The 1153433-nt window shown below is 43.7% G+C and overlaps 2 protein-coding genes and 1 non-coding gene across 3 annotated transcripts; 2 read left to right on the forward strand and 1 right to left on the reverse strand.

Moving 5' to 3' along the window:
• The first annotated feature begins 8195 nt into the window (after positions 1-8195).
• On the forward strand, positions 8196-160161 carry LOC126416997 (two pore potassium channel protein sup-9). Its single transcript, XM_050084883.1, has 4 exons — positions 8196-8322; positions 34701-34856; positions 150863-151368; positions 159868-160161. The coding sequence occupies exons 1-4, from the start codon at positions 8196-8198 to the stop codon at positions 160159-160161; spliced, it is 1083 nt and encodes a 360-aa protein (XP_049940840.1).
• A 137381-nt stretch (positions 160162-297542) lies between these two features.
• Positions 297543-894254, forward strand: LOC126416188 (histone acetyltransferase KAT7). Its single transcript, XM_050083770.1, has 11 exons — positions 297543-297671; positions 315320-316109; positions 331437-331697; positions 334865-335136; positions 337467-337748; positions 338414-338640; positions 339294-339480; positions 695111-695204; positions 873015-873161; positions 884574-884680; positions 891386-894254. The coding sequence occupies exons 1-11, from the start codon at positions 297654-297656 to the stop codon at positions 891509-891511; spliced, it is 2511 nt and encodes an 836-aa protein (XP_049939727.1). The 5' UTR covers positions 297543-297653; the 3' UTR covers positions 891512-894254.
• A 49404-nt stretch (positions 894255-943658) lies between these two features.
• Positions 943659-943733, reverse strand: Trnat-ugu (transfer RNA threonine (anticodon UGU)). Its single transcript has one exon. It is a non-coding gene; the product is annotated as a tRNA-Thr (tRNA).
• Positions 943734-1153433: the final 209700 nt, after the last annotated feature.

Below are 1153433 nucleotides of genomic sequence, written 5' to 3' on the forward strand. Positions count from 1 at the left end.
CTATACCTGGTAGATTGAAGTCTCCCCCTATTACAATAGTATGATCACGAAACTTCTTCACGACGTTGTCCTCGAAGTAACCGATTTGTAACAGTTCTTTGTGTCACTGTGGTGCCAACTGCTGTTCAAATTGCTGCTGCAGTTGCAGTATGATGCGCCAGAGCCATACGCCGAACACGATGGTCTTCCTTCTCGGTAGTGCCACGTGGCCGGTGCACTTGCGCCCGTACAATCTCGTGACCACCGTTGCCAGCAGTCATGTATAGTGGATACATTCCTGCCACATCTTTCTGAATATTGTAGAAGTAATATCCAGCTTGTCGTAGCTTTATTATACGACCTCACTGAAACTCAGTGAGGTGTTGATAACGGCGTCTTGGTCGTCTTAAAGACATTCGTGACTAACATCAACGTCCAATCTCCAAGATAATTAACGCTAACCACCATTACAGCATATATATATATAGAGCAAACCTGATTTGCATTCTCATAGTGGCGCTACTAGCGTAACTCCTATGCCACTGGCGCAAGTTGTAATACACGTCGTCATCCAGATGTAGAAATACCCCCAAAATGGTTCAATGGTTCAAATGACTCTAAGCACTATGGGGCTTAACATCGGATGTCATCAGTCCCCTAGGCTTAGAACTACTTAAACCTAACTAACCTAAGGACATTACACACATCCATGCCCGAGGCAGGATTCGAACCTGCGACCGTAGCAGCAGCGCGGTTCCAGACTGAAGCGCCTAGAACTGCTCGACCACAGCGGCCGGCTAGGAATACGCCTACCAACTCTCATGTATGTCTCAAAACTACTTCTTGTCGTTGCAATTTTTTTACCGTCATCGTGTATGTGTTCTGCCATCATTTGTCTAAGAAGCTGGAACTGCTCCCTTTGTCAAACTTAATGGTGGCACTAAAATTCTACTCAATTTTATTTACAGTTGTTAACTGTTTCTCTGCAAACAGACTGTTACAGAAATTCGATAAAATGCAATATATGTAAGTCGGTACTACAACTGCGCAAGACCTGACCACGCTGTCAGAAAGAATGCTTGTCGGAAATTCGATAAATCAAACAGAATATTCTAAATTCATGGATGTTACAGGTCTTCTGAAACGTCAAAGTTGTACAATTTTTTATTTATGTATAATAGCAGACTTAGAAGACAAAAATGTCATTATGCCGAATTATTTTTGCTATTTTCTCACAGTATTATTTAGTTGCAAACAGATTCTAGGTCAAGTCATAATTGAGGCAGAAACTGTTCATCACACAGAGGCTAGTGATAAGGAAAGTATGGGCTATCCACTTTACAACCCTTTGTAGAGGCTCTTTTAATAGCTGTGCATGCCGGGAACAGCCTCACATGCGTTTATTCTCTTATGGCATTTTTTTGCAACGACGAATCAAATTTAAAAAACAACAGTTCTATAACACAATATTACACAACAAGGATAAATGACTTTCACCGCACATTACTCAGACTTATAGTAGCACAGGAAGGAATTATGTGTTCAGCCATAAACATTTACCCAATGATGTCAAGAAACAAATCAATAAAATAATTACTTTGAAAGACACAATGAACACATACTTGTTCGACACCTCCTTTTACTCATTTTATGAATGTCAACGCTGTTTTTCATCTATTGGGGCGTGGGGGAACATCTACATTTACATCTACGTGATTACTCTGCTATTCACAATAAAGTGCCTGGCAGAGGGTTCAGTGAACCACCTTCAAGCTGTCTCTCTACCGTTCCACTCTCGAACGGGACGCAGAAAAAACGAGCAATTAAATTTTTCTGTGCGAGTCCTGATTTCTCTTATTTTATCGTGATGATCATTTCCCCTTATGTAGGTAGGTGGCAACAGAATGTTTACGCAATCATAGGATAAAACCGGTGATTGAAATTTCATGTGAAGATCCCGTCGCAACGAAAAGCGCATTTCTTTTAATGATTGCCACTCCATTTCACGTACCATGTCTGTGACACTATCTCCCCTATTTTGCGATAATACAAAACGAGCTGCCCTTATCTGTACTTTTTCGATGTCATCCGTCAGTCCCATCTAATGCGGATACCACACCGCACAGCAGTACTCCAGAATAGGGCGGACAAGCGTGGTGTAAGCTGTCTCTTCAGTAGACCTGTTGCACCTTCTAAATGTTCTGCCAATGAATGGCAGTCTTTGGTTTGCTCTACCCGCAATATTATCTGTGTGATGGTTCCAATTTAGGTTATTTGCAATTGTATTCCTTAAGTATTTAGCTGAATTTACAGCCTTCAGATTTGTGTGACTTATCGCGTAATCGAAATTTAGCTGATTTCTTTTAGTACTCATGTGAATAGCTTCACACTTTACTTTATTCAGGGTCAATTGCCACTTTTCGCACCATACAGATATCTTATATAAATCATTTTGCAATTCTTTTTGGTCATCTTATGACTTTACAAGACTGTAAATGACAGCATCATCTGCAAACAATCTAAGACGGCTACTCAGACTTCCTCCTATGTCGTTAATATAGATCAGGAACAACAGAGAGCCCGTAACACTTTCTTGGGGAACACCGGATATTACTTCTGTTTTACTCGATGACTTTCCGTGTATTACTACGAACTGTGACCTTTTTGACAGGAAATCACGAATCCAGTTGCATAAATGAGGTGATACTCCGTAGGCACGCAGTTTGGATAGAAGACGCTTGTGAGGAACGGTGTCGAAAGCCTACTGGAAATCTAAAAATATGGAATCAATTTGACATCTCATGACGATAGCACTTATTACTTCATGAGTCAAAGAAGAAAGAGAGAGAGAGAGAGCACATACTCCTACGTATATCTCCGTTTACGAAAGATTAGAGTTCTCGCAAACAACGTAGGAACCGTGTAGAAACACTCTAGCTCTGAGTGCTGGGTGAGTCGTAGCATTGTAGTCCTTCCACATCAAAGGTGCAGCGAAAGTTCTTCAATATCAGGCACATGATATACAATGCCACACTACTGGCCATTAAAATTGCTACACCGCGAAGATACGGTGCTACAGACGCGAAATTTAACCGACAGGAAGAACATGCTATGATATACAAATGATTAGCTTTTCAGAGCATTCACACAAGGTTGGTGCCGGTGGCAACACCTACAACGTGCTGACATGAGGAAAGTTTCCAACCGATTTCTCATACACAAACAGCAGTTGACCGGCGTTGCCTGGTGAAACGTTGTTGTGATGCCTCGTGCAAAGAGGAGAAATGCGTACCATCATGTTTCTGACTTCGATAAAGGTCGGATTGTAGCCTATCGCGATTGCGGTTTATCATATCGCGACATTGCTGCTCGCGTTGGTCGAGATCCAATGACTGTTAGCATATGATCGTGCAGCCACGTCTCGATCCCTGAGTCAACAAATTGGGACGTTTGCAAGACAACAACCATCTGCACGAACAGTTCGAGGACGTTTGCAGGAGCATGGACTATCAGCACGGAGATCATGGCTGCGGTTACCCTTGACGCTGCATCACAGACAGGAGCGCCTGCGATGGTGTACTCAACGACGAACCTGGGTACACGAATGGCAAAACGTCATTTTTTCGGATGAATCCAGGTTCTGTTTACAGCATCATGATGGTCGCATCCGTGTTTGGCGACATCGCGGTAAACGCACATTGGAAGCGTATATTCGTCATCGCCATACTGGCGTATCACCCGGCGTGATGGTATGGGGTGCCATTGGTTACACGTCTCGGCCACCTCTTGTTTGCACTGACGGCACTTTGAAAAGTGGACGTTACATTTCAGATGTGTTACGACCGGTGCCTCTACCCTTCATTCGATCCCTGCGAAACCCTACATTTCAGCGGGATAATGCACGACCGCATGTTGCAGGTCCTGTACTGGCCTTTCTGGATACAGAAAATGTTCGACTGCTGCCCTGTCCAGTACATTCTCCAGACCCCTCACCAATTTCAAACGTCTGGTCAATGGTGGCCGAGCAACTGGCTCGTCACAATACGCCAGTCACTACTCTTGATGAACTGTGGTATTGTGTTGAAGCTGCATGGGCAGCTGTACCTGTACACACAATCCAAGCTCTGACTCAATGCTCAGGTGTATCAAGGTCGTTATTAGAGCCAGAGGTGGTTGTTCTGGGTACTGATTTCTCAGGATCTATGCACCCAAATTGCGTGAAAATGTAATCACGTGTCAGTTCTAGTATAATATACTTGTTCAATGAATACCCGTTTATCATCTGCATTTCGTATTAGTGTAACAGTTTTAATGGCCAGTAGTGTACTAAATTCTTGTCTTTATTACAGAAATATGTGCTCGATCGGCTGAAGGAACCGTCAGCTATTCCAACAGCACAATATGTAAAATAAATGGGGGGGAGAGGGGGGGGGGACATAGCTACAAGTACTTCCCAAAGCTTTAGTGCTGCAGAAAAGACACGGAAAAAGAAGATAGTTCCATATTTAGGTAATATTGAGGAACCCGTTTTCAGGGAACTGACGTAAAACGTATGACCTCTCCACAAAAAGCGGGATTGACAACCAGATGTTATGAGAGACGGACCCGACAGTATAAAGGATGGCGAGAAGTGTGATGTCATCAATACAAAAGCAGCATCAGCATCATAGTTCTGTTGGGAGATCTGAGTGACTTAGAACATGCACTAGCCATTGGCTGTCAGTTGAATAACAAATTCATTAGGAACAGTTCAGCAGCTCTAAAGCTGCCTAAGCCGACTGATGTTGATGCGAAGTGATGCGATGTGGAAACGTTAAGGAATAACCACACCTAAACCAAGACCGATGTACTGACGAACAGAGAGTGTCGAGTATTGCAGCGTACGGTTCTAACAGTCGCATGAAATCAGCGGAAGGTAAAACTCATGAGAACTGTAGGGCTGCCATAACTCCAGCTAACACAATGACTTAGCGTAACGAGTTAAAAAGAATGAGGTACAGTGGCCAAATAGCTCCTCATAAGCCACACATTTCCATTGTCAATGCTAAGCGACGCTTGAGAAGTAAAGAGCGACGCCACTACACAGTGGATGACTAGAAACGAGTGATTTCGAGTAATGACTCACGCTCTGTCAATCCGTTCGAAGGGTTTTAGTTTGGCGATTTATTTGTTTATTTATTTTTTTTTATTTGAGCCTTCTGACTGGTTTGATGCGGCCCGCTACGAATTCCTCTCCTGTGCCAACCTCTTCATCTCAGAGTCGCACTTGCAACCTACGTCCTCAATTATTTGCTAGATGTATTCCAATCTCTGTCTTTCTCTACAGTTTTTTTCCCCCTACACCTCCCTCTAGTACTATGGAAATCATTTGCTGATGTCTTAACAGATGTCCTCCCAGTCCCTTCTCCTTGTCAGTGTTTCAGTGTTTTCCACATATTCCTTTCCGCTCCGATCCTGTGCAGAACCTCCTCATTCCGTACGTCATCAATCAAAGTAATTTTTGACATTCCCACAGTCCTTGTTTCACTACCACACAATGCTGTACTCCAAATCTACATTCTCAAAAATGTATTTTTCACATTAAGGCCTATGTTTGATAGTAGTAGACTTTCTTGGCTGGGAATGCCTTTTTTTGCCAGTGCTAATCTACTTTTGATGTCCTCCTTGCTCCGTCCGTTATTTCGCTGCCTAGGTAGTAAAATTACTTGACCTCATCTACTTCGTGACCATCAATCCTGATGTTAAGTTTCTATCTGTTCTCATTTCTGCTACGTCTCATTACTTTCTTTTTTCTTTGATTTACTCTCAATACATTTTCAGTACTCATAGACTGTTCATTTCATTCAGCACATCATGTAATTCTTCTTCACTTTCACTCAGGATAGCAATTCCAATAGCGAATCGTATCATTGATATCTTTTCACCTTGAATTTTAATTCCACTCCTAAATCTTTCTTTTATTTCCAGCATTGTTTCTTCTCTGTACAGATTGAACAGTAGGGGCGAAAGACTACAAGATAAAACTTATGACTTCGGTTTTATATATCTGATGGAACAGAATGACCATGAGGGCAGTTGTTTTTTAATTTTTATTTCTGCGACAATGATTTTATATCTGCTGGTCTGCCTCATGTATCGTTATATCCAAATGATTTACGCATGTTAAGTTACACTCAGGTATGTGGTGCTGTACAAATAGTAATGTATATAGTGTAACTCATGTAAGCCCTCCCTCAAACCTGTCGTGTTATATCTTCACAGATCCGATGATGACACCTTTAGTGTGTTGAAACCGGTCATCTGGTAAACAGTGTTTAAGAGTTCTTGGCTTTTGAATTATTTATACAAATGTGTAAGAGTTTATAAAGGAGGGTGGGGGGAACAGACATGTGAGTAATATAAGCTCAATGTCTCCATGCCCTGTCCCATGGTATATATATTATTTAATATTTTTACCATATGTGCTGATTTATTATAGTATTAGGTCTAATGACAATGCAAGATATATATTAAAAATAGTTAAAAACATTCCTAGATGCCGGCTGGAGTGGCCGAGCGGTTCTAGACGCTACAGTCTGGAACCGCGCGACCGCTACGGTCGCAGGTTCGAATCCTGCCGCGGGCATGGATGTGTGTGATGTCCTTAGGTTCGTTAGGTTTAAGTAGTTCTAAGTTCTAGGGGACTGATGACCTCAGATGTTACGTCCCATAGTGCTCAGAGCCATTTGAACCATTCCTACATCATGGAAATGTATAAGTTTAAAAAGAGGGGGGAGGGGGTAGAGATGTGCGTAAAATAAACTCATGATATTCAAGGCATAACTAATGTTCTATGTACTATTAAACATTTAGAACAGGACTGCAGAACCATTCTAGTATCAGATTCCTAATAACAGCACAGGTACACATTTAATGTAATGTAGTATCTCAACCTGAATAAGATACAGTAAACAAACTCTTTCATAACACATTATCTAGATACCAATGGAAGCAGTAATCTGGCTAAATGTTGATGCCAGCTTCCACCTAGATATTTTTGGACATTTAGACACGTTTTAATAATACTGAAATGGTCACATAGAATTCTATATTACTGATAAAATGAAACCCATACTTTGTTGAATAAATATCACATCATCTGAGATTCCCAAATTCTTGGTAAAGTCAGGTGCAGAAGTCGTCTTTGGAAAGCAGTACAATGTAACAGATGATTTGCATAATACTAGCAGTGATAATGAGACCGTGTAAAAAGAAAATTTGACTGCAGACTCGTATGGTGAATATGTGATGGAGTACAAACACCACATCACCAAACCGACCACTGCCAATTGTTTAATTAGCTGTAAACGTATAAATGGCTCACGGATAGTAGGACAGGATTACAGTAATTATGATAACGATTACCAGTTACTGCCGCGCGGTTAAAGGTGACATGTCACCAACTCCACGGCCCCTCCCGCCGGAGGTTCGAGTCCTCCTTCGTGCATGGGTGTGTGTGTGTTGTACTTAGCATTAGTTAGTGTGTAGTGTGTAGTGTGTAAATCTAGGTACCGATGACCTCAGCAGTTTGGTCCCTTAAGAATTCACACACATTTGAACATTTATTTACCAGTCATTACGTATATCACAAATTAAATACAGAACCTCTTTCTCTGCACATCTATTTGAGAGAGTGAACAAGGAGCGAAATACAGTAGTTGAAGCAACATTAAATCATGCCTCACTGTTTTTAAACAGATGATTCATGTATCTTACTCTGTTTTTATCATGAACACTAGTGATGTACTCTCTGGACCTCATTTATGTCCTTGACTTTAAACAATGATTCATTATATAGCATGAGTGGATAGGTTTTGACTACTGGAGCAGCCAGCCTGATAGCTGTGGCAGCAGCAGCAGCCACTCAACTGCCTTCTTATATACACACCACTCTGGCAGAGCAGTGTGTGTTGTCATGTTGGCAGGATGGTGGTAGTGTGAGCAGACAAATAGTGGCAGTGAAGTGGCCAGCATGACAGCCATGATAGCCATAGTAGTGGCAGCAGGAGCGCCGACCTAGCCGCCTTCCTACTAGCAGAGTCGTGTGCTGTCGTGTTGGCAGGATGGTGGTAGCGCGAGCGGACGGGTGGCGGGCGCCGGAGCGGCCGGCCTGATAGCCATGGCAGCAGCAGCAGCAGCAGCCGCCGCTCAGCCGCCAGCATGGTGCGCCCCGGACGATGAAGAAGCAAAACGTCCGGACACTCTCGCTGATCGTCTGCACGTTCACCTACCTCCTCGTCGGAGCTGCTGTCTTTGACGCCCTTGAGTCGGAGACTGAGAAGAAGCGTTGGGAAACTCTTGAAGGTTAGTGTCCAACCACTTCTTGGCACTTCCCACCTCATACAGTTAAAGTTCGCTCAACTACTTCATATACCTAAATACATCTTTTCACTTCGCTGGTTTTTCAAGATGAAGACGTAAAAAAAATTATCCACTTCCATAGCTGTGTGGTCAGCATGTCTGACTGCCATTCGGAAGACCCAACTTCAATTCCCAATACCGCTAAGGTATCCCAAGGCGATGTAATTCATTTGATCTACACTCATGCTCATAAATCAAGGATAATTGCAGAATATGGTGCAACACAACGTGGCACTACACAAAACTTGCACTAATAGCATAGGCACATAGGGAACACACACGACACAGATCTGTAAGTCCACGGTATTGGTGATAAGTTGAAAAAACCGTCCCGAAGCACATGTGCTACAAAATGCCACTGTTTCCTGCGCATGTACCCCTACATCAATGTGGTATATGATCACCAAGCACACGTACACAGGCCGCACAACGGGTTGGCATACTCTGGATCAGGTCGTCGAGCAGCTGCTGGGGTATAGCCTCCCATTCATGCACCAGTGCCTGTCGGAGCTCCTGAAGTGTCCTAGGCGTTTGAAGACGTGCAGCGATACGTCGACCGACAGCAACCCAGACGTGCTCGATGGGGTTTAGGTGTGGAGGACAGGCAGGCCACTCCATTCGCCTGATATTTTCTTTTTCAAGGTACTCCACCACGATGTCAGCTCGGTGGGGCCGTGCGTTATCATCCATCACGAGGAAGCTGGGACCCACTGCACCCCTGAAAAGGCGGACATACTGGTGCAAAATGACATCCCGATACAACTGACCTGTTACAGTTCCTCTGTCAAAGACATGCAGGGGTGTACGTGCACTAATCATAATCCCACCCAACACCATCAAACCACGACCTCCATACAGGTCCCTTTCAAGGACAATTAGTGGTCGGTATCTGGTACCTGGTTCACGCCAGATGAAAACCCGGCGAGAATCACTGTTCGGATTATACCAGAACTTGTATGTGAACATAACCTGGGGCCACTGTTCCAATGACCATGTACTGTGTTCTTTACACCAGGCTTTACGGGCTCTCCTGTGACCAGGGGTCAGTGGAATGCACCTTGAACGTCTCTGGGCGAATAAGCCATGTCTGTTCAGTCGTCTGTCGACTGTGTGTCTTCAGACAACTGTTCCAGTGTCTGTGGTCAGGTCCCGAGCAATGCTACTGGCAGTAAAGCGTGGCCGTCTGCGGGTACTGCTGATGAGATATCGGTCATCTTGTGGTGTTGTACATTGTGGATGTCCCGTACTGTAGCGCCTAGACACATTTCCTGTCTGCTGGAATCGTTGCCATAATCTTGAGATCACAGTTTGTTGCACACGGAGGACATATGCAGCGACCTGCTGTGTTTGACCAGCCTCCAGTCGCCCTAGTATTCTACCCCTCGTAACGTCATCAATATGTGCTCTTTGAGCCATTTTCAACACGCAGTCACCATTGGCTCGTCTGAAAACGTCTGCACACTTACTCGCTGCATCGTCCTCTTACGTGATCCAACACACCTCTGCGTATGTGGACTGCTGCCAGGGCCACCGTGCGACCGCATGATCATACCCCGATATGATTTAAACCAGCAAACCGCCCACCAGAGCATTGTTTCACCATGTATCGGCATTATCCTTCATTTATGAGCATGAGTGTAGTCATGTGCTCAATTAGTACCTGATACTTTGCACATTTATTTCCCCTAATATCGATTACACCAATCACTGGATATTATGCAATACAGGTTCGTGTCAGAAACGTGAAACTCAATTACAGCCGTCAAATATTTCACATATGTAACAGCATTTATGATGTTTTTGTTGAAAGGATGTACACTGGAGTACTGCAAGCAACAAGCACAAACTCCAACTTACGGATTGATTTATAAGGTATAAGTTTTGATAACTTGCAGCAGTTTGTACAATATAAGTAACAGTGAAAAATCAATCCTTAACCGTTGAACGGGCGCGCCTATGTATAAAGTGGGCCAACCACAAATAACATTGTCTTGTACCATTCCATTGTTGTTTCACAGTTGCAAGCCGGTATCTATTACTCCATCACTGTTTCAGCTAATACAGAGATAAGCTACACTGTCATACGTCCATGAGCAGAAGTAATATAAAATAACACAGAGCTAGGCGAGAAAAAATTTACGATGTGTGAAAGAAAATGACCCAGATTCCGAGCGAGCAGCACGGTTCAACAATGAGGCAGTTAGCTGAGACAATTAGTAATTGAATAAGCCTTTAGAAGGGATCTGATGCAATTACGATGTTTTCAATGCTCCGAGGGACTCATTATTGTGAGGTAACAGAGTGATGCAATGAAAATTTATTTTATTATTGTTTAATTAATCAGTAATTTAGCTTTGTAAATAATAGATTTCAGCTATCAATCGTCCTTTGGAATTTTTGTTGGCAGATCTAGATTTAAGCTAGCAACTAGCCATTCTCAATTCACTACCCTTTTTTGGTCAATGCATGTAATGCCTGTTGGTCTGGCTTTGTACACAGTCCATGAACTGTGTACAAAGCCAGACCAACAGGCATTACATGCATTGACCAAAAAAGGATAGTGAATTGAGAATGGCTAGTTGCTAGCTTAAATCTAGATCTGCCAACAAAAATTCCAAAGGCCGACTGATAGCTGAAATCTATTATTTACAAATCAAAATAACGGTCGCTGCGTGCAACAGCCTCTGAATGGAGGGTAACCTGAGTAATTTAGCTCATAAAATATAAGTTTATTTTATTGTTTATTTTAATTGAACTAAGATTAAACAGTGATTTTGGTCATAAATGTTTACCTTCGTAATATAAAGACAGCTATTCTTTATATGGTTACGAAGTACATCGCACACCCGCTCGTGTTACGAAAGCAGGCACGCGCGCACGAGTGTTAAATAAGTGTGTGTGTGTGAGTGTGAGTGAGTGAGTGACCGTCAGTACCACATGCTCCATGCCGGGGTACGGGCAGTATTGTCAGATGGGTTTACCATTTCAACGGCAGACTGTCTCTGATAAGATCAGCCTGTATCTTTGTGTCTGAAAAGTAGTACGCTCTTCGGCTCATCTCCCTTCATTTTATGTTACAATAAATAATTTGACTGGAGGGGAATTAAATAGGCTCTGAAAATATAAGAGTTTTGATGGATTAGTGAGATAACAGTAATTGTACACTTATGTTCATAAAAAACACATCACCTTCAATGATGAGAGATAGGACGTCCATATTCACCGGACATGTACATTAGCATTTGAACCACGTCAGCCCACAGGTTAAAGGTCAACATCGATATCGCTGCGCAACACCACTTAACGCTAAAACGTGCCTGCGGCTCTCTTTGTCGCTATAAACCGACGGTACTGTATCAGTGTGATTTGAGCAGATGTGCAGCATCCCAGGCAGACGTATGCGCGAATCGTACCGTCAGGTCAGTGAGTTTGAAAGGGGGCGTTTTTTTGGCATGAGAGAATGCGATGCATCCATTCGAGAAATTGCTGATCGTGTGGGGCGAAGTGTTTCGGCAGTGCAACGGGTGTGTGGGGAATGGCACACGGAAGGCTGTAGAACACAATCAGATGGGCCAGGTCGCTCCACCCAGGCCACCCCCCTCCCCCGACATGATCGACACCTCATCGGAATGGCATTACAGGACTGATCCGAGTCCTTCTCGGCTCTGGCACAACAGTGGAATAAGTGTAACACGTCTTACACTGTTAGGGGTGTCAATCCGTCGCCGTTTACTACGGTATAGGTTGTGTGTACTCCGTTCACTTCTCCGCCTACCTTTGACAAATGTACAGAAACATGCTTCAGGACAATGGTGTATGAAACGAAGTCAGTGGGGACAGGAATGGAATCAGATAGTGTTTCCGGACGAATCCAGGTGCCGTTAATTTGAAAATGATGACCACATTTTGGTTCGGTGCAACAAGCCCGCGCAGAGTGGCCGCGAGGTTTGAGGCGCCATGTCACTGATTGCGCGGCCCCTCCCGCCGGAGGTTCGAGTTCTCCCTCGGGCATGGATGTGTGGGTTGTTTCTAGCATACGTTAGTTTAAGTAGTGTGTTAAGTCTAGGGACCGATGACCTCAGCAGTTTGGTCCCTTAGTAATTCACACACATTTTTTGCAGCAGGGTGTGGGGGGGGGGGGGGGGGGAGGGGAGGGGGGAGCGGCATCATAGTGACTGCATTGGCACAAGACATACAGTGCCAGCCAAAAATCACTGTTGATGTGTGTCCAGGGCATTGTGACCAATGTGACGTGTGAATGACATCCTGCGACTCGTAGCCATACCGTTTCCGAACAATACCTCAGACGCCATTTTTCAGCAAGACAATGCACGACCATATGTTGCTGCACGAACACGTGCCTTCTTGGAGTCACAGGACGTCACCCTTTTTCTCTGGTCCGGCAGATCACCAGATTTGTCGGCAATCGAAAATGTGTGGAATATGGTGAAACGACTTGTGCAGCACTCTGACCCAGTGCCAACCACTACAGGCGAACTTTGGAACCAGATGAATGCAGCTATTCCTGCCTTATACTCATCGATGGCATCACGCATGGAACAAGTATTCAGGGCCCATGGCGGACCATGTGCACACTAGGCAACAGGGCACTTGCTGAACCGAGGTGACCGAAATGCTAATCATTTCTGCGGAACATACTAGTGTAAATGTCCTGCGAATATGAATATCCTATTTCTAGTCGTTCAAGGTGCTCTGCTTTTCTGAACATGAGTAAATGTGCTGTCCTTATGTCTCTTTTAACATTCCTTAATATATTCTGGTGATGGTTATATTCATTGCTTTTCTCGGTGAGCTTTACAATCATGAAGTGCTGAGGATATGGGACAGATGTCACAGGCATGACAAAAAACGCTTCCCAATGAGCCGAGGGAACACAGCCTTTTGCAGAAATGCGGACTGGGTAAGCGTCAGGTATAGAGGGCTTCCAAGCGAGCATCACGCCAACTTCCCGCTTGTTGTTTTGTTTATGGCTTATTTCCACACTAGACGACCAACCTGAAAGCATTCGTTCCAGAACTCTGTCTGCAGGAAGTTGGCGCAAGGAGCATGTTAACAAAAGTGCATTCAGCAGATAAACATCTCCCAGCTATCCAAAAAAACATGGCAAAACTGTTCTGACGTATTATAGGTTCAGAGGTTGCCGCCAAATTGTTGGTTAGCCTCGAGAACTGGTTCAAATGGCTCTGAGCACTATGGGACTTAACATCTTAGGTCATCAGTCCCCTAGAACTTAGAACTACTTAAACCTAACTAACCTAAGGACACCACACACATCCATGCCCGAGGCAGGATTCGAACCCGCGACCGTAGCAGTCCCGCGGTTCCGGACTGCAGCGCTAGAACCGCACGACCACCGCGGCCGCCACGAGAACTGTTTTTAGCTTTTCCTAGGGAATGTGATACGAGGCTAGCTGCTGTGTGGGGACAAAAATTGGTGAAATTGATATGGGGGTCATAAGGTCGGAACACATAGAGGGAAGCTTGTTAGAAAAGAGGGGAAGAAACTGAGATCGTTTGGTTTTAACGTTTTGCCTCTTCTTGACAGGATATTTTGTTAAGGAAACAATTACGCCACGCCACCAGCGGACAGATTTAAGTTTTAAGAGGATTGTTGGTCGAGCTTTCTTTGGTAGGGAGAAAGGGGCAGGCGGTTCCTTACTGACTTAGGAGTAAGTTCATCGCAGGGCTTAGTGCTGAACACATCGACTCTCCGCAGGCTGCGTTCTTGACGACAACAGCCGAATAGTGGCCAATGTCAGAGTCCTAAGAACGAGTCGAGCATCGTACTTCATGGCAGCCAGATACGGTGACAACTCTCTGCTCGTTTTACACCGGGATTATGGTGAGCAGAGCTAACAGCTCCGGCATGTTACGACACTCCCAAGTTCATAGCGCAGATTCAGGGTACGATTTACTGTCCCGCTTTCATCAGTGCATCATCAGATGCCTGGGCTTCTTCCGCTTTCTTTTCAGTCACTGTAATCAGTGTGTATGCAGAATGAAATTTTCGCTATACAGCGCTGTGTACGCTGATACGAAAATTCTTGGCAGATTAAAACTGTGTGCGCGACCGAGACTCGAACTCATGGTCTTTGCCTTCTATCCAAGCAAAACTCGCGCCTCTTGAGTCGTGCTTGGATACCTCAGATGGTAGAGCACTTGCCCGCGCAAGGCAAAGGTCCCGAGTTCGAGTCTCGGTCCGGCACACAGTTTTAATCTGCCAGGAAAGTTTCAATGTTAATGATGTTTCTCAGTGACACAGCCGCAGATATGTTGATAATAATTCATGTTAGCGCATATATTAACATTACTAGCTAAAACACTTCCCACATCTTAGCGGATGCAGTACACACCTACAAGGAAGCCAGTAAAGCAGAGACTTTTTAAAGGCATACAACATATGTGGCGGAGCCACAACGGATGTCCAGTCCAGTCATCGCCACAAATGTCCGCGGCGGAATGCCACGCCATGGGACCCGGGTTCGAGTCCCGGCTGGGGCAGGAGATTTTCTCCGCTCAGGGACTGAGTGTTGTGTTATCATCATTTCATCCTCATCTCCGACGCACATGTTGCCCTATGTGGCGTCAAATGCAATAAGTACTTGCACTTGGCTGCCCAACTTCCCCTAATGGGGGACACCCGGCCCACAATACCGTACGCTCATTTCACTTCCATTACCGTCACAAATAAAGAGAATCGAATAGAGTGGATTTTTGTAATTTAAATCACAGATTTTTGTTGCTCTATAATTCCGAGTTCATTGAAAGTAGTCGTAGATTTGTTAGATTTGTCTGCTAATTAATTAAAGCCGTTCAACTAAATCAGCGATTATGGTTCCGTTCGTCAATCGAAAAAACGGAACCCTCGTAGGATTAATATAAAACGGGACACACGCTGTGATATGGGACCCCAGTTTACAAAGGCACAGAGAGACACTCGCCGAGCCAATTTTGTTACAGATCCTGGATCTCTTCTCATAGCTGTTTAGTCCCTCTTAAACATTCCCACAACTATCACCACCATAGCGGATAGTAGTAGTGTGGAAGTTACTGCCATTTTCATACACAAACTATGTCTTCCATTACCCTGGAAGCAGCCGCGTGCAAAGTCAGTCCGGTTTCATTAACATGTTTCGTAATAAGACTCTTACAACAACTACGTTGGTTGTTACCTGGCAATCATCGAGCATCACGATTCCACCATTAAAAATACGGTAAACTTCATCGTACTGCCCCAAGTCGAATTCATGGCTGAAAGCTTCCCTTTTCTTAATTCATCTCGGTTAAGCAATTTTCACTCTTTTTAGGCACTGAGTGCATTCTTGTTTAGTTTCTATTGTGTCTTGATGTATCTTCTACTTCATTACTTATCGTACAGCAAGTTGGCAAATTGCCAGGTCACTAAGGATTGTGAGTCGACATGGTAAAACACTGTAGCAGGAACACCTCACATTTCTGTCTTGTTTATCAATATATTCAGAGTTACACAACTGGCTAGTGTAGTGGTTAATATAGTGCAAATGTCTGATCTTTCTTATTTCTGTTCAGCGTAAAGATTGGTCGATCGAAGTGAATCACATTCTTGGACGCCAAACTTCCTGAATTCGACTCTTTTACATATTTCTTTTTTTTTCTAGAGCCAACGAGAGGAGTCCTCTTTAAGGATACACTGCACACTGTTTGTAAGACAACGCGTGGATGAAGCACGACAGCATTGGTACTGCAGCAATTTACAGATGAAACAGGTGCTTAGGTGTGACTACTTAGTGATTGTTGCCGTTTAATAAACAATTCAAAAACAAGTTTCCCTCTCGGATTCTTCTTATTTACTACTACTGTTTGCAATTGTGTCATATGCGGAGCAGTCAAATGAAGTAAGTAAACTGTTTATGGCCGCCCGGTTAGCCGTGCGGTCTAATACACTGCTTCCCGGGCGGGAAGGCGTGCCGGTCCCCGGCACGAATCCCCCGGCGGATTAGTGTCGAGGTCCGGTGTGCCAGCTAGTCTGTGAATGGTTTTTTAAGCGATCTGCCTCGGCGAATGCCTGCTGGTTCCCCTTATTCAGCCTTAGTTACACTCGGTCGGCCATTGATGCGCAAACACTGCCTCCACGTACGCGTACACCGTAATCACTCTACCACGCAAACATTGAGGTTACACTCGTCTGGTGTGAGACGTTTCCTGGGCGTCCACTGAGGGACGGGACCGCACGGTAACCCTGGGTTCGGTGTGGGGCGGCGGTGGGGTGAGTGGACTGCTGTAGCCTGTTGTGGGGTTGTGAGGCACTGAGGGCTACGGCGTGCTCGAAGCCTCTGCATCGTTAATAGGTCCCCAGTTCAATATGATACAATACAATACAAACTGTTTATTATTCGAAAAGTAATCGGCATAAATGTTAATATATACTCCAGACAACCTCAGGGACACGTGGCCCGCTTTCTTCTGCTTCAGAGTAATGCCTGCCCCAATTTACTATCGTGGTCGATGTTCCCGAATGTGGGTTCCTGTCTTCGATTTATCACCAAATGGCTAATACAATTACCCAGTCACCCAAATTCAACTGCAGGTTGCCTACCTACTGACTTCCAAGGGGAAAAGAGTCTGATTTTAATAATTTCGTATAATTATTGACGTAATTTAAAAATTTAGAATATCATAATCTAGCCATTAAGAGGAATAATGTTACGCTCACCGTTGACATAACAAGTCAAGTATTATAGTTACACTGTGTATATGTCTTGAGGCAGTAGCTCACAGTGTGCAAATTGCCCAGACCATTAAAGGCACAAGAGAGGCAACTCGACGTTGCAGTTGATGATGAGAGCAGGACTAAGGAAAAATCAAGACTCGTTCTAGGATTTGTCGACCTGAAACAAACGTTCGAGAATGTAAAATGGTACAAGATGTTCGAAATTCTTAGATAAACAGGGTTAAGTTGTAGGGAGACACGCATAATATACAATATGTAGAAGAACCAAGAGGGAATAATAAGAGTGGACAACCAAGAACGAAGTGCTCGGGTTAATAAGGGTGTAAGACAGGGATGTAGTCTTTCAAACCTACTGTTCAATCTATACAGTGAAGAAGCAATGCCGGAAATGAAAGAAAGTTAAGGAGCGGAATTAAAATTCAAGGTGAAAGGATCTCAGTGATACGATTCGCTGACGACATTGCTATGTGAGTGAAAGTGAAGAAGAATTACATGTTCTGTTGAATGGAATGGTCCAATGAGAGCTGAATATGGGTTGAGAGTAAATCGAAGAAAGACGAAAATAATGTGAAGTAGCAGAAATGAGAATAGCGAGAAACTTAATATCAGGATAGATGGTCACGAAGTAGATGAAGTTAAGGAATTCTGCTACCTAGGCAGCAAACTAACCAATGCTGGACGGAGCAAGGAGGACATCAAAAGCGGATTAGCACTGGCAAAAAGGGCTTTCCTGGCCAAGAGAAGTCTGCTTTTATTAAGCGTAGGTCTTAATTTGAGGAAAAAAATTTCTGATAATGTACGTTTGGACCACATAATTGTATTGTAGTGAAACATGGACTGTGAGAAAAGAGGAACCGAAGAGAATCGAAGCATCTGAGATGTCGTGCTACAGATGAATGTTGAAAATTAGGTGGACTGATAAGGTAAGGAATGAGGAGTTTCTGCGCAGTAACGGAGAGGAAAGGAATATGTGGAAAACACTGACAAGGAGAAGGGACAGGATGGTAGGAAATCTGTTAAAACATCAGGGAATATCTTCCATGATACTAGAGGGAGCTGTAGAGGTCAAAAACTGTAGAGCAACACAGAGACTGCAGCACATCCAGCAAACAGTTGAGGGTGTAAAACTTCCGAGACTAGAACTCGGGACCTTTGCCTTTCGCGGGCAAGTGCTCTACCACCTGAGCTACCCAAGCACGTCTCACGACCCGTCCTCACAGCTTCAGTTCTGCCAGTATCTCGTCTCCTACCTTCCAAACTTCACACAAACTCTTCTGCGAACCTTGCAGAACTATCACTGCTGGAAGAAAGGATATTGCGGTGACATGGCTTAGCCACAGCCTGGGGGATGTTTGCAGAATGAGAGGATGTAGGCTACAAGTGGTACTCTAAGATGAAGAGCTTGACCCAGGATAGGAATTCGTTGCGGGCCGTATCAAACCAGTCAGAAGACCGACAACATAGAAAAAAAAAGGAAAGCTACTATCTCTATTCGCTACCCAGTTTTCAGACAGCATCCAATGTTAATTTTTTCATATGACCATACCACACAGGCCTACGATTACCGAATTAAAAAAAAAATAGACGAGAGCCTCTTGTAATTGACATTGGACTTCGTAAAGAAATATGAAATACTATTTATGCATTTAGCAAAGAATTTACACAACTTATCGTTTGTAGCGGAACTGTTGTTAGTATTTCTGAATAATTCAGCGTCCAACGAATATTATTTTTTGTAAGGTATTTTCTGTTACTACTTCCGATTACTTCATCCTCCCGAATATCGATAGCGACTAATCGTAATAACTAACACCCACATCGGTTCAAAAAAATGTTCAAATGTGTGTGAAATCTTATGGGACTTAACTGCTAAGGACATCAGTCACTAAGCTTACACACCACTTAACCTAAATTATCCTACGGACAAACACACACACCCATGCCCGAGGGAGGACTCGAACCTCCGCCGGGACCAGCCGCACAGTCCGTGACTGAAGCGCCTGAGACCTCTCGGCTAATCCAGCGCGGCTCACATCGGTTCCTCACAATCATGAAAATCATATTAAAACCCATGTAATTAGAGTTTTGCGTCTTCAGCCATACTTTACACAAAAAGTCGTCTGTAAAGTAATCAGACGTCTGGGGTTTGGAGCTGTTTTATGAGAGTTAGATTCGTTAAAGAATCAGGCTGGTGGGGGGAGGGGGGCTGGGGGAGGGGTAGGATGTTGCCGGTGGTCAATTATTCTTTCAAACTTGATTCACTATTTCTCTACCTGGGGTTTCCTAGATGCAAATGTTTTGAGACCCTCTACGAGATTTCTTACCTCCATACTTCCCTGCATGTAAAAAAGAGAATTATGAATCCCCCAATACATTGCTGAAATGTGTTGGAGTGTCAGTATATCGTGAGTATAACATCGATTTACGAATATTAACAGCGTTTCTACAAAATATGAACATTTCCGATAGAATGGTCCCTAATAGGCATTTCTACTGCCACCTCCAGTAGGAAGTGTCCAGTCTTTCCACGGGCAGCATGTGACAGTAACTGGCTAGAGTAGCGGTACTGTGCCACTAGTTGGTTGGTAATCGCATCGGATTACGGAAGCATGGGGAAGGAAGTCGGCCATGTGCCTTCAAAGGAACCATCCCGGCATTTGCTTGAAGCTATTTCAGTAAATCACGGAAAACCTAAATTGGTATGGCCGGACACGGGTTTGAACCGTCGTCCTGCCGAATGCGAGTTCAATGTGCTAACCACTGCGCCACCGCGCTCGGTCGCCACTAGTGGGAGCAGCACAGTGCTTTTGGACCAAAGTGGAAGCACTCCAGTAACGCCGTGAGTGTTGCGCGGGTCGCCGGCATGCAGGGCTCTGGCACGAGCAGCTTTTCCATTCGTGTAGCGTTAGCAGCCCTGCTGGCGGACAGCCGCTATCGCCCTTTACACGACAGCAAAGAGTGCGGACGTCGTCCCTTCAGAGGCCCGGCCGGCGCCTTTTCCTGATAGTGGGGGCCGGGCTACATACGCCGCTTGCCGGATACAGGCCGCCTTTCTCGGCAGCAGCGATCCGTCCAGCAACAGGTGGAGGTGCGGGTGCGGGGGAGGAACAGAGCAGCGACCGGCTGCCGGGTACATTCCCAACGCAGGCCACGTAATCGAGCAGGCCCGCTGTCGGCTGGAGTCTGCGCTACTGTACGTCTTCCTCCGGCGGTCGGCAGCTCACTCCGGGCGACGAGCCAGGCTGCTTTACTCGTATCCAACAAAACACGCAGCATAGGAATCTAAACAGTTTCAAGATGCTGCCTTCACAATAAATATCACGCAACTGTACAGTGGTTATAATGTTCTTTTATTTGTTTCACCTGGTAAGGTTCAGGCTTTCAGATCCTTATTTCTAACCAGACGTCCTTAGGGAATCAACTTTACAGTATCCTTAGCACATAGGTAGTACATACTACTACTACTACGGCCGCCACCACTACCACCAGCACCAGCAATAATAATAATAATAATGATAATAATAATAATAATAATAATAATAATAATGACAGCCCCAGGAGAAGATGGAATTATTGCAGAACTATGGAAACTAAATGATGAAAGATTAACAGGAAAAATCCACAAAATCATATTAAACATTTGGGAAACAGAACAAATATGCACTCATCCATCCACTCCACAAGAAACGGGACAAAACTGAACCAAACAATTACAGGGGTATCTCACTCGTGCCGGTCACATATAAAATCCTATCAAATGTTCTCATCAATAGATTAGAAGAACAAGCTGACCCACAAATAGGAGAATACCAGGGTGGTTTTCGCAAGGGACGATCATGCATAGAACAGATCTGGAATCTGAAAATGATTCTCCAGATGAGAAACACCCGAAACACTTTTGTAGATTTTAAAAATGTCTAAGACTCAATAGACAGAGTAGCGCTCTGCAACACGCTGGAAGAATGCAGCATTGACAGAAAGACAAGAGCAATCATTCGGCAAACATTAACTGACACAGTCTCCAAGGTTAAATTTATGGGGGACGTCTCTGAACCATTTGAAATCCAAACTGGAGTGCGACAGGGTGACGGACTTTCACCATTACTCTTTAATATTATTCTTGAAAAAATTATCAGGACACGGGAAAAAGAAGTCAAAGGAATCCAAATTGGCATTAGAAAAGATAATAGATTCAATGTGAAGTGTTTAGCTTTTGCAGATGACAGAGAAGTTACACGAAATTGCACAAAGAACTAGCCTGCAAATCTCGTATGAGAAAACCCAGTACACAGAAAGAGTGCAAGACAAATTGCCTATTGTGACAACCAATGGGAAAATCGTACAAGAACCACATTTTAAGCACCTGGAAGAAATCATCCAGCCATCAGGGATCAACCTAAGGCCAATGAGGAAAGAATAAAAAAACTACAGAAAGCATATAAACTCACGTGGAACTATTATAATGAAAAGTCCATATCCATTAACGCAAAATTGAGGCGCTACAACACTGTCGTACTTCCGGAGGCACTGTATGCACCTGAAACAACACAAACAGGTGGGCAAACTAAAATCACAGAAATAGAGAAACAAGAAAGGAAAATTCTCAGGAAAAGTTTTAGCCCGATACAAGAGCAAGGAATCTGGAAAAAGAGACCAACATCAGAATTATATAAATACACAGACAAGATTACGGATACAATAAGGAAAAGAAGAATGCAGTTCTGCGGAAATATCCACAGGATGAATGAAAACAGAATTTCAAAGCGAATTCTTAAAGTCATCAACTCAGGCAGGGGAAAAACAAAATGGATAAAAGAAGTTGAAGAGGACCTCAGACAACCACACATAACAGTAAACGATGCAGAAAATAGAACTGAATTCAGGAACATCATCAAAAAACATAAATTTGACACCACAACACAGAAGAGACCAGGGTGCAAATGGACAGCGGAGCGAAAGAAATAACACAGTGAACACATGAAGAAAATTTGAGCTCATAAAAAACATAAACAATCATCATAAAGGAATTCAAGTTCAAACGCTCTCTTTAAATGGAATAATCGAAAATAATAATAATAATAATAATAATAATAAAATAATATGACAGCCTTTTTACCCCACCTACGATAGGACATAAATAACGAACAACTCGATTATTGTTGTCCACTGTGGATGAGGCTGACCTCCTAGATCGACCGGCGTCTTGTATCCAATCGCAACCAGCACGGAGCTAGCAGCACCATTCTGCAATGGTCCTTTTTCGACAGATGTGCCGCCCTACACACGTTCTTCATTCTCAGATGGATATCTACCGATGTTTTTCCTTCGGCAACCAATAAAAGAGTAACACCACGATAGTTGTGGTTAGGATGCATTTAGTAATAACTTCGCCGTAGCTCACGTTTTCGCATACTCTTGTAGGCACTTGACATCGTTCCTCACGCGAGACTTCTAATCAAATTGCGTGCTTATGGAGTATTGCTTCAGTCGTGTGACTGGATCCGTGATTTCCTCTCAGAAAGGTTACAATACCTACTAACTGACGGAAAATCATCGAATAAAATCAAAATGGTATCCGCCGTTTCCCGAAGAAATGTTATACCCCCTCTGCTGTTCCTAATCTACCTAAACGGTTTATGAGATGATATAAGCAGACCTCTTAGATTGTTTGCAAATAATGTTGCCACTTGCCGTTTAATAAAGTCATCAGAAGATCAAAACCAATTACAAAATGTCTTAGACACGATATCTGAATGGTGTGAAAAGTGGCTATTGTATCTCAGTAAAGTAAAGTGTGAGGTCATTCAGACGAGTACTAACAGGAATCCGTTAAATTTCGGTTACACAATAGATCACAAAAATCTAAAGCCTGTCAGTTCAACTAAATGCCTAGGGACTAAAATTACGAGCAACTTGAATTGGAAAGATCACGTAGAAAATGTTGCAGAGAAGGCGAACCAAAGACTGTGTTTTAACGGCAGAACTCTTTTAGAAAATGAAACAGATGTACCAAAGAAGCTGCTTGTCCGTCCTCCGCTAGAGTATTTCCGTACGGTATGAGATCCTTACTATATAGGTTTTGACGGAAGACATCAGAGAAGTACAAAAAAGGGCAGCTTGGTATATAGTATCGAGTAATAGGGGAGAGAGTGTCACGGACGTGATACGCGAGATGGGATGCCAATCATTAAAACAAATGTTTTTTCTTCGCGGCGAGATCGTTTCTCTAAATTTCATTCACCAACTTTTTCTTCCAAATGCGACAACACTCCCACTTTGTCGACGCTCACCTACATAGCGAGAAGTGATCATCGCAATAAAATGGAAGAAAGCAAAGCTCATAAAGAAAGATTTCAGCGTTCGTTTCTCCACATGCTGATCGCCAAGGGAATGTAAGATAAATAGTCTGAAGGTGGTTCTATGAACTTAAATGTGGGGAAACTTGATAATTTTATTTTTTTACTTTGTCGGTCTCAGTTGCATCAATATAAAGATTTTGTATATTCACACAAATGAGACGGACAAAATAAAAAAATCTGAAATTTCTTCATTACTATACAGTTGCGACCCCGAAGAAGCATGCCTCAAATCAGCCACTTAAGTGTGAATTGTATTGTAGTCATGTGGTTGTAGATATGCAGATAACATGAAGAGCGTTCAGTCTACGTTACCAGAACATATAGGGTGGCACAAAAGCCACTGGACACTGGGCAATGATTTAAACAAAAGAAAAAATTTATCTTTCATTACTATTATTTTTTATGTTCAAACTGTTTTCCTGCTTCAATAACACATCTCTGAAGCGTTTTGGAACACTGTTACATACTCACGGCATAGTGTGGTACCGAGCGAGGTGGCGCAGTGGTTAGCACACTGGACTCACATTGGGGAGGACGACGGTTCAAACCCGCCTCCAGCCATCCTAATTTAGGTTTGCCTAAATTTCCCTAAATCGCTTCAGGCAAATGCCGGGATGGTTCTTTGAAAAGGCGCGGCTGATTTCCTTTCCCATCCTTCCCTAATCCGATGGGTCCTATGACCTCGCTGTTTGGTCTCCTCCCTCAAATCAACCAAGAACCATTCTGTGGAATCACTGTCAAAATCATGAAATACATCGTTCATGTAGTCTCTCAATTTAGCAATGGCCTGAGAATTTTGGGAATAAACAGTCCTTGACGACACACCACAGGAAAAAATTACATAGGCGCGGTACCTGATGAACGTAGAGGCATGTTAGTATCTGCCGTTCTTCGAAAAGTTTCGTCCAAATAATAGCGGAAGGCAGTGGCATAAAATGGTGGAGCACCATCATCTTGAAAGTAAATTTGCCGCGCGGGATCAGCCGAGCGGTCTTAGGAGCTGCAGTCATGGACTGTGCGGCTGGTCCCGGCGGAGGTTCGAGTCCTCCCTCGGGCATGGGTGTGTGTGTTTATCCTTAGGATAATTTAGGTTAAGTAGTGTGTAAGCTTAGGGACTGATGACCTTAGCAGTTAAGTCCCATAAGATTTCACATACATTTAAACAGTTTTGAAAGTAAATTTCTTGAAAGTTTTCAGCACACGTCATAAGTCCTGGTACCACGTAATTTTGAAGCACGTGTAAATAATTATCTCCTGTTGCTGTTTCTTCTAAAAACATGGTCCTCGCGCACCAAATGATAGTATAGCCGCCCCCCCCCCCCCCCACCCCGCCCAAATACTCACAACAGGTTGACTTAGTGTTATTCTAACAAAAGATTTTGATTGTCAATATACCATAAAGTGCAGTTATGTCGGTTAACTTTCTCCGCTTGACTTAAAATTGGCCTCGTCGGACCATACAGTTTTGTTCAGTAGTTTAGGATCATGTTTCTGTTGGTCAAAAATCAATTTACAGAACTGTTTTGGGTCACGAGTATTCTTAATGGTTCGATGCGGCCCGTCACGAGTTCCTCTACTGTGCCAATCTCTTCAACTCAGAGTAGGACTTGCAATCTACGTCCTCATTTATTTGCTGAATGTATTCCAATGTCTGTCTTCTTCTACAGTTTTCACCCGCCAAAGCTCCCTCTCGTATCATGGAAGTTAGGCCTTGACGTATTAACAGATGGCCTATCATCCTATGCCTTCTTCTTAACAGTATTTTACATACATTCATTTCCTCGCCAATTCTGCTCTGTAGCACTACACCTGAACTGGTTCGAGTCTCTTCTGTTCCGGTTTTCCCACAGACCACGATTCACTGCTACCATGATGAGCTCCAAATGTACACTCTCAGAAATTTCAGTCTCAGATTAAGGCCTGTGTTTGCCTGAGCCAATCTTCTTTTTTGTGATCCCCTTGCTTTATCTTCATGTGTTATTTCACTACCAAAATAGCAGAATTCTTTAACTTCTTCTACTTTGTAGACACCACTTTTTATTTTACGTTCATCGCTAATTTCATTTCTGCTGCTCCTCTTTGCTTTCGTTTTTCTTCGGTTTATAATCGCTCCATACTCCATGCAAGTAAGACTGTTCATTCCATTCAGCATGTGCTGCAATTCACTTTCACTGAGGATAGCAGTGTCATTATCGAATCGTATCGTTGGTATCCTTTCACCCTAAATTTTAAACTTACTCTTGAATCTTTCCTTTATTCCCGTCTTTGTTTCATCGATGTATAGACTGAACAGTAGTGGCGAAAGACTACATCCCTTCCTAATCTGAACATTTCATATCCTTGGTATTTCATTATCATCGTTCTCTCTTGTTCCTTGTACGTATTGTATATTATGCGACCTTTCATATAACACTCCCATTTGTCTCAGATTTCGAACATTATGCATCATTTTACATCATCGAAGGCTTTTTACAGGTCGATAAATCGTTTGAATGTGTCTTGTTTCTATTATAATCGCAATGTCAAAATAGCTTACCTTTTCCGAAATTCGAACTGATCGTCATCTGCCAGTTCCTCAGTTTTCTTTTTCATTATGTTTCTATATTATTCGACGTACCAGCTTTCATGTCTCCTCTTCAAATAAACTTCCGCCAGTCTGTCCCAGCCCCTAATGGCAGAGCGCAGAGGTTTCTTTCTTGCGGTGAAACGTCGTTCGCCCAATCACTTCCTCATCTCCGGGAAAGGGTGGAAGTCGCTCGGGCCCAAATTTGGCCTGTGGGAAGGTAGCAAAGTGATCGATTGCCTCCCATCTGCATTGACGCTGTTGAGTTGTTGAGCTGGTGCGGCATCGTGTTGTCTGGCACTGTCGTTCAGAAAGCAGCAACTGGCAGCAGCACGCATTTTCGTTTGCTTGCAGTTGGACCAGCTGCTGTGATGGGAGAGCTTCCTCATCAGTCACGCGTACCACATGTTCAACCAGTAAACCACGATGTTTTGAACTTTCGTATTATAGCACAAGTTGTCTATTTCTCTTCGTGTTACTTTAGACCTCTTTCCCTAATCGTTGTATGTTCCCTTTAAAGTTTATAAATGTGATAAGATGGACTGAAATTGGAGTTAAACAAGTCCCATTTGTTCACTGCGTTATTTGCGAGAAAGACTATGTGTTTCTTTTGAAATGTTTTGGTGCGTTATTATGCAGAGTAAGCTGCCTATCGTTGCAGCTCAGACAAATTTTAGCCTGACAGGGCCAGTATCAGAATAATAAATGCAGTTAAATATACAAACATAGTAGGACTCTTTTTTACAAAAATTACGTTCACCGTTGAGTTTAAAAAATTAAGTATTTCACTTCACTATTGCAATTTCAGTCTTTGGGCCATTACAAGTGATACTGCAAATGCTAAAGAGTATACAGAAAATGAAGAACTGGGTGTATATACAGAGCCGCACAAACAAATCGTTAGACAGTAGCATCTCACAAAAAATTATGAAAATAACATCACTTACGTCTTACCTCAACACATATCAGACTTTTAAAATTTTCCTACATGTATACATGTCATCGTCAAAGCAGTAATATCAAACAAGTCCGAAGCTCTGTGCATCGTGAAATGACGTAAACTACGTAAGCTGTTACCTATGTTAACTAACATCCTTAACACAAGTCGCCACAAATCAATGTTCTAACACACTGCTTACATGATTTGTGTGAAGGATGTTGACATTGATAACAGTTTACGTAATTTACATCGTTCCACGATGCACAGAAATTCGTGCTCGTTTGATATTACTGTATTCCTGCAATGAAAAGGCTTAGCTTTGGCGATGGCGGTGCACACGAGTCGGAAAATTTAAAAGTGTGATGTATGTTGAATCAAAACATAAGTGGTGTTATTTTCATAATTTTTTTTTACAGCGCTGCTGTCTAAGGGCATGGGCCAAGCGGTTCTAGGCGCTACAGTCTGGAACTGTGCGACCTCTACGGCAGCAGGTTCGAATCCTACCTCGGGCATGGATGTGTGTGCTCTCCTTAGGTTAGTTAGGTTTAAGTAGTTCTAAGTTCTAGGGGACTGATGACCTCAGAAGTTAAGTCCCATAGTGCTCAGAACCATTTTCTAAGGGCATGTTTATGCAGCTCTGTACCTACACCCTGTGCTTCAATTTTTGTAATTTTTTAGCTTTTTGAGCACCACTTCACAATGGCCCAAAGGTCGAAATTGCAATACTGGAGTGAAATAAATAATTTTCTACAGTCAACTCCGAACATGATGTCTTTCAAAAAATTTTACATGACCGTATGTCCCGGTCATGAAAAGTTAATCATGGTAGAGCCCGTTTCCGTGCAATCCCCTTCAGTTCTGCACAACTGCTGCAACGTACATCCACTGGCACATGGTTGCAGTAGTCAACACTTGGTGATTACCTTCCCCTCCCCCCTTTTCCACAGTCACACAATTCCCTTCATCATCACAGTGACAGTTCCGTGATGTCTCAGGATGTGTCACATAAAGTTACTCCTTATTTTAGTCAAACTGAGCCACAATTTTCTTTTCGCCCCTGATAGTTTCAGAATTTCTTTCCAATTCGGTTCAGAACCTCTCCGTTACGACTGTAGCCGATCGGTTGCCGGCACGGTAGCTCAGAGCGCACGGTCAGAGTCCTGTGCCATAAAAACTGTGTGAAGGAAAAAAAAGGTTGCGTCGCTGCCTGTAGTGCAGAAGGACCCGGGTTTGAGTCCTAGTATATCCTCAGGATTGATGGTCACGAAGTCAATGACGTTAAGGAATTCTGCTACCTAGGCAGTAAAATAACCAATGACGGACGGAGCAAGAAGGACATCAAAAGCAGACTCGCTATGGCAAAAAAGGCATTTCTGGCCAAGAGAAGTCTACTAATATCAAATACCGGCCTTAATTCGAGGAAGAAATTTCTGAGGATGTACGTCTGGAGTACAGCATTGTATGGTAGTGAAACATGGACTGTGGGAAAACCGGAACAGAAGAGAATCGAAGCATTTGAGATGTGGTGCTATAGACGAATGTTGAAAATTAGGTGGACTGATAAGGTAAAGAATGAGGAGGTTCTACGCAGAATCGGGGAGGAACGGAATATGTGGAAAACACTGATAAGGAGAAGGGACAGGATGATAGGACATCTGCTAAGACATGAGGGAATGACTTCCATGGTACTAGAGGGAGCTGTAGAGGGCAAAAACTGTAGAGGAAGACAGAGATTGGAATACATTAAGCAAATAATTGAGGACGTAGGTTGCAAGTGCTACTCTGAGATGAAGAGAGATGAAGAGGTTAGCACAGGAAAGGAATTCGTGGCGGGCCGCATCAAACCAGTCAGGATTTTCTCTGCCTCGTGATGACTGGGTGTTGTGTGATGTCCTTAGGTTAGTTAGGTTTAAGTAGTTCTAAGTTCTAGGGGACTGATGACCATAGATGTTAAGTCCCATAGTGCTCAGAGCCATTTGAACCAAACCAATCAGTAGACTGATGACAAAAAAATAATAATAATAATATCCTCAGATTTTTCTTGTACAGGGCCCACTGAGCCATTGTGGGGCCAAATGGTACTTAGAACTGGAGGCATTGACGACATGCTGACCACCTGTCCCACGATCGTAGATCGCTCCTCGTATTTCCTTGTAGGTAACAGTCGGCCAGTCCGAACAGGCCTAACCAGTGAATGGTGAGTGGTGTTTACGCTTCACTTCTATTTTACTAACTCGATCAAGCCCTCTAATCTTTAGCACTCTTCCATAGCAGCACATTTCAAAAGTTTTTATTCTAGTTGTTCAAAAGTTTGATTGGCGTTGTCCACATATGGCCATTGAAATGTATCAACGGTAACAGCGTAAGATTATCATGTCATTTTGATTTTTGCATGTTATCGATGTTTTCTTTATTCTTTTCTTTATACGTTTTTATTTCTTTGATTATCAATGCAGTGACCCTTTCATGATATTAGCCACCAGGGATTGACTGCACAAACAGTACCGCTTCAGAATGACATACCCAAAACAGTCATCGAAGTTCAGTATGACTAGATACCCAGTTGGGTATCTGAGGTGATTGCATTAGCATATGGCACTAAGGATAGTTTTACTAATTGGGCAGAAAAATAACTGATAGAAAGGATATAAGAAACAGACTACCGATAGTAACAAAAGCGTTTTTGAAAAAGAGGAATTTCTCAATATTAATATAAATACATTAGTAAATCTTTGCTGAAGATATTAGCCTTGAGTATAGTCTTGTACGGAAGTAAAACGTGGACGGTAAGCAGTTGAGAAAAGATGAGAGTAGAAGTTTTAAAATGTGGTGCTACAGAAAAATTAGATTGGGAGATAAAATAATTAATGAGGAGGCACTGAGTCGAACTGAGGAGGAAGGAAATTTGTGGCACGACTAAAAGAAGGAACAGTTGATAGGACACATACCGAGGCACAAGGAATAGTCAGTTTAGTAATGCGCGGAAGTTGAGTGGTAAATACTGTAGAACTAGGCATGAATACAGCCCGCAGGTTCAGATGGATGCAGCGTGCAGTAGTTATTCAGAAACGAAGAGGCTTGCACAGGATAGGCAAGCGTAGAGATGTATCAAACCAGTCTTCAGACTGAAGACCATAACAGCTGGGTCGCTATCGGTGCCATCACCCTGTACGCAAATCAACGTCCCGTTATTTACGCCAATTGCGTGACCCGTTCGTAGACATCGAAAGCCTACCAGCAAACTGTCGGACCACTGATACGCAGAATCAGCGTTGTATTTCGTTCCAAAGACTGACAAACAAACTGTTAAGCACGTGATCATCAGGTTTTGGCTTATCGGTCTAGATATGCACCATTTCTGGACTCAGTTCACCGTGCAAGGGGACTTCCCTTACCTTGATTAGCTGGTTTCATTAGACGCGGCCCAAAGTAGGTACGACATATACAGAAAAAAGGCTATTACTGATAAGTCACAATGATACGAACCATCCCCATTCTTGTAAGCCGGCTACCTTCAGGTCGATACTGCGTCGCGTTCCTTCTAGCCATGAAGCCTTCGATAGGGAATCACAAGTCATTCAGTACACTGGCCATAACAATAGTTACAAAGCCATTCTTGCAACATACTGGAAAAAAAACTTTGTGTTCTGCCTTATGGCAAGTCTTGACATGGGGGAAGTCTCGTCAGAGAGGTCCACAGCATGAGCGTCTAGGGAAGTGATTCCAGTGGTGGTTTTCCGTTGACTTCCACTGGTGACGATGAAATAATAATGAGGACAACACAACACCCAGTCCCTGAGCGGAGAAAATCTCCGACCCAGCCGGGAATCGAACCCGGGCCCCTTGGCGTAACAGACCGCTGCGCTGACCACTCAGCTATCGGGGTGGACCAACATACTGGAGAGCACTCAGATTTTTTTCAACAATGTTACATAAGTCCTTTTATCACCACAATCAGAAGCGAGGCTTGTCACTGAACACCACAGAATGTCACTGATCTGGTTCTACATCATGCTGTTTTCTGTGGTATGGCGCCAGAGATAAATGATGTCCGGCAACAAAAAAGCTCAACAAAAGTTCCGGCAATCTGTTCCCGTCCTCGTGGTGACACTCCACCTGTTACTTCCGCCGGTTTTTCAGACTTTGTCGTCAGTCTATCCGTCAGAGATAGTCGAGCAATCCTACGATATTCTCACAGCGTTTCCTTCTAGAAAGCCAATGTCTACTCCTGTTGTTAGCCTGATTCCATCACACCACCACTCATTCTGCAGTCGTTGCATTACTGTCTGTATGATCTGTTGGTATGATTATCTGAAGATCCTCATCTCAATGACTCGATCCTGAGTCCGAAAGACGGCAAAAAACTATTGACTGTCTGAGGGCGGTATTTATGGCTTGCACTCATTCTGCAGTCGTTGCATTACCGTCTGTATGATCTGTTAGTATGGTTATCTGAAGAGCCTCATCTCAATGACTCGATCCTGAGTCCGAAAGACGGCAAAAAACTATTGACTGTCTGAGGGCGGTATTTATGGCTTGCACAAGGTATTGAAAAATCTGCAGAGCTTAAAAATTATAGTCGCTCGATCAATATATTGTAAACGCCGCTTGTGTTTGAAACTGTGAACCTGGCTCAGAAATTTAATTAGGAGACGGACACGCCTTTAAGATTAAATATGAAATGCTGTGCACAAACGGATTAACTAACGCAATAATGGTTAACACCCTAGCTGTGGATCATATGTGGAGAACTGCGTGATATTGATAATGAGATTAATGGAAAGCGTCAACAGATACAACTTTTGAATGAACACATTAACTTATTCAAATAAAACATCAACATGAAACGCGTCTGACCATTTGACAATACCAAGTTAATATTACGAAACTACTCTATATGGTCTGTACCACTCGGAGCCGCTGGCTTCCATAGTTACTTTAATGATGTGAGAACATGCCATAAAGACGCAACTGATGTTCTGAAATAGAAAAGGAGTGCCTATCTGAAGGAATACAGTGACTGTGTCCCTGACTGTTAGATTGAAAAATGCATGCATCTATGAATGAACTGGTAGACACAGGACAGATAACAGCAGTGATCTGACTAAATTCTGACCAAGGACAGTCCTAACGTGGCGGTGCTGCTAATGATCTTCATTGTAAATTATTACCAAGAGACGTGCAGTGTGTCGCCATCTCGACTCGCCCTTTGAAGTACAGGGCGAGGGTCCGCTGACACCATTTCTGGATCCCCAACCACCTGCTAGAGTGGAGAGCGCAGTCCACAGACATGCCTTCAGCAGCAAGACCTGCATCAGAGTCCCAGTTATCAAATCTGAATCGTAATTCCTGCTATTTCCTTCCAAACAAGCAATAAATGACTGCCAATCGTTGTTTAAGAACTCTCTGACTGCCAATGACATAACTGCAGCTTCTGCAAAAATCTCACCAAGGAAGACTTATCACGTTATAACTTCAATGACTCTTCGATTTACCCCTCTTTCCCAAAAAACTTCTCCGTATGATTCATCCTCCTGACGTCAAAGGCATTTTTACCAATAATGCCTTTAGCACCCAACAGCTAGCCTCTCATCACAGGTCCCAAGAAAGTAAAAAACTGCACTCAGAGCTTGGTTTTTATTTTGCAGCATCCCATGCTTCTTTTGGAAAGCACGAGGTTCTCTCCTGAAAGCACTATTCTGAAAACGGGTGATGGCAGGTGTCGTATTGCTAAAATTCTTTCCCTCGACACTGCACGGCTGCTAGGCTGAAGACGTGTCGTAAATGAAAAATTGAAAAATAGCCCCGCCCGCGAAGACTCGCCCGGCAACGCAGCTTTCACACTGACAACACCCAACGCTACCTGCCCTGCTTTCTGAGTCCAGAGTCCGCGCTGGCTACTCAGGCCATTTATTTACATCAGACATTGCTTTGCCTGTCCCAAATGCAGTGTATGCTCTGTTACCAGGCACTCTCATAAAGCAAAGGAAAAGAAGACCTACACCATGTTAAATGTAGTTAAGACACGAAGTTAGTTAGGCGTCAGTACATAGAGTCACTGCAGCCCAATTTGCATTTTTAAACCATTATTCTACCTCCTTATTTTCCTCCTAAGTGGATGTAATTGTCATATTAAATGAAAAGCGACAGAGTAGTATTGCGAAATAAACAGCAGTTCCCGTAAAGACAGAAATTCAATTCGCTCTGAAAGCATTTCCGCAAAGAACCAAAAAAAGTTAATGAAAGAACATCATGTGACATTTTGAGAAATGAAATTTCTTTAAGGAAACGCCAGATACCTCGTTCTGTACAACAGCAGAGCATACAGAAATATCATGGTGTGATGACAGTAAACAGGAATGTTCATTTTATTTGTAGCAGTTTTAAAAATTGGCAAATAAGGTCAGCTGTCCAGTGGCATATATTTCTTTTTTGTTACTTTCAACAGTTGCCAGTAATCAGTAAATATTTTTTTATTCCGTTTGGAACAATTGCTACAGTAAAGATGTACACAGAAAAGAGCAAATTTAGACGATAAATTACACAGTTCACTTGTTTAATTTGTAATTAGTTGTTGAGGTCTACGAATCTGTGCTACAGTGAATGAGGCCTCAGTCCACTGAAATCCTACCTGGAAGCTTTTCAGACTTGTTCTGCACATTCTACATAGTTTCTGTTTTGTAAGGCAAGTATATCACTCACAGTACATACAGTACATTTGCTTCAGAGGCAGAGTTCTAACTGATGTGTTCGAGGCTTAATATTGCACAATAATATTGTGCTGTTCTTCACCTCACACTTTTGTGCAATATATTGATAAAATTAGCCCTTTCGTATTGGCTTCAGCGGCATATACGTTCAACACATATATTGAACACATTTCCTCCTCTGTGTTCACCTCTTCCTCCCTCTGTCTGTCCACCTCATCCTCTCACCTCTCTCTGTCTCCTCCTTGACACACTCTCTGTCTCTTCATTTCTTCTACCCCTCTCTTTATTCATTTCCTCCTCCCCTTGATCTGTCCATCCCCTCCTCACTCTGCCTCAACCTTTCCCCAGCAATATTCATTGGCACTCAATAGCCCCTGCAATACAGTTGTAGGTTGATACTACCACCACAACACACCTGTCATCCAAGGCAGGTTACGCAAATCAGGGACTTGAAAATCATTTATTTGCCCCTGATATATAGGCCGCCATCTACAGCAGGTTGATAAATCAGACTGATACTCTGCAGTGTAACACACCTGTCATGCAGTGCAGTCTACATGTCAGGGTATGAAAAACCGTTTCCTGCCCACAGCATCTCAGCTGCCTTGCAAAGTAGGATGATTCAATACTGTTTCTACACAAAGTGCCTCTCATGCAGGGGCTGGAAAAACACATTTTTGCCCATATTTCTGATCCTATTGGAGCTGTTATAAGCCCCAATGTGCTGATATTCATAAAGCTTGCTGTTTCTCTGCCATATATATATATATATATATATATATATATATATATATATATTATTGTGCAGCAAATATTGAGTTGTGAAAGCCTCTTAAGAAAAGAAATATGGAGGTACAGCGAGGAAAGGCGATAGGAATTATGAAAAGATTCAATCAGACTTGCAGCTCTTGGCTGCTCAGGGCCTGGCTTGATGAACTAACCTGAGAACTACCAGAAAATGCAGCGTTCAGACACTTGTGATTGCCAGCTGTGTGACGTCAGTGCCTAATTGTTTCAGATATGGAGCAGAAGGTGATCCGCAAGTACAACATCAGTGCGGACGACTTCCGCATCATGGAGGCGGTGGTGCTCAAGACAGAGCCCCACAAGGCCGGGAAGCAGTGGAAATTCGCCGGGGCCTTCTACTACGCCACCACCGTCCTCACCACTATTGGTCAGTGTTCTGATATTTAATCTTCTCACTTTTACCAGCGTAGTAGACTAGAGGTTATGAAATCATGGTCGTTTGTCATTAATGAGAAATAAAAACTTGTGACACATGTAGTCACATTAATGTCATTAACCATGATGTGAATCCATCTAACCCGATCTGAATCTTCGGTGAGGGTTCTGCAGGTTTATTAAGATCAGGGACCGGGTAAACCAGTTGCCACAGAGGCGAGCTCAACTGGAAAAAAATCCCATACTGCGACCTTAAATCCCTGTTCACTCATTACTTGCTTGCGAGCATGAGGGCGAGGAACTGATTGCACGATGATTTTCGTTAGTCTGTGCCCCATTTATCTATCGCACATCAGTGCAAAGCAGTTCCAATGCAATACATAGTTGATAAAGTTCACTACAGAATACAGACAGCATAAAAGTATGAAATTATAAATGAAGGATTTTGGACTGATAACTACGCAATAACCACAAGCAACAAAATAACTGGGTTCTACAACCAGTAAGTGAGAGCTCAGTTACTGTCTTATTATAACTCAAAATTGATGCCTATTCCTAAGCCACTATACAGTCCTATTAGCAAGGTAGCTAACTAAGACCATAACTGTGCTTCATTCCCAGAATTTCTGCGCATCGCAGATGTGTACACTTGCGACTTTATGCCGCCCAGAAAAAGTAACAATAAGTCAAACATATCTTCAACGTACCGTGACCATCACGATGCTTCTCCGACAAGGCATCAGAAACGCAACTCCCTACACTACACCTAGCCAAACATTGTCTCAGTGCACTCGCTTCTCATCGGTTGTAACTTCCACCGCTCCCCTCCTTAGCACTACAATCATCAGTGACGCCAGTCAATATAAATTATATGCAATTCACAACTTTAAACATTATATCACTTTAAAATAATAAAGTGACTTTAGGTGTACGAACATTTGATGTAAAACATGACATAGTTATCTTAATTCTTATTCTTGATGATAAATTTAATATTTACAGTTTTGTGAATATTGAGTCGTCGAAGATAACGTCCACAAAAACGATCCCACAAATACACACAACTTTTATTTTACATTTATTCTTCACTCTGTATCGTTTGATGCTAGAAAAGTTGCATCATTTTGGACCGTTCGCTTCTTACTCATTAAATTAAGTTATTTGTATTACACAACCAACCAGTTGCAATAAGATTTAACTTGACCTGATTTCGACATCGACAGTGGGTGTCTTCATCATAAAATTTTCTGGTGAAGACACCCCTACTCCGTGTCTAGATCAGTTAAATTTTGTTGCAAGCGGTTGGTTGTGTTATAAAAATTATATTCTTGTGCAGTTTCTGGCTCACAGCCATGTTTAAAATTGTTAATTAAGATAATCAGATTAACTTCTAACGTGGAATAGTCATTGGATGTCGCCCGAGTAGCGAATACACCCGGAATATTTCAACCCTTCTAATGCTACCCAAGCCAACTGTTGATTATGTGACTGTACAATAAAAACAAGAGAAGACAGACCTCACGTACAGACGGACAGCGACAGCCGAGCATTGCAGCGGGTGGTTGCAAAAAATTGCGTGAAATCAGCGAAAGAAATCACTAGTGAGTTCAAAAGTGCCATCAGGAGACCAGCCAGCACAATGACTACGCGTATGGATTAAAAAAAAAAAAAGGCAGGTTACAAGGGTCGAACATATCCTCATCAGTCATACATTTCTGTAGCCAGTGATAAGCGACGCTTGATGTGGTGCAGTGAGTGACCCCACTGGACGTGGGGTGAATGTAAAGAGAGATCTCTTGTGATGACTCACGCTATACTGTGTAGCAAAGGCATGGAATCGTTTGGGTCTGCTGAAAACTCGGAAAGCATTATCTTGTATGACGTGCAGTGCCAACAATGAAGCATGGAGGAGGCGGTGTTATGGTATAGGACCGTTTTCGTGGTTACGGAATGAGATCCCCTACTATACCCGCACGACAGGACAGTTGGTTTAATTTGTGGAAAGGGGCACTCGAACATACTACTATATTCATTTGACAAACATTACAAGAGTAAAGCAAGCCAAACATTAATTTTGGAACTTAATTCCCGGCTAAATGCGCCATCAAATCTCACGCCTCAAGGGCAAAACAGCTTTAATTTAAAATCGGCTGAAGGTCAATAACTTAAGACTCAAAAACAGGAATTTGAATTTAAAAGGCAGAAGGCCTTATCTTAAAACATTTCTCTAAATTAGGCTAAAGGCCCAAACAATCTCACGCCTTAAGGGCAAAACAACTTTAATTTAAAATCGGATAGAAGCCATACATAAACAAACAACAAGGACAAATAAGAAAAGGCAGGACATCAAACGGCGCTCAGGAGTTTCCAGGGGTCGGCCTGGAATTCAAACACTAACGCCGCTTAGTTGAGAGAGGCAGTCGGCCCAACAACTCTCAAACCGACAGCAACCCAACCGAAAGACAGTCAACGGACCAAGCGACAGGATAACTTTCGCTCCACCCGGCCAGCACACAACAGGGAGTTCAATGGAGAAACACAGAAGATATCGGCGCCCACAACGAATTACACATTCAGCCGTCAAAGTACATGCTGTGCTGGACAGCCACAACACGATGTGGAAAACACACTGCCTGAATTTACGTCAACGGCCAGGGCAGGTAACTGGAACGTTAACGGCCACAAGCCAGAAGATTCCACTGGCGCACTTCAATTCAAAAATAATCGAGTTAAGTTACACTCCACAGGAGGGCCTCTAGAATTTCGCCAACTTGAAAACACACCTTGCTGCTCGCGGGAATCTGCCAACAGCCCACAACGAGTTTCAAACTACACAGTGTGAACAGTTGGAGCTGGCTGGTAGTTTAAGTAAAGACTGGCCCCGGCCAGAAACGCGCCTTGGAGACTTGCTCGCTGCTCCACACCAACCGACCAACTGCCCACGCGTGGCACAGCCGGAAACTATAAGCGCGAGGCCAAAGATAATACAAGGGTGCGAATATCGATACACGCTGCTGCTGTGACTCGCGGAGAGAGAGGATAACAGCATAATCGTGATAACCGCTAGAGAATAATCACAGAATAGCAACCGAGGTTTAAAGCAAAGCATAACACGAGTCAGCCACGGCTCACGAGGTGGTCCCTTCATTGCACTTACGAAAATGCAAAATGCGGAAGGATATAACACATTTTAAAGCACTGTGTTCTGCGTATAGTAGAGTAACAGTTCGAATGGTGACTGTATCAGCATTACAGTACACCCTAACACAGAGCAGCATCTGTAAGGCAACAGTTTCAGTACAGAAATGAACTGGCCTCCCACAGTCTCAATCCCGCAAATTGGGTGTGAGGTAGAACGTAGACGCTGTCGCACCTGTGGCATAGGCGCAGTGTCTCTGATTAGCTATGTAAATAGCAAGGGTCCACGTTCGAACACAGCCACTCCTTATGTGGCGGCCGAACACGTTCAGCATAAGACATATCAAACTGCAGTGCCTGTGTTAATCTGATCATGATGCAAAGTTCCTTTGGACATGTATGCATGCCCAACAGAACAGGCACTGCAGTGACTGCAGCCGTTATGAAATACATTAAATGAGTTAGCAATTGCTAATAAGGACAATCAGCAGATGTAGAATGGAATGGCGACAATGAAAATTTGTGCTGGACTTGGACTCGAACCCAGATTTCCCACTTTCCCGAGCGGTCGCCTTACCATTTGGCTATCTGTGTAAAACCCACTGCCAGAACCAAACTCCAGTCCAGTTCGTAGACATTTGGACATGCATGCCTTGCACCGTAACCAGATTAACACAGGCACTGCAGTATCGGATTTCTCTTTCGACTTTCAAGTTCACCGTCTGACTTGTAAGGGAATATACGAGGTGCATTCAAGTTCTAAGGCCTCCAATTTTTTTTCTCCAAACTGGAAAGAGATAGAAACATGCGCATTGTTTTAAAATGAGGCCGCGTTCATTGTCAATACGTCCCAGAGATGGCAGCACCGTACGGCAGATGGAATTTTACCGCCAGCGGCGAGAATGAGAACTGTTTTAAATACTTAAAATGGCGACGTTTTCCTTACTTGAACAGCGTGCAATCATTCGTTTTCTGAATTTGTGTGGTGTGAAACCAATTGAAATTCATCGACAGTTGAAGGAGACATGTGGTGATGGAGTTATGAATGTGTCGAAAGTGCGTTCGTGGGTGCGACAGTTTAATGAAGGCAGAACATCGTGTGACAACAAACCGAAACAACCTCGGGCTCCCACAAGCCGGTCTGACGACACGATCGAGAAAGTGGAGAGAATTGTTTTGGGGGATCGCCGAATGACTGTTGAACAGATCGCCTCCAGAGTTGGGATTTCTGTGGGTTCTGTGCACACAATCCTGCATGATGACCTGAAAATGCGAAAAGTGTCATTCATCCAGGTGGGTGCCACGAATGCTGACGGACGACCACATTGCTGCCCGTGTGGCATGATGCCAAGCAATGTTGACGCACAACGACAGCATGAATGGGACTTTCTTTTCGTCAGTTGTGACAATGGATGAGACGCGGATGCCATTTTTCAATCCAGAAACAAAGCGCCAGTCAGCCCAATGGAAGCACACAGATTCACCGCCACCAAAAAAATTTCGGGTAACCGCCAGTGCTGAAAAAATGATGGTGACCATGTTCTGGGACAGCGAGGGCGTAATCCTTACCCATTGCGTTCCAAAGGGCACTACGATAACAGGTGCATCCTATGAAAATGTTTTGAAGAACAAATTCCTTCCTGCACTGCAACAAAAACGTCCAGGAATGGCTGCGTGTGTGCTGTTTCACCAAGACAACGCACCCGCACATCGAGCTAACGTTACGCAACAGTTTCTTCGTGATAACAACTTTAAAGTGATTCCTCATGCTCCCTACTCACCTGATCTGGCTCCTGGTGACTTTTGGCTTTTTCCAACAATGAAAGACACTCTCCGTGGCCGCACATTCACCAGCCGTGCTGCTATTGCCTCAGCGATTTTCCAGTGGTCAAAACATACTCCTAAAGAAGCCTTCGCCGCTGCCATGGAATCATGGCGTCAGCGTTGTGAAAAATGTGTACGTCTGCAGGGCGATTACGTCGAGAAGTAACGCCAGTTTCATCGATTTCGGGTGAGTAGTTAATTAGGAAAAAAATCGGAGGCCTTAGAACTTGAATGCACCTCGTACATAATGGATATAGAATTCTACGTCGTAGACGCATGGTTGACGACATATGAAAGTTTGGGTCCGGCAATGGGTCGTGCACGGATAGCCAAATGGTAAGGCGAAAGCTCGAGATGAGAGGGAAATCCGGGTTCGAGTCCAGGTCCGGCACAAATTCTCATTATCGTCATTCCATTCTACAGCTGATGGTTGTCATTATTCGCAACTGCGAATACATTTGATGTATTCCACCATAAGAAGTTACCCTCGCTCGGCCTACGGCCTTGACAAAGAGAGTGGAGGAGCAGACAGAGGTTCATAGCACTCTCTTGCTCTTGGGGTGTAAAACTGTTTCTCAAAGGCGGAACAATCAGCAATTATCAACGGCATAAGTATGCAGAAGGCAATGGAAACCACTACAGTAAACACCCATAATATGTATCCATAGGACATCTGACTTGTAATTGAAAATGATCTTTCTATTAGCAAAAAATTCCTAGCTAGTTTCCCATTCGGATCTCCTGGAGGGAACTGCCAAAGGGGAGATGACCATGAGAAAAAGATTGAATGACTAACGAAGGGATAGCAGTCTACGCGTCGGAGCGTGGAATGTCAGAAGTTTAGAAGTTTGAACGTAGTAGGAGAGCTAGAAAACCTACAATGAAAAATTTAAAGGCACAATCTAGACACAGAGGAGGTCGATAAAGGGAAATAGAAAAAAGATAAGATATTTAGGGTAATATCAACAATAGCAGAAAATGATATAACAGAAATAGGATTTGTTATGAGTAGGAAGGTATGACATAGCCTGAATTACTGTGAGCAGTTGCGTGATAGAGTTGTTCTCATTAGAGGTCATTGCTATTAGGGTTATTGCAAATTTTGGTGATAATCGTATCAGTAAATTAGCCTACTATGCCTATTTTCATTCACTGCTTTCATATGGCACCATATTTTGGGACAATTCGTCATTAAGACAGGAAGTATTCATTTCACAAAAGCGTGTAATCAGAATAATAGCTGGAGCCCACCCAACGTCACCTTGCACACATTTATTTAAAGAACTCGGGATATTCACAGTACCTTCGCAATACATATACTCACTTATGAAATTTGTCATTAATAACCCATTCCAATTCAAAAATAACAGCGAAGTGCATAGATACAACACTAGAAGAAATGATGATGCCCACTATTCTGGATTAAATCTCACTTTGGTACAGAAAGGGGTGAATTATGCTGCCACAAAAATCTTTGGTCATTTGCCAAATAGTATTAAAAGTCTGACAGATAGCCAACCAACATTTAAAAGCAAATTAAAAGAATTTCTGAATGACAACTCCTTCTACTTAATAGATGAATTCTTAGATATGAAGTAGTAACTGTAAAAAAATTAATTAATTATTTTGTGTAAAGAAAACTTACGTTAAAGTGACACGTTCCACATCATTACGGAATGTCGTATTCATGATCTATGGGACAAGGGTTAATGTATGTATGTATGTATGTATGTATGTCAATAGTAAACCAGTGCCGATAACAATATCTCAATTATAAATGCCGACGCCGCAAGACGTCTAGAAGACGAAGAGGTAAAGTATATGGGGATACCTAATGAATAACTCAATATGTAAAAGGAGATGAAAAACTAATAATCATAAGGAATTGAAAAGCGACGGTAGGGGAATAAACATAAGGAATAATTACGGGAGTATACGGGCTTGGCAGTGGGTATGAGATAGGAGAAGGACTGAGTTCTGCAATAAATTTAGGATGATAATAGTGAATATTCTGTTCAAGAAACATAAAAGGTGGAGGTATATTTGGAAAGGCCCGGAAACATGGGAAGATTGCAGCTGGATGCATCGTAGCCACACAGAGATCCCGAAAAGAGATATTGGATTGTATGGCATACGCAGGAGCAGACAGCCTCGGGTCAATTTTTTTTGAGTCATCAGTCTTGTGACTGATGCCAACCTTTTCATCTCAGAGTAGCACTTGCAACCTACCTCCTCATTTATTTGTTGAGTGTATCCATAATATATATCTCAGTCGTCTTCTACAGTTCTTGCCCTCTACAGCTCCAACTAGTAACATGGAAGTCATTCCCTGGTGTCTTAACAGATGTCCCATTATCCTGTCCCATCTCCTTGTCAGTGTTTTCCACATATTTCTTTCCTCTCCGATTCTACGGAGAACCTCCTCATTCCTTACTCTATCGGTCCACATAATTTTCAAGATTCGTCTGTAGCACTACATCGCAAATGCTCCCATTCTCTTCTAGGTGCAAAATCATGTTTTCTCGAGCATCAAACATGCTTTCAGAGTAATATACAGATAAGAAAAGAAAACTGAAGATCTGTTACACGACAGTTTGGCTTTAAGAAACATAAAGGTAATAGAGGAAGCTATGACTTTGCGCTTGATAATGAAAGCAAGGTTGAAGGAAAATTAGCATACGCTCATAGGATCTGTAGACCTAGAAAGCTCGTTCGACAGTGTGAGATGGTGGAAGAGGTTGGAAATTCTGAGAAAAATATAGGTAAACCGTAAGGAAAGACGGGTGATATAGAATTTGTACAAGAACCAAGAGGGAACAATAAGATTGGAAGACCAAGAACAAAGTGCTCGGTTTAAAAATGAAGTAAGACAGGGATGCAGTTTTTCATCCCTACTGTTCAATCTGTACATCGAAGACGCAATGACGTAAATAAAACAATGGTTGAAGAGTGAGATTAAAATTCGAGGTGAAAGAATATCAGCGATAAGATTCGCTGATGGCATTGCTATCCTCAGTGGAGGTGAAGAAGAATTACAGGGACTGTTAAACGGAATGAATAGTCTACTGAGTCCAGAATATGGATTGAGAGGGGACGAAGCAAGGAGGACATAAAAAACAGACTAGCATAGCAAAGAGGGCATTCCTGACCAGAAGTAGTCTTCTGTTATCAATTTGAGAGAGAAATTTCTGAGAACGTACGTTTGGAGCACAGCACTGTATGGTAGTGAATCATGGACAGTGGAAAAACCGGAACAGAAGACAATCGAGGCGTTTAAGATGTGGTGCTACAGAAAAATTTTGATAGTTAGGTAGACTGATAACTTAACGAATGCGGAGGCGAAGAAAGGGATATATGAAAAACAATGTCAAGAATAAGGGACAGGATGGTAGGACTTGTGCTAAGGCATCAGGGAATAAACGCCGTAGTGTTTGTGGGAGTTGCAGAGGGTAAAAGCTGTAGAGAGAGACTGGAATACATCCAGCAAATAATTGAAGACATAGTTCCAAGTGCTACTCTGAGATGTTGACGTAGGAAAGGAAATCGAGACGGGCCGCATCAAATCGGGCAGTAGACTGATGACTGAAAGAGCCTCGATTTCGCCCCACACCACAGCTTTCCATATCACTGATTTCTCTGGTTTTTGCTATTGAGAAAGAGTGGGTTTCGATTGCTCCTGAGACAGTCAGACACCTCATTAAAAATGTCCACAACAGAGATCAAGCCGGCATAAAGGTGAAGGGTAGACATATCCCATATTAATGTCAACTAAGAGATGCCTGTAAACTTTTAATCATATAGTGTAGCTGTAAATGTAGTCTGTTGTATACTGTTTAAAGTAGCTACTATGAATGACATAAGATTTCTACAGAATTAAGAGGCATATCTGCAGGTGTATATAAGGAGAATCTGAAGACGTGTTCATTGTGAAATTTCATAATTTGGAGTATAAACCAGATGTTTTATTCTCTTCCTGGCATGAGATCTGCATATTTTACGTTCTGATGAGATATTTTATTTCTTCGTAAACATGAGTTTCCTCTACTTCCGCCAACAGAATCGATATAACACGCTGATAAAACAACGTACAGCGATCGGAAGCACCGCTAGGTCATCATTGCTGGCGCGTAGCCAGTTAGAGATAGGAATCTACTCAGCCCGGAAATAATTTCAGGTACCGCGGCTGCAAGTCAAAACAGCGTAATTATTTGCCGGATTATATATAGAACGCGGTAGTAGATGTTCCAAAGCTGAACTGACGGTAAACAAGCAATTGCCATTACGATAATTGGATGTAAATTCGATGCTTGCATTTCTGTATTTTTAATTACTAATGGAACACAAAAAACGTGAATTTTCTGTTGCAAAACATGCAAGTTATTTCTTCTACCAGCATAAATACTCTTTTAAACACGATTTTTTTTTATTTCTGTAAATAAATTACAGTGCAACGCCAGTTACGTGGAATTTCTAGCAGATACTGGCGTCCATCTTCATGAAAGTAGACGAATCTGTTTGTGTGTTGTCATTATTTTGTAAATAAACTGACATGAAGCATTAACTATTAAATGGTTGACGGTAGTTTAAATCCGTCTTAGCAACTACAAGAAAATGCTTGTTTTTGTCGCCAAATGCGTTTTGTTTTATTTCAGTCAAATTATTTTGCAAAGACGGATCCAAAGTACCTTCAATAATTACACAGTCGGGAAAAAAACAACACCCTCAAGGACTGGGTTCAGTGACACCGGAGTATAATATGTGCGCACTGAGGAGTTGCAGTGTTAGTGACTCAGTTGACACGGTAACAGTCAGATAGCGCTCAGGAGGCCTGTCTCTGCACCCTCTGCTCTGACCCTGCGGGCAGTCACTGTGCCGCGTTTAGAGGTCAAGAGTGTCTGCAACATCACTGTGTGGCACAATCACACCCTTCCGACGAGTTTGTATTCCTGTTGAAAAGCCTCAGCCATTTGGATGAGCTCGCATTGTGGGTCTGCAGGAAACTGGATAGACGTATCGACGGATTGCTGAACTGGATGGGCACAATGCATGGGGTGATGCATCGCTGCTTTTAGCTGTGGTCTGTCGAACGTTTCCATACCTGTAGACCAGATACCGGACGTCTGTGTAGTAGTACACCAATACATCAAATTTTGGAAATTTGTGGTAAGGTCTTATGGGACCAAACTGCTGAGGTATCAGTCCCAGAGCTTACACACTATTTATCTAACTTAAAATAACTTACGCTAAGGACGACGAGGGGGGACTCGAACCTCCGACGGAGGGAGCCGTGCGGACCGTGACAAGACGCCTGAGACTGCGCGGTTACCCCGCGTGGCAACCATGTCAAGATCGACGTATTGTGCCAGCAGTGGTGCTCGGCCGAACTTCATCCGGGGACGAAATCCGGTGATATCTTGCACTTGCTATGTTCTCAGGGAATATTGGGAACCTACTGTTTGCAGCAGAATTAAGATCACATGTGCCTCTGGTTAGGGGACCACTGGCATCACGACACCGCCGAGCACGGGAACTGTGCTGCCGTGCAAGAGATGAGAGTAGGTTGTCTCTGTGTGCGAGTGATGGACGTGTACTCACGTGGAAAAAACCTGTGAAGTAACAAGTGCTCGCCAAATTTGGGCAGATTGTTATCTCCGTGTTACTGCCATTTCTTGGACAGGAGGGCCATGTGTTTTTCAGCAGGACAATGCAACTACGCATACGACTGCTGTGACGCAACGCGATCTGAGCCGCGTACAACAACTGACCTGGCGAGCAGCGTTACCAGATATCTCGCCAATTCCATACGTATGGGACATGATAAAACGGGAACTTACTCGTTCTCCTCGAACTATAAAAACCATTGGCGAATTGCCACAGAATGCGCAAGATTCTTGGGGCAATCTTCAGCTTGATGCCGTTCGACACTTTTATGATCATTTGCATTTGGGGATACAAGCCTACATTGCCACTAGAGGTGAATGCACTATGTGCTGATATGATTGTTTGGGAACTCTTTCTCGTGACATGTATCTTTCTTTTGGTGTGTATTTGTCATAGACTCTTACAATGATGAACTATCTGTCACATCACTTGTCAATAAAATTACCTTGCCATTGAAGATGTAAAAAGTGTAAAAAGCAATTGCGGACAATATGGCCACACGAGTGAAGAACTATTAAATTAGTTTACTTCTGCAATTTGTCGTATGGTACCTATGTCGAAGCAAAAACTTATTTTAAGCTATCTAGATAACATTTTGACTGACTGTTTATGAAAAAGGTGACCAAAACACAAATTATTTTTTGTTCTTTCTTTCCATTCTACATCAGTTTCCAATTCTTGTTTTTGCGTAGACGTAATATCGTGTACGGCGATCTTACTCTTTCGTATATTGCCGATAGTCATGTGCAAAGTATGTACGCCAGTAATACACACACATCAAAAAAAGTTTTGCAACTCCCCGGTTCCCAGGAGTCCTGAGGAGAGGACGTTGACTGTGGATATTCTATCACAGGCACAGTCCCTTTGACTCTTGAAAGATGTCACTAAACCAGCCCAGATGTGTAAACAGCCATCCTTGAGCAGCGCCTATTAGACGGAGAGGGTCAGACAGCCGATTAGTTCCAGTCATTCCGAGGGTCAGACAGCCGATTAGTTCCAGTCATTCCACCAGGAAGGAAGTACACGGCTCGTGCTGTCTGTAGCTCAACCATGCCTAGACGGTCAGGACCGCGGCTCTATCGCGTCCACATTGCTACTTTGTGCCAAGAACGACTCTCTACAACGTAAGTGTCCAGGCGTCTCGGAGCGAACCAAAGCGATGACCTTCGGACATGTAGGAGATACAGAGAGACAGGAACTGTCGATCACATGCCTTGCTCAGACCGCCCAAGGGCTACTACTGCAGTGGATGACCGCTACTTACAGATCATGGGTCGGAGCAATCCTGACAGCACCGCCACCATGTTGAATAATGGTTTTCGTGCAGCCACAGGACGTCGTGTTACGAATCAAACTGTGCGCAATAGGCTGCATGATGCGCAACTTCACACCCGACGTCCATGGCGAGGTCCATTTGTGAAACCACGACACCATGCAGCGCGGTACAGATGGGCGCAACAACATTTCGAATGGACCACTCAGTATTGGCATCACGTTCTCTTCACCGATGAGTGTCGCATATGGCTTCGACCAGACAGTCATCGGAGACTTGTTTGGAGGCAACCCGGTCAGGCTGAACGCCTTAGACACACTGTCCAGCGAGTGCTGCTGTTTTGGAGTGGCGTTATGTGGGGCCGACGTATGACGCTGGCGTTCAAGGAAGGCGCCGTAGCGGCTGTACGATACTTGAATACCATCCTCCGACCGATGGTGCAACAATATCAGCAGCATATTGGCGAGGCATTCGTCTTCATGGACGACAGTTCGCGCCCCCATCGTGCACATCTTGTGAATGACTTCTTTCAGGATAACGAGATCGCTCGACTAGAGTGGCCAGCTTGTTCTCCAGACATGAACCCTATCGAAAATGCCTGGGATAGATTGAAAACGGCTGTTTATGGACGACGTGACCCACCAACCACTCTGAGAGATCTATACCGAATGGTCGTTGAAGAGTGGAACAATCTGGACCAACAGTGCCCTGGTGAACTTGTACATAGCATGCCACGACGAATACAGGCATGCGCCATTGCAAGAAGATGTGCTACTGGGTATTAGAGGTACCGATGTGTATAGCAATCTGGACCACCACCTCTGAAGGTCTCGCCGTATGGTGGTGCAACATGCAATGTGTGGTTTTCATGAGCAATAAAAAGGGCGGAAATAATGTTTATGTTCATCTCTATTCCAATTTTCTGTACAGGTTCCGGAACTCTCAGAAACGAGGTGATGAAAAACTTTTTTTATGTTCGTAAATTGTTAGATGTTCATTACCATCAAAGAGAGCCGGGAGATAAATTTCCTCCAAAACTAAGACCACAGATGACTACTAAGAAAAATGATACTACACAGTTAGAATTATGATAAAGTATTCAGTTACTAAAAATTTTAACTACGAGCTCATAGATGTTGTGAAACACACGAACGTGGTTAATAGATCATAATTCCAGTGACATTAATGTGACCACCACCTGTGTTCGACGTCAAAGTGGAAAGCCCACTCACAGACGGCAGGTGGTAGCACTAGCTGTGGAGAGTACGTAAGGCAGGCCGGAGTGGCCGAGCGGTTCTAGGCGTTACAGTCTGGAACCGCGCGACCGCTACGGTCGCAGGTTCGAATCATGCCTCGGGCATGGATGTGTGTGTTGTCCTTAGGTTAAATAGGTTTAAGCAGTTCTGAGTTCTAGGGGACTGATGCTCTCAGAAGTTAAGTCCCATAGTGTTCAGAACCATTTGAAACATTTTTTGAGTACGTAAATCTTGTCGGGGGGGGGGGGGGGGGACGCGGAAAACAGTCCAGTTGCCGTCATAAAGCGGAAATGAGCGATTTATCTGACGTCCAAAAGGGCAAGATCATTGACTTTCGGGGCAAGGGTGGAAGCATTTGCGAAATGGCTACGTTTCTAAACGGTTCATGTGCCGCCGTGGTTAAAGCATACCGTGTGTGGCAAAATGTTGTTGTTGTTGTGGTCTTCAGTCCTGAGACTGGTTTGATGCAGCTCTCCATGCTACTCTATCCTGTGCAAGCCTCTTCATCTCCCAGTACCTACTGCAGCCTACATCCTTCTGAATCTGCCTAGTGTATTCATCTCTCGGTCTCCCTCTACGATTTTTACCCTCCATGCTGCCCTCCAGTACTAAATTGGTGATCCCTTAATGCCTCAGAACATGTCCTACCAACCGATCCCTTCTTCTTGTCAAGTTGTGCCACAAACTTCTCTTCTCCCCAATTCTATTCAATACCTCCTCATTAGTTATGTGACCTACGCATCTAATCTTCAGCATTCTTCTGTAGCACCACATTTCGAAAGCTTCTATTCTCTTCTTCTCTAAACTATTTATTGTCCATGGCTATACTCCACACAAATACTTTCAAAAACAACTTCCTGACACTTAAATCTATACTCGATGTTAACAAATTTCTCTTCTTCGGAAACGCTTTCCTTTGTCATTGCCAGTCTACATTTTATATCCTCTATACTTCGACCATCATCAGTTATTTTGCTCCGCAAATAGCAAATCTCCTTTACCACTTTAAGTGTCTCATTTCCTAATCTAAATCCCGCAGCATCACCCGACTTAGTTCGACTACATTCCATTATTCTCGTTTTGCTTTTGTTGATGTTCATCTTATACCCTCTTTTCAAGACTCTGTCCATTCCGTTCAACTGCTCTTCCAAGTCCTTTGCTGTCTCTGACAGAATTACAATGTCATCGGCGAACCTCAAAATTTTTATTTCTTCTCCATGGATTTTAATACCTACTCCGAACTTTTCTTTCGTTTCCTTCACTGCTTGCTCAGTATACAGATTGAATAACGTCGGGGAGAGGCTACAACCCTGTCTCACTCCCTTCCTAACCACTGCTTCCCTTTCATGCCCCTCGACTCTTGTAACTGCCGTCTGGTTTCTGCACACATTGTAAATAGCCTTTCGCTCCCTGTATTTTACCCCTGCCACCTTTAGAATTTGAAATAGAGTATTCCAGTCAACATTGTCAAAAGCTTTCTCTAAGTCTACAAATTCTAGAAACGTAGGTTTGCCTTTCCTTAATCTTTCTTCTAAGATAATTCGTAGGGTCAGTATTGCCTCACGTGTTCCAACATTTCTGCGGAATCCAAACTGATCTTCCTCGAGGTCGGCTTCTACCAGTTTTTCCATTCGTCTGTAAGGGATATGCGTTAGAATTTTGAAGCCATGATATTATTAAATTGGTAGTTCGGTAATTTTCACACCTTCTACACCTGCGTTTTTTGGGATTGGAATTATTATATTCTTCCTTAAGGCTGGGCGAATTTCGCCTGTCTCATAAATCTTGATCACCAGTTGGTAGAGTTTTGTCAGGACTGGCTCTCCCAAGGCTGTCAGTAGTTCTAATGGAATGTTGTCTACTCCCCAGGCCTTGTTTCGACTCATGTCTTTCAGTGCTCTGTCAAACTCTTCACGCAGTATCATATCTCCCATTTCATCTTCATCTACCTCCTCTTCCATTTCCATAATATTGTCCTCAAGAACAACGCCCCTGTATAGACCCTCTAAATACTCCTTCCACCTTTCTACTTTCCCTTCTTTGCTTAGAACTGGGTTTCCATCTGAGCTCTTGATATTCGTGAAAGTGGTTCTCTTTTCTCCAAAGGTCTCTCTAATTTTCCTGAGGCAGTTATCTCTCCTACCCCTCATGAGATAAGCCTCTACATCCTTACATTTGTCCTCTAGCCATCCCTGCTTAGCCATTTTTCACTTCCTGTCGATCTCAGTTTTGAGACGTTTGTATTCCTTTTTGCCTGCTTCACTTGCTGCATTTTTGTATTTTCTCCTTCTATCAATTAAATTCAGTATCTCTTCTGTTACCCAAGGATTTCTACTACCCCTCGTCTTTTTACCTACTTGATCCTCTGCTGCCTTCACTATTTCTTTCCTCAAAGCTACCCATTCTTCTTCTACTGTATTTCTTTCCCCATTCCTGTCTATTGTTCCCTTATGCTCTCCCTGAAACTCTGTACAACCTCTGGTTCTTTCAGTTTATCCAGGTCCCATCTCCTTAAATTCCCACCTTTTTGCAGTTTCTTCAGTTTTAATCTACAGTTCATAACCAATAGATTGTGGTCAGAGTCCAATTCTGCCCCTGGAAATGTCTTACAATTTAAACCCTAGTTCCTAAATCTCTGTCTTACCATTATATGGTTCAAATGGCTCTGAGCACTATGGGACTTAACATCTCAGGTCATCAGTCCCCTAGAACTTAGAACTACTTAAACCTAACTAACCTAAGGACATCACACACATCCATGCCTGAGGCAGGATTCGAACCTGCGACCGTAGAGGTCCCGCGGTTCCAGACTGAAGCGCCTAGAACCGCTCGGCCACAGCGACCGGCTTACCATTATATAATCTATCTGAAACCTTCTAGTATCTCCAGGGTTCTTCCATGTATACAACCTTCTTTCATGACTCTTGAACCAAGTGTTAGCTATAATTAAGTTGTGCTCTGTGCAAAATTCTACCAGGCGGCTTCCTCTTTCATTTCTTAGCCCCAATCCATATTCACCTACTACGTTTCCTTCTCTTCCTTTTCATACTGTCGAATTCCAGTCACCCATGACTATTAAATTTTCGTCTCCCTTCACTACCTGAATAATTTCTTTTATTTCATCATACATTACATCAATTTCTTCATCATCTGCAAAGCTAGTTGGCATATAAACTTGTACTACTGTAGTAGGCGTGGGCTTCGTGTCTATCTTGGCCACAGTAATGCGTTCACTATGCTGTTTGTAGTAGCTTACCCGCACTCCTATTTTTATTCATTATTAAACCTACTCCTGCATTACCCCTATTTGTATTTATAACCCTGTATTCACCTGACCAAAAGTCTTGTTCCTCCTGCCACCGAACTTCACTAATTCCCACTATATCTAACTTTAACCTATCCATTTCCCTTTTTAAATTTTCTAACTTACCTGCCCGATTAAGGGATCTGACATTCCACTCTTCGATCCGTAGAACGCCAGTTTTCTTTCTCCTGATAGCGACGTCCTCTTGAGTAGTCCCCGCCCGGAGATCCGAAAGGGGGACTATTTTACCTCCGGAATATTTTACCCAAGAGGACGCCATCTTCATTTAATCATACAGTAAAGCTGCATGTCCTCGGGAAAAATTACGGCTGTAGTTTCCCCTTGCTTTCAGCCGTTCGGAGTATCACAACAGCAAGACCGTTTTGGTTAATGTTACAGTGCCAGATCAGTCAATCATCCAGACCGTTGCCCCTGCAACTACTGAAAAGGCTGCTGCCCCTCTTCAGGAACTACACGTTTGTCTGGCCTCTCAACAGATACCCCTCCGTTGTGGTTGCACCTACGGTACGGCTATCTGTATCGTTGAGGCATGCAAGCCTCCCCACCAACGGCAAGGTCCATGGTTCATGAGGGGGGGGGGGGGGGGGGGGGGGGGGAATTGTGAGTTTTAGATCTGACAAAAATCGTAACCTTCGCAAGGTGTAGCTCTTTAGGTTGCATTTTAGAGCCCATGTTTGCCGGACATTTTTTTTCTTCTTTAAGTCGGTACTAATGCCTCTGAAAGTTGCCGATCCAACAATCTTAGCAACAACAGCTCCGGTACATGTCACTGTCAGAGGTCGCAGAACGATTTTTCAGTTATAATTTCCGTCGCGATCGTTTCCGTACCAGTTTCTCTTACATCAATTTGATACATTTTTCCATCTCCATCATCTCTGAAAGTTGGGGATGAAGACGACACAACAACACCCAGTCATCTCAAGGCAGGTTAATATCCCTGACCCTGCCGGGAATCGAACGCGGGACACCGTGCTCGGGAAGTGAGAACATTACCGCGATACCACGACCTACTGACTGTGTCAGATTAATAAGGGTTAATTAGTTAATCGAAAAAATTAGAACCCAAATATTTAAATGATGATACGCCGTCCACAGTGTGAGTCAGTGGCCAGGTTGACAAGTGTCTGACTGCAAATCCAGCGTTTCGAGACCAAAACCCGAGTCCCTCCTTTGCTATCTTCTGTCTCTAATCGTATCTTTAACCTAAGGAAATAATTTGTCTTTGTGAAAAATGCCGAGTCTTCGTTGCTCGAAATTCACGATAAGCTACTGGTCCCCCCTTAACTGCGTACTAAGTCGAATCAGAGTGTAAGTCTTCCCACTCCTTTTGTAACTATATCTGTGTGTTAGTGTAAGGTGATGAACCCGATTTATACCCTGAAATAAACCCCCAGACACTGAATCTGACGCAGAGACTGAATCTGACCAGTTAATAACGGAACCTAACTACGAAAACCTAGTTCGGAGATGACAAAGCTTACGCACAGCGCAACGAATGAGGGATATTACTCGGAAGTAACACAACTAAGAACTGAACTCGAACATCAATTGTAAACCTCATTCGCTATTGCCTCAAGGTGTAGTAAATTGTGCTCTGCCGCTACGACGAACGTTTTCGCCATCTGTTGGCTACGCTATCTAATAACCTGAAAATAGTGAAATGGTGTGGCGAAAGAAGCTGTTTACGATGACACAGTCTCCACCGCTGCTATCACGTCGACTTACCTGGAATGCTGAAATTTCTTACGAAAAATAAATGCAAACGTGACAAGTATATATGTAACGTAGACCCTGACCAAAATGCAACGTAAAACTGCGTTTGCATCTCAAACTTTTCTTCTGAAATATATGCCGAGTGTCCGACAGAAAATCGTTTCGACTGTTAACATACTGACATAAATCACCAGGAATTCAGGAAAAATTGACAATTAACGAAATGCTATAATCTGTGATTAATGTACGGCCCGCTTGGGTACGTTTTCAGCTGACAGCTATTCCGTCACACCAGGGTTGGCTGAAAAGTAATGCCTCTACCTTCGTTAATCTTGAACAGTTGACAGCATTGGTACGCGGCAGGTACTCGCTTGTTCCGTAGCCTGTTCCCTACAGCTCCAGTTGTGTTGTAACAGTGTAAAGTATGGAACCCTGCGCAGACCGTCGGTCAGTGCGATTTAAGCAACGTGTAATCATTGAATTCTTGACAGCAGAAGGTGTCACCCCAAAGGAGATTCATCAAAGAATGAATACAGTTTATGGTGATTGTGTTGATGTGAATATTGTGCGTCATTGGGCGAGTAAGTTTAAAGATGTTGAGGCAGGACCATCTGACCTACGTGACAAACAGAGTTAGACGTCCTGTGACAGCAGCCACCGAGTTTCACAAGCAAAATGTTGACAGATTGATTCAGGACTATCGTATTATCACTCAGAGAGAAATTGCAACCCCAATCGGCATTTTACAAGAACGTGTGGGTCACATTATTGCTTTGCTTGGTTATCGGTAGATAACACGATGGGTACCCCAGATGCTGACTCCAGAAATGAAATAAAAGCGCAGAGACTTGAATCTCACCACCGTGCGGCATTGTCCATACAGTCCAGATTTAGCACAGTTTGACTTCCATCTGGTCCCGATAATGAAATACGATCTGCGGAGACATCAGTATGCTTCTGATGAAGACGTTGAAGAAACTGTGAGACTGTGGTTGCGGAAATTGTGTGTCGACTTCTTGCGCGACGGCTTCAGAAAACTTGTTCATCATTGGCAGAAATGTATCCAGTTGGCTGGTGATTATGTGTAAAAGTGAATATTGGCAATTAAAGATCACAGATTTATTAAAATATTCCCATCCAAACCCATTTAACGAAGGTGGAGGGATTACTTTTCATTCAACCCTCGTACATACAAATTCTGCTTGCCATGACGAAACCATAGAAACGCGAAGTGGCAGTCTGTGTAATTACGTCAAGATGTTAGAGAAGAAGAAAAAACGTTCTGTGCGCGTTCGAGACTGGATTTTGAGACTTGAAAATTTCAGTGCCTACGGTCAGTTTATGTCTGAGCTCCGTATTGAGGAACCAGCGCAGATTTCGAATTTTTTAAGAACAAAACCAGCTAAATTCGAAAAGTTTGCTTGTAAAATTTTTCCTCTTATATCAAAGCAAGAGACCATGGGAAAATTTTCTTCTGCCGGTTTGCACGCTAAGCCTCCTTACGTAAATAACAGCAAATTATACCGCAGTCATTTTGATTCACGGAAGTGCTCTGTGCCCTGGCCGGATTTGATCTTTGCGCTTTTGTTAAATTTCTTTAGTCAGTACTGCCATTAGACTGTTTTTTATTTATTTATTTATTTATTTATTTAAAAACAGTCTAATGGAAGTACTGACTTTAAAGAAATATATTATGACTGTGGCCCCACATTATGAAAAAAATTATTTGTTAAATTTACTGTAAAATTGATTTCTTTAGTTACGAATTTTTCTTTGAACTATTTTTAAAGTTTTCCGTGGTACTTTTTCATCAATTCTTCAACTTCAACTTTTAACCAATGTTTGTTTTCAGCCATATTCACTTCACACTTACTGCTCAGTGCCAGAAAAATAGACGAACAGCCATCTTGGGCTATATCTGTCGGACGTGTTTTATCTTGCAAGTAAATAGTGTTTACATCTGTTGGTATAGATGTGAAACAAATATCGCTGGCGGCAGAAATATATATCTCTGACACAAATTCTTCACTGTTTACATTACACGCAATTGACATAAATATCCATGGAGGTATAGTAAGAGGAGGTGGCGCTACAGACTTACGCTGTACAGTGCATTGAAGTCGGCGCCTCCATATCAGCAGCCCCTAAGCATTAGCAGACCGCTACAATAGCTTCTTGTAGTCAATTTCTGTTGTTTCCACGTAACAGCGGGCTAGTTTTAAACAGTAAACATTACAGCACTTTCGTGAATAACAAAGTGTCAAGACGGCATTTTCAGACGTTTTTGTGGTCTTAAAGGCATATTTGATCCAGTAATGCAACGCATTTGGCTTTGTTAATGAAGCTTCCTTTTTGTGACACTTTTCGAAAAACCAAGAAGCGAAGATTGTGATGTGAAAAGACTGCTTCCGTAATCCAGCATTTTCTTTAACACTGAATGGCGAAACTAATGTTCCTTCCATGTCCCTCTCCCTACAACGCTGAGAATATATTGAGCTATGTTTGGAGGGTATGTTCTATTTCCTTCTCACATCGTTCAACTAGAGCGCTCTTCGAGTTGTGTCGATAGGAAATCTTAAGTCGAACTACAGAAGTAAAACCACCACAGTGGAAGTAACCAGCTCAGTAAAATTCATATAGGAAAGAATATGTTGCTTCAACGAGTCCAATTACGAATGAAATGTGATTCCTTTACACTATAGGTTATAATCAGAACGACCAGTACAACTGTACATAAAGCAAGCTGGCGTTATTTTATCGAACACTTCCACCAGAAACTAATGTTTGTGGTTACTAACATGGCGGACGTCGACTTCAAGTTTGTCACGTCGTGACAACTTCCCGTATTATACCTCCATCTAAATACACTCCTGGAAATGGAAAAAAGAACACATTGACACCGGTGTGTCAGACCCACCATACTTGCTCCGGACACTGCGAGAGGGCTGTACAAGCAATGATCACACGCACGGCACAGCGGACACACCAGGAACCGCGGTGTTGGCCGTCGAATGGCGCTAGCTGCGCAGCATTTGTGCACCGCCGCCGTCAGTGTCAGCCAGTTTGCCGTGGCATACGGAGCTCCATCGCAGTCTTTAACACTGGTAGCATGCCACGACAGCGTGGACGTGAACCGTATGTGCAGTTGACGGACTTTGAGCGAGGGCGTATAGTGGGCATGCGGGAGGCCGGGTGGACGTACCGCCGAATTGCTCAACACGTGGGGCGTGAGGTCTCCACAGTACATCGATGCTGTCGCCAGTGGTCGGCGGAAGGTGCACGTGCCCGTCGACCTGGGACCGGACCGCAGCGACGCACGGATGCACGCCAAGACCGTAGGATCCTACGCAGTGCCGTAGGGGACCGCACCGCCACTTCCCAGCAAATTAGGGACACTGTTGCTCCTGGGGTATCGGCGAGGACCATTCGCAACCGTCTCCATGAAGCTGGGCTACGGTCCCGCACACCATTAGGCCGTCTTCCGCTCACGCCCCAACATCGTGCAGCCCGCCTCCAGTGGTGTCGCGACAGGCGTGAGTGGAGGGACGAATGGAGACGTGTCGTCTTCAGCGATGAGAGTCGCTTCTGCCTTGGTGCCAATGATGGTCGTATGCGTGTTTGGCGCCGTGCAGGTGAGCGCCACAATCAGGACTGCATACGACCGAGGCACACAGGGCCAACACCCGGCATCATGGTGTGGGGAGCGATCTCCTACACTGGCCGTACACCACTGGTGATCGTCGAGGGGACACTGAATAGTGCACGGTACATCCAAACCGTCATCGAACCCATCGTTCTACCATTCCTAGACCGGCAAGGGAACTTGCTGCTCCAACAGGACAATGCACGTCCGCATGTATCCCGTGCCACCCAACGTGCTCTAGAAGGTGTAAGTCAACTACCCTGGCCAGCAAGATCCCCGGATCTGTCCCCCATTGAGCATGTTTGGGACTGGATCGAGCGTCGTCTCACGCGGTCTGCACGTCCAGCACGAACGCTGGTCCAACTGAGGCGCCAGGGGGAAATGGCATGGCAAGCCGTTCCACAGGACTACATCCAGCACTCTACGATGGTCTCCATGAGAGAATAGCAGCCTGCATTGCTGCGAAAGGTGGATATACACTGTACTAGTGCCGACATTGTGCATGCTCTGTTGCCTGTGTCTATGTGCCTGTGGTTCTGTCAGTGTGATCATGTGATGTATCTGACCCCAGGAATGTGTCAATAAAGTTTCCCCTTCCTGGGACAATGAATTCACGGTGTTCTTATTTCAATTTCCAGGAGTGTATGATGCAACAACTATCAGACGTAAACGTAACTTACGAGCCATGCGCACTGGCTCCGCGGCCAGAGTAGTGCCTCTCTGGTTATCAAATGGTTCAAATGGCTCTGAGCACTATGGGACTCAACTGCTGAGGTCATTAGTCCCCTAGAACTTAGAACTAGTTAAACCTAACTAACCTAAGCACATCACAAACATCCATGCCCGAGGCAGGATTCGAACCTGCGACCGTAGCGGTCTTGCGGTTCCAGACTGCAGCGCCTTTAACCGCACGGCCACTTCGGCCGGCTCTCTGGTTATCGATGGTCGTCCGGGGTTTAGTCGTCCGAGCAGAAACGCTGGTCTGTGGGTCTTTGGCTGGAAGACTATTTAAGCGCGCGCAGCCTGTCGGTTGCTGACGATGATTTTTGGTTTGTGGGGCTCTCAACAGCGTGGCTATCAGCGCCCGTACAAATTCCCAATCTTTGCACTTTCCAGTTCCGCCAATTTCAGAGCGATGATGAAGTGATCAGATCAACACAAACACCTAGTCCCAGGCCGGAAATCGATTCCGGGACCCCGTGATCCAGAGGCAGCAACACTAACCACTACACGACGAGCTGCGGACTGTCGGTTGCTCTCGAGTCCTTCAGGTTTGGTACTACGGTGATCCGAAGATACTCCTCTATGATTGTGAGGGAGCCGGCGTGGTCGCTGAGTACGAGTGCGACGAGAGTACTGTACTCGAGTCTGAGGGTCCAATTTGCAAATGGTTCAAATGGCTCTGAGCACTATGGGAGTTAACATCTGAGGTCATCAGTCCCCTAGAACTTAGAACTACTTAAACCTAACTAACCTATGGACATCACACACATCCATGCCTGAGACAGGATTCGAACCTGCAACCGTAGCGGTAGCGCGGTTCCGGAATGAAGCGCCTAGAACCACTCGGCGCCAATTTGCACTGGTGTTCACAAACAGTGGTAACTGTTTATTGGTTTGATGGCTAAAGGCTGTTTAAAGCAATAGTGTGTCTCACAGCCCGATTACAATGGAAGTACGAGTACAGTTACGCTATTATATACCATTCCGTGACCGGGTTGCACTACCGAGCGTATATGTTATGAAAGAGCTGGTTGATCTAAGTGATTTGATAGTATTTATTTGCCACATTGCACTGTTTAACTATCTTTCTCCCGTTAAGAAATGTCTGAACTTCTGTTGGCTGTAACTTAGTACGATGTTCGTATCTAAAGAGCTATCATGTGCTGCTGTTGTCTTACAGTACTTCAGATGCTTTGTGCCAGGAAGTTCCTTCTACTCAATCATTATGTTAAAATTAGCTGGGTGGATGATCACTGAATTGTTTATAATTCTAGTGCAATTACGTGGGATGAAACTGTTTCTCGTAAACCGAGGAGGTGTTTCCGAAATAGCTGTTGATTTACTGAGTACGTGTGGAATACTAGCGGCTGGCTTAAACCGTTTACACTGCTGTTGATCCGGAATTGTTTCATAAAGTCGAGTGATCTTGTTTGCATTGGTATGAGAGGGAGCAATAATCTTTTGGGTTGATCCACAGACGGCTAAATTAAAAGGCTAAAATTAAATAGGTTTGTGGTGTTTAATTCCAAGCGATAATTCTAATATTTGTAATTGCTTTTCATTGTAAATTTTGTATGCGTGTGTGTGTCGGGGGGGGGGGGGGGAGGGGGGAGGGGTTACGTACGTTGTTTGCCGTTATTAAACATCTTAACTGAGTGCTGTGACTTCTTGCCTATGCCTGGCGCTAACAGGTTTATTTTACAGGTCTCATTAACTTATTCCAAGCAGAAGGACCAAGAAGCGGATTATTGTAAAGAGAAAGTCCAGCGAATTCTCGGCCATAGCCCCCCCCCCTCCCCTTTTCCCAAGAGTTCAGTACTGTTGTTTACCTCTTGCTTGTCACTGGTTTCGCAAGTATTGTATCTGTTGTTTAATTGACTGTCCAGAATGGCTTTTCGAGCCAGCCATTTGTTAAATTGTGAGTTGTAATTATTTTTTTAAGAAGAAGAATTCATACTTGAAAATTCTTGGAATTCTTTGAACATATTATTTATTGTCAATATTCTTTCACTGTCATCAATCAGAGTTGTAAAGTGAATACTTTTCTTTAATGCTGTTTATCAGGCTTTGTTTAAAGTTTTCTGAACTAACCACCTGTGTTCAAGCGTTTAAAAGATCTGAAGAGACTACCAATAAATTTGTTTTTAAGACGTGTTTGTAAAGTGGCATGGCACCTTGCCACTCCCCTCGCGCTCCTGCCATTTCACTTGAAGCGAATGGAGTACGTTCTGCATGAAACAAAGATTAAGTACTCAGACATGTAGGCAAAGTATAGGTGGTAGAATTCATGAACAAAGGAAGAGGGCTGAGTGGAGACACCTTTGTGTGAAGTCAGGATAGCTATTGGGAACCTGTGAAATGTCAACGACACTAATGATACATTATTAGAGGTACGTCAGTCATTTATTCACAAGCCGTCGTTCTTTCGCACCAGCCTCGGCTGTTGCTCCTACAGCTGCGACCGTCGACTCAGCCCAGCGGTTGGACGCCCTGGAGATGGTGTCAGCGACGCTGGTGCCACGGCGGGCTGACGGAACAGAGCGGCCGTTACCTAGCGCCAAGTGACTCTCGTGCTGACTGCTAGACCGTGTTTGCTCCCACTCCGAATTCTATGACGACTTTTGATGACCCATCTCTGTGTTCCTGCTGTCGATGGTCTTGTGGTCGGTTGATCTCCCTACCCCTAATAGGTGTCCGCATCCGAAGGCGCCTGTGTGTTGGAATGTGGACTCCCAAGACGCCCTATTGCTGGCTTTCGCGTTGAAATCCACAAATAGCAACACACTGGGGTAATGTTGTCGGAAGACACTCAGTTTCTCCATCAGCAGATAGCAGGCAGCGAGCAGCACGACGTTCATTAGGTGAACGCCATCGTCTAGAGTACATCTTCAGCTAGTTCATAAAATGTACTGGAGCATCTAGAACAAAGACTCACTACAATATGGTAATCATGGAATCTATCGCTATTACTGTGAATCCATCAATCCCAATGATCAACTCACGACGAGAACTGAAATACGCTACTGGCCATTAAAATTGCTACACCACGAAGATGACGTGCTACAGGCGCGAAATTTAACCCACAGGGAGAAGATGCTGTGATATGCAAATGATTAGCTTTTCAGAGCATTCACACAAGGTTGATGCCGGTGGCGACACCCACAACGCGCTGACATGAGGAAAGTTTCCAACCGATTTCTCATACACAAGCAGCAGTTGACCGGCGTTGCCTGGTGAAACGTTGTTGTGATGCCTCGTGTAAGGAGGAGAAATGCGTACCATTACATTTCCGGCTTTGATAAAGGTCGTGTTGTAGCTTATCGCGATTGCGGTTTATCGTATCGCGACATTGCTGCTCGCGTTGGTCGAGACTCAATGACTGTTAGCAGAATATGGAATCGGTGGGTTCAGGAGGGTAATACGGAACGCCATGCTGGATCCCTACGGCCTCGTATCACCAGCAATCGAGATGACAGGCATCTTATCCGCATGGCTGCAGCGGATCGTGCAACCAGGTGTCGATCCTTGAGTCAACAGATGCGGACGTTTGCAAGACAACAACCATCTGCACGAACAGTTCGACGACTTTTGCAGCAGCATGGACTACTAGCTCGGAGACCACGGCTGCGATTACCCTTGATGCTGCACCACAGACAGGAGCGCCTGCGATGGTGTACTCAACGACGAACCTGAGTGCACGAATGGCAAAACGTCATTTTTACGGATGAATGCAAGTTTTGTTTCCAGCATCATGATTGTCGCGTCCGTGTATGGCGACATCGCGGTGAACGCACATTGGAAGCGTGTATTCGTCATAGCCGTACTGGCGTATCAGCCGGCGTGATGGTATGGGGTGCCACTGGTTACACGTCTCGATCACGCCTCTGAGCACTATGGGACTTAACAGCTGTGGTCATCAGTCCCCTAGAACTTAGAACTACTTAAACCGAACTAACCTAAGGACATCACACACATCCACGCCCGAGGCAGGATTCGAACCTGCGACCGTAGCAGTCGCGCGGTTCCGGACTGCGCGCCTAGAACCGCGAGACCACCGCGGCCGGCACTTCTCGATCACCTCTTGTTCGCATTGACGGCACTTTGAACAGTGGACGTTACATTTCAGATGTGTTGCGACCCGTGGCTCTACCCTTCATTCGATCCCTGCGAAATCCTACATTTCAGCAGGATAATGCACGACCGCATATTGCAGGTCCTGTACGGGCCTTTCTGGATACAGAAAATGTTCGACTGCTACCCTGGCCAGCACATTCTCCAGATCTCCCACCAATTGAAAACGTGTGTTGAATGGTGGCCGAGCAACTGGCTCGTCACAATACGCCATCACTACTTTTGATGAACTGTGGTATCGTGTTGATGCTGCATGGGCAGCTGTACCTGTACACGCCATCGAAGCTCTGTTTGACTCAGTGCCCAGGCGTATCACGGCCGTTATTACGGCCAGAGGTGGTTGTTCTGGGTTTTGATTTCTTAGGATCTATGCACCCAAATTGCGTGAAAATGTAATCTCATGTCAGTTCTAGTATAATACATTTGACAATGAATACCCGTTTATCATCTGCATTTCTTCTTGTGTAGCAATTTTAATGGCCAGTAGTGTATTTAAAGGGAGCTAGCCGTGAGGCTATGACGCAAGCCTCGGTTCATAATGTCAGAATGTTTCCTCCTTATTCTGCTATATTCATTTAACAGGCTGTTAACTTCTCTGTCGGTCTCTCGCTATGTGCTCGTATGAAAGAGACAGTCTCTTGCAAGATCTCACGAGCTAACGAATGTACTTGTCTCGCTTCCTTCGGTCCTCTGCCACAGTCTACTTTCTGCTGAATGCGTATCGTTACATGGTAGGCGGTGTCGTAATGAGTTGTTGACCTGACCCACTTGCAGCTTGCTGGCTCGCGTCCTGCTTCCGCCTCGCTCCCTGATATGATAATTTTTTTCTAATTTCTACCCGTTACTATTCTCTGCCGTAACAGGTGTGTGTGTGTGTGTGAGAGAGAGAGAGAGAGAGAGAGAGAGAGAGAGAGAGAGAGAGAGAGCGTTCTTAAGGGACAAAACTGCTGAGGTCATCGGTCCCTAGACTGACGCACAACTTAAACTAACTTAAACGAACATGTGGTAAGAACAACGCATACAACCATGCCCGAGGGAGGACTCGAACTTCCGGCGGGAGGGGCCAAGCAGTCAGTGAGATGGAGCCTTTAACCGCGCGGCCACTCCGCTCGGCTAGCAGCTGTAAGGTAATGAATTTTCTATGCCCAAATGTGAGCCGTTCGGGAAAGGACTGGTTCCCGACTCCTAGGAAGTGTCGCTACAGGTGCTGTTGATGCAGAGGGTTCTCTTTGGACAACGAGGAAATGGACGGCACCTTGCCCGGTACTTAGTGTCGGCTGTGGGACAGGTGGTTGACGAGAACGCCAGAGGTGCAACCGCGAAGCGAGGCGAGAAAACAGCGGGGGCAGTCAGCAAGTGGCCATCCAGCGCTGCCTCCCCCCCCCCCCTCCCCCTCTTCTCACTCTCTCTCTCTCTCTCTCTCTCTCTCTCTCTCTCTCTTTCGCTGCTGTGTACGGCGGACGGTGCGCTGCTGGTGCAAGCAAATAGCTAACGTGAGTTTCAGTTGGGCTTGCCAACGGAATTAGCCTGCAAGGAGCTGCGCAGTGGAATTTATTTGCTAGTTGGCGGTGTTCAACAATATTTGTATTATTGGTAAAGGCCATTCGCTATGTTTGTTACTCCAGTGAGAGCACAGCAGTGCGACTGGAACGCTACGTTGTGCCTGATCGGGATTTGGGCGGTGTTTATGTTCAAGGACTTGATTGCTGCGCGGCGTTGTTTTTCTTAGCTATGTCTGGGTGGTGTCGTTTTTCCGTCTGGTATGAGACTGCCTCTTGCAGGAAAATAGTGTATCCTCAAGCTGTACAGTTTAGTGTATTTGTGTTTATTATAAGTTTTCTGGCTTAAGTAAAACTGAAGAATCTTCCTCATCCCCCTGTGTATATCAATTAGTATTAAGCTTAGTGTTTTTGTAATAGCTACTTGTGTTGCTACAGTGTAATATTGAAATAGTGTAATGTTTTCCAAAAACATCGTTTATTTGAAGTGTTTTTGAATATTCAGTGCTCTGTTGGCGCCAACATACTATTTTATAAGGCACTTCAAGTGAAAATAAGTCAGACTGGAAAAAATAAGTAAATCGTCTATTATTTCAAAACTAAATGTTGACACATTTATCCCATTGTCAGACAGGAGGCTCAATGCCTTCATGGTAAAATGCTTGCTGTTGCCTATGGAATCGTGATAATATCCAGTCATCGTCTTTTAAATGCTTCTGTTTCGAATTTTCTGGAGCAGCTGTTGGAGACCAGCCCATTATCCCCTTAAATGAGTGTGGAAAAACGCCTAAAAACCAAAGACTTGTCTATGTACTAGGCCAGTGGTAGTTAATCCGCCATGTGGATTCTTTGTGGCTGACTTCCTTACATCTATATTCATTCCCTGGAAAACACCGTGAAGTTCATGGTAGAGGGTTCTTCCTATTGTACCAGTTATCCCGGCTTCAGCTATAGAACGCGGGAATAATGATTGCTTAAACGCGTCTGTGCGCACTGTAATTATTCTAACCTTCTCTTTACAGTAGCCACATAAGTTATACATACGGAATTGTAGCGTATTCCTCGATTTATTTCTTAAGGTTGGTTCTTGAAACTTACTAATAGGCTTTCACAGGATAGGTTATGCCTCTCTTCAAGTCTTCAAGTTCAGTTCTTTCAGCAAGTCTGCGACGCTCTCCCAGACGTCAGGCAGACCTGTGAACTGAAATACTCTATCAACTGACGAACGGTAAAATTATAAAAATGCAACAAATAAAGCAGGCAGTAGGGAATACACATGCCTAAAAATGACATACACACAAGATGTAAATGGCCTAAGCAGCTTTGGCTAGAGGACAAACGAAAGGATGTAAAATCACCCGTAACTACGGGAAAGATACAGGGTGTTTCAAAAATGACCGGTATATTTGAAACGGCAACAAAAACTAAACGAGCAGCGATAGAAATACACCGTTTGTTGCAATATGCTTGGGACAACAGTACATTTTCAGGCGGACAAACTTTCGAAATTACAGTAGTTACAATTTTCAACAACAGATGGTCCTGCGGTCTGGGAAACTCTATAGTACGATATTTTCCACATATCCACCATGCGTAGCAATAATATGGCGTAGTCTCTGAATGAAATTACCCGAAACCTTTGACAACGTGTCTGGCGGAATGGCTTCACATGCAGATGAGATGTACTGCTTCAGCTGTTCAATTGTTTCTGGATTCTGGCGGTACACCTGGTCTTTCAAGTGTCCCCACAGAAAGAAGTCACAGGGGTTCATGTCTGGCGAATAGGGAGGCCAATCCACGCCGCCTCCTGCATGTTTCGGATAGCCCAAAGCAATTACAGATTCACGAAGAATGTCCAGATAGCGTGATGCAGTAATCGTTTCGGATCTGAAAAATGGGCCAATGATTCCTTTGGAAGAAATGGCGGCCCAGACCAGTACTTTTTGAGGATGCAGGGACGATGGGACTGCAACATGGGGCTTTCCGGTTCCCCATATGCGCCAGTTCTGTTTATTGACGAAGCCGTCCAGGTAAAAATAAGCTTCGTCAGTAAACCAAATGCTGCACACATGCATATCGCCGTCATCAATCCTGTGCACTATATCGTTAGCGAATGTCTCTCGTGCAGCAATGGTAGCAGCGCTGAGGGGTTGCCGCGTTTGAATTTTGTATGGATAGAGGTGTAAACTCTGGCGCATGAGACGATACGTGGACGTTGGCGTCATTTGGACCGCAGCTGCAACACGGCGAACGGAAACCCGAGGCCGCTGTTGGATCACCTGCTGCACTAGCTGCGCGTTGCCCTCTGTGGTTGCCGTACGCGGTCGCCCTACCTTTCCAGCACGTTCATCCGTCACGTTCCCAGTCCGTTGAAATTTTTCAAACAAATCCTTTATTGTATCGCCTTTCGGTCCTTTGGTTACATTAAACCTCCGTTGAAAACTTCGTCTTGTTGCAACAACACTGTGTTCTAGGCGGTGGAATTCCAACACCAGAAAAATCCTCTGTTCTAAGGAATAAACCATGTTGTCTACAGCACACTTGCACGTTGTGAACAGCACACGCTTACAGCAGAAAGACGACGTACAGAATGGCGCACCCAAAGACTGCGTTGTCTTCTATATCTTTCACATCACATGCAGCGCCATCTGTTGTTGAAAATTGTAACTACTGTAATTTCGAAAGTTTGTCCGCCTGAAAATGTACTGTTGTCCCAAGCATATTGCAACAAACGGTGTATTTCTATCGCTGCTCGTTTAGTTTTTATTGCCGTTTCAAATATACCGGTCATTTTTGAAACACCCTGTATGTACTGCCTATAATTAAAGAGACCTTTGGAGGAAAACCGTATATACGAACATCAATAGTTCAGATGGGAGGTCAGTACAGTAGAACTCGAATTATCCGAACTTCTCAGGACCGGACCTGATTAATAAACAAATATCTAAACTCCGCCCGAAGAGGCCATGAAGACCCAATGGATACCGACCGACCGCCGTGTCATCCTCACCCACAGGAATTACTGTATGCGGATGGGAGAGGCATGTGGTCACCACACCGCTCTCCCGGCCGTGTGTTAGTTTACGAGACCAGAGCCGCTACTTCTCAATCAAATAGCTCCTCAGTATGCCTCACAAGGGCTGAGTGCATCCCGCTTGCCAGCAGTGCTCTGCAGACCAGATGGTCACCCATCCAAGTGCCAGCCCAGCCCGACCGCGCTTAACTTCGGTGATCTGACGGGAACCGGTGTTACCACTGCGGCAAGGCCATTGACTACAACAATCGGAATAACTGAATAAAACACGTCATTTACTTTTTTTAAAAAAGCTAAATTTGTGGATACATACTACTGTAATATTATTTTAATGACTACTGAATTTAGAATTCGTACAGTACTGTACTTCCACACAGCGTCAGTTCTTGAACATATCGGTCACAGCCAGTTGTTTTGCTTTCTTCAATCGTTTTCGTGCTGCCAAGTCTTGCCTCCGCTTGAGGGTGAGTATCTGTATATAGTCACAGGCTGCTGCTCCATACACGTTAGCGTAGTGTCAAGGCAAGCAAACGTCTCACTGTCTGACGGTCCCACATCTGGTTCAGCGACAATCTCATCCACCTGGCCATTAGTTTCTTCTCTCATGCTGTGAATGATTTCATCGTCACTGAGAATTTGGCCTCGAGGTCTGAGGAATCAGAAGCAAGCCACTCACCTGTATCCTTAGTCTGAACTTCCATGATATTTCAGAAGGATTTTTCTTATCTCTTCAAGTGCTATTTCGTCCTCTGCTACTTCTCTTTCTTCCTCTTCCTTTTCACGCTGTTTATTTTCTTCTTCATCTTTCTGTACCTCATCTTTAGTTGGAATGTCTTTCAGTTTATATCAAGCTCTTTTTAATATGACTGTCTTCACGAAAGTGAGCCATAGTGCCTTCTTCCTTTCCATCTTCTATCAAAAGTTCCTCAACAGTTTTTTTGGAAAGTCGCTACATAATTTTGGTAACCGATTGGTCCTCCGGCTGCAGCAAACTCGTTGCGTTTAGTGCCAGGAAGAGTGTTTAGAAACGTCCATCTTCTCTATCAAGAAGACTTTCTGTGGGGTGGGTGGGTGCACAGTCCAAAATTAACATCCCCTTACTATCTTTTTACCGACGGCCTTTTGGCACTTTCTTATTTCAAGTAGGAAAATTGAAACGAACCATTCACAAACCAAAGTAGCAGTCATCCAGGCCATTAGCTGATTCTTGATGGGAAGTTCTTTCACATTTTTGATAGCCTGGGTGTTTTTCGATTTTCCTATCAATAGAAGGGGTATTTTGTGGCCTCTGGTAGAATTAGCCCAGTTCAGAATGGTAACACGGTCTTTGCAAACCTTATGGCCAGGAGCACTAATTTTCATTTTTGAAGCCAAAGTTGTTTCAGACAGAGCCTTCCAAATGACGGCTGTCCCGTCTTTGTCGTATAAAAATTCAGTGTCATAAGATTCTGCTCAATTTTGAATGTTTTAATAAAATTTTCTGCTGCTTTTGGGTCTGCTAATAGTTTTTGACCACTTACGTCCTCCTCACGAATACCATTCCTTGTCTTGAAATTCCGTAGACAGCCAATGCTCGCTTTAAATAAAGACAAACTGTCTATTTTTCTCGGCTAACAGCTCTACTTTTCGCGAACAATCGGCCCTGAAAAAGGGTATCCTAATGCTGGCTGCTGCAAAAACCACTTGAATACAGCCTCTTCGAGGTCTTTGTTTTCTGCTGTTTTCAGCGCTTTTCTCAATGAACTCCCATCTTCATCCTCGAGGACAGACTCAAAGTTTAAAACTGATGACTCCTTTTTCTTTATTTCTGAGATTGTTGACGTCCCCATGCTAAACATCTCAGCTCAGTGCTTACCACTCACGCCTTTGTCTGATTGTTAAAGGACTTTTATTTTGTCTCCCGACATAAGGCAACGCAGTTCCTATTAGAAGACAAAAAGCAAACACCTTCCGAAAAGGCCGCCGTGTCATCCTTAGCCCTTAAGGCATCACTGGATGCGGATGAGCATGTAGTCAGCACATCGCACTCCCGGCCGTAGTCAGTTTTCGTGACCGGTGTCGTTGCTTCTCACTCTAGTAGCTCCTCTTTTGGCCTCACGAGGGCTGAGTTCACCCCGCTTGCCAACAGCACTCTGCAAACCCAGACGGTTACCCACCCAAGTGCTAGCCAAGCCCGACTTCGATGATACGACGGGAAGCGGTGTTACCGCTGCGGAGGGCCGCTGGCTTCTTACAAGACATATGCCGCATAGCAAATTAAAACAATCGCGCAAAACGAAACAAAAGACATGGAAGGCGGAACGTAGCGCGACAAATCAGTGTATTTGCAAAGGTCACGGCACAGACTGATGTAGGTTGCTCTGAATTACGGGCACCACACACAACAATGAGAGTATTGCGCATACGACAATGCGCGTACTGTATTCATTGTTCACGGGAGGATTTTGTCTTTTAATACATTCACTGTTGATTTATTTTAGAAGGCTAGAGAAACGTGTACTATAGTAACTCTCGAACAAAACCAACAATTTTAGTCATATAGTGCAAATTTCCTTTTCCTTGAAGCAATCCGGATAGTTGGTGATACGTGATCAGTATTACGGAAAGGGAAAAGGAAGTAGATAAAGTTGAGATAGGGGAACGACACTACGAGAAGAATTCAATAGAGAACGGAGAGACTTAGTGGAAACAAGACCCACAGAATTAGATCATTGAGATAGTCAACTACGGACAGAGCCAATCCACCTGGTAAACAGGATGGCTCTCCTAAGAGTCTCAGGCGCATTTCCTCTAGTGTTTCAGAGATATTTGCAATTCTGATCTTGCGTTATGTGGGTGCAGTCACTCCAAACAAATAGTGCTCATCAAGCATTTCATGTGGCACCTATTGTCGATGGAAGGCATCAGTTTCTTTCCAGTTACAAACAAAATTATTTCAAGCGTAATTTTACGTGCCAATTCGCTAGAGCGGTCTCAGATTAGTCAAGTGGGATATTGGTTTCATTTGTACCTCATTAACAGAAACAGTAAAACAGAAGAATAGCCAGCACTCCAGCAGCAATACCTGACTGCTACAGCCAAGCATGCAGAGTAGAACTGCTGATACTTTTTTTTTTTTTTAATATCGGGAATCCGATGTGTCGATATTTAGAGAAGTATTATTGTCAGCAATCAACATATCGAAAAACTATCGATATACCGACGGAAAAAATATCGACGTACTGATCAAAAATGATCGGTTGCAGAATCTAAATATACTGCCAGTTTTAAAGCTGTATATTTAAGTATTGATTTATTATTGTATATATTTTGTGCATCAACGAGCTAGCAGCTAGTTTAACCCCCTTAGACCAAGAACTGATAGGAATACAATGCGCGTTCATGCTTGGTGATAACCACTTTGCTAACAATGGTAACTGCATGTAAGTAACACAATAAAAGATGTCTGACGGGTCTGTCGTTGATTTTCGTCACGTATCGATTTGTCTGGAACGCTTCGTGTCGTTTTTCCTGTTTTCATTTCTGCAAACGCCAGAGAATTAGCAGTCGTAATGTCAAAACTGTAGTGAAGTTAAGCCGTTGCAGTTTCTTATGGTAGTGCCGAGCGCCGATTACGTTAGCAATTCCCGTCAAACGTCTCCGCCAACTGCAAAAACCAATCTTGTTATTCAGATTTTTGTTTATCAGTTTCAGCAACTGTTATTGAAGAATACCGATGTGAAGAAATAGCACACTCGTGTGCCATCTATATTTGTTTCACACAGTCAAAGAGAAACACTGGACGCAATGTAACCTCAAGAAGTAGTAAGACTACTTAATACAATGAAAGTAAAATTATGTTCTTCTACAATTTCAAATATTTACCAAAAATTGGGAAAAAATATAATGTAAAATAAAAATATCGGCACTTGATATCCCCATTTTGATATCCCCATTTTGATATCCCCATTTTGATATCGATATCACGGTGGAATAAGTACAACCGATATACAACGATATCTTTTGGTGTATACCGATTTATCGATATTGTATAACAGCCCTAATGGAGAGCTACTGTGTTCTACTGGATTGCTGTTTATTCTTAGCGATTTTCTCTCCCTGCCATACATGTCGACAAAACAAATATCGAACTAGACTAATTTTGGAGCGCTCTATCGATTGGGCACGAAAAATTTCGATTTAAAAATAATCTTGTTTGTAATGGGAAACCAACTGACGCTTTCTTTCGTCGCTGGGCGTCGTAAGAAATACGTGAGCAGCAGTAATTGTTTGGAATGACTACAGGTAGGCAATGCAAAAACGAAATTGCAAATAGCTGCCTAAACACCAGAGAAAATGTGCCTGACAACTGTTAGGAGAGACCCCTGGTATCATAAATAGGCGAAATAAACTCAGACTTAAAGAAGATTTCAGTTGTTCCCTTTCCAAAGGAGACCACTGCCATCAGGTGTGAAAATTAGCGAACAATCAGTTTAATAAGTCACAGCTGCAAAATATTGACTTGAATTATGAATACTGGAAAAACTGGTAGTTGAGCTCAGAGAAGATCAGTTTGGATTCGGGAGGACTGTCAGAACACGCACGGAAATACTGACCCTACGAATTAGAAGATATGTTGAAGAGGGGAAACCTACATTGATAGCCTCTTTAGGTTTAGAGAAAGCTTTTCACAATATTCACTAAAATACATACTTTGAAATGGTGACGCAAGCAGGGACGATATACAAGTTACTCACAATCAGTACGGAAAACAGACTGCGGTTATAAAAGTCTAAGGACATGAAAAGATAGCAGTGATTGAGAAGGGAATGAAACTGGGTTGTAGGCTATCCGTGATGGTTTTCAGTTTATCCATTGAGCGAACAGTAAACAGAAACCATGAAGAAATTTGGAAAGGGAATTAAAATTCAAAGAGAAGAAATAAAAATCTTTCGGTTTGCCAATGACACTGTAATTCTCTGAAACAGTAAGTGACTAGGAAGAGCAGTTGAATACAATGCAGTGTGTCTTGAAAGACGAACATAAAAAAAATAAAATAACGACAATGGAGTGCAGCTGAGTCCAACCAAGTTATGCTGAAGGACCTACGTTAGGAGAGGCTCAAAGAAGGAATTATGTTTTGTTATTTGGGCAGAAAAATAAGTAATGAGGACCATAGTAAGGAGAATACAAAGTACAACCTGATTGCAGCAAGAGAAGCATTTTTCAGAAAAAGGAATTTGTTAACATCTGATATGAATTTAAGTGTTAGGTGGCGGTTTCTGAAGTTATATGTCTGAACTGTAGCTTTGTACTGATATGAAACGTGAATGACAAGCAGTTCAGACAAGAAGAGAAAAGATATCTGCGGATATTATTCCAATAGAAATAGGAAAATAAAGGTAGGATAACACTCGTGAGAGAAGCATCACCAAAGCTAAAAGTTACATGAATTCATGATTCCATTAATAGATGTATAAAATTGAGAGAAAGTTATGTATCTGAAATATGGTCATGTAGGAGATTATAGTGTGTAATTAAAGCTTTAATACTAAAACCCTTACATGTAAAACGAGGCTGACCACAACATAGTACCAGAAATCCTCAAATTCCTTGAAAACATAGTTCCAAGGCAAGAACTCAACTTAGAAAAGACTATCAATCATGGCCCAACACCACGAGTTAGACGTCCTGAGAGATGGATAGACCAAATTGAAAAGAAAACCAAACCAGCTATAGGATAACTGATTCAAGAGGAGCAATCTGTGATCTTTGGAGAGAAAAATAAAACTCATTAATGTGGTGCGCGACTTTTAATATCGAAAGGACGGATTGAAATAAATTTCGTTAAAGTGTTCAAGTATTAGATTAATGGGCAAATCCAATTCAGTCTGTTCTTGTGTTCGTTATTGCTTCAAGTTATCACAGTTTTAGTCTCGGCTTTCAAGATTACCTATTATGTTGTATGGCAACTGCAATTTCGAGGATCATTCAACTGTTGTATCTTTTGTTAATTAAGCGCTACCGAGTTAATCTGTTTGAAGAGGCGTCGAACTTTTAATCCGCGCGGGGAATAACAGGATTTATGCAACGCGCTGTGGCGGGCTTAATTAGTTTCGGATGCAAGCACGGCCTAGGTAACGGGTAATTACGGAACAGAGCCCCAGAAACGTTACTGAGGTAAGAGTTTCAAATGGTATCGTGCACTTAAATTAAATTTGTAGTTCTTATTTGTACTAACGATTCAAAACTGTGCACACTTTGTTGTACATAAAATCTCAGTACAATAAAGAAATCAGAAAGACTGAATTTTCAGACTGATACGACCATCAGACCGTTAAATCTGTTTTTCAGAAGCGTCAACTAACTGTACTTATTTGTGCACAGTTATGAATCAGTCTTATTTGACATGTTCCTGCTGCATCGTTCCACATCCTTTTAATCGTTGCTTTTTATGTTTAGATAACGGTTCCGCTAGCGAGGTAGTATTAACCCACAAACTGAATTATAGTTCAGTATCTGAGGCATCTCCGTGTATTTTGAGATGTCAAAAGTTATGGGATAGCGATATGCGCATATACAGATGGCGGTAGTATCGCACACACAAGGTGTAAAAGAACAGTGCATTGGCAGAGCGGTAATTTGCAAGAATGATTGCCTATCGAAGTCACGGAGTACAAACGATACGTATCGAACGTGTGATTGTAAGTCGATCATGCGACTCTGGTGGCGGGCGTTATGAGTGTGTTACGGTAGGCACTATAGCAACAATAAAAGAAGAGCGTTACAAAAATACTTGTGATTACAAAGGAGACGACTTACCTTACTCGTCGTCGGTGTTGTCGTCATGTGAGAGTCCATGTGATGTGTACGCTTCAGGGAAATTCCCTTTTTGCCGTAGTCTGGGTAAACTCTGGCAATATCACGCAAGAATATTGGCAGTCACATGCGTTAACTTTTCCCTGAAAACGCAAGTTGTGGAAATAGAGGTACTGAAATGAGTACAGTTCGTCTCTTTGTCATGGACGTCCTTCTCTTTTAATGGAAGATTTCACAGATTTCCATAGCCGCTCGATGTTCTGCGTGTGCACACTGGGGTCATCCGAAGACACGAACTCTACACAGTGGTTGACGAACTCGTGGTCGAATCCTTCAGCTTTCAGGGTCTTGTAGGACTGAAATCTGTCTGTAATGACGTTAGTACCAGGCAGTATGAAGTGCTTTATCAGACCCACCAAAATGGCCTTGTCTCTGGACAATACTCTCACAATGAAACACTTCCGGGACTCTCTTTATATTCCAACGAATACCCAAATATGATCGATTTCACTCTTTGAAGGTCGTCCTCTCTGGTTCTTCCTTCTAGCTATTGAGATTCGTCCACTTCCACAATTTTACTCGGTCCATCAATTGGTACACTGTCATTTGTCACTACCACATAACAAACTTCTGCGCTAAACCCGAAATAGTCACACACGGTATTAGCAGAGAAGTCAGTTTCCGATGCTGTTGCTTGCAAGGTCTCGAATCCAGCAAGATAGAAGAATTACGCTGGTGTAGATGGATAATTTGGAAGAGTCGAACCTCGTATTCTTCCTGATACTCGTTCCTTCACCCCACTGTCCGCCATGAAACTGTAACGGTAATTCAGCATCGAAACTCCTCTTACTAAGTTTTACACACTTCACACCACCACAATCTACATAGTCCCTCCTTTCCTTGTCCGGTAGTACTCCATATTTGTGACAAAAAGTTAAACAAAAAATGGTTCAGTTGGCTCTGAGCCTTCACAGCGGAGGTCATCAGTCCCCTAGAACTTTGAACTACTTAAACCTAACTAACCTAAGGACATCACACACATCCATGCCCGAGGCAGGATTCGAACCTGCGACCGTAACAGTCGCGCGGTTCCAGACTGAAGCGCCACTCCGGCCGGCAAAAGTAAACCATTTTCTATGTTGTATAAGCACGGAATCATATTTTTCCACGTGTGAGAATGCGCCGAAGAAATGTAAGGAACACCAGATATCCCACTCACTATTTGGTTTCCCAAGCAACCCACAAATAATTCGCGGAGGTATGTAATTTAAAGCAACTAAAAGAACGACGGAAAACAGATAAAAATGACGATCACAAATAATTGATCATAACACCCGCCACCAGTGACATATGATCGATTTACAATCGCATGATCGATATGTACCGTTTGGACCACGCGACTTCGATAGCCAATCATTTTTGCTGTGTTTACAATGGAATTGACTAGGTTCTCTTGTCGAACTATTCCTATTATTGACTAGAACAGGTTATGTTTGGTTACACGGAGGCCACTTCCAGACTTCATCGACTTCGTGTTCCCATAACAATGCGACATGTTACTGGGCCACAAATGTTCGCGATCTGTTTCAAGAACATTCTGGACAATTCGAGCTAAAGATTTGGTCACCCAGATTGCCCGACATTAATCCCATCGAACATTTATTGGACATAACGGAGAGGTCAGCTTGTACACAAAATCCTGCACCGGCAACACTTTCGCTATTATGGACGGCTCTATAGGCAGTACGGCTCAATATTTCTACAGGGCACTTCCACCGTCTAGTTGAGTCCTTGCCAAGTCGCGTTGCTGCACTACGGCGGGAAAAAGGAGGTCCGACACGATGATTTTCGTCGCTTCAGTGTATATAGAAGTTTTGGTTTTATGTTAAATCAGTCCAAAGATCAACCCTATCTGTGAAGACGCTCTGGCCGTAATAGGATAACAACATAACACTGTCTAGTGTTTCGGCCCCCTCTCTGCCATATTCCTTTTTCCAAAAGAGATTCAGTAAAGAAGATCGTATTACACTCATCCTCATAAAATAAGGATACATAGTGAAACAGCGCTCTGGTGGGCGGTTTGGGGATTTAAATCACCTCGGGGTATGACCATGCGGTGCACTTGACCTGCGATCGTCGAACGGTGGCGCTGGCAGCAGTCCACATATGCAGAGCCGTGTTGGTGCATGTCAGAGTACGGTGCAGCGAGTAAGTGTGCAGGCGTTTTCAGACGTGCTAATGGTGACTGTGTGTTGAAAATGGCACACAGAACACATATTGATGATGTTATGAAGGGTAGAATACTAGGGCGACTGGAGGGTGGTCAAACACAGCAGGTCGTAGCACAGGCCCTCCGTGTGCCACAAAGTGAAATCTCAAGGTTATGGCAACGATTCCAGCAGACAGGAAACGTGTCCAGGCGCTACAGTACTGGACGTCCACAGCGTTCAACACCACAAGAAGGCCGATATCTCACGATCAGTGCCCGCAGATGGCAACGGAGTACTGCCAGTAGCCTTGCTTGAGACCTTACCACAGCCACTGGAACACTTGTCTCCAGATACAAAGTCCACAGACGACTGGAGACATGGTTTATTCGCCCGGAGACCTGCAAGGTGCTTCCAACTGACTCCCGGTCACAGGAGAGCTCGTAAAGCATGGTGTCAAGAACACAGTACATGGTTATTGGAAGAATGGTCCCAGGTTATGTTCACGGACGAGTCCAGGTACAGTCTCAACAGTGATTCTCGCCGGGTTTTCATCTAGCGTGAACCAGGTACCTGATACCAACCCCTTAATGTCCTTGAAAGAGACTTGTATGAAGGTCGTCGTTTGATGATGTGGGGTGGGATTATGATTGGCGCACGTACACCCCTGCACGTCTTTGACAGAGCTACTATAACAGGTCAGGTGCATCGGAACGTCATTTCTCACCAGTATGTCCACCTTTTCAGAGGTTCAGTGGCTCCCACCCTTCACGTGATGGATGATAACGCACAGCCCAACCGACCTGCCATCGTGGAGGAGTACCTTGAAACAGAAGATATCAGGCGAATGGAGTGGCCTGCCTGTGGTCTAGACTTAAACCCCATCCAGAACGTCTGGGATGCTCTCGGTCGACGTACCGCTGCACGTCTTCAAACGCCTAGGACACTTCAGGAGCTCCTACAGGCACTGGTGCAAGAATGGGAGGCTATACCCCAGCAGCTGCTCGACCACCTGATCCAGAGTATGCTACTCTGTTGTGCGGCTTGTGGCCCAGAGCCAGAATGAGATCTCAAAGTGCTCCTCCAGGGCATCTCGCCTGCTTCCATGGTATCGAGCTCCGTCTTATATGAACCACATGTAAGGATGAGCCAGACAGTAGGGGATTTTACCTTATTTTATTAACTTTCAAAAGGTAACGTTAGTTTTCTTGTCACGGACAAGCCTCTTCCGGCAGTGTCAGCTGCCTGTAAATTTTCTCGTCCCACAGTCTGGCAACAGAAAAGCCAGCACCAAGGAAGGCTACTTCGATCACGTGCCTCTCTCATGTGCTGACGAACTAACACCGTGTGTGTGACGCTGACCAGGTCACGCTCTGGAAATTTCCATGAAGCCCCCACGGGTTCGTCTCCTTCTGACCAATCAGGGCGGAGGAAGCCACGTGGCCGTATTGGATGTACCCTGCCGCCCGTCACCGGGCCTCTCTCTCTTGGACGCACGCTCTGTAGCAGTGATGATCTCCCGCTTCTCCAACTGCTGCGGCACTGTGGACTTTGTTTCGCAGCCGGCATGCCACTCGAACTTGCCCGATTGGCAGACGCAACTTTCGTTAGCTTTGCGAACTATGTTTCGCCAAACTCTACACTCTGACTAACCCTCGCCTCCCTAGGTCTAACTACAGTATGCTTTCGGCTGCGGTGGGGCGAGGACGGCCGCTGCGCCCCGCCGTGCGTGACCGTGAGCGCTTGCTTGTGTTTACCTTCTCGCGACGCGAGTTATATTTGTTCCAAGTTCAGTGCGACTATGGCACAAACATGGCGCCACGATACGATCAAAATTACTTTCCAACCAGATCACGCGCGTCCTCGAGCCTATGAAATAGAACAGTTCATACGCGATGATCTACGTTTAGATCCGGCGACTGTCGTCGGAATACATTTTTCTATAACGGCGAGCGTGGTTTATGTTAAAATGACCAGTGCAGAGGTCTGCGCGACTGTGGTGTCTAACTACTCGAACTCACTCATATTCAAACATTCTGACGGGCATATCGGTGCAGTGACGGTGGATCATGCAGACATGGGCCTAAGGACTGTGAGGGTTTTTGAGCTCCCCTTCGAGGTCCCAGAGGAAGTTGTCAAGGGCGCCTTCCGACCATATGGCAATGTCATCAGTCACGTTGTAGAAAAGTGGCAAACTTTCTCGACCTATAAGGTCTACAATGGTGTGCGCCAAATTAAACTTGAGCTCAAGAAACATGTGCTGTCCTATTTGAACATCGGTGGCTGTCGTGCAATCATAATGTACGACGGTCAACCGCGTACCTGTTCCGGATGTGGACAGGAAGGCCATGTTCGATCGAGCTGCTTACAACGTAGAATTACGCAGACACCAGTGAGAGACTCCATTTCCCCGACGGCGACGACAATCCTGCCCCTCACGTACGCTCAGACGACGATGCGCACCATAGTTGAGGACGACACGGGCGATCGGGCACATCCATCGACGTCAGAAGAACCAAGGGAGGAAGTGGAAGGACCCCAGATGCCAACCCATGTGTCGCCTCCTTCGCAGCAACAACAGCAGCAACAGTCCCACGGACTCCAGACGCAACATATCAATCAGAACGAGATGGACGTGGACGCGAACATTGTCCCGACCGCGGCTTTCCTAGCGGAAGGTGATACGACGCTGGATTGCCTCCCACATTCGGATACGGATGTCCACGTTCGAAAGCAACGTTCGCCTCAACGACGCAAGCGACGTCGGCCGACCCCTTCTGACGATTGCCTCCTACACACGGCCGGTCAAGAAGGTGACATCTCGTCAGACGGCATGGATGCTGCGCCTACTGAGGATCTAAGTGGTGTAGACGGTTCACTTGCCCATACTACGAGTGCCCAGTTACTTCTTGCACCACATATGCAACAGGTCGCGTCGATGGATGGCGCTCCGTCTACCTCTAGCAAAGACGACGTGCGTGAGAGAGATTTAGGTGCCGATCAGCTACACAGCATCGGTTGCACCCACTGTGGTCGGACGATGTTGAGGAACTTCCTGGAGAGGGCACGGGTCACAGGGGAAGGGGTGGCATTGAGGACGCCACTTCTAGCGTGAAAGACTCATAATTTGTAACGGGTTCGGTGGGTCCGACATCTCTTGCGGTTATCTTCGATTGCCATGGCGTCTACCCTAGGAGAAGAGGCTAGGCAGCGCACCTTTCGCCTTGCCACAATCAATATCAACGCGATAAGGGCACCACACAAACTGACAATGCTACAACGCATGCTCGATGCGGCGGACATCGACGTGGCCCTCTTGCAGGAAGTATGTGTCGCTAGTTTCCCTGACTTCTACGGATATACCGCCCACATCTCCCACGCCTCTTCTACCGACTGTGGTGTGGCTGGCCTGCTACGGGACGGCTTGGCGGCTACGGACGTACTGTACTTACCGAGTGCAAGAGTCATGGCGGTAACTGTCAATGGTGTACGACTCATCAATGTACACACCTGGAAATGGAAAAAAGAACACATTGACACCGGTGTGTCAGACCCACCATACTTGCTCCGGACACTGCGAGAGGGCTGTACAAGCAATGATCACACGCACGGCACAGCGGACACACCAGGAACCGCGGTGTTGGCCGTCGAATGGCGCTAGCTGCGCAGCATTTGTGCACCGCCGCCGTCAGTGTCAGCCAGTTTGCCGTGGCATACGGAGCTCCATCGCAGTCTTTAACACTGGTAGCATGCCGCGACAGCGTGGACGTGAACCCTATGTGCAGTTGACGGACTTTGAGCGAGGGCGTATAGTGGGCATGCGGGAGGCCGGGTGGACGTACCGCCGAATTGCTCAACACGTGGGGCGTGAGGTCTCCACAGTACATCGATGTTGTCGCCAGTGGTCGGCGGAAGGTGCACGTGCCCGTCGACCTGGGACCGGACCGCAGCGACGCACGGATGCACGCCAAGACCGTAGGATCCTACGCAGTGCCGTAGGGGACCGCACCGCCACTTCCCAGCAAATTAGGGACACTGTTGCTCCTGGGGTATCGGCGAGGACCATTCGCAACCGTCTCCATGAAGCTGGGCTACGGTCCCGCACACCGTTAGGCCGTCTTCCGCTCACGCCCCAACATCGTGCAGCCCGCCTCCAGTGGTGTCGCGACAGGCGTGAATGGAGGGACGAATGGAGACGTGTCGTCTTCAGCGATGAAAGTCGCTTCTGCCTTGGTGCCAATGATGGTCGTATGCGTGTTTGGCGCCGTGCAGGTGAGCGCCACAATCAGGACTGCATACGACCGAGGCACACAGGGCCAACACCCGGCATCATGGTGTGGGGAGCGATCTCCTACACTGGCCGTACACCACTGGTGATCGTCGTGGGGACACTGAATAGTGCACGGTGCATCCAAACCGTCATCGAACCCATCGTTCTACCATTCCTAGACCGGCAAGGGAACTTGCTGTTCCAACAGGACAATGCACGTCCGCATGTATCCCGTGCCACCCAACGTGCTCTAGAAGGTGTAAGTCAACTACCCTGGCCAGCAAGATCCCCGGATCTGTCCCCCATTGAGCATGTTTGGGACTGGATGAAGCGTCGTCTCACGCGGTCTGCACGTCCAGCACGAACGCTGGTCCAACTGAGGCGCCAGGTGGAAATGGCATGGCAAGCCGTTCCACAGGACTACATCCAGCATCTCTACGATCGTCTCCATGGGAGAATAGCAGCCTGCATTGCTGCGAAAGGTGGATATACACTGTACTAGTGCCGACATTGTGCATGCTCTGTTGCCTGTGTCTATGTGCCTGTGGTTCTGTCAGTGTGTTCATGTGATGTATCTGACCCCAGGAATGTGTCAATAAAGTTTCTCCTTCCTGGGACAATGAATTCACGGTGTTCTTATTTCAATTTCCAGGAGTGTATATGCCCCTTCAGGGTCAGGGAGACGGAGAGATCGGGTCCGCTTTTTTTCGGAAGATATTACGCCTCTATTTATGGGCCGCATAGACGATATGGTGATCGGAGGAGATTTTAACTGTACATTATCTCCGTCTGATCAGCAGCCACATCACGTCCAGTGTGTGGAATTGGAAATGCTAGTGCGTGATCTCCACCTATCGACACGTAGCGCCACATCCACGGCCCATCTCCTGGTTACACCCATTATACAAGTCATTCATCAAGTCGGTTAGACAGGATTTACGTCACAAGCACCCTTTCTACGGCGACGAGAGGAGCAGAGCTCTGGCCCACTGCATTCACCGACCACACAGCATATATTTGCACCATTGCCCTCCAAGCTGCACGTGTGTGGCGCAGTAGGCCCCCCTGGAAACTGAACGTCGCCCATCTCGACGAGCCGGCATGTAAAGGTACTACCGAAGAGTCGTGTAACGCGTCCTTACAGCGTCGTGGTCGTTACCGATCGACCCTCAGTTGATGGATTGAATGTGCGAAGCCTGCTCTTAGGCGCACCTTGATAGCTTACGGCCGGGAAGCAGCGGCATGGAGGAGGAGCACGGAAAACTTTTATCACACCGTCCTACGGGAATGTCTTGCTATGGAGCCCTCACCTGACAGGCAGATCATAGTCAATCGCGCGAAAGCGCAGCTCGTCTCCTTAGCACGCCGTCATTTACAAGGCGCTGTTATACGGTCGCGTGCTCCAGACACGATACAATCAGAAAGGCCATCTATGCACCACGTGCTCCTAGAACGCAGGAGGCGCCGTAGGGCACTGGTAACCGACATGATAACGGACGACGGTCGACACGTGGTAGAACAAGCAGATATGGCAGAAGCCGTCTATGGGCGTTACACTCAACTTTATTCAGCAGTGCTCCCTGATACGGCGACGGTAGACACCGTTTCAGCACATGTCCACGGTACAGTTCCACCAGACATGGTACCGACTTTACTGGGAGAAGTCACAGAAGAGGAAGTGCTCGACGCCATTGGTAAAGGCGCTCCCCATAAATCACCAGGAATCGATGGATTACCATTACAGTTCTATCGAGCCTTTAAACAACTGTTGGTACCGTGTTTGAGTGAAATTTGTCAGGAATTGATATCCCCGGGTATAACATTGCCTGCACCGTTCTTGGAAGGTCTGATTGTCCCCATCCATAAGCCGAAGGGACGGAATCATGTCCGCGGTTATCGCCCCTTAACGTTATTGAACAGGGACTTCAAGATATTTTCGAGGCTGCTGTCAGAACGTATTCGCGGCACACTATTGCACGTCCTGTCCGGTGATCAGACGTCCTTGGGGGGACCCAACAACATCAGAACTGCGTTATGTCGTTACAGAGATCTCATCTCCCTTGCACGGGTGAGACGTTTGCCGGCAGCCCTGGCGTCTATCGACTTTAGCCAGGCTTTTGACCGTGTGGGCCACACTTTCCTCACGGCCGTTCTACGGCGCATGGAATACCCCGACCCCTTTATCACAGTGTTGACACGCCTTCTACATGGTGCTACTTCTCGAGTTATTGTTAATGGAAGACTGACGGCACCCATGCCGATCCGCCGATCAGTACGACAGGGATGCCCATTATCAACATTGTTATTTGCATTGGCCTTAGAACCTTTGTTGTGTGGTCTCCGAGACAGGCTCGCTGGGATACAGTTCTGCGGCTCCATCTATCGTTGCACCGCATATGCGGATGATTTGATGATCGTCATACGTGGAGCTGACAACATGGCCGCGGCTTTGGACTGGATTGCAACCTACGGTACAGCTTCTGGTAGCCAAATCGACGTTGACAAGTCCGTCGCCTTGAGCATCGGGATTGGGCTACCGCAGGAACACATTGCCCCCTTACGCTTCAGTGATACTGTACGCTGCTTGGGCTTAGATTTCATGAACGACATGCGACGCACGACGACGCCCAATTATCGACGCCTTCTTAACCAAATTAGGTCCGGAATTGCAAATCAGCGCTTGTGATCCCTCAACATCGTACAGCGGGCGTATTATGCCAATGTATACCTTGCGTCCCGCATACCGCATGTCGCCCAAACGCTACCCATTCCGAAACCCTTGACTCGTAGCATTATGGCAGCGCTGGGATACTTCGTCACCGCTGGTATGTTACTGAAGATCAGATACGTATCTCTTACCCTCCCCAAGGAAAAAGGTGGTCTCGGCCTAGTCAACGTCCATGATAGGGCCATTGCCCTTTATGTTAGCTCAAATTTACGTCTGCTGCGCCGTTGTCCTACGAGCCTCACGAGTCTGCTTCTAACGGCTCTACGACCTGCTTCACTAAGAGCGCCAGTGCCATTACAGGACATCGCAGCGCCCCTCTTTTATATAGGACATTTCTATTTAGAACAAAGCTATTGCAGTGTAGCGCTTACGACACCGCAAATGGCCACAACTCGACGCCTGTATCACGACATGCTGCAACGCCGCCCCCAAAATGTGGTCGAACTAAAATATCCTGACGTACAGTGGCGCGTGGTGTGGAAGACTGTACACGATGCCATGCTTGATTCCGATGTTGTTTCCCAATGGTACGTAGTCGTTAATGGGAACCTGGTGACGCAAGAACGTCTCTACAACATCCACATGGCAGAATCTCCCAATTGTGTGGGTTGCAATACAGTAGATTCTGACGAGCACCGCCTCAGCTGTGGAGAGGCGGAACCGGTTTGGCACCTTGTGCGGCAGATGCTCGCTTATCTCTTGCGAGTTAGGCCGAAGCATATATCTGCACGCACGTTATTGTTTCCGGATGAGACATTTTACCCTACGACTCGAACCAACTCTGTCACCTGGATACGTGGACATGCGGTCCATTACCTCTGTCGTGACTGACACAAGAACTTACTTGACTTCTGGCTCTATTTTTTTTAAAACACTTTATTGATACAACAACATTATTATAAACAATCGAAAAGAAGGTATTGTGATACAAATTGTTCTATTTGCAAGAAAGACATCATGCTATTTCCGGGCTTGCCAGATATCGACAATGCTTCGCAAACTACCTCTGGAGTGCCTTTCACAGCCCGCCGTGTAGCTGGAATGTTCCAGGCAGTGGTAGATGAGGTCAGAACGAACTGCAAACGATCGTATATTGAACAATCCTTATCAGTGGGCGCAGTCGCTGGGAAGCCTGACTACGAAGTGGTGGCTTTATTTTCATGTTATTTATGTTTACTATCTTCGATGGTGTCTTCATTCTGTTTTAGTTTTCCAGGCTTGATTAACTATGACTGTTCGCACATTGATATCTATATAAATTAATGAAAAAAAACCATCCACACCCTACTAGAAATACCCTTCCCCCATTCCTTTCATCGTGTTTTTGTGGGTTGATGCACATTTTCGATGAGGGGGGGGGGGGGGGGGTGGTTACATATAGTTAGGAAGGCAACGCCTGAAGAGGTAAGAGTTCATTTTTGTTTGGCAGGGACACAAGTGGCGGTGCCCCGTAGGGATGGCTATGATTTTGTTTTATTTCTTTTGTTAGGAAAAACAATAATAAAAAAAAGTTGCTGACCGAGAGGGCCTGGGTGCAAATCTTCCCTCGAGTGAAAAGTTTAGTTTCTTTATTTTCGCAAAGTTACAAAAAAATAAATAAATAAAAATAAAAAAACGAAAAAAAGGCGCCGGTTTAAGGCATTTTATAAAAAAAACTATGTGGCCCTTTATAAGGTAAAAGTGGTCAATGAAAGACCTATTACTTGAACTCTTTTAATGAATGCTTCACGCCCACCGCCTTCCCATCCGACCATTTGCACACTCATCTTGTCGAAATTAGGCTCACTTTGGATAATGGGGCTGCAACATCTTCCAAAACCTTCACGTACCGTTCGTTTATCACTGTGCCATCAAGGAATATCGCACCTATTAATCCGTGACTGGACATTGCATAACAGACAGTCACCCCTTGAAGGTGAAGAGACTCTCCATCGTGAAATGCGGATTCTCAGTACCCCTAAATGAGCCAGTTTTGCTTATTGACGAACCTATCCAAATGTAAGTGGGCTTTGTCGCTAAACCAAACCATACAGCGCACACTAATTCCCAGCATGCCCCGCGGCCAACCGTGCAGTTTGAACGTCGTAACGCAAACCGTTCGGAAGTTATGACGATTTTATTTCACATAGTCCAGCCTGTATCATACTACGTACCCTCCGCTGCTAGCGCAGTCCACTGCCGTCTGTGAATGATTATTGCACAGGCACTTTTCTTGACGAGTAACAGTTTTGTGTGGAATCTAATGATTCGGTCTTTCTTACTCTCCACTCGTCTTTCTAATAAGCGAATATTTTTTTGCAAATGTAATTCCTTTAGCTCCAAAAGCGAATGTACTGAAGAATCTTGCCGTTTGTGGCTCAGACGTAACAACAGATGTGGATCTGGTTTCTCCTGCGTTAACAAACAGTTTTCTTACTTCTGAGTTTTACTATTACGTCTGTGTGGCTTTCCCTTCTGCTATAGTTGTTGTGGCTTACTTGGGATATTATATAACGTAGGTACTGCGTCCACACAAGTTTCCTACGTTCCACATTCACTAATTTGACTGAAGGTGTACAGTAGTTAAGAAAACTTCATTTTTTTAGCAGATACGCAGAGTCTTTCAGCAAAAGTCAGTTCTTCTGCTGTTCACTAGCCGTCTTTTTTTTTATCTTAAAAGAAAATGACATTCTTCAGCAATTATCTGTATATTACGAGAGAATCGTAAATAATTTTCCGTGTAATGTACCGCTTCGTACCTTCCAGGGTGCTTAGGAAACTACAGAAAGACACATATAGTGTCAGTTTTTTAGTCTGTGCCAATTTTTATGGCACTACATACGCTTCCTATTGTAAAAAGAATGTCACGGATCAAAATAAGCGCTACTACTCGCGCTCATCCGATATCGTATTCAGAATAACAGCATTCTGTCCGCTTAGAATGCTGCTGTTACAGTGTAGAACAATCATGAGCAATACTGTCGTGACTGTATGAGTTAGACTGTGTTTTTTATTTACATGTTGAGTTCAGCTGTTTTGCCCGTAGAGATGGGACATTTTTTTAATGCAGGCAGATGATAAATCTAGAGCCTCAGGTATATTTTACACTGGAAACTTAAATTTTCCAGGGATTTTATTATTTTACCCACCGCATTGAGGTGGTTCACCTGAGATAAACAATAAGAACTAAATTATTACTGAACTTCAGTTTTTGGGATCTGAGCCACAACTACAAAGTTTTATACGCAATTATGTTTTGCGAAGCCATAAAACGCTCATTACGGAATTTTTTTTAAAGAATTTGAACATGGCTGCGTTTCAGCAAGTGTGCACGCAAGAGCTTCAATAGATTTGAAATAACAGCCAACCAGTTGCAAAATACAGGTTTTTTAAACCTTGACTATAGTCTCGACCGTTTTAAAACCGTCTTCTTCAGAAGATGTTGTTTATTTAATCATATTATCTATAGCCAATGTGGGAGTCGTTTACTCTGTCTAGTCATATCGTCCTCTTAATCACCACTTAAAATACATTAATAAAAGTAGTAGCCGTCAACTGTAGGGCTTCTTGTCTTAAAACTTTTTAAAATATCGCATATTTGTCACGCTGGGTGAAACAACATATAGTACGCCACTTGAAAGATTTGAATAGAAAGTGACATTTAAATATGAAACGTGTAATCGGATCCTATAGAGCATAAATAAGAGGGTTGCCTAGAAAGTAATACACCGCATTTTTTTCTCAGCCCAAAACAATGCGAAACGTTACGTACGTATTACTTGAAGTCTCCTGAGTGAGCGCGCCAAGTTTCCGTCACTTCCGACAGATGGCGTAGCTGCAGAACAGTTTCAGAATAGCGTCTGTAGGTGATGTAAGTTACAAGCAACGTGCCCTAATTGAATTTTTCACTGCAGAAAAAGAAAGTGTGGGGAATATTCACAAACGCTCGTGCGAAGTCTGTGGAGCATCTGCTGTCGTCAGAAGTACAGTTATGAAATGACAATTAAATCAAGACCCTAAGTTGTCGACAGGCGTTGATATACATCAACGGGGACAGTTGAAAATGTGTGCCCCAACCGGGACTCGAACCCGGGATCTCCAGCTTACATGGCAGACGCCCTACACATCTGAGCCACCGAGGGCACAAATGATAGTGCGACTGCAGGGATTTATCCCTTGCACGCTCCCCGTGACATCCACACTCCCAACTTAATGTCCACACACTACATTAGTAGTGTCCCTGCCCATTACACACATTACTCGCGGCAGACAATCTTACCGAGTTCCGTAAGAGTTCGAGCTATGTATGTGCATCCAGCACAGAAGAAGGAGGTCGATGCCCGGTTAGCCTTAACTACATGAGGATGGTATCTGTTCTTTCGGACATGTCCGAAGAACAGATACCGTCTTCATATATGAAGTACAGTTAGTCGCTGGGCAAAGAGCGTGAGGCCATAAGAAGGCAGTTTGGCGGAGCTCCACGATTTGCAGCGGTCGGGGAGACCAGCCACGGCTGTGACGCCTGGCACACCTCACCTAGCCCCCTCGGAGTTCCACTTGTTTGGGCCATTAAAGGATGCCATTCGTGGAAGACATTTTGACGATGATGAGGAGGTGGTTCACACAGTGAAGCACTGGCTCCGCCACCAGGACAAGGATTGGTACCGACAAGGCACACACGCCCTCGTTTCACGCTGGAGGAAGGCCGTAGAACTGGATGTATATTGCGTGGAAAAATAGGGTGTGTATATAAAACACCATTCTTTCGTGTGTATGATTCTCATTATGTTCAGTAAAGAACCGTTGATGAAAAAATGCGATGCTCTACTTTCTGGGCAACCCTCGTATGTCTACATCTACATCTACATCCTGACGGTGTATGGCGGAGGGTACCCTGAGTACCTCTATCGGTTCTCCCTTCTATTCCAGTCTCGTGTTGTTCGTGGAAAGTAGGATAGTCTGTATGCTTCTGTGTGGGCTCTAATCTCTCTCTTCGCGAGATATACGTAGGAGGGAGCAATATACTGCTTGACTCCTCGGTAAAGGTATGTTCTCGAAACTTCAACAAAAGCCCGTACCGAGCTACTGAGCGTCTCTCCTGCAGAGTCTTCCACTGGAGTTTATCATCTCCGTAACGCTTTCGCGATTACTAAATGATCCTGTAACGAAGGGCGCTGCTCTCCGTTGGATCTTCTCTATCTCTTCTATCAACCCTATATGGGACGGATCCCACACTGTTGGGCAGTATTCAAGCAGTAGGCGAACAAGCGTACTGTAACCTACTTCCTTTGTTTTCGGATTGCATTTCCTTAGGATTCTTCCAATGAATCTCAGTCTGGCATCTGCTTTACCGACGATCAACTTTATATGATCATTCCATTTTAAATCACTCCTAATGCCTACTCCCAGATAATTTATGGAATTAACTGCTTCCAGTTCGTGACCTGCTATTTTGTAGCTAAATGATAAGGGATCTATCTTTCTATGTATTCGCAGCACATTACACTTGTCTACATTGAGATTCAATTGCCATTCTCTGCACCATGCGTCAATTCGCTTCAGATCCTCCTGCATTTCAGAACAATTTTCCATTGTTACAACCTATTGATACACCACAGCATCATCTGCAAAAAGCCTCAGTGAACTTCCGATGTCATCCACAAGGTCATTTATGTATATCGTGAATAGCAACGGTCCTATGACACTCCCCTGCGGCACACCTGTAATCACTCTTACTTCGGAAGATTTCTCTCCATTGAGAATGACATGCTGCGTTCTGTTATCTAGGAACTCTGCAATCCAATCACACAAGTGGTCTGGTAGTCCATATGCTCTTACTTTGTTTATTAAACGACTGTGGGGAACTGTATCGAACGCCTTGCGGAAGTCAAGAAACACGGCATCTACCTGTGAACCCGTGTCTATGGCCCTCTGAGTCTCGTGGACGAATAGCGCGAGCTGGGTTTCACTCGACCATCTTTTTCGAAACCCATGCTGATTCCTACAGAGTAGTTTTCTAGTCTCCAGAAAAGTCATTATACTCGAACGTAATACGTGTTCCAAAATTCTATATAGGTCTATAGTTCTACACATCTGTTCGACGTCCCTTCTTGAAAACGGGGATGACCTGTGCCCTTTTCCAATCCTTTGGAACGCTACGCTCTTCTAGAGACCTACGGTACACAGCTGCAAGAAGGGGGGCAAGTTCCTTCGCGTACTCTGTGAAAAATCGAACTGGTATCCCATCAGGTCCAGCGACCTTTCCTGTTTTGAGCGATTTTAATTGTTTCTCTATCCCTCTGTCGTCTATTTCGATATCCACCATTTTGTCATCTGTGCGACACTCTAGAGAAGGAACTACAGTGCAGTCTTCCTCTGTGAAACAGCTTTGGAAAAAGACATTTAGTATTTCGGCCTTTAGTCTGTCATCCTCTGTTTCAGTACCATTTTGGTCACAGAGTGTCTGGACATTTTGTTTTTATCCACCTACCGCTTTGACATAAGACCAAAATTTCTTAGGATTTTCTGCCAAGTCAGTACATAGAACTTTACTTTCGAATTCATTGAACGCCTCTCGCATAGCCCTCCTCACACTACATTTCGCTTCGGCTAATTTTTGTTTGTCTGCAAGGCTTTGGATATGCTTATGTTTGCTGTGAAGTTCCCTTTGCTTCCGCAGCAATTTTCTAACTCGGTTGTTGTACCACGGTGGCTCTTTTCCATCTCTTACGATCTTGCTTGGCACATACTCATCTAACGCATATTGTACGATGGTTTTGAACTTTGTCCACTGATCCTCAACACTATCTGTACTTGAGACAAAACTTTTGTGTTGAGCCGTCAGGTACTCTGGAATCTGCGTTTTGTCACTTTTGCTAAACAGAAAAATCTTCTTACCTTTTTTAATATTTCTATTTACGGCTGAAATCATCGATGCAGTAACCGCTTTATGTTCGCTGATTCCCTGTTCTGCGTTAACTTTTTCAAATAGTTCGGGTGTGTTTGTCACCAGAAGGTCTAATATGTTATCGCCACGAATCGTTTCTCTGTTTAACTGCTCAAGGTAGCTTTCAGATAAAGCACTTAAAAAAATTTCACTGGATTCTTTGTCCCTGCCACCCGTTATGAACGTTTGAGTCTCCCAGTCTATATCCGGCAAATTAAAATCTCCACCCTATAACATGGTGGGGAAATCTACTCGAAATATTTTCCAAATCATCACCAGCTCTGAACGTGGCATATTTACGAGCTGCAGGATCCAATGCCATGTTTTATATTTAAGTGTCAGTTTTTAAAAAATCTTTCAAGTGGAATACTATATATTGTTTCATCCAGCATTGCATATGTGATATTTTAAAAAGTATTTGGACAAAGACAACAGTAGACATCTAGTACTTTTGTAATAATGATAAAGTGGATGTCATGTACTAGACTATGTCTACGACTTTCTTCTCAAGAAGACAGTTTTAAAAGGGTCGAAACCATTGTCTAGGTTAGTAAACCTGTATCTTGGAACTGGTTGGCTGTTATTGCCGGTCCACTGGAAAATGTTTTTCTCTCGCTGTTTTTGTGATAACTCAAACGCGGCCCTGGGAGCAAGTGGTCTGTAAGTTTCCGCGTACATCAGCTGTGCGCCACGTGGAGGCGGCTCAGGCGCCGGAGGTGAAGCAGTAGCAGTGCTAAGACATCGCCGGCGGCGAACCACTGCCAAAATCTGGGTCGCCTCGCCTGCACTCACACAGATGACGCCGCTCTGAAGATTACTCCCCCTTGCTTCTTCCTATCTACAGCCGTGGATGAAGATATTTTTGTTCTTCCAAAGAGCCCACAAAAGCAACTATGAGTTGACGTAACGCAGTTATACGTTCCTTGCACGTATGACATTTACATCTACGAGAATCGTAATAAAAATCACGACAGCTGTATTTCAATACAGTCGGCGAGTCACATTGCGGTACGTGCCAGAGAGTACGTCAGGTACAGCTGTCTTTCCACCACTCCTAACCCGCCCTCCCCACCAGTCGCAAATGGTATGAGGTAAGAACGACTCTCATTTCTGTGACTTTTCTCGTCGTGCTCATTTCTCGAGACATATCGAAGAAGCAGTGAATGAAATGAGACGAAAGTAATGAGGAGTACCACGAATCAGACACAGTTAAATAATTATGCTGCCATAGAAGTAAATTAAAACATGACTGATGAAGCAGGAAGAACACAAAAAGCAGATTAGTACAGGCAAAAAGAGTATTTCTACCCAAGAGAAGACTGTTAGCACGGCGTTGTATGGTACTAAATCATGGATTGTTGAACAATCGGAACTCAAGAGAATTGAAGCGTTTGAGATCTGATGCTATTGAGGGAGGCTGAAAATTGCGTGGACTCATTAGGTAAGGAATGCGGTTCTCCGGAGTATCTTTTTGCGAGGAAGGAGCATTTTGAAAACAGTGACAAGAAGAAGGGAGAGGATGATAGGACTTAAGACATCAGGCAATTAAATGCATGGTACTAGAGGGAACTATAGAGGGTTAAAACTGTAAGGGGACAGAGATTAGAGTATCATCATCATCATCATCATCATCAGTTATCTGCTATATTAGCAGGTCCTTTCCCTCTCCATTTTCTGCGATCCATTGCTTCCTTTTTAAGGCTGCTGTATACCGTCCATCATGTCATCCAGTATCTGGAATCTCTTCCTTCCTCGCTTCCTTTTCCCTTCTGCATAACCTTCTAAAACTGTTTTTATCAGTCCGTCATTCTTTCTTAATATATGCCCAATCAAATTTCTTTTTCTTCTCTTTATTACATCTAGTAACTGTCTTTTCTCTCCCACTCTTCTCATTACCTCTTAATTTTTTACTCTGTCCATCCAGCTTATTCTTTCCATCTTCCGCCATGTCCAGATCTCAAAAGCCTCCAGCCTTTGTCTTTTTCCCTCATAGTCCACGTTTCGGCGCCATATAGAAGAACACTCCATACAAGACATTTTATGAGTCTCTTTCTGAGTTCTCTGTCCAGACCGCTGCAGAAGATTCTCCTTTTCTTATAAAACGCCTCTTTTTGCCATTGCTATCCTTGTTTTAATTTCTGTGGTGCACTTCCAGTCGGTGTCTATCCTGCTTCCAAGATACTTAAAATTTTGCACCTGTTCTAGTATTTCTCCATTCAGCATAATTTTTATTTCCTTATTAGAGTATATATTTCCTTATTAGAGTATATCCAACAAATAACTGAGGACGAATTGTCCAAGTGCTCCTCTGAGATGAAGAGAGGAATTCGTGACGATCCGCATTAAGCCACTCAGAGTTAGATGACTCGCCCTTCCCCTCCCCATCGCAAATAAATAAATAAAATGCGACTCTTCTTGGAACATATGCTCTCATAATTTCGATTTTAACCCTCTCCGTGATGCAGAACGCCTGTCTTGTAGGTGTGCCACTGGAGTACATTGAGCATCTACGTAACGATCTTGCGATTATTAAAACGTCTCGTAACAAAACGAGCTGCTCTTCGGTGGGTCTTCTCCAACCTAGTAATGATCCCAGACTGGTGACCAATACTTCAGAATCGGTGTTACACGAGTTTTGCAAAACACTTCTTTCGAGGATGAACCACATTTCCTTAAGATTCTTCCAGTGAATTTCTGTCTGGCATCTGCTTTTCGTAGACTTAGTTTATGTGGTCATCTGACTTAAGATCGCTCAGAACGGTTACTCCGAGGCATTTTACGATTGTTACTGTTACAGTGATTTATGGCCAGTGGTGCAATCGAACAGTAATGGATCTAATAGAACAATACATTGTCCATTGTAGGCTGTATTGTGCTTTATTAAAATAGTGCTATTAGCTGATTTCGACTGTGAGCCATTATCAGGCACATTTGTTGTGTCATATATTACATATCGTGCTTGATAATATCTCAAGGCCGAAATTAGCATATAGCACGATTTTAATGAGCGCAATACGGCCTGCGACGGACACTGTATTCTGTTCTTTTATTGCACACTTGGATGCTGTCGATCCCCACAAAAGCAAAAAGTAATGGATCTCTTCCCTTATCTATGCTCAATGGGGTAAGTTTATTACCAACGTCCTGCCCGCCAGATCACAGAAGCGCAGTCGGGCTTGGTTAGTACTTGGATGGGTGACCGTCCAGGTCTGCCGAGTGATGTGGGGAAGATGCTGTACACAGCCCTTGGAAGGCCAATTGAGAAGCTACTTGATTGAGTAGCGGCACCGATCACGAAAGCTGACAAAGTCCGCGAGAGCAGTGTGTGGACCACGTGCCCGTCTGTACCCGCATCCAGTGACACCTATCGGCTGACGATCACACGGCGACTGGTCGGTACCGTTTTTTTCTTGTTTTTTTTTTAGGTTAAGTTTATTTACATTCAAAGTTAACAGACGGTTACTGCACCAGTCTTCGATGCCACACGCATATTCCCTACCTTTGCTGCTGTTTTTTGTCGTTATGCCATTGCTGTGGGCAACAGCGAACATCCTCATGACTTCCGGGTAACCAAAAACTCGACACCGACCTGACAGGAGAAGGGGAAGGAGAAGGAGATTAGTGTTCAACATTCCGTCGACAACGAGGCCATTACAGACGAAACACAAGCTCGGATTGGGGAAGGATGGGGAAGGAAATCGGGAGTGCCCTTCGAAGGAACGATCCCGACATTTTCCTTAAGCGATTTAGGGATACCAAGGAAAACCTAAAGCAGGGTGGCCGGACGCGGCTTTGACTCGTCGTCCTCCCGAATGCGAGTCCAGAGTGCTAACCCCTGTGGTACTCCGCTCGGTCAACCTGGAAGTCTTTGCCTCAGGTGCTCGAGATTTCATAGACGAACAGAGCGAGCTGGGCTCCGTACTATCTCTGTTGACGGAACCTATGCTGATTTTTCTTAGAGAAGATTTTCGTTCCCCAAAAACGGCGTAATACGTGAACGTAAAACAAGCAGCGTAATCCTGCAGCAGATTGACGTCAACGACGAACGACATAGGTCTATAGTTATGTACATCTGTCTGTCGACTCTTCTGGAGGATGGGAACGACCGGGTTTTTCTTCCAGCCGCTTGGCACTGTGTGTTGCTCCAGCGACCTCCGATACTCTGCCGCTGCAAGTTCTCTCCCATAATTTCTGTAGAATGTCACCGGTAATTCACCTGGCTCACATGCCTTTCCACTGTTGACTGACTATTTGATTGATTTTCTATTCGCGATGGCTTACCCCAGTATCTGTGCTTTCTCCGTTTGTGGAATGATGGAAAGGAGAAACCGTATTACGACCCTCTGAAAGGGAACGAAATCGGAAGATCAATTGCAAAATTTCGAATTTCACTCTGCCATCTTCAGTTTCGGTGCCAGTACGGCAAGTGAGCGAACGAATAGATGATTTCTATCCGCTGTCTTTTCTATGGACGAAACTTCTTAGGATTTTTAGTCAGAGCGATTGGCAAAATTTTACTTCCAATTTAATTGACAGCTTCTCTCATTGACCTTATTACCGATATTCTGGTTTCTTTCCGCTTTTGTTTGTCAACAACTTCGAAGAACTTGTGAGGCTGAATACTAATTCACCCATTTTACTGATTATTGAGCTCCGTGGTTGTAGATTGTATTACTTTAAGAAATACGGCAAACATTCTTTTTTTATATAAGGTCATCCGGACGAAAAAATTTTCACCCCAGTGCTCATGCATAAATGAATACTTAAGCCTCTACAAATGGTGCAGTTATCGAGCCATGTGCTCAGCCGCGCGCTCACTCCCTCTACATGACCACAAGCAAGTAGCGATCAGTGGGACATCAACGACTCAAGCGGACATTGTTCGTAAACGTGGGTAAATGCAAGGACGTGACAGAGTGGCAAAAAGGGGCATCGTGTATGGCCGTGCCGATGCCCGTACAGTGTGTAAAGTTTCTAGATTTGCCGGTGGTTCGCGGCGGACTGCTCAACGTCACTACATCCATTGGTGTAACACACGTGGGCACGAAACACGTCAGAACTGTAGTCGAAGAAAGGTCGAGGAAAGCGTTTCACGGCTTGTGAATCGAAATCGCTCCCAAACACGATAGGAATTGTTGCAGGCACTGAACGGAGTGCCTTCTCAACCTATTAGCGAGAGAACACTGTGACGGGAACTGCATGTAATGAACATTTGGAGTCGGTCACCTCGCAAGAGGTCATTGATACCCCTATTTTTCAAGACGCCAACAGCAACGTTTGAAAATTGAAATTTGTGGTAAGGTCTTACGGGACCAAACTGCTGAGGTCATCGGCCCCTAAGCCTACACACTACTTAACCTAACTTAAACTAACTTACGCTATGGACAAGACACACACCCATGCCCGAGGGAGGATTCGAACCTCCGACGGGGGAGCCGCACGGACCGTGACAAGGCGCCCTTGACAGCGCGGCACAGTAACGTTCATCGGCCTGGGAGAATATGTAGTTCTGAACACTTCCCCACCCCATTACATCTCGACTGGCTTCGGAAATCACCTGACTTGAACCCCATACAAAATCTATGACACATGTTGGAACAGCGGGTAAAACTCCGACATTAGTATCACCGCAGTCTGATGGAACTGCTCGATCTAACCCTCAGCGAGTGTCTAAAACTGGATGCAACGTAACCGTGCAGCCATATGGACTCACTTCCTAACCGAATCTAAAAAAAATGGTTCAAATGGCTCTGAGCACTATGCGACTTAACTGCTGTGGTCATCAGTCCCCTTGAACTTAGAACTACTTAAACCTAACTAACCTAAGGACATCACACACATCCATGCCCGAGGCAGGATTCGAACCTGCGACCGTAGCGGTAGCGCGGTTCCAGACTGTAGCGCCCAGAACCTCTCGGCCACTCCGGCCGGCTTCCTAACCGAATCCAGTCCGTTATCAAGTCCAGGAGCGGAATTACACGACATTAAACTATGGTCGTAATGATTTTCTATGGGTGACTAATTGGAGTTTCGAGCTTTCGCCAATCTTCAAGTGACGCATTACATATGCAAATTTCAATAGTTAGCACATCGTTAAAAATTTCGACTCCAGTTGGGATGCCGCCGCTGCCTTACGGGAAATGACAATTTTGTTCAACTACTGCACTTTACGAGTTGTATATTTACAATACATTACTCGTTATTTGCGCTTACTTTCTATTCTGCTTGTTATCGCTTCAATTTCTTGCATTTATAATCTTTACACAGACACGTTCTCTTTTATCCGCCATGTTGCCGAATGACATGTTTGTCTACATCGGGCTGGCCGCTGTGACAGAGCGGTTATAAGAGCTTCAGTCCAGAACCGCGCTGCTGCTACGGTCGCAGGTTCGAATCCTGCCTCGGGCATGGATGTGTGTGATGTCGTTAGGTTAGTTAGGCTTAAGTAGTTTCTAAGTCTAGGGCAGTGATGACCGCAGACACGAAGTCCCATAGTGCTTAGAGCCATTTGAACCATTTGTTTATAATCGGACAATTATATTTGCTATCAAAGTTACATCTTCCCATTTAAACAAACATGTCATTTGGCAACATTGCATATACGTCCCTGTTTTTGTGCAACGTACAAAGGAAAACTATTTGTGTCACGCTTATAAATGCGAAAAATTGGAGCAATAACAAGCAGAACAAAAAGTGCATCTAACAGGTAATGTATTGAAATATGCAACTCGAGAAGTGTAGTAGTTAAACGAAATGGTTATGTCGCACAGCGTAGCTGCAGCATCCAAACTGTATCCTACGTTTCTAATTGAAGTTTTAAATATGTACACTGGCGTGCTAAACTTAAAAACGAAAGTAACTTTCACACTAGTTGTCACTGCGAATTAACGGAACTCGATGAAACTTGGACCAAACTTAGAAAGAACTCCTACAGTATAGTACAGAAGGTAATGGAAAGAAACGCAATGAGACGAACAGAAATGACACTTTCATCCAAAGACAATAATTACATTGAAATTACCACAATTTTTGATAGTCCTCTGGACTTTGCAAAGGATTGTGTGATCACCACGGACGGCAATATATGGTCCTACAGTGGCCACAAGGTTGGTAAGGAGTTCTTGTGGTAGAATGTTCCGTCACAGCAGCTTGACAACTGCTAGATGGTCATTGGCGCTTGCGGACGCGATGCAGAACGCCTCCTCAACACATGCCACATGTGCTCCATGGTACAAATCGGTGGGAATGGGTACTACACATGCCAAATATTCTCTTATTGCAAGAGCTGCTACGAAGAACGGCCACATTCCTTATCTCCTCACCACATCTCGAACGCTTCGATTCTCTTCTGTTCCGGTTTTCTCAATGTTCAGATTCACTGCCAGACTACTCTGTACTCCAAACGTACATTATCAGAAATTTGTTCTACAAATTAAGGCCTATCTATGACACGAGTAGACTTCTCTTGCTCAGGAAAGAACCCTTTGCTTGTGCTAGTCTGCTTCTTATGCCCTCCTTGCTTCGTCCATTCTTGCAAGTGAGTAGAATTCCTTAGCTTCAACTACGTCGTACAACCAATTTTGATGTTAAGATTCTCGTTACCCCATTTCTCCTACTTCTCATTACCTTCATATTTCCTTGATTTACTCTCAGTCCATGCATTGTACTCATTAGACTCCATTCAACAGAACTACTTCTTCACCCTCGGTAAGAATAGCATTGTCATCAGCGAATCTTGCCATTGATACCCTTTCATTCTAAAATTTAATCCCATTCTTCCAACTTTCTTCTATTTCCGTCGTCACCTCTTCTACGTATAGACTGAAAGTTAAGGGCAGAGGAATGCATAACTGCCTTATACCTTTTTACTCTGATCACTTCGTTCTTTGTCTTCCAGTCTTATTGTTTCCTATTTGTACTCGTACATATTGTATGTTATTTGCCTTTCCCTATAGCTTACTCCTATTTTTCTCAGGATTTCGAACATCTCGCTCCATTATACACTACTGGCCATTAAAATTGCTACACCAAGAAGAAATGCAGAAGACAAACGGGTATTCATTGGACAAATATATAATACTATAACTGACATGTGATTACATTTTCACGCAATTTGGGTGCATAGATCCTGAGAATTCAGTACCCAGAACAACCACCTCTGGCCGTAATAACGACCTTGATACGCCTGGGCATTTAGTCAAATAGAGCTTGGATGGCGTGTACAGGTACAGCTACCTATGCAGCTTCAACACGTCGAACATTTTCTGTATCCTGAAAGGCCCGTACAGGACCTGCAACATGAGTTCGTGCATTATCCTGCTGAAATGTAGGGTTTCGCAGGGATCGAATGAAGGGTAGAGCCACGGGGTATAACACATCTGAAATGTAACGTCCACTGTTCAAAGTACTGCCAATGCGAACAAGAGGTGATCGAGACGTGTAACCAATGGCACCCCATACCATCACGCCAGGTGATACACCAGTATTGCGATGACGAATACACGCTTCCAATGTACGTTCACAGCGATGTCGCCAAACACGCATGCGACCAACATGATGCTGTAAATAGAACCTGGATCCATCCGAAAAACTGACGGTTTCCCATTCGTGCACCCAGGTTCGTCGTTGAGTACACCATCGCAGGCGCTCCTCGCTGTGATGCAGAATCAAGTATAACCGCAGCCATGGTCTCCGAGCTGATCGTCCATGCTGCTGCAAACATCGAACTGTTCGTGCAGATGGTTGTTGTCTTGCAAACGTCCCCATCTGTTGACTCAGGGATCTAGACGTGGCTGCACGATCCGTTACAGCCATGCGGATAAGATGCCTGTCATCTCGACTGCTAGTGATACGCGGCCGTTGGGATCCAGCACGGCGTTCCGTATTACTCTCCTGAACCCACCGATTCCATATTCTGCTAACAGTCATAGGATCTCGACCAACGCGAGCTGCAATGACGCGATACGATAAACCGCAATCGCGGTAGGTTACAATCCGACCTTTATCAAAGTCGGAAACGTGATGGAAAGCATTTCTCCTCCTTACACGAGGCATCACAACAACGTTTCACCAGGCAACGCCGGCCAACTGCTGTTTGTGTATGAGAAATCGGTTGGAAACTTTCCTCATGTCAGCACGTTGTAGGTGTCGCCACCGGCGCCAACCTTGTGTGAATGCTCGAAAAAGCTAATCATTTGCATGTGATAGCATCTTCTTCTTGTCGGTTACATTGCCAGTCTGTAGCACGTTATCTTCGTGGTGTAGCAATTTTAATGGCCAGTAGTGTACATTATTGAAAACTTTTTCTAGATCTACAGATCTCATGAGCCTATGCTGAGTTTTCTTCAGGGTTGCTACCATTATTGTAGCAGTTTGGATCCACGAGATATTAAACTGATTATGGGATAGTTTTCGCACCTATCTGCCATTTCTGTGGACTATGTGAACGTTATTGTGAAAGCCCTGCATGGCTTAATGTTTGATGTCATCCACAACGGCCTTTGGATCTTCCAGGATAACTGCAACACAAGGCTAGAGCCAGATGAATTTCTTCGCAGGACATGATAGTCCACTCGCGTTAATATTTTGGAAATTTTTTGGTGAGTTCCTAAGGGACCAAACCGCTGAGGTCATCGGTCCCTAGGCTTACACACTGCTTAATCTAACCCAAAGTTACTTACGCTAAGGACAACACACACACACACACACACACACACACACACACACACACACACACATGCCTGAGGGAGGACTAGAACATCTGATGGGGGGGAGGGGGGGGGAGTAGCCGTGTCAACTATGGCAAGACGCCCTAGACCCCACGTCTACCCCGTGTGGCTCACGTTAATATCTCTGCTTCCAGATGCACATGGTCTGAAGCTGAAGCAGCTACCTTTGCAAATCAGTCAAGGTTCTATCGAATCTGTGGCATCCAGAATAGCTAATTGCTAATCCCTAGTGGTTTTCTTTGCACTTGCAACCTACATCCTCAATTATTTGCTATGTATATTCTAATCTCTGTCTTCCCTTGCAGTTTTTACCCTCTACAGCTCCCTCTAGGACCATATGCGATATTCTGCGATGTCTTAACTGAAGTCCTACCATCCTGTCCCTTCTTCTTAACGTTTTTTTTGTTTTTTGTTTTGTTATTCTGCAGAGAACCTCCTCATTTCTTACATTAGCAGTCCACCTAATTTTTAAAATTTTTCTGTAGCACCACATCTCAAATGCTTCAGTTCTCCTCTTTACCAGTTTTTCACAGTCCACTACCATAGAATGCTGTGCTCCAAATGTACCATATCATGAAACAAAAGTGGCGCAGTATGCTATTACGCACACATGTCGGGGCCTGGGAAATCGCTTCTAGCCCCTGACATGTAGGCTGCTTTGCAAGACAGATTGTTCCATCACAACATGCCTGTCGCGCAGGGAAGCCTATATCCCAACGTTATAATATTTTGGAGCAGTGTATATGCCAAGTTTGTGTCTTTAGCAGCTGGGCGTTCGCCAGAGTGCGGCAGGCAGGAGTTGGCAGCCCACAGTGGGCAGCGCGGTGCTGCGCAGCGCAGGTTTCATTACAGCCTTTCACAGGGTGCGGCGCTGCCAGAATGAGGCCCCGCCGGCATTAGCTGCGGGACTACAATTAGCGGCGCTTCATCGCAGCCGACCCTCCTAGGAGTGGAGCGGCCAGAAAAAGACGGCTCGTTACCGATTCTCGGCGCGACCAGACTGCGCTTCTAGCACCTGTCCTCCTGCAGAACCGCCTCCGGACCAGCCACATAGCTCTGCACTCGAAAAAACTCGCTCACTGCAGCGCTACACCACCGTAATACCGCCCCCACACCGTGAGTGGAAAGTCAACACTCTGTCATCCCCCATGAGACCAAATGTGGTCCCCACCCTATACTGTCATGCCACATTATTAGAAGGGGACAGAGTGTGCACAAAACCGGCGCAGGCAGGAGAAGGGATAATCGTAGTTTCGGCGAATATGCCGTGAACGGCCACCACACCGCAGAGGATGTGCAGTTCGACAGCTGAGACCTATGATACAAACGTAGGACAGGCGTTCACCTTTTTTTCTCTGCCAGCTTTGGTTTAAAAAAAACGCCGAATTTGCTGAGAGACATCGTGGAACATTCCTGCTTCAGCCGTTATAGTTCTATGATTTTCTTATAGGTGTGGCGCTATTGTTTAACGGAGTTTCATTGCAGACAGCTGTCATTGAGTTTCCTTTGGCGGAAAACCAGAGCATCGCAGATATTCATAGGCGCTAGCCGAAGGTCTGTGGAGACATGGCAATGAACAAAAGCACGGTGAGTCGTTGTGCTAGATGTCTGTCATTAGCACAGCCATGGTGTACAAACCTGTCTGATCACCCGTGTGCCAGTCAGCCACACACAGCTGTGACTCCTGCAATGTTGTAACGTGCGGACACTCTCATTTCAGGTGAACAATGGGTCACAATCTAACACATCGCTGCTCAAATGGACGTCTCTCTTGGTATTGCTGACATACTCCTCCACCAGTTGTGGTACTCAAAGCAGTGTGCCCACTGCATTCCTCGCCTCCTAACAGAATGCCATAAAGAGCAACTAAGGACCATCTATGCTGGACTGTTTGTGGGTTACGAGGCTGATTGTGACAATTTTTTGTCGAACATCATCACAGGCAATGAAACATGGGTTCGTCACTTCGAACCAGAAACAAAACAGCAAGTCCACAGAGTGTCGCCATACCACTACTCTTAGGAAGAAAAAGTTCAAAGCTGCACTCTCAGCCAGTTAAGTCAGGGCAGCGGTCTTTTGGGACCCTGAACGGGTTATTATTTTGATGGTCTCCCTCATGCGGCAACGATCAACTCTGAAGAGTATTGTGATACCCACAGGAAACTGAAGAAACGACTTCAGCAAGTTCGTCGCCACGAAAATGCAAACGAAATTCTTCTTCGTGACAACGCAAGGCCTCTCAAGTCTACGCACCCAAGAGGAGCTCAGAAAACATCAATGGACAGTTCTTCTCCCTCCTTCCCCCTACAGCTTGTCGGATCTCGCATCTGTCGACTCCCATCTGTTTGACCCAGCAAAGGATGCACTCCGCAGTAAGCAGTACTTGGATGATGTGGAGGTTATTGATGCAGCAAGACATTGGCTCTGACGTCGACCAGTACAGTGGTACAGAGTGAGTAAACAAGCCCTCCCGGAAAGGTGGACTAAGGCTGTCGCATTGAACGGGTATTATGTTGAAAAATAGGATTTTGCATCCAAAATAATGGTCAATAATACGGTGCACTGGAATGCTGAATAGAACCAACTTGCTTTCAGAAAAAGAATGTGTTGCTCGCATAACTTCCAAGTCACAGCCAGCTAGTCTTCAGACTGCCGGATTAACAGGTTATGCCAGTAGGACGAATATGGTGGCATTGCTGTCAGGGTTCCTTCGAGCCATACTCCGCAGGTAGCGGTCATACACTGCAGTAGTAGCCCTTGGGTGGCCTGAGCGAGGCGTGTCATCGACAGTTCCTGTCACTCTGTCTCTCCTCCATGTCCGAACAACATTGCTTATGTGCACTCCGAGACGCCTGTACACTTCCCTTGTTGAGAGCCCTTCCTGGCACAAAGTAACAATGCGGACGCGATCGAACCGCGGTATTGACGGTCTAGGCATGGTTTAACTACAGACAACACGAGCCATGTAGCTCCTTCCTAGTGGAATGACTGGAACTGATCCGCTGTCGGACCCCCTCCGTCTAATAAGCGCTGCTCATGCATGGTTGTTTACATCTTTGGGTGGATATAGTGACATATCTGAACAGTTAAAGGGACGGTGTTCATGATACAATATCCACAGTCAACATCTATCTTCAGGAGTTCTGGGAACCGGGGAGATGCAAAACTTTTTTTGATGTGTATATATGTGGCGGCTTCGAACAAACTTCACATATAATTTGAAATCATTTCGGAGCTACTTCTCTCTGACGCCCCCTCAAAACAAAAGACAAGTTTATCGCTTACTACATTTTCGCTGTTTATGCAGTAAAACTTCAGATATAGATATGACGGTTTAGTTTATCATTTCTTTAGTACTATCTCTACTCAAATAATTAACACATTTAGTCATTTGTAATCAGGCATTTGAAGCTGTTTTATATAAGGGAGTTCGATTGTTTAAAGAGTTGGTGAAGGGGGATGGGAGGGGAGATTTTAGCATAACAAGAGAGCCAGTTAAAGAAATTCCTTCTTTCACTGTTTCCTGTCAAATTTTACAGTCTTAGACAGACAGCTTTCGGTCTTTGATATCAGTACCACACGTACTCTTCACGTACGTTATCTCCCAAAGATGTCCGAGGGTTTACTGAGAAAAATCTCTAGTAAAATATTTCCAAGCATTAATTACATTGGAGACGTGCACGTAAAACTTAAAAGAATACTTTTTCTTGTAGTTTAGAAAGGATATGATGTAAAGGTGAGAGTATGGAGTCTACAGAAAAAAAAGTTAAGGAGGTTTTTGTTTCCGTCTTTGGAGGTGTATTGTAACTCTGCCGACAGTAAGCTCTTGCAGCCTGTTTCCCCTGCAGGCGAGATTGGGTTATACTGTATTCACTGAAGCCTGGCAGAAGAAAGCTGGCCCGGCGGCACAAAGGCCAGGACGACTGCAGTACAGGAGTGCGGGCCACATACGGGAACGAAATAAATTGCCGACTTCAAGGGACGGAAAATAAGCTGTATCAGGCTGCTAACACAGAACAAAGAGAAAAAGCGAGTGAATAAAACTCCAGAGCCCTATTGCCGGCTTACAGTGCAGATCCGCTGAGGCTACGGCTGTATGGCAGTCGCGTTTTTCCCACATATCGAACCGTACTACACTCACAGTATTGCCCCAAACCAATAGGGAACTACAGTGATGTGTTCAAGCGACGTACCGCCCAGCGTTCTAAAGAAAATCACATTTTAAAGAAACATTCGAATGTGTCTCTCTGTTTAAGATTTACCTGTGTTGATTTGAATACGTGCCCCCCATTAATAATTTAGAATTCCAAATCCACAACTCCCTTGGATATGAAGTTTTTGACATTGTCAACGAGGAGAGCCGCTGTCTGTTGCAAATTTATTATTTTTGTTAGGGATTGAAAACCTATAAACTCAAGATCACATATGACATATTCTTTATTTGGGATGATTACTAGTTTCGGCTAACAGACATTCTTGATTAGTGTTGGCAGCCTTACGGCTTCACACATCGTTAAAATCTTTTTTAAAATGACACCGTCCATACATGACAGTATTAAAAACAGCTTTTTGATGGTCTCCCTCATGCGGCAACGATCAACTCTGAAGAGTATTGTGATACCCACAGGAAACTGAAGAAACGACTTCAGCAAGTTCGTCGCCACGAAAATGCAAACGAAATTCTTCTTCGTGACAACGCACTGTAATCAGTGGCGGATTTACGTATAGGCCCACTAGGCACAGTCCTAGGAGAGATACCTTAAGGGGGACGGCATTTTTTGCTCTGTACTCATTTTAACTTTTTATGTTTTAAAATAACTGCGCTTACAAACGACAAAAATTTTTAATATTGTTAAACAACTTGCTAGTTTAAATAAGCCTTAAGAACGAAATTCGACAATACAAGCTTGGAAATATACATAGTTAACTTGGTGACTGATTAGAAATTTAACATTGGGTTTCTGTCTGGTATCATCTTCATGATTGATCAAAATACTTTGATGTAAGCTGTCAGGGCGGCAATCTACAAAACAATGTTTGAAACGTTATTATTCCGAGAATGTTGTCGGCTTCTACTTAACCCTACCATCTTTTCCCCGTGAAAATACCGGGACCCCTGAAAAGCTTTGATAAACTAATCAGCAGTTTTTTAAATACTGTAACATGTGTGGGCCTCAGTATGTAAAACCGGACTATACTTAAGTTTCCTGTAGAAATTACGGGTAAGTATCAGTCAACCCTCCATTATCGTGATTAACGTGGAAGCTCTGTGGTCTTCAATATCTGAGCTTTGATTTAATGAACCCGTTTAACAAAACATGTTGATACCGGGAATTTACATTTTTAAACATATGTTTATACGAAAATAACATAAGTAGGGTATCTAATAATGTGTGAAATACACTTCACAACAGTTTAAAAATTTCATTTAGTTATGAACTTATCTACGTTTTTGGCGAAAAAAGAAAAAGATAGCAAGTCTGCACGGTATCAAAGTTCCCACTCTGTGCAATCGAATAGTACTCGGCATTGCAAATTTTATGATTAAACTTCTTAACTAAGCTTTTTTTCTTCGAGGAAAGGTTATTTCTATTTTATATTGGAACAAAAGAGGATTTTGCGTATAGACACAACAGCAGCAATCGCACAAATGACAACACACCACATCAACTGCTAACAAGACTAGTTAAAGTTTGTAGTCTGTCTTCTCTACCCACAGAAATCGCTAAAATGTTATAAGAATAAGTGGGATAAGAGTCGATCCAGCACACCTCACTGCAAGAAATTGCAAAAATTATTCGCTTTTAAAATTAGAAAGACAGTGTCAAGAATATTCAGAACATATTTGCATCCCAACTAAAATTCTGGTGACGTGGAAAACAGAAGCCAAAAAAGGGAGTGTCCCGTTTTCTTTACGAGACGAATTCCAGCCGGCAGGTGTGCTTCTACTGTTCACTGACAACAGAGAAACAGGCGACAATGAAATTAAATTATTCTGCATTGCCGTTCTTTCAAAACTGTTACGTCGAGTAATCCGAACTGGTCAGTTCATCGATCCGTATGTAAAGGAAAAATCTTTGTGCTCGTTTGCCGTGTTTAAAGTAAAAAGCTTTGTGCCCATGTGCGGTGTAGTGCGATTGGAATTGGATACAGTCTTTCTTTATTTCCTTTTTCAATTTTTTTCTTTTGTTTTGAATGTTGGTTGACAATTTTGTAAGTGTCTTAACATGCATAACAGCGAAAAAAGCAAACGTGCAAAATTAAGTGGGGCGGCATTTCGGAAATTATCGAAGGAAAGGCGAGAACAAGAAGCCAATGTTCTAAAAACGCTTAGCAGAGTAGATAAATTTTTCGCAAAAAAATGTTGCTGGTTCGACTTCAAGTTCAAGTAGTACAGATGCTGCTTCTGGCACTGCAGCTGTTGTAAAAGAAGTAAATACAAGCGAAACAAAAGTAAAAATGAAGAAAAGCAAATTGTTCCTGATTTCGGGTTTCACGAAAAACTAAGTGTAGAGTCAGACATTACAAATGGTTCAAATGGCTCTGAGCACTATGGGACTTAACAGCTGTGGTCATCAGTCCCCTAGAACTTAGAACTACTTAAACCTAACTAACCTAAGGACATCACACACATCCATGCCCGAGGCAGGATTCGAACCTGCGACCGTAGCATCAGACATTACAAAAAGAAATAACCTCGTTAGTGATGATCTTGCAGAATGGTGTATCAATGAATCAACAATCGACATTCTCTTACAACATGGCATTAACCAAAACTGTAACGGTGATTTTTCTAATTCAAGTATCAATAGGCGATAAAACCAGATATTTGAACAAAATGTATTTTGCCGCAAACTTTTAAATGGTGAATCAACGTTGCGAGATTTTCTAGTATACTCTTGTAGCACCGGTGCTTTTTTTTTTTTTTTTTTTTTTTCACCTTGTTAATTGTTCGGAGATAAGGCTGCGATCGCTACTAATGGTATTGCAGATTGGAAAAATATTTCTAACATTTTATCTCATCGTGAGAATTCACTTGAACACAAAAATTCTGAGTTATCACTCTTAAAAGAAAAAAATCACTTGGAACAATAGATAACCATTTCGAGTCACATGCTGAGACAGAAAAAATGTACTGTCGCAGTGTGTTGAAAAGGGTGTTTGCAGTAGTGAAGAAGCTAATAAGTCGTGGATTTCCCCTGCGTGGCCAGGTTGAAAGCTTCCATTCATTACATAATGGTCAATTTATAGCCGAATCTGATCCTTTTCTCGCCGAGCTCATTGAACGATATGGAAATCCAGGGCAGGGACACAGAAATTATTTTCGACAATCTGTGATGAAATAATAGAGCTTCTTTCTGAACGAATAAAAAGAATTATCATAAGTGAAATAAGACAGGCCAAATATTTCTCTATAATAGTAGACTCTACTGCCGATATTTCACATATTGATCAATTATCTTTCACATTAAGATATATGAACGAGAGTGTTGAACTGCTGAACGTTTCCTTCTGTTTTTACCAAACTCAGGACACAAGTCCGAAAACTTAGCTGAGGTCTTACTAAATGTCCTGTCTATACATTCCATCGATATAACTGACTGTAGAGGCCAGTCATATGACAACACAAGCAATATGTCAGGCCGGCCGGAGTGGCCGTGCGGTTCTAGGCGCTACAGTCTGGAGCCGAGCGACCGCTACGGTCTCAGGTTCGAAGGAAGTTTGCGTAAGTCTGTATGGAAACTGGCAGGGCGTTATAAATGCCCCCACACGTATTGCCAATAATCCATTTGAAAACCACTTGTGCGAAATGAGGCTTCAGCTTTATTGAATCAACTCAGCAGAGCATAAACAGTATTCATGATGACAGATTGGAAGGACATACTCCAGAGATTTAACAGTGTAAATCTGAAATTGCAAAGTGTAAATATTATTAATAAAATAGTGCATGAATTAAATGAATCATTTGTTGGATTTATTTCATCTATTCGTGGCATGTTCGATTGTTATGAAAATAAATCCATGGACATTGTAGCTTAGACTATGAATCCACCTATAAAAGATAGGAGGAAGGAAAGCTATAGAACACTGTTGGACTCCTTCTCAGTTTTCAGTAACCTTAAGAGCAGTTCACCTGACGATATTGCTGAACGTGCAGCAAAACTCCAAGCGTCATATGATACAGATTTAGAGCATTCCTTCCCTATTGAATGTGTACATTTCGCGGAACTTTTGAAATCTTCTGAGATTAGAGATATACCAGTCGGAATGAGTAAGTTTTTACGAAAAGAGAGGTTATAGTCCGTGTCCTGAATGTTGACATTGCTCTTAGAATATTTCTATCTGTGAGACTTACAAATTGTTCAGCAGAACGCTTGTTTTCGGCTCTTAAAAGACTAAAATCGTACCTACGTTCTACGTTGTCTGGGGAGAGATTGAACGGCTTGTCCATTCTTAACATCGAAGCCGATCTCCTAACTGATAACCGTCTGAACTATGAAGATATGGTCATCGAGTTTTCTGCCATCAAAGCCAGACGCAAACTTGGCTGACTGGTGAGTTTGTTTATTTATTCATGCTAGTTTTGAAAATTTAAGATTATAATGTGATTTTTATTATAACTTGGAGCACATTCACTGGATTTACAAACTACGTATTACCTGTTTATTTTACGTTTGCCGATGGCAGAACGCGGAACTAAACCTCGTTTACGTGCAGACGTGACCGAAGGCGCTTGACAACACTAAACAATACCCGTATGACCCAGGTCGCCCGGCGCTGTACAGTCAGGTCATACTGATACTGTAGTATATGACGACTCATGCGTATTCTTGGCTTCTGTTGAAATGTATAGCTATCGAGGAATTATACGTCATCGAAAAGTACGCTCAGATAAAAAAGTGTTAATAAATAACGTAGTTCAGTTCTGTCGATAAATACGTAAAAGCTTTGCTAATACCGTTAGAAAGAGCTAGAGTGAGAGCAGTACCTGCAGTACAGAACCGTTCAGCCCTAATATGGATTAATGGTATTGTGTACACTTATTATGCAGCATCTAGCTACACACACCCTAATGCTTTACACGTTAACTATTAGATTATAAAACAAATTTGATTTTTCCACACTAGTCTGTGAAATTATGCAATAGCAAATCCAGTTCTGCGTTTGTTCGTCTGTATTTAGTTATTAGTTCGTGCACCGAAATCTCTACTTCATTTTCATTTCTTACGCTTTCCTATAGATTCACGTATTAATACCGAACGTGTTTCTTTATCTGCTACACATTCAAGTTATTAGATCGTAAAACGACAGTTTAATTTTAATTTTGAACGCATCTCTGTAAAAGTAAGTTTTAATTTCTAATGTATGACACGTTCGCTTTAATTTTTTGATAGTAACACAATTTTTTTACTTTCATTTTCAATAGTTTCGTGTAAAAGAACAAATTAAAAGTGAATGTATAACAAAAATACGTTGTCTCCTACACGCTCTGCTGAATTTTTAAGCCATAAAAGAAAAGTTACTTTCCTTGTGATCGTTTCTGTTGTCCTTCGACAGAAGAATGTGTTAACGCAGTGCAGTTTTAAGTTTGTTTTATCCGCTGCCATACACCAAGTACAGTTCAGGAACCATATTCCACTTTGATTGAGCGCAACTAGACCGCTGACGCGTCCTTCAGTATAACGAACAGCAGAGTACGGAAACATCTCACAGCGCTCCCACCCAAAACGGCAATTGTGAAGTGATCGGGTATTATTTAAAATAAGTTTTTTTTTGGGGGGGGGGGGGGGCGCATATAATATGGTGCGCCTAGGAGCGCAAAATTTTTAAATCCGCCACTGAGGGTAATTGAACAATAGCCATAACACAAATGCGTTATGTCGGTACACCTTAGTAACTGATGCAATCAGTATTTATACCATTCAGTAATGTATATACATCCTGTTACAGTTGTAGGTCCACAGATCTAGAGGGTGTCCAGCGAAGGAGCCCGTGATTTCGAAATTAATATATTTTTTTACCTGTGTTAAATCTTTTATTTAATAAGGGCCGGAGAGAAGGGACGGAGGCAAAGACGACAGGGGTCGTCTTCCTAGGCCTGGCCTCAATGACCTGTTCTCGCTCTCCCAGCGCCAAGGAAAAGAAAGGGGTTCGATAGGGTCTAGAGAACTTTATTGGATCAAATTCACTTTCTTATAAGTATACATCTATATATATTTCCCATGTATTTATTTAGTTTTATATAACGGTATCTGAGGATCAAACGTGTGCCGTGAATCGTTTTTAAGTGTGCTTTGTAATACTCGGAACGCCCCAATGGGCAGGAGAATCCTCGAATAATGCGCCTAAATAGTTTGATAGTCGCGTGCGGTATAATGCGTGGTGGCAGAACGCCTCATGAGTTGTTGTCAGGTGGACCCACAAGTCCTGAGCGTTTCCGGCAGCGGCTTGCAAAATGTAATACAGCACCATGCCCTTCAGCCAGTTGACGGCGTTCGTTCTTGTAGTGGGAAAGTAAGTGGTATCTGGGTGTAGGAGTTCGTCTGGCGTGACAGACTCTGGCTGTCGTCGCAACAGGAGCGCCAGCTTACATTGTACAACGTCCCAGCATCTGCTTGTCACAGCACATGACAGGCCATGCGCATCCGAATAGAAGACGGCACAGAGCGGACAGAAAGAGTCGTCGGTGAGATGGATGGAATGGAGGCGCTAGCGTGTGGCTAATGTGCCGTTCACCGAAACTAAGATCGATAGACGAGTGTAACAAAAGGTATGTTTACTGTGAAAGCTGTAAGTATTTTATATAGAACTTTACAGCTAACTCAAAAAGCTGCTAACAGGTGGCCCTGTACGCTGGTCAGGTGGTACAGTATCAGCGTGCATAATCAAACTCGACCTCTGCAAGCAGACATTGCAATCACGTAACAGTCTTCTCGAAATGTCCACCACTCGCAATATGGAGGTGGCGTAAACCAAGAATGAACTTTTCCATCACAGCCTGTAGTGTCGCAACGGAAATGAATTCAGATGCCACACATATCGCCGATTCAAGCTCGTCCATGGTGGTGAGATAGTTCTGAGAGACAGTCTTTCAATGTGCCTCACAGAAAGTAGTCACAAGGAGTCCTATCGGGCGAATATAGATGCCAACCCATCCCTGCGCTTGTAAATCTGAAAATAATCGAACGGAAATTTGGAAATTTGTGGTAAGGTCTTATGAGAGCAAACTGCTGTGGTCATCGGTCCCTAAGCCTGCACACTACTGAATCTAACTTAAACGAACTTACGCTATGGACAGTACACACACCCATGACTGAGGGAGGACGCGAACCTACGCCGGTTGGGGGGGGGGGGGGGGGGGGGCGCACGTACCGTGACAATGCGCCTTATTCCTCAAGAAAGCGAAACACCTGTTCAGTCTGGCTCCATCTTACATGATCCACTCGGTACCTCGTCGATCATCCAAAGCTGTGTGGCGACAATTTGTTTCAAAATTGCAACCTCACGTTCAATAATGACCGTTTCTCGCATAAAAAAGGTCCAATAATACCTCTGTCGTATACTGCAGCCCAAACAGTTAAGTTTGCAGAATACAGCGGGTTCGCTTCACACAAATGCAGATTTTCGCAACCCCAAAATCGCCAATTCTGTTTATAAACGCGGCCAGCATCAAATCCTTTATCATCAATCATTGTGAGAATCTTATTCGCAAAGTCAGCTCTCTCTTGCACAACTCGAATGAAAACAAGCATAAGATCTGTCTCACAATGGAAACGCCCCATCGCATTCCCCTCTGGTTTAGTAGCAATATGGCCGTCAAAAACTGAACAGAGATCAAGTATGAAAACAGGAAGAAGGTGTACTGAACTGTGAAAAAAGAAACAAAATAGAAACAGTAAACAGTCCAAACTAAAGGGTGCAACATCGAACGAATTTGAATAGCCATGGTGCCTTGGTCATGTGGTTACGATGTTGGTCTGCGAAGGGGGAGATCCGGATTCAAATGTCACTGAAATTATGAACTGTCTGTCGGGTTATCGACGTGTCTGTTTGCTGTATTCAAAGTTGTGTCTGTGTCGTGGTGTAACGTCCGTTTTCAACGGAAGGAACCTCCAGACGTACGTACCTCCTATTTGTTCTGCACGAGTACCACATGTTATGACTCTTGGGTTTTGTTTTGTAAGTTATGACTCTCGAATTCCTTTGTCGTAATATAGTCCACACCAATTTGTCTGTTGTTTTCATTTCCGTGAGAGCTGTATGTGGCATCTCACCTGCTCTCACTATTCATCACATTTATTTGCTTCGATAATATCCTCTTACCGTATATCTCATATTCTATAACCAGTGTATGGTATGACAATTGCCAAGACTACAGAAGACGAAGATACGTCAATGACCTGACGGGCAGTTTATAAATTTGTGAAAAAATGGAGCACAAGGAAAATTTGAACACGCTTTGCAGTCTATCACCGTGACCACACAACCACGACGTCGTGGTTCTGGCAAATCGCTCGATGTTCCACATCTTGAGCTTAGATAGTTCACTGTTTCTATTTTGCTTCTTTTTTTACAGTTCAGTATACCTTCCTCTTGTTTTCATGCTTGACGTACGTTCAGTTTTTGACAGGATATCTACTGCGCCATTTTCCTACTAAACACGGGCACGGGGGAGGGGGGGGGGAGGCTGCAATGGAAAGTTTCCCTTGTCGACATTTTCTGCGTGCTCGAACACGTCAAATCAGTGTCTGCTGCAATTCTTCGGACGGAATTCGTTGAATTTTGGTGAGTAAGTCCAGAACCGTTGAGACATTTTCAGGATTAACTATGGTTTGCCTGTGACCAACATTCCCAGCTACGTTATCAGAAAAGTTGCCTGTCCGTTGGAAGTTGGTGACGAGCTTGCGAACAGTCTTCGCATCGCGTCCTTTTAGAACATCAAGTCGTGTTTGAAAACTGCGCCTTGTTGCCGTAAGACAGTGTTCTAACTTCTGGTGTTCCAGCACCATAAAAACATGTTGTTCAACCAAATACATGATTTCAACCTCTTCCTTTGGTACGCTAACCTCCTTTTACGTTTCAGCAGTGGAGATAATCGCCCTGGGCTTCGGAGTACTATCTACAGGCACTAAGTATTACGATGACCGCACCATCTGTTCACAGCTATTGCTTCGAAATTTCTGTATAAAATTCTTACTACCTTCACAATTAACGTCGCTTCCCACGCCCGGGTTTCCGGGTTCGATTCTCGGCGGGGTCAGGGATTTTCTCTGCCTCGTGATGACTGGGTGTTGTGTGATGTCCTTAGGTTAGTTAGGTTTAAATAGTTCTAAGTTCTAGGGGACTGATGACCATAGCTGTTAAGTCCCATAGTGCTCAGAGCCATTTGAACCATTTTTCACAATTAACGTAGCCATTCGGTACAATCGTCTATTGCTCTTAGTTTGCGAAATATTTTATTTTTAAATCAGGAACCACTTTCGTGGATACCCTGTATTTGCTCTCTGACCTGATTTTATCTACACAAATAACGAACTTTCAGTAATATTTGTGTATTATTGTTCAGTACAATAAAAATACCACAAGTCAGATCCACCTTCACAAAAGGCAAAAACAGTGCGGTGCCATCTTCAAAAATGTGTATACCTGCAACCGTCAAAGCGTCTGTTTGATAATCCTGTCGATATCATGCCACCAACTACGTCACAGCGCCCACCATTAGCTGAGACCGCTTCTTTTATTCTGCTGGCCAGTGATACATTCCCACTGCGTCAAACAAGCCCTACGTCAGAATTACGAAGTATCTCATGAATGCGCTGATAGTTAATTACACGGATAATTCAGAGCATCTAAACGACATTGTCAGTCCGTCACAGATTTCGGTAATTTCTGTCAAGTTCGCATTCAAATCATACTTATATTGGGTGAAACTGGTTGAAAGGGTGTTGGAAATGCTGGGAACATACAACAACAAAAATCTCTAGATAAATTCCAAAATAAAATTCAAACAGAATATTACCACAGAGAAAATGCTGCTGTCTGAGCAACAAAAGGCCAATGTGTTCCTCTGACAGAAAAGTCGGGAACCAGCTGCCACAATCCTCATTTCGCTTTTCTCGCTAAGCATTTTGTTGTGTGAACAAATTCGCACACTTTAACACAGAACATTCTAAATCTTCTTACCCAGTCTCTCTTTGCAGCTAAGCCATCATACTCAACATCTCCCACTCACTGACACTGTCTATATTTGTCTCTCACAGTCTCCTTTCTCATACTGATTTACAGTATGTCCCCTTGCCACTATCTCCTCCCTCACTTACACAGCCTCCTTTTGTCTTTCTTCCCCACTATCACTGTCTCCACCATACCTCGCCTGATCAAAAATTCTGGGTGTCCGCACTTCTTAGTCAAGTAGCTTCACAACTGCCCTCACAAGGGCTGAGTGCAGTCCGCTTGCCAACAGCGCTCGGCAGATCCGGACGTCACCCGTCCAAGTGCTCGTCAAGCCAAACAGTGCTCAACTTCGGTCATCTGACGGGAACCGGTGTTGCCACTGCGGCATGTCGTCTGCACGCGTAATATAGTGTTAACACAAAATCGTTTAGTTTACATTTTTTTCTGGATACTTTGCTCATCGATCGCAATTCACCGAAATCACACGGCTTATGATTGTCTAAAAGGGCAAAAATATTTCACTGAATATGCAGTCTTTCAGTTTTACATGGTTTTTGGAAATCACTTTAAGTCCTTTCACGCATGTTAAGACTCTTTCCAGCCGATTTCTGGTCACTACAGTACCACTTTGGACATATTTGTTTGGGCATGATGTGTCCATTATACACAGATAGCGTTTTATAGATGAACACCTCAAAACACTTTCAATTACCCTAGACCCTTGCCATGTGTTCAATAAGTCGATTAAAAATTGGGCATATTTTACGTGCACAAATATGGTAACGTCGAACCTTTGAATCTCGGTAACGGATAATGATACTGAAGAAAGTTTCAAAGTTCCTCAAGATCATCATCTTAAATGTTTACGATTTGCCTTGATTGGAAACTATAGAAGTGATAAGTCCCACAAAAAGCACTTTTCGAACCCAAGAATCATGGTTTTTCAGGGTTTTCTCAGGAATAACCCGTGAGCAAATGGTGCTTTTATAAGACGCCTAAGGCCCACCCTAAAGGACATCTAGTGCAGAAGAACTAACCGATTTGCTTAATTTGCCAGTGCTAGAGAAAGTGTGTAAAGTTTAAATTTTGATCCGGTATTGTAGGATACCTACAGTAACCACTTTTTTCCGATAGGTATACAAATGATCGCTAGGCCAAGGGCTATGCAGAACACTTGACCAGTTACCTCTGTGAGCGACAAAACCCGAAATATGACCCCATAAAAAAAACCATTTTAGCGAGCAGATTTTTGGAACGTATTGGTCGCCCACGGACTGTTTGTGATGTAACTTATATCAAACGATTCCACTTCAGCAGAGGATTACGAGCGTGTAACTGAATTCTGTCTATGCACGATATTGCGAGACTTATCGAAGTTCCTTTATGAATACTTTTATTAACTGATAGCTGTTAAAACATCGACTTTTAAGTAAAACTAGTTCAAATGGCTCTGAGCACTATGGGACTTAACATCTGTGGTCATTAGTCTCCTAGAACGTAGAAATACTTAAACCTAACTAACCTAAGGACATCACACGCATCCATGCCCGAGGCAGGATTCGAACCTGCGACCGTAGCGGTCACGCGGTTCCAGACTGAAGCGCCTAGAACCGCACGGCCACACCGAAAGCTAAAATTAGTTATCAGAATCTAGATAGCGCTGGCCTTGTGCTTCGGCTGAAATACGTCAACTTCTTTACAAGACTTTTCTTTTTAAAAAAAGTGTTAAAATTAAGATGAAAAGTCCCCTACAAGCTTAGTTCGTGGAAGCTATCACCTACAATACCGATAATGTTTATACGAAGAAGAGGTGCTTCTGACATCCAACACATGTTAGTATATCAGGGGATAATTTCTAAAAGAAAAAAATCAAATACGAAACCTTGAACTACGCTATGGAAGGTGGTAAAGTGAAACGATCCATAAGGAAAGTGATGGATAATTTCAAACAACTTTACATTCGAGTAGTGGCCGAAAATGTCTGATTAAATCGGACTGGACTTTTTTTACGTAAAGTTGTAGGCTATACTTTGCAAAGGAGATTTCAGCTGAAATATTCGACATGGATAGATCGATTGGTTGCAAACGATCCCAGATATATGAAAACAGAGGAGATTCAATACGGCTATTCGGTGCCGCGTATATTTAGTCTCCTAATGTGTACGTGGTGAGTCAGCTGCCCCTACCACTGGGTTTATGCAACCTGCAATGCCGTCAAATACCACAGCAAGAGTTTCAACCCCCTCGCTCACTGTGTAGAAACTATTAGTCCTATAGAAAAAATGAATAGGACGTTTTTGTGGGAAATTTAATGTAGCTAAATATTTTACTGGCATAAATTTTGGCTGGAGACAAACGTTTTCGAGTTACTCGAGGAAAACGCGTTAGGAGATCACTTTTGTATGTTTTTCTGGAATAATTCGAAAACTATGTCCTCTAGCGAAAACTACATTAAATTTCCTGCAGAAAGGTCCTGTTCATTTTTCTGTGTGACTGATACACTACTGACCATTAAAATTGCTACACCAAGAAGAAATGATAAACGTGTATTCATTGGACAAATGTATTATACTAGAACTGACATGTGATTACATTTTCACAATTTGGGTGCATAGATCTTGAGAAATCAGTACCCAGAAACACCACCTCTGGCCGTAACAACGGCCTTGATGCGCCTGGGCATTGAGTCAAACAGAGCTTGGATGGCGTGTACAGGTACAGCTGCCCATGCAGCTTCAATGCGATACCACAGTTCGTCAAGAGTAGTGACTGACGTATTGTGACGAGCCAGTTGCTCGACCACCATTGACCAGACATTTTCAATTGGTGAGAGATCTGGAGAATGTGCTGGCCAGCGCAGCAGTCGAACATTTTCTGTATCTAGAAAGGTCCGTACAGGACCTGCAACATGCGGTCGTGCATTATACTGCTGAAATGTAGGGTTTCGCAGGGATCGAATGAAGGGTAAAGCCACGAGTCGTAACACATCTGAAATGTAACGTCCACTGTTCAAAGTGCCGTCAATGCGAACAAGAGGTGAGCGAGACGTGTAACCAATGGCACCCCATACCATCACGCCGGCTGATACGCCAGTATGGCGATGACGAATACACGCTTCCAATGTGCGTTCGCCGCGATGTCGCCAAACACGGATGCGACCATCATGATGCTGTAAACAGAATCTGGATTCATCTCAAAAAATGACGTTTTCCATTCGTGCACCCAGGTTCATCGTTCAGTACACTATCGCAGGCGGTCCTGTCTCTGATGCAGCGTCAAGGGTAACCGCAGCCATGGTCTCCGAGCTGATAGTCCATGCTGCTGCAAATGTCGTCGAACTGTTCGTGCAGATGGTTGTTGTCTTGCAAACGAACCCATCTGTTGATCGATCTGGGATCGAGACGTGGTTGCAGGATCCGTTACAGCCATGCAGATAAGATGCCTGTCACCTCGACTGCTAGTGATACGAGGCCGTTGGAATCCAGCACGGCGTTCCGTATTACCCTCCTGGACCCACCGATTCCATATTCTGCTAACAGTCATTGGATCTCGACCAACGCGAGCAGCAATGTCGCGATACGATAAATCGCAATCGCGACAGGCTACAATCCGACCTTTATCAAAGTCGGAAACGTGATGGTACGCATTCCTCCTCCTCATACGAGGCATCACAACATCGTTTCACCAGGCAACGCCGGTCAACTGCTGTTTGTGTATGAGAAATCTGTTGGAAACTTTCCTCATGTCAGCACGTTGTAGGTGTCGCCACCGGCGCCAACCTTGTGTGAAAGCTCTGAAAAGCTAATCATTTGCAAATCACAGCATCTTCTTCCTGTCGGTTAAATTTCGCGTCTGTAGCACGTCATCTTCGTGGGGTAGCAATTTTAATGGCCCGTAGTGTAGTTTGCACATAGCGAGTGTTGCTGGTTGCATAAAATCCACATGTAGGGGCAGGTGAATCTTCCTGTGTATCTAGCGCTATTCAATAAGTCGCAGTATGGTGGGTGAAGGAGTGTGTACGCAAAATGTGGAGAGGGAGGAAGATGGGGAAGGGGATGAGGAGGGCAACAGCGAGCACCTGTTCTCTCATGGACTATACAAACACAGACATTTCATTTATTGCAAAATTCTTATTTCTATAAACGATAGCCTGTGGGCTATGATATTGTTAACAACCACTTACACAGTTTGTTCAATATGAGCACTGGAGACATGAACGAGATGTTGTACAGCGCCAGATTTGCAAATGGGGTCAAAATTGGAACTGATTTTGTTCCCAATTTAAATCAGTTCTGCATTAACGCTTTATAATATCTACCAAGTTTCATTGCCATACCATGATTACAGCTCAACTGAACCTCTACACTAGCCGCACTTTAATTAGAACTACCTGCTATAAACGAAGGATTGTTTTTTTTCAACCTGTCTCGTAGAATAAGTCAAAGGTTCAGAACTGCCTCGTGTGTTCCTACATTTCTTCGGGCACTATTATAAAATTATCAGGTGTGATAACACTAAACGTTTTTGTTGGCTGTTCTAAGCGTCACAAATCACTGCAGGCCTAATCTTTCACATATCCACTTATACTACAAAGAATGAACTCCCAAACTGCAATTATGGTTGATCATTAGCTGTAGAATATTTCAGATCAAATGAAAATTTGTGCCAGACCGAATTTCCCGCGAGTGGATGCCTTAACCACTTCGGCTGTCCGAGCACACTTCCAGTAGCGGCCCGTACCTCAACTTGTGATGGGTACACTCTCTTGTGCTCGCACTATTGTAAATGTACATGACATGACCGTTTGGCGTCAATGGCTGGGAGGCCCCTTGCGGGGCAGGTCCGACCGCCTTGGTGCAGATCTCATTACTTTCGATGCCACATTGGGTGACCTGCGCGCCGAATGGGGATGAATTAATGATGAAGACAGCACAACACACACAGTCCCTGAGCGGAGAAAATCCCCGACCCAGCCGGTAACTGAAACCGGGCCCGTAGGACGGCAATCCGTCACGCTGACCACTCAGCTATCGGGTATATGACACCACTTCTGGTACCAATAGTAGAAGTATACGGGGTTTGGGAAAGGGGGGAGGCTGTTGTTACATATGCCTTGTGACGACAGGGTGCAGGAGATCAGGATTAGAGAGTGAGCATCCAGGGCTGCCGTTAAATGACGAAACAGCAAATTAGGTACAATAAAGAGGATGTATTTCAATGTAAGGTGTACAAGGGGCGCTCCTAGGGTCGGAAGTTACCAGGTTTAGGCCAATCAAGGAGGTCGAACAATTAATTGAAATGGACAACAGAAGGGGAAGCGGTTCGTGTTAACTTATGTTGGTGGCCGGTCGTGAAAAGCAGAGCCAGAGGCTCTGCCTCCCAAAAAGACGTCTGTTCTGCTCAAGGTCTGGATTACAAGAGAGAGAAGCACCTGTGTTCCGCTCCGCAGAAAACTCCAGCGTCCACACACGTGATCGGTATCCCACGCATTCTATTGGCTAAACCCAATGGCGTGAATTCGCTAGCAGTTTCAGGAGAGGGCTCAGGCATCTCTTGTCAGCAGCTTTAACTGGACTGAACTGCCTCGGTTTTGAAAGACAAGCGGCTTGTGTCACGTACACACGGCGTAAGTTACTCGGGGATAACACTTGTAAAAACTAGACTGGGCCTTGGAAATAAATTTTTTAAACCAATTCCCTAAAATATTCCTTGACTGGCTGCCACCATGTACACTATATTCACGATACCCGCACAGGTTGAGACATTGTTATCTCTCGTCATATTCCTTGCCATGGCATGAAATACTTAAGAGCAGTGTCTGTATTCTACTGCACAGTGCGAAGCAATGTTTCTTCTGGCATGCATGCATGTTCAAAAGACCAGATACCGCACTGACGATGAACAACAGGATTCCATCCAGGACGAACTCGCAAATTCTAATTATGGTTCAGTATCAGTTGTATAATAATTAAGGCAGGAAACCAGGATTCGAGTACCGGCCCTCCTGTTCTGAAATATTCTAAAGTAAATTTTGATTATGTTTCAGCATCAGCTGTAGAATAATTAAAGTGGGAAACCAGAGTTCGAATACGGGTTCGGTTGTTCTGAATATTCTACAGCTGATGCTGAACCATATTCGCATTTTGCGAGTTAATCCTTGACTGAATGCAGCACTTGATGGTCGACGCGGTGTCTGGTCCTTTGGACGTACATGTATGTCCAAAGCAACAGTGCTTCGGACTACAGTGTGGTGAACAAAGTCATGGGACAGCGATACCCACATATACGAGGGTGAGTCAAATGAAAACCTTAAATATTTCGTTAAATATTATTTATTGTGTCGAAGTGGTACAAAGCTGTATCACTTTTCAACATAATCTTCCCCACGCTAAATGCAAGTCCTCTAGCGCTTACAAAGTGCATAAATTAGTTTAGAAAAAAATTCTTTTGGTAGCCTGCGCAACCACTCATGCACCGCGTGGCATACCTCTTCATCATAACAGAACTTCTTTCCTCCCATTGAGTCTCTGAACGGCCCAAACATATGGAAATCACTTGGGGCAAGGTCTGGTGAGTATGGTGGATGAGGAAGACACTCAAAATGCAGGTCTGTGATTGTTGCAACTGTTGTACGGGCAGTGTGGGACCTCGCATTGTCTTGTTGCAAGAGGACACCTGCTGACATCAGTCCACGTCGCTTTGATTTGATTGCTGGCCGCAGATGATATTTTAGGAGATCTGTGTACGATGCACTGGTGACAATGGTCCCTTTAGCCATGTATGCTGCAAAACGACGCCTTTTTCGTCCCAAAAGAGAGTCAGCATAACCTTCCCTGCTGATGGTTCTGTTCGAAACTTCTTTGGTTTCGGTGATGAGGAATGGTGCCATTCCTTGCTCTGTCTCTTCGTTTCCGGTTGGTGGAAGTGAACCCAGGTTTCGTCACCAGTAACAATTTTTGCAAGGAAGCCATCACCTTCTCGTTCAAAGCGCCGAAGAAGTTCTTCAAAAGCATCAGCATGTCGTTCTTTCATTTCAGGAGTCAGCTGCCGTGGCACCCATCTTGCAGACACTTTGTCAAACTGGAGCACATCATGCACAGTGTGGTGTGCTGACCCGTGACTAATCTGTAAACATGCTGCAATGTCATTCAGTGTCACTCGGCGGTTTTCCTTCACTGTGGCTTCAACTGCTGCAATGTTCTGTGAAGTCACAACTCGTTGTGCCTGACCTGGACGAACAGCATCTTCCACTGAAGTCACACCATTTGCGACCTTCCTACTCCATTCGTAGACTTTTTGCTGTGACAAACATGCACCACAGTACTGAACCTACATTCGTCGATGAATTTCAATAGGTTTCACACCTTCACTACGCAAAAACCGAATAACAGAACGCTGTTCTTCCCTGGTGCAAGTCGGAAGTGGGGCGGCCATCTTTATACTGATACTGCGACGGTGTGTGTGCATCTGCACTGTGCTGCCACCTACAGGCCACTCTGTACGCTGTTTGTAGCACGCTTACCAACTTACAGGATAATGGCGTGAAATTTCGATTTTTTATCACAAATTTAAGGTTTTCATTTGACTCATCCTCGTACATAATAATAATGTGTGTGAAATCTTGTGGGACTTAAATGCTAAGGTCATCAGTCCCTAAGGTCAAACACTACCGAACCTAAATTATCCTAAGGACAAACACACACACACCCATGCCCGAGGGAGGACTCGAACCTCCGCCGGGACCAGCCGCACAGACCATGACTGCAGCGCGTTAGACCGCTCGGCTAATCCCGCGCGGCTCACCCTCGTACAGCCCGCATCTCGTGGTCGTGCGGTAGCGTTCTCGCTTCCCACGCCCGGGTTCCCGGGTTCGATTCCCGGCGGGGTCAGGGCTTTTCTCTGCCTCGTGATGGCTGGGTGTTGTGTGCTGTCCTTAGGTTAGTTAGGTTTAAGTAGTTCTAAGTTCTAGGGGACTTATGACCACAGCAGTTGAGTCCCATAGTGCTCAGAGCCATTTGAACCAGCCATTCACCCTCGTACAGATTGAAGCAGTATCGCGTACACAAGGTATAAAAGAGCAGTGCATTGGCGAAGCTGTCATTTCTACTTAGGTGATTCATGTGAAGAGGTTCCCGCCGTGATTATGGCCGCACGACGGGAAGTAACAGACTCCAAACGCAGAATGGTTGTTAGAACTAGACGCATGGGAGATTCCTTTCCGGAAATAGTTAGGGAATTTAATATTCTGAGACCAACAGTGTTAATAGTGTGCCGAGAATGCAACATTTCACTCATTATCTCTCACCACGGACAACACAGTAGCCGATAGCCATAACTTAATGACCGAGAGCAGTGGCATTTGCGTAGACTTGTCAATGCTAACAGCCAAGCAACCCTGTGTGAAATAACAGCAGAAAACAACGTGGGACGTACTACGAACACATCCATTAGTACAATGAGGCGAAATTAAGAGTTAATCAGCTATGGCAGCAGACGATCGACGAGAGTGCCTTTGCTAATAGCACGATATCGCCTGCAGCGCCTCTCTTAGGCTCGTGGCCATGTCGGTTGAGCCCTAGATGATTGGAAAACCGTGGTGTGGTCAGATGAGTGCCGATTTCAGTTGGTAAGAGATGATGGTAGGGTTCGAGTGTCGCGCAGACCCCACGAAGCTATGGACCCAAGTTGTCAACCAGGCACTGTGCAAGATGGTGATGGCCCCGTAATGGTGTGGGTTGTGTTTACATGGATCATTGACTGGAAATGTCCGCCCCAGTAGCTGAGTGGTCAGAGTGATGGATTGCCGTCCTACGGGTCCGGGTTCGATTCCCGGCTGGGTTGGGGATTTTCTCCGCTCAGGGAATGGGTTTTGTGTTGTCTTCCCCATCATTTCATCCCCATCCGGCGCGCAGGTCGCCCAATGTGGCGTCGAATGTAACAAGACCTGCACCAAGGCTGCCGGACCTGCCCCGTAAGGGGCCTCCCGGCAAATTACGCCAAACGCTCATTTCCATTTTCCATTGACTGGAAATGATTATATTCGGCTTTTTGGAGACCATTTGCAGCAATTCATGAACTTCGAGTTCCCAAACAACGGTGGAATTTTTATGGATCGCAATGTGCCATTACACCGCGCCACAATTGTTTGCGACTGATTAGAAGAACATTCTCGACAATTCGAGCAAATGATTTGGCCACCCATCTAGGATTTATAGGACATAATTGAGAGGTCAATTCGTGCACAGAATGCTGCACCTGCAACACTTTCGCATCTATGGCAGGCTAAAGAGGCAGCGTGGCTCAATATTTCTGCAGGGGACTACCAACGACTTCTTGAGTCCATGCCACGACGAGGTGCTGCATTGCGTCGGGAAAAAGGAGGCCCGACACAATTTTAGGAGGTATTCCATGACTTTTGTCACGTCAGTGTGTGTAGTGCAGCATAGACACTGCACTACGGCACTGATAGTATGTACAGCCACGAAGCAGTATCTACACTCACGCTCATAAATTAAGGATAATGCTAATACATGGTGAAACAACGCTCTGGTGGGCGGTTTGCGGGTTTAATTCACCTGGGTGTACGACCATGCGGGGCATTTGACCTGCGGTTGACACGGTGGCGCTGGCAGCAGTCCACATACGCATAGGTGTGTTGGTGCATGGCAGAGTACAGTGCAGCGAGTAAGTGTGCAGACGTTTTCAGACGTACTAATGGTGACTGTGTGTTGAAAATGGCTCAGAGAACATTTATTGATGACTCTATGAGGGGTAGAATACTAGGGCGACTGGAGCTGGTCAAACACAGCAGGTCATAGCACGGGCCCTCCGTTTGTCACAATCTCAGGATTAAGGCAACGATTCCAGCAGACAGGAAACGTGTCCAGGCGCTACAGTACGGGGCGTCCACAGTCTACAACACCACAAGAAGAGCGATATTTCACCATCAGTACCCGCAGACGGCCACGGAGTACTGCTGGCAGCCTTGCTCGCCACCTTACTGCAGCCACTGGAACAGTTGTCTCCAGACACATAGTCTACAGACGACTGAACAGACATCGTTTATTCGCCCAGAGACCAGCAAGGTGCGTCCAACTGACCCCTGGTCACAGAAGTGCCCTTAAAGCCTGGTGCCAAGAACACAGTACATGGTCATTGGAACAGTGGTCCCAGGTAATGTTCACGGACGAGTCCAGGTATAGCCTGAACAGTGATTCTCGACGGGTTTTCATCTGGCGTGAACTAGGAATGAGATACCAACCTCTTAATGGTTCAAATGGTTCTGAGCACTATGGGACTCAACTGCTGTGGTCATAAGTCCCCTAGAACTTAGAACTACTTAAACCTAACTAACCTAAGGACATCACACACATCCATGCCCGAGGCAGGATTCGAACCTGCGACCGTAGCGGCCGTGCGGTTCCAGACTGTAGCGCCTTTAACCGCTCGGCCACTCCGGCCAGCACCAACCTCTTAATGTCCTTGAAAGGGACCTCTATGGAGGTTGTGGTTTGATGGTGTGGGGTGGGATTATGATTGGTGCACGTAAACCCCAGCATGTCTTTGACAGAGGAACTGTAACAGGTCAGGTGTATCGGGACGTCATTTTGCACCAGTATGTCCGCCTTTTCAGGGGTGCAGTGTGTCCCACCTTCCTCCTGAAGGGTGATAACGCACGGCCCCACAGAGCTGCCATCGTGGAGGAGTACCTTGAAACAGAAGATATCAGGCGAATGTAGTGGCCGGCCTGTTCTTCAGACCTAAACCCCATCGAGCATGTCTGGGATGCTCTCGGTCGACGTGTCGCTGCACGTCTTCAAACCCCTACGACACTTCCGGAGCTCCGACAGGCACTGGTGCTAGAATGGGAGGCTATACCCCAGCAGCTGCTCGATCACCTGCTACAGAGTGTGCCAACCCGTTGTGCGGCCAGTGTACGTGTGCATGGTGATCATATCACATATTGATGTTGGGGTACATGCGCAGGAAACAGTGGCGTTTTGTAGCACATGTGTTTCGGGACGGTTTTCTCAACTTATCACCAATACCGTGGACTTACGGATCTGTGTCGTGCGTGTTCCCTATGTGCCTATGCTATTAGCGCCAATTTTGTGTAGTGCCACGTTCTGTAGCACCACATTCTGCAATTATCCTTAATTTATGAGCATGAGTGTACATCCGACGAATCAGTCCAGATACTTAGCGTTTTTTGTCAGTGAGTGCATATCAAACCACTTTCTTTCGCCTGATCTCACACACAGCCGAAATCGCGAGTAAGCCGATACGGGTAAGGCGAGAATACCTGCAGCCGCTGGATCCGCGGGGAATTCTCATCGTCGAATGGTGGAAGGTTAGCCGCTGATGGCTGGCCGCCAACCTCCGGCTTCATTTGAATAGGCCCACAGTTTAAATTGCGGCGCTCATGAATTGTAAATGTCCCCGAAGCGCAGTCGTCTTCCATTAGTGCCTCGTTAGTGAGGAACTTCTATAATGACGTCTGTACTGCTGTAGAAGACTGTCTATGACGAGCATCGAAGGTTTTGAATAATGCGGCAAGACACTAAGGAGGCCAAACTGATGGTGCGGTGGAAAATTCGGAAAAAAATCAAACCTTATCCATGTTTTCGATGTTGTAACACCACATCATTAGCTGTTCGTTCTCTGTGGCAGTAGCATACGATAAAGGCTTTCTAAGTTTTAACGAAAATATTAAAGAAAATCATATATTTCGTACAAATCGTTGAGTCTCCACTCATCTGCACTTTTCATTTCCACTGTCTTCTCTCCTGCTCCCACTGCTTCTGTCTCCAGACACCTCTCTTTCACCTTCACTTTTTCCCTTCCACTGTCATTGTTGCCTCTCTGTTTCTCTTCCACTTGCACTTTCTTCTCTCTCTTTCACCGTCACTGTCTCTCTCTCAGCTCAAAAAATCGTGAATGTGTTCGAATCCCAAAATTTAAAGAGGAACATATGCACCTTTTTTGTTCTTGGGTGGGAGCATTTTTCAGCAGGTCCCCTTGTTTCTCTGCTGCAGCAGGGCGTAATGCTTATACAAAACGAATTCTGTAGGTTAGTACAGTTTTGACTGTTTGTTTATATACTTTGACACATATAAACTACAAGTAAGTACACATAATATAAGGTTAACACAAAATCGTCATTCCGTCCAACTCAAGTTCACTTTATACTATTTTACATAGCTTATATAACATACACATCACAACAACGTATGCCTTACATTTTTTGGATCCTCATCGATCGCATACCATCGACGCCCGGCTTGTAATTTGTATCTTAGAATAGTTAAAATGTTATTACAAATTTTTTACTGAACTATTAGTCTTTCCAGTATTACATAAATTTTGGTAGTCATTTTCAGTTCTTTTCAAGCATGTTAAGATCCTTTTCAGCCCATATTTTTCCACTACGGTACCACTTTGGGCATATTTGAATAGGCCTGCCCATTATAAAAAGACATGGCGTCATAAAGTTTCATTGGTGAAAAATGCTGTGTAAAGACATAGTTTGGTTGTCAGACTGAGAACTTTTGCCATATCTGTACATGCCTTGTCATGTGTTCACGACGTCGGTTGAAACTACTTTTACGCCTCAGATAGCATATTACATGCAACTACTACGTGCACAGGTACGGAAACTTTAAACTTCTGAATCTCTGTAACGGATAATGATTTTTCGAAAAAAGTTTCGAAGTTCCTCGAGAGTATCATATTAAGAACACATGGTAAAAATCTCAGTGATCTGCCATGAACAGAAATTGTAGAAGTGGCGAATCCCACAACTGGTATTTGTCACAAAGAAAAACCGTGGTTTTTCGAGGTTTTATCACGAACCGCCCATGTACAAATGGTGCTTTTATAAGCCGCCTAAGGTTCACCGTAGTTCATACCTAGTGGAAAACAACCAACTGATTTGCTCAGTTGACATGTACTGGAGAATAGCTACAGTACGCCCGTTTTCCGATAGGTATACAATTTTTCGCTAGGTCAAGGGCTATCCAAAACCCTTGATCCCTTATCTCTGCGATCAACAAACCCGAGCTATGACCCCTAATGAAAATCGTATTTTCACGCACGCTCTCTAGAACATGGACATATTTGGCTTTAAACAAGTAAAACCTTTACGGTTGGAGACGGAAAACCCTAATTATTTTGGTTTGATTAATTTCGGATTATTTATCCATAACTAAAAAAAAGTGAAAACAAAAGATTTCATTATTTTGCCGGACTTTAAGCGAGAAAACGTTCTGAAAAGATTGAAATTCAGTTTGAAGTTTGTTAAACCACGTTAAGTCCTCTCATTATCAAACACTGTACGTGTATAATCTGGGCAGTTTTCGCTCCGTTTAAAATAAAAGCTAGTAAACTTCGTGTCGTACAATGATATAATTTTGCAGCTACCCCCAGCTGCTTATGTCGATACAGACTGCAAAATTTGTTGTGAATAGAATTGATAGTAAATAAGTAAGAAATTGAAACGTCATGCCTGGTGTAGAAGTTCTACTGCATGAACAGCGAAAATTGTGGGATGAACGAGAAGTTCCAGTACCCCTAGTATCGAATACTAATTGATTTGATTTGTTTTAGCGCAATTACTTACTTACGTATTAAGTTCCCAATATATTGGTATGTTCTCCATCATGCTGTACACAAATTTCCTCACGCTTCCACGTTATTCTTAACATATTTTTGGGTATGTCCAGTGTCATAATGCAAAATCCATCCTCAACTGCATCGTGCAGTTCTTCGTTTGAAGCGTATCGACGTGCAGATACATGCGCCCTAATGACTTCCCGTAAGGAGTTGTCAGGTATGGCGATGTCAGGACGTCTTGGTTACCATTTCGATGGAGCTGGTGCTGCTGATGAGCCACGACTGAGACACCGTCCTGAAAAATGTTCATTTAGGAACTCGCGCGCTACAAGATGCTACAGGAGGCGCTCGATCTTGCTGCAACCATATGCGTTCTGTGAGGCTCCTTATCTCGAGCTGAGGTATTATCCATGTTTGTAGCATGTTCAAATAATCTGCGCCATTCACAGTCCCTTCAAAGGAAGTATGGCTCAAGCAGGTGTGATGTTATCACTGCCCATATTATTACGTGAGACGGGTTCCTTTCAGACTCGACTGTCCGTATTTTACTGAGTATAATGGGCTGCAGACTAGAAAACGCACCTTAATTATTATACAATTTTTAAAAACTATTTTTACCATTTTTATTACTAAACTGCAAAGTGAGTTTACCTCATAAAACTTAACTGACTAAATTCCCGAAAATCGTCACCTAAACTTCCTTCCTCTTCTTCTTCTTCTTCTTCTTCCTCTTCCTCTTCATTGTTGCCCTCTTCATATACAAGTTGGCCTTCACTGCCATCGAGAGCTTTTCTTACGCCGCACTTCTCGAAAGATGTAACAAAAATGTCCTCTCCTACTCTAGATCACTACTGTTTTATTCACTGACACACTTACGTGATTGTACGTCATTTTAAAGTTCCCTTCAGCGTGAATTCATGTTGGATTTCACCCGACACCCACTTATTTCCATTCCTCTCTCATACACTCTTTAAATGGTCTATTTATCGAGACATCAAGAGGCTGCAATTTTGAAGTAAGTCCTCTCGGATTAACAGAAAGCTGTGCATTCCCCTGTGTCAGTTTCTCTTTCACAGAATTTTTCAGATGACTACTAAACTGATCTAGCACTAGAAGAGAACTCTTCTTCAATAAAGCACCTTTCCTTCTCCCCCACATTCTGTTAATCCATAATTTCATGCCAGTCTCATCCATCCAAGCCTTGTCATGCACGTGAACAACAAAACCTGGCGGTATTTCAGGACGTTTCGACATTGTTTTGCGTTTGAAAATGATCATTGGATTACGTTTACCACCGTTAGCATGACATGAAGGGACAACAGTGTAGTGCATTTTTTCAGGTCCACTTGTTTTTGAGTTTAGAGTCTTTCATGGCAACTGTTCTGTTACTCGGCGCATCAAATGTCAAAGGAGATCCGTCCATATTCGCTATTTGGCTCAGTTCCACACTGTTTTCTTTTGACTTTGAATGTTAATGCAATGGAAACATAATATATTCTCTTCGTACTCTTGTGGCTTTTTTTGAGACATTTTCCGTGACGCTTCATGGCGCTTCATAAACCTGCAGCACCAATCAATTCTATCCTTAAAGTCTGTAAAGTTCCTCTGTAGCGTTAGCTTACGTGCGTGTATTTGAACCATTCTTATATTAATTCCAATGCCATTTTGCCGGTCCCCTTGAATCCATTTCAACACGTCATCCTCTACTTTTGGTCAGTGCTTTATTTGCACATTTAGTCTTCCTCATTTTTTTTCAGTTTTTCTTTACTAGCCCGCCAATCGCGAATGGTTTTTTTTCTGTTGGTGGAGGGCCGAAATGGCGCTCAACTCTTCTTTTTCTATGTTCTTCTGTGTATGCCATCACTTTCAATTTATAGCCCGGATCATATAAACACCTCTTATTTTTCTATTACGAAAATACTGTACTATTACCGATAACACAAATCACTTTCAATTCAAATTGATTGTCACCGTGCATTGTAATGACGTGTCAATACCTTGGTATCACGTTAGACAGGACACTTTCTTTTAAGGAGCACTTGCAAATATTTGTTAAGCTCAAAAGCAGAAACGACGTTCTCCATCAGTTCTGTGGCAATACCTTGGATCCGTCAGCACACACTCCTTGAGCATCATCACTCGGTTTGGTATACTCAGCAGCGGATTACTGTTCATCTGTCGGCTTAATAGTGCACAAGTGAAAAAGGCGTAAGTACAAACAAATCCATGCGCATCATTGATAGGTCAATACGATCTACTTCAACATTGTGGTTACCTGTCTTGGGTCACATTTCACCTCTTGATATCATACGGACGAGTGCGCAGTTCCGTGAATACCACAACATTGTTGATAACCGCGACCTTCAGTACTGAAAGACGTATTACCAGTGGGGCGAGAAAAATTAAGATAGTTACGTTCTGTTGGGCCTGCAGCATAGTATACGCTGGTATAAGACATAACGAAAATGAATACTCCAAAACTAGCTGCAATAAGATAATATATACAGGTTGGGTCAGGAGGAAAGGCACATGCTTTGACAGGTGATACTACTGGTGAGTCTGAACAAAAAGCTTCTAATAAACATATCCCCTTTTCTTAACCGTCTCCGGGTAAGCCAATGAAAACAGCTAGGAACGGCAAAGGTGAAGGTGACGGTAAATTAAGATACTATTATGTTATGGATTTTTAAATTGTGTACGTTTTCTCACAGATGATGTTCAAACTGTCCACCATCAACTTCAATGCATGTTGCTGCTCTTATAGACAGGTGTTGTGTCACCGATCGGAGCTCAGTTTTGCATTCCTTTACCTGGGCACAAGCATGTAAAATATGAGCAAGAATTCCTCTCTTGTGTCCACTATGTAGACTCTTCAGCCACCCCCACAAACAGTAATCCAATGGGGTAAGATCGGGTGACTTCAGTGACAAAGCAATGACTCCAAGGCGACCTATCCAACGACCAGGATACGTTGTGTTGAGATAATGGGTCACTGGCCGCACGGAATGTGTAGGAACTCCGTCATGCTGAAAGTATATACGAGCTCATGTTCCCAAAGGGATATCCTCCACGTTGCAGGCTTTCATATAATAAAATGATGTGATGGTGTAGTGTGGCCCCCAACTATGTACCCACTGACTCTGAGATTAAGTGCCGGCCGGGGTGGCCGAGCAGTTCTAGGCGCTACAGTCTGGAACAGCGTGATCGCTACGGTCGCAGGTTCGAATCCTACCTCGGGCATGGATGTGTGTGATGTCCTTAGGTTAGTTAGATTTAAGTAGTTCTACGTTCTAGGGGACTGGTGACCTCAGCAGTTGAGTCCCATAGTGCTCAGTCATTTGAACCATTTGAGATGAAGTATTAAAAGTTTTGGCTGGTTTCGTTGTCTAGGGGCTGGGATACGTAGTTGCCGTATTACAGGCCAAATACTGCTGAGTCTACAGTATACAATATGAATGAATATACACATGAATCGAATGCTCGAAGGTTCCTATCACTCGGCAATTGCGAATGTAACGTAGAAATTTATAAATGAAAGATTGCAATTACATGAAATCTGCAGGTACAGGGTGTTTCAAAAATGACCGGTATATTTGAAACGGCAATAAAAACTAAACGAGCAGCGATAGAAATAAACCGTTTGTTGCAATATGCTTGGGACAACAGTACATTTTCAGGCAGACAAACTTTCGAAATTACAGTAGTTACAATTTTCAACAACAGATGGCGCTGCGGTCTGGGAAACTCTATAGTACGATATTTTCCACATATCCACCATGCGTAGCAATAATATGGCGTAGTCTCTGAATGAAATTACCCGAAACCTTTGACAACGTGTCTGGCGGAATGGCTTCACATGCAGATGAGATGTACTGCTTCAGCTGTTCAATTGTTTCTGGATTCTCGCGGTACACCTGGTCTTTCAAGTGTCCCCACAGAAAGAAGTCACAGGGGTTCATGTCTGGCGAATAGGGAGGCCAATCCACGCCGCTTCCTGTATGTTTCGGATAGCCCAAAGCAATCACACGATCATCGAAATATTCATTCAGGAAATTAAAGACGTCGGCCGTGCGATGTGGCCGGGCACCATTTTGCATAAACCACGAGGTGTTCGCAGTGTCGTCTAAGGCAGTTTGTACCGCCACAAATTCACGAAGAATGTCCAGATAGCGTGATGCAGTAATCGTTTCGGATCTGAAAAATGGGCTAATGATTCCTTTGGAAGAAATGGCAGCCCAGACCAGTACTTTTTGAGGATGCAGGGACAATGGGACTGCAACATGGGGCTTTTCGGTTCCCCATATGCGCCAGTTCTGTTTATTGACGAAGCCGTCCAGGTAAAAATAAGCTTCGTCAGTAAACCAAATGCTGCCCACATGCATGTCGCCGTCATCAATCCTGTGCACTATATCGTTAGCGAATGTCTCCCGTGCAGCAATGGTAGCGGCGCTGAGGGGTTGCCGCATTTGAATTTTGTATGGATAGAGGTGTAAACTCTGGCGCATGAGACAATACGTGGACGTTGGCGTCATTTGGACCGCAGCTGCAACACGGCGAACGGAAACCCGAGGCCGCTGTTGGATCACCTGCTGCACTAGCTGCGCGTTGCCCTCTGTGGTTGCCGTACGCGGTCGCCCTACCTTTCCAGCACATTCATCCGTCACGTTCCCAGTCCGTTGAAATTTTTCAAACAGATCCTTTATTGTATCGCTTTTCGGTCCTTTGGTTACATTAAACCTCCGTTGAAAACTTCGTCTTGTTGCAACAACACTGTGTTCTAGGCGGTGGAATTCCAACACCAGAAAAATCCTCTGTTCTAAGGAATAAACCATGTTGTCTACAGCACACTTGCACGTTGTGAACAGCACACGCTTACAGCAGAAAGACGACGTACAGAATGGCGCACCCACAGACTGCGTTGTCTTCTATATCTTTCACATCACTTGCAGCGCCATCTGTTGTTGAAAATTGTAACTACTTTAATTTCGAAAGTTTGTCCACCTGAAAATGTACTGTTGTCCCAAGCATATTGCAACAAACGGTGTATTTCTATCGCTGCTCGTTTAGTTTTTATTGCCGTTTCAAATATACCGGTCATTTTTGAAACACCCTGTACTATCTTAACGACTTTAAATTATGAGTACGATAGTAGAAGTACTTTTGAGAATGCGGTATATTTCTGCAAAACACTTATTGGTATCTATGGTCCAGCAATGAAATAAAATATAAGTTGAATAACAGGGAAACAATAGATTCCTACTTCACGTAATTAGTTATGAACGACAACATAGCTCGCGAGATAGTCACTTCTAAACGCATACTACGTCTTCACTGTAGAAACGACGGAAATCTCACACATTCACAAGTCAGCACTCCGAAGTATTTCTATATCCCGCGGTCACGCAGAAACCTCTCCACAGTCTCCAAGTCTTTCCTGCGACCGTACCTCCGTCGCGCCGTCGCATCCAGCACCTCCCTGTCCTGCCCTCTCCCATACTGTTCTCAACTGCCTCTCGTGTCCCATACTCCACGCTCCTCCCCCGCTTCCATACAGTCTCTCCATTAACGAACACTGTGATTGGCTAGGGCACTCCCGCCATGTCTTCAAGCCAACGCACACTCACAAACATATTAAAACACATTCGAAATACTGGATTTACATTTAAATAACTTGAAATCAAATAAATATTCCTACGGCTGGACCATAAACGCACTCTAACACACACTATTAAATACATAAACAAATTAAATAAACATATATCAAAGGAATAGCAACCAAAAGTAGACCAATAGCCTAATGGCTCTGTGCTTTATAAAAAAAACAGTAAATATTTGACCAATTTCTTCATGAGCAGTATATATCGGATATAAACAAAGACATAGATGAATAAATATATTTATAAGCATGCTGCTACCATTTTTTCGTGTAACTGTGGAGTACTTCAGCCTGATGCGATCGATAGTAATCGGTCTCTTTGACCTCCAATCAATCATGTACTATTCAAGTTACATGCCTGTAATTTATACCAATTTAGGTTTACACTAATAGCTTTCTAAAGACACGTTGATCGACGAAATCGGATGAACAGTTTAGATTTTGGAAATTCGTTGCTGGGAGTTACTTGCATAATTTACTCTCAGACACTAAACTTCAAACTAATTAAGATATTGAAAATCTGATTACATCATCAGAATCGTCGTGCAAATAATGCTAAAGTACATGTTTCTTTTTAAGGTGTAATAATTCCTCTGGCTACTATTAATTTCTATACGAATTGTGAAATGTCTGCACATGATGATTTCACAAAGTCCGCCATCTTTGGCACTCTCGGCATACAAGTCTCTTTCATCGACACAGCGTCACCATGGAATCCCCAGCCACATGCTGAGCCTGGACCACGTGCTGGGGCTGCCCCTCTTGTCCAGCTAACGTTCGGCACCACGTGTTTGCTGCCAGGCCCCGACTTGCTGAGCGACCCGTGCGGCCATGCCAACTCCAAACTTAGAATATTTCCAGGGCGCCACAACTCGCCCGTCACCTCTTAACGTATTCTGGTAACACATTTGGAAGAAACTCAGGATACCGTATCCCAGTAAGACGATTAACTAAAACAACTGGACCGATGAGTTGGTCATCAATAATACCGCACCAGACATTGACTGAGAAACGTCGATGAAAATTCGTTTCCCCAGTAGCGTGCACATTTTTATTTGCTCATGGATGAGAGTTGTTCGTATTGTTGATTCCATTGTCGGTAAATGTTGACTCATCAGCGGACAAAATACACTCCTGGAAATGGAAAAAAGAACACATTGACACCGGTGTGTCAGACCCACCATACTTGCTCCGGACACTGCGAGAGGGCTGTACAAGCAATGATCACACGCACGGCACAGCGGACACACCAGGAACCGCGGTGTTGGCCGTCGAATGGCGCTAGCTGCGCAGCATTAGTGCACCGCCGCCGTCAGTGTCAGCCAGTTTGCAGTGGCATACGGAGCTCCATCGCAGTCTTTAACACTGGTAGCATGCCGCGACAGCGTGGACGTGAACCGTATGTGCAGTTGACGGACTTTGAGCGAGGGCGTATAGTGGGCATGCGGGAGGCCGGGTGGACGTACCGCCGAATTGCTCAACACGTGGGACGTGAGGTCTCCACTGTACATCGATGTTGTCGCCAGTGGTCGGCGGAAGGTGCACGTGCCCGTCGACCTGGGACCGGACCGCAGCGACGCACGGATGCACGCCAAGACCGTAGGATCCTACGCAGTGCCGTAGGGGACCGCACTGCCACTTCCCAGCAAATTAGGGACACTGTTGCTCCTGGGGTATCGGCGAGGACCATTCGCAACCGTCTCCATGAAGCTGGGCTACGGTCCCGCACACCGTATCGGCGAGGACCATTCGCAACCGTCTCCATGAAGCTGGGCTACGGTCCCGCACACCGTTAGGCCGTCTTCCGCTCACGCCCCAACATCGTGCAGCCCACCTCCAGTGGTGTCGCGACAGGCGTGAATGGAGGGACGAATGGAGACGTGTCGTCTTCAGCGATGAGAGTCGCTTCTGCCTTGGTGCCAATGATGGTCGTATGCGTGTTTGGCGCCGTGCAGGTGAGCGCCACAATCAGGACTGCATACGACCGAGGCACACAGGCATCATGGTGTGGGGAGCGATCTCCTACACTGGCCGTACACCACTGGTGATCGTCGAGGGGACACTGAATAGTGCACGGTACATCCAAACCGTCATCGAACCCATCGTCCTACCATTCCTAGACCGGCAAGGGAACTTGCTGTTCCAACAGGACAATGCACGTCCGCATGTATCCCGTGCCACCCAACGTGCTCTAGAAGGTTTAAGTCAGCTACCCTGGCCAGCAAGAGCTCCGGATCTGTCCCCCATTGAGCATGTTTGGGACTGGATGAAGCTTCGTCTCACGCGGTCTGCACGTCCAGCACGAACGCTGGTCCAACTGAGGCACCAGGTGGAAATGGCATGGCAAGCCGTTCCACAGGACTACATCCAGCATCTCTACGATTGTCTCCATGGGAGAATAGCAGCCTGCATTGCTGCGAAAGGTGGATATACACTGTACTAGTGCCGACATTATGCATGCTCTGTTGCCTGTGTCTATGTGCCTGTGGTTCTGTCAGTGTGATCATGTGATGTATCTGACCCCAGGAATGTGTCAATAAAGTTTCCCCTTCCTGGGACAATGAAATTACGGTGTTCTTATTTCAATTTCCAGGAGTGTATGTGGAATTAATCGGTCATTGGCAATGATCCATTGAGAGAATTCTTGCCGGACGACAGCATCTCCTTCATGCAGATGTTGTACACTCTGACAATGAAAGCGATACAGACCGTGCTCATGAACTGTGTGTATCACTCGTGTTTGTGGAATACCACGGTCGGCAGCAAATCCACTAGAGCTAGTAGTAGGGTTGCGTTCCACTACTTGAAGAATGTTCTCAATTTCATTAAGAGTTTGTTGTACGGGACGTTCAGAGACAACATTTACCCTGGGAAGCGTACCACGTTCACGCAATCCGCGAAACACCCTGCTAAACGCCCTGCTACCTGGCACTCTGCTATTCGGAAATCGTTGTTGGTATACTCTCACAGCAGCTCTGGAATTCCCATTGACAAACCATAGATAAACACCATGTCAGCATACTCTGCATGTGTGAAGATCCTTGGCATTTCCACTACAGAAAACTGTATTCGTTGAGCGCGTAACAACACTATAGTACAGTGCAGTACGACAAGCACTGTCGGACTGAGACTTGAGGTAAACAACTGCACCATGCGCAAGTGAACCACGTACTGACATGGTTAGTAAGGACGACGCTATACGTTTCCCGTTCCTGGTTGGTTTCATTGGTTTACCCGGAAACGATTACGTTTATTAGGAGTTTTTTGTTTACAATCATTACTAGTATCACCCCTCAAAGCATGTACCTTTCCTCCTGACTCATCCTGTATACATATTTTTAATATTTTACACGACAGACCTGTTTCGGCTTGTTGCCTTTATCAAGTGACATCTAATTGGAAGTGACGACCATACTGCATCTATACTACTTTTTTTCTGTCGTGTCTTGGTAAGTACATTACTTTCTGCAGTTCAGAAACATAAAACTACGTTTTTGTCAGATATTTTGACAGTTCAATTCTGATAAAACATTCCACTCTTGTCACAGCCTGGATTCGTACTGAGAAACGTCCTCCACAATGCCCGAAAATATCCAGGAGAAGCCTCTTGGATATGAGCAGCTTCGGGCAATTTGGACTACCGTGGATTGCATACGAAGTGTCATGGAAGACGTGCAGACACTCTCCACAAGTTGGTCAAATTTTTATCACTATCTTCTCACTGCGGTGCGGAACGACAGATAGTTGCTCATGTTGTATCATGTCTCCCCCCGCCCCTCAGCCCCACCCTTCCGTGTCGGCACAAGTCGTCGACCCGAAGATTCTTCTGATTCAAAAACATTTAATGAATGCCATACGATAAATAAATAAAAAGGTGTTTCAGAGCGCTGGTTAACACTTGTCCCTCAGTGATGAACGGAATGTCAGATAACTAGTAGTGGCAAGTTAGTAATTCCGAGAGAATTTGTGGAGTCTGTGAAATTCTGTTTAAAAAAGTGTGGAAATAAACTAGTCATTTTAAAAAATAAAAAAGACATATTATTCAGCAAATCTTCAACTTCAGGAGGAGAAAATTGTATTATAACAAAGGAAAAAGACTTTCCGGAATAAAAAAAAAGCAATACTCCAGTCTCCTCCTCGCACTTTCTCTCCTGTTTCACCATCTCGCTAAAACCTGGAAACACTACGAAATGTGGTTCTCTTTGGTTTGGACTATTTAAACTCGTGGTTTCGAGGGAAGGGGAAGGACCTAGAAATTTGGGAAGGAGCGTGGTTTGGATGCGACGCTTCTGCGATGTGATTAGAGGAGCCTAATATAATTTGTTTCATTTTTAATTTCCTTTCGTTTTCATACACTACTGGCCATTAAAATTGCTGCACCAAGAAGATGACGTGCTAAAGACGCGAAATTTAACCGACAGGAAGAAGATGCTGTGATATGCAAATGATTAACTTTTCAGAGCATTCACAAAAGGTTGGCGCCGGTGGCGACACCTACAACGTGCTGACATGAGGAAAGTTTCTAACCGATTTCTCATACACAAACAGCAGTTGACCGGCGTTGCCTGGTGAAACGTTGTTGTGATGCCTCGTGTAAGGAGGAGAAATGTGTGCCTTCACGTTTCCAACTTTGATAAAGGTCGGATTGTAGACTATCGCGATTGCGGTTTAGCGTATCGTGACATTGCTTCTCGCGTTGGTCGAGATCCAATGACTGTTAGCAGAATATGGAATCGGTGGGTTCAGAAGGGTAATACGGAACGCCGTGCTGGATTCCAACGGCCTCCTATCACTAGCAGTCGAGATGCCAGGCATCTTACCCACATGGCTGTAAAGGATCGTTCAGCCACGTCTCGATCCCTGAGTCAACAGATGGGGGCGTTTTCAAGACAGCAACCACCTGCACGAACAGTTCGACGACGTTTGCAGCAGCATGGATTACCAGCTCGGAGACCATGGCTGCGGTTACCCTTGACGCTGCATCACAGACAGGAGCGCGATGGTGTACTGAATGATGAACCTGGGTGCACGAATGGCAAAACGTCATTTTTTCGGATGAATCCAGGTTCTGTTTACAGCACCATGATGGTCGCATCCGTGTTTGGCGACTTCGCAGTGAACGCACATTGGAAGCGTGTGTTCGTCATCGCCGTACTGGCGTATCACCCGGTGTGATGGAATGGGGTGCCATTGGTTACACGTCTCGGTCACCTCTTGTTCGCATTGACGGCACTTTGAACAGTGGACGTTACATTTCAGATGTGTTACGACCCGTGGCTCTACCCTTCATTCGATTCCTGCGAAACCCTACATTTCAGCAGGATAATGCACGACCGCATGTTGTAGGTCCTGTACGGGCCTTTCTGGATACAGAAAATGTTCAACTGCTTCCCTGGCCAGCACATTCTCCAGATCTCTCACCAACTGAAAACGTCTGGTCAATGGTGGTCGAGCAACTGGCTCGTCACAATACGCCAGTCACTACTCTTGATGAACTGTGGTATCGTGTTGAAGCTGCATGGGCAGCTGTACGTGTACATGCCATCCACGCTCTGTTTGACTCAATGCCCAGGCGTATCAAGGCCGTTATTACGGCCAGAGGTGGTTGTTCTGGGTACAGATTTCTCAGGATCTATGCACCCAAATTGCGTGAAAATGTGATCACATGTCGGTTCTAGTATAATATGTTTGTCCAATGAATACCCGTTTATCATCCGCATTTCTTCTTGGTGTAGCAATTTTAATGGCCAGTAGATTATAACGTAACTGTCTTTACTTTTTTTCCATTATTTTTAAGCGTAAGCGACAAGAATATTGCTAACATATTATTACGTCATGTGACGTGATTGGAAGTAAAGTCGTTTGACAAAGGACGAAATATTTTGGAAACTTTCTCCCGTTGGTTACAAAACCTGGACTCTTCAACAGAAAGCTGAAATCGAGGAGTTTGCCAAATTCACGATTGCTTTCGTGTTGCCTACATTAAAGAATACAGTACTTTCTAACTTATTCCAATTTCTAGTCTATTGATGTTCCCCCCCTGTTCCTTGATACGCCCGTTTTGGCTGAAATTTCTTAATTATACAAGTACTCATTTCATAATTCTTCCTCTTTAGGTGTTTATTCCTACAATGCGTTTTATTTCACATAAAAATTTTTAAACGATTGTGTTCCAGGGCCGATTGAGCAGCACTTGCGCTAAATTGCTGTAGAACTGAGAACGAACATTAAAAAAAACTGAGTGAAGCGCGGAACAAACTCAAAAGAGATCCAGCAGAAGCAGTTAAGGAAGTCTTAATGGCAGCCTGCTAACGGTTTTACGACTTTGAGAATGACTCTGAGACCCTCTTTTGAAGTAAGAACCGTTAGCACTTACATTGATAGTGGTAACTAATTTCCCGTCTCAGTGGCAGAAAAGAACAGGCAGTCGAGCCGAAATCTTCCATACTAAATACCATTTTAATTCCCAAAAACTAACTATACAACAGAATAAATAAACAAAAATGGTATACCTGTGTATCATATTTCTCGACCGTAATATATATCTTATGGTAATGTGAACAAAGAAAGTGAATTACCTTATTCCAGATGCCATGTTCTGTACTCCGCAAATACCTTTCGGGTTTCTAGCGATAATATTAAGCTTAACTCCCTTGCGTTGTTCCACTCCTGAATGGCACCATTCAAGCACTCGAGAAGAATTACTGTCGATATGCCTCGTACGAACTAGAATTTCTTTGATTTTTTCGACCAGATAATTTAGCGAGATATATGTATGAGAGGAAGTAATAATGTGGGCCGTGATTCTTCTTGGAACGTCCGCTCTCAGAATTTTAGCAGCAAACCTCTTCATGACAGCTAACGCCTTCCTGAAGCGTCTGTCACTGGAATTTCATATCCATCTCCATAATGCTCTCTCACTTACTAAATGTAATATGGTTACAGCTCACGAACAATACTCAATAATCAATCGAACGAAGGATGAATTACATCTCCTTATGGTTCTTCCAAAGCATCTGTGTGACAGTGACGTTTCATTCTTTTAGTTTTATGTGCTCGTTCCGTTCCAGGTTGCTCTGGGCAACTACTCCCAGATGTTTTACGGTTGTTGCTCTTTGCAGAGACTTTTTGCTAATCGTGTACCCGAACAATTATAGGCCTTTCCGCCAGTTATGCTCAATATGTTATACAGGCTGGTCAGAAACAGTCTCAAAAGCTTGTAAAGTTGTTGCAGTGTATGGTGTGCTGGGTGAGAACTGTTAAGAAAATTTGATATGTTGCGCAGATCTGCAAAAAGAGGACCGCCAGAGACGGTGTCGCCAAATGTATACCTCGATTCATTTCCTAAAACTAAGCGATACAAAAACTGTACATTAGACGGTAACAAGAGTCGAACCCGAGCGAAAGACGTAGCAGTCTAGTGCGCTGTCATCTACGCTATGAGAACAGCTAACACTAATTGTATCACAGGCTGCTTGAATTTGCGTAAGCAACAGCCTGATTGGTTAACTTCTATGCCAATTAACTCGGAAACGGGGTGACGTATCGAATTTTTTTCTTAACAATTATTTCTCGGCACAACCTACCCTGCAACTCCCTTACAAGTTTTTCACGCTGTTCCTGACCACCTTATGTTCGTTTACACAGACGTGGCAAAAGTTATGGAATAGCGATATCTACATATACAGATGGCGGTAATATCGCGTACACAAGGTATAAGAGGGCAGCGTATCGGCGGAGCTGTCATTTGTACTCAGGTGATTCATGTGAAAAGGCTTGCGACAAGATTATGGCCGCATGACGTGAATTAAGACTTAGACCGGGGAGTGGTAGTTGGAACTAGACGCATGGAACATTCCATTCGGAAATCATTAGGGAATTCAATATTCCGAGATCAACAGCGTTAAGAATGTTCCGAGAATATCACATTTCAGGCATTAGCTCTTACCACGGGCTGCGCAGTGGCCGCCGGCTTTCATTCAACGAAGGAGAGCAGCGGCGGCCGGCCGCGGTGGTCTAGCGGTTCTAGGCGCGCAGTCCGAAACCGCGCGGCTGCTACGGTCGCAGGTTCGAATCCTGCCTCGGGCATGGATGTGTGTGATGTCCTTAGGTTAGTTAGGTTTAAGTAGTTCTAAGTTCTAGGGGACTGATGACCACAGTAGTTAAGTCCCATAGTGCTCAGAGCCATTTGAACCATTTTAGAGCAGCGGCGTTTGCGTAGAGTTGTCGGTGTTAATGGCTCTGAGCACTATGGGACTCAACATCTTAGGTCATAAGGCCCCTAGAACTTAGAACTACTTAAACCTAACTAAACTAAGGACATCACACACACACACCCATGCCCGAGGCAGGATTCGAACCTGCGACCGTAGGAGTCCCGCGGTTCCGGACTGCAGCGCCAGAACCGCACGGCCACCGCGGCCGCCAGTGTTAACAGATAAGCAAGCACAACTGAGTGAAATCGCCGCAGAAATCAACGTGGGGCGTGCGACGAACGCATCCGCTAGGACGGTGGGGCGAAATTTGGCGTTAATGAGCTATGGCAGCAGACGACCGACGCGAACACCTTTGCTGACAACATGACATCGCCTCCAGCTCCTCTCCTGAGCTCGTCATCATATTGATTGGACCCTAGACTACTGGAAAACTGTGTCCAGGTCAGATGAGTCCCGATTTCAGTTGGTAAGAGCTGATGGTAGGGTTCGAGTGTGGCGCAGACCCCGCGAACCCATGGCCGCAAGTTGTCAACAAGGCGCTGTACAAGCTGGTGGTGGCTCCATAATAGTGTGGATTCTGTATATATGCAATGAACTGAGTCCTTTGCTCCAATTGGATCGACAATTTACTGGAAATTACTTGGAGACCATTTGCAGCCATTCATACCACATCATCACACCGCAACTGTTCGCGATTGGTTTGAAGATCAATCTCGACACTTCCAGAGAATGATTTGGCCGACTAGACCGCCCGAAAAGAATTCCATTCAACAACAGGTCACTTTGTGCACAGCATCTTGCACCGGCAACACTTTCGCAATTCTGGACGGCTACAATGGCAGCTTGGCTCAGTATTTCTGCAGGGAAATTCCTATATCTACAGCTATATCTACGTAATTACTCTGCAATTCACAATAAAGTGCCTGGCAGAGGGTTCAATGAACCACCTTCAAGCTGTCTCTCTACCGTTCCACTCTCGAACGGCGCGCGTGAAAAACGAACACCTAAATTCTTTTGTGCGAGCCTAGATTTCTCTTATTTTATCATGATGATCATTTCTCCTTATGTAGGTGGGTGCCAGGAGAATGTTTTCGCAACCGGAGGAGAAAACTGGTGATTTAAATTTCATGAGAAGATCCCGACGCAACGAAAAACGCCTTTGTTTTAATGATTGCAACTCCAGTTCACGTATCATGTCTGTGGCACTCTCTCACCTACTTCACGATAATACAAAACGAGCTGCCCTTCTTTGTACTTTTTCGATGTCATCCGTCAGTCCCATCTGATTTGGATCCCACACCGTACAGCAGTACTTCAGAATAGGGCGGACAAGCGTGGTGTAAGCAGTCTCTTTAGTAGACCTGTTGCACCTACTAAGTGTCCTGCCAATGAATTGCAGTCTTTAGTTGGCTCTACGATCTATGTGATCGTTCCAATATAGGGTAATTGTAATCCCTATTTAGTTGATTTTGTGTGACTTATCGCATAATCGAAATTTAGCGGATTTCTTTTAGTGCTCATATGAATAACTTCACACTTTTCTTTGTGCAGGGTCAATTGCCACTTTTCGCATGATACAGATATCTTATCTAAATCATTTTGGAATTCGTTTTGGTCATCTGATGACTTTGCAAGACGGTGAATGACAGCATCATCTGCAAACAATCGGCTACTGAGATTTTCTCCTATGTCGTGAATAATGGTCAGGAACAAAAGAGGGCCTGTATCACTTCCCTGGGGAACGCCGGATATTATTTCTGTTTTACTCAATGACTGTCCGTCTATTACTACGAACTGTGACCTTTCTGACAGGAAATCACGAATCCAGTCGCGCAACTGAGGCGATACTCCGTAGGCACGCAGTTTGGTTAGAAGACGCTTCTGAGGAACGGTGTCGAAAGCCTTCTGGAAATCTAAAAATATGGAACCAGTTTGGCATCCCTTGTCGATAGCACTCATTACCTCATGAGTATAAAGAGCTAGTTGTGTTTTGCAAGAACGGTATTTTCTGAATCCATGCTGACTACCTGTCAATAAATCGTTTTCTTCGAGGCACTTCCTACGTGTTGTGGAGTCTATGCCACGTCGAGTTGATGCCCCACACCGGATAAAAGAAGATCCGACGCGATATCAGGAGGTATCGCAGGTAACATCAGTGCATGTGAGGGCCAACCAGCAGTCCTTGCCTCTGAAGGTCTTCCTTCATTACGCTGTACTACTATGACCTTATATTTTTCTACATCTACATCTACATTTATACTCCGCAAGCCACCCAACGGTGTGTGGCGAAGGGCACTTTACGTGCCACTGTCATTGCCTCCCTTTCCTGTTCCAGTCGCGTATGGTTCGCGGGAAGAATGACTGCCGGAAAACCTCCGTGCGCGCTCGAATCTCTCTAATTTTACATTCGTGATCTCAACGGGAGGTATAAGTAGGGGGAAACAATATATTCGACACCTCATCCAGAAACGCACCCTCTCGAAACCTGAACAGCAAGCTACACCGCGATGCTGAGCGTCTCTCTTGCAGAGTGTGGCACTTCAGTTTGCTAAACATCTCCGTTACGCTATCACGGTTACCAAATAACCCTGTGACGAAACGCGCCGCTCTTCTTTGGATCTTCTCTATCTCCTCTGTCAACCAGACCTGGTACGGATCCCACACTGATGAGCAATGCTCAAGTATAAGTGGAACGAGTGTTTTGTAAGCCACATCCTTGTTCATGGACTACATTTTCTAGGGACTCTCCCCGCCTTACCAACAATTAATTTTATATGATCATTCCACTTCAAATCATTCCGTACGCATACTCACAGATATTTTACAGAGGTAACTGCTACCAGTGTTTGTTCCGCTATCATATAATCATACAATAAAGGATCCTTCTTTCTACGTATTCGCAATACATTACATTTGTCTATGTTAAGGGACAGTTGCCACTCCCTACACCAAGTGCCTATCCGCTGCAGATCTTTCTGCATTTCGCTGCAATTTTGTAATGCTGCAACTTCTCTGTATACTACAGCATCATCCGCGAAAAGCCGCATGGAACTTCCGACACTATCAACTACGTTTTTATAACAGCATCATGCACCTACGACACTCCAAAGTGTCGAAGGTTATCCGACACATAATTTAGTTAGTAATATGTTCGATCGATCAAAATTTGCAGCTTCTCGGTATGATTTGGAACGGGACACTTAGTTCACAACCAGTAACCCCTCCACACCGATCCTTTTAAGAGCCGATCTCCTATGTATAAAACAGATTGGATAGCCCTTAAGAAAGGCTAGTTTTTCGCGCATCTTAATATTTATCACGCTATATCCTCTGAACTATATTCCGCAAAGTGATGATTTTGTAAGTGTAAATGGTACACGCGTATACTTTGTTTCAAATATGTTGTGAACTGAGGTAGTTGCAAAGAAGTGATACATGGTCCAGTCACATTAATGTGACCACCGCCTATGTTCGACGCCAATGAGCAATAACCACTCACAGACGATAAGCGGCAGCACTACCAATGGAGGGTACATGAAGCGTGATGGGGGGACACGGGAAACAGTGCAGTCGTTGTTGCAATGAGGAAACGTAACCTTTTATCTGATACCCAAAATGACATGCTCGCCGGCCAGGGTGGCCGAGCGGTTCTAGGCGCTACAGTCTGGAACCGCGCAACCGCTACGGCCGCAGGTTCGAATCCTGCATCGGGCATGGATGTGTGTGATGTCCTTAGGTTAGTTAGGTTTAAGTAGTTCTAAGTTCTGGGGGACTGGTGACCTCTGATGTTAACTTCCATAGCGCTCAGAGCCATTTGAACCATCATCAGTCCCTTAGACTTAGAACTGCTTAAACCTAACTAACCTAAAGACATCACACACATCCATGCCCGAGGCAGCATTCGAACGTGGGATCGTAGCAGCAGCGCGGTTCCGGACTGAAGCGCCTAGAACCGCTCGGCCACAGCGGCCGGCGTACCAAAGGGTTACCGACAGTGTCTCCTCAACGACAGTTCAGCGACTGTTGCTGCTTAGAGGTCTCCACTTCAGGCGCCTGGTTCATGCACCCAAGCTATCTGCTGTTCATCGGATACAAAGGCTGGAATTTACACTCCAAAACCGCAACCGGACGTCCACTGAGTGGCGACAGCTGATATTCTCAGATGAATCATTTTTTATGTTCCAACGACAGATGGCCATTGGCGTTTACAGCCCTGCAACGATCTTCGAAAGGGTCCAGGCCGCAGGAGGGAGGTTTATGGTCTGGGGAATGTTGTCGTTGCATTCCCTGGATGGCCTCGTCATTCTAGAAGGCACAACGGATCAAGACAATAGACGTCTATCCCCGGTGACCGTATCCACCCCTCCATGCAATTTGTCTACCTCTGCATAATGGCATTTACCAGTACTATAATGCAATTTGTCACACAGCCTTAGTGAACGTCCGTCGTTGGAAGGACAGCAGAATGAGTCTACCGCACTCCATTCGCAACCAGCCTCCTCAGACTATCTTAGAGCCTGCTGTTTCGCTCGCGTGGACTGTATGCCCTGCACAGAATTTTTTTTTCCTTAATTGAATTTTTATGTTATTCACAAATTTCAACACCTTCTAAACTTTTCACGTTAATAAAGGCCGTGGAAGCATGGTCTTTTCCCAATGTACTTCTGACCAAAAAGCGATTCTTTGTTCATCATGTCTCTTGTGTTCTTGTGGAGATATTTCCACAGAAACTGTCATCCCATAATACATATTTCTTTACATCAAACCGGAAAGTGAAATACCAATTTTGACATATTATATTCAAAATTTGTAGTATAAAATAATATTTTCATAAAAATATTCATCCCCTATTTCACCCCTTCAGGCGTTGAATTTCCAAAAGTGGTCAAACAAATATTTATTTAATGCTAACAGAGAATCCAAAGACAAATTTTCATAGATTTGGCTTTGAAAGTGCTTTCGTAATGAAATAATTTCGTAAGACTTTTCATCCGCTACTTCACACCCTTATGTCGTTGAACTTCCAAAAACACTGAAATACATGTTTTTTTTTATTTCTAACTGAGAAATCAGATACTAATTTTTACAGATGTAACTTTAAAATTATTTATTTTAAATTTATTTTCAAAAAAACTTTCACCCACTATTTTATCCCCTTACATCTACATCTATATCTACATCCATACTCCGCAACCCACCCGACCGTGCGTGGCGGAGGGTACTTTGAGTACCACTATCGCTTCTCCCTTCTATTCCAGTCTAGTATTGTTCGTGGAAAGAAAGATTGTCGGTATGTCTCCGTGTGGGCTCTAATCTCTCTGATTTTATCCTCATGGTCTCTTCGCGAGATATACGTAGGAGGGAGCAATATACTGCCTGACTCCTCGGTGAAGGTAAGTTCTCGGAACTTCAACGAAAGCTACTGAGCGCCTCTCCTGCAAAGTCTTCCACTGGAGTTTATCTATCATCTCCGTAACGCTTTCGCGATTACTAAATGATCCTGTAACGAAGCGCGCTGCTCTCCGTTGGATCTTCTCTATCTCTTCTATCAACCCTATATGGTACGGATCCCACACTGCTGAGCAATATTCAAGCAGTGGGCGAACAAGTGTACTGTAACGTACTTCCATTGTTTTCGGATTGCATTTGCTTAGGATTCGTCCAATGAATCTCAGTCTGGCATCTGATTTACCGACGATCAACTTTATATAATCATTCCATTTTAAATCACTCCTAATGCCTACTCCCAGATAATTTATGCAATTAACTGCTTCCAGTTGCTCGCCTGCTATATTGTAACTAACGTTAGTGGTTGAATCTCCAAAAATTCTGAAACACGTGTTTTATTATTTCTGATTGAGAAACCAAATACCAGTTTTCACAGTTCTGGTTTCAAAATTGCCTTAACAACGACATATTTTCAAAAAGCTGTTCATCCACTATTCCATTCTCATAGCAATGGAAATTCGAAGAATCCCTTCATAAACTGTGCCTACAGATCCGCACCCTCTCCACATTTCAAATTTTTATCTTTAGCGGTTTGGACTGGGCTATGGTGAGTCAGTGAATCAGTATGGCCCCATTTAACCCCATTAAGGGTTTACTTTTCCAAAAACAGTGAAACTCTTTTTTTCCAGCTGAGAAACCAAACAATAACTGTCGAATATTTAGCTTTAAAAATGCTTTCACAATGAAATATTTTCATAAAACGTTTCACCCGCGTTTTTCCCCCCTTAGGGACTGAATTTCCAAAAGAAGCGAAATGTGTAGTTTTTTTATTTCTAACAGAGAAGTCATATACAAACTTTCATAATTTAGCTTCAAAACTGATTGCATAATGAAACATTTCCATAAAAACTTCCATCCCCTATTTCACCAACTTATAAGTTGAATTTCCAAAAACAGTAAAACTTTTTTTATTTCTGGCTGAGAAGACAACTCATATTTTTTAGTTTTAAAAATAGTTTCATAATGAAATTCTTTCATTAACTATTTCATCCCTATTTCACCTCTTAGGGGTCGAATTTCCAAAACCATTGCAGCATATTATTTTTATTTGTAACCGAGAAGTCAAATACTAATTTTCATATATGTAGCTTTAAAATACTTTAGTAGTTCTGTAACAATGATTTATTTTCTCAAAAAATCTTCCATTCACTATTTCACCTTCGTAAGGGCTAAATTTCTAAAAACTGCTGAAACGCGCAATTCCTTATCTCTGACCAAGAAACCAGATACCAACTTTCGTAGGTGTAGCTTCAAAATTGACATAATATTGACATATTTTCAAAAAAACCTACCATGCTTTATTTCACTCCCTTAGCGGTGGAATTTTGAAAAGTCCTTTCTTAAACGACGCCTAAGTATATGATTCACACTATCTTCAAATTGCAAGTTTCTGTCCTTAGCGGTTTGGGCTGGGCCATGATGAGTCAGTGAATCAGTCAGTTGTGACGTCGCCTTTTAAATACAAAGGTTGCACCTGAAGACGCAGCTGTAAGTACTGTAAAATCGGCAGCGCCTGAGAATAAAAGAATGTTACCCCTGAAGCGCTTTTATTTCTCAACATGACTAACGTACCTCCACTTCTTCTACTGGCTATTGATGGCGGAGACTTGCCATGAGTACGTACAAGTGATAATTTGCGCAATGGATATTTTAACGCTACTGAAGTCGCCCTGACACTTACACGTCGCCCAGTAGGAGTACGTTATTCTCATTAATTATGTAAATTGTCATGTGATAACCTACCCGCTTCTTAATCTTATCCTGGGGATACGATACAATGTCAGGATAAGCCGACAAAATCCAGTACCCCTTTTAACGTATAAGTTATAAAATGTACACAAGTGACATGATTAATTGGTAAAATGATGATTACAAATCTCAGTTTCTCCATGTATTAATACTGGCCCTTAAACTGTCTGGCTCTGCCCTATAATGTACTCGCGATCTGTGATTAGGCGCGGAGTAACTGACATCGCCCGTTGTACTAAATGGCAAGAAGGAACTACTACCTCAATGAGTAGTGTGAAACCTCAGTGCAGAACGGAGTGGAACACGTGATTCACCAACGTAAATTCTCTTTCTTACACGCCGGTGTATAAGCAAATTCAGCGTAATGACCAGAAGCTATAACCGCTGAATGTCTCGCCTCACCGACATAATAGCAAAATTGTATTTCACCAAAACTACAGCCGAAGACGTCCGTCGACTGCCGTGGACCTCCAAGACGACTCTCCTGCTCCACGACCCCGCAACGACTCCACTTTTTACTTCTCTCCTCTTTTCACTGCTCAAAGTCTTTTCTCCCCTTAAATTTCGGTGGCGAATCATCTATCCGGAAGGCGCCCGTTTCTCTATGCCGACCAATCGCAGCTTACAACCCAGATCGGAGTTTCTGGAAGTTGTTTCTATGTCCGTAGGAAAGTACGCGAATATCTGCTGCCATGTGTTTTTGGCTGACCAGGCCGTTTTCTCACGCCTGCATGCCGGTCACGTGATCCCGTTTTGCAGGTGGTCCAGCTCACGGGCGGGCCCGGGATCAGTGCCGGAAGCGGCTGTGCCGTCCTATTGTCCGAAGGAATGTGTGAGTTTCCTGTGTCCTTCCGCTCTACCACGAGTTTCACAGCTCTGCTTGTTCCCTACTCACCCAACATACAGACATTATACAATAAATTAAGTGTACTAGACGATGTCAGTAACATATATAATGAACGAGCACCACAAATCTGTATTTTCCATCATTGAAGGGGCTTACTTATGTCGTATTGGACGTAAACGCGGTTTGTAAGTTGTAAAATGACGGCACCTTACATGATGTATCGTGACTGTGATTGACCAGACTATAAATCTTTTGGATTCTCTTCTTTGAGTTGAAAGCTACTTAGGTGGATTAAAAATGTTATTATATAAAAATAAAAGGAAAAAGAAAAAGAAGGCGTATCCAAAATGGTTACATACTAGAACTCAGGTAGGCAGAGAAAGTTATGTTGAAGAAAGAAACAAAGCCAAACAGATAATTGAAGCATCCAAGAAGAAATCTTGGGAAGACTTTGGAAACAGGTTGGAGACTTTGGGTCAAGCTGCTGGAAAACCATTCTGGAGTGTAATTAGCAGTCTTCGAAAGAGAGGTAAGAAGGAAATGACAAGTATTTTGGACAGGTCAGGGAAACTGCTGGTGAATCCTGTTGATGCCTTGGGCAGATGGAGGGAATATTTTGAAGAGTTGCTCAATGTAGGTGAAAATATGATCAGTTATGTTTCAGATTTCGATGTACAATGGGATAGGAATGATGATGGAAATAGGATCACATTTGAGGAAGTGGAGAAAATGATCAATAGATTGCAGTGCAATAAAGCGGCTGGGGTGGATGAAATTAAGTCGGTACCCACCAAATACAGTGGAATGTCAGATCTTAAATGGCTACACAGGATTATTGAAATGGCGTGGGAGTCGGGACAGGTTCCATCAGACTGGACGAAAGCAGTAATCGCACCAATCTTTAAACATGGAAACAGAAAAGATTGTAACAACAACAGAGGTATCTCTTTAATCAGCGTTGTGGGTAAAATCTTCTCAGGTATTGTTGAAAGGAAAGGGCGAGTATCAGTTGAGGACAAATTGGATGAAAATCAGTGTGAGTTTAGGCCTCTTAGAGGTTTTCAGGACCAGATCTGTAGCTTACGGCAAATAATGGAGAAGTGTTAAGAGTGGAACAGGGAACTGTACCTATGATTTATAGATCTAGAAAAGGCATATGACCGGGTTCCTAGGAGGAAGTTATTGTCTGTTCTACGAGATTATGGAATAAGAGACAAACTTTTGCATGTAATTAAAGGTCTTTACATAGATAGTCGGCAGCAGTTAGAGTTGATGATAAATTGAGTTCATGGTTCAGAGTAGCTTCAGAGATAAGACAAGGCTGCAACCTGTCTCCACTGTTGTTCATATTATTTATGGATCATATGTTGAAAACAATAGAGTGGCTGGGTGAGATTAAGATATGTGAACACAAAATAAGCAGTCTCGCATATGCGGATGACTTAGTTATGATGGCAGATTCGATCGAAAGTTTGCAAAGTAATATTTCAGAGCTAGATCAGAAATGTAAGGACTATGTTATGAAGATTAGCATCTCCAAAACGAAAGTAATGTCAGTGGGAAAGAGATATAAACGGATTGAGTGCCAAATAGGAGGAACAAAGTTAGAACAGGTGGACGGTTTAAAGTACTTAGGATGCATATTCTCACACGATGGCAACATAGTGAAAGAACTGGAAGCGAGGTGTAGCAAAGCTAATGCAGTGAGCGCTCAGCTGCGATCTACTCTCTTCTGCAAGAAGGAAGTCAGTACCAAGACTAAGTCATCTGTGCACCGTTCAATCTTTCGACCAACTTTGTTGTACGGGAGCGAAAGCTGGGTGGATTCAGGTTAACTTATCAATAAGGTTGAGGTTACGGATATGAAAGTAGCTAGGATGATTGCAAGTACTAGTGGATGGGAACAATGGCAGGAGGGTGTCCACAATGAGGAAATCAAAGAAAAACTGGGAATGAACTCTATAGATGTAGCAGTCAGGGCGAACAGGCTTAGATGGTGGGATCATGTTACACGCATGGGAGATGCAAGGTTACCCAAGAGACTCATGGGTTCAGCAGTAGAGGGTAGGAGGGGTCGGGGTAGACCAAGGAGAAGGTACCTGGATTCGGTTAAGAATGATTTTGAAGTAATAGGCTTAACATCAGAAGAGGCAACAATGTTAGCACTGAATAGGGGATCATGGAGGAATTTAATAAGGGGTACTATGCTCCAGACTGAACGCTGAAAGGCATAATCAGGCTTAAATGATGATGATGATGATGATGATAAAAATAATCACTTTAGAGTATTCTTTGTCTGTAGAGTTTCAGAGCCACCCTGCAGATGTCTCACAACTTGTGTGGTCGCGTTCTGTTGACAGGTTACGGCCACTCGACGCCCAACACGGTGGGCGGCAAGCTGTTCACCATGTGCTACGCCATCGTCGGCATCCCGCTGGGACTCGTCATGTTCCAGAGCATCGGCGAGCGCCTCAACAAGTTCTCCTCGGTGGTGATCCGCAACGTGAAGCGGATGCTGCACTGCAAGAACGAGGAGGCGTCCGAGATCAACCTCATCTTCGTGGTGACGACGCTGAGCAGCCTCACGATCGCGGGCGGCGCGGCCGCCTTCAGCCGCTACGAGGGCTGGACGTACTTCGACTCGGTGTACTACTGCTTCATCACGCTCACCACCATCGGCTTCGGCGACATGGTGGCGCTGCAGAAGGACAAGGCGCTCGAGCGCAAACCCGAGTACGTCGCGTTCGCGCTCATCTTCATCCTGTTCGGGCTCGCCATTGTGGCCGCCTCGCTCAACCTGCTCGTGCTGCGGTTCGTCACGATGAACACCGAGGACGAGCGGCGCGACGAGGCGGAAGCTCTCCAGGTAAGGTCCTGTGGCGTTGGTAACGCTGCCGTCTCCACTTACTACGAGGGACAGTCAAATGAAAACCAGGTACCCATCACAACGGGACCGTGAAACTGTTCCATTTAGAAGTAGTCACCACATTTTAAGGCATTTATTCCACTGGGAGACGGGACGATCAGCTCCTATTTCATAGAACGTGGTCGTCCACTGACGGATCCACGACCGCACCCTTTCTTGCGCTTCCTCATCCGACTGAAAGTGACGTCCAAACATGTCTTTCATGAAGTCGCCAAATGTGTGAAAGTCACATGGTGCAAGATCCGGTCTGAAAGGAGGATGTTGAAATGTTTCCCAACCAAAATCGTTGAAGTGTATCCTTCGTCCGATTGGCAGTATAGGGGCAGGCGTTGTTGGCAACAGGATGATTCCGCCCGACAGCATTCCTGGGCGTTTTGACTTTATGTCATATCTTCACAGCATTTCACACTTATTGCGATTTCACTCTCAAGGAACTGACTCAAAACACTTGCGGCTCCTTCGAGTGGAATGAGCGTGCAGCTGCCTGTACTGCGGAAGTGCCTATCGATAAGCACTGCCAAACTGGGCGCGGCAGGAAGTCGTGAGCAGAGAAAGCGCAATGGCGCCCGGAAGAGACCCTTTTGCCAGCGGATCGCGCTTAGTTAAAACAATAGCGCGATCCTCCGAGCTCTAGCGGCGGCCGAGCGAAACTCGTTCAAGGTCACCCGCCAATATGGCGGCGCACACAGCCATATAGCCGACGGGAGGCCCTAGCCACACGTCATTTTCATTGTTGCCAATATTGTTAGCATACCTTAAGAGCTAAGGGCACTTATTCAGCGACGGAGATGTGTTTTACAATATCGAAGGTGAACAAGTGCTCATAGCTCTTAAGGTATGCACTTTACATCTCATATTCACTACACTTTTTTCTTGTTTTAATCCATAATTCAACACCTGAAAGTTTGATAGCTGAAGCTGTAGTCACTAGTATTCTGCTTTGTTTCATATGGCCGCCAAAATGCCTTCGGCTGCACCAGTCTCTTCATCTTAGCAATATTGCGAATATTCAGCCCAGTTGTCAATCGTGTAATTATTGCCAGAACATGTTTCGGGGCAACAGCATCCCATTTTCAAGTGTTAAAAACAAGGATACCAGATAAAACAGTCCTTCTCATTCCGACAGACATATAAGGATTACAGACCTGAGTTAAAACCTAAAAGAAATAGTTCAAATGGCTCTGAGCACTATGCGACTAAACGTCCAAGGTCATCAGTCCCCTAGAACTTAGAACTACTTAAGCCTAACTAACCTAAGAACATCACAAGCATCCATGCCCGAGGCAGGATTCGAACCTGTGACCGTAGCGGTCGCGTGGTTCCAGACTGTAGCGCCTAGAACCGCTCGGTCACCGAGGCCGGCGTTAAAACCTACCTTTAAAAAAATTTTATGCTATTAGGCTTCGTCCGAACTTAAAAACAAACTGCAAATGTGCATTGTCAACTCAAACCATAAAACATTACCGTTCCCGAGGTACAGTTGCAAATTGAAAGCCGCTGCCATCACCTACAAACGATAATGTTTACTTAAAGCCTAACGCTCAGCCCCAACGATACTACTGTCTCTGTCATAAAATCTTTGAGAAATGTCTGTCTGGTCCTAGCCAATTCTAACATAAAACTACCTCTACACTGTAATCTAAACGGAAATAAAATGGGTAAATCCTCCTATAACGACGACTGTTTCAGCTGGTTTCCTTGTTTTTAGCGCTTGAAAATGGGATTATGTTGTCTCGAAAAATGTTGTGGCAATAGTTACACGATTGACAATTGGACTGAACGCCTTCAGTATTGGTTGAATAACAGTTGTGTGATGGCTTCACATCAGTTATCTTTATCTTAGAGTAAAACCTGCGCCCACTGTCCTCAATTAGGCGTAGTTGGTGTATATTTTACAATCCTGTCTTCCTCTACAATTCTTTCACTCCAGGACACCCTGTAGTACCAAGTAAGTTACAACGTGATGTCCTAACACATCATTCCTTTCTTCTATACTTGTCTTTTACTACATTTCCTTTCCCTACTGATTCTAATGAGAACCTTCCTATCAGCCTCAGTCTTAATATTCATTATCTTTCTCTAAGACCACATCATAAACCATTCGAGTCTCCTCTCTTTCCTCAAAATCCACCAGCCACTTTCAAAGAATACTATGGTCCAGATATACATCATCAGAATTTTATCTCTCAGATTAAGGCCTATGTTTGATACTAGTAGAGTTATTCTGGCGAGAAGTACTCTCTTTGCCTGTGTTAGACAGCATCTTCTGCCCTCCTCGCTTTGCTCATCGTGCATTATTTTGCTTCCAAGGTAGCCGAGCGGTCAAGGCGCTGCAGTCATAGACTGTGCGGCTGGTCCCGGCGGAGGTTCGAGTCCTCCCTCGGGCATGGGTGTGTGTGTTTGTCCTTAGGATAAGTAGTGTGTAAGCTTAGGGGCTGATGACCTTAGCAGTTAAGTCCCATAAGACTTCACACACAGCCGGCCGCGGTGGCCGTGCGGTTCTAGGCGCTCCAGTCCGGAGCCGCGTTGCTGCTACGGTCGCAGGTTCGAATCCTGCCTCGGGCATGGGTGTGTGTGATGTCCTTAGGTTAGTTAGGTTTAAGTAGTTCTAAGTTCTAGGGGACTAATGACCACAGCAGTTGAGTCCCATAGTGCTCAGAGCCATTTTTGAACTTCACACACATTTGAATGTCCTGTACCTGTAGAAGCGAGTCTGAAGAAGTTTAATAGATATAAAAGGCGTGTTTTTAGGGTTCCATACCACAGCCGCTGAAAACAGAAACCTTAAAGGATCACTTTGTTGTCTACCTTTCTGTCAGATCTCTCTTTCTCAGGAATGAGTAGAGATTGAAAGTTATGTCGCATACTAATGCCTACGATCCCTTGGCGGTGTGAAATTTAAGCTTCTAAGTCAGTGGAATCAAAAGATACGGCCAGAAGAAGCAGAGTTTCACAATACAAGTAAGTGAAAAATTCCTGGAACTGTTAATTTGTAACTATCTCAAAACATATATTTTTTGCTCTTTGTTGTCCGTCTCTCTCTCTGTCAAAACTCCCTTTTCTCAGGAATGGGTATAGGTATCAAGATGAAATTTATATCTGGTACTACGGTCTACAGTTCTTTGTCAGTGGAAAAATTTAAGATTATAAGCAACTGCATTCAAAAGATACGGCCATTTATGTCACATATTTTGATACTCGTAAACTCAGTCAGCAAAGCAAATGGTGGTCCAACAATGCCGGCACGGTAGCTCAGCGTATATGGTCAGAGAGCTGTCTGCCACGGGTAAAACAAAGAAAAACTGACTGTGAGTGATCAACTTTAACAGGTGTCGTGTAACGTAAGCCCCGATCAATGCAGAGAGAAATAATGATCAAAATGAAGAAATGAAAATAGTACAGCGCGAACCTGGAAACCGAGAGGTCGCGAGATCGAATCTCGATCGGACTATGGGTTTTTCAGTCTTCTTTTAACCTAGCCTTCACTTCTAAACAATGTGAGGAGTCGCCGGAAACACTACCTTGCTCGGATTCCACGCGAAACTGTAGGTCTGCTTCGCCGGTTGGATAACTGGGGGTAGGTGAAGGTCACGGAAGTCGCGTGGTGTCTAAATCGAGTATTACACGACAGCCATCTAATGGTGGAATGGGTGAAACTACGAAAATTAGCAGACACATTATCCGCGAGCCTGAATAGAGAGCGGTCCTAAACTGCCGTCAATCCGCGCATGTGCAGTAGGCAGCGATAACTCGTGCATGCGCAGAAGGGTGTAACATGGTCCTTTCTGCTTGTTGTTTGGTTGTTGTTAGACGGCTAGTGGCTAATTGCAGATTTTCGTGTTGAGGATTTTTCGCATTGGGAATCTTCCGAATTTTTTTCAGTAAGCAGGTTTCATAAATGCAGAAAAGAAACTTTTTTGTGGTAGATTCTTTTAAAATAACTTTGTGAAAGGATTTTTTCTGTTGATAGCTTGGTATTCTAGAAATGAAATGGAGCAAAGAGGCGTTAAGCGTCTTAATTCAGGCATACAGCGAGGAAAGGTGTACATGTGACTCGCTTTATCAAGATATGATGCATCGGCGATCGTTTCTTTCTGAGTGATAAGCATATAACGCCACACGATGATTTTCGATTTGAATCGTAATGCCTTAGCTTACGAAAGTTCATGTTTGTTTTGACTGCACTTCTTGCTTATTTCAGCACGCCAGAAAAGAGAAACTGGCAGTGACTGGCGACAATGTTGTGGGTTTTATTTGCTCTTTTTTTTCTTTTCGGCGTATTTCGGGGTTATTTTTATTTCGATACGAACAGTTTTCTCTGCAACTTCTCTCACTTTCGAATAGTATTGGCTGTTCTCAATTCAAAGCATGATCAGGTCACCTGCAATACATGTTTTCTGTAGTAATGAGAACCATTTCTGAAGCTCGAGAATCTTGTACCTAAGAACCTGAACGTGCCTATTATACTGCAACAACAATTAAAGTAATGTATTGGGAGTTTAATTTCTATAATTTTAGGGAGTTCCAGTCAAATATGACCCCAGTTACACCAGTTTTAATTACTTTTTCCAGAATGTGTATTGCGGGTTTGTTGAATTCATTCTAGCAAAAATGAACGTCGTTTTTCATATTATGATAATCTAAAAAGAACATGTAACTCTTCAGGCTTTCCCGGCGATCTAATGACATCTTGGGTTGTCGGGTGTTCTGCCGGATATCAGCGTCGTACTTGCACGATATTTCGGTCACGTAGCTCGTAACCTCACCACCAGAACCAGAACGGAACTTCTTTCCTTCCATTGCGTCTTTGAGTGGTCCAAACATATGGAAATCACTTGGGGCAAGGTCTGGTGAGTATGGTGGATGAGGAAGACACTCAAAATGCAGCTCTGTGATTGTTGCAACTGTTGTACGGGCAGTGTGGGGCTTTGCATTGTCTTGTTACAAAAGTACGCCTACTGACATCAATCCACGTCGCTTTGATTTGATTGCTGGCCGCACATGATTTTTTAGGAGGTCTGTGTATGATGCACTGGTGACAGTGGTCCCTCTAGGCATGTAATGCTCCAAAATGACGCCTTTTTCGTCCCAAAAGAGAGTCAGCATAACCTTCCCTGCTGATGGTTCTGTTCGAAACTTCTTTGGTTTCGGTGGTGTAAGTGAACCCCGGTTTCGTCACCAGTAACGATTCTTGCAAGGAAGCCATCACCTTCTCGTTCAAAGCACCGAAGCAGTTCTTCACAAGTATCAACACGTCGTTCTCTGATTTCAGGAGTCAGCTGTCGTGGCACCCATCTTGCAGACACTTTGCGAAACTGGAGCACATCATGCACAATGTGGAGTGCTGACCCATGACTAATCTGTAAACATGCTGCAATGTCATTCAGTGTCACTTGGCGGTTTTCCTTCACTATGGCTTCAACTGTTGCAATGTTGTGTGGAGTCACAACTCGTTGTACCTGACCTGGACGAGGAGCATCTTCCACTGAAGTCACGCAATTTGGGTGCATAGATCCTGAGAAATCAGTGCTCACAACAGCACCTCTGGCCGTAATAATGGCCTTGATACGCCTGGGCATTGAGTCAAACAGAGCTTGTAAGGTATGTATAGGTACATCTGCCCATGCAGCTTTAACATGATACCACAGTTCATCAAGAGTAGTGACTGGCGTATTGTGACGAGCCAGTTACTCGGCCACCATCGACCAGACGTTTTCAATTCGTGAGAGATCTGGAAAATGTGCTGACTAGGGAAGCAGTCGAACATTGTCTGTATCCAGAAAGGCCCGTACAGGACCTGCAACATGCGGTCGTGCATTATCCTGCTGAAATGTAGGGTTTCGCAGGGATCGAATTAAGGGTAGAGCCACGGGTCGTAACACATCTGAAAGGTAACGTCCACTGTTCAAAATGCGTCAATGCGAACAAGAGGTCACCGAGACGTGTAACCAATGGCAACCCATACCATCACGCAAGGTGATACGCCAGTATGGCGATGACGAATACACGCTTCCAACGTGCGTTCACCGCGATGTCGCCAAACACGGATGCGACCATCATGATGCTGTAAACAGAACCCGGATTCATCCGAAAAAATGACGTTTGCCATTCGTGCACCCCGGTTCATCGTTGAGTACACCATCGCAGGTGCTCCTCGCTGTGATGTAGCGTCAAGGGTAACCGCAGCCATGGTCTCCGAGCTGATAGTCCATGCTGCTGCAAACGTCGTCGAACCGTTCGTGCAGATGGTTGCCTTGCAAACGTCCCCATCTGTTGACTCAGGGATCGAGATGTGGCTGTACGATCCGTTACAGCCATGCGGATAAGATGCCTGTCATCTCGACTGCTAGGGATCGAGGCCATTGGGATCCAGCACGGCGTTCCGTATTACCCTCCTGAACCCACCGATTGCATATTCTGCTAACAGTCATTGGATCTCGGCCAACGCGAGCAGTAATGCCGCGATACGATAAACCGCAATCGCGATAGGCTACAATCCGACCTTTATCTAAGTTACGCATTTCTCCTCCATACACGAGGCATCACAACATTTCACAGACAATGCCGGTCAACTGCTGCTTGTGTATGAGAAATCTGTTGGAAACTTTCCTCATGTCAGCACGTTGTAGGTGTCGCCACCGGCGCCAACCTTGCGTGAATGCTCTGAAAAGCTAATCATTTGCATATCACAGCATCTTCTTCCTGTCGGCTAAATTTCGCGTCTGTAGCATGTCATCTTCGTGGTGTAGCAATTTTAATGGCCAGTAGTGTAAAATATTTCGTACAAAATCCGAGGATTTTGTTATATATTTTGTTCATGTGCTCCATGTACATCTACATCTACATGATTGCTCTGCAATTCACATTTAAGTGCTTGGCAGAGGGTTCGTCGAACCACAGTCATGCCATCTCTCTACCATTCCACTCCCGAACAGCGCGCGGGAAAAACGAACACCTAAACCTTTCTGTTCGAGCTCTGATTTCTCTTGTTTTGATGATCATTCCTACCTATGTAGGTTGGGCTCAACAAAATATTTTCGCATTCGGAAGAGAAAGTTGGTGACTGAAATTTCGTAAATAGATCTCGCCGCGACGAAAAAATGGTTCAAATGGCTCTGAGCACTATGGGACTTAACATCTATGGTCATCAGTCCCCTAGAACTTAGAACTACTTAAACCGAACTAACCTAAGGACAGCACACAACACCCAGTCATCACGAGGCAGAGAACGCCGCGACGAAAAACGTCTTTGCTTTAATGACTTCCATCCCAACTCGCGTATCACATCTGCCACACTCTCTCCCCTATTACGTGATAATACAAAACGAGCTGCCCTTTTTTGCATCCTTTCGATGTCTTCCGTCAATCCCAACTGGTAAGGATCCCACACCGCGCAGCAATATTCTAACAGAGGACGAACGAGTGTAGTGTAAGCTGTCTCCTCAGTGGACTTGTTGCGTCTTCTAAGTGTCCTGCCAATGAAACGCAACCTTTGGCTCGCCTTCCCCACAATATTATCTGTGTGGTCTTTCCAACTGAAGTTGTTCGTAATTTTAACACCCAGGTACTTAGTTGAATTCACAGCCTTGAGAATTGTACTCTTTATCGAGTAATCGAATTCCAACGGATTTCTTTTGGAACTCATGTGGATCACCTCACACTTTTCGTTATTTAGCGTCAACTGCCACCTGCCACACTATACAGCAATCTTTTCTGAATCGCTTTGCAACTGATACTGGTCTTCGGAGGACCTTACTAGACGGTAAATTACAGCATCATCTGCGAACAACCTAAGAGAACTGCTCAGATTGTCACCCAGGTCATTTATATAGATCAGGAACAGCAGAGGTCCCAGGACGCTTCCCTGGGGAACACCTGATATCACTTCAGTTTTACTCGATGATTTGCCGTCTATTACTACGAACTGCGACCTTCCTAACAGGAAATCACGAATCCAGTCGCACAACTGAGACGATACCGCATAGGCCCGCAGCTTGATTAGAAGTCGCTTGTGAGGAACGGTGTCAAAAACTTTTCGGAAATCTAGAAACATGGAATCAACTTGAGATCCCCTGTCGGTAGCGGCCATTACTTCGTGCGAATGAAGAGGTAGCTGCGTTGCACAAGAACGATGTTTTCTGAAACAATGCTGATTACGTATCAATAGATCGTTCCCTTCGAGGTGATTCATAATGTTTGAATACAGTATATACTCCAAAACCCTACTGCAAACCACGTCAATGATATAGGTCTGCAGCGCGTCATCTTCGTGGTGTAGCAATTTTAATGGCCAGTAGTGTAAAATATTTCGTACAAAATCCGAGGATTTTGTCACACATTTCGTTCAGGTGCCCGATCGATAGGCACCTTCCCCTAACTTTGGTCACTTACGTCGTGAGATCAGCATTTTGACGGCAACCTCGCTCGGTGACTGTGCAGGCGGCGCAAGGCGCGGTGCGGCTGGAGGGCGACGTCATCACGGCGAACGGGTCCATCCTGAGCGGGCAGCTGGGCGGCGGCGGCGACGACTCGAGCTCGGGCGGCGGCGACGCGGCGTCCGTGTGCAGCTGCTCGTGCTACCCGCGCGCCTCGGCGGCGCAGCCCCGCTACACGGTGCGGCGCGCGCCCGGCCGCATCCAGCACCTGCTGCCGCTGCAGCCGCTCGCGCTGGCAACGGGCGCCGTGACGCGCGGCGACCTGCCGCCGCTGCACCCTCACCGCGCCTCTATCTGACGGCCGCCCGCCGACGCCGGCTCCTGGTGCTACCAGCGCGTCAAGAGCCTGTCGCGCCGACGCTGGAACTCGGTGCGCTAGCGCAGCTGGCGGCTTCCGTCGGACTCTGGACTGCGCCACTGTCGCTGCGGTTCCGAAGCGAGCGAATACAGCGAAATAGGTTACATCTGCTCTCTGTTCGATACTGACAAACCTCAGCAGTTCCGTTGACGCGGGACCGTACCCGTACGTCTCGACTGCGGAGTGGGATGACACCACTTCCGTAAATGGCAACCTCAGTTCGGCCAGAATGAAAGAACAGTGTTGCCAGGCTTATACAGAATAGCTTTACACGAGAGCTTACCCACAAGATCTGAGATATTCGGGAGGATCTCTCATTAATTTCACAGGGAACGGCAAAACGGTTTCGATATTTTGTGACAATTAGTTCTGCGAACACTCGCTACTAGTCGGTAAGCGTTCCACGTTCCACTTTTCTTCCAACTGATACCGAATAGTGATTCTTGAAATTTTCCCAGCATAAAGAGTATTCCATGAAGTTTCGGGACTGTAGCTGTACGACGTCAACTTCTCGTCGCAGTATTTTCTCTGACAACCGTCCGGCCATCTTCCGGTGCATATTTTGCACTGGAGATTGCTAGTTCACATCAGTAACCTTATAACAAAATTTCGCGCGGAGACATATGTGCAGATGCAGCTGCCGCACGAGTGACCTGTCTAGTTTCGTACCCTCTTTGAATATTGCTCCATCTACGGCACGCGGGCACGTGCGTAACAGTGCTACTTTGTGCGCCCTCTCCGTCAGAATGCAGATTTGTGGAACTGTAATTCAGATACAAAATTGCTAAGGCTTTCGTGGCCACTTGTTGACAAACTGCCTATTGGCTTCTGTCTCGGGTTCTTCGGCCGACGTTCGTCTAATGATTTTTCTGACGTTTCGCCAGCACGAGTGGCTGGTATTGTCAAAGCTTCATCTTCCATTGCCGGTGGTTCAATGGAGGGTGAAGCTTTGACAATGCCAGCCACTCGTGCTGGCGAAACGTCAGAAAAATCATTAGACGAATGTCGGCCGAAGAACCCGAGACAGAAGCCAATAGGCAGTTTGTAATTCAGATGTCGGATTAATAAATTTAAATATCACTGCATTGGTCACTAGTCATAAAATGTTTTCTTTCTGTAGATATTAAAGAAGTCACTCAGTCCTATGCCTTATCCAGCTGAAAACTGCCACCACAATTAATAACATCTTCCGCTAAACGTATTTCCACCAATTTCTTAATAGCTGAGCATTGCATTTTTGCAGGACATTCACATTGTTCTGCCATGGAAATCTTGGACTCGACAAGGTCCTTTTTGGATTCGGTGGAAAAATGTTTGAAGGAAGATTTTATTAATAATGATGGCAGCTTTCAAGTGGTTAAGATATATGACCCAGTCATTTCTTTAATATCTACAGAAAGAACACATTTTGTGACCACTGATCTATCTAATGACAATTAATTTCGTGAATTTGACATCTAAATTTTAACTCAGCAAGCCTGCATTTCAGCAGAGAGTGTTCATGCAGTACCAGCACCATTCACGTGCCTGGCGCCATAGATGGAGCAATATCTGAAGAAGGCACAAAGCTCAACAGAGGTTGCCCGTGTAGCAGCTGCCTTCACACATGTGTCTCCGCACCAAGTTTTCATACAAAGTAAACTAGCAATCTCCAGTGCAAAACACTCTCCTTAAGATGGCTGAATGGTTGTCAACCAAAAAATAATCACAAGAAGTCAACAACATCCAACTGCAATCCTGAAACTTCATGTTATGTCCAGCTGTATGGTAGTGGAGGATTTGAGCGTTATTTGTGAATATCATTTTTCCACAGGGGCAGGTAGGGGGAGGGGGGGGGGGAGAAGATTCTCCATGGCTTTATGTCATCATCTGTAATCTGATCTAAATTGCTTGTTACTTCATTAGTTTACACTGTCCACAGCAGCAGCTGAGCAGTCAGCACATCTGGCTGCCGTGTGGAGGCTAATTTTGGATCAGTTCCTGGTACTTCCACAGATTTTTTGCTTGTTCATTGGTGGGAGGACTGGACTCAAATGAACACAGCCTTATCAGGCCATTTAGTATACAGTAAGCTCCTGATGCCCATACATCTCTCAAACATTTTCTGAAAAAAATAAAAAAATGAAGTCTGAAATGTAATCAGAATGAATATTTTCATTTAGACTACACTAATCTCCCATGTGACTCACATTTCACTTCCAGAATATGTTGCAAGATCGAGAAACATTTTTCCATTGTTTCTCATTTCTTTTTCTTTTAAATCAGGTTACTCTGCCCTTATAATGTATTTCCAGCTAATTTTCTGTCTGAATGATTGCCTAACACTTCCCATAGAAACTGAAGGTTGATAATTTCCAACCTGTTGTTTCTGGCGAGTAACACATAACTACTACAGTGTACTTTCAACTGTGACATATGGCTTGTTTTGTAAAAACATTAAACAGCAGTTTCTGATAAAAACATGTGTAAATTGGATTATCCAGGTTTCTAGGCTATCCTACAGTCTTGGGTCCATATTAACATGTATTAACATGGATAATTGGTAACCTGACGTACTTGAATGATAAGTAGTGGCTCCAAGGTCTGGGGAGCTTACAGTGGATGGGGAGTAGTGTGCTGACACGATACCTCTCCACACCACAGCTAAATAATGCTTTGTAGCAAGGGATGACACAACAGCCAATCAGCATCGCATGGTCTGTTGTGCCTGACCATAGAGTCACTTTTTTTGATTGTTACTGGTTCCTCCAATCAGAGCTCTCAGCATAACACAACCTGTTCACCATTGCCAGTTCACCTTACCAGAGCATCAGTTCACTTGCAATGTTTAAGTAATACTATCTAAACACATAATTCACTATCTGGTATTACTGGCACACACTTTTGCTTTTTCACGCTCTGTACAATTATGTATAAGAACCTACAGCTCAATCATTACTGGTTTCCTCATATTTTATGTGTGTTGGCACTTTGGTCCACATTACGTCATAGCTGACAGACTCGGCAAAAATTGCAGAACCAGTTATACCACCTTCTAAACCATATTCACCATGACTCAACACCTGACAAACTGTTGTCTTTCAGGTAGGATGGGACCATTTCCAGATGAGTCAACTACTACAGTTTGAGAATACATTGAATGTGATGCTAGTCTCTAAATGAACACTCAATACTACCTCTGTCCTCTATACCATGTTCAACATTAGTTTATAATCAACATGTCATTACCATTCAGATGCAATGATACCATTTCCATACATGTCAATGAAGTTGCTAGAACAGAAAAGATCTTACGTTTAACTTGTCTGTCTATCTCAAAGTAACCCCAGCAAGTTGCAAATAAGATGTGGAACACCTCAGAAGTGTGATAATGTCAGCACCGTACAGTGTATTAGCTGTTATCTATCTACACCGCCAAAAAAGTCTGAAATAATGCCTATGAGCTTCTGACTGCAGAACACAATTTTTGCACCTTTCTTTACTGAAAAAATATGTTTGTGAAAGATGATACCCAAATTAATTTTAAATTGTTTCAAACTGTAAGAATTGGTATTTTCTTCTGAACTTTCACATTTTTATTTTTATTCTCTTCTTTATAATAAATTACTTACTGACAGATAAACTAAAATATTATGGCATAGGCAATAAAAGCATGCATCAGTCATATAATGGACACAGTTACTACAACACAAATATCTTGCATTCACATACACTTATTGTTTGGAAGCAGTAGTAGAATCTTAAAAGTATTTTTTCATAAGTTTTCACTTCTTCCTGTTGTGCTTCTAGCTGTTTCATATGCTATTAGCTGGTCTTTATCATTTAAGGAAGTACTTATTGAGCATTTTGCAGGTAGAGTGAGAAGTTGATTTTGTAAGTGAACAGGCAGGACTGATATAAAACAAAGCTCACCATTTGTCCAAAATAAAAGTTATTAGTTTAACTTTCACACAGTCTTCTATTAATAAATCTCCAAAACTAATCTTTAATAAAGCTTTTGGCTGTTATTTCTACCTTTTTTTAAAAATATTGTCTTCAAGTACTATGGTCATGTGACAGTTTGAAATCAAACCATTTTAAGAATGCCATCCATTAGGAAAAGTCCAACAACTGAAACTGTGAAGACAACATTTTACTTCCTATTCACTCACTACTAGTAATGTATTTTTTTCCAAACATAGTTTTCTTCAGTCATGAAAGACCATTAATATGCTCTGTTCATAACCATTGTAGCCACCATAAAAAGCGAAACACAAGACTATTCGTAACTAAAAACCCTTTTATGCCATTGCAGAATTTTCATTTATTCTTCTCTAAATTGAATCTATGCTCCACTGCTGATTCATTTAAAGTGTAGCTGGAACATCTCTCCAGCAGAATACAACATCACAGTAAGTTACCATATTAAACACACTGAACCCAGAAAGTAAGCCATAAGGGGATAGCATGTAAAAGTAATTCCTTCTTCTAGATGACTCCAATGTAATGAGTACCTTGTGCTCTTGACAGTATTTATAACTACTCTTATGGTTTGAAAACCAGTACTTACAAGTGACAGATAAAAATCAAGGCTTTTTACTGTCCTTAAAATTATAACACTGATTTACCTCAGACATTATAAATAACAGGAAGATAGTCAATTTAATGAAAATTTCCACTTTTGAGCACCTAATACGCAAAAGTGATAAGCATCAATATCACTTTTAGGAAATGTTGAGAGTATTACAAATCTGCATTTATCTGAACCAGCAGCTTCACATCTCTTGAAATGAATATTTAAGCTTTTGATTTTGGAGAACAAATCATCTTGTCACCATAAAACATAGTTCAGGACACATAAATTAAACTCAGTCATCCCACAAGAAAAAAGTATCTTCTGACTTTCTCTTAATGAACACCATAACAGGAGTTCTGGATTGCCGTAGCTGCGCCTAGGATAAGATTTGCATGTATCACATTTCACAATATTTTCAGTCTTTTGTGATGCAATATCAGTTCTTCAGTTCTGAGAGAGTTTTGTCTGATGTTTCTCAGTTGCTGCATAAGTACTTTCTCACCAAGAGTAAAGAAGTGTAAAAATAAATCATTCTTACCATAATGTAAACAAAACTGGTCCTTAGATACTATGAATAACACATTGTTGAAAACCAATTTATGCTGGTGCAAAAGTATGTGGACATTCTTCTGCTAATATCTATTTAGTAACTCAAAAACTCCCTGCTATTATCATTACATAGATACTGCTGTGACATGCACATCCACAGCGAACATGTTTTATCTGTTTTAAGCCCAGTATAAAACACTGAAATGATACATACGGTCAACTAATTTCATTGTACTGTCTACATATTTTTCTTTCTTTTCTTGTATTATTTTTCCTGATATACAGAGAAGAGTGCAAAGCTTCCTGAACAAATGTAAATTTCTTTAGCTTATTGTTTTCCCTAATACCTGGGTAGCTCACAGTAACATTTCAAACACAATCAGATTATTGGAAATTCATTTGCCCTGTGTAAAAGATAAACTAGGCTTAACAGTTTATTCATTTCTTATCAGTGACAATAAACATAAAGAACATGAATGGATTTGTGGAATCAATAATACTAAATATGTAACATAATAAGTGTTTTACTTCTGTTGTGATACAAGTTTAAAGTGGAGTGATAACTTTGACCAGTGTTTAATGACTCAGAGCCAGTCTCTGTTTCTGACAGATAATGAACTCTATCATTATGAGTAACATTGAGAGTGAAGTTGATTGTGATTCTTTTTATTGTGAAACTAGGGACTAATTTCTTTATATACGCATCAAACACAACATGCAGGAAGTGTCAGTAGATGTATTTTTTGAGGCTGTGTTGTAAATGAGGTACAACTACTGGTGGCCTTTAATTTGGTGGCATCTGTGACTTTAAATAAAGTGGTGTGTGTGTGTGTGTGTGTGTGTGTGTGTGTGTGGTGTGTGTGTGTGTGTGTGTGTGTGTGTCCTTCTTTGTAATGAAGACTTGTCTGTCTGTGGGAATTTTCAGCTATGATTACTCTTCTTTTTTTCTTTTTGAGGGGTGATGCTGCTTGCATTTGTAAATAAGAATTGTTCCACTGACTCTCTACTCTTGTAATTTTAATATAGACAATTACTTGTTTAATATTTCACATAAATCACTACCTTACTTATTTCTAAGTAAATACTCCATTTAATTTAAATTAATTTATAATGTTTTACATGGCCCTGACCAGTAACAGAATCTGTACCTGCCTAGGAATGCAAAATCTCAATACATAAATAAATCACAACTGTTGTGATAACAGAGTACAGTGATGATTAACATTCATCATCTAATACCTGAATAGATAACAGTAGCTGACAAGATTTGCAATTTTAAACATTGTGTACACAGGTACACTTTTTTAAGACCATATTTTTCAAAAACAGATACAGTTGATGCTACATGTTAGTGAATTTGTGGCAAGTTTGACAAATCTTTTCATACAGCTCATGTTTTTGACAATATTTACAATTTCTCAATCAGGAAACACCTGCCAATATAGAGTATAAATGTAGGTGCTCTGGCTTCACATCAATCCCAAAATATCACTAGTATTTTTCAGCAATTAAAAGATGTAAAGCCATGTTTATTAATAAACACTTTTACTGGTGTTCCACCTGAAATTATGGCACAATCTGTTAATCCTTTCTTCAGTTCTTAAAACTATCACTTTATTCTATGATTAATACAGTTACTGAAATTTATTTTAATTGTAACCAATTGTTTTTAATATAGCACTTGTAAAAAGAAAATACAACCAGCACCACTTCTGTGTGATTACTGCCTCAGATTTTTCTTTCCTAATGAACCATCAATGACAAAGTAAGTTATTTTATTGGAGATAATTGTCGTAAATTGATTTTTAAAATCATTAAAAAAATTAATTTAATAAACATTGTACTATAACATAAATGAATGTATAAAGACTCAGTGGTCAACAGGTTTCTTTCACTTTATTTTTTGACAAAAAATATAAAGTCTTGTCACTTTGGATAAGCTAAATGTGTGATTATTAATAACAGTATTTCCCCTGCTCTTTAATTTAGTTCTTTCACTTTAAAAAATTCACATTGTGTTTGTCCTCTTTGATTGTGTGCTATGTATTTACATTGATAAATGAAATGAGACTAGAAATTTTGTGATGATACATACTCCCATCCAAAATCACAAAAGTTAAAGGTAAAGATAAGATTTTTAACAATCCACTTAAGACATCAACAGCCTTCCCTTTCTGTTGGAAACATCTTGCTCCTATTCAAGCATCTATCGATGGACAACCAGTGAGAAGATGAAGCAGTGAGCTAAAAATGCAAAGAAAGTACCAGTGTTGAGCATCTGACTCCACAGCATCAGATAAAAATGTCACAGATCCACTGACTAATAAATTTGCTATTATAGGAAGAAATAGCAGAATATTTTATAACTAACTCTAATGTTCTGTTCAAATAGTCACTGCACACTGCTTCACTATCTTCTCCCTGAAGTGTTTTGAATTTTGCATTGTAGGTCAGCTATGTAATTTAAAACTGTTCTCCGTGAAGTTGTGCAGACCCATCTTCACAAAAAATTGAGTATTTCTTTCTCCTCTCAGCATTTTTGTTCCATCTGTGGCTGGAAATTTGACTTGAGAAAAGAAAAACATTTCATTGTAACAATAAAATACACATGTTATTCTCACAAAATATTCATTCATACAGTCACAAAAATTCAACACATTTGAGTCCTGCTTGCTCATTTAATAGTAATTTGTTACTATTTTTATTGAGGCTTTTGTAAAGTGCAAGAGGTGTTAATATACTTTATCAATGGAATGGAAATCAAATTAAAATGGAAAATAGTTCCAGTTTTTCATGGTTATAGAACTTTGTTACATTTTCATTACATGCAATGAATAACAGATATTTCCACAATTCTTTATTTTTCAGACATTAATTTTGTATCACTGCACATACAGTACTTAAGAATATTTTCTCAGAAATTCATTCTAAGATCTAAGGAATTTTCACAAGGCATTCTACATAATGCTTAAGTGATGCTCTACATCAAAGTGTTACTTGAAGCTAAGGAAATAAAAATCTTACAAAGTTTCATATCCTACATTTAATTTTTCTGTTATATTGTGAATTGTGTTTCCCCTTTTTCCATCAAATTCAACTTTGTTTAAACCTAACTGTTGACTGTCTTTTTGGTGTGCTTCTATGAGTCTGTCAATATATGAGCTTTAAATGATTGAATGACAACTACTTGAACATTCCAATAGCAGCAAACAAGAAATATAAAAAATGCTGGCAGAACATATGCATATTGTTTCTTCATGATAATTTCCATTGTTGCTGAGGTATAACATGAAGAAAACAATTCTACAATTGTCACAAGGGAGAATCTCAGGGACAGAGAAAATAACAATTTAACTTAAAAACAATATGCTCAACAAAGAACTGAAAATGTAAAGCTCATATAGTTGTTAGAATGTTTCTGGCAGTGGAGTTACTTTTTATGAATTGAGAAGAGTCTCACCTTTAGCATGTTTCAACAGTTGTGCATCATTATGCTTTCATATTGCTGCTGCTCCAACAAAAAATAGTAGAAGCACTACCTTATGCTTCAAATTGCTGATTGTCCCTTCATTGAGCTCATTATTCTAGAGGGCAACATTTTATCATTTGCCTATGAAGGATTTTGTGGCATGTTAATGCAATAATATCTTCACAGGTTTCTTATTTGATATGACTGTAGTGAGTGGATGGTTGTATGGTGATGGCCAAATGCCAATTTTAAAAAAAAAATTACTACAGTGAGGCTACTCTCTCTCTCTCTCTCTCTCTCTCTCTCTCTCTGTGTGTGTGTGTGTGTGTGTGTGTGTGTGTGTGTGTGTGTGTGTGTTTTGTGTGTGTCTCTTTCCATCATCTGATGAAGTGCATTTGTCACAATTTGTCAGTTTGTTTTCCTTATATATGTTACATGTCAGCAGCTGGCATTTAAATCTCACAATGGCCAGTCCACAACAATGTAAGCTCTTCAAATTCTTCCATGTAAAAGTTCAATACAATTGGTGATAGAGGTGAGCCAATCAAAGCCCCACCAGGCATTAATTATGATCCTTAACAGTACACCATCCTAATGCTCTTTAGAGATGCTATGCAAATGACATGGTGAAGGTGCTTCTGTTTTCAATCACTTCATGATGATTTGTGGCAACCTCATGGCACCCAGATTTGTAGCTGTCTTCCTTGTGATGGCATATGTTTGATCCTTTCCAATTGTCCTGTAAGTTGGATCATTTGGAGGTTGAGTGATAGCAAAAATGTGGAATGTTGCCCAACAGATTTCCTCAGCTGCTTCATGTGAAAGTCATCTGATGGCCTGTTCTACTGCACTGATGTTATCTCATTTTGGCAGTGTCCTAGGTGTTCAAACAATGTTTATACCTTCAGTAAGAATCAAAGTTGTTGCTGCATTAATTTCTCTTGCATTCAAGTTGACAAGAGCTCCTGATAATTATGATCCTATGGTGCATTGCTTCATAGGGTGCAACATCTGAAACATTCCAAAATGTCAAGCCATTGCTCTCCTCCATTACAGATGGCTTTGTGACATGGTCATTGCATCTACACTGTCCCATAAACACAGCACCAGAATGCTGTAGAGGAATGGATGGTTAGATAGGAAGTGCCTAGTAGTTTTAGCCACTTCTCTGCAAGTATCTCAGATACATCTCCTAAAGTGAGCCTCACTGATATGGTAGAAGATGCACTGAGAAGCAGTGGTGTTTTCTGCATGGTGGATCTCAGAAAATCATCAAATGATATCCCGTCCATGGAAACATTGAAGCAAAGCCACTGTGGAAAGCAATATGGCTTCCTTTATCTGCAGTTTCTCCAGATGACGTAACAAGTGGATGATGTCCTCCCTATGGAGGTGATTGATGTGTCTCTGAAGATTTTTGACAGGTGTCAATGCAATAAAATCTTCTAAAGTTTCTTGCCTCACAAGATCACAGTGTGAGTGCAATGTTTAGGGAACACTAATATCTCTTTCCATCTTCTGGCAAAGTGCCAGTGTGTCAGAGTCCATCAGCTTCCACTGAGGAGCCAAAACATTATGACCATCTGCTTAATAGCTCGTTTCTCCATCTTTGGAATGAAATACATCACTAATTCTGTGATCAGGGCTCTGACAGTTTGTTGGTAGATTTTTGGGGTATATGGCATTAGAAGTCTATGCACAGGCCATATAATTCACATAAACCATGGGCCACTGATTTACATACATGACGATGCCACCCAATAGTGACCCAGATGGGTTCCATAGGATTTACATCAGGCAAATTTGGTTGTCAAGACATGAACGTGAGTTTACTATAAGCTCCTCAAACCACTGTAGCATGGTTAACATTGTTCTGGCTCTAAGACATGGACAATTATACTGCTGGAAGATGACATTGACGTAGGGAAAGACATAAAGCATGAAGGGGTGCAAGTCGTTTGCAGCTGTAAGTGTGAGTTTGAGTTCTACCACAGGTCCTATGCAAGTGCAGGAAAATGTCTCCCACAGTATAATACTGCTCCCACCAGCCTGCATCCCTGGCAAACTGCAAGTTTTGAGCCGCTGTTCACCTTGATGACAGCATTTGTGGAGACAACCATCAACCTTGTGTAGCAAAAATGAGATACACCTGAAGAGCCAACATATTTCCATAGATCAATGGTCAAATCCCAATGGTCTCATGTCCACTTTCATAACCCAGGTTTTGGATGAATATGTCAGGATTGGGACATAGTGTAACCAGCATATAAGCTTTTTACTGATTTGGGGTACATTCTTGCTCCATATCAGGCTTCTGACACTCTTCTGAAATGCTTCTGCTTTTCTCCCCTGCTCATTTATTTCTCTGTCGTTTTTCCCATCTTCCTGTATCAGGCTTCCTAGGCACTTGAAACTCCCCACCCTCCTCAATCATTCCCCACAGTTGTTCCTCTCTCCTTAGCTCTTGTTGTGATAATCATCTCACTCTTACTTATACTAAATTTCATCCCATATTCTTGTATCGTTGTTCCCATACGTCCAACTGCTCTTGTACTTCCTCCTCCTTATTCCCCCAAATCATCAGATCACCTGCAAGCACCATAGCTTTCATCTTTCCTTCACCAATTACTTGTGCTACTGCATTCATTATATCATCCATCACTACAATGAAGAGTCATGGTGAAACTGCGCTTCCCTGCCTCAAGCCATTCTTCTGTTCAATCTAAGCTGAGCTCTCTGCTCCCACTTTCACACAGCTCACTCTTCCATGGCACATTTCCCTTATCTTCCAAATAATCTGTTTTGCTACTACTCTGTTCTCCAGGGCTTTCCACACTTTGCTTCTACATACACTATCACACACTTTTTCAGTGTGCAGAAAGGTCATTAGTAGATCTATTCTATATCCATAGTGCTGTTCTTGCAGTTGTCTTACAGCAAAAATTACATCCTTCATGGACCTTTCTGTTCTGAAGCCATGTTGCTCTTCTCTCATCCTCCTTCTAATTTTGCCCATATTCTTGCTTCCAAAATTTTCTCAAAAATCTTTGCACAGTGGTTCATCAATGTTATTCACTCTTTTCTATTGCCCTTCTTAGAGATAGGGACAATTATTCCCTTCTTCTGGTCTTCTGAAATCATCTTCTGTCTCCACACAATTTTCATTACTCGATATAGCCATTGTAACCTCACCTCTACTGCTGCTCTTGCCATCTGTACACTTAGCTCATCCAGATCTGGAGACTTCCATCCCTTCATCTTGCCCAATGCCTCTTCCACTTCTCCCTGTGTAAGGTCTTTTTCTATTTTCTGTTCCTCCTCTTTTTTTCTCCGTGGCTTGTCCCTCCTCATTCAGGTCTCCATTTGGGTTCAGGGGTTCTTTAAAATGCTCCTTCCACATATTCTTGAGTTCCTCCTTATTCTCAACATCTTGGCCACTTTTGTTCACCATTCAGGCATAACCAGTCACACCATTCTTCTTCTTACTTTTAATCATCCCACATAACACCTTTTTTGAACCTTCACTATCCTCCTCCATCGTTCTGGTCCGCAGTTCCATCCACTTTCTTCTCTCCTTCACCACCACTCTTTTTGCTTCTTTCTTTCTTGCTTTCTACTCTTCTCTTGTCTTTACTGTTCTCTCCTGGAACCATACCCTAAAGGCTCTATTCTTCTGTACCACATCCTTTGTTTTATCATATAACCAGGGTATTTCTTTCTATCTTTTTTTGTTGCTTGTCCTCCCACGTACTGCTTACACTGCACTTACTAAAGACCTCTTGAATCTAGCCCATTCCCCTTCTACCATTTTTGGTTTGTCCTTTGGGATGCTTTCCTTTACTACTTGTGGGTACTGTAGTCTGCTTTCGTCCTGATTCAACTTCCATACCCTTATAAGTCTTTCCTGGTTTTCTGTCCCTTTATTATCCTTAGTCCCTCTCAAGTTCATTACGAGCAAATGGTGGTCACTATCCAAAGCATCTGATGGTAATACCTTAATGTCAATGATGTTCCTGTTCATCTCACTATCGAATGGGAAGTGGTCAGCTACCAACTTTTTCTTTAAGTCTTGACTGTACCAGGTAATCTTGTGGCTTTCTCTTTTCCTGAACCAAGAGTTCCCAACCAGCATCCATTCCTTTGACAGAACTCCAATAGTCTTTCACCTTCCTCATTTTGGCAGCCCCAACCCTCTGGTCGAAGCACACTTTCACAGCCTTGTCTTTCTCTTCCAACGTGCACGTTTAAATCCTCCATTATTATCATATTTGATGAAAAATATTATTTTAAAGGCAAGAACACATTTTATTAACTTTATAATTACACCCTGGATACGAAAAAAACACATTTACTGAAAAAAACACAGAAGTTACACAAAAGCAAAGAATAAAGATATGGACAGCAGAGTCATGGAGCAGCACATAAACATAGACCTCAAGGAATTTTTCTTCTTTTCTTTTAACACTTCCTCCAAAAAAAAAAAAAATCATGAAATTATTGCTTTCTGAATACAGCCTTTTGCAACCAATCTGGCTTTAAAGCGAGTACCTCCATTGACTGCAACCTTCGCCGTAGAACACAGTGGTTTTGCAATACTTTGGCATTCTTCAGATGATCAAACAGCACCCATGTATTGTTTTTCTTTAGTGATTGAAGTTCTTCACTGACAGCTTGCATCCATTCTTCCTTCTTGTTTGACTGCAATATTTCTGAAAAACAGTTTGGATCTTTGTATTCAGGTGCATCAACTTTTGTTGCCATACAAAATTCACCACTTTCTGTCCAGGTTGGTTTTCTTCATTGTCTTTTATTCTTCTGTTTCTCTTCATTAGAAGATTCAGCAGCTTCTGCTTTTAGAAATTCTGTTAATTCTTTATTGTCATCAGACACACTTGACTCTTGACTTTCTCTAGAATCAAGAGTGCCAATTTTTTCTTGAGTTTGACTTCCTCCAGAAGTGTACAGCCTAGGAGATTTACATTGGTCATCTTTAGATGAATTCGGATCATTAAATTCTTCCTGAGGGACTTTGAATTCAAAATGATCAATATGTAAATAACAAACAATTTCCGGTTTAAATTTCACATCGTGACTCAACACCACTTTTCTTTTAGATGGAATCCAAACTCTAAACCCATCCTTGTCATTAACATATCCAACAAGTCGTCCAAAAACTGCCTTATCATCAAACTTGGAACGGAATTGTTTGTTAATGTGAACATAGCAGCCTGTGATAAAAATTCTGAGATGATCAAGTCATCCTACTGGTCAATTAAACCATAGTTCATAAGAGGTTTTATTTTCAACTGAAGATTTTCCAGTACGATTTATTAGGTAGACAGCTGTGTTACATGCCTCTGCCCACAACCCTTTAGGTAATTTACTCGGATTTACCATTGACCGGGCAGGTTCAACAATGGTCCTATTTTCCCATTCAGCCACACCATTTTGTTCAGGAGTGTAAGGAGGAGGAATCAGAAGCTCTATTCTCCTGTCTGCAAGCAGTTCACTGACATTCTTATTGTTAAATTCTTTGCCACCATCACATATAAATTGTTTGACAACATGTCCATTAGTTCGTGCTTCATTTAAAAACTGCTTAAGCACAGTACACACTTCATTTTTGTGTCTTAAAAAGAAAATTCGACGAAATTTACTAAAATTGTCTTTGAAAAATACATAATAATGCTTACCTCTAAAAGATTTTGTGCTCATTGGTCCACTGACATCTGCATGGATTAATTCACCAGTACCGGTAGAGCATATTGTTCATGTTTTGAATGGAAGCCTATGCATCTTTCCAACCGCACAGCCATCACAAAATTCACTCTTGGCATCTTCCACATTAATGTTAATTCCTTTTAAAATATTCTTCATGTGTTGTTTATTTTGATGACCAAATGTTTCGGATGAAGTCATCAAGTTCACATGATTCATTTTTGCATTTCTAACAACACGCATGTTCAGTACATAAAGTCCATTTTTCACATAAACTGTCATAACAATATTGCCATTGACTTGTTTTCAAACACAGACATTATTATAACTAAAATTAGTACTGTAGCCTCTGCAGGCAATGGCTCTCACAGAGGACAGATTAGCACTTGCATAAGGGACGTACAAAACATTGTCCATTCTAGCATTCTACCATTTATTGTTTCATTGAATTTGGATGTTAACTGTTCCTTGACCATACGCACACATTTTGACATCTTGTTTTCCCAATGAAATTACTTGAGGAGCATCTAATTCACTATATGAAACAAAATACTGTTCGTTCGGAGTGATATGATTTGTAGCAACACTATCACAATACCATTTATTTGGGCCACTGTGATTACTGGTACACATACCCATAGTATATGAAGTAACTGCAGGGGTTCACTTTCTTGCTCCTTCTCTTTTCTTTTATTGCTGTCACGAGTGTTCTGTGGACACCGCTGCCCAGTGACCTAATTGTTTGCATATATTACTCGGAAACTTCTGTTTTAATTGTGACTTCGTCATCTTTACTTGCTGATTACTTGTTTGCCATTTTCTTGTTTTAGAAACGACGAAAGCTGCACTTCCATTAATGTCTTGTTCACGCAGTTCAATAGTACAGAGTTTTTCAATCAATAAATTCAAGCTTTACTTTTCTATCGGTATCGTATCCCAGATATCCTTAAAATTGTCGTAGTCTTTTCCCAGTGTAGACAAAATTCGACCATTTAAGATTCTTTCAAATAGTGTATTTTCTTCATGTTTTGCTACTTCATCGTTCAGGTCCACAAATAACTTTTTTAGTTTGGCCACATGTGCACTAATATCTTCCGTTTCATCACATTTAACACGGAAAATGTTTCAATCGACATATTCAAATGCAGAGTACTGCTACGTTCAAATCGCGCGCGTAATTTGTTGCAGATTTCTTTAGCATTCTTGCATGTTAAGACGAGTTCTGCAACAGGTTTACTTAGTGCACTTGCTATAAGACTTGCTGCCTTTGCATTGTCCTTGTGCCATTCCACACACACTTCTTTTTGTGCACTTGTCGCATCTTGCGGCAACTCTACACGTTCATGCGTACCGTTAATAATATCTCCTAGTCCATATGAACGCAGCACCATAGAAATATGCCATTTCCAATTGGCCCAGTCCTCAGGTCCTTCACGCTTATCAATGCTGACCATATAATAGCTGCTAGCAATCATGTTTCTTTACAGACATAGGCTCATTTCAAATATTGCTTTAATTAAACTATGTTGTTTGCCTTTACACGTGTACTGGGCCCATAACCTGATGAAAAATATTATTTTAAAGGCAAGAAAACATTTTATTAACTTTATAATTACACCCCGGATATTAAAAAAAGACACATTTACTGAAAAAAATACGGAAGTTGCACAAAAGCAAAGAATAAAGATATTGACAGCAGAGTCATGGAGCACCACATAAACATAGACCTCAAGGAATTTTTTTCTTTTCTTTTAACAATATTCTTCCTTCCCAACTGCTTTTGCATTTCCTCCTCAAACTCTTGCTTCTCCTCAGAAGTGCCACCCACTCATGGTGCATACACTTGTATTACCTGTATGGTCATCCCCTTGAGCGATATTTTTATCTTCATCATCCTACAACTTATTCTCCTCACTTCCTCTTTTAACCCATCCCTTACTACTATTTCCACTCCATTCCTCCTTCCCTCCTCATTTCCACTCCAGTACAGTTGGTAGCCTTTCCTCAGTTCTCTCCTTCCTTCTCCTTTCCATCTCGTTTCAGCTAACCCCAATAGGTCTAACTTCCTTCTTTCCATCACATCTACCATCTCCTCCACCTTTCCAGTCAATGTTTGTATATTTAATGCTCCAAATCTTAGTCCTTGTTTATAGCCAGTTTGTCATCAATTAAATCCATCCTTTCTGAGGCCTGTTCTATTTTTGAAAGCAGAAATCATAATCCACTACTGGCTTGCTGGGCCTATCATAGTTTCACCAGAACCCCACTAGCCATCACTTTTCAGGGTTCCTGTAGGAACTTCACAGCTACCGTAGTGGTCCCAGGGCACACAGTCACCACTGTACCTTATCTCAATAGAGATAAGGTGCTGCATTATTTGAGTGCATCCCTTTCAGTCACTGTACTGAATTATTTGCTGTCGCCCAACACAGGTTATATCCACATACAAAGAATATTTTCAGAGAACGTGTTTTTGCAACACAGATATGGTAAAGATCATAGAAATTTTGAAGGACTTCTAAACTTTGATACTTCAGGGACAATATAGCAGCTGTAGAAGTAATACCTAATTCTAATTTTAATTTTAGAGAATTTACAGCTGCAGAAGTGTCATAATGCACATTTTACCAGTAATTAAGTGTCAAATAGTTACACTGAATATTGTTACCAAAGACAAACATTTTAAGTTCTATAGAGGTATGATGAAACAGCCAGCATTTTTAAAGAACAGTTACCAATTTTTCATCAATTTATAGGATACAAAATAGTCAAATATGTTCTTTTATTTAACTTCAAAATTTCTGTTCTCGTTATGTAACAAAGTGAAATATGTATGATAAACAGTTCGGCCTAGAAGACAATAAAAGTTACAGAACAGGACAGCTATACTAGGAGAATGCTGAAAATTAGAGGGGTAGATAAGATAAGTAATAAAAAGCTACTGGTGTGAATGGGGGAGAAAAGAAATTCATAGTACAATGTGGTTAAAAGAAGGGATCAAATAACAGAACATATCCATGCTGCATTAAGGAACCAACAGTTTGGTAATGGATTGACCTGTGTTCAGTAAAAACTTGTGAGAGGAGACCAAGACATGAATACAGTAAACAGTTTCAAGTGGATGTAGATTACAATAGTTGTGCAGAGATGATGAGGCTCACACAGGACAAACTAATGTGGAGAGCTGCAGCAAATCAGTCTTTGGACTGAAGGGCACAACAACAAGACATGACACTTAACCTAATTTCAGTATCTATTGTAGTACCAGTTACATAGAGCACAGAGAAAAAACCTTTTATAGAAAAAATTATAGTTCTCAAGTATTTAGTTAACTAAGTAATTTTTATAACTCATAGGAAGAACATACTGAAAGCTGTGACAACCCATAGTTACAAATATTAATTTTTATTTTTGACAAACTCAATCAATATACCTCTACTGTGTTGTCACTTTACATTGTAGTCTCCATTTCTTTCCATATATTTTTCTCTCTAAATGTCGTGTAATGTCTCACATTGTTGACCTCACATCTTTTCCTTTACAGAAACAAAAAGACTGTAGATTAAGGGAGCCAAAATAACCTATTTTATCCCAAAGTGACACAAGAACTGGTAAGCCAAATGTTATTTTGCTATAGGATGAATTTCTTCCCAGGGTGGTGCAATACACTACATAGCTTCAAAAGTGTCTTCAGAATTTGGAGAGGATATGTGGTTTTTCAAGGCTAAAGAAACTCAACCATAATACAAGCCTCTGCATCCCACCAAATATGATCTTTGGTCAAAAAACATGGGCCAAATAAGCACAAACATTTTAATAACCCAAGCTTTAAATCTTTTTTATGCAGTGATGTATTTTTATTGCAAGTTTTGTCATGATTTAATTTACAGGGACATGCCTGTATCCTCTAATGAAATCATAAGATTTTTCCTTGTTATGTACCATATTTGAGTGCAGTTACTACAAGGCATATCTTGAATGTGCACACTCCCATCTTTAATCTGTTTCGCCAACCACCTAGCACATATGGTGCCCATGCTCACATCTCTATATAACAATGAAGTATGACATGAATTTCAGCAGATTTTTCTTTTTTAACAAAGAATTAAAGAGGCTACATACAGTCAAAACAAAACATCAGTGACAGCCAGTTTGTAAGGGAAGCCTGCGATCAAATAATGGAATTTAATGAAGACACAATGAGTCAGCACAAATTTCAAGCTATGTAGATTATGATAATGCAATCATATGATCACACTGCCTGAATTTCAGTTGTTACAAAGGACTGCTCATAACTTTCAGTGCCTCATACACATGTTTCTCCCAATTAGTATCACAAGTCAGCCATTTTTGGTTAAATAAAATGGCAAGATGTCACTTAATTACAATTTTCCATTGAACAGCTATCATTAAATAACCTATCTAGGTTTAATAGCCAGCTGCTGTGGCTGAGCAGTTCTAGGTGCTTCAGTCCGGAACCGCATGCCTGCTATGATTGCAGGTTCGAATCCTGCCTCGGGCATGGATGTGTGTGATGTCCTTAGGTTAGTTAGGTTTAAGTAGTTCTAAGACTAGGGGGCTGATGACCTCAGATGTTAAGTCCCATAGTGCATGAGCCATTTAGGCTTAATAAACATGGACATGTGTGGGAACTGCTGCAGAGCACTGATAAATAGTCGAGAGCATATAGACAGCCAACACTTGTTCATGCAGTTTGCTGTGAAGCAACTTTCTTGCAAGGAGATGTGATCTGTCTTTGGTACTACAGTAGTTGTGCTTACAGAAGATTCTCTTACTGGATGTAAGTTCCAGTAATGAAGACAAGACAGTTGTGAATAAAAATTACTTTATGATCTAATGATACAAAGGCATGACTTCACAGTCTTTGTTTATTGCACAACATATTCATGTTCAGCATCTCTGCTCTCTTTGCCCAGTGACACCTGTGCCTCAAAGCAGTGCCACTGATGTTGATATCCCCACATGCATGTCTTATTATTAAGAAGGAACAGCGAATCTTTCAAAGTTTCTGTGTCAGTAGCACAAGCACAATTAAAATAGTTAAAAGCTGCAGTTTGAAGCAGTAACGTAAGGAATAAAGTAATGATTGGACTGCCGACAAACTTGTCGAAGTGCCGGCCAGTGTGGCCGAGTGGTTCTAGGTGCTTCAGTCTGGAACAGCACAACCACTATGGTCGCAGGTTTGAATCCTGCCTCGGGCATGGATGTGTGTGATGTCCTTAGGTTAGTTAGGTTTAAGTAGTTCTAAGTTCTAGGGGACTGATGACCTCAGATGTTAAGTCCCATAGTGCTCAGAGTGATTTGATTTTTTCGAAACTTGTCAAATGAGGCAAGTGGTTTAAAAACTGCTGCAAATCTGCTAGCCTCATTCTATACATCTCCAACAGATTCACTGAACTAGAGACTGTGAACAGAAGTGTGCAGGCAACCCAGGTATACAGGGACATTACTACAGGTCAAGTGTAAACAGTGTACATTCAAGCAACTAGTAGTCAGAGGATTAAAGTGACCAAGAAGGTCCTTCTCCTAGGCAGCTACGGAGTAGTCATGGGAGGGAAATGTCAAATTAGTTATAACTCCCTGGGAAGCAGGTACTTGTAACTAGTACTTTTCAGTGAAGAGTGGGGCTCAGTGAAGTCACTGACGATTTAGATTATTCAGTTAAAGGTCTGCTTGTACATCTATACCATGATAATGAAGTGCATTACAGAGAGTACATTTTATTCTATAATGTATTACAGTTTCTCCTCATTCCATTCATAGATGAAGCATGGGGAAAATGATAGCCTGTATGCCTCTGCAAAAGTCATTATTCATGCAATTTCATCTGCATGATCTCTATAGCGTAGACAGTATACGGCTGAAAAATACTGACAGATGGTTCTTGATGTTTTCCCAGAAGGTTATTGTATAGTATATGGCATTTTCCTTCGTGTGTTTATCAATGAAGATTTTTCAACATTCCTGTTACATTCTCTTGCCAAGCATGCCTGTGACTATTAACACCACTCTTCCTTATACATACTCAATATCTCCCTTTAATCTGACCTGACAGGGATCCAATACAATTGAACATGATTTAAGTATTAGCTACACAAGTGTTTTTGATACAATTTCTTTTATAGACAAATTGCAGTTCCCAATGAATCATAGGCTACCAATTGCTTTATCTATAACTGAGCTTTTGTAGCCATTCTCCTTCATATCTCTACATTGCTACTCTCAAATATTTGTCTGGACTTGGCAGCCAGAGACTGTAGTCATGTGCCTGTGAGTTTCGTGTGTGTGTGTGTGTGTGTGTGTGTGTGTGTGTGTGTGTGTTTGGTCGAAAGCTTATTTGTTTGACAGCCTTTTTGTTGTGCATATCTGTGACTCAGCATCTCCACTCAATAGAGAATGCTAATCTATCAATGTCATAACATTGTCAAATGTTTGTATGACATGTCTCCCTGCAGTGAAAGGATATCATGGTTTTACGTTTCATGAAGTGAACAACACTGCATTTCTCTGCATTAAGGCACAGGTTCCAGAGTTTTCAGTGGACTGATATTTTGTTGGCATCTAACTAGATATTAGTGAAATTTTTACCAGATAGAATTTCATCACAGATAACTATATCATCTTTGAAAAGCCTGGAATTACAACTAATGCTATCCATTAGGTCATTAATTTGTAATATGAACAGATGCAGTCCCATACATTTCCTTGGGGTTACCAGATACTACTTCAATGTCTGTAGATGACTCAGAATCCAGGACAATGTGATGCTTCCTGGCTGTTTGATTTAGTCCTAGTAAGACTACTTAAATATTCTATAGGAAAGTATTTTCCTTTGAGTATCTCACTATGGTACTGAATAAAATGTGTTTCAAAAATCTAGTAACACCAAAGCAGCTAGGGCACTCAGAATATACTGTGTGACAAGCCTGAGTTCACTTTCTCATAATCAATGTTTTTGAAACCCACGCTGATTTTCATGGAGATGGTTAGTATCTCCTAGATACATCAAAATGTTTGAACTCAGAATGTGTCCTAACACAATGCTACAAATAGATGCAAGTGATATAGGATGGTAGTTATGTGAATAAGTTCAATTTCCCTTTTTATAAAGTATATCACCTGCACTCTTTTCCTATCATAGTGAACATATCTCTGCTCAAATGATCTGCAGTAAATTACAGTCAAGATTGGAATTAACTCACTTGGAAAATTTTTACAAAACCTAACATAGTCTCCATTGGGTCCTAATGTTTCATTGGAGTTTAGTAAACTTAACATGCATTTTAACACCACCAGTACTAATCATTATGTCACACTTTTTAACAGAGATACGACTATGAAATGTAGGCAAAATTCCTTTTTTTTCTTTGTGGAGAAGCATTTGAAGACTGAATTCAACATTTTTGGTTTTGTTTTGCTAGCCTATTATAGTTGCTGCCTTATCATACATGTCTGAATATTGATTTTCGTGCCACTGGCAACCTAGAATTTCTTGGAGTTTTTACACAGGCCTTGTGATAATATTTTTCTGTAGTAGTTACTGAAGGCACACTTATAGCCTCCCAGGAGCCTTCACCAGACTGATGACCAGCTACATAATAGGATGCACTTTTATGGTTCAACAGGTAGACAATAAAGCAGGATTAGGATTACCACAGGTATCAGTTATGGGAACCATCCCCTACAGTACATACACTGTGGACCTGTCTGCAACATCATGGATATGTCTTGCTATATATATAGATGACACTGCACTCATCTCAAGAAGTAGATGGTGTGAAATATTACAAAGAAGACAACAAGAATTCTGCACTGAGCTGGAGAAGTAGAGAATGCCACCAAATATCAGATATACTCTTGTCCAAGAGGTAAGCTTAATGTCACCGCAGTCAACTCTTCAATATAAACATAGCTAAATATTAGGAGTCGACAAAAGAAAACAAGACAAATGAAAAAGAAGAAAGTAAACTTTATTATTTAAAAAGTAATCACCAAAACTGTTAATTCACTTATCCCAGTGTGAGACAAGATAGTCCATACCTTCATGGAATAACGTGTGCAGTTGCCTATAGAACCACGATTGTATCAAGATGTACACCTCTTCATCCGAAGCAAATCAACAGCCACAAATGCCTTTCTTCAGGGATCCAAAAATATGGAAATCATGTGGGAAGAGATCAGGACTGATGTGTAGAGGCTTCCATGCGAAACTTCTGCAGCATAGTTGAAACAACCTTGGTAGCATGTGGGCCCACCCAATTATCAATCTGTCTTTTGAACAGGTATGCTGTCCTTGTGTGGAAGTCAGACCAAATGAAGCTCATGATTCAGAATAAAATCTGAGCTCTATTTGGGACACATTTACGCCCTAGAGAACTGGTTCCAGTCAAACATGTTGAAACTGAACATTGGCAAAGCCCATGTGGTACATTTCAAAACTAAACATTCAAAATATGTGGAGCTTAAAGTACAACACAACAATCAATTTATGGAAGAAGTTAACATGACTAAATTACTTGAAATAAACAGGGACAATAACTTAAGGTGGAATACAAATATTGGCATCATATCAATTAAATTAAGCACTTTTGCATTTTGAGTTCAAATACTCATTCATCCTACTGACATGACACACAAAAATAGCGTATCATAATTAATTTGAATATGTTATTAGGTATAGTATAATTATCTGAGGGAGTTCAAATAGCATATCTTGGCTACTGGAACAGTATAAGAAAATAATCAGTTACACGAGCACTGCACAGCTAAAAGAATCTTGTTGTCCATTATTTAAGAAACTACAAGCCCTAAGTGTTCCTTCCCTATACATTCACAAAATAATAATCTTCTTACACAGGAGACAAATATTATTTGAGAAGAATTATTTTACACACACACACACACACACACACACACACACACACACACACACACAGGCATACACATACAGTGTGTCTCACCATTTGACATTATACACAAAGACTCCACTGTATATGGGGAAGAAAATAGATAATGACTTAATAGGCAAATATGTACCTAACATGAAGCTAGATACTTAAAAATACAGATGCAGCAAATTCTGTGGGAGAAATGCTACTATTCATTAGCAGAATTGGGAGAATAAAATGATAATTTAAGCAAGAGGTAATGGAGTATTATATTTATTTATTGTTTTTAATGATGCTTTACTTCAAAATTTTTGGTGTCTTCTGTAATCTGAAAAAAATCATTTATATTATGCATGTTATGAAACTAATAAATCGAAACATAAAAAACATCTTACTCTATGAAAGATTCCATATCATCAGATGCAGATCATGCATCCTCCACTGCAAGTTTCATTTACACCTCCTGAAGTCAGTGTGTCAGCTGACCAGGCACAGTTACTAACACAGACTATGCTGCCCACCAACCTGAGCTCGATGAGTAGTAGCACTCAGCAATCTGAGGTGGCATGGTACACATTTTGATGTAGGTAAAATTGATTGTTGCAAATCTAGGCTGGTTGCTTATAGTTGTTCCTAATGTAAAAGGTTTGAATACAAAGTAAATGGAAAAAACCTCATGAGTCAAGATTAGAAACTCTGACTGTCATTAATGTAGTTCAGTTATTTGCATGTTCCATGGTTCATAACTGCATCACTCACTATGTTGTGGAATGACTCAGTTTACACTCATAACACATTTTCTCAGTAAAATACATGGCCACATGCTGCCAATTTAATTGGTTGTCTTTTACTTTAATGTTCAGTAATTTTTTTTCATGTGTTATGTTGATTTATACTTAACTCTACAACCAATCTCTTCCCTTTCCCCCCTCCCCCCACCCCCTCTCTCTCTCTCCCCCTCTCCTCCCCCATCTCTCTCCCCCCTCTCTTTCCCCCCTCTCTTCCCCCTCTCTTCCCCCCTCTCTTCCCCCCTCTCCCCCTCTCACCCCCATCTCTGCCCCCCTCTCTCCCCCCTCTCTGCCCCCCTCTCTCCCCCCCATCCCTCTCCCTCTCGTACTCTTCCCCCAAAGTCGAACACACACAAACAAAACATATTCAAGAATTCTGCTGTGGAGCAAGAGTTCTGAACCAGATATTATTTCAGTTTGAGTTTGAAGTCAATGGATTCCGCGAAAAACTGACTGAAAACCAACTAAATGTAATAGATGCTTTCCTTCACAAAAATTTAGATGATGGAAGATGAAGACATTTTCTTTTTGCAAATATTCTATTGGGATCATACAGAAGAGGTAAGATAAAAAAAATATTCCAGGATGAGATTTTCACTCCGCAGCGGAGTGTACGCTGATATGAAACTTCCTGGCAGATTAAAACTGTATGCCCGACCGAGACTCGAACTCGGGACCTTTGCCTTTCGCGGGCAAGTGCTCTACCAACTGAGCTACTGAAGCACGACTCATGCCCAGTACTAACAGCTTTACTTCTGCCAGTATCTCGTCTCCTACCTTCCAAACTTTACAGAAGCTCTCCTGCGAACCTTGCAGAACTAACACTCCTGAAAGAAAGGATATAGCGGAGACATGGCTTTGCCATAGCCTGGGGGATGTTTCCAGAATGAGATTTTCACTCTGCAGTGGAGTGTGCGCTGATATGAAACTTCCTGGCAGATTAAAACTGTGTGCCCAACCGAGACTCGAACTCGGGACCTTTGCCTTTTGCGGGCAAGTGCTCTACCAACTGAGCTACCGAAGCACGACTCACGCCCAGTACTAACAGCTTTACTTCTGCCAGTATCTCGTCTCCTACCTTCCAAACTTTACAGAAGCTCTCCTGCGAAACTTGCAGAACTAACACTCCTGAAAGAAAGGATATAGCGGAGACATGGCTTAGCCACAGCCTGGGGGATGTTTCCAGAATGAGATTTTCACTCTGCAGCGGAGTGTGCACTGATATGAAACTTCCTGGCAGATTAAAACTGTGTGCCCGACCGAGACTCGAACTCGGGACCTTTGCATTTCGCGGGCAAGTGCTCTACCAACTGAGCTACCAAAGCACGACTCACGCCCAGTACTAACAGCTTTACTTCTGCCAGTATCTCGTCTCCTACCTTCCAAACTTTACAGAAGCTCTCCTGCAAACTCCTCCTTCATGTCAGCGCACACTCGGCTGCAGAGTGAAAATCTCAGTCTGGAAACATCCCCCAGGCTGTGACTAAGCCATGTCTCCGCTATATCCTTTCTTTCAGGAGTGCTAGTTCTGCAAGGTTCGCAGGAGAGCTTCTGTAAAGTTTGGAAGGTAGGAGACGAGATACTGGCAGAAGTAAAGCTGTTAGTACTGGGCGTGAGTCGTGCTTCGGTAGCTCAGTTGGTAGAGCACTTGCCCGCGAAAGGCAAAGGTCCCGAGTTCGAGTCTCGGTCGGGCACACAGTTTTAATCTGCCAGGAAGTTTCAAAAAAAATATTGTTCACAGAACCATCAGAAGCTAGGGATTTAATTTATGATGAGGTTGTTTACAATTTTAGCATTAAAGGGGATACAGGGGATGGTTGAATAATTTCTAAGTCAATATTTTTTACAAAACTTGTGAAAAGATTTGGTCTGAATGAATGTGAGCCAATAAGCACCCCTATGAAATTCAATTTTAAAAAAGCTGACAATGATAACAGACTGCATGGTAAAATGCCTTGCAGAGAATTAATAGTATGCCTGTTTTATGTGACACAAACTACACGCCCCAAGCCAGCAATAGATGATAATCAATAGTTGTTTATAGCTTAAATTTTGCAAGTGTGGGCCCACTGAATGAAACTATATCAAAAGCTATGCAGACTCAACTAATACTATGCACAATACTATACTACGCACAATACCTTATAGATTTGATAACCCTGGAGAAAACCACAAGATATTTGGGAGGAACAAATATTTAATGAAAGGAGTTATAGTGACAAACTACATCAAAGTAATCAATGTAAACAGGTTTCTCCAATAAAGAGATTTTTCAAGACATGGATTTCACATGGAAAAGATAGAAAAAACTAAGCTCTGTGCAAATTTACTGACGGTGCTAGCAAACAACAGACCTAATATCAAATGTCTGACCCCTTCCCATCAACATATTCTGTCTCCATGTGCCAATAAATAGAACCATAATCAAAAAAAGATGGGAGCCTCAACAGTTGCTGCAAAACCAAGAGAAGCTGCAGAAGCAGAAATACAGCTGCACTCTCCAAGAAGACATGACTACCACATGCAGAAAAGAAGGAAGTAGTCACAGTAAGTATAGAATCTACATCATCTCTTGCTTAAGTGATACCAAGTGCTTCAAAATCGTGTAGTCACATAAATCCTGCAGAATGTCATGTAAAGCACACTGCTATCTGAGTCTCCGACAGACCCAAAAAATGCCACAGGGAAGTGACGGTTTTTTTTTTTTTTTTTTTATAGGGTGCTTCAAGGAAGCCCAATCGCAAACTAACTTAGGATCCAGTGCCACACAAACAATTCTGTGTTCTTACAAATTGCCCCATAGCATACTAAATCTTCCTTCTTTTAATAAGTACTTCATTTCATTTTTACACTTAAATATCAGGTTCCTAAAATATAAGACTGATGGACTTCATATTCTTTTGAAAGGTAATAGAAGAATGATATTATGCTGAAATGAACATAGGCTAAAAGAAGATGACATAAAACTGTATGTTCCACCAGGTTTTCATCTAATGATAAGTTACTGTAGACACAATGAAGGTTATGGGAGTTATGTATAGAAATATACCAAATACAACATACTAATTTTTGGAAATTTAAACACTGATGTTAGAAAAAATACAATTAAAAATAATAACTCAGCAAAGAAGTTAATGCTTTGATAACTTCATAACAAATGTACATAAAAGTGATTTGGAACTAGGACATTTAATATTGGTCACTTATCAGACCATAAATGTGTACTAGGGAAATTAATTACTGAGAAATTAAATGTAGACCAAGAACAAATTCAGTACTGGGATGTTAGATTATTAACTGATAAGAATGTTAACACTTACAGAGAGGAAGACTTCAACAGAGTCATGAACATTATCTCTAAATGTTTTAATATACACTCCTGGAAATGGAAAAAAGAACACATTGACACCGGTGTGTCAGACCCACCATACTTGCTCCGGACACTGCGAGAGGGCTGTACAAGCAATGATCACACGCACGGCACAGCGGACACACCAGGAACCGCGATGTTGGCCGTCGAATGGCGCTAGCTGCGCAGCATTTGTGCACCGCCGCCGTCAGTGTCAGCCAGTTTGCCGTGGCATACGGAGCTCCATCGCAGTCTTTAACACTGGTAGCATGCCGCGACAGCGTGGACGTAAACCGTATGTGGAGTTGACGGACTTTGAGCGAGGGCGTATAGTGGGCATGCGGGAGGCCGGGTGGACGTACCGCCGAATTGCTCAACACGTGGGGCGTGAGGTCTCCACAGTACATCGATGTTGTCGCCAGTGGTCGGCGGAAGGTGCACGTGCCCGTCGACCTGGGACCGGACCGCAGCGACGCACGGATGCACGCCAAGACCGTAGGATCCTACGCAGTGCCGTAGGGGACCGCACCGCCACTTCCCAGCAAATTAGGGACACTGTTGCTCCTGGGGTATCGGCGAGGACCATTCGCAACCGTCTCCATGAAGCTGGGCTACGGTCCCGCACACCGTTAGGCCGTCTTCCGCTCACGCCCCAACACCGTGCAGCCCGCCTCCAGTGGTGTCGCGACAGGCGTGAATGGAGGGACGAATGGAGACGTGTCGTCTTCAGCGATGAGAGTCGCTTCTGCCTTGGTGCCAATGATGGTCGTATGCGTGTTTGGCGCCGTGCAGGTGAACGCCACAGTCAGGACTGCATACGACCGAGGCACACAGGGCCAACACCCGGCATCATGGTGTGGGGAGCGATCTCCTACACTGGCCGTACACCACTGGTGATCGTCGAGGGGACACTGAATAGTGCACGGTACATCCAAACCGTCATCGAACCCATCGTTCTACCATTCCTAGACCGGCAAGGGAACTTGCTGTTCCAACAGGACAATGCACGTCCGCATGTATCCCGTGCTACCCAACGTGCTCTAGAAGGTGTAAGTCAACTACCCTGGCCAGCAAGATCTCCGGATCTGTCCCCCATTGAGCATGTTTGGGACTGGATGAAGCGTCGTCTCACGCGGTCTGCACGTCCAGCACGAACGCTGGTCCAACTGAGGCGCCAGGTGGAAATGGCATGGCAAGCCGTTCCACAGGACTACATCCAGCATCTCTACGATCGTCTCCATGGGAGAATAGCAGCCTGCATTGCTGCGAAAGGTGGATATACACTGTACTAGTGCCGACATTGTGCATGCTCTGTTGCCTGTGTCTATGTGCCTGTGGTTCTGTCAGTGTGATCATGTGATGTATCTGACCCCAGGAATGTGTCAATAAAGTTTCCCCTTCCTGGGACAATGAATTCACGGTGTTCTTATTTCAATTTCCAGGAGTGTATGTTGCCCAAAGATCTAAAAACGATATAGTACTGATGTGATAAATGAAACTGTGCATTTTACAAATGTAACATTCACAGAAAAAGCAAGAAGAAACCGCTCCTAGAGGTAAGGATGCTAAGTTGATAGAATGTAATGACATATGTACAGTATTAGGCACCTGACACAAAACAAATCATATATGTCTGACTTAACAGAAACTAAAGCTGCTTCTTCTAGTCTCTCTGAAATTGAATGTGATGAAAGATTACCTTCCTTTGATACTGAAGTTTATATATTTACTGGCAGGGATAAATAAACAAAATGAATGAATACTGATACACATAAAAAGGCATCACAAGTACCAGCAAAAAATATTTTCAAGATTTCTCCAGGCCCTAATATGGTACCAGAAGTTACCGTAGAGGATATTGAATTGTTCCATAAAATCATCAGTACTGATGTGATAAATGAAACTGTGCATTTTACAAATGTAACATTCACAGAAAAAGCAAGAAGAAACCGCTCCTAGAGGTAAGGATGCTAAGTTGATAGAATGTAATGACATATGTACAGTATTAGGCATTCTTTATTTGGTTGGCCTCACAGATGGATACAGTATAAATGTATATGAACTTTGGTCAAATTATGGAACAGGAGTGACTGTTTCAAGATACTACCTGAGTTATAAGATATTTTTATTCCTTTTCAGGTGTATTAGATCTGATGGTAAAGAAACTAGAATATGAGAGGTGAAACAGATAAGTTTGCTACTATTAGGAGCTTAAGGAGTGAATTTATGAAAAACTGCATGAATTGTTACAATCTTGGAAAATTTGTTACTATTAATGAGAAACTAGAAGCATTCAGAAGTCTTTGCAGCTTCACACAATACATTCCCAACAAACCAGCTAAATATGGCATCAAAATACTTGTTCTGTGTGATGCTAAGTTATTCTATACTAGCTTGTTGGAAATGTATTGTGACAAACAGGCAGAAGGATTGTTTTGTGTTTCTAATAATCCATTTCATGTTGTGTGTAGAATAAATGAGCCAAGGAACAAACAGAAATTTGACAACAGATAACTAATATAATACTCATAGTTATCCAATGGCTCTCTCTCTCTGCTGCAAAACAAAATCACTTGTATAGGAACCCTAAGTAACGATAACAAAATTTCTACCAAAAAGGAACAGAGAAATTGGTTTGGCAGATTTTGCATACTCGAAAGACATTACCATGTTATTATATGTAAGTAAACATAACAAATCTGTCATACTCATTTTGCCAATGCACAACAAAGGAACCATACATGAGGCCACTAAGAAACCTCACATTATACTACATTATAATAAGACAAATGACAGGGTTGATACTGTTGAGCAAATGCACAATAAATATTCAGCAACCCGAATGACAAGAAGATGGACAGTGGCTATATGGCACACATTATTCAGTGTGGCTATTATCAATATGCAGGTGTTATTTCAAGCAAATGAAAAGAGTGAGAAACATAAACATCATGTTTTTCTATATAACCTTTCATTTCAACTTATGAAATCATATCAAATGAAGTGTGAAACTAAGTTTACCAGCTGATGTTAGCATGTAGCTGTGTCATTACAAGGTTCAAGAGATGTATGTACAAGCAGGACTAATTAAGAAGAGAGGTGAGTTGGAGAAGGGCAAAAAATAGCTCCACAACAATAAGATGTAGTTCTTATAATAATTTTGTCTGCAACAGTCATTCTCAATCAACAGTTCTCTACAAAAAATGCAGAGTTTGTTCACCAGAGGTTGAAGGCAATTAATTTGCAAGCAATTTTTTCCACTGTAACAAAGTAGCATCTGTAACATGTATGGAATTATTGTTAAGCATAAGTTTAAATATCACCTACAATTGCTGATGATGTAATGTAAATTACTGCATTAAATGATAAAGCAAAGGCCACTTATTGTCATTGTGTACATAATACACCACAAGCCTGTTCCTGTAATGTTATAGAATGAACCTGCTCTAGAGTTGAAAATCTCAAAATCTATAAAAAATAAGCCAGGCTGGCACTGTATGGTACTGATATTGAGTTAGAAGGAGATTTTTTTTCAGCCTGATACTATGTTTGTGAATATCACAGTTTCTTTGTAGTCTTCTCCTTCATCAGTGTAACACACTTTAAAGAATAGGGATGTTTCTCTGATACATTAACATGGTGAAGGAAGTACATTAAATGATTTGGAAACAGCTTTGATGATTCCCTTATTTCAAGTGCTTTCATTTATTTACACGACACTGTTACATTCTAAAAATGCTGTATGAATTTGTTCAGAATTTGTTTGGTAAGCAATATAGATTCTAAATAATTTGCTATATAGAAAACAGATAACTGATACCTTTACAAAAAAGGTCCCCAAACAAAAGTTTTAATTATCCTCTAAAAAGATTAGGAATGTGTAAAACTACAACAAGGTTATGATTTATGGACATGGGGCTGAGTGTTTGAAGTAATAATTCTGTATTATGCATGTTAATGATGTGAGTCAGTAACCATTATTGAGCCATGTTGCAGCTCATGTTGGTGCCGTTAGTAGGGTGGCATCGTGTAATAGGGATAGTGGCGTCTCGTTTTCTTCTTGTGTTTGCTGGCACCACTATGTTTACTAGCATTGTCTGTCCACAAGTGGCAGCAGCAACGGTTAATGATATCTAGTATGGTGGTACTATCTTTGGAAGGTCGTCAAGTGGGTTTTCCGGGTTGGAGTGTGGCGGGGAATTCAGTTGGGACGGAGCAGCAGTGAGGCTTGGCAGCGTGTGGGCATGCCAGGACCGCTGGCAACACACAAGCACTGCCGGATCTAGGGGCTGTATTTGCGAGGGCCACATCCTCATTGTCCACCGGACCCAGGACATTTGAGTTGAGTGAACATTAACCCAGTAGTGAAACCTCCACTATTTTGAGATCACGCCATTTGTTCACAAGTTGCTGCTTGCAGGATCGCTGAGATGAAGAGCAGTGAGTGGAGTGGTTGGAGTTGTGAAATTAATTAGCCATTCTCCACTTCTTATTATTAATCATTGAATTTCTTGTGTTATTTTGGTGAAGTTCAACCAGCGGTATTTTTGTGCCTGGTGGCCACTAACGCCCCAGTTACCTGCCCTGGAGGTTAGCTTATTTTCGCGGCAGTGTACCTCTCCTCACCTTGCCACTGCTGTCCGGTAAGGCATGTAGTTAGACAGCATCCTTGATTGTGGTTTGGATATTTATTTCTTTTGGACTACTTTTGTCATAGTGGTCCCTTCTGCTTCTGGATGTTCTAAACACCGGATTCTGAAGATGCAGTGCTGCCCGCCTGTTCTGCCTTGCCTGGGTTATTTCATCATTGCATTGGTTATCAGATGTTAGGAAGATTCTGCAAGAGTTTTGGTCTGCATATAAATTGTCACTAGTTTGAGTTGTCATCCGGTTAAGTGAATACAACTCTTGGCTGCTTGTCTCATCGTTTACAAAGTTGAGAAACTTTCCCAGGTCGATCCTTGGAGCACTGTCTGAGGGCCACTTCTCTCTTGATTTGGTCAGATTGTGATGTGTGTTTTCTTTTTTAATTAACTTTGAATTATTACTGTTTGGGCTTTCAGCTGACAAAAAGTTTGAATTTCTTGTTAATAATGCCTTCATCCTGTGTGTAACTTGTCTTAACAAATTTTTATAAGACAAAATATCTTAACATTGAAATGTTGATGATCGTTCTTTAAGTATCTCTCTAAGAAGTTTAATTGCTTTTCAAAAATTTGCTATCCAGGCCTTTAGCCATCAAACTGTTTTTTGTGTTATTGTTATTGGGGCCTTCAGCTGACAAATAATTTGAATTTCTTGTCAATGAGGCCTTTGCCTATGAATGCAATTGGTCTTAAGAATTCTTAATTGGATATTGTCTCTTAATAGGCAAATTTCAATGATTGTCTTTTTTAAGAAATATTTTAGTATCTCTTGAAGAATGTGCTATCCAGGCCTTCAGCCATCAAATTGTTTTTTGAGTTATTACTATTGGGGCCTTCAGCTGACGAATAATTTGAATTTCTGGTCAATAAGGCCTTCAGCTGTGAGTGCAATTTCATTAAGATTTTTTCATTTCATTTCATTTCATTTTATTATCTTCCTGTATATCATATACATGATGTAGGAATTGTCACAACAAAGTTATCATACTAGTACAAGTACTACAGACATAATAATGGAATATCACTTTCAAGGCATTTTTTAAAAGTACAAATTTAGACATATAAATTAAAATTTTTGGCAATAAATTTACACACAATCAAAGTACTCATCTACGTCATAGAAAGTTTTGCTTAAAAGGTAATTTTTAAGCTCAGTCTTAAATTTTACTTCATCTATTATTGCCTTCATGTACACTGGAAGAGCATTGTAGACTTTTATTCCAAAATAACTTACATGCTTTTGGGTTTGTGTTGTCCTTACCCTTTCTACATACAAATTCTTACAAGTTCTAGTATTATAATTATGGCAGTCCTCATTTGTACGTAGATTTTTCATATGTGCTCTTGTACACAGAATGCTTTTAAAAATATACAGTGATGGTATTGTGAGTATTTGCAGTTCTTTGAGAAGGGGCCTACAATGAGTTCTTGGAGAGTTATGTGTTATGATTCGTATAGCTCTTTTCTGAAATTTGAAGATATCTGTTAAGCTTGATTTAGTTTTACCCCAGAACACTATGCCGTAAGATACGATGGACTGAAAGTAAGCAAAATACACTAGTCTAGTACAGTCTGTGCTGTATACTCTAGATAATATCATCAATGCAAAACATGCCGAATTGAGCCTTTGGGATAAGTACTTGAGATGGTCTTTCCAGCTTAAGTTTTGATCAATGTGCATTCCCAAACACTTTGTGGATCGTACACTCTCGATCTTCTTATCCATTAGTTTTAACTGGAGGTCCATATCTTGAGTTGCTTTGCCATACTGTATATAATTTGTTTTACTTAGATTAAGTGTTAACTCATTAGCATTAAACCAATATTGAATATATTTCAGGACTATATCAGTTGTGGTAGTTAATGATTTTTTATCATCACTTATAATTATGCTAGTGTCATCTGCGAACAACATTATTTTGGTAGAAATATTAGGATTTTTTATGTCATTTATATAAAGCAAGAATAATAAGGGACCAAGAACACTGCCCTATGGGACACCTATTTCCAATTTCTTTGCATCTGAGACCCACTTGATTTTCTGATTTTTATGTTCTGCGATGATTTCTACTACCTGAGTTCTAGGAAAAACACCTTCACTGAAAGACAAATTGGCAATATGTACCAGGGGCTTTATAATTTGTTTGGCAACTTTTTTTATTATTGACACAGGCACTTCATCCACACCTGCAGACATTTTTGATTTTAGACTCTTTATCACCTTTAATATTTCATTATCATTTGAGGGAGTTAACAACATACTACTGTCTACTTTTGGGGCTGTTAATTTCTCATGTTTGGTAAAGTTTATACTTAATGACACTGGTACACTTAAAAAGTAATTATTAATGTAATTTGCCAGAGTTTCACCTTTTAATTCAATATTTTCACTATTTTTTAGTACTATTTCCTGATCCTTGAGGCCCTTACCTGTTTCTCTTTTCACAATTTCTCATGTTTGGTAAAGTTTATACTTAATGACACTGGTACACTTAAAAAGTAATTATTAATGTAATTTGCCAGAGTTTCACCTTTTAATTCAATATTTTCACTATTTTTTAGTACTATTTCCTGATCCTTGAGGCCCTTACCTGTTTCTCTTTTCACAATTTCCCAAATAGTTTTTGATTTATTGCCTGATTTTCTTATTAATTTATCATTGCTTAGTAATTTTGCTTTTGTAATTACTTTTCTATATATTTTTTTGTAATTTGTTACATATTCTTTAAACTTGGGGTCAAACTAACTTTTCAGTCTATAGTTAAGCATTTTCATGGTCCTGGAGGAATTTCTAATACCTGTTGTGATCCAGGAGTTAGCATGTGTATGCCCAAATGTGTTTGTTTTGACAAGTTTCTTAGGAAAACACATTTCAAAATTCAACATAAACAGGGAAGAAAAAACATTATATGCAGTGTTTGTGCTAGTTTGTAACAATACTTCTGCCCATGATTGGTTAGTCAGTGTATTTATGAAGTGACTGCAACTATTTGTGGAGAAGGTTCTTTTGTACATTTGGTATGAACTATTTTTGGTCACAGGGGCTATGGAAAATTTAAGGATAAGTGCATTGTGATCAGATATTCCTAGGTCAACATTTATTACATCTATATCTGTGGCATCTATATTTGTGAAGATAATGTCTATGAGACTTTTTGAAGAGTTTGTTATTCTTGTAGGGTTAGTTATATGTGGATACAAATTGAAGCTATGTAAAACATTCAGGAACTGATCTTTGGATGCACCTTCAGTCAATAAGTTGACATTAAAATCTCCACATATGATTATTGTTGATTTTTTATGATGTAATATTTTGAGCAATGCCTCTAACTTATTTCTAAAAATTTCAGGATCACCACATGGTGATCTGTACACTGACATTATTATTAATTTACTCTTTTGCATATTCAACTGTATTGCTGCAGCCTCAAAATGTTTTTCTTCATTCAAGGATTCAGTTACAGTCATATTTTTAACCTTTACTCCAGGTTTTACATAAATGCAAACACCACCATGTCTTGTTTCCTTCCTGCAAAAATGGCTTACTAATTTGTATGGAGAAATGCAAATATTTTCTAGTTCATAACTCATGCACCAATGTTCTTGAATGCAAATACAATCTATACTAGCTCCACTGGCTGCAATCTCAAGTTCTAATATTTTATTTTTAATGCATTGTATGTTAAGGCTCATTATTTTTAAATTATTGACATTAGATTGAGGGGAGTTTGTACTCATATTTCCCAATGTTACCGGCTGTTCCTTGCTGAGGCTGGGTACCAAAAATCCTTAAGAATTACACGTTTCCTGCTCCTTGTATTTCTTACCCCTGGACGTGTCACCACACTTGTTGTATCTGTAGTTGTAGCTGCTGTTTCAGTGGATGCTGGAGATGTTTCTGAAGCTGATGATTCAGTGGATGTTGGAGATGCTGCCAGTTTTGATGCTGAGTCTGGTTTTGTAAGTGATGTTCCAATTGATACTGGAACTTTTGCTGAAACTGTATTTTCGTTTAAATCTTGAACTACAGTTGGCACTGACGTTACTGTGGACATTGAAGCTGCGTATGAAGCTGATAAATGATGTTCCGATGGTGTTGATTTTTCTTCTGTTGATGATATCTGAGTGGCATTTTGTACCACTGTTCTTGCCTCTGTTCTTCTGATTGATGGACTAGTCACAGATTCTGGACTTGATTTTGAACCTGCTGGGGAGGGTGGTACATCTGCCATTTTCAGACAGTGTAATAGTGTTTCGTTCTACTTTAGAGTCTTTAATAGCATTCGATAATTCAGCACTCATGGCTTCTTTCCCTTTCATGTTTCTGTGAAGTCCATGCTCTGTAAAATGCTCTCTGCAATCACTATTTATCCCAACGTATGTAGCATTAGGATAACCTCGACATATCTTAGCGAAAATTCTGTTTGCGGTAATAATCTCAGTATTCACGCAAGAGTTTACCATGAGATCATACCTATGAGGGATACTGACAACAAAAAATTTCACTTCAGGCATTTTACAAATTACTTGCTTTAAAACTGTTGTAGCACGTCTAGTTTCATTGTGGTATACATCGTTGGCGCCTCCAATTATCACACATGTCCTGCCATTCGTCATAGATTGATTACAGCTCTTTAAAACTTCACATAGTGGTGCTCCTGGTTTGATTACGACAGTTACCTTGAATCCTGTTTTCTTAGAACTCATAATTTCGGCTACACCTCTTCCATAGTTGTCTGCTAGAATAAGGATTTCATGTCTATTTTCCAACGTGTGTTCTTTGTTTTGTTTACAAATAGCAGGCCGATTTGTTTTGCTTTATGAGCGCAATTTAGCGTTGATCACAGAACTGTCCGTGTGGATGATGGTACAATTTGATTGTTCTTTCTCCTCTGTGCTATTTTCAAGCACACTAAACCTATTACTTAGTTTTAAAGTAAGTCGCGCTGTTTTTGTTTTTGGTCGTGTGCTGCTTATTTGACTGGTATTTGAGAACTCTTGTAGGCTAGATTTTGAGGAATTTCTCACACTTATTACCAAGTTTTCAAGCGTTTTTGCGTATTTTATAATATAATCGAGTTCTTTCCTAAGTTCGCTCTCTACATTCACTTGCAAACCTGCCCTGTGCATTTCACTGGCATTGTCCCACCCGTTGCACTCTCTACCGCAGTCGCACTTATTTAGAACTTCCGATCGTGAGAAACAATGGGTATGGCACCACTTATGATTGAATGCACAGATTCTTAATCCATTTAACACAATTTTATGGCATATGGTACACTTCACTGACGAAATACGATCACAAATTACCGAGCGATTTGAAACTACGTGTAAACTCGCCGCCATCTTTACTTCAGATCTACCTGGCAATACCTAAAGACATTGTGTCTTATAGTCAAATTGAATAATTGTTCCTTATTGTCAACTTTATTTGCAATTGTTTCCAAACAAAGTGTACATGACTAAAAAAAGATAAAAAAGAAAAACTGAGCAACCAATGGTAACTGATTACAGCCCTGTCCACACTGAATCCTGCCTTTCTCTAAGTACCAGGTCTTATTGGTAGCAGAGCATGGTTATGATTGTAATATTGCCATTACAGTTACCGTTGGTTTGAATTGTAGCTCTGTCAGTGTTACACGATATTCGTCTTTGCTATTTTGTTGTTTCAGGTGACCAACTCTAATGGCGGTCAGGTAGTGCCCCCAGATTGGCCTGTTGAGGAAGGACCACCTCATTTATGAGCTGGCAATAAGGCGCCTGCCTATTGAGGGTAGTGTCCCGTACTTAGCTGCCCATTTGCATGCTACCATTCTTCAGCCGGTTGACGTCATGCCGGATGTTGTGGGTGAGACAGGAGCAGCCACTGAGTTTTTGTTTGAGGCTGTTAGGGGTCTTGAGGACTCCATGTGCTTTTTAGAGGGCACTCAACCTAGTGGCATTCAGTTAGACAGGGTGTGGGCACAGTTAAAACATTTAACCAACCGCATAGCAGATTTATGGACATTGGTCTGCAGCTCATGGTCTTGTGGTAGCGTTCTCGCTTCCCGCACAGAGGGTCCCAGATTTGATTCCCAGCGGGGTTAGTGATTTTTCCTGCCTCGAGATGAGTGGGTGTTGTTGTGTCATCTTCACCATCATCATTCATTCTCATTATGGTTGGAGGAAAGCAATGACAAACCACCTCCGCTAGGACCTTGCCTAGTACGGTGGTGTGGGTCTCCTGCATCGTCCCCTACGCTCCTCGGATTATGGGACCTCATCATCAACAAAGTTAGAGGATCGTTATAGTTGCAAGGAATCAACCGCTGAATTGGGGTCCTTGATTAATGAGTTGCAGTTTAAGATTACATGTTTAGAGCTTGATGGGAAGAGGACTGGGGAGCAAGACTTGCTGTCTTCAGGGTGGTGCGCAAGCCAGCCCGGGAATAATGCACTTATATCTCCTCAGAGGTTAGATGCAGCATTTGCTAAATTGCCTAATCCTCTGGTGCATTTCTTTCAGGACATCACAGAATTAGTTATAGACCAACTCAAGCAAATTGAAAGGTTATTATGGTTGTTGGTTCACCTTGAGCAATACGCTGATTCCTTTGGCATTTCACATCAAGTAGTTTTGTCACTATTGTATTCATTAGCTAGAGGCCAATTGAGGACCCTTGTATCCAGAGCCATGGCAGAGGGGTTTTCCTTGCAGTTGTTGAGGGAGCTTCTAATTAACAAAAGATTGACCATGAGAGTTCGCAAACAGCTTGAGTGACACTACATTTGGCAGTTGCAGCAAGGTAAAGAGGAGTTACATTAATATGTGGATAGAGTCAAGAAGGTCTGCTTGGCCTTGTTAGTTGATTTGTGACAATGGGAGTTAGTTTCTATTGTCCTGCAGGGAATGCGAGTGATGGATAAGTCGCACTTTGTTTTTCGTGGTCATCCCTCCATCTGAGAAGAACTTTGTGCCACCACTGTAGCGATATCTGCGTTGCCACTCGCAGACGATCCATGCGATGAAGTTACGGTTTAGCCCACAGACATTATCAAGGAGAACTCTGGATTATCTACATCGTCTGGGTCTGCTAAAAGGGAACTGCAGTGTTGCTTCAGGTGCGGTCGGACAGGTCATTTAGTTTGTTCTTGCATTCAATCATGCCAATAAGTGACGCAGGACTGGGCAGCGACCTTGGGATCAAGCCTTTAAACCTCGTGTGCCTGTGTCACTGCTCAATCATCACCCCCCCTGCCTTATATTTGTTCTTGAGTAGGTGGTGAACCTATCTGTGCCCTTTTGGATTCTAGTAGCTCCTTTTCATCATTGAGCTTGGAATGGTTTCTTGAATTTGGTCATCTTATGAGACTTAGGTTGATCCCTTCTTCAGTGCAGAGATGTCGGGATGCCAATGGGCAGGTGTTGCCTATGCATGGTTGGATCCGAGAGAGTATCTTGGTTGGGGATTTCTTCTGGCCCTTGTGTTTGGCCTTGGTTAAGAAGCTGCCAGTCAATTTGATTTTGGGACGTGATTTTATCAGTAAAACTGGTCTTGTCTTGGATTATTCTGGGTACACCTTCTTCTTTAAGTTCGCTTCTGCTCAGAAGCTTGGGTTCTGTGACTGTGCTAAGCATAAGGAGCATCGAATTTCTGGCATGCTGGCTGTTGATACTAAGGTTAATGAGTTTGATCTCACCCATCTGTCTTCACAGCAGGCCTCTGAACTTGGGGATTTGTTGCAGAGGTTCCCCGAGCTTCTCTGTGATAGACTGGGGGGTTACTAATGTTCTTGACTACCATATTCGCCTATCTGACCATATTCCCATCAGGCAGTCTCCTTATCATCTCTCATTACCTAAGATGAAGATACTAAGAGGAAAGATCTCTAAAATGCTCACGCAAGGAGTTATTAGGCCTTCTACATCTGCTTATATTTCCCCCATATTCCTTCTTCCTAAGGATCAGGGGCGGGATTTTCGGCCTGTTGTTGACTACTGGTGCCTGATAATCAAAGCTGTCCTCAAATCAGTTCCGTTACCTGATCTTCATAACTCTTTTATTTTGTTTGCTGGCGCTAATTGGTTCACTGTGCTTGATCTGAATCAAGCCTATTATCAGATTCCCTTAGCCAAAGAAAGTAAACACGTTACAGCATTTTGTACTGATTGGAATCTGGTTGAGTTTAACAGGATTCCCTTTGGTTTGGCTACTGGAGCAGCCATTCTTACTCATTTGGTGGATAATATTCTTGGAGACTTGAAATTAGTCTGTGTTTATAATTGCTTGAACAACTTGATGATTTATAGCCGTTTGTTTCAGGAGCATTTGGAACATATCCATAAAGTTTTTGCTAGGTTGCAGGGGACCAGTTTGACTGTTAAACCCAGTAAGATGACATTAGCCAGGCAGCAGGTATCCTTCTTAGGTCACCTAGTATCAGGCGAGAGCATTTGCATTGACCAGGAGTGGACTAAGGCATTGAGAGCTCTCCCACCACCTGCTGATAAACACAGGATTGCCAGGTTCATAGGCACGGCGAATTATTTTAGGCGTTTTGTCCCTAATTTTGCTAAGTTGGCGGCTCCTTTAAATGAATTGCATCAAAAAGGGGTGCGTTCTGAATGGATACCTGCCCAGGGAGCCACGTTTGAGCACATTGAGGCAGCTATAGCCAACCCTCCGGTTCTTGGAGTGCCTGATTTTAATAAAAAAATTAGGAATGGAGCGACCAATAGTATGGCCCCATCCACACCAAATCCTACCTTTCCCTAATACCAGGCCTCAGTTATATTCCAAGGGGCCATATGTTACATCCTTGCTGCTAGCAATAAATGGGTGGAATGTGGCCAAAGGATCTGTCACTGAGTAATCTGGACAGGCAAGCAAAAGATTAGTTGCCGTCAGTGTGCTTTAAATAAATATAAATTATTCAACTTGTGCAAAATAATTGCTACACTGTTGACAACTTGTGCTAGCAGAAGCCCAACATGGGCATGCATCTACACTATGTGATCAAAAGTATCTGGACACTTGGCTGAAAATGACTTACAACTTCATGGTGCCCTCCATCGGTAATGCTGGAAATCAATATGGAGTTGGCCCATCCATAGCCTTTATGACAGCTTCCTCTCTCACAGGCATATGTTCAATCAGGTGCTGGAAGATTTCTTGGGGAATGGCAGCCCATTGTTGACAGAGTGCTGCACTGATGAGAGGTATCAATGTCAGTCAGTGAGGCCTCGTATGAAGTCGGCATCCCCCGAAACATCCCATTGGTGTTCTGTAGGGTTCAGGTCAGGACTATCTGCAGGCCAGTCCATTATAGGGATGTTATTGTCATGGAACCACCCTACCACAGGCTGTGCATTATGAACAGGTGCTCGATCGTGTTGAAAGATGTAAACGCCATCCCTGCATTACTCTTCAACAGTGGGAAGCAACAAGGTGCTTAAAACATCAATGTATGCCTATGCTGTGATAGTGCCATGCAAATCAACAAGGGGTGCAAGCTTCCTCGATGAAAAACACAATCACACCATAACACCACCACCTCCAAATTTTACTGTTGGCACTACACACACTGGCAGATGATTTTCACTGGGCATTCACGCATACCCACACCTTGCCATCGGATTGCCACATTGTGTACCATGATTTGTCACTCCACACATTGTTTTTCCACTGTTCAATCATCTAATGTTTATGCTCCTTACACCAAGCAAGGCATTGTTTGGCATTTACTGGCATGATGTTTGAATTATGAGCAGCTGCTCGACCATCCAAGTTTTCTCACCTCCTGTCTAACTGTCACAGTACTTGGAGTGGATCCTGATAAAGTTTTGAATTCCTCTGTGATGGTCTGGATAGATGTCTGTCTATTATACATTACATCCTCTTCAACAGTCAGCGGTCTCTGTCAGTCAACAGACAAGGTCGGCCTGAACGCTTTTGTGCTGTATGTGTCCCTTCACATTTCCACTTCACCATCACATCAGAAACAGTGGACCTAGGGATGTAAAGGAGCGTGGAAATCTCACATACAGATGTATGACTCTAGTGACATCCAATCACCAGACCATGTTTGAAGTCCATGAGTTCCATAGAGCACACCATTCTGCTCTTTAACGATGTCTAATGACTACTGAGGTCACTGATATGGAGAACCTGACAGTAGGTGGCAGCACAATGCACCTGATACGAGAAACATATGATTTTGGGGTGTCCGAATACTTTTGATCAGATAGTGTATGTACAATGGATGTTTGCTGGTAGAGCTACCTATCAACAACTTGGTTTAAATTCACCAACTAGTGACACAAAAGTAATCCTGATTAGAAGACTGGTGTCCAGGTGTCTGCCACACTGGCACGCTTCATTGGCCAGTGGTCTGGGGGCTCTTCATTGGTGACAGTGTTCACTGCCCCACTCAGAGCACCCACAGGAATCTTCGAGGCACCAGCTACAGCAGTTTAATGAACTACCACATTACTTTCCTCCCGCTGCCCCCCCCCCCCCAAAACTCCCCACGATGATTGTATAGTGCTGATCGCTGCAATGATGGTGGGAAGGATATGTGGATGCAGGAAGTGATGAAGGACAGGAGTCAAAGCTGTAGCTGGTGACAAGCCTCAGCCAAAGCTGTAGCTGGTGTCCACACCTCGGAATTTGCATTGATACCATTCCAGGACACCAGCTCCTGTATCCAGCAATGGTGTGAAGGATTCTCGTGATTGAACCACCACAGCATCTTAAAGCGTTGTGGTGGCCCCTGGCTGGCTGCAGAGTGCAAGGGACCAACACCTGTGGAAATCTGCTGTCTACTTGGCGATAGATGAGGTGTGTAGCGTCCAGGTCCATTGATTGAGGGCCAGGTGCTGGCAACACAGGACTCCAGTAGGCTGTATCATATGGGCAGGCAACTAATCTGGGAACAATGAATCAGTGGGAGTGTCATGCAATTTATAGATGTGAATTTGATTCAGGTGCCATCACTACAACCCACCTGGGCCTTGTATCAAAAACATGCATTTACAAAGCAACTTAATGACAATGCCACATTCCAAGCACTTCAAACCACTATACATTCTGAAAAAAAAACAGCCTCATTAATCTGATACATTGGCTGAGTGGGTAGAATAGGCACCAGCCACCGTGGTGGGTGCAGCTGCTGGAGCAATGTGTAGCGGTGCCGTCCGTGAAGCAACTCTACCAGACAATGTGCTGTTGCAAGACTAGGAGTGGTATGATGACAAAAGAGCAGTAAAGTTTGGGCCCGCCTGTGGTGAGTGCATAGTTTATCCATCTGCAGCTAAAAAGTGCAAGTGAAGCATTCCACTTCTCTGTTAGACAGTGGATGAAAAGGCGTACTGTTGGTGTGATGAATCCTGTTGGATCCACAAAAGTACTTGAATTCTGCTGACACAAATTGAGGTTGTCACTCACAAGTAACTCTGGTAAATCCTCAAGGCAAAATATGGATTGCAAAGCTTGAAGGATGCAATGTGTCATCACTGAGGGTGTGGGAACAACAAAAGGAATCTTGTTATATGTGACAATGACAATCAGTCAACGAATGTTGCAGTAGACTCCAGCAAAATTCGAATTCAAATGCTGCCAAGGCACTTCAGGCTTTGGGCAATCAAAGAACCATTGAGTAGGGACTGCCTGGTGTTCCACACAAGCATGCCACTGAGCCATCATCTACTGTATTTGCAAGTCCATGCCAAACCATGTGCAATGTCAGCAAGATGGTTGTTTAGTGAAGGCCACACCCCAATGACCCTGATGAAGCAAACTAAGAACATGTCCCTAGAGAACCTTTGAAATCACTGCACACAATTCTTCAGATTCAGTGCATAGCAACAGGACACCCAACATGCAAAGTATTGGCAAACCACTGGGCTAACAATCTGTTTCACAGTGCATGGCCAACCAGAACAGGCATAGCACACCAGAATCTGCTAGTCTGGATCCACTGCTGTGGCCTGGGTGATCTTCTGGTGATCTAATGGAAGCTTGTCCAATGTGTCTGAGTCCTGTGCATCAATGTGGCAACAAGATGCTTCTGATGCATCAAAGTCTGCATCCACTCCCAAGGGAAGACATGAAAGCATTTCTGCAATGGAAAGCTTGGATGTGGACCTGTACATTACCTCATATTGGTAGTGCGATACGATAAGAGCCCAATGTTGCAATTCCTGTGCAGTGCAATTTGGAATGGATTTGGCTAGATTCAAAAGTGACTCCAAGGAGTTGTTGTTTGGTGAACAATTAGAACTTTCTACCACACAAATACTGATGAAATTTAGTCAATCCATAGATGATGGTAAGAGTTTCCATCTCTACCTGTAAATAGCTAGGCTCTTTGGTGGTGAAGGTCATTGGTTTATCAACAGAACCAGCCCTGTTCAAGAGTACAGCATCAATGCTGTACAGAGATGACAGGTTTGGAAGGAACAAAATGAAATATACAATGATCACTGAGCAAAGTGTCTTTGAGTCATTGAAAAGCAATGTCACATTCCTGGTGCTACAAAAAAGGTACATTCTTGTAGCAAAGGCAGTGCAACGGTGCTGCAATCTGAGCTGCATTTGGAATGAAGTAGATATAATACAGCAGCTTCTCTAGCACTGACTGTAATTCAGTATTTTTACTCACAAGAGCATTCTCTAATTAGAAGTGGAACATAGTCTCAGGTTACATGTGAAATGGTAAAGACATAAATTATGTTGTGGTGGAAAAAATTGAGCGTAATTATTATATTAGCCTCAGATGAATGAGATAAAGTTGGTACTATTAATTATGCAGTGTTTTAAGCAGCTTTTTCCCAAGAAAGAGCAGGTGGCTATATATTTTTGTGGGCCAGTTTGAAGTTGTGGTACACTGGCTGATGGCATGCATTACATTGCAGCAAGATCCATTGTGCTGGCTGAGTACAATGATGGAAAGTACTGCAACATCTAAGCCACAATTAAAAGTTACAAATTCATCATACCGTAGCAATTCTCTTAATAGGCTGTAAGCAGTTGAAGGTTTGAGATCACAAATGGACTGCAAGTCTGACTGCATCACATGAACACCCTGAGAATTAACCACATCTAGTACTTGGTCTTGGGACCACATACTTGTCTCTGTTGCATTTAAGGCCTGCCTCTGATAACACTTGGAACAGGGTGCACAAGTACTAAGGTCCGCTTTGTGACATGATACCATTGTATCATCTACATAATTTGTACATGAAGGCACAGATGCAGCTAATAGTTCCAAATATCACTGGAAAATTGCTGGTGTGGATGCACTACCAAATGGCAAACAAAAAATTTGAAGAGACTCCTATATGTAGTAATGAAAAACATTTTCTGTGGCTGTTCATCTAAAGGGGTCTGAAGATAGGCATCGCATCAGTCAGTCTTAGAGGAGTAATGACCAGTTCCCAAACTGTCGATATGTTTATCAAGTCAAGGCAAAGGAAATTAATCAATCACTGGTTGGGAGTTCACTGTTGCCTTAAAGTCTGCACAAATACACAATTTGCCTGGAGGCTTCTTGATGAGTACTAATGGAGATGCCTACTGACTGGCCATGGTGGGTACAATAATGCCAATGTTCTGCCACTGTGAAAGGTCCTGAGCAACCTGTTCACAGAGCACATGCGGTACAAAATGAGCCTGAAGAAGTGAGGCTGTGCATTGTCTTTCATGAACACATGAACAAAAAAATTAGAAGCTTTGCCTAAGCCATCAGCAAATGTCTTGGAATTCAGCACACTGTCCTTCAAATCAAAAGGAGTAAATTGTAACAATACAAGTATCATTACCCACTTGTATAACTGTTTCATTTCCACAATAAAACAATTTTTTGTATCTTGTTATTATTGTTATTAGCCATGCATAGATGAATAACAATATACAGAAGGTAGTGAGGTACACTTATGCCATCTAGCAGAAACAGTGACAAAATGAGCTCACCTATTACCATACAGCGCTGATACTAGACAGATAAAGTGTAGATATGTTGTTTTGAACTTTACTGTTTAAATGATGACTTTTATACTGTTACATGGAAGTGTTTTAGCAGCAGCATTGCTGCATTTTTACTCACTAGAGCATTCTCTAATTAGAAGTGGAACATAGTCTCAGGTTACATGTGAAATGGTAAAGACATAAATTATGTTGTGGTGGAAAAAATTGAGCTTAATTATTATATAAGCCTCAGATGAATGAGATAAAGTTGGTACTATTAATTATGCAGTGTTTTAAGCAGCTTTTTCCCAAGAAAGAGCAGGTGGCTATATATTTTTGTGGACCAGTTTGAAGTTGTGGTACACTGGCTGATGGCATGCATTACGTTGCAGCAAGATCCATTGTGCTGGCTGAGTACAATGATGGAAAGTACTGCAACATCTAAGCCACAATTAAAAGTTACAAATTCATCATACTGTAGCAGTTCTCTTAATAGGCTGTAAGCAGTGCTCACCGCCTATGAAAAGCCTAAAGTATATTTTTTATTGGTGCAGTTCTCTATAATGCAAAAGTCATGACCTCATCTCTTTGTTTGTAAGAATATATGAGCTGGTGATAAATATACCATGTTCTAAATTTCTATTACTGACATCATTGAGTAAAACATTGTAGCATCATCAAAGAATTTTACAAGTTATGTTCTTATAAAGAATGCTACAAACTGGAAACAGTGTTGCAGAAGAAGACACCAAAATGCACTTACATTAAACAGAAAATTATTGTGGTGGTATTTCAGTCTACATGATTTTTTAAATTTGTTTGTATGTGACTAAAGTAACTTCCAGCTTGTTAAAGTGCAGGATACAGTGTTTCTTTGTTTAATGAAAGTATAATCATATCATTATAGGCTTGTTTCAACATAAAGTGTAATTAAATGTAAATTGAAGGTGGAGAGGGGAAGAATAGAAAGGTAAGGAAAGGAAAGGAGAGATATCATTGTTGTCAGCTGCACTAGGACATTATGTGGAATTGGTGGCGATGAGCGAAAATGTGTACCAGACCAGGATTTGAACCCGGGACCTTCTGCTTACTAGCCAGGTGCAGTAACCCCTGTGCCATCTGGGATACAGTGTTATCGCAACTGCATGGATTATCTCAGCTCACCTCACAGCTGATCCACACTCCCATCGAGCGCCACCTATCCACAGCATCTGTCCATTTCCTCCATATTCACTCTTCTGAGATCCCCAAAAGATGTTGGACATATTTGTGCATCAGCATTCAAGAAGATGGTTTCATCGTCCAGCTAGGCCTGTCTACAAGTTTGTCTTGACTGCTTTTTAGCCTGAAAATGTTAAACCTGGCAGCTGGAACATGTACTTTTCCATTGTAGTATTTGTTCAAAGCACGAATTAATTGTTCATAATTCACAAATTCTGACTGCAAAGTGGGGAACAATTTGCAGCACATCCTGTATACTGACACACCAGCTGCTGAAAAAAAAAGTTTGTTAACAGTATTTGGTACTTTGTGTGCAGATAGATGAGCTTCAAGATCAGCCAAGTACTTAACCCGGCCCTCTTTGTCCTCTTCCTATAGGCAAAACACAGGCACTAATGATGGCTGTATAAGTTGTGGCAGTGCCGTACTTAGTGATGTCTAATAGCGATTCTCACTGCCTGCCATCTACAGTTGAATGGTGCCCATCATCATCTCAGTAAGCTGCATCATTTGTTGCATCTGTAACTGAAGAATTGGTATTATATCAACTGTTGGTGCCGAGGGCAATTGCAATTGTGTTGCTGATAAGTATGAGGCACACATGTTTGGGGCTTGGGGCTGTGGGATAGACATATAAAAGCAAATAATTCTAAAGATAAATGAATATGTAGCAGCATAATCAAGTAAACTGAACAAAAAAGGCAAACACAGATCTGAAACAGAAATATCTGCAAGCACAACTGGTAAAAGCACACACAAAAATGTTCAGAAAACAATAAAAAATAGGCAAGAAAGGAAGTAAAATGATGTGGTGGTGTAGATGCAACAAGGTTCATCACCCGATGCTATGATGTGAGTCGGCTGCCTCTGTGTTCTAAGGAGCCAAATCTTATTTCCTTGTTGCTAAGGATAAATGGGTGGAAGGTGGCCAAAGGGATCTGTTGCTGTAGGAATCTGGACAGGCAAGCAAAAGACTAGTTGACATAAGTGCACTTAAATAAATATGCTGTACTCAACTTGTGCAAAAGAACTGCTACACTGTTGACAACTTGTGGCAGGTATGGCTAGCTATAAGCAGAGGCCTGACAAGGGTGTACATCTACGTACAATGAATGCTTGGCAGCAGAGCTAACTATCAACAATTTCGTGTAACGTCCAGCACTAACAAGGAACTAGAAGTAATCTCAACCAGAAACAATCTTGAACTGGAAGTCTAGTGCCTAGGTGCCCAATGCTTATAGCACCATCCTGGTGGTCTTCATTGGTCAGTGGCCTGGAGAGTCTTCATTTGTAGCAATGTTCAACATGTTGCTTGCGGGCCTGCAGAAATCCTCTATGCAACAGCTCCAGCAGTATCAACAGGATACGGTACTACAAATAGCACTGATTATCTGACAGGCCTTAGTTTCTTTTTCACATTGACTCCAATTTTCAAAATTTTAAACAGATTTTGGTGTTAAAAATGCAAATTTGTGACTTCAGATCATTTCACTTTCTCTAGTTTGATAGTAATATAATAGCATATTTACAAAGTTATCACATAGGATTTAGATTGCATTCCTAGTCTTTGTGTTTCCATAGAACATACTCATATGAAGTTTTAACTTGACTCTTCCTAACTTGCACAGAGAGAAAATATTCATTTTTAACAAACTTGTATTACATTTTAAGAAAAAATGCAATTAGTATTCATTTTAACTTGCCCAAGATAATATAAATAAAACTTATAAGTTTACAAAATGTGCCATAAGTATTTTCCTCCAATACCTTACATCACACTTTGATCCTAAGTCCAGATGGATTCCAGAAACAAATGCTTAATAAATAATACTGTTTGTACCAAATCTTAAAATTTTTGTTATTCAATCATCCTCTTTTTTTGTCCACTTGATATATATAACACTAGTGACCTTCACTTGACTTGCATTGGTTTCCTTCATTTCTGTTCCATACTCTTAGGTGCGCTGTCCTCAACTCATCTCTGTCTGCAGTTTTATCATTTCAGTAGACTCAGACATCAGTTTCTGAAATTAGATTCATCCTAAGATTAGTTTAGTAGAAATGTATGACATAAGAAAAGGAAAAAAGTTCATAAAAAGAGTGATTTTAAAGAAGATGTAAATTCCAGCAATTATAAAATTAATTACAAATAATTGAGGAAAAGTCTCTGCATGTAAAAAGTATTTTCTTTACACAGAGCATATTATTTGTTAACATCTCAAAGTGAAGACAATAGAATTTTCTGTTAACTATAAAACTCGTATTATGTTCAAAGGATCCAGACCATTTCATTTTTGCATTAGTGGTTCACAGGCATTGCACTGGATAAAGTTGTGAAAGTTCCACAACATTTCAACGAGACATGATGTGTTACTGTTACTGCAGTGGCTCACCGATGTACATCCTGGCTCACTATAAAAATGCAGGTTCCTGGGTGTCAAGCTATAACATCATCATAGACAAATCATAGAGAATGATGAAAGACAGTGCCCCCTGCGGAACAGTCAGGCCATGTCTTCACACGCACAATGTGGGAAGAGTGTTGCCACAAATCACAGCCCAGTGTGCACTGGGGCAGCATGTTGGCACCCAGTTTAAGTGTGCATACCCTATCTGAGTTTACTCTGATTTGTTCATCTGTGGCCAACAATGCCTTAGTACCACAAACACAGGTTCCCTGTTTGCTACATTGAAATCCTAGTTCTTGATTAATCAGGTAATTACTTATATGTATTTCAACTGCTTATTTGGAGTTCCAGTACATGGCAACAGATGACAGAGTCATTGTCTCTTCATAGTTCATGCTATGTTCCATGTAAAGACAGCATTCAGCAACAGCAGACTAGTGTGACATCTTATGTTCAGAGCATCTATCTCCGAGAGTGCAACACATCTGGCCAATATATGATTTCCCATGCTGGCACAGGATTTTATATATCCCCTGTCTCCTCAGTCCTTGGTTTTAACTAACTGAACAAAAAATCATTGTTTTAATGTAATTTTTACAAATTCTAACCTTCCCCCCTCCCACAGTCTGATGTACACTAGTGTACAGTGTTGCCATGGTACATAAAAACAATAAAAAAAATGGATACCAAGAAATCCTAAACATGAAACATCTGTTTGTGAAAATATGCTTTGGCACTGCAAAGCAGCGATTTCAATCCTTACATCAAAAATATTTATTACAAAACATACAAGTATATTTATATAGAATGCTCTCTCTCTCTCTCCCTCTCTCTCTCTTTCTCTCTCTCTCTCTCTCTCTCTCTCTCTCTCTCTCTCTCTCTCTCTCTCTCTCTCTCTCCTTCCAATATGCATTTATGCTTAAGATTCACTTAATTATCCAAGTATACTGACAAATCATACATGGAGTTTTGTTAAGACAATAAGAAAATTTCTTCAACCTTCCCAGGATAGAAATGATTTTCAGTAATGTAATTATGCACACAAATCTCAAATTCAAAGGAATTAGCTTAATCCTCTAGCCTATATCAAATGGATATACTGTACAGACTACAAAATATTCTTAAACTAAAACGAAAAAAAAGTAACCTCACTGTGTTGTACCGATATTTTACCATGCATATAGTGCCATATTAATTATCTTGTAGTCATGAATAATTATTATTGGTTTTTCTTCAGTTACAATTCCTTGTTTTTGATAGAGCTCAATGTTGTAATTAATGAGTCAGTCAGTTCCCAAGATTTATGCTCTGATGTTAATTACTCATAATCTGCTACACTGTTATAATCATCATTTCATCTGTATCATTCTAGTTGTTTTAATAATTACATCCTTATATCATTCCTGCAATATATTTAACTGCTACACAGGATAGCTGCACAGTCTGAGATACCTTGCCATGGTGCGTGACTGATGACCTGAGCAGTTTGGTCCCATAGGATTACCACAAATTTTCAGATCTATTCAACCACAATCTACACATCACAAATATGTTAGACTATCAGCAGAGAGTAAATGCTGAAAGAAAATCCTCACCTGTGTTAGGCCTAGTAAATCAGCACCTGAGCAAATATAAACTGCTTTCAAATCTAAACCAAGCCTCAGATGGAAGAATGCATTAAACAGAAGACATGACAGATCGTCTAGTACCACTTGAAGTAATGATGGACAAATGCCTGATGCTTATCAAAAATACTAGAAGACACAAAACCCTCCCAAAAAGGAACAGCTGAAAATTGGAACACTCAATATCCTCACTTTCACCAACAAATGTGAAGAACTAGTAGAGCTTATGGACAGGCGTCAGCTCAGGATATTGTGGTTGAATGAGACAAAGTGGGAAAGCTGTGGGAAGAAACCACTGAGAAATGGATATGTGCTATACAAGACTGGTAACAGCACAGAATCCATAAATGGAGTTGGCCTTATCCTCCATAAAGATAAGGACATACAGATAGACGTCAAATACGTGAGTGATGGGCTCTTCCAGATGAGACTAAGGGCTGGTAATATACAGCATACTGTTTTGCAAGTATATACACCACAGACAGACTGGAGGAGAAGGAGCATTTCCTTAATGAACTTGAAAAACAAATAACAGAGGAGAACACAATCTTTATGGATGATCTGAATGCTCAAGTTTGTAAAGAAAGACTATGGTGTGAAAACATCATTGGTCCTCATGCTTAAAGGCATAGAAACCTGGAAGGAGAAATCTAATTGATTTCTGTGTGCAAAACAACTTAGCCATAAAGAACATGTGGTATCAGAAGAGGGAAAGTCATAAAATAACAAGATACAGCTGGGATGGTAAGCTCAAATGGATGATCTGAATGCTCAAGTTCGCAAAGAAAGACTATGGTGTGAAAACATCATTGGTCCTCATGGTTAAAGGAATAGAAACCCAGAAGGAGAGAATCTAATTGATTTCTGTGTGCAAAACAACTTAGCCATAAAGAACATGTGGTATCAGAAGAGGGAAAGTCATAAAATAACAAGATACAGCTGGGATGGTAAGCTCAAAACTATGATAGGCTTCATCATCACTGATAAAAAAGCTGGTCAGTATGTTACAGATGTTAAAGTCATACACAGTGAGTGACTAGATAGCGACCACTGCCTATTAATTGCTGACCTAAAAGATGTTCGAGTGCCAAAATTTAAACAAAAGAGAATGCCAAAGATTAAGACTTGGTTGTTGAAGGACATCGAAAAGAAAAGAAAGTATAAAGCACAAACAGCAGGAAGATTATCCAAAGCTGAGGAAGGGGGAGTAGAAGAAGAATCGTCCTTATTCAAAGAAACCCTTGTTAGAGAAACCAGAACAAGTGCCACACCAAAAGAGAATTAAAAACCTTGGTCGAATGACTGGATAAAGACAGCAGTAAAACATAGAAGTGTACTAAAAATAAAATTAGATCATGAAAAACAGAAAAGATATGATAGACAAAATTGATTAGCTATTGAACATCTATCTCAGGAATACTGGAGAAAGAAACTAGCTATGAAAAGACTGGTCCAGAAAGAAAAGGAAAGGTGCTGGAGACACTTTACTACAAGGCCGAAGAAAGACTGACAGGGAAGTAGGAAATTATTATACAAAGCACTAAAAAGTAAATGAAATGAATATGTAAATATCCTTACCTTGGACCCAGATGACAGTGACTTAATGCAAACAGATGAAATGATCAGGGATGAAATGAAAAAGTACTTCAAGATGCTGCTAGATGGAGATGGGCAACACAAGTGTCAACAGCTGTAGAGTAATTAATGAAGTCCAAACCAACGGACATCCATTAACATGGCATAAGGTAGAAACAGCATTAAAGAGCATGTGGAATGGAAAGTCAATAGGCTTTGATTATCTCAGCTCAGACATGATAAAGACAGCTGGAATATTAGGCTTACGTTGGCTATATAGAGTGTTATCAGTGGTTTGGAAAGAAAACAATATCCCAGAAGATTAGAGTAAAGGAGTCATCATCCCTCTGTTCAAAAAAGGAAATGGATGAAAATGTGGAAATGCATCACACTGCTGTCACACACTCTAAAGCTGTTACAAAAGACCATAGAAATAACAATTAAAAAGATAGTAGAACCTTTGCTTGAGGAAGAGCAATATGGATTCAGGAAAGACCAAGGTACTATGGATCTTATTTATGCAGTGTACTGGGAATATGGAAGAAATCATGTGATTGTATTTGTGGACATTGAAAAAGCATATGACAGATTTCCTAAAAACAAGATATGGAAATGTTTGGAAGACCTAAAAGTGCCAAAGTACCTAATCAATAAAGTCAACATGCTATACCAAAAGTATTACAGCTGCATCCAGATAGGCAATGGATCATCAGAATAGTTTGAAACAAAGGGAGGTGTCCAACAAGGAAGTGCCCTTTCATCACTCCTGTTTGTAATAGTAATGGACAAGATCATAAAATCTATCAAGAAAATAGACAGTGAACCAAATGCCCTGGTTTTTGCTGATGATTTGATAGTATGGGAAGAGACAGAAACTGAAGCACAGAAGAAACTCAATGACTGGAACAACACATTCAAAAATTTCAGACTAAAAATAAGTGAAACAAAGACAGTAGAAACGACCATCAACAGTCAAGGAACAACCTCAAACATATTTCAAGAACAAGTCAAAGTAGAATCTGTTTAACATTTCAAGTACCTAGAAAGCATGATCTCAAAAGACAACACCATTCAGCAGGCAATACTCAGCAGGACACAGAAAACATCCAATTTCTACAGTCAAATCAGAAATCTTCTATGGAATCATAAAATGCCACAAAAAGCAAAAGTGCCCATATACCGCATCTATTTTAGAATGAAATTTTCACTGTACAGCGGAGTGTGCACCGATATGAAACTTCCTGGCAGATTAAAACCGTGTGCCGGACCGAGACTCGAACTCGGGACCTTTGCCTTTTGCGGACAAGTGCTCTACCGACTGAGCTACCCACGCACGACTCACACCCCGTACCACCAGCTTTACTTCTGCCAGTATCTCGTCTCCTACCTTCCAAACTTTATAGAAGCTCTCCTGCGAACCTTGCAGAACTAGCACTCCTGAAAGAATGGATATAGCGGAGGCATGGCTTAGCCACAGCCTCAGGGATGTTTCCAGAATGAGATTTTCACTCTAAAATGGAGTGTGCACTGATATGAAACTTCCTGGGAGATTAAAACCGTGTGCCGGACCGAGAAAGGCAAAGGTCCCGAGTTCGAGTCTCGGTTCGGCACACGGTTTTAATCTGCCAGGAAGTTTCATATCAACGCACACTCCACTGTAGAGTAAAAATTTCATTCTAGAAACATCCCCCAGGCTGTGGCTAAGCCATGCCTCCGCAATATCCTTTCTTTCAGGAGTGTTGTTCTGCAGGGTTCGCAGGAGAGCTTCTGTAAAGTTTGGAAGGTAGGAGATGAGATACTGGCAGAAGTAAAGCTGTGGGTACGGGGCGTGAATCATGCTTGGGTAGCTCATTTGCTCGCGAAAGGCAAAGGTCCCAAGTTCGAGTCTCGGTCCGGCACACGGTTTTAATCTGCCAGGAAGTTTCATGTCAGCGCACACTCCACTGTAGAGTGAGAATTTCATTCTAGAAACTTCCCCCAGACTGTGGCTAAGCCATGTTTCCGCAATATCCTTTCTTTCAGGAGTGTTAGTTCTGCAGGGTTCGCAGGAGAGCTTCTTTAAAGTTTGGAAGATAGGAGATGAGATACTGGCAGAAGTAAGGCTGTGAGTACCGGGCATGAGTCGTGCTTCGGTAGCTCAGTCGGTAGAGCACTTGCCTGTGAAAGGCAAAGGTCCCGAGTTCGAGTCTGGGTCCGGCACACGGATTTAATCTGCCAGGAAGTTTCACATCTATTTTGTACCAATCCTAACATATGGTTTAGAAACATGAACCCTACTAAACAAAGACCTCAGAAGAATTCAGGCAACAGAAATGAGATCCATTAGAACTATGAATCAGACAACTAGAAAGGAAAAAATCAGGAATGAGATGAGCAGAAAAGTATCTGGTATTGAGATTCCTGTTACTGGTGTCATAAAGAAATGCAGGCTTTCGTGGTACAGGCAAATAATGAGAATGAACAGCCAAAGACCTGACAAAACATATTTCATGGGAAGAAGACCACTGAGAAGACTAAGAAAACACTGGATAGAGGATGTAAGCTCAGATGTGGAGGAGGAAGGACACAAATGGGGAACTGTCCTGGAACAGAATATTTATGAAGACAGGAGATGGTGAGCACTTGTACACCACACCTGGGAAACTGGAGTTGGAGAATGATGATGATGATGATGATGATCAGCAAATATTTCAATAGCTCATGAACAGAATCTCAGATCAAAACTGTACTACAGCAAACAAGACTAACTCAGCATAGACATTTCTCTCAGTTTACAGTCATGAACAAGACTAATATAAATTATACAACAGAGCAACAGTAAGGCCTAATCAACCTAGCTTGACCATAATCATCATGATATTTATCACAAACATATTCAAAGTGTTTCCTGTAGCCCTCATCATATTGTACTAGTGCATCAGCTCGTAGCATTTTTCCATATGTTTAATAAACACAACAGATCCACATAAAAGAGACTTTAGTCGTCAATAATACACTATGTGATCAAAAGTATCCAGACACCTGGATGAATATGACTTACAACTTCGTGGCACCCTCCATCAATGCTGGAATTCAATACAGTGTTGGCCCACCCTTAGCCTTGATGACAGCTTCCACTCTTGCAAGCATATGTTCAGTCATGTTCTGGAAGGTTTCTTTGGGAATAGCAGCCATTCTTCATGGAGTTCTGCACTGGGGATAGGTATCAATGTTGGTTGGTGAGGCCTGGCACAAATTTGGCCATCCAAAACATCCCAAAAGTGTTCTATAACATTCAGGCTAGTTCATTACAGGGATGTTATTGTCATGTAACCATTCTGCCACAGACTGTACATTATGAACAGGTACCCAATCATGTTGAAAGATGCGATCACCATCCCCGAATTACTCTTCAACAGTGGGAAGCGAGAAGGTGCCTAAAACATCAATGTAGGCCAGTGCTGTGATAGTTAGAAAACTGCTGCAGAAGCAAAGGGAACATCACAGCAATCATAAACATAGCCAAAGCCTTGCAGACAAACAAAAATTACGTGAAGCGAAATGTAGTGTGAAGAGGGCTATGCGAGAGGCATTCAGTGAATTCGAAAGTAAAGTTCTATGTGCTGACTTGGCAGAAAATCCTAAGAAATTTTGGTCTTATGTAAAGCAGTAGGTGGATCAAAACAAAATGTCCAGACACTCTGTGACCAAAATGGTACTGAAACAGAGGATGACAGACTAAAGGCCGAAATACTAAATGTCTTTTTCCAAAGCTGTTTCGCAATAGAAGACTGCACTGTAGTTCCTTCTCTAGATTGTCGCACAAATGACAAAATGGTAGATATCAAAATAGACCACAGAGGGATAGAGAAACAATTTAAATTGCTCAAAAGAGGAAAGGCCACTGGACCTGATGGGATACCAGTTCGATTTTACACAGAGTATGCGAAGGAACTTGCCCCCGTTCTTGCAGCTGTGTACTGGAGATCTCTAGAAGAGCATAGCATTCCAAAGGATTGGAAAAGGGCACAGGTCATCCCCTTTTCAAGAAGGCACGTCGAACAGATGTGCAGAACTATAAACCTATATCTCTAACGTCTATCACTTGTATAATTTTGGAACACATATTATGTTCAAGTATAATGACTTTTCTGGTGACTAGAAATCTACTCTGTAGGAATCAGCATGTGTTTCGAAAAAGACAATCGAGTGAAACCCAGCTCGCGCTATTCGTCCATGAGACTCAGAGGGCCATAGACACGGGTTCCCAGGTAGATGCCGTGTTTATGGCTTCCGCAAGGCATTCGATACAGTTCCCCACAGTCGTTTAATGAACAAAGTAAGAGCATATGGACTATCAGATCAATTGTGTGATTGGATTGAAGAGTTCCTAGATAACAGCATGCAGCATGTCGTTCTCAATGGAGAGAAGTCTTCCGAAGTAAGAGTGATTTCAGGGGTGCCGTAGGGGAGTGTCGTAGGACCATTGCTATTCACGATATACATAAATGATCTTGTGGATGACATCAGAAGTTCACTGAGGCTTTTTGTGGATAATGCTGTGGCATATCGAGAGGTTGTAACAATGGAAAATTGTACTGAAATGCAGGAGGATCTGCAGCGAATTGATGCATGGTGTAGGGAATGGCAATTGAATCTCAATGTAGACAAGTGTAATGTGCTGTGAATACATAGAAAGAAAGATCCCTTATCATTTAGCTACAATATAGCAGGTCAGCAACTGGAAGCAGTTAATTCCATAAATTATCTGGGAGTACGCATTAGGAGTGATTTAAAATGGAATGATCATATAAAGTTGATCATCGGTAAAGCAGATGCCAGACTGAGATTCATTGGAAGAACCCTAAGGAAATGCAACCCGAAAACAAAGGAAGTATGTTACAGTATGCTTGTTCGCCCACTGCTTGAATACTGCTCAGCAGTGGGATCTGTACCAGATAGGGTTGATAGAAGAGATAGAGAGCAACCAATGGAGAGCAGCGCGCTTCATTACAGGATCATTTAGTAATAGTGAAAGACTCTGCTGGAGAGATGCTCAGTAGCTCGGTACGGGCTTTTGTTGACGTTTCGAGAACATACCTTCACCGAGGAGTCAAGCAGTATGTTGCTCCCTCCTATGTATATCTCGCGAAGAGACCATGAGGATAAAATCAGAGAGATTACAGCCCACACAGAGGTGTGCCAACAATCCTTCTTTCCACAAACAATACGAGACTGGAATAGAAGGGAGAACTGATAGAGGTACTCAAGGTACCCTCCGCCACACACCGTCAGGTGGCTTGCGGAGTATGGATGTAGATGTAGATGTAGTGCCATGCAAAACAACATGGGGTACAACCCTCCTCCACGAAAAACATGACCACACCATAACATCAGCGCCTCCAGATTTTACTGTTGGCACTACACACACTGGCAGATGACGTTCACCAGGCATTCGCCATACCCACAACCTGCCATTGGATTGCCTCATCGGGTACAGTGATTTGTCACTCCACTGTTCAATCATCCAATGTTTACACTCCTTACACCAAGCATGGTGTCATTTGGCATGTATGGCTTATGAGCAGCCACTTGACCATGAAATCCAAGTTTTCTCAAGTCCCACCTAACTGTCATAGTACTTGCAGTGGATCCTGATGCAGTTTGGAATTCCTGTGTGATGGCCTGGATAGATGTCTGCCTATTACTCATTATAACCCTCTTCACCTATCGGTGGTCTCTGTCAGTCAACAGACGAGGCTGGCCTATACGCTTTTTAATGACCTCCTTTGTTACACACATTGGATGACCATTAATTGTAATAATTGTTCATGGATTTACAATATTGTTGGCTGGGTCTAGTGGTAGTTTAAAAAAAAAATACTCAACTTATTTGTGAGGATCTCCTTAAATCCATTGCTTGAATTTCTTCTGTCTGGAAACCAAGTTCTCTTGTTGGTCTGGAAGCCCTGTAGGTTGACATTTTTGTAGAACAATGTAGATGACAAAACTGATTCCTATGTAATTTTCATATTTAATGGTCCTAGATGCCTTGCTGCCATAAATTTACAATGTTCACTCAGTGAAATTAAATTTATATGCAATTTATATGCAACTCCAGAAAACTTTACATTTCTCCTTCCTTCCTTCTCACACACACAATGTACCAGCAAACCACATCCAGTTAACATCATTCCAAAGTACATCAGTAAAGATATAGTCATACTAAGATTGAAAATAATTTATAAAAAATGACATTTACTCAACAGCACAACACAACAAATTACAACAACATATATTCACAAAAAATAATTATATATCTTTTTGTAGTACAGTAATTTTATGAAATTTGTTTTTTTAATCACAGGGGTTAATTGTGTTAGCACAGCATATACCACTATACAGTCAGTGTTTATAGCATTTCAAATAAGATCAAAAAAGAATAAGATCATAAATTTGAGAATATACATGGTTCGAACAGCTTACTGCAAGTTACACAACCCCCAAGAGTTTCGCTCACATTCCACTGCCAGTGAAAGTCTCGCAGATGTGCATGATATTTACAAATTTGAAAAGTAGAACATGCAGTAAAACAGATGATCTTGAAATATTATCTTAGGTTTCCATGGTACGAATAGTTGAAAGCTGGTAAAAGGAGGCATCTGACGTACACTGAATTGGAGGGTGGTGTCCAATGTTTCTTCACACTGCTGATGATCTTGATCCTTTTATTTTAGGAGTGGACACAGCTCCCAGGGTATTTCCTACAACATTTTTCAGTGTATCAGCTTCAGAATCCAACATTCCCTAATCATATACATGGAATATTTCATGTGAAAAATGCAAGATAAACAAGGCTCTCAGAATCTGAATTTAAAAAAACAAAAAATGTCAAATGGCTTCTTTAGTGACTTGAAGTTAAGTGGAGGAATACTTGGCATTCCCTTAGGCAAAAGCAAACACAAAGTCACCTTTAAAAACATTTGAAAAAGATTACTTCTTGCAAATAATGTTTTAGATTTTGTCAGATGTAATTATGCTGTTGAATTTTGTATAAATACTATTTAACAATATTAAATAAAAAATACTTAAACTAAGACAAAATTATAAAGCAAATATTAATGCATTATTGGTAACTATACTAAAACTAACATTCAACAAACAGTCAATTTTAACTTGGATGCAGAAAATGATAAGACAAATGACTGTTCTCGTATACACTTGACTTCCTAAGGTTACTCAATTTTTGAGAAGTCAATACAACTTTGAAAATAGTCTTTTCTGTTCCTTTCATCATAACTGTAAAATACAATACCACTTGCAATAATGTAGATTACGATACCAATTTCACTACCGAAAAATGTGATACCATATCTCAGAAGCAAGTTCTCAGTGCCTTTTTGGCACTATCATGGCTTACAATACCATTTTACATTTTCAATAGTTCATGAAATACTGTGTGCAGCATAGACACTACTAAAACATCAAAGCATTTTATAGAGTTATGTGTGCTACATAAGCACTACTCAGTTCCAGGATACTAGATTATGTGTATTGTTGTTGTTGTGGTCTTCAGTCCTGAGACTGGTTTGATGCAGCTCTCCATGCTACTCTATCCTGTGCAAGCTTTTTCATCTCCCAGTACCTACTGCAACCTACATCCTTCTGAATCTGCTTAGTGTATTCATCTCTTGGTCTCCCTCTACGATTTTTACCCTCCACGCTGCCCTCCAATACTAAATTGGTGATCCCTTGATGCCTCAGAACATGTCCTACCAACCGATCCCTTCTTCTGGTCAAGTTGTGCCACAAACTTCTCTTCTCCCCAATCCTATTCAATACTTCCTCATTAGTTATGTGATCTACCCATCTAATCTTCAGCATTCTTCTGTAGCACCACATTTCGAAAGCTTCTATTCTCTTCTTGTCCAAACTATTTATCGTCCATGTTTCACTTCCATACATGGCTACACTCCATACGAATATTTTCAGAAATGACTTCCTGACACTTAAATCAATACTGGATGTTAACAAATTTCTCTTCTTCAGAAACGCTTTCCTTGCCATTGCCAGCCTACATTTTATATCCTCTCTACTTCGACCATCATCAGTTATTTTGCTCCCCAAATAGCAAAACTTCTTTACTACTTTAAGTGCCTCATTTCCTAATCTAATTCCCTCAGCATCACCCGACTTAATTAGACTACATTCCATTATCCTTGTTTTGCTTTTGTTGATGTTCATCTTATATCCTCCTTTCAAGACACTGTCCATTCCATTCAACTGCTCTTCCAAGTCCTTTGCCGTCTCTGACAGAATTACAATGTCATCGGCGAACCTCAAAGTTTTTATTTCTTCTCCATGAATTATAATACCTACCCCGAATTTTTCTTTTGTTTCCTTTACTGCTTGCTCAATATACAGATTGAACAACATCGGGGAGAGGCTACAACCCTGTCTTACTCCCTTCCCAACCACTGCTTCCCTTTCATGTCCCTTGACTCTTATAACTGCCATCTGGTTTCTGTACAAATTGTAAATAGCCTTTCGCTCCCTGTATTTTACCCCTGCCACCTTCAGAATTTGAAAGAGAGTATTCCAGTCAACATTGTCAAAAACCTTCTCCAAGTCCACAAATGCTAGAAACATAGGTTTGCCTTTCCTTAATCTTTCTTCTAAGATAAGTCGTAAGGTCAGTATTGCCTCACGTGTTCCAGTGTTTCTACGGAATCCAAACTGATCTTCCCCGAGGTTGGCTTCTACCAGTTTTTCCATTCGTCTGTAAAGAATTTGTGTTAGTATTTTGCAGCTGTGACTTATCAAGCTGATAGTTCGGTAATTCTCACATCTGTCAACGCCTGCTTTCTTTGGGATTGGAATTATTATATTCTTCTTGAAGTCTGAGGGTATTTCGCCTGTTTCATACATATTATGTGTATAGTAGTTTCAAATATAAGTCTGATGTGCTAACATGGCATGTAATGTGTTTAAACACACAGCTAAGTTCATTATCAATTTGGTTCAACTCGTGGCTGAGGATACTATACAACATCAATGAAACAACTTATATTTATAAGCACTATGTTGAAAGTCCGTAGAACATGTCATGCAACTAACAATTAAAGCTCAAAAATGAAACTGTCCTTCCCAGATCATGGGGTTGTCTGAAATTTACTTACCATTTCTGGTTGAAAATTCACTTAAAACTAGATAGAACTGAAAAATGTCTCCTTAGGTAATACACAAAATTATGTGCTGTACACAGATGATATTATGTATCAAAGTTTGGGAAACAAGTGTCCACAGATTTCAATAACTCTCTTGATATTTTTTACACATTTTGGTGAAGATAGGATTTGTTTGTTTCAGAGCTCTGCATCATAGACATCCACACCAAATTGTTTGGTACCTTCTGCACTGTTTACAAGTAGTTCAAGGACAAAGAATAGTATACACATATTACTAGTTATCAGACAGAATCTTCAAGGGATTTACAGAAATGATAAAATATTATGCAGTTTCTCTCTCTCTCTCTCTCTCTCTCTCTCTCTCTCTCTCTCCCTCGCTCTCTCTTTTGCAGAGTGTGGGTATAGTATTCAATGGCAAAGTAGTCAAGAATCACTTCAATACTCATAGTTGGTTAAGTAAATAACAAAATATCAAAGAAAAAGTGCAATAGCACTAAGATATTTACAAGTCATTGTGTGGAATATGGTTGTGTTAAAACAATAACTAGAATTTCTGTACAGATAATTGTTGATCATTACAAGTTTCACTAATTCACTGTTGTTGTTGTTGTGGTCTTCAGTCCTGAGACTGGTTTGATGCCGCTCTCCATGCTACTCTATCCTGTGCAAGCTTCTTCATCTCCCAGTACCTACTGCAACCTACATCCTTCTGAATCTGCTTAGTGTATTCATCTCTTGGTCTCCCTCTACGATTTTTACCCTCCACGCTGCCCTCCAATACTAAATTGGTGATCCCTTGATGCATCAGAACATGTCCTACCAACCGATCCCGTCTTCTGGTCAAGTTGTGCCACAAACTTCTCTTCTCCCCAATCCTATTCAATACTTCCTCATTAGTTATGTGATCTACCAATCTAATCTTCAGCATTCTTCTGTAGCACCACATTTCGAATGCTTCTATTCTCTTCTTGTCCAAACTATTTATCGTCCATGTTTCACTTCCATACATGGCTACACTCCATACAAATACTTTCAGAAATGACTTCCTGACACTTAAATCTATACTCGATGTTAACAAATTTCTCTTCTTCAGAAACGCTTTCCTTGCCATTGCCAGTCTACATTTTATATCCTCTCTACTTCGACCATCATCAGTTATTTTGCTCCCCAAATAGCAAAACTCCTGTCACTATATGGTTGTAAAACTTCATGCACATCAAGCACAAGACAAATTCAGTATAGAGCCTCCCATCTGGAGTAAAATGTTTCAAAAACTTAATATATTGCTCATCATGTATTCAGAAAAGTAACAAAATAACTCTCATCTCTCATTAGACTTTCAGAAACAGTAACAAAACAGTTATATGTTTCAAGTATATAGTCTGATAAAATAAGTAGTTCAATTCATATAGCCTTTTGAGTACTAAATACATCAACCATCAATTGTTCAGATGCGTCATCTTGACTTACCTTATATGAATCAAATGCAAGTATAAAAAATTTTGTATGTTAGGAAATAAACAGTTTTCACTTCTCATTACCTTTCAACAGTGTACAAGTACTCGTATGTAGTGGTGTATAGGTATAGTTGATAATTCACTAAAAATATTCTCCAGTTTACTTCTTATTTTCAAGTGTCATGCTCTTTACATTAATTGACAACACTTTTCAGTGTACAGATTACTGATCTGTTTCCTAATTACAAAAGATGTCACACTACACATAGAATCAACCTTTCTGCATGAATATAACTGAGTATTTACTTGCATCTGTTACTTCAAATCAAAAACAACTTGCATTACAAACTTTGCTGACTATGTGTGTCTTTCATAAACTTCCTCCACAGTAAGAATAAACAGGTTCCCTAACCAGTCCCTAACTAACATCATTCTCCTCATTGCATCAAGAATACATCAGTACTTCATTAAATACATCGAGTATCTCCTCAGTGCATCAACATAACAACTCCATCTCACATCCTCATAAAATGACCTCATTATTCCCCTAAATACTGCACAACAATAATCGCCTACAAAAATCACCTGCTTCATCTCGCACAATATATCAACCTCACAAAATAGCATCACATAGCAGCAGACCTCACAACTGGTATACCTTTTCTTCTAATAATAGAAACAGACAATGCACTATTTACATGTTTTATTATTTTACTGTATGTAATAATCACTGCATTGCTTGCACAACTCATTATTATATATACTCATATTACTTTAACTTAAGGGTCAGAAAGGTAACAATCTCTACAATCACTTCATTACTTTCAAATATGCATCACTAGGCAACTGTTCTTTCACTTGTTACAATTTACAAACACTCTGAAAACTAGTGCATGACCCTAAATATCTCAGGTGTACTCTTCTACTAATAGCTATATATACCACGTACTTCCTCAAAACTTAACAAAAATTGTGTATACACTGTGTTCTAATCTCATTACTCCTGCAATTATACAACCTTTTACACTTCCATATTTACTTGTTACCCAGGGTGCTCAACATAATTTGATACACTTGTACATTTTGTAAAATTCCATTACCTTACCTTTTTTGTATAATCGATATACTTTTTTTTTCACTGCCTAACTTTTTACAAACTAATGACAGGATAGGAAGAAGAATAAGTGACATCACCACTGAAGTGTCCCAGACAGATCTTGGGACCCCCTACTTGCCTTCTGCAAAATTTGAAAATTTTGCAAACATAACAGTTTTCTAGTATTAGGGTATACCAGTCTGTATGAATTGGAGTGAGGATTCCAGGTACTTCAAAGGGCCCAGTGTAAGTATGGAAGAATTTCTTAAGTTTGCAAGTGAGTAATTTTGATTGTTCGTGAGTCTTAACAAGGATCAAATCACCAAGATTTGTCTGACTGGATTTTACTTTGTTTACATATCTCTTTTTTCTAGCATCGCCTTGTTTCTTCATTATGTCTCTAACAATTTCATCTCTTTCCTGGGCCGAAATGGGTGTACAACTTGGGAAATCTATGGATTCATTTATGGAATTTGGTGGCTTCCCATTAAACATAACTCCAAAAGGACAAAAACCTGTACTTGAGTGTTGCAAACTATTTATAACATCTTCAAATTCTGCAATGTGCTCAAAACAGGATGTATGTTTATGGCTACAGTACATTCTACACAATCTCCCAATCTCTCGCATGCTTCCCTCTGCTGGGTTACTGGACGGATTATAGGCAGCTATTAAAATGTGTTTAATTTACTGTAGGGATATATTTGTTTTCATCTATTGGTGTAATTGCATGGCTAGTGGCTTTCCTAATAGGGTAGAGTTTAATAAATTTTGAGAAAATGTCTACCATCACCATAATGTAGCTATGTCCTCCTTTTGATGTGGGAAGGGGTCCATAAAGATTGACAGCCACAACACTTAATCGTTTTTCAGGTAAAATATTTTGAATCAAACCTCGACTAGTTTGATTACTCACCTTTACACTTTGGGATTTATCATAACTAGCAGTAATTTTCTTAACATGTTTTGGCATACTATAAAAATGAACATTTTCCTGTAATTTTTGTAAACATTTTTGTGCACCAAAATGTCCATAGCTTTCATGAGTATAACTAACTAATTTTTCAATAAATGGTTCTGACCAGCATAATTTCCAAACATCTGAGTCTTCTTGGGTTCTACAAAATAGTATACCTTTGTGTACTTCATAAAATTTTGCTACTTTATCTTCACCTGGCTTTCCTAATAGGCTCCTAACTAGTCTCAAATTGTTATCATGATTTTGGTTCCTTCTGATGTCATCACAAATGGTCTCACCTTTTACTCCTTTCATATACATAAGTGTAAACTCTTTCTCTTTCTCTTGGTAATGAATTATTTGGTCATTACTTACAGGTAATCGAGATAGTGCATCTGCAATTTTGTTATCTGAACCTTTGATGTACCTAATTTCTTAATCAAATTCCCCATCTGGCTAACCACCTGTGATACAGTCTACATTCCTGCAAGTAACTCAGTGACTTATGGTGAGAAAATACTATTTCTTTGTGGTGTAGAAGGTAAGTCTTAAATTTTGTAAAAGCCCAATGTCTGGCACGAAGTTCCTTTTCAGTCATTGTGTATTTACGCTTATGTTTTAATAGGATTCTACTCACACATGCTATTGCACAACACTTCCTTACTCCATTTTCTTCATGTATTTGAAATAAATGATCTCCTAAGCCATAGTCACTTGAGTCACAATATAAAGAAAATGGTAGAGAAAAGCCCGGTCTAAATAGAATCCTACCATTGCATAGGGTTTGTTCACTTTTTTCAAAAGCTTCCTGGCAATTTTGATCCCATTTCCAAATTATGTTTTTCTTAAGAAGGTTACTGGACATTGTGCATTTAATACTTGGCTGTCTAAAAATTTTTGGTAAAATCCTACCAAACCAAAAAACGATTTCAACTGCTTCCTATTCCATGGGGCTGGTAACTTAGCAATGGCTTCTATCTTTTCAGCATCAGGCAGAATACCTTCTTCCGAAATGCAATGACCTAAAAATTTTATTCCTTTGATTCCAAAATTACACTTTTCTAGTTTTAAAGTCATACTCCCTTCCCTTAATTTTGAAAAAAATTTCCTTCAACAACCAGTAATGATCATCCTAATTTGAGTTACATGCCAAAATGTCATCTACATAGATAGCTAATTTAGATCTGAGTTCTTCATCCAGTTCACTGTCCAATGCCCTAATGAATTCAGCCAATGATACAGTTAAACCATATGGTACAATCCTGTGCTGATAACACTTACCATTGTACAAGAAGGCAGTATATTTTCTAGATTCAGGTGACACAGGTATTTGATGAAAACCTGATGTTAAATCTAGGGTACTCGTTAGCTCACCGAGCGAGGTGGCACAGTGGTTAGACACTGGACTCGCATTTGGGGGGAAGTTGGTTCAATCCCACATCCAGACCTCCTGATTTAGGTTTTCCGTGATTTCCCTAAATCGCTCCAGGCAAATGCCGGGATGGTTCCTTTGAAAGGGCATGGCTGACTTCCTTCTCCATCCTTCCCTAATCTGATGAGACCGATGACCTCGCTGTTTGGTCTCCTTCCCCAAACAACCCAACCCAACTCATTAGCTTTACACTCTTGAATTAATGTAAGAGTTCATCCATATTTTCAGGGTTGTCATTTTCTCTTTGTATGTATCTGTTCAACAGCTGAGAGTCCAGAATAATTCTAATACCCCAACATCATTTAGAAATACGGACTATTGGGTTGTTATATTCACTTTTACTCCTTTCTATAATCCCAAATCTTTCAAGTTTTTGTAACTCTTTTTCTACTGCTTCTCTCTTAGAAATTGGAATATCATATGGATTTTGAAAAAAATGGGGTATGAGGTTTCACCCTAAGTTCACATTCAAATTCTAATTTATGCCTGGTACATCACTAAAAATATCACAATACTTGTAAAGTAAGGACTTAAGTTCACTTTCCTGCCCATCATCTAGACTGTTTGCATTTGTGACTTTTTCATTAACAGTCTGTCTGAAGTCATCATATATACCTCCTTCCTCCACACAGTCTGTTGTAAAAACTTTGTCTTCAATGTAAATTAATTTATTTGCCTTACCTTTTAATGGTGTGTCCTCTTCCTGCAAGAATGGTGCTTGTATAATTTTATCATTATGGCCTAAAATAAACATATATTTTAACTACTGCATTTGTTTAATGTAGCCAATCAACCCCCAAAATTACAAGCTCATTCAAATCCTGAATGACAAGAAACCTGTGGGTAAATGTAGTGTCACTAATTTGGAAAGATATGTAAGCCTGGATTTTAATTTGTTTACTGTGTCTGCCACTTGCCCCTCTAACCTTGACTCCCACAACAGGTACTTCTAAATACTTAGGATTTTGTCTGAGTTCTTCACTCAAAGTTTCTGAAATGCCTGAGAGCTGACTACCACTAACCAAAAGGCATCTTCCTTCACAGTTCCAAATTTTTAAATTAATGTAAGGAATTTTGGTCTGATCATGGGTATTATGGTAAGCAGGTTCAGTAAGTAAGTCTTGTTCTATTTCATCAAAGTTATTTAGGTAACCTCCTTATTTATTAACTGTATAGCTGTCAGATTGCTAAGTTTACTTACTTTTTTACTGTTACTATCTAGTTCACATAAATCTAGGATCCCCTCTCTAGCTTCCTTGTCATAACATTCTGAGTTTTGTTCTGTACTTTTGTTGTATTTTCCCTCAACATTACTTATGCCTTGAGCACAGCATAACTTAAATGTTCTGCAAAAACCCCCTTTGTACCATTAAGTTCAATTAATTCTGAAAATTCTCCATCATTATTATCCCAACACAACTTCACTTGTTCCTTTAAACCAACAAAATATTTCACATCTCCAGCACTATCATCATTAACTTTTGACTCATTACAATCACTAATAGTACAATCAGCATCATCAACATCTGCATCATTCACATCATTGTCAATAATACTATCATTTACAGTACTATAAGTTACAATATTACCCTTGGTATTATTATTCTCTTTCAATTCAAATAGATTTTCAAGAATATTATTTTCAGTACAGCTAGAAGGATCATTCACAAGCTCCTGATTAAACAGATTTTCTAAATCTCCACTCTCTAGACAAAACTCATTGTTTACCTCCTTTGAATTACTCTGATTTATTTTGTGTCCATGCCAAAACTTGTACCAATACCTCTCATCTACTGATATTTTATTCACCTGAAAATTATTCCTATTCTGAATCAGTCTTATTTTTTGTCTATTTTCACATTGATATATGAAAGAATGAAATTAGAATTATATATTAATACCTTCAGCAGCTGACGGGCATTGATATATATCAACGGGGACAGGTGAAAATGTGTGCCCCAACTGGGACTCAAACCCAGGATCTCCTGCTTACATGGCAGATGCTCTATCCATCTGAGCCACTGACAGCAAAGAGGATAGTGCAGCTGCAGGGACTATCTCACACAGGCCTCATGTGAGACCCACATTCTCACCTTACATGTCCACACACTATATTCGCAGTGTCCCTACCCAAAACACTCATTACTCGTGGAAGACATTCTTACCAAGTCCCGTAAGAGTTCAGGTAATATGTGTACATCTGCACAGAAGAAGAAGGTCATAGCCGGTATTGCCAGAACTATACACTTATATGGATATGGTGCCTGTTCTTTTGGACATGTCCGAAAAACCAGACAGCATTGAAGATCTGCAGCCATCTAGAATGAAATTAGAATTATATATTAATACCTTCAGCTGCTGACAGGCATTGATATATATCAACGGGGACAGGTGACAATGTGTGCCCCGACTGGAACACAAACCCGGGATCTCCTGCTTACATGGCAGATGCTCTAGCCATCTGAGCCACCGAGGGCACAGAGGATAGGGCAACTGCAGGGACTATCTTGCACATGCCTCATGCAAGACCCACATTCTCACCTTATATGTCCACACACTACATTCGTAGTGTCCCTGCCCAACACACTCATTATTCGTGGAAGACATTCTTACCAAGTCCCATAAGAGTTCGGGTAATATGTGTGCATCCGCACAGAAGAAGGAGGTCATGGACGGTATTGCCAGAACTATATACTTATATGGATATGGTGTCTGTTCTTGTGTTTGGTGGGACCAGAGGAGCACGGTTTATTATGAACTGTTAAAACCTGGGGAAACAGTTAATACTAAACACTACCAACAACAATTGACTGATTTGAACTATTTGCTGCTAGAGTCAACGTAAAGTCATTTTGCTTCATGACAATGCTCCTCCACATGTGGCAAAACCACATTGGACGCACTTGGCTGGGAAGTTCTACCCCATGTAGCTCACTCAGCAGATTTTGTTCCTTCCAATTACCACTTCTTTACATCGATGGGTCACACACTTGCTGAGCAGCACATTGGTTTGTATGAAGATGTGAAAAAATTGCTCAATGAATGGTCTGTAGCAAAACGGGAAAACTTTTTCTGGTATGGTACTCACAAATTACCTTAAAGGTGGGACAAATATATAACAGACAATGGAGCATACTTTGAATAAAGACTATTTATCATCCTTCTGAATTACACTTTTTTTTATAAAAAAAATTTGCATTTCATATTTGTATACCTGGTACATTTGTTAGTCAAAATAACATTCTTGATTTTGGATGAATTATTCTCCATTATTTCAAATGGTTCAATATAAATGTCCAAAAATTTGTTAATTTCTCCATTAATTGCCCAAGATTTTTCATAGTTTTCACAATAACCAGATCTGCCACATTAAATTCTGTTATTTTAACCCTCTCATCATGTCTCTGCTTCCTAAAATTACACTGTTCCTCCACGTTTTAGCTAACTATCTCTCCTCCTCATTGTACAGTGAGACTTTTGCCTGCACATAATTCTATCATTTGACTTATTAAATTAGCATGTGTCCTCAAAACTATGTACAGGGTTATTACAGATGATTGAAGGGATTTCACAGCTCTACAATATCTTTATTATTTCAGATATTTTCACAATGCTTTGCACACACATACAAAAACTCAAAAAGTTTTTTTAGGGATTCACAAATGTTTGATATGTGCCCCTTTAGTGATTCGGCAGATCAAGCCGATAATCATGTTCCTCCCACACTCGGCGCAGCATGTCCCTATCAATGAGTTCGAAAGCATCGTTGATGCGAGCTCGCACTTCTGGCACGTTTCTTGGTAGAGGAGGTTTAAACACTGAATCTTTCATATAACCCCACAGAAAGAAATCGCATGGGGTTAAGTCGGGAGAGCATGGAGGCCATGACATGAATTGCTGATCATGATCTCCACCACGACCAATCCATCGGTTTTCCAATCTCCTGTTTAAGAAATGCCAAACATCATGATGGAAGTGTGGTGGAGCACCATCCTGTTGAAAGATGAAGTCGGCGCTGTCGGTCTCCAGTTGTGGCATGAGTCAATTTTCCAGCGTGTCCAGATACACGTGTCCTGAAACGTTCTTTTCGCAGAAGAAAAAGGGGCGGTAAACTTTAAACCGTGAGATTGCACAAAACACGTTAACTTTTGGTAAATTGCGAATTTTCTGCACGAATGCGTGAGGATTCTCTACTGCCCAGATTTGCACATTGTGTCTGTTCACTTCATCATTAATAAAAAATGTTGCTTCATCACTGAAAACAAGTTTTGCACTGAACGCATCCTCTTCCATGAGCTGTTGCAACCGCGCCGAAAATTCAAAGCATTTGACTTTGTCATCAGGTGTCAGGGCTTGTAGCAATTGTAAACGGTAAGGCTTCTGCTTTAGCCTCTTCCATAAGATTTTCCAAACCATCAGTTGTGGTACGTTTAGCTCCCTGCTTGCTTTATTCGTCGACTTCCGCGGGCTACGCGTGAAACTTGCCCGCACGCGTTCAACTGTTTCTTCGCTCACTGCACGCCGACCCATTGATTTCCCCTTACAGAGACATCCAGAAGCTTTAAACTGCGCATACCATCGCCGAATGGAGTTAGTAGTTGGTGGATCTTTGTTGAACTTCGTCCTGAAGTGTCGTTGCACTGTTATGACTGACTGATGTGAGTGCATTTCAAGCACGACATACGCTTTCTTGGCTCCTGTCGCCATTTTGTCTCACTGCGCTCTCGAGCGCTCTGGTGGCAGAAACCTGAAGTGTGGCTTCAGCCGAACAAAACTTTATGAGTTTTTCTGCGTATCTGTAGTGTGTCGTGACCATATGTCAATGAATGGAGCTACAGTGAATTTATGAAATCGCTTCAATCATTTGTAATAGCCCTGTATATGTTCAATCCAATATTTGAATGCTCTTTACTGCAATCAGTTCAACATAGTCTACCAGATTCCCTCAAACATCTTTCAGTTGGGTTGCTTGATGGATTATATGCTGATATTAATATATGCTTTATATATTCCTCCTTTATAAAAGTGTTTATGATTTAGAAGGAATCTGAGCTCCAAGTTTTATGTCCCAATAAAGAGTTTCTAAAGTTACTAAAAGTCAACAGTACTGCCAACAACTCCTTTTCACTCACAGTGTACTACTACTCCTGCTTTTGTAATGTTCTGCTTGCAAATTCTGTATAATGATGCTCTGTCTACCATTTACTGTTTTCTGTTGAAAACAGTAAATTCCCACTCCACTGTCACTGCTGTCTGTCATAAGGAGAAATGATAATGTCAAATCTGGTCTATGTAAAATTGTGGTATCATTTAACTGTCTCTTTATTTCATCAGAAGCTTTTTGGCATTCCTTACTCCATTCCCGTATTACATTTTTCTTTAAAAGAATATACAAACAAGATGCATTCAAAGCCTAATTCCTTACATAATTCTATAAACACCAGCTAACCCAAAGAATTATTTTGTTGTGACAGTGCCACGACATTCAAAAGTGCCGCTACGTTAGTACGCGAACACGGCGATAGAGGCGCTCCGCAGCTCGGCCGAGCGCGGGAGCGCCACTTGGCTATGAACGGCGCCGGCCGCATGTCACGGCACGGCAGTCGAATGACAGATACGGAGTTAGTAACATGTAACCCGCTAGTGTTTCTACTTTTGTATATCCATGCAATTTATTAGTGATTAAAGGTTATAACAGATTTCCTCTGTTTTATTTCTTTTTTTGACTATGGGGTGAAGAAATTTTGATATGACTAGAATCTTTTGGCTGTTAGGCAAACTGCCTTCCTCAGTAATGCTGTGAAAAAGAAATTTCAACTGTTTCATGGCAAATTTACGTTTTTCAGCTTTAATGGCATACTACATCTTTTAATTTTCTCTTCGCTTCTATCAGTAGTTCTAAATGAAGAAATATTTTTATAAGCCCCCAACTTTCCATCCTCTGTAATTCTTTTTCTACAGCCTCTCTTCTACAGATGGGTATTCCATAAGATTTAATAAAAATGGATCATGTGGTCTTAATTTGAGTTTACACTGGTAACTCATTACTCTTCCCCGTTTCTCAATGGAAACATCCCAAGACTCCCATTAAATTTCATTAACACCTATTTGTGACTCTTGTTAAGTTTCTCTGCACCTTCTATGTTGGTTTCAACTAAATTATGAAAATATTCTACATTCTTCTTCAATGTATCCTCTATCATCTATACTCTTTATCCCCTTACTTGATTACTGCTATTTATGCCTTTCATAATGAACAGTTTTCTTTGAGAAAAAATTCCACTTCTTGGTTCCATAAAGTAGAGTTTCTTATTTGTCCAATGAAATCCTACTTCAGTTTTTACAGTCCAATTCATGCTCAAAATGATTTCCTCACTCAAATCAGGAATAAATGATATGTTATTAATTCTAAATGAAAACATTTGTTTATTCACTATTTTACTGTGTCTTCCTGTGGCTCCTCTTATCTTAACTCCTATCATACTTAATTCAACAAAATTTGGACTGTGTTTTATTCTATCCTTTTTCAGACACACTATAAACTTTATTCCCTGTATCAATTAGGCAGTTACCATCCCAATTACAGTTTCAGCCTGAATGTACAGACTTCCCTGTAGATTACTATCACCTTTCTTCTCTGGTTCATCCAAAACACCACTCTCAATTCCTCTGAACCCCAGATCTTTTATTTCATCTTTGTTTACTTCTGTTTTTACTATCAGTTGCATGGCACTCATAGGTGTATCAGTTTCTTTCCAAGTTCTCTACAATATTTCTTGTCTCTTCCCACAACTCTGGATACAGGCTTTCATATACCTTTTCTAGTGTACCTTTTATTCTACTATCACTGCTAAAATGATGCCAGGCTCCCTTTAAAAATTCAATATTTATACACTTTCCTTTCTCCCACAAGTCCAACCTCTCATCCAAGTCATGGGAGATGGACAATGGCATGAAGTAGGGAATTACCTGTAGGAGCAAGGTACAGTGGGGACTGTGTGTGCCCAGGACCGCTACAGTGGCTGTTAAAGTACTAGAGGAACCCTGAAAAGTGACGGCTAACAGGACTCTGGTGAAGCTACGATAGGCCCAGCAAGCCAGTAGTGGATTCTGATTTCTGCTTTCAAAAATAGAATGGGCCTCAGAAAAGACAGATTTAATCGACGAAGAACTGGATGTAAACAAGGATTAAGGTTTAGAGCATTAAATATACAAACATTGACTGGAAAGGTGGAGGAGATGGTAGACATGATGGAAAGAAGGAAGTTAGACTTATTGGGGTTAGCTCAAATGAGATGGAAAGGAGAAGGAAGGAGAGAACTGTGGAAAGGCTACCAACTGTACTGGAGTGGAAATGAGGAGGGAAGGAGCAATGGAGTGGGAATAATAGTAAGAGACAGATAGAAAGAGGAGGTGAAGAGAATAAGTGATAGGATGATGAAGACCAAAATATCAGTCAAGGCGATGACCATAGAGGTAATACAAGTGTATGTGATGCAGGTGGCTTGCACTTCTGAGGAGAAGTAAGAGTTTGAGGAGGAAATGCAGAAGCAGATGGGAAGGAAAATATGATAGTAATGGGGGATTTAAATGTGCACATTGGAAGAGAAAGACGAGACTGTGAAAGTGTGCTTGGACCAGAGGGTTGGGGCTGCCAAAATGAGGAAGGTGAAAGACTATTGGAGTTCTGTCAAAGGAATGGCTTGCTGGTTGGGAGCTCTTGGTTCAGGAAAAGAGAAAGCCATATTACCTGGTATAGTCAAGAGTTAAAGAGAAAGTCAATAGTTGACTACTTCCTGTAGATAGTGAGATGAATAGGAACATCATTGACATTAAGGTATTACCATCTGAGGCCTTGGATAGCGACCACCATTTACTGCTAATGAACCTGAGAAGGACTAAGGACAATAAAGGGACAGAAAACCAGGAAAGACGTTTAAGGGCTTGGAAGCTGAAGGAGGAAGAAAGCAGGCTACAGTACCTACAAGTAGTAAAGGAAAGCATCCCAAAGAATGAACTAAAAATAGTAGAAGAGGAATGAGTTAGATTCGAGGGAACATTAGTGAGTGCAGCGGCAGCAATATGTGGGAGGACAAGCAACAAAAAGAGATGGAAAGAAACATCCTGGTGGAATGATAAAACAAAGGATATACACTCCTGGAAATGGAAAAAAGAACACATTGACACCGGTGTGTCAGACCCACCATACTTGCTCCGGACACTGCGAGAGGGCTGTACAAGCAATGATCACACGCACGGCACAGCGGACACGCCAGGAACCGCGGTGTTGGCCGTCGAATGGCGCTAGCTGTGCAGCATTTGTGCACCGCCGTCGTCAGTGTCAGCCAGTTTGCCGTGGCATACGGAGCTCCATCGCAGTCTTTAACACTGGTAGCATGCCGTGACAGCGTGGACGTGAACCGTATGTGCAGTTGACGGACTTTGAGCGAGGGCGTATAGTGGGCATGCGGGAGGCCGGGTGGACGTACCGCCGAATTGCTCAACACGTGGGACGTGAGGTCTCCACAGTACATCGATGTTGTCACCAGTGGTCGGTGGAAGGTGCACGTGCCCGTCGACCTGGGACCGGACCGCAGTGACGCACGGATGCACGCCAAGACCGTAGGATCCTACGCAGTGCCGTAGGGGACCGCACCGCCACTTCCCAGCAAATTAGGGGCACTGTTGCTCTTGGGGTATCGGCGAGGACCATTCGCAACCGTCTGCATGAAGCTGGGCTACGGTCCCGCACACCGTTAGGCCGTCTTCCGCTCACGCCCCAACATCGTGCAGCCCGCCTCCAGTGGTGTCGCGACAGGCGTGAATGGAGGGACGAATGGAGACGTGTCGTCTTCAACGATGAGAGTCGCTTCTGCCTTGGTGCCAATGATGGTCGTATGCGTGTTTGGCGCCGTGCAGGTGAGCGCCACAATCAGGACTGCATACGACCGAGGCACACAGGGCCAACACCCGGCATCATGGTGTGGGGAGCGATCTCCTACACTGGCCGTACACCACTGGTGATCGTCGAGGGGACACTGAATAGTGCACGGTACATCCAATCCGTCATCAAACCCATCGTTCTACCATTCCTAGACCAGCAAGGGAACTTGCTGTTCCAACAGGACAATGCACGTCCGCATGTATGCCGTGCCACCCAACGTGCTCTAGAAGTTGTAAGTCACCTACCCTGGCCAGCAAGATCTCCGGATCTGTCCCCCATTGAGCACGTTTGGGACTGGATGAAGCGTCGTCTCACGCGGTCTGCACGTCCAGCACGAACGCTGGTCCAACTGAGGCGCCAGGTGGAAATGGCATGGCAAGCCGTTCCACAGGACTACATCCAGCATCTCTACGATCGTCTCCATGGGAGAATAGCAGCCTGCATTGCTGCGAAAGGTGGATATACACTGTACTAGTGCCGACATTGTGCATGCTCTGTTTCCTGTGTCTATGTGCCTGCGGTTCTGTCAGTGTGATCATGTGATGTATCTGACCCCAGGAATGTGTCAATAAAGTTTCCCCTTCCTGGGACAATGAATTCACGGTGTTCTTATTTCAATTTCCAGGAGTGTAGTACAAAAGAAGAATAGAGTCTTTAGGGTATGGTTCCAGAAGAGAACAGTAGAGACAAGGGAAGATTATCAGGCAACAAAGAAAGAAGCAAAAAGAGTGGTGGTGGAGGAAAGAAGAAAGTGGATGGAACAGTGGACCAGAATGATGGAGGAGCATAGTGAAGGTTCAAAAAAGGTGTTATATGAGATGATTAAAAGTAAGAGGAAGAACAGTATGACATATTATGCTTGAATAGTGAACAAAAGTGGACAAGATGTAGAGAATAAGGAGAAAATCAAGAATATGTGGAAGGAGTATTCTGAAGAACTCCTGAACCCGAATGATGACCTGGATGAGGAGGAACAAGCTGAGGAGAAATCGTAGTGGAAAATCTTCAGTTGAAAATAAAACCTCTTATGAACTATGGTTTAATTGACCAGTAGGATGACTTGATCATCTCAGAATTTTTATCACAGGCTGCTATGTTCACATTAACAAACAATTCTGTTCCAAGTTTGATAATAAGGCAGTTTTTGGACGACTTGTTGGATATGTTAATGACAAGGATCGGATTAGAGTTTGGATTCCATCTAAAAGAAAAGTGGTGTTGAGTCACGATGTGAAATTTAAACCAAAAATTGTTTGTTATTTACGTAGTGATCATGTTGAATTCAAAGTCCCTCAGGAAGAATTTAATGATCCGAATTCATCTAAAGATGGCCAATGTAAATCTCCTAGGCTGTACACTTCTGGAGGAAGTCAAACTCAAGAAAAAATTGGCACTCTTGATTTTAGAGAAAGTCAAGAGTCAAGTGCATCTGATGAAAATAAAGAATTAACAGAATTTCTAAAAGCAGAAGCTGCTGAATCTTCTAATGAAGAGAAACAGAAGAATAAAAGACAATGAAGAAAACCAACCCGGATAGAAAGTGGTGAATTTTGTCTGGCAACAAAAGTTGATGCACTTGAATACAAAGATCCAAACTGTTTTTCAGAAATATTGCAGTCAAACGAGAAGGAAGAATGGATGCAAGCCGTCAGTGAAGAACTTCAATCACTAAAGAAAAACAATACATGGGTGCTGTTTGACCATCTGAAGAATGCCAAAGTATTGCAAAACCACTGTGTTCTACGGCGAAGGTTGCAGTCAATGGAGGTACTCGCTTTAAAGCCAGATTGGTTGCAAAAGGCTGTATTCAGAAAGCAATAATTTCAAGATTTTTTTTCTTTTGGAGGAAGTGTTAAAAGAAAAGAAGAAAAATTCCTTGAGGTCTATGTTTATGTGCTGCTCCATGACTCTGCTGTCAACATCTTTATTCTTTGCTTTTGTGTAACTTCTGTGTTTTTTTCCAGTAAATGTGTTTTTTTCATATCCAGGGTGTAATTATAAAGTTAATAAAATGTTTTCTTGCCTTTAAAATAATATTTTTCATCAAATATGATAATAATGGAGGATTTAAACGTGCACGTTGGAAGAGAAAGACAAGGCTGTGAAAGTGTGCCTCGACCAGAGGGTTGGGGCTGCCAAAATGAGGAAGGTGAAAGACTATTGGATTTCTGTCAAAGGAATGGTTGCTGGTTGGGAACTCTTGGTTCAGGAAAAGAGGAAGCCACAAGATTACCTGGTACAGTCAAGACTTAAAGAGAAAGTTGGTAGCTGACCACTTCCCGTTCGATAGTGAGATGACCAGGAACATCATTGACATTAAGGTATTACCATCAGATGCTTTGGATAGTGACCACCATTTGCTCGTAATGAACCTGAGAGGGACTAAGGATAATAAAGGGACAGAAAACCAGGAAAGCCTTATAAGGGTATGGAAATTGAATCAGGACGAAAGCAGACTACAGTACCCACAAGTAGTAAAGGAAAGCATCCCAAAGGACAAACCAAAAATGGTAGAAGAAGAATGGGCTAGATTCAATGGGTCTTTAGTAACTGCAGTGTAAGCAGTATGTGGGAGGACAAGCAACAAAAAAAGATAGAAAGAAATACCCTGGTTATATGATAAAACAAAGGATGTGGTACAGAAGAATAGAGCCTTTAGGGTATGGTTCCAGGAGAGAACAGTAGAGACAAGAGAAGAGTATAAAGCAAGAAAGAAAGAAGCAAAAAGAGTGGTGGTGAAGGAGAGAAGAAAGTGGATGGAACTGCGGACCAGAATGATGGAGGAGGATAGTGAAGGTTCAAAAAAGGTGTTATGTGGGATGATTAAAAGTAAGAAGAAGAATGGTGTGACTGGTTATGCCTGATTGGCGAACAAAAAAGTGGCCAAGATGTTGAGAATAAGGAGGAACTCAAGAACATGTGGAAGGAGCATTTTAAAGAACCCCTGAACCCAAATGGAGACCTGGATGAGGAGGGACAAGCTACGGAGAAAAAAAGAGGAGGAACAGAAAATAGAAAAAGACCTTACACAGGGAGAAGTGGAAGACGCATTGGCAAGATGAAGGGAGGGAAGTCACCAGGTCTGGATGAGCTAAGTGTAAAGATGGTGAGAGCAGCAGGAGATGTGGTGATACAATGGCTATATCGAGTAATGAAATTGTGGGGAGACAGAAAATGATCCCAGAAGACTGGAAGAAGGGAATAATTGTCCCGATCTTTAAGAAGGGAAACAGAAAAGACTGCAAGAGCTGTTGGGGGATAACATTGATGAGTCATTGTGCAAAGATTTTTGAGAAAATTTTGGAAGCACAAATTCTGGCAAAATTAAATGAAGAATGAGAGAAGAGCAACGCAGCTTCAGAACAGGAAGGTCCATGGTGGATCTAGCATTTGCTGTAAGGCAACAGCAGGAACAGCACTATGAAAATGGAATAGATCTACTAATGACCTTCCTGGATATTGAAAAAGCATATGATAGTGTATGTAGAAGCAACGTGTGGAAAGCCTTGGAGAACAGAGGAGTAGCAAAGTAGATTATTTGGAGGATAAGGGAAATGTACCATGAAAGTGTGAGCTGTGTGAAAGTGGGAGGAGAGAGATCAGCTAGGATTGAACAGAAGAGTGGCTTGAGGCAGGGAGGTGCACTTTCACCATTACTCTTCATTGTAGTGATGGTATAATGAGAACAGCAGCACAAGTAATTGGTGAAAGGGAGATGAAAGCCATGTTGTTTGCAGAGGATCTGATGATTTTGGGGAATGATGAGGAGGAAGTACAAGAGTATGTGGACATATGGGAATGAACAGTAAAAGAATATGGGATGAAATTTAATATAAGTAAGAGTGAGAGGATTATCATAACAAGAAAAAAGGAGAGAGGAACAACTGGAATAACAATTGGTTAGGAATAATTGAGAAGAGTGGAGAGTTTCAAGTACCTAGTAAGCCTGATACAGGAAGATGGAGAAAACGAGAGAGAAATAAATGAGTGTGGGAGAGAAGCAGAAGCATTTTGGAAAAGTGTCAGAGGCCTGATATGGAGCAAGGATGTACCCCAAATCAGTAAAAATGTTATATACTAGTCATACTATGTCCCAATCCTGACATATGCATCAGAAATCTGGATTATGAAAGGAAGAGAGAAAAGCAAAGTACAAGCTAATGAGATGAAATTCTTGAGAAACAGTATTGGAGTGACAAAGATAGACAGGTTAATAAATGAGAAGATCAGAGAGTTAATGAAGGTGGAACCATTACAGGAGGAGACAGAGAAATCATGGCTGAGATGGTATGGACACGATAAGAGAATGGAGGAGAAGAGGATACCCAGGAGGATACACAAGATGAAACTGGAAGGAAAGAGACCAAGAGGAAGACCGAGAGACAGATAGCTGAAATGAGTAGAGGAATGCATCCAGAAGAAAGGAGAAGACTGGGCCAAGATGATGATGGAGAGAGGGTGGCGAGACAGAAGATGATGGAGAGGCCTATGTTCCATACAGACCCAGCCAGAGACTGGAGACTGTCCAAGATGATGATGATATACTTTCCATATTCCCTTTCATTCTTTTCTGATTTACTGATATCAGCTGGTAAAACTTTACCCACACACCTCCCTATCACAGTTCTGGATTTATTAAATATATTCATTACTGTCATCAGAAATACCTTCCTCTAACACTTGGTCTTTAACTTCTACACATATCATCCCATCTAAGTCCATCTCACTTCCTATTTCTCTTCAAAATCTTGTACAACATCTTCAATATTCTCACTACAGTTAACAATTACAGCTTCCTTACTAACCTCATTATAATCATTCACTGTCTTACTACTACTATGTAATATACTTTGTTCCCCCCTAGGTACTTGATTGACAGGCTCACCAGCTTCAGTATTAAAAACAATAACATTCAACTTTTGTGTCTGCTACATCTTCATTCATTAAGCCAAATTCATCAAAATCATCATTCATTTGATACACTGTAAAGATTTGTTAGATATTGTGCATCTGATTCTATGTACTTCCACATTATGAGTAACCTTTCTTTTTCTTCACACATATCTAGGTTCACTGCCTTCCAGAAACTCCTATCAAAATTTAATATAGTCAATCTATTCTGTCCATATTTTTGTTTTGTTGCCAATATGGTTCAAAGTTTCTCCATCTCTCATTTTTTTTTAATAGTTAGTCTAAACTGTCCTGTTTCTCCCCACTCTAAAATGACAGGCTCACAATATGGTGATCTTTAAATTACTAGATCATTGCCTTTATTTTCATACAGACTGTACTTTAATCATCTGTGGTTTCCTTCCGATGGACTCTTTCTATTTTCATGTCTCCTAATCTCTGAACATTATCCTGTAATTTCTTCCCTCTATTCTTCCATAACTACCTGTGTTATTTTGATTTTCATTCCTTCCCCCCATGCTGCTTCCCACCATTCTCATTCTGATTAAAATTATATCTTTCACTTCTCTCTAATGTCCATCTAGTTTATCAACGTATTTAATAAATTGCTCAGCAGAATCATCTCACCCATAAATGAAACCCCATTGCACTTTCCCTGATAATCTTTAATTCATCTATTTGGATAAGTTCATCAAATGGTTTATCTGAATGGGTTAACCATCTCAGTTGCTTCTCATACAAATCTTCACTACTACTATTCCCTCCTCTACAATGTGGTCCATTTAAGAATTCAGTTTTGATTCTAGCTTGTTTAGCGTCTGGCCAAAATTTATTTAGAAAGGTTTGACTCTGTATTGATTAACCTAAGAGAGTGCTTCCCCAACCAGAAACCTTTACAAACTTTATTTCATGCAAATCAGTCATACCACCAAATTATCATGACGGTGTTGTAGAAAATCAACTGAGTGAAGTTTATCATCTCCCGGAAAACTTTTAATTGTTACATTGTCCCACATAACACTATTGTTAGTATTGAAATTTTTAGTGGCAAATCTTTCTTCCAAGTCAGCTACTTCTTTTTCCCAAACATTACCTAAACGGCTATTACATGCAGCCACGTTGCTATTTACAACTTTTTTCTACCTCAATAATAACAAAGAGTTGGTTTTCTGTTTTGTTTCCAAATTATTAATTTTACATTCAAGATTTTGATTGTTTTGTCCCATCTCTGACCTAAATAAATGGCTTTCTTGTTTTGTTACATTGTGCATTATTTCAAAACGTTTACCCAATTTTCTCAATTGTTTCAGTGAAATTTGTTTCATATTCAGTTGCTTCATCTTCCACAGTATCAATCAGTGCATTGTCAGCTGGAACAGACGGAATGCGTGCTTTGTTGGTGGTGCACATTTTAGCAATGTTGTTCTTCAGCACACCAGTGTAGAAGCATGCGCAGAATCAGCGAAGTGAAAAATCCATGTAATACACACTTTTATTTATATATAAAAGCCGGCTTAGGAATCTCCATTTGTGCAAGACCACTCATACAAGATAATGTACCAATTTACAGTTCCAGATTCCCAATTTTACTGTTCACATTGTTTCTGCATAATCTTTCATTGCTTGTATCAATATCTGTTTGTATTGTGATATATTGTGAAATTTCAAACATTCACGAATGCTGCAATAAACTCTTAGTGTTATCATCAATTATGGCTTAAACTAAATTGAGCTCTTTTAAAATTTTTGAGAACAGGCCTCTCCTTATTCAAAACAATCGTTCTCTAATTTCATTGCACAATTACATGAGAAATAGGTTAGTTTCAGATTTTCAGATGCTTAAAAAACTGTTTTCATAACTTACTGGTATGAGTGCTTTGGATTCATAATTTACTTTGTAATGAATCAGCATTTGTGGTTCACAGTTCTCCCAAAGAATACATCACCCCTGAACTTCATTATATATCAACACGAAAAATGTGCATTTTTTGAGAATTTTTGGAATTGTTGTTTGCATAATCTATGAGTTATTTGCAGCAAATTGATATTTATGATTTGGTTACTGTAGCAGATTTTCGAACTAAAATACTGTGTTACATCTAGTTGTCTCCTGAAGAGGAGTACCCTTATGTATCGCCTGCAATAACTCTGTTTTTGAGTTTGCAAAGAACTATAGTTAATAATAAGGTGTTTCAGGAAACTAGTAATTTTTACCACAGCTTTTTATGTTGTGTTTACATAAATCTCATTTAGTGTATTTGCTTCCCATCTTATAGGGAGGCAGAAACTTCTTAACTCAACAAATTAAAAGATAATCTGTGGGCTTAATTTAAAGTTATTTGTTCACTGCCTTGTAATACATTAAACTAGCCAAAATGCAGCCTCACTGTGAACACTGTTCTCAAACACAGGATAAGGTGGTTGACATTCATAAGCAGCTGTAAATCGCCCCTGACTACTGTCAAATGATTGGCAGCTACTGTGAATAGTTGTGTTGGAAGAGCTCCCGAGAGCCACTTACCTGTGATACCTGCACGAAGGGTACCCCAAGTACTATCCTCTCCTGTGGATCCGGTTCCCTCTGCAGAAAGTACAGGATCTGACCTTACCCATCCTCCTGACTGCAAGTGGCGTGTCAGTGGTAGATCTAGGCATCATGTGCAGAGTAGCCAGGGACCAGGAAGGACTCAGGGTGCTGCACCAATCCACCCAACCAACAAGTTTGAGGTGCTATCTTTCACTGAACTGAAACTGAACCAGTGGGACTCAATTCACCTGTTTTGGTAAATTTGCTTTGTTCAGTGTCAGGAGGAGACAAATACAGAAAAAAAGTGGTCTATTTATCATTGGCTAATGATTGTACCCCTTAGGAAAATGACAGCAAGGAATGGGAAAGGATACCAAGTGCAATCAGTGTGTGTGCCTGGGGACCTCATTCACCATGTTGAAGAGGCTATTCCAGCGACCACTGAGGGAACAGGATGCAACCAAATGCAGATTGTGGCACATGTTGGAACAAATGATGCCTGTTGTCTGGACTCTGAGGTCATTCCAGTGACTGGCACAGAAGGTTGAGAGGACCAGCCTTGCACGTGTATTCAATGAGGTTCATAATTTGCAACATTGTGCCCAGATCAGAGCAGAGTGGAATGACTGAACTAGAGACTTTGAAGGTTTTGTGAAGTCAGTCTGTGACTTCCTGGACTTGCGCCATAGGATTGAGAAATGTAGGGCCCCCTATATAGATCAGGTGTGTACTACACATCAGAAGCTGCTATTCAGGAAGCTGACTGTGTGCAGGGCACACCCAAGGGTTTTTTAGATTAGGTTACTCTCCACCGAATCCAGATAACGACAGCTGTAGGAAACCCAGAAGTATCAGTGTAAGATCAAAAGAAGTGCCTCCCACAGATGAGAATATTAAAATCCTAATGGTAAACTGCCAAAGTATTTGCAACAAAGTGCTAGGGTTTGAAGTGCTCATGAAAAGCAGTGAAGTTCATATAATACTACGCACAGAAAGCTGGTTGAAACCTGACATTGATAGCAGTGGGATTTTTTGGGGAAAATTTAAGTGTGTATCAAAAGGTTAGGCAAACGGGAAATGGAGGTGATTTATTTGTCACAGTAAACAAGAAACTTAAATCCACTCAGATGGAAATTGAAGCTGCACGTAAGAGTGTTTGGACAAGACCAGTGTCACGGATTGGCATAAAATGGCAATTCAATACTTGCATCATCCACCAGGCTCATCTCCTGATGTAACCAAAAACGCTATAGAACACCTCACTTCACTGGGACATAAGTTCATTAATCATACTTCAAGCACTGGTGGAGACTGAGTAACAGACAGGCACTTTGAAAAACAGTGTGTTAAATATTGCTAGCTATTGGATTAACTCCTTCATCAGACACAGACAAAACAAAAAACAGACACATTCACATACGCAAACTTACACAAACTTGGTCACTGTTGGCTTCAGGTGCTAAGGGCCACAGCAACTGGGTGATCTAGCTGTCTCCTTGGCCACAACTTGGCAGTGCTCATTTATGCGGACAGAAAGCTTGTTAGTGATCATACCCACATAGAAAGTGGCATAGTGGCTGCAGCTCAGCTGGAAAATCACTTGGCAGCTTTCTTTGATGGGGAATGATATGCTATTGACGGGACTGGAGTGGATGTTAGTCAAAGAATATACAAGACATGTCGTGCATCTAAGTCTACCACAGAGAAATCAGCTAAGGGTTAAAGGATTGAATGCAGAGATTGAATAGGGACAGATATGGATATTGTGTGGGTTGGGGAGATGGCAGAATACTTCTTTAGGAGGGATGTGAAGGATATCTATCATTCCAGGGCACAGCAAGGGGTGGTCAAAACCCTAGCCCAGAATGGGATTCAGTTGCCCCATTCCTCTGTGGTACTGAGTCATGAGTGGATTGTTCCTTCAAGCCAAACAATGGGAATTTGGGGAATGGTATGTGACTAGGGAGGTATGGGATGGGAGATCTGTTTCTGGCATCATATTCAAAGAGAATTTTGAGAGTTTGTTTTTCAGGTATCAATTGCTACATATTATTATTATTATTATTATTATTATATCAATTTTCTTAAAATGTTTTGTGAACTTTATTATTTACCTGTATTATTTACTAAAGATGTAGTGTTGAATATGATGGTTAGATTATTGCTAGGAATTTTTATGCAACATAACTGGCTTTGTTCATAAAATCATATGTGAAGGTAATTTAAAGTTTTACTAATGACAAAAAGAAACTATATTGAATGATTATGTTTACTCAGTTCTCTGAATTGGGAAGTATAAAAATGTTTGAATCATTCTGTAAACTTACATTTAAGCTGAATTATTATGGATAAAAATGTAACACACATTAACAGAACTGTTAACAGAAGGGCAATGTCATTAATGACTGCTGAAATAAGAGCTATACTCAACCCTGTAGAAATTAATCCTGACAGTAACAATTGGTAAAGAGCCACAGACAATTTGATTAAGAAAACTGAATAGTCACCATGTGGAGAACCCTCATAAAAGAAATGAAATTATGTAAATAACATTATTGTTACTGCCATTTTTACAGCTTCTCATAACTTGCAAACAGTAACAATAATTTGTCATTTGTAGAATAGGTCACCTTGTTTTACTAAATTTGCCAAAGGTTGGGGTAATCACTGAAGGAGAGATGTTGAATGGGTCATATGTCTGGAATGGACAAGTGTGTGGAGGGAGCAGAAAAGGAGTTACTTCTCAGAAATCAGAGTATATGGTTGATGCTCTTGACTGTGGGTGCTGGGCAGCTGTTTACATGAGTTGCATGTGTTTCAGAAGTCACTGCATGGCACAAAGTGTGAGTTCTTCTGAAAGGAAGCAGTATGACAGACACAGTGCTAAGAGTGTTTACCCTTGTGCAGAGCCTTAAGAGCCTCCGTTGAGCATTAACTGATGTGTCCAGCATCATTTGATGGATGTGGATATAGGGGCATTGCTTCACTCCTTACCAACATGTTATAGTGAAGTGCACTCCACGTGACTCCACATTTTCATGGTTTAGTCTGCATATTAAACATTGGTAGTAGTTTATGGGTGTATGTAGGGTACTGAGAGTTGTGGATTCTTTCTATATTGATGCCATCTTGTTACACTAGAATAATTGACTGTTTCACAAATGTCTGCCTTTGCTCTCGCAATGGCGAGCCATTAGTGAGATATGATATCTTGTCTGAGAGTAGGGGTTGTGAATTTCTGTTGTGAATTGGTGTTGTGAATGTGTGTAAACCAATCATATGAATTGTTCCTAAAGTACTTATGTTCTACACATGAGTAAGAAAACAATCTTATTCATGTGTCAAAGGGAGATGGCCACGGCTCTGACTTCCTGTCTGTGTGCTTAACTGGAAGTAGTAGATCCTGAGCTGTAAACCTTCCAAAGGGAATACAGAGTAATTTCAGTAAAAGAGAGCTACTATAGATTTGATGCTGATTTGGTTGATCCTTTCAGGGACTGGAGGGTTTGATTTATAATTAAAAGATAATTCAGAGGCATTGGTCACCATTAATAGTATCTTGATTGTATTGCTTGTATGTGGCTAGCTTACCTTGTTCACTTACAAAAAAAAAAACAAAAAAAAAAAAAACATTCTGGTAAATTGGTGATTATAAAGATCTCATCTGTTAATATAACAGGGTAAAATTTCTGCACATTTCTTTATCTTTTTAAAAGTAATTCTGGTAAATTTGTGGTAATAAGGAGTGTCAATATTAAAAGAAAAATTAAATATATTGTAATATCTGTGCAGTCTGGGCTTTTCATATCTTAGTCATATGTGTGCAATTGAATCTTTGGACAGTAGAACAGAGGGTGCTCATTTTTGTCATCTGTTTTTGTGTGTGTGTGTGTGTGTGTGTGTGTGTGTGTGTGTGTGTGTGTGTGTGTGTGTTAGAGAGAGAGAGAGAGAGAGACAAAGTGCCTGTGAGGAACTTAAAACAATCTTAACAGGTTGGGCCCAGACTGCATGTGAACAGCTGCGAAGTAATTGCTTTGCTCATGATTAAAGCAACACAAATTTGCTGGTAGTTTGTGTGTTCGACGAAAATGGCAGCAGGTGTTTGTGATTACAAAATACAAGTGGAAAAACTCGAAGCACCTGAAGACTGGGTGAAGTGGAAATGGCAAGTGTTGATGCTGCTGTGAGCATATGCATTTGAAGACGTGGTAAATGGTATGTATGAGTGTCCTGAATGGCCGCACAATTTGACCGCACAGAAAAAAGCGGCACATCAGCAGTGATTGAAGGATGATGCAAAAGCAGCAAGTTTATTAACAAGTGTGTGAGGAAAATCTGTTGCCGAGCTTGGGTTAATGTGTACACATGCAGGTGAAGTTTAGGATAATTTACATGTGTGATTTGAACGAAGCAGTACACAACGTCTCAATATGTTGATAGAAGCTTTTTTTTTTTGTGTACAACATGATACCAAAGAGGACATTAACACACACTTCATTAAATTGCAGAAGCTTTTCATGGATTTGAAAGACGAATTGCAGAAGCATAATCAAAATGTTTTGTTGAAAGAATTTTAAATGGCCGAATTCTCTCCACACAAGGCAAAGAATATGACTATTTCAAGGACTTGTGCGACATGATTCCATCTGAAAATCAAAAATTGAATCAAAAATTGTGTACAATTGAATTGCATGATCAAAGTATGGTTGAACCAGCTGCGTTTGTTACATGCAGTTGACCTAAAAAGAAAATTCAGCGAAACGAAAGTGACAACATCAGCACTGAAAAATCAAAAAAGAATAATGAATGGGTCAAACGAAGATTTCTTTGTTACAAATGTAGGCAGGAAGGCTGGATTTAAAAACAGTGATGCTGATCCGTGTCTCTTCTACTGTTGGAGCATATTATATCTCTTAGAAAAAATAATGTAACTATTTAGAGGAAACACTCTCCTAGTAAATTTGTTTGTCCTTTGATTTATCGTGATCTGTTTCTGATTTTTAGTGAAGTTAGTTTTTACGTTTAGCTTTCAAAAAAATACAAAAGAGATATAATAAGCAAAATAATGAATTTCGTAGGTTGCCAATTACGTATTGTATCTGGTTTTACCGAGCGCCAGGCTCCCTACAAATTACTGTAAATGCAATAGCGTAGTATTACTCAGCTCTGAAATTATTACTATCACAGAAAATAGACAAGTTTTAATAAAATTATTTCAATGGATTCCTTCAATTAATCTCACTGAATATTTTAACATAATTTCTTCCGCTCCGGCTATCAGACATTGTGCTATGAAAAAATATTTTTAAATGTACCGCGTAATGGCGGCTAATTGTTAACAGTCAGAGATCACTGTTACTCGCTCCACAGCAGCTGGAAACATGCTAAATAATTTTCATCATATATTCTTTTCATAAGATAAATGTGGCATAGGTTCTTGAAATAACACACGGAGGTCACTTTATACTAATATATTCTTACTAGGACACAGTTTACACCATTAAATATTTGCAATTACGTTACGACAGAAACAAGTGCTAGCGCAGCACAATAGCTTGTGTACCTTATTCCAGCTAACACCAGAACGAACAGAGCAAAACAGACTAGACAGATGAATGAGCATTGCATTGTATTTTATATTCTTACGAAGATAATCACATTATAATGTCATACAATAAAAATAATGTCTTTTCTGCATTTATCGATCTATGTTGTATATTTTTACAGTTAGTGTTATTACCTTTCGCAGATAAATCAATGTTTGTAATTCATTTTGAGTCACATACAGTCATTTTTATTTATCTTTCACCTCGATAATGGTGAATATTGCAAAGGGACACTACACGGCCCCCTGGGCTACAGGGAACACACTACTTCATGTTTGGTCCTTGTAGACCACGAGTGTCACTTTTCTTTCGTTCGTTGGTCACTTTCAGTTTACTTTACCGTGTATTAGGTCTTCTTTCAATTACAGGCCACATGTCCTGTGGATACACGTTACGTGTCTTTAATGCAGTGGTTTCCATTGTCTTCTGCATCCTCATGTCGTTGATCATTGCTGATTCTTCCGCCTTTAGGGGCAATTTCCCACCCCTAGGACAAGAGAGTGCCCTGAACCTCTATCCGCTCCTCCGCCCTCTTTGACAAGGCCGTTGGCAGAATGAGGCTGACTTCTTATGCCGGAACATGACTGGGGACAGTTACAATATAACAAGCTCTTCCATTTGGACGAGGGCCGCAGGGAAACCCCAGAAAAACCTCGGCAGAGCTGATAGATTTAACCCTTTGTGTTACTTACATAAGTTGGTTCTACATGTTTTGGTATTACAAGTATTTACATCAAATATAAAATTTTCTGAAAAAGAAACAAACATATAGTTTTTATATGAAGGTGTTCATCAAATTTTTTTATATTGTGTTGGTAATATTTTGAGTTTCTTTTTTTTTATTTTTGTCGGCGCATTTCTCGTCGTGTGGTGTGGATGACGCTGTATGTCGCTACCGCGATGCCTCGTGCCCGTTGCCATGGAGCGTCGGCTGGAAACTGTTGTCTTCTTTCTTGTCCGTAGGCGGCGGTCAGGATGTGGAGTACGGAACGACGTTATTTTGTCTGCGTGGTGCGTCTGCATTGTTGCGCACCGCTCGTTAAAGTTTTCAGCACGGGAGAGGATGTTGTCTCGTGCAAATCATGAAACAAATGCACATATGTTATAGAACGGATTTTCTAAGATGTTATGGCTGTGGGTAAGAATTGATTAGTCAACATTATTGCATCATCGAGGCACAGGCTCAGTTACTTGGTATTTTCGTGTTCGTTAGCACGTACTGGTGCTGAATGATGCAGGAGATATGATGCTGAAGTAAGCACTGCACATCCCTGTTGTCATCACTTCGTATGGAATATTTATGTTTCACTATTTTTGTTTGATGGCGTTCCACCGTAATTGCCATTGCAGTAACGTCCTACTATGTGGTCCGTGACGTCATATTAATTGTTGGCGCACGGGAGGTAGCGTCCAAACTAATAATGTTGTCTGTACAGTTTCGAACACACACTGATCACAGTTTTGTGTTTTCGGTCACTGCACACAGATATGTTTTGTTAACGTTTGTACCTCGCGTTTTTTCAGTTGTACAGCATGTAAGTGTTCACTGTCCAAGTTGATCACTAATACAGTTCTCAAAGTTCACACTTCCTCCGCGAATACCAACACACTATTGTAGTTCCTGTTAGTATTGCTTACAGCATGACTTTGATACAATTGTATTACATGATTACTGTTTTTTTTTTATATCACATAGTGACACAGATGTCTGTTCGTTTACACAATATGTTACAATGAAATTTCACAGATCAAAAGCACTTTTGTTCTGTTATTGCATACAATTAAGTGTTACATCATACATGCAACGGATTCTGGCCTGACTTGCAATACTTTTATATTTGAGCATTAATAAATTTGTCATAGGGTATATTCATTTGGGGATTAGGACCGCTGCGCATGTGCTTGCTCCATAAGCTGTTAGCGTAATCGCGTATCCTATGAAAGGTTTGCAACTGTCAAAAACAGGCTCTAAAGTAGAGCTCTTATTTAATCTCAAATATGGTGGCTAGATGCTTATACTTTCTCTTTTATGGTCAAAGCACAACATCATAGATGTCACATGGTATGTGCATAGTCTTTTGCATACACCATTTCTATTCATTTTTCATGTGGCAGATTAGAATATTTAGTGCATTCTTTAAATAAACATTTATCACACAGCATAATAAAATTTATAGTTACTAACTCTAATAACCGCTGAAAAACATATTACACTTACTGATTGTGTTTCTAAACAAATTCTATCATTGGACTGATGGTCCTTTAGCTTCTTTTTACTCATTTTTGAAGGCTGATGTGTAAATCATTCCTTGACATAAAGACAAAACATCTTACATACTAAGCACAAACAAAACATCAAATTCTTACAACTACAAAAAAATATATATTGAAGTCTGTGCAAGACCTACATATTACACAAAAATACGGTAAACCATTCATGTCCTGTTGTCAGGTACCACAAATTTCTTTAAGTCCTTATAGGGATACAATCCTTTGATCTTCCCGCTCATCACATCAGCTATAAGGTAGCTACATCCGTGCGGTATTTGTATAATTTAAAAGGTCCATCATACAGCGTTTGTCATTTCTTGTTCTTCTTTGTTATGAGTGACGACTTAGGGTGGTTTCTTATCAAAACTAAGTCGTTTATCTGATATGGGACTGTCCGTTTTATTGACTTGTCATATCGACTTTTTCGTCGGGATTCAGTTAGATAACATGATTCTTGTGCTTTGTTGTTAAGGGTTTCGGTCCAGCGAAGCGTTTCGTTGTGAGCTGCGTCCGAATGATATTCTCCCTGGCCCCTTAAATTGCTGCTTAATTGAAATATGGGCATCTCTTCGCTTTTTACTCGTACGCTCGGGCAATCTTTACCGGGTGTACTTACTGTTCGTGTTAAATCCAGTGCAATCTGCTTATTTTCATCCAGTAGGGAGATCTTCCCGCTGGAGAAATCAATTTTTGCTTTCTTCTCGCTCAGGAAACCTCCCCCCAGGATGCAGGTTACTCTCAATCCTTTGACTACGAGAAAGATACATTTTACGTTATCTTCCCCTAGGCATAAATCTACCAGCACCTGATACCGAACGTTTTGCGCTTGTGCTCCCATGGTTCCAATGGCACAGCAGTTTTGTACAGGAAATGTCGGTAAGCTGCGGTTTTTGCTCAAGGTTTTGAATAGATCATAGCTCATAACATTAGTAGTGGCACCTGTATCTATGTATATTTCTACTGGCAATTCATTAATTCTAGCTTATATGATGGTTTGAACTTCAGTTATTTCTTTTTTGTTACATTGGTTTGATTCCATAAGTAAATCATGTTGTGTACTGCTTCCATCTTGGTACCTCAGTAATAATATATTATCTTGTATATTGTTTATAGGTGTGCCCCTGTTTTTTCGCCGACCATCAATTGGGAGCTTATTGTGGCCGTTGTTCGTTTGACGGTCTTGCACTATGGTGGTTTCCGTCAGTGGGCATTTCTACTATCCTTACGCTGCTATTCGAGTCTGTCCACGTTTGTGGTATTGCGTTAGTATTCTGCATAGAATTCCTATTGTCACACTGGTACTGGTTACCGTTAGGAGGCGGTGGCATAGAAGTTTGCATCCACTGCACCGGGTAAGTGCGGTTGTTGGCACTACTGCTTTGTTGCGGTTGTTGGTACCTCAGTAATAATATATTATCTTGTATATTGTTTATAGGTGTGCCCCCTGTTTTTTCGCCGACCATCAATTGGGAGCTTATTGTGGCCGTTGTTCGTTTGACGGTCTTGCACTATGGTGGTTTCCGTCAGTGGGCATTTCTACTATCCTTACGCTGCTATTCGAGTCTGTCCATGTTTGTGGTATTGCGTTAGTATTCTGCATAGAATTCCTATTGTCACACTGGTACTGGTTACCGTTAGAAGGCGGTGGCATAGAAGTTTGCATCCACTGCACCGGGTAAGTGCGGTTGTTGGCACTTCTGCTTTGTTGCGGCCATTGACCTTCATTTCGACGTTTGTTATTGTAATTATTATTACTGTTACTGTAGCCGGGATGTCCTCTATCTTCCCACTTACGTTTTTGATTGTAAGATGGTTGACCGTTTCCGTTCTTCCTGTTTTGTTCTGCGGATTGATTTTCCTTTCCATTTCCGTGGCTTCCAAAATTGGAATTGTTGTTGCCATTTTTAAACTTGCGTGGTAAACCATTACTGTTCTCCCGGTCTTTATTTATCCTATTTTCTTCCTGGGAGAGATCGATTTCGTCCAGCACAGACAAGTACCGTTCCAGGTCATTTTCGGGTACATTTATTAATTTGTCTCGTATATAACCGGGCAATCGTAATTTTAAGATCTGATCACATCACGGGCTGATATAGGGTCATCCCAATATCTAGTTTTGTTGATATATTTTTCAAAATATTTACGGAGTGTACCCTGTTTGTGACAGTACATTTGCGGGCTGTATACTTCAGTCCTCAGGCGCTCTTGAATAGCCTTAGACCAGTATCTGTCTAGAAATGATTTTTCAAATTGTGCCAGGCTATGGCAATTTTCTATGACTTCATTTGCCCATAAAGCAGCGTCGCCTTGTATGTGTGGGATTATGAACTGCATTTTTTGGCGTTCATTCCAGGCACTCGGTAATACATTTCGGAATCCTTTTATAAAGATTACCGGATGCACTATCTTCTTTTCCGCGTTAAATACTTGGAATTGTCTATGTTTTATTAAGCTTTCATCAATGTTATTGCTTGTGGAAGTGGAAGCTGCCCCCACGAGGGTTATGAATAGGAATGCTTCCCGTAAATTGTATGTTTTCTCTTTCCGAGTCGCTTTTTTGTTGGTATGGACTGTACGCAATGTTCTCATTACTGTACACGTTCCTGACAGGCGTGCCACAGTTGTTGTTAAGCATTTGCAAATGAGCACGCTCGAGTTCAGCAATTCTGTGTGTCATAATATGCTGCCACAGCGGTACTGACAATTTGTATCTCGCTCCGCTTTTTTCACCTGCAAGTGGTAGCGTGTCTGCTGTGGGTTGTTTACATACAGCTGCTCCGTTAGTTACTTTGAGCAGACTGTATTTTGCTTTCTACACGTTCTGTGATCTGGCTTTCTTTTTCAGTGAGCCAGTCATGGAACTCTTTTTCTACTTTCTGGGCTCGATCATTTAAATGCGTTTCTATGGTTTCTTTTTGTGTCATTTCTAAATTGTCCATTCGGTTCGCAAGCTGTTCTACTTCGTCCCGGATGACTGTGTGTGCCGTCTGAAGCGTTTGCACATCTTGTGCTATGTTGCTTACAATGTTCGGTAGTTCGGCTTGGGCTTTCTTTATTTCTGTCATTGTGTGTGTGTGTGTGTATGAGGAAACATATTCTTTTTTTAAAAATCTTTTACACTTTGTAGCGTGTTTTAAATAACTAATCTTAACAAGAATATGTCTTATTAATTTACAGGGTGTATATACGCCCCAGGAAATCTGGGAAAAAACTGGGGATTTTTTCATCCAAGAGAAAACTGAGAAAAATCAGAGAATTTTTTAGAATTCCGGGAATTTTTCATTGTTTTACTATCCAGTTAAATTTTTGTAATTTTGACTGATAAGAACTGATACTCTAACAAAGAATTCTACAGTATCTCACCACTGCAGAATAATACTGCAGCAATAAAATATAAACTAGAACAAAAAACCAAAGTAAAACTTAAGTTCCAAAGGAAACGTGCACTTAACAACAACAAAACATAGTGCACACCCCAGCATCTGCCAACAGTAAAATGTGTCAAAGGCTTTACAACGAAGACTGCAATACTTCATAACAACACATAGCTTCCGATGAGTGTGATGTCACAACTGTTCACGTTAGGTTCATTTCAACAGCTGCCACCGGGCTCATGCGTACATGCAGTTGAGTTGTGTGGAAGCAGTACCTTCACCCTTTCAGGCTACATGTGTGACTTGTGACTGTTAACTGTATCAACAGTAGCAACAAGCAACCCAGTGCTATCTAGAAATCTTTCATGGTGCATCCAAGCTGTCAAATTCGCATATGTGCAGAGCAATTTGAGGTGTAGTGTGGACGGGAGTTATCTCCATGTGACCTGTGATTATAAAACAATTTTATTGACCCAAGAAATTTCAATACAAAGTTAAATTCATGACTAAATTCTATGGTCTAACATTTTGTGGCATTTTTGACCAACAAAAAATCAATAAAAAGTCTTGCTCCCCACCACATTTCACCTAATTCCTACTCTAGGCATCAGCCTTCTCGCCTTCATCCATTCGAAAATCCTGTATGATGAACAGTGTGACTGCCGGACTCTGGCACTCAATACCATGAACTCTTGGGGACTGATGCCCAGGTCAATGAGGTCGTGTGCCAACGCAGGAGACCGGCCCCCACCAGTTCACTAGTTCAATGTTGCTGTGGAAACCGTTAGCTCATGGATGCCTGGACACAGGTTGGCGACAGTACGCCGGATGGATGGTGTGACATAGTAGGCTGCCTTCTCATTGTGACATCAATCGAATCAAAGATCGCCGCTGACTACCTGGGCGTCAATCACGCAGGTCTTTGACTGCCACAATGTCTGGCTTGCGCAATCCCCCAGGTGTGTGGAGGTGGGGCTCCATGGTGACATCAAAGCCCCTTTTCACGAGTCCACTGGCGACATACTTCACGATGGCATCGTGGCTCTTCATGTGGGATCCATGCGCCTGGTAGCAAATACGGTTGGCGGTTTCGACAGCTCTTCAACCCGCACAGCATGTGGTGTCTGCCTCCTGCCCGCGACTGTGCCACACCTTCGTTGGGAAGGCATTGATGTGGCCATGGATGGCACTGAAGAAATCTCACCCAGATAGTAACCAACCGGTCTCACGATCCACTGGTGCTGTCCCCGGACAGCGCCAGACAAAGAGAGAGAGAGAGAGAGAGAGAGAGAGAGAGAGATGACTTCCTGTCTGTGTGGATAACTGGAAGAAGTAGATCCTGAGCTGTAAACCTTCCAAAGGGAATTCAGAGTAACTTCAGTAAAAGAGAGCTACTACAGATTTGATGCTGATTTGGCTAATCCTTTCAGGGGGTGAAGGGTTTGATTTATAATTAAAAGATAATTCAGAGGCATTGGTCACCACAAATAGTATCTTGATTGTATTGCCTGTATGTGGCTAGCTTACCTTGTTCAAGTACAAAAAAAAAAAAAAAAAAAAAAAAAAATCAGTTAAATTGGTGATTATAAAGATCTCATCTGTTAACATAACAGGGTAAAATTTCAGCACATTTCTTTATCTTTTTAAAAGTAATTCTGGTAAATTTGTGATAGTAAGAAGTGTCAATATTAAAAGAAAAATTAAATATATTGTAATATCTGTGCAGTCTGGGCTTTTCATATCTTAGTCATGTGTGTGCAATTGAATCTTTGGACAGTAGAACAGTGTGTGCTCATTTTTGTCACCTATTTTTGTGTGAGTGTGTGTGTGTGTGTGTGTGTGCGCGTGTGTGTGTGTGTTAGAGAGAGAGAGAGAGAGAGAGAGAGAGAGAGAGTGAGTGAGTGAGTGTGTGTTTGTTGGAGCTTATGGGCACTCAATGCCAAGGTTATCAGTGCCCTTGACACACAGTAAAAGAACGAATGTGAACAACATTTGTAAAATGGGAGCATACACGCAAACAAAGCAGGAAAAGACGAAAAATGTTGTACAAGAGAATAAAACTTAAATGAAACGAGAAAGGAGCTTCAAGGACACCACAGGAAATTGTCACTGGCTGGCCACTTACGTAAAATATGGGTGAGCCAGTCACCCTGTGAACAAATTAACACCCTCTCCCTGAAATCTTGGTAAAAACATTCGACAAGTCACAGAACTTGAAAATTCTAACCACATTGGTCTGATTTTTACCTAAAAGAGATGGCAGATCTGCTGGCAAGTCAGCCACGGCCTGCTAGTCAGAAAATATAACACAATCCAATAAAACTTGGTGCACAGTGACCTGGATGCCACAAGCACCACACACTGGAGGGTCCTCTCGCCGGAGCATGAAGCCATGTGTCATAGGACTGTGGCCTACCTGAAGACAAATGAAGAGAACCTCATCCTGTCTACATGGCTCGAAGGAAGTAGACCACAAATGCATTGTGGGCTTGACTAAACGGAGCTTATTGTCAGTCCCTTCCAGCCACTCATCCTGCCAACGACGCAAGAATCTTGAGCTCAACAGCGAAGTGAGAGCATGAAGGGGGATGGCACACTGAAATACTTGCGGATCGAGACACGCCTCCTTGGCTGCGAATCTGCCCTTTCATTCGCAGCAATACATGCCCTGGAACCCAGCTGAAAGCCACCTCCTTTGCCTGTTGTCGTAGATTGAGGAGGGCATCCTGGATGATCTGGACCATTTTCACTGCTGGATACAAACGTTGCAACGAGTGAAGGGCACTGAGTGAGTCAGAACAGACAAGAAATTTAGGATAGGAAGAGCATCTCATCTGCTCCAGTGCCCGCAAGATCGCAGAGAATTCTGCATCAAAGACAGTAAACGCTGGAGGCAGCCAGACCTTGAGGACACGATCTGGAAAAACAACAGAGCAACCAACAGAATCGTCCTGTTTCAACCCATCCGTAAAAACTGCTACATAGTCATGGAGCTCAGATAAAATGGCAGAAAATGTTGCATTAAAAATGGGAGCAGGAGTGCGATCTATCTTGTACCACACCAAATCTAAAATCACTCTGGGCCTCTCCAGTGACCAGGGTGGCAGGTGGTGAAAATCCTGGATTTGGGGCTGTACAGTCTCCACACTGAGGCACTCCAGCACACGTTGCATGTGGATCCCTACCAGCATCATGGCTCAGGGACGGTGAGAAAAAAGACGGTCCAGAGGTGGATGAGCAAAAATATGGTGAGCAGGCGAACTTGGAGCTGTGAGAAACTTACACGCTTGGGGCACCAGGAGGAGCTGCTGGCAGATATTAAGTGGTGGTTCCCCTGCCTCAGTATAGAGGCTGGGTAAGGGACTGTTCCGATAAGCACCCGTGGACAAGAGAAGACCCTCATGGTGAACAGCATCAATGATCTTCAAATAGGAAGACCCAGCTGATCCATACACTGTGCACCTGTAGTCCAGCCATGAACACACAAAAGCCCTACAAAACAGGAGGAGACGTGCCCTGTCCCCTCCCCAAGACCTGTTATTAAGGCACTCTAAGATATTCAGTGCCTGCAGGGTTCTGGGTTTCGGGTCTCGCAGGTCCAGCAACCACACAATCGGGAGTCAAAAATGAGGACCAGAAACCGCACTGAATCTCTAAAACTTAGGATGGTGTCCCTCATACGCAAGGCAGGTAAATGAAAAATACTACGAGAATGATTAAAATGAACACACATACACTTATCCACAGAAAATTGGAAACTCGTATTTCCAGCCCACTCCTCTAACCGCCGCACAGTAAGTTGCAACTGACGGCTTGCTGACGCAACACTGGAGGAGGAACAGAAAACAGCAAAATCATCTACAAATAAGCAGCACTCTACTGGACTCCATACTGTAGACGTGATACTATTGATGGCTATGGTAAAGAGGGTAACACTTAAAATACTGCCCTGAGGGACATCATTCTCCTGCGCAAAACGAACTGACAACGAGTAGCCAACTCAGGTCCTAAAATAGCACTGAGACAGGAAGGACCAAATGAAGATGGGGAGATGGCCACGAAAGCCCCATTGATGCAGCAGAGTGAGAATACAGTGTCGCCAAGTACACTACTGGCCATTAAAATAGTTACACCAATAAGAAATGCAGGTGATAAACGGGTATTCATTGAACAAGTATATTATACTAGAACTGACATGTGATTACATTTTCACGCAAGAAATGAGTACCCAGAACAACCACCTCTGGCCGTAATAACGGCCTTGACACGCCTGGGCATTGAGTCAAACAGAGCTTGGATGGCATGTACAGGTACAGCTGCCTATGTAGCTTCAACACGATACCACAGTTCATCAAGAGTAGTGACTGGCGTATTGTGACGAGCCAGTTGCTCGGCCACCGTCCAGACGTTTTCAATTGGTGAGAGATCTGAAGAATGTGCTGGCCAGGGCAGCAGTCGAACATTTTCTGTATCCAGAAAGGCCCATACAAGACCTGCAACATGCAGTCGTGCATTATCCTGCTGAAATGTAGGGTTCTGCAGTGATCGAATGAAGGGTAGAGCCACGGGTCGCAACACATCTGAAATGTAACGTCCATTGTTCAAAGTGCCGTCAATGTGAAAAATAGGTGACCGAGACGTGTAACCAATGGCACCCAATACCATCATGCTGGGTGATATGCCAGTATGGTGATGATGAATACATGCTTCCAATGTGCGTTCACCACGATGTCGCCGAACACGGATGCGACCATCATGATGCTGTAAACAGAACCCGGATTCATCCGAAAAAATGACGTTTTGCCATTCATGCACCCAGGTTCGTCGTTGAGTACACCATCGCAGGCGCTCCGGTCTGTGATGTAGCGTCAAGGGTACCAGCAGTCATGGTCTCCGAGCTGATAGTCCATGCTGCTGTAAACGTCGTCGAACTGTTCGTGCAGATGGTTGTTGTCATGCAAACGTCCCCATCTGCTGACTCAGGGATCGAGACGTGGCTGCACGATCCGTTTCAGCCATGCGGATAAGATGCTCTGAAGTCCTTGTCTCTATGCCCTCTGTGGAATAAGATGCTTGCCATCTCGACTGTTAGTGATACGAGGCCCTTGGGATCCAGCACAGTGTTCCGTATTATCCTCCTGAACCCATCGATTCCATATTCTGCTAACAGTCATTGAAACTCGACCAACTCGAGCAGCAATGTCGCGACACGATTAACCGCAATCGCGATAGGCTACAATCCGACCTTTACAAAAGTCGGAAACGTGATGGTACGCATTTCTCCTCCTTACACGAGGCATCACAACAGCATTTCACCAGGCAACGCCGGTCAACCGCTGTTTGTGTATGAGAAATCGGTTGGAAACTTTCCTCATGTCAGCATGTTGTAGGTGTCGCCACCGACGCCAGCCTTGTGTGAATGCTCTGAAAAGCTAATCATTTGCATATCACAGCATCTTCGTCCTGTCGGTTAAATTTCGCGTCTGTAGCACGTCATCTTCGTGGTGTAGCAATTTTAATGGCCAGTAGTGTAGTATTATGTGTCTTACTGATACCAAAGAATATTCCAATGCAGTGATGTCTATGTAGGTAAGACTGCTGAACAGCTGCCTTGAGCAGGGTCAGTTCGTCAACAGTGGACCGAAATCTTCGGATTCCACACTGAGAGTGGCTAAGGAGTTGCCTGGTCTCTAATAGCCAGACCAGACGCCGGGTAACCATTCACTCCAGGGTCTTACTTAAACAGCTCATTAAGGCAATAGTCTGATAACTACTGGGAGACGTGTGGTCTTTTCCTGGTTTGAGAAAAGGTATCAAAACTGCCTCTCTCCACGAGTTGAGGAAGTGATCTGTCTGCCATATAAGATTAAAACATTCGAGGAGGATTGTTTTCGATGCTGCTGGCATATGTCTAAGCATGCAGTACCGGATCTGGTGACCAGGTACCATATCATGAGTCTCAGATAGGGCTGATTCCAGCTCCTACATGGAGAAGGGAGAATTGTAACTTTCGGAATCGTTGGAACCAAAGTCCTGTTTACTCCGCTCTGCAGTCACACGGTAGCAACAAAACGCCAGATCCTGGCTGGCATTTGCAGTCGTTTGTGCGAAGGTCTCCGCCAGCATCTGAGCAATGTCTCCAGGTGCTGTTTGGAGACATTCTCGTGTCAGCACTGCAGCTATTGGTGAACAACTACACTAACCAGAAATCCTCCTGATGGCTTCCCATACTTTCGTATGAACAAGTGGAATGGTTGATGGACTCCAGGAACACTTGCCACGAATGTTTCTTGCTCTCCTTAATCATGCATCAGGCATTCGTTCTTGCTACTCGAAAGGCTATAAGATGGTCTGTCACAGGGCAGCGTTTAAATCATTGAAGAGCTGCATGTCTGTTCCGAATGGCAGAACGGCACTCATCCATCCACCAAGGCACAGGTCGCCTCCAGGGATGACCTGAGGACTTTGGGGAGAGTAAGTCAGCTGCATGATAGACCACTTGTGTGATGTGGTCCACCCATTCCTGGATGCTATCGCAATGGTTCAAACACAGACAACTGGCAGAACATCTGCATCTACATCTACATACATACTCCGCAATCCACCATACGGTGCGTGGCGGAGGGTAATTCGTACCACAAGTAGTATCTTCTCTCCCTGTTCCACTCCCAAACAGAACGAGGGAAAAATGACTGCCTATATGCCTCTGTACGAGCCCTAATCTCTCTTATCTTATCTTTGTGGTCTTTCCGCCAAATGTAAGTTGGCGGCAGTAAAATTGTACTGCAGTCAGCCTCAAATGCTGGTTCTCTAAATTTCCTCCGTAGCGATTCATGAAAGGAATGCCTCCTTTCCTCTAGAGACTCCGACCCAAGTTGCTGAAGCATTCCCGTAACAAGCGTGTGATGATCAAACCTACCAGTAACAAATCTAGCAGCCTGCCTCTGAATTGCTTCTATGTCCGCCCTCAATCAGACCTGATAGGGATCCCAAACGCTCGAGCAGTACTCAAGAATAGGTCGCACCAGCGTTCTATAAGCGGTCTCCTTTACAGATGAACCACATCTTCCCAAAATTCTACCAATGAACCGAAGACGACTATCTGCCTTCCCCACAACTGCCATTACATGCTTGCCCCACTTCATATCACTCTGCAATGTTACGCCCAAATGTTTAATCGACGTGACTGTGTCAGGCACTACACTACTAATGGAGTATTCAAACATTACGGGATTCTTTTTCCTATTCATCTGTATTAATTTACATTTATCTATATTTAGAGTTAGCTGCCATTCTTTACACCAATCACAAATCCTGTCCAAGTCATCCTGTATTCTCCTACAGCCACTTAACGACGACACCTTCCCATACACCACAGCATCATCAGCAAACAGCTGCACATTGCTATCCACCCTATCCAAAAGATCACTTATGTAGACAGAAAACAACAGCGGACCTACCACACTTCCCTGGGGCACTCCAGATTATACACTCACCTCCGATGAACACTCATCATCGAGGATAACGTACTGGATTCTATTACTTAAGAAGTCTTCGAGCCACTCACATATTTGGGAACCAATCCCATATGCTCGTACCTTAGTTAGGAGTCTGCAGTGGGGCACCAAGTCAAACGCTTTCCGGAAGTCGAGGAATATGGCATCTGTCTGATACCCTTCATCCATGGTTCGCAAGATATCATGTGAACAAAGGGCGAGTTGGGTTTTGCAGGAGCGATGCTTTCTAAAGCCGTGCTGATGTATGGACAGCAACTTCTCTGTCTCATTGAAATTCATTACATTCGAACTGAGAATATGTTCGAGAGTCCTGCAACAAACCGATGTTAAGGATATTGGTATGTAATTTTGAGGATCCGTCCTTCTACCCTTCTTATATACAGGCGTCACCTGCGCTTTTTTCCAGTCGCTCGGGACTTTACGTTGGGCAAGAGATTCGTGATAAATGCAAGCTAAGTAAGGAGCCAATGCAGTAGAGTACTCTCTGTGAAACCGAATTGGAATCCCATCAGGACCTGGCGATTTATTTATTTTCAACCCATTCAGCTGCTTTACAACCCCAGGGATGTCTATCACTATGTCCTCAATACAGGAATATGTGCAAGACTCCTGCATGAAAGATTTCTCAAATGCTAAATTTAAAATTTCAGCTTTCGTTTTGCTGTCTTCCATTGCCAGGCCAGACTGATCAGTGAGTGACTGGATGGAAGCCTTCGACCCGCTTACCGATTTTACGTAAGACCAGAATTTCCTTGGGTTTTCAGCAAGATCTTTTGCTAAGGTATGACGGTGGTAGTGGTTGAATGCTTCGTGCATCGCTCTTTTTACAGCAGCTCGAATCTCTACCAACTTTTGCCTGTCCTCATTCTCCCGATCTTTCTTGTAGCGCGACTGCAACTGTCTTTGCTTCCTGAGCATTCTCCGAATTGCGCTGTTAAACCACGGTGGGTCTTTTCCATCCGTAACCCACTTTTTCGGCACATACTTGTCCAATGCGTGATTTACAATGTGTTTAAAATTTGCCCATAATTCTTCCACGTCCATCGTACCAGAAGTAAATGAAGTCGATCCATTTACTAAGTGGGATGCTAACAATTGCTTATCTGCTCTTTCTAGTAAGAATACTCTCCTAGCCTTCTTGACCGACTTTTTAACTTTCGTAACCATAGTCGTATTGACAACATCATGATCACTAATCCCCCTCTCAACACTGACACCGTCGATGAGGTCTGGTCTGTTCGTGGCTACCAGATCTAAAATATTTCAATTACGCATTGGCTGTCGATTAAGCTGCCCAAGACAGTTTTCGGATAATGTGTTCAAAAGTAATTCACATGACGGCTTGTATGTACCACCTGTAATGAATCCATAGACATCCCAGTCTATACTAGTTATGTTGAAGTTGCCTCCGACTAATATAGAATGATCCGGGTACTTCTGCGATACAAAATGTAGACTCCCTTTGAATGTTTCTAGAACTGCCACAGTGGAACCTGGTGTTCGGTAATAGCACCCAACAATTAACTTCATTTCCCCTAGTCCTGTTAAACGTGTCCAGATAACTTCACGATCACACTCTACTTCGACCAGCGTCCAGTTAGCCCTGGTGACCAACCATTTTGGTGGCTGCTCTTTACGTATGGCTCAGTAAAATAGGTGAATGCAGAGCAGGAAGTGGTCACTGGATTGGAGGTCGGCAATGACCGGCCACTGAACAGAGTCTGTGAGGGCTGGCGAACAGAAAGAGAGGTCAATGGTGGAGAAGGACTCAGTAGCAGTACAAAAATGAGTGTGAGTACCTGTGTTTAGAATGCACAACTCGTGAGATGTCATGAGGCTCTAGCAAAACTCGACCAAGAGGGCAAGTAGAGGTCAAGCCCCACAAAACATGGTGAGCATTGAAATCTCCCAGAAGAAGAAAAGGTCGAGGGAGTTGTTCCACGAGAGCTGTAAGAGCCCCAGAGTCAATCACATCTTGTGGAGGGAGATACAGTGGGCAAACAGTGATCGTCCGACACCTATACATTTCGACAGCAACTGCTCACAGGTTGGTAGCCAGGAGGACAGCAGAGGAGTGATGCACATCATTGACAAACACAGCAACTGCCCTGTCGTCGGTCAGGTCATCCTTCCACTAAAGGGTATAGCCGTGTAGCACAGAGGAGTCAGTGGCTTTAAAATGTGTTTCTTGGAAACACAGGCACAGAGGGCGCTCCTCTTCTAGGATTTTCAGTTCCTCCACATGTGTCCTGAGCCCACTAAAGTTCCATTGTAATATGGAAGCCACCTATCATGGGGGTTCTCCTTTCACCCTGTCTTTACAGAGGGGCGGGGAGCACATAATGGGTGGGGGCTCAGTCTTTGGGCAAGATGATTGCCCCTGTTCGACTCTAGCTCCATTATTTCTACCGATGAGTCAAGAGAGAAGTCAGAGAGGAAGACATCCACATCAGTGGACTGTTTACATGCAGGCTCCAGCAGTGGTGGACGCTTGTCTTTCGATTTTTTGCCCTGGGTAGGCTTTGGGCCCAAAATAGTGGCGAGGGTAGTGGCAGCACTGGACGGTAGCCCAGACTGAGCCTATGAGGGAGTAGGGAACTCTGCAGTGTCAGCAACAACAGACTTGTCCAATGTTTCGGGAGTGGACTTTGAGGGAATTGCAGCAGCACAAGTACACTGGCAAATGCAGGTGCTAGTGTTGACACTAGCAACCTCCGTTTGTTGATTGGCGACTCCATGGAGTGTTCTGTGCACCACGACCAGATAATGGATATAATTGGAAGGAGAAACAGCATTGGTCGTATTTTTTTCTTGTTTTATTATCCGTAAAATCGATTTTTGGTCACTTACTGACCATCCTCAGTGCTGTAATATACAATTAAAATTTGCAGGCACACATATCGCTCTAAGCTTGTTGATACCAGTGCCTACAAATTTTAATTGTATATTACAGCACTGAGGATGGTCTCTAAGTGACCAAAAATCGATTTTATGGATAATAAAACAACAACAAAAATACGACCAATGCTGTTTCTCCTTCCAACCTCCATTTGGGTAACAGCTTCAGTCTTCAGATCTGGTTGTTTCAGAGCAGACGCAAAGGAAGTAACAAATGCTGGGGGCTGCATGGCCTTCTAGATCTTCAAGGCCTCTCCATATGAAATACGCGAAGTCGTTTTGATTTCCTGTGTCTTCCTTTCTTCAAGGAAGACACAGCAGTCCCTACTCCAGACACGGTGATCACCAGAGCAGTTGACACACTTTGGAGAAGATGCACAACCAACACCATCATAGGTGGCCTTACCACATTTGCCACATGTGGCAGCCCCCTTATTACATGAGGTGGTGTACCCAAAGCATTGGCAGGTAAAGCAGCGCATCGGGCTAGGGAAATAGGGCCGCACACCGAGACGGGAGAAACCAGCCGTAATGCACTCACGAAGTTTTGTGCTGCTGAAAGTTAGTATAAATGAGTCCGACTTCACAAGGTCACCACCCACCCATTTCATAATGTCCTGGACATCAACAATTCCTTCCTGAGACCAGTCAGCTTTCAGTTCTTCTCGGGGAATGTCAACCAGATCCCTGCAAGTCACAAGACCTTTGCTGTAGTTTAAGTGTTGTGCAGTTCACTTTCGATTGCATACTCCCCGAGGCACTGAGCATTCTGGATGTTCTTGACCCATTGAGAATTGGACATTTCGATCAACAGGGTCCCATTCCACAAGTGCTTGACAGTTTTCAGAGTGCCAGCGATTCCCTCTAACCCTTTCTGAATGTAAAAATGTGAAATTTTCTGAAAGCTCCCCTCTTTCCGTTTAATTATAAGAAACACATTCTGGCCACCAGCAATAGTTCTGTTACTCATGCCTGAAAGAGTCTGTGTAACTCTAAGTCTGGAGGACTGGCTAAACAAGCCCTCTTGTTCGTTTGGGTATTGGTACCTACCAGCAGCCCCTCTCTTGCCGATGGGAAGAGGAAGAGAAGATTTCGAAGGTTCCATCTCGGTCCCACGGGCAGCTAGGGAACTACAAGTCCACCTAGACAGAGCCCTGTGTGCCTAGGTAATCCTTATACAACTGAGGTGTGGCAGGTTCCCCAGAGGTTGCCCGCTAATGACTGTTCCACCTCAACAGCCATGCATCCCATCAGTGTGCAGCACACTTTGAGACTGAGGGATTTTTATAGTTTATTCCATCCTCACGATCCGGGTGGTCAAGCCAAGATCCCCGTTTGCTGAGACACACAACATTCCACCACCGCGCCGCATGGTGGTCGCTGAAGCATGCCCACAGCTTACGATGACAGAGGACTGGCAGCGCTTACCAGCCCCTAGCTCAGGAACCTCGAGATCACCAAGCCTGTACCCAGCAAATCAATGCTGAGCCCCTGAGGTGTGGCAGACAAACAGAGAGCCGCACCATCGATGGCGATGTGTAGGCATACCGCCCACGTCTCCCCAACCTGCGTCGATGTCCTTAGGAGGTAACCACTCCAACACCACGGTCTTGCAGTGCACCTTGACCAGGCCTCCATCGTCAATGGCTGGCCCTATCTTCCTCAGCGCCAGGAGATGAGAGTGTCGAGAGGATTGGCCCCATCCAGTGGCACAATGGAATGCCAAGTCCTCCCTGGCTCAAAGGAGCTGAAAGTAGCCCAGAGAAGTGACCGCCAGGAGGCGGAACCATCTGCTGATGGCAGTTTGGATGACGATGTCTGCCCACCTCAGAGCACCAACCCAGTTGCAGCTGAGGGCCAGCTCATGGTACAGGCTAAGCAGAAGCACATTGACAAGCACAGAGAGGCACTGTTGCGGCTTCAGTGGATCTCAGGAGATGATGTCCAGCTACTCCTCCAGATGTCATCGAGGGTTTAACAGGCACTGATCCAACATTGATAACTGCAGCCCCAGATAGTGGAAGGTCTCACCCACACGTAAGGGTGGATGGTGGTGTTGCCAGCCTTGAAGATGACGTCACCAACCACATTCACTTTCTTGTTGTGGCCCAAAGCAACCGAAACATTTGTGCAGATTGATATGCAAACCCCAGATGTGTGAGGGCTGTCACAGCTGCTGCAATGAGGGACAGCTGGCCCCTCTTGGTCGATGAAAACAGCAGAATGTCATCTGCAAAGGCTGCTGCATTGACTCTCTGGCTCAGGATCTGTGATCCGATGTGGCAGAGAAGTTGTTCTAGAACTGGAGGGAGAAAGGGTCCCCATGACATACAACCCATGATGGCTGTACAACTACACTCATGCCAGCACTGCCCGTTAGTCGTGCTGCCCCTGTAGCATCTCTCCAAGTAATCTGTAAATTTGTCTGGCAGACCATGCGCCCTCAGCACAGGACAGAGGGCAGCACGATCTACTGAATCAAACGCCTTAGAAACGTCGATCAAGGCAACAAAGACAGAGAGTACAGTGTCAAAGAGAGATTGATCAAGGATGGAAGTGTTTTCCAACATCACATCCCGAGGATGAACACCCGCTGATGTTTGTTCACCACACACCACACATCAAGCGTGAGGCGAGAACCTTGTGAAAGGTTCATGCCAGCACAAAGCAACAGTGAAGGGGGGAAAATCTGTGGGGGATGTTAGTGCAACCATCTTGGGAAGAAGAGAGGTGCATGCACGAAGGAGGTGCTCAGGAAGGGTCCTTGCCAGGAGGAGAAGATTAAGCAGTTTCACCAGAACCTCATGTGGCAGGCACCACAGCTCAATGGGAGTTAGGCCATCAGGGTCCGCTGCCAAAACCCAGGGCAGCAAAACAGCTGTGATCTCCTCGGCAGTGACCAGCCCCCACAAGCACTCCAGAGCGACAGGCTGCAAGTGCGGCAGGAGGCAGTCACGGAAAGCCCGTGGTGGAGATGGACTTCCTCATAGAGATATCAGCATAGAAGTTCAGCAGGCGTTGGCTGATGGCTGCAGGAAGGTGCCGTCCAGGAGGCAACACACGCAATGCACGCACAACCACTGGAAGGCTTTCTATGTCTGTGTGTACATCCATTGGTGTGTTTGTGCTGCTGCTACGGTGGCTCTGCAGGCAGCCACTTTGGTGGCAGGCGCAGTTTCTGCTTCCTCAGTTCCTTCTCCTCTCTGGAACCAGCCAATACATACCAAAGGTGACATCGGGCTGTGTCCCTGGCCCCAGACTGATGATGTGGTCCAGGGCCGAGAACTGCTGGGCGGAAATGAGTAGCCCCACCAGGTGTTCCCAGATGGCGCCATTGAACAGCTCTCATGGCAGCAACTCGGTGTTGGTAGTCGTGCTGTCCCTTCCACTTACTCGACCTGGGTGGCAGTATCGCCCACATTGAGCAGGGGTCTTTTCGCCCCCCAAGTCAGACACCGGCTCTTCTCCCCGACTGTTGTTAAGTGCCTCCATGAATTCACAGGCCCTCTGTTGGCGGACAGGTTTCCGTCTCTGGCACTTAATTGCTTCGAGTGTGATCAGGGATCATCCTAAGTAGTTCTTGATTAACAAAAAAGAACTTGGTGTCCCTCTTGAGGAACAGTTCGGCCTCCACATGGGCAAGCAACAGGACTTCCTCTTCTGTCCACCCCATGCAATGTGTATCTGTGACAATCTCTTCATTTGCGGCCACAAGGTGTTGGCGACGGCTGTGGACCCCGAGACAGTTCTTCACTGTGAAAGTGCGGTCGCACTCACTGCAGGTGGATGCTGCCCCCCCCCCCCTCCAAACAGGATCCTCGACTAGGCTGCTTGGCCGAGTGGGTGTTGGGATGGTGCCTTCAGTGGAAGGGTTGTGCTGCTGCCAACTATCTATGTCTATAATGCAGGTACTGTGACGTCATACACTCAAAGATTCTGAACGATGCGCAACATGAAGACATCACTCTGGACAAGATAATTGCGAGGTGCTACACCTTGAAGCCCAGATTCAGGAGGTCATTCGCAGACTGTGAGGACCACATTCCACTCCAGTTCAACGTGGTCAATGAATAGCAGACACTGGATGCCGGGATGCAGGTCGAGGACGGCATGCCTGATGGATGGCGTGTTTTATTTCATCACCTTCTGCTGGTGGCACCAGTCGAGCCAAAAGTGGTTACCGACTATCTGGGAATTGACTATGTGGGCTGAGCCAACTTTGACCGTAACGATGTCAGGCTTGTGGAGTCTTTCCGGTGTTCAAAGGTGGGACTCTACAGAGACAAAAATCCCTAAGCGCGAGTCCACACGCAAGACACTTCACATGGGACTTGTGCATTTTTCTGCAAGGCTGGTTGACGTGGTTGGCTGTTTCGACAGCACTGCAGCCTGCGCAGCATCACTTTGTCGCCCATTCCTGACTGCACCGCACCTTGGAGGGCACAGCATTTACCCGGGTGCAGAGGGCATTGATGTAGTTGCGCCCAGACAGGAGTTGAATGGTGTCGGTGACCCATTGTTGCTGTCCCCAGATGGCGGTAGACTCCGAGAGGGCTGCACCATCAAAGGTGACATGTAGGCGAGCCACCCACATTTCCCCAAGCTGCTCCAACATCGTAAGGAGGTGGCCTTCCCACGTCAAGCGCCACTTAAGCACCACAACCTCATGCTGCACCTGTCCGCATCATTCACAGCTGGCCCCATCCTATGCAGTGTCAGAAGTTGGGCCCACCATAGGGTAGAGCCCATTAAGAGGGCAGATGACTGCCGAATCATCCATGAGTGGAGGAGAGTGGATGTTGCCCAAGGGGGTGTCCACCAGGAGGCGGAACCACCTCCTGACACCTGCTTGCACCACCATATCCGCGGCATTCAGGACACCCATCTGGGTGCGACTGAGGGCCAGCCCATGCAACAGACCTGGCAGCAGCACATGCACGAGGGCACAGAGGTGCCACTGTGGCTTCAGGGGAGCCCAGTTGATGATGTCCAGCTGCTTCTGCGGATGACGGTGAGGATGGAACAGGCGCCGACCAGAAGAGTAGAACTGCAGCCCCAGGTAGCGGAGGTCTCACCCATATGTCAGCATGGTGGCGTTTCCGGCTGTGAAGGTGATCGAGCCGTCCACCTTCACCTCCTCCTGGCAACCAGATGTCACTAAGGCAAAAGTGAAACACTTCCGAGCATTGATTGCAACCCCAGATGGGCGAGGGATACCATGGCTGCATCGATGAGGAACTGTAGGCCCATCTTCATCGATGCAACAGCAGGACATCATCAGCGAAGGTTGCTCCATTGACTCTGCGACCTAGAATCCAGGCTCCTATGTGGGAAGGCAAGCTGTTCAGCACAGTGTCCATGACCATGTTGAAAAGGAGGGGAGAGAGATGACCCTCTTCATGGACACCCCTCGATGGTTGCACGGCCACACTCACGCCGCCGCCGCCTCCCGCTATCACCATCGTGCTGCCTCTGTAGGAGCTATCAACGTAATCGGAAAATTCGCTTGGGAAGCCATGTGCTTTCAGCACGGAGCAGAGAGCAGCATGGTGTAGTGAGTCGAATGCCTTAGACTTGTTGAGAGACACAACAAAGATAGAAAGGCACGAGTGGACTGCGTCAATGAGGGCCTGGGATAAGATGAATGCGTTTTCCAGCATCCCATCCCGAGGGATGACTGCCTACTAATATTCGTCCACAGCACACAGACGCATCGGGCACAAGGCCAGAACCTTGTGGAAGGTCCTCACAAGTACCGAGCATACAGTGATGGGATGAGTCAGTGGGGGATGATGATGCAGCCATTTTGGGGAGCAAAGTGGTCTGGGCACAGAGGAGGCGACCAGGGACTGATCATGCAAGGAGGAGGAGATTCATAACCATGACCATGACATTGCATGGCAGGCACTGCACCACAGCAGGACAAGCCGTTTGGCCTGTAGCAGAGCTCCTGTGCCGCAGGGAAACAGTGACCTCTTTAACTGTGACCGGCCTCCAAAAGCACTCAAACTAGATAGGCTGCGAGTGTTGCCAACGGTGGACAGCGACTGCTGCTGCCGGAAGTGGTCAACCAAGAAGTTTTGCAAGCCAGAGATGTCAGGTGGCAGCTGTAGCAAGGTGCCATCCAGGAGACCCCACATGCAACGCACATGGGACCATGGGTTGAATCTTCCCCTCCCTGGAGCCGACAGCTATGAGGGCATCCAGGAGCATGCCTAAGATGGTGGCCGGTGGTGTCCCAGGCTCCAAACCAATGATGTGGTCCAGGGCCAAGAATCGCTGTGCAGATGCAGGAAGCTCCGCAAGATGCTTTCAGATGGCTGCGCCAACATCGCCATCTAGCGGCAATGGCCCCAGCGGTGTCGTGCTGTCTTCTTACCCATCCAGTGGCGGCAACTTCGCCAGCCGTGGGCTAGGCACCAGGCCCTCCTCATCCCTCTCCCACAGGATGGCCAGAAACTCCTGCACATGCTGACGGTGTGCAGGCTTACACCTCTGGCCCTCAATGTCGATGAGTGTCCTGTCGGAGGAGCTCCTGGTTGGCGAAGAACTGCACATCTGGTTATGAGCTCCCTAATAAGGAACTGGAGGAGATGGAAATGGCTCCATATAATCTTATTACAGGGTGCCCAAGTACCCCGTGTGTGAACAACAGGTGGCATAATATTTGGCGGGCAGCTTAGATTCTTCTTCCGCTGCAGAATGTTGAGAAAACTTGGCTGTTCATATTTCTGCATTTTAAAAACTTCAGTACGATTGAGGCTCCCAGTTTATTCATATGTTATAGTTGTCTCTAGCACTGTCCCTTCCCCAGTTCCCGACTTGCCCTGTGTCATGTATAACAAGGTCTGGGTGACAGATGGATTGTAATAACCTTGTAATAGCCATTATCCCCTATTTCCTTTCTGACAGCACTACCTGCTTGATCGTGCCTATCTATTCTCGCGAAGTGAGTAAGTGAGCAACACTGAAGGACATGCTGTAGACTCTCCTGCAAGAACCTCCTGCTCTGCAATTGGCAGCAACACTGAAGGACATGCTGTAGACTCTCCTGCAAGAACCTCCTGCTCTGCAATTGGCAGCAGAACCTGCAAGATCCTCTCTCTTCTAAACTGATACTGTTATTACTCAACTTAGCCGCGAGTCCATAGAGGGTGGTGTATGTGATGTACAGTATAACTGGACAGCATTTCCACCCGGAATTTGCGAGTATAAGACGGACATTCCTTGATCTGCCTTGGTGGGTCGTGTCGTCGGATTTCCTCTTACCTGTGTGCGGTGCAGCTCTCGTAAATGCTGTCCCGTGCAAAGTCTTCTTTGGCGCATTGGATGTCTTTGTCGGTGGAAGTTAATTATCTGAAGTTGCTGTCGATCAACTTTGGGGTATCTATTTAATCGAAATTAACATTCAGAAAGCCGTAATATCACATTTATTCCTATTAGATCAATAATGAAATACTCATGTCACAAAGTACTCGTGAATGAGGGCATGGCTACCATCGAACAAGATAGCAAGAGCTCTTAACGCCAACTGCCGACTTTACTCTTACTAGTTTCGTCACAGTTCGTCGATTTCCGATCAAGTTCGTACTTACTAAGATATGCATTTGTTAACGAAAGGGTGTGAATGTTAATGAGGCAAAATTTGGATAAATAGTTTTAAACATCCAGAGGCTCCTCCTAATATTCATGTTGTCATAAATGACTTTAATTAATAAATATAAATAAACAAAATCGGTGACTTTGGCGCCAAGATGGCGGTACTCCCCATCATGTATATTTCCCAGGCTGACTCTCGTAGCTACGGTCCAGCGCCGAGCCCCACCCCACTACATGCAACATATGGTCGCTTCATCTCCTAGCCAGCCAGTGTGGGAAATGCTCTCTGACTCACGGCCGGCTATGGACTACAGCACTTCCTGACTATCGTGAATACATCAATAAGAGACAATAATTTATTAAAACTGGTAAAAATGTCTTCCTCGCGTAAGAGGTACCTTACAAACCTCATATATTTATTACACTTGCAGGCATGCTGACAATACTCCAAGCCGTGGCCTAGTGCAGTATTGTGAAACCATATCCACCAACAGCTTGTAACCCAGTCAATTGCTGGGATGACCTCTCCACCTTCCACCCTTAAGATTTTCTTAAGGCTGGCTACAAGCTTGGCCACGGTTCCTGTTTTAGTTATGGCTTGCTGATGTGTATCATTAATAGAAGGCAGCAGCTGAATTCTTCTGTAGAACACTGAACCAATCAGCAGCCTTAACACAAGTACTCCCAAGCCACCACCACACTGTTTAGCATGGAGGAATGGCATTGGAGTTGTCCTAGGCAGATGGAGAGTTGCCTTGACAAACTGAATGATCAGGCGATCCAAGTAACCCAGCTTCTTGGCTGTACTATTGCTATTCTGAAGAACATGAATAATCCTATGTATTAAGTACGTGTGGAGAACAGTTATTTTATGCCATGGAGAAGGAGTCTGAATTACTTGTTGCTCAAACATGTAGCCAAGGTAGTGCAGCTGCTCCTGCACATTCAAGGCAGGTATTTTACACTTGGTAACTTAAACAAACTCCTTGTTTCGACTGCACATCACCTGGAGTGTGCCACACTAATAAATTAGAAAGCCTTACTTTTTGAAGGGTTTAATTCGTGCACCATACTCTTTGTAAATCTCTCAACACAGCACACATTTTGCTGCATACCCTCTTTAGCTGACAAGAGAAGAACAATATCATTGGCGAAGCCAAGAAATGCAAATTTTTCGCAGTTAACCTACACCCCAGAGGACTAGTTGACAAGATCCCATAAGCCCATCCATCACCATATTAAAGATAACAGGGCTTAGTGGATCCCCTTGCTTGACTCCCCTATGAAATTCAACTTCACCAAAGCTGTCTTTACCCAGCTGGTAGTTTGTCCTTTATAAGACGATAATATGTAATCCAGGGTCAACTCATCCAATCCATGCAACCACAGTGCATGAAGGACGGCACTCCAAGATACATGGTCAAAAGCTTTTGTCAAGTCAAGGGCTACAACAAAAATCGGCTTTCCATAGGCCCTATGCTCTTTGATTATAACACTGAGAGACAGTGAGCCACGCCATCAGGACCAGCTGCTGTTCACTTTAACTAATGCATCCATCTCCTCGATTCACTCAAGGAGAAAGGCATGCTCATCTCCCTGATGGAGTTGGGATTCCTGGGCATCAGTGCTGTCTTCAGGCCATGTTCCTCCTTTGCATAGCAGCTCCTGAAATAATCTACAAGCAGGCCTATATCAGGTCTCATGGTTGTTTCATTGCCTTCAACACCGTTGAGAATTTCTTTAATTAAATTAGTCCTGCAATTTAACCACTGATACTGGGCATCACGAGACCTATCCTGCTGCCTCACCTTCCACTGTTCATTCTTGCCCCCCTTCTGTGGCATATTGGCAGCTGGCCGTCTCCACACTCTCTTAGGTCTTGAATGTGGTGATGTACTCAATCCTTGAATAATTTCCATGACCTGCACATCGATGGAGGACCAAGATGATGCACTGTCAGGAACTAAAACAACCATCCTTCGATAGGGAGGTGAGCACTTATCTTTAATTTCCTGTAAGTGGGAAAAAAATGTACTCATTGTTTATCCAGCATCGTTGTTCTACTGGAGTGGCAGAAGTAGCAGATTCTATATCCACATCAGGTACCTCAGCAAGGACATCCTCCAACTTGCTTCTCAGATTTCCCAGGATCTGCTTATATTCTGGCAATGCCCTCCGTTTCTTAATACCTTCAGCTGTTCTTCCTAACTGTCTACCAAGATATGAATTTAATTGTACTTGAGTAGATCACTTGCCCTCATATTCCACTTCTAACACCACCATTTCCTCCACCTCAGGGCTACTCCAATTCCCTTTCTGTTTCCCAGGGGCTTGCACTAGGTCAGCAGCATAAAACTGAACAGGATGTGCTTGTTTCTCATGCAACCGATGGTCAGTCAAGGTCGTAAATTCTTGTTCACAGAAGGCACATTGTGCAAGCCATCCTTGTTGGGTGCATGTGTCATGCTGTTACACCTACAGATGTTCTGTTTCTGGAGGGCCCATGTTCGCCTACTAATATCCAGTCCACATTTAGCACATGTTACGCTACCTGAACTTGGCGAATTAACATTCCTGCCAAGTCTTGTGCCTGTGATAGCCACATTTGAAAGATGAGCATCCTGTACGTTAGGACCCTCCATACAAGACACCATTGAATTTGATGTCACAATTAAGGCTCTCCCTAGGGAAGAGGGGAGGTAGGCTACGAACCCGACTCTCCTGCAGCCAATAGGCTTATGAAACCAAGGACTCGTGTCGGATACTAGGACAGAGAAATCTACCCTGACACCTCAAATGACAGCCCTGGTACAGGGACTCATCTCGGATACTAGAACAGAAAGACGTGCCCCGACACCTCAAATGATGGCCCTGTGGCCCTGCCCCATTAGCTGCAAACAAGTGTCCCCTTGACTTGCCTCGGCTCCGCAGGAAGCAGCCCATTTGCACCAGACTCACGCCCCGATTAGGCTAGTGCTTGGACTTCACTGCAGAAAGGCTTAAGGCACCACACACCGATCGCAGCCACACGGACATGGGGCACAGTGGGGCTACCTTATATTTTGTGTCATGCGGGCAAGAGAGTCATAGTTGTTCTCACCATTAAGAGTGTCACAGTTACTCTCGCCATCCAAGCTGTCAAATTTACACATGTGCAGAGTAGTCTGAGGTGTAGTGGGAAGAGGGTTGTCTCCACATGACCCGTGTTTATGTTTAGTGATTTTTGCCATTTCCTCTTCGTTTACAGCTCTCACGTCAAATAAAACCAAAACTGATTTCTGTGGTCAGGAGCTATCAAGTGAATTAAAACTACATAATTATGAAAGGCTAAAATATGTTATTAATTTCAGTTTTCTAATTTTATGTTATTTTCGTGTTTTTGGCAGTTCCAGTCTTTTTGTTGGTTTGCTAAAGAAATTTGGTTTTCATTAATCATTTCCACAGAGGCAATCAATATACTTGAAACGAAGTGTTTCATTCCACACTATTGGTTGGTTTCAACTGTTTGCTGAATTTCAAGTAGACGTTTTCATCTTCTGGCACATATGGCATTATGTCATAATAAAGAACCAAACATGAAATAATGCAGTACCGATACTCCAAGAAAATTTACATCCCAAAAACCATACTGAAAAGCTTAATATCACGTACGGGTGTACTTCATTGTGAATCTGGACATATGAATGTGCACTTTAAGCTGAATTATACGTTTTAGTATTGTTTGCGAAATTCCAATGCTCTTGGAGTATCCTCTGATGTCCTGTTTCTTTAATGAGGTAATGTAAGATCTCTTAACACCATATACATACAAACATGAATGCTTCCTACATCACAGATGCGGACGTGCAGTAACCTCTATTCTCTGGCACTCTCGTAATTGCTGAAATGAACCTGCTTCTAATAGGTTGTGGGAAAATATTACAAATGGTGGTTTGACAAAGGTTACTTTGAAAGTAAATTTCCTTTTATGCAAGATGAACTATATTATATCTGAGAATGTGCAATGAATCACAGAGTGTTTTACTGTCATTTCTTTAAAACTTAAACTTTGAGGACCAGTCACTTAGACGAATACACAACACATTTACATCGTTATTTAAAATTTTACTGGCATATTTGTTATGTAACACAACAAAGAAGGACCAATATTATATGTGAAAGCTTAGCTTTTTCTGTAGCTGAGTATGTATATTAATTTAAACCATTAACTTTTTCTATTTGTGTGTTCACGCTACTGAACAGTGATGTTGCTATTGGCTGACTACATCACATGTCCTATGCTCTGAATATCTGCTGTCATCAGCTGCCGAGATCACACGACATGAACTCTAATCAGCTTATAAAAGCACATCGTAATCTCAATTACAATGCTTCAGAAAGTAATGTGCTGTGTTTGGTGGAATTCAAATTTATACTTTTGTAATATGAAAATGTGCAGCATATATGCTGTGCATCAAAGATTTTTCCAAAATACTGTCACTTAGCAACGGAAAAGTATATTTTCATAGTTTTTTTTTCTTTTTTTTTTTTACTGCCGAGTTCAACGGTCCCTAGGATTACATACTAATTAAAGTAACTTATGCTAAGGACAACACACACACCCATGCTTGAGGGAGGACTCGAACCTCCGGAGGTGGGAGCCGCACAAACCATGACAAGGCGCCCCACACTGCACAGCTACCCCACGCGGCAGAGTATTTTTAATCGGGAAATTCTGGAATTCTTTTCCCTTGTCTGCATATTCACCCTGTTAATGCAAAAAATACTTGGAATTGGTCAAATTGCCGCAATAAATTACAGCAGAAGTTAATGTATTTCAAAAGAATAAATGAATTTTTTTTTAACTAAGTTCAATGAGACATGTTTGTTATTCATAATTGATGCTATGTCATAGGAACCATGACCCTTTTGTTATAATGAGTAAACAAACACTGTCTGGATCAAAACTGTGTATTTACCAACTATTGTTTTCAACCTGTGTTGCAGATTATGTTCAAGCCTCAGTCAGGAAAAAAGGCAATAATTATAATGATTTTACAGAAGTATCATATTACAAACACTTGCCGTATGATCTGTAAAAGTAGAACAAAATATTCAAATATACCCTTGCAGTGCAGTGCAGTGCAGTTGTATGAAAGTAACAAAAAATGAGGATATGGTGGTGGGAAATAAATTTTGCACAACCACATAACCAGACCGCAAGTCATAGATAAGTACATTAAAACAATGTAAAGAAATTTTGCCATACATAATTAAAGAAAAAATTGTTATTAATTCATACTATTTAGGTCAAGGTAATTGAGAGTATTACCTTCCTTTGTTTCTAAAGTAAACTGTATTTTAGGATATATGGTACACATTTCAGTAGGTACTTGCTTCATGTCTTTCTCATTCCCATAAAAAAAATTATTGCCTCATTGACATACCTCTTATAGTAAGGAATTTGATGTTTAACCATTCATGTTTTTGGAAAAAGTTAATTTCAACGTCACTGAAAAAAAAAGTGTCTGCAAATTGCCTGCCAGACTGTTGCCCACAGCCAGACCCTCAATCTCCTGGTATATTTTATTATTAAACATGAAAAAATGGAAGAAAACTCTACCATTTCGGTAATTTCACTTCAGTTGGCTTTTTTATATTTTAATTAGTGAACTAATTTCATTAATTGATACATTTTTTACGCAAATTTTTATCATCAAGTTAAGGTAGTATTGTATCTTGAGGTACATCAAGGTGTTTTAAGTTGATTGAAGAGTTCAAAGCCGTTCTTAATGCAAAATGTTTCAGGGAAAGTGTACAAAGCTCTTAAGTTTTTTGTTCAGATTTTTATTGAGGAAGTAACAGAGGAATATTACTGAATGTAGGGCAGATACTCTTTTCCATTTTGTGTAATGTAACTTAGAGCTTATAATTTCAGAATGGCAGGATTCATAACTTTGAAGTGCTTCTTTTCTCTGTCTCAGAAGGGAAACAAAGTCATCTATTTTCTTTCTTCTTTCAGTTTGAAATTCTTTTTGCAGATCCTTACTTACCTCTGCAACAATATTTTCTGCAAAGAACTTCTCTCTTTTTTCTATGTAATCCCCATCACGGATCAGGACAGCTGTAGTGTCCTTATCAGCTTTGTCCACAATAGCTTGTTGATCTATAAGTATGTTATTTAAGGGTGTTTCTTCTTTTTTTTTAAAAAAAAAAAAAACCTGATCCATTGGGTCTACATTTGTGGATGCTCTTTCAAGTTCTAAGAATTTTTAATTTCTACAGCACCAATGAATCATTCAAGCCTGCTACATTTAGCACTGCTACATGCAACTTTTACTTGAGCAATTGTTTCTTCTTCCTGCTTATTGTGCAACATAGGTTTTAATAATAAATGAGAAGCATCAGTTTGCTTTTGTTCTACAATATTACTTCTATTGTGTTAACCGATTTTCGGCATACAAGGCCATAGTCAGACGTTTACTGAGTATTGTCACCAAAGAAGTTCAAATGTTTGCAAACAACACTGGAAGAGAAGTAACACTTCTAGACTGAAGGAGAAACATACAGTAACAAATATCTTTGACAGTGTGGTGGTAATGCAATGAAAAAGTAAAAAATTGAACAGTAAATAAATAAAAATGGAGTAGACAGGAAAAACATTAACACAAAATAGGAACAGCATGCCTACATGACAGTTTCTAATAATAAACAAATCTAATAAAATAAAGTAAAATCAGTTGAAACTACAGTCTATTTGGAATACACTGACAACTTCAATAAAACAAAAGAACTAAATGAATACAGGAAAATGGGCATATGTAGAAACAGACAGTGTGGGAAGTAATGAACAACAGAGATGATTATATGAAGTTTAGGAGAGGGGAAGTGTTGATCTGTGTCTGGTCATTTAGGATTAGATCTGGACAAAAGCAAACTGGTGCTTTTCATTTATTATAATGTCGTTTTACCAAGAAACAACGGAAGAGTCTGTTAATAGGTTTTAAATTATATTATGAGCAGGAAAGTTGCTACTCACCATATAGCAGAGATGCTGAGTTGCAGATTGGCACCACAAAAAGACTCTTGCAGTTAAAGCTTTTGGCCATTAAAGCCTCCATCAACAACACACACACACACACACACACACACACACACACACACACACACACACACAATACAACTCACACACACATTACTGCAGTCTCAGGCAACTGAACTGAAACTACACTGCAAGCAGCTGGACCAGTGCACGATGGGAGTGGTGATTGGGTGGGGTAAGGATGAGGCTGGGGCGGGGAGGGGGAGGGATAGTGAGGTGGGAGTGGCGGAAACTGAAGTGCTGCAGGTTAGATGGAGGGCAAACGAGAGGTGGTAAGGGGTGCAGGAAGTAGTGGAAAAAAGAGAGAAATAAAAAGACTGGGTGTGGTCATGGAATGATGGCTGTGTAGTGCTGTATATTAATACACAATGTAAAGAACATTTTAAAACAGAGTTAAGCATTTCACCTTTTGCTTTGCTACAGTCAATTTTAGTTCCTGTCTCATTCGCTAGGGACTGAACACTAACTTGGGTGCCACTGACAGCCTTTATATGTGACCAGAATTTCTTTGGGTTTTGTGAAAGTTCATTTGACAATGTCCTGCCTATTCTGCTAGGGTAGTCACTGAAGGTTTTATACATTGCTCTATTGATAGCCAAATGCATTTCATTCAGCAACATTCTATGTATATTTTTATCTTTGTTTTACACCTATTGTGCAATAATCTTTGTTTCCTTAGAAATTTCTTTAAAGTGACTGTATAGCATGGAGGGTCCCTCCCATTATGAACTGTTCTACTGCCCAGTGCATTGTCAGCTATTCTTTTCAACTTGAGCCATAGTTCCTCTACACACTCCTGCCATGTGCTGAAAGTTTCAAGTTCCTTACTGAGATATGACACTAGTGATTTTTTTTTATATTTTTAATGAACATATGTATCTTTGAGCTTGTTCTAGTTGCCCTTTGTAGTTTGGCAATCACTGTTGCCACAATCGCGTCATGATCACTAATAGCAATTTTGATGTGGACATTCTCAAATAGGTCAGGTCTATTTGCTGCCATTAGATGTAAAATATTTCCATCATGAGTGGGAGTCGAAACTATTTGTTCTAGGTAGTTTTCAGAGAAGACATTTAGTTATGTTTCACAGGATGTCTTGCCGTGCCCACCACTAACAAAACTGTAATTTCCCTAATTGATCATTGTATAATTACGGTCTCCACCAATGATTACAGTATGACTGGGGAACTTATGTACAAGCAAAACGAGGTTTTCTCTAAAGTTTTCAGTTACATCAGGAGATGAGTCTGGTGGACAATAGAATGATCCAATTACAGTTTTATGGCCATCTGTGGTACTGGAGTCTTGCCCAAGCAATTTCCCATGCAACTTCACTTTCTATATCAGCAGATTTGAGTTTCTTGTCTACTGCGACATACATACTGCCTCCAGTTCCCATTCTTTTGATATGCACTTACATGGTCTCCAAAAAAACTCACTGCTATCAATTCCAGGTTTCAACCAGCTCCTGCACCTAGTATTATGTGAGCTTCACTGCTTTTCTGGAGCGCTTCAAACTCTGGAACTTTGTTTAAAATGCTTTGTTAGTTAATAACTAGGATTTTAATACTCTCATCTGTGGAAGGCATTTCTTTTGATCTTACACTAATACTTCTTGGTTTGCTACAGATGTTGGTATCTGGATTGGATGGAGAGTTGTCTAATATACACAGTACACTACCTGGACAGCAGCCTCTGATGTGTAGTGTACACCTGACCCAAGGAGGGGCAAACTACAGTTCTCAACCCTGTGGTGCAAGTCCAGGAAGTCACAGCCTCTCTTGTCACAGAACTTGCGAAATCTCTGGCTCAGTCCTTCCACTTGGTTTAAAACCATGAGGCCATGGCCAATTCTGGCGACAATGTTACAACTTGCGAGCTTCACTGAAACTCTGGCACAGAAGGTGGAGAAGACCAGTCTTGTGCCCAGCCCCTGGAATAATTCCAAGTATGACCTTGAAGCCCAGATAACATGCATCATTTGTTCCAATGTGCACCACAATCAGCAGTTGCTTGCACCCTGTTCCCTCAATGGCTGCCAAAATAGACTGTTCAACATGCTGAATGAGGCCCCCCAGGCACACACACTGAGTGCACCTGGTGACTTTTCCTGTCTCTTGGTGCCATTTTTCTGATGGATTTCATCATTTGCTCTATGTTTGAGCTGCCAGTGATTAGTAGACTCCTACTTTTTTGCATTTGTCTCTTCCTGACACTGGAAAAAACAGGTTTCCCCAAAACAAGTGAAGTGAGTCTCACTGGCTCAGTTTTAGTTTAAGTGAAAGACCGCACTTCAAACTTAGGGCATCGGTATAATACCCTGAGGCCTTCCTGGCCCTGAACACAATGTACAGGATGCCTAGATCTACCACTGAAACGCCACTCGCCCTCAGGTGGACGAGTAATGATAGATCCTGTACTTTCTGCAGAGGAGACAGGATCCACTGGAGAGGATAGTACTTGAGGTACCTTTGGTACAGGTACTACAGGTACATGACTCTTGGAAGCTTTTCCAACTCACCAATTTCCAGCAGCTGTCAATCATTTGATAGTAATCAGGGCAAGAACAGCATTCCCAGGTTACACATTGCCGTGATGATAATAATAAACAGTGAGGTAAAAGTTCTGTATCATTCTGCTACAATAACATCTGTATTTGTAAAATACTTCATTTCAAAATATTCAATTTTAAGTGATACACAAATTACTGATTTTTACATGTACTAATGCACAATTGATAGTAGTACAAATGCAATAACTTGATAAGATCAAATTTTCTTATCTCATAAAGGATGTCAATTTATTTTTTACATTACATTAAAAGATGGGCTCCACATCATAACTGATTCTCCTTGCTTCTTAATTCCCGTAACAATCTAATGGTTTAAAGTCATGAAAACTTCTGGTTCTAGGAAGTGCTTTAAGTTCTGTAAAGTGTTCTGCAAGGTCAGAATGCATGTGATTTACAGACACTTCAGAAATAAAACTTAACTTCATTGATGTTAACATTATAAAACTGAAAAAAAAAAAAAAAAAACTGATGCCGGTTCATTTGATTTCATTACTTTGTAAACTCTCCTTTCATGCTTATCCTTACTTGTTCCACCTATCTGTCATACCGAGTTTTCCCATGGTTAGTCCCAAAAAAGGAACTGTTCTGATGTGGACAAGGGATTATACAATAAAAATTATTTTGTTTTGGCCTCCACGGCTATCACTAAAATAATGAACCTCTTTTAATACTGTATGTAAATATGTTTCTTTGCTGGATTCCATTACAGTTTCTTGAATTATGTGGACCATACAAACATTATGTCTCATGTGATCAGATATAACACAATATTTCACTTAAGTAAATTCATACTGAGAAAACTTTACATCAGATGTTTCTTTATGTAACTTACAACATTTTGATTGTGAGTGTGAAAGTATTTCTTTCCAATTATGATGAAAGGTCCTCATTTAAGTAAGCAACATTTGCAATACAAGTGATCATTTTTATTTTGGCAGTTGAAATATTTATGAAACAGAAGGTTTTATATTCATTACAGTTTTCAATTTTTTTTATTCTAAGAAACATTATACAGGTAGTTTCATTTTGGAGGGCATTCCTTGTAGTGTCACAGCACACATGCAGAGCAACAGGTTTTCACATATTAGCATTTTTGTGAGATCTTTATAGTTTTCTTCACATGGTACTGTGTCATTGGTAAAATTATGTTCTAATGAATTGTGCAATACCAAATGGATTCTATTAGCACTTACTGAAACAGTACTGAAAAGACTTTAGAAAAACCTACTTTTGCTTCCTGATATTTGCTTTTAAAAATTAAATAAATTTCATGTAAATAGACCTAATTTTTTTAGTTGAGTGACTATGAATTTACATCTAAAAATTCATCTATTGAATAGAAGGCTTTGTCATTCAGAAATACTTTTATTTTGTTTTTAACTGCTGTTTGGCTACATGTCAGACTTTCGATGCTATTCGGGACGTGACCAAAGACTTTTGTGGCAGCATAATTCACACTCTTCTGTGCCAAAGTTAGATTTAAGCCAGAACAGTGAAGATCAACTTTACTCCTAGTGTTGTGGTGAAGCACATTGCTATTACTTTTGAAGTGGGATGGGTTATTAATAACAAATTTCACAATGGAATATATGTATTGTGAAGCTACCGGGAATACTCCTGGTTCCTTAAACAGACTGTTCATCACTTTTTTTTTTTAACTTTATTACTAATGCAATTACCTCAAGTTTTAGTTCCTTCCCTCAGGTTTGGCACTGCCAAGAAACCTTGCTATGCTGAGTATGTGCGAACTTTGAAAATATTTCTACTTTTTTACTGAGACCAGCTCAATGATGCACGATTAGTCAGCAACTGAATTTGTTGCTTCTTTATAGCTTGCTGTGTAAACTGCTCCTAATATTATCAATTAGCAAATCCATATCAGCAGATTTTCATTCTACTGTCTTTTCCAATGTACTTCCTACTTTCTGACACTTCAACATCTAAATTAATTTTCTTTCACAGACTTACCCTAATATTTGAAGATAAACTTCTGTATGCTCCCTTTTGAAGTTCTCACTACAACTAAGTCTGTGAAACTAGTATTTACACACTTCTTTGCTGCTTCTTTTTATAATTCTGTTATTTCTGTGTTCACCCAGTTAGAAGTATTTATCAATAACATCACTGTCATCACTGTTATTAAACCATGTTTTATGATGGAATGCACATAACTTTTCTCTTGGTTTAATTTTAATCTTTCTGAAAGACACACACACACAAAAAAAAAGTTTTGAATCACCCCCATTCCCAGAACTCCCGAAGATTGACATTGAGTGTGGATACTGTACCACAGACACAGTCCCTCTGACTATTCAGAGATGTAAACAATCATGCATGAGCAGCGCCTATCAGGTGGAAGGGGTCGACAGCTGTTCAGTTCCACTCATTCCACCAGGTGTTGTCCGTAGTTCAGCCATGCCTAGACGGTCAATACTGTGGTTCGATCGTGTCCGCATTGTCACTTTGTGCCTGGAAGGGCTCTCAACAAGGGAAGTGTCCAGGCATCTCGGAGTGAAACAAAGTGATGTTGTTCGGACATGGAGGAAATAGAGAGAGACAGGAACTATTGATGACATGCCTTGCTCTTGCTGCCCAAGGGCTACTACAGCAGTGGATGACCTACCTAAGTATTATGGCTCGGAGGAAACCTGGCAGCAATGCCACCATGTCGAATAATGTTTTCGTGCAGCCACAGGACATCATGTTACAACTAAAACTGTGTGCAATATGCGGCATGATGCGCAGCTTCACTTCCGACGTCCACGGTGAGGTCCATCTTTGCAACCAGGACATCATGCAGCGTGGTACAGATGGACCCAAAATATGTCGAAGGGACTGCTTAGCACTGGCATCATGTTCTCTTCACCGACAAGTGTCGCATATGCCTTCAACCAGACAATCGTTGGAGACGTGTTTTGAAGTGACCCGGTCAGGCTGAATGCCTCATACACACTGTTCAGTGAATGCAGCAAAGTGGAGGTTTTGGGGTGGCATTATGTGGGGCTGACATACGCCGCTGGTGGTCATGGAAGGCACCATAACGGCTGTACGATATATGAATGCAACCCTCCGACTGATAGTGCAGCCATATCAGCAGCATATTGGCAAGGCATTTGTCTTCATGGACGACAATTCATGCCCCCATTGTGTACATCTTGTGAAAGACTTCCTTCAGGATAATGACATCACTCAACTAGAGTGGCCAGCATGTTCTCCAGACATGAACCCTATCGAACATGCCTGGGATAGATTGGAAGCGCTGTTTATGGATGATGTGACCCACCAAACACTCTGAGGGATCTACGCCGAATCGCCGTTGAGAAGTGGAACAATCTGAATCAACAGTGCCTTGATGAACTTGTGGATAGTATGCCACGACGAATATAGGCATGCATCAATGCAAGGGGACATACTACTGGGTATTAGAGGTACCAGTGTGTACAGCAATCTGGACCACGACCTCTGAAGGTCTCACTGTATGGTGGTACAATATGCAATGTGTGGTCTTCATAAGCAATTAAAAAGGCAGAAATGATGTTTATGTTGATCCCTTCTCGGGTAATGTGTCACACTCTAAGGTCAAGATGAAGACACTGGTGGCAACCTGATCATCCGTCGGACCCTGGCGAACGCACTGGATGAAATGGACATCTCGCTGCTCTAAACTGGTGCATGGCTCATTGTCAGACCACAAAAGAAGGTCCCTGTGAAATATGATACCCTGGACCATATTTAAGCTCTTAAGGGGTGTGATGGAAACAGAAACATCCCCCAGCATCTCACAGGCGAGTAACGCTCGTGATTGGGCAGAGGATGCTGTTTTGATCAAGACCGACCCTGGCCGCATTTCGGACAAGCCCTCCACCTTCCCAAAATTGTCCTCTAAATGCTCCACAAAAAACTGAGGTTTCATTGACATACGAGGTACCGGGGTGAATAAGCTTCACTGCCATCCTGAGCCTGGCGTTCCTCCCATTGTGTGGCCGAGAGGGGCGGGGGGTGTTCTCGGGTCGTATTTCCTAGCATTGAGCATTGAAGTTAGATCTTGACCGCTTAGAGATGATGTACTATGTACTATGCTTCATGGTGTGTCATCTGCCCTGATACCACTCACTCCAACCAGGGGCCCTCCCCACAGGCGGCACCTTGCTGCGACAAAGGCTACCTGGCAGGATGGCCATTGCCGGGAGTCCCGTTGCCCCAGGCTGACGGGCATTAACTCCTTGGCATACATGGGGAGTTAACAGTTCAGGCATCAGCAGAGAGATCCCTGTGTGGTTAGGGGGCTACGACCAACAGGATACATGGTGGCCCCACCATAACGGCCTGGCTACCGTGCTGGATATCAGGCACAAATGAGCTAAGAAGTCCATTATCGTCGACAGTGCAGAAAGTGATATTGCACAGATGATGGATGAAAATGCACCCAGGAGTGTGACCTCGCCCAACAGCTGGAGTATGAGCGAAAGTGTCTACATCCACATCTACATTTATACTCCGCAAGCCACCCAACGGTGTGTGGCGGAGGGCACTTTACGTGCCACTGTCATTACCTCCCTTTCCTGTTCCAGTGGCGTATGGTTCGCGGGAAGAACGACTGTCTGAAAGCCTCCGTGCGGGCTCTAATCTCTCTAATTTTACATTCGTGATTTCCTCGGGAGGTATAAGTAGGGGGAAGCAATATATTCGATACCTCATCCAGAAACGCACCCTCTCGAAACCTGGCGAGCAAGCTACACTGCGATGCAGAGTGCCTCTCTTGCAGAGTCTGCCACTTGAGTTTGTTAAACATCTCCGTAACGCTATCACGGTTACCAAATAACCCTGTGAGGAAACGCGCCGCTCTTCTTTGGATCTTCTCTATCTCCTCCGTCAACCCGATCTGGTACGGATCCCACACTGATGAGCAATACTCAAGTATAGGTCAAACGAGTGTTTTGTAAGCCACCTCCTTTGTTGATGGACTACATTTTCTAAGGACTCTCCCAATGAATCTCAACCTGGTACCCGCCTTACCAACAATTAATTTTATATGATCATTCCACTTCAAATCGTTCCGCACGCGTACTCCCAGATATTTTACAGAAGTAACTGCTACCAGTGTTTGTTCCGCTATCATATAATCATACAATAAAGGATCCCTCTTTCTATGTATTCACAATACATTACATTTGTCTATGTTAAGGGTCAGTTGCCATTCCCTGCACCAAGTGCCTATCCGCTGCAGATCTTCCTGCATTTCGCTACAATTTTCTAATGCTGCAACTTCTCTGTATACTACAGCATCATCCGCGAAAAGCCGCATGGAACTTCCGACACTATCTACTAGGTCATTTATATATATTGTGAAAAGCAACGGTCCCATAACACTCCCCTGTGGCACGCCAGAGGTTACTTTAACGTCTGTAGACGTCTCTCCATTGATAACAACATGCTGTGTTCTGTTTGCTAAAAACTCTTCAATCCAGCCACACAGCTGGTCTGATATTCCGTAGGCTCTTACTTTGTTTATCCGGCGACAGTGCGGAACTGTATAGAACGCCTTCCGGAAGTCAAGAAAAATAGCATCTACCTGGGAGCCTGTATCTAATATTTTCTGGGTCTCATGAACAAATAAAGCGAGTTGGGTCTCACACGATCGCTGTTTCCGGAATCCATGTTGATTCCTACATAGTAGATTCTGGGTTTCCAAAAACGACATGATACTCGAGCAAAAAACATGTTCTAAAATTCTACAACAGATCGACGTCAGAGATATAGGTCTATAGTTTTGCGCATCTGCTCGACGACCCTTCTTGAAGATTGGGACTACCTGTGCTCTTTTCCAATCATTTGGAACCTTCCGTTCCTCTAGAGACTTACGGTACACAGCTGTTAGAAGGGGGGCAAGTTCTTTCGCGTACTCTGTGTAGAATCGAATTGGTATCCTGTCAGGTCCAGTGGACTTTCCTCTGTTGAGTGATTCCAGTTGCTTTTCTATTCCTTGGACACTTATTTCGATGTCAGCCATTTTTTCGTTTGTGCGAGGATTTAGAGAAGGAACTGCAGTGCGGTCTTCCTCTGTGAAATAGCTTTGGAAAAAGGTGTTTAGTATTTCAGCTTTACGCGTGTCATTCTCTGTTTCAATGCCATCATCATCCCGGAGTGTCTGGATATGCTGTTTCGAGCCACTTACTGATTTAACGTAAGACCAGCACTCCCTAGGATTTTCTGTCAAGTCGGTACATAGAATTTTACTTTCGAATTCACTGAACGCTTCACGCATAGCCCTCCTTACGCTAACTTTGACATCGTTTAGCTTCTGTTTGTCTGAGAGGTTTTGGCTGAGTTTAAACTTGGAGTGAAGCTCTCTTTGCTTTCATAGTAGTTTCCTAACTTTGTTGTTGTACCACGGTGGGTTTTTCCCGTCCCTCACAGTTTTACTCGGCACGTACCTGTCTAAAACGCATTTTACGATTGCCTTGAACTTTTTCCATAAACACTCAACATTTTCAGTGTCGGAACAGAAATTTTCGTTTTGATCTGTTAGGTAGTCTGAAATCTGCCTTCTATTACTCTTGCTAAACAGATAAACCTTCCTCCCTTTTTTTATATTCCTATTAACTTCCATATTCAGGGATGCTGCAACGGCCTTATGATCACTGATTCCCTGTTCTGCACATACAGAGTCGAAAAGTTCGGGTCTGTTTGTTATCAGTAGGTCCAAGATGTTATCTCCACGAGTCGGTTCTCTGTTTAATTGCTCGAGGTAATTTTCGGATAGTGCACTCAGTATAATGTCACTCGATGCTCTGTCCCTACCACCCCGTCCTAAACTTCTGAGTGTCCCAGTCTATATCTGGTAAATTGAAATCTCCATCTAAGACTATAACATGCTGAGAAAATTTATGTGAAATGTATTCCAAGTTTTCTCTCAGTTGTTCTGCCACTAATGCTGCTGAGTCGGGAGGTCGGTAAAAGGAGCCAATAATTAACCTAGCTCGGTTGTTGAGTGTAACCTCCACCCATAATAATTCACAGGAACTATCCACTTCTACTTCACTACAGGATAAACTACTACTAACAGCGACGAACACTCCACCACCGGTTGCATGCAATCTATCCTTTCTTAAACACTGTCTGTACCTTTGTAAAAATTTCGGCAGAATTTATCTCTGGCTTCAGCCAGCTTTCTGTACCTATAACGATTTCAGCTTCGGTGCTTTCTATCAGCGCTTGAAGTTCCGATACTTTACCAACGCAGCTTCGACAGTTTACAATTACAATACCGATTGCTGCTTGGTCCCCGCATGTCCTGACTTTGCCCCGCACCCGTTGAGGCTGTTGCCCTTTCTGTACTTGCCCAAGGCCATCTAACCTAAAAAATCGCCCAGCCCACGCCACACAACCCCTGCTACCCATGTAGCCGCTTGTTGCGTGTAGTGAACTCCTGACCTATCCAGCGGAACCCGAAACCCCACCACCCTATGGCGCAAGTCGAGGAATCTGCAGCCCACACGGTCGCAGAACCGTCTCAGCCTCTGATTCAGACCCTCCACTCGGCTCTGTACCAAAGGTCCACAGTCAGTCCTGTCAACGATGGTGCAGATGGTGAGCTCTGCTTTCATCCCGCTAGCGAGACTGGCAGTCTTCACCAAATCAGATAGCCGCCGGAAGCCAGAGAGGATTTCCTCCAATCCATAGCGACACACATCATTGGTGCCGACATGAGCGACCACCTGCAGATGGGTGCACCCTGTACCCTTCATGGCATCCGGAAGGACCCTTTCCACATCTGGAATGACTCCCCCCGGTATGCACACGGAGTGCACATTGGTTTTATTCCCCTCTCTTGCTGCCATATCCCTAAGGGGCCCCATTAAACAACACTTCAGCAGTTTTCAATAAATGCCATTAAATTAAACTAATAATACTTCAAATTAATCATGCCCTGTCTACCAGTACCTACGGTTGGAGGTTCGCAATTCGAATAAACAGTGCTGTCAGGCTGACACGACATGAAGTCTGGGAACATTGCTGAATTGGTGACTATCAGGTCACCTTCCATTAGTCTATTGCACACTGATTCCCAATTGTTTTAATAGTTTCTGGAGCTTTGGAATAAAAGCATTTTGCTGAAATACAGACTTGGGTTATTTAGTGCAGCAAGTACATAATGAGCTTTCTAAAAGCTCATAACATTGTGTGATGTGGACAAGTACTGTAAGTATGTGCATTCAACAGGTTACACCATCTAATTTCTCTTTTTATCCTTTCGACTAAACAAGGAACGGCTGTGTCACAGCTTTATTTTAACTATGTACTAATGATATGTACTGCATGCACTTGAGAATACCTACATGGCTCAAACTATGTAGCTGTGAATGATATGAAATAAAAGGATGGTTTAATCCTAAAAATAACAACAAACGCAGCAAACTAATATAATTCAAGAAACACACCGATAAGTTCGTGAATGCTCAAGTGTGGGGAATGGTTTTAAGTTGACCAGTACATATATCAGCTATGTAGGCATATACACAGTGAACGTAAAATGACTGGCAAGAAAGCCAAGCTTCAGGCTGACCTCACTCATGTTGTATTATAAGATGATGATATGCTGATACCATTGCAGTTATTATTTTTGGTTCTGGTCATGCTGCAACTTACTTTCCAAATAAGCTAACCAAAACGGCACTAAACAGAAATGTAGAAAGCCAAGGAACACTTGAGGGATCGAAGCATATTGTGAAAGGGCAAGAACTGTGACTGATGCCCGAAGAACAGGGAACTAATGTGCATCACGATTAAAAAATAATCCATTTATAGCGGTTAGGCACTAGCCGAAATCTGGGTTTGTGTAATAAAACCTGCAAAAAAGAAAGGACGACTGATTCCTGTGCTCTATAATTTATAAATCACATAACAGTTGCTGAGTGCACTCACTTTCCTAATGGAAGGTAACCTGAGAAAATGGGATATGTATCTTTTGGCAAGAACAAGTACAGATCCTGCAGTAACTGCACATTATAAAAACTACTCAAAATTATTGAGGAAGGTTATTAAAATATCAAATAACATGCACATAATGTCAGAAATTAGTACTTCCAATGACAGATTGAGGCTATATGCAATGTAATGAAACAAGAGAGTGGACAACCAGCCACAAAACAAGATAAAATCACTAAAGAACAAACAGGAAGGACAATAAATGATGAGTCACATGGAGCAAATGCATTTAATAATCATTTCTAAAATATGATAAAAAGCATAGGGACACAAAATTGCAGTAGTATGTTGAAAAAGTAACTTTCATAAAATTCAGTCATATGAATGTATCACCCCCTCCCAGGGGACACCGCCTAATCGGAGGCACCTTCAGTGCCAGGCGGGAGGGTTTGCATGCTTTGATGAAGTCGAGAGCTGCATCGGCAGTAACGTAGCCACTGGCAGGGTCACCAAGCCGCAGTGGTCTTGACAAAGGAGCCACACAAAGTGTGTCCCACAACAAAGAGCAGGGAGGGCTCTATAGGCGTAGTGAAGCCAGCTTCCCTACAGGAGTAAACTTCATACAAATCCTGCTCCCCCAAGTTGGGAGTCGGGCAAGTGGCTAACAACCCCTCCCTGTAAAAAAAAAATCTTGTTCAGAAGCCTCAAAGTAAAGAAGCCAGACGGATTTATAGATGACGACATGGCACTGTCAAAGGCAAATGAAAATGAAAAAAATGTGTTTATTGGAACCTGGAACGTACAGTCGCTAGAGGTCACTGCTAGACCAACTCGATAAAACCAACTGCCCTACAGGAAATGCAATGGATTGGACATGGAGTGCTTGATATGGGAAGCTGTATAATTTTCTACCATGGTTCAGAGAGCCACCATGAATTTGGTACAGGGTTCATGGTAAGACAAAATTTAAGCACCTAGTGAGTGGATTCACGGGAATAACATCTAGAATCTCACATATGAGATGGAAAACCCGATTCTCAAACTACTCATTGATCAATGTACGTGCATCCACAGAGGTATCAGATGACCAGGATAAAGACACTTTCTGTGAGAATCTCGAGAGAACTTGACAGATGCCCTGTGTATGACATTAAAATAATTACTGGAGACCTCAATGCACAGATTGGTAAAGAAGACCATTACCTCCCAGCAATAGCAAAGCACAGCCTCCTTGAATACACAAATGACAATGGCCACAGAGTCATAACATGGCTGTAGGTAGAGTCATATTCCCACACAAAAGGATTCATAAAGTAATATGGTGCAGCCTTGATAAGTGTACCTTCAACCAAATTGATCAGGTAATTATTGATGGCAGGCATTCCTCAAACTTAGTAGATGTACGTACTTAGATAGGAATTAATGTAGATTCAGACCACTACCGTGTAATTGTGAAACTAAGAGCTCGAATATCCAATGCAAGAAAGTCAATAGAATACCTCAACATAAGTGTATGGTATCGAAGCTAAGAAATGAAGACATCTCCAAAATGCACTCTGAGAAGGTTGCTGAGAATCTTGCATTATACACCCCTAGTGTAAGTGATAATCTGGATCAGAAATGGATTGCTTGCAGGGATGCAGTCATTAAGGCAGCAGAACAAGTGCTAGGTAAAGAAGGAAGACAACTGAGGAATTCCTTGTTTGATGTGAATGTAAGAGAATAAGTCAGGAGAAAAATCTGGCATACAGGAAAATGCTTGAGAAATCATATACTCATCTAGCAGTAATAAATTATCAAGATAAAAGGAAAGAAGAGAAGAAACTACATCAGAGAAAGAGAAGGGAATGGGAAAGAAAGCAGATTGAAGAACTGGAGACAATGGGAAAAACAAATGATGTTAGAAAATTAATAGTGAAAGAAGAGCATTTAAGCCGCGTATCAACCTATGTGAAAGTAAAAATGGCACACTACTAGCCAATGATCAAGAGGTAATGGAGTGCTGGGTAGAGCATTTCAGTGAACTGTTGGATGCTTCAGAGTCCTCTATTGAAGATATCCCAGTCTCGTCAGAAGATGATGTCATAGTACCTCCCCCTTCCCAAGGGGAACGAACAAAACAATTGCCCGACTGAAGAACAATAAAGCACCAGGGACTGACAATATAACATCTGAACAACTGAAAGCTGGAGGAGTTAAGCTAAAGCTTAGTATCTACAAGACTGTGTGCCTCATCAGGGAAAAGGTAGAGTACTTTCACCTATAGCAGAAGGCATTATTGGAAGCTATCAATGCGGGTTCAGACCAACTGTAAACCAGATATCCGACAAATAGTGGAAAAGTCCAATGGATTCAATGTTGGTGTGCACCATCTTTTCTCGACTTTAAATCTGCATATGACACAATACACTGGGCCAAACTTTACGAGGCAATGCAGGAATTTCGAGTGCCTGGAAAACATGCATTTAATAGGTCACCTCGAAGTACCCCCCAGTGTGCCATTTGAGCGCAGTCCAGGCTATCACCTCAATTTCCCACTTGAACTGGGCTAAGGCAAGGAGATGGGCTTTCCTGCCTACTTTTCAACCTGGCACTTGAAAAAGTGGTACGCAAATAGGATATTCAGACAAGAGGTACTATCTAATATAGGTCTGTACAATTGCTGGGACATGCAGATAACTTGGATTTAATGAGCAGAACATATAGAGATCTACAAGGCACAAGTTCAGCTCTACAGCGTGCAGAGAAGATTGGCCTGAAAATTAATGAAGGAAAGATGAAGTATATGTATAATGGCACTATCCAACCTTTACAGGCCACAATAACCCTTGATGGAATGACATTTGAGAGAGTGAAATGTTTCACCTGTCTGGGCTCAAAGATAAAAGCAAATGGCACCACCTGTACTGAAATTATGGCTCGCAGAAGCGCTTCTAACAAATGCTACTTTGGAATGTTGCGACATTTTAAATCAAAGCTTCTATCACGAGGGATTAAGTGCCAACTTTACAAAACACTGATATACCCAGTACTTACTTATGGCTCAGAAACATGAACAATTACAATGCAGGGCAAAAAGAAACTGAGATCACATGAAATTAGTATATTGAGGAGGATTTTTGAACCTGTATATGAAAATGGGACCAGGAGATGGCGAAGGAATCAAGAACTTTATGACTACTATAAGGAGGATGATGTGGTCAAGTTCATAAAGCTGTGTAGACTGAGATGGGCTGGATATATAATGCAACTTGGTTAGACAGATCCCGCAAGGAAAGCCTGCTGCAGTGAACCTAGAGGAAGAAGAGCAAGAGGATGACCTCGGTTGAGAAGGAGCGATGAGGTTGGACAGGACGCTGCCCAAGTCAGTTACCGTAACTGGAAGTCCACAGCGAAGCCCAGAAAGTAAGGGCAAAAAATTATTGAGAAGGCCAAGTCCCACCCCAGGATGTAGTGCCAATGGAATAAAAGAAGAATGTATCACCAGCTTCTCCTTCTGAAATTAAGAAAATTATACATTCTCTTGAAAATAAAAGCTCACCTGGTTTTGATGGTTCTTCCAATAGAGTATTGAAAAATTGGTCTCATGTAATAAGCCCAGTCTTATCTGAATCACTCAAAGCATTCTTCCAGAGACTGAAATATGCCACTGCGAAACCCCTCTTTAAGAAAGGTGATGAAGAGGAATGTCAATAACTACTGACCTGTTTAAGTCCAACATCATTCTCCAAAATTCGAGAATGCTATCTCATCTTAGCAACAATAGTATCCTTAGCGAATCACAGTTTGGGTTTCAGAAGGGCTGTTCTGCTGAGAATGCCATTTACACATTCGCTCACCAGTTTTAATAATAAAATAGTGTCGGCTGGTATTTTCTGTGCCTTTTCTGTGGCATTTAACTGTATGAATCACAGTATTTCCTAGATAATTTTAACATTTTGTGGGATTGATGATACAGGCAACCAATGGCTAATGGCCACATCTAACCAAAAGAATGCAGGGAGTTGTAGATAGCCATTTAAGCCATATAGTCCAGGGACAGAATTTTGACTGGAGAGACATCATGTAGGCCTATGGGGTTCCCCAATGTTCACTCTTAGGTCCACTACTGTTACTCGTATATGCCAACAATCTTCTGCATGTTACACAAAAACCAGAATTTTTTGCAGATGATACTAGTATTGTAATCAATCCAAACATACGTACAGAAACAAAAGACATGATAAAGTTCTTAAAAGTATCATTAACTAGTTTTCTGCAAATGGTCTTGCCCTCAATTTTAAAAAGACACAACATGGTCAGTTCTGCACTTCTAGAGGTACCATAACAATGAATGTGTAATACATGGTGAGGAAATGATAAATAGGTTGGAAACTCCAAAATTCCTAGGAGTCCATACTGATGACAAATAAAAAAAAAAACAATTAAAAAAAAATTGAAACTTAGTTCAGCAACTCTTGGGGAGAGGCACATTAGTAAGCTAACATATTGTGCGTATTTTCATTCAGTAATATTCTATGGAATAATGTTCAGGGGTAACTCACCTGTAAAACAGAAAGACTTCATTGTGCAAATGTGCTTTAAGAATAATATGTGGTGCTCACCCACAGTAACCTTGTAGATATATGTTTAAGAGATTCGGCAATCTGGCTGCTGCTTCGCAGTGTATTTATTCCTCAGGCAGCCTGTTGTAAATAAATCACTGCAGTTCAAAAGGAACAATGAAGTTCATAATTACAATACCAGACGAAAAAGTGATATTCATTACTCCATATTAAGGTTGTCTTTGGCACAAGAAAGGCTGCACAATGCCGCTAAAAAATTTTTGATCCCTTGCATAGTGACATAAAATGTCCGACAGATGGAAAGGTAAAATTTGATAACAAACTGAGAAACTTTCACTTTGAGAACTAGCTTATGAGTAAAAAAATTTAAAAAGGTTCAGAATGTAACTGTATGTACAAATTAATTTGCAATGTGAATGTACAATGTATCCGCTATCAGTATTTGTAATTGTTAAAATATATTTCTGCTTTATCAATAAAAGTGAAATGTGTGTGCTGAACCTTCCAGACAGGCAAAAATCAAAACACCACACCAACCTGAGTATGGGGTGTAGTTTTTATGCACCGCCTGTTGTCGGCACAGTTTCCCTTAACACAGTTCTTGACTGTTTCCTACTACTGACGTCCCTGAGCTATCAGAATAGTTGGCAGGAAACAGTGGTACGTTAAATTCACTTCTACCATTGACTGAAAATAGCTCAGTCGACGACATTAATTCTTATTTCATTTCATCTGCTGACGATACACAGAATCAAACGCCTTGACTTCTGTTGCTGTCTTGTGCAAACCACAAAGTTAATGTGGGCTAACAGAGGAAATGCATCTTCTTGGCAGTGCGTTGCTCACAATAATAATTAGACAAATAACACAATCATGGAGAGCACGACTCGTTATAAAAATCTGCTGTAAAGTGCTGCAATTATCCAGATTTTGCTCATCCTTTTGTTGTTGGCAGCAAGATTACAACCAAGACATTATTTGTGCTATTTAAAGACATGCTCAGCAGTGTGTAAGTAATATTATCACCTCAGTCGTGGCATCTCGCATGCGTGTTTCTGAGTATCACGTTGAGGAAGAACTACAGCTCAGACTAATACAAAGTTAGTTTTCCTGAATTGAAAATAATATTCGAACAACACTTCCACCGGTAACGGTTTCATTGGTGTGTTTGATGCCCCAAATGTTTCCATGATAAATGCCTTCTTGTAAGTAATACTTCTGGGATCGTTTTCTTTCCGTTGACATTTCTGTACACTCTTCAGCTAATTGCATTGCTACAATTAACGACATATAACTTAACGTCAGTTGTCGCCATGTTGAATAAACAAACAAAACACCGGAAATTCCGGCATGCATGCGCATTTGTTTACGTTTACTGGACTCCAAAGGCGATGGTTGGTGGATGTATGTATTAACTTCTCACTGCGTGTGAAAACCCAGTTAAAAAGTTTTTTGACGTTTCTGGCTTTCACCTCAATATGCTAACAGAAGGTTTCCACAGGCAAATTGGTTCACATGAGAATTTCTACACGTATGCATGTGCAGGCTTCCGGCGTACATGGGAACGCACATATTAATCGTTTTGTCAGAAAGAAATTATTTTGGAACATCGACTGTCAATATATCGATAGTCAAAATGGATTCCGTAGAATGGAGTATCTTTGACGAGTAGGTGTTTGCGCGGTTTAATGTGTTGATTGTAGATGTTTTAATGTTTTGACAGATACGCGGTGTTATTGATCATTTGCTGTCGGGTAGGCTGCGGTGAGACATGATTTCAAAAGAAAAGGTAATGTTATGCTGAGCTTGAATACTAATAGAAAATACGCTGACTTAATCATAACTATGCGTTTATTGACTGTTGTAACGAGCACAGCATCTGTATAAGCTTTAATTTTCAGTCAAAAGTGTAACTTTCAGTAAATCCTTAAGCGAAATATAACAGTTCATGAGCTGCACAGTACAACTAGACATCGAATTTTATACAAAACAGTGACTGCCAATCCGGATTTGCTTACAGCTGACTATCTACGCTTCCTGTTTTGTGAAAGTTTGAGTGTTTCTAAATGACGTTGCTACATTTAGTGGATTAGTTTACGTTTATCGTCGATGCAATATAAAGTGTTTCTTATTAATGTTACTGTGCGTGTAAAATGTAGCTAATACTAAGTATGCTTGCCTTTGTTTACGTATTACGAGGGACTATGGAAGTAAACATTTGTAGCTTACTGAAACACTGTAGTTCGCTCATTAAAGCGTGCTGTTATTGCTTTTGGCACATTCATAGTGTTATTGTTTTTGTTTACCCCTCATATTTAGGGTTCGATTTGCTACTATCAATAGTAAAACATCGAAGGTAAAGTGCCTTGTGTTTTATCTTACTTGTTTACATCCGAAATCGTGGTTAACTGATAGCTGGCTTCTAGGTCCTCAAACTACATTGAAGTCAGTTGGCACTAACCGTACGAAACTCGAAATGTGCCAATCATTTTACAAGTTCGTGGTAAACGCGCGTTCAATAATTTTGAATCATTGGATTATCTTTTTCCTAGAATTAGCAAACACTTTCATCAGTTTCATTTCGATAACTGCTGAAGTATCCTGTATTATGTTATATAGCTTCAATGGCATTTTTATCGGCAAAGGCATGTGTCACACTGTTGCACAGTTACATACGATATAATCTGAGATACTTGCCCTATGCATTAAGAAGTATTCATCGGTAATACTTCGTTCTTTTGCCCTGTTAGTGGAGGTGTTAATGCATTTGTGCTTGGAAAACTTTAGGGGTAGTGTATTATGTAAAATCCAGAGCAAAGGATGATTCTCGATCTCTAAGCAGAGTCAAAATGAACCCATACTCAGGAAGTGAGTGCTGTGGAGCAGATGCAGGAAGTCTGCATTGCCTTCCCGCAAGGTCCTAATGGATGTGGTTTCGCTATTGTCCTCCTCTGATCTGTTACAAAGTGTCATATGGATGACTGTGATGATTGCATGTGCAGCATAATGTTGGATTTTTTATGGATGAAACCTAGTCCCAACAGGTAGCCAATGTCTCTTGAATAGCACCAAGGCCGTCACTGAGCTTATCATCCCCCATCCTACAGGCCTATCATCATCAGCAGTGTCACATACCCTCAGTTCATGATATACTCTGGAGAGGTTTGGAATTTAATCTAGAATGTGCCACTACTTTTCCCCCTTTTGCTGGACAAATACTGGCAGTGAAAATTTTCCTCCATGAGGATTTGGGCCAGCTTACCTCAAAGTTGAGTGCTACTGTGTATGCTTGTGTTAGTGACTTTCTCTACAGAGGCAGTTGAGCCTAGGTATAGAGGTTCATTTTATACAATGTCATCAGTTTGTTTGTTTATTGTGGTAGGAGATGTTTCATATGAAATGTGAAAACTCTATGATAATCTAAAAGGCTTGTGCCAATACCATGGCAAGCGACATTTAAAAAGGATTCGAAAGTTTCACTTCTTTGTCAGATTTAGTATCTATGGAGCTCAAATGACTTCACAGTATTAATTGAACATGAAACAGTTATAATAAAAAAATAACAAGCGGTTACAACTCAAGATCTCTGTTGTTATGTGTGCCTAACATACAGATAAGCCCCACAGCACCCACCATCCCCCAAAATATAATATTCACAAATAAACCAAATGACACATCAGTGATATGAATGTAAAAGAAATCCCTAATATCAACTAAACACCCATTAGTACATTCACAGTAAAACCCAAAAACAGGATAAATGTATATTAACAACATGCTTGCTACTCAAAAAACAAAATTGTACAAAAATAACTGCTATAGTCTGTTGGAAAACAAACCACTGTAATACACTCTTCTTTATCATACGAACCAAGAAATGAATATAACTAAATAATTTCTACTACACCCCCTGTCCTGTGTCAATCCCGTCTGCATACCCCTATGAAATACTCCATGAGAAAAAGGCCCTTGCAATCAGAAAGAAGCATATGAAAGTTAAGTAAATAAGCAAGCTTTCAGAGCCAGTGGCCCCTTCTTCTGGCAGAAGGGTTGAAGGGGAAGGAAGAGGGATGAAGGAAAAGAACGGACATGGTTTATGAAATGGGGAGAGTTTGGAAAAGTCATGTGGAACACTGGGTCACGGGAGGACAGACTGATTCTTGGGGACTGCACTTGTCCTGTAAGTCTCCCCTGACATGGGACTTTCCTGAACTCTCCCCATTTCCTAAACTTTGCCAGTCCTTTTCCTTCATTCCTTTTCCTTCTCCAACAACCCTTCTACCAGAGGACAGAGCCACTGGCTCAAACCGAGCAAGGTGACGCAGTGGTTAGCACACTGGACTCGCATTCGGGAGGACGACGGTTCAATCCCGTCTCCGGCCATCCTGATTTAGGTTTTCCGTGATTTCCCTAAATCGCTTCAGGCAAATGCCGGGATGGTTCCTTTGAAAGGGCACGGCCGATTTCCTTCCCTATCGTTCCCTCACCCGAGCTTGCGCTCCGTCTCTAATTACCTCGTTGTTGACGGGACGTTAAACACTAATCTCCTCCTCCTCCACTGGCTCAAAAAGCTTGCACATTTACTTAATGTTTCTGTGCATTTTCTTCTGCTGCTGCTTGGTGAGTAGATTTTTTGTCTAACCAATTACATTATATTTTAAAGACTTGATTATTTTTGTTGAAGAAACTTTAAAATATACAGCTCCCCACTCTTGTTTCTGCAAACAATCAGTAAATAAATAATTACTCTTGGGCATAAATACATACAGCTGATTGACACCAGACATAATAAATAAAATGTATGATATTGTAGATCACCTTGCTAGATTTTATGAACCAAGTTTCCTGTTGAATCAGATTTCACTCAACAGCTCCCCATAAAAATGGGTTGAAATCATTTTGATAGGCTTTCCATGGTTATGGGATTTTATATGACCCACCAACGGGCCTGTACCAGACTCCGAAGGAAGTCTATAATGCTTGAAATATCGTACAGTTCGTCTGTCAATGTATGCATGTTGAACTTCACAGTTAAATCCATCACACATAACAAACTCATCATCCACTTCGCTGCTAGAGACTGCCATATCAAGCAGCCTACCTATTTCATAAAGCTCTCTTCTCACAGGCCGACTTTCAAATATAATGTCCATGTTTGACATTGCTACGTCTAAGTTCAAAAGCCAACAACCAGTCCCAAATGCTTCTGTTGACCCCTGCTCAATGTGCTTGGTGCATTTACTTTGCTTTTCATCTCCAGAAAATCTGTTTTAAAGTTTTGCAGCTCAATATTGAGCTACGTCCAGTGTTTCTTGTTGAGCCGTATGCCATTAGGGGAACACCTCATGGGGCAGTTGGAACATTGTAATTTTTCCATATCCTGGACTTCACCTCAGTCATGTTTGTTGTCTGCTTCAACTTTGAAGCCTCGTTTAATGACATGTGTTTGTACTGGTGCTACACCGTTCTGTTGTGATTCAATGTTCTCCAAATCTTCCAACATGATGTTTTGCCACGGGGCATCTCTTGTGAGGCAGGATTGGCTTTTGGGGGCTTATTTAGCTCATTGCTAAAGAATCTCTTGTGTGAAAAAAGTCTTTCATGTCCATATGAAGCAACATGTAGAGCATTTATGTTAAAATGAATGGTCGAGATTGCAATAATATTTGTTTATTTACTGGTTTTGGCTTATGTTAAACTCATCTTCAGAATTTTTGGCTCTCTAGTGCTGGCGGCTCTGTGGTTTTCTTGTGATACCACGATTGTACACCATGCATGATCATGTTATCAGGAGAAAACCAAGGAGCTGCCAGTACCTGCCATAGGGGATCAAAAATTCTGAAGATAGCTTTAATGGGAGCTCAAACTGGTAAATAAACAAATATTATTGCAATCTCTACTGATAATTTTAATATAAATATGGCATCAGGTTGCTGCTCTCCATAGACAGTGTTGTCTAAGTTTATGATGTAGAGCATGGCACTCATCGAAAGTCTGTTGAAATATTTGTGTGTGCTCATATACAATTGTTTGGAATGCGGGTCTAAGAATCTGGCCAGTTTGTATAGCTTCCCAAGTGGTGTAGGTTTCATGCATCCTGTTCTAACCTGCTTGTGTCATGTAGGCTTGTATTGCTACAGTTGTGAAAAGATACTTGATATTAGGTGATTTAAATTAAAACGATATGATATATTCAGTATTATATGTCTACTTACTACCACACCTTTCATGTTGTAACAGTAAGTTTTGTTAAATATTAGCATATCTTATGGTTGCAGGGGCCAGTACTATTGGTAGGTATGTGTAAACTGCAAAACATAAAAATATTCATAATCCAATCTAAACACCATAACAGCAGCTTATCTCTAAATTTCTGGATTAAATTGCAGTTGTCTAGCCTCTATAGTGATTTAAGGTGGATAATACTAGCTCAGAGAAAGGGAGAGACCAGATTAGATCATTGGAAGAATGCTAATGAAGTGTAATTCAGCCACCAATGCATTTAGAAACATTTTTATGATTTTTCCGAATGTAGACACTGAAATGAATAAAGATACCAAATCGTCATACAAGGTATCCTAAAAACATTGCAACAATGCTTGAGGGGCTGTATAGGATGTCTTGAGGAGCAAATTAAGTATAGGAACCCATGTCTATAAACATCGTCCAATGATGCTATCGAGCATCAAAGTTATAGATGCCAAGTCATACCACTAGGCCACCCCTTTCGCAGCAAATATTATTTCGTACCCTGACTGACTGTAGGTAGAATGTTTCACAATGTTGTTTGTTATTCAGTGATTGCAGCTGATTGTCATGATCGCCAGTAGAGAAGATTGAGCTAGCAGCTACATAGAAAAAAAGCCTTGTCTCCTGTGAATGAGATGATCTGTTACCTCGGATGATGGTTTTGGACATGGGTTTCCATCTACAGTTTATTTTTCTTCTGAAACCCTCTAAAATCTGCAGTATTTTTTGGAGTAAAGGAGGAAACTGCAGATGGAAACCTGTGTCAGAAACCATCATCCACCAAGGCAACAGAGCATCGCATTCGTAGGAGATGAGGCTTGTCTACACAGCAGCTAGCTCCATCTTCCGCACTGGCGATCATGGCAATCAATAATGATCACTGAATAACAAACAACATTGTGGGATGTTCTGCCTCCAATCTGTCAGCATACAAAGTCACATTTCTTGCCAAAGGCTGGACTAGTAGCAGGTACCGGCATCTATAATGTCAACACTCAGTAGCATTATTGGATGATGTTTCCAGAAACAGGTTCCTAGCCTCGATTTGTTCCTCGAGACAACCTCTACAAACACTCAAAAGTTTGTCGCAACATTTCTGGGCCACCCTGTACAGTGTCAGTCACATAACTGAGAGCTGAAATCACATAGCCGAGCGTACAAACTTGCTTTCTTGTTAAGAGCCCACACAGAGCTACTCTGTCTTGGCTCTGTAGCCAGTGTGATAGTCACATGTCATCCGTCTTACGTGCTTGAAGCAAAAACAATGTCAATTTGAAGAGAGCTAGTGTTCAGAGATGGGAAAATAAAACTCTAATACAAACAGTAATTAAACATATGCAGTATGTGGTGTACTTCAGACTTCTGTAGGTAGTTATTAACAATAATTAAAAAGTTTCATACATATTATTTGCCATGGACATTCGTCTCCCTATATTTGCCAAGAACAGTTAGGCACCATTGTACTTCAGAAACAGATTAAGTGATACTATCTTGTCTCATGTGGCTGTTTGTTGATTTGATGAGTGTGAATACTCATTCTGACATTCTTCGTTTAAATATTTAACAGTAAACATTTTACTTCCCTTTGAAAATGATTGTTCTCTCCACTTCGTGCATTGGACACAGAAGTACCATTTCTTGCATTGTCTGTACTGAATGCCTCAATGACAATTATTTCTCATGTGCAGAAATCTAATAACCATTGGCAGCTTTTTACATTCAGCAGAGTAATTGTTGCTCACCATTTGAGCACTAGGAGCATTGTACAAGCTGCAATAGGTGAGTCTCTGCATCATCTCAGTGAATCTACATCTATACTCTGCAAACCACCATGAACTGCATGGCAGAGGGTACATTCCATTGTACCTCTTATTAGATTTTCTTCCTGTTCCATTCATGTATGGAGTGTGGGAAGAATGATTGTTTGAATGCCTCTGTGTGTGCAGTAATTATCCTAATCTTATCCTCACAATCCCTATGTTAGCGTTTGTAGGTGGTTGTAGTATTTCCCTAGAGTAATCATTTAAAGCCAGTTCTTGAATCTTTGTTAATAGACGTTCTTGGGATAGTTTACGTATGTCTTCAAGAGTCTGCCATTTCAGTTCCTTTAGTATCTCAGTGACACGCCCCCATAGATTAAGCAAACCTGTGACCATTCATGCTGCTGCCCTTCTCTCCATACTTTCAATATCCCCTGTTAGTCCTGTGTGATACGGGTCCCAAATACCTGAGCAATATTCTAGAACTGGTTGCACAAGTGATTTGCAAGCAATCTCTTTTGTAGACTGATTGCGCTTACCCAGTATTCTACCAGTAAACTGAAGTCTACCACCTGCTTTACCCATGACTTGAACCTATGTGGTCATTCCATTTCATGTACCTACAAAGTGTTACACCCAGGTATTTGTACTAGTTGGCAGATTCCAACAGTCACTCATTGATATTATAGTAATAAGATACTATGTTTTTTCGTTTTGTGACGTACACAATTTCACATTTCTGAGCATATGGAGCAAGTTGGCAATCTCTGCAACATGTTGAAATCGTATCAAGATCTGACTGAATATTTATGCAGCTTCCCTCAGATAGTACTTCATTATAGATAACTGTATCATCTGCAAAAAGCCTAATTTTACTATTAATACTATCTGCAAGGTCATTAATATACAACATGAACAACAAGGGTCCCAACACATTTCTCTGGGGCACACCCAAAGTTACGTCTTCATCTGATGCTCATTCTCCATCCAAGATAACATGCTGTGTCCTCCCTGCCAAAAAGTCCTCAGTCCAGTCACAAATTTCACTTGATATCCCATACAACTGTACTTTTGAGAATAAGTGTAGGTGCAGTACTGAGTCAGATGTTTTTTAGGAAATCAAGGAGCACTGTATCTACTTGGTAGCCTTGATCCAATGCTTTCTGTATGTCATATGAGAAAAGTGCAAGTTGGGTTTCACATGATCGATGTTTTTGGACTCCGTGTTGGTTGGCATTGAGGAGGTCATTCTGTTCAAGATACCTCATTATGTTTGAGCTCAGAATATGTTCTAAGATTCTACAACAAATCAATGTCATGGATATTGGACAGTAGTTTTATGGATCACTTTTACTACTCCTCTTGTAGATGGCTGTGACCTGTGCTTTTTCCAAGGACTGGGCACACTTTATTGTTCCAGGATCTACAATAGAATATAGCAAGAAGCAGGGCTAACTGAGCCACAAATTGAGTGTAGAATCTGACAGGGATTCTATCAGGGCCTGCAGCTTTGTTAAATTTTTTAACGATTTCAGCTGTTTCTCAATGCCACTGGTGCTAATAATTATTTCATTCCTCTTTTCAGTCATACAAGGATTAAATTGGGGCAATTCTCCTATGTTTTCCTTTGTTAAAGGAACATTTTAAAACAGAGTTAAGCATTTCAGCTTTTGCTTCATTACCCTCAATTTCAGTTCCTGGCTCATTCGCTAGGGCCCGGACACTATCTTTGGTGTCACAGACAGCCACTACATACGACAATAATTTCACTGGATATTGTGAAATGTCATTTGACAATATTCTGCTACAGTAGTTATTGAAGGCATCGCGCATTACTCTTTTGGCAGCCAAACGTGTTTCATTCAGCGTCTTCCTATCTGTAGCCATACACTTTGTTTTACGTGTATTATGCAGTAATCTCTGTTGCTTTAGAAGCTTCTTTACTGTGAATATATACCATGGAGGTTCCCTACCATTATGAACTGTTCTGTCCAGTGCATATTCAACTATTCTTTTAAACTCGAGCCAAAGTTCCTCCACACTGTTTTTTTTTTTTTTTTTTTTTTTTTATCTAGTTTACTGAATATATATCTCTTTCTGCTTGTTTCAGTTGTCCATTGTACTTTGGTAATCATTGTTGTCTCAGCTGCATCATGGTTACTGATACCAGTTTCAAAGTGTACATCCTCAAAGAGGTCAGATCTATTTGTTGCCATTAGATCCAATACATTTCCATCATCCTCTGTGCACCTGACCTATTTAGGGGGACCATACAGTTCTCAACCCTGTTGTGCAAGTCCAGGAAGTCGCAGCCTATCTTGTCAGAGAACTTTCAGTGTCTCTGGTTCAGTCCTTCCACTCAACTTAGAACCATAGGGCCATGATTAGTTCTGGTGACAATTCTGCAAATTGTGAGCTTCATTGAAACTCCACACTCAAAGCTGACCTCCTCTATCTTCTCTGCCAGTTGCTGGAATGAACAAAGAATGACCCTGGACCCCAGATGACAGGCATCATTTGTTCGAGCTTGTGCCACAGTCTGCAGTTGGTTGCACCCTGTTCTTCTCAATGGCTGCCGGGATAGCTCCCAGGCATACACACAGAGTGCACACTTTCCTGTCCCTTGCTTCCACTTCCCTAAGGGGTACTATCATTCGCCACACGTTTGAACTGCCAACAATTAATAGACCCCTACCCTTTTGCATTTGCTTCCTGCTGACACCGGACGGAACAGGTTCCCCCACAACAGGTGAAGTGAGTACCACTGGGCCAGTTTCAGTGAAAGACAGCATCTCAAACTTGTTGGTTAGGTGGATTGGTACAAAATGCTGAGTCCTCTCTAATCCCCATCCACTCTGTACATGATACCTAGGTCTACCATTGACACACCACTCACAGTCAAGTGAGCGGGTAATGACAGATCCTATACTTTCTGCAGAGGAGACAGGATCCACAGGAGAGGATAGTACTTGAGGCACCTCTGGTACTGGTATCACAGGTTCACAACTGCAGTGAAATAGCGGTACAAGGTCTGTGAGCAAATGTTCTGTACATTCTGGGTGACGCTCACAATATTGTTCTAATGATCTGACATCTTACAGAAATAAAAGCACACTTAATCCTGTAATCTTCCACTCAAATTAAATGAATCAAATCAGAAACCATCAGACTGATCTGTGATTGTGTGGTTGATTTGTGTTTGCCTCCCAAAATACCACGATTAGTGAGTGGGCGATAAGAAGCCTTTCACAGCTAATTCCAGCAAATGCTAGTGATGGTGGCTTGTCATTGCTTGTCTTTTGCTGTAGTGTCAACTTAAAAACAAATTGCACTGGATACATAAGTTATCTGGATGGAGGCAAAGTTCAGTAAAAGTGAGTGCATGTGGTGTACAATTTAAATAGGCTTCACTTCTTATAACTCTTGTGTGCAGAAAAAAGTAAGAGACAGTTTAGATTCCAGACCAATTGCTGGTTGAGACAATTACGGCCCTGTATAAAGAAAAATGTGTGCCATACCTACTTGAGCAGACATTATTAAAGAAGTGTACTTGCAACCAGTGTTCCCATTGAGACCTAATTTACTGCTACTACGTTTTTTTTCTCCCCCTTCTTCTTCTTTATTTTTCCATTTGCTCTTGTTTCTTTCCTTATTTTCTCACTGAACCAAATCAGAGCAGCTAATATAATAGTACCTCTTGCCATTGCATTTGGTACTTGCTTTAGCGATGGTATTCACAGTTTCCTTATTAAACCTTGCTGCTGTGGGAATTTTTCTTGTGGGACCTGCAAAATACCAGACTAATCTGTGACAGTTGTAAAGCAAAACTGGTTTATGCAAACATGATGAGGTACTGGGTAGCAGCCATTACTGAAAATATCTGCCGATATCTCTGCTCCAGTTTTTAGTTGGCATTGTTAATTGTAATTTAGTTTCTGATTGTTGTTGTTGATGATGACAGTGATGATGATGATGATGATGATGATGATGATGATGGGCTAGAGGTAGTTTTCAAAAGTTGAAGTGCCATCTTTGGTTCCATACAACTGTTAATATTTTGCGCCATGTAGGTCTACAACCTAGTAAATCTTCCTAACAAGTCATCATTGTATAACACACATTTTAACTCCTCTATTTGCCATTGTGACACACAAATATTATCATTTATTGCTTTCAAACTTTTATTAAAAATGTCAGTTGAAAATTTGTATTAATTAGTGTAGCTGTCAACTTATTATTTATTTATTTGTTGAACCTGTAATGTAAATGTGAAGTACTATGTTAATACAAATTGCTGTTAAAACACATCTGTGTTTTGCTAAATTAGCTTGTTACTTAATGTAGTATTTTACACCATTCATTTTTATGTCCTTGAGAATAAGAAATTTGTATTTTTTGTAATGTACTTGTTGCAGTAATGCCAAATGATGATGTGGGTGTGTGGTGTCCTGTTTTGCATCTTGTCATATCTACTCTCCTTAACTTGTCTGGAAATGTATCTTTGCCACATTAGATGGCAGTGATAAGTGAAAGTTCCTCTAACCATGTGCCGTGTTTTCCTTGTGTGTTGCAGGCTGTGTGATCGATGCAGCGCACTGTAAGCAGCAGAATGGTCCAGTATTAAGTTGGAAACAAGCCAAGATTGTGTTTGTGGATAGCCAACCAGATGGAAACGGTCATAAGGCAACAAAACAAATATACTCATAGACATCAACCACATCACACAACATTTCAAAGCCTTTTCTCCTGTAGGACACACATAATCGTATTTTAGTTTACGGCATGTTGGCGGGCCACTTGCCTGCATATTGTATTAAGGTTCGTCTCAGTATCCTGTAGAACCTGGTCCTCGAAATCTGGTGTATGCGCAGTCTGCCACTTCTCTTCGTATCCACCTGTCTAAAAGGACCCATAACCACAGAAATACCCAAAAACGACTTGAAATATTGTGTGATGTGATTGGAGCCTGTAAGAGTACTTCTTTTGGTATAACTGTGCTGTCTCTTGACCATTTCCATCTGCTCGGGCACACAAAAACAACACCATTTCAGCTTGTTGCCAACATGAATACCAGCCCATTCTGCTGCTTACAGTATGCTGCATCAGTTGCACAGCTTGCAGCTCACAAGGAACACACATCATGTTGTCAGAGGAAATTTCATTCGTGAGAGCCATCTTCTGTGGCAACAGTTTATTTTCAGACACATGTTCATATGAATTTTTTTCCTCCATTTCCAGTCAGGAATCAGTCCCTGCAGTTTTTTGGTTTTGTTAATATTCACCCTGTATAAGCTGGTACAACTTGATAGCATTAACTTTTCACTTGTGTTATCTATTGAAGATAGTTTTGTGGAAGAATCATTGTTAAACATTTTGACACTCTTGTCGTCAATACAGAAAATAAGAATGCTTTCATTTCCTCAAAAATAATTTCTCCGAAACCATTCTTGGCTTTAAGATAAGATGTAAGTTATATTGGGGGGTGGGGGGTGAAAAGCTGTGAAAGAATGAATCATTGACATCATATTACTACACTGTAGTATTTTGTGTTGCCTTTGCTCTTCTAAGTATTTGACATACACACCAACACATTAGATTCCAAATCTAAATTATTTGAGGTAAGTGCGTATTTGAGAAGGCACTCCATATTTTCATGTCTTTGTCAATTGGCAGGGTTGTGGTATTCAACCATTTTAGACACCAAAGAATTCATTCAGCATTTGCCTGTTTGCCCACATCCACAATTTGCATTATATCATGTGTGAAAACAAAATACCCTGTTTGACATGAGTCATGCTTCCTAAATCCACTCTGATTTTTGGAGATACATTTTTGTCTCTCTAGAAACGACATTGTATTCAAGACCCGAAAGGGATGAGTAGTAGCAAGGCAGTATATTTTGTGAAATCAAAGGTTTTCTGTGGCATATCTCCTTTGTGCATATTCAGCAATTCATACTAAGCAGTGAAACAACTGTGTCTGATTTCTTATTAACTACTTGATTAAATAGAGTATTGTGAATTTGATATTTTATTTGGCCATGCACTGTGAGCCATTGGATTAGAAGCCACTGCTATGTGGTGTGAGAGATGTGCTACTGCTGTGGAGGATAGAATTATGCAGCATGTCTCATAATTAGAGTAATCTTAAACCTTATGCTGTCCATTAGTATATCAGTCAAGCACTCAGGTAGGCAATACACATGGTGTCAATGCATTTGGTCGAGGCTGTGTCATGAATGCCCAATAAATGGGTTCCTCCACCCCCAAGGTTGTGCTACAACTGGTATTTTCAAATGCCATTGTGTCAGGAGTTTACTATGAATACCTTGATTCAGGGAAAAATACCACTGCCAGAGAAAACATTGCGTTGGGGACACGCATTTCTCTTGACTGTCTTAGATTGTTGAGAGTGTGATTCTTCAACACATTAAGCAATCTTCACCAATGAGAGGCTGCTTGATGCAGTGTACTTTTATTTCCTTTCCCTGAAGCTATTAAGAACCAATGTTCATATTGAAAGTTATGTAATGATGATAGCATTAATATGCTCAGTGCTTCCTCAGTTTACACTTCTTTTTTTTTAAAAAAAAAAAAAAAAAAAAAGTTGCTGCCGTCTGGTGGCTGATAAATCACTCTGATATCAAAATTTTGTACAGTTGTAAAAACAGTTACATGACAGAACTACTGGCTAGTATTCACATTCAGAATGTGAAATATTCAGTACTGCAGAGAGCCACATATAAAAATAAACTCTATGCTATCTTTCAGAAGAAAGCGAGGATGGTGTATGTCCTTTTATGTGTGTCTATTGGCAGTACGTAATGTTTCACTCCATGAAGGGCTGTCTCATAACCATTTTTCCTACAGATGAATTTTCCTCTTGTGCAATTCTTTCACATGTGTATTTCACCATAAATAGCAAACACACATATTTGTGAGATACTATTAGACCCTCTTGGCAGAGGAATTGTAAAACATTTGGCGAACCCACAATGAAGAATTAAGTACAGCAAAGAGCAAATCTATCAGAATTGATTTGTAGATCATTTTAATGTTCATCTTAAAGGCTTATAACTAATTTCTGTAAGTTAAGATTTAAACGATGATGATTCTCTTTATTTGTCTCTTTTCTGTCACAGGCTGCTTTTGTACACAAGTGTAAATGTAAGTAAGCCCATTTTACTATGGTGTTTAAAAATTAAGATCTCGGCTAGATGAAGGGTCTCTGTTGTAGTTTAGTACTTTTTCTTTTCTAAAACCTGCTGCAATGTCAGAGGCTCCACTGCTCCTTTTGCTATAACTTGGAATGCAGTCAGAGCAGTACTGGCCAATAGTCTGATGTGTGATGATAAAATAAGTTAGTTTTAACATAATATTTTGCTTTATTTTTCTTAAGTGAGTTTATCCAACTACTTCAACATAATCCATTAAATATTATATTTACTTCTATATTCTTCCTGTAATAAAATTTCTTGTATACAACATGATTTGTTAGGTCACAGTTGTTTATGTGCCCTTATCCACATTTTTCAGTTATATAGATTTATTTGCAACCAGGTTTGAAGACAGTTTGTGTCATCGTGAATTTTTTCTTGAAGCTCTAAAATGTGCAAGTCAGTCCCCTTACATCAGATATTATGAGAAACGTGTAAGTTGTGACTTGGACATGGATAATGTGCCAAAGACTTTTCTTAATATTTGCCCCATAGCAATGTAACAAAGCCAATACACAGTTTTTTTCCTTAAAAATACAATCAGCATTAATTTTATAAGACCCTATGATGAAAGACTGTTGTAAGATCCCAATATAATATATTTGGTAGTGTCGCCCATTGGAAAGCACATCTTTATGTAACATTGATGTGTCACTTGTAATTTTTACACATGTAAGTGAACATCTTATTTTTGTATGGATGCTTTCAGTGAACATGATATCAAAATTTTGACTTATTAGTGTGAAATGTTGATAGAAATGGTACCATTAACAGTTTTATTATTGTATGCTCAGTTTTCATATTTCACACTGCTGGTTTCTGTTTGCAGATACACCAGTTTTGAAGTATTAACTGTCGTATCCAGTTTGGTTTCATTGTTAAGTTGATATTTACACACACACTTTAATTACTGTTGAGTTCATCTTTCTTGTAGTAGTATAGACAAAGATTATATGGCTATCAGTCACGACACTCTGGGTATTATCCAGTTGCAAAGATATCCCACCTGTAAATATGAGTGAATTAGCAGCTCAAAACACATACAAGGCGAGTGGGGTAATTTTTAATGAAGTATGTGTCAATTGCCATTAAGTTTAATGCAAGAGTCCAAAAAAATCTGTTAATACTTTCTGGATTCATTTATGTGGCCCTAGACAGGATAGGGTACATATTTTATTGAAACTTCCTGGCAGATTAAAACTGTGTGCCAGACCGAGACTCGAACTCGGGACCTTTGCCTACCGCGGGCAAGTACTCTACCATCTGAGCTACCGAAGCACGACTCACGACCGGTCCTCACAGCTTTACTTCTGTCAGTCCTCACAGCTTTACTTCTGTCAGTATCTCGTCTCCTACCTTCCAAACTGTACAGAAGCTCTCCTGTGAACCTTGCAGAACTAGCACTCCTGAAAGAAAGGATACTGCGGAGACATGGCTTAGCCACAGCCTGGGGGTGTTTCCAGAATGAGATTTTCACTCTGCAGTGGAGTGTGCGCTGATATGAAACTTCCTGGCAGATTAAAACTGTGTGCCCGACCGAGACTCGAACTCGGGACCTTTGCCTTTTGCGAGCAAATGCTCTACCAACTGAGCTACCCAAGCACGACCCACGACCCTTCCTCACAGCTTTACTACATATTTTATTGTTTTCCCAATTGTGTTAGTCATTCTTAGTCATTCACTACCAGTATACTTATAACCCAAACTGTGTGTGTGTGTGTGTGTGTGTGTTGTTTTTTTTTTTTTTTTCTTGTGGAGACAGTGACATTTCTTGTATTTGGATTTAATTAAAAATGGGATTCTGATCTTTTAAAGCTTATATTATTCTCCCCTGAGCAGCAGAAATACAAAAGAATAAGGAACAAATATGACCCAAACATAAATCACAAATAATTCCAAAATGTAATAGTGTCATTTCAAGAACACTCGTTACTGATTAGGTTATGAATTACATTCTTATTTGTAGTGAGGCGCAGATACAAAATGTTTCTTACAGATTCTCTCAAGAGGAAATGAATATGAGTTTTTAGCTGAATGATTTTTTTGTTACTTAAATGCCTGTGTTTAGCCGCTTATTATTTCAAGTTGACACTGATAACTAATGCACAAGTCAAGTACTTAGACCCATTCGTAAAGAAACATTGCAAGCATTTGAAACTTCCTGGCAGATCAAAACTGTGTGCTGGAATGGTACTTGAACCCAGGGCCTTTACTTTTATTACGAAGCCATCCTCATGGCCTTATTTCCACCAGTACCCCATCACGTACCTTCAAGACTCTGATTGAAATTATATGTTTTAGAAAATCTTGTGCTCGGTAAAAAAACATATTTACAACTCTATACATGCACTATACTGAAAAGTTAATAATTTTAATCACATGTTAAAATTATGGACTGAATATCAGTCCTTGGTACTACCAATAAACAGTACTCATTCTCAGTTCTATTCATCCTTATTTTTATTGACCTGGCACAGTCTTTTCGCTTTTTCTCACTCTGCATCTGCATTTATTCTTTTAACTAGTTAACTTACAAATTTGTAAAATCATTGATGTACAAGTAAAATAAGTCACTGAGGAGAAACTTTTACGATGTGTGTTTGATCGAATCTATTTTCTTAGTAACTTGTAGTGCTTTCTATTTTTTTGTCAGAAGGTTGATATAGAAATCTTTAAAAACAATGTTTTACAACTTAAATCATTGTTCTGTAAACTGCATAGAGAATTTCTGAATGTAGTATTAGCAACTTAACCAACTAAAGTATGGTTAACAACATGGTAACAGTATTTTATGATGACATAATAGTTTTATTTTCATTCGAATCTGAAACCCTAATTTCTACTTTTACCAGATACACTTAACAGTTGTACATGCTGCTGTGAAATACCTTGTTGACTGAGTCAGTATTATGTTTCAAATATAAGTATGTATTCACCCAGAATGATTTTTTTATGAATTCTGACAAAAAAGAATTTTTTAAAAAGTTAAATGTGGTGGTCATTTCTGCATTTTCCTTCTTTCAAGCGTTCATAAACTTACTATTTTAATGTCTCTCTGTTGCAAAGAAAAATACTGTCGTAACCCAGTGACTCATTTTATCATATCTCAATCTATTTACACCAAGTGTTGGAACATTCCGGTATTTGCCCTGCTTGCAAGCCATCTGAGAAAGTTAAGCCTTGTAGTGGAATCACTGCAACTATGAGTGTAAACTCAAACAGTTTGTTAGCTGTTGCTTGCCACATATTTGCCTTGCAAACAAATTTTTTTCTTCGCTCTTTATGACAACTGTAGATATTAAGAGTTTTGCAGTATTATACACTTACCAAGAAGAAATATTTCCTGAGATCTCTAGGCTGGCAACATTTCACATCACTTTGCTTACATACTGCATAATCAGTTTTAGTGAATGTGACTCTATTTATCACATAATTAATGTTGTAGCATTAATTTTCAGCTTGACTCTAATTAACATCTGAAAATTGCTTTTAAATTGCATTGCTAGAATTCAGAACTGAGGCCTCCCATTATGTACACATTCTGTCTTAAACTCAGTAGAAGAGCAGTATTTCTGTACTCATTACTCATTAATCTAGTGGTGATACAAACTTAGATAACAAAGAGAGAAATCCCATGTAAAGCATTTTACTTTATGTAGGACTCAAAAAAAATTTACCCTTTCCTAGCTTAGTTATTTTTCACATTTACAACAGCTAAGTACATTCAATATTTCTTTCCTTTTCAGCATGCTCTCTAACCAGAGAATAACCCATAAAACTAACAGTTCCAATGAACCTCCGATGTTTTCATTGTAAATGGTAAAAACTTACAAAACAAATTAGAGACATGCTTCATAATGTCAGGTCAGCGTTTGGGTTATTACGGTCTACTGTTATAACAAAACTAATTTTATCAGTCCTGTAAGGTATGTTATTAAGTGTTACTAGTGTGTATTGCTTTTGCATGGCAACACTCGTGTTTGTATAAAACTTCATTTTCTTATCAGCGTTGTTTATGTGACTGTTTGTTTCTTTTCTATGTGTATCTGCTTTCAAGACAGTTTACAAATGTCTGTGTAAGTCAGATTTTTGTTTGTATATCTTTCACACACTTCTGTTGTTTAGATTACATTTTTGATAATTTGTGATTGTGATTTTATTATGTGTTGTGTTGTGTCTTTGTGCATAAACCTGATTATGTCTTGCTTTCAGGAAGCAGCATCAAGCTCTGAGGCGTCTAGTTCAAGTAACAGCTCCTCCTCATCTTCGAGTTCATCTTCTTCTAGTGGTTCTGATTCAAGTTCTTCAGACACGGAGAATACGTCGACATCACAGGGTAGTGCGGAGAAGAGTGCAAATGGGTCGACCGATTCGGACACTAGAAAAGTGGCAAAAAAGAAAAACTCACCTGTCAAGAGTAGTAAAAGTACAACAGTTTCAAATGATACCGAGACTGCAAAACCTAAAGAGAAGTCGCAGGTTTCAAATTCAAAAACTAGGCAATCTAAAGCTAACGCCACGGCTGCATGCTCATCAGAATCTGAAGATTCACCTGTGAAGCCAACTGTGAAGCGGAAAGCTTCAACAAAACCAAAAGCAACTGCCACTGTTACTCCAATTCAGAAGCCTTCTAGAGTTAACCCAACAAAAAACAATGCTGGATCAGGACAAAGGGGAGTAAAAGAATCTGGCTCAAATGCCAATGCTAAGTCGACAGCCGAAAAACCCGCTACAAAGTCTGCTGCTGCAAGTAAACAGGCGGATTCCACAACACAGAGAAAACTAAAAACTAAAAGCATATTTAGTCCTGAGAACAGTAGTGAAAGTGATGATCAAGCAACACAGCCACCAAAGTTAAGCCCAGTGAAGAATTCTGCATCAAAAGCAATTGCCCAGACAAGAACTAGGAAAGCTGTTGCTAAACCAGAACCACTGCAGTCACCACCAAGCAAATCTGGTGCAAGCACAGAGACCTCAACAACAGCATCCTCAGCTTCCTCAGGTAAATCAGTAGCATTTTTCAAATATGTGAGCTATATAAAATTGTCTATTTTCCTGTCTTACCAGTAGGGAGTTCCTCTTTTTTTCCTTTAAAAATGGGAGGGGGGGGGGGGGGAGGAGGGAAGAATGTGACTACCATAAGACAATGAATTTCAGGCTCTGAGAAAAATTTCAATTTTGAATCTCAGTGATGTTAACATATAGATGTATAGACCCTTTGTGGTACTGTGGTGTTAACAGGCATATCTTTCCTGTTGTATATACTCATGAGCCCCCCCCATGAACCATGGACCTTGCCGTTGGTGGGGAGGCTTGCGTGCCTCAGCGATACAGATAGCCGTACCGTAGGTGCAACCACGACGGAGGGGTATCTGTTGAGAGGCCAGACAAACGTGTGGTTCCTGAAGAGGGGCAGCAGCCTTTTCAGTAGTTGCAAGGGCAACAGTCTGGATGATTGACTGATCTGGCCTTGTAACAATAACCAAAACGGCCTTGCTGTGCTGGTACTGCGAACGGCTGAAAGCAAGGGGAAACTACAGCCGTAATTTTTCCCGAGGGCATGCAGCTTTACTGTATGATTACATGATGATGGCGTCCTCTTGGGTAAAATATTCCGGAGGTAAAATAGTCTCCCATTCGGATCTCCGGGCGGGGACTACTCAAGAGGATGTCGTTATCAGGCGAAAGAAAACTGGCGTTCTACGGATCGGAGCGTGGAATGTCAGATCCCTTAATCGGGCAGGAAGGTTAGAAAATTTAAAAAGGGAAATGGATAGGTTGAAGTTGGATATAGTGGGAATTAGTGAAGTTCGGTGGCAGGAGGAACAAGACTTCTGGTCAGGTGACTACAGGGTTATAAACACAAAATCAAATAGGGGTAATGCAGGAGTAGGTTTAATAATGAATAGGAAAATAGGAATGCGGGTAAGCTACTACAAACAGCATAGTGAACGCATTATTGTGGCCAAGATAGATACGAAGCCCATACCTACTACAGTAGTACAAGTTTATATGCCGACTAGCTCTGCAGATGACGAAGAAATTGAAGAAATGTATGATGAAATAAAAGAAATTATTCAGATTGTGAAGGGAGACGAAAATTTAATAGTCATGGGTGACTGGAATTCGAGTGTAGGAAAAGGGAGAGAAGGAAACATAGTAGGTGAATATGGATTGGGGGACAGAAATGAAAGAGGAAGCCGCCTGGTCGAATTTTGCACAGAGCACAACATAATCATAACTAACACTTGGTTTAAGAATCATGAAAGAAGGTTGTATACATGGAAGAACCCTGGAGATACTAAAAGGTATCAGATAGATTATATAATGGTAAGACAGAGATTTAGGAACCAGGTTTTAAATTGTAAGACATTTCCAGGGGCAGATGTGGACTCTGACCACAATCTATTGGTTATGACCTGTAGATTAAAACTGAAGAAACTGCAAAAAGGTGGGAATTTAAGGAGATGGGACCTGGATAAACTAAAAGAACCAGAGGTTGTACAGAGATTCAGGGAGAGCATAAGGGAGCAATTGACAGGAATGGGGGAAATAAATACAGTAGAAGAAGAATGGGTAGCTTTGAGGGATGAAGTAGTGAAGGCAGCAGAGGATCAAGTAGGTAAAAAGACGAGGGCTAGTAGAAATCCTTGGGTAACAGAAGAAATATTGAATTTAATTGATGAAAGGAGAAAATATAAAAATGCAGTAAGTGAAACAGGCAAAAAGGAATACAAACGTCTCAAAAATGAGATCGACAGGAAGTGCAAAATGGCTAAGCAGGGATGGCTAGAGGACAAATGTAAGAATGTAGAGGCCTATCTCACTAGGGGTAAGATAGATACTGCCTACAGGAAAATTAAAGAGACCTTTGGAGATAAGAGAACGACTTGTATGAATATCAAGAGCTCAGATGGAAACCCAGTTCTAAGCAAAGAAGGGAAAGCAGAAAGGTGGAAGGAGTATATAGAGGGTCTATACAAGGGCGATGTACTTGAGGACAATATTATGGAAATGGAAGAGGATGTAGATGAAGATGAAATGGGAGATATGATACTGCGTGAAGAGTTTGACAGAGCACTGAAAGACCTGAGTCGAAACAAGGCCCCCGGAGTAGACAATATTCCATTGGAACTACTGACGGCCGTGGGAGAGCCAGTCCTGACAAAACTCTACCATCTGGTGAGCAAGATGTATGAAACAGGCGAAATACCCTCAGACTTCAAGAAGAATATAATAATTCCAATCCCAAAGAAAGCAGGTGTTGACAGATGTGAAAATTACCGAACTATCAGCATAATAAGTCACAGCTGCAAAATACTAACACGAATTCTTTACAGACGAATGGAAAAACTAGTAGAAGCCAACCTCGGGGAAGATCAGTTTGGATTCCGTAGAAACACTGGAACACGTGAGGCAATACTGACCTTACGACTTATCTTAGAAGAAAGATTAAGGAAAGGCAAACCCACATTTCTAGCATTTGTAGACTTAGAGAAAGCTTTTGACAATGTTGACTGGAATACTCTCTTTCAAATTCTAAAGGTGGCAGGGGTAAAATACAGGGAGCGAAAGGCTATTTACAATTTGTACAGAAACCAGATGGCAGTTATAAGAGTCGAGGGACTTGAAAGGGAAGCAGTGGTTGGGAAGGGAGTAAGACAGGGTTGTAGCCTCTCCCCGATGTTGTTCAATCTGTATATTGAGCAAGCAGTAAAGGAAACAAAAGAAAAATTCGGAGTAGGTATTAAAATCCATGGAGAAGAAATAAAAACTTTGAGGTTCGCCGATGACATTGTAATTCTGTCAGAGACAGCAAAGGACTTGGAAGAGCAGTTGAATGGAATGGACAGTGTCTTGAAAGGAGGATATAAGATGAACATCAACAAAAGCAAAACAAGGATAATGGAATGTAGTCTAATTAAGTCGGGTGATGCTGAGGGAATTAGATTAGGAAATGAGGCACTTAAAGTAGTAAAGGAGTTTTGCTATTTGGGTAGCAAAATAACTGATGATGGTCGAAGTAGAGAGGATATAAAATGTAGGCTGGCAATGGCAAGGAAAGCATTTCTGAAGAAGAGAAATTTGTTAACATCCAGTATTGATTTAAGTGTCAGGAAGTCATTTCTGAAAGTATTCGTATGGAGTGTAGCCATGTATGGAAGTGAAACATGGACGGTAAATAGTTTGGACAAGAAGAGAATAGAAGCTTTCGAAATGTGGTGCTACAGAAGAATGCTGAAGATTAGATGGGTAGATCACATAACTAATGAGGAAGTATTGAATAGGATTGGGGAGAAGAGAAGTTTGTGGCACAACTTGACCAGAAGAAGGGATCGGTTGGTAGGACATGTTCTGAGGCATCAAGGGATCACCAATTTAGTATTGGAGGGCAGCGTGGAGGGTAAAAATCGTAGAGGGAGACCAAGAGATGAATACACTAAGCAGATACAAAAGGATGTAGGTTGCAGTAGGTACTGGGAGATGAAGAAGCTTGCACAGGATAGAGTAGCATGGAGAGCTGCATCAAACCAGTCTCAGGACTGAAGACCACAACAACAACAACATACTCATGAGGTTCTTGTATTTTCTGTGTGCAACACAGAAACATGCTTGTAGCAAAGCAAAGGGTACCATCATATCAAGGAAACATGCAACAGGAGGTTGTTCTCTAGGGTCAGCAGCAGCTGAAATTTTTAACTCTAGAAGTTGCCTGAAGCAAGGGAAGTGGTGGTGTGTGCATAACGGAATATTATGTTCATTATGCACTGATTCTCTTCATACATATAATCAGACTGTTACTAGACAGAATAAAAACAAGAACTGCTATCTACAGGTGATGTGTGTGGCTTTGTGAAAAATTTGAACTAGTTAGTGGAGTAAGTTATGTAAGTTATGTGACTTGCAGAATGCACATTTTCTCTAAACATCAATAAAACACAGTGCATACAATGTCTGGCAGAGAATTGTCATTAAAGTGACATAATCAAATACACAGTAAAATCAAACATTATAAATACCTGGGACTGAAAGTAGTTACTTATCCACATTATGAATCTTGTGCAGAAACGGAGTGGTTCCAGTTTTTTCATCAGGCCACTTTCCACTATTACTAATAAAATTACAGAATTCAGTTGATACCATTATAAGAAAACCAGTTTGAAGTTTGATATAGTTTCATTAGCTATTTGGGCAAAAAGATGTGTACTGCACCTAAATTTTGTTTTGATATGACTTCCATAAGAAACAGACGAATTGAGCAGTAATACTCAGATTTCTGATCTGAGCCAAAAGAATTCTTTGCAGAGCACTCCTTTTATTTTACCCAGTGTTCCCTTGCAATAGTTTAGGGTTTCACTGTAATATAGTTCTTGTATGTGTACACCATGATTTTTATATATACATTTAAAAAACATAGGAACCTTTTAATCTGTGTATGTGGAGGCTTGTTTGGTGGACCCTGTAACTTTCACACCAGATGTACCAAAAAATTATGAAGAAAAGTGAAACAGTTTTCATATATGATAATTTGATGAGATTGCCGTGTAACAGCACATCTTAGTGCTGAGAACAATACATTCAATAAAAATGATGTTACAAATAATCCTTTTACAGGTCTAATGTGTCACAGACTTTTAGAGGACTACAGAAAACTTTCAATCTTTATGTTGGTTTCCCTGTTGATCAGCCCTGTGTGATGAATTAATTAATATCTGTAACAGCAGTATCTCACACATGCCATTTCCTTTCCTCAGTCTTATCTTTCCATTATTATCCTCAACACCTTTTCCATTCCTCTGTCTCCCTGGCCTATAACTAGTAGACTGTAGCTGTGTGGTTTAGCATTCTTGGATTTTTCTGTTCAACAAATAGCAGTTGCTTGCATAATAATAATAATAATAATAATAATAATAACAACAAGGTTTGAGAGTTTCATATTCATAAGTGTTTGCAATTTTTAATTACTACTATAACGAAGCTTTCACCAGCCATCGGTGAGAGCAGATTGGCTATAGTGGCAGAAAACAGTATATTTTATGAAGCTGAACATCAAAACATTATAGTTCTTGTAGTTCACTTAGCTCTATCTATTTCCACTGAGAGCATGGGAGTCTTCTTATGTGCCATGTGGAACTTTGGAGTAAAAGTTTATCATAAAACTCTTACATATCACTCTTCATATGCTCAAATCTCTGCCCCTCCCCCTCCCCCCAACCCACTCTTCCCTAGTAAGTTTGACTTTCTTTTCTCTGGTGTTGTTGTATTTGTGTATACATTCAGGTTCACTATTCTCACCATTTGCTCTATACAGTGACAGACAGTAGTCTTCTCATTCCATTACATATTTTTGTTGGTGTTACAGTATATTACATTTTCTGTCTGACACTGATACAATGCTTAACTGAAGTCACTGAAGCCACCACAAACTACACTGGGCTTAATTTTGTTAGGGAACTAAGGTAGAAAGGTTGTTTTGGGTGTTTGTGGGTGCTTGTGTGTGTCTGCAGATCTTATCCAGTATCTGCTGTTGGGCACTGATGAACCAATTAAGACAATGTCCTTGTACTAGATCGTGAATGGGTAAATAATGGAAGTTGTTGAAAAGCACATTACCTGAAAGTAAGTCAGTATCTTCATTCTAGTTGCATGTAAGTTGGCAGGGTGGTTAAGACCATTCTCTAGCCATTGGATGGTACCATTCTCTTTACTAGTGGCATCTTTTGGCCTTATCACGTCAGCTCACTTTACATTCTTCCAAAGTACATATGGCTGCACCATTCTCTGTTTCAATCAGTAAAGAATGGTATTCTATAATCAGTTTTTGTGATCTGAAGGTGTGCCAGTGGTTCAAATCCACAGAAAGCTTTCAGCATACTACAGGGAGGGTATTTTATCATGACAGTGTTTACTGCTTGATCGGACTAGTCAAAAGTAGCTGAACAATAAAGAAGAGCGAGGAAGGAGTTGGATGTCCAGTCACACCCATTACTGATGCTAACACTGGAAAAGTCTGTGACCTGATTTTGAATAACTAAGGAGCAATTTTTGATGAAGTGGCAAACTATAAGGACATTAATCATGTGGTTCTGCATATGATGTCATCCATAACACATCCAGCTTTCGCAGTTTGTGTGAGATGGAGCTCAACAAAACACATTGAAGAGCACAAGCACAATGTGTGAGAATCTGTTAGCAGCTGCTGGACTGTCAGGCTAATGAAGAGGAAATGTTTTCGAAATGACACGTCACCATACATGAAAAAATGTTCATGAAGAGTGATACATAAGAGGTTGTCATAAAATTTTGGAGTGAAAGTTTCCACGTGGCATGTAAGAAGACTCCCAGTCTCAGTGGAAGTAAGTAGAGCTAAGTGAATTGCAAGAACTATAATGTTTTGATGTACAGCTTCATAAAATGTACTGTTGTTTTAATTAATCTGAAAAATGTAGTGCAGGCACGTTCTGACGTACCATCATCTACTCCAAGCCAAAAAGGTTATGCTCACAGGACACTGCTAATGGTTTATAACTTTTAGGAAGTGACTGTTTCTGGAGCATTTACAGTTTACAGCGGTTGAGTTTGTCACAAATGTCTCTGCTCAATCACATTCATCATTTTTCAATTAAAACATATTGAAATGTATATTGCCTCATTCCTTCAAATCACTCATGATGCTGCAGTCTGAAATGTACTTAGTCTTCATCTGGATTGGTAACGCATTGGTTTTGTTAGCAAGTACTCATTCATGAAGATAATAGTGATGGTGGTGGTATTATAGTACACATTTATGACCATTGATGGACAGAAAGTGTGCATAGTATTCACGATCTCAAGTCATATGAGCTATGGACACTTACAGTAAGAACTGGTATGGCAGGGACATGACCATCTACAATGTCAAAACTTGTCTAGTAATAGGCTGTACTCAAATGGAAATGAGCACTTGTTTGTCTTATCACTAACAATTTGTTACAATAATAACTGGTATCCTTTTAAGAAAGCTCAGACTATCAGAAATAATACAGGGTTAATGCTGTATTATTTCTGATGTTCTGAGCTTTCTTAAAAGCATAACAGTTATTACTGTAATAAATTGTTAGTGATAAGACAAACAAGTGCTGCTGATACCTTGTCTGTAGTGCTGGTGCTCACATGCGCATTAGTGTAAGGTATTTCATATAGCCTTTATCATGTACACTATCAGTCATCCATTGAACGAAGCTGGACACTTTTGTTGCATACTGGCATCGAATTGTTTCACAAGTATGCATTATCTAATTGATTTGCTTTTGTGTACAAAGAAGGGTATACATTGTGTCACTGTAAACATAATGCTGGTCGTGTGTGAGATGCTGCATTGTTTTCAGACTTCAGGAATTTATAGTGTCATTTCTGTGCAAGTACATACACACTAATCGTCACTTACACGGTTTGCTGTGCATACAAAACCAGAAACAACTGAATAAATAAAAGTTATGACTGATAGTGTTTCAGTTTTAAAATATTGTTTCCTCTGTCTTGTTTTTATTTTATGTATTTAATAATTGTAATGGATAGTGTAGAATTTCTCCCTTCTGTTGTGTTTATTTCCCTTTCACTTCTACTCAGATGTAAGATCATATGTAATTCTGCCTGCAATCACTAGCTTGTATCTCTGTCCTTTGCTGTGTTATTGTGTTATGCTTGTATGTTTGGGTGTTAAATAGGCTTGTGGTATGTATCTAATAGTATATTTATGTTGTAGATTGAAATTGGAATTTTGCACACAATTTGTAGTAATTGTTAGAATGTGACTGTGACTATTATTAGTATTGTGTTCTGTGTTAAAATATAAGTTACTACAAAGTGACTGAATATGATGTAATATTACAGAATTAAGCTATCTTAGCACGAGGCTCACATTAAAGAGTCAGGTTTCACACTTAATCTCTAGATTATACAAGGAAATCTTTTGATGAGCTGGAAGGTATTTCAGATAAGTGGTACAATCCATATGCTCCCCCCTTGGTATTTGTGGATTTTGTGAATCTTAAATACATTATAATTTACAATAAGCACACTCATAGCATTATTATATCTTTAAATTACATATTTCACTATTACTGAGAAGGCAGGTTTAGTAACATTTTCTGAAGTCTTAGATATCAGAAATTGACTTCTGTGAGAAACTGCTTCCGCCTTACATGTTATTTCTGCTTTAAAGTGATTTTCTTGCTGATTGGTGAGCAATTCCCAATATAATTTTAACTTTTGTGTGAAGGAAGACACTTGGACATTTAGGTGTTTTGAGGTTGGCAGAATGGTGTTCTCTTTTAATACTTTCACTATCTCACTTAATGGTGACACAGAAGGTGCATACAAACAGTTACCATATGTATTAATGTTTTCATTTGTTATCATGATGTTGAATAATGGGCTCAACTCTGAAGCTAGTCACATAGTTTTATTCAGAAACAAAAAATCTGATTGTTTCTCAAGATTACTACATGAATCTAATATTCATAAGACTATTTGTTACAAACCCCGCAAGACTGCCAAGTGCTGTAACATGCACATGGGCACAAGACCGAAAACTAAAACAGAGGCTGAATTGAGTAGTAATCCATAAGTAATAAATCTGGTGACAGACTCAGGAGACCTTGATGATGAACAACTGACCTGTCTCATACATACAATTTTACAGTCACAAATTAAACCACTGAAAAGAGTTCAGGGAGAAAGGAAGATTTGTGATAATGATTCCTGACATACTGAGGAAGCAAAATCTGGAAACGGAGTTAATTTATTCAAGTTGGCATCAACCACTGACAATGCTTAAAGTTTTAAACAAGAGTTCCTTGCTCATGTGGCATGTGTCAGAAAAACCCATCATTTAGACAGCTGACACTGCACTTGTTTAGGGGATGAAAAGAAAATTATTAGTTTCTATGTCCCAGCAGGCAAACTCCAGCCACTTCCCATCCCGCAAAGGTGATAATAACACTATATTTTTAAGTTGGAGGCTTGCCAGAATGAAGCACCAATCAGTCCGTAAGTGGTCTGTGTGCCGTCACATCCGGCCCATCCTGAACTCTGACACCGATCAGCAGCTGCAGCCTCATCATTCTTCACGTTTATTCTTAGGTTGTGTAACTCCGTTTTTATTACTTCAGAACCTTTTTCCCATATTACAAATTTGTGCCACCTTTCTCCAGTATCCAAATGGATCGGGGACCCCCTCTGCTGATGGGAACGTTATCGATGCCTCACAGAGTCAGATAATGGATAGGAAACCAAATTAAAATCCCAGTGGCCAGTTTATGTTTCTCTAGCCAGAAAACTGTGGGAAGTTCTTTTCATTTATATCGCCTGGGATTATGAGGTCTGTGCCATACGCCTAGGGTGTGGTAGTTCATACTATTTCCATTTACAACAGTATTATGAAAAAGATGGATTCCTACTCGCCTTATAGAGATGATGTTGAGTCATAGACAGGCACAATGAAAAGACTGCTATATATTTAAGCTTTCATCCAAAAGGTCTTCTTCTGAAATAGAAAATGCACACACATTCGGACAGCTACAACTTTACACACTTGACAACTGTCTGAGGACATTGTGCCTGGACTGCAGATTGCAACTGGGACTGCATCTGATGGGAGCAGCAAATTGGCGTGGATAGTGGGAGTGAGGAAGAGGCATAGGGTGCAGAGGGAGAGGGATAGCGGGGTAGGGGTGGGGAAAGATGTAGTCCTGCTTGTGGAACACTAAAGAGAAAAGGTACAGCAGCTAGGTGCAGTTGGGAAGCTTGAGAAAGGGGGGGGGGGGGGAGAGAAATGTAGAGAAGGGGAAAAAGAATGTGGGTGTGTTGGTGGAATACGTCTAGTGGAAGGGAAGGAAATAGGTAGGCGCAGGACAGGGACTAGGTAAGTTTTTGTGTGTCCATCCTTGTGATTGGAGGTCTGATGAACTTCAGCTGTTCCCTTATGTAATAAAATGGAACATCTGCAGTTGTCCTTATGATGTCATTTAATATATGGCTACCGGTTTCAGTTCTTCTTTGCACCCTCTTCAGGCTTTAACTGACACTGAAGGGGTCAATACCATTCATATACACAATTCATCAGTGGCCAACGTTTATAACTGGTTTCTGCAGACTGTAACAGCAGTGTTGTCTCTCCAACCATCAGCTATCAACTAGGAAAGGTGGAGCCCAGAAATGTTACAGGAACATAGGATACAGTATATTGCAGGAAGAGCTCCCACCTACACAATTCAGGAAACCTGGAGTTGCTTGAAAGAGCCCAGGTGGCACAAGCCATGAAGCTGTCATGATTCAGCACATCATGTTGGGCAGCATTTTCAGCAGGTGGGTGATCCAGCTGTCTCTTGACCACAGTTTGGCAGTAGCCATCCAGGTGGACATCAGCTCATTTGTTGTCATGCCCACATAATATGCAGCACAGCAGTTGCAGCTTAGTTTGTAGATCACATGGCTTCTTTGAAAGGTATCCCTGCCTTTGACGGGATAAGAGATGGCTGTGACCAGACTGGAGTAGATGGTGGTAGGAGGATGCATGGGACAGGTCTTGTAGGTCTGTTGCAGAGATAATGACCATGAAGCATGGGATTGGGAGCGGGAGTGGAGTAGGAATGGACAAGGATATTGCATAAGTTCGGTGGGTGGCAGAGTATCATTGTGAGAGGTGTGGGAAGCACAGTGTGTAGGATATTCCTGATTTCAGAGCATGGTGAGAGGTAGTCAGAGCCTTGGTGGAGAATATGATTCAGTTGCTCCAGTTCTGGGTGGTACTGAGTCACACGAGGAGTGCTGTTTTGTGGCTGGACAGTGGATTTGTGGTAGGTAGTAGAAGGAAGGTGACTGGAGAGACAAAGCATGCGAGATCTGTTTCTGTACAACGTTGGTAGGGTAATTTCAGTCTGTGAAGTTCTCAGTGAGACGCTTGGTACATTGGTTGCTCATCACTACACATGTGATGACCCCAAGCGTATAAGTTGTATGGAGAAGGACTTCTTAGTATGGAATGGGTGGCAGCTATTGAAATGCAGGAATTTCTGGTGGTTGGCAGGTTTTATATGGATGGAGGTACCAATGTAATCATCCCAGAGATAGTCTAGTCTCTGTCCTCCATCTATTTGTCCCCTTCCCAGCTCCAGGTCTAGTCTCCGTCCTCCATCTATTTGTCCCCTTCCCAGCTCCAACTCCAGCACTTCTCTTCTCTTCTCTCTCTCTTTCCTAGCTTTTGAAACAATTATTTTCTCGGCAAGGAAAGAGGGATAGGGGGGTAAATGTATAGAATGGAGCAAGAGGTCATTCAGACCTTAGGGTGACAGGAACCTACAGGTTATGAAAAAGACAGGAAACAAAAATATTTGTAGTTTTATGTGTGCCTTTCATCAGTCCACAGAATCTGGCTTCCCAAATGTAAATAGTGGCCAGCTATTCTGTCTCCTTGTAATATTCTAGTTTTCTCAAGTGAGTTGTACATCGGAGGATTCTAAATACCATTTTATTTCCAGAATGAGATTTTCACTCTGCAGTGGAGTGTGCGCTGATATGAAACTTCCTGGCAGATTAAAAGTGTGTGCCCGACCGACACTCGAACTCGGGACCTTTGCCTTTCGCGGGCAAGTGCTCTACCATCTGAGCTCCTTTCGCAGGAGAGCTTCTGTAAAGTTTGGAAGGTAGGAGACGAGATAACTGGCAGAAGTAAAGCTGTGAGTACCGGGCGTGAGTCGTGCTTCGGTAGCTCAGATGGTAGAGCACTTGTCCGCGAAAGGCAAAGGTCCTGAGTTTGAGTCTCGGTCGGGCACACAGTTTTAATCTGCCAGGAAGTTTCACAATTTTATTTAATTAAAGACAAAAGAAATTATCATCATCATCTTCTTCTTCTTCTTCTTCTTCTTCTGTGGCTCTACAGTTCATTGTGAACCTTGACCTCTTTGGGTTTCATGAGGCATGGCCTGCACTTAAATAGATCTGGGAAGGGGAAACTGGCAAAAGCTTACGGGTAACAGTGTAGTGGGTGGTGGTGGGATCACTCATGGAAAAATCGCTGTAGTAGTTGGTGTTACAGCTGCACCTTTTTTTAAGGAATCAGCATATTTCATCAAAATATAAGAGGTATTAGAGACAAAGTTAGTGAACTGCTTATAGATGTTGACTCTGAAATTATTGATATATCAGAGCACCATTTAATAATTTGACAATTCATAGGCTTCCTTTACCAGGATGCAGATTAGCTGGCTGTTTTGCAAGGAGTTCCTTGCAGGGAGGGGGAGGGGCTATGTACATGAAAACAGTATTCCATAGACATATCATGGCACTGCACTGAACAGATATTTGAATGTTGTGCAGGGGCAGTTGAATTTAGTGAAACAAAACTTCTAATTGTTGTTGTTTGTAGTTTCTGTAACTCTTGACTTCAGAGCATTTCTGCTCAAGCTAGAGAGGGTTCTTGATTCACTTTGTAGGAAGTACCAGAAATTAGTTATATGTGGTGACTTCAATATAAATTTTGTATATGATGGTTCAAGAAAAAGGATCCTGGTAGATCTCCTAAATTCATATAATCTGAAGCGGACTGTGTTTTTTCAATCAGGGTGAAGGGGAAAGTAGCACAGCCATAGACAATATTTTTATTCATTCTTCATTATTAGATGGGCATTCTGTTAGTAAAAGGGTGACTGGCGTTTCAGACCATGATGCACAAATTTTAACACTAAAAGGCTTTTGTCCTAAAATAAATGTCATGTATAATTACTGACTATGTAGGAAGGTTAATCCAACAGCAATATAGAGATTTTTAAATCTTGTCAAGGATGTTTATAGTGCTGATAACAAAGATGACAAATACAGAGTGTTTATAAATGAAAATCAGTATTTTAACACTTTATAATTTTATTACATTAAACTTACAGTTGTAAATGATATGTCAAATGAAAGAGCAGCTCAAACAGTTTTACCAAGAACCTTATAAATGTTCAATGCTAGCACCATTTGTCACACGACACACACAAAGTCTATAGCCAAGTGCTGGATAGGCCACAAGGGGCCTAATGACAGGGCTTGCATTGCATGGCCTCCAAGTTCAGCCGACCTAATGCCATGCGATTTTTCCTGTGGGGCTTCATCAAGGATCATGTGTACATCTCTCTGTTACCAGCAGACCTCCCTGAATTAAGAAATTGGATTGAAGCACCCGTTGCTACAATCACTGAAGACACACTTATCAATGTTTGGGAAGAACTCGGCTTTAGACTTGATGTGTGCCTTGTGACAAATGGTGCTCACATTGAACATTTATAAGGTTCTTGGTAACACGGTTTGAGTTGCTCTTTCATTTGACATTTCATTTATAAAAGTTAACATAACAAATATTATAAAGCATTAAAACCTCAATATTCATTTATAAACACCCTGTATAATGCTTTCCTTAACACATTTCTCATGCTCTCCGATAGTTGCTTTCTATTAGAACATTCCGAACGGGTTACTAGCAGTAATAGCCAGCCCAGATGGCTGACTACTGGGATAAGGGTATTATGTAGAATAAAGTGGGAATTATATCAAAATGTTAGAATTAGTCACAAACTGCAGTAGCCCAGTACAAACAGTATTGTAAGGTGCTTAAGAATGCTATTAGGAAGGCAAAGAGTATGTGGTATGTAAATAGAATAGCTAATTCACAGAATAAAATTAAAACCATATGGTCAATTGTGAAAGAAGTGTCTGGTCAGCAGCACAAGGTCAACGATATAAAGTCAGTTCGTAGTGAAAATATTTCTGTTACTGATACATCAGATATATGTACTGTATTTAACAATCATTTTCTGAGCATTGCTGTTGAATTAAATAAAAATTTAGTTTCCACAGGGAATCATATAATTTTCATGGCAAATGCCTTTCCGAGATTGATGTCTGAAATACTCCTCTGTGATACAGACAAGAGGGAGATTGAGACAATAATCAAATCACTGAAGACTAAGGACTCTCATGGATATGATGCAGTGCCTAGCAGAATATTAAAGTACTGTGCTGCACATGTTAGCCCTGTATTTAGCCATATTTGTAATTTTTCCTTTAGGAATGGTCAGTTTCCTGTACAATTAAAGTATTTAGTAGTAAAGCTGCTTTATAAAAAGGGAGGAAGGAATAATGTAGACAATTTTAGACCTATTTCTATACCGACAGTGTTTGCTAAAGTTATTGGAAAGGCTGGTTAGAAGTCAACAACTGAAAATGCTATATTCTCTTTTCTCTGTGAGGTGCTGGATGGGTTAAACAAAAGGTTTCAAACGCTAGGCATATTTTTTTTATTTAGCTAAGGCATTTGATTGCGTTGATCACAAACTATTGCTCCAGAAGTTGGACCATTACGGAATATGGGAAGTAGCTCACAATTGGTTTACCTCTTACTTTAGCAACAGACAGCAAAAGGTCATTATTCACAATGTTTATAATGACTGTTATGTGGTGTCTGAGTGGGGTACAGTCAAGTGGGGGGTGCCCGAGAAATCTGTGTTGGGGCCACTCCTGTTCCTTATTTATATAAATGATATGCCGTCCAGTATTACGGGTAACTCTAAAATATTTCTGTTTGTTGGTGACACTAGCTTAGCAGTAAAGGATGTTGCGTGCAACATTGGCCCAGTTTCAAATAGTGCAGTTCTTGACCTAAGTTCACGGCTTGTAGAAAATAAACTAGCGCTAAATCACAGTTAGACTCAGTTTTTACAGATTTTCTGCCTTGTTGTTGTCTTTAACAACAACATTGAGAAAAGAATATTGAATTTTATGTTGAGATAGTTCGGTGAAAAGTTTTGAATTTATTTAAAATTTATATTGTACAACTGATTCACCTAGCCACAGTAACCCTTCAATGTATTTTCTTAAATAAAGATATTTATGTATAATAGTGGAGGATAGCTTGAGCCCTTGTTGCATATGAAACCCGTTTCCACACTGAAACATTTTGCCGTGTGTATCCAATTAGCAGGCCTTTATCCCAATCATTTAAAACATCTCTGTATTTCATTTTACTTGATTCTTAACTAATAAAATATACTCTTGTCTACATTTCTCATTAGTATATAGCACTTCATACTAAAGGGGAGATAGGATAGGGCGTAATTCAGAAACACACAGAAATGAAATGAACCTTCATTAGACCTCAAAATTATAAATTGCTGGCTTCTGTCAAAATTATATACAAGAAAATTGAGGAAACATGCAGTCAGTTTATTTTCTTAATTTTTAATGTGCCCTTTCATTAGTCACAATCCTTAAGATGTTTGTACCTTTTAAACCAGTAATGTTTTCCATACAGATAGCAGTTCAGACAGTGAGTCTTCAGCTGATTCCTCAGCTGCACCAACTAAAGCTCCACAGAAACGTGGGAATGCTGCAAAGAAGAGAGTAAGACCTCGGCCTCGGGGTCCAACACCTTCTCAGACAAAACCAGCCCAGTCTGAAAGTGATGGAGAGGGGCCAAAGCCAAGTGTAGTCACTCGCAAACAGACTAGGTCGTCTAGTGCCCGGCGAAGTAAACATGTTGTTGCAAAAGCAACTGATACAGAGTCAGAAGCAGGTAAGTATTTTATTCATGATGTTTGCTAAATACTAAATATGGTGGCTACTTACCTTAATTTTTCAGTGTAACATCTTATAATGGTCATCCACTGCTTTGACAGAGTACCCCTCCCGTTTGAGGTCATCAGGCAATTAATATCATGCACTGATCATTCAACTACAGATTAACCAAATTGTTAACATACAGGATTGCCACATACTACTTGTATTTCATGTGTCTGATGTTGTAGTTATTTAACTGATGTAGTACGTTCATGCCTGCATTGAGGAAAATATGAATTGGAATTGCTTTTGGGTCTGAATGTTGTCTGATTTGAGTATTCTATTGTATTGCTTCTGAGGGATTTAAAACTAGACAGAATAGTATGAGTTGTCATCTTGATCACAGATCATGTTGCTTACACAGCAGCCATAGCAGGAGTTGCATGATGGTTATTATGTGAACTGTGTCTATCAGTGTCGTCCTTACAGCTGTGTTTATCGCTTGCCTCCATATTTTGTAGTTAAATTTCATCCAATGGAGCAGTTAAATTTAAACATTGTATATCATTTTACTGAATGTATGTATTTTATTTTAGTTGTTTGTGTTTGGAATGTAATCTGTGAATGTATTCTAAGTGATTTAGAATATGCCATAATGCCATGCACTCTAATTTAGATACAGTAGAAAGACAATTAATAATGCTTTATTAAATGCATGTTTGTGATTATTATTGATATTATGTGAACAGACTATTCTGTTTTCTGATGAGTGTGTGTATATGCTCTGTTACATTGTTTAAACTGTGTGTGGTGTTTGAAACACAGTCATCATCAGTTTCAGTAGGTACATTAAATTTTTCAATAATGGTAAACTATCCTATGATTTTATAATTATATATTCTTTATTACTGATTAGAAGGTGGTGTTATATACTGATGAGCCCAAACATAACGACAACTGAACATTGCAATTTTAGTTGTAAATGTCAGCGTCGGAATTCATGCAAACAGCACATCTCACAGAATGTGGCTGTGGAAACAGATGGGAGGATGGTACAGTTATGCCCTGAGGAATTAAACCATTAAGAAAAATCTATTCAGTGATCAGGAGATGTAAAAATCAAAAATATTAACTCTGCCTGACAAAAAAAGTGAAGCACACAGAAAGGAAAGAAGAAACAAAATGAAATTTCACAAATTCAGAGGGTATGTGATGTTATGTTAGTGATAACATGATTGAGTCAAATGTACAAAACACATTTCAATATGAACCACTGCACTCCCCTCTGGCCTGGATGCACACACTGATTCAGTTGGCAGGGGAGGTCATAAACAGGTTGCATCATCTCCTTAGGCAAGCTGGCTCACAACAGTTGTAGGTAGTCCATGATATCATGGGTGCTGGCACTAAGATGGAGCTGATGTCCTAGCTGGGCCCACACATTTTATCAGTCACAGATCTGCAGATATTGCTGGTCACAGGAGTATCTTGACATAACACAGACAGTTCATAGAGGCACGTGTCCTGTGTGAGTGATCATTCTCCTGTTGGAAAATGTCACCACAACACTGTTATAAGAGGGATAACACGGGACATGACATTGAAGTTCCCTTAGTCACCACCAGCCATGACCTGAAGTCATAGCTGATAGCTCCCCACACCACGACAGCAGAAGTAACATCACTCTATCTCAGCAAAACATTGGAAGAATGGGATCTTTCCCTAGATGCCACCATACTCGCCAACAGTGGTCATCCAGGGTAGTATTGTACCACAATTCATCAATGGCAGTTATCAACAAGCTATACTTCCCAATTACAGCACCACTATACATGCAGCCATTTGTGTTGCGATGTTAAGGGCAGCTCACTCATGGGACGGTAATTCCCTAGTCTGGCTGCTGCTAGTCTCTAACCAATGATGCAAAATCATATAGAATGTTGCAGGGGGTCCATTACTAGTTCTCGAATGACAGGCACAAATGTGACGCCATTACAAAGCGTTTGATGGGCAATATGGCGATCCTCCCTTGTAATTGTAAGGCATGATCAACCAGAACCTTGATGATGAGTGTGCCTGCCCTGATGTTCCCATGCAATCCGACATCGAGCCACTGTCAATTCCAAATGCCATACAAGTCTGGATATTACTCAATTCAATTAGCCAGCGAAATGGAGATCCCCAATGAGGCTCCTTTCAGATTGTGTCAGGTGCTGAAAATGCTGTCTCATACATGTATGTGACATCTCCATGTTCTTCACAGTTATCACTCAATATCTGGCGATGTTCACGCCCCTTGTACACGTACCAGGCCAGGCAACAGCACTACACATGAACATTGCAAACATGCTCTTTTGGCCATTCCACCTGTCTCGATGAATTTCAGTTGTGTTAGGCAGTGCGTATTCCATAAGAAACAAAACCATTAAGAGAACTGTTTTCAGTGATCAGAGTATGTAAAAAGCAAAGCTATATTCTTACGTAACCTGTTTCATTTATTTGATTGTTGCCAACTTTATACGTACGGTGTCAACAGAATAGTTGAGAATCCCGAGTTCTGGGAAATATCACTGGCACAATATTTTGAGGTTATAGTTGTGTCATTTTGAAATAATGTTCCATCAAGTTTCCACTTGTTCAAACATTGCTTCAAAGCTCACTGCTACTTGGTTGCTAACTCAGGAGGCTTTCAGTGACAGAAAAATTACAGTGGGTGGACAAAAGTATGGAAACACCAGAAATGCCTAATATGGCATAGGAAAATTGTTTGCATACAAAACAGCTTCCAGTAGTCTTGCAGAGGTATCATTCATGGTCAACCGTGCCACATACTGGCTTGGCTAGAATCTGCATTTATTCGTGAGCAAACATTTCTCATGGTGTTCTCGTATTTTAATCCAACCCCTGCATTTGTCAGTTAGTCCTCTGTAATAATATCGTCTGCAACAACATAACTAGTTCTGCATTGTTTCTACATACAAAGGAACATCTGGATCTCCTTTGACAGAACATACAATACCTGCACACAGTACTAATGACCAACTTAAAAGAATTGGTTCTTACAGCTGTGGTATTGTTTGCTGTAGTGTGCACATCTGTTTAGACAATCTAAATAAATAATGAAACTGGTTTTTATTTGTTTAATTTCTACCTAATGTACAAAGTGTCTTTTGTATCTTGCAGAGAGTAAAATGAGCACTGCCAGTAGCAAGTCTCCTGTGAAGAAGCCAGCAGGGCCGAAAGCCCCACCAGCTCAACAGCGCAACAAGTCTAAACCGCGAGGCTCTGGAGGCAGTGGTCGTGGGGATGGGGAAACTGGCTCCTTGCAGGAGGAAGAGCGGCAGTGTCCTCTAGAGGGCTGCGACTCTGTGGGTCACCTGGGCGGTCGTCTCGAGAGACATTTTACGATTGAGGCATGTCCGATGTATCACAATAAGACTGTGCAAGAATGCAAGGTATGTTGTTAATCACGATTTGTAAATAACTCTTTTATATATATATAAAAAAAACACCATGTTGTCAAGTATTTAACAGACTATTACTGTTTGAGAACATTGTAGCGCCCCAGTGAATCTGGGCCATGTGTCAGACATTTTTGGTATAAAACTAAGATTTTTTATGATACATAGCTTGGTTATAATTAAATTTTTGCTACTTGAGCCATTGTAGACGGAAAACTGTTTACCTTATGGGACCTTAATGTATAGGGATGATGTTGAGGCTGTGTGCTGCAGCATTTGCTTCGTTAGTAGTATTAGTGTCACAACTTGCCTTTAGGCACCAGTACTCATACGACAATGTAGGATTATACACAAGCATCAGTGTGGACTGCAGTTGCAGACAATCAACACGGATCTAGAAAGGTGAGTAGGGTTTTACTTGCAAAGCTGTTTTATCAAACTGAGATCAATAGTGCTGCTACTCATTGCAAGTATTGACACACTAAAGAAATCCACACTGATGATGGACATGATTCGAAAGTTCAAATTAACCGACATTCTGGGAATTGCTCGTGATAGAGGCCGACAGCCAATTGTGCCACAAATTGCTGAAAAAGTTACTGTTGCTGTGGCTGGGGGTGCTGTATGCAGTGTGCAATTTTCAAGCTGTGCACGAACTTTGTCACGGCACTGAACATTCCATGGTCCACGTGCCACAGGAGATGTTTCGGACTTCATTAGAGTTATCTATAGTGTGGTTCCAGGCTGTTGTGGATGCAGATGGTCATCACATATGTAATCTGGAACGTAAACATGGTATGCAATTAACAAATGTTACCCTCCCATGTGGAAATTAAAATATGTTGCTTCAGTGGTTTATTCAGTATTTCTCTTCTGCAAACCCTTACAAATATTTCCACAATGTTTCATTGTGCTGTTTTTCATAGGGGCCCTCTCAAGTAATGAAAGTTTGATTATAACACCATCTGTTAAACTCCATTTAATACTATCAAAGCTGTAGACTTCACTGTGATGAACTGAATGAATTGTCAGGTTTAAAGATAGAGGATTATTTAGTTATCAGATGTATTGGCTGAATGCGCACTGTCATTGTGCAGCAGTGCAAACGTGGACAGCACAAACACACTCACAAAATTACAACTGTATGTGGAATAAGACAGACACTATTGTTGTGAAGCTATGACAAATTTTAAAGCACAGTATTCTGTATATGGCAGTGATGCTGTGTAAGAAGAAGTGTTGTTGAGCAGTTATTCTGTCATGCATAGAGAATTGTGCAGCTTATTTGTTTACTGTTAGTAAAATCATTGCTTAGCCTCAAGAACAGCTGGAACAAGCTGCAGCAACTAATTTAATAAGTTTGCATTATGAATTGGTTAATATTGTCTTTTGTTAAAGCTCTGGAAGATTCAGTATTTTTTAGTGAAGTCAAAGTAAGCACTTCCAGTTTAAAGTCATTGTATAATTAAATTTCAAAGTAATATATCACTTTGTTTTGGCGATGAAAGTTTTTTCATAGTTCTCTTATTAACAACAAACATCACATGTAAGATATTTAACTCATTTTTTTTATCAGGCTACCATGTTCAGGAAAAATATTGTTATATGGTTTGACTTTAGAAGCACCACAGTAAATAAATAATCGGCTTTAGATTCCCCTCAGAGTATCTTGGCAGTCTCTTAACCCAGTGTTTGTAAACAAATTAGTGATAACTTCGTCACTAGAGTTTGTGGAAAGGCATCACCTGTACTTGTGTTGGTGTTTCCTTGTTAATCTGTGCAGTGCTATAAAGTATTCCCTTAATTCAGCTCTGATGTCCAGAACCAAACATTTCCTGTGTTAATAACCTCTATAGTGTCCATCACTTGTTAGTAATGGGTATAGAATAAGTTACAGTATTAAATATGGTGTCTATAGTTATTGCAGTTTTCTCATCCAAAGCTTAAGTCTTAATGTCACCGAGGTAATGTTATAGGATTTTAATCACTTCTATAACCAAATTTCTGTTTGTCACAAATGCTGCTTTAATCAAGCTAACATTTAATGTGTGTGACTTTTGCTAATGACATCCAAAAAATGATAATACGTCTCTAGTATTATCATTTTTTGGATGTCATTCGCAAAACTCAATCATCACATTTTACGGAAAAATCATCTAACCTGTTTCTGACATTTCATTTTGGCTGTCCAAAAATAATTATCTTCACCAGATTTTGGTACCCCTACTTTTTATTCTTAGCGACAGAATACACCCACCAGTTTGGGAGAAGCATGCATTTTATTTTGTGCATTCAATATCTGTTTCTCTTGGGTCTCAATGCAGGAAGCATATTTGGAACACCGTAAACGGGAAGAAGAACGGCGCAAGGCACTCGCAGTTCTAGCACGTCGCCCATCGAAAGCACCACCCACGGCAGAGCAGCGACAGTATCAGATGAAAATTCGAGAAATGCGTCGCTCTGGAGAAAAGGATGATGACAAAGGACCCTCAGCCAATAGTAATGGGACTGCAGATGAAAAAGAAAGGGAACCACGTCTCACAGGGGTTCCTGAATATGACTTGCGTCTTTTCCATGAGGCCCAAGCCATTGCCAGTGAAAAAATTGTGAGTGTCAGCTTTCTGTAGCAAAAAATGTAAATTTATAACAGAAGTAGCTGTGGATGTATTAAGTAAAACTACCAAACTATAGACTGACTTAGTAAATTAATTACCGTTACATATGTAACTTAATTACATATGTCGATATTTAAAGAGTGTAATAAACACTCAAAGCTTTGCTTCTTCTGCATATGCCAAAACTTACTTTCTCATTCTCATACAGTGTTGAGGTTCCTGCTGATACAGATTGTTTGATGTGCACGACACGCAGACACAAAATCTTCTTTCTTCAGGTGTTTTCAGAATATTACTTGTACTTGTAGCTATAAACCCATGTAGAATATGGACAGTTGTCATGTACATACCTTAAACATATTATTTTGTATTTTAAATTTTCATTCCATTTCTTTCAGTTTTAATGCAGAAGTTCACTACAACTAAATGAACAAATTCCTTACTTCTAAAATAGGCAGTGTACAGAGCAGTCGAGTTTAATATGTTTCAGACAGCTGTTCTGAAAGAATGTGGCATTCTTTTATTTGATTATTTAAGCTTCTTTGTCAAATAACACCCGGTTACATCCCTTTGTGAGCAACATTATGACATGACATATTCATAATTTTGTCAAACAGATGTACTATTTATGTAACAAATAAAAACATTTTTGGCAGGAAGAAGAACTGAGCAACCTTCCTCATGTGAAGGGTACAAAGTATGTAGAAATGGGTAAACATGAAATGGAAGTGTGGTACCAAAGTCCGTACCCTGATGATTATGCTAGAGTACCCAAGCTATACCTTTGTGAATACTGTTTGCGTTATATGAAGACTCGAACGATACTTAAAAGGCACATGGTGAAGTGTGTGTGGAGGCATCCACCAGGTGAAGAAGTCTATAGGTATGTCAACAAATGAGCTTTTTCTGTTTGTTTGGATACACAACATTTCCAGTAGGCCTACTGACATGTAAATTTCAGGTCTGAGGCTAATGAATGTAGGAGTAAAATGACTAATCTTTCCACAGCTACCTTAAATTATTTACATTAAATGAAGTAATAAACTCATTCTAGTACACTTCTGGTTTGAATGCCTCGCGTTTATAGAGATTTATTAGTAGTTTATATACACTAAGCATTGAATAATTATTCTTGTGCCATTTACCAAAAAGTCATGGCCACACGTGATCTCATTGAAATAATCGACATTTGAGCTACAGTCACAGAAAAGAAATGAATGGATGGTGGAGTTAGTCTCAGTCTGGTGCACATTTTGATTAGTCACTACAAAAATAAATAACCATAATATTATCATAAGATACCATGAGTGTCCTATCACCAATTATCAACAAGCATCTGTATACATGCCTATGCTAGTAATATGTATTTAGTTTCCAGCAATTCTGTCACCCACCCCTTCTCCTCCTCCACACTGTAGGCCATGTGTGTTTTTTCAGTGTATCATTACATTGAATACTTGTGTGAACTATATATTTATTGCAATTGCTTTGAAAACAAGTTCTTATGTACTCCACTTATTACTTTTTCATGCACAGGAAGGACAGACTCTCAGTGTGGGAAGTGGATGGCAAGAGATATAAACAGTATTGTCAAAATCTCTGTCTATTGGCGAAGTTTTTTCTTGACCATAAAACGCTGTACTATGATGTAGAGCCATTTCTGTTTTATGTTATGACCATCTGTGACTCTGAAGGCTGCCATACAGTTGGTTACTTCAGTAAGGTAAGTCTATTATCACTTTATATGTTATTTATTGCATGTATTACAATGCTACAGGAGTTTAGTAAATTTCTTATAGTTGTTAGTATATTGCATGTTTTACAAATTTAAATAGGAAATCTCTGAATATAAAAATTAATGATGTGTTGTGTTGCACCGAACACAAAATGCAAAATTCTGTAAACATTAACTAACTACATTGGCCTTCTAACAATTTTATTGATGTGCAGTCTTTTGCTGAATACTTACATATGTTCACACATTACTGTGAGGAAGAAGAATGCAAAATGTAGTTGCTATTTTAATTTTTTGCTTACATAAAATAAGGAAGTAAAATATGCTGCGAAATATTGTTATACAAATCATTACTAAGGTAAGCAGTAGTAGCCTTAATGTTTCATTGTTATGTATTAATCGAGAATTATATGCCATTCATTAATAAAATTAAAACAAAATCATTTCAGTTATTATCCTAGAACATCAGACTTAAGCAGCAACGTACTGCCAAACCTTGAAATATAAAATTGTCAGAAATGCAGCTGTATAAATAAGTGCTACATTCCATTTAAAACTGTTATAACCAATTTAATGGAAAGGAGACCACGAGGTGTGCTTATATAGCTTGCTTGGCATGTGCACTGCTCACAAAAGTAAAGGATTGCGAATTGAGTTGTATTTCAGTGTACACCTTCAGTCTGTCAAGAAATTTCATTGTGGCACACTCTGCTGCGGAGTAAAGATTCATTCTGGAACCATGCAGCTGATCAAATCATTCGATTGTTTGGTCAGTTTACAGCCACTTTGTTTTTCATGTAACTTTGTCCATGTAAAAATTTTTCAGGTTGTTAAATGTTTTCCTGTAGTGCTATCCAGGAGATTGCGAGCTATGTGCACTTATCCTTCACAATTGTAAAATGTTTATAGATTTTTATCTATGCTGTACTAACCATATTTCCATATATTTAGAAGCTAATCGCTTCAGATGCATTTTAACTGCATTTGCTTGTTTACAGAGAGTACTGTATTTTGGCTAATGTTCCAGAAATGATGGGGCATCTTGCCATATTTTGTAGACCCTTAACAGTTCAGTCTGTTGTTTAATGTGTAGCAAGATGCTGCAGTACAGATTTCAGGATAGATTGTTTGGAAGAAATTACTAGTTAGCAGCTGTATACAATATTTTCATTTGTGATTTACTATGTTCAACAAAGTTTGTAGTGATTAATAATACATTATGCTTCACTTTGATTACAGCAGAATGTCCTTGTAACACAGTTTAGGCTTGTTCTTCGCATCTGTATCACATACCCTCTGACAGCCAATGAGCATTCAGAAGTGTTCTGAGCACTCTGCTGTGAATGCCGCAGTTAATGCAAGCATTAAACTTGATCATAGTGAGTTGTTCAGAGAATTTCTAAACCATTTGTTGGGTGTTATCACTGGTGGTAAGTGATAAATTCTACATGAGCACCCAAGAGACATGATTTGAAGAAAATATGTTTTCTTCAAGCAGAAAGCACGACCATCCGTGTACCGCCATTGTTCGTGGATCAGACTATAGTGAATCCCTTTTTGAACTTAAGCAGGTGCCTTTAAGTCTTTATGTGAATTGTTCTTGTTTCTATAACTGATTTTTTTTAACTGAGCTTTTTGTTGGAAAAAGGCATACATTATTTACAACATACTTCACTAAGCAACAAATATGCTGAGAAGCAATAGTTAGTATACCCACTTCCATAAACAGGCCTCTGTAGGATATCTGTGAATTCACACCACAAATAATGCATATTACATGATTTTGGATTCTGAAACCATGTGTTTCACTTCAAAATATCATAGCATATGACATTATGAATGAAAGCAAGCAAAGTATGTCAGCCTTTTTATTTTTGTGTCACCTATGTCTGATAACATGCGCATTGCAAGTAAACATTTGTTTAGGCATTTCAGTAGTTCCGTGGTATACATTTACCAACTGAATGTATTATCAAGTTGTAATTCCAGAAATTTAATGCTCTGAACCTCTTCTATCTTCAGTTCTTCATGCTGTATGCATTTGCGGAATGGAAACATCTTACATGTTCTGAATGGTATTGGTGAGTGTTTTCAAAGTTTATTGACTGTGAGCTGGCTACGAACCATTTATTAATGTACATGAAAATGTCATTAGCAGTTTGTAAAACTGTGGCCAACTTGCTGTTATCACAATACTTATACCATCTACAAGCAAAATAAACTCTGCATCTGGCAATGTAATTTACAAGAGGTCATTCATGTACACAAAAAAAGCATTGACCCTAAGATGGATACTTGTGGAACACTACACATAATTACTTCCAAATCTGGTGATGACTGACAGCTTAATTCTCTGGTCACCACTTGTTTCTTGCTTGAGATATGACTTGAACCATATTGTTGTATTGTCAGTAACACCATAGTATTTCAGATTAACCTAAAATGATGTGGTTCACACAGTCAAATGCCTTCGACAAATCACAGAAAATACCTCGTAGCTTATAAATTGGAACCTACAAAGTAAGGGATATTTGCTGTAGTTGGTTCCAGAACTGTTTTAACCCTCAAGTGAACACGCTGTTTTTTCATAAGATGAGTGGGCACGCAGTGTGTTTTGTGCAGAAGCAAATAATAGCTGCCTTTTTGTTACTGAGGTAAATATGTATGATAAAGGGCACTACATCAGTAGTGTGTGGATAAATTGAGAATTTGGGGCTGATGGGAGGTGTACTTGGGTAGTCGGTGCAGCTGTGATTACCACTGTGTCCAGATGGCACAGTGGCAGTGCATCTGCTTCATAACCAGGAGGACAGGGTTTGAATCCCAGTGTCGCACAAATTTTCAATTTTCTCCATTGATTCAAATAAGTGCCGACAGCTGATGTCAGTCATTTCTTTGTTTCTTCATCACATTGTAGGTCCTCGAATACACTGACATTGATCATTGTGGATTAATTTGTTTAAACAGTCTTATCAAACCACGTCATGAATGTGATGAATCACTAATGTCAAAACGCTCCTCCTTAAAACAAGAAAACCATGTTCTTGCCATGCTCCTACCAAAGGTATTATCCCCATACATGGCGCAAATCTTTGTGGCTGCCTCTGCTGCTGTTGCCCCCTCTGTTGAACTCAAACAGAAGATTGTATTGGAAATGTTTTGATTTCTCCACGTGGCACTCCATTTTCTAGTGTCCACAATTCCACTTACTATATCAAAATAACAATATGTAAACTCAAATAGCAACATGAGCTACAGATAAAAAATGACAATTGATAAATAAACCCTTAGTAATCAGATTACCAATATGAAAAACAAAAACACTGTGAATGTCTGCACTAACTTAATAATTCAGTCAGCATCACATGATTTTAATTGACTGTATTGCATAAGTCTTGTTTCACTGTTTCGCTTTTGTTGATGTTAGTACTACTTTGATGTCGCTGACAAAGAGTTGCATTGTCACTGGAAAAAATCAGTTTTAATTTCTTCTCCTGTGATTTTCTACACAGTTTTCTCACTTTACAGATGGAAAAATTTTATAGGTAAGGTACAACTCTGTCTCACTCCCTTTTCAACTACATCTTCACTTCCATGTCCACTGTTTGTTAAAACTGCAATCGGGTTTCTGTTTAAGTTGTAGATAACCATATTTGCTCCCTACTGCTTTCAGAATTCTGAAGTGTGTGTTTCAATCAACATTCTCTAAAGCTGTCTCTAAATCTATTAAGGCTATAAATTTAGGTATACCTGTCTTGAATCTGTCTTCAGAGCTAAGTCATATGGTCAGTAGCTTCTACCAGTCGTTCCATTCTTTTGTAAATAATTCATGTCAGTATGTTCATTCTAAAAATTAAAAAATCTGATGGGACAAAGGACTCGAATTGACAGTGATAGCACAGTCTAACATACAGTTGTGACAGTCGCTGCTGTGAAAGTTGTTACCGTCTCACAGTTGGTACGACAGTAGTGCTCCAAGCAGTGAGAAAGCAGCACTAATATTAATGTTAGTTTATAATTACTTTCCTAAATGATTAACAAAATTACCTGAATCTCGCAGGTTTGGCGACATAAGCTACAACTTATTCATGAACAAAATATGCATAAATATGCATATAATTGGAGCTTACTCCACTGAAAGCAAAAGAATATAAAAACATACTTCATGCTCGAGCAGCATGTATTGCTTTAATCCATTTATATTGTGATAGCCACTATCCTTGACACACAACAGTTTTGTATGAAGTGTAATGACTCATACATTTTACACTTCACTCAACTTTCTAACACATGAATATTTTGAAAGTTTAATTAATTTTGCTTCTAAAATGAATGTTTTGAAAATACTTGCCATTGTATTCGGTGCATTGAATAATGCAGGCATCGCGTTCAGTACAAGTTTCCTACATTCCACATTCACTGATTTGGCTGAAAGTATAGAGAAGACTTCTTGTTACTGAGTATATATACGACGTCGTCCTGCAAAATGTCAAATCTTCCGCCATTTACTAGCAATGTTTTTGCCCTTCAGAGAACAGAACATTCTTCAGAAAATATATTTACATTACAAGAAAATCGTGAATTGTTCTGTAATGTAGCGATTTACGCCTCCCGAGGCGCGAGGAAATGTAAAAAAAAAAAAAAAAAAAAAATGGCAAATTGGGTGTCTTCTTCTTATTGTCGTTGCAATTTATTGCACTGCTGATACTCCTGTTCGTAAATAATAATAATAATAATCTAACAATTAACAGTCGTATTCACTTTCACAACATCACGCCGAACTCATCATAAGTACAGCTTCCTAGCCGCTTGGCGCTACGTATATACGTGACAAAACTTCCGAAAGACGATAACCAAATTTTCGAAACCCGTTTTCCGCCATCGTGTTTACAAGTGAAGGTCTGAAGCGGATTTGCTGCCCCAGTTAAATATGGCGCCTGGAAAACAGCTGTGCCAGTTTCGGATTTAGTCGGTCTTTATTTACTCTTAAATGCCAGAAGTAGACAGTTTTATGCTGATTGTAATATTTTTGCTTCTCGTTCACTGCACAATAAGTAATCCCGCCCATATTAGGCGAATATTTTGAAACCAAGACGCAAGCTGATAATCCAGACACGTTTCAAAAACTGTTGTGCGTTTACTTGTGAGCGAAAATCGATTGGGAAGCGGAAACGAATTTTCAGAATCGATTTTGGAGAGTTTATGTGACCATCCTGAAACAGTATTGTGAAATCGATTTAGGAAACTTGGTTTTGAGGGCTGATGTAAACATAACGACTGTTACGTTAGACGTAGAGTATTGTAGTGGTTCGATCTTTTCCCGCGCAGCCGGCTGAAAGGAAATCGCGCCGCTTTGCGTGAGCGGCCCGCAGTTGACGTGTTGGGTTATGTTGGGCTGGGGCAGGTGAGGTGGCGTAATTAGGCAGACCCGCCGCCCGGCAGATGTTTATCGCGGCAGTTGTGGGGGTCAGGAGCCGCGGGCGTGAGTCATGGCACCCGCGCAGGTCAGTTTGCCCAACTGCGCCTTCCTGGCGAATAGGGTATCGGCCGCCCTCAAACGGGTCGCGAAAGCGAGCGTGGGCGTGGTAGTGGACGAGTTGTCACCTCGGGACGCAGAAGGGTGGGAGGGGAGGGGACGCGAAGGCAACGCTGACTCCTTCCCGCAGTGTTGGTACAGTTAGCCATGTTTTGTGCTTATGCGAAAGCAGAGATGACACGCGAGGAAATACTGGGAGCGCTCGGAACCAAATGAATATCTTACAAAAAGTGCTGCCGATTTTCACTGTTGCTGGCAGTGCCAGTACAAGGAAACATCACCAACTCTATCTCACATTTTAAGGAGGAAAAAAAAAGCACACTTGCAAGATATTAGCCCCAGAAATCCGTCCGCTCAAAAAACTGGGCCATAATGCTGAAAGTACGCAGTTATGGCATTTGAATGTACAGCTTTTAAATTCCGCGTCACTCGCTCCGCCCTTTGCAGCCGGGGGTATTTATTGATTTCCGAAAAGCATTTGACTCAGTACCGCACCTGTGGTTATTGACAGAAGTACGATCATATGGGGGTATCAAGTGAAATTTGTGACTGGGTTGAGGACTTCTTGGTAGAGAGGGCGCAGCATGTCATCTTGCACGAAGAGTCATTGTCAGATGGTAGAAGTTACTTTGGGTGTGCTCCAGGGAAGTATGTTGGGACCCTTCCTGTTCATGTTCCTGTTCATGTTATATATTAATGAGCATGTAGACAATATTAGTAGTAACCTCAGACTTTTTGCAAATGATGCAGTTGTATATAATGAACTACTGTCTGAAAATACGGAATAAATATTCAGTGAGATCTCGATAAGTGGTACAAAGATGGGCAACTTACTGTAAATGTTCGAAAATGTAAAACTGTGCACGTCACAAAACGAAAAAACACAGTATCCTATGACTATCACATTAGTTAGTCACTGTTGGAATCGGCCAACCCATACAAATACCTGAGTGTAACTCTTTGTAGGGATATGAAAGGGAATAATCATGTAAGTTCAGCCGTGGGTAAAGCGGGAGGTAGACTTCGCTTTATTTGCAGAATACTGGGGATGTGCCGTCAGTCTACAAATGAGATTGCTTACATGCTTACACATCATTCACGTGATCGGTTGTAGAATATTACTCAAGTGTTTGGGACCCACATCAAATAGGACTAACGGGGGATATTGAACGTTTGCAGAGAAGGGCAGCACGAATGGCCACAGGTTTCTTTGATCTCTGAGAGTGTGTCACTGAGATGTTGAAAGGACTGAACTGGCAGACTTGAAGATAGACGTAAGCTGTTTCCATAAAGTCTTCTAAAAAGTTTCAAGAACCGTCTTTAAATGATGACTCTAGGAACATACTGCAACTCCCTACGTATCAGTCACATGGGGATCGTGAGGATAAGATTAGAATTATTACAGAATGCACAGAGACATTCGAACAATCATTCTTCCTGCACTCCATACATGAGTAGAACAGGAAGAAACCCTAAAAAGTGGAACAGTGGGACGTACCCTCTGCCATGCACTTAACGGCGGCTTGCTGAGTATAGACGTAGATGTAATGCCCGAGCGGGAAGTACTCTACAAAGGACTAAGTAAGAGGTTCGTGTACATAATGTCGATGAACAAACAAGCGATAGTGCTGTGTTTATTGTGTCAAAGTGCGTGAGTTCTAACCCGGTGCCAGATATATCATTGCTTTAAACACTCTTATTTTGCGATTATGTAAATTAAGAAAATCAATGAGTGTATTATTTGTCATCGCTGTCGCGCTTGTTGGTTTTTTTTTTTTTTTTTTTCTTTTAAGAAACGTTATTGGCATGATTAAATTGTAAAACGAAAATCGGTAACTCCATTTAATAATAATTCTTCGGTTGTTAGAATTATTAATTTTGATGTTCAGGCCTATACAAGGTGATTCAGGAGGAATGTTACGTAATTTGTGAGGTAATTCTACATGCCGGCCGCGGTGGCCGAGCGGCTCTAGGCGCTTCAGTCTGGAACCGCGCGACTGCTACGGTCGCAGGTTCGAACCCTGACTCGGGCATGGATGTGTGTGCTGTCCTTAGGTTAGTTAGGTTTAAGTAGTTCTAAGTTCTAGGGGACTCATGACCTCAAATGTTGAGTCCTATAGTGCTCAGAGCCATTTGATTCTACATGTGTAAATAAATAAAAATTTCCTGTATACAGGTGTGCGATTTTGGATCGTACGGAACTGCAGCGGTTTGAAGTCTACGCACATCTCTGAATGGATATGAAGACAAGTGTGAATATTACTCACCGAAATGCTGTGACAAGCGCTGTAGTTGATTGAATAATGGTGGGACAGATGACTGAACCATCCACAAGAGGTGTTCAGTTAAGTCCCCCACCCATTTCAATGCACTTGCCAACGAGTTGGAGGGTGTGTTGTGTTGCACATATGCGCAAAGTTTGAAATCTAAACGTTTAGAAGGTCGTAATTGCGTACTGTCACAACTAGGGACTAAATTTTCGCCCAAAATCCATTGCTGGTGCTGATATCTTAAAGTGTGCCTTTTTCTCATTCAAATACGAGATCGAGGTAGCGATGTTTCATTTTAACCAAGTCTGCTAGTTGTCTGCTAGTGATTCGTCTATGCTGCATTACCAGTATTCTTACGCAATCAGCCTCATCTGCGAGTGCTGAGGGCCTGCCTGAACGTGCTTCGCTCTCCATTGTTGAGCCGCCATCTTTGAGGCGGTTGTGCCACTGCTTTATCTGCTTCGTCCCCAAAGATTTGTCGAATCTTGCGAGTTGTTTCAGCTTGAGAATCGCCAAGCTTAAAACAAAATTCGATGCAATAACTTTTTCTGTCATTCTGCCCACAACACAAAATCCGATGACTACCACTTACACGTATTCACTTGTCAACTGCTAGGCAGCGACGGATTGTTACTGCAGTCGTGAAAACAATCAGGCATACGCACTACTAATGATCTTGTGGTGTTGCAGTTTTTATGTCCGTGCTTGCTATGAAATCGGATTCTGTGGGTTATTTTACTTTCTTACTTGCATGAAGCTATTGGGTTATCTATGTTGGTAGCTAGTCTGCTACACAATCGACAACTTGTCATGGCTTTGATGTTGTAGTGTTTTCTCATATGTTTTGGAGAACTGATTACGCTGCTTTCTGTGACTTATGGTCTGCCCATTTTTGAAAATCCGCAGAAAGTGCGTTGTCAAACGACCGTAAGTCACAGAAATCAGCGTATTCACCTCGCCAAAACATGTGAGAAAACATTACAACATCAAAGCCAAGGCCGGCCGAAGTGGCCGTGCGGTAGAAGGCGCTGCAGTCTGGAACCGCAAGACCGCTACGGTCGCAGGTTCGAATCCTGCCTCGGGCATGGATGTTTGTGATGTCCTTAGGTTAGTTAGGTTTAACTAGTTCTAAGTTCTAGGGGACTAATGACCTCAGCAGTTGAGTCCCATAGTGCTCAGAGCCATTTGAACCATCAAAGCCAAGACAAGCTGTAGATTGTGTAGCAGACTAACTACGAACATAAATACCCAATAGCTTCATGTAAGTAAGAAAATAAAATAACGCACTGAAGATTAGCATAAAAAGTGCTGAAACATTTCTGGGTAAAACGAAACTGAAAATGTGTCTTGCATAAGTCGGAATTCCTCGTCCTACGTACGCACTACGTATGCCTGCAGACATAGAGAGAGAGAGAGAGAGAGAGAGAGAGAACCAATACCATTTTTGGTTTCAACAATAAAAAATAAGGGATACTTTTAGAAGAGCTAAAAAGGGTAATATAAGTCGACGTAATTTGTACGAGCCATCTTATAGGGCAAAGATTAATGGGTGGCATCGGACTCGGCTGTTGAAAAGACGGAAAAAATCGCTTGCCATTGTCGACAGCCAGAATCCCAAACGTCCATATTAGAGATATGGCCTTGCATTGTAGATATGGATTTATGACACCTCAGCCTCCTTGACTATAGTTGCGGTGTTATTGAAAGAGCCGGCCGCGGTGGTCTCGTGGTTCTAGGCGCGCAGTCCGGAACCGTGCGACTGCTACGGTCGCAGGTTCGAATCCTGCCTCGGGCATGGATGTGTGTGATGTCCTTAGGTTAGTTAGGTTTAAGTAGTTCTAAGTTCTAGGGGACTGATAACCACAGCAGTTGAGTCCCATAGTGCTCAGAGCCATTTGAACCATTTTTGTTAATGAAAGACTCTTCCTAGTATCCAAGCAATTAGGCAACACGAGTACCGACTCAGATTCTTCATGCAAAACTTAGCGTGTGCCGGATCGGGACTCGCCGGGCAGAAGAGAACAGTCAAAAGCGCTTGCTTCCCCATGCGCCCCGCAGTGTTGGCACGTTTACAGAGTGCGCTTTGCATAGCGTGCATTGAAAATGCATGAACAGGTTGCTGAAGCAGCTCGACCAAACATGCTTTTGAAGAACTTCGTGGAACTGACTCCGGATCCAAACGGAAAGGCAGTTAGTGAACCGTTTCCTGATAAACTCAGATATCAAAGCGAATTCACCACGAGTTTCTTTCTTGTTCGCGTATGCGCTTTTTCATTCTCATCTCTTCCATTCTGGTGTGTCATATAATTGTTTCAGCATGTCAGTTTCCTCACCAGAATGAGACTCTGAACTGAGATCCGTGAGTCCAAAAAGAAATACTGGGCGCTACAGGCTAACAGACTGTGGTCCAGCGCGCGCTCATACGTGTCAGGTGGCTTTTCCTGCGCTGTGTCTCGGAGAAAATTGCGATTCACTGCTACATGTTGCCTTTAAGATTCACAAAATCGAACAAACTCTCCCTTGGACGGAAAGTTCATTTATTTGAATATAAAATTAAATATTCCTTTACGTTAATAAGAAACACCCAGGACCTTTTAGAAAACATGAAACTGGATAAACAAAAATCGTAGAAAGCAGCACGCGAACCAGCAACCTTTCAATTCAAAATCCCTGTCTATCCATACCAGAACAATAGACAGACGTTATGCGGTAAAGTGCCACACTTTTCATTCTTTTTTTACGTTAGTTATAATACGAGGGACGTTCAATAAGTAATGCAACACTTGTTTTCTTGGTCGAATTCGTTGAAAAGATGCGAATTTTGTGTGGAACATCATGGAATGCCCCTGCTTCAGCTCGTACAGTTTCATTAAGTTCCGATAGGTGGCAGAGATATGCTAGCCTTCAAACTGGCGTGTGTACCGCAAGTGCGTCCCATACGGAGAGCCGGCAATGAGTGTCTTTTGGCGGAAAACCAGAGCATCGCAGATATTCGTAGGCGCTTGCAGTATGTCTACGGAGACCTGGCAGTGAACAAAAAAACGGTGAATCGTAGGGCTGGAGGTATGTCATCATCGCAACAAGGTCGCGCAAACTTGCCCGATCTCCAGCGTGCCGACAAGCTGCATACACATGTGACTCCTGCAACACTGGAACGTGAGGACACTCTCTTTCGAGGTGATCGGGGGATCACAGACAAACATCTCGCTGCTCAACTGGGCGTCTCAGTCGGTAGTGATGACACACCATCTGCGCACCCGGAAGAGCCCACAGAACTTAATTGGATTGTTCTTCCTCATCCACCCTACACCTCGGATCTCACACCTGCCAACATCCATCTTTTTGGCTCAATGAAGGATGCCTCCGCAGGAAACAGTACGTGGATGATGGGGAGGTTATTGATGCAACAACCTGGGCTCCCACGTCGACCAATAGAGTGGTCCCGTGCAGGCAAACAGGCTATCTTAGTAAGGTGACGTAAGGCTATCGTATTGTGCGGAGATTATGTTGAAAAATAGAGTTTTGTAGCCAAAACTGTGAAGAATAATATGGTGTATTGAAATCCAGAATAAAACGAATCAGCTTTCAGAAAAAAATGTTGCATTACTTATTGAACGCCTCCCGTATAAAAATCATAAAATATGGGCTTCAACTTCATACGACGTAATCCAGTATGATCTATAATAAGGAACCATTCGATCCATTAATTCCATTTTAACGGAACATTTTGACCTCAGGAGCATCTCAGCAAAATTTGCTAGCATCTGAGCAGAAGCAACTTCGTTCGGAGATCGTAAAAGACATGGTTGGACTCTGTGAACAGTAATCCCAACTTTCTTAACACAGTGATCACCGATGATGAGTCCTGGGTTCACGGGCACGACCCGGAATCAAAGTTCCAGTCATCGCAATTGAAGCATCCATCGTCCCCAATACCCAAAAGAGCGAGGCACGATCGCGGAAGTACGGATGTCAAGGGGACCGTCTTTTTTGGCTCCAGTGGCGTGGTCCATCATGAGTACGTCCCAGAATGTACTAATGTCAATAAGGAGTACTACCAACAGCTTTTGCGTCGCCTTCGTCGAGAGTGAGGCGCAAACGGCCGACTTGTGGGCAGCGTGTAGTTGGCAGATTCCTCGCGTTCACGCACCCGCTCATCGTTCTCAATTAATTCAGTTTTTATGGCCAAACCCAATACGGCTGTGGTTTGTCAGCCTTCCTGTTCCCCTGACCTAACACCGAGTGACTTCTAGCTTTTACATAAATTGAAAAAGGCTCTGAAAGGGAACAAATTTCAAATCAGGGAAGACATAATACAGAATTTGATGGAGCAACTGCACACCGTACCAAAAGAGGCTTAGCGATGCTGCAGTAATGGCAGCAGCGTTGGGAGAGGTGTGTAGAAGTTGGTCTGCTTTGAAGGTGACTGGTGTCAAACAGTTATTGTATGTGAAAGAAGATTGAGTTTATAAATAAAAGTAGGGTATTTTTTTGAACAGCCTTGTATTGGCAAAGAAGTTGTTTAAAAAAATCGACGACCTGCGATTACCGTGCGCTACAACATCCGACGCATCCAGTAGTGTACAAGATGACGTCCCACATTGGTCGATGAATTGGGACAATGTGCGTAGTAAATGCTCCATGCTAATTACTGAAACTGCCTCCAAGAATGAGAAAACACGCTAGATTAACTTCTGACCAAGGCTATATTGTGAACATCCCCATCGAATCAATAGTAGGTTTCTGTACAAAAGGCAAATAATCACTTGGAACTGAACAAGTAAGAAACTGGTGCTCATGAATCGTACGGCATCACGTGCGTTCGGAATTTTGCACATTTTAAAGCTGAGCTGGTGACATTTCCCAAAACGGACAGCCTTTAATTACGTGAGGCGGTTATCCTTAAAATTTGAACCGACTCCTGATTCCAGTTGGTGAGATGTGATGGGGACACTCCCCCCCCCTCACGTGAGATGTAACCCGTAGTCGGATAAAGATACGTAAAAATGAAAAAATAATTTGTCTTAAACATCTATTAAAACACTTTAATAAAATCGAGATTTATTTATAAAGTGTATTAAATTGTGTTTTTAACACGTGACTAGTGATACTTTACGTAAAACATGACAACCCTAAGTACTGTTTCGGCTGGACAGACAGAGGGAAACGGACAAAAAGGCTCGATGAAAATAATAATAACCGTTTTGACGGATCCCCAAAAATTTGAACAATTATTGGTAATTATGCACAAGAACTAGACATTGTACAGACGTCATGCATATTGCATTTTGAAGAGAAACTCAGAAAGTTTTTTTTTTCTCTCTAACGTTCGATATGCGAATCATGAATGACCCGGCAGACGTCAGTACGATAATCGAATTCTTGCCGTACCCGTCCCAGCATGGCATCGTCGACTGTGACAGTCATTTCCCGTATTTTTGTCCGGAGCTCTTCTACGTCACGTGGTAGAGGCGGTGCATACACCAGATCTTTTAATGTGTCCACACAGAGAAAGGTCATACAGAGTGAGATCTGGTGATCGGGGAGGCCATTTCATGAAACAGCTGTCCCCTTTTGTAGCACGGCCATGTTTGCAACTAGCGCTGACTATCGGCAAATTACTAAACTACGCTGTGGCGGTATACATGAAAAAAACTTACAGGGTTTCTCATCAAAATGACATATGCATGATATCTCTACAGTGTTTGGTTTTTGTGCATTAAATAGTTGAACGTGTTCCCGGACTTCATGTACGCCCTGTATGTATATATTCCCCGCACCACTGCCAACCCACACATCCAAGATTTTGTTTTATACATTTCTCGATATAGCGTTGGCAAATCATGGCATTTCAGACAGATTTTAGAATTTGTGTGTTCGTTTTTCGGTAGTTCGGCCACGGAAGTTCCTGAAACTGACGCTAGTGTGTTACAAAGATTGCACGTGGCTCAAAGTGCTGGAGCAAACATGGAAAGGAGAAGGCGCCGTAGTCAGGGCGCGGCCGTACGACAAGATGGCGGCGGTCGCTGCAGCAGGCGGTCAATGGGGGCGCAGCGTACGGCGGGTCGACGACCTCCACGGCTGCTGGCCGCGGCGCCGGCGTCGCGTCGGCGTCGCGAGAGTAGTACGGTGGACAGGGAGGGGGGTGGCGGCAGCGGCGCCACCGCGATCGATGTGCGGCGTCTGCGTCTGCGGCGAGCGGGCCGCCGGGCGCTGCCATTCATCTGCTGCGCGGGCACCGCACTCGCGCCGATATTGCGGCACGGCCGGCGCACGCACCTCCCCCACCCCCTGCGCTGCCCCCCTCCCCTCCCCAACACCACCACCCTGCCCCATCACGCCGCAGCATCTCGGCGCTGTCTGCACCTGCCGCGGGCGCGTCAGCTGCTAAGCGCTGCGGTTCGCCGTGCCTGGCCCTCCGAGCGCAACCGCACCGCTCTACGACAGAGTGACCAGTCGTCCCGTATTTCAGTGGTCGTTCCTTATGTAGCTTAGGCCTGCAGTAGTCGCGTGAATTTCTGTTAGATTATTGGTCGCGTGGGTGACAGCTGTCACCAACCATTGTTTTCACTGTTATTTTAACCATGATCTCGAATTTAATTAAATACTCCACTCCGCACGCGAACACGCTATACTGGGTTCGGCGCTTAAATCTGGACAAATTTCAGTTTGGATTTCCCGCCATATCATAGTTCTGCCGGAGGTCGCGATTGGCGTTCTTGAAATCCCTAGGCATCTAGTAAACAGTCAGAACCTCAAAATGTTTCGGACTAGTGCAGAGTACAACCGAAGAGCCACTATTATCGAAAATCTTCCCGCGGGACGTTCGCCCAATAAAATACTTCGGATAATCTAGATCAACTGTTTACGTTATTGTGACCAAGTAAAATGCTTCGGAGGCGTCTGGGTAGGTTCCGCTAACCCTGCGAGGAAACCTCATTCGAGAAAACGAGTGTCACGAACTGCAGCAGTCATCGAAAAGGCTCAGGCGCCGATTTCGGAGGACCTAGGGCAATCGACGAGGAAATTGGCGACAGTATTGAATGTCAGCGAGCGGACAATGCGTCGGATGGAAGAAGAGGACGTCATACGAGCCATTTAGTCCAAAACTGGCTCTCGGATAACGTTGACATATTCTGGCCAAAGGAGTTCTGGCCCCCGAATAGCCCGGATTTGAACCCCGTTGACTACTATGTGTATCGAAGCAGCATTCGCGAATATGGGCAGCATTGTTTTAAAGAGTGCGTGCGATCGCAGCAGGACAAGATTGGAGGCGGTCATTGCGGGTGATGGGGATACATCGAGTAATGTTACTCTTGAAAGATACCACTACTTATATGTCAAAGGATTTTCATTTGTATTTTCTTTTAATAAATTTGCTTTTAATAAAAGTTTCATTGCCCTGATGTCAGCGCCACACACTGCATGTATCATAAATCCACACATACCCTATTTTAATGATAACAAACAAAAGTGAACTAATATTGCAGTAAAACTGAATAAGTGTAACATGTGAACCATACGCGTACGTGTAGGGTAAGGTCGGTCAATAGTATGCGTCTGGTAAGAGTTCGCAGTAGCATTTTCTCTACATTGGCAACACTGACACGTAATGGAAAACTACATTTAGTTGTTGGTTCTATAGCGACATCATCGCATGTAATGTTGAACAGGTCCGCCAGATTTACTGGTTATAGCAGGTAAATATAATTTTTGTCGTAAATTATGTAATCTTTAAGTTGTATATCGTAAGCAACAAACAGTATCCATGTAGGCACTAGAAAAAATTGCCGTTCTGTGAGGAACAAACCACTGCGCCAAGTTTGTTTTTAACTGTGTAGCGCATCGGCTAAGAATACGCTGTCAGATAGCAGGAAAGACTACGCGCGTACCGTACTCTTAATCATCCCCGCCTCCCACCCCACCCCACCCCTTCTCCCTTTTAGTTTCTAACGTTTACTAATTCAGAAAGACCATTGAGAAAGGGAGATGTGAGTGATTCATTTCGAGCTTCATATTCTAAAGTAGCTGCAATCCAAACAGCTCAGAAATTCTTCGAGTCGGTGGAAATATTCCCGTTCAGTCTGCATGTCTTCACAGCAGCAGGCTTTGTTTTATCAGAAACCACTGAGAGAGCCGAATTTCCAACAGCCGAAGAAAGCAAAGGAGTTCAAGAGGAGCCCACGGACAGATGCTGCTGCTCACTGACAGTCACCAGACAAGACAAAGAACGTGACACAAACGAAGTTAAGAGTGCTGATGTACGAGCAGGTGTAGGCCTGTCCAGTATTTACACACTGCCAAAACATGATCGACCCACGGCAAAGAAGAACACGGCAAAAAAATCAGGTTTTGTCTAGGTCTCCGTAAAAAAATTCATTGTTAGAAAAAACAAGCTAAACCAGACAAACCCTAGAAGAGAAAAAATACGAGTAATGAACAACGCAGAATCTCTAGGGCTAATCTGGACTTGAAAGTGCCGTCGTCTTCAGGAACAACCAGGCCCAAATCCGATGTGGGATCTGATGTTTTGAATTGCCCAGGATGTGGTGAAGTCTACAAGGAGCCTACCACGGAATACTGGATTAAGCGTGTTAATTGCTCCCAATGGTGGCATGAAGAATCCACAGGTTATGAAGAACATGGTGAATTTTCTTATGATTTATGTTAGTATGTGTGTGCGTACTCTTTGATTACATGTAGTGTACTCTCTACGATGCGGCTAAGAGTGCGAACGAGCAGTGTTTACGTATATTATCATTTAAGGCTTGTGTTAAAAGTTACGCAGCTGCAACTGATACATGTTGTTCCTAAATAGACCAGCAATATTTTATTAAAAGAGTAGCTTTTTAACCCTGTCATCTACTTGATATTAGCGGTTAAATATTGCTCATTTTCCTTTCTTTTCTCTTGCGGCCTTTTTACAGTCTCATCCATTCCACGCAGTAGAAATCCACGCTTCCTGATCACGTTTGGTGCTTGGCATCTTCTTTCTATTTGGGGCTTTGTAAGTTCCCATGCATTATTGTTTGGGAAAGTAGTTATCAGCGCTTGACCTTCGTTTATTGAATTAAAACCTGAGAAATAAATAACTTATCGATCGAAATGGAAACGTAAATGGCGACACCAATCGTCGCGTGGATGACCAGAACACACAATGTGCATAAACTTACTTTCTTCGCTCCCTAAAAATAGCGACGTTCAAATAAGAATGATGAAATACTGACCTTTAAAGTGGACCTCGAAGCTATACAAATTCACGTTTGTGGACAACCCGTACGGCCAACGACATAACAAAAAGAAAATCGCTGTGTGACACATGTCCCCCGCGCGACTGCTCAAGGCTTAGCTCTTGACGCGTATCATAGGATTGTGTAACTTAACTGATATCATAGTATCTGTCATACTCTAGACGTTTTGTACAATTTGTACAATATTATCTTATTAATTGTTTATTGACCTCAACTAGCGACAACATGTGTTTTCCAACATATGACAGTGAAATAATACAAAACATTAATAACCAAGGAGAAAATAGGGAGGAAAGAGCAAGTGATGTCCCGAAAAAGAGGACTCTTCTACTTTTCTTTTCTCAAATATCTAGAAATAAAACTTCTAGTTATTAATCCTATTCTATGCCAGCCTTTCTTAAACGACCAAGCATCAGAAACAGTTGATGGAAAATTTCAAGGGTAAATTCACATTTTAATGTTAACGTTCGAATTTTTTAGAGGCCATATTGCAGCGTTGTGTAAGTACAATCTTTAACCGGTTTTGTTGACAGGTACATCGGAAATCGACGTCAGCCGCGGAAACGCACAAGCATTTCATCAGCGCACATAGTGCAACCTGGAGACTGTAGCCCCGACATTCCACAATAAATCTGTAAAATATGTGTGACATAGCGACAGTTGTATCTTTTTCTCCCTCTCTCTCCTCTGTTCTGAAGTAGAGGAGCTGGCCGGCCGTTGTGGACGAACAGTTCTAGGCGCTTCAGTCCGGAACCGAGGTGTTTTAAACATCGAATTTCAGTCTTCTCCGACGCTAAATAAAGAAGATACATTTAACTGATCATACATTTATTTTTTCAAATTAAATTTAATCCGTATTAGCATTTTCTATAAAGAAAACTTTTTCAATTTCAATGTCACTCACACTTCCAATGAATGTGATGGGCAACGTGCAGCTGATATCCGGCTGGGGTGGCCGAGCGGTTCTAGGCGCTACAGTCTGGAACCGCGCTGCTGCTACGGTCGCAGTTTCGAATCCTGCCTCGGGCACGGATGTGTGTGATGTCCTTAGGTTAGTTAGGGTTTAAGTAGTAAGTTCTAGGGGACTGATGACCTCAGAAGTAAGTCCCATAGTGCTCAAAGCTATTTGAACCATTTTTTAGAAGAGCTGTCGTTATGAACAAAAGCTACTTCATATATTACTGCGAAAAATAACCATTGAGAAAAGATTATCTATGGATTTACGTCACGAGTTTGAAGGGGCCCTTGTTATTTGTTCAGTACATCGAAAAAAAAGAAAAAAAAGCCCCACAGACCGGACTTGTATCTACGAGGTGTGAGAAAAGTAATGAGAATGAATTGTGTCTACCAAAGCTGCCTTTTTTTTAACAACTATATTGTCGAAACTTCCTGGCAGATTAAAACTGTGTGCCCGACCGAGACTCGAACTCGGGACCTTTGTCTTTCGCGGGCAAGTGCTCTACCATCTGAGCTACCGAAGCACGACTCACGCCCGGTACTCACAGCTTTACTTCTGCCAATACCTCGTCTCCTGTACCTCGTCTCATACCTTCCAAACTTTACAGAAGCTCTCCTGCGAACCTAGCAGAACTAGCACTCCTGAAAGAAAGGATATTGCGGAGACATGGCTTAGCCACAGCCTGGGGGATGTTTCCAGAATGAGATTTTCACTCTGCAGTGGAGTGTGCGCTGATATGAAACTTCCTGGCAGATTAAAACTGTGTGCCCGACCGAGACTCGAACTCGGGACCTTTGCCTTTCGCGGGCAAGTGCTCTACCATCTGAGCTACCGAAGCACGACTCACGCCCGATACTCACTTGCCCGCGAAAGGCAAAGGTCCCGAGTTCGAGTCTCGGTCGGGCACACAGTTTTAATCTGCCAGGAAGTTTCATATCAGCGCACACTCCGCTGCAGAGTGAAAATCTCATTCTGGAACTGTATTGTCCCCTTCAAAGTATTTCCCTTCGGTAGCTGTACACCGGCGGTGTCGTCGTTCCCAGTTTTGGTAGCAGCGCTGAAAGGCTACAATCTTCTCAGTGTTCTCCAGAGTCCCAAAAGATCTCCTTTTAGAATATTTTTCAATTTCGGGAAAAGAAAGAAGTCACAAGGACTCAGGTCAGATGAATAGGGGGTTATGGAACAACAGGACTGCCTTTTTTAGGTCAAACATTCCGTGATGGAAGTGGCCGGATGCCATGGGGCGTTGTCATGATGCAACAGTCACTTGGCTGCAATGTCCGGTCTCACTCGGTCCACCATTTTCATGAGCCTTTCGAGGACGTCTTTGTAAATCGCTTGGTTGACAGTTTGTCGTGGAGAACCAATCTCACAAGAGCACGCACACGTTAGGGAATTGTGTCGGATTTTGAATTTGAAGGTCTCCGTGGACGAGATTTATCTTGAACGTGTTCTCGGCCTTCCAAAAAATAACTTTTGCCAGCGAAAAACTTATGCTCATAACAAGGAAGGCTCCCCATAAGCCTGTTTCAAGTTTTTCAGAGGTCACACTCACGGATTTCTAAAGTTTAACACAAAACCTGATGGCATACCGTTGCTCTGAATACCGTTGTTCCAGTTTCGTAACACACAACAAGAAAAAACAACTTCACTGGTGGCGCTCACAAAAATCACTTGATGACTGTACGGTGCTGAAACTCGGACTGCGCACCTGGAAGAGATGAAAACACCGGTCGACACAAGCAGATCGACTCATTACTTCCAGATCGCCGGCAATGTTGTCAGTCTAATAACTTCTCTCACACACCTCATGTTTGGCCGCAAACAACCGTAAAAACTGGACACCTGCAATCCTAGCCAGACAATGCAACGCCAATAAACCGCAGCTAAATTGGTGTTCCCACCATTCCCCTGCGGGCAAAACTGTGAAAACCGCAAAGTGTTTGTACAACATGCTCACAAAAAAATTTGCTGAGGAATAATAACTACAGGCTGTTACCATTTCACCTGCACTTCTGCTGGGTTTCAGCATTCGCAGACGGTGACGACGACAAGAATAGCGTACCCGCATGTGTTCGAAATCTGTTTTTTCCACAATTCCGAGAACAGGCCGAAAATTTCCTTTTCAACAGGACGGTGTACCTGCGTGAGCATTTCTTGACAATGAGCAGCGTCAGCGATATATGGGATGTAAGGGACGTGCGAACCTCGCATTGCACAACTGGCCTCTCAAGGTCGCACGATCCCCCGTTATTTGATTTTTTGAGGGAAGTTCGTGCAATATTCTGGTTTTTTCTTTTTTTCTTTCTTTCTTTCTTCTTCTCCTTTTTTTCCCCTACAACGTTGGCTTCCCGACACCGCATAGCAGCAGGAGTGAAAACAGTAGCTTCAGAAAATCTCGCTGGAGTGTGGAACGGTTTCGGCTACCATCTGGGTGTTTCTCGTGCGTTCGGTGAAGTTACATTGAACACTTGTGACAGATATATGATAACTTTGGTCCTAAACGTAATTGTAAAAAGTACATCATAGGTGTAAGTGCAAATGTGTAAAAGATATAGGCTTGTAAAATTGGATGGTTCTTTCACAGATAAAAACTTCGTAGCCCTGTGCGTAAATTAAATGTACACCAAGAAGATACATGCATGTGAAATCGGATAAATCTTTTTGAAACACCCTGAGCAACTGGGCGAGGGGCGGAGGTCTTACTCGTTCCCCATAGCGTTTCGTGTAAAGTGCGTTCCTTCTATTTTCGCTTTTCACCTGTCTCTTTTTCCACGATGAAGACTGTTTCCAGCTGCCAATATATTTATTAACGACGACTGCAATTTCTATGGTTCGTCATTTACAAGCATACATATCGAAAGTCGTGGCAACCAAAATACACACGGTCCAGTCACATTAATACGACGACCGCGTATGTTAGACTCACGGAAGGCACTTGACAACATTAACAGGGGGGGGGGGGGGGGGGACGTGGACAGCAATGCAGTCGTAATGCGGATCTGACGCGCAGAGGGGCACGATTATTGGATTTCCGGCCAAGGGTGGAAGCATTTCAGAAACGGCGAATTTTGTAAACGTTTCGCGTGCCGCCTTACAAGGGGATTCTCCATACTGTAAATCATGGATTTTGATGTGCTTCAAATATGTTGTAGACGCACTTACTCTGTGTACCTGGCTACCCGGTATTTTTGGCGACGGGCCTTGGTTTTTGAGAAAATCGATTTTGAATTTCATTGCGTGCTTTGTATACCGGAAACATTACACATATTCCTAGCAACTGAGCGTAGCGCAGCGATAAAGGTTCGCGGCTACCGTACTGCAGGTACCGTGTTCGAATCCTGCTGGTGTGCCTTTTTTTTCAAAATAGACCAAATTTTTCAATTTTATTTGAAAGAATATCAACAAACAATGTAAGGTGTGTGAAATTATAAAGATATTTTCAGTTATTAATTTTTTTCTGTCATACAATATTACAAAATCTTATTTTTCATCGTCCACATTGCTTGATTGGCCAGAACAATATTGTGGGTGATTCTTATAGAAACAACCGAAGCACACATTTTCGCAGCACCACGCGCATTTTATGAAAGCAACCGCCTTGCAGGCGCACGGTTTCTTAATGAGCGATACCGGCAAACACAATTCTTTTGCATTCAAAAAGATTTATCTTTCATCCGCTAATTTCGAAGCGAACCATGCGTATCTAATCATGCTTTCAAAATTAGGTGCGCTGAATTGATGTAGGATTAGTGAATGTAATTTTATCGAATCTTCCCTAGAAGCGATCTCTCTATTGTCTTTCATCAAGTCGGCAACATTCTGAATAATTTTCGTCGCGATTTTCACCTGTCGGCAAAAATAAACATAGCAGGGCTGGAAATAAGGAGTGCACTTTGGTGTGACCACTTTTAGGTTGCAGATGCTCGCTTTTCCTTTCATCAGTGAAGAGATGATCGTATAAAGTTTAATCGATTTGCCCTCCCCTCGAATTGATAATGTAGAAACATTTTTTTCTGTCCCACGTACGGAAGGATTAACGCGAAGTTTCGTGAACTTCCCGGATTTCGTGCAGGACACGACTACATTTCTGTATTACCCAGTTAATTCGTCTACTCGTTTTTGAACGTTTGGACCAAGTTTTCCTGAATGTTCTTGCATACATAAAAAAAATCTATGGGAGCAGGATTCGAACACGGTACCTCTAGCGCGGTAGCCGTGAACCTTCGACCACTGCGCTACGCTGACTTGCTCGGAATATATGTAATGTTACGGGTATACTAAGCGCGCAATGAACTTCAAAATCGATTTTCTCAAAAACCAAGGCCCGTCGCTAAAAAACCGGATAGCCAGGAACTCAGGGCAAGTATCTCTACAACATATTTGAAGCGCATAAAATCCGTGATTTACAGTTGGAGGGTCCCCTTGTTAGTTAAAATATACCACGAATGGCGAAAATTGCGCCATCCAAAACCGACGGCGAGGCAACTCTAGTGCACCCAGGGCTATAGATGACACGAGCGAACGACATGGCGGTTGCGGAGATACTTATGGGCGAATAGACAAGGAACTGTTGAGCAGCTGACCGCCCAGACGATCGACGGGTATGCCAACAGTGTCTCCTCAAAGGCCGTTGCTTTGTTTGGGCCTCCGCAGCAGGCACTCGGTTCATGCACTCAAGGTGACTGCTGTTCATCGGCGACGAAGACCGGAACTTGCACGCCAGTACAAAAATGTTCAAATGTGTGTGAAATCTCATGGGACTTAACTGCTAAGGTCATCAGTCCCTAAGGTTACACACTACTTAATCTAAATTATCCTAAGGACAAACACACACACCCATGACCGAGGGAAGAGTCGAACCTCCACCAGGACAAGCCACACAGTCCATGACTGCAGCGCCTTTCTCGGCTAATCCAGCGCGGCGCACGCCAGTACCAAAACTGAACGTCTACTGAGGGGTGGAACGTGACTTTTTCATTCTCTATCGGAAAGATGGCCGTTGGCGTGAATGGCCTTAAAGCAAACACCTTGCAACAATCGTCGGAAGGATCCAGGCCGCAGGATAGAGCGTTACGGTCTGGGGAATGGTTTCGTGGCATTCCATGGGTGATCACGTCATTCTGGGAGCCGCAGTGGATCAATACAAGTATGACGCTATCCTTGGGGACCGTGTCCACCCCTGTATGCAGTTTGTTTTTCCTCGGCAATGTGGCATCGACCAGCAGGACAATGTAACGTGTCGCACAGCTCACCTCGTTCGTGCCTTTTCCGAAGAGCACCAGGATGAGTTTACCGTACTCCCGGGCCACCAAACTCCTCGGATTTAAACCCAGTTGAGAATCTGTGGGACCATCTCGGTCGGGGTGTTCGCGGCATCGGTCCTCAACCGAGAATCATCGCAGCTGGCCGCTGCACTGCAGTCGGCGTAGCTCCGCAACCCTGTCTGTGCCTTCCAGAACCTCACTCACACTCTCCCTGCACGTCCCGCAGCGGTCCACACTGCAAAAGGTGATTATTCACGCTTTTGACAGGTTTTCACATTAATGTGAATGTGCAATGTATTACAAACGAACAAAATCTACCGGCCCCTTTCCCAACATGATAAAGATAGCGAGGGCAAGTCAAAAAGTGTATGCAAGTTTCTTTTCAAAAGAAAATATTTATTCGACAAACACCATTTCAAGTACCGTAACGTCGTTTCTCTACATAATGACCTCCTGCTTCTGTGCACTTGGTCTGTCTCGTTGACAAGATACCTAATATCGTACTGGAAGAATCTTTGCGGCGTTATGTAGATACGTTCTTGCACCGACTGCACAGCCTTGTAATCAGATAGGGGATTACACGTATTAATGAGTACATTATAACAGCATTTTTTTAAAATTTTACATTTCGTCAATAATCATCTGAAATCGTGAAAATCAAAGTTTTGTTTGCTATAGAAGCCCTATCGAGGCATCCCGCAACTGGGACTGAGTGCTCGCTAGCCGTTTAGTGATACTATAGATACCCTTTCGTCCAGGAGTGCATATCCTGCAAGGACTCCTGCGATGTTCGGAAGCTGAAGATAAAGTGTAAGCTGTGAGGACGAGCCCTGCATCGTGATTGAATAAGCCACTCGGTAGAGCGCTTGCCCGCGAAAGTAAAAGGTCGCACGTTCGACTCGCTGTTCCGCACGCAGTTTTGAACTGCCAGCGAGTTTCAAGAAAACTGTGTTTGTTCAACGCAGAACTCGTGTACGAGGCTCACTCCAAAAGAGATGCACACTATTTTTTTTAAATCCATCTTTTATTCCACATGTTTGAAAGTCTTACAGTGCGTAGGTACATCCTTTAGGAACAATATTTTCATTTCTCCACATGATTTCCATCCCTCTCAACTGCCTTACGCCATCTTGGAACCATCGCCTGTATACCCGCACGGTAAAATTCTGCACCAACATGTTGCCACTGTTTGGCAGCACGCACAAGGGAGTCATCGTCTTCAAACCTTGTTCCACGAAGAGAGTCTTTCAGTTTCCCTAAGAGATGATAGTCGCATGGAGCCAGATCAGGACTGTAAGGAGGGTGTTTCAGTGTTGTCCATCCGAGTTTTGTGATCGCCTCCATGGTTGGTTGACTGACATGTGGCCGTGCATCGCGTGCAACAGCAAAAATCCTGCTTTTGCCGATGTCGTCGAACACGACTCAGTCGAGCTTGAAGTTTCTTAAGTGTCATCACATATGCATCAGAATTTATGGTGGTTCAACTTGGCATGATGTCCACAAGCAAGAGTCATTCGGAATCGAAAAACACTGTAGCCATAACTTTTCCAGCAGAAAGTGTGGTTCTGAATTTTTTTTTTTTTTTTCCTTTGGTGAGTTTGCATGATGCCACTCCATTGATTGCCTCTTCGTCTGTGGTGAAAAATGTAGGAGCCATGTTTCATCACCTGTCACAATTCTTCCAAGAAATTCATCTCCACCATTCTCTTACTGTTCCAAAAGTTCGCTGCATACCGTTTTTCTTGTTTCTTTGTGAGCCACTGTCACCATCCTGGGAACCCACCTGACACAAACCTTTTTTAACGCCAAGACTTTCAGTATTCTGCAAACACTTCCTTCCCCTATTCCAACGTAGCGTGACAATTCGTTCACTGTGATGCGCGCAGTCACCATTTCGTTAACTCTCCGCACATTGCCTGGAGTGTGTGCATTACGAGGCCTGCCGCTGCGATGACAGTCCTCAATATTGCCGTCTCCGCTTTCATCGCGTTAACCTGCTTGCCCACCGACTAACTGTACTGCGATCGACAGCAGCATCTCCGTACACCTTTTTCAACCTCTTGTGGATGTTTCCCACTGTCTCGTATTCACAGCACAGGAATTCTATGACAGCACGTTGCTTCTGACGAACGTCAAGTGTAGCAGCCATCTTGAAGACATGCTGTGACGGCGCCACTCACGGGAACAGGTTGAACTAAGTTTGAAAACAAGCGGGAAGGATTTATCTACACATTGTAAAACTTTCACATATGCAGAATGAAAAATGTATTTTTACAAAAATAGTGTGCCTTTCTTTTGGAGTGACCCTCGTAGTAGAAAATCGCAGGTCCGCTACTAGTTGCCGATTTGGCGTACTGCCGGTAAAGAACAGGTCTGGGCAAGTTAGGGTGTTGAGCAGGTAAGAGTTGGGAGTCGGCGCGAGTCGCAGCGCCGCCTGCCGCTGGTTCCAGGGGAATACCCTCGCGGCCAGCGACGTCCCGACGTGGTGGCGAATTGTGCGAGACGCGCACACCTGTCCCTCGGCAGTGGCGGCAGCTGCCTGCGATTATGCGCCGCTGCGCGGGCCTCCTTGGGCCCCGGATTGAATTGTAAAGCCAGCCGACCAAAGCCGGCAGCTGCGCGCCCAGCCGCCTTGTGTAGCGGCGTTTTTATAACTTTCCTAGGCCGCGCCGCGAGTCGGGCCATTGTGCACGCCAGCTACTGGCCCCAGATAGGTAGGGGCGCAGCGCCTTCGCCGAACCAGCGGTACAGCCGAAGTTGGCAGTGTAAACTACAGGGATTCGACAAAAATATGGAAGCACCGCAAGAAATGCATGCTTGAACATAAATACAGGTGCTAGCCAAGGATGGCAGGTAGCGCTGGTGTATTTGACCACGAACGGCAGCTATGCAATATCCGCAATGCGTAGCAAGTGTCACTAGTGATCAGAGTTCTGTGTAGTCGTGAGTGCATTATGTGGGAGCTAAGTGAATTCGAACGTGGGCGAATTGTTGGTGCCGGTATGGTTGCTACTTCCATAACCAAGGGAGCCGTAGAATTTGGTGTTTCAAGAGGCAACATAAAGATAATTTATACCACATACAGGGAAAGCTACCGACCGAGTTGGCGAAGTGATAAGCACACTGGAGTCGTATTCGGGAAGCCGGCCGCTGTGGCCGTGCGGTTCTAGGCGCTTCAGTTTGGAACCGCGTGACCGCTACGGTTGCAGGTTCGAATCCTGCCTCGGCATGGATGTGTGTGATGTCCTTAGGTTAGTTAGGTTTAAGTAGTTCTAAGTTCTAGGGGACTGATGACCTCAGATGTTAAGTCCCATAGTGCTCAGAGCCATTTGAACCAAAGTGTTTGTTCAGTGATCGTGACAGGTTGTGACGATAAATAAGGGGACGACGGCTGCAAAAGACGTTCCAGAACTGATTGTCGCACATGCGAACTATGTCACCGCCAAAAACAAGAAGAGAGCAACAGAAGTAGGCACCTGCAGGGCGAGCTGGAATTATAAAACCGCTCATCAGTGATACAAATGACCGTAACAGGAAAACATGGTACCGAGTGTCATTTGCTCGGATGAGTCTTGTTGCACACTATTTCCACCTTCTGGCCGAGTTTACGTGCCAACAGCGAAACGCGGCCGGGGTTCGGTGACCATTTGGGCGGCTATATCGCGGTCCTCATGGATATTCCGGAAGAGCCCACTACAGCCAAAAACTATGTACCCAATTACTGGTTGATCAGGTTTATCCCATGGTACAATGTTCGTTCCCCAGTAGTATTGCTGTGTACCAAGATGACAGGGCCCTTTCTTTCACAGCTTGCATCATCCAGGACTGGCTTTGTGAACAAGAGGATAAATTGTCATACCTCCCATGGTCACCGCACCCACTAGGTCTTTACTACTGAGCGGTTTGTTTTGGAGAGACGGTAGCGCGAGCATTGTTCGCCTCCTTCATCGTTACGTGGACTATGCACTACTTTGCAGGAAGCATGGTATAAGATTCCCGTCAAAACCGTACCTACCTGTGTTTACCCATTCAGAGACGGCTGGAAGCTGTTTTGAATGCCAATGGTTTTCGTACACCGTATGAGGTATGGCAGTTTGTTGTGTTTTTGGTGTTCCATATTTTTGTTCACTCCCATTTTCACAGTTCTGGGCCAAAAAGTGACCTTTTCACCATTCTCCATCGGACGGATCGTAAAAGCCAAATACAATGGGAACAAAGACTGCAACGATGACAGGCACACACTTTATTGGAATGGAGCTGTTGTTCAGCGTCTTGGCAGCAAGAAAAGCTTCATCTCAACCACCGTACCCCTAGTGAAGCCAGAGGCAAAAAGGAGACTTCAGCGCTGGCAGGGCAGTGTTAAACATTATTGGATGTAAGCAAGCGAGGAACTGCACCCCACGAAACAGCCTGCCTTGGCCGACATGGAAATATCTACACTGTCTTCGTTTCGGAATTGGCCGAAATACACTCCTGGAAACTGAAATAAGAACACCGTGAATTCATTGTCCCAGGAAGGGAAAACTTTATTGACACATTCCTGGGGTCAGATACATCACATGATCACACTGACAGAATCACAGGCACATAGACACAGGCAACAGAGCATGCACAATGTCGGCACTAGTACAGTGTATATCCACCTTTCGCAGCAATGCAGGCTGCTATTCTCCCATGGAGACGATCGTAGAGACGCTGGATGTAGTCCTGTGGAACGGCTTGCCATGCCATTTCCACCTGGCGCCTCAGTTGGACCAGCGTTCGTGCTGGACGTGCAGACCGCGTGAGACGACGCTTCATCCAGTCCCAAACATGCTCAATGGGGGACAGATCCGGAGATCTTGCTGGCCAGGGTAGTTGACTTACACCTTCTAGAGCACGTTGGGTGGCACGGGATACATGCGGACGTGCATTGTCCTGTTGGAACAGCAAGTTCCCTTGCCGGTCTAGGAATGGTAGAACGATGGGTTCGATGACGGTTTGGATGTACCGTGCACTATTCAGTGTCCCCTCGACGATCACCAGTGGTGTACGGCCAGTGTAGGAGATCGCTCCCCACACCATGATGCCGGGTGTTGACCCTGTGTACCTCGGTCGTATGCAGTCCTGATTGTGGCGCTCACCTGCACGGCGCCAAACACGCATACGACCATCATTGGCACCAAGGCAGAAGCGACTCTTATCGCTGAAGACGACACGTCTCCATTCGTCCCTCCATTCACGCCTGTCGCGACACCACTGGAGGCGGGCTGCACGATGTTGGGGCGTGAGCGGAAGACGGCCTAACGGTGTGCGGGACCGTAGCCCAGCTTCATCGAGACGGTTGCGAATGGTCCTCGCCGATACCCCAGGAGCAACAGTGTCCCTAATTTGCTGGGAAGTGGCGGTGCGGTCCCCTACGGCACTGCGTAGGATCCTACGGTCTTGGCGTGCATCCGTGCGTCGCTGCGGTCCGGTCCCAGGTCGACGGGCACGTGCACCTTCCGCCGACCACTGGCGACAACATCGATGTACTGTGGAGACCTCACGCCCCACGTGTTGAGCAATTCGGCGGTACGTCCACCCGGCCTCCCGCATGCCCACTATACGCCCTCGCTCAAAGTCCGTCAACTGCACATACGGTTCACGTCCACGCTGTCGCGGCATGCTACCAGTGTTCAAGACTGCGATGGAGCTCCGTATGCCACGGCAAACTGGCTGACACTGACGGCGGCGGTGCACAAATGCTGCGCAACTAGCGCCATTCGACGGCCAACACCGGGGTTCCTGGTGTGTCCGCTGTGCCGTGCGTGTGATCATTGCTTGTACAGACCTCTCGCAGTGTCCGGAGCAAGTATGGTGGGTCTGACACACCGGTGTCAATGTGTTCTTTTTTCCATTTCCAGGAGTGTAGAACTACCATTTTAAAATCGCGACTGAATGATAACCAAGATGTGTCATGTACGTGTGGTGCTTAGCAGACGGTGCTCCATCTTCTTCACTGTAGCATTTATGTCATCTCCTCAACATCGTGATTCATCTACATTATACTCCGCACACCACCCAACGGTACGTAGCAGTGGCTGGTGCCACTAACTGATCACCGCTACCCAGTGTCATCCCCGTTACCCATTGTCATTCGCGAATGACGCGTAGGAATGGTAATTCCTGAATTTTCCCGTCGTGGTCATTTCAGGAGATGTATGTGAGAGGAAGTAATTAGCTGTCTGACTCATCCCGAAAAGTACTCACTCGTAATTTCAACAGTAAACCTCTCCGTGATGTTCAACGCCTGTCTTGGAACGTCTGTCACTGGAGTTTTTTGAGCGTCTCTGTAACACTCTCGCGCTGACTAAATAATCCCGTGACGAAACACGCCGCTCTTCGCTGGATCTTCTCTGTCTATCGAACTGAGACCATGACCACATGGTTCCAGAAAAAAGTTAAAATTAGTTTAGACTTACCGGTTCTGATCAAGGTTGTCAAGGCGTTTCCCTTGGTCATGCGAATGCCGGTAGTGGCAATCCCGTTCAAAGTATCTACTATTAGAAACACTCTTGTCCCATTCGCCACTTGTTAATATTTGGTTGAAAAGAACGCTGATTCAATTGAAAATTAAAATGGTGTGTGTGTATGTGTGTGTGTGTGTGTGTGTGTGTGTGTGTTATATGACTACGACTACCATATATATCAGACCGGTATTTTCGGAAAGCGTGGCATTAAAATGAGTAACGCGTATTATAGTGAGACATATCTTCTTCCTTCTAATGAGAGGTAATAATTTGGAGCGATGGCACTTGCCATCGATATTGCGCTGTTACTTGCGGTGCGTCAAACACCAGCTAAGTTGTATATTTCTTTGCTCATACTGTATTATTCTACCATTGCACTGGGACACTGTTTAAATAAGTTACACTTTAATTATTTGTACATGCGCATAAGTTACTATACTTCGCGCGCCGTGTCCCAGTACACAACAAGGTTTTCAGTTAGAAGACTACGTATATATTCGTATAGTACAACATCGGCGCCTTTCCACGCTTGCTGTGTGATACTAGTCTACCTCCTAGCCCTGAGCACCGAGATTTTGCATCTGGTGAGGAGAAAGATACGACAAATGCTGTATAAGATCTTGCGATAGCCGCCAGCATTCCACAGGAAGAAGAGTCTGCCGTTACGATTTTTTTTGTTTTTCTGAGAATATGTTAGTCTGCCTTTAGCATTTCACACCAGGCTCCATTTGCTGTCGTAATCTGTCGCGTCGCTTGGAACGAAAATAAATATCAGAGGACTCCACAACAGTTCTTCAGTGAATGCGGATGTAATGTTGTTTGCCATGCGACGAGAAGCACCGATCTGTGTCTTTAGATTCTCTTCTATTACGTGATATTGTTGCAACCTTGTTGCAAAATGTTCACTTTCGTAGTGTAAGGTAAATAACCAAAGCCACACCGTACCTCGGGCGTGGTGTGGGAAATTAAACCATTAATGAACTCCTCGATCAGTCGTAAAAATCATCAGATAATATTTCCACCATGATGATCGATAGTTGAATAATGTGCTGATCATTCCCGGACAATACTTTCTCATATTAAGTATGTGAATGAATTCAACAACAGTAAGTTCACCTAAAAAGCGTTTACGGTGTATACAAATGAGCTAGTAGGAAGCGACAAAACTCTTTAAGACTACATAAAATAAGCAGCACGAAAAGTAGGTGCCAGACAAGATATTTTTTAAAGATGTTGTTGTTGTTGTTGTTGTTGTTTTTGTTGTTGTTTTCAGTCCCGAGACTGGCCCGATGCAGTTCTCCATGCTACTCTATCCTGTGCAAGGTTCTTCAGCTACCAGTACCTACTGCAACCTACTTCCTTCCGAATCTGTTTAGTGTATTCATCTCTACGATTTTTACCCTCCACGCTGCCCTCTAATACTAAATTGGAGATCCCTTGATGCCTCAGAATATGCCCTACTAACCGATCCCTTCTTCTAGCCAAGTTGTGCCACAAATTTCTCTCCAATTCTATTCAATACCTCATTAGTTATGTGATCTACCCATCTAATCTTCAGCATTCTTCTGCAGCACCACATTTCGAAAGCTTCTATTCTCTTCTGGTCCAAAATATTTATCGTCCACGTTTCGCTTCAATACATGGCTACACTCCATGCAAATACTTTCAGAAACGACTTCCTGACACTTAAATCTATACTCGATGTTAACAAATTTCTCTTCTTCAGAAACGCTTTCCTTGCCATTGCCAGTCTACATTTTATATCCTCTCTACTTCGACCATGATCAGTTATTTTGCTCCCCAGATAGCAATACTTATTTACTACTTTAAGCGTTTCATTTTCCTAATCTAATTCTCGCAGCATCACCTGATTCAATTCGACTACATTGCATTATCCTCGTTTTGCTTTTGGTGATCATCTTATATCCTCCTTTCAAGACACTGTCCATTCCGTTCAGCTGCTTTTCCAGGTCCTTTGCTTGCTGTCTCTGACAGAATTGCAATGTCGTCGGCGAACCTCAAAGTTTTTATTTCTTCTGCATGGATATAATTCCAAGTCCGAATTTTTCTTTTGTTTCCTTTACTGCTCGCTGAATATACAGATTGAATAACATCGGGGAGAGGCTACAACCCTGTCTCACTCCTTTCCCAACCACTGCTTCCCTTTCGTTCCCCTCGACTCTTATAACTGCTCTCAGGTTTCTGTACAAATTGTAAATAGCCTTTCGCTCCCTGTATTTTACCCCTGCCACCTTCAGAATTTGAAAGAGAGAAAGATCTTAAGGAAATGTAATTCATCCACTAAAAACGTGGCTTATAAGGCGCCTGTTCGTCGGGTACTTGAGTATTGTTCATCAATCTTGTATCCGTAACATGAAGCGCGTTTCGTCACTGGATCGTTTAGTCGGCGCGACAGCGTTTGAGAATCACAACAAACCCCAGTGGCAGACGTTACAAGAGAAGCGGTTTACGTCACGGAGAGGTTTACTGTTGAAATTTCAAGAGAACTTTCCTGGAAGAGTCGGACAACGTATTACTTCCTCCCACATACATCTCTCGAAATGACCAAGACGAGAAAATAGAGGTGATACAAAGGCTTACCCATAATCATTTTTCCCACGCACTATTCGCGAATGGAGCAGGAAAAGGGGAATAAATTAGTGGCACCAGAAGTTCTTCCCGCCACACGCCCTTAGATGGCGAGCGGAGTGTGGTGTATTGGAGATGTTTACAGTCATCTGTGAGATTAGGGACAAGTCGTCGGCATTAAGATCTTGCAAGAAGTTAGTTGCCATTTCCCCGTTCTCCCCTCTGACGCGAAAAGGTGCAGATAATTGTAATCAGTTTAATACGTTGAGTGTGATGGTCCGATTTTTAGGAGTCAGGAAGTGAAATGAAAAAGATTAAACCCAGAGTAGACACACGGTCTGCTCTTGAGTATTGCCGGTTTATCTGAGACACACACAAGTTGATCTATCAGAATAGATGGATAACATTCCGGAACAGATGCTTATTTCTCAGTATTGGCATAAAATAAATGTCGGAAAGTAGAATTTCTGGCAGTAAAAAAAAAGACTTGAAACGTTGAAAAATGGTCTGTATTGTGCATCAGATTTTATTTATTTATTTATTTATTTTAAGACGCATGTCAATGTAGGAATCTGTTTCGCTATTTCGTATAGAGTCTGTACGCCGTAACAGTGAACCACGTTGTATTCGTTTTCTTGAGACTCGGCATTCGAATCTCTCTCATATGGTACGTATTTCACCGAAGTTTAATTTATGTTAGGTGCTATGGGCATTCTTCCTGAAACACTGCAGTCAATTTCTCCCTTTCTCTATGACAACAGGCTAGAGAGATCACCCGTATGAGCTTAACTTTTAGGGAGTTTGAAGATCAAAAATCCGCCGTTTCCTTCGTGTGTAGATACTATTACAGGAAAAGTACCAAGAGGTAGCGTAGTACGTAAAATTGAAAAATGTAACCCGTGGATTCACAGCCTACCAAAATAAGTTCAGATTACAATTTCTGAACGAGGGACACTGTACGAGGTGTGGCTATAAAATAACGGGACTGATTCTGTCACAGAGTAGATACGCATGCGCCAAAGATGAACAAGCCTTCTCAGTTGAATGCGGCATCTCTAGTGTCTAGACAAATTAGTGTGGTCGTCGCCTGCGTTTGTGTTAGAGCTGCTATTTTGTCGAAAAAATGGTAAGTGTAATAACAGAGCAACGAACTGTCGTGAAGTTTCCTACGAAACTGAGAAAAACTACTACTGAAACCTATCTGTTACTAAAATAAGTGTATGACGAAGACTATTTATCACGTACGCGAGTTTTTGAGTGGTTCAAGCGTTTCCAAGATGGCCGAGAAGGCTACCTACTTTATGTAAAACGGGCGAAAATACTGAAAAAGTAGGTAATCCGATTCGATCAGACAGACGGTTGAGTATTCGATCGATTGTTGAAACTGTAGGAGCTGACAAAGAATGCGTAAGGCAAATTTTACATAACCATTTTAAGGTGAGAAAAGTATGTGCGAAATTAGTGTCGAAAATTCTCACAATCGAATGGAAAGAAATTCGTTAAAATATTTGTACTCACAGGTTGAATACCATTGAAAACGATCGTAATTTCTTGGACAGAGTATTAGCATATGACAAATCTTGCTTTTTCACTTGAGTCCTGAAACAAATTGCCAATCCTTGCATTGCAACGGCCCAACTACATCAATAGCGACAAAAAGCTGGAATGAGCAAGTCAATATTCAAAGCGAATGCGCTTGTTTTTTCGATATTCATGGAATCCTGTATCTTAACTGGTTCCTAAAGGTCAGACTATTAATCAACATTACTGCTTGAAGGTGCTTGCTCAATTTCGTGAGAAAATAAGGAAAAAACTACCGGAGTTGTGGAAGAAAAAGTCACGGGTTCTGCATCAAGACAACGCACCCGCTCATGCCGCATTGTGTGTTAAGATGTTTCTAGCGAAGTGCGGCATACCAGTGGTAGACCACCCACATTATTCGCTTGACCTATCGCCATGTGTCTTATCTATTTCCCAAGGCCAAATCTGCATTAAAAGGAACAAGATTTCAGTCAGATGAAGCGGTGAAAGGAAAAGTGGCTCGCGTCTCTAGGAGCTCTCACAGGAAAACTTCCAGCTCTGTATCAATCATTGGAGCGTTTTAAGTATAGAGGAGGGGAGTGTATTGAGGATGACAATAAATATGTGTTTTTGAAAGAAAATGTTTACAGTTATATTCCCGATATCTTTTAGACATACATCGTGTGCAATGCGTATTGCTGTTCTTGTTGTTACTTTAAATCTGCAGATTAGTGTGATGCAGTTGTCCATACTTGTTAATCCCGTGCAATTCTCTCCATTATCAATCTGACGATTCCTTGGTGCCTCAGGAAGTGCCCCAAGTTGTGCCACAATCCCCCTCCCGCTCCTGCCCCGTTTCGACACACTGTCGCCTCATTAGTAAACGATCTGACCATCTAAGCTTCATCATTTCTGTTCCGTACCACATTTAAAAAGCTTCTGTTGTCCGAACTGCGTAATGTCCAGCTTTCTGTTCCATACAGAGCAAAACTCCAAACATAATGCCTTCAGGAAAGATTTCCTAGCACTTCAGTTTATATTCGATGTTTTCTCATTTTTCAGAAATGCTTTCTTTGCTATTACTAGATTGCCTTTTATATAATCTCCACATCGGCTGTCATCAGGTATTTTGTTGCCTAATACCAAATTCATCTGCTACTTTAGTATCTCATGTCCTAAATTGCTTCCTGCGGTGCCTCCTGATTTGAAGCGACTACATTACATTATCCTTGTTTTACTTTTGTTGAACAGTTTTAACCTACATCGTCGAAAATGACAAATTTAACCGCTACATCGTTCAGTATACTTTCCTTCCCAGTAGAAAGACTCTGTGCGTTACTCACATTACGTTAATTAAATCTTTCATTTGCTCTCGTATCCATGGACGTCACCGCCGTGAGAGGGGAGGGGAAGCTGTTGCTCCCCCAAATGTGTTTTGATAGGCAATGTTATCAGTGTGAGTTGACAAACAGTGGCAACATTGAAAAAAAAAGTTCAAATGTGAGGTCATCGCCCCTAGACTTACAATCTACTTAAACTAATTTATACTAAGAACAACAACACCACACACACACACACACACACACACACACACACACACACACACACACACACACACACACACGAGGGAGAGGACTCGAGAACCTCCGGCGGGTGGGGCCGCGCAGTCCGTGACACGGCGCCTCTAACTGCGCGGCCACTCCGCGCGGCGCAACATTGAACTAATATCTTGTTGTGGTCTTCAGTCCTGAGACTGGTTTGATGCAGCTCTCCATGCTACTCTATCATGTGCAAGTTTCTTCATCTCCCAGTACCTACTGCAACCTACATCCTTCTGAATCTGCTTAGTGTATTCATCTCTTGGTCTCCCTCTACGATTTTTACCCTCCACGCTGCCCTCCAATGCTAAATTTGTGATCCCTTGATGCCTCAAAACATGTCCTACCAACCGATCTCTTCTTCTAGTCAAGTTGTGCCACAAGCTCGTCTTCTCCTCAATTCTATTCAATACCTCCTCATTAGTTACGTGATCTACCCATCTAATCTGTAGCATCACATGTCGAAAGCTTCTATTCTCTACTTCTCCAAACTATTTATTGTCCATGTTTCACTTCCATACATGGCTACACTCCATACAAATACTTTCAGAAACGACTTCCTGACACTTAAATCTATACTCGATGTTAACAAATTTCTCTTCTTCAGAAACGATTTCCTTGCCATTGCCAGTCTACATTTTATATCCTCTCTACTTCGACCATCATCAGTTATTTTACTCCCTAAATAGCAAAACTCCTTTACTACTTTAAGTGTCTCAATTCCTAATCTAATCCCCTCAGCATCACCCGATTTAATTTGACTACATTCCATTATCCTCGTTTTGCTTTTGTTGATGTTCATCTTATATCCTCCTTTCAAGACACTGTCCATTCCGTTCAACTGCTCTTCCAAGTCTTTTGCTGTCTCTGACAGAATTACAATGTCATCGGCGAACCTCAAAGTTTTTACTTCTTCTCCATGAATTTTAATACCTACTCCGAATTTTTCTTTTGTTTCCTTTACTGCTTGCTCAGTATACAGATTGAATAACGTCGGGGAGAGGCTACAACCCTGTCTCACTCCTTTCCCAACCACTGCTTCCCTTTCATGCTCCTCGACTCTTATAACTGCCATCTGGTTTCTGTACAAATTGTAAATAGCCTTTCGCTCCCTGTATTTTACCCCTGCCACCTTCAGAATTTGAAAGAGAGTATTCCAGTTAACATTGTCAAAAGCTTTCTCTAAGTCTACAAATGCTAGAAACGTAGGTTTGCCTTTTCTTAATCTTTCTTCTAAGATAAGCCGTAGGGTCAGTATTGCCTCACGTGTCCCAACATTTCTACGGAATCCAAACTGATCTTCCCCGAGGTCCGCTTCTACCAGTTTTTCCATTCGTCTGTAAAGAATTCGCGTTAGATTTTGCAACTGTGACTTATTAAACTGATAGTTCGGTAATTTTCACATCTGTCAACACCTGCTTTGTTTGGGATTGGAATCACACATACTAAAACTTCTTGTGCAGTAAGGATTAATGATTTGTAGGATTTACTAACGTTTCACTAATCAAATCCACATATATTATTCAGTAACAAGACAGTATGCGAAGTTTTAATTAATTGTGTTGGTACGACTAAGTGTGGCGAAGGAGCGCGGTAGATAAGCACGATTCTGTTTAGCGTTAAAAGCAATCTGCGAAATTTCAAAAACTGTCAAGTGGTCCATGGAATCAGCTCATTAGTTAAGAATACTATTTTCAAACACAAAAGTTAAAGACAAAATTATGCATATTATTCAAAATGTAGCTGAAGCAGCTATCAGTAATGTTGCTAAGATCCTTTGTGTCCCACTGGATAGTTGTTCCAGGAGTCACAGATCAGTGATATTTAGTAAAAATATCCTTTGGTTCTCAAGACACTGAAATAACTAATAGAAAAGGGATATGGTGGAGCCATTGGCCTACTTAGTGTTTTTGAGACTGGCAAAACATCCTAGGTTTCACCATAGGGAAAGAAGTAATTGAGCTTCTAGTAATCTTCAACACGAGTTTCCAAGGAGAAAAAAAAGAACAGTCTTCGGACTTTATTCATTAGTTGAATTTATAATTGAGGGCATTGACAGACTCAGAGCGAATCACCGTTCCTTCCCGATAAAAATGTAATGTTAACATATCTGAGCTTGGCTTAGAACAGCTGCAACTCGAAACAAAAAAGAAATTAAGCGGTTTTCTGAGGGCACGAATCCACACGAATTTCTATCGCTTGAAGAACTTTATAGGCAGAAATATTTTGAAATCGTTGATATGACTGTCCAAGGGCTTAGATGTCGAATGATTGATCAGCTGGCAGTAATAAAGAGATTTCCTTGGAAAAAGTGTTGTTGGAGGGAAAAAGGTCATGATGCAATAATAGCACCATACTCGGAAATCGATGTTCAGTCTTTGAAAACAGAATTCAATCTGTCAGCAGCTCGTGGTCTAGCGGCTAGTGTTGCTACCTCTGGATCACTGGGTCCCGGGTTCGATTCCGGGCCGGGTTGGGGATTTTTCTCTGCCGCCGGGCTGGGTGTTTGTGTTTCCTCATCATTTCATCATCATCATTATCATTATTTGTGACTGTGGTCAGCTCAACCACGTAGCAGTTTGCTGTGTGCACAAGTTACTGTTGGACCAAATAGGCTTCAGAAATGTTGGTGAAATATTTGTATTCAGTTTTGACAACAGGATAAATGTATGGGATCACTACAGGATTCTTATCTTGTTTTTGACACCGTATTTAATTTCCGTTTTCGTCCTTTAACTACTTACATTTTTATTACTAGTTTTCCGTTTGTTTTTAAATGTATTTTTAACGTTTAAAAAATAAGCTAAATAAAATCGTATGTGGAATAGACTATTTATTTACATCCCCAATAAAAACCAAGCAGATTTTATTTTGAAAAACTATTCAGTTTGAAGTATATTCCAGTGGTGTTAAGGACAAGCTGCGTAGTAGACACACACTCTCGATAAATTAAAATGCTAATATCATAAAACTTTTTAATACTTGGTAATCGCAAATACGTTTTATTCCAGGCATTGAAATATATTGTGTGTGGCATCCAGAATAACTGCAATCCAGAATGCCCCAAAAAGCGGTTTTAGATCCTAGTTTTCTGTTCTAACCCGCTTGTGATCTATAACATATCTCGAATCCTCCCTTCCCTCCAATTCCCTCTTACATTTCAGTTTCACCGCGTGAAAATGTGTCCCTTTTCAGATGTAAATTGACGCGAAGTAGAAAGTGCAAAATTTTCCCAGCGTCATCGCCATTCCGCAAGTTCCACGAACTGCGAGGGTCGATGTCGCACGTAGTTGCGCCGTTGCCGCTAGATGGCAGGAGCGGCTGCACCTTAGACAGCCGCCGTCCGGCCGCAGTATCCAGCCGCGCAGCCCGACGGATATAATGACGTAAAAACCAGACAAGGCGGGGAAGGACCGCGCTGCCCCAGACGCCTTGCAGCAGCCGTGAAGCTCTGTCTGTTCCATCCGCACGCTGATTATGCTTTCTCTCTCTCTCTCTCTCTCTCTCTCTCTGCCTGCCTGCCTACTGCGGAGTGCTTACGGGCTATATAGTCACGTATTTCATCGAAATCGTATTCGATAGAACAGCAGGACACTGTTTATTTCTACAATAACGGTCTATGATTTATTCCACTTCTGTGAGTGTCACCAACTTCCATCATCTTTGCAATCTAGAATGAGTCATCTTTGAATGTTATCGCTATACGATTTCCACAGTTTTCGCGACACTCCTTTGTTTTGTCAACAGTGCGTAACTCACCACAGTATGCAAGTCGGCTGTAAAAATTTCGCAAAAGAAGCGAATTATTGAGCCCGTGAAATGTTTAGTGAAAAAAATTGGCTGTAACGAAAGGTTTCGAGATTTCGTCATACACACTGTCGACAGTGCTGAAGCAGAAAGATAGGTTGCTGAAAAGTATCGTTCCGAGGTGGTAAGCGGACACTGCGAGGTGAGTTTTCGCTTCGAATGCGTGCATATTCAGCGTCTAGGACAAATCATACCTATAAGAAGCAATATCCTTTTTTATTCATTTCATCGGTTTTCTGTCTGGTTTGATGCGGCTCATCACGAATTCCGTATCTGTGCCAACCTCTGCATTTCAGAGGATCCCTTAACCGAACGTCGTCTATTATTTGTTGGATATATTCCACTCTCTGCCGTACCTGCAGCTTTTTACCCTTTACAGCTGCCTCACATTCCATGAAAATTATTTGCTGCTATATTAACACACGTCCTATCTTTTATTATTTTATCAGCCCACATAATTTTTTATATCTTCAAAAAGCACTACATTACACACGCTTCGTTTTCCGTTTTTCTCACGGTCTGTGTGTCATTTCTATGCAATGCTGTGCACCAACTGCCAGTTCTCAGAAATTTGTCCCTTGAATTAAGACAGATAGTTGATACTTGTATTCTGCTTTCGGCCAGGAATAGATGCTTAAGCAAAAACCTTAATCATTCACTGTTGGTCTGCACTTTGGAGGATTCGCAGCAAGTAAAGAGTGGCTTACTGACTTTGAAACTTCGGTTATGAGGTGATTTGTGTAGGAAACGCGAGCGTCAATGACATCGTCTGTCCACCGTGGGAAAGTGAACGAAACTGAAGTGTTCTTGTGTTGCCTTTCGGTGGAAATATTAAAATAAATAAAAATTAATGAAACTAGTAAAAAATAAATTATTTTGAGTTCTAGTTTTTGTTCTCTGTCTCCCTTTGTAAAGAAATATACGGTATTTTGTACTGAGACTACAGTACTGTTTTTTTAAACTTTATACAACTACCTGATATAACATTGAGGTGTCATATTTGCGTCAAATCTTCTTCTTCTTCTGCTGCTGCTGCTGGTGCTTGCGACCAGGGTTTCCCCTCTCTGCGTCATTCCGTGGATGTTAGTGGTCGTCCGGGTAATCGTTTCCACTGCCTTAACTGGGATTTTATATATTTCGTTCCAGCTCTAGTTTCTGCTGGATATGCCCCAACAGGACGCATCATTTTTACATATTTTTATTTTCCCCTCAGTTGTCATAAATTTGTTTCTCCATACTTTATTTTGCAGGCATCCGGATACACTTACTGCCTTTTCACTTCGTTCTTCACTTCACAGATCGGTCTTCATAGTAGGTGATAACAGTCCCTATATAATAAAGTTCAGTTGACACCATCTACTTCTAATTTACGTCGTGCAGATGTTATTGTTATTATCGTACTCTTCGATCTTTAGACGAGATTTCCATGTTATATTGCTTAACTCTTATATTAAATTGGTGAAGTAACCTTTTGTAAATTATTCTGATTATTTGCTATCAGTACAGAATTATCAGCATAACAAATACTATATGTTATGCTCTTTATTTCCAATTTTATATCCTGGTTGCTTTGTAATGGCATCAGTGATGTGGTCCATTATTAAGATGAACAGGAATGCACTTCATGAGTCTAATTCCTTTACCTATTATAATTTCATCTGTGAATCCTTCGTGTGCTTTAACTCTTTTTATTACCTGTATATATAACGTGTATGGTTTTCAATAAACCCATTAGCACTCTCTTGTCGATTAAGGTTCGCGTTATATCGTTTTATCTAATCTTGTAAAAGGCTCTTGAGAAGTCAACGAAGCACAGATGGGCTGGGTTATTAAATTCTACGAACTGTCTAATAGTCACATTTTTTTTAGATCACTTGAACTTCGAATTATCGAGAATCAAATGTATTCCATTAACTCGTTTTCCCCATTTAAGCACTTGCAAAATCTGTGTAGGAGCGCCAAGAATAGTTGCGGTGAAACGGAATCTCGTTGGCCATCTCCTATATCAGTCCTTGGCCATCTCCTATTTCAGTCCTGAATTTCTAACTGGCTTGATGAAGCGTAACGGGAGATCTTTCACTGACGCATGTGATCTACAGGACGCTAACCTATGTTGTATCAGAGCTTTTTTTTCTCAGTGGCTGTAGGTAAAGCTTTGGTTTGATTGAGAAGAACGTTTCTCAAAATCTACGGAATCCGCTTCAATCATAATTCTAGGCGTAGCTCAGTGGTCAGCGCATTTGGCTGCTGTCTGGGGCACACTGATTCAGTTCCCGACACTGCCAGGAGAGGGGGTGGGCATCTGGACCGGACTGCACTCAGCCTCGTGGTGCCAACTGAGTAGCTACTAGATTGAGAATTAGCGGCTCCCACATCGAGAAGCTGATAACGGCCGGTAGAACAGTATGTTGACCCAACGCCACTCCATATTGGAACCGAATTACGCCAGTGGCAGAGGATGAAACGGCGGTCGGTCGGCCCCGATTGGCTCCAATGGGGCAGAACGTGGATCTATGGTTTGCTTTGGAAAATTCTTACTCATTGCTTAAGTCTATAATTTTCTTCGCGATTTGCAAATGGTCTGTTGTGCAATATCCAGTTCTAGAAATCTAGCGGGATAGTGCAACGGTTAGCACACTGGATTCGCGTTAGGGAGGAAAGCAGTTCAAACCCCCCCGTCAGGCCATTCTGATTTAGGTTTTTCGCGATTTCCGTAAATCGCTTAAGGCAAGTGTCGGAACGGTTTCTTTGAAAGGGCCGGCCGTTGTGACCGAACGGTTCTAGGCGCTTCAGTGTAGAACCCCGCTGCTGTTACGATTGCATGTTCGACTCCTGCCTCGGGCACGGGTGTGTGTGCTGTCCGTAGGTTAGTTAGGTTTAAGTAGTTCTAAGTCTAGGGGACTGATGGCCTCAGATGTTAAATCCCGTGGTGCTCAGAGCCATTGAACCATTTTTCTTTGAAAGGGCACGGCCACTTCCCTTCTCCATCTTTTCCTAATCCGGGTTTGTGCTCTGTCTCTAATGACCTAGTTATCGACGGGATGTTAAACGTTAATCTCCTCGTCTCCTCCAGTTCTAGAACTAGATTGTTCTTTTGCTTTACTAAAATTCAGTCCGTCTTTCCAAGGTCCCGGACCTCGATCGGTGAAAACGGAATCACTGGGATCACTTTGTCTGTCTGTACGACTATTAAGAAGCCATTTTCTCAGGAATGGGTCGGGTGGCCATATCTAGTTGAAATTTAAGTCAGTTGCTGAGGTTTACGGTCCCTTGGCGGAATGAAAAATTTAAGCTTGCATGTCGATGCAGTTAAAAGATACTGCCTTTTATCTAACATATTTTGATACCCAAAAACACATTCATCAAAACCTGTAGAGTACTTCTTTTTGACAAAGAATCATGACATTTGCTATGAAGGAAGGTTTCGTAGCACAAGCAAAGAAAAAAATTCCGAAAATTATGAGATTGTGATTATATCACATAAAAAAACGAAGGATGATTCACAGTTTGCTCCATATCGTCTGACTCAATAGGTAAACTGTGTAATTTGAAAATATCAGAAAATAAAATCAAAGTTATGGCCTTTAAAGGAAAATATCCAGTATGTACTAAAATAATGCTAAATGGAAAAGCAGTTGAAAAGGTGTCTCAATTTCAGCTATTAGTATATGATGTAAGTTATGAATGGGATAATGGCATCTCCAACAAGTTAAATAAGTTTCAAATGATAAGTGGCATCGTACAACATTAACCAATTAAAGAAAAAAGAAAAAACTCGAAGACAAAACTATAAAGCTATGGCTACAACTGGTCTCATATACGAAAGTCAGAACTGGACAGTAACTAAGGAAGACCACAGAAGGATACAGTCAGCTGAAAAAAAAATTTTGAGGAAAGTAAAACTATGTACTCTCAGAGATCAAATTAAGAATTCTGAAATAAGGAAAAAATTAAATACATTTTGCGTGAATAAAAGAATGGAAAACAAGGTAACAGTTCAGGAGAAGCATGTTGAAAGAATGGGAACAGAAAGAATAGTCGGACATGAAGTAGAGTATAGACCTGTTGCAAAGACAGGTACAAGACGACACGGCAAAAGGTGGCTTTTGAGAAGACGGAACAGGCTATATGCCTACTCCTTGATGAGAAGAGGAAGAAATTTACTGCCATTGGTAAATAAATAAAAGTAATTTATTAACACATTCTCTCTCTCTCTCTCTCTCTCTCTCTCTCTCTCTCTCTCTCTCTCAACTTATAGAAACTGAAGTCCCCCACTTCTTTGTGTTTGTATATCAGGGCTGGTCTCTGGAAGTGCTATAGAGATAATGATACTGTCTTAATTCTTGGGAGGTTTTTTTTTTGTGAGGTACCTTGTACATTGCGGATAGGTACGAGGAGGGTTGCTGTGTGATATTATACAGTGGGTAACAGTTTCGTGAAGTGCTACTGATTCGGCGCAGTAATTGGCATGCTGGATTGTTTTGTGGTGTGAGAAGATACCTGGGAGGGACAGAAAGGAGTTGGTCATGCTGCCAAGTATGGCGTGATGGGTGGATAGGAGGAGGAGGGGGGGGGAGGGGGAGGGGTTGGACGTCATCGCCAGCGTCGGCGACGGCGGAAGGAAGCTGTGCTGAGCTGGCGAGCACATTCCTACATGCACGGGCAGCGCGCCAGCAGCTAGAGCCTGCTGCGAAAGCAGAGGAGGGCAGAGCAGGTTACCGAGTATCAGGCGCTGGCCTAGGTCTAGGCGCCGCCGGCAGACTGCCGGCAAGCATTAATCGAACGATTATCTGGCAGATTTCACTATGTTTGCCAAATATCTGACTGTGTACGATGTTGCTTGACGCGTTTGTCAAACGTAGTGTTACTGACGTGTCTGATAGAAATTTTGACAGACGGAAAATTTGACCAGATGGCGGACGTTGTTTTATTGACGTTTCGCTTCAGGTGCGTAGTAAAAAGAGTTTGAGCACAGTTTATCTCGGTGTATCGTGGGTTTCCACAACCATGGAAACTCCGATCGAGGATAAAAACGAAATAAGGAGGTCTGTCATCTTTCCCAGCTGTATATTACGCAGGAAGAAGTTAAGAAGCAAATCAATGTTCTACGAACACCACACAAGCGGAGTCCAATTAAAAAAAAATAGTTCTCCGGTTATTCCACGGACGATTCATTAGAGGATCAACTAGAACAATAAATTTTCGCGTACCCATGTCTTCTGTTTGAATTGATCAAGTAGAATAGAATAAATTTCGGCGTACCTATGTCTTCTGTTTGAATATAAGGGCAAAGTAACTCTAAACAGGTTAGTAAAAATTTTACTGTCGATTAGGAGAAATGTGATGTAATCGGCAGGTTCTCAGTGTAGCACTTCATTTAAGCAGGTTTTCATATGTATACTTCTCTCGTTTCACTCATACTTTATAAGCGGCAATCAGAAACTTAGGTTTGAGAGCGTTGCTGCAGCGTATATGCAACGTAGAGCGACTTCGATGCGGGTATATAAGCTCCGATGTGTAGGCAACAGATTAGTATGGCATTTGTTCCTTTCTGACACCTGTGCGGTAAATGCGGAAACATGAACTATGGGGACGTTATTAGGAAATCTATCCAAGCAGGACCAACCTGCTGTTATTCATTTCTTGGCTGCCGAAGGACAGTAGACATCCACTGGAGACCGAAGAATGTGTATTGGGCAGCATGTCTGAAAAAACCATCTCTGCGCGACAGCGGTGCTGCTATTTCATGGTGACGCAGGTCCCCATGTTGCCAGTGTCGTAAAGGAGTTCTGCCAACTCAAGTGGGAAAGACACTCGAGCACTCGCCCTTTACTCCTCATCTACCCCCACCCATCCGAGTATCACGCCTTCGGTCCCTTTAAAAAAAAATTTAAACAAAAAAACAACCTTAAAGGGTCAACGATTCCTGTCGGACGAGGATGTGCATCAGACAGTTACGGACTTCGTCACGCACCAGGAAACGGCGTTATTCAAACGAGTGTCTTCAAACTGGTGTTTCAGTGGGGTGATTGCCTCAGTGCTCACTCTGGTTTTACCTAATTGGCATACTGATACCGGAATGCACGTCCTTCGAACGGAAACTTTTTGATCGCCCCTTATAAATCGTTCCCTGAAACAGTGACTTCTTCTTCTTCACCTTCGTGAAACACATTGCTAGAGTCAGTGTTAGAAACGCTGTATCCGTATTTGTAGTTATTCTCAACAGCGTCAAATACAGCATACACGAACAGCGTGTGCTCCGAAAGTGAGGTTAAGTTGACAAATTTGTTGAATCTTGTGCGGACTTGTTTGACAGATCCGTGTGCAAAATAGTTCAAATGGCTCTGAGCACTATGGGACTTAACTTCTAAGGTCATCAGTCCTCTAGAACGTAGAACTACTTAAATCTAACTAACCTAAGGACAACACACACATCCATGCCCGAGGCAGGATTCGAACCTGCGACCGTAGCGGTCGTGCGGTTCCAGACTGAAGCGCCTAGAACCGCTTGCCCACACCGGCCGGCTATCGAGCCAGAAACAAACGGCATGTAACTAGTATGAAAGATATTTTTAAAAAAGTCCCAAATTCTTGGAGAAGGTACTGTTGGTCAAAACTAGGAAGAAAGTCCTATAAGAATTTGTCCGAAAGCAATTACTTGTTGAGATTTCGGCTGATAGCCATCTACAGTGATGAGTCAAAAAATAATGGCCACCTCCTTGACGACGCATTGGTGCACCTTTTGAACGCAACACAAAGCGATTCTGCGCGACGATTCCGTGGTAGGTTTCCGGAAGTATGTGGCACCAGATATCCACACATAGGTTACGCCCGATAGCATCCCAGATGTGTTCCACCGGTTTCAGATCAGGCGAGTTTGGTGGCCAAGATATCAACGTGAGTTCACAATCATGTTCGTCAAATTACTGTAGGAAGATTCGGACCACCCAACCTGTAAGTTATTTGTTCTACTTGAACTTTAACTCATTTTCCAAATAGCACCACTTTAGTTACATTTACTGCTTGCTCAGTGTACAGATTGCATGACATCGGAGGTACGTAACAACTCTGTCTCTCTCCCTTCTCGACCAACAACTGAGAGAATGAAGACAATGAAAATTTGTGCCGGACCGGGATTCGAACACGGAGGGCCCCGCTTATCGTGAGCTGTCGCCTTACTACTTTACTACTAGGCTATCCTAGCAAACTTCCGTATGTCGTCAGCCATGTGTGCACCAACTGCACTCATACACATTCTGTAATTCCCGCACAGGGAGGGGGCCATTTTAATTGAATGTCGCTGCCTGGTATTATGCGTGCATGTCCAAAAGATCATTGCCTCGTACTTCTGAACAACACTGCAATTGTTTCATTAATGGTTCGGTAATATCCACACATGCCTATACGTGCCTGCAATATCTCTGGAGACGAAAAGATAAAAATATTACCAATATAGTACATTACTTGGCCCTTTGCGTACTGTCATTCACCAGAAATTTCGTTTCGACACTTAGAATCGTTTGCCAAATGTTCATTGTGTTCCAAATTATCTATTTCATTCTGCATATGTAGATGTAGAAATTTCTCAATCATTACGTTCGACTGACTACAGTGTAAAAATCTGCTTAATCTTAGAATGGCGTTTACAACAAATCAGCCACCCAATTTAAAGAGCACGCTGGTCGTTAGGCAGCGCTGTAGATGATGCAGATATTCGTGTGACCGTTCACCACTGACATAAAAAAATGGTTCAAATGGCTCTGAGCACTATGGGACTTAACATCTATGGTCATCAGTCCCCTAGAACTTAGAACTACTTAAACCTAACTAACCTAAGGACAGCACACAACACCCAGTCATTACGAGGCCGAGAAAGTCCCTGACCCCGCCGGGAATCGAACCCGGGCGCGGGAAGCGAGAACGCTACCGCACGACCACGAGGTGCGGACCACTGACATAAATAATGGCAATGACGTGATGCCTGTATACGGTTAAAAGCAGGTACGCGCACAGTCCGATTCCATCCGCGTGCTATGCCCCATGAAGTCTGTAGTTTACGTTGCAAAGAATGTAAGTGGCCTGTTACTAAAAGTTAATTTTGGTTGTCTTTCTTACTAGTGTAATCTATGAAGTTTGTAAACTGTGCTGTTTATTCCAAATATTTCGACGTACGACGGTGTGCCGTGGATAGACCCCGAGAGCAACGCTTAAATTGTCGATGAAGAATCTATGAGAGTAGCGATTTTTTTTTACCTAACAAGTATTTGGCTTTTTCTTTCTCCATTTAGCACGATTTCAGAGGGTAAGGTTAGTCAGGAACTTAAGAGCAAAAGTTACGACTGAAACGATTAGTGATTATAATTGGCTTTATTCTTTCTTACAATTATTTGGTTGTTTTTTGTAACTTGGCAAGTTTGTTGAGAATGAGGCTAGCCAGGAACGTAAGTGCATAATTCAAGTGGTGTGAGTGTGGAACTAGTAGTAATGTTAGTCCATGAAATTTCGGGCATTCAGTCGCGCAAATAAAATTTCTTCCACGGATATTTTGGCCGCGTATCGTTCGGCCGTCCTCAGAGTTAAGTCGACTTACTCATAGTAGTAGTTTTATTTATAGTTTTGGTTTCAACAAATATTTGGCTTTTTTCCAAATGTGATGTCGTGGAGGCTCTGTGTACATGAAATAGATTGTTCTTATATGGGTCGCGTTATTATTAATGGTGGCTCACTGTTGTGGTGGATGCTTGTTTTTGCCATGTGCTTTGTAATGATAGTTCAGTTGAATGAGATCCGAGTCTTTCGTATTTATTGGTTTTCAGTTTTTGACCTGTTCATTTTCGTTTGTAGTGCAATTCCAATTTTGTAGGTGTGTTTTCTTTCGGTTTGTTCTATAGGAAATTTTGTTTCTTATTTTTCGATTAAATTGTTGTTTTGTGAGGGTATGTCTGGTACCCCTGTCATCGTTTTAGCTACATAGGTAGAGTGTACTCTGCGATTCTACTTGGTTCTGCTTTTTCCTGGACGAATTTGTGTTGTGTGTTGTTTTTCGAATATGTCGTTGTTTGCTGGTGTTGTGCCTGGTATCCCTGTCGTAGTTTGATCTGTATAGGTGAAACGAAAAATTCTATCCCAATAGTGCGAATTTTGTGGTTCTGTTGTTCGGTTTATTGTAGAGCAATTCGTGTGCATGATATTTCAATTTGTTGACTCATTTGGAATGATCTTAGCTTTATTAATCCCTTTTGAGTCTCCCCCCCCCCCCCCTAAAACCACTCATTCCCACAGTTGTCGCGTTAATTTCATTTTAATAGCTGACTGAAACTAGTCGCGTGTTTTGTATGTTTACTTTCGATCTTAATGGTCTATCTTGTGGCCGCCATATTGAAGAACGTAATCGACTTATTATTAAATGTTATATGTGGTGGTCTTAGCAACTCGTGTCAGCTACCCTCTTTCCGCGAAATATGACTTCTGAGTCAAAGCAGACGGGTGGACCCGAACCAACTATTCCTGTGTGTGCTAGTCGGTTGTTTCGAATCACCACAGTAAGACAAGTAACACGGGAAAGCGAGAGCACGTTAGAAAGGAGATAACGTGTGTGGACGTTCACATGACCACACCGTGAGTGAATTTAACCTTTTTGTTGGTGTGGCCAACGCGACTACCCAACGTGTCCATAAGGAACGGTTTTTCACTCGCAGCCTTGCAACAGGCCATAAAACCAGTGATCGTAGAAACATCCTAACCGATAGCGACCGGAGGCGAGTGTCACTCGTCAACAGTGGAAGTCTGTTTCAAGCGCTATAGGGACCGTTGCTGTCAGTGGGTTCAGATTTGTCTCTACAGTTTCCGAGCGAAGATTATGAAAGGCACTGCTCCCAGTGGACATTTGGGGTCGAGTTCCCGGCAAAAGCCCATTGCTCGTAGCAGCAAAAGAAGCCGCACGTATCTAGTGGGCCGAAACAACATGAAAACCTGAACAGTAGCTCACCAGAGGCGTGTAATGTGGTCACATTTCGCCTCTTGCCAAATGATTTAAGGTGTCCAGTTTGTCGAAGGCCCAATGGGACGTTCAACCTGCAGTCTGAGGAAGGTTTACTTCGGGCTGGACGTGGTTCTGTGGTGTTTTTGGGGGGTGTTTTTCGTGTTATTACTCGGGCTTACTAATTCAGGTTACTGTGAACTTGAACCACGCTGTCAATTTCAACATACTCTGTGTCAAATTTGTTGCCCTTTCTTCTACATCTTCATAATGAATATGCTGTGGATGCTCCCGCTGGCGCAGCGGAAACGGTACAGGCTGTTAATCCGAGGAGTGTGGGGTCCGATAATTATATACTCCGTCTTCCGGCCACGAGTGGCCTACTGAGACCATCCGACCGCCGTGTCATCCTCAGGAGGATGCGGATAGGAGGGGCGTGGGGTCAGCACACCGCTCTCCCGGTCGTTATAATGGTATTCTTGACTGAAGCCGCTACTGTTCGTTCGAGTAGCTCCTCAATTGGCATCTCGTGGCCGAGTGCACACTGAAAAATTGCAACAGCGCATGGCGGCCTGGATGGTCACCCATCCACGTGCCGACCACGCCCGACAGCGCTTAACAGATGATCTCACGGGAACTGGTGTAGTCAGTGCGGCAAGGCCGTTGCCTGCCGATAATTATGTGCAATCCTTTTCGTAATTTTCTTATTTTCAGCTTTTAAGCTTCTTACGGTGCGAATATACCGAAATAATGCTCTCTATGCTGTGCCGTATGTATTAAAATTTTCACGGAAGACATGACAAGGAAAGACACTGGAGAATTTGGGATTACAAATAAATTTTGAAGAAAGGATTGTATTTACGGCGTACACGAGAACTCTGTAAATATATTTCCAAGAAGCGATTGTAATTGAAGCGTGCAGTTTCATTTTGACCTTCGAACAGTCCGCGGCAGCTGCACGCGAACAATACATTCTCGGTACAGGCAAATACAGCCCATCGCCTGTTTGGGACAACACTAGTTGCGGCTGCAGGGCTGCTTTGGTTACTAGCTCTCGACCGAGTAACGTGAATTTTACGAAAAAATTGTGAGAACGCAGTGAGAATATTATGAAAAATATAGAGTTTACCGAAAGTGTCTGATAGTACTAGGGCTGCCAAATGTTACAGATTTATCAACCTAGTTACGGAGTTTTCGGAATTTACTGAAAACTACGGAAATAGACATATTACAGTTTGATTTTTTTTAAATCCAAAAGTTACATTTCGATAATCATACGATACTAAAATGTTTTATAGATTGTAATGATTTCCTTCCTGAGTATGCAATAATCTGCCTGCTTATGATGTAGTCCCCACGGTTTACTAAAGGTGTGTTTACACTGCGTTCGCGGAGTACTGTACCACCGACGTACGGAGCAGGTTGTCAACATCTTGGCAACATAAAACCAGTGTTCCACGGCTGTGTCGGTACAGATTGAAGGAACATTGTTCCTGGCCTGCTACCACTCAGTGCCGCTACGCAGCGCTAGCGTTAGTTTTTCCTCGTCTGTAGTGTTACGTGTTGGCTTTACGTGTCTGTGAGGCAGAGTAGTGCCTCTGGAACGCTCGGCGTCATAGTTATCAAAATATTGACCCTTTCAGACCCTCTTGCTACAATTGTGGACATCAATTTTTGCTGTGTACCATTATTAGCTGCAACAGAAATACTTTTCCTCAATGGAAACCTCATGTACACATTTTTGAATGTTCAATCTTTTCACCGTACAGAAGTGCTGCTACCTGTTGACATAACTATAAAAATATCAACACCTGACTGTAGCAGAACGGAGCTGCTTGTGGCCGCCAGAATACAAGGAAATGGTTGGTTAGTTAGTTACAGTCCAATGTATAAATGAAATTGTTATTTTGCAGGGTAATTGCTGACTGATCAGATTAGCTCTTACGACGGTGAATATTTCAAAATTAATTATTTTAGTCTATAGAAATAAGCCAAGTGTACGAAGTATGTTTTGAAAACGGGTACATATATGTACATAAATCTTGCATCTAAAATCATTAAAAGAAATCACCTGCGAACATTATAGCATAACGAAAAATTGTCCTGTCTCAAGAAGAAATTCAGGTCCGAAAGGGTTAATCAGAAAAGTGAGTCACTACAAGCAAATGCTGCGTTGTTATGCGCCAGCGGCAATGACTTAAATATATATAAAAAAAAGTCATTTCCCAAACGGGCAGCAACAACAGGGTTATTATCTGATTTTGGGGAAATTTGTGGTCAGCAAGTTATGTGAGCGGGCACCATTCCAAAGGGCGGTGAAGATGGAAAAAAAGAAAAGCGTCGCTTTTTCTTAAATAGGAGGCAGTAATAAACGTAGATGTGGCAGGGGGATTATCAGCTGCAGGTTCCCCATCACATTCATTGGAAGTGTGAGTGACATTAAAATTGAAAAAGTTTTCTTCATAGAAAATGCTGATACGGATTAATTTTAATATGAAAAAATAAATGTATATCAGTTAAATGTATCTTCTTTATTTAGCGTCGGAGAAGTCTGAAATTGAGCGTTTAAAACACCTAAATCAGGCTTCTAATTATTAAAATTATTGACAGCCTCTTCTCAAGGTTGGCAGCTATGTAGTTCAACAACAGCAGGAACCACACGATTATAACATCAACAGCGAGGTGTCGAAGCACCGATTGAAGACGGTGATGTATTATATCGCACTTTTTTTGGCCGACAACGATCTGATCACGTGAGAAAGTTCCGCGGTAGTAACTGAAGGACACAATCAGATTTGAAGTAAAATACACAAGAAGACAATGAAACTTTATCGTTGTATACGTTTGTGTGCGACTATGAGTCGATGATCGAGGAGATAATGAAGAAATGGAAAATGACTCTTCGTGTAAAGTAATAATTAAAAAAAAAATAGGTTTCCCCATGGCAGCTCGATCCCACAATACTAGGATTACCGTTCTGTACTCCTTCCGAGGCGCCAGCCGCTGTCTGGGAACTACACCAACATAAAAAACTAATGCCTCGCCCTACCTGCGCCAAAAATGCTATTTTTCCTAGGCACTTGGCCGTCTGTAGTTGCCAGTTCTGTCACTTTAATTTCTGGCCAAGTCCGGCATATACCATAAATTTGAACGTAATCGATGTTGATGAGTGTAGGTGGACCCTTGTAAATAAAAAAAACAGCTATAAAATTGATACGGGAATTTAGAAGCTAAACACCTAGCAGCCAGACTCGTATGCTAAAGATTATTCAGGTTTCCGTAGAGACGCTGGGGCGAATATAACGTCACTAACACGGATGAACCTCTCTGCATATTCTGTACCCTCCATTCGTGTTTCCACGTACTGATACTGCTTTCATTTTCCGTTAAATACAACTGAACGTAAACAGCGCTTATAAAATCTGAAACACATTCCCATTGCACGCAGATATAATTGGGTTAATTTCGTGGCGCCTGCTATCTGTTTAATAATGAAGCTTTCTCGGACATGAGTTGCAAGCACAAAATACGGCCCGCTGTACTTCAAAAGAGCAATCGGATCTCCGTCAGCAGTATATCATGCATGACCTGTAACTTCCCTGTGGGAAATGTCTAGCAGTGGTTGTTTACACCGGATGACGCGAAACAGCTCGCCACCAAAATTGGCAAAGCCGGGCACAAAAAATGACGAGAACCATGTTGTGACCTCTAGTGATGCGCTAGGGAACAACGAAAGTGGCCGCTCAAGTGGCAAGTGTAGAAGGTATGCCCACCACCATCTGCGCTCACTAATAATAATGTGTGACGTGGGCCTCCCGTCGGGTAGACCGCTCGCCTGGTGCAAGTCTTTCGATTTGACGCCACTTCGGCGACTTGATCTGCGCTCACTACTCCCACTACTGTCTCGTAGTCGTCACGAGTCGAAAGCCTTTGGCTCGCACGGTTCGAGCCGAACCCGGCGAACTAGGGGTTGACATATTTCTGCGGAGCCACGTGATACTGCTGGAAAAGCGGCTTTTTGCAGGTATCGTGTAGGCACACTGACACGTGTTACAAACCGGACACAATTGGAAGGCCCAGGCCCCTTTGCTTTTTTCTTTTATCACTCGTTTATTACATCAGAGAAATACACATTTTAAGACAAAATTTAACTACATGAAATATTGCTCCCAGTAAAGGTTAACATAAGCAGTGACAAAACTTAGTTGTTTCTGCTGGCAACAAATTTTAAGGAGGCAACGTAATGTTTATATCAATTTAGCTCAAACACGTAGCCAGTGATTGAATCACGACACAGACACTTCAACAATTTCGGTAACAAATAAACAGCGTGAATTTGTACTCACAGTAACCAACTAATCAGTAGCCTTGCCATTGAATGAGTAGTAGGCCATTTGGAACGAATTAGCAACACCCAGCAAATAGGGTAGTTAATAACAGCAGTCTTTAAATGTCTTGCTCCCCATTAAATAAACAAACTTACAGTAATTAAATGAATAACAAATCAAACACACTACGCTCCACTCAAACTCTTCAGTGGAAGCCAAGCCAAAATGAAGATTCCATTAACAGACTAGCACTGAAGTCACACTAAAGCTCATCTCTGTGTTCCGAGACACACATGGGGCAAACTTACACAAGAAAAAATTTTGAAGGGACCACATCAGTAAATCCGGTAGTGGAGCTAACTCGTGTCACTGAAAATTAAGGTACTAGACCAGGGCACAAGGGGGTATACAATGAGGTTGCCTTAGTGCTATACTGCGCTCCAAAATATTAATTCAAATGGCCAATTCAAAATTAAGTACACATAAACCAGCATTAATTAACGAGGAGTGACACCAGTTCGCTCGAAGGGATGACAACACTTAATTGAAAAGACAAATGCCGGAAGCGGTAGTAACATCAAACACCTCCAAGTTTTAACCAGGAGTCACTTCCCGCTATACAAGTAAACATTTAACCAAGCACAAGGAAGGAACCACAAAGAGAAAATTCAAATAAAACCCCCAAAAGATTATAAAGGACAGGGAACCCCAACTATTGAAATTTGAAAGGATCGGCTCTTCTCAAAGGCAGTGTAAACGCGAAGGCCACACTTACGAGGCCACCAAAATTTGCTACAAAAGGTCTTATACATTTGCTCCTTTTCTTTAAAGAAACACAAGGCTGCTTAACTTCTGCTGGACGTCCGGTATGGCTCGTGTAGGATACACCAGGCAGCAACCCAAGCTAGGCGGTCGCAAGGCGCGGCGAGCAAAATCAGGAGAGCAGACAGGCAGGCAGCCAACACATATTCTCCATGCGGAAGCGGCAGACCACGTACAACCAACTCCACATACACGTGGTTGCTTCCCACCTCGTACCTCGCGGCGTCTCAGCAGGTAGCCCGAGCAAACGTCAACTGCCACTCGCCCCGCGAATGTGGAAAACAACAAGGCAAGCAACGATAAGAAACATCGAAGGATCGATAGTGGACATCCAAGAGACTGGCGCGCCAGTAACGAGCGCCACGGCTCACACACTAAGAATTTGTTTGCTGTCCGGAAGTGTAGCTGAGTCTAGTAACACAAGTTACTAGGAATTAGTTTTAAAACCTGTTGGAAAAATATAACCAGTCACATTTTTATTATGATTTATAGGATGTGGACAATTATATGTACACACCACCAACACAATACACTACCATGCCTAATACGGTGCAGGAAAACTTCAAAACCGCTTCCTGTCATCTCGGAATGGATATATACAAGTCCTGTGTGGTTCTTAAGGGAGTCTTGTACTATTCTTCGTGCAGAATGTTAATGTGTGTGAATTCCTAAGGGACCAAACTGCTGAGGTCATCGGTCCCTAGACTTACACACTACTTAAACTAACTTATGATAAGAACAACACACACATGCCCGAGGGATTGGAAGACGGGCTAGAGGTGTGCGTGCCCGCAGACTCTCAGCTAATAACGGGTTCACAACAGTTCATGCTGACACGTCTGGGCTCACAATCCTGCTGGCCTTACAAGCACTACGTCTGCATGTGGCACATCTTTCGAAAGACGTAAACGGAATTTCGGAAATTGTTTTTCGCAGTCGTGTTTATACCGGGTGATCAAAAAGTCAGTATGAATTTGAAAGCTTTATAAACCACGGAATAATGTAGATAGAGAGGTAAAAATTGACACACATGCTTGGAATGACATGGGGTTTTATTAGAACAAAAAAAGTTCACAAAATGTCCGACAGATGGCGCTCGACAGCAAAACGTCAGTGAGTGCGCATGACAATCGTGTATGAAAGGAGCTGCAATGAGAGAGAGAATCAGATGCGCCAGCAGTCGCAGCATGTTAACGTTACCGGAAAAGGCGCTTTTAGTGAAGCTGTATTATCAGAGTGGGGAATGTGCTACTTCAGCGTTACGATCCTATCGCCATAGGAAGGGATTTCGAACGGGTAAAGGTCCGTTGACAAATGCAGCTGTGGCGAGAATGATTTCGAAGTTCGAAGCCACGGGTTGTTTAGACGATAGACCCCGTAGTGGCTGACCGAGCACAAGGCGTAATGCTGCTGAGGCAGTTCAGGAAGAAATGGAGACTGTAGCGGTTTCGTCTATGCACGGAGAAGTCAGCGCTCGTGCAGTCCCACGTTGCACCGGCATTCCATACACTACTGTTTGGTTGGCATCATGAATTGTTGCCTGGCGATTTAGTGAAGCGGAGGGCATTTGCGGTGTGGGCGTTTCAAAAGATGACGATTGGTTGAGTAACGTGTTGTGGACCGACGAAGCTCATTTCACGCTCCGAGGGTCTGTCAACGCCCACAACTGCAGAATTTTGGCTACCGAAAATCCTATAACTGTCGTGGAAACTGCATTGCACGACGAGAAAGTCACGGTATGGGTTGGATTTACCACATCTACCGTTATCGGGCCTTTTTTCTTCGAGGAAATGCGTGATTCTGGTTTTGTAACTGCTACCGTGACGGTGAGAGGTACGCTGATATGTTACAGAATTGCATCATCCGCAGCCTGGCTGATAAACACCTTCCGGAAGGTACGATGTTTATGCAGGATGGCGCTCCACCCCATATTGCTAGACACGTGAAAGATCTCTCGCGCGCGTCCTTTGGTGGTGATCGTGTGCTCAGCCGCCACTTTCGTCATTCTTGGCCTCCCAGGTCTCCAGACCTCACTCCGTGCGATTATTGGCTTTGGGGTTTCCTGAAGTCGCAGGTGCATCGTGATCGACCGACATCTCTAGGGATGCTGAAAGACAACATCCGACGCCAATGCCTCACAATAACTACGGACATGCTTTACAGTGCAGTTCACAACACTATTCCTCGACTACAGCTATTGTTGAGGAATGATGGTGGACATATTGAGCATTTCCTGTAAAGAACATCATCTTTGCTTTGTCTTACTTTGTTATGCTAATTATTGCTATTCTGATCAGATGAAGCGCCATCTGTCGGACATTTTTTGAACTTTTGTGTTTTTTTTGGTTCTAATAAAACCCCATGTCATTCCAAGCATGTGTGTCAATTTGTACCTCTCTATCTACATTATACCATCATTTATTCAGTTTTCAAATTTATACTGACTTTTTGATCATCCGGTACATGTAAAGGTTGTATGGATTGGCTAGCCCAGTTAAATGTGGCGTCTGGAAAACAGCTGATCTAGTTTCTCGTTTAGTCAACACAATCGTTATTTCTGTTCATTTAAATATTACAGGTAGACTCCTTTATGCCAGTTCCCGCCATTCATATGGCCACAGTTTGACCCTTTTCAAACCGACTCAGCTTGCTGTAGCGAGCACGAGTGCGTCTCCGTAGCATAGTTGCCTGCTTGCTTCAGACTTTTGCACCACACTGAATCTTCTGGTCGTGAGCATTCCTTACTTAAATGGTAGACACAGATGGCGCTCTGGCAGCTATGCCACTACATTGAAACGATTATCAGTATATCTACTATCCGCACCGAGCGAGGTGGCGCAGTGGTTAGCACACTGGAATCGCATTCGGAAGGACGACGGTTCAATCCCGCATCCGGCCATCCTGATTTAGGTCTTCCGTGATTTCCCTAAATCGCTCCAGGCAAATGCCGGGATGGTTCCTATGAAAGGGCACGGCCGACGTCCTTCCCCATTATTCCCTAATCCTATGAGACCACTAACCTCGCTGTTAGGTCTCTTTTCCCAAACAACCAACCAATCTACTATGCGCCAGGTGGAATATGCCGTCATCGTATGAAAATCGTTTTCCTGGTACACTAGTTTGTCCTGGCAGTGTGGTCAGCTCTGTACTTTCTTTCGTTGTATCTGATAGAAACAGCGAGGAAAGTCGACGCATTCGCACCCGCTAGAATGTCCCTGCGCCTGTGGACAGTTTCGGTGTTATCAGTATGTAGTCCCGGTGGAGAGAAGAGACCGGGGTGGCAGCAAGTAGGCGAGTAGACGGTGTGGCGCGAAGGAGTTGTGTAGTGGGAGCGAGCGCGGGCTAAGTGCTCTGCCATTAGCATTTATATTGGGCCTGGCCTGCACGAGAGCGCCGGGCGGACTGCTCGCGCCCCCTCGGACCCCTGGCCCACCCGCCACCGCCGCCGCAGACGCGTTATTGCTCTGTTGCTCTGCCGTGATATTGGCCCCGCAGCGTGCTGACGCTGCGGACAGCATACTGTACAGCGCCGCGCAGCACAGCACACATCCCGCCCACAAATCCCCGCAGCCGGACCGAGGGCCGCGGCTCACCGGCCTACAGCGGTGGGGCAGTCATAAGAACATGCCGCAAAACACACCGCCCTTCTGCAGCTTGGTCCGAACTTAGCCGTAAAGCCGTCATCACACGGAACGTGTTTCTCTCCGTGAAGCACGCAAGATGGGGTGTCCGTCGTCATTGGCTCTGAGCACTATGGGCCTTAACATCTAAGATCATCAGTCCCCTAGAACTTAGAACTACTTAAACCTAACCTAAGGACATCACACACGTCCATGCCCGAGGCAGGATTCGAACCTGCTACCGCGGCGGTCGCGCTATTCCAGACTAGCGCCTAGAACCGCTTGGCCACCAAAGCCGGCTCGTCGTGATTGCTGCGCGCTATGAAACGACCTGCTACATCTCACGGGACGTGCTCCTCGTCGTGACTTGAGACCGCAGCGCTCTCCAGCGGCAGTTCTCGGCTGCATCCGGTCCACAAATCACACAGTTTCTCTAAGAAAACAGACGTGCCTAAAATAGCTGGGTTAATTCCGTTACCGATTGTCGAAGAAGAGCAGAGAAAATCGCGGAGAAGATTTTGGACTCGTCGATGGTTTGAACAGCGAATTGCTGGTACAGGAAAATTGCCGGCCGCAGTGGCGAGCGATTCTGGCGCTTCAGTATGGAACCGCACTGCTGCTACAGTCGCCGGTTCGAATCCTGCCTCAGGCATGGATGTGTGTGATGTCCTTAGGTTTAAGTAGTTTTAAGTTCTACGGGACTGATGACCTCAGATGTTAAGTCCCATAATGTTCAGAGCCATTGAACAGGAACATTAGACAATGCATCTCAGCTATCTCCTGGTACAGGAACGTTCATAATGCTACACAGCTATCTTTGACACCTACTAGTCGAAGTTTGCCTTCCACTCACCAAATTCTCGATGTCGTATTGACTACCATGACTCTCAAGTAATATACACTGAGGCGACAAAACTCATGAGGTACCTCTTAATATGGTGTCGAACCTACTGTTGCCTGGCATAGTGCAGCTGTTCGACTTAGCTTGGATTGAATAATCGTTGGAAGTCCCCTGCGGAAATACTGAGTAATGCTGTCTCTCTGGTCGCCCATGAGTTCGAAAGTGTTGCCGGTGCAGAACTTTCTGCACGAACTGACCTCTCGATTATGTTTCATAGACGTTCGATGGGTTTCATGTCGTGCGATCTGGCGGGCCAGGTCATTCGCTCGAACGGTGCTGAATGTTCTTCAAACCAATGGCGAACTACTGTGGCACGCTGACATGGCGCACCGTCGTTATTTTGGAGTGGCTACAAATAGTCTCCAGGTAGCCAAACATAACCATTTCCAGTCAATGATCGGTTCAGTTGGACCAGAGGATCCAGTCCGTTTCATGTAAACACAGCCCACACCATGACGTAGCCACCACCAGCTTGCACACTGCCTTGTTGACGACTTGGGTCGATGGCTTCATGGGCTCTGCACCACGCTCGAACTCTACCGTCAGCTCTTACCAGTTGAAATCGGGATTCATCTGACCACGTGACGATTTTCCAGTCGTCTAATGTCCAACCGATATGGTCACGGGTACAGGAGAGGCACTGCAGGCGACGCTGTGCTGTTAGCACAGGGACTCGCGTCGGTCGTCTACTGCCATAGCCCGGTAACACCTCATTTCACCACACTGTCCTAACGGATACGCACATCCCACATTGATTTCTGCGGTTATTTCACGCAGCGTTGCTTGTCTGTTGGCGCTGACGACTCTACACAAACTCCGCCGCCCTCCGTCGTTAGTGCAGGTCGTCGGCCACTGCGTTATCCGTTGTGGCAGATCATGTTTGCAATTTGGTATTCTCGGCGCTCTCTTGACACTGGATCGCGAAATATTGAATTCTCTAACGATTTCCAAATTGGAATGTCCTGTGCGTCTAACTCGAGTCACCATTGCTTGTTCAAAGTCTGTTAATTGCCGTCGTGCTGCCATAATCTTTCGGTAACCTTTCCACATGAATCACCTCAGTCCAAATAACAGCTCCGCCAGTGCACTGCCCTTCTATACCGTGTGTATACGATACTCCCGCCATCTGCGTATGTGCATATCCCTATCCCAAGACATTTATCTCCTCAGTGTACTTCATCACAGAGATTTCAAGATCGACATTTGTTCCGTAATTTCATTAGAATGGAAACGAAGATACGTGTACGTATTTGTTGAGTTCCCTAATTCACTTTGCTACTCGAAGTACCATCTAGTGGCATCTTGCAAACAGGACAATTCAGAATGTCCAGTATAACCTGTTCCCTGTCGGGAAATGTATCTTTGGGTGTGCATACCTGGACCTTTCGGGTCCTTTGTGCACACAGAGATTGGTGAGCCTCCAATGACAGAAGATTCGCCAAATAGCATGGCGACTTGGTAGTTAGCAGACATACGTATGGACCATCGAAGGGCCGCAACTTGTTAGTTTCTACAGAATAAAATATTTTTGCATAATAAGTTCTGTTCCGTCTAATCATTGTGGAGCGGAAATTCGAGGCCAGTGAGTCTTCCTGCGCTATACGCTCAAAATTTAAATGTACCAGTGCAGGACCAGAGCCTGCATGTGAACTACGTACAGTATTTTACACAAAGTTTCATAATTGTAAAAACTTCTAGTGTGCTAACTTGCATTTTCTTTCTAACATAGACTGGCCCACGTTAGTACTTCTAGTCAGTGGCGAAACGTTACAATGGTTGGTTTATTCAACACCAATTGGAGCAAATACATTATTTATAATAAGTAACATGGACTGTTGCAGATAATACTTCTATTAATAAGAAAGACCCACATTATTGTAGGAAACAAAAGGTGAAAAAATTGGATGTAGGCAGATGCGAACCTACTATCAACTGCCTTGTATAATAGCTTTATCTACAAATGTCATTATTTGATATTTGTCAGTGACAAACTGAAGCAAAAACGACGCGCTTCTGATAGATCATCATTGATTCGTAGCATAAAAACGGAATAGTTTCATAGCACACAAGTTACAACACTAAAAGCGTCAAATACTGGGACCATTTAACTACCAGTATTTAGTTTTCTGCCATTTTTTTATGACTAATCGTACCTAAAACGACACGTTTTCGAGATATTCTCAGTGTGCTGATGCTTTAAAATGGCTTATTTTTCTGTCACATACTGTATTGTTCAAATGTGTGTGAAATCTTATGGGACTTAACTGCTAAGGTCATCAGTCCCTAAGCTTACACTCTACTTAACCTAAATTATCCTAAGGACAAACACACACCCCCATGTCCAAGGGAGGACTCGAACCTCCGCCGGGAGCAGCCGCACAGTCCATGACTGCGTACTGTATTATTATATTACTAAATGATGACTTTAACTCCATAGAATATGGACGCCTCGTAAGTTCCACTTGTGACGTAAAACCTGTGCCACATGTCATTGGCTATGTTCCTTCCCACCACGGAAAATTGTGATACGCCGTGTCCAATATTCCACGCCTCGCAGTCTAGTGGAAAGTGAAATTCCACGCCTTGACGTCAACAGTTCCTCGCCCACGTACGTTTCCGCATCCCGTGAGAGGACGGTTTAACACACTTCGTCCACTGGCGCAACGCAACCGCAGTCGAAGTGCGACGAGACCGCAGCGCAACTTGGCTACAGCTGAATGAAAGGCCCGTTTCTCGTTCTTCCTCCTTTTATTCACTCTTTTTCTGACTGCCCATAAACACTTTTTTTTTCCACAGTAGCAAGCCATACGGCTTTCCGAACTGGTACTCGAGGAAGCTTCGAAGAAATAGTAAATTTTCGGTTGATCCTTTCAGTCGTGATAAACAGACGCTTTTAGCTTTCCTATTAGCGCGAGCACTAAAAAGAGACGAAGGTATAGTTCAAAGGAATTCTTAGGATGTCGAAGAAACTACTCGGGGAGCTGGCTGGAAATCTTCTTCCTAGCATTACGAAAAGGAAACAAACTGGAGGAAAAGTATATCAATTCAAGAAAGTTTGCTACATACTTCGAGATAAGATACTTTTTTATAATCATAAACAACAAAATAAATGGAAAATACAGAAAAAAATACAGTGTCCCATGTAGACTCATTGAACAGTCCGCAGTGATACACCAATCAATCGGGGAAAAGTCCTGGTACACCGTAAGCGTCCCGAGGGTTATAAACATGCTGGGTGGTTTATCCTGCGCCGACAGATCAGAGTCTGACACGCAGCTAATGAGAAAAGCACGTGACTCGGAATATTTAACGACTATGTGGCCAGAACGCACATATTTCTATTTCTCCTCGGTTTCTATCTTCTCACTGCTGCGACAACCGACAACAATTTAATCCTGTAATCGTTTGTTTAATTAGCTGCAGGTTGGAAAAGCATGCACGTAATGAGGACCATAAATACATGGTAAAGACTGATGTATGACACATTAATGTGCATACACTGAATCATACAATAGACCACAGCCACAGTGGTCTATTTGCGATGCAGTACAACCGGCTGTAGGCTGTTCGGTCACATTGTTCGTTTACTAGCGTCTCGTGGCTGAGCAGTTATTTAGATCCGCTTTTTGTGGTCGGCATAGTTTCTAGTAATTAACATTAGTTAATTCCAGTGACGCTACCAGTTACTTTATCGAGCGCACGCGTGACCGTTCAGCGAGAGCGGCTGGCTCTTGATCTCACGACACAATATGCGGACGAATGTATCTACACTCCTGAATTACAATTACACACTTTTGCGTTTCTCTCAAGTGGAATTTTCACAGTATTGTGATCAAATCCGTGTTCGTTGATTACTTAATTGCTGCGTCGTGGCTGATGTCTACCTCGATGCACGACACACGAATGCGGAAAACTCATTTTTCATAATAATTACAGGTACGTTTGCTGTTGAACATTGATATATACTACTAATAATTATCGTGTCTGTTTGAACACGCTAATCTCCAAAACTACTGCACGAATTTTCATTCAGTTTTCACAGGTAACTTGAGCATAAGTTGGGGCACTGTATAGGCTTTATTCCGTCGAAATCGTATCACGGACGAAAAGATACCGTAATTGAAAATTTGTCGATGCTAAGGTTACAAATACGAAAGTAATTTTGCCCGTTACGTTATCACTATTAACCCGCTAAACCAGTTTCGATGACATTTCATATGGAGATAGCTTGAACTCTGTGGAAGAACATAGGCTGCGTTAAAAGGATGTATTACAAAATAATTACTGATTTGTAGAATATTAGGCGAACTAGGGGAAAATAATCTCTGTTTGAAAAAGCAATTCACTCGATGACTTTTGATCATTATTATATTTGTGAAAATGCTTTCATTGGTTGATTTTGCTAAGCGAAACGGTTAAAAGGAATGAATTTGATGCTTATTCAATCCTCACTGTGTTAAGTCCACGCTTCCACACTACTTGTTGCGTAATGTACCCTGTGTGTAATGTCCGCAGCTCGAGGTCGCGTTCTCGCTTCCCGAGCACAGGGTCCGGGGTTCGATTCCCGGCGGGGTCAGGGATTTTCACCTGCCTCGAGATGGCTGGGTGTTCGTGTTGTCCTCATCATTTCATCATCATGAAAGTGGCGAGATTGGACGGGCAAAGAATCGGAATCAGCGCGACGCGAATCGTTCGCTCGGACAGCTTGGGAGTGGGAAGAGTGGGACACACGTCACGAGCTATGCTTACCTGAACACATAGACACGGGAGGACAGCTGATGTTGTTGCACGTATAGTAGCTTACTTACTCACCAACACACATCGTAACGAAACTACTGCTACACGAGCGCAGACGCGGATAACACCAGTATAAAATATAAACCTATGGAGAAGGTTTTAATCGTTTTTGGCACCGCAACTGTCAGCATTCCTAATAGGCCACACGTCCCGCCACGCAAACATCTAAGACTCCCGTTCGACTCACTACCAGACGCCGCCCTCTCGAGAGAGGCACCTATCGAGGTTGAGACGGTCACGTATCCTATAGAAACCTTACAACACATCCAAGTGCGACAGCTCCTTCGTGCCATTCTGTCGCCTCTCCAGGCGACCCACATTGCTGGTACAATCCACACCATTTCACTGACATGACCTACACTAGATGTGCAGAGTCACATGACTGACTGCCACTAGTTCTGTACCGTGGGCGGATGTCTTTTACAGTGGAGCGTAATACACTACTGGCCGTTAAAATTGCTACACCACGAAGATGACGTGCTACAGACGCGAAATTTAACTTACAGGAAGAAGATGCTATGATATGCAAATTATTAGCTTTCCAGAGCATTCACACAAGGTTGGCGCCGGTGGCGATACCTACAACGTGCTGACATGAGGAAAGTTTCCAACCGATTTGTCATACACAAACAGCAGTTGACCGGCGTTGCCTGGTGAAACGTTGTTGTGATGCCTCGTGTAAGGAGGAGAAATGCGTACCATCACGTTTCCGACTTTGATAAAGGTCAGATTGTAGTCTATTGCGATTGCGGTTTATCGTATCGCGACATTGCTCCTCGTGTTGGTCGAGATCCAATGACTGTTAGCACAATATGGAATCATTGGGTTGAGGAGGGTAATAGAGAACGCCGTGCTGGATCCCGACGATCTCGTATCACTAGGAGTCGAGATGACAGGCATCTTATCCGCATGGCTGTAACGGATCGTGCAGCCATGTCTCGATCCCCTAGTCTACAGACGGAACGTTTGCAAGACAACAACCATCTGCACGAACAGTTCTACGACGTTTGCAGCAGCATGGTCTATCATCTCGGAGACCATGGCTGCGGTTACCCTTGACGATGCATCACAGACAGGAGCGCCTGCGATGGTGTACTCAACGACGAACCTGGGTGCACGAATGGCAAAACGTCATTTTTTCCGATGAATTCAAGTTGTTTACAGCATCATGATGGTTGCATCCATGTTTGGCGATATCGCGGTGAACGCACATTGGAAGCGTGTATTCGTCATCGCCACACAGGCGTATCACCCGGCGTGATGGTATGGGGTGCCATTGGTTACACGTCTCGGTCACCTACTGTTCGCATTGGCGGCCCTTTGAACATTGAACGTTAGTTACATTTCAGATGTGTTACGACTCGTGGCTCTCCCTTCATTCGATCCCTGCGAAACCCTACATTTCAGCAGGATAATGCACGACCGCATGTTGCAGGTCCTGTACGGGCCTTTCTGGATACAGAAAATGTTCGACTGCTGCCCTGGCCAGCACATTCTCCAGATCTGTCACCAATTGAAAACGTCTGGTCAATAGTGGCCGAGCAACTGGCTAGTCACAATACGTCAGTCACTACTCTTGATGAACTGTGGTATCGTGTTGAAGCTGCATGGGCAGCTGTACCTGTACACGCTATCCAAGCTCTGTTTGACTCAATTTCCAGGCGTATGAATGCCGTTATTACGGCCAGAGGTGGTTGTTCTGGGTACTGATTTCTCAGGATCTATGCACCCAAATTGCGTGAAAATGTAATCACATGTCAGTTCTAGTATAATATATTTGTCCAGTGAATACCAGTTTATCATCTGCATTTCTTCTTGGTGTAGCAATTTTAATGGCCAGTGGTGTATTTTGTCCGCGTAGCTTACTTAAAAGGACCTTTCAGGCCTGACATATCCCTGATGACCAAAGAAAACTTCCAGCAAATCCATCGTGTGGAACTGGCGGATTGGAATTATTGTAATTTATTTCTGGGAGAATATTCCTCGCTGCCCTTGTGTGTGTTGTGTGCGGGGGGGGGGGGGGGGTTGGCTGGGAAGGATAGATCACAACTGCAAATGGTGCTGCGGCAAGGCAGGCAGCAGTAGCGGAGCTTCCAGCGGCAGTGGCCTGGCTGCATCGTGAGCAATTACGCCGTTGTGGCGCGGCGCCTCTTTACGGCTGTGTTAACAGCGACGCCGTGGCCTCCCTAAATAACCTTCACAGTCCGCTGCCAATGCACTGCTCTCCTGCCTTTCCGTCAGCATTCTCGCGCCCTCGAACCGCAAGATTACAACTTGTTGGACGGACTACAATAGCAAAACTGATTGCTGAGATTTGCAGAACTGTACGTACCGAAGCAATGTGCATTCTAACCTGACTTACACTATTAAGCTGAAAAAACGCACGACGAAGGAAATATCCTACGAATGAGAAGGAAATTGGTAGCTGTGACGTACGTCTAGAGACAAATGATTTGAGGAAAATTAGATGACATATACCGTAGGTTAGTGCAGGAAGAACACACTGTTCGAAAACAACCTTTTTTGAGTCTGTTGGCACAAAAGATATAAAAACGGTTTCATTTCTTCCATTAACTTCCAAACTTATCTTAATTTGGGAAAAATTTCGGGTTGTAAGTCTTCTCGTTGTTGTTGTTGTTGTTGTTGTTGTTGTTGTTGTTGTTGTCTTCAGTCCAGAGACTGGTTTGATGCAGCTCTCCATGCTACTCTATCCTGTGCAACCTTCTTCATCTCCCACTACGTACTGCAACCTGCATCCTTCTGAATCTGCTCAGTGTATTCATCTCTTGGTCTCCCTCTACGATTTTTACCCTCCACGCTGCCCTCCAGTGCTAAATTGGTGATCCCTTGATGCCTCAGAATATGTCCTACCAACCGATCCTCTAGCCAAGTTGTGCCACAAATTTCTCTTCTCCCCAATTCTGTTCAATACCTCCTCATTAGTTATGTGATCTACCCATCTAATCTTAATCATTCTTCTGTAGCGCCACATTTCGAAAGCTTATATTCTCTTCTTGTCTAAACTATTTATCGTCCAGTATTAATTAATTGCCCCAGATAAATATATTCGTTAACATTTTTATATACGTTTTTTTCAGTGTTATTTGACCTGCAGGGTGCGTCGCTTAAATCCGGACCAACTTCTGTTCGAATTTCCCTCCATATCGTAGTCCCGCCGTAGGTCACGATTGGCGCTCTTGAAAGCCATAGGCATCTAATAAACAGTCAGAACCTCAAAATGGCCAAGATGTTACGGACAAGTGTGGAGTACAACCGAAGAGCCGCGATTATCGGAAGTCTTCGCTCTGGGCGGTTGCCTAATAAAATAGTTCGATTCTTCGGGTACCCGAGATCAACTGTTTATGATACTGTGGCCAATGCTTCGGAGAAGTCAGGAGAAGGTTCCGCTAACCCGGCAGGAAACCTTATTCGAGGAAACCCAAATCACTAACTGCGGCAGCCTTCGAGAAGGCTCAGGCGCTGATTTCGAAGGACCCGGGACAACCGCTGAGGAAACTGGCGTCAGTACTGAATCTCAGCGAGCGAACAGCGCGTCGGTTGCCAGAGGAGGACCTCACAAGAACCATTTAGTCCAAAACTGGCTCTCTGATAACGATGACATGTTCTGGTCAAAGGAGTTCTGCCCCGGAATAGCACAGATTTTAACCCCCTCGATTGCTATATTTGGAGCGTAGTAGAAAGATTTACGCACCGCTATCGAAAAGGCGTTGCTTTAAAGAATGCGTTCGTTCGCCTCAGAACAACATCGGAGGCGGTCATTGTGGCTGAAGGGAATTACATCGAGTAATGTTACTCTTGAAAGATACCACTGCTTATATGTAAAAGGATTTTCATTTGTTTTTTGTTTTAATGAATTTGCTTTTTTAAAAAAGTTTCATTTGTCTGGATTTAAACGCCGCACCCCGTACACTTACATATGTGTTGTGCATAGTTTTTGTTTCGGACATATTTATCTGAAGACCCCCTTCTTCGCAGTCATCTGATAAATCCCTTACAGAAGATTTCAGTTGTACCGTATTGTTAGCTAGGACTGCCATAGCCTCTGCAAATCGCACGGTAGAGTGTCTTTTTTTCGTTATTCTAATTTCCCTTCCTTTCCATTCAATTTCACACATGGCCAACTGAAGATCTGATGTAAATTATCAAACTCCAGGAAATACCCGAAGAACATGGTTGTTGTTGTTGTTGTTGGTGGTGGTGGTGGTGGTGGTGGTGGTTGTTGTTGTTGTTGTTGTTGTTGTTTTCAGTCCGAAGACTGTTTGCCTGATGCCTCAGTATGTGTCATACCACTCAATCCCTTCTTTTATTCCTCTTACGCCACAAATCCGATTTCTTCCCAGCTCTGTTCGTTGAATCCTCACTAGTTATCCAATTTACTCAGCTAATATTAAACATTCTCCTGTATCGCCACATTCTAGAAGATAAAGTTCTTTTCTTTTCCGAACAGATTATCGTCAGCGTTTCACTTAAATACAAGGCTACAGTCCGTTCAAATACCTAACGCTTAAATTTATATTCGATGCCAACAACTTCTCTTTCTCAGAAACGATTTTCTTGTTTCTTCCAGTCTCCATTTTACATCCTCTCTACTTCGCCCATTGTCTGTCATTTTGATGTCCAAATAGGAAAATTCAGGTGATACTTTCAATGCCTCATCACCTGCTTTAACTGGAATGCACTGCCTCGCTCTTCTTTTACCTGCGTTGATTTTCATGTTATAACGTCTTTCCAAGGCATTATCCATTCTGTTCATGTGATCTTCCAAGTTCTTTTTAACATGTTTTTATTACGTTGGTTTCTTGTCTGCTTGTTCGGTACAAATTTTGGGATTGATTTTAAACTAACTTCCCGATGAGCTAGAGACTTGAAACTTTCAATGCAGCTCAGAATCCGATGACAATCCAACATTAACCCGCTTTCATGTCTGATGTGTGGCGGAGGGTGCTTTGTGTACCGCGGTTATTTCATACTTTTCCTGATGCACTAGGAATGTTTCGTGGTAAAAACCGTTTGTTGATAAGCGCGCGTGTGAGCGCGATTCTCTCTCATCTTCAACTTCGAAGTGTTCGCGTGAGATACCCGAAGGAGGAAGCAGCGTATTGGTTGACTCAGGTGAAGAGAAACTGAAATAATCCTGAAATTTACCACGTGCCTCTGTTACAGTCTCATCTAATTGTTTGAAATCGATCGAAAAATTTAACTCGCACAAGACTAAACGCTAGGAAGTAATTATTTAAATAAATTTTTAGTCCGTTTTTAAGAACGTATAATATTAAAAAGTATAAAATAACAATCTCGTAGCTCCATATAGATAGTTTTGTAATTTTTTCCTTGTGAGGTTTTGATAACTGTGAATATACTTCTGGAATTTGAAACGAAGAACGTCGGGCGCATGCAATACATAATTGATGCATGAACAGTTCACCTGCTTACTGATATCTATTGCATCGGCATCACGGTTTTCTTTTTAAATTCGACTTGTATTTTCATAGCTGTTAAAAATTCACAAGCACAAATTATAGGAGTGTCTGTCTGACGTCGGGAATCTGTATGGGGCTATGAGAAGTTGTTTTATACCTTTTAATCCCTTGTAAAAAGTAATACAGGGTGTATCAAAAAGAATCATCCGATTTAAAAAAAACAGCAGCAGAGTGTGCCCACTGCAGTTGTAGTACAAATGGTGTCGGGACAACAGAAGGGGTTTTGTGTTCCAAATTTTGCGCATTGCGGGTCAGTAGTAACTCTTCAGTGTCACTTTCGTACTAGGTATGGTGGGGGTCCTCCTAAAGCACAGAGCATTAGACGACGACATGAACAATTCCGAGAAACCGGTTGTTTGTGTGAAGGCAAATCGACGGGCCGTCACCGAGTGTCTGACACAGACGTCGAACGCTTCCGCCATAGTTTCACAGGAAGTTCGCAGAAATGCGTTCGCCGTGCAGCTCGACAGCTGGATATGCCCACGATGTCCGCCTGACGTGTGTTGCGTCGACGTTTACACATTAAACCACACAAAATGCAGCCACTGCAGGCTCTTCGTGAAGGTGACAAACAACAACGTGTGGAGTTCTGTAATTTCATTCTTGTCAAGATGGATGATGACAGTTTTCCTCCACGCTTAGTGTTTAGTGACGAGGCAACATTCTATTTAAATGAAAAGGTGAACCGTCATATTGTGAGAATATGGGGTACGGAACAACTACATGAAGTTGTACAACATGAAAGGGAGTGTCCAAAATATAATGTGCTTTGTGCAGGTTTACGGGAATAGGTGTATGGTCCATTTTTCTCTGCCGAAACCGCTGTTACCGGAATCACATATCTCGATAAGCTTGAGAACTTCATTTTCCCATAGTTGGAGACTGATTCGAAAGACTTCATTATCAATAGTATGGGGCATCGCCACACTGGCATCTGGAACTGCGACAATTTTTAAATAAAGGATAAGTGAACGAGGGATCGGTAGCACTGGACCCAATGATTCAGTCTTACATTACTGGCCTCCAAGGTAGCCGGACCTGACTGTATGTGATTATTTCTTGCGGGGGTTTATAAAGGACTCTGTTTATGTGCCTCCGTTACCAACAATAATGAATGAACTGAGACATCGCATAATAGCAGCTATGGAAGCTGTAATTCAAGACATGCTCGTTACAGTGTGGGAACATTTTCGATACCGCATTGACATACGCCGTGCCTCTCAAGAGGGGTATATTGTACACTTATGAAAAGGCATGAAAAAACTCTTTTTGAGTTTCCCGTTCATCAAAAAACAAAATTCATCGTATATGTTTATTAGTTTCAGAAATATAGACGTGCCAAATCGGATGGTTCTTTTTGATCCACCCTGTATATTAAAAAGTTTTTTACTTAAATTACTTTCTAGAGTACTTGTAAATAGAAAGCAGTCAGGATGGAACGTTGATTTTTGGCCTTATTGTGTTCGTGGGCTCAATTGCGAATTTCACGTTCTTTGCTGACAAAACTTTCCAACTTCACGCACTTTGAAACTTCCTGGCAGATTAAAACTGTGTGCCGGACCGGGACTCGAACTAGGGACCTTTGCCTTTCGCGGGCAAGTGTTCTACCAACTGAGCTACCCAAGCACGTCTCACGCCCCGTCCTCACAGCTTTACTTCTGCCAGTATCTCGTCTCCTACCTTCCAAATTTTACAGAAGCTCTCCTGCGAACCCTGCAGAACTAGCACTATTGGCAGAAGTAAAGCTGTGAGGAAGGGTCGTGGGTCGTGCTTGGCTAGCTCAGTTGGTAGAGCACTTGCTCGCGAAAGGCAAAGGTCCCGAGTTCGAGTCTCGGTCCGGCATACAGTTTTAATCTGCCAGGAAGTTTCATATGAGCGCACACTCCGCTGCAGAGTGAAAATCTCGTTCTGGTTCACGCACTTTGAAAAATTTTTTTAAAAAAGAAAAGGAAAACCGTATCGACTCTTGTAGTGGAAAGGGGGCGAGGTTGTGGCAGTAATCCCGCAAATAATGTCTGGCTGGGCCCAAAAAGAATCCAGTTCTATATTTTGTGGATGACAGTCGTAAATGACGGCGAGGAACAGGAAGGCTTGGAAATAAGTCAGAAAGGATTTGGATACCGCGAAAGCCTCGCACGCTTTATGGGGGTCAGTTTCTGGCGAAGCAGTTAACCTCGGCACAAACGGCTACGACCACCGGCGTCCTGGGAACGGGTTTCCCTGCGGCACAAAGGCGGCCCCTGCGACGTGCGTGATCTTGTCGGAGACCGGACCGGACTGGACGCGTCGGGACAGCGCCGGGCTATTTGGACAGAGGGAGCGTCAGTGCTCATTACGGGGGTGTGGGGGCGCGCGCGCGCGCATTCCGGGCTGGGGCGACGGGGCGCGGTTACGTGGGACAGAGCGTGATTTACTGGCTAGACCGGGAGGCTAGGCGCAGAGCGCGTCGTGTTCAGAGTGTTTACGGCGACCCGCCGGCCAGCGCTCATCATGCGACGTCTAATTGGAAACGCGGCGTGCCGTGTTGCTGTAAATTACGCGTTTGTTCCGCTTACGGCGCGTTAAGGCAATTGGGACAGTAAAACGGTGATTTATGCGCCCGCGCCGTCGCGGAATTGTCGGGCCATCGTTCTCACCGGCTGGTGCGCGCTTTGTCCTCGCACTCGTTCGCGCCGCCACGACGCTCCGCTTCCAGTGTCAGCGTGCGGGCGTAAAAGAAAAAGAATAGCCTCCGGCGCGCCACCCGCCCGCCGTCGGCCGCGAGAGAGCGGATTGCGAAATCACGCGTTGCCGCTCCGAGGCGGAACAGCCCTTTCGTTGCTTTGGGCGCGGACACACGCCCTGCTGTACTGCTTTGCTGAGCTGTGGACGTGTATACGCGAGCCACTTTGGTTTGTCTACATTCAGTGGTTCCCAACAGGTGGTCCGCGGACCCCCAGGGGTCCGCGAGCTATGCCAGAGGGGTCCGCAAGATGCTATTAGAATAAAAAATATATTTAATATATTTCGTATTATAACAGATTTTTTGTTTTGGCCGCTTCCTGCATGAGCAGAGCTTTAGCGAACGCTAACTTTTGCGTCTAGCGTCTTCCTAGAGCCAACTCTAGCAAACACTAGCGTAAAACTAGAATTAGATAGAGGCAAATACTTAATAACAATGGCAGCTAAATTGAAAAAGTTTTAAGCTCAATATTTTTTTCAATAATAAATATGTCAATGTTTTTTCTAAGTACCAAAAATAGAAAACGTATAAAAAGACTCTTAATTTGGCTTTTTAGGTACTTGTTACTGTCATATGACAAGGTACGAATCATACTCGATGAGGGGTTCCTCGAGAAAATTTTGTTGGGAACCCCTGGTCTACAGTGCTATGGAATTCTGTACGCGTCCTGAACTGCCCAACTCTCCTCTCCGCGAACGAGTTGATTTCGCAATCCGCTCTCTCGCGGCCGACGGCGGGCGGGTGGCGGGCCGGAGGCTATTCTTTTTCTTTTACGCCCGCACGCTGACACCGGAAGCGGAGCGTCGCGGCGGCGAGAACGAGTGCGAGGACAAAGCGCGCACCAGCCGGTGAGAACGATGGCCCGTTAATTGTCTCGGTCAGAAAAAACTTTCGAGTATTTATCATACAACATATGTGCCTCATTGCCTACTATCATTTGCAAAAAATCTCGTTTCGATATCTTGAATCGTTTATGAGATATGACGATTGTTATATCCACATGATTCGCGATGCGCAAGGACGGGAATCTGCACGGCACGCGCTACCGTACGTTGGATATCAAATCCAATAAAGCGAGAACGAAGTGAGATGTCGTTCTGCTCGCAATTTTAAATAATAATTAGATATCTTTTCCACATATTATTCACTGCAGCGTATGAGCTAAAATCAACCACAAGCAAAGTCAGCGCACTGTAACGAAAAAGAAATTCGTTTCTGTGTCGAGTGAAGGTATCGGACTGTAAGATGTGAAAAGAAATCAAATTTTTTCACCTAATAGTCTTCGGAAAAACGGGTGAAAATATTTCATATCGGTCGGAACGCTGTCTCGCCAGACGCAACAGCATCTGACGAACAGTACAGCCATAACAATAGCCGCACTCAGCACGAAATGCGGAGAGCACGTCTGTAGCAGTGAAAAGGATAATAGTGCGGAGGTAACTCAGGCACTGTTCAGTCTCATTGCCGGCCTTTGTGGCCGAGCGGTTCTAGGCGCTTCAGTCTGCAACCGCGCGACCGCTACGGTCGTAGGTTCGAATCCTGCCTCGGGCTTGGATGTGTGTGATGTCCTTAGGTTAGTTAGGTTTAAGTAATTCTAAGTTCTAGGGGACTGATGACCTCAGATATTGTCCCATAGTGCTCAGAGCCATTTGAACCATTTTCAGTCAATTTAGTCTGACTACATGACAAAAGGCAGAATAACCACCTTTTTCAGCGTCGACCTCTAAGAGACGTTCAGGAAGAGTGTCAGTGAGACTATTGAAGGTACTGTCAGGGACGTGGAGCCATGACGACTCCACTTCCGTGGCCAGCTGCTCTAGGTTTCTCGGTTGAGCATCCATGGCGTGAACAGCGCGATCGAGGTGATCCCGTCAGGTGCTTGATTGTCTTCAAATACGTGGAGTTTGGTGTCCAGAACAGTACGGTAAACTCACCCTGATGACAGGGATGGGAAAAACCGACCTGTATTTTAGTACCCCATAATCGATATTTTTCTGTATTTGATTTGTAACAGTTCTTTTTTTTTAATGTACCTGAAACTTCCTGGCAGATTAAAACTGTGTGCCGAACCGAGACTCGAACTCGGGACGTTTGCCTTTCGCGGGCAAGTGCTGTAGCGAATGAAGTACCCCAGCATGACTTACAGCTTTAATTTCGCCAATACCTTACCTGCTACCTTCCAAACTTCACAAAAGCTCTCTTGGGAAACTTGGTAGACTAGCACACCTACAAGAAAGGATATTTTCTCTCCACCGTAGTGTCCGCCGATTTGAAACTTCCTGGCAGGTGAAAACTGTGTCGCAAGTTTCGCAGGAGAGCATCTGTGAAGTTCGGAAGGCAGAAGACGAGGTACTGGCGGAAGTAAAGCCGTGAGGGCGGATCGTGCGTCGCGCTTGGATAGTTCCGTCGGTAGGGCATTTCTTCGCGAAAGGCAAAGTACTCGATTTCGTGTGTCGGTCCGGCACACAGTTTTTTGATCTTCCAGGAATCAGCGCACACGTCGCTGCAGAATGAAAATTTCATTCTGGAGTAATACACCTGGTGCCTTTTGGTATAGCCGATTAGATGGTACCCGTGGACTTGCAGTGTGCAAAACTTACCCCCACCAGTTCTATGCGGCAGTTTATCGCTGTCGTCCTCGGAAATCAGTTGTATTGCAGAATGGCACTATGCGGGAGAATATATAATAAACTTGCGACATCGTGCAAGGATAAAACACTGTGTCCATTGGAAGAGATGGTAAATTTGATTGATTGACCTATAATTTTACTGACGTACTATAAACTTGGGAGAATATCTGAACTCGTGATTCAGGGTAAGCCAACACCATGCGACCTTTCGCCTTCGCCATCTTTACTGGAGAAAGTGAAGCCGATGTCTGACACAGCATCAACCTTATACCGATCGAGATCTGCTACAACTTCATCTTCATTAGAATTTTTCAAGCTTTGTTCGAATTCTATGTACATTGCTAGAAATAATAGCAATAAAATCCGAAACTCTGTTATTTCAGATGCCGATCATTTGGAGCGGTTTTAACAATCAGATTGGCCTTCCCGGTTAGCCGAGCGGTCTAGCACACGGCTTTCCGGAGTGGGAAGGAGCGCCTGGTCCCCGGCACGAATCCGCCCGGCGGACTTGTGTTGAGGTCCGGTGAGCCGGCCAGTCTGTGGATGGTTTTTAGGCAGTTTTCCACCTGCCTCGGCGAATGCGGGCTGGTTCCCCTTATTACGCCTCAGCTACACTATGTCGGCGATTGCTGCGCAAACACATTCTCCATGTACGCGTACACCACCATTACTCTACCACGCAAACATAAGGGTTACAATCGTCTGGTGTGAGATTTTCTATGGAGGGGTCCAACGGGGGCCGAACCGCATAATAAGCCTGGGTTCGGTGTGGGGCGGCGGAGGGCTGAAGTGGACTGCGGTGGTCGTCGTGGGGTTGTGGACCACTGCGGCTGCGGCGGGGACGGAGCCTCTCCGTTGTTTCCAGGTTCCCGGTTAGCATACAACAGTCAGATTAAACAAGAGACACCAAAACTCAGTGTAACCGAACAGCGGTGCTCTTCAAACGACGCACGTACTCTGCGAGCTGTGCGACGTGTTGCGTTGTCCTGCTGGAAGATGCAGTCGTGCCGAAAAGAAACGAAAGTCAGTAGGGATGGGCATGATCCACAAGGATACACGCATACTTTTGTTGATCCATTGTGCCTTGCAAAACAATCCCCAGTCCATGACGCTCCCTCCTCAGCCTTGGATTCTTCAGATGATTGTTGCAGGGTGTCGTTTTCAGACGTTTCACGCCCTACACGCCAACAGCCATCTGTCTCGTGGCGAACGTCGCGGGTGGTCACGTTAATGTTACTATACCGTGTAATTGCCAGCTGCAAAAGAATGGTGTGACAGTAAGACATCCATCTCATTCTATGGTTGAGGATAGTGTGAAAAGTCGTGACATAAAAGCATAACTCAGGTATGTTTGGAGCAATTTCGACGAAGTCTGGAATATAGATGTCTTTTACAATTAGGCCTGAACTCATGTTCTTGCGACGAAGAAAGTTAAGAAGTAACAAAGAATGCGCTTGAATGTAAAAAATGGATGAAATACTTACCTCATCACAGATGTAAAATGTGTTTGTTTCAGCTTCACACCTAAAAAGTTTAAACATTGTCCACAACTTTTTGGGTACTCCTTATCCAGGCAGTCCGCAGCTCGTGGTCTCGCGGTAGCGTTCTCGCTTCCCGAGCACGGGGTCCCAGTTTCGATTCCCGGCGGGCTCAGGTATTTTCACCTGCTTCGATATGACTGGGCGGTGTTGTGTCGTCGTCGTCGTCATCATCATCATCATCATCATCATCATCATCATCATCATCATCATCATCGTTCATCCCCATTACGAACGGAGGAAGGCAATGGCAAACCGCCTCCACTAGGACCTTGCCTAGTACGGCGGTGCGGGCTACCCGCATCGTTCCCCTACGCCCTGTCAAGGAGTATGGGACTTCATCATCATCATTATCCAGGCAGAATTACTTATTACCTCAGTAATCAGATGAAACTGCAGGGCGAAATTGGCTACACATATCAAATATGTGTACTAATATGTGTGAAGGTGAAGGTGTCAAGATAATTCAGACATGCACAGAACCTTTACCAACAACCAAATGTGGATTTAATTTCGAAACACGTGCTGTAGTGGTTGATTATTCTAAGCCATTAAACAAAGCGAGGCAAGTTAGGCTGTGAGAAAAGCTTGGATATAAAAATTTACCAGGACGTCCGATGCTAGTTTTGAAATGACATACAAATAGGTCTCTGTTTCCTTATCTAATTTCAAGGACTGGTTTCTAAGGTATTGAATAGCCAGTCAAGTCGCTAGAAACAGGTGTCGTAAGCCACCCGCCGCATAGATGTATTCATCTTGTATTAGGCAACATGGGATGCTCTAGACGTAAGAATCGTTCATAGTCAACAACATACAGCAGTCTTTGCGTTAACAGCATGTTATCGGCTCCTCCGAAGATAACTTACGAAAAACAGTTCTACTGTTGCGCAACGTAGAAAGAAAATTGTGAAATCGCGAAAAACGGGACTAAACTAATGGTCTGTAAGGGAACAGTAATGGTATAAAAAATTTTCCACTGTCTGCCTGCCTGAGATAAATACCAAGCCATAATTTCTGGAGCTTTATTGCCATGTATAAATGTAAAATCGAGAGCAAGTTACCTAACTTCTCAAAGTCGTGTGGCACAGTCAGAATTCTGGCAGAAGGCCACCATATGTAAGATCAGTCGCTCTTTGTTTCTACACATCCGCAGTGTTTTATGGAAGTCTTGTGTCTTATCCGGCGCATTACATAACTGTGTTCCATGTAATACAGCCTAACCCTGTCCAAGACATAACTGGTACGAGATGTATTCGCTGGTGAGCTCAGGCTTCGTGGTCACACGTACACCTATTTCAAAATAGCAGCTCCAGAGCATTCGGTGATGCTTTTACTGCCATTGGCGACGTATACAGAGGTGAGGCTCACATCCCACAGTCCTAAACCTCCGTGAGTCTGGTAAAGCAGAGGGGGTCATTTTAAACTTGAAATAATATATCGTCAAACAAATCAAACTTTTCCAGATTTCAGATTTCAACTTATTTGGGATTGGTTTCGGTACAGGTACTGCGTATGCCACACATCTTATTTTAACAAAATGATGATTTTCTAGAAGTTTGGAAGGTAGAAGATGAGGTACTGGCGGAAGTGAAGCTATGAGGTCAGATGGTCAAATTTGTGTGAATTCCTAAGGAACCAAACTGCTGAGGTCATCGCTCCCTAGACTTGCGCACTACTTAAACTTACTTATACTAAGAACAACACACACACACACACACACACACACACACATTCCCGAGGGAGGACTCGAACCTCGGGCGGGAGGGGCCGCGCAATCCGTGACATGGCGCCCTAAACCACGCGGGCACTACGCACGGAAAGCTGTGAAGACAGGTCGTGAATCGTGCTTGGGTAGCTCTGATGATAGAGCACTTGGCCGCGAAAGGCAAAGGTCCCGAGTTCGAGTCTCGGTCCAGCGCACAGTTTTAATCTGCTAGGAAGTTTCAAAATGATGATTGTTAACAACCTTAAACTTTTGCAAAGGCTTCATATTTTCTCTAATAAGTTTTAATACCTTTGTTCAGTTACGGCAGCCATTTAGAAGTTGTTGTACATGTCTATACTAGTATTTTTTCCTCTCTCTGCCTCTGGCCCCTGAAATCCATGATCGTTCGTTACCCTTATTCCTCTATGTCGTGCGTTATCATATGGTTTGTACGGCCGCGATAAAAACGTTTGACGAAGATGAGCTCAGACTTTAAACATCCGGCAAGAATGAAGCTCCAACTTCATGTGCGTCCTTTAGCAAAGAATTATAGTTATTTTGCACAATTTCCGGTACAACCATCGTCTGTACCTGCAGCGAGCTCACTGGTTCCTTTTGATTGCTTCGTCCTCTCGGCCTGTGAGTCTACTGCCAGTGCTTACCTTTTATTTGATCTCTCCACCTCTCTCTTGGTTTGTCTATTTGTATTTGCCGTATTCATCGAAAATTCGTTATTATTTTAGATATTCTTGTGACTTCACTTTCCATTTGTTTTTATACTTCTTGATCTGTTCAAATATGCTTTTAAGTCGTAATTCTTGCCTGATCGTTGTGTCCCTTATCACATAGTTAACATGCAGCTGCTCTTTCTGTAAAACCCTATTTCCACAGCTTGTATTCCTCGTTCATTTCCAGCTGTTATTGCCCACCTCTCACTGCCATATGGTCATACAGCCACTGCTTCGTAGAACTTTTCCAGCGTTTATTTCGCGCCATTCTATTCGGCTTTACGTATATGGTCTCATTAATATAATCTAATGTTTTAATTTTTTCGGAATTTGTTTTTCGTTTGTGAAGGAGGTGGTACTTACCAAGAAGTTGAATTCATTCACTTCTGTCCGCGATGTCTGGAGCTCTGAATGGTCTGTCTTGAACACGCCCAATTAGCTCCGCGTGGTAAAGTCTTCCACGGCCGTATGGAACTAACTCATCCTTGACGAGCACGCGTTGGGACGCGGTTGTTCTCTGCCGTCTCCGAATTGGACATACGCGGTTGACCCACAGCTATCTGCTTCGCCGTGAGAACCCGCCCAAGTGTCGCTGTGGTGCAGGGCTGACAGTGGTCCATCTTCTGATGGACTAACCCCTTTTAGCCCCCTTGCGGCAGTCCTTTAATTTACCAGCTGCACTTCCTTTAATTCTAGGAGACGATGCCTCTATAGCTGACTCAGTTTTACGTTTTATCCGTGCAGCTGGGTTTTATCACTCACTCTAGTGTGGGCGCTCTCGCATGATTTCTCAGGCTACACCCGCTCCAGCGACTTTTAATTGTGACCTGGATACCAAAATAGTGTCTTTTCTGGTAACAAGTTGCCATCTTTCCAGCTGGAGATTCTTCGTTTGTAGTTGAGTGGTTGACCTTTTACCTGATCCATCAACCACTGTAGTCTGTTTTACTCTAGTCAACTATTTGCTCTGCTCCTTTTAAGTGTCCTCTATTTTGTGTTATTGCGGTGTTCATTTTAGCTCTGTACCCCTTGTTGTTCCCTCCTTCTGGGTGCAGAGGTTTACTCTTTTACTGTATAGGCCTTTTACAAGTACGTCTGTTTGGAACAGGGGACTGATGACCTCGATGTTTAGTCCCCATCAAAACCCAAAACCAGCCAACCATTCATTTCTCCATTCTCTGTCGTTTATTGCAGTTTTGCCAGGGCCAGTCTTGACCTTCAAAAGTCATTGTATTTCGACTAGATTGTTAAATAATAGCTCTTTACAGTGTACTGAATTTCATAAATGCCTTTTTAAAGATGAAGATATAAGGAGCTGTTCATCAGCAAGGAGTGTCGTCATTGGATAATTACGTTGGTTAAAGTTTGCTGTAGAATTGTTACTTAGTCAACCAATGTCTGTACATTCCATCAAAATTGATGTGAAAAGTGCTGTTTTCTCAAATAAAGACACGGTTGGAGAACCTGGCTGTTATATGAAACACATTGTTAATAGTGTACATCAACCAGGCACAAATTGGTTTTAGGTTACTTTATTCAGAAAGTACAGTTACCTGTTTCGAATTTATACGATTCGTCTGATAATTAATTACAGCAAAAAGTAAGGCATGATGTAAACTTTTCCAAGGCCCATACAGTAAATCTGGAATATACAAGCTGCAATGTGATTTGTTCTCAAAATTCCGCATTGGTTGGACATGCAAATTAGGTGCAAGGACACTTTGATGCTTTAAGGCTCGGTGATGTGAACAAATCTACATTTTCAGCCCACATCGCTGAAGAAATCCATTCCATGAGAGACAGTTTGGAAATACTTAATTTAGCAGAAAGAGGATCGACTTGAACCCTTTAGAAAAAAAAAGAATAAATACACAAAAACACTAGTATCCTTAATCAGCAGACTGAGTAAACTAGCACTCCTTTCCTGAAAAACTTACAGAAAGCATTTTCGACTCTCGAATATAAATAATGTTTATATATTTGTATGAAGATGAAGTAACTAATCGTATAATATTGCATGTATCTACAATAGTCATTATTATTCATTGTATTAAATATGAATGGATTTTAATTTACTGTCACTACCACTGTTCGAATAGCACTTAAGGATTTAAGATACTCTCTCATCCTCATTTGTTCCATCATCGTTTTGTAAAGTAAATTTGTGAAGCTGTAATTCACAAAAACCCATTTATCTGTCCTACATTTAATGTAAAATACTTTTTGACGCAACAGTAATTTACGCTTCCTTTCCGAATGCCATATCTTTGTATCATTGTAAATTCTGTCTTTGCGATCATATGTTAAGTCAAAATACCTGATGGGCATTAGAAATTCGTTTTTGGGACAAACAGATGAGTTTAATAATGCAAGACGACGTTTGTGATGGTGAAAATACAACAAATATTGCGGATATGACTCGCTGGAAGAAAACTAAAAACAAATGCTCCAGGCGGCCATTCCACTTAAGTTGCATTCTAACACAAGTCTGTAGCACAACCATCTTTATTAAACGTTTGTAACTGTGGATTGTTGTTTAGCCTAGGGCGAGTCGCCAGTAAAGCAATAAATCGTATGTTTTGACCAAATCTGTCGGTTGATCAACTGTATAAATTCAAAACCGGTAACGGTACTTCTTGAATAAAACAACCTACAGCCAAATTGTGGCTCGTTGCTGTACACCATCATCAATTTATAGATTTGAAACGTACACTGAAGCGCCAAAGAAACTGGTATAGGCATGCTTATTCAAATACAGACATATGTAAACAGGCAGAATACGACGCTGCGGTCTGCAACTTCTATATAAGTCTGGCACAGTAGTTAGACCTATTACTACTGCTACAATGGCAGGTTAAGATTTAAGTGAGTTTGAACGTGGTGTTGTAAACGGCGCACAAGCGATGGGACGCAGCATCTCCGAGGTAGTGGGAATTTCCCGTACGACAATTTCACGAGTTTATCGTGAATATCAGGAATTCGGTAAAACATCAAATCTCCGACGTCGCCGCGGCCAGAAAAAGATCCTGCAAGAACGGGACCAACGACGACTGAAGAGAATCGTTCAACGTGACGGAAGTGCAATCCTTTCGCAAATTGTTGCAGAGTTCAATGCTGGGCCATCAACAAGTGTCAGCGTGCAAACCATTCAACGAAACATCGTGGAAAAGGGGTTTCAGAACCGAAGGCCCACTCGTGTATCCTTGATGACTGCACGACACAAAGCTTTACGCCTCGCCCGAGCCCGTCATCACCAACACTGGACTGTTGATGACTGGAAACATGTTGCCTGGTCGGACAAGTCTCGTTTCGAATTGTATCGAGCAGATGGACTTGTGCGAGTATGGAGACAACCTCATGAAACCATGGACCCTGCATGTCAGCAGGGGACTGTTCAAGCTGGTGGAGGCACTGTAATGGTGTGGGATGTGTGCATTTGGTGTGGTGTGGGACCCCTGATACGTCTAGATAAGACGCTGACAGGTAACACGTACGTAAGCAGCGTGTCTGATCACCTTCATTCCATTGTGCGTTGGGCAATTCCAGCAGGGCAATGCGGCATCCCACATGTCCTGAATTGCTACAGAGTTTCTCCAGGAACACTCTTGTGAGTTTGGCTCTAAGCAGTATGGGACTTAACAGCTGAGGTCATCAGACCCCTAGACTTAGAACTACTTAAACCTAACTAACCTAAGGACATTAAACACATCAGTGCCCGAGGTAGGACTCGAACCTGCGATCGTAGCAGCCGCGTGGTTTCGGACTGAAGCGCCTAGATCCGCTCGCTCACAGCGGCCGGCCTCTTCTGAGTTTAAACACCAAACTCCACAGACATGAAAATTATTGAGCATATCTGGGATGCCCTGCAACGTGCTGTTGAGAAGAGATCTCCTCCCCCCTCGTACTCTTACGGATTTATAGACAGCCCTGCAGGACTGATGGTGTCAGTTCCCTCCGGCACCACATCAGACATTAATCGAGCCCATGCCACGTGTTAAGCGTGCTCGTTGGGGCCCTACGCGATATTAGGCGTGTGTACCAGTGTCTTTAGCTCTTCAGTGTATCAGAGGCAAACTGCATTCTTGTCGTAAGGCTAAGTTTGTTGATGCCTTAACATTTTCTTTTGTGGCGCTGGCGATGTTGTAGTCTTGATAGATTTGTGGGGTTACTGTTGGAAAGTGTTGTGATATTCTTCCCCTTTCTAGTAATTCTCGCTGTACTCTCGCAAGTTTAGCCGCGTGACAAGTTTAGCAGTGGAGTACCAGTAGCTGTCGAGAGATAAGAAGCAAACACTTAAGTCGATGTGGAGTACACATGGTGCCAGAGCGAACGATCGCGCTGTGGAGACAGCGGTGGCTGGTGGGTGTCGGGCGGCGCGTGCGTCGCCGGTGCCGGAAGCTGCGAGCAGGCCGCTTCCGGGCCACGCCCTGCCGCCACCGGCTTCCTGGTGAGTGGCGTGGACGCTGCGGCGACACTGGCGGCCAAGTTGGTAAGCCTGCTCCCGCGGCAATCGATAGCCGCCGCTGGCGCGCCACCCAGACACACGTGTCCTGCCCAAGGGCACCACGCAGCGCCTTGCGGCCCGCCACGTGGAGACCACCCCGGCCCCCACCCCCACCCCTTCCCCCACTGCAGATAACGGACCAGACCTCTCGGCGCGTCCGCCGTCCGCCGGGGCACAGCTAGCCGCGCCGCGACGCAGACCGACTGTGCAGTGGCCGCCACGGCGGCGCTTGAGGAGCCTGCACACGTACAGTATTTACTGACAAATAGCAGTCTGTCAAACCTTCAGTATATTGCAGCTGCCTCACACTATCAATAACACTGATAAAAACTGTCAGTTAGCAACGCGATTTTATAGGGTTAAGATGTCGAAAACCCAAAAGAAAGCGTGTGCTATAGCTTGCAAGCAACAGAAAACAACGAAAAAGAAAATACGGGTCAGAGATTGGTTGGAAAAAAGGAGCAACTGATCACATGTTAATTTACTGACTGAATTCAGAATCACGAACACAAAAGATTATTTCCTATGAGTTCTGCATCGTACAAGTTATTACTATTGATGCGATATCGAATGGAGAAACAAAATACTTTAGTGAGGGTGGAAATCGCATTAGATAAGAGACAAGGTGGCAGTTATAAGAGTCGAGGGGCATGAAAGGGAAGCAGTGGTTGGGAAAGGAGTGAGACAGGGTTGTAGCCTCTCCCCGATGTTATTCAATCTGTATATTGAGCAAGCAGTAAAGGAAACAAAAGAAAAGTTCGGATTAGGTATTAAAATCCATGGAGAAGAAATAAAAACTTTGAGGTTCGCCGATGACATTGTAATTCTGTCAGAGACAGCAAAGGACTTGGAAGAGCAGTTGAACGGAATGGACAGTGTCTTGAAAGGAGGGTATAAGATGAACGTCAACAAAAGCAAAACGAGGATAATGGAAGGTAATCGAATTAAGTCGTGTCATGCTGAGGGAATTAGATTAGGAAATGAGACACTTAAAGTAGTAAAGGAGTTTTGCTATTTGGGGGGCAAAATAACTGATCATGGTCGAAGTAGAGAGGATATAAAATGTAGACTGGCAGTGGCAAGGAAAGCGTTTCTGAAGAAGAAAAATTTGTTAACATCGAGTATAGATTTCAATGTCAGGAAGTCGTTTCTGAAAGTATTTGTATGGAGTGTAGCCATGTATGGAAGTGAAACATGGACGATAAATAGTTTAGACAAGAAGAGAATAGAAACTTTCGAAATGTGATGCTACAGAAGAATGCTGAAGGTTAGATGGGTAGATCACGTAACTAATGAGGAGGTATTGAATAGGATTGGGGAGAAGTTTGTGGCACAACTTGACTAGAAGAAGGGATCGGTTGGTAGGACATGTTTTGAGGCATCAAGGGATCACAAATTTAGCATTGGAGGGCACCGTGGAGGGTAAAAATCATAGAGGGAGACCAAGAGATGAATACACTAAGCAGATTCAGAAGGATGTAGGTTGCAGTAGGTACTGGGAGATGAAGAATCTTGCACAGGATAGAGTAGCATGGAGAGCTGCATCAAACCAGTCTCAGGACAGAAGACCACAACAACAACAACAAGAGACGAGGAGCAACTTCGAGATGTCTGGCAACAGAACGGTATATTCTAGTGCTCGAAGTTTAGTTCTTATATCAGCAAGCACAATTAGTAAAATACTATGCAAACCTGTGAAGTAATCAATTTTCTTCGCAAAGACTTGTTCAGGCAGTTAACGTAAAAACTTTTTTTGCCCTTTGTGATAATTTGGTGAAGTTCACACGCGCTTGGAAACCTCTTTTTAACAATCCTTATATGACGTATTTTTCGAAATGGGGTCGTTTTTCAAAAATACGATGTAACACAACAATCTACACTATATTTTCAACTTAATAAGCAGACGGTGCCATCGAGAATCCTCCGTTAGTGATCCTGAAGTGGCATATCCAATGATTACCCTTGCAGAAGACTGTTGAAAATTCTTTTGAGTTAAAACACTCCTTAAAAATCGAACCTGAGATATGATTTATACAACGGCAAATTAAACAACAGTGCGCACTAAAAACCGCGTGGACTGGTTCGTGTAGCTCTGTCAACATCCGAATGGAGAATATTGTCAAACCGTTAGTATATGATCTCACACGTTCAGTAGGTATTTACAATACTGAGAATATTTTGAGGTCCATCAATACTGCTCATCAATATTTCTGGAGACGGCCGGTGTGGCCGTGCGGTTCTAGGCGCTTCAGTCCGGAACCGCGTGACCGCTACGGTCGCAGGTTCGAATCCTGCCTCGGGCAAGGATGTGTGTGATGTTCTTAGATTAGTTAGGTTTAAGTAGTTCTAAGTTCTAGGGGACTGGTGACCACAGATGTTAAGTCCCATAGTGCTCAGAGCTATTTTTGAATATTTCTGGTGTTAACTGTACGTCAATACGCGCCCTCAGATGGTCAACATATTGACAGTTTGACAGTATTACTGAACGTGCGAGGGCCCTTTTTAAGGCCTTATTACACTGTCAGCTCTTTGATCTAAGATTTCTGTCGAAGACTTCTTCAAATTTCTTTGACCAAGTACGTCACTGTAGCCATTACCTGCTTGTTGGGGAAGTGATGCTCCCAGTTAATCGTCCATGAGGGAACATTACCGTTCGCGTCGAGTGCATTGCAGAGGAAGAAAAAGAAACGGAAGCGATTTTGGGTGAAACGGTGGATAGCGAGAAGGGAAGCTCGAAGTGTTCTCCAGAATTTGCCTCGTCAGCTTCAGTACGAGAACATTAAGAGCCACAAAATTATTATTTGAGAACGCGGTAACACGCATTTCAATTTTAAATCATCCACAGTGCAACCCCTTCGAAAAGCTTAGGAAGTGTTGCAGTTCGTGAACAACATAAAAATTCGACTAAATAAATATGAAAAAAAATCCCTGCAGGTCGTACAGTCTACGCGTTGCATAGTTGGTAGAGGCCCCGAGTTAAGCTGCGAGGGGCTTTCAATAAGTAATGCAACACTTTCCAGAAAGCTGGATGGCTCAGTATACGATATTACACCCCACTCTTTTGGCTGCAAAACTTTATTTTCAACATAATTTCCGTTGAATGCGACGGCGTTACGCCACCTTCTTGGGAAGGTCTTCATGACCGCATTGGTACCAGCTAGTGGTCGACGTCGGAGGCAGCTACTCATCATCCGCGTACTGCTTCCCGTGGATTGCGTCTTTTATTCGGCCAAACTGATGGAGGAAAGGCCGTATGGCGCCACTCCATGCACTGCTGTTATCCTTCCGGTTTGAAGTGATGAACGACGAAAGTCCGTGACGATGTTCGATTAAAAGTTGATACGATCAGCGGGAATATTCCACGATCTCGCACAAAATATTAAGTATTTTTTAACCGAAATTGGACGAGAAAAAAGTGTTGCATTACTTACTGAACTCCCATGGAACAATATGTAGCGAGTACGCATCTTCCTTCACGTTTTCTAAAAAGTCTGTGGTACTTGCTTATTAAATTTATAGCGCTATATTCTGTAGTTTTCGATGTTACGTAAATACAGGGCTATTACAAATGATTGAAGCGATTTCATAAATTCACTGTAGCTCCATTCATTGACATATGGTCACGACACACTACAGATACGTAGAAAAACCCATAAAGTTTTGTTCGGCTGAAGCCGCACTTCAGGTTTCTGCCGCCAGAGCGCTCGAGAGCCCAGTGAGACAAAATGGCGACAGGAGCCGAGAAAGCGTATGTCGTGCTTGAAATGCACTCACATCAGTCAGTCATAACAGTGCAACGACACTTCAGGACGAAGTTCAACAAAGATCCACCAACTGCTAACTCCATTCTGCGATGGTATGCGCAGTTTAAAGCTTCTTGATGCCTCTGTAAGGGGAAATCAACGGGTCGGCCTGCAGTGAGCGAAGAAACGGTTGAACGCGTGCGGGTAAGTTTCACGCGTAGCCCGCGGAAGTCGACGAATAAAGCAAGCAGGGAGCTAAACTACCACAGCTGACGGTTTGGAAAATCTTACGGAAAAGGCTAAAGCAGAAGCCTTACCGTTTACAATTGCTACAAGCCCTGACACCCGATAACAAAGTCAAACGCTTTGAATTTTCGGCGCGGTTGCAACAGCTCATGGAAGAGGATGCGATCAGTGCGAAACTTGTTTTCAGTGATGAAGCAACATTTTTTCTTAATGGTGAAGTGAACAGACACAATGTGCGAATCTGGGCGGTAGAGAATCCTCACGCATTCGTGCAGCAAATTCGCAATTCACCAAAAGTTAACGTGTTTTGTGCAATCTCACGGTTTAAAGTTTACGGCCCCTTTTTCTTCTGCGAAAAAAACGTTACAGGACACGTGTATCTGGACATGTTGGAAAATTGGGTCATGCCACAACTGGAGACCGACAGCGCCGACTTCATCTTTCAACAGGATGGTGCTCCACCGCACTTCCATCATGATGTTCGGCATTTGTTAAACAGGAGATTGGAAAACCGATGGATTGGTCGTGGTGGAGATCATGATCAGCAATTCATGTCATGCCCTCCACGCTCTCCCGACTTAACCCCATGCGATTTCTTTCTGTGGGGTTATGTGAAAGATTCAGCGTTTAAACCTCCTCTACCAAGAAACGTGCCAGAACTGCGAGCTCGCATCAACGATGCTTTCGAACTCATTGATGGGGACATGCTGCGCCGAGTGTGGGAGGAACTTGATTATCGGCTCGATGTCTGCCGAATCACTAAAGGGGCACATATCGAACATTTGTGAATGCCTAAAAAAACTTTTTGAGTTTTTGTATGTGTGTGCAAAGCATTGTGAAAATATCTCAAATAATAAAGTTATTGTAGAGCTGTGAAATCGCTTCAATCATTTGTAATAACCCTGTATATGTGCATTCCGTCTCTCAGGAGCTAGTTTGTCCGATTTTGGGAAGTTTTATAGGCTGATGTCCTTGCTGATTGCACATACAGCTTCGAAGTTTTGTGTGTATACTACAGACAGAGCAACGTGACTAGCATATGGACAAGGAAAGAACCGTGCGTTGTAGTAGAGGTAGCATAGGAATTTCACACGCTTTCAGTTTCGTTTGACAGCCAGGTACAGGCGACAACTGCCCCTTTAGAACGTTGCGTTCCCAAATCACGTTAACTAGCACGTGCATTGTGATGAGTGTGCTGTGTCTGGTGTGGCTGGATTTCGCGTCCGCCTTCACGTCAACGTTAGCTTCGTCGCTTGAGGCATCGGCTTTATAGTCTGATCCACGAAAGGTGGCGGTTCGCGCGGGTCGAGAACCGGACAGAGATGTTGTTGCTTCCAGTCGACAGTTGAGGTACGCGCATAGACTCGATTCGCGGTTGATGCGAGCTTGTATCCTGCAAATTATGTCTCTTGCTTGCTTGAATTGTCGCTTTCCACCAACATCAGCGATGAGAACTCGCAAAAAGTGGAATAAAAATTCACAAAATTAGTTGCTACACTCAAGTTTAATGCTCGCATTGGGTACGACATTTGCTGCAGAGCTCTTAGAGCACCATTAAACGCTGATCGGGTGTCGGAAAATGCGTTAAGTAGGTTCGCACAAGGACCGTAAATACGACCGCCATCGTTTCTGGCTCCAACTATAGTGTGGTAAGTGGGCCAATGTCGGAAGTCTGGGCTGTATCATAGGTGCGGCGGCGACTTGGCGGGGATAGTAGTTACCGTGCGGTCGCGCGGTGATGCGCCAGCGCCGCAGCTGGCCGAAGAGGCGCAGAAATGCGGGGTCGCTGGGTGGTCCGACCTTGACACGTGCAAAGGACGCCCCGCAAGTGCGGCCGCACGGCTCGATACTCGGGCCAGCTGCACCCTGCGCGGCCCCTACACCCTCCCCCACCTCCACCCCCAAAAAGGAATACTCACCCCACGCTGCAAAGCTGACCTCCAGTCCTAAGCCGACACCTGCGATCCAGAGCTGCACCCATGGCGGTTGTGTGTAAGTGCGATTGGTGGATGGAAGGTCACCTAGGAACACAACAAGGAACAGACTTTAAAAAAATCAAGGGAGACTCATTTACAAAGAGTTGAAAACTATGAAAGGCGGACAGTATCTTCGAAGAAGCTGAGGTCGTCTTGTAGCCTATCCCTACCAGGTTACCTCTAAGACAAAAGAAACGACGCACCACGGAGGAGTCACCGGAATGTGACGGAAAGCGGTAGATGCGCTGTACATGTACAGCAAACAAATCACCACAATTCGGGAAAAATTGGATGATTTATTCAGGAGAAAGAACTTCACAAATTGAGCAAGTCAATAACGTGTTGGTCTACTTCTGACTGTTATGCAAGCTGTTCGTCGGTTTTTCATTGATTAGCAGACGTGTTGGACGTCCTCATGAGGGATATTCTCTCAAATTTTATCCAGCCGGTCCGTTAAATCGTCGGAGTCCAGAGATGGTTGGAGAATCCTGTCCATAATGGCTCAAATGGCTCTGAGCACTATGGGACTTAACATCTTAGGTCATCAGTCCCCTAGAACTTAGAACTACTTAAACCTAACTAACCTAAGGACAACACACACATCCATGCCCGAGGCAGGATTCGAACCTGCGACAGTAGCAGTCCCGCGGTTCCGGACTGCAGCGCCTAGAACCGCACGGCCACCTCGGTCGGCTGTCCATAATGCTCCAAACGTTCTCAGACTGTGAGAGATCCGGCGACAAAGGTATGGTTTAGCAAGCAGTATAATCTCTCGTCATATGCGATCGGGCATTATCTTGCTAAAAAGTAGGCCCCAGATAGCTTGCCATGATGGACAACTAAACGGGGTGTAGAAAATCGTGTTGTAAGAGTGGCATGGATGGCAACCAAAGTGGTCCTGCGAAGAAAAGAAATGGCACCCAAGACCATGACTACTGGCTGTCGGGCCGCATGGCGGATGAAAGTCAGGTTTGTATCCCACCGCTGTCCAGGGCGTCTTCTGACCTGCAGTCTCATTGAGTGGAATGGAATTATCTTCAGCGATGAGTATCGCTTCGATTTGACACACAGTGACCAGCGAAGACGTTTCTGGAGACGACCACGACGGTTTTGGGATACCATCTGACAGTCACCCGCTGTACAACACGACAACCAGGAGCAGTGGTCTCGGATGCCATTTCTTTTCATAACAGCGACCCATTGGTTGCCATTCACTTCACCCTTAAGCACAGCGGTACGTCGACGATATTCTACATCCTGTTTTGTTCTCCTTGATGGCACGTCATCATGGGTTGACATTTTAGCAAGATAATGTCCGCCTGCACACGATGAGAGTTTCTACTGCTTGTCTTCCTGCTTGCGAAACCCTACCTTGGCCAGTAAGGTCGCCGGATCTCTCTCTCTCTCTCTCTCTCTCTCTCTCTCTCTCTCTCCTCCCCCTCCCCCTCCCCCCCCCCCCCCCCCCGATTGAGATAGTTTGGAGTATTTCTCCAATTGAGAGCGACTGGAGCATTATGGGCAGGGTCCTCCAACCATTTCGGGATTGTGATGATCTAACGCACTAGTTGGGCAGAATTTGGGACGATATAGCTCAGCAGGACATGCATCAACTTTATCAGTCAATGCCAAATTGAATAACTCCTTGCATAAGAATCAGAGTTGGACCAACGCGTTATTGGCTTGCTCAGTTTGTGATGCTCTTCCTCATGAATAAATCATCCAATTCTACTGCAATTGTAATCATTCGTGTATGTGTACATTTACATCGCATCTACCTATTTTCGTCGGTAATTTCTTCGTGGCGTGTCTTTTAAATTTGTACTCAGCGTATACATAGAGCAAGCAATACAAGAATCCAAGAGAAATGTAGAAAGGGAATTAGATTTAATGAGAATAAATAAAAATTTAGCCGTTTGAAGATGACTTTTAGTGCCACAGCCGAAATTTGTTTTATGTCTGTGCTGTCAGTGATTTGTTCATCGTGTTGTAGGTGGCCCATCGGGCGTACAGCTGCCAGCGACAGTCCAAACTTCAGATTCATCTGTTCTGTATTTGCTCTCAGTAACCATTGCATTGAAGAGATTGGTAATTAAATTACAAATTGGCACGATACACTTTTTATCGCATGATTTTATCGCATGTTTCCACGAAACAGTGTGGCGCTCACCCAAACGACACACAGAGAACTTTTTTACTTTGCGAAGACCGCCGTTAATGACATTCAGAATCGAAAATAACGGTAACGAGTAGTTGATAACGGGTATGTGCTTCTAGAAAAGCGAATAAATACTGTGTAAAATTCAGTCGTTACTGATACAGCCCCAGTGAGTAAAGTCTCCTTGTGAGGTTGAGACAGCCGGGAACGGCGACTGCACTGCTGGAACAACAGACGAGCGCGCATTGTTTTGCGTTGCGCTGCGCCTAGGCGGCGTGCAGTCGGCACTCTCCCGTCGCGTCGGTGCGAGGCCGGCGCCGTAAATGCGGGCCGTAACTGCGCCGGCGGAGAAAAGTGTGACCCTGGCACGTGTGCGTTCGCGCCTTCTCCGGCGTCCCTGCCGACCGCAGCCTCAGCACGTGCAACCCGACCAGCTGCTGAGCGAGTGGTCCGCCGCCGTCTCTCAGTCCCGTAGTCGAGTCCCGCCTCTGGCGCAGCAGTCGTCGTCCTCAGGGCCGGCAGAGTGCACACAAAATTAACTGGCCCCGGACCTACGTAGACGGCACGGCACGGCAGGGCATGGGCAACCGTGCTACTGGCGACGCCGTTGTGAGAACGGTTTTTTACTATCAAATTTCATCGAGAAAGTTGCGTCGTCAAAAAAACTCAAAAAATAGAAAAAGAACCACGCATCACGAACGAATCATCCAAATTGGACGAAAATAGATAGATGTGGTATACATGTACACACAAACGAATGATTACATATTCAGAAAAATTGGATGAAGTATTCTAGAGAAAAAGCTTCAGAAATTGAGGAAACCAGTAACGCGTTGGTCCACTTCCGATCCGTATGCGAGCTTGCCATTGATTGGTAGAGTAGTTGGATGTCTCCCTGAGGGATATCGTGACAAATTCTGCCCAATTGGCGCGTTAGATCGTCAGAATCCCGAGTTAGTTGGAGGGCCCTGCCCATGATGCTTCAAACGTTCTCTGTTTGGAAGAGATCCGGCGACCTTCCTGGCCAAGGTATGGTTTGGCGAGGACGAAGACAAGCAGATGCCTTTTCATAGAGGCCAACAGAACGGAGCGTAGACTATCGTCGATGGACCGCTGTGTTGTAAGGGTGCTGCGGATGACAGCCAAAGGCGACGGTCAGGTTGGTATCCCACCACTGTCTGGCGTGTCTCCAGACACGTCTTCCGCCTGGAACCTCAACTGGAGTAGAATTCTCTTCAGTGAAGTGTTCCGCTTCGAATTGACTCGATCGCCAGCCAAGACGTGTCTGCAGACGCCGCGATCAGCGGTGGGATCCTGAACTGACTGTTTTTCACTGTACGGACGAATAACCCAGAGTGGTGATCTGGGGTGCCATTTCTTTCCATACCAAAACCCTCTTGTTTGTCAACCGGAGCACCCTTACAGCACAGCGGCGTTACGTCTACGATATTCTAAGTGCTGTTTTGTTCCGTTCTATGACAAGCCATCCTGGTCTTATATTTCAGCAAAATAAAGTCCGTCCGCACACAACGAGAGATTATACTGCTTGTCTTCGTGCATGCCAAACCATATCATGGCCAGCAAGATCGCCGGATCCCTCTCCATTTGGGAACGTACGGATCATTATGGGCAACCAGTACGGTGTTAAGACGATCTAACGCACTAGTTGGACAGAATTTGGCACCATCACACTTAGGAGGACGTCCAAAAACTCTATCAATCAGCCGGCACAATTTGGGATTTTCCCTGCCCGGCGACTGGGTGTTTGCGTCGTCCTCATCATTCCATCATCATTTCGTGAAAGTGGCTAGATTGGACTGTCTACAAATTGGGAATTTGTACGGGCGCTGATGAGCGCCCCCACAAACCAAACATCATCGTCATCATCATCATCTATCAGCCAATGCTAAACAGACTAACTGCTTCCCGAAGTGGCAGAGGTAGACGTACACGTTGCGGTTTTGCTCAATTTCTCAGGCTCTTTCTTTAGAATAAAACAATTTCTTTGAGATTGTAATCAACTGTTTGTACATGTTCGTCACATCTATCAATTTCCTCACCATTCGTATGATTCCTGCGTGTGTGTCGTTTTCTTTGTCGTGGAGCTTATAACATTTTTGCACTATGTTCGTGAAATTTCAGTCACTTAACTCGGCCATTCAGTGATAATATTCCCACCTAAAACTTGCCAATATGCCCAAAATTTCTATGGAATTTCGTGTACGCCTCCCCTCTGCTACTATTAACTGACGGGAGCTGCCTCAATCCGGACGTATGAAAACGGAAAGTGCGTCTTCTTTCCTACACGTGTCATATCTGCTACCTTTACCGTAAATGTTTCCGTCCGAGGCGGGACGGGGGTAGCAGCCCGGTATTTTCCTAGTTAAACAATATCTGTGATGGCTGGCTAACCAGGGCTGGGTCGCCCCACCGTGTCCCAGAAATCCGCACATTAGCACTCTCGGCTATCTGGGCGAATTATTACAGTGACGCAATTATACAACAAATATACCGTACTATTTCAGAGTCAGTAGCTTCTCAGTAGGCTACTGAAAACTAAATAGTCGCGTAAACAAAAAATCAACTAAAGCAAAACAGGACCAATAACGCGATGCCAGAAGGAAATCTCATACCACAAAAATGTCGCTTAGCAAACAACGTTGTGGCTGGAGACGACAAGGCTGCCTTCAGGGCTTGTGATTTCCCATTATGACTTACGTTTTGCATTGACCGTTGGGAAGAACCGTCAGAAATTCTCATCTGGAAGGAACACTTTATAGAAGTGCCATTATTGAGAGGAAAGTATCAGGAGCAACAGCATCGAAAAGGGCAAGATTTGTGGTGCATGTATTTGGATGAATATCGATAGAATGACCTAAAGAGTATCGGTAACAGTGGGCTGGCCAAGAGGAGAGACAGGAAGCTAGAAATCGAAATCAGTGGTGTCTTCTGCTGATTTTCTTCCTTGTAGTTGACAATGTGTGATATCACAGCCTGTATATGATGCAGATGGATTTTCATCAGTTATGTGTTACGAAAATAGTGTGAAAGGCTTTTGTATGACAGTTGATCACTTACGATTTCATCATCTTGCTGCTTCACTTGCATCACTGGTGTAGTGGTGGAGCTGTTGATTGACATTACACTATTGCACATTGTATTTTGTCACTGATTGCCAACGTGATTCACTGCACAAATTGCTTCGACATACATGTAAACATTATGCATACAATACATGATGGCGGAGTGTACCATGTGAGTCTGTATCGATAAGTCAGTGACAAAATACAATGTGCAATAGTATAATGTCAATCAACAGCTTCGCCATTACACCAGTGATGCAAGTGAAGCAGCAAGACGATGAAATCGTAAGTGATCAAATGTCATATAAAATCCTTTCACACTATTTTTGTAACACGTAACTGATGCAAATACATTTGCATCCTATACAGGCTGTAATATCATACATAGTCAACCATAAGGAAGAAAACCAGCAGAAGACACCACTGATTTCGATTTCTAGCCAACCACAGCCCCTTCCTCCCCCCCCCCCCCCTCCAAATGCCACACCAGCCGCTACAGTAACAAACAATGGACAAAGAGTTCTAGACTAATCTAGTTTAAGACTGTTTATTTTTTAAGTAACATTTATCTGTATGTATTTATAAACGCCTGAAGAGAACAGAGCATGTCCGAAACGCGTTGTATTATGTTAGATTAAACATAAAATAAAGTAAGTGACTAGTAGCAGAAATTAGAAATAAATAATTATCCCACACAGTCACGGTTCACAAACATAGCCATTATGGTCGAGAATAATGTTTGATTGTGACTGAGTGGACAGCCGGATCCGAATATCGGGATGGTCCTTCTTTGAGAGAATTCAACGCACGCAACCGCGCGCGCGCGCGCGCGCGCGCACACACACACACACACACACACACACACACACACACACACACACACACACACACACACACACACTCTTATGTTCTCATGTAGTCTGTTACGCTGTTCACCGAGATTTAATGGTGGTGGTTCGTGGTTTATCGTGAATGCAGGGTTCAGTGAAGTCGACGTGATGCGACAGATATCGTACCGTCGCCATTAGTTCCCGCGTATAATGCCGTAAGGTGGCCTGCGAGGCAGTTTTTAGCCGTAATCGAGATACGGGCCGCAGTTAGGCGCGGGGTTTTCTGTGAAGTGCTGTTCCGCCGGCAGCCATAAAGGTTCGGAATCGCCATCCCGCGCTAGGCGCCACGCCGCGGCTGTCTGCGGTTTTCCGCTCGGCTGGCTTTAATCATAAGCGCCGGCGAATATTTAATTAAACGTGAATGTATCACCGGCGGTGCTCCCTTTGACGCCGCTGTCGCCGGCTGCTCTGCCAAACTCTCTGAGCTGTCGCGCCATAGATGTGAAGTCGGGCCAGTCGCTCCAATGGTCTGCCTGTAATCTACAAAACAGTACTACGTAAAAGGACCTATTACTAAGTAGCTGGCTGTTTTTTTTTCTCTCATTTTAAAAGGTTTTTGGTTGGTTCGCACCGGTCTGCATCTGGACTCTGAACAACCCGTTGTCAAAAAGTGTCTGGCAGTTGGAAGTCAGGTGTGGCGATAACTGTACTTAGGTCGTCATAAGAACAAACCTCATGTAAATAAACACAAACATGTTGCTTGGTCAGCAGTCGTAGCATAGACGTACACTTCCGTTATTATGCTCTTGGAAGAAGGCCGTACTTATGCATAAGGTATCGTGTTACTGTGTTACTGTAAATGAACTTAAAGATATTCTAATGTATTAACAGCCTTCGAAGCTATCCGTAATGACACTTTAGCAATGTATTTTGTGTTTCAAAAATCGTGTACAGTCACAGTCTCTATACTATTGTACTCTGATTGTCGAGCTGTTAATAGGTGTGTAAAAACAGCTAACACTGCCTCCTGCTCCGTAGTGAAACAAGCGCGTGGAACACTGTTAAAATGGCGAAAAACAGGTTGTGCTTAATGTGTTTCACAAGTTTAGAGAGAAAAATCGGCTTTGAAGTTTTCCGAGCAACTGTGTTCACTAAAGTTAAGGAATCTTTGTTATTGAAACTCGTAGCGTTCGAAGATGATAATCAGCTGTTCTGAGGTTCAGGCCGGCCGGAGTGGCCAAGCGGTTCTAGGCGCTACAGTCTGGAACTGCGCGACCGCTACGGTCGCAGGTTCGAGTCCTGCCTCGGGCATGGATGTGTGTGATGTCCTTAGGTTAGTTAGGTTTAAGTAGTTCTAAGTTCTAGCGGACTGATGACCTCAGAAGTTAGGTCCCATAGTGATCAGAGCCATTTGAACCATTTTTTTTGTTCTGAGCTTCACGGGTTCGAATCTCTCTGTATACCATAATTTTTTATATTTTTTCGTTCTGATACATTACGTACATCATTTAAATATTAAATCCATCAAATATAGGCCTATGCTAATTAACATATACCTAGTAATCATTTTTATCAAAAATGCTCTTCTTCTTGTGCTTGATTATATATCGCACACAAAATTGCATATAAATTCTGAACTATCGATATTTTATAAACGGTTGTTTAAATTAACATAACATTATAAATTACGTTTTTGATACAAAATGAAGAATCAAACACTCCTTATTTGGACTAGTCCATTATTTTGTACCACAGATATGGCCTCACACGAGTTAGAATGATAAGCGTCGTAGAAACGTGAATAACAGTAATTTTTGCGGCATCGAGCGCGCCGTACAACAAATGCTGCATTTTCAGATTTACTGCCGTCCCACTGAACCCAATACAATTTATCTGGAGCCAAATTAAGGGTTTTGTCGCGAAAATTAACAACAGATGTAAGCTGCCAGACGTACTGGAACTAACTCTCGAAGCTTTGTTACACGTCATCGCCGAACGCTGGCCGGATACAGAATAGCACGTCATAAAAGAAGACGAGAAAACGTGTCGCTTCGGTGGCTTCGTAGAGTCTGTTGTTGATCGCCCCGTTGTCAGTGTCGCAAATGCCAGTTCCAATACTGAAGTGTATTCTTCGGAATAGGATATGGAAGAAGTTCAGACATTACCAGACGACTAATTGTAAGTAATACTTCACTGGCTTCAGTATTTAACTCTGCGGTGAAATCCCTGCAATACGCTTTTATGTCACACATAGCTCACATAGAGAAATTACGCTGTGTTTAAGTTAAGAATTTTCATCACTCTTGTTTTTAATTACAATACTGTGTTAACTCGGAACGAGAGCATGGTATGTCTTACGTCTGGTCCTGTAAGAAGTTTACTATCAGAGTTTCGCCGTAGATTATTTTATTCTGATTACGGTTTAAATGCCCAGGCTATATTGTTTCTCTGCTCATCTCTTTCTTTTTACGTCTTCGCTGCGACCGTTCACGTCACAGCAGCTTATGCGGACCAAATGGTTGTCTAGTGCTGTCCAAGTTACAAGCGCCGGTAAACCTGCTGTTACGCATTATCGCTGAGTCTATGTCCAGTAACACGCAGCATAAAACGTATCCTTATTGTCGTGCAATACTGTACTCAAGACAGCTTGGCTTCCGTTCCACGTGTAACGAAATCCTATAAGGTTCCAGCAAACGTGGAAGAATAAGTGTTGTAATAGTTAAATTAGGTTTATTCTTATGTGGTGTGCGCTTAATGCAAGGAAGGCGCCCACTGGAATGACGTGGCAAGTGATACGGCGTGCGTCTTGTACCAGCCTTGCACCGAGATTGCACTTCAGATGGAACAAACAGTCTTTTAACGGTTCAGCACCTACCGACTTACGTAACACAACTGAGTCGTATGAAACGCCACGTCACTGTTAGATGAATGCGGCGTGCTCCACTTTTGCCAAATGCCACGTCTGTGGTAGTGACAGTTTACAAAAGTTTCTGCTTTGGTTGTGCTATTTTTTGTGCTATACTCACTGTACTCAGCAAAATGATAGACAATCCTGAGTACAACAGTCATTTGGTTGTTGTGGAGAAATATCGATGTATTTACGAACGCAGCAATGCTGAATACAGCAACAGGCGCACTCAAGGTAAAGCGTCGGAAAGGATTTCATGTCAAATGTCACAGAGAAGTGCAATAATGGAAATTCGTTTAATTAATCTGCCCTCACAAAAAGAAATCGGTAGGATGTTAGTCACGCACCAGTTTGTGAACACACATCTCTATGCATCACTAAAGTCAAACCCTCATAAAATCCTAGCGGGGAAATGGCACAACTGTGATATTGTGTCAGGAAAAGTATTGTTTCTTTTTATTAATCCAAACACTCCATAATTTTGTGTACATAGCTTTTACGCCCTGTATTAATTGCAAATGCAGAGTGCCCTGTATTAATTGCAAATGCAGAGTGTAAAGCTGTGAATGTATGCATATGTGAATGTCATTAAAAATAATAAGTTAGAAGGAGAGGTAAATATCATTGAAGGGGAAAAAACTTTAAAGGAAACATTAAATGCTGTAACAATTTTGCAAGCAAGTTTTAATCGTAGGGTATCCCATGAGGTAAGGAATATCCACTAAGGCATTAAGCGGAGAGAATAAATATCATGCAGTGGACTTCATGGACTAAACAGCGTGCTAAGAAGTTTATTGATTTTTAAAATTTTTCTAAATTATGTGCGTGAGTAAGTATTAACATTGCAAAATGACTTTCTGCATGGGGCAGATTTTAAGAATGGAAAATACAACATGGAAGAATTTTGCCTCAGTGACTTAAATAAGTCATTACATTGCGACAGACCAACCGCTTACATAAATTAAGCTTGAAGAGGAGACTTCCAGAAGCATTGCAATGGGATCTTATCCACAGTCTTGCAGATTCTGTGTAAGAACTTCTAAATTTTATTAAGAAGAACAGGACTCTTTGTTATGGAGAAAGATTTGAAAAACGTAGAGAAAATAGAGGGAATGAGGACAGAGTAATAATAATAGCTTTAATGGGAATCAACGTAAAAGATGGAGAGATAAGAATGGGAACAGTAACCAGAACTCGGGCTGGAGAAACAGGCAGCAAGTAAAAAACAGAAATTGTGGGGAAAGAAGAGATAATTTTGAACCGAGAAACGATGATGATAGGGAATGGCCGAGGCAAGAAGGTCCATAAAGCCGAAGTTTTCAAGGCAAACAGTCGGGAAACTAACTGGTGTCACTTAAAGTCTGGAGGGAGGGAGAAAGCTCATTTATTGGAAGAAATTGAGTTACAGGAGTTCAGCTATTGAAAAGGTTCAGCCACTTACATTAATGTAAAAGTGGGGAACGTAGAGAACTTTATAATATTAGATTCCGTGCCTATTGTTTCAGCTGTATCTGAATCACTTTTTGACATGTGCGACTTTTCCATTACTGTGTACAGCATGGGTAAGTACAAGATTACCTTTACTTTTTAACACTCCCCCTGCTCTACGATTGGTATTTACTCGGCCCAGTCACATTGTGTCCATCTGTCAAAAGACTGAATAACCACCATTTGCAGCGCGGTCGTGCACGAAGGGTCATTGAGGTTCTGGAAGGTGCTGGCAGGGGCATAGAGCCATGCCAAGTCTAGAACCGTGGACATCTCCTCAGTTTAGGATCCATGGCGCAAACAGTCCGATCGAGTCGGTCCCTCAAATTGTCCATTTCGTTTAAATCCGGGGAGTTGGATGGCCAGGGTCGTAGGATATACTAACTCTGGTGGTCTTCGTACCATGCAGCTACACTGCGAGCTGTGTTGTTCTATCGGTAGATGCCTTCGTGTCGAGGAAAAACAGCTTGTAGGGATGGACAAGATACTCAAGTATAGAGGCGGACTTGTGCTGATCCATTGTGCCGTCGACAATGACGAGACACCCAGGGAAGGCCACGAAAACATTCCCCAGACCATAACACTCCCTCCTACGGCCTGGACCCTTCCGGCGATTACTGCGGGGACATACACGCCAACGATCATCTGTCCGATGGAGGAGGAAATGTGATTCATCGGCCACCTGTTTCGCGTCAGTTGACTTTCACTTGTACTGGCGTGCAAATTCCAACCTTCGCCACCGATGAACAGTAGTCAGCATGGGAGCATGAACCAGGCGCTTGCAGCGGACGCCCATACGCAGCCATGTTTGCAGAACGGTCGTCGAGGAGACATTTGGTAGGCCCTTAGCCCATCTGGGCCGTCAGCTCCTCAACAATTGCACATCTGTTCGCCCGTACACATTTCCCCAGTGTCCCCCGTCATGTGACCCGTAGTGCATCACAGTCGGCTTCGTCGCTAGTTTCGGATAGTGTATTTCCCAAGAAAGGTATACCTTAATCACGGCGGCAGGCGAACACTCAACAAACATAGCCGTTTCGCAAATGGATCCACCTTTGTCCCCATGACCTTGTAGACCTCAGATCGTTCCGTTCCCGGATTACGTCAACAAGTGCACCCCGTTCCATGTCTCCCACACACTTTATGCACTCCCACTGCTAGTGCTGGCACCTGCTGTCTGTGAGCGGTTGTCGCACGTTGACGTCGGAGATACGTGGTGGTCACATTAATGTGACTGGACCGTATAGACAGTTCAGGTGGTATTTCTTGGAGTTTATATTTTGTGAAATTTTCTTACGTTGAGCTTTTTTCCTTTCTTCAGATGTAATCGCGCTGGTACTGTATGAAGGTCTTCCGCGAAGGCATGGCTGAGTGAAATTCTGGGCTTTTCGAGCAGCGTCAGGTGGAATCAAATCCTGAAACTTCGGATAGGAGTCGGGACTGGGAGGGAGTCAGTGATCTGTTTTTGCGGCTGTGGTAGCCGTGTCGGGCTGCCGCTTCTGCGGTCTGCGTAATTGATGCCGGAATGTGTCGGACAGACCACACGCGCCACGTTCGCCGCCCGCCGTCCGCTTACAGGCATCCCGCGTCCCGCCCTGTATCCGCCTCGTCTCGGACGGCTTCCCCACCACCGCCGTCTGAAAATATCCAATCGCAGTGAAAAAGCGTGTAATAAAAAAAAAGAGAAATTGGTAAGGGGCGACTTGAACTCATGCTGTGAGGATTCCGTACAAACTTAATTATGTATACATCGAGACTCTCGACAATTTTTGCTTGTTATTGACGTTGAGACTGGCAAAGGTATCGGTCCTAGGATTTCCGAGACTTTCGGGAACGTTTTGATTTAAGTATGAAGTCGTATAACAAATGACAGAAGAGATATAATCGTATTTTTGTGTGATGTAATTACCAACTTTCAGTTTCCCTTCACTTATACGCTTGAAAAATGTTTCTGTCCAAATTTAATGATTCTAGGTCTACGGGAAGTACTCTACAGGTTATGATGATCGAGTTCGCGTGCATCAAAATGTGCCATAAATGGCCGTGTCTTTTTATTGGATCGACTTGAAAGCTTTTTTTTTTTTTTACATCGCCAAAGGATCACAGACCTTAGTATGTCACATAAATGTCAACGTCATACGTCCACCCGTTTTTGAGAAAATGGGATCTTAGCAGACGGACGGTCGGACAGACAAGAGGACAGCAAAGTGATCCTACAATTGTTGCGATTTGCCAATTGAGGTACAGAACCCTAAAAACGCGAAATTACATGCTAAGTAGCGAAGACGTATTAAGCTATACGTTTGATTACGTAACGCATTATTGACAGCAGTCACTAATTATTGGTGGTTGCATTTTGCTAAATGAGACTTTGCTGCATGCCTGTCAGAATTACTCTCTCAATCTGGCGCATATATTTCAAGCTTATTGCTGTATGCAAATTTCAGGAAGCACTACAAATCTCTGTACGTTACGTATGTTCTCGTGCTTGTGGTCCACCTCCAAGGTGAATGTTTTTTGAAGTGTATTGTAGTTCTGTCGTTGATTGTAATGTTTCATTTTTCAGTGCTCGACAGCAATTTTGGCACTTTGGTTATTGTAATGTTCTTCTGCAACGTAACGACAATTGTTAATTCTTTCATAATATGTTAAATTGAAAACGTCCTTCGTAATGCTCCAGCCAACATGTCAGTATTAACAAATCAGTGCCTTATCATAAGTCAAAAAATTCAGTCATTGTACACACATCGAGACATTCGAGGCCGTTTTCAAGAGAGCGTGGATGGCATCTGCATATAAATGCTAAGATGCAGCAACCGGAAAAAATTTATTGTTAGACAGTTACATTGGAAGTCTTTTCTTACCATAATCTGACTGTAAATGAAAATCTTACCTAACAGGTTTCTCTGCGTTTGATCACCACCATATCAGAACATAAAACACACAATCGGCGGGATCAGTTTCTCAACGATCCTTCTTTACTAGCTACCATTTTTACAGATGGCATATTGCACCGCCTGGCAAGAACAGTGAAGGAACCCAGAACACATTATTAGACATTAATATACGTTCATACACGTATACACCATCGGCGGGTATGTAAATGATCAAGTTCCAGTTTCGTGTGACATGTAGGACGACTACCAGAGTGCGTTAATGTTGCTCGTGTTCAGAGCTATTACCATGCCTGGTACGGTATATAAAAGTCGTGAAAAGCGTCAGATGTTGAGTGATCATTGTGACGAAGACTGAGATATCGCATACTCGTATGAGACAGCGTTATCAGTACCTGTCAGAGTTTCAAAGGAGGCTCCCTGTGGGTCTCCATTTGGCCGGTTGTTCGACTCGTATAATATCCAGAACGGGTAGGGCATTCGGATGTGACAGTGGCCTGACGGTGGACTTCATGGGAATGTAAAGGCAGACATACTTGACGTCAAGGTTCTGGTCGACCACATCTGTCTACTACAAGGGAAAATCGCCTTATTGCGCACCAAGCACATCGTAAGCGCTATATGTACGCCTGCCATCCGTGAACAAGTAATGGACTTCGCCTCGCACCATTGACCAGAGACAATGAGTAGCCGGACTAGGGAATTACCGTCACATACGTAGGCTGCCGTTAGCACCACAATACAAACGGCTGCGTTTGGAATGGTGTCATGAATGGGTATCAAGGACTGCTGATTAATGACTTCGCATTGTGTTCAGCGATGAAACGCGGTCCTGCGCTACTCCGGATGATAATCGTCGGTGGGTGTCGCGGTGACCTTGGCAGAGTTCCCATTGTTTGCAGAGCCACGGCGATGTTATTTCAGGCGTCGTTGCGTGGGGAGCCATTGGGTATTACTTCAAGTCACAGCTAGCAGTGAGTGATGAAACTGTGACGACACAACTGTTCGTTCTCATTTGTTACCCCTCATGTGACTGCATTTTGGTGTTAATATTCAATAGGACAATGCACGTCCACACATTGTGCGTTTCTCTGTGAACTGTAGGCAGGACGATGAGGTACTCGTGCGACCAGCAAGATCCCCAGATACGTCCCCGATTGAACCTGCGTGGGATCAGTTCCGACGTCAACTCCGTCTCGCTGCCAGTATCCAGGATATCAGCGACCAGTTACGCCAGCTTGTCGCAGAGAAGGATGGAACGGTTTTATGGCACCCTTCCCACCGGAATCAGTGCATCGATCGAGGCCATAAGGGGGGCTCATACTGACACGCTCTTTATAAATTTGACTTGATTTTGTAATCACTAAAATACTCGTAACATAACCTAACCTCTTATCCTCTGAAGATACATATCGTTGCGTCTACCCTTCTGGGCATTTCGTTTGTTTTGTCAGGCAGTAACCAAAGGTGGTACTCTTAAGGTAACTTTACACTTAGAACCGGGTAGAAGGGAAGCAAGCATGCATTTTGTTCTTAATTGCCAAATTACACGTTAAAGTTACGAATAACATCTGTATACCGCGTAATCTACACGAAGTGATCAACAGTATCTGGACACCTGGTTGAAAATGACTTAAAAGTTCGTGGTGCTCTCCATCGGTAATGCTGGAATTAAATATGGTGTTGGCCCACCTTGGCCTTAATGACAGCTTCCTCTTTCGCAGTCACACGTTCAATCAGGTGCTGGAAGGTTTCATGTGGAATGACAGCCCAGTCTTTACCGAGTGCCGCACTGAGGAGAGCTATCAATGTCGGTCGGTGAGGCCTGGCACGAAGTTGGCGTTCCAAAACATCCCAAAGGTGTTCTATAGGATTCAGGTCAGGACTCTGTGCAGGCCAGTCCATTACAGGGATGTTATTGTCGTGTAACCACTCCGCCATAGGCCGTGCGTTGTGAATAGGTGCTCGATCGTGTTGAAGGATGCAATCGCCATCCCCGAATTGCTCTTCAACAGTGGGAAGCAAGAAGGTGCTTAAAATATAAATGTAGACATGTGCTGTGATAGTGTCACGCAAAAAACAAGGAGTGCAAGCCCCCTCCATGAAAAATACCACCACACCGTAACACCACCGCCTCCGAATTTTACTGTTGGCACTAAACACGCTGACAGATGACATTCACCGGGCATTCGGCATTCCCACACCCTGCCATCGGATCGCCACATCGTGTACCGTGATTCGTCACACCACACAACGTTTTTCCACTGTTCAGTCGTCCAGTGTTTACGCTCCTTACACCAAGCGAGGCGTTGTTTGCATTTACCGTCGTGATGTGCTGGTTATGAGCAGCCGCTCGACCACCCGCCTAACTGTCATAGTACTTGGAGTGGATCCTGTGTGATAGTCTGGATAGATGTCTGCCTATTACACATTTCGACCCTCTTCAACTGTCGACGGTCTCTATCAGTCAACAGACGAGGTCGGCCTGTATGCTTTTGTGCTGTACGTGTCCCTTCACATTTCCACTTCACTATCGCATCGGAAACTGTGGACCTAGGGATGTTCAGGCGTTTGGAAATCTCGCGTACAGACGTATGACACAAGTGACACCCAATCACCTGACCACGTTCGAAGTCCGTGAGTTCCGCGGAGCGCTCCATTCTGCTCTCTCACGATGTCTACTGACTACTGAGGGCGATGATGTGGAGTACCTGACAGTAGATGACAGCACAATGCACCTAATGTGAAAAAATTATGTTTTTGGGGTGTCCGGATAGTTTTGATCACATAGTGTCATGTACAGTAGTTACCAGTGTAAAACATATAGTCTTCAGCTATCCACATTTGCGATAATCTACATCTACATCCATACTCCGCAAGCCACCTGACGGTGTGTGGCGGAGGGTACCTGGAGTACCTCTATCGGTTCTCCCTTCTATTCCAGTCTCGTATTGTTCGTGGAAAGAAGGATTGTCGGTATGCTTCTGTGTGGGCTCTAATCTCTCTGATTTTATCATCATGGTCTCTTCGCGAGATATACGTTGGAGGGAGCAATATACTGCTTGACTCTTCAGTGAAGGTATGTTCTCGAAACTTCAACAAAAGCCCTTACCGATGCATATGTCGACTTCGCCATCATAGACTGACAATTTCTCACAGTTGTAAGGATGGTCGCACACCAACGGTACAACGTAATTTGTCTTGCAGCCTCAGTAGCACACAAAGCATTTCGACTTCAGGCCACAAGTGGCCCATCGGGACCATCCGACCGTCGTGGCATCCTCGGTTGAGGATGCGGATAGGAGGGGCGTGTGGTCATCACACCGCTCTCCCGGTCGTTATGATGGTTTTCTTTGACCGGAGCCGCTACTATTCGGTCGAGTAGCTCATCAATTGGCATCACGAGGCTGAGTGTAACAGCGCATGGAAGCTGGATGGTCACCCATCCAAGTGCCGGCCACGCCCGTCAGCGCTTAACTTCGGTGATCTCACTGGAACCGGTGTATCCACTGCGGCAAGGCCGTTGCCCTTGCAGCCTCAGTAGCGAAACGAAATTGCCAAGAACTTTTCTGTTAACCAATTGTGTGTGTGTGTGTGTGTGTGTGTGTGTGTGTGTGTGTGTGTGTTCGTTCCGAATACCGTCAGACTGGCTTTTGAGGTGACTGTATATTTCCAATTTCTCGAGTATATTCATTTTCTTCTCCTTTTACAATAATGTGCTGATTCATAGTCTGCTACTTCGTTTTTGTCTACTGTTATGTTGAAGTGTTATCAAGCGACCTATTGTGTTCTTTAAAACTGGTCTCGAATACCCGCCCAATCTGCCCAATCGGATATTGAACAATAAAACATTACAGTCAAGGGCGGAAAGATTTTCTCCTATAAGTTATCTCAGTTGATGAATCTATAGTCCTAAGGTGTCGCAGCAATGAAAGATTGCAAACACTAATTTTCCACGGTTTTATTTCGTCCCATCACCTCTATTCCGAGTGTGCCACCCATAATACTCAGTTCGTTTTATATTTTTAGATCCTTGGAAACGTGAAGCGATGATCTATAGTGGTTCTTGCGTGTTGCTACAATGTGTACACACGCTTAGCATGCGTAATATTCTGATAATTATTGTGTACTGGATGTAAAAATTGGCTTCAAACATACCTTTTTGCGCCGTACACTTGTGAGTGCCATAAGATCTTATATTTCCTTGCCACATAAATGCAGTGAACTCGAATTAGTTAGATGATGACCGGGATATCGTTTCTGGAAATGAGACACTAAAAGAAGAAGATGAGTTTCGTTATATGAGCAGCAAAATAACTCAATATGGCCGATGTAAGAATGATATAAAATGCAAACTGGCGATACCAAGAAAATTTTTTAGGGTGATCAAAAAGTTTGCGTTCGAAGGGCGTACAGTGCAGAATTGGTATTCAACCTGACAAAATCTCTCTGAGCATTGAGGCAATCTTCCCACCAACGCACAAGGTTGAAGATACCCGTTTGGTAAAACACAGTGTCCTACTGCGTGGCAAAATCCGTAAATGTCTGTTGCACGTCCTTGTCCGACAGGAATCGTCGACCCTTCAAGGCCTCCTCCGAGGGACCGAAGGATTGATAATCGGATGGAGAGAGATCAGGACAATGCGGGCGGGGGGCACTCGACTGTTCCTCACTTTAGTTGCGTTGACGGCTTTGTTAAGAGTAGTTATATGAGGACGTGCATTATAATGAATCAGCAGCACGCCTTGTGAAGCACCAATCCGCAGAGTTGGTTTTCGGCGTAAGTGCTGTCCGATACATTCTTCATTCTCCCTTGGATGTCTAAGAGTGTTTGACCGAGCGAGGTGGCGCAGTGGTTAGCACACTGGACTCGGATTCGGGAGGATGACGGTTCAATCCCGTCTCCGGCCATCCTGATTTAGGTTTTCCGTGATTTCCCTAAATCGCTTCAGGCAAATGCCGGTATGGTTCCTTTGCAAGGGCACGGCCGATTTCCTTCCCCATCCTTCCCTCACCCGAGCTTGCGCTCCGTCTCTAATGACCTCGTTGTTGACGGGACGTTAAACACTAATCTCCTCCTCCTCCTCCTCCTCCTCCTCCTCCTCTAAGAGTGTTTGCCCTTCGTTAGCCAAGAAAAGAGTAACAGCCCTGTTTGGAGGCATTTGGTAATAACGTCGCCATAGTTCACGTTTCCGCGTTTACTGCACTCACGTCGGAAAGACACGAGTGCGACACTAATCGCTTGCCTACATGTATGTGCTTATACCTATACCTGCATCGCAGTCGCGCTATGTTGCATATACGCTGCAGCATATCCCGCAAACGGAAACTTTTCGATCGCTCCTTACATGTTAATAAGGAATACAAATTGAAGCTTTTGGCAGTCTTTTATCAAAGTATTCGTCAGGAGTGAAGAAAAATAAGGAAGTGAAACGTGGGCAATAAGTAGTATAAGGAAGAATAGAAGCGGTTTAAATGTCGTGCTACAGAAGATTGCTTAAGATTAGATGGGTAAATAGCCTAACTAGTGAAGATATGCTGAAGTGTGGAGGCTAAAAACTGTAAAGGGAGCCCAAGGCGACATCTATGAAAAAAAGGAGGATTATTCCTAGGGAACGCTCAACAGGACGAGGAAAGAATTTAGTGGGACATATACTAAGAGCAGTCAAGATTTTTCATCTCCTAATGGAAGAAACAGTTTGGGTATTTACATTTTACAGTGGGTAATATTGAGTGCATTGTTTCGTTTGTTGTATAGAGAGGTGAGCCAGACGAAAAGAAATAAAAGACAGATGATACGTTTGTAGTTATTTATGTGTTAGTATCGCTGTTGATCTGCGCGCAAGTCGCAGAAAAATTGGATATTGTTGTTCAAATCTTCAATACACAAGAAACATTTTATTGACACAAAACTCCCACACAATTGAGAAACATGTCCAGGTATCATCAGTATACGTTTTTTAAGAGTGACACGAAAAGTTACTTAGTGCAGGCCTTCACAGTGAAGATAACAGGGGGGAACTAGCAAAAATGACCAACTGTGAAACAAAACAACTGCATTAAATTATATAAAATCTAGGAAATCCATAACATATGGTAACAACAAGATAACATATAACCCACTAATGATGCTGTAACTTCAGCGCAACCTGTCTTTGAAAGGGGGGGGGGGATAAAAAGAAAAGTAAGAGATTGTGTTTTGCTCAAGGCAGACTCTCTCCGAAAACAAACATGTCCAATTCCGCTTCTTGGCTTGGAATCACCAGCAAAAAGAGTGATGCAATGTTGTTATAGCTGCAGACGCCGAGAGAGATACATTTGTTTCCGGTTGGCTGCAGATAGGTGATCACAGCACAAAGCTGTGTGGAGCATCAGGTTGTATACGGACACTTGCAAAATACCAGATGGTCCACATTATCTCGCCCTGTCGCATTACAGAACCGCACACGATCAGAAGTTCTTGGAAGTGGGTCCCAGCCGATAACAAACGTGTTATTTTCAGCCGGTTGACAGATGCCACATTTAAATTTTAATACTGGGAACAGGTGACATCTCCAAGGATAAGCTGCAGTGGGTGTTACTGCGTCTCTCCTTAGAGGTGACTTCGGTTTGCCCCGCAAACTGTTCTTTCGAGAAAGTATGAGTTCATGGCGAGAACGTGTGTAACTAAGAGGATTAGCGGTAAGAGGATTTGCGCTCTTAATAACGTTCTGGCTGGCACATAATGAAATGAAATACTGTCGCTGTAAACCAAAGTTTCCGCAGAATTTGACAAACTTACACACACATATTGCAACGACAGGTAATAACGTTAGTCATAATCAGAGAGTAATGTTTTGACTGAAAGAGATGTGCTGTTCAAGACCTCGGACTCTTAATCTGAGGGAAAGTTGTCCGCACTATCATTTGATCATTCTCATTTATGTTTTCCGTGGTGTCTATTCATAACCTCAGTGGAATTCTAGGCTGATTCCTATACAAGTCCACGGCCTGTTTGATTGTACAATTGAACCTGCCCTCCGTCTTCGATGGTCTGTATGTCATTGGGACGCTGAACTGTAAGCACCTTCAGTAACATTATCAGCTACCGAATATATAGGATTAAGATGAGTAATGCGCAATACTTGAGTAACAATGTCACACAGCTGCATACATGTCAGAATAGTAGGCTCGCTGATACGCCACGCTCATGCCTGAATCGTTATTTAGAACCCAGAAGTTATGAAACTGGATCCTCTCGTGTAACAGGAAAGACTGCCGACGAATTTAACGTCTGCGTTTTTATGTGGTGTACTGAATGGTAAGCCTCTTTAAACAAATGCGAGATAGTCCCTATAACAAAGAAAAACAATCCGATATTGTTATACTACAAGGTTAGAGGTGAACATCTGTTGCCCCCCACAGTGTTTAAATATTACGGGATAACACTGAAACATCGTATGAAATGGGAAGAACTTGTAATATTTGTAACAGTAATACCCCGTGTTCGACTTTTGGCTACTTTCGGGCTGTACGACCACTGTAGCTACATTAGAGAGTGAAACAGCATTATGTGGTCAGTTCCAGACACGCCGTTCGAACTGAAACACAAGGAACCATTCATGGAGCGGTACGGCAGCCCGCTGTCCGCCGGTGAAATGTCGTGACGAAAGTTGACCCGGTGAATGTGGATCGAGTTCCGTCGTTGAAAAGTTGTCCCCACTGGCGACCCAGTCACCATGACGAAGGCGTCGGATTCAATAGCCAGTGAGATCAGTCGTCACCTTCTCGTCCCCCCCCCCCCCCCCTCTTTTTTCTCTCTCTCTCTCTCTCTTTCTCTCGGCGCTTTGCCTATTTGGCCCATCGATAATTGGGTTTCCTTAAAGAGAGCAATTAGGACGGCACAGGGTGTTAATAGATTTCCTTAATAGTGCTGAGCTGACGGGCTGTTAATGTGTACAGGATATTAATCTGTAGTTGTGGGTATAGGAGAAGAAACATCAAACGATTTATGTGACCAGCACATAGGCCCTAGACTGCGTGATTTTTTAAGCGAGTACGAATACAAAAAGTATTTACGTCAGCCCTGGCTTTACAGTTTGGTACAGTCTACCGCTATATCGCGCACTGTTTGTATTCGACGCTTGCTTCGCATTAAACGTATCCAGGTTCAGTTCAATCCATTTGTATTTCATTGTAACATCAGACACAGCGTGAGTCTTTGTGAATAAGCTGATTCGGAGGCTCTTCATCGAACTGAATGCGGCGCCCGCAGTGATGCTTATCTTAGAGGTCGAAACTGCCGGATTCGAATCGTTTGAACCAAATTGTGAGCCATCCTAAGAGGCAGCACTTTTTCGCCATACACTTCACATATCTCTCGAGCAGCTTCTATCAATTTGTCACCTTGATTAAACGCAAAAACCAGAAGGTGTCGATAACGCTCTTTTTTGTAGACTCGACACTCCACTCAGTGACTGAAAATAATAGAAAGTATTCCAAAATAAAAAAAACTGAACACAATATTTTATAGAGCACATAATTCTGTGTCGAATAATATAAAACGCATTGCCAAAATATTTTACTTTTCGCGGAAAATTTTCACTTAAAAAAACCGCCAAGAGTTACGGACCATCCTTATACAAGGTTATTACAAATGATTGAAGCGATTTCACAGCTCTACAATAACTTAATTATTTGAGATATTTTCACAATGCTTTGCACACACATACAAAAACTCAAAAAGTTTTTTTAGGCACTCACAAATGTTCGATATGTGCCCCTTTAGTGATTCGGCAGACATCAAGCCGATAATCAAGTTCCTCCCACACTCGGCGCAGCATGTCCCCATCAATGAGTTCGAAAGCATCGTTGATGCGAGCTCGCAGTTCTGGCACGTTTCTTGGTAGAGGAGATTTAAACACTGAATCTTTCACATAACCCCACAGAAAGAAATCGCATGGGGTTAAGTCGGGAGAGCGTGGAGGCCATGACATGAATTGTTGATCATGATCTCCACCACGACCGATCCATCGGTTTTCCAATCTCCTGTTTAAGAAATGCTTCTGCTTTAGCCTTTTCCGTAAGATTTTCCAAACCGTCGGCTGTGGTACGTTTGCTCCCTGCTTGCTTTATTCGTCGACTTCCGCGGGCTACGCGTGAAACTTGCCCGCACGCGTTCAACCGTTTCTTCGCTCACTGCAGGCCGACCCGTTGATTTCCCCTTACAGAGGCATCCAGAAGCTTTAAACTGCGCATACCATCGCCGAATGGAGTTAGCAGTTGGTGGATCTTTGTTGAACTTCGTCCTGAAGTGTCGTTGCACTGTTATGACTGACTGATGTGAGTGCATTTCAAGCACGACATACGCTTTCTCGGTTCCTGTCGCCATTTTGTCTCACTGCGCTCTCGAGCGCTCTGGCGGCAGAAACCTGAAGTGCGGCTTCATCCGAACAAAACTTTGAGTTTTTCTACGTATCTGTAGTGTGTCGTGACCATATGTCAATGAATGGAGCTGGAGTGAATTTATGAAATCGCTTCAATCATTTGTAATAGCCCTGTAGTTAGAACCTTTTCGCTCATGGTACCACGGCAGGTCGTCACGGAATCGTTTAGTAAGCGCGAGAGCTTTACAACAGTGCTGAATAAACTCTAACGCAGACGCTACAAGAGAGGCGGTGTGCACCACCGAGAAGTTAACAAATAAAATTCTTAAGAGTGTACGTTTCTAGAAGAGCCTGCAACATATTACTTCCCGTCGTATTCATTTCATGAAATTGCCACGCCGAAAAAAAATCAGAAATTCGAGCTCGTACTGAGGCCTGACGACAGTCTTCCTTCCCACTTGCCATTCGCAAATCTTACAGGGAAGGAGCGAAATGATAGTGGATCCTGGGAGTACCACAGCCACACACCATAAGGTGGTTTGCAGAGTGGAGACGTACAACAGCTGAAGTTAGACTTCCAGCCAGCAGCTGTCACTCGGTGTATGCTTCACAGATGGAATATGAACTGGCACTGTTCTGTTAGTCGTACGTGTTTTGATTAGTTGCAAACCTACTGGTGCATAATTATTGTTGTGCACTGAAAACAAAGAGCGGCGCTCTCCAGGGCTGAGTGGGTGAAAGCTAGAACGGCGTCGCAAGATCACATTAATATCTGTAGAATGGGACCAACTTCGGGACGACGCAAAAATTACGACCTCATTTTGCAGTTGGTAGGCGCTACGCATGTCGCATGAAGGCTGCACGGCGCGTCGAGTGTGCTTGAAGAGGGATATGTGCTTCAGTGCTTCGGGTAACTACTATGTCAAGCACTTACGGCGACAGGAAACAGCCTGATTTTGAACTCTCATCCGCATTCGCATTCTGCAAACCGTGGGGTCCTGCTACGTAGTTTACATACAGCTTCTCGCTTCTCTCTCTCTCTCTCTCTCTCTCTCTCTCTCTCTCTCACACACACACACACACACACACACACACTCCTTCGTCCTTACCAATAGCACAACACGTTCATTCGTTGATTCATCTTAATGAAGTATGTGAAAGGGAATTTAACTTGTCTACACAGGCACACCGTGCATGACTTCACTCATTGCACGGCGACGCTATTCACACACAGGCGGCAGCCACGTCACAGTACTTTTTCATCTGTCTGAAGGTTTTTACATTACCTCGTGCTTTGTGTTATGCGTTTTGATGACTGCATGTGTTACAGGCTTTCCAATGTAGTGAAGGTTGTTCGCAGACACAAAGCCATTTGTGATAACGAAGTAAGTTGTAACTGCATTATTTCTCTGTAACGACCCATCAGCGACCAAAATATTCAGAAAGTATCGCAGAACAAGTTCCGAAATTTTCTCTGTGGAGTTCTGGTTCACTCTGTGTATGTAGTCGAAGTAACCGCCTTGTAACAGTTCCTTGCGGTACACTGGAAATTAATTTCACTTTTTCCTTTTTGTTCCCTATCACGACTGGCTTGCTCAGTTCTGTATGGTAGGATGTGCTCAGTTCAACCACAGAATTGGCCCAGTAGTCCTCAAATTCACATTTTTAAAGTGCGTGTCAGATCCTACCTTATGCCTTCCAGTTCACAAATGGGTGCAACGGTTTGTAATTTCCCCTGACCACTAGCAACAAAACTATCTTCAGTCGCCTTTCGTAATGATTGCTTCACATATTTGTCCCATTTCCCATCTCCTTTTAATGACTCGTTATTCCTGGATATTCAAATGATATAACAAGTCTCTGCGTGTGTCCAACTAATACGGTAGCCTGATACAATTGGTTCTTCGTCTTTCCTTTGGGCGTTAATGCTGACTGGGTGTAGCAAGGAAAGCATTTATTTAAAAAAAAATTCGATAACATCTAATGTAAATTTAAGTGTTTGACAGTTGGTGTGTTCAGTGGTTCAGTGGGTTAAAAAATGTTAGTAGACTACCAATCCAAATTTCTATCACCAATCAGTCCAAGAATTTTTTCTGTGACTTAATCGCTCTTTCTCCTATGCTTATGATCCAGTTACTGTCAGAAACATCAAATGTGGTTCAGAATCCACGTTAAATAATAGGTGCCTTTATAATTGGCTGACGAGTCAGTTGAAAGCTCGGAGAAAGGCAAGAGTAGACCACATCCAATAGGAGAAGACCTAGTAAAGCACACCAAGGTATGAGATATTCAATCCAGAATTTTTGATTGTAAGTGATGATCTGCATATATGTGATATTCTGCGTAAGAGAGGAGTCACAATACCTTCTAACCGCAAAAAGACGCAAGAGAGGCGGGAAATCACACGGAAAAGCAATCACCAAACATATTCATGTAAACAAATGCACTTGAAAATGAGAATAAATTCTCGAAACGCATCGTGCTAAGCATCAAAACATAAGTAACTCGTACAGTTCTCATTATTTAAATCATGAATGATGCAGTTGCAGACGTCTCTGAAACATAATATGATGAACGGAAAAAAATAAAGCTCTGTTTATCTGGCAGTTGACCACATTTATAGAGCGCTTCAATTCAGTGCAGTCTATCATCTTGAGCATCTCATCTAATTTTTGTTAACATTCATAAAACAACGAGTTGTATCAATACAGAATGAATGTTAGGGCCAGTTTAGTTCAAAGAACATCACCTTACACGCAGTTAACCAAAACAAGAATTAGGCTAAAAGCTACAAATAAGTCTTCATAAATAAGCCTCACAGATTTCTGTCAATATTATGACTTACAGACTTAGGACTACATAAGACAAATTCTGGAACATGGCATTTCTGCTCCTGTCCAGCTTTACTACAACGACAGTTGCCGCACGACCCTGTAATCCACCTCTCCTTCCCGTTGTGTGCTTGCTACAAAAGATGGTGCGTTTGAAAAGTTCGGTGAATGATGTCCAAACGTAAGGGAAACAAACCTTCGAAGTAATCACCATTCGCTACAACTGACTTCTGACTTAGGTTAAAAAGCCGTTGGAGACTGACAGCGCCGGCCGGTGTGGCCGTGCGGTTCTAGGCGCTTCCGTCTGGAACCGCGTGACCGCTACGGTCGCAGGTTCGAATCCTGCCTCGGGCATGGATGTGTGTGATGTCCTTAGGTTAGTTAGGTTTAAGTAGTTCTAAGTTCAAGGGTGGGGGGGGGGGGACTGATGACCACAGATGTTAAGTCCCATAGTGCTCAGAGCCATTTGAGACTGACAGCAAACGCTACTTGCGGAATCGCTCGAAGCACCATGGTCACACATTGTTGGATATCCGTATCATAACAGCAGATGACACCTGCTGCTATTTGTACGATCCGGTTACCAAGCGGCAGCTAGTTGCATGGTGTCATCGTCTTCCCCGCCTTCGTAAAAAAGTCGGTTGACACAATCCAAAATAAGGACGATGTTGATAGCCTTCATCAACAGCAAGTGCTCGATCCATCATGAAATTTTATTCGAGAATGTAGGGTTGCGGTATACACCATGCCACTGCCTCCTTCTTGGTCAACGGATCGTATTGATAACATAAGGTCTCATCTCCTGCAATGATGCGGATATCTCACAACGCGTTACCGTAGTGCTTCGAGCAATTACAAAAATGGTTCAACTGGCTCTGAGCACTACGGGACTTAACATCTGAGGTCATCAGTCCTCTAGAACTTAGGACTATTTAAACTTAACAAACCTAAGGACATTACAAACATCCATGCCCGAGGCAGGATTCGTACCTGCGACCGTAGCGGTCGCGCGGTTCCAGACTAGCGCCTAGAACCGCTCGGCCACTCTGGCGAGCGAGCAGCTACACAAGAACCGTATGCTGACAGATCCCAGCAGCTTTACAACCGATGTTACAAATGTATTCTAGCGAATGTTGATTACTTCAAAGGCCAGTAAAAGTATTTTTGTTACAACTGTTGTTTCCTTTATTCTCTGACACCATTCACCGAAATTTTCAGACGCACCTTGTATAGACACTCCGTCGACCAGCTGGAAGAAACACGACGAGCAGTAAGCGAAAGCAAAATGGCATGCTGTATACTGGACTGCCCAGACATGACCGCTCCACGAGAGATGTAAACACATAAACATAGTGGCCTCTATCGAGTGCGGTTTATCGACTATGGAATATCGTTATCATTACAAATAAAGACACTACCTTAACTGCGGCACGTCTTATTATTTAAAAATGGCCGGTGACGACGGAACCGCGTAATTGCTTATTGCAATCATGTGTGAGTGTACCGTAAAATAAACAATTTTTAAAACAAACTATTATGCGCTCTTTACCTATGTGCATGCAAGGGGCGATCAAAAAGTTTCCATTCGAAGGAAGTACAGTCCAGAATCGCTATGCTAATCAAGAAAAATCGCCGTGGGCATGCAGGTAGTCATCTCAACGACAACCAGGATTAAGATAGTCGTTTGGTAAAACACCGTAACTGCCTGCTGCGCATCCTCGTTCGACAGGAACCGTCGACCGTTCAAAGCCTCTTTTAAGGAACTGAAGGTGTGATAATCGCATGGGGAGAGATCGCGACCATACGATAGGTGCTCGAGTGTCTCCTAGTCGAGTAGGCGTAGCTTCTGCGTTACGACATTTGTGATATGAGGAGGTGCATTATTATGAAGCAGCAACAACCTTTGTCGCATTTGGTGGTTTTCGACAGAGATGCTGCGCCACATACATTCACTATTATCCGGTGGATATCTACCACTGTTTGTACTTCGCTAGCCAAGAAAAGAATAACTGTATGTTGGCCGTTTTTGGAGCTTTTTGGTGACCTGAATACCAAGCTAATCACTTCCGTACATGGCGGTGCTTATGTATATACCGGCATCAGACTCGCGCTGCGCTGCATATAAGCTGTAGCAACGCCCTTAAACGGAAACATTTGATCGCTCCTTATATTTTCTCTAACAAATAAATGTCGATGTTTCGAAATGTCTGGACGACGATTAACGTATTGTGTCACTTCTTAGCAAGTTTACCACACATTTGTCAAGAACATCCTTTATGAGATCTAGGCCAAGCAAGCGAGGTGCCACAGTTCTGACAGTGGACGCGCGTTTCTTAGGTGCTACAATAGTTGCTTTGAAAAGGTCACCGTTGATTTCGTTTCCCTTCCGTCGTCAGACCTAGCTTGTGCCCAGTCTTTAATCACATGCTTTCCGCTGATAAAATGTATCATTGACAGTTTCTACATTTCTGCTTCTTGTATCGCCGACGTCCATAATCTCACTTTCACCGTACAGTACTGAGCTTTGCAAAATGAGTTCTGTTCACGTTGCGTCTAGCCGGAGCAAAGCAAAGCAATATTCGATGCCGACGCGGTACCGTTGCTTTGTCGCCCAGTGTGACTCGGCGTCTAGTCTTTAACCATTTCCTTACATGGTGCCCGGCGTTCTGTCGACTGCACGTGTAGTTTGGCTGACGTCACCAGGTTCGGTAGCCCTGTGCGGGCAGCGGTCGTTTCGAGACGGAGGAGGCGTTACGTAAGTGTCGGCGCGCAAACAGGTCAGCCGGCGGCGGAAACCCAGATTACTGGCCGCGGCTGTTTGCATAACAGGCACTCCGAGCCGCGCAGCGAGGAATGCTTCACGGGATCGCCGCTCAAAATATGAACACAAACCGTTTACGGCAGCCGCACGGGGCTTCGCCGACGCCGCCTATGTCGACGGGTTACCTGTTGCCGACACACCAAATCTGGGGCGCACACTGCCGACCGGGCGATCCTCTGTCGCTGCCTCGATTGCCAAAAGGTGACCAGCGTACATACTGCATGCTTTAATAGAGGCACTCGCAGATTGGTAGCTCAGACATTAGAGACTGGCCCTTTTCGAATTTCTTCATACCGAAGTTGAAGCCAAGTGCCAGGACATAAATCACTGGAAGCTGTACAATTCGAACTCGCAAAAACTCGAAAAAGAGGCCTTTGAAGATCAGATTATTTCCTAGTTAAGTAAGCCCACCGGACAAAAAATTAATCACCCCTAGAAAAATCATTATGATCATTATTTAATACCGTGGAATTCCATCCGTGGACTTGATAACCGCTTGAATTCGGTTAGAAAGTGAGTGCAGAAGGTTGTGAAGGTACGTTCCAGGTTAAGCACTTGCTAAGAATTTGATCGTGCAATTCCACCACTGCAGATCATTCTGTGGTGTCTCCTTTCATCGTCGCACGAACGATAAAATGATAAATATCGACGTAAGTGACCGAGGGAGAGAGAAGTAACTGAAATCGTCCAACAGAAGAAAGCAAAGCGACCCGACGGGATACCAATTCGATTCTACACAGAGTATGCGAAAGAAGTTGGCCCCCTCCCCCTCAGGTCTCTTGAGAGGTGAAGCGTTCGTAATGAATGGAAAAAAGCCGGGTCATTCCGGCGTTCAGGAACGTTCATTGAACAGCATACAAAACTAAAGACCTATATCACTGGCGTCGATCTTCTGTAAAATCTTTGAACCTGTTTTATGCTCGCCCAATTATGTTTCTGGAGACCCAAAATCTGCTTTGTAAGAACTAACATGGGTTCCGGAAACAACGATTGTGCGAAACCCAACTCTCTCTGTTCGTCCAAGAGACATAGAAAGCAATAGATAGAGGCGCCCAGGTAGATGCCGTGATACTTGACTTCCGTAAGGTATACGATACAGTTTCGCACGGCCGCCCGATGAACAAAATACGAGCATATGGGATAGCAGACAAATGCGTCACTGGACTGAAGCGTTCCTAGCTAACACGACGGAGCATGTCAGTCTTCAGACGTAAAAGTAACTTCAGACGTCCACCAGGGGATTGTCATAGAGCTATTACTTTCCACAGTATATTCGTATATAAATAGCCTAATAGAAATTCCATGAGGCTTTGCGCTGTAAATGCTGTTACAGAGAAATTACGACGCTATAAAATGGTAGCGAAATGGAAGATGACCTGTAGAGGATCAATGCTTGGTGCAGGACTTGGCAATTGAACCTTAACATCAACAAATATAAAGTATTGGGATTATGTAGAGCCGGCTGGGATGGCCGAATGGTTCTAGGTGCTACAGTCTGGAACCGGGCGACCGCTAGGGTCGCGGGTTCGAATCCTGCCTCGGGCATGGATGTGTGTGATGTCCTTAGGTTAGGTAGTTTTAAGTAGTTCTAAGTTCTAGGGGACTGATAACCTCAGATGTTAAGTCCCATAGTGCTCAGAGCCATTTGAACCATTTGATTACATAGACAGAAAAACGTTTATTGTATGATAAGCAAACTGCAGAACACTCACCGGAAGCAGTTCCTCCCATAAAATGTCCAGCAGTATGCATACGGAGCGATTTGAAGTGGAACGACCAAATAAAATTAATCGCGAGTTGAGCAGATGCCAGATTTATATTCATCGTAAGAATCCTTAGGAAAAGTAGTCCATCAACAAAGAAAGTAGCTTACAAAAAAACTCTTTCGACCAATACTTGAACATTGCTGGTCAGTTAGGGATCCGTGCCAGATAGGACTAATGGAGCAGATACAGAAGATCCAAACAAGTGCAGCGTTTACAGGCTCGTTTAGTAACGTAGCAGCAGCACGGAGGTGCTCAGCCAACTCCAGTCGCAGACGCTCAAGAGAGGCGTTCATCATCACGTTAGGGTCGACTGTCAAAATTCCGACTGCGTACATTCCTAGAAAAGTCACCAGTACATTGCTTCCTCCTGCATATATATCGTTAAAATACCACGAAGATAATGTTAAAGATTCGAGCCCACACGAAGGCCTACTAGCAATCTAATGTACGAACTAGAAGCGACTGGAACAGGAAAAGGCTGAAATAACTCTGGTGCACAAAGTACCTTTCGCCACACACCGTAAGTTGGCTTGCGGAGTCGACGTTTTACCTGCTATACCAACGTGTCACACAGATCTTTTATGACCTTCAAGTCAGACGATTTTGAAGACCAGTCGACATGTAATATGGTGGAGGAGCGTTCAGAAAACCATTGTCTTCAACCGGAAGAGCTTTGCTGTTGTCTTGAGAAATAGGGGTATCAATAGCACACTGATCATGCAGATATGACTGAAAGATAGCATCTGATCAATTAGAATGTTTAAATAGAAATGGTGATTCTTGTTAGTTGTCAACTCAGTGAGCGGGCCCAGTCCAGAGTAAGAAAGACACCCCCATAACATCACCGCCCCACTTCTGGATTCAACCTGACCCTGCACACATTCAGGATGAAATGCTTTATTTGGCCTTTGGTGCACTCGACGACGCGCTTCATTTGCGTATAGGCAAAAAAACATGATTGGTCAGACCGCATTCCGTTCCGCCAGGCAGCTGCTGTCCACGTTCGATGATTTGCAGGCCATTGAAGACGGGCAGCGTGGTGTGCCTGTGTGGGTAATGGCCTCTTCCGAGGTGACGGGTTCCAAATGTTTATTACATGCAGTTCCCGTCGCAATCTTCTTTCGCTGACAGACGGGGGATGGACCTTCATTCACTGCCTGCAGCAATTCCTGTCGGGGTTGGCAGCGATTTTGAGTCATAAGACGTGGAACGCATCTCTGTTCCCTCTGGGTCATGATCTTTTCGCGACCACAGATCTGATTAGGTGGCCACGTATATTACACCTCTACTTGTAGACGTGTTGAACCGTCCGACGTATCGTATGACCATGGGCACGGCCAAACACGATTGCCCCTTTGTGCCACTCTGTCACGTCCTTACATTTAGCCATCTTAACGTATAATGTTCGCATGAAACATAGATGTCTCACTGATTGCTACTACCTTATGCTCACGTAGAAGCAGTACGCACGCGCTCGAGCACGTGACTGTCGCTGCGCCATCTGCAAAGGCTTAACAATACATCTGTGCGTGTGCACTGGGATGACTGATTTTTTGTTCGGTAGGCTTAGAAAACATTTCCAGCTAACTAGCATAATCGCTGTTAATGGCTGGTAGTATTACATTTTAAACTGTTTAATCAGTGGTGCCGGAAACTTCTGTTAACTTTACCTCGTCACTTGCGGCATCTGTCGGCTATAGTTCGTGTTGCATAAGTGTAGGATACCCACAGACCATCGCCGTTAATTCTGTATGTACCTGCATGTACAAAACATGTCGACACTCTTAATGATAGGTTATAGCTGTCAGGCATGTTATCCTTATTATGTACTCTTAGATTCTTTTTCTGTAGGCTAGACCTTTAGCTGATAGAACCTGTTAGTGTTACATTAGAGTTGTTTCAATTTTCTTTTAACGCATCTGATGATTACACTAAACCGGTCATAGTATGAATTGTACAATAAAGCGGGATCGAGATGGCCAGCTAAGAATAATGTAACGTAACTGTTACAATAACGAGTTGTTAATAATTCACTGTTACCTGTATAACAAGTTATCAGAATCTGGCTGTGATTTCGGTAATGGCCAAAAGTGCGTGCAGTCTCTTTGCGGTATTCATAGTGCCACGGCAGTGAGGCGTTATATCCAATGTTCTCCGGAACAGTATAACAGTTAACAGCAACATCAAAACATCGAAAGCTGTGCGCCATCTGTTCGACGAAGTTCGCACTTCTAAGAACCATGAGTCTCACACAGTCAACGTGTAAACTATGTAAAGCTGAAGAAGTGGACCGCTGCCGCCTGCATCATAGGAGACGGTGAATGAGCCCACTGTCCATACTTCATTTGGGACTCACCAGGGTATTTCAAAATGCAAGGAATGAAAGAGAGTTTGAAACATTTTGTCCTTTCCGGTTGTCCGGCGGTTGATTTCTTGTTGCTGTCAACGTGAAGCGACAGCCAACGAACGACGTGTTGTATTATTCCGCGATTCTTGATAAACACTGTGCGAAATGCAGTTTGTGCGGAAAAGAAGTTTTCGTACAGTTCAGGGTCGAAGAACTTGAGAATTCAAAGGTCGCGCCTATCGGAGAACTTTGCGACAAATTAGATACCAAGATATATGGGTGTCCCTGCTGCCAGAGCTACTAGGGTTTATGCCACAAGTATTTATTTTTGGTTTCCACACCCACTTTTAAAACAGCGGTAGATATGCCAAAGGAACAGCATACCAAGCAGTGTGATGTTTCGCGAAGTCAATATGGGAAAATTTATTATTAAGTCTGGGATTGTCGTCTTATTCATTTTCTCTCGGTCCAGTCTGCGTTCCAAATTGCAAGACTACCATCGGGCTAAAGTGAACGAGGGTTTCCCATCGCCCGTGATACCTGAGTTGTGCACGCCACTGCTATGTTGGTAATTCCACGTGACAGTCAATGAGAGTCCGTCGTGGACGCCGGCAGCAGCCGTTACCAACGTGCGAGCACGAACTTCGGGTGACCGACTCGTGGAAATCCTCGTTCAGTCATTCGACATGGTAACAGAACACTTGTAGCTCGAATATTTATAAAACATTAATTGTTTCACAAGGAGATCGCGCCTATTCGTCACCACCGATTCCGTCCAGATTTATGGTATATGCAGGGCTTGGCCAGAAATGCTAGTGAGAGAAGTGGAAGATTCAGATTGCCGAGCGTTTAGGAAAAAAAAAAGAAAAACACCAATTTTGGCGCGGGTCGGGCGAGAGTTGAGCGATATACGTTAGCATAATTTTCAGGCAGCTGCTGGTGCTGCAGAAGGAATACAGAATGGTAATCCGAGGATCATGGGTTCGAATTTCAATGCGAAGACCTTTTTATCTTCAATTTTTATGTTACTCACACAGCAAATAAACAGAAATAATGCTCAGTATATTGTATTTATCGATTTTTCGTAATAGGCATGAAAAGGAAGAGCAAAGGAAAATCTGGGATTACAAATAAACTTACAGGAAGGGATTGTAAGGCGGTAACGAGAACTTAGTATATAAGATTAGATACTTTTATTATTTTACAGTTGATTTACACATGGTAGGGTGATATTCATCGTAAAAACAGGGGAAGCAGTAATTTTTTCAGCGTCTAGCACAGGTTATAAATGACACCTTCTTACAGATGCTTGTTTGTAAAGTTTCTATATAAAAAACAAATGTGGCTTTCTTTCATAAAAGTTTCTCTCTCATCGCAGTTTGGCTACTAACCACGCGTAATGAAGTCTTTTACACTTGAGTTACAATCCCTTCTTGGAAAGTTATTTGCACAGTCCTCGTGGACCTTGTAAGTACAATTCCTTCCTGGAAATTTATTTGCAATGCCAAATTTCGCTTTGTTTTTCCTTTTCATGCCTTTTACGAAAGTAATAATAAATATAATATATTGAGCATTACTTCCGTCTATATGCGGTGCAGGTAACGTAAAAACTGAACATAAAAAATTAGAAGAAAAGAAACTTTTCCACATAAAAGGACTCGACCCCACGACTTCAGATTATAATCTGAGGGTTCTGCAATCTTTCAGCTGTGCCAACCACTATCTGGAAACTACACTGACATACATGACTCAAGCCTCGCCCGATCGGCGCCAAAATGCTATTTTTTTCTGAACGCTTGGCCATCTCGCACTTCCTCTACTGTCACTTTCATTTCTGGCCAAGCTCTGCATATTCTGTTAATTAGAATGGAATCGTTGATAACGAGTAGCAGCAGTCCCCTTGTCAGTTGTCGTAGAGATCTCAGTTACTGTAGGGAGCAGTAAATAAAAGTAGCACGGACGAGTGGATACGATTGGACGTGAATGTATCCATACAACTTCACCCCAAGACACGCACATCACGCGTACGCCGGTTCGGAGCGTAGTGCGGGTGGTATCAGTGTGAATGGTGTAATGCAAAGGGGAGAGGGTACTCACAATGGAGCAGCGGGTGTTCGTTGTGAAAAGTTACGTGACAACTAAGTCGTGGAAGCGATGTGGTCAGTTGTTTGCTGAGATGTTAAATGGTGTCAAAGTGCCAGCAAAGAGTGCCATACAAAGTTTAGTCCTAAAGTGGCGTCAGACGGATCTGTTTTGAACAAGTCAAAAGACATTCCGAAACGTGCCCGCAAACCAGAAAATGTGGCTGCAGTTCACCAGAAAATCCTTCAAGCCCTACCAAATCAACCCGAAGCCTGTCGCGGGAGACCGGCATATTACGAATACTCCACCTGGATCTGCACATGCGTCCATACGGAGTGTCTGTTGTTCATGCATTAAAACTAGCAGATGTTCCTAAGCACCTCCTGTTGTGTGAGTAGCTGTTCAGTGAAATAACAATGAATGTTTTGAACATAGATTTGTTCTTGATGTGTGATAAAGCCTGCTTTCACTTCAGTGATTATGTCAACTCACAGAATCACAGATTCTGGGCAGTGGATAATTCGCATAACTGCTACGAAACACCATTGCATGATCAGAAGGTTGAGGTTTGGTATGCAGTTTCTGCACGCCTCTTTATTGGTCCCATCTTATTCCATCAGTCGCTGACTTCGGCTCGTTACATTGCAACATTTTGAAACCATTTGTGGCAAATTAACAGAGGGGGAAAAGACCTACAGTTCGTTCCAACACGATGGAGCAATTGCCCATACACCCGGCCGAACCTTGGAGCACATTTTCACAATCTTCACGCATGAAAGAATTATTAGCAGAGGGCAGTCTGATCGCGGCCCTCGCTGGCCACCCAGATGACCTTATCTGTCAGTGTGCAGTTACTCTGTGTGAGGAGCCCTCAGGTCTAAGGCCTTCAAAACTGCAGCAGACCATTTCGTATGAGACTGCAGAAATTCCAGCAGTCTAGCTTCGACCCACCATCGACAGGTTGCTGACGAGGGCCCAAAAGTACCAAGAGATGAATGGTCACTTTTAGCATCTGCTATAGCCAGGTTAGTACTGTATTTCCATTGCTGTGTTTTTTTGTACCCTGGGACTGTGTTCTCCAGGCCACTTTGCCAGGCCTGTACTTTCATCTGCATTTATAACATTTGACGAACAGTATATGTGTCCAATCACATTGTCACATGGTAACAACAGGGACAGTAATAACATTGGTTATTACAAGTGTGGGAGAATACAGGTTGTGAATACGGAGGATACTGTAGGATTTAAAACTGTTGTAAATCACAGCCAGAACTGCCAGGTACCGAAAAGCAACTTCAACCCATACAATCCCAACACATTTTTTAACATGTAGTTCTATGACTTTCTCATACGTCATTTATTAGTGACCACAGACAACACCTGTAATAGTATTTGTAGCTGTGAGTTTTGAAAGAAGTTTTTATTTATTTATTTATTTATTTTCAGTATGGTATCAATGGCACAACGGGCACATGAGGTCGTACACTACTGTATAACAGGAATAATAAAAATGTTTTTCGTGAATTAGTGTTTATTATCAGGAATTTGATAATCAGTCTTTATTATTACGAGTTATAAACTATTAAGTAATCATATCACATAGGTAAGAAACATAAAACATAATACCATTATGCATAATTTCTGCAAACTATTTTTCATGCTAATTTACTTCATATTTGCGGCACATTCTGATAGCCTTACTTTTACAGAGCGCACATCTGGTTCTGATCTGACCACTGACAATAATATGTTGATCCTGTCGGGTCGCTGCGGGGTCGTTATCGGTCCTGTGGGCATGGATAGGCTAACCGCGATAACTATTATCGGGCAGTAACAACTGAGAGTCGCTAGCCCCAACTTCGTCGGGTACTGTTACCGAACTGCATCCATTTGCATAAAGCCGGCTCGTTTCGAGCACTTTGGCCCGCGTGTACGGGAGGCGGTCGCTTCCGGTCTGGGACACGGCGTTTGGGAAAAGGGGTGGGGGTGGTGGTGGGGCGGCGTGGGGGGGGGGGGGGGAGGGGGAGAGACGTGTGCGCCTGCGTGGAGCGCCGGAAGCGCGTGGTGGGGGTGGCCTCGTCTGGGTCACGCGCCGTCTGGGTCAGGGCGTCCCGCCGCCCCAAACTGCTGGGCCCGCAGCGCCGCCAATCATTAGCGTCGCGACGCCGACGCCTCTAGCATCGTAGTCTCCTAGCACCCCCCCCCCCCCCCCCATGTTGTTGTTTGAAGTACGTGGCACCTGACGCCATCAATACAGTGCAGTGGGTACAGATCTGCGCGTGTTTTAACACAGCTTGCTTCATTCATAAACGACGTCTTAACCCACGGATAAACAGAAGTCGACAACATCAGCATGAATGTGGCCGATATAGGTAAATAACAGAGGCCGGTGAACAGGTAGACTGCGTCTTCCTAGATTTCCGCAAGATGTCCGATTCTGTACCACATCGTCGACTGCAAACAACAGTTCGATCATACGAGGATGTGATTGGCTGAAGGAATATTTAGCTAATAGAAACCACTGCGTCATACTGGACGGAAAATGTTCCAAAGAAACGAAAGTAACTTCGCGTCTATCTAAAGGAAACCTAATAATACGACTAGAGTTTTTAATGTTCACTGATGTGCGAAACATAACGACAAAAGTAACCTTCAGCAAGATACGCCACTACTAACTAAGGAACCTCCCCATCGCACCCCCCTCAGATTTAGTTATAAGTTGGCACAGTAGATAGGCCTTGAAAAACTGAACACAGATCAATCGAGAAGACAGAAAGAAGTTGTGTGGAACTATGAACAAATAAGCTAAATATACAAACTGAGTAGTCCATGCGCAAGATAGGCAACATCAATGATGGTGTGAGCTCAGGAGCGCCGTGGTCCCGTGGTTAGCGTGAGTAGCTGCGGAACGAGAGGTCCTTGGTTTAAGTCTTCCCTCGAATGAGAAGTTTACTTTCTTTATTTTCGCAAAGTTATAATCTGTCCGTTCGATCATTGACGTCTTTGTTCACTGTAATAAGTTTAGTGTCTGTGTTTTGCGACCGCACCGCAAAAAATCGGAAGATATTCATTGACCTTGTAATTGAAGTCGTGAGCTATATTTGATGGATTCATATTGCCCACGGAATATATCTCACGTATTTAATGCACTCTCGTCCAAAAGTAGCGAACAGTCAACTGCCAGCCGGGTAGCCACGTTAGCAGGAATACTCTCTCTTCCGTGCGCAGTAGTCGACTGACGTGTGTTTCGATGTTTGTTTAGGTGTAGCGTCCCCATACTACGGCGCAGTTACCTCGCATCGGACGGACGGACGGACGGACAGATAATAATTGTCTAAAAATAAAAAATTAAACTTTTCACTCCAGGAAAGACTTGAACCAAGGACCTCTCGTTCCGCAGCTGCTCACGCTAACCACGGGACCACGGCGGTCCTGAGCTCACACTAACCTTGATGTTGCCTATCTTACGGATGGACTACTCAGTTTGTATATATTGCTTATTTTTTTCATAGTTCCACACAACTTCTTCCTGTTTTCTCGATTGATCTGTGTTCAGTTTTTCAAGGCCTATCCACTGTGCCAACTTATAACTAAATCTGAGGGGGGGTGCGATGGGGAGGTTCTCTTGTAAGTAACATAGTTCGATGAAAATTTGTGTCATACATAAAAAGAACTGCTGCGGTATAGTACAAAGGAAATTTGTGGTAAGCTTCTGTGGTACGAAACTGCTGAGGCCATCGGTTCCTATACTCACTCACTGCTTAATCTAACCTACGCTAATAACGACCCGTGCCCGAGGGAGGATTCGAACCTTCGACTGGGGGAGCCGTGCGAACCGTGACAAGGCGCCTAAGACCGCGTGGCTAGTATAGTACAGAAGGAAACTGAAAGAAAAATTGAATAAGACGGACATAAATGACACGTTCATTCAAAAATATTTATTATACTGAAGTCGCCGCGGTTTATGCTTCTCCGCTGACATTACAGACGGCGAGACATGGTTCTTAATAGCGTGTGTGACGACCACAGATGGCAATGCATGGTCTGCAACGTGCACCCATGCTGGCCACAAGGTTGGTAAGGCGTTCTTATGGTAGAGCAGTCCATTCCTCCAGCAGCGCGGTTGACAACTGCTGGATGGTCATGGCGCAAGTGGACGTGCCGCAGTACCTCTCCCCAACGAATCCCAACGTGCTCGACGGGGTTTTTAGCTCTGGAACGGGCAGGCCAGTTCATTCGCCAAATATCGTTTCGTTCCAAGAGCTCCTGCTCCTACGGAATGCGATGATATCGCGCATTGTTGTCCATAAAAATGAAGCCACGGCCAAATGAACGCATATGGAGGACTGCGGTACCACAATAATTTTAACTGATCAGTGTACCGTGTTCAAAGATTTGCGGTCAGTACGCCCAAAAAACATTGTGCCTCCCTACAAGCCGGCCGGAGTGGCCGAGCGGTTCTAGGCGCTACAGTCTGGAACCGCTACGGTCGCAGGTTCGAATCCTGCTTCGGGCATGGATGTGTGTGATGTCCTTAGGTTAGTTACGTTTAAGTAGTGCTAAGTTCTAGGGGTCTGATGACCTCAGAAGTCCCATAGTGCTCAGAGCCATTTGAACCACTTTGAACCTCCCTACAACATAACATAGCGACCACCTAAACGATCATGTTACTGGTTGCATATGTTCCCACCTCACTCCATATCAGGGCGAATCCAGCATTGTCGAACATGATTCTTCTGTTGATCATGTTACTGGTTGCATATGTTCCCACCTCACTCCATGTCAGGGCGAGTTCAGCGTTGTCGAACATGATCCTTCTGTTGGCCCAGGTGTTAGGATGTGGAGAGGCATAATGTTGCATGGGCAACTAACACTGCATCTGTGACATGGTACACTCACTGGTTAAGTTATTGTGAGACTGTACTCCTTCCCCGTGCGTCTTTTCAGAGGTGTATTCGGCAATCATTTTTGTGGATGGGAATGTGCGACTGCATCGAACATCGCAGGTGGATTATCTCTTGGAATGAGGTGATATTTGGCGAATTGACCAGTTTCCTCCACTTAAATGCCATGGAGCACGTGTGGTATGCCTTGGGAAGACATACACTGCAGTACGTCAACAGGCACCATTGAGCATCCAGCAACCGCGCTGGTGGAGGAATGAAAGGAAGTAGCGCAAAAACTTGTGGCCAGCATGGGAGCACGTTGAGGGACATGCATCGCAGTCCGTGGTGGTCTCACGCCTTACTAAGAACAAAATCTCGCCTTTAATAATGTCCAGAAGACCATCATGATACCAGTGACTTCATTGCATTTACTGTCTTTGAATTAAAGCGTCATTTCTGCTCGTCTCATTGCGTATTTATAATGAAGTCTGTAAACATTTACTTAGGTTCAAAACCAACAAGACATCTGAGGAAGATGGCATCATCGCAGGATTATTGAAGCACATAGAAACACACACTCCAAGAACGTACACAAACCATCGCAGATATTTGGCACACAGAAAAACAGTCTGAAGATTGGGCGTGAGCACTCATCCACACACTCCAGAAGATAGGTGACAGAACGGACGGAAATAACTACAGGGTGATCTGTCCGCCCCTAGCCACGTACGAGATCTTCTCATTATGTTTACTTCAGAGAACAAGAGCGCACCTTGAGCATGAAATCGACAAATACCAAGTGGAGTTTCGACCAGGGCACTGTTGCGCAGAATAAATCTTAAATCTCAAAACAATATTTACCTGTAATGCAATACGAAACAGGCCAGTACGACGACCGAACGCTCTACCTTCTCACCCACGCACGACCTACACAACAGTCACTCAGAGATACGCCTTTCCTGTGCTCCGTAGCCCTCTTAATACTTTTAATTACCGTTTACCCATGTTCTGTCGGATGACAGCACACAGCACGAACTAAATCGGTGTTTTGGTTCATACTCTACCGACATACAACGTTTGGTACCGATCTGAGTGTCTAACATCTGGAGGTTTGGGTGTAAGTAGTAGTTTTCATACTAATTTTTCCAACTCGATTAGTACGCACGCAATCGACTCGTGATTGCGGTCATTGGATTCGTGACTGCCACTTCGAATCTGTGGCTGGATTTTATATCAGTTGAAAATTCGGTCCTCTTCCTTCGTAACAGCTGAACCAAGCATTTGCTAAGGCCACCCTGTGTGTAATGTCTACGAAAAGTCTCGGGTTCGCGAAATACAGAGATAAATGGGAAGGAACTAAAGGGAATGGACAACAATATGGAAACACTGAAAACAACACATTGCGATGCAGGAAATTCGTAGGCTTTCAAAACAGCTTCCAATACTTTCGGGATGGATAAATAAAGGTCCAGTGTGTTTTTCAAGGGAATCTTATATCATTCTTCCTGCAAAACAATGGCAAGTTGAGATAACGATGATGTAGGTGGACAGCAGTCATGTATCCTTCTCCCCAAAGTAGACCACAAAGCCTCAGTAATATTGAGATCTCTGGAATTTGTGGTAGCCAGGAAAGATGCAGCAATTCAAAGTCGTGTCCCCAAAACCCGTACTGGACGATGCAATCCGTGTGAACAGTGAAGCCGTCGCTTTGAAACATATTATTGTTCTTGGGGACCAAACGTTTTACCACGGAATGGACACGATCAGTCAAAACAGATACATAATTTGTGGCATTGATGCGACGTTGCAGAGTAATCATGAGGCCCTTGTAATACCGCGGTATGGCTGTCCAAATCATCCCCGAATGCCTACCATATTTCATTCTTGGGACGTAATGTCGGTGAAGTTAGAAACAGTGTGCAACGAGAGTGATACGACCAGATCACATGCTTCCAATGCTCCAAAGTTAAGATTTTATGGCTGCGGATACACTCTTTCCTGATACGGGCACTTGCATCACTGACGATCGGCATTGGAATTGCATCTCGCACTGCGATCCTCAGCTTGTGGCGCTTCCTTTGTGTTGCTTCGCTAGTGACAGGGTTCGCGACTGCGCCATTCAGTTGTGAAGTGACTTTTGAAGGTGTCGTCTTCTTGATAGTCGGCGCAATCTTCTTCATTGACGGTCTGCTAAAATTACACAAAACACACATTCGTTCGCGTTGTGAATTAGCGGACGATGTTTTTCCGCTTTCGCAGTACGCTTTATAAATCTTCTTTGTGCTGTCTCTTGAAACACCAAACCCTTTGGTTACCTTGTTTACGGAAGCACTCCCCATATGAGCCTCTACAATTTGCTCACATTTCAATGCACTGTGCTCCGATATAATGCACCCATAGCTACACTGAACGCTGTTGTGACCACTATTGACACTTACATCGCTTTGAAGACAATACAGCGGTGCCGTTCGTAGTCAGATACAACGGCAGAACCTGCAGACGTGGCTGGCATTTGTATTTATGTTCAAGCATTCTTTTCTCGCAAAATTTCCATATTTTTGTCCAACTGCGCATAAATCTACTCTACAGGCCATTAAAATTGCTACACCACAAAGATGACATGCTCCAGACGCAAAATTTAACCGACAGGAAGAAGATGCTGTGATATGCAAATGATTAGCTTTTCAGAGCATTCACACAAGGTTGGCGCCAGTGGCGACACCTACAACGTGCTGACATGAGGAAAGTTTCCAACCGATTTCTCATACACAAACAGCAGTTGACCGGCGTTGCCTGGTGAAACGTTGTTGTGATGCCTCGTGTAAGCAGGAGAAATGCGTACCATCACGTTTCCGACTTTGATAAAGGTCAGATTGTAGTCTATTGCGATTGCGGTTTATCGTATCGCGACATTGCTCCTCGTGTTGGTCGAGATCCAATGACTGTTAGCACAATATGGAATCGGTGGGTTCAGGAGGGTAATACGGAACGCCGTGCTGAATCCCAGCGGCCTCGTATCCCTAGCAGTCGAGATGACGGGCATCTTATCCGCATGGCTGTAACGAATCATGCTGCCACGTCTCGATCCCTGACTCAACAGATGGGGACTTTGCAATATAACAACCATCTGCAAGAACAGTTCGACGACGCTTGCAGCAGCATGGACTATCAGCTCGGAGACCGTGGCTGCGGTTACCCTTGCCGCTGCATCACAGACAGGAGTGCCTGCGATTGTGTACTCAACGACGAACCTGGGTGCACAAATGGCAAAACGTCATTTTTTCGGATGAATCCGGTTTCTGTTTACAGCATCTTGATGGTCGCATCCGTGTTTGGCGACATCGCGGTGAACGTACATTGGAAGCGTGTATTCGTCGGTACACTACTGGCGTATCAGCCGGCGTGATTGTATGGGGTGTCACTGGTTACGCGTCTCGGTCACCTCTTGTTCGCATTGACTGCACATTGAACAGTGGACGTTACATTTCGGATGTCTTATACCGGTGGTTCTACCCTTCATTCGATCTCTGCGAAACCCTACATTTCAGCAGGATAATGCACGACCGCATGTTGCAGTTCCTGTACGGGCCTTTCTGGATACAGAAAATGTTGGACTGCTGCCCTGGCCAGCACATTCTCCAGATCTGTCACCAGTTGAAAACGTCTGGTCAATGGTGGCCGAGCAACTGGCTCGTCACAATTCGCCAGTCACTACTCTTGATGAACTGTGGTATCGTGTTGAAGCTGCATGGGCAGCTGTACCTGTACACGCCATCCAAGCTCTGTTTGACTCAATGCCCAGGCGTATGAATGCCGTTATTACGGCCAGAGGTGGTTGTTCTGGGTACTGATTTCTCAGGATCTATGCACCCAAATTGCGTGAAAATGTAATCACATGTCAGTTCTAGGATAATATATTTGTCCAATGAATACCCGTTTATCATCTGCATTTCTTCTTGGTGTAGCAATTTAATGGCCAGTAGTGTATAATGAGTCACGAGACACCCTCGTACGAAAATACTCCGCAAATATTCCAGAACAATATCGGAAAGTTTTTCTGCGGCGCCGGGACTCACCTTGTACAGCGCCGGCCCACAGGAGCAGTTCGGCCGCTGGCGCAGGCGGCGGCCTATCGACCCGGAGGCTGTACCGCGCCAGAGCCTGCTGCTGCAGCGCCGATAGCGCCTGGCCCGTCACACCACGGACCACACCTTGCTTCTTCCTGGCCGCACTGCCTGCCGGCTCCACGTCGCTGCCAAATAATACGCCACCGTGTGCGGCGGTATGACTGTTGCTTTTCTCCCAGGAAACTCTTTGAAAGAGAAGGAGTGTTACAGGGGCGCCACTGTCTAACTCTACACTGAGGTGACAAGGTTCATCGGATAACGATACGCACATAAACGATGGCGGTAGTACCGCGCACGCGAGGTATAAAGGGCAGTGAATTGGCGGGCTGTCATGTTTACTCAGATACTCGTGACACTTCGTCTTTCTTCCAGTGCCCTGATATTCTTGTAAAAAGGTTCCCGAGTGATTATAACAACACGACGGGAATCATCAAACATTTAATGCAGAATGGTAGCTGGAGCTAGACGCATGGGACATTCCATTTCGGAAATCGTTATGAAATTCAGTATCCCGAGATCTACAGTGTCAATTGTGTTCAAAGAATACGCAATTTCAGGCATTACCTCTCACCACGAACAACGCAGTTCACTTAACGACCGAGAGCAGCGGCGTTTGCGTAGAGTTGTCGGTGGTAATAGACAAGGAGCACTGTGTGGAGTAACCGCAGGGATCAATGTGGGACAGTGTGGCGAAAGTTGGCATTAATGGGCAGCACACGACCGGTGCGAGTGCCTTTGCTAACAACAGATCGCATGCAGTGTCTCTTTTGAGCTGGTGACGATATCAGTTGGGCTGAAAAACCGTGGCATGGTGAGGTGAGTCCTGATTTCTGTTGGTAAGAGTTCATGGTAGGATTGCAGTGAGGTGCGAATTCCACGAAGCCATGGACCCAAGTTGTAAACAAGACACTGCGAAAGCTGTTGGTGGTTCCATAATGGTGTGGGCTTTGTTTAGATCGAATGGAGTGGGTCCTCTGGTACAACTGAATCGATCATTGACTGGAAATTGTTAAGTTCGACTACTTGGAGACCATTCGTATCCATTCGTGGACTCCCTGTTCCCAAACAGCGATGGAGCTTTTATGCATGACAATGCGCCATGTCACCGGGCCACAACTGTTCGTGACTGGTTTCGAGAACATTCTAGACAGTTCAAGCGAATAGTTTGGACGTTCTGTTGGCCCGATTTGAGTCGCATCGAACATTTAATGGACATCCACAAAATCCTGCACGGCCAACACTTCCGTAGTTATGGACCGCTATAGGGGCAGCATGGCTCAATATTTAGGCAGGTGACTTCCAACGAAGTGTTGAGTACATGCCACATCGAGTGGATGCACTACGTCGGGCATAAAGAGATCCAACACTATACTGGGAGTTATCCCATGACTTTTGTCATCTCAGTGTATAAGAGGGTTGGAACTTAAATAGTGACAATTATTTATTCACAACCGATACAAAAGAGTTGCTTGTTTGCACCTGTTACTGTCCTTCAAAGTAGTCACCAGCGTTTTGCAGAACCCGTTGCCAGCGATGTGGAAGGCGTAGTATACCGTTAGCAGAGCCTGTTCTGTTGATGGTGCGAATGGAGCGGTCTACTGCCTGTCCAATCTCTAGACCAGTTCTGAAGCGAACGCGACGAAGTGGTTCGTTCATCTTCGGAATCAAATCAGAGTCACAAGGACTTAACTCGTATTACTGTTCGTTTTTGGAGCATCACCTGCGACCAGCTTCGCGAAAGAAGCGACGACACTTTCTGCGCAGTCCACCCATCATTTTTCACGACAATGCGCGGGCGCATACAGCGCAAGCTGTGGCTGCTTTGTTCGGTCGATGGAACTGGGAAGTACAGTACCATCCACCATACTTAAGTCATTGTGATTCTGATTTAATTCCGAAGTTGAAGGAACCACTTCGTGGCATTCGCTTCAGAACTGTTCTAGAGATTCGACAGGCAGTAGACCGCTCCATTCGCACCATCAACAGTACAGGCTCTGCTAACGGTATACTTCGCCTTCCACATCGCTGGCAACGTGTTCTACACAACGCTGGTGATTACTTTGAAGGACAGCAGCAGGTGCAAACATGTAGGTCTTTTGTATCGATTGTGAATAAATAGTTGCCACTATTTAAGTTCCAACCCTCGTATACACTATTCCGCAAAACTTACGGACGAGACAGATAATACAACATATTTTTGAAAATGAATGAAAATGCGGAAACATGTTCCCAGAGGTGTCCCAGTTGTGCACAGAAAGCTGGACATCACGTGGCGTGACATGGGGGTGACTAGCACCAAATGGGGCTGGCACTGCAACACGAGGCAGTTGAAGGAACAGGAAAAGGAAGTGTGTGTCACTCGGCGAGCACTTACGGTGCACTGTGGTGGTGGTCTTCGTTACAGCACGGCCGGGAGACAAAATTTGGATGACTTCTCACGGGGAAGAATCATCAGGGACTGGAAGGAGGACGAAGTGTGACGAGGGTAGCCTATGAGTTTGGTAGTGCTCACAGCACTGTTTCACGTGTTGTGGGGCGTTCAGAACCACAGGCACCGCTGCCCGGAGGAAGTTGGTCGACCACGGTCAGCTACAGCAGCAGGTGGCCCTTACATTGCACAATAAGTAAATTTTCGTTATTTCCTATGAATCCTTGCGTTCCAGTGTTCGTACGAAACACTTCTTTTGTCTTAGATTGCTGTTATCATCCGTACTTCGTGTTAGTTCATCTTGCAAATCACGAGTTATGAGTTTGTTTAAAATAAAATGACGTATTTCATTGTTCACGTCATGACTGAACGGTGGCTTATGTCCTGGCGTAAGTTCGTCGTTGCGGCACCTCCCAGGGATTTTTTGTTAACTCAGTGGATCATGTCGGCTGCGGAGATTTAAAACAGTACACGTATATTAAATCGAAAACGTAACTAAAATTTTCCGGTGTATTGAACAGTGCAGAGGGCCACGTATACACTCACTGCAGAGCGACACTACTATGAGGCAGGCGGTAACTGTTGTTTTTATTAAATCTTGCTTTATTATTGTTTCGATTATAAGAAATTATGTTTTAAAAACCTGTTTTTCGGAACAGTATTCCATGTAAGAGTGTAGGCTATCAGTAAATGATCTTGCGATATAGCTGAAGGCGAAGACCTCCGCATGCGAATCCACTCAAACGTGATACGGCGAAGGCTGAGTGCCTCTCTGTTTGTGTTGGACTCGGCGGAGATTTCGTCAAGTTTGTGGAAGGGACCGAAAACAAGCGGCTCTCGGAATCTCCGGGATTTTCGAAGGATTGGAACTCTAAGCCATAGCAAGGGAGGAGTTCGCAGAATGGCCAGAGGCTACTAGGGAAGCGTTCTTGCAGATGCACAGCACTATTGGCTTGGGCTACTAGGGAAGCGTACTTGTAGATGCACAACATTATAAGCTTTATCATACTCGTATCTCGCTTTTGTATTGTGAGTTGAGAAGTATTATTAACGCTCCACCTCTTCAGATTAAAAATTGCTACCTATTTTCTATTTATATGTAACAGTGTCTTGTTTGATAATTTCTCGGACGATTCCTGTGCCCTTTATGATACGTCCCGTCCGGCCAAAGGTGGTGTGTAATTGGAGAATTGCGGCGATTAGGAAGTTGACGTGTCTTAAAGCGCAGACGATATTCATTATCTGCAGGAGCACCGCCATTGCAGAGCTCATGAACGTACATCACATCCGGCACATTCTGTGTAATGAAAACGTATCGCACATTTAACCGCCACTTGTGCAATTATAGAGTTGCCTAATGCTTCACTTTTGTGCATTTGCAATCACTCGCCCTCATACAGTCGCAACAAACAGCCAACACGATTTAACGATGCAGCTACTTCACAATGAAGACATTAAGACCAAAGATGTTCTGAGCGAGAACGTAGATGGCGAAGATAGAGAAAATGGCGTTGATTTACGGTGTGAACCAGAATTCCACCGACAGACTTCCAGAAGCGGTAGTATGGACCGAAACAAGCAAAAAAGTCAAGTAATCATGGGAAGAATTACAGGATTTGTTGAATGGAATGAACAGTCTAATGAGACTACGATGTGGACTGAGAGTAAACTGAAGAAAGACGAAAGAAATGAGGAGTAGCAGAAATGAGAACAGCGAGAAGCTTAACTTCTGAGGTCATCAGTCCCCTAGAACTTAGAAATACTTAAACCTAACTAACCTAAGGACATCACACACATCCATGCCCGAGGCAGCATTCGAACCTGCGCCGTAGCGGTCGCGCGGTTCCAGACTCTAAGCCCGCATCTCGTGGTCGTGCGGTAGCGTTCTCGCTTCCCACGCCCGGGTTCCCGGGTTCGATTCCCGGCGGGGTCAGGGATTTTCTCTGCCTCGTGATGGCTGGGTGTTGTGTACTGTCCTTAGGTTAGTTAGGTTTAAGTAGTTCTAAGTTCTAGGGGACTGATGACCGTAGATGTTAAGTCCCATAGTGCTCAGAGCCATTTGAACCAGACTGTAGCGCCTAGAACCGCTCGGCCACCCCGGCCGGCTTCAAAATTAGGGATCACAAAGTAGATGAAGTTACGGAATTCTGCTACCGAGACAGCAAACCCGTGATGGACGCAGCAGGTAGAACATAAAAAGCAGAACAGCACTGGCAGAAACTGCATTCCTGACCAAGGGAAGTGTACTAGACTCAAACATACGACTCCATTTGAGAAACAAATTTCTGAGAATGTACGTTTGGAGCACAGCTTGTGTGGTAGTGAACCATGGACTGTGGGAAAAACAGGTGCGGGAGAGAATCGAAGCATTTGAGATGTGGTGATACAGAAGCATGTTGAAAGTTAGATGGCTTGATAAAGTAAGGAATGGGGACGTTCTCTGCGGAAGCGGCGAGGAAAGGAGTGGAAAACACTGAAATGTTGCCAGGAGCAGAAATAGTGTGTCAAAGTACCTGAAGATGAGCCCAAGCCCTAGGGCTCTAAATGCATCATGCATTAAAATAAAATCACGATTGTGACTATAAGCGGTTGTTCTTTATTTTACGGAAGTAGTACAGTCACGGAAGTAACACTGCAGTAATGGATTAAATAAAAAAATATAAAAACAAAACTTTCTCTTATTTTCATTATTGCTTCTTCGGTGTATAAATTGAACAGCTGGGACGAAAGACTACAACACTGCTTTACTCCCTTTCTAATTCCAGCACTTCGCTCTTGGTCTACCATTTTTATTTAATCCCTCTCGTTTCTTGTTTCTGTAGGACTATGACAGTGCAGTTACGAAGTATGTGCCAACCAGCATCATTTCCTTTCTTAATTTACTAATAATTTTTCGATGCACTGTTCTTGTTTGTTTGGCAAGTGAACAGTTAAAAGCTGTTCACCTAATTGCGATAGTAAGAGCCGATTGAAAAACGAGAACTAACCAGTAGCTTTTAGGAGACGAAATAACAAGCGTTCTTGTTGTGATTACGAATGCTGCCGATTTGAGCTGATGTGCAACGTAAAACGTATGTGATATTGGAATACCAGGGTTGTTCTTAACTACCTCAGGAGTTCCAGAAGACGACTGCACAATAAGTGCAAGACACAGGAAAATGACGTGTGTCAGTGGATAGAGCTTCCATCCAATTTTTTAACTCTTATTACAGTTGCTCAATTTGGGTAACGATTGTGACGTGGTAGACCTGAATACTTGTGTGGAATTTTTTCAAGTCGCTGACATAAATTACCCAGGAAGCCTCAACGACAGCAGCCCGATTTTGAAAGCTGGTCATTGGGTTGCCTATCTGCAGGCGGGAACTAATTCGGTGCGACGATACGGAGCGGGTTATTTTTGTCCGTGCATGCTCCGACACGCCTGCCCCTTAGTCGAACTATACCACAGGGCATATTACCAATCCTAACTTTCAGAAATGCTCTGTGCACTGGTACGTATTTATTTTGCACATACCTTTAGAGTTTTCGTGCTGTAGTCTTGTGATATCTCGGGAGTACTTCGGAATAACCCCATACTGTAGAATCAAAATAGTTAGTTACTAGTTACTATATGTATTATTGAACATTTGAATGTTTTTTCTGTGGAACTGATGTATAACGAGTCAATTTGCAGAATATCTATACATGATTAGTGTTATCATTGATGAACACATTATTATTTTAATCTTACTCATGCAACCATACTTCAAAAAGCTTTTTTATTTTTCATTTATTCTTTTATTGTTTACTGGGTACCATCTTTTCAGTAGAAATTCGTCAGTGAAGTAGGAGGAGTTGTAAAAGAGAAATAATTTTAAGTTATATTTAAAACTTGCATCGTTACGTGTTAGACATTTTATATTATTTGGCAATGATCGAAGATGTTTGTTGCTGAATATTGAGCTCCCTTCTGAGCCACTGCCAGGTTTAAAAATTGATAATAAAGGGCGTTTTTCCCCTCTAATGTTGGAGATGTGGATATCACCGTTCTTCTCAAATTGTGATGCATTATTTATAACGAATTTCATTAGCGAATATGTCCGTGGGTGAACACATGTTAGTCTTACTGCGCGCTTTTGTGCAGTCGGTACTTTGTTTCTAAGTGATGAGTTACTCCAACAAACAATTCCACAAGACCTTATTGAGTGGAAATATGCAAAATATGTGAGAAGATTGATTCGTTTGTTGCCAAGATTAGCAATAATCGGAAGAGCAAACGTAGCTGACCGTAATTGTTTGAGGAGCTCAGTAATATGCTTCTTCCATTCAAGTTTTCATCAGTATGCCCCCTCCCCCCCAAAAAAATTTGGAGCATTGTGCCCTCTGTACTGATTCCTGCTCATGTGTTGTACCAATTGTTTGTATGACTCCATATGTTGTACGGAATTGAATATAGTGTTTTTTTTATTTTTTTTTTCAAAGCAGGAAGAGTCCATTTTCTGACAACCATTTTACAATTATTTGCAAAATATCATTTATCATCTCTTCTGTTGCTTCTTCTCCACTGGGCTTTTATACAACCCTCGTATCATCTGCAAAAACTACCAATTCTGTTTGTTGAATCTCAACATGTCATATATATATATATATATATATATATATATATATATATATAATATTGTGTGTGTGTTTATGAGTAGAAATGGACCCAAAATTGAACCCTGTGGGACTCCTCGTGTGATTCCTCCTCACTCACTAAAGTGTTCTACTCTTCCGACAAATGTTGAGGTTTTCTAAAGGAGTAACATGATCTACACAGTCAGACGCCTTGAAAAGATCACAAAAAATACTAGCTGTCGAAATTTTATTATTTAAGGCTTGTATTATGTGATGAGTGAACGTATAAATAGCATTCTCAGTCCAGCAACACTTCTGGAATCCAAACTGTGATATGCTAGTAAATTATTTCAACTTAAGTATGAGACTGCTCATGTGAAAACCTCGGTTTTTGATTCCCGGAATGCACAGGCCTCGTAATGGCCATTGTGAGACATTGTCGAACGGCAGACTTCTCGGAGGGAAGTGTAATGGCGAGAGGCCAGCAAGCTGCCGCAAATTGGCCGCGTCCTGTTGCGCACATCCGCCTGCGTCCGGACGCAGCCGCTTCTGCTTCTGGCTCCGGCTCTGGTGCAGCGCCCTCCGTCTTTGCTCCAGTGAGATGTGTTGTCGCATCCGCGTGAAGTACTCGGAAATAAGAAGAGGCACTTAGGGTCATCTGTCACCATGGAATTAGCTGGAAGTACCTACCACCATTAGCGACTTGGTGAGGAAGCTAGTGGAAACGTATGATTGGCCCCGCCAAGAAGTGCTCGAGGAAGGCGCTTGATAGCTCTCGTGAACGAAGAGACCCTAAACGCCACTTTGATGGAAATAAATTTAAGATTGAGAAAGTCATACGACGTTGATGCTAAACCTCTTGCTAAATGTTGACACACGGATAACTATTTCATGTGACCGAGAAACAGCAACTAGGAAGGATCTTGCCAAGGAGTTCCGACTGACACGAAAAAAATGTATCCATCAGGTAAAAGACCCAGAATTGGATCTGTTCTGCCGTCGACGTCCCGAAAGAAATTTCGCCGTTGTTTCAAACAACGCTCTCAAAAGCAAATGCACAGCATCACGAACTGTAGGCCTACATCTTGCAGTACTTTTTGACATAGTCGCACCAACATGGAGACATTTATCGTAGCGTGCAATCAGTTTGAAGCAACCACTGTTCTAAAACGGTGTCCTGCGATGCAAGGAATTGTCACGCATCCTGCTCCACCGCAGCTTTGGTTTGCAAGTGACGTTCCGAGAGTGTGGCTTTCATGCAGGGAACAGGTGTCAGTCTGATGAGGCAAGATCGGGGCTGTAGAGTGCTCCAATCTTTCCAATCCGAAGCAACGATCTGAACCTGTGTGGATCACCCGGCCTACAGTCCCTATCTTCCCCAGTCGAACTTTCACCTGCATTGAAATCCGCACCGTCGGGACACCACTTCCAAAGCAATGCTGACATAGCGCATTCTGTACGACACTTCCTTGCGTCGCAGGGCAATTGCAAACTGATTGCACACTACGACAGATGTCTCAATATCGGTGTCGACTACGTAGAAAAATAGTGCTAAGTGTATAGTTCATGACGCCATGTCGTAGTTGTTCCTGGCACTAGGTTCCTGTGTGAAAAACAGTGACGAAACTTACTTTTGGAACTTCCCTCGTATTTCAGCAGGACGTCAAACCACGACACTTGTGGAAGAGAGCAGTGGTGGAAGAGGTTCGGCTCGGCAAAGGCAACAGAGTAAAGCTGGGTATACACGTGACAATTTTCAAGTGCCGTGTAAACTGCACGGAGAGTTAACTCACAGAGTTCGCCGGCAGGGTCCTAGAGGGGAACCAAGATCTCAGTCGCGCTCTGCGAGTTTAGACCTGTCGTGCAGACGGCAACCACCATCTGCCGAGAGCTGCTCGGCTTAGCTCTCCGACAAAAAAGAAACGGGCACGTCGAGAGAACTAGGTCCACTCGGAGTCTGCTGAGCGCCCATATTACATCCAGGGTTTGTACCGTAATTCGCAGTTTTTATGCTACCACGTCTCGGAAATATATTTTGCATACACGCATTAAATGAAAGGACTGACGAATATGCGTGTTTTGAACCATTAATTCGTGGCTGTGAAGCGTTTCTGAGCAGAGAAATCGCCAGTTTTACCTCCTACACATACATTACGAGTAGTAAGCCTTTTAGAAAGTTACGGAGTTAAACAACGCAGTGCAACAAGGAATTTATAAAACCATCATGGATGTATAATACAGTATAACACAAATAAACGAAAAAATTCACTCTCCAATCCTACACGAACGCGGCCGTTTACGTTTTTTTTTCCCACTAAAAGTATTAAAAGTGCAACTGAAGTCCGACGCTCTTCCATTGCAACTTCTTCCTTCACACACGGAACTGCGAAGGAGTCAAATGAAGATGGCAGGGGTGCTATGAGTGTGTAACCGAGTAGAATAACACGGTTGTTGTGAGCCCGAGGACTGTCCGCAGGACAAGTCCATAGCGAAATTGTTGCTGTATATGGTTAGAACTTTATTTCGTGAAAATTTTTGTTCAGTAGGATACAGGAATTTCTCAAAGGACAAAAAAAAAATCATTAACAAGGATCGTCCTGACATCCTCCCCCCTCTCCGCTCCCCCAAGGCACATCGGTTTTATGCGTTGCAGCAATATAAAGAACCAAATATACTTACTTTATCCCGAGAGGTCGCTCATTAAAAGCGAACGCTGCCACAAGGATTCTATGCTGCAAGCTTTTAACGCTTTTTAAAGTGATGGGATAAGTGTTTAAGTTCACAAGGTGAGTATCTTGAAAAGGTATATAAATTTAAAGCTGCTACAAGCGACTTCGACGTCTCTCTCCCAGTTTGTTACTTTTTTATTGACGACTGAAAACTCTCGCTGATAGTGATCTCTCAGCTCTCACACGCACTCTCAGCGTGCTATGTGTAAACGATTTCGGCATCTATTCTCGCAAGATTCTTACAGAAAGTAACTGTCAGCGAAAATTCGCCCCTAGAATAAGCAATTCTGCGAGTACTATCTTAGAGTACCCTACTGTCTAACCCGCCCGGCTAGCCGAGCGGTCTAACGCGCTGCTTCCCGAGCGGGAAGGTTTGCCGGTCCCCGACACGAATCCGGCCGGCGTATTAGTGTCCAGGTCCGGTGAGCCGGCCAGCCTGTGGATGGTTTTTAAGGCGGTTTTCCATCTGCGTCGGCGAATGCGGGCTGGTTCCCCTTATTCCTCCTCAGTTACACTACGTCAGCGATTGCTGCGCAAACAATCTCCACTTACGCGTACACCATAATTACTCTACCACGCAAACATTTGGGGTGACACTCGTCTGGTATGAAACGTTCATCAGTCCCCTAGAACTTAGAATGCTTAAACCTAACTAACCTAAGTACATCCATGCCCGACGCAGGATTCGAACCAGCGACCGTAGCTGTCGCGCGGTTCCAGACTTCCAGACTGAAGCACCAAGAACTGCTCGTCCACAACGGTCGGCCCCGAATCTACGAAAACTAACCTGTGAAAAAAATTGTTGTTTGCACAGCCTACCGTCTGATACCTTCGCTCGATAAACGACTGAATTTGTTTTCGTTACTCGCCATAGTTACTGTGCTGCATCAAATTAAGTAAAGCACTGCACGAATTTTTAGAGTTTGCACAGGTAAAAACGCATTACGTAAACTTAGCGTGTGGTTGATTTTAACTCATATATTGCTGTGTATGAAATGTTGATAAGATATCGAAATTTTATTTAAAACTAAGAGCAGGGCGTTATCTGATTTCGTTCGGGGTTGTTTTTATGTTCGACGGATGTTCGGGCTCAGCGCGCCCAGTTCCGTGCTTATGCCTAGGGGAATTATGTGGTCGTAACAATCGACATTATGATAAACAGCTGAAGCGACATATCTGATGAACAGCTCAAGATATCGAAACGAGATTTTTTTTTTTCAAATGATTGCAAGCGTATGTTAAATGATAAATACCTGAAACTTTTTTATTCACTGAGATACGGAACTTTTTTCGTCTGCAACAGCGAGAGGATCGGCGGAACGGGACGCGTGACCCCGTCAGAAGAGCTTAATGTGAACCCAGAGGTCACGTTTAAACACATCCTCAGTACGTGGGGCGCGCAGGAGGATGACTGTAGTTCGATCCTCGAACGATGGCAGTTCGCGCAGGTTGAGAAACGGACGGGGATCGCATTGCTGCCGGTTCCAAGTGACAGTTGCGATACGCACTTGATGGAAGCATGTATCGTGCAAATTGTGTCTCATTTATATAGAATTTGTCGCTTACCACCACAATTAGCCACGACAACTCGCAACAAATGAAATACAACTGTACTAAATAACTCGTTACTATCAGTTTAATGCTCGCAGAAGAGCGCTCAGAACACTACTCAACGCTCATTGGCTGTCGGAGAACGCGTGACGTAGTTGAACAGAAAGAGCCTAAACTTGACCGCTATCATTTGTGGCTTTAACTATAGTTAGTTTGTCCACAGCAGACACAGGGTTAATCTGACTGCACTTCAGTACCTTCCTTTCCGTACTGTTTTGCTGATGTTATGAGCCATTTTCAAGATACTATCTACTCCGCTCAGTCGCACTTCCAAGTCCTTTGCCGTCTTTGACAAAATTTCAATGTCGGCAGAAAACCTTGAAAATTTTTATTTCGATCTCTGAACTTCAGATCTGTTTCCAAGCTTCTCCTAGATTTCCTTAACCCTTTAGTGACCAGTGGGAACTATAGTTCCCACTCATTCGTTTTCGCTGTAAGTTCAGTGGTAATCCGTGTTTCCACTTCTAACTTGTGCTACCAACTCTGTTAGAGTGTGCTAACTATGTGTAGATTGTCAACGGTTAGGCGAAAGCTGTTGTATTTCTAGAATGAGATTTTCACTCTGCAGCGGAGTGTGCGCTGATATGAAACTTCCTAGCAGATTAAAACTGTGTGCCCGACCGAGACTCGAACTCGGGACCTTTGCCTTTCGCGGGCAAGTGCTCTACCAACTGAGCTACCGAAGCACGACTCACGCCCGGTACTCACAGCTTTACTTCTGCCAGTACCTCATCTCGTAACTTCCAAACTTTACAGAAGCTCTCCTGCGAACCTTGCAGAACTAGCACACCTGAAAGAAAGGATATTGCGGAGACATGGCTCAGCCACAGCCTGGGGGATGTTTCCAGAATGAGATTTTCACTCTGCAGGAGAGCTTCTGTAAAGTTTGGAAGGTAGGAGACGAGGTACTGGCAGAAGTAAAACTGTGAGTGCCGGGAGTGAGTCGTGCTTCGGTAGCTCAGTTGGTAGAGCACTTGCCCGCGAAAGGCAAAGGTCCCGAGTTCGAGTCTCGGTCGGGCACACAGTCTTAATCTGCCAGGAAGTTTCATGTTGTATTTCTACTTTGTGAGTCAATCAATGCAGAAGCGCAGTTCGACCGCTGCAGCGTTTTTTGGATAGTGTGCTTTCCTTTTGCGTGTGAAGTGACTTGTGTTGTAAATGGTTCAAATGGCTCTGAGCGCTATGGGACTCAACTGCTGTGGTCATAAGTCCCCTAGAACATAGAACTACTTAAACCTAACTAACCTAAGGACAGCACACAACACCCAGCCATCACGAGGCAGAGAAAATCCCTGACCCCGCCGGGAATCGAACCCGGGAACCCGGGCGTGGGAAGCGAGAACGCTACCGCACGACCACGAGATGCGGGCATTTGTGTTGTATTTATCTACTTTTATATTTATGAGGGAGATAGTATCCGTGTATATTTGCTGGATTTGACTGAAAATTACATAAATGTTACAAGGTAAGTTAGTGGAAGCAGAAGTGAAGTATTCTGCCCATTGGCTGTGGCAGAGTGTAATAAAATAATGAGAGGAGTGGATAGATTTGATCAGCTGCGTGAACGGTATGCTGTAGACCGTCGTTCATGGAAGTGGCGGCACAAACTGTTTTTCTTTCTTGCGGATTTGGCAATTGTCAATTCCTACGTTATGTGGAAGCTACAGAAGACAGAAGCAGACCAGCTAACATTTATATTGCACTTGGCAAGGCAGCTCATCTCTGGCTTCTCAAAGAGAAGAGGAAGGCCTGTTCATTTTCAAACACCAAAAAGAGGTGTGTCTGGAATACCAGATGAAGTTTGTCTGGAGAATGTTGGAACTCATTTCCCTACAAAAGGTACAACAAACAGAAGATACCGCCAATCTAGCACCAAGACCAAAGAAAAGAGAACAAAAATAATGTGTAGCAACTGTCGTGTACCTTTGTGTGTAGCAATATGCTTCTCTAAGTTCCGTAGTACATCACCTTAGCGAACTCAGAGAACAGTATGAACTAATACAAATATAAATGTAATGTTTAACATGTTTTTGTACTAAAAAATAAAGGAAATACATTTTTTTAAATTAGCAAGTGACCCCGGAGTTCGGTGGGAACAATAGTTCCCACTAATTTTTTTATACTCGTAGGCTAAACTCTCACTTTCAAGATGTAAACTATGATTTTATATTTTTCCTAGCCCAATAAAGTGTTCATAAAAAGTCTACAACTTCCGGAAATAATTTGGTGACTGAAGGGTTAACTGCGTACTGTATTACAGACCAAGTGACACAGGGAACAGACAACAGTACTGCCGCGCTCCTTTCTTAACTCTGCCCCCTTCCACGCCCTTGGACTCGTGTAAACAACAAAACTAGCTACAACACGCGGGCTTCTGACGTATTACAGGTCGCCGGGCGAGGAGAGGTCAGGCCCCAACACGAAGGCGAACCGTTCAAGCAGTCCGGGAAACTAATGGGATCCGGGACGCGGCGTGCCTTCATATCGGTCTCGCCTGCCGAGGCATCCATTCCCCGGCAGGCGACGCTTATAAAACACGTGGGGCGGGTGACATTTAAGCGCTCGCTCGACCTCTGACTTACGCACCATAAATTTCCCGCCGAGCCGGTGACTCCAATCCTTCGGGGTCGGCCGACTGGCGACTGGCCGGCAGACAGCGAGGGCCATCCTGCGACGGCAAACAGAAAGGAGAGGAAGAAAAAGGGGCAGAGCGGGACCGGACGGAACCGAGACCGATTCAGAGGAGTGGCTTTTATTTACGGGCCCATTTATCCTTTGTCGCGCAGTAACAGATATTGAATATGAGCGCCGGCCTTTGACGCGGCGACAAAGACTCTCGGGGAGAGCGTAAAGTGGCGGCGGTGGCGTGATGCGACGCCCGAGGTCGCGACGGGACCCGACCTGGCAACCCGTCCAGCGCTCCGAACTGCCGGCAGACGCCGCCTTGCGTCGCAGAAAGAGAGTTACGTCCATTCCAGATATGAGATTTTTGTGCTTGCGGCGTTATGGACAGTGCGCCCGAGGCGATCGCCCGAACACGTGCGTTTCGCAGATGGCGATAACGACGATCGTGAGAAGTCCAGGCTATTTAAATTGTGAGCTGGGGCGGGACTAGAACCCGGACCCTTTGCTTTCGCGTGTAATGCTGTTACATTCTGAGCAACGCAAGTTCACCTTACTGATCTTCCTTTCCAATATCTGTCTTCCACACGACGCAAAAGAAATTCTCACGTGAGCAGATAGCACACTGAAATAAATCCAATGGCGACAAATGAAAATTTGTGCCGGAACGATACTCGAAACTGGATTTCCCGCTTATCGCGAGCGATCCGGGAGAACGTTCAAGAAAAAGACGCTATTTAAAAGATGCACCAAATCCACAATTCCGAATATAAGGCAATAAAATTTTGTATCACACTTTACATTAAATTAACTTATTTACTGATAACTTCATTGGATTACACACTATGCGATCAAAAGTATCCGGACACCCCCAGAAACATACATTTTTCATATAAGGTGCACTGTGCTGCCAGGTACTCCATATCAACGACCTCAGCAGTCAATAGACATCATGAGAGAGCATAATGAGGCGCTCCGGACTGCCAACGTGGTCAGGTGATTGGGTGTCACTTGAGTCACACGTCTGTACGCGATATTTCCGCACTCCTAAACATGCCTAGATAACTTCCTCCTAAGCGATAGTGAAATGGAAATGTGAAGGGACACGTACAGCACGAAAGCGTACAGGGCGACCTCGTCTGTTGACTGACAGAGACCGCCGACAGTTGAACAGGGTGGTAATGCGTACAGACCATCACACAGGAATTCCAAACTGCATCAGGATCCACAGCAAGTACTATGACATTTGGGCGGGAGGTGACAAAACTTGGATTACATAGTCGAGTGGCTGCTCAGAAGGCACACACCATGCTGGTAAATGCCAAACGACCCCTCGCTTGGATGATTGAACAGTGGAAAAACGTTGTGTGGAGTGACGAATCACGGTACACAATGTAGCGATCCGATGGCAGGGTGTGGGTATGACGAATGCCCGGTGAACATCACCTGCCAGCGATTGTGGTGACAACAATGAAATTCGGAAGCGGTGGTGTTATCGTGTGGTCGTGTTTTTCATGGAGGGGACTTGCATCCCTTGTTGTTTTGCGTGGCACTATCACAGCACAGGGTACATTGATGTTTTAAGGGCCTTTTTGCTTCTCACTGTTGAAGAGCATTTCGGGGATGGCGATTGCATCTTTCAACACGATCGAACACCTGTTCATAATGCACGCCCTTTGGCGGAGCGGTTACACAACAGTAACATTCCTGTAATGGACTGGCCTGCACAGAGTCCAGACCTGAATCCTGTAGAACACCCTTCGGATGTTTTGGAACCCTGACTTCGTGCCAGGCCTCACCGACCGACGTCGATACCTCTCGTGTCAGCGCAGCATTCCATAAAGGAAGGGGTGCCATTCCCCAAGAAACCTTCCAATACCTGAATGAGATTTTCACTCTGCAGCGGAGTGTGCGCTGATATGAAACTTCCTGGCAGATTAAAACTGTGTGCCGGACAGAGACTCGAACTCGGGACCTTTGCCTTTCGCGGGCAAGTGCTCTGCCAAGTGAGCTACTCACTGAGTAGCTCACTTGGCAGAGCACTTGCCCGCGAAAGGCAAAGGTCCCGAGTTCGAGTCTCTGTCCGGCACACAGTTTTAATCTGTCAGGAAGTTTCTTCCAATACCTGATTGAACATATACCTGCGAGAGTGGAAGCTCTCATCAAGGCTAAAGGTGGGCCAACACTGTATTGAATTCCAGCATTACCGATGGATGGCGACGCGAATTTGTAAGTCATTTTCAGCCAGGTGTCGGGATACTTTTGATCCCATAGTGTAAATGCCGGGAAGGTTCCTTCGAAAGGGCATGGCCGATTTCCTTCTCCAACCATTCCTAATCGGAGCTTGTGCTCCGTCTCCAATGACCTCGTTGTCGACGGGTCGTTAAACACTAATCCCCTCTCTTCCCTTTTTACGATGCAATGTTACAAACCAATGCCGAAGATTAGATGGGTAGTGCAGTTTTCTAACGAGGAGATACTGCAATGAGTCGGGGTTTATGGAACGACTTGAAGACGGTTAGTTAGTTATGTAGCATTCTAAGATATCTAGGTATATTTTATTTGCTAATGGTGAAGTGTGGGCGGGACGTTGAAAAATGTAGGTAAAGGCTCGAATACAGTAAGAAGGTTCAAATGGATGTAGGTTGCAGTAGCTACGCAGAGGTGAAGAGACGAGGACAGGATAGACCAACGTGGAGAGCTCCATCACAGCAGTCGTCAGCCTGAAGACTACGGTAACAGCGAAGAGCGATCTTGGTTTCCGTAAGGCGGCTGTCTATCTTTTGTTGTTTGAGGGAAAATCGTCTTTCTGCTAATTTTTTCCCAGCTGGTTTTCTAGGAAAGTGTATCGGCTCTCCAAAAAGTACCGAGACTTTATTCCTGGCGTATAAGCGACGTTAGCGCAGTAACTACGGTGGCACCTTGAATGTAAACACCGGACGTGCATTCGACCAGTCAGTTGTTAGCAGGCAGTGTTAAGTAGTGAGCGCACGACTGTAGAGTATGAAATTGTCCAGAATATGCTGAAAAAGAGTAAAGTGTGTGCAAAGTTCGTCCCAAACACATTGGTTCTAATGGCTCTGATCACTGTGGGACTTAACATCTGAGGTCATCAGTCCCCTAGAACTTAGAACTATTTAAACCTAACCATCCTAAGGGCATCACACACATCCATTCCCGAGGCAGGATTCGAACCTGCGACCGTAGCGGTCGCGCGGTTCCAGACTGAAGCGTCTATAACCGCTCGGCCACAACGGCCGGCCCGAATACCTTGACTTCCGAAGAAAGACGACGACGACAGGTGGACCCCTGAAGGGAGAAATCATCACGGGCGATGAGACTTGGTGTTTGTTATCAATACGAACCTACCACTAAACGGCAAAGTTCAGATTTTCCCATCCAGGGGCAACGCTCTGACGATATAACTGGCAATAATGCCACTGTGACGAGAAAGTTGAACAATTGAACAACATCCCATAGGAGGATCTTTCTGACCGTTCCGCATAGTTGTATGACCTTTCTGTGCTTGGTTCTGTAGTAGGGGATAGACTATGTAGAACACCCGAAGCGTTAAAACCACCGTCTTAACGTTTCTCTATTGTTTCAGTCCAGTCTCGAAACTTTTTGATGTGACGGGTATATGAACGGTGTTTGCTGGTATGCAGCTTGGTTAATTTTTTTCCCCCTATTCTGCACAGACACTAAATCATTGGCGGTACATGCATTGCACGATAGACGCCCTGGGTAGAAGACCGTGCTGCAGAACTGAGACGTGCTGCCTCGCACTGCTCATGTCGCCGTGGAGAACATCAGGCGATTGACGTGGAAAAGCCTTTCTCATTGTCCCTTCAGTCTTTGAGTGGCACCCTCGACCAGTCTTATCCTTGGTTCTGTGGAAAAAAAGAAAAAAAAGCAGTTGCGAGGGCATTTTTACGAGGCGCTGAAACACATCCAGAAAGCAGTGAATGAGCTGTCTGACTAATCAGATTGGAATGTAGGGATGTGAGTATTTCATTGCACGCCGTCGATTTCGGCGAATGTTGCCCTATCATAGGACGTGCCTCAGCACGTGAACACATCAGTCGAAAGTACCTGCAAAGCTCTTAATCTCTTCTGCATCCTACATGTACTCGAAACTGCTCATGATATTCAAGCCGAGCTCTCCCCCTACCGCTTGCCCTTCCTTGGCGAGCCCTTGATGCCTCAGGATCTGCCCCATCATGCGATTCTCTCTTTTGATGAAGGTTTGCCATAAATTTCTTTGTTCCTCAATTCGATTCAGTAGCAACTCATTTGTTATTCGGTCTGTTCATCTAATCTTCGGCATTTCAGACTGTTCATGTCTATTCTTGTGTCAACTGTTATTGTTCAAGTTTTCCTTGCGTGAAGGCCACACACCACACAAACGCCTTCAGAAGACTCTTCCTCACCCTTAAATTGGTACTCATTGTTGACAAAACATTGTTTTTCAGAAATACTTTTTTCTGTTGGCAGTGTGCGTACTATATACCCTCCGCTTTGCCCGTTATCAGTTATTTTGCTGTCTAAATAGCAGAACTCAGATGCTGCTTTTACTGTTCCATTCCATCTGTTTTCAAGACAGTATCCATTACGTTCAACTGCTCTTCTACATCGTGTGCCACAGGTAACATATTTACGATGTCGTCGGCAAACCACAGAGTTTTTATTTTTCTTCCGCGAACTCTAATTTTCTTCCCAAATTTATGTCTGCGTTCCTATACTGTTTGTTTAATGCATATATTGAATAAGCTGGGGGATAGGCTGCAACCATGTCTCACTTACTTTTCATCACTGCTTCCATTATCATGTCCTCCGACTATTACACGGTCCAATCACGTTAATGTGACCATCGCCTATGTTGGGCATCAACGTACAATAAGGACTGACTGACAGCAGATGGCAGCACTAATAGTGGAAGGTATATAAAGCGTGCCTAGGGGACGCGGAAAGCAGTGCTATCGTTGTTGTAATGCGGAAACGGATCGATGTACCTGACGTCGAAAAGGGCCTGATCGTTGCCTTTCGGGAAAGGTTGGAAGCATTTCCAAAATTACAAAGTTTGTAAACTTTCACGTGCCGCCGTTCATGGCAAAATGGCGCTATCCAAAACTGGCGCAGAGACAACTGTGGTGCGCCACTGCCCGTAGATGTGAGTGAACGGCGGCTCTGCAGATGTGTACATGCGAATAGACGTGCAATTGTTGAGTAACTGACCGCCCAGATGAAGCAAGCGGCTGCCAGTAGTGTCTGCTCAACGACCGTTCAGTGAACGTTGTTTCATATGGACGCCAGGTTCATACACCCATGCAGACTGCTTTACCGGCGACAAAGGATGGGATATGCACACCGATGCCAAAACTGGACGTCCACTGAGTGGGGACAGGTGGCCTTTTCATATGAATCCAGTTTTATGCTTCGTGGGGCTGATACCTTGCAGCACTCGTCGGGAGGGTCCAGGACGAAAGAGGAAGCGTTATGGTGTGGGGAGTGTTTTCGTGCCATTGCCTGCGTGTTCTCGTCATTCTGGAAAGCATAATGCGTAAAGACAAGTATGCATCTATCTGCGGGGACCATGTTAACCCCTACGTGCATTTTTTTTTCCCTCAGCACGATGACGTCTACCAGCAGAACAATCGATCGTGTCACGCATCTTGCAGTGGACTCGTACGTGCGTGGTTCGAAGAGCGTCAATATGAGTTTATCGTACTGCCCTGCCCACCAAAGACCCCAGCTTAAAACCCAAACCAGTATCTGTGGACCACGTCGATCGGGCTGGTCGTGCCGTGGGCCCTCAACCGTGAAGCGTAGGGCAGTTGGCCCCGGCACTAGAGTCGGCATCGTTCCACATCCCCGTCGGTACTATCCAGAACATAATTGAATCTCTTCCTGCACGTCTCGCAGCGGTCCACACTGAGAAAGATGGTTATTGAGGATAAGGAAGGTGGTCACATTAATGTGACTGGACAGTATGTATGTAACTGCAGTCTGTTTTATGTATACTACTGGCCATTAAAATTGCTACACCACGAACATGACGTGCTACAGACGCGAAATGTAACTGACAGGAAGAAGATGCTGTGATATGCAATTGATTAGCCTTTCAGAGCATTCACACAAGGTTGGCGCGCAACGTGCTGACATGAGGAAAGTTTCCAACCGATTTCTCATACAAAAACGGCAGTTGACCGGCGTTTCCCCATGAAACGTTGTTGTGATGCCTCGTGTAAGGAGGAGAAACGCCCACCATCACGTTTCCGACTTTGATAAAGGTCGGATTGTAGCCTATCGCGATTGCGGTTTATCGTATTGCGACATTGCTGCTCGCGTTGGTCGAAATCCAATGTCTGTTAGCAGAATATGAAATCGGTGGGATCAGAAGGGTAATACGGAACGCCGTGCTGGATCCCAACGGCCTCGTATCACTAGCAGTCGAGATGACAGACATCTTATCCGCGTGGCTGTAACGGATCGTGCAGCCACGTCTCGATCCCTGAGTCAACAGATGGGGCGGTTTGCAAAACAACCACCATCTGCACGAACAGTCCGACGACGTATGCAGCAGCATGGACTATCAGCTCGGAGACCATGGCTGCGGTTACCATTGATGCTGCAGCACAGACAGGACCGCCTGCGATGGTGTACTCAACGACGAACCTGGGTACACGAATGGCAAAACGTCATTTTTTTTTCGGATGAATCCAGGTTCTGTTTACAGCATCATGATGGTCGCATCCGTGTTTGACGACATCGCGGTGAACGCACATTGGAAGCGTGTATTCGTCATCCCCATACTGCCGTATCACCTGGCGTGATGGTATGGGGTGCCATTGGTTACACGTCTCGGTCACCTCTTGTTCGCATTGACGGCACTTAGAACAGTGAACGTTACATTTCAGATGTCTTACGACCCGTGGCTCTACCCTTAATTCGATCCTTGCGAAACCCTACATTTCAGCAGAATAATGCACGACCGCATGTTGCAAGTCCTGTACGGACCTTTCTGGATACAGAAAATGTTCGACTGCTGCTCTGGCCAGCACATTCTCCAGATGTCTCACCAACTGAAAACGTCTGGTCAATGGTGGCCGAGCAACTGGCTCGTCACAATACGCCAGTCACTATTCTTGATGAACTGTGGCATCAGTTTGAAGCTGCATGGGCAGCTGTACCTGTACACGCCATCCAAGCTCTGTTTGACTCAATGCTCCGGAGTATCAAGGCCGTTATTACGGCCAGAGGTGGTTGTTCTGGGTACTGATTGCATGAAAATGTAATCACATGTCAGTTCTAGTATAATATATTTCTCCAATGAATATCCGTTTATCATCTGCATTTCTTCGTGCTGTAGCAATTGTAATGGCCAGTAGTGTACGTGTTGTAGTAACCTTTCGCTCTCAATATTTTATCCCTGTTACTTTCAGGATTTCAACTAGTTTATTCTAATCAGCTTTGTCAAAAACTTTTGCTGACTCTACAAGTGCTATAAACGTAAGGTCGCCTTTCTGTAACTTTTCTGTCTGTGGTAACTGTAGCCTCGTTTGTGCTCAGTTGCTACGAGCTGTGAATGATCTCGGGTTGATAACACCAAGATAGTCTGCCTGAACTAACGACCGAGGTCTGTATTTCCTGCTCTCCGGCAGCAGCCAGTGAAGAGCCCGAAGAGCGGCTCTGCCCCCGTGTCGTGCATTCCTCTAGCTGCCCGTGCCCAAAGAAGGCGCCTCGGCGTGACGTGGCGCGCGCTTCTGCGCTGATTCACCGCGCGGTGGAACGGAGCACAGCAGAGCGCGGCGTCGCCAGGAATGCGAGCGGCCGCGCGGTTTCCGGCCGGCAGCGGCGGCGGCACCGTGACGTCACGGCTGGCGTGGGCGCCGCCGAGTGGTTGGCTACTCGGAAAGGAAACACCGGCACCTGCGTCGCCTCTCGCAGCTGCGTCCGCCCGGCAGGTGTAATCTCGCGAGTCAGTGCAGACGCAGGGGAACACAATCGTGCCCAGTACGTTTTAGGAAATTCGTTGGCGTTTAAAAACAGCTTCCAGTCGTCTCGGGATGGATAAATAAGGGCCCTGTTTGGTTTTGAAGGGAATCTTGTGCCATTTTTTTCTGCAAAAAAAGTCGAGTTCAGGTAACAATGATAGAAGTGGATAGCGATCACTGACGCTTCTTTCCAAAGTAGACCTCAAGACCTCGATAATATTAAAGATGTGTAATTTTTCCTCCTATCTATGTAATTATGTAGTTCTCAATTCATTCGAGCAATCAATCATTCATAATAGGAAACACAGTCATAACTCAATCACTCAAAATGATTCAGAAATTTTACTTGTTAGAATGAAATCAGGCGATGATTCTTCTTCTCTGCAGGCTCGTGCTTTGCGGCAGTCTGCTAATCTGTACAAATAAAATGCCTCGTATTTTTGAGAGCGTTGTATAATCAGTCGGGGAGCCTCAGATCAAGCGGATATTTGGTTTTGATGAAGTTCAACCTTCCGAAGAAGTAATGGAGCTCTTGGATTATTAAATGCAGGTTCGTATCCAGTCTTTCGGAAGTTCCCTTCTGATTAACAACTACGCAATATATCGATGAATATCATTAATTCTCAAATGTCAAATAATGTAAATTGTTACACACCTTTTGTATGAAGGAGCAATATATATGTAATTTCCCTTTTAATCGTACAATTTCGTATCTGTTATCTTTTGTCATAAATCTCAATATTCAGATTACAATTGTTCAAACAACGCTCAGGCTAATCGGCACGAAGACAATCCTGGAAGCTTTTTTTTTACAACGACCAGAGAGAGTACTACAAAGAATAATTATGCGCTCATGGCATAGCTATTGTATGAAACTACTTTGCGCATGGATTCTGCGAGTATGGAGATAGAAAATTAGTAAACGTCATTCAAGGGTAGAATTGTATCAGAATAATTCATCGAATATAAAGAGAGATTACAGATGTGGTGACTGTGGTAGCCAGGGGAGACGCGGCAATTCACTCTAGTGCTCACAGATCCAATCCCGGTGGATGCGAGTTGCGTGAACAGGGGCCCGTAGCAATTGAACACAGGCAGCATCACGATTGCGGAACAAACATTTTTCCATGCCATGGATCTGATGAGTCAAAATAATACGAACTTGCAGAGTAACCATTGGACGCATGGAATAAGACGATATGTTGCCCAAATCACCACCAACCTCCGCCATGTCTCACTCTTTGGACGTAATGTCGGCCAGAAGTTTTAAAATAGTGTGAAACAAGACTCATCCGATGATGGCTCCCTATTCCACGTGTTTGTTATCGCTTCAGCACTACGTTTCCTTGTTACGAGGGGCGACTGAAAAGTCCGTGCAAAAATAAAAACTACTTACGTGTTTAGGGTAAACCTTTTTTATTTTTCGACATAGTCTCCTTTTAGACTCATACGCTTCGTCCAACGCAATTTGTTGCTCCATTCCGAATAATAGGAATTATCCAAGTCTGCAAAATAGCTATTAGTTGCTGCAATCAACTCCTCGTATGAATAAAATCTTTGTTCCGCCAGCCATTTCTTCAAATTGGGGAATAAATAGTAGTCCGAGAGAGCCAAGCCTGGAGAATAAGGGGGGATGTGAAACGAGTTGGAATCCTATTTCCACAATCGCCGGCGTTTTTCTTGCAGCTCGTTTTTCAAACGGTCCAATAACGATGAATAATATTCACGTGTAATAGTTTTACCCGTTTCCAGATAGTTGATGAGGATTATCCCTTGCGAATCCCAAAAGACAGTCACCATAACCTTTCCGGCCGAAGGAATTGCCTTTGCCTTTTTTGGTGCAGATTCTGCCTTGGTAACCCATTGTTTATATTGTAGTTTGGTGTCAGGAGTATAGTAATATATCCATGTTTCATCCACAGTGACGAAACGACGCTTAAAGTCCTGCGGATTCTTCCTGGACAGCTGCAAATCATCCTTGCAACATTTCACACGATTCCGTTTTTGGTCAAGCGTGAGCAATCGCGGAACCCATCTTGCGGATAGCTTTCTCATGTCCAAATGTTTATGCAAAATATTATGTAAGCGTTCATTCGAGATGCCCACATCACTAGCAATCTCACGCACCTTAACTCTTCTGTCATCCATCACCATATCGTGGATTTTATCAATTATTTCTGGAGTCGTAACCTCCACAGGGCGTCCAGAACTTTCAGCATCGCTTGTGCCCATGTGGCCACTCCGAAAATTTTGAATCCACTTATAAACTGTTCTAATCGAAGGTGCAGAGTCAATCTTCTCTTTAGTCTCCCGAGGCGTTTTGCCTTTCATAAAGTAATGTTTAATCACCATACGAAATTCTTTTCCGTCCATGTTTTGACAATCACTCGACTTCCTTGATTCACACAAATGCCAAACACAAAGAAATACACCAGTATGGCGGGAACTTGGTGTGCGCACTTTCCAAAGATGCTACTAATTACAAATGACCTCGATACGCGCCGGTGGTGCCATCTCTCGGACTTTGCGCGGACTTTTCAAACGCCCCTCGTACGTGCGTTTGCCTCTCTGATGTGTGATTTTGATGTTATTTTGAAACTCCCACTAGCCCGGCAATTCCCTGCTTATGGAGCTCCTTTCATTCTGAGAGTGTTAGCTAGTACGACATTCAGTTCTGCAATGAATTTTGCAGCCGTCGAAATCCTCTTCAATGACTACCTGTCACGATCACTCAACTCACACACCCGTCCGCGTGGTGACTTAGCTGATAATTTCCGATTTCCTTCTTTGGGGTATAAATTTTCGCTAAGCTGTCCCTTGAAGCACCAAACACTTTGTCTACCTTGGTTACGGAAGCACTTACCGTACGTGCGCCAACAACTTGCCCACGTTCGAAGTCACTTTACGATCACAACAGAACACTGTTCTGGCCACGGCTGATATTTGCAACGTATTGAAAACTTTGCACAGGTGCCGTTCGTGCTCAAATTCAACAGCACAACCTTCAGTCTCGGATAGGATCTGCATTTAAATTCAAGGGTACGTTTCTCGCTATGTTTCCATATTTTTCTATAACCCTTGTAAGTCAGTACCAGTACATTTCTCTCAGCACGTGGACACGTCTACGGCGTGGCACACGGGAAGTGTAGATTTTCATTTGCTTAATATGGAGTTTAGCGTATATTTACACTAATCTTAACTTACAGGTAACGCGTTGCTATTACTGAAGAGCCAAACACACATTTATTTCTTAAAAAATACATGTCACGAACGGTTTCTATCATTAGCGATGCATTGGTGAAGACGTTCACAGTAACTGGTTATCGCATTCTCAGGAAATGGCCTCCATCTCTTCTGATTCTTGTTACCAATTCTTCATTATTGTGAAACAGCTGTGAATCCCTTTGGTCTTGACGACTCCACAGAAATAAATCGGGGGCTGAAACATCTGGTGATCTCGCTTACTGAGGGGTATCACCAAATCGCGGGAGTAATCAGCATGGATACTGGTGCCTTACTTTGTCCCTGAATAACGCACTGTACGGATCATAGCCCGATCTTGCTAAAGCCATATCGCATTTAGAAGGTGTTGTGTTCGTCAGTGGTAAATGTCCAGCATGAAAGTAGCAAGATCCGAGCCACCAGCTTCAAAATTCAGTGGCTGTAGGAAAGTTGTCTACTGCCCGCTTACCAAATGGTTCAAATGGCTCGGAGCACTATGGGGCTTAACTTCTGAGGTCATCAGTCCCCTAGAACTTAGAACTACTTAAACCTGACTAACCTAAGGACATAACACACATCCATGCCCGAGGCAGAATTCGAACCTGCGACCGTAGCGGTCGCGCGGTTCCAGACTATAGCGCCTAGAACCGCTTGGCCACCCCGGCCGGCGCACGCTTATCACAATTACGCGAAAGAGTAAAATATCTTTAACAGAATAAATATGGCAACACTTGAGTAAGAAGAACAATCATTTATTTAAAAAATCTACATCAATAAAATCATCAGCTTTTGCGTGCAGAGTGCACTCGGCAGATCAGACGTACTATAGGCCATTCTTCAAAGATTTTCGTAAATGGCAGTTATGTAAGCTTTGTACCTGTGACTGACTTGAAAAGAATGGAGCGATGTATACTGGCGCAGATTCACTGGATGGACGGAGGTAGGTGTGTAGGGAGAGGGGGAGGCTTGACTCACCAGGAACATTTTAGTATAAGCAATGCCTTCAAAAACCCTGCATAAAATTTCCATATTCTCCCGTCTGCTACGAGCAGACGATTAGTCCTACAGAAAAAAATAATGGGACATTTTTTCTAGAAAATTTAATGAAGTTGAATTTTGTACTGGGATACGATTTCGCTGGAGGCCACAATTTTTAAGAAATCGCGATTGAAGGTCACTTTTGTACATTTTTCGTGAATAATTCGAAAGCTACAGCTTGTAGCGAAAACGTATCCCAGTAGGAAATATAACTACATTAAATTCCCTACAAAAAGGTCTTGTTCATTTTTTTCTGTAGGACTAACAGTTTGCGTGTCAGGAAGCCGTTTCTGAAAGTATTTGTATGGAGTGTAGCCATGTATGGAAGTGAAACGTGGACGATAAATAGCTTAGACAAGAAGAGAATAGAAGCGTTAGAAATGTGGTGCTACAGAAGAATGCTGAAGATTAGATGGGTAGATCACATAACTAATGAGGAGGTATTGAATAGAATTGGGGAGAAGAGGAGCTAGTGGCACAACTTGACTAGAAGAAGGGATCGGTTGGTAGGACATGTTTTGAGACATCGAGGTATCACAACTTTAGTACTGGAGGGCAGCGTGGAGGGTAAGAATCGTAGAGGGAGACCAAGAGATGAATACAGTAAGCAGATTCAGAAGGATGTAGGTTGCAGTACGTACTGGGAGATGAAGCAGCTTACACAGGATAGAGTAGCATGGAGAGCTGCATCAAACCACAACAACAACAGTTTGCGTATAGCGAGTGAGAGAACACGAAAATTTGGACGTGGTACTTGAAGGCGTTGCGGGTTGCATAAAACCCATAGGCAGTGGCAGCTGAATCACCGTGTATATGAATATCCAAGTTTCGCCAACTGACTCTAGGAGAATAAAGCAGCATGAAAACTAAGCTTCTCGAAAATGGCAAGGTATTCCACAAAATTAATAGCGACGTTAACAAAGGATACTCGACCTATGTGGTAGTCAAATGACGGCAGAAATGTCGCGTCGTAGTGCAGGTGCGCTGAGGTGTAGAGTGCGTTACGGAGCAGCCGGGAGAACCGCAGCGTGCCGGTCGGTCGCGCCGGCGGCGATTGCAGGCCGGAGTCTCTGTCCGCGTGCATTATAGATGAGGCGGCGCTGCGGCCACAATGTCTGCCCCTGCAGTATTGAGCGCGCCGAATTCCGGCCCGGCCCTCGCTCCGCTCCACTCCACCAGGCGGAAAGACGAGTAAGCCCGATGTTGGCCAAGCCACGTCTGCATGCGCGGTCTGCTGCTGCGGCTCACGGCATATTGATGGTTGAGGTGATACGAGACCGGCGCACTTCTTGCCGGGCATATCCCCGCTATCTTTACGTCGACTGACCGATTTACTTGGCCGCTCCGCTCCATTAGTCTATTGTGCCCGTCATGAACCCTCGTGTGCACATGCATACTGCAAGGGGGCGAACGAGTGTTTCAAATACAGCTATCGCATTACAGCGCTATGAAGTGCCCTACGCAGCCTCTGTGATATGAGACGGTGAAACAAGACAGTGTACTATCCAGCTTCTAGACAAAGTCAAATATGCCCAGAATGAATCTTTCACTCTGGCGCAGACACATTAAAACTTTGTGCCGCACTGGGACTCGAACCCAGGACCTTGTGTTACGCACGTGCAATGGTCGTGCTGAGTGAGCTGACCAGACGTGACAGTCGACCTGCTGTTACAGTTCTATTGGAACTATCCTTTCGCCCGTGCCTCGGGGATTACACAGCGAAAAGCGAAATTACTCTCGCCTCCGCGACCAGAATCCACATTCCTCCAGTTTCTCTGAAGTAGTTAAAGTTTTCAGAGAGGCGATTCAGTTGAATTATGTGCTATCACTGGTAGGTACCACCCCACGGGAATTCTACATTTGGCAGCAGTATAGCAAGTTTCGGTCTGACGCCAATAGCGGTCACGCGGGGTCTGTTGAATCCAGTGGTGCGCACATGCTGAGCCATGCCTCCAGGGGCTATGGACTACGAGCGCCCTCTGCTGGCACGATATAGCACGGCCGGCGACAACAACTCTCCCCATTTGCACTTGGAGCCTCTTCCCTGTGACTTCGTCATTCGTGCTTAGTACGGCGAGCCTCATCTTAATTGACATTGTAACAGTTGGACTTTGTTTCTAGCTGCATTTTTTGTAATGAGTCTTTGTACGCTTGGAGAGATATATAGGTTAAGTAAATCTTCTGTGTCGTGTGGTTAGTTCCTCGTTAATCATTTTTGCTCCTGTCCAGCTTTGCTACGACAACAGCTGCCACACCACCCCGTAACCCATCTCTCTTTGCCGTTGTGTGACAGAGTCGTACACGACAAATTAAATTAATTGGCACGTATGTAATACATGCAGACAACAATCGCCTCGAGATAACAACAGTTCATTTGATGGTGGTAAGCGATTCTGTTATCTTATGATTTTAGTACTTCGAAAAGAAGCTACGTCAGTTCAGTACAGAGTGATGTATGAGAACACTAGACCTTTTCTTACAGCCATCCTTTAAAAACGGTACATCGGGGCCTGTGTCTGACTGGTATTCAAGATCGACAATGAGACTAATGACGAAACCATTCACAGCATACTCTACACTAAAATTACTGCTAGATATTTTCAATGACAGGTAATGTATCACCTGGTCGCTATGTACAGGGTGCATCAAAAAGAATGATCCGATTTGGCACGTCTATATTCCTGAAACTAATAAACGTATACAATGTATTTTGTTTTTTGATGAACGGAAAACTCAAAAAGATTTTTTCATATTTTTTCATTAGTATTTAATATACCCCCTTGAGATGCACGTGATATGTCAATGCGGTATTCAAATTGTTCCCACACTGCAGCGAGAATGTCTTGCGTTACAGCTTCCACAGCTGTTATGCGATGTCTCAGTTCATTCATCATCTTTGGTAACGGAGGCACATAAACGGAATCTTTTATAAACCCCCACAATAAATAATCACATACAGTCAGGTCCGGTGACCTTGGAGGCCAGTATGTAATGCCGAATGATTTGCTCCTCCCCTACAAAGCCCTCGTTCCGTAATCCTTTGATTTAAAAATTCCTTCACTTCCAGATACCAGTGTGGCGGTACGCCATCCTGTTGGTAAATAAGTCGTTCGAATCAGTCTCCAACTGTGGGAAAAGGAATTTCTCAAGCATACCGATATACGTGCTTCCTGTAACTGTGTTCTCACCAAAGAAAAATGGACCATAGACCTTTAGTCCCTCTCATGTTGTACAACTTCATGTGGTTGTTCCGTATTATCACATTATGACGCTTCACAAATTCCGTTTAAATGGTGTTGCCTCGCACTAAATACTAAGCGTGGAGAAAACTGTCGTGCTCCATCTTGCCAAGAATGAAATTACAGAACTCCACACTTTGTTGTTCGTCACCTTCACGAAGAGCTTGAAGTGGCAGGATTTTGTATGTTTTCATGTGTAATCATCGACGCAATACACGCCAGGCGGATATTGGGATATGTTGAGCTATCGGGCTGCACGGCGAACGGATTTCTGCGGTCTCCTTGTGAAACCATGGCGGATGGGTTCGACATCTGTGTCTGGCACTGGGGAACGGCCCGTCGATTTGCCTTTACACAAACAACCTTTTTTCTCGGAATTGTTCATGCGATCGTCTAATGCTCTGTGCTGTCGGAGGATCCACACCATAGCTAGTTCGAAAGTCAAGTTGAACAGTTACTACTGGCCCGCACTGCGCAAAACGTAGAACACAAAACGCTTTTTTTGTTCTGACACCATTTTTACTAGACACTGCCGCTGCCTAGCGGGAACCATGTAAAACTCGAGAGTTTGCTCTTTCCAACAGTACGTGATGTCCGCACATATCTCAAAAAAGTAATGGTTACCATTTTTCTTAAATCGGATGATTCATTTGGTACACCCTGTATTTTATTCGAAGAGAAATTAATGGCTGAACACCGTGCACTAAAGTATGTCATTCACAAGTTTGATCTTATTAAAACCCAGATAGAAAACCGCTCATACGTACTAGCTCTAGGCTCTACCCTTTATATTAATAAGGAAATTATGTACGTTTTACAAAGAAACATCTCAACGCACTCTCGGCGGCGTCCGGTTCGCGACACAAAGAACAGTTTGCACTGCTCCGCGGATTAAATTGGATACATGTGATGCCGGACCCGCATTAGTTCTCTGGTATGCTGCACTGACATTGTAATTCTGTCAGAGACAGCAAAGGAGTGGAATAAGAAACAGAGGGGAGGAATTGTGGCAGAGGATATGGGAGGAAGATGAAACGGGGAGAAGAACATTTCAGTTTCTACCTGATGTTAAAGAACGCGGGACCATGAAATATTTTGAACCCACACGAGGACTCATCCATTTTCTCACTGGTCATGGACCCTATCCGACATATTTATGTCGGTTTGGGAAAAGGGCAACCCCCGAGTGTGACTGTGGCGCGGCAGAGGGAACTCCTGATCATGTGGTTTTCGAGTGCCCTCTCTTCAACGACGTGGCTATGACACTCAGAGACAGACTTCCAAACCACGAGACATACAATCTTCTCAGACAAGAAGACACATTCCATACCCTAAACGCTCTGGCGGAAGAGGTATCACGAAAGGTCTTAATAGAATACCTGAGCGATCAAGAATAAACACCGAACTCTTCAACCAACCGACTATGACCTGATCCCAATCCCATTCCGCCTGTACGTGGAATGGCCGACTTCCATTAGTTGGAAACCGCCACGTATGGGATTAGGGGGGTGGGATCGATCACACCGATTACGACAAGCACCAACTAAGACGTAGGTTAAGCTAGTAGTAGTAGGACGTAGTTTAGAATACTAACATAGGAAACTGCAGCGATTACTAACCTTGGCCGGCCCGGTGCCAGGGGCATGCTCCTCGGGGTTAGCTCGGGGAGCCTGGCCACTCCAAGTAGGTTTATATTTTACTGGCACACCTGTGACGCTGCAGTTAGTAGTCATTTCTAGGTTAGAAGTAGGTAAAACTAAACTGCCCATTGTTGTTGTAGGAATCTAACACTACCTTAGGAACTTAATAGTAGCTCACTAACAACAAAACTGTAATCTAAGCTGCAAAAAAAAAACTTAGACTTATGTAACAATTAATGGTCCACTAATCATGTTAGGAGGTGGGCCACATATGTATAATTATTATTGTATTATTGTTATGTCAATAAAGAATTTTTTTTTTAAAAAAAAAAGGACTTTGAAGAGCAGTTGAGCGGAATGGACAGTGTCTTGAAAGGAGGATATAAGTGAACATCAACAAAAGCAGAACGAGGATAATGGAATGTAGTCGAATTAAATCAGGTGATTCTAAGGGAATTAGATTTGGAAATGAGACACTTAAAGTAGTAGATGAGTTTTGCTCTTTGGAGAGCAAAATAACTGATGATGGTCGAAGTAGAAAGGACATAAAATGCCAATGGCAGGGAAAGCGTTTCTGAAGAAGAAAAATTTTTTAACATCGAGTATAGATTTGTCAGGAAGCCTTTTCTGAAAGTATTTTAATGGAGTGTAGCCATGTATCGAAGTGAAACATGGACGATAAATAATTTAGACAAGAAGAGAGTAGAAGCTTTCGAAATGTGCTGCACAAGAATGCTGAAGATTATATAGGTAGATCATGTAACTAATGACGAGGTACTAAATAGAGGAGAAGTGGAATTTGTGTCACAACTTGACTAGAAGAAGGGATCGGTTGGAAGGACATGTTCTGAGGCATCAAGGGATCACCAATTTAGTATTGGAGGGCAGCGTGGGGGGTGAAAATCGTAGAGGGAGAGCAAGAGATGTATACACTAAGCAGATTCGGAAGAAAGTAGGTTGCAGTTGGACGGTGCTTCGAGATGAAGCAGCTTTCACAGGATAGAGTAGCATGGAGAGCTGCATCAAACCAGTCTCTGGACTGAAGACCACAACAACAACGTGCTGCACTACCAGTCTTAGTACGTAAAGGCCGCCAACATCGTTTGACACACGAGCCAGGATTAATATTCTCGCAACGGTAAAGTCAATAGTTAAAAGCCTTGTAGCTGTGTAACTACTTTCAGGAAAAATTCCGAGATCCGACGACAGCACTGGAATGTTTTCGCTGCTAACTGTTCAGTGTAACCGCCTCCAGCTGTATACTAGCAACTCCCGCCGATAATTATCACAACCGCGAACGGCTAATTCAGTTGTAGGTCAACGGGGAAAAATCCGAAGCAAAAACGCCACACTCAAATTAGCACGAAACCAATGAAATGTATTGATACCTATGAACCGCATACAAGTCGGCCAATTTCATCCAATACCCGCTCCACCTAGGAGGCAGCTAATGGCGCGACACTCTGCCCCGCGGCCTCGCTTGACCGAACTATCCGGCGCTCACTAAACCCCAAAGGTGGCACGTCGTGGATCCTCCGGGTACGGTGTTGGTGTTTTAAAGTGGTTACCGTTTCGGATTTCTGGTGTGAGCAACCCTCCGTGAGCGTCGACACTACTTTTCAGACACGGAAAGCACTTGCTGTGATAAACAGGAAAGTACCTAACCCTAAATTGACTCCCGCGCGTGGAAACGCACTTCCGATTGCTGTGTAAGCTTTCCGTATCTGAAAAGTAGTGTCGACGCTCACGGAGGGTTGCTCACACCAGAAATCCGAAACGGTAACCACTTTAAAACACCAACACCGTACCCGGAGGATCCACGACGTGCCACCTTAACCCCACACGGGCTGTCGGCTGACTCCACGATTTGGTGGGTTTCAAACTGTTTGACGAAATTATTTAACAAATGGGTGTTTCGGCCAGTGAGAATCAGGAGCACAATTGTTCTGGGCGTTTCTTTTTCCTGCTTAAAGCGATTCTGCAAGACGATACTTCGTTGTAGGGCATTGAAACCATTTCTGCAATGGAGATTGTAAAGACCGGCCGTCATCGGGAAACTACTCGCCCTTAAAAACCGTGTAGTCTGCTAAGCCCACCACCCACACGATCCTGTCACACCGTGTGACCACCACCTATGTTCGACGTCAACGTGCAATAATCACTCACAGACAGCAGGTGGCAGCACTAATAGTGGCCGGCCGCGGTGGTCTAGCGGTTCTAGGCGCTCAGTCCGGAACCGCGCGACTGCTACGGTCGCAGGTTCGAATCCTGCCTCGGGCATGGATGTGTGTGATGTCCTTAGGTTAGTTAGGTTTAAGTAGTTCTAAGTTCTAGGGGACTGATGACCATAGATGTTAAGTCCCATAGTGCTCAGAGCCATTTGAACCAGCCAGCCACTAATAGTGGAAGACAACAGCGATATGCAAACACACAGGTTGCGGTAGTATCCCGTACACAAGGTATAAAAGGGCAGTGCATTGGCGAAGCCATCATTTATACTCGGGTGATTCATGTGAAAAGGTTTCCGACAAGATTATGCCTGCACGACGGGAATTAACCAACGTTAAACGCGGAATGGTAGTTGGAGCTAAACGCATGGGACATTCCATTTCGGGAGTCTTTAGGGAATTCAATATTGCGGGATCTACAGCGTACCAGGAATACCAAATTACAGGCATTAGCTCTCACAACGGACAACGCAGTGGCGGACGTCGTTCACCGAACGACCGAGGACAGCGGCGTTTGCGTAGAGTTTCCGGTCCTAACAGACAAGCAGCACTCCGTGAAATAAAAGAAATCAATGTGGGACGCAAGACGAACGTATCCATTAAGACTTGTGAGGCGAAATTTGGCGTCAATGAGCTTGGCAGCGGACCACCGATGCGAGTGCCTTCCACAGCAGCGCGACCTCGCCCGCAGCGCCTCTCCTGGGCTTGTGACCATATCGGTCGGGCGCTAGACGAGTGGAAAAACGTAGCCTGGTCTGGTGAGTCACGATTTCAGTTGGTAAGAGCTGATGGTAGGGTTAGAGTGTGGCGCAGTCCCCACTAAGCCATGTGAGCCGTGGTAAAAATTGCTGCTTTGAAGAGCGCGTCGCAGCGCGTAGTGCGAAGCAGTCGCCCTCCGTTTCTGGCGGTGGCCCCACTGTGGCAATCGCACCTTTGGTGTCTCCGTCTGGTGGGAAAGGGGAAAGGTTGCCTGTTCACGTGCATTTAAGGGGCGTTATGAGCTCCCCAGTGGGTCAGTCTGGGTCAACCTCTCGTCCCCAGCTTGCTAGTCTGTCTCTCGTCCGTATTTGTTAGGCAGTTAGTGTGTCTATCTGTCGTTCGGAGTGCTAGTATGTCTGTCGTTCGGATCAACCTTTAAAGCCGGCAAAATGAGAGTCTTTCCACTCCGCCAGTAAGAGAACTCAGCGAGTGGTCGCCCGGTAGGGGCTTAGTTCCTACATCGGAGTCTGCGCGTTAGGCCGCCAGTCTGCTCTAGTTTGCTCTGGCAATGGTCATTGGCGGTTGGATCGATCGATCGGTTGGTCGGTCGCGCACTGAGACACAAGACGACTTGTCCGTCTTGAGCGTCGGCGCATTTGAGGTCGCCACGCGAGTCCAGTGGGCCGCGGCGTATAGCGAGGGGTAGTGACTTCGCGGTCGACACGAGAGCAACTGGAAACCAGCGACATCAGTCTGGCGGGTGCGAGCTGGTACGCCATGAGACGGGAGATCGGCGCGCCTTCCTGCGTCCGTTGAAGCGGCTGGCAGCGGACGGTTCGGAAGAGCCATTTGGTGGTGCTGCGCCAGGTCTTCTCGAGAAATTGCAGTTTATTATAAGTTAAGTGATTGGTGATACGTTGTTTGATTTACTCTTGTTAAATTGTACTTGTTTTCTGGGTGAGGTCACCAGCCGTTTTGCTTTGGGGTCGTCCCATCATTCTTCTCCGTTTGCCCACCCGCTGGAAGGTGGTTGTTTATAAATTGGGTGGTCCGTTTTTCCCTTGTGGAGTAGAGGCGGGTTAGAGCAACCTGCGGTTCGGGTTGTTCGGTAATCACCCTATCAATCTACCGTACGTTAGTAGCTGCCTCTGTCATGTTTGTCGGATTTGGTGTGTTAACGAATTATTGCTTGGAGTGTAACGGCCTAATACCTGAAATATGTTTTGATCTTTGGAAACTTCGATATTATTGCCTATGACCTTGAGAGGCGGTATCTGTGTACTGTAGAACATCACCGGCACTATATTAGGAGGTAGCCTATGACTTTTGTCACCTCGGTGTACATCTGATATTAAGTTACCATTTACAAACCAGGTCCTTTCATTAAAGTTGAGAGGTTCTCATTTTCAAAGAAAGAAAAGACACAACTATCTTGTAAGATTCAAATGAATATCTCGGTTGGAGATGTAATGAGCTGTTCCTGTAATTAAACAAGAATGGGTATCGCAGATCAGCGTGTCGAACGGTTACAAAAGTCTATATACGGCCTCTTCGATGCATGGTGTAAAATCGTAATGAGGCCACGCTTGACTTCATCGATGTGCAGACAGACTCGCCCAACTTGGCCGACTGTATCCTCACTACCGTCCATCAGATTAGCACAGATCCTACGGGTTTCAGAATCACATCCTCTGTTTTGCCGTCGGAAAATCTGCGAACCTATACGCGAAATGGAGGAGAGAGGATTTGGAGAGGCTGTAGCCTTGGACGCAGGACGGGCGCTAGAGCCGAGCCGGCCGGCGAGCGGTTGCAGCGGCGGAGCGTTGCTGGGAGGCGAGACGGCGAGGCGCCGTGGGAGCGGCGACACTTGCACATCCGGCTGCCGCGGCGAGCAGGCGGCGGAGGCTGTCTGCGTCCGCGGCCGTCTGGAGGCTCACCTTGGACGCAATTGGCCAGCCGGCCCAACTCGGGGCCCCGGACCGGGGTCTACGGTTTGCGGCTGGGGCACCGGCCGGTGACGGAACCTGGCGCTCCATTCGCTCGCCAACTCTCTCTCTCTCTCTCTCTCTCTCTCTCTCTCTCTCTCTCTCTCTTTCTGCAGCAGCTTCTTGGTACGAACCATACGTGTATTTAATGACAAGGCATCTCAGTGGTGGCGTGGCTAGGGTATGGCAGTCGTAGGGCATGCCCTTGGCGGTGTTTCCTTGGGGGCGCGGTTTTGTGATGGCCGAAAACAATGAGGGAGAAGGAAGAATGAGGAGCACGAGGAGATCATCAACAACAATAACAACAACAACAGCAGCAACAAAATGGAATCGCCATTAAAATTGCTACACCAAAAAGAAATGCAGATGATAAACGGTTATTCATTGGACAAATATATTATACTATAACTGACACGTGATTACATTTTCACGCAATTTGGATGCATAGATCCTGAGGAATCAGTACCCACAACAACCACCTCTGGCCGCAATAACGGCCTTGATACGCCTGGGCATTGAGTCAAACAGAGCTCGGATGGCGTGTACAGGTACAGATGCCCATGCGGCTTCAACACGATACCACAGTTCATCGAGAGTAGTGACTGGCGTATTGTGACGAGGCAGTTGCTCGGCCACCATTGACCAGACGTTTTCAATTGGTGAGAGATCTGTAGAATGTACTGGCCAGGGCAGCAGTCGAACATTTTCTCTATTCAGAAAGGCCCGTACAGGACCTGCAACATGCGGCTGTGCATTATCCTGCTGAAATGTAGGGTTTCGCAGGGATCGCATGAAGGATAGAGCCACGGGTCGTAACACATCTGAAATGTAACGTCCACTGTTCAAAGTGCCGTCAATGCGAACAAGAGGTGACCGAGACGTGTAACCAATGGCACCCCATACCATCACGCCGGGTGATACAGCAGTATGGCGATGACGAATACACGCTTCCAATGTGTCGCCAAACACGCATGCGACCATCATGATGCTGTAAACAGAACGTGGATTCATCCGAAAAAATGACGATTTGCCATTCGTGCACACAGGTTCTTCGTTGAGTACACCATCGCAGGCGTTCCTGTCTGTGATGCAGCGTCAAGGGTAACCGCAGCCATGGTCTCCGAGCTGATAGTCCATGCTGCTGCAAACGTCGTCGAACTGTTCTTACTCAGGAATCGAGACGTGGTTGCACGATCTGTTACAGCCATGCGGATAAGATGCCTGTCATTTTGACTGCTAGTGATACGAGGCCTTTGGGATCCAGCACAGCGTACTGTATTACCCTCGTGAACCCACCGATTCCATATTCTGCTAACATTCATTGGATCTCGACCAACGAGAAGAGCAATGTCGCGATACGATAAACCGCAATCGCGATAGGCTACAATCCGACCTTTATCAAAGTCGGAAACGTGATGGTACGCATTTCTCCTCCTTACACGAGGCATCACAACAATATTTCACCAGGCAACGGCGGTCAACTGCTGTTTGTGTATGACAAAACGGTTGGATACTTTCCTCATGTCAGCACGTTGTAGGTGTGGCCACCGGCGCCAACCTTGTGTGAATGCTCTGAAAAGCTAATCATTTGCATATCACAGCATCTCTTTCCTCTCGGTTAAATTTCGTGGCATGGAATCAGCCAGTCGTTGGAAGTCCCATGCAGAAATAGCCAGCCATACTACCTCTATAGCAGTCCATAATTGTGAACGGATTTTGTGCACGAGCTGACCTCTCGAGTATGTCCCATAAATGTTGATGGGATTCATGTTGGGCGATGTGGATGGCCAAATCATTCAAACTGTCCACCTCAAACCAGTTGCGAATAATTGTAGTCTGGTGACACGATATCATTGTTTGGAAGCATGAAGTCCAGGAACGGTGGCAAATGGTCTTCCAGTAGTGGAACATGACTGTTTTCAATCAGTGATCGGTTCAGTTGGAGCAGAGACCAATCCCATTCCGAAAAATACAGACCATAGCATTATGTAGCCACCACGAGGTCACACAGTGCCTTGTTGAGAACTTGGGTCCACGGCTTCGTGAGGTCTGAGCCACACTCGAACCCTACCATCAGCTCTTACCAAGTGAAATCGGGACTCATCTCACCTGGCCATGGTTTTCCAGTCATCTAGGATCCAACCGATACGGTCACGATCCCAGGAGCGGGGCCGCATACGATGTCGCGCGTTAGCTAAGGCGCTCGTGTCCGTCGTCTGCTGCCCTAGCGCACTAACGCCAAAATGCGCCGTACTGTCATTACGGATACGTTCGTCGTTCGTCGCATTTCTGCCGTTACTTCACACATTGCTGCTTGTCTGTTGACGGTGACAACTCTATGCAAACGTCGCTGCACTCGGCGGTAAGTGAAGGCCGTCGGCCACAGCGTTGTCCATTGTGAGAGGTAATCCTTGAAATTTGGTATTCTCGGCACAGTCTTGACGTTGTTTATACCGTAATTTTGAATTCCGTAACGAGTTCTGAAATGGTGGTTCCTATACGTGTAGCTCCAACTACCATTTGGCGTTCAAAGACAGTTGACTCCCACCGTGCGGCCATAATCACGTCGGAAACCTTTCCACATGAATCACTTCGTCATCGAGTAAAACAGAAGTGATTGCTGCTGTTCCCCAAGGTAGTGTTGTAGGCCCTTTGCTGTTCCTGATCTATATAAACGATTTGGGAGACAATCTGAGCAGCTGTCTTCGTTTGTCTGCAGATGACGCTGTCGTTTATCGACTAATAAAGTTATTAGAAGATCAAGACAAACTCAAAACGATTTAGAAGAAATATCGGAATGGTGCGAAAAGTGGCAGTTGACCCTAAATAACGAAAAGGGTGAGGTCATCCACATGAGTGCTAAAAGGAACGCGTTAAACTTAAGTCTAATCTAAAAGCCGTAAATTCAACTAAATACCTAGGTATTACAATTACGAGCAGTTTAATTGGAAGGAACACACAGAAAATGTTGTGGGGAAGGCTAACCAAAGACTGCGTTTTATTGGCAGGACACTTAGAAAATGTAACAGACCTACTAATGAGAGTGCCTACACTACGCTAGTCCGTCCTATTTTAGTATACTGTCGGATCCTTACCAGATAGGACTGACGGAGTTCATCGAAAAAGTTCAAAGAAGGGCAGCACGTTTTGTATTATCGCGAAGTATGGGAGAGAGTGTCACTGAAATGATACAGGATTTGGGCTCGAAATCATTAAAAGAAAGGCAATTTTTATTGCGACGGAGTCTTCTCACGAAATTCCAATCACCAACTTGCTCCTCCGATTGCGAAAATATTTTGTTGACACCTACCTACATAGGGAAGAACTATCACCACGGTAAAATAAGGGAAATCAGAGCTCGCACGGAAAGATACAGGTGTTCATTCTTTCCGCGCGCTATACGAGATTGGAAGAATAGAGAATTGTGAAAGTGGTTCAGTGAACCTCTGCTAGGCGCTTAAATGTGATTTGCAGAGTATACATGTAGATGTAGACCTGCGAACAAATGACAGCTCCGACAATGCATTGCCTTTTATAACCTGTGTACGCGATACTACCGCTATATGTGTATGTGCATGTAGCTATCCCGCGACCTTTGTCACCTCAGTGCGTGTGAGTGCTTCGACATGCGAGCCAGCTACTGCCTCTCCATCATAGCTAACACCCAAACGCGCCACCTGACTAATTTTATTCCGTGTGAGACGGCTTCAACGCCTTTTTCCGTCGGTGTATAACGAAAGTATCGGGTAGTAAAATAATAGCTAGACCTTCTCTCATAAAACAAGCGTCCTTCGTCTAGCACCGCACGTGGCACGGCCGCAGTGACAGCGTCCCGTTGCCCGATGTGCCCGGGATGTGGTGGCGCCGGCGAGCCGCCGGTGGCGAGTCGCGGCGACGGCGGAGACCTCGTTCGTGGCCCGCCGGCGGCATTGAGCGGCGCGCCGCTCGCCGTGACCTAGATACCGGCGTCGAAATAGACGCCGACGCCCCGGCGCCGCCGTTCGCCACGCTCGCCAATGGCGGCGCCGCCAGGGGCGCCCGGGGTGCGCCCAAGCAGCCCGCGGACCCGTCGCTACAGTTGGTAAACACTGTGTGTGCACTGGGACTGTTGTTACTCGTCACCTGTATTCACTACCGAGTAGCGGTCATCCCACAAGTCTCAAAGTACCCTTCCGTTAATACCGGATGCGTTTCGTTAATCGGATGTTTTCCCGCGCACGCTCTTTCGTTCCCGACTCTGTATTTATATGCTGTTTCATTTTAGTATTCTATCTACAAGGCAGTATCAAAAAGTTTCCGTTTCAGGGCGTTGCTGCAACGTATACACAAGCAATATAGCGCGACTCTTATGCAGGTACGTAAGCACATACACTACTGGCCATTGTTGTTGTTGTTGTTGTGGTCTTCAGTCCTGAGACTGGTTTGATGCAGCTCTCCGTGCTACTCTATCCTGTGCAAGCTTTTTCATCTCCCAGTACCTACTGCAACCTACATCCTTCTGAATCTGCTTAGTGTATTCATCTCTTGGTCTCCCTCTACGATTTTTACCCTCCACGCTGCCCTCCAATACTAAATTGGTGATCCCTTGATGCCTCAGAACATGTCCTACCAACCGATCCCTTCTTCTGGTCAAGTTGTGCCACAAACTTCTCTTCTCCCCAATCCTATTCAATACTTTCTCATTAGTTACGTGAACTACCCATCTAATCTTCAGCATTCTTCTGTAGCACCACATTTCGAAAGCTTCTATTCTCTTCTTGTCCAAACTACTTATCGTCCATGTTTCACTTCCATACATGGCTACACTCCATACGAATACTTTCAGAAATGACTTCCTGACACTTACATCAATACTGGATGTTAACAAATTTCTCTTCTTCAGAAACGCTTTCCTTGCCATTGCCAGCCTACATTTTATATCCTCTCTACTTCGACCATCATCAGTTATTTTGCTCCCCAAATAGCAAAACTCCTCTACTACTTTAAGTGCCTCATTTCCTAATCTAATTCCCTCAGCATCACCCGACTTAATTAGACTACATTCCATTATCCTTGTTTTGCTTTTGTTGATGTTCATCTTATATCCTCCTTTCAAGACACTGTCCATTCCATTCAACTGCTCTTCCAAGTCCTTTGCTGTCTCTGACAGAATTACAATGTCATCGGCGAACCTCAAAGTTTTTATTTCTTCTCCATGAATTTTAATACCTACTCCGAATTTTTCTTTTGTTTCCTTTACTGCTTGCTCAATATACAGATTGAACAACATCGGGGACAGGCTACAACCCTGTCTTACTCCCTTCCCAACCACTGCTTCCCTTTCATGTCCCTCGACTCTTATAACTGCCATCTGGTTTCTGTACAAATTGTAAATAGCCTTTCGCTCCCTGTATTTTACCCCTGCCACCTTTAGAATTTGAAAGAGAGTATTCCAGTCAACATTGTCAAAAGCTTTCTCTAAGTCTACAAATGCTAGAAACGTAGGTTTGCCTTTCCTTAATCTTTCTTCTAAGATAAGTCATAAGGTCAGTATTGCCTCACGTGTTCCAGTGTTTCCACGGAATCCAAACTGATCTTCCCCGAGGTTGGCTTCTACTAGTTTTTCCATTCGTCTGTAAAGAATTCGTGTTAGTATTTTGCAGCTGTGACTTATTAAGCTGATAGTTCGGTAATTTTCACATCTGTCAACACCTGCTTTCTTTGGGATTGGAATTATTATATTCTTCTTGAAGTCTGAGGGTATTTCGCCTGTTTCATACATCTTGCTCACCAGATGGTAGAGTTTTGTCAGGACTGGCTCTCCCACGGCCGTCAGTAGTTCCAATGGAATATTGTCTACTCCGGGGGCCTTGTTTCGACTCAGGTCTTTCAGTGCTCTGTCAAACTCTTCACGCAGTATCGTATCTCCCATTTCATCTTCATCTACATCCTCTTCCATTTCCATAATATTGTCCTCAAGTACATCGCCCTTGTATAGACCCTCTATATACTCCTTCCACCTTTCTGCTTTCCCTTCTTTGCTTAGAACTGGGTTTCCATCTGAGCTCTTGATATTCATACAAGTCGTTCTCTTATCTCCAAAGATCTCTTTAATTTTCCTGTAGGCAGTATCTATCTTACCCCTAGTGAGATAGGCCTCTACATCCTTACATTTGTCCTCTAGCCATCCCTGCTTAGCCATTTTGCACTTCCTGTCGATCTCATTTTTGAGACGTTTGTATTCCTTTTTGCCTGTTTCACTTACTGCATTTTTATATTTTCTCCTTTCATCAATTAAATTCAATATTTCTTCTGTTACCCAAGGATTTCTACTAGCCCTCGTCTTTTTACCTACTTGATCCTCTGCTGCCTTCACTACTTCATCCCTCAAAGCTACCCATTCTTCTTCTACTGTATTTATTTCCCCCATTCCTGTCAATTGCTCCCTTATGCTCTCCCTGAATCTCTGTACAATCTCTGGTTCTTTTAGTTTATCCAGGTCCCATCTCCTTAAATTCCCACCTTTTTGCAGTTTCTCCAGTTTTAATCTACAGGTCATAACCAATAGATTGTGGTCAGAGTCCACATCTGCCCCTGGAAATGTCTTACAATTTAAAACCTGGTTCCTAAATCTCTGTCTTACCATTATATAATCTATCTGATACCTTTTAGTATCTCCAGGGTTCTTCCATGTATACAACCTTCTTTCATGATTCTTAAACCAAGTGTTAGTTATGATTATGTTGTGCTCTGTGCAAAATTCTACCAGGCGGCTTCGTCTTTCATTTCTGTCCCCCAATCCATATTCACCTACTATGTTTCCTTCTCTCCCTTTTCCTACACTCGAATTCCAGTCACCCATAACTATTAAATTTTCGTCTCCCTTTACAATCTTAATAATTTCTTTTATTTCATCATACATTTCTTCAATTTCTTCGTCATCTGCAGAGCTAGTTGGCATATAAACTTGTACTACTGTAGTACGTGTGGGCTTCGTATCTATCTTGGCCACAATAATGCGTTCACTATGCTGTTTGTAGTAGCTTACCCGCATTCCTATTTTCCTATTCATTATTAAACCTACTCCTGCATTCCCCCTATTTGATTTTGTGTTTATAACCCTGTAGTCACCTGACCAGAAGTCTTGTTCCTCCTGCCACCGAACTTCACTAATTCCCACTATATCTAACTTCAACCTATCCATTTCCCTTTTTAAATTTTCTAACCTACCTGCCCGATTAAGGGATCTGACATTCCACGCTCCGATCCGTAGAACGCCAGTTTTCTTTCTCCTGATAACGACATCCTCTTGAGTAGTCCCCGCCCGGAGATCCGAATGGGGGACTATTTTACCTCCGGAATATTTTACCCAAGAGGACGCCATCATCATGTAACCATACAGTAAAGCTGCATGCCCTCGGGAAAAATTACGGCTGTAGTTTCCCCTTGCTTTCAGCCGTTCGCAGTACCAGCACAGCAAGGCCGTTTTGGTTATTGTTACAAGGCCAGATCAGTCAATCATCCAGACTGTTGCCCTTGCAACTACTGAAAAGGCTGCTGCCCCTCTTCAGGAACCACACGTTTGTCTGGCCTCTCAACAGATACCCCTCCGTTGTGGTTGCACCTACGGTACGGCTATCTGTATCGCTGAGGCACGCAAGCCTCCCCACTAACGGCAAGGTCCATGGTTCATGGGGGGGGGGGGGCATTAAAATTGCTATACCACGAAGATGACGTACTACAGACACGAAATTTAACCGACAGGAAGAAGATGCTGTCATATGCAAATGATTAGCTTTGCAGATCATTCACACAAGGTTGGCGCCGGTGGCGACACCTACAACGTGCTGACATGATAAAAGTTTCCAACCTGGCCGGCCGATGTGGCCGAGCGGTTCTAGTCGCTACAGTCGGGAACCGCGTGACCGCTACGGTCGCAGGTTCGAATCCTGCCTCGGGCATGGATGTGTGTGATGTCCTAAAGTTAGTTAGGTTTAAGCAGTTCTAAGTTCTAGGGGACTGGTGACCTTAGAAGTTAAGTCCCATAGTGCTCAGAGCCATTTGAACCAAAGTTTCCAACCGATTTCTCATACACAAACAGCAGTTCACCGGCGTTGCCTGATGAAACGTTGTTGTGATGCCTCGTGTAAGGAGGAGAAATGCGTACCAACACGTTTCCGAGTTTGATAAAGGTCGGATTGTAGCCTATCGCGATTGCGGTTTTTTCGTATCGCGTTGGTCGAGATCCAATGACTGTTAGCAGAATATGAAATCGGTGGGATCAGAAGGGTAATACGGAACGCCGTGCTGGATCCCAACGGCCTCGTATCACTAGCAGTCGAGATGACAGGCATCTTATCCGCGTGGCTGTAACGGATCGTGCAGCCACGTCTCGATTCCTGAGTACGAACAGTTCGACGACGTTTGCAGCAGGATGGACTATCAGCTCGGAGACCATGGCTGCGGTTACCCGTGACGCTGCATCACAGACAGGAGCGCCTCGACGAACCTGACTGCACGAATGGCAAAACGTCATTTTTTCGGATGAATCCACGTTCTGTTTACAGCATCATGATGGTCGCGATGAACGTAGATTGGAAGCGTGTATTCGTCATCGCCATACTGGCGTGATGGTAGGGGGTGCCATTGGTTACACGTCTCTGTCACCTCGTGTTCGCATTGACGGCACTTTGAACAGTGGACGTTACATTTCAGATGTGTTACGACCCGTGGCTCCATCCTTCCTTGCGAAACCCTACATTTCAGCAGGATAATGCACGATCGCATGTTGCAGGTCCTGTACGGGCGTTTCTGGATACAGAAAATGTTCGACTGCTGCCCTGCCCAGCACATTCTTCAGATCCCTCACCAATTGAAAACGTCTGGTCAATGGTGGCCGAGCAACTTTCTCGTCACAAGACGCCAGTCACTACTCTTGATGAACTGTGGTATCGTGTTGAAGCTGCATGGGCAGCTGTACCTGTACACGCCCTCCAAGCTCTGTTTGACTCAATGCCCAGTAGTATCAAGGCCGTTATTACGGCCAGAGGTGGTTGTTCTGGGTACTGATTTATCTATGCCCCCAAACTGCGTGAAAATGTAATCACATGTCAGTTCTAGTATAATATATTTTTCCAATGAATACCCGTTTATCATCTGCATTTCTTCTTGGTGTAGCAATTTTAATGGCCAGTGGTGTACATGCACGTTAGGGATTAATGTGGCATTCGTGTATTTGCCACCAGCGTGTGGCAAATGCGGAAACGTGAACTCCGGCGACGTTATTACCAAATGCATCCAAACAGGACCAACATGCTGGTACTCTTATCTTGGCTGCCGAAGGACAAGCACTGGTAGACATCGAATGCAGAATGAAGAATATGTATGGCGGCGCGGCATGTCTGTCGAAAGCCACCGTTGTGGATTGGTGCGCCAGAGGGTGCTGATGCTTCGAGATAACGCAGTCCCCATACAGCAAATGTCCTACAGCAGAAGCGACGCCAGCTAAAGTGCTTGACGCTGGTGCACCCACTCTATAGTCCTAGTCTCTTCCCATCCGATTATCACGCCTTCGGTCCCTTAAAAAAGTCCTTGAAGGCCGACGATTCCTGTCAGACGGGGATGTGCAGCAGGCAGTTAGGGACTTCTTCATGCAGCAGGACACTCTGTTTCACCAAACGGGTATCTTCAACCGGGGTGCCTCAGTGACAACGACGATTTTTCCTAATTGGCTTACCGTTTCTGGGCTTGACTGCGTTAGAACGGACATTTTTTGATCACCAGTTATAGATAGGAGGACACACCAAATGTTGTACATAAATTGGCATAGACTACAACACACGCTATTTTAAATTAAAATTTCAAATATATTACTCTAACACAGCATTATGGTGTCTGAGGAAAAAATTGTACGTGAAACAATTTCTTAAAATAAAAAGAAAATTAAAAATCTACATACTAACCTGCAGCCTTCTCGCGCACAGGTATACACCAGTGTGCAAAACGTAAGGGCTGAGCTAACTTTTGCATAATGCACCACTGCCAAGTAAAATAGCTTGATGAAACATGTGCCATACCTAGAAAGAACTGCTGCACTATCCTACTTAAGGTAACTGAATAATAGTGTCATTTCTATTTGCCTGACTGCGTACCTCCTTGTTCTTTCTATATATGGTCCATGTTTCATCAAGCTACGTTATTTGGCAGTGATTCATCATTCAAAAGTTACCCTGTTCCTTAACGTTGCTCACCAGATGTATTCAATGGCTGTCATAGTCGTCCAGTTCGTTATTGGCAGAGGAGCAAGACGTTACTGACACACAGTACCAGAAACATTTTGTCACTTGCCTTATCTTCTTACCCCGCGTCCATTTCTTGGTTCACTCGGGCGGAGTCGGCAGTTTTCGCAGTCCTTCAATACCTTCGTTTCACGGGCAACGGTTTCCGTCGTATGGCAGATGGCTGCCTTATCGATAACAACGCGCCGCAGTGGCATGACATTGCAGAGGCCTGTCGGCGAACGCAGAATTGCTGTGTCTTTCTGCGGAAGCGACCTATGTGAGGCACTGGATAGGCGGTCGGATCTGCAATTGTTTCATGTGACGAGTTACTCTTGCAACTCCAGCTTTTACTAATAACACTATAGCCATGGCGAATGTCTGTCAGTATGTGGAAGTAAAAAAACATGTTAGCAGAAAAGTAAGTAGTTACAATAGCGCGCGCCCCTATATATATATATATATACACACTCCTGGAAATGGAAAAAAGAACACATTGACACCGGTGTGTCAGACCCACCATACTTGCTCCGGACACTGCGAGAGGGCTGTACAAGCAATGATCACACGCACGGCACAGCGAACACACCAGGAACCGCGGTGTTGGCAGTCGAATGGCGCTAGCTGCGCAGCATTTGTGCACCGCCGCCGTCAGTGTCAGCCAGTTTGCCGTGGCATACGGAGCTCCATCGCAGTCTTTAACACTGGTAGCATGCCGCGACAGCGTGGACGTGAACTGTATGTGCAGTTGACGGACTTTGAGCGAGGGCGTATAGTGGGCATGCGGGAGGCCGGGTGGACGTACCGCCGAATTGCTCAACACGTGGGGCGTGAGGTCTCCACAGTACATCGATGTTGTCGCCAGTGGTCGGCGGAAGGTGCACGTGCCCGTCGACCTGGGACCGGACCGCAGCGACGCACGGATGCACGCTAAGACCGTAGGATCCTACGCAGTGCCGTAGGGGATCGCACCGCCACTTCCCAGCAAATTAGGGACACTGTTGCTCCTGGGGTATCGGCGAGAACCATTCGCAACCGTCTCCATGAAGCTGGGCTACGGTCCCGCACACCGTTAGGCCGTCTTCCGCTCACGCCCCAACATCGTGCAGCCCGCCTCCAATAGTGTCGCGACAGGCGTGAATGGAGGGACGAATGGAGACGTGTCGTCTTCAGCGATGAGAGTCGCTTCTGCCTTGGTGCCAATGATGGTCGTATGCGTGTTTGGCGCCGTGCAGGTGAGCGCCACAATCAGGACTGCATACGACCGAGGCACACAGGGCCAACACCCGGCATCATGGTGTGGGGAGCGATCTCCTACACTGGCCGTACACCACTGGTGATCGTCGAGGGGACACTGAATAGTGCACGGTACATCCAAACCGTCATCGAACCCATTGTTCTACCATTCCTAGACCGGCAAGGGAACTTGCTGTTCCAACAGGACAATGCACGTCCGCATGTATCCCGTGCCACCCAACGTGCTCTAGAAGGTGTAAGTCAACTACCCTGGCCAGCAAGATCTCCGGATCTGTCCCCCATTGAGCATGTTTGGGACTGGATGAAGCGTCGTCTCACGCGGTCTGCACGTCCAGCACGAACGCTGGTCCAACTGAGGCGCCAGGTGGAAATGGCATGGCAAGCCGTTCCACAGGACTACATCCAGCATCTCTACGATCGTCTCCATGGGAGAATAGCAGCCTGCATTGCTGCGAAAGGTGGATATACACTGTACTAGTGCCGACATTGTGCATGCTCTGTTGCCTGTGTCTATGTGCCTGTGGTTCTGTCAGTGTGATCATGTGATGTATCTGACCCCAGGAATGCGTCAATAAAATTTCACCTTCCTGGGACAATGAATTCACGGTGTTCTTATTTCAATTTCCAGGAGTGTATGTGTATGTGTGTGTGTGTGTGTGTGTGTGTGTGTGTGTGTGTGTGTGTGTTTTGACATAGCCTACTTTCTTTCCTGATAGCAGACATTCTTTGCCTTTAAGTAAGATGGGTCTTCTACACACAGTTCCAACCGTCCGTAACAAATGGCAGGAAAGTCTTCACACTAGAAAGACATTATATTCAGGAATGAACGCGTTGTGCAGAACATGTAGTTTGTTGTATGGAGGGAAATAAATTGTTTGGTGCGCTCACACTGAAATAAAATTACATTAAGGTAAGTGCTTCAAGTAATTAGCCAGACACCTAGGCCTATATGCAGTTGTATCAGCAGCGGAAAATACTTAGTCATCATAAGTGGCTTGAAATGTCTTATTACTGAATCGTTCGTTTGGGAAAACGACAAAAGCTCTAAAGTTTTGTGCCCATTTCAAAAGCAGTGGCTCCATTTCTAAGCAAATGTGCGAAGAACGAGAAGTGAAAAATGGTTTATGTGAGTTAGAGATGACAGGTCCTATTCAACTCAACTCGTGAACAATTTCAGAAGGTTTCGGAAGAAATGTGCTAGATATACAAAACGGCTAAATGTTCCTCCATTCTATGGAGTACTTTCTACGACTATATTGACCGCAATGATGGTGACAAAGACAATGTGATCATCGGCAAAATGAGTAGACCGTTTGCCATTACGAGTGAACAGTAAGTTAGTTAATTTCATTATACAAACACAGGAAATAGTGTTTGGCCTGAACATTAACCGAGTACTACTCTGAAATCTGATCCAAATATATGCTATATGTCCACACATTATACTGTTTAAACAATCCACTTGTTGGCACATCTGTTACACGAATAAGACGGAAGATGTAAACACGAGACAAAAGAAATGATGACATCTACACCACTTGTAAATGGGTTAGTAGAGCTGTGTGCTGGTCTCTTATCATGTAAAATATACAATTTCTAGATTGAACATTTGTTTTGCTTTCTTCAAATGGTTCAAATGGCTCTGAGCACTATGGGACAAATTCTGCGGTCATCGGTCCCCTAGAACTGAGAACTTCTTAAACCTAACTAAACTAAGGACATCACACACATCCATGCCCGAGGCAGGATTCGGACCTGCGACCGTAGGGGTCGCGCGGTTCCAGACTGTAGCGCCTAGAACCGCTCGACCACTCCGGCCGGTTTTGCTTTTTTCATCTACAGTACTTAACATCACGAAGTTAGGTAGGTTAGCCTGTAAGTAAAGGAAAAACGGAATTTGAGGTCCAGTAGATGAAGAGCTTATCGATGCCGGGGCACAAGCTCCATTTGGTATGGATGGTGAAGAAAATCTGATGCAGATATATGTTATAATGTCGGCACTTTGCCTTACTGTTCAAACAATCCACTTGTTGGTACATCTGTTGCACCAATAAAACGGAAGATGTAAACACAATGGCAAGTTCACGTTCATCCATTTCTTCATTCACATACCACGTTCCGTACACTCCATCACAAAAGAAAGCAGTGAAGCAGTGGCGGCTTGTGCAAAATTTTATCAGTGTGCTACAATATGGTGGCCCATTACCTTTTGGCTTAAAATGGTAGCTATCGTAACTAATACATTAACTTTACATACATAAATTCAACTGTTTAATTGTGCAGGGTGTATCAAAAAGAATCATCCGATCTGAAACGTCTGTATTACTGAAATTAATAAATAAACATATACAATCAATTTTTTATAAACACGAAACACAAGTTTTTATTCCTTTTCATGTGTGTTCAGTATGCCCCCCTTGAGATGCACGGCATATGTCAATGCGGTATTGAAATTCTTCCCACAGTGCAGAGATCATGTCTTCAGTTACAGCTTCCACAGTTGCTGTTATGCGATGTCTCAGTTCATTCATTGTTGCTAGTATCGGAGGCACATAAACAGATTCTTTTATAAACTCCCACAAGAAGTAATCACATACAGACAGGTCCGGTGACCTTGGAGGCCAGTAATGTAAGGCTGAATCATTTGGTCCAATGCGATCATCCATCGTTCAGTAATCTTTTTTTTTTTTTTTTTAATTTCCGCACTTCAAAATGCCAGTGTAGCGGTGCCCCATCCTGTTGGTAAATGAAGTCTTTCGAATGAGTCTCCAACTGTGGGAGAAGAAAGTTCTCAAGCATATCGAGATATGTGCTTCCTGTAACTGTGTTCTCGGCTAAGAAAAATGGACCATTAAATTTTGGAGAGTCCCTCTCATGTTGTAGAACTTCATATGTTTGTTCCGTACCCCATATTCTCACATTATGACGGTTCCACCGTTCCATTTAAATGGAATGTTGCCTCGTCACTAAACACTGAGAGTGGAAGAAAACTGTCATCCTCCGTCTTGCCAAAAACGAAATTACGGAACTCCACACGTTGTTGTTTGCCACCTGCACGAAGAGCTTCCAGTAGCTGAATTTTGTATGGTTTCATGTGTAAACGTCGACGCAACAAACGCCACACGGACATCGGGAGCATATTGAGCTGTCGAGCTGCACGGCGAACGCATTCCTTGTCAGGCGGATGCGTTCCACGTTTGTCAGACATCGGGGACGGTCGTGGCGATTAGCCTTTACACAAACAACCTGTTTCTCGGAACTGTTCATACCATCGTCTAATGCCCTGTGAAGTAGGAGGTTCCACACCATACCTAGTACGAAAGTCACGCTGAACAGTCATTACTGACCTGCACTGCGCAAAACATGAAACACCAAACGCTTTCTGTTGTTCCGACACCATTTTTACTAGAACTGAAGTGAGCGCACACTGCTGCTACCTAGCGGGAACCATATAAAACTCTAGAGTTTGCTCTTTCCAACAGCACGTTGTTCACGCACATATCTCAAATAATATTATGATTTTTTTTTATAATCAGATGATCCTTTTTGATACACTCTGTATTTACATTTCATAACTAGAAATTTAACATTACAAGGACTAAAATACAACTTTAAAAATTGTGGTAACAGCAGTAATGGAACATGAGCCAATGAATTGTCATTTTGCATGCTGACGTCGGCCACGAGGCTGTTTGGTTAGCTGCTCATCAAAAATCCCTCATACTTCGCGCTTGTACAGTACATTACGCGCATTTTTAGAGAAAATTACTGATCTGGTACTGTGAGCAACGTAGCACCCACGGTACCGAAAGGGCTGACGTCACATCAGAGCATGCGCAATGGGAAAAACACTTTAGGGAAGCAGCATACTCACGCCTTATAAAATTCACATCAGTCTTTTCATTGTGCCAGCCTAGTCCGCTGTAACTAGCTCTGACGCCATAAATATTGCGCAATACTTTAAAATGAAGTAAATAACCTGAAACGTTTCTAGCATGTCAGGAGTAATACTAAATCAATATTTGTTGAATATCAGTTCAATAACTTTAACCATTTTCGAAATTTGGATGTTTTTCTGTAAAAATCATTGGCACAACAGGAAAGAGCTAGAAACTTAAAAATTTATATTTAGATTCCTTTTGCATAATAATTTAGTAGAAACAGTATTCTGGATCTCACAAATTAAAATTTTAGTTGAAATTCATGATTTTCTGGTTTTTGTCTTAGAAATTAAGGAAGCAAGATAGATGAAGCAGGCGAATAAATAAAGCTAGGACGTTTAAATTTAAGTAGAAGGGAGATCCGCTGTAATCATAAAAATGTGAGAAGTTTCAACAGAATAACTATAAAACTATAGCTATAGCGTATCTCCAAAGAGCAAGTTCAGAGCTCGTCTACTGCGTGTAGTGTAATTAAATTAATTCTCTCGCCCAAAATATTTGACTTAGCCACGTCAGACTTTTATTATGATTACTTACTTGTGTGCTGATTGCACAGTTAAATTGAAAGCTTCATCGGCCATCAGCAAAGGAAGCAATGATTTATGCATTGCATTACTAGCCCAGTGGCTAGTCGGGAGAGCAGATTTGATCAGGCGCTCCCTTAGCCGTCCGCACCGCGGCTTTATATGTAAGAACGCTGCGCGAGAGAGGAAGGCCCAGTTCTCTCCAGACGCTGATTAGCGCACGACCTGTGCCAGGAGTCGCGTCGCGTCGGTATCGTTGATATAAACAGTCTCGGATGCAGTAATAAGTTACTCGGGATACACGTAACCATGAAATCGTTTTTGAGTGAAGTGTTAATTTTGGGATGACGTTAATGATCCATCTTTAGTTTGCGTATGTCGTATTTTCACGTGCCGCCGCAGGACAGACATTCTACCATTATTAGCGTGGTGTTTGATGAACATTATCATCAAATTAAGGCGAGCATTCACTTGAACATTTAATTTGAACAGTTATAGTTGCATCAGCGCATTAGACTCTGAACTGCTCTGGTAGTTTGATTGTGTGGATTCTTTTTTGTCTGTGACTTTCAGAATATAGTGAACATTTTAGAGAGAATGGTTTTTGATTATGAATCCCAGACAATTTCCTAATTCCTCAGAGCTATAAGCTGTAGCTATAAATGTATTTCTCAGATGAAGTGGGCACTCGGAATTCTAATTACAGGCTTCACGTTTTGCTAATCACTTTCTGGTTGCCAATATTGTAGTTAAAGAGCCAGCGTTGAGAACGGCAAACAACAGCATTAAATAAATAGTAGGAACATTTAACAATTATTCCACCCGCCGCCCCACAACACAGTGCGTCCCTTCTGTGAGTTGATCGTAGCGCGGCTGACCATCATTACAGCATTCGACCCTGGTTTCTCGTTATCGCAGAGAGAGCTCTACAGAACGTGATTTCGTCCGTTTTATTTGCATATCAGCACGCATTCGAAGAAAAGTGGCGTGATTTTAGTGCGATTTCCGGCTCTCATTCCAAGAGAAATTGCATATTTCTAGTGTGATATTTTACAGTGTGCTGTTTCAGTTTGGCACATTAGCACATTATAACCTGCCGCCGCTGTCGTCAAGGATGGCGGTACGAGTAAAGTACCGGCCACGGCAGTCTTTTTTTGTACAGTGTAACGACAGCAAATGGTGACTGGTGCCAGTCTGTTCATACTAATAATCACAGATTGCTTCCAGACTACAACGTCGACGTGTTTTTTTCAAATAGTTCTCATTGCACCTTTCACATTGATTCTTTACAGAAATTCGAACTATCGGCAACAATCACCACTGTCTTCACCTGGAAAGCAACTGGCTGTCACTTCGCCTACAACACAGTTGCTTTCCTGGCAAACACAGTGGCGATTATTGTCGAAAGATTGATTCAACGCGACTAGTGCACCAGGAGCAATTCATGCGTCCACATTTGTTATACATGTGTATCAGGAGGAAAGCAACTGCCCAGGAAAAAGAAGGGATAGCGCTGCTTCTCCTCATAGACTACTCGGCGGCTGTTTGAACTATTAAATAAAAACTACCTGTTTATGTAATTTACATGGTTAACATAGTTATTCCATACCTAGGAAATACAGGTAAGGGGGGAGGGGGGGGGAGCAGGTTGCGCTGGGGGGGAGCAGGTTGCCCTGTTACGACATAATAAAAAGTGCTGTCGAATATCGATTTTCAGATCAGACAAGAATACTTTGGATTTCCGTTTAGAAACATAGGAATGTTCGTTCGTATGCAGTAAAGCCGTCCTCACTTGGAACGTGTTTCTCACCGCGAAGCACGCCAGACGTGATGTCCGATGTGGTTGTTCATTGCTCTGAAACGGCCTGCTACATCTCACAGAACGTGCTCCTGATCGTGATTTGCGACTTCAGCGCTCTCCAGCGGCAGTCTGGGGCATCTGGCGCGTACATCAGACAGTTCCTTTACGAAATTGGGCACTGCGTTAACTCTGTTATTTGTTTTCCAAATAAAGTGGAGGAAATCGCGAACAAACTTCTGGGCTCGCCGATGCCTTGAACAGTGAATAATGATGTACAATGATCTGACATACATACTAGTAGAAGTTAATCGTTAATGGAATGTTCATCCCGTGTTTCGGTTTTAAATTGATCATAGTTCACAGTGTAGCGTTTAATGTCAGTTTCCGCATGCACAGTATCCGTATTCTGGATGTTGCATTGAGTACCAACACTCTGAAGGAACGTACTTCATCGCATAGATTTCAAGACCGAGATTCTTTTCATAATTTCTTTTGAACGAAAGATGAGATTTTTTCGAAGCTGCTCACCATCGTAGAAAAATATATTGACGGACATCAGACAAATGCGAGGCATTCCATAAAGCCAAGATATAGTTACATATATTTTACACAAGTTACTTGTATTTACACTCTATCATAGACTGGCAGTCACGTTAAGATTTCTGACAACTGTGCAAACATTCCAGTCGCCGGTCTGTGCAACAAGAATTGCAGCAAATACTTTATTTATAATTAATAACATCGACTACTGCAGTAAATACGACTATTAAATATATAAGAAAGACACAGAAAGCAAAAGGTAAAAACAATGGAAGGAGGTGAACACAAACCTCCTATCCTTCTCTTCACACCTAATCTACTGCCTTAACACGGCAGCCAGACCTCCATCTAAGACTGTATCTACAAATGCCATTATTTGATATTTAACTATGACAAATTGCATAAGAACGACGCTCTTTTGATAGATCATGTTTTTCCATAGCATTGCAGTGGTATCCTTTCATAGCACAGAAGATATAACACTAAAAATATCGAATACAGGAAGCCTTTATCCACCGGTATGTGGTTTTCTGTCGCAGCTATGACGCGTTTTCAAGAGATCCTCAATTTTCTGGTGCTTTGAGAAAGCTTAGATTAATGCCACGTACTCTGTGGTAAAGGAAACTCACTATATACTTAGTTTAACCTAAGTTCTGCTTGAGATGTAAAAATGATGTCGCATCTCACTGATCACATTCCTCTCCACGAGGCAAAAATCTGACATGCCGAATTCTTCATCTCGACTTCCGCAGAGTAATGAAACGTGGAATTCCCCTCTGTGACGTCACTAGCTCCTCGTCCACTTGCGTTTTCACGTCTCGTGAGAGGACGGTCTGAAGAATGCAGTAACTGCTAAGATAAGGTCGCAATAACATTCCTACACGCGGCTACTCACGTCCGCAGTCCAGCTGTTGACGGAACTGTTTCAGAAGAAGCCATTTCTGTGATTTTTCCTGAAACTGAAGAATAGATAAGGGACATTTCTGCTGACTACGCGAGAGTACTTACATTTCATTACTCCTCATCTTCCTTGGCTCTACACCTCATGGTGAGCCTTGGCCTCTTCTACAATTTCCTTCCATCTCTCTCGGTCCTTTGCCTATACTCTCCAGTTTCTATAGCCCATCTTCCTAAGATGTTCAATTACTCCATCTTCCCATCCGGCTCTTGGTCGACCACGTCCTCTCTGCCCTCCTGGCTTTCCTTGTAATATTCTTTTTGGTACTTCTGTATCATTCATGCGGGCCACATGTCCCGCCCACCTCAGTCTGGATGATTTCACTATCCTTCTGATGGGTTGGTCTTTGTATATGATATACAACTCATGGTTGTATCTCCTCCTCCATCTTCCTCTTTCACAAATTGGACCGATAATTCGTGTAAGTACCTTTCTTTCAAATGCATCCAGTGTTTCAATATCTTTAGTTGTTAATGTCCAGGTTTCAGAGGCATATGTAAGCACTGGTCGTATAAGTGGTTTATGTATACTACATTTTGTTACGGTCACGGGGAAAACATGCAGCCCATGAGCGCATGCCAAGTTCAACATGGACATAGCTTGGGGGGGGGGGGGGGGGGGGCGGCAAGGAGTCGTCGCAGTTTGTTACTTTCTCATCCCCTCCCCTATGTACCATTCTCTTCCCTTCACTTATAACGAGTCTCAGTTCCCTAGGATCTTAATAATTACGTCGATTTACCATACCTTGCAAGAAATTGTAACTCAGAAAAATAAATAGTGTTAAAACCGTACGTTAGTAAAATTTGAGAATCTCATGTGTCGTGTAATTGATACAAGAACTGTAATAGGCACAAACTCTCACAGTTATGACAACGACCTAGTTTATGCGATTTAAAACGGAATTGTGCACTCAGCATTATCAGTATTTCCCTGAACAGTACGACTGGTCTTCACGCTGAGGGTGTGCGGGCGTGTAAATGTGGAGGATTTTGCTTTTTCAGTCCCCAATGGCCCCATACCCCTCTGTATCCTCACCTCATGCTGTGCGCAGGTAGGAATTCACAGATACTTGGCAGCAGAAAAAAAAGTGCAGGATATTGTACTCCAGATTTCTGTACTATGATTGCTGTTGCCCGCATTCTGTTACTAGTAAAGGCAGGATCCCAACTTTAGAACAATGTGAGATTTATAGGCTTTCCAGCAGTTTGTGTGGCAAATTCTACGAGCATGTAGGTCATCACCTGTGCTGAACACGCTCTGAATGAATCTCATACTGTTGACATTAAATGTGATGTTGTCCATAGAGAAAATAAAGTCAGAAAACTAACGTTATTTGAACTTGTGCCTAAAACACCAATCAGAGAACGCTGATTTAATACTTAATCGCTAAATAATACCGTTTATACCTCCTGAGTAGACATGTGCCTTGCTTTCTATAAGATAAGTGTAATAGAGTAACATGAGACCAAGACTTGGACTTCCATAATTTAATCCTTAATTGTCACATATAGCTCCATTATTCACCTTTGCTAAAGTAGCAGCAGCTTGTTTGTATTTTCCTCACCATGATATAGTATGCTTGTGAGAAATAGTTGAATTGTGCTCGACGCATATTCCAATTAGCCATTCATTCTCTCCTCCTTTTTCCCCCTTTATCACCTTCCACAGTTGTTTTGTCCATGTGACATAGCATTCTCAGCCAGTACTCACATGCATAGTGTTTTAGCTTTTACGTTCTTATACTTTTAATATTTGAGCGTAATGTAATATAATGTTTATTTATTCTTAGCTTCTTGGTGTATTTGAATATGATTGTACTTTTCGTGTGTAAATATATATTCTCTTGAACACTCTGATTATATGTCACCATCATATGCACAGCTGTCCTGGCTGCGTCCAGACAAGCGCAGAGACTTCCACAACCTCTGTCTTCTCTAAAGTCTTACCAAAGTACACTGTTCCCCGTATCTTTCTTCGACCTTAACGCCTCGTGTGGACACCAAGGCAGAATCACTCGTTCCCGTAATGGCAAAGTCCTTTCTGTCCCACTCCACCATTCAGCCACTTTCGCGAAGTCCTTCCGAGTAACAATAATCCGACTCTGGAATAATCTCCCTTATATATTAGAAAACTGAATAACATCTACAGCTTCAGAAGAGAGTTAATAACATGTGTACTAAGGCAACAGTAATGATTACCATTGTCCCAGAACGCACACGTTACCCTTGAACATCCTTCTTTCCAGCCAGATCTTTTCCAACCAGGTCTTCATCATTTCTCAGTATTCTTAGCTGGTGCAGTCTCCTCAAATTTCCTTTCCCCAGAATTCGCAGTATTAGGATGCATCTATTTTGTACATCTATAAATTCTTTTTTTACCTGCCACTATAATTTTTCTAACTGTCATTATCATTTGTGGCAGTAGTAGTAGTAGTAGTAGTAGTAGTAGTAGTTCTGCCAGTATTAACTTTATTAGTTCGTAGCCAGTATTATTTATTCACATTGTCACTGTAGACACTTGGATAGTTTTAATACTATTTGTCATATTAAAATTGTAATTTGTTTGGTAACTATGATGTGAAAAGGGTACTGTACATGTGAAACCCCGATCTGACGCAAGAGAAGGCCTAATGGGCCTAATCAGATGAGGTTAAATAAATAAAGAAATAAAAATAAAAGGTCACATATCTTTGGAAAAACAATGTTTGTAAAGCTATAGTCTCTCGCTGATGCGTGAACTATCAATATAGTCTTAAGTTGTCTAAGAGTGGCCTAGAGCTGCGTTTCTCTACTTTTTTCTATATTTTTTTCTTTTCTTTTTTACTTTTTTCTGTAGGTCAAACTTTCGCGACACCTCTACTTACGATTTCTTTTTCCCCGGATGAAAAAAAAAACACACAAAGCACATACAACACATTTTCTCACTATTATGCGTATACTCACGTATAATGATGGACGATTTCTCGCAAATTGGTCTACTCAAAGAAACAATTTGGTGATAATTCTTTTACATTCCAGATATTTTATTGGAAAATCAGGACACATTAAAAATCTCGCGACGCACTTGACATGTACTCGCAGTAGACCAGAGCTCGAGACACGGCGTTTTAGAAACACTGGCTTAGTAAGCCGAAAGCCGCTTCACATCGAACTACAAAATAAATATTACTGTGGAAAATCAGTATTGTGAATTTTAGTTTTTTTTGTGAGATGTGCGCTTATTGGTGATATGTAGGCAAATTGATGTTTCAGCGATAACGTTACTTTATATCTGAACTGCACAGAGGAGCATTACAGCTAGGAGGTAGTTAGCTAGATACGTAGATAACAGGTAAGCACCCAGCAAGACTAGAGTGCGAAGGAGCTCGGTGTGTGTGACACAATTTGCGAGGAATGCTATAGTCCTCCCGACACGAATAGCCCGTGACTCACCGGCTGGCGCACTGCTGTACCCCGGAACAATGTCGCGCAACTATAAATGAATCCGTCGGTACACGAGTACATGGCAGGGACAGACGAGTCGCCGTAATTTAGTTCTTAGCATGGCGCGCGTAGGCGTCAGGTCCGCCTACACAGGTGTTCGCGCCAAGGCACTATTATAAAATACATTTTTCAGCAGAAGTGCAGTAGTAGTGAGTTAATATGTTAAAGAGAGAGACATAAATGCTGCGATTTCCCCGTAATAAAATTTTGTTTTCTTAATTTTGTTCTTTTTTGTTCCTTTCAGGTAAGTGTGAAGATAGGCAGTAGTTAAATGCAAGCGGCTACCTCTTCCAAACGGTAAGAATTCAACTTTCTTCTTTGCACCTTTTACCTTCTTCTCTTTCGACTTCTTAGTATGTATTTTATTATTATTTACTGGCCCACTCACTTTTTTGCGATATTGATACAATGATCGTCCGCAGCTCGTGGTTGTGCGGTAGCGTTCTCGCTTCCCACGCCCGGGTTCCCGGGTTCGATTCCCGGCGGGGTCAGGGATTTTCTCTGCCTCGTCATGACTGGGTGTTGTGTGTTGTCCTTAGGTTAGTTAGGTTTAAGTAGTTCTACGTTCTAGGGGACTGACGACCATAGATGTTAAGTCCCATAGTGCTCAGAGCCATTTGAACCAAAAACGTGAGTTATGATACGAACTCTATAAATTAAGGGATTGTACTACAAAAGACATAATACTAAATTCTGCATGTGACGAAAAGGCAACTTCGCACCTCATTGGCCACGATCCTCTCCTGATGTGACTGATCCTACGTTTTGGGCCTGAAAATGCTCCGGAACGCGAAATTGCACATCCTGGTGTCACGAAACTCGACGAGCTCCTCGTCCACGCTGCCTTTCACGTGGCGTGTGAGGACGGCATCGGGGCGGTGCGCTGGCTCGCCCTCGGTGTATTTTTGGCCCGGGCGCCGTGGGTCGTCAGCGTTTCCCGTTTTTCGGCGCCCAGGCTGCGGCGCCGTAGTTGGCGCTCGCCGCTGCAAACCGCTGCGCTCCTAATTACCACTTAGCGGGCGCCACAGGTGCTGCTCGGCCGCCTGCACGCCCAAGAACTCGCCGAGGATCCCCGCGCACCGAGACCACCATTCCGCCGGTGCTAATAGTCGCGCTAATGGCGCGTTAATCGTTAACCTGACCCTCGTCGTCCTCAATTCTACTCTGCCTCTACATCGTCCGTCTTTTGGTGCTTGGTGGTAATATCGAGCAAACACAACATTCAAAACAGATAGTCGCGGCGTTTCAGTGAAGAGTATTGAGTCAAGGAATCATCTTGCTAGCGTTGGAACCACCTCTCGGCATCATTGCATGTTTCCGTATTAATTTTTCATTTTTTGTTCCTTACTCAAATGTTTTCGTCATCTGTGTCTTATATCAAATTGTTCTCATTTTATTTCTGTGAAATACTATACAAAACTCATGCACGTCCTCTGCAAATAAGTCCGAAGAATATCTTGTTTTGTTCAAAGAATAGTTATTTTTGTATACTTTTACCGAGCGTAACAATGGTCAATGTCGTGGGGTTTTTTTCGTTTCTGGCTCTGAGCACTATGAGACTTAACATCTGAGGTCATCAGTCCCCTAGAACTTAGAACTAATGGGCAGCACTACGTTCAATACAGCGACATCCATTGTGTTATCTCTTTGAGCATAACCGGTTTCGGCCCAAGTAGTTACATTATCAAACGCACAACTTTAGGTCTGAAGTAGCCAAAAGAAAAATGGAGCCAAAAGACAATGTTATTCTAGATTCGAAGGTCATCGCCGTGTCGGCATTTATTGCATCCGTGTTGTAAGGTACGATATGCAACTTGCGTAACAATGTTAACAGTCCATCTTTCAGGGTGTATCAAAACGAATCATCAGATTTGGCACGTCTATATTTCTGAAACTAATTGACATATACAATGAATTTTGTTTTTCTGACGAACGGGAAACACAAAAGCTTTTTTTTCCGTTCATAGGTGTTCAGTATTCCCCCTTTGAGATGCACGGTATATGTCATTGCGGTATTGAAGTTGTCCCCAGACTTGCAGCGAGCGTATCTTGAGTTACAGCTTCCACAGCTGCTGTTATGCGATGTTTCAGTTAATTCTTTGTTGTTGGTAACGGAGGCACGTAAATAGTCTTTTATAAACCCCATAAGAAATAATCAAATACAGTCAGGTCCGGTGACCTTGGAGGCCTTGGCGGATGCGTTCTAAGTCCGTGTCAAACACTCGGGGACGGCCCGGCGATTTGCCTTTAGACAAACAACCTATTTCTCGGCATTGTTCATGCCATCGTCTAATGCTCTGTGAAGCGCAGGAACCACACCACAACTAGTACGAAAGTTACGCTGAACAGTTATTACTGACCCGCACTCGTGGAACAGTTATTACTGACTGTGCAAAACGTAGAACACAGAACGCTTTCTGTTGTCACGACACCATTTTTACTAGAACTGAAGTCGGCGCACACTGCTGCTACCTAGCGGGAACCATGTAAAACTCGAGAGTTTGCTCTTTCCAACAGCAGATAGTTCACGCACGTATCTCAAATAATAGTTCTGATTTTTTTTTTTAAATCGGATGATTCTTTTTGATACATCTTGTATAAACAGTCTCTCTAATGGTTACGTAAGCATTGTTGAGACGTTGCAGTCAATATCGCTTTTAGCACACTGTGATTGCATAGCGTTAATAATGCGCCTCCAGAAACGCGGGAAGAAGGTATCGTGTGCTAACAGGAAGTTTACTAGTGCTGGTTTCGCTCCCTCATACCGTAATACTGAGTTTTGTGCGCCTGTGATTCTTAATCCTTATTGTATTGTTTCTTTGTTCTTGTAGCAGATTGCGAAGATTGCATGAGAACTGGACATTTCTGCTGCGAGTGTTCTCCCACAAGAGAGACTAAATATCTGAAGGCAAAAATTTGTTTAGTTAATAAAATACTTGGAGAAATAAAATGCCTACACTGTGCATAAATAAGAACGTAAACAGATTTTAAAAAGTTATTTAATGGAAACTGTTTCAAATGGTGGTGACAAATTCAGGTCTGTTGAAGGAGGAAAGTAGTTTATAATGTTATTTGATACTTGGGAAAAAACTAGATATAAAGCATGAAGTAGGAAAGCGCTGCCTATTGCCTGGTGTTTTGACGTTTCTGGTGGACATTTTCTTATAGCTTCAGTCAGCTTGTAGGCAATTCACCGTAAGACCTTTTGAGGAACATCCACTGTGAATTTTGCTTTGGTCATTAATGAACTCTGGTATTGTTGCTAGTTCCTTAATGCTATTACTGTATTGCCACTTTCTGTGAGCTTGACAGTACCTCATATCCTTACACCACTGCCGGCCGGAGTGGCCGAGCGGTTCTAGGAGCTACACTCTGGAACCGCGCGACTGCTACGGTCGCAGGTTCGAATCCTGTCTCGGGCATGGATGTGTCTGATGTCCTTAGGTTGGTTAGGTTTAAGTAGTTCTAAGTTCTAGGGGACTGATGACCTCAGAAGTTAAGTCTCATAATGCTCAGAGCCATTTGAACCATCCTTACACCGCTGCTGATAATACACAAGTTATTTATCAATCGTGGAAAAAAAAATAACGAGTCTCAGATCTTGAATAACACACCAGTGGCGCCACGAGTGGTCGAGGGTAATTAGAAAGTCGCTCAGGGTCTTAGGTCTTCTACCGTCTGTATGATGTTGCCCCTAAAGGTCTGAGACACGTTGTATAAAACATGAGAAAGCGGCGCTCTTCGCAAGGCTTTCCTCGTGAACGAGATGTGTTCCAAAACTAACGTGAATTTTTGTGGAAAGAAAGTTATATATTTTTATGTCTACATCAGCGTCATCCCTTCATAATACTCCCTATTAGATGCTATATACCTACCCCAGCGCTTTGCCAATCACCGAAATAGTTCTGGAACTCGATCTTAGGGATAGCTTTGAGCTCTGTCTTTGATGTGTTTTTAGTCTGACATATACTTGTAAAACGATGGCCTTTTAAGGTCTTCTTTACTTTTTGGGAATAGAAAAGTCAGATAGGCCCATGTCTGACAAATTGGAGGCTGGGCCGTAATTAAATCATTGATTTTAGTTGAAAATTCAGGAATATGTAATGAACTGTGAGCAAGGTCATTATGGTGTTTATGAAGCTGTGAGCAATTTCGCTAAAATCCAGGCGGTTTCTTTTTTTTTTTCCTTTTTTTTCTCCTTATTGCTTCACTCATACTGCGTTGAAAGTGTGTGTATTACTGATTATTGATCGTTCGACCTTGTGGCTTGAACTCGTTCTCTCATTCTGTACTATTCCCTTAAAATGGAAGAACACAGTGAGTCCATCCTTGACATTTAAACGCATTTGAGCTTTTCTCGCTCTTGGCGATCCGGGGGTTTCCACGGGGTCAACTGAACTTTAGTTTCGACGTCATATCCGTAAAACTATGTTCTATCTCCCGTTGTGGCACGTTTCAGTAACTATATTGCTGTTGACTTCATCTAGCGACTCCCGATCATTTCGCGTTTGCCGCAGTTATTTTTCGAAATTTAAAAACTTTGAAACTTCGGCTGTCACACGTGTCATACGCAAAACATCCGAAACAGAATTCCTGGCACGACTCAAATGATGTGCCAACATGACCAATGACCTCTCTGATTGTGATTCGAAAATGATTCGTAATCATTTCTTTCACTTTTCTGTGATTTCATCGGTTGATGTGCAGGGCCGTCCGAGGTGGTCGACGTCACCTACGTCTTAATGGCCTCCTTCGAAATGCGTATGCCATTCGTAAACCCTTGTTGCATTCATAGCAATATGTAACAGTTCGAAAAATTCGCTGCATTTCGCTGCCTTACAGCAAAAAATAATACAAATTCTCCATTTTTACATCACAAAACAGTCGCCAATAGTGCAAAAAAATGTAAACTTTCTGAAAGCTGACAACAGTCTGAATATCTGATATGGCTAGTACTGTGCCGATACTTTGCAAAAATCTGCACACATCAACAAAAGTTTTGCATCACTCCTTTATTTCGAATTTAATGGCACACGTATATATTCATGTGCAATCTGTGTACATCACCACACCGGAAAAACAAAAATGTACGCAACGACCAAATCCTCTGTGAGGAAGGGGGGGGGGGGGGAGGGGGGAGCAGTGTTCACAGCACTCCTGAGCAACATCAATACGTGGTGCAACGTCTCCTTGCTCTTTATGCAGGCTTGAATCCATGTTCCAAATCGTCCCATTATTCAGTGGTATTCTGCGTAAGTCGCGCAGACTACGTGGTCATTGTTGACGTCCAAAAACAGCTCGTGTCAATCGATCCCGCACAGTTCGATTGGGTTCATGTCCGGGAAACAGGCATGCCACTGCATTCTGGTCATCCTAGCATGCTGAAGGAACGTGTTCACGAGAACAACACGATGAGCACACGAGTTACCATCCATAAAAATGGACTTGTCACCAAAATGTTGGCGACACCGTTCCACTATCGACTACAAAATCTCGTCCCTGTACTATAGAACATTGAGATTGTACCATCGTGTAGTGCCATCCCACAGCATCACTTCACCAACACCTTGTCGCATATGTAAAACACAGTGTTGGACGCATTCAGTATTACTGCGTTTCCTCCAAACACGTTGCCTGCGATTATCAGGGTGCAAACAGATCAAAGTTTCTTGCGTAAACAGCACCCAAGGCTAATCCTGGGGCGCCCATTCTGCACGGTTTCTTGCCCATCTGTAAAGGAGTTCATGGTGGTGGTGTGTAAGACGCAGTGCTCGCCCTGGAGAGTAAAAAAAATATAGTCGCCTTCTAAGAATATGATCGATAGATCGTACAGTACATTTTCGCTGTTCTTGTCGCAAAACTTCAACATCAGGTTCATATATTACTTCTTTACTACCCTATTCGCAAGACAGTTTTTATGTGCAAAATTTTATCATTTGTACTCAGATGTTTGAAGTTGTATTACGCATGGGAGCATGATTGCATAAAATGCAGGGTAAGGGATGGTTACCAGTGTTTATTATTATTATCGCTATTATTATTTTATGGCCTTCATTGAACCACTCTAGTGAGCTACTCAAATGTTTATACAAGTTGATGTTATTAAATAATACAATTCAGTTCAGTAATAATGCACTTGGACAATTCAGTAATATAGTGGTTTTACAAGGGTTATGCAGTTTATTATTATGTGAAGGGTGTTTTGTTCTTCTGTCTGCCCAGTATTTCTTCATTCTTTCCGATGTTTCCTTTCATTCCTGGTCTGAGACCACCCTTCCTGTAGCCCTTTTATTGATCTTTACTTGCAGTCTGGTTTGTGTGTTTTGAAGTATCCTCATTTTCTCCGTTTTTTTTCTAACATCATCTACTGCAGTTTGGAGTTCTCTTGAATCTTCCTTAATTTCTGTGGTCGGTTTAATATTGTTGTTAGTATTCCACAATTTTTGCTTTATTCTCTTACTAATTATTTTTTCTGGTGCTCTCATCAGATGTCCAAAGAAAAAGATGCGTTTCTTACTAATGGCTCTCATCATTACTGGTTCTATTTTGTTGTATACTGTTTTATGTGAACCTATTCTCCAATGCCCATTTATTTGATATTGTTCATTTATGAATGTCCTATTATTTTTCTTTCCGTCTTTAATATTTTTATCAATTTCTGCTGCATTAGTTGTTTTGAAGATGGCTTCAGCTGTGTATGTGTTTTGTTCAGTTTTTATTCTTTTTGCCATGTTGGATTCTCATTTAGAATTTATGTTACGATTTCACCTAAGAATTTAAATTTATCTATAGTTGTAATTTCCTGTCCTATTGTAATTTTTTTAAGTGCTTGGTCATTTATCGTAATCTGTGTGTTTTTTTTTCTTCAACCCAATTTTCTGTGCTATTTCTTGCAGTGATTTAACTTGTAGTCTGGTTTCGTGAACATTGTTGGTCAGGAGAAAAATATCGACATCAAATCCCAAGAAGTTTAAACTTACATCATTATGCAGACTTAAAATTCTTACGTTCCTTGTACCATTCTCTCATTGTGTATTCGAGTGCACAGATGGACGGTCTTAACTTTGTTCTTATGAGGAATGGTTCAGAAATTTCTTCTATAAACCTCACCTTAGGTTTGGTGTTGGTTACAGTAAGCTACATTAGTCAGTTAGTCTTGGACGCATTCCCAGATTGCTTAAAATGTTTACCGAGCGAGGTGGCGCAGTGGTTAGCACACTGGACTAGCATTCGGGAGGACGACGGTTCAATCCCGCGTCGGGCCATCCTGATTTAGGTTTTCCGTGATTTCGCTAGATCACTTCAGGCTAATGCCGGGATGGTTCCTTCGAAAGGGCACGGCCGATTTCCTTCCCCATCCTTCCCTAATCCGAGATTGTGCTCCGTCTCTAATGACCTCGTTGTCGACGGGACGTTAAACGCTAATCTCCTCCGACTCCTCCTTAAAATGTTTAATAGGGAAGGTCTATGGAGACAGTCATATGCCGTCTTAAAATCTGCAAATGTTACTGCCAGAGTGTTGTTCCGTTTCCTGTAGTATGGCATAAACATATTTAAACTAATCATCTGCTTTGCAGATCTTCTCCATGGTTTTACACCTTCCTGGTGTCCCTCTAACTCCTAGTTGTTCGATGATTCTTTCATATAGAATCTTGACTGAAGCCTTGTTTGTGCGGTCCAGGAGAGAAATTCCGCTGCAGTTGTCAGGAATGCTCTTATCCCGCTTCTTGTGCAGTGAGAGGGTACCGGCCGTGGTCCAGTGTTCAGGGAATTGTTGTGTTATCCTAATTTTTTTTAGAGCCGTGCGTAAGGAGGTCTTGACTGTGTCCTTGAATATTTCCACATTTCAACAAAAACCTAATCTTCCCCATATGCCTTATAATTTTTATCCTTTTTGCCCTTTCACTGTTTTTTTCTACTTCTTGAAAAGTTGTAGGGTCTAATTTGTTATTTTTACTAGCACAACAGCAAAGAGATCGCGTGAATCGGGTATAATAGAGTGCCGCTATTTTATGAATACACCTCGCATATCTCTGTTGCTCGGCATCAGGTGTCCGGCTCAGATGGTCTGGCACGTGTTGTCAGCGTGCAGGGGCGGTTGCCCTGCCCTCGGGGCTGCAGTGCGTCGTGGCGGGCCGCGTAGAAAGTGGACGTAGCCGCGCCGCGCCGCCACGTTGTGTAAGAACGGGTTTCTCCTCGCGCGAGAAACCCAAGCCGCGCCACCGCGCCGCCGTCTGCTCTCCATCCGGCGGCCCAGGGAGGCCCTCTGCTGCGAATCAACAATGGCGCCGAGCGAGCTGCCGCTGCATCTCCTCTGATTTACAAAAAAGCTACCACTATTACCAATATTAGTCCTACGAAGCAGCGTCTACCAGAATACTGACAGTACGAAACCTGACCTGTTATTAACACTAACCTTGCACAGAACGATAATGTGGAGAAATTCACGAGTAGGGTCAGCGCTTCAATGACGTAACAGACATCCAAGCCACAATCACGCGTGAATTGAACGACATCACAAAGAAGGACGTTGCAGAGGGTTTCACATGGTTCTGTGAACGTTTTCTGCGATCACTCAAGTGGAGTTGAGGGGGGCTGGGGAGTATCGAAGTAATTATAATATTTAAAAAAACTCAGCATTATTAACGATTCTGAACAAAAAAAGTCATATGAACATACGACCTATTTCGAATGGTTTGCGAGATAAACTCATTTAACATACACTGTTATTTGTTTTCTGTATTATTCAGAACTGGTTAAACTAGTAGAAGCCGACCTCAGGGAGGATCAGTTTGGATTCCGTAGAAATGTTGGATCACGTGAGGCAATACTGACCCTACGACTTATCTTAGAAGATAGATTAAGGAAAGGCAAATCTACGTTCCCAGCATTTGCAGTCTTACAGAAAGCTTTTGACAATGTTGATTGGAATACTCTCTTTCAAATTCTGAAAGTGGCAGGGGTAAAATACAGGGAGCGAAACGCTATTTACAATTTGTACAGAAACCAGATGGCAGTTGTAAGAGTCGAGGGGTATGAAAGGAAAGCAGTGGTTGGGAAGGAAGTGAGACAGGATTTACCCTATCCCCGACGTTATTCAGTCTGTATATTGAGCAAGGAAAAAAAATTTGAAGTAGGAATTAAAATCCAGGCAGAAGAAATAAAACCTTTGCGGTTTGACGATGGCATTGTAATTCCGTCAGAGACAGCAAAGGACCTGGAAGAGCAGTTGAACGGAATGGACAGTGTCCTGATAGGAGGATATAAGACAGCAACAGAACCAAACGAGGATAATGGAATGTAGTCTAATAAAATCAGAAGATGCTGACGGAAGTAGATTAGAAAATGAGACACTTAAAGTAGTAGATGACTTTTGCTGTGTGGCGAGCAAAACAACTGCTGATGGTCGAACTAGAGAGGATATAAAATGTAGACTGGCAATGGTAAGGAAAGCTGTTTTGAGGAAGAGAAATTTGTTAACATTGAGAATAGGTTTAAGTGCCAGGATATCTTTTCTGAAAGTATTTGTATGGAGCGTAACCATGTATTGAAGTGAACATGGACGATAACTAGTTCAGACAAGAAGAGAATAGAAGCTTTCGAAATGAGGTGCTACAGAAGAATGCTGAACATTAGATCGGTAGATCACGTAACTAATGAGGAGGTACTGAATAGAATTGGGGAGAAGTGGAATTTGTGGCACAACTTGACTAGAAGAAGGGATCGGTTGGTAGGACATGTTTTGAGGCATCAAGGGATCGCCAATTTAGCACTGGAGGGCAGCGCGGAGGGTAAAAATCGTAGAGGGAGACCAAGAGATGAATACACTAAGCAGATTAAGAAGGATGTAGGCTGCAATAGTTACTTGATGATGAAGAAGCTTGCGCAGGATAGAGTAGTATGGAGGGCAGCATCAAACAAGTCTGGACTGAAGACCACAACACACATTATTCAGACATTGTCATTGTTTACAGCGTACCACAGTTGTTTAGAGGAAGTTGAGAGTACCAATATGGTACAGGACAATTTTGATCCGTCACGTTGGGAAACTATCTCACATTGGCCTACAAAAAGTACCTAAGGTATAGCGCATGCGTGACGCGCGAGATTTTCACTATTCTATCACTCTCTTCGCGCAGACTATTAGTCGTAGAGGAAAATGAATCAGACCTTTCTGTAGGATATTTAATTTAGTTTAATTTTGAACTGTGACATATTTCCACTGGAGAGTCCATTTTTCGAGTTATTAAAGAAAAACGCACAAAAGTGATCGTAAACGTGTTCTATCCAAGAAAACCATTCGAAATAGGGTATATGTCCCCATGAAGTTCTTGACTTGTAAAAATAAAAACAAGAAAAGTTACGGTACTGTGATCTTCCTGTTATTTTTCTTTTTAATTTAAACGATTTGAAATGTTATTTTAACGCGTTTTATTCGTCAAAAGGACGGGTACAGCGTACCGTCACAAATCAAGCGCTGGTACAGACTACAACAACTCGTCAAAGCATGTATCTTCCCTACTGAGTCACCCTGTATTTTTTGAATGTGAAAGGTAGAGAAGCCATTTGCTCCAGTGCTAGTGCAGGTACGTACGTGAGACAGAAGTGACAGTTAAGTAACAAATGAAAGAAAACAACGCTTCCCCTGGAGGAAGGAAGAAAAACCGAAAAGAAAACTAGGGAAGCGCTGCGGATAATGACCAGCCATACCATTGTGGAAATACCGGCTCCGGAATGCGCAAAGGACCGGGGTGGAGGAGTGCTCCTCCATACGGCAGTCACGCTGTTGATTGATGATGCCTGGTCGGCATCGCGGAGTTAATCTTCTCTTTATTCCAATTTGCCTTACCTTATCTCTTAACGGTTCAATAAACGCCTTCTAGCGAATTAACAGTTGGGCTGAAACGGTTAAATTCAGCCACTTTTGCACCTCGTGTTATTGCCACCCTTTGAAAAACAAACGAAGCAATCTCGTAGCAGACTTTGCATATTTGCTCTCAATATCTTACAAGAATAATTTTCTTGCAAACTTGTCACTTACATAGTATTGATTGCATAAAAGCGAGCAGTAAGAATAATATGTAGTGTTCACTCAGAGTAATCTTGTAGCTACCTCTTCAACGAGAAACGCATCTTAACAGATCATTTGCAATACACGATACATAACACTAGAAGAAAAAATAACCTTTGTTGCTCATTATTCAAGCTTACAACAGCTCGGGAGAAGTATTCCATGTGGACCAACAAAAATTTTTGATCAGACGTCCAACAACATAACTTCGGACAGGTAGTAACGCAAGTTTTACATCGAATCTGAAATCATTCCTTATCCTAATTTTCATTTAAAAGCTGGTCACCTGTATCAAAAGGAGGGCCTAGTTTTAGTTACCTGTATGCACTGTAAATGTTCATTGCACATTTTAGACATATTTGGAAATGCCGTTTTCGACTATGTTATGATTTGAAAATGGGGCTCGACCCAAAACTAGTCATCGAATGAATAAAAAGTAAAAATTTGCAACTTCTGGTTTTTCGTTCTACTGATTAACCAAAGTTGGTGGCTCAAGGTACTCCAGCATGTTTGAAGTTCGTAGTTCTTAGGGTTCCATGACTCTGTCGGTAGAAACGGAACCCTTGCAAGAACATTTTTTGTCCGTCTGTCTCTGTTTGTCAGACTGTTAAAAATCCGTTTTCTCAGGAACGGGTAGGCGCATCAAGTTGAAATATACTGAGTTCTATGGTCGCTTCGTGGTGTGAAACACAAGCTTCTAAGTCAGTGCAAACGAAAGATACGGCCATTTATGTCACATAGTTCAGTATTCGCAGACTCACGCATCAAAACGTGCAGGGTAGTTCCCGTTGACCTAGGATCGTTAAATTTAGCAAGAAGCAAATTTTACAGTACTGTGCAAGTAAAGAAAAAAATTCGAAAACTGTTCATTTGTAATTATATCAGAAGATAAAATATTTCTTTTGTTGTTCGTTATCCGACGTCGAAATTGATATAAAGTCAGTAGTTCTGCATGCAAGCTGGGTGGGTCGCAGTGATCAAACACCACACAAGGAATGACTTTATTGTTCCTGTCACAGCGTTTCAGAATTTTTCCATAATCAAATATACAGGATGTGGCGTTTCAAATTGTACGTGAAACAAAAATTCGTAAACTGACCCGTTCGACACCATTCCGATAAAATAATCCTTCAAATGGTCTGTGGAACATGGAACTCACAACTATCCGATTATTTTCACATGTTAATGAAGTTAGATCTCCACTATGTTGTCGGCTAGATAGTAAAGTAGAAAACAGCAAATCGGTGTAACTACTACTTGGTGTAACTCGGGAAGGAAAATATTTAGCGGATACTGGCGTCGTATGTAGATTTACGCCTCCTATTGAAGCTGGGGTGGTTCGGAATGTGCGTTCCATCTGTGATTTAGGATGGTAGCAGGGGTACCCAGTTGGTTTTGCTGTACAGGCAATGCAGTGCGGCTCGGAGGGATGGTTTATTGAGGCGCAGTGTAGGCCGGCAAACAGGCAGTGTCGAGTGCTCTTTGCGAACAGAAGCGCGAGAGATCGATAAGGCCGGCAGGCGGCGTTCGCTGACAGGAGATGAGTCCACTGCGACGGCGGCAGCGACCGGGTGCCGTGTAACGAGCTTTGTCGGCGAGGCGGGCCTAGCAGTTAAGCTTTTTATCCTATTAACGCGCAGGCAACCCGCGCGCGGCTAGGCGAAGGGGCCCGCGCAGCGGCGCGGCGAGCTGTACTGAGTGTGGTGTGGTGTGGTGAGGGGGGGGGGGGGGGGGGGGCAGTAGAAGCGGCTGCGGAACGGGGCCGCCAGACGGTGTGACCTACATCTGCCGCCGGCGTCTGGCGCGCGCCGCGCATGCGCCCGAGGCACCGCCGGCGCCGGGCAGCGACCGCTGCGCGTTAATTACAACACGGCGCCGGTGGCCAAGAAGCGCCGGCCAGTTCTTCGTCCTTCTGTGTGGTTTTGGGTGTGTTCATAAAATGTATGAGTGTGTTGGCAGGGCCGTTTTAAGACCCAGGTGCTCGTGACGCCAAGCTGGGAGGGCTACCAGAGGCGCCACAACTGTAAAGATTAGAACCGGCCGCTTGGAGTACCAAGCCCAGAGCGGCACCCACGTTCAATATTTGTTCACAATGAGTATCACAATAGTTGCGAAAATTGACACAGGTGAAGCTGTAGAAGGGCCAAAAGGGTGGGGGGGAGTGCGGGCAAATAAGAAGTCGCTTGTGTGGAAAAATGTTCTCGAACCAACCCTCAGTATGGGGACCCCTGCTGTTCACGTTGCATATCATCTCATTATCAAAGTTGCCAGATCTTTCTCTCAACGAAATTTGGATTTTTTGCGAAACCTACACAAATCACACACGGGCGTAAAATACAAAATACAGTACAGAAAAAGACTGCGTTTTACGTCATTGATATTTCCGCCAGCTCCTTATTAGGACTTTCTTTTCGTCACCATCGAGAAAACGACAAAACTGTAGGTACGTAGATGAGTAATTCATCATCACTATTAATTCAGCTTCTCGCGTACCATTGGCAAACGGTTTTTCTCAACCCTTCAAATGTTAGTCATGGCCGGCCGGGGTGGCCGATCGGTTCTAGGCGCTACAGTCTGGAACCGCGCGACCGCTACGGCCGCAGGTTCGAATCCTGCTTCGGGCATGGATGTGTCTGATGTCCTTGGCTTAGTTAGGTTTAAGTAGTTCTAAGATCTAGGGGACTGATGACCTCAGAAGTTAAGTCCCATAGTCCTCAGAGCCATTTGAACCATTTGTTCCTCATGACACTGCAAATTATTTCTGGAGCATCATTGGAGTGGGGTACTGAAAACTCGAAACAGACAACTTTGAACAAGTTTTCAACTTTTTCATAACGACGAAAAAATTTCATCCTCTTATCACCAAACTTCAGATTAAAAAATTTCTCGTGCTCTTCATCCTTAAGAAAGGTGTTTCATTGGACACATTCTTCGAACATCAAAGCCTCGTCTACCCTAAGCTCGTATCGAGAACTCACTTGTATGAATTCTAAAATGGAGCACTCTTCGCCTGCCGGCCGTTGTGGCCGAGCGGTTCTAGGCGCTTCAGTCCGGGACCACGTGACTGCTACGGTCGCAGGTTCGAATCCTGCCTCGGGCATGGATGTGTGTGATGTCCTTAGGTTAGTTAGGTTTAAGTAGTTCTAAGTCTAGGGGACTGATCACCTCAGATGTTACGTCCCATAGTGCTTAGAGCCATTTGAATTGTTCGCCTATTAATGAAAACGGTTTGATAGCTTTGTACACGTTCTCTTCAATGTCAGATAGTTTGTCAAGGTAGTAGTACCACGCTGCACGTAATCGATCGCTTCTGTTTTGAATGATTGAACACGATCATCATTTGCTGATGGCTGAGGATGTCACACAGGAAGGAAACTGCACAACACTACTTAGTTGTTCTTGCAGAGAATGATTAAGCGCGGTCGCGCGGTTCCAGACTGTAGTGCCTAGAACCGCTCGGCCACCCCGGCTGGCGCCATCTTAATGCCTCCGACTGAAACTAAAAGCGGAATTTTAAATTTGAGTCACTTTCGCAAGACTGTCCCTCAGTTTTATACCCACAATGAATTATTTATAGTAGTGACCATATTGTTATGTGAAATATTGTCCGTTTTCTGGTAATTGGGATTTTCACCTATCCCTACAATTTTTAATCGGAAGTCGGGTTTTCAGCTGGAAATACAGTGTACTCCCGCCTAAATCGAGATACCTGGCAACACAGCATTACTACCCAGCGTTACGTTAATGGTTCATGTGACAGGACTGGACTTTCATTGAGGTTTTAAACCACTATGAATTTTCTTAATATTATCAATGCATGGTAAGTATTGTGAACATATGCTCTTTCGTTCCAATGTTGGTACTTTCGACAAGCAATCCATTACTGAGAACAATTGGCATTTGACTTTAAACATTTCTTCTACAGCCTGAGACTCGTCACACTATGTAACTAGTAAAATAATTTTTCATTCAGGTCCAAAAATGTAAATAGTTTCTAAATAAACCATCGGTTACATATCATTTATTTAAATTTATGCAACATTATTTGTATCTCAGGGACACGTGTTAAGTTTTCAGCATTACATAATAATATCGCTAAGCACTAATGAGAGCATTTTCATAATTTTTGTACAGTGGTTTATTACCACAGTGCAGTGTCTCAGACCACTGCGTTGGCGATCAGAGATTTTGTTGCAGAGCAAACAATGTATTTAGCAGATTTTACCTTAATCATGTGACATCCAGTTCCAAAAATTATATAATCGTCCGTGACATCCAGTTCCAAAAATTATATAATCGTCAATAATTCCATTACCCACATTTTACAATCCTTGTCCAACCAATGTTAAATCTCCATGACGGACAAGCCGCATTTACTTTAGAATGAACTCACACAAATTGTGGCTGTTGATCGTCACCTCAGTGTCTTAAGATACTGCGCTCTAACATTTCATGCCATAGCAAGGCTATGACGAGAGAAAAAAAAGTCTTACCCTGTGCGGGAATCACGGCAATATGTTTCGATCATAAGGGAGAGCATATACCAGACAGATGGAGGTTTGGGCCGCTCCTGGAAACGTGCTCGGACAGCCAAATTGTAAGGCCATCGCTCGTGACAAGCGGAAAATCGGGGGTTCAAGTCGCGGTCCGGCACAAATTTTCATTTGTTCCGAAATAACCCACAACTGATACGGAACCATAATTGCAGTTTTCCAGTTCATTCTTAATCACTGCATGACACTGATAGCTGTTCTAGTTTTTCTTAAAGAACAATGTTTTGAGTGCACTAAGACTGCCAGAGAAAATTGTATCCCCCAAAATTTCTTTTCCAAAGGAGAAGGAAATAGATAAATGTTAATGATATTCTCAGTAATCAGTGAAACGGATCGAAGTTCCTCGACCCTCCATTCCGATAGAATACAAGAAGCACATGGATGGAACTAATCGAATGGATCCAGTGAATGAATAAGAGATAAATGTCCATAACATCAAATGGTACTGTGTTCGTTTCAATTGATTATCGGATGTCGCTGTACACACTGCCTGGATACTCTACCGCAAAAATGGAAATATGATGGGTCATGAAAATTTTCGAAGATAAGCTGTGTCGATATACATGAAAAGGTATGCGAAACCACCAAAAGGACCTGGATAAATCCTGTACTCCATTACTGTAGTAGCCTGTGTGATGTGGAATTTGATGGGGTGAACCAGGTGACTGTGAAAATAGAGGAACTCAAAAGAAGACGATGTCTTCGAATAAACAGCAGTCCATTAGTATGTACCCAGTGCAAGAAATGTAACGTGGGCCCGTGTGTTTAATCTTTGGCTGCTTATCATACCAAAGAATTTGTTGTTTTTGTTATTACTTTTAGTGCTTAGAGTTATATACGTGATTCGTTATATTACATTAAAGCTTATTAGGTAAAAATTACTTTTTAACTTTAAATGCTTCTTGTTTATTACGAACAAGGTGAAACTAATAAATGTATAAAAATTAACAGTGCAAACAATTGGAGCACTAATGTGTTAACCCGAAAAATGGTGGGGTCATGCAGATGTCAGGATATTTATTTACTTTTTATTTATGTTATTTTTTTTAATGTCCGGGACACTCTAGCGCTGCAAGTCTCATTACATTTCAGAAGGTGTGCTCTGAACTGTTTACTAGAGTCGTTGTGTTGACGACAGGTAAATGTGTAGATGAATACTAATTTTTCTTTCATTTGGAGACTGACCCCACCACAGCGAGTACGATATCTTTTCCGTCGAAATATTTTCTGCTGTCGTAGACAGAAATGGCATAGAAAGTGATCCTAAATTCGATGAGTGGGTACAAAAAATTAACGAAAAGTGAGGGATTAACGTGCCGTCGACTTCGCCGTCATTAGAGACGGAGCGCAAGCTCGGATTGTTTCAAGGAAGAGGAAACGAATTTGCCTGGTGCGATTTAGGGAAATCACGGGAAACCTAAATCTGGCTGGTCGGACAAGGATTTGAACCGTCGTCCTCCTGAATGAGAGTCCAGTGTGCTAACACTGCGCCAGCTCGCTCGGTGTGAATGAAATACTGACACTGACTACAGCTGCAACGATAATTTAGATCTGGACTCGATTTATAGGTCAGTGTAAAGTCCTGATTCAGCTTTTTTAAAGTATGTTCAGCTTGAAATATTAATGACTATTCAGATTAAGTTGGTTGTATGAGTGAGTTTCAGTTTCATTCCTCAGTTTGTAAATAAAAAGAACCGAGATTCTAATGACGATATCATACCACTAGTGTATCAGTAACTTTACCACACTAGTTATGGGCTAATGATATTGCAGTTAGTGTTAGTAGTAACGTCAGAAGTTTACAGCTAATGGATCAGATTTCAAAGAGGTATAAGGACTGGTAACTTGCTTGTTGCCTTCCTAAATATAAAATTGTGCACTTCACACAAAGACAACAAAGCACTGTCTTATGATTATAATATCAACGAATTACCTTTGGAATCGGTCAGCTCATACAAACAATTTGTAGGGATATCAGATGCAACCATCACGCAGAGTCATAGTTAAAGCAGGTGGCACACTTCGATTTATTCGTAGAATACTACGGAAATGCGATCATTGTGCAAAGGAAACTGTTCACACGACACGGGTGCGACCAATCCTAGAATATTGTTCAAATGTTTGGGACCCACACACTAACACAGGATGTTGAGCGTACACAGAGAAGGGCAACATGAATAGTAACAAATTTGTTTGCCTCGTGAGACAGTGTCACGGAGATGTTGAACAAAATGACGTGGCAGACACCTGAAGACGGCGCAAACTATTACGCAAAAGACAACTGAGAAAGTTTCAGGAACCAGCTTTGAAAGAGGAATCTACCCTGCGTATAGCTCTCTTCGTGTTGTTTTCTGCTGGTTCGCGATTTGCGACATTCAGTTCTGCGATGATTTTTGTGGCTGTCATCATCTTGTTTTTCGTCGCAATCGTCTTCGGTGACCGTCAGCACTATCAATCAATAACACTTTCGACCGCGTTTTTATTTAATAGGTGACATTTTTTCGCTTTTCTCTATGCAGTATAAATCTTTGATACGATGCGTCTTGGAACACCAAAGACTTGTGTTACCTTGCTTACGGAAGCACTCACTATACAAGCAAGCACGAACACTTTGCACACGTTCGAATTAAATTAGCTCTGACATAATGGACTCACAACTACATAGAAAACTGTTTGACCACGATCGACTCTTGGAAAGTATCGAGAACATTGCACAGGTGCCTTCTTGGTAAAATTCAACCTGCTGACCTGGCTGGCATTTATACTTATGTTTAAGCATGTATTTCTCGCTGTCTTTCCTTATTTTTCTCCATCCCTTCTATGTAGTGTATTAAGGAAGTAACTAATAATTTTTTGCTACGAGCTTATCTTTGATGTACCATACTGTGTGATTCGTTCGTGATAGTCTTCGCCCTCATTCCTCACCCACATTTTCACCTTGTCCTTGCCGTGCACATCTGATCTTACACTAAAACCTCATATATGTACAATAAATTATAATTTGCCAGACTGTAATCACTGCAATGGGAATGTGGAATGATGGGACTAATAGCTACACTCAAGACGTGTGGTTGTTGGATAAGAGAGCCCGGGACACAGGATCGGCAGCCTGATTGGAAAGGCATTTTTTTTTCGCGGGTAATGACATTTTTGCTTCCCAAAGTGCCAAAATTGTGCCTTAAATGAGTCTGCTGACCATGGGTGGCAAACTGCGTACGTGCCTGCATAGCTGTGTGTGTGTGTGTGTGTGTGTGTGTGTGTGTGTGTGTGTGTGTGTCGGGTGAAGAAAAACAACGTGAACAGAGAAGGGAACATTCATTCGAACAGAATGAACCAAATAGCCATAGGTGCGCCAGTCATTTCTACGACAGTACCTAGTACATTGCGATGTTGAGCGCAAGATCGTTGAATAATTGCTATAATTAATGTAAGTTGGAAAAATTGTGTTTACAGTGAAGTTTCTGTTTAGTTCACATTTAGTCGTAGTTATCACTGTACTTTTTGGAATGAAACTTAATTCATACTCTCAGTGGATTAGCAGAAATGATAACATGTAGGCTTCAGAATTCGTTATTAATAACGTTGCACTTTACAGTTCCACATGTGGACTATCTTACTACAGCGATGTTTCAGAACTACAGCTAATCATTTTAAGAGATTAATTTCGTTATGGTACTTTTGACGTAGTTGATTTAACTATCCCCTTTACCCAGTAAACAACACGGAAAATTCGCGCCAAACGCATTCAACCATTGATAGGAATCTTAAAAGTTTGCTTAGTTTGACAGCTCGACTGAAACCATTATCCTCAGCTAATTTATATTAGTATCTCGGTGGTTGAGCATAATAGATGTCACACGGAGCAAGTGAGTTGAGTACACACACACTCACACACACACACACACACACACACACACACACACACACACACAAGTAGCTGATAGGCTGTCGTGTTATGCTCTTATCTCCACAACGTCCACATATACAACGTTTGGTTGTTCCGAAACTACTGTTTTCTTCGACTTCTACCAACCACCGCTGAACGTATTCTGTGGTAGCTTTCTTCCTCCATGTCTGAGGTTCGTGTCGTCCTCGAGCAGGGTGTGTGTGATTCCTTAGTGTAAATTGTGTGTAACCTTATGGAGCGATGACTTCAGCAGTTTGGTCCCATAAGATCTTTACCACATATTTCCTCCATGTCGTGTGGTTCAAATGGCTCTGAGCACTATGGGACTTAACATCTGAGGTCATCAGTCCCCTAGAACTTAGAACTACTTAAACCTAACTAACCTAAGGACATCACACACATCCATGCCCGAGGCAGGATTCGAACCTGCGACCGTAGCGGTCGCGCGGTTCCAGCATGTAGCGCCTAGAACCGCTCGGCCGGCTCCATGTCGTGTGGTCTAGTCGTATGTTTGCGTTGTACGTCGAAAGAACTGACAGCGAGAAATCTGGTGCAGGCACTTAGCCTACCCTATTGCTCTCGAACAGCGCGGGGGGGGGGGGGGGGGGCACAGAGCTTAACATTTCTTAACATTTCACCCCAAGGTCCGCTCTCCTCAGTGTCATATGCTCTCACTCCATAAGACACTGCGATGGAGTGGGATATTTAATGCATGCCACTGACGCGAAGTCTTGTGATCAGTGATTATACTACCACCTCTCTTCCAATTGCCGTCCGAATAATGGCGATCCACCATTAGTACTCGAAGCGACTACAGCCGAGTCGTCCGCCGCCATACAAGAGCGCGTCAGTAGTTCGGCAACATAGGCAGATTCGGAATGAGAAAACGAACCAGCGGGCCTCCGCCTGGATTCGTGACGAATGGGAAGAGCCCCGCCGCCGTGTTCCATCGATCCCCGCCGACGACCTCTGTCTCTGTTGGGATCGCGTGTCTCGGCCACTGCTTGCTGCACGGCCACCTCCGCCTTTTCGTGCCGCCTTTTACTGAGAGACCGTGTCTATCCCACAAGCGTTGACATCTGAGATACCCAACTTTTACTTCGCCACGGAAACTTTCCATCTGCTGGTGTCAACTAATATCTGCGTGTGAGAAGTCCATGACGTGGCCATGTGCCGTTCTGATACTGAGTGTAGCTGTAAAGTTTTAATTACCACCTTTAAAAAAAATGAAGACGTCATCTTGTAACTTGGGTATCGCGACAGTACTCCTGTACATATTCAGCCTTCCGTGAGACAATGTTTTACAACGGTGCATGAGTAGGCGGAGACCGTGGTTGTACAAAATTGATTTTTGTCTGTCCAGGGAACTTTCCACCTCGAAAACCACGACGTCGTGCTTCTGGAGATGCTTCCCGTGCAATAGTGTCTTCATCCGTGTTAAGAGAAAGACGTCACTGTGGGCCAGATAAGGAGAATACTGGAATGAGTCAAAATTGGTTGGTTGGTTGATTTGGGGGAGGGGACCAAACAGCGAGGTTATCTACCCTTCGAATTAGGGAAGGGTGGGGAAGGAAGGCGGCTGTGCCCTTTCAATGGAATCATCCTGGCATTTGCCCGAAGCGATTTAGGGAAATGACGGAGGACCTATATCACGATGGCCGACGTCCTTCCCGTGAGTACGAGTCCAGTGAGCTAACTACTGCGCCAGCCCGCTCGGCGATGAGGGAAAATCTGATTGCCCAAACAACCAGCATGTGTGAATGCGTCACCAAGTGAACTGTTGCCAGACATTTTGCTTCAAGTGCACAGTGCACTAACAGTGACCTCTTACAGTCAGCTGTCTGTGTATTGGCAATACGTTCATTTTATGTTGATGGTCAATTGCCATTCCGTGCACAAAGTGTGGATCCTCCGCAAGTCTTCTGCACTTTTCCACAATTTTCTAGCGCTGTGTCTTCGCCGTATACAACAGCATCATCCGCGAAAAGCCTCGTTTTCCACTAGGTCATGTATATATAACGGGTGATGAAAAGCTTACATCCGAGAACCGTATCGTCCAGAAAGGGATGCCGATCAAGCAAAATCACCGCGAGCATTGAGGCAATCACACCACCGATGCACATCCTGGTTGAAGAGTCAGTGATTGGCAAAACACAGTGTCCGGTTGAGTGAAGGAGCCCGTATCTGACAGCTGCATATCCTCTTGCGACACTTCAAAGCCTTTTTTAAGGGACCCAAGACTTGACAATCGCATTTTGAGAGATCAGAGCTACAGGGCGGGTATCCGAGAGTCGCACATTTGAACCGGCATAACTTCTGCGTTTTGACATGTTCGGTATGAGGCCGTGTGTTATCGTGAACGTGGTGCACCATTCTGGTTTTCGACAGACATGCCGCCCCAGTACACGATGTTCATTCTCCAATGGACGTCTACCAGTGTTTGTTCTTCGGTAGCCAGGAAAAGAATACCTGTACGTTGATCTCGTTTGGACGCATTTGGTAATAACGACGCGATAGTTGACGTTGCCGCATCTACCGCACGCACGTAGGAAACACTAATCCCTTGCCTACATGTCGGTGCTTATATACCCGCATTGGAGTCGCCCTACTTCGCGTATAAGCTGCAGCAACGTCCTCAAACGGAAACGTTTTGATCGCCCCATATATATATATATAATGAAGTCATGTTTCTATAAAGCTCCCCTGGGGCACACTTAAAGTTTCTTTTACTTCTGAAGAATTCTCCCTAGAATGACATTCTGTGGCCTATTTGCTGGAAACTCTTCATTTCAGTCGCACAGTTCATCTGATATTCTGTACGCTCGTATTTTTGTTCATTAGGCAGCTCTGCGGAAGTGTATCGGACGCTTCGGAAATCGAGGAAAGAGGCATCTACATGGATTTCGTGGACGAACAGAACGAGCAGGTTTCACACGGTCGTTGTTTTCGAAACGGCGGTTGATTCCTGTAGAGGAGGTTATCGGTGTCCAGAAATTTCGTAGTACAACATGTTCCAAAATTCTACAACAGACCGAAGTCAGAGATATGGGACTGTAATTTCGTGCATCTGTACGACGACCCTTCTTGAAAACGAGAGTGACCTGTGCTTTTTTCAAACCTCGATAAGGATGTGAGGCTGTGGGTCACGAAGCGGCATAGCGCGGCGGTGTTCGGACACGGACGGAGCGAGCTAAACGGTAGGCGCCGCGATTCGCTGAAAACGAGAATCACGCGATTTAATGCAGGCCCGCAGCGCAGCGCCTGCAGCCGTTAATTGGCTGCCACAGCGAACAGGGCCCTAATTGGCCACAGCGGGCGACCTTACGGCGGCGAGCGGCGGCGGCCAAGCCGACTGTGAAGGGCGGAATGGGAAGAAAAGGCCTACCTGCTGCCTCTTCTCTCGCGGAGGCGCATGTGCCCCAGGAACCTGTTGCTCACCTGCCTAGCTGCACCTGAAACGGGCAGACGGCTCATGGCGTCGCATTCGAGGTGTAGCTCGAAGCCGTCGTCACACGGGGCGTGGATTCTAACGTCAACGTTGAGCGTGGTGAGTTTTTAACGTCACTGCGCGGGAGAAGCACGATAGGGAATTTTCCCGAATGTTTAAAGCAATATCAAGCAGTATCAAAAAATGGCTCTAAGCACTATGAGACTTAGCATCTGCCGTCATCAGTCCCCTAGAACTTAGAACTACTTAAACCTAACTAAGGACATCACACACATCCATGCCCGAGGCAGGATTCGAATCTGCGACCGTAGCAGCAGCGCGGTTCCGGACTGAAGCACCTAGAACCGCTCGGCCACAGCGGCCGGCAAGCAGTAGTAGTAGTGCGCCGGGAAAGATTTAACCATCAGTAGTAGTAGTATTAGTAGTAGTATTTATCCGGAGTTCTCTTTTACGAAGATAATGGTCATGTCTTGGCATTAAAATTTAAAAACAACAAAAGTAAATCAATTCACATATACAGGGTGGGGCGTGGGAACTTCCTTTTCTCTCTCTCTCTTTTTTTTTTTAATAATACAACAGAAAGTACTGCAGATCTGAAATTAATTCTATTTTCTTTACATACGGGTAAATTTAACGATTTACTTCATTAGGTTTTGTTCAAAAATGTGTCAGATCTTATGGGACTTAGCTGCTAAGGTCATCAGTCCCTAAGCTTACACGCTACTTAACCTAAATTATCCTAAGGACAAACACACACACTCATGCCCGAGGGAGGACTCGAACCTCCGCCGGGACCAGCCGCACAGTCCATGACTGCAGCGCTTTAAACCGCTCTGCTAATCCAGCGCAGCTCATTAGGTTTTGAAAATGTTATAGTGAAGGTAGCCTCCCGTCTCCTCAGTGCATTTGCAGAGTCGAAATCAAAAGCTTGGGTCCACTTTGTCCAGCACGTCTCTCCCTATATTGGCAATAGCAGCACAAATATACACTCCTGGAAATTGAAATAAGAACACCGTGAATTCATTGTCCCAGGAAGGGGAAACTTTATTGACACATTCCTGGGGTCAGATACATCACATGATCACACTGACAGAACCACAGGCACATAGACACAGGCAACAGAGCATGCACAATGTCGGCTCTAGTACAGTGTATATCCACCTTTCGCAGCAATGCAGGCTGCTATTCTCCCATGGAGACGATCGTAGAGATGCTGGATGTAGTCCTGTGGAACGGCTTGCCATGCCATTTCCACCTGGCGCCTCAGTTGGACCAGCGTTCGTGCTGGACGTGCAGACCGTGTGAGACGACGCTTCATCCAGTCCCAAACATGCTCAATGGGGGACAGATCCGGAGATCTTGCTGGCCAGGGTAGTTGCCTTACACATTCTAGAGCACGTTGGGTGGCAAGGGATACATGCGGACGTGCACTGTCCTGTTGGAACAGCACGTTCCCTTGCCGGTCTAGGAATGGTAGAACGATGGGTTCGATGACGGTTTGGATGTACCGTGCACTATTCAGTGTCCCCTCGACGATCACCAGTCGTGTACGGCCAGTGTAGGAGATCGCTCCCCACACCATGATGCCGGGTGTTGGCCCTGTGTGCCTCGGTCGTATGCAGTCCTGATTGTGGCTCTCACCTGCACGGCGCCAAACACGCATACGACCATCATTGGCACCAAGGCAGAAGCGACTCTCATCGCTGAAGACGACACGTCTCCATTCGTCCCTCCATTCACGCCTGTCGCGACACCACTGGAGGCGGGCTGCACGATGTTGGGGCGTGAGCGGAAGACGGCCTAACGGTGTGTGGGACCGTAGCCCAGCTTCATGGAGACGGTTACGAATGGTCCTCGCCGATACCCCAGGAGCAACAGTGTCCCTAATTTGCTGGGAAGTGGCGGTGCGGTCCCCTACGGCACTGCGTAGGATCCTACGGTCTTGGCGTGCATCCGTGCGTCGCTGCGGTCCGGTCCCAGGTCGACGGGCACGTGCACCTTCCACCGACCACTGGCGACAACATCGATGTACTGTGGAGACCTCACACCCCACGTGTTGAGCTATTCGGCGGTACGTCCACCCGGCCTCCCGCATGCTCACAATACGCCCTCGCTCAAAGTCCGTCAACTGCACATACGGTTCACGTCCACGCTGTCGCGGCATGCTACCAGTGTTAAAGACTGCGATGGAGCTCCGTATGCCACGGCAAACTGGCTGACACTGACGGCGGCGGTGCACAAATGCTGCGCAGCTAGCGCCATTCGACGGCCAACACCGCGGTTCCAGGTGTGTCCGCTGTGCCGTGCGTGTGATCATTACTTGTACAGCCCTCTCGCAGTGTCCGGGGCAAGTATGGTGGGTCTGACACACCGGTGTCAATGTGTTCTTTTTTCCATTTCCGGGAGTGTAGTTCCGCATCTCACCGAGGGTCCATCGATCATTGGTATTCACCAAAGATTTTAGGTAGTCCCATAATAAAAAGTCACAGATGCCTAAATCTGGCGAGCGTGCTAGCCGCTGAAGATCGCCCCCTCGAAGAGATGAGTCGGCCGGGAAAGTGTTCGCGGAAGAGCGTCATTGACGTCCGTGTCGTGTGAGCCGTGGGGCGGTCTTTTTGGAACCAGAGGTCCCCCACACTTATTTCTTCGAGTTCGATATGAAAATATCTGCTCAGTCATCTGGATATAACACTCAGAAGTGACCGTAACTGCCCTGTAGCTGTCTTCACACACAAATATGAATGTGCCTCGTCGCTGAAGAACAAAAGGGCACCATGAACCAGAGTTTCGATCAGGCTTTAACATACATTTTTTCGTGAAACACAGATGGGTACATCACTGCCAGATTGTATAGACGAAATTTCCAGCCCTCGCTAAGAATTCATCTTACTGTGCGATCAGAAATTGCAGGAATAGCTCCATGTTTGCGCGCAGATCGCTTGGTAACAATCGATATTTGACCAGGAACCCGACCTGCAGGCATTGATATTAAACTGATCCCAGGATGCACGCTGGCTTGTGACGATCGAACGGCCACTGGAAAAATAAGTCGCAATGCCGGAAGCGCGCTCCTCTCTCGTCCACTGCATGATCGTTACTATGTTGTTGTTGTTGTTGTTGTTGTTGTGGTCTTCAGTCCTGAGACTGGTTTGATGCAGCTCTCCATGCTACTCTATCCTGTGCAAGCTTCTTCATCTCCCAGTACCTACTGCAACCTACATCCTTCTGAATCTGCTTAGTGTATTGATCTCTTGGTCTCCCTCTACGATTTTTACCCTCCACGCTGCCCTCCAATGCTAAATTTGTGATCCCTTGATGCCTCAAAACATGTCCTACCAACCGATCCCTTCTTCTAGTCAAGTTGTGCCACAAACTTCTCTTCTCCCCAATCCTATTCAATACCTCCTCATTAGTTACGTGATCTACCCACCTTTCTTCAGCATTCTTCTGTAGCAACACATTTCGAAAGCTTCTATTCTCTTCTTGTCCAAACTGGTTATCGTCCATGTTTCACTTCCATACATGGCTACACTCCATACAAATAGTTTCAGAAACGACTTCCTGACACTTAAATCTATACTCGATGTTAACAAATTTCTCTTCTTCAGAAACGATTTCCTTGCCATTGCCAGTCTACATTTTATATCCTCTCTACTTCGACCATCATCAGTTATTTTACTCCCTAAACAGCAAAACTCCATTACTACTTTAAGTGTCTCATTTCCTAATCTAATCCCCTCAGCATCACCCGATTTAATTTGACTACATTCCATTATCCTCGTTTTGCTTTTGTTGATGTTCATCTTATATCCTCCTTTCAAGACACTGTCCATTCCGTTCAACTGCTCTTCCAAGTTCTTTGCTGTCTCTGACAGAATTACGATGTCATCGGCGAACCTCAAAGTTTTTACTTCTTGTCCATGAATTTTAATACCTACTCCGAATTTTTCTTTTGTTTCCTTTACTGCTTGCTCAATATACAGATTGAATAACATCGGGGAGAGGCTACAACCCTGTCTCACCCCTTTCCCAACCACTGCTTCCCTTTCATGCCCCTCGACTCTTATAACTGCCATCTGGTTTCTGTACAAATTGTAAATAGCCTTTCGCTCCCTGTATTTTACCCCTGCCACCTTCAGAATTTGAAAGAGAGTATTCCAGTTAACGTTGTCAAAAGCTTTCTCTAAGTCTACAAATGCTAGAAACGTAAGTTTGCCTTTTCTTAATCTTTCTTCTAAGATAAGTCGTAAGGTTAGTATTGCCTCACGTGTTCCAACATTTCTACGGAATCCAAACTGATCTTCCCCGAGGTCCGCTTCTACCAGTTTTTCCATTCGTCTGTAAAGAATTCGCGTTAGTGTTTTGCAGCTGTGACTTATTAAACTGATAGTTCGGTAATTTTCATATCTGTCAACACCTGCTTTCTTTGGGATTGGAATTATTATATTCTTCTTGAAGTCTGTGGGTATTTCGCCTGTCTCATACATCTTGTTCACCAGATGGTAGAGTTTTGTCATGACTGGCTCTCCCAAGGCCATCAGTAGTTCTAATGGAATGTTGTCTACTCCCGGGGCCTTGTTTCGACTCTGGTCTTTCAGTGCTCTGTCAAACTCTTCACGCAGTACCTTATCTCCCATTTCATCTTCATCTACATCCTCTTCCATTTCCATAATATTGTCCTCAAGTACATCGCCCTTGTATAAACCCTCTATATACTCCTTCCACCTTTCTGCCTTCCCTTCTTTGCTTAGAACTGGGTTGCCATCTGAGCTCTTGATATTCATACAAGTGGTTCTCTTCTCTCCAAAGGTCTCTTTAATTTTCCTGTAGGCAGTATCTATCTTACCCCTAGTGAGACAAGCCTCTACATCCTTAGATTTGTCCTCTAGCCATCCCTGCTTAGCCATTTTGCATTTCCTGTCGATCTCATTTTTGAGACGTTTGTATTCCTTTTTGCCTGCTTCATTTACTGCATTTTTATATTTTCTCCTTTCATCAATTAAATTCAATATTTCTTCTGTTACCCAAGGATTTCTATTAGCCCTCGTCTTTTTACCTACTTGATCCTCTGCTGCCTTCACTACTTCATCCCTCAGAGCTACCCATTCTTCTTCTACTGTATTTCTTTCCCCCATTCCTGTCAATTGTTGTTGTTACTAAACTAACCATAAAAAAACACTAGGTCCTACTCTTTCGAATGCGCTGAGCCCCACACACAACAGTGAGTGACGGCCGCACCTTGTACAAACATTTAGAGACTTATAGCCATTGTACAACTATGGGGACAGGTAGTCGGCCGTAGCCTTTTAGTAGGAACCATCCCGGAATTTGGCTGAAATAATTCAGGAAAACCACGGAAATCCTAAATCAGGATGACTGGGTAAAGATAGGAGACTCCACCCTCGCAAATACAAGTCCTCACTGTTTAAAACAATGGTACATCATACGGTTTACCCCTAGTGTATAATACTCTTTTAAAGATATGTTATTTAATAATGAAAAGGCTAATGCCACACAGTTCATTCATCTCTCGCTCCCAGTAAAAAAACGCCGTTGATTGACTTTTTTGTCCCAGTTGCAGAGCAGATGATTGCGTTGGGAAAGAAAAATGCGACTGCGAAAAAAAAGAGATGCTGGACGTCCAAGTGTTCCGTACAATCTGTGCTGAATGTTGGGGACCTTCCAGCAACTGAAGGTGGAACGAAAATAAGGTTCGCGGGACGTGCTAATAGGAAGACGGGAAGCAGAACGAAGATCTTAATATGTACCACGGGTCATATTGTTTTGAGCAAAAACTGTTACACACCGCGTCACAAGTAGGAGAAGCGATGGGATTGCTCCACGGGTCACGCGAATTTGTATGTAATAATAAGCTACCACTGGGATATATAGGTCCTATATCAAAATATCAGTACGACACACGCAGTGGCTGTATTATTTCGAAATTGAGGGTATATGAACGTTTGGGTGTGCCCGTGAGTCGTGGTCGGAAACGGGTTAGAGTCCAGGTGTGGCACAAATTTTCATTGTTGTCATTCCACTATACAGCTTATGGTTGTCCATAGTCGCAACTGCGGATGCATTTCATGTGTTTATAAATATGTTTCATCCCAAAAAAATTTCTAGTGAGAGGATTAAAAAACCGTTAAGTGGAAAACTGCCGCATTGAGGACACAACAAGGTTGACAATGAAGCCCATAATAATTAGTTGTCCCAGTAAGCACGTCCAGATGAATCGTTAAGCCTTCACAGAAGACACAGTAATCGGGTCACCTGCTGAACCTCGCTCGTACTGCCTCTACGTGAGCATAAGGAAGTAGCGATCAGTGAGACATTTATGTTTCAAGTGGACATTTTACGTCAACGTGGGTAAATGTGTGGACGTGACAGAATGACGCCGGGCGTGGTGGCCGTGCGGTTCTAGGCACTGCAGTCAGGAACCTCGGAACTGCTACGGTCGCAGGTTCGAATCCTGCCTCGGGCATGGATGTGTGTAATGTCCTTAGGTTAGTTAGGTTTAAGTAGTTCTAAGTTCTAGGGGACTGATGACCTAAGATGTTAAGTTCCATAGTGATCAGAGCCATTTGAACCATTGTTTTGACAGAATGACGAAAAGGGGCACTCGTATTTGGCCGTGTCTATAGCCATACAGCGTGTGGCGTTGTTGGATTTGTTGGTGTTTCACAGCGGACTGATAAACGCGTGCGTAAGCAATGGGGTAACACACGTGGCCACGAAATACGTTAGAATCGTGGACGGAAGAAGATACTGAGAGGAACCAGAGACGCATTTCACGGCTTGTGAATCAAAATCGCTTCCAAACACGTCAGGAATTGCAGCTGTCTCCGTGAGAACATTGCGACGGGATCTGCATTCATTGAAAATGTCTGCAGATCCGGACACTTCATCGCTCTGGAAGAATGTGTGTGTCTCGTTTTTTGAACGCTCCCCTACCCTATTACATCTCGATTGGCCAGCAAAACCATATGACTTGAATCTTACAGAGAACCTGTGGGACGTGTTGAATCAGCGGGTAAAACACCGACACCAGCATCCCCTCAATTTGATGAATTGTGCTGTCACATTCTTGGAGAATGGCTTAAAGTAGGTACGAATTACCTCGGTTATCAAGTGCAGGAGTGGGACTACAAGGTATTAAATGATGCTCGTAATAATTTCTCTAGAGATGACTAATATTTTGTCGCCTGAGGTTATTTTTCGAATGTACAATAACCGCGACCACGGAGATTTTCGGAGCGGAAGGGAGTGAAGGGAAGACTGTTTCCCCGCTCCCCCTTCAGCCTTCACAGGCATTCTTCTGGACTGTCTAATATATTTGGAGTACGAAGATCCACAGACAAGCAAGTCGTGTTACTGACAGCTAATGGGCACCGTTGGTGGAAACGAGCGTGAGTGAAGCAAGCGAGGCGCGGCCGCGTGCGTAATCAGGACGTGGCGATGAGAGCACGCTGCTGCTCGGGGGTCGAACCCAGGACCGGCGGTTGGCCCCTATTGATTTATGGCTGCGCTACGCTAGCCACTGCCACCGCCCCACGCAGCGTACTCTCCGTGCGCTCTCCCTGCCGCGCGTGCGCACGAGGCGGGCGATCCACCAGATACGGCACAGTGCGCACGCCGCGCCGCCCGCGTAATCTCTTACGCGCGAGTGTCGACTGCACAAGTGAGCTCGCGAGACGTTTCCCATTCTTGACGCCTCACACGCTGCAGTGTCAGACTGGGAGAAGAGCGAGGGCCGGTACTGGTAGCCCAGCACCTCCAGGCGTCGTTTCGAGCGTTGAGAGAAAATCGACCCAGGAACTAAGAGGAATAATACTTCACAACGCATTTTGTCCATAACTGCAGCGACGAGCCAAAACATTTCGACCACCACTTTAATGTCGCATTGGTTCTTTTCAATGTCATGTTCACACCCAGGGGGTTCCAGCACCTCCGAACGTTTAGTAACTCACTGGAACATGTCAGCACCGGAGCTTTAAAATGGTACACGTGTATTAAATCGTGAGAAAATTAAAATTCGCCCTTGTGGTGGCACCAGTGAAAGTGATACAATGGGCTCGGCCGTCAACTGTCTTTTGTTTACGACTCCCAGGAACCTCAGAGATCTCCAGTATAATCAAACCAAGACGACAGCTTAGATCCGAAGTTCTGATCGGCGCCATTTGTGTCCGCCTGCCAGCAACCTCAGCGATCTAGTAGCAGATGTGTGTCCATAAGAAATAAATAACGTAAGGATTATTTGAACATGAGCGTCGGTATAATGTGCTTTCACGAAATTTTATTTCCTCCATATTGCAATTTATGACTTACCTGCTGACAAAGTGCGCGCGCGGCGCGCGCATGGTTAAAAGTTGGCAGCCTTTCGTGAACCGCTTCTACGGGGACAGACGACAGCGCCTGTTGGTTATATTAAATGTTTTCGTTTTATTGTTCTAATTACTAGGAGGTGGTATTTTGAACGTGTCCGAAAGAACGTGCACTATTTTGATCCTGCAGCCAGTATGAATCAAGACGCAAAAGAATTAAAGACATCAGCGCCGTAGTGGTCAGCGCATCCGCCTAGCCAGCAGGAAACCTCTGTTCGATTCCCGAACTGGCACAGATTTTCATCTTACCCTATTGATATAAATTAGTGCCCAGTAACAGCTAATGTCTTCAATAACTTCGCGACAAGAAATTATGTTTTAGAAGCCTGAATTTCAGAATAGTATTTTGTAAGAAAATGAATTTTTGTAAGTTTTCTCACAAGTTCTAAAAAATCGAAACGTATGATTTTTAGGGTGGAGGGGGGGGGGGGTCGATAGAGGTGAGAGGTGCGATATGGCACCTAAAATTTTAAATTTTAAGCACTGTTCACAACTATGGTCTTTTCAGAAATGTTTTGCGACTACAGTTACCTGACAAATTGTGGTTAACCCTGTAAAAAAATATTCTGGGTTGCGATCAGTCTGTTATCGTTCATACTTAGCAATGTATACTGATAACGTGGGAGCAAGGAAAAGTACGCACGAACAAATTTCGTAATGTATGTAATATAATACCGAAAAATCCTGGTTAATTGTAAATGACAAATTTTAGTAAAATATCAGGTGTACTGCAAATTACAGATGGCTACATGAGCATTTAATTTACATGAGTATTCAATTTAAAGGTATATGTTTTGTTAATAATGTTGTGAAAATAAATACGATAAACGCAAAACCGCGTATGTTATCATGCAAATAGTTACATGTTTCGGAGAAAATAAACCCACCCACGGTGGTGAAACATATATGGATTTTAAAGAAGAAAACTGCATTTGGTCAAGGCAAGAGACTGTTTCTTTCCGCTGACTGCTATAAGTGTAAACGAAAGGGGCGGGGGAGTAGACGACAGTGAAGCAAGCAAATAAGTCCAGTAAATATAGGCCCAGAAACCAGTGAGTTACCAGATACGGCGTATGTACAAGCTAATCGAATAGTTGGGTGATATTCCTAATGAAGAAAGGATGCCTACGTGGTACACGTATGAGGGTGCACCGGCACACTTTCACGTGGCTCTTCAGGAATACCTAGCACGAATCTAGATAACAAGTGTATCGGTCCTGGTTCGCCAATGCCATAGCTTCGCAGGTCCCCAGCTTGAACCTGCTAGACTTTTTTGTGTGAGGATATTTAAAAGCTTTTGTCTATTCGAGCCCAGCTGATAATGTCGATGAACTCCGGGAACGCGTTTTGCATGATTGTGGATGCATGTGGAAAACGCCTGGGAGTTTTGAACCTGTACGGGCTTCGATAAGGAGATGTACTGAACATCGTTTTTTTCTGTTTTCCGTCCTTCCCTTAGTAGCTTTAAATTCGTGGAGTTATGTACTGAAGCCTGCCTTCGGGTGGCAGTGTAAAACACCTGTTGTTATGTGTTTGTCCTCAAGTGCATATCGTCGGGGAATCTGTTAATAAGGAGTTCGTGTATCCAGTCGTAATACTTGGTATAGGGGAAGTCATTGACTTCCGGGCTTACGTTTATTAGCATTACTTTCTTGTTTCATAGTCCTGTTCTTTGCCCATTTCGTTCGTTCTTTACAGCGGTAGAATACGACAGGACACGTTGTGTTTTGAAAATAATTAAATTTACAATCGGATGGCAACAAAAGTCAATAATCAGTGCAACTAACGTCACGTGTATTCCGTACTCTGTGTGTTCAGAACGTACGAGGGGCCCACTTTTCCCCCTTCGCATAAACGCAGGAGTTTTTAAGATTGTCTACCTACCTGGTGTCTTCTACAAATGACTCTGAAGCAGCATACGGACGGAGTTCATGGTTTCGTGTTTCTTAATTTGAGGCTATAAGAGACTTCCAGCGAGTAGGTGCTACTTAATGAGAAGTCATATATCAAAGAGGGACGCCAAAGGATTTTTTTTTCCTTTGTAAATGAACCGCGTAACAGACGAAACCGTGAACTGCTAACGAATGATATAATCAATACTCGACTACAGCGTGACACGTAATACAGTTCCAATAAGTAATAATGATAATCTTCGGTAATAAAATATTTTTACATGATTTACAGTCACACACAAGAATAAACTTCCTCTTTACACCGTCCACTGTGCATTGCTCGCAGAGACGCGATTCGTTACAATATTTAGAAACACAGCGCGCAAATGGAATGTTAAAATGTACAGCCTCCGGGCCCACACGTGCACTGTGCAGCTGCTCGATCCATTGGCTCTCCAAAGTCGAACGCTGTCGTCGCTAATGATGTAGGGCGGACATTAAACCGTGATCTTCCTTCCTTCCTTCCTTCCTTTCTTGGACTGGCCAGTACGGAGCGTACTGTTGGCACGAGCCGAAGGCTCTCAGAAGTGCTTTATCTGCGTTTTGTAATACTAAGATTATTAAAGAAAAAATAATGACTATGAAAAGAATGTGGATATTGCGTATGACAGCTTACTACTTACGCAATCACGATTGTTAGTAAAATCAGAATTAATGGAAACATTAATCAGTAAAAACGTGTGGTCGGCATTGTCATATCTTCAACCCACATTACCAGCCAGCGACGAAAGCCTTAACAATTTTGAATAACTACTTCGTCATTTTTCCACGTATTGTCCGCAGCTCGTGGTCGTGCGGTAGCGTTCTCGCTTCCCGCGCCCGGGTTCCCGGGTTCGATTCCCGGCGGGGTCAGGGATTTTCTCTGCCTCGTGATGAGTGGGTGTTGTGTGATGTCCTTAGGTTAGTTAGGTTTAAGTAGTTCTAAGTTCTAGGGGACTGATGACCATAGATGTTAAGTCCCATAGTGCTCAGAGCCATTTGAACCATTTTTTTGTCCACGTATTGTGAGAGTACAGATCGACATTCATTTTTTCTTACGATTTCACAAACGTTTCTTTATACACCGACGAGCCAAAGAAGCTGGTACACCTGCCTACTATCGTGAACTCGCAGAAGTGCCGCAACACGACGTGGCATGAACTCGACTAATGTCTGAAGTACTGCCGTAGGGAACTGACACCATGAATCCTGCAGGGGTGCCCAGAAATCCGTAAGAGTACGAGGAGGTGGAGGTATCTTCTGAACAGCGCGTTGCATTGCATCCCAGCTACGCTCAATAACGTTCATGTCTGGAGAGTTTGGGGCCAGCGGAAATGTTGAAACTCAGAGGAGTGTTCCTGGAGCTACTCTGTAGCCATACTGGGCGTGTGGGGTGCCGCATTGTCCTGCTGGAATTGGCAAAGTCCATTGAAAAGCACAAGGGTCCATGAATGGATGCAGGTGCTCAGAGAAGATGCTTACGTACGTGTCACATGTCAGAGTCGTACCTAAAAGTATCAGGGGTCCCATATCACTCCAGCTGCACACGCTCCACACCATTATAGCGGCTCCACCAGTTTGAACAGTCCCCTGCTGACATGCAGACTCCATGGATTCATAAGGTTGTCTCCATACCGGTACACGTACATTCGCTCGATACGATTTGAAACGAGACTAGTCCGACCAGGGATCATGCTCCGAGGCATGAACAGTGTCGGTGTTCATGGACCCAGGCGAGGCGTAAAGCCTTGTGTCGTGCAGTCATCAAAGGTACACGAATGGGCCTTCGGCTCCGAAAGCCCATTCGATGATGAGGTTTCGTTGCATGGTTCTTACGCTGACACTTGTTGACGGCCCAGCATGGAAATCTGCAGCAATTTGTGGAAGGGTTGCTCTTCTGTCACATTGAACGATTCTCTTCAGTCGTCGTTGGTCCCGTTTTTGCAGGATCTTTTTCCTGCCGCAGCGATGTCGGAGATTTGATGTTTTACCGGATTCGTGATATTAACGGTACACTCGTTGTTGTGGACTGGCAAGACAGCAAAATCCATAGTGACGGGTAACCGAAAGGCACGCGCTTTAACTCACGCAGGCTGGCGTGAGGTCTGAAACAGGATAGGTAATGAATGCTATAAAGAAAAGTACGTAGCTGCTGGAATACTTAACTTTAATCCACAATTGGTGAACATTGGTCTTGTTACTGTACATGCTTCATTAGATACATAGCAAAGGATAAATGGCGCCTTGCTAGGTCGTAGCAATTGACTTAGCTGAAGGCTATGCTAACTATCGTCTCGGCAAATGAGAGCGTAATTCTCAGTGAACCATGGCTAGCAACGTCGGCTGTACAACTGGGGCGAGTGCCAGGACGTCTCTCTAGACCTGCCGTGTGGCGGCGCTCGGTCTGCAATCACTGATAGTGGCGACACGCGGGTCCGACGTATACTAGCGGACCGCGGCCGATTTAAAGGCTACCACCTAGCAAGTGTGGTGTCTGGCGGTGACACCACACTCGTGAAATGGTCATAAGGGAAAATCCCAACTTCATCGCTACCTCGGAGGTGCTGTGTCCCATTGCTCGTGCGCCAACAATAACATCACGTTCAAACTCACTTAAATCTTGAAGTTTCATATCAGCGCACACTCCGCTGCAGAGTGAAAATCTCATTCTGGAAACATCCCCCAGGTTGTGGCTAAGCCATGTTTCCGCAGTATCCTTTCTTTCAGCAGTGCTAGTTCTGCAAGGTTCGCAGAAGAGCTTCTGTAAAGTTTGGAAGGTAGGAGACGAGGTACTGGCAGAAGTAAAGCTGTGAGGACGGGGCGTGAGTCGTGCTTGGGTAGCTCAGTTGGTAGAGCACTTGCCCGCGATAGGCAAAGGTCCCGAGTTCGAGTCTCGGTCGGGCACACAGTTTTAATCTGCCAGGAAGTCTCATATCAGCGCACACTCCGCTGCAGAGTGAAAATGTCTTTCTGGAAACATCCCCCAGGCTGTGGCTAAGCCATGTCTCCGTAATATCCGTTCTTCCAGGAGTGCTCAAGGTTCACAGGAGAGCTTCTGTAAAGTTTGGAAGGTAGGAGACGAGATACTGGCAGAAGTAAAGCTGTGAGGACCGGGCGTGAGTCGTGCTTCGGTAGCTCAGTTGGTAGAGCACTTGCCCGCGAAAGGCAAAGGTCCCGAGTCGAGTCTCGGCCCGGCACACAGTTTTAATCTGCAGGAAGTTGCACTTAAATCTCGATAACCTGTCATCGTAGCAGAAGTAACCGATGTAACAATTGCGCCAGACACATGTTGTCGTATACAGGGTGTTACAAAAAGGTACGGCCAAACTTTCAGGAAACATTCCTCACACACAAAGAAAGAAAATATGTTTTGTGGACATGTGTCCGGAAACGCTTACTTTCCATGTTAGAGTTCATTCTATTACTTCTCTTCAAATCACATTAATCATGGAATGGAAACACACAGCAACAGAACGTACCAGCGTGACTTCAAACACTTTGTTACAGGAAATGTTCAAATGTCCTCCGTTAGCGAGGATACATGCATCCACCCTCCGTCGCATGGAATCCCTGATGCACTGATGCAGCCCTGGAGAATGGCGTATTGTATCACAGCCGTCCACAATGCGAGCACGAAGAGTCTCTACATTTGGTACCGGGGTTTCGTAGACAAGAGCTTTCAAATGCCCCCATGAAAGTCAAGAGGGTTGAGGTCAGGAGAGCGTGGAGGCCATGGAATTGGTCCGCCTCTACCAATCCATCGGTCACCGAATCTGTTGTTGAGAAGCGTACGAACACTTCGACTGAAATGTACAGGAGCTCCATCGTGCATGAACCACATGTTGTGTCGTACTTGTAAAGGCACATGTTCTAGCAGCACGGGTAGAGTATCCCGTATGAAATCATGGCGGTGAATCGAGGAAGTACAGTACATACTGACGAAACTAAAATGAGCTCTAACATGGAAATTAAGCGTTTCCGGACACATGTCCACATAACATCTTTTCTTCATTTGGGTGTGAGGAATGTTTCCTGAAAGTTTGGCCATACCATTTTGTAACACCCTGTATAGGCGTTGCCGATCGCAGCACCGGATTCTGCCTATTTAGGTATATCTGTATTTGAATACGCATGGCTATACCAGTTTCTTTGGCGCTTCGGTGGTAAGAAAACAGGCAGAAGAACAGGCAGTTGTAAAGTTGTCCCAGTTTGCGGTACTTCGTGTAACGTGGCCGGCCGGGTAAGGGTAACGGGGGCTTTGGAACTCGCCGTTCCAGAGTATAACTGGCGTGGGGGGTGGCGGTGCAGGTGTGACGGGCAGGCAGTGCGGTGTGGCGTGGTGACGAGCGTGTGCCGGGCCGCTTTTAGGCGGACAGCCCGCCTGCGTGAGCGCCGTGTGGATCGGAGCGGCCGCTGGCGGAGCGGCCCCGCGGAGTCACCTTCACGGTCTGTGTGTCGGCTGGCGGCTGGCGGCCTGGCTCTCGCCGCCGTGCCGCGGTTCGCACGCCGCGCCGCTGTTGGCAGCCGCAGACGGCGCCACCCGACGCCACACTCTCCCACGCCGTCTTTCCACGTACACGCACAAGTTTCGGCCACATCCAGAAATCATACGTTGACCGCCCCAGTACCGTATGAAAGCACCAGTTCCTTCCTCAGAAGCACCGAGAGCAGTAGCAACGTCGTCCGCTTGTAAATTCACTCCGAGGTGACAAAAGTCATGGGATAGCCATGTGCACATGTACAGATGTCGGTAGTGTCGCGCACATAGTGTATAAAAGGGCAGTGCATTAGCGGCGCTGTCGTTTGTAATGACGTGATAATGGCCGCACGACGGGAACTAGCAGACTTTGAACTTGGGATGGCAGTTGGACCTAGACGCATGGGGCATTCCATTTCGGAAATCGTTACGGTGTACAATATTCGGAGATCCACAGAAACATGATGTGTCGAGAATTCGAAATTTCAGGCATTACCCTTCGCCATGGACATCGCAGTGGCCGACGGCCTTCCCTAAAGACCGAGAGCAGCGGCATTTTCGTAGAGTTGCCAGTGCTAACAGACAAGTAAAAGTGGGTGAATACCCGCAGAAATCAATATGGGACGTACCACGGACATATCCGTTACGACAGTACGGCGTGATTTGGCGTTAATGGGCTATGGCAGCAGACGACCAATGCGAGTGCCTTTGCTAACAGAACGATATTGCCTGCAGCGCCTTTCCTGGGCTCGTCACCATATCGGCTGGACCGCAGACGACTGGAAAACAGTGGCCTCGGCAGATGAGCCCCAGGTTTCGAGTGTGACTCCACGAAGCCGTTGGCCCAAGTTGCCAACAAGGTACAGTGCATTCTGGTGGTGGCTCCATAATGATGTGGAATGTATTTACGTGGATTGGACCTATTTATCTGGTCCAACTAAACCAAACATTGATTGGAAATGGTCATGTTCCCGCTACTCGGAGGCCATGTACTTCATGTTCCTAAACAACGATGCAATTTTTATGGATGACTATGCGCCATGTCACCGGGTAACAGTATTCGCGATCGCTCCAAAGTACTTTCTGGACAATTCGAGCGATTGATCTGGCCACCCAGATCGCCCGACATGAATCGTACTGAACATTTATTGGACATAATCGAGAGGTCAATTCATGACAAAATACTGTAATTGTGGACGGCTATAGAGGCTGCGTGGCTCGGTATTCTGCATGGGACTTCAGCAACGTGAGTTCATGCCACGTCGAGTTGCTGCACTAAGCCCGGCATAAAAGGGCCCGACACGATACCGTAAGGTATCCCATGACTTTCGTCGCCTCACTGTAAATACCAGCAGCGAGCAGTCACTTTCTGAAATATTTTTTGACAGCCGGTGCTTCCAACAGCTGTTGTGAAGAAACTTCTAAAGGGGGCAGCAGTAACTCACCCAAGCGCTCTCAGTCTGAGCAGCAACGCCCACTGAAAATGAAAACTTTCTGCGTCTGATTTGCTCGAGAGTTAAATCTATACGAATATACATGCTGTAACAAAAACTTAAGGCCAATCTTTCAGGAAACATCCCACACAAGTAGAAGAATAAACTCTCTTGTATGAACATGGTTCCGGAAACGCTTTGCTTCCATGTTAGACCTCGGTTTCTGCAATTTTGATCATCTACTTTCAAACGAAGCCTCGTCCGTAAACAGCACATTTGCACTAAGGTGAGGAATGAGGCATTGTGGAATGTACTATAAACTCTTGTGACACTCATGTGGTTAACATTACTTTTCGCTGATGTTAGGGTTGTAGTCGGCTGCATGAAGATGTTGCTCCTCTGATTGAGATGCCGTCCTCCTAAGCCGCCCCCCGTCACGAGTCGTAGGCTTAAACTTCCAATACTCTCTGAAGACGACGATCAGTTGCCTGTAACGTCTTCCTGTGGGGGAACCACTGTTCTCGAAATGTTTCCCGATGCAAGCGTCGACCGCCATGGCTATTACCGTTGGCTTATCCGTACAGCAAATGGTTATCTGCCAACTCTTCATTTGAGCACACTTCCGTTGTGGTGTACTGCAAACCAAGACCTTGACGAACATTAAACAGTTGATTACCGGATGCTACTAGATCAATGAAGTGAGTCATTTGTCAACATTACCTTCAACCAATTTGAACAACAAACACTCCCGGTGAACCTAAGAATTACAACACATTGTACACACTGTCCGTCCCCGGTAGCTGAGTGGTCAGCGCGACGGACATTGAATCCTAAGAGCCCGGTTTCGATTTCTAGCTGGGTCGGAGATTTTTTCCTCTCAGGGACTGGGTGTTGTGTTGTCCTAATCATCATCATTTCATCCCCATCGACGCTCAAGTCGCCGAAGTGGCGTCAAATCGAAAGACTTGCACCAGGCTAGCGGTCTACCCGACGGGAGGCCCTCGTCATACGCCATTCTATTCTATTGTACACACTAACCAAACGTACCCATAAGGATAGTTCAGCGTTTCATGTAAGAAAATGTTAGTAAAGCTAGTATTCCCTGTTTCTGTTTGTTTCCCATTATTGATGTGATTATCAAGGGAAATAGAAAATGAGCTCTAACATGAAAATAAAGCATTTCATGAAGAATTGTTTGCTAAAAGTTTGGCAGTAAGTTTTTGTTATACCCAGTGTAACGGGGAAACGTTGTTTCCCCAAGTTTACTTCAAATGTCTACGTTATACTCGGTAATACATATTCGCACGAACATACACTATGTTTTTCTTTGAACAACAATGTCCAAGTTTTGTATTGAAACCGACAGCGACAAAGAAAATGCTGTGCTGTGCTGTCAAAATGTGCGATTTCGTTTTCTTTCTCGCAGTTTAAGTGTGATAGCAGGACATTTAACCTTTAAACAGACTGTTTTTCCCATGTATGTTGTTTGTCTGTAAATGTAATTTCAAACCAAAATTGCATACAAAACAAGGAATTTGCTTACCAAGAATCCGACGGAAGATTCTGTTAAAACAAGGAATGGTCAGTATTAAGCCACGTGATGGGAATGATCGTTCGAAGCAAAAATGGCTGCTAAACATGGGCCCTGAAATGCATACCCTAAGAGAGTGATCATCAAACTTTTTTTTTGTTAAAGATCCAATACTGATTTTTTGAGGCAGCACCTCGGGCCACATGTGTTAGGATCTTGTTTTTAGTTGCTAACCTACATAAGTCAGTATGTTATAAGTCTCCCGTACACTAGCTATAGTAAGGGTGCGGTACATTGTTCGCCCGTCTCCAAGTTGTTAAACGTGTGGAGCAGTTTGAGTCGACTTTTCTCTGTTACAGACTTTCACCGATCCCACAATTGTGACTCTGTATTGTCGTGACCATGTTTTGTTGTGTTGTCTGTGAGAACGGATGATAAATTGATTAATAACAGTAAGACTATACAATAAAACTTGATTTATATGTTTTTCTCACTTATACGTTTTTCTCACTTACACTTTTTTTTTTCGTGGCCCGGCGAAATATCTACAGTGTGCACAAGTTATGATGCAGTGTTTCAGAGTGGGTTGCCGGGAAGTGGATTGGTAAGGCCGATATTAGAGTATAATAAAATTTGGTAGTATAATAAGGAACTTTGTCAGAGTTAGGCATTGGTCATATTTTCTTTGATCAAATCTGGCGCCTCGCCTTAGATTTGATCAAAGGAAGCGTTTGTCTTACGTTTACTGCATTGAGTAATCACTCGCTTGGAGCGCTAGCATCGCTGCAGCTGTCTGACACACATTGTTTATCAGTATGACTCCCAAATTTACATGGTACGTCACGTATACACTCCTGGAAATTGAAATAAGAACACCGTGAATTCATTGTCCCAGGAAGGGGAAACTTTATTGACACATTCCTGGGGTCAGATACATCACATGATCACACTGACAGAACCACAGGCACATAGACACAGGCAACAGAGCATGCACAATGTCGGCACTAGTACAGTGTATATCCACCTTTCGCAGCAATGCAGGCTGCTATTCTCCCATGGAGACGATCGTAGAGATGCTGGATGTAGTCCTGTGGAACGGCTTGCCATGCCATTTCCACCTGGCGCCTCAGTTGGACCAGCGTTCGTGCTGGACGTGCAGACCGCGTGAGACGACGCTTCATCCAGTCCCAAACATGCTCAATGGGGGACAGATCCGGAGATCTTGCTGGCCAGGGTAGTTGACTTACACCTTCTAGAGCACGTTGGGTGGCACGGGATACATGCGGACGTGCATTGTCCTGTTGGAACAGCAAGTTCCCTTGCCGGTCTAGGAATGGTAGAACGATGGGTTCGATGACGGTTTGGATGTACCGTGCACTATTCAGTGTCCCCTCGACGATCACCAGTGGTGTACGGCCAGTGTAGGAGATCGCTCCCCACACCATGATGCCGGGTGTTGGCCCTGTGTGCCTCGGTCGTATGCAGTCCTGACTGTGGCGCTCACCTGCACGGCGCCAAACACGTATACGACCATCATTGGCACCAAGGCAGAAGCGACTCTCATCGCTGAAGACGACACGTCTCCATTCGTCCCTCCATTCACGCCTGTCGCGACACCACTGGAGGCGGGCTGCACGATGTTGGGGCATGAGCGGAAGACGTCCTAACGGTGTGCGGGACCGTAGCCCAGCTTCATGGAGACGGTTGCGAATGGTCCTCGCCGATACCCCAGGAGCAACAGTGTCCCTAATTTGCTGGGAAGTGGCGGTGCGGTCCCCTACGGCACTGTGTAGGATCCTACGGTCTTGGCGTGCATCCGTGCGTCGCTGCGGTCCGGTCCCAGGTCGACGGGCACGTGCACCTTCCGCCGACCACTGGCGACAACATCGATGTACTGTGGAGACCTCACGCCCCACGTGTTGAGCAATTCGGCGGTACGTCCACCCGGCCTCCCGCATGCCCACTATACGCCCTCGCTCAAAGTCCGTCAACTGCACATACGGTTCACGTCCACGCTGTCGCGGCATGCTACCAGTGTTAAAGACTGCGATGGAGCTCCGTATGCCACGGCAAACTGGCTGACACTGACGGCGGCGGTGCACAAATACTGCGCAGCTAGCGCCATTCGACGGCCAACACCGCGGTTCCTGGTGTGTCCGCTGTGCCGTGCGTGTGATCATTGCTTGTACAGCGCTCTCGCAGTGTCCGGAGCAAGTATGGTGGGTCTGACACACCGGTGTCAATGTGTTCTTTTTTCCATTTCCAGGAGTGTATAACGAAATTGATAGAAATATTCTAGGCAGATGAAGCACTGTGTTGCTTAAGACATCCCGAATACAAAAATAGAATAAGAAGCATACCTTCGTGACGTTTAACAATGCAGTAAATGCGTTAGAAATAATTAAACAATTTGTGACGCGCCACAATGTTTCTGACGAAACAATGACAGAGTTATCCCGTTTTGAGGGTACAGTGTACGCTATTGCCGTATCAAAGAAGAAACAAGCAAAAATTACGGACTTTTTTTTACGAAATGACGATTTCTTCTATGTAGAAGTTTACATTTTTCCTTATGTCTTTGTTAAATGTGGTACCTAGTAAGCTTATATAGTGTTTTGTAGAATGTAATTTTTTATTTGCTGGATTTTTCATTTGTGTTTACCAATTAATTTGATAGTATGGTGCTATATTTCATACATACATTTTTCACACTTATACCTTTTTTTTCTGTAGTCCGTTGAAAAACGTATAAACGAAGTTTTACTGTATTTAAATCCGTGAGACAAGATCACAATATTTACTAAAAGTTCTGAATGTCATTTTTCGTCAACTTACTGCATTGTGTTACAGCATCTGTAATTCAGTTTCCTGTTTCCTGCTTCCTGCCACGTATGTACTGCGTTTGAAGATCGCCCTGTCTATAATACGCAGTCACGAATCCATGTTACTTCGGTGTCAAAATGTATGCCATAGGGCTACTCAATGTAAGTTGTCAGTGCGGGAAGACAAACAATAAAGCCTTCCCCCTCTAACATCCAGTGACCGTGGCACTTAACCCTGTGCCCCTGAGGTAAGCGGTCAGTTGTACTTAGCTCACGGACGAATTCATCTACATTAAGTAAAATTAAGCCCAGCTTAAAATATTATTGTTTCTGTAATTGTATTTGTTTGTTACCGAGCAGGAAAACTACTGTGAAGAAGCTCTTAACATTAGATGACGTTTCTGGATTCGGCTGTTAGTTATTAGACGCATATTACTATAAAATACCGCAGAGGCTCGCGGGCCGCAGTTTGACACGAAGCTGTTAAGCGCATGTTCACCTTGACTACTGTGAAACACACATCTTCTATTGAACAAGTGTGTAATTTTTGTGTTTATGTGAAAAATAACGCCTGTCTTCATGAAATTTCTGTAGTCTGATTATTCTTTTCTTTTTTTCTCCTACAAATCCAGACACTCCGGACTTTCGGTAATCCGGATGACCTATGATCACATCTAGTCCGGATAAACGCACTGCAGTGCGTCATAGGAAGAAAATAACGAGATGGCTGCTTTACAAGCTTACCTCCGAGAAGTGGTGCGTGTCATACAACGTTGAAACCACTTCTCAGATGTATGTAATTACCCATTACCGTTTAAGCTCGATGATTTCAACGACCAGACGCCAAAACTCCTTCCTCCAGAACATTGCTAACAGCAAAACTGTTACCTCAACGCGCGTTGTGTAATGTTTCACCGTTTCAAAGAAAATTAGGTCAGCCATCCCGACTGGTATGGCGACTTCGGCAGTATTTCTGAGCCGTTAGCAGCAGTGAACAAATATTTTCCGTTTGTCAGACTCCGGAGAAGTCATCTGGCGTGGAATGCGCGGTCGTGAACGACCGGGACTGCTGTTACGAGCTTCCTTATGCTTATCGCCAACCTGTTTGTGTGCTTTCAAACTTTATGACGTTCGTATTGGGTAGGGGGCCGTGGCCTTATCTCCGGACATTGTTCTTAAGATTGAGAGAGCTGGGAAGGTGGATGGTTGGGGGGGGGGGGGGGGGCGGAGTGCAGCCGACGAAGAGCCGACGGGCCGTCTGTTTGTGTTTTATCTTACGTCTTCGAGCGCTCACATGCCGACGAGTTGAGTGTAAATATCTTTCTTCGCCCAGCACGTCGGGAACAGTGGCGTGTAAGAATGTTAGTTTCACAGAGCGAGATAAGTGGCATCTGCTGATGGACTTGTCGGGAATTCAGAGGCGGGAGACAGCCAGGTATATCTGAATGGTTGTAGAGCTCGTGGTCTTTAGTCGTTAGCGCAGGAAATTTGCCACTGGTTTGTGTGTGTGTGTGTGTGTGTGTGTGTGTGTGTGTGTGTGTGTGTGTGTGTGTGTGTGTAAGCCCGCAAAAGCACGTGGATACAAACTGCACTGGTAACGTATGGAGCGGTAGAAGCCGACCTCGGGAACCTCCAGAAAAAATGTAGGAACACGCTAGGAAATACTGACATTATCTCTTACCTTAGAAAATAGGCTTAAAAAAGGCATGGCTACGTCTACAGTATTTGTAGATTTAGAGGAAGGTTTTGACAACGTCTCATTTAATACACTGACATTCTGGAAGTAGCAAGAGTAAAATACGGATTGCTAAAGGTTGCCGACCACTTGCACAGAAACTAGACGGCAGTTCTACGAGTCGAAGGACATCTGAGGGAAGCAGTAGCTGAGACGCGAGTGAGATCACGGAATGGATAGTGGCTTGAAACGAGGATATAAAATTAACAGCTGCCAAAATCAAAACCCGAAATAACATTCTCCAGAAACTCGAGGGCACATCGTGAGCTTCCTCTTAATTGATACTCTGTACGTCGGCTCTGGGATTGCTCTACCCTGTTGCGGAACATTGCTCCTCATTGTGGATGAATAGTACCCACACAAAACTTGGTTACGCACAGGTCAACTATGCCATGCATCTTGAACTGTCACAGATTTACACCTACTTTCTGGCTACCCATAGTTACTCACTTCCGTAACTGCGACGGGAGTACAAAAAAAGCTATAGAATAATTGTCACCTCCGTATTCACGCGGTCTTTCCATCCACCAATACAGGAATGTTTCGCTCTCGGCCAACACACCTCGAAACTGTAAGAATGATTGTTGGCAACGGTGTTACTTTTTTTTTTTTTACGTAAGATTCCGTGCGTTCCGACCAAACAGCCTGGCTTCGAATTTCCACCCAAGATATGGTCGGTTTTTACAGGATGAGAAGAGACACTGGCTGATGTACCGATTCTCTACGCAAGTGGAAGAAAATAACTTTTCCAAGTTGTGACTGTGGCGCTGAAAAGTCGAATGTTCACCGTGTGGTTCAAGAATGCCCTCGAAAGCTTTCCCCGGCGATCCAGCAAAGTTCCTGGTGATAACAGAAGAATCTCTGGCCAATAATCGCGGTCTAGATGGTAGTTTATAATCTAAGATAATTGTAAATAATAATTTTTACTGATTTAGTGAAATGTAATCGAATTAAATCAGATTATGCTGATAGAATTAGATTAGAAAATGAAACACTAAAAGTAGTCGACGAGTTTTTCTATTTGAGCAGCAAAATAGCTGATGAACGCGAAGTAGATAATATAAAATCCAGACTGGCAATAATGAGGAAAATGTTTCTGAAAAAGCGAAATGTGTTAACATCGAATATAAATTTAGACGGTAGGAAGTATTTTCCGAAGATATTTGTATGGAGTGTTGCCTTATATGGAAGCAAAACGTAAGCAGTAAGCACTTCAGACGAGAAGAGAATAGAATCATTAAAAAATGGTGAAGATTAGATGACTAAATCGGATAGGTAATGAAGAGGTACTGAATAGAATTGGATGCGGGTATATAAGCACCGACTTGTAAACGAGGGATTAATGTGGTGGTATTTGTGTCTTCCCAAAGCGCTTGCGGTAAATGTGGTGACTTGAACTGGGCGACGTTACTACCAAATGTGTCCAAATAGAAGCACCGTGCCGTTATTAGCTTCCTGGCTGCCGAAAGACGAATACCGGTGGATATTCATCGGAGAGTGAAAGATGTGTATGGGTCAGCGTCTGTCGAAAATTACCGTTGTGGATTGGTGCGTAGTTCCGTGCTGTTGCTTCATGATGACGCACGTACCGATATCGCAAATGTCGTAACGCAGAAGCTACGCTTTCAAGACGCTTGAACACCCGCAGGAGGCAGTTACGGACTTCATCACGAAGCAGAAAACAATGTTTTACCAAACGGGTATCTTCAACCTAATTGGTCGTCGGACGGTAGCATCACGGGCGATCTTACCTGACTGGCACACCGAATCTGCAGTGTACGGCCTTGGACGGAATCTTTTTATCGCTCCTTATCAGTTTATCGCTAATCTGAATATTTCTGCTTTGGATCTTGAGACTTCAGACTGGTCTGGTGTAGTCGGCCACGTCTATCTCTGCTGTTCCAAAACGCTTCATCTCAGAGTAGCAGTTACACTCAACGTGCTCGAGTATGTCTTGGATATATAGTGCAGTCTCTGTATTCCCATATAGCTTCTGCGGTCTGCGACTCCCTCTAGTACTCGTACACTAGAAGCTATTCCCTGACGTTCGAACGCACATCGTATAGTATGAAGTTTAATACGAGGGTTGGAACTTTAATAGTGGCAATTATTATTTTGCAGCTCGTACAAAGTAGATACGCGTTTGAAAGTTTTACTGGCGTTCAAAGTAGTCACCAGCTTTGCGTGTTGACAGTTCGAGCGGCGCGGTCTATTGCCCGACGAATTTGTAGCAGTTCTGAAGCAAATGCCGTGAAGTGTTTCCTTCAGTTCAGAAATCGAGTTGAACTTAAGTCAGCCAAAAAAAAAATCAGTAACAGCTTGGACTGTACGTGCTTGAGCATTGTCCAGCAAAATGATGGCAAAGTCCTGCAGGAAGTCTTATCACTTCTGTCTCTAAGCTGGTCGTAGGTTGTGTTTCAGAAATGAACATCATAGGAACAGAAGTGATGACACTTTCTGCAGGACCTGACCATCATTTTGCAGGACAATGCTCAAGCACGCACAAAACAGGCTATTAATTTGTTTGACTGATGGGGCTGCTAAGTGCTGTACCACCTACTGCACTCCCCTGACTTAAGTTCAACTCGATTTCTGAACTGAAGGAAACACTTCACGGCATTTGCTTCAGAACTGCTACAAATTCGTCGGGCAGTAGACCGCGCCGCTCGAACTGTCAACTCAACTGGCACAGCTAAGAGTATCCTACGACTTCCACATCGCTGGCAACGGGTTATACACTATGCTGGTTACTACTTCGAAGGTCAGTAAAACTTTGAAACACGTATCTATTTTGTACAAACTGTAGATAAATAGTTGCCACTATTAAAGTTCCAACCCTCGTAGAAAAGGACGCAGCATTGAAGTGGCAGGAACTAGTAGGCATGTCAGCTCTTTCTGACGCTACTGTCTGAACTACCAAACTACCAACATTGTCCCAAGCTAACACAGAGACATTTACAGGTTGCCGCCAGGACTTGCCTAGTCGTGTTGTGCAAGCGCACGGGGCTCTTTCCTCTTACCGTGCCCGCGCGACGGCAGACATCTCACGGCGTGACCGTAGCGGGATTCGAACCGGCCAGCTCGAAGTGGGGCGGCACCGACACAGTCGTGTATTAGCGAGCTCGGCTGCAGGGAGTGGTGGCCGTCGGTGCGTGGGAGTGTCGTCGGTGGGAAAGCGGACACGGCCCGGGGGCCGAGAGCGCGTGGGCGGCCGTATCTAGGCTAGGCAGGGGCGGAGTAGGGCGGGGGCCTCGCCTAGGCGACGCGACACACTTGGCATCGCGTGGCGCGGCGCGGCGCGAGCCCAACAGCCGCCGGTAAAACGCGTGTGGCGGAGGGCGTCGACACGTCGGTAAGAGTCTGGCTTTCAAAAACATCCTCCACGTGATACTAGACTCGAGCTTTTTCCAAATGACAGTCTTAAAACCACGTGTGTAGGCAGTATTTCTTGACTTTCGAAAGGCATGTGACTCAGTACCACACCTGCGCTAGTTATCGAAAGCAATGGTTTGCTGTATCAAGCGGAGTTTGTGAGTAGGTTGGGAGTATCTTGGTAAGAACGTACTATGTTACCTTGGATGGAGAGTTACTGATGGATGTGGAAATAACTTAAGATGTGTCGCAGGAAACTGTGTTGGGGCCCTTCCTGTTTATGTCGTACTAGGGGGAGTCAAATGAAAACCATAAAAATGACATTAAAAATCGTAATTTCGCGCCGTTGTGCTGTTAGTTGGCGGTTTCATTGCTAGTGATGCAAAGGCAGCAGTATATTACAGACAAACCAATCGCGGTCACAGTGGCAGTTCAAAATGGCTGCCGTTGTTAGCATATTATGGAAATAATTTATTGTCCGGCACATTCACAACAATTTCAATCCAAAATTACTGGTCTCGGTCGTCACAAGTCACCGTCATAACTACAAATCGGTAAGTTTTGAAGTTAATAGAGGAGTAATACAGATAACGTCAAAATTAAAATTCAGGGGCTAGAAAAATATTATCTTAACAATCCAAAATTGAATTGTGCCCAGCTACAGAGACGTGTCAGTTCAGTATCTGTATGGAGGTAGGTGGAGGAAGTAGTGGATAGTGACTGGTAACAGGTATATCCTGAACTGTTTATTGTGAAATCAGAAAACTGTTTCGCCATTCACCGTAAAACAAGTGCAAGTTGTCCCCCCTCTGCCACCCTCTATCCCCCCACCTACACACACACACACACACACACACACACACACACACACACACAGACTACCATCAGAATCCAACAGCTCATGACTACCATCAGAATCCAACAGCTGAGTCCCCCTGAAAAGGACCGCTCCAAAGGCGACCAAAACGTCGGTTTTGTTTTAAAGCTGTTTATAGTGTTACAAAATGCCACGGTTTTATACCCGAAATAATTTCTCAAAAAAAGGGTTATTACCTAGCGACTCTTAGTCGTAAATTTATAATGGAGAAAGCATCGCGCTGTGTATTTGGTGGGTCGTTGGTAAGTCGTACACGCCTTTCCTGATTAGAACTGCCCACCGGATATTAAAAATTGCCTGCCGAGCTCTCAGCTGCTCATAAATCAAACGGTGGACGCTGAAGAGGGCGACTGTTGGGTACAGTGGGGCTTTGTTCTGCGCCCGCATCGAGTTCAGCAGCCTGGCTGGCTTTGTTGCCGGTTAAGCGGCATGTATGGGACCGCCGCCAGTGGAGCGAGTCGGTGCGTGAGAAAGTGTCGCTCGGCTATTGTCCACCGGTCCAGAGTTCATTGCCTCCGGCACTGTGCCACAATCTTCCAAGGTGGTCTTTTTTCCTCATTTTATTGATATTAAGCTTAGAGTCTTGTCCGCAAAACTACGCTCTACAGATTATACGCAGCTTGCTAGAAGAAATGCGCAATTATTTTCAGCTTTTTAAATGCTTTCAGCAAGGACTGGAACCAGTCGTCAGACGTTTGGCAGAGCTTCTAGCTTCCCATAGCGTTTTCAAAGAACCGAGTGATTCATCGCCAGATGGTGCCGTTCTTAGTGATACATCATTGCACAGTCGGGGTGCGTTGTGTACAGTTATTTGATTGCTTTGGATTACCCCTGGTGCAAAGTCACTTTCAGAAACGTTATATATCCTCTCCAGTTCTGTTAATTACACAATACCACACGCACTTTGCCACAGGTACTGGTACCGATGACCTCGCTGTTTGGTCCCCTCCCACAAATCAACCAACCACAGGTATCAACTCCAAAGTACTTTACAGGAGATAAACAAACCAGAGTATGTGTAACCAACTGTTCTATTATTATCCCAGCTACGTAGTCTATAGAAGAAATATAACTTTGTAAATAACATTTATTCAACCTCTTTTGAACTTAAACTGTACCTCGTGCTTCGCTACAGATCAGTATGTCACAACATCTTACACGATGTATTCAAATTCGCTGGCTTCGCCAGCTCATAACCACAAGTGCCATTTTTCAGCATAACGTAGATTTCGGACTCCGCTACAATCAAACTGTTAACTTCCGTCCTAACCTAGAATTTGAACTCCGCTACAGATCAGTAAGCCACCTCAATCTACATTTCACAAACTAATACAGACGCGAAATAAATATTCACAGCGTTCTGTTCTCTTTCTGTTGAAGCACTTGTGGTGTCACACGGCGGTATCATCATTACGGACGAAGTCCTCCGTCGTATTGGTAGGTTCAGATCACCAGCCACACGTTTTTATAGACGAAGACCAGATGGAACAAGACATCTGGCAAAACACTAATTTCGATGGCAAGACGGAGTGAGGAATGGACGTCAGCTGGAAGCGGAGGAAGACAAAGGTAGGTGGAGGAAACTGGAGAGTGGACCTATGAACCGCCTTAGATTCGAACGGCCCAGTAAGTAGGTATTGTAATGTGTACGTGGAGTCAGGTCGAACAAATAATGTTCATAAACTGTTTCCGGGAATATGCCCTGGAGCAGCATTTCTTAACCTATCAGTATTTGCGACCCAATTTTGATCGCATCCCTCCCCCTTCCATCTCTTACTCATACCATAATGTGAATATTTCTACGCCAAAGCTGCAAATGTTAGAAACCGTACAAATTAACAAGAATAAGTAAATTTATTGCCATTCGCTACACCAAGGAGCAAATACACATATGCTGGAAACGAGTGCTAAAGTAATGCTTTTTCTAGAAAACTGGAATTTTGAAGCAGAAATTTAAAGTAAAAAAACTAGAAATTTTCGCAAATAAAGATGATTGTATTAGAACAGTTTTGTAAGCACTGAAAACCATTTAACGATACTGCAAAAGAATTTGCAAGTATTTACTCTCTGACGAAAACTTGGTAGTGGGTTACGAGTGGGTTAGAGATCCATATCAAAATACCATACTCCCCTAGGTCTCTCAACTGCTGAAGAAGAAATCATCATAGAGTTAACGGCACGTGGTGAAATCAAACGACGACCTATTAATAGTCTGATGATGAGTTTTCTCCGCTGAACAAGATGATTTCGTATAATGTTACCATTTTCAACATTCCTACCTCCGCTATACTGGATTTTCTGAATTGGTTGCTTTGAAGACAAAACATTGATCTCAGCTAAACACAGAAAAAAAACATGATGGGTATTTTTACAATTTTAACCTCCTTCGAAAAACTTTGCCCAGCGGTCCAGGTCACAGGGAGTCAGTAATAATTACGAAATTTGCTTTTCTGTGTGGCTGAGCGGTTCTAGGCGCTTCAGTCTGGAACCGCGCGACCACTGCGGTCTCATGTTCGAATCCTGCCTGGGGCATAGATGTGTGTGATGTCCTTAAGTTTAAGTAGTTCTACGTTCTAGGGGATTGATGACCTCAGAAGTCCCATAGTGCTCAGAGCCTTTTTTTATTTTATTTTTGAAATTTGCTTTTGATGTATATTGAAAAGTTAATTACGAAAAGCATTATGCAGTACCTGTGCAGTCCTAATTGTAAGTTTATCACGTTACTATAAATGCGAATTTTTATTTTTCGTGATGTCAGAACGTATTAAGCTTTGCTTTCCCTTCAGTAAGTTGATCAGTTTTTGAAGTTTTTCAATAAGCTCGCGCGCCCCACTTTGTATTGTCACGGCCGCCCAGGCGGGTACGCCTCATAGCTTGAGAATCGCTTCTCTAGAGAAATGGCACAGGGCAACTGTAACTTAATACGAGGGCCTACTAATGTTTGGCACGAAAGCAGGTTACACCAAAGTGCAGCGGTAGGAATAAAACAAAGAAATTGAGAGGAAAACTAAATAAAGCCCGTGCTAGCGGCGCAGTCGGAGTCCGCGGCGCTCGACAAGGCGCTTCATTAGTGAGCTGTAAAAGTGCGCTCCATTATGTGCTGGTGGGGCTGTGGGCGGTAGCCAGCTGCACTGTCGGGGCACAAAACCCCGGCCAGCCGCCCGCTATCTCCGGAGCCGTTATGCGCCGAGGATCCGTCTGCCACCCCCACCCCCACCTATCGAACCAACCAACCAACCTCGCACCGACAAGCAGCTCCAAAAAACCCCGCGCCAGGTAGGCTGGAAGAAACGAAAGCTAATGTCCGTTAATGAGCCTGTTTCCCTGCACCGCACCGCTTCGTAATTGGGTGCCGGGATGCGGCGACACGCCTTTTGGCTTTTAGCGCTGACAGATGTTACACACGTGGCCGCCGCAGCCGACACACAAGCAGACGCGCGCTGTGCGTGTGCGTGTGCGTGGCAGCTGGCACGTGCTGGCCACGGCAGCTGCGTGCCGCCCGGGGCCGCTGCTCTTCAGATTGTTTCTTGCACCAACCGCCCTCCGACTCTCACTGGGCTCGTGACACGATTACGTCTCATTTCACGCCTAGTGCTGTCTGTGCCACGCTCGCTTACGAAAAGTAATTTCGAAATTTTAATTACGCACTTCAGTCTTTCTCTGCGTAACACCAATTCGACGCGTTTTCCCCAACAATGAAGGTCCTGCCGGAGACCTTAATCCTTTCGTGGTTGATGGGACACAAATCTTGCACTAAAGTTGACTCAGTTTTGGGCGTTGTGACGTCTACACTGAGCTGACAAACGTTATGGGGTAGCGGTATGCACATACACAGACGGTTGTAGTATCGCGAACGCAAGGTATAAAACGGCAGTGCATTGGCGGAGCTGTCATTTGTACTTAGATGAATGGTTCAAATGACTCTAAGCACTATGGGACTTCCAACATCTGAGTTCATCGGTCCCCTAGACTTAGAACTACTTTAAATTAACCAACCTAAGGACATCACACACACTCATGCCCGAGGCAGGATTCGAACCTGCGACCGTAGCAGCCGCGTAGTTCCGGACTGAAGTGTCTAGAACCGCTCGACCACAGCAACTCAGATGATACATGTGATAAGGTTTCCGACGTGATTATAGGCGCGCGACGAGGATTATCAGACTTTGAACGCCGAATGCTAGGTGGAGCTAGACGCATGGTAAATTGCTAGGGAATTCAATATTCCGAGATCCACAGTATCAAGTGTGTGCCGCGAATACCAAACTTCAGACATTACCTCTCGCCACGGACAACGCTGTAGCTGGTGCCATTCACTTGACGACCGAGAGCAGCGCCGTTGGCCTATGGTCGTCAGTCCTAACAGACAAGCAACACTGTGAGAAATATACGCAGGCATGAATGTGGGACGTACGACGAACGAATCCGTTCGGACAGCACTGCGAAATTTGGCGTTAATGGGCTATGGCAGCAGACTATCGTTGCTAGTGCCCTTCCTAACAGGACGACGCCGCCTGCAGCGCCGCTCCTCGGCTCGTAACCATATCGGTTGGACCCTAGACAGCTAGGAAAACCTTGGTCTGGTCAGACGAACCCTGATTACAGTTTGGTACGACCTGATGGTAGGGTTCGAGTTTGACACGGACCCCACAAAGCCGTGGATCCAAGTTGCCAACAAGGCTCTGTGCAAGTTGATGGTGACTCCATAATGGTGTGAGCCGTGTTTACATGGAATGGACTGGGTCCTCTGGTCCAATTAAATCGATCATAGACTGGAATTGGTTATCGTGGGCTACTTGGAGAACATTTGCAGCCATTCATGGAGTTCATGTTCCCAAACAAGATGGAAAGTTTATGGAACACAGTGTGCCGTGTCACCGAGCCACAGTTGTTGGCTGTTGGGTTGAAGAACATTCTGGATAGTTCGAGCTGGCCGTTGTGACCGAGAGGTTCTAGGCGCTTCAGTCCGGAACCATGCGCCTGCTACGGTCGCAGGTTCGAATCCTGCCTCGGGCATGGATGTGTGTGATGTCCTTAGGTTAATTAGGTTTACGTAGTTGGAGGTCTAGGGGACTGATGACCTCAGCTGTTAAGTCTCATAGTCGTTAGATCCATTTGAACCATTTTTTGATAGGTGAAGCGAATGATTTGGGCACCCAGATCGCACGACGTGAATGCCATCGAATATTTATGGGACGTAATCGAGAGGTCAGTTTGTGTACAAAATTCTGCAGCAGTAACTCTTTCGTAATTTTGGACAGCTGTAGAGGCGGCGTAGCGTAATATTTATGCAGGGGACTTCCAACGACTTGTTCAGGCCATGTCACGTAGAGTTGCTGTGCTATGCCGGGCAAAAGGAGGTCCAACACCATTTTACGAGGTGCCCCACTACTTATATTACCCCATTTGTATATCTCATATCCGTGTAATGCTAGCATGTAGCGAGTTTCGTGGAAAAATACTGCTGACCACAGGATGGGTGTATAGAAGGGTGTGAGCGATGTCGTGGGGCGGGACACGGTGCGTCTGTTTCACGAAAGTCAGATCAATCACCATCTTGTCCCTTTCAAGAATGTGTGATGTAACTGACTGTGTTTTCTTATACATCATAGACAGTATTTTGAATCCTAACTACGTACCTTAGCAGTTGTGTTGGTTTTTAGACAATTTGTTTGTAGGAGGACCTACTTACCGTAGAAAACTTGATGCAATGTAGAATACATTGGTGTGGGGTATGTCAAAGCCATCTTAAAATGTTATGTTGAGAGCTTGTGTGCGATATTTCATGTTCCTCATTGTCAGGAGAATAAATGTGTTTTGGTACTGGTTTGTTACGCTTCTCTCTATAATTGCCAACCTGATAAATATTTAATTTTTGAATAATTTTAACTCGGAAAATCCTAGTTTCACCAATTTTCAAAATAGGTCAGCTTAAATTTTTTTTGGTAGTGAAAGTGTATTATTTATCACAAAAGGATACAGTTTTCGACCTTTTATTTTTCAAATACATGCAAAATATATTTTAACGATGAATATGTTAATGGCAGAAGTCTACATCCTGGCTGATCTAGGAAACGTGTTACCCCGAAAATCACCTCTGAAAGGCCTACCACGCAGTGGTATCTTTATCTGAGGAAGCTGGAAGAAGTCATTGGGTGCTATAATAAGAGATAATCGGTAGGCGAGGTAAAAATTGCTTTGTGCTATCCATTATCGGCGACGGTGGAATTTTGACAACGCACGATATAGCCATCAGATTGCAGTATGTGCCTGTAGTGGGCAATTTAAAATTGCTCCGGAAACTAACTGGTGCGTCAGTGAAACGAGCAATTTTAAAACCTCCACCAGCGGTACAAATTTATTCCCAGTGATTTTAAAGAAATACAACATGAATTTAGCAGTTTAGAGTGCCCATCACTTGGAAATGGCATCACGTACGTGGCCGCCATTTTCCTTCACACACATTTCAAATTATTTGCGGGAGTTAGACATCACATCGTGCGAGAATGGCATTGGAGTTCGATTAACTTCCTCCCGTGTTAGGTCCGCAGTTCCTGGATGATATGTGGTGGGTCACATCGGAAGATCTGAAATTTCAAATGACATAAAGGAAGAAATCATACGCTGAAAGATCAGGGGATTTTGGAGGCCAAGAAACGTCCTCGTTTTTGGAGATGATATGACCAACAAAGATGTTCAGCTGTGCGTGACTCGAATGCCGCGAGGTATGGCATATGGCCCTGTCTTGTTGGAAGAACGTGTTCGCAGTTATAGGAAGATCAGTAAGCTAACGCAGTAGGAAATGGTTCATCCTGTTTATATGAGTTACGTATTCACAATATCAGCATTGCCGCGGTCTTCGCAGTGAGGTGCTTGCCACTTCGTTTGTCATCCAGACTTCGTTGACCACACTGGAAATGTCTGCGCCACCTTACTTGTGTTTCGTACAATGATGTATTGTTGGGGTGTACGTTCAACACCTTAGCGTGGATTGTTGCAACGAATTACCGCACGACACATCTGTTTATGAACAGGCTGCTACCATTTTGCGTTGGTCGCCCTAGCGGCATGCTGTGGTTCTGTGGCCCGGGGATCTGAACGTGGACCAAGATCGCTGACGTGTATCTACAAACAAACAAAAAGGTAACTTTATTTTTGACATATCATACGTATATACTACTATCCTATTGTACGAGTACAGTCCGGAAACTTAACTACTAACAGAGATACAAAAGTGGGCGGTAGGTAAAAAAGGTTGATTACCACTGTTTTAGGCTACTAATAAAATTCTGTTGTTAGAGCAACGACTTTCCTCACTCACGCTGGGCTGACAGTTATTTTGGCCACAGAAAAGACATCCAGCCACAAAAAAAAAAAAAAAAAAATAAAATAAATTGAAAAACAAAAGTACCAAATCATGAAAATGGCAGAATGTGTACGAGGGGATAAATGCTACGGGGAGAGTGGGAGAGTGAGGGGGGCGGGGGAGGGAGAGATATCTGCGATATGAAGAAATAGAATTTTGTCGCTGCGACTTGTGTAGCACTTTACATATGCTGCCAGAGTTCGCAAATCCAGAGTTTGGTAGTTGATGTAGGAAGGTTCCTACGCTGCTGTGCAAACTAACTGCCCGTTTTTACTTATGAATGACCGACACACGCTGTGAAAGTTCCACTGAGTTTATTTTTTCTTGTTAACCAGTTTTCGGCTTCAAGGCCATCATCCATCAACACCTGTTATCTGACGATGGCCTTGTAGCCGAAAACCGGTTTACGTGAAAAATAAACGAGTTCCAACATTCAGAGGGTCTGTTTTCATTGGCAGGAGTGGAATTGCTCTGCCAACAAGCGACGGAAAAGTCATTAATACAAAGAAGAAACATTATAATTACTGATTAAGAACTGAAAAGGTAAGGAAGTCTAACTAGGAGATTCTGGGAGAATTTGTTTCACTGTTTAACAGAGGGCAAACTAGTTAATGTTGATACGTTGATTTACAGGGAAACGTTATGGGGATGACAGAATGAAAAACTTCAGCTTCTTCTTAAAAGCAAGAGAGCGTATTATTGTCCCCGGGGCGGGTAGCTTCAAAAGAGAGTCTGCGATTGCTTGTGTTATACGGATGGACACAGCTAGCGTACTACGTCAGTGGGACCTTGTATTTAAGATACATTGCAGATTGTTAACCTCTGAAAGGAGGTAGGGGGGGTGGGGGGGGGGGTGCGAGTTGGATGCGCACCGAGGAGTCGATAAAGTAGACGTAGGTTATGGCAGTCACATAATTCCTGTGGTTGCAAACATTCTAACTGGATATATGAGGAACTAACATGTTCGCATAGACGGATTTTACGGATCTAACGCTCACAAAAGCATTCACGATTACTTCTACATCCACATCAATCTTCCGCAAGCCACCATTAAGTGATCCCGCCTTCAGTGGTCCACTCGCGAATGGGTCGTGGGAAGAATGACTTTCGGTAAGCCTCTGTATTTGCTTTAACTTCTCGAACTTTCTCGTCCAGGTCATTTCGCGAGATGTATGTGGGAGAAAGTAATGTGATATCCGACTCTTTCCGAAAAGTAATCTTTCTAAATTTCTATAGTAAACCTTTCCGTAATGCAAAACGCCTCTCTTTTGGCATCTGCCACCGCAGTTCGTCGAGATCTCTGTGACGCTCTCGCGCCGACTAAACGATCCTGTGACGGAACGCGCCTCTCTGCGTTAGATCTCTCTCCCTCTCCCTCACTCCCTCCCTCCCTCCCCTATCAGCCCTACCTGGTAAGGGTCCAATATTGATAAACAGCATTCAAGAATCGGTAGAAGAAGCGCCTTGTAAACGATTTCTTTCTGCTTTTCTTACTGTTTGTTTATGTGATCAGTCTACTTAACGTTGCTCCGGGTTTATACTTTTAGATATTTTACGGCAGTCACTGTTTCCAGCAAGTTGTCATCAATGGTGCAGTTGTAGTGTAGTGTATTTCTTTTCCTGTGTATGCGCAGTATGCTACATTTATTTACCAATCCGTGCACCATTCATCAATCCTCTATAAGTCCTCCTTCCGGCGTTGCTACCTTCTTATAGACCATTGCATCATCTGCGTATAGCGTTAAGAGGGGGGAGGACGTCAAACCGGCCGACTGGGAGCAGGTGCGGCAACACAGGACATTTCAGTTTCCACTGCCAATACTTTTCCAAATGAATCATAAAACTTTTTCGGCCCGACCAGGAAGGATTCAGGATTCACACTCGTAATAGTGGAAGCTCCACAACATAACACAATAATTTTTGTGTGTGCAGAATCTCTTCACTTTTCACTTACGTTTAGAAGCACCAGTTGATGTACGTACACTATTCTTCATAAGTAAAAGAGATTCTTCGATGAATTTTGCAGAGCATACTAGCAGATGTTTGAAACTCTGGAATTTATTTAAATGATGAAAAAAAATGAATGAGCACTTCATGTTTCGAAAAAAATCTAAATTTGTGGTTAATTATCTTATTTCTGCCACATTTTTAATAGATTTGGAATATCTATTTGCAGTAAGGAAGTTGTGTTTTATAAACATACCAAGTTTGAAAGTAATAGGACTTCTACTTTACGTATTATATGTATCTGTGTAAACGAATTTGTGTTGTGCGGAAAATGACCATTAACGTTCCAGCGTGTATTTAGAATTTCCAGCACCATAAGCAGGTTATTTTTGACGTTCTTTATCAGTTTGATTCCTTTTCACATTCCTGTGATGCACCCTTCTTGATTTTGTCACTTCCGAAAACGGTTTATCTGCTTTCACAACACGGCTTTGTCTATCGCATACAGTTCACTCCGGGCTTAGTTTCTCTAAAACATATTTCCTGCTTTTCATTCCATCATTAAAACATGAAACTGCCTCATAAACACCAATAGCTAGTGCATTTCTTCCCACAAATGTGGCTTTTCGCAATTTGTCAGATACACATTGGTTAAAACTCTCATATTGGATTTGGGTACCGCCATGAAGAGTTTTCTTCAGTACCTTCACTTGCAACGTCCCCCTAGAACAATTATACATGACTCTGTTTAAACTGACACACAATGTTTTTAGCGCAACGCAATCTGACTTTCAAAAATCCCTACAAAAGAATGAATCTGACTAACATTAACCTATACCTTTCACAAATCACTTACCTCACCAAAAATCTTCGTTACTCGAACTACTGCAATACAGCGAGCGCCACTACTGCCAGCTAAATAAAAGTTTCAAACTACTGAAGGCACTAACTACTAATAGGCATAGTTAGCAAATGAAAGATTTTGATAGAGAACAAACAATGTATTTACCTTACTAGTGTTCAAAAGTCTTAATATATATAGCAGTTCATGACATCCAGTCTTACAAATTTCAAAACTCCGCTATCTCTCTCCCCACATCCACCACTGCTGGCGTCTCACCTCCAACTGCTCAACGCTACGCGCTGTTCACATCCATCTGCCCAACACTACAATGGCAGACAACAATGCAACCTAGCTACAGGCTGCACACAGCACAGCCAGTGATTTTTCATACGGAGCGCTACGTGGCGTTACCAATAAGAAAACCTAAACAGCCTACTTACACACTAATATCCATAGCCCTTTGTTTCAGGTATGACAATCCCTGGCGAAAATATATACGTTTGAATTCCACAGAGCGAAATACAGTCTCGTACAACAGAAGAATGCCGTGCGAAGAGGCGTGGCGTTGCACTTTGGTACACTGAAGACCATACAACTTGTCTTATATTTCCTCAAACATTGTTGTTGTTGTGGTCTTCAGTCCTGAGACTGGTTTGATGCAGCTCTCCATGCTACTCTATCCTGTGCAAGCTTTTTCATCTCCCAGTACCTACTGCAACCTACATCCTTCTGAATCTGCTTAGTGTATTCATCTCTTGGTCTCCCTCTACGATTTTTACCCTCCACGCTGCCCTCCAATACTAAATTGGTGATCCCTTGATGCCTCAGAACATGTCCTACCAACCGATCCCTTCTTCTGGTCAAGTTGTGCCACAAACTTCTCTTCTCCCCAATCCTATTCAATACTTCCTCATTAGTTATGTGATCTACCCATCTAATCTTCAGCATTCTTCTGTAGCACCACATTTCGAAAGCTTCTATTCTCTTCTTGTCCAAACTATTTATCGTCCATGTTTCACTTCCATACATGGCTACACTCCATACGAATACTTTCAGAAATGACTTCCTGACACTTACATCAATACTGGATGTTAACAAATTTCTCTTCTTCAAAAACGCTTTCCTTGCCATTGCCAGCCTACATTTTATATCCTCTCTACTTCGACCATCATCAGTTATTTTGCTCCCCAAATAGCAAAACTCCTTTACTACTTTAAGTGCCTCATTTCCTAATCTAATTCCCTCAGCATCACCCGACTTAATTAGACTACATTCCATTATCCTTGTTTTGCTTTTGTTGATGTTCATCTTATATCCTCCTTTCAAGACACTGTCCATTCCATTCAACTGCTCTTCCAAGTCCTTTGCTGTCTCTGACAGAATTACAATGTCATCGGCGAACCTCAAAGTTTTTATTTCTTCTCCATGAATTTTAATACCTACTCCGAATTTTTCTTTTGTTTCCTTTACTGCTTGCTCAATATACAGATTGAACAACATCGGGGAGAGGCTACAACCCTGTCTTACTCCCTTCCCAACCACTGCTTCCCTTTCATGTCCCTCGACTCTTATAACTGCCATCTGGTTTCTGTACAAATTGTAAATAGCCTTTCGCTCCCTGTATTTTACCCCTGCCACCTTTAGAATTTGAAAGAGAGTATTCCAGTCAACATTGTCAAAAGCTTTCTCTAAGTCTACAAATGCTAGAAATGTAGGTTTGCCTTTCCTTAATCTTTCTTCTAAGATAAGTCGTAAGGTCAGTATTGCCTCACGTGTTCCAGTGTTTCTACGGAATCCAAACTGATCTTCCCCGAGGTTGTCTTCTACTAGTTTTTCCATTCGTCTGTAAAGAATTCGTGTTAGTATTTTGCAGCTGTGACTTATTAAACTGATAGTTCGGTAATTTTCACATCTGTCAACACCTGCTTTCTTTGGGATTGGAATTATTATATTCTTCTTGAAGTCTGAGGGAATTTCGCCTGTTTCATACATCTTGCTCACCAGATGGTAGAGTTTTGTCAGGACTGGCTCTCCCACGGCCGTCAGTAGTTCCAATGGAATATTGTCTACTCCGGGGGCCTTGTTTTGACTCAGGTCTTTCAGTGCTCTGTCAAACTCTTCACGCAGTATCGTATCTCCCATTTCATCTTCATCTACATCCTCTTCCATTTCCATAATATTGTCCTCAAGTACATTGCCCTTGTATAGACCCTCTATATACTCCTTCCACCTTTCTGCTTTCCCTTCTTTGCTTAGAACTGGGTTTCCATCTGAGCTCTTGATATTTATACAAGTCGTTCTCTTATCTCCAAAGGTCTCTTTAATTTTCCTGTAGGCAGTATCTATCTTACCCCTAGTGAGATAGGCCTCTACATCCTTACATTTGTCCTCTAGCCATCCCTTTATTTATCAAACAATTCATGTAGGTGCGCGCTACAGAAGGAGCATATTTTTGAAAAATCGATTTTTATTTTTGACTCCCTACCTCCATTAAAGAGCCTTCCACACATTCTACTAGGTCATTTATATACACTGCAAACAGTAACGGTCCTTTCACACTTTTTTGTGGTACTCTCGAAATGACCTGTCCATCTGTAGATCCTGTTTCGTTAAGAGCAACGTACTGAGTTCTATCTGCAAGGAAGTCTTGAATCCAGTTGTAAATGTGGTCCGGTACTCGATAAGCTCCTTTTATTTAGTTCTCTAACAGGCAGTGCGGGACGGTGTAAGATGGTTTCTTGAAGTCTAGGAACACAGCATGTACCTGAGTGAGTGCCGGTGTGTACAGCGTTGTATATCTCGTGAAGGAACAGAGCGAACTCAGTTTTGTAAAATTTCTGTTTGCGGAATCTACGTTGATTTTTTATAGGAAATTTTCGTTCTCCAAAACGTCATGATAATTCTAACCGTGCAGAGTCTTCACTACTCGCACAATGTTGGATGACGTCACAATAGTTTCGGCAGGACGTGTGATCCGTCGAGTTTACGTTTCACTTCCTTCATAAATATGTTTCGGAACTTGTGGAGAGCATATAAACAAGCGGAAGTCCTTCTGCATGTGGCGACAGTATTGAGAGAGAGAGAGAGAGAGAGAGAGAGAGAGAGAGAGAGAGCGAGTAGTGGAACGAGAGGTAAGTTAAAGGCAGATCCCGAAGAGTTCGACTTCATCGACATAATGATGCTGTAGAAGCGTTAGGCAACATGTTAATGAACTAGTGCCTGGAAATGAACTTTTTAAAGCCATATGTGAGACAGTTATTGGTTGCGGCGTTCTTTGTGCCACTTGCTATCACGGGGGAAAAAAACGTGTTTCAGATGTGATATTTACTGAATCTCTACGTTGCGTCATTTTACCTTCCATGCTGTCTCATCACGAGTCAAATAACACCGAAATGTACGCTGCAGTATTCGCTTATGCGAAGCCACATCTGATAAAATATCTGTGAACCAGTAACTGTACTGCAGTAATTGAAAGATGATATCCCAGACGCATTATGCAAATGGATATTGCTTCTCATTTGCATACAAATTTCGGCTCTGGCGCAGGTGGGAGGTTTTATGAGGGCCAGCGCCAAGTGTTCGACTCCGATACGACGTTGTACTCTGATAAAAAAAAAAAAGGAAAACAAGGATTTTGGTGGGGGGAGGGCTGTTTCTTTTCTTCTACAACCTCTCGACAGCTCCGCTCCAATACTGCGGGTTTATTGGTATAATGATCGTGGAGGTACGGTAGATTCATAAGATTCCGAAACATGTTAATCGACCAAAAAGCGAAATAAAAAAATCAGCGTTACTGTCAAGCGGCTGTAAAAGCAGACAGCTCGAATCTGATATGAACGTGCAGAATTGGGTACTTCTTACTCTTCTCTACAGTGTCGTGTATGCTTCTAAAAAACACGGTAGTAACTGCAAAAGGCCTCAAGGATCTCGTGTAACGACATTAGAAGACACTAAACTGGTCTGTCCGCCTCTAATCATTATTGCTTTTTCACTAGGTTAGCTCCAATTTGATAAGGTTGCCAAATAATTTTATAGGATGGATTTTTGATTGTGAATTTAAATTAAGTCAGATCTGAAACAACCTGTTTATTTTCGATATCCCTGAGTAGGACAAACATTCACGAAACAGCAATAACTTCAGAAAGAGAATCTGTCATAGTGCAACATCCCAGCACAGGACAAAGAAAACTTTGGAATGATGTTTACTATCCAAGCTATAGTCCAGTGTCCAAAAGCAGATACTGTCAGCTACTGTTTCGTGTCGAAATCTGTAATGGAATTAAATACTTGATGCATATTTGTGTCGAGCCTTTTGTGTGACAACGTGTGTTCGCTCCAGCGGATAAGAGTATAGTAGTAATGGCGCAACATGTTCGTCAACGGTAGTTAATCATTAATGGCAGTTACGTAAATTCGTTTTTACGTTTCATTTGCAACAAAAGTGTAAAAGGTGACAAAATGTACCTATTAATTGGCAAGGAAAACGTCTGTAGATTTGAAAACATTAAATTTGGGTGTTATGAGTTATTGCTACAGTAGTAGTAGTAGTAGTAGTAGTAGTAGTACTGCAGTAATTGAGTACAATATAAAATATGGCTGTCATTATTACATCAGTTTTTTGTTAATTTTTTTGTATAGCTGCCCACCTGTAATGACAGTGAAAGAACCCAGCTACCAATATTATAAGCAGACCTTCATCTTCTTAGATTAGTGAGCGGTGGATACAACAAAATAGGGTGCTTTTCCCAACAATTCTTTTTTCACTCCTGAACGCTAGCGTAAGGGGAGCCGATCCCCATTTCCCCATCGACTCTACCACTGTCATAGGACTCCTTTACAATTTGGTTGGCTCGATTCTCATTGCTTCCTCAGTCTGTCCCTATTCTTTGCTAGCTTAATTTCTCACACGACTATGTTTGCTCAGTCTATCCCCACACCTTCGATTGTTCTGCCTGTAGCCATCCCTTTGCCTGCCTGCTCAGTTGGTGCCTACCCCTTTTCTTATCGTTCCGTCTGTATCTGTCCCGTTTACTGGCACGGCGAGGTGGCGCCGTGGTTAGGACACTGGACGGGAAGATGATGGTTCATACCCTCGTCTGGCCATCGAGATTTACGTTTTCCGCGATTTCCGTAAATCGCAAATGCTGAGATGGTGGCTTTGAAAAGGGCGCTAAAGATTGTCGTCTCCATCGCCCTTAATCGTAGCTTGTGCTCAATATCTAATGACCTCTTCGTCGAAAAGACGTTAAACTCCTTCCGTCAGCCCTTTCCAATTCATTGCTTGCTTGGTCATACCCCACTCCTTTTCTATTATCTTTGTAAGTCCCCACCACTTTTTCTTCTGGCATGAACAACCGCCAGCCGTTTGGCTGCTTGCAAGGTGGACCTCCTTCACCCATCCACTCTCCCTTATCTACGTGCCCTTAGCGCTAGGATTTCACCCGGAACAAGTCCCGCCCATTCACCCCCCTCCACGCCTATCCATAGTGTAAGGCCCTCCCCTAAACGGCCGCCAGTTCCGCAAACTGAAAGCTACAACAAAGTTGTTATCGTCGCAGTCCAACACGTGTTATACTGTGATGAAATTAAGTAACGATAAGAAGTTTAAGCTTTTCTGGATAGTAATGTAATATGAATCTCCATTATTAAAGAAATAAAAATATTTATAGAGAATTGAAAGCATCGCCAACAATAGAAAACAAAAAATAACGTGGTGTTATTTAAGGGCAAGAAGGAGAAATTTTCATTAACTAATTCACTTACTATAATACGTTTATTTGAGGGAAACAGCAGAGCAAACATACAATGCGAAAACAATGGTCTTGAATCTGTCATGTCGGCAGTAAAGCCACGGATGCACTCGAATAACTCTGTTGTCTAAAATCACCGTTAAATAGAAATAAGTGAAGGTTGTTTTGTTTATGTAGGCCCTCATAGTAGCTCACGAAAATTAAAGAATATAAGAATGTCATAAAGTAGAAATGCCTAATGAAAGCAGTAAGATATTTGCATGTATGACATATTTCGTTAGTATTTGCATGGGTAATGGGTGAATTTTAACTTGTAAATTCTTCCAATACCATACCTGCGCATTATAAACGAGGTTACAAAGAATTGTAGCTGTTTCTGTGTGATTAGTGACCTATATGCTGTTGCAAACATCTCAGGAAAATAATGTGTCGTTATTCTTTGTCCTGTCGGTTTGAATGACATTTACGAAATTAATAAATCTTTTGGTTAAAAACAATTTTAAAAAATAATAATGTGATGTTTATGTTTGTCGCAGAGCAGTTATGGAGGAAATATATGCTGCGGTGTTTCATGGCTGTAAAACGTCCTTCATGCTGTGCTAGTTCTTCTTTCACCCCTAAAATTTTTCAGCAAAACTATTCAGTGAATAGCACGCGAAATCAGCTTGGATCGATCTAGCAACAACAAAGTAATTTTGATGCCCTCTGGAAGTATAGTGAACATTGGTGCTTGTTTCACATATACTGTCTGAGTTCTGAAACTTAAAGTGTCAAGTATACTGTGGTTTCTCTTTCTCCATACAAATTATTCTTTGAGGGTAGGTTTATCCTGTTTTAGCTTTGTGTGCTTTTCCTCACATAGAAGTATGTTTCTTCATAGGCTATTCATCTGGATACTGAGTTCTCGTATTTAAAGAATTCAGTGCTACATTGTTTTCTGTAATGTTTGCTGTGGAAGTACGTGGCACAGCTGAGGCCAATTGTGCACGTTTCTTGTAATGTGTCTTTGCAAGATATTAATGTAACATTCACTCCAAGTGCAGCCGAACGCGGTAAGCCACGTGGGTCAACTGAAACGATGCCCAGGCGCCGAACAAAGACCGGGAAAACCGGGGGTGAGTGGGCGGGACTTGTTCCGGGTGAAATCCTAGCGCTAACGATTCCTCCCTTATCTTGCTTGCTGGTCGATCCCCCCACCCATTAGCTTGCCTGTTCCAGCAACCTCCAACCCTGAGCTTCGTTGACCACTCTTCCTGCTCCTGCTCCTCCTCCTCCTCTCCCCCCCCCCCCCCCCACAACCTATTATTGCGCTTATTCAGTCGACACCCACCTCTTAGCTTGCTTGCTCAAGGGACCGCCCCCCCCCCCCCAACCTATCTTCCTTGCCCGTTCGTCCCTGGCTCTCAGTTAGGCTGCTGTGTCCATTCCCATCCCTTAGCTTTCTCCATCATTCTGCCAAACCATTGGTTGGTTCGCCCCACTCCTGTTGCGTTGCCCTATGGGATGCATCGTTTTGCTTCTCAGCGTGTTCCCCACCTGTCCATCATATTGTTTGAGCCAGAAGGATGTAGGTTGCAGTAGGTACTGGGAGATGAAGAAGCTTGCACAGGATAGAGTAGCATGGAGAGCTGCATCAAACCAGTCTCAGGACTGAAGACCACAACAAACAACAATCTTAGTGAGGACGCTGCCAGAGCGGCTGAACGCTTTTGCCAGCCCGCTGAACATGTTTACTACGAGCCCAGGTCCTGTCGGCTGCGGTGGGGGGGGGGGGGGGGGGGCGGGGGGCACGCTAAGAGGATTTTCCGTCGCTAATGGTGTAATTAACGCCGCGGCACTGCTCGCTACCGGGTGGCAACGTACTCGCTGGCTCTCCGCCAGGACCCACTGCAGTAGCGGTCTGCGTCGCAGCTGACTGGCCCCCATCCCTTCCGTATGCGCTGCCCAGTCCATAATGGCTGTTGTCACAATTGCATCAATATCGGTAGATTCCGCCGCCGACCGACATCGGCCGAACCTTTCAAATCCGTGTCCCAATACGTGCGCCATCACTGTGTAGCTGATCTAATCGTCCGAACTTACAGGCTTCGGACGACAATCGGCAAAATTCAGATCAGTTTGTATTCTTCGCTCAAGTCGGCCGATGTCTCACACGAAATATTGAATGTGAGAAGCTGATAAACTTAATCCAAGAAAGAATGAGTTCTTGACGTCCTGAGGATGAAAGTATCGTAAACAGGGTGTACTTCGAAATCTATGGACTGTGATTGTGATTTTTATTGTTCCCACAAAATAGTTTTTGTACAGGTATGTACATGTGGCGCAGAAAGCATCGTTATGCTTACAGTGTAGACAATATATATATCGAAATCGCAGGTTTATTGGGAACCACAAGTAGGCAAAATCTTTATCGGAAATTTTAAGCATAAATTATAACCTCAGGAAAATAGTTTGTTCAAGTGAGAAGGATGGCGTATCTTATGCTTATAGTTACTGTAGTTGATCTTTTTTGGGTTGTGATAGTTTGGTATTAGCTGTCTACAAAGTATTATTACTGCTTATTGGTGTTTTTACGCCAGTAGTCTGGTGATTCTGTTTTATAAAGTAGCTAGAAAATGTAATTTACGGTATGTATTTTCACCTTTCAGTACTTCAGGTTTGCAGAATCCTGCCTCGGGTATGGATGTGTGTGATGTCCTTAGGTTAGTTAGGTTTAAGTAGTTCTAAGTTCTAGGGCACTGATGACCTAAGATGTTAAGTCCCATAGTGCTCAGAGCCATTTTTTTGTGACCAAAGCCTAAACACAACAAAGCAACTCTCTTTGTCTCACTTCCGTCACTAGCAACCGGGGTATATTTCCGTCATCCTACATTGATTCCAGTACACACTGAGACACAATCTTTATTCCATAGCTGTTCCACCACCATGCTGATTTCTATCAAGCAGTATTTAATCTCATCTGACAAATCGACATTCTATTACTTGAATGTACGGTATCCGTTCCTTCGAAAGAACAGACACCACGGAGATCCAGCAGCTGTATAACATTATATGTAAATTGAAGAGAGATCGCTGCTATCAGCCGCAGCGGGACATTAAGCGGAATCAACGACGACGAGCGAAATTGTGTACCGGACCGGGATTCGAACCCGGGATCTCCTGCTTACTAGGCAGGGACTGTAGTGGTTACCGCACCTATCCGCAGTAAGCAGGAGATCCCGGGTTCGAATCCCGGACCGGTACACATTTTCGCTCGTCGCCGCTGATTCTGCTTAATGTCCCACTGCGGCTGATAGTAGTTCAAATGTGTGCAAATTCCTAAGGAACAAAACTGCTGAGGTCATCGGCCTCTAGACTTACACACTACATTAACTTATGCTAATAAAACACACACACCCGGCCGCGGTGGCTGTGCGGTTCTAGGCGCTGCAGTCCGGAACCGCGGGACTGCTACGGTCGCAGGTTCGAATCCTGCCTGGGGCATGGATGTGTGTGATGTCCTTAGGTTAGTTAGGTTTAAGTAGTTCTAAGTTCTAGGGTACTGATGACCTAAGATGTTATGTCCCATAGTGCTCAGAGCCACACACACACACACACACACACACACACACACACACACACACACACGAGGGGGGAGGGGCCGCTCAATACGCGACATGACACCTGAGACCGCGCGGCCACTCCGGGCGGATGATAGCAGTGATCTCCCTTCAGTTTACAAATAAAGTCGGCATTTGTTTAGCGCGCACAGAATGCCAGTCGTCGGAGAACGCTATCCGTCGTAACGCAGGCACGCAAATGCAGATGCTAGGCAAGCGAACAGGTTGCACTGTTGAATGTAACCGCTTGCAATGTCATCAGTAGGTTGCAGGTGAGAGTGCGTTATGTCGGAGCTAAGTGAATTCGAACTGGGCAAATTGTTGCTGCTCCGTAATCAGGATAACAGAAGTGTTTAGCCATACAGTGGAAGTTTTCACGGGTGGTACTGACCACTTAAAACTTCCAGGTAAATAGGCCGTGGTCGATGTCTAAAACTTTCTCCTATACGTTTCATTTCCGAGTACGGGAGACATCTTCAGAGGTAGTTTGCCACTTTACCTCTTAAGATGTCTCCCGCAGTCGGAGAGGAAACGTTTAGGAGAATGTTTTATTTATCGACTACGGCCAATTAGTCGGGAAGTTTAAAGTGATAGAAGTGTTTAGTGCCTCAAGAGGCATCGATCGAAGATTTATACCTCATATAGGGAAAGCGGACAAACGTCTTCCAGTTAGTCACAGGGTAGTCGAAAGTGTGTATTGACTGAAGGTGACAGGCGGTCGTTGAAGAGGCTAATGACGAAAAATAGAGGGCTACAGCTGCATACGTTACTGCAGAAATGAGTGCCGCACTGGAGAACACTGTCAGCACCAAAACAACACGAAGGGAGCTCCATAAGCAGGTAAGTGCAGGGCGAGCTGGAATTGAAAATCCACACATCAGTGATGCAAATTCCCGTAAGAGGAAAACATGGTGCGGAATCTATACAACCTGGACTTTGGAGCAGGAGAAGAATTTAATTTCGTCGAATGAGTCTTGCTTCACACAATGTCCAACTTTTGGCCGAATTTACAACCCAGGAGTGCCGTGAGTTCGGATATGATGTGAGCAGTCATATCGTTGTATTCCACGGGCACCATGGTTACTGATTGGCGACTCCATGGAGTGCTGTCTGCACAACGACCATATACGTGAAATTAGAAGGAAGGTCAGCGTTGGCCGTAATATTCATGGTTTATTGATAGCAAAATCGATTTTTAGCCATATAGTGATCATCTTCAGTGCTGTGGTGTACAAATAAAACTCATAGGCACATAATGTGACCGTTTCTTAGCATTGGTTACTGATAATAACTTGATACCTGTGCCTGTGAGTTTAATTTGTACACGACAGCACTGAAGTTGATCACTACGTGATTGAAAATCGATTTTGCTATCAATAAACCATCAATATTACGGCTAACGCTGACGTTCTTTCTAATTTCACCATGGTTACTACTCTGCAAGGTTGCATTACGGCCAAGTTTTATGTTACCATTTTGGTTTATCAAATCCATCTCATGGTACAGTGTTTGTTCCTGAGGGACGATTCTGTATTTTGTGAGCTCGGATTTTGACCAGGAGGATGAATTTCCACATCTTCCTTTGCCCTCACAGTGACCATATACCATAGTGTTGAGCCTGTGTGGTGTGTTTTGGAGAGAAGGGTGCGTGTTCGTTATCTCATCTCCATCATCGTTACATGAGTTTACCAATGTTTTTCGGGAAGAATGCTAGAGAGTGCCTTAAAAACCATACTAGTATATAATGCCAGAGTGTTTCCTACGCCGTATTGTTGTTGTTGTGGTCTTCAGTCCTGAGACTGATTTGATGCAGCTCTCCATGCTACTCTATCCTGTGCAAGCCTCTTCATCTCCCAGTACCTACTGCAGTCTACATCCTTCTGAATCTGCCTAGTGTATTTATCTCTTGGTCTCCGTCTAAGTTTTTTACCCTCCACGCTGCCCTCCAGTACTAAATTGGTGATCCCTTGATGCCTCAGAACATGTCCTACTAACCGATCCCTTCTTCTTGTCAAGTTGTGCCCAAACTCCTCTTCTCCCCAATTCTATTCAATACCTCCTCATTAGTTATGAGATCTACCCATCTAATCTTCAGCATTCTTCTGTAGCATCACATTTCGGAAGCTTCTATTCTCTTCTTGTCCAAACTATTTATCGTCCATGCAAATACTTTCAGAAACGACATCCGAATACTTAAATCTATACTCGATGTTAGCAAATTTCTCTTCTTCAGGAACGCTTTCCTTGCCATTACCAGTCTACATTTTATATCCTCTCTATTTCGACCATCGTCAGTTATTTTGCTCCCAAATAGCAAAACTCCATAAGTGTCTCATTTCCTAATCTAATTCCCCTCAGCATCACCCGACTTAATTCGGCTACATTCCATTTTGCTTTTGTTGATGTTCCCCTTATATCCTCCTTTCAAGACATTGTCCATTCCGTTCAACTGCTCTTCCAAGTCCTTCGCTGTCTCTGACAGAATTACCATGTCATCGGCGAACCTCAAAGTTTTTATTTCTTCTCCATGGATTTTAATACCTACCCCGAATTTTTCTTTAAAAACCATACTAGTATATAATGCCAGAGTGTTTCCTATGCCGTATTAGACATGATAATGTGTTTTTCGTGTTTCCATGTTTTTGCCGACCCGCTGTACATCCATCTGCTTCGGAACCTAGACCGCAAAAAGGAATGTTTTCAGGGCCATCAGTAGTGCTTTCTGGTAATGACAATACGTCAATGCGCGCCCTCAAACGGTCGGCATATTTACTGTTTGGCAGTATTATTGAACACGCGAGGGCCGCTTTGTATCTGTTGAACAAAAGTCACAGGAGACTGCGGAGGGTCCCACCGCCTGTGGGTACACATCTATTCAGTGCGTAGTGATTACACATGAAGAATATGAGCAGGTAGATAAACCAGTATGCGGAAGGACAAGAAGTGGTGTTTGACGTTGGTGACGATGAGTTTAGCAGAAGTAGGAAAGTGGTGTGTCGCAAGGTTGCGTTGCGGGCAGCCGAGATGCCGGGGGCAGCGGAGCCTGCAGGTGGTGGGACGGGACCCAGCGCTAGCGGCTAGCCGCTACCTGCAGCAGCAGAGCCGGCCCCTGCCCGGCTATTCCGAGGAACGGCGTTCGCATGCCGCGGGCACAGCCTGCCCCGCAAATGGCGCGCCAATCTCCGCTACCTGCAAGCGCGCCGCGCATAACCAACTACTCACACAGCCTGTTACCTACATGTTCATTTGGTCAGTTTTTATCGAAATGGTGTGTCACGAGTGTTTGCAGGCTGCTTGTGCGTGGCTAGTTTGTGAGTGTGACTAGATGTTGTCTGTTTACAGATAAGTAAGGAGTCAACGATTTTTAAAAAATGGTTCAAATGGCTCTGAGCACTATGGGACTCAACTGCTGAGGTCATTAGTCCCCTAGAACTTAGAACTAGTTAAACCTAACTAACCTAAGGACATCACAAACATCCATGCCCGAGGCAGGATTCGAACCTGCGACCGTAGCGGTCTTGCGGTTCCAGACTGCAGCGCCTTTAACCGCACGGCCACTTCGGCCGGCTCAACGATTTTTACTATCTCGAAAGTAGAATAGAAAAAGACATAACAAAGATGTAGTAAAGCAGCCCATAGGAAGTCAGTATTGTTGCCGCTCTCCGTAGAATGTTCCATAAAAATGCGCAGGTTCAAAATTCAAGACGCTACTGCTGTGAGAATTGCTCTACATTCTTTCAACAAGAAGAAAAGATGGACGAGAAGTCGTTATTCCTAACGGCTACCACGGGCCACGATCCCACTTGCAGCTTGCCCATCAAACGGCTTCGAGTGGCGCCAAAAATCTAATTTGTAAAATTTCATACAGTGGCGAGCGGAAAAATGTTGCTGTCAGAGCACAAAAGAGGCAAATATGCCCCTGTTTACAAAAGACTGACTGAAAAGTGGAGTACTAGCTGCCTCATTATACCTTCCTCAGTACACTTAACAATTTTCGTAAAAATTTTGGCATACTCGTATTAACAAGAAACCTGCCTCTCACACCCAAAAGCTCCACTAAATGTAACTTGCTCACACTCAGTAGTCAATTCACTCATCCTTTCAGCCCAGCTCACTCTTTGAGTCTCTCGAAATGTCAGTGCCCTATTACTGTCTCACTGTTATTGTCTCCCTCTTGCTCTGTCTCATTCATTCCTTTCCACTGCTGCTGTCTCTCCTTACTGGCACTCTCTCTCTCTCTTCCTCGCTGTCATTGTCATAGGCTCTGCGTCTCATTATCATTGGCTCTCACCCACTTCTATTTTGTGTTTTTCTGTATTCCTCCTCCCTGTCAACTATGTACCATTGCCCTTGTCTCCCTCTCTTTCACCACACTGCCTTTGTCTCCTTCACTCTTTCTATGCCACAACCACGTCTCCTGTCTTCCAGTATGTGTTACTTTTCCATCTCTTTGCGACTGCCACTGTATCCTTGTCGTTCAGCATTAAAAAGCAGGAACATGTTCCCATGCCAAAATTTTTAAAGTTACTGAAGACGATAGAGTGTGGAGCTGGCACCCCACTTTTTAGTCAGTCTTTTAAATTAAACAGGAGCATATTCGCATTTTCCCGCTGGTTCCCTTCTTTTCCCTGTTCCAACATGGCATGTCACTCATATGAAAATAACTTTGTCAGTAAAATTTTGTCAGTTTACGTACATGAAATTGAAATCACGCAAAAATATATAAGTTTACAGCTCAGATCGGATTTTATTTACACAAAACTTTTGCTTGTGCTTCAGTACTACAACAGAGGTTCACAGATTCTTTCTGATGGTCATGGAGAAACTATACAGAACATTTCTCCACGCTACATCACTTCATAAACTGCGTTTTCGCTTCACGACGGGTATTACGCGCGTATAGAAGTAGGGTAATAGTGAACATCTGCTGATTTGCATCTCGGAAACGGATGAAGATATCAAGAAAATTTTCAAGGCGTTTTGAATATCAATCTTAGGAATATATCGTAAAAATTTCAGCTTTTTGCCGTGCTTAGCCGTCTTCTAACTCGCGGCTCGATTTTGTTACCCGAAAACCATATTTTTCTGATTTTCTCAGAAAACGCCCATGAATTAATTGGCGCCTCCATAAGCCCCTTAAGGCGCAGTGTAGACGATATCTAATGCAAAAAGAACTAACGCACTTGCTCCTCTTGCCTAAGTTGGTGGAATAATGAACATTCAGTCTTTGACTTTGTGTTGTAGTCACAATGAGACGATCGTTCTGTTTGGTATACAAGTAGTCTGTAGCCCCAAGGCTATCTGAAAAACTTGACCATACGTTTGTATCGGTGTAGAAATCGGGTTATGAGCTCCGGAGCGTATTAGGTGGCGCATGCTGTCTGAAGCGTATCGATTGACCACCTTGATGCAAAACACTTCTGTTAATTTTTTATTTATTTATTCCCCAACTTTTTTCACCGACAAATATCGACGTCATGAGTGCGTTCTTTGATTCTAAAACATGAAGAAATAGCATACTTATTGCATGTGTACTGCTTGGTCCCAGATATTGTTTTCTGTGAATAATTTCATAATACCATAATTAATATACGTCACAGCATGGTTTTACGATGGTCGTCACTGTTTCCGGTATATTTTCTGTAGCAGCAGCAGCACTCCGTCTTCAGGCCACAAGTGGCCCATCGGGACCATCCGACCGCCGTGTCATCCTCACTGAGGATGCGGATAGGAGGGGCGTGTGGTCAGCACACCACACTTCCGGTCGTTATGACGGTTTTCTTTGAGCAGAGCCGCTGCTATTCGGTCGAGTAGCTCCTCAGTTGGTACCACGACGCTGAGTGCACGGTTTTCTTTTTTCGGTATCATCATGTCATCTGCAACCGTATGACTGACTGTTAGTAAACAAATACGAAAAGGTGAACTTACGTATATTAGCGTTATACACTTAGGATTGCGGTAGTGTTTCGGATACAGCATTGGTGTGTTGTTGGCTGTTACGCAGTTTGTCATGTACTCACGTGTTTTGGACAGCTTGCGGCCACTTTTAGACACAGAAAAATGTGATGTTTTTCAGATCATTTCTGGGCCGCGACGTTCGGCTAGTCTCTTAACCCGGCTAGCGGGTGTTCGTCTTGTCCGACTGGGTGGTCTTCAAAGGCGAGTGGTTTTTTTTCTTTATTTCAAAACAATGGTAGCGTCCCCCTTGGGAACAAACTACTGAAAGCATCGGTGGGCAGCGACACTACACAGCAGTGTTGTGAGCGTTTGCGGGAAATGGCCAATCAAAGTGCAACCTTCTGCTCCGGAGCCTGATTGGCCGAAACGTCTCCCTCTGAAGGGAATGTCGTGGGACTGTGGGTGAAATCGAGGAGTCTGTGGGTGGCCCTGATAGAGCACAGGAGGCAAGTTTGAACCCTCAGGTGTGAAGGACTACTTCAGGAGTTTGTAGCCTGAGGCCAGTAAGGTTGGTTCCATGTACGGAAGATTCGGAAAGTGTTCGGAAGTGCGTGGGAAACGTCTTAACCTATTGCTAGGTTACGTGGGTGTTGATATTAGTGAGCGTACACCGACTGTTTAAGTAAGAAGCCACCTAACAGTGTGTGGAGGAATTGTGTAACGAACGAAGCGTGATTGGCGAGGGCTGTTAGAAAAAGAATTAGGTGAGTTTTGCTCCGATAAAAATTTGAAGTGTGGAGTTGTTTATGTCCTTGTACCGTCTTTGACTTTAGACTGTGCACCTGTGTCGTTTACAGAAGAGATATTAGAAGCCGGTTGGTGACGTTGAGGTGATTGCGGTGATTGTCCAGTCCAGTGGTCAGATTATAGAGGTCTTGAAGGTAGTCAGATGGCTTCAGAGCACTGAATAATAGTATAGTGGCAGTGTCTGTTTTAACCCTGTGTCGCAGGTCTGAGCGAGGCTACCGATCTTTACTTGGCTCTGTAGCGTAGCTGTACAAACGTTTGGGAGATAGTCTACGGAGCAATACGTGGTGTGATATGTCTTACCCAACGCGTCGCACTGCAAGGTGCTAAGAGTTCGTAGACGGTGGTCGCGCCGCAACACGACTTCACCGGAAGCTACAGGAGCTCCAAGACGACGGACGGGGATGAACACTTCAAACATCAACACTGATGTGCAGAAGAAAAATATTTACGCAACAAGTAGTAATTAGAAGGCTGTGATTTTCGTGTTATTTCTTTGTCTTTTGCATCTTATTTTCCTTCTAATTATAATAACGGTAACAACAAAAAAGAAAAAATGGTTCAAATGGCTCTGAGCACAATGGGACTTAACATCTTTGGTCATCAGTCCCCTAGAACTTTGAACTACTTAAACCTAACTAACCTAAGGACATCACACAACACCCAGCCATCACGAGGCAGAGAAAATCCCCGCCGGGAATCGAACCCGGGAACCCGGGCGTGGGAAGCAAGAACGCTACCGCACGACCACGAGATGCGGGCAACAAAAAAGAAAAAAAAATCTTGTTCTCTGACAGTGCGCCGGCCGCGGTGGTCTAGCGGTTCTAGGCGCTCAGTCCGGAACCGCGGGGCAGCTACGGTCGCAGGTTCGAATCCTGCCTCGGGCATGGATGTGTGTGATGTCCTTAGGTTAGTTAGGTTTAATTAGTTCTAAGTTCTAGGCGACTGATGACCTCAGAAGTTAAGTCTCATAGTGCTCAGAGCCATTTGAACCATCTGACAGTGCAGCAGACTCTTTTACTGTCAAGTTTTCATTGAAAAGACAACCTTTTTTTCTATGTTCCTTCTTATTTATACACAGTGTAGCATTTTCCGTTGTCCAGTTACTGTAGAACTTTCATAACTTTTCGCTGTCAGATACTAGCTTTTATTTGTATAAGAACACTCGAAGGAAACAAACCATCATCCGCAAAATATCACGACACTAAGGGAAACAGTAAAGTAAAGACACACAATATTAGATGCACCTCTGTAGTGTGGGCGGCTGTGGGTGCGGTAAGTTAACTAGCGATACTGCAGCCTAGGTAGATGTCAAAACTTTCCTCCTGAGAATCCTTGGCGTTAACGTTTCGCGCCGTTGACGATCTGTTCGAATGCCGCCATTAAAATTCAATGCGGAACGGAACGACGATTTTACCGTAGCGGTAAAAAATGTAAGCAGGTTTCCCGTACCAGTGTTTATGTTGTAGCGTCGCTCTGAGCAACGCTGTGTTACTGAGCAGCTGTAACAGTGGACGTGTTATCTGTATGTGTTTTCTCACTGGTGTCGAGGACATATGATGTTCTGTTAGTAAAGTATTTATCAGGCTTGCATCGCCGGACCAGGAAGACAGACTCATCATAATTGAAGGGATCGCCAGAAAAAAGTGCTATCCTGAATTTAATAAAGATATCTGTGATCACGCAGTGTGTCTTCGATTCCACCACATTCTGGCAACAGGTAATTCCACGTCTGCTGCTAAAAAATGCTGTCTGCTATATAAATTGTTTTGTTCTATTGCATGTATATTCTTGGCCGGTCGGTGTGGCCGAGCGGTTCTACGCGCTTCAGTTTGGAACCGCGCGACCGCTACGGTCGCAGGTTCGACTCCTGCCTCGGGCATGGATGTGTGTGATGTCCTTAGGTTAGTTAGGTTTAAGTAGTTCTAAGTTGTAGGGGACTGATGACCTCAGATGTTAAGTCCCATAGTGCTCAGAGCCATGTATATTCTTGTATTTGCCGGCCGAAGTGGCCGTGCGGTTCTAGGCGCTGCAGTCTGGAACCGCGAGACCGCTACGGTCGCAGGATCGAATCCTGCCTCAGACATGGATGTCCTTAGGTTAGATAGGTTTAACTAGTTCTAAGTTCTAGGGGACTAATGACTTGCCGGCCGAAGTGGCCGTGCGGTTAAAGGCGCTGCAGTCTGGAACCGCAGGACCGCTACGGTCGCAGGTTCGAATCCTGCCTCAGGCATGGATGTTTGTGATGTCCTTAGGTTAGTTAGGTTTAACTAGGCCTAAGTTCTAGGGGACTAATGACCTCAGCAGTTGAGTCCCATAGTGCTCAGAGCCATTTGAACCATTTTTTAACTAATGACTTCAGAAGTTGAGTCCCATAGTGCTCAGAGCCATTTTGAACCATTCTTGTATTTGAATGTAACGAAACATAGACAGTCTGACCAAAATTTCCTTGGTTTTATTCTTGGCGTATAAATGACGACAGCGCAGTAACTGCGGTGGCAAGTTAAACTAACATTTGTAAAAAACAGGTGCGCAGTCGACCAGTCAGTTGTGAGCAGGCATTGTTAAGTAGGGGACATGCCGCCGTAGTATGTCAACGTTGTTGGGTGTCAAACCACAGTGGAGCAACGAAGTGAACATCTCTAAATCAACTGTGCCAGACATGGTCCAGAATGTTTCGAAGACAGAAAAGTATGTGCGAAGTTTCTCCCACATACCTTCAATTCTGAACTAATGTTGCAGCAATGTTGACGGCAGCGCTATTGGGGCCAAATATTCCCGTAAAATGTGGCCCATGTGAATGCATCTTTAGGTGATGGTGTTCTGTGCGCTTGAGTGGAGGGTGGGGGGAGAGAGGGGCGCTTGAGGCCGTTGTTGGTGCTCATTGGCAGTCAGGCGACGCGACATAAGACCCGCGTGCAGCGCGGCCGTGTAGCGGAGCCGCTGGTGTCTGCTCCAGGCTGCAGCTGCAGCGGCGGCGACATTCCAGTGTGTACGTCGAACCCTGGCCGCCGCCGCCGCCGCCCCCGTTGCCCCCGCCTACCACCAGCTTAGGCGGCTCCCACAGATGCACCTCTAGCGCTGGCCTCCGAGCCACGACGCACGGGAGTAGAAAATCCTCGCCACTGGCTTCGTCCCTCAATCTGGTAGCAGGGATCTAATCATTAAGGTTTCACTATAACCTGGAATAAAAATATAACTGCAACGATAAAACTGTAATGACGTTAATTCTTTCCACATGCTGTAACGCATCTGGTCGGTGACCCTATTTCTACCACGAACAGGAACACGTCATGTACACATCTACATCTTTATACATACTCTGCAATCCACCATACGGTTCGTGGCGGAGGGTACCTCGTTCCACAACTAGCATCTTCTCTCCCTGTTCCACTCCCAAATAGAACGAGGGAAAAATGACTGCCTATATGCCTCTGTACGAGCCCTAAACTCTCTTATCTTATCTTTGTGGTCTTTCCACGAAATGTAAGTCGGTGGCAGTAAAATTGTACTGCAGTCAGCCTCAAATGCTGGTTCTCTTAAATTTCCTCAGTAGCGATTCACAAAAAGAACGCCTCCTTTCCTGTAGAGACTCCCAGCCGAGTTCCTGATGCATTTCCGTAACACTCGCGTGATGATCAAACCTACCAGTAACAAATCTAGCAGTCCGCCTCTGAATTGCTTCTATGTCCTCCCTCAATCCGACCAGATAGGGATCCCAAACGCTCGAGCAGTACTCAAGAATAGGTCGTAATAGTGTTTCATGATCGGCCTCCCTTACAGATGAACCACATCTTCCCAAAATTCTAACAATGAACGGAAGACGACTATCCGCCTTCCCCACAACTGCCATTACATGCTTGTCCCACTTCATATCGCTCTGCAATGTTACGCCCAAATATTTAACCGACGTGACTGTGTCAAGCGCTACGCTACTAATGGAGTATTCAAACATTACGGGATTCTATTTCCTATTCATCTACATTAATTTACATTTATCTATATTTAGAGTTAGCTGCCATTCTTTACACTAATTACAAATCTTGTCCAAGTCATCTTCTATCCTCCTACACTCACTCCACGATGACACATTCCCGTACACCACAGCATCATCAGCAAACAGCCGCACACACTCGGCGTGCCCAATACCCTCTGACAACCAGATTATATGAATGTCTGGTTTTTCGGAAGTGTCCGAAAGAACAGACAGCACGCATTTATATAGATGATTCGCCTAGATGGGTAATGCATCCACCTTCTCCAGCGGGTGCACAATTACGTCCGACACGCCGGCAATCTCAGACTAGCGAGCATGGATAGGTGGCGCTAGGTGGGAATGTAGGTCGGCCGTAAGGCGTGCCGCGATAGTCCGTGCGATGAACACTGTGTCTGGGTGGCTCAGTGTTTAACGCAACTTTCAAGTAATCAGGAAATCCCGGGTCCGAATCCCGGTCCGGCACACATTCTCGCTCGTTGGTGGTGATGCCGCACAAAGTTCTGTTGCAAAAAAATGGTTCAAATGGCTCTGACCACTATGGGACTTAACTTCTGAGGTCATCAGTCCCCTAGGACTTAGAACTACTTAAACCTAACTAACCTAAGGACATCACACACATCCATGCCCGAGGCACGATTCGAACCTACGACCGTAGCGGTCGCGCGGTTCCAGACTGTAGCCCCTAGAGCCACACGGCAACGTGTACATACCGCTTTCTTATCGTCTTTGTGTAGAATCTCATACAAGTTAAACGTGATACACAGTTTCCTGTACGCTGTGAAAAAGTAGTGCAAAATGTTATAAGAAATGGAGATATATTCACATTATAGAAAATATGAATAAAAAAATAAACGAAGAACTTGAAAGCGAATCTAGGAATTGCTTGATATGCTTCGACAGTATACTCAATAAAAATAGTAACACTTAGGAGTAAGCTCCATTAAAAATAGATATAGGCAATTTATGGTCCAGGTTGTTAACATAAGTACCCTCTGTACGCAAGTATATCATACTCTGTGGAAGACATTTAGCATCATCTCTGTTGACTATATCTAAAAACATCTTTGTAACGGATTGTTTATATAAGTTTGTTATTCTTGATGTGTGCTGTCGACATAAAACTGCGTGTAATGTTTAACATGTGTGAGACTGCACAGATGCACCCCATGAAAACTGAAAACTGCAAGTACAACTTCCTCAAAATTTCACCACTAAGTGTATGTAAAGCCTGATAACCAGGTAAAAATTGCGCTTTTCATGTATTGCAGTAAAGTCAATAGAATAATGCAAAATCTCACACATCAAAAAGATCACGCAGAAATGGGACACTAAACAGAAAAAATGCATCTGAAAATGGGAATCACTTCCCGAAACTCGTCGTGTCAGATGCAAATAAAAGAAAATCGTGACTGGTAGTGTAACGAATTTGCATGGTAGACTGGAATTGTAGCAAAAATAATCATTGAAAGATGATTTGGTTAAACAGAGCAGTTGAAAAGTTTGTTGTTATACTTTTGTTCCAGTTACATCAAGAACGTGTGATCATGGGTGTTACTAATCACTGCCCTCCAGCACTCAAAGATGACTTTGAGACAAAGACGTATGTTTACTGCTAGAACAGTTTCCAAACATTACACTTTAGTAATTAGTTCTGCAGCAAGTTTAGTTCATTGCTTATGCATACCTTAGTTCGGTGTAACTCGGAGTAATTTGCTTCCTGCCGCTGCTGCTGAAGTCGTCATCTCGGTCCATTTCATCTGCAAACTGGATCTAGTTACGTGAATTCCATGAAATAATCCAGGTACCAAGTCGTTTTATAATGGTTTATTAATGCAAGCTGCGCAAAGTCTTCTTGGTAACCAAACCATTGTAGTACAACAGTTACATTATTACACTAACGTGCAACACACTGCTCACGTCTGTGAACTGTATCCAACTGAGCCTCCTGCTCCCCCTATTTATATGTTCTTAACAATGGAGTTAACAAATCTATAGTGTAAATTTATAAAATAAACAATTAAAAGTTCGAAGTTATTATGAATGATTATACACAAAACCTTTCGTATTTTATGCCCAATCTGGCGTATACGACATAACAGATTTTTACATAAGATATATATCGCATTATACAAAATAGTGAAAAACAACACTGCCAGCCTAATTTTTCTTAATTATGGCTTGATTAGTGAATGCAAAATAATGCTAGCACATATTGGACGAACATGACATACAAGTAAACAAATGAAATAATAAATTTTATGAAATTTAATGTATTATACGAAATCACTTATTTTGTGCAGGTATACTAAATACAATTGGAATTACGAAACTTTCAATAAATTGCCTCTTCGGAGAGTATTTCGTTAGGGTATCGAAAGATGAATGTAAAACAAGAGGTTGTTTTATTTCAGTAGCCGAAAAGTTATGTATAAACGTACACATCACTGAAATCTATTGTTATTGCTACTTAAATAAATATTCGATTCTAATTTGAAGAAATTCTTCAGTGTAAATATCATAAAATAATATTGAGCTATTAATTGTATCATTGTATCTGAAAAGTCGACGTGTAATTGCACTTCTTTGAATTACGATGAGACGTGAGTGTCGCTGGTCACTTCGTATTTGAATTTGCTTGAGGCGGGAAGCAACGTCGGCCAATAGCTTGCACTGTGTCCTGTTCGGGTGTAAAAGACACCAGGTTATTGTTTCACTTACGAATGTATGGATGAAAATAAACGCATGTGGAATATCTGACTTTTAATCAAAATACTAATATCCAGCACAGAAAATAAACCTGTTTAGCCCTACTACAACCAATACCGAAGAATTATAATTGTTTATCTTAGACCATCGAGGCAACGTGTGGAAGAGACTACATTGGATTACGACATAAAGGATAACTGGGTCTTAACAGACTTGACAGTTATTATCTGATTGGTATATAAACAATAATGTTGCCAGAATTTTGTTTTTGTGGGATCCACAACCTTCTTGTGTTTTAATAAAAAAAGGCCTGAAAAGGCTGTAATATAGTCATTGCTGTTAGCAGTATTTAATGCTATTAACTAGTTTCGACTATTAGTCATTTGCAAACAGTTATTACAAGTCTCAAGCCATTCATATGTTAACTTTAGAATGTTCTCAAACACATTCCATCTGAACTCGAGATTATTTGCAACTACTGTTATTCATTACGTCTGTCTCAGATACCTTCACGTCACAAGTAGCACAATACTGCACCTAAAACATTCAGTTCATATAGCTATTATGTACAAATATATGACATATCTCGTTGTAATCTACATCAGACGAAGCGTCGTTTCCGGCAATATATTTCTGTAGAAAAATTCAGCTTTCATTCGGATAAATTATTGCCATCGAGGCAACGTGTGGAAGAGACTACATTGGATTACGACATAAAGGATAACTGGGTCTTAACAGACTTGACAGTTATTATCTGATTGGTATATAAACAATAATGTTGCCAGAATTTTGTTTTTGTGGGATCCACAACCTTCTTGTGTTTTAATAAAAAAAGACCTGAAAAGGCTGTAATATAGTCATTGCTGTTAGCAGTATTTAATGCTATTAACTAGTTTCGACTATTAGTCATTTTCAAACAGTTATTACAAGTCTCAAGCCATTAATATGTTAACTTTAGAATGTTCTCAAACACATTCCATCTGAACTCGAGATTATTTGCAACTACTGTTATTCATTACGTCTGTCTCAGATACCTTCACGTCACAAGTAGCACAATACTGCACCTAAAACATTCAGTTCATATAGCTATTATGTACAAATATATGACATATCTCGTTGTAATCTACATCAGACGAAGCGTCGTTTCCGGCAATATATTTTTGTAGAAGAATTCAGCTTTCATTCGGATAAATTATTGGGGAAAAACTTCCAACACAGTTCCATCCTTTTTCAACAATAGCTCTCCCAAATTACTTTATTGCATAGCAGTCGTACGCCATTACATATGAACACTGTTATACATAGTTGTTGTATTCATGGCCGGCCGGAGTGGCCGAGCGGTTCTAGACGCTACAGTCTGGAACTGCGCGACCGCTACGCTTGCAGGTTCGAATCCTGCCTCGGGCATGGATGTGTTTGATGTCCTTGGGTTAGTTAGGTTTAAGTAGTTCTAAGTTCTAGGGGACTGATGACCTCAGAAGTCCCATAGTGCTCAGAGCCATTTGAACCATTTGTTGTATTCATGTCAAGGTACAAACATGACCTGTCATGAACCATACATAATATTTTCTCGTTAAATGAAAACAAAATGAATGCGTATTTGATTAATAGTCGCAGGAGACGGTCACGATGCCGACGGCTGCTTCACCCGATGCGTGTCTGTCGGTAGCGTAAGAATTACCACAAGCTTCTTAGGTCCAGGAATTTGTCGCCCTTTCGTATGTCTCCTTACGACCATGGAGCGGATAAGAGACAAACAAATAAACACAGTATTTCGTAACAAACGGTGTCTTAATCCAAACATCAGTTACCGTGTATCGCAATGAGCATGAATAAATGCCAGCACGAGTGGAAGTGTCTTCGCCACGTAACCACTTTGTCATATTATCGTGCGTTGTTGCCGTACATTTCTACCGAATCATCATTGATTGCTGTAGCGTTGTTCGCCTTCAAATGTAGAAAACTAACGGGTCAGCTGTAGAGTCTATCAGTTAGCTTTAGCCAGTGACGTCCGTTGTGACGTCATGAGTTTATGATGCGAGGGATGTAAGCGGCCTTTTGTCCAATGTTGTCTATGGTTGCCTTATTGACAAGTGTAAACTATGCTGTATATTCCAGATATGTCGCAGTGACGGAGGGTGTGATTAGAAAAACAGATAAGAGGAAAACTTAAATTGCTGTGAGTTAAACGGGTAGCGATCATATTTATAATGTTTGTTCTCACAAGTATTTGTCTTTCTTTTCGAATGTGGCACTATTTTCGATGAAGAGGTTAGGAAGGAACTTAAGCGGGCATGTAGATACCAAAACTGAAAATCCTAAAATAAAGTGCACTGAAAATTCTAAAACAAAGCACAATACTTTCGAAACGTGAAACATAATACTCTGGGAATCGAGAACTAGAACTGACATATATCGTGAATTCTACTTGCGGATTCCACGCTTCATTATTTTTCGTGAATTTTCGTTACGCTTGCAGAGTGTTTTCTTTTGAAATGGGCCTTAAATGCTGTCTGTGGTGCTTTTACATACTCGCGTAAAGTATGACTATACTTTATTTCACGCATGTGTAATTTCATTTTTCTCTTTATATTAACTCGTTTATTACGATATAATTCGTGGCTAAGTAGATAATCACAAGAACTATGACTGCAGTTTTTGGTACATAATGCGTATTAGTTTTTCTGTGCTACATTAGTTTGTTTGGGAATAAGCGTCATTATTTTAAGATAGGAGTATAGCTCTGCAGCATTATTGAGGTAGGCATGACGTCATTGGTCAAACTGTGCCGCGGTAGTGTGGCGCACGGATTTCAGTGTATACCAGGACTCGGATCATGTATCTGCAAACAAACAAAAAATTAAATATGTAATCTTATTTTTTCCGAAGTAGTAATTGAAACATTATGACTACCCTGCGTAAGTAGCGTCTTACGTAGATATACGCAAAATTCTATAGTGAAAACACAGTTACGTTCTTGTGAAAATTTGGACGCATGAGAGGCATATCATTTAACGAAGGAAAAAAATTGCAATTTTCACGAGAATTACCTCCAAAAAAAGCAAAAAATTGCCAGCTTCATTCAACTACAAAGGAGTAGAAACAGACCAAATGAAACGTCGCGATCGCTTGACTATATGCAGACTTGTGCAAGTTAACAACGAAGGACTGAGGTCGTGACTAAAGAGATAAAGGTTCCGAGGAGATCGACGGTCTATAAACATGTAAAACTGTTCTAATTCAGCAGTGATGGGGAGAGATCCACCCATGACATTTCACCTGGAGCAGACCCATTATTCACCACGAATGATTTAAAACAACTACACAAGACCGGAATCGGCATCTGCGGACGGGAGGTGATTCCGACTGCGCTAGTCTACAGTGTCATTGTCCTCAGCGGCAATCCTGCGGACAACCCAGAAAGGATAAAAATAACGCTCTCTAACTCGCACTCGGTAAATGTGAGTGTCTGTGGCGCTACGCCGTCCGCACTTGAATCAACGGAGGGACAGAGTCTATTTTTAATTAGTCCGGCCGCGAGAGAGAAATCGGCGGCGTGGAGTGAAGCGGTGCATTGTAACGGAGTTGCCCAGCTGAAGAATGCGGGACCCGTACACTGCTAACGGTAGCAGTGGAATGAAACGAGAAGACCGCCTGCAGCTGGCTTCGTTAGCGTGTGCAGGCTGCATGTATGCGGGGGCCCTACGAACTATCTGAATGACCTTCGAGGGTTTACGATTACACTTCTATGTGAAACGTAGCGCACAAAACCGGAAGTTACTCATCCTCAGAAGACATAACACTAATACCGTGTAAAACCGCCTTTAGATCATCATCTTTTCTTCCTCTTCTTCTTGTTCTCCCTGAAATGTTTCTCCTTATGCAGGTCGTTCATCTAGCCTAGATAATGGCCATAAGTTGGTGAAGAAGAGATTCAAAGTTTTCTTCAGATACGACCGTTTTGACAAATGGCGAATGACAATACGCAACTAGGAAAGAATCACTATGTGAAACTTCCCTATCTAGCGCGATGTCGAAACGACTACTGGGTTTTATTTATGTAATTTTTAAAGGCCATTGAAAACTGGTGAAATGAGAATTGCTGTTGCAATGTATGTGGAACAATATATGTGAAGAAATTACACTTTATTTTTATAACGAGAATGGATATGTTCATAATCTGTTAACTTGTCTTTCGCTCGTTTGCTAGTTTGGTAAAATACCGTTTCAGGATTCTGTCGCTGGAATGTTAGTGAGGTGACTATAAACTTTGCTGTCTTTTGCCAAAAGAGGCAGGTTTTAATGTGGAAACAAAGAAACTTAAGTATTACTCAAAACTCGATACTGATGACGTTTCTTTGGAGAAAGAACTCTCGGCAAAATTAATCGCTACGTTTTTAACGGCGAATGATGTGGATTGATAGTGGCCAACGGACTTTTTCCTTCATACGTACGCAAACAGTTAAAATATGATGAACTTTTCATGATCGTGATTCACAACCATGTAGAATATTTTGAAGGAATTATATTCGCCGCTGACTGTGGAAATTATTTAATTCACAATTGCGGTCTCGGCCTTTGAGCCATTTTCAAGTGGTAATGCAAAAAGATTTTGCTTCAGCACGTGTCAGACTTCATCGTCCAACATGTATACATGTCAGTGGACTTGAAAATGGCCCAGAAGCCGAAATTGCAATTATGAATTAAATAATTTCACAGTCAGCGGCGAATATGACGTCATTTTGAAAAGAAAAAGTTAAAGCACGATCACACACGCAATAAAGTTTACGCGATTCACAGACGCGGCGTGCTCGACTTTAAGGTTGTCTTGACGACTGCGGCGGCTGGAGAGGCACGGAGTTAAATAATAAAATAAAATCAGGCAAATCCTGAGAAAGCGGACCCCGTACTGTACGGGGTAAACGCTTCAGGAATGAAGAAGAAGAAGAAGAAGATAAAGAAGAAGAATGAAATTCGCGCACGTCTCTCGTAACCGCCAATAATTGGCAGTTGCCAATTATGGCCACTGGAAAGCAATGCGGTCGCAAACGGCCGCGCCGCGGTACACACGTACCGGTACCGTGTAAACAAACAGGATCGTTTGTGACCGTGTAGCAGCATGGCGAAGACAACGTGAGCGCATTGCACGAGTGCCACGTTCCGTGTCAAAGCGACTTGACGGAGGGAAGCCCTGTGCACCGTCGGTTCGTGAATCCTGCATCTGTGTTCACTGCGGGACCAGCCGAGCATTTGCGTAAAGGAGCGTGGAAAACTGCCGAAAAACCACACGATGGCTTCCCATTCCTTGTGTCCTGTCTGGCAGGCTAGTGGCAGCGCGATAAGCTAAGCGACCAAATGCCACAAATTTCACTTATAAAATTTGTCTTCGTTTATAATTTTTCTCATTTTGCTACCAATTTTATGAAGTAACAGGAAAGCACTATTTTTCATTTTGTCAAAATTTGCAACCATTATTATTAATCCTTTGGTCTATAAATTCTCATATAAATAATTATTTTCAGAAAAAATAGTATAAAAATTAAATCTAAACACAGTTCCAGTTAAGCCAGTCGTGTTAATGCCGGTTTGGACTATATCCTATTTTAGAAGGAAGCTGAACTCATAATATATGTCGTTCAACAGTTTTGGCGACCGCTACGGTCGCAGATTCGAATCCCGCCTCGGGCATGGATGTGTGTGATGTCCTTAGTTAGGTTTAAGTAGTTCTAAGTTCTAGGGGACTGATGACCTCAGATGTTAAGTCCCATAGTGCTCAGAGCCATTTTTTAAAATAGTTTTAGCGCCAAGTGCATCAGAGCTGCTTTACATGCCGCCAACACAGCGTCAGAGTGCGTTTAGCATCTATTGAGTTTGGTACAATTTGTTCTCTGTACGATTACGCTCTTTGTATGGTTCAAGCAAGTTGCACAACGTATATTTGAGAAATGTCAAATATGTGATGATAAATTATGTTTTAAAAACATGTAAATAAAAGAATAAAATGGTTAAACATAATGTTTAAGCGACATATTATTTAAATGACCCTGGACAAAATCTTTTGACTATGTTGTACAAGAACGAACGACCCAGCCCTGACACTGAGACCACCTTTGCAATGTAATTGCCATTTATCTGCAAATTTAGTGTGTTTCCTCTTACTCTGTATATTATAACGTTGTTTAATCTATGAGAGAGTTATTACAACATAATAATTATACTTCGTAATACATGGACAATATGTAAAGGGGTGTATTAAAAAGGCAAAGGACGCTTTTAACGATTTTGCTTAAAAGCGACGGCTGTCTTGTAGTGTATTACGAGTTAAAGGGAAGATCACCTAAACTTTTCTGTACTGGATGTCGCCTTCGCTCAGAGACGTAATGACGTCATGGCGTTTGACGTCATACATTCTTAATCAGTAAGAGGACAGAACAATGACAATTTTCTTTGCGTTTGTATAGCAGAAGTGTGTGCTCTAAGAACAAGGCAGTAATCTGACTAAATAAGACAATTTCAAGATCTTTTGAACCATGTAAAGGAGTTACACATATGCGCAATCTATGACCAGCTCTATTTAGAATCTATGGAGAGTATGGTATGTGATCTGATAGTACCCGAATTTGAATTAGAGGACGTAAAAGCAGTAATTCATGATTCCCTGATGAAACTGTGCTCTACATAGAATCACTAAAGAAAATTAAGGAACTACAAGATAGAGATAATAGACAGGTGAGTCACTACCAGCTACTGATGTATGTGCTTTCAGAATATGTAGAAGTTGATTTCTTTGTGTACCTGTGCCCTGTGGTTCAGAAAGAGAGTGGCTCTATACGCATAATATGGCACAGAATTGTTCTGGGGTGTAATGCTGCATCGAAGCTGATACTAATTCAGAAAGACCGAACCCTAACCAGACTTGGTAAATTCAAGAGTGCTGAAATCTCTGTTGTTTCCAGTTTTGCAGTAAGTGGATGAATGTAGTAACTGAAGGGGGCTACAGAAAAATAGGTTTTGAGATTCGGACAAAACAGGTAGTTGCTGAGAATAACGTGGCCGAGAAACGAACAAAAATAAGCCCTTCAAGAATTCAGAATGGAGAAGAGGTTGTTTATTGTATGTTTCTAACGTATCCTACAGTTCTCTGGTCACGTAACTTGAAGACTGGTAATAACTTGGAAATATCATCCAACTTAAACTGAAGGGAAAAGATTGCAGGGACGACCACCGAGACCACCGACAAATCAGATAAAGAATAAGATTAAAAAACTGTTGGGCCAGCTGCTCCAAGACGCAGGAGACTGGGTAGTTGAGATAGATTGTTCAGAGGATAAAGTGGTGAGTCACCTACTTTCAAATATGAAAGACGGATTATTGATGATTATGGTAGTGGTGGTGATTTTTCTTACAGCAGTTGGACAATAATATGCAAAAACTGCGAAAATGCATGCCTGAACATAAATGCAGATGCTAGCCAGGTGGTACTGATGCATTTGACCGCGTACGGCACCTGTGCAGTGTTCTTAATCCGTTCCAAGTCTCAGTCGTGGTGAGTGCATAATGTCGGAGCTAAGTGAATTCGGACGTGGGCAAACTGCTGGTGCTCATATGGTGGGTGTTCCCGTAACCAAGGGAGCCGAAATGTTTGGCGTTTCAAGAGGCACCGTATCGAAGATTTATAACGCATACAGGGAAAGCGGTGAACATCATCCACTAAGTTACAAAGCGGACGATGGTCTGTGGTGAGTGATCCTGACAGGCGGCCATTGAAAAAGGTTGTAACGGAAAATACGAAGACGAGAGCCTCAAAAGTCACTGCAAAACTGAAAGTCGCACTCGCGAACCGTGTCAGCAGAGCACGAAAGGAGGTCCATAAGCAAGTAACTGCTGGCGAGCTGGAATTTCAGAAACATCCAACAAATGATGCAAATGGCCATAACAGGAAAACGGTGTGCCGAAGCCGTAAGACCTGAGATATGGCGGGTGTACGGTGATGATTTGAGCAACCATATCGTGGTATTCCATGGGCCCCATGGACACATTGCTGCCAAAGATTATGTGAACAGTTTGGCAGATAAGACCATCTCGTGGTCCAATGTTTGTTTCCCAAAGGTGATGCCGTGTTCCGAGGCGACAGGGCGCCTGTTCACTCAACTCGCGTAGTCCAGGACTGGTTTTGTGACCACAGGGATGAATTGTGGCATTTCCTCCAGGCTCCACAGTCACTAGATCTCAGTCGTTCAGACTTTGAGACAAGAGACAAGGGTCCGCGTCGCTGTCCATCTCCATCGTCGTTACCTGAACTTGCCACTACTTTGCTGGAAGAATAGTATGAGAGTCCCGTAAAAACCACACAGGACCAGTAATTATCCATTTGGAGACGACTAGATGCTGTTGTGAATGCCATCAGGTTTCCTACACAGTGTTAGACATGGCAAAGTGTTTTTGGTGTTTCCACAGTTTTGAGCACCCCCTCTATGTTAAGCTGTGATGACAGTCTGATCCGTAGCGTAGCACGAGGTACAGTTTGGACTGAAAGGTAACAAATTGGTTGTCAGTTGAGGAAGCGAACGAATTCGAATACGAAATCTTAATTGTGTTGGCGTGCCGATTTGTAACTTAGTCCGAGGATTAGGTTAAGTTGAAAGCTGACAACGTGGTTGAGAGTTGGCGAAGCGGTATCGAGAGCTTCAGTTTTTGCGGAAAAGGACCCCGAAGAGGAGCCTGGCGCTCCGCGTCCACTAATTTCGCCGGAGCCGCCGGACGGCGGCAGCGTGGGCAGGAACCCTGAGTCACGGCAGGTGGCGGCGCCGAGTTGGGCCGTGTTGGCTCTGCCGCTACCTCTGCGGTCGCCGTGACTCACCGGCCGCGGGCTTCAGCTCGAACACACCGCCGTTTTCCTTTTGCCCAAACAAGTAGCCGTAGCGGCCGCTGCGGAGGCGTCTCTCCACCCCGCCAACACAGTCCCTGCAAGCGAAAGTTTCTTGCTGTGAAGGAAACCACTACTCTATCGACATCCCACATGACCTACTCGGTGGCAACCGCCAGGCCGCCTGAAAAATACCTATTGTGCTAAACTCTCTTCCCGCACTAAATTACGACAACCATCGTAAGAAGTAGCCAGGCAGTTAGAACTGTGGACAAAATATCGATATAGATATTTTCGAAAAGCATCGATATACCGGGTGATCAAAAAGTCAGTATAAATTTGAAAACTGAATAAATCTCGAATAATGTAGATAGAGAGGTACAAATTGACACACATGCTTGGAATGACATAGGGTTTTATTAGAACCAAAAAAAAAAACAAAAGTTCAAAAAATATCTGACACATGGCGCTTCATCTGATCAGAATAGCAATAATTAGCATAACAAAGTAAGACAAAGCAAAGATGATGATCTTTACAGGAAATGCTCAATATGTCCACCATCACCCCCCAAAATAGCTTTAGTCGAGGAATAATGTTGTGAACAGCACTGTAAAGCATGTCCGGAGTTATGGTGAGGCATTGGCGTTGGATGTTGTCTTTCAGCATCCCTAGAGATGTCGGTCGATCACGATTCACTTGCGACTTCAGGTAACTCCAAAGCCAATAATCGCACGGACTGAGGTCTGGGGACCTGGGAGGCCCAGAATGTCGAAAGTGGCGGCTGAGCACACGATCATCAGCAGACGACGCGCGCAAGAGATTTTTCACGCATCTAGCAATATAGGGTGGTTCTAACAAAACCCCATGTCATTCCAAGCATGTGTGTCAATTTTTACCTCTCTATCTACATTATTCAAGATTTATTCAGTTTTCAAATTTATACTGACCTTTTGATCACCCTGTGTATCGACGATGTTCCTTCACCCTATATACTGTATTGATATAGCGCTATGAATGTGGCAATATCGAGTGCCGAAATTTTTATTTTGTCATTTTTTCACAATTTTCGGTACATATTTGAAGTTGTTCTTTCTAAATTGTAGTATAACATAATTTTACTTACACCGTGTGAAGTAGTCTTAGTACTTTTTGAGTTTTTATCAAGTCCAGTCTTTCTCTTTGTGTGAAGCGAGTATATGTGGCACGAAAAAAGAACCACCTCGATTCCACGGGGGGCGATGTGAATCGAATAACAAGATTTCCGTTGTGAAGAAATAGTACACCAGTTGCCGAAAATGGTGAAAAAAGATCTAAATGACAAGATTGGTCCTTGCGGTGGGCGGACACGTGTGAGGGGAAATGCAGACGTAATGGGCTACCAACGGAAACTGCCAAGTTTAGCTTCACCATGAAAATCTGGCACTACAACTGCTTGATCGTTGGCGTTGGCAGAAATGAAAAAACACGGAAGTCGACATGAAGTGTTCCAGACAAATCCTATATGTGACGAAACTGAACAGCAGACCCATGGGAAGCCACCCTTTTTTTGCCACTTACATGCCGTTGCCATTGTTAACAAAGCGGCTATCGCGAAGCGCGAACGTGCGTCATTTTCCTTTCAATTCTTGCTCCAAGGGAGATAAGCAGGCTGTCAGTCTGTAGATGTACAGAATATCTAATAATAACTCAATACTTAAACATAGCCGGCCTGTGTGGCCGAGCAGTTCTAGGCGCTTCAGTCTGGAACCGTACCGCTACGGTCGCAGGTTCGAATCCTGCCTCGGGCATGGATGTTTGTGATGTCCTTAGGTTAGTTAGGTTTAAGTAGTTCTAAGTTCTACGGGACTGATGACCTCAGATGTTAAGTCCCATAGTGCTCAGAGCTATTAAAAATGGTTCAGACGCGTTTTTACTGTAGCGGGCTCATAAGCCTGGCAGCAAAAGAGGTCATGAAATAGCAATAGTTGCTTAGGTGGACCTCGATGTTCCGTGTGGGGTACGTTGGCCGAGAACGCCTCGTATCGCACACGTTTGCGGATCAGATCAGTGCCGTTGTCCCTGTGTAACTCGGTACGCATTGGGGAAGGCTACTGGATGCGCGTACGCAGAGCTTCCTAAATGCAGTGCCCTGGCGAGCAAGGTCGAGCGCGGGTATCGATCGGACTGCGTGTCTGTCTCGTTCCCTCCTCCCCCCCCCCCCCCTCTCTCTCCTCTTCCGTCTCCTTGCCTGCCGTCCGCAGACTCCTGCCGACCCCTTCCGTTTGTAGAATCCCACCAGTCACGGCGTTTCGGGTCTACCTCCAGCAGACCACTCTAGGGATGCTGGTTACAGTTGAAACAATTGGTTTTCGGCTATACCGATTTTGATTGCCTCCAGTTTAACCTGACTATTAAAAATGCTCACAATTATTGGTTTCTGAAATAACCGATATTTTTTATTTTTACTTACTTATTTTTTGTATTATTTCCAGCAATAAACGTGACTTCTAACGAAAGATTGAAAAGTTCTAATGAAGGTGAGGGAGAACAAGATCTCGACCGATATGAGGTTGAGGCTACGGCAGAAATCGGTTTCAGTGTCTCTAGTAAAGACAGCAAATATGAGGGAGACGGGCGCGCCGGCCGGAGTGGCCGAGCGGTTAAAGGCGCTACAGTCTGGAACCGCACGACCGCTACGGTCGCAGGTTCGAATCCTGCCTCGGGCATGGATGTGAGTAATGTCCTTAGGTTAGTTAGGTTTAAGTAGTTCTAAGTTCTAGGGGACTTATGACCACAGCAGTTGAGTCCCATAGTGCTCAGAGCCATTTTTTTTTTTGGAGACGGGCGCAGCGAGAACGAAAGTTCACAACGTGACGACTTTCCTGCATCATCACTTTTGGATGGTACATATTATTCACCCTGAAGCAACCACAAAATTAAGGTTTCAGTAATTATCTCAAATTCATTGGGCATAAATAAAATCATAGGTACAAAATTACGTTCTCTTCTGAGGGACACTGTCTCTCCTTATACGATGCTGCAAGTTTGTTGTGCCTCCTACCGTTTTTAATCTTTTAAGGCATATGGAGTATTTCACTTTATTCGTACCGCAATTCGTAAAATGCTTCGAAACTATAGACGGCGTATTCTGCTCTGCAACCGATGCCCTAGGAGGACAACGGGAAATTACCGTATACGGCTCATTGGTGGCAATTCTTGTACTCGCTACCGTCTACTCTAAATGGGCCATGCCACATGGTTAACAGGTACATTACTGTCTCAGCCTTGCTGTACCGATTCTGATGTCATGCGTCTGTTGCTGGTTTCTAGCTGTTGGTGGTAGTATTAAAATGGCACTGGTGGGTTTTCCGGTTTCTTATAATAACGCAACATTTCAAAGCAGTGGACGTTTTACGAGTAAACAAAAATTAAAAAACTGTCATAACCATGACCAAACCAATACCGAGAAGTACCGGTTATTCGGAACTAAAATATAGGTATCGGTTTTAACCGGTCGGTTTTTCCTGTCGCTAGAATAGTAGCGAACCTGAACTTGTCGCGTACGCTACGTCTTCCAAGTACCTCTACACCCGTGTTTATTGCGAACATCTTTCCGAAAGTAATGCCTCTTCTTACTTTGTGTTGGCTTTAAGCGCCGGACCCGTATTATGTTGGTGTGGTAGTAATTTTTAATCTTCCCACGAGTGTCCACTTCCTTTAGTTGTCAGAGCAATCAGCAGCAACAGCAGGGGAGCATTTCATAATGGCGTCTGAGGCCGAGGAGAGTATAAAACAGGAATGTGTCATTGAACGTCTGAATGCTGAACAAATTCCGCTAGCTGAAATTCATCGATCTTACTAAATGTGTATGAAGGCAATAAAGTTGACGTGAGTAATGTGACGTTGTTGTACTCCGTTTAAATAACGGTGAAAAGAAAGTGCACGACAAGACATGTCTTTGTCCACCCTGCTCAGTTGCCATTCCTCATAATGGACCGAATTCGCATTAGCTCATCTTTGATAATCGGAAATCATAACCAAGGTATTGTATGCACACTCCAATCTTTTAAATAATCGAACAGCTTCAAATGTCTGATTACTTTAGAAACAAGTTAACGTGTTACTGATACTAAGCGTGTAATAGAATACATCGGTAGATCGGATAACTAACGAACAGTGAACTGGACTGGGGAGAAGACCAAAAGGAGGTGTCGGTTGGTAGGACTGATACTGAAGTATCAAGGAATCGTCAGTTTGGCAATAGAGGGAGTGTAAACGGGTGTAGGTTGCAAAAGTTATGCGAAATGGGAAATCTTGCACAGGATAGACAAGAGTGCATCCAACCAGTCGCTGGACAGAATTCTACTCTAAAAGCATGGGAACACCGTCATATATGGATTTCAATATACATAAGATCTCATCTGGATGTTTGCTGCACAAAGTGACAAGTAGAAGAAGACAGTATGGGATCTACATCTACATCTATACTCCGCGAGCCACCTTACGGTGTGTGGCGGAGGGTACTTATTGTACCACTATCTGATCCCCCCTTCCCTGTTCCATTCACGAATTGTGCGTGGGAAGAACGACTGCTTGTAAGTCTCCGTATTTGCTCTAATTTCTCGGATCTTTTCGTTGTGATCATTACGCGAGATATATGTGGGCGGTAGTAATATGTTGCCCATCTCTTCCCGGAATGTGCTCTCTCGTAATTTCGATAATAAACCTCTCCGTATTGCGTAACGCCTTTCTTGAAGTGTCCGCCACTGGAGCTTGTTCAGCATCTCCGTAACGCTCTCGCGCTGACTAAATGTCCCCATGACGAATCGCGCTGCTTTTCGCTGGATCATGTCTATCTCTTCTATTAATCCAACCTGGTAAGGGTCCCATACTGATGAGCAATACTCAAGAATCGGACGAACAAGCGTTTTGTAAGCTACTTCTTTCGTCGATGAGTCACATTTTCTTAGAATTCTTCCTATGAATCTCAACCTGGCGCCTGCTTTTCCCACTATTTGTTTTATGTGATCATTCCACTTCAGATCGCTCCGGATAGTAACTCCTAAGTATTTTACGGTCGTTACCGCTTCCAGTGATTTACCACCTATGGCATAATCGTACTGGAATGGATTTCTGCCCCTATGTATGCGCATTATATTACGTTTATCTACGTTTAGGGAAAGCTGCCAGCTGTCGCACCATGCATTAATCTTCTGCAGGTCTTCCTGGAGTACGTACGAGTCTTCTGATGTTGCTACTTTCTTGTAGACAACCGTGTCATCTGCAAATAGCCTCACGGAGCTACCGATGTTGTCAACTAAGTCATTTATGTATATTGTAAACAATAAAGGTCCTATCACGCTTCCCTGCGGTACTCCCGAAATTACCTCTACATCTGCAGATTTTGAACCGTTAAGAATGACATGTTGTGTTCTTTCTTCTAGGAAATCCTGAATCCAATCACAAACCTGGTCCGATATTCCGTAAGCTCGTATTTTTTTCACTAAACGTAAGTGCGGAACCGTATCAAATGCCTTCCTGAAGTCCAGGAATACGGCATCAATCTGCTCGCCAGTGTCTACGGCACTGTGAATTTCTTGGGCAAATAGGGCGAGCTGAGTTTCACATGATCTCTGTTTGCGGAATCCATGTTGGTTATGATGAAGGAGATTTGTATTATCTAAGAACGTCATAATACGAGAACACAAAACATGTTCCATTATTCTACAACAGATTGACGTAAGCGAAATAGGCCTATAATTATTCGCATCTGATTTATGACCCTTCTTGAAAATGGGAACGACCTGCGCTTTCTTCCAGTCGCTAGGTACTTTACGTTCTTCCAGCGATCTACGATAAATTGCTGATAGAAAGGGGGCAAGTTCTTTAGCATAATCACTGTAGAATCTTAAGGGTATCTCGTCTGGTCCGGATGCTTTTCCGCTACTAAGTGATAGCAGGTGTTTTTCAATTCCGATATCGTTTATTTCAATATTTTCCATTTTGGCGTCCGTGCGACGGCTGAAGTCAGGGACCGTGTTACGATTTTCCGCAGTGAAACAGTTTCGGAACACTGAATTCAGTATTTCTGCCTTTCTTCGGTCGTCCTCTGTTTCGGTGCCATCGTGGTCAACGAGTGACTGAATAGGGGATTTAGATCCGCTTACCGATTTTACATATGACCAAAACTTTTTAGGGTTCTTGTTTAGATTGTTTGCCAATGTTTTATGTTCGAATTCGTTGAATGCTTCTCTCATTGCTCTCTTTACGCTCTTTTTCGCTTCGTTCAGCTTTTCCTTATCAGCTATGATTCGACTACTCTTAAACCTATGATGAAGCTTTCTTTGTTTCCGTAGTACCTTTCGTACATGATTGTTATACCACGGTGGATCTTTCCCCTCGCTTTGGACCTTAGTCGGTACGAACTTATCTAAGGCGTACTGGACGATGTTTCTGAATTTTTTCCATTTTTGTTCCACATCCTCTTCCTCAGAAATGAACGTTTGATGGTGGTCACTCAGATATTCTGCGATTTGTGCCCTATCACTCTTGTTAAGCAAATATATTTTCCTTCCTTTCTTGGCATTTCTTATTACACTTGTAGTCATTGATGCAACCACTGACTTATGATCACTGATACCCTCTTCTACATTCACGGAGTCGAAAAGTTCCGGTCTATTTGTTGCTATGAGGTCTAAAACGTTAGCTTCACGAGTTGGTTCTCTAACTATCTGCTCGAAGTAATTCTCGGACAAGGCAGTCAGGATAATGTCACAAGAGTCTCTGTCCCTGGCTCCAGTTCTGATTGTGTGACTATCCCATTCTATACCTGGTAGATTGAAGTCTCCCCCTATTACAATAGTATGATCACGAAACTTCTTCACGACGTTCTGCAGGTTCTCTCTGAGGCGCTCAACTACTACGGTTGCTGATGCAGGTGGTCTATAGAAGCATCCGACTATCATATCTGACCCACCTTTGATACTTAACTTAACCCAGATTATTTCACATTCGCATTCGCTAATAACTTCACTGGATATTATTGAATTCTTTACTGCTATAAATACTCCTCCACCATTGGCGTTTATCCTATCCTTGCGGTATATATTCCATTCTGTGTCTAGGATTTCGTTACTGTTCACTTCCGGTTTTAACCAACTTTCCGTTCCTAATACTATATGCGCACTATTTCCTTCAATAAGAGATACTAATTCAGGAACCTTGCCCTGGATACTCCTGCAGTTTACCAATATTACGTTGACTTTTCCTGTTTTTGGTCTCTAAGGACGGACGTTCTTTATCAACGATGATAATGTTCTCTCTGGTAAGCCGTCAGGTATTTTATCGTTTCGCCCAAGGGGGGGTCCCTCTAACCTAAAAAACCCCCGTGTGCACGCCACACGTACTCTGCTACCCTAGTAGCTGCTTCCGGTGTGTAGTGAGACTGCTGGACATTTGGCTGATACCTGGAGTAAAGATACATCTCTTCTGTAAACCGTCATGACAGTTGATGAATCATATTAGCACACTACGACTATGTCTGGAGAAGATTAGGCATGTAAGCCGGCCGAGATGGCCTAGCGCTTCTAGGCGCTACAGTCTGGAACGGCGCGAGCGCTACGGTCGCAGGTTCGAATCCTGCTTCGGGCATGGATGTGTGTGACGTCGTTAGGTTAGTTAGGTTTAAGTAGTTCTAAGTTCTAGGGGACTGATGACCTCAGAAGTTAAGTCCCATAGTGCTCAGAGCTATTTGAACCATTTGAATCATTAGGCGTGTGTGTTGGTGGCAGTGCATTGCTGTCAGCTCTACTTGTCGATGGAACTTGAAAGAGTGGTGGTGTTAATGCTTCGATCTACTTCAGAAGTCTTCGCAGGCAGTTTTCAACAGCTTTTTAAACATTGTCAAAAATGTATTGTGCCCATTGAATATTACTTTGAAAGCATATACACAAGTAGGTAATTTGTTCATAACTTCTTTTTTTCCTCCTGGTGTATAAACATAAGCGATTTTTTTAACTGTGATTTGATCCCCATACCGTTATCATGATTTCCAACGACGTAATTAGCACCGATGCAGAAACCATGTTCAGGCGCAAAAATTATCTGTGTAAGAAAATACATAGATGCCTTCATGCTCGACTAGTGGATTCATGACAGCACTGGAATGATTCAGCGTCGATGACATGCCCTACAGTCAGTAAGGCTACTACTGCAGCCAGAGAGAAGACGTTGGAGAGGCTACTGCTTTTATTAATTGGTGTACGCATCTAATGGGCTAATTAATTCTGTCCGTAACGTGAGGCGTTCTGTAAAGATCCTGGGCGGTCTCGATAGCCACCAGCACCCAATTAGCAGCCACGATTATTGCGGGTATCCAATTACAGAACTCGTACCACTTCCGCTTTAGCTACTCGACTCCACAACCCACTCCCAAACCCTCTTGTGATTTGCATGAAATTCTTTCTAGTGGTCTAGTCTTTGCAGATGTTGGTTCGTAGTTGCCGTTCCCCATAATTGAAGTGAATGTCGCAACGAATCCTATAGTTCGTGCCAGTACTAGTTATCCTTGTTCATCTGGACCAGTTTCGCTACGTTCGTTGTTGTGTTGTTAATTTCCAGGTCACGATATCTTGTTGATCATATTGTATATGGCACCAGTCACCGTAACTACTCTATGAAGGGGACATTCTTCTCTGTGGTGCTGCTCCGCTGGTTTGGTTCTTTCTGTGGGACCTTGTACGTTCCTGTAAATTCAAATAATCTCTCACAGGGAGTCCAACAAGTTCTGTAAACTTATTCCCTGTGTTTTCGAGATTATATTGTCATCACTTTCTTCACCTCTTGGGGCTCTTGTCTTTTTAAACGGATGTTCTTACTTTCAGTTTCCTTTCTGTATGGGCCCATTTTCTTTTATTTTCGTTCCTGTTATTGCTGTTGCTTTCATCCTCCCTGAAGTTGTTACGAAAATCCTTTACACAAGTGGGCAGTTATCTAATTGAGACTTTAATTAAATGACCTGCACTTACGTAATTAGTTAATGACTTCATCTGTGTTACATAACACTCAAAATACGTTCGGTACAGTTTATACTTTACAGTTCCAAAATTAATTTTTGCCCTTCGCACGTTAATCAGTGCTTTATCTTTAAACCCTCTTTATAAATCTTCGTAGTTCTTAAATTTGTGAGCATGTAATACTACCATTTCTTTCTCTAACCTCTCCTACGATATTTGATCAACTCATGTGTGTTAACCTACTGGGTCTTGTGCCTGAGCATTGCTGATGTACACTTACTTCTCTTACATGTTTTCATGTTTTCAACATTGTTTTCTGCTTGGTTAAGCCTGCATTGCGGCGTTACGTATCAGTTTTCTCACATTTTTAAGACCGCAATGGCGTATACCTTGCAGGTTAAATAGCATTTATACCGTGTGAAGTTGTTACAATAGATATTTTCCGTAAGTACACTTACTTTTTCCGACGAAAAATTCTCATGAAAATGTAATGTGTTTGAGATTCACGGTTTTGACCTTGTTTCCATTTTTGTGCTAGCACTGCGAAGATGGTCCATGATCGAAACCGGTAGAGAATACAAGTGCTGTAAGACATTACAGAGTGTATAATTCATTTATCTAAGTATATCGATTCATTTGACAGTTGCCTGAAAAAAGAAAAAACTTGTTGTGGAGCTGCTGAAGAGCGTTTCGAACAGTTTGCGATTGTAGGATGTCGCGGTCAGGAGTGTAACTCCGTCCCCCTGCTGGACGAAAACAGCTAGGCTGCCAGGGCAGGTAACTTGTAGGTCTGCGTTGTGCATGCGCCGGGCTGCGAAGCTCAGCCCGGTCTTTACGTAACGGCCGGTACATTTCCAGGCGGAGCGGGTTGCTGGGGCAAAGGCCTGCGCGCCACCATTACACAAGCTGTCCTCCCAAACATATTTCAGCAGCAAGCGGTCATCCGTACGTCACGTGTCGCACCGTTTGTCTTATACGAAAACGCGCCACACGGACGTTTACCAACAAAAGCACTCTTTGTTATATACGGTATCAACCTGATATGGGACTGGCTTGAGGATTTCTTGGTAGAGAAAGTGCAGTCATTTATCTTTGATTGAGAGTCAGCGGCGAATGTAGAAGTGACCTGGCAGTTTGCGTAGGTATAATATGCAGCCAGTCGCGTTTTAAATTTGATACAATGTATTGTACCACGAAGGCAACGCAGACGCATCGTCATATGGAGGTGTTACATCAAAATTATTTTCTGGACGACGTATAACTGAAAGTTACGTTCGTGATGCTGGCGGAAACGTTGAGATAGTAATGTTTCGGGATTATTATCCTGTCGGACCCGAATATTTTCTAGAGTAAGGAAAATTTTTATTTACTCGTATTTGATAATTCTCTTAGGTGAATTTTTAATGATTTTAGATGTCAGATTTATCCAAAAATATATACCCGATCTCAAAACTTTTGTACGCTTGGCTTCATTTTGCGAACTAAAATAATTACGAAATAATAAATAGTATAATGATCATTCAATAATTATCATGCAAAATAACAACAACAATATTCAGTTCTACAATGGAATATAGCGAACCAACCACATACGTGCATTCTGGTGGTCATGAGTTGCTGTGTACTGCTACACTCGCTGATGTTTTCGTAGTGATGCACAACACCTGGCAGCAATTGCACATAATCAAATGATCGGACATTCACAAATGCGTACCTTAGTTTTTATTGAGGAAAAATACTTGTATTTTTGTAGATAAGACACAGTAAAAGTTAAAGTACACAGTTGTAGTCAGAAGGACTGAAAGGGTTAAAGGGGGCGATCAAAAAGTTTCCTTTCGAATGCCGCACAGTCCAGAATCGCCGTGAGCAGTGAGACAACCATCCCACCGACACACCGGGTTTCAGATACTCGTTTGGTACAACGCTGTGTCATGCTGCCTGAAGAATTCCGTGACTGACTGCTGTACATCCTAATCCGAGAGGAATCCGCGACCCTACAAGGCCTTTTTTCAGGGACTGAAGGCGTGCTAATTCCACGGGGAGAGAGCAGGGCTATAGGGCGGGTGCTTGAAAGAGTCCCACTTGAGTTGGCGTAACTTCTGTGTTACGACATTTGCGATATGGGGACGTGCGTTTATCATAAACAACAGCACCCGTTGTCGCAGTTTCCGTTGCACAACAGTCGTTTTCCAAAGACATGCTGCCGTACACACATTCTTCATCCTCCCATGAATATCTACCGGTGTTTGCCCTTCGGCAACCAAGAAAAGACAGCACGTTCGTCCTGTTAGGGCACATTTGACAGTAACGTCGCTGTAGTTCATCTTCCCTTATTCACTGCACGCACATAGCTAAGACACGGATGTCGCATTAATCTCTCGTCTACATTTTGGTCCTCATATATCCCTATCTGAGTTGCGGTACGTTGCATATACGCTGCAGCAACGCCCTCAAAAGGGAAGGTTTTGATCGCCCTTATACACTTCCGTGCTGCGTGGTATCTGCGACGGATTCATTACGATAATGTACCTTTTAGCCATATCTCTCTCTCTCTCTCTCTCTCTCACACACACACACACACACACACACACACACACACACACACACACACAGAGAGAGAGAGAGAGAGAGAGAGAGAGAGAGAGGGCCCGCATCTCGTGGTCGTGCGGTAGCGTTCTCGCTTCCCACGCCCGGGTTCCCGGGTTCGATTCCCGGCGGGGTCAGGGATTTTCTCTGCCTCGTGATGGCTGGGTGTTGTGTGCTGTCCTTAGGTTAGTTAGGTTTAAGTAGTTCTAAGTTCTAGGGGACTGATGACCATAGATGTTAAGTCCCATAGTGCTCAGAGCCATTTTAGAGAGAGAGAGAGAGAGAGAGAGAGCGTGTGTATCTAGCTACATTTGGATTGACGTCAAACAAACACTGACCGTAAGTCCAAAAAGTATGAAGATGTTGCGTATCACAGTTCTTCCTATTGTGATATTTGGCTTGAGATGCGTTACAGAATAAAATATTTAGATGCGTAGATAATGCACGCAAGTGGACGCGGAAAACTCAAATGTGTTGACATACGTGGACAGTACTCGCATAATATGGACCAAAACGTTTCGGATAAACAAATAGAGTGAGATATTTACTACATAATAAAGAGTGACTGATCATGGAAACTTGTAGACGTGCACATGAGTGGGGCTAATTTTTGTGGAACCATGACAATATAAAATAATACAGAAGAAAATAGTTGTAACTGAACTACGAGAATGAAATGTCTGTTGTATAAATAAATGACGGAAATAGTGACAAACATACACGACAGATACAAATGAACATTGTAATGAACATACAAATGAACATTGTATATCTACATCATTCGCCACAAGCGACCACTCGGTTATGGCACATGGGCAGAGTGACAGGTGGTAAGTCTCTGTAATGGCTCTAAATTCTCGAATTTCGCCTTCGCGATCATTTCGCGATGTGTATATGAGCGGAAGTAATATGTTGTCCGACTCTTCATGGAAAGGGTTGTCTCGAAATTTCAAAAGTACACGTCTCCGTGATGCACAACGCATCTCTTCCAGCATCTGCCACTGGAGATTTTGACCAGTACTCAAGAACCCGTCGAACAAGCGCCTTGTAAACTACTTCCTTCGTGGGTGAGTTACTTTTCCTTAAGATTATAGCTATGAATCACAATCGGCATATACTTCCCCTACTACTTGTTTTATGTTGTCATGCCAGTTAAGATCGCTGTGAATGGCTACTCCTAGATATTTCATTGTACACTCCTGGAAATTGAAATAAGAACACCGTGAATTCATTGTCCCAGGAAGGGGAAACTTTATTGACACATTCCTGGTGTCAGATACATCACATGATCACACTGACAGAACCACAGGCACATAGACACAGGCAACAGAGCATGCACAATGTCGGCACTAGTACAGTGTATATCCACCTTTCGCAGCAATGCAGGCTGCTATTCTCCCATGGAGACGATCGTAGAGATGCTGGATGTAGTCCTGTGGAACGGCTTGCCATGCCATTTCCACCTGGCGCCTCAGTTGGACCAGCGTTCGTGCTGGACGTGCAGACCGCGTGAGACGACGCTTCATCCAGTCCCAAACATGCTCAATGGGGGACAGATCCGGAGATCTTGCTGGCCAGGGTAGTTGACTTACACCTTCTAGAGCACGTTGGGTGGCACGGGATACATGCGGACGTGCATTGTCCTGTTGGAACAGCAAGTTCCCTTGCCGGTCTAGGAATGGTAGAACGATGGGTTCGATGACGGTTTGGATGTACCGTGCACTATTCAGTGTCCCCTCGACGATCACCAGTGGTGTACGGCCAGTGTAGGAGATCGCTCCCCACACCATGATGCCGGGTGTTGGCCCTGTGTGCCTCGGTCGTATGCAGTCCTGATTGTGGCGCCCACCTGCACGGCGCCAAACACGCATACGACCATCATTGGCACCAAGGCAGAAGCGACTCTCATCGCTGAAGACGACACGCCTCCATTCGTCCCTCCATTCACGCCTGTCGCGACACCACTGGAGGCGGGCTGCACGATGTTGGGGCGTGAGCGGAAGACGGCCTAACGGTGTGCGGGACCGTAGCCCAGCTTCATGGAGACGGTTGCGAATGGTCCTCGCCGATACCCCAGGAGCAACAGTGTCCCTAATTTGCTGGGAAGTGGCGGTGCGGTCCCCTACGGCACTGCGTAGGATCCTACGGTCTTGGCGTGCATCCGTGCGTCGCTGCGGTCCGGTCCCAGGTCGACGGGCACGTGCACCTTCCGCCGACCACTGGCGACAACATCGATGTACTGTGGAGACCTCACGCCGCACGTGTTGAGCAATTCGGCGGTACGTCCACCCGGCCTCCCGCATGCCCACTATACGCCCTCGCTCAAAGTCCGTCAACTGCACATACGGTTCACGTCCACGGTGTCGCGGCATGCTACCAGTGTTAAAGACTGCGATGGAGCTCCGTATGCCATGGCAAACTGGCTGACACTGACGGCGGCGGTGCACAAATGCTGCGCAGCTAGCGCCATTCGACGGCCAACACCGCGGTTCCTGGTATGTCCGCTGTGCCGTGAGTGTGATCATTGCTTGTACAGCACTCTCGCAGTGTCCGGAGCAAGTATGGTGGGTCTGACACACCGGTGTCAATGTGTTCTTTTTTCCATTTCCAGGAGTGTAGTTAGTGTTTCCAGCAATTTGTCAGCAACGTTGTAGTTGTACAGAGTCGATTTCTTTTCCTATGTATGCGCAATATGTTACATTTATTTACGTTCAGCGTCAACTGGCAGTCTGCACCATTCATCAATCTCTTGCAGGTCATGAGTTGATTTATTGGTTGTATGCTAGTAACAACATGGGGCGCGCCGCAGGGAGGCCTGTCGGGATACGTGTTGTCCACGTTGTATATTTATCACATGGCGGACAATATCAATAGCAAGTCCGACTGCAGGATTTGAAGACGGTTGTCAGAAAATAAAGTTTTGTAGGCTCTTAGACGGCGTCATATTGCTCTGCAGTTTTTATATTCCCAATCGACGTTTCGATCCCTTTGCTGGGATCTTCTTCAAGGTGTTCTGGTGTCCCAGGTTAGCAGTATAAACTGAAGAAAATATTCTTCAGGCTCATACGTATCGTTCCCGCGGGGATCGTGGAAACATGGTTAGACTAATTACAGCACACATACATCCGATGAAGCAGTCAATCCTGTCTCACTCAGTTTACGATTGGCAACGAACGAAACCTTGAGATGTAGTGCCGTGCTAAATACCATCTGCCACGCACTTCACAGTGCTTTGTAGAATATGTATGTAGATGTAGATAAAAAAGCATCAAATCTTTCCAACTGGTACAGCCATACCGTTGTAACTTGTTACCAATTCTTCACAAACAGGAAATTCGTAGTCAGTTACTTTTGGTAGTTGTGAACGTTAGAAATATTTGGTGTTTCACACCCGTATAATAAGTCGACCAGACAAAAAATTATTCCCCCTTAGAGTAATCGTTACAGGCACCACTTAACTCCATGTAATTCCGCCCTTGGAGACTTGGTAAACGCGTGGATTTAGGAAGTGAGTCCGCGAGGCTGCTCTGCAGGTGCCTCACATCCAGATTAAACTACTCGCTGAGGATCTGATCGCGCAGTTCCACTAAATTTCGGGGATGCCGATGTCGGCGTTTTACGCCCGTGCCAACATGTACCACTGATTTTCTATAACGCGTAAGTCATATGATTTTGCAGGCCAGTCGAGCTGTCATATAGCACGAGAATATTGAAGAAAACCAAATCGGCCTCATGAACCTTGCTGTTGTCGTCTGTATGTGCCTGTGGTGAGGGCTCTTGTGAGACGACCTACTCCAAATGTTCACTGTATGCAGTTCCCATCGCAGTAATCTCTCGCTAACCGATTGGGATGCACCGTCATTCACTGCCTGCAGCAGTTCCTGTCGTGTTTTAGAGCGATTTCATTCACAAGGCGCGAAATGCATCTCCGGTCCCTCTCCGTCAGGATCTTTTTCCGACAATAATGGGTTAGGCCACTGCACGTAGACAGATTGGGCAGTCCGCCGCGAAACACCGACAAATCTCGCTAATTCACACGCTGTATGGCCATAGGCACTGCCAAACACGATTGCCTCTTTTTGCCACCCTGTCACGTCCTTACGTTTACCCGTGTTTACGTACAATGTCCGCTTAAAACATAGGTGCCTCACTGATCACTACTGCCTTATTCTCACGTAGAGGCAGTACGCACGCGATTGAACGCTTGACTCGATCGCTGCGCCATCTCTAAAGGCTTACCGATTCATTGTGTGTGCGCATTGGGATGACATTTTTCATACCGTGAGGTTCTGTAGTGGGTAGCGTACATAACGCTAAGAAATTCTTGTGAATCGCATTTATTAATAGTGTGTAATGAAGGGAATGGAAGGTGCAGAGCAATTACCTATTTAATCTAGAGCACAGGGGCAGAAACTCTTGATAGGAACTATGGCTGTCGCGTCTCAATCCAGGGAGTTGATTATGGGTGTTCCTGGAGCTAACGCAACAGATACCACATTTAGGCTACCACGTCAGCTGCTGAAAATCTTGCAGCGATATTCCAGCAGCATTCTTTCACACGATGATGGCGAATAAAATGAGGATGATCTATGGAGAATTTAGTTGTACAATACCGTGACATTTGCCTCATAATTTCGAGAACAGTAGATATAAGACATGAGAAAAAGCCACACATTGTGCGGGAAAGGAACAAACGAATGTCACCAACAGATAGGACTGCCACACTTTTAGTTAATGTTCGACGTGACGTAATTTTCTTGCCTGCTCGGCTGCTGTAAAATTATCGACTTTGTCATTAATGCTGTCAGGTGAACAATCTCTTATCTTAAATTGTGTGTCTTATATACTCAGTGACAAAGCAATTTGAATGAAAAGTCCAACATAGACAGTGATATTGGCCCAATGTTGGACTGAATGGATACATGAGGTCAACAAGGTATAACCACACAAAGAGTGTGCATCAAACTTATTGTAACCGCCACACATCTGTGCGTGCCATCCGGACACAAGGAACGGACTAACTAGGTAACACCCCGTCTCATCACGCATAACTTTGGTTGGATAGTATCGGAAGCTGCCTACAAAAGATGAAACATTGTACTGTATTCATGTTGCTCTTCATTTAACCTGTGTTTGCCACCACTGACAAAAAGCAACACAACCTCTCAATGCATAAAGTTTCATTTTGCTTCCACGTCTCCTAGGTGTTGATATGTCTTTTTGTGAGCGCAGTATCCGCGCTGTACCAATAAATGTTTGCGATACTGCAGTGTCTGCCTGTTTTGTTCAGAAATACCACGCAGTGTACCTCCGGTCACGCATGCATGTCCGAGGGATCAGGCACTGCGGCTATTACAGCCATTACGAAACATGGAATATTTTGGCAGTTATGAATAGCAACCATCAGCTGTATAATGGAATGACGGCAGTGAAAACTTGTGCAGGTCCGAGAATCGAACCCGGATCTGTCGCTTAACGCGAGCGGTCGCCTTACAATTAGGCTCTTCGAGCCAAACTTCCGTATGTCGTCAACCATGTGTCCACAACTTGCACTCGAACATTCGTTACGGTTATTCCAGTACAGGGCAGTTGCTGTAGACACATGGTTGAAGACATATGGAAGTTTGGGTCTAGCCGTGTACCGCGCGCTCGTATAGCCAGATGATAAGGTTACCGCTCACGATCAGCGCGAAATCCGGTTTCGAGTCCCAGCCTGGCACAAATTTTCACTGTCGTCATTCCATTATACAGCAGATGGTTGTCCATATTCAAGAATGCGAAAACATTTCATCTAATAAAATTTATCCAAGAAGCAAAAATACTTACATGTGAAATCTTTTGCGCAATTGCGATTGGTACCTCTGGAGTATGATTATTATTTTTTCCCCCTTCTCCTATGGAGTCGAGTTCTTTGGATAACTGCAACAATGTGGGTGTAACGTACGAATATCCTGATGGAAATTTGATGCTGACTTAGAAACCGATCTCGAATTAGGTCTTCAGTACTAATTCTGTGATGTCCCTTGAACCGTCATTCCTCGGGAAACGTTTCACCACCGTTGACGAATATAAATATGACAGAGGAAGCTGTCATAGAGGCAACACGTACTAGATGCCAGTTACAGACTAACCCTTGAGAACGTTCGATTACAGAGTACAGAGCTGGGATAGTGTTGTGGACCGGAGGCGTGGTTGCGCCGTGGCTCCTCTGGAGACGGCCGAGGTGGCGACTGGCGGGCGGAGCGCCGCCACGCCTCGGCGGTGCTGCCCGCTCAATACCGCCCTTGTTGCCGGCGACTCTGCCGGACTCTAAATAATGCAGCGCCCTCTGCAGCTCCGCCGCACCCGCCACCGCTGCTCCTGCGGCCAGATCACCACCACCTCTTCCTCCTCCTCCTCCTCCTCCTCCTCCTCCTCCTCCTCCTCCCCCCCAAAGGCGTTGGTGCGCCTCTCCCTCTTGCTTTCCTCAATTCTCAAACTGTCTGCCGGTTCCAGCCTCTGATATCTAAGCTTGCAGGATAAAATACATAATTTTTGAGTCTGATTATCTTAGAAGCCTTTTCCACAATCTTTGCTCTCTAGATTGTTTTCACAGCACTTTTCACTTTTTGACCCTTTTGTGTAGCTCTTCACCCTCTTTATTGCTCTGTTTCGGCCCCTTCCACCCTGTCTTTTCTTTGGCCCCTTTCCACCTTGTCTTTGGCCCCTTTCCACCCTGTCTTTGGCCCCTTTCCACCCTGTCTTCAATCTTCATTTTCTATCTTAGGCTGTTTCTCTCTCTACGGCTCTTTGTCCCTCTACGGCTCTTTGTCCCTCTACGGCTCTTTGTCCCTCTACGGCTCTTTGTCCCTCTACGGCTCTTTGTCCCTCTACGGCTCTTTGTCCCTCTACGGCTCTTTGTCCCTCTACGGCTCTTTGTCCCTCTACGGCTCTTTGTCCCTCTACGGCTCTTTGTCCCTCTACGGCTCTTTCTCTCTCTACGGCTCTTTCTCTCTCTACGGCTCTTTTTTGCCCTGAATCTTTGGCCCCTTTTCCCCTCTATCTTTGGCCATTTTTCCCCCTCTATCTATGCCCCTTTCTTCCCAAGAACTCCAACCCTTTCTTTCCTCGAACTTCTTTATTTTCAGTTGTTCTCTCTATTGTTAGCCTCTTTTTCTCTATCTTCAACCTTTTTTATCTGTCTTCAGCCTCTTTTGTGTCTGTTGTCAAATAATATAATTGCGTAGGCTTTTGTGGCCAGTGTCAATCGACATAAAAGATTTCTGGGTATGGTACTGCATCATACTGCATAAAACTACCGCTGCTGGAGAAAAAACCAATGCCTGAGACTAACCCAGAAGAAGGCTGCTGCAACCGTGTCCGAAACGTAGGTTTTTCTCCAGCAGCAGTAGTTCTATGTATTATGACTTGGTACCATACCCAGAAAAGGATTGTCGTCAACTAGTTCTTTTTTTTATCTTACCTGTTAATGTCTTCACTCTTAGCCTCCAAATTCTTCGCTGTTATCCCACATTTCTCCGCTCCAAGTCCCCAATTTCTTTCCTTTCAGGATCTGGTTTCTGTACTCTTAGTTTCTTTCTGACTGTTTGTTTCCGTTTCTTCCTCACTGTTTGTCTCTGTTTCTTCCTCACTGTTTGTCTCCATTTATCGTCACTGTTTGTCCCTTGTTTCCTCACTGTTCCTCTTTTCTTACCGTTTCTGCCTCTTTTCTTACTGTTTGCTCTTTCTTGCAGTATTTTTCCCCTTTTTCTCATGTCTTTGTGTCTATTTTTCTTTCCTTTTGGGTCTCTTTTTGGTTCATTTCAATCATCTTTGCTCTCTTTCTTTCACTTCCATTGTCTTTTCTCGTGTTGCCACTCTCCGCCCTCTCTCTCTCTCTCTCTCTCTCTCTCTCTCTCTCTCTCTCTCTCTGCGCTCCCGTCCACCTGCGCCCACGACGGTGGCCGTGCGCCGCGCGGCTGAGCCGTGGAGTGCTGTATGTAGGCCAGCAGCGGCTGCGGCTGCGGCAGGCGGGGGCCGCTGCGGTGACTCACCGTCTGGCCACGCCGAGGCTGACCTCGCGGCCGCCGGCTCGCGGACAGCGGCTGGGCTGGCCCACCTCGCTCCCACACCGCGCTAATTACCCTCAGCACTCGCCATAGGTAACGCCAGCCCGCCTCTTCCCTCGCTCGTTGTCCCCTACCGTGCCGCGTTTCATTCATTGAAACAGGAGCAACGCATGGGGCGTGCCGTCTTTGACTTGCGTCGTAAGACGAGCTTATCTCATTTTCTCAGGACTGTCTGCTGCCTCAGTCTTTGCCACCGAAAAGATAGCTTGGCTGTCTCATATACGGAGGCAGCACAATTATGAGCAAAGAACTCGGTGGTCAGAATGACATTTTGACTCTGCAGCGGACTGTGCGCTGATATGAAACTTCCTGGCAGATTAAAACTGTGCCCGACTTGGGTAGCTCAGATGGTAGAGTACTTGTCCGCGAAAGGCGAAGGTCCCGGGTTCGAGTCTTGGTCCGCCACACAGTTTTAATCTGCCAGGAAGTTTCAACTCAGTGGTCAGGTGGCCACTCCACAGGCGAAAAGCGGAAGGCTGTACACGCAAATAAGCAGTCTCATGCCGATCGTGTCCTCTGTGTAATAATGCATCGGATTACTGACTAAAGCAAATTTACGAACATTTATTCGGTGTAGTGACTGACAAGTGAGGAAAGTGCTTCTGCCACCTGGATTAGCCCTTCGAGTTCCAGTGGATTCTGCCGCAACCCACCATTTTATTAATTTTGTTTTGAAGTAAGAGTGCCTTTAGCATGAAACGACCGAAAAAGCTTAATACGCTAAAATGTCGGAAAGCATCACAACGAAGCAATATCATTTGAGACAAACACGTGAGATCCAGTGAAGGAGGAAGTTATGTTCTCAATATAGATTTCCTCATTACCTCCGTCGCGGATTTGCTACTCCAAAGAGATATTCAGAACTTCGTTACAGTATCGGGCCTCGAATCCGGACCCGCTTTTGGGACTAGTTCCTATGTTGCGGCTGAGCCATTTCTTAGTTCCTGGCTAAGTAAATTTGTTCATGTGTTCTAGATTGCTTAGTCATAAACCGCATAATTTGGGTATCATCAGAGTTTAGTTTTAAGCCATTTGTATTAAACCAATTACCTAAATTACTTAGTGTGAGGATGTTGTTTGGTGGGACTAGCTCCATGCTACCTGTTTCTATCAGCAATGTGTATCACATGCAAGTATTGGACTGGTGCGTAAGTTCGTAGCGTTTTCCTATAATTTAAACATAACAGACAGTTTGCTCGTCAATAATATATTCTCCTTCGCTATTTATAACAGGCTGCTATCCCTGGGGTAACGTTTCGATTCCACAGCTAAAAATCACATGGTTTTGAGGCGAGTCATGTTCGAAGCGCATTTTCATCCTAAAAGGAAGCTCCTTGAACGTTGTTAGGTGTTGTTGTTGTTATGGTCTTCAGTCCAGAGATTGGTTTGATGCAGCTCTCCGTGCTGCTCTATCCTGTGCAAGCCTCTTCATCTCCCGGTACCTACTGCAACCTACATCCTTCTTAATCTGCTTAGTGTATTCATCTCTTGGTGTCCCTCTACAGCAGCGCGGGAGTAGCCGCGCGGTCTTGGGGCGCTGCAGTCATGGACTGTGCGGCTGCTCCCAGCGGAGGTTCGAGTCCTCCCTCGGGCATGGGTGCGTGTGTTTGTCCTTAGGATAATTTAGGTTAAGTAGTGTGTAAGCTTAGGGACTGATGACCTTAGCAGTTAAGTCCCATAAGATTTCACACACATTTTCTCCCTCTACAATTTTTACCCTTCACGCTGCCCTCCATTACTAAATTGGTGATCCCTTGATGCCTCAAAACATGTCCTACCAACCGATCCCTTCTTCTAGTCTCTTCTCCCCAATTCTATTCAATACCTTCTCATTAGTTAAGTGATGTACCCATTTAATCTTCAGCATTTTTCTGTAGCACCACATTTCGAAAGCTTCTATTCTCTTCTTGTCCAAACTATTTATTGTCCATGTTTCATTTCCATACATGGCTACACTCCATACAAATACTTTTAGAAACGACTTCCTGACACTTAAATCTATACTCGATGTTAACAATGCCAGTCTACATTTCATATCCTATCTGCTTCGACCATCATTAGGCCGGCCGGTGTGGCCGTGCGGTTCTAAGCGCGTCAGTTTGGAACCGCGTGACCGCTACGGTCGCGGGTTCGAATCCTGCCTCGGGCATGGATGTGTGTGATGTCCTTAGGTTAGTTAGGTTTAAGTAGTTCTAAGTTCTAGGGGACTGATGACCTCAGTAGTTAAGTCCCATAGCGCTCAGAGCCATTTGACCCATTTTGACCATCATTAGTTATTTTTCTCCCCAAATAGCAAAACTCATTTACTACTTTAAGTGTCTCATTTCCTAATCTAATTCCCTCAGCATCACCCGAGTTAACTTGACTACATTCCATTATTCTCGTTTTGCTTTTGTTGGTGTTCATCTTATATCCTCCTTTCAAGACACTGTCCATTCCATTCAACTGCTCTTCCATGTCCTTTGCTGTCTCTGACAGAATTACAATGTCATCGGCGAACCTCAAAGGTTTTATTTCTTCTCCATGGATTTTAATTCGTACCCCAAATTTTTTATTTGTTTCCTTTACTGCTTGCTCAATATACAGATTGAATAACACCGGGGATAGGCTACAACCATGTCTCACTCCCTTCCCATTGTTAGAGAACGGAAAAGGTGAAACTCTGCTGATCGCAAGATCATTTGAATAAGGTGAGTGCGGAATGACTTCTAAACTCAACTCCAGTATAGTGTTTTATGTCGACTTAGCAGAATGCCGACGGTTGTGATCGTGGAGTAGCATCACTTCACGCAGTCTTCTTACTCGTTGTGCTTGGCTTGCGTCCGCAGAACGTCTCAGTTACTGACAATAAATGACAGTAGTGATTGTTACACCTCGAGGAAGCAATTAGTAGTACACCACACAGCCACTCTTCTACCAGATGCTTAACATGATGTTTTGCGGATGCGCGCAGCTATTTGTACGGGGAGTTGCTGCTTTGTTTGTGTTCAGCCATTCCTTTCCTTTCTTTGTGTTCCGATAAAGACACCATTTCTCGTCACCAGTAAAGATACAGGATAGGAATGGTTGGCGTTTTTCATGAGTCAATCGATGAAGAGCAAGCTGAGATGCACATACGGCTACCTGCTGATTTTTGTGATTTCTGACTTAGGGCATGAGTTACCAATCTTCCCTGTTCCAAGAAAATGGCACACGATATTGGAATGGTTACAGTTACTCACATTTGCCAGTCGCGAATACACTGACGTGGATCAATGTGGATTAATGCGTGTAAAAGAATCAAAATATCCACGGGTGTGCTGCCAGTCTATAGTGTCCAACGGGCAACAGGCGCACTCTCGGGGAAAATCGCCCGCATTCTGAAGAAACACCGGGTCGGAACTGTGTTTTGTCCTCCAAATAAAACTCGTGCACTGGTGGGGAGCGCCAAAGATGACCTCGGTTTGAGGAAGACCGGCGTGTACCAGATTCTGTGTCAATGTGGCAAGTCGTATATTGGTCAGACGATGCGTACCGTCGAGGATCGATGCCGTGAACATCAGAGGCACACTCGACTGATGTATCCGAGCAAGTTGGCGCTCGCTGAACATTGTTTGTTGGAAAATCACACCATGGAGGTTGACCGCACGAGGATTCTGGTACAGACGTCGAGATACTGGGACAGCGTTGTTAGAGAGGCCATCGAAATTCGCACCAATGACGACCTCATAAATCGTGACTGTGGCTATAATCTTAGCAAGGCTTGGGAACCAGCGATTGGATTAATCAAGAGTAAATCGAGCAAACTTATAGTTGTGACGACCATGGCGGACAGAGCCATCACACCGACGTCATCTCTGACGCCGTCGCAATCTGTTCCACCGCGCGACCGTGGCGCGGGGCGCGGACGGCGGAGGGAGCGCGCCGCGGGCGGAGGGTATTTGAATCGGCCTCCGCCGCGACCAAACCCAGTTCCCTCTGAGCAGCCATAGCGTACTGATCTCCGTGCCGGCACGTTCACAGGAGCTCAGTCCGTCAGTTCACCTGATGATGGCGACATGTATGATCGCCGAAATATTGTGCCCGTTGGACACTATAGACCGGCAGCATACCCGTGGATATTTTGATTATCAAATACGCCGGGAGAAACTCAAGAATCACGTGTAAAAGATCTTCATCAAATCCCGACGGTCTTACTGATGCTGGAGAGCCACTAATGTCGAACGATCCTCGTCAAAACCAGAAACCCATTTTCCTGCCATTCTCTCTCCAGTGGCACTATCCCCATACACGTAGTAAATGTTTCTGGCTTCCTATGCTGCTGTCGCCCCCTCTATCGGCAGAATATGTCTTCCGATTTCTCCACTTGATACTCCATTTTCTAGCGTTCACAGCTCCAGTCACTATCTCCAAATGGTAAAATGATAGTGTGTAAACTCACATAGCAACAGTGAACACAAGTAAAAAATAACACTCGATAAATAAACCCGTAGCAAATGGAATACCAACATGCAAAACAAAAACGCTACGAACTTATACATCAGCCTGATAGTATTGCATGACAATTTAAATTTCCACGTAAATTATATCCACAAACGAAAAAAAGAATGGACTCAAAACTGAACCTTGTGGAATGCTGCCTGAAGTTGTTTTCCATTGTGACAACTGATTCATGAATTCTGTAAGCTATGGCAACCCTTTGTTTTCTTTTGAAAGGATATGACCTGATTCTCCAAAGCATTTTCTCTGGTCCCATGTGTCCTAGTTTAAGGCGATTTCGTTTTTGTTTCGACGATTCTGTTGTTGGTGTTGGGAGTTTCGGGGCAAGGAGAGGTGTGCTACTTCGTCCTGTGTCGGACTGTAGTGGGAACAGATTTGGCTGCGCGCCGATGGCCCACTTGGAGAGTATAAACGACGGCGAAGGACGCCGGGTAGGTTATTTAGCGTGAGGCCGGAAGTCCCCGGCAGCGGTTGAGGTCTTTGTTCGGTCGGAGACCCGCGCTGGCGGCTGCTCCACGGGCGACCTTCTTGCCTGTGGCTCCTCAGCCCACTCATACGTCTGCTCCGTATCGCTCTTCTTCCGTAAATCAGTAATTTTTTTTCCTTTCGGCGTGTTTTCTTTCTTTTTTTTTTGGATGGGGGGTCAACGAGAAAAAGTTTTATAAAGGTTTGAAATTACATGTAAAGTTTGTTGCAAGTGACGAAGTGAACTCATTCTCAAATCGTGGATGAATAAAGTATGGGTATTTTAGCGTCGATGTGAATGCGGGGCTCAAAATCCGTTGTTCCCAGTGCTTGTATACGTTCTTTATGATACAGGTATAATACCTGTTCCCCCAGTACTCTGCACACTGTATCGTTCGAACTGTGCGTTTCACGGGCAAGTTGACGGGTGATTATTGTTGGGTGGTCGGCCGCATGATCCAACTCCATCTCCTCAAACTCTGGTGTTCGGACATGTCTTTCCCGAGTACCTGGGCTAATTAAACACCCCGTTTCTTGAAGATGGTACCCACGAAGATAAAATTCTTCCAGTTAGGACGACGCCTGTCGGGAAAGCTTTCTCTGTACATTTGTGTTGCTTTAAAGGCACTACACCGTGCTGCACCGTACTTTAAACGCATGTGTGCCAACGTCGTGACGAGAAACGTCCCGTGCTGGAATACGCGTCATGCACTGTACACAGTAACACTCCTCACAAGCTATCTGATACAATGGACAACTGACATCAGGAATAGTGGTGTGCACGCCGCACAGGTCAGTAAAGGCCGGTTCCCACTAGGGCTGCCGCGCGTCAAAACCGCGCGTCAGCGGCGTGGTTGCCATGAAAATGGCGTCAGCGGCAAGGCGCGGCGGGCTCTGCGTCGCGGTTTGACCATGTCGAACCGCTTCCGCTGCCGCGTGCCGCGCTCCAGGTGCGCGCCGCCAATCACAGAACGCGCTGAGCGTGACGTCAGGTACGGACCCCCGGGCCACACGAACTTTCGCCGAACCGCTGGCGCGGACGCGGCGGCAGCTATGAAATACTTATCATCCCATTCCAAGGAAACTATTAGGTAGAAAAATTTGATTCTTGGGCATGTTACAGCCTGATATCTTCTCTCGATAAAGGACCGAATTTCTTTTCGTTATTCGTCGTGGTTACTTGCTGTATCGCATTTACGTAAACCTTTACACGAAATTTTAATGAGTGTGCAGAGGTAAAAACGCATTGCGTGGAATTTGCGTACAGTTCATTTTAGGTAACACATTATTGCGTATGAAATTTAGTCAACATATCGAAATTGTTTTTAAAGCTGAGAGCAGAACGATAGCTATCACCGTTCTCGAGATATTGGATGATATGTCGGCGGACGGGCTGTGCGGTGACGCGCGCAGGTCGCTCGCTACGTGACCGATACTTTCGTCCTGCTCGTCGTAAACCATGTGGTTGTATCAACTGCAAATTTCGTAAACGGTTCAAGAAATCGAAACGTGTTTTTTTGCAAACGATAACTTGTAAAAACTCATGTATTTCGTCGCATGATAAATATCCAAAATCTGTTTAACTACCAAGATATGAAAGAAACTACAGTTTTTTCGGAAGGGATAGATGATTTTTTTTAAACAGCATTTAATAGCATGTGTAATGAGAACTTAAACCGAGACTAATTTGCTGGTATGTCATAAGATGTAATTTGCTAATTATCTACAGCTATTGATTATTTCCTTTGGAAGTAACAAACGTTTTTTTCTTTATCCAGTCTACTTTATTGGTTCAAGACGCGTTTCGCCTTTTATTTTAAGGCATCTTCGGTGGAATCTAGAATGATTCAGTTTTGTTTTGATATGTGATACTTGCAGATCATAAAACAGTTCACATTTTTTTTACGTGAATTATTGATTACTTACAGTGAATCGAGTTTTTGGCGGACATCTGCGTTTCCCCTCACCTGATCACATGCTGGAGGTTGAACTAAAACTTAGATTATGGAACATAAGCACATTTTCATGTTCTTTTTTTTTTTTCTTCTGTGACTAGCTGTAGACATTTTACCGAAAACACTGATTTGAAGTCGTAACTACAGTGTGTTCACCTCATGTCCCTTCCTGTTTGGCTTGTTTATGTACATGTTGCCAACCTAAAGAATTATATGCTGAAAACTAATGTTTGTTTATTTCTGTTCTCCTTATATCTGTATGTGTGTGTGGCTAGCCAGTGATAGTTATAGAAAGTTGAAAGTGAATGCAGTAGTTGTCAGACAGTGGTTGAAAGATTTGGTGTTCAGCTGATTTCAGTTTTGGTTTAAATGTTTTGTGGAGTAGTGCATGGAAGAGTAAATTCACTGCTTACATTAATAGATAAAATAGTAGATTAGCATTTCAACAGATGATTATTATCAGAATACTATCACCCAACCCCTTTTGTCCTCAATCTTTGATGCCTCATAATATGTCCTGTCAACTTACCCCTCTTCCTCCTCTATTTAATTCCGTACCTCTTCTTTAGTTACATGATCCTCATATCTAATCTTCAGCATTCTTATTGATCACCACGTTTTGAAAGCGTCCATTGTCTTCTTGACAGAACTGTTCATCGCCCACGTTTCACTTACATTCAAGGCTGCACTCCACACAAATACCGCACTCCACACAAATACCTTTGTAAAATAGTACCCAGTCATTAGAATTTATATTCGATGTGAACAAATTTTCTTTTTCAGAACGCTTTTGTTGCTATTCACAGTCTTCATTTTATATCCTCTCTACTTCTGCCTTCTCAATTACTGCTTCCCTTTCAAGTCACTCAAGTTTTAGGAATGCAATTTGGTTTCTGTACAAGTTGTAGATAATCTTGTGGCCCTGTGTTTTATCGATGACATCTCGAGAGGTTCAAGGAATGTTTTAATTAAGATTGTCAAAACCTTTCTCTTAACATGCAAATGCTATAAACACAGTTTCGCAGTTCTTCAGTGTGTCTACTTAGCTAAGTGGTAGGATCAGTATTGCCTTGCGTGTTCAGACATCTCACAGGAATCTAACATCGTGCTTATATTAGTTTGTACAACCCCTCCCCCTCTCCTCTCTACATATTCCTTCCACTTTCTAGCCTTCTGTTATTTGCTTAGTTCTGACTTGCCAAATGAGTTCTTGACAGTTGCTTCTCCTTTGAGCAAAGTTTACTTTGTTCTTTCTCATTTTCATTCCCTTATGTTTTCCAAGTGCAAAATCGCGTTGCAATTTTGGACTTTCTGTCAACGTCATGTTTAGACATTTCTATTTCCTATGGCCTACTTTATTTGCTGCATTTTTATATTTTCCCTCGTATCAAATTTAATATATCACGTTTTATCTAACGATTTCTACTGTACCTTCTTCCCGTTCACATACTCTGCTGCACTGACCACTTCTTCTCTCAAAGATATCCATTCGTATTCTAGCGGATTCCTTCCTCTGTTTCAGTCAGTCGTTGCATTACGGTAACTTTAAGATTATCGAATAACTGTGGGTCTTGACTTATTCAAGTTCCATTTCCTTAATTTGCCACCATTTACTGTTTCTTTAGTTGTAAACCGCAGCTCGTAACCAATAAATTATTGTAGGTTTGCGTCTGCACCAGGAAATGTCTTATAATTTAAAATCTGGTTTCGAAAACTTTGTTCCAAATATGTATTATTCTTTCATGATTCTTAAGCAAAGTGCTGGCGATGATTACATTATGCTCTGTGCGAAATTCTATCTGGTGGCTTCCACTTTCATCCCTTCCCCCCAAGCCTTTGTGTAAGACATAGTTAATCAAACGCACCGGGCGTTTCGGTGGGTCTCGCCCCGTACCTCAGTGGCTGTCCGTCATTGGCTACCGCTAGCGTCTGCCGCTTCCAGATGGGAACGCCAATTCCGCGAGCCGCCGCGTCAAAGCGGAAAACGCAGGCCGCTGCCGTTGCCGCACGACGCGCTGCCGCGCTCTAGTGGGAACCGGCCTTAAGTCGGCGCGATGCATGCGGTCGTCATGTGACAAACGTACTACATGCTAAGCTGTGCACAGTATGGTGTTCACGGGTGTTCACGGGTGTACGCTGTTTATCACCCGCTGCCTGTTCCAGTGTATGGCAGACACCCATGATCTTTGCGAGAGTGCGGCATAAATGCATGCCCCATTGCAATACATGCATTGAGGCTGGTGATCGTCGATTTGAATACTTGCTGTGACCTATGTTGTTTTAAAGCAGTGTATGCTGTATGTGCCCATAACAGAAAAAATATGCATTTCCGACTATTGGTTCCATATCTCAATATAATAGCATGTGGACACGCTATCACCTGTTTCAACTTGACCCAAAAGGTTTGGGACACACTATATGTACTAACAAGGGAACCTCCCAATCGCACCCCCCTCAGATTTAGTTATAAGTTGGCACAGTGGATAGGTCTTGAAAAACTGAACACAGATCAATCGAGAAAACAGGAAGAGGTTGTGTGGAACTATGAAAAAAATAAGCAAAATAAACAAACTGAGTAGTCCATGCGCAAAATAGGCAACATCAAGGACAGTGTAAGCACAGGAGCACCGTGGTCCCGTGGTTAGCGTGAGAAGCTGCGGAACGAGAGGTCCTTGGTTCAAGTCTTCCCTCGAGTGAAGAGTTAACTTTCTTTATTTTCGCATAGCTATGATCTGTCCGTTCGTTCATAGACGTCTCTGTTCGCTGTAATAAGTTTAGTGTCTGTGTTTTGCGACCGCACCGCAAAACCGTGCGGTTAGTAGAAGAAAGGACGTACCTATCCAAAGGGAATCGAAAACATTTGATTGCAAGGTCATTGGTCAACCGATTCCTCCACAGGAAAACACGTCTGATATATTCTATACGACACTGGTGACGGCATGTGCGTCACATGACAGGAATATGTTGTCAACCCACCTAGCTTGTACACTTGGCGAATGGGTTAAAAGATTCTTCTACCTTGCCCGATTTAGGTTTTCTTGTGGATCTGATAATCACTCCCAAAAAAGTGATGAAAACATAAGAGTTTGTCACATAAACTGCAACAAATGAATGCAACAGTTTCACAGTCGCACAGTTTTCCCTGTGCTCTGTCAAAACATATGTTTTTAACGTTTTCAAATTTTTCCGTGTGTAGACCTTCAAATCCTGCATATGTCCAAGCAAATCTGAACATGTCCTGGAATTTTGGAGAGCGAAGTTGATTATGTGTCAGTACCTGAACTTTGATAATTGTCTGAAAATAAAAAATTAAAATTTTCACTCGAGAGAAGACTTGAACCAAGAACCTTTCGCTCCGAAGCTGCTCACGCTAACCACGAAACCACGGCGCTCCTGAGGTCAATTTCTCCTTGATGTTGCCTATGTTCCGCATGGACTACTCAGTTTGGAACTATGAAAAATATAAGCAAAATATACACACAACTTCTTCCTGTTTTCTCGATTGATCTGTGTTCAGTTTTTCAAGGCCTATCCTAACTAAATCTGAGGGGGGGTGCGATGGGGAGGTTCCCTTGTAAGTTTGATTCAGATCGAGCCAGTAGTCTAGAAGGCGATGTGGAACATGAATACATATATACATACATACATACATAAAAACATCAAAAAAGGGTTTGCATCACCTCGGTTCCGATAGTTCCGGAACCTGTACAGAAAATTGGAATAGAGATCAACATAAACATCATTTCCGCCATTTTTATTGCTCATGAAAACTACGCATTGCATGTTGTACCGCCACACAGCGAGACCTTCAGAGATGGTGGTCCAGATTGCTGTACACACCGGTACCTCTAATACCCAGTAGCACGTCCTCCTGCATTGATGCATGCCTGTATTCGTCGTGGCATACTATCCACGAGTTCATCAAGCTATCTCAGGCACGCTCGATAGGGTTCATGTCTGGAGAACATGCTGGCCACTCTAGTCGAGCGATGTCGTTATCCTGATAGACGTCATTCACAAGATGTCCACGACGGGGGCGCGAATTGTCGTCCATGAAGACGAATGCCTCGCCAATTTGCCTTCGATATGGTTGCACTATCTACATCTACATGGATACTCTGCAAATCACATTTAAGTGCCTGGCACTATCTGTCGGAGGATGGCATTCACGTATCGTACAGCCCTTGCTGCGTCTTCCGTGACCACCTGCGGCTACGTCGACTCCACACGATGCCACCACAAAACATCAGGGAACCTCCACCTTGCTGCACTCGCTGTGCTGTGTCTCGTCTAAGGCTTTCAGCCTGGCAGAGTTGCCTCCAAACACGTCTCCGACGATTGTCTGGTTGAAGGTATATGCGACACTCATCGGTGAAGAGAACGTTTGGTCCCTTAGGAATTCACACACATTTGAACATTTGATCTTATATCCTTGTTTCAAGACACTGTCCATTCCATTCAACTGCTCTTCCAAGTCCTTTGCTGTCTCTGACAGAATTTCAGTGTCGTGGTCAAACATCAAAGTTTTCATTTCTTCTTCGTGAACTTTTATAATTTTATAGTAAACAGCTTTTGGCTCCGTGTATTTTACTCATGCTACCTTCAGAAGTTCCAAAAAGTATTCCAGTCAACACTGTCAGAAACTTTTTCTAAGACCACAAGTGGTATAAAAGTAGATTTGTCTTTCCGTAAGCTGTCTTCGAAGAGAAGTCATAGGGTCGGTATTGGCTCACGTGTTCCTACATTGCTGCGGAATTCAAACTGCTCTTCCCCGAGGTCGGCTTCTGCTACTTTTTTAATTCTTCTGTAAAGAATGTATAGAATTTTACAACCATTACGTATTAAATTGATATTTCGGTACGTCTACATGTACCTCTATACTCCGCAAACCACCTTACGATGTGTGAGGGTACTCTGTACCTATATCCTGACCGTTTCTCCTGTTCCAGTCGCTTACGGGGAAAAACGAATCCTGGTAAACTTCCGTTTGGGCGCGAATCTGTCTTATTTTATCTTCATGGTCTTTTCGCGAGATATACGTAGAAGGAAGCAATATATTGGTTGACTTTTCTAGGAATGTACACTCTCGGAAGTTTAACTGTAGACCGTAACGTGATGCATAGCCTCTGTCTTGCAGCGTCTGCCACTGTAGTTGACTGAGCATCTCTGTTATGCTTTCGCGCTTACGAAACGTGCTGCTCTTCTTTGGATATTCTCCATTTTTCATTCCTGTCTGGTATGGATTCCATACTGACAAGAAACATTGTAATCTAGAATAAAGAGTCTTTCTGTCTATGTATTCGCAATACCGTACATTTACGTTGGGGGTCATTTGACACTTCTTGAACCAGTCGTCGATCCTTTGCAGGTGTGCCTACATTTCACTAAAATTTTCTAGCATCACGACTTCCCTGCATCATCCGCGAAACACCTCACGGATGGTTCAAATGGCTCTGAGCACTATGCGACCTAACTTCTGAGGTCATCAGTCGCCTAGAACTTAGCATTAATTAAACCTAACTAACCTAAGGACATCGCACACATCCATGCCCGAGGCAGCATTCGAACCTGCGACCGTAGCGGTCGCTCGCCTCCAGACTGTAGCGCCCAGAACCGCACGGCCACTCCGGCCGGCGCACCTCACGGAACTTGAGACTTTATCTGCTAGGTCATTTATACACTGATAAGCTAAAACATAATGACCACTGCCCACCACGACGTTATATGCCGCCTAGTGGTAGTGCGGGCACGTGAAGCGGTAGCAAAAATATGTAAGCGGAGAAAGAGCAGACACGGAAGGGTGTCACCGTAGCGAACATATTGGCTAAAAATTGGGAAATCCACAGAGATAAGTGACTTTCAACACTAGGTCGATGGTCGTCTCCACAAAAGCCGTCATTGAGTGAATGGCGGCTCGAACGCAGGCTGGTGGGAGCAGTATTATGCTATGGGAGACGTTCTCTTGCTCTTGAACGGGACTTTTGATCGTAATCGAAGACACGCTGACAGCTGCGAACCTCCTGCATCCTTTCATGCGTGATGTCTTCCCCGACGGCGATGTCATTTTTTAGCATTATAATTGCCCTTTGCTCTGAACTATAACCGTGCCACAGTGGTTTGAGGAGCATTATTGTGAACTCACGTTGATGTCTCGGCGACCAAATTCACGTGATATAAATCCTATGGAACCCATCCGGGTCGCTATCGGGCGCCATTACCGCATTCGCAAGCCTGCGGCCGGTTATTTACACGAATTACATGATGTGTGCATAGACATCTAATGCCACATACCTCCACTAACCCACTAGCAGACTGTCGGATCCCTGATACGCAGGGAATCACTGATGTATTTCGTTCCAAAGATGGACAAACAAGCTGTTAAGCAGGTGGTCATAATGTTTTGTCTCATCATTATATACAAGGTGATTCAGTTGCCCCTACAAATGGGTTTTATGCAACCTGCAACGTCTTCAGATGTTGTGTCGCTTGCAACGTCAAACTGTTATTCCTACAGAAACAATAAACAAGACGTTTTTGTAGCAAATTTTATGTAGTTAAATTTTGTACTGGATACGTTTTCGCTGGAGGCCACGGTCTTCGATTCATTCAAGGAACACCGATTTGAACGTCAATTCTGTTCGTTTTTTGTTGAATAACTACAACCTCTAACAAAAACATATCCCATTACAAAATTTAACTACTTTAAATTTCCTAGAAACAGGTCCTGCTCACTTTTTTTTTTTTTTTTTTTTTTTAGGACAATTAATTTTCAGGTTCAGGTAGCGAGCGAGAGAATATGGAAACCTCGGGCGTGGTTTTTGATGACGTGGCTTGCATAAAACCCGTCGGTAGATGCAGCTGAGTGACCCAGTATATTGTGAAAAGTAGTGGTCTTATAACACTGCCCTGGGACACGCCCAGTGTTACTTTCATTCAAGCCAGTCAGCACCTGCTTTCTTTGTGCTGTAGATTATTACATTCTTCTTGAAGCTTGGGAGTATTTTGCCTGTGGTGCTGAGTGGAATTGTTTTCGGAAGTGCACAAATACCTCATCTACGTGACTGCCTTCATCTGTCGATTAACGCGAACCGCAGTGCACCGGACGTACGAGTAAAGGCGGCGCGTTCTGCGGCGGGTGGTGGTACTGGCTGAGCCTGCGGTTTTGCGATGCAGAGGCGGCGGCATTTCCGGAGCTGGACGACCACCGGAAACGGCCGGGCTGCACGCCGCACAGGCTTCCCAGAAGGCGGCTCCACTGATACACGTCACGGCCGCGGCCCGGCTGCCGCTCTCAGCTTCCCCTTATCTGCTCTCGCCGCCTCCAGCAAAGTTTCCACAACCTGGCCCGAAAGGCAGGCATATCAGTCGTGTTTCTCGTCAGTTGCTAGCCACGACTTCCGGTACACTGCGCGACGTTTTCTAAACATACACTACTGGCCATTAAAATTGCTACACCACGAAGATGACGTGCTACAGACGTTAAATTTAACCGACAGGAAGAACGTGCTGTGATATGCAAATGATTAGCTTTTCAGAGCATTCACACAAGATTGGCGCCGGTGTTGACACCTACAACGTGCTGACATGAGGAAAGTATCCAACCGATTTCTCATACACAAACAGCAGTTGACCGGCGTTGCCTGGTTCAAAAAATGGTTCAAATGGCTCTGAGCACTATGGGACTCAACATCTTAGGTCATAAGTCCCCTAGAACTTAGAACTACTTAAACCTAACTAACCTAAGGACATCACACACACCCATGCCCGAGGCAGGATTCGAACCTGCGACCGTAGCAGTCCCGCGGTACCGGACAGCAGCGCCAGAACCGCTAGACCACCGCGGCCGGCGCGTTGCCTGGTGAAACGTTGTTGTGTTGCCTCGTGTAAGGAGGAGAAATGCGTACCATCACGTTTCCGATTTTGATAAAGGTCGGATTGTAGCCTATCGGGATTGCGGTTTATCATATCGCGACATTGCTGCTCGCGTTGGTCGAGATCTAATGACTGTTGGCAGAATATGGAACCGGTGGGTTCAGGAGGGTAATACGGAACGTCGTGCTGGATCCCAACGGCCTCGTATTACTAGCAGTCGAGATGACAGGCATCTTATCCACATGGCTGTAACGGATCGTGCATCCACGTCTCGATCTCTGAGTCAACAGATGGGGACGTTTGCAAGACAATAGCCATCTGCACGAACAGTTCGACGACGTTTGCAGCAGCATGGACTATCAGCTCGGAGACCATGGCTGCGGTTACCCTTGACGCTGCAGCACAGACAGGAGCGCCTGCGATGGTGTACTCAACGACGAAGCTGGGTGCACAAATGGGAAAAGGTCATTCTTTCGGATGAATCCAGGTTCTGTTTACAGCATCATGATGGTCGCATCCGTGTTTGGCAACATCGCGGTGAACGCACATTGGAAGCGTGTATTCGTCATCGCCATATTGGCGTATCACCGGGCGTGATGGTATGGGGTGCCATTGGTTACACGTCTCGGTCGCCTCTTGTTCGCATTGACGGCACTTTGAACAGTGGACGTTACATTTCAGACGTGTTACGACCCGTGGCTCTACCCTTCATTCGATCCCTGCGAAACCCTACATTTCGGCAGGGTAATGCACAACCGCATGTTGCAGGTCCTGTACGGGCCTTTCTGGATACAGAAAATGTTCGACTGCTGCCCTGGCCAGCACATTCTCCAGATTTCTCACCAATTGAAAACATCTGGTCAATGGTGGCCTAGCAACTGGCTCGTCACAGTACGCCAGTCACTACGCTTGATGAACTGTGGTATCGTGTTGGAGCTGCATGGGCAGCTGTACCTGTACACGCCATCCAAGCTCTTTTTGACTCAATGCCCAGGCGTATCAAGGCCGTTATTACGGCCAGAGGTGGTTGTTCTGGGTACAGATTTCTCAGGATCTATGCACCCAAATTGCGTGAAAATGTAATCACATGTCAGTTCTAGTATAATATATTTGTCCAATGAATACCCGTTTATCATCTGCATTTCTTCTTGGTGTAGCAATTTTAATGGCCATTAGTGTATGTGTTACTAACAAAAGCGACTATCTTGGAGCACAGAACCCGGATCGAGCTGCAGCTTTCCCATGCAACGACTTTCAGTATGTTTATGTATAAAAATTCACCCGCATATGTTTGTGTTTGGATTGACTTGAATTCTTCACACACAGTTGCATTCAAATATGTGAGCGTTTTATATACCTGTTTTTAATGTATGTAGTATATTAATACATACGTAATGTATCAAGGGAAAACGTTACTACCAAAAACCTCTAAAAGTTCTTGGCGTATTTACTTCAAGTTTTACGCGGTACTCCAATGAACATCCGGACGGACGTGGGCTATATAGTTCAATATAAATAATATGTAACTGCAGGCGCGGATTCGTGACTGGAAATGGAACATAATGTGTCCGGAAATAGGAACATAATGCAGAGCTGCATCGTATCCACGTCACGACATAAGGTAACACTGGTCTCCATGGGATTGCAGGTGTTAGAGATAGTAGCGGTTATCATGCAGGATACACATAATCATACTTTGGTTTAAGCTATGTTGACTGGCACTCGCCTGGAGCTTGTACTAGGTTCGTCTCAATATCCTGTAGAACCCGGTCTTCCAAATGTGGTGTACGTATATTCCGCCGCTTCGCACCACTTTCGTCTGTCTGAAAGGATATGATCACACAGACGGCCAAAAAGTGCCTGAAATGTTGTGTGATGTATCTGGTGTCTGTGAACGTAGTTGTTTTCGTACAGCCGTGCTGCCTCTCGACCGTTTCCATTTGCTTGGCCATACACAAACACCATCACGGCTTATTCCCGCCATGGATACCGGGCCATTCTACTGCTTACAATACACTGCGTCGATCACACAGCCTGCAACACACAAGCTGGCTGGGCGGTCGTAGGTTCGAATCCTGCCTCGAGCATGGATGTTTGTGATGTCCTTAGGTTTGTTAGGTTTTAGTAGTTCTAGGGGACTGATGACCTCAGATGGTAAGTCCCATTGTGCTCAGAGCCATTTTTGTTTGCAACACACAGGAACACACGGCACGTCGTCAGATGAACTGTCATTCGTCAGCGCCATCTACCGTGGCAACGTTGCATTTCCGGACACACGTTTATAGGACGGTTTTTCCTCCAGTCAGCAATCCGTCGCTGCAAAAAAATGGCTCTTGAGCACTATGGGACTTAACATCTGAGATCATCAGTCCCCTAGAACTTAGAACTACTTAAACATAACTAACCTAAGGACAGCACACATATCCATGGCCGAGGCAGGAGTCGAACCTGCGACCGTAGCGGTCGCACCGTTCCAGACTGAAGCGCCTAGAACAGCTCGGCCACTCCGGCCGGCCCGTCGTTGCAGTTTGTCAGTTGTATTAAAGTTCACTCTGTATATCTTTAATAGAGAGTGAATTTTAATTATATATGGTGAGTCAGAACTATTGCCACGAAGAATAACTCCGGAAGTATGACGGGAGCTGAATAGTTCGTCGGACAAAAGTTGCATGGTACAACGGGACCATAATATGACGTTGGTTTCTTGTTGCTAGGTGGGGTCGCTTCAGAGATATGAATATCAACTTTGTTTTTAAAATGGGATGCTGTAGTTTGCTACTTATTTTCTGATAGCGGCTATCGAGACGATTCCAGTGATGTGTAACAGTAAGCTCTCTGAAGGTCAGCGAAGGTCAAAAAGGCGGCATGAACGTCCATTTACAGAAGGTGTTAGAAGTGATGACCATTGGTATCAATTCAGTGCTGCAATCTTCTTATGATGGATTGAGCGATATTCCTTAGCGCATCGGCACTTATCGAATCACATGCTCTGACAATTCTCTAAACTTTTTTATTCACCGAGACTTGGAAGTTACTCGCCGGCAGCAGTGAGAGGTAAGCTGCACAGAACGCATACAGACGTCCAAAGGACTATGGGAAGGCACAAGCAACACGCGTGGAAACGGCGGAACAGGACGTGTATACACGTCCACAGCAGGGAACCGGTTGATCGAATTACCACGTATTCTTTCTTTGTAAGGAACTGAACGTCACAGCGCTGAAGCCTCTCCACGTGTAGGTGATACATTGCGGTTAAGTCTCTGGTCTTCAAGTGTAAAATAACTGCCAACAACCGAAATCCATATCGGGTAATTGTTCTTGCGAACACTGGTAGAGCCAGTACAAGTGGCGCCGCTGTGTCGCTGGCTGGCGTTGCAGCAGCTGCCGCCCCCGCCGCGGTCTATTTCTGCGAGTGCGTGAGCAGCAGTGTCCGTAGCGGCGCCACGTGGCCGGACTGCAGTAAAACTGCACGCGCCGCGCCGGCCTTGGTCGCTGCAGACAGTAATAGACGCCGCCGCCACCGCCGCCTGTCGCAAGCGCCGCTCCGCTTTCCCTGGCCGCCGCCGCCGCCGCCGCCGCCGCCGCCGCCGCCTCCCCCGCCCCCGCCCCATGTCTTGCCGCCGAGCCACCAGTCCCCGTCTGCGCACTGGTGCATTGCGTGCTGGGGGTCAGCTCGTCTTGCCACCGTACACCTGCAGTGGCGCGACGCTCCTCCTATTCCATCACGAGATCCCGAAAGCCGCGAGCCGGATGCAGTGCTTTCTCTCTTTTCCAGCCACTTTCCTGTATCGTTTCCCAGGCTTAGGTAAGATACGCTGCTGACCACTGGAACTGCCTCAAGAACGAAAGCGACTTCCGCATGTATGTCACTGCCAAGTAACACAGCTCGATGAAACGTGACCCATACATGGAAGGAAATCCTACAGTATAATACGAAAGGTAACTCGGAAAAATATGCAACGAGGCGAACGGAAATGGCACTTTTATTCAAAGACAATAATGATACTCAAGTCTCCACGATTTGTGATGGTTTAGTGGACATTAAAAAAGGCAGGACATGGTTCTTAACACTACGCCGTCCGGCGACACCACAGTGGTGTCGTCTGCATAGTATCGCGCAGTGGCAGGCGCCAGCACGTTAGTATCTTTTGAATTCTGTTGGTCTTTTGTTTAGCTAAAAATAAGTTACACACGTCAACAAGTGTTTTGTTTTTATAAGTACTTGTGCCCTTTCATCATGACGGACGAAAGAGACAATAGGATTATTTACGATGAATGCGCGGACGTCTTGTCTGACGTTCTGGACGACTTGACCTATTGGGAAGAAGACATTGGATATGAAAAAAAATTAAAGTGAAGCAGAATCGTAGGAAGAAAGTGAAATACGTCCAAGAAGAATTCAGCGAACGCTAAGGTTGCCAACTGATTCGGCTGAATCAGACGAAGAAGACGGTGCACAGTCGTCAGACTTTGATTTAACGAGGGCCGGCCGGTGTGGCCAAGCGGTTCTAGGCGCGTCAGTGTGGAACCGCGAGACCGCTACGGTCGCAGGTTCGAATCCTGCCTCGGGCATGGATGTGTGTGATGTCTTTCGGTTAGTTAGGTTTAAGTAGTTCTAAGTTCTAGGGGACTGATGACCTCAGATGTTAAGTCCCATAGTGCTCAGAGCCATTTGAGCCATTTAACGAGGACCAATAATACATTTGAAAGATCCACGGGTCCAAACATATTTTCCAAAGATACGCAGAGCGTCGAGGATATCGTACAGTTATATATTGGGAACAATCTGTTTGAATATATTAGCAACGAAACCAAAAAGTAATAGAGTCAAAATTGCAATAGAAGGAAACTGGATTAAAAAATGCCAAATTTGTCGACGTTACGGGACCCGAACTTCGGCTTGCTATCCTTATAGGAATTGTAAGAAAAGCAAGGATCAATGACTATTGGTCAACGAGTCCGTTGATAGACACACCGATATTTCGGAAAACGATGCCTCGCAACCGATTCAGACAAATATTATCATTTTTACTTTTTTCCGACAGCAACCATAACCTAGATAATGCCGACCGGCTTGTCAAAGTGCAATTCGTAATTGATTATTTTTCCAAAAAGTTTAAAGAAACGTTTAATCTAAGTCAAAACATCTAAATTGATGAAGTAATGATACCGTGGCGTGGACGGTAAAATTTTAAAGTTTACAATCCGTCGAAAATTAACGAAATACGGCATACTTATTCGAATGCTGTGTGATTCGAGTATGGGATACATTTTCCCATTCAAGATATATTCCGGCTCTGGACAGCCTTTAGCAAAAACATTGATGGAACTATTGACACCTTCTGATGGAAAGTGGCATCACCTCTGCATGGATAATTATTATAACAGTGTAGAACTTGCAGAGAAGTTACTTGAAAAGAAAATTCGAGTTTGTGGAACAATACGGCAAAATAGAGGATTTCCGGAAAATTAAAGCGCGCAAAAGTCAATGTGTTTGAAGCTTGTCATCAACGGAAAGGTGACAAGCGGCCGGCGACACGCCAAGTAACCCGACTTAGCGCTGCCGGCGCCAAGCGAATAAATTTGTACGAGACGTGCGGACGGCAAAGTCTTAATACTGTGCGTGACCACTAGGGACGACAGTGTATGCTCTGCGGCGTGGTCCACAGGTTTGGTATGGAGTTTTCGTGGTTGCGGTCCATTCCTCAACAATCGCAGTTGACGACTTCTTGATGGTCCTTGGTGCACGTGGACGTGCTGGAGTACATCTCCCCAACGGAACCCACACGTGCTGGATGAGATTTAAGCTGAGGTGGGAGGAAAGGCAGTCCAGTCAATTCGCTGAATATCCCAGAGTTCCTACACGTGCGTTTTTCGGTGTGGTCGCACTTTGCCATCCATAAAAATGAAGTCAGAGGCGAATGCACTCCTGAAGAGACGCACGTGGGGAAGCAATACAGTGTTACAAAACCGTTGGCCGATGAGAGTATTGTTTTCAAAGATTTGGAGATCATTACTCGTGCAACATTATGACTCGTCAAACCATAATAGCTGGACCACCAAAACGATCATGTTCGACAACCCTCATATGGTGAGAGGTGTAACACCTCGTACAACCAAGAACATTGTCGCACATGATCGTTTTGGTGGTCCATTTATTTGTGTGTGAAGAGGCATGGGCGTACTGACCTCCAAATCTTTGAACACGATACACTCACACGTCGATGTTGTTGTGACGGTGTTCCTCTTCCCTATGTCCGTGTTTTCAGGAGAGTATTCGGCTCCCTGGCGAGTACAATCACCGGACCTCAACATCGCTGAACCGTTATGGAGAGTTTCAGAGCAGAGTGTGAGGTGCGGATGTCGATCTCCAACATCGCTCAAGCAGTTAGTGGATGTTTTGGGACAAGAGTGGGATAACATTCCGTTGGAAAGAATTGAATTCTCTACGAATCTGTTCGGCGAATAACTGCAGCTGTTTTGTAAGCCCTAGCGACCCAACTTCCTAGATATAAATATTGTGTATTTGTCAGGTATTCATATTATTTTCTCCCCCCCTCTCCCCACCGAGCTGTATTTGTAGAGCAGACTAGCAAGTACAGCCTGAAAGTTGGAGTGGAGGCGGAGGTTGCCGTGAGGGTTGCACTGTCTAGGGGCCAGCGGATACGGCAGCAGCTGCAACGCAGTAGCTCCTCGCCTGGCCGGTGCAACCACAGTACGGGAAGGCACCGGAAGTGCAACAGACGCTGCGGCGCCTATCGCTCCTCCATCGCGGCCCGCGCCCTCATGAATGAACACCAGCCGGCCTCGGGACGGCCGAACGTGTAGGCCAGGCCGAAATGAACCAGTCGGCGGGCTCCCACTGCACCTGCCGCGTGCGGCAACCTAAATTGCACGTCCGTTGCTACACTGTGGTCCTGAGATACTCAGTCGAGCATCTTTTCACTGGAGCGGACACAAGCGAACGAGTATATGTTCTCTGGTCAAAACGACAATAGTGACGACTAAATTTTGCATGGTATGTAGTCATCACCAGCGACACACACACACACACACACACACACACACACACACACGTATTTCTTGCCATGTTTCCATATTTCCGTCCAACCCTCACCAGACAGTTAGTCCTAGGTGTTTCAGAATTCGTAAGGTGTACATGTTCCAGTGATTTATCCAGAATAGTGCCGGCAAGCAGTAATAGGGCCATTCGGTTGTTTATCAACAATACATTACGTCTATTTAAGTTTAGAGTCAGCTGGCAATCTCTACACAAATACAGGGTGATCAAAAACTCAGTATAAATTTGAAAACTTAATAAACCACGGAATAATGTAGATAGAGAGGTAAAAATTGTCACACATGCTTGGAATGACATGAGGTTTTATTAGAACAAGAAAAAGTATTGCTAGACGCGTGAAAGATCTCTTGCGCTCGTCGCTTGGTGATGATCGTGTGCTCAGCCGCCACTTTTGTCATGCTTGGCCTCCCAGGTCCCCAGACCTCAGTCCGAGCGATTATTGGCTTTGGGGTTACCTGAAGTCGCAAATCTATCGTGATCGACCGACATCTCTAGGGATGCTGAGAGACAACATCCGACGCCAATGCCTCACCACAACTCCGGACATGCTGTACAGTGCAGTTCACAACATTATTCCTCGACTACAGCTATTATTGAGCAATGATGATGGACATATTGAGTATTTCCTGTAAACATCATCATCTTTGCTTTGTCTTACTTTGTTTTGCTAATTATTGCTATTCTCATCCGATGAAGCGCCATCTGTCGGACATTTTTTGAACTTTTGTATTTTTTTGGTTCTAATAAAACCCCATGTCATTCCAAGCATGTGTGTCAATTTGTACCTCTCTATCTACATTATTCCGTGATTTATTCAGTTTTCAAATTTATACTGACTTGTTGATCACCCGGTAGTTCGCTACAGCCTTCTGCTGTTGCAGCCCTGTTGCTTAGAAAGGGGGATCGAAAAGTTTCCGTTTGACGGTGTTCCTACAGGTTTAACATACCTCGACTCCACTACGGGCTATAAGCACCATCACAAATGCAAGGGATTAGTGTGGCATTCGTGTCTTTCCAACGTGTGTGACGTAAAGTGCGGCAACGCCAACTACGGCGGCGTTATTACCAGGCAGCATAGCTGTGGAAAACATCGTTGTGGAATGCTGCGCCAAGGGGTGTTGCTGCTTCACGATGACGCACCTCCCCATATCGCAAATGTCGTAACGTGGAAGTTACACCAACTCAAGTGAGAGACACTCGAGCAACCGTCCTGTAGTTCAAAATGGTTCAGATGGCTCTGAGCACTATGGGACTTAACATCTGAGGTCATCAGGCCCCGTAGCGGTCGCGCGGTTCCAGACTCAAGCGCCTAGAACCACTCGGCCACACCGGCCGGCGTCCTGTAGTCCTGGTCGTCCACCATGCGATTGTCACGCCTTTGGTCCCGCTTAAAATGCCGTTGAATGGCCGACGATACCTGTCGGACGAGGATGTGCAGCAGGCAGTTACCGACTCCTTCACTGAGTAGGACGCAGTGCTTTCCGAAACGGGTACCTTCAACGTTGTGCGTGGATGGGATGATTTTCTCAGTGCTGACGCTGATTTTGCCAGATTGGCGTACCGATTCTGGACTGTGCGGCCTTCGAACGGAAACTGTTTGATTGCCTCTCATACATAAGAAATTGAGTACGATGTATTGTATGAAAAGCCATATTTTAATGTTCTTTAAAATCATTACCTGTGTTCTGTGTGTTACGGTAGTCAAATTCGACCCATACACATTCGTGCACGACCCTGACGCGCGGACTAGGGCTTCTTGTCACGGTAGACCGAGCGAGGTGGCGCAGTGGTTAGCACACTGGACTCGCATTCGGGAGGACGACGGTTCAATCCCGTCTCCGGCCATCCTGATTTAGGTTTTCCGTGATTTCCCTAAATCGCTTCAGGCAAATGCCGGAATGGTTCCTTTGAAAGGGCACGGCCGATTTCCTTCCCCATCCTTCCCTCACCCGAGCTTGCGCTCCGTCTCTAATGACCTCGTTGTCGACGGGACGTTTAACACTAATCTCCTCCTCCTCCTCTTGTCACGGTCCGCGCGGCTGCCCCCGTCGGAGGTTCGAGTCCTCCCTCGGGCATAGATGTGTGTGTCGTCCTCAGCTTAAGTTAGTTTAAGTTAGATTAAGTAGTGTGTAAGCTTAGGGACCGATGACCTCAGCAGTATGGTCCCATGAGACCGTACCGCAAATTTCCAATTTGCACGACCCTATGTGGGTTCACCAGCGCAACACTGATGCGATACTGCAGTTCATGTTGTGGGCAAAGATGGTACGTGAACATTCTTTCACGTATCTCCAAAGAGAGAAGAATCACAAGCTGCATGTTCGGAAGACTTTCAGGTCGCCTAAAGAACTGCACATAATTCTGTGCGCAGCGCCCAATCCACCGATTTTGAAACTGCACGCTCTTTTCTCGACCCATTTTCTATCTTAATTTTCATCACGTCTTCCCCCATCCGCCTCCTCTCCTCCCCACTTCTTCCTCATACGATATATATATATATATATATATATATATATATATATATATATATATTAAATCGAGGCTCTGTTGCTCCCTACCATACATCCAGCGCGAAAAAGTTTATGGATTACCTCAGAGGAGAATCGGGTGCAGAGGGAAAGTAACACGACCGCTGCTTTCGTGAAACTTTCCTCCGTAAGCCAGGCTATTGGGAATCAGTAATAATTGGTAATGTTGTTATTAACTTAGCATTGAAAAGTTAATCAGTAAGTGCATTATATGAGTGTAAGTGTGAATTTTAATCTTTTATTGCGTCAAAATGTGTTTCGCGCTTTGATTTCCTTTCAGTAAATCAGTCAATATTTGTCCTCTTTTTTTTTTCTGTAAGCTCGTGCACCCATTTGGTTTGGTAGCGCTCCGCAGGTTGAGAACCGCGCCTCTGTGCAAATGACACGGAACTCCGTGTTGTTGGAATAATAAATTTGGGATATGATCTCTCACTTTAGGACGCGACCACCTCTATAAAAGTGGGTTTTGTCATGTCCCGAACAAGGACTTTGACGATTCACGTGACAGCTTATGTGGAACGTGGCCTCGTCACTCAACACGTGTCGGAAGGGGGGGGGGGGTTAAAATTGCCATCTTCCATTGTTTCCTGGAAAAATAAACAAAATCTGCTAATGATGTTGCGGTCGCTCGTTCGTAAAGCAGCAGCAGTATGCAGTGTGGTTTCTGATGTAATCGCTTGCACAGAATCTTCCGCACAGTTGGCCACCCTCCAAGGTTTGAACTTCAGCCGCGCGGTTTCAGGCGCCATGTCACGGATTGCGCGGCCCCTCCCGCCGGAGGTTCGAGTCCTCCCTCAGGCATGGGTGTGTGTGTTGCTTAGTGCAAGTTAGTTTTAAGTAGTAAGCCTAGGGACCCATGATTTCAGCAGTTTGGTCCCTTAGGCATTTTTTTGAACTGCAACACCTCGTCGTCTTGAGCTTTTGCCTTGTAATCACCCGGTACTTTTTACTAGTTTATCAAGGTGTGTGTGTGTGTGTGTGTGTGTGTGTGTGTGTGTGTGTGTGTGTGTGTGTGTGTGTGTGTGTACAGCTGTGCCCGTAAACGCGCCATTTGTATGGGTTTTTCTTTCGTGAACCGATTTTCCCCTCTGTATACTGACAGTCACTATGGCTATCCTGGCGTTAATGGTAACAGCTGAAGTTGCAATGATTGAACTATTTGTGATATAAAAATAATTTCAAACTGACTCGCCTCACCACTACCTCGCGTGAACACTAATCCAGGGAGATCATTTGTGCAGTAACACTGTTTGGCATCTGCAAAACTGCGACACACGATCGCTGGACGACTGTAGTGTGTACCGATCACTTGACGTAGCCCTACAAAAATCTTCGTTTAAAACGCCGTTGACTGTCGAATGGCCGGCGATGAGCACACGGTGCAAAACGAAGGATTACGACAGGCGTTCGCAAACTTTCCGTCTGACGAGGCACCTCATAATCTTGTTACTTTAATGGACCATCTTGTTTATTTTTTTTGGTTAATAAAATTAATAACATTTTTAAAAATGTGAAAACTTCTTTTTTCGCTGTTTACTTCAGTTTTAAGTCATAACTAATGTCACATATTTAAAAAAAAAAAGGGAGAAGAAATGCTGGAAAAGACTACCAAGTCATTGTTTTTCGCGGAGCACTTATTCACATCCTGCGGAAACATAGTTTGTGGAAAACCCTGGATTACGAAAACTGTCGATACCGCCCATCGCAGACAAGAATTGCATGTGTGGAAAGCAAACATCGCGAGTAGCAAATGCGGCACTTCGTGTCAATAACGACTTGCTCCCCTAAGAATAAGAAATCAAAGAAATACGAAAACTACCGATTCGGGCAAGAAGTGCATGCGGGGAAGAAAACGCGAGTGACGAAAGGTGTGAGACATTAACGAAACGGTACTTCTAGTCTCTCGGAATTCTTGTTGCTCAGTAACGAATACATACATTGTGAAACAGCCGAACGCGAGCAAACAGCACTCGATCGTGTTTTGTTCTCATTTACAGGTGTTCGCTCGTGTTCCGCTGGTTGTCTGCAACGGAGAGTGCGCTGATAGGCAACTTTGTGGCAGATTAAAACTGTAACCAGGCCGAGACTCAAACTTGGGACCTTTGCTTTTCGCGGGCAAATGCTCTACCGACTGAGCTATCCAAGCACAACTTACGATGCGTCCTCGTAACTTTACTTCCGCCACTTCCTTATCTCCTTCCTTCTAATCTTCACACTAGTTCTCCTGCGAAACATGCAGGACTAGCACTCATGGAAAATGTATTTTGTGGATATATGGGTTAACCATAGCCTGGGAATTTTTCCAGTTTGAAATTTTCATTCTACTGCGGACTGTGCGCTAATATGAAAGTTCCTGGCAGTCTAAAAGTGTGTGTCGGATCGGGACTTTAACTCGGGACTTTTGCCTTTAGCAGATTTGGAAGGAAGGAAATAAGATGCTGGTCGAAGTAAAGATGTGAGGACTGGTCGTGGGTGTGGCTTGAGTAGCTCAATTGGTAGAGCACTTGCCCGCAGAATGTAAACGTCCCGAGTTCGCGTCCCGGTCGGGCGCACAGTTTTGATCTGGGAGACCCATCGGTATCACTCGAAGTGCGGCCGATGGCAAACGACATAAGCGCTGTCTCTTGGAATTACTCCGAAATCATTACCATAGCAAAGAAAGGGACGACGGCGAAGACTTGAAGAGTGTGGCGGAGCTGAGACGGGCATGTGCTGGGGAAGCGGCTCCGTTATCTCGCGACAAACATGTTTACTGCCGCATAGCTGCCCGCTCCCTGTCCTTCCACCCCGCCAGCTGCCGCCATGAAGTGCAGCGCCGACCAGTACCATTCGCAGGGCTGCGGTACAAACGCAAAGGGTTACGATATCACCCCTTTTACAGGTGAATATAACGGAACTCCGCTATTCACCGCGTCTCCGTATTCTTAAACTTTAGTGAGTATATTTTGTATTCAACCATTTTATAATTCATGTGTACGCTATTAGTGTTAATTACACAAACCGTCTGTGTAGTTAGATTGATATTGGCCAATAAATAAACATCCTGAGTGTTGGGCAAAGGTCTTGTAACGAGACTACTCCGCCTTTGGCACGGTTTCGATCCTTACTCCATATCCAATTTTTGTATCGCTCTCTTGTTCGATTTTTGGAAACCAAACGAAGAACGCATTTGGCGACACTTTCTCTTGAATCTGCGTACGGACAACGCGATTGGCTAACTTCAATGCTAATTAACACAGAAACGGTGCAACGTATCGAATTTTTTCTTAGCATTTATTTCTTAGCACTATTCGTATCTACCCTCCAACACCGTTACAAGCTTTTTAGACTGTTCCTGACCCTGACCACGATATATACATGGTGGTCCATTGATCGTGAGCGGGTCAAATATCTCACGAAATAAGCGTCAAACGAAAAAACTATAAAGAACGAAACTTACCTACCTTGCAGGGGGAAACCAGATGGCGCTATGGTTGGCCCGCTAGATGGCGCTGCCATATGACAAACGGATATCAACTGGTTTTTTTTTTTTTTTTTAAATAGGAACCCCCATTTCTGATTACATATTCGTGTAGTACGGTACGTAAAGAAATATGAATGTTTTAGTTGGACCACTTTTTTCGTTTTGTGATAGATGCCGCTGTAATAGTCACAAACATATGGCTCACAATTTTAGACGAACAGTTGGTAACAGGTAGGTCTTTTAAATTAAAATACAGAACGTAGGTAGGTTTGAACATTTTATCTCGGTTGTTCCAATGTGATACATGTACCTTTGTAAACTGATCATTTCTGAGAACGCATGCTGTTACAGCGTGGTTACCCATAAATACCACATTAATGCAATACATGCTCGAAATGATGTCCGTCAACCTCAATGCATTTGGCAATACGTGTAACGACATTCCTCTCAACAGCGAGTATTTCGCCTTCCTTAATGTTCGCACATGCATTGACAATGCGCTCACGCATGTTGTCAGGCGTTGTCGGTGGATCACGATAGCAAATATCCTTCAACTTTCCCCACAGAAAGAAATCCGGGGACGTCAGATCCGGTGAACGTGCGGACCATGGTATCGTACTTCGACGACCAATCCATCTGTCACGAAATATGCTATTCAATACTGCTTCAACTGCAAGCGAGCTATGTGCCGGACATCCATCATGTTGGAAGTACATCGCCATTCTGTCATGCAGTGAAATATCTTGTAGTAACATCGGTACATCATTACGTAGGAAATAAGCATACATTACACCATTTAGATTGCCATCGATAAAATGGGGCCAATTATCCTTCCTCCCATGATGCCTCACCACACATTAACCCCCCAAGATCGCTGATGTTTCACTTGTCGCAGCCATCGTGGATTTTCCGTTGCCCGATAGTGCGTATTATGCCAGTTTACGTTACCGCTGTTGGTGAATGACGCTTCGTCGCTAAATAGAACGCGTGCAAGTTAATGTGTCATCGTGTCCGTAATTTCTCTTGTGCCCAGTGGCAGAACTGTACACGACGTTCAAGGTCGTCGCAATGCTATTCCTGATGCATAGAAATATGGTACGGGTGCAATCGATGTTGATTTAGCATTCTCAACACCGAAGTTTTTGAGATTCCCGATTCTCGCGCAATTTGTCTGCTGCTGATGTGCGGATTAGCCGCGACAGCAGCTAAAACACCTACTTGGGCATCATCATTTGTTGCAGGTCGTGGTTGACGTTTCACATGTGGCCGAACACTTCCTGTTTCTTAAAGCAACGTAAATATCCGGCGAACGGTCCGGACACTTGGATGATGTCGTCCAGGATACCGAGCAGCATACATAGCACACGCCCGTTGGGCATTTTGATCACAATAGCCATACATCAACACGATATCGACCTTTTCCGCAATTGGTAAACGGTCCATTTTAACACGGGTAATGTATCACAAAGCAAATACCGTCCGCACTGCCAGAGTGATACGTGATACCACGTACTTATACGTTTGTGACTATTACAGTGCCATCTATCACGAAGCGAAAAAAGTGGTTCAACTAAAACATTCATATTTCTTTACGTACTACACGAATAGGTAATAAAAAATGGGGGTTCCTATTTTAAAAAAACGCAGTTGATATCCGTTTGACCTATGGCAGCGCCATCCAGCGGGCCAACCATAGCGCCATCTGGTTTCCCCCTTCAAGGTAGAGGAGTTTCGTTCTTCGTAGTTTTTTCTTTTGATGCTTATTTCGTGAGATATTTGGCCCGCTCACTATCATTGGGCCACCCTGTATATAGGAGAAAAGTACACGCCGATTGTACAAAAGTGTAATCCAGAAGATAAAGACAGTAACGTTTCGGAAACTTAAATGAGAAATGTGAAAAAATAATCATATACTGGGTGATCCAGCTGCCTCTACCTGCAGTGCCTTTAGAAACCACATACGAGATCTTCGTATTCTCTCACTTGCTACGTGCAAACTATTATTCCTAAAGAAAAAGATGAACAGGTGTTTTTGTAGGAAATTTAATGTAGTTAATTTTGTCCTGGAATACGTTATCACCAGAGGCTGTCGTTTTCGAATTATTAAAGACAAACATTCAAAAGCGACCTTCAAACGCGTTTTCATTGAATAACTGGAGAACTGACTTCCAGCTAAAACGTATTTCAGTACAAAATCTAACTACATTAAATTTTCTACAAAGCGGTCCTGTGCATCTTTTTCTGTAGTACTAATTGTGTTTACCGAGGGAGAGAATATGAAAAATCTTGCTGATGCTATATGTAGATGGTTTGAATTGCATAAAACCTGAATCAGCCTGTATGTTGGTATAAAAGTACAGAAATTAAAACTATGGAGGGCATGAGTAGCAACATTACGTGATGTTACACTTAAACTACTGTCCATACATGCAGACATACATACAGACATACGTTGGTGAATAATCGTATTATCGTTCGTTTTGGTGTGAGTACTGCTAAGTGGAGGGGGCTAAACTGTCTCGTGAAATATAAAAATACGTGATATATATGTTACGCTAATATATAAAAAATTAAAACTGTCACGGTGTCTTATCTAAAGTGTAATATGCAGTATCTAGCACAGTTGTGGGTTGGAGCCGAGATGTACGTGCAAATGCAATAGAACGGTGTTGGCAACTGTCATGTGTTAAACATGTCGAACATCAAGCCCTGTAGCAGGCTAGAGCCATGATGCAAGTAAATATAGATAGCTGTGCCTAATGTGCTACCTAAAAATGAAAAAAAAAAGATGAGATAGTTAGTGGGAAACACGACTCGGGCAGAACTGACACATCCCCCCGCCGTTCAGGATCTAACTTAGCCGCCGCGGCTGATTCACGTACACAAATCTGAGCTCATTAGCCTTGGACCGGTAGGCACGGCTGCGGAGCAGTTTGTCTCTGGCGTGACGTGGTTGCAGGCCAACCTGTAGGGTGACGTCACGGTGACGCACAAAAGCCTGAACGACTACGTGCGAAATCATGATAAACTGCACAATCAGTCCGCGTAACAGCTAACGTCATATCGCTTTGACGCAGTGTAACATCCCGACTCGTTAGAACCCAGACTTTAGATAAGTGAAATGGTTTCCACGTGTCTATAACTACGTTGGTTGGTTGGTTGGTTGGTTGGTTGGTTTGGGGAAGGAGACCAGACAGCGTGGTCATCGGTCTCATCGGATTAGGGAAGGATGGTGAAGGAAGTCGGCCGCGCCCTTTCAGAGGAACCATCCCGGCATTTGCCTGGAGGATTTAGGGAAATCACGGAAAACCTAAATCTGGATGGCCGGACGCGGGATTGAACCGTCGTCCTCCCGAATGCGAGTCCAGTGTCTAACCACTGCGCCACCTCGCTCGGTATAACTACGTCTATACTCTGCAAACCACTGTGAGAAGTGCATGGCAGAGGGTACGTCTCACTTTACCAGTTATCAGGGCTTGGTCCCGTTCCAGTTACGTACGGGGCGCGGGAAGAATGATTGTTTATATGTCTCTGTGCGTGCTGTAATTAATCTAATCGTGCCCTCGCTATCGCTATGGGGCCGATACATGGGGGATTGTAGTATTTTCCTAGAGTCGTAATTCAAAATCGGTTTCTGAGACTTTGCATGCAAGCCTTCTCGGGATAGCTGTCCGCAGCTCGTGGGGTAGTGGCTAGCGTTGATGCCTCTGGATTACAGGGTCCCGGGTTCGATTCCCGGCAGCGTTGAGGATTTTTTCTGCCCGGAGACTGGGTGTTTGTGTTGTCCTCATCATTCCATCATCATCATTCGTGACATTGGCTAAGATTGGTTTGTGTAAAAAATCGGCTATGTAAAACTCAGGACATCGTACGGGCACTGATGACCGTGTAGTTGAGCGCCTCAGAAACAATCCTCAAGCTTTAGTCTATCATCATAAGTCTGCCAGTTCAGTTTCTTCAGAAGCAATGTGACACTCTCCTACAAGTCAAACAAAACGGTGACAATTTGTGCTGCCCTTCTCTGTATATCTCCCGTTAATCCTATTCACTACGGGCCAAACACACTCCATCAGTGTTCAAGTACGCGTCTCCTTTCCAGACTGGTTCTACTTCCCCAGTATTCTATCAACAAACCGAAATCTGCCACCTACTTTACCCAAGACTGAGCCTATGCGATCATTCCATTTCATATCCCTACACAGTGTTACCCCCAGGCATTTGTATGAGTTGACCGATTCCAGCTGTGACTCATTGATGAAATGGGATACCGTGTATTTTTTTCGTTTTATGAAGTGCACAGTTTTACGTTTCTGAACATTTAAATCAAGTTGCCAATCATTGCACCACTTTGAAATCTTACCAAGATCTGCCTGAATATTTATGGAGCTTCTTTCAGGCAGTTCTTCGTTATAGATGACTGCATCAGCTCCAAAAATTTTTAGGTTAGTATTAATATTGTTCGCAAGGTCACAAATATACAACATGAACTGCAAGAGTTCAACACTCTTTCCTGTGACCCACCCGAAGTTGCTTCCACACCAACAAACCGGCAATCCAGTCACAAATTTGTTTGATGCCCCCACATGACCGTACTTTTGACAATAATCGTAAATGTGCTACTTAGTCAAATGATTTTCGGAAATCAAGAAATACAAATGAAAGAAAAATATAAAAATAACAATAACTTTAAGAAGTTTTAGTATGTCCACTGCGTTTACAATCGGATAACGTATAGGGAAACTTTATTTCTTGATCAAATAAACCGTTCTTATTTTCTCCCTCACTCACTGAAGCGAGCTAAGCCCTGCAAGTTATACAAATTGCATTTTCCTTTTTTTTCTTTTTTGTACGTTTAGTCAACGTCTCTCATGTCGTAAATATCTTAAGATAGCGATGAACAATGGTTGAGACGGCGTTACCGAGAGCAGCTGCGTCGCAGCAGCGTCCGCTGCTTTTGTTGTCGGTTATCACCGCAGTAAACATGCAACCGCGCGAGATGCATTTGCACGTGTCGGCTGTGACTCGCTCCGCCTGATAACACTCGTGCCAGCCGTCCGTTATTCTGCTTGTATATCTTCATAGGTGGCGCCCACCGAGTGCAGAAAGCTGTGGCGGTGCGTGCAGTAAGAGTGACAACGCACTTCTCATCTCGTCGTCCCCGACAGCTGCGTCGGCTGTTTTGTGCCATCAGAACTATCGCTAACGTAACTCTCGATGAATGAGTTGTCACGATCCTCATAAATTATTTAACTCCGTCGAAAAGTTACGTTATAGAAGGCGAATCAGCAGGCTTTTGGGCACCTTAAGGGGTAACACTAGTATAACGGTCTAAAAAAACGTTTTTTGACAATTTTTTGGGCAGAAAGAAAAGTGATGGAGAAATAATACTTGCGTTATTTATTGAGCATATATTACAACAAAATTTTGACGGAAAATATTACAGAACGGCGACACTGCAGCAGTTCTCCCGAGGCGTGTTGAATTTGAAGCGATCTCCAGCATTCACTGTGATCGGTAGCAATTTGAATCTGGAAAAAGAAAAAAAAGTACATACTCTACATGAGTGTAACTAGTGAAATGTTAATAAATGGTGTTCAAATTAAGTAATCGGAAAGCCCTTTCGTGGTTCACTTTGAAATATTAAAATTCCAAACAAAAAGATTAAAAATTGTTAGAGCTTTGCTATGTGCCGTTTTGAAAAATCATATTGCGAGAGAAACGCGTTTGAAGTTTCGAAATGAGTTATATATATATGAAAAATTAAAAAAATTCTATTTTTTTAGAACTCTCACCATTAACCTAGAAACATATTCAAATTATTAGACCAAACGATTATTTTTAATACTCTTTAAGTTTTCTTGTGTAAAAATAGGAGAGAAATGTGTAATAATTGATTTGTTTCAATGGTTTGGGGTTGGGTTGTTTTGGGGAAAGAGACCAAACTGCAAGGTCATCGGTCTCATCGAATTAGGGAACGACGGGTAAGGAAGTCGGCCGTGTCCTTTCAAAGGAACCATCCCGGCATTTGCCCGGAGCGATTTAGGGAAATGACGGAAAACCTAAATCGGGATGGCCGGACCCGGGATTGAACCGTCGTCCTTCCGAATGCGAGTCCAGTGTTTCAGTGGTTTGATTGATACCACGAAATTTCCCTTCCAAGCAACTCACAGATCACTAAATTTTTCACAGTTGGTAACATTTGTCATTTTCCCTCCAAATGGTGTTAGTTGTATGTGTACATGCTTTGAAACCGTGTTTACAGTAATGTTTTACGTTTCTGTGATGTGCTTCAGCTTATCATTTATTCTGTCAACTTCTTGCTACATTAACAAGACATTATGTAGCTTTCGAACGTCGCATGTTTTTAGGTATAGGAATAAATCTTGGAGTTTCCAAAGAAAGTGAGGTTATGGGGAAGACAAAAGATGTTTTACCTCGGAAAGTTTCGGTTGTGGTAGCACTTCCTGCTGAAAATTGTTATACACAGCAAGAAATTGCTGAGAGAATATCACAGAAAACTTTCAGCAGAATCAAACTTTCAGTGCGGTAAGGTGGGGAATACAGGCCAAACAGGAAAGGAAAATGTAGACGTAAAAGAAATGGTTCAAATGGCTCTGAGCGCTATGGGACTTAACTTCTGAGGTCATCAGTCCCCTAGAACTTAGAACTACTTAAACCTAACTAACCTAAGAACATCACACACATTCATGCCCGAGGCAGGATTCGAACCTGCGGTCGTAGCGGTCGCGCGGTTCCAGACTGAAGCGCCTAGGCCCCGCTCGGCCACCCCGGCCGCCGGACGTTAAAGAAAAATCAGTCCTAGAACAATGAGAAGACTTATAAACATGGCAACAATGAGCCGTGAACTTACTTCTACAGACATGAGCCATCAGCTGACGAGCTTCACCATTTCCAGGCACCCAATCTCCCTTTTGTCATAGTCGCTTTCGTCAGTGAAGTTCCCCATTTGCGGCCCGTATCGTCGTCAATGAATGTCGTCTCTCATTATCGCGTCACGCGCTCGTAACGCCACAAGTCGGCAATGATTCTCGCGATGTGCAGTTGTCATAATGTCTGTGTTTATATTCAGATTTTGTGCAGGTAGACGTAATGGAATTGAGACGTCATTCAGTAGTTAGAATAAAGATTTAAACTATGGTCCATAGATTCTGGTGTATTATATTAACAACGAGTAATTCCGCCCTGCTGTCTCACCCCCAGTTAAACTATTATTTATTAAAAAAATGCCTGCCTATGTATTTATTCCAATCTATTATTGTCCATCTCATTTGTCCATCTCTCTGTCGATCTTCTCCACCCCCCTTTGTCCACCTCCACCAGCCCCCCCCCCCCCCCCCACTCCCCCACTCGCTGTCGATCTCCTCCTCTCCCATCTCCCTGCCCTTTTCATCCTCCCCTCTCCTCCCTCTGTGCATCTCCTTGTTTGTCCTTTATCCATCCACCTGCCCATCTCCCCCCCTCTCCCTGCCCATCTCCCCCCCTCTCCCTGTCCATCTTCTTCCCTATCTCTTTCTGTTCACATTTTCCTCCTCCTCCCACTGTCTGTGATCTCCTCCTCTGACTCCATCTCATCCTCTTCTGTTTCTCAGTCCATTACCTTATCCCCTCTCTCTCTTTCCACATCCTCATCTCCCTTGTGTGCTTTGGTTCACTCCATGACACCTGGACACTTCCCTTGTTGTGAGCCCTTCCTGTCACAAAGTAACAATGCGGACGCGATCGAACCGCGGTATTGACCGTCTAGGCGGGGTTGAACTACAGACAACACAATCTGTGTACCTCCTTCCTGGTAGAATGACTGTAACTGACCGGCTGTCGGACCCCACCCGTCTAATAGGCGCTGCTCATGCATGGTTGTTAACGTCTTTTGGGCCTGTTTAAAAAAAAAAAAAAATGGTTCAAATTGCTCTGAGCACTATCGGACTTAACATCTCAGGTCATCAGTCCCCTAGAACTTAGAACTACTGAAATCTAACTAACCTGAGGACATCACACACATCCATGCCCGAGGCCGGATTAGAACCTGCGACCGTAGCGGTCGCGCGGTTCCAGACTGAAGCGCCTAGAACCGCTCGGCCACCAGCTGCCGGCTTGGGCGTGTTTAGTGACATCTCTGAACAGTCAAAGGGTCTGTGTCTGTGATAGAATATCCACAGTCAAGGTCTATCTTCAGGAGTTCTGTGAACCGGGGTGATGCAAAACTTTGTTTGATGTGTGTATTTCACATATGTTTAACATATTTCCGCGTATTTGTACACATATCTCACCTGCATCTTTAGCGAATTTCGTCTTGCAGATTGATTTTATGCAGTCCCATGTTTATGACATCGTGTGTGCTGAACCGTGTGTCGTGCAATGGGATAATTTTACTGGTACATTCGGCGATGTGTGTGAATACTGACTGCAAAATGTGTCGCGAATACAGTTTGTAATAAAGAAGTTCAAATGACTCTGAGCACTATGTGACCTAGCTTCTGAGGTCATTAGTCGCCCAGAACTTAGGACTAATCAAACCTGACTAACCTAAGGACATCACACACATCCATGCCTGAGGCAGGACTCGAACCTGCGACCGGAGCGGTCGCTCGGTTCCAGACTGTAGCGCCTAGAACCGCACGGCCACTCCGGCCGGCAATAAAGAAGTAATAAATTAAAAACGTCGTGCCTGATGCGGTTATTTGATTGCATGAACATCGAAAATACAGGAAGCACAGTACTTTTTTCTTTTATTTTTTGTGGGAGTTGTTAGCGAGAAAAAAATACCATGAATGTTTGATGTCACGTGTAAAGTTTGTTGTCATTCTCAAAAACTGGATGAATGAAGTACTGGTATTCTCTCGTTAAGGGGTGTACTTCTTTTTCATCGCCACCCCTTTCATAGGTAGGTGTATACAACGTAATCTGTGTGATACTTCAGGGTATGCGCTATCTCCATTCTGAATTTCATCCGAATCCGTCCAGTAGTTTCAGCGTGAATGAATAACAAACGTATTAAGTATAATATATATATATATCACACACACACAAACTTTCTTATTGGTAATACGAGTATATGTAAGATATAAATAAGACATCCTGCTATCTTCTCTTCTCTCGTAGTAATTGATTTTTTAAAAAATCGTGGCAGTCTCGGCGCTTAATAAACATGCACACTGGAAAAATCGTTGAGATTTAGCATACAACATTTTCGTGAAACTGCAGACAGGGAATCTAGAGATTAAGCATTCTTTATAAAGAACACCCGTTCTTGCCCAAATCTTGATGATGGCAGCAGGTAGCCGCCATTGGTGGACAGGAGCAGCAACAAGAAGTAGAGAGAGAATCTCAGATTTTGCGGGGAAGTGTGCGTCTGCCGCCGCTGCTGCGTAGCGCGGAATGCCGCTTTCTAAATGGGTATTGGGATCCAGCCGCAGCTACCAAACTCCTGACTCAGAGCCGGCGTCGATACTTGTGCGGCGTCCAGCTGGCGCGCTGGTCGACCGATTAAAGCCGTCTGTCGCAAGTGAGTTCGGTGTCTCGCTATTGTGACATGCCCCGCAGTCCTGCAGGATGATTGCCGTTGGCTCGTCTTCCTTAGCGCCATACTTCTATGATTTCATAATCGGCATCTGTACGGGTTGCGACATATGGTCTCAAAAAATGAGATTTAATCAAAATAGCGACGTATTTAACCTATTAACTCCTTCCATACGTAACGAAAAATGAACTTCGGCTCTGTAACTCAGTAAACACTGACAAAGGAACGTTTTCTGACTGGGAAGAAATCAGGAATGGGGTTCCACGTGGTTCACTTTTGGGCACAACATTGTTTTTTTTGTTTTATATATATATATATATATATATATATATATATATATATATATATATATATATACCTTCTTTCCATTTCAAAGACATCGATCAGAATTATTTCTTTTTCGGGTGACATAGCAGTGATGATCAATTGGGATCGACAAACTACTGCTACAGTTTGTCTCAAAGAGTTACTGACTGCTATTAAAAGTTAATAAGGATCTTACAACGTTCGGAATTTTTTGTGGGACTTGAATTCAGCGACGCTTGTTGAAGACTCATTTCAGTACTTTTTGTAGTTGGCTGCCATTTTAACTCGTAAAAAAAAAAATCCTACAAGTTAACATTGGTTAGCTATAGGATTATATTCTGCCATACCGCATATCATCCTGTATACGACCGTTTAATGACTGAAATACTTTAACTACATCGTGCCAGTTCATTTACTCCCTCATGACGTTTGTTGTAGATAATCGAAAATAGCTCAGAACGAGCAACATTTTGCGGGGTTGACTTAATAGAATAAACCCTCTTTATATTTCCTTTTAATTGACTTAAGTTCTCAAAAAAAAAAAAAAAAAAAAAAGGTCACTCGTCTAACGACATAAAATGCGCGATGTATAGCGTAGCTGAATTGGAAAGCGAGCTGAAAACCTTCTTTCTGTTCAACGCTATCAATTGCAAAGATGAATTTTAATCTAGAAACATAGAAGTAAACACAGTAATACCTCTTCTCTCACGACGTCTCGTTTTATGTATATAGTTTGAAACTCCTGTTTTTTTTCCTACGAGTATTTAACTATACTAATCTGACATACTGGTTTTCAAAACTAACGTTGATATCTATTTCAACGGACGTGGGAATCCCATTAATGAATAACGTACTGCGGTTCTCAATCTAATAACTACCAAGTTGACATACGACCTGTAGTGGAATATAGAAAACTGCCTATGAATGGAATAAAACTGGTTGATTGAGGTAAATTGTTCATCTACTTATTTTGTAGTCCATTTTCACTTACTTTTATTATCTTGGCTAATATATGTTTACTAGGTTAGCTCCCGCTGTTTCGCTCGCGTAGACTGTATGGTCTGCAGATATATTATTTAATCGAATTTTTATATTGTCCACAAATTGCAACGCCTTCTAAGCTTTTCACGCTAATTAAGGCCATATAAGCATGGTCTTTTCCGAATGTACCCCTGGCCAGAAAGCTTTGTGGTAGCTGGAGACCAAAGTTTTTATCAAACAATGTCTTTTGCGTTCTTGCGAGGATACTTCCATAGCAACTTTCATCTCCTAAAATACATTTCTTTATATCCAACGGAGAAGCGAAATACCTTTTTTTATAAATTTAGCTTTAAAATTTTTTGTGATGTAACGAAATATTTTCTTGAAAATTTTCATCCCCTATTGCACTCCCTTAGGGGTTGAATTTCCAAAAAAAAAAACAAAAAAATTGAAACAGGTACTTTTTCATCTCTTCAACAAGCCAAACATTAGTATTCAGATATCTAGCTTTAAAGATGCTTTCGCAATGATATACTATCAGAAAACGTTTCACCCTCTATTTTATCCTCGTAAGGGTTGAATTTCCAAAAACAGTGACATGCGTATGTTCTATTTCTAACAGAGAAGCCAAATACAAATTTCCATATATTTAGCTTCCATAAAAACTTTCATCCTCCGGTTCACCCCCGTAGGGGTTGAATTTTCAAACACAGTGAAACACGTAGGCTGTTTTTTTATTTGTAATTGAGAAGCGAAATGTGTATGCTCATAGATTGAGCTTTAAAAATGCTTTCACAATAAAATGTTTTCATAAAAAATTTCATCCGCTATTTCACACCCTTAGGGGCTCAATTTCGAAAAACACACACATTTTTTTGTTTGTAACCGAGAAGTTAAATACCTGTGTTCATAGACGTAGCTTTAAAAATACGTTAGTAGTTCTTTAATAATGACATGTTTTCAAAAAAAAGCTTTCACCCTCTGTTTCACCCATATAGGGTTACATTTCCAAAAATGCTGAAACACGAATTTCCTTATTTTTGACGAAGAATTCAAATACCAATTTTCATATGTCCAGCTTCAAAGTTGTGTTTTAGTGAATTTTTTTTCATGCCCTTCATCCCATATTTCACCCACTTAGGGTTGGAATTTCGAAGAATCTCTTCAGAAACGTCGCCTACAGTATTAGATTCACACCTTCTACAAATTTCAAGTTTCTATTCTTAGTAGTTTCGCGTAGGCGACGATGAGTCAGTAAGTCTGTCAGGACATTACTTTTTATTTAAAGAGATTACGCAAGTTTCATCTCCCAAACGGAACATGACGCGACGACATTGTAAGTGCTCCGAAAGTGCAAAGCTCGATGGCAGACGGTGGCGCTCTGTCCTTGAACTTAGGCCTGTTTGCTGGTAATGAACGCACTGTAGGTCAGACTTGCAAGATCAGGGTTGCAGGAAACCATGCACGACATTGATTACGCGAATAGCAAACAGCTCGTGTCGTCGATATCTTAACTGACTTGCATAATACACAAAGGAATGTGTTTCGTAATGGATCAGGACATTGCAGTCTGGCAGCATAAAAAACAACACTAGTATTTTTTCAGCTGCTTGTAGGTGTAGAAACGAAAATTCATTTTTTTTCTGGTGTTTTTCTGTGCGTCTAGTCGCTGGTGCGTCACGGAGCAATGCTCTAGAATGTTGTCTTACATGCATTTAAAGTACACTGAGAATAGTTTTTCTGTAGTTCCATAGCAAATCTTCCAGGTATAAATATAGAGAATTTACTTAATCCAAGAAATTCTGGTATGAGTTAATGACTCGCATCTATGAAACGCGGGATGTCTGAATTCAGATCCTGCCCCATGTCGTCTACAGTGCTGGCTTTTCGCAGTCAGCGAGAGATTTGTTTCCCAGCACATATTTCACGAATAGCGTTGCAACAAAGTAAGCGCGTTTCCCATAAAACGCTACCGAGTGTAATGACGCCGTTGTCAATCAAATGGTTCAAATGGCTCTGAGCACTATGGGACTTAACTACTGTGGTCATCAGTCCCCTAGAACTTAGAACTACTTAAACCTAACTAACCTAAGGACATCACACACATCCATGCCCGAGGCAGGATTCGAACCTGCGACGTAGCAGTCGCGCGGTTCCGGACTGCGCGCCTAGAACCGCTAGACAACGGCGGCCGGCGTTGTCAATCACTAGTATTCTTTTGGAGTAGATCTGGCTACAGCCAAATGTGATGGGTTCTTTGAAAAGAACACTGCTGATTGTCTCCCCCAATCAGAACTTGTTCCCAATCTTTAATGAGTTCCTTTTTGACGGGACATAAAACCATTATCTTGGTTCTTTCTAAAAAGATAACAGGACCATTTCAGTATGTTGCAAATGCAAGCAACCTACATGTGTGACAAAGCGAGGAATGCCTGTAAGCCTCCAGATGTTGCAGAGTATATTGTGCTGCGAAATAATTGTTAAGAGAAAAGATCGATACTGTGCTCCGTTTCCGAGTTAATTAGCAGTGAAGTTGCCCGATCAGGCCGTCGCGAGCGCAAATACAAGCGGCACGCCAGAGACGTTGTCCCCAAACGCGTTCGCCTTTTGGTTTACCAAAACCAAACGAGAGAGCGATACAGATATTGAACATCAAATAGTGGTAAGGATCGAACCCGAGCCAAAGGCTGAGCAGTGTCGTGCACCATTATAAAAGTCGTGAGAACAACTGACGCTAATTATATCTGGCTTGAATTCGTGCGCGCGACGATCTGATTGACTGTCAGTAATAGTCAACTGTGAAACGACGAAACGTATCGAATTTTTCTTCTTAACAATTATTTCCCAGTACAACCTACCTTTCAACACCATTACAAGCTTTTCAGGCTGTTTCCGCCTTGTACACTTCCACAACATTGTCACACGACGCAGGGACGTACGTTGTCGGAATTTGGACAGAAATATATACCGTAATGCTCAACGCCTTTCTTGTAGCGTGTGGCACAGGAATTGGATGTTAGTGACCGTCACGTTTTTGCAGTTACTACATGAAGCTGTGAAGAAACACGTCTTTGGATCTTCCCTGTTTCATCTATCATTCTTTCTGACAATGATACCAGACTGACAAACAGTATTAAAGCACTGGTCGGAAGAGGGGTTTGTAAATTACCTTCTGCTGGCTCGCCAAATCTCACTCCTAGTTTACTACTTTCTGCTGCTATTAATATTATTGTATACTCGTCTGAGAAGAAATCCGTGTCTTCTTTCTATTTCGCTTCACTGACCCCGAATATATCTAGATTGAGCCTTTGTATTTTCGTTATGACAGTTTCTAGCTTCCCTTCCACATCCCAACTTCTGACATTACACGCTCCGTCTCGTTCAGTGTCACCCTTTTCTTTGTTATTCAATCTTTCACTCGTGGTTATTCATCCCTTGGCAGTGTCCTCCCGGAGATCTTAATTAGGGACTAGTCTGGAATCTTTTGCCAAGGGAGAGATCATCGTGACACTTTTTCAGTTAAAGGCCACATGTCCTTTAGGTACACATTGGGTGTCATTAATGCAATGGTTTCTATCGCCTTCTGCACCCTCATGCTGCTCGTCATGACTGATTGTCCGCCTTTTAGTGATTTTTTCTCGTTCCAACGGCCACAGGATGACCCGAACCCCTGTCCGCTTCACCGCCCATTTTGACGAGGCTCTCGGCAGAATGAGGCTGACTGCGTATGCCAGAAATCTTCGATCGCCACTAATGATAATTTTTATTCCACTTTAGACTGTGGCTCGTATCGAACCCGAGGATAGTTAGATCAGTAGTCAAAGACACTTTCCAAAACCACGTGTATTGCGATAAAATCGCAGAAATACCCATTTCTGTATGATCAAACGATTGCAAAACAGGCACCGGAAGCAATAACATGCAAGTATCTGGGAGTAAGCGTAAGTAGCGAATTAAGGTAGAACGACCATATAAAAGTAATAACAGGTAAGACCGATGTAGGACTGAGATTCAAAGGAGGTAGCTTACAAAACCCTCATTCGACAAATAAAAGATTATAAATCAGTGAAGAGATTTCATAAATTCACTGTAGTGACCTTAATTTGTCATATTGTCACAAATCTCAGCACTCCTACTGAAAAAGTTTTATATTGTTGTGGCCGTATTTCAGATTTCTGCCACGAAAGCGCAGCTGTGAGCAGTTAGGCAAGATGGCGACAGGTGCCGAGAAAGCGTTATGTTGTGCTTGAAATGCGTTCTTATCAGTCTGCTGTAACAGGGGAACGACACTTCAGAACGAAGTCCAGCAATAACTTCAAACTCTATTTGGCGACGGCATTCGCAGTTTAAAGTTTCAGTGGTCGGCCTGCACTGAGTGTAGAAACGGTTGACCGAACCCGGGCGAATTTCGCACGTTGCCCACAGAGACTAACAGAGCTAGCAGAAAGCTGAACACACCTGACCGATTGGAACATCTTACGGAAACGACTAAAGTTGAAGCCTTACCGCTTGCAACTGCTACAAGCCTTTTCTTCCTGTGAGAGACTCAGACACTGAATTTCTGGCGCAGTTGCAACCTCGTAACATTGTTTTGTGAAAGGTACAGTGAACAGGCACAATGAAGCTGGTGGACAGAGAATCCCCACGCTATCGTGCAGCACATTCGATGTACACAAAAAGTTAATGTGTTTTGTGCAGTCTCACGATTTAAAGTTTACGGTCCCTTTCTCTTCTGCGAAAAGAACGTTACAGAACAAGTGTATCTCAACATGTTAGAAAATTCAATCTTCGTTGATCCATTATGGACCATGGGACAACCTCTGGCATGTATTTCTTGATGAAATAATTTACCAATGTATGTATTGTATAAATTTATTTCATGAACTTCTTATGTGTCGCCTGGCCACCAAGAGCTGTTGCATAACGATTTGATTCACGGATCCAGTTATATGGCTCCTTCCGTGTATAGCGATTTTACGACTATGACGTGTGGGGCCTGAAGATGGCATCAATGTAATACCGAAACTGGTAGCACATAAGAAGTTCATAAAATAAATGTCTACAATACATACGGCTGTTGGTAAATTATTGCATCAAGAAATAAAATTGGTTCATGCTGCAACTGGAAACCGACAGTGTGGACTTTATCTACGAATAGGTTAATGCTCCATCCTTTCGTCAATTCTCAAACAGGAAGTTGAGAATCCGATGAATCGGTCGTGGTGGAGTTGATGACCAGCCGTTCGTGTCATGGCCTCCACACTCTGCCGACCAAACCCCATACGATTGTTTTATGTGGGGTAGTGAGAAAGATTCAGTGTTTACGCCTTCTCCACCAACAGACCTGCCACACCTGCGAGCTCGCATCAACAGTGGTTTTGAACAGAATGATAGGGGCATGCTGCGGCGAACACGGTAAGAATGTGATTATGGACTCGATATGTGCAGAATCACTAGCGGATCACATATCGAACAGTTGCAATACGTTTAAAAATTGGCTAGATGCGAGTAGGTCTTGCTCTTTGAGGGTGCCGTACAATCTAAATTACGTATTATAAAGGCAGCGCATCCATTCTATGAATCGAGACTCTCGACGATTTTGTGCCTATTATCAGATTGGCACTGGCAAGACATTGGTCCTGGGAATACCAAGACTTTCGAGAATATTTTAACTTTAAAGTCGGATAACAAGTAAAAAATAATAATTATTTTATGTGTGATATAATGAATCGTTTTAATTTTTTTTCTTTTCTTGTGCTGTGGAACTTTGGTTGCTTCCCGCCAAATTTCATGATTCTAGGTCAACGGGAAGCACCCTACGAGTTTTGATGAGTGAGTTTGCGCGTATGAAAATAAGTGACATAAATTACCGTATGTTTTGATTGCGTCAACTCAGAAGGTTACATTTATTACACCAGCAAGGAATTGTAAACCTTACTATCATATATAAATTTCAACTTCGATGCGTTCCCGTTGCAGAGAAAGAGTTTTTAACAGACGGACGGACGAACGACAGAGTCAGCCTATAAGCATTCCGTTTTTACCGATTGCGGCACGAAATCCTAAACATTTGTTTTGAGCTTTTATGTGTGTGTGTGCAAAGCCCCGTGACAATATGTCAAATAATATAGCTACAGCAAACCTGTAAAATCGCTTCAGTCATTTATTATAATCTAGTACTTGAATATTGCCGGCCGAAGTGGCCGCGCGGTTCTGGCGCTGCAGTCTGGAACCGCGAGCCCGCTACGGTTGCAGGTTCGAATCCTGCCTCGGGCATGGATGTGTGTGATGTCCTTAGGTTAGTTAGGTTTAACTAGTTCTAAGTTCTAGGGGACTAATGACCTCAGCAGTTGAGTCCCATAGTGCTCAGAGCCATTTGAACCATTTGAACTTGAATATTGCTGGTCAGTCTTTCATTCCTAGTAGACAGGACTGATAGAGATCGAGAAGGTACAAAGAAGAACAACGCGTTTTGTCATAGGTTTATTTACTAATCGGGAAAGCGTGAAGGAGATGCTCAGCCAACTATAGTGGTAGACGCTGCAGGAGAGGCGTTGTGAATCACGGTGCGATTTATTGTTAAAATTCCGGGACTGTACATTGTAGAAGAGTCAACCAGCTCTAATGGCTTTTTTTTCCCTAAGTGTATTTCGCGGAAACACCATGAAGGGAAAAATGGAGAGATTCGAGCTCACTCGATGGTGGGGGATGGGGGGGGGGGGGGGGGTAGGGAGCGACTTACCAACAACGGCTCTTCCCGCGGACCCTTCGCGACTGCTGGAAAGGGAGAAGTGGAGGTGATGGTGAACGCACCCTCCGCCAGACACCGTAAAGTGACTCGCAGAGTGTAGGTATGAAGGCGCCCTTTAGTGCCCTGCGCCGTGTCGGCGGGGTGCCACCCCGGACGCGGTCGTGCCCTGTGGCAGGCGGAGTATTTCGGGCAGGAGCAGTTGCCACCCGGATGCCCCGATGCTCGCCGCCTGCTCGAGTGTTTGCACTCGTGTCGATAAGCGCCAGACTTTTAATGTCAACAGCGCGCCTGTTGGTAGATCCCAAGTTCACGGATAGTGCTCGCCTCCCGCATCTTGTGCCGCTTTTCCTGCTGGCAGCCCGTGCCTTCCGTAAACTTTAGAACTCGCTACCCTGTCTAAACACTGCCGCTATACTAGGTCTGTGTCTGTATTGTACAATTAATCGTTCAGTGCTAGCGCTTGAAAGCTTCAATTGAAACTGAAATTTCCTCGTCTGCACCGAATATAGTGTGTCCTAACTCTAAAATTAAAATTTTGCAGGGTTAGTTGGATTCTAACCGAGCACGCTGAGATGGAAAAAAAGTGTGCTGTTGTTCTAGTCACCAAAAGCGAAGACCGATTTGATGCATCTTCTTACGCTTGTCTATCCTGTGCAAGCCTCATCATCTCGGAGTAACTGCTGCAACCGACATGCATTTGAACCTGCTGGCCTTGCTTTACGTTTTTCCACTACTTCATCCCCCCTCCCCCCACCTTCCGCCCATTATCAAATGAACTATTATTTCAGTATGCGCTGTATCAATAGATAGGGAAAATTTGCCTTACAGTTCTGTTGTTCGCAGTTATGTTCAGAACCTTTCCATTATTTACTCGTATTTATCCGTATAATTTTCAGCATACGTTTGTAATACATTTCAAAAGTATCGGCTATCTTATCGTCTGTGCTGTTCCTATGTCGTTCACGTTTCACTCCAATACAGGGTGTCCCAGGAGGATGGATGGTCAAGGATATGAGAGGGGAAACCCTCAAACCAAGAAAGTCTAGTAACACGGATTCTAAAGTGCATACTTTAAGAGATATGGCAACTCATCTTCGCTGCTGTAAAACACGCCACTTCCACTGAACACGAGCTTATAGATCTTAAGGTAGGCCGGTCCATTCGCCGAACATCCTCTCGTTGCAAGTGTTCTTCCACCTGCGCTGTTATGCGGTCACTCACTGCCACCCACAAAATGAAGTCAGGACCGTCCAATGTATCCCTGAAAAGACGCAGATGAGGATGGAATCCATTGTCGAGTAACGTTGACCAGTGAGTTTACCGTGTTCAAGGATTTATAACACCTGGACCACCAAAAGCCTGGCTCACCAAAGCGATCAAGTTCGACAGTGGTGGACGTATCCTCATATGGCGAGATTTGGAACATGCAGTACATCTAGATACATAGTCTCTCTCTCTCTCTCTCTCTCTCTCTCTCTCTCTCTCTCCCCCCCCCCCCCTCCCTCTCTCCCCCTCTTTTTTTTTTTTTTTTTTTTTTTATTTACACAAAGACATACTTAGGATTGCGTGTCATGCACAGTGTCCTCCGACCGGAAGTTCACTGTGGCAACGCCTAATATGAGTTCATCACAGCTGTTTCGATGCTGTAACTGCGCTTCAGATCCCGTACATTTCACACATGTTTCAAAGCCAGCACTTGAGCCGTCACAGTTGTGACCTTCAGAACAGTACCTGTGTTTGAACTTCTGCTCCGGAAATATGTGTGGCTTGTCTGGTGCTAAAAGTGATCCCCTCTGAGCCCGAAGTGTGCCACATACCGCGCTACTTCCGGCTTGCCGGAGGTCAATTCCCACCTTTCTTTCCAAAAATGAGGGCGTCTGGTGGTGACACTGCACGAGACGAGCGGCAATCGTGCGTCGCTGCAGACTGCTTTCCCTGTAAATGTTGCAACCTACATAGTGAGTAACAGCCGCATGCCGCCTCCTTAAGGTGAGTGGAGATTTATTTCATCGTGGAAGCAGCGTGCGCATAAATGGCTGATAATGACCAAGCCACGACACATACACCGTCATAATAATCGTACGATACGACTTGGGGTAAACTTAGGTCATGTGTTAAACTTGCATACTTTCGTCTATGAAGCGAAATCCATTCACTTTGAAAACATCCTGAATTATAATCGAATACCTTCGTGTCCTTTTGGTTTCGTAGGCTATCGAACATTGTAACTGGCGGTTAACTTACAGAGTAAGGATTTCCAGACTTCACCATCTTGCTCAGTGCTGACAATACATGTACGAATTTTGCGTCGTGCTGATCAACTACTATGTATGGTAGAAACGTTTCACACACAAATAATAAAGATTCGTGGAAGCACTTTTTTACAGTCACTCATATTCACAGATGGTGGGTCTACTTATTTGTAGCAAATAGTGTGAAATTAAATTAGGACCGTTCTGATAAAAATATTTGATGTGTAAAAGAAGAATGACATTTAAAATATTTATCAAACTTTTATATCACAAATAATACAAACCACTTCTGCAAAAGCGTAATAAACTGAACATGGAGTATGGTGAGTTAGTTCAAAATGCATAAGAGAATAACTTTATTTGTATCAGTACGTGTTTTATTTACTTGTACACGTGCCACCTCAGATGTCCTTTGTAACACCCGGTTCTCGAGCAAGGACGAATAGGATGAGAATTACTTCGCTTCGCTCGGTATTTCGTAATATGAGAAGAAGAGTCCTTTGACAACCAGGCGAAACAAATTTGAACCCATTGTAAGGCGATCCTGTACTACGTCTTTAACGCCCTTTCTATAAGAAGAACCACCAAGTACATCCTATAGAATGGGTGGATGGATAGCTTCCATTGAGTTGGCAGTTGGCTTAGTAGGAAGACCGTGCTGTCAATTGAAGCAAGGAGTTGGATAGAAATTATGGTGTGTGGCATGGTCCCCCCCCCCCCCCCTCTCTCTCTCTCTCTCTCTCTCTCTCTCTCTCTCTCTCATTTATGTATAAGAGAGTTCCTCTGATGAAAGCGACTTGGAAGATTATACTTGTGTGACGCCCACATAGTAAATAGGCCAAAGGATGGTTTGTGTTGCTTTGAGTACTGGGCACACATCCGATACGTTCATAGTCCACAGGTCATAGGTTGAACAGACACAGTCCACTCATTGTGCTGCTTCTACGAAGTTAAGCGCCGTGCGTACAAAGAAAACAAAGATAGGTTCAGGTTTCTCCATTCGTGCTCCTTGGATTCGCACTTACATTCCATAGTTCTCCAAGCATAAAGAAACCACAATTTTATTTTTCTTAGTGTCTCTGAATCTTATAATTGGTTATATGGGCCAATGCCTGAACCCAGTCTAAATAAAATGAATATGTAAATTTCGTAGATAGGGCAACACTACTGTTCTCTGAAGACAGCCAACGCTGATTATTTCCGTGATGCAATTCTTATTCTGTCGTCCATGTCAGTAATCAGTTAAAAAACCCTGTAAAACGTTTTGTGCGCATTTTATGACCAAAAACCGTTACCTTCCAATGTACGCCCATTTAGTCCATCTTGAGCACGGGGGAAGCCATGTCTGCACCGATATTGTAGCAGTTTCATTCTACCTTTAACATTCAGGGAATGAAAATTTATGAAACGCTGTTAGCCTTGATCAGCTTATACATGCCTATATTTGTTGTGAATGTACTTCGTAATTATTAGAATGGCGGATAGGGAAGCGTCGTCCGTCCACAGAGTATTTTTCAAAGCCAGACTCTGTATTGACAGACACCATCGCATACTCTACTCTATACAGGTCCGACACCGAGGTAAAACGAAAAAAAGTGGTCACTCAACTCATAACAAGTTCTTGGAATACGATGATTTGCATGTTTGAATACTTCCTGGAAGATTAAATCTTTGAGCTCACCAGGACTTGAGTACAGAAGCTCGCTTTTTGAATCTGGAAACTAGGGGAGATGTAGCTGTCGAAATAAAGCTTTGAGGGCGTTTCGAGAGACTTTCTGGGTAGCTCAATCTGTGGAGCATTGTCCTCCAAAGGGGAGGTTCCGGTTTTGAGTCCCGATCCGGCATCCTCATCCAGCCTGCCAAGACGTTTCAAAATAGCGCCCACTCCATGGAGGAGTTTGGGATTCAGTCTGGACAGACGCGATGTCTGTGATCCGGAACTCTATACAGTCCATCAATTGGTGTACACTGCATGGTGTCCAGCGACGGAGTCCCTTGTGTGAAAATTAAATATTTCGAAAAGACTGACAGATGACTGCGACAAAAGGTAGGTGTATTGTGAAAGCCGAAAGAATTGTGCCGAAGTTCCGAAATGGTTCGAAAATTACTAACAGTTGGCGCTGTACGCTGTGCAACTCCTACAGTGTCAGCGTGCATCATTAAACTCGTCCTATGTAAGCAGTCTTTGCAGTCTCATCACAATGTTTTCGAAGTACTCAATGACTCCGTTCCCGAGGTATTAATCAAGAAAGCGAAACACCTGTTCGGTGCGATGTGGTCTGGCACCATCTTGCATGAACCACTCGGTGCCTGGTCGATCCTCCAACGCTAGCTGTGTGGCAACGATTGGATCCAAAACTGCAACGTAACGTTCACTCGTGATCTTTTCTCGGTTGAAGAAAGGGCAATAATGTCTCTCTCATCAGGTTACCCTCCATTCAGAAATTTTATTGGCAGATCTAGATTTCAGCTAGAAACTAGCCATTCTCAGTGCTAAGAATACAACAGGTACATAGTTAGATGATGTCATAAAAAAGTTGCAATTAATTGCTTAACTCATATGGTTTGTATATGACATACCACTATCCATTTTTGATCAATGCATGTAATGTCTGTTGGTCGGGCTTCATCCACAGTTAATTGAATAATAATGTTTGCGGAAGGCGGGCTGTGTGGAGAACAAATGGTTCAATTGGCTCTGAGCACTATGGGACTTAACTTCCTACGTCGTCAGTCCCCTAGAACTTAGAACTACTTAAACCTAACTAACCTAAGGACATCACACACATCCACTCCCGAGGCAGGATTCAACACATCGGTTGGTTACACGGCGCCATCTACGTGAACTCTGCTACATACCACAGCCCAAACAGTACCTTTGGGAGAAGGCAGTGGTCTCGCTCCACGCAGTCGGAGATTTTCGGAACCCTAAAATTGGCAATTTGTTTATTCACAACCCCATTCAGATGGAAGTGTGCGTCATCTGTGAATCAGTTGCAGCCAAAATCAAACTCTTCGTTATCAGCCATTGTGAGAATCTCGTTCGGAAAGTCAACCGTTTGTTGCACACCTCGTATAGGTATGGTCTGGTGGCTTTGGATTTTGAACGGAAACATGTGTAGGCTTTGTCTCAGTATGCTCTGCGTGCTGGAACGCTTCTAACCTGTCTCTGCTGTAATTTTTTTGACGGATTTACCTGGATTTTGCTGAATAATTCCAGCAACCGTGGCGACATTTTCAGGAGTAACTGAAGTTTGCCTGGGGCCAACATTCCGCCCTATATCATAAGCACCGTTGCCTGTCCGTTGAAATTTGGCGAAGAGCTTGCGAGTGGTTTTCGCATTGAGTACTTTTGAAACATTACATTGTGTTTGTGAACAGCGCCTTATTGCCTTGGGCCTGTAGTCTAACCTGTGGTATTCGAGTATCAGAGGAACACGTTGCTCGATGGGATACGTGATCTCAACCTTTTCCTTCGGTATGCTAACCTCTTTCGGCGTTTCAACAGTGTAACTATTGAGCTGTGGCGCATTATTTAAAGGCACTACGTGTTGCGATTACTGCTGTTAGCAGTTTTTCGAATTATTTCGAAACTTCTGCGTAACTTCCGTATAAAATTCTTAACGGTTCACAATAAACATACTGTTTGTTGTCCTCGTCTATCGATCGCTGTTTTCGAGCTTTTTAACTTTGAAATCAGGGACTTCTTTCCTGGATACCCTGTATCTACAGCTACATCCATGCTCTGTTAAACACTATGAACTGAGCGGCAGAGAATACTTCCCATTTTACCAAGGATAAGGGCTTCATCCCATTCGAGTCACTATCTTGTGCGGGAAGAATGAGAAGGCCATAATTATCGCATTATTTGCGAAAGTCAAAAATAAGTAGATGTATGCAGCAGATTGCTGTGGTCGTGTGGATCAGTCACTATGATCCAGCAATACGCTGCATGCTTGTCTTCATTTCTGACTCTCGCAAATAATGCCATAATTATAACCTTCTGAAGAAAGCCACCAAGTGTCTGAAAGCGGTAAAGGAGTAAAAATTCTTTTCTGCAACTGGTTGCTGATATTTCAACAAATTGAAATACAAGGACATCATACATTACACTATGAGACCAAGACCCAGATGAGTACAAATAGAAATACTGTTGCTGAAGGTGGATAAACTAAAAAGATTTCTGCAGTGACGCAGAGGATTTACTGTTCAGTAAGTTAGATAGATAAATTTCAGATCCCAATCACACGTAACTTCCATGTAGGTTCATAAGCAACTTGTGAAGTTACCTACAGGAAGAGGGACGCTACGCTTCCGAATCTGTTTTACAAAAAATTGAATCAAGTTTACAGATTTCCTTTACCATTTCTCGTATACACTGTTGTAACGAAACTTCTTTGTTACGTTACGTGGGGAGGCAGTGAAATTTTGCTGGGGCGAAATTTGTAACATCGGAAAGAGATTATTTAATTTAACCACTAAAACCGGAAAAATTATTCCTGTGTTCCATAGACATTCAAGAAACGTGTGATCGTGGGGGTGTTTCTTACTGACCACATTGGCCTTCACCACTCAAAGACTTACTTTGAGACGAATGTAAATGTTTACTGCTAGAACAGTTTCCAAAACATTACACTTCAGTAATTAGTCCTGCAGTGACACACATATATAGTTCAGTTGATTTCTTATTCGTATCTTAGTTCGGTGTAACTCGAAGTAATCTGCTTCCTGCCGCCACTGCTGTTGTTATTGCTGAAATAATCGTTGCCTCGGTCCATTTCATCCGCTAACTGGATCAAGTTGTGTGAATTCTATGAAATAATCCAGGTACCAAATCGTTTTAAATTGGTTTATTTATAACAAACTGCACCACTTCTTAGTGGGAGCCCACTCCACATAACAGGCTATATAGTCACAATACTGTATTACAACAATTAGGTTATTGCACAGACGTACAATACAGTGGTTGCGTCTCAAAACTGTGTCCAACTGACCCCTCTTCAGCCTTGTGCTCCTACTATTTATGTGTTTCTTAACAATCAAGTCAACAAAGCTAGGCGCTACAGTCTGGAGCCGAGCGAAACCTACGGTCGCAGGTTCGAATCCTGCCTCGGGCATGGATGTGTGTGATGCCCTTAGGTTAATTAGGTTTAAGTAGTTCTAAGTTCTAGGGGACTGATGACCACAGATGTTAAGTCCCATAGTGCTCAGAGCCATTTGAACCATTTGAACCAAAAATGGCTGTTTTATTTCACTGTTCGTGAATTACAACAAATTTTCTTTCCATAGTCCTTGGCGTTATAGATACATTTCGTGACTGATTCGCTTGCAGATTAATTATTTCACCCTAAGAATTTAAGAAAATGAAAAATAAAACTTTTTTTTACAAGGGACGTTTCATTGGTTTTCCATCCGGTGCGGGAGTAGTTTCACATGTTTACTGTTATTCACAAGGAAAGAAATTGAAATTGTTTTCCTGTGTGCTAATGACACATATGAGGCACTATAACAGCCCCTTTCTTTCCTCGTTGTTGCAGGAGAAGAATTCGTTCCTGAATTACAACGTGTCCTGCATCCTGACGCTGCCGCCGTACCAACGACAAGGCTATGGCCGCCTGCTGATCGACTTCAGTGAGTACCTTACCGCCAGATTACTGTGCTTTCTGCCCTTTGATCGTATATTAACAGGTATTGACCCGCTGCTCAAATCCGCCCGCTGAAAAATAATGCAAGGTCTGCTTCTGAGGGGCGGGATGGCGTGCCTCGCCGGAAACCCTGACGAGATACATTTACCTTGAGGCGAAATAAACTGTTCTCGTGGCGGTCACGTGTCAGCTCGAAAGCAGCCGATCAGTTGTGTGTATACATATCCATAGATTGTGCAGAAAGAGGACGTCGACATATTTAGACTGCGGCGGTAGCACGCTTTGGATATCCGTCTTTATCGTTCTCTGGAATACATAATTTGGAGTTTTGAAGTTACCAGGGGTAGAATGCAGGGTACGATATGGAGCGTCCCCCGCGCTGCGAGTTTCCAGTGTAGAGCGCGTGGCGTGAGACAGAGATAGGGCGACATTTGACGACGTCGCAATGTTCTGGGTGCTTCGAAAAGATTCTTTCTGTTTTCTAACAAATTTCTCCCGTTCATGAAAGCTTCCGTGTCATTCCCAGTCTCCGTATTATTAGTCTCCTCTACCTCGGAAATGGTCACTTATTTGCTACTCAAACAGCAAAACTTATTTACTATTTTGCATTGAACACATGGCGTGTCGTGGGGCGAACACTCTGTTTTTAAAATAATTGAAAAGCCACGATCGCTTCAATCGTTTATTAGATGATGGTTTCAGCACTCTGAAGGTGCCATCATCAGATCTGTGAAGGTATAACACAACAGATTTGAGGGAGGGCTTGCATGATTTAACTATATACATTACAATTATTACTGAACCACATACCTGAAACGTGGATTAAGATTTATAAAACCATATGGACGTCATGGCATATGAGGCAGACCATCTGATAAAATCATTGTCACAACCAATAAAAAATAATAAACTGCTCTCATGGTCGTTCTTTCCATAAAATAGGAATAGGGCAGTGTTGATGCCGACCGGTGTTAGGCGAGCAGTGGTAGTTTCATCTGGTGATTTCAGTTTTATATTTTATGGAAAGAACGACCATGAGAGCCGTTTTTTGTTATTTTTTATTGGTTGTGACAATGATTTTATCTGATGGTCTGCCTCATATGCCATGAGGTCCATATGGTTTTATAAATGTTAATCCACGTTTCAGGTATGTGGTTCTGTAATAATTGTAATGTATGTAGTTAACTCATGTAAGCCCTCCCTCAAATCTGTTATGTTATACCTTCACAGATCTGATGATAGCACCTTCAGAGTGCTGAAACTGGTCATCTAATAAACGATTGAAACGATCGTGGCTTTTCAATTATTTTAAATCATTTACTATTATTACTGTCTCATTTCTTGATCTAATTTCCTGAGCATCACATGATACCATTTGAGTGTATTCCATTTGTCGTTACCCGACATCCATCGCAACATACTGTGTCAGAAGCTCACGCTCAGATCAAAAGTGATGCAGGATTTTAGATCATCCGTTTCTTGATACACAAGCGGCTGCGTACAGGAGTGTAAAGGCGACGGGATGAAGCTGACAGTTTTCAGGTGTTTCTGGTTGGAAACAGTACAGAATGACTCGGCTGTTACGATAAGGAGGCAAAGATGCTGATGGTAGGGAAATGCAATTCTGGGTTGACTTGCTGACCTTCATTTTATTGCTTCTTCGCGTATTTGCAAGAAGAGCACAGCCACTAGTTTATAAAAATATAGATGCGCCTTACTAGAACCTCCAGTTAATTACCAGAACAAACAGTTACCCCGGCCTGTAACTTTTAAGATTCGGCTATATATAATAACTTACGGCATTACAGACCAAGAACATGGAAGTGTCAGATTTTGTTGTCTAATCGAACCCGTAGGTTCAAGTACTCGTCACAATGAAAGTGTCATACAGGTGGAGAGAGGTACGACGGAAACCAATAACCCTAGTCCAGAGGCATATACAGGCAAGCTTTGTAAGTCCTTAATAGTGTACAGGCTTAAATGAAGATTATGATCACGTACATAAGATTTGCTGTATGCTGTTGGTCATCCGAGGCTGATCGTTCTGGAATTTCGCTGTTCGGTTGAACTTTGCCTTGTTTTACATTTGAAGGCACGTATATGTGGCATATAGGACTGCTTCGTTACAGATGGGTCGTGATACGTCGTTTCTTACGACCCAATCGGTTTCTCAGTGCGTAGGACCGCTTGTTGGACGGATGAAGAGGCCTTTCACTCTTACGTCTCTACCTAAGACTATTATTCATACTAACATGTTTCTTCTATTCTTCTGGCAACCCTTCAAGTTTCGGTTATTGCGCATTACCCTTGCATTACTTTTGTAGATACTCATGTGGTGTGTGTTGTTTTGGACATGACCGAAAAAAACAGACACAATTTTATTCCTGCACCCGCTAAGAATCAGGACACAAAGAAAGTGAAGTCATTAGCTGCAAGTGACCATTGATTTATATTAATGTGTCGAGTTACAAATTTGTGCCGGATCGGGATTAGAACCCGTGTCTCCGGGTTATTAGGCTGGCGCGCTGACCACTACACCATCTGGTCACAGTAGTGACCCCAACCTCACGGACTACACTAGCATCCCTCCCATCAGACGCAACTTCTCAGCTTCAACCAAACACTACTGATGTAGTGCCCGTGCTCATCAGCCTCGTTACGCACTGCATCTCCCCGATTCCCGTACGAGATCGAGCGTAATGCACGTCTGCACTGAAGGATTCAATGGCTGCCATCACCATAATTACGAGAATCGACGAGATGTCGCGAGTAATGAGGCTAATGGTCAGGGGCACTACATCAGTAGTGTTTGGTTTAAGCTGAGAAGTTGCGTGTGGTGGGAGGGATGCTAGTGTAGTCCGTGAGGGAGGGGTGACCTCTGTGCCCAGATGGCGTAGTGGTCAGCGCATCTGCCTAGTAACCAGGAGAGTGTGAAATGTGTGAAAATGAAACTGCAGGGGTAAAATTCACCAGAGATACGGCAAAATATGAGTACAGATACGTGTGAAATGTGGTTAACATGTGTGAAACATATATCCATGTGTGTAGGCAGGTAAAGCCACAGGTAAAATGCACTATCTAAACCCGGGAATCTATTTCAAGGAACATTATTTATAGTCTGGAAAGAAAATCTGTGGGAGTAAGAACGACCAGCTCCTATTGGGGCATAGGTGGTAACGTGGAGAGAGAAGCAGGATGGAGGAGATGGACACAGAGAGGGGGAATTAGGAGATGGGCACAGATAGGAAGATAAGGAGATTGACAGGTGGAGGAAAGAGGAGGGGATGGATAGTGTCAGGGGGAAGAAGAGAGCGAAAGAAGGGGGGAGTAGGAGATGAACAGAGAGAGGAGAAGGAAATTGACAAAGAAAGGGGGAGGAGATGGTCAGAGATGGGCGTGGAGGAAATGGAAAGAGTGGGGGATGGAGGAGATGGACAGGGAGACGAGTGGAGGAGATGGACAGAGAGGGGGTAAAGGAGGAGATGAACTAATAGAAGATTATAACATGTACACATATACATACATGGGCAAAACTGGGTAATCAGCTAGTGTGTAATAATACAGAAGAGGCAGTTTTCATTCATTTAAAATTCACATGTGTTGGTCAGTATGACCACGATTACTAACTGCAATTGTAATCATATAGATACCTGCCGGTGTTGTGTACGTGTTGAAGTTAAGTTTGTCATCCGACTGCGTCTTGTGAGTGCTTCATGTTTTTTGTCAGGCAAGTGTATAGTTTCTAGTGTATGTCATAGGTCGCAGGAGCATTCCTGCCGCTCAGATTCTCCTGGGTTGCGCGCAGTAAACGTATCCTAATCAGTTTCCTTTGGAACTGGCCTTCCGGAAACTATAGGCTGGGCGTATCTGCGGCTTGCCGGAGCTGACAATGAGGACGGAGGGAGGAGGCCCAATGTGGGCTGGCTGTATTTGCGGGGCCATTAGCCGCGGCCGGGTGGGGGGCGGGCGGCGACGTCGCTTTGATCTCGGGCGGCTTCTGGCCGCGACAGGCGCTGCCCGCTGCCGAGTGCTGCGTGCGCGCGCGGCAGGGGAGGGGAGGGAATCCATTCTGGCCGCGCCGGCCGATGGTGCGTGGCGCCGCTCCTAAACAAGGTACGCCACACACGTCCAAGTGCGCGGCAGGCCACTTCCGTCGCCCCCTCGTTACCATTCACATTTGTTTATTTGGAAGAGCCCCGCGAGCGGACGCGCGCGCTTGCGTGTGTTTCTGGTCGTGTAGGAAGACCCGGAGGTGGAATCTCTAACCCTGCCCCTTACCCCCCCCCCCCCCGCCACGCCGCCACCCCCCCCCCCCCCCCCACACACACACACGCACGTACTGGCGCCCTTACTCAGGCAGTCCCCTCCCTTTTTCCGTCTCCCCCCTCCCGCCACTATCACTCACCCGTCTTCATCGCGCTCTCACTCTCTCTCTCTCTCTCTCTCTCTCGTGTGTGTGTGTGTGTGTGTGTGTGTGTGTGTGTGTATCTCCCTCTCATAGTGTGTGGCTTTTTCTTTCACACGACACGATATAAACATGCACCACGTTTTTGTAGCCTTTGGACCCGTTTGACCCACCTTCCGTTTCCTGATCTTCCGTGGCTGTCAGTGCAACTCCTTCTTTTAATATATTATTATAATTATTGGCCTTTGTCTTTCAGAGGACTTCAAGATTAAAATCGGAATGAGACAGGAAACGTACTCTACCCCAATCGCTCTTCAACTCTGTACCTGATACGGTGATCGGCGAGTGGTGACGAGAAATGAAAGGCATGAAATTATTTGCAGTTGGAAATATGAGCTTCCATCAGCTGCATAATTGAGTGACGGCAGTGAAAATTTGTGCCGGACCGACACTCGGTCACCTTACCGTTACGTCATCAATCTATCTACTCATGCATCCATTATGTACCGGGTGACGAAAAAGTCAGTATAGATTTGAAAACTGAATAAATCACGGAATAATGTAGATAGAGAGGTACAAATTGACACACACGCTTGGAATTACATGGGGTTTTATTAGAACCGAAAAAAATACAAACGTTCAAAAAATGTCCGACATATGGCGCTTCATCTAATCAGAATAGCAATAATTAGCATAAAAAAGTAAGAGAGAGCAAAGATGATGTTCTTTACAGGAAATGATCAATATGTCCACAATCATTCCTCAACAATAGTTGTAGTCCAGGAATAATGTTCTGAACAGCACTGTAAAGCATGTCCGGAGTTATGGTGAGGCATTGTCGTCCGGTATTGTCTTTCAGCATCCCTATAGATGTCAGTCGATCACGATACACTTGCGACTTCAGGTAACCCCAAAGCCAATAATCGCGCGGACTGAGGTCTGGGGACCTGGGAGGCCAAGCATGACGAAAGTGGCGGCTGAGCACACGATCATCACCAAACGACGGGCGCAAGAGATCTTTCACGCGTCTAGCAATACTTTTTTTTTTTTCTCTCCAATATAACCCCATGTAATTCCAAGCATGTGTGTCAATTTTTACCTCTCTATCTACATTATTCAGTGGTTTATTAAGTTTACAAATTTATACTGACTTTTTGATCACCTGGTATATTGCCGTACAGGGGAGACAATTTTAAATAATTGAAAGTCATTTGCCCGGTGTCGCGCGGATAAATGCGATATTGCAGTGTTCCCCGCCGACACGGGCAATCAAATTCCAAGTAAGATATCTTCCGTATACGGGAATATACATAACCGATCTACGACTACACGTTGTAGACACATGGCTGACACATTCGTGCACGGGTAGCTGAAGCGATTAAGTCGACGGCGCGCATAAAGCGGTTCGAATCCCGTCCGGCACAGTCTTCACTGTCGCCATTCCAAATATGGCCGATGGTGGTTCATGTCGTAACTGTGAATACATGTCGTGTTTTTCTTGAAGGCGGCAGTCGCTGCGTTGCCACGGACGAATGTCCGAAGGAACATTCCACCGTACTTCTTACTAACGCGAGCACTGGTATTTCGTATTCCTTCCTTCATTTTTTGTGCAGTTACGGAAATGTGGCCCGTACAAGTGTTGTACGTAGTTTCTTCAGTTTCCCAGTATCGCACCAGTGAATGCCTTTTTCTCGACGTGCACGACTGGGCCAGTGCGGCCGTTCAGCTGTCCGCTCAGGATGAGGAGCCCGCCGCCTGGAGTGGCGGCTAGGCGGCTAGGCGGCTAGTGCGGCGGCGCATGGTAACTAGCCTCTAGCCTGGCTGTCCCTGCGAGCGTGGCCGCATTCCGCAGCACTCCCAGCTTCCGGGGCCGTGACTCATGGCCTGCTCGCCCGTAGCTGGTACCGCCACCCACACGCCTAGGCAGCGCGGCCGCGCGCACCAGCATCCGTGCCATCCCAATACTCCTTTTCACCGGCTATGTACGAGGTGCATTCAAGTTCTAAGGCCTCCGATTTTTTTTTCTAATTAACTACTCACCCGAAATCGATGAAACTGGCGTTACTTCTCGACGTAATCGCCCTGCAGACGTACACATTTTTCACAACGCTGACGCCATGATTCCATGGCAGCGGCGAAGGCTTCTTTAGGAGTCTGTTTTGACCACTGGAAAATCGCTGAGGCAATAGCAGCACGGCTGGAGAATGTGCGGCCACGGAGAGTGTCTTTCATTGTTGGAAAAAGCCAAAAGTAACTAGGAGCCAAGTCAGGTGAGTAGAGAGCATGAGGAATCACTTCAAGGTTGTTATCACGAAGGAACTGTTGCGTAACGTTAGTTCGATGTGCGGGTGCGTTGTCTTGGTGAAACAGCACACGCGCAGCCCTTCCCGGACGTTTTTGTTGCAGTGCAGGAAGGAATTTGTTCTTCAAAACATTTTCGTAGGATGCACCTATTACCGTAGTGCCCTTTGGAACGCAATGGGTAAGGATTACGCCTTCGCTGTCCCAGAACATGGACACCATCATTTTTTCAGCACTGGCGGTTACCCGAAATTTTTTTGGTGGCGGTGAATCTGTGTGCTTCCATTGAGCTGACTGGCGCTTTGTTTCTGGATTGAAAAATGGCATCCACGTCTCATACATTGTCACAACCGACGAAAAGAAAGTCCCATTCGTGCTGTCGTTGCGCGTCAACATTGCTTGGCAACATGCCACACGGCCAGCCCTGTGGTCGTCAGTCAGCATTCCTGGCACCCACCTGGATGACACTTTTCGCATTTTCAGGTCGTCATGCAGGATTGTGTGCACAGAACCCACAGAAATGCCAACTCTGGAGGCGATCTGTTCAACAGTCATTCGGCGATCCCCCAAAACAATTCTCTCCACTTTCTCGATCGTGTCGTCAGACCGGCTTGTGCGAGCCAGAGGTTGTTTCGGTTTGTTGTCACACGATGTTCTGCCTTCATTAAACTGTCGCACCCACGAACGCACTTTTGACACATCCATAACTCCATCACCATATGTCTCCTTCAACTGTCGATGAATTTCAATTGGTTTCACACCACGCAAATTCAGAAAATGAATGATAGCACGCTGTTCAAGTAAGGAAAACGTCGCCATTTTAAGTATTTAAAACAGTTGTCATTCTCGCCGCTGGCGGTAAAATTCCATCTGCCGTACGGTGCTGCCATCTCTGGGACGTATTGACAATGAATGCGGCCTCATTTTAAAACAATGCGCATGTTTCTATCTCTTTCCAGTCCGGATAAAAAAAATCGGAGGCCTCAGAACTTGAATGCACCTCGTACACGTGAGGCGTTTGTTACCAGCCAGATCCAATTCCATGTTGACCTCTTCCAAAGAAGACTGTTTCTGTTATTTATTCTCATATCAGAAACATACATATTATATACAGTTGTGAAAGTACCGGGTGATCAAAAAGTCAGTATAAATTTGAAAACTTAATAAACCACGGAATAATGTAGATAGAGAGGTAAATATTGACACACATGCTTGGAATGACATGGGGTCTTATTAGAACCAAAAAAAAAAGTTTTGCTAGAAGCGTGAAAGATCTCTTGCGCGCGTCGTTTGGTAATGATCGTGTGCTCAGCCGCCACTTTCGTCATGCTTGGCCTCCCAGGTCCCCAGACCTCAGTCCGTGCGATTATTGTCTTTGCGGTTACCTGAAGTTGCAAGTGTATCGTGATCGACTGACATCTCTAGGGATGCTGAAAGACAACATCCGAAGCCAATGCATCACCATAACTCTGGACATGCTTTACAGTGCGGTTCACAACATTATTCCTCGACTACAGCTATTATTGAGCAATGATGGTGGACATATTGAGCATTTCCTGTAAAGAACATCATCTTTGCTTTGTCTTACTTTGTTATGCTAATTATTGCTATTCTGATCAGATAAAGAGCCATCTGTCGGACATTTTTTGAACTTTTGTATTTTTTTGGTTCTAATAAAACCGCATGTCATTCCAAGCATGTATGTCAATTTGTACCTCTCTATCTACATTATTCCGTGATTTATTAAGTTTTCAAATTTATACTGACTTTTTGAACACCCGGTATTATCCTTGCCCAAAACTTGGCGACTTCCAGTGCATTTTCTGTTCCTTGATGTTCATCTTTTGTGCAGGAGGCTGGATGCCGTCGACATTGAAGCATATGATGCTCCGCAGTCACACTTAATATCTTCTTCATCACTGTAGCCTTCCCCACCTCGGAGACGCTACTTCTGACTGAAATAGCACCACATCTGGCATCACAAGGCTAGTGCAACCCGTTCCAGACCTCCCACAGGGGAAAAATTCCTGGCAGAGTCGGGAACTGAACCTGAGTCCTTTGTGTGGCAGTCAGACAGTGGCCACTCACCAACGCATCTGGAGTTTTGTCGATTAGCTAATATGAAATTATTTACTTATATATCTAAGCTGGGAGTGTTGTCACTAAAAATAACATTTGCACCAGGGTTGTCAGGTTTCTCTGAACAAAATCGGGATTTGTAAACATAGGCTTCCGCGATCGTTGGCACAGTCAATAAAATTCTTCTGGGTTTGAGGCTGTATTGTCATCTGTAAAATTCCGACGTTTGGCAACTGTTTCAAGGCTCCTTCCTCAGGGTGTTTTGCTAACTGAAAATCGTGATTTTTTTTTACGAAACTTACACCAACACACACAAGCCTAAAATTCAAAATACAGTATAACAAAGTACTGCATTTTACCATATCGATATTTCTGATCGCTTTTCAATCTGCTTAGTAAGACCTTCCCTTCTTCCCCGTTGTTTTCGACGAAACTGCACGTAAATGATTCATTCATCTTTACCGTTAATTCAGCTTCTAATGTAGCCATTGTTAAACAGTTTGTCTCAGCTCACCAAGTTTTTCTCAGGAGGCTAAAAACCCTTTCTGCAGCAGCGTTGAAATGAGTTATATAAAACACGAAACAGACAATTTTGAACAGCGTGTTAACTGTCACTATGACGATTCACGCAAGGTGGAAGCGTAGTTGCACCACTTTGTCGACCGAAGTTGCACGGCATCACGTCATCTGTACCAGTGCGGATCGCAGCGTGCTAGATTTTAAAGTTAAAAGGCTACCACGCCTATCCGTCATCACCAGTTTCGTCCAGATTTATACAGGGTGTTACGAAAAGGTACGGCCAAACTTTCAGGAAACATTCCTCACACACAAATAAAGAAAAGATGTTATGTGGACATGTGTCCGGAAACGCTTAATTTCCATGTTAGAGCTCATTTTAGTTTCGTCAGTATGTACCGTACTTCCTCGATTCACCGCCATGATTTCATACGGGATACTCTACCCGTGCTGCTAGAACATGTGCCTTTACAAGTACGACACAACGTGTGGTTCATGCACGATGGAGCTCCTGCACATTTCAGTCGAAGTGCTCGTACGCTTCTCAACAACAGATTCGGTGACCGATGGATTGGTAGAGGCGGACCAATTCCATGGCCTCCACGCTCTCATGACCTCAACCCTCTCGACTTTCATTTCTGGGGGCATTTGAAAGCTCTTGTCTACGCAACCCCGGTACCAAATGTAGAGACTCTTCGTGCTCGTATTGTGGACGGCTATGATACAATACGCCATTCTCCAGGGCTGCATCAGCACATTAGGGATTCCATGCGACGGAGGGTGGATGCATGTATCCTCGCTAACGGAGTACATTTGAACATTTCCTGTAACAAAGTGTTTGAAGTCACGCTGGTGCCTTCTGTTGCTGTGTATTTCCATTCCATGATTAATGTGATTTGAAGAGAAGTAATAAAATGAGCTCTAACATGGAAAGTAAGCGTTTCCGGACACATGTCCACTAACATATTTTCTTTCTTTGTGTGTGAGGAATGTTTCCTGAAAGTTTGGCCGTACCTTTTTGTAACACCCTGTATAACGTGCAAGGCTTGGGCAGATATAAAAATGACTGAAGCGGTAATTCCACGTGGAAAAGCGTTTAGGGAAAAAAGCCTTTTTGGCACGGGTCAGGCGAGGTGTGAGCCACTTATGATATCGTAGTTTCCAGACAGCGGTTGGCGCAGCGGAAAGAGTACAGAACGGTAATGCGAGGATGGCGTAATACATTCCCAGTGTTCCTTTTCACAACTAGCACTACGTATCGATCCTCTTGCCGTGTGATGGACCAGTCTGCGACCACCGACATTCTTTGACATACACTCCTGGAAATTGAAATAAGAACACCGTGAATTCATTGTCCCAGGAAGGGGAAACTTTATTGACACATTCCTGGGATCAGATACATCACATGATCACACTGACAGAACCACAGGCACATAGACACAGGCAACAGAGCATGCACAATGTCGGCACTAGTACAGTGTATATCCACCTTTCGCAGCAATGCAGGCTGCTATTCTCCCATGGAGACGATCGTAGAGATGCTGGATGTAGTCCTGTGGAACGGCTTGCCATGCCATTTCCACCTGGCGCCTCAGTTGGACCAGCGTTCGTGCTGGACGTGCAGACCGCGTGAGACGACGCTTCATCCAGTCCCAAACATGCTCAATGGGGGACAGATCCGGAGATCTTGCTGGCCAGGGTAGTTGACTTACACCTTCTAGAGCACGTTGGGTGGCACGGGATACATGCGGACGTGCATTGTCCTGTTGGAACAGCAAGTTCCCTTGCCGGTCTAGGAATGGTAGAACGATGGGTTCGATGACGGTTTGGATGTACCGTGCACTATTCAGTGTCCCCTCGACGATCACCAGTGGTGTACGGCCAGTGTAGGAGATCGCTCCCCACACCATGATGCCGGGTGTTGGCCCTGTGTGCCTCGGTCGTATGCAGTCCTGATTGTGGCGCTCACCTGCACGGCGCCAAACACGCATACGACCATCATTGGCACCAAGGCAGAAGCGACTCTCATCGCTGAAGACGACACGTCTCCATTCGTCCCTCCATTCACGCCTGTCGCGTCACCACTGGAGGCAGGCTGCACGATGTTGGGGCGTGAGCGGAGGCCGGCCTAACGGTGTGCGGGACCGTAGCCCAGCTTCATGGAGACGGTTGCGAATGGTCCTCGCCGATACCCCAGGAGCAACAGTGTCCCTAATTTGCTGGGAAGTGGCGGTGCGGTCCCCTACGGCACTGCGTAGGATCCTACGGTCTTGGCGTGCATCCGTGCGTCGCTGCGGTCCGGTCCCAGGTCGACGGGCACGTGCACCTTCCGCCGACCACTGGCGACAACACCGATGTACTGTGGAGACCTCACGCCCCACGTGTTGAGCAATTCGGCGGTACGTCCACCCGGCCTCCCGCATGCCCACTATACGCCCTCGCTCAAAGTCCGTCAACTGCACATACGGTTCACGTCCACGCTGTCGCGGCATGCTACCAGTGTTAAAGACTGCGATGGAGCTCCGCATGCCACGGCAAACTGGCTGACACTGACGGCGGCGGTGCACAAATGCTGCGCAGCTAGCGCCATTCGACGGCCAACACCGCGGTTCCTGGTGTGTCCGCTGTGCCGTGCGTGTGATCATTGCTTGTACAGCCCTCTCGCAGTGTCCGGAGCAGGTATGGTGGGTCTGACACACCGGTGTCAATGTGTTCTTTTTTCCATTTCCAGGAGTGTAGAATTTACACCTTCAGCGGCCATTTTGAATCGTGAGATGACACTTTTGGTCACATGCATTGCTGTGGCCACAGTAGTGACACTTTGATCGGTTTCGAGCGGTCGAACTGTTCGTGAAGGAGGAGCAGGAAGAGGAAATGATTAGTGTTTAAAGATCCGTCGACAACGAGGTAATTAGAGACGGAGCACAAGCTCGGATTAGGGAAAGATGGAGGAAGAAAGCGATCGTGTCCTTTCGAAGGAACCATCCCGCATTTGGCTTAAGCGGTTTAGGGAAGTCACCGACAAATCTCGATAGCTGCTTTCAAGTTTATTTGATGGCCGGCCGCGGTTTCGAACCATCGTCCTCACGGATGCGAGTCCAGTGTGCTAACCACTCGATTCGAAATGCTCGTCCACTATCGTAAGCACTCAAATAATGTGTTGAAGACATGTTGCCGTACCACAGGGAACTTCGCACTAATAAATTCAACCTTAGTCAGATACCGTATTGGACGAACTGTCAAACGCAATTAGAGCCTTCGAGGACAGGCTTCGCTGCAGTTTACACGTCCCGCCCTCTACATTTTCTTGTTATATCATTGATCGGTTGTTCCTTAGTAATTGGCAGTTGTTAAGTAGCGACTGTCAGTGGTGGTTCCTTAGCAGTTGTCGAGCAGTGTACTTCACATCTACCCATTTCTTGCCGGCCAGTGTGGCCGAGCGGTTCTAGGCGCTTCAGTCTGGAACCGCGCGATCGCTAAGGTAGCAGGTTCGAATCCTGCCTCGGGCATGGATGTGTGTGATGTCCTTAGGTTAGTTAGGTTTAAGTAGTTCTAAGTTCTAGGGGACTGATGACCTCAGATGTTAAGTCCCATAGTGGTCAGAGCCATTTTGAGCCATTTCTTCCTCAGTTTGCGCTGCCTTTGTCTTCGCCTCAGGAAAAGAAAATTGGCACAAAGGTAGAAATTCACAACGTCAAGTGCTAAGAATGCAGCAGTCTGACGAATACGTGAGTAGCGTGCTAGCTCAGGTCGTACGAAGTCGTGCGATGGTTTAGTGATGATACTTCGCTTCGAGTGTGTTCGCATCGTAAAGTTTCTGCTGCACTTTATGAATAAAGCAAACAAAACACTGGTATAATATTCTGTAATTTTGATTCGCAATGTATAAAATATTCCACCAAGAACTGACGGAACAGCCAATGAACGCAGTTTCTGCTCTAGTTACAGTTTTGGTACTGCGGGCCTAATGGGAGATTATGTGTCAAGTAACTCTAATTTGGGAGCGTCTGTTGCGAAATTATTTCTTCTCCCTCTTACGTCGTGCTTCAGTTTTACTTACAACTGGAGTGAAATGTGTGGGGCATTGGAGAGCGCGATGGCGGCGGGCGGGTTATTGGATGGCGGGGCGAGCGCTGACCGCGAGGAATTCGCGAGAGAGCGACGTCCGCCGAAGTGCTGACGGCGCGGCGCAAAGGCGGTCGCATTACTTGCTGCACTTGCATTCCCGGCGCTGTTGCCGGACCGGCGAGTGCCAGAAGGGCCGCTCCAGCGATACGGGGCTACCCAGCACGGAGTGCACAGCGTGGCGGGCTTCTCATCCACAGGCAGTGGGCGGCTGGTACCAGGTAGAGGACTCGCCTCCCGCCTCAAATACATTGATAAGCCGAAACACTACGATCACCTGATACAAAGCATGTTCTGCGTCTACGTTTGTAATTCGCAAGCCATCTTGCGGTGTGTACCATTGTCTTGTCCCCCTTTTCCAGTTCCAGGAGACACTGTCGGTAGCCCCCTTGGTTCCCGTGAACGGTCAGCTGCGCAACAGTAGCACGTCTATTCGCCCGTACACATCTTCAGAGCCGTCATTCACCCCTGTCATATGTGGCCCGTAGTGCACCACAGTTGCTTCGGCGCCGGTTTTGCACCGTGCCGATACACACTAAAGAGCTAAAGGAAACTGTTACAACTGCCTAACATCGTGTGGGGCCCCCGCGAGCAACACGTCGTTGCATGAACTCGACTAATGTTTGAAGTACTGCTGGAGGCAATCAACATCATGAATCCTGCAGTGCTGTCCATAAATCGGAAAGATATACGACGGGGTGGAGATCTCTTCTGAACAGCACGTTGTAAGACATCCAAGATATGCTCAATAATGTTCATATCTGGGGAGTTTGGTGGCCAGCGGAACTGTTTAAACTCAAAAGAGTGTTCCTAGAGTCACTCTGTAGTAATTCTGGATATGTAGGGTGACGCATTGCCCTGCTGGAATTTACCAAGTCCGTTGAAACGCACAATGGACACGAGTGAATGCAGCTAATGAGACAGGATGCTTACGTTTGTGTCTCCAGTTCAAATGGCTCTGAGCACTATGGTACTTAACATCTGGGTCAACAGTCCCCTAGAACTTAGAACTACTTAAACCTAACTAACCTAAGGACATCACACACATCCATGCCCGAGGCAAGATTCGAACCTGCGACCGTAGCGGTCGCGCCGTTCCAGGCTGAAGTGTGACCAGTAAGAGTCGTATGTAGACGAATTAGGAATCCCGTATCACTCCAACTGCTCACACCCCACTCCAGTACAGAGCCTCCACCAGCTTGAACAGTCCCCTGCTGACATGCAGGGACCATAGATTCGTGAGGATATCTCCATACCCGTACACGTCCATCCGCTCGATACAATTTAAAACGAGACCCGTACGTCCAGACAACATGTTCCCAATCATCAAGTCCTATGTCGGTGAGAGGCCCTCGCCGCGCGGGATTAGCCGTGCGGTCTAGGGGCGCTGCAGGCATGGACTGTGCGGCTGGTCCCGGCGGAGGTTCGAGTCCTCCCTCGGGCATGGGTATGTGTGTTTGTCCTTAGGATAATTTAGGTTAAGTAGTGTGTAAGTTAAGGGACTGATGACCTTTGCAGTTAAGTCCCATAAGATTTCACACACATTTGAACATTTGATAGGCCCAGGCGAGGCGTAAAGCTTTGTGTCATGCAGTCATCAAGGGTAAACGAGTGGGCCTTCGGCTCTGAAAGCCCACATCATGTTTAGTTGAATGGTTCCCACGCTGACACTTGTTGGTGGCCCAGCATTGAAATATGCAGGAATTTGTGGAAGGATTGCACTTCTGTCACGTTGAACGATTCTCCTCAGTCGTCGTTGGTCCCGTTCTTGTAGGATCTTTTTCCGGCCGCAGCCTGCCGGGTATTTGATGTTTTACAGGATTCCTGATATTCACGGTACACTCGTGAAATGGTCGTACGGGAAAATCCCCATTTCATCGCTATCTGGGAGATTCTGTGTCCCATCGCTCGTGCGCCGACTAGAACACCACGTTCAGACTCACTTAAATCTTGATACCCTGCCATTGTAGCATTAGTAACCGATCGAACAACTGCGCCAGCACTTGTTGTCTTATATAGGCGTTGCCGACCGCAGCGCCACATTCTGCCGGTTTACATATCTCTGTGTTTGAATACACATGTCTATACCAGTTTCTGTGACACTTCAGTGTATTATCAGTGCTAGATTCTTTGCTGATGGAGAGTAATTCATACTTGTGACATTTGTATTTAAACATGTTAGGCATTCCCGATTTTCGAGCTAACCTGTTTAGGACCGCATGGGTTTTGGTTGGATTTAGCTTTAACCCTGTATTCTGTCCCTATTGTGATAGTACACACATGCTATTATTGAAATTCTGGATAGCTGTTTTGAAGTTTATTGGTTTTGCACGTGGGTACAACTGAAGTTCGGCAATAGACATATATTATGTACAATAGGACGACATTGATGAAACATATCCTGACAAAACGACCAGCACCATGATGCACTTTAACAATAGAGATAGAAATAGGAAACTACAACTCTTTATGAACGCCAAACGCTTCAGGCACTAGGAGCAGAGAACATACTTCGCAGTGAAATTATATCGCACTCTAACGCACAACTCACAGCTAGAAGTTACAAAATAGGAACTAAAATGTCGTAATGCTGTCCTGCCGAAACTATCTGGAACGACATTGGACTGTGGACAGAGCACACTGAGGTCTTCAGCACTAGCCCTTGTCTACAGCTTGGTTGTACACTGTTCGCCAGTCTGGATGAGAACTGCACACGTAGCTAAAGTGGACGTTCAAGTGAAGGATACAATGCGGATACTCTTTGGAACACCCTGGTCCACCCCACGTGTCAGGCTACCCATCCTAACAAACATAGAGCACCCTGAAGTTCGGCGATCACGGGTAGCCAGATCATGCAGAAAAATCCTAGACAACTCAAAACTCGCTATACCCCAAGACCTAGCACCTGCAAACAGTCTTAAAACCGGGTAATCTTTATGGAAAATGTGAGCAGAACTGCTAGGACTCGAATGGCAGATAGCTTGGATAGAGAGATGGGCTGTAAGTGGACATAAGAACCGGAACTTGGTGAACGACACCAGCAGAAAGCTCGATGGATTCAACTTCTTCAGGAAAGTTTGAACAACTCTGAACCGTGAGATGTAAACAACTTATGAATAAATGAGGCATATTGGACAATCCTGAAAGTGACTACGGAAAAATCCAGTCAGTGGACCATTTATTTACACTCCTGGAAATGGAAAAAAGAACACATTGACACCGGTGTGTCAGACCCACCATACTTGCTCCGGACACTGCGAGAGGGCTGTACAAGCAATGATCACACGCACGGCACAGCGGACACACCAGGAACCGCGGTGTTGGCCGTCGAATGGCGCTAGCTGCGCAGCATTTGTGCACCGCCGCCGTCAGTGTCAGCCAGTTTGCCGTGGCATACGGACCTCCATCGCAGTCTTTAACACTGGTAGCATGCCGCGACAGCGTGGACGTGAACCGTATGTGCAGTTGACGGACTTTGAGCGAGGGCGTATAGTGGGCATGCGGGAGGCCGGGTGGACGTACCGCCGAATTGCTCAACACGCGGGGCGTGAGGTCTCCACACTACATCGATGTTGTCGCCAGTGGTCGGCGGAAGGTGCACGTGCCCGTCAACCTGGGACCGGACCGCAGCGACGCACGGATGCACGCCAAGACCGTAGGATCCTACGCAGTGCCGTAGGGGACCGCACCGCCACTTCCCAGCAAATTAGGGACACTGTTGCTCCTGGGGTATCGGCGAGGACCATTCGCAACCGTCTCCATGAAGCTGGGCTACGGTCCCGCACACCGTTAGGCCGTCTTCCGCTCACGCCCCAACATCGTGCAGCCTGCCTCCAGTGGTGTCGCGACAGGCGTGAATGGAGGGACGAATGGAGACGTGTCGTCTTCAGCGATGAGAGTCGCTTCTGCCTTGGTGCCAGTGATGGTCGTATGCGTGTTTGGCGCCGTGCAGGTGAGCGCCACAATCAGGACTGCATACGACCGAGGCACACAGGGCCAACACCCGGCATCATGGTGTGGGGAGCGATCTCCTACACTGGCCGTACACCACTGGTGATCGCCGAGGGGACACTGAATAGTGCACGGTACATCCAAACCGTCATCGAACCCATCGTCCTACCATTTCTAGACCGGCAAGGGAACTTGCTGTTCCAACAGGACAATGCACGTCCGCATGTATCCCGTGCCACCCAACGTGCTCTAGAAGGTGTAAGTCAACTACCCTGGCCAGCAAGATCTCCGGATCTGTCCCCCATTGAGCATGTTTGGGACTGGATGAAGCGTCGTCTCACGCGGTCTGCACGTCCAGCACGAACGCTGGTCCAACTGAGGCGCCAGGTGGAAATGGCATGGCAAGCCGTTCCACAGGACTACATCCAGCATCTCTACGATCGTCTCCATGGGAGAATAGCAGCCTGCATTGCTGCGAAAGGTGGATATACACTGTACTAGTGCCGACATTGTGCATGCTCTGTTGCCTGTGTCTATGTGCCTGTGGTTCTGTCAGTGTGATCATGTGATGTATCTGATCCCAGGAATGTGTCAATAAAGTTTCCCCTTCCTGGGACAATGAATTCACGGTGTTCTTATTTCAATTTCCAGGAGTGTATGTGTGAAATGAAAGGCTATGAGGGCGATCTGAAGGACCTAGAATGGCTGAAGAATATTTGTAATTTTGTGAAGTATTATAAGAGCTTGTACTATGACCTTCAGTTTAAAGACTGGTTTAATACAGCTCTTCTTGCTACTCTATCTTGTGCAAGCCTCATCATCTCCGAATAACTACGGCAACCTACATCCTTCGAAATCTGGATACTGTTACCCCCCCCTCTCTCTCTCTCTCTTTCTCTCTCTCTTTCTCTCTCTCTTTCTCTCTCTTTTTCTCTCTCTTTCTCTCTCTCCTCTCCTCTCCAGTACTAAACTGGTGATCCTTAGATGTCTCAAAACGTGTTCTGTCAACCGAAATCTTCTTTTAGTTAGGTTGTGGCACAAATTTCTTTTCTCCCCAATTCTATTCAGTACCACCTCATTATTGACGTGATCTACCCATATAATCTTCAGCATTCTTATGTAACACCACATTTGAAAAGCTTCTTTTCGCTTGTTGTCTAAACTGTTTGTCGCCCATGTTTCACTCCCATACATGGCTACACCACAGAAAAATACATTCAAAAAAGACTTCCCAACACTTAAGTCTATATTCGATGTTAACAAATTTCTTTTCTTCGGAAACGGTTTTCTTGCCACTGCCGATCTACATTTTATATCCTCTCTACTTCAGCCATCATCAGTTGCTGTGCTGCCCAAATATCAAAACTCATCTGCTATTTTTAGTGTCTCGTTTCCTAATCTAATTCCCTCATCATCACCTGATTTAATTCTACTACATTCCATTATCGATTATTTGCTTCCGTTGATGTTCATATCATACCCTCCTTTCAAGACGCTGTCAGATCCGTTCAAACTGCTCTTCCAAGTCCTTTCACGTCTCTGACAGATTTACAATGTCATCGGTAAATTTCAAAGTTTTTACTTCTTTCCCTGAACATTAATTCCCAGTCCAAACTTTGTTTTTGTTTCCTTTACTACTTGCTCAGTGCACAAATTGAATAACATCGGGGATCGGCTACAATCCTGCCTCACTTCCTTCTCAACTACTGTTTTCATTTCATGCCCATCGACTCTTATAAGTGCTGTCTGCTTTCTGTACAAATTGTAAACAGCCTTTCACTCCTTGTATTTTACTCCTGCTATCTTAAGAAGTTCAAAGAAAGCATTCCAGTCAACACTGTCGAAAGCTTCCTCTAAGTCTGCAAATGCTATATACGTAGGTTTGTGTTTCCTTATGCTCTCTTCTAAGATAGTTCGTAGGGTCGGGGGGATTGCTTCGCCTATTCCCACATTTCTCCGAAATCCAAACTGATCGTCGCCCTATATTAAAAAAATAAATAAATAATGATATTGGTGTCAGTATTTTGCAATCATGACTTATTAAACTGATTATTCGGTAATTTTCGCACCTGTGAGCAATTGCATTTCTTGGAATTGGTATTATTGCATTCTGCTTGACGTCTGAGAGTATTTCGCGCGTCTCATACATCTTCCACACGAGATGGAGGGTTTTGTCATAGCTGGCTCTCCCAAAGCTATCAATAATTCTGATACAATGTCGTCTGCTCCCTGGGCCTTGTTTCGACTTAGGTCTTTCAGTGCTGTCAAACTCTTCATGCAGTATCATATCTCCCATTTCATTTACATGCTCTTCCATTCCCATAATATGGTCCTCAAGTACATCGCCCTTGTATAGACCCTCTACATACTCCTTCCACCTTTCAGCTTTCTCTTCTTTGCTTAGTGCTGGTTCCATACGTGAAAAATATTGTTACCGAGTATAACGCTGTCAGAATATATTAGCTAATACATTACTGTTATGAATGCCCTTGCAAATGCCGAACCAGTAAGTAAATAAATGATTGACGAGCTATGAAACGTATATAGGATCTATATCGTGCCACTACTGATACTGAGGAGGCTATGACGGGGGGCCGCCGCCGAGAGTCGTATTTTAAGGGCTGCGGATGATTCCGGGTGTGGCGTTCCGGTCAAGGTTGGAGCCCTCTGAATTCCAGGCGGTTGCATCACGGCTATAAAGCCGGCCGGCATGAATGGCGCGGCGCGTGTCGGGTCTTTACTGCGCCTGCGTGTGAGTCGCCACCCGAAGCGGCTGTGACTTCATTGCGTGTGCCTCTACTGGACCCATCCCCCCACCTCAGCCAGCTTCCGTATCCGCCCGCACCTGCGTCCACTGGCCGCGAGTGGGCTGTCCCATCCTCTCGAGGTTCGTTCGAGTAACCATCACACCAGTCATGATCACGCGAATGTGTGTGGTCCAAACACTCTCCCGGTTACAGTGAGTTATGACTGGCCGAAAGGTGTTCGAGCGCTGGCCAATAGATGGTCGTTACTAGTCTGGACTCGCCACAAGAATTTCTTCTGGCGATTCAACATTCCTTCAAAGAGAGAATCCTGCGCATGCGCATAGACTTATTCGTTAACTGCCGTAGCCTTCCTGATTTAACTCACTAAAAAGCACCTGAAGATGAGCCTCGAAATGCATAGTGCAGTAAATAAACGCAACTTGTGACTGAAGGCGGTTTGTTCTTCATTTTACGAAAGTAAAACAGTCGCGGACGAAACACTGAAAACAATGGATAAAATTAAGTTATAATATTAATAATAATACAGTGTAGGCCTTACAGCTGCGTAATAGCCATTACACGGTTACTATTCTGTATTGCTGTGGTATCAGTTAGTTAGTTTAATGTTACAAAATGAGTAACGAAGCTGTTTATGGTCTATTGCTGGAAGTAGCTATAACTCTTTGAAGGCATTTTCATAAGGTATTTCGACATGTGTGATGCGTAAGTCTCAGTTCTATTGTTTCAGCTGCCTGATACAAAGTACGCGTATTGTGGGTACAAAAATGGTTCAAATGGCTCTGAGCATTATGGGACTTAACATCTGAGGTCATCAGTCCCCTAGAACTTAGAACTACTTAAACCTAACTAAACTAAGCACATCGCACACATCCATGCCCGAGGCAGGATTCAAACCTACGACCGTAGCGGTCGCGCAGTTCCAGTCTGAAGCGCTTAGAACCACTCGGCCACTCGGCCGGCTTGTGGGTACACCATGTAAGGTAGATGATTATCATAATTTATTTTCCCAAGCTGTAACCGCCACCAAGTTATAACATAATGACGCTAGTATCTGAAATAAAAATAATTTTGTAATTATTGGTAATTTATGTAATCAGTGTTACAGTCTTACGAATTCTCATAAGACTACTGCTCTTTTAAGAGTATGCAGGAGAGTGGGAAAGAAAATTGAGGACCAGTGTGGCTTTGGGAAGGGTAAAGGCCCCAGAGAGGCAATTCTGACGTTGTGGTTGATAATGGAAGAAAGACAAATTCATAGAATTAATCGACCAGGAAAAAGCGTTCGACAGTGTAAAGGTGTTCGAAATTCTGTGAAAAATAGGGGTAAGCTGTAGGGACAGACTGGTATTATACAAGATGTGAAAGAATCAAGAGGGAACATAAGACTAGAAGACCAAAAAGAAGTGATCGGTTTAAAAAGGGTGTAAGACAGGGATGTAGTCTTTCGCTCTTGCTGTCCAATTTACACGTCGAAGAAGAAATGAGGCAGATAAAAGCAAAGTTCAAGAGTGGAATTAAAATTCAAGGTAAAATGACATCATTGCTAAGTTTCCCTGATTACATTGCTATATTCTGTGAAAATGAAGAATTACAGGATCTGTTGAATGGAATGAACAATCTGATTGACTACAAAATATGGATTGAGAGTAAATCGAGGAAAGATGAAAGTAATTAGGAGTGGCAGAAATGAGAACAGTAAGCAAGTTAACATCAGGATTAGTGATCACGAAGTAGATGAAATTAAGAAATTAGAATTATATTAATACCTTCAGCTACTAAGGGGCGTTGACATATATATCAACGGGGACAGGTGAAAATGTGTGTCCCGGCATTCGACATGTCCGTCCGAAAGAACAGACACCATATCCATATAAGTATATGAAATTAAGAAATTCTGCTAACTAGGCAGCAAAGTGACCCAAGACGGGCGGGGCAAGGATGGCATAAAAAGCAGACTAACCCTGGCAAAAAAGTATCAAACATAGGCCTTAATTTGAGGAAGAAATTCCTGAGAATGTCCGTTTTGAGCTCAGCATTATATGGTAATGAATGTGGGAAAACGGGAACAGATGAGAATCGAAGCACTTGAGATGTGGTGCGACAGAAGAATGTTGAAAATTAGGTGGACTGACAGGGTAAGGAATGAGGAGGTACTTCACAGAATCGGAGAGGAAGAAGGGACTCGATGATACGACATCTGTTAAGACATCTGGGAATGACCTCCATGGTAGTAGAGGTTTGGAATACATACAGCATATAATTGAGGATGTAGGTTGCAGATGCAGTTGAAAAGTTTGATACAGGAGAGGAATTCGTAGCCGGCCACATCAAAACAGTGGGAAGACTGAGGACTCGAGGTAAGATGATTGATAGCAGGTATTGCCTTTCAGAACAAGCAGGATAGAAAATGGGGACGACCCTTCTGCAGCGATACTTGTTCGCTCACCTGTTAGCCCGCCCTCCGCCGCGTGCTGGAGATAGACGGGAGCGCTCCCTGGAGCGGTAGCGCCAGTGCTGGCGCCATTGTGGGTCTGGGAGGCCATTAATGGCATTTCCGCCCGGCCGCCCGTGGCGCTGTCTGCGCGACCTTTCTTAACCCCAGGTCTGGCTGGCTGCGGCCACGAGTCTGCCCTGTTACCGGGCGGGGGAGGAAGCGGCACGCCGCTTCCAGCTTGGCTTTCTTCACAAAGCCCGCGGTACACGCCGCCTTGCAAACCGCAGTCTCAATCGAGATGCTAGCTGCCAACTTCCTAGATCTCCAGAACACATTCCAGAATTACCATACCGTCGGCTAACAACTAAGAGACGATCATACGGATCATCTTCACACACATGTTTGTGGCTCGGTGAATATTTGACGACTGAATGTTCAGCAGAAAGTAACTTCGCGTGTGCGTGAAGGAAGCATAGCAGGACCTCTTATCCTTTTACTGCTGTGGACTAATTAACTCGTCGTGATCCGCCGGTCCGCAGATGCTGAGGACTTAACCTTTAGCTACTATGGATGTTGACAGGAACATGATTACTATTGGAGGTGTCTCTCAGACAGCATTTTAATTTTTTATGTACACTACTGGCCATTAAAATTGCTACACCAAGAAGAAATGCAGATGATAAACGGGTATTCATTGCACAAATATATTATACTAGAACTGAGATGTAATTACATTTTCACGCAATTTGGGTGCATAGATCCTGAGAAATCAGTACCTAGAACAACCATCTCTGGCTGTAATAACGGCCTTGATACGCCTGGGCATTGAGTCAAACAGAGCTTGAATGGCTTGTACAGGTACAGCTGCCCATGCAGCTTCAACACGATACCACAGTTCATCAAGAGTAGTGACTGGCGTATTGTGACGAGCCAGTTGCTTTGCTATCATTGACCAGACGTTTTCAATTGGTGAGAGATCTGGAGAATGTGCTGGGCAGGGCAGCAGTCGAACATTTTCTGTATCCAGAAAGGCCCGTAGAGGACCTGCAACATGCGGTCGTATATTATCCTGCTGAAATGTAGTGTTTCGCACGGATCGAATGAAGGGTAGAGCCACGGGTCGTAACATATCTGAAATGTAACGTCCACTGTTCAAAGTGCCGTCAATGCGAACAAGAGGTGACCGACACGTGTATCCGATGGCACCCCATACCATCACGCCGAGTGATATCCCAGTATGGCGATGACGAATACACGCTTCCAATGTGCGTTCACCGCGATGTCGCCAAACACGGATGCGACCATCATGATGCTCTAAACAGAACCTGAATTCGTCCGAAAAAAATGACGTTTTTCCATTCGTGCACCCAAGTTCGTCGTTGAGTACACCATCGCAGGCGCTCCTGTCTGTGATGCTGCGTCAAGGGTAACCATGGTCTCCGAGCTGATAGTCCATGCTGCTGCAACGTCGTCAAACTGTTCATGCAGATGGTTGTTGTCTTGCAAACGTCCCCATCTGTTGACTCAGGGATCGAGACGTGGCTGCACGATCCATTACAGCCATGCGGATAAGATGCCTGTCCTCTCGACTCCTAGTGATACGAGGCCGTTGGGATCCAGCACGGCGTTCCGTATTACTCTCTTGAACCCACCGATTCCATATTCTGCTAACAGTCATTGGATCTCGACCAACGCGAGCAGCAATGTCGCGACACGATATCAAAGTCGGAAACGTGATGGTACGCATTCCTCCTCCTTTCACGAGGCATCACAACAACGTTTCACCAGGCTACGCCGGTCAACTGCTGTTTGTGTATTTGAAATCGGTTGGAAAGTTTCCTCACGTCAGCACGTTGTAGGTGTCACCACCGGCGCCAACCCTGTGTGAATGCTCTGAAAAGCTAATCATTCACATATCACAGCATCTTCTGCCTGTCGGTTAAATTTCGCGTCTGTAGCACGTCATCTTCGTGGTGTGGCAATTTTAATGGCCAGTAGTGTATAAAAGCACCGTTTTGGTGAATATATATTTCCATGCATTCCTGTTATTAGTTACACTTCTCGGGAAGAGTGTAATGGAAATGTGCTTTTTTAAAAAAATCAAGAATTTAAAACAGTTTGGAAACTAAAACGCAGCAAAATTTGCTGTTTATTTTTATTATGTATTACTAAAGTAACAGGACATAGTTACCCCTCTCTCGCAGATTATCATCATGGAGATGGTATTACAGATTCGTAATATAACTGTATGGAAATACACATTTCAGACATGACAAACTGTATTTGGAGTCAGATTTCAGTTTACTACTCGTCGTTTCAGCCTTAGATCTGTTGCTTCACCCCATGATTCTGTCAAGGGAGAAATTTCACCAAATTTTTATTTTAAAAATTAAGAAGAAAGTAATTACCTTACGCATTCTTCTGAGTCCTGAAAAATTTTTTAATTGCTGCCAGCCTGCGTGCGTTTCACACAGAGCCACAAAATCGGAATACCACACTGTTGACACAGATCTTGTTTTCCGCTTCAAACAAGGACAAGAAAGCCTGATTTTATTCGTTTTTCAAGAAACTGTTTCTGTAGTTGAGGCTCTTGCCTCCAAAACAGCAAGTTTTCTCCGAGACTTTTCGGAATCTGTTGCAGTCCAGGCAGCTGGAAGACAATGTTGAGTTGCCTTGTTCTCACGTTAGTTAGCAGCTTCTGTTTCCTCCACCGCAAACATCTATCCGTTCTTGCCGAAGAAATACGCTTCTCCATCGTCATTACCTGTCACATCTTCTTCACTTTCAGTTTCCATCTCCGAATTAGTATAGTGATCACTAAATACTCGAAATCCGGGTCATAATCACTGTCATGAAAGTCTTCATCTGAGAATCCACTGAGGCGTTCTTGAACACCCACATCAGTCACGCATAGAAAACGTTGCATAGAAGATCAAGCCTTCCCCACTAGGAGAAACGCAACGATAAACCAAAACGTCACACGCAAACACTATGGTACAGCTGTGAGACCTCTCAAAGCCGAAATGTAAGGAACAAATTGCAGCAACAGCAACGCCAGATTTTTGGCACGTGTAGCTTGCCGTCCGGTAGAAAGGTGCACAGAAGAGCCTACTTCACCTAACAGGGGTAGACCATCCATAGTAGTTAAGGGTTAAAAACGCGGCCTCTGAATTTTCCTTAAGCGCTGTTGACGTGTTTTTGCGCCCTGTTCTGCCGATCCTCCCGGTGCTGCAGGCGAGTTACTTCCATATCTCGCTGTATAAAAAAGTTTCGAGTATTTATCATAAAACATTCGTGACTCTTTCATTGCCTGTGACCATTTGCAAGAAACCTCGTTTCGATATCTTGAACTCTTTATGAAATACAACGAATGCTATAACCATACGATTCACGATGCGCGATGCGCATTGATGTAATTAGGCTGCGGTCACAGTGGCTCCGATATCTGTGGATTCCGCCGATAACAGCTGCAGAGTGAAAATTTAATTCTGGAAACATCCCCCAGGCTGTGGCAAAGCCATGTCTCCGCAATATCGCCGGCCGGAGTGGCCGTGCGGTTCTAGACGCTACAGTCTGGAGCCGAGCGACCACTACGGTCGCAGGTTCGAATCCTGCCTCGGGCATGGATGTGTGTGATGTCCTTAGGTTAGTTAGGTTTAATTAGTTCTAAGTGACTGATGACCTCAGAAGTTAAGTCGCATTAGTGCTCAGAGCCATTTGAACCCGTTTCTCCGCAATATCCTTTTTCCAGGAATGCTAGTCCTGCAAGTTTCGCAGGGGAGCTTCTGTGAGGTTTGGAAAGTAGGGAACAAGGTCCTGCGGAAGTAAAGCTGTGGGGACGGGACGTGAGTCGTGCTTGGGTAGGTCATTTGGTAGAATACCTTCCCGCGAAAGGCAAAGCTGCCGAGTTCGAGTCTCGGCCCGGCACACAGTTTTAATCTGCCAGGAAGTTTCATATCAGCGCACACTCCGCTGCAGAGTGAAAATTTCATTCAGGAATGCGTCTTTACCTGTGCAAACTCTATAAAATTTCGTGCAGTGTCGTACGTAATTTTGTGTAGTACAGTAACAATGACAAGTAAGGAAAAGAATTTCAGAACTTTATTGAGCGAAGATATCGGACGGTAAGTTGTGCAAAAACAATTTTTTTTCATCAAACAGCTTCCTTAAAATAGGATGGTAAGTATGTCGTAGCGGCCGGAGCACTGTGTGTCAGCGCAGGTAGCAGTACAGAGGCGACAAAGCCGCGCTCAGCATGAAACGCAGAACGCATGTCTGTTCCTGTCAGAGGACTAATGTTCTCAGTACGCATGTAAACAATTTTCTGCGAAACTCACAGTAAAGCTAAAATTCAGACAGTAAGATGGATCTGTGCTCAAAAAGAAGGCGTGAAGGAAGCAGAAATAACACAATTCGACAAACGAGACGCAAAAGTTTTAGACAGAAAATTAACTACTTGCCACCTGGTTGGCAGAAAAACCCAAGAAGACAGGAACAGTTGCATCTGACAGACAAAAAGCACCCCATTCTGATAGACCCGCCTCCCTTCGATGCGCCACTGTCGACACTTTAAAAGGGCGGAACTCTCTAGTATGAAACAGCTTCAAACCTTTTCTAAATTGGGAAGCATTATTTATAAAGTTTTTTAGGAGTCACTAAGTACTCCCATTATCAAACACGGGATGGGTACAGTCTAGATAATTTTCGCACCATTTGAAGAAGGGTTAGATTTATTCTCGCATCTAAATGTTTATGACATATCTTCTGAACTGTGTGTCGTACGGATATATGTGCACATTGTCTGCAATATGAGTGCAAATACATTGATTAGTGAAGAAGTAAGAAATTAAACCGTTATGCCTGATGCTAAAATGTAGTAAGCCATGAACTTTTTTTATTTCATTGTTTTGTCTATGTTGCGGAGAAGGCAGTCAGCGAGAAACAGTTTCAGTAAGGTTTCAAATTACGTGTAAAGTTTGTTGGAAGTCGCTAAGTGGTGTCATTCTCAAACACTGGATGAATATACTCTGGGTAATTTGCCCGCCTTGTGTGACGCTGACGCGAGAGATATAGTGTGTTCCTAACTTTAGTGCTTGATTCATTGTGTGAAACCTTCAACACTGTATTATTACTTTGGTTAAGTAAAATATGGTAAGATTTTAAATGTTTAAATCCCGACAATAATTATATTATGAAATGTGGAAAATGAAAATTTTGTTGGCCCAGTAAGCCGGTAGATAGGCAACTTGTAATTGGGACCAGATGACCGTTTTACTTATTTAGTGATATAAGATTTCTTCAACGTTTGCATTCCTTACGAAATAGTGAAGACAGGAGATACCGAATGGATTCACTGACAGACTGCTAGGTTTGTAGCATGTCGGATTTACCTCTTCCGAAAACGTAACGGAGGTGTTCGGGTAACTTACGGGGAAATAACGTATTTCGACGACAGGTGTCCTTGCGAAATCGAGCTGGCGAAATTTATTGAATCGGTATGCAAGGAATACTGTGCGACAGTGATGTTAGCACCGTCTATATTTCTTGAAAGAATCACGAGAATAAGAAAAGAAGAGAGCTCAGGGTGCATGCAGACGCATATAGTTCGTCATTTTCTGTCGCTGAGAAACGCTAATGGGGAGTGACAGAAAATCAGTAGTATTGGTACGGAATATCTCCACAAAATGGATGTACGATGGCTTGCTGAGTATACAGGTTGGTCAGAAACAGTCTGAAATGCTTCTAAGGGTGTTGCAGGGAAGGATGTGCTGAGGAATTACTCTTAAGGAAAAAAAAAATACAGTACGTTCTGCCTGTTCAGTGTTAATTACCACTGAAAATCAGGCCGTAGCGTGCGCAAATTCAAGCAGCCCCCCAGAGGTGGAGTCGCCAAACGTGTTCTTCCTTTGTTTCCGTAAAGCCGAACAAGAATCGACGCAAAAACTGGACTTGGGACAGTAATCCGAGTAAGGCTCGAACCCCAGCGAAAGACCGAGCAGTCGCGTGCGCTGTCATCTGCGCTATGAGAACGGTTGACACTAGTTTTATCCGTCGGGCCGTTTGAATTTTCTCGCGCAAAGGCCTGATTGGCCAACTTTTGCGGGATCAGGGATTTTCTCTCCCTCGTGATGACTGGTGTGCTGTCGTTAGGTTTAAGTAGTTCTAAGTTCTAGGGGACTTACGACCATAGATGTTAAGTCCCATAGTCCTCAGAGCCATTTGAACCATTTAAAGCCAACTTCTGTGCTAATTAACAGGGAAACGGCGCAACACTTCGTGCTTTTTTCTTAACAATTATTTTTTGGCACAACCTACCCTACAACACCCTTGCAAGCTTTTCGGACTGCTTCAGACCGCCCTGTAGATGTCGACAACGTTGTCACACGTTGCAGGAACGTACGCTCTTGGAATGTTAACAGTAAAATACACCGTAATGCCCAACGTCTGACTTGTAGCGTGTGCCACTCGTGTTGGATGTTCGTCTATGTGACGTTTTTGCACTTACCAAATGAAGTTGTAATGAAACACACTGCTCCTCTTTGGACCTTCTCTGTTTCGTCCTTTCTGGCACTGATCCCTCACTGACAAGCAGTATTCAAATATTGGCCGAAGCAGGGATTTGTAAACTACCTCCTTGGTGGAGGCACTAAACCTACTTCCTTGATACTCTCTTCTGCTGTTATTGAGAAATCGTTCTTTCGATTTCGCTTCCTGACTCCGACTGTATCGAGATTGAGCTTTGCATTGCCCTTATCAGATTTCCTACCTTCCCTACAACATCCAAACTTTCGACATTACACATTCCGACATTCGTAGAATTCACTCTTTCCTTCGTTATTCAATCTTTCACTCGTGGTTACTGACCTCCTGGCAGTGTCTCCCCCGAGATCTGACTGGGGTGCTAGTCCGGAATCTTTTGTCACTGGAGAGATCATCATTACATTCTCCAGGTCACATGTATGGGAATACATTGTGTGTCTTTAATGCTCTGGTTTTGATTGCCTTCTGCATCCTCGTGCTGTCGATCATATTTGATTATATATATAAATATGGTATCTGTTATTTCGGACATGTCGGAAAGAACAGATACCGTGCAGCTCGTTAGAATCAAATTGCAATGAAATGAATACCCCTAGTTGCTTACGGGCGTTGATATAAGTCAACGGGGACAGTTGAAAATGTGTGCCCCGACCGGGACTCGAACCCGGGATCTCCTGCTTACATGGCAAACGCACTATCCATCTTTTTTATTAAACAAAAAAATTGAACGGAAAAAGTGATAATGGGGAGATTTGAACCAACGCACGAATAACATCTGAGCCACCGAGTACACAGAGGAGTAGTGCGACTGCAGGGACTTATCTCTGGCACGCCTCTCGTGAGACCCACATTCGCAACTTATTGTCCCGCACTATATTCATAGTGCCCCTGCCCATTATACTCATTACTCGCGGCTTTACTGCCGATTCTCGAAAGACATGTTCTTCATATAAGGCTCACCGGCCATTTCACCATCTTCTTCTGTGCGGATGCGCAAGCAGTGTCCGAACTCTTACGGGAATTGGCAGTAAAACCGCGAGTAATGAGTATAATGGGCAGGGGCACTATGAATATAGTGCGGGACAATAAGTTGCGAATGTGGCTCTCCCGAGAGGCGTGCCAAAGATGGACGCCGGCTCGGTAGCTCAGCGTGTTCGGTCAGAGGGGTGCGTGCTCTTTGTAATAAAAAGAACTATGTCAAGGAATCAACGATCAACTTGAACGGATGTCTTGCGACGTCCGCGCAGACCAAACGCAACGAACTGTATCGAGGGAGAAAAAAGATGGATAGAGCGTCTGCCATGTAAGCAGGAGAGCCCGGGTTCGAGACCCGGTCGGGGCACACATTTTCATGTCCCCGATGACGTATGTCAACGCCTGTAAGCAGCTCAGGGTGTTCATTTCATTGTAATATTTGATCATTCCGGTTTTTAGGAGCTGTTAACTGCACCAAGGGCAATAGGATGCCCTGGATGTACTCGTATTTTACGTCCACGTGTTTCTGCCTGCAGCTACCAACAAGAGAGAGACATGTGTGCTAGGCAGACAATGGTACACAGAGCAACTCACTTTGTCGCGTCGTGAGCTCAAGAGCGCAGTCTAGAGGCAGATCCTTTCGAGTTATCTTCGTAAAGAACAGTGCTCTTCTGCGAGGCGTTTTCGAGTGTTAAACATCAAGGACAACGATGAAAATGGAGTTTAAATTTTGTTTTTCACATCTCAAACAATGCAGTGATTTAAATGCACCTCATAGTACCTGAAGTAAACCCCACCACAAGCCGTAAAATGCCTTTCATTGTGTACATGTTGACGTCATGTAAGTTGTTGTTGTTGTGGTCTTCAGTCCTGAGACTGGTTTGATGCAGCTCTCCATGCTACTCTATCCTGTGCAAGCCTCTTCATCTCCCAGTACCTACTGCAGCCTACATCCTTCTGAATCTGCTTAGTGTATTCATCTCTTGCTCTCCCTCTACGATTTTTACGCTCCTCGCTGCCCTCCAATACTAAATTGGTGATCCCTCGATGTCTCAAAACATGTCCTACCAACCGATCCCTTCTTCTAGTCAAGTTGTGCCACTAGCTCCTCTTCTCCCCAATTCTATTCAATACCTCCTCATTAGTTACGTGATCTACCCACCTAATCTTCAGCATTCTTCTGTAGCACCACATTTCTAAAGCTTCTATTCTCTTATTGTCTAAGCTATTTATCGTCCTCGTTTACATGGCTACACTCCATACAAATACTTTCAGAAACGACTTCCTGACAAATTTATACTCTATGTTAACAAATTTCTCTTCTTCAGAAACGCTTTCCTTGCCATTGCCATTCTACATTTTATATCCTCTCTACTTCGACCATCATCAGTTATTGTGCTCCCGAAATAGCAAAACTCCTTTACTACTTTAAGCGTATCATTTCCTAATCTAATACCCTCAGCATGACCCGACTTAATTCGACTACATTCCATTATCCTCGTTTTGCTTTTGTGGATGTTCATCTTATACCCTCCTTTCAAGACACTGTCCATTCCGTTCAACTGCTCTTCCAAGTCCTTTGCTGTCTCTGACAGAATTACAATGTCATCGGCGAACCTCAAAGTTTTTATTTCTTCTCCATGGATTTTAATGCCTACTCCGAACTTTTCTTTTGTTTCCTTTATTGCTTGCTCAATATACAGATTGAATAACATCGGGGATAGGCTACAACCCTGTCTCACTCCCTTCCCAACCACTGCTTCCCTTTCATGTCCCTCGACTCTTATAACTGCCATCTGGTTTCTGAACAAATTGTAAATAGCCTTTCGCTCCCTGTATTTTACCCCTACCACCTTTAGAATTGGAAAGAGTATTTCAGTCAACATTGTCAAAAGCTTTCTCTAGGTCTACAAATGCTAGAAATGTAGGTTTGCCTTTCCTTAATCTAGCTTCTAAGATAAGTCGTAAGGTCAGTATTGCCTCACGTGTTCCAATATTTCTACGGTATCCAAACTGATCTTCTCCGAGGTCTGCTTCTACCAGTTTTTCCATTCGTCTGTAAAGAATTCGCGTTAGTATTTTGCAGCTGTGACTTATTAAACTGATAGTTCGGTAAATTTCACATGTGTCAATACATGCTTTCTTTGGGATTGGAATTATTATATTCTTCTTGAAGTCTGAGGGTATTTCGCCTGTCTCATACATTTTGCTCAGTAGATGGTAGAGTTTTGTCAGGACTGGCTCTCCTAAGGCTGTCAGTAGTTCTAATGGAATGTTGTCTACTCCCGGGGCCTTGTTTCGACTTAGGTCTTTCAGTGATCTATCAAACTCTTCACTCAGTATGATATCTCACGTTTCATCTTCATCTACATCCTCTTCCATTTATATAACATTGCCCTCAAGTACATCGCCCTTGTATAGACCCTCTATATACTCCTTCCACCTTTCTGCTTTCCCTTCTTCGCTTAGAACTGTGTAAGTAGGTGCGCAATTTGGCGAGATTTTTCGCATCTGCGGCGTGGTCCGGGGCAGGAGGTTGCAGTTTTTCGAGGTTGGCAGCAGCGCGGCGTCGGGTACCTGTTCCGCTAGCCATTGTTCGCAGCGCGCTGGGATTTCCGTTAGTGCGGTGGCGGCGCTGGCGGCCGCGGAGCTATAGGCGAGGAGGAGCAGGTTGGCCCCGACCCTCGGCCGGCGGCGGCGGCGGCGGCGCGCAGGTGGTGTGGTGTAGGGCGGACGCCGCCGCCGCTTGGGCGCTGCCCACGAGCGACAGATGGCAGGCACCACGCCGCGCTGTATACACCACGTCGCGCCTCGCACTTCTCACACTCCCCCTACCTCGGCGTTTTATGCCTCGTCTGCTCTTGGAATGGGTCATCGGGTACGAGGATAGACGGCAACTGTAGTCCGATTACGACTGCTTGTTGCTCCGCACGTTGGACCTGGTTTCCTCCAATCGTTGCGCTCAGCTTCGCGGCCGAACTCTTTCGTCGTTGCCAATATGCACGACAACTGGTCACTGGTCCATCCACTTCTAATTACTCGCCCGGCTTTCTTTCTCGATGACTTTCTTACTTTCGATCCCGATTCCTGGGCCTTCCACTTTTATTCCGCATTCCATCAGACACGATCTCTCTCTCTCTCTCTCTCTCTCTCTCTCTCTCTCTCTCTCTCTCTCTCACACACACACACACACACACACACACACACACACACACACACACACAGCAGTGCTAACGAAATACGTTGCTTTCATACACAACACTAACCCGGTCGCGTTCTCGCTTCCCGAGCACGGGGTCCCTGGTTCGATTCCCGGTGGGGTCAGGGATTTTCACCTGCCTCGAGATGACTGGGTGTTTGTGATGTCATCTTTCATGATCATTCCTGAAAGTGGCCAGATTGGGCTGAGCAAGGGTTGGGAATTTGTACGGGCGCTGATAACCGCGCAGTTGAGCGCCCCACAAATCAGTCATCATCATCATCATCATCAACAACACTAACCAAGCACTACTGAATCTTTTCGCACAAGAATGGTGCACAGGGGAGCGCTACAGAAGCGATGTGCGACGATTTGGATTGGAAGGCAAGCGCGTTCGGATAGCTAAACGGAAGCGATTACGGCCACCACTCGTCTAAAACGGGAAAGCTTAGTTCTAATTCCGGTGCCGGGGCAAATTTTCTCTTGCCACTGTTGAACTACTATCAGTACCCACATGCGACTGACATCGGTACTATATACGGCCGTGGAATCGTGAATATGTGGTGTCTGTTCTTTCGGACATGACCGGAACAGGCACTATACATATAATACGAGGGTTGACTGAAAAGTAACTCTTCAACAGTTGGTAGCGTTCGTATGCGGCAGGTACTGGCTTGTTCCGTAGCCTCTTCTCTACAGCTCCAGCTGACGGGAAGTCTTAGGCATGAACGGTTGTGTTGTTACAGTGTTAAGTATGGAACCCTGCGCAGAGGGTCGGTCAATGCGATTTAAGAAACGTATAGTCAGATACTGGATGAAATGATGGACGGTACAACATACAGCAGCCTTAAGAAGGAAGCAATGGCTCGCAGAAAACGGAGAGGCAAAGGACCTGCTAATATAGCAGATAACTGATGATGATGATGATGATGATGATAGTCATTGAATTATTGACAGCAGAAGGTGTACCCCAAAGGAGATGAATCGGAGAATAAAAGCAGTTTATGGTGACTATATTGTTGTGAGAACTGTGCGTCGTTCGGCGAGTAAGTTTAAAGATGTTGAGGCGGAACATCTGACCTGCGTGAAAAACAGAGTTGGACGTCCTGTGACAGCAACCACCGAGTTTCACAAGCAAAATTTTGACAGATTGATTCAGAGAGAAACTGCAAGCACAGTCGGCATTTCACAAGAGCGTGTGGCTCACATTATTGCTTTGCTTGGCTATCGGAAGATCTGTGCATAATGGGTACCCCGGGTGCTGACTTCTGAAATGAAAGCGCACAGACGAAATTTACCAGGAACTCCTCTCGCATTACGAGAATGAAGGTGACGCCTTTCTCCATTCAATTATGACAGGAGACGAAACTTGGGTACACCATTACGACCCAGAGACGTTGAGAGAACTGTGAGACTGTGGTTGCGGAAACAGAGTGTCGACTTCTTCCGTGACGGCTTCAGGAAAGTTGCTCATCGTTTGCAGAAATGTATCCAGTTGGCTGGTGATTACGTGAAAAAAGTGAATATCGGTAATTAAAGATTAGATTCTAAGGATTCTTTCCGCGTTTGATTTATTAAAATATTCCCATCCTAACCCAATTAACGAAGGTGGAGGCATTACTTTTCATTCAACCCTCGTGGTAATATATGCACTGACGAGCCAAAACGTTATGGCTACCAACTTAAAAGCGCGTTGGTCCACTTCTGGAACGCAATTTAGCAGTGATTCTGCGCGCAATAGATTCGACAAGTACTGATAGGCTACCTTCCATTCGGAAAGTGAGTATTCAAAGAACTTCGACTGATGCCCGAACAACAGGGACTTACATGCATTGAGAATAGAAAATAGTGCATTGAGAATAGCTAGCTACTAGCCGAAATCTGGATTTGGGTAATAAAATCTAAAAAAAAAAGGACGACTGATTGCTGCACTCTATAATTTATAAGTACTTTATAAGTTTCCAGAGGTTTGTGGCACCAGATGCTACGCGCAAATCACACACTTAGCGAAATTTACTGGTGGTTGGTTTGTTGGCGCGGAGCTGGGGCCTGTACCTTCACAGTTGGGTTCCATTGGATTCAGAGAAGCCGAAATTGACGGTTGAGACATCAACGTGAGTTCACTATCACTCCGCTCATGTATTTCTCCTACTGCGTCACGTGCCTTCAGCGCCACCGGGCAGCGTACAACTTCACAGTGGGCAGGTGGGCAGTGGTCATGTTTTGGCCATCAATGTACTCCTGAAAAGCATAAAGCATTTCATGAAATCTTCAGTGTGGATTCACCCTCGGTCCGACCTCTTGCGGGAACCATGGCTGCGATAATAAGGATGGCGGACAGTGGCGGGGGGTGTCGCTACGGATGTAGTGTGCGGCAAGTTTGGGTTGGACGGTAAGCGTGCTCGGATAATCGAAACGAAAAGGGTTAAAGTCAGTGCTCGTGTAAAGCGGAAAAGTAGAGTTCCAATCCCGATCCAGCACTCATTTTTTGCCATTGAACTATTAAAATGCCCTCATCTGGCTGACGTCGGTATTTTCCTTTCATCACACACATGTCATTTTTATCATCACAGAGATCGCCTTACATTAGATAAGCCTCATACGCGAAGCCTGACTTTTTTAAGGCACCAAATCATCTTTGCGACTGGCACTGGAAAGTCAAATATAACGTCTAACTGGGGGCGGTGGTGTAGCGTTGTGGTTAATATACATTCCTGACGTGTAGAAGGTCGTGGGGCCGAATCTCGACACATGCTCCGAATTTTTTTATTTCCAAGTGTTATCAGTCGGACTTTAATATTTTTATTTAGCAAGTTTGTTTAAATGTAGTTTTTTTTATTTCTAACAGTTTCCCGAGTCACTTTTATCATCGTTTATTTCTTCCCGTCATTCTTTTTTTCGTTTGGATTCTACGTGTGTTGTCTATAACCTGTAACCAGGACAGCTCATCGATTGGTAACGTGGAACCTCATGTACCCAGTGTGAGGATAATTTCAGGTAACCCATGAATACGAGAAATTACAGTTTGTTTTTACAGCTACAACTAAAATTTTTTCGTCTTGAGTTTGCTCGTAGAGGTTACCTTTAAGCAAGCTTGTTTAATACACTGTGTTACAAAATAAAAGGATCAGTTTTCCGAAAACCCGCAGTTGTCTCCCATTCCTATCCATAAGTTTGAAATTTTACTTAGGGTTCCTACAGCCCTCCTCTGTAACGATGTAAAAGCGTGACACCCTGAAATGTCACCCTCGGGTTCGGCGACGCTTCAGACAGTTAGGTGTCGACACATGAAAAGAAAGAAAGGAAAAAAAAGAAGAAAAAGTTCACACTTCAGAAGTTCGTGTGAGCTGTAAGGCGGGTTAATGATGTTACATTGCACCAAATTTTACTACAGTTGTCCCCAAATTCACCGCAGAGATATTGCATGATGGGAAGGTCGTCAGAACCCCGGTTACCCACATTTCAATCCTTCTTTTGAAGCTTCTGAAATGGGGGTCAGAATCACGACACGGAGCGTTGTAATCACGCGGTTTGTTTTAATGGTTGCCCGAGGAAAACATTTCAGGCACATCGCCGCTCAGAATAGACACGCAAAGGACTTAAGGATGGCATAAAGGGTGTTACTGAAACCACTCCTTCTCTTGAGACTTTGATTCCCACAAATTTAGCGCTAGAAAACGACATCTCACAGCAACAAGACGACGTTCTTGAAAACTTTGGGTCGGCCGCGGTGGCCATGCAGTTCTAGGTGCTTCAGTCCGGAACCGCGAGACTGCTACGGTCGCAGGTCCGAATCCTGCCTCGGGCATGGATGTGTGTGATGTCCTTAGGTTAGTTAGGTTTAAGTAGTTCTAAGTTCTAGGGGACTGATGACCTCAGATGTTAAGTCCGATAGTGCTCAGAGCCATTTGAACCATTTGAAAACTTTCGAGACAGCCGCCGGGCGTTTCCGTCCCACTCTGAGGACTTGGTGGAGCTGCAACGCCATTGAATATGGTTGACGGCTTTGAAACGCAGGCCGATCCCTATTTTTGCTCTAGTATACACCGTGGAACCTCTAGTGATCGGTCGGACCCCCCCTCCAGTTCGGCAACACCCCTCGATGCCACTTTTGTTGAGCACGTTACAGATGTACCTGTCAGAAATTTTAACGCATGTTCAGCCTCGCGGTTGCTCTAGCGGTAAAGGGTTAGGCAACCCCTTCGACACCCCTTAGGTGGTGTTTGCCTTACTTTTGTTCGGTCTCTCGGCTCCTAATTTTTCTTATCCATTCACGAATACAAACACGTCTCTTATTCAAGCCCTTATGCGGCATTTTCATGCTGGTTCTCGTTAACCGTGTCACTACTCGCGGAGCTGCCGAAACAAAACGATGAAACTGAAGTGGGCACTTGTGTCGCTGTGTCTACAGTCATATGCGAAAAGATTTTCTCGAAAGCGGTTTCACGAGAGTCCTTCGTAACCTAATGTCGTCGTATGAACAAGCTATAACCTGCAGTATCAAACACGGCAGCTGGTGGGCGTCGTGGAGTGGTGGCTGGCGCATGGGATGCAGCGACTGTCGTGGGCGACGCATTTAAAAATACGGGCCTCGCGGCTCGGCGCCTGCGCGCACATAATCGCCCCGCGGAGGCAGAATTCCCAGAATAGCGCCACATCCGGCCGGGCGCCGCGCGCGCCACCATCTTGCCGGAAGCGGCCGTCTGGCGCGGCGTGACGTCACGCGGCCCCAGCCGCCAAAATGGCCGCGGCGCGCAGCTCAAAGCATTTCCGTTTCTTTGTAGCCTGCGTCTCCGGCGGGGCGGCGAGTCCAAAGGCGCGCGCGGCAAGTGGCTGTCAGATCATCTGGTGGCCCTGGCAGTGGCCGGTGCGCCCGATTTCTGTCATGTCATTCGAGCGCTATTTCGAACGATTAGTAAAGCCGTCTATATTACGAAGTGACTATCCCGGAACCCGATACCAGTTGCAGGTTGTCTATCTAACGGCCCTCAGTGACAACAAAAATCTGAGTTCCGATATTTCGCCTAAAAATTATTGATCGAATTAAAAAATTAAATATGCTGTCATAATCTACTCATTAAGAGGTATAATCTTACGTTCAAAGATGGACACAATAAGACAAGTACTATAGCGGAAAACTGTTCATTAGTCTTGACACTCCGTAACTGACGACGTTCAAATTCCCTGACTTTATTCATCCAATATTTGAGAATGAGAGCACTTAGCCACTTCCAACAAACTATGCACCTACTTTCAAATATTTTCTCGGTAATATCTGCAGAAAATCTTGAAAGGAAAAAAGTTGATCGCTTATTTTATTTTTCGCCGTTCATACAGTAAAACATCAGCATCAGACGTAACGTTTTAATTTATTACTTCTTTACTAGCGATTGTATTTGTAATACAGTTTCCATACGAGTATAATACCCATATATACCTCTGATGTATGTGCATAATTATGTTACTGTACGAAACTTAATTCACGCGATATGACGTCGTTAACATTCAGATATGTGAAAAACTTGCTTTTGCTTTAATGGAGCGCAATTTACCGGGACTATATTTATCCAGTGTTTCGTAATGAAAATACTTAGCGATTTCCAACGAAGTTTACGTGTTTTTTCAAACCTTTTCTAAACTTTTTATCGCGTTTTCGTACTCAAAGTCAAATATTTATTAGGTAACTCGATTGTGAATTAATAAGACGTTTGAAGCCGTTTTACTCGTGGTATTTCAATTCCTTAAAGAATAGGTCGTTGATCGGTAGTTTCCTCAAACGCTACTTTGATACAGCAAGCTCCAGATTATCTAGGTTAAAGCAGACCCGCGACCGCACGTATAAGCGAAACACATGAATGGTGCAAAATACACGTATTTTTACCGGAAGCTCCTATTCGCTATGTTGACAAAGCATGATGCAAGTCACATTTGAAAGCCCACACCATTTGTTGTTGTTGTTGTGGTCTTCAGTCCTGAGACTGGTTTGATGCAGCTCTCCATGCTACTCTATCCTGTGCAAGCTTTTTCATCTCCCAGTACCTACTGCAACCTACATCCTTCTGAATCTGCTTAGTGTATTCATCTCTTGGTCTCCCTCTACGATTTTTACCCTCCACGCTGCCCTCCAATACTAAATTGGTGATCCCTTGATGCCTCAGAACATGTCCTACCAACCGATCCCTTCTTCTGGTCAAGTTGTGCCACAAACTTCTCTTCTCCCCAATCCTATTCAAAAATTCCTCAATAGTTATGTGATCTACCCATCTAATCTTCAGCATTCTTCTGTAGCACCACATTTCGAAAGCTTCTATTCTCTTCTTGTCCAAACTATTTATCGTCCATGTTTCACTTCCATACATGGCTACATTCCATACGAATACTTTCAGAAATGACTTCCTGACACTTAAATCAATACTGGATGTTAACAAATTTCTCTTCTTCAGAAACGCTTTCCTTGCCATTGCCAGCCTACATTTTATATCCTCTCTACTTCGACCATCATCAGTTATTTTGCTCCCCAAATAGCAAAACTCCTTTACTACTTTAAGTGCCTCATTTCCTAATCTAATTCCCTCAGCATCACCCGACTTTATTAGACTACATTCCATTATCCTTGTTTTGCTTTTGTTGATGTTCATCTTATATCCTCCTTTCAAGACACTGTCCATTCCATTCAACTGCTCTTCCAAGTCCTTTGCTGTCTCTGACAGAATTACAATGTCATCGGCGAACCTCAAAGTTTTTATTTCTTTTCCATGAATTTTAATACCTACTCCGAATTTTTCTTTTGTTTCCTTTACTGCTTGCTCAATATACAGATTGAATAACATCGGGGATAGGCTACAACCCTGTCTCACTCCCTTTCCAACCACTGCTTCCCTTTCATGTCCCTCGACTCTTATAACTGCCATCTGGTTTCTGTACAAATTGTAAATAGCCTTTCGCTCCCTGTATTTTACCCCTGCCACCTTTAGAATTTGAAAGAGTATTCCAGTCAACATTGTCAAAAGCTTTCTCTAAGTCTACGAATGCTAGAAACGTAGGTTTGCCTTTCCTTAATCTTTCTTCTAAGATAAGTCGTAAGGTCAGTATTGCCTCACGTGTTCCAGTGTTTCTACGGAATCCAAACTGATCTTCCCCAAGGTTGGCTTCTACTAGTTTTTCCATTCGTCTGTAAAGAATTCGTGTTAGTATTTTGCAGCTGTGACTTATTAAGCTGATAGTTCGGTAATTTTCACATCTGTCAACACCTGCTTTCTTTGGGATTGGAATTATTATATTCTTCTTGAAGTCTGAGGGTATTTCGCCTGTTTCATACATCTTGCTCACCAGATGGTAGAGTTTTGTCAGGACTGGCTCTCCCACGGCCGTCAGTAGTTCCAATGGAATATTGTCTACTCCGGGGGCCTTGTTTCGGCTCAGGTCTTTCAGTGCTCTGTCAAACTCTTCACGCAGTATCGTATCTCCCATTTCATCTTCATCTACATCCTCTTCCATTTCCATAATATTGTCCTCAAGTACATCGCCCTTGTATAGACCCTCTATATACTCCTTCCACCTTTCTGCTTTCCCTTCTTTGCTTAGAACTGGGTTTCCATCTGAGCTCTTGATATTCATACAAGTCATTCTCTTATCTCCAAAGGTCTCTTTAATTTTCCTGTAGGCGGTATCTATCTTACCCCTAGTGAGATAGGCCTCTACATCCTTACATTTGTCCTCTAGCCATCCCTGCTTAGCCATTTTGCACTTCCTGTCGATCTCATTTTTGAGACGTTTGTATTCCTTTTTGCCTGTTTCACTTACTGCATTTTTATATTTTGTCCTTTTATCAATTAAATTCAATATTTCTTCTGTTACCCAAGGATTTCTACTAGCCCTCGTCTTTTTACCTACTTGATCCTCTGCTGCCTTCACTACTTCATCCCTCAAAGCTACCCATTCTTCTTCTACTGTATTTATTTCCACCATTCCTGTCAATTGCTCCCTTATGCTCTCCCTGAATCTCTGTACAACCTCTGGTTCTTTTAGTTTATCCAGGTCCCATCTCCTTAAATTCCCGCCTTTTTGCAGTTTCTTCAGTTTTAATCTACAGGTCATAACCAATAGATTGTGGTCAGAGTCCACACCTGCCCCTGGAAATGTCTTACAATTTAAAACCTGGTTCCTAAATCTCTGTCTTACCATTATATAATCTATCTGATACCTTCTAGTATCTCCAGGGTTCTTCCACGTATACAACCTTCTTTCATGATTCTTAAACCAAGTGTTAGTTATGATTATTTTGTGCTCTGTGCAAAATTCTACCAGGCGGCTTCCTCTTTCATTTCTGTCCCCCAATCCATATTCACCTACTATGTTTCCTTCTCTCCCTTTTCCTACACTCGAATTCCAGTCACCCATGACTATTAAATTTTCGTCTCCCTTCACTACCTGAATAATTTCTTTTATTTCATCATACATTTCTTCAATTTCTTCGTCATCTGCAGAGCTAGTTGGCATATAAACTTGTACTACTGTAGTAGGTGTGGGCTTCGTATCTATCTTGGCCACAATAATGCGTTCACTATGCTGTTTGTAGTAGCTTACCCGCATTCCTATTTTCCTATTCATTATTAAACCTACTCCTGCATTACCCCTATTTGATTTTGTGTTTATAACCCTGTAGTCACCTGACCAGAAGTCTTGTTCCTCCTGCCACCGAACTTCACTAATTCCCACTATATCTAACTTCAACCTATCCATTTCCCTTTTTAAATTTTCTAACCTACCTGCCCGATTAAGGGATCTGACATTCCACGCTCCGATCCGCAGAATGCCAGTTTTCTTTCTCCTGATAACGACATCCTCTTGAGTAGTCCCCGCCCGGAGATCCGAATGGGGGACTATTTTACCTCCGGAATATTTTACCCAAGAGGACGCCATCATCATGCAATCATACAGTAAAGCTGCATGCCCTCGGGAAAAATTACGGCTGTAGTTTCCCCTTGCTTTCAGCCGTTCGCAGTACCAGCACAGCAAGGCCGTTTTGGTTATTGTTACAAGGCCAGATCAGTCAATCATCCAGACTGTTGCCCTTGCAACTACTGAAAAGGCTGCTGCCCCTCTTCAGGAACCACACGTTTGTCTGGCCTCTCAACAGATACCCCTCCGTTGTGGTTGCACCTACGGTACGGCTATCTGTATCGCTGAGGCATGCAAGCCTCCCCACCAACGGCAAGGTCCATGGTTCATGGGGGGGGCCCACACCATTACTTACGCATTACTCTACGTCTGTACTCCACAAGCCAATTTGCGGTGTGTGACGGAGGGTACCTCTGTTGCCACTACTTGTTCCCCTGCACTGGTCCCTTCGCGAATGGTGCATGAAAGCAATGATTGTCGGAAATTTGCGTATTAGGTGTAATTTCTCGGAATTTCTTGTTGTGCCCATTTCATGAGACGTTCGTGGGAGGTCTGTAGATATTCTTCCAATCCATATCTGGCATACAGCAAACCTGTGCTTAACAGTATTGGTTAAAGCAATCTTGGTTGCAATTTTATTTTTTTTATTTTTCAACGAAGCGTTTCGCCTTATTTAGACATCTTCAGGTTATCTTTTCTAGATGGACGCGAGAGGCACCAAAATCTGCATAACGCGTTCCCGTTCACAGAAAAGATAACCTGAAGATACCTAAATAAGGCGAAACGCGTCGTTGAAAAATAAAAAAACAAAAATTGCAACCAAGACTGCTTTCAACCAATACTTTAGTGTGTGTTCTTTCGGAAAGAATAGACATCATCCGTGATCCCACAGCGGTACATACAGCATACATGATAAAATGAAATAAATTCTAAAAAATGGTTCAAATGGCTCTGAGCACTATGGGACTTAACATCTGAGGTCATCAGTCCCCTAGACTAAGAACTACTTAAACCTGACTAACCTAAGGACGTCACACACATCCATGCCCGAGGCAGGATTCGAACCCGCGACCGTAGCAGCAGCGCGATTCCGGACTGAAGCGCCTAGAACCGCTAGGCCACACGGCCGGCGTTCTATTTATAAGCATCGATAAAACAAATATCGCGCTAGACTAGTCTGGGACCGCTCTGTGCCGGCCGGTGTGGCCGTGCGGTTAAAGGCGCTTCAGTCTGGAACCGCGTGACCGCTACGGTCGCAGGTTCGAATCCTGCCTCGGGCATGGATGTGTGTGATGTCCTTAGGTTAGTTAGGTTTAATTAGTTCCAAGTTCTAGGCGACTGATGACCTCAGAAGTTAAGTCGCATAGTGCTCAGAGCCAATTGAGCCATTTGAGGACCGCTCTGTTGAGTGGGACGTAAAATTCCCCTTTAAAAATCATTTTTTCTGTAACAAAAGACAAACCGTCGCTTTCTGTCGATACTCTGTGTCGCATGTAAGACTTGATGAGCAGGCTTCAGCTCCATATTCCAAAGACAACATTGCAAAAATCTGGTGAAACACAAGAGAAAATGCGCCTGAGAGGTACACCCTGTATATCGTACTTGAATGTCAGTGGCGCAGCTGCCCCGGATTACCATTTTGGTCTAACCGCATGACGAAACCGAGAGGTCACGGGATCGAATCCCAGTCGAGCCAATATATTTTGCGTTCTTCGTTTGACCTAGCCTCCATCTCTCAAAAACGTGAAGATTGATCATGAACGACACGTTCTCATTTAAACATTAGATCCCCTTGCTCCGCAATGGTTACTGGGGTGGGACGTGGCTATTGAAACATATGCATTAGTCCGTTGACACATGTCAGCACACTCGGGCCATTGAGTTGCGGCCGCTAGAGAACACTGTGAGACGCGGGAAGGGCTCCGCACGCCTGCGTGTGATACCTCGTCAGCTGGCGGACGTAATGAGTCTCCTGTGTAATGACGCCAACAGTTTAGGGGCCCTAAAAGTTTAACCGCCGCGCCGCGCTGTAACAGCCGCCGGAACAAAGGGCAGTCATTGATACCTGTCGAAGATAGCAAGTGCGGAAGCAGATTCCTGCCACGCTCGTTAGCCCTGCATTTTTCAGGCGGCTGTCGTTTCAAACTAAACTGGGGGAGGCGTCGGCCGACCGTGACCACGCGACCTACGCCCAGGGCGGCATAGGCTGTGTTGTGCTGGCTGGCAATTGTGCACAGTACGAGCCAGGTCAGTAGAAACTCATTGCAACCTGCTCCCACGATGAAAAGTAGCTTGGCAGTGTTGTGTGCCACTGACACGTCGCTAAACCTGCTTTTCCTGTCCGCTTCCTGCTATTAGGAATTGCGTGAGGTTTTTTTTTATTTTTTTTTAAATTTATATGACTTCTCCGCCCCCCTCCCCTCCGTGGTATTTCCTGAAATGTGATGGGAACACACTCCCCCTCACGTGACATTTATACTATAGTTTTTAAATAATTAATTTTATTTGTTGTGTTTATGTTTTTGCTTTATACCATTAAAATATCTAAACCTTATCTTCTATGTATTAAAATAAGTCCGGAAGAGTTGTGCCACTTTTTTTCCTTCACCATAAAATTTCTGTTTTCAACTTCCTTTGACTTCTGACAGAGAGTATATTATAAACTTAAATATGCTATATTACTGAGGCACTACCACTTAAAATACAAGATAGATGTTAAAATGAAAATATACATGAGTGATCCACCTCACCCGTAGGTGTATGGGTGAGATGGACCAGTGTACTGGGAGAGAGGGACCGTATAAAAATGATTATACATGTTGAAAAGAGTAAATTAAAATTACATCCTTTTAATTGGCTTCAGGTGTAATGATTGGAAAGTTAAGCTATTAAATATTTTAGTCCAAAACAAATTTATTAGTTTATTATAAATCTTGATTCAACGTTGGCTTTTCTAATGAGTTGTAGATTTTGTTCAAGACTCAGCCTATCTTTCCCTAACCGCAGGAGTTACCCTTATTACCAAATGTTGAACAACCTTCGTGTGACCGTCATGAGCAGGAAACACATGAATCTAATTGTCTTTTTTATTATTTTCGTTCACAGTTTCACTAATTTCAGCAGAGTTTAGCACTTCGGATACAGTTGATGCTTTCTTCTTACAATTCATGTTTTCATCAATAGAAGTAACAGGTAATATTCATCCAAAATTTTTGTCTGTGTTGGATAGGGAGCAGTCAGTTTTGAAGTGGCTATCTTGGAACTCTTAGGTGTAGTAGCAGTGAAATCCGAAGTTGTGTCACTGAAAGAACTCGACATGTGCAGATAATTCTGCTCAATTGATGTGCTTGGGATCAGTGGGTTTTTCTATGAGCTTTGATGTGGTTGGTTGGCATGTTGTGAGATTCTGTTCTTCCATTTGTTGGCAGAGACGTATCTTCCAACAAATAAGCATAGTCTGGGGCTGTGGCCTTGTTGAGTGGGATTATTCTAATTTCCTTTAAGCTAAATTTAGTTGTGGTCCCTATCTCCCACATTAAAACATGTGGTCCGTCTCTTCCAAATAACACTGATCCATCTCTCCCGATTGGCAGCGAGAGATGGACTACCCCGACTTATACTTGCAGATAGCGAACTCGGAGGCCGTTTTAGGTTTGTTTCATATCTACAAATTTATCAGTATTCTGCAAACTAAGCCTTAATACTAAGTTTATGTAACTACACGATAAAATCTTTCGGCTTACGAGAACAGAGAATGTGGTTTTGCCTAGAACTGAGACGAAAACAACAGCAGCACGTTTGCAACATATTTGTTCTTCAAAGAGCTTCCTCGCAAGTAGTGGGAGCTGCTCTATAGCGGCTCATTTGTGAAATACGCCACTCACACAGTGTTGCAATTCTCCCGAAGTTACCATGAAACTCGAGGTGTAAATGGTGGCTACGTTTAAGGTGCACTGTAATGATTTTAATTGGATTAACTGTCGTGAATGCTGCCAAACGGCTCTCTACATATCGTGGTTTTTACAGATAATTTTCGCAAATAAGCAAATATAAAATAGGCTGCGACGCCACCTTCCCAAATTCTTCACTCACTCATGGGTGTCCGCAGTTCGTGGTCTAGCGGCTAGCGTTGCTGCCTCTGGATCACAGGGTCCCGAGTTCGATTCCCGGCCGGGTTGGGGATTTTCTCTGCCCGGGGACTGGGTGTTTGTGTTTTCCTCATCATTTCATCATCATTATCATTTATGGCAATGACTAGATTGGATTGTGAAAACAAAATGGACGGTGTACAAATTGGGACTTTGTACGGGCGCTGATGACCGCGCAGTTGAGCGCCCCGCAAATCCAACATCATCATCACTTATGGGCCTCACGTGTTTCCTCTATTGTATTGTACAAGGAAGACAGCCACCAGATGTATTTCACGCTCTCCGTGCAGCCACCCTAGTCTAGGCGCACAGCAGCTGCTCAGTCCGAGGGGGTGACCGCAAGCTCCGGTCAAACCACGACGATGTTCCATGCAGCGCCTACCTGTGTTTCTCCGCCTTCAAACACTAAGCAAAGCAGATACTTCATGACTTGCAGTGTCTGTCATAGATCATTGGTCATTCATCAAAAGAAAAGGGACAGTTATAATCACACGGCATTTGGGAATAGCCTACAGAGTCAGACGGACAAAATTGTTTCGCAAAAATAATACTAAATGTTTTATATGAATGAGAACAGACGCCTCGCATGCATATAACCTAAAATTAGCAAGCATGGGAGCATAGACGGGGACGCTGGGTGGCGCTAGGTGGGAATGTGGGTCGGCCTAGAGGCGGACCGAAGGAGTCTGCACGTTTGCGATCAACATTGTGTTCGGGTGGCGCAATGGTTAACGCAGTTGCCTAGTAAGCAGAAGATCGCAGGTTCAAGTAGCGTTCTGTCACATATTTTCGCTCGTTGCATTTGATTTCACATAAAGTCCTGATGCAGCGGACGTCAATAGTTCCTTCCGTTTCCTTTCCTTTCTCCCCCCTCCACCGTCAATTTATATAATATTAAACGTTTTGACAGATCCCTGAAAAAACTGACCTTTTGTTGATATATTATTTACATTAACTGCAAGTGAACCTTGACATGCTTTGTAGATGAAAGAAAACATTGTTTGTGCCCTTCTTTGAACGGTATGATTATGTAGCTTTCAGTCTCTTGATTTATACTCGTATGACCACTGTTGTTGTTGTGGTCTTCAGTCCTGAAACTGGTTTGACGCAGCTCTCCATGCTACTCTATCCTGTGCAAGCTTCTTCATCTCCCAGTACCTACTACAGCCTACATCCTTCTGAATCTGCTTAATGTATCCATCTCTTGGTCCCCGTCTACGACTTTTACCCTCCACGCTGCCCTCCAGTACTAAATTTGTGATCCCTTGATGCCTCAGAACATGTCCAACCAACCGATCCCTTCTTCTAGTCGAGTTGTGCCACAAACTCCTCTTCTCCCCAATTCTATTCAATACCTCCTCATTAGTTATGTGATCTACCCATCTAATCTTCAGCATTCTTCTGTAGCACCACATTTCGAAAGCTTCTATTCTCTTCTTGTCCAAACTATTTATCGTCCACGTTTCACTTCCACACATGGCTACACTCCATACAAATACTTTCAGAAACGACTTCCTGACACTTAAATCAATACTCGATGTTAACAAATTTCTCTTCTTCAGAAACGCTTTCCTTGCCATTGCCATTCTACATTTTATATCCTCTCTACTTCGACCATCATCAGTTATTTTGCTCCCCAAATAGCAAAACTCCTTTACTACTTTAAGTGTCTCATTTCCTAATCTAATTCCCTGAGCATCACCCGATTTAATTCGACTACATTCCACTAAGAGAACACTTATCGCCGAGTGTCGGCACGTTTGTTTCGACTTGTCCACATGCTGCTTAACACACGAAGTATAAAAGTTTTGATGCAAACCATATTGAACACCATAATATCGGCTTTAAATGTATTCGAGAATATCAGGCAGTGGTTTCGACCGAAAGGGCAGGGAACTCCCCGAATTAAATCTGTCACTTCTACGGCACGTGTTTCAAATCAGGGAATCGCGGGCATGCACAGGTGTAAACGATTCACTCCAGTTCAGAGTGGCGATAATGATTGGTGGGCACTCAAATATTGTCTGCATATCAGAACCAATTTGCACGAGGTGCAGCCTGCCACTGATGGCGTTCCTCGCTGCAAGCTGTTCCTTAGTCGTTCCTATGTTTACATATCTAATAGTGTATGAATACTTTTTTTCCCTACTGTGTGAGGCCAGCTGGCACACAATTTTTATTTACTTTTTGCAGAAGGCTAATTGACTTATTTTTTTTTTACATGTACACATTAGGGAGGAAAGCCCGTACTGTTAATTTACTAAGTAACATCTTTGCTTGTGATCCTTAGTTCTAATAAATATTCTGCATGAACCGTGGCGTATGAATACTTCTTTGCATGACTATACATGGTGCTGTAAAAAGGTATGGCCAAACTTTCAGGAAACATTCCTCACACACATATAAACAAAAGATGTTATGTGGACATGTGTCCGGAAACGTTTAATTTTCATGTTAGAGCTCAGTACAGTATGTACTGTACTTCCTCGATTCACCGCCAGTTGGCCCAATTGAAGGAAGGTAATGTTGACTTCGGTGCTTGTGTTAACATGCGACTCATTGCTCTACAGTACTAGCATCAAGCACATCAGTACGTAGCATCAACAGGTTAGTGTTAATCACGAACGTGGTTTTGCAGTCAGTGCAATGTTTACAAATGCGGAGTTGGCAGATGCCCATTTGCTGTATGGATTAGCACGGGGCAATAGCCGTGGCGCGGTACGTTTGTATCGAGACAGATTTCCAGAACGAAGGTGTCCCGACAGGAAGACGTTCGAAGCAATTGATCGGCGACTTAGGGAGCACGGAACATTCCAGCCTATGACTTGCGACTGGGGAAGACCTAGAACGACGAGGGCACCTGCAATGGACGAGGCAATTCTTCGTGCAGTTGGCGATAATCCTGATGTCAGCGTCAGAGAAGTTGCTGCTGTACAAGGTAACTCTGACCACGTCACTGTATGGAGAGTGCTACGGGAGAACCAGTTGTTTCCGTACCATGTACAGCGTGTGCAGGCACTATCAGCAGCTGGTTGGCCTCCACGGGTACACTTCTGCGACTGGTTCATCCAACAATGTGTCAATCCTCATTTCAGTGCAAATGTTCTCTTTACGGATGAGGCGTCCGCTCCCGGTAGCTGAGTGCTCAGCGCGACAGAATGTCAATCCTAAGGGCCCGGGTTCGATTCCCGGCTGGGTCGGAGATTTTCTCCGCTCAGGGACTGGGTGTTGTGTTGTCCTAATCATCATCATTTCATCCCCATGGACGCGTAAGTCGCCGAAGTGGCGTCAACTTGAAAGACTTGCACCAGGCGAACGGTCTACCCGACGGGAGGCCCTAGCCACACTGCATTTCCATTTTTACGGATGAGGCTTCATTCCAGCGTGATCAAATTGTAAATTTTCGCAGTCAACTTGTGTGGGCTGACGAGAATCCGCACGCAATTGTGCAATCACGTCGTCAACACAGATTTTCTGTAAACGTTTGGGCAGGCATTGTTGGTGATGTCTTGATTGGGCCCCATGTTCTTCCACCTACGCTCAATGGAGCACGTTATCATGATTTCATACTCTACCTGTGCTGCTAGAACATGTGCCTTTACAAGTACGACACAACGTGTGGTTTATGCGCGATGGAGCTCCAGCACATTTCAGTCGAAGTGTTCGTACGCTTCTCAACAACAGATTCGGTGACCGATGGATTGGTAGAGGCGGACCAATTCCATGGCCTCCACGCTCTCATGACCTCAACCCTCTTGACTTTCATTTATAGGGGCATTTGAAAGCTCTTGTCTACGCAGCCCCGGTACCAAATGTAGAGACTCTTCGTGCTCGTATTGTGGACGGCTGTGATACAATACGCCATTCTCCAGGGCTGCATCAGCACATCAGGGATTCCATGCGACGGAGGGTGGATGACGGAGGACATTTTGAACATTTCCTGTAACAAAGTGTTTGAAGTCACGCTGGTACGTTCTGTTGCTGTGTGTTTCCATTCCATGATTAATGTGATTTGAAGAGAAGTAATAAAATGAGCTCTAACATGGAAAGTAAGCGTTTCCGGACACATGTCCACATAATATATTTTCTTTCTTTGTGTGTGAGGGATGTTTCCTGAAAGTTTGGATGTACCTTTTTGTAACACCCTGTATGTCAGCTAGCTCCGCAGATGATGAGACTGAAACAATGCATGCCATGATAATTTTCAGAAAGGTACTGAATGAAACTGACTGAAGATAGCGTAGAAATAGCTCACATGTGTTTTGGCATAATAGAACTAGTGAAACAGTGTCTTGTGTGAAGGAGAATTTGTCTCAATTTAGTTTGTGATATTTGGCGCGAGGGATTTAGCTTGTTCCCGCGCGTGAGCTTTCGCGAAAGTAGACGGAGGGGGTGCGCATTGTGCGAAACGGGCGGTTGACCGGGTTGGCGCCGCCGGCTTCCGGCCGGCTTCCAGGAAACAATTAGAGGGCATTATTCGCGGAGCCAGCTGGCGTTTTGGCACACGCTGCGCGTCGCGCGGCCGCTGCCGTCCCGGTACTCCGGCGGCGAGTTTAGCCGGCGCCGCCGCTCGGGACGTAACGTCGCCACGTCACCGAACTGCCGCGAAACGGTTCACTCGCGTCTGGAAGCTAGCCGCCGTCGTAGAGTAACGGCTGTCAAAGTTGCAACACCCGCATGGACACTTGCAACTCAAAAAGTACAGAACAATAGACACAAGATCGGTTTGTCAAAACTGCACAAGACCTCTTCCGACTCTGATATTTCAGTACGCTGGCTTATTTTTCGCATGGCAAATTAAGATCTACATGAATATTTTGGGGGCGAAAGGAATTTAAGTGAAACGAGATGGGAAAGAGAGAGGAAGGAAATAATGACTTCCAGTCGCACGGGGCATTGCGGCAAAGTAACGGCGAGAGTTGACAATTTGTGCCGTGTCGGGACTCTAACCAGGATTCTCTGCTTCTCTAGAATGGTTGCCTTGACCGCCTCGGCCATCCGGACACGCTTTGCGTCGCACCCAAATCCCCAACTTCTCGTTCGTCGCTCAACAGCGGCCTCTGCCCATTAACCTCGTACTGACAGATACCTGCTATCCGCAGGAGTTTGGACTTTGGTTGTGCGTCCGCACTCAAACTTTTTCATCAAACGGCCATCACGCCCGTAGAATTTTAGAAATAAGTGATATCTCTGATGTCGGACGTGTCCGACAGAACTGACTCCACTCATATCTGTAGATTAAGATCTGCTGTTGTGGTGTTGTTGTCTTCAGATTGGTTTCATACAACTGTCCAAACTAGTCTACCATGTAGAAGTCGGTTCACCTCAGCATTAACCCGTGCAGCCTGCATCCATTCGAGCCTGCTTAATGCATTCAATAATTGGTACCGTCTACAATTTTTACCCCCCCCCCCTCCCCCCATACTTTCTTCCGTTACTAGATTCGCGATTGCTTCATCCTCAGACTGTATTCTATCAATCGATTCCTTCATGTACTCGAATCACGCCATAAATTTTTACCCCATTGGATTCAGTATCTCTTCATTCTCCTCCGAATGGGAAAGTATAAGGGGCGATCGAAAAGTATCCGTTCGGAGGCCGTGCAGTCCAGAAACGTTATGCCAGTCAGGCAACATCGATGTGAGCATTGAGGCAGGCGTCCCACCGAAGCACCACGTTTATCATAACTGTTTCGTAAAATACCGTGTCCTGTTGCGCGAAGAAGTCCGGAACTGCCTGATGCACATCCTCGTTCTACGTGAAAAGTCAACCCTTCACTGCCTTTTTTAAGGGACTGAAGGCGTGATAATCGCATGGGGAGACATCAGGACTATAGGTCGTGTGCCCAAATGTCTCCAATTTGGGGCGGCGCGACTTCTGTTTTTAGGATATTTGCCATATGGGAACGTGCATGGTCATGAAGGAGCAGCAGCCCTTGTTGCAGTTTTCCCAGACGTTTCACCTTAACTGCACTCCGTAATTTCTTCAGCGTTGCACGATACCCTTCCCCAGTGAAGGAAGCACTGGGTCCCTAGAAATCAGTGAGCAGTGGATGAGGGTGGCCTCCCAGATCAACCGGCGTCTTGTGTCGAATAGCGACCAGCACGGATCGTCGCATACCATTCCACAGACATGTTGCCGATACACATTCTTCATTCTCCGATGTATGACTACCCGTGTGTCTTTCGGCAACCAAGAAAAGAATAACTGCGCGTTGGTCCTGTTTGCACGTTACTTGGTAATAACGTCGCCATAGTTGACTTCTTCGCATTTAACTCACACACGTCGGAATGACGCGAATCCCACACAAATCGCTTACGTACATCTGAGTCCTCATTAACCCGCCTCATAGTCGTGCGCATTTGTATATATGCTGCAGCAACGATCTCAAACGGACAATTTTTGACTGTTCATCATATTTTGTTAATTCCCACCTGTATAGAGAGACACGAATGTCGTAATAAAAGAAGAAAAATCACAGCTGTCACAGGAAGATTTCATTTTTTGGTGATTGAGAGTGAAACGGTCGAAAAACGGACTGAATCTGGGACTGTCAACCCTGTGGCAGCAACCTAATTGTCAATTCCACAGCAGTAATGTGGATGTAGATTAGTTGTTCCATGTAACTAGTTACTCTCCAGCGTTCTTCTGCAGCATCACATTTCAAATGGTTCTATTTTCCTCTTATTTCAACTGTTCACAATCCGTGTTTCACTTCTGTGCAAGTTTTCCCTCCAGACTAATAATTCTAGAAAAGGCTTCCTAACACGTTAGATTTTAGTAAATTACTAAAATTTCTATTTTGGAATTACGCTTTTCGTTTGCATTTTTTCTTCTCTCTGCTTCGGCCGCCGTCCTTTTTTGCTGTCCAAATAGGACATCTGTTACGCACTTTTAGTGCCTCATTTCCAAATCTAATACCCTAAGCATCGCCTGATTATTTCGACTACATTCCGTCTCTATTGTTTTACTCCTGCTGATGTTCATTTTATAACGTCTTTGAGACATTGTCCATTGCGTTTAACTGCTTTTACAAATCCTGCCGTCTCTGACAGAACTATAATGTTATCGGCAGACCTCAGACTTTTAATTTCCTTTCGCTTATTACCCTTCCGATATATCTGCGTGGTTTCCTTCACAGTTTTATTAATGTACACACTGAATAATATCGGGAAGAATTTACAACCCGTACTCCATTCCCAGTTATTGGTTCCCTTTCACTTACTTCCGACTCCCTGCAACCGCACACTGCTTTCTGTCCAAGTTGTAAATCACGTGTCGATACCATACGTCATGTCCACTTCCTTCAGAATTACGAAAAGTGTGTATCAGTCAAAGTTGTAAAAGGTTCTTCTAACTCCATAAATGCTATGAACGTAGCTTTGTCTTTCTTCAACCTATCATGTAAGGTAAGCAGGCGCCGATCGAGAGTTCGTTTGGGGTTGGTGAAAGTGTTACTGTTCACCCCCAACCCCTCCACCTGAATATATCTTGCTGTTAGGTCCGTTTTTAATGTGCCACAGATGCCTATTATTGTTATTGTTGTTATTATTATTATTATTGTTGGTTTACGTTAGTGTCTAGTACACCGATTAAACATAACTGAAATTGCAATTAAGAGAAAAAAAAATATTCTTTGTGGGGTTGGGAAGTCGTCATGACCTTCATGAACACGCTCTTCCTCCTCCTCCTCCTCATCCTCCTCCTCCTCCCCCCTCCCCCCCTCCCCCTCCCCCCACTCCCCCTCCCCCCACTCCCGGCAACAAGTTGCTAAAAAAAATTTTGCAAAACCAAACTACGAAAACAAATGTATGAAAAATTTGTGGCTCACAGGGTTCGTGTTCCGATCTGGTACGACTTCGGAGTTGTCACTACATACTCGGAATGTCTAGTGTCTGGTATGATTCCATACAATTGCCTGTTAGTTGTTACATCCCCAACGATCTTCTCATTTCATTTCAGTTGAGTGGATTCGGTGCACTTATGTAGCTGATTTCCTTCCTGTATCCTTTGCTGCGCCTCCTATCCTGGCGCTGTGTTAGGCGTTAAACCAAAACCTTCTTTCGTAACTGGTCCGTTCTTTAGAAATCCGTATTATATAATTGTAGACTTGCCACAACATTTACGATGGTTACTGTTAAATTATATACTGGTTATAACATATATGAAAAATTTCGATAGTTATTTCTTAAGTGAATAGAACCATAAAATACGCCAGCAGCCTCTTATATAGGTTTGGAACTAAAATCTAAGCAGGAAGAAAGTGGACCGTTTTCCCCACGCGTGACACGAGGTGCTTGATAACCATGGAAGCACGAGACATGTCCGGAAAGTAAGTACCATTTCGTTCTGCTGCCACAGTAGCGCCTAGTGTCGCAGTTCCGCACATTCCCACTCGTCTCTCTGGTTCATTGTCTTTCCACTGACGCCATTACAGCCGAATTGCGAAGTGTTTACATTTGTTAGTGGTCATTAAAATGTTTAAGACAATAATTGGACCCGCCGACTGTGAAGTGCGTTCTAATACGGTTTTTGAACGCAAGGAATGTTAAGCCAGTTGAAACTGATAGTCAACTTGTGGAGGCTTATGGTGAAAATGTAATGACTGACGAAATGGTGAGAAAGCGGGTCAGACAATTCAATGATAGACGAACCAGTGTTCATGATGAAGCGTGCAGTGCACAGCCCTCTTTTGTCAATGATGGTTTGGTTGAGATAGTGAATGAGAAAATTCGTAAACACAGGTGGTTCAGAATAAGAATGGTTTGCGATGACTTTCTACAAACTTCAAACACTTCAGTGCCTGAGATTGTCAAACATCGCTTAAATTTTCGCAAACTGTGTTTCCATTTGGTTCGGAAAGTACTTACGGATGTCCACAAAACTGAGCGACTTGGCAGTGCTTTGACTTTTCTTGCGCGTACAGTGATGGGTGATGAAACTTCGTCCCAACAGGCTTGCCACAGTGGTAACACCGGTTCCCTTCAGATGACGGAAGTTACGCGCTGTCGGGCTTGGCTAGCACTTGGGTGGGTCACCGTCCGGGTTTGCCGAGTGCTGTTGGTAAGTGGGGTGCATTCAGCAATTCTGAGGCCAATTGATTGAGAAGTAGCGAGACTGGTCATGAAAACTGACAACGATTGGGAGAACGGTGTGCTGACCACATGTCCCTCCGAATCGGCATCTGGGGATGCCTACTGTCTGAGGATGACACGGCGGTCGGTCGGTACCTTTGGGCTTTCAAGGCATGTTCGGACAGTGGAGTCGATGGAGTGGAGGCACTCACAACCCCCAGAAAAATGGAAATTGAACGTTCTCAGCATTAAAAAAACCATGTGCATTGTGTTCTGTGACAGACGGGGCGTTTCGCTTATTGAGATCCGACCCAGAGGTGAAACCGTCAGTGCGGTACGATACTGTGAAACATTTAGAAAACTTCGGTGCGCTATTCAAAACAAAAGGCGTGGAATGCTCAAAGAGAGTATTGTGTTGCTTCAACGCATGTCCCCATCCATCTGGTGTCACACAAAACCTTACTCTGCAGTTCGGTTGGGAGCAACTCGACCAGCCGCGTAAAGCCTTGATGTCGCACCTTGTAACTATCACTTGTTCTTGAACAAGAAGCGTGATTTTGGAGAAAGGCTCTTTGACAGCGATGACGACGCGAAAAGAACATCGTTCAGCCGTGGCTGTCTTCAATGACGGCATCCTTCAGTGAAAAGGGTGTAGAAAAATTGGTTTCCCTTAGTGACAAATATCTGAACAATGATGACAACTATGTAGAAAAATGGTTCAACAGGTGCTCGCATCTCGTGGTCGTGCGGTAGCGTTCTCGCTTCCCACGCACGGGTTCCCGGGTTCGATTCCCGGCGGGGTCAGGGATTTTCTCTGCCTCGTGATGGCTGGGTGTTGTGTGCTGTTGTTAGGTTTAAGTAGTTCTAAGTTCTAGGGGACTGATGACCATAGATGTTAAGTCCCATAGCGCTCAGAGCCATTTGAACCATTTGTTTTTGTAAAAGTAAACATGAGTTTGAAAATAATAATTATATATATATATATACATTTTTTTTTTTCAAAACGGTATTTAGTTTCCGAACATGTCTTTTACATCGGTCAGATCATTAATTACACCACCTATCCGACGAAATATAATTGTGAAATTTTTTTTCGACAGTTGCCGAAATGTCACGCGGCATTGGACGAACGCAGTAGCTACCGGCACGGTTACTCTCTCTCTCTCTCTCTCTCTCTCTCTCTCTTACAAAGGTTTTGTATTCAATAGCGTGAACCGATACCTGTAATTTTAAAATGTTAAGCTACAAATTAGTCTACCGCAACTGGCTTTTCGTGCGGTGTCATGGTAAGTGACAAGCTATTCGCTCCAACATATGTGAAAGCCTTCTGGGAAACGCCAGGTGGTCAGAGAGGAGGCCGTTTCCACGAATTTGACACACACTGATCGCCTGTACCGATTCTAGTGGTCACGAAGGCCCACCACGACAGACCTTGTAGCACTTGTGTGTGTGTGTGTGTGTGTGTGTGTGTGTGTGTGTGTGTGTGTGTGTGTTTGTACGGATTTAGAGCATTCATCGACGAAGTTCTTAGCACGCTCTGTAGCCATATACATCTATATTCCGTAAGCCACGTCACAGTGTGTGGCGGAGGGTACTTCTGGCACCACCGTCTGATCCCCCTTCCACGTTGCATTTGCAACTGGCGTGTGAGAACAATAGTTATCGGCGAACCTACGTACTAGCTCTAATTTCTCGAATTTCACGAGATGTATGTTGGATGAAGTAATTTGTTTTCTCGTCTCTCCCCGGAACGTTATCTCACGGAGATTCGACAGTAAGCTTTGCCGCTCTTGTTGCGCTCGTTGAACATCGCCGTAATTCACTCGCACCGACTAAACGAACCCGTGAAAAAACTTGCCATTCATCCCATCCATCATCTCTTCTACTAATCCAAACCGGTAAATCTGTTCTCTCACGGGACGTGCAAACGTACGTGGACGAGAAAATGGTGACTTTACAGCGTGGAATTCCACGTTCCACTACACTGCGGAGCGTCAAACGAAGAATCTGGCTTGTTAGATTTTTGTGTCGTGGAGAGGAACGTGTTCGTGGCCTCACGCAGGCGTACATCGACCTTAGATACATGTGAGCTGTTTTGCCATGCAGGGGATCAGTATTTAACAGCTGAATACACAACTGAAAATACGGCATTACATAGCGCATCTGCGCTTGCTCCCCAGCTGTTTCCGATTATGTTGTGTAGATTTTCTCTTGAGCCAACCTTATTTGACAAGTCTGTACTATGCTGCAAGAAAGGGACCATGTGGACCTAACCAGGACACAGAATGGCAGCAGTGACGATAGAGGAATTAAAACGTTATACATTGATACAGGAATAGAAGATGCGACAAAGATAAATGAACCCAAAACACAAAAGTACCTACAAAACTACATAAATATACATAAAAATTTTGAGATAGAAATAAATACAAATACAGCTACATCGAAACTTTCAAATAAAGAAAATAATGCATAACTCGATGACCCCATTCCGACATCTGAGTTCCTGACAGGCGCCATAAGACATTGACAGTAATAACTGCTAAAATAATTTTTCCTTGAAGTTTCTTTCGTAATAGTCTGTGAACATTGACTGGCTGTTGTTGCGTAAGGGGCGCTTAATAAATATAATCAATTCAGGAGACTAACTGTTAATATACAGTCAAATTATAATTAAAACGTGTAATATCTAATCTATACGAAAAGGCTGGATGCAGTTTCCAGGCTTTCCCTCCCGGTCGTTGACGGTAGCGGGCATACGTCTTATATACCCTTTCCTCATTCTCTTATTGTCTTGAAAATTGCTAATATTTTTCTTCCTTGCATTTCCTATTTTGCTGAATTTTCTTTGTAACTCATTATTATTACCGCGATTCTTCCTTACCAGTATTAAAAACAGTATTTTCTTGTAATATGGAAAAGTTTATGTTATTACATGATGAAAATTCTAAAATCTTCAAACTGTTTTAAAATACTAGGTAGAAGGTCTTTAGATAAGCAATAAACAGACTGAAACAAAAGGTGCTACTGAAATAACAGTGCCCGATCCAGGGTGACACGTAGATATTTAGGGATGTAGTTACAGGAAGCTTCGATCCTATCAAATAACACATCCAACATTATCTGTGAATTTTTATTATGAAGATGGGACGCTGTGCCCTCTATTTTATTTGGGTTTGGTTGGAGTCCCCATGGTCAAAAGTGCTCTATTAGTTTGGTGAGATCGCCGGAATGTGTAGTTTCAACAATGATTGATGTGTTTGTCCTCACACGTTAATGCCGTATAATCGGCATACTGGATTTTCTTGGAATTAGTTGCTGGAATGTCGTCAACATATATTTAAATAGAATAGGAGCCGCGACTGATCCTTGAAGCAATCTCTATCTGCAGACTTTTCCATTTAGAAAAACTGAAGACCTTCGGTCAATAGAGCAGGTTGTCGAGTAAACGTGATTGACATGGAAATGCGTCGACCACATCAACCCGTACTCTCGATTGTCGTAAACTGCCGTCAGGTCGACGGAAAATGCTGCCGATTTGAGGCCTCTCAGCAAGATCTTTGAAAGAGTCGTATTCAAACGCATACAACAGCCGGCGACGGAGAAAGGTATATTCGCCACCTAGCAGTTTGGATTCCACCGGAAACTGTCGGGGGAGATACAGTTGCAGAGCACATCACCAGGCACTTGTGTCTAACGGCACCGCTACGGCCTTCCTGACCTCGGACTGGACATATGTGACCGAGTATGGCATGCGATAATGGTTCATAAGCTGTCAACTGCTATGTACGGCAGATTGATGACTATTTAACAGATCGCCGAATCATGGTCATACTCGGAGGACAGGTGTGCAGCCTAAGTGCCACTGCCACCGGAATCCCACAGGGGTCGATTCTGTCTCCGACGTTATTTAACATATTCCTAAACGATCTCCCCAGAGCAGACGATGTCCACCTGACCCAGTTCGCCGCCGACACGGCACTATTCACGTGCGGCCGTCAGCACTTCGGCAGTTCAGGCGCCTGCAACGACAGGTGGACAGGATGGTTGGTGTCTTGGTGTCGTGTTAATAGATTTTCCCTGAATGCTGACAAGACAAAGATGGTCTCCTTCTGCGGGGCGACGGTGGAACCCGTGCGAGTACCAGGGCGCAGGCTTCTTCCGTGGGCTCCCAACATCTGGTATTTCGGAGTAGAACTGAACATCAGCCACTCCTCCGCACAAACATCCAGGGGAAGAAGCGGAAATGTCTTCAGATGGCCAAAGCACTGACACTGTTCTTCTGTGCCGGGTCGTAGCCTATATTTATACACTGGCGGAAAAAAAATCGCAACACCAAGAAGGTCTGAAATAAACGAATGTTGGTAGTCGAATTTCTAAGGCTGAAAGATGTCTATTCATATTTCGCGCTGATAGCGCCAGTTTGAGGATGCAAATCAGGTTTGCTTTAAGTATACGGTTTAACGGCCGTGAGCGTTAATTACATTTGTGGTTGGACGTGGTGAGTTGATTATAGTCAAGAATGCCATTAAGGCGACGCAGACGCCATTGTTAGCACCGCACTGAGTTTGAACGAGGTCCTGTAGTAGGGCTATGGGAAGCTGGATGTATCTTCTGCGATATTGCAGAAACATTTGGCTGGAATGTAGCCACTGTACGTGATCGCTGGCTGCTGTGGTCACGAGAACGTACGGACGCAAGAAGACCGGGCTGCAGACGGCCACATGAGGGGAAAACTATCGTGTTCGGCGTATGGCTCGGGCGCATCGTACTGATTATACGAGGGTCAAAGGGTCTAAAAGAAATGCACACTATTTTTGTAAAAATACAGTTTTCATTGTGCATGTGTGAAAGTCTTACAGTGTGTAGATACATCCTTCCCGCTCGTTTTCAAACAGTTCAACCTGTTCCCGTGAGTGGCACCGTCACAGCATGTCTTCAAGATGGCTGCTACACTTGACGTTCGTCAGAAGTAACGTGCTGTCATAGAATTCCTGCGCTGTGAAAACGAGACAGTGGGAACCATCCACAAGTGTTTGAAAAAGGTGTATGGAGATGCTGCTGTCGATCGCAGTACAGTTGGTGGGCAAGCAGGTTACGTGCTGAAAGCGGGTACGGCAATATTGAGGATTGTCCTCGCAGCGGCAGGCCTCGTACTGCACACACTCCAGTTAACGAATTGGTGACTGCTGACAGACGCATCACAGTGAACGAATTGTCACGCTACGTTGGGATAGGGGAAGGAAGTGTTTGCAGAATACTGAAAGTGTTGGCGTTAAAAAAGGTTTGTGCCAGGTAGGTTCCCAGGATGTTGACAGTGGCTCACAAAGAAACAAGAAAAACTGTATGCAGCGAACTTTTGGGAAACTGAAAGACTCTCTTCGTGGAACAAGGTTTGAAGATGATGACTCCCTTGTGCACGCTGCCAAAGAGCGGCTCCAACAGGTTAGTCCAGAATTTTACCGTGCGGGTATACAGGCCGTAAGGCACTTGGATGGAAATTATGTGGAGAAATGAAAATATTGTTGCTAAAGGATGTATCTACATACTGTAAAACTTTCAAACATGTTGAATAAAAGATGGATTTTTTAAAAAAATAGTGTGCATTTCTTTTGGAGTGACCCTCGTACAACAGCAATGCGAGCAGCAGTTGGCACCACTGTGACACAACGAAGTGTTACAAATCGGTTACTTCAGGGACAGCTCTGAGCCAGACGGCCGGTAGCGTGCATTCCACTGAGGGCAGGGTGAGGCATGCTGTGTTTTCTGATGGCAGATGGTTCTGCCTCGCTGCCAGGGATGGCACTGTGTTGGTTAGGAGGAGACCAGGTGAAATTGGAAATTTGTGGTAAGGTGTTACGGGACTGCTGATGCCATCGGTCCCTAAGCTTACACACTATTTTAATCTAATTTAAACTAACTTACGCTAAGGACGACACACGCACACACACTCATGCGCGAGGGAGGACTCAAACCTTAGACGGGGGGGAGCCGCGCGGACCGTGACAACATGCCTTAGACCCTGCGGCTACCCCGCGCGACACGAGGCCAGGTGAGGGCCTACAACCAACCTCTGTGCGTGCTAGACACACTGGACCAACTCTTGTGGTTATCCCACACAGTCTGACTGCAAATTTGTACGTCAGGCTGGTGATTACAACTGTGGTGCTGCCTTTCATGAACAGAGTTCCAGGAAGTGTTTTCCAGCAGCTAGCACTCGCCTACATACTGCTGCTGTAACCCAATATGTTCCACAGTATGTCGAGATGTCGCCCATGCCTGCTCCATTACCAAATCTGTATCCACTCGAGCACAATGGAACACCATCGGACGACAACTCCAGCGTCGTCCTTCCTGTATTGACCGACCAGGAGGAAGATGCATGGAATTCCATCCCATAAAGTGACATCCGGCTTCTGTACAATATAATGCTTTCAGGGTTACATGCCTGCATTTAATAGTCTGATGATTACATCATTATTAGCATACCAACATTTTCACATTTGCAGTGGCTTATCTTGCGCTTACATTAATCAGTGATCGTCCGATATTTATCGCTAATATGTTACTTAGGCAAATGCATTCGAAAAATTTTATTACGTTAATCATTTTTTCGTGTTGCAATTTGCCGGCCGCTGTGGCCGAGCGGTTCTAGGCGATTCAGTCCGGAACCGCGCTGCTGCTACTGTCGCAGCTTCGAATCCTGCCTCGGGCATGGATGTGTGTGCTGTCCTTAAGTTAGTTAGGTGTAAGTAGTTCGAAGTCTAGGGGACTGATGACCTCAGATGTTAAGTCCCATAGTGCTTACAACCATTCATAAAGAGGACGAGTGCACTGATGAGCCAAAAAATTATGACCACCTACTTAGTGCTTAGGCCGGTATTGCACTGCCAAATTTGTATGTCAAAGATTTGATCAAAGATGTGATCAAATATTCCGTCAAATATATTTGACAAAGATCTTTGACGTAGCGCTAGAAGGGGTATTACACTGTCATCATATTTTTCGTCAAAGTTCAAGATGGCTGACAACAGCAACTTGTTATTAACCGCAGCAGTTGCATGTACCACAATTGCACTGTGTGCACATTCGGAAGAGAAGCGGGGAAAAAAAGTAAACATACCTGGGTGAAGCCGTGGGTTTTACGACGACATGATAAAACCATTCAACAAAACTTGTTACGTTAGCTTATAGTAGAGGACGTGAAGTCGTAGATCAATTACTTAAGAATGGATGAGCATACATTTCTGTATGTGCTCAATGAAGTGTCTCCTCATATCACAAAGCACAATATTCACTAAAGAACTGCTACATCTGCAGAAGACAGTCTCACTGTAACGTTCCGGTTCCTTGCTACAGGAGAGGGTTAAGTTAGGTCAGGTCAGGTCAGGTCAGGTCAGGACAGGTCAGGTCTCCAATCTTCCTAATCTGTTTTTGTATTCACCATGCCTCATGTTGTAGAGCGCCTCATCAGCTTCATACATCTCTATTAATTCTATTAATTTTGTAGTTGTCGGCACACACCAATTGTATTTACCGGCAATGTTTATTAAAACACTGCAGACGACAGAATGCTGCACGATGCTAGCGCTCCATGTGGTAACGTGTCACATTGCAGTGAACAGAAGATAAGCGACTTCTTTGATCAAATCTACAGCGAGGCCCTAGATTTGATCAAATATTGGACGACATTTGACAAAGTTCGCTTTAACACCATCAAATATCTTTGACAAAGTTATTGGACAAAGTTATTGGACAAAGATATTTGACAAAAAAATTTGATAGTGTAATACCGGCCTCAAAGCTATTTGACCCATTTTTTGTTGCGATTTTTTTCCGTCATTGTAGATTCAGGTCGGTGATTTTGGGCTGCAGTTGGTCGATTACTGCAGACCGGGCAGCAACTCGGCGGTTGCGGCGGCGAAGGAGGTGAGAGATGGAATGTGACGGTGTAAGCAGGAGGAGCCTCAGAGCGCACGCCCACGGTGACGCGTCCCGCGGATGCCGGGCGCCTGGGCGCTGATTGCAGACACGGAAATAGCCGCGGCCGGTCGCCGTCCCTGGAAGACCTACTTCCAAGAGCCTTGCTCAACCCGCCCTTCGCGTTTCACTTATTTGTCGCCCGTTCTGCCGACAGTTACGCACCGCATTCCCAGAGGCGGCCGTTCGCCGAACGGGACCTCACTGTGACACCCCCGCTGGCGTATCCGGAGGGATGACACTGTCGTTTCGGACGCGTCAAATTCCATCCCCGGTAAATGCTGTATGCAGAGAGAACGCAGTTAGTTTCCCTTCTTCTCTCTTTACCCATACATGTTACTATGATGATTGCTGCGAAACAAGAGCTAATGTTGGATGAGAACACGTACAAGCTGGCATTGTAGTCGTGTTATCCACACAAACTGTTTTGATATTAATGTTTAGAGCACAATAACTCTTTCAGTGCGTCCTCAAAAATGGCTCTGAGCACTATGGGACTTAACATGTTAGGTCATCAGTCCCCTAGAACTTATAACTACTTAAACCTAACTAACCTAAGGACATCACACACATCCATGCCCGAGGCAGAATTCGAACCTGCGACCGTAGCAGTCCCGCGGTTCCGGACTGCAGCGCCTAGAATCGCACGGCCACCACGACCGGCAGTGCGTCCTCATTCAGTTATAGGTACACTGCTTCAGTCACATTTATTTTAGGAACACTACGCGTTCTGAAGGTGGCAGGGGTAAAATACAGGGAGCGAAAGGCCATTTACAATTTGTACAGAAACCAGATGGCAGTTACAAGAGTCGAGGGGCATGAAAGGGAAGCAGTGGTTGGGAAGGGAGTGAAACAGGGATGTAGCCTATCCCATTGTAGCCTATCCCCGATGTTATTCAATCTGTATATTAAGCAAGCAGTAAAGGAAACAAAAGGAAAATTCGGAGTAGGAATTAAAATCCATGGAGAAGAAATTAAAACTTTGAAGTTCGCCGACGATATTGTAATTCTGTCAGAGACACCAAAGGACCTAGAAGAGCAGCTGAACCGAATGGACAGTCTTGAAAGGAGGATATAAGATGAACATCAACAAAAGCAAAACGAGGATAATGGAATGTAGTCGAATTAAATCGGGTGATGCTGAGGGTATTAGAATAGGAAATGAGACGCTTAAAGTAGTAAATGAGTTTTGCTATTGGGAGAGCAAAATAACTGATGATGGTCGAAGTAGAGAGGATGTAAAATGTACACTGGCAATGGCGAGGGAAGCGTTTCTGAAGAAGAGAAATTTGTTAACATCGAGTATAAATTTGTCAGGAAGTCGTTTCTGAAAGTATTTGTATGGAGTGTAGCCATGTATGGAAGTGAAACGTGGACGATAAATAGTTTAGACAAAAAGAGAATAGAAGCTTTCGAGATGTGGTGCTACAAAAGGATGCTGAAAATTAGATGGGTAGATCACATAACGAATGAGGAGGTATTGAATAGAATTGGGGAGAAGAGAAGTTTCTGACGCAACTTGACTAGAAGGAGGGATAGGTTGGTATGACATATTCTGAGGCATCAAGGGATCACCAATTTAGTACTAGAGGGCAGCGTGGAGGGTAAAAATCTTAGAGGGAGACCAAGAAATGAATACACTAAGCAGATTCAGAAGGATGTAAATTGCAGTAGGTACTGGGAGATGAAGAAGCTTGCACAGGATAGAGTAGCATGGAGAGCTGCATCAAACCACTCTCAGGACTGAAGAGCACAAGAAGAGAACTCATTGTGATTAGCGAAACTGTCCCTGAACACCACATAACCTAAAACTACCTGCAACTGTAGTTCCGAACCGTAGAAGTTAGAACGCTCCGAAACTGAATTATTTTGTTAACTACTTTCGTCGCTGCTGTCCGGCATTGCGCAGTGGCTAGCAGCACGCTTTCGAAACGTAGAATTAGTTTCATAACGTGTCCTCGTGTAAACTAGGTTTTACAGACTGATTTGTAATTTCATTTTCAGTGGCCACATAATCGCAACCGCATTTATAGCACGCAGTAACGAGGTCCCGATTTGCTTGCCACTGTGTTCTGAATGTTGCAGCGTGCCGCGAGGTTGCCGATGTCCAGCGAAACAGGTGTAGTGCGCCCGCCGCGGCCGCCGTCACTGGCTGGTGCCGTATGCGCACTCGTAAACGTCGCGTTTAATTGCGACCGTAAAGAACGGGCCGCACGTGTCGGCGCCGTCGTCCGCGTGTCAGAGCCGCGCACAACACATGTACGCTCTCATAAAAATTCATGGCCACTCTGACGCGGCGCAGCGCGGCGCGGACCTAAAAAGCGCGCCTCGTGCGGAACCGAGCACTGTGCGTACGGAAGTCACGCACCGCGCATGCGCCAGCACTGGCCGACAGGGCGCCGTCACGTGTGTGATGGCTCAGGGGAGGGGTACACAAGACCGAGGACATGCCACGTCCACAGGGGATACACAGTAGCGTCAACAAAAGACCACTCACTTTGCGGCGTCTGTTAGCACATTGTTAACCTTCAGTTCATTCTCATCTGGCAAAGAAGATCGCAGTTTAGTGTCACTTCGGACGTCCACTTGCGGTACTGGAGTGCAAATTCCAGACTTCGTCGCGGATGAACAGCGTGGCTGCGTGAATTAGGCACCTGCTGCGGAGGCCCTTATTGCAGCAGCATTCGCTGAACGGTCGTTGAGAAGACAATGTTGGTAGCCCCTCGGTTCATCTGGGCGTTCAGTTACTCAACAATTGCACGTCTGTTCGGGTACACACCTCCGCAGCTGTCGTTCACCCCTGCTACCTATGGCCTGTGTTGAACCACAGTTGCCATGGCGCCGGTTTTTGATAGTTCCCACCGAGCAAGGTGGCGCAGTGGTTAGCACACTGGACTCGCATTCGGGAGGACGACGGTTCAGACCCGCCTCCGGCCATCCTGATTTAGGTTTTCTGTCATTTCCCTAAATCGTTTGAGGCAAATGCCGGAATGGTTCCTTTGAAAGGGCACTGCCGATTTCCTTCCCTAATCCGAGCCTGTGCCCCGTCTCTAATGCCCTCGTTGTCGACGGGACGTTAAATACTAATCTCCTCCTCCTCCTCCTTGACAGCTCTGTTTTGCAATACACTGCATTTTCAGCACGGTGGGACACGAGGTTTACCAACTTGGCTGTTTTAGAAATGGTTCCGGCCTTGACTCGAAAGCCAATGATCATGTCCTTTCGCACGTGAGATAAATCGTTCCGTTTCCGCAGCACGACTGCACTGTTTTCCCCTTCCCCCCCCCCCCCCCCTCCGCCCGCGACACATCGTATATTCTCTACACTCCTAGAGAGGGGTGTTTCCCTTTGCAGTTATTACTTCCACCAGTCGTCCGGGCATAGAGGTACGTTTACTGTCACAGAGGACGAAATTTTGTCCCATTCTTCTCAAGAACGTGTTTTAAATCATTCTTGTTTGAAATTTGCCTTCTTCTGATGTTATCTTCCACCACTTTCCGAAGATGTCCAATGGGATTGATATCTGGGTTCTGAGGAGGGCACTGAGCTTTTTTTTAGCTGAATGCTTCGCGTCCTTCCCCTGTTGAGAGATGTAATTTCCTTGGAGATCTAATTTTTCAGCATTAGCATTTAAATTTTCCCTGAAGATGTTGATACACATTGTTTGATCTGTCGTACTCTCTGTTAAATATAGTTTTCCAACACCAACAGCACTCACGCACCGCCACATTATCGGGAGACACAAGTCGTGTTTCTCCGTGTGCGGAAGGTTCCGCAGTACGCTTTTCGCCTGCCATCCGAGCCGAATATGTTACATGTACTTTCATCAGAAAATAGAATTCTATTCCAGAAGTTTTCCGTCTTGAATCTACGTCCTTTGGCAGAATCAAAACGTGTCTTCAAATGACCCCAGATTTCTTGCGAGGTATCCGGCCATTGCATCCATACTTCTTATACGTATTTCTGTGTTGGCACATATCTTCTCTCCCCTCGACTCGTGTACACCACCCAACTTAGATAGCGCTGATTTTAGTATTTTTCTTGATTTCCTTCACGAAAACCATCATGTCTGAATCATCAATGAACGGACCGTGGGCATCTGGTTTTTCAATGCTTTGGTTACGCAAAAGCGATCTATTATCGACTGAATTGTCGATGTAGCTGTGCCGACCACTTTAGTAATAGGATCTCGACTGACCATGGAAGCGTAGAATAAGGTGTCTCAGAAAGAGTCCTCTCATTGCCGTTACGTCCCATGATGCAGAGTGCGCCCATCAAAAGAACAGATGGTTGACTGGTTGCGAACGGTTGACGCTACAATGTGGGTGGGTCAGCATTAAAGTTTCGTCCCTTGAAGCGAATTTTAGGCATATTTAGGTGGTGGACCACGTATACTTTATGAAGTCGTTTTTTACGAAATTTTCGATTTTGTTAATCCTGTTATCGCTGTGAATGTTTTTTCTTGTTTTTCAATAAAAATGATTTACTGAAGTATTTTCCACAGGATTGGCTCTTCACATGTTGTATAGGCTTCTTTTGACATGCCACAGACTTTGTTTTTTTGAAAATATACGGCTACACGAATACGTTTTGGACTCAGTGTACATGCATATGAAGTTGTGCTCTTAGCACCCGCTACGTCTTGTGTTGGCTGAGGGCTAGGCAGCGACGCGTCGGTGCCGAAGAAGGGGATGTGCGGCTGGCTGGAGCAGCAGCGGCAGCAGGTGTGTGCAACTGCAGCTGCAGCTGTCGCCGTAGCAGGCGCAAGGCGCCCAGCACAGCGCGGCTCGGCGCGGCGGCGGCTGGCCAAGGTGAGGCGCCGGCGGCGGGCGGCGGGCGGCCGCTTCTGGGAAGTGCGCGGACGTCAGCCCCTGCCCTGCCCCCTGGCTGCCATGCGCGGCCTTGTTGGGCGTTTCGCGAAGCCCGACAGCGGCTGCTAGCGCTGCAGCTCGCCGCCGTCTCCTGCTCCTCACACACAACTCCCTAACTGATAATTCTTAAACGTGGCTCTGAATTCTCTAGCTGTAAGACTGTAAACTGGCAGAGGTTGAAAGAATCAGCGAACCAGCTACATACGTGGTCTGTTGGGAGGAGGGGGGGGGGGGGGGTGAGAGAGAGATAGAGAGAGATTGATACGGGTGTAAAACACCACATATTTATAGTTTTCAAAACCAACAGAAGTAGTTTATTATGCGCTTCCTGTTGCAAGAAAATGGTATCGTTGCACCAGTTGGAAAATAATGCTTTCTGAACCTAGTGACATATTATACACTACTGGCCATTAAAATTGCTACACCAAGAAGAAACGCAGATTGATAACCGGGTATTCATTGGACAAATATATTATATTAGAAATGACATGTGATTACATTTTCACGCAATTTGGGTGCACAGATCCTGGGAAATCAGTACCCAGAAGAACCAGCTCTGGCCGTAATAACGGCCTTGATACGCCTGGGCATTGAGTCAAACAGAGCTTGGATGGCGTGTACAGGTACAGCTTACAGCTGCCCATGCAGCTTCAACACGATACCACAATTCATCAAGAGTAGTGACTGGCGTATTGTGACGAGCCAGTTCCTCGGCCACCATTTACCAGATGTTTTCAATTGGTGAGAGATGTGGAGAATGTGCTGGCCAGGGCAGCAGTCTAACATTTTCTGTATCCTGAAAGGCCCGTACAGGACCTGAAACATTCGGTCGTGCATTATCCTGCTGAAATGTAGGGTTTCGCAGGGATCGCATCAAGGATAGAGCCACGGGTCGTAACACATCTGAAATGTAACGTCCACTGTTTAAAGTGCCGTCAATGCGAACAAGAGGTGACGGAGACGTGTAACTAATGGCAACCCATACCATCACGCTGGGTGATACGCCAGTATGGCGATGACGAATACACGCTTCCAATGTGCGTTCACCGCGATGTCGCCAAACACGGATGCGACCATCATGATGCTGTAAACAGAACCTGGATTCATCCGAAAAAATGACGTTTTGCCATTCGTGCACCCAGGTTCGTCGTCGAGTACACCGTCGCAGGCGCTCTTGTCTGTGATGCAGCGTCAAGGGTAACCGCAACTATGGTCTCCGAGCTCATAGTCCGCGCTGCTGCAAACGTCGTAGAACTGTTCGTACAGATGGTTGTTGTCTTGCAAACGTCCCCATCTGTTGACTCAGGGATCGAGACGTGGCTGCACGATCCGTTAGAGCTATGTGGATAAGATGCCTGTCATCTCGACTGCTAGTGATACGACGCTGTTGGGATCCAGCACGGCGTTCCGTATTACTCTCCTGAACCCATCGATTCCATATTCTGCTAACAGTCATTGGATCACGACCAACGGGAGCATCAATGTCGCGATACGATAAACCGCAAACGCGATAGGCTACAATCCGACCTTTATAAAAGTCGGAAACGTGATGGTTCGCATTTCTCCTCATTACACGAGGCATCACAACAAGGTTTCACCAGGCAATGCCGGTCAACTGCTGTTTCTGTATGAGAATAGGTTGGAAACTTTCCTCATGTCAACACATTGTAGGTGTCGCCACCGGTGCCAACCTTGTGTGAATGCTCTGAAAAGTTAATCACTTGCATATGACAGCATCTTCTTCCTGTCGGTTAAATTTCGCGTCTGTAGCACGTCATCTTCGTGCTGTAGCTATTTTTGTGGCCAGTAGTGTATATACACTTACACACACACTCTGTAGAAGTGTATGGCAGAGGGTATTCAGTGCGTACCGTATTTTAGGGTTTCTTGCTGCACCAAACGTGGTTGGAACTAAGGAAGAATGACTGCTTAATTCCTTTGTGCGTGTTGTAACTAAGCTAATCGTAATTGCGTAGGCTTCCGCGACCAGTCAGTCGACATAAAAGTTCTCTTGGTAGGGTAACGCGTCATATTGTATAAAACTACTACTGGAAAACCAACGTTTCGGCCACGGTTGCAGCGGCCTTTTTCCTGGTCTGCTGGTAAATTTTTATACAATATGACGCGGTACCGTACCCAGCAAACTTTTACGTAGTCTAATCGTGTCCTCACTGCCCCTGCGGCAGCTGTCGCCATTACCGTCGCGCTTCGAAAGTATAAACGCGGTCATAAGTCGAAGATCTAAGACACTTTGGCAATGCTGGTGCAACTTAGCGTTGTGGAGTTTGGAGGTACATCATCGCATAGCGTATTTGTAACGGTATTGCTCCCGTTGTACACGTTTGGTGACGTCTTCGGCCTACCCGTTAGTCGACGTGGTGTGTGCGACAACAATCTTACACAATGTTAATTAGAGTATCTTCCTGGCTGTAGACCCGTATTTCGCTACTCAGAGATAATATAAGTAGTGAAGAAATGTTCGTAGATTTTCGAAGTGCAGCTGCCTGAACAGAGCTAGACTCTTTACGCCATGTATACTCGCGAACAAAATCACATTACATGTCTTGAGCGCAACAGTCATGCAAGTCTGTCCACCTGGAAAAAATGACTGTTTCACCTCCAGCAGTAAGAGGACGATGTCTGATAATTGCGTCGTTTACCTGACATTTTTGAACCTAAAGCCATTTCGCAGTATGTTGTCACTTTGGTATTTGTTAACTTCAAGCACCCAGTTGATTTCTGAGGTTCTCTGAACTCTCTCATTTCAGTCAGTAGTGTGAATTAATCTTGGGAATTACTTGACGCCTAACTAGTACTGATTCTATGCTGCCTATAGTGCTCATCGCGTCTTTCATGCGACGCCCTCTATCGACGGAAAGCGTCGGTTTGTTTCCCATTACAAACGAAATGATCTTTTAAGCGGAATTGTACGTGTACATTGGCTAGAGCGGTCCCAAATTAGTCTAGTGTGACACTTGTTTTATCAATATGTATTAACAGAGACAGTAAAACACGAAGAATAACCTGTACTACAGCAGCGACTGAGCGGCGCCGCTGTTCGGCGGTAGCAGTCAGCGCGAGCCGGGCCGGTGCTGCACTGGTTATTCTTCTTCTTTTGCTGTCCCTGCTTATAGATATGTGTAAAACGAATGTTGCACTTAACTAATCCGGGAGCACTCTTTCGAATGGGCGCGTAAAATCTCGCTTTAAAAATCAGTTTGTCCGTAACGGGAAACAAACGGAGCTTTCCGTCTACACCCTGCGTTCGATAGAACAGACACCATATTGATACTACAGCCATAATCAATCAAGACACCAAGGAATTACGATGAACAGGGGCACTACCTCAGTAGTGTGCGGGTAAGTTGAGAACCTGCGTGTGACGGTAGGCTTGCTCGGGTATTTCGTGCAGTTACAATGAGCATTTGTCCGTATGGTTCAGTGGTCAGAATATCTGCCTCTTGAGCAGGAGACCCGGGTTCGGATCCTGGCCCGGCACAGATTTTTCAACTTTCCCCGTTGATGTAAATCAGTTCCCACTAGCAGCGATGTGTCGTAATTCCTTTGTGTCCAGATTATAAATTCCTGCCGAAACACCTGAGAAAATGCGCCTTACAACTGTTAGGAGCGACTCTCTGTCTGTGCAGACGATTAGGTGCTAGCATCGCGGAGGCTCAGCTGTAATTCGATGTACTGGACGAGTTGGTCATCTTGTCTTTGGGTATTGCTACGAGTAGGGAGATTAGGATAACAGAGTGTAGGAGAAACAGACAGAAAATCGTTAATATTGTTACGATGAACCCTCCGCCATGCACTGTACAGTGGCTAACATAGTTTACAGGAGAGCGAGTCAAATGAAGAACTTAATTTTTTTTACAAATGGCTTATTCAGTAAAAAAATGAATACAAGTGTATCATTTTTCGACATAACCTTGACGTTCAACATGCTTCCTGCCATACACAATAATTGCACGGATTCCTTTGGGAAAAAATAAGCTAGTGTGGCAGCGTGTGCAGCCACTCACAAACCGCCTGGCGCACCTCTTCATCGGAACGAAATTTGTTTTTCTCGTTGCCTCATTGAGTGGTCCAAACGCGTGATAATCCCTTGGGAACGATGTCTGGACACTACGGCGGACGTGGAAGAGTACCTATAAAAGTGAAGGTCAGTGATGGCTGCAAGTGTTGCACTAGCAGTATGAGGTCGAACATCGTCACATTGGTAATAACCGCGCACAGACAGAGTGACGACTCCAGCGAGCGACCAAATGATGTAAAAATGACCCCATCATAGGTTGAAACCGGTTGGCGGCTAAATAAATAATGCGATTGTGACTGTCATTTTGAATTATTGAACACAGTATGTAATTGAACCAAGAAGGAACAGTAACAATGTAAGAGGAGGAGGAGGAGATTAGTGTTTAACGTCCCGTCGACAACGAGGTCATTAGAGACGGAGCGCAAGCTCGGGTGAGGGAAGGACGGGGAAGGAAATCGGCCGTGCCTTTTCAAAGGAACCATCCCGGCATTTGCCTGAAGCGATTTAGGGAAATCACGGATAACCTAAATCAGGATGGCCAGAGACGGGATTGAACCGTCGTCCTCCCGAATGCGAGTCCAGTGTAGAATGTAAGACCCAGGACGATTAGTGGCCACATTAAAAGAGAGTGTAAATCAGGGATGGAATCCTTATCTCCTGCTGTTCGGTCTGTACATAGAAGAAGCAATAACGGACATAAAAGCTAGGTGTAGGGATCGGATTAACGTTCAGGGTGAAAGAATATGAATGAGAAGATTCGCTGACGACATTGCTATCCTCAGTAGAAGCGACAAAGAACTACAGGCCTTACTGCACGGAATGAGCTATCTTCTGAGCACAGAATGTCGACTGGGAGTAAACCGAAGAAAATAGCAGAAATTAATATCGAAATTGGGGACCACGAAGTGAAGGAATTCCGCTCCCTTGGAATCAAATAAAGTATAACGTACGTAGGAAGGAGGACATAAAAACAGGCTAGGGAATAGGGAGCGTTCCTGGCCGTAAATAGTCTTAGTAGTATGAAACATTGGCATCGATTTTAGCAAAAAATTTCTGGGAATGTTCCTGTGGAGCACAGCGTTGTATGGAGCTGAAATGAATCGGAAGGGGAAGGGCGGGGGAGGGGGGGGGGGATGAGAAGAGAAGAAGCGAAGCGTTTGGAACGTGGCGGTATAGAATGATGTTGAAACTTAGGTGATCGGAAACTGAACAGGTTCTCCGCAGAAGTTCCGAGGATGAAATACGTGGAAGGCTCTGACAGGGATTAGGGACAAGATCAGAGATCAGGGTTGAGAAAAACACGGGTATTATGGGGAGATACCTGTGATATTTCATCCCCATTGCAAAAAAAAAAAAAAAAAAAAAAAAAAAAAATCGCGGGGTGTTGAAAATTTATTTCATCACTATTGAATTTTTGAGTTAAAAAAATCATTATTTTTTTCAAATCCACATGTGGAGTAGTTGGTTTCATGAAATGTATTCACAAAAATGTTTTGAGCCAAAAATGTTTTAAATTGACAGACGAGTAGCATTTTTTCGTTTCGACCATTTTGATTTTTTCAGAGGAATTGAAGTATAGTTACCTTTTGAACATTAGACACATTTATACGAAAAGTGTAAATCAATTAAAAAAATTTTGTATTCATAATATTTGACAAGAATTTAGCGTGGAATAGGATTACTAGACATTGTACAATGTTTGACCTAGTATGAAGAAAGAATAAATAAAAGACCGCTCGATAAGTTTCAAAATTGTATTCTTTACTTTCAGTTTACATCTTACATTACGCATTCCCGCCTCCGCTGCTTCCGCATGGGCGCGACGTCGGTCGGCCCCGGATGTAGCTGGCCACGTAGAATGAAAATGGGTCGTTTCTGGCCGCCACGCGTCGTGCTGTCATCAATCAAATGGTTCAAATGGCTCTCAGCACTATGGGACTTAACATCTGAGGCCATCAGTCCCCTAGAACTTAGAACTACTTAAACCTAACTAACCTAAGGGCATCACACACATCCATGCCCGAGGCAGGATTCGAACCTGCGACCGTAGCGGTCGCGCGGTTCCAGACTGGAGCGCCTAGAACCACTCGGCCACACCGGCAGGTCCACTGTCATCAATCGCCGTGCGTCCGTGTCGCGTTAGAGTCTGTAGACTGCAGGGGCATTACGGCTAGAGTGTGTGCATGTATCGTGGTATGAATGAAATTATATAAACTAACTAGACTGTGTTCGAACGTTGATCTGCTCCTCAACCTCAGAACATCACCATCGTCGTGGACCAGAAACCTTTATATATAATTGCTTTGCAGTTCACAACTGACTCCGGCGCGAACGTAAATCCGCATGTCTGGAAACTGAAAAAAATATTAACAATAGTTATTTATTTACGTTTATTTCGGATGTACATATAAATTAGCCGCATATACACACACGATTACTGATATTATACACATATACAGACATACTTATGTAAAATTAGTGTTTCAATTAAATTTCTGCACTAGTGATAGAAGACTAACTATACTTCACCATTTTTTAAAAAAGTCCAAATGGCCACATAAAAAATTCCAACCCCTCCCTCAGTTTTAAACATTTTTGGTTCAAATTTTTTTTGTCAATACATTGCTTGATAAGCAACAACTCCACTTACGGGTTTGAATAAATAATTATTTTTTCCAAAATTCAAAAATGATGACAGACAATTTATGTAGCAACTTGAATTTGTTCACTGAATTCGACATGCCAAGACAAGCTACAAAACAAATTTTCAGCCACCTGCGATTTTTTTATGATCGTGATTAAATCTCATCGACACCTCCCCTTAAAAAGAAAAGTTGGTAAAATTGGGTTTTGTGAGTTTTATTGTTGTCAAATTTTTTGTATTGACTGTTCAATAGTTCAGTTTAAACTCCTATGATTAATTTATTCGAAACACTAATCCATTCTTACAACAACGCAGTTTTCCTCATGGCTGCTTGCATAGGGCTTCGCCTAGTTCAGTGTTCCTTATGGCTGTGCCCGTATCGCCTCCAGCAGACAATATGTTGTTTTTTTTTCGTAATTGGTGGTTATACACATTTTCGCGCGCCCCGCAGGGCCAACTTTATTCACTATGTACCAAATACGCTATTCATTTTGTTTTAGGGAGGTTCCTTTTTATCAATCTGACAAACGCGTCTTGCAGATTTTAACTGACCGATGGCTTGACAGACGGGGAAAGGCTTCAGGACAGCGTGAAATAATCTTGTAGGCGTAGACAATTTATGTAAGTACCTAATGTACAGCACTATTCTACTGCATATAACAATATGTACTAAGCTAGTGTAAAAGGGAAAAATCGTAAAATACTTCTTTTATAATCTACACTCCTGGAAATTGAAATAAGAACACCGTGAATTCATTGTCCCAGGAAGGGGAAACTTTATTGACACATTCCTGGGGTCAGATACATCACATGATCACACTGACAGAACCACAGGCACATAGACACAGGCAACAGAGCATGCACAATGTCGGCACTAGTACAGTGTATATCCACCTTTCGCAGCAATGCAGGCTGCTATTCTCCCATGGAGACGATCGTAGAGATGCTGGATGTAGTCCTGTGGAACGGCTTGCCATGCCATTTCCACCTGGCGCCTCAGTTGGACCAGAGTTGGTGCTGGACGTGCAGACCGCGTGAGACGACGCTTCATCCAGTCCCAAACATGCTCAATGGGGGACAGATCCGGAGATCTTGCTGGCCAGGGTAGTTGACTTACACCTTCTAGAGCACGTTGGGTGGCACGGGATACATGCGGACGTGCATTGTCCTGTTGGAACAGCAAGTTCCCTTGCCGGTCTAGGAATGGTAGAACGATGGATTCGATGACGGTTTGGATGTACTGTGCACTATTCAGTGTCCCCTCGACGATCACCAGTGGTGTACGGCCAGTGTAGGAGATCGCTCCCCACACCATGATGCCGGGTGTTGGCCCTGTGTGCCTCGGTCGTATGCAGTCCTGATTGTGGCGCTCACCTGCACGGCGCCAAACACGCATACGACCATCATTGGCACCAAGGCAGAAGCGACTCTCATCGCTGAAGACGACACGTCTCCATTCGTCCCTCCATTCACGCCTGTCGCGACACCACTGGAGGCGGGCTGCACGATGTTGGGGCGTGAGCGGAAGACGGCCTAACGGTGTGCGGGACCGTAGCCCAGCTTCATGGAGACGGTAGCGAATGGTCCTCGCCGATACCCCAGGAGCAACAGTGTCCCTAATTTGCTGGGAAGTGGCGGTGCGGTCCCCTACGGCACTCCGTAGGATCCTACGGTCTTGGCGTGCATCCGTGCGTTGCTGCGGTCCGGTCCCAGGTCGACGGGCACGTGCACCTTCCGCCGACCACTGGCGACAACATCGATGTACTGTGGAGACCTCACGCCCCACGTGTTGAGCAATTCGGCGGTACGTCCACCCGGCCTCCCGCATGCCTACTATGCGCCCTCGCTCAAAGTCCGTCAACTGCACATAAGGTTCACGTCCACGCTGTCGCGGCATGCTACCAGTGTTAAAGACTGCGATGGAGCTCCGTATGCCACGGCAAACTGGCTGACACTGACGGCGGCGGTGCACAAATGCTGCGCAGCTAGCGCCATTCGACGGCCAACACCGCGGTTCCTGGTGTGTCCGCTGTGCCGTGCGTGTGATCATTGCTTGTACAGCCCTCTCGCAGTGTCCGGAGCAAGTATGGTGGGTCTGACACACCGGTGTCAATGTGTTCTTTTTTCCATTTCCAGGAGTGTATATTTAGATCGGGTGAGGATGTGAAACCGATCGTAGTTTTAATAAAAAGCTGTCTACCGACAGAGCGGTGGTTTTTCGCCGTCTTGTAAAAACTTCCGTGGTGCTAGAGCATTCCCTCTGGTATGTAGTAGATGCAGTTGCGGTATGTTAACAGAGCGGCTAACAGCCATATTCCAAGGGGCGAGGAAAGTGCTCGGGGCGCTGGCTGTAGCACACGCGGGCGGCTGTGCCGGCCTGTAGCTGCAGCGAGGCTGCGACAAGAAGTGCAAGACGGGCGGAGGAGTCGCGGCGAAGGCCGCGCAGACGGTGCGCGCCGCGGGAACTGACCTTCGACAAGTAGCGGCTACGTCACCGGCGCTGGCCGAGGGCACTCCCTTTTTCTTCTTTTCTGGGAGCTTGCTCTGACTAAATATAGACGGCAGCAGCGGCGGCGGCGGCGGCGGCGGGCCACCGTGCCGCCCTCCGGGGTCCGGGACGCTCAGCTGAAACTCTCTCTATCTGCTCCCCGCTGGCCGTTGTGCAACGTCCATCTGCCGACTGGCGCCGCCACAGATAAAACCCGGCGCCCGACGCCACTCCACAATCGCCAGAAGATACGAATACGGAGAAAACTCGAGTACGCTCATTCCCAGAACGACAGATCCTACCTAGGCGACGGAATTTCTGTTCCTCGAAAATGCTGCTCACCTCCGCTTCGTCGATAGAGCCCGACGGATGACATCGGTGCCTTGGCACGGCCATGTGCGACACACGCCGTTCCACGACACCAGTGAAGGCCGACTCACACCGAACGTCAGCGGAACCGGGCGGCAGACGACGTCACCGTCAAAGGGCGCAATGCAACTAGAGTTTCTGCCGCCGAGTAACATGTGTGAATGCAGCCGTTTGACGTCTTCTGCGGGGGTCATACAATAATTAAAGAGACGAATTGGCCTGGGGAAAAAAATGTTAGAAGGGCAAGTTTGGTATTTTTATGGCTTTAAGTTGGCATCACTGGGATGAGCCCTGATCAGTTGATGTATGAACATTGTTTTTTTTTAATAATAGTTGAACAACGTTCTGTTATTCGTTTTTTACTTGCCGAAGGCGATAAACCAATGAATATATACTGCAAAAAATCTAAAGCTTATGGTGAAGGTTGTATGAATCGTGCAAATTTCTACAAGTGGATAGAGCAGTTCAAAAATGGTCGCGACTCAGTGACGCGAACACCATTCTGGCCGACCAGTTGCAATTTCAACTCCCTCACTTAAAAGTCGAATTGATGACATTATTCGTGCCGTGAATGTGCAAATGATAGTTGATAAGCTTCGAGTTAGTACTGGTACAGTTCATAATATTATCTGTAACAAGCTGAAGTACCGCAAAACATGTGCAACATGTGTCCCAAAGGAGTTGACGCGGCTACACAAGGGAAGAAGGCTTAGTGTGTGCACAGAGCTAAAGGAACGTTATGAAAGAGAAGATGAGCACTTCCTCAACAAACTTTTAACTTGTGATGAAATTTGGATTCACTATTATGAGCCAGAATCAAACAGACAAAGCATGGAGTGGAAGCACACCAACTCACCAGTCAAGAAAAAATTCAAAACCCAAGCATCACCAGTAAAAGCCATGTTGACGATGTTTTGGAATGCCGAAGCTCCAGTTTTTTGTGATTATCTCGAAGAGCAGGGTACACTGAGCAGCCAACACTACTCAGATTTGCTTTTAAACAAGGTGAAGCCAGCCATGAGAGAGAGAGGTCTCGTGGATCTCAGGGGTCAAGTGTGATTCTCCAGCAAGACAACGCAAGTCCTCATATTGCTCGACTAACCCGTGAAACCATCGACAAAATGGGCTGGGAAGTACTGCCTCATCCCCTTAAAGTCCTGATTTAGCACCTAGCGATTTCCATTTGTTTGGTACACTGAAGGAGGCATTACGTGGGAAGACGTACCAGGATATCGAGGACATGAAAAAGGTTGTGGGAAATTGGTTCAAACATCAAGATAAAGAGTCCTGGGCTGGGAAGTACTGCCTCATCCCCTTAAAGTCCTGATTTAGCACCTAGCGATTTCCATTTGTTTGGTACACTGAAGGAGGCATTACGTGGGAAGACGTACCAGGATATCGAGGACATGAAAAAGGTTGTGGGAAATTGGTTCAAACATCAAGATAAAGAGTCCTTTGCAGCAGGAATTGAAAAGCTTGCAGCCCCTTGGAACAAGTGCAAAAATGTTCAAGTGGGTTATTTGGAAAAGTAGAAAATGTATTGTTTAAAAACAAATAACGCTTTTGTCTCCAGACCAATTTGTCTCCTCAATTATTGAGTGACCCTCGTACATCCGTTGATATTCCGACAGGTGCGCAGCCTGTCATTTTCAGGGATTATATTCGACGCGATAGCGCTGGGCAAGGAAATTTAAAACCGTTTAGAACCTCGTGGTACTTTTTTTGTTTTGTCTGAGTCCTTACCCTTCTGACTGGTTTCATGCGGCTCACGTCCTTAATTATTTGCTGGATTTATTCCAATTTCTGTCCTCTACAGTTTTTACCCTCTACAGCTCCCTGTAGTACCATAGGAGTTATTCCCTGATATCTTAAGAGATATCCTGTTATCCTGTTCTTTGTTCTTCTTAGTGTTTTCCACATATTCCTTCCTTCGCCGATTCTGCGGAGAACTTCGACATTCCTTATCTTATCAGTCCATCTGATTTTCAGCATCTTTCTGTAGCACCATGTCTCAAACGCTTCGATTCTCTTCTGTCCCGTATTTATCACTGTCCCTAATTCACAAGCATAGTGCTGTGCTCCAAACGTACATTCTCAGAAATTCATTCCTCAAACTAAGGCCAATGTTCGATACCATTAGATTTCTCGTGGACCGGAAAGCCCTCTTTGCCTATGATAGTACGCTTTTTATTACATTCTTGTTTCATCAGTCATGAGTAATTTTGCTTCCAAGGTGGTAGAATTTCTTAACTTCGTCTTCTTTGTGATCACCAACTTTGATGTTAAATTTCTCGCTGTTCTTATTTATGCCACTTCTCATTTCTTTCGTCGTCGTTTCATTCACTCTCAATCCATATTCTGCAGCTCACTCGTTAGCGTGTCCACTTCATTCTACAGGTCCTGTAATTCTTCTTTACTTTCACTGAAGATAGCAATGTCATCAGCGAATCTTATTGTTGTTATCATTTCACCTTGAATTTTAACGCTACTCTTGAACCATTCTTTTATTTCCGTCACTGCTGCTTCGATGAATAGATTGAACAGCAGGGGCGAAAGACTGCAGCCCTGCCTCACACCTTTTTCATCCGAGCACTTTGCTCTTTATATTCCAATCTTACTGTTACCTGTTTGTTCTTGCACAAGTTGTATATTACCCGTCTATAGCTTACTCCTATTTTTCTCAGAATTTCGAACATCTTGCACTGTTTTACAATGTCGAATGCCATTTATAGGACGTTGAATGCTATGAGCGTGTCTCGGTTGTTCATCAACCTTGCTTATCAAGCTCAACGTGAGAACTGCCTCCCTGGTGCCTTTACCTTTCCTAAAGCAAACTGATCGTCATCTAACAGATCCTCGATTTTCTTTTCCAGCCTTTTGTATATTATTCTTGTCAGCAGCTCGGATGCACATGATGTTAAGGTTTGTGTGCGATAGTTTTCGCACTTATTTTACACCGTAAAACCATAGAAACACAAATTCGTTTGCCAACTACTGTTACAAGAAACCTTCCGATAACCGAGACCTGAAAGTAGTGTAAATGTTTTCATATTCCAGAGGACTTGACATTTGAAATGACAGCTACGCACTGGAACCTGTCAAGATTTCAACTAATCACAATGCGCATTGCGTGAGAAGCGGCTGTGGAAAGGATCTGAAATAACGGGTACTACAGGCAGAGGATTTTAAGACGTATTGCCTGTTGGATTTTTTGTTGGGACCTTCGGCCGATGTTCGTTTAGTGATTTTTCTTACGTTTCGCTAGCACGAGTGGTTCGCGTTGTTAAGATTTCCCTCCATTGTAGATGGGGAACAGCGTGGAGGGTAGCTGACGAAACACACTGAACGAACATCTGCCGAAGATACCGAGATGTCAAAAGGTGCCCACGAAGGCCTTTTGTAGACAATTTTATGATTCTGATAAAATTTAGTAGTAAGTGTCTGCTGTGAGACTTCCGATGGACGTATTGTTCATTAGTCAGCGATGAACCGTGCGCAGTAAGAGCAGCTTCCCGTTTGCACTGTCATGATGCGCAAGGAATTTCATTGCATTTCAGGAAGTACTCTAGTGTGAGTGGCGAAAAGCCAGTATTTTTTTAAATTTTTTGTGTTGGTGATGCAAAACAGATGAGGTCAACTTTATGCTGCATGTTACATTCTCAGTCAGCTGCTGGCGCTTTTACGCGCGCTCTACTCGCAGCTTATTAATTAAAGTAATGGATTCTCTCCAAACATTCACATATAGTATGTACGCGATCCTTTTTTAGCAGTGTGTTGAAGCTACTGCTGTGGCGCCGGCGATTAAAAATTGAATGGAAAAGAGGTGGGCCATTTTTTGCGGGTAAGAGTTTTTTTAATTTGTTGGAGCACTCACAAGGGACGCAGCACGCTACCAAATCCACTCGATGGCGTAGCTCATTGCGGCTCGTCGCAGAAAATAGTACTGGCAACTGATATTGCCGCCATACGCAGTTATTTGGCGCTCAAACGAAGTGCTTAGTTAATTACTTATTGTAGTGGAAAAGATTAGCTTAACAGTTCGTTGAAATCGTATGTAGACGCGTGGATGAAAGAGCCGTATTCATACGAAAAATCCTTAGCGTGCAGTTTACTGAGCCTCAGTGAATAACGCGTTTCATAAACTTGCAACACAATGGTTCGAACTGCTTGTTTTGTGCGGTGTACGCGGAATTCAGACTGCGGTGTTTGAAAGCTATTACTTCCTCCAACCACGTGTACAAGTATTCTTACGTGCGACGCGTTACGAGGTAGTAGTTAGTTGATTTGCGCACAGACCTATTCGACGTTCATAGCATACGTAGGTTTGTGGATTTGTTTACAGAGGAACAGAAATGGGACAAACGATAACTGAGAAGACAGCAGGGGAAAGGAAAATTATGTTGCTGTTGAGTGAAAGCAGGAAATGTATTTAGAAAAATGCGAAAGTAGTCGGTAGGTTCGTTTCATTGTTGCAGACAACTTAAATAGCCAACAGTTAGTGGTTACATGAGTGTTGTATAGTTGTTACTCTACAGCATTGCAGAACAGACACGCATACATTATACTTACACTGTCTGTTTACAGGCTTATGTTGACGTTATACATCCAGTCTATTTACAGATTAATATTTAGATTTGACAATCATATCGCAGCGCAGTTGGATATTCGTGCAGATCTTTGAGTCGGCTTTTAAAAGAGTGGAGCGGGCACTTCACAAGTTGTTCCGCCGTTCCACAGTCACTCGCAGGACTTGCACAACCACCCCACGTCTTCAGTGTGTGACCACTTGTCCCTTGTTGAATTCGGATGCGGTGGAGTCCCGACTGTTCACGAAGGGGGGCGTTCTGGTGTGGATGTTTATTCCAGCGTTCTTTTCACTTTTTGATGACATCGAAAACGTCTGTGATGCAAGGTGGCTTGCTTGACTTCAGTCGTAGACGTAGTGAATTCTGAAAAGTACTCTTGAGTTCTTGTGAGAATATAGTTTTTTCAGAATTTGCACTTTGCCAGTTTTTCTTCTAAGATTCGGAGTCGCAGTGTAGGAGAGAACAGATTGCCACTGAATCGGAGTTGATCTGACTGTGCCACGATGTTGTCCTCACGGCCGCAACCAGACATAGATCTATCTTATTTGTATCTGTACTGTTTTCCTATGCAGGGGAGAGACAGGTGTGAAAACATCAAACAGAAAACACCAACGAAGCTCATAACATAAAACATCACATACTGTAACATTACATGATGTCATGCTATGAAGATTATACCAAAAATATTAAGAGATTCTCCGAAGATAGCACGTAGTTATCGAAAATGTACGGGTAAAGAAAAGGAAAAAAAAAACACATTTCGCGCTTCCCAGAAGGCGAAGTTACAAAAACCATAACCAGGCTCTTCAGTGCTGAGTCTACATTATTAATCTGTAACATAATCGTATTATCATTTTTGAGTTGATAAAACGGTATTCAGATCTGTGTAAATAAAAAAAAAACGTAAATGAAAAACTATAAAAAGATAATGGCGCATGCTGTCCAACATCCATAATGTCAGTTTTCATTATTTAACACTAATGGAAGAATGTGAGTGTAATCTGTACACTAGCATCGATATTTTAAACAGACCGTACATAGCTCTTGCAGCTGCTGAACATTCGTATCGGGTGCAACAGGCTTCATCTCAGAAAACTACGGGTCAGTTGCACTGCGCTAAGGTAATCATTGCCCCAACACGGCGCGAGGTCCGAAATCAACAAGCATTAAAGCTTGCACTTTCTGCAAATATTGGGGGCGTTTCGTTGTTACTTCGTAGACGGGACTGCGCGCGAAACATTTTACGTGAAGTTGTGTTGTACGCAGGCAAGCGCTGCTTCTTCCACGTAGTCAGTCAGTACAGGTCCTTGTGTTGTGGTACCAGTTGACCCATTTGAGCAGACTCACAAACAGGTACATGGTGTGCGTCGGGAGTGTCCCATGTGGATACCTGTTCCCATGAGGTTTGTCAGCTTCCTTTATTTTGTTTGCACATGACACAAAATTCTTTTTCATTCTAAAGTTTAGTTATGCTCGAACGCTGATGATGGAGGAGGGGTTTCTCAGAAACTTTGGGAACCACTGGTGCCGCGCGGAATTAGCCGAGCTTTCTAAGGCGCTAAAGTCTTGGACTGTGAGGCTGGTCACGGCGGAGGTTCGAGTCCTCCCTCGGGCGTGGGCGTGGGTGTGGATGTTTGTCCTTAGGATAATTTAGGTTAAGTAGTGTGCTTAGGGATTGATGACATTAGCAGTTAAGTCACATAAGATTTCACACACATTCGAACATTTTTTTTTAACCACTGTTCAACAGTGATAACGCCCAACTATTCCACGCAACCAACGAAGAGACAGCGGAACTGCGGGCACTTCGTCTCTGCTTATACAGACCCACGAATATCTAGCACAACACGACATAACGTGGAAGTTTGTATCTCCGTGTAGCGGCGTAGTAGGAGAGAAGTATGGTAACCCATAAGATGTCTCCAAAAAGTACCCGAACGTTCGAGCACGGACGAGCAAGGGCTAAATATTGAGCTCGTGAATACTGAAAACGTGCCCAACTCGAGAGCAGGAGCCCGAAGTGAAGGCGAAATGCTATCCCTCGCGCACCTTCTCGTGGGGGAGAGGAGAGATTCGTGACATTACCAATAAAAGCAGAGCCATCAATTGTACGTACTGGCAGTACGTCTACTACTGTTCCTGCCACTAACAAAAAGTCAATAAATTTTATTTATGTACTTACACGTCAAGTTCCGTAGGACCAAATTGAGAAGCAAATCTCCCAGGTCATGGAAGTGTCAGTGCATGAAATTACAACATAAAAGTGATAAAAATAAAATGTTTATGAATCTGAAAAGAGTCAGGCCATAAGTTTAAGTAAACGCAATCAACAATACAACAAGAATCAGCTTAATTTCTCAGGGAACTCCTCGACAGAATAAGTTTCGATTTGAAAGCGCGTGGACTATTGCTAAGATCATTGAATGCTTGTAGTAGCTTATTGAAAATGGATGCAGCCGTATAATGCAGACCTTTCTGTGCAAGAGTTACGGATGTCCGATCCAAATGCAGGTTGGATTTCTACCGAGTATTAACCAGTGAAAAAATGTTCAAATGTGTGTGAAATCTTATGGGACTTAACTGCTAAGGTCATCAGTCCGTAAGCTTACACACTACTTAACCTAAATTATCCTAAGGACATACACACACACCCATGCCCGAGGGAGGACTCGAACCTCCGCCGGGACCAGCCGCACAGTCCATGACTGCAGCGCCCCTAGACCGCTCGGCTAATCCCGCGCGGCTTAACTGAGTGAAAGCTGCTTATTCTTATGAATAACCTGATACTGTTGACAGGGAACGACAGTAAAGAATATATATATATTGACAGGCTAATGTCGAAATACCCAGACTAGTGAACAGGTGTCGACAAGAGGTTCGCGAACTTACTCCACTTATTGCCCGAACCACCCGTTTCCGAGTCAAAAATATCCTTTTAGAGTGGGAAGAGTTACCTCAAAATATAATACCATACGTATTCATCGGTCGATCACTTACTTCAGATACCGTTCGAATAGTAAAAAGCGCAGCATTAAGTTTCTGAACAAGATCCTGAACTTGGGCTTTCCACGACGATCTGAATATGTAGAAATTTGAACTGTTCAGTTTCACTAATCATATGCCCATTCTGCGAAATTAAGGCGTCGGGGTTTCGTTGAATTGTGTGTTAAATCCGCAAAAACTGACTGTTACTGTGATTTAGCGTTAGTTTATTTTCTAGAAGCCATGAACTTATATCATGAACTGGACTATTTGAAACCGAGCCAATGTTGCACACAACATCCTTTACTACCAAGCTAGTGTTATCAGCAAACATAAATATTTTAGAGCTACCCGTAATACTAGAGGGCATATCATTTATATACATAAGGAACAGGAGTGGCCCCAACACTGAACCCTGGGGCACTCCCCATTCGACCGTACCCCCCTCAGACCCCACATCACAGACGTTCTCAACCCTGTGAATAGTGACCTTTTGCTGTCTGTTGTTGAAATAAAAGGTGAACCAATTGTGAGCTACTCCCCGTATTCCGTAATGTCCAACTTCTGGAGCAATATTTTGTGATCAACACGATCAAACACCTTAGTTAAATAAAAAAATATGCCTAGCGTTCGAAACCTTCTGTTTAACCGATCCAGTATCTCACAGAGAAAAGAGAATAAAAATAATGATAGTGGCAGAAATAAAAAGAATTTATAGGTGTATAAAATATATGTTTGTGGGGAAAGGAAATGTAAGGAGATTGCACCAGCTAAGTATACCTGGAAATGAGGAAGATTTGGTTGGAAAGGAGGATGTACAAGGATAACGTGGTAGTCGTCATTGTTGATCAGTAGATATGTCACTAATACCTATAGCTGTAGATGTTTCAGTTCTCTAATATAATACGGGAGGTTATTCCAGAGTCGCGTTACTGCTACTGGGAAGGACATCGTGAAAGTGGCTGAACAACGGAGTGGAAAAGAAAGGATTTATGCAAATCTCTGCACTTGTCTGCACGCAGCAAGGATAGCAGTTTCAGCGACTGATGTCAACTGGCTGTTATGCCCATCGTCAGCTTCAGCTGATGGTGCTGTCTAAAGATGGCATAAGACTAGGCCGAAACGGGTCATTTTAATAAAAAAAAACTGTCACAGATTTTATAAGGATAGCTTTGCGTATGATGCTGAAATATGATCAAAGAGACGAACATCACAGATGTAACGAACACAGCCATTCATAACCAGTTCAGGCCCGTAAGCTTTCGTGAGAAAGACCTTTCAGGATAACATCGCTGTAATCAATATTGGAAATATATGTGTGTATACTAGTGTCTATTTCGCAATAAGGGGAAATAGCTTTTTTATTTTTTGTGGGGGATGGAGACATCCTGATGCCGTCTTGCACGCTGCAGTTACGCGCTCAGTCCAATTCATATTGCCATCCATTACTACGCCCAATACTCTTTGCTGAGGAAGAGAAGTTGATATCGCCCGAGTTAAGATTAAAGGTGGTAGGGATTCCCTATATTTCAGGCTAATGACCAACCAGTACTGTTTGCGTTCTGTGGGAGGTTCATCTACATCTACATTTATACTCCGCAAGCCACCCAACGGTGTTTGACGGAGGGCACCTTACGTGCCACTGTCATTACCTCCCTTTCATGTTCCAGTCGCGTATGGTTCGCGGGAAGAACGACTGCCGGAAAGCCTCCGTGCACCCTCGAATCTCTGTAATTTTACATTCGTGATCTCCTCGGGAGGTATAAGTATGGGGAAGCAATATATTCGATACCTCATCCAGAAACGCAGCGTCTCGAAATCTGAACAGCATGCTACAACGCGATGCAGAGCGCCTCTCTTGCAGAGTCTGCCATTTGAGTGTACTAAACATCTCCGTAACGCGATCACGCTTACCAAATAACCCTGTGACGAAACGCGCCGCTCTTCTTTGGATCTTCTATATCTCCTCTGTCAACCCGACCTCGTACAGATCCCACACTGATGAGCAATACTCAGGTATAGGTCGAACGAGTGTTTTTAAGCCACCTCCTTTGTTGATGGACTACATTTTCTAAGGACTCTCCCAATGAATCTCAACCTGGCACCCGCCTTACCAACAATTAATTTTATATGATCATTCCACTTCAAATCGTTCCGTGCGCATACTCCCAGATATTTTACAGAAGTAACTGCTACCAGTGTTTGTTCCGCTATCATATAATCATACAATAAAGGATCCTCCTTTCTATGTATTCGCTATACATTACATTTGTCTATGTTAAGGGTCAGTTGCCACTTCCTGCACCAAGTGCCTATCGGCTGCAGATCTTCCTGCATATAGCTGAAATTTTCTAATGCTGCAACTTCTCTGTATACTCCAGCATCATCCGCGAAAAGCCGCATGGAACTTCCGACACTATCTACTAGGTCATTTATATATATTGTGAAAAGCAATGGTCCCATAACACTTCTTGTGGCACGCCAGAGGTTACTTTAATGTCTGTAGACGTCTCTGCATTGATAACAACATGCTGTGCTCTGTTTGCTAAAAACTCTTCAGTCCAGCCACACAGCTGGTCTGATATTCCGTAGGCTCTTACTTTGTTTATCAGGCGACAGTGCGGAACTGTATCGAACGCCTTCCGGAAGTAAACGAAAATGGCATCTACGCGGGAGCCTGTATCTAATATTTTCTGGGCCTCAGGAACAAATAAAGCGAGTTGGGTCTCACACTATCGCTGTTTCCGGAATCCATGTTGATTCCTACAGAGTAGATTCTGGGTTTCCAGAAATGACAAGATACGCGAGCAAAAAACACGTTCTAAAATTCTACAACAGATCGATGTCAGAGATATAGCCCTATAGTTTTGCGCATCTGCTCGACGATCCTTCTTGAAAACTGGAACAACGTGTGCTCTTTTCCAATCATTTGGAACCTCCGTTCCTCTAGAGACTTGCGGTACACGGCTGTTAGAAAGGGGCAAGTTCTTTCGCGTACTCTGTGTAGAATCAAATTGGTATTCCGTCAGGTGCAGTGGACTTTCCTCTGTTGAGTGATTTCAGTTGCTTTTCTATTCCTTGGACACTTATTTCGATGTTACCCATTTTTTCGTTCGTGCGAGGATTTAGAGAAGGAACTGCAGTGCGATCTTCCTCTGTGAAACAGCTTTGGAAAGGGGTGTTTAGTATTTCAGCTTTAGGCGTGTCATCCTCTGTTTCAATGCCATTATCGTCCCAGAGTGTCTGGATATGCTTTTTCGATCCACTTACTGATTTAACGTAAGACCAGAACTTCCTAGGATTTTCTGTCGAGTCGGTACATAGAATTTTACTTTCGAATTCACTGAACGCTTCACGCATAGCCCTCCTTACGTTAACTTTGACATCATTTAGCTTCTGTTTGTCTGAGAGGTTTTGGCTGCGTTTAAATTTGCAGTGAAGCTCTCTTTCCTTTCGCAGTAGTTTCCTAACTTTGTTGTTGAACCACGGTAGGTTTTTCCCGTCCCTCACAGTTTTACTCGGCACGTGCCTGTCTAAAACGCATTTTACGATTGCCTTGAACTTTTCCATAAACACTCAACATTGTCAGTGTTGGAACAAAAATTTTCGTTTTGATCTGTTAGGTAGTCTGAATCTGCCTCCTGCTACTCTTGCTAAACAGATAGACCTACCTCCCTTTTTTTATATTTCTGTTTACTTCCATATTCAGGGATGCTGCAACGGTCTTACATACGACGTTCTGTGCCCGTTTTGATAGTGCACACGGGTCAGACTGAGATTCTCGAAAGCTGCCTTCAGGTTTCTTAGTTTTGCACTTACTGGAGGTTATCAGCGTATGTGTGATATTTGCAGCGGGACAAAACTGATGACACACCATTGCCATACAGTCAAAAGAGTATAAGACCTAATAACGAGCCCTGGGGGACGCCTGATACTACCTGCCCCGTCTTTGACTTTATGGCGCCCGGACTTGCGCATTGGCTAGGAAGATGGAGATGTTCCCTTCTCCGTCGTTGCCCCTTAGGAAGGCGTGACGGCGGCTGGCGGTGAGAAGTGAGGATGTCGGGCAGGGCGCTTGCAGCGGCTGGCAACCGCGCATCCCGCCGCCTCCGGTCGCGTCAGCGGATTCCAGCGCAGGGCAGCGTCCGCCGTGTGCGGCCGGAGCGGCGGCGGCGACCACGGTTCAGCGACCCAGGCCGGCGGTTCGGGACGGCGCTGGCTGGAATGTCGCCGCCGCCGCCGCCTCCACTGCGCCTGCGCCGGAAGGTCGCGGCGCGTCCCTCCTACCAACCAGGCGGGCTCAGCTGCTGCCGCCGGTCACTGCAGCTGCGTCTCGCTGGCGGGACTCAACTGCAGTGCTTTGCTCGTGACCGGCAGACTCGAGCGTGTCCGGTACACAGCCTGTTTCATGAGGAATATCGAATACACTGCGCAACACGTTTGAAACCCAATGATTGTCGTTACGACGTATAAGTCTAATGTTTGGCTCAAAGGTACCTACAACCTTCCTCTCTACGTGCAAAATCATGGCGCCCTGCGACGTTACCTTTGGGTTTGGCAACGCTTCAAACAGCAAAGAGTTCCTAGATAACAGAACGAAGCATGTCATTCTCAAAGGAAAGAAGTCTTCCGAAGTAAGAGTGATTTCGCCGGCCGGTGTGGCCGTGCGATTCTAGACGCTTCAGTCTGGAACCGCGCGACCGCTACGGTCGCAGGTTTGAATCCTGCCTCGGGCATGGATGTGTGTGATGTCCTTAGGTTAGTTAGGTTTAGGTAGTTCTAAGTTCTAGGGGACTGATGACCACAGATGTTAAGTCTCATAGTGCTCAGAGCCATTTGAACCATTTTTTAAGAGTGATTTGAGGTGTGCCACAGGTGAGTGTCGCAGGACCGTTGCTATTCACAATATATATGAATGACCTTGTGGATAACATCGGAAGTTCACTGATGCTTTTTTCAGATGATGCTTTAGTACATCGAAAGGTTGTAACAATGGAAAATTGTACTGAAATGCAGGAGGATCTGCAACGAGTTGGTATATGGTGGAGGGAATGGCAATTGAATCTCTATGGAGACAAGTGTAATGTGCTGCGAATACATAGAAATAAAGATCCTTTATCATTTAGCTACAATATAGCAGGTCAGCAACTGGAAGCAGTTAATTCCATAAATTACCTAGGAGTAGGCATTAGGAGTAGGCATTAATCGTCGGTAAAGCAGATGCCAGACTGAGATTAATTGGAAGAATCCTTAGGAAATGCAGTCCGAAAACAAAGGAAGTAGGTTACAGTACTCTTGTTCGCCCACTGCTTGAATACTGCTCACAGGCGTGGGATCCATACTAGATAGGGTTGATAGAAGAGATAGGGAAGATCCAACGGAGAGCAGCGCGCTTCGTTGTAGGATCATTTAGTAATCGCGAAAGCATTACGGAGATGATAGATAAACTCCAGTGGAAGACTCTGCAGGAGAGACGCTCAGTAGCTCGGTACGGACTTCTGTTGAAGTTTCCAGAACATACCTACACCGAGGAGTCAAGCAGTATATTTCTCCCTCCTACGTATATCTCGCGAAGAGGCCATTGGATAAAATCAAAGAGATTAGAGCCCACACATAGGCATACCGACAATCTTTCCTTCCACGAACAATATAAGACTGGAATAGAAGGGAGAACCGATAGAGGTATTCAAGGTACCCTTCGCCACACACCGTCAGGTGGCTTGCGGAGTATGGATGTAGAAAGTGTCGGCACGTGCATAAAAGAGGCCAGCCAGAAGTAGTTCATGTGAGCTGTAAGGTGAGTTGGTGTCACATTGGCGCCAAATTTCACCACATTTCTGCCTAACGCCACAATGGACGTGTCACACGAGGGAAAGGTCCTCACACCCACTCTTACCCACATTCAGCTCTTCTTTTGATACCTCTGAGATGGAGGACATAACCGCGACGCCCAGCGTTGAAATAAAGCGGTTTTCTTATGGTTGGAACCCCACGGACGATTTAACACTACTCTAAGGACATTGTGTTCCTGCAACCCCACTGAAACAGATTGCAACAGTTTTTGCTGTGGTATACAATCTGGGTCCACTAGGAATCGTTCAAAACCATGGTCGGAAGGAGAAACGCGTTTTTATGCTTTTCAGTCCCCCTTTTTCGCACCATGCATTGGCCTGACAGTGGCGATTTGCGACATTGGCAGATGCAGAAATAAAACAGCAAAGGGTCCATGTAATACCACCCACTGCAACACCCTAAGTGCAACCTTTTCATCTTTGTTGAGCACTTTATCAGTGTGCCTGTGCAGAGATAACTTGTGATGAAGTCCTAAGCGCCTGTAGGCTGGCAACCCTGTGACACCAGAGCAGTAGCATATCCTGCCTGCAGGTGGTTAGGACTCCGTTACAAGATATCTCCGTACAGGCACACTGATAAAGTGCTCAACAAAGATGAGCAGGTCGCACTGAGGGTGTTGCCGAATTGGGTGTAATTACAGGAATCATTTGCCATTTTATTCCCATATCTGCCAACGTCGCAACCCATGATGATCACACCACAGGAGGACTTGAAAATCAAGGAATGAAAAAGCAGAAAACCTCTTTTCTCCTTCCGATCACGTTCAAATTTTGTCGAATGGTTTTGAACGGTCTATAATGGTCCCACCTGTAGGCCACAGTAAAAATGCCTGTTACGATATACACCAAAATGGGAGAGACCATGTTTAATGGGGTTGCAGCCTCACGATGTCCTTAGAGTAGGTCTGAAACGCATGGGGTATCAGCGGTATCGAAGGTTGTCAAAAACATCGTGCTGTAGCTCACTGCACTGCAAATTTTCATTTTCGACAGCGAAATATGTGGGATTTCTCGCCTCCATGGAGAGGGGTGGTTTTATTGACTCCCTTTATGTGGAGCACAGTGATCTTTCTGTCTGCAAGTTGAGTGGTAGTGTATCTTAAATATTTTGCTCGGCCACCCACAAGAAAATGTTGGGCATCGCGGTTCCGACCTCCATCCAAAGACGTCAAAAGAAGAGGCGAAATATGGGTGAGAGAGGGTGTGGCGACCTTCCCATCGTATAACACGTCTATTTGGTGCTAATGTCACATCGTTAACACACCGTACACCTCACCTGAATTTCTGAGCCATGGTGCTTTTTCGCACGTGTCGACATCTTGCTGTTCGAAGCGTCGCCGACCCCGAGGGTGACGACGCATGGCGCCAAGATTTTGCACCAGCACAGAGGAAGGTTGTAGGCGCCTTTGAGCCAAACATCAGACTTAAATGTCGCAATAGGAGACAATTGCGGCGTTTCCAAAAAGTTATCCTTTAATTTTGTTGTGCAGTGTATTTTAGCAGATGACAGTATGGAATAATTCGAATAAAACATCCCATTCGACGTGTGCCCAAGGCGACTGCCCCAGGCGGGGGGAGGAGAGGGGGCCAGGAAGTTTCAAAGTTGATTTTCATAGATTCCACCCTCAACTTCAGTAAATAATTCTCTTCATAACACTACATGTTGGCGTTCTTTCATCACCAGTCTTAGTCCAAACTGTCTATTCTGTTCGCCTCCTGAGTTTCCTTTTTTCCTTTTTTAGATATCGTCTTTCAGTCATCATCACAAGTACACAAAAGTTACAGTTCCTACTAAGTAACCAGAAGTCTCGCGTGAAATAGTAGTCATATCTGGTGTTCCCCAAGGCAGTGTTACAGACTCTCCACTGTTCCTAATCAACGATTTAGGAGAAAATCTGAGCAGCCCTATTACATTGCTTGCAGATGATGATGCCGTTTAAATACTAGTAAAGTCATCAAAAGATCGTAACCACTTGTAATATGATTCAGAAAAGATATCTGTATGGTGCGAAGAGAGACAGTTGACTCTAAACATGGCATAATTCCACCAGGTTGTGTTTTAAATTACTTTATGTGCACTACTAGTTCGATACAGTGTCCATTTCCTAGGGCATCATTTTAATCTTGGTGCGCTGATATTTCAGGCTTTGCCCAGTGCCAGGCAGCGGACAAAGTACTGACATCTCTGCGCACCAAGATTAAAATGATACACTTGAAAATGGACAGTGTCTGAAACTAGTACCGCAAATGAAGTAATTTGAAACGCAGTCTGGTGGAATCATCAAATTTTTCAAATTTAATGTGGCTGTGGGACCTACCCAGAAGAAAATAATGATTCTCAACAATAAAAAGTCCGTCGTCCGCAACATGAGTATTGAGAATCTTTAAATGTCGGTTACACAATAAACTGCAGAAATTTAAGTGTTATCGATTCAACTAAATACCGATGGATTACAGTAACGAACAACAAGAATTGGAACGTTAACATAGAAAATGTGTGTGGAAGAAGAACCAAAGACTATATTTCAGGGCAGAACACTTATAAAATGCAACAAGTCTAAAGAGATTGACACTACGCGTGTCCGTCCTCTTTTGGAATATTGCTGTGCAGTATGAGATCCTTACCAGATCGGATTGATGATGACGTGGAAAAAGTTCAAAGAAGGGCAGCTCGTTTTGTGTTATGACGAAAGAGGGGAGGTAGTATCATGACTATAACATGCGAACTCGGGTGGCAGTCGAACAAAAGCGTTTCTCGTTGCAGCGAGTTGTTCTGAAGAAATTACGAACACAGACTTTCTCCTAAGAATGCGCCAAAGCTTTGTCTCTCACTTACGTTGGGGTAAATGACCATCTTAGTAAAATAATAGATATAGGAAATCAGACGGAAAGATATAAGTGTTCATTGCTTCCGGAGTGCTATTCGAGAGAACAGTGATGGAGAAATAGCGTGAAAATGATTCGATGAACGTTTTGCCAAGTACTTCTGTGTAAACAGCAGAGTAGTGATGTAGATATAGACGAAAGATCTAAACAGGGACGTTGGTGGCCAAGAAACGTGACCGATTCTGCCGATCCATCTGCGGGGAATGTTAGGTTTATATGACGTGTCACCTGACAACTGGAACGTGTTGTAGCCTGTCATGCTAGAAGAGCACACCCATTCTTGTAGCCAGTAACGCTGGTAGGTCTCCATAACGTGGAAAGGGGTGAAGGGGGGGGGGGGGGGGTCGTATAAGACGGCGCGGTAACACAACACGCCCAGTCAACAGGTTATCTCTCACATCACGCCACGCCACAGTTGCGAAAGAAACTTTCCTGAAAATCTTTCTCCACTAAGGCATGTGGGTTTCCTGGGAGCCACCGACTTCTAGTTACAGGGTGTTTCAAAAATGACCGGTATATTTGAAACGGCAATAAAAACTAAACGAGCAGCGATAGAAATACACCGTTTGTTGCAATATGCTTGGGACAACAGTACATTTTCAGGCGGACAAACTTTCGAAATTACAGTAGTTACAATTTTCAACAACAGTTGGCGCTACAAGTGAAGTGAAAGATATAGAAGACAACGCAGTCTGTGGGTGCCCCATTCTGTACGTCGTCTTTCTGCTGTAAGCGTGTGCTGTTCACAACGTGCAAGTGTGCTGTAGACAACATGGTTTATTCCTTAGAACAGAAGATTTTTCTTGTGTTGGAATTCCACCGCCTAGAAAACAGTGTTGTTGCAACAAGACGAAGTTTTCAACGGAGGTTTAATGTAACCAAAGGACCGAAAAGCGATACAATAAAGGATCTGTTTGAAAAATTTCAACGGACTGGGAATGTGACGGATGAACGTGCTGGAAAGGTAGGGCGACCGCATACGGCAACCACAGAGGGCAACGCGCAGCTAGTGCAGCAGGTGATCCAACAGCGGCCTCGGGTTTCCGTTCGCCGTGTTGCAGCTGCGGTCCAAATGACGCCAACGTCCACGTATCGTCTCATGCACCAGAGTTTACACCTCGATCCATACAAAATTTAAACGCGGCAACCCCTCAGCGCCGCTACCATTGCTGCACGAGAGACATTCGCTAACGATATAGTGCACAGGATTGATGACGGCGATATGCATGTGGGCAGCATTTGGTTTACTGACGAAGCTTATTTTTACCTGGACGGCTTCGTCAATAAACAGAACTGGCGCATAAGGGGAACCGAAAAGCCCCATGTTGCAGTCCCAACGTCCCTGCATCCTCAACAAGTACTGGTCTGGGCCGCCATTTCTTCCAAAGGAATCATTGGTCGATATTTCAGATCCGAAACGATTACTGCATCACGCTATCTGGACATTCTTCGTGAATTTGTGGCGGTACAAACTGCCTTAGACGACACTGCGAACACCACGTGGTTTATGCAAGATGGTGCCCGGCCACATCGCACGGCCGACGTCTTTAATTTCCTGAATGAATATTTCGATGATCGTGTGATTGCTTTGGGCTATCCGAAACATACAGGAGGCGGCGTGGATTGGCCTCCCTATTCGCCAGACATGAACCCCTGTGACTTCTTTCTGTGGGGACACTTGAAAGACCAGGTGTACCGCCAGAATCCAGAAACAATTGATCAGCTGAAGCAGTACATCTCATCTGCATGTGAAGCCATTCCGCCAGACACGTTGTCAAAGGTTTCGGGTAATTTCATTCAGAGACTACGCCATATTATTGCTACGCATGGTGGATATGTGGAAAATATCGTACTATAGTGTTTCCCAGACCGCAGCGCCATCTGTTGTTGAAAATTGTAACTACTGTAATTTCGAAAGTTTGTCTGCCTGAAAATGTACTGTTGTCCCAAGCATATTGCAACAAACGGTGTATTTCTATCGCTGCTCGTTTAGTTTTTATTGCCGTTTCAAATATACCGGTCATTTTTGAAACACCCTGTACGACTTTCATTGACACCGTCACGAGTGTAAAGGGCCTCACGTTAAACACTAATCTGCTGCTCCTCCTCCTCCTCCCCCCCATCTAAGACGTTGAATTCGCAATAAATTATATGGATAGAGGCTGTGTGCTCGTAATGTCTACCATACTCTTGTATGTGTAACATCGATACGAGTAGCAACTGCAGTTGCGCTTGTGGAAGGACTACGTTATGACTGATGTGTTTTGCTTCATCCACAATCTTTATTTGCACGTTTATATGTGACACGAGTGCTGGGCACTCCACCAGTCTCTCCCAGCTTTGTCAGAACACGAGAAAACACTCTTCGATCTGACACTGTGCTGTTAGAAATTCCTTTTACCGTATTCTCTACAACCACCAACAGCGTTTCCATTACAGAACCGTGTACACAAATACCGTATTGGCATACTCAGTATTTGTAAAAATGTGCGTCATGCCTAAACGATACATTGCGATTGGCCACCAAATGACAATGTTACGCAAACTTGAATACAACATAACTTGAACTTAAAAGCGAGAATGACAATTGATAAATAATCACGTAGCAACTGGAGGACCAACACGCGAATTGAAAACTTATCTCTGTTATGAGCTGTATCTTCTTGTCCAGTAAAATCTGGACACACGTTATGTGGAATCTTGTATTCTAATTAGTCTATAGCCTATATAATCACTTCCAAAAATATTTACTGTTCCTCCTCAAACGCCTTGCTTAGTTAATATTCAGAGGCACGGATACATCCGCAAGAAGATACAGTCAAAGAATCAGCTCGGATTCGGTTTACACCAGCTTCTCTATTCCCACACCACATGTTGCAAACAGTGGCAGCAGCTAAAGAGGTATGTTCCGTACTTGTAGACTGAGTTGGCAAGACCTGGGCAGAATTGAGGCAAATGGCCAAAGACAGAGACGGATGGCGCGTTCTCCTGGATGCCCTATACCCCCATAGGGCCAAAGGAATTAAGTCATGTTTATGATGTAAACTGCAGTGTGGGATCTTGCGTTACCGTGCTCGAATATCCAATTTGGTAAATTGTTTATGAAAGTTATAACAGCGGGGATTACAATTCTTGCCACATACTGCCGAGCATTCAGCATCTTTTCAACAATTACTGAATCAGTCGTGTTGCCCTATCCAGTAGCCTCTATCACCATAATTTCCATTAATGATATGGGTCTCAAGAATCACTGCAGCGCCCGATGGCATTTCATCAGATTGCCCATGTACAATTAGACGTTGATCGGACTTCTGGAAACAGAAGAGTGTCATGTCCTTGAACACCAGAAATGCCATGTCCCAGTCGACTCTGGTAAGTCTGTGTTTTCTGTGGTTTGGTGTCAGTGGTAAGTGACATTTGGCAACTCGATATCTGAATCCATCTTCCAGTAATCTGTTCCTGGCAGTTTGAGGGTGAATCCGTGCATGTAACCTCATCAAAATATCTGCTTTGTCAGAACCAGTCGAACAATCCTATGAGCTTCTCATGGTGCAGTTGTTCTGGAAGGACGCGTCCGTGCCCACTCTTGGTGGTACACTGTTCTCCTGAGGCCTCCTCGTCACCACTCTCTCTGCAGTCATTACACTAAAGTCAGCTGTCTGTCTGATCTGTCAAATGATGTTCCAACCTTTTGCCAATTGTTTTGATCTTTCTCAAATTCCAAGAGATGTTGATAACCTGCAAGTGCACGTCATTTGAGAATGCTGTGCTACCATGACCATCTGTAAAGTTCCAGCAATGTTAGAAACACCCACCAGGCATGGTGTACGCACACCATTCTTCATGTATAGCAGCTTTTCGTCGAGATGTTTATGTATACTGAATGTCTCTGTTCTTCTATGATTCACTCAGTGAATATTTGACTAATGAACACAGTATCAATATTTGTATGTCCAGTATGTTCTCCAATACTCATGGCTCAATTACAGCCAAATTAGGCACAAAAACAGCAGACCTAACGGTGATTCGCTCTGCGGGACTTACAACATCCTAGTGTGTGGAAAGTGTAGAGGGCCGGTGGGTAGGTGGAAAAGAAAGAGTGGGAGGCCGAGATGGAAAGAGAGAGGGGAAGGAAGATATGGTAAGAAGGAGGGGGAGGAAGTTATGGTGGGAGAGGGGTGGAGAAAACGGACAAAGAGAGAGGGAGGAGGAGGTGAAGTGATAGAAAGTGGAGAGGAGGAGATAGATTGAGGTTTGAAGATGAGATGACGGACAGAGGGAGAAAGAGGCGGACGCAAATTTGGGGGGCAATGTTCAGTATAATATGTGTCGAATGCATAGTGGACGTAGCTGTAGGGAAAAGGCTAGTAACATAAATATGCGTAATTGCATCATTTCGGTGAGCGAGATTGTGCAGAAGTTTCTTCAGGTGTGCCATATTCTGCTAAATCCACTGCTTGATGATTAGATACCACTTACCCCCTTTTATTTCCAATAGTCCCAGACCGTCTATATGATATTACAATCTGGTGATATAGCGGGACAATCGAGCAGTTATTTGACTCTTTGAACAAAGAAAAATATTATTTGGACTCCTTTGCAGATGAGACGTTGCCACTGTGTAAAAGCAGGTCAACCTGTGCAATCCCATGTTTAAAGTGATTGCAGTTTCAGGTGGACAGTCACAACAATGTTAATATGAATATGCCGTAGTTTTAGGCCTAAAACAGGAAACCTATCAAACGAATGGTTCGAATGGCTCTGAACACTATGGGACTTAACATCTGAGGTCATCAGTCCCCTAGAACTTAGAACTAACTAAGGCTAACTAACCTAACGACATCACACACATCCATGCCTGAGGCAGGATTCGAACCTGCGACCGTAGCGGTCGCGCGGTTCCAGACTGAAGCGCTTAGAATCGCGCGGCCACACCAGCCGGCCACCAATCAAACGTTTTGTACAATGTTTGACATATATACAATGAGATATACTGAAAATGCCTGGTGCCAAAACATGTGTGGGTAACTTATAAAAGACGGTAAACGCGTTTTGTAAAAGGCGCAATTTCAAATGGAGTTCTTAAACTTAAGTGTTTTAAATTAAATCAGATACGCGTGAGTTTCCCAACTTACAACTAATATGAGGGACTAAAATCACCAAGCACACTTCAGGACCGGTCGGATGGAAGATTAAATAACATGTTAGAAGAGCTACATTGCAACAGCACATCTTATTCGTTACTTTACATTTTGGAGTCATAACTTCATATTGAAGACTTCAACAGATTTTTTCCATAGTAACCGATACAAATTAAAAGACGTAGTCTGTATTTATATATCTACATCTACATTTATACTCCGCAAGCCACCCAACGGTGTGTGGCGGAGGGCACTTTACTTGCCACTGTCATTACCTCCCTTTCCTGTTCCAGTTGCGTATGGTTCGCGGGAAGAACGACTGCCGGAAACCCTCCGCGCTCGCTCGAATCTCTCTAATTTTACATTCGTGATCTCCTCGGGAGGTATAAGTAGGGGGAAGCAATATGTTCGATACCTCATCCAGAAACGCACCCTCTCGAAACCTGGACAGCAAGCTACACCGCGATGCAGAGCGCCTCTCTTGCAGAGTCTTCCACTTGAGTTTGCTAAACATCTCCGTAACGCTATCACGCTTACCAAAAAACCCTGTGACGAAACGCGCCGCACGCCGGCCGCGGTGGTCGTGCGGTTCTAGGCGCTCCAGTCCAGAGCCGCGCTGCTGCTACGGTCGCAGGTTCGAATCCTGCCTCGGGCATGGATGTGTGTGATGTCCTTAGGTTAGTTAGGTTTAATTAGTTCTAAGTTCTAGGGGACTGATGACCACGGCAGTTGAGTCCCATAGTGCTCAGAGCCATTTTTTTTTTAAATGCGCCGCTCTTCTTTGGATCTTCTCTATCTCCTCCGTCAACCCGACCTGGTACGGATCTCACACTGATGAGCAATACTCAAGTATAAGTCGAACGAGTGTTTTGTAAGCCACCTCCTTTGTTGATGAACTGCATTTTCTAAGGACTCTCCCAATGAATCTCAACCTGGCACCCGTCTTACCAACATTCAATTTTATACGATCATTTCACTTCAAATCGTTCCGTACGCATACTCCCAGATATTTTACAGAAGTAACTGCTACCAGTGTTTGTTCCGCTATCATATAATCATACAATAAAGGATCCTTCTTTCTATGTATTCGCAATACATTACATTTGTCTATGTTAAGGGTCAGTTGCCACTCCCTGCACCAAGTGCCTATCGGCTGCAGATCTTCCTGCATTTCACTGAAATTTTCTAATGCTGCAACTTCTCTGTATACTACAGCATCATCCGCGAAAAGCCGCATGGAACTTCCGACACTATCTACTTGATCATTATATATATATATATATATTTTGGAAAAAGCTATGGTCCCATAACACTCCCCTGTGGCACGCCAGAGTTTACTTTGTCTGTAGACGTCTCTCCATTGAGAACAACATGCTGTGTTCTGTTTGCTAAAAACTCTTCAATCCAGCCACACAGCTGGTCTGATATTCCGTAGGCTCTTACTTTGTTGCGGAATTGTATCGACCGCCTTCCGGAAGTTAAGGAAAATGGCATCTACCTGGGAGTCTATATCTAATATTTTCTGGGTCTCATGAACAAATAAAGCGAGTTGGGTCTCACACGATCGCTGTTTCCGGAATCCATGTTGATTTCTACTTAGTAGATTGTGGGTTTCCAGAAATGTCATGATACGCGAGCAAAAAAACATGTTCTAAAAATATACAGGCAAGCAGAAGATGAGACCACATTGTAATTTGCAATGGTCTGCAAAGAAGTCAGCCTGTATCATGAGCCTGTGCGAGTTTTTGGTTTCTCCCGCTGTTCCCGTAGCTCGGTTATCTCGCAGCCAGTTAACTGCGCCGCCACGGCGGAAAAGTGTGCAGCGCGGCGTTGGTACGCTGGCGGGGTTTGGGGTGCCGCTGGCGGCCCAGTATAGGTGGAAGGGGGGGGGGGGGGGAAGGGGGAGGTGCGCTTCCGGCCGTACCTCAGGGCGCTATCTGTGCGCCCGTTATCTGCCAGGAAGCGACCCGCCCCCTCCCCTCTACCCTTCCCCACCGCCATCCGACCAGCACAGCAAGCCACTCTATTGTCAATGGCTGCAGCCGCGCCGGTACTTCCCCGCAATGACGTCAACAGCGCTCCAGCTATAATAGTTGCTACCGAGAATGAGCCCCAGTAAAAAAAGGCTACGTCAATGCCTACCTGGAGTAAACTTTGCCGTTACCGCTCAGTAGAGAAATTTATTGACAGTGAAAACTGACTAAACATTCCACGGTGGCAGACTTTTCCGCTGAGTTTTCGTCATCTCCGTTCCGTGCGACTGCCAGTGCTACCTAACGCCGTCGGCACAAGGACCGTGCTGTCGAACGTTAACGTTGAGCGTGCCAAGTTCAACGTGCTGCTGAACTCTCAGGAACGATGCGACTCGTGCATGCGGTACGTGGGCCCCAACGTGGTATACGCGATCGCAACGCACTCCAGCGACAATTGAGGGATGTTTCTAGTACGTAAATCACACTGTTTACTCAACGGGAGCGCGTAAAATTCCCACGTTTGCTCTATTAAAACGCACATTTCTTCCATCGTCCACGAGAAGGAAAGTACCATGTCCAATCAACAAGGACACAGGCTTATAAAAGTTCCATTACAAGTAGTGCGTTACAAATTTGGAATACTTCTCCGCATAAGATAAACATTATTTCATCATTCCCACATTTTAGTAAAACCCCCAAGGTCAGTCTTACTTGATCACTGTTCCTACTCTGCAGCAGAATCTTTGCGACATGTAAATTACGAAGCCTAAAAGAAGAAGGAGCAAAATATCTTTATACTAGTAGCGCAAGCTGTCCTTTACATTAAGCCAATCGGACAAAGTCACCCCTCAAAGAAAGGTGAACTTGTATTTACATAACATCAAATATTATAGTCTATACTTATATTAAATTAATAATAAAGTATCAGAACCTAATAAAAACGCGAATGTTAGGAGAAAAAAACATTGGTTGTGTCAGGACGCGAACCACAGCCCCAACAAAAAAACTCAACATAGGACAGTAACGCTGTTCATTACGCTAAACCAACATCAAGCCTTTCGTATATAATCATAGTATCTTACCGCTTACTAAAAACCTTAATCGTAGATATGTTGCTAACTGAAATTTAATTATAACAAATTGTACCAAGAACAATGCGTTTTGTGTGAATCTTCAGTGTGTCGCTGCCTTCAAATAGGCTACTCTCGTTATACGCAAGTTACAATAATTCTTTTGCCACGAATATGTTGTTTCTCATTATTATATTGGAAAGAATCACACAGTTAACAATTCTCAATTTTCTGGTGCTCGGAACGGCATATATACATGAAGGCTTGAAATGAATGCCAATATGGCGCCTCACAACTCTGTACTGAAGGAGGACGGCGTGCTTGTGACGTAGGTGGCGTTGTGCCATCTCATTGGTCAACGCTCAGATGCACGCTCAGAATATCTGACATGCCAGATATTGCTCTGCACGTTCGGAAAGACTCCCGAGCATGCTATTCCATGCTGTGACGTCAGAAACTCGGCACGCTCAACGTTCGAATGCACGGTCCGTGTGCCGACGGCTTAAGACTTTCGTTTTTCTTAGCTTGAAACAAATTTTGCGGGTTCCACATTAACCTCCTCCATTACTATCATATTCTTCATTACCCGTTTTCCTGTACATGGACAAATTTTTTGGTATTGTCCAGCACGCTCCTGCAGCCCATCCTCCCAGAATTGTGTGTGTGTGTGTGTGTGTGTGTGTGTGTGTGTGTGTGTGTGTGTGCGTGTGTGTGTCAGTATATGAATCAATCCCACACTTCTAATTTCGTAATTTGTTACATTTCCAGCCGACTGTATTTCATTAACCACACACACCTGCATGATAATATTGTCGCCGCTTCTTTCGCAAAGCCGGTCGTAGGTGATGCTCCAAAAACGAACAGTAATACTGTGCATTGAGGGTCTGCCGTGCAGGAACGTAATGCGTTAGGATAACACCATCACAGTTGTGCACAAGAATCACCATAACTTTCACCGTACTGGGGCACTGACGCACTTTCGACTTTCGCGGCGACCCATAATGCTTTGCGAAAGAAGCGGCGACACTTTCTGCGCAATCCACCCATCATTTTGCACGACAATGCGCGGACGCATACAGCGCAAGCAATGGCTGCTCTGTTCGCTCGTTGGGACTGGGAAGTGCTGTACTATCCACCACACTCAACGGACTTCAGTCCTCGTGACTTTGATTTGATTCCGAAGATGAAAGAACCATTTCGTGGCATTCACTTCAGAACTGATCCAGAGATTCGACAGGCAGTAGACCGCCCGATTCGCACCATCAGCAGAACAGGCTCTGCTAACGGTAAACTACGCCTTCCACATCGCTGGCACCGGGTTCTACACAACGCTGGTGACTACTTTGAAGGACAGTAACAGGTGCAAACGTGTAACTCTTTTGTATCGGTTGTGAATAGATACACTACTGGCCATTAAAATTGGTACACCAAGAAGAAATGCAGATTATAAACGGGTATTCATTGGACAAATATATTATACTACAACTGACATGTGATTACATTTTCACGCAATTTGGGTGCACAGAGCCTGAGAAATCAGTACCCAGAACAACCACCTCTGGCCGTAATAACGGCCTTGATGCGCCTGGGCATTGGGTCAAACAGAGCTTGGATGGCGTGTACATGTACAGCTGCCCATGCAGCTTCAACACGATACCACAGTTCATCAATAGTAGTGACGCGTATTGTGACGAGCCAGTTGCTCGGCCACCATTGACCAGTCGTTTTCAACTGGTGAGAGATCTGGAGCATGTGCTGGCCAGAGCAGCAGTAGAACATTTTCTGTATCCAGAAAGGCCCGTACAGGGCCTGCAACATGCAGTCGTGCATTATCCTGCTGAAATGTACGGTTTCGCAGGGATCGAATGAAGGGTAGAGCCACGGGTCGTAACACATCTAAAATGTAACGTCCACTGTTAAAAGTGTCGTCAATGCGAACAAGAGGTGACCGAGACGTGTAACCAATGGCACCCATACCATCACGGCGGGTGATACGCCAGTATGGCGATGACGAATAAACGCTTCCAATGTGCGTTCACCGCGATGTCGCTAAACACGGATGCGACCATCATGATGCTGTAAACAGTACCTGAATTCGTCCGAAAAAATGACGTTTTGCCATTCGTGCACCCAGGTTCGTCGTTGAGTACACCATCGCAGGCGCTCCTGTCTGTGATGCAGCGCCAAGGGTAACTGCAGCCACGGTCTCTGAGCTGATAGTCCATGCTGCTACAAACGTCGTCGAACTGTTCGTGCAGATGGTTGTTGTCTTTCAAACGTCCCCATCTGCTGACTCAGGAATCGAGACGTGGCTGCACGTTCCGCTACAGCCATGCGGATAAGATGCCTGTCATTTCGACTGCTAGTGATACGAGACCTTTGGGATCCAGCACGGCATTCTGTATTACCCTCCTGAAGCCACCGATTCCATATTCTGCTAACAATCATTGGATCTCGACGAACGCGAGCAGCAATGTGGCGATACGATAAACCGCAATCGGGATAGGCTAGAATCCGACTGCTACGGTTGCAGGTTCGAATCCTGTCTCGGGCATAGATATGTGTGCTGTCCTTAGGTTGGTTAGGTTTAAGTAGTTCTAAGTTCTAGGGGACTGATGACCTCAGAAGTTAAGTCCCATAGTGCTCAGAGCCATTTTTTGCTACAATCCGATCTTTATCAAAGTCGGAAACGTTATGGTACGCATTTCTCCTCCTTACACGAGGCATCACAACAACGTTTCACCAGGCAACGCCGGTCAACTGCTGTTTGTGTACGAGAAATCGGTTGGAAACTTTCCTCATGTCGGCACGTTGTAGGTTTCGCCACCGACGCCAAACTTATGTGAATGTTCTGAAAAGCTAATCATGTGCATATCACAGCATCTTCTTCCTGTCGGTTAAATTTTGCGCCTGCAGCACGTCATCTTCATGGTGTAGCAATGTTAATGGCCAGTAGTGTAATTGCCACTATTGAAGTTCCAACACTTGTGATATGTCGCGAGACTCTTCTTGGAACACATAGAGTTATTGTAGAAAGAAACAAAATCTGTAGTGACCTTTCGGGATGCTCGACGAAGGGAAAGGCGTCCGGCAATCAAACTCGTTTAATTGCCGTGCTGGGATTTATAACCCAACAAGACATCTTCATCATCAGTATCATTATATATTTGAAACTTGCTGTGCCACGATGCAGAGCCCTGTGGAGCAGTTGGCTATCGTGGTGGAATACTGCGAGAATCGGCCAGCAGATGGCCGGGAGGAGGGCCAGTGATTTCTCGGCGCTCGGCTTTCGGGGAAAATCCTGGAGCAGTGGCCGTGACAGCAGGCGCTTACTCACCCCGTTCCTACACCTCCTGAGTCATGCCAGGCCTCCGCCTGTTGCTCACCCAGATCGCCTCCCTGTGGGGCCCTACCTCGTCCGTGGCTCGACTACTCGGCCACTGCAAACACTAATCCGTAATACCCGTCCTCCTTATCCGCCGTTTCCCCCTCCTCCTCCTCGTATTTCTCTGTAGTAACTTCCTCTTCCTATTTTTTCTCTACCTAGTATTGTTGAAGAGTGACAACTCCATCCTGCCACCTCGATTAACGGAGCCAGTCGCTACCCTGAATAATGCATAAATACGAAACTCGAAATCTAAATATTTACATGAATACGTTTACGTGCCACGGTGACCACATTAATACACATTTGAAGTGACGTAGGCTATCCAAGCACGACTGATGTTTGATGCACTAGGATGAAAAAAAAAGAAAAAAACGAGAAATTGTAGAGCGTGATTCGAAGAACAGCTTGCGTCCGGCCATCCTGATTTCGTTTTTCCGTGATTTTCCTAAATCGGTTAGAAAGGAGACGGCCGATTTCCCACCCTCCCCCCTCCTTCCTTATTCCGAGTTTCTGCTCCGTCTCTAATGACCTCGTTGCCTACTGGACGTTAAACACTAATCTCCTCCTCCTCCTCCTCTTGCAAGAACAAATTGAGGGCAGTAACCAACGCCTGGAAACGTCATTGAAGGATGCTACCAACCAGTTTCATTATATGGTTTCATGTACAAACGGTTTCGTGCGTCGGGGCTCAGTTCGAAGCGGGGCTCATCACTGGAGACAATTCTGCTCCAGTCAGTGGGATTCCACGCCAAAGACGTGTTTGGAGGCGCCCCGGACAGCCGTGGGATACCAACCTATCGCCAGCCATAAGGCCTAACAAGCAGGAGTAAGTTCTCGGGTGCGATTTCTTTTCATCGCAAGACTCTTTGGTTGTCATCCGCAGGACCCTTACATCACCGCGGTACGTCGTCGATATTCCACGTCCCGTTTTGTTGCCCTTCGTGGCAAGACATCATCAGCTTACATTTCAGCAAGGTAACGGCCGCCCGCACGCGGCGAGAGTTGCTTCTGCTTGTCTTTATGCTTGGCAAACCCTACCTTGGTCAGCAAGGTCGCCGGTCTCCCCCCCCCCCCCCCCCAAATCGAGAACATTTGGAGCATTATGGCAGGGCCCTCCAACCAGATGGGGACTTTGACTATCCAACGTGTCATTTGGATAGAATTTGGCACGATATCCCTCAAGATTATGTCCAACAACGATATCAGTCAATGCAAAGCCGAATAACTGCTTGCCTAAGGGCCAGAAATGGACCAACACGTTATTCACTTCCTCAATTTGTGAAGCTCTTTCTCTTGAATAAATCATCAAATTTTAATCGTTTGTTAGTCTGAGCACGTACATCTAACTACCGATTTCCGTTCCCTTCGGATAATTCCCGCGAGGGTCATCCAGATAGACTGACCGTTTTTGAGCTCGTGGAACGATTTAGAGGTGTTCCCTCTGTGCTGTCTTTGAGCGTCGCAACCTAGCAACGAGTGCAATTGCGTTCCGCTAGGTGCAGGAGGCTTCTCCTGCCGGAGTTACGAGCGCTCTGTCCAATCTTGGGCGCTCAGTGTTTTCCTGGGAATTGCTCGGACTCTTATCTGACAGCCGGGATTCTTGCGGTGCCATCGCATATAGTAGCGTTTGGATACGAATATTGTTATATTGTTTCTACCATTAAAGAAGACGCACATGTGATATTGCGAATTATGCGTCGGTAGCCCGATCATCTTGTAGTCCGAAGGGTCAGGTTGGTCGCACGCTGACGGCAGGTTTAAAAGCGATCCTGGCGACCGTTAGGGCATATGGCCACGTTGTTTGCGGTAAATTGCTTCTCTCCAGTACCACCCGCACTCTAGTATTCGAAGTGTGTCTCACAGGAATCCGTATGGGCTCTTTTTTCATTAATCTTCGCCCAGACAATCCAGCAGCATATTCTCATGTTCTGTTGGGCGTACTGTTCTTTGTGGAAAAGTTGCCTGATTCAGTTAGCACTATTTATGATAGCGTGTAGTACAGATTTTGGTGAGATATCTTGTATTCATTATTTTCACATTCTAGAATCTGATTATTTTAGTCTGCCGCGTGGGATTAGCCGAGCGGTCTCAGGCGCTGCAGTCATGGACTGTGCGGCTGGTCCCGGCGGAGGTTCGAGTCCTCCCTCGGGCATGGGTGTGTGTGTTTGTCCTTAGGATAATTTAGGTTAAGTAGTGTGAAAGCTTAGGGACTGATGACCTTAGCAGTTAAGTCCCATAAGATTTCACACACATTTGAACTTTTTTTTTTAGTCTGTCTGGGCCCTTTATAACAGTTACTATGGAAAAGAAGGTTCGATCTAGACATTTCTTGCCGGCCGGTGTGTCCGTGCGGTTCTAGGCGCTTCAGTCTGGAACCGAGTGACCGCTACGGTTGCAGATTCGAATCCTGCCTCGGGCATGGATGTGTGTGATGTCCTTAGGTTAGTTAGGTTTAAGTAGTTCTAAGTTCTAGGGGACTGATGACCTAAGATGTTAAGTCCCATAGTGCTCAGAGCCATTTGAACCATTTTAGACATTTCTTATGTAATGTATAAGCGCCCCCTTTCAATGTTATTATATATGGATATGCGAACATCGTTTGTAGTGTCATCCAGTTGCCTGTCATATCACAATTTTTTTAGCAATTTTGTTTGAGTCAGTTCCTTATGTTGTTACTTATAGATGTACGAGGGTTGTTCGACAGTAGTGCAGCACTTTTCACATTTTTGAGTTACCTAGTATGGCTTTAAACTAAATTATCCAACATGTTATCTAAGGCGTATCAACAGATAAGTGCAGGTCAGAAATTCGTTACCACAGAGAATACAACGCTAATTACAGAATACAGCTGACGTCAGAGAGTAGGACGCATTTTAATATTATTTATTTGTCGCATGGATATACATATACAATTCACACAAAATAAAATACAAAAGGAATATGCAAGAGCTCTGCTCTCAATGATATCAGAAGAGTCTATCCATTGCAGAGTTTTTGGAGAAGCATTGATGATATCCTACCAGTCTTCGCTGAAACATATCTTTGGACATTCCTCTACAATGTGGTCAATGGTCTGCTCTGCAGCTTCACAGTCTCACAATGGGGAGTCTGAGAGATCCCATTTGTTCATGAAAGAGTTGGTTCTTCCGTGACAACACCGAATTCTGTTCAGTTAACATAAGGTTATTCTAAGCCGTTGCAAACCTGGTATACGCGTGGGATCTTTGTGGCCATGACGACGAATGATCGTGGTGTTTTTTCATGTCTCCTTCCACACATCTTCAGCTCTCAGGAGCTGCCCAGAATGGTTTCCTTGACTTGAGACACATGCTGGGGGGACTGGTCATAATTCTTGGGCAGGTAGCCTCCGGGAAAACTGCAAGTTACTAATCCTTTTCCCATTGAGAGGTCACTGCTTCTTGTCGTGTGAAGTGTGCTGGTTTCAAGGTGCCCGTTGTCATCCTCACGGTATTGTTCAAACGACCATCGACCTTAATGACATGTACACTCTTGTACCATACTGGTGCGCAATATTCAGTCACAGAAAATACAAAAGACAGTGGCGCTGTACCGAGAGTGTCAGCTTGTGCCCCCCCACGAAGTTCCAGATAATGTTCCCAGCCTTTAACTTTTCTACGAGTGACATGAGGTGAGTGCTGAATGATAATGAACTATCCAGCGTGTGTCCGAAACACTTTGCGTGATGGTTGTCCTTAATCGTTTTGTTACAGAAGGTGACTTTTAGCGGCTGTTGAGACGAAAAGCTGTTACTTTGTTTTGGCTGGGTTAGGGAACAAGATCGAATTTCTGCAATATTCACCGAGCACTCTCAGGTCTTGTGGCAGTACTTATCCTTCAACCTCTAGGTGTTTTCTTTGAAATACAGTGGCAGTATCATCTGCATAACAGGACTTCCTGGATACAGTTTCTGGCATGTCACTTACGTATAACGACTTGCAGCAACTTTCCAGTGGCACATTTAACAGCCAAACATCCACAAAAGAACACACATTTTCTCTCGAAAAAATTTTAGTTTTGGTTTAGACATCCTTAAATATCATCGGGTCATTTCACACATTCCCAGTAACTCACTGTAGACGGCAGCGCTACAACCTGTCTTCAAAGTGGCGTCTGCAAATGACGTGCCTTCAAAACAAGAAGCAGTTACTGAATTTCTTTTAGAGGAAAACCAGACCATCACAGATATTCACAGGCTTTTACAGAATGTCTACGGACTCCGCGCAGAGAATAAACGCGCGCTTTAAGTTGTTGAGAAAAGTGTCTGACGTCAACAGAACAAGAAAAAGGAAATCTGTTTGATCAACGGGCATGCCTGGCGCACACAGCTCTGACGCCTGCTATGTTTCACTGTGCGAGCTTTCTTAATCGAGGTGATCGACGAATAACAATTAAGCAACAATTTGCATTGTGAAAAAGTTATTCAGAGATCGCTACCAGCCACAAAATGTGTTGCCATACTTGAATTATTTAAGGAAACAAAATGTTTCAAAGTATGAACATTTTCGGGCCATAACGACGATATTAAAAGATTTAACAAAAGTACACATAGATATTAACGTTGTTCGGAACAATCTTGGCAAGCACTGTACTAAAAGCGAATCAGAAGGAAATTCAATATGAAGGAACGTTCGCTTCGTTATTGGCCAGCCGTTCTCATCAAGAAAAACACACTTTCTTCACATGAAATTGTCTTTTGTGGTGTGGCTGGTTCAGATGGCTCTGAGCACTATGGGACTTAATATCTGAGGCCATCAATCCCCTAGACTTAGAACTACTTAAACCTAACTATCCTAAGGTCATCACACACATCCATGCCCGAGGCAGGATTCGAACCTGCGACCGTTAGCAGCAGCGTGGTTCCGGACTGAAGCACCTAGAACCGCTCGGCCACAGTGATCGGATCTTGTGGTGTGTTCAGTAGTGTCTGTGCTATTGTTTCTTGTAACTTATTAACCAATGTTCATGAAGTTCCAAAGGGCATTTAAAACGCGACACCACAATCAACTCTGCTGTGCAGTAGGTACAAGGTGGGGTCAAAAACAAAATTGTTTCTTTTTAAATTAAAATTTTAAGTTAAAGACTTAACGTATACCGAAACGTGGTTTGTTCTGATCGTCATCTTGTTTCTGCTGAACATTGTAGATGGTTGTGATGTTTTATGTGTACCTTGCAAGTTTACGAATACTAACTAAGAAGATCCAAGAAGCCATAGCAGTGGAGGCAACAGAACACACCCCAAGGAGACAGTCATGTTAAATGAACAAAGTGAGATGCTGTTCGCACCTTCCAGTCATATTAATGTGGCCACCATTTGCGGTGTGGACCGTTGAGAGACGTGCAGGAAGTTAGTCAGTCAGGATGTGGGAGGTGCCGACAGAAATGTGGAGCCATGTCGACTCCAGTGCCGCCGGCAGATGCACCAGGTTCCTCAGTTTGAGGACACATGGCGGCAGCAGCGCAATCGAGATAGTCCCACAGATTCTCGATTGGGTTTAAATCTGGGGGAGTTTGATGGCCAGGGGAGTACGGTAAACTCATCCTGGTGCTCTGAACCACGCACGTACACTCCGAATTGTGTGACTCGTTGCATTGTGCTGCTGGTAGATACCGTCGTGCCGAGGGAATACTGTGGTGTCACCGCCAGACACTACACTTGCTAGGTGGTAGCTTTAAATCGGCCGCGGTCCATTAGTACATGTCGGACCCGCGTGTCGCAACTGTGTGATCGCAGACCGAGCGCCACCACAAGGCAGGTCTCGAGATACGGACTAGCCCTCGCCCCAGTTGTACGGACGACTTTGCTAGCGACTACATGGACGAAGCATTGCTCATTAGCCGAGCCAATAGTTAGAATAGCCTTCAGCTAAGTCAATGGCTACGACCTAGCAAGGCGCCATTAGTAACATTGCATGTATCTAAAGAGTCTCACTTGTATCGCAACAAGCTCCAGATGTACCAAAAGGATGGATTAAAGTTAAGTATTCCAGAAGCTACGTACTTTTCTTTATAGCATTCATTACGTATGCTGTTTCAGACCTCACGCCCATCTGCGTGAGCGTAGCGCGTGCCTTTCGGCTTCCCCTCATTGTGTCTAGGCTGTCTTGTCTAGACACAACAAATACTAACAGCATGGAGGAGTGGACATGGTTCTAAAGGCGAGATGCAGCTTGTGTTGCCTTCCGGAAAGACAAGATCACGTAGGGAATGGCACGAAAACATTCCCAGACCATAACTCACTCTCCTCCGGCGTACCTTGATTGTTGCAGGGTGTTTGCTTTGAGACGTATCGTGCCGTACTTCCAAAATCCATTGTCCGATGGATTGTAAAGCGTGACTAAGGCCACCTGTCGCCACTCAGTGGACGTTCAGATGCGGTTCTGTCGTGCAAATACGAGCCTCCGTCGCTGGTGAATAGCCGTCACCATGGGAGCGTGGTCCAGACGCCTACTCAACAGTTGCGCGTCTATTCGCCCATACTCATTAAGCCGTGGTAAAAATTTGCTGTTTTGAAGAGCCCGCCGCAGCGCGTAGAGTGAAGCAGTCGCCCTCCGTTCTGGCGGTGGCGCCGCTGTGGCAATCGCAGCTTTGGTGTCTCCCTCTGGTGGGAAAGGGGAAAGGTTGCCCGTTCACGTGCATTTAAGTGGCGCTATGAGCTCGCCAGTCGGTCAGTGTGGGTCAGTCTCTCGTCCACAGCTTGCTAGTCTGTCTGTCGTTCGGAGCTGCCTATGTCATGTTTGTCGGATTCGGTATGTTAACGAATTTATTGCTTGGAGTGTAACGGCCTAATTCCTGAAATATGTTTGATCTTGCCTATCATCTTGAGAGGCGGTATCTGTGTACTGTAGAGCATCTTAACTTGTTTGGACAACTTTGTAGAATTTTATATACGATTGCATTTCATGCGCTTTTATTTAAATGGTCATTTTAGTACATAAAGTTGCCACCCTTCCACCGTAAGACATTTCTTAGAAGTTAAAATCAAGCTGCACCTTCGGTGGCAAGGTTAATTTTTTAATATTAGTGTTTTGTACCATTTCCATCCCTCCTACGGGGTGCATAGTTTGGGTGCTTGTGTGAATTGTTAAAACTTTTAGTTTAAAGTAATCTGGTGTGTTGCAGATTTGCACCAGTGTAGTCTTTCAGAGGTTGTTGTGAGCGGTCGTAACTACGGCCGTGTCAAAAGGGAGCGGCAAGGTTCTCAGCCCGAAAGCTCATACACTCAAAAGTTTTTCTTTCTGCCTCTGAATAAATTGTAACTTGATATTTAGAGGGTGCTTTCGGCTTATAATTTTAAATTTGTTTCTTTTAAAAAATGCTTTAGTCACCATTAAAGTGAATAAATTACCATTTGTTTATGATTTCATCAGTTACTTCCACGCTCACATAGTGTGATTAAATGTGTTAATGTTCCTGAGGAATCGCTAGTAAGTAGAATAAATTCTCAAGAAAATTCTTTGAAAATAAATTCACCGTTCACTCGTCTCCGCAGCCGTCATTCACCCCGTCATTTATGACCCGTGGTGAATCACAGTTGCCTCGGCGCCGGTTTTGGATAGCGCGTTTCGCTATGCGAGGCATACTTCAACCACAACAGCACGCGAACAGTTTATAGTGTTGGTCATTTCAGGAATGCTTCCACACTTGGCCCGATAGCCAGTGATCATACCCTATTTGTTGTCAGATAAATTGCTTCGGACCTCCGTTGTCTCTTCCCTTCTCCCCCCCCCCCCTCTCCCCCCTCCGACAAGTTTTCTATATCCTCCACTGTTAGTGTTGCCACCCGTCGTCGGTATGTGTGTGTGATTTTTACATGTCATCATCGGACACAGGCGGTGGTCACGTTAATGTGACTGGACCGTGTAAAATCCCTTATGTGAACAGCAAACTAACGAATGAAGTTTCCTTCACATCTCTGGGGGATGGCTACAGCACATGCCTCGCACCGCAAAACTTTATTATCTGTGGGTCCCTTTGCTAAATATTGTTGTAGTGCCATTATAGCCTGAAGGTTGGGTTTAAACTCGATACAACTTGCTTCATTAAATAATTTACGTAAGTCAACACAGTTTCTGACTGGCAGCGGTCTGTGAAACACTTTTACAGAGTTATAGGATAGCTCAAATCTAGACGAAATAGTATTTGCTAAGCGATTAATGTGTTACATGTACGAGGTCTCAAATCTATACGAAATAGTAAATCCTAAGCGATTGATGTGTTACATGTACGAGGTCTGATCAAAAAGAACGGGAAAGTTTTTCATGAATAATATTTATTTAGTCGCCAACATCAAATTTGTACCATTCAGAGTAATCCCCCTCAGATATAGGACACACGTGCCAGAGGTTTTTGCAATCTTTGAAGCACTTCTGGAACTCACTTTTCGTTCTGGTGTTCAGTGCCTTCAGCGATTTTTTTTTTTTTTTTGCCTCGTCAGTTGTAGCGAAACTACACTCCTGGAAATTGAAATAAGAACACCGTGAATTCATTGTCCCAGGAAGGGGAAACTTTATTGACACATTCCTGGGGTCAGATACATCACATGATCACACTGACAGAACCACAAAACGATTGCAGTTTGGTAGCGCACTCGATTTTTCACCGCTCTGATTTCCAGTGCGAACCGCAGATTAACAATTTATCCTTATATCGATTTCCATTGTACAGCATTCTACCTTCGAGTGCTGTAGCTCCCGCGAAGCTGTCGTTACAGGATTGGCTGACGTACGAGAGTACTATATTCCGTCACGTTTTCCTTCTCTCCATCTCCCCGCTCCCCCCCACCGGTAATATACAGATTGCATTCCATTCATTGTACTGCAAACAAGTGAAGTTGACGTACATTTATTGAATCACGGTGTATACTTCAGCCATGTAGTTGAAGTGATTCACATTCTAATAAAGGTACAGCAAGTTCCCTTGCCGGTCTAGGAATGGTAGAACGATGGGTTCGATGACGGTTTGGATGTACCGTGCACTATTCAGTGTCCCCTCGACGATCACCAGTGGTGTACGGCCAGTGTAGGAGATCGCTCCCCACACCATGATGCCGGGTGTTGGCCCTGTGTGCCTCGGTCGTATGCAGTCCTGATTGTGGCGCTCACCTGCACGGCGCCAAACACGCATACGACCATCATTGGCACCAAGGCAGAAGCGACTCTCATCGCTGAAGACGACACGTCTCCATTCGTCCCTCCATTCACGCCTGTCGCGACACCACTGGAGACGGGCTGCACGATGTTGGGGCGTGAGCGGAAGACGGCCTAACGGTGTGCGGGACCGTAGCCCAGCTTCATGGAGACGGTTGCGAATGGTCCTCGCCGATACCCCAGGAGCAACAGTGTCTCTAATTTGCTGGGAAGTGGCGGTGCGGTCCCCCTACGGCACTGCGTAGGATCCTACGGTCTTGGCGTGCATCCGTGCGTCGCTGCGGTCCGGTCCCAGGTCGACGGGCACGTGCACCTTCCGCCGACCACTGGCGACAACATCGATGTACTGTGGAGACCTCACGCCCCACGTGTTGAGCAATTCGGCGGTACGTCCACCCGGCCTCCCGCATGCCCACTATACGCCCTCGCTCAAAGTCCGTCAACTGCACATACGGTTCACGTCCACGCTGTCGCGGCATGCTACCAGTGTTAAAGACTGCGATGGAGCTCCGTATGCCACGGCAAACTGGCTGACACTGACGGCGGCGGTGCACAAATGCTGCGCAGCTAGCGCCATTCGACGGCCAACACCGCGGTTCCTGGTGTGTCCGCTGTGCCGTGCGTGTGATCATTGCTTGTATAGCCCTCTCGCAGTGTCCGGAGCAAGTATGGTGGGTCTGACACACCGGTGTCAATGTGTTCTTTTTTCCATTTCCAGGAGTGTATGTCCTTTCATGGTGCTCTTCATTCTCAGGGGCCATGTCCGGCTCGTACGGTGACGGAGGCAACGTAACGTTTTTTTTTTTTTACGTCCCAGCGTTGAGATGAAAGTGGGAGCATTATGGTGATGCAGTTTCCACGAGCGGTTTTGCCACAGTTGTGGCCATTTTCTTCTTATTGTTTCAGGCAGACGGCGTATACTTTCAAGTAGTATTCCTTATTGATTGTACAATCGTAAGGCTGGAACTCTAGGCGCAATTCCATTGTAATAGAAGAAAACAGGGGAACCTTCACAAATGACCGAACTTGTCGTCTTGTTTTCGGCCTTGGCCCTTCAGGCAGTTTCCATTGGGACGACTGGGCCGTAGTTGCAAAGCCATACCCGTATACGAATGTTTCGTCACCTGTTGTAAAATTTGTCTAAAAGTTCTGGATCGTTGTCGAATCCATTGAGCAATTCCTGAACGATGTCTACGCGTCGTCATTTTAGATTGAAATTCAACGATTTCGAAACAAACTGTGCTATTACACGTGTCATGCCCAAAACATCCAGAAAAAATTGTTTGGCATAAGCCAAAGGATATACCAACGTTATCAGCATCCAGCAACCTCTGTGACGGTGATTCGGCGATTTTCTGCAATCATTTTCTTTACTTGATACCATTTTCTCAAGCATCCTTTTGAAAGTAAAAATTAGCCGAGGAGCCGAAAAGAAGTGTAACATTTTCGGCTGTCAACAATAAATTAAATATTGGTTCAAATGGCTCTGAGCACTACGGGACTTAACATCTGAGGTCATCAGTCCCCTAGAACTTAGAACTACTTAAACCTAACTAACCTAAGGACATCACACACATCCATGCCCTAGGCAGGATTCGAACCTGCGACCGTAGCGGTCACGCGGTTCCAGACTGGAGCGCCTACAACCGCACGGCCACAATTAAATATTCAAAACAGCTGTAAATGCAAACATACATCATAAATATTTGCACCAACAAGATAAAAAAATTTTGAAAATCAGATGTATAAAGTCCTTGCAATTGAAGAGTTCCCGTTACTTTTTTGATCACACCTCGTGTAGCTACAGTAATGCCCCCGATATATTTCTCTGGGGTACAGATTATCGGTATTGGGAGATAACACGTTCCCCGTTTCCTTCAGATAATGTAAAGTTAGCGGGCGACGGACGACAGCTTTCCGTGTACGTAAGGTTCCTCGAATCAGACGTCAGCACAGTACCCAGCAGATATCGCCGTCATAACGCGTAAGAAATGCGACGCACACCGCAACGCCGTTGTCGCAGAGAGACTGTAAAGGCCTTTTGTGTGCGCCGGATGGCAGCGCGGCCCGTTACTGGAGAGAGCGTTCGGCGTAGCCGCGGCAGGCGTGTGCGCTAGCGGAAACGGCTTCGATAACTGTGCACAGGCAGGCGGGCTCTCTGGCTCATTCATCCGGGCCGCGAGCGACGCCGCGCCCCGTGGACGCGTGCCAAGCACGTAGCGAACCGGAATTAGCTGCCACAGCGGCGAACACGCGACAGTGTTGCTGGCTCATCTGACGCCCAGTAGCACGCTGTGTGTCGCTGTAAAGTGCGCCCTCAGCACCGATTTACGGAGCTGATGGGTCCTTTCGTACGGAGCGGGCGAGGTGTGTGTGTGTGGGGGGGGGGGGGGGGGGGGGATTTTGGGCGCTTACTAGCGGGCGCCCTTGCTAAAATAGTTCGCGACTAATGTGGTTGAAGCAAAAGCTGGTGCGTAAGTTCAAAGCGTTTTTGTTTCACAAGTTGGTATTCCGGTTCCTGTGGGTTTATTTATCGATGGTCATCTTTTATTTGTAGCTCCCTGTTGCTATTTGAGTTTAGATAGTCTTATTTTTGCTAGAAACCCGCCAGGGTAGCCGAGAGCGCTAACGCGCTGCTTCCTGGACTCGGGTAGGCGCGCCGGCCCCGGATCGAATCCGCCCGGCGGATTAACGACGAGGGCAGGTGTGCCGGTCAGCCTGGATGTGGTTTTTAGGCGGTTTTCCACATCCCGCTAGGTGAATACCGGGCTGGTACCCACGTCCCGCCTCAGTTACACGCGTCGCAGACATTTGAAACACGTCCACACTATTTCACGATTTACACTAGACGCAGACAGTTGGGGTACACTGATTCCGTCCTGGGAGGTACGGGGTGGCGGCAGGAAGAGCATCCAGCCATCCCTAACACTAACATTGCCAAATCCGTTGTAACCAGGCCGACCCTGCGATCGCCGCGGTACTATGGCGTAAGCGAAAGAAGAAGAAGAAGTAGTCTTATTTTTGCTAGAAACTTTCTAAAGCCAAGATCACGTAAATATTTATTTTAAACAACCGGTTTCGACGGACTTTGCTGTCATCTTCAGGTCTTAAATAATCTCTTTCTTACGAAAGGGGCTCATTTTAAGTTGCACCCCACGCTAAGTTGTCATGCACATAAATGAATACGTTTCGGGATTAGCCGAGCGGTCTTTGGCGCTGCAGTCATGACCTGTGCGGCTGGTCCCAGCGGAGGTTCGAGTCCTCCCTCGGGCATGGGTGTGTGTGTTTGTCCTTAGGATAATTTAGGTTAAGTAGTGCGTAAGCTTAGGGACTGATGACCTTAGCAGTTAAGTCCTATAAGATTTCACACACATTTGAACATTTTTTGAATAAATTTCGTAACAAAATACTTTTTAAAACCAGGAGATGACAGCAAAGTCTGTCGAAGCCGGCTGTTTTAAATGAAGAAATATTTATGCGATCTTGACTTTAGAAAGTTTTTAGCAAAATTCACACTGTAATTTTGTCAGCTAGGGATAGAGGAGCTGTGAACGCTAGAGACGGAGTACCAAGTGCAGAAATAGGAACATTTCCGACATATTGTTGTGTTTGAGTTAAATAGAGGTGTGACGGCATTCGCGTCTTGTATGGTTATAATGTCAGTTGACAGAACACGGCAAGAAAATGGTTTTCTCGTTTTAAGTAGAATTGCTTTGACATTAGTAACTGTTCACTTTTGATGAAGATCGTTTAAAAGCACCAGTCCACAGCCATCCACGTCAATGTAACTCGAGAACTGGCAAATGTGATGAAATGTGATCATTCCGCTATCGTGTAAAATTTACATGCTATGGAGAAGATTCAAAAATCGGGTGGTCATTCATATGTGTATTTCTGCTTGTTGTCATTAGTTGGCTCGTTAACAACACCGACCATTCCCAACCTATATCGTTACTGGTGACGAGAAATGATATATTTGTGCTAATACAAGGAAAAGAAAGGAATGGTTCAATCCAAACAACGCAACAACTCCCCGTACAAAGACCTGCGACCATCCTCAAAAGACAATGTTATGCATCTGTTGGGACAGCGACTGTTTGGGTACTATGAATTTCTTCCCTGAGGTGTAACTATCAATGCTGACATTTACGACTAACTTGTGAGACGTCTTGCAGACTCGGACCGAGAACATCGATCAGGAATACAGCATAAAGAGGTGCTACCTCACGATAACGCCCGCTCGCTTTCTCCTGTACTGACAATAAACACTGTACTGGAGTTGGATTGGGATGTCACTCCGCACCCGCCTTATTCACCTGATCTTGCCTTCGGATTTTCACAATTTGCGCTGTCTATCGAACAACCTTCAAGGAACTTCCTTTATGGATGAAACATATCCGAACATGGCTAGATGAATTCTTCCGCTCAAAACCTCATGATTTCTGCGGTCGCGGAATCGAAAAGTTACCCCAGATTTGTCAGACTGTTGTAAATAGTGAAGCAAAATATATAATTGATGACTAAAGTCTCTGTTATGAGTGATTATTAAATTTACAGAAGAAAGGTACGAACTTATGCACAAACTCATAAAAATGCTTTCACTTACATTCGCCTACCCACATACCCACTCACAAGGGAACCTCCCCATCGCACCCCCCTCAGATTTAGTTATATGTTGGCACAGTGGATAGGCCTTGAAAAACTGAACACAGATCAATCGAGAAAACAGGAAGAAGTTGTGTGGAACTATGAAAAAAATAAGCAAAATATACAAACAAGTAGTTCATGCGCAAGATAGGCAACATCAAGGAAAATATGGGCTCAGGAGTGTCGTGGTCCCGTGGTTAGCGTCAGCAGCTGTAGAGCGAGAGGTCCTTGGTTCAAGCCTTCCCTCCAGTGAAAAGTTTAACTTTTTTATTTTCAGTTTATGTGACAAACTCTCATGTTTTCATCACATTTTTGGGAGTGATTATCACATCCACAACAAAACCTAGATCGGGCAAGGTAGAAGAATTTTTTTACCCATTCGCCAAGTGTACAAGTTACGTGGGTCGACAACATATTCCTGTCATGTGACGCACATGCCGTCACCAGTGTCGCATAGCATATATCAGAAGTGTTTTCCTGTGGGGGAAACGGTTAACCTATGACCTTGCGATCAAATGTTTTCAGTTCCCATTGGAGAAGCACGTCCTTTCGTCTACTAATCGCACGGCTTTGCGATGGGGTCGCAAAACACAGACACTAAACTTATTACAGTGAACAGTGACGTCAATGAACGAACGGACAGATCATAACTGCGAAAATAAAGACAATAAATTTTTTACTCGAAGGGAGACTTGAACGGAGGACCTCTCGTTCCGCAGTTGCTCACGCTAGCCACGGGACCACGGCGTTCCGGAGTTTACACTATCCTTGATATTGCCTATCTTGCACATGGACTACTCAGTTTGTATATTTTGCTTATTTTTTTCATAGTTCCACACAACTTCTTCCTGTTTTCTCGATTGATCTGTGTTCAATTTTCCGAGGCCTATCCACTGTGCCAACTTATAACTAAATCTGAGGGGGGTGCGATGGGGATGATCCCCTGTTAGGAACAATGAAATATGTTGTCAGTGTCAAATATAATTAAACTTCTGCTGCTTGAGAGGCCCGATAAAAAACGAGAGATGGCAGGACAGTGAAACTTTGCGGAAACATTTCTAAGGACATGCGGAAGAGAAAGACCGAATAAACACGGAAATGAACACATTTTAATTTTCGCGTGAGAGGGTTGTTGTTGTTGTTGTTGTTGTGGTTTTCAGTCCTGAGACTGGTTTGATGCAGCTCTCCATGCTACCCTATCCTGTGCAAGCTTCTTCATCTCCCAGTACTTACTGCAACCTACATCCTTCTGAATCTGCTTACTGTACTGATCTTTTGGTCTCCCTCTACGATTTTTACCCTACACGCTGCCCTCCAATGCTAAATTTGTGATAGCTTGACGCCTCAGAACGTGTCCTATTAACCGGTCCCTTCCTTTCGTCAAGTTGTGCCACAAACTCCTCTTCTCCACAATTCTATTCAATACTTCATCATAAGTTACCTGATCTACCCATCTAATCTTTAGCATTCTTCTGTAGCACCACATTTCGAAAGCTTCTATTCTCTTCTTGTCCGTACTATTTATCGTCCACGGTTCACTGCCGTACATGGCTACACTCCATACAAATACTTTCAGAAACGACTTCCTGACACTTAAATCTATACTCGAGGGTAACATATATTAAGTTCCAGGTTACAGTCGTTGCTCAGTGTCAAGGCTGTCTGCATCGACGACGTCGTGGAACCGCACTAGAGATGCCGGTACTGCTGCCCGAAACAACGGTGGACCATGGAATGTTCAACTGTCCTGTGACATGTGTAATGTAAACGTAGGCTTCCGCGGCCGTTGACACAGTCATTAAAATTCTTCTGGTTTGGGACCGCATTGTCAACTATAATATTCCGACGTTTCTGCGACTATTGCAAGACGCCTTCCTCAGGATGTATTGCTATTACAGTCCGTTAATTCGAACTTCCGAATCACAGTCTTCAACCCCGGTTCGAAAAGAGGACCTCTCTGTACCCGCTTAATGCGTCGATATTCGCGAAGAGCTGTTGTTTTGATAAAATAGATTCATGAGTAAAGCCCTGCTCACATTGTCCAGACGCATGCTGACTGCCTGCAACTGTAATGCAAGTTGCCTCGGACGAAGCAGTGAAAGAAGCGATGCGTTCCTGGCTCGCATCTAAATCGACAGCCAACGCGTAATGGAAATATTTTAGATCTGGTAGCCACGAAGAGACCAGACCTCATCGACGGTGTCATTGTTGAGACAGGGATTAGTGATCATGATGTTGTCATCACGACTGTGGTTTACGAAAGTTAAAAAGTCGGTCAAGAAGGCTAGGAGAGTATTCTTATTAGAAAGAGCAGATAAGCAGTTGTTAGCATCCCACTTAGTAAATGGATCGACTTCATTTACTTCTGGTACGATGGACGTGGAAGAACTATGGGCAAATTTTGAACACATTATAAATCACGCATTGGACAAGTATGTGCCGAAAAAGTGGGTTACGGACGGAAAAGACCCATCGTGGCTTAACAGCGTAATTCGGAGAATGCTCAGGAAGCAAAGGCAGTTGCACTCGCGGTACAAAAAAGATCGGGAGAATGAGGACTGGCAAAAGTTCGTAGAGATTCGTGCTGCTGTAAAAATAGCGATTCGCGAAGCATTCAACCACTACCACCGTCATACCTTAGCGAAAGATCTTGCTGAAAACCCAAGGAAATTCTGTTCTTACGTAAAATCAGTAAACGGGTCGAAGGCTTCCATCCAGTCACTCGCTGATCAGTCTGGCCTGGCAACGGAAGACAGCAAAACGAAAGCTGAAATTTTAAATTTAGCATTTGAGAAATCTTTCACGCAGGAGGATCGTACAAACATACTGCTGTTTGAGTCGCGTACAGATTCCCGTATGGAGGACATAGTGATAGACATCCCTGGGGTTGTGAAGCAGCTGGATGGGTTGAAAACAAATACATCGCCTTGTCCTGATGGGATTCCAATTCGGTTTTACAGAGAGTACTCTACTGCATTGGCTCCTTACTTAGCTTTCATTTATCGCGAATCTCTTGCCCAACGTAAAATCCCGAGCGACTGGAAAAAAGCGCAGGTGACGCCTGTATATAAGAAAGATAGGACGGATCCTCAAAGTTACAGACCAATATCCTTAAAATCACTTTGTTGCAGCATTCTCGAACATATTCTCAGTTCGAATACAATGAATTTCCTTGAGACAGAGAGGTTGCTGCCCATGCATCACTACGGGTTTAGAAAGTACCGGTCTTGCGAAACGCAACTCGCCCTTTTTTCACATGATATCTTGCGAACCATGGATGAGGGGTATCAGGCGGATGCCATATTCCTTGACTTCCGGAAAGCGTTTGAGTCGGTGCCCCACTGCAGACTCCTAACTAAGGTACGAGCATATGGGATTGGTTCCCAAGTATGTGAGTGGCTCGAAGACTTCTTAAGTAATAGAATCCAATACGTTGTCCTCGATGGTGAGTGTTCATCGGAGGTGAGGGTATCATCTGCAGTGCCCCAGGGAAGTGTGGTAGGTCCCCTGTTGTTTTTTATCTACATAAATGATCTTTTGGATAGGGTGAATAGCAATGTGGGGCTCTTTGCTGATGATGCTGTGGTGTACGGGAAGGTGTCGTCGTTGAGTGACTGTAGGAGGATACTAGATGACTTAGACAGGATTTGTGATTGGTGTAAAGAATGGCAGCTAACTCTAAATATAGATAAATGTAAATTAATGCAGATGAATAGGAAAAAGAATCCTGTAATGTTTGAATACTCCATTAGTAGTGTAGCGCTTGACACAGTCACGTCGATTAAATATTTGGGCGTAACATTGCAGAGTGATATGAAGTGGGACAAGCATGTAATGGCAGTTGTGGGGAAGGCGGATAGTCGTCTTCGGTTCATTGGTAGAATTTTGGGAAGATGTGGTTCATCTGTAAAGGAGACCGCTTATAAAACACTAATACGACCTATTCTTGAGTACTGCTCGAGCGTTTGGGATCCCTATCAGTCGGATTGAGGGAGGACTTAGAAGCAGTTCAGAGGCGGGCTGCTAGATTTGCTACCGGTAGGTTTGATCATCACGCGAGTGTTACGGAAATGCTTCAGGAACTCGAGTGGGAGTCTGAATCGCTACTGAGGAAATATAGAGAACCAGCATTTGAGGCTGACTGCAGTACAATTTTACTGCCGCCAACTTACATTTCGCGGAAAGACCACAAAGATAAGAGAGATTAGGGCTCGTACAGAGGGATATGGGCAGTAATTATTCCCTCGTTCTGTTTGGGAGTGGAACAGGGAGAGAAGATGCTAGTTGTGGTATGAGGTACCCTCCGCCACGCACCGTATGGTTGATTGCGGAGTATGTATGTAGATGTAGATGTAGATGAACCGAGAACCTTCTTTTATGAGGGCATCAGAAAGCTTGTACAACGATGGAACCAAGTGCGTTGAAACGCAAGGAGACTGTGTCGAAAAATGTTCTTGTGTGTTTCCTTTTTGATTGCAATAAAATTTTATAATTACTTCGCGGATAATAAGGCAAGGGGCCTGCCCTACGATCAGTCGATTTTCATGGGACGCTTCTCAAGTAGCGAAATTCTAATTACAACCACCCTGTAAGTTTTAACAATAACAAAATTACATATTTCATATCAGCGCACACTCCGCTGCAGAGGGAAAATCTCATTCTGAAAAATTACAGATTTTTCGTTCGTCCTGAGTGGATGAGGTATTGCGAGAGGAAACGGGAGAGTGACTGTAAATTTAAGTCACGTTATTGTCTTGGCATTTTTTAGTTTGACGGTAATTATAGTGATTTAACCGTCACATGAGAAAAATAAATGTAAGTAATTATTTTTTCGTTTGTTAGCAAGTTCATGTCTGGTACACTCTAAATTCCCCGCACCAACAGTACAGCAGCATGCCTGTAGAGAGGGGGGGGGGGGGGGGAAGTGCTGGCTGTTGATGAGTTGGAGTGTCGTGCTGTAATTAGCGTTCCCCAGCAGCGGGAGTGCGACAGCTGTGTCAGGGCGATCCAGATGGTAAAGAAGTCATCTTGATTGGCTTGACACAGCTGTTACATTCCCGCTGTTGGCGAAAACTAGTTATAGCACGACAGGCCAACTCATCGATGCGCTGCGCTGTTTTGTTTTGGCAGTACTGTGGGTCTGCGATGCGGGAAATTCAGTGTGTGCCAGACATGTACCTGCAAACAAACAGACAAGTATTAATTACTTACCTTTTTTTTCAGTGTGATAGTTGACACTTTATGACTACCGCCATACGCATAACTCGGGACCTTTGCCTTTCGCGGGCAAGTGCTCTACCATCTGAGCTACCGAAGCACGACTCACGCCCGGTCCTCACAGCTTTACTTCTGCCAGTATCTCGTCTCCTACCTTCCAAACTTTACAGAAGCTCTCCTACAGAGTGAAAATCTCATTCTGGAAACATCCCCCAGGCTGTGGCTAAGCCATTTCTCCGCAGTATCCTTTCTTTCAGGAGTGCTAGTTCTGCAAGGTTCGCAGGAGAGATTCTGTAAAGTTTGGAAGGTAGGAGACGAGATACTGGCAGAAGCAAAGCTGTGAGGACCGGGCGTGAGTCGTGCTTCGGTAGCACAGATGGTAGAGCACTTGCCCGCGAAAGGCAAAGGTCCCGAGTTCGAGTCTCGGTCGGGCACACAGTTTTAATCTGCCAGGAAGTTTCATATCAGCGCACACTCCGCTGCAGAGTGAAAATCTCATTCTGGATACGTATAACCTTTGCCTGAGGTGATTATTCTGATGACGCTTTTGCCAACACGGCGTAAACTGTTGGCTTTGCCGACAGCCGTTTACGTGCGAGCTCGCTCGCTCGCTCGCTCGCAAGTTTTCTCTACGCCATTTCGTAAAGTTGTCACATGAGGCGAGTTAGCTAACGTTGACCTGAGCTCTACGAGTTTTGTGACGTCACTTGCTGCTATTCGAGGCCTACGAGAAAGGCAGGCCGCGGCGCGAACGTCACGAAGTGTAGGCCTGAGCTCGGTCGCTCGCTTAACTCAGCAGACAAAATTCGTTTCTAAACCTGTTAACTCGCAACTGGGTGAGCACGTACCAACGAGAACTGCATCTTCTACTGAAATCTGGTATTATAAGATCTTGCTGATTACCGCTCTTACAACAAAATTTAAAATCAGTTCTCGACATAAATGATATAACGGCTTATTTGTAGCATTTAGTCTCTTATGCGCAACAGTTCTCATTTCATACAAGATGTCGTGCCTTATGCAAATGATAATCATTTTGAGATGATTTTGATTTTATTGTACTCCAGTACATCCGTAACAAATTATTATTAGACCTGTGCACTTTCTATCATTGGAGGACTAATAACAGTAAGATTCCATAATAGTGGATTCCAGTAAAAGATGCAATCCTCGCATGTACATACACACCCAATTACGAATTAAGAGGTCTAGAAACGCAGCATTTCTGCTGAGTTGAGCGAGCGAGCGAGTTAGCTCGGCCTATCTTCGTGACTTGCTCGTCGCGGCCTATTTATCTCGTAGGCCTCGCTTTTATTCGAGGGCCGCTAGAAAGACACGTCACAGCACGTGGCACTGTAGGTCTTACGAGTGCCAAAAGCCGTCTCCGATGGGAAGCGAGCACGTATTTCAGTCGAGTTTAATAATTCTTAATTGCACTTTTAATGGCATGCAAGCTCCTTTATTAGATATGTTTTCATTGACGTACTGATTTCCCGTAGATCTTGCACAGAGCCAAGCGCTCACGAAGTGTGGCGCATAAGCCTCCAAGTGTGACGTCACAAGTTCGTTGCGGGGCCCGTATTTCGGGAAACGTCATTTTAGTAGTTAAAGAATTTTCCAGTTTAGTTATAGCTAGTAGAGATGCCACGTTACGGAATAAGAGGTAGAGGGTTCGCATTTTTGTATTTTATTTTTTTCACTTCCGCGTTTTCTAAAAGGCTATGTGTCATACTTATGGAATTATACTTATGGAATTAACAGAAGTAATATCTGTAACATTCTATTTTATGTAAATATAAGTGCACTGTCAGGAGTGAGTGTGTTCGATGTGGTGAACTTTTACAAGCTGATGTCCTTAATGAGTGGACATGTATCTGTCCTTTATGTCTTATTACGTGTTCAGCAAATATTGCAGCTTTTATTTGTGGGTATCACAGATAAAACAACATAACCAGCATGTGACAGAGCGAGGTGGCGCAGTGGTTAGACACTGGACTCGCATTCGGGAGGACGACGGTTCAATCCCGCGCCCGGCCATCCGGCTTTAGTTTTCCCGTAATTTCCCTAAATCGCTTCAGGCAAATGCTGGGATGGTTCCTTTGAAAGGGCACGGCCGACTCCCCTCCCTAATCCGATGGGACCCATGACGTCGCAGTTTAGTGTCCTCCCCCCACATCAACCCCAGCCGCACTAGCATGTGGACAAGGGAGGAAACATACATTTTAATAAAGCTAATATAGGAATTTTGCGCACGTATACTTTCGTGAACATACCTTATGGTTTGTGAGCCAAATAAAGCCGACAACTGCCGGTTGAGAGCGCTGAGAGCGCAAACCCACGTCAACCAGGCCATCCCTTGTGCCGCCGGCGCTGTCTCTCTTGGCCTATATGCAGTCTGCGTGCACGTTAACATTACCTCCCTCGTCCTGAGCGCCGACAGCTTGACCCTCGCTTTACCAAGGAGAGACGCGGGCCTCTCTATGCCGACATTTTGCAAAATGTTGTCATCCTATTTTAAAATAAAAAAGTGTATTTATTCTTTTTAGTCATTTCTTATACCATATTCCGTAACTGTTTCAAATTTTTCAGTTGAACTTAACCTAAGAATTTAAATATTTGACTTTTCGCAACAAATGTTGTACTCGTATTTTTAGTTTCAGGATCCTTATTGCACACATACGTGTATTTTTAAAAAATAATTGTGAGTGCAAGTCAACGACGCCTAACGAAATTCATATTTTCTAAAATGTACACAGCACGGAAAATGCGTTGGCAATGCTACGATTGTGCTAAAAATAATTTCAGGTTTTGCACCTTATGTATACATCAGTACCTGTTTAAAAAGTATGTTGTTAATATAATTTAATTACAGTTAACGAAATTGCTTTTTTTTTTAGTTCTTTTTGTGGATATGAAGTGCTTCTCCCCCCCCCCCCTCCCCTTACCGGTATCAGACGCGTTCGTTTTGCTAGGATTAAGGCTCAGTGAGCCCCGTGACGTGGTGGCGTCAAAAGGTGGTGCGTACCCGCGCCGCGGCGTGACCTGTTGGCTAGCCGATCTGCGTTAACTCGACGCGGGGGGCCGTCCCGGGCCTTGGCTCAGGAATATTTACTCGCCACCCAACCAAGGTGACGCACGCACGCGCAACGCACCGAGCAAACAGAACCTCTTTTTGCCTGGCTGACAGTGAGTATCACGGAAAGACATCGTAAATTGAGCTCGGCGCACACTCGCAACCGCTTTGGTGCCCTATTTCAATGAGAAAAAGTCTTGTTTACCAGCTATAAAAATATGAGTTGTCCTGCCGCGGGCGGAGGACTGTTTTATTAAAGGCAAGTATCGATATCGATGTAGTGGCTTCCATTTCTAGCGCATTAACCAGTTAGCTAAATTGAGCACAGTTGCAGGGTACAAGCTTCTTAGTCCTTTATTAATAAACAACATTTTGAAGTCACCGATTTCGATGCTCCGATACCAATAATCGGGCGGAAGAAGGACGTAATGCACACGCAGGACAGTGACGAACAATAAGAGAATAGAATCCTTTGAAATGTAGCGTTGCCGAACAATGTTGAACTAGTGTAGAAGTAGATTTAATGAATTCGCAGTTGCGAATAAGGACAACCATCAGCTGTAGAATGGAATGACGACAATGATAGTTTGTACCGGACCGGTACGCGAACCCGTATTTCCCGCCTATCGCGTGCGGTCGCCTTACCATTTGCCTATTCGTGCACGACTCACGATCAGACCCAAACTTTCATATGTCGACAACTATGCCTCTACGAACTGTACTCGTACATACATTATGCATATTCCCGTACATGTCAGACATTGTACTTGAAAGTCGATTGCCCGGTATCGGCAGGTAAATACGATTTTGCAGTGCGTGTGTTATTCTGATTACCATGCAAAGTTCCTTCGAACGTGCATACATGCAGGCGTGCATGTCCAAAGGAACTTTTGCGTCGTGATCAGAATAGCACACGCACTGCAATATCATAGTATAGAAGCGTTGCTTAGAAAAGTGGACGTCACACATTTATTTTTCAGGTACTATGGACGCTGCTTCATGATTGAAATTTTGGAAAGTTATTGCCCAGGAGTTCTTCTAATACGAGGGCTGTTCACTGAAGAATGATCGTAATTTTTTATGGTCGTAATTTCTCGCGCTATTATTTAATCTTATTCTGTTAACTTAATGTTAACAAACACGTCGTAGTAGTTTCATTGTTGAGACTCATGGTTCCCGCCTGTGAGAGGCAGGCAAGGTCGGACATGTTCAGTATCGCCTACCGCTGCATTGTAGGTAACACGCGAGAAACAATATGCGGCTTTCAAATTCAGCTTTCGTCTCAACAAATCATCAGCTGAGACCTATAGAATGTTACAGGAGGCCTATGGAGCACAGCTCGCAGGTGGTTTAAAACGTTTAAAGAGGGGAGACAATCAATTTCAAAGGAAGGCGGACCCGGCGCTCCAATTACTGCTTTACTGCTGCTGCCATTGTGAGAGAGAGTCGACGAATTACCTTAAGATCACTTTCTGAAACTGAACATTTCATTGGGTGCCACCCTCACGTTGATGACAGAAAAATTACACATGACACGTGTTTGTGCGCGATGGGTTCCAAGACTGTTGATTCCCCAACAGAAGGACATTCACGTGCAGGTCTGCATGCAGTTAAAGTTGATGTCAGAGGAAAATCCGGAGTTTCTTTCAAATGTAATCACTGCTGATGAAACTTGGCTACATCATTTTGATCCTGAGAGCAAACAGCAAAGCTGAGTGTGGAAATCTCCTTCATCACCAACCCCCCAAGAAGCAAAAGTGGTTGCTTCTCCTGGGAAAATTATGGTCATCTCATTCTGTGATATTCATGGAATGGTTTATCAGCATGTTGTACCTGCGCACGCATCAGTAACTGAACAATACTACAGGGATGTTCTGAAAACATAGCGAGTCCATATCAGGCTCAGAAGACCACACTTCCGTGAAGCAGGCTGGATGCTGCAGCACGATAATGCACGGCCGCGTATTTCCAATGTTGTTGCTGAATATCTTGCAAAAATCAACGTGAAACGCATCCCTCACCGTCCCTATAATCCGGATTTAGTCCCGTGTGACTTTTTTCTGTTCCCTAACATGAAGAAACGCCTTCGTGGAAGGCATTACCAATCATCAGAAGCAGTGGTGAAGGCTGCGCAGGCGATTTTGAAGGACCTCTCAAAAAATGGTTTCCAGCATGTATTTGAAGACTGGCAGAAACGATGGGACAAGTGCATCACATTCATGGGAGACTACTTTTGGAAGGACAATGAAAATTATTCTATCGCTTGCGCCTTGTCCCGCGGTTACGCAGGGTCGGCCATGGTTAATCGGATTTGGCATGTTAATTTTAAGGGGTGGCCGGATGCCCTTCCTGCCGCCACCCCGTACCCCCCAGGACGGAATTAGTGTACCCCAACTGTCTGTGTCTAGTGGAATCCATGAAATAGTGTGAATGTGTTCAGATGTCTGCGAGCTGTGTAACTGAAGCGGAACGTGGGGACCAGCCCGGTATTCACCTAGCAGGATGTGGAAAACCAGGACCATCAAAATTATGAGGATGAATAAAGGTATGTTGTCAAAAAAAATTATGATCATTCTTTGTTGAACAGTCCTCGTAAATAAATTGAAAGTTAACATTTTCAGTCAATTTCACGAACGTCCTCCCTTAAAATACGAGATCAGATTGGGGATGTTTCCTTGAAAATAAGTGTAGCACGATCAAAAGGAACTTATTGCAAGCTACACAGGAAAGAGCGCCAGATTATTCTGAAGGCGCCAGAGATTTCACGAACGGAGAACTGGAAGCATCCGTCACCGGGAAGACGACGGTCGTGAAGCAGCTGGGGGCCAGCAATGGCGCCTGTTCCGGGATGTGCGCAGACCTGGCCGTGTGTAATTGTCGCGCCGCGGCGCGGGTGGCGGCGGCGGCGGCGGCGGCGGCTGCGCGCCTGGGCGTGGGCGTCGCGTGACGTCACGCCATTGACGTGGCGGCCGGCGCGCCGTATCGACCGGGCGGCGGGCAACGCCCTCTGCGCCGCTGCTCGGCCGTCCCGCGCCGCGCCGTACCGTAGCGTCTCGTCTGGGCGGCCCAGACCTCCGCGCCGCCTCGCCGTCCTAAAAATACGCCGCCCGCCGTGAAGGCTGTCGCTCTCGCACCGCCGCCGCCGCTGGCACCTCAGTCCCCACACCTACACCCACCCAACACCGACTCAAAGGAAGGCCTAGCGCTTGTTCGTGACGTCACGTCAGCTAGACACGGCGAACGCCAGGTCTGTTGCAGGCATACTCATAATGGTGGTGTCTCCCTCTCTGACACAGGAAAATGTGAACTCTTGGCGGTAGTTTACCAACACACATTGCTCTGAGAGATTTCTGCAATCAGTTAATTGTGCAATTCATTACACTTCTTAACAAATAGTGTACTCCTGAACTTAAATTGCACCTGTTTTAAGGATTGACATAGAAAAACAACTTCGTGGTCCAGCAGCAATAGAATTCGTGCTTCTTTACCTTATTTGTAAATCTGATGAAGTTTGTACCGGGTTACTTTTACAAGAAACTGAACATATTGGTACTCTTCTTTAAGTATCTTGGTTGACTATGGGGTGAGGAGCACTGAATGTTAATGAAATATCTTGCAATTTTACACGTTGGGGGAGGGGATGGCGGCAGAAGAAGAGGCAAAAGAGAGATACTTGTTTTATCAAGTAAAATTTTTTTATATTATACAGTTTCTCCTTTCAGTTGCAAGAGGGGAATGTTTATCTTTTCTAATGCGCATGTTTAAAAATGTTTAAGCTCAGCAGTATTTTCGATGTATGAAGCTATTTTGTTTCCTGTTTAGAATTCCTTTCGTTGAAAACGACTGTAATCTAATGACTGGCAACAGTTGGACATTAACACATGTAAATTAGTTCACATTTCCTGTGACGATGTCAAACGAAAATAAATAAATAAGTAAATAAAAGAAACGAGTTCATTGTAAGGGGGTTGGGGTAAGTTTCGATAACAAAATGGATCAAGTAAATATAGTTTCTTGAATGTAAAATTTCCGAAGCTTGCAGTGGGGCAAAGCATCTTCTCATATTGATCTACGTTTGTTTCGACAGGATTCAGTAATACAGAACTATGATCTTCATTTGTAGCTTTACGATAGTAAGAAAATCTTTCATCTAAATAAAATTGCAGAATCCAAAACAATACGAAACATTTTGTCCAAAAATAAAAGATTTATCGTTATAAGCACACCCAGGCGTTTCTGCCTGCAACAGACCTGGCGTTCGCCGTGCCTAGCTGACGTGACGTCACCAACAAGCGCCGAGGCCTTCCTTTGAGTCGGTGTTGGTCCCACCCCGTGCCCACGAGTCGGGAAGCGCGGACCCCAAGTCCAGCCCCGGAGGAATCTCCTAGTCCAACACAGAGTTACTTCACGTGTGCCCCCATGGAAGTTTCTCGACACCCTTTCTGTTCATTTTGCATAGGGGCATTCAACAATTAAAGAGACAAATTGACTCGACTAATCTCTGAAATAGTGCTGGAGGGAACTGAACAGAACGTTGCAAGGCATCCCACATATGCTTAGTAATGTCCATGTCTGGCGAGAGTGGTGGCCAGCGGAAGTGTCTAAACTCAGCTCCTGTAGCAATTCTGGACGTATGGGGTGTTTCCTTGTCCTGCTGCAATTCCCCGAGTCTGTCGAATGCACAGTGGCCACGAATGGGTGCAGGTGATCAGACATGATGCTTACGTACGTGTCGCCTGTCAGTCATATCTAGACGTACGAGGGGTTACTCCTACTACACACGCCTCACCTCATTACAGAGCCCCCCCACCAGCTTGAACAGTCCCCTGCGGACGTGCAGGGTCCATGGATTCATGAGGTTGTCTCCATGCTCGCACAACTCCATCCGCTCGATACAATTTAATAAAACGAGCCTCGTCCGACTAGGCAATATGTTTCCTGTCATCAACAGCCCAGTGTCCGTGTTGACGGTCCCAGGCGAGACGCAAAGCGTGTCGTGCAGTCATTGAGTGTACACGAGTGGGCCTTCCGCTTCGAAAGCCGATATCGATGATGTTTGGTCGAATGGTTCGCACGCTGACACTTGCTGATCGCCCAGCATTGAAATCTTCAGCAATTTGCGGAAGTGTACTGTGAATATCGGGAATCCGGTAAAACATGAAATCACCGACGTCGGTGCGGCCGGAAGAAGATCCTTCACGAAACGCACCAACAGACGACTGAAGAGATGACTGAAGAGAATCGTTCAACGTGACAGAAGTGCGTACTTTCCACTGTCGACTCATTATGATTTGTTCCTCCATCAAGTTTATCGTCAGGTCTCTTGGGAGAGCGGGAGGAGAAAAAAAAAATGTTGGGGACATACCACAACTCGCAAATACACTAATTTGATGTCAACGACTAACATTCGATAATCCGAATTAATTGGTCAGTTGTTTTCAATAACTGTTTTATCACTGTACTCCTCTCAACATTCCTTTATTTACTCAGAATATCACTGTTTTCTTCGCAAAACAATAATAAGCCGCTACAGTCGCAGGTTCGAATCCTGCCTTGGGCATGTATGTGTGTGATATCCTTAGGTTGGTTAGGTTTAAATAGTTCTAAATTCTAGGGGACTGATGACCTCAGATGTTAAGTCCCATAGTGCTTAGAGCCATTTGAACCATTTGAATAATAAGCTGCTTTTCTTTATTTTCAGAAATTTTTATGTGCCTTTGGTTTAAAACATTAAAAATCAACATTCTTTTAATTTGTGTTATTATTGTTAATTTCTTCTTCCCAATATAAAAAAGTGTTATTGAAATTGCAGTTCTATGTTGTAATGTTATTTTTTGGGGGCTTAGCGTTATTTGTATTTTTTTTTTCCTTCGTTGCATCTTGATGAGTAATCTATCGTTGAATCAAACTCTCAGTTGTTCGAACTTTTGCTAAGGTCTCGCTTGTACTTCAGATTATACGCACTCGAATGTATTCCCTGGTACAACTGAAACAAGTTTTCACGTGTCTCTGAAATTCTGCATCTGCCTACATACTCCACAAGCCACTACACAGGGATACCAGAGAGTACTTCTTACCAACAGTATCCGTTTTCTGTCCTGTTCCTTTCGCCTGTTCAGCGAGAGAAAAATTTTCCATATACATCAGTATGTGCCGAAATCTGTTTTATGTTGTTCCCATTATCTCTACACACCACAAGTCTTCTTATACTACAAGCTCTCTAAATGAACCCAGTAAGGCCATGCGGTTCTAGGCGCTTCAGTCTGGAACCGCGTGACCGCTACGGTCGCAGGTTCGAATCCTGCCTCGGGCATGGATGTGTGTGATGTCCTTCGGTTAGTTAGGTTTCAGTAGTTCTAAGTTCTAGGGGACTGATGACCACAGATGTTAAGTCCCATAGTGCTAAGAGCTATAATTTGAACCCAGCAAACTTTTGGGCGAATGACGTTGATCGTCGGCAGCTGACTAAAGTAATTTACGCTTCATTGACTTTTTTATTCGAATTTGCGTGCCTGATATAAAGAAGAGTACGCAGAAAGCAGATTGGGACGAGGCGACAGGTCGGAGTAAAGTTATGTAGGCCAACATCCTTGGAGCTCTTCTCGGAAGAGAGTGCTGAGAGGCGCGCAGGTCAGTGGCTCGCAGGCCACAGGGCTGTCTTCTGTAGTGGCGCCGTTGGCAAACACAGATGAGCAACCCAGCCGCTACCGCTTTTACAACACAGAATTGCTATCAACTATGTTTTTAACTAAGTGCAAGAAGGCAGTATTGTGCACAAAACGTAGAATGCTGTGTTTTCTCCGGAGGCGCCGAACGCTATTGATTCTATCTCGAAACTGGAGTGCGAACCCATTGTTTTGGTACACTTTGAAGGCGTGAGACGCTGCTGGACGTTGACGAGACAAAAACCAAATGTTTCCGCAACATAAGAACCGCCAGGATTGGCTAACGTGAATGAATTATAGGTTAGACAGAGAATCTCAGCTATGCCGACAGAGACCCACTTCAGTGATCACAGAGAGAGCGATAGAAAGATGCTGAGATGCCATTTTTCAAATGGTAGGGAAAATGTTGCACGTTAACCGCTGACAGAATAGCCCAGGGAAGGGGAGCAGGAAGATTTTTGTTGGTTGGTACTCGGAAGATCCGAAGCCGAGCTAATTCGGATAAGGCAAATAGCGAAAACGCAGAAATGCTAGTTTCCTTCTTGTGAACGCCCAACTTTACTACTTCTTACGTCTTCTTAGGCTTAATCGCACTTAGCCGTTGGCGAGGCGCGATGGCGTACCATCATGCAGCCACTTGAGCCTCCATCTGTAATTTACTACGGTGAAATCGACCTGCAACCGCAACACGGTGTGTAGGGACATTAAAGCCATTTTATAGGATTTCATAACTTCAAGCTTCACTTTGAGGACGTGCGTACATGTTCAATGACGAGCTTGCGTTCAACTGTCTACAGGTACAACACATTCTCTCCCGAAGTACTAAGTGTCTTTCCTGTTAACATCAGGACAGTCACAGTACAACTTTGTTGTTGCAGTTGTTTCATATACGGGATTATTAGAATCTTACCCCAGACCCTTTATCAGATGTGCCAAGAATTTACTGAAAAAGATTATTATTGGTCCTCAAATGAGGTCTTTAACGGAATAAATCGAATTAAGTCTGATTTTTTTTTCAAGTACTAGTCATTTAATTTCTAATTAATTATTTTGAAAGGCGATTAATTAACATCAGTTAGGTACTGGTCTCAGTTACCACAACTCCATTTGGAATCACGATCCTAGTATTCCATCTGTGAATTCGTGCAATATATGTTGCCATGCTTATTTCATAAGTTTTAACTACCTGTATATGCTGTTCAATATACTTGTACTCTTAACATCAGTGGCTTTTTTTATGAAGGGCAGCAAGAGTTAATGGAAATCGAGTCAACAGCTTTCTCAGTAGATGGGACTCATGCTCCTTGCTCCAGTCTTGTAAAGGATCCCTTGTGCTATGAATCCAGCTTGCTCTTTGCCTGATTAAAAGATTAAAATGCATTGTTCTCCTATAGTATTGGGGCTAGCTGTGGTCAGTATTTTCTACATTACGAAGAGGAGGTTAATAGAGCAATAGTTTATGTATTATGAATCTATATCACTGACATGGATATACTGTGTTCCTAAATTATGAAATATCTCAAAGAAATCGATCTGTCGACACATAACAAGCATCTAGCTGTGAAACACAACTGGATCTTTATTAACACGAAATAATGAATACTATCGACCCGTCGATAGGGATTTCAAGTTGCTTCCATATTTGTACATTTACAGAAGGCTTTTCACACCATACCTCATAAATGAGTTCTGATCATATTGCATGCCAGTGCAGTATCGTCTGAGTTGTGCAACTGGATTCGTGATATCTGGCATTCCCCAAAAAGCGTTAATAAGCCCTCACCTGTTCGTAATCTATATAAACGATATAAGACACAATATGAGCAGACTTCTTAAATCGTTGCATTGATGCTGTTGTTCAACATCTAGGAAACTCATCAGAACATCAAAACCAATTGCAAAATGATTTAGCGTGGTGCGAAAAGTGGCAGTGGACCGAAAACAATAAAAAAAACATGACGTCGCCCACATGAGTGCTAAGAAAATCTGTTAAATTTCCGCCACGCGACAAGAAACACATATTTAAAACTATATTTACCTATTTCGAGTATAAACAACTTACGCTGGACCCATCACATAGGAAACGTTGTGGGGAAAGGAAATTTAGTCTGCGCTTGTTGGGAGAATCATCAGAAGACGCAATAGATCTACTAAAAAGACTGCCTACACCACGCTTGTCCTCACTTTTCTGGACATTGTTCCATGGTATGGGATCCTTACCAGATAGGATTGATGGAGGACACAAAAAGGTTAGAAGAAGATTGGCTGATTTTGTATTGTCGCGTAATAGGTGAGAGGGTGTCACTGGTATAATACGTGAGTTGGGGCAGCAATCAGGAAAGTAAAGGCATTTTTCGTTGCGACGAGCAGCTTCATAGGGAGACATGACCATGGTAATGAAATAAGAGCTCGCAGGAAAGTTTTTGGTTGTTCTTTTTCCGACACGCTATTCGAGAGTTGGACGGTCATGAAATAGCCTGAAAGTGGTTGTTTACTTATTTACACGTCAAGTTCCGTGGGACGAAATTGAGGAGCAAATCTCCAAGGTCATGGAACGTGTCAGTACATGAAATTACAACATGAAAAAAGTCAAGCCATAAGTTCGACTAAACGCAATCAACAATAGTACAAGAATCAGCTTAATTTTTCAGGGAACTCCTCGACAGAAGAGAAGGAGTGACCAATGAGGAAACTCGTCAGTTTTTATTTGAAAGCGCTTCGATTAGTGCTAAGATTTTGAATTCTTGGGATAGCTTATTGAAAATTAATGCAGCAGTATACTGCACACCTTTCTGCACAAGAATTAAGGAAGTCCGATCCAAAAGCAGGTTTGATTTCTGCCGAGTATTAACTGAGTGAAAGCTGCTTATTCTTTGGGATAAGTGAATATTGTTAACAAGAAATGTCGGTAAGGAATATGAGAACCGCTCGTTTCTGAGCCATAAATAACCTTTTGGAATGAGAAGAGGACCGGTAGGCAAATATTTAGTGTGAATTGTAGATATAGACTTATCTCTTTTCTTGAGAATTAGCATCTTGCAGCATTTTTCAAGTTCGCTTTGCTCTACACTCTTTCTCCAATTAGTTTTACTTGTTCCTGTAATATTACTTTTCCACCTCCATTAAACATTTCTGTTGGTACACAGCCATCTCTAGACGACCTGATAGCATAGCACGAGACCGAGGTAACGAGATGTTCGCATCATAATCTAGCTGCGGATGCTTCGTTCGACCTACGATCCGTACAGCCAAGATGTGCGTTCGAGTCGTATCGATGCAGCTTTACGCACCCATGCCTCTGGCCTTGAGTGAAATTCGCGTAATCACAATCACAATTCTGGACTGAATTATGTGGGCGTGCTTAAAAGTAATGCCTCAAAATTTTTTGTGTGAAAACTCTGAAAGATTTTTAAACAAAACAGACGTTATTAACAATGTACGTGTTTTTTCGACATATCTACATATTTGCAGCCCTCCGTCGCTAGAGGGCTCCGAATTTTAGAGTATAATAAAAAATGGCTCTGAGCACTATGGGACTTAACATCTGAGGCCATCAGTCCCCTAGAACTTAGAACTACATAAACCTAACTAACCTAAGGACATCACATCAGGATTCGAACCTGCGACCGGAGCAGTCGCGCGGAGCGTGTAACATGGCGTGTGTAACGTAACTATGTCGGTGCCTGAAAAGCAGCGTGCTGTAATTGAGTTTCGAATTCGAGCACTTCGTCCACACATGGAACACTCTCTCCTTCAGCATGACAATACCGGACCACACAGGAGCGCTGCGACATCTGAAACAATCCGACGCCTCGGATTCTCTGTCGTCCATCATCCTGCGTACGTCTCGACTTGGCGCCATCCAGTTTCTCTGTTTGCACATCTCAAAGAATACCTTCAAAGATTTCGCTTTGATAATATGAAGTGGTGCAAGCACAGGCGAGGTTGTGGCTCCGCCAACAAAGTCAAACATTCTAGAGTGACGTTATCAACAAACTCGTCTCTCGTTGGGAGAAACGTATTCGTTCCCAATGTGACTATGTCGAGAAGTAAATATGTTGACATGAAGAATAAAAATATAGAATGTTAATAACGTTTGTTTTATTTAAAATGCTTTGAGAGTTTTAAGAAAACTTCGGGGGCATTACTTTTCTGCTAGTCCTTTTACTTGTCTCGCAGATAAAAATCCTGTAGCACTAAACACGAAAGGCAGTCGGCGTGAAATTACTTGTACGCACTAAGTCAGCCTTGAAACCTGTATGGGTCTAGTCGGCGTACATTCCACCGGTGGTCGAGGTCAGCTGCTGCTACTGCTATGAACTAGTTTCCTTACGCAGTTCAATTCTGAACGATGTTTCGGTTTTCACAATGTAGGTAGAAAGCCAATTACTGACAAGGAAAGTACCTCGTATCTATTTGTACCGGGGTCCTGGTGGTACCTTGCGACCATACAACATAAGTTCCGCAGCTCGAGCGGCTAAAAGTGAATAAATATGATTTTAAGGTAAAGAGACTTATCTGTACTACCACCAGTCGAAATCGTTTGTCTGTACATCGCAGTATTTGTGTGCAATCTGTGTTTGAAGGTTAACACACCCAAGGTTCTACAGAAGCTCAATTCGCTAAGAGACAATTCCGTGTAACTGACAGTTGTACGGCCACCATCTCTTGTATTAAATGTTGGTTCTGGATATTGCTCCTTTAGTTTGCTGTTGTATTAGTTAGGCATCGGACTCTTGTGACAGCATTGATGGATAGCTTTACTCCCAAGGTAAATATATCACAGTAATACATTTCTTAACCGCCAGCCCAAGTGACGCAAGCCGTGTCAAACTTTTACTCTAACTGCTTCACGTAAATAGTTCAAATTATGAGAAATGTCCCTTCAAATCGAAACCAGTTTATGCCAGACATTGATGTCTGAAGTTCATTTGCAACACACTGACGAATGTTGAAGGTAACGCGTGTAGATGTCCTCCTTCTCAAATATACGTACTGTACCATTCCGCTGTGTTTTAATCGCTTCATTGAAACTCCACATTTGGACTTGAATGACGAATGAGGGAAGAACAGACGACAACTTCTATTCTTGGAAACGACCGTGTAAGTACTGCATGTATTACAATACGTACTATTTCAAGAAAATGTGTAGCCTTTAGCCATATTATAACTCATTCACTAATCTTGACAAATCAGTTTGTTATGATTAGGAATTATATGGTATTGTTTTTTCGGAGACTTTTGGTTACATTGGTTAACTTTCAAACATCGACTGGACTTAGCTGTCAAGTTTTAGAAATGATTTTAGTCGATGACATAGCAAACATCTTCGTATTTTGAAATAATTTTATTCGGTTTTAGCAGTTAGAGCTGCTAACGGGTCCGTGTATCAGTCTATTTCAACTTGCTCAAATACTTTTCTCAAGCCCAAATATTTTTCTCAGAAGTCTCCTACTGCCCTACGGATGCCGGCCCATGAAAAGCTCTTTAACTGAATATACGAAGCACGTCATCGGCTTCTGCTTTCTCTGCATCTGACAGTTCTCGATGCCTGCTGTGTGCAGTTACGACGTTGGACAGGTCGACTGGACGGTTCCCATTCATTTGTGACATCAGGGTGCAGTATAAAGCTTCGTGAGATGCGCGACGTCCTCCTTCCCTCTCTGCCTTCGTTCAACGTCAGTTATAAAGACGCGGCTGATTCGGAATGACTTTACCACAGTCGTAACATGGAAAAGACTACCATAGCCTCGATAGTAGAAATGTATTGTGCATCAAAGATTTACATTTACTTAAACTGTCAAGCAAATGACAGGTGTTTCATATATGACGCAAGCACAGTGTCAGGCGGTTTCCAGCATCATACACTGTATGAACAAAAGCAGCCAGACACCACTATGTAATGCGGATTTGACCACCGGATGTCACGAGAGATGGATCCGGCTCTACAGAATGAGGCGAGAGCATAGTGCTGTCAGTAGACGAGCAGTAGCAGCGGAATGAGAGCTCCGTGACTTGGAACGTGGCCGGCCGTTGTGGCCGAGCGGTTCTAGGGGCTTCAGTCCGGGACAGCGCTGTTGCTACAGTCACAGAATTCTGCCTCGGGCATGGATCTGTGTGCTGTCCTTGGGTTAATTAGGTTTAAGTAGTTCTATGTCTAGGGGACTGATGACCTCAGATGTTAAGTCCCATAGTGCTCAGAGCCATTTGAACCATTTTTATAAGTTCAAATACTATTGTAAACAAAATTATTTTGGCACACACTTGAACAGGTAACACTTCACCACGCAACTGTAGTGTCACGATTGTTAGGTCGCTGAGGTTGGCAGCAATCTGATACAGACCTCAGTCGACTCTGTGTGTTCCAAAATGGTGCCGACTTTTAACGATCAGTAGGCTACTTATGAGCTGGCGGTCAGCTTACCACGCCTTTACTGTAGCTAATTTCCCTACATCCATCTTCTAATGGATAGCAGCTGTTTTATTTATTTGCAACCCTTGTCGGAGTTACAGTCCACCGTCTTCAGGCACCTCTGCAGCATAGAGTGACGACGCTTTCAGCGGGGCATGAGAACTATATCACTAATGAAAGGGGGAGAAGCCACAGGCGTCCGCGGAAATTCCCGTTTATACAACCAGACGAACCATAAACAAAAGTGACGCCGTTGGTTTCTACTTCTTTTATCTGAGATACAGCGATGATGCCCGCTGAAAGCTTGACCACCCTATGTTGCAGAGGGGTCTGGAGATGATGCACTGTATCCTCTAAACCGGTTGCAATTAAATAAAACTAATATATACAAGTGATAATGTTGTTGATACACACTCATTGGCGGCTCATAACATACTAGTTTATGTAAGTTACAAATTAATAATTATGTCGGGACATAAGCGGTACGAGGTGCTTCCGAACAATGCCAGTATTGGCTTTTGAGGAAAAAAGTTTGATGACCAGGGGGTAAGGTTTTGACGAATGCCTGGAGAACCTTATCTGCCATGATCTGTATTGCGCTTAAGAAAGCGCTAAATATGGAAGGATATGAATACATTTTACATAATGGTATATTGCGTAGTGTAGAGGAACTGTTGGGAGACTATGATTATTTTTTCTTTCTTTTTTCTTTCTTTATTTAGCATGACACCGAAATGCACCCTGTCGTGAAACAGCATATATGAGGCAAAGGTTTGTGAACAATAACATTGCAGAAATGGGCTTGCGCGTCCAGAGCCACAGTGACGTCGATTTCGCTACACACCCCAGCGTCGACCATCAAAGCCTTGCCTGGTGACGGTTCTTCAGTAAGAATGGGGCGCCATACCTCCACAGACATTCGGATACCTCACTGAAAGTGTCCCCAGCAGAGTTAAAGTCATTATAAAGGCGAAGAGTAGGCGCACTCCACATTTGTGTCCACTAATTGATGTCCGGACACGTTTCATCAGATCGTGTATAACCACCACATCTAATAACATTTTGTGACAGTACACGACGTCAGTGTGAGTATAGATCAGACGATTTGTACGAGAAGCGTTCAGTAAGTAACGCGACTCATGTTTTTTTTTCTGAAAGCAAGCTGGTTTTATCCAGGATACCAATACATCATAATAATCTCCACTCTTTTGGTTACAAACTCCTATTTTTCAACATAATCTCCGTTCAGTGAGACACTCTTACGTTACCGTAATGCAAAGGCCTGTATGCCCGCTTGGTAACAGTCCACATCGGAGCCAACGTCTTGCTGCATCAGCAACCTCCCAGTCATCCACGTACTGGTTCCCGCGTCTGGCCAGACACATGGAAGACGGGAAGTTCGAGAGCCTGGCTGTAGGGTGGATGAGGAAGAACAGTCCAATGAAGTTTTGCGAGCTCCCCTCGGGTGCGCAGACTTGCGCGATACCTTGCGTTGTCATGGAGAAATTTTGGCGACTAACACGCTGAAGTCGTTCTTCAATTTCCTGATGGTAACACAATACACTACAGAGTTGATAGTTGCACGAGGAGGGAAGGCAACAAACAGACTGTCCCCTACAGAGTCCCAAAAGACCGTCGCCATGATTTCAGCGGCTAAGGAGGCGGATTTGAACTTTTCTTTGTAGGAGAGGTGGTGTGGCGCCACTCCATGTAATCTACATCTACGTGATTACTCTGCTATTCACAATAAACTGCCTTGCAGAGGGTTCAATGAACCACCTTCAAGCTGTCTCTCTACCGCTCCAGTCTCGAACGGCACGCAGGAAAAACGAGCACTTAAATTTTTCTGTGCGAGCCCTGATTTCTCTTATTTTATCATAATGATCATTTCTCCCTATGTAGGTGGATAGCAACAGAATGTTTTCACAATCGGAGGAGAAAACTGGTGATTGAAATTTCATGAGAAGATCCCGTCGCAACGAAAATCGCCTTTGTTTTAATGATTGCCACTCCAATTCACGTATCATGTCTGTGACACTATGTCCCCCATTTCGCGATAATACAAAAGGAGCTGCCCTTCTTTGTACTTTTTCGATGTCATCCGTCAGTCCCACCTGATGCGTATCCCACACGGCACAGTATTACTCCAGAATAGGGCGGACAAGCGTGGTGTAAGCAGTCTCTTCAGTAGACCTGTTGCACCTTCTAAGTGTTCTGCCAATGAATCGCAGTCGTTGGTTTGTTCTACCCAATTTAGGTTATTTGTAATTGAAATCCCTAAGTATTTAGTTGAATTTACAGCCTTCAGATTTGTGGGACTTATCGCGTAATCGAAATTTAGCTGATTTCTTTTAGTACTTATGTGAATAACTTCACACTTTTCTTTATTCAGTGTCAATTGCCACTTTTCGCACCATACCGATATCTTATCTACATCATTTTGCAAGTCGTTTTGGTCACCTGATTACTGTTGTTTTGTTTTCGGTTTTATGTGATGAACCCATGTTTCATCGTCTGTGACGTTATTCTGCAAAAAATTGCCACAATCAGCCTCGTAAAGCGCAAGGAGTTCCGCACAAATGGACCTTCGTTGGTCTTTATGGTCTTCTGTTCGGCGGCGACTTACCGAGCCAGCACACACCTTTGAGTACGCCAACTGGTGGACTAGTGTATCAACACTACCAACAGAGACGTCCAGCTGTGCAGCAAGGCGTTTGTGATCCATCGATCACCTGGAATGAGAGTGTCCGCACGGTCCAACATTGCAGTAGTCACAACTGTGTGCGGCCGGCCGGCACGTTGAAAATCGGACAAGTTTGCGCGATCTTGTTGCGATGATGATAGACGCCTTGCCCGACGACTCTTCGTGCTTTTGTTCACTGCAAGGTGAATATCTGCAAAGCTCTAGATTTCCGCCGTAAGCTCTCTGGAACGCACCTCCGTGACAGACATCATTTTGAAGGTGCTGCAACCCATCGGAACTTCATGAAACTAGAGGGGCTGAAGAGGGAATATCGCACGATGTGCCACAACAAGTTCAGCATTTTTTAACCGAAATTGTTGCAATACTTATTGAACGCGCGTCGTACTGGGGTATTGTAGTCTCTTCCTCTAGCAGGAAGAGCCGAAGCTGGAGCCGCGACGTCGCCCACAGAGGCTGGTGGCGGTACTAATACAGCAGCAATTAAGGGGTTTCGCGGCGGCGGCTCTCGGCTGCCGACGGGCCCGTTCGGCGGACGCAGCCGCGGCCCCTTAGCGGAGTCTCATTCTCTCGTCTCTGGACCAGACGCGACTCAGCTCTCTGGTTGCTGCCATCCCGTCCCGTCACGCACTCGAGCCTCGAGAACGGCGCGAGTAACGAGCGAGCGAGCGAGAGAGAAAGAGCGATCGATGTGTGGCGTCGGAGAGGAGAGGAGAAGAGAGGTTCATCTTGCATGTAGCCGGAGCGCGCACACCCACCGCCCGCCGCCCGTGTGTGGCCAGGCGGGCTAGACGCCTCCAGATCAATACTCCCTGCGGAACACTGCCGCTGGCGGTGCCATTCTTGCCGAGCCGACGCAGCCGCTGCCTCCCAGACACCGCTCTCTCTCTCGCTCTCTCTCTCTCTCTCTCTCTCTCTCTCTCTCTCTCATATATATATATATATATATATATATATATATATATATATATATATATATATATATAGACAAAACTCTACCATCTGGTGAGCAAGATGTATGAAACAGGCGAAATACCCTCAGACTTCAAGAAGAATATAATAATTCCAATCCCAAAGAAAGCAGGTGTTGACAGATGTGAAAATTACCGAACTATCAGCTTAATAAGTCACAGCTGCAAAATACTAACACGAATTCTTTACAGACGAATGGAAAAACTAGTTGAAGCCAACCTCGGGGAAGATCGGTTTGGATTCCGTAGAAACACTGGAACACGTGAGGCAATACTGATTTTACGACTTATCTTAGAAGAAAGATTAAGGAAAGGCAAACCTACGTTTCTAGCATTTGTAGACTTAGAGAAAGCTTTTGACAATGTTGACTGGAATACTCTCTTTCAAATTCTAAAGGTGGCAGGGGTAAAATACAGGGAGCGAAAGGCTATTTACAATTTGTACAGAAACCAGATGGCAGTTGTAAGAGTCGAGGGACATGAAAGGGAAGCAGTGGTTGGGAAGGGAGTGAGACAGGGTTGTAGCCTCTCCCCGATATTGTTCAATCTGTATATTGAGCAAGCAGTAAAGGAAACAAAAGAAAAATTCGGAGTAGGTATTAAAATCCATGGAGAAGAAATAAAAACTTTGAGGTTCGCCGTTGACATTGTAATTCTGTCAGAGACAGCAAAGGACTTGGAAGAGCAGTTGAATGGAATGGACAGTGTCTTGAAAGGAGGATATAAGATGAACATCAACAAAAGCAAAACAAGGATAATGGAATGTAGTCTAATTAATTCGGGTGATGCTGTGGGAATTAGATTAGGAAATGAGGCAATTAAAGTAGTAAAGGAGTTTTGCTATTTGGGGAGCAAAATAACTGATGATGGTCGAAGTAGAGAGGATATAAAATGTAGGCTGGCAATGGCAAGGAAAGCGTTTCTGAAGAAGAGAAATTTGTTAACATCCAGTATTGATTTAAGTGTCAGGAAGTCATTTCTGAAAGTATTCGTATGGAGTGTAGCCATGTATGGAAGTGAAACATGGACGATAAATAGTTTGGACAAGAAGAGAATAGAAGCTTTCGAAATGTGGTGCTACAGAAGAATGCTGAAGATTAGATGGGTAGATCACATAACTAATGAGGAAGTATTGAATAGGATTGGGGAGAAGAGAAGTTTGTGGCACAACTTGACCAGAAGAAGGGATCGGTTGGTAGGACATGTTCTGAGGCATCAAGGGATCACCAATTTAGTATTGGAGGGCAGCGTGGAGGGTAAAAATCGTAGAGGGAGACCAAGAGATGAATACACTAAGCAGATTCAGAAGGATGTAGATTGCAGTAGGTACTGGGAGATGAAAAAGCTTGCACAGGATAGAGTAGCATGGAGAGCTGCATCAAACCAGTCTCAGGACTGAAGACCACAACAACAACAACGTATATATATAATTTTCTCTCTCTCTCTAGCTCTTTATTCGCACGAAGTAATGGCCGCTATCGACAGGGGATCTCAAGTTGATTCCGTATTTTTAGATTTCCGGAAAGCTTTTGACACCGTTCCTCACAAGCGACTTCTAATCAAGCTGCGGGCCTATGGGGTATCGTCTCAGTTGTGCGACTGGATTCGTGATTTCCTGTTAGGAAGGCCGCAGTTCGTAGTAATAGACGGCAAATCATCGAGTAAAACTGAAGTGAGGAATGATCATCAAAATAAAATAAGAGAAATCAGAGCTCGAACAGAAAGGTTTAGGTGTTCGTTTTTCCCGCGCGCCGTTCGGGAGTGGAATGGTAGAGAGATAGTATGATTGTGGTTCGATGAACCCTCTGCCAAGCACTTAAACGTGAATTGCAAAGTAATGATGTAGATGTAGATCGATCTATCTATCTATCTACCCGTCTGCTGGCCTACACCAGTTGCGACGAGTAGTTAACGACGCGAATTGTCGCGTCTTGGCCTCGGTACCAGCAGACGCAGTTTGGGGGAAAGGGGGTGAGGAGGCAGGCAGATATGCTACATCTGGTTGGGACATGTGATAATCAACTAGCTTTTGCGCACTTTTAACTCCAGGTAGTTGACTTCGAAATTCATGTGACATCGACCCTTGTTTCTGGTGTCTTCTTCATTCCATGGTGTGACGAAAGTTAATGCCTCACCCTCAGGTTGTGACGGATCACCGGTACTGACCGTGATGATTTATTTCTAGTATTTCAGTACGCTATCCTTAAGGGACGATCAAAAAGGTTTCATTCTAAGTCCAGAGTCGGCAGGATAGTAGGGCAAAATCGCCTTAAGCATTGAGGAGGCATCCCACCGACGCACCTGGTTGTAGATACCGATGATGTAAAGTAACGTATACTGCTGCGTGAAGGATTCCGTAACTGCCTGTTGCGCGTCTCCATCCGACAGGTGCAAATGGTTCAAATGGCTCTGAGCACTATGGGACTTAACATCTGAGGTCATCAGTCCCCTAGACTTAGAACTGCTTAAACCTAACTAACCTAAGGACATCACACACATCCATGCCCGAGGCACGATTCGAACCTGCGACCGTAGCAGCAGCGCGGTTTCGGACTGAAGCGCCTAGAACGGCCGGCTCACCATTGGGATCGACGAACTTCAAACAGCAACGTGTGGCCAGAGCTCACAAGTTCATGTGAGTTGTAATGTAGTTTAAGGACGTCGCATTGGCGCCAAAGTTCACCACAATTCTGCCGAACGCCGCCGTGGACCTGCCACGCGATGGTAAGGTCGTCACAGTCCCCGTTACGACATTTCACCCCATTCATCCATTTCGCTGTCGGGAACGACAACTCGCAGTGCGATGAATAACATGAAGATGTTCTTGACAACTTTTGACACTATTGACACCCTCGGACGTTTCAACCATTCTCCTAGGATATTGTGGGGCTGCTTCGTCTAAGGCTATTGTGCGACTGCTTCCCATTCAACGTGATCGCACCCCTTTGGACTGCGTCGCGGTCGTAGTTTTTGCTCTCGTGTACAGGTGTACAGGCTGGAACCACAAGGACCGTTCAAAACCATTCGACGAGATGTGAACGTAATCCGAAGCATCAGAGGGTACTAATCCCTTTTCAACCCTTCTGTTTCCCGCTCCTGTGCCGTGACTGCAACGTTAACATGTGCGAGAGTAAAACTGAAAAGGGTTCTGCAACATCTTCGGTGCCACCGACGCAACTTCGTTGAGCTCGTTAGAAATGTACCTTCAGAAATTTCGACAGCAAATCAGCGTGACGGCTGCTCTGACGCCTGAGAGTTAAGCGACCCCTTCGACACCCGTTTGGTGCGGTTTGCCTACTTTCAGCGGTGATGCAGCCCTACGGTGACCTTAGAGAAGGGCTGAAACGTCCAATTGTGTGTGTCAGCACTGTCAAAAATTGCCAAGAACATCTTTCTGCTGCTCATCGCACTGCGAACTGTCGTCATCGACCGCAAAATGTGTGGGAACCAACGCACCAAGGGATGGGGTGGTTTCATTAACGCTCTTCGTTTCTCGCCCTGAGGCTTTTTCGTGTCGATTATGAGCGTCGGTGTGTCTGAAGTCTTCCTCGGCCACCCTTAATAAAACCGTATGATTTCAACGCTGGGTATCGCGGTTCTGACCTACACCGCAGAGACGTCAAAAAAAGGGATGAAATGTCGATAAGAGGAGTTGTGACACGTCGAAACCGAGCGAGGTGGCGCAGTGGTTAGCACACTGGACTCGCATTCGGGAGGACGACGGTTCAATCCCGTCTCCGGCCATCCTGATTTAGGTTTTCCGTGATTTCCCTAAATCGCTTCAGGCAAATGCCGGGATGGTTCCTTTGAAAGGGCACGGCCGATTTCCTTCCCCATCCTTCCCTCACCCGAGCTTGCGCTCCGTCTCTAATGAGCTCGTTGTCGACGGGCCGTTAAACACTAATCGCCTCCCTCCTCCTCCTCGAAGGTGGCGCTGGGCAGAATTGTGGTGAAATTTGGTACCAATCAGACGTCATGAAGCCAACTTACACGTCACACGAAATTCCGCAGTGCCCTTTCTTCACTTGTGTCGACGCCTTGCTGCTCCAAGCGTCGCCTAACCCGACCATGATGTGGCAGAGCGCCACGCTTTTGCACCACTGTAGACGAAAGTTATAGCCTTTAGCAACAAATTTCGATCTTATGCGCTGCCAAGGTAGACATTTATGGGGTTTCTGAAAGGTGATCCTTTGATTTTGCTGCGCAAAGTACTTTCAAAGTCGGATTTCCTGGTTGGAAAAGAATGAAAAAAATTCGTTGCAACACATTTCCAGATATGGATGGTGAGTCTGCAGTAAAGTGATTCAGTCTTAATTAACAATAGTTAGTTCAGTTTAATTCTGGAGACTGATACAACGGCGATTATAGACCATTTGCGTGCGCTTCTCTGCAAAGGCAGAATAATCGATACCTATCATCATAGTTACTTCGATGACGTGCCGAGCTAGTCAGAGGAGTGTGATATACATTGCTTGGACACCGCCCGCTGACTTCAGAGTACGGAGAACTGCGCCGTGACGACGGCAAACGGGGACAGCCAGAGATTAAGGTCGTGCGGTCGAGGAAGCGGAGTCACGTCATGTAATCTCAGAGGTGTGTGGTGTGTCAGCGCCGCGCTGACTGCAGAACGTGTGATAATGCACTGCGAGATCCATTGCTCTTCACAGAGGAAGCAGCGCGTCATAATACTCGAGAAAGTCCTCCTTGTGAAGACCTCGCGCACTGCTGGCGCATTTCGAGGTAACTGAGTGACACCTCACCATCTGCATATTGATGTTCGCCTCTTTTGGCGTCGTTCTGCGCTGCTAGGTGGCGACACCACTTCTCGGACTAGCTGCGAGACAGATTGCGCCTTCGTAGAACAAATTAAATCGTGTTCCTTATGACTACCTGAAACCCCTCCACCCTACTCTTGGTAATTCTTGTATGTCCTCGTCAGGTCGATTCCTTGAAGCTATTTACCGACTGCACGGTAAAATTGCCGTTACTGAGTTCTATTAACAAAGGAGAATTCGAACTTCAAAGAAAATCAAAGCCGCTGTGGGTCTTGTTGAATCAACGACATCGTATTTTTGTTGTGAACAAAGCACACTCTGGAGCAAATACCTTTATTGCAGTGGCTTGTTTCGACCGAACTAAGCAGCATTCAGATGTGAAATATGGAGAGGGTGATATGGTTATCATGGGGATCAGCTGCTACGCGTCGTTAAAACTTGAAGATGGGCAATTCGGTCGAAACAGGTCACTACAGTAAAAAAAATAAGCTGCTTTGTTCATGAAATTAAAATCTTTATCGGTGTATTCTCCTGCCAGACCCACACGAATAGCCGCGCACGTTAGCACGCTACTTCCTGGATTCGGGAAGTCACGGCAGCCCGAGATCGAATCCTCCCGGCTGATAACCGATGAGGGCCGATGTGCCGGCAAGACTGGGCATGGATGTGGCTTTTAGGTTCTTTTACTCATCCGACTAGGTGAATCCGAGTCTGGTACCCACACCCCGCCTCAGTTACACGATTCGTAGACGTGTAGAATAGGTAAACTCCGTCCACAGGCCCTGGCGTGCCCAACTGCACCGACCGACCGCCATGTCATCCTATGTCTATGGCATCGTCCAATGCGGTATGGAGGAGCATAGGGTCAACACATCATTCTCCCGGCCATTGTCACTTTTCGTGACCTGTAGTCGCTACTGCTCGGTCACGTAGCTCTTGAGTTCGCTTCAAGAGGGTGAGTTCACCCTGGTTCAGTCCTCTCAACAAAGAAAAGCTTTGGCAGTACAGAGAATCGAACCCGGGTCCTCCGCACGCCAGTCAGCCGCGCAAACGATTCAGCTACGGACGCGAACAGCCATTTTCTAGCGTTTACCTAAAATATAGGGAAATACCTCGTAAATGACAAGTTTAAAATCCACTGTGTTACTGGAATATCATAAGTTCAAATTGGAGGCGTATTTACGTATTCTTGTGTCAATGCACAGCATTGTATGGTAGTGAAACATGGACTGTGGGAAAACCGAAACAGAAGAGAATCGAAGCATTTGAGATGTGGTGCTAGTTACGAATGTTGAAAATTAGGTGGACTGATAAGGCAAGGAATGAGGAGAGTCTGTACAGAATCCTAGAGGAAAGGAATATATGAAAAACACTAACAAGAAGACGGGACAGGATGAAAGGACATCGGTTAAGCCATGACTTCCATGCTACTAGGGGGAGCTGTAGAGGGCAAAACTGTAGAGGAGATTGGAATACATCCGGCAACTATTTGGAGACGTAGGTTGTTACTGCTACTGTGAGATGAAGAGGTTGGCGCAGGAGAGGAATTCGCGGCGGGTCGCATCAAACCAGTCAGAAGACTGATGGCTCAAAAACATTGTGTCAATATGGATCTCAAGTAGAGAACATCGTAACTCATGTCGTGTTAACACAGTGTCTTCACGAAGAAGTACGAAGGTAGAAAAAATATATTGAGAATCGTTCTGTGTATTGCTATTATAGTATCAAAATCGTCTGGGAAAGTCTGAAGACGGTTATCGATGAAGAAAGGAAATGTGACAACGCTTTGAAATTCGTAAGATTTCAATGCCGTTGCCTCTGCTGACGCAGCATTCGATGCTACAGGACGAAAGCACTGCTTGAATATTGCGCACTGACAGTATTCTGCTTAAAAAAGTAATCGTGTTGTGTATAACCACTTCACACACTAACATACCGACAGCGATGATGATAGTACCTGCCTCCCATTTTTGTAAGATCTTTGCAAAGAGAAAAAAAATGTTACTTTCACAGTCCTAGTTGCATCTGTTATAAAACATTATTAACTTCAATCATTCAGTCCTCATATTCAAATGCCATTCACAAATCAAGACCATTAAAATGTCCTTCAAAGAAAAGAATTCAGCTGGAAGCTTTCACTCCTGCGTAATTCGTGACTGGACCTGTTCATAATTTGACCACAATTAAGATCTGAAACTTACCATTGAATAATCGAAACCATTTATAACAATTGTAACCAAGATTGTGAAATTAATATGTTACAGTCTGTAGCGATCACGACGAAATCTCATAATGTCATCCATTCATTAAAAAAGGCTGAATTTTTAAAATTTTTGTCATATAATTTCTCAGAAACATATGTTGAACATTCAGTTTGTAATGGTGAGTCTAAAAGTTACTTGCAGTTCGTTCCATCACACCCGAATTTTAGCAAAATACCTGACATTCTAAAGACATAAGTGACTGACGCGCAAGTTTTAAAATGAAGTTTCGATCAAGGCCTATATATTTGTAACTACTGTTTTATTTTTTAGTCATATACTAAAAATACTATAAGGAGTTGTCTTAGCGGTATTTAATTTTCAAAGTTGCTCTTTTTTGATTTCTCGCAGAACTGTCATCCTTACTTCTCTCTTCAAAGTGCGACAATAATCGGCCATTATAATCTCTCTCGAATCATCTTCCTTGATACCGCTTCTCCATACCTTTACTGTCCCAAATTTTCAGGGTAATAGTCAACATATGAAGGTAGGAACTGTACATTTAAACTCGTGTTACAAACGAACTTCGTGAATTTTTCCAACTTAGTTTTGACAATGTTCATATAAACTGGAAGTTTTTATTCCCTAAAAACTTTTCAGTGGCGTACCTGAAGGCATTCCATGCGCGTCTTTTTCTCTGGCATTCATTATATTGTCAAATTCGCGATTCTTCTTCACTTTATATCAATTTGAGGACCAACAAAAATTTCATTTTATTGTGTTTGTTGACGAATGAAAACATATAAAAATACTAAACTCATGACGCATCTTTTGCTAGAGCTCTTACAGACTCCTTTAGCCAGCGCAATTTAGTGTGTAGTGGTGGAAACAGCCTATTTTGTGGTCTACAAGCTATCGATGCAAGATTTTTTAGTCTCAGGCATAGAATGTCTCCGATTTGACCAAACTTTTACACTTCATTGTCTTTGTTTTGTCTGGTTACTCCATTCTTATAAAAATAGTGCATTTTCGTGTACCCCTTTGCTCTAAAAATGTCTCCAAGCACTATGGGACTTAACATCTGAGGTCATCAGTCCGCTAGACTTAGAGCTACTTAAACCCAACTAACCTAAAGACATCACACACATCCATGCCCGAGGCAGGATTCGAACCTGCGACCGTAGCAGTCGCGTGGTTCCGGACTGAAGCGCCTAGAACCACTCTACCACAGCGGCCAGCGCACCCCCTTTACTGTCCTAATAAAATGGATATAACTAGAAGTAGAATAAATTTCATTGCGTTATTAAAATTTTTATGTGATAGAAGAACACTGACAAATCTTGAAATCAGTCGCCGGCCAGTGTGGCCGAGCGGTTCTAGGCGCTACAGTCTGGAACCGCGCGACCGCTACGGTCGCAGGTTCGAATCCTGCCTCGGGCATGGATCTATGTGGTGTCCTTAGGTTAGTTAGGTTTAAGTAGTTCTAAGTTCTAGGGGACTGATGACCTCAGCAGTTAAGTCCCATAGTGCTCAGAGCCATTTGAACCATTTGAAATCAGTCAGCATTAAAAAGTCACTTATGGAGAGAGATTTATTTTTAGTCATCCGATATCATCCAGACTGGTGTCACAACTATTCAGAAGAATGTTATATATATGCTGCCTGTAGCGATGAATGAAAATTTGCTCCAAGACCGGAGCTCCTCAGTAGGCCGATGTGCTAGTCACTACGCCGCTCTTGCGCAGTGGATTTACACAACTACACGGAATAGCCCAGCACGCCTCGCTTCTCAGTCCAAATTCCTATTCACACCTCAACCCACTTATTGTTCCCACTAAACTCGAACTGCATTGCAGAGGCTCCCTGATTGTATTGGAATAGTCCCTGAGCATCCTAGGGACCCTGCCTGAAACCCAGGCATAGGTGCCTTCATCATTCATCGCCTCATTCTGCGTATGTACATCATAGATGTTTGACAGTCGAGAAGGTGTCTGGAACCATACAGTTTCATTTGATTAAAGCCCCTTTGCACGAGTTCCAGGCAGGATCCCTCATTTCGTCCGATGCTGAGGTGCTGCACCAGTAAAGTTGGAGAACTTCTGTTAGAGTTTGTGAGGAATTGTAAGGGGCCCGAGGCGCGAATGGAAATTTGGATTGAGGAGGTAGGTGTGCTTGGATTGTCCGTGTAGTTGTGCAAATCCACTGTTTCAGGCTGGCGTAGTAGTTAGTGCATCTGCCTACTGAGCAGGAGACCTGGGTTCGAATCTTCGTTTTGATACAAATTTCAATTCATCACTTCAGCCAGCATATAAACATCATAAGTGTTTTAAAAATGGTTCAAATGGCTCTGAGTATTATGGGACTTAACATCCGAGGTCATCAGTTCCCTAGGTTTAGAGCTAATTAAACCTAACTAACCTAAGGATATCACACACATCCATGCCCGAGGCAGAATTCGAACCTGCAACCGTAGCAGCAGCGCGGTTCCGGACTGAAGTGCCTATAACCGCTCGGTCGCAGCTGCCGGCATACATGTTTGAGACTCGAAAACTCTGTAGAACTATATAGTTTACACACGTCCATGCCGTTAAACCCGGGAAGACACCTGAATAGCTGAGCTGTGAAGATCATTGCCTTTTGCAATGTATTGCTCATTCGAAAACATGGGTATCGTATTTCCCGCCCCGTGTTATAGTTTCGGGTCCGCGCACACATAGTAGGACTCTTAAATGAAGCCGCAGAGTGTAGGCTGGTGGAAGGAACGTGTTCCCTCTCCGTGCGGCGGCCCGGAGCAGTGCCCGTGACTCCGGTGCGGTGACGCTGCATCTGCTGACGTGTGGGTGAGTCAGTGCAGCGTACCTCTAACTCAAACGTCGTGATTCACGAGGCCGGCGCCCTGACTTCATCAGTAGCTGACCTCAGCCGGATCGTACCAGGATCACGTTCCGTGTCTTGTCCTCACCTCGTTCCTTGTCGGGTCTCCTAGTCTAGCGGTAAAGCGCGTGCCTGGAAACCGAACGTCGCGGGATCGAATCCTGGTCGGTACTTGGAAATTTTCAGTCTGCCCGTAATCGTCTGCCTCATCTCTCAACAGTATGAGGAGTCACTCTTTCCTCGGTTGCATAACCGGTAGGGACACGCAAGTTTTCGAAGCGACGTCCAATTGAAAGTATTTCACCCGGTTGTTGAACCACATGAATTTGTTATACCTTGTTCACTATAAGTCATCGTCGTTGAACGATCGTAAGGAAATGCAGAAGCAGCTTATAGCTTCTCTACTGAAACGTGGTAAAGTGCACAACCTAATAGTGCACCCAACAGTCAGCGGAAAGGAAACACTGTTAAAAGAACCCGGCGACATTCGTCGCTAGACGTATAAACCATGGCATCACAGTCCCTATTATCGCGTGTCATGTGTATATTGGGCTGCTGTAGTGATAAATGTGAAAAGAAATGCCCTCGAAACAGACGTTCCATGAGATGATAGCCTGCTGTGACTCAGTTGTCAACACTGTAATACTTAAGCTGAATGTTACAGTTCAAGCACTGCAGGCCCATCAATAATTAAAAGCATGGTTTTAACGTAGTAGATCTTGATAATGAGGTTGTTATATTTACTGTAACATTTCTTCGTACTTTCGATCACAGACATGCAGTGTAATCGAGCACGTGAAATATTCTTCACAGCCAAAACTTTACTGCGTTAAATTTGCGAGAGAAATAGTAACCAACATTCTTATATATTTGTCGTAATTAATAACTATGATCCCTTTCTTTTTTATCAGGGACGATTAAAATTTTTCCGATCCAAGGCCGTGCAGTGCAGAATCGGTATGCCAACCAGGTAAATTCAGGCAACCATCCCACCAACGCACCAGGTTGGAGATACCAGCCTGATAAAGTACCGTGTCCAGCTGTGAGAAGTATTCCGGAACTGCCTGCTGCTCAGCCTCGCCCAACAAGCATTGTCGAACCCTTCACGTTTCTTTTTTTCTTTTTTTTAAAAAAACAAAAAGGGACCGAAGGCATGATAATCGAATGAGGAGGGATCAGGACTATAGGGCCGGCGCTTGAGTGTGTCGCACCTGAGCTGACGCAACTTCTGCGTTACGACATTCGCGATATGGGGACGTGCGTGTTATCATGAAGCAGTAGCACGGAACTTGGCGCACCATTCCTCAGCGGTGGTTTTTGACAGAGATGCCGCCCCCATACGCATTCTTCATTCTCCGATGTGTGTCTGCCGGTGTTTGTCCTTCTGCAGCCAAGAAAAGAATAACAGCACGTTGGTTCTGTTTGGACGCATTTCGTAATAATGTCGTCGTAGTTCACGCATTTGCCGCACGCACGTCGCAAAGACACGAATGCTACACTTATCGCTTTCGTAAATGCCTGTGCTTATATACCCTCATCGTAGTCGCGCTATGTTGCATATACGCTGCAGCAACGCCCTCAGACGGGAACTGTTTGATCGCCCTTTATATTTTTATTTCCTTTCCACTTTAGAATAATTTTTATTACTCTCGAAGACATCCATTCCTAACTCGTTCTCATTCGTGACGAAATACATTGCAGGACAGAAGCAAACAAAAATTACGTTCCATCTAATTATAAAACTTGGTCAGCACCAAGTACGCACTGACAGGCTGGACAGGTTTTACACTTTGTATAATGAGTGACATCTCCTGTCATTGTGGATAAATACACTCCTGGAAATTGAAATAAGAACACCGTGAATTCATTGTCCCAGGAAGGGGAAACTTTATTGACACATTCCTGGGGTCAGATACATCACATGATCACACTGACAGAACCACAGGCACATAGACACAGGCAACAGAGCATGCACAATGTCGGCACTAGCACAGTGTATATCCACCTTTCGTAGCAATGCAGGCTGCTATTCTCCCATGGAGACGATCGTAGAGATGCTGGATGTAGTCCTGTGGAACGGCTTGCCGTGCCATTTCCACCTGGCGCCTCAGTTGGACCAGCGTTCGTGCTGGACGTGCAGACCGCGTGAGACGACGCTTCATCCAGTCCCAAACATGCTCAATGGGGGACAGATCCGGAGATCTTGCTGGCCAGGGTAGTTGACTTACACCTTCTAGAGCACGTTGGGTGGCCCGGGATACATGCGGACGTGCATTGTCCTGTTGGAACAGCAAGTTCCCTTGCCGGTCTAGGAATGGTAGAACGATGGGTTCGATGACGGTTTGGATGTACCGTGCACTATTCAGTGTCCCCTCGACGATCACCAGTGGTGTACGGCCAGTGTAGGAGATCGCTCCCCACACCATGATGCCGGGTGTTGGCCCTGTGTGCCTCGGTCGTATGCATTCCTGATTGTGGCGCTCACCTGCACGGCGCCAAACACGCATACGACCATCATTGGCACCAAGGCAGAAGCGACTCTCATCGCTGAAGACGACACGTCTCCATTCGTCCCTCCATTCACGCCTGTCGCGACACCACTGGAGGCGGGCTGCACGATGTTGGGGCGTGAGCGGAAGACGGCCTAACGGTGTGCGGGACCGTAGCCCAGCTTCATGGAGACGGTTGCGAATGGTCCTCGCCGATACCCCAGGAGCAACAGTGTCCCTAATTTGCTGGGAAGTGGCGGTGCGGTCCCCTACGGCACTGCGTAGGATCCTACGGTCTTGGCGTGCATCCGTGCGTCGCTGCGGTCCGGTCCCAGGTCGACGGGCACGTGCAGCTTCCACCGACCACTGGCGACAACATCGATGTACTGTGGAGACCTCATGCCCAACGTGTTGAGCAATTCGGCGGTACGTCCACCCGGCCTCCCGCATGCCCACTATACGCCCTCGCTCAAAGTCCGTCAACTGCACATACGGTTCACGTCCATGCTGTCGCGGCATGCTACCAGTGTTAAAGACTGCGATGGAGCTCCGTATGCCACGGCAAACTGGCTGACACTGACGGCGGCGGTGCACAAATGCTGCGCAGCTAGCGCCTTTCGACGGCCAACACCGCGGTTCCTGGTGTGTCCGCTGTGCTGTGCGTGTGATCATTGCTTGTACAGCCCTCTCGCAGTGTCCGGAGCAAGTATGGTGGATCTGACACACCGGTGTCAATGTGTTCTTTTTTCCATTTCCAGGAGTGTATAAGAGAATGCCAAATCTAACCTGTTTCACATTTTCTTATTACTCTTCTGACTAGTTTGACTGCGGTTGTCACGAATTCGTCTCTTGTACCAATGTCTTCATCTCAAGGTACCACTCGCACTCAACGTATTCCATTATTTGTTGAATGTATTCCAGTCTCCGTCTTCCCCTGCAGTTTCTACCCTCTCAGTTCTCTCAAGTACCTTGGAAGCTCTTGATGTCTTAACACATTCCCTATCATCCTTCTCATTCTTCTTGTAGGTGTTTTCCCTGTGATCCTAACTGATTCTGCAAAGAGCCTCTTCATTCCTTAGCTTTTCACTCCAACTAATTTTCAGTATCCTTCTGTAGCACCAGACTTCAAACGCTTCAATTCTCTTCTTCCCCGGTTTTCCCACAGTTCATGATTCACTACCATAAAATCCTGTACTCCAAATGTATTTTGCACAAAGTCCATAGTTCTTGTTTTTTTCGGTGTTGATGTCAATGCTGTATTTATCAGACATAATCTGTAAATTGTGTACAGAACGCTGTAGGTCATCCTCTGAAGATGGTACAAGAGCTAAATCATCTACTGAATGTGAAGCACCCCGCTTTGTGTTTCTGTTGATTTGAATGAACCCGTTTGACATTTGTCTCCATTTTTGGATGATTTTATTCGTATAAATAATAAACATGAGTGGCGAAAGGTCACATCCTTGTCGTACTCCTGCCTATATTCTGCACCACTCGGATGAGTTGACCTCTCTCTTGACGATGTTTAAATTCGTTCTGTAAATTTTGTATACACGGGGTGCCCCAGGAGGAGTCTTTAGTATTCGGAGGTTCTGACAGAAACGATCATTTGAAGCAAAAGTCTAGTAAATATGGGTTCTAAAATACATACCTTCTGTCAGCACTAATTCATCTTGGTAGTGTGAAACGCATCTCGTCTACTGAAGAAGTGTTCATATCTCTTAAGGTTAGCGTTTCAGAGCGCATATTTACTAGACTTCTCCTGCTTCGAACTATCGTTCCTGAATATTGTCCATTCCTCCTGGCACTCCGCGTACTATCGATGCAGGAAAACATGATTTAATGACGTTTGTATTGTAACTACTGCTGATGAGAACTTTGTCTCGTGATATACGTAGCTCTATTGCGTGAAGTGGCATTAAAGTTATTGAATGTAAATAATTATTTCTTAAAAGTGTAATAACCACTACCTCACATCATGAAAGTGACCGAGCGGGGTGGCGCAGTGATCAGCACACTGGACTCGCGGGACGACGGTTCAAACCCGCGTCCAGCCACCCTGATTTTGGTTTTCCGTGATTTCCCTATATCGCTTCAGGCAAATACCGGGATGGTTCCTTTGAAAGGGCACGGCCGGCTTCCTTCCCTAATCCGATGGGACCGATGACCTCGCTCTTTGTTGCCCTCCTACCCCAAAATCAATCTCTCAGTCAGTCATAAAAATGGATAACACACTGCTTGACATCTGCTGAGGTACAACTGACACTTGCTAAGGAACAACTGCTAATTGCTACGGAACAAGCTACAATTACTACAGAACACCCGACCAGTGATAGTAAAACGAAATGTGGAAGGCGCGACGAATTAACTGCAGCGAAGACTGTGCACGAACGCTGTGTATGCCTTCGACAGTTCGTGCACTACGGTGTTTGACGAAGGTTGTTGTGGAACCGATTAGTGTGACATTGTGCGTGGTATGCCAGCACATCCGCAGGACACATTTGAGTGCTTACTGTCGTGGACGAGCAATCTGACAGCTCGAAGCCGATCAAAGTGTCACTGCTGTGGCCACAGCAACGTGTGTGACTGAAGGTGTCGTATCGCAATGAAGGAAGTCCGCTGAAGGTGGAAATGCTGTGCGGAATCATGCCGTTGGTCGTAGATGAACCACAGCACCGCAAGAGAATCGATACGTAGCCGTAGTGGCGACAAGGGGCAGACACTTCACTACTAGGCAGGTCGCTGGCAACCTTGCAGCCGCTACCGGTACACTTGAGTCTGCCAGTACCACTTTGCAGTACGTAAATTAGGCTGATTTATATGCTCAGAAGCCTAACAAATGCAACCCACTTCACACCATCGTCAAGAGAGAGACTTCGTTGGGTCAGGCCAGCAACGGTGGTCAAGAGTGAAGTTCTCCGACGAATCCCGCTTCACTGTAGCGAGTGATTCTGGCCACGAATTAGTGCGTAGAGAGAGGGAAACATGTTACACACCACAGAATGTTCGTGAACGTCATCGGTATGACCTAAGCGTTATGGTTTGGGTGTTCATGGTCGAACACCGCTGCATATCTGTGCCCGAGGTACCGTTACAGCACAACACAGGGCAGAGAGATTGTTCTGGGTCACGCACGTGCGTTTTAGCTGTGCAGTAGGTCTCGAATGTTTACTTCTGGATGACAATGCTCGCCCACGCAGGACCGCTGAGGTCTCGCTGGAGAGTGGAGGTACTGAAAGTCTGGAATGTGCTGCGCACCGCCGGACCTAAACGTTATAGATTACACCTGTGATACTCTTCGCAGACGTTTTTCTCAACGAACATCACCTCTCCGAACTGTGCGAGAACTGGAAACGGTCTCGAGAGTGGAGTAGGACAATGCACCCCAACGACACCTCAACAGTTTGGTAGGCAGCGTGAATAACTGGTGAAAAACTGTACATTAATGCCGGAGGAAGGCATTACTGGGAGCCCAATATCGACCTTTATGTTTGGAGTCTGACCTTTGTCAAACATGAACGTTGCTTATGTCTGTTGTCCTGCTTTCCCAAATGATGAAACCTCTACCAGTTCTGATATAAACATAATTTCCACCGCTATTACGTATGAACTGTGTTTCATGTCATTCATCATTGCCTGTGATTGTTCCTATCCAGCTAATGTTCCTGTTCCTTAGCTGGTGTTAAGAATGTAGTAAAGCGTAGGCGCGGAGTGTACGTGTTGTGGCATGCGGCATGGACGGCCAGAAGACAGCAGTTAGTCACGGACGCCGTGGCAGGTGCCACACGGCGCTCAAGTCCGAGTGGTGTCGTCACAGAACCCGGAACCGCGAGCGCCTCCCGCTGGCTGCGTCGTTCGTAACAGTCCACTTGCCACCTCGCATGCGTCACCAGTGATGCGCTGCTGACTGGACGGTTTCACATCCTGTCCCGATGACGTGGCTGTAAAGACCTATACTGCTTACCGAGGACCCACGACGAATATAGGATATTCCAGGAGAAATAATAAGAGGTGGTAGTATACAGGGTTATTACAAACGATTGAAGCGATTTCACAGCTCTACAATAACTTTATTATTTGAGATATTTTCACAATGCTTTGCACACACATACAAAAACTCAAAAAGTTTTTTTAGGCATTCACAAATGTTCGATATGTGCCCCTTTAGTGATTCGCCAGACATCAAGCCGATAATCAAGTTCCTCCCACACTCGGCGCAGCATGTCCCCATCAATGAGTTCGAGAGCATCGTTGATGCGAGCTCGCGGTTCTGGCACGTTTCTTGGTAGAGGAGATTTAAACACTGAATCTTTCACACAACCCCACAGAAAGAAATCGGATGGGGTTAAGTCGGGAGAGCGTGGAGGCCATGACATGAATTGCTGATCATGATCTCCACCACGACCGATCCATCGGTTTTCCAATCTCCTGTTTAAGAAATGCCGAACATCTTGATGGAAGTGCGGTGGGCCGGCCGCGGTGGTCTAGCGGTTCTAGGCGCGCAGTCCGGAACCGCGCGACTGCTACGGTCGCAGGTTCGAATCCTGCCTCGGGCATGGATGTGTGTGATGTCCTTAGGTTAGTTAGGTTTAAGTAGTTCTAAGTTCTAGGGGATTGATGACCACAGTCGTTAAGTCCCATAGTGCTCAGAGCCATTTGAACCATTTTTGAAGTGCGGTGGAGCACCATCCTGTTGAAAGATGAAGTCGGCGCTGTCGGTCTCCAGTTGTGGCATGAGCCAGTTTTCCAGCTTGTCCAGATACACGTGTCCTGTAACGTTTTTTTCGCAGAAGAAAAAGGGGCCGTAAACTTTAAACCGTGAGATTGCACAAAACACGTCAACTTTTGGTCAATTGCGAATTTGCTTCACGAATGCGTGAGGATTCTCTACCGCCCAGATTCGCACATTGTGTCTGTTCACTTCACCATTAAGAAAAAATGTTGCTTCATCACTGAAAACAAGTTTCGCACTGAACGCATCCTCTTCCATGAGCTGTTGCAACCGCCCCGAAAATTTAAAGCGTTTGACTTTGTCATCGGGTGTCAGGGCTTGTAGCAATTGTAAACGGTAAGGCTTCTGCTTTAGCCTTTTCCGTAAGATATTCCAAACCGTCGGCTGTGGTAAGTTTAGCTCCCTGCTTGCTTTATTCGTCGACTTCCGCGGGCTACGCGTGAAACTTGGCCGCACGCGTTCAACCGTTTCTTCGCTCACTGCAGGCCGACCCATTGATTTCCCCTTACAGAGGCATCCAGAAGCTTTAAACTGCGCATACCATCGCCGAATGGAGTTAGCAGTTGTTGGATCTTTGTTGAACTTCGTCCTGAAGTGTCGTTGCACTGTTATGACTGACTGATGTGAGTGCATTTCAAGCACGACATACGCTTTCTCGTCTCCTGTCGCCATTTTGTCTCACTGCGCTCTCGAGCGCTCTGGCGGCAGAAACCTGAAGTGCGGCTTCAGCCGAACAAAACTTTGAGTTTTTCTACGTATCTGTAGTGTGTCGTGACCATATGTCAATGAATGGAGCTACAGTGAATTTATGAAATCGCTTCAATCATTTGTAATAGCCCTGTATAGGAACTCGAATAAAACATTTCATGCCGGCCGTGGTGGCCGAGCGGATCTAGGCGCTACAGTCGAACCGCGCGACCGCTACGGTCGCAGGTTCGAATCCTGCCTTGGGCATGGATGTGTGTGATGTCCTTAGGTTAGTTAGGTTTAAGTAGTTCTAAGTTCTAAGGGACTGATGACCTCAGAAGTTAAATCCCATAGTGCTTAGAGCCATTTGAACCAAAACATTTCATACACGGTCCAGTCACATACGTTTGTCCACCACCAATGTTAGACGTCAACGTGCAATAACCACTCACAGGCGGCAGGTAACTAGCAGATGGTATATTAAGCGCGTTGGGGGTACGCAGGAAACAGTGCAAGTAAAAATTGTAGATTGAGACCCAAACTCGGCTGCAGTAAGTTGTTCAAATGGATGGAGCCTGTAGTAGCTATTCACACACGAATAGACTTATAACGGGATAGACTGACGTGCAGAGAGCTACATCAAACCAGTAACAGGCAACAAGAAAAACAGATTTTCTCTTGTATGTACAGTGAATAACCTTAATATTCCGACACTAAGAGATGTTTACTTTGCTGCATCATAACTGTATTCTGAATAATAGAAAAATGTAATATATCCACGTATTATATGAAAGTAGATGTGTAGTTAATAATAGTATGAATGATGCTTACACAACGTATACCACTTGTTAAATAATGCGATTGAAATAAAGCACTCTTCGATGGCCACATTAATTTAATATCCGGACAGACGGCAGTGCTGCACTTGTTTCCACCGTTCACACTGTGGTAAATACTTCAAGTATAAAGGCAAGCATCTGTTTACAAGCGCGTTCGACTGTCCAGACGGTAAGATGCCACGCGAAAGGTAAATGATATAGACAAATTGCTGCTACGCTCAGCGTAAGTAAGAGTAGTGTGGCAGATATCGTCAGATGATTCAAAAATTAGGACCTTATCGACTCTATACCGCAAAAGGGACAGCTAATACGGAAAATAAAGAAGGATCCTATACTCACTGCACCCAGATTAGCACGTGAGCTGCTAAATGAGGCTGGAAAGAATCTACATCCTCAAACGATTCGCAGAGCGTTGAATGAAAAGTGGCTACAATGGAAGAGTGGCCAGGAAGAAACCGTATGTGAATGAACAGAATCGAGAGAAGAGATTGTACTTTGCCAGGGGGTTTATTACGAAGGGCGAGATATGGTGGAACGACGTCATTTTCGCCAACGAAAGGAAATTTAACGTTTTTGGGTCAGATGGACGAAATACGGTGTGGCGGAAGAAGAACGAAGAAATTACAGTCACAAATATTAAATTTACTGTAAAGCATGGAGGTGGCAGCGTTCTTGTCAGGGGCTGTATATCGATGTTTGGACCGCGCGAATTAGTGTTTATCGATAGTATCTATTTGAACATATTAAAGAACAATTTACGGAAAAGTGCTGAAACCATGGGGATATCAAACACGTTCACGTTTTACCAGGACAATGACCCGAAACATAAGGCTCGCATTGTGCAGGAATATTTGTTGTGCAATTGCCGCTTCAATCACCAGATCCCAACCCCATTGAAAATGTGTGGGGAGAACTGAAGCGACGTATTAGAAAAACACTATTATCGCCCAAGGAAACTCTGAAGCGTCGATTAAAAGAATATTTAAAAACGATCATTTGCAGTATGCCGCAGCGTTTGAAATAAGTGATTAAACAGAATGGCTACCCGACAAGATATCGAAACAGTTAATGTTCCACAAAATCTTGTCTTGAAATGATTAATTCTGCAAAGTGTCCGAATATTAAAGTAACGTGAATATAGGACCGAGTTGTATTTCAACAGTATTATGAAAGAACTTACGTACGTTACCGTAATAAAGTTTATGCTATTATTTACGACACACATCATGGAATGTAATACTTGATTATATGCTTTGTTTGTTTTGTTACGAATAAAGTTATTATGCTACAAGGTTAACATATCATAGTGTCCGAATAGTAAAGTGATTCACTGTACATACTGTAGATTGATAATCTATACACGTATATTATTGTTTTGTGGGAAAACATCTGTTTTTATTTTTTTGTAGTGCATTAATTCATCCATGCATATAATGCGAAAAAAGGAGCTGCAAGCTACAGAAGGCCATCAAGTGTGCCAACTATTAACTAGTAGTAAATATGTGGTAACCAAAGGAATTATAATTTTGCACAGGACAACTGCAGCGTTCAGAATTCAACCGAGACAAACTTTGTATTAATGATTAATGTGTTACGTCAATCCAATATAGGCGATAGCCATCTTGACGTAAGTAAAGATAAATCTTGGACAAATTGTTCGGTGTCGTCCATCATTTTATTCATTTCGTTACACGAATTCAATTTTAAATAGCTGAACAAACTTACCCCGAAGGAGTTTCAGCATCTTTATTGTAGTGTGGACGGGATCTTCAAAGTTGATATCATTGTTAATTTCCGTGTTCCGTGCTGTATGAAATCTCACATTACTTTGTCGGAACCGCAGTATTAAAAGCATTGCAATATTTTCAGCCCTGAACGATCTCCTACACGTCTCTGTCTTTCGTAACGATTATCACTATCACCGTCACCTTCGACTGCAAAAAGTTCATCCCGTGATGATGTAGGGCAGACTAATGATGTCTTTCCAATTTATCCGCCATTGCTCATACTAAAATAAAGTTAGTCTTCCTACCGTATAAAATTACATAATAGTCGCTAATTTGGACGCGCATTTCTCGGCTTCGACATATTCATCACGAATTGCGAAACTAACTGGACTGTTTCGACAATGACAGTACTCAAAGACAAACGGTAATATACCAGCAATAGCACCACTATTTACTTCGTTCGGTATGACGAGAAAAAAAGAGGTCTGAGAGACGTGGCGACTGCAGAAAGCGGGTTTATTTTCTGGTGCGAGAAGCAAAAACTTTTGGTTTAAGCCATTTTTATTTCATATTAAAGAACGTATAAAATCAGACAGAACTGTGCCGGGACCGCAGTACTATTCCGTGTTAACCGATTATTCGTGCTAACCGTTCTCGTGTCAGATATTTTTCAAATTTTTTATCATATTCATGTAAATAGTTGGTTAAAGCCTGCGCCTGTAAAAACGAAACTTTTGCTTGTTATTAAATAATTTTTCACGCTGTCAGTCACAATTCTCTTTTATTTATTTTTGCCTGTCGCGCTTCGGGAAATGATTCCCAGTTGTAGCTGCGGGTTTTTCGTGTCTTACGGCATTTACGCGTGATGATGATAAGAGCTGAATGGATGGATGACCTGCTGTATTTCTTTGTTGCCTTTCGAAAGAAATCTGTTATATTAGTCTGTTTTCTTTACGACTAAAAGATACCTAAAGGCAACAAAATAACGCAGCATCTTATACAATGCAAATACCCAAAAATGGAGTTACACACGAAAAAAATCCCTTGAGTTGGGAATGATTTTTCGAAAAGCGTCGTGCAAGAAATAAGTGGGAGACATTTTTGAGTGGCAGCAGTAAATAATCTTTAAAAAATACTATGGTTCACAGTGTATAATGAAGTTTAGATGCTAGTTTGTTATTCCATTGCTCCCTGGGTGCGCACGCTTCCGTTAGCGTATAGCAGCCGGCGGCTACCGCGTGAGGTAGTCTCGTCTCCCCTTCCCCCTCTTCCCGCTCCTTGCTGGGAATGCGGGAAATGCCGCCGCCATTTGGTGGGCTGCGCGCGCGGCCGCGCCGCCATTTTGCCCTCCAGAAATACCGCGCGGGCTGCTAAGTCGCAAGAATTCCAATTTTAGCCAGGCGCTCGCTCTCTCTTCCCCCTCCGACTGGGAGACAGCACAGCGCAGCGCGGCAGATCGCGTCGCCTTCGCACGGCACGGCGCGGCCGGGAGCACGTGGAGAACACGTGACGCGCGCCTGGCCGGCGGCAGCGCGAGCGCTGTTGGCCAACTTCCGCGGCTCTTTCCCCCTCCCCGCCGGCCGGCGCTCGGCGTTCGGGTAGCGTTCGGCCGGCGTCGGGCGCTTCCGGCGCGTCAGCGGCTTCCGCGACCTGCCCCGCGCGCCGGCGCCGCGGCCGGTCCCGTCCTGTCCAGACGGGCAAGGTTAGCGTGGTGCGCAGTGGCCGCTATGCGCGCCGCCGCCGACCGCCCGCACGGCGCATGGCCGAACTTTCCCATCACGGAAGCCTCGCAAGGCACACACCCCTCACTGAATACTAATCACGCGCGCCACTATAACGACCATTACGTAGTCCCACTCTGTTTGCCTAGCGGACGAAACGTCTAAAGTCCCATTTACACGAACTACTTTCTAGTTTCAATCAACGAACGTGGCAAGTGAGTCTACTGCAGCGTCCGTGACGTGTTGTGGTTCTACCGATGCTCACCTGTCGCAAGTGGTCTTCGTCTGCTGTACAGTTAAACAATTGAAGGAAGGAAGTGTGTTTACGAAAACTACCCTTTTTACGAAAAAAAATCAGAATAAATCACATGAAAGTAAAAACAAGTAATAATACACAAATACGTCATGGAAAAAAATTAATCACACACCGTTGTTAGCGTAGAATAAGTGTATGTGTATTAGAACCAAAGATCAGAACCAGAGAAGTTATTTGGCAAACTAACAGTTCGGGGGTTTCGTTCCTAATCTGTATGTATAAAAGGATTAACTAATGAGTCTTCTGCAAAAAGTAGTAGGAGAAAAAGGTATTCATACGTTCAAAGAAAATTACAGCCTACATGAATAAAATTATAATGTTAGTACCGGAATGCAGTTCATATTCCATGAAGAAGCCAGAAAATCAGTCCATTAACGACCAAAGAAAATCGCGAAAGTGGTAAATTTGTACAATGTTGCCTAGACTTATAACACAAATATATGCAGATTTTACACATAAATCAAAGTGGGGAGAAACATGCTGGGTAGAAACCTGGAAGTTTTTTTTGCAGCTGTTTTCAACTGAGCAGACCCTGTATAAACCAATTACATACCCCATCAGAGAATTAACGTTCGTGCATTTGCAGTCTCTTTTGTATTGGGTGGTTATAATTAAAGTGTAGCCAATCACAGAGGTCCAGTGTGGGTTGTAATTGTCGTATAATTGCGAAACTTGTTAGATTTCCAATGTGTTAACGGGAAAACGATTGACGCTGGAAAAAAAATTGTTCCTGTTATGGCCACCAGGTGCATATCTGACGCTGTGAATGCGAGAAAGACGTATAGAAATGTTTCCGTATGTAATAGATTAGGAAGAGGTTGTGGCCTAGGTCAGACAAGTGAGAAACGCATAATGCTGGTTTTATTATTAACTGCAGTATACACAAAATGTTCAATATGAGCATCGGAGACGTCAACGGAAGCTGTACAGTGCGAGATTTGAACGTGGTGGACAAAACTGGAACTATTTTTTTTTCCACCATAAATCGGTTCCATTGTAACTCATTAGTGTATGTATCATTTTTCGCTGCCTTACGATAATTACAGCCCACACTGGACCTCTGTTAGTATCTGCACTTGAATTATAAGCACCCAGTATTTCTGCAAACCCGGAATTTGTTGGTTGGTTGGTTTTGGGGAAGGAGACCAGACAGCGTGGTCATCGGTCTCATCGGATTAGGGAAGGATTGGGAAGGAAGTCGGCCGTGCCCTTGCAGAGGAACCATCCCGGCATTTGCCTGGAGTGATTTAGGGAAATCACGGAAAACCTAAATCAGGATGGCCGGACGCGGGATTGAACCGTCGTCCTCCCGAATGCGAGTCCAGTGTCTAACCACTGCGCCACCCCGCTCGGTCCGGAATTTGTGATAAAGGCATTCGAGAGATGTTTTTCGTCTCTCGTAAAGAGTGTCAACCTGTCGAGACTTTTACGTGTTTCTGTTACACTCCGCCGAAAGACAGATAGGCTCTTATTTTTATACGCTCCATATCCCCTATTATTCCGTCCTCTATGGACTGTGCAAGTAATCTCTATAATTGGCAGATTGTAGTTCCCCAATATCAAAGTAACGAATCGAAGACTTCCCGTGCGCTGTTCCTAAAATTGGGCTGCGTGATGGTTTCACTAGAAAACCACACGTTCATGGCCACGTGCTTTTCTGACAATACTGTGACTCATCAATCTCCCAGCCAAATGCTCCTTAGTTACATTCTTCGAAAGTGCGCAGCATTTTATGTTACTCTGCGTTAAGAGACAATTCGCTGTAGTTGCACCATGTCGATACTTTACCAAGATCTGCAAACTTTATTTAATAACTCCGCCTCAGAGATACCATCTTCGTGATCGAAAAGTCGAGAGGGAGCCTTCTTGATAAATCGCACACCTTGATCTATCTCACAGTGACATTGAAATTTTTTATCGCATATCACTAAGTGGATAGCGGTGTATAATGTCCATTCCATTCATGTTCAGGGCGTGATAAAATGAGTTACATCGTAGCAGAAATCGAAACGCAAGGAGAAATGATGTCAATGCCGAGGTTCGAGTGTTGCGGTTGCTAACAGTGATCGGCGCGAAATAGGATCTGTTCTGTGGAATGCGTCGCGGGCGTGTTTATCGAGAGAGTTCAGATAAAGGTTGAACAAAATGAAACTTTGATAAGGAGCAGTAGAAAAGAGATCAAACACAAGTCAAGCTTCAAATTAAGATTAATTATATGTTCAGGAAGCGATATTACGCTAGATAACGAAGAATAAAATTCGTAGAAAGAAGCGTATTTTGCACGTATTAGAATTTGTCTGTTACACCCACTTATAGAGATTAATCCAAGTCCTCATACTGGTTTTGGGTCGTCTTATGTTTTTCGTCCTTTTAGTTTCCTGTATAGTATTTTTGGCAGTCTGTCATCTTCAATCCTGCTGACACGCGATTCCATTTTATTCTGTATTTAAAATTTATTATCTGTTTTGCCGTCTGAGTTGGACATAAATTTCTATGGTATGACTATTTTCTATCAAAGTTCATCGTCTTCAGATCCACGTAGTTGGGTAGGTAGTCTGTCTTATCCATGTGGAACCACAAATCAGAATGGAAACGACAGGCAACTTTAACGCAGTTCGACACATCTGAAGATGATCAGCTGTGGCTGTAACTAATTATACCTTAAAAATAAATTTGTAATTAAGACGGCACAGTGAACAATAAATATGAAATTTCAACATATTTGTGAAGTATCTGGTGACGAATATGGCGGTACTATTCCTACATTGTTTCTTGTTTTCTTTCCGGTTACAGACATTAAAACTAATTCTGCTGTTAATTACGTTTTTCTCTTTTGATCTTGTCCTGAATATTCCGGTACCTGTCTGAGAATTCTCACATCCGCATCTAGTGCTTTATGCGTCATATTTTTCCTGGTTTCACTTCCATACTTCAGAACTGGGAGTAACAGTGTTTTTGTAAAATTTCAGATGTGTCTCTTTCCTTATTTTCCTTTGCATGGTTCGCCATTAAGTTAAATTTTTGTATTGTATACTGAAAATGAGTATCTTCTTCATGTGATGTATTACGTCGTAAATATTTAAAATTTATTAGTTGCTTTACTGTTTTCCTATTTATTACAATTGGACTAATTTTGTCTTTCGCATACGATGCCGTCACTTTCGTTTTGTTGCCAAATACAGAGAAGTCGTTTGCAGCACAGATTATTTGTACATATTTCATACGGCGCCCTTTGTAGATTGTTTACTCCGTTCGCAACAATAAACATGGTCATCTGCAAATAACATCGTCAGTGTATAATCGGAGTTTTTAAGACTGAAAAAGAAAATTGTTAATTTATCCGTTCCAAAAGAATTTCGTTTGTAAACTGCAGCCTAATATAAACGTATGTTGTGTGCCCTCTGTTTTAATTACGTTTGCCTGCGTTTGTATCACGTATCTAGTACTGCGGAATTCTGTAAAATTATACGTTCGGAGCATAACACGTCATTAAAATTAAAAATGGTCGTTAATAAAGTCTGAAAGTAGGAAGGTGTTAGTTTTTCAAAAGTGTTATTGCAGAAGAACTGTTAAGCATTAACGCCAATATTAAACACAAAGCAACAGAGACTGTGAGGGAAACGGGTGGTTGATGCCTGTGACAAGAAGGAACATGTTCGAGGACCAGGTTCTGAAGCATCTGGTTTAGTGAATGCAAAATACGGGCTCGTGTGGGGGGTAATAATTGAAGACATGCGCGGAAAAACTGGCTAACTCTCAAATATAAAAGCATAGCGATAAGTGTTGCCATCTGTTGCCGGGTACAGGAACTATCAAAATTGACATTGGTGTCACCCCAAGTGATATTTAGGGCTGAAACCAATGTCAATTTTGATATTTCCCGCATTCAGCAACAGATGGCAACACTTCTGATTTTTTACATTGGAGGTTTAGCTCGTTTTTCCGCGCATATCTTCAATTCTATCTGAAGGCAGTACGTGGATTGAGTTCTGCCATAGTGGGTAATCAGAGATGAAGAACTCAAGGCAGGATCGATCATACGAAATGGGGAATTGATTCAGGCATGTCACACGGAGGCATTTACTGGAAATATATTTAGCATTATCCAATATTATCCATCCACCTTCTATTAGGTCGACGCCTACGTCCCTTTTAATCTCATGGATTCCAGCAAAGAACCTGACTGTCCATCTACCATTCAGTCTCGTATTTGTATGTCCCGTCCATATCTGTTTCATTTTCATTTCCGTCACATTTCTGTCTTTCACTTCAGTTTGTTCCCCTATCCATTTATTTATTTTCCTGTCTATACCAATAACTCGCAACACACAGCTCTCTTGCTCTATGAACAACTCTCAGGTTCCGGATAGTTTTCGCATGAAAAGTTGATTCACTTTCGCAAGTCCAAAAACCGGCAATAATCACCGATTGGGAGTTTCCTTTTCAAACTCATCGGAAGCTTTGTTTCGAAAGCCCAAATTAGTTTACCGAAAACTAATTTACAGGACCGATGGCCTCAGCAGTTTGGACCCTTGGGAATTCACACCACACACACACACACACACACACACACACACACACACACACACACACACTAATTTACATCTTCTTATGTCCATCCAGTAGGCTTCTTCGACGACGTACTTAATTTGTACTATTTTCATTTCGATACACTAATTTTTGTTTTAGGATAATTGGTATTCAACCTAATATCATGCTTGTCCTATTAATTTCTTCCATTACTTGTTGAAATTTATGTGCACAGAAGGCAAATTGCGCATTGTAATAAGCAAAATTGTGATTTTTGTATCTGACACTCCTCGATGCAGACTGGCTGTTTAAATCTTTTGCTTATCTGCGTGAAATTAAAGTCTTTTTTTCCGGTAAATAATAATAATACAGAATAAATAACCGGTTGAACGCTTTCGTAATAGAACCAAGTAGTTGCACAACGTAGACAACACCGCACTAAAGTGGTGTCACACGTAGCCCATTGTGCAGACAATTGTACTCCATAATGTGTGTCTGGTTTTTTTTTGTACATCGGCGCTCAGATTCGCATTATTCTATTTCTTATTGTTTTGTACGCTCTGAATGCTATTGTATAAAAGGCAGAGGCTTCACATACTGTTTAAAAAAGTTTGTGTTGGAAAAAAGAAATTTCGCAACTTTTCGAATGAAATTTGTGTTAAGTACAGAACGAAATGGGTAGGTGTACTTAAAGAGATGCTCAGAGAGCAAATAAACGGAAAAGTTACTTACCAGTCATCCGAAGTAAAAAAGAGGAGAAGAAGAATATATCATCCATTAAGCCACAGGTAAGAATAATGAAGGCAGGAGCAAATATCAAGCATAAAACCAGTTTTTTCGTCCTGTTCACTCGATGAGCCGCAATCGCTAAACTGATGCGTCCGCACTTGTAAGTCAGTTATTAATCATTCCAAGAGCGATTGGAACTGGTTATTTCTCGGCACTTTCAGAGGATAAATGGCATCTTAGTCCATGCGGCTGAGTGTCTCATCTAGCAGCTTCGAAAAATAGTTTAAAACTTTAACAGGTGGCTTTTAAGCCAGAAAAATAGAGAAAATAATATCTGAATAGGATTTCGACGTTCGCTAATTTCTTGTATGTACTCGTGAAGCACTCCCCTTAGGGATGTCGTATGTCTCACGATATACTTTAACGAAGTGAAGTAGCTGCTTGAAACTGCGTTAGTAGTAACTGTCGTTATATTGTTTTAAACCTTATATATTTATGTAGCTGATTCAACCACAAAAATGAACAGGAAAGTCGCTCCTTTGGGGAAAAAAATGGGCTGCTGCTTCCTGTGTTGTACTAAATACGTATCTGACTGGGACATCATATACTGTTTGAGCGGAAATAGCCAAGCAGCAAACTGCGTTTCTTTTTGTCGAAAGCGGTCAAACAGGAAACACAGCTACGTTCACCGGAAAGTCGTAGCAGCGTTTTATCGTATGATTGCTCTTGGGAATTGCCGGAAATGACGAGATTAGTATTTCTGGATGTTGGAAAATTGCCTCTGTGAATGTTGCACTTGATCCGATTAAACAACTCTTTTCCTTCTGTACTTAATGCCTTAGCGTGGGAGGCTATAATTATTCTAGTTTTCCGTCCGTAAATATTAACGGAGTTATTGTGTTTTAAGTGCAATGTTTTTGTGCCAAGGGTTGGAATGAATTTCTATTTATCATCCTTTGTGGTGTATTTACGGGTGCAAGTTTTTCCATATAATAGTGACCTCGTAGACAGATTTTTGTTATTTAATTATTATATGAGTTTTAAAAGCCTCCACATCATGTAAAGAGTTGGCACGAAATTGTTTCTAATTTGTTTGTAGTTGTTCACAGAGATTGCTTGTGAGTAGTTTCGTTTCCTCGAAACGAGGATCAGACGTTAAAATTGACTGGAGAAGAACATAATTGAGTAACGACATGCGTAACTGCTACAATGAAAATGTTATTCCTCGAGAACCTGTACGAATAAAGGAAGCTAAGATTCAGTTACGTTTGACTGCTTTCCGCACGCTGCCAACTTTAACTCACAGACGACGCTGTATTGAATGCGTCTTACGCGGTGACAAGCGAGATGATTTCAAACTCTGTTGCATAAAACATTTCAGCGATGTGTAACTCTGCGTGTACTTAAACTATTTGTAGCTGTAGATGCAGTGTTAGCTAAGGTTGGCAACGATCAGATATTGATCAGTATAGGTCTATGTTTACATGTACATCTAAAACGTCATATGCTATCTTACGGTGTAAGGCTGAGGGTACTTTCGGACTTCGCTGTTTCGTTCGCGAATTTTGGGAGGCCTTAGAGTGAGCTCTAATTATTCCGATTCTCTCGTTATGCACATTTCGTGAGACCTACAGGCTAAGACTTCTCTTGGAACGTACGCTGTCAGTATTCTAACTGTAAACGTCTGTGAGATGCGCTTTGCCTCTCTTGTAGCGTCAGCACAGCAGTTTGCAGAGAATCTGCATAACGCTCTCGTGCTTTTTAAATGAACGCCGCTGTTCGCTGGATCTCTATCTCACCTTTTAATCCAAGCTGGTAAGGGACCCAGACCGGAGCAATACTAAAGAACTATCGAGCGAGTATTTCGGAAGATGCTTCTGTCGTGGATGAACTGCATACCCTTGACATGCTCCCAATGTATTTCAACCCGCTATCCTTTTCCTACAACCAGTTTTATGTGGTCATCCTACAGGGGTCGACAAAAATATGGAAACACAAAAAGAAACAACATATTTCCTTGACCAGTACGGTGGAGAAATTACGTTGGATTTTAAACAGTCGTCTCGAAATGGGTAAACACGGGTTCTGTGAGGCTTTCAAGGGACTCTTATACCATTTTTCTGTAAAATAGAGACCAGGTCAGGTAACGATAATAATAATGTCGTGTGACTAGGGCCTCCCGTCGGGTAGACCGTTCGCCTGGTGCAACTCTTTCGATTTGGCGCCACTTCGGTGACTTGCGCGTTGATGGGGATGAAATGATGATGATTAGGACAACACAGCACCCAGTCCCGGAGCGGAGAAAATCTCCGACCCAGCTGGGAATCGAACCCGGGCCCTTAGGATTGACATTCCGTCACGCTGACCACTCAGCTACCAGGGGCGGACCAGGTAACGATGATATAGGTAGATAGTGTTCACTCATCCTGTGGTATCAATAGCTACGTGCCACATCGTAGGTGCGTTCTACTAGGTTGGCACTACGACAGACACCGACGACAGCGAGCTCTAGCCGGAGCGGGAGAGCTCTACGACCTCCGCTCCAGATTTTGCCCATTTGATCAAGAGCAGACGGCCGGGAGACTTCGCGTGCCATTGAGACTATGTACTACTTACGACGGGTCTAAGGCTTCGCACCTCAGTGCAAATTTATGTATTCATTTAATATTGTGAGATAGTAAAAGCATTTCTGAGAGCAGTACCGAGAATCGTACCTCACCTGCTCCTACTCACTTCCTACATTCGGCCTACCCGTTCAGTTTACAGGAGCAGACCCACGCGCCGCCTTCCAGGCGGGACACAAAACATCCTTCCCTAAAAAGAACCCCCAAGTTTCACATCTGGCGAGTGTGGTGGTCGCGGGAGACGCGACACGTCATCCTTGTGCTCCCAGAACCAGTCCTCAACAATGGAGTCTGCGTGAACGGGGGTCCTTTCGTCACACTGGGGAACAAACACTGTACCATGGGCTGGACCTGACCAGCCAGAGTGGTCACATAATACTTGGCAGTAATGCCACATTGCAGAGTAACCTTGGGGCCCGTGGAATACCACTGTACGGTTGCCCAAATCATCGTCGAACGCACGACACGTTTCACTATTGGACGTTAACTCGGCCAGAAGTTGAAAACGGTATGATGCAGGACTCACCCGACGGAGTGGATTTCTTCTATTGCTCTATAAGTCTAGTTTTTATGGCTTTGGCGCCCATGTTAGGGACATTTGAATAAAAAATTTGTGGTTTTGGAGTTCCATTTCGCCCTGCAGTTTCCCGGTTTTGGAGCTCCCTTTCGCGATTGCGACATTCAGTGACTTTTGCAGCTGTCGTCCTCTTATTTTTCGTCACAATCCTCTCAAATGACCGTCTATGAAGATTACTCAACATAATCTTTCACCGCGGTGTGACTTATCGAATGACGTTTTTCCGCATTCCCTGTATGCGGTATAAACGTTTAAATTTTCTATACGGTGCCTCTTGAAGCACCGAACACTTTGGCTACCTTGGTTAGGGAAACACCCACCATACGAACACGAATTTGCCCATGTTCTAATTCACTTAGCCGGGCACTGTGGCCAAGCGGTTCTAGACGCTTCAGTACGGACCCGCGCTGCTGCTACGGTCGCAGACTTAGCTCCGACATAAAGCATTGACAACTGCGCAGAACACCGTTGTGACCACGACTGACACTTGGGATCTATTGAAGATATAGCACAGGTGCCGTTTGTGGTCAAATACAACAGTGCAACCTGCAGGCGTGGACAGCATCTGCATCTGTGTTCAAAGATGCATTTTTTTGCGATGTTTCTATATTTTTGTACAACCTGTATAGTTTATGTCGAACCTGACGGTTAGTCCTAGTGTTTTACAATTCTTAGGGCAACTGTTTCCAGTGATTTATCATGAATAGTGCAATCGAGAAGTAATAGGATCCTTCGCCTGTTTATCAGGATATACTATATTTATTTGAGTTTAGAGTTAACTTCCAGTCTTTACACTAATCGTGCGCAACTGTCTTCTGGCGTTGTAGCTCTCCGGTATACACCAGCATCGTTCGTGAAGCGCCTCACAGAGTTTCCGACATTACTCACTGGATTATTTATACACTACTGGCCATTGAAATTGCTACACCACGAAGAAGACGTGCTACAGACGCGAAACTTAGCCGACAGGAAGAAGATGCTGTGATAGGCAAATGATTAGCTTTTCAGAGCATTCACACAAGCTTGGCGCCGGTGGCGACACTTACAACGTGCTGATAAGAGGAAAGTTTCCAACCGATTTCTCATACACAAACAGCAGTTGACCGGCGTTGCCTGGTGAAACGTTGTTGTGATGCCTCGTGCAAGGAGGAGAAATGCGTACCATCGCGTTTCCGACTTTGATAAAGGTTGGATTGTAGCCTATCGCGATTGTGGTTTATCGTATAGCGACATTGCTGCTCGCGTTGGTCGAGATCCAATGACTGTTGGCAGAATATGGAATCGGTGGGTTCAGGAGGGTAATACGGAACGTCGTGCTGGATCCCAACGGCCTCGTATTACTAGCAGTCGAGATGACAGGCATCTTATCCGCTTGGCTGTAACGGATCGTGCAGTCACGTCTCGATCCCTGAGTCAACAGATGGGGACGTTTGCAAGACAGCAACCATCTGCACGAACAGTTCGACGACGTTTGCAGCAGCATGGACTACTAGCTCGGACACCATGGCTGCGGTTACCCTTGACGCTGCATCACAGGAGCGTCTGCGATGGCGTACTCAACGACGAACCTGGGTGCACGAATGGCAAAACGTCATTTTTTCGGATGAATCCAAATTCTGTTTACAGCATCATGATGGTCGCATCCGTGTTTGGCAAAATCGCGGTGAACGCACATTGGAAACATGTATTCGTCATGATGGTATGGGGTCGCATTGTACAGGTCTCGGTCACCTTTTGTTCGCATTGACAGCACTTTGAACAGTGAACGTTACATTTCAGATGTGTTACGACCCGTGGCTCTACCCTTCATCCGATCCCTGCGAAACCCTACATTTCGGCAGGATAATGCACAACCGCATGTTGCAGGTCCTGTAGGGACCTTTCTGGATACAGAAAATGTTCGACTGCTGCCCTGCCCAGCACATTCTCCAGATCTCTCACCAATTGAAAACGTCTGCTCAATGGTGGCCGAGCAACTGTCGCCTCACAATACGCCAGTCACTACTCTTGATGAACTGTAGTATCGTGTTGAAGCTGCATGGGCAGCTGTACCTGTACACGCCATCCAAGCTCTGTTTGACTCAATGCACAGGCGTATCAAGGCCGTTATTAGGGCCAGAGGTGGTTGTTCTGGGTACTGATTTCTCAGATCTATGCACCCAAATTGCGTGGTAATGTAGTCACATGTCAGTTCTAGTATACATTTGTTCAATGAATACCCGTCTATCATCTGCATTTCTTCTTGGTGTAGCAATTTTAATGGCCGGTAGTGTATATAAAGTAATGGTCGTAGAATACACTCTTTGGAGTGCTTCTGAACGACTTTTACGCATGTCGATTTCGTCACGCAAGGAATTATCTGTTGAGTTATAGTGTAACGGGTGTTTATTTATCGTAACGAGACGTTAATGGGTTTGCTCATTGGTTGTTTGCGCAGGCTACCTTCTGACGCGCGTCGAGGGCAAGATCGGCTCTCCAGAGAAGCCGCTGTCCGACCTGGGCCTGATCTCGTACCGCAGCTACTGGAAGGACGTCCTGCTGCAGTACCTCTGCAACTTCGGCGGCAAGGAGCTCTCCATCAAAGGTACGGCGTTTCCAGCAACCAGTCCCAGCTATCGCGGTCTGTCTTGCCGCGCTGGCGCCGAGTCGTCGTCTTTGGTGCCACTACTGTAGTGTCAGTCGTTTATTTTATAGACAACTACAAGAGTGATTCGAATGGAAACGTTAAAAGTGCAAAAAAAATTTTGTAAGTTTTACTGGCAGTTTGGCACTTGGCAGGAGCTGTCATTGTACGTTAACAAATTGTTAAAAGTTCAACGAAGAACTAGCCAAAGTTGGAAATTTCACTATTTTTATTGACTCCATCACTAGTTTCGGGTCAGAACCCATGTTCAGATCATCGTAACATAGTCAAAAATGTTATTTCTAAAATTGCAAAAGCCATGACAAAAATGTGCGAACACACAGTTCCAGCGCATACATACATTTTTGACATAGTTTTTCCATTTTCAGAAATACCATTTTTGACTGTGTTAAGATGATTAGAAAATGGGTCCTGGTCCAAAACTCGTCATCGAGTCAATAGAAACAATGAAATTTCCAACTTTGGCTGGTTTTTCGTTGTACTAGTTATAAGAAGCTGCTGGCCTACAATTATTCCAGTATGCTGGAAGTTCGTAAATCTTTGAACAGTTTGTGATACTGCATTTTTTCATAACGGAATTAAGCTGTAAATTAAAATAATCTGCTTACCGCTGGGACGATGAGACAGAAATTGCTTACCATTATTCCCTCTGTGCAGGAGTAACTTTGGGCCACGTTAATTTTAAGACAACACCTTTGTCTTTTTCCTGTGGTTTTTCTACAGCTGCCGTCGCATTCCACATACGAGTATCTGTCGCCATCGCGTTATATCTTCTCAAGCTTCTTCATCCTCCTCCATTTCTCTTTTGCTCATGGCCTCCTTTACCCCATGGAACCAGACAACTTTCGGTCGTCCTGTTCTCCTTTTTCTTTGAGGGCGGTACGTCAAAATCTGTTGTTCGCATTGAATGCCCATACCAGAGGCGGTGCCGTTCTTCTATCCTATCTGTTTCTTCCGTGGTCTTGCCGGGATATTCTACATGATCTGAAATAGTCCGTTTCTACAACTCTCGACTTGTTTTCAGTCGCATCCCTACGCTGTTATAGACTCTACAGTAGATATATAGAACATCTTCCTCACTTTCCAACTTATCCTGGAAGACCATAACATAGGATTTAGCTTCTGGATTGCTGTTTTCACGTGGACCACTCTTTGCTGTATTCGGAATTGAATCTTGCAATATGATGCTACTCAAATATTTAAATTCCTTACATACCATGATGTATTGGCAATCTGCTCTTACTTTTCCTACACTTTCTCCACTTGCCTTGTTAAAAATTTACTTTCAGTCCCCATTTATCGTATTATTCTAATAATTTTCTTGGCATAAGGCTGGTATCGTCCTCTTCACAAGCACCGTTAACTTACAATATGGAAAGAACAGTGGGCACCTACATTGATCCTTTGTTATCTGAATACCCAATCCTTCACATTTTGTTCTCCGCATGACTAAGGCTTTCTGGGTGTGTATTCTAAACAACGTAAGAGACAAGCGGTATCCCTACTTCAATCCTGTTGTACCTTTGAAAGGCTGTGGCAAAATTTTATTCCCCACTGTGATTACACATCCAGCAGACTTATATAGGTTGCACATATAAGTGGTAGTCAAATGAGAACCGAGCATCGGCCACAATGGGACGATTGAATGGTTCCATTCAAAAGTAGTCACCACACGCGTTCAGATATTCATCCCAGTGGGAGACGAGACGATCAGTTGCTGTTTCGTAGAACGTGGTCGGCCTCTGACAAGTCCACAACCGAACCCACTGTTGCACTTCCTCGTCAGACTGAAATTGATGTCCATGCATGTCTTTTTTCAGCTCTCCAAAGATGTGAAAATCACACGGTGAACGATCAGGGCTGTGCGGAGGATGTCACAGCGTTTCCCAACTAAATCGTTGAAGCGTAGCCTCCATCCAATTGGCAGTATGGCGACGGGCGTTATCGTCAACAAGATTTTTCCGGCAGAAATCATTCGTGGGCGTTTTGAGTTTATGGTACGCCGCAGTTGCTACAAAGTGTTTCAATAGCGCTGTTCACTGATTGTTCACTGATTGTTATTTCATACTGGAGGAACTCGACGAATAGAGGGTCCTTGCAGTCGAAGGAGAAACTCTTCTTGACCCTAGGTAGTGCCGCCATTTCGACCCCGAGGACAAACGGCAAACCCAACAGTGGGAACATGCTACATCTCCCTGCCAAAGAAATACAAAGCTGTTTACACAATAACCAGCAAGTTCATGATGACCACCTCCTTCAACGGCAGAGGCCCTCCGTTCATAGAGTTCCTCGAGTGTGGAACCAAAATCAGTGCGCAACAATATGAAGACATTTCACAGAAACTGCGACGCGTTGTAAAGTCAAAACGCCCATGAATGCTGTCTGACGGAATCATGCTGTTGCACGATAACGCCCTCTCACACACTGCCGACCGTTTTCTGCGAAACAGAAAATTTGTCGCCTCGTTTCCCAGAGGGATAAGTGTCTTAAGGGGGTAGGACGTCAAACGGGCCGACTTGGAGCAGGAGAGGCATCACACGACATTTTAATTTCCAGTGTCAATACTTTTACAAATAAGTTCATAAAACTTTGTCAGCATGATCAGGAAGGATTCAGGATTCACACTCATTGCAGTGGAAGTTCGAAAACATAACGAAATAATTTTTTTTACTTGCGAAATTTCATTATTTTTTTCACTTACTAATGGCTGCATTTGTCGCTGTAGGTACACTTTTCTTTGTAAGTTAGAGAGATTCTTCGATGAATTTTGCACAGCATACATACCATACTTACAGGTGTATGAAACTCTAGAATTTATTTAATTTATGAAAAAACAAATGAGCTGTTATATTTTAAACTTCATGTTTAGGAAAACACAAATTTTATAGTTAATTATCTCAATTTTTACCACAGTTTTTAATAGATTTGGAAAATTCTAGAGTTTCATACACCTGTAAGTATGGTTTGTATGCTGTGCAAAATTCATCGAAGAATCTCTCTTACCTATGAAGAAAAGTGTACCTATAGCAACAAATGCTGCCATTAGTAAGTGAAAAAAATTATGAAATTTCACATGTAAAAAAAATTACTTTGTTATGTTTTCGAACTTCTACTGCTATGAGTGTGAATTCTGAATCCTTCCTGGTCATGCTGACAAAGTTTTTTGAATTTATTTGTAAAAGTATAGACAGTGCAAATGAAAATGTCCTGTGGTGCCTCTCCTGCTCCAAGTCGGCCCGTTTGACATCCTACCCCCCTTAACACGTGTAGTCATTACTTTTGACTGGAAACATTCTACGCTCTCGCTGTGGCGGTTGTACGGTTTTCATTTGACTGCTTCTTATAAATGCAGAGTCAATATTGCCGATCCTATAGCGAAGAGACATGACGCAACATTAATATTTCTAGGATACACGAAGGGATCTTCCCTGCGTAAGACGTTCTGGGTGCTGTACGCCTCTTCTACGCGGTGTTCGTGGACCACTAAATGAGGACTGTGCAACGTCTAGCGCCAGTGCGAGACACGAAGGGCGTGGGGAGGGCGTGAGGGCGTAACCGGCGGCCTCAGCGGATACTTTTACAGGCCGCGAGCCCGGCAGGGCGAACCGGTTCCCGCGAGCCAGTGCGTTGCCCGGAAGACGGGGTCGCGGAGGACGCGACACCTCGCCGGCTTTGGCTCTGCAGCGGAAATTCGCCTTCCACAGAACGGACGCTCTTAGCGGAATGGCCGCTGCCGTCTGGGAAGACAGGCGCTCCACTCACGCGATTCTTCGCTTCCCAGTACAGCGCGGCGCCATTTACCGCCTGTTGCCGGGATGTTCTACATCTACATACATACTCCGCAATCAACCATACGGTGCGTGGCGGAGGGAACCTCGTACCACAACTAGCATCTTCTCTCCCTGTTCCACTCCCAAACAGAACGAGGGAATAATGACTGCCTATATGCCTCTGTACGAGCCCTAATCTCTCTTATCTTATCTTTGTGGTCTTTCCGCGAAATGTAAGTTGGCGGCAGTAAAATTGTACTGCTGTCAGCCTCAAATGCTGGTTCTTAAATTTCCTCAGTAGCGATTCACGAAAATAACGCCTCCTTTCCTCTACAGACTCCCACCCGAGTTCCTGAAGCATTTCCGTAATACTCGCGTGATGATCAAACCTACCAGTAACAAATCTAGCAGCCCGCCTCTGAATTGCTTCTAAGTCCTCCCTCAATCCGACCTGATAGGGATCCCAAGCGCTCGAGCAGTACTCAAGAATAGGTCGTATTAGTGTTTTATAAGCGGTCTCCTTTACAGATGAAACACATCTTCCCAAAATTCTTCCAATGAACCGAAGACGACTATCCGCATTCCCCACAACTGCCATTACATGCGGGCCCCACTTCATATCGCTCTGCAATGTTACGCCCAAATATTTAATCGACGTGACTGTGTCAAGCGCTACACAACTAATGGAGTATTCAAATATTACAGGATTCTTTTTCCTATTCATCTGCATTAATTTACATTTATCTATATTTAGAGTTAGCTGCCATACTTTACACCAATCACAAATCCTGTCCAAGTCATCTTGTATCCTCCTACAGTCACTCAACGACGACACCTTCCCGTACACCACAGCATCATCAGCAAAGAGCCCCACATTGCTATTCACCCTATCCAAAAGATCATTTATGTAGATAGAAAACAACAGCGGACCTACCACACTTCCCTGGGGCACTCCAGATAATACCCTCACCTCCGATGAACACTCACCATCGAGTACAACGTACTAGGTTCTATTACTTAAGAAGTCTTCGAGCCACTCACATACTTGGGAACCAATCCCATATGCTCGTACCTTAGTTAGGAGTCTGCAGTGGGGTAGCAAGTCAAACGCTTTGCGGAAGTCAAGAAATATGGCATCCGTCCGATACCCTTCATCTATGGTTCGTAAGATATCATGTGAAAAAAGGGCGAGTTGCGTTTCGCAGGAGCGATGCTTTCTAAAGCCGTGCTGATGCATGGATATCAACTTCTCTGTCTCAAGGAACTTCATTATATTCGAACTGAGAATATGTTCGAGAATCCTGCAACAAACCGTTGTTAAGGATATTGGTCTGTAATTTTGAGGATCCGTCCTTGTACCCTTCTTATGTACAGGCGTCACCTGCGCTTTTTTCCAGTCGCTCGGGACTTTGTTTCTGTGTGCTATCCTGTGATGATCGACATTAAAGGGCAGCCGCTGTGCAGTCCAGTTTGTAGAAAAAAAGACGACTGGGTCAGCCGGCCAAGGTTTTCTTAAAGGTATCAAAAAGATTACGTGTGTAAACTTGTTACCGCACATTTGTGTCATGATCAGTAGGTTCTTATTGCAATGAAATCTTGAAACATAACAAATTAGTATAAGGGGAAATCAAAAAGTTTCCTTTCTTCCTTTCGAAGGCCGTGGAGTCCAGAATCTGTATTCCAAGGAGTCGAAATCGCCATGAGCATTGAGACAATCATCCCAGGTTGAAGATACCCTATTGGTAAAACAGAGTGTCCTGCTGCCTGAAGAAGTCCATAGCTGCCTCCTGCACACCCTTCGAGACTTTTTTTAAGGGACCGAAGGCGTGACAATCGCATGGGGAGAGAACGGGACTGTAGGGCGAGTGCTCGAGAGTCTCCCACTTGAGTTGCTGTAACTTCTGCTTTACGATATTTCCCATGTGAGCACGTGCGTTATCATGATGTAGCAGCATCGATCTTGGCGTACCGTTCCACAACGGTAGTTCTCTACAGACATATTCTCCATTCTCCGATGGATGTATACCGGTGTTTGGCCTTCGGCAGCCAAGAAGAGAGTAACAGCACGTCGGTCCTGTTTGGGCGCATTTGGTAATGACATCGACATATTTCACGTTTCCGCATTTACCGCACTTACGTCGGAAAGACACAAATGCTACACTAATCCCTTGCCTACATCGGAGTTACGCTACGTTGCATATACGCCGCAGCAACGCCCTCAAACGGAAACTTTTTGATCGCCCCCTTACAATTAAGAGGTCAACACAGTAAGAACCCATTGGTGATGGTATAAATGTGCTGAAAAATGCGTGGGCAAGAAAAGAAAAACAAAAATTCACATTTCCATAAACAGGCCGAATTTTTTTTTCCTAGGACAGCCCTGTATATCGCTTAGTATGTTTTCATGCGTTACGACGTTTGAGCTACTGCCATTGTCAGAATAAAACTTAGTAACCGTACGACAAAACTGACCATCCTCTTATGTGTAGATTTTATTACGACTGCCTCAAAGTTTTGATCTGATGGTGGTAATAATCGAAATTTCTCGATGAAGGAAACTACATACACCAACATAGCTGACTTTAATGAAAAAGAAAATATATAATGGTCACAGTTTCATTTAAGGAATTTATTTCCTTTATTAATACAACTGTTACTGGAGCATAGGAAAGGCAAAGGATGATTAAACAAAAAAGAACCTACATCAAGAAAACTGGCTGGGCTTTTGAATTCAGTGTGTTTCACAAAGGTGGCAGGGATAAAATAGAGGAAGCGAAAGATTAGTTGCATCTTCCACAGAAATCAGATATTAAAGAGAAGCCGAATATATATATATATATAACGTGCCCTGACCGTCGTCTCAACACTAGAAATGATTGCATTTTAGTTTCTTGCGACGATTCAGGGTAGACATTACTTTCAGTCGTACCCTGCTACGAAGTTACATAGGCTTAACAAAGGGCTGATGCGAACATAAAATAAATCTTACAACCACAGTGTAGTGAGACGTGAAAACAAGACGAAAATGTAACACAGAACACACAGAGATGGTATACTGTAAAAATCCTACTGGTAACACTATATGAAATGATGAATCGCCGTTGTAACACATTTGGGATATTTCTATTATAATCCATATTAATTATGAATTTAAATTTACAATAAAATGTTCTTCTTTATGTCCGGTAAGAATAGTTTTTAAAGCTGTGGGTAGGGAACAGCATAGTTGTGCAGATCTATAATGCTGTCTAGACCGATCACGAGCCGCCGCGCGGAGTGGCCGCGCGGTTTAAGGCGCCATGTAACGGATTGCGCGGCCTCTCCCGCCGGAGGGTCGAGTCCTCCCTCCAGAATGTGTGTGTGTGTGTGTGTGTGTGTGTGTGTGTGTGTGTGTGTGTGTGTGTGCGTGCTTGTGTGTGTTGTTGTGTGTTGTTGTTATTGTTCTTAGCATAAGTTAGTTCAAGTAGTGTGTAAGTCTAGAGACCGATGACCTCAGCAGTTTGATCCTGTAGGAATACACACACACACACACACACACACACACACACACACACACACACACACACAGAGAGAGAGAGAGAGAGAGAGAGAGAGAGAGAGAGAGAGAGAGAGAGAGAGAGAGAGATCACAACAGTACAGTGAGGAAACAAAAGTCGTGGGTTAGCGATATTACATGTACAAATGGAGGTAGTATCGCGAACGCAAGGTATATAAGGTCAGTGCATTGTCAGATCTGTCATTTGTACTCCGGTCATTGACGTGTATGGCCGCACGACGGATTTAACAGAGTTTGAACGCGGCGTGGTAGTATGAGCTAGAAGCATGAAGCATTCCATTTCAGAAATCGTTATGGAGTTCAAAATTCCGAGATCCACACTGTCAAGAGTGTGCTGAGAATGCCAAATTTTAGGCATTATCTCTCACCACGGATTACGCAGTGGCCGATGGCTTTCACTTAACAACCGAGATAAGCAACGTTTGCGTAGGATTGTCAATGCTAACAGACAAGCAACACTGCATAAAATAACCGCAGAAATCAATGTTGGGATGTACGACGAACGTCCATTTGAACAGCGCGGCGGAATTTGGCGGAAATGGGCTATGGCGGCAGAAGACCAACGCGAGTGCCTTTGGTAACAGCGTTCCTCCTTGCCCTGTGACCGTATCGCTTCGACCCTAGACTACTGGAAAATCGTGGTCTGTTCGAATGAGTCCCGATTTCACTTAGTAAGAGCTGATGGTAGGTTTCAAGTGTGGCACAGACCCCACAAAGCCGTGGACCCAAGTTGTCAACAAGGCACTGTGCAAGCTGGTGTTGGCTCCATTGTGGTGTGGGCTGTGTTTATATGGAACGGAATGGATCATTTGGTCCAAGTGAACCGCTCACTGACTGTAAGTGGTTATGTTCGATTACTCGAGGACCATTTGCAGCAACCAACGGTGGAATTTTAATGGATGACAATTGGAGGAAATGATTTGCCTAGCCACATCGCAGCAAAATAACTACTGATGAACGAACCGGAAAGGATATAAAATGCAGAGTGGCAGCAGCAAATAAACTGTTCTCAATAAGAGCAATTTATTAACATCGAATATGAGTGTAAATGTTACCAACTATTTTCTGAGGATATTTGTGCGTAGGATAACCTAATGCAGGATGGACCGTGGGCGATTAAGAGTTCAGACATGAAGAGAATAGAAGCTTTTGAAATCCGGTGCTATAGAAGAATGTTGTTGATTTGAAGAGTAGATCGAATAACTAACCAACCAATGTCGTGCGACTAGGGCCTCCCGTCGGGAGACCGTTCGCCGGGTGCAAGTCTTTCGATTTGACGCCACTTTGGCGACTTGCGCGTGGATAGGGATGAAATGATGATGATTAGGACAACACAACACCCAGTCCCTGAGCGGAGAAAATCTCTGACCCAGCTGGGAATCGAACCCGGGCCCTTATGATTAACATTCTGTCGCACTGACCACTCAGCTGCCGGGGGCGGACATCGAATAGCTAAAAAGGAGGTAATGAATGTAAATGGGGAAAGAACTTATCTAAAAAAAGGGATCGTTTAAAACGGACGTTCTTAGGCGCCAAGGAATTGTCACGCTTGTAGCTGAGGGAAGTATAGGGGTTAAATGTTGTAGAGGGAGACCAAGGTGTGGTTACAGAAACAGGTTCGCGTGGGTAGAGGTTGCAGCAGTTATTCAGAGATGGTGTTTTTTGCGCAGGGCAGACTTGCATGAAGAGCTTTGTCCACCGGTCTTTGAACTGAAGACCGTAACACAAACATCCGTCACAAATGAATGCTCACTCGGTCAGTAGGCACTAAATTCTGAAACAAAGAAGATTTTGTAAATTAATTCCAGAAATTAGGGGTTTTTTTTACGCTTCAATACTATTTGCTCTCCTATATTAAGCCAGTTTTACGCGGCAAGTGTCAAAATGTCCCTAGCATTTTTTTTTTTTTTTTTTTTAAAGGTTTCCGTACCTCAGTCAGTAAGAAACGAAACCCTTATAGAATCACTTTGCTGTTCCTCTTTCTGTCTGTCCGTCCTTCTGCTTGTAGAGATCACTTTCTTCCCTTGAGAACGGGTAGAGGAATCAAGGTGAAATTTATGTCTAGTAGTGAGGTCTACGGTCCCTTGGCGGTGTAAATAGATTAAGCTCGTAAGTCAAAGCAGTCAAAAATATTACCATATATATGTCACATATTTTGATATTCGTAATTTACCCATAAAAAAAACCCAGAATCTACTATGTAGGAATCAACATGGATTCCGGAAACAGCGATCGTGTGAGACCCAACTCGCTTTATTTGTTCATGAGACCCAGAAAATATTAGATACAGGCTCCCAGGTAGATGCTATTTTTCTTGACTTCCGGAAGGCGTTCGATACAGTTCCGCACTGTCGCCTGATAAACAAAGTAAGAGCCTACGGAATATCAGACCAGCTGTGTGACTGGATTGAAGAGTTTTTAGCAAACAGAACACAGCATGTTGTTATCAATGGAGAGACGTCTACAGACGTTAAAGTAACCTCTGGCGTGCCACAGGGGAGTGTTATGGGGCCATAGCTTTTTACAATATATATATAATGATCAAGTAGACAGTGTCGGAAGTTCCATGCGGCTTTTCGCGGATGATGCTGTAGTATACAGAGAAGTTGCAGCATTAGAAAATTGTAGCGAAATGCAGGAAGATCTGCAGCGGATAGGCACTTGGTGCAGGGAGTGGCAACTGACCCTTGACATAGACGTAATGTATTGCGAATACATAGAAAGAAGGATCCTTTATTGTATGATTATATGATAGCGGAACAAACACTGGTAGCAGTTACTTCTGTAAAATATCTGGGAGTATGCGTGCGGAACGATTTGAAGTGGAATGATCATATAAAATTAATTGATGGTAAGGCGGGTACCAGGTTGATATTCATTGGGAGAGTCCTTAGAAAATGTAGTCCATCAACAAAGGAGGTGGCTTACAAAACACTCGTTCGACCTATACTTGAGTATTGCTCATCAGTGTGGGATCCGTACCAGATCGGGTTGACGGAGGAGATAGAGAAGATCCAAAGAAAAGCGGCGCGTTTCGTCACAGGGTTATTTGGTAACCGTGATAGCGTTACGGAGATGTTTAACAAACTCAAGTGGCAGACTCTGCAAGAGAGGCGCTCTGCATCGCGGTGTAGCTTGCTCGCCAGATTTCGAGAGGGTACGTTTCTGGATGAGGTATCGAATATATTGCTTCCCCCTACTTATACCTCCCGAGGAGATCACGAATGTAAAATTAGAGAGATTAGAGCGCGCACGGAGGCTTTCAGACAGTCGTTCTTCCCGCGAACCATACGCGACTGGAACGGGAAAGGGAGGTAATGACAGTGGCACGTAAAATGCCCTCCGCCACACACCGTTGGGTGGCTTGCGGAGTATAAATGTAGATGTAGATGTAGAAAACCTGTATACATGTGTGGCCTGGCATAGTGGTAAAGCGTGTGCGTGGAAACCGAGAGATCGGGGTCGCGAATCTCGAACGGACCATGGATTTTTCACTCTTCGTTTTAACCTACCCATAACGTCTCAGTGATGTGAGGGGTTACCAGAAAGAACATGTCGTTTGGATTCCGCGTTAAACTTTAGGTTCCCTTTCCCCAGTTAAATAAGTGGAGTTGTAAGTGGTGTAGGTTAGGCACGTGCAAATTGCTGAAGTGGCCTGCAATACAAAGGCTTCCATCAGGCCACTGAGCCACACAAAATTTCTGTCTATATACACAATTACGTTTGTACGGAGCAATTAGAAAGCAACTCTCACTCGAATTTTTTTTTTTTTTAATGTTGGTCGCTGCCACTACTTACTGATACTGGGAGCTTGTTAATCAACCTTTTATCTCTAGTTTTCAAAATGACTTAGAGTTTCCCGATATGCTACTTGGCTGTTTTACTTTTCTCTGTCTTATCTGAAAAAAACTATTCTAAACATAAGTTGCAGTATTCCTCTCAACTATGGAATTAGGCTTGTAGGAAATCAGAAGGCAAGTAGGGGAGTCCCACATCTCAAGTTACGGCGTTTTTCTCGTGTTGCAGACATCAGCCAGGAGATGGCCATCAACTCGTACGACATCGTCAGCACGCTGCAGGCCCTCGGCATGATGAAGTACTGGAAGGGCAAGCACATCATCCTCAAGAAACAGGTGAGCTCCGCGTCTAATACTAGCATACTTTCACTTCACCGTAATTTTCTTACTGTCAATACGTTTTGTATATTTTCTTTCTTGTTTCATGTATCTCTTTCTCAGAAGAACGTAAAGAAGAAACGTCATTTCAAAACTTGTAACACAGCGACAGGAGAGGAAAAAAAAACTGGCGTTTGCAGAGCAGGAAAGAGGTACCGAGAGACTGAAGTTCTTAGTTGGGTCGTGACGTGTGCCATATAGCTGATCCGTCGTCGTCGTCGTCGTCGGCTGATACTCGTATCCGAGTTTTCATTTCTCTCCTGAGATTTCCTTTGTCACGATTCAGGCGTGGAAGTGTCGTTGATGGCTTAGCAATCCAATCCTAGCGTGGAACAGGCGGCCACAGACATTACAGCTGATGGAAGGTGGAGGACGTGGCTGAGCCTGGAGGAGTTTACATCTCTGGCGTTTGTCATTCTCCATTCTTCGACGTTCCAGCTCAAAGTTTTGAAGAGCATTTGAGGTAACTGAGCGCCAGCGACTTCGGTCTTCTGCTATTGTGGACCAGTTACTCGGATCGATGTTCAAGTTTTTCAGATTTTTCTTGTACTGATCCTTATAACGTTTGAGAGGGGCACCTCTTGGCCTTTTACCTGTGCTCACTTCGCTGTACAGCATTTGGCGTGGAAGTCTGTCATTTTTCATCCGCTGGACATGTCCGACCCATCTGAGTTGATGCCCAATGATAAGAGCTTCCATGCTATGCATTTTTGCTTTCTCTAGAACAGCCGTGTTGGATATGAAGTCATCCCATTTCAGGTTCATGATATATCTTAGCTTCTGTTGGTTGAAGCGTTCTAGTTTCTTCAGATCGCAGCGATATAACGTCCAGGTTTCGCAACCATATAGCAGGGTGGAAATGACTACAGCTTTGTACACCATCAGTTTGGTGTACAGTGTTAGGTCTTTATTCAGGAAGACACGCTTTGTAAGACGACCAAATGCTACATATGCAGCACGTAATCTATTCTCCACATCTTTTCCAGATGAGCAGTTGGATGACAGTACGCTTCCCAGGTAGAGGAAATGGTCCACTTGTTCCAACAGTGTATCATAGATGGATATGCTGAAGTCAGGAACGGAGGAGCCAGGAGTTGGCTGCGCCATCACCTTTGTCTTTGGAATATTGATGGAGAGACCAAATCGTTCGTACGCCCTGCTGAAGGAATCAACTGACAGCTGCAACTCTGCAGGTGAATGAGCTGGAGAGGCATTGTCATCAGCATACTGCAGCTCTGTCACACGAGTGGTACTGGTGAACCTTTTTGAATGGAGTCTGGACTGGTTGAATAATCCTCCATCAAACCTGTACTTTAGTTCTATTCCTGCATTGTTTACGGTTGTCTCGTAAAGCATAGCTGCCAGATACAATGCAAATAATGTAGGTGCAAGAACGCATCCTTGTTTAAGCCCACTTGTTATTGGGAATTCACCAGTCATTTCATTCTGGCAGAGGACCTGTCCAGTCATATCAACGTGGAGAGCCTCAATCAGGTCAACAAAGTGTTCGGGGCAGCCGAAGCGTTTTAGGACCATCCACATGGCTTCTCTGGGAACTGTATCAAAGGCCTTTTCTAGATCGTAGAAAACAAGTAGTAAAGGCTTTTGCTGTTCTCTGCACTTCTCCTGTAGTTGTCGTGCACAGAAGATCATGCCAATTGTCCCTCTTGAAGGTCGAAACCCGTATTGAGACTCAGGTAGTATAGTCTCTGAAAGTGTCTGGAGGCGATTTAAAAGGATTCTTGCAATTTTTTTTCCAGTGACAGAGAGTAGAGATATTCCCCGGTAGTTACCACAGACGCTTCTGTCGCCCTTTTTGAAGATGGTGACAATTGTGGAGTTCTTCAAGTCAGCTGGTACCTTGCGGGTTTCCCACATTAATATAATAAGTGAGAAGAGTCTAGTTTTTAGAGGCAAGCCGCCACCCTCAATAAGCTCCATCGGGATGCTGTCAGGTCCAGGAGCCTTCCTAGGTTTCACACTCTTGAGTGCCTTGCAAAATTCTTGAAAAGTTGGAGGATCAGCCAGCCAGGGTTTTGGAGGGTGCTGTGGGACATTTTTGAGAAAATCTCCAGCGGCAGTAGAAGGGCTGTTTAACAGTGAGCTGAAGTGCTCTTTCCAACGATTTAAGATGTCCTGACTTTCAGTAAGAATGGTGGAGTTGTCAGCAGCTTTCAGTGCTCCTGATGAGGAGCGGATAGGTCCATACAGCTCTTTAATACCAGCGTAAAAGCCACGCAGGTTCCTTGCATCAGAAAGATTTTGGAGTTCTGTGGCTTTCTGTTGCCACCATTTGTTCTTGATTACTCGTATTTCACTTTGACATTTCTGCTTGAGTTCTTGAAAGTGTGCTTTCTTTTCTGCGCAGGACGGATCTTGAGCAAGGGATAGGTAAGCATCCCGCTTTGCATTGATGATGGCTTGGATTTCTCCGTGGTTGTCATCGAACCAGTCACTTCTTTTCCGTGCACTACAACCAACAACATTCTCAGCAGTTTCTTTGATGATGTTCTTTAATGTGGTCCATTCTTGTTCGACGTCATCTGTGGTTGCTGGAGCTCTGTTAAGTTGTTCAGACAGTATGTCTTGGAAGTGTGAGCGAACGTTTTTGTTGTTCAGGTTGCTTATGTTGAATTTTCCGCGTGGTGGGTTTGAAAAGTGGGATCGTGGCTTGCGATACTTTGGTACTCTCAAACGGCTGACTAAAAGTCTATGGTCCGTCCAGCACTCATCGATGTTTAGTGCTGCTTTTGTGATGAGAATGTCTTTCTTGTCACGCTGTCGCGTAATAACGTAGTCTATAAGATGCCAATGTTTGGAGCGTGGGTGCATCCATGTGGTCTTATAGCGGTTACGCAAACGGAATTGGGTATTGGAGATGAAAAGCTCGTGCTCAGCACATAGACCAAGAAGTAGCAACCCATTTGCATTGCAGTTTCCCACCCCTTGTTTACCCATGACATCTCTCCAAAAACGGTTGTCCCTTCCCACTCTGGCATTGAAATCACCAAGTAAAATTAATTTATCTTGAATGGGTATTTTAGAGAGAGTACTGTTCAGTTGGTGGTAGAACTGATTCTTTGTGTCTTCATCACTGTCTAAAGTAGGAGCATATGCAGAGACGAAGGTGATGAATCTGTCTGAACCAATGGGTACTCTAAGAGTCATCAGTCTCTCATTAATTGAGACAGGTGTAAGTCGAAGATCTTTCACTATTTTCGTTTTTACGGCAAATCCTGCACCATGGATGCGTGGTTCTCCTGCATCCTTTCCCTTCCAGAAGATGGTGTACCCTGAACGTACCTCACTAATGTGTCCCTCACCTGAGAGTCTTGTCTCACTCAAGGCAGCTATGTCTATATCTAGACGGGCTAGTTCTTGGGTGATAAGAGCGGTTCTTCTCTCTGATCTGTAATTGTTCACGTCCAGGAGGATCCTGACATTCCATGTCCCTATTGTCATAATCATTTCATTCTTCTTTTGTTTACGTCCGCAGTATAAGGAGTGACCTACTGGGTGCGGATTCCCAGCCCGGTTCAAGTGTGACTTCCGATGTTTAGCCCACATTTTCTAGGGCCTTCCCCATTCAGGGTGGGCAACGGTCATCCTAAATAGGCCTGCCCAGTCGCAGATGCAGGACCGGATTCCCGAGTAGTCACACGGGTTCTCAGGAAGGCGACCATCACACACCTGCCGCCAGTGTGCAGGTCCAGACTAGTAGCTTCCAGCCTCACTCGGAGCCTGCTACCATCGTCCTTATCCCATCGCCATTGGTCTTTAGAGAAAATGACAGGAGAAATTGCCATTTGCGTGAATTTCTTTAAGGTGGATTACAGCTTGCGAGGAAGTGACCCACACACTATAATTCTGGAACAATTCATCACGGCACATATGTATGTGACATGTGACTTCAGGTACCAGAACTGCAACGAACTGCCGCGAGCTCAATGATGACTGAGCGGCGCCTTTACAGCCAGTTCGTCTGGCATGACCTCTTCCGCCTCCACGATCTTTGAGAACCTGGGTTATAAGATTCTTCTACCGCTCGCTTCGCCGTTAGGTCGAAGGGTAGATAATAGATACTAGAGAGGAAAGTGAAAGACACCCTTGGGCCTCGGAAACCTAATACCGTTGGGGTCGAAGAAACCAAGAGTTGGCCGAGGGGGGCCGGATAGGAAAGGAAACAGGAGAAGCCTGACACAAGTAAGTGGAAGTAATGCCAGGCTTAGCTAAGGGCCCGTGTGGTTGCCACCCACATACTCCCAAGACGGGAGCCCCCTGCGGATCCACTAAGAACATTATCCGTGAAATTCCAGGTTTCTGCACACAGCGTCAATCTTTAACGAAGTTACATTTCATAACATTTCGTTGCAGAGTGAAAAATTCATTTCGGAACCATCGGTCTACTGTTTTGATAGGTTTTCTTCAGAAAAAATTTCCACTATCCGTGAGCATGCAACAGTTGAAAGAGACGTATTTGATATTCCAGAAATCGACATGCGTTGCTTAATCAACGTTACACTGTGAGGAAAATTGTTACTGCATCCCTTATCGTAGTTTTCAGTCGTGTGTCCTGTTATAATTTTTTGAAAGCGACAGTGCCTTTTATAGTTTACGAGCTTCGAATAGCTTGTAAATGTTAGGTGGCTCAGTAGAATACAAATGATTCGAAATCTATGGTGGTTTATACTAAAAGGTGCCTACAAACGCGTGAGCCGAGCGCTTCATGAGCTGCTCTTGAGCACATTGCTCTCGATCAGTTCGGCGCGCGTCACCATCTGTCGGATTTACCAGTTAGGACAACAACTCACTGGCGAGCAACGTCTCGTACAGAATACGCGGGCGAGACTCGCCGCTTCGGTTTTCCCCTAGAGCGTTTCTAGTCGCTCGTAAGGGCAAAGGAGCTCCACGTCTAGTATTCTCACGCTTTTCACTTCAACCGCAAGGTATTTTCTTTTTAGTTTCATGCATCACCTCTATCTCAGATGCACGTGTTACTCGCAAGTCTGTACGTAACTTAATTTCTTTACAGTATCTCTCCCATCTGTCCACCCTACTTCTCTCTCTCTCTCTCTCTCTCTCTCTCTCTCTCTCTTTCTTCTCTTTCTTCTCTTTCTCATCTCACCTCTCTCCCCCTATAAATATATTTCTCTCCCTCCTCCTATTATTCGTCCAGCCACCCAATTTCACTCTTCTTCCGCTCTCCCTTTCCCCTCTCACTCCCCATTTCCCACTCCTCATCTCCCCATTGCCCTCTCACCTCCCCATTCGGCTCTCACCTCCCCATTGCCGTTATCCGTATCACTGCCCTCTCACTTCACTGTCTAGGGTTTTCAAGTTTTGTGATGTGTCTGGACTCTGGCCTAAACTTTTAGGCTGGAGGTTTGAGTGTATTGCAGAGTGACAGGCTCCTCCCCTTTTTCCTTGTGGTGAGCCAACCACTTCCATCTGCTATATTGTTTTAGCTCCCTCTACCACTTTCTTCCTGTGTTGTCCATGTTTTACTTCGGGCATGGATGTGTGTGATGTCCTTAGGTTAGGTAGGTTTAAGTAGTTCTAAGCTCTAGGGGACTGAAGACCACAGACGTTAAGTCCCATAGTGCTCAGAGGCATGTTTTACTGCTGACAACATGCTTCGTCCCACGCTTCGGTGTGGGTAGGCACATATTTTTCAAACCTTGTTATCTGTGAAACTTCTTGGCATATTAAAACTGTGTGCTGGACCGAGACTCGAACTCAGGACCTTTGCCTTTCGTGGGCAATTGCTCTACCAACTGAGCTACCCAAGCACGACTCACGCCCCGTCCTCACAGCTTTAATTCCGCCGGTACCTCGTCTCCTACCTTCCAAACTTCACAGAGGGTCTCCTTGGTAGAGCACTTGCCCGCAAAAGGCATAGGTCCCGAGTTCGAGTCTCGGTCCGGCACACAGTTTTAATCTTGCAGGAAGTTTCATATCAGCGCACACTCCGAGTGAAAATCTCATTCTGCAAACATCCCCCAGGCTGTGGCTAAGCCATGTCTCCGCAATATCCTTTCTTCCAGGAGTGCTACTTCCGCAAGGTTCGCAGGAGAGCTTCTGTGAAGTTTGGAAGCTAGGAGACGAGGTACTGGCGGAATTAAAGCTGTGAGGACGGGGCGTGAGTCGTGCTTGGGTAGCTCAGATGGTAGAGCATTTGCCCACAAAAGGCAAAGGTCCCGAGTTCAAGTCTCTGTGCGGCACACAGTTTTAATCTGCCAGTAAGTTTCATATCAGCGCACACTCCGCTGCAGAGTGTAAATCTCATACTTTTTACCTGTGTTTTACGTTCTGTTTTGTCTTACTGTTCTGAGTATTTTCTTGACACCCGTCTCAATCTGTTACTGAGCGGGCGCTGAAGACCTTGCTGTCGTGCGCCCAAAATACCCTCTACTACTACTACTACTACTACTACTTAACTGTCCACCTCTCACTCCACAAATCCTCACACACCCCCTCACACTCCTCTTCCCTCTCACACTCTTCCTCCCCTCTTGCTCCCTTTTGCCCTCTCGCTTCTTCTCCCCCTGTCGTCCCCCTGCCCTCTCTCCTTCCCTCTGTCCCTTCCTCCTTCTCCCTCTCCACCTCTCCCTCCCACACACACATGTGCACAGGCGGCAGTAACCAGGCCGGTTCTCGTTGCAGGACGTGATCGACGAGTACGTGGAGCGCACGAAGCGCCGCGGCGGCGCGCACCGCCAGCTGGACCGCGAGTGCCTGAAGTGGACGCCGTTCGCGGCCGGCCCCGCGCAGCCGGCCGGCGCCACCTGATACTCCGCCGCTGCGGGGGCCGCCGCCGCCTCCGCCCCCGACGCCGCCCCCACCAGCGAGCTGTGCAAGTAGCTCCGGCCACACACTGCGACGTCGGCTGCTCTCCCAGTGAATGCTTACTCTTTCACCGCGGCAACCCGTCTTCCCATCTTAACCTCCTTCGTTCGGAGACACCGTCTCTGAGAAGAAGACTATATTAGTTGCTTCAAAATCACCAAAAAATGAATCTAATATAATGTGGCCTTTCCTGAACTACCCCAACAAGAAGGCCATGTAAAAAATAATAATTTTATTTCGAGTGACACCGAAATGGTGATGTTTGAAACCACAGACGACTGGGCTTCAGACTTCGTGAAGCCTAACTACACAACTTGGAAACAGATCGTACTGAAGCTAAAATTTTAAAATATGCGTCTTCGCAGCAAATACTCAAAATTTGTATGTGGAGACGTCTGACTCGTGGCCTGAAACGCATGAAAGGTCTCTTCTTCCCCCGATGCTTCGTCGAAAATTAGTTACAAAATATGTGTAGCTACTTCTGCACAGTACAAACAAAATATTTATTTCTAGATTAGTTTTCTTAACGGAAGTGGCTACCACAGATTCTTTTTTCACGATTCCCTTCAAAGTGTTTCATATCATTTCTTTAATGTAAAATGCTCTCTATCCATTAACGTGATTGGTGGTTTTGTACAGGTATTAAATTTAGTTATGACAAACCCCCGTCTTCAGCGCAAAAACAGTATGCGAGGATGAAAAGATTGTATCCCACAGACAAGTTACTGTACTTTTGTAACGAGACGTAATTCCATCTCTCATACTTCGCGGGTCGAGGTGTTCTGTTTTTCACGTCATTTCCGTACATATATTACGCATTATATGTACAATCTCCAACAAATGTATCGTAAATTACGCATTACAAAAAATAATCTTGTCACGCAACTCATTGACGATCATACAACTGTAGTCAGTAATTCATGTAAGCTATATAAAGTATTAAAGGACACAAAAATGTATGTCTCTGTGGACGCGTAAGAACTTAATTGACAAAATATCACAAAATGATACATAAACCGTGAAATATTATGTAGACATAAGGCACAATATGATTGCTGATTCAGTTTGACCTTAGCAATAAATAGAAGTAGACTTGGTTTTTCACAACTTTTTACTATCGGCAACAACTTGCTTTGCATTAATATTTTCAATCCTCAAAATTCATGTACGGCGTTGCAAAGGCAACATATTCGCATCCTCTCTTCAGTTAATCATGTTTTCGAACGTGTCTCAGATTAAAAAAGAACGAAAGGAAATGCCTGTAGAAGTTTATGTGCAAGTAATCTTTTCCTATTTCCTGTTGGTCGTTGTGAAATTTGGTGCTGTATCCTCAGTCCTTACGAAAATTTCCGCTGTGTTTCAGATCTTTCTGTTCTTGAAATAGTTGAGTTTTGCAGTTGGCTACAAGTGAGGGAACTGTTGTTGGTGTTAACAGAAATGGAAATAGCTCACACCTCATAGGAATTATTTTGGATGTGAATCTAATGGTAAAATATTATATAGAAATTATATATTATTAAATGACAATCAGAACAAGTGAGAGCTGAGTCAGTGACCTTGCCCTGTGTTCCAAATATTCTCCTCTTATACTTTCAGCAAACAACGTATATTTCATTCAGTGTTGCCTTGATACCAAGGCATCGTTGCACCTCTTGGTGGTGATTGTTCACCTAGCGATTTCAAATTTGCTTTGTCGTCGAATAATTCACGTACTTTTATTTTACATAGGTGTGCTGAATACTGAACAATACGAAGTGCTTTTGGCGAAAAAAAAACTCACAGCGGAGAGCGAAATATACAGCCTATGTTATTTTTCGGATTAGTATAGCCACTTTTAAATATCGGACTAGCTGAATGTCTTTTTAGTATATTATTGTTTAATACTTCCCAAACCGAAAGCAGCACTAACTACAAATGACAATTCATCAGTTTTCGGTGAGGGGTTAGGAAGGGAATAATTGGAATACCCAAACCATTTACAATTAATTTGGAGAAGTAAATAATGGAGGACCTCGTATTCTTTTCTTCAAAAAAGTCCCATCAACTGTTTTCTCATAACCACTGCTTTTGTACACGAGATGTTAAATACAGACATACATTTAAAGATTTCTCGATCGTGATTTTTCGACATATCTATATTTAAACCTGTACAAACTTTAAACAGCTATTCAATGTGAATTTTGGAACGTGAAGCATTCACTGGGAGTGTGGTTTTCTTTGCGGATAGCGACCTCCAGAAATGGATTGGGAGCTATGCGTTCTTCTGTTTGTTTCAAATCATCTGTGACCAAAATAAATGTAATTGAAGGAAGAACGACTGAGAAAAAGAGTAAATTTTATCTCCCATTAAGGAAAATGTGAATGTCTGAAACATTAAGTTCTGTGATAAAATTGTTATTCATGTAACTGTTGTTAAAGATACTGTTTCAGACATGTGGAATCTCTATTGAAATGTTATTGGAAACTGTTTATTATTAACTTCCTTGCAAAATTATGTTCTTCAAATTCTAGAGTAAACTTACTTACACAAGGTTTAAGAAGTGTGATTTTAAAAGAAAAATCTGTTGTGATACTTTTGTACTTTCGAATCCTCATGTACCATTCTAGCCATAATAAAGTGTCCAGTGTGTTGGCGAAATGTTTGTATGCTCAATGTTAATAAAGATACAGTCTTGTACGACCTTTATATTTATGAATTGTCTATCCACAAATCGGCTTACACAATTACCCTAACCCATTACAAGAACACAAAATTAATTCCATAATGTAGCATAATGTAAAATATTTAAGGCAATAAGGATTTGAATGCTGAAGGTAATCAAGACCTCAGAGAGAAATAAAAAAATCACCATTGGAGACTGCGTGAAACTAGGATTACTACATGTTGTTTGGCATGCATCTGTGACTTGGAAATCTTGTCTAACGTGACACAGCAAGAAATATACTTCTTTGGAAAAACTTTATCCAATACTACCAAACACTCAACTTCAAATCTCACATGTAGAAACCCAGTGCATGGAATATTCTTGACTATACCTAGATGACCAGTTTTTGGTAAACACAGTTGGACAAGATAACTGAAGCACTTAGTCAAACAGGTTGGTTGAGAAAACAAGTCTCAGAATTAAAATGTGAAGTAGGTAGAGAGAGATCGTCTAAATGATAAAAACTGCAATGAACTGTTCAAGTGACTACAATAACAAAGGCAATGACCTGAAATGCAAAATCGAGACGTTACACGCCATAAATGAAAAAGAGGCAAAATAAAGTAGGTAATCTTCATTACATGAGACAGGAAGAGGTGATTGAAGATGTGCTGCCACTTTCTCTTAATGACGAATCCCAAACTGACAAAAAGAATTGCGAGATGTTCAACTTCCATGAGAACAACTACTGTCTGCTTGAAATCAAAAGAGGAGGCATCAGAAGGAATGTTATACTAGATGAAAATAAGTTCAGACTCTTAATTGATGATTATCAGTAAATATAAACTGACAAAACAAATGAATTATTTTCGTGTGTGTAGGTTTCACATGAAATTTCGCCCAGTATGTTGAGTTTTATGTTCTGATCCAAGTGGAAGCATGAACATTACTGGCCAACATTTTGAGTGAAACAGGGAGAAGTGAATATCTAAACCCATTCTTTGAAATTGTGTCTAATAATGTAATATCATTGGGTACTCTAAATCTCAGTCATCGGACCTAATCAAGAACTACTAGCAAAACAGGTCATTGAATTAGTTGACAGCCTGTCAACATAGACTCTGATCATTTGGGCCAACTACAGCAAGTCTTGCAAACAGCATGGCAGCATAAGATAATCTCATACTGTCTTCATTAACACACCTTGATTGTTCATTGGCCAGTGAGATATATCCTGTCTTTGGCACAATATATCAGTGTCCAAAGGCGTTGAGTGGCGTAACAATTTGGATGAAGCCACACCAAATAAATCCCTACTCTAATCTGACCAGTTGCGATTAAGTGATGAAACTGGAAACAAAAGCATTTGTTTCTGACTTCAGAGAGTGAGAAACTTCAGCCAGTAGATGTATACATGCAATATCTCAATACTACAGCGATGGGACTGATGCTGCAGACAGCAATGACCTTGGGTGAGTGCACATGCATCCATATTATTGCTGGATATGCTCTCGCTCGAGATTTCTCGTGAACACGTTGTCATTTATGCACTGTCTATGCAATTCCATGAAACGACTTCACATGGAGTCATATTACAAAGAGAGAAAAATAGTGCATGATAAATATGTTTTCAACGGTTTCTTTTGAATATTTAAATTACTGCAAGGGCTTTTAAAAGCACCATACCACAGTCCAGTTGAAATTAAGAAAACATTTTATAAGTTACTAAATATAATAAGACGAATTCTATCAAAAACGTTGGAATTTCAAAGAGATGTTCATTGTGTTGTTGTGGACAAGCAAAAGCATGCGATAGCGTGAACAGGCAACCAATATCGTAAGCACTTGAAAGGGCGTAGGTTCCCAGAAAACTAGTGAAACTAACACAAGCATGTATACAAGAATCAACATGCACAGTGAAAGTGAATGGAAAAATGTGAGAGAGATTCAATGTGAAGATGGAGTGCTACAGGGAGACTGTGTCTCTCCCCCTTTTATTTAATCTGGTTCTGGAAAGAGCACTGAGAAAAGTAACAAGCCTAGAGACAGGAATATCACTGTGTAGAATGATCAGCACTCTGTCCGAGTCAGATGTAGTTTTAATGGCACAGAAAGAGCAAGATCTGGTTCAGATGGCAAGAGTGTTAATGGAAGAGAAAATGAGAGCAGGCTTGAAGATAATGTGGATAAGACCAAATACCTCATTGTGAAAAGAAAGAATGGTGACAGAACTTTGGATGTAGATGGTAAAACATTTGAGAGAGTAAAAGAGTTCAAATGTCTTGGGGTAGAACTCAGTGAAAGGAATAAGACGGATTAGGAAATAAAGGCACTCTGAAAGCTGCTGAAGCCCGGCTTCTGTTGAGGTCCACACAGATCAGGATCTACAGGACAGTAATAAAACCTGTAGTCCTATACAGAGCAGAAACCTGGACTGTGATGCAAAACATAGAAAGAAAAATCCTGACAATTCAGAATGCTACTCTGAGACAGATTTTTGGGTCAGTGAAGGATAGAGATGACTGGAGGAAGAGGAAAAACTGAATTGCATGAGTTGTAGAAGTCGCTGGACATTGTGGCTGTGATTACAGAGAGGAGAATGATGCCTCAAGAAGGCCAGACCACTAGGCAGGTGGTGAAAGAAGACATCAGAGCCAACAGACCGAGGGGAAAATCATGGCTGAGGTGGACTAACAGGATTAGAGAGGATATCTGTATGATGGGACTAACTGGAGAAGACTGCATAGACTGAAGAAAATGGAGGAGCCTGATTGTCAAGGCCAAAAACTGACTGCAGTTTGTGTGGCAAACCTAGTAAATAAGTAAGTTACTGAGCATTTGAAAATGATTTTGTCATGTGACTGTAATAAAAATGCAGACTGTTCCATTTGCAGCTCTGAATTTTCGAAGGCTGGCGTGTAACACCATGATAATCGACATTAGTGCTGGATCGAATTTTTACTGCTGCTGATTGCTTCTTTCTGAATTGGGAAACGACAGTTATTGTAAATTGCTCCACGAAGTTTACCCTGTTTTCTATTTATGGATGGTGCTCCTTCATTGCTCACTACAACGTGTGAAATGAAGTGTCAGATCATGTTCTTAATATTTTCTGGATCACTGAAGAAGCCATCACTGGAGACAAGCAATATCTCCATATTCGGCGAAATATTGCCAATTCCACAACTTTTCTTTTGTGTGTCTATGTGGTGTAGCGTTCGCTGTGTTATTCAGTGGTTTGGTATTTAACTAATTTGTAAATGGAAATGATGATCTTATTTTATTATATTGAGTAACTACTAAATAATTTTTATCCCGGCTAAAGATTTGATCAAGTTGCTAAAGAACTCCAAGTTAACGTCGTGTTAAAGTGTTGTCTGTAAGTTGTGTAAGTGTCACTAAATCACAGTTCATACAACAGAGTCTATACAACTATGGTTTACGATGGAAACAGTTATCTTCAGCAAAATGGTCATTAAAACCACCGAATATCAGCCGCGCACAACACTGACGTATGTTACCTGAAACAATATTCTTCGCAACTCGTGCGTAATTAATTTCGGCTCCATACATCAGCTATAAAAGTTTTGTTATATCGATCGTGCTATGAGCACTGTTTTTAAAGAACCAATCTGATTCGAATTATTTTCATTAAAATGAGTTCGGGACCACCAGTGCACATTTATTTTTACACATTTGTATTACGTTCGGCATTTATGTCTGCAGAGTTGCGTAATTCGAATTTGCCGCTGTGATCGAACTACTACAGGTCATCAGTTCAAGTTAATTATTAATTCAGTCAACAGTACTCAACGTTCATAGCGTTGCTGCTAACTTTGACACTCCAAGAGCGTTCATAAGGTTGCGTGATCACAGTTTTTATCACTGTTCATCATTATTCACAATATAAATCACAGTTCTTCAAGCGTCCACAAGTTCCTGCGAAACACGTTTCACTGTTCTGATTGCTGTCAGTAGTTTTCCACAGTACTTAACAGACAATCTATATGCATATGACACTTTTCAAGTAATGAGGTCTGGTACACTTGCACATAAGTTCATATTACCATGACTGAATAACAAAATTTAAAATTTTACACTGTCACATAAACATGAGACAATATAAAACTTTCAGAATGTGCTACGTTATCTTGACCATGAGATCATTACTGAACTGTCCGGATAACAGTACATTTCCATTTTTACTACAGATACATATATTTATATTTTTTATTTTTTTATTGATATACTTTCATATTATTTACCATGTTTTTGGGACAGATGTCCATGTTCGGTTTATCTAACAGGAATGTTGCTCATAAGAGCATTTTAAATGGCTTTGTAATGAAACCGTGTACGTAAATCAATACACATTCAGATTTCGCTTCACTAGTGGTCAAAGCAGTTTATTTTATTTTTTATTTTTTATTTTTTTCAGTCTCACAGCTTACACACCACCAACACTCACTACGTGTGTGGGACTACATGACTCAATCTTATGAAGATATTTTTGTTATATCCATTCTACGAACAAATATATTATTTAAGCATTCTAATCATTTCTATGCTATGTATAGAAAGGTAAAATTCCTCACATTTAATACATAAACACCCAAGTGTTTATCAAGTTATTTATCCCCTTTAGAGTAAAAATACATTTATTATGGATATTCTCTACTCCTTGTTCAAATAAATCAACAACATTACAGTGTAATACTTGACATAAAATCTTATAAACTAATACATACATAATATTATCACATTATTACTGCTAATTATTTTACCATAAACATTATATTTACAGTTATGGGGTATTGCACTTGCATTTCTGATTGGTCCTTTGTATATTCACTTCGTTTTTCTTAGTCCAGGGGACCGAGTAAGATGCTGTGCAACAGGTCTTGTGCGGATATACTTTCATATTATACTGGTAATCTTTTATGATTCCAGGGCGTTCAAAGAATACTTCGAGGTACCCGGATAATAATTCTCTTAATTGTCTAGCCTCTGAAGCATTAATGCAAATTGCCTACTGTACTTTCTCTTCTATTGTTGTGACGATGTCACTCATGTTGCTGGGTGCATCGTTATTTCGATTTTTGTGATACATCTGTGGGTGCTTATGATCCAACACTAACAACTTCTGTTTGCTGACAGAAAGATTCACTTTTCTCATCAGCAGAAGGTTCGCACCGAACTCCCGATTCAGCATTAATGTTATGGGTCACTGTTGGTACTTAAGTGCACAAGTCCCACGGGCGAGATCAATTACAGCTTCTCTTTCCCGAAGGAAGTCAAGACCCAGAAGCACCGGTACTGACAAGTTATGCAGTAGTAGGAACGTGCATAATAAGCGATCATTTCCCAAGGAAACTTCCACCTGTGTTTGGTATTTTATACTCTGTGCCTTTTTTCCCAATGCCCCTATAACCTTACAATTTGCAACCGGCAAAATCGGCAATCTCCTTACCTCCGATACCTTCTTGAAAAACTGCGTGTTCATAACTGATACATTCGCACCTGTGTCAAGCAGAATAGTAGTTGTTACATACACCATTTACAGCTCCGGTGACAGTTGCTTGGATATTTTCCCTTTGAGGCTTATCAGAGACAGCAGGTTCCTGATATAGCTCATCTTCGATCTTATTGCCATCCTGATACCGTATCATGTTTATTTTTTGTTCTTTCGACCTATTGCCTTCATTGTTGGCCTCGGTCACCTGGCGAAGGCCTACAGGGACCGAAATTAGTTTGTTGGCTTCTGAATGTTTTGTTTTGCTTCCGAAGGTACCTCCACTATTCTAACATTTTGTGAGTTTTCAGTCGGAGGAGGCCTGCTTGGATCCCACCACGGTGGATATTGATTGCTTGGTATAGGTATAGCCTGTACATAATTTATTGGCTGACCTGAATTGATAGAATTTTGCTGCGGCTGCCAATGACTTGGCCCTGGCTGTCACCAATATTCACTGTCACCCCGCGTATTTTTAGGCTTGTCTTTATATGGACTGTCTGACCTGTTGTCATTTTGTTGCTATTGTTATTGTTTGGGTTTTCATTGTGGTACGGCATCTGATTACCATTCGGTTGTTGGTGTTCTTCAGCCTTTTGATAATTACTGTTATAATTATTCTAATAACAAAAATTTTGGCTGTAGGGATTCCTTCTACTATTATTATTATTGTATTTGCCGTTACTATAAGCTTTACTTTTATTTTTCTTTGGACTACCTTCTCCTCTATTTCCATTCCATGAATTTTTTCTATTAGGACTATTATTATTGCTGATCACGTCAGAATTTTTTCTGGCGTCTTCTTGCACTAGATCCAGAGAATCAATTAGACAGAAATTCTTTCAGATCAGTGTCTGTAACATTAAATAATTTTTCTCTAATGTTGTTGTTGTTGTGGTCTTCAGTCCTGAGACTGGTTTGATGCAGCTCTCCATGCTACTCTATCCTGTGCAAGCTTCTTCATCTCCCAATACGTACTGCAGCCTACATCTTTCTGAATCTGTTTAGTGTATTCATCTCTTGGTCTCCCTCTACAATTTTTACCCTCCATGCTGCCCTCCAATATTAAATTGGTGATCCCTTGATGCCTCAGAACATGTCCTACCAACCGATCCCTTCTTCGTGTCAAGTTGTGCCACAAACTCCTCTTCTCCCCAATCCTTTTCAATACTTCCTCATTAGTTACTTGATCTACCCATCTAATCTTCAGCATTCTTCTGTAGCACCACATTTCAAAGGCTTCTATTCTCTTCTTGTCCAAACTATTTATCGTCCATATTTCACTTCCATACATGGCTACACTCCATACAAATTCTCTAATATGTATGGGTAATCTAGCTTTTAACACTCGCAATAAGTCTCTGGTTGTTACTGGCTCATCCCGGTACCGGGTCATGTTAATATACACTCCTGGAAATAGAAATAAGAACACCGTGAATTCATTGTCCCAGGAAGGGGAAACTTTATTGACACATTCCTGGGGTCAGATACATCACATGATCCACTGACAGAACCACAGGCACATAGACACAGGCAATAGAGCATGCACAATGTCGGCACTAGTACAGTGTATATCCACCTTTCGCAGCAATGCAGGCTGCTATTCTCCCATGGAGACGATCGTAGAGATGCTGGATGTTGTCCTGTGGAACGGCTTGCCATGCCATTTACACCTGGCGCCTCAGTTGGACCAGCGTTCGTGCTGGACGTGCAGACCGCGTGAGACGACGCTTCATCCAGTCACAAACATGCTCAATGGGGGACAGATCCGGAGATCTTGCCGGCCAGGGTAGTTGACTTACACCTTCTAGAGCACGTTGGGTGGCACGGGATACATGCGGACGTGCATTGTCCTGTTGGAACAGCAAGTTCCCTTGCCGGTCTAGGAATGGTAGAACAATGGGTTCGATGACGGTTTGGATGTACCGTGCACTATTCAGTATCCCCTCGACGATCACCAGTGGTGTAGCCCTGTGTGCCTCGGTCGTATGCAGTCCTGATTGTGGCGCTCACCTGCACGGCGCCAAACACGCATACGACCATCATTGGCACCAAGGCAGAAGCAACTCTCATCGCTGAAGACGACACGTCTCCATTCGTCCCTCCATTCACGCCTGTCGCGACACCACAGGAGGCGGGCTGCACGATGTTGGGGCGTGAGCGGAAGACGGCCTAACGGTGTGCGGGACCATAGCCCAGCTTCATGGAGACGGTTGCGAATGGTCCTCGCCGATACCCCAGGAGCAAGAGTGTCCCTAATTTGCTGGGAAGTGGCGGTGCGGTCCCCTACGGCACTGCGTAGGATCCTACGGTCTTGGCGTGCATCCGTGCGTCGCTGCGGTCCGGTCCCAGGTCGACAAGGCACGTGCACCTTCCGCCGACCACTGGCGACAACATCGATGTACTGTGGAGACCTCACGCCCCACGTGTTGAGCAATTCGGCGGTACGTTCACCCGGCCTCCCGCATGCCCACTATACGCCCTCGCTCAAAGTCCGTCAACTGCACATACGGTTCACGTCCACGCTGTCGCGGCATGCTACCAGTGTTAAAGACTGCGATGGAGCTCCGTATGCCACGGCAAACTGGCTGACACTGACGGCGGTGGTGCACAAATGCTGCGCAGCTAGCGCCATTCGACGGCCAACACCGCGGTTCCTGGTGTGTCCGCTGTGCCGTGCGTGTGATCATTGCTTGTACAGCCCTCTCGCAGTGTCCGGAGCAAGTATGGTGGGTCTGACACACCGGCGTCAATGTGTTCTTTTTTCCATTTCCAGGAGTGTATTTTTCAAAGTACTTTCTTAAGGAACCTGACTTCGGATTGTACATTTCTGCATTGTAAACAATTTTACGGAGTCGCTATTGAGTAGACGATGACCAGAATTGATCAAGGAACGCCTTCTCAAAGTCGTGGAAAGTCTTGCAAGTTTCTGCTGCATTTAATGCCCAGAGCGACGCATCACCAGAAATATGTGAAACCACGAACTGTATTTTCTGTTCTTCCGACCATGATTTTGGAAGAACACTTATGAAGTTTCGAATGAAAACTACTGGATGTATGTTTTTCTTGCTTTCTTCGTTAAATATTTGAAACTCTCTATGCTTAATCAGGCTTTCTTCATGCATCAAAGTAGTTAAGTGCATGGAATTGCTATCATTCGCAGGTGGTGTGGTTACTTTATTACAAGTACATTCTATTCCATTATTATTGTACCTTTGTGTCACATATTGCTCTGGTAATATCGGTTGATTGCCAAAATTTGGTCTTCCTTTTGGTGCATTAAAATTCGCCGTCAGATTATCTGCGATCTTTTCCCTGTCAGTACCAGTGTTGTCATTACTGCATACTGTCAGATTTTCAAAGTTTTGATTTTCAGAGCTCAGCACCCTGGCTACTTCTGTTCGGACTTGCTTTCGGATTTCCGAGTGAATGTCCTCCTGCATTGTTTCCACAGCGGTAGCCAAGGCTTTGAATTGGTTCTCTAGTCTATCTACTTCAGTTTGAAGACTATTGACCTGAACTGGAATGTTTGTTAACGGTTCAATAGTGGTTTTTACTGCATCGATCTCCTGCTTAAAATGGGTAGTAATAGCATTATCGCGATCGACCAACATTTGATTTATCCTACGGACAATTTCCTTATCTCTTTCCAGAAAAATATTGTTTATATTTTCCATAAATTTCTTTTCCTTTTCTTGGTCCCTGAACTCCTGTTGCTGTTTTTCTATAAGCTTCTCCTGTCTACGTTTTTCCTTTTCCTGCTGACGTTGTCTTTCACGCTCCTGCTCTTTAAGCTCGCGTTAGTTTTCACGCTCCTGCTCTTTAATAGTAAACTTTTCAAATAATGCTGTTAGCATATCCTGTATGGACATAGCTTGAGCATTGATAACTTCTGCCCCTTGCCCAGAAGAAATATTGTCATTAATTCCTAACTGGTTGAACTCAGGAGTGTCAGTTGGTTTTGGCAACTCCTCGGTTTTACTATCACTCGGGACATCAGTTTGCAAATTATCATTCATAATTAAATGTTCTAATAATTCGACAGAAATATGGGTAGATTGTTCTACCTGAGACTCTGATGTCATCTCTGCATCAGTATGCTCATTCGGTTTATTTTTCTTTTGTTTAACCATTCTATCACTAATATAGCACAACAAATATATAAATCACTGACAAGCACCAGTTGACACAAAATGATCTTATAACTAACACATATACACAAATAACACTCAAAAATATTATTCTCGCACATAAGAATATTCAATTATTACTACTTATGGCTGCAGGTACTGATTTTAATTTTAAATTGCACACGCAGTGAATGTTGTATGTGTGGTGCTGTTAAATTTGTGAACATGCACATCTGTTCCAACCTGTGCGAGGGTGGTGAACTGCACTGCTTATATGAAGTTACTCCTGTGACTCACATCAGCGCAGATACAGATCCGTACAGCAATTTGGTAGGAAGATGTCAATGCTCATGAAACAAGTAAATATAAAATGATTAATAGTTTGTTTTGGTACTCCGTACCTGTAATAGATCACAATTTCAATTATTAAAATGAATAAATGTACATTGGTGGCCCCACGTTGGCCGCCAGTGTGGCGTTCGCTGTGTTATTCAGTGGTTTTGCTATTTAACTAATTTGTAAATGGAAATGATGATCTTATTTTATTGCATTGAGTAACTACTAAATAATTTTTCTCCCGGCTAAAGATTTGATCAAGTTGCTAAAGAACTCCAAGTTAACGTCGTGTTAAAGTGTTGTCTGTAAGTTGTGTAAGTGTCACTAAATCACAGTTCATACAACAGAGTCTATACAACTATGAATTATGATGGAAACAGTTATCTTCAGCAAAATGATCATTAAAACCACCGAATATCAGCCGCGCACAATACTGATGTATGTTACCTGAAACAATATTCTTCGCAACTCGTGCGTAATTAATTTCGGCTCCATACATCAGCTAGAAAAGCTTTGTTATATCTATCGTGCTATGAGCACTGTTTTTAAAGAACCAATCTGATTCGAATTATTTTCATTAAAATGAGTTCGGGACCACCGGTGCACATTTATTTTTACACATTTGTATTACGTTCGGCATTTATGTCTGCAGAGTTGCGTAATTTGAATTTGCCGCTGTGATAATTGTGAAGATGGCGGCAGACAATTGATAGAGACTTTCTATTATTAGAGCAAATAAGTATTTTAAATGCTTATTGAACTTTACAGAAACTCTACTTTCGTATTGTGCACTATTTATACTTCATCAAGCAAACATTTGATTTGTTTCTAAGGAAAACACAGACAAAAACGCGATACAAATCGCTATCATCAATGGCTGCGCTCCTTGCAGCGGAAAGAAACAATTAACACAGATAATGCTTACTGAGAGTGGAATTACAGTTACTCATGTTTATAATAATAATGAACTCTATTTTCAAGTAATAATTAACAAATAATTACAATTTCTTAACAGACCTCAGTTTGATATGCGTCTTGCGTGCTGAACCTGCAAAAGCCATCCAACCAAAAGGTAAAAACAAAGGAAGAAAACGCAGATCATAAAAGGAATTTACAATTATCATTGTCTTTGTGTGATACACATCGATATGTCTAATTACATCATAGAATATTATGTAAATAATTAATTCACTATTTTTTCATATGCCGAATAGATAATGTTTATAACTGTTACAGGCATAATTTCCTCTCGTCGCACTGTAGCCAAAAATTTATCACGTGGATGTTACAGTGGGTTTGACAATAATATGTAAACAGCAAAACGTCAACGTATTACCATGCCTGATACGGTATAGGAATCCCTTTGGCATTCAAAACAGCTTCCAGTCATCTCAGAATGGATGCATAAAGGTTCTGTATGGTTTTCAAGGGAATATTATACCCTATTTCATCCAAAATAGTTGCAAGTTAAGGTAATGACAGTGGAGCTGTATAGCAATCACGCATCCTTCTCTCAAAACTAGACAACAAGCGCTCAATAACATTGAGCTCTGGTGATTGTAGTGGCCAGGAGAGAGACAGCAATTCATCTTCTTGCTCACAAAATCACTCCTTGACTGTTTGTGCAGGGGCCATGTCATCTTGGAACACAGCATCATATTGGAGAACAAATATTGTAGCATGAGACAGAAATCATCAGCCAAAATGGCCACATAATCCTTGGCAATGATGCAAAGTTGCAGAGTAGCCATGGGGCTCTAGAACACCGCAAATAACTGCCAAATCATCATCGAACCTGCGCCTTATTTTAGTCTTGGGATGTGAACTTGGCCAGAAGGTGGGACCAGTGTGAAACAAGACTCAACTGACGAAATGACTTTATTCTGCTGCTCCATAGTCCAGGTTGTATGGCTTTCGCACCATATTTTACTGTTACCAGCATTTGCATCACTCAACGTGTGATTTTGGAGTTCCAGCTCGCCCTTCAAATCACAGCTTACAGAGCTCCCTTCATGTTATTTTGGTGGTTACAGGGTTTGCATGCAAGTGCGACATTCAGTTCTGCAGTGACTTTTGCATCTGATGATCTCTTATTTTTCGTCCCAATCGTCTTCAATGACCGTCCATCACGATCACTCCTCACATTCTTCCGTCGGCATTGTTACCTAACGGATGATGTATTTCTGCTTTCTCTGTATGTGGTATCAGTCATCAATATGGTGCCTCACGAGGCACCAAACACTTTGGCTCCCTTGGTTACGGAAATTGCCACCATATGAGCACCAACAATTGGCCGCAGTTACAATTCACTTAGCTCCGATATAATGCACTGACAACTAAACGGAAGAGTTCTGACCAGGACTGATACTTGCAACGTATTGAGAACATCACACAGGTGCCGTTGATAGTGAAATACAAAGTGCAACCTGCAGGCTTGGCTAGCATAGTTGTTTATGTTCAAGCATTCGTTTCTCGCGCTGTTCCCATATTTTTATCCAACCCCCCCATACAGTGTGATTATCATTATGAAATTTAAGTGGAGTCTGAGAATTTTTATGTGTGTTCATCAACAGATGAAATAATCTAAATGGATGCAAATAATATCAGTCTGCAATAATTCAAAAAAGGCCGAAGCCACAGACTTCTATGTTGCCAATGAATCCAATATAGCAGCAAAAACTGTTTATCGCCTGTTGCTCTGTCTGGACCAGTGGTCGTTAAACTGCAGCTTGCAGGTTGCATGCAACCCTAATCAAGTACACGTGTGGCCCACGTTTCTCAGCCATATTTGTATTTCATGACATCGCATCTAGCAGCTTTTCTTTTTCTTCAGTCTTCTGACTGGTTTGATGTGGCCCGCCATGAATTACTCTCCTGTGCTAACCTCTTCATCTCAGAGTAGCAGTTGCAACCTACGTCTTCAATTCTTTGCTGGATGTATTACAATCTCTGTCTTCCTCTGCATTTTTGCCTCCTACAGCTTCCTCTAGTACCATGGAAGTCATTCCCTCATGTCTTCACAGATGCCCTATCTTCCTGTCCCTTCTCCTTATCAGTGTTTTCCACATGTTTCTTTCCTCTCCAATTCTGTGCAGAACGTCCTCATTCCTTACCTTATCAGTCCACCTAATTTTCAACATCCGTATGTAGCACCAGATCTCAAATGCTCCAATTCTCTTCTGTTCTGGTTTTTCCACAGTCCATGTTTCACTACCACAGAATGCTGTACTCCAGACATACGTTCTCAGAAATTTCTTCCCCAATTTAAGGCCAATTTTTGATATTAGTAGACTTATCATGGCCAGGAATGGTCTTTTTGCCATTGATAGTCTGCTTTCGATGTCCTCCTTGCTCCATTTGCCATTGCTTATTTTACTGCCTAGGTAGAAGAATTCCTTATCTTCATCTACTTTGTGGCCATCAATCCTGATGTTAGTTTTCTCACTGTTCTCATTTCTATTACTTCTCATTACCTTTGTCTTTCTTCTATTTACTCTCAATACATACTCTGTACTCATTAGACTGTTCATTCTGTTCAGCAGATCATGTAATTCTTCTTCACTTTCACTCAAGATAGCAATGTGATCAGCGAATCGTATCATTGATATCCTTTCACTTTAAATTTTAATTCCACTCCTGAATTTTTCTTTTACTTCCATCAGTGGTTTCTCGATGTACAGATTGAACAGTAGGGGCGAAAGGCCACATCCTTATCTTACACCCTTTTTAACACAAGCATTTCGCTCTTGGTCGTCCACTCTTATTACTCCCTCTTGGCTCTTGTACATATTGTATGTGACCCGTCTCTCCCTATAGCTTACCCCTACTTTTTTCAGAAGTTCGAACATCTTACACAATTTTACATTGTCGAATGCTTTTCCCCAGAATCAAATCCTATGAACGTGTCTTGATTTTTCTTTAGTTTTGCTTCCATTATTAACCACAACATCAAATTGCCTCTCTCGTGCCTTTACCTTTCCTAAGGCCAAACTGATCATCATCTAGCGCATCCTCAATTTTATTTTCCATTCTTCTGTGTACTATTCTTGTGAGGAACTTGGATGCATGAGCTGTTAAGCTGGCTGTGCAATAATTCTCGCACTTGTCAGCTCTTTCCGTCTTCGGAATTGTGTGGATGATGCTTTTCCGAAAGTCATATGGTATGTCGCCAGACTCATACATTCTACACACCAACGTGAACTGTCGTTTTGTTGCAACTTCCCCCAATGACTTTAGAAATCCTGATGGAATGTTATCTATCCCTTCTGCCTTATTTGATATTAAGTCCTCCAAAGCTCTTTTAAATTCTGATTCTAATACAGGATCCCCTCTCTCTTCTAAATCGACTCCTGCTTCTTCTTCTATCGCATCAGACAAATAGCCTCATAGAGGCTTTCAATGTATTCTTTCTACCTATCTGCCCTCTCCTCTGCCTTTAACAGTGGAATTCCCGTTGCACTCTTAATGTGATCATCCATGCTTTTAATGGCACCGAAGGTTGTTTTGACTTTTCTGTATGTTGAGTCTGTCCTTCCGACAATTATTTCTTTTACGATGTCTTCACATTTTTCCTGCATTTTCTATTTATTTATTTCCTCAGCGACTTGTATTTCTGTGTTCCTGAGCTTCCTGGAACATTTTTGTACTTCGTCCTTTCATCAATCAATTGAAGCATTTCTTTTGTTAGCCGGCCACGGTGACCGAGCGCTTCTAGGTGCTTCAGTCCGGATCGCGCTGCTGTCACGGTCGCAGGTTCGATTCCTGCCTCAGGCATGGATGTGTGTGATGTCCTTAGGTTAGTTAGGTTTAAGTAGTTCTAAGTCTACGGGACTGATGACCTCAGATATTAAGTCCCATAGTGCTTAGAGCCATTTGAATTTCTTTTGTTACCCTTGGTTTCTTCGCAATTACCTTGTTGTACCTATGTTTTCCTTCCCTACTTCTGTGATCGACCTTTTTAGAGATGTACACTCTTCTTCAACTATACTGCCTGCTGAGCTATTCCACATTGTTGTATCTACAGGCTTAGAGAACTTCAGCCATATCTCGTCATTCCTTAGTACTTCTGTACTTCTGTATCCCACTTCTTTGCGTATTGATTCGTCCTGACTAATGCCTTAAACTTCAGTCTAGTCTTCATCACTACCATATTGTGATATGAGTCTATATCTGCTCCTGGGTACACCTTACGATCCAGTATCTGGTCTCGGAGCCTCTTTCTGACCATGACATTATCTAACATCCAGCCTTTTCCAAGTATACCTCCTCCTATTGTGATTCTTGAACTGAGTATTGACTATTACTAACTGAAACTTGTTACAGAACTCAATTAGTCTTTCTCTTCTATGATTCCTTGTCCCAAGACCATATTCTCCTGTAACTTTTTCTTCTACTCCTTCCCTTACAACTACATTCCAGTCCCCCATGACTATTGGATTTTCATCCCCCTTTACACACTGTATTACCTGTTCAGTATCCCCATACACTTTCTCTCTTCATCTTCAGCTTGTGACATCGACATGTATACTTGAACTATCGTTGTCAGTTTTGGTTTGCTGCCGATTCTGATAAGAACAACCCTGTCACTGAAGTATTCACAGTAACACACTCTCTGCCCTACCTTCCTATTCATAACGAATCCTACTCCCATTATACCATTTTCTGCTGCTGTTGATATTACTCTATACTCTTCTGACCAGAACTCCTTGTATTCTTTTTACTTCACTTCACTGACCCCTGCTATATCTAGATTGGGTCTTTGCATTTCCCTTTTCAGATTTTCTAGTTTCCCTATCACGTTCAAGCTTCTGACATTCCACACCCCAATTCGTATAATGTTATCCTTTCATTGGTTATTCAATCTTTTTCTCATGGTAACCTCTCCTCCCCCTTGGCAGTCCCCCCCCCCCTCCCAGTAGTTCCAAATGGAGGACAATTCTGGAATCTTTTGCCAATGTAGAGATAATCATGACACCAATTACTGGCCACATGTCCTGTGGATGTATCTCATGTGTCTTAAATACAGTGGTTTCCATTGCCTTCTCCATCCTCATGCCGCTGATCATTGCTGGTTCTTCCACCTTCAGAGGCAGTTTCCCATCCATAGGACAAGAGAGCGCCCTGAACAAGGCTGTCGGTAGAATGAGGGTGACTTCTTAGGCCAGAAGTCTTTGGCCGCCATTGATGATTAGTCAAAATGTAAGCAGTGGCAGGATTCGAACCCAGTACCGAAGACGTTTTGATTATGTATAAAAGACGCTACCCCTAGACCGTGGTTGTGCAGCTAACAGGCAAATCCAAAAATGTCAATTAAGAATGTAGTTTTCCTTTTCAGAAGAAAATATAAAAAATTGCTTGCTGAGATAATAATATTTCAATGTGTGCTTAACCTTTAAAGTCCTGAAGGTTGGTCTGAAGTCTGATTTTATTGAAACTGATATTCACAAGCAATAAGGACACAAATAAGTCAAAAATACAGGGAAAAATTTTATTTTCATTTTTACATACATTTTATATATATGGTATCATATGTGATACCTGCGGCCCATGTTAATACAAAGTAATATATATGAGTTTTACAACAAACTTATTCTTAACATATAAAATAATCCTGTTTTTGTGTGAGAAATGTAACATATGTTGAAATTCACTTTGTGTGAAAAAGAGCAAAACAATTTCTTTCAGATATAAAGCACAGGAAAATTTGACATGTGCTGCATCGTGCAAGCATTAGACCTCTACAACCCTCTAATCTGCATTTTGATGTATTTTTCTGTATATTGTTAATCATCTGAGGCATGTGCTTAGCATTTGATACCCTGATTGCCAAAGATGGTAAAGCTTTTGGTTCTCTTGCCCATTTTGCTGGTGGACCTTCATCATCATCATCATCATCATCATCATCATCATCCTTGCTCGAGTCTGATCTTTGCTCATTTTCTGGCACACCATAGAAAATAAGATTTTGTGCAACATCAATCTTGAAGGCTTGATATTGCATGATGTCTTTTGTCATAAAGTTATTACTTTGCATTGCTTGCCTATATTCTCGCCCAGCGGCTACAACAGCAAATTCTATGAAGTGGTGGATCACGCTTACTGTCCATCTGTTAGTTCTGCTTGTCATTGGGTATTTTCCCACTACCCTATCCAGGAGATCCACACCATCCATATATTTTTTATATTTGGTAACTGCATTTGGCCTAGCAATTTGGACGTAAACCGTATCTTTCTTTGACCAATGTTGAATTTGGACAGTGGAATGAACACCAAAAGCAGAAGATGCAACATAAGTAGATTTATTGTCAAACCATTTCATTGCAAGTATTTTTTCATCACTCCTTATAACCTGATCAAAAGAACCTCTGTCCTCACTTTTCAAATTTAAATCTCTCTTGAAATATATAGGTTTTGGAAGACGATTAGCCATGATAGTCCCAGTTGCTAAGATTGGCCCATGAGTTAGGAGACTATCTAGTAAGGGGACAGATGTGAAGTATCTGTCAACGTATATTAGTGACCCATGTGGCAAGGAATCTGAAAGCTTCAGAACAACACGCCCTCCAATATCAAGGTTGTCGGGTACTGCAATTTTTCCAGACGTAATATCTTTATCCTTTCCTTGGTATAGCAAACGTCAGGTGGTACACCGTTGGATGTAGCTAGCACAAAGTTCTTCAAGCCAACTGGGTGAGGTTTACCCCTAATATACTGTCTTGTTCTTACTTGACCTGTAAACAGTGTCATCTGCTCATCTATAAATGTAAGAGTTTGTTGGGGATGATTTCGAAATGCATTTCTTAATCTGTCAAGAAGTGGTGATATGTTCCAATAACTATCACTTCGTTTAGTTTCCTCTAATACAGCATTGTCATTAACCAGTTTCAGATTAGTTCTTGTCAGGTAAAATCTGTCCCTGCTAATCCTATCTGCAATCAGTGGATAACGTGTTCATCTTTCCCAATACATTCTCAATTCTAGGGAACCCCAGCAATGCAATCAGCATACTAACCCCCCAAAACTTTCTTAATTCTACTTCTCTACAGTCTATTGAGTTTCCTGTTAGTGTAACATGATGTAAATTTATATAATAAGCCATATCATCAAACAACGTTTGGTCAATATATTGTGTGAAATATTCTAATGGTGATTTCAAAGTTGGAATTTAAGGTGTTGCAAATTCTGGTACTTCAGGATTAAACCTAGAAATTCAAGTAAAATAACATAAATCTTTGCAAACTGTACGTTAAATGTGCCATACAAATTTGTATCTAGCAACTACTTACTCCGTCGTTTAGCTCCATTTTGCACCTCTGTGTTGGACCTCACTCAAAGGTACCCCATCGTCATCTGATTCAGATGATGACTCATCAGCTGCTGTAGTTTGTGATCTAGTAGCTGTATCAAGCTCATCTTCTTCTTCAGATAGCTCAAATTCAGAAATATTTGGATCTTCCACTGCCAAAAGTTTCGCTATTTCTTCATCAGTTAGATCTACAGCACGGAAAAATGGGATTACTGGTTCATTATTTTCATTAAAGTAATACAACAAATACCCAATATATTTACATGCAAGGGAAACACGTAATTTAATACAGGATAACGACAGCAAACAGAAGAACATATAGCAAAAAATGAACAGGCAAACACACGCGCCACTATAACCAAGTAAACAATGACAGGAGATTTGTAGTAATAGAGTCCCGAGGTATCAGGGATGACACCTGCAATTAAGTAGAACATTTTGTTCATGAAGAGTAGTTTCTAGGTAGAGATATTTATTTACAGGATAAATGAATCATTTGCGAATATAAATACGCTTCTAAATATGTGAAATTGCAAAAGATAAGACTATTTACCTTTTTTAATTCCCGACATGGTGCATGCCGTCGTAACACTCACATTCCAGCTGCTGCTGCCACCTATTGATGGCGTGAAGACGTTTAAACAAATGACGAACAGAATGCACTGAATCTATACTCTGTGATATCTGCTGCTTCATGTGTTACGCATTCGTGGGGACTACCACTCTGTAGCATGAAGTCTTCTAACAATATTCATAAAGTACAGCAGGTCAGATGACGTCTATTGAGGTACTGTTGGGCATGCACCTCTATCGAACATGTGCCATTTTGTTGACATTCTCCATACATTCATATCATGTCAACCATTCTATCATTTGTGAATACTAATGTTGGATGCCTAAAATGTATGGACAGCTAAATTAATTTCACGATTACAGTAGTGACACTAATTACAGTGTCAAGTACACTGGTGCTATGTACCTGTACGTACTTCCACACAAAACAACCTACTTTGTAGAGAGCTGTTCCCACACACAGCACCGACTGCGTCCCTTTCCTGCACACAACTGCAGAGGTGAATGGTTGATGCAGGTGGTGTAATGGGGCAGCATACAGCTACTGGTACTGTTCCACAGTCTGTACATAGATAAATACAATACACACGAAGGACACCATTATGTACGTATTAATTTTTCTGCCAGGAATCCCTATTGTTGCATTTCGGCCCTCGTGATAACAGTGCAAGTAAGAATATGTATGTCAATCACATTGCGATTACGAGTAACATGGGGGTCATGCTTACATTGCAGGAAGCGAAAAATTGTTGTGTTTCGCTCATTTCACGGATCAGCTTCATGCTCCAATTTCTCGATATGTAATTGGCGTATTGCGATGCAACCAACGCCATTATTAATGTGATTCACTTTTATTAGTGATTATGTATCTAATAATACGGGATGCCCATTTAAAAAAAGGTATACTCGTGTTGAAACCAATATTTGCACATGGTTTACAATGTCTCATAGTATTTACTTTCATGAGCCCCTGACGTACATTGGAAGTTTGGAAATCTGTAGTAAGTTCTTATAGTACCAAACTGCTAGATCATCAGTCCGTAACCTTAACACTATTTAATCAAACTTAAACTAACTAACGCTAAGAACAACACACACACCCATGCCTGGGGAAGGACTCGAACCTCCGACAGGGGAAGCTGCGTGAACCATGGCAAGGTCCTCAGACTGCGCGGTTACCACATGCAGCTTGCCATACATTCATACGCATGATAGCCTTTTGTCAATATCTATTGTGGGTCCAGAGATAATGGCAGTGAAAAGTTTAGGTGGGACACCCTATTCAAGTGCTGAATAAGAAAGTGGTCATTACATTCACTCAAGTTGAAAAAGAAGACAGGTATGAACTGTGGCACCTGGTACCTGTAGCATTTTGAGCTGCACTAGTGAACTTATCCTTTAGGTGAGAATGATCCCTAATTGGAGTTTCAGTTCCTTACGGTTTTTTGAAAATATCTGCTGTGTATGAGAGATTGTGTACAAAATAGTTTGATGAACTGATTGTTATAGTTGTGTTTGTATGTGAGTTTGCATACCTGACTGCATACTACATATGTTTATACTGTATATTTATATATTGTGTACCATGTACATAGTGTGTAGTCATGTATATTGTATACAATATATAAGTATACCATATACACACACATGTAATATGCAATCTTGCATTCGTACTCACACAGAAACACAACTATGATGATTGCTTCGTCAACCTATTTTGTACATACTCATAGATATGCATCAGTTACTTGCAAAAAAAAAAGCAGCTAAACAGTAATCATTTCAGTGAATAGTATGCTATGGTATGGTGCCAAATCCATCCACCCTGATGAACCTCAGGACCGCCCTACTTTCAACTGCAGTGCAGTATGTACCTTACGGCCTAAGTATGATGATTACTTGGCGCATCATATGTGGAGCAGTGCCAACACTCTCCAGAAGGCACCTTTTGTATTCATGTGTCATGCAAGCCTTTGAGCCTACACAATGCACACCCTTTGCCCGCCCCTGGCTGGCACTTGCATCTATGTGGTATGCATCCATCTTTTGCTGTGTGCCTGTCTAGTTGGGAGTTCGTATCTAAGATTAATGTTTCTTTTAAACGAATGTGTTTTTCATTTTCTATGAAAAAGGTATCACCTTTCCCATTTGAAATATTGTTATACATTCATTGGTAATTAAAGCCAACTGATTGGCTTCATTTATAAATGTTCTCTCACTGTAAGTTTATTATTATAAATGTTATTTCTTCACTATTTGTTAATACAAAACATAGTTATTCACACTTCATGTGTAAGCTTACCCTTTTTTTTTAACCGAATATATTCGGGCAAGATTTTAAAACTATCTGTAAGTGAACTTACTGTAGCCCTTTAAGTGTACAGTGTACTCTATTTTTTATAAAAATGCATTATCTTTCTCATTTGAAAAGTTGTTATACTTTCTTTGGTATTTAAAGCCAACTGATGGGCTTCATGTACAAATGATCTCTTACTTGAAGTTTATGACAATTGTTATTTTTATTGACTGACTTCAATAAATATATTGTGAACAATAAAGGGTGAATGCTCCCCTGCCCTAAGGTCCAGTCCTTCCACTTAATCCTTTGGGCGTTTTATGATACGCCGCGGTAATACCGGTATCAACAATGATAAGAGGGAGCTCAAATTTTATTAGTAAAACGTCTCCCCTGTATGGCAATGTACATAATAGAGGTACGAAACAGGTTGTAGACACATGGTTGATGATTTATGGTAGTTTGGGTCTGGTCGTGAGTCATACTCAGGTAGCCAACTATAAGGCGTCTGTTTGCGATAAGTGGGAATTCCATGTCCAAGTCCTGGTCCAGCACAAATTTTTACTGTCGTCATTCCATCATACAGCTGATGGTTGTCGATATTCTCAACTGTGAATACATTTCGTGTTGTTGTTGTTGTGGTCTTCAGTCCTGAGACTGGTTTGATGCAGTTCTCCATGCTACTCTATCCTGTGCAAGCTTTTTCATCTCCCAGTACCTACTGCAACCTACATCCTTCTGAATCTGCTTAGGTCTCCCTCTACGATTTTTACCCTCCACGCTGCCCTCCAATACTAAATTGGTGATCCCTTGATGCCTCAGAAGATGTCCTACCAACCGATCCCTTCTTCTGGTCAAGTTGTGCCACAAACTTCTCTTCTCCCCAATCCTATTCAATACTTCCTCATTAGTTATGTGATCTACCCATCTAATCTTCAGCATTCTTCTGTAGCACCACATTTCGAAAGCTTCTATTCTCTTCTTGTCCAAACTATTTATCGTCCATGTTTCACTTCCATACATGGCTACACTCCATGCAAATACTTTCAGAAATGACTTCCTGACACTTAAATCTATACTCGATGTTAACAAATTTCTCTTCTTCAGAAACGCTTTCCTTGCCATTGCCAGTCTACATTTTATATCCTCTCTACTTCGACCATCATCAGTTATTTTGCTCCCCAAATAGCAAAACTCCTTTACTACTTTAAGTGTCTCATTTCCTAATCTAATTCCCTCAGCATCACCCGACTTAATTAGACTACATTCCATTATCCTTGTTTTGCTTTTGTTGATGTTCATCTTATATCCTCCTTTCAAGACACTGTCCATTCCATTCAACTGCTCTTCCATGTCCTATGCTGTCTCTGACAGAATTACAATGTCATCGGCGAACCTCAAAGTTTTTGTTTCTTCTCCATGAATTTTAATACCTACTCCGAATTTTTCTTTTGTTTCCTTTACTGCTTGCTCAATATACAGATTGAACAACATCGGGGAGAGGCTACAACCCTGTCTTACTCCCTTCCCAACCACTGCTTCCCTTTCATGTCCCTCGACTCTTATAACTGCCATCTGGTTTCTGTACAAATTGTAAAACACATTTCGTGTGTTGAATATAATTATATTGCCTAAAGCTGCGAGGGGGTTCCACTGCATGACCTTGATCAGTTTCACATAATCTACATTGAACAGAGAAGTGGGGTCTGAACGCAAATATAAGTCACCCAAGTGCGCAGCCTGACAGTAGAATTCCTGATCATTGATATTGAGGTAAGATCAATATCTCGCCTGAAACACTCACTGATAACCTACTCCATATCAGTTATGGCATTATATCACCATAAGTGATGCGTCGCCTAGTGTTTACCTGTGTTGTACTATGATGTGCCTGATTTAAAATGATTTTTATTCTAAAAATGAAAGAGTGGATTATCAACAATATAGTCGTGGGGAGGTCATATTTGTACAGTGTTGAAATTCTGAGCGAAAGTATAGTTGGCTACCTGTAATAAATAACAATCAAATGACAGCACTCTATTATTTTAAAACCAATGCTCCAGGTACCAAATTAAGAAGTAACGATCTACTTAGAAACTTTTATTGCGGTGGATGAGTGTTTCATCTGCAACAGATAACAAGAAGAATACTAAGAGTTGTGTCTGCCGCAATGAACATAACGTCGCTAGCTGAGAAACCAAAAGCAGTATGTACTTTACCCAAACTGCAGTATCCTGTATGGTGGGATCACCATAGCAATTCTAGCGTGGTGTTAGCACAGACTTTGCGTAAAGTAGTGAGAGAAATTCTTGACCAACCATAGAGTAGTGTGTTGTCCCAAGTAGTTCACGCGTAACTTCAAAGCCTGGTTTACTGTGTAGCGAACAAACGCGAACGAGCAATCAGCCAGCGAGAACCCACTCTGGTTTAAACGGAAAGCGAGTGCGGTTGAACAGCATTTGGTCATGTTTAATTCACATTCGCCGTTATTCGCTGTTATTGTTTCAGCGAAATATCAGAGAAAGTTCCTGTCCTCTCTGTTTCCACACTACCAGCAGAGAGGTGGCATTCGTTTACTGTTTTGCATGGGCACTACTTTCGCTACTGACACGATTTGCATGTACGATGGAGTGTTGTGGTGAGAAAGTAATGCTGATGAGGTCATAATGCTTATGAGATCCAATAAGTCTGTAGAACTCCCGAAGAAAAAATAAATCTGAATGGGAGAAAACTGTCAAAATATGTAAGTAACGTTATTAAATTATATGTTGACTTTTTTTACTCATATTGTGTATTGCACTGTATGATCTGTAGGTTTTATTAATCACATCAGAATGGCTATATGCTTGTACGGCTAAGCTTGTATGAAATAAATGGCCGGCCGCGGTGGCCGAACGGTTCAGGTGCTACAGACTGGAACCGCGCGACCGCTACGGTCGCAGGTTCGAATCCTGTTTCGGGCATGGATGTGTGTGATGTCCTTAGGTTAGATAGGTTTAAGTAGTTCTAAGTTCTAGGGGACTGATGACCTCAGATCTTAAGTCCCATAGTGCTTAAAGCCATTTGAACCATTTTGAACCTAAGGACATCCCACACATCCATGCCCGAGGCAGGATTCGAACCTGCGACCGTAGTGGTCGCGCGGTTCCAGACTGAAGCGTCTAGAGCCGCTCGGCCACAGAGGCCGGCTCATAGGGAGGAATGATCATCGAAATAAAATAAGAGAACTCAGAGTTCACACGCAAAGACGCATGTGTTCGTTTCTCCCGTCCGCTTTTTGAGAGTGGAACAGTACAGAAATAGCTTGAAGGTGATTCGATGAGCCCTCTGCCAGGAACTTAATTGTGAACTGGAGAGTAATCAAAAATGTTCAAATGTGTGTGAATTCCTAAGGGACGAAACTGCTTAGGTCAATGGTCCCTAGACTTACACACTACTTAAACTAACTTATGCTAAGAACAACACACACGCCCATGCCCGAGGCAGGACTCGAACCTCCGGCGGGAGGGGCCGAGCAGTCCGTGCAGACGCCTCAAAACGCACGGCCACTCTGCCTGGCGGTAGTGTAGATATGGATGTAGATGCAGAACGGCTACCAGTTTGCATTAGTGTTGTTCGTGGCCAGCCGCGGTGGTCTCGCGGTTAAGGCGCTCAGTCCGGAACCGCGCGACTGCTACGGTCGCAGGTTCGAATCCTGCCTCGGGCATGGATGTGTTTGATGTCCTTAGGTTAGTTAGGTTTATGTAGTTCTAAGTTCTAGGGGACTGATGACCACAGATGTTAAGTCCCATAGTGCTCAGAGCCATTTGAACCATTTTTTGTTGTTCGTGTTTAGTGTTGTTACCAGATGTGGTGAGTAGCTTCAGATGTTGAATGGCACATGTTATGGACCGGGGGGGGGGGGGGGGGGGAGTACCATGTGAGATATTGTTAGCAACCCCTGAACCCCTGACAGAGTATGAAAGTGGTCTTATTGTGGGATGGCTGTTCGAAACATGCAGTATCCAGATATGTTGGGAATTCAGATGTGACTGCGGCCCGATTTTGGGCAGCATGGGATCACTGAGGGCAGGCACACTCGTGGTTGGTGTCCTGGTAGACAGCTCTGGCCACCACGAGGAGTACTGCCGTATTGTGCACGAAGCACTTCATAATCTCTTCACATCTGCGCGCCGGCCCGTGTGGCCGCGCAGTTCTAGGCGCTACGGTCGCAGGTTTGAATCCTGCCTCGGGAATGGATGACCACAGATGTTAAGTCCCATAGTGCTCAGAGCCATTTGAACCATTTGCACCACATCTGCGCCTGCCAGAACAGAAGAACTAATGAACTTCCTGAAACATTCTGTGCCATCCCACATCATTGATCGTGTTCTAGCTACAGCCAGACGAGAAAATTATTGGATTGCTGATCGGCGTCGCATTGTGTTCAGCGAAGGGTCACAGTTCTGCACTACACTGGATGGCTGTCATAGGCCAGTACCGCGGCAACCTATGGAGAAGCCCAATTCTTTAAATGTTTCGGAGAGCTACAGGAGTGTTAGTCCAGATTTCATGATGTGGAGAGCTGCCAGGAATGACTTCAGGCCATGGTTGGCACTGCTTGAGGGATATCTGACGGGACAACATGGTATGTTAGGAACTCATGTGTTACGTCCCTAGCACTGTATCACGGTGTCATTTTTCAACAGGAGCATGCTAGTCCACATACGCCACATGTCTCTATGAACTCCCTTGACCGGCAACATCCCCAGACCTGCCTCCAACATAATGTGAGTGGGAGCAGCTCAGACGTCAGCCACATTCCTGTGCCAGTATCCGGAATACCAAGGAGCAGTTGCAACTGTTGCGGATCAACCAGCCTCAGGAGAGAATGCAACAATTTTATGACACCCTTCTCAGTCAAATCAGTCCGTAGATCCAGGCCATAAATGCGGTAACATCACGGTGACAAGTGGGCTCATACTGCCAAGTTCTTTGTAACGTTGACGCGATTGCTTAATCACTGAAATGACATCACATATTGCTATCAACCCATGCTGTTTCATTTCGTTACCTGCTACTCTTCTGGGTCTTCAATGTTTTGGTAAGCAGTGAGTGTACAGGGTGGTCCATTGATAGTGACCGGGCCAAATATCTCACGAAATAAGCTTCAAACAAAAAAACTACAAAGAACGAAACTCGCATAGCTTGAAGGGGGAAACCAGATGGCGCTATGGTTGGCCCGCTAGATGGTGCTGCCATAGGTCAAACGGATATCAACTGCGTTTCTTTTAAAATAGGAACCCACATTTTTTGTTTCATATTCGTGTAGTACGTAAAGATATATGAATGTTTTAGTTGGACCACTTTTTCGCTTTGTGATAGATGCCGCTGTATAAGTCACAATCGTCTAAGTACGTGGTATCACATAACATTCCGCCAGTGCGGACGGTACTTGCTTCGTGATACATCACCCGTGTTAAAATGGACCGTTTACCAATTGCGGAAAAGGTCGATACCCTGTTGACGTATGGCTATTGTAATCAAAATGTCCAACGGCCGTATGCTGTGTATACTGCTCTGTATCCTGGACGACATCATCCAAGTGTCCGGACCGCTCGCCGGATAGTTACGTTATTAAAGGAAACAGGAAGAGTTCAGCCACATGTGAAACGTCAACCACGACCTGCAACAAATGATAATGCCCAAGTAGGTGTTTTAGCTGCTCTCGCGGCTAATCCGCACATCAGCAGCAGAAAAATTGCGCGAGAATCGGATATCTCAAAAACGTCGGTGTTGATTGCACTCGTACCATATTTCTATGCACCAGGAACTGCATGCCGACGAGTTTGAACGCGGAACATCAGCAACCTTGGCGGGTTAATGTATGGTGCGGCATTATGGGAGGAAGGATAATTGGCCCTCATTTTATCGGTGGCAATCTAAATGGTGCAATGTATGCTGATTTCCTACGGAATGTTCTACCGATTTTTACTACAAGATGTTTCACTGCATGACAGAATGGCGATGTAGTTCCAACATGATGGATGTCCGGCACATAGCTCGCGTGCGGTTGAAGCGGTGTTGAATAGCATATTTCATGACAGGTGGATTGGTCGTCGAAGCACCATACCATGGCCCGCATGTTCACCGGATCTGACGTCCCCGGATTTCTTTCTGTGGGGAAAATTGCAGGATGTTTGCTATCGTTATCCACCGACGACGGCTGACAACATGCGTCAGCGCATTGTCAATGCATGTGCGGAAATTACGGAAAGCGAAGTACTCGCTGTTGAGAGGAATGTCGTTACACGTTTTACCAAATGCATTGAGGTTGAAAGACATCATTTTGAGCATTTATTGCATTAATGTGGTATTTACAGGTAATCACGCTGTAACAGCATGCGTTCTCAGAAATGATAAATTCACAAAGGTACATGTATCACATTGGAACAACCGAAATAAAATGTTCAAACGTACCTACGTTCTGTATTTTAATTTAAAAAACCTACCGGTTACCAACTGTTCGTCAAAAATTGTGAGCCATATGTTTCTATTACAGCGCCACTTATCACAAAGCGAAAAAAGTGGTATAACTAAAACATTCATATTTCTTTACGTACTACACGAATGTGCAATAAAAAATTTTGGTTCCTATTTTAAAAAACGCAGTTAATATCCCTTTGATCTATGGCAGCGCCATCTAGCGGGTCATCTGGTTTCCCCCTTCAAGCTAAACAAGTTTCGTTCTTTGTAATTTTTCCGTTTGACGCTTATTTCGTGAGATATTTGGCCCGGTCACGATCAGTAGACCACCCTGTATATCCCAGAAGGTATTGTCATTATTCAGGAATATGACAGCAACGATCAGTCGAAACAAGTAGGTCTAGTAAACACATGCTCTAAAACGTATACCTTAAAAGCTGTGGGCACTTGTTGACTTTCGCTATTGTGAAACACGTCTCTTCTACTGACTAAGTGTTCATAGCTCCTAAGGTACGTGTTTTAGAGCCCGAGTTTATAGACCTTTTTACTTTGAATGACCACTCCTGTCATATTCCTGAATATCGACAACTCCACCTGGGACACACTGTATGTCAGTGCACAACTCTAAGGCTAATGGAACAATGAAGAAAAATGTAAGCAAATTTAAAGCCTGAATATAAATGCCTAACAATACTAAAATGTTAGACAACGTAAAAACATTTATCTCTAATGCCAAAGTCTCATTCGTTAATGAAAGATGATTCCGTATCTTTCGAATGACGAATTTATTTTTGCGAATTGCGAATTCTGAACGTATAACGTTTTTTCTCAAAATTCGGAAAATATGGTATCAGGTTACATTAACTTTGCCAGTGTAACTGAATGTTTTTATGTTCTGTAATATTTTAAACTGACGTTTCGACTTTAAATTTACTTCGACTTTACATCAGTGTCGCGCTAACTTTTGAATAGTACAATAATTTATTTCTTTTTTGCATTTTCCTGCAGCATTCAATACGTTTTTTCAAGAAACATGAAGTATGCAGATCTTGCAAGCCTGTAAGGCCGTAAATTGTAACGATTCTTCAGGGAAGCAAATCATAGCAGTGACTTCGTTGAGATGGACGGATCTACGAGCTAGCCGTTCTCAAATGACTCACGGAGACATTGGACACTGTCGTATTAACTATTTTTATGGTATCTCTGTTCGTGTGCCACTGGAAAAAGTACAAATTTCTCTTTGCCCGATGCGTTCGCGTTAATTTATTGAAGCATCCTCAGTAGCAATTCGTACTGGTGTCTTTCACATGTGTGCTTGCATCAGCAGATACCGTCACTGAAATTTTTTCAGTAAACTAATGCTAACGCATCTGGTAAAACGAAAATTTCTATCATGAAGCTGCAAATACACAGACAACAGTGAAAATCGTTAGTACAATATTACTAGCTGTTGAGATAGACAGACTAAAAACATTGGCTTTTATGACACTAGCATAACCGTAATTGATTAAGCAGAGGATACATTCAAAGATTCAAAACTTTTACATGAGCTAAATAGGGAACGTTTTATGAATTGAAGCAGGGGGTGTACAGCAAGAGAAATGCGATAAAGGTCTCCTCATTACTTGAGAAGTTATCAGAATGAAGGCTCTAGAGATGAGAAGAATTTGCTAAGAGCATTTGGTGTGGAATTAATGGCGAGTATGTACGAGCCGGTGCGTTTGGCGTTCGACGAAAAAATAATTGCGTTCTACTGACCCGTAATAAGACCGAGTTGCAAATACACAGACGTATCTATAAAAGACCTTAATACAAGATTACTAGCAGCTGAGATAGGCAGACTAAAAAGATTAAGTATGTTAATATAACACTTATATAACCGTAATTGATTAAGCAGAAGTTACATTCAAGAATTCTAGTTCTACTTACAAAAGTTCTGCGGGAGCTAAGAAGGAAACTTTCTATGAATTGAAGTAGCCAGTTATACAACAAGAGAAACGCAATAAAGATCCCCTCGTTACTCGAGGAGTTATCAGAATGGAGGCGCTGGTGGTGAGAAGGGATTTTCCAAGAACAGGCGGTGTGGAATTCATAGCGAGTATGTATGAGCCGGTGCGTGAGAATGATGAAGAAAGCGGGATTGCGTTATAAGGAAAAACAAGCCTAGCTCATTAACTTTCTGTGGGGTTTGATTAAAAACTAATTGCATTCACCGCCACGAAATCAGACCGAGAGATCAACGTGAGGCTGTTACCAAGGGCGCTGTTAACGCCTTTTCCATAACATTCAACGTGGAGTCAAAATAAACAACCATCTGACTGCCATTGTTCATATGTTATAAATAACTAGTGAAATGTTCGTAAACTGTTTGTTTTTATTCATTTCATTGTTCATATGCTGCCACACTTTAGGCATCTAATGAGTGCCATATATTTACAGTACGTACAGGTTTCTAACCTGACTATCTCTCGTGAAGAAAAGCATTCAGTCAGTATGAATGCTTATGGCTCCAAGCACGTGCATAAGCGGAAGAAGGCTACAGGCCGGCCGAGGTGGCCGAGCGGTTCTAGGCGCTACAGTCTGGAACCGCGCGACCGCTACGGTCGCAGGTTCGAATCCTGCCTCGGGCATGGATGTGTGTGATGTCCTTAGGTCAGTTAGGTTTAAGTAGTTCTATGTTCTAGGGGACTGATGACCTCAGCAGTTAAGTCCCATAGTGCTCAGAACCATTTGACTTGAAGGCTACAGAACGTCCGCCCCCCCCCCCCCCCCCGCCACACACACGCATTAGCTGTAGACACTGTTACCAAGAATCTCGGTTAGTTCTTGACCGATTCACATCAAATTTTTTCACAATAGTCTAATAATCGTTCGGACAACCACAGACCACATATTTTTAACACACAATAGGACACAGTTTCAGTACATTTCAATGTGACGACCTTGCATGTCTAGGCACCCCCCCCCCCCCTCCCCTCCCCCTCCCCCAGCACTCCACTGTGCACCGAAAAAGCTGTCCAAGCATGTTGTTGTTGTGGTCTTTAGTCCAGACAGTCCAGAGATTGATTTGATGCAGCTCTCCATGTTACCCTATCCTGTGCAAGCTTCTTCATCTCCCAGTACCTACTGCAGCCTACATCCTTCTGAATCTGCTTAGTGTATTCATCTCCTGGTCTCCCTCTACAATTTTTACCCTGCGCACTGCCCTCCAGTACTAAATTGGTGATCCCTTGATGCCTCAGAACATGTCTTACCAACCGATCCCTTCTTCTAGTCAAGTTGTGTCACAAACTCCTCTTCCCCACAATTCTGTTCAATACCTCCTCATTAGTTATGTGATCTACCCATCTAATCTTCAGCATTCTTCTGTAGCACCACATTTCCAAAGCTTCTATTCTCTTCTTGTCTAAACTATTTATCGTTCATGTTTCACTTCCATACATGGGTACATTCCATACAAATACTTTCAGAAACGACTTCCTGACACTTAAATCTATAATCGATGTTAACAAATTTCTCTTCTTCAGAAACGCTTTCCTTGCCATTGGCGGTCTACATTTTATATCCTCTCTACTTCGACCATAATCAGTTATTTTGCTCCCCAAATAGCAAAACTCCTTTACTACTTTAAGTGTATCATTTCCTAATCTAATTCCCTCAGCATCACCCGACTTAATTAGACTACATTCCATTATCGTCGTTTTGCTTTTGTTGATGTTCATCTTATACCCTCCTTTCGAGACACTGTCCATTCCGTTCAACTGCTCTTCCAAGTCCTTTGCTGCCTCTGACAGAATTACAATGTCATCGGCGAACCTCAAAGTTTTTATTTCTTCTCCATGGATTTTAAATCCTACTCCGAATTTTTCTTTTGTTTTCTTTGTAGCTTGCTCAATATACAGATTGAATAACATTGGGGAGAGGCTAAAACCCTGTCTCACTCCCTTCCCAACCACTGCTTCCCTTTCATGTCGCTCGACTCTTATAACTGCCATCTGCTTTCTGTACAAATTGTAACTAGCCTTTCGCTCCCTGTATTTTACCCCTGCCACCTTTAGAATTTGAAAGAGAGTATTCCAGTCAACATTGTCAAAAGCTTTCTCCAAGTCTACAAATGCTAGAAACGTAGGTTTGCCTTTCCTTAATGTTTCTTCTAAGATAAGTCGTAGGGTCAGTATTGCCTCACGTGTTCCAACATTTCTACGGAATCCAAACTGATCTTCCCCGAGGTCGGCTTCTACCAGTTTTTCCATTCGTCTGTAAAGAATTCGCGTTAGTATTTTGCAACTGTGACTTATTAAACTGATAGTTCGGTAGTTTTCACATCTGTCAACACGTGCTTTCTTTGGGATTGGAATTATTATATTCTTCTTGAAGTCTGAGGGAATTTCGCCTGTCTCATACATCTTGCTCACCAGATGGTAGAGTTTTGTCAGGACTGGCATTCCCAAGGACGTCAGTAGTTCTAATGGAATGTTATCTACTCCAGGGGCCTAGTTTCGACTCAGGTCTGTCAGAGCTCTGTCAAACTCTTCGCGTAGTATCATATCTCCCATTTCATCTTCATCTACGAGGTGCATTCAAGTTCTAAGGCCTCCGATTTTTTTTCTCCGGACTGGAAAGAGATAGAAACATGCGCATTGTTATTTTAAAATGAGGCCGCGTTCATTGTCAATACGTCCCAGAGATGGCAGCACCGTACGGGGGATGGAATTTTGCCGCCAGCGGCGAGAATGAGAACTGTTTTAAATTCTTAAAATGGCGTCGTTTTCCTTACTTGAACAGCGTGCAATCATTCGTTTTCTGAATTTGCGTGGTGTGAAACCAATTGAAATTCATCGACAGTTGAAGGAGACATGTGGTGATGGAGTTATGGATGTGTCGAAAGTGCGTTCGTGGGTGCGACAGTTTAATGAAGGCAGATCATCGTGTGACAACAAACCGAAACAACCTCGGGCTCGCACAAGCCGGTCTGACGACACGATCGAGAAAGTGGAGAGAATTGTTTTGGGGGATCGCCGAATGACTGTTGAACAGATCGCCTCCAGAGTTGGCATTTCTGTGGGTTCTGTGCACACAATCCTGCATGACGACCTGAAAATGCGAAAAGTGTCATCCAGGTGGGTGCCACGAATGCTGACGGACGACCACATGGCTGCCCGTGTGGCATGTTGCCAAGTAATGTTGACGCGCAACGACAGCATGAATGGGGCTTTCTTTTCGTCGGTTGTGACAATGGATGAGACGTGGGTGCCATTTTTCAATCCAGAAACAAAGCGCCAGTCAGCTCAATGGAAGCACACAGATTCACCGCCACCAAAAAAATTTCGGGTAACCGCCAGTGCTGAAAAAATGATGGTGTCCATGTTCTGGGACAGCGAGGGCGTAGTCCTTACCCATTGCGTTCCAAAGGGCACTACGGTAACAGGTGCATCCTACGAAAATGTTTTGAAGAACAAATTCCTTCCTGCACTGCAACAAAAACGTCCGGGAAGGGCTGCGCGTGTGCTGTTTCACCAAGACAACGCACCCGCACATCGAGCTAACGTTACGCAACAGTTTCTTCGTGATAACAACTTTGAAGTGATTCCTCATGCTCCCTACTCACCTGACCTGGCTCCTAGTGACTTTTGGCTCTTTCCAACAATGAAAGACACTCTCTGTGGCCTCACATTCACCAGCCGTGCTGCTATTGCCTCAGCGATTTTCCAGTGGTCAAAACAGACACCTAAAGAAGCCTTCGCCGCTGCCATGGAATCATGGCGTCAGTGTTGTGAAAAATGTGTACGTCTGCAGTGCGATTACGTCGAGAAGTAACGCCAGTTTCGTCGATTTCGGGTGAGTAGTTAATTAGAAAAAAAATCGGAGGCCTTAGAACTTGAATGCACCTCGTACATCCTCTTCCATTTCCATAATATTGTCCTCAAGAACATCCCCTCTATATAATCCTTCCACCTTTCTGCTTTCCCTTCTTTGCTTAGAACTGGGTTTCCATCTGGTGTAATATCAGCAGCTGTTGCTCGAATCCGCTGTGTTAAGTGTTTAGCGCTGCGGATATTCACGTGGTATACCTTAGACTTGATAAACCGCCATGCAAAGAAGTCTAAGGGTGTCAAGTCAGTAGAGTGGGGTGCCCACATCCGTGGAGAGGCACGACCAATCCATTTGCCGGGAAGTGCTTGATTCAGATAATCCCGAACAACGACGGCAAAATGGGGTGGTGCACCGTCCTGTTGAAAAACAACAGTGTCCATAATACCATCAGATATCAACCGCGAAGATGAAGAGCCCGTACACTGTTGACCTCGTTATCCCTAACCACACGTTCTCTTTTGCTGTGTCCCGTTCCCACTCCTGCAGCACACTTGGTTGTTCGCCTGCCCAGACCCTGCAGTTGTGTCTGTTCACATGTCCACAGGTATGAAACGTAGCTTCATCACTGAGCAAGGCATTTTGCATCAAATTATCATTTTCTACAGCTTGTAGCAGGTCATGACACATAGCTTGTATGGCTGCGTAGTCCTCCGCTTCAAGCTTATATACGACCCGGATATGGTACGCACGTTTGTGCTGCTTGTAACGAAGAACTCTCCGTGCAGTGGTTTGAGTAAAACCAAGCTCCCTACTAAGTCTCCTGGTAGATGCGGAAGGGCTACGTGCGACCGCACCCTGCACACTTTGCACGGTGTCTGGCGTTATGACCGGCTTCCCTGGAAATTCTTCATCTGCCACACTTCCAGTACGCTGGAATTTATTGACGAGGGTCTTGATAGCAAGCCTCTTGGGGTCTGTTTTCCGGAATCGACAGGCAAAGTCTGTCCGCACCAGTTCGTACGTCATTCCACGAAGACGAGCAGAAACAACAGCGATTCGTTCTTCTTTGGTTAGCATTCTGTCGTAGTACCCGCAAGAAACAAATATTCCGTTACTATATCACTGAAATGTATAGTGACTGACTATATCACTGAAATGTACAGTGACTTTAGAATCACTCTGTACTTCTCATAACAGCATTCGACAGCTATTCAGAAGACAGTTACATTGATATTGTGGTGTCACCGCCAGACACCACACTTGCTAGGTGGTAGCTTAAATCGGCCGCGGTCCATTTAGTACATGTCGGACCCGCGTGTCGCCACTGTGTAATCGCAGACCTAGCGCCACCACCAAGGCAGGTCTCGTGATACGAGAGAGCACTCGCCCCAGTTGTACGAGAACCTAGCTACCGACCAGATGTACGAAGCCTTTCTCTCTCATTAGCCGAGAGACAGAATAGCCATCAGCTAAGTTAATGGCTACGAACTAGCAAGGCGCCATTAGCCATACAGTGATTGTACTTAAAGTCTCCTGTGTATCGTCAAGATCGATGTACCACAATGATATTAAAGATAAGTATTAATCAAGCTACGTACTTTTCTTCTTAACATTAATAACGTAGCCTGTTCCAGTACTTCACGCCCGTCTGCGTTAGTCTAGCGTGCATTTTCAGCCATCTCAACTTCACGGTGTCGGCCCAGCTACCGACACAACAGATATAGCGTTTGTTAAAGTTTACGTTGGAACCTGTCGTAAAAGAAAATCGAGAAATGTCCTACAATGTGAGAGCACGGTGGCCGGACTCGGCATTATCGATGGAAACACCGTCAAGCAGAGCTCTCGTGCTTCGCTGTGTCTGAATGTCAACACATTTCCCTGTTTACTTGTTTGCTCCGCAGCCCGCTCATTTCTGCTTCAACATTCGTTGCGTGCAGACATGTACACCAACGAGGACAAGTTGGACATGGCGAATGTAAAAGAAATGGCGTAAAAGCAGTACAGTGGCATAGGGCTGTCTATCTGGATAGCCAATGTCCGACGCGCAAGGCAATTGCACGAATTATTAAGACACTAGTGCGGACAAGCTGCCTCAACGTCAAAAAGAGGACAACGCAGAAGACTGCAGCTGACTGAGAACACGAAGAAGCTGTTCTGACTACGACGCTAATTAATCCGCTCAGTGGTACAAGACACACTGCCAAGGAATTTGGAATCAGCCAGACGAGTGTAATTCGCATCCTGCATCTATAGAATTTCCACCCCTGTCATCTGTCACTACATCAGACACTCGACGACCTTCATTTCGAACATTGTACAGAATGTTGTTGGTTTACCATTCAGCAACTGAGAGACGACCTAACGTATTTCCAGCGTGTGCTCTTTATCGATGAAGCAACATTTGCTACTCACGCCAATGTAAATTTGCATAACGTGCACTTCTGAGCAGCCGAAAATCCACACTGGCTTCGTCAGGTACAACATCAGCGGCCGTGGAGCGTAAACGTATGCTACAGCTTCGTTGCAGATTACAATGTATGGCCTTACTCCATCTCAGGCGCTCTAAATGGACATTGGTACGCTTTCTGACGACATTCTTCAAGTTCTTCTACACTAAATGTCGTGTGTCTAGGGCCTCTCGTCGTATAGACCGTTCGCTGGGTGCAAGTCTTTCGACATGACGCCACTTCGGCGACTTGCGCGTCGATGGGGATGAAATGATGATGATTAGGACAACACAATACCCAGTCCCTGAGAGAAAATGTCCGACACAGCCGGGAATCCAACCTGGGCCCTTAGGATTGACATTCTGTCGCGCTGACCACTCAGCTACCGGGGCGGACTCTTCTAGACTGAAGCACCAAAGAAAGTGCTATGGGCATGAGTATTCGGATACAGAGATATGTAAACAGGTAGAATGCAGCGCGGCGGTCGGCAACACCTATGTAAGACAACAAGTGTCTGGCGCAGTTGTTACATCGGTTACTGCTGCTACAGTGGCAGGTTAGCAAGATTTAGGGGAGTTTGAACGTGGTGTTATAGTCGGCACACAAGCGATGGGACACAGCATCTCCGAGGTAACGGTGAATTGAGTATCCCGTACGACCATTTCACGGGTGTACCGTAAATATCTGGCATCCGCTGAAACATCAAATCTCTGACATCTCTGCGGAAAAAGATTCTGCAAGAACGAGGCCAACGACGACTGAAGAGAATCGTTCAACGTCACAGAAATTGCTGCAGATTTTAATGCTGGGACATCAACAACGAAGCATCATCGATATGGGCTTTCGGAGCCGAAGGCCCACTCGTGTACCCTTGATGACAGCGCGACACAAAGCTTTACGCCTCGCCTGGGCCCATCAACACTGACATTGGACTGTTGATGACTGGAAACATCTTGCCTGGTCGGACGAGTCTCGTTTCAAATTGCATCGAGTGGATGGACGTGTACTGGTATGGAGACAAGGTCATGAATCCATGGAACCTGCTTGTCAGCAGGGGACTGTTCAAGCTGGTGGGGGCTTTGTAATGGTTTGGGGCGTGTGCAGTTGGAGGACCCCTCATACGTGTAGATAGGACTCTGACAGGTGACGCATACGTAAGTATCATGTCTGATCACCTGCATCTATTCATGTCCATTGTCCATTCCAACGGACTTGGGCAATTCCAGCAAGACGATGCGACACTCCACACTTCCGGAATTGCTACAGAGTGCCTCCAGGAACACTGAGTTTAAACACTTCCACTGCCCACCAACTTCCCAGACATGAAAATTATTGAGCATATCTGGGATGCCTTGCAACGTGTTGTTCAGAACAGACCTGCATCCCCTCGTACTCTTACGGATTTATGGACAGCCCTGCAGGATTCATTGTGTTAATTCTCTCCAGCACTACTTCATACATAAATCTAGTCCATGTCACGTCGTGTTGTGCACTTCTGCGTGCTCGCCATAGTATTTTTAATAAAATGTTTAGTTCAACAAAGGTATCCCATGTGATATAATTACAGCAATGTAGATAGAGGCAGTTGTCCGATAGCATGTATTTTACCTCTAAGATGCATATAGCCAGTAGTTGGTTTTTGCAACGCATAAGACCTCTTTATTTTTGAAGAACGAACAGTTGATTTCTCTGTTTCAGCTCACGTAAATCTGAGAGGAAGCACAAATGTGAAACAGTTTTCCTAAGCCATTTGTGATACGCTAGATTCTAGCCTATGTCGTATTTCCATATACAGAATTCGTAGGTGAATCTGCATCTAGGTCGTAAGTTGGTTTAAGGGGAAATACAGCTTTATTCCCGTAGAGCAGGCCTATCTTAAGGGATACAACCACGCAGCTTGGTCCAAGACGCCTGCTTGGCAGTGTTTGCACATCAAATGTCGTTACCGGCCAGTCTGATCTCACATTCTAGAACATTTCTCGATTTTTTTAAGACAAGCTTCAACGTCAACATTAACAAACGCTCTATCATGTAATTGTCTTCTCAAGAGATATCGAATGCAGTTATAAAAAGTATACAGTTCTGTTTAAAAAACGTACTTACTTCAATATCTCCGTTTATCCCAGCGCTAAAATCATTAGCCACACAAAAACATATGTGCCCGTTGACGTTCTAACATTTGCAGAAAACCGCGTTTCGATATGCGTAACCGTTCACGAAATAAAAGGGGTGTTACATCTGAAATGACTCACCCTAAGGCAAGTGGTATTTCAATGTTATTACCAAATATCTCCAGAAGTTCTTGACTAATTTACTTCAGATTTTTCACGACACTATAATAATAAACCTACATATGGACATATGCTACTTTTAAAAATGTATATCGTATATAAATACATACACTATGTAATCAAAGTATCCGGACACCCCAAAAACATACGTTTTTCATATTAGGTGCATTGCGCTGCCACCTACTGCCAGATACTCCGTATCAGCAAACTCTGTAGTCCTTAGACATCGTGAGAGAGCAGAATGGGGCGCTCCGCGAAACTCACGGACTTCGAACGTGGTCAGGTGATTGGGTGTCACTTGTGTCACACGTCTACACGCGAGATTTCAACACTCCTAAACATCCCTAGATCCACGGTTTCCGATGTGATAGTGAAGTGGAAATGTGAAGGGATACGTACAGCACAAAAGCGTACAGGCCGACCTCGTCTGTTCACTGACAAGAGACCGCCGACAGTTGAAAAGGGTCGTAATGTGTAATAGGCAGACGTATATTCAGACTATCACACATGAATTTCAAACTGCATCAGGATCCACTGCAAGTACTATGACATTTAGGCGGGAGGTGAGACAACTTGGATTTCATGGTCGAGCGGCTGCTCATAAGCCACACATCACGCCGGTAAATGCCAAACGACGACTCGCTTGGTGTAAGGAGCGTAAACATTGGACGATTGAACAGTGGAAATAAGTTGTGTGGAGTGACGAATCATGGTACTCAATGTGGAGATCCGAAGGCAGGATGTGGGTATGGCGAATGCCCGGTGAACGTCATCTGCCAGCGTGTGTAGTGCCAACAGTAAAATTCGGAGGCGGTAGTGTTTTGGTGTGGTCGTGTTTTTCATGGAGGGGGCTTGCACCCCTTGTTGTTTTGCGTGGCACTATCACAGCACAGGCCCACGTTGATATTTTAAGCACCTTCTTGCTTCACACTGTTGAAGAGCAATTCGGGGATAGCGACTGCATCTTTCAACACAACAGTACCTGTTCATAGCGCATGGCCTGTGGCGGAGTGGTTACACAACAATAACATCCCTGTAATGGACTGGCCTGCACAGAGTTCTGACCTGAATCCTATAGAACACGTTTGGGATGTTTTGGAACGCCAATTTCGTGACTGGCCTCACCGACCGACATCGATACCTCTCCTCAGTACAGCACTCCGTGAAGAATGGGGTGCTATTCCCCAAGAAATCTTCCAGCATCTGATTGAACGTATGCCTGCGAGAATGGAAGCTGTCATCAAGGCTAAGGGTGGGACAACACCATATGGACGAAATTAGAATTGTATATTAATACCTTCAGCTGCTGACGGGCGTTGATATATATCACCAGGGACAAGTGAAAAATGTGTGCTCCGACCGGGACTTGAACCCGGGATCTCCTGCTTACATGACAGACGCTCTATCCATAGGAGCCACCGAGGGCACAGATGATAGTGCGACTGCAGGGACTATCTCGCGCACGCCTCCCGCGAGACCCACATTTTCACCTTATATGTCCACACACTACATTCGTACTGTCCCTACGCAACACACTCATTACTCGTGGAAGACATTCTTACCAAGTCCCGTAAGCGTTCGGGAAATACAGGGTGTTTCAAAAATGACCGGTATATTTGAAACGGCAATAAAAACTAAACGAGCAGCGATAGAAATACACGGTTTGTTGCAATATGCTTGGGACAACAGTACATTTTCAGGCAGACAAACTTTCGAAATTACAGTAGTTACAATTGTCAACAACAGATGGCGCTGCGGTCTGGGAAACTCTATAGTACGATATTTTCCACATATCCACCATGCGTAGCAATAATATGGCGTAGTCTCTGAATGAAATTACCCGAAACCTTTGACAACGTGTCTGGCGGAATGGCTTCACATGCAGATGAGATGTACTGCTTCAGCTGTTCAATTGTTTCTGGATTCTGGCGGTACACCTGGTCTTTCAAGTGTCCCCACAGAAAGAAGTCACAGGGGTTCATGTCTGGTGAATAGGGAGACCAATCCACGCCGCCTCCTGTATGTTTCGGAAAGCCCAAAGCAATCACACGATCATCGAAATATTCATTCAGGAAATTAAAGACGTCGGCAGTGCGATGTGGCCGGGCACCATCTTGCATAAACCACGAGGTGTTCGCAGTGTCGTCTAAGGCAGTTTGTACCGCCACAAATTCACGAAGAATGTCCAGATAGCGTGATGCAGTAATCGTTTCGGATCTGAAAAATGGGCCAATGATTCCTTTGGAAGAAATGGCGGCCCAGACCAGTACTTTTTGAGGATGCAGGGACGATGGGACTGCAACATGGGGCTTTTCGGTTCCCCATATGCGCCAGTTCTGTTTATTGACGAAGCCGTCCAGGTCAAAATAAGCTTCGTCAGTAAACCAAATGCCGCCCACATGCATATTGCCGTCATCAATCCTGTGCACTATATCGTTAGCGAATGTCTCTCGTGCAGCAATGGTAGCGGCGCTGAGGGGTTGCCGCGTTTCAATTTTGTATGGATAGAGGTGTAAACTCTGGCGCATGAGACGATACGTGGACGTTGGCGTCATTTGGACCGCAGCTGCAACACAGCAAACGGAAACCCGAGGCCGCTGTTGGATAACCTGCTGCACTAGCTGCGCGTTGCCCTCTGTGGTTGCCGTACGCGGTCGCCCTACCTTTCCAGCATGTTCATCCGTCACGTTCCCAGTCCGTTGAAATTTTTCAAACAGATCCTTTATTGTATCGCTTTTCGGTCCTTTGGTTACATTAAACCTCCGTTGAAAACTTCGTCTTGTTGCAACAACACTGTGTTCTAGGCGGTGGAATTCCAACACCAGAAAAATCCTCTGTTCTAAGGAATAAACCATGTTGTCTACAGCACACTTGCACGTTGTGAACAGCACACGCTTACAGCAGAAAGACGACGTGCAGAATGGCGCACCCACAGACTGCGTTGTCTTCTATATCTTTCACATCACTTGCAGCGCCATCTGTTGTTGAAAATTGTAACTACTGTAATTTCGAAAGTTTGTCTGCCTGAAAATGTACTGTTGTCCCAAGCATATTGCAACAAACGGTGTATTTCTATCGCTGCTCGTTTAGTTTTTATTGCCGTTTCAAATATACCGGTCATTTTTGAAACAGCCTGTATGTGTGCATCCGCACAGGAGAAGGAGGTCATGGCCGGTATTGCTAGAACTGTATACTTATATGGATATGATGTCTGTTCCTGGCCCCTCTATTCATCTCCAACTTCCCTCTCTTTCTGTCCACTTCTCCCCCTCCTCTTTGTATATATCCCCTCTTTCCCTCGATCTCTTATCTCGACCCTTTTTGTTGTTATTACAAACGAAACCTAGACTGGGGAAAGAAGTCACTTAAAATGAATAGGTAACTCAGTTGGGGTCATTAATATCAGGGATAGAGGAAAGATGTTTCCAGCCTCTCCTTCCTCTTAAAATCGACAGCGATGACGAAAACAAATCAGCACACAGCTGTGTATATAGTTTTTGTTTACAATTATACATAAGGAGAAAGTTTAGATGTAGGAGAAAGAAATTGTCTATTGGTTTGAAAGACCTGATATATACACTAAAACCGCCTGCGAGAAAGAAAACGAAATCACACAGCACAGAACGTTCTTTCATACAGTTGGTTTTCAAAAAAACGTTTGTACGCAGTTGTTTAAAAAATGTATAGTTTTTACCTATCTGAATGTTTACTAGAGCACTGAATAATAATGTGAAATACTGTGGTCAAGAAATTTTCCGAGATTTTTGCTAATAGCATTTCCCTTTTAGGTATTATGTTTATATTTATTTACCACACATATTTACAAATATATATCCTTTGTCAATCCAAAAGTTTGTTAGAGTATTGTGTAAAAATAGGAAATAAATCGTGAAGAACTTTTCGAAATTTTAGCTAACAATTTTTCCACTTCCTGTATAATATAGATATTTTTGTACCACATATATTTAAAAATATGTAGCCTGTATCCATCTGAACGTATATTAGAGAGCATGTAAGCATCTGAATTAAATTGGTAGAGAACTTTTCCAGATTTTGCAAACACAAATTTTGTCTTTATGTATTATATCTATTTTTATATATTATGTATGTTTCAAAAGTATGCTTCCTAAGATGGTCCATTTTTATTAGAGCATTGTGTAAAAATAACAAATAAACTAGTCAAGAAGTTCTAGAGATTTTTTTCTGCCAACATTGCAGATTTATTCGTTACATATATATTTACGTACCATACATATTTAAAAAGTATGTAGCCAGTGTCCATACAAATGTTTACTGGAGCGTAGTGTAAAAACAAGAAAAAATCGATCAAGAACTTTTCGAGATACTTATTAACATTTCCGCTTTGTATATTACGTTCAAATTTATTGACAAAATATGACAGTATACATGTGATGTGTTACGACAGTGAAAGTAACCTGTGACCACTGGAGACAGTACCACAAGTTCCTCCAAAACATCATAACAAAACACACAAACAAATGTCATATTAACAAACGTAAATCCACCTGATGATGGAGGTTTAAACCTTTGAAACGCGTCATGGAGGTAAATAAAGTGACTGGTAACAGTAAATGTGTTGTTTCTTTTAATGTCAATAACAGTCACGGTAAAGGCTAACCTAAAATGTTCGCATTTAAAGTATTCGCGTAAGAAAGACTGTAATTTCAATTACTGCCAACAAAATGTATATTGAAAAGTTTAGTGGTGTGTTTTGTTTACTCATTAAAGTGTTCTACGATATGCATAAATATGCATCCATAGGTGCATAAACCTGACCCATACCTGGGGCTCATTTATGCACTTGACTTGAACCTACATAACACTGTTTTGCACTTTTAAATGTAATTTTTAGTTCGATGCATAGAGGGTGAATCACCTAAATTTTGCACCGCAAATATAGCGGAAATGGAAAGTGCTTTTGATGTGTGCTTTTCGCCGAATGGTTTGGTAGCCAACGGCTCGTAGTGGCAGGCAATAGACAGTTGTAATAATACTTAAAAAGAGTGTTTTTTGACCAAAACTACACTTTTTTAAATGGAACAATGCCTATCGACATTATCAATGTAGAAGTATGGTACATTAGAATGTCATGGTGTTTGTTGCAGGAGTCTAGTGCGAGTCGTATGCGAGATATCGTATTGTGCAAAGTTTCCAAGCCGACACCTCTTTGTGCCATTCAGCTACTTACTGTATACGATATTGTTGTGTTTGCTTACAGTGTGCTTGTGTGTTCGTTGAGTGCATTGTGACTTGCTAGTCAGTTAGTGTGTGACAGTCCTAGCAGAGGGTTGTTAGTGCACGATGGGATTTACCGATGCAGAAAAAGTAGACATGTTTATCGTGTATGGAGAGTGTAGGAAGAATTTAGTTCGTTCTCGTATGGTGTATGCGACAAGATATTCCAATAGACGTCAACCATCTCGCCAGTTATTTATCAACCTCTTCAACCAGTTACGTGAAAGTGACAGTGTAACGTCTAGACAACGTAACGGAAGGAAACAAGTGACGACAGAACAGGGGGAAATTAATGTTCTTGCTGCTGTTCTAGTTGATCCTCAAGTTAGCTCCCGCACAATCGCCCGAGGAAGTGGCATGAATAAGACAAGTGTCACACGCACTCTCTGTTGACATAGGATCCATCCCCACCACATCTCTCTCCATCAAGAGTTGTATGGAAACATTACGAGAATTGTCTTAACTTCTTCACTTGGGAATTAAGACAGGGTTCTCCTGATGCATCTTGCATCTTGTTTACTGATGAAGCAACATTAATCAAGTAAATTACCGAAATATGCGCTAATGGTCTGTTGACAATCCACATTGGCTTCCTCAGAATGGAACATCACCGTCCAGTAAGTGTAAATATGTGTTGTGGGATAGTAAACTATTATATTTTAGGCCTGTTTTTCATAGACAGAACACAGAACGCGCACAAGTAACGCAGCCTCCTAACAAACCATCTTCCACGAATGCTAGAAGACGTTCCTCTGCAGATTATGAGGAACCTATCATATCAACATAATGGCTGTCCATAGTGCACGAACTACTATAGCATGTCTTCGCGAATAGTTTCCAAACCGTTGGATAGGATACAGAGGACCTGTACCTTGGCCGGCCCGTTCCCCAGATTTGACGGCTGTAGACTTTTTTCTGTGGGAAAGCTGAAAGACTCTGTCTACAAGGATATATCAACTATTTCTGATGACATGCAGCGATGTATTTCTGCAAGCTGCTCGGACTTTTCCGCTGAAATGCTAGCACGTGTGTAACAGTCGCTTCATACCAGACTGGAAGCATGTATTGCCGCTGTGTGTCGGTGTGGGAACTTTTCAAAATACACTCCTGGAAATTGAAATAAGAACACCATGAATTCATTGTCCCAGGAAGGGGAAACTTTATTGACACATTCCTGGGGTCAGATACATCACATGATCACACTGACAGAACCACAGGCACATAGACACAGGCAACAGAGCATGCACAATGTCGGCACTAGTACAGTGTATATCCACCTTTCGCAGCAATGCAGGCTGCTATTCTCCCATGGAGACGATCGTAGAGATACTGGATGTAGTCCTGTGGAACGGCTTGCCATGCCATTTCCACCTGGCGCCTCAGTTGGACCAGCGTTCGTGCTGGACGTGCAGACCGCGTGAGACGACGCTTCATCCAGTCCCAAACATGCTCAATGGGAGACAGATCCGGAGATCTTGCTGGCCAGGGTAGTTGACTTACACCTTCTAGAGCACGTTGGATGGCACGGGATACATGCGGACGTGCATTGTCCTTTTGGAACAGCAAGTTCCCTTGCCGGTCTAGGAATGGTAGAACGATGGGTTCGATGACGGTTTGGATGTACCGTGCACTATTCAGTGTCCCCTCGACGATCACCAGTGGTATACGGCCAGTGTAGGAGATCGCTCCCCACACCATGATGCCGGGTGTTGGACCTGTGTGCCTCGGTCGTATGCAGTCCTGATTGTGGCGCTCACCTGCACGGCGCCAAACACGCAAACGACCATCATTGGCACCAAGGCAGAAGCGACTCTCATCGATGAAGACGACACGTCTCCATTCGTCCCTCCATTCACGCCTGTCGCGACACCACTGGAGGCGGGCTGCACGATGTTGGGGCGTGAGCGGAAGACGGCCTAACGGTGTGCGGGACCGTAGCCCAGCTTCATGGAGACGGTTGCGAATGGTCCTCGCCGATACCCCAGGAGCAACAGTGTCCCTAATTTGCTGGGAAGTGGCGGTGCGGTCCCCTACGGCACTGCGTAGGATCCTACGGTCTTGGCGTGCATCCGTGCGTCGCTGCGGTCCGGTCCCAGGTCGACGGGCACGTGCACCTTCCGCCGACCACTGGCGACAACATCGATGTACTGTGGAGACCTCACGCCCCACGTGTTGAGCAATTCGGCGGTACGTCCACCCGGCCTCCCGCATGCCCACTATACGCCCTCGCTCAAAGTCCGTCAACTGCACATACGGTTCACGTCCACGCTGTCGCGGCATGCTACCAGTGTTAAAGACTGCGATGGAGCTCCGTATGCCACGGCAAACTGGCTGACACTGACGGCGGCGGTGCACAAATGCTGCGCAGCTAGCGCCATTCGACGGCCAACACCGCGGTTCCTGGTGTGTCCGCTGTGCCGTGCGTGTGATCATTGCTTGTACAGCCCTCTCGCAGTGTCCGGAGCAAGTATGGTGGGTCTGACACACCGGTGTCAATGTGTTCTTTTTTCCATTTCCAGGAGTGTACCATACCTCGTAAACGACTCGAACTAGATTCTTGCACCCAACACCACTGACATTTGTGCTATCTTTAGTTTGTTGATGTCAATAATCGTTGTTCGATTTTTAAAAAAAGTATATGTCTGCACAAAAAACACAGTTTCTGAGTATTCTTACAATCTTTTTATTGGCTAACAATACAAGCGCCTGACTACTTATGCGGACAGTACATCGTGGCAGTCGGCCGCGACCGTAAACAAATGATAACTTGCCCGAGGGGTGAGGAGCGGAGTGGGGGATATTACCCCCGCCTCTCTCTCGCAGAACTGCCATCCTAAGTCCGCGTTCTGTGCTTCCACGAAAGCAGAACTGACATAACGGTCACAGGGGTCATCGATTGCTTTTGTTGTGGTGAGCGTAACATTCAAACCCCTTTATGCTCCCGGATTAGTTTCTTCATTCATTTCAAAATAAGAGGAAAAAAAAAAGCAATGCACAGTAGAAAGCAAATTCGAGTTCACAAAGCGTTTGGTAGTGACTACAGCGCAATTGTTTGTTACGGTTGGCAGTAGTAGTTCGGGCACGAACTCTGCCGGTATCTTACGCGACCACAGTTCAAACCACTCCCCACCTAAAAATACCACGATATGGTGTCCGTATAATACCAATCCATTCTCTGAAAACCGCACATCAATAGCATTTCCAATTTCTGCAATACTTGCAGTGCAAATTTTATGATATTCACCTTGAATATGCCAAGTTGTAATTTAATAACCATGTTACAACACTTCACAATGTTAAACATGGTTAAGCTAACCAAAAAAAATGTTTTTAAAAATTCCGAAAATAAATCCGCGTATGTGTGCCCCTGTCTCTCCTAATGTAAATGAAAGTTTAATGTCTATGAAAGTGACACAATGGAACAAGTAAAATTCTATGTCCAGTCAGCAAGGATATCAGATTTTAAGACTTCCGTTGCAAGTAGTACAATATAAATTTACAATAGTTTTCCACAGAAGATAAAAATCATCGTTCTCATTTTTAGTAAAATCCTAAGAGCATTCTCATTAGCCCGCTCCTTTGATATTATGATGTGCTGGAGACTGTAACAGCCGATTTATCATTATGTGACATTTAATCATAACAAATCGCACCAGGAACGCGTTTTTTTTAATCTTTAATGTGCCGTTGCCTTGTAAAAGCATACGCTCATAAGATGCGAGGTAAGAAAAAAAAAAGAAGAATACACGGAAAACCTTTAACCACCCTTACGACGTTTACCATAATTTTATTAGGAAACTATTCCAAGAAAATGACAGTGCCCTGGTGCTTTGAATCAGCATGTATCCATACTGCGTCAGTAATAATATAAAAACCACCCAATAGAGGCATCAACTTCAAATCACATAATCCAGTACGACGTCTCCTGTGACTGCTTGTTCAAATGGCTCTGAGCGCTATGGGACTTAACATCTGAGGTCTTCAGTCTCCTAAGTTCTTAGAGCTACTTAAACCTAACTAACTTAAAGACATCACACAAACCCATGCCCCAGGCAGGATTCGAACCTGCGACCGTAGCGGTCTCGCGGTTCCAGACTAAAGCGCGTATAACCGCTCGGTCACACCGGCCGGCGTTCTGCTTGTGCCGTAAAAGTGATCTCGCATCTTGTCGGCCACATTCCTCTCCATAAATAAAAAATCGGACATGTCTGATTCCGTCTTTCTCGTTTCGGAATGCTGTGGAACGCGAAATTACACTTTGTTACCTCGCAAATCCAGAGCAGCTCCTCATCAATGGACGCTTTCACGCCCCATGTGAGGTCGGTTTTAGTTACGTTGGCATAACCAGAAGTAACAGAGCAGACGTGGGTGTAATGATGACGGTGATGATGATGATGATGTACTTCGTGCCATTGTGGTGGTATGGGCAAACCCATGGGAGCGCTTGATTTATGTAACACATGTCTGTGACGTTTCAGTTAAGGGCGCTAAACACGTGACATCGACAAATTTGATGTGTATAGGCGTTTTGGCCAACCGATGGGTCGGCTTTTCTTGTTGGGCTGCCGGTTGGGTATCACCACCCAACAGGCGAACCTTCCCTCCCCCCCCCCCCCCTCCTCACCCCCTTTCGCCATTTCTTTCGGTAACTTGTGCCGTGTGTAGCGCAGTCGTGGCAACCGACCGACAAAAGTTCATCTTTGTCCAGTGCGCGCGAGATGCGATGCTGTTCCGATTTACATGACACAGTGTGAGGTGGACTAGACTTTTAATTACAGTTCCTGGAGGAATTTAAAGACTGCAGACGTTTGTGGAACACGTCATGCGAGGAGTATACCAATAGAGATGCTAGAAATGAAGCACTTCTTTCATTTTTTAACGAATCCATAATGGTGTCATGTAACACATAGAAAGAGTAAAAGGTAACTATTTTACGAATAAAAGTCCGTCGACCTTCTGTATTTCGATTTTTAAGTTTTATTTCTGATACTTAACGGAAATGAAATCTAAAAACAGGAATGTAGATACATTAGATCAAATTTCATTTTCGGTTCTTGACGGAAATACAATTTAAAGACCAAAATATAGAAAGTTGATGGACTTTTATTCGTGAAATATAGCTCTAACATGTTAGAAGAGTTAAAAAAACCAGCCTATATCCAAGACTTCTGCTATGAAGAGAAAAGTGCAGGACTTTCTACAATTTTGACACTTGCTAAATGCTTCATTTCTTATTTATCTACTGTATTAATTAGATGATGTGCACCACCACCATTTGCAGAGTTTCTTCTTCTAATTTTAAATGGCCGGCCACTGTGGCCGAGCGGTTCTAGGCGCTCCAGTCCGTAACCGCGCTGCTACTACGGTCGAAGGTTCGAATCCTGCCTCGGGCATGGATGTGTGTGATGTCCTTAGGTTAGTTAGGTTTAAGTAGTTCTAAGTTCTAGGGGACTGATGACCTGAGATGTTAAGGTCCCATAGTGCTTTGAGCCATTTGAACCATATTTTAATTTGAAAAGAATTTGTTAAAGTTACAGGGAACATCTTTCATTCTACATTCATAAATTAATTAACGTTTACACGATGATCTTTTATTATATTTATTTTGATTTACCATACTGTATTTCCTGAAGCAACTATAAATCATGTTGCATGTTTCAGGTATTCTGCCAGTGGCTAGAGACGTAATGCAGCCTTTCCTCGCAGCTTATAGCCTCTCTCATGTTTTACGGTTTTCCGTTATGAGTGATTTGATGATGTTTAATAGCTCCAAAAAGCATGTTCCGTCCTTTCTTAAATAATTACGGAAATAATCGATTCTCATCTCCTTAAGTAACAGACCGTCGGTGAATTTCTTTATCTGCATTTGCCAGTTCCTTGCCTACAGCTTTCTTTCGGCTTTTTTTTTTTGGCAATATTACGTCTAAAACGGCCAGTTTTTGTTTCAAATTACAATTAAATCAATACCATTAGATGCTGACGGGCGTTGATGTACGTCAACGGGGACAGTTGAAAATGTGTGCCCCGACCGGGACTCGAACCCGGGATCTCATGCTTACATGGCAGACGCTCTGTCCATCTGAGCCACCGAGGGCACAGAGCATAGTGCGACAGCAGTGATTTATCGCCGGCACGCTCCCCGTGAGACCCACATTCTCAACCTATAGTCCACACACTGCGTTCGTGGTGCCCCTGCCATTATACCCATCACTCGCGGCCGACAATCCACCGAGTCCCGTAAGACTTCAGATAAATTGTGTGCATCCGCACTGAAGGAGGTCATCAGCCGGTTATCCTTAAACGATATGAAGATGGCATCTGTTCTTTCGGGAGCTCCTGAGGCCCACCCCACGGCGTCCATGGAGACGAGGCGCACGCCAAAGCTTAAGTCAAGTCTTGGTGTTGACTTAGTACTTATGTACCGCATTTTTAAAATATGACTACGCCTATTGAGACTGTTTTAGTTTTATTTCTAGACCATGCCCTTTTAGACATTACAGATGCAGGTATATCTTCTGAAGAAGTCTCAAAAAATGGATCAAATGGCTCTGAGAACTATGGGACTTACCTTCTGAGGTCATCAGTCCCCTAGAACTTAGAACTACTTAAACCTAACTAACCTAAGGACATCACACACATCAATGCCCGTGGCAGGATTCGAACCTGCGACCGTAGCGGTCGCGCGGTTCCCGACTGTAGCGCCTAGAACCGCTCGACCACCCCGGCCGGCGAAGAAGTCTCAATCACTTGGGCTGAAACATAGGTAAAAGTTGGTTTCATTACCGCAATCGAGGCTGATAGTTTCTTATGTACTATATTATCACGATTGCTGACCGTGCTGCAATGTTGAAAATACAAAAATTATGTAAACAATTCACTACCAGCGATGAGAACAGGGCGGCGCTGAAATCGTCGATAGCAGTCGGTCAATACGTATATAGGTTGCCACGAAATCGGTCGGTCGGTCGGTCGGCCGATAAACTGGCGCGTGAATAGGGGCCTTTACAAACCCCAGTTGCGATAGCTGGGTGTATGTACCGGGTGATCAAAAAGTCAGTATAAATTTGAAAACTTAATAAACCACGGAATAATGTAGATAGAGATGTAAAAATTGACACACATGCTTCGAATGACATGGGGTTTTATTAGAACCACCCCATATTACTAGACGCGTGAAAGATCTCTTGCGCTCGTCATTTGGTGATGATCGTGTGCTCAGCCGCCACTTTCGTCATGCTTGGCCTCCCCGGTCCCCAGACCTCAGTCCGTGCGATTATTGGCTTTGGGGTTACCTGAAGTATTAAGTGTATCGTGATCGACCGACATCTCTAGGGATGCTGAAAGACAACATCCGACGCCAATGCCTCACCATAACTCCGGACATGCTTTACAATGCGGTTCACAACATTATTCCTCGACTACAGCTATTATTGAGCAATGATGGTGGACATATTGAGCATTTCCTGTAAAGAACATCATCTTTGCTTTGTCTTACTTTGTTATGCTAATTATTGCTATTCTGATTAGATGAAGCGCCATCTGTCGGACATTTTTTTGAACTTTTGTATTTTTTAGGATCTAGTAAAACCCCATGTCATTCCAAGCATGTGTGTCAGTTTGTACCTCTCTATCTACATTATTCCGTGATTTATTCAGCTTTCAAATTTGTACTGACTTTCTGATCACCCGGTATTTTCGAGGGCTGTTCTCATAAGAAGCTGGTAGCCGCCACGTGTAATATATCGGGAAGCCAGCCCTTCCGTTGGACAGGCGCTAGGAGGACACACTTCCCACGGCTGTTAGAGAATAAAGTGAAGCTCTCAGCGGGAGGGGGTGCATCTGCTTACGGCCGCGGAGCAACCCTGTCCCGCCCCGGCGGAGCAACGACCGCGCCACGTGGCACTTCAGCTCGCCGGACTGGTCCTCAGCTGCTCTGCAGATCGCGACGCAAGTAGCGTGCAGCCCAGCAGCAGCACGAAGCGCGCACTGCCCTCTCCTCTGTACCGTCACTGGAGGTCCTGCCGCGATCGTGGCTGCCTGTTTACCGGCTGGGCTACTTATTCTGCAGTCTGGCTATCAGAACCGCACTGTTGAGCTCCTGCAACCCTCGTAGAACTTCCAAAGCTGCGACACTCACATCGTATTTTTTCCCCTGTAAATACAATTCTTTTTACACAAATTTTATGATATTGAAAGTTATTTAAAAGAAATGAAGCATTACTAAACTATTATTCAAGTAAACTACAATGATGGAGAACAATACGAACTGCCATGCTGGATTAGCCGAGCGGTTTGGGGCGCTGCAGTCATGGACTCTGCGGCTGGTAGCGGCTGAGGTTCGAGTCCTCCCTCGAGCATGGGTGTGTGTGTTTGTCCTTAGGATAATTTAGGGCCGGCCGGGGTGGCCGAGCGGTTCTAGGCGCTACATTCTGGAACCGCGCGACCGCTACGCTCGCAGGTTCGAATCCTGCCACGGGCATGGATGTGTGTGATTTCCTTAGGTTAGTTAGGTTTAAGTAGTTCTAAGTTCGAGGGGACTGATGACCTCAGAAGTTAAGTCCCATAGTGCTCAGAGCCATTTTTGATAATTTAGGTTAACTAGTGTGTAAGCTTAGGGACTGATGACCTTAGCAGTTAATTCCCATAAGATTTCACACACATTTCAACATTTGAACAATACGAACAACAAATTAAGTGTCTACTCTACGAAACATACACTGAAGAGCTAAAGGAACTAGCACAACTGCCTAATATCGTGTAGGGCCCCCGCGAGCACGCAGATGTGGCATGGACTGAAATAATGTTTAAAGTACTGCTTGAGGGAACTAACACCACGAATCCTGCAGGGGTGTCCATATTTCCGTAAGAGTACAAGGGATTGGAGATCTCTTCTGAACAGCATGTTGTAAGGCATCCCAGATACGCTCAACAATGTTCATTTCTGGGAAGTTTGGTGGCCAGAGGGAGTGTTTTAACTCAGAAGAGTGTTCCTGGAGCCACTCTGTAGCAATTCTTGACGTATGTGGTGTCGCATTGTCCTGCTGGAATTGCCCAAGTTCTTCGGAGTGGGCAACGGACATGAATGGATGCAGCTAATCAGACAGGATGCTTACGTACGTGTCACCTGTCAGAGTCGTAACTGGACGTATGAGGGCTCCCATATCACTTCTGCAATCAGAATAGTCGCCAATTTTGAGGATATAGAAATTAGTAAGCCAACATACTTTGCATACTTTCACTCTCTGATGTAAAAGGAATAATATTTTGGGGTAATTCAACATTTAGACAAAAAGTATTCACTGCTCAAAAGAAAGTGGTTAGAATAATGTGTGGGGTTCATAGTCGCACATCTTGTAGGCATCTTTTTAAAAGATTGGGAATTCTTACAACAGGCTCACAGTACATATACTCACTAATGAAATTAGTTCTCAACAACATGGACCAGTTTAAAAACAGCAGTGACATTCATGATTATAATACCAGAAAAAAGAAAGACTTAAACTACTCAACCTACCTTTTGCACAGAAAGAGGTAAAATATGTTGCTATAAAAATTTTCGACAAATTACCAGATGAAATAAAATGTCTGACAGACAGCAATAATAGCTTCAAAAATAAATTGAAATCATCTCCTTGACAACTTCTTCTATACCATAGATGAATTCTTCAATAGGAACAAATAAATCTTTAAATATACTATATGCATTTTGTGCCATCTAAGGCAATGGTGTAAATAATAGAAATGTTAATCTTTAACTCTGTATTGCAATATATATTCTGTACCTTGGAACACGCAACGAACTTAACTCCAACTGCACACGCCTCACACCATTACAGCGCCTCCACCAGCTTGAACAGTCCCCTATTGACATCCAGGATCCATGGATTCAGGTGATTGTCTCCATACCTGTTCACATCCATCCGCTCCATACAATTTGAAACGAGACTCGTCCGACCAGGCAACATTTTTCCTTTCATCAACAGTCCAGTGTTGGTGTTGACGGGCCCAGGATAGGCGTAAAGATTTGTGTCGTGCAGTTATCAAGGGTACACGAGTGGGCCTTCAGCTCCGAAAGCCCATATCGATGATGTTTCGTTGAATGGTTCGCACACTGACACTTGCTGAGGGCCCAGCATTGAAATCCGCAGCAATTTGAGGAAGGGTTACACTTCTGTCACGTTGAACGATTCTCTTCAGTCGTCGTTGGCCCTGTTCTTGCAAGATATTTTTTCCGGCCGCAGTGATGTCGGAGATCTGGTGTTTTACCGGATTCCTGATATTCACGGTTCACTCATGAAATGGTCGCACGGGAAAATCCCTGCTTTATCGCTGCCTCGGATATACTGTGACCCGTCGCTCGTGCGCCTACTGTGACACACGTTGAAACTCACTTAAATCTTGAATGAGATTTTCACTCTGCAGCGGAGTGTGCGCTGATATGAAACTTCCTGGCAGATTAAAACTGTGTGCCCGACCGAGACTCGAACTCGGGACCTTTGCCTTTCGCGGGCAAGTGCTCTACCACCGAGCTACCGAAGCACGACTCACGCCCGGTACTCACAGCTTTACTTCTGCCAGTACCTCGTCTCCTACCTTCCAAACTTTACAGAAGCTCTCCTGCGAACCGAGTTCGAGTCTCGGTCGGGCACACAGTTTTAATCTGCCAGGAAGTTTCACTTAAATCTTGCTGACCTGCCATTGCAGCAGCGGTAACCGAGCCAACAACTGCGCCAGAGATTTGTTGTCTTATACAGGGTGGAGAAAAATTGTGTCGCGAATATTTAACAATGTATAGCTGATGCCAGTAAGAACCAAAATTACTAATGTTGTGTAGGTCGACAACGCACAATTTTTAAACTATGGGAACCTGACGCCACGCGCTCCGACATTGTAACGCTGACCGTCAACCGACGAACAGCAACAGGGCAATCCCACGGCTAATCGGAGCGCATGGCGCCATTTTACCTAGTTTAAAAATTAGTTATTTTTCTTCCCACTGGCATTAGCTATCCAGGGTTAAAATTGCTAACACAATTTTTCTCCACCCTGTATAGGCGTTGCCGACCGGAGCAGCATATTCTGTCTGTTTACATATCTGTATTTCAATACGCTTGCCTATACCAGTTTCTTTCGCGCTTCAGTGTATTAAAAATTTTATAAATGTCTGAAACCTTTTGAATTGAAACAAAATTCGTAGCTTATTGTGTTTTGCAGCTACTGTACATTGCTTTTAGAGTGATGTATAACAATGAACAAATTTTAGTTGCTCCTCATAAATAGTGTATAGATAGTTAATCTCTTTTGAGGATGCTCAGAAACACTCTGAAAAGCTTGTAAGGGTGTTGTAAGGTAGACTGTACTGACAAATAGATGTTAACAAAAAAATTCTATTCTCTGCGCCGTTTCTGAGTTAATTGGCATTGAAGTTAGCCAATCAGGCCATGGCGCGCGCAAATTCCAGCGGCCCACGAGAGAAGGCCTCGCCTGACCTCTCCTTCGTTTCAGTTTCTAAAACAAAAAAATGAGCGCCACAAAAATTGGACATGGGACGGTAGTAGGTATCGAACCCGAGCCAAAGGCTTCGCAGTCTCATGCTGTGATATCTATGCTTTGAAAACAGCTGACACTAGCTGAGGACCGTATTAAAAAAACTCAACACATGCAATAAGTTTTCAGATTTTTTTAACGGATTCTGGAACTTTAATATGAGCCGTACACAACTGATACAGGAAAACGCGACAAAAAAATGAATATTTGCTGTTGTAAAATGCGCCTGAATGTAGCAAATTTTCACAAAACTCAACATCTCCATTTTTCAAGATTCCAATAAACTAAAAAAAAAAAATTGTTCAAATGGCTCTGAGCACTATGGGGCTTAACATCTGAGGTAATCAGTCCCCCAGAACTTAGAACTACTTAAACCTAACTAACCTAAGGACATCACACACATCCATGCCCGCGGCAAGATTCGAACCTGCGACCGTAGCGGTCACGCGGTTCCAGACTGAAGCGCCTAGAACCGCTCGGCCACAACGGCCGGCCCAATAAACTCAAGTAATCCTTCTTTTATAATCCCTGGTTGAAACTTAGAACATAAATTTAAATGTTAAATTTAATAGTCTTTACACTCGCTTGTGTTTGTTATCAACCAGTCGCTTAACATTATACAAGATAAACCCGTTGTTAACTAGCTGTAAGAGTTTAAAAAGTTTTCGAAGATGCTGAGCCACAGTGATACAGTTCTCTTATGAAAGAATACACCGACATTTGACTGTATATTGTATTGTATTGTATGTTAACTGGGGGCCTAGAAACGACGGAGAGGCTCCGTCCCCGCCGCAACCGCAGTGGTCCACAACCCCACGACAACTAGCGCAGTCCACTTCATCGCTCCGCCGCCCCACACCGAACCGCTCTTTCAGTGTTACTGTGCGGTTCAGCCCCCGATGGACCCCCCCCCCCCCCCCCCAGGGAACGTCTCACACTAGACGAGTGTAACCCCTATGTTCGCGTGGTAGAGTAATGGTGGTGGTGGTGGTCTATGCGTACGTGGAGAACTTGTTTGCACAGCAATCGCCGACATAATGTTGCTGAGTCGGAATAATGGGAACCAGTCCGTATTCGCCGAGGCAGATGGAAAACCGCCTAAAAACCATCCACTGACTGGCCGGCTCACTGGACCTCGACACAAGTCCGCCGGGCGGATTCGTGGCTGGGAGCAGGTGCTCCTTCCCACTCCAGAAAGCCGTGCGTTAGATAGAACAGCTAACTGGGCGAGCTTGACTATATATTACTTTAATTATTACCAATATACAGTCAAATGGCGGTGTATTCGTAAAAAAAGCCGCTACGCGTTTGTTGGACAACAAGACATATTGTCCTGCTTAATTCTTTTTCATGATTAGTCAGTTTTTACTACAAGATTAATGGCTTTTGTAGTAAGCTCTTGTTGGAACATCATTATTAAGATGTTATAACATTCAGAATATTCCAGAATGTGATTTTCACTCTGCAGCGCAGTGTGCTCTGATATGAAACTTCCTGGCAGATTAAAACTGTGTGCCAGACCGAGACTCGAACTCGGGACCTTCGCATTTCGCAGGCAAGTGCTCCACCATCTGAGCTACCCAAGCACGACTCACGCCCCGTCCATACAGTTTTACTTCTCCTACCTTCCAAACTTTACAAAAGCTCTCCTGCGAACCTTGCAGAACTAGCACTCCTGAAAGAAAGGATATTGCAGAGACATGGCTTAGCCACAGCCTGGAGGTAGCTCAGTCGGTAGAGCACTTGCCCTCGAAAGGCAAAGGTTCCGAGTTCGAGTCTCGGTCTGCCACACAGTCTTAATCTGCCAGGAAGTTTCATTCAGAATATTGTTAAACAGTTCAGCAGGTGAAACATGCAAGATGAAGCAATAGCGAATGCATTATTTTGGTTATTCCAAATTAATTTATCTCGGTTCGGTTAATTTATATATATATATATATATATAATAAATAATTTATATTAATATATTACATTTAATTAAATTTAAATACCTATAAGTTTATTTTATTATTATTAAGTGATTATTTTAATACATTTACTTACCTAGGATTATAGCTACTTATGTTTTTAGCTTAAAATAGGTTATTATATTATAAAATATATAATAATATGTAATTTAATATTAAATATTATTATAATTGGATATAATAAATAAAATTATTAACTTTAAATATAAAATATTATATTAATGTAAATAATTATATTAATTATAATAATATAAGAGCGAAGAGTGCGAAGTGCACGACTGCACCATCAAATGAAGATCTTAACATCGACTGTAACCATACTGAACAAATAAGAAAACAACATGTAAAACACGATGTTTTTGTTCCAATCTTTTTATTCGTTTTTCATACAGCCTGTATAGGAATAAACCAAAAGTTGATCAGTATGATCACTTACTACGCTTACTGTAGGTCCATTACACTTTTCTCGGCCAATAAATACGCACAAACCGGAAATAATTTTAATCGACGTTGGGGATCCCAAATAAGAGTTAAATGAATTTGTGACGATTTCTGACTTGTGTTAAGATTTTGAGGACTGAAAAACCACAGCTTTTTTTTTTAATTTTTCAATTTTTCGGTTATAGATCGAAAGCAATACATCTGACAAAAAAATTCCAAAACACCAGAACGAAATAACAATAATACGAGTGAAAATCAGGTCAACCGTTTGCCACAATCAGTCATCAAATATCGGCAATTTTCACCAATTTGAAATAACGCATTTCAAACCACCAGCTGAACCAACACAACTTCATTCTTCTACCGGTGTGGGTTCATAAAATTATTATCACTAAAGGGAAACTGGACACTGGTCATTTAACCATACATATCGGTACAACGGCACTTCAGTATAAACTTGCCTCTGTTGTAGCTCACACAGTATTTGCTAATTATTACAGGAACTTGATCTCAATAACAAACTTGAAATATTTCAAATATATTCGAGAAAGGCAAAGTTATGTTATGTTTATAGCATTTGAAGATGTAGAGAAAGTTTTTGGTAGTGATGGCTAGAATACAGCCTTTGAAGTTTTGAACGTCGCAGGGATAAAACACAGGTACAAACATCGGACCGCAGTTACAAGAGTCCAATGATACGGAAGGAGAGCAGCAGATTAGAAGAGACTGAGACACCATTTCACTCTTTCCCTGATGCTATTCAATCTATATAGCGAGCTCTAAAAGAAACAAAAGAAAAATTATGAAAGGAAATTAAGGTTAAGAGAAAAGAAATAAAAACGTTTCGCTTTGTCAGCGACACCGTAATTCTGTCAGAGGAGAACTTGAAAGATCAGTAATGGTAGAATTTTACTAAAGGATGGGGTTAACAGACGCTTTAAGGAATCGTCAATCTGGTAATGGAAGGCAGCGTGGGGCGTAAAAATTGTAGAGGCAGAAAGAGGCTTGACTGCAGTAAGCGGCTTCCAGTGGTTCAAATGGTTCAAATGGCTCTGAGCACTATGGGACTCAACTGCTGAGGTCATTAGTCCCCTAGAACTTAGAACTAGTTAAACCTAACTAACCTAAGGACATCACAAACATCGATGCCCGAGGCAGGATTCGAACCTGCGACCGTAGTGGTCTTGCGGTTCCAGGCTGCAGCGCCTTTAACCGCACGGCCACTTCGGCCGGCTGGCTTCCAGTGGATGTAGGTTGCAGTAGTTATGCAGAGATGAAGAAGCTTTTGCAGGATAAGCTAGCGTGGGGAACGAACCAGTTTTCGGACAGAAGACCACAATAACGTTAGTGATCCAATAAAATATTGGTCATGAAACTTGTTAAAGACTAAATTCGTGGTTCCGTAGAATCTGTAACATTTTGTCATAAATGAAAATGCTTCACGAGAGGTTTTTCTTTTTTTTTTTCTTTCTCTTTTTTTGGCGAGTATTGATATACAAATAAGTTTTAATTTCTGACAAAACATTACATTGGGAAAATGTTTTTATCCATTAGCAAGATCGTAGCGGCTTTGGCGCAGGAAGAAAAAAACACAGGAAAAATACTCCTGCCGGAGCACTAAAAAAACGAATATGGCGGATATACAACTGTTTAAAAGAGTCTGACTGCAAAGTGGGGTACCAGCTGCTTCATTCTACGTTCCTTGGCACCTTCAAAACCTTTTGCACCGAGCGAGGTGGCGCAGTGGTTAGCACACTGGACTCACATTCGGGAAGACGACGGTTCAGTCCGCGTCCCGCCATCCTGATTCAGGTTTTCCATGTTTTCCCTACATCGCTTCAGGAAAATGCCAGGTCGGTTCCTTTGAAAGGTCACGGCCGACTTCCTTCCTTAATCCGATGAGACCGATGACCTCGCAGTTTGGTCTCCTCCTTCAAATCAACTCCAACTCAAAAATTTTCCCAAAAATTTTGACGTTCAAATATATTCTCGCTCTCTCTTTTTAACTCATCTCACTCCTAAAAGCTCTCACATCCACTAGACTATCCATTCATACCTGCCCATTCTCGCTCATTCATTCAGCTCAACTAATTGTCATCATCTCTTTGTATCTCTCTGCCACTGTCTCCTGCCTCACAGCCAAAGCCCGCTTTGTTCTGTCTTACTACTACAGCCTCCTCTCACTGTCATTATTCTGTATGATCAAAGCACCTGGACACCTGGCTGACAGTGACTTACAAGTTTGTGGCGCCCTCCATCGTTAATGGTAGAATTCAATATGGTGTTGGCCCACCTAGCCTTGAGGACAGCTTCCACTCTCGCAGGCATACATTCAATCAGGTGCTGGAAGGTTTCTTGGGGAATGGCAGCCCATTCTTCACGGAGTGCTGTACTGAGGAGAGGTATCGATGTCGGTCGGTGAGGCCTGGCACGAAGTCGGCGTTCCAAAACAAACCAAAGGTGTTCTACAGGATTCGGGTCAGGACTTTGTGGAGGCTAGTCCATTAAGGGGATGTTATTGTCGGGAAGGTAACGGCCTTGCCGCAGTTGTAACACCAGTTCCCGTCAGATCACCGAAGTTAAGCGCTGCCGGACTGGGGTAGCACTTGGATGGGTGACCATCCGGTCTGCCGAGAAGTGTTGGCAAGCGGAGTGCACTCAGCCCTTGTAAGGCAAATTGAGGAGTTACTTGACTGAGACGCATCGGCTCCGGTCTCAGAAACTGACATATGGCCGGGAGAGTGGTGTGCTGACCACATGCCCCTCCATATCCACATGCAGTGACGCCTGTGGGCTGAGGATGACACGGCGGCCGGTCAGTACCTTTGGGCCTTCATAGCCTGTTCGGGAGGAGTTAAGTTATTGTCGTGTAACCACTCGGCCAAGCGTCGTGCATCATGAACAGGTGCTCGATCGTGCTGAAAGATGCATTCGCTACCCCCAAATTCAACAGTAGGAAGCAAGAAGGTGCTTAAAACATCAATGTAGGCCTGTGCTGTGATAGTGCCACGCAAAACAACAAGGGCTGCAAGGCCCCTCCATGTAAAACACGACTACACCATAAAACCACCGCATCCGAATTTTCCTGTTGGCACTACACAAGCTGGCAGATGACGTCATACCCACACCCTGCCATCGGGTCGCCACATTGTGTACCGTGATTCGTCACTCCACACAACGTTTTTTTTTCCATTGTTCAATCGTCCAATGGTCGCGCTCCTCATACCAAGTGAAGCGTCGTTTGGTATTTACCGGCGTGATGAGTGGCTTATGACCAGCCGCTCGAATATGAAATCCAAGTTTTCCCACCTCCCGACTAACTGTCACAGTACTTGCAGTGGATCCTGATGAAGTTTGGAATTCCTGTGTCATGGTCTGGATAGATTACACATTACGACCCTCTTCAACTGTCGGCGGTCTCTGTCAGTGAACAGACAGGTCGGCCAGTACTCTTTTGTGCTGTACGTGTCCCTTCACACTTCCACTTCACTATCACATCAGAGACAGTGGACCTAGGGATGTTTAGGAGTGTGGAAATCTCGCGTACAGACGTATGACACAAGTGACATCCAGTCACCTGAACACGTTCGAAGTCCGTGAGTACCGCGGAGCGCCCTATTCTGCTCTCTAACGATGTGTAATGACTACTGAGATCGCTGATATGGAGTATCTGTCAGTAGGTGGCAGCATAATGCACCTAATATGAAAAAAGTATGTATCTCCGTCTTGGTCCCTCATACTGCTACTACTTCATTCATTCTTTCCCACTGCTGTTGCCTCTTCTCACTGTCACTATCTGTCTCTTCTTCACTGTCATTGTCATGGACACCAGCTCTCACCCACTTCCCAATGGCATTGTCTCTTTCACTGTTTTCCTAGCACTGTTCTGTCACTGTCAATTACTTTTCACTGCCACTGTGTCCCTCTCTTTCGCAATGCCATTGTCACCTTCACTCTCTCTATACCACAACCAGTGTCTACTATCTTCCAGGATTTATAACTTTTCCATCTCTGCCGGCCGGAGTGGCCGTGCGGTTCTAGGCGCTACAGTCTGGAACCGAGCGACCGCTACGGTCGCAGGTTCGAATCCTGCCTCGGGCATGGATGTGTGTGATGTCCTTAGGTTAGTTAGGTTTAATTAACTCTAAGTTCTAGGCGACTGATGACAGAAGTTAAGTCGCATAGTGCTCAGAGCCTTTTGAACCATTTTCCATCTCTTTCCCACTGCCAATGCCTCCTTCTCACTCAGCTTAAAAAGAGCAAATCTATTCACATGTCAACGTATTTGGGAAAAATTTTAAACTTGCCAAGGAAGGTAGAGTGGAGTAACTGGTACCCTATTTTTCAGTCAGAGTCTTTTAAACAAGGCCGTTTGGAGTAACTGCGCTGTCTTGTCACCGTCTGGGCAGCTCCCTCCGTCGGAGGTTCGAGTCTTCCCTCGGGCATGGGGTTGTGTGTTGTCCATAGCGTAAGTTAGTTTAAGTTAGATTAAGTAGAGTGTAGGCTTATGGACTGATGACCTCAGTTGTTTCGTCCCATAAGGTCTTACCACAAATTTCTAAATTTCCTTTAAAGAGAAGCACATTCGCCTTCTTTGTGTTCCGATAGGGGCATATTTCCGCCGGTTGCCTTCTCTACCCTACTGCGGCAGTGCATGTCACTCATGTGAAACGAACCTTATGAGTCAGTTCTGACACTCCACTCCTTTTCTCTTTCGTCAGACATCCGCATAAAAGCCCTATAGAATAAATGACTGGAGTAAGGAATGGACCCTAATTCTATGACAGAGAATAATGGTGTTTAAACTGTACTAAAATTGTTTTTAATTCAGAATTATTATCAAAGAAATACACGAATTTACATAGGTTGTAATGTGACAATGTTAGGACTGTTGTCAAGATAACGCATTTCGTCCTGATTAATCGGAATAACTCTAAACACAACAATATCAAATTTTAACCAGAAGGTTCTCTACAAAATTATTCTTTTTACATGTCCGAAAGAACAGATACCATCGGTGACCATGCAGTTCGTTAGAATGAAATTACAATGAAATGAACACCCTAAGCTGCTTAGAGGCGTTGACATACGTCAAAGGAGACAGATGAAAATGCGTGCCCCGACCGGGACTCGAACCCGGGATCTCCTGCTTACATGGCAGACGCTCTATCCATCTTTTTTTTCGTTTTGTTGGTTGTTGATCGTTGTGTTTGGTCGTTGCGGACGTCACATGACATCCGTTCAAGTTCGTTGCTCATCGTTTCACTCAGTTTTTTTTTTTATTACAGAGGCCAACCAGCTCTCTGACCGAACACGCTGAGCTACCGTGCCGGCATCCATCTGAGCCACCGAGGACACAGAGGATATCGCGACTGCAGGGATTTATCTCTGGCACGCCTCCGCGAAACCCACATTCTCAACGTATAGTCCCGCACTACATTCGTAGTGCCCCCGCCCATTATACTCATTACTCGCGGCGCGTTACCGATTCCCGTAAGAGTTCGGGCACTGTTTGTGCATTCGCACAGAAGAAGAAGATGGTCAAGTGGCCGGTGAGCCTTAACTATATAATACTAAGATGGCATCTGTTCTTTCGGACATGTCCGAAAACCACAAGCAAACCATTCCCAAGGATATGTGTGGAGAGGTGAAAATGATGCTCAAAGAAGTAGACTGCAAATGGTAAACGAGGAAGTGACGGTGCCAATGGCAGTGAAAAAGAATGGGGCAAAGACTATGGCAAAGGGTCAGATAGACAATGAAAGTGACAGAGAAGGACACAGCAGCAATGAAGGGCGAGAGAAAGGAAAGAAGACAGTGATAGTGGGAGACAAAGAGAAAACATCAATAGTCAAAGTGAGAAAGAGGTGCTGAGTATGAAGGCTTCACTACAGCGAGAGACTTGGTAAAAGGATTTGGAATGTTCTGTGTCAAAAGAGCGTGAATGTGTTTTGTAACCTCCCCACAAAAATTTTAAAAGGAAAAAAAGACAATACTTAACAGAAATGGGAGCCGAGTGTAACCTCCCCACAAAAATTTGAAAGAAAGAAATATGACAATATTTAATTATGAATCCTAATGGACATTGCGCTAAGCGTAACCTGCCCACAATGAAATGTACTGACAATGGCAACAAATGTGAAATTCGCAATCTGACTCAAATATAAATTCTTCAGCAAAAAATTAAAGTCTATTCAGTGATAAGAAAATTCAATTAAACCGAAACATCGGTCTTTGGCCCTGTGTAAAACAATCAGAATTAGATTCTTACCTCAGTATAACTGGATGTCAAATTTCTGCTCTTATCTTTGCGCACGGCTTGGAGGAACTGCATTGCAAATAATAATATTCCTTTTTTCTGTGATTTTACTGAAATTTTTCTTCAAAAGAAGTGGAATGAAATGGGAAGTGCAACGAAATCTTTAGTTCAATAAAAAATAAAATTTTTTGAAAAATGCTTTTGAAATCAAAATTATTATTGGGGGACTTGTTAGAGATTGATTACAATAAATAAGTTTTACATTGTCTAATGATTATATTAATTAACAGTATACCTCATTCAGCATCTTGACCAGTGTTGCCGACCGCCTACATCACACAACCGCACTGGGCTGCTACTACTGACCGACCGCTCTGCATGACGACTACTAGCGTACTGCTCTGCAACTAAACAGAGCTACAGACTCGCAACGACTAACTGACAGACTCGCAACGACTGACTGACAGACTGAGAACCGCTCGCAACACTCGCGCGGTCAAGCGCAAACTCTCTGGTCACAGATGCTACAATGCCTCGCCATCGCTGCTATGTTACATACGTGTTTCATAACCCTCCACTGGGGGGGCAAAAATTTGGCAGCGATGGTGAGTCATTTGGACTTGCCAAGTGCGGCAAAATTTTTCTTTAATTAACAAAATCCTACAACTTACAGAATATTTAAATGTTGTGCACACGCACTAAGTACAAAATATATCAGACAAAGACAAAATGTGAATACAAAACATAGTAGCAAATCAGAAAAATGTATATACAAATTTTTTGACAGATAACAAAGTGCACAGGCACTGAAAAAATTCTTTAGCATATTCAGAACAAATAAACAGACTAGCAAAAAATATTATGTTGACAAGTGACATGAGTGCACATGCACTGTAGTTCAGAAAATAAAAAAATGTATATACAATATAAAAGACAAGAGTGTACATATACTGTACTTCAGAACAAATCGAAAAATGTCTTTAGCATTTTCGCAATAAATAAACATAATGGCAAGAAAATCATGTCCAAAGTGCACATGTACTGAAAAATGTCTTTAGCATTTTCACAACAAATAAACATAATGGCAAACATCATGTCGACCAGTGACATAAGTGTACTCGCACTGGAGTTCAGCGAATCGAAAAAAAATGTATAACCTACGAACAGAAATGATGTTACCAAAAAAAATGATTTTCATTATGTGACAAGAATTAGGATAGGAAAGGGAAGGATTGCATCATGGTTGTAGCACTTTAGATTGCACACAGCTGTTCTGAAAGTCCATATCTTTCCACAGAAGTACAACACCAAGTGACACAACTTGAAGTTCTTTTCCCATCAGAATTTATCAGTGTAGCCAAGACACTGAACTGTCGTAGTAATGTTCCATGTTTTCATTTTGGCAGTACATTAGGTACACCAAACAGTGGGACCATAATAACGTCTTCATTGCTCACGGTGGTGGACAGCATGTCGTGTCAACACCACGCTCTTACAAGGCACACCCACGTAGAATTAGTGCAAAACCAAAGATAGTGCTCCATGATCACTAGGATAAACAGGACAAATGGACATTGCAGTAATTCAGGGTAGTCAGCTTATGAGGTGAAGGACATCAAGTCACATAATATTGACAATTACAGTCTTCATGAGTAGTTTGTGGCATTCATAGCCTAGTTATTGAACATTTCTGTACCAAGTATGTAGTATTACAGAAAAATGTTCATTAATTGTTTTACATAGAATCAGTAGCCTTCTTTTCCTGGTTACAAAGTATTATGAAATAATCGCATTCTTTTCAGTTACAGAGTATAATTAAGAATCATTAACCTTCTCCTAATTACAGTTAATTAATCATTTGTCATTCCAATAATATTCATTAGCCTTTTCCTAATTACAGTTAATTAATCATTTGTCATTCCAATAATAATCATTAGCCTTTTCCTAATTACAGTTAATTAATCATTTGCCATTCCAATAGTAAGAATTATTAGTCTTCTTCTAATTACAAAGCATTATTAAACAGTACCATAGTTAATTAATTATGTGTCATTCCAATCTATTAAGAATCATTAGCTGGCATCATGGGTAATCGTATTACAATAAACAGTGGTAGTCCTTGGCCAGTTACAAAGTATATTTAGTAAGACAGAATAATGTTCATCAGAAGTCTTAGTTGAAAAGGAGAGTCAATTATTGGCCTCACATTAACATAATACATTGAGTGATACAAATTATTGGCACTCATTGGCCATTAACCAAAACATGAAAACTCAACATGAAAAAAAAGAGCTAATTAATGGCATAATTAATAACAATTCTTCAAGTGACATTAATTATTGGCACTCAGTGGCCAGCAAGTATTGAACAGAATAAAACATAGTTCATCATTCAGTATTATTCAGATCATTACGAAGTCATTATTAAAAATCAGCTAATTACAGTCATAGCATTAATAATCATGGGCATTATAAGTAGTCTCATTACAATAAACACTGTTTCTCCTTCAGTAGTATTCAGATCATTACAAAGTCATTATTAAAATCAGTTAATTACAGTCAAATCATTAATAATCACAGGCATTATAAGTAGTCTCATTACAATAAACAGTGGCAGTTATTAGCTAGTGACAAAGCATTATTTTAAATATATATTTTTTTTTGTCTCATTAAGAAGTCATTACTCAAGTGACATACTATTCAGAGCTAATCAGTATTATTCAGAATTTTCTCAAAATGGTATCACTACTTGGGACTGGTAATACATTTTTTTTTTTTTTTTTTTTTTGTTAGCAATGCATTGCGTTGGGATCGTTAATTAACTGCTGAGGCATAACACTATTTGCTTTTGACCTATTGCTGCAAATGAGGATAGGTAACGTCATTCGTCATGAGTCAGCTGTAGCAAGATTATGTAACAAGGCAGTATGTGTGATCACATTTATAAATGATAAACAAAAATGGGTAAAAAATAAAAATGCAAATACTAGAACAGGTATAATAACTAACAGGTTTAGTAAGTATCATGAAAAGCTTCTCTTGGAAAAAATACAAAATGGATTATTGACCTGAAAGAAGAAACGCACACTATGCTGAAAAGTAGTGAACTTCGAATTAACAGGTAGTGAAATGTGTATAAAATGTGTTCCATAGCTGTCCTTTCCAAAACTTTCTGTCATCCTACTATGCAATATAACACCTGCTGTCAAAGCAAACTGCAACAAATACTTAAATAACTACATAGCATAAATACATAACTTCAACATTATCCTCATCTGTAAAGAAAACTTCATTATCCATATCATCATAACTTCACTATTATCATCACCTGTAAAGAAAAACTTCATTATTCATAATACCATTTCCTTTATCATTATTCATCAGTATTCATTATCATCTGCAAAATATAACTTCCTTACTCATTATACAACTATTCCTTATCTCTAGCATATTTCATCACTAAAACTAAGATGTGTAGTTCAGTCTGACAGCCTGCATCAATCACCTTGTATTCTGAAAGAAAAAATTAGTTAAGACTGCTATTCTGTGATGAGTATAGTATAGTCTTGTTAATGCTTGTTAATCCTGATCCATTTACTCTTCCTCATAAAGTTATTGCATCTCCTTTCGTTTATCCCGTAGGTGAAATTCCCATTTTTGTTGAATTTATTTCTTACATGCATCATTTCTTTCTGAAATTGATGACAGAGATTAATGTCCTGCATTTAAATCATATACCCACTAAATAATAACTGGTTTATGGTAACATACTTAAGCATACAGCATAACATGACAGAAAACGTAATATGTCAAAGACATTGACAGTGTTCAGATGCAAAAATGTACACAGAATATCACAGTGCAGCAGCAAAAGGAAAAATGTAAAACAGTCACGATGTTGAGATATCATAGGGCAAAAAAAATGTCAAAGTCAACTGGTGTGTGTTATATCTTAACTATTTCACAGTGCATATAAACAAAACTGGAGTACAATCATATACACAAAAAAAATGGAAAAATGTGCACGGTCTGATGTGTAACGACAAGAAAAGCGACCTGCTAACCTTACCTTGCCGGGCACTTGCCAAGAAAAAATGCGATAATCATCAGTAATTAGTCAGGTGAAATAATTGCATAAGTAAATGGCATCATAGCATGTTACATCATAAAGTGGTTTCACTCAATAAACGGTTTAATGTTTGAGATATGGTGATTGCCTTTCGATTTTCTGGTTCTCAAAGTTTCGACGTGTACGACATTGGGGTGAGGGATGCTGCGAATCCGATATGGACCGGCGTATAGAAGTTCAAATTTACTGCACTTACCTTTTAATTTGCTGGATAAATAGTGTGTACGTACTAATATCTTCTGTCCAACGTGAAAGTCACGGCGTGTACAAACCTGTTTTTGCTGTCTTCTCCGGCGCTCTGCGGCACGTTTGATGTTGTTCAGCGCAATGTCAATTATTTCATGGTGTCGTAGACGACGACATTTAGGGAAGTTTACTAATTCTTTAATTTTGTTCGGTGGTTCAACGTTTTTCAGTATAACAGACGGAGATAGCATAGTGGATTCATTTGGAATGGAATTAATTACATCTTGGAATGAGAGTACGTGTGTATCCCAATCAATATGTCTTTTGTGGCAGTACACTCTACACAGTTTACCAATTTCTTTCATTAATCTTTCACAGGGGTTCGAAGAAGCGTGGTACTTGGATATATAGATCGGAGAAATGTTTCTGGCTCGTAACATGCGTGTCCATACGCTACTACGAAATTGAGATCCATTGTCACAAATTACTTTCATCACATGCCCTACATGAAATAGAAAATGTTTTACAAATGCTTTTGAAACAGTTTTAGCAGTAGCTTTGCGTAATGGAGTGAAAGTAACAAATTTTGAAGTGAGCTCAACAGCGACAAAGATGTAGCAAAAACCTCTGTTAGTTCTCGGAATCGGACCAAAAATATCTACTGCGGCCATATGTCTTAATTTAACAGGTATAATGGGATATAATGGAGGAATATGTGAAGTGGTGTCTGATTTAGCTTTCTGGCAAATTTTACAAGACGCTAAAACTCGTCGTATACGTTTCTCCATGTTGGCAAAATAACAGTTCTGTCTCAGTATAAGAAAACATTTTCGTGCTCCGTAATGTGCGTAGCTTAAATGAGTGTACCAAATTAATTTGTTAACCAGTTCGTCAGGTATGCATAATAACCAATTGTTGCTGTCAGGGTGAGAGCGGCGAAACAGAACGTCATTGCGTACAGTGTAATGGTTTCTAATCGTAACATTTTTTCTATCTTGCCAAAGGTGTTTAATTTCTTTCCACACATTGTCTTTATTTTGCTCCTTTGCTATGTCCTGTAATGACGATGAAATAAAGTTTTCAAATGCAACTTGCTGAATGTACATGACACTGAAATTTGTTTTGCAGAAGTTGGTTGCTACGTCTTGCTGATTGTTGCCGAGAGAACGCGATAGTGCGTCTGCTATAACATTTTGCGTGCCGGGAATGTGAACTATTGTAAAATTAAATTCCTGTAAATATAGTTTCCATCTGCTTAACCTGTCGTGAGTGAATTTAGCTGAAAGTAAAAATTGTATCGCTCTGTGGTCTGTGTAAACGGTGGTATGTCTGCCATAAATAAAGTGCCTAAATCTCGTAAAAGCCCATACAACACATAATGTTTCTAATTCTGTAACGGAATAATTTCGTTCAGCGGGTGACAAAATGCGACTTGCAAATGCGATGTTTTTAATTACTGTTGAACCATGTTCTTCTATTTCCTGGAAAATATGTACACCTAAAGCGGTGTTGGAACTGTCGGTGGCAATGGAAAAATTTCTGCTAAGATCCGGGTGCGATAAAAGTGGAGCATTCAACAAAGCATGTTTCAGGTTCATGAATTCAGAGTGTGCTTGCGTATCCCATGACCAAATAGTGTTTTTACCTGTTAATTGGCATAGTCTAGGCGTGTCTAAAGCAGAGTGATGAATAAATTTACGAAAAAAGTTAATTAAGCCCAAAAAACTGCGTAATTGCTTTTTCGTTGTAGGAATAGTAATGTCACGTAGAGCTTGAAGTTTTTCCGGATCTGGCGCAATGCCTTCTGCTGAAATTACGTGTCCAAGAAATTTTACGGAAGTTTTGCCAAAGTGCGATTTACTAAGATTAACTGTAAGTCCTTGTGCATGAAAAGTTTGTAACAGTTGTTCAAGAATCAGATTGTGTTCAGACCAGTTAGCTTCCGCGATAAGAATGTCGTCTACATACGTCGTAATTCTGTCTTTAAGTAAACGTGTGTCGGATGGCGTCAAAATTAATAACATTTTCGTGAACAAGATTCTGCGTGCCTAAATTATTGCTTACGTTATTGGAATATGCAATCTGTACTGTGTCTGGTCAAATTCTATCGTACGTGCTGTTATTTACGGGAGAATATTGTGGCATATCCACTATATGAACTGCTTTGTTATTTCTTACTGACGTGTTACGCTATGGATGACACCTATTGTCTGTTTCATTCCTGATTATTTGTTGTTGCTGATGTTGTTGCTGCTCATAAGATCGACTGTTATTAAATGTACGCTGAAAATTGTGCTCATCATTTTTTTTTTTTTTTTACGTCTGTCATGATAGTAATTTCTATACGGCGCATTGCGATACGAGTTGAAATAGTGTGTTATCTGTACGTAGTTATTTCTTTGCTGCCATGCGTTACTATTTGTTGGAGCTGGGACTATACGTGCACGCGGCGAAACATTAAAGTTTGGTTGACCTTGTAGACTGCATTGCTGGTTAGGTATGCTAAGCGGCTCACTTTCATGCTATTGTGGTGAAAAGGTCTATTGTTACCAAAAAAAAAATGCGTTTGCTGTTAATTTTACACATACTGATGATTACGATTTTTATCTGTTATTAAAGTTACGGCGGTAGTTGTCATTACGGGAGTGCCTACTGAAAATTGTCACATTCGGTAAAGATTTGTCATATCCGGTTTTCATTACAATATTTCTTAATTCTAGATAGAGCAATAGTTAAAGAGCAGTTTTGATAGATATAAAGGATAGTAGAAGAAAAGGCAGCAGTGCAGAAAACTAAAGATGAAATAGCACTACTACAGCTCGGGGCCCTATGCTCGCTACGGCACATATTCATTAAAGCGTAATGAATCCCCTGAGGTCATTTACGCACTGCAAATAAATTTTAGCTTTTGCGTTGCAAGCAATAGCGGTAAAATTCCAAAAGTAAATCGCTGTATTCTCGCTAATTCCAGTTTCTGCATAATACGTAATGCTGATGAAAATACAATAGCAAATTGTCGCCTCTGGTTCAAAGCTAGTTTCTGCATTACAGGTAATAGCGGTGAATGTACAAAGATAAATTGTCGTATACAGTGCAAATCGTGTACCTGTACGCTGTCATTATTAAATTCCTTACATTTTCTTACAAATGCAAATTGCTCGAAATCTACGTTCTCGTCACTCAGTTTAATAACACGTTCAGGTTTGTGTGTGAATCTGTTCGTCTGTGTCATTTCGGATTTCAAGTTGCGTAGCTTTTCAGATTTTAAGTCGCGTGGCTTTTCGGATTTTAAGTCGCGTAGTTGCTGTAAATTGCTCACATTATACACGCTGCGTAAGTCTGGCAAATGTTCACTAAGTGGCGTCTGTTCTGGTATGTTATTAACTGAAATGTTTTTCATCTCTGTTTCTTCTTGTTGTAAACTCGACAATTTTCTATGCAACGTGTTGTTAGACGAATCGATCTCATTAATTGCCTGTTGTAAATTTTGAAATTCAGGTGTTTGGTTAAATGAAACCGGTGCAGTATCGTCTGATTTATTGTCATTAGTATTTTCGACGACATCAATACGACTGGCCAATTCATCACATTTTTCAGACAGCATTTTAACCTGATCATCGGTTTTAGAATCAGACGCATTAATCTGTTTTTGCAACTTACGCGTAGTTTCGCTCAGTTTTTTAACATCAGCTTTGATGACATCGCAATCCTGTGTTAGATCTAATTGTTCGAATCTGTCTGTCACTGTTTGAATATTTACTGTGTGTGTATCTGTTTTTGATTTAAGATCAGAAATTTCATCCCGTAATTCCGCGTTCAACTGTTCTATGGTATTAATTTTGTCGGACACTGTAGTAATATTATTGTCTACATACGTCTTCGCTTTCGCGAATATTTTACGTTTGTCCTCTTGTCTTTGTGCAGTGATTGTTTCCATGACTTGTCGTTTTACTTTGTTTTGATCCTGAATAAATCTGCGGAAACGCGTATCACTGTTCTGTATGTGCTGATTAAAGCGCTCGTTAATCTGAGTGTTCTGCTGTCGAATTTCGCGTCTATCTTTGCGTCCATAGTGCGCGAAAGTTCTACCGTCATTGCTCTAAACTCGTCCCGTAATTGTGCAGCTTTTTCAGAGCATTGTTTAGCGACTCCGCTAATTTCGTCTCTGAGTGTATCTGTTGCGGCTGTTTGCATTTCTCTTAATTCCTGCGCAACAGACTTAATTTCTTCGCTATTTTTTTTTGAACAAGCCTCAATTTCCACGCGCAACTGTTCCTTAGTGTCATGGCATTGCGCGGCAACGGCTCTAATTTGTTCACTAAGCTGTCTGGAATTGTCGTCTAATTTTTCATTCTGTTGTCTGACCTGTTCACTAAGTTGTTTGAGATTTTCGTCATTATTGTCAAGTTTCTCATTAATTTTATTAAATTTTTTATCCTGTTCACTAAATTGTTGTTTGAAATCTTTACTACTGTTGTCTTGTTTTTCAAGAATTTGCAGCAACAATGCCTTAAGTGGATCCGACACAAAATTAGCATTTCTATTCTCTGTGGTGTTTAATGGTGGATCTGGAATTGTCTTGTTTTGCGTGACCATTTGGTCATTCTGTAATTTACAGAAAGGTTTATCAGTCGGATGTACACTGTCAGACATTATTTCGGAATTAAATAGATCCATCGTACTTTGAGTATCCTGTTCATTTTCATTAGACAAATTTGTCTGTACATTACTTGAGTTTCCCGAATCGGGTGTGTTAAGCTGGGCAGCGCTCATTACAATAGAGCGTTCTGCGTCATCAATTGTCGTCAAATTAACAGAAGAGACAATTGAGTTCGTTTGTTCATCATTAAGGTAAAAGTCATCATTAGTGGTTGGAATGCACTGATTGTTAGTGAACGCAGGATTGTCATCATTACACTGCGTGTCACATGTCCTATCGGTAAAGTTGTTTGCGTCGGTAATTTCATTCATAATACCTCGCGATACACTATTCACAGTCTTTCGCGGCATTTTTGCAATAGTCACAATTATTCACAAAACAAATAAGCACAATGCAAAAGTAACACACAAATACAACAGAGCAAAGAATTGCCGTTGACCTGTAGAAAGAAAGTCACAAGTTAATAAAAGCGTTGCGCCAAATCCTAATTATATCTAAGCAAATAAGAGCAGATATCTGACTGTCGCTCAAAAGACTCTCAACGAAATACGATCCTGGACTGGGTGTCGCCAAGTGTAACCTCCCCACAAAAATTTTAAAAGGAAAAAAAGACAATACTTAACAGAAATGGGAGCCGAGTGTAACCTCCCCACAAAAATTTGAAAGAAAGAAATATGACAATATTTAATTATGAATCCTAATGGACATTGCGCTAAGCGTAACCTGCCCACAATGAAATGTACTGACAATGGCAACAAATGTGAAATTCGCAATCTGACTCAAATATAAATTCTTCAGCAAAAAATTAAAGTCTATTCAGTGATAAGAAAATTCAATTAAACCGAAACATCGGTCTTTGGCCCTGTGTAAAACAATCAGAATTAGATTCTTACCTCAGTATAACTGGATGTCAAATTTCTGCTCTTATCTTTGCGCACGGCTTGGAGGAACTGCATTGCAAATAATAATATTCCTTTTTTCTGTGATTTTACTGAAATTTTTCTTCAAAAGAAGTGGAATGAAATGGGAAGTGCAACGAAATCTTTAGTTCAATAAAAAATAAAATTTTTTGAAAAATGCTTTTGAAATCAAAATTATTATTGGGGGACTTGTTAGAGATTGATTACAATAAATAAGTTTTACATTGTCTAATGATTATATTAATTAACAGTATACCTCATTCAGCATCTTGACCAGTGTTGCCGACCGCCTACATCACACAACCGCACTGGGCTGCTACTACTGACCGACCGCTCTGCATGACGACTACTAGCGTACTGCTCTGCAACTAAACAGAGCTACAGACTCGCAACGACTAACTGACAGACTCGCAACGACTGACTGACAGACTGAGAACCGCTCGCAACACTCGCGTGGTCAAGCGCAAACTCTCTGGTCACAGATGCTACAATGCCTCGCCATCGCTGCTATGTTACATACGTGTTTCAGTTTCTATACTAAAATTTTTGGTAAGGAAGGCAGAATGAGGATTGAGGCAGATGGTCCTCCACTCTTCCGTCACTGTCTTTCAAAGAAAATCATGTTCGTCTTTTTGTGCTCCGACAGGAGCATTTTTCAGCTGTTTCATGATGTTTATTTTCATTAAGTTATGGCGCATTGGGTCGTTGTATCTTGTGAATTAAAGACAGGGATGCTGAATGTATTCCAGTACATTAAACTTTCTTACACAGTGATTGATTTAAATGAATTCGTACTGTGATTCTCTTCCATACATGTAAATTTGTAATGTACTCCACTATTTTCATTTCTCGTATTTATTGAGTAAACAGTAGATGTTGGTCCAGATGAGAATTTCCTTTCATTCGATAACGTTACCAAATTTTAATTATAAGCAGTCATTAAATTATGCAACCCGTCTCTGAGAAATCATCTGATATAAATAAATATAAAAGGTTTAACGTAAGACTGAGTCCTCCGTCCATTGCACATACAGTACAAACCAGCTTAGCAAGCTGGCAAGGAATCTACTGAATCCGGTGGCTGTCTCAGGCTGCAGTATCTCTCTGCATCAGCCCTGTGCTCAGCGGGTTGGCACCCACGGTGTGCCCCGTCAGGAGTTCTGCCCGAAGAAGGCGGTGACCACGATGTGCACTGATAAGGCAGAACTTTATGACCACTGCCCTCTGTAGTCACTAGATGCTAAATGGTTAGACGTCCACGACCCTTTGCAGAACGTGGGGTTTGGAGGCTTGTCTGCTCCTTGAAGTAGGATATACCAAAGAACAGACAAGCCGAAAGAGCACAATGCTGGTGCACACACGAGTGTTTCAGAGCACGCCATTCATCGTGTATTGTTGAACATGGAGCTCCACAGCAGACAACCGCTACGTGTTCATATGTTGACCGAATGATATTGTCAGTTACGATTGCAGTGGGAACGAGACCGTCGGGATTCGACAGTCGATCAATGAAAACGTGCCAGTTCCTTGGATGAATCACATTTTTGCTGCACTAGGTCGATGGGCTCCGCAAACACTACCGTCGAGGTGAACAGCGGCTCGAAAGGCGTAGCGCGCACGGACGCAGGTTGGTGGGAGCAGTATTACGGTATGGTAGAAATTCTCCTCCACTTGCATGGGCCCTGTGGTAGTAATCGAAGTCATGCTGACAGCTGCGAATCACCTGCATCCCTACATGCTTGATAGCAATGCCGAGCGAGGTAGCACAGTGGTTAGCACACTGGACACACATTCGGGAGGACGACGGTTCACACCTGCGACCCGCCATTCGGGTTTAGGTTTTCTGTGATTTCCCTAAATCGCTGCAGGAAAATGACGGGATGGTTCCTTTGGAAGGCTGTGTCCGATTTCCTTCCCCATCCTTGACTCAATCCAGGCTTGATCTATCTCTAATGACCTCAATATCGGTGGGACGTTAAACCCGATGTTCCTTCCTTCCTTCCGTCATCTTTCAGCAGTATAACTGTCGGTGTGGAGCCAGAACTGAGCTACAATCTTTTGAGGAGAATTTGTAACACCTCACCCGTCACTTATCTGGTTTTGGTGTGTGTTCATCCCAGTTAATTGACTAACAGATCAACAGAGACTGCAAAACTGCCGCAATATCGGATACTGCAAAGAAAGTAATAAGACCCTGTGACTCCTGATTGAACTGCAGTGGCAGTGTTGACATTAATTGATTCAGACTTGATCCCTTTTAATTAAAAAGGGGTGCACATCGATGTTATATCCAGCTATTGAACACCAGATGCAAATGTTGAACATAAAATTAATTAAGAAAGTGACTTCGGATTTCAACTACTTGATTGAAAACAGATGCAGTCGATTAGCACAAATTTATTTTAACTCACGACGTTCAGTTATCACATTACATGACTCTCCCAACAGGCAGTGGGAATAAATTGCGTTTACGTGGAGTAAAGTGCGATAAATCAAAATTAATTCATACTGACTGACCCAAGCGTAATGCGAAGTGCGAGAAGAATTCTACAATACACTGCCCATCAAACCCTGATGGAAACTTTGCCGACGTGATCCAACAAATTAATCAGTGGCCTAACTCAAGCCGAAGCGGGTACAATATCACAGAATTCAGCATGGCAGGGCGTCGTCGTTGTGCGGACGTCAATCGGCCTTGTGGTGCTGCAAGTCTGCGCTCGTCTATTCACTCCTAGCTATCTTGCTCAGTATATAGCTGAACGAAAACTTTCTATCTCCAAACTCAATCATTCTGTTTGCTAAGTCCTAAACTGCATAGACGCTTACTCTCTTTCAGGCAAGCTGAGTAAAGAACGCCACGTCCGCACTCTAGGCAAGCTGGGAATGGAAGACCTCTACCGAGACTTCTGCCAGTCCACTCTTTGTCTCAGTTTCCCCTCCAGCAAAATCACTTACGCCAATTGCAGCGCAAGCCGCGTAATTATGCGTCGCTTCCCAGTGCTGACCAATGCCTGCTCTGGAAGTGAATAAATTCCCACAAAATTTCCCTTCCTCTCAACTTCTGCTATTTAGCTCCTCCCAGGCCACCAATCAAGGTTAGTATTTTCATAAAACACCAATTTTTCCGAAATTCTGACTCCCAGGAGAGTACTCCAAATTCCTTGGTCCTACATTCCCATCGGAGGCCGGTGTATTTCATTCTGTCGCTCTTCACCTGATTTACTTCAGACTCTGCGGACTGTGAATTCAGCGTGAAGTTGCTATAGTCACGAACACGCATATTTCGGGCTCTGTTGACCGCTCCACCGTAGCTTTGCGCGGCTTTCTTGTATGTTTCACTGAAAACGGGACGACGGACATTTATCACCAGGCGTATAAGTTCTCCGTCTGCTTCCCGGTACACCAGCATGGTGTCAACCACCCCCTCACTGTCACTCATATTAAGGCAGCTGAAGGTTGCGCCCCATTACTGCTTTCTCAGAGTTTGAGCCATCCTAAGCTGCCTATTGTTGCTTCCCTTCGCTGCTCCCCAGCTGGCACCTGGCCACAGTCAACTCTGAATACTTCCCTGGGATAAACTAGCCTCCAGTAAATCGACGCATTTCCACAAATTTTTCATGTCGCATGAATTACTTTAAAGCCATCACACAACATTAATTATTCCAATACGTTCATACTGTACCCTCTACAAGATGCATTGTGCCTTGTCAGTCATTTTTGTTTAGCCCTACTGTTCGCTCAACGTGAGTTCGGTGATTTTTAATGACTTCATCCAAGGGGCTTAGTTCTTGCCATCTTACAATTTATAGTGAACTCACGTTGATGTCTCGACAACCAAATTCGCCTGATGTAATCCTATGGAACCCATTTACATGACCTGTGGGTAGGCATCTAATGATACATACTTCCATAAACCTAGCAACAAACTGTCAGATCGCTGAAACGCAGAATCAGTGGTGTATTTCGTCCCAGACATGGACAAACAAGCTATTAAGCAGGTGGTCACAATGTTTTGGCTCGTCCATGTACGTGTGTTGTGCCTCACATGTCGTTCTTAGAGTACTCTGTCTCCCCCGTGTCACTGTTCGTATTGTCACGTCAGCTGGACTGTTGCTATGTCGGGTGCCGCAAGGTCGTGTTGAATGCTGATCCCGGCCTGCCAGTTCTGTAATCTGTCTGACCCAAGCAATGCTGAAGTTTGTGCCCCAGGCTGGAACGGTGTTGGTAGGCTCCTGCACTACTCATCTGCGGCGGCTGGTACTGGAGGCTGCCCTCTGTCATCTGTGGCTAAAGTCTGGTTATCTCGTCAGGCAGCAGGAGTACGATCAGTTCTGGAACAGTTTCATACACGAGATGTGAAAATTCAATAATCGGAGCACTGAGTGAAAAAAAGATGAATGCCATCTAGACTTCTGATCGACTGACTCCAGCCAAGAGAGGTGAAGTGTTTATGGCGTCGAGGTGAGGCTTTGCTTTTTGACATCATTCATCGTGACCGAATCGGTTCTTCTCTTTACAAGTTTTCGGTGATTTTCTGTTCTGCTACATTTGCTGTACCAATTTATTTCAGTGACTGAACTGCTTTTTCAAATCCGTGGTGGGTGTTGTTGCAGCACCTTAGCGTTCTGTATATAACGTCATGAGAGTAATGGAGGCAGGTTGGTCTGCACTTGTCTAACCCTTTTTCTCTGAGATCGCTCACACTCACACATGTTGACGTCGCACTCTTGGTGAACGAATAACCGTGTCGTAATGTTTACGTTCAGCGGCTGGCTCGTGTTGACCGTTCTGTTCGCTTAGAAAATTCACTCTCTTGTCCCATCACTTTCTTGATACGCAACACTACGCTGATACCATACAGACGACTGGCACGTACACACCGTTTCATTGCCTTGGCTTACGTCAGCGGTGTGGGGTCACGTGAGTGCGTAATACTAATTCTACACCACTTAAACTGCTCCAAAGCATGACTGTACTCTTTGAAAAGGGAAGATTAATATCTTATCCGGTCAGCAAACGGTTATGTAAATTTCTGCACACTTCACGTGAGAATGAGCCTAAAATGGCTAGAGAACTATTGAACGAAAACACACTAATATAACTTATCATATATATTTAATTAAAATAGAATAATGCATGGTAAACACTGTGTTGTCTTACAACATATTTATTCACAGCATAGCTCAGTACTTACCACGCATTTCTCGAAGTATGTCAAAACTGCTTACACTCACCTGAAAACATTTTTTAAAATGAAGCAATATACCTTAAGTGACTAATCATAATTATCAATAGTTATAATTCAAGACAAATTTGCGTTTTTGCTTACTGGCACAATGGAGAGGTTGAGACACTAGAGTTGTTGGTAATGTACGCCGATGAGCGAAACCATTATGGCCAATTGCTCAGTAGCAAACTGGTCCATGTTTGGGACCTGATACAACAACAGTTCTTTGTAGGTCTCCAGAAACATAGTTAGTGTACTGGGAGGAATTTTGCATTAGAGTATTCGAGTTATAGAGTTCAGTATCGGGTCTTTAATGTTATTTTCTAGCGCTGATCTATCTAAATATTGTGTAGCATAAACTATTTCTTGAGCTATACATATCTTACAAGTACAGTTGTTTATAACACAAGTTATTTATCAGATATGTAGGAAAATTAATGAAGAATATTAATCGCTAAAGAATAAATTACCTGCGTTAGGGCAAAAATACGAGACAAACTAATCAATGTGGACATGGCAAACGTAACCTACATACACTGCTTGACGGTTGCTAAATAACAGAGACCACTGCTGGAAAGGAATAATCACACGCAATGATGGACGAAATGAAACGTCGTACCTATGTAACAGAGTTTGGCTAGTATGTTTTTAACGAAAAGAGGTACACATTTCACGACTTCGGAAAGCAGTATAAAAGACATACTAAATCTGTTTTACACAGGTCATATTTGCAATACAAAGGTTGATATCGGACTCTGAGGAACGATATGCCTTCCTCCGGGACTGACGCCCATTTTGCGCGTGTTGAGGAGTCCTTGGGGATATTGTCCTAATACTCCGTCAAGGTGGTTTTCAGATCAGATGTCAGTTAACCTTAGTAATGCTGTGCCGGTTTCAGAGTCTTTGTCAACCATGCAGCTACGGTGAGACACCCGGCAAACATTGCGTAAGTCGAAAAACGTGCTATTAGAGTGAAGCCGTCCGCATTCCGTGTCGTGAGACTAACAACACGCTCCCAGGATACAGAGGGGAAGTACCCTCGCCTTGCTCCCTTCTGCATACACTAGGCTGGAGGCACTCACTTGTTTTCGCTTGTTGTTGTATGTTCTTACGTTACAAATATTTCTCGTATTTTTCTCGGGCTTTATGACATGTCGGTGTCTGCAATCACAGTTCAAACTATGGTTCGTTGGGCAAACGCCGTTAAGTATCGATAAATATTCTTCATCTTCAACAGTGAGAATTTCCAAACGTATTAGACCACTCTACAAATACAATGCGTCGTACCATCTTCGCTATATACGGGGAAAGGCTCCAAAAAGTAAGTCATACATCATTATGGAAGACCAATAAACTTTTATTGAATGCTACTTTGTTGTTGTTGTTGTGGTCTTCAGTCCGAAGACTGGTTTGATGCAGCTCTCCACGCTACTCTATCCTGCACAAGCCTCTTCGTCTCAGAGTAACTACTGTACCCTACATCTTTCTGTATCTGCTTAGCTTTTCAACTCTTGGTCTCCCTCTATGATTTTAACCCTCCGCGCTTACCTCAAATACTAAATTGGACATCCCTTGATGCCTGAGAACGTGTCCTACCAATCGATCCCTTCTCCTAGTCAAGTTGTGCCACAAAATCCTCTTCTGCCCAGTTCTGTATAGTACCTCGTCATTAGTTAAGTGATCTACCCATCTAATCTTCAGCATTCTTCTGTAGCACCATATTTCGAAAGCTTCTACTCTCTTCTTGTCTAAACTATTTATAGTCCATGTTTCACTTCCATACAAATACTTTCAGAAACGATTTCCTGACACTTAAATCTATACTCGATGTTAACAAATTTTTCTTCTTCAGAAACGCTTTCCTTGCTATTGCCAGTCTACATTTTATATCCTCTCTACTTCGAACATCATCGCTATTTTGCTGCCCAAATATCAAAACTCATCTATTACTTTAAATGTATTATTTCCTAATCTAATTCCCCCATCATCAGCTGATTTGGTTCGACTACAGTCCATTATCCTCGTTTTGCTTTTATTGATGTTCATCTTATATCCTCCTTTCAAACTACTGTCTATTCCATTCAACTGCCCTTCCAAGTCTTTTACTGTCTGCGACAGAATTGCAATATCATTGGCAAACCTCAAGGTTTTTATTTCTTCTCCCTGGAATTTAATTCCTATTCCAAATCTTCCGCTGGTATCCTTTACTGCTTGCTCAATGTACAGATTAAATAACGACGGGGATGGGCTACAACCCTGTCTCATCCCCTTCTCAGTCACTGGTTCCCTTTCGTGCCCCTCAACTCTTATAACTGCTATTTACTTTCTGTACAATTTGTAAATAGCCTTTCGCTCCCTGTATTTTACCCCTGCCACCTTGAGAAGTTGAAAGAGAGTATTCCAGTCAACATTGTCAAAAGCTCACTCTCAGTCTACAAATGCTAGAAACGTAAGTTTGCCTTTTGTTAACCTACCTCCTAAGGTAAGTCCTATGGTCAGTACTGCCTCGCGTGTTCCAACATTTTTATGGAATCCGAACTGATCTTCCCCGATGTCGGCTTTTACCAGTTTTTCCATTCGTCTGTAAAGAATTCGTGTTAGTGTTTTGCAACCGTGACTTATTGAACTGATAGTTCGATAATTTTCACTCCTGTCAACATCTGCTTCCTTTGGGATTGGAATTATTATATTCTTCTTGAAGTCTGAGGGCATTTCGCCGGTCTCATACATCTACCTCACCAAATGGAAGAGTTTTGCCATGGCTGGCTCTCCCAAAGCTGTCAGTAGTTGTAACAGAATACTGCCTACTCCCGGGCTCTTGTTTCGACTTAGGTCTCTCAGTGCTCTGTCAAATTCTTCAAGCAGTATTATATCTTCAATCTCATCTTCATCTATGTCCTCTTCCATTTCCGTAATGTTGCCCTCGAGTACATTTCCCTTTTATAGACCCTCTACATACTCCTTCCATCTTTCTGCTTTCCCTTCTTTGCTTAGGACTGGTTTCTCATCTGAGCTCTTGATATTCATAAAGTGCGCTCTCTTTTCTCCAAAGGCCTCTTTAATTTTCCTCTAGGCGCCATCTGTCTTACCCCTTTTGACATATGCTTCTACATCCTTATGTTTGTCACCTGGCCATTGCTGCTTAGCCATTTTGCACTTCCTGTCGATCTAATTTTTGAGTTGTTTGTATTCCTTTTCGCCTGCTCCATTTACTGCATTTTTATATTTTCATGAATTAAGTTGAATATCTCTTGTGCTACACAAGGATATCTACTGGCCCTCGTATTTTTATCTACCTGAGCCTCTACTGCTGCTGAGGCTCTGAAAGCTACCCACGCTTCTTCTACTGTATTCCTTTCCCCCATTCTTGTCAATCGTTCCCTAATGCTGTTTGTGAAACTGTCTACAATCTCTTGTTCTTTCAGTTTATCCAGGTCCCATCTCCTTAAATTCCTACCTTTTCATGGTTTCTTCAGTATTAATCTACAGTTCATAACCAATAGTTTGTGGTCAGATTCCACATCTGCCACTGGAAATGTCTCACAGTTTAATAGTTGCTTCCTAAATCTCCTTCTTACCATTACATTATCTATCCGAAACCTTCTGGGATCTCCAGGCCTCTTGCACGTATACAACCTTCTTTCATGATTCTTATAGCAGGTGTTAGCTTTGATTAAGTTATGTTGTGTGCAAAATTTTACCAGGTGGCTTCCTCTTTCATCCCTTACCGCCAGTCCATATTCTCCTACTATTTTTCCTTCTCTTCCTTTTTCTACTACCGAATTCCAGTTCCCCGTGTCCATTAAATTTTCGTCTCGCTTTACTATCCGAATAATTTCTTTTATCTCATCATACATTTCTTTAACCTCTTCATCATCTGCGGAATTAGTTGCCATGTAAAATTCTACTACCGTGGTAGGCGTGGGCTCCGTGTTCATCTTGGCTCAAATAATGCGTTCACTATGCTGTTCATAGTAGCTAATCTGCGCTCCTATTTTTTTTTTTTTCATTATTAAACCTCCTGCATTACCCCGATTTGATTTTGTATTTATAAACCTGTATTCAGCTGACCACAAGTCTTGTTTCTCCTGCTACCGAACTTCACTAATTCCCAGTGTAACTCTAACCTATCCATTTCCCTATTTAAATTTTCTAACCTGCCTGCCCTGTTAAGGGATCTGACATTCCACGCTCCGACCCGTAGAAAGCCAGTTTTGTTTCTTCTTATAACGACATCCTCCTGAGTAATCCCCGCCCGGATATCCGATGGGGGATTATTTTACCTCCGGAATCATCATTTAACAATACAGTAAAGGTGCATGTCCTCGGGAAAAATTATGGTTGTAGTTTCCCATTGCTTTCAGCCGCTCGCGGTACCAGCATAGCAATGCTGTTCTGGTTGACGTTGCAATACCAGTTCAATCAATCATCCAGAGTGTTGCCCCTGAAACTACTGAAAAGGCAGCTGTCCCTCTTCAGGAACCACACGTTTATCCGGCCTCTCAACAGATACCCCTTCGTTGTGGTTGCACCTACGGTACAGCTATCTCTACCACTGAGGCACGCAAGCCTGCCCACCAATGGCGAGGTCCATGGTTCGTGGGGGGGATGCTACATTACACTTCAAAACACAGATGTTGTTTCAGCTTGCCGAAACAATGGAAATCTCATGGTGTAAGATCTGCATTTCGCGAACAGCATCGCCCACGTCTGTGAGGCCTTGGTGAAACTGTTGGGACCATTTCACTACAGTTGGACCCACCATTGCATTCGGTCCATGCACCGCGAGAATTTCAAGATGAATCTTTCTGCAATTTAGACGTTTTGTTCACAAGAATCGTATCGTCCGGTATACTTCAGCTTTGAAGCACGTTTTCAGTTTCTGCATCGTTTCAGTCTCACTGAGTCACTGTCATACACCTGTTGTTGTTGTGTGGTCTTTACTCCGTGACGCATAGTGTCCACTACAGTGGGTATCTGTTAATGATAGCTTCTTTGGCGTTTTCAGTTAGTCCTGAGGTTACGCATGCACAGAATCTCCTGCATGCATTTGCAGTATCATGACTGATTGAAAACGCCCGAGAAGTGACCATTAGAAGCTGTCCACTGCAGTGAAAATCATGCTCCACAGGGTTAAAGTGAGACGATATACACTAAGAGAGACAAAGAAACTAGTACACCTGCCTAATATCGTGCAGGGCCCCTGCAATCATTCATAAGTGCCGCAACACGACGTGGCATGGACCCGAATAATGTCTGAAGTAGTACTGGAGGGAACTGACACCATGAATCCTGCAGGTTTGTCCATAAATGCGTAAGAGTACGAGGGGGGTAGAGGTTTCTTCTGAAGAGGGCGTTGCAAGGCATCCCAGATTTGCTCAACAGTGTTCGTGTCTGGGGAGTTTGGTGGCCAGCGGAAGTGTTTCAACTCAGAAGAGTGTTCTTAGAGTTACCCTGTAGCAATTCTCGACGTATAGAGAATCGTTTTATCCTGGAGGAATTGCCCAAGTCCGTCGGAATGCACAATGGACCTGAATGGATGCAGGTGATCAGACGGGGTACTTACGTACGTGACACATGGAAGAGTCGTATATAGACGTATCAAGGTCTCGTATCAATCCAACTACGCACGCCTCACACCACTGCAGAGCCTCCATTAGCTTGAACAGTCCCTGCTGACATGAAGAGTCCATGGATTCATGAGGTTTTCTCCTACCCGTACACGTCATCCGCTCGTTGCAATTTGAAACGAAACTCGTCCGACCAGGCAACATGTTTCCAGTCATCAACAGGCCAATGTCAATGTTGACGGGCCGAGGGGAGGCGTTAAACTTTGTGTCGTGCAGTCATCAAGGGTAGACGAGTGGGCCTTCAGCTCCGAAAGCCCATATCGAAGATGTTTCGTGGAATGGGTCGCACGCTGCCACTTGTTGATGGCCCATCACTGAAATCTGCAGCAGTCTGCGGAAGGGTTGCACTTCTGTCGTTTTGAACGATTATCTTCAGTCGTCGTTGGTCCAGTACTTGCAGGATTTGTTCCGGCCGCAGCAATGTCGGAGAGTTGATTCCTGATGTTCACGGTACACTCGTGAAACGGTCGTAAGGGAAAATCCCCACTTCGTCGCTACCTCGGAGATTCTGTGTCCCGTAGCTCGTGCGCCAACTATAACATCATGTTCAAACTCAATTAAATCTTGATAACCTGCTATTTTAGCAGCAGTAACCGATCTAACAATTGCGCCTGATACTTTTTGTGCCATATAAGAGTTGGCGACCGCAGCGTCGTATTCTGCCTGTTTACATATCTGTGTATTTGAATATGCATGCCTATACCAGTTTCTTTGGAGCGACAGTGAATGTAACTTTCATCACTTTATGGTGAAATTCTTCTGTGTTTGAGGGAAGCGACCATTCAGATTTTGCACAGGGTGAAATCCTGGAAATGTCTCGGTCGCTAATTAATTTATTCACTTTTGCGCATTCAAGTACACTATTAGCAGAATACAGAATAAAATACAGAGCAAAGCTCATGAAAACGAGTACAAAAGTCATTGAAAATCATATTCCTACTTGTGGAGTGAAGTGTAAAACTGTCTATTGCTTTGTGTTTTATTTTGTGTACTGATGATGACGTATCGAAACGCGCAACGGTGAATAAATTAATTTGCAATCAAAACTTTTCAAATTTATATCTTGTATCATATGTAACTTATATTCTGCAGACCTTACGTGTTTTTTCCAAGACGATAGCCAGACATTTATTACCACTGCGAAACAGTTTTTTTCAGTACGACTCTGTTCCTTTCAGTACGACTCTGTCTTACAAGCTAATACGTTGACTTTTTCACAGCTTCGAATGACAAGCATCAGCGAATTATGCTAGGGCGCGACGGTCTGGTTCAAGTCTTCGTAATTGGACGCAACTTTGGCGACTTGTGTATCCCTAACCTACCCCAGTAATCCAATCGGGGAAAGGGAACCTACAGTTTAACGTGGAGTTAGAGCAATGTGTCATTTCTCGCAACTCCTCAAATCGTTGAGAGATAAAGGCCAGTTTAAAACAAAGAATGGAAAATCCGTGATTCGATCGAGATTCTATCCCGCAACCTCTCGGTTTCCAACCACGCACTTTACCGCTGTTGTCATTACTCCACATTAGCACGAAAAGGGGGTACACAGTGCTGCAACTAAATTTTTGATCACTTACCTAGTGACATATCTGACAGACAGCAAAGTAAAATTTGAAAACAAACTGAAAAGTTTCTACTTGACAACACCTCCTGTTCCGTAGAAGAATTTCTGTCACTCTAAGGTGTAAAAGTTGGTGGGCGGGAATTACTGACTCACTTTTGCGCCTGACGATCGTTCACCATGTAGTCATATTTACAAACAAATTTGCGATAAGAATTTAAAATGACTCGTTCTGCATCGTTACGATTCACTATGCAAAATGAACCATGTGAATGCAACTGACTAAGTACCAGGGCCGACATGTCGATAAACAGTTCATTTATTGGTTTCGATGAGTGAGCTAGCGAGTATCAAAATACACTGATCAGCCGGAACATTATGACGACCTATCTAATAGCCGGTATGTGCACGTTTGGCATGGATAACGGCGGCGACACGTCATGGCATGAAAGCAATAAGGCCTTGGTAGGTCGCTGGATGGAGCTGGAACCACATTTGTATACACAAGTCACCTGATTCCTGTTAGTTCCAGGGAGGGAGGCGATGAGCCCTGACGCCATGTTCAACTACATCTCAGATGTGCTCGATCTGATTCATATTTCGCGAGTTGGGGGTCAGAGCATCAATTGGAAATCGCCGCTGTGTTCCTTGAACCACTCCATCACTCTCCTGGTCTTGTGACACGGCGCATTATCTTGTTGAAAAATATCACTGCCATTAGAAAACATGATCGCCACAAAGGGAGTAGGTGGTCTGCAACCAGTGTACAATACTCCTTGGCCATGATGGTGTCTTGCATGAGTTCTGCTTGACCCATGGATGCCAATGTGAATGTTTCCGAGCACATAATGGAGCTGCTGCCAGCTTTTTCCCATCCCACAGTACAGGTGTCAAGGAATTGTCCACCTGGAAGGCGACGGATTCGCGCCCTCCCATCGAAATGATGAAAAAGTATCGGGATTTATTGGACCGTGCAACATTCTACCACTTCGCCATTGTCCAGTGCCGAAAGTCACGTGCCCATTACAGTCATAGTTACTGATGTCATACAGTTAACATTAGCACATGCATGGGTCATTGGCAGCGAAGGCCCCTCATTAAGATCTCCATCATCATTTAACATAAGTCTTAAAGTTAAAACCAGATAAGTCTCAAATTTAAAAATTTAGGAATGGTTCAAATTTATAAAGAAGCTCTGAGTTACTTGAACTAAAATTAAAACATAGACAGCCGTAAAATACAAAGAAAAGACTTCAGATTAGTTAAATAATTGTATTAAATCAGAAAATCTGAAAGAACATGTTAAATTTTGGAAAAACGTTACTTTAGTGCTCAAATCAGTAATATACATGAGATAAATTGCACTGTAAAATAATGATAAGAAAACTACAATGAACCATGGTTTAATTATGCCATATATTAAAATAGAAAGTTGGTCAATAAACATGTCAGTTGTGACTTCTGAAATTTTCCCGGCGTATTTCTTCTTCTAATAATTTCCGGGTATGCAGCCGGATCCCGTCGACATTCTGCCACGATATTTCGGCCCAGAGACGTCCGGCCATCATCAGGTGAGTACACAACTACTGAAGAGCCCAGGTGCAGTCGCGGTATTTATGCCGAATCTCGCGCATGTGAAATGTACTGGCATCCTACAGCGCATGCGTCAGGTGTTGACATGCGCAGCATAGCCGAGTTGTACGTGCTGCCCTCGGTGGTGGAAATAAAGGTTCATCTAGTCATTGAGTATCGAATGACACTGTCGATTCCGCTGTGATTGTATAATTTTAATAACAGGATTCCAATTTTTATCCAGCTGAAAGCCGTTGTCACGATTTATAAGATTATTGGCAAGACGTATTTCCACTGATTCCTTGATTACGGAATCCCAAAAACCGGAAGCCGGGGATAAAATTTTTGTTACATTGTATTCCATTGAATGTCCCAAAGAAATACAGTGCTCTGCTACTGCCGATTTTGACGGTTGCCGCAGACGGGTGTATCTTTCATGTTCTACACATCGTTCATGGACAGTTCTTGTCGTCTGGCCAATATATGCAGCGCCACATTCACAGGGAATTTTGTAGACGCCTGCCTTCTTCAGTTGTAAATCGTCTTTAACGGATCCAACCAGGGCCCGGTTCTTTGCTGGTGGACGGAAGATAACCTTGATTTTATTTTTCTTCAGTAATCGGCCTATTTTCGACGACACATTCCCGGCGTATGGAAGGAACGCACTGAGGACGCAGATGATGACTTTAAATCAACTGCGTTCCTTCCATACGCCGGGAATGTGTCGTCGAAAATAGGCCTATTACTGAAGAAAAATAAAATCAATGTTATTTTCCGTCCACCAGCAAAGAACCGGGCCCTGGTTGGATCCGTTAAAGACGATTTACAACTGAAGAAGGCAGGCGTCTACAAAATTCCCTGTGAATGTGGCGCTGCATATATTGGCCAGACGACAAGAACTGTCCATGAACGATGTGTAGAACATGAAAGATACACCCGTCTGCGGCAACCGTCAAAATCGGCAGTAGCAGAGCACTGTATTTCTTTGGGACATTCAATGGAATACAATGTAACAAAAATTTTATCCCCGGTTTCCGGTTTTTGGGATTCCGTAATCAAGGAATCAGTGGAAATACGTCTTGCCAATAATCTTATAAATCGTGACAACGGCTTTCAGCTGGATAAAAATTGGAATCCTGTTATTAAAATTATACAATCACAGCGGAATCGACAGTGTCATTCGATACTCAATGACTAGATGAACCTTTATTTCCACCACCGAGGGCAGCACGTACAACTCGGCTATGCTGCGCATGTCAACACCTGACGCATGCGCTGTAGGATGCCAGTACATTTCACATGCGCGAGATTCGGCATAAATACCGCGACTGCACCTGGGCTCTTCAGTAGTTGTGTACTCACCTGATGATGGCCGGACGTCTCTGGGCCGAAATATCGTGGCAGAATGTCGACGGGATCCGGCTGCATACCCGGAAATTATTAGAAGAACATGTCAGTTGCTACATTAAGCAGTTGAAAACAATTTTGCACAGTTTTGCACTGACTTCAGTCAATTTCTCAACCACTGATTGACCCAGAGTAAAATTGAACACAGAAGGAAGAGGATATGCAGTGTGACAGATTAAATGAATGTCAGTTTAGCACCTTACATGAGAGCTTTTATACATTGTAACAGGAAGGTGAACATATCAATATTCATATCAATACAACTGCACATGCCTCACACCATTGCAGAGCCTCCATCAAATTGAACAGTCACTGCTGACGTGCAGAGTCCATGGATTCTTGAGGTTGTCTCCATATCTGTACATGTCATCCACTTGATAGAATTTGAAATGAGACTCGTCCGATGAGGCAACATGTTTCCAGTCATCAACAGTCCAATGTCGGTGTTGACGGGCCCAGGCGAGGCGTAAAGCGCTGTGTCGTGCAGTCATCAAGGGTACATGAGAATAGTGGGGCTAGGAGAGTGTCAGCACATTTCGTTAGTCGGGGTTGCCTACATCAGGGGCAGATATGCACTCGGAGGCAAACCTATTGTTCTCCTTTGATTGACAGGTTCTTAACCTATTGTTCTTCTTTGACTGAGAGGTACTTAACTTATTGTTCTGTAAGTGGTTTTCCATGTCACCCCCATTTCCTTTTGATTGACAAGCACTTATCCTATTGTCCCACCACCTCCTCCCCTCCCCCAACCCGCCTCCCCAATGACTGCTACAGGTACACATTCACGTCTGAGTTATTGGAATAGCTCCTCTCACCCTAATCAATTTGATTGACTACTTAATCAAATTGATCAATTAATTAACCTCCCACCCACTGGTAAATCCCCTCCCCTGCCCCTCCCCTCTCCTCCCCCAGAAAATGGCGGGAAGTTCAAGTTCCAATGCAACATACCACAGCTACCTATGGTAGGAGAAATGGGCACTTGGGCTGCCTCCACTAACCTAAGTTATCCAAGTGCCACCTCATCCTAGGAACTGGCTGGAAAGGACTCAGCCTGTGCTGGATAGGATGGACATAAGTCTGTTAACTGGTTTCCCATGTCACCTCCATTTTCTTAAACTATAGTACTGACTTTGATGCAAAATTAAGTAATTAGTTATGTCCCCCCACCAGCTGTTATGGCCAAGCGGTTCTAGGCACTTCAGTCTGGAACCGCGCGACCGCTACGGTCGCAGGTTCGAATCCTCCCTCGGGCATGGATGTGTGTGATGTCCTTAGGTTAGTTATGTAGTTCTAAGTTCTAGGGGACTGATGACCTCAGATGTTAAGTCCCATAGTGCTCAGAGCCATTTGAACCATTTTTATGTCCTCCCACTATTTTCTGGTACACTTTTCGAATTTCACATGCCTCTGAATGACATTTATGGCGCATTTTTCTTTGTCACCCACCCCCTTAAACTAACCAGTGCTCTGCACTTAACCTGCTGTTCTGTTCCATGTCACCCACTCACTTGCAGCCTCCCCTTACCTATTGTACTGCTAACACTACGTTGATATAAAAACATTAACCAAATTAATTAAATCGATATTCTTCATATGCATGAGCTAGGTTTTTAATTTGCAGCATCCTATTGGTCGGTGAAATCGATGGAATATAGTTTAAAGAAAATATCGCTAGTAAAAGAACACATCCCACCCCTCGACACCCGATGCTGACGCCAGAGTCCAGGTGCATCGGTAGGCCCTGCAAAGTGGCGATGCGGCCGTCAGCTGGCCAGCGACACACAGGTGTCCGTTCCGGACCTGCAAGCATGAGGTGGCGGCATCCCTTTCATACTTGACACCAGAGAAATTCCTGTCAAAATACGTGTTCATGTAGGCACCATTGCTGGTGCGATGATGCATAGCTGTGGGTCGAGCGCTGAGAGATGTTGCAATGCTTCCCAGAATAGCACCGGGTGCATTCTTCCTAGTGATCATCACTGAATTTACCTGTCAAACTGCTGCTGCTCCTGCCAATGTGGGAGCACCGTCTCAAATGACATGAGTTTTTGCTGAAGATGAGTGCTATAAAAGAGGTGAAGATTAAGATGGGAGATAAAATATATATAATGGTTGTTTGAATTGCGCCTATCATGCAGCACGAATTGGGTTATGGGAGCAGGAGGCAAGTGACCATGTCCACTTCCAAAGATGTATAGCAGACATGTCTAAAATTATATCTCCTGTAGTTGAAGAAAACCACAGACATAGCATGTGGTTAAAAAACTGTACACTGTTACAGTGGGAGCGCGGTTGAGAAAAAAGAACACAGAGGTTGTGAGGTACAAAATTCATTTATTTCTGATCCAACTTAAAAGTAATTTTACATTTTCATAAGCAGACACCACAACAGTTTTTTCATACATGTTCTTGAGTCGATGGAGAGAAGGACACCTGTGGAAGAATTCCAGGTCTTGAATAGCAGCAAACTTAAAGATTTGATGCATCCATGAGATCTTCTCCTTCCCTTTCACGTAGACGATGGTATCTGTCTGATCGAATAATTTAAGTGCCATCACCATATCTTTATAGGGTATACCAGGATCATCCCAGTGATTTTCATGGTAGAAATGTGTTAACCAATTTGCGCTCTTCCATGTCTTAGCACACTTCGTGTACCAGAAAGACCTCGGTGATGCAATATTTGCTGGAATGTCTCTATTATTCCAGCATCTTGTGTGTATGCCACAAATGCAACATCTTTAAACATGAACTGTCTACTCTCTCCATCATAGAAACCCTCAGTGTCTGCAAAGATGTTCACACCTTGAGATGCCATTGTGAAATGCTCTAGGTATGGGCAGCACCTATTCATTTACACAGCTCGTTGCACACCACCGGTGAGCGGGCAGTAGTTGATCACATGGTCATGTAGGACTAGAGCATACGCAGCACGGTGTTCTGGGAAATTTGTTGAAGATTCTAATTCAATTCGCACATCTATAGGTCCAGACTAATTATCTCGTTCTGTTTCGAGCAGTCTATTATGATGATCGGTGAAAGTTCCTTGAACTTACATGGACTGAGTAGACATCCACCTCCTTCTCCTTCAGCAATTTCATACTAAGAAGCACGAAACGTTGCATACATGTCATAAGCCAGACTGCATACATTTTGATTCCACTGCAGATGGAAACTGTCATATGGGTAGAATTCTGAATTGAGGTAGACTTTGGCATTAGTTAACTTGCAGTGGTCGAACATGGTGGAATCATTTGCTATATTACCTCTTCTATCAGTCTGAAACGCAAGTATGATGACTCTAGGTGTCTCTAGCTGCGAAGAGGTTTTAATAGCCCATGTTTGTCTCTTCACAGTAGGTAACACTGGGTACTCGAAAACCTCCCACGAGCGAAATATCAGTGATAGAATTGTACCGGAATTCAGAACCTTTAAAAGCTTCAAATGCTCCTCATCGTATGCACAGATGTGAGGCATTTTCAATATTATCTTGCTGATTGTGATCATATTCTCCTCTTGAGTTCTTGAATGCATGAGCAATACAATTAATCGATCTCTTCTACGAAACTCCGTAAGTGTTTCCCATTGCAACGCAGGAGTTTCAAAAATGGTTCAAATGGCTCTGAGCACTATGGGACTTAACATCTATGGTCATCAGTCCCCTATAACTTAGAACTACTTAAACCTAACTAACCTAAGGACAGCACACAACACCCAGTCATCACGAGGCAGAGAAAATCCCTGACCCCGCCGGGAATCGAACCCGGGAGCCCGGGCGTGGGAAGCGAGAACGCCAGGAGTTTCCAATTTGGATCAAACGTGCCTACAACCTTTCTCTGTAACAGTGCAAAACCGTGGCGCCCTGCGACGTCACCCTAGCGCTCAACGACGCTTCAAATAGCGCAGTGTCGACCCTTGCGAAAACATGCCAGAGCTCAGAGGTTCATGTGATGTATAAGGTGCGTTAATGGTGTCACAATGACACCACATTTCACCACAATTCTGCCCAGCGCCACACAGAACCTGTCGCACGATTGGAAAGTCGTCACAGCCCCTCTTACCCACATTTCATCCAATCTTTTGACGCTTCTCCGATGGAAGTCACAACCTCGACGCCCATCGTTGAAATCATGCGTTTTTCTTATGCGTGGCAAAGTTAAACATTTCAGACATACTGCCGCTCAGAATCGACACAAGGCCTCAGGGGGTGGCATAAAGAGCGCCAATGAAACCACTGCTTTCTTTTGGGCACTGGTTTCCATACATTTCGCAGTAGGAAACGGCAGTTCGCAATGTGATGAAGGATAGGGTGACATTCATGACAACCTTGGACATTGCTCACGTCCCCAAACGTTTCAACCGTTCTCTAAGGACATTCTGGGACTGCATTCCCCTTGAATGTAATCGCTACCCTTTGATATCCAGTGCAACAGGCTGTAACCACTAGGGACTGTTCAAAACAATTTGACAAAATTTGAACATGATCCGAAGCAGCAGAGGATCCTTATACATTTTCAGTCTTCCTGTTTCCCGCTTCGCGCCCTCTTGTATTGTAATAATGGGAGCTTGGGGGAGGGGGAGGGAGGGAGAGTTGGAGGGGGGGATGCGGCACTGACACTCGCGTGAATGAAGTGGCAAAGAGTGTCTGCAAGACCTCCCTGATCTGCTTGGTGCCCAATAATTACGAGGGTGGTTTGAAAAGTTCTTGGAATCACCACGAGAGGTCAGCGCAACAAGTTGTTCACGTCACGTGTTGCCTGTAAACACGTGCCACGTCAGAGCTGTGGTGGTGACGTGGCTCTCTTGTTGTTCCCTCGTAATGATTTGCGAAGATGGGAAAAATAGAGATTCGAGCAGTGATTAAGTACTTCGTAAAGGAAGGTATGAAAGCAAAGGACATTCGTACCGATTTCCAGAATACACTGGGGGACTCTGCTCCTTCGTATTCAAATGTTGCCAAGTGTTCAAATGAATTTAAATTTGGTCGGGAGAGCATAGAGATGATCCGCGCAGTGGTCCGCCAAGATGAGTCACTACTCCAGAACTCATTACAAAAGTACACAAAATGGTCATGAAGGATCGCCGATTGAACGTCAGTGAAATTGCTCACGCTTGCCAGATGTCATATAAAAGGGTATATCACATTTTAACTGAAGAATTAGAAATGAAAAAAATTATCTGCAAGATGGGTGCCGCGAGTCTTGACTCAGGATCAAAAACGCACGAGAATGGACATTTCGGAACAATTTTCGGCCCGTTTTAGGAGAAACGAACAAGATTTTTTGCGCCGGTTTGTGACCACACATGAAACTTGGGTGTACTAGTATACCCCAGAGACAAAGCAACAGTCGAAGCAATGGAAACATGAAGATTCTCCGCCACCAAAGGGAGCAAAGCCAATTCCTTCGGCGGGGAAGGTCATGGCATCAGTGTTCTGGGATGCGAATGGGATTCTCTTTGTAGGTTATCTCCCCACTCGGCAAACAATTACTGGAGAATGCTATGCTAACCTCCTGGATAAATTGCAACAAAAGATACGCGAAATAAGGCCAGGTTTACGATGGTAGAAAGTCATCTTCCATCAAGACAATTCGCGCCCGCACACAAATGCCAATTACACGAACTATGGTATGAATTGTTGCCACACCAGCCTTATTCACCGATACGGCGCCATCAGACTTCCATCTCTTCCCAAAAACGGAAAATTTTTTGGGGGTTACGAAGATTCACTTCAAACGAAGAATTGATAGCCAGAGTTCACAACTATTTTGCAGGCCTGGAGGAAACTCATTTTCGAGATGGGATCAAGGCATTGGAACATCCTTGGACCAAGTGCATTAATCTACAAAGAGACTACATTGAAAAATAAGAAAAAGTTTCAGTGATGTAAGTACTTTTTTTCTATTCCGTTCCGAGAACTTTTCAAACGACTCTCGTGTTATTGACAATTTTAAAAATGCGCCTTTACAGGGGCACCATGCGAAGTAATCCTAGGCACATGCATGTAGGCATCTGGAATTGGAGGTGTGTCAAGGGGTTGCAGGCTTGCAGGTGCCTAGGAATGGCAGATTGCCTTTGTAAAAGCACATTTTTAAAATTCTCGGTAAACGTTGGTGGGTGCTACCGAGAATATTGCTGAACTGGGATGTCTTAGAGGGGACCGTGTGCCATTTTACTGACGCATGTGTCAACGTCACCCCCCCCCCCCCCTTAATCCCCCTCCCCACCGATTACTTCACAGGATAGCTGAACATGCATAATCAATATTTGTTGCTTTGGATCACATTTAAATTATGTCGAATGGTTTTGAACGGTCCATAGCGGTACATCACGCAAGAGCAAAAATTGCGGTCATGTTGCACTCCATGGGGGTGCAATCACGTTCAATTGGGGTGCAGCCCCGTGATGTCCTTAGAGAACGGAAGAAACGTCTTGGGGTGTCAGCAGTGTCAAAGGTTCTCAAAAACATCATTCTGTTGGTCATCGCACTGTGAACTGTGGCTTTCGACCACAAAATGTGTGGGGATCAATCCCCAAAGAAAAGACGTGGTTTCATTTCTGCCCAATATGCTACGTGCTGAGGCTTTCCCTATCGATCCCGCGCGGCGGTGTGCTTGAAACGTTTTCCTCGATCACCCATAAGAAAAACGCGTCGTATTTCGGACCTCCACCAGTGAGGCTTCAAAAGAACGAGATATTTGTCGGTAAGAGAGGCTGTGACGACATACCCATGGTATGACATATACACGGTGGCTCTGGGCAGAATTGTGCCAACGTGACAGCATTAACCTACCTCGCAACTCACATGAACTTTTCATCTCTGGTCTTTCTTTCGCTTGTGTCGACACCTTGCTGTTTGCAACGTCGTCGAGTCCGAGGCTCACGTCGCACGGCTCACACTTTCGCACCGTTACAGAGAAACGTTGTAGGCACCTTTTAGCCAAATTTGAAACTTCATTGGGAGACAATTATGGGCTTTCGAAAAAATGGTCCTTTAATTGAGTACATACTACAAAACATTCATCGTTAGAAGCTGGTCCCTCACCAACATGTCAAATCTATATACTGTACGTCAAATTTACAAGCTTAAACAGTCTAAATCTCACGAAGGACACAAAAATACAAATAGCATATCAGACAAAATTATTACCACATAAATAGCCACGAATTTATGTGCCCCAGTGCGCCGCACCCGCTCACGCCGTCATTACTATTCTAAGTGGCACCAGATTCGAATAACATACAGTTTTGGGTACGGGTGGGAGTGGGTGGGGACGGTGGAAATTAGACAGAGGTCGTTACAGATCTTCTTCTAATATGTATTGATCATTGTACTGGATGGTTATAATTAAACTTTCCCTTTTTATCACGTTATAACACGAAACTAATTACCGTACGAGGCCCAAATTTGGTAGCATTGATATTAAGGACATGTAGAAGAGAAATAATGCAGAATCATTTCAATTGAAATACTTTTAATGTGCTTCTACGGTATATCATACCATTACATACCGGTACCATTACTGCCACAAAAGGAGTTCATTATGGTGCCCATCAGTGTCCAGAAGAGTCTGAAAGCGCAGGATTGCATTCTGCAGAGCAGAAAGAAGCATGTCCGTAGGTATACTGGCTACCTCTCTTGATATGCTGCACTTCAGATCAGCACATGTGTGAATGTTCGCTGGTAAACCCTGTCCTTCAGGTAGCCCCACAACCAGAAACACAGGGAGTGAGGTCAGGGGATTTTGCCAGCCAAGCATTTGGGAACGATAGACTGATAGTTCGACCGTTTCCAAACGTGTTTCGGAGAAGCAGATGAACTTCACGAGCTATGTGCGGTGGGACCCCATCTTGCATGAAAACTGTTGAGTTCAATGCATGTCTCTCCTGTAGGGCGGGTATGACAAGCTGGCAGTAACGCTGGCCAGTCACACTGCATGTCTTTGGTCCTTGAGCGCCAACCTGTTCAGAAAAAGAATAAGCCAATGATGAACGTAGCCGTGAAGCCACACCATATGGTGACACGTTCGCCATACAGAGGAACTTCATGCACAGCGACTGAATGTAAAAATCCCCACACTCGGTAATTCTGTGTGTTCACCTCACCTGTCAGAGAAAAATGAGCTTCGTATGTCTATAGGATGGTCCATTGCCAGCCCTCGTCAACTTCAGTCTTTGCGGGAAAGTGGAGATTGGTTCCAAACACCTTCCGTACGCAGGACCACGGGATGTTCAATTGTCGTGACACAGCATGAACACTGCCTCACGATCAGGAATTTCGCGCAGCGTTGTCTGTCATAGCAACAGCGATTTCATCAACCACCAGTGGTGCAATCAGTCGTCGGCCTGTTCCCGGAGCGACGCCCAGTTCTACAGTTCATTCGAACTTCTTCATCATGCTCCGCACAGCAGGTGGAGGAAGAGGACCCTTCAATAATCCTTTCAGACGGCGATATTCTCGAAGTGCAGTTGCACCATTACTGTTGTTTTGATAACAGAGCTTCACCAATAATGCCCTGCTCCTTTTGTCCAAGCTCATGTTGACACGTCAACAAGTGCACTGTCGGTGTGTGAGACTATATGACTCACGATGACTGATAACAGCACCTGGTGGCCATAGTTGGAACTGGACGGTGGCGCTGTGACGTATGGAAATTATGCACCCCATACTCTGACAATAATGCCACGAAGTCTGGAACTCGTGCGGTAATTATTTTCCGTTTTATAACATGTTTAACAGGGGAGGTTTAATTATAACCACCCGGTATATGTGTCCTCATATTTGACAGATTGCTACCGTGGTAGTTAAAATGGTTTCTACGCGGGATACAAATATGTAACTTCTATCAGGACTGATCGAATTATCTGCTACCACTCGCCGTTCGAATGTTGTTTATTGCTATACGCGTTTGCACACAGCAATACTTCAGATGTTTTTACGTAATTTCAGGAACTGACAATTTTGCTCGCAAAGGCGAACTTGAAGGTGCGATGAATTCGTATCGTCACTGCACAGATTCTGCGATACTTAGTTTTAATGTAAGTCGTCGGGAACATGTAGGCTAACTTCGTAATCGTTATTCTGCAGTTCGCGCACATCTGGTGGAAGGTGTTCGCGTGCTGGGTGGACGCTCCCCCAACCCGCTGGTAACGGCTAAGCTTTCCAAGGTCCCGTTTGAATACGTGTCCCGTAAACAGCGCGCAGAAAAATTTGCAGTCAGTGAAATTTGAGGTGAGAAAAAGTCGAGGGAATGTCCACTAATTACCCTGTTCGAACTCCACAACTCTCCTGTCAGGCATGAGAGCCGAGGCTCTTATGTGGTGTTTCAGCTTGTAATAACCATTGAAGAAGAAGACAGGGGATGCTTGAAGAAGAACTACGATGCCAGAGCAGCACACATGTTAATTTGCAGCCATATTTCTTCTCTTTCTCTGTATTTGCGGGTTAAGTCCCAAATCTCGCATATCTACATCTACGTCTACATCTATACTCCGCAAGCCACCTGACGGTGTGTGGCGGAGGGTACTTTGAGTACCTCTATCGGTTCTCCCTTCTATTCCAGTCTCGTATTGTTCGTGGAAAGAAAGATTGTCGGTATTCTTCTGTGTGAGCTCTAATCTCTCTGATTTTATCCTCATGGTCTCTTCGCGAGATATACGTAGGAGGGAGCAATATACTGCTTGACTCCTCGGTGAAGGTATGTTCTGGAAACTTCAACAAAAGCCCGTGCCGAGCTATTGAGCGTCTCTCCCGCAAAGTCTTCCACTGGAGTTTATCTATCATCTCCGTAACGCTTTCGCGATTACTAAATGATCCTGTAACGAAGCGCGCTGTTCTCCGTTGGTTCTTCTCTATCTCTTCTATCAACCCTATCTGGTACGGATCCCACACTGGTGAGCAATATTCAAGCAGTGGGCGAACAAGTGTACTGTAACCTACTTCCTTTGTTTTCGGATTGCATTTCCTTAGGATTCTTCCAATGTATCTCAGTCTGGCATCTGCTTTACCGACAATCAACTTTATATGCTCATTCCATTTTAAATCACTCCTAATGCCTACTCCCAGATAATTTATGGAATTAACTGCTTCCAGTTGCTGACCTGCTATATTGTTGCTAAATGATAAAGGATCTTTCTTTCTATGTATTCTCAGCACATTACACTTGTCTACATTGAGATTCAATTGCCATTCCCTGCACCATGCGTCAATTCGTTGCAGATCCTCCTGCATTGCAGTAGAGTTTTCCATTGTTACAATCTCTCGATATACTACAGCATCATCCGCATATTCCGCCAGAGAGATTTCTTCATATACACTTCAACCGCTGGGAGCAAAACTTTTAGCGCAGAAACTGCTGCTGATTCAATATCAGCTTTGACACTTATAGGGTTGTCTTCTGGTATGTTACCGGGAACAGTGTCGAAAAGATCAAGGTATGTCTGTTTTTGGTTATTTGATAAGAATACGAAGACAACTGGACAAATGTTCGTTTCGTTCTCTGAACTTTCAAATTCTGCATGGATTGTAGGATAAGGTAAGATAGGGTAAGGGTAAATGAATAATTTCAACTTTTTGGGCCACAGATGACTAGAAAATACTTTATTACTCATGTTTGATTGTAATGGTGAATAGATCAAAGTTACAAGTTTTGTTTGATAATAGTACATTCCTTCAAGATCTATTCTTCTTCATTGTAAACAGCAAAATTTAAAATGTTGAAATAACGGAAAAATTATATCTATGGCATGGCAAAATGCTGCTAATTTCAAAAACGTTTTATTACGATAGTATTTTCTGGTGCTATAGGCTTACGTCAGCTGCATGGCCATTAACAAGCTATCTGCAAACACTTATTCAGAATATGGAAATTACACTTTTTAACTGCTTCAGTAGTTGTTACACGCATTTTGCACAGCGGAATTGGTTGTGATCAACAGCTCCCACTGCACACCTTGCACGTATCACACTCTATTGATTCCCCTTCCTTCGTAATATTTAATGTTGGAGATACCACATGGTATGTTTCATTCCTGCGACTCATTTTCAGGTGATGGTGATGGTGAAGATGAATCCTCTTCTGGATTTGAAAGTTCCTCTTGAACCTTCATCTTTGAGAGTTTTCAAAATGCAATTTTCTCTTCTTTCATGTAAGATTCGATGAACTTGTGAAGTCAGATAGCAAGCTGAATTTTTCTCTCTTCTCAGACATATGGTACTGGTGGTGGAGTTAGCAAAACAGATGAAAATGATGATGCTGAGCTCTTACTTTCCGCATTTCTTGGAGGACTGAGGTTACTTGTAATTCTGTGGGAACACAGCGTGACTCATCATTCAAGAATGACGAAGGAAGGAGTTTCTATGATGGTATTTTGCTGGGGCAGAAGGGTAAAATTCCTGTGGACTCTACAATTCCTTCACAGCATTTCACCTCTACAGGCGACGTCGACAGTGTTACGAAAAAGAAATTTTCTACTGGACGCTGAGTGGTTATTATGTATAATTAGGCTACATAAATTCTTTACTAAAGAAGAAATAATATATATTCAGGAAGCCCCACGAAAAGTGATTAGCCGGCCGCTGTGGCCGAGCGGTTCTAGGCGCTGCTCCTGCTATGGTCGCAGGTTCGAATCCTGCCTCGGGCATGCGTGTGTGTGATGTCCTTAGGTTAGTTAGGTTCAAGTAGATCAAGTCTAGGGGACTGATGACCTCAGATGTTAAGTCCCATAGTGCTTAGAGCCATTTGAACTATTTGAAGGTAGCGTGTTGCTCAAACGTAATTTGAATCGCGCGCCAAAACCAAGACAACCAATCAGAGACTGTGCTAATACTAGGTGCTGTGTTGCTGCAGAAAGAAATTCATTAAGGCCTCATTTAAAGATCGACAGCTAAAGTTGAACAGGATGTCCTTATCGGCGCTAATTAAAAGCAGGAAGTCAATTTTCTCTAATTATTGCTTATCAGCGCTGCAATCTCCATAAGAATAACATTGGAAGAAATGAATTTTTCAGCAACAAACAGACAAGTAAAATAACAGACGAAGAAAAATTCTAAGCCCAGCAATATAAGATACAACAATGCCGGCGAATGCTGGTTTACAAATCACTTGTCAATGTGGACGGCACTCTTGGTGCTTCGACATCTTCTGCGAAGGGTAAAAAGAATGAAGTAAGAGGAGTAGGTAAAACTACTCAATTTGTTCTTATTCATGGACCTACTTTATTTTGTGGTGCGAAGTTAAATTTTTCTTTAATGAAAGTTTCTTCTTCTTCCAGTTTGGGTAACGGATGGATAACTGTAGCTTTCGTTGCTTGTAACAATGCAGGAAGAGCAGGTTTGGAATCCTTTGAAACTAGGGAAATCCTAGCTTACCGTACTATACCTGTTTCTGAGATTATTATTGCTAGTGAGGGTTCCTACCTATTACCGCACGGGAGTTTGTCTTTGTCTTGTCGTAGACGTTGTAAGATAAATTCCGATTGTAGTATTCACTTATGGGTGAAGGCTAGTGGTCCTGCTTCTTTGGAAGATTGTCGTATTGTGGGTGATTGTACTTTATATAATCATTGAAAGCAGTATATATTCACATTGCCTCATTCCCCTATTGTTATTTCAATGTAATCAGTTGTTCGCCAACGGCCTTGCCGCAGTGGTAACGCCGGTTCCCGCCAGATCACCGAAGTTAAGCGCTGTCGGGCAGGGCTAGCACTTGGATGGGTAACCATACGGTCTGTCGAGGGCTGTTGGCAAGCGGGGTGCGTTCAGACCTTGTGAGGCAAACTGAGGAGCTACTTGATTGAGAAGTAGCGGCTCCGGTCTCGGAAACTGGCATACGGCCGGGAGAGCGGTGTGCTGACCACATGCCCCTCCACATCCGCATCCAGTGACGCCTGTGGGCTGAGAGTGACACGGCGGCCGGTCGGTACTGTGGGCCTTCATGGCCTGTTCGGGAGGAGTTTAGCTTTTTTTTTTTTTTTTTAATCAGTTGTTCAGATTTATAACAGATGTCACTAGTTGTTTTATTGACGGATGTGGTTGATGGTATACAACTGGTATCAGAAAGATTTATAACTAGCTTCCATGTATTTCAACAATAGACCTTATTTTAAATAGATTCAATGTTGCATGGGGGTTGTTATAAGCAATACTGTCTTACCTCTTCTATCTCCTGCTGGATGGTTGCCGTCTGGATTAAATATACGAGGGGCGTTCAGGAAGCAATGCAACACGTTTTTTTCTCGACCAGTTTCGACTGAAAATTGTGGAGTTTTTTTGTGGGACATTCTGGAACATTTCCACTTCAGCCCCCACAGTTTCATGAAGCTCGAATACGTAGCGTCGCTATAACTAGCGTACAAAATGGCGTCTTTAACGAAAGTGCATTCCAAGCAGAGAGCTTTCGGCGGAAATCTAGAGCATCGCGGATACTCATAGGCACTTGCAGAATGTCTACGGATATGTTGCAGTGAACAAAAGCACGGTGAGTCGTTTGCCGAGCCATCTGTCATCATAGCAACAAGATCAAGCAATACAAGCCTGTCCGATCTCCTGCACCCCTGCCAGCCATACACAGCTGTCACTCCTGCAGTGGCGGAACGTACAGACACTCTCATTCGAGGTCATCTACATCTACGTGATTACTCTGCTATTCACAACAAAGTGCCTGCCAGAGGATTCAATGAACCACCTTCAAGCTGTCTCTCTACCGTTCCACTCTCGAACGGCACGCAGGAAAAACGAGCACTTAAATTTTCTGTGCGAGCCCTGATTATTTTTCCCTGTGTAGGTGGGTGCCGACAGAATATTTTCGCAATCGGAGGAGAAAACTGACGATTGAAATTTCATGAGAAGATCCCGTCGCAACGAAAAACGCTTTTGTTTTAATGATGTAGGTGGGTGCCAACAGAATGTTTTCGCAATCGGAGGAGAAAACTGATGATTGAAATTTCATGAGAAGATCCCGTCGCAACGAAAAACGCCTTTGTTTTAATGATTGGCACTCCAATTCACGTATCATGTCTGTGACACTATCTCCCCTATTTCGCGATAATACAAAACGAGCTGCCCTTCTTTGTACTTTTTCGATGTCATCCGTCAGTCCCACCTGATGCGGATCCCACACCGCACAGCAGTACTCCAGAATAGGGCGGACAAGCGTGGTGTAAGCAGTCTCTTCGGTAGACCTGTTGCACCTTCTAAGTGTTCTGCCAATGAATCGCAGTGTTTGGTTTGCTCTACGCACAATATTATCTATGTGACCGTTCCAGTTTAGGTTATTTGCAATTGTAATCCCTAAGAATTTAGTTGAATTTACAGCCCTCAGATTTGTGTGACTTATCGCGTAATCAAAATTTAGCTGATTTCTTTTAGTACTCAAGTGAACAACTTCACACTTTTCCTTATTTAGAGCCAATTGCCACTTTTCGCGCCATAAAGATATCTTATCTAAATCATTTTACAAGTCGTTTTGATCATCTGATGACTTTACAAGGCGGTAAATGACAGCATCATCTGCAAACAATCTAAGACGGCTACTCAGATTGTCTCCTATGTCGTTAATATAGATCAGGAACAACGGATCACAGTCAAACACCTCCACGACAATGCAAGACCCCACACAACTTTCCACAGCCAAGAAGAGCTCACAAAACTTCCTTGGAGTATTTTTCCACATCCATCCTACAGCCCAGGCCTGCAACTTCCAACTTCAATCTGTTTAGCCCAAGGAAGGATGCACTCCATGGGAAGCAATAGTTGGATGATAGTGTGGTTACTGAAGCAGCAGGACTTCGGTTCTGACGTCAACCAGTAGAGTCGTACCAAGCTGGCATACAGGCCCCACAGTAACCAGGCGAATGGCAGTCACAATGAACGAAGGTTATGTTGAAAATAGGGTTTTCTAGCTAAAACAGTGTGGATTAATATGGAATGTTGGAATACTGAACAAAACCAAGTTGCTTGCAGAAAAATTTGTTGCATTAGTTACTGAACGCCCCTTGTATTGGGAAAAAGTTTCTTGCTGCTTGTGCACGACTTTCCTGTCAACGGTTCTGTAACATAATGGCGTCCCAGCTGCGACACGGGCTGAGCAGTAGAGTATTTTCTTACTTCCATCCAGGTACACCATGATTCAGAAAGCCCTACCCTACCCTATATTTGAGAAAACTTCTCGCTACGGCATCTGAATGTCTCATCCATAAAAGAGTCTTATTTACTCTTTAGAGCGTCTCTTCCTACTATTCCTGTTTCCCAAATTTCCAAAATTGCCGTCACTCATAATTTGTACACCTGCATGAAGATCAACTTCTTGCTACGATTCTGTCTGATTTCCTCTCGATTTGACCTAGTAACTGTATAAGCTCCTCTTCTTTACTTGCTTTTCTGACATTTCAATAACGAAATGGAACCCTTGACTGTGCAGGTCACCTTGAGAAATCGAATTTTCTTCTGCTCGTGTCATCTTTTCCGCCTGATCCCGCCTGCTTCAGAGTAATTCTCGGCAATAGTCTGATTTAGAACAGCGTCAAATCACAGTCCTGCATACTTTGGTTCTCTTTATGATATACACTACTGGCCATTAAAATTGCTACACCAAGAAGAAATGCAGATGATAAACGGGTATTCATTGAACAAATATATCATACTAGAACTGACATGTGATTACATTTGCTACGGTCGCAGGTTCGAATCCTGCCTCGGGCATGGATGTGTGTGATGTCCTTAGGTTAGTTAGGTTTAATTAGTTCTGAATTCTAGGCGACTGATGACCTCAGAAGTTAAGTCGCATAGTGCTCAGAGCCATTTTTTGATTACATTTTCACGCAATTTGGGTGCATAGATCCTGAGAAATCAGTACCGGAACAACCACCCTGTCCGTAATAATGGCCTTGATACGCCTGGGCATTGAGTCAAACAGAGCTTGGATGGCATGTACAGGTACAGCTGCCCATGCAGCTTCAACACGATACCACTGTTCATCAAGAGTAGTGACTGGCGTATTGCGACGAGCCAGTTGCTCGGCCACCATTGACCAGACGTTTTCAATTGGTGAGAGATCTGGAGAATGTGCTGGCCAGGGCAGTAGTCGAACATTTTCTGAATCCAGAAGGGCCCGTACAGGACGTGCAAGATGCGGTCGTGCATTATCTTGCTGAAATGTAGGATTTCGCAGGCATCGAATGAAGGGTAGAGCCACGGGTCGTAACACATCTCAAATGTAACGTCCACTGTTCAAAGTGCCGTCAATGCGAACAAGAGGTGACCGAGACGTGTAACCAATGGCATCCCATAACATCACGCCAGGTGATACGCCAGTATGGCGATGACGAATACACACATCCAATGTGCGTTCACCGTGATGTCGCCAGACACGGATGCGACCATCATGATGCTGTAAACAGAACCTGGATTCATCCGAAAGAATGACCTTTTTCCATTTGTGCACTCATATTCGTCGTTGAGTACACCATCGCAGGCGCTCCTGTCTGTGATGCAGCGTCAGGGGTAACCGCAGCCGTGGTCTCCGAGCTGATAGTGCGCGCTGCTGCATACGTCGTGGAACTGTTCGTGCAGATGGTTGTTGTCTTGCAAACGTCCCCATCTGTTGACTCAGGGATCGAGACGTGGCTGCACGATCCGTTACAGCCATGCGGATAAGAGCCTGCCATCTCGGCTGCTAGTGATACAAGGGCGTTGGGATCCAGCACGGCGTTCCGTATTACCCTCCTGTACCCACCGATTCCATATTCTGCTGACAGTCATTGGATTTCGACCAACGCGAGCAGCAATGTCGCGATACGATAAAACGCAATCGCGATAGGCTACAATCCGACCTTTATCAAAGTCGGAAACGTGATGGTACGCATTTCTCCTCCTTACACGAGGCATCACAACAACGTTTCACCAGGCAACGCCGGTGTACTGCTGTTTGTGTATGAGAAATCGTTTGGAAACTTTCCTCATGTCAGCACGTTGTAGGTGTCGCCACCGGTGCTCTGAAAAGCTAATCATTTGCATGTCACAGCGTCTTCTTCCTGTCGGTTAAATTTCGCGTCTATAGCACGTCATCTTCGTGGTGTAGCAATTTTAATGGCCAGTAGTGTACAAGTATACCTCATAGTGGCCACATGGCTTACTATTGACTGTTTATGACGCCTCAAATATCGAAACTACAAGCACACAAACGCATAAGTCATTTGAAAAGGAACACTATGGAAGTTAGAGCCGAACTGAAAGTGACTGTCCAAGTTGTCATCGTCTGGGGGAATGGAAGACTACTTTCGAAGTACAGGTAGACTTTGATACATAGAGAGTGTGGATGGACGCGGAGTCTAAGTGTGCGGGTAGACTGCGTATATGTAAGCAGGTAGTTTCCATGAATACTGGACGCAGTTTAACAGAGCTCTGTATCACTGAAAATTTCAGTCGCCGCAGTTTTCATCAGGCTGTTCCTGCTCACGGCTTAATGGGCTCTGTCCTGTCAAAAGCACATCAACCAGCCACTGACAAGCCACCACATGTACATTAACTTACAAGATGACTGTCGGGTCTTATCAGTGACGCTTGGTTTCAAAGGCCGACAGTCAGTGATTACAGCTCCAGAACCTGTTTCCGAGGGAATATTCCGAAGACAGCTGCATGTAATGGACGTTTGGAGCCTGGTGCCTCACAAAAGGCCATTGCTAATTTTTTGTCATCAGTTTTCTGAATAGTTTGATGCAGCCTCCCACCTGTGCCAGTCTATTAATCTCAGAGCAGCATATTCACCCTACATCCTGAATTATGTGTTGGATGTATTCCAGTCTCTATCTTTCCCTACAGTTCTTACCATATATAAGCTCCCTCTAGTACCACAGAGGTTACTTACTTCCTGACATCTTAAACAGTGTCCAGTCATCCTGTCCCTTCCTCATGTCAATGCTTTCTATATGTTTCTTCCTTCGCCGATTCTGCAGAGAACCTCCTCATTCTTTATGCTATCAGTCCACTTAATTTTCAACATTTTTCCATGCTACCACATCTCAAACGCTTTGATTCTCCTTTTGTTTTGGCTTTCCCACAGTCCGTGAGTCATTACCATACAATGGTGTCCTCCAGACATACATTCTCAGAAATTTCTTCCTGAAATTAAGGCCAATGTTTGATACCAGTAAACGTCTCTTGGCCAGAAATGCGCTCTTCGGCTAGTCCGCTTTTTATGTCCTCCTTGCTTCATCTGGGATCAATTATTTTGCTTCCAAGAAAGCAGAGGTCCTTAACTTCGTGATCATCAATTTTGATGTCAAGTTTCTTGCTATTCTCGTTTCTGCCACTTATTACTTTATCTTTCTTCGATTTACTGTCGATCTCTACTCTGTACTCATTAGACTGTTCATTTCAGTCGACAGATCCTGCAATTCTTCTTCACTTTCGCTGAAGATAATAATGTCATAAGCGGATCTTATCACTTATATCCTTCCACTGTGAATTTTAATTCCAGTCTTGAACCCCTCTGTTATTTCCGTCATTTCTTCTTCGATGCTTGAACAGTAGGGACAAAAGGTAGCATCCCTGTCTTACAGCCTTTTTAATCTGAGCACTTCCAGCCTTCCAGTCTTAGTGTTCTCTGTTGCATCTTGTACATATTGAATATTAACTGTCTTTCCCTCTAGCTTACTCCTACTGTTCTCAGAATGCTGAACATCCTGCATCATTTTACATTGTCGAACGCATTTTCTAGGTCGACAATACTATGAGCGTGTATTGACTTTTCTTCAATCTTGCTTTCATTGTCAATTGCAACGTGAGAACCGCATCTTGATGCCTCTATCTTTCCTAAAGCCAAACTGATCGCCATCTGTAAAGCTTATGTGCGATAGTTCTCGCGCTTTTAGTCTGGTGGTACGACACCAGTCTCATAGATCCTAAATACCAACTTGAATAGTCGTTTGGTTGCCACTTCTCCCAATGATTTTGGAAATTTCGACAGAATGTTATCTGTCCCTTCTGCCTAATTTTATCTCAAGTGTTCCAGAGCTCTTTGAAATTCTGACTCTAATACTGGATTGCCTATGTCCTTCACATCGACTCCATTTTTTTCTCTCACATCATCAGACAAGTCTTGCTCCTCACAGAGGCCTTCGTTGTACTCTTCCTGCCTATTCACTCTCTGCTCTGCTTTTAACAGTGAAAGTCCCAGTGCATTCTTGATGTTACCGCGCTTGCTTTTAATTTTATCGAAGTTCGTTTTGACTTTTCTTTATGCTTGCAAGGTGACAGACTGAAAGAATGTCAATTTTTCACCTTACATGAGAGTTTTTACACAACTTAACAAGGAGATGAATATGTCACCTTACATACTTCAGCGATAGTGAGCAGATTTGCCTATCAAAATGTACAGTATGTAATTCAAAGAGATGACACTCAATTCGACGGTATTAACTTACTGAACCCAAAACCTGCATGTCAATGAGCAAAAGGTGAAAAAAGCTGCTGGAGGAAACGTTTTAGTTTGGGGGCAGACGCGAGTTGCGCCGTCGCAGCCCGAGTACGATGGAACGCTTCTAAAAAGGGGTTGGTGACCCGTGGCGAGAGGGACAATGAACGCGCTGGGCGATACATTGAGGAGAGCTGGTAGTGGGCCAGAACTGCTTGCGATGGAAAAATTCTTTAGAAAACTGCGTCGGGGAATTTTCAGATGTGTACAAACAGACCAGTGACGCAGTTGAAATGCTCGTGGTACGCTCGTGACGTGTACATTTAACTTTTATTCGCCAGGGGAGGGCACAAAATGCCCGATTGGCTGAAATAAACTTGGAATGAGTAAAAGTGGCGATATTTCGATGCAGTTTAAAGGTAGGCCTTTGCGACTGGTACGGGTAGTTTCCACAAAATGAAAGGAATGCTCTCATTGGTCTGAAAACACTGTGACGTGAAGCATGAGAAGACACAGGTGGGGGACAGTTTGCTACGAAAGACACAATACTGAAAACTTCGTGGAACCTCCTCTGAACCAGTGTCAAGTGTAGAACAGAGCGCATCACGCTCCGTATGACGCTAAAAGAGGAATTTTGCGTGAACACTGCGTTCACTTTAGCTGAAGAATCGTTGAGCTCCAATAACGGGGAAACAAAACAGATATGTAGATAATTGTTCTTGCAAGAACTGAGAGAGCATTGAAATATATATACACTGCACCATCTGTGCACGTGTATATCGCCATATTTTCCAGACTAGGGATGAGTGCATGTTTTTTCGCTTAACGAGTAACATTGGACAGTTTCACGTGATAATATCAGTAAAGATTTTGATTAGCTTTTTATAGGATATTCAGAGGGCGGGAGCAGCCACGCAGCTGACAGCACATCGCAGCTAAAATGTTGCCACTGGCAGAGGCGTAAGCTTGTTGGTTCACCAGCTTGCGTCCACTGTGAACTCGAACAACCTTGAGTAATCTTTTGCTCAGCTTGTCACAAAAACTAACCATCCACCGTAGACTTGATTGTCATCCTAAATAGTACCGAAATTAGAACCAGAATCGGATGATTCGTCGTAATATTGGCCAACTTCACGGTGTAGTGACAAGAATAATCTTGTAGAGAACCTTCTATATAAATTTGATATTGTCGTGTTCAGTGTTATTTCTACTAAACAAGAAGTAATCCGTTATATTGACAGCTGACCTGTAAGTGTCATGTCACAATCTATGTAAATTCGTGTACTTCTTTGACACTAATTCTGAAATCAAATAATTTGTGTACAGCTAAACACCGCCGTGCTCTGTCACAGAATAAGGGTCCACTCTTAAGCACATTCATCTATTCTGTAGACGCTAACGCTCTCACAGGGTGTTTTTGCTGATGTGTGACGAATGTAAAAGGGAGTGGAGTGTCAGATGCTGAGTCTGTCCTCCTGACAATAATTTCTTTTTCGATTTGTTCACATCTTTCCTTCACCCAGTTCGCCTTGGCTGCGCTGCACTTCCTGTTTACTTCATTCTTAAGTGATTTATAAAAATGGCTCTGAGCACTATGGGACTTAACATCTGAGGTCATCAGTCCCCTAGACTTAGAACTACTTAAACCTAACTAACCTAAGGACATCACACACATCCATGCCCGAGGCAGGATTCGAACCTGCGACCGTAGCAGTCGCGCAGTTCCGGACTGACCGCCTAGAACTGCTAGACCACCGCGGCCGGCTAGCTGCAGTAGGCGCGTCGTGATTGAGACACAAATAAATATATCAACGTGCTGTAGAACTCAGTCTTGTCAAGGCGTAGTGAGGTCGGGAAGATTAAGTGGTATGGGACCACCTGCAACCGGTTGGGCGCGTCGGTGGGGCGCGGACTTGGCTTCTCTTTCGGACGCTGCCCCTGCTCCATCAACCAGGCAGATTTCACGCAAGTCCTACAACAAAAAAAAGGGAAAGATAGCCTAACTAACAGAGAAATATAGTATGTTGTGCAGGAATGGGGCCTGGCGTCTACTATAGACCGAACGCCGCCACACGACATTCAAATTCACAGCAAAAACAGTAACAAGTAAAAAGCTTTTCAGTCAGTTAAGGCGACCAACATCTAAATACAGTTACTGAGCACAAAGTTCGACTGCCAACCACAGATTGTACCAAGCTTGCGCCACGTGGGCAAGGAGTAAACAAGTAACTGCCAAGCGGAGCGGAGCATTAAAACCCAACCTAACACGTTCGGTTGGCTAATGAAGCCCTGACTAACAACATATCGAACATAATATTTTGAATAACATTACAGTCACGTATGAGATAGTAGTAACAAACGCAAAATAAAGTCCTCACAGACAGGGGCCTAAGAATTGATATTAAGAGGCTCCACCCTTACAAACAATAAAAAAACACAGTCTGACTTGGTAGTATAAACACCCAATGGAATAACAGATGAAACTGTGCGCTACAGTAATAGTGCATGTAGGGCGTGACACATGAAATAAATTCACTTCACATACACTGAAGCGCCAAAGAAACTGGTATAGGCTGTGCGTATTCAAATACGGAGATATGTAAATAGGCAGAATACGGCGCTGTGGTCGGCAACGCCTAAATAAGACAAGTGTCTGGCGTAGTTGTTAGATCGGTCACTGCTGCCATAATGACAGGTTATCAAGATTTAAGTCAGTTTGAACGTGGTGTTATAGACGGCGCGCGAGCGATGGGATACAGCATCTCCGAGGTAGCGATGAAGTGGGGTTTTGCTGTACGACCATTACATGAGTGTACTGTGAATATCAAGAATCCGTCAAAACATCAAATCTCCGTCATCGCTGCCGCCGGAAAAAGTCCTGCAAGAAGGGACCAACCACGACTGAAGACAAACGTTTAATGTCATAGAAGTGCAATCCTTGCAAATTGTTGCAGATTTCAGTGCTGGGCCGTCAGCAAATGTCACAGTGCGAACCATTTAATGAAACATCATCGATGTGGGCATCCAGAGCCCAAGGCCCACTCGTGGACCGCTTTACTCCCCTCCTGGATCCGTCAACACTGACGTTGGACTGTTGATAACTGGAAACACGTCGCCTGGTCGGACGAGTCTCGTTTCGGATTGTACTGAACGGATGGACGTGTACGGGTATGGAGACAACCTCATGAATCCATTGACTCTGCATGTCAGCAGGGGGCTGTTCAAGCTGGTGGAGGCTCTGTAATAGTGTGGGGCGTGTGCAGTTGGGCCCCTGATACGTCTAGATGCGACTCTGACACGTCACACGTACATAAGCATCCTGTCTGATCACTTACATCCATTGATGTCCATTGCGGAATTGGGCATTTCTAGGAGGACAAAGCGACACCCCTCACGTTCAGAATTGTTACAGAATGGCTCCAGGAACAATCTTCTGAGTTTAAACACTTACGCTGGCCGCCAAACACCCAGATATGAACGTTATTGAGCATATCTGGGATATCTTCCGACGTGCTGTTCATAAGAGATCTCCATCCACTTGCACTCTTACACATTTATGGACAACCCTGCAGGATTCATGGTGTCAGTTTTGTCCAGCACTACTTCAGATATTAGTTGAGTCCATGCCACGTCGTGTTACGGCAGTTCTGCGTGCTCGGTGAGGCCCTACACGATATTAGGGAGGTTTAGCAGTTACTTTGGGTCTTCAGTGTAAATGCCCCCCCCGCCTCCCCCCCCCACCCCCCCCACCCCACACACACACACAAATTCGACTCCTTACAGCAAATAACAATCAGACTGGAGCGTTAAATAAACGAACAAATTCAGTAGTTTTATAGGAGTGTACAAACAACTTTGCTGCCTAGACACAGAAGCGGGGTCAATAACCAGAAGTCTGAAATGGAAACGGCCTGAACCTCGGACAAAAAACCAGAAACCCAATGAACTAACTCGCACAAAGCAAACCGTTAGCTAACCAGACATATCCATACAACGATCCAGGAATGACAGAGCGGAGCCGACATACAATTTCAGCACAGCGGCTGTCTTCCGTCCGTCTTCATGTCCGACCGGTCGCTGAAGCACACAACACACTTCTTACCCCGGAACATGCCCCGCATGTCCAAATGTTTGCAGCCAGCAGCAACCGAGGTAATAAAGGTTCGCAATCCAGGAAGCCGCCAGAATGTCTCTTCCTGGTACGGCTGCCACGCTCAGAGCCTGTGACTGTTAACTGTCGAACTTGTACTAGCCATCAACTGCCGGCACACACTTCGCCTCTTCACCAGGCTCCACTTGGGCCGCCTCAATCCGAACCAATTGATTTCACCTTCCCAGTCTCACTGTCACTGCCCTCGCGCCTCCGATTTGCGCGCAAACCACGCCCTCCCACGACAAAGATGTTCTACTGGAGAGAAGCCGACTGCGCGACCGTTCCGATTCTTAAACCGAGTATTCGTTACACTAACTAAAATTTATTGCAGAACTCTCTCTTCTCTCATTCCTACTGCCAAACCCGTAACCCCCCCTTCCCCCCCCCCCCGTGACTCTTTATTCATTACGCTACAACGGCGTTTCAAACCGCCATAATAATTAAATTTTGATCTGAATTGCCTGTTCAGTGTCTTCATACTTTTCTCTATCGTTTCGTCTTCAGCTTGCAACGCCGCCATGCACACCTGAATTATTATTGTGGGTATCGGTTTGTTGTCGATTCTGATGAGGACAACCGTGTCACTGAACTGTCCACAGTAACTCACTCTCCGCTCTACTGAGCTGTGTCGGCTCGTTTTCCAAGCTGTTACATCGTTGCTTACTGGCGCAATCCATTTTCCTGTCACGCCACCGGGAGACGCTTCGCTCGTCTCGTGGTTGGCTCTTTGGTTGGAGGAAGTTGGAGGCACGTTGTTGACGGACGGTGGGGCAGTGAGAGAGAGGGACGGGTAACGTACGGAGAGCGTGCGATTACGGGGCCTTATCGGCGGACGCTCGTCCAAGTGGGCGGCTGCTTGTACTAGGCCGTGTTGATGTGGAGTGTTGGGCGCTACGCTGTTGCGCCCGATTGACCATCCGGGTTTGCGAGTGACCGTCTGCTGATGTGTGCGTCGTGATCACGTTTGTATTCCCTGGCAAACCAGCCGTCCTACCTTGTTTTTGGGTAAGGTCTTCTGTTTGTGGATTCTGGCGCCTGTGCTCCGATGCTGGAGTTGCTCATGTTATATGGATATGGTGTGTGTTCTTTCGGACAGACACCATATTCGAACAGACACCATATTCATGTAAGTATATAGTTCTGGCAATACCGGCCATGACCTCCTTGTTCTGTGCGGATGCACACATATTCCCCGAACTCTTACGGGACTTGGAAACAATGTCTTCCACGAATAATGAGTGTGGTGAGGTGGGACACTACGAATGTAGGGTGTGAACATACAAGGTGGGAATGTGGGTCTCAAGGCAGGCGTGCGCGAGATAGTCCCTGCAGTCGCCCTATCCTCTGTGCCCTCGGTGGCTCAGATGGATGCCGGCACGGTAGCTCAGCGTGTTCGGTCAGACGGTTAGCTGCCCTTTGTAATAAAAAACTAAGTTAATCGATTAACAACGAACTTAAACGGATGCCTTACGACGTCCGTCCCGAGCAGATGCAACGAACAAATGCGAACAAAATGAGATAAAAAAAATGGATAGAGCGTCCTCGAGGCAAGCAGGAGATCCCAGGTTCGAGTCCCGGTCGGGGCACACATTTTCACCTGTCCCCGTTGATATGTATCAACGCCCGTCAACAGCTGAAAGTATTAATATAATTCTAATTTGCTCATGTTAGGCTGGTTTGCCCTCTGTTCTCCATCACTCCGTACTCAAGCTACTAAATTCTCCCTCCCCCCTTTGTGTGAACGCCCCCCCCCCCCTATGCATCATATACTTGAAAGTATTTACACTGTATGCCCGACCGAGATTCGAACTCGAGACCTTTGCCTTTTGCGGGCAAGTGCTCTACCGTCTGAGCTACCGAAGCACGACTCACGTCCGGTACTCACAGCTTTACTTCTGCCAGTATCTCGTCTCCTACCTTCCAAACTTTACAGAAGCTCTCCTGCGAACCTTGCAGAACTAGCACTCCTGAAAAAAAGGATACTGCGGAGACATGGCTTAGCCACAGCCTGGGGGATGTTTCCCGAATGAGATTTTTACTCTGCAGCCGAGTGTGCGCTGAGGAAGTTTCATATCAGCACACACTCCGCTGCAGAGTGAAAATCTCATTCTGGAAACATCCCCCAGGCTGTGGCTAAGCCATGTCTCCGCAGTATCCTTTCTTTCAGGAGTGCTAGTTCTGCAAGGTTCGCAGGAGAGCTTCTGTAAAGTTTGGAAGGTAGGAGACGAGATACTGGCAGAAGTAAAGCTGTGAGTACCGGACGTGAGTCGTGCTTGGGTAGCTCAGTCAGTCCGCCGCCGGCAGTGCTGCGAGGCGGTCACGCGCCAGAGCGCTGCGGGCTAGGCGCGCACGGTGTGTTTGTGTTTACTTCTGCCGCTGTAAGTGCCGTTTTCCCTTCTAGACCACCATGGCGCACAACTATCGGAAGAAGACATTACGTTTCAACTTTTGTTCCGATTTCGCCCGACCCAAGGCCCTGGAGGTAGAACGATTTATTCGCGATGAAGTTAAAATACCACCAACGGATCTAATTGGTATCCACTTGTCCATAGTTAGCAGTACCGTCTACATCAAAATGATCAACGATGCAGCGTGCGACAAGGTGCTTCACGAGGCAAAACGTGGACTGCGCTTCTGTCATTCCGACGGCAACGTCGGACCCGTTACCGTCGATCACGCAGGTCTCGGCACACGGACGATAAGGATCTTCGAACTGCCGTTCGAACTACCTGCAGACGTCGTCATCGAGGCGCTCCGTCCCTATGGCAACGTTCTGGAGCATGTTGCCGAACTATGGGTACAATTTAAAACCTATCCCGTTTTAAACGGTGTTAGACAGGTCCGCATCGAGTTGAAGAAACACGTACCTTCCTATCTGCGTATCGGAGGCTGCCGTGCCATTATAATGTACGACGGCCAACCTCGGACCTGTTCCGGTTGCGGGAAAGAAGGTCACCTACGGTCTGAATGTATTCAACGACGTGTCGCGCAGCTCCCGTTGTCGGAAGCGTCCGTCCCACCCACGATGACCGCCCTACCGGTCCTTCCGATCGGCACGTCCCACCGTTCCAGTCACCTATGTACGGTGCGGAGGTCCCACCTGACAACCTTACCGTCGAACAGGCTCCCGGACGCTGAGGAGACCAGTACTTCTTCACAACACCTGTTTGACAATTTCATCGTACCCACCGACGCCTTCGAACCAGGTCGACGCTCCTCCATGCCGTCGTCCGACACTGAGGAACACGCGCGCAAACAACGCTCGCCACGTAGGCGCAAACGCCGTCGCCGTTCACCCACGGGCTCTCAAAGCGTGGCGACCCGCGAAGACGAAGACGACACCCAACCAGCCGACATTTCCACGCAGAGGTCGGCGGACAACTTTCACGATGGACAAGACGTTTCGCAGGACGCGACCACCATGGAGGTCGCCATGCACAATGTAACGATCGGTGCGCAGGTTGAGACGCCTGTCTCCCCGCCGACAACTCCAGATCTCTCTCACCACGACGCAATTCCCATGGACATTGGACAGACCCACGGCACAGGAGCATGGGCCGACGACATTGAGGAAGTTACGCCCCCTCCTCCGGATAAATTGCCTCCGCCGGACAAGACTGCCTGTTAACATCAAACGCGAGGCACTGCAGCTGATGGGACGGGACTTCCTGTCGGTGCCCTCTTCGTACTTCTCTTGGTGATGGAAGATGCGCGTCCACCACCACTGAAACAAACGTGCCGGTTCGCCACACTGAGCATCAACATGATCGGCACTGCACCCAAGCTGCAACTCCTATGTGACATGCTTCAGGCCTCTGACGCCGACGTCGCCCTTCTCCAGAAAGTACGCGTTGCCACACTACCACCAGTTTACGGCTACGACTCATACACGTCCACATATGATCAATCAGGGCGTGGAGTGGCTTTCTACATACGCGAAGGGATCGCACTCAAGGACACGACAATCCTTCCCTGTGGAAGGGGCATGGCTGTTACCATCTTTGACACGCGCGTCATCAATATCTACGCTCCGTCTGGCTCCACGAACCGTCGGCAGCGGTCCGCTTTCTTCGGACATGACGTGGCGCCCCTGTTTTCTGGACGCTATGATCGCCTTATCATGGGAGGCGATTTCAACTGCGTCCTCCATCCGCAGGACCAAATGCCTGGTTATTCGCCATGCCCGGCGCCGCTCACCTTAATCGAAGATTTTCATCTAGTGGACGTTTGGGAGACAATTCATGGCAATACCCCCGGTTTTACCCATTCAAATGGTTCAAATGGCTCTGAGCACTATGGGACTGAACTTCTGTGGTCATCAGTCCCCTAGAACTGAGAACTACTTAAACCTAACTAACCTAAGGACATCACACACATCCATGCCCGAGGCAGGATTCGAACCTGCGACCGTAGCAGTCCCGCGGTTCCGGACTGCGCGCCTAGAACCACTAGACCACCGCGGCCGGCGTTTTACCCATTACACAGCACATTCTGCGAGCAGACTGGACCGGTTTTATGTCTCTGCCCACCTTGGCAATGAAGTCGCCCAAGCTGAACGATGACCCCTTGCATTTTCGGACCACTGCGCCGTCATTTGCTCCCTGGCTCTGCCACCTCAGTCAGTGTGGCGCAGCAGAGGTTACTGGAAGCTTAATACCTCCCTCCTTAATGATCCACGCTGCCGACAATGTATTGCCGCTACATGGGCGTCTTGTGAAAGACACCTCCCGCAGTACACATCCACGTTCCATTGGTGGCTCAAACGTGCCAAACCTGCGATCAGAGAGGTCTTCATGCAATGTGGCAAGGAAGCAGCAGCATGGCATCGAGACACCACAAATTTTCACTACACCGTCCTCCGTGAGCTCGATGCGCTTCCTCCATCACCTGACACCCATAGGGAACGACAGCGTACTAAAGCTCGTCTCCTCTCTCTCCAACGTTCACGACTGCATGGTGTCGTGGTGCGTTCCCGACTACAGGACCTCATCCACGACGAAACCCCATCCACAATCCATGCCGCATCCGACCATAGTCGTCGACGTCGACTTTTCGTCCCCAACATCACGACCTCCGATGGTGTTCACCACACAACACAGGCGGCAGTGGTGTCTGCCTTTGCTGAACATTATCGCCAATTTTATGATGATGAACCGATAGCAACGCCAATTCCTGACGATCCCCGTCCTTCCCCTGATCGGACCCTCACCGTAGCGGAGTCAACGTCCATTATGTCTGCAATCACCGCAGAAGAGGTGATAGATGCGATCAACAAAGGGGCCAAGAACAAATCACCAGGACCAGATGGTCTCCCAGTGGAGTTTTACCGGGCGTTCACCACGTTAATGCTTCTTCGATGGACGGAAATGCTTCAGGAACTCTTTACTCCGTCCTTCCCAATTCCACCTGAATTCGTCACTGGCATTCTTCTACTTGTGCCAAAGTCGAAGGGAGGGTCTCATGTCTCTGCATATCGCCCCCTTACACCACTGAATGCAGACTATAAAATCTATGCACGCCTCTTAGCAGCGCGCATACGCACCGTCTTACCTACGGTCCTTTCACCGGAGCAGACTGCACGTGGTTGTGGGGCCACCTTACAAACAGCCCTAGGAGAATGCCGTGACCTCATCGCACTGGCGTCGGTTTGTCGCCTTCGTGCAGCACTGGTATCCGTCGATTTCACGAGTGCCTTTGATCGCGTTCGCCACCCATTCCTCCTCATGGTGGCGACACGTATGGGGTTCCCATTACTTTTTGTCGATGCCATTCGCCGGTTACTACTTCCCGCGGTCTCGATGGTACAAGTCAATGGGAGGCTTGTAGGACCGATTCCTATTCGCCGCTCTGAGCGTCAAGGATGCCCTATGTCTACTTTATTATATGCCATTGCCCTTGAGCCCATTATCACTGGTCTTACCTCTAGACTGCAGGGTCTCACTCTGCATGAGTACACCTTTCACTGCAGGGCTTATGTGGACGACCTCCTCTTTGGTTCAAATGGTTCAAATGGCTCTGGGCACTATGGAACTTAACTTCTGTCGTCATCAGTCCCCTAGAACTTAGAACTACTTAAACCTAACTAACCTAAGGACATCACACACATCCATGCCCGAGGCAGGATTCGAACCTGCGACCGGAGCGGTCACACGGTTCCAGACTGGCGCCCAGACCGCACGGCTACACCGGCCGGCGACCTCCTCTTTCTCACCTGCTCCTCCACGGAACTCAATGACGCCATCCAATGGATCCACCAGTATGGACATCTTTCTGGTAGCATTCTTAATGTCCGTAAATCGACTATGATGCACACTGGGCGCGGCCTCCCGGCTATGGTGCCGACCCCACTCCCAGTCAATACCACCCTTCGTTACTTGGGTATCGAATTTACGAGCTCCACACACCGCACAGTGGCCCTGGCTTACCGGCGGCTTTTGCAGTCGATTCGGCACCAGGTCCGCGGTCAAGTGCACCGTAACTTAAACCAACTCCAACGTGTGTCCTATGTCAACATGTATGTCGCCCCTAAACTGGTACACGTCGCTCAGATCCTCCCAATGCCGTTACTCCTTGGCCGCCGCATCCAATCAGCCTTTGGATATTTCGTGTCAGTAGGGACACTTTTCAAAGTCCGCTACATCACTCTAACACTGCCTCCTGCAAAAGGTGGCCTCGGACTCGCCAATGTGCGGGCACGATCTTCTGCACTCTTTGTCCACACTCTGTTGCGGCACTGGCAGGGGCCGGTCCCGTCCTTAACACGCAGTCTCTTAGATATCCTCCGACCAGCTTCTCTCGATCCACCGATCAATGTGGCACCTATTTCTCCATTATTGTACCACGTCGCCAATTGTTTCATAGAACTCAGCTACGTTCGGGCCGATCTTCCAGTCACCCGTCCTCCCCGTACTAAAGATTATTATCGTTTGTTTATGCTGTCCAACCCCTGCGACCCCACGGTGCTGCAGCATCCTGACATTAACTGGCGAACGGTTTGGGGGTGTGTGCATGCACCCTTTTTACCGTCGTCTGTGTCTGCACTCTGGTACGATTTAGTCTATGGCAAATTCCCGACTAATAGTCGACTTTATCGCATAGGACTGGCTACCTCCCCACTCTGCCCTGACTGTCAGCTCGAAGACACCGACGAGCACCGTCTTACATGCCCCCCGAAACAAAACGTATGGCTCCTCATCCAACGAATCGTGGGCTTTTACCTCCGTGCCCCGCCAACGACGGTAACCCCGGATTTCCTGTTGTTGCCCCAGACATTTCACTACCCTCTTGCTAAGCACCATACCCTAATCTGGTTTCGAGGACATGCTTTAGAATACCTCTTTCAGGGTGTTCCGCATACAGTCCTCGACTTCTGGTACAAAGTTGTGACCGCGCATAGCATCCTCACCCGAAAACCATCTTACCGACAAACTTTTACCGGTTATCTCCGCAGCGTCTTCCTTGACCCCCCTCAAAGTTGGGGTGTGCCATGCCTACCTGTCGCATGATGCAACACCCTTATCCCCGTTCTCATGCACCCGACCAAAAAAACAAATTAAAAAAATTTAAAAAAAGGAAGAAGACAGAATATGTTATATTTTGTTGTATTTAACATTTTTTTAAATATTTTTTTGTTTCACTAAGTCATTTGTGTATGTTTAAATGGTACCTTAAAGAACTGTTGCATAGTGAATATATATGTACTTTTAGTTTGTTCAATATAGATTATTAAAAAAAAGATGGTAGAGCACTCGCCCGCGAAAGGCAAAGGTATCGAGTTCGAATCTCGGTCGGGCACACAGTTTTAATCTGCCAGGAAGTTTCATATCAGCGCACACTCCGCTACAGAGTGAAAATCTCATTCTATTTACATTTTGTTTTTTTCAGCAGTTCAGTGATCTTGCCATTATTGCTTGTGCGTGAAATTAATTTGGTTGTGATATCTTCTAGGGCATATATTAGTGACCACTGAGGTCGAATATCGAGTCTGACCTTTAAGGTGGCAAGATGTTGCTTGCTGGACTTGCGTATGAGTTGTAACATCGAGGGTGGCTGTGACAACCAAACGCCAGCGGCTCAATGCCTGTTGGCTCATTTCCTGTGCTCATTTTGCAAGGTCTTGATGAGAGCCAGCACATCTCTTAAAAGAAGGATTTTATTGAAACTTTCTGGGAGATTAAAACTGTGTGCCGGACCGAGACTCGAACTCGGGACCTTTGTCTTTCGCGGGCAAGTGCTCTGCCAACTGAGCTACCCAAGCACGACTCACGCCCGGCACTCACAGCTTTACTTCTGCCAGTACCTCGTCTCCTACCTTCCAAACTTTACAGAAACTCTCCTGCGAACCTTGCAGAACTAGCACTCCTGAAAGAAAGGATATTGCGGAGACATGGCTTAGCCACGGCCTGGGGGAGGTTTCCAGAATGAGATTTTCACTCTGCAGCGGAGTGTGCGTGAGTCGTGCTTGGGTTGCTCAGTTGGTAGAGCACTTGCCCGCGAAAGGCAAAGGTCCCGAGTTCGCGTCTCGGTCCGGCACACAGTTTTAATCTGCCAGGATGTTTCATATCAGCGCACACTCCGCTGCAGAGTGAAAATCTCATTCTGGAAGGATTTTATTGTTTTACTGTTGTATAATTTACTACTATGATTTAGTGCTCCGGTATTAGGGCTTAGCTGGCCGGTGTGGCCGAGCGGTTCTAGGCGCTTCAGTCCTGAACCGCGCGACTGCTCCGGTAGCAGGTTCGATTCCTGCCTCGGGCATGGATGTGTGTGATGTCCTTAGGTTAGTTAGGTTTAAGTAGTTCTAAGTTCTAGGGGACTGATGACCTCAGATGTTGAGTCCCATAGTGCTCAGCGCCATTTTTTTCTATTAGCGCTTCACCATTTCTTCTTACTTTTAAGCTTATTTAAATGATTTTTTTTGTCTTGTTAACAGTTGGCTGCTTAATCAGATCATTTACATTTAGTCATTACTATTGCACCGTTAACAGGTTAATCTTGCTTTAACTATGCAGTCAATGTAACATTTAGATTTTGGTCGGTGTCTGGGACAGGGTTTGCATTTGGTACTCTTATGTCAGACCGTGGGAGTTTACTTATTTTGATGTTCAGTCTTGCTGGAATTATATGCCTGTTTGTTTGCCCTCTGCTTCCCGAATTGATCGCAGCGTTTGAGCCGTTGGCCCCGGCGTGTTTGTTATCCACTAGCCGCCGATTCACCGGGCGTGGCTACTCCACGTCGGCTGTGTACGTGTGTGCGCAGTGGTGTTCCGCCTCCCGTCTTGCGGTAGCCACTGAGACGGCGCGGGCTCCTCCGTTACTACGGCGTCTCTCTATAAGTTCCTAATCAAGGTGTCCGCTTCCGTCATCCATGCTAGCCAAGCCTTGCCGCCCCCAGCCCAGCCTTGTCTTCTATTGCTGCTTGATTTGAAGATGTTTCAATTCTTAACTGCGCATTGCTGTAAATTTTAAAATCTTTGTTACCTTCTGTTCCAAAATTGTTAATGCCCAAAGGGCGTTCCTAGTCTCTGTTGTAATGCCGAACGTGAAAAGTTTAAAAGATTCTTTAATGCTGAACTTGTAAAATTTAGAATACTGTTACTTTCCTGTTTGAAAAGCTGCTAAATTGCTAGAGCCAAAAGCGCCCTCAAGTTCTTTTAATGGTAATCCTGAACTTGTACAAATTTTTATAAACAAGGGCCACCTTCCTTGTTTCAGGTTAACTATCTAATGAGTGGTTTTGAAATTGTTATGGTAACGCTCTTTCTATAATTGTAGTGAAGTCAGATTTGCCTGGTTGAAATCTTACGGATGCCTAAAGGGCTTTCGAGCTGTATTTGTATGAATGTTAAACTTGTTGTTTTAAAGAGAAATTATGTGGTGTGAAAAAGAAAAAAAAATTGTAAGTATGGTCCTTTTGCTTCGCCGTCCTGAAATCTATCTGACAGTTACTATTTTCTCTGCCTCGTTATGACTGGGTGTTGTGTGATGTCCTTATGTTAGTTAGGTTTCAGTAGTTCTAAGTTCTAGGGGACTATAGTGCTCAGAGCCATTTTTTTGACAGTTACTACTCAATTATATGTTATTGACGTTTTTAGGTATATCTTATTAAATAAAGGACTACCAACTATTGCGAAGCAACAAATGGCCTTCCCTAAACTCAGCCTACTTGGGGGTCCATTGAGTCTGTCTACCTTTCTATTCATAACTAATCCTCTTCCTTTTACACCATTTGCTGCTGATGTATTACCCTATACTCTTCTGACCAGATATTCTTGCCTTCTTTCCATTTCACTTCACTGCCTCCCCACTATATCTAGATTAGGCTTTAGCATTTCCCTTTTCAGATTTTTTAGCTTCCCTTCCATGTTCAAACTCCTTACATTCCACCTCTGAACTCGTAAAACGTTATCCTATCGTTAGTTGTCGAATCTTTTTCTCATCGTCACCTCCCTCTTGGCAGTCCCCTCCCGGAATTCCGAATGGGGGACTATTCCGGAATCTTTTACCAATGGAGAGACCATCATGACACTTTTTCAATTACAGGCCACATGTGCTGTGGATACAAATTATGTGTCTTTAATGCAGTGGTTTCCATTGCCTTCTGCATCCTCGTGCCGTTGATCACTGCTGATTCTTCCGCCTTTAGGGGCAGTTTCGCACCCCGAGGGCAAGACAGTGCACTGAACCCCTGTCTGCTCCTCCACCCTCACATTACATATAACATCCCGTAAAGCTTCTCTCTCCTACGAGTCCAACAACAAATTAGCTGACCAATAGCTGACTGGAGGCGAACAATATCGTCCAACGAGTCAAGATTTTCTCTCTTTTCAAATGATGCAAGGTGTGGCTTATATTAAAGACAAGGTGTATAGCAATAACCCCAAAACCATTGCTGAACTGAAAACAGCCATTCAGTAGGTCATCGACAGCATCGATGTTCCGACACTTTAGCGGGTCCATAATTTCTCTATTCGTCTGCGCTAAATTATCGCCAATGATGGCAGACATGCGGAACATTTCGTATCCTAAATCCGAATATCTGTAGTGGCGCTCACAAGCTGAATAAAGTGTGTGCACGCCGTAGTTGGTAACTAATTTACGTCTGCTCCATACACGTCAATAATTGCCACCCTGTATTTTAAGCATGGAGGCATGCGAAGAATTTACAAACTTAGCCGTTTCGGAAATGCTTCCATCCTGTGTCTAAAAGCCAATGATCATGCGCTTTTGAACGTAAGATAAATCATTCCGTTTCCGTATTACGGCAATGACTACACTGTTTTCAGCGTCCACCCCGACACGCTTTGTACCCTCCACTGCTAGTGTTGCCACCTGCCGTCTGTGAGTAGTTATTGCACTTTGACATCGAATATAGATCGTATAGATGATGATGATGTTGATGATGATGATAAGGTCCCATACTCTGAGGAGCGTAGGGGACGATGCGGGAGACCCGCACCGACGTACTAGACAAGGTCTTAGCGGAAGTAGTTTGCCATTCCCTTCCTCCGACCGTAATGAGGATGAATGATAATTATGAAGACGACACAACAAAACTCAGTCATCTCGAGGCAGAAAAAATCCCTGACCCCGCCGGAAATCGAACCAGGGACCCCGTGCGTCGGAAGCGAGAACGCTACCACAAGACCATGAGCTGCGGGCAACCGTATAGAAACACCGGTAATTTTTGCAAGTTATGTCGAAACTTGTATTTACTTGTTCAACTCCATGAATGTGTAGTAAATGGTATAAAAACTCCGCTGTATATTGCGCCAATATACACTTAGTGTTTAAAAGAAATTATAAAATAATAGAAAAAATATTCTATTATAGAGCATAATGTTTAACTCTGTACTCAAAACCAAATGAAAATGGGAGCTGTCAGTAGGCTCTCTCTGGAAATCTCACTTATCTGTCACATTTTCGAGCATTTGAGAAGATACATATTTATTATCTGTAAATTTATTCTGTTGAGGAAAATATTTTTAAAAATCAAGAAAAGCGCTGGGATGGCTACTTTTAGCCGACCTGTGACGCTTGAGGTGTGTGAAGAGTTTGTATAGATCCAATATTCACATCAAGTGAAATTCCTTTCAATTCTGCTGATCAAGAATCGTAGAACCACAATGTCAAGAGTACTTCGGACCTCTCCGATCTACTCAGTAAAAATGTTACTGCATTTGCTAAATCTTTTCTTCATAAAGAAAAGATTGTGCGACAGTACCGGCATTTTTGTGAAAACTGGCTTCATGGTAGTGCCAATATTGTTCTAAACATTGAATTTACTGTTTCCATATGACTTCTGGATCTCCTGCTGCATCTGTTACCGACTCTTCTGCGTTCACAGACGTTCAGATGTGAATTCATGGTATTGTATCTCAGTCGTCTTTGTGTTTAGTCTCTCTGAAGGCAGGAGGAGGGAAGCTTCGATCGCCACCGCTCTGCCATGAATAGCGCTCACAAAATCAAGACATTAGGAGGGCGGCGGCAGCGTAATTTGTCACCGGAATTGCTTACATGGTGCGCCCAGGGGAAATCAGGCGTATTGTTGGCCCAAGCAAAAGGAGGCGACTTACCTGGCCAAGGAAACGGTTTCCCAAGGTGCACACGTGGCTGCAGATGAATTTTCGTCCTCGCCAAAGAGACAAGTAACTGGCTGGAAGGGACTACCTCGATAAACTGTATCGTTCCCCAATACTTCAGTGCTCAATGTAATGTACTGATGCTCAACATAAACTACAGTTCGGTACTTGCATTCTCACAAAGCGTTACCGATAGAATACAGTTGCTGCGGTTGTGAGCTATGTCTTTGGTACAGCGTCCATCGACCTAGACGAACTGAGAGGTTCCTGAACCCACACATACAGTGTGTAAATATCAATTACAGAGGGAGAAGGGCTCAAATTTTCAACTGAAGTACCTTTTGAGACGTGCAAAGAATTGGCCATGTGGTTTCAACGATGCCAGAGTTTCTTATACCTGTTCCACGAAAGCCTGGCGTTCCGTGTAAGTCATTGAAGGCTTCAGTATACCTTATGTGCCTTTTTTCATAACATTCAAGAGAGCAACTGAAAAAAGCAATACACAATAGGTCCCAAATAAAACCTGAAAGGTTAGAATGAAGTTTTTATATTTTCCAAATTAAATGAAAATTAAATATCCAAATGTATTATGGATTAGAACTCTACAACCGTTTGCAGCTGTATAGGGTGGTCAGAAAGTCTGAAAAGCTTGTAAGGGTAGGTTGTGCTGAGATACAATTGTTAATAAAAAATTCGGATAAGTTCGGCTGTTCCCGAATAAATTATCATTAAAGTTAGCCAATCAAGCCGTTGCACGCACAAATTCAAGCGGCCCACCATATACAGTTAGTATCAGTTGTTCTCAGAATAGATGATAGCACACATAACTGCTCAGCCTTTGGCACGGGTTCGATCCTTACTGCTATCCCATGTCCAAGTTTTGTATCGCTCTGTTGTTCGGTTTTAGGAAATCAAACGAAGATCACATTTGGAGACACTGGCTCAGGCGTGTCGCTTGAATCTGGGCGCGCAACGCCATGATTGTCCAACTTCAATGGTAAATAACTTGCACACACAGCAAAGTTATTGAATTCCTTTCTTAATGATAATTTCTCAACGTAACCTATCATTTAGCGCCCTTGCAAGCTTTTTAGACTACTTCAGACCAGCCTGCACTTCTGTGCGAAACAGGTTTCTCAACTTGTTGTTCGCCAAAAACTAAATGCCACAACAAACTCGATACCCAACCTGTTGCGAGGATTCATCTTTCATCCATGTAGCCTAATATCAAACACATCTGTGAAAACAAGAACCATATCATTAAAACTTAACTACAAAAGTCATCAATGATTACGTTATTTTATATTTCCGTTACTTTAAGAACTTTCTGGTTAATATTGAAATTAATTTTAGAAGAATATAAATATTATTTAACATAATTGTGATTCTTGTTGCAGATAATCTATTTACAGAAAGTTCCACTAAAATAAAATATAAAAATAAACCAGAGAAATGAAGAATGACACATCCCTTGGCAATTGAAACCACTGTAAAATGTATCATGTTCCACTGACAGGGGAGGTATCCTGACAGATGTGTTCTGATACAGTTCTATTGTAGCTACCACTGTTTTCATAAATATGAGGTTTTATTTCGCTCACTCACTATTTTCCAAACGTATCCCTTGGAAACCAATCCACTGTAAAATGTTTCATTGATAGCGGAGACATTCCTGACAGCCTAGATATACATCAGACTTGTTCTAACACATTTATATTGTAGGTGCTTTCGGACACTACATAAAGCTGCTTGATATTTTGCAGCCTTTTCCATATCGATATTTTTGCCTGTGTTTACTTTATCAACTTTATGTGTGTGCTTCAAGCTTTTGTATTTGGTTTCCTTTGTCGCCAGCTTTAGTAAAATGTACTGAAAGTCAGACCCACCTCTCATTCAAAGCGATATAACAGATTTTGTGGGGTAAGGCTTAGAAATATCCTCGGACTTCAAAAAAGCAGGTGGTGACAGATGTGAAAATTACCCAACTATCAGTTTAGTAAGTCACGGCTGCAAAATAATAACGCGAATTCTTTACAGGCGAATGGAAAAACTGGTAGAAACCGACCTCGGGGAAGATCAGTTTGGATTCCGTAGAAATGTTGGAACACGTGAGGCAATACTGACCTTACGCCTTATCTTAGAAGAAAGAGTAAGGAAAGGCAAACCTACGTTTCTAGCTTTTCTAGACTTAGAGAAAGCTTTTGACAATGTTGACTGGAATACTCTCTTTCAAATTCTGAAGGTGGCAGGGGTAAAATACAGGGAGCGAAAGGCTATTTACAATTTGTACAGAAACCAGGTGGCAGTTATAAGAGTCGAGGGGCATGAAAGGGAAGCAGTGGTTGGGAAGGGAGTAAGACAGGGTTGTAGCCTATCCCCGATGTTATTCCATCTGTATATTGAGCGAGCAGTAAAGGAAACAAAAGAAAAATTCGGAGTAGCTGTTAAAATCCATGGAGAAGAAATAAAAACTTTAATTCCATCAGAGACAGCAAAGGACTTGGAAGAGCAGTTGAACGGAATGGACAGTGTCTTGAAACGAAGATATAAGATGAACATCAACAAAAGCAAAACGAGGATAATGGAATGTAGTAGAGTTAACTCGGGTGATGCTGAGGGAATTAGATTAGGAAATGAAACACTTAAAGTAGTAAAGGAGTTTTGCTATTTTGGGAGCAAAATAACTGATGATGGTCAAAGTAGAAAGGATATAAAATGTAGACTGGCAATGGCAAAGAAAGCGTTTCTGAAGAAGACGAATTTGTTAACATTGATTATAGATTTAAGTGTCAGGAAGTCGTTTCTGAAAGCATTTGTATGGAGTGTAGCCATGTATGGAAGTGAAACATGGACGATAAATAGTTTGGACAATACGAGAATAGAAGCTTTTGAAATGTGGTGCTACAGAAGAATGCTGAAGATTAGATGGGTAGGTCACATAACTACTGAGGAGGTATTGAATAGAAGTGCGGAGAAGAGGAGTTTGTGGCACAATTTGACTAGAAGAAGGGATCGGTTGGTTCTGAGGCATCAAGGGATCACCAATTTAGTATTGGAGGGCAGCGTGGAGGGTAAAAATCGCACAGGGAGACCAAGAGATGAATACACTAAGCAGATTCAGAATGATGTAGGCTACAGTACGTACTGGGAGATGAAGCAGCTTGCACAGGATAGAGTAGCATGGAGAGCTGCAACAAATCAGTTTCAGGACTGAAGACCACAGCAACAACAACAAGGCTTAGATGGACTAATGATGCATGGCGTAATATGAGAGCAACCCTCATCTTAATTTTGATACCTTTCTAAAAACGTTTTGTAGCAATTAAGTTGTTTCAGTTGAATCATAAAGTCAACCTACCTCGTTTCTTGTAACTAGGTTTACTTAAGAGTTGATGCTTTAATTACTATTTATTAATTAAAACATTAATAAAGATATATCCATAGCAGTTTCGAAATCCTCTGATCAAACGGAATCATTTGATATACATCACAATAACATTCTGTTTAGTACTGATTTGGCAGTCTTCTAATGAGCTTTGTTTTTGTATATTTTTGAACCTGTCAGCCCGTTTCAATCTGGTTCAAGCAACATATTACAAATACAATTTGCGTGAGATTAGAACTAACAATTTGGAACTCTCAATGTCATTTGGCTGCACTGAATTACCTGTGTAATTAGCCATGAACATAAATTTATAGAATACTTAATTTTATTCATAATACATGGGTAGTTCTGAGGTAGGGCTTGCCTGATGGCATGGGAGTGTTGTAACTAGCTGATAGAATAAAAGAAGCAGCCCGAGCTTGAAACAGATATCTTTTTACTAACGTTTATACGGCTATCTACATGTATTATCATTTGATCACCCTTCAGTTTTGCTATGTAAAATACCTCTTTCGTTCTTAATGTATGTCCTGTTACAAACTATGGAATTGTATTCTGTTTTTCACATGTACAAATATTGTCTAGCCATATTATAAAATGGTGTGAAAATATTATGCTGTAGGTAAGGTAACGCGGTGGCCCAGTTAGAGATACATTTTGTCTACGTAAAATGTTGTCGAGACCGAGAGGATTTTGCGTCTGAAACAAGAGAAGGGAGTTGCCAGGTCGAGTGAGATGCACATGAGTACTGCAGATGCGCTATGTGCAAATTTTAATTTGATAACGGATTTGATTCCAGCCTGTCTATTTTCAGAAGTGGTTCCTTTTAGTTGCACTTGGCAACGTCAAGACGACATGGACGCTGTGGAATAGCTCAAATGGTTCAAATGTCTCTGAGCACTATGAGACACAACATCTGAGGTCATCAGTCCCCTAAAACTTAGAACTACTTAAACCTAACTAACCTAAGAACATCACACACATCCATGCCCGAAGCAGGATTCGAGCCTGCGACCGTAGCGGTCGCGCGGTTCCAGACTGAAGCGCTAGAACCGCTCGGCTATGTGGAATAGCAATTTACAGTATTATCCACATGTATGTTACTGCTGTGTTAAACCTGAAGATTATTAAAATGTTGCACTTGTGGATCTGAACTGCGTGCATTCCTGCTAAGAAGTGTGAACTGTGTTAACTAGATGCTGAAATTTGTCGAATTGTGATTTGTTATTCAGGCTGTGTTAAGGAGAGACAAAGTTTTAAACAATCGACTTGCTATGGACCAGCAACGATATTTCAAACCGACAGCTGTTACCAACTGTATGAGCCATTGCGAATTTTACGTGCGGTGCGTGTATGTACCATAATAAATATGCGCGCTCTCGTAAAGACTTGGAACGCGTGTGTACTGCTAGTTGTATTAACCGTGTTTTGCCTTACTGGACATTAACCTCCTGTCATAGGATCTGTCTGCGATTGTTGAGATTTCCAGCACGTTGCAAACTGTCGAACGGTGGGCTCTGATAACCTAAATTTCCATCCTAAACATTAATATGCGCTTTTTACTGAAATTTAATATTGGAGGTACGTTATTACCAAGACGTCCATTTGATGGCATTTCCAGCAGAATAATAAAAGCTTGTTCCCAAGAGATAAGTGGGATTCTTAGCCATGTACGTAATAGTTCTCTGAAGCAGGGTGTTTTCCCAGATAGACTGAAGTATGCCATTGTTAAACCACAGCATAAAAAAGGGGATACGTCTGATGTCAACAACTATCGCCCAATCTCTCTTCTGCCTTATCCAAAATTCTTGAAGAAGTAATGTATTGTAGAGTAGCTTCACACCTTTGTAAAAATAAATTTTTAACAAAACGTCAGTTTGGTTTCCAGAAAGGTTTTTCAACGGAAAATGCTATATATACTTTCACTAATGAAATATTAAATGCTCTGAGTAGCAAAAAGTCACCCGTTGGGATTTTTTGTGATCTTTCAAAGGCTTTTGATTGTGTAAATCATGGAATACTTCTAGATAAGCTCAAGTTCTGTGGTATGAATAGGACAGCACTCAAATGGTTTAAATCATACCTAACTGGAAGAGTGCAGAAACTTGAAATAAGCAGTTCACATAATATGCAAAAAGCTGGTGATTTCTCAAACTGGGGAACAATCAAGAATACGGTGCCGCAAGGTTCGGTCTTTGGTCCTCTGCTGTTCTTAATATATATTAGTGACTTGCCATTCTGTATTCACGAATATGCAAAGCACGTACTTTTCTCCGATGATACAAGTATAGCTATCACACCCAACAGACCAGAACTGACTGGTGAAATTGTAAACGATGTTTTTCAGGAAATCATTAAGTGGTTCTCTGCAAATCGGCTCTCATTAAACCTTAACAAAACACAGTACATACAGTTCCACACAGTAAATGGAATGACACCATTAATAAATATAGACTTCGATCAGTAATCAGTAGCTAAGGTAGAATATTCAAAATTTCTAGGTGTATGCATTGATGAGGGGTTGAACTGGAAAAAACACACTGAAGATCTGCTGAAAAGTTTGAGTTTAGCTACTTATGCTACTAGGATCATTGCAATTTTTGGCGATATACATCACAGTAAATTAGCTTACCACGCCTATTTTCATTCTCTGATTGCGTATGGCATCATATTCTGAGGTAACTCATCATTGAGTAAAAGAGTGTTCATTGCACAAAAGCGTGTAATCAGAATAATTGCTGGAGCTCATCCAAGATCATCCTGCAGACACTTATTTGAAGAGCTAGAGATCTTCACTGTAGCCTTACAATATATAATTATAATCACTTATGAAATTTGTTATCAACAATCCGAACGAATTCAAAAGTAACAGCAGTGTACATGGCTACAACACTAGGAGAAAGGATGATCTTCACTACTCAAGGTTAAATCTAACTTTGGCTCAGAAGGGGGTAAATTATGCTGCCACAAAAGTCTTTGGTCACTTAGCTAATAGCATCAAAAGTCTGACAGATAGCCATATAGCATTTAAAAGGAAATTAAAAGAATTTCTTAATGGCAACTCCTTCTACTCATTAGATGAATTTTTGGATATAGTAAGTGGGTAATTTCCCCAACCCCCACAAAAAATTAAGTGTCATGCAATATTTTGTGTAATGTAATATCTTGTATGGACACCTTTTATTAACCTGACGTGTTCCATATCATTACGAAGTGAGTCAATAGTTTTGAAGTGTGTTGACTGGAGCAATGTTCGCCAAGTCACACTTCAGCTTTAAGCATAGTTCCGCTGTCATTCCCTAAGTTCAGTGGCAGTGGTCTACAGGCCAGAATTGTGATGGCAGTGGTCCACACACACATTTTTTACAGTATGTGTGTAGATAACCTCCATGAAGGCAAATTTAGTACCCCACTGCCGCCACATTATCCCCTTCTATAGTGTTTTCTGCAACTCATAACCATAACTTCGCCAAGAAGCTCAATCATGCTCGTGCATTAGTTTTTGACTTGATTCTAGACTACTTCAGGTCAAATATACTAATGTTGAATGATGACCATCTAATTTATATGGCCCATATTGCCGAATGTTACAGATTAGATATAGACTTGTTCATAAGTCCAATCATGACCATTTGTGTGCTAAGTCAATAGGATGTTCATGCGTTGTAACCATAGCTAAGCAAGTGCTTAACAATTACGACTTAAAAATTTCTTAGACCTAGTCGTAATAATGACGATGTTGGCTTTATATTAACCTTCCCACTCCTAAGTTCATTTTAGGTGATTAAACTTGATGCTTATGCACAAAAATTTCCTAGACAGGCCATACCTTGTAAGCACGTGATGTCTTCCTCATATCATGACCAATGAATACTTCATAAATGTTAAGACAGTCGATCTAAGTACGTTCTGTACAGGTTAACATATATGCCCTTTTCCTCAGCTATACCTTTTATTTCACTTTACTAGGAAATTCAACGCCAGTAGTTAAGTTCACGTCTTGTCCCAGCAAGTAACTATCATACCGTTTATGCGCAGGCGCAAAGTATTGTGTCCGCCTAAGCGGGCCTCACGACGCTACGGTCAGTTCCAGTACAGCACTCGTGGCTGCCGCATCGCGGTCGCGAAGTGGGGGCCGAGGCAGTGCCAGATACGTTTTACAGCCTGACGATAATTTATGGATTTGTAGTTTTAGCTCGACGATGTCCAATATGGACAAACGATAGATACAGTTATTCTAAAGAAGGTTGGGTTATCCCGACTGAAACCTAGGTAAATTTCTGGGTAAACGATGCAAATGAGACTGTTCATTATTAAAATTAATATTTATACAGTTCCTGACAGGGCACGAAATGTTGAAGATATTTTAATCATAACTTGTTTAATTATCATAAAATGTATAACATATTTCAATGTAATAATAGTAATTTGCTTACATTAACAAATACCACACTGTTTTAGCATAACATCCAAGAAATTGCAGTTCGAAAAAATATAGCCTTTGAAAAGTGTATGTCCAAAAATTTTAGCGCATGTGTGCGATAACTGATTTAAGACTTACACTGTCCAGTCATAATAATGTGGCCACCCGACAAAAGCATAAATAACTACGTTTTGCAGTACAGACCGCTGGAATATCCACAAGAAGAGAGTCCCTGGTACCCCTGGAAGGTTCTGAGAGAAGTGTGGAGCCATGTCTACTCCAGTGCTGAGCCAACAACGCTAGGTTCCTCGGCCTGTGGATCCATGATGCAATAGTCCGATCGAGATGGTCACACTGATTCTCGATTGGTTTTAAATCCGGGAAGTCTGGTGGCCAGCACAGTACGTTAAACCTATCCTGGTGCTCTTCGAACCAGGCGCATACACTGAAAACTGCGTCAGACGTTTCATTTTCCTGCTGGTACACTATGTAATCAAAAGTATCCGAACACCCCCAAAAACATATGTTTTCATATTAGGTGCATTGTGCTGCCACCTACTGCCAGGTACTCCATATCAGCGACCTCAGAAGTCATTAGACATCGTGAGAGAGCAGAATGGGGCGCTCCGCGGAACTCACGGACTTCGAACGTGGTCAGGTGATTGGGTGTCACTTGTGTCATACATCTGTACGTGAGATTTCCACACTCCTAAACATCCCTAGGTCCACTGTTTCCGATGTGATAGTGAAGTGGAAACGTGAAGGGACACGTACAGCACAAAAGCGTACAGGCCGACCTCGTCTGTTGACTGACAGATACCGCCGAGAGTTGAAGAGGGTCGTAATGTGTAATATGCAGACATCTATCCAGACCATCACACAGGAATTCCAAATTGCATCAGGATCCACTGCAAGTACTATGAGATCTAGGGGGAAGGTGAGAAAACTTGGATTTCATGGTCAGGCGGCTGCTCATAAGCCACACATCACGCAGGTAACTGCTAAACGACGACTCGCTTGGTTTAAGGAGCGTAAACATTGGTCGATTGAAGTGGAAAAACATTGTGTGGAGTGACGAATCACGGTACACAGTGTACTGATACGATGGCAGGATGTGGGCATGTCGAATGCCCGGTGGACGTCATCTGCCAGCGTGTTTAGTGCCATCAGTAAAATTCGAGGGCGGTGGTGTTAAGATGTGGTCGTGTTTTTTATGGAGTTGTTTTGCGTGGAACTATCACAACACAGGCCTAAATTGATGTTTTAAGCACCTCCTTGTTTCCAACTGTTGAAGAGCAATTCGGGGATGGGAATTGCATCTTTCAACACGATCGAGCACTTGTTCATAATGCACGGCCTGTGGCGTAGTGGTTACACGACAATAACATCCCTGTAATGGACTGGCCTGCACAGTGTCCTGACCTGGGTCCTACAACACACCTTTGGGATATTTTGGAACGCCGACTTCGTGCCAGGCCTCACCAAGCGACATCGGTACCTCTCCTCAGCGCTGCACTCCGTGAAGAACGGGCTGCCTTTCCCCAAGAAACCTCGCGGCACCTGATTGAACGTATGCCTGGGAGAGTGGAAGCTGTTATTAAGGCTAAGGGTGGGCCAACACCATATTGAATTCCAGCATTACCGTTGGAGGGCGCCACGACCTTGTAAGTCATTTTCAGCCGGGTGTCCGGATATTTTTGATCACATAGTGTAGATGCCACTGAGCCGAGAAAAGAAACCAACTTCATGTAGGGGTGGACGTGGACGCCAAGGATATATGCATGCTCATGTTGGTGCACTGTGCCTTCCAGAATGACGACATAAACCAGGGAATGCCATAAAAACGTTCCCCAGACCATAATGCTGCTCGTCCGCCCTCGTCCCTTCCGACGTTTAAGCAGATGTTCACGCCAAATATAAAACATTATCTGAAAAGCATACCTGCCGCCACACATTGGACGTCCGGTTGTGGTACTAACGCTCAAAATCCAGCCTTCGTCGCCGAAGAACAGCACTCACCATGGATGGAGGAACCAGACGCCTGCTGCGGAGCCCCATAACCAACAACGTTCGCTGAACAGTAATTGAGAAGACACTTTTGGTAGCCCCATGGTTCATCTGGACGCCGTTGCTCAACAGTTGCACGTCTAATTCGCCCGTACACATCTATGCAGCCCTCGTTCACCCCTGTCACCTATAGCCCATAATGAAGCACAGTCGTCACGGCGCCTGTTTTGGATAGTGTCAGTTTTCCATACTTTAACCACAGCGGCCTGTAACAGTTTGCAAACTTACCACTTTCAGAAATTCTTTCAGCCTTGGCTTGAAAGCCAAGTCAAAAGTAGCTTGTAGGTTCTAGAAAATGGCTTTGAGCACTGTGGGACTTAACATCTACGATCATCAGTCCCCTAGAACTTAGAACTACTTAAACCTAACTAACCTAAGGACATCACACACATCCATGCCCGAGGCAGGATTCGAACCTGCGACCGTAGCGGTCACGCGGTTCCAGACTGAAGCGCCTAGAACCGCACGGCCACACCGGCCGGCTGTAGGTTCTAGAATTCTGTGCCATTTTCGACGTGTTGATAATTTTCTAGCTGCTTCATTCTCCAAATATTTGCTGTGAAATCTGGAAACTGATATATGTAATAACCTTAACACTTCAACAAAAGCATCTTTTTTGCAGGGAGGGGGGCGGGGGCGGGCTATGTCATGGAGAGTCCCTCCATCCACCATCCTTGCATCCATGCCTGTGTGGGTACACATGGATTTGCAAGGAAGTCTGGCACTGTCTTGATAAAGTAACCATCTGGCATTCTGCTGAAATGATTTACAGAAACCAAGCAAGTCCCAAATCCTGATCAGGTTAGTAGAACAGAAATTTAGACCTCACCACCCCAAAACAGAAAAGCACTATCTTACCATTGCACAGCCTTGACGCGAATCGTTCACTGTCTCTTCCAAACGACGACAAGTTCAGCTGCAACTCCATATCTGGTTCTTCGCAGATAGATTATCGATTGCATGTTCAGATAGATACGACTGTGGTAAACGAACGTAGTTAGAGACAACGACGACAATGGCTAAATGATAAACATCTGCCTGGCTTACTGGTGTAGAAATACAAGTACACTATGATGCTATATGCAAACTTATCTACCGTTGCTCAATGGCATCCAGATTCCATTGTGTCTGGTATAATGCCCCCAATTGGATTGTGATTCAAAGTCCAAAATAACAAACAAATAGATACTTCATTCGCACATGTAGCTCTACAGTTGGTATTTCATCGTCAACATGCACATCTTTGGTTGCACAAATATGTTCAATATATTATTAGTTTTTACCCCATATTTCTAAAGATCATGCACTTTACTGGCGAAAATATGACTTTTAACGTCTCCCCAGAAGGAGTTATCTGAAGGTATTGGAAAATTTTCATCAGTGACATCCCTCTACTTCACCAACGTGCTGAAATGAACCATATAAGCCAAGAATGTAACGGCACATTCGGCTGGCATAGTTTAAGCACATTGATGCTGCTCCATCATTCGCCTATACTCAAGGTTTAAAGGCAGCTGCTGCATGGCACACAGTGCACCATGGTGGTGGCTTTCATTTCATTTCAGAAACTATGAACGTCTCAGTATTCTGTTCCATATGAATGATAGTGCTGGCAAAAAGTAATCTTGTCGAACGAGACCTTCAATTTGTCTTACGCAGATACCTGCATACATCTTAGGCACTGTTGTTGTTACCACAGTCTTACTTTGTTGCACGGTATAGCAGGCAAACGCCAGGTGTCATGTTTTCGGGCACCTTTGGATACAGCACAGAACTTCCATGCTATGAACTGAAAGCAATCTGCATAGTATTCTTTACATCCGTATGGTTTTCGCACCGCAGATACTGCCCCATTTGCAGGTATTTTAACTAGCCATGTTTCAACAGCACAATGTGCAGTTCCTAGTGTTATGGTATATGCAAGGCTTAATCGAAGACTGATGTGTACTCCATGTTCCCTAGACAGCATGTTTATCTCATACGTTGTTCATCAAACATGTCTTGATTGAAAACATTTTCGTTATGATCATTTAGCACTCACGAATTATTTTAATGGACTAATTTGTTCAGAAGTTTTCCAAAACAAACTCAGACTCTCTTTGGTGAGATGCATCACTTTTAAAAGCTGCGATTGTGGCACATGAGGACGTCAAAACCATAGATCATGTACATTTGTATAATCTCAATCATTTGCGTATTATAATGTGCCTGATCTGTTGCATAAATCACCCTGATATTGCAGTTACCAAAAATTTTAGTGTATTTATGAACCACATTGTTTTGTACATGTTACAAAATTCATATACAAAAAAGTAACTGTTAATAAAGTCAGGGTTTTGTGGACACTGTTTGCCACTCAGACTGATTTGCACTTACTAATTACTTAGTTTATACATGCTATATGTAGTATACTTTCTTCCATCTGAATTCCTGCATTTCTAAAACCTTCACCAAGAAACACTATCTGATGAATTACAATGTGCGCACTCACCATTGGGCTGCAGCAGATCAATTGCGCCAAGATCTGTTATCACTGGAATGTGGTACCACAATTGAAATGTACGATGATTTATTCATCACACATTTTGATATACACATAAAAATGAGAATGTAAACTTATTACTACTATTATTTTACTGTTCATTAGCCCTACTAATACTGCGTAGCTGCGAGCCATTAGCGTGATAATACGTAACGTGTATTTCAAACTATGGCACATTAATAATTAACAATAAGTATACTTAAATTAAAAGTCTTCATGTATTATTTTGCAGTTACCATCAGCAATGGGGATTGCAGCTGCGAACTGTTTCGTATATCAACAATTTCTGTTTAAGGTTTATTAAATTAGGGTGTGGCATTAGGTTTAAATGGTTCAAATGGTTCTGAGCACTATGGGACTTAACTTCTGAGGTCATCAGTCACCTAGAACTTAGAACTACTTAAAACTAACTAACCTAAGCGCATCACACAATTCCATGCCCGAGGCAGGATTCGAACCTCATACCGTAGCGCCCGCGCGGTCCAGACTGTAGCGCCTACAACCGCTCGGCCACTCCGGACGTCTGTGGCATTAGGTATCATATGATACACATCACCCGTTTATGATTTCTTTAATTACTAGTGAACATGGCAAATCTTCGCAATAGCTAAATACGCAAGGGAATCGGCTGTAAGTCCTAATCAGCTACTCTCTCTCTCTCTCTCTCTCTCTCTCTCTCTCTCTCTCTCTCTCTCCACCGTCTCTCCTCCTCCTCCCCCCTCCCCCCCCCCCCCACCGCTACTCTCTCTCTCTGACCTACATTCTTTTTTACTGTTGTTGCTGTTGTTGTTGTGGTCTTCAGTCCTGAGACTGGTTTGATGCAGCCCTCCATGCTACTCTATCCTGTGCAAGCTTCTTCATCTCCCAGTACTTACTGCAACCTACATCCTTCTGAATCTGCTTAGTGTATTCATCTCTTGGTCTCCTTCTACGAATTTTACCCTCCACGCTGCCCTCCAATACTAAATTGGTGATCCCTTGATGCCTCAGAACATGTCCTACCAACCGATCCCTTCTTCTGGTCAAGTTGTGCCACAAACTTCTCTTCTCCCCAATCCTATTCATTACTTCCTCATTAGTTATGTGATCTACCCATCTAATCTTCAGCATTCTTCTGTAGCACCACATTTCGAAAGCTTCTATTCTCTTCTTGTCCAAACTATTTATCGTCCACGTTTCACTTCCATACATGGCTACACTCCATACGAATACTTTCAGAAATGACTTCCTGACACTTAAATCAATACTGGATGTTAACAAATTTCTCTTCTTCAGAAACGCTTTCCTTGCCATTGCCAGCCTACATTTTATATCCTCTCTACTTCGACCATCATCAGTTATTTTGCTCCCCAAATAGCAAAACTCCTTTACTACTTTAAGTGCCTCATTTCCTAATCTAATTCCCTCAGCATCACCAGACTTAATTAGACTACATTCCATTATCCTTGTTTTGCTTTTGTTGATGTTCATCTTATATCCTCCTTTCAAGACACTGTCCATTCCATTCAACTGCTCTTCCAAGTCCTTTGCTGTCTCTGACAGAATTATAATGTCATCGGCGAACCTCAAAGTTTTTATTTCTTCTCCATGAATTTTAATACCTACTCCGAATTTACCTTTTGTTTCCTTTACTGCTTGCTCAATATACAGATTGAACAACATCGGGGAGAGGCTACAACCCTGTCTTACTCCCTTCCCAACCACTGCTTCCCTTTCATGTCCCTCGACTCTTATAACTGCCATCTGGTTTCTGTACAAATTATAAATAGCCTTTCGCTTCCTGTATTTTACCCCTGCCACCTTTTGAATTTGAAAGAGAGTATTCCAGTCAACATTATCAAAAGCTATCTCTAAGTCTACAAATGCTAGAAACGAAGGTTTGCCTTTCCTTAATCTTTCTTCTAAGATAAGTCGTAAGGTCAGTATTCCTTCACGTGTTCCAGTGTTTCTACGGAATCCAAACTGATCTTCCCCGAGGTTGGCGTCTACTAGTTTTTCCATTCGTCTGTAAAGAATTCGTGTTAGTATTTTGCAGCTGTGACTTATTAAACTGATAGTTCGGTAATTTTCACATCTGTCAACACCTGCTTTCTTTGGGATTGGAATTATTATATTCTTCTTGAAGTCTGAGGGTATTTCGCCTGTTTCATACATCTTGCTCACCAAATGGTAGAGTTTTGTCAGGATTGGCTCTCCCAAGGCCGTCAGTAGTTCCAATGGAACGTTGTCTACTCCGGGGGCCTTGTTTCGACTCAGGTCTTTCAGTGCTCTGTCAAACTCTTCACGCAGTATTGTATCTCCCATTTCATCTTCATCTACATCCTCTTCCATTTCCATAATATTGTCCTCAAATACATCGTCCTTGTATAGACCCTCTATATACTCCTTCCACCTTTCTGCTTTCCCTTCTTTGCTTAGAACTGGGTTTCCATCTGAGCTTTTAATATTCATACACGTGGTTCTCTTTTCTCGAAAGGTATCTTTAATTTTCCTGTAGGCAGTATCTATTTTACCCCTCTAAGATAAGCCTCTACATCCTTACATTTGTCCTCTAGCCATCCCTGGTTAGCCATTTTGCACTTCCTGTCGATCTCATTTTTGAGACTTTTGTATTCCTTTTTGCCTGCTTCATTTACTGCATTTTTGTATTTTCTCCTTTTATCAATTAAATTCAATATTTCTTCTGTTACCCAAGGATTTCTACTAGCCCTCGTCTTATTACCTACTTGATCCTCTGCTGCCTTCGCTACTTCGTCCCTCAAAGCTACCCATTCTTCTTCTACTGTATTTCTTTCCCCCATTCCTGTCAATTGTTCTCTTATGCTCTCCCTGAAACTCTGTACAAGCTCTGGTTCTTTCAGTTTATCCAGGTCCCATCTCCTTAAATTTCCACCTTTTTTACTGTTTTTTTACTGTTATTGTCAACGAAATCTTGATTAGGAATTGAAAGTTGCTTAAAGTAAGTGCTACTGTATCTGTAAGGTCAACAGCTTCAGTAAAGTGTTTTGCATGGTTTTAATCTGCAAACCGGTAGGATTACAACGTTTCAGACGATTCAGATTCTGTAGTAGTATTTTAATCAAAAGCCAATAAGCTATAAATAGAACTTGTCTGTGTTCTGTTAAAACCGACAGTGAGGAAGAAAACAGAACAGCATAGTTGTGTATACAATTTTATATGTATACCGTATGTCTGTCCAAATGTTTATTAGAGTATTTTGTAAGAACTTAAAGTAAATCTGTCAAGAACTTTTCAAGATTTTTGCTAACAACCTTAAAGAACAACTTGTCTTAAATAGTAGCGTAGATATATAAGTAAAGATAAACTTCCAGATCAGAAACTGAGCGAGGTGGCGCAGTGGTTAGCACATTGGACTCGCATTCTGGAGGAAAACGGTTCAAACCCACGTCTGGCCAACAATATTTAGGTTTTCTGTGATTTACATAAATCGCTTCAGGCAGATGACAGGTTGGTTCCTTTGAAAGGGCCAACTTCCTTCACTAATCCGATGGGACTGTTGACATGGCAGATAAAAATATTCTCTACAAATAAATAGAAATAAAAATTGGAATTAATACGCTTCATGCCAGATATCTGTGTCTCAGAAACTCCAAAAGCAATAAAACACAAAACCCCTGTTCATTTCAAAAACATTTACATAAATTTTTAATTTCTAGTTGTTGAATAATGATTTCATTTGTATAGCGATTTTAAATGCCACAGTATTCTTACATCCCATTACATTAGTCATATTCTATAGATTCTGCTGAGAGGGGTCTCTGGTTTGTGAAAAGAAAACAAAGAATGTACATTTAATTTAAGTGTAATATAATAAACTGTATTAACATTATGATATAATATAGAAAACACTATTATCAACTACAAATAATGTAAACATTAATTTTGCTGTTAAGTTATCTTTCAATGAAGAAATGGTAACCCAACAAAGATTTTTCTTTTTTTTAAAATTTAGTCTTAAGGTTCATCACATTATCCAAAACACATGTTGTTGACAAAGTTGTAAACATGTATCTGAATCCTCTCTGTACTTTCCTTCAAGATTTTCATTTAAGTTTTTATAGAGGCTGATTTTGATTGGAGTATTGTAGTCATGCTTTGCATGATAAAGTCAAAAGACATTATTATATACTAATGTAACAGATGGCAAAGATGTTCTAGAATTTGCACCATACATCATTTGTATAACATACTCCTGTAATATACAAGTACTATGTTGGTAAGTAGGTTTACACAAAAATTAATTCTCAAGATCATTGAAGAATGGAACACTAAGAATAAAATAGTTTCCCCATTTTCAAATTACAAGTTACCATACCATAATTATGTGTGTCAAATGCAGCTGAACTAACTTGGAGAAGTCTCCAGTGGTGCAATTTTTGAAACCAAATACCCAGTTATGTAGGTTAAGATCTCAGTTATCACACCATGCAACCATTCACCCTGGTGGCCTATCGTTTGCGAGTAATTGACGAAAAAAAATTTCGTTATTTTGCGTGACAATAGCATTAAAAAAGATAGCTCAAATAGTTTGGTTGTGAGGTATAATCAGTATGATAACAGCTCCACAACGCTTGGTTGTGTGTTTGAATCTTGTCAGCTTCATTAACTTTATTTTTAAATCTTTATTGAAATGGCTTTGGTCATTCTTTTTATTCTGTTAACTGATTTGAATGTAATTTTTATTTCTATTCCTTTGTCACATTATTTTAGTCAACATATGAACTTTTTTCATTTCTTGATTTTTTCCTTTCTATCATTCTTCTTCCAATCAGAATTTTTGTGAATCTGAATCTAATTATGTTTATCTATTCAAATATTCAATTATTTGAAATTCTGATCTATTAGTGAAAAACAAAAGACCAAACGATCTACATATATTGACTGTGCAGTGGTGTGAAAAATCTATTTTTCGTTACCAAATCTGCAATTTTTTGCGTCGTAATCGTCATACAAACATTTAAAACATAACCTAAATACTTATTACACTGTGGACAAAATAATGCAGATGAAGATTTAAACGAGAGAAGGGTTTATAAGGATAAATAAATTCAAACAAAATGATAGATATAATGAAAGCAATAATGTGGACGAAAAAACAGGGTGATAAAACAAAAGTTATTAAATCAAAATTAATACATAAAATTAATTAAAAACACATGAACAATGACTTCAAGTGGGAAAATAATGATTGAAGAAAAATGAGAGCAAATGATGTCGTTGATTTATGATTTAAGTGATGTGACAAAGGAATGGAAATAAAAAAATACATTTAAATCAAGTAACTGAATAAAAATGTTGATCAAGTAATTTCGATGAAGATTTTTAAAAAAGGAAACTTCACTGGACCTGGCGAGATTCAAACCCACAACCTCTTGCATGTGAAGGTGTTATATTCCGGATTACACCACACAACCAGCCTAATTGGACCAGCTTTTTTAATGCTATTGAGTGTCAGACAAAATTCTGAAATTGTTTTCCGTCGGTTACTCGCAAATGAGGGCTCACCAGGGTGAATGGCTGTAGTGTGTGGTACCCGGGGTGTTAGCCTACATAACTGTATAGATGGTTTCAAAAAGCCAATCACACCACTGGGGACCACTCCTTGTAAGGCACTACATATTGTTTAAGGGTCGTGGCAATCTTCTGTCAGGTACTGTAGCATCATCTGATAATTAACTTTGTCATCACTAATCCTACGCACCCTATTAGTTGTGGTTTGTGGGCATGGTGTGTAGTAGTATTAGCTACACTGTTGGCGAAATGGGCTGAGGGCGCCTGAGTAAAGTGTGCAAATGCCTCATTGTTGAGGATAATGCACAGAAATTTCACACTACACAAGAATGGTCACAGAATAGTAAATGCTGACTTCTCTGATGAGGACGCCTCAATATTAGATGTCACGTAACACCAGAAACAGTGATGGTAGTACACCGCCCAGGGGACACCTGAAGACACTGTGTACTCTGTACCTCTCTTGTCAAATACTGCAAAACTTTGAATGTGAACAAATTATTTGTGCCAGCCTGCTCTCTCTGTATTTTGCATGGACCATCACAAAGGCATTACACACCTCTGGAATTCACAAAAAGAAAAGTGCTGTATACAACACTGCTAAAACATAATCAATAGTCAGTGAAATTACTAACATTCGTCATTTATACGTATGCAACACTAATTCACTGTACACATGCTCATATAAAAGTTTCTAGGGCCTTCTTTGTAATTAGAAAAGATTATTACCATGTATCAGTTATGGTCAATATGCCATTTATACATTTCTGTAATAGTTTTTCCCATAACAGCCCACCTAATCGCACATAAATACTGACATGGAGCATTCATTCGTATAGGTAACAACTGATAATATTGATCAATGTATAAAAACTCATATTTCCTGCTTTCTTTTCTCAAACTCAGCTACTGTACCAATAACTACTTGTTAGGCTTAGTTATGCCTTTATATTTCTGGATCACCTCTGTTACCTTTTCTGGTCTTTTTCTCTGTGACATTATAATACAGTGGATCTGAATTACATTTATGGTGAATACTGGGAAGATTCCTTTGGAAGGGCATAGCCAGTTTCTCTCCCCAGTCTGACTTTGGACTCCATCTCTAATGACCTCATCCTTGATGACAACCACTGATCCTTTGATCGATGTAGCATCAGTGACTTAAGTAACATACACATCCCTTTTCCTCTTGACATGTGAAGGTTTTTACTGTTGTATCCAAACAGTCTGGAGATTCTGTAATGGAAGAAGTATCAACACTTGGTTCACAGGAGTGGCATTCCTGGGCACTCTAGACCAGAACTATAGTGCAGCTCCCAAGTCCACAACACCTGCTCTCGCCAGTCATTAGACTCATAAAACCACCCCATCCCCCCCCCCCTCCCCAATATCTGCTAGCAAGACCTATGCTGAAGTTCTTATATTTTCAGTAGATGTCCGGAGTTCATAGTATGCTATCTGCAACCACTACCCACGACTCGTTTATATACTCCACTTTTGGACTACACTATGAACATGTTGTTAGATCTAACGTTCTTGCACCAGTAGATAGTAGACTATTATTAACAGGCTGTTCGGTATAGCTGTTTTACTGTTCTCATGTCTGATTCATAGATTGTGCCAGTACAGCAAACACCAACAATGGAGACTAGGACTGTTAGATCAGCATATTATTTATGATGGACAGATCACTTAAGCTGCTCCGATGGCAGGTTGAAGAACAGTAAAAGGACCAACAGAGAAAGAGAGAAAATCCAGAGTTCTCACTAACTGATTCAGCTACTACTATGACATCTTGCTTGATCAACAGCCCTAACCAGATCTGTTGTTTGGAGTGCTTGAGAAAACTGGGGCATCTTAGAAGTTTATTTTTATACTTGCATTATTACTTTTTAGCTTTCGTGATGTCACAAGAGGAGAGCGCTCATTTTTTTTTCATCTCATTGGTGCCCCTGAGAGAGAGTATTCTATAAATTACTTTCACTGTTGGAACCTAGCGAGTTGTCTTTTAAAGAAATGCAAACAATGCGAAGTTTTGCATTTAGTTCTTACAAGGTTAGAATTCAGGGTTTCGCAAGATCCAGCAAAAATCGTGAGGCGATTGGGCGGCAGATTTGAAAGCGATAGGGTGGCTTTCTCAGTATAAATATCCCACTTCTGCTTGCTAGCAGTCCTATACGTATTATTTACTGAAAATACAGTAAAACAAAGTGAATTCTGATTAGATAAAATGTTAAAAACACATGTACACTGATATAAATCACTTATAAATGGGACTGTGTCACTGCTGCACAACGCATTTCAATGAAGTCAACTCTTGACTAGACGTTTTGACTTGGTTTCAATGAAAAATCAAATTTCCTTCGGAAGTAATACTTGGGAATGTGTATTACAATATAGTGGAAGCAGGCAGCATGCAAATACAGCTGTTTATTTTAACGATAATAACCATCCTGTAAACAAATAAAAGAAGATCTTGACGCTCGATAGGTTCCGGAATCGTGTTCTTTCTCATTATCAATTTTGAGGAAATCGGTTCGACCTCGAGTCAACAAGCTCCTCCGTTTGTACACAGCGCAGGCATCCGACGTACGCACGAGATCTATGGTTATATAAAAGCAAAAGTGATCAGAGAAGTTAGGATGGCGTCGAAGTTTGTATCTATTACGCGTGTTGCACAAACAGCTACATGTCAGTGCCACATTTGAGGAAGGTTGCCTCAATAATATGCACTCACGTTACTCGTGTGTGTAATTTTCGCGACTGCAGCTGATCGGTACAAGGCACGGACGCCAACAGTTGTCAACACTGAAAGACAAACAAAAAAACATTCCTTCTCTCAAGTTCTGGCAACCCAAGACGGCTGTGCTACTTTCCGTCTGTATCCCGCTCTCCCCTGAGGCAATGCGTCTACCTACCGCGCGCTGCCTGTTAGGCAGATAGCGATAGAGGGCCATCGATTCTGGTTTTGTCAATGTAGCCCATCAGTGTTGTGAAACAGCAATAAACTCACTTATTCTTGCTAATTACGAAGGTTCGTAACTTTATAGTTTTAGCGTGAAAGTTTTTTTTTTTTTTTTTGTTTGAGGTTTTAGGGCGCAAAACTTCTATGGTCATTAGCGCCCAGCCCGTGACGTAGAAAACAGGAAAAAAACGAAAATTTAAAATCAGCAGCAATGGGAACAAAGTCATAAAATTTGAGAAACTAAAGGCAGAAGGAATGCTTAAAAATCCACTATAGAAAGGGGTTGGTTGTCCCCCCAAAAAAAGCTTCAAATGACTGACGTCATTTCACTGTCACTAATAAACTGTAGAACGCGGTCAGCTGAGCGCGTGTCATCTGCTAAAATCGACGATAGATCAGGCGATAGCTGTAGACGGGAGCGTAACGGATTAAAATAGGGGCATTCAATTAAAAGGTGTCTGACCGTCCACAGCTGAGAGCAGTGGGGACAGAGTGGGGGAGGATCACCGCTTAAAAGATGTCGATGACTAAAAAGACAGTGCCCTATCCGGAGTCTAGCTAAAATTACCTCCTCCCGACGACGCGTTCGGGAGGAAGAGGTCCAAGCGCAAGGAAGGGCTTTCACTTCCCGCAATTTATTGTGGGGAAGTGTTGACCAATGCGCATGCCATAAATGAGCAACTTGGCGACATAAACCGCTCCGTAGATCGGTAAACGGAAGAGACTGAATAGCTGGCCGAGGAAGAGAGACTGCAGCCTTGGCCGCTATATCGGCCGCCTCATTTCCACAGATACCAGCGTGTCCCGGGAGCCAGAGGAACGCCACTGAGACGCCCCCCAGGTGGAGCAAGCGCAGACAGTCCTGAATCCGGTGGACCAGAGGGTGCACAGGGTAAAGAGCTTGGAGACTTCGGAGAGAGCTGAGAGAATCTGAGCAGATTACGTACTGTATCCGCTGATGGCGGCGGATGTAGTGGACAGCCTGGAGAACAGCGTAAAGCTCCGCAGTATAAACCGAACACTGGTCGGGAAGCCGAAAGTGATTTGGGGTGTCGCCAACAATATAGGAACTCCCTACACCTAACGCTGTTTTCGAGCCATCGGTGTAAATAAATGTGGCTTCCGTCATTTGTGCACATAGAGCAGCAAATGCCCGACGGTAAACAAGTGTAGGGGTACCATCCTTGGGAAATTGACATAGGTCTCTGAGCAAGTCGATCCGGGGACGGAGCCAAGGCGGTGCTGTACCCCAAGTTGTCAAGAAGGTTTTAGGAAAGCGGAAGGAAAGAGAATGGAGCAGTTGACGGAAGCGGACTCCTGGGGGTAGTAGGGAGGAGGAGCGGCCTGCATACCCGACTACAAAGGAGGCGTCGAAAAAAAGGTCATGGGCTGGATTAGCAGGCATGGAAGACAGATGGCTAGCATAACGACTCAGAAGGACTGCCCGCCGATTGGTAGCGTGAAAGTGCTCATATATACACTATTGGCCATTAAAATTGCTACACCACGAAGATAACGTGTTACAGACACAATATTTAACCGGCAGGAAGATGCTGTGATAAGCAAATGATTAGCTTTTCAGAGCGCTCACACAAGGTTGGCGCCGGTGGCGACACCTACAACGTGTTGACATGAGGAAAGTTTCCAACCGATTTCTCATACAAAAACTGCAGTTCACCGGCGTAGCCTGGTGAAACGTTGTTGTGATGCCTCCTGTAAGGAGAGAAATGCGTACGATCACGTTTCCGACTTTGATAAAGGTCGGATTGTAGCCTATCGCGATTGCGGTTTATCGTATCGCGACATTGCTACTAGCGTTGTTTGAGATCCAATGACTGTTAGCAGAATATGGAATCGATGGGTTCAGGATGGTCATATGGAACGCCGTATTGGATCCCAACGGCCTCGTATAACTAGCAGTCGAGATGACAGGCATCTTATCCGCATGGCATTAAAGGATCGTGCAGCCGCGTCTCGATCCCTGAGTCAACAGATGGGGGCGTTTGTAAGACAACAATCATCTGCACGAACAGTTCGACGACGTTTGCAGCAGCATGGACTATCAGCTCGGAGACCATGGCTGCGGTTACCCTTGACGCTGCATCACAGACAGGAGCGGCTGCTATGGTGTACTAAACGACGAACCTGGTTGCACGAATGGCAAAACGTCATTTTTTCGGATGAATCCAGGTTCTGTTTACAGCATCATGATGTTCGCATCCGTGTTTGGCGACATCGCGGTGAACGCACAATGGTAGCGCGTATTCGTCATCGCCATACTGACGTATCACCCGGCGTGATGGTATGGGGTGCCATTGGTTACACGTCTCGTGTCACCTCTTGCTCGCACTGACAGCACTTTAAACAGTGGACGTTACATTTCAGATGTGTTACGACCCGTAGCTCTACCCTTCATTCGATCCCTGCGAAATCCTACATTTCAGCAGGATAATGCACGACTGCATGTTGCAGGTCCTTTACGGGCCTTTCTGTACACAGAAAATGTTCGATTGCTGCCCTGGCCAGCACATTCTCCATGTCTCTCACCAATTGATTGCGTCTGGTCAGTGGTGGCCGAGCAACTGGCTCGTCACAATACGCCAGTCACTACTCTCGATGAACAGTGGTATCGTGTTGAAGCTGCATGGGCAGCTGTACCTGTACACGCCATGCAAGCTGTGTTTGACGCAATGCCCAGGCGTATCAGGGCCATTATTACGGCCAGAGGTGGTTGTTGTGGGTACTGATTTCTCAGGATCTATGCACCCAAATTGCGTGAAAATGTAATCACATGTCACTTCTAACATAATACACTCCTGGAAATTGAAATAAGAACACCGTGAATTCATTGTCCCAGGAAGGGGAAACTTTATTGACACATTCCTGGGGTCAGATACATCACATGATCACACTGACAGAACCACAGGCACATAGACACAGGCAACAGAGCATGCACAATGTCGGCACTAGTACAGTGTATATCCACCTTTCGCAGCAATGCAGGCTGCTATTCTCCCATGGAGACGATCGTAGAGATGCTGGATGTAGTCCTGTGGAACGGCTTGCCATGCCATTTCCACCTGGCGCCTCAGTTTGACCAGCGTTCGTGCTGGACGTGCAGACCGCGTGAGACGACGCTTCATCCAGTCCCAAACATGCTCAATGGGGGACAGATCCGGAGATCTTGCTGGCCAGGGTAGTTGACTTACACCTTCTAGAGCACGCTGGGTGGCACGGGATACATGCGGACGTACATTGTCCTGTTGGAATAGCAAGTTCCCTTGCCGGTCTAGGAATGGTAGAACGATGGGTTCGATGACGGTTTGGATGTACCGTGCACTATTCAGTGTCCCCTCGACGATCACCAGTGGTGTACGGCCAGTGTAGGAGATCGCTCCCCACACCATGGTGCCGGGTGTTGGCCCTGTGTGCCTCGGTCGTATGCAGTCCTGATTGTGGCGCTCACCTGCACGGCGCCAAACACGCATACGACCATCATTGGCACCAAGGCAGAAGCGACTCTCATCGCTGAAGACGACACGTCTCCATTCGTCCCTCCATTCACGCCTGTCGTGACACCACTGGAGGCGGGCTGCACGATGTTGGGGCGTGAGCGGAAGACGGCCTAACGGTGTGCGGGACCGTAGCCCAGCTTCATGGAGACGGTTGCGAATGGTCCTCGCCGATACCCCAGGAGCAACAGTGTCCCTAATTTGCTGGGAAGTGGCGGTGCGGTCCCCTACGGCACTGCGTAGGATCCTACGGTCTTGGCGTGCATCCGTGCGTCGCTGCGGTCCGGTCCCAGGTCGACGGGCACGTGCACCTTCCGCCGACCACTGGCGACAACATCGATGTACTGTGGAGACCTCACGCCCCACGTGTTGAGCAATTCGGCGGTACGTCCACCCGGCCTCCCGCATGCCCACTATACGCCCTCGCTCAAAGTCCGTCAACTGGACATACGGTTCACGTCCACGCTGTCGCGGCATGCTACCAGTGTTAAAGACTGCGATGGAGCTCCGTATGCCACGGCAAACTGGCTGACACTGACGGCGGCGGTGCACAAATGCTGCGCAGCTAGCGCCATTCGACGGCCAACACCGCGGTTCCTGGTGTGTCCGCTGTGTCGTGCGTGTGATCATTGCTTGTACAGCCCTCTCGCAGTGTCCGGAGCAAGTATGGTGGGTCTGACACACCGGTGTCAATGTGTTCCTTTTTCCATTTCCAGGAGTGTATATTTGTCCAATGAATACTCGTTTATCATCTGCATTTCTTCTTGGTGTAGCAATTTTAATGGCCAGTAGTGTACTTGCAGGTGATGGCAGTGTGTCGTGACCATATGTCAATTAATGGAGCTACAGTGAATTTGTGAAATCGCTTCAATCATTTGTAATAGCCCTGTACTTGCCGAAACTCTCGCTTCGATATGTGTAACAGCTCACGAAATAAAAGGGATGTTATATTTGTATGATGAATGAACGGGGAGCGATGAACCTTATGGCTGAAACAATCAGAAGTCATATTGACTATTAAACGACTGTACTGTTTCAAAAACATGAAAAAGTTTTCAAATGCCGCTACCAGGCACAAAATTTGTTGACAAAAATTTGTTTAGCGACATGTCTCGAGGTGATACGTCATCAGGCTGTAGTGGCCTTACATAAACATTTAACGTAAGTGTATACACGCATTAAAGTTCCTTTGCATGACTGCTGTGATCATCTTTGTTCTTGTGGCGTGGCCGTTTTTCTTGTGATGTGTTGAGGTATCGCTATTTCCATGGATCTCTTGAATTTCTTCACCATTATTCACAAACTTTACAAGGTTGTCTTTAAAACACGAGACTGAAAACAAATCAGCGGTGCTGACAATAAGACGGTCATCTTGTTTTCTGCAACGCTAATTTGTTTTCAGTCTCGTGTTTTAAGGACAACCTTGAGAACTTTGTGAACAATGGTGAAGTTCGAGAGAGCCATGGAAATAGTGATACCTCAAGCACATCACAAGAAAACGACCACGGCACAAGAAAGAAGAACAAAGATGATCACAGCAGTCATGTAAAGAAACTATAATATCTGTAAACATTTAAGTTAAACGTATCAATAACGCCACTACACCCTGATGATAAGTTATCACCTCGAAATATGCAGCTAAATAAACGATTTAGTTCAAATGGTTCTGAACACTATGCGACTTAACATCTGAGGTCATCAGTCAAACGATTTAGTTGTCAACAAATTTTGTGTCTGGTAAGCGTTATTTGAAAACCTTTTCATATTACAGTTGAAAGTTGGGTCGCGAATACTGAAAGGCTGTGAAACGCTGATGTAGGGTATCAGCAGCTACTGAGTGTAATTTGCAGGACAGGCAGTATAGTTCAACTCATCTCTGAATTTGTTCACACGGTTTTGAACCACATTTTGGCCGCAGGATGTTAACAGTCACAGAACATTACAGTAAGAAAATTCTTCTGCCGCATTTCCACTGGTCGAGAACTGTACATGGTGTTCGCAAGGTGTCCCTCGTCAGTAGTCCTCAATCGTGAGAACTGTGCTTGGCCTGTAGCATGGGCAGGTTACGGATTGTAAGCCATGGAAGCGGTCCCTCGGTTATACAACAACTCTTGGCTGGAGAGAAGGAAAATTTTCCAGCCCAAAGCTCGTAATAAAATATTTGCAAATGCCTTCAAGCAGGTGACCACCTACACAGGGAACATGTAAATGTTGGTCTTTTGTTTGAACCGGCTGAGTGGTGCCGTATGGTGTTATGCCTATGACCTTTCCATCTCAGACAGGACGTTATACCCAGCTGCTGATATGTGGTCCCTGGACCATAACGTTATTTCGTTCCCCAATCGATAGCTTCATTTAATAGCAAAGGGGTAGTTGGAAAGTTACGCAACATGATGGGCAGCATATATGATTAAAGCTGGCATATACATACCGCAGCAACACACACGAATGTAACGTATTCCTGTCACAAGTTTTCTAGAATGTGTTCATAAATCTGAGTGTCGTAGCAGGAAGTTACCGTGCTGTAGGGCAAGGAATTAAACCAAGAAAATATATCGAAATATAGGGTGTAAATTTTAAGTTGACAAACCAGAATAACTCGAAAAAAAGGCTTCACAAGAAAAAATGTGTAGAATCCAAACTTGATTATTTTCGAGGGGGACAACTGCTCGTGCTAAAATTAAACCGCCACCTCAGCCTCCTGGGGGTGGGGCTGGAGGTAAATTTAAAATTTCAAATGGGAACCCACATTTTTTTGCAGCAGAATCAGATTCTACATTAAAAAAACCACGTACATTTTGTCTTAAATGTTTGTTTTAATTCTTGCTAGTTGGCGCTGTAATACAAGAGAATCCATGTTCTCATTTTTGCATGGAAAATGGTTATGAATAAATAAAAAATACTTAAGTTAGTAAGTAGGATGTGGTTAGTTAGCTAGTCAGATGATTTGTTTGATAATTAAAAGTTGTGAGGCCTCATGACCACGAAACAAACAAAACTTCTCCGAATCTGCGAAAGTAATTAATATTTGGGTCAACATTTCTGAAACTCTAATTCCTCTCTGTCAAACGCCACCCTATGAGGAGAGAGAGAGAGTTTTAGTTTTAGCGAATCAAAATTTACGAAGCAAATAAGTATTTTTTATGCACCCGTAACCATTTTCCACGAAAAAATGAGAACATGGATTTTCTTGAATTTACAACTGCCAAGAATCAAGACAAAATATAAGTAATTTTTTATGTACACGGCTACTATAAATGATTGAAGCGATTTCATAGATTCACTGTAGCTCCATTCATTGACATATGGTCACGACACACTACAGATATGTAGAAAAACTCATGAAGTTTTGTTCGGCTAAAGCCGCACTTCAGGTTTCTGCCGCCAGAGCGCTCGAGAGCGCAGTGAGACAAAATGGCGACAGGAGCCGAGAAAGCGTATGTCGTGCTTGAAATGCACTCACATCAGTCAGTCATAACAGTGCAACGACACTTCAGGACGAAGTTCAACAAAGATCCACCAACTGCTAACTCCATTCGGCGTTGGTATGTGCAGTTTAAAGCTTCTGGATGCCTCTGTAAGGGGAAATCAACGAGTCGGCCTGCAGTGAGCGAAGAAACGGTTGAACGCGTGCGGGCAAGTTTCACGCGTAGCCCGCGGAAGTCGACGAATAAAGCAAGCAGGGAGCTAAACTTACCACAGCCGACGGTTTGGAAAATCTTACGGAAAAGGCTAAAGCAGAAACCTTACCGTTTACAATTGCTACAAGCCCTGACACCCGATGACAAAGTCAAAGGCTTTGAATTTTCGGCGCGGTTGCAACAGCTCATGGAAGAGGATGCGTTCAGTGCGAAACTTGTTTTCAGTGATGAAGCAACATTTTTTCTTAATGGTGAAGTGAACAGACACAATGTGCGAATCTGGGCGGTAGAGAATCCTCACGCATTCGTGCGTCAAATTCGCAATTCACCAAAAGTTAACGTGTTTTGTGCAATCTCACGGTTTAAAGTTTACGGCCCCTTTTTCTTCTGCGAAAAAAACGTTACAGGACACGTGTATCTGGACATGCTGGAAAATTGGCTCATGCCACAACTGGAGACCGACAGCACCGACCTCATCTTTCAACAGGATGGTGCTCCACCACACTTCCATCATGATGTTCGGCATTTCTTAAACAGGAGATTGGAAAACCGATGGATCGGTCGTGGTGGAGATCATGATCAGCAATTCATGTCATGGCCTCCACGCTCTCCCGACTTAACCCCATGCGATTTCTTTCTGTGGGGTTATGTAAAAGATTCGGTGTTTAAACCACCTCTACCAGAAACGTGCCAGAACTGCGAGCTCACATGAACGATGCTTTCGAACTCATTGATGGGGACATGCTGCGCCGAGTGTGGGAGGAACTTGATTATCGGCTTGATGTCTGCCGAATCACTAAAGGTGCACATATAGAACATTTGTGAATGCCTAAAAAAACTTTGAGTTTTTGTATGTGTGTGCAAAGCATTGTGAAAATATCTCAAATAATAAAGTTATTGTAGAGCTGTGAAATCGCTTCAATCATTTGTAACAACCCTGTAGAATGATTCTGCAATTTGAAATTTTAAAGCTGTCATCCGCCCCACCCCTGGTGGGTGGCGGGCTAGCCTAATTTTAGCACCAGCCGATTTCCCCCTCGAACCTAATCAGCTTTGCATTCTACACATTTTTTCGTGTGAAGCTTATTTTTCGAGCTATTCTGGTTTGTCAACTTAAAATTTACACCCTGTGAAGTTAAACGAGATTTCTGTCCTCCGCATAAATTCATAGCCTCGACGCTGAACCTACTGACAGTATTCTAGGCGAATTTGAAAGTCATTGCCACGAAGACCTTGATGCAATGGGCATGTGGTAGAGGTCCTATTTACGCCTATTAAGAACGCGCACCACGATTGAGGGATTCCCACCATTCTCTCCATTTCACGAGAACTGGCATCAGGGTTGTTTGCAGCGGCCGCCAGACCAGCTACTCTGCTGCCTCATGTGTTAAATTCTTTTGGTCCGGTCCCGCGTTCAAGGAGACATGCATCCAATCGCTCGAAGACTTCTAACAATATTCGTGAAGGTAGGGGGGGCCGGGTGATTTCTGTTGGGGTAACGCTGGGCACACAATTGTGCCGCTCGTGCGCCATTTTGGTGACATCCTCCGTAAGGTAATAACATGCTGACCACTTCCTCGTTTGTGAAAATGCCTACCTAGAACGGATGGACAGGTAAATTAATATCACGTTTACATCATTGATACCATTTACAGCGTACGGAATACCAGTGCCGTTTACCTGTACGTACCTCCACACGATCAACCTGCTTCGCAGTGAGCTGTTCCCACACACAGCACCGATTGTGGTCCGTTCCACTAATCAGCTGCAGAGATGATGGGTTGAACTGGGTAGTGTAACGGGTGGGTGTACATTGACCGGTACTGTTACGTAGTGTGTAAGTTGACAAACAAAACACGCAAGAGGAAAACCGTTGTGTACAAGTCAATGGTCATGGCAGCAGATGGAGGACTGGTTGAGCGAGAGAATGATAACATGTTAGCAATAAGATAGGGGTAAGGAAAATAGGAGCAGGGGCCGGGGCCGAACGACAAAGCATATCTCATTGCGATTTGTGAGATCGCGGTGCAAGTTACTCGCCATGCAAGCGGTGTAGTTGCTCAGTAGCAACCAACTTGACTGGTGCAAGCTTCCGAAAGCAAATCATGCTGATCTACACGGATGGCCCTTGACACATGGACGTTGCCAAGGTGATGAACGGGAAAAATTGAACAACAAAATGACCGTAACTGCGCCTCCGAAAGCAGCAACCGAATGGGATCGAGTGTGGCTCTCGATGCTGTTTGTAAACTCGGGCATCGCACCGCAGCGCGCGTCCGGAGTTGACAAGTAGGTCCCGCCAGCCAACATGATAGCGGGAGGGAAGGAACTGTTGGTTCAGACTCGTCCCAGAGGGCGGATCTGCCTCTTTGCTTCTTATGTTGTGATACCTATTTGTGCGCGAATTCTTGTCTTGTGACAGCCAGAGCGACAGCACCAGCAGCAGCGAGTAGTGTCCGTATAAAGCGTTTATTTTGCATTTTGTTTACGACCTTCCACTAAGGAAGGGGTTCTATTTGTGTTTATCTGCTCTGCATAGTAACTAACAGTTCTTGATAAAACTTTACGTAGTTTTCGTGTTAGATTTCTTAGTGTTTTCTTGATCGTTTAGAACAGAAAGCGCCCTAAAACCGTCTTTTGTTTGTTTCGCGGCCGTTAGCCACTAGTCACCTGAATCAGCAGTTGTCTTGTGACAGCCAGAGCGACAGCAGCAGCGAGTAGTTTTTGTATAAAGCGTTTATTTTGCATTTTGTTTACGACCTTCCACTAAGGAAGGGGTTCTATTTGTGTTTATCTGCTCTGCATAGTAACTAACAGTTCTTGATAAAACTTTACGTAGTTTTCGTGTTAGATTTCTTAGTGTTTTCTTGATCGTTTAGAACAGAAAGCGCCCTAAAACCGTCTTTTGTTTGTTTCGCGGCCGTTAGCCACTAGTCACTTGAATCAGCAGTTGTCTTGTGACAGCCAGAGCGACAGCACCAGCAGCAGCGAGTACTGTTTGTATAAAGCGTTTATGTACTTATTTGCTGCGCTTAGCTTTTAAATAGTTTTTCTGGGAAAACCTAGCGTAGTTTTCGCGTCTCGTATTTCAGTGAGTGTTTCTTGATTATCAGAGTAGCTCATCAGAAGATTATCTTGGGAATTTGTCACCGTATAGAGTAGGGTAAACATAGTCATGTGTAGGGGCTGTGGTTGTTGTGAGCGGACGCAAGGAGAATTGGCCACTCTTCGGGGGCAGGTGGAGGCTTTGTCTGTTAGGCTCATCGAGCTCGAGGCGCAGGCGTCGGCTCGTAGTGGCGTTGGGGCAACTGTGGTGAGACCTATGCCTACTTCGGTGGCCTTGGAATCACATGGAACCCCTGATGTCGCTGCGTCTTCCGGCAGTGAGCATCTTACCGGTCAGCCATCACTCCAGGGTGAATGGCGGACATTGGTGGGCTCGCGCGTGCCTGGCCGAAAGGCGAAGGTGGGATCTGGCCGCGTGGCAGCTGCCTTACTCCTTTCCAACAGGTACGGGGTGCTTCCTAGTGGTGATGACATCGTTTCCGAGCCACCACAGGGTGCCTCGCCTGTTGGGCCAGTGGCCGATTCTCCGGCAAGGTCCCGACAGTCACAGAGGGCGGGCCTATTAGTTATAGGGAGCTCCAACGTTAGGCGGGTTATGGAGCCCCTCAGGAAAATAGCGGGTAGGTCGGGGAAGAATGCCAGTGTGCACTCGGTGTGCTTGCCGGGGGGTCTCGTCCGTAATGTGGAGGAGGCCCTTCCGGCAGCTATTGAACGCACTGGGTGTGACCGGCTGCAGATAGTAGCACATGTCGGAACGAATGACGCCTGCCGCTTGGGTTCTGAGGCCATCCTTGGTTCCTTCCGGCGGCTGGCTGATTTGGTGAAGACAACCAGCATCGCACGCGGAGTGCAAGCTGAGCTTAATATCTGCAGCATAGTGCCCAGAGTCGATCGCGGTCCTCTGGTTTGGAGCCGTGTGGAGGGTCTAAACCAGAGGCTCAGACGACTCTGCGACTATAATGGTTGCAAATTCATCGACCTCCGTTATTGGGTGGAGAACTGTAGGGCCCCCCTAGACAGGTCAGGCGTGCACTACACACCGGAAGCAGCTACTAGGGTAGCAGAGTACGTGTGGCGTGCACACGGGGGTTTTTTAGGTTAGAGGGACCCCCCCTTGGGCGAAACGATAAAATACCTGACGGCTTACCAGAGAGGACATTATCATCGTTGATAAAGAATGTCCGTCCTCAGAGACCAAAAACAGGAAAAGTTAACGTAATATTGGTAAACTGCAGGAGTATCCAGGGCAAGGTTCCTGAATTAGTATCTCTTATTGAAGGAAATAGTGCGCATGTAGTATTAGGAACGGAAAGTTGGTTAAAACCGGAAGTGAACAGTAACGAAATCCTAGACACAGAATGGAATATATACCGCAAGGATAGGATAAACGCCAATGGTGGAGGAGTATTTATAGCAGTAAAGAATTCAATAATATCCAGTGAAGTTATTAGCGAATGCGAATGTGAAATAATCTGGGTTAAGTTAAGTATCAAAGGTGGGTCAGATATGATAGTCGGATGCTTCTATAGACCACCTGCATCAGCAACCATAGTAGTTGAGCGCCTCAGAGAGAACCTGCAGAACGTCGTGAAGAAGTTTCGTGATCATACTATTGTAATAGGGGGAGACTTCAATCTACCAGGTATAGAATGGGATAGTCACACAATCAGAACTGGAGCCAGGGACAGAGACTCTTGTGACATTATCCTGACTGCCTTGTCCGAGAATTACTTCGAGCAGATAGTTAGAGAACCAACTCGTGAAGCTAACGTTTTAGACCTCATAGCAACAAATAGACCGGAACTTTTCGACTCCGTGAATGTAGAAGAGGGTATCAGTGATCATAAGTCAGTGGTTGCATCAATGACTACAAGTGTAATAAGAAATGCCAAGAAAGGAAGGAAAATATATTTGCTTAACAAGAGTGATAGGGCACAAATCGCAGAATATCTGAGTGACCACCATCAAACGTTCATTTCTGAGGAAGAGGATGTGGAACAAAAATGGAAAAAATTCAGAAACATCGTCCAGTACGCCTTAGATAAGTTCGTACCGACTAAGGTCCAAAGCGAGGGGAAAGATCCACCGTGGTATAACAATCATGTACGAAAGGTACTACGGAAACAAAGAAAGCTTCATCATAGGTTTAAGAGTAGTCGAATCATAGCTGATAAGGAAAAGCTGAACGAAGCGAAAAAGAGCGTAAAGAGAGCAATGAGAGAAGCATTCAACGAATTCGAACATAAAACATTGGCAAACAATCTAAACAAGAACCCTAAAAAGTTTTGGTCATATGTAAAATCGGTAAGCGGATCTAAATCCCCTATTCAGTCACTCGTTGACCACGATGGAACCGAAACAGAGGACGACCGAAGAAAGGCAGAAATACTGAATTCAGTGTTCCGAAACTGTTTCACTGCGGAAAATCGTAACACGGTCCCTGACTTCAGCCGTCGCACGGACGCCAAAATGGAAAATATTGAAATAAACGATATCGGAATTGAAAAACAACTGCTATCACTTAGTAGCGGAAAAGCATCCGGACCAGACGAGATACCCTTAAGATTCTACAGTGATTATGCTAAAGAACTTGCCCCCTTTCTATCAGCAATTTATCGTAGATCGCTGGAAGAACGTAAAGTACCTAGCGACTGGAAGAAAGCGCAGGTCGTTCCCATTTTCAAGAAGGGTCATAAATCAGATGCGAATAATTATAGGCCTATTTCGCTTACGTCAATCTGTTGTAGAATAATGGAACATGTTTTGTGTTCTCGTATTATGACGTTCTTAGATAATACAAATCTCCTTCATCATAACCAACATGGATTCCGCAAACAGAGATCATGTGAAACTCAGCTCGCCCTATTTGCCCAAGAAATTCACAGTGCCGTAGACACTGGCGAGCAGATTGATGCCGTATTCCTGGACTTCAGGAAGGCATTTGATACGGTTCCGCACTTACGTTTAGTGAAAAAAATACGAGCTTACGGAATATCGGACCAGGTTTGTGATTGGATTCAGGATTTCCTAGAAGAAAGAACACAACATGTCATTCTTAACGGTTCAAAATCTGCAGATGTAGAGGTAATTTCGGGAGTACCGCAGGGAAGCGTGATAGGACCTTTATTGTTTACAATATACATAAATGACTTAGTTGACAACATCGGTAGCTCCGTGAGGCTATTTGCAGATGACGCGGTTGTCTACAAGAAAGTAGCAACATCAGAAGACTCGTACGTACTCCAGGAGGACCTGCAGAGGATTAATGCATGGTGCGACAGCTGGCAGCTTTCCCTAAACGTAGATAAATGTAATATAATGCGCATACATAGGGGCAGAAATCCATTCCAGTACGATTATGCCATAGGTGGTAAATCATTGGAAGCGGTAACGACCGTAAAATACTTAGGAGTTACTATCCGGAGCGATCTGAAGTGGAATGATCACATAAAACAAATAGTGGGAAAAGCAGGCGCCAGGTTGAGATTCATAGGAAGAATTCTAAGAAAATGTGACTCATCGACGAAAGAAGTAGCTTACAAAACGCTTGTTCGTCCGATTCTTGAGTATTGCTCATCAGTATGGGACCCTTACCAGGTTGGATTAATAGAAGAGATAGACATGATCCAGCGAAAAGCAGCGCGATTCGTCATGGGGACATTTAGTCAGCGCGAGAGCGTTACGGAGATGCTGAACAAGCTCCAGTGGCGGACACTTCAAGAAAGGCGTTACGCAATACGGAGAGGTTTATTATCGAAATTACGAGAGAGCACATTCCGGGAAGAGATGGGCAACATATTACTACCGCCCACATATATCTCGCGTAATGATCACAACGAAAAGATCCGAGAAATTAGAGCAAATACGGAGACTTACAAGCAGTCGTTCTTTCCACGCACAATTCGTGAATGGAACAGGGAAGGGGGGATCAGATAGTGGTACAATAAGTACCCTCCGCCACACACCGTAAGGTGGCTCGCGGAGTATAGATGTAGATGTAGATGTAGATGTAGACGAGGGAAAACTGGTATGCCTACGCCACCACGAGGTTCCACCTTACATCCAAACGTAATGGCCAGGAACTGTTAAGAAAATGCCCCATTTCGAACATTTTCTACGTTAACCACATGGAGAATGTGAAAATCACTCTGCCTTCATCTGATGGTCCACATAAGCAATCATTCAGTGATAATCGTTGGGTGGGGAAAATGACTAAATCCACAAAATTGTTAACTAACGATCCATCCGCTCTCAGATTATCAATAAGTTCGAAATTTTGTAGGCAACTTGGATCTATGGGTTTTTATTTAGCTTTCTTTCTTTGTGATGGGAAATGGCTAGTACAACCGTTGTGGCCGAGCCCTGGGCGTTGTGTACCCTCAAAAAGTGTCTGCGTTATAAGCAGAAAAGAAGAGGACTAAGATGCACACAATTGAAATAGATCGAGCTTCCTACAAAGGCTGGTAACCAGAATCAATTGACTGCACTGCTACTCTTTCTAAATAGTCTTAAAACGACACTGATGAAGCTTATAATCCATGTGAAAGTAAATTTAATACGTTCTGTCTGTCTAATTGCAACTAGAGATCCCAAGATTCGGCCAATGGGTCGGATAACTTACACTGGTCCAGAAACAACTGAAAGTTTTTTAACATTCAGGTCTTTTAGCCAACCAGTATCAGGAACAGAAATGCAGGCATTTTCAGTTGCCTTTTATGATCCCGCTAATACCTTTCTTCCGGAAATTGCTGCTTCCTGCCAGGTCTTTCAGCAACTTTATTTCCTAGGCTGGAGCACTGAACTGCCTGGCGCCAACGCAGCAAAACGACATTACACGGAGTGGGGTGTCGCCATTGCGCAGTGTGAAGTAACAAGACATTCAGAGTGCAGTAGTACTTATTCAGCAAGCCAACGCTGCAAAATAACCTCGCCAACGCTTCTGGAAGGCAAAGCTGAGACACCTTTCGGCTACGACAGTGTGTCCAGAGAAGCTGACGGGACGAGAAAAACAGGCCAGGTGAAGTCACTATTGCTTCATGGACCAACAAGCGAACCAACTTGTTTGGTTTCCGGGATAAAGCGTTGTCGAGAGGAAACAGTAGCTGAGTTGGTTCACATAAGCGGTACTTGTCTCAGACTCCCCCCCCCCCCCCTCTCTCTCTCTCTCTCTCTCTCTCTCTCGCTCTCTCTCTCTCGCTCTCTCTCCCTCTTGCGCTCTCGTATATTCTCAGACGGTATCAACGTGCAATGACCAGCCTTTAACTTATTGACGGAGGCCGTTCGCAGTACACGATGTTGAAACCAGTCACCTACTCTAAAGTTAGGCTCCAGACGCTACAGGCATCCGCCTCCTCAGGAGACCGTGTGCAGGCTACCAGGTGTCTTCACACTGCCGGGACACCTTTTGGGCCACTATCTGCTGAGGGCATTATCTTGCTGTTGGGACGTGTGTTCCAGCCTTTAGTTCCCTATCACTGCACTCCAGTCCTTGTGGACCACCTTGTCACTGACCACTGGGTCCTAACGTTAGAGTAGCGCCTTTCTCTGTGCTGTATTCCGCGGCTGCAGGTGGTCAAACAGCCTGGCTGTAGCTGCCATTCATCTGCCGCAGCGCGCGGTCTGTGTCGGCTGCAGACGTCATGCTGGCGCTGGCCATGCACGCCACGGACGGTTCTCCTGCCGACGGCGGCTCGCCCAGCTCCTAATGCCCACTACGTCATCCGAAGTAAGAGTGATTTCAGGTGTGCCGCAGGGGAGTGTCATAGGACCGTTGCTATTCACAATATACACTCCTGGAAATGGAAAAAGGAACACATTGACACCGGTGTGTCAGACCCACCATACTTGCTCCGAACACTGCGAGAGGGCTGTACAAGCAATGATCACACGCACGGCACAGCGGACACACCAGGAACCGCGGTGTTGGCCGTCGAATTGCGCTAGCTGCGCAGTATTTGTGCACCGCCGCCGTCAGTGTCAGCCAGTTTGCCGTGGCATACGGAGCTCCATCGCAGTCTTTAACACTGGTAGCATGCCGCGACAGCGTGGACGTGAACCGTATGTGCAGTTGACGGACTTTGAGCGAGGGCGTATAGTGGGCATGCGGGAGGCCGGGTGGAGGTACCGCCGAATTGCTCAACACGTGGGGCGTGAGGTCTCCACAGTACATCGATGTTGTCGCCAGTGGTCGGCGGAAGGTGCACGTGCCCGTCGACCTGGGACCGGACCGCAGCGACGCACGGATGCACGCCAAGACCGTAGGATCCTACGCAGTGCCGTAGGGGACCGCACCGCCACTTCCCAGCAAATTAGGGACACTGTTGCTCCTGGGGTATCGGCGAGGACCATTCGCAACGGTCTCCATGAAGCTGGGCTACGGTCCCGCACACCGTTAGGCCGTCTTCCGCTCACGCCCCAACATCGTGCAGCCCGCCTCCAGTGGTGTCGCGACAGGCGTGAATGGAGGGACGAATGGAGACGTGTCGTCTTCAGCGATGAGAGTCGCTTCTGCCTTGGTGCCAGTGATGGTCGTATGCGTGTTTGGCGCCGTGCAGGTGAGCGCCACAATCAGGACTGCATACGACCGAGGCACACAGGGCCAACACCCGGCATCATGGTGTGGGGAGCGATCTCCTACACTGGCCGTACACCACTGGTGATCGTCGAGGGGACACTGAATAGTGCACGGTACATCCAAACCGTCATCGAACCCATCGTTCTACCATTCCTAGACAGGCAAGGGAACTTGCTGTTCCAACAGGACAATGCACGTCCGCATGTATCCCGTGCCACCCAACGTGCTCTAGAAGGTGTAAGTCAACTACCCTGGCCAGCAAGATCTCCGGATCTGTCCCCCGTTGAGCATGTTTGGGACTGGATGAAGCGTCGTCTCACGCGGTCTGCACGTCCAGCACGAACGCTTGTCCAACTGAGGCGCCAGGTGGAAATGGCATGGCAAGCCGTTCCACAGGACTACATCCAGCATCTCTACGATCGTCTCCATGGGAGAATAGCAGCCTGCATTGCTGCGAAAGGTGGATATACGCTGTACTAGTGCCGACATTGTGCATGCTCTGTTGCCTGTGTCTATGTGCCTGTGGTTCTGTCAGTGTGATCATGTGATGTATCTGACCCCAGGAATGTGTCAATAAAGTTTCCCCTTCCTGGGACAATGAATTCACGGTGTTCTTATTTCAATTTCCAGGAGTGTACATAAACGACCTGGTCGATGACATCGGAAGTTCACTGAGGCTTTTTGCAGATGATGCTGTGGTGTATCGAGAGGTTGTAACAATGGAAAACTGTACTGAAATGCAGGAGGATCTGCAACGAATTGACGCATGGTGCAGGGAATGGCAATTGAATCTCAATGTAGACAAGTGTAATGTGCTGCGAATACACAGAAAGATAGATCCTTTATCATTTAGCTACAAAATAGCAGGTCAGCAACTGGAAGCAGTTAATACCATAAATTATCTGGGAGTACGCATTAGGAGTGATTTAAAATGGAATGATCATATAACGTTGATCGTCGGTAAAGCAGATGCCAGACAGATTCATTGGAAGAATCCTAAGGAAATGCAATCCGAAAACAAAGGAAGTAGGTTACAGTACGCTTGTTCGCCCACTGTTTGAATACTGCTCAGCAGTGTGGGATCCGTACCAGATAGGGTTGATAGAAGAGATAGAGAAGATCCAACGGAGAGCAGCGCGCTTCGTTACAGGATCATTTAGTAATCGCGAAAGCGTTACGGAGATGATAGATAAACTCCAGTGGAAGACTCTGCAGGAGAGACGCTCAGTAGCTCGGTACGGGCTTTTCTCAAAGTTTCGAGAACGTACCTTCACTGAAGAGTCAAGCAGTATATTGCTCCCTCCTACGTATATCTCGCGAAGAGACCATGAGGATAAAATCAGAGAGATTAGAGCCCACACAGAGGCATACCGACAATCCTTCTTTCCACGAACAATACGAGACTGGAATAGAAGGGAGAACCGATAGAGGTACTCAAGGTACCCTCCGCCACACACCGTCAGGTGGCATGCGGAGTATGGATGTAGATGTAGATGTCATCCCAGAGCCAACGGCCTCTACTGCAGCGCTAACCACATCGCTGTTACGAACATGAATAGAAGTCTAATTGATTCAGGAATGTCTTAATATCGATCTGCCGCTCGATTCCATTCATCACCACCACCACCTCTGTGCTTTATCCTGACTTTCGTACAGCCGCTGCCTTCATCACTGTTGCATCACCTCCCGGTTCCAACGACAGTGAAGTCACTGGTCCATAAGCCAATCCAGTACTCTCTCTCTAAGGCCCACTTTAGAAAGATTACGGCATCCTCTCAAGGGACGTAAAAACGCACGTGGATGTGGAGCTGGTGGAATTCCACGTTCCACTACAACGCAGAGCGTGAAATTGGGATCTGGTACGTCATTTTTTGCCTCTTGGAAGGGAATGTGGCCAGTGGGATCCGACATCGTTTTTACCTCACAAGCAGAACTGAGTATTTGATGAGTTTTCTTTATGCCAGAGTATGTGGTATGAATATAAACTGTTTCACTTAAAATACAGAACCTTTCGAAAACGCGTCCTTTAGCTACGATTAGCTACAATAAAGTGACACACAATTTCACATTGGTAGATAAGCGCTTCTTGTATTTGATGTTGCATCTATCAAAAGCGCGTCGATCTGATACAATTTGTCACAGTTAAATATCAAATGACTACTGTTGTATATATAGTCCTTAGTGTGTACCATATACGGAGGCCTGGCTGCCATGTTGAAGTCGTAGCGAAGTTGATGGCGTCGTGAGAAGTGTAGTGAAAGGTAACAAATACGCGTCCATGCTTTTTTTTCACCTTTTGTTTCCTAAAAGATTCTGGGTCTTTCTTATTAATTTAATAGAAGCATTACCTGAAGCACCCAATGTTATTTATTATAAATGATGTATTTGCTCCAATTCTTGTTGCAAAGACGAACGACTGTCCGGAAATCTAAACGTAATTGTTAGTCTGTGTCAGAAAGTCAATCCAAGTTACACACTGAAGATTTTGCTATAGTGAAATTTGTGTAAAATATATATATAGGTTTAATGGACTGCCTCGTGTTTCGTATCTTATCGGAAAATATCTTTTTCTATTACGGTGAGCAGATTTGAAAAATCTCTTCTTCCATTCAAATGAAATCACGGAAAAAATCTTTATCTTGAGATCTAGACATGAAGCAGGTTACTTCAGAGTGAAGCTCGAGAATATGAATATCATGCATACGCAAACTGACAGATTCTGTGCTTCAACTGCATTCAATTTAAAACCGAAAATGGGATGAAGTTTAAATTGAGTTCGAATAGCTTCTACTAATATCTATCGTTGTACAGCATTATGCGTTGTTCAAGTCATCTAAGAGTCCAGAATCTTATTCGCGATTTCCTTCGCTTTTCTTCGACAATCGCTAACAGAGACAATGCAACTATTTTACGCGCGTCCACTTTCGTAAAGAAACGGTGTGATCTACGCGCCAGATACAGCAGACTGCAGTTGGAGAGCGCTGAGGTCGCAAATCACGATGAGGAGCATGTTCCGTCAGATGAAGTAGGTCGTTTCAGAGCGAAGAGCAATCACGACGGACAACACGTCTGGCGTGCTTCGCGAAGAGAAACACGTCCCGTCTAATGGCAGCTTTAGAGAAATACAATCTGCCAACTGCAGGCTAGAAAAGCCCCTTTCCACCAGATGAGGTGCTACCCAACATTTCCGAGAACTTGACTACTGCATCCAAACAATCAGCAGTACAATTTTCAATCAATGGGCGCCACTAGTTGTGTTTTTCATCAGTCGGTTATTTCTCAACAGTCGGTTATTTCTCTCAACAGTCGGTTATTTCTCTCAACAGTCGGTTATTTCTCTCAACAGTCGGTTATTTTTCAACAGTCGGTTATTTTTCAACAGTCGGTCTGCCATGTGGCAACACTGGGTGCATCGGTGCGAACACTGTTGCTCATTTCTTGACGCCGTGTTCGACTGTGTCGCGAATTTCGAAATGGGCAACTTGGAGGAACAAAGAATCTACACTAATATCCATCTTTTGATTTGCAGCTCCTTGTATTGGCCGTGTTTGCAGTTAAAAGTTTTGGGATTTGAGGTCCGCCAGTTACGCAAAACACAGTTTTTCTCGGTACCCAAACATGTTTCGGCACCACTGTGCCATTATCAGTGGGTTTTCGTTTTTATTTATTCTGCAATGTGAACATTTTTGTTACAATGAATCTTTTTGCCGGACCGGGACTTATCGTGAGCATTTTTAGTTCAAACAACAGATCGTTTCTTTTGTAAATACCTTTACATTTGGTGAGCATGAATTTTCTGGACTACTTTTGTGTTAATTATTACAGGTAGCTTGTCATCTGCAACCAAACGATGTTGATGAGAAAGTTTTTGCTGAGAGTTAACCTGTCTTCTAGAGTGTAATTTAGTTTTTCGCAATGTTTTCGCGCCTATTTTCGTATTTACTTGCGTTTTCGTGTGGCAAGCGCTTCCATTCTCCGCATCATTGCTGAGATGTTGTGATGCATACGTAGCTATAACAAGTTTTTTCACATATAACGTAGTAAAACGCTTTTCACTACACCAGAACACAGTGTGATTGTGGTTTGTTATGTGTCTCAGCCCAGTCAGTGTTCATTTGTTCACCAGAGAGTTCGGCCCCAAATTTGAATTTTATTTGCATTTTATCTTTGTGTGTGTGTGTGTGTGTGTGTGTGTGTGTGTGTGTGTGTGTGTGTGTGTGTGTGTGTGTGTGTTTCTTAGCTGTGTGCGCTGTCTTTTATATGGTATTCCTATTTGTGTGTAAATGGTGCGTCGTTGCGGATTTTAGTGTGCGGACCTCAAATCCCAAAAATCTATACTAAGTTTCGTTTTAAATTCCGCGAAATTGCAGCTGAAACCCACTGCAAGCTAAGGGACGCTCTTGGTGAGCACGAATTGTGTCAAGCAAGACCATTTGAATAGTTTAAACAATTTAAAGATGACAAGGAGTCTTTGCAATATGACAACCAATCGGACCGACCGCCGTCAGGTACAACGATCGCGATCCGAAAGGACGAGAGGCAAACAATTGAACATATCTGTAAAATCGTTGGTATTTTACAAGAAGGGACACTGCATCGTAATTCTAAACAACATAATCTCAGCAATATTATATTTATTCGCTGACACCGAGCATGCGATATTCAGTTAAAATGTCTCCCCTGTACGGGAATATATGTTGGATGTACGAGCGCAGGTTGTAGACACATGTTTGACTAAATATGGAAGTTTGGGTGTGGTCGTGGAGCGCGCTCAGATAGCCCGATGGTAAGGTGACAGCTCACGATAAGTCCCGGTCCGGCAAAAAGATTCATTGTCATTCCGTTATACAGCTGTTGGTTGTCCGTATTCGCAACTAGGAATATATTTCAGGGAATTCATTTTTGTCTTTTGTTGTCCTGCGAATGCAGTTTTTGCACACAGGGCATTTTTCATCTTCACCAACGTCACAAACATCTACGTCATCAGAATTTGAATCCAAATCCTCGGCAGAATCTTCAGAAGAACCACCTTTTCTTTCCCTCTCCGGTTTTTACAGCCTGTCTTCTTCCTTGTAGCTGATTCCTCCTTGTCTTGCTTCATCTGATGCGACTCAACAGTATTATTTTTGTGAGGTGAGCCCTTTGATCTCAATCTCGTCGAGTGGAAGTGCTTGGTTCTATAGCAAGCGGAGATCGAATTTCCTGAGGTGACATGCATTGATTATTAACCTCAGGAGCGAGTTCAGGTTGCATAAAATTGGTATCGAACGTTTTTCATCCAAGAGGAAAATTCCCGTGGATCTAAACCCATTGACGGCTGTTGACATATTTGCAGCTCTTGTGTAAGCGCTTATCTGATGGTGAGTAATAACTCTATTGTCATGCGCAGCCAACCATTTTCCAATTTCTTGGGCGTAATATCATTTAGTGGGAACGTAAAAGATACGTCCAATGGTTGATTTTATCAGTGCAGCGAGGAGGCAGGCGAACTATAGAAACACTATTATCTCGGCCAAACTCAATAATATCGATGTTGCGGGTGTCATGTGGCCATCTAAAATCAGGATTGTGGTTGGATGGTTTGACAATGTTCAAGTGCTGGAACCAGTTCACGCCAAGTCCAGCTGTATCCACCCAGAAGGATGAGGTACTGAGGCTATACCTGGAGGGGTTACGTCGTGTAATTCAGCCTTGAGGTTGTTGCGTGGATAAATAAACTGTCCGAGTGCGCACGTTACAAGGGTCGGAAGAGAATCACATTCACGCAGAAGACAACCTGATGTCCGCTTTTTACAGGAACAACTTTTCTGCATTTATGCTTAACTATTGTGAAGCCAGTTTCATCAAACTTTAACGTGTTCATACGGTTGGATTTAATTTTCTCCATTTCCGCTTGTGAAATCGCAAAAAAATTGTCCACGTTCTCCTTTGCGAATTCTTGCATTCTAGATTTAGAGAGCAGCTTGCGGTGTTCCCTAAGAATGGCGTCTTCGGAACAGGTGCAAAGGTTCTTACTTGCGAGTCCTTGTTGAGATTTAAAATGATGTTCATAATCATCTCTAGCTGAAAGACTATACTTTTAACGTAATCGGCATCTAAAACGTAATAATTTTTCTCCGTCGCTTTACAGAACTCGACGAGCTTCTCTCTCTCTGGAGGTAAAATACACTCCTGGAAATTGAAATAAGAACACCGTGAATTCATTGTCCCAGGAAGGGGAAACTTTATTGACACATTCCTGGGGTCAGATACATCACATGATCACACTGACAGAACCACAGGCACATAGACACAGGCAACAGAGCATTCACAATGTCGGCACTAGTACAGTGTATATCCACCTTTCGCAGCAATGCAGGCTGCTATTCTCCCATGGAGACGATCGTAGAGATGCTGGATGTAGTCCTTTGGAACGGCTTGCCATGCCATTTCCACCTGGCGCCTCAGTTGGACCAGCGTTCGTGCTGGACGTGCAGACCGCGTGAGACGACGCTTCATCCAGTCACAAACATGGTCAATGGGGGACAGATCCGGAGATCTTGCTGGCCAGGGTAGTTGACTTACACCTTCTAGAGCACGTTGGGTGGCACGGGATACATGCGGACGTGCATTGTCCTGTTGGAACAGCAAGTTCCCTTGCCGGTCTAGGAATGGTAGAACGATGGGTTCGATGACGGTTTGGATGTACCGTGCACTATTCAGTGTCCCCTCGACGATCACCAGTGGTGTACGGCCAGTGTAGGAGATCGCTCCCCACACCATGATGCCAGGTGTTGGCCCTGTGTGCCTCGGTCGTATGCAGTCCTGATTGTGGCGCTCACCTGCACGGCGCCAAACACGCATATGACCATCATTGGCACCAATGCAGAAGCGACTCTCATCGCTGAAGACGACACGTCTCCATTCGTCCCTCCATTCACGCCTGTCGCGACACCACTGGAGGTGGGCTGCACGATGTTGGGGCGTGAGCGGAAGACGGCCTAATGGTGTGCGGGACCGTAGCCCAGCTTCATGGAGACGGTTGCGAATGGTCCTCGCCGATACCCCAGGAGCAACAGTGTCCTTAATTTGCTGGGAAGTGGCGGTGCGGTCCCCTACGGCACTGCGTAGGATCCTACGGTCTTGGCGTGCATCCGTGCGTCGCTGCGGTCCGGTCCCAGGTCGACGGGCACGTGCACCTTCCGCCGACCACTGGCGACAACATCGATGTACTGTGGAGACCTCACGCCCCACGTGTTGAGCAATTCGGCGGTACGTCCACCCGGCCTCCCGCATGCCCACTATACGCCCTCGCTCAAAGTCCGTCAACTGCACATACGGTTCACGTCCACGCTGTCGCGGCATGCTACCAGTGTTAAAGACTGCGATGGAGCTCCGTATGCCACGGCAAACTGGCTGACACTGACGGCGGCGGTGCACAAATGCTGCGCAGCTAGCGCCATTCGACGGCCAACACCGCGGTTCCTGGTGTGTCCGCTGTGCCGTGCGTGTGATCATTGCTTGTACAGCCCTCTCGCAGTGTCCGGAGCAAGTATGGTGGGTCTGACACACCGGTGTCAATGTGTTCTTTTTTCCATTTCCAGGAGTGTAGTTCTACGGCTCAGTGCAACAATCAAAAACCTCTGCAGATTCGGCGTTTTGCGACTTCAGAGTCTTCACATATGTCCTCAGTGTTGTTTCCGCTATCCTGAATTCACGTATCGCTAGTTTAACGGGTATATGTTCCTCTTAGGCAGCTTTAATCGCACGAACCGTAGCATTTTTATCTCAGTTTCGTTTTTGTGTCATCTGAAAATAGGAAGAACAACTACGAGGGCTGTTTTTTTTTTTTTTTTTTCTCCAACCTCCGATCGTCCGTCTAAGTAACAGGTAGGGAGGGGTCGGACCTGCACGTCATGCGATTGCGCAGCTCTCCCACCACAACCTCTGCCGTTTTCAGCTGCAGTGTGTCAGTCGTAGCCGAGCTACGTCCGTGTAAACATACGCTCGATGCTCCCGCCACATGTGAGTTACGAAGTGTAATCCGTTTTCTGCAAGCAGAAGGATGTAGTGCTGCGGAAATCCATCGCAGAATGAGCAACGTGTATGGTAACTACGTTACGAGTGATGGTAGTGTTCGGGAATGGTGTCGAAAATTTAAGGAAGGACGAACAGACGTCCATGATGAAGGTGGACAAGGTCGCAAGTCTGTCGCCACTGTAGGCCTCGTTGAGCGTGTTGATCAGGCGGTGAGATGCAAACGAAGGTTTACAATTAGCGAACTGTCTGATGAATTTCCAGACATTTCAAGGTCTGCTTTGTACACAATTGTGACTCAAGACCTAGGCTATCGGAAATTGTGTGCACGTTGGATCCCAAAAATGCTGAGTACCGACCACAAAACGCAAAGGATGGCGTCAGCATTATCGTTACTCACACGTTATGCCAGTGAGGGAAACGTTTTTTTGAAGTCGATTGTTGCTGGCGATGAAACGTGGGTCCTCTCTATCACAATCCTGAAACGAAGGAACAATCAAAGCAGTGGAGGCACACAGCTTCCCCACGCAAGCCAAAAATGTTTAAACATTCACTGACGAAAAGAAAAACCACGGCCACTGTGTTTTGAGACCATAAAGGAGAGGTGCTGGTGGACTTCATGGAGCAAGCTACGACGATAACCAAGGAAGTTTATTGTGAAACTTTACGTCGCCTCTGCAGAGCCATTCAAAACAAACGCAGAGGAATGCTTTCGTTTGGCGTTGTTTTGATCCGTGACAACGCCGGACCACACAGTGCCAACATGACAAAAGACCTCCTCAAAAAGTTTAAATGGGAAGTTTTTGAACATCCACCGTACAGCCCGGACCTAGCACCAAGTGATTATCAGCTGTTCCGAGAACTGAAGTCATGGCTAGGTGGGCAGGCTTCGCTACTAACCAAGAACTTCAGGACGCCGTCAAGACTTACCTGTCCTCACTGGCGGCAACATTCTTCGCGGAAGGCATCGAAAAGCTTGTGTCACGGTATGACAAGTGACTCAATCGTTTTGGCGATTATGTAGAAAAATAAGACTTTACTGTACTTTTGGTAATAAAATTATTATTTTCTGTACATTTTTCTTTTATTTACAGCCAATCGGAGGTTGAAAAAAAAAACAGCCCTCCTATTTAAAGGTATTTACCCAAACCTGGCCCAAGAGTCATAATTAGATCCGGCACTAGAGCACGAATTACTGTTCTCATTGTACCACCACAGTCTTACAGAACGTGAGCAACTATCATGCAGTCTTTGTTAAAAAATGTCCGGCGATAAGATTTTAACGTAGAAAGAATACTAAATCTGTAGTGGAGAAATCTCGTTGGTCTCTTACAGCAGAAGCAACTGCCGATATCCTCCGGTCGCCTGTAAAACTTTTAGCGATAGGAACTTCTATAGGATCCTCGGATACTAATTCTGTACGACGCAGTCCACATTTGGTTATACGATGCGTAGCCGTTCGCATATTGACATTAATAAAAGGAAACTTCCAAATTCTTTTGACCGTGCTTGCAAATCCATCAGCCAAACGTCCAAAGTGCCTATAGAAGCTTAGAACAATTTACTTACACAAAATTCACTTCTTAAAATAACTGAGATAGACGTAAGTATCTTTCATAGAATTTCCATAATTCTCGCATAGGTTTACAATGACAAAATCACAGACCTCTAGAGCTCTCTCTCTCTCTCTCTCTCTCTCTCTCTCTCTCTCTCTCTCTCTCTCCTTTACACAACTCTGTACCAGTTTATTTTCTACAAAATGGTGTTCAGCAATCGACAATCATGCGCATTTGAGTCCCATAGGTCCATAAATTAAAACTTCTCTATAGCAAGTCCTTTTTCCGATCGCAAATTTTTTTCTGTAACCGACCGCGTGCCACTGAATATTTCTCGGAGTAAAAGCATCCCTCCCTCAAGCGAAATGCGCTGATTCGACGTATTTTATCCAATTTTAGCTGTAACAGTAGAAGGTAGATTTACCCGCTAGTCGACCGGACTAACAGTACAAAAATTGAATGAATGATTATCTCACATTAGGTCGGGATATTATAACAGCGAAAGTGATATATGTGAAATGCGTGTACAAACGCATGAGTAAAATGTGACGTGCCTACGCAGGTAAACGTGTTGGTAAAACCTCAAGCCTGATTTCAACACACTTACTAATTATTATCTGGAAATAAATAATGTGGGGTAAGAACCAGCTATCTCCAATTGGGTTGGGAGTGCTAACGTAGAAAATGAGGAGGAGGAGATGCTGGAGTAATAGAAAATTGAAATAAATGCAGACCCTGGCAACGCTACGTGCTCTTCTAGTAATCAATAAAAAGTAGCCTAGTGGCAGCGAAAATTTGTTTGTAACAAAAATTGTTCACCATGACGTGATCTATCACCCCTGCACGTCTGATGCAGACTCTTAAACACACCTATACGTAGGAACTATCGCTCAAAGTATGCACTACCATCGAAGATACCCAAACTGGGAAAACTCATCCATGCCTGGTCAAGCAGCGCAAGGTATAACCAGGGAGTTTACAATAAAGGAGAGATGGTTTCATCAATGGAGAGCACAGACATCAGTTGAAACCTGTCCCCCATCTTGGTGAGTCTTAGAAGTGTTTCTCCATTAAAGCCCAATGTAAAATTAGTTCTTTGGAACAATATAGTTTCGTGGATGAACGCTCAGCATCAAACAGTTGAAAATTGAATTTTTTAACCACAATTCTCACTCGCCGAGCATGGAGTAGATCCTACATCGGGGTAAAACATCTGAACGTTTTATTCCCGTTTTACATAAAATCGAAGAGCAGTACCGCAATCTGAACACTGCACTAAGACTCACCAATATGGCGGCGGCTGGATTCACTTTTCAGGGTAAGGTTGTCTCCCTATATTCTAACCTCCTTTGGCGCAACAAACAGTAAGTGACTGTTGTTGTTGTTGTGGTCATCAGTCTTGAGACTGGTTTGATGCAGCTCTCCATGCTACTCTATCCTGTGCAACCTTTCTTCATCTCCCAGTACCTACTGCAGCCTACATCCTTCTGAAGCTGTTTAGTGTATTCATCTCTTGGTCTCCCCCTCTTCGATTTTTACCCTCCACGCTGCCCTCCAATACTAAATTGGTAATCCCTCGATGTCTCGGAACATGTCCTACCAACCGATCCCTTCTTCTAGTGAAGTTGTGCCACAAGCTCCTCTTCTCCCCAATTCTATTCAATACCTCCTCATTAGCTATGTGATCTACCCATCTAACCTTCAGCATTCTTCTGTAGCATCACCTTTCGAAAGTTTCTATTCTCTTCTTGTCTAAACTATTTATCGTCCATGTTTCACTTCCATACATGGCTACACTCCATACAAATACTTTCAGAAACGACTTCCTGACATTGAAATCTATACTCGATGTTAACAAATTTTTCTTCTTCAGAAACGCTTTCCTTGCCACTGCCAGTCTACATTTTATATCCTCTCTACTTCGACCACGATCAGTTATTTTGCCCCCCAAATAGCAAAACTCCTTTACTACTTTAAGTGTCTCATTTCCTAATCTAATTCCCTCAGCATGACCCGACTTAATTCGATTACATTCCATTATCCTCGTTTTGCTTTTGTTGATGTTCATCTTATACCCTCCTTTCAAGACACTGTCCATTCCGTTCAACTGCTCTTCCAAGTCCTTTGCTGTCTCTAACAGAATTACAATGTCATCGGCGAACCTCAGAGTTTTTATTTCTTCTCCATGGATTTTAATACCTAATCCGAACTTTTCTTTTGTTTCCTTTACTGCTTGCTCAATATACAAATTGAATAACACCGGGGATAGGCTACAACCCTATCTCACTCCCTTCCCAACCACTGCTTCCCTTCGACTCTTATAACTGCCGTCTAGTTTCTGTACAGTCAAAAGCTTTCTCTAAGTCTACAAATGCTAGAAACGTAGATTTGCCTTTCCTTGATCTTTCTTCTAAGATAAGTCGTAGGGTCAGTATTGCCTCACGTGTTCCAACATTTCTACGGAATCCAAACTGATCTTCCCCAAGGTCGGCTTCTATCAGTTTTTCCATTCATCTGTAAAGAATTCGCGTTAATATTTTGCAGCTGTGGCTTATTAAACTGATAGTTCGGTAATTTTCACATCTGTCAGCACCTGCTTTCTTTGGGACTGGAATTATTATATTCTTCTTGAAGTCTGAGGGTATTTTGCCTGTCTCATACATCTTGCTCACCAGATGGTAGAGTTCTGTCAGGACTGGCTCTCCCAAAGCCGTCAGTAGTTCTAATGGAATGTTGTCTACTCCCAGGACCTTGTTTCGACTCAGGTCTTTCAGTGCTCTGTCAAACTCTTCACGTAGTATCATATCTCCCATTTCATCTTCATCTACATCCTCTTCCACTTCCACTTCCACAATATTGTCTTCAAGTACATCGCCCTTGCATAGACCCTCTATATACTCCTTCCACCCTTCCGCTTTCCCTTCTTTGCTTAGAACTGGGTTTCCATCAATGGTCTTGATATTCGTGCAAGTGGTTCTCCTTTCTCCACAGGTCTCTTTAATTTTCCTGTAGGCAGTATCTATATTACCCCTAGTGAGATAAGCCTCTACATCCTTACATTTGTCCTCTAGCCATCCCTGCTTAGCCATTTTGCATTTCCTGTCTCTCATTTTTGAGACGTTTGTATTCCTTTTTGCCTGCTTCATTTACTGCATTTTTGTATTTCCTCCTTTCATCAATTAAATTCAATATTTCTTCTGTTACCCAAGGGTTTCTACTAGCCCTCGTCCTTTTACTTACTTGATGCCCTGCTGCCTTCACTATTTCATCCCTCAAAGCCACCCATTCTTCTTCTGCTACTGTATTTCTTTCCCCCATTCCTGTCAATTGTTCCCTTATGCTCTCCCTGAAACCCTGTACAACCTCTGGTTCTTTCAGTTTATCCAGGTCCTATCTCCTTAAATTCCAACCTTTTTGCAGTTTCTTCAGTTTTAATCTACAGTTCATAACCCATAGATTGTCGTCAGAGTCCACATCTGCCCATGGAAATGTCTTACAATTTAAAACCTAGTTCCGAAATCTCTGTCTTACCATTATATAATCTATCTGATATCTTCTACTATCTCCAGGGTTCTTCCATGTATACAACCTTCTTTCATGATTCTTGAACCAAGTGTTAGCTACGATTAAGTTATGCTCTGCGCAAAATTCTACCAGACGGCTTCCTCTTTCATTTCTTAGCCCCAATCCATATTCACCTACTATGTTTCCTTCTCTCCCTTTTCCTACCCTCGAATTCCAGTCACCCATGACTATTAAATTTTCGTCTCCCTACACTACCTGAATAATTTCTTTTATCTCATCATATATTTCATCAATTCCTTCGTCATCTGCAGAGATAGTTGGCATATAAACTTGTAGTACTGTAGTAGGCGTGGGCTTCGTGTGTATCTTGGCCAAAGTAATGAGTTCACTATGCTATTTATAGTAGCTTACCCGTACTCCTTTTTTTTTTATTCATTATTAAACCTACTCCTGCATTACCCCCTATTTGATTTTGTATTTATAACTCTGTATTCACCTGACCAGAAGTCTTGTTCGTCCTGCCACCGAACTTCACTAATTCCCACTATATCTAACTTTAACCTATCCATTTCCCTTTTTAAATTTTTTAACCTACCTGCCCGATTAAGGGATCTGACATTCCACGCTCCGATCCGTAGAACGCCAGTTTTCTTTCTCCTGATAACGACGTCCTCCTGAGTAGTCCCCGCCCGGAGATCCGAATGGGGGACTATTTTACCTCCGGAATATTTTACCGTAGAGGACGCCATCATCATTTAATCATACAGTAAAGCTGCATGCCCTCGGGAAAAATTACGGCTGTAGTTTCTCCTTGCTTTCAGCCGTTCGGAGTATCACAACAGCAAGACCGTTTTGGTTAATGTTACAGAGCCAGATCAGTCAATCATCCAGACCGTTGCCCCTGCAACTACTGAGAAGGCTGCTGCCCCTCTTCAGGAACCACACGTTTGTCTGGCCTTTCAACATATACCCCTCCGTTGTGGTTGCACCTACGGTACGGCTATCTGTATCGTTGAGGCACGCAAGCCTCCCCACCAACGGCAGGGTCCATGGTTCATGGACCCTTAAAAAAACAGCAGGCGCTCAGTAGGTGCTACTGTTGACGAGGAAAGATATGCGAGGGCAGCCGCGCCGGGAGACGATGAGATGGCGCATCCGCCGCACTCCGTAGGTCCCAGAGGTCAACACTCGTGGCCAAGAAGGCTGAATGATTATAAATAATAAACACTAAAGGGCATCAGCATCAGTGGACTGCCTTCTGATGCACCCACATCCATCTATGGTGAGAAGTCACTTCAAGTCATCCACAAACCCCGTCACATAAATATCAGTATCATGTATCACTGAATTGTTAACACTGATTTTGAAGATTACGTGCTGTGGGCTTACTTGATAATGGCATTGTTTGAATCTTATGAACTCTCGCTCTTGATGCGGTACCGCATAAACGCCATTGCCAATTTACATAGTTTGTGTGATAGGTGCCTCCTCCCATAGTCAAAACATTTTTCCGCCGCAGAGAGCAATAGGGCTGGTATCGATTGGTAAGTGGAAAGAAGATACAGACAGTTCTTTCTGAAACGGTATTACTCCTGTGCCTTTACACCACTCAATATAGGTCGTACAGTGCAATGCGTACAGATTAAACTTACGAAGGAGGTTGCAAATCTTCACAGACAGCTGTATAACATGCTACACATAAAAACCTTCCTAGTTTTCCTCAGCATGTTGAAGTCAACTCTAAAAGGCGAATACTGCCTCCTATGGATTTGTTTAATATTATTTGCCCCGCACTCTGCTCCGACTTCTGCTGTCGTTCAGTGTCCATGTGGCACCAAGTCTCTAGCTAGCGTCTGCTCTTTGAGGCCTCACCAGGCTAGCCAGACGTGATCTTTGCCACTAGAACAACATTTAGGTCAGTTGAGAGCCACAGGCACAGAAAAATATATGGGTTCCCTACCAAAAAATGGAGACGAATACTTCATGTAAAGCACATTTTCAAATAAATAAAAATTGAGGGGTGGGTCAAGTGTTTGCTGATGCAAACTCTGTAAACGCCTGCCAAAGTTAAATGGCTACTTACAAATTATGTGAGTTCCTTTCGAGACATTAGACCTTTTTCCTAATGGTCACTTAGTCCATGATGTCGGTAGGTATGGTTAGAGACTGCAGTGCTTGTGCATTAGTTTTTGTAATGTACTAAAAATACTTTTACTCCTTGCATCATGAAACATTCGAAAGTAAAACGGGTAGAAGTGCAAAAATATTCTCTTTGTTGTGCTTTATTCTGAAGATATATTTTTTTTTTTTTTACAATACACATGATACTCAGAGTACAAGACATGTTCGTTATAAAACAATAATGTGTGTGGTTAAAGCAAAATTAATATAATAAGATGCAAAACAACATGTAAATAGAAAATTAAAAAGAATAGCGAAACGAAAATATACTGGTGTGGTTCCAACACTACGAGAGAACTCATTGTCAATTTCTATAATCCTGTCGCAGTCTTTAATATAGAATCAGAACCATTGCCTTCCGTGGTATTTCTTGAAGAATGTCCTTCCTGGGCAACACTCGTGATAATGTACCATTGCGTTATGCAGTTTTCAGCCTACCTTGACACCTCCTTTGACCATGTCCTCTTCTCTCTTCACTCCCTCCTCTTAAAACCATAACAACTGATGTCTGAAAATGTGATGTATTATTAAAGAATTCATGATAAAGTGGAGGGATGTAGTTCTTGGTTTCCTAAAGATTTTTCCACTTCTCAACTTTTATTTCATACTCTCTTGATGCAAAGGCTGCAGAAGAGGTACTGATGGGCGACCAATATTATGCCTCCTAAAATGAAATTAAGATCAAGTATCAGTTAATAATTTAACTACACTGTTACAGGGTTTTCTTTGTTGATTCTGATCTCACTAATATTCCTCAACTATACTTTGTTACCTTGAGTGTCTTTAGCAACTTTGTCCTTCGTTATCGCATGCATGGCTTTAGGTGGAATAAAGTTTCCTGCTTCCATTTCCACTATGGAAAATGTAAGGCTGACCTTCACTGCTCCCGTATGAGAACAACTACTTATTTCAAGTGTTTCTTTCCCTTTCACATTCCATGTACGTATGGTTAGCTTCAAGGAAGGTTGGCCTATTGTGTGAATAAACTTAGGTCTACGACTTTGCATCCGCCGTTTTGCAAAACCCGGCAGTAGTGGCAACTGGGGTTCTGGTGGTTGGTCATGAGTGTAATACAATAAGCTTAGGTATCTGTAAGCATAATGGCATAAAAATATTAGTCGAGTTATGATTGCATCATAAGGTTATTCTCGATTATGTACGTTAACGAACCCATTTCTCGCCATACGCGGGAAGTTTTGATTTTCTGCTTTTACATGAAGAAATCTGCAGCTGTGGCTCTTAAAATGCTGGGTAAGACAAATGGTGAGGGAGCTGTTAGTGGAAGAACGTGCAGAGAATGTTTTCAAAGCTTTAACAACGGTGATTTTGATGTCTAAGACCGGCATGGCGGTGGAAGACAGAACGTTGTCGTAGCTACTGAAACAGACGAAGACAGTCACAGGACATCATTATCGAAAGTAATTGATGCGTTCGAGCCGAGCCACAATACACAAGCGGCCGCAATACAGCGACAGACACGTAAAGGTAATTTTTCAGCAGGTCAGTGCTCGACCCCATGTGGCAAAACACGTCAAAATATACAAGGAAACGTTGAAATGGCAAGTCTTACATTCCTGCCTTATTCTCCATACGTTGCTCTCTCTGACTACCACCTTTTTCGATCAGTGGCATACAGTCTGGCTGACCAGCACTTCCGATCATATAAACAAGTGCAAAGTTGAATTGATTCATGGATCCCCCCAAAACATGCCCACTTCATCCGCCACGGGATTCGTATGCTATCCGAAAGATAGGAGATTGTAATTGGCAGCGATGGGCACTACCACAAATCATAATTTTTTGTAAATTTTTCTCAATAAAGCCCGAACTTCGAGAAAAAAAACGGCGGAAGCGAAGTTGTAGACCTAGTAGTTTTGTGTCAAGTTCGCATTCACCATTTCAAAAAGAGCCTGTTCAAACATACATTAAATCTACATCTACATCCATACTCCGCAAGCCACCTGACGGTGTGTGACGGAGGGTACCCTGAGTACCTCTATCGGTTCTCCCTTCCATTCCAGTCTCGTATTGTTCGTGGAAGAAAGATTGTCGGTATGCCTCTGAGTGGGCTTTAATCTCTCTGATTTTATCCTCGTGGTCTCTCCGCGAGATATACGTAGGAGGGAGCAATATACTGCTTGGCTCCTCGGTAGCCAGCCGGTGTGACCGTGCGGTTCTAGGCGCTTCAGTCTGGAACCGCAAGACCGCTACGGTCGCAGGTTCGAATCCTGCCTCGGGCATGGATGTGTGTGATGTCCTTAGGTTAGTTAGGTTTAAGTAGTTCTAAGTTCTAGGGGACTGATGACCACAGATGTTAAGTCCCATAGTGCTCAGAGCCATTTGAACCATTTGACTCCCCGGTGAAAGTATGTTCTCGAAACTTAAACAAAAGCCCGTACCGATCTACTGAGCGTCTCTCCTGCAGAGTCTTCCACTGGAGTTTATCTATCATCTCCGTAACGTCATCTCCGTAACGCTTTCGCGATTACTAAATGATCCTGTAACGAAGCGCGCTGCTCTCCGTTGGATCTTCTCTATCTCTTCTATCAACCCTATCTGGTGCGGACCCCACACTGCTGAGCAGTATTCAAGCAGTGGGTGAACAAGTGTACTGTAACCTACTTCCTTTGTTTTCGGATTGTATTTCCTTAGGATTCTTCCAATGAATCTCAGTCTGGCATCTGCTTTACCGACGATCAACTCTGTATGATCATTCCATTTTAAATCACTCCTAATGCCTACTCCTAGATAATTTATGGAATTAACTGCTTCCAGTTGCTGACCTGCTATATTGTAGCTAAATGATAAGGGATCTTTCTTTCTATGTATTCGCAGCACATTACACTTGTCTACGTTGAGATTCAATTGCCATTCCCTGCACCATGCGTCAATTCGTTGCAGATCCTCCTGCATTTCAGTACAATTTTCCATTGTTACAAACTCTCGATATACTACAGCATCATCAGCAAAAAGCCTCAGTGAACTTACGATGTTATCCACAAGGTCATTTATGTATATTATGAATAGCAACGGTCCTACCACCCTCCCCTGCGGCACACCTGAAATCACTCTTACTTCGGAACACTTCTCTCCATTGAGAATGATATGCTGCGTTCTGTTATCTAGGAACTCTTCAATCCAATCACACAATTGGTCTGATAGTCCATATGCTCTTACTTTGTTCATTAAACGACTGTGGGGAACTGTATCGAAGTCAAGAAACACGGCATCTACCTGGGAATCCGTGTCTATGGCCCTCTGAGTCTCGTGGACGAATAGCGCGAGCTGGGTTTCACACGATCGTCTTTTTCGAAACCAATGCTGATTCCTACAGAGTAGATTTCTAGTCTCCAGAAAAGTCATTATACTCGAACATAATACGTGTTTCAAAATTCTACAACTGATCGACGTTAGAGGTATAGGTCTATAGTTCTGCTCATCTGTTCGACGTCCCTTCTTGAAAAGGGGGATGACCTGTGCCCTTTTCCAATCCTTTGGAACGCTACGCTCTTCTAGAGACCTACGGTACACCGCTGGAAGAAGGGGGCAAGTTCCTTCGATTATTCTGTGTAAAATCAAACTGGTATCCCATCAGGTCCAGCGGCCTTTCCTCTTTTGAGCGATTTTAATTGTTTCTATATCCCTCTGTCGTCTATTTCGATATTACCATTTTGTCACCTGTGCGACACTAGAGAAGGAACTACAGTGCAGTCTTCCTCTGTGAAACAGCTTTGGAAAAAGACATTTAGTATTTCGGCCTTTAGTCTTTCATCCTCTGTTTCAGTACCATTTTGGTCACAGAGTGTCTGGACATTTTGTTTTGATCCACCTACCGCTTTGACATAGGACCAAAATTTCTTAGGATTTTCTGTCAAGTCAGTATATAGAACTTTACTTTCGAATTCATTGAACGCCTCTCGCATAGCCCTCCTCATACTACATTTCGCTTCACTTAATTTTTGTTTGTCTGCAAGGCTTTGGCTAATTTTATGTTTGCTGTGAAGTTCCCTTCGTTTCCGTAGCAGTTTTCTAACTCGCTTGTTGTACCACGGTGGCTCTTTTCCACCTCTTACAATGTTGCCTGGCACATACTCATCCAGTGCATATTGCACGATGGTTTTGAACTTTGCCCACTGACCCTCAGCACTATCTGTACTTGAGACAAGACTTGTGTTGAGCCGGGAAGTACTCTGAAATCTGCTTTTTGTCACTGTTGCTAAACAGAAAAAAGTCTTCCCACCTTTTTTAATATTTCTATTTACGGCTGAAATCATCGATGCAGTAACCGCTTTATGATCGCTGATTCCCTGTTCTGCGTTAACTGTTTCAAATAGTTCGGGTCTGTTTGTCACCAGAAGGTCTGATATGTTATCGTCACGAGTCGGTTCTCTGTTTAACTGCTCAAGGTAGTTTTCAGATAATGCACTTAGAAAAATTTCGCTGGATTCTTTGTCCCTGCCACCCGTTATAAACTTTTAGTCTCCCAGTCTAAATCCGGCAAATTAAAATCTCCACCCAGAACTATAACATGGTCGGGAAATCTACTCGAAATATTTTCCTTCAGGTGCTCTGCCACAACAGCTGTTGAGCCAGGGGGCCTATAGAGACATCACATTACCATGTTTGAGCCTGCTTTAATCGTGACCTTCACCCAAATTATTTCACATTTCGGATCTCCGTCAACTTCCTTCGATACTATTGCACTTTTTATCGCTGTAAACACGCCTCCCCCTTCACTGTCCAGCCTCTCTCTGCGGTATACATTCCAATCTGAGTTTAGAATCTCATTACTGTTTACATCTGGTTTACTGTAAGTAATCTTAAAAGCATTACTTTAAAAAAATGCATACCTGAAGCTTCATTAACGATTCCCCTTTCGTTCGCCATATCACTTGTACTATGAGGTTCATTCGAATGAAACTTGGTCAATGCGCCTACCTTTGCCTTACACGCAAGGTGGCACCATGTAACTGCCGGTATGGTGGCGCCGTCTATTGGTAGAGCGACTAACGACTGCGCACTACTAAACATGCAGGCGACTAAGCAGAAACAACGAAGAGTGATTCTATTTTTGGCGGCGGAGGGAGTTGAGAGGCCGTGAAATGTATCGACAGATGAAGGCTGTGTACGGTGAGTACAGTCTGAGTCGTTCAAGTGTTGCGGAATGTCGTTTTTGGAAACCCAGAATCTACTATGTAGGAATCAACATGGATTCCGGAAACAGCGATCGTGTGAGACCCAACTCGCTTTATTTGTTAATGAGACCCAGAAAATATTAGATACAGGCTCCCAGGTAGATGCTATTTTTCTTGACTTCCGGAAGGCGTTCGATACAGTTCCGCACTGTCGCCTGATAAAGTAAGAGCCTACGGAATATCAGACCAGCTGTGTGGCTGGATTGAAGAGTTTTTAGCAAACAGAACACAGCATGTTGTTATCAATGGAGATACGTCTACAGACAAAGTAACCTCTGGCGTACCACAGGGGAGTGTTATGGGACCATTGCTTTTCACAATATATATAAATGACCTAGTAGATAGTGTCGGAAGTCCCATGCGGCTTTTCGCGGATGATGCTGTAGTATACAGAGAAGTTGCAGCATTAGAAAATTTCAGCGAAATGCAGAAGATCTGCAGCGGATAGGCACTTGGTGCAGGGAGTGGCAACTGACCCTTGACATAGACAAATGTAATGTATTGCGAATACATAGAAAGAAGGATCCTTTATTGTATGATTATATGATAGCGCAACAAACACTGGTAGCAGTTACTTCTGTAAAATATCTGGGAGAATGCGTGCGGAATGATTTGAAGTGGAATGATCATATAATATTAATTGTTGGTAAGGCGGGTAACAGGTTGAGATTCATTGAGAGAGTCCTTTGAAAATGTAGTCCATCAACAAAGGAAGTGGCTCACAAAACACTCGTTCGACCTATACTTGAGTGTTGCTCATCAGTGTGGGATCCGTACCAGATCGGGTTGACGGAGGAGGTAGAGAAGATCCAAAGAAGAGCGGCGCGTTCCGTCACAGGGGTATTTGGTAACCGTGATAGCGTTACGGAGATGTTTAACAAATTCAAGTGGCAGACTCTGCAAGAGAGGCGCTCTGCATCGCGGTGTAGCTTGCTCGACAGGTTTCGAGAGGGTGCGTTTCTGGATGACGTATCGAATATATTGCTTCCCCCTACTTATACCTCCCGAGGAGATCACGAATGTAAAATTAGAGAGATTAGAGCGCGCACGGAGGCTTTCAGACAGTCGTTCTTCCCGCGAACCATACGCGACTGGAACAGGAAAGGGAGGTAATGACAGTGGCACGTAAAGTGCCCTCCGCCACACACCGTTGGGTGGCTTGCGGAGTATAAATGTAGATGTAGATGTAGAAACGATTCCTTGAGGGGCGCGACTCACTGGAAGACGATGCTCGTCCTGGACAGGCTCATCGTGTCATCACACCGGAAATGATTGCGGAAGTGAATGCTTTAGTCTTGGACAACCGCAGAATCACCGTGGACGAGATCCATCGGTTACTGGGTATTAGCGTGAACACAGCCCATCCCATAATACATCAACAATTGGACTTTCGAAAACTCTATGCGCAGTGGGTTACCCACCAACTGACCACCGAACAGCGCAATAGTCGAATCGCGCTGTCTGGGTCATCTGCGGCGTTATCACGAGGAGTAATACTGCTTTCTGTTGCGTATTGTCACAGGTGACGAAACACGGTATCACCATTTTGAACCGGAAAGCAAGCGTCAGAGCAAGCAGTGGAAATATGCGACATCACCACCTCCAAAGAAATCAAAGGCCGTGACACCAGTGCAGGTAAGGTCATGATGTCATCGGTTTATGACCACAAGAGCCCACTGCTTGCCGAGTTCCTGGAACGGGGAACCACCATCAACGCCCAGCATTATCAGGCCTCTTTATAGAACCGTAGACGAGCCATCAAATAGAAAGCCGTGGCATGTTGTTCAATGGTGTTATCCTCCTGTGTGATAATGCCCGCCCACACATGCCCAAAGGGGTGAAGACGACATTGCAGCTGTTTCGGTGGGAAACGCTGGAACATCGACGGTACACTCCCAACCTTTCACTGTGTGAATTTCTTGTGTTTGGACCTCTAAACCAAGCTATTTGCGGACATCGATTCGCAACGGACGACGAAGTGTGAGACTGGGTCCACGCCTGGAAGCGACAGCAGCCTACTAGCTTCTTCAAGAATGGAATGGACCGGCTAGTGTCGCAATGGGATAAATGTGCCAACAGTTTTGGCGACTATTTTTGAGCATGTGTACTGTGTATAACTACTTTTTTGAGTTAATAAAATCGTTGCTTTTACTTTTCACCAGTGACCGGGTTTCATTTTAATGCCCCTTATAGTTTTATTCTAAACGCAGTCTAGGCATGGACTTAGAAGGTAAACTATCATCACAGAGTTTACTACTATGCAGGAAATCGCTTCGAGTTCTTTTACTCTGAAGAGATCCACACTATAGCGCAACAAATGTGTGCTTAGATCATTTTCTTGTGAAATGTCGCTTATACCATCTGTACTCTCACTCTCATAGTTATTATATGGTACTTACGTTTTATGACCAATAAAATGTGCATAAGCTATGAGTATAATTTTCTTTTCCTTCTGAGTGTCTGTCACACTTCATGGCAAGATCTTTCTCACAAATTAGCTTCCGTTCTGCACGATCTTTGTTTCTTGAGCGCACGTCCCACTGAGCACATATCATTCCAGTCCATAGTGTGTGGGAGCCAGCACTTCCTTAATCTAACTACTGGTATTCACACAGAGAGAGTAATAGTTGATCATATATGCAGTGGGTTCCAAAATCCATCAGTTACCCCTGTCCTGAAACTTGATGTCTCAATTTGTGTGTGTGTGTGTGTGTGTGTGTGTGTGTGTGTGTGTGTGTGTGTGTGTGTGGCACTGCACTGTTTGTAACAAAAGAAGTTACCGAACCCATTTATTCCCGTTAACAAACTGTACGTTGTGACAAGAATATTCGCATAATGTTTATGAAGTTCGGAGCTCGCTGTGTCCGCAATACTATTCCTGATCATTTTGCGCCAATTTCTCATTCGCATCTTTCCGTAAGGCGTATCAGCGTGGTTCTGAAGTACTGTAAAAGATCGCACATTCTTCTAGTACGTAAAAAGCAAGAGTGCTGGAAAAAGCCACGGCGGTGGCAGATAAGATTTTTTCCCTCCAAAGCTGCATTTAGACTACTAGGGCGCGACATCTCTTACATTCTGTGTAGACCCACTCAGTCAGCATTCACGATCCCCAAAGCGCAGCGAAATTTGACTTCACAGCTGAGGCCGCGGGCAACGTTGCCTCTGCACCCACGTGGAGATCTTTGTCTTGTTTTATATAAGTTATAGCCGTTCGTCTCAAAAATGAGATCGACAGGAAGTGCAAAATGGCTAAGCAGGCATGGCTAGAGGACAAGTGTAAGGATGTAGAGGCTTATCTCACGAGGGGTAAGATAGATACTGCCTACAGGAAAATTAAAGAGACCTTTCGAGAAAAGAGAACCACGTGTATGAATATTAAAAGCTCAGATGGAAACCCAGTTCTAAGCAAAGAAGGGAAAGCAGAAAGGTGGAAGGAGTATATAGAGGGTCTACACAAGGCGAGGTACTTGAGGGCAATATTATGGAAATGGAAAAGGATGAAGATGAAATGGGAGATATGAAACTGCGTGAAGAGTTTGACAGAGAACTGAAAGACCTAAGTCGAAACAAGGCCCCGAGAGTAGACAACATTCCAATAGAACTACTGACAGCCTTGGGAGAGCCAGTCCTGACAAAACTCTACCATCTGGTGAGCAAGATGTATGAGACAGGCGAAATACCCTCAGACTTCAAGAAGAATATAATAATTCCAATCCCAAAGAAAGCAGGTGTTGACAGATGTGAAAATTACCGAACTATCGGTTTAATAAGTCACGGCTGCAAAATACTAACGCAAATTCTTTACAGACGAATGGAAAAACTGGTAGAAGGCGACCTCGGGCGAGATCAGTTTGGATTCCGTAGAAATATTCGAACACTTGAGGCAATACTGAACCTTACGACTTATCTTAGAAGCTAGATTAAGGACAGGCAAACCTAAGTTTCTAGCATTTGTAGACTTAGAGAAAGCTATTGACAATGTTGACTGGAATACTCTTTCAAATTCTGAAGGTAGCAGGGGTAAAATACAGGGAGCGAAAGGCTATTTACAATTTGTACAGAAACCTGATGGCAGTTATAAGAGTTGAGAGGCACGAAAGGTAAGCAGCGGTTGGGAAGGGAGTGAGACAGGGGTTTAGCCTCTCCCTAATGTTATTCAATCTGTACATTGAGCAAGCTACAAAGAAAACGAAAGAAAAATTCGGAGTAGGATTTAAAATCAATGGAGAAGAAATAAAAACTTTGAGGTTCGCCGATGACAATGTAATTTTGTCAGAGACAGCAAAGGACCTGGAAGAGCAGTTGAAAGGAATTGATAGTGTCTTGAAAGGAGGATATAAGATGAACATCAACAAAAGCAAAACGAGGATAATGGAATGTAGTCGAAATGAATCGGGTGATGCTGCGGGAATCAGATTAGGAAATGAGAAGCTTAAAGCAGTAAATGAATTTTGCAATTTGGGGAGCAAAATAACTCACGATGGTCGAAGTAGAGAGGTTATAAAATGTAGACTGGCAATGGCAAGGAAAGCGTTTCTGAAGAAGAGAAATTTGTTAACATCGAGTATAGATTTAAGTGTCAGGAAGTCGTTTCTGAAAGTATTTGTATGGAGCGTAACCATGTATGGATGTGAAACGTGGACGATAAGTAGTTTAGAGAAGAAGAGTATAGAAACTTTCGAAATGTGGTGCTACAGAAGAATGCTGAAGATTAGATGGGTAGAACACATAACTAATGAGGAGGTATTGAATAGAATTGGGGAGAAGAGAAGTTTGTGGCACAACTTGACAAGAAGATGTGATCGGTTGGTAGGACATGTTCTGAGGCATCAAGGAATCACCAATTTAGTATTGGAGAGCAGCGTAGAGGGTAAAAATCGTAGAGGGAGACCGAGAGATGAATACACTAAACAGATTCAGAAGGATATAGGTTGCAGTAAGTACTGGGAGATGAAGCAGCTTGGACAGGATAGAGTAGCACGGAGAGCTGCATCAAATCAGTCTCTGGACTGAAGGCCACAACAACAGCCGTTAATAATTCTTGAAATATAATACGTGAAATTCCAAAATGACAAATTTAATTTTTTTAGAAGAGGAAAAAGATAAAGGTTACCGTTGGAGATTTTCCCCTCCGCGAGGTGATCTCGGATGTGTTTCCTCGAGCGCGTCCTCCCTCTTAAGTGCATCTCATTGTTAGTTTATCACACGAGACACTTCAAGTCTCTGATGTCACGAGTGGATCCATCTATCGCACAACTGTTCTAATACCGTTCGTTAGTGGTTTTATACTGTATGTGTGTTAAGCAACTAGATTACTCCTATTACAGTTATTCTATGTTAATGTAGTCTAATTGCAGGTTTAACGTAGCGCCTGGTACAATTAGGGGACACGAACTATCTTACTTAATAGGCCATTCTAATTTGTCTGTGTTGCTACTTCACTAATGTCATGTACGTGTTTTGTAGATGTCATTCTGTCTCGTCTGCAACACAGCAGCAGTTACGACGCCACCGCCGCTAACCTTGGAATCATTGCCAAACCGGCTGAGGTGCCACTTAAAAAATGGGCATTCCCGATCCCGAGCTTCAAATCTCAACATAGTTGGTCTAGGATTTGTACCACGTGTGTAATTTTGACCCAAAAAGATTGGGACACAATTCGTATATATTTCTAAACGGCAATGCACAGAAACATCACAGACAGAAAAAAAATTAAAAAAAATTGAAGATGTTGCTGAATGACCCACATTACTATGGCCACTGACATTTCAGACAATTCCGTGGAAGCCGCCTCCAATTACACACCGTGATTTGTTCTTCCTTCAGTACCGTCCTCAGTCGAAGGGGAAACATCTGATCCCACCGTTTACTGAGTTGTCAACGGCATGAAGCAGGCTGAAGATGAGTTAACTGGTGCTGTCTCAGAATGATCAGTTTATTTCTATTGATTTCACTGTATGGGTAAGGCAACTGTGCATACCACGATGATTTTTGTACTTCGGATTAGCATCTCAAACAATGTGTACTATTTATTTCTGATTGATTTAATTTCCTGGGAAAATCAATTTTTGTCATGATACCCGCTACAAGCTCACGGCCACAGCTACTACAGAAGGCAGGAGTAATTTAAAAATTGATGTTTTGTTTGCAATGTGTGCAAGTCTATGCATCGTAACTTATTTCCTATCAAATTTGTACTCCTTGGCTTTTAGCTCAAGAGTAAGTCTCTGTACACTCCGTGAGACAGTTTTTTTTTAAAATCTTTCGCGCTGAATTTAGGTAACTGAGTTCCGATGTTACATTGCAATTTCTAAGCACTAGTATCACCACATACAACTGTTCAGACGCCCATCGGGAAATGGCTTTTCAACAGACAAATCAGCAGTTTTTTTAATCAAGGTAGACAAAGCTGCCGTAGAACGAACAAAATAATAATAATAATAATAATAATGATAATAATAATGAAACACGCATGGCAGATTTGGTGGCTCAAACATTTGCAGATGGTAATTTGTACTTCAGGATAGCGTGGGCACTGGAAACGTTCCACGTGTACCAAATCAAAGAACAAAGGATGTTATAGGGAAATTGAGTGATACCCTTGCCTCACAGTGGCAGTTTCTGAAAGACTTACCGAGGAGCATTTTGGAACACCAAAAACTATCGAGTATGTGTTTCCGATGTAGCATTTGAATAAACTGAATGACTGCACAATTTACACTGCATGTGCCGTCATGTGACGAAAATCTTGTGACAGGAAATTTCAAAATACACATTGCAGTCCACCTAGAATGCAGATTTAAACAAAATCCATTGCAAAATTACTTACGGTGTGAAAACTAGGCTCTGAGTTCTAAATTACACACTTTAAAGAACTGACAGCATTCCACATTCACATAAATATACTAGCATTAGCTATCCATTTAACAGCTTCAGATGTAGCTTCCAGGACGTCCCTACTTCCCAGATTATCTTCTCTTACTGCGCTGTTGGACGACGTGCTCTGCTGCTCCAGTCACATTTAGGACTACTGACGATGCACCCATTTGTGGAGAGTATTCCTACTTCTGTCGTGGTCTGTGTCCATAATGTTTAGGCAGCACCGAGGCGTGTGTAGTAGTAGTAGTTCGGACGATGCCTCTTATATTGTAGGCTTCGTAGCAGTAACTATGCATACCATTGTTGGACTTACATCTTTTCCTGCATCCTCTAGAGGAGAGGAATGACACTGCAGAGCTCTAAGGGATTCTGAGAGTTTTATGCAATACATTGTGAATTGAAAAGAATCTATGGAGTACGGGAACAGGACATTCTTCTATTCACTGACAGTGGTCTTGTGTCGCTTCCCGCCTATTGGAATTACGTCTGCAAGGTCATGGATCCAGTGTGCGTCGATTTAAACGTTCCAGTCACGAAGTCCATTTGGTGGGTCTACCACTACGTCTGATGAGTGCGTTATGGTCAACAGTCGCGTACGGTAGGGCCTGTGCAGCTTTTTATAGTTCATCTGCTTGCATCAAGTGTGTTCCTCCCAACTTCACGTTTTCTCTGCCGTTTAGTTTTTGTCCACTTGTGAGTCCAGAGTATTTTAGGTAATGCTTATGCTTATTAGTTTCTTGCTAATCAAAGATTTGAGCAGAAATAAATCTAGTCCCTAATGAGAAGCCTTGGACTCAACTTCCCCATACGACAACAAACCAAAAATACACCCATCACAAACAGCATACTTTATTAAACGACATTTAGAGAAAGTTCCATTCGATCAAGAACGTACGACAATTGTTAGGTATAAAATGTAACACAGGTAGTATCCTCGCTGGAAATACTATTTTATTTTCACCCTTTACTAAGAAAAAAATCAACAAGGCAATAGATCCACCGATAACGAGACAGTCAGCCGGCCTGGATGACGTATTTCGTGAATTTATACATCTGGGAAAACAACCTTGAAACAGGCTTAAATGTTTCTACGGTGACATTCTAAGATCGGAACAAATGCCAGTCCAGTATAAAATACAAATTATTGCCATGCTAAATCAAGAGAACCCGCTGTTACAGTGTCCGTTAAGATGGAAATCTTTGCTGAGCTCTCAGTCTACGTGGGCAAGATTTGTAGAATTCTATTGGACATCGACGGTGAAGTCCTTTTCAAGGTGTAGATAGTTATGGGTTTGTGTTACGGCAGTCATTTGCATTTAGCAGTTAAATATTAACAACAACCTTACTACCAGTCAGGGAGCTTCTTTCGTCCGATGGAATCCAGTTGCAAAGTATTTCTTAGTATGCTTAATTCCGAACTAAATTGTAGGTAATTAACCTGGTTGCTCTTGGTAGGTCTAATCAATTATGATTAATAAATTTCGAACAAATTTTTTCTAAGATGATAGTTTTAAGTTTCTACGTCCCTGTTTTGCAAAAAATCACCTTAAACACCGCCTTCGATCTTCCAGGTTTAAAACAGCAATCTTGTTTCGGAACGTCTCTCAATAAATTTCACTGTAAATGTCATGAGATCACTACTGGCTGTGTTCGCGATGCCTCTAAGGTTTTCAAAACACGAAAAGACTTTTTTACACTTTTCCAGCAATCTAGATGGTTAATAGTTTTATGGAGCCTGAAGTTAACTGAAAATAGTCATACGCCTGTTTAATACTAGAAACGTGCATAAAATAGTAATTAACGAAAGAACTGCACGAAAAGTGCAGATCTTGCACAACATATTTAGTGCGGTGCAGTATGAGAAAAACGTGTGGTAGTTTGGAATCCAGGCAATTATCACCGTCAGTACTCAGACCTGTGCAGTAAACTGTTAGCAATCGTGGTTGCAAAGTATAAAAATAAGGAAGTAGCGAAATCCTGAAAGTTTAGAGTAATGAAATTGGTACATAATGTATGCTGGGGGTTGACCACTATCAGTCGTGGGAAGGGGGGGGGGGGGGGGGGGGAATGGAGACATGAATGGTGCCCTGTGCTATTTTAACCTATGACTAGTGGCTGAAGTCTCGACATTCCTCCAAAACCAGTAATCAAACCACTTTGTCGTAGCACATCTACAGATCGAAAATGTAACGTCGGTGGCCCTCATTGAGTTGCTCTAGACTCAAAACGAGAGCGGCAGCATTTCTGTTGCCCGTAGACATTTCTTCCCAGCACTTCTTTTGACAATGTACGTGGACCAATCTAATTTACGTTTAATCTCTTGAGCCAGTACGCTCATGCCTTTTCTAACTTTTTCTCGTAATGAGTAAATGGCATGTGAGTTTCATGCATTTTGGTATCACATATGAACTGAAGAGCCAAAGAAACTGGTAAACGTGTTTAACATCGTTTAGGGCCCTCGTGAGCGCGCGGAAGTGCGCAACACGACGTGGCATGGACTAGTTACGTCTCAAGTAGTACTGGAGGAAACTTACACCATGAATCCTGCAGCACTGTCCAAAAATCCGCAAGAGTACGAGTGGGTGGAAATCTCTTCCGAACAACAAGTTGCAAGGCATCCCAGATATGCTCAATAATGTTCATGCCTGGGGAGTTTGACGGCCAACGGAAGTTTTTAAACTCAGAAGAGTTTTCCTGGAGCCACTCTGTGCGTGTGCGTGTGTCACATTGTACTGCTGCAATTGCCCTAGTCCGTCGGAATGCACAGTGGACATGAATGGATGCAGGTGATCACACAGGATGCTTACGCACGTGTCAACTGTAAGGGTCTTATCTAGACGTATCAGGAGTCCCATATTATCCCAACTGCACACTCAGCACACCATTACAGAGCCTCCACCAGATTGAACAGTCCCCTGCTGACATGCAGAATTCGGGAATTTATGAGGCTGTTTCCATACCCGTACACGTCCATCCGCTCGATACAATTTGAAACGAGATTCGTCCGACCAGGCAACATGCATCCAGTCAACAGTCCAATCTCGGTGTTGACAGGCGCAGGCGAGGTGTAAAACTGTCGTGCAGTCATCAAGGGTACACGATGGACCTTCGGCTCGGAAAGCCCTTCCCGATGTTTCGTTGAATGGTTTGCACGCTGACACTTGATAGCCCAGCACTGAAAACAGCAGCAATTTGCGGAAAGATTGCACTTCTCTCACGTTGAACGATGCTTTTCAGTCGTCGTTGGCTCCGTTCTTGCAGGATATTTTTCCGGCCGCAGCGATGTCGCAGATTTGGTGTTTTGCTATATTCCTGACATTCACGATACACTGGTGAAATGGTCGTACTGGAAAATCCGCACTTCATCGCTGCCTCGGAGACGGTATGTCTCATCGCTCGTGCGCCGAGCATAACACCACGTTCAAACTCAAATCTTTATAACCTGTCATTGTAGCAGCAGTAACCGATCTAACAACTACGCCAGAGACACACTGTCTTGTATAGTTGTTGCCGACAGGAGCGCTGTATTCTGCCTGTTTACATATGTATCTGAACACACATGGCTATACCAGTTTCTTTGGCGCCTCACTGTGTATCTCAGATTCAATACAGCTGATTCTAGTATAGGGCAATTAGGTGGCCACAAGGAGACACTTGGCCCTTGGATCTAGCTTGGTTGGTTGGTTGATTTATTTATTTTGGGGAGGGGGCCAAACAGCTATGTCATCGATCCCGTGACCTAGGATGGCAGAAATCAAGGAAGGAACGACACAAACAGCACAGTACAGTCCAGTCCAGAGGAACGGATAACGTGCAAGAGGGAAAAGGGATGTCAGGGCAGCAGGAAGAGGGCAAAAAAGAGGGGGGGGGGGGAACGGAGAGAGCTGGTGTACCGCATAAACGCTACACCTGGTGGTGCACCAGCACCGCCACCGACACATCCCGACAACCACATTATACCATACCACAATCGTGATAAAAAGGGGACACCATGAGGGGAAGAAGACAAGGGGAAAGACAGCACAACAGACCATACAGAATGCAGGGAAAAGGGAAGGAGAAGCTGTCCAAAATGGAGGCAAGGTCAAGGCACCCATAACGAACGCCTACGTTACCTGAGACATTCCCACCTCCCACTGGAAAATTCACGGACTTAAGAGTACAAACCACTTTTACGAAGGTCATCGGTCTCTAGGCTTACACACTAACTTAAACTACCTTATGCTAAGGGCAACACACACACACACCCATGCCCTAGGGAGGACTCTAACCTCCGACGGGGGAAGCCGCTCAAACCGTGCCAATGCGCCCGAGACCGCACGGCTAAGGAAATCGAGGACAGACCTAACTATGCGAGGGTCGTCACCTAACACCAGAGACAAGGAAGGTGGGAGGGCATATTTAGTGCGAAGGGCCAAGGAGGAAGGGGGGGAGGGGGTGTCCGGGGAAATATGGATCACCGTGAGCGGATCCACGCAACTACAAAGGGGTAGTGTGTCACTGAAGTAGAAACCCATGGGTCAGTCAAATATGGCCAATACGACGGCAGAGTATGGTAGACTCCCGCCGGGAGAGGCAGAGAGAAGAACGCCACATGGTGGGAGTATCTGAGTCATTTATTAAACCCGGGGGATGGGGGGTTAGCCCCCACGATTGAGCAAAAAGGGAGTGGATATAAAGTCGCAAAGCCGCCCGTTCGTGGCATACATGTACCATACGAGGGGGTCCCAAAAGAAACCCGACTCTGAGGGCGCTGCCACTCGTAGACGTAGTGCAGGGTTCTCACGCTAGATGGTGTTTGTAGAGACCTTCATGAAACAGCTGTGCAGACGGCGTGTAGAGATGAACGTGTAAGTGTGGTATTGTGTTTCTCTGGCTGTTGGCGGGTTACCTGCGAAGTTGTTATGGCAACTTTAAAAGAACAAAGTGTGTGTGAAATTTTGTTTCCTGCTTAAAAAAACTGCAACGGAGACACACCAAATGCTTCAGGAAGCTTTCCAGGAGGACGCTACGAGCCGCACACAGGTTTTCGAGTGGTTTGAGCCCTTTACACGTGGTGAGATGTGTGTTGAAGAGCATGCTCGTTCTGGACGCCCTTCAACATCGCGAAATGAAGAGAACATTGAAAAGGTCCGCCAAAAGATCAACTAGGATCGTCGCCAAACGATCGACCAAATTTCAGCAGAGACAGGAATCAGTTGGAGCTCGTGCCAGCGGATTTTGAGTGAGGATTTGCGCAGGAGACGTGTTGCTGCTAAATTTGTTCCGCGCCTTCTCCCACAGTAGCAAAAAACCATCGGCATGAATGTGTGTCAAGACTTGAAAACAGATTGAACGTGATCCAAACTTCTTGAACAAAGTCATTACAGGCGATGAGAGTTGGTGTTACGGGTATGACCCAGAAACCAAGCAAGCGTCAAGCCAGTGGAGGACTCTCAACTCTCCCAGACCAAAAAAAGCAAGGCATGTGAGGTCAAATGTGAAGACGATCATAGTCTTTTTTGATGTTCGTGGAATTGTGCATCGTGAATTCGTACCCCCTGGCCAGACTTGACCAGCACTTGGATGTTTTAAGGAGTCTGCGAGAGGTTGTGAGGAGGAAACGCCCGGAACTTTGGCGATCCGGTGACTGGTTTCTGCATCACGACAACGCTCCAGCACACACGGCCTTAAGAGTGACCCAATATTTGGCATCTCAGAGGTGGTCTGTCGCTCCCCACGCTCCGTATTTGCCGGACCTAGCCCCGTGCGACTTTTTCCTATTTCCACGAATGAAAAAAAACGCTAAATGGGAGCGTTATGACGACGTGGAAGCGGTAAAAACAGCTTCGCAAAGAGCACTGGACAATATCAAATTAGAAGAGTTCCAAACGTACTTCAAAAAGTAGGAAAAGACACTTGACAAGTGCATCGCATGTAATGGAGAGTATTTTGAAGGTGACTGAAGTAATTTTGTAAAAAGGTTCATCAATAAATTTTTTATGACAACAATACGGTTTCTTTTTGCAGAAAATTAAGTCTTTTAGAGTACATGCATTTTAGCATCACTCAACATTCATTATTAAACATGTCCCAAAGTTTTGTCAACATTAATGATACGCGACGGTGTATGCTTCATCACGCAACGGCTTTACAAGCTTTTCATAGGTCCTGCCATGTTTCCGATTGTTGCATAATTTACTCCAGGGAGAAGTCTCCACCTTCAGCACCAGCGGTCTGAGATATCCTCATATTCTCTCCTCCTATGTCCTCTTCATCAGTTTCATTTAACTTTCCTGTTTAGTTATGGTTACCTCTTTTCTGCTGAAGTTTGGTCACAAATAGTTGCTCGTGCAGCACCGTTGCCAGCAACAATGATTTTCTGCAAAGAACTTCAGTTTATATCTAATTTCGAGTTTCTGCTTGAGATCTAGCATTACGCGTTTCCCTTCAGAAGTCACGATAATCATCAGTCAGGAGACTCAAATTTCAAAGCGTACGGGAATATTGACCATTATAATTAACACCATTGTTTCTGACGACATTTCATTATTGTAGGCGTCATTTCAGGTTGAACGACTAGAAGCTCGAAGTGTGCCGGATTACTAAGAGATCCGACTACAGAGGGCCGTATTAGCGAGAGTTTAGTGCACCTTTGAATTGTTTGACGTAATGTTATTTACTTTATTCTCTTTACAGATCCTAATACCTGGTAAAAAATTTTAAATGGGACATACGACTCGCTGGATTCAAGGAGGAATAGACTTAGGCACCCATTTATTCCTTCCCGAGTCCAGTGCGACGTACACGTCCTACTTAATTATAGAACTGTAAGAATATAAATTTAGAAACAAGGCCTTAGTCTTAATTCCTAAATCAGAAAAATTTTTACAATAATTTTTATAGTAATTTGCAAAATTTTTATTAACTCTGTCATGAAAGGGTTAATACACTACTGGCCATTAAAATCACTAACCACGACGATGACGCGCTACAGACGCGAACAACGGGGGAAGATGCTGTGATGCAATTCATTAGCTTTTCAGAGCATTCACACAAGGTTGGCGCCGGTGGCGACACCTGCAACGTGCTGAAATGAGGAAAGTTTCCAATCGATTTCTCATACACAAACAGCAGTTGACCGGCGTTGCCTGGTGAAACGTTGTTGTGATGCCTCGTATAAGGAGAAGAAATGCATACCATCACGTTTCCGACTTTGATAAAGGTCGGATTTTAGGCTATCACGATTGCGGTTTATCGTATCGTGACATTGCTGCTCGCGTTGAGATCCAGTGGCTGTTAGAATATGGAATCGGTGGGTTCAAGAGGGTAATACGGAACGCCGTGCTGGATCCCAACGGCCTCGTATCACTAGCAGTCGAGATGACAGGCATCTTATCGGCATGGCTGTAAAGGATCGTGCAGCCACGTCTCCATCCCCGAGTCAACAAATGGGGACGTTTGCAAAACAACCATCTGCACGAACAGTTCGACGACGTTTGCAGCAGCATGGACTATAAGCTCTGAGACCATGGCTGCGATTACCCTTGACGCTGCATCACAGACAGGAGCGCCTGCGATGATGTACTCAACGACGAACCTGGATGCACGAATGGCAAAACGTCATTTTTTCGGATGAATCCAGGTTCTGTTTACAGCATCATGATGGTCGAATCCGTTTTTGGCGACATCGCGGTAAACGCACATTGGAAGCGTGTATTCGTCATCGCCATACTGGCGTATCACCCGGCGTGACGGTATGGGGTGCCATTGGTTACATGTCTCTGTCACCTCTTGTTCGCACTTTGAACAGTGGGCGTTACATTTCAGGTGTGTAACGACCGGTGGCTCTACCCTTCATTCGATCCCTGCGAAACCCTACATTTCAGCAGGATAATGCACGACCGCATTTTGCAGGTGCTTTCTGGATACAGAAAATGTTCGACCGCTGCCCTGGCCAGCACATTCTCCAGATCTCTCACGAACTGGAAACATCTGGCCAATGGTGGCCGAGCAACTGGCTCGTCACAATACGCCAGTCACTACTCTTGATGATCTGTGGTATCGTGTTGAAGCTGCACGGGCAGCTGTACCTGTACACGCCATCCAAGCTCTGTTTGACTCAATGCCCAGGCGTATCAAGGCCGTTATTATGGCCAGATGTGGTTGTTCTGGGTACTGATTTCTCAGGATCTATGCACCCAAATTGCGTGAAAATGTAATCTCATGACAGTTCTAGTATAATATATTTGTCCAATGAATACCCGTTTATCATCTGCATTTCTTCTTGGTGTAGCAATTTTAATGTCCAGTAGTGTAGTAGCAAGAAGTAACGCTTACTGCTGAATAAATCAGATGTGATTTGAGTACTTATGCAGATCACGGGTTTCTTAGCTTCATAGTTATTCGAAGGCATATTTTTACTTCTACTAAATGAGTACATAAGGATAATTCTAAAACAAAACAGTAATGGGACTGGTTTCACACGCTCATGTATTACATTTGGTTGCACCGTATGTAACCAGCTTATCAGAGTAAGGATATGAGGGACACTAATAAGCGAAAACACTGTTACCTCCACTCACCGCCAGACTGAACTGCGCCTAGTGCGATGCGGGCACGGACGACTAGTACGTAAGCGGAGCAGAGAAGAATGGGAAATCATTCTAGCGACGATATCAACCATACATGAGGAAAGCCACTGACGTAAGCGACTTAAACGACAGATTATAGCCGGCCGCGTGGGAAATTTTATCTCAAACTTTGAACCTGGTCGGTTGTCCGCGTGCTACTGTTGAGTATGGAAAATTGTTGAGACCGTAAAACCATGGGTACGCGACAAGGTAGTTGGACGTCCACGCTCGTCACAGAACTTAGAAGTCTGAGACTTGGCCGCTCTGTAAAGAACGAGAGGCTGCCATCTGTGACTGATCTGACAACAAAACACAGCGCTGGCGCAGACATAAGTGTTCTGAAGCACACCACTCAGCACACATTACTGGACACGGGGCTCCGTCGAAGAATATCTTACGTGTTCCCATGTTGACCCACCGACGTAAATTACAACTACAGTGTGCACAGCATCATCAAGATTGGATCATGGATCATGGAAACGTGTCGCCTGGCCCGGTTAATCAGGTGTCTTGTAATTTCAGAGCGACGGTCTTAGCCAGATACACACTCGATGGTGGGCTCCATGTGGTTCCCACGTTGTGCACCGACATTGAACCATAAAATTACCAAATAAGCAACCAGTCGCAAAATCATCCTTTTCTTTATTTACTTTTGCAAATAGATTTCAACTGATTAACAACACACTGTCATTCAGGCGAAATGCTACTCAGAACATGTACCTCAGGTCGATTGCGTTGGTATTATGCTGTGGTGGTCCTCACCTGACCGTCAATGGGACTTGCAGAAGTGGTGGCCTGTTATGCGCTAATGTGGTACAGCACACAAAATATCGCACTAAAATTATGCCACTGCTCTACGAATGCAAGCACGGCTCTTGATTCTCTCGATATTTGCCATTTTGCTTACACTACAGTATACAACGCATCCTAGCAGCAAAACTAACGAAACTGGAGCCGCGAAATTTGACTTATACCCACACAGAGTCACCATGGAAGTAAGGAACTATCCGACTAGAAACTTTTCGACTACCCTCTTAATAGGCTTATCCACCTTTCGTTAGGACTAGAAAAAACACGAAAAATTTAACACACAAGCGTACTCTCTTCAGTAGAAGACTTTCACTGCATCACTGAATATCAGGAATCGATTTGAAGGATTTCGACTGCTGCTATTGCACTGTTAGTTAAATCTCACTTCAGAATGTGAAGTTCCTTTTAATATATGTGTGATATTTCAATGGAATGATAAAAGAACGCAAAAGAAAGCAAATGGATTATTAGTCCAACTGGTTTGTTTTGTGACCAAAAACCACGTTCGAATTTACGGACTGGAGTACAGAAAACTGCGCACCGTGACTGACCTCGACAGACTTGCGAAGCTGGCGCATTGAACCTATTCTAACAGCTCGATCTCTTGCTCTACTAGCTACAAACATCACGTTTTGAAGACCCCATCGATCCACGGAAAGATACGTTGCCGGTATTGTCTCGGGTCTATACCAAATGAGCGATCTAATCAGACGGAAGTATCTGTCGCCACATCACCTGCCGGGAACAATCCTCGGCCAGACCTGGATGGAATGTTCCCTGCGACGTGCTTGCCATGGGGATGGCAGCACGCTGGCGGGGTGGCCTTGGCACGACCTTGAGCGCCGACCTCGCGCCGACCGCCTCCGCCAATCAGAATGGAGCTCGGCCACCGCCCAAGGACGGAGCGCGGCACGAGCTTGTACCGTAACAGCCGCGGGGTCGCCGCACTGCCCTGCCCCAGCCATTCATTCGCTCAGCTTCCGATAACGTTCGTGCATAAACTAACAATGAATTTGAGAACCTGTAACTATTCGTCGAATACCTTCACGACCTTCCTGAAGACACTTGCGAGTTCAGTATGCCTAGGTGGCTCAGTGGTAGTATTTCAGACTAAGAATCTGGTCAGTCTTAGGGTTTTTATCCGTCAATGATATATCTGGTAATGTTTGTCAAGGAGAAAAATAGGGCTTTGCACCCTGCTTCAAGCGAGTCCACCTTACGCCTGCCTATAACTGGGTGCGTAAATCAGTTCAAGGATTGGAAGGAGACGGCATACAAATGCCAACTCAACCATGCCTAGTGAAACAGTGTTCACCCCAACCTTATGGGTAGATGCCCTGTTTATTATACCAAAGGTTTAAGTAAAGCAGTCGTAAATCCGAAGATTGTTTTGAACATCACAGTGCTTCACTAGCAATGGTCCTATTTAAGGTATGCCTTGCCTTCATCCGACCTTTGAACTGACAGCCGGTTAGAAAGGACACAGTTAAATCACGGTGAAACTCGGCATTTTTCACAAGAAACATTGCCAGAGGTGCAAAAAGTGGTGACAAAATCAGGATTGACCGCGGATCGAACCAGAGCTCTTTGGATTTGTAGTCTGATACTAACATTGAGCCACCGAGCTTAAAAATTTCAAAATCTGTCACTACATTGGTTTCCAGTAGTCAAATGATCTGTACAAAGTGCTCAAGTATTGTGTGAGAAAGGAATAGCGTTAGAAATCAAGCTCGTCTACATCAGAAGCGTTAAAAGGGTGTAACAGTCAACCCCAGCTCCTATGTAAAAGAAAAACTAAGCAGAAATTGAGTCTTCACGTGATAACGACAAACATCTTCCCCAGTATATGCCGGACAGGCGTTTGCCCATTTCAGTCTTGGTAGAGGTTACGTAACTACAAATAAATACCAGAGTAGCTCCAAAAGGATGTACGAAGTGTAGTCAAGTAGCATCTCAAAAAATAACTTCTGGTCAATCTCTTACTTGTTTGTAGGCACATGCCGAGTCCTGTTAAATCCGCACGGAAAATATAGAACCTGTAGTTTTGGTTCCTCTAGCAGTGAGCTAAGGTACTTTGGCGTGGGGATTTAAATTTATACCAAGACCCCAGATTTGTACCTTCTGAGGAACTTAAAATTACGGAATTAGTTTGTCCGGTGTCAAAATAGTCTACCCATTGTGCACCATCACCCGCAGACTTTTGAATGGACCAAATGCACTTCGGAAAAGGCGCACACGTGATTGCACTTCCTCCGAGCACTGACGGAAGTATCAGGCTCCGTACGCTAATTCCACCAAGAGAGCTTCCAGCCAAGACTTCAGTGGTGTCATCAGTCTCTTGACTTTGTGCTGCCTGCGATGACTTCCACTCTTCTCAACCTCTCTATCTCAATACCATTTACACTTAACATCCTTTACTACTTCTTGGCTACAGTCCAATCTGTCTTACCGCGTTTGCCTTCTAGAGCTGTTAGTACTACGATAATCGACCTTTTGTCTTAAAATGTCCCATCCTCTTATCAGGGTTTTTCACACATTTCTTTCCCTACCAGCTCTATACACATGACCTAATTTATTAACAGGGCAGTTTTCATTATTCTCTTGTGACACCGTATCTCAGATGTTTCGCACCGTTCATGATTCACTTGCATACAGTTCTGTGCTCCATACAAACGTTAATAGAAATTTTCATCTCAAAAACCCACAATCAGAACGTCTATCCACAACGTCTCCAATTGTATCGGTTTCGATCTTCTTCCAGACGAACGTAAGACGACAGTTTTCATTACCGAACGGGATTTGTCAGCGAAAATCTCAAGTCCGCCTTTCACGGTCCAGTCTCCATACTACTGGTGTTAAAAAATGGTCCTCTATGCAGCAAGCAACATTGCTAACATCGGCATTCAAATTATGATGTGGTAATTCGACGTCGCTGAGGCTGCATCTACCGTGATTCAAGGCGTCCGTAGATTCCGTCCAGTGAAACTTGGTCCATTTAGAGGCAGTAAGTGATAAGCATGAAACTGGGATCATAGTCTAATGTACTACAGTTTTGTATCACGTACGTTAGAAACTATGTACATTATGAATACAATGATCGCCCACCTTCCTTTACATGTTAGCTACTGTTTCCCGATTAAGCTCTACTTCTCTACGGCTCAGCTACCGCCGCTAGAAGATATACAGTCGCGTTTCTGTCAATGACTCTTCCCACTTACTATCAGTTCTATGCACTTCACAGTTCTCTCTCACTTTACGCAACAAGATTTTTTATCTTCATCATCCTTCAACAGTAAAAATAAATTCGCCTTCTCAAATGTTTCTGGGCGGACTTCTTTTCTGTACCTACTGTCAGAACCATTACGTTGTTTTTCATATGGCTACCTGCAATTTTGTTTCTCACCTGTGATTTCAGAAGCCTCCAGCAGTAGTGACTCACCAATTCCAGTCTTTAAATGCTAGTTAAGCTTACAAAGATTTCCAAACTGTTTTCAGTGTTTAGTATATTTAACCAACCAGTAAGTATCTTTATTTCTTTTAGGTTATCAATTCTCAATACTTGTGTTCTTAATTTCTTTGTCTTATGTTTCACTTTACTCACCATCATGTGTTAGAGACTACGTCAAGACCTTTAACTTAAATCAGTGAAGCAACGGTGAATCAAAGAGGTGGTTGCCGTTCACTAATTACCGAAGAGTTACTAGATACGTACTGCATTTTCTACCGAAGTCCTAAGGTTCAATATGAAGCGCCTATATTCCTCTTTCGCTGTAGCAATAAAAATGTGAAATTAAAATCAGTTACATGTCCCACAGACTTTGGTCGAAACTTGGAAAGAGCTAGTCTGCAGTCATACGTTACTGTCATGTAACAACAATGTAAGAATAATTCCAATAAGGATCTAATTTTAACAAACAGTTGCCTCATAATGCCTCAAAACGCATTTCCTCTTTATTAAATCAACATATTGCAATGGATGCCTTATAGAAAACTTCCAATTAATGTGTGTTTGCCCATTACAGTAGCAGCCAAACCTATTGTCTGTCCATGAATATTTTCTGTCACTGAGTCTACGATGTTGTGTAAACTTCCGAATACTCACTACATTGGCAGTCACGGATAGCACGCAGAGGCAAATGCTGATTCAACAATTTACAAATCAATCTTCAAGTGCAGTTTCATCAGTCAACTCCTTTCCCATCATTCAACGAAGTCTTAAGAGCAACCACTCGCTAACATTGAGGATGAAAATTTTAGTTACGGGAAATGGCTTCCGAAGTTTAATACATTCCTGCCCCACACGATGGATTATCAGCACCCTCTTTTTCCAGTGTTAAGTTTCGTTTTCACTGGTCTTTTCTTCCCTTTTGCTGCATGTTGCAGGCTTTTGTCTCTTCTTCTGGCACCTTAGTTTTTCTTCATCAATTAGGCCCATTGTGGAAATGGTGTGACCTGGTTGCAAACCTACACATTTCAGCACATCACATTTGATAATGTTTCCTTCGTTGTATGTTGCCACTATCATACACTCCAAAATGCAATGTTTTTATCTGAACAAACTCTTTTGGGAATCCTAATCCAAATTAAATTATTAACACTTTCATTTGGATTTTGTGTTTTCCCATGTAAACACTTTTCCAATAAACTTGGCTGTGATAAATCTCTGAATATGGGCTTAATTACATCAATTACAGCATTTGGCAAACTTTTTATGGGCATATTCCTTTCCTGATTGGTACCTACAATATGAGTCATGACATGTGGGGCACAGTGCATGTTATGGGTGCTCATTTGTTGACGCAGTATGAAAAAGTAATGCCTGTATTGCTCTCCTCGTATGCTCAATGCTTCTTGTATTTTGCCCAATTGCACACCCGTAATACCTCTGCAATCTATCAACTGCTTCATCTGTCAATCTTCCTCTTCCTCCAAGGGTGTTACCATCACAAAGTTTCTGGGATCCTAATGTCTGCTTTAGTTTGCAGAAGCGAGCCCCCACACACTTCTCCGGATGTCTACGCACCTCTTTTTTAATGTGAATTTTGTTGCCATAAGGTTTGAGTTCCTCTACAGCTTTATATGCGTTAGAATCACCATCTCCTAGATAGTGTATCTTACATTATACCACTCCTGTGATCTGGAAAAAATTGCTTTCACTCCCTCTACTTCCATCACTCCACTCATGCCGTGAAAATTTGCTTCACAACTTTCACTATGTTCGTCCTTGGTATTGCCCTTACATCTACAATGTTTTGAGAGAATAGCAATATCAATTTCTTTGCAACTGTCTCCACTGGTAGCTGTCAACTCCATTTAGAATTTATGACCTCTACGTCGCCATGATCCATCTAAAGCAACAGTTAAATCTCTGCAATTCCCATTATCTGCCACACATTCTTCATTGTTGCTTGAACATCTTCTGCAGAAGATCCACCAATTCACTATAAAATTCAAACTTGGTTGGTGGTTTTGGCAAGTTCATAATTCCACATTACATTGTTCCTGCAGCACTGCCCTTGCAAATGCAAGGCATACACCAGCCCAAAGTTATAACACACGCTTTCTCTCCCGTATTACCACTACAAAGAATACTGTTACAATTAGAAAAAGACTTCTGCAGCACATTTGTTACACTTCAATAACATTTTACATGCCAAACCAATGTGTGAAGTTATTTTCAATTCCAGTCCTCTTTCTTTGCAAACTTGGCTTAATATGTTTCAAAATATTGGAGAGAAAGGAAATGTTAATTATTTCATTCACATCATTACTATCACCACAGTGTTCAAATTGTTTTTGCTGTCACAAAGTTTCTTGCTGAAAGAAGTTCTATCACATTCATTTGGAGTAGTTTGTGAAGCAGTCTGAGCAGCATCTCCCTTCGTAACAACAAAAAGATTTCTTCTTCCACTCACTGTGCCTTTTCTTAAACACTCGATTGCTGAAACGGGACATATTGATATCCACAAACCAAATACGTAAAACAGGTACGAGCAAAATTCGTCAAATAAGCAAAATTGACCAGCTAAACACAAAGCAAACTCCACGAGTCAAAACACACGGTATAGCGTTTATGTTTACCGATACGAATAGTCACTTGTCACAGAAATAAAGCCGTACAACGTTGGAAAACAAAACACTAATTCCGCAAAGATGCCCTGCTTGCAGCAAGCGAGCGGCGCCGTCAGAGGTGACACACCAAGTCGCTACAACCGTTTACGCGGCGCGTCAACTTTGCAGCAATAAAAACCGCACTTAGAATTCACTTCAAAAAACTAATTTTATAATGAAAGAAACCAAAAAACGTTAATTGTCATTTTCATCGTTCCGGCTCCCCTTAATACTGTGTAGGGCCCCCGGGAGGACGCAGAAGTACCGTAACACGACGTGGCATGGACTCTACTGTCTGAAGTAGTGCTGGAGGAAATTGATACGTTGAATGCTGGAGGGCTCCCCATAAATCCGGAAGAGTACCAGGGTATGGAGATCTCTTCTGAACAGCACGTTGCAAGGCATCCCAGATATGCTCAATGTTCATGTCTGGGTAGTCTGGTGCCCAGTGGACGTGTGAAACTGGGAATTGGATTCACTCCCTAGCAATTCTGTACCTGTGGGGTGTCACATTGTCCTGTTGGAATTGCCCAAGTCCGTCGGAATGCATAATGGACATGAATGGATGCAGGTGATCAGACAGGATATATACGTACGTGTCACCTGTAAAAGTTTTATCTAGACTTATCAGGGGTCCCATATCACTCCAACCGCACACGCCCCACACCATTACAGAGCCTTCAGCTTTAACACTCCCCTGCTGACATGCAGGGTCCATGGATTCATGAGGTTGTGTCTGCCGCACCCCAGCAGCTCGATACAATTTGAAAGAGTCGTCCGAGGAGGCAACACGTTTCAAATCAACAGACCAGTGTGTGTTGAAGGGCACAAGCGAGGTGTAAAGCTTTGTCTTCTGCATTCATCAAGAGTACACGAGTGTTCCTTCGGTTCCGAAAGCCCATATCGATGTTTCGTTGAATAGTTCGCACGCTGACACCTTTTGTCCCAGCATTGAAATTTGCAGCTATTTCCGGAAAGTTTGCGCTTCTGTCGCGTAGAACGAGTCTCTTCAGTCGTCGCTGGTCCCCTTCTTGCAGGATCTTTTTCTGGTCGCAGCGACGTCTGAGATTTGACGTGTTACCGGATTCCTGATATTCATGAAATGGTCGTACGGGAAAATCCCCACTTCATCGCTACCTCGGAAATGCTGTGTCCCATCGCTTGTGCGCCGACTATAACACCACGTTAAAATGAACTTACTTGCATGCCTATACGGGTTATTTTGGCGCGTTCCTTACCGTATCACGTTCCTCCAACACCACTGGGCGACTTTCAACCTCCCGATGGGTACTGGCCATAATGTTCGGAGTTGTACAGGCAAGACTGGCCGATCTACGTTAAAACTCAAGCATTGGTTTAATCTGTTCGACACTGAAGAAGCTACAGGAAACCCTTATGATATACGGATTTCAAATATTTTCGCCTTCCAACGCTGATACTCTTGAACTTCAGAACTTTGCTGCCTCTGAAAAAAAATCACTAACAATTATCAGCATGTAACTAACAATATCTTTTCTTGGGGTTGGAAATATAGCGATAACCACGGAACACGAGCTTCGGCTTAAAATATTTCCATCCCCTTCTTAACTATGTCCGAATTGTTATAATCTGAAGAGCTAAGCACATGCAGGGAACTGTCTTCACCCATCTAAGACGAAAAACCTACTGATGCCTAAGGACGTATGAGATCTCATTCGACAACCAATAGCTACCTCCATTCGGAACAGTTTGGAAGCAGAAATAAATCACTAATGGTCTGAACACTGTCAAATACCGTGCAGTCGAGTTCGAATGAAAATTTACAGGCAGCAAAGTATTTTACCTATCTGTGTAGCGTTTTCTGTATTAACCGAATTCAACAGCTCGCAGAGGTGAAATTCAGCAAAGGAAAGATTAACAAAATTTATTGAAAGACGCCAGTTTTAAGAGGAGCAGGAAAGTAAGTTCTATTAGATTATTCCCGTATTTGATCTAGATGCATTTAACAAGCAGTAATGGAAATGTATTTCCTCTCGTTTTACATTATTTCCATTTCCAAATTTCTCCTTTGAAGATATGCTCATCACATTTTAATTCTGGCAAAAACGACAGAGGAGTCTGAAAACCAGTCGACGAAACGAGGTGACGTATGTTACAATATGAGCAATAGTTTAACAGGGGTAACCGATTGCAGACTCATTAGGTAAGGCCATTCCGAGGAACTAGGGTAGGAAATAAGAAGCTGAAAGGAGACGAGGTTTCCTGTTTGGACTGCAAAATAAAGGACTTCACGATTGAAGAGGATATAAAACACAGGTAGCAGCAAGGAAAGCACTTCTTAAAAGAATACCTCACAGAAGATAATAAGCCTTTTCTTGATGTATGTATGTGACCAATTAAAAGGTGGGCGTTAACAGTACGGACAGGCGAACAGTACGTTTCAGTATGTGATACTGCAGGAGACAGCTCAATGTTAGACGCATAAATCGGGTAATTAAGATGTGCTGAATCGACGAGAGTAAAAACCTTGATACCGTCACATCCTGAGGCTCCAATACTGAGAGAATTTGGTACGGGGGGGAGGGGGGAGGGCTGCTAGGCTCCGTAACTCACTTGCCACTCGAAGTGCCATCAAGCGGTATTTTGCAAACCGGACAGGTCAGTGTTCTGTAATCCGCTCCTTGTCGGGAAATAACCGCGCGCATGCGCGTGCAAAGTGGACTCTCCAGGTCCTCTGTTCACGCAGGTACCCGCAAGCATCCGTTGAGAATGTGTGCCTCGTAGCTTGGAGACACTGCAGCAAGCAGACGTACGTGTCGACTGGCCGGTGGCAGCAGTTCGCGGGCACCTTGGAAAGTGTTACCGAGTATCGCCTTGTGCCCCTTTAAAAGTAATACGAAATGAAGTATTTTCACGTAAGGATTATGTTCCGTTTCATTATGGAGTGGAAATATGGGAAGGGCACTGAGTCATCTCTTACTGCACACTTCGAACTTTAATGTACCAGTGCAGTACGTGCAAGTGAACTACGTACAGGGGTGTGTCAAAATTGTCGAGGTTTGAACAGGGCAGTACATATTGGAATAGATGTAAGGTGCAGAGTTATGTACCTATTTTAAGACTTGCTGTTTGCGTAGGCAGAAAGCACTCTAAGGAATACACGTAAATCATTAAACAGAGAGCCCATTCATCAGCACATACGGCTACGACCCGAAGCCCAACCTGGCTTCATTCACATCAGCTCAATGATTGCAGCTTTACACTCAATGGCAAATATTTAGAATTTTGGAATGAACTCTTTGGTACACCGTGGTTTAATACACCAGAAATTACTAGTGGTTTTGAACTCAGACACATGACAGGGGTGGTGCAGTGGTTAGCACACTGGGCTCATTTCGGAAGTAGACATTCAAATACGCGTTCGACAATCCATATTTAATTTTTCCCGAGTTTTCCTAAATCGTTCCATGCAAATGCCAGTAGATTCCTTTGAAAGGAGCACGGTCCATTTCCTTCCCCATCCTTTTGCTACAGGAATTTATAAAGTAAAAGTAAACTCCGAATATGCCTTTGAACCCCCAACGGGACCGACCGGCCGCCGTGTCGTCCTCAATCCACATGCTTCACTGGATGAGGATATGGAGGGGCATGTGGCCAGCACACCGCTCTCCCGACCGCATGTCACTTTCCGAGAATGGAGCCGCTACTTCTCAACCGAGTAGCTCCTCTGTTTGCCTCACAAGGGCTGAGTGCAACCCGCTTGCCAACAGCGCTCGGCAGATCGGATGGTCACCCCATCCAAGTGCTATCCCAGTCCGGCAGCGCTTAACTTTGCTGATCTGATGGGGACCGGTGTTACCACTGCGGCAAGGCCGCTGGCAATCCGAACTTATGCTCCGACAAATGACCGCGCTATCGATGGAACACTGAACTCTAAATCTTCCGTCACATACGAAACAGTTTAAACAAATTATCATGCGTTGCGATATATGGAAGTGTGTGTAACCCAACACCAAACTTAACTGAAGCTCGAAGGCAAATGCATCCGTCGTCGCCCTGTGTACGAATCTGGGCTAGGAGCATTCCCTGGTGGTCCAACGAAGCTCCTGCGACAGTGGATAGCTGTAGTTAATATTGGATTAGAAATTTTACAGTATGTGTTTTTTCTTCAAGTATCTTGCAACAATTTATGCCATAAGCTAAATAAATTACGGATACTACTACTATTCCGAGCTAAGGTAGGTAACAACACATCACGTCGCTGGTAACAACGTCACCTCGCTGGGCTCTGTCGCGAAATCTGTAACATAAGCTGCGCTGTAAGTAAGTGTCGATGGGCGCCTTCCTATCAATTGCACTCCAACAGGTGCCGGGTTACCTCACACCAGAGCACCTGATGAAGTACAATGAACATGAGGCGCGGCACTGTTAGACATGGCTGGTCCAGCAGAGCGGCCCACGCTGCAATCCCTCGCCTCTCCGCGCGCTACTTCAGGTACCTGACTGACCATTACATCACAGTCACTAGCACCTGATGCAGCACGTGCGAATGACGAGGACAAACAAGAAGCCGGCCGGTGGAACTCCGTACTCCATCCGAGATCACCTGTCTTCGGGCAGCAGTTCCAATCCATCCTCTGACGCCCAGGATTAACTCCGGCTATAATGGTGTGCAGGCAAGGAGGCAGGTATGACGTGATGCACAGCCAATTTATGCCGTGTTGTCAGCGAGCGCTCTGGAGTGCGTGGAAGGCATTTAGCGGGTACCTTCGTTGTCGGTTTCGATACGAAGATGACACTTCGCCACTGCAGTGTTGACTGTGGGTGGCTTAAGTATTCAGTTACGTGAAAGCGATCATTTCTTTCAGAGCATCTAAATTTTCCTAGGCAGAGCTAAAAACAGTGGCTTAGCTTGGTGCTTAGGCAACTGGTTGAAGCGTGTGGCGTGGGACAACGCACACTGGCGATGTTACGTAAAGTGTTCGCCGTCTATCTGCGCAGGACTCATCACGCAACTGCCTTCCTCTATGCACACCACTATAGGATCCTAAGTACGAATTTAACAGTATAAGGTCGAATTAGAAGTAACACTCACCTGATCTAGTGGTTGATTCATCGCGTGCAAACCTCAGGTACTCTTCCAGGCAACTGCTCTAATCATAATGGACTCTTTAGGGAACGTATTTAACAAAGTAAACAGGATTGAACAGAAATGACGAGTAACAAAACTAGAAATAAAATTTAATTGAATTATTTTACATCATGACAACCCAGCATGAGGAAGGCGCAGCCGCACGGCCATATGGGTAGCAATGCTACAGTGGAGGTCTGATCACAGATTATACTGAAGCAGTCACGATTTGATGAAAGGAGAAGAAACTCTGAGGACGTTCAGCCGAGCCATCGACATCACTGGATACTGCAATACATGAAGGTAACATGCGAGAGCATTCAAAAAGCTATCGAAACTGCAGTAAACAAATCAAAATTTATCAGAACTCTACAGTAAGAGAAAATGGGTCAACAGATACATCGAGAGCAGTTTCCAACAAACTTATAATTTCCTCCAAGAAATGCTGTAATTTGGAACAAAAATTCACTGTCAGGAAGATCAGACGTGCCACTGTCCATTTTAATATCGAGAAAAGTGGCAATGCATCTTAGCAGCATTTGTTCATTGTGCTACGAAAATTGAAAGCTCACACAGAGTCTGTGTAGTTGTTTATGAATAGAGCGAGGTGTGGAACACGTCAATTACGGCGAGAATAACGGTAGCGAGAGCGTTAGGTGCGCGTTTTTAAGCGACAGCGGGCGCGGTCGATGCAATGACGTCACACAACCCAACAGCTGACTGCAACGCGAACACGCTTGCGGGTCAGCGACCTGCGGCAAGGTCTTTCAGTAAATCTGACAATGACCTACAAACATTTTAGCTAACAGTGGCAAACCTTGATGCTGTATTCAACAATGAGAGTTTTGACGACAAAGGTACTGCTCATGTATCCTTAGAGGATAGGCCTGCTAGAGTGAAGGCGTTGAAAACTTATTCTCTTGGTAGTTCTCATCCTCTATTGAAGTATTTAATTAGATCCTTCCAGAAAACTACTTTTACGATTTCTTCTTGAGACTTTCTGGAGTTAAGTTACGACAGTAAACTATCACGTAACCGGACTTTTACAGCAAATGTGTTATCGGATGTACAAGTTACATTACAGATACACGCTACTTTTGATGTTACTTTATTCCCCTCTTTTCCAAAATGTGGAAACAAATTAACCCAGCCGCCCAAAAGAATTAACAACGTGACAAGACCAAGCCAGCAGAGTAATTTTGCAGTCGATATACATTTTAGGTTAGAATCTCAAACTTACCTTCGACAAATATCTGTACTGCATATGCATCAAGATTTCTACGTGACCGATTTAGCTCAATAATCAGTCCAACTACCCGAATTTTCCATTTCAGTAATAACCACACGTTTCAATGGAGTTAACACGCTAATACTAAAAAAGTCACAGTATTTCTTGAACCATGAAGTTGCAGTATCGTAGGCGTAATTAATTCTCTTCTTCCGGTATTTCGGCGGAGAAACGGTTGTGCTCTGATCGAGTGTAATGCTGACGGCACAGGTCTACACTGCAGGTGCTCCACCACGGACATAACTGGCGACAAACTGATTCCGCCATAATCGGACGGTTTTGAAATACATTCTTTATGATGGAATCACAGGACGATGTTGTGATTGCCAGGATTTCGAGGATGTCGCTTACGTGGGTGAACGTCAACGCAACCGTAATATCGAAAGAACTGATTTTTCCGGAACTCATCGATTACGAATGGAGATTTAGTACAGCTGATTTCGTGCTACTAAAAAGTCAAAGTCCGGAGGTACTCGTCTTTCAGATGATCAATTCTGCTCCTACACTATTTCTGTACAGGGATATGAAACGGCCCATTGCGTCAACTTACACCGTTGCTTAGTTTTTACACTTTTCACGTATCGCAGTCAAACACTTTCCTTTCCGCCATCTATTGTGAAACCTTTTATTGTATGTTGTCTACAAACCACTTTAATGGCTCTTCGTGCACTACTGTCGCTCCTAAATTTCTTCCAGTTCCTGTCGCGAATGGTGCGCGGGATGGACGACTGTCGGTCATGTCTAATTTTACCTTCACGGTCTCTTCTTGATGTGCATGTAGAAGGTGGCAGTATTCTGGTCGGTTCCGCGGAATTTTAACATTAATCCACACAGATACACAACGTCTCTAGCGGCCGAGTCGGGTGGGAACCGCTGTTACGCCTACAGAAAGAAGGCATGTCTAAAGTCTGTTCTTTCGACGTCCGTTTCCTGTATCAATTCTACCAGCTAAGGTTTCCAGACTGCTGCACTTCCTAAGGCTTCTTCCAATTGACCTCTAGTCTGGCAAACGCCGTACCTACAACTAGTTTTACGTGGTCATTCCAAATGGTTCCCCACACATACTTCCAGATAATAGATGCGCATTTCTGGTCACTGTCATACAATCGTAAATTATGTCTGAGTAGAAGTTTACAACGAAGGTTCACGGCGAACGGTCCTATTTCCGAAGTCAGGCAACTACGTTGCGGCGTCGTGCGAGCTATACAGCGACCACATACACGCCAAGAGACTGTCCGTCCGGTGCAGTTGCAGCGAGCACCCGGCCGGCGGAGAAGGTCAGAGCCAAGGGCGAGCCACGTGGGCGGGGGAGGGGGGGAGAGGGCGAGCGAAGGCGGCGGTCAACGAACCCGGACACGCCTGGAATGTTGCTGCGCCGCTCCTCCCATTCAGCCGCACTGCTCGGCGGACCAGCTCCGCGCAAGCGCTTCGCCAACTTCCACTATCGAGGTCGTCTCTTAGTGCTATGCAACAGCACGAATTCGAGCAGGTGACGTCACAGTTCGAGAACTCTCAGGTTTGGCTCGAGCTTTCGATCGCCCCCGCGATCTAGTGGCTTGTGTTGGTACTTTCTCCACGTCGCGTTTTAGCGCTGTTGATGCACGTTAATACTAAAGTAATTGTGGAACACAGACTGCATGCCCTGGTTTTCGAGTTATATGTAAAATCACCAACTAATAAATGATCGTAATTTAACTTTCGCTCGTCCTACGATCTAGTGACGTCTGTTGGTACTACCTCCACATCAGGTCTTGCCGCTGCAACAGTCTTGCGATGACATTTAGTCAAATCAATTCATTTTGTTCATGAGGTATTTGATTTATAATCTCTCTTCAAATGAATGTTATCGTCTTGTTCTAAAGCGGCAAATGCGATCGAAAAGCGCATTGAAAACTTCCTTGGTACGTGTGTCCAATAAAGTAAAATATTACATATAGTTAAACGATCAAGTGATGTTTTGGAGGACTATATTATCGCCTTCGAGTATAAGCTTTAATTAAAAATCTTTCTACAGATCAAGATTCTCTGCAGTTTTCGGATTTGTTGATACCTCCTGGATAATTCCTTGTGTTTCACACATCGCTTGCGCTGTATACCGTATCGGCAAATCTCTGGGTCGTTCGAAGTAGAGTACCATTTGCTCAGCCCTGCCCTCTCACTAGCACGAACAGCGAACGTTTCATCTCCACTCTTGGAAACAGTTCTCGCTACAGTCCTGCTTTCCTTTGAGTAAAATAATTTTATGACTAATGTCTCAGCGAGTTTCATGCTTCGGAGGGAGGGGGGCAAATTTCTGGTATTTGTTGCCTGTTTTGTAGACCTGCTACACATTGTCAAGTGCGGCTGGCTGTATGCAAACTGAATTCCTGCTCGCCACAGCGCCCATAAACTTATTTATTCGATCTGGATAACCAGTATCACAGTGGTGCATCTATGTTGTCAGGAAATATAAAACTTTAGCACTACTGCCGAGTCCGATACAAAGAAGTAGAAGTACCTAAAAAGGAATTTTAACGAGAAGAACAAAAAGAATAAGAATTTATCTTGACAATTAAAAGTCGATAACTACCTAACAGTTTAAGGTAGGATCACACCGAAATCCTGATTCCACAAAAGCTGCAGTAGCATCTCCAGCTTAATATGGGCGAGTGTGAAGATTCAACAACATCCTATCAACTCTCCATCTTACGAATTCAGCGGAGGGGGGGGGGGGGGGGGGGAAATGAAAAATTTAGCAAACAATTATCTTCCTTCATAGTCCAAAACGCCATGCGCCTATCTCTCAGTATCCGTGATATTTACGATTTACGTGCGTTCCCTTCATTTTCCATTTTGTTAATCAGTAGACCATACATCAAACGCATTCCGATCTTTAATATACTCAAGCTACTGTAATGAAAGGTCGACCGTCTCGTGTGTACATGTATAGCTTCGTCCTGACAATGCTGACTACATACTTAAATTCGACATTACGAGCTGTAGAGCGATTGCGGCACAGCAAATTCTGTTTTTTTGTTTCCCCACACGGAAAGCTTATGCTGTGACTACAGTTGCAGTGTTGACGGCAGACCTAGGACGTCCTTTCAGCAGTAGTTGAAATTATCGATATAGCCATCGCGTAAACTGCTGCCTAGCCTACATTTTCCCTACTTGGCAGGATTTTAGGCAAATTGCGTTATTTGGGTTACTTCTACGATATCTAAGTGCACACCTTGCTCAAGTCATTTCGTGTCTTAATGTGTCAACGGTTCGTTATATTTTTTTACATTACACAGAACGATTGCGCATGATCGAGGTGCTCTTGTATCGTTGCACTGCACAACGTTTTTCCCAACACAAAATCCACGCTACACATACTTATCCGGCAAGGGCTTCGTTTCACGCGGCGAAAATCCCCATGAACATCAAACGGACCCTGATATCGGGAAATGGGAAACGTGTATTGGAGAAAACATTTCACTTTCACTGTTAAGCAGGAAGCTGACGCGCTTCTCAAAAGGCTGCAGCTGCTATGCAGAAAATTTATTCACCATTTAAGGAACGAAAAGCGACCTACCAAGATAATGTACAAAGCGATGCTTAAATTACGTAGTACTCTTCAAGCGCACTGGCGAATGCCAAATGCTTATTTCAGCAGATCAAGGGCTTAGTAAACTGATACGCAAATCTGCTTCTGAGAAAATGGAACAATATCCTTATCCTTTCAGGATAAGTGGTTGTGGTTCTTTGAAGGAAGATTGCAACCACTGCAGGCCGTTATTTTAGAGCTGCTTCGAGTAGCTTTCCTATCGTCAAATGCTCAAACTGTTCAGTCACTGTTGATGGATGGGTCCGCCTGCTTAGCTGAGTGGTAACGTGCTTGCCTCCCATGCAGCGGGCCTGGGTTCGATTCCTGGCTGGGTTGGAGATTTTCTCCACTCGTGGACTGGGTGTTATCGTTTCATCCTCATCATTGGCTCGCAAGTCGCCCAGTGTGGGGTCGACGTAAGTATAACTTGCACTTGACGGCCGAATCCGAATGGGGCCTCCCGACCAACAAAGCCATACGATCATTTCATTTTCACTAACATAGCACGATAGTGCCGCGACCACACCAGGGACGACAGTGTTGATGTTAAAAATGTGTCCCAGATTAACATTCTACACGTTAACTGCGAATAGCTCTTGTGATGTATTCCATTCGGAGTGCCTCGCTTTCATTTAGATCAGCAGGGTACTAGTTTTGACTTTGTACTAACGCTATACACTGATCTTACCTGGCATCTAATCGAAGAAACCAATTAGGTCCTACAAATTCCGCTGAACAGGCAGAGGTTTATCGTCTAACCTTGGCCTAACATTGCTGGACACACCAAGCCAACGTCCAACACGAATTAATGCTTTGTGCCTAAAGTTCCATGGACGGGCGAGTAATAGGAAGACAGTAAAGCATGGTAATTTCTCTACCGCCTGGAAAATTAGTCATGCGACCTCAACGCAGCGTATTAATAACTATTATCGAAGCCGCGCCAAGCACAAAGTCATCATAATCCAGTGCACAATATTTCTTAATAATTATTAAGGCCTAAGCTTCGATCGTCCCCTGGGTGGAAACTTAGCAATTGGACTGTACTCCCATTCCTATTAAGAGCAGTGCATTTGTATGAAAACACTTTGAAAGGTGAAGTCCATCCGATGTAGTGACCAGCATGAGGTTGAGACTTCCACCGGTATTTCCAAATTTCGTAGTATGCCTGATATTCTGGCAAATTGGACATTAACTGTACCCAACATTACTCATTACTTATGACGTAATACCTCACATTCTAATGTAGTTAACTGCTTGAAGTTTTCTCGAGGATAAAGAATGGAAGATCTTCAACGTTTAAAAAATAACTGATCTTGTTTCCGGGACCAGAACTTGTAAAGATGTCCTTGTAAACAATTTTAGAGTCCTCCGTACTCCGGAAGTATCAGTTTACTGTTAGGAGAATGAAGCAGCAGCTTTTGGAACAATGTATACAAGTCGTCATAGAAGGCGATGTTCTTTAGACAAGAAGTGTATGAGAACAAATCTACTTTTGGAATATGTCTAACCGAATTACAGGCCAGCGAACTAGTTTGATTTGCCCCAGGAAGGAGCTGTATCAGCACTGTGTTGCTACTTGCGCTGCACAAATTTTGTACTTCTCGACTAGGCAACTTCTAGGTCGCAAAAATTTCGGCTCTGAAGAATTTCTTCCCCTAACAAACTGAGGGCAGATTTGACATGCGTAGAGGGAACAAATATTCTAATATGTGCGAATTTCATTATTTTCCCGATTTTTGTAGGGCAAACAGACTGGAGACAAACTTTTCTACATACAACAAACACTTGTCGCAACACCAATCCAATTTCAGACTTTACATCTCACATACCAACCAATTTAAATTAGACAATTATGCTACCAGAAAACGAATCTCTAGAGAAACTTATGAAGAACGGCGCACGATTTCCGACTAAAATATTGTATGGTACCTTTTCTTGGCCGAAAACAGTTTTCAGAATGACATGCAAAGTCATTAGAAAAGACAGCCACCGAAATTTCAGTTTGCAGGTAAACCATACCTTCTTCTGTTCAAGTTTATTTCCCGTCAATGAAATAGCTGCATTCTGTACACTCTAAACTGGGAGGAATATCACATTTGAAAGCATTTATCAATTCGCGGTCATCCCGTGGGCCTTCGAAGCGCATTGCATGCTCAACGCCTACCTGTAATGTCATCTCACGAGTTCTCTTCTGTGGAAGAACTCTGCAGGAATCCGCCCATGTAATGACAGCATGCACCTGCAATGGGAGTTGCACGTTGTAAATTGCCGAGCTACTTGTACATGTATGTGGAAAATTATGAAGAACACTATAGCAATGCAACTTTAATGCTGAGATCAACAATCCGTAAACTGAAAGCAGCAAACTTGCAAATAGCAGTAACAGCACTCACAACATGGCATAACGAGTGCCTAGCATCTGACACTTTCCGTAACTTAACTAGTCAGATAGCTCCAGTTACAAGCAGAGCAGTTCACATTACCACGTTATCTGCCAAAGCTCTAAATTAAGAATGTGGCCTTCCCAGTTCCCGTCAACAGTCACTTTCAGCGAGGGCAAACGGATAAACTGTACACAGAATGCTAAACAAATTTACCTGCTCGGGACATTCTTACTGTCACTTTTAATGGGACATCCTCTAGCATTACTTTTCCTGAACAGTAATTGATACCAGTATTTTTCGAATTTTGGACTGGTTAATATTTCAGTAGCTTTTCTGAAAACTTATTTTATACACAGTATATTTCAAACTAAAATTTATGAAAGGAATTACTTATAAAATATTTTAGTTTCGATGTTATAGTTCTGGATGTACAGTTAAAATTTTTTTAGGAACATTTGACATTACGAATAATTTGCACACTTAGAATTTCTATTATTAATTACGGAATCCTGTACTGGTTACTATGTTTATTTCTGGATTCATTTATGAAAAATAATTGAAACTAATAATGTAATGAAAACTTGCGGGGAATTCAGTTAAGAAAAAATTGTAAGCCCTTTAGAATATTTCCGTAGAGTGAGGGTCTGAAGCTTGACTGATATAGGAAGTATTTTTGTATAATAGGTGCGAAAAATGTAATTTCGGATTTATTAATGTAAAAAAATTCAAATACTGTGATATACTAAAATGTGAGAAAGATCAATGGGAAATATATTTACGTAAAAAATTCTGCAACTACAATCTTCAATTTTATTTGGTTCAAACCAACCGTGAGGACATGGAGATTTTCAGCTTCAAGAATCAGACCCCTGGACAAGAACTGGAGCCAACTCAATATGACAAAGTTAAGTACACTTCAAAGTTTATTGTAATCTGTTTCTCTTCAATCTTCATAAAAGACTTTTCTTATTAATTACTACGAATGAGCATTGTTTAATATGGACAATGGCTGTAAGAAGGATGGAGGGGGGGAGATTACACACAGTTCCGTGACACGAATATTTTTAACTATGTTTTTAAACTTATTTTTCCGCGGTGACTTATCCTCTTGAATCTAGACACTGTACCAATTACACTTACTATGATTTGCTCTGATAGCATTCTATTTTAGTATTTTTCATGTTTTTTGGCCGAGGTAGGGAGGACGCAGGACACGGTGTTTCCATTACGCACCTCTGCACGGACAGACTGGTTCAGCCAATAACGCCACTGTGCAGTGCATCTTTTGCTAACCTACATGGAGAGCCCACTAACAAATTTTCATACAATGACTTCATGTGACAGTCATAGTGCAGGATGGAAACAGCAGGACTGTACACTGAGCTATTCTCTTGCTTAAACGCCTATCTTTAACAACTGAGTGCAAGGTTATGCTTCAGATACCGAGACCTGTACATACTACGCGTTCAGACGAGGTTCAATCTGCATGCACATCGATAAATTCTGTGAAATAATTAACCTTCACAAACCTGGATGAATGTGTTCGGTGGGGAGTTGCGATACAACACGCATTCAAGTGGAGACCAGGATATCTACATCCTACTCCGCAAGCCACCTAATGGTGTATGGCGGAGGGTACTTCCGGTTCCACTATCAGATCCCTCCAACCCTTTTCGACTCGCGAATAGTGCGTGGGAAGAATGATTTTCGATACGCCTCTGTACTGGCTCTAATTTCTCGAATTTTCTCCTCGCGTTCAATACGCGAGATTTGTGGGGGAAGTAGTATGTTGTCCCACTAATCCTGTGAAGTGCTGTCCCGAAATTTCAATAGTAAACCTCTCCGTGACGCCAACGCCTCTTGTAACGTCTGACAGTGGACTGTTTACCATCTCCGTAACGCTCTCACCAGCTAAACGATCCCGTGACGAAACGCGCAGCTCTTCGTTGTATCTTCTATATCTCCTTTATCAGTCCTACCTGACAGAGATCCCAGATGAATAATACTCAAGAATCGGGCGGACAAGCGCCTTATAAGTCACTTGTTTCGTGGATGGTTTACATATCCGTAAGATTCTTCCAATGACTTAGTCTGCTGTCTGCTTTTCTATCTATCTTTTTATGTGGTCATTCCACATAAGGTCGCTCTGCATAGTTGCGCCTAGGTGTTTTACGGCAGACGCTGTGTCGAGCTCTTTGTCATCAACAGCACAGCTGTAGAGTAGCTGATTTCTATTCCAATGTATGCGCAATATGTTGCTTTTATTAGGTACAGGGTCAACTGCCATAGCTGCACTTTATGAATATTAGGATCTTGTCTACCAACTGTATTATGTCGCCAGCAGAACATTTTTCTGCTCTTTCACGTCTGTTGCTACTGTTCTGGTAACTGATGAAAGTCATTTGTCAAATTTTATGGACACGCTCTTCAGCACACGATCCGTCCTGTACCAGGCCAATGAAAAGCAACCTGAAAATCTGCCGAGTTCCATCAAACTGACACTACTGGTTCGCTAAGGGAGCTGGAGTATGTTCCGTGGTGCAGGCCAGCTGCTATCTGCACGTGCTCGCAACACAGGGCGACGCCCATTCTGCGAAAGTCAGATTACGCAGAACAGCGGCCGCGATAACAGCGGCCGACACAGCTACTTCCCGCGATCGCCGTTTCTTCATATCGCCGGGCCTTCACCGGCTCCACAGCAGTTTCTACAAACTTGTGCCAGCCGACAGCTCCCACCCTAAACACGATGTTTCTCAAACTGGTTTCTTTTCAAAATGACATTCACTCCCCACTAGGTTCTGGGAGACCAAGTCTGATTTTACATCGAATAAAAAAAATATTTGTCAGGTTACAACACTGCCTCCGCCCTCGCTGGCATGCCCACAGTCTCGACATCAGCCAATGAGCGTTTATACATTCGGAACAAGAGATCACCTGAGCAATAGTAAGTTATAAATTTTCAACTGTTACTGCAGCATGTACAATTCCCGTATTGAGAAACAATGAAAACGTTCACATCAGTACACCAGAGCTGACATTTTCAGAGATTTAACATAATACTCGCAATTTCAGATTACAGCTAAAACATGCTGTCAGACAGAACCAGCTACATTCAAACTTACATGTAACGCGTCATTAGTCTTTATCTTATGCTAATCAATACCAGGCAAACGCTTACATTAGAGTTTAGATAATATAGTCGGTAATTACTACGAGGTGTGCGGCAGCTAATATGCGCTACCTCTTTCGGGGTCAACACGTCTCGAGACAAACTAAGCCATAACGTCCAAGTGTTTTGGCGCATCGCAGACTAGACTCTACCGACTATATTCTAGCTGCAAAATTTTGACTATTCTGAAATTTCCTATTCTTTGACGAGACGACGACCAGAAACATCAGAAGCAAACCATGCACGACAAATGTCCTGTCAAACACCCACAGCATACGGGCAAATCTGTAACTGTTACGAAACATTTTGGGGTTTATTTATTTAAATATTTATTTATTGCCATATTATAGACCTGTTACCTGGTGCTTTGAAACAGGTCGTACGTCTTACAATTTTCGTTTTTCATCTTTTTGCAGTTTTGTTTTATCTACAACATTTACAAAGAGTAAAAGTTTTCGAAAGAATAATTTAACGCTGAAATATAAATAAAATTGTTTTTTTAAGAATATAAAAGGATAGGATAAAGAAGATATTTGTTAGTGCCATCATCGCTTGTGAATTACAGTGGCGTGTGGTCTTCCAAGGAAGTGAAAGGTGGACGACAAACATTTCAGACAGGGAAGCATAAGCGCTTCTCAAACATGATGCAAAAGAAATGTGAAAGATTAGGTGGTTAGATAGAACAAGAGGTACTGAATGGAATCTGGAAGAAAACTTTCTTGGCACACCTCGATTGTAAGAAGGGATCTGTTGGTAGGACATACTGTCATCAAAAAATCGACTTTGGAAATGGGCAGGCGAGAGGAACGGGGGAGGGGAGGGGGCAGTTTCGGAGAAACCAAGGATTTTCTACAATAAACAGGTTCCAAAGCATGTACGTTGCACCAGTTATGTAGAAATGAGGATTGCATTTGACACCAGCGTGAAGGACTGCATCAAACCAGCCGCCTATCTGGAGACCACCACAGCAGGAAATACGGCAAGTAGAGTAATTTGTTGCTAGCGTTTGTTATTGTGGCTTTGTTGATACGTATACAGCAACAGCAAAACAATAGAACCTGGGTTCATTGGGGAACATAACGCTGCAGCAGTAATAAAAACTTTTGCACTTGCCCAGAATTTTTGGGTCTGATCATGTTTACACTGCCGCTCCACGCTAATGGTGAAATACTTGCCGTGTAACGGATGGGTTACAGAATTTGGAATTTTCTAACTGTTTAGTCCATAAGTACACTCTCAACTTTAAATCTGAAAACCGACAATGACAAATCCTGCCGACGAACAGTGCAAAAAGGCAGCTGTATAGTCGCGGAGAAAATCTTACACGGAAGCATCGTCACATCACTCGCTGTTCTTACACAAATTTCCCACAGGCTACTTAATGCCAACATTAAGAGAGCGACCGCTTAATTCTACTGCCCGAAATACTCCGAGAAAATTTAATTGCACACTGTCGCCACGGAATCTTGGCCCTATTAGGGCAGATATTTTTCCTCGTACATTCAATTATTTTTCCGACATTCATCCACGTTATGTTTAAAAACACACCCTGTCAAAGCGCAGTTTATACTACACGTCTCACATTGTACGCTGAATCGGTAATAGCCTTCGATTTTTTTAGTAATTATATTGGGCTACATCTCTGCTGACTTAACTTACGCAAATTTTGACCTTCAGTTGCACTTGAGATTTCATAATCCTGTTCTTTTAATTAAGTAGCATGTAAGATCCACGAAGAACTGAGTCGCAACAAAAGTTCAGTGTCAGACATTAATACACGAGTCAGTTAACGCATTCGCGTAAATTCAGATTTACGCGTTACTATCTTACTGAATTAAGATTTATTCACGGCAGTAAGTTTTCCCAAAATATACTATGCTTAACTAAGGTGTTGCCACTCGCTTAGGAAACAACATTGCACAAATTTTGGCGTACGATTAAAAGCTAACTAAAATGTTAATAATGCAGTCGCTTCTGAAGATTAAGTTAGTAAGCAAAGCTTCCGGTGTTTATCTGAGTTTCCTCGTCAGTCAAAGATTGATCAGAATATCATTACCGAAATCTTATTTGTATTTCACGTAGTTTAAACTTACGACCGAATTACAGAAGGTGTCAAAGAAACCCCTTGCGAACATCGAACTCCGCCAACTTACCTGCCCACCTCAACATTTCTTGTACAAAGTACCGTATTTCTGCCAACTACACAATACAGCTGACGAATTCAGCGTGACACCAACCTGAACAATTCCGAAGTAAAGCGAAAATTTACCACGTTTACGTTTGGCCCGCAAAGTAAACTGACGATGCAAGAAATCATTACACGAGGTTTCATTCTTCAATGTACTATTTCATCCAGATATCTCACTATAAATCGAGCCAGAGCGTGGGCTCTTTCTGGAGAAGGAATTGAGGAACAGTTATCGCGAGAGCACGAAGCTACTTCGTGCTAGCTGCTGGCCGCAAGATGGCGGACCCGGCGCCGCCGCAGCGGAGACGGCTGATAACGCAGGAATTCGCGTTAAGGCAGGGCGCTCACAGGCTTGCCAACCGTCGACTCTACACTCAGAACGTTGTCATCCGCATATCTGGTGTGTTTGACCAAGACATTCTCGGCAAGGACAAACAGAACGGTCACGACATGAGTACGGTGTTGTACCACGTGACAAAATCTCAATACACGTCGGCCTGGGGTACCTTCCACGATGGTCACCATTCCATAACCAAGGGAAAGGCCGGACACAAAACCGGTGGTTGGAATTTAGAATCAATCGTAATTATAAAAATTCGTTGCAAAAACTTGGTAAAGCAAAGATTATTCCGTATGCCCTTTACGCGCCATAAAACACTTCCGTAAATGGCGGTAACATACCTATACACAATATTTTTGATGCAGCTATGTAACTCCAAGTACTAAAGTCAGTAACAGTACTTTTCTCGAGCCAATGAGTAATGGAATGCACTCCACTGAAGTTTTTAGGAACCAAATATACCTCTCAATACAGACCGCAAGAAAAGTTCATGAAAGTCTACCTACACAATGCAGTCCTCTGCACTAGGCGATGACTACGTAAACGGAATGCTGCAGGTAGTAAAATACTAGTCATCTACAAAGAATAAGTCAATTTTTAAACAAGCGACAGATTTGTACCCAACACTGTCATCTGCACTATGGTTTTGATGCAGCAGTCCATTGCTGCGACTTCCTCGCTATTTCGGAGTAACTGCTGCACTAAATCTTCCGCGGTGTCACCGAGGCCTGCTATTCATTCCTCCTACCAACCCAACAACTTACGTAAAGTGTGTCTTATTCCATGGCTCATGGTCCGTAATAAGCATTTTTCGTTGACTCGTTCCTGATCATTCCTTAATCGATCAATACAGGTGGGCAACCTTGCTCTTAACATTTCAAAGGCGTGTGATTAGCTTGTTATTTCCGTGACTGCCCTTCCGCGCCCATGCGCAGCCATGCTTCAATCATGAATTTCATTAACCTTTTTCTAGGCTCAACATTTGTATTTTATTATGTCAATAGCTGATTATAGAACGCCCTTATGTCTTTGGGAATCCTTGCTGCTATGTCTTTTCTGCAGCTTCCTTGATTATTCCACATCATCTTTTACTTCATTTCACTGTCAGCGTACATTAAGTATTAGTTATCAGCTACGCTGCCGAAATACTTATGGAGTTTGGGCCTCATCCAGTCAGTGCCACCCGAAACTGCCTGCTTCGTACAAAGACGAAGGATTAATCGAACCCTGATAAGCGTCTCAGAATGAGAACCATCATTCCATTTCACACTGTCTAACAGAATCTACAAATGCAACGCCACTTCATTTGCTTTTACTAAAGCCCTATTAGCCTCTTTGCTAAAACTTTCTTTAGCGGCCCTACTACAGTATGGTGACACGCGAAGAATGAATTCAGATTGCAAAAACCAAACTGGCGCTCTCCTAACGTCTTTCTACCCTACGCAACCAGGGACAGAGGACCGCGCGCAGCTACTAATTCATCTTCCGCTGCTTCCTGTTTTTCGCCTGTTGTCGCGTCATCCACTACGCAAATCGACCAGTCCGTACCGATTCAATCCCTCCACCATTTCTTTGGTCTTCTGCAAGGAGTAAAATCAATGGCTTTCGAAGACCATCGGACTTTACCCACCCGAGGGGCTGTGCTGCCCACATAAGCCGCTTGCTTATCAGACCCAGTGTTTAGTCTACAGTAGATTTCATTCAGCTCCCAATTATGCCGGATCCTGCGTTCTCCAGTGATCTCACTTTGCACAAAACCCCTTATCTGAAAACGTTTCGCTCGAAAACCATTATTCAAGTATTTTCCGAACACTAAGTTTCCCAAACACACAGCCCTACGGGTTGGACTTTTTTTTAAGCTGCATTTTGAAATTTCTTAAGGGACTGCGCGATTTAAGAGTGACATTATCGGTTTCCGGCTTTATAATTTCAATTGTCCTTTATATTCTACAATACAGTATTCCTGAGCATGAGTTTCTTTTAAGTACGATAATTTGGACATCTATTCGCTCTGATTCGGAAGCATTACTTTCAACATCTGCTGGAACTTCCCATTTTCTTGATATCATCGCAGGACGTGCATATCTGATTCCGTCCATGCGCCTGACGTTCTGTAGATATCACCAATACCTGAAATTTGCTCTTTTAGAACTCGTGCAATCCTCTTTGCCATTCAGAGATGTCTCCAGGGCCAACAATACTTCCCATTTATGCTTTCTGGTACAATTTTTTGTAAGTTGCCCCAATGTACTAAAAATCAGTCTATGGAAAGTAGGCCAAAGCTAAATACGTGGCTACACATGCGTTCTAACACATGATTTATTGTACTGTGATTAATAAAGATGTAGAGTATTGCATTTTCCGCATGGTTCCTAATATGGTACAAGTCTACGTGGTGGTAGTGTGGGCACACACTACTGAAACTAGAACGCAACCTAGTTCACATTCTAATATCCAATGTCGCCTATCAAGCGAAATTGTCAGAGACCGAGTAAGCAAGATCCCCAATATGAATGATGGATTTCCTACGAAGAACTGACATTATGAACGCGAACTGTTACCCTGGGGAAACAAATACTATGTATAACTGCACAAAAGCATCTCTATCTGTGAACTAATATTTTGACGGAATAAACTGAAACCTGGTGGCGTGTGCGTACAATACTATCTAATAGCGCAAAAGATGTGCGTTTGCCGCCCACATGAAGCAAATTCAATTTAAACTGTTTGCCACACGTGTCACGATCTAGTCCAGTGTCAACTGGAAATCTATAGTGATCTATTTTTCACAACAGCTGATTCCAATCCAGATACGGAACGAGATCTGCCGCGTAAATGAGAATTTTCGTACGCTCTGGCGAAGTATGTTCGTGTTGCGAAATTTTATAATTTAACCATTCAAACGTTATTTACGCTCGTGAACGGGCGAGCATTCCGACTTCCACATCCGTGAACATTAGCTCTTCCACATTATGGATTAGCAGTACCAGAAACCCGAACGAAGACGTCTCGCAAAATGTCCGGCGTATTCGTCGCCATTTCCTTAAAATTGGGAAGAGATCAGATTTGTTCGCCACACTTCGTACCGCATCTAATAGGAAATACCAACCACCAGAACTGTTCATAACTTATAGGCACAGTGACAAAAAATGTAAATTAAATAGCTAACATATGTACATATTCCAGGCCATTGATGCCTTGCAGAAAATAAAGGCGAAACGCGTATGGCACTAAAATTGTGTTTTATTCAGTTGCTGTCAGACGGTCCATAAGTAAAAATTATCAATATACCGCATCTAATGTACCTACGCGACTTATTACAAGTTCTTTGAACTCTTAACCATGTCCAATAACGTAAATACAGTATATCAAGGAGCGATGTGAGTAATGGGCGAATATTTTTACGGGATCTCAGACTTTTTTTACAAATACATGAAAGTGATTGCAAAGGAAAGAAAAACCAATAAAAACTTAATTTTATACAAGTAAAATGTATTGCGAGAAGCTTCATACATTGAGACGCAGAAGACAAGACACCCAACATTACGGCAGGCGCTCTGGATACTGGACACCGAAGAAAACTTTTCCAAAAATGTTAGTATCAGTTGTTTCCGTTGCTTCCGTCGCATCCAGCTATTATGTTTTCACTCTTAGCTTTTGTGCAGCACAACGAAAATACCTGTGACACGTACGTAACGGTGCAACCAGCAGCTTGGCTGTAATGAAAGTTTCTATGTATGTCCTACTTTTCGAGAACCATATCTATTATGTCCAGTATCAGCCAGTTTAATTTGGCGTAACTGACCCAGGGCAACATGGCGCGAATGCTTGACGCACTCACCTATCCACATCAAGTCAGCTCAGGTCCTCTGAACGACCGTAGGTGAGAACTAACGTAACGCCATTAAACCGAGAAAACCTAGCATGCTATGAGGCTGACGTGGGTTGGCCAGCCTGGTGTACCTGCTACCCCCGCTGTTGCCAGGCAGCTTCTTCCCGCGCCTCCTACGAAGGGGGTCCCGGCGCCAGCAGTAAATGCCACCAGCAGCGGATGTCCACCCACAACGTCAGCCACTCACCAGTTTCATTCGAGCTCAGTCGCACTTTTCTCGTGTGTTCCTTGGCTTGCTTAGGCCAGCACATTCATTTCTTCGAATCCTGTATCCGATACTCCCGACAAGGACTCAGCTAACGGGTGCTTGTATTTGATCTTACGCCCACATGCTTAACAGCAAATCCTAACGACGTACATAATTTATACCATTGGACAACATGACATGTCGCAAGACTGACTCGCTAGAACTAACGTCCGTACAGCAGAATTTGTTCGTCGGCACTGTTAGCATGTATCTTACCTGTATTTCAATTCTTCCTACCGGCGACCAAATAAAATAATTAAAGGGTACTACGCGGCAAGCAAAGCAAATTAACATGAAATATAGCACATGTTCACATCTAATACTTGCCACAGGGCGAACATTGCTAAAATGCGTTGCCGTCTCATTCCGATGTACGACGGCACTCACTAATTTCTGACCGCACTGCCAATCTCAACGACCTGTGTGCGTTCTGCACCCTTCTCAAACCTTAGAAATTTGCCATCAGAATAAAAAAAAAAGGCGCGGTCTGAACTACGCCTAGCCCAACTTCAAACTCAAGTTCTGCCATATCCTCAAGGCAATCGCAGTTTCATCGGCAATAACTGCAAGAAACAGTTCTCACAGAATGCATCAAGTTAAAACAGAGCTAACGCGAAAGACCCCGGAAAAGGACGAGAAAAAACAGCTGATTTTATTGAAAGAGAGAACATGCTTTGACAGTGACATTTCAGATATGTTGAGAGTAGAAACTCTACGGAAAAAACCGACATACAGAATCCACAAACTTTACTCCCGAGAAGCGAGTAGTTTTATACCCAACTACCAAAAGAAACCGCAATATCCGTTGGTGCTATCAGCGGACGAAAATCCAGTGCACACGACGTAATTTCAGCTCAATGTACGAACTTACTATACAAACGAAAGACTTAAGATTTACTCCGCTACCGATTATAACGACGAATTTGAACTAAAAATGTCCCTTTAACTTTCTCTGGCAAGGAACACTGTCCGTCTCGGACATTCTGGCAAAGGGACTAGTAGTAGTATTAAGTATGAATGATACTACAAAACAGGCTTCTCGAAACCTGAAAACTCATCTACGGGCTGTTAAAACGTTAATACTTTTGCTTTATGCACCACAGAATCTTTGGACTATGTTGGACACTCAGAAGGCACACTATCCACGGGGAATCTAAGCGGCCATGTAACAGCGATCAATTTTTGAGAAACGTTTCTTAAATCCTACACCATGAGTGGAGGACAGTTTGTTAAATCCTCTTTTTGAAGACTCCCTGGAGATTAACATTTGACACTGTCGGAATCAAAGTCTTGGCCTGGCAGGCACCAACGCAAATTAAAAATTTCATTGTGACTGCTGCGGAACACGAGTCACCTCCGTATCCAAGGCAAAGAATATCACTTATCTCAGTCTCCGGGAAGCCGTAGTGACGTACATAATACTTCCCCCGAGGTAGGCGTAAAAAATGCAGACGAACAGGCTAAATATGAATCTTGAAAAGTCATGTGGTAAAATAATGGGAATACAGCTAATGTCAAAAATCATAAGGAACATAAGGGGCATACATGCTAAACGTCGCCGCTGAACATGATCGGTCATGAAAAGTTCGAAGGCAATATTCGACGCGTGCCAAGTGCCTCTTACACGCTAGTACAAAATAGATCACGGTGGCCACGCCACAGCCGGTGGAAGAAGCTTCCAAGATTGAAACAAAGTAAGGGGCGAAGAGATGCGGTGAAATGCGTCAGTGGAAAGGAAAACATCACGACGCCTTCAGTGGAAGACATTTTGTGGAGTTCTTCGATATTTCTCAGTACCGTAATGGTACGTTCCGTGAGTTCCGACTCGCTAATATCTGCAGAAACTATTCACAAATACCTGTCACTGGCTGAAGTTGCGGTGACAGTACCGCTTCGCACAAAGAAATCCTACCGACATTCAGCTTCTGCAGTTAAGACCTAGGACACGCGATTACGTACGAAACAAAGCCGCTAATTCACTTTAACTCTGAACCGATGTGTTTTACAATCATCGATACAATCGGAGAATGGCAACATACCTAGTACACGATCGCATTTCCGGCAAGGACCAAATATCAATCTGTCAAATTTCCAATCACTACCCCGGTGGAACAGTTCAGACTACCAGAAATCTACATTAAACCGCGACCGTTCGGTGAGAGTGACACCGCAATAGTTATTTTAGTGATTCCAAGACAAAAGGTCCGCCGACGTGTACTAAAAATACCTATCAGACGTTACGCAACTACGCCACATACCCACCAAGAAGTTTCGACATGTGCGAATACACCCAAAACGTTAAATGCCCATGCACATGCCTGTGCGTGTGTCAAAAGGCCACTTTATGAAATCCATAACCAAAGACACCGGGCCACGAAAGATGACCTGAAGACCTAACCTGCAAAACCAACGTAGATTCTACGGTTAAAGTAAGGTGAACTGAACTTTCCTATTCCAGGTCAATCTGGGCGCCGTAGTAAATGAATACGACAGCACCCGAAAAGCTCTACTCTCGGGTCGAGCTTCGCGTGCATTGGAATCAGCTCGAAGTCACTTCGGCATTCACTCACCAGGATATAACCACAAGAAAGCATTTAACAGTTTGCAGGGTTACAGAATGCACCACAGCAGACCATTCTGAATCGTCCCACCCTTGCTTAAATCATGATAGAATGAGGCTACAAACCTACTCAACTAACGGTATCAACTTACCTGCTTTCGGAAATCATGACAATTCCTGCACTGTCACAAACTGACGGCGTATGTCGAAGATCCGAATCATTCCGAGTGAGCAGCATCGCAGTCGACAAGACCTCGCAGCGCCAAATTCCATACATCACAATCACAGTGCACCACTGCTACAATGATCGCAAACAGGAGCAGCACGACAACCGCAGCCGATGTATGTATCCGCCGCGCGAACGAGCTACCCTCAACTGGCCGGACCGTGTGGGCAAAAAGCAGAAGCAGCCGCCCGACGTGAGGGGAGGCTGGTAGGGGGCGGCACGAATGGGGCCCCGACCAGACAGTGACTCACTGGCATTCTCACCGCTCTCTAGCTGTGCCGCGCCAAGCGCTCGATAGCGGCCCTCCGTGGCAACTGAACGGCAGCGCGCGCCTGAGTCACGGCCGCAGACTGCCTGCCCCCCCCCCACCCCCCCAACCCGCCCGCGACAGCACGCAGCGCCTCGCACAGGCGGCGAGGCGGTGCCCACTGGCCGCCATCTTGAGCGGAACACGCCGCGCTGACGCCATTTCCTGCCTGCCGGCCGCGGCGTGGTCGCACCACAATTCACTAACCGCCTACAATAATGCCAAAAAAAAGAAACGTAAAATTTCGCAAACGAGCGCTGGCGATCTGTGAAGATCGATGTTACGCATTCTGCGATAGTTGCAACCAGTGGGAATCGATATTTACTCGAAGTCGTTACGTAATGCTCTTTGAGGATTCCATAGATCATGCCACGTCTGGGGTATTTAAGACTTAATTTCTTACCAAAGAAGAGTTGTTAAAATTTAGCACTCGTCTCAAGTCAGAGGAAAGCAAACTGGCGCCGCAGCAATGAGCGAACTGCTATCTAATGCTCACTTCATTTGACGCGTTGTTGAATGTCAATCGCTGGTCGTCACTTGTCTCTGAATTAATCATTACAGGCGCAGTAGACGCCTATCTCGCGAAACATCTTCACTTGCATGCGACGTGACCAGAAAGGTATTGCGCAACACATTTGCTGCCCGCCGCAGCACATCGCTCTTCCAGAACATTCTCTCCCATCGCCTAGTCACCGTGAATGCTCTGTAACGCGTTTTAACTACATTCTTACCAACCTCGCGCAAATACAAGGTTCGCAGTGGTGTCCTACAGTATCGTGGCGAACCCGTGAACACAGCCGTGTGAGATGTAGGCCCTCTCCAGCGTTTCTTCCTGGTAGCGACTGAAGCGGAAAAGTTAGGGTACCGCTTCAACATCCTGACCTATTGGCGGAGGAGACAGTTGCTATGCGGGTACAGTTCCTGGTGCGAAGGCAGCAGCCAACCACATCGAGCCGCGCAGGTTCCCTGCCAACCGATCTTTCCTCCTCCGCCGCACCGCCAACGCCGCTTCATACGTGTCACCCTTTAATACTTACACTTCGATATGCGATTTACGAACAGATTCGTGTCCTACCTTCTCCGCATATTTCTACACGTGACATCGAATTCCATTTTAATCGCAATGTTCTACTAGTTAAGGCTCAAAGGCTACGCCGTTGAATCGCGAAATGGAACACTTTCTCGTAGGCAGTCTACTTTGATAGGAGAGCGTCTACTTACGGTTCAGAGGAGAGGTCTGCATTCCGTACCGTAAGCGCCTTCGCAGCATCTGACGGGCATCCCACACCGCAGAACTCTTGTAACTGAACGATGCAGACGCAGGGCTTGTTGCCCCGTACTACTCATCACACACATACTGCACGCGGCACGGCGAACAACTGACTGCCGCAGTGCGGCGCTGCGAGACACCTTCTGCCGTAATGGTGCGCGGTGGAGTGGGGGGGCGAAATAGGCCAGGGAGGGGAGAGAAGGCAGGTCGAGTGGAGGGGCAGGGGCGAAGTCTGTCTGGCAGGCTACAGCCGTCTGCACTGCTGCAGGAGCGACGGTGGGGGAAGTGCGGGAGGGCTGGTGGGGGTACGGATGGGAAGGGTGGGAGGGGTACCATCGCGCCGCGTCGCACCGCGCACCGTCTGGGTCCTTCACCCCGCCAGACGGTCAGGCCAGACGCGCGCGCGCACACACACACACACACACACACGTGCGCGCACGCTTTCATACTCACACAGACGCGGCCGGCTCAACCGTGAGCGCCATCGCGCCGGTGGCCAGGCTGCTTCATCTGCACCGTCTTGCATCCATAGACGAGCATCCGTAATTAGAGAGCGCCTAGAAATTTCCCGCCGTGCAACGCCAGCGTCTGTCACCCGTTACGCGCTCATTAAAAGAGAACATTCCTCGAGAGGATCGTACGCACGAGTGCGCGCCTGCGGCTAGATAAAAACGCAGCACAAAGAGCCAGTAACAGAGTACCCAGCTGCAGCGGTTGTAACTCCACACTGTAGCAGATGATTCATTCTCTAGTTTCATGTTTGTAATTCACATTACACATTCGTATGCAAATATTGCTACATGCTAACCATTTAGATTTTTTACTGTACGAATGTGAGTCAGTAATCCTTACGCACCACATTTCAGATACTACAAAATAAAATTTCTTCTTCAGAATTGGAAAAAAAATTGTCATAGAGGCACTTTTTCGGTTTATTTCGAAATTTAACTGCTATTTGTAAGACATCTTACTCATTTGGTACGTGTCAGACTTGTGTAGCCCTTTGTGCTAAAGACAACTCTCATGTAGAATAATGAATCTCATTTTTTCTTTTAGCATCGTAGTTATGTGCCTCATTGTTCCTTTTCAGCTACAGCGGTTTATTTACAACAAATTCCATGAGGAAAGAAATACACTGTGAATACTTGTCAGAATGCATACTCCTTGAACAGATGTCTACAAGATGATTGTGGGTGGGCACGACATATTCTTAAAGCGTGTTTTCGAGCAATGAAGATTCTTAACGATTCTTTCTTTCTATACGATCCCTTTATTTCCCTCGCGAAAATATTGTCTCAATGCAGCGCTTGGTCGGCTTGGATGTCGTTATTTGGCTCTAATTCATTTTAAATTACTAACTTAAATTATCTGTACGTTTACCAGGACTAACACATATATTAGTATTTTCATTTGTAATTAGCCGCCTTCAAGCACATGTTTACACACGGTTTACTGTAGTTAAACACCTTCATTATCCATACCACAAAATTCAGGCATTTGGATAAGGCAAATTTTCATCTCACGCTCTGCGTCATACAGGAATAAATATGTTGCAGACAGAAAAAAATCCTTTCCTTTAGCATTACGAAATAACTCTATTCCTATATTCTTCATCATTTTCGGTCATTGCCACCAACTATACCGGTTCGACTGCGTTATCTAGACCACGTACTTAATCTCTATCCCACTCTTTTTGGAACAAAGAAAGAAGCCGAGCATTATTTAGCTACGCAGTTTCACGGAAAATATATGGGTATAGAACATACATGGTACTTTTCTCTCTCTCTGGTTCTTGTTGACCAAGAACCAGTTTTAACCCCCCCTTCATTTGCTGTTTTCCTTCAGTTCTTTCACCTTTTTAGTTTGTGCCTTTTTCTTTCTTCAGAACATTTCATTCCGTTTCCCTTACCACTTCTAACTTGGACTCCTTCAATTTTAGTATTTTCCTCCTAATGACCACATCTTTCTGCTGCCAGTTTGTTTACGTTGTCAATTTCTAAACCTCTTTCAACTGCTCAGCTCCATCTTCTTGTTAATTTCTTGTCCCAGATATTAAATTCGTGGTTCATGGTGTGGGTTCCTGTAGTCATGTCCTAGTTCATGAACCACGGGCAACGTATGAGTGGCCAAGTAAGTGGTCCCGACAGTCGGGATACCAGTTACTTTGGAATAAGGCTGGGTATCTCGGACATATTCTGAGTCGTGGTCACCTTTGTGCTCATACGGCAAAGACTACCAAATCCACCGGTTAGTCCCTCAGCCGTTAGGGGTAAAACCCAATGGGACTCGGGGCAAGTAAGGCTAGCAACCTGCTTCCCTGGTACTTTAAATATGATGCTGGCAACAATCAGAGCAAAATGCCTCGGACCTTTGGAGGTGACGGAGTCCCACCTCTAACTGACAAACCAGGGACTCCAAAGATACGACTTGGCAAACAAATGGTAATGAGATGGGGAGCTATTAATATCAATGGGGGCTACTCTGGGAAGAAGGTAGAGCTGGCAGAGGCTGCGAGTAAGATGGGGCTGGACGTTTTAGCTGGCACTCAGTGATGTAGTTGTTAGAGTAAAGGTCAAGGACAGTGTTCTGCTCATGGGTGATTTTAACGCCAGGATTGGAAATCGAACAGAAGGGTATGAAAAGGTTATGGGTAAATTTGGAGAGGATATGGAGGCCAACAGGAACGGGAAACAACTCTTGGATTTCTGTGCCAGTATGGGCTTAGTAGTGACATTCGGGTAAGGGGTGAGAAAGAAGAGGAAGTGGGAGAATACAAGGTCTACCTGTCAGGAGTCAAAGCAGGAATAGCACAATGGGGTGTAGGGCTTTACATCAGGAAAGAAATGGAACCCAGCGTAGTTGCAATAAGGTATCTAAACGAACGACTGATGTGGATAGATTTGACAGTGTCTAGCAAGAAAATTAGGATTGTGTCAGTATATTCGCATTGTGAAGGGACAGATCAAGATAAGATGGATAGTTTTTATGAGGCACTCAGTGATGTAGTTGTTAGAGTAAAGGTCAAGGACAGTGTTCTGCTCATGGGTGATTTTAACGCCAGGATTGGAAATCGAACAGAAGGGTATGAAAAGGTTATGGGTAAATTTGGAGAGGATATGGAGGCCAACAGGAACGGGAAACAACTCTTGGATTTCTGTGCCAGTATGGGCTTAGTAATCACCAACTCCTTTTTTAAACATAAGAACATTCACCGGTATACTTCGGAAGGCAGGGGAACCAGATCTGTCATTTATATAATAACAGATTAGGAATTCAGGAAGGCTGTGAGGGACACACGTGTATTCAGGGGATTCTTTGCTGACACTGATCATTATTTAATCTGCAGTGAAATTGGGATTGTGAGGCCGAAAGTGCAGGAGGTCAGGTCCATATGTAGGAGGATAAGAGTGGAGAAACTTCAGGATAAGGAAATCAGGCACAAGTACATAACAGCGATCTCAGAAAGGTACCAGTTAGTTGAATGTAGTCAATTACAGTCATTGGAAAAGGAATGGACAAGGTGCAGGGACACAGTACTAGAAGTGGCTAAAGAATGTCTTGGAACAGTAGTGTGTAAAAGTAGGATGAAGCAAACAGCTTGGTGGAATGATACAGTCAGGCAGCCTGTAAAAGGAAAAAGAAGGCGTATCAAAAATGGCCACAAACCAGAACCCAGGTAGACAGAGAAAGTTATGTTGAAGAAAGAAACAAAGCCAAACAGATAATTGCAGCATCCAAGAAGAAATCGTGGGAAGACTTTGGAAACAGGTTGGAGACTATGGGTCAAGCTGCTGGAAAACCATTCTGGAGTGTAATTAGCAGTCTTCGAAAGGGAGGTAAGAAGGAAATGACAAGTATTTTGGACAGGTCAGGAAAACTGCTGGTAAATCCTGTGGATGCCTTGGGCAGATGGAGGGAATATTTTGAAGAGTTGCTCAATGTAGGTGAAAATGCGATCAGTAATGTTTCAGATTTCGAGGTAGAATGGGATAGGAATGATGATGGAAATAGGATTACATTTGAGGAAGTGGAAAAAATGGTCAATAGATTGCAGTGCAATAAAGCGGCTGGGGTGGATGAAATTAAGTCGGAACTCATCAAATACAGTGGAATGTCAGGTCTTAAATGGCTACACAGGATAATTGAAATGGCCTGGGAGTCGGGACAGGTTCCATCAGACTGGACAAAAGCAGTAATCACACCAATCTTTAAACATGGAAACAGAAAAGATTGTAACAACTATAGAGGTATCTCTTTAATCAGCGTTGTGGGTAAAATCTTCTCAGGTATTGTTGAAAGGAAAGTGCGAGTATTAGTTGAGGACCAATTGGATGAAAATCAGTGTGGGTTTAGGCCTCTTAGAGGTTGTCAGGACCAGATCTTTAGCTTACGGCAAATAATGGAGAAGTGTTATGAGTGGAACAGGGAATTGTATCTATGCTTTATAGATCTAGAAAAGGCACATGACCGGGTTCCTAGGAGGAAGTTATTGTCTGTTCTACAAGATTATGGAATAGGAGGCAAACTTTTGCAAGTAATTAAAGGTCTTTACATGGATAGTCAGGCAGCAGTTAGAGTTGACGGTAAATTGAGTTCATGGTTCAGAGTAGTTTCAGGGGTAAGACAAGGCTGCAACCTGTCTCCACTGTCGTTCATATTATTTATGGATCATATGTTGAAAACAATAGACTGGCTGGGTGAGATTAAGATATGTGAACACAAAATAAGCAGTCTTGCATATGCGGATGACTTACTTGTGATGGCAGATTCGATTGAAAGTTTGCAAAGTAATATTTCAGAGCTAGATCATAAATGTAAGGACTATGGTATGAAGATTAGCATCTCCAAAACGAAAGTAATGTCAGTGGGAAGGAAATATAAACGGATTGAGTGCCAAATAGGAGGAACAAAGTTAGAACAGGTGGACGGTTTCAAATACTTAGGATGCATATTCTCACAGGATGGCAACATAGTGAAAGAACTGGAAGCGAGGTGTAGCAAAGCTAATGCAGTGAGCGCTCAGCTACGATCTACTCTCTTCTACAAGAAGGAAGTTAGTACCAAGACTAAGTTATCTGTGCACCGTTCAATCTTTCGACCAACTTTGTTGTACGGGAGCGAAAGCTGGGTGGATTCAGGTTACCTTATCAACAAGGTTGAGGTTACGGATATGAAAGTAGCTAGGATGATTGCAGGTACTAGTAGATGGGAACAATGGCAGGAGGGTGTCCACAATGAGGAAATCAAAGAAAAACTGGGAATGAACTCTATAGATGTAGCAGTCAGGGCGAACAGGCTTAGATGGTGGGGTCATGTTACACGCATGGGAGAAGCAAGGTTACCCACGAGACTCAGGGATTCAGCAGTAGAGGGTAGGAGGAGTCGGGGCAGACCGAGGAGAAGGTACCTGGATTCGGTTAAGAATGATTTTGAAGTAATAGGTTTAACATCAGAAGAGGCACCAATGTTAGCACTGAATAGGGGATCATGGAGGAACTGTATAAGGGGGGCTATGCTCCAGTCTGAACGCTGAAAGGCATAATCAGTCTTAAATGATGATGATGATGATGAGATATTAAATTCTGTTTTGTTAGCCTGGTCTCATTCATTTTTTGCAAATGAAATTTTACCATTCTTTTCCTTATTGTTTCTAGGTTTTGATATATTTGTTACTTCTTAATTTCCAGGCTTCCGTGGTGCTAACTTGATCTAAAATTTTCCTAATAATCTCTCTCTAGTATTTCTAGTTTGTCTAACTTATAATTCACTGCTAGGTGTAGAGGCAGGCTGGCTTCATGACCACGCTATAAGGGCATTTCTGCGTATTTCGACATGCAGGTTTTATTGCTAATATTCTTAATTATTCTATACGGCAGTTTCTGTATACACTTTCATGTACTGCAGATTTTTCTAATCCTCCTGACAGGTATTTACCGCATGTGCTCTCTGTAACGTCGGCGAAAATCTCTTCGCGTTAGGCCTGCTAAGAGAGTTTTACAGTACAACAAATTTTACACATGCCTGAATGTGCGTGCGCGCCTATTTCCTAGAGTTCTCTCTCCTAAAATCCTGAACTTTTATCCTCCTCTATTTTAACAAAATCTGTCACTAAAACTTCTGGAACATTATTACATCGGTAAAACAATACACTTCTCAGTGGAGATTCATTAAGCTGATCCACTGACTATCCGCTCCAGAGACTGGCATATATTTCTGAGTATGCTAAATTTTGGTACAGTGCAGCAGACTCAGCCAGAAAAGCAAGACAGATTTCTACGTCTTCCCAGCTTGAATGGTAATATTTCGTGTTCTTCACACTCCTTTCTTTAATTTATTCAAAGTGAGGAGTTCATCGTGGGGAGAGAAGTTGAATGTCAGTGAGGAAATCCTCTGAGGAGGCACTAACAATTGCTCATAACTAACCCACTTCACGGAACTGCTAGGCGCTTAGTCGTACCTTCCGAAGTCAAGTGAAGGTGTTTTACAGTAGTTAAGAACTCAATGCGTCCCTTCGAACCGCTGTTCTCCAAGAGAAATATTCTCAAAAATTACTAATCCTATGAGATTTAACACAGCAAGACGCTCATTACAGTTAGAAACTATGTGTGTCTTAGAGCAGCAAATAAGCTAAAACTACGGTCAATGACTGATGGGTGGTAGGCCAAAAAACTGTAATGGGCGACTGATTTGAGTTCTTAATGATTAAGTACGCAGATTAAATACACGGTTGCTACGTTGTATATCTCAGGAGAGAGCGCTGGAGAGCTGGGACGGAAGGGAACCGGTACAGCGTGGAGTGTTGATCCACGTAAAAGTTCTGAACACCCGAAGGCAACGCAAGGATTTTATGTAATGGAATGCGGAATTTTATAAATCGATCCCTGTCTCTTGGAAACCAATGAAGCCTCTTAATAGGAGTAGACATATTCGTTTTGACTAATTTTTTTGTGCTTGTAACTCGTGTGAAAGCTTAACGCCACTTAACTCTGACGTGAAATGGCAATTTTATCTTTCGGGCGGGTGTACGCGGCCGCAGCGACCTGTGACATGGATCCGACTCCTTCGCCGTGCATCGAAGTACACTTTGACACGGAGGTCGACGTACATTTAGACAAGGAAGAACTCTTTTGCGGTGAGTCAGGGGCACACGCTTTGCGCTGGACGGCGGTAGTTTTGTAAAGAGGGAATCTATTGTTTTTATCGATATGGATCCTAAAAAGCATAAAGTTGTTTGTGAAAATAGTAAGTTTTTGACTGAGTGGACTGAAGAATATAGCGTGTCAGGCGTGAGGCTGTTCCAGTTGGCTCAAACGCAACAAAACCGTTGCTCTTGTTGAACTGCGAATTTAAAGCGACACTACGAGACAACTGTCAGCAGTTTGATGAAAATTTTCCTTTGGGTCGTGGAGCTCGCCATGAAAAACTCCAGGCATATCTAGCTTCTTACAAAAAAAGCTTGGTGAAGCATTACATGGACAGAACCACGTAATTTTATGTAAATGTAACATCGCAAAACGACGGAAACCACAAAAATGCGCACTAATCTGTTATTTTACTGCAGTAACTTCATATCTACGAGGGTAATCCCAAAAGTAAGATCTCCTATTTTTTTATAATTACATAGACCTATTTATTTCTACAATGGTTTAATCAGTTTACAGCTTAAACATTTTGCAATTTTTCGACATAATCACCATTTCTGTCGATGCATTTTTGTAGACGCTGTGGCAGTTTTCGTACGCCATGTCATACCAGCTCATCGCCGTGCTGTTAAGAAAGTTATAAACCTCTTCTTTCACCTCGTCGTCGGAGCTGAATCGCTGGGACCACAATTAACGCTGACAGGTACTGTGAGACTGAAGAAATTCAAACGGGGCAATTCAGAACCGGAGAAGAGGAATGATGAGAAAGGGCGTACACATTCTCCATGACAACGCTGGCCTCACATCGCTTGGCAAATCGTTGCTCTCCTGCAACAGTTTCAGTGGAACATAATCACCCACCCACCCTACAGTCCTGACTTGACGCCCAGTGACTATCACCTGTTCCCTAGGTTAAAACAACGTTAGGCCGGAAAGCGATTGAGCTCCGACGCAGAGGTGAAAGAAGAGGTTCATAGCTTTCTGAACAGCATGGCGGCGAGCTGGTATGACATGGGCATATAGAAACTGCCACAGCGTCTACAAAAATACATGGACAGAAATGGCGATTATGTCGAAAAATAGCTAAATATTCAAGCTGTAAATTGATGTAAACAATTGTAGAAAGAAACAGGTCTATTTACTTATAAAAAATAGGGGACCTTACTTTTGGGATTACCCTCGTGCATAACTTATGTACATAAATTTTGCGAAATTTAATTATAATTTCACAAATAACATTACAAAGACATAGCGGCAGTCAGCCTGTGGCTGACTGCGATTGATAACAGCACTTTTTTGTTTTGTTTTCGCAAATAAAAGAAGAGCATTCCTGCTCGTATCTTTCTCTTGTCTATTAACCTTTGTACTGATAGGACGCACTACAGCTGCGTTTAAATAACTAATCTTTCATTTGTGAAGACTTATCTGATTTTACGTGTACCTCTAGAATCATTTGAAATCAAAGTAATGTTAAGTAGTTAAGTCTCATTTTAACAATTCTTCTAATATATATAAGGTACATGAAAGTTTTTATTGTTACAGCCAACGACCAATACGAGATTAAAGGATCGTGGCGTTGAGTCGCAATGGCCGAATACAATTAGTATTCTGCCATTTATTCACTTGCAGCTTGCTACAGCGCCCCAGAGATTAACTGTGATCATCACGAAGCGTGTTGCAAACTTGAATGCAACCGCGGAAACTCAAATGATCTGGCCACGGTCTTCAAGCTACGATTCCATTTCGCCTGTAAATAACAGGCAACTTACCCTCAAAATTGAGGGTGGTATTATAAGATGTACTCTTCTCTACATTTTACAGCATTTTTCTAGAAGTCAGTTTGGACACTAACAAAGTGAATCCAACATCAACAATGGCCGTCTGCTCCAGTTAATTTTAAAAGTTTTCTTTCCAGTGATTAATTTCAATTTCTAATTAAAACCAAATTTTTGTAATCTTGTGTGGGCAGACGCGTCAATGGCGTTACTAAACCGTTCTATGAGCGCGCAAGAAAAATCTGTGTTGGACGCTTAATAAACACCAGAAGTCGTTAACAGACTCTAAGGCATTAAATAAAAATAATCCTGGAAGTGGCTGCTGCACTTTTTCAAGAGAAAAAGGAGGATTTTACGGCAATTCAACGTATTCCATTGTCGGCAAGAAGCCACAGAAGCAGAACCGAAATTTTGGCTGTTTACAATAAAAGTAGTTTGTTCTAACTTTTGGAGAAGACGCCTTTCTATGCTACAGCGCTTGATCAGCCATACGACATTGTTGAAGAAAAATAAATGCTTACTACCGTGCGATTTTTGGATATCGAAAGCAACTCATTTAGGAAAGAAGTGCTTGAAATATTGCCGTTTGAAGACAACACTCTCGGAGAAGATTTACTCAAGACTTCTGATAATTTCATGACAAAATTAAACATTAGTTATGATAAAATGATGTCTCTTCAACTGACGGGGCGGAGACTCTGCGGTGATCTGCAAAGAAAGGGACAAGCAGGCCTTAGTGGAAAACTTAGTGCCGCTCTGAAAGAAGTAATGGACACGTAGATCAAACTGACTAATTTCATGAGATCTCAGTTTGCTCCTCAGCACAGACAGTTAGAAGTTTCTATCCGACAATGAGTGTGATTCGGCGAATTCATTCTTACTGCAGCACAAATGTTCTTTGGCTAGTAAGCACAACAGAGTGGGTATATATCGTGAACAGACCTGCTTCAAAGTAATAATACCTGGTATGTTTTGGTAAACAAAGTAAGACGTAACCTCCTTAGACAATACGAGAAGCAAGGAAGCATCTGGAGTTCGTAGCAAATGAACGCAACATTCTAGCTGTGGCTTTCCTGAAATGCGTTCTGAAAGATTTAAACACGCTCAGTTCCGAGCTACAAGGAAATGGGAAGTTAATATGTGATCTGATACGAAGTGTATCTTCTTTCCGTCGCAAGCTGGGCATCTTTGAAAAAACACTGCAAGTCAAGAAATATTCACTTTCCAACATTTCTTGAATATGAAAATAATTCAGAAGCAGGTACTGCAGTATTTTCAAATTTTACGTCAGATCTTAGGAAGCAATTTGCAGCGAGATTCCAAGACTTTGCAGGGATAGAGTAATGGTCACGACTTTAAAAATCGCCTTTTGAAGGTTTTCCAGTGCCAGAATGGTCTGATGTGGCTGCAAACTTCTTCGGCCTTTCAAAGCCTTTACTGCAATTGTAGATAACAGAATTGCAAGAAGAAATTTCCTTGCAAGCGTATAAAACCGCATCCACCAAAGAATTTTGGAGTTAATGTGTCCCAGAAAAACATGAAAATTGAAAAAAAAAAATATATATATATCCATTTACCTGGCTACTATGTTTGACTCCAGATCTGCTTGTTAAACTTCATTTTCAAAAATGAATTTTTTTGAACAATCAATGTCGCTCGAGATTAACGGCCGCCCACTTTATGACAGTCACCGCACAAGCCGCTCCCCGCGTGAATTTAACTTTAAAAAGTGGATCAAGCCCGCAAATGTAATCTATGCCACTGATTTTTGAATACAATTATACCTATGTTTTGTATTTCATATTACTCAGTAAAAGTAAAATTAGTAAGGAATATGAGGATTATTTTTCCCCTCGATAAAAATTTTCGGAAGTGTCGGATTCCTATATTAAAACTGCTTGCCGAAACTTTGACATAAAATATAGTCAACCTTTTATACCTACTGCCCACTTTTGTATCTCTGTTAGTAAAATTTGCCACCCCCCCCCCCCCCTTCCCTCCGATTCCACTGTAATGGTGATTTATAAAGTAGGAAAGTAACTTTATTTTATAAAATTTATGAAGCGGAGTCACGGAAAGTTGCAGCATATAATAATAATTACTTACCATAGATCTTATGTCAGAATTTATAATAATCTAATGAAAATGTTTTTAAAACCGCTGCCACTCATCGCCCACCATGAAAGCTGGAATGCCCACTAGTGGGCGATTGGGACCAGGTTGACTATCACTAGCCTCGAGTACATCCATCCAGTTTCTTGAGAATGACAGCACTTAGCGGCTTCCAACCAACTTTGCATACAATTTCCAGCCTTCACGATTCTTCTTCTTGCTGACACCACCTCCACTCCCCAAAATACGCATATACACACAAAATAATGAAAGGCAGACAATTTATCACTTATTATATTCTCGCAGCCCATACACTGTAATCATGTATAAATATCTCACTCAATCTGTTTATTTGTTGTGTAACTTTTAAATCCATATTATATGTGTATTGGCAATATAATAAATATTTGCAGCTAGCAAGATTCGCTTACATCCATTGTCTATACTTGTAAATATTTATTCTGTAGATCCTAATACAATGCATCTCAGTCCACAGATCATGATGTTGCGAAGTGTAATATCTGTTACATTCTTTGTACTTACCATCACTGTTAGCTTATTTACCTCACAATTAGTTTACAGGAAGTAAGTGTAAAACCAAGTGCAGCAATATATATATATATATATATATATATATATATATATATATATGTGTGTGTGTGTGTGTGTGTGTGTGTGTGTGTGCGCGTACGTATAACCTAAAAATGAGCTTTATCAGGACGGATTTGCAGTGGATGCCACAAACAGTGCGTCGTTAAGTACGCAAAACGTAACAACCTTTGCGTTTCATAAACTTTTCGTTACCGATAACTAATTTTCCGCGTTTTCTTACAGCACACTACCCATTTAAAGTTCCTGGAACACCTCCCTCTGATGACAAGCCTGCGCTGGCTTGAAAACTGGCTAGTGGTACAAAAAATAAATTGTACCAAAAACCCAAAAAAGCGAATGGGCGTATATTCATGCCCAAATAAATGGCCAGTAAAAATCACAGTTCCAATTCGACATCCGTAACGGATATACTAGCACTTTTCTCGTTTATATGCGTAACATCAAATATTTAACACATTTACTCATTTGTAAAGTAATCAGAAGTCTGAAGCTTTTTATAGTGAGAGTTCAATTACTTAAAGAATCGGAGGTCTTCTGGTTTGAAACGAGTTCGGAAGGAGATCAGCCTTTTATTTTAAAGGACAGTACAGGTATTATCCTAAAGCGATTTTAGGGAAACCACGGAGACCAAAATTTGGATGATCGAGGCGAGGGAGATATGAATCCTTCTCCCTCCGAATGGCAAGCCCGTATCTTAAACACTTGGCGCAGTGGTTAGCACACTGGGCTCGCATTCTGGAGGACGACGGTTCAATCCCGTCTCCGGACATCCTGATTTCGGGTGTCCGTGATTTCCCTAAATCGCTTCAGGCAAATGCCGGGATGATTCCTTTGAAAGGGCACGGCCGATTTCCTTCCCCATCCTTCCCTCACCCGAACTTGCGCTTCGTCTCTAATGACCTCGTTGTCGACGGGACGTTAAACACTAATCTCCTCCTCTTAAACACTGCGTTACTTCGCTCAGTAACCTGCACAGCGGGAAGTAAAATTTAAATCCGAACTGTTACTTACCATTTATCCCAAAGATAAATAAGCCTTACGTGATACAGGTAGACCCCAGGCGTCGATTTCACTTCCTAAATTTGGGAAAATGAAACACAGGTATCTGCGTGTAACCCCACAAAACTGAGGTTGTTCACCGCTTGTGAAGAGTATTTTCAATCGTGAATTGATCCTGCCATCCTCATAACAAATTTTAGCATGATAAAACATTCGTGCTCACAAGAACATTCTAAATCATTTTAGCCAGTATCTCTCTGGAACTAAGCCTTCATGCGCAGCAGCTCAGTGTCACTTCCACTGCCCACATATGTCTCTCTCTCTCTTTGTCTCCTTTTCCCTCACTGATTTACAATGTATCCCATTGCTACTTGTAAGTAGGCTTTTGTGCATAAAATTGTTATTAATACTGTGATGAATGATCAAGACTGTCTTTATGTACTGTGAGAAAATCTTTGCTTTTGACCAACATTGTATCAATAAGTGTGTGCATTTGATATCTTTGTTTTTGTAATTATGTAAATTTTTTTCAAATCTGTATTGGCCACTGCCCAAAACAATTTGTAAAATTTTTTGTGGGGAGCATGGGGGCTATGTAAGTAGGCTGTTTAGGTTTTTATGTTGGTAACGTCACCTAGCGCTCTGTATGAAAATCACTGGTTGTGCTGTGTCCAGTCTGTGGCTGGTGGGCACTGTTGAAATACACTCCTGGAAATTGAAATAAGAACACCGTGAATTCATTGTCCCAGGAAGGGGATACTTTATTGACACATTCCTGGGGTCAGATACATCACATGATCACACTGACAGAACCACAGGCACATAGACACAGGCAACAGAGCATGCACAATGTCGGCACTAGTACAGTGTATATCCACCTTTCGCAGCAATGCAGGCTGCTATTCTCCCATGGAGACGATCGTAGAGATGCTGGATGTAGTCCTGTGGAACGGCTTGCCATGCCATTTCCACCTGGCGCCTCAGTTGGACCAGCGTTCGTGCTGGACGTGCAGACCGCGTGAGACGACGCTTCATCCAGTCCCAAACATGCTCAATGGGGGACAGATCCGGAGATCTTGCTGGCCAGGGTAGTTGACTTACACCTTCTAGAGCACGTTGGGTGGCACGGGATACATGCGGACGTGCATTGTCCTGTTGGAACAGCAAGTTCCCTTGCCGGTCTAGGAATGGTAGAACGATGAGTTCGATGACGGTTTGGATGTACCGTGCACTATTCAGTGCCCCTCGACGATCACCAGTGGTGTACGGCCAGTGTAGGAGATCGCTCCCCACACCATGATGCCGGGTGTTGGCCCTGTGTGCCTCGGTCGTATGGAGTCCTGACTGTGGCGCTCACCTGCACGGCGCCAAACACGCATACGACCATCATTGGCACCAAGGCAGAAGCGACTCTCATCGCTGAAGACGACACGTCTCCATTCGTCCCTCCATTCACGCCTGTCGCGACACCACTGGAGGCGGGCTGCACGATGTTGGGGCGTGAGCGGAAGACGGCCTAACGGTGTGCGGGACCGTAGCCCAGCTTCATGGAGACGGTTGCGAATGGTCCTCGCCGATACCCCAGGAGCAACAGTGTCCCTAATTTGCTGGGAAGTGGCGGTGCGGTCCCCTACGGCACTGCGTAGGATCCTACGGTCTTGGCGTGCATCCGTGCGTCGCTGCGGTCCGGTCCCAGGTCGACGGGCACGTGCACCTTCCGCCGACCACTGGTGACAACATCGATGTACTGTGGAGACCTCATGCCCCACGTGTTGAGCAATTCGGCGGTACGTCCACCCGGCCTCCCGCATGCCCACTATACGCCCTCGCTCAAAGTCCGTCAACTGCACATACGGTTCACGTCCACGCTGTCGCGGCATGCTACCAGTGTTAAAGACTGCGATGGAGCTCCGTATGCCACGGCAAACTGGCTGACACTGACGGCGGCGGTGAACAAATGCTGCGCAGCTAGCGCCATTCGACGGCCAACACCGCGGTTCCTGGTGTGTCCGCTGTGCCGTGCGTGTGATCATTGCTTGTACAGCCCTCTCGCAGTGTCCGGAGCAAGTATGGTGGGTCTGACACACCGGTGTCAATGTGTTCTTTTTTCCATTTCCAGGAGTGTAGTCGCTATTGTAGTGTTGTGCAGTTGGCTGTTAACAGCGCGTAGCGTTGCACAGTTGGAGGTGAGCCGCCAGCAGTGGTGGATGTGGGGAGAGAGATGGCGGAGTTTTGAGAGCGGATGATCTGGACGTGTGTCCATCAAAGACAGTAAATTTGTAAGACTGGATGTCATGAACTGATATATATATACATATATTATGACTTTTGAACACTAGTAAGGTAAATACATTGTTTGTTCTCTATCAAAATCTTTCATTTGCTAACTATGCCTATCAGCAGTTAGTGCCTTCAGTAGTTTGAATCTTTTATTTAGCTGGCAGTAGTGGCGCTCGCTGTATAACGAAGATTTTTGTGAGGTAAGTGAGTTGTGAAAGGTATAGGTTAATGTTAGTCAGGACCATTCTTTTGTAGGGATTATTGAAAGTCAGATTGCGTTGCGCTAAAAATATTGTGTGTCAGTTTACTGTTGATCAGAATAGGTAAAGAGCGAAATATCTGAGTACGTTCAGTTTTGCTCAGCTGTTCGAAAATCAAATAGCGTAAGAGTTTTATCAGCACAGTAATTCATTAAATTTTCTAAGGGGATGTTACATACTATCTCCTCTCTCACTTATACTGTCTCCTCTTCTTTTCCTTTCCCAAAAGCACAGTCCCCAGAATACCTTGGCAACCTAAAAAGTCTGGGGGATCTAACTTATGTTTTCCCCAATGAACACTTGGTTAAAATTTCGGTAAAAATGCGGCCTGCACCATACCTATGTGTTTAAGTTCGCCGGTCTGAGAGGGTGTCACCCCCGCCCCCAAGCCTATGTATGGTCTCCACTCATTTGTATTTTTCAAAAAATGTTCACGTGTGTTTTATTCCTAAGGGACCAAACTGCTGAGGTCATCGGTCACTAGACTTACACACTACTTAAACTAACTTATGCTACGAACAACACACACACACCCACGCTGGTGGGAGGACTCGAACTACCGTTGGGAGGGGCCGCGCAGTCAGTGACATGGCGCCTCAAACAGCGCGGCTGTATTTTTCATTTCCACTGTTTACTCTCTCTCTCCTACCATCTCTCTCTCTCTCTCTCTCTCTCTCTCTCTCCCCCTCGCTTCCTTTCTCTCTCTGTTTTACCGGCACCGTCTCCTCTCTCCCTCCGTCACTGTCTCACTGTCATTCTCTTTCAGAACAAAAGCGCGAATATGTTTGCATGCTAAAATTGTTGGCGAGGCCGACTATATGAGAACTGAAGCAGTTGGTTCCCCACTTTTCTGTCAGAGTCTTTTAAAGCGGAACACATTCGCCTTTTTGTGCTCAGACAGTAGCTTTTTTCCGTTGGTTCCCTTTTTCTCCTGCTACAGCATGCTGTGCTGCTTATATAAAAAGTATTCAATAGGCCAGTGAAGTTTTGACAGTTTATTTATATACTTGGAAACATTTATACACTTTGGAACGCAAAAAATACACATAATACAAGGTTAACACAAAATCGATTTTTCTTCCACTTGGAACCTTCACTCATCGATTGAATTTGTCGAAAATGCCCGGTTTATGATTTGTATCTTACAAGGGTAAATACTTTGTTAGAAATATTTTACTGATTTGCAGTCTTTCCAGTTTTACATTATATTTGGCAGTCATTTAGAGTTCTTTCCAGGCATGTTAAGACCCCTTTTACTCCATTTTTGTCACTGGAGTATCACTTTGGGCATATTTGTACACGAGTGAAATGTCAATTATACACAGACAATGCGTGATTAAAAACTTAGTTTGGTGGCTGGAGAACCCTTGCGATGATCCTAAGACGCCTGTTGTGTTTTCATTATGTCAGTTAAAACTACATTTACGCCTCAGACCGGATCTTAGGTAAATATTTTATGTGCATTAGTACGTTAACGTTGAAGCTCCATATCTCGGTAACGGATCCTGATGTGAAAAAAAGTTTCAAGCTTGCCCGACAATATCATCTTCAGAACTTATGGTAAAAATTTCGACGACCTCCCCACAATTAGTACTTTTCGTATTGTAATCTACCCCTCCCTCATTTATTGATTTTCACTGACTTTATAATAAACTCTTTTAATAAGCTTCGAGAGGAGTAAGATATACAATAAACTTTTTTTACTTATCTTCTTTTCTTGTAGTTGGCTAGTTCATCATGTGTAGTGGTTGATTTTTGAAGCTGAAATTTTTGATATTATAGGTTCTCTTGGATCTAATTGACGAAATAACCTTTGAAGAATTCCCTGAATAGTTAATTTTATTCACTCACATTTTTCTCATCACATTGTCTTTACAATTTCCACTTCAAACCGAAAACTTTATTGTTGTTGCCAAAAATAAAAACACGTCCGATCACATCAGGGGCATGCCCACTACTAATCCATTCTGCGGTACTAAAATATTCCAAAGAGTTTACAAATTTGCTTGAGAAATGAATCCTCATTAATTAATATCATTATTTTATAAATGAATCCAGAAGTAAACGTAATATATATCGTCAGACTGCGCAATTATTAATCGGAATTTTAAATGTGCCAGATATTTCGTAATTTCACATATTTCTAAAAAAAGTAATTTTAACTACGTACAGAGCTAGTGTAATTTCTTTTGTACATTTTAGCCTGACATATAATACATCGTGTACAAAATCGTATGCAATTCTTTTGGAAAAACAGTTGAGATAATATTAACCTCTTTAAAAATTTGTAAATCACTTTTTGGTATCACCTACTTCTGTTGACGGAAAGTTATGCTTGAGGAGGGTGTCTCTTTACGATATCCAAAAATTATAGTTTTTCGGAGTTTTCTAAAGAACCACAAGTGAACAAATGGTGCTTTTATATGTGGCCTGAGATCCACCCTAGACCACACCTAATGCAAAAGAATCAATCGATTTGCTCAGTTTACTTGGGCGGAACGAAGTGTGTAATGTTTAAATTTTGATCCTGCCCTGCAAATTCTCGCTAGACCAACGGCTGTCCGAAACACTTGACTCCTTTTCGCTGCAATCAATACAACCAGAGGTATGGCCCCCTAAAAAATCACATTTCTGCGCACGGTTTTTTGGAACGTATTGGAACCGATGAAAGTGGACGTCAAATTACACTTCAGAAATTTAGATAAGTCCCTGCGGTGAACAGATGCATGAAATTTATCATTTGAAGTATGAAATACGGCATCACTTACTGTCATTGCATTAATAAGTTAAAGAAAATCCGTTGCGCAATGATGAGTTAGTGTTAGTTCAGCAACACGTAACGTGTACCAAAAGCAGTTCTGAAAAAGACGTTAAACAGAATATCCTGCGACGGAAAGTGTCATCTTCTAAATTCAAAATTATTTTGCATTAACAGTAGCGTTCCTTTCGAAGTACACTTACATAAATGACCACCATACTGGGAAACCTTCGCTGTCACAACGCAATGCAGGTGCATAAAGCCTATGTTACCCTAGCGTTTATCCCACAATAGGGGCCCGCTGGTTTCACGGTTTGGTAAACATGTTACTTTATTTAATTTTACCACCGGATGTCCTTTCTTGTCACCACAGTCGCCAGGTAACTTAAGGGCGGCAAGTCGTCTGAGCTGAACTGCTTTTGTTCTGTGTGTTTATATACAGTATATTAACTGTTTCTGTGTCCGATTACCTGAAGCGGAGATTGGGGCCCGCATCTCGTGGTCGTGCGGTAGCGTTCTCGCTTCCCACGCCCGGGTTCCCGGGTTCGATTCCCGACGGGGTCAGGGATTTTCTCTGCCTCGTGATGGCTGGGTGTTGTGTGAAGTCCTTAGGTTAGTTAGGTTTAAATAGTTCTAAGTTCTAGGGGACTGATGACCATAGATGTTAAGTCCCATAGTGCTCAGAGCCATCTGAGCCGGAGATTGGGGACTAGCCCAGCATTTGCCTAGGCGAGTGTAGAAAACCGCCTAAAACCACACTCAAAATGCATAACGTAAAATTAAGAAATTGATAAACATACACTGTCTCATCAAAAGTATACGGACACCCATACGTAACGTGGAACTGACCACTAGATGTCACAAGACGCGGGCGCGCCGGTGCAGAAGAAGGCGTGGAGTATTGTGTGGTCACAGAAGCGGCAACAGCAGAGTTCAGTGTCTGAACGCGGACTCGTCATTCCATGTCACTCACTTATTTTATGACACCTGAGGACATACGAAGCTTTCTAAAGATCCCAAGTCGATTGGAGAGGAGACTGGGAAGTGGCAACGTGTAGGAACAACCACAGCTAAAGAAGAATTCATATACTGATGGACTGGGTTGTTGTGAAAAATCGTATTAGGTCAGCGGAAGCTATCACTCTGAAGTTCTCAAGTGCTATCGGCAGTCCAGCTAGAACAACGACTGTGCATAGGGATATGAAAAGAATCAGTTACAATGGGCGAGCAGCTCCTCATAAGCCACACATTTTACTATCGATGGCAAGCGACCGTTCAGGTGGTGCAAAGAGCAACACCAATGGACATTGGATCACTGGAAACGAGTGTTCTGGAATAATTAATTGTGCTATACGCTGTGTCGATTTCAACGGATGAATTTCAGGTTTGGCGAATGCCCGGACAACGTCACCTGCCGTTATGTGTAGTGCCGACAGTGAAGCACGGACGATGTGGTGTAACGATATAGGTGTGTTTTTCGTGATCAGCGTATTGTCCCCAACTGCTCTTTAGAAAACGCTATAAGCGGAAGGATATGCGCTCATTTTAGAGCACTGTGTACTGCGTACAGTAGAAGAACAGATCGAAGACGATGATTGGATCGGCATGACAGTCCACCCTGTCATTATGCAGCATCTATGTTAGAGTGGTTTGTGGACAATAACATTCATGAAATAGACTAGTCTGTCCACAGTCCCGAGCTGATCCCAGTGCAATACCTTTGGGGCGAATTAGAATGGCGAGTCTGTTCCCGATTCCAACGACCAACATCGCTATATTCTCTGCTTGAGGCTTTCGATTAGGAATAGGCTGCCACTTCTCTCCAGACATTCAGACACCTCACTGACAATGTCCCCAGCAGAGTGACCGCATACTTCTGAGTAGCCTTAGTTGTAGGTGTGAGGCAGGTGTTAGGACTCACTTTCCAGACAAAATCACACACTCTTTTGCGAAGTAGTATTGTTACGAATCTTCCCCGTAAATTAAAATTGTATGCCAGGCTGCGACTCTCACGAGAAACCTCGCCATCTGCGGGTAAACGCTCTACCGGCTGACCTATCCAGCCATGACTGAAGATTCGGCCTCACAACTTTACTTCAGCCCTACTTTTCAAACTACACAGAAGTTCTCCTGCATGCCTCTTGGGACGAGCTCCCCTGGAGTACAGGGTGTAGAGGAGAAATGGCTTAGCCAGAGTCCAGAGGATTGTTTCTAAAGGAACCTTAACTTCTGAGAGTTATGCAAAAAAGTTTCTGTACAGTTTGTAAAGTAGGTGAGGTACTGGAAGTGCCAGGGTAGCCCGGTAGATAACAGCACTAATGCGGAAGGGAAGATAGCGGATCTGAGCCTCGGTCAGACACAATTTTGACCTACCAGGAAGTTTCAGACTTTGGTTCAATGGTAGGATACTGGGAGCTGCAGGAGACTGAGCTCCAGTCTGAGAATATTCCTCCAGCGTGTGTGACCGTACCAAACACCACAAACAAGAGATATTAAACATAAGAAAATAACAGCACTAACGATCACAGGCTTCCTTCACTCAAGGGATGGCGTCACGGAGATGTTGAAAATTCTGGAATGGCAGAAGCTTGAAGAGAGACGCCACCCAGTCATAGCCGACTTACGATGTTTTAAAAACCAGTAATAAGCGAATAATATACATCTATACTCCACATGGCACATTACGACGTGTGACGCTGGGTACTTTCCTTATCTGATCCCCCTTTCCCTGTTCCACTTGCGAAAGGCGTGTGGGAAGAATCATTGCTGGTAAAGCTCCGTATTAGCTCTAATTAATTTTCTCTTTGTGGTCGCTTCACGAGACGTATATGGGAGGAAGTAAACGTTGCCTGGCTCTTCCCGGAATGTACTCTCTCGGATTTTCGATAGTAAACGTCTCCGGACCTCTCCTGTAGCACCAGCCACTGGAGTTTCTTGCGCATCTCCGTAAGGCTCCCGCGCCGACTCAACGACGCCGTGACGGAACACATCGGTCTTCGTTGGCTCAAGTGTACCTCCTCTATTAATCCAAGCTGGTAAGGATACCAGATTGATGAGCAATCCTCAAGACTCAACCGTGCAAATATTTTGTAAGCCACTTCTTTCGTAGATGATTTACACTTCTCATCCTGCGGGTCAACTCGCAGTTCCTGCACCGCTCAACAATGATCTGCAGATCTTCCTGCAGTTCGCTACAATGTTCTGATGTTGCTATCTTCTTGCAGACAACGGCATCATCTGAAAATAGCCTCTTGGAGTTCCTACGTTATCCACTAGATCATTTGGAGGTAACTTAAACACTAACGGCCCTATCACACTTCCTTAGGATACTCCTAAAATTACGTCTACGTCTATAGATTTTGTTCTTAGAGTTAAATGTTGAGTTCTGTCTGCAAGGAAGTCTTGAATTCAACTAAATACCAAGAAATTACAATTACGAACAACTTAAATTGGAAGCAACACATAGAAAATGTTGTGGGAAAAGCTAACCAAAGACTGTGTTTTATTGGCAGGACACTTAGAAAATGTAACAGATCTACTAAGGAGACTGCCTACACTACGCTTGTCCGTCCTCTTTTAGAATACTGCTGCGCGATGTGGGATCCTTACAAGATAGGACTGATGGAGTACATCGAAAAATTTGAAAGAAGGGCAGCACGTTTTGTATTATCGCGAAATATGGGAGAGAGCGTCACTGAAATGATACAGGATTTGCGCTGGAAATCATTAAAAGAAAGGCGTTTTTCGTTGCGACGGAATCTTCTCACGAAATTCCAATAACCAACTTTCTCCTCCGAATGCGAAAATATTGTGTTGACACTGACCTACATAGGGAGGAACGATCACCACGATAAAATAAGGGAAATCAGAGCTCGTACGGAAAGATATAGGTGTTCATTCTTCCCGCGCCCTATACGAGATTCGAATAACAGAGAATTGTGAAGGTGGTTCGATGAACCCTCTTCCAGGCACTTAAATGTGGTTTGCAGAGTGCAGATGTAGAATTCAGTCGATAATCTGGTCAGATACTTAGTAACTTCGCGCTCTTCATAAGTAAATGGAACGCGAAAATTCTGATATGTCGTACGATGTCCGGAAATATATAAGATAAATTTGAAGATAAGTTCGGTTTAAAATCTCCCGCCTTCACGGGCAGCACAACGCTTCTACCCGAGAACGTTTTCCGGAACGCTTCAGACCATGACATAGCATTTTCGTCAGACTAGAACAACGACTACGACATACTGGTACACTAGCAACCAGGATGGTTGACTGTGGTGCTCCACAGTCGCGCAACAGGGTTTATGGACAGTGTGTATGAAATCATGCGTCACAGATACTTCTTATGCAACGAACACTAAGACCGCCACGTGTATAGCATACAGGTCACTGCTCACTATTCTGATGTATGCGCACCGTGAGTCAGGAGATTATGCTATCTTCACACTTATTTGACATCCGAACAGTACATTTCCGTATAAAAAGTTTATCTTTTAAACGACTAGAAGCCTGTAATAGTGAAACATTCTGTATTGAAATCTGTGTCTTCCCCTACAGTTCTCACCCTATGCAGCTCGCGGAAACATCATGGAAGTGATCGGTGATGCCCTAATACATATCCCATCATCCGTTACTTTTCCTTGTCAATATTTTCCATATGTTTCTTCCCTCTCTGATTCTGTGGAGCGCCTCCTCATTATTTACTTTATCTAAGAACCTTCAACATCGCAGCGCGTTAGCAATCGTTGTTTAATATATTAAAAAACTAAAAACCCGCCTCGATTGCGAAAAAAGCACCTAGTGTTAAGTGTTACCCCAGGTGTCGGCGTAGATAACTACACCTTCTTCGGTTCTTCAATTTACTTTATCTGTTCATCAAATCTTCAGCCTCCTCCTTTAGCACCACACCTCAAACAATTAGATTCTCTCTTTTTCCGGTTTTTCAAACAGTCCATGATCACTTCCATACTGTGCTCTGCTCCACCATACATACCCAGAAATTTCTTCCTTAAGAGATGCCTTCTTTGCCCGTGTTAGTCTGTGTCTTACGGGTCTCCTTGCTTCGTCCGTCATGTATTACCTTGCTTCGCTTCGTCTATTTTCGTGCTAAGTTTATTGCTAATCTCATTTCTGCTTCTCCTCAATACTTCTGCCTTTCCTCGGTTTACTCTCAATCCGCAGCGTGTGCTCATTAGAGTGAAAGAAAGTGGAAGCACACAGCAATCAGTCGCAATCCCGTTGCTTTTTACTATTCTTGCAACTCTAGATTTCTGCTATATATAGCCATCTTTATTACTTTATTACTTTTGAGTTACAATTCAACAAACTCGCGGCGATACATGTCACCATGTTGAAGAACATATGGTGACATGTACTGCCGTGAATTTGTTGAACTGTAACTCAAATGTACTGCCGAAATGTAGATTTGAAAGAATAATAAAAACCAATGCGACTGCGACTGATTATTGCGTGCCTTTCTTCCCTTATAGTCTACGGTTGTTATACACAACGGTTCATTATGGATTCAGAGTTGGCTGATAAGGATTATCACTCCTTCCAACAAGTCCTGTAGTTCTCCTTCACTTTCACTGAGGATAGGAATGTCATCGACGAATCATATCGGTGATAACCTTTCACCCTGACTTCCAGTCCCATCCTTGATTTTTATTTCTGTTATTGCTTCTCCGATGTGTAAATTGGGCAGTAGGTGCCAAAGACTAGATCGCTGTCTTATCACCGAGCGAGGTGGCGCTGTGGTTAGCACATTGGTCTCGCATTCGGGAGGACGACACGTTCGGCCATCCTCATTTAGGTTTTCCGTGATTTCCCTAAATCGCTTGAGGCGAATACTGGGATGGTTCCTTAGAAAGGGCACGGCAGACTTCCTTCCCTAATCCGATGTGACCGATAGCCTCGCTGTTTGGTCCTCTCTCCCACATCAATCGACCAATCTGCCTGCATTATGCTGTTTCTAATCCGAGCATTTCGTTCTTGGACTCTCATTTTCACCATTCCCTGTCGGTTCCTGTATATATTGTACGTTACCTGTCTTTCCATGTGGTTCACACCGACGCCGGCCGGCCGAAGTGGCCGTGCGGTTAAAGGCGCTGCAGTCTGGAACCGCAAGACCGCTACGGTCGCAGGTTCGAATCCTGCCTCGGGCATGGATGTTTGTGATGTCCTTAGGTTAGTTATGTTTAACTAGTTCTAAGTTCTAGGGGACTAATGACCTCAGCAGTTGAGTCTCATAGTGCTCAGAGCCATTTGAACCATTTGAACACCGACGCCATTACCAGCTGCAAAGATCGAGATTCGTATGACTCGATTTATTTCTGCGAAATGGCAGACTGTCGTTTCGAAGCTGTGGAGGATCGCGGCGACATTAAGTGTCGACTGGGCCTGCCACTTCTCCGCGTCTGTTCCTGGCCCAGCTGTGCTCTGTGAAAACGTTACTCTCACCGCGGTCGTAGGCGATCATTAAACACGATGTTTGCAGCCACCGCGCCGCGTCATCGGCCCGACAAAGAGGATGTGGGCGACGTGCGTCAGAGGACTGAGGCACCGGCTCCGCTTGCGTCACAACCATCCTAAACGTCAGGGATTCCGGAAATGGGCGCACGCCCAATTGGCACGTCCCCGCGGCTCTAACCAGCCGCCAACTTAGGAGCCGGCCGAGAGCTGGCCCCTGTTAATGGGCGGACGCTCTAAACGCACTACTCGCCCGCGCCGACACACACTGCGGCCCTGTGCGTGAGAAAGCCAGGGCGAGCGTGCAGGCTCCGCAGAAAACCTCACGAGCTGCCTGCGCGAAGAAGAATATGTCTGCCACCTTGCCGGAAGGCACTGGCACTGTTCCCTTAATTCTGTCGATTGTCTAGCCCTGCTTCAAAACGTGACCAAAATTGTCCCCAGCTTCATCAGACAACACCAATTTGTCCATATTCGTGCCACTGATCTGCTTTAAAAATAGAGATGGCGGTCATCGCTGAAACTACCCGTTTTCGGTTATATGGGTTTTTTGAACATCAGTCTAACCTGAATGATAAAACTGCTCAAAATTACCGGTTTCTGAAATAAACGATTTTTGGATTTTTATGTTTTGCTATTTTCAGTGCTAAACGTAGAAATCGAAAAAAGATTGAAAAGTTGTTCCTTCCTCAGTTTCAAGATACATAGAATCAAAATGCTACAGTAAGTAGCCAAATAAAATAAAACTTAATAATCCGTCCACGCTTCGCTGCTTTTTTCGATACGTGATAAGCGGTTGAATATCTCAAAAAATCACAAGTATTTTGGCGCTGCACTTATAGACTGTCCGGCTGGTCCCGGCGGAGGTTCGCGTCCTCCCTCAGGCATGGGTGTGTGTGTGTTTGTCCTTAGTATAATTTAGGTTAAGTAGCGTGTAAGCTTAGGGACTGATGATCTTAGCAGCTAAGTCAAGTAGTGTGTTAGCTTAGGGACAGATGACCTTAGCAGCTAAGTCCCATAAGCTTTCACACACATTTGAACATTTTGAATAAGTATTCTGCCGCTGATTCTAATTTTTTGAAACTCTACTCAAAAATTATGTTGTAATCGAGGATCCTACAATATTTGGGCATTACGAATAGTCAGCGTTAAAGTGTGAAACTGAGGTAGGGGATCTCTATTTTTCGTGTTAATTTGTCCGTTTTGAAGGGCTACAAGCAGAATAAATAAACAAATGTCGTGTGACTACGGCCTCCCGTCGGGTAGATCGGTCGCCGGGTACAAGTCTTCAGAAAAAGGCATACTACGGAGACAGAGGCTGGAGATCAACTACTTTCTATTTTTATTGGAAAATGTGAATGAATTGTTAAGTTTTTAGCCTTTTCGTTATATAATGTAGCAAGTATGTTGTGGCTTGTCCCGTTCTTAATCTTTTAAAACAAGTCGAGCATTGTACTTAATTGATACAGCGCTTCATAAAATGTGGTGCCATTCTGTAAAAAAAACGAATGTTCGACAACAGCGAGAAACTACCATTCAGACCAGATGAGGCAAGTCACACACACTGCATGTACGTGCGTACCATACAGTAGCCAACGACACATGGCATGGTTAGGCCGTTTGTCAGTCAGTTCCATGTTCGATGCATCATTTCGCACGATAGACCCTAATGATGTGGAACGAATCATTATACATTCACGTCGCAAATTAATTTGTACACACGGTACGGCGGTAAAAGGTACATAACTCCATTAGCAATGCTGTATCAATTCTTATGCTAAGCGTTTATTGCTCGTCTCTGTCAGCATTGTTATTAAGTTAGCATTGATCGGTTTTCCCATTTTCTGTAACAACGCAACATTTCAAAGTTATGGAAATTTTACGAATAAAAATTACTCGTTTTTTAAATAGCTTTATTTAAAAATAAATTTTTTTACCACTGCTGCTGTGGCTAACTGATATTTCGGTTTTTTTACCCGGTTATTAGCAAAAAATAAAAAAAAAAGTTATAATCGAGACCAAAGAAACAGCGAAAAATACCCGTTATTCAAAAGAAACTACAGGTATCGGTTTCAACCGTTCCCTTTTTCATATCCTTATTTCAAAATAGGCATCGCCATCCAGCTACATCCCCCTTCGACATCTTACGGCCACATAATGACCACAGTGAAATTACAGGTCATGCAAAACTGTAAACATCGATATGCTACTTCCTTGATCCCTTAAGGGTGAACAATTACTTGCTGAGTGCCGGATGTTCCTTCCTGCAAAAATAATCACAAACATGAAGGCGAACTGCATCCTCAGTAAATTAAATTATATTGGTAATCAACTTATTCATACAATATTATTCACTAGAGTTTCAAATTTCGTTGTTTTCCCAGCTTCCTTTTCTTTCTCGAACATTTCGAAGCTGCAGCAGTTCTATCGATTACCTTCTTTACAGAAAGCAGTGGGTCACCACTAAGTTTTTCAGTCTCAAAGTAGGCCAGTAACGCGCATATCATTTCTCTCGACTGGCCTCGTATGGCAGTGCCCTGGCGAAGAGAAAGATGTCAAACTTATCCGTTAGCAACTTTCAACGAACTTCCTTT

This window comes from Schistocerca serialis, chromosome 8 (genome assembly GCF_023864345.2).
Source record: "Schistocerca serialis cubense isolate TAMUIC-IGC-003099 chromosome 8, iqSchSeri2.2, whole genome shotgun sequence".
Taxonomy (NCBI): domain Eukaryota; kingdom Metazoa; phylum Arthropoda; class Insecta; order Orthoptera; family Acrididae; genus Schistocerca; species Schistocerca serialis.

Coding starts and splice junctions, on each gene's coding strand:
- LOC126416997 (XM_050084883.1), top strand. CDS start 8,196: ATGAAGAAGCAAAACGTCCGGACACTCTCGCTGATCGTCTGCACGTTC. Junction 8,323..34,700: donor GCGTTGGGAAACTCTTGAAG/GTTAGTGTCCAA, acceptor TAATTGTTTCAG/ATATGGAGCAGAAGGTGATC. Junction 34,857..150,862: donor CACCGTCCTCACCACTATTG/GTCAGTGTTCTG, acceptor TTCTGTTGACAG/GTTACGGCCACTCGACGCCC.
- LOC126416188 (XM_050083770.1), top strand. Junction 695,205..873,014: donor CCGCCTGCTGATCGACTTCA/GTGAGTACCTTA, acceptor TTGTTTGCGCAG/GCTACCTTCTGACGCGCGTC. Junction 884,681..891,385: donor ACATCATCCTCAAGAAACAG/GTGAGCTCCGCG, acceptor TTCTCGTTGCAG/GACGTGATCGACGAGTACGT.